Genomic DNA, 1,153,433 nt, shown 5'->3' on the forward strand with positions numbered 1-1,153,433 from the left:
TGGATAGTTTTTTTTCTGCTTTGGGACTATTATATGATGATCCTGACCGTGTCGCATCAGCTGAGACTGAGTTGAGACGTTTAAAACAAGGATCGGGTAATGTGGAAAAATATTGTACACATTTTCGTCGTTGGTCCACTCAAACAGGGTGGAACGATTCTGCTCTGAAAAAGTCTATTTCTTGCTGGGCTCAGTGAAAGGGTTAAAGACCTGCTAATTGCTTATCCTACACCTGAGGATTTGCAACAGGCTATGCAATTAGCTATACGGGTGGATAGAAGACTGCGTGCTAGGGTTAATGAGAGCAAATCCTCTGCTATGTCAGTTTCTGGTTATGATAATGTGTGTATTAACAGTGGTGAACCGATGGAGATTGGATCGGTGGCACCTCGCTCTCAAGAAAAAGACCGTCGTTTTTCGGAAGGCTTGTGTTTCTATTGCGGAAAATCTGGTCATTTGATTAAAGGCTGTGAGCTTCGTATGAAGAAAAAAAAAAAAAATGGTCAGTCACGCCCGTATTGCCTGTTTAAATTCCAAGGGTATATTTTTAGCTGCTTCCACGATTGCTCAGGAAAAATTAATGGAATTTCGGGTGTTTGTTGATTGCGGGTCTACACTGAATGTAATTGATGGGGGATTCGTGGAAAAACTCAATTTAAAACCTGAACCTTTATCATCCCCCATTGCTGTGGTTTCTGTGGATGGCTCCCCTTTGAAGAATATTACTCTCAAGGTCAGTGAATTTCCTCTCACTATTAATGGTGTTCACCATGAGAAATTGGATTTGGTAGTGTTGAATAACTTGCCTTCTCCAGTAATATTGGGTTTGCCCTGGTTAAAATTTCACAATCCTGTACTGGATTGGTCTACCAGTGAAATTAAATCCTGGAGCCATAAATGTTATGACAAGTGTTGTAACGGGCGTATTGCAGCTTTGGATAGGGGAGAATTGCCTGTTCCTATTCAGGATTTTTGGAGAGTTTTTTCTGAGAAAGAATCGCAGGTTTTGCCTCCCCATAGAGACTATGATTGTTCTATTGAATTTGTCCCTGGAGCGACTCTTCCTAAGAGTCGTTTATTTAACCTTACTATTCCTGAGAGGAAGGCTTTGGAGGAATACATACAGACAAGCTTGGCCGCCGGTCACATTAGGCCCTCTAAGTCTCCTGTGGCGGTTGGATTTTTTTTTGTAAAAAAAAAGGACGGCGGTTTACGTCCTTGTCTGGATTTTCGTGAGATTAACAAAATTACGGTACGCAATCCTTACCCACTGCCATTGATTCCTGATCTGTTTAACCAGTTATTGGGGGCCAAGTGGTTCTCTAAAATTGACCTTAAGGGGGCATACAATCTGTTGCGCATGAAGGAGGGTGATGAATGGAAGACTGCTTTTAACACTCCTGTGGGTCATTTTGAGAATCTGGTTATGCCTTTTGGTCTTACTAATGCTCCTGCATTTTTTCAGAATCTGATTAATGACATCCTTAGACCTTTGATCGGTAAAAATGTGGTTGTGTATTTGGATGACATTTTGATTTATTCGCCAGATCTGGAGTCTCATTGGCGGAGCGTGCGTGAGGTATTACAGTTATTAATGGACAATTCGCTTTTTGCTAAGCTGGAGAAATGTGAGTTCGCTGTACAGAGAATTAGTTTTTTGGGCTACATTATCTCCAGCAAAGGTTTTGAGATGGATCCGGTTAAGGTTCAGGCTGTGCAGGAATGGCCTAGGCCTATTGGTTTGAAATCGATACAGAGGTTTTTGGGTTTCGCCAATTACTATAGAAAATTCATAAAAAATTTTTCTAGTATTGTCAAACCTCTGACTGATCTCACCAGGAAAGGTGCTGATGCGGTTCAGTGGTCTTCTGAGGCCATTGAAGCTTTTGTGTATCTCAAGGAGAGGTTCACCTCTGCTCCCATCCTTATGCAGCCTGATGTTACTAGGCCGTTTTTGGTTGAGGTTGATGCTTCCTCTGTGGGGGTTGGCGCAGTATTGTCTCAGGATAACGGGGATGGATTACATCCCTGTGCCTTTTTTTCAAAAAAATTTTCGGAGACTGAACTGAATTACGATATTGGTAATCGGGAATTATTGGCTATTAAACTCGCATTTGAACACTGGCGCCACTTCTTGGAAGGTGCGGAATTTCCCGTTCAGGTTCTTACGGATCATAAAAATCTGATATATCTTGATGCTGCCAAGCGCCTGAATGCCCGTCAGGCTAGGTGGGCACTGTTTTTCTCGCGGTTTAATTTCTCCGTTACTTACATCCCTGGTACTAAGAATGTTAAGGCGGATGCCTTGTCTCGCAGTTTTTCTCCCATAGTCGGTGCTGAGAAAGAGGAAAACATTTTACAAGAAGGTGTTGTGATAGCTGCTTTAGACTCCGTTTTGGAAGATGAGATTCTTAAAGCTCAGGAGAATGCCCCATCTAACACTCCTCATGGGAGGTTGTTTGTGCCTGGGACCTTTAGGAGAGATTTGTTTGTTGAGTGTCACGAATCTCGGTTGGCAGGTCATCCCGGAATCTCTGAGACCAAGAGACTGGTGGGTCGCAGTTTTTGGTGGCCTGGATGGCAGAAGGAAGTCATTAAGTGGGTGCGCCAATGTACTATATGTGCTAGATCTAAGTCCTCACATACTCCTGCTGCGGGGTTGCTTTGTCCTTTGGAGGTCCCCAGTGCTCCTTGGACACATTTGGCTATGGACTTTATAACTGACCTTCCCCCCTCTGAGGGTTTTACTGTCATCTGGGTGGTCGTGGACCGTTTTAGCAAGATGTGTCACTTGGTTCCCTTCGTCAAACTGCCCTGCGCTAAAACTCTCGCTAAGACCTTTGTCAAAGAAATTGTCAGACTTCATGGCGTTCCTACTGACATTGTTTCTGATAGGGGTCCTCAGTTCGTGGCTCGTTTTTGGCGTGCCTTTTGTGACAGGTTGGGAATTCATTTGTCGTTTTCGTCCGGATATCATCCTGAATCTAATGGCCAGACAGAAAGGAAAAACCAGGATGTTGAGCAGTTCTTGCGTTGTTTTGTGGCAGACAATCAAGAGGGGTGGTCTGAGTTTCTGCCACTTGCTGAATTTGCTCTGAACAATCATACATCTTCTTCTGCTGGTTGTTCGCCTTTTTTTTGTTGTTCTGGGAGACATCCGTCGTTTGGGTCGTTCTCCAAGTTGGGATCTGCCGTGCCTGAGGAGGAGAATTTTTCCGGTGATTTGGAAAGAGTTTGGACGGATGTGCGTGGTAATCTTCAGGAGGCCAAGAGAAAATCTAAAGACTACTTTGATAGGAAACGACAGGAGGTTTTGTTCGCTGTTGGTGACATGGTTTGGTTGTCCTCTAGGAATCTGCGGTTGAGGATTCCTTCTAAGAAATTGGGTCCCAAGTTTGTAGGGCCCTTTAAGGTGCTTCAGGTTGTCAACCAATCTGCTGTTAGGTTGGAGGTTCCTACCTCCTGGAGAATTAATCCGGTCTTTCATGTCTCTCTGTTAAAAAAAGCTGTTGTGTCGGATGGTGACGCCTCTGCCTCTGTTCCTCCGGTGGTGGAGGACGGGGAATATGAAATTTCTCGCATCCTTGACTCTAGACGGTATAGAGGTAGTTTGCAGTATCTTGTGGCCTGGAAAGGTTTCGGACCCGAGGATAACTCTTGGGTGAGGTCAGATGATGTTTCCGCGTCCAGACTTATCAGAGCGTTTCACAGGAGATTTCCTGATAAGCCTGGTCCTAGGGGATCCGGAGGATCCTCTTAGAAGGGGGGGTACTGTTAGAACCTTGCTGTTAGGTTTTTTTTCCTTTGCTGGTCACATGACCTTGTTGGCCTATTTAATCCTGCTCCGCCCTTCTGGCTTTGCTGGACTTCATTGTATATCTACTTTCTAGCTAGCCTGTGCTCTGTATCTAGCTCTGTTAGTTTGCTTGGTCTACGGACCTCTATGTTCTATCTATTTTGTTTGTTCGTCTGTCTGCTACTATTTCTGTTAGGAGGTGTCCCATATTCCTCCCAGTCCTTAGTACTTGTAGGGATTCCCTCCCCACATCTATAGGTCTCCGTACAGACTAGATTAGGACTTTAGCAGGTCTGATCGCAGGATCAGGTTCCCTGTTACATCGTAGGGATTCAGCTGAGTCCTATAGTAGGGACAGATCTCCTCTCTTTCCTTAGCTTTGGTAGCAGAACATAACAGTAGTAGTCTTTGGCATAGTGCACTAAAGTGAACTGTAGTAGTCCTTGGCATAGTGCACTAGGGAGGCGTGTAGTAGTCCTTGGCATAGTGCACTAGGGCGGCATGTAGTAGTCCTTGGCATAGTGCACTAGGGAGGCGTGTAGTAGTCCTTGGCATAGTGCACTAGGGCAGCATGTAGTAGTCTTTGGCATAGTGCACTGAAGTGAACTGTAGTAGTCCTTGGCATAGTGCACTAGGGAGGCGTGTAGTAGTCATTGGCATAGTGCACTAGAGCGGCATGTAGTAGTCCTTGACATAGTGCACTAGGGCGGCATGTAGTAGTCCTTGGCATAGTGCACTAGGGCGGCGTGTAGTAGTCCTTGGCATAGTGCACTAGGGCGGCATGTAGTAGCCCTTGGCATAGTGCACTAGGGCAGCATGTAGTAGTCCATGGCATAGTGCACTAAGGTGGCGTGTAATAGTCCTTGGCATAGTGCACTAAGGTGGCGTCTAATAGTCCTTGGCATACTGTACTAAGGCGAACTGTAGTTGTCCTTGACATAGTGCACTAAAATGAACTGTAGTTGTCTTTGACATAGTGCACTAAAATGAACTCTAGTTGTCCTTGACATAGTGCACTAAAATGAACTGTAGATGTCCTTGACATAGTGCACTAAAGCGAACTCTAGTAGTCCTTGGCATAGTGCACTAGGGAGGCGTGTAGTAGTCCTTGGCATAGTGCACTAGGGCGGCATGTAGTAGTCTTTGGCATAGTGCACTAAGGTGAACTGTAGTAATCCTTGGCATAGTGCACTAGGGAGGCGTGTAGTAGTACTTGGCATAGTGCACTAGGGCGGCATGTAGCAGTCCTTGGCATAGTGCACTAGGGAGGCGTGTAGTAGTCCTTGGCATAGTGCACTAGGGCGGCATGTAGTAGTCCTTGACATAGTGCACTAGGGCGGCATGTAGTAGTCCTTGGCATAGTACACTAGGGCGGCATGTAGTAGTCCTTGGCATAGTGCACTAGGGAGGCGTGTAATAGTCCTTGGCATAGTGCACTAGGGCGGCATGTAGTAGTCCTTGGCATAGTGCACTAGGGCGGCATGTAGTAGTCCTTGGCATAGTGCACTAAGGTGGCGTGTAATAGTCCTTGGCATAGTGCACTAGGGCGGCGTGTAGTAGTCCTTGACATAGTGCACTAGGGGGGCATGTAGTAGTCCTTGGCATAGTGTACTAAGGTGCCGTGTAATAGTCCTTGGCATAGTGTACTAAGGCGAACTGTAGTTGTCCTTGACATAGGGCACTAAAATGAACTGTAGTTGTCCTTGACATAATGCACTAAAGCGAACTGTAGTAGTCCTTGGCATAGTGCACTAGGGCGGCATGTAGTGGTCCTTGGAATAGTGTACTATGGTGAACTGTAGTAGTCCTTGGCATAGTGCACTAAGGTGAACTGTAGTAGTCCTTGGCATAGTGCACTAAAGCGAACTGTAGTAGTCCTTGGCATAGTGCACTAAGGTGAACTGTAGTAGTCCTTGGCATAGTGCACTAGGAAGGCGTGTAGTAGTCCTTGGCATAGTGCACTAGGGCGGCATGTAGTAGTCTTTGGCATAGTGCACTAAGGTGAACTGTAGTAGTCCTTGGCATAGTGCACTAGGGAGGCGTGTAGTAGTCCTTGGCATAGTGCACTAGGGCGGCGTGTAGTAGTCCTTGGCATAGTGCACTAGGGAGGCGTGTAGTAGTACTTGGCATAGTGCACTAGGGACGCATGTAGTAGTCCTTGACATAGTGCACTAGGGCGGCATGTAGTAGTCCTTGGCATAGTGCACTAGGGAGACGTGTAGCAGTCCTTGGCATAGTGCACTAAGGCGGCATGTAGTAGTCCTTGGCATAGTCCACCAGGGAGGCGTGTAGTAGTCCTTGGCATAGTGCACTAGGGCGGCATGTAGTATTCCTTGACATAGTGCACTAGGGCGGCATGTAGAATTCCTTGGCATAGTGCACTAGGGCGGCGTGTAGTAGTCCTTGGCATAGTGCACTAGGGCGGCATGTAGTAGTCCTTGGCATAGTGAACTAGGGTGGCATGTAGTAGTCCTTGGCATAGTGCACTAAGGTGGCGTGTAATAGTCCTTGGCATAGTGCACTAGGGCGGCGTGTAGTAGTCCTTGGCATAGTGCACTAGGGCGGCATGTAGTAGTTCTTGACATAGTGCACTAGGGCGGCATGTAGCAGTCCTTGGCATAGTGTACTAAGGTGGCAAGTAATAGTCCTTGGCATAGTGTACTAAGGCGAACTGTAGTTGTCCTTGACATAGGGCACTAAAATGAACTGTAGTTGTCCTTGACATAATGCACTAAAGCGAACTATAGTAGTCCTTGGTATAGTGCACTAGGGCGGCATGTAGTGGTCCTTGGAATAGTGTACTATGGTGAACTGTAGTAGTCCTTGGCATAGTGCACTAAGGTGAACTGTAGTAGTCCTTGGCATAGTGCACTAAAGCGAACTGTAGTAGTCCTTGGCATAGTGCACTAAGGTGAACTGTAGTAGTCCTTGGCATAGTGCACTAGGGAGGCGTGTAGTAGTCCTTGGCATAGTGCACTAGGGCGGCATGTAGTAGTCTTTGGCTTAGTGCACTAAGGTGAACTGTAGTAGTCCTTGGCATAGTGCACTAGGGAGGCGTGTAGTAGTCCTTGGCATAGTGCACTAGGTCGGCGTGTAGTAGTCCTTGTCATAGTGCACTAGGGAGGCGTGTAATAGTCCTAGGCATAGTGCACTAGGGCGGCATGTAGTAGTCCTTGACATAGTGCACTAGGGCGGCATGTAGTAGTCCTTGGCATAGTGCACTAGGGCGGCGTGTAGTAGTCCTTGGCATAGTGCACTAGGGAGGCGTGTAGTAGTCCTTGGCATAGTGCACTAGGGCGGCGTGTAGTAGTCCTTGGCATAGTGCACTAGGGAGGCGTGTAGTAGTCCTTGGCATAGTGCACTAGGGCGGCATGTAGTAGTCCTTGGCATAGTTCACTAGGGAGGCGTGTAGTAGTCCTTGGCATAGTGCACTAGGGCGGCATGTAGTATTCCTTGACATAGTGCACTAGGGCGGCATGTAGTATTCCTTGGCATAGTGCACTAGGGCGGCGTGTAGTAGTCCTTGGCATAGTGCACTAGGGCGGCATGTAGTAGTCCTTGGCATAGTGAACTAGGGTGTGTAGTGCCGGCGTCCCTGCCCTCTGCTAGGCAGGGACGCTGCTCCCCTCACCGCTCTGCTCCGTGCCCGGCTTCCTCCCCCCGCTCTGCTGTCAGCGCGCGCTCCGTCCCGGCGTCCTCCTCCTGCTCTGCTCTCAGCGCGCGCTCCTTCCCGGCCCCTGTGCTTAGGGCGCGCGCGCTCCCCTCCTCTTAAAGGGGCCGCGCGCGCCGCCCTAAAGAGTCCCCGGCCAATGGCCGGAGGACTTCATCATATATAAGGCACCTCCTCCAAAATGGAGGTGCCCGAGCAATGTTGTTTGCACCTGTGTCTCACCTGTGCTTCAGCCCTCAGGTCCCGTTGCCAGTTACCTGCCAGTTTCCTGCCAGTTACCTGCCAGTTACCTGCCTGATTCCTGCCTGAATACTTGTTACCTGTCTGCCAGTCTGAGGTCCGACGGTCTGCCTTACTACTCCTGTCAGTCTGTCTAAAGGACCAGCCTGCCCGCTCACCTGGGAGCGCATATCAGCTACCTGCCTGCTTGCCTGAGGTCCGACGGTCTGCCTTACTACTCCGGTCAGTCTGTCTATGGACCAGCTTGCCCGCTCACCTGGGAGCGCTTCTCCGTTATCTGCCTGCTTGCCAGCCCGGAGGCTCCGTTGTCACGTGCTGTGACCACCAGCTATCTCAGAGACTCTTGCCCGCTCACCTGGGAGCGCATCTCCGTTACCTGCCTGCTTGCCAGCCCGGAGGTCCCATTGTCACGTGCGGTGACCATCAGCTATTCCAGAGACTCTTGCCCGCTCACCTGGGAGCGCTTCTCCGTTACCTACCTGCTTGCCAGCCCGGAGGTTCCGCTGTCACGTGCCGTGACCACCTGTTATTCCAGAGACTCTCGCTTGCTCACCTGGGAGCACACATCTACCATCTGCCTGCTAGCCTACCCGGAGGCTCTGCCATCACAGGTCGTACCTACCCTTTACCCAGAGACTGCCCTGATCACTTGCCGTATCTCCCTGTCAGTTCATCCAGAGACTGCCACCCGCTCCCTTACAAGGGCCGCCCCCTTGTATAGTAGCTCAGAGGTTCCGCCTCCCAGACCCATTACAGTTTGCTCGGGCCCTGGAACCCGGTGGCACCCAAGCTCCCTCGCTCTCGGACCTCTGTCTTGAACTGTCCCATCAGAGGTCCCAACAGGAGGCCATCCTGGGTCACCTGCGGAATGTTAATACTCGCCTGAACACTCTGTCTGATCCACCAACAACCTCCGCCAGTGCCATATCTTGCAATCCGGCAGCTCCGCTGCCCACTAATACTATGGTATCCTACCCCGGACCCCGGCTTTCTGCACCTCCTCGCTTCGGAGGCGACCCCGTCCAGGCTCGGGGCTTCTTAAATCAGTGCACCCTGCATTTTGAACTTTTGTCCTACCAGTTTAACTCCGACCGGGCCAAAATTGCCTTCATCATGTCCCATCTCACCGGGGAGGCCCTGGCCTGGCTGAATCCTCTATGGGAGAGAGGAGACCCCCTGGTGTCCAACTTGCCTGCTTTTCTCACGGCTTTCCGGAAAGTCTTCGACGAACCCGGACGGAAGACCTCATCTGCATCATCGTTGCTACGCCTCCGTCAGGGGAGTCTCACCGTGGGCCAATATGCCATACGGTTCCGTACCCTTGCCTCGGAGCTGGCCTGGGATAACGACGCTCTGGTTTCCGTCTTCTGGGAGGGTCTGTCCGGCCGTATTAAAGATGAACTTGCCGGTCGGGACATTCCTACCACTCTCGATGACTTAATAACCCGGATTGACCTACGGTTCCAGGAGCGTGCCAAAGAGGTCACCCGTGAGAGAAGGATTCCACGTTTAGCTCCTACTTTCCAGAAACCCGTCATTCCCTCCATCTCTCCCCAGGTACACTCTCCTGAGCCTATGCAGGTCGACCAGACCAAGATGGTCAAAACCCGTCAGGACTCACGCCGTGCCGAGGGGAGCTGCTTCTACTGTGGCAGTAAGGAGCACCGGATCCGTGCCTGCCCGGAGAGGTCGGGAAACGCCTGTGTCTAGGTTCGCTCAGAGAGGTCCACCTAGACAAGAATAAATCCTCTCCATCCCTGCTGTTGTCAGTTTCGATCATCTACGGGGAGAACCGTTATTTCGAACTAGCCCAACTTGACTCTGGAGCAGCCGGGAACCTTATTTCACAGTCCCTGGTTGAGAAATACCGCATCCCCACCAAACCTCTGACTGTACCCTTGTCTGTCGCTGCCGTGGATGGGGGCCTCTTACCTCGCCCCATTCAACTCATCACCGAATCCATTACCCTGCAGGTGGGAATGCTGCATTCTGAAAGTATCTCCTTTCATGTTCTACCTGGACTCTCTCACGCCCTCTTGCTAGGTCTGCCCTGGCTCCAGAGACATGCACCCGTGCTAGACTGGCAAACCGGAGAGGTCCTTCGCTGGGGACAAGACTGTCATAAAACCTGCCTGGTACCCGTCCATCCCGTCCGTCCCTCTCCTACCCCAGCTAATCTACCTGGACTTCCGATTCCTTATTGGTCTTATGCAGATGTCTTTAATAAAAAGGAGGCAGAGACATTACCACCACATAGACCATACGACTGTCCCATCGATCTGCTACCCGGTACTACTCCTCCCCGTGGGCGTATCTATCCTTTATCCGCTGCTGAGACCCGGTCAATGTCCGAATATATTGAGGAGAATCTGGCCAGAGGATTCATCCGGAAATCTACCTCCCCGGCGGGAGCAGGCTTCTTTTTCGTCAAAAAGAAGGACGGCTCTCTCCGTCCCTGTATAGACTATAGAGGCCTAAACCTGATCACGGTGAAGAATAAGTACCCCCTTCCGCTCATTCCAGAATTATTTGATCGTCTGAGGGGGGCTAGGATCTTCACCAAACTGGACCTTCGTGGGGCGTACAACCTGGTTCGTATTCGTCAGGGGGATGAATGGAAGACGGCATTCAACACCCGGGACGGCCACTATGAATACCTGGTAATGCCCTTTGGTCTCTGTAACGCTCCTGCCGTCTTTCAAGAGTTGGTCAATGACATCTTCCGGGACCTTCTCTACTCCTGCGTAGTGGTGTACCTGGACGACATCTTGGTCTTCTCTCCGGATCTCCAGACTCACCGGAGGGACGTTCGTCAGGTCCTGCTCAGGCTAAGGCAGAACCATCTCTACGCTAAATTTGAGAAGTGCCTCTTTGAGCAGACCTCGCTTCCGTTTCTGGGCTACATTATCTCTCAGACCGGCCTACAAATGGATCCTGAGAAACTGTCTGCCATCGAGAAATGGCCCCGACCGGAGGGGTTGAAGGCCATTCAGCGATTCCTGGGCTTCGCCAACTACTACCGCCTCTTCATACCACACTTCTCTTCCCGGACGGCCCCAATTTCTGCGCTCACCCGTAAAGGTACTAATCCCAAAGAGTGGCCACCCGAAGCAGAGGAGGCCTTTCTTTCCCTTAAACAGGCCTTCTCTTCCGCCCCGGTGCTGCATCGCCCAGATGGCAACAAGCAGTTCTTCCTGGAAGTTGACGCCTCCTCCTCTGGAGCCGGAGCGGTACTTACTCAAAAATCATCTTCCGGGAGGATGGTAACTTGTGGCTTCTTCTCTAAACTCTTCTCCTCCTCTGAGCGCAACTATTCCATAGGAGACCGAGAGTTATTGGCCATCAAACTGGCATTGGAGGAGTGGCGTTACCTGCTCGAGGGGGCTCTTCACCCGGTAATAATTTACACTGACCACAAGAACTTGGCTTACCTCCAGCATGCCCAGAGACTTAACCCGCGCCAAGCCCGGTGGTCCTTGTTTTTTGCTCATTTTGATTTTGTCCTTCATTTTCGCCCGGCTGACAAAAACGTCAAGGCGGACGCCTTGTCTCGATCCTTTCTGGTGTCTGATCTCGAGGAGGATCCGAAACATATCATCGATCCCGCCAGAGTAATGCAGGTGGCTCCCGTGAGTCTAAATCGTCTTCCTCCTGGTAAGACGTTCGTACCAGTACCTGATCGGGAGAAGATCCTACACTGGGGTCATTCGTCTAAACTAGCTGGCCACGCCGGTCAGAAAAAGACCCTCCAGCTTATTACCCGGCACTACTGGTGGCCTAACCTGCACAAGGATGTAATAGACTTTGTTTCTGCCTGTGTGTCCTGCGCCCGCAACAAAGTTCCGAGACACCTGCCGGCCGGCCGCCTCCTACCTCTGCCAGTACCTGCTGCCCCCTGGCAGCATATAGCGATGGACTTCATTACTGATCTGCCCGTCTCTGCCGGTTGTACGGTCATTTGGGTGGTCGCTGACCGCTTCTCCAAGATGGCTCACTTCATTCCACTGCCAGGTCTTCCGTCTGCACCCGAGCTGGCTAAAGACTTTATCCGCCACATCTTCCGTCTTCATGGCCTGCCCCGTCACATCGTGTCGGATCGTGGGGTACAGTTCACTTCCCGTTTCTGGAGAGCCACTTGTAAATTGCTGGACGTCACCCTGGACTTCTCCTCCGCTTACCACCCACAGTCTAATGGTCAAGTGGAGCGGATCAATCAGAACCTGACCAGTTACCTTCGGCACTTCGTTAATGCCCACCATTCTGACTGGGTGGATCTCCTGCCATGGGCCGAATTCTCGTACAACAATCACGAGAGCGAGTCTTCCTCCAAATCCCCGTTTTTTGTAGTCTACGGTCAGCATCCTCGGATCCCGTTTCCCGTCTCCACCTCGGCGGACAATCCGGCTGCGGAATCTCTTGTTAACAAATTTTCCTCCATATGGGAGAGTACCCGGTCCGCACTCCTTCTGTCATCCGAGCGTATGAAAAGACACGCTGACAAAAAACGTCTGGACCCTCCTCAATTCCGCCCTGGGGATAAAGTCTGGCTCTCGTCCAAATATGTCCGGCTCAAGATCCCTTCCTATAAGTTAGGGCCTCGGTTCATCGGTCCACTGGAGGTCATCAGTCAGATCAACCCGGTGGCCTATAAATTGAAACTCCCGGCCAACTTACGGATCCCTAACTCCTTCCATGTATCTCTCCTCAAACCTGTGGTACTTAACTCTTTTTCCAAGTCTACAGGTACGCCTCCTGCTCCGGTTTCTGCTGAGGACGAGTTTGAGGTAGAGAACATTCTTGCCACCAAAAGGGTAAGAGGAAAGACCTTTTTTCTGGTAGATTGGAAGGGGTTTGGTCCTGAGGAGAGAACGTGGGAGCCCCGGGAGAACATCCATGCCCCTCTCATCCTAGCTAAATTTCTGTCTGGCCTAAAAAAGGGGGGGCCTAAAGGGGGGGGTACTGTAGTGCCGGCGTCCCTGCCCTCTGCTAGGCAGGGACGCTGCTCCCCTCACCGCTCTGCTCCGTGCCCGGCTTCCTCCCCCCGCTCTGCTGTCAGCGCGCGCTCCGTCCCGGCGTCCTCCTCCTGCTCTGCTCTCAGCGCGCGCTCCTTCCCGGCCCCTGTGCTTAGGGCGCGCGCGCTCCCCTCCTCTTAAAGGGGCCGCGCGCGCCGCCCTAAAGAGTCCCCGGCCAATGGCCGGAGGACTTCATCATATATAAGGCACCTCCTCCAAAATGGAGGTGCCCGAGCAATGTTGTTTGCACCTGTGTCTCACCTGTGCTTCAGCCCTCAGGTCCCGTTGCCAGTTACCTGCCAGTTTCCTGCCAGTTACCTGCCAGTTACCTGCCTGATTCCTGCCTGAATACTTGTTACCTGTCTGCCAGTCTGAGGTCCGACGGTCTGCCTTACTACTCCTGTCAGTCTGTCTAAAGGACCAGCCTGCCCGCTCACCTGGGAGCGCATATCAGCTACCTGCCTGCTTGCCTGAGGTCCGACGGTCTGCCTTACTACTCCGGTCAGTCTGTCTATGGACCAGCTTGCCCGCTCACCTGGGAGCGCTTCTCCGTTATCTGCCTGCTTGCCAGCCCAGAGGCTCCGTTGTCACGTGCTGTGACCACCAGCTATCTCAGAGACTCTTGCCCGCTCACCTGGGAGCGCATCTCCGTTACCTGCCTGCTTGCCAGCCCGGAGGTCCCGTTGTCACGTGCGGTGACCATCAGCTATTCCAGAGACTCTTGCCCGCTCACCTGGGAGCGCTTCTCCGTTACCTACCTGCTTGCCAGCCCAGAGGTTCCGCTGTCACGTGCCGTGACCACCTGTTATTCCAGAGACTCTCGCTTGCTCACCTGGGAGCACACATCTACCATCTGCCTGCTAGCCTACCCGGAGGCTCTGCCATCACAGGTCGTACCTACCCTTTACCCAGAGACTGCCCTGATCACTTGCCGTATCTCCCTGTCCGTTCATCCAGAGACTGCCACCCGCTCCCTTACAAGGGCCGCCCCCTTGTATAGTAGCTCAGAGGTTCCGCCTCCCAGACCCGTTACAGGGTGGCATGTAGTAGTCCTTGGCATAGTGCACTAAGGTGGCGTGTAATAGTCCTTGGCATAGTGCACTAGGGCGGCGTGTAGTAGTCCTTGGCATAGTGCACTAGGGCGGCATGTAGAAGTTCTTGGCATAGTGCACTAGGGCGGCATGTAGCAGTCCTTGGCATAGTGTACTAAGGTGGCAAGTAATAGTCCTTGGCATAGTGTACTAAGGTGAACTGTAGTTGTCCTTGACATAGTGCACTAAAATGAACTCTATTTGTCCTTGACATAGTGCACTAAAGCGAACTGTAGTAGTCCTTGGCATGGTGCACTAGGGCGGCATGTAGTAGTCCTTGGAATAGTGTACTGTGGTGAACTGTTGTAGTCCTTGGCATAGTGCACTAAGCTGAACTGTAGTAGTCCTTGGCATAGTGCACTAAAGCGACCTGTAGTAGTCCTTGGCATAGTGCACTAAGGAGAACTGTAGTAGTCCTTGGCATAGTGCACTAGGGAGGCGTGTATTAGTCCTTGGCATAGTGCACTAGGGCAGCATGTAGTAGTCTTTGGCATAGTGCACTAAAGTGAACTGTAGTAGTCCTTGGCATAGTGCACTAAGGTGGCGTGTAATAGTCCTTGGCATAGTGCAGTAAGGTGGCGTGTAATAGTCCTTGGCATAGTGTACTAAGGCAAACTGTAGTTGTCCTTGACATAGTTCACTAAAATGAACTGTAGTTGTCCTTGACATAGTGCACTAAAATGAACTGTAGTTGTCCTTCACATAGTGCACTAAAATGAACTGTACATGTCCTTGACATAGTGCACTAAAGCGAACTCTAGTAGTCCTTGGCATAGTGCACTAGGGCGGCATGTAGTAGTCCTTGGAGTAGTGTATTATGGTGAACTGTAGTAGTCCTTGGCATAGTGCACTAAGGTGAACTGTAGTAGTCCTTGGCATAGTGCACTAAGGTGAACTGTAGTAGTCCTTGGCATAGTGCACTAAAGCGAACTGTAGTAGTCCTTGGCATAGTGCACTAAGGTGAACTGTAGTAGTCCTTGGCATAGTGCACTAAAGTGAACTGTAGTAGTCCTTGGCATAGTGCACTAAGGTGAACTGTAGTAGTCCTTGGCATAGAGCACTAAAGCGAACTGTAGTCGTCATTGGCATAGTGCTCTAAGGTGAACTGTACTCGTCCTTGGTATAGTGCATTAAAGCGAACTGTAGTAGTCCTTGGCATAGTGCACTAAGGTGAACTGTAGTAGTCCTTGGCATAGTGCACTAGGGAGGCGTGTAGTAGTCCTTGGCATAGTGCACTAGGGCGGCATGTAGTAGTCTTTGGCATAGTGCACTAAGGTGAACTGTAGTAGTCCTTGGCATAGTGCACTTGGGAGGCGTGTAGTAGTACTTGGCATAGTGCACTAGGGCGGCATGTAGCAGTCCTTGGCATAGTGCACTAGGGAGGCGTGTAGTAGTCCTTGGCATAGTGCACTAGGGCGGCATGTAGTAGTCCTTGACATAGTGCACTAGGGCGGCATGTAGTAGTCCTTGGCATAGTGCACTAGGGCGGCATGTAGTAGTCCTTGGCATAGTGCACTAAGGTGGCGTGTAATAGTCCTTGTCATAGTGCACTAGGGCGGCGTGTAGTAGTCCTTGACATAGTGCACTAGGGCGGCATGTAGTAGTCCTTGGCATAGTGCACTAGGGGGGCATGTAGTAGTCCTTGGCATAGTGTACTAAGGTGCCGTGTAATAGTCCTTGGCATAGTGTACTAAGGCGAACTGTAGTTGTCCTTGACATAGGGCACTAAAATGAACTGTAGTTGTCCTTGACATAATGCACTAAAGCGAACTGTAGTAGTCCTTGGCATAGTGCACTAGGGTGGCATGTAGTGGTCCTTGGAATAGTGTACTATGGTGAACTGTAGTAGTCCTTGGCATAGTGCACTAAGGTGAACTGTAGTAGTCCTTGGCATAGTGCACTAAAGCGAACTGTAGTAGTCCTTGGCATAGTGCACTAAGGTGAACTGTAGTAGTCCTTGGCATAGTGCACTAGGGAGGCATGTAGTAGTCCTTGGCATAGTGCACTAGGGCGGCATGTAGTAGTCTTTGGCATAGTGCACTAAAGCGAACTGTAGTAGTCCTTGGCATAGTGCACTAAGGTGAACTGTAGTAGTCCTTGGCATAGTGCACTAGGGAGGCGTGTAGTAGTCCTTGGCATAGTGCACTAGGGCGGCGTGTAGTAGTCCTTATCATATTGCACTAGGAAGGAGTGTAGTAGTCCTTGGCATAGTGCACTACGGCGGCATGTAGTAGTCCTTGACATAGTGCACTAGGGCGGCATGTAGTAGTCCTTAGCATAGTGCACTAGGGCGGCGTGTAGTAGTCCTTGGCATAGTGCACTAGGGAGGCGTGTAGTAGTCCTTGGCATAGTGCACTAGGGCGGCATGTAGTAGTCCTTGGCATAGTCCACTAGGGAGGCGTGTAGTAGTCCTTGGCATAGTGCACTAGGGCGGCAAGTAGTATTCCTTGACATAGTGCACTAGGGCGGCATTTAGTATTCCTTGGCATAGTGCACTAGGGCGGCGTGTAATAGTCCTTGGCATAGTGCACTAGGGCGGCATGTAGTAGTCCTTGGCATAGTGAACTAGGGTGGCATGTAGTAGTCCTTGGCATAGTGCACTAAGGTGGCGTGTAATAGTACTTGGTATAGTGCACTAGGGCGGCGTGTAGTAGTCCTTGGCATAGTGCACTAGGGCGGCATGTAGTAGTTCTTGACATAGTGCACTAGGGCGGCATGTAGCAGTCCTTGGCATAGTGTACTAAGGTGGCAAGTAATAGTCCTTGGCATAGTGTACTAAGGCGAACTGTAGTTGTCCTTGACATAGTGCACTAAAATGAACTCTAGTTGTCCTTGACATAGTGCACTAAAGCGAACTGTAGTAGTCCTTGGCATGGTGCACTAGGGCGGCATGTAGTAGTCCTTGGAATAGTGTACTGTGGTGAACTGTTGTAGTCCTTGGCATAGTGCACTAAGCTGAACTGTAGTAGTCCTTGGCATAGTGCACTAAAGCGAACTGTAGTAGTCCTTGGCATAGTGCACTAAGGAGAACTGTAGTAGTCCTTGGCATAGTGCACTAGGGAGGCGTGTAGTAGTCCTTGGCATAGTGCACTAGGGCAGCATGTAGTAGACTTTTGCATAGTGCACTAAAGTGAACTGTAGTAGTCCTTGGCATAGTGCACTAGGGAGGCGTGTAGTAGTCCTTGGCATAGTGCACTAGGGCGTCATGTAGTAGTCCTTGGCATAGTGCACTAGGGAGGCGTGTAGTAGTCCTTGGCATAGTGCACTAGGGCAGCATGTAGTAGTCTTTGCCATAGTGCACTAAAGTGAACTGTAGTAGTCCTTGGCATAGTGCACTAGGGATGCGTGTAGTAGTCCTTGGCATAGTGCACTAGGGCGGCATGTAGTAGTCCTTCGCATAGTGCACTAGAGCGGCATGTAGTAGTCCTTTACATAGTGCACTAGGGCGGCATGTAGTAGTCCTTGGCATAGTGCACTAGTGCGGCATGTAATAGTCCTTGGCGTAGTGCACTAGGGCGACATGTAGTAGTCCTTGGCATAGTGCACTAGGGCAGCATGTAGTAGTCCTTGGCATAGTGCACTAAGATGGCGTGTAATTGTCCTTGGCATAGTGCACTAAGGTGGCGTGTAAAAGTCCTTGGCATAGTGTACTAAGGCGAACTGTAGTTGTCCTTGACATAGTGCACTAAAATGAACTGTAGTTGTCCTTGACATAGTGCACTAAAATGAACTGTAGTTGTCCTTGACATAGTGCACTTAAATGAACTGTAGATGTCCTTGACATATTGCACTAAAGCGAACTCTAGTAGTCCTTGGCATAGTGCACTAGGGCGGCATGTAGTAGTCCTTGGAATAGTGTACTATGGTGAACTGTAGTAGTCCTTGGCATAGTGCACTTTGGTGAACTGCAGTAGTCCTTGGCATAGTGCACTAAGGTGAACTGTAGTAGTCCTTGGCATAGTCCACTAAGGTGAACTGTAGTAGTCCTTGGCATAGTGCACTGAGGTGGACTGTAGTAGTCCTTGGCATAGTGCACTAAAGTGAACTGTAGTAGTCCTTGGCATAGTGCACTAAGGTGAACTGTAGTAGTCCTTGGCATAGTGCACTAAAGCGAACTGTAGTCGTCGTTGGCATAGTGCTCTAAGGTGAACTGTACTCGTCCTTGGTATAGTGCACTAAAGCGAACTGTAGTAGTCCTTGGCATAGTGCACTAAGGTGAACTGCAGTAGTCCTTGGCATAGTGCACTAGGGAGGCGTGTAGTAGTCCTTGGCATAGTGCACTAGGGCGGCATGTAGTAGTCTTTGGCATAGTGCACTAAGGTGAACTGTAGTAGTCCTTGGCATAGTGCACTAGGGAGGCGTGTAGTAGTCCTTGACATAGTGCACTAGGGCGGCATGTAGTAGTCCTTGGCATAGTGCACTAGGGCGGCGTGTAGTAGTCCTTGGCATAGTGCACTAGGGAGGCGTGTAGTAATCCTTGGCATAGTGCACTAGGGCGGCATGTAGTAGTCCTTGGCATAGTGCACTAGGGCGGCATGTAGTAGTCCTTGGCATAGTGCACTAGGGCGGCATGTAGTAGTCCTTGGCATAGTGCACTAAGGTGGCGTGTAATAGTCCTTCGCGTAGTGCACTAAGGTGGCGTGTAATAGTCCTTGGCATAGTGTACTAAGGCGAACTGTAGTTGTCCTTGACATAGAGCACTAAAATGAACTGTAGTTGTCCTTGACAAAGTGCACTAAAATGAACTGTAGTTGTCCTTGACATAGTGCACTAAAATGAACTGTAGATGTCCTTGACATAATGCACTAAAGTGAACTGTAGTAGTCTTTGGCATAGTGCACTAAGGCGGCATGTAGTAGTCCTTGGAATAGTGTACTATGGTGAACTGTAGTAGTACTTGGCATAGTGCACTAAGGTGAACTGTAGTAGTCCTTGGCATAGTGAACTGTAGTAGTCCTTGGCATAGTGCACTAAAGCGAACTGTAGTAGTCCTTGGCATAGTGCACTAAGGTGAACTATAGTAGTCCTTGGCATAGTGCACTAAAGCGAACTGTAGTAGTCCTTGGCATAGTGCACTAAGGTGAACTGTAGTAGTCCTTGGCATAGTGCACTAAAGCGAACTGTAGTCATCCTTGGCATAGTGCAATAAGGTGAACTGTAGTCGTCCTTGGCATAGTGCACTAAAGCGAACTGTAGTAGTCCTTGGCATAGTGCACTGAGGTGAACTGTAGTCGTCGTTGGCATAGTGCACTAAAGCGAACTGTAGTAGTCCTTGGCATAGTGCACTAAGGTGAACTGTAGTAGTCCTTGACATAGTGCACTAAAGGGAACTGTAGTAGTCCTCGGCATAGTGCACTAAAGCGAACTGTAGTCGTCCTTAGCATAGTGCACTAGGGCGGCATGTAGTAGTCCTTGGAATAGTACACTAAGGTGAACTGTAGTAGTCCTTGACATAGTGCACTAAAGCGAACTGTAGTAGTCCTTGGCATAGTGCACTAGGGCGGCATGTAGTAGTCCTTGGAATAGTGTACTGTGGTGAACTGTTGTAGTCCTTGGCATAGTGCACTAAGGTGAACTGTAGTAGTCCTTGGCATAGTGCACTAAAGCGAACTGTAGTAGTCCTTGGCATAGTGCACTAAGGTGAACTGTAGTAGTCCTTGGCATAGTGCACTAGGGAGGCGTGTAGTAGTCCTTGGCATAGTGCACTAGGGCAGCATGTAGTAGTCTTTTTCATAGTGCACTAAAGTGAACTGTAGTAGTCCTTGGCATAGTGCACTAGGGAGGCGTGTAGTAGTCCTTGGCATAGTGCAATAGGGCGGCATGTAGTAGTCCTTGGCATAGTGTACTAGGGGGCGTGTAGCAGTCCATGATATAGTGCACTAGAGCGGCATGTAGTAGTACTTGACATAGTGCACTAGGGCGGCATGTAGTAGTACTTGGCATAGTGCACTAGGGTGACGTGTAGTAGTCCTTGGCATAGTGCACTAGGGCGGCATGTAGTAGTCCTTGGCATAGTGCACTAGGGCGGCATGTAGTAGCCCTTGGCATAGTGCACTAAGGTGGCGTGTAATAGTCCTTGGCATAGTGTACTAAGGCGAACTGTAGTTGTCCTTGACATAGTGCACTAAAATGAACTGTAGTTGTCTTTGACATAGTGCACTAAAATGAACTGTAGTTGTCCTTGACATAGTGCTCTAAAATGAACTGTAGATGTCCTTGACATAGTGCACTAAAGCGAACTGTAGTAGTCCTTGGCATAGTGCACTAGGGAAGCATGTAGTAGTCCTTGGAATAGTGTACTATGGTGAACTGTAGTAGTCCTTGGCATAGTGCACTAAGGTGAACTGTAGTAGTCCTTGGCATAGTGCACTTAGGTGAACTGTAGTAGTCCTTGGCATAGTGCACTAAAGCGAACTGTAGTAGTCCTTGGCATAGTGCACTAAGGTGAACTGTAGTAGTCCTTGGCATAGTGCACTAAAGCGAACTGTAGTAGTCCTTGGCATAGTGCACTAAGGTGAACTGTAGTAGTCCTTGGCATAGTGCACTAAAGCGAACTTTAGTCGTCGTTGGCATAGTGCTCTAAGTTGAACTGTAATCGTCCTTGGCATAGTGCACTAAAGCGAACTGTAGTAGTCCTTGGCATAGTGCACTAAGGTGAACTGTAGTAGTCCTTGGCATAGTGCACTAGGGAGGCATGTAGTAGTCCTTGGCATAGTGCACTAGGGCGGCATGTAGTAGTCTTTGGCATAGTGCACTAAGGTGAACTGTAGTAGTCCTTGGCATAGTGCACTAGGGAGGCGTGTAGTAATCCTTGGCATAGTGCACTAGGGCGGCATGTAGTAGTCCTTGACATAGTGCACTAGGGCGGCATGTAGTAGTCCTTGGCATAGTGCACTAGGGTGGCGTGTAGTAGTCCTTGGCACAGTGCACTAGGGCGGCATGTAGTAGTCCTTGGCATAGTGCACTAGGGCGGCATGTAGTAGTCCTTGGCTTAGTGCACTAAGGTGGCGTGTAATAGTCCTTGGCGTAGTGCACTAAGGTGGCGTGTAATAGTCCTTGGCATAGTGTACTAACGCGAACTGTAGTTGTCCTTGACATAGTGCACTAAAATGAACTGTAGTTGTCCTTGACATAGTGCACTAAAATGAACTGTAGTTGTCCTTGACATAGTGCACTAAAATGAACTGTAGATGTCCTTGACATAATGCACTAAAGCGAACTGTAGTAGTCCTTGGCATAGTGCACTAGGGCGGCATGTAGTAGTCCTTGGAATAGTGTACTATGGTGAACTGTAGTAGTCCTTGGCATAGTGCACTAAGGTGAACTGTAGTAGTCCTTGGCATAGTGAACTGTAGTAGTCCTTGGCATAGTGCACTAAAGCGAACTGTAATAGTCCTTGGCATAGTGCACTAAGGTGAACTGTAGTTTTCCTTGGCATAGTGCACTAAAGCGAACTGTAGTAGTCCTTGGCATAGTGCACTAAGGTGAACTGTAGTAGTCCTTGGCATAGTGCACTAAAGCGAACTGTAGTCGTCCTTGGCATAGTGCACTAAGGTGAACTGTAGTCGTCCTTGGCATAGTGCACTAAGGTGAACTGTAGTCGTCGTTGGCATAGTGCACTAAAGCGAACTGTAGTAGTCCTTGGCATAGTGCACTAAAGCGAACTGTAGTAGTCCTTGGCATAGTGCACTAAGGTGAACTGTAGTAGTCCTTGACATCGTGCACTAAAGCGAACTGTAGAAGTCCTTGGCATAGTGCACTAAAGCGAACTGTAGTAGTCCTTGGCATAGTGCACTAAGGTGAACTGTAGTCGTCGTTGGCATAGTGCACTAAAGCGAACTGTAGTAATCCTTGGCATAGTGCACTAAAGCGAACTGTAGTAGTCCTTGGCATAGTGCACTAAGGTGAACTGTAGTAGTCCTTGACATAGTGCACTAAAGCGAACTGTAGTAGTCCTTGGCATAGTGCACTAAAGCGAACTGTAGTCGTCCTTGGCATAGTGCACTAGGTCGGCATGTAGTAGTCCTTGGAATAGTGCACTAAGGTGAACTGTAGTAGTCCTTGACATAGTGCACTAAAGCGAACTGTAGTAGTCCTTGACGTAGTGCACTAAAGCGAACTGTAGCCGTCCTCGGCATAGTGCACTAGGGCGGCATGTAGTAGTCCTTGGAATAGTGCACTAAAGTGAACTGTAGTAGTCATTGACATAGTGCACTAAAGCGAACTGTAGTAGTCCTTGACGTAGTGCACTGAAGCGAACTGTAGTCGTCCTTGGCATAGTGCACTAGGGCGGCATGTAGTAGTGCTTGGCATAGTGCACTAAGATGAACTGTAGTAGTCCTTGACATAGTGCACTAAAGCGAACTGTAGTAGTCCTTGACATAGTGCACTAAATCGAACTGTAGTAGTCCTTGGCATAGTGCACTTGGGCGGCATGTAGTAGTCCTTGGAATAGTGTACTATGGTGAACTGTAGTAGTCCTTGGCATAGTGCACTAAGGTGAACTGTAGTAGTCCTTGGCATAGTGCACTAAAGTGAACTGTAGTCGTCCTTGGCATAGTGCACTAAAGCGAACTGTAGTAGTCCTTGGCATAGTGCACTAAGGTGAACTCTAGTAGTCCTTGGCATAGTGCACTAAAGCGAACTGTAGTATTCCTTGGCATAGTGCACTAAGGTGAGCTGTAGTAGTCCTTGGCATAGTGCACTAAAGCGAACTGTAGTAGTCCTTGGCATAGTGCACTAAGGTGAACTGTAGTAGTCCTTGGCCTAGTGCTCTAAAGTGAACTGTAGTCGTCCTTGGCATAGTGCACTAAGGTGAACTGTAGTAGTCCTTGGCATAATGCACTAAAGCGAACTGTAGTAGTCCTTGGCGTAGTGCACTAAGGTGAACTGTAGTAGTCCTTGGCATAGTGCACTAAAGCGAACTGTAGTCGTCCTTGGCATAGTGCACTAAGATGAACTGTAGTCGTCCTTGGCATAGTGCACTAAAGCGAACTGTAGTAGTCCTTGGCATAGTGCACTAAGGTGAACTGTAGTAGTCCTTGGCATAGTGCACTAAAGCGAACTGTAGTCGTCCTTGGCATAGTGTACTAAGGTGAACTGTAGTCGTCCTTGGCATAGTGCACTAATGCGAACTGTAGTAGTCCTTGGCATAGTGCACTAAGGTGAACTGTAGTAGTCCTTGGCATAGTGCACTAAAGCGAACTGTAGTAGTCCTTGACATAGTGCACTAAGGTGAACTGTAGTCGTCCTTGGCATAGTGCACTAAAGTGAACTGTAGTCGTCCTTGGCATAGTGCACTAAAGCGAACTGTAGTAGTCCTTGGCATAGTGCACTAAGGTGAACTGTAGTAGTCCTTGACATAGTGCACTAAAGCGAACTGTAGTAGTCCTTGGCATAGTGCACTAAGGTGAACTGTAGTCGTCCTTGGTGTAGTGCACTAAAGCGAACTGTAGTAGTCCTTGGCATAGTGCACTAAGGTGAACTGTAGTAGTCCTTGGCATAGTGCACTAAAGCGAACTGTATTCGTCCTTGGCATAGTGCACTAAGGTGAACTGTAGTCGTCCTTGGCATAGTGCACTAATGCGAACTGTAGTAGTCCTTGGCATAGTGCACTAAGGTGAACTGTAGTAGTCCTTGGCAAAGTGCACTAAAGCGAACTGTAGTAGTCCTTGACATAGTGCACTAAGGTGAACTGTAGTCGTCCTTGGCATAGTGCACTAAAGTGAACTGTAGTCGTCCTTGGCATAGTGCACTAAAGCGAACTGTAGTAGTCCTTGGCATAGTGCACTAAGGTGAACTGTAGTAGTCCTTGACATAGTGAACTAAAGCGAACTGTAGTAGTCCTTGGCATAGTGCACTAAGGTGAACTGTAGTAGTCCTTGGCATAGTGCACTAAAGCGAAGTGTAGTAGCCCTTGACATAGTGCACTAAAGCGAACTGTAGTCGTCCTTGGCATAGTGCACTATGGTGAACTGTAGTAGTCCTTGGCATAGAGCAGTGAGGCGGCTTGACTTGAGTGGGGCAATTTATGAACATTAGGGTGTAAATGATAAATGGTATAACTTACTAATTATATAAATTAGTCAATAGAGAGAGCCATAGCTAGAATAGTGGGAGGTGTGGTAGCGGGGAGCATCAAAGGGAGGATTTGGGCTATTATAAATGTAAAAAAAATCATCCGTTTGTTCCAACAGCTGAGAGTGTTCTGGATGAGGGTGGGTGCTCCGATGGCTTGACGGACGGTCAATCCAAGGGATTTACATGCAGCACTAGGAGTGAGAGGGAAATTAAAAATAAATTATTAATGGATATTTGAAAATATGCAAATGCCTCTTCAGAGAAGAAGAGGACCTGAAGTCTATAGCGCCACCTATTGGAAGCAGCAATCCTACAAGTCACAATTAACCCTTTAACGAGTCGTGCAATATGGCTTAGGATAAAAGCCAAATCAGAATCAATTTGCAGACACGGTGTTTCGGGCTGTTGGCCATCGTCAGTGCAAAGTATGAGAACTGATTTGGCTAGGTGAGAAGCTCTGGACTGAGGTCTAAGGGGTAACGTTTCTCCTTATGGAGAGTGACACACTGGCTCTGGCATGTCAAGGTAAGGAGGCTAATTCGTTGCGCAATGCTCCTCTGAGAAATTTAATATGCAAATTGCCTCTTCAGAAAAAAAGAGAACTTGAACTCTATAGGTCCACCTATAGTCACTGTAAGGCCTACGCGGTTTGAGCAATGCTGCTTTTAGTCTTACACCTAAGAGTAGAATTGCTCAAAACACAATGGCCTTACCGCATCCACCAGCATTATTGTCAAATATGCATTACATAAAGATTTTGGATTTTAACATCAGTCTTGGTGCTGGATGTACAACTGAAGGATTTGGGATAGTTTGAAAGGGTGTGGTCAGAAAAAGGTCTCTTTTCCTTGATACCTGAAAAAATATATATTTTTAGCCAATGGGACATGTGTTTAAATTAAAAAAAAAATCCGATGCCTTCTAAGTTACGATGGTTGGTAGCTGAAGAGGCGTCTTATGTTTACAAATGGTTACATTTGGGAAAGCAAACTTTTCAATTATTTCTTATGAAAAATCTTCTCCGTTTTCAAGAACGGTGGGATTTATAATTGAACAGTTCACAGCTTGTTGCCTGAGATACCAGCCATCTCTGCAGTTTCCTAGGAATGAAGGGCACCATTTCCAAGCTGTTTGTTATAAAGCTTGTAAGCGCTTACCTTTAAGTGAGTCAAGATCACTGGATATGGCCAGCTTCCGAGTAAAAGAACTTCTCCCATTTTGAAGAGATAAAGTTGGCTTTGGATAGGATTTAGATTGAGCCACCAGCCCAAAAATATCATTCTTCAGGTGTGTATTACCTCCTGGCCAGCAGGAGCAGCATGTTCCTGAAGATCAAATATGAGGAAAGCCCTTTAAAGGAGGAGTCATTAAAGACTAATAGACAGAGAGAGGACCTTGGAGGTGGACATGTGTTTGTGCTCTGAGCTGTGAAGGTCCTGGGGAACTGGAATCTCAAGACAGCAGGAAATTGTAATTGCAGTAGTTCGGCCAAAACTTTTGCTCCTTTGAGTTAATTTTGGCAACTAAGGGTAATGGTGAGAGCACTGGAGACGATTGTGGCATACGGAGAGAATGGGTTACCCGTCCTTCAAGGACCTTTCCTGCCACAATCGGCCAATATTCAATGTTTAACTTTTATATATTGATTTTTAGTCGATTATTTATGGTAAACGTTACATATTTATCAACTTGATATTAACTTTGGTGATAACAGTAGTTTTTCTGCGGCAGTTTTTTTGGACTTTGGGCATTAGTTAGAGGTTCATAATCCCCTGTGTGTTTCCTTAAAACTAAAATGTCTAAAATCTGAGGAACCTAACTGGGCCTCAGCTAAATGTAGGACTTATAGTAAATGACATGTCGTCCAGCGCTCCAGCTGCCACCACGTACTATTCTACAACCCAGGGAATAGACCAGGCTGCTGAACCGTGTGGAAGAAGTGATGGAAATGTTGGAAAGCTGCAGGAGAGACACCCTGGATTATCAGTCTGGTTCTGCGGGTAATTGGACGGAGAACAGATAAAGTAAAGGCCAGAGAGATTTATTATTTTCCAGCCATCTCCAGAAACAAATTATTACATTGGAGGGGACCCTTCTCCTGCCACAACGGGTGTGAAAATGTTTTGACTACAATTTCCTTTTCTGCATCTGGAGACCTCTGGGTCAAACACTTTCATCGTCCTCCACCTCAGTCTCAGTATTTTAACCCTCCAGACTCCTACAACCACAATTCCAAAACAAAGTTGGGGCACTGTGTAAAATGTAAAGAAAACCAGAAAGCAATGATCTTAAAATCTCTTATCTGCATATTTTATTCACGACAGAACATAGAACAGATCAGAAGGTGAACGTTGGACATTTTTCCATTTCATTTGGAAAAAAATTAACTCCGTTTAGAAATTGATGGCAGTGAGACATCTCAGACAAGTTGTGCCCAGGCCATATCCACCATTGCATAAAATCCCCTCTTCCGTTTACAACAGTCTGTAGACGTTGGGAAGGTGAAGAGGCGATTGCTTGCATTTTGGAAGAAGAACATTGCCCCGCTCTTTCCTGATTTCAAAATTCTCGCTGCTCCACAGTTTGGTGTCTCTAGGAGATTTTTCATTTCATAATACGCCAAATGTTTTCTCTTGGTGAAAGGTCTGGACGGCAGGCGGCCGGTTCATCCCCCAAGCTCAACTTCTGAGGAGCCACGCTGCTGAAATGGATATAGTATGTGATTTAGTATTTACTTTATGAAATATGCACGGTCTTCCCTGAAATAGACATTGCCTGGATGGAACTGATGATGTTCTATCACATCTCTATATTCTCAGCATTGATGGCGCCTTTCATGTGTGAGCTGACCCTGCCATAGATACTAATGCCCTCATATATCAGAGATGCAGGAACAGTGCGCTGATAACAAGCTGGGTGGTCCGACTCCTCAATAACAAGCTGGCTGGTCCCTCTCCTCAATTACAAGCTGGATGGTCCCTCTCCTCAATTACAAGCTGGATGGTCCCTCTCCTCAATTACAAGCTGAATGGTCCCTCTCCTCAATTACAAGCTGGATGGTCCCTCTCCTCAATTACAAGCTGGATGGTCGTCTGCTCAATTACAAGCTGGATGGTCCCTCTCCTCAATTACAAGCTGGATGATCCCTCTCCTCAATTACAAGCTGGATGGTCCCTCTCCTCAATTACAAGCTGGATGGTCCCTCTCCTCAATTACAAGCTGGATGGTCATCTGCTCAATTACAAGCTGGATGGTCCCTCTCCTCGATAACAAGCTGGATGGTCTTTCTCCTCCTAAGTATGCAGGAGAGTTTTTGCCTGAGTCCATTATAAAAGAGCATTGCTCCAGAGAATATGGCAGCGTTTCTGGATTGTGTTGATATACAGACAATCTATCTTTCTTTCTGTCTGTCTATCTATCTTTTATCTGTCTATATACCAGTATCTTTGTGCGTTATATGAACAAAACTATGCGCCCTCACTACATTGCACCTACAGGAGTTTTTCTAAGCTCCCATTTTACATCCATAGACATTATTATGGAGTCCTTTCTTCTGTAGAAATAAATGATCCCACTTTTCTGTGAAGGATTTCTACAAGAATTTGAAGTTGACTGACAGATTTTTTGCCCCTTCATCAAATTTGTGAGGTCAGACCCTGATGAAAAAGGAGAAGCCGCGTTCACAATCTCCATTGTACTTCATGTTCTTCTCATGAAACTCCCCCAACCAAGTCTGTATGGACCTTGTGCACTGGGCACAGTCAGGGGGAACAGAAAAGGGTGAACCCCAAACTGCTCCCATAAAGCTGGAGGCTACAATTGTCCACAATGTCTTGTGCTGAAGATGAAGATTTCCCTTCACTGGAGCTGAGGGGCCGCGACCGCCCCCTGATAACAGCCCGTAGCATTATCCTCCTCCACCATCTGTACAGCGGCACAATGCCGTCAGGGGGTAACGTCCTCCTGGAATCACCAAACCCAGACCCCTCCATCAGACGCAGATAGAGAAGTGCGATCCATCACTGCACAGACGTCTCCTCCATAGTCCAATGGTGGCGGCTTTACACCACTCCATCCGACGTTCAGCATTGTGCTTGGTGATGTACGGCTGCATGCAGCTGCTCGGCCATGAAGCTCCTGGCGGGGAAAGTTAATGCCAGAACAAGTTTGGACTCTGCAGTTATTGAGAAATGGTACTGTTCAGTGTCCAAATTAAGAGAGATACAAGAGCAAGCGAGAATTACATCCATTATATCAGGCAAGAGATATGGTAATGTGCAGTGTATATATACAGGAAAGGAGGAGTGGTACTGTGCAGTGTATATATACAGGACAGGAGGAGTGGTACTGTGCAGTGTATATATACAGGACAGGAGGATTGGTACTGTGCAGTGTATATATACAGGACAGGAGAAGTGGTACTGTGCAGTGTATATATACAGGACAGGAGAAGTACTGTGCAGTGTATGTACACAGGACAGGAGAAGTGGTACTGTGCAGTGTATATATACAGGAGGAGTGGTACTGTGCAGTGTATGTATACAGGAGGAGTGGTACTGTGCAGTGTATATATACAGGACAGGAGAAGTGGTACTGTGCAGTGTATATATATAGGACAGGAGAAGTGGTACTGTGCAGTGTATATATACAGGACAGGAGAAGTACTGTGCAGTGTATGTACACAGGACAGGAGAAGTGGTACTGTGCAGTATTTATATACAGGACAGGAGAAGTGGTACTGTGCAGTGTATATATACAGGACAGGAGGAGTGGTGCTGAGAGTAGCACCTGCCTCCTGAGCTCAAGCACTTCCAGGAGGAGGGTCGTCGTCTGCCTCTCTTCTCCCCAGGGAGAGGCAGGCCTACTGGGAGGCCGGCATGGCTTCCCAGCCTCCTATCCCCCGGTCTATGCCGGCGGGGGAGAAGGAGCCTCAACAACCGGCCCAGGAGGGAGTGAGGAGATCGGGAAGGGTGAGGAAGAGCACATCCACCTGCTCCAACCCCGAGACTGTTCATCGCCCGCCCAGAGAGGGAGACCGGGGCACCCCAGGCCCCAGGAACAAGAGCCCAGCAAGATCCTGGGGGGAGATAGCTCCAGCGAGTCCACAAGTTCCTTCTCCTCCCGAGTGGTCGCCACGTTGCGAGAGTACGAGGACGCTGGCAAAGCACTAACCCAGCTGAAAGAGGAGCTGAGGGAGGCCCGGGTCCTGAACACCCGGGCGTCCAACAAGGAAAGACCCGCGACCTCCCAGAGGTTTAAAGCCCTCAGAGACGAGGTGGTCAGGTTAGTGCTCCTCCGGGAGGGGATTGAGAAAAGCGCAGGTCCCTTCCTGGAGAGGTTTAAGAACCAGCGGCGGTTCTCAGAAATGAAGGGGTTAAACACCTCAGGAGAACCGCCAGCCGGCGTCCTTAGTGAAGAGGAGGAGGAGGATGAAGAGGTGACTGGAGTCTCAGTTGCTGGAGCCAGTGAGGGGCAGAGCCGGAGCTCAAGTGGTCTCCCTGCAGGGCAGAGGACTCCGACAGCAGAGGCTGGAGTGTCGGGGGAGGAGGAGGAAGGGGGACTGCTGAGGGAGATCCGACTGCTGGAGTCTCCAGTGGACTTGACGTGGTTTTCCTTCGGTGAGGACAAACCAGTGGAGGAGACCAAGAGGAGGAAGAGGAAGACCGGAGGAGCTGCACAGGAGGTGGTGAGTTACAAGTATGTACCAATGTCTGATGTTGCGCCTGCCACCTTCTGTTTAAATCCCACCAAACCTAAAGGCACGGGCTCTGCAGTGGGCTCGAGGCAGAGGCAAGGTGGGGAGAGGAGAAGGACGTCCGGCGATGCTGCCATCTGTGCGGGGAACAGTGCAGGGGGCGAGGCTGTGGAGGTACTCACAGCGCCGGACATAGGAAGTTCTGTGGAGTTTCCCACCCTGCCCTCTGCGGCTAAGCCGGTTATCACCGGGGCTGGGGGGGCAGGGAAGGATGTGAAAAACACATCTGCAAAGAACATTGGGCACACTGCTGCGACAGGGGGGCAGTGTGCCCCAGCGCCCAAAAAGGACACTAAGACCCCAAAGTCTGTGGGTGCAGGGCGAGCAGAGGTGCCGAGAAAACAGTCTGGCCAGAACAAGGACCAAAATGCTGCAGTAGGGGGGCGGGGCGCTCCAGGAGACGACCTGCAGAAAGCCAGCAGCAACCAAAGGGAAACGGGTGTGGTGCTGCAGGGAAAGGAGTCTCTGGGAGTGCTCCCCTCCCCCGGCCCAGCAGGTGTGAGTGCAGAGACACCAGACACAAGGGAGGAAGGAATGGAGGTGACTGTGGAAGGTGCAGAGAACAGCAGAGGTAATGGGGTTACAAGTAAAGGGAATGGAAGTAGTGGTGCAATGAATGATGGGAGTAATGGTGGAGCAGATGATGGGAGTAATGGTGGAGCAGATGGTGAGAGTAGTAGGAATGGTGGAAGTAGTGGTACAGTGAATGATGATGCAGCAAATGGTGGGGGTAGTGGTGCAGTGAATGATGATGCAGCAAATGGTGGGGGTAGTGGTGGAATGAATGCTGGGAGTTGTGGGAATGGTGGGAGTTGTGGTGTAGCAAATGTTGGGGGTAGTGGTGTAATGAATGGTGGGAGTAATGGTCCTGCGAATGGTGTGAATAGTACTGGAGTGAATGGTGGGAGCAACACTGGTGTTGGTGGGGGGGAAGTAGGCGCTGGTCCCGCTGCCCCCCCAGCATTGGCGGGGGCTTCAGCCCAAAGCTATTCAGGAGCTGTCAGTGCTGGGGGTAGTAGTGCGCCCTCGTCTGGTGGCCCTGGGGATGGTGACTTGCAACAGCAGCTCCTGGACGCCCTGAGGAGAGGGGAGAGCTCCATCACTGTAGAGGGGAGGGAGGTTGATCTGTCTTTCTGGATAGAGAGACATGGTCTTTCAGCCTTCCGAGATAGAGGGGCAGAGACTGTCTGGTCTCTGCCGACAACGGGGCAGAGGAGTAACCGTAGGAACGTGGTCCGTCTCCAGTGTGTAAGCAAGGATGCCTGTCCTGATAGGTCGAAGGTGGCTGAGCTCCTGCTGGGGATGGGCTTTGCGGCATATGACATCTTTGCCTTGATCCATCCCTACGGGACCTCCTACTTCGATGTCAGCTTCGTGAGACCGGAGGGCCTTGAGCTTTTCTGGTCTCGCCATGAGCTGGCTCGGAGTCGCCCCGAATGGCATGGTCTCTTTCCCCTGGCAATAACCCGCCAAGATTCAGTCAGGAAAGTGACCGTTTTGACTAGTAACGAGTCGCTTTCCTGTATGGACATTACCACCTGGGTGAGTCATAGAATCATAGAATCATAGAATCATAGAATGGTAGAGTTGGAAGGGACCTCCTGGGTCATCTGGTCCAACCCCCTGCTCAAAGCAGGATTCACTAGATCATCTCAGACAGATGTCTGTCCAGCCTCTGTTTGAAGACGTCCATTGAAGGGGAACTCACCACCTCTCGTGGCAGCCTGTTCCACTCATTAATCACCCTAACTGTCAAAAAGTTTTTTCTAATATCTAATCTGTGTCTCCTCCCATTTAGTTTCATCCCATTGCTTCTAGTCTTTCCTTGTGCAAATGAGAATAAAGATGATCCTTCTACAATGTGACAGCCCTTGACATATTTGTAGACAGCTATTAAGTCTCCTCTCAGCCTTCTTTTTTGCAAGCTAAACATTCCCAAATCCTGCAACCGTTCCTCATAGGACATGGTTTGCAGACCAGTCACCATTCTGGTCGCTCTTCTCTGAACTTGCTCCAGTTTGTCTATGTCTTTTTTAAAATGTGGTGCCCAAAACTGTACACAGTATTCCAGATGAGGTCTGACCAAAGAGGAGTAAAGACCGATAATGACTTCACGTGATCTAGACTGTATGCTTCTGTTAATACATCCCAGAATTGTATTTGCCTTTTTTGCTGCTGCATCACACTGTTGACTCTTGTTCAGTCTATGATCTATTAGTATACCTAAGTCTTTTTCACATGTACTGTTGCTTAGCTCTATTCCTCCCATTCTGTATATGGTTTTTTCATTTTTATTGCCCAGATGTAGTACTTTGCATTTTTCCCTGTTAAAAACCATTCTGTTGGATGCTGCCCACTGCTCCAGTTTATTTAGGTCTTTTTGAATCCTCTCTCTCTCTTCTCTAGTATTAGCTATCCCTCCTAGCTTTGTGTCATCAGCGAATTTAATCAGTTTACCCTCAATTCCTTCATCTAAATCATTGATAAAGATGTTGAACAATACAGGTCCCAGGACGGAGCCCTGTGGTACCCCACTTGAGACATTCATCCAGCTGGATGTGAAGCCATTTACAACCACCCTTTGAGTCCGATCACTAAGCCAGTTATGAATCCACCTAACAGTTGCCTGGTCCATTGCATACTTGGTCATTTTTTCAATAAGGATGGTGTGAGATACTTTGTCAAATGCTTTGCTGAAGTCAAGATATACTATATCTACAGCATTTCCCTGATCCACCCAGTCAGTGATTCTGTCATAGAAGGAAATTAAGTTAGTCTGACATGACTTGTTAGTTACAAACCGATGCTGACTCTGGTTAATCACTTCATTCTTATCCATGTACTTACATACATGTTGTTTAATAATTTGTTCAAAGATCTTTCCTGGTATAGAAGTCAGACTCACCGGCCTATAGTTCCCTGGGTCCACCTTCTTCCCCTTTTTGAAGATAGGAACAACATTTGCTCTTCTCCAGTCTTCTGGGACTTCTCCTGTTCTCCAAGAATTTTCAAAGATTATGGAGAGTGGTTCTAAAATTTCTTCTACGATCTCCTTCAGTACTCTGGGGTGTAATTCATCTGGACCTGGAGACTTGAACTCATTTATGTTAGCTAAATATTCCCTCACAATCTTTCTGTTTACAGATAACTTGGATTCCTCTATTCCTTTAAAAGGACAGTGAAGATCAGTTGATGTTACATTTTCTTTGAGAGAAAACAGATGCAAAATAGGAATTAAAAAGTTCGGCCTTCTCAACATCCTCTCTTACCATTTCTCCATTTTCATCCTGTAAAAATCCTATAGCATCTTTGACTTTTCTTTTACTTTTGACATACCCCCAAAATCCTTTTTTATTGCTTTTGACATCTCTTGCAAGCCTTAATTCATTGTCAGCTTTAGCTAACCTGATACGTGCCCTGCAGGATCTGCAGACTGCATTATAATCTTCTTTAGATATGCCTCCCTCTTTCCATTTAATAAACATTTCTTTCTTTCTTTTTAGCATGTGTTTAAGTTCTGTGTTCATCCATCCTGGTTTCCTTAAATGCTTCCCATTCTTCCTACTTTTCGGGATTGTTAACGATTGTGCTTTGAGAATCTCATTTTTAAAAATTTCCCATCCTTCCTGGACATTTTTGTCCTTAAGGACATCCAGCCATTGGATCCCTCCTATTCTCTTTCTGAGTCTCTTAAAATCTGCCTTTCTAAAATCTAACCTTGAAGTTTGAGTCTTCACATGTCTTCCTCCTCTAGTTATCCAAAATTCTATAATAGCATGATCACTGCCTCCTAGGGTCCCAGCCACCTTTACCTCCTCAACCATTTCCTCCCTGTTTATAAGGATTAGATCCAAAGTAGCAGATCCCCTTGTTTTCTACCTTTTGGAAGATAAAGTTGTCAGCAAGAGAGGATAAGAATTTGCTTGACCTGTTAGTTTTACTTGAGAGAGATTCCCAACAAATGTCTGGATAGTTGAAATCTCCCATGACCACTACGTCATATTTTTTGGAGAACTTGGTCATTTGATACATAAAGAGTTCATCCATATCTTCAGCTTGCCCAGGTGGCCTGTAGTAAATGCCTACAATGGTGTCCTTTCCGTTGTTCTCTCCTTGTATTCTTACCCAAACAGTTTCCACAGAACTCCCAGTCTCTGAAGCTTCAATCTCTGTGCAGATATACGCTTTTCTAACATACAATGCAACACCTCCTCCTCGTTTATCAAGTCTGTTTCTTGCAAATAAGTTGTATCCTTTTAGCCTTGTATTCCAATCATGTGTATCGTCCCACCAAATTTCAGTGATTCCAATGACATCATATTCCTTTTCCTGCATTAGTAGTTCCAATTCTACTTGTTTGTTGCCCATGCTTTGTGCATTTGTATAAAAACATTTTAGTTTGTGATTGGTTTCTCTTCCTCCCATATTTTTATTATTTAAATTGTTTTCTCTTTGTTCTTCCTTTCCACTTCCAGTAGCAGAGATCTCAATAGTATTTGTCAGCTGTATGGCTTTTTCTGGCCTTTTGCTTCCCTTCCCACATTGTTCTGGTATAAAGCTCTTCTGATGAGTGTAGCAAGGCGACTTCCAAATACATGTTTTCCAGTCTTCGTAAGGTGCACCCCATCTCTAGCAAGTAGTCCATCGTATAGGTAATTCATTCCGTGATCCAGAAATCCAAATCCTTGTTGACGGCACCATCGACGTAGCCAGTTGTTCACCTGTAGAATCTTATTCCACCTCATTGTTCCATGGCCATCCACTGGGAGGATGGATGAGAAGACCACCTGCGCTCCCAATTCTTTCACTTTCTTGCCTAAGTCTTCAAAGTCACTGCAGATGGTTTCCAGGTCCTTTCTTGCGGTGTCATTTGTCCCCACATGTATTAGCAGGAATGGGTAGTGATCTGTAGGTCTGAAGAGTCTTGATATCCTGTCAGACACATCTTTAATTTTTGCTCCTGGAAGACAGCACATTTTTCTTGAGGTTATGTCTGGTCTGCAGATAGCGGCCTCTGTTCCTCTTAACAGGGAATCCCCCATGACCACCACTCTCCGTTTTTTCTTCACAACATTCTTCTTTCTCCATCCAGGAGGATTCTGAGGGCTTACAAGGTTATTCATTGCTGGCAAAGTCTTATTTTGCTGTATTTCTTCATGGTTCTCCTGCGAGAGAGCCTGGTACTGGTTCCTGAGCAGTATGGGTGCTGACTGCCTCTCGATCCTCCTGCTTCTGTGGGTCACATGCTTCCATTCCTCTGTTTCCTCAGGTGCAGTTCGAATTTCTTCTCTTTCTGAATCATGAAGAGATAATTCTGCTCTAAGAACTCTTCACCTTCCTTAATGATTTTCAAGGTAGTTAACCTCTCTTCTAGATTTCGCAACTTTTCCTCCAACAGGGACACAAGCTTGCATTTCTGGCATGTGAAGTTTGGTTTTTCCACTGGCAAGTCTGTGAACATGTAGCAGGATATTCAGCTCACCAAATGGCTCCTGGACTCTTCCATGTTCTTACTGTTAATGTTCTGAAAACAGTGAAAAAAGCTTCAAAATGTGCGCGCCTACCGGCGCGCGGTTTACCGATGTCCTCTTTTCAGCTCCAACAGCCAAAATCCAGTGTTCTTTGAGCTCGCGGAGACTCTTCACTTACCCCAAAATGCAGTGGGAATATGCAAATTATCTCCTCAGGACTCCTCCCCTGGTTTACCGATGTCCTATTTTCAGCTCCAACAGCCAAAATCCAGTGTTCTTTGAGCTCGCGGAGACTCTTCACTTACCCCAAAATGCAGTGGGAATATGCAAATTATCTCCTCAGGACTCCTCCCCTGGTTTACCGATGTCCTCTTTTCAGCTCCAACAGCCAAAATCCAGTGTTCTTTGAGCTCGCGGAGACTCTTCACTTACCCAAAAATGCAGTGGGAATATGCAAATTATCTCCTCAGGACTCCTCCCCTCGATACGGAGAGGTCACCAATATTCCCGAAAAGAATCTGGATGACCATGGTATCTGGTCAGGGGCCTGGACCTTCATGGTGAGATTGAAGGTTTCGGGAAACACTGTTACCCATATCCCCTCCTCAACCTTTTTGGGGAGGGATAGGATCTTGATTTTCTACCGGGGGCAGCCTAAGGTCTGTCACAGGTGCGGTAGTCCCACACACTTCAGTGCGCAGTGTACCACCCAGAAATGCGCACTGTGTGGGGACCTCGGTCATCTTGCTGCTGCCTGTCGCAGGATTAGGTGTAACTTGTGTGGTGACCTCGGTCACCCGTTCAGTCGCTGTCCGCATTCCTTCGCCAATGCGGTCCTGAAAGCGGCGAGTGCGGGACAGGTGAAAGCTGGAACTAATCTTGCCGGTGAAGGGACCAGTAGGGGCGGGGGAGGCAGGGAACCGGTGAGGAGCAAGCTGCCGCCATCCACCATCAGGCGGCAGGAGCAGCGCCGTGGGGACAGGGGGCAGGGAGTAATGTCCCTAAACTCTGACCCAGGTACTTCACTTGCAGCTGAGGATCCTAAAGACAGTGAATTGAGCGAGGAAGTCAAGAGACTTGAAAGGGAAGAGCGAGAGGACGCCACATCTTCCCAGGAACCCTCTTCTGGTGACAGTCTAGATGAGGGAGAGGGGGAGTGGTCACAGAAAAAGAAAAAGGGTAACAGAAAAACGGCCAGAGGTAGGAGGGGGACCAGGTCTCGAGCTGCCTCTTTGGAGTGCGACCCCTCTGACTCTCTGGCCGTGATCCAAGCGCCATTGGAGGGTTCAGCCGCGCCCCCTCTGGTGGATCTCTCCAACCAGTTCGGGGCTCTCCAGGACCTCCCTCTGGAGGGGGGAAGTGGGGACCCGGGGCCGGAGGTTGCGGACAAGGTGGTTGGGGCTCAGGAGATGGCTGGGTCTTCCTCTCGGGGGGCAAATACAAAGCCCTATGGGGGGACGACTAACCCAGGACCACCAGACGAGGGCAAAAATGTATGTAAGGAGAGAATGGACGAGTCTGTTTGTCTTAAGCGCACTAAAAACCCGTCATTATCGGAGGAAGAGGTTGGGACTGTCAGTGGTGGGAAGAAAAAGGCTATCTAATTCAATCAATCATGATGGCGGCACCCACCCCGTTGACGCTGGCAACTATTAATGTTTGCAGCATAAAGTCAGATGCGGCAAGGTACACGGCCTTTCATTTTCTCGGCCAACTTGACGCCGACATTTTGTTTTTGCAGGAGACCAGGTTGACCGATATATCAACCTTGCATAAAGCAAGGCGGGAGTGGAGGCATGGGCCCTCCTACTGGTCTCTTGCGGCCGAGCCGTATAGCGGGTTGGCGGTCCTTTTTAAGACCGCAGAGGTTGAATGCAGACGAGTGATCGAATTAGAAATGGGGAGATGCTTGATCCTAGATGTCTCCATGGGGGGACAAGAGCTTCAGCTCATTAACATCTATGGTTCCCAGTCCAAGTGGGACCGCAAATGTCTCTTCCTGAAGATCAAACCTTTTTTATTTTCGAGTCGGCAGGTGGTCTTCGGAGGGGATTTCAACAATGTCACGAGATCCTGTGATAGAGGAGGTTCCGGAGACCGGCTGGCTTATGACTGCGTCGCATTAAACAGGATAGTGAGTGAGGCTCGCCTGGTGGATGTCCACATCCGGCACAACCTGGGCGACACGGGATTCACCTTTTTTAGGGGTAGTCAGTGCAGGTCTAGGCTAGACAGGTTTTATTTGAAGGAGGAGGCCGTCTCTTCACCGTTGTCGGTTGTGGAGGTGGAGTTCTCCGATCACTGTTTGATTATGTTTTCTCTGAACGTTACAGAGACTCCTCGGATGGGAAGAGGCTATTGGAAGCTGAATTCATCACTCCTTGAGGAAGAAGCTGTAAGACGGTCTTTTGAGGAATTCTTTCAGAGCCAGGTACCATTGCTGGGCCTAAGTAACACTAAGTCGGAGTGGTGGGAGATGTTCAAACATCGGGTGGCGAGATTCTTCCGGCAGCTCTCGAACCTCAGAAGCCTGAACAGGGATCGCCTGTATCAGAGCCTGAGGAGGAAACTCGAGCATCTTGTCTCGACTGGAGGTAGCCGCGAGGAGATCTCCAGAGTGAAGTCCTTGCTGAAGAGGTGTCAGTACGATAGGCACGCATCTTTGGTTTTCGAGAGGGACTACGGGAAGTACTGCTCGCCCGACCCTTACAGAAACTGTAAGATGTCAGTGAATAGTAAGATAGTGACGGGGCTGGTGGACAGTACGGGGTCCCTGAGAAGGTCCAGATCAGGGATCTTGGAGGTTGTCAGTTCCTACTACTCGCACCTCTTGGGAAGGAGGGAGCTTGATCGTGACGGGATGTCGGCTTTCCTGGCTGAATCTGTTCCTGAGCCAGGGGCTGACCTCTCGCTGGGCGATTTGGCAGAAGCGATCAAAGAAGAGGAAGTGAGACTGGCGATCGATGGGCTTAGGCCCAAAAAGTCGCCAGGTCCGGATGGCTTAACATCCGAGTTCTTTAGGACCTTTAGGGACTCTTTGGTCCCCCTCTTGACTCAGGTGTTTAACGAGTGTCTCTCCTCGGGCACTCTGCCGAGATCATTAAGGAGGTCAGCTTTGATCATTTTGTCAAAGGGTAAGGATCCGTCACGCATTGAGAACTGGCGTCCCATAGCACTTCTCAATGTGGACAGGAAGATTTTGGATAAGATACTTTTCAACAGGCTGGTGAAGTTTGCACCCCGGCTCCTTTCGGAGGTTCAGCACTGTTGCGTTCCTGGCCGTAGCACTTTTAGTGCTGTTCTAGGTGTCCGAGAGGCCGTGGAGCAAGGCAGGGCGGGCCTCTGGAAGGGGTTCTTGCTGACCCTGGATCAGGCAAAAGCCTTTGATCGGGTTAACCACGAGTACCTCTGGTCCACTCTTTTGAGGTATGGTCTGCCTGGAGGGTTTGTGGACTGGCTTAAGACCTTGTATACAGGGGCTGAGACTTTCCCTCTGGTGAATGGGTGGATTGGACGACCTTTTGGGGTAGGATCCGGTGTCCGTCAGGGCTGTCCTCTTAGCCCTTTGCTTTACGCGTTTGCGATCGATCCCTTCCTCAGAAGGATCGATTGTAGACCGTTGGCGGGGGTGCGGATGGGCGGGGCGGCGCCGGAGACTATCCTGAGGGTGGTGGCCTACGCGGACGATGTCACCGTCTTTGTTTCTTCGCAAGAGGAGGCAGCAGCGGTGATGTCAGAAGTGGAGCGCTACTCGGAGGCATCCGGGTCCAAGGTCAGCCAGGATAAGTGTGAGAGTCTCTGGCTGGGAGGCGGAGATCCCGGGTTTGATCTTCCGGACACCCTCCCCGAACCCCAAGAACATGCCAAAGTCCTGGGCATCGAATTCGGCCAGGGTGATTACCCCACGAAAAACTGGGAAGGCAGAATCAAAGGTGTCGCCCAAAGAGTGGACCAATGGAGGGGTTGGTCTTTGACCCTGAGGGAAAGGGTTGGCCTGTGCAAAGCTTTCCTGCTCCCCTTGCTAATCTACCTGGGCAGCGTCTGTGTCTTGCCAGAGCCTCTCTGGACATGGGTCTACAGTCTGTTCTTCCAGATGTTATGGGGGAACAGACTGAACCTAGTCAAGCGGGAGGTCACTTACCGCACGAGGAGACTAGGGGGTTTGAATATGGTGAACCCCGTGGTGTTCCTAGTGAACACTTTCTTGAAGGTGAACGTGGCAAACCTCTGGAAAGAGAGGGCTCCTCCGTGGGTATTCTCCTGCAAGGGATGGTTTCAGCCTTTCTTCCAGGAATGGGAGACAGGGGGAAGATTGAAGGATCTTCGCACACCACACGGGCATCTCCCGGCTTATGTTACCCCGGTTCTGAAAATGATCCGCCGGTGGGGTCTGGGAATGTGGGAGGTGAGGTCCCTCCCGAGGAAACTCCTCGATATGAGGGTCTTGCTTTCTCATTTTCAGAGTCCATTGGCCCTCAAAGACTGCCCAAGTCGGGATCTGGAGGTTGGGTTGAGTTTGTTAAATTCTACCAGGATCCCCGAGAAGTACTGGGACTTGACTTGGCGCTGCTTCCATGGTAAGCTGTATGTGAGGGACAATTTGAAGTACAGGAGCTCCGAGGACAGGAATTGCCCCCGTGAGGCTTGTGCTAACGTGCTGGAAAGCATGGAGCACTTCCTGCTTCATTGTCCCTTTAATACAGAGGTGTACAACAGGGTGGGGGCTTCCATTGGTTGGCCGCGGCTGGCTACTCTGTCCTACGCCGGGTGGGCCTATGGAGCGTTCGGAGACCTTGGGAGAAGGGACCGAGACACTTTATTCAAGTCAGCGCAGTGGTGAGGTATTTCACGTGGAACGCACGAGTTTTAGTCTCGACGCAGAGTAAAATCCTCCATGTAGATGAAGTCTGTAGGAACATCCTAGGTGACCTGGTGAAGGTACGTTCTCTGGAGTATGAAAGACTGGGTGCCCGGAGGGCGGCCCGTCTCTGGAGGGGCTTTTCCTTCAGGGTGCCTTAGTCCGGTAGTACTCCTATATCCTGGTGGTGGGCCGATGTCTTTTCACCCTAGATTTTTGTTTTGTATTTCTGTCTCCTGAATAGAAGGTTTGCCGGCATCGAACTTGAGCCTTGGATGGTGAGTGTGTAGGTTGTGTTCTGTATATATTGTATATAATGTATAATAGGGGGTTTTAGTTAGGTTGGGTGGGGGATTTGGGGGGGTTTTCATCGGCGGTGATAAGAGGACTGATCTGGCCTGGTCCAGGCCCCGCCTGGGGAAAAACTTTGGGGCCTGATCCTAGCTCGGAGTAATCCTGAACTTTGTGGCCAGAGCTAGATCAGGGGTGGCGGGATAGTTAGTGTAGGTCTGTGTTTTATGTATATATATTAAAAATTACAAAAAAAATATAAAATATAAAAAAAAAAAAAAAAAAAAAAAAAAAAATTGTTCATGTCACTATTGTATATATGGTTATTTTTGTTTTTCTGTGGTGTGAATGAGGTGCGGTAAGGGGGTGACTAAGGTCAGGCAGTGGGACCAGTAGGTTAGTGTTAGTTCCCGGTTGTATATACGTTATATTAGGTTTAGTGTTTTATTGTATATAATCTTGTATATAGGATGGTGTTTTATGTGTATATAGGACGGTGTGAGTGTTGTGTGGGATTGTATATAGTAGTATGAATGAAGCTGGGCCGGGGGTTTTATAGGTTTTATAATATTTATTTCCTGTATATATATATATATATTCCTGCGGTGATTTATTTTGTTTCTATTTTCTGTGATTTGTCGTCTTGTTTTGTTCTTATGTTCGGTGTCCTGTAATGTATTATTGTTCTGTCATGTACTGTACTTATTCTATCAATAAAAAAAAGACCTGCAGTGTATATATACAGGAGGAGTGGTACTGTGCAGTGTATATATACAGGAGGAGTGGTACTGTGCAGTGTATATATACAGGACAGGAGGAGTGGTACTGTGCAGTGTATATATACAGGACAGGGGGAGTGGTACTGTGCAGTATATATACAGGACAGGAGGAGTGGTACTGTGCAGTGTATATATACAGGACAGGAGGAGTGGTACTGTGCAGTGTATATATACAGGACAGGAGGAGTGGTACTGTGCAGTGTATATATACAGGACAGGAGGAGTGGTACTGTGCAGTGTATATATACAGGAGGAGTGGTACTGTGCAGTGTATATATACAGGAGGAGTGGTACTGTGCAGTGTATATATACAGGACAGGAGAAGTGGTACTGTGCAGTGTATATATACAGGACAGGAGAAGTGGTACTGTGCAGTGTATATATACAGGAGGAGTGGTACTGTGCAGTGTATATATACACGAGGAGTGGTACTGTGCAGTGTATATATACAGGACAGGAGGAGTGGTACTGTGCAGTGTATATATACAGGAGGAGTGGTACTGTGCAGTGTATATATACAGGAGGAGTGGTACTGTGCAGTGTATATATACAGGAGGAGTGGTACTGTGCAGTGTATATATACAGGACAGGAGGAGTGGTACTGTGCAGTGTATATATACAGGAGGAGTGGTACTGTGCAGTGTATGTATACAGGAGGAGTGGTACTGTGCAGTGTATATATACAGGACAGGAGAAGTGGTACTGTGCAGTGTATATATACAGGACAGGAGAAGTGGTACTGTGCAGTGTATATATACAGGAGGAGTGGTACTGTGCAGTGTATATATACACGAGGAGTGGTACTGTGCAGTGTATATATACAGGACAGGAGGAGTGGTACTGTGCAGTTTATATATACAGGAGGAGTGGTACTGTGCAGTGTATATATACAGGAGGAGTGGTACTGTGCAGTGTATATATACAGGAGGAGTGGTACTGTGCAGTGTATATATACACGAGGAGTGGTACTGTGCAGTGTATATATACAGGACAGGAGGAGTGGTACTGTGCAGTGTATATATACAGGAGGAGTGGTACTGTGCAGTGTATATATACAGGAGGAGTGGTACTGTGCAGTGTATATATACAGGACAGGAGGAGTGGTACTGTGCAGTGTATATATACAGGAGGAGTGGTACTGTGCAGTGTATATATACAGGAGGAGCTGTACTGTGCAGTGTATATATACAGGAGGAGTGGTACTGTGCAGTGTATATATACAGGAGGAGTGGTGCTGTGCAGTGTATATATACAGGAGGAGTGGTACTGTGCAGTGTATATATACAGGAGGAGTGGTACTGTGCAGTGTATATATACAGGAGGAGTGGTACTGTGCAGTGTATATATACAGGACAGGAGGAGTGGTACTGTGCAGTGTATATATACAGGAGGAGTGGTACTGTGCAGTGTATATATACAGGACAGGAGGAGCGATACTGTGCAGTGTATATATACAAGACAGGAGGAGTGGCACTGTGCAGTGTATATATACAGGAGGAGTGGTACTGTGCAGTGTATATATACAGGAGGAGTGGTACTGTGCAGTGTATATATACAGGAGGAGTGGTACTGTGCAGTGTATATATACAGGACAGGAGGAGCGATACTGTGCAGTGTATATATACAGGACAGGAGGAGTGGCACTGTGCAGTGTATATATACAGGAGGAGTGGTACTGTGCAGTGTATATATACAGGAGGAGTGGTACTGTGCAGTGTATATATACAGGACAGGAGGAGCGATACTGTGCAGTGTATATATACAGGACAGGAGGAGTGGTACTGTGCAGTGTATATGTAGCACCCTGAGGATTCGGCTGCTACAGGGGTATTGCACCTCAACCCAGAGGTGTGATATTCCACTCCCGGGTAAGGATGGAGTGTGGAGCTGAGCTCAGAAAGCTGCATGCACTACACACATCCCATTTCCGAGGAACAGACCAACGGTACTCCCACTTAGAAATGTGCAGGTACGACCGAGTCTGTTCCTGGCTGGAGTGGGAGGGGGGTGGTACATCCCAGTAGTGTAGGGGCAGATAGGGGGAGCAGCCTGGGTAAAGATAGGAGCTCATTGGGTGCTGGTCACCTGAGCTCACACATAGAGGGAGTATATAAGGTGGGCACCATCTAAGATCAGGGTCAGTCAGTCAGTCAGTCAGCCACAGTCAGTCAGTCTGTGAGTCTTTGCAGAGGAAGAGAGCAGAAGAGCAGAGCAGCCCCAGCCCAAGAGTGAGAGAGGAGAGAGAAAGACCCAGAGGGGGAGAAAGAAGGAACTCCAAGAGCCCAAATTAGACCAGAGGGTGAAGAGTTGGCAACAGGGTACCGGATCCCAAACTGGTGGGGGCTACAGCATACCTCAGCCAGAGACCGGAGGCCGTGGGCAGCATCTGCCACGGCCACCCACCATATCCACCCGGAAGGCAGACCACGCATAGGGTCAGGGAACCCAGAGACAAGGGTTCACCAACAAGAGGCCCGAGGGAGCCGGACATAGGTGGATCCCTGGTGGGGAAGGCCAGAGACGAGGACAGGACAGAACGGGAGCTCAGAACCACGCTCCAGAACTACTTGGGGGTTGGCCGAGTCCAGGACCTGGTGGACACAGCACGGCTCGGGTGGTCACTCAAGGCCGGAGTGACCGGAACATCTGCAGTAAGTAAAGAATCCTGAACTGCACAACCCGACTCTGACTCTCATTACCATCTTCCCTGCACTTCCACAACCACCATCCTCTGCACCTGACCCCCTGAGGCTATACCCCTCCCGTTGGGGGTTATACTACCTAGCTGCACCAACACCATCAGCCTCAGCGGACCCTGCTGCAGCGGCGGCCGTAGTGACCGCAATTCAACGGGTGGCGTAGTCGACATAAAGAACTTTAGTAACATCAGTAAGGACTGCCACACACTGAGCTTGACACCCTGGGCACGGACCGGGTCACAGCCACTCGGAGACTACAACCCCCATCTGATCCGGCTCCGGGTATTCCCCTAAAGAATATGGCCCAGGGGGTGCGTCAACTTTGGCGTAGTCGGCAGGATTACGTGCCCGCAACATCCGGGTACTGCGTGCCTGAAGAAAAGAACAAGTTTACCTCAAAAAGAAGTCTCCTGCCGGTTCCGGAGGGTCCCCGCCATCGGACTCCATCACAGGTCGATTCCCGCCGGTTGTCCGCCATTAACTGCTTTTTCCCGCCATCTGCAGAGTTTCCCGCCACTGGGAGACGATTCCCGCCATTTCCAAAGGTTTCCCGCCTTGGAAGAGCGGACGCCATTATGGGCGTGCCAGAGGGTGGCAAGAGGCCGCCTCCCATCGTGGGCCAGGACCGAAAATGGCGCCAGAAGTGGAAACCGCCCCCACCAACAGAGACTGTGATGCTAGAGGTGTCTGTCAGCGTGAAAGAACTGCCCCTGGAGCTGACAATCACCAAGTGGCCCCGGGACCGCCCTCGAAGTGGGAGGACTGAGAAGAAGAGAGCAAAGATGGGTGTCGCCTGGAGCAGTCTGGAGAGAGCGCACCCGGAGACAAGAAGCCTGGAGCAGAGTCCAGAAAGAGCCTACCCGGAGATGGAGGGAGAGCCAGGCAGCACCGACCCAGCGGTCAGGAGCCTGATGCGGGCCGCCACTCCAGGCAGCACCGACCCAGTGGTCAGGAGCCTGTTGCCGGTCGCCACTCCAGAAGGCCTGCTGGAGACAACGGGAGGAGAGCAGAGCAGCACCGACCCGTTGGTCAGGAGCCTGCTAGAAGCAACGACCCCACTAGGCTTAGTGGAGGTCTTGGCACAGCTCCCCCGAGATCGGGAGTGTGCACAGACCGCGCTGGAGGGCCTCGCACGGAGGATGGCCCGGGTACAGCGAGAGACGTTGGCGGAGTGGAGCCGAGAGATGGCCCAGCGGACCGAGACTCGTCAGCGGAGCACGCCACCCGAGACGAGGAGACAGACCGCCTCTGAGGATGGCGCAGGAGGACTGAAGGCCGGAGACGGCGCCGAGAAGGGAGCCGAACGAAAGGAGGCAGGTAAAGGGGACGTTTCTACCCCAAACCGGGAAACCGCGTACCTGCCCCAGCTCCCCGTCGCAGAGCCCGAAGTACCCCCTGCCGTGCCCGTAACCGCAACGTCACTGCCACAGACTAGGCCTCAACCGGAAGCCGCAGCCGCGACCCCTGTGACGTCACACGCCTCGACCCCGAGCGTGACCAAGCAGGAAGTACCACCAGCCTGGTCGCAAGGCCTAGTACCCCCGGGCGCCGCAATACCAACAGCGCCCCCTACCTCCGCGGAGCCACCGGCCTGGTCGCAGGGCCAAGTAGCCCAGGGCGCCGCCGTCCTTACGGTGCCCTTCACTTTCCAGGTGCCCCAGGCCTGGCCGCAAGGCCTGGGCAACCCGGGCGCCACCACCACCGCGCCCATAAAACCAAGAGTGCCGCATCTGGGAGAAGATCTGTTCGCCCAACACACATGGCCGGACGGGCAGCCCTTTGTCTGGCCCAGGGAGTACTACGAACAAGAGCTCCAAAAGAGGGCAAGGCCCATGTGTGAGCCCCTGATCCCGGCTCCGAAGCCCGTAAAAAGGATCTCGCCCCCGCTAGAAGAGACCCAGTTTGAGTGGGACCCCACCGGAGAAGACCTCATGGGGTTCACTCAGGAGACTCGGGCAGCCGCAGCGGAGCGTGCAGAGTGCTGCCGCCAGCAGCTCGAGGTCTTTGAGAGGGAGCGGAGAGAGAGGCGGGTCCGGGAACAACAAGCCCAAATAAAGAGCGCGGAGCAGAAGAGCCGGGCCAGGAGGAGTCCCCGTGCAGCCCATGGTCCCCCTTCCACCGGGACTGTGATCAAGTTTAATATGCAGCACGGGTGGGGCTTCATCCGAGATCACCGCACCCCAGGCGACGTCTTCGTGACAAGAAGAGACGTTGAGTCCCACCTACCGGAGGGACACAGAGGTCGTGACCTTTATATAGGGGACGAGGTCACCTTCACCCGGCACAAGTGTGCCAAAGGACCCTACGCCCTCCATGTGCATCGCCTGACGGAGGAGGAGCTGCGGTGTGAGGAGGAGCAAGAGGACCCGGACGGGTCTGAAGCTAAAGTTAATCACAAAGAAAGAGCAGGAGGACGTCGTCGTTGAGTACAGCAGAGTAGAAGCTGTATATAGTTGCCCGTCGGGGCACAGTGAACCGTTGCTGCTAATAAAGTCCCCGTTGGGACCAGAGAACTGAACTGTTAACCCCGTGTGTCCCTATTCCCACTGACCGAGGACTGAGAGCGGTCAATCCTCCCTAAAACCTGGCCGAGGACTGAGAGCGGCCATATCCCTTTGTATATAGTTGCGCTTCCTAAAGCGCCCCCTACTGGTTTTATAGAAGAACTGATTTTTCTTCAAGAGACTGTCGCACTTTACCCGGTCACAAGTTTCACCGTGACCGGAGGTACCAGAAGACAAGAATGTTAATATGAAAAGTTTTATGATGCTGCTAATATATGTTGTTTTATATGTTTTATTATGTTGTTTATGCAAAAATTGTATGTTTTGATGTTTTTATATCTTACAGCCCGAGGACGTGCTGTGATTTACCAGGGGGGAATGTAGCACCCTGAGGATTCGGCTGCTACAGGGGTATTGCACCTCAACCCAGAGGTGTGATATTCCACTCCCGGGTAAGGATGGAGTGTGGAGCTGAGCTCAGAAAGCTGCATGCACTACACACATCCCATTTCCGAGGAACAGACCAACGGTACTCCCACTTAGAAATGTGCAGGTACGACCGAGTCTGTTCCTGGCTGGAGTGGGAGGGGGGTGGTACATCCCAGTAGTGTAGGGGCAGATAGGGGGAGCAGCCTGGGTAAAGATAGGAGCTCATTGGGTGCTGGTCACCTGAGCTCACACATAGAGGGAGTATATAAGGTGGGCACCATCTAAGATCAGGGTCAGTCAGTCAGTCAGTCAGCCACAGTCAGTCAGTCTGTGAGTCTTTGCAGAGGAAGAGAGCAGAAGAGCAGAGCAGCCCCAGCCCAAGAGTGAGAGAGGAGAGAGAAAGACCCAGAGGGGGAGAAAGAAGGAACTCCAAGAGCCCAAATTAGACCAGAGGGTGAAGAGTTGGCAACAGGGTACCGGATCCCAAACTGGTGGGGGCTACAGCATACCTCAGCCAGAGACCGGAGGCCGTGGGCAGCATCTGCCACGGCCACCCACCATATCCACCCGGAAGGCAGACCACGCATAGGGTCAGGGAACCCAGAGACAAGGGTTCACCAACAAGAGGCCCGAGGGAGCCGGACATAGGTGGATCCCTGGTGGGGAAGGCCAGAGACGAGGACAGGACAGAACGGGAGCTCAGAACCACGCTCCAGAACTACTTGGGGGTTGGCCGAGTCCAGGACCTGGTGGACGCAGCACGGCTCGGGTGGTCACTCAAGGCCAGAGTGACCGGAACATCTGCAGTAAGTAAAGAATCCTGAACTGCACAACCCGACTCTGACTCTCATTACCATCTTCCCTGCACTTCCACAACCACCATCCTCTGCACCTGACCCCCTGAGGCTATACCCCTCCCGTTGGGGGTTATACTACCTAGCTGCACCAACACCATCAGCCTCAGCGGACCCTGCTGCAGCGGCGGCCGTAGTGACCGCAATTCAATGGGTGGCGTAGTCGACATAAAGAACTTTAGTAACATCAGTAAGGACTGCCACACACTGAGCTTGACACCCTGGGCACGGACCGGGTCACAGCCACTCGGAGACTACAACCCCCATCTGATCCGGCTCCGGGTATTCCCCTAAAGAATATGGCCCAGGGGGTGCGTCATATATATACAGGAGGAGTGGTACTGTGCAGTGTATATATACAGGACAGGAGGAGCGATACTGTGCAGTGTATATATACAGGACAGGAGGAGTGGCACTGTGCAGTGTATATATACAGGAGGAGTGGTACTGTGCAGTGTATATATACAGGAGGAGCGGTACTGTGCAGCGTATATCCAGAATAATACAGATCCTGAGAATTAGTGTACTGTACATGCAGAGCAGATGCTGATATAATATAGCGCTATGGAATAATCGTTACAGTATTTGCGGTTGTCAGTCCCTTGTGTGGTGATGGCTCCAGGGTCACAGTGCCCCCCTGCTCTGCTTTGAACTTTCTTAGACCCCCCGTCCTTATATTTTTTAATACGAAGCACAATAACAAGGCCACCCTCAGCCTCCACATAAAGCATGCAGGAAAGTGAACCCAGAACCAAGACCCAGACATGGATGTGGGAAAATCGTTCCAGTTTTATTAGAAACAGCTCAGGGGGACTTTTATAATGAGTTTACAAGTGGCCTGAAAAAAGAAAGGCATATAAAAATTAAATGTGTAAGATCCATAAAAGACTGTGGGCCACTAACGCTGCGTCAGGGGCGAGGGGGGCACGGGAGCTGCTAGTGATTAAGACATACAGAGAAGAAAGAAGGAACCAGATGTCAGGGGCAGGTCATGGAAAGAGTGGGGCGACCCACACAGGTAATATCAGCACCAGGAATCTGGGGTACCTGCGGGATATCAGCACCAGATGCTGCATACACTAACTATAATCCACAGTATTAGCAGTGAGCATTAAACCACTGTGCAATGCTGAGGATCGAAGAGGTCAGCCAACACCTTCTATAGAGCAGTGGTAACATACAAGTAATATGGATTTATCGAGGTATTTAATATATCAATTGTATACAGTGCGTGCCTTCCCATCCCCAGTTCAAATTAACTTCAATAGGAACTGAGCTGCGTTGGCCACTATCCATTGAACGGAGCTACGCTGCCTCTGCTCAATGCTCCTTCTACATCCCGCCACCGCTGATTTGTTGGGGCGTTGCTTGTCATTGATCTAAAATTGATGAACGGTCCCTTTAAAGAGATGCCGTTAAACTAGAATAAAAGGACTGAATTCAGCCAGAGATACAAGTACAAGCAACTATCACTAAAGTTGCCAATTGTGTTCTAAGAGACTGTAACTGCCACATTTTATCCACATATGGTTGCAACCACCAAGCCCGTTGCCTCTGAGTATGTCTTCCCACTTCACAACATCTTAGATTTACTCACATCACATTTTGGAGCAGTTGACAGGATAGTCGCAACCGAAAAAAAAAAAAATGAAACTGTCGCCCAGGGAGGCTGAAAGAAGTTCTGTGGAACGCATGTGGACCCCAAGGATTAAAGAAGGACTACAGGAGTATGTAAGTTGGCAACTAGCCATGTAAGGAACTGATTCAGTGGTTGGGTGTCCATGATGCACATTGTACCATTTGAAATATGAGATCAAGACAGCGACATGGTAGAAGTTGCTATAAACATGTACTAAAGGTCCAGTTCCAGCATCTTTTCAGTGTCAAGCCCAATGATGCCACTAATAGCAATCAGGGGTGATAAGGATATGGAACAGCGCCCTGGGGCAGCTGTGGAGATCCCTGAGCCACTAGAGACTTGGCTGAGAGACTGAAGACTAAGCAGAGGAGCTGAAGGATAAGTAGAGAGTCTAAAGACTAAGCAGAGAGGCTGAAGACTAAGCAGAGAGGCTAAAAACTAAGTGGTGAGGTTAGAGACTAAGTGGAGAGGCTGAAGACTAAGCTGAGTGACTAAAAGCTAGGCAGAGAGAATAAAGACTAAGCAGAGAGGCTAAATACCTAATCGAGAGGCTGAAGACTAAGCAGAGAGAATAAAGACTAAGTAGAGAGGCTAAAAATGAAGTGGAGAGACTGGAGACTAAGCGTCAATGCTAAATACTAAGCCAAGAAGCTGAAGACTAAGCTGGGAGGCTAAAGACTAAGTAGAGAGGCTAAAGACTAAGTGGAGAGGCTAAAAATGAAGCGGAGTGGCTGGAGACTAAGCGTCAATGCTAAATACTAAGCCAAGATGCTGAAGACTAAGCTGGGAGGCTAAAGACTAAGTGGAGAAGCTAAAAACTAAGTAGAGAGGCTGAAGACTAAGCTCAGAGAGGCTAAATACCTAATCGAGAGGCTGAAGACTAAGCAGAGAGAATAAAGACTAAGTAGAGAGGCTAAAAATGAAGTGGAGAGACTGGAGACTAAGCGTCAATGCTAAATACTAAGCCAAGAAGCTGAAGACTAAGCTGGGAGGCTAAAGACTAAGCAGAGAGAATAAAGACTAAGTAGAGAGGCTAAAAATGAACTGGAGAAGCTGAAGATTAAGCGTCAATGCTAAATTCTAAGCCAAGAAGCTGAAGACTAAGCTGGGAGGCTAAAGACTAAGTAGAGAGGCTAAAGACTAAGTTGAGAGGCTAAAGACTAAGTGGAGAGCCTAAAGACTAAGTAGAGAGGCTAAAAATGAAGCGGAGAGGCTGAAGACTAAATGTCAATGCTAAATACTAAGCCAAGAAGCTGAAGACTAAGCTGGCAGGCTAAAGACTACGTAGAGAGGCTAAAGACTAAGTAGAGAGCCTAAAGACTAAGTAGAGAGACTAAAAATGAAGCGGAGAGGCTGGAGACTAAGCGTCAATGTTAAATACTAAGCCAAGAAGCTGAAGACTAAGCTGGGAGGCTAAAGACTAAGTAGAGAGCCTGAAGACTAAGTAGAGAGGCTAAAGACTAAGTGAAGAGGCTGAACACTAAGCAGAGAAGTTGAAGACTAACCAGAGAGGCTGAAGCCTAAGTGGTCGAGACAGACACTGAGATGTTACTGCGAAGCCAGCAGTTTGAGCAGCAAAGGAGATCATGTGTGACATGTTGTGGAAAGTCATCCAATAAAAAGTAGCATCTGAGTAGCCTCAGAGTCCGGCGGCATGGAGCGTAGGCCCAAACAAGTTTGTGGCAGTGAACTCAGTGTGATAGAGTGTAGAAAAACCTAGGAAAATGTCAAAGGAGTTTCTCAAATCAGTGGGTCAAAACTGCTGGAAACTGCAAGATGAGAACACATTCAGTTGGTTCTCTTGACACCCATTAGGTATTGCAAAGGTCACAGTCTAGAGCTGTGATTTAAGATGTCATGGAAGGTGCGTCTGGCCGTGTGACATCAAGATGGGCATGAGCCTCTCTGCACCATGGTGCCATTGAGGTCATTCTGGGAAACCAGTAAAAAGTGACCATTAGAGGTGGTCACATGGTGTGAAGTCTGGGTGGGTTCAGAGAAGACCACCAATGTGAGAGAACAATGGCCCTGCATCATTGAGTTCTTCCTAGGGACTGAAAGAGACTGTAAAAGTAAAGTCTGGGAAGGATCCACCAAGGCCACCAGAGCCACGGAGATTCAGTGCTGCAAGTTAATGGATTGTATGTGCCTGAACCAACATTGTGTTGCCGAATCAGCAGCAGTAAGCTTACTTTTTTCTTTTTTCATCCGGGTCTCTTTATTCAGTCAATCCGTGACAGCTGTGCTGCACCATATTGTATCCACCACCTCCGCCGTCTGCCACTAAGAGCAGAGATTAGTACCAAAAAGGAGACATGAAAGCCAAAAAATGATAATAAAAAAGTATTTTCATGCTAGAAATACTGTAAATCAGCTATTAACATACAAATTATTAGCAATACTATCTGCCCTTTTTGACCATCCAAAACTTATAGATAGAAAGGCCAAATTGGGTGTTTGTAATGATCCCGTGACATAGGAGAGGGCAGGAGGACATTAGACAGTTGCTTAGGGGCATTTTGCCAGTAAGAAGACTGGGGTCCCTCAGACGATGTGACAAGTCTCACAGAACACACCGTAGAGTATAATAATGTATCAGGACGGACTGTCCCTCAGACGTTACATTTTCCGCTCCCCGGGAGAAGATAACATTGTCGTCAATGTAATTTCCTACATGGACACCGGCCGTTCCTTATCCGGATGCCTGATGTTACATTTCAGGACTTGGCCGTGGTCGTAGCCTTCACGTCGCACATCTATCTGACGGCTGTAGGAACTACTGTGAATACTTGTAATGGCAACATAATACCAATGATTAGATTTTCTTTCTGCAAATTCCTAAACTTGATAGATTTTCTACTCCTCAATGTGAAAAAAGTCACCAAGTTCTAGAAAGATCCAGCAGATTTAGAGACGCGGGAGCAGACGAGACTGGGGCTTGTCAACCGTTCCAGCAGAAATTTCAGCGTGTGGTGGAACATTTCTGAATAATTTGCAGTTCTCTTCCCCTAGAGAGGGTCTGACCTTCCTGTTACCTGCAGTTTGAAGGTTCCCTTTAGCTAAATGAGGGTCCGCTTTATTTCTACTGTTTTGTGGATAGTATATATGAAAACCAGGGGGAACGGAGATATATGACATTGAATGCTAATGCTCCTGGAGAGATCCAGGGGCCCAAATCCAGGTGCAAAACGTAACGTGCGCAAATTGTAAATTGTATAGCACAAGTATTACAGGGTTTTTCTGTGATGCTGCTCCTAGGACTTAGGTCTTCCAGAGCTGAATAAAGGGGGCAGGAGTAAATGGTGAGGTTTAGAGAGATCTCCACACACGTGTAGGTATGAGAAGACCTTCATCAAAACCGTAAGTGCACGAGCATCGCGGGATTCCGATTCTGATCTCTTTATTGGAACCTCTCTTAAAGGGGTTGTTTGTAAACTCAAAGATGATCAATTTATAATTGCAGGGACCCGCGTCAATCACAAGATCAGAGGTCCCAAATTCCCCTGTGTGAATAGTCTAGTAGTGAGCAATCCATAGGACTGGTGGTTGTTGCGCATGCTCACAACTGCTCCATTCACACTTTGAGCCTCACGTTCTCAGGACTGGTGGTTGTTGCACCAGATGGATCCCTTAGGATCACACTTTTATCACATGTTCTGTATACGTCAAGCATGCCAATCCTAGAGGTGAATTTTGGTTTAACCCCATTTTAATGTGAGACGTTCTGACAACTGATTGACCGTCAATGAATAAATTCTCAATCCTCTCCATGAGCTCGGAGCCCACCATTGGACTTCAATGCCACGTAAACTCTACCCAATCTCAACCACAATTATAGTCAAGTAGCTGAGCTGACCGCTCCATGATAGTTACTTTACATGCAATAATAAACTGTCCTCCTAGGAGAAATGTCTCATCTAGCCTCAAGTTGGAGATCAGTGATCTTTAAATGTGTCCACCCTTACCTTTTTTTTAACAAATTTCATTAAAGATTCCAATAAAAATTCAATATCATATCTAGTAATGCAATAAAACCCATGACAGGGTGTAATTCACATCACAACCACTGGGTGACCACAAATAGACACATATAGCACAAACATCTCCTGACAAAGTATCACAAAATCATGTTTTCATCTTTTTTTTTCGTTTGTTTCAAAGCTGGTGGTCATCTCACTCCACTCTCCTCTGGATATGTTGAGCCAAGATGAAGGTAAGAAAGGACACACGGTATGTGAAGAAGATGGGATTTTAGTGGTGCAGTTGTGATTTACTTGCCTATTTCATCCTATCATTTTGTTCATGCAAATCACCTTTGGTGTGGAGGGCTGCTCAGTGCACAATTTGCAAAGCAAAATTTCCATGCAGCGCCTCCACTGGAGAAATAAAGCATTGCACAACTCTAATTGAAATTATTAAGTCGTCCGTTCAATCAATAGACATCCCAGGTCCTGAGTGAAAAATGTTTTTCTAGGTAATAAATCCCTAAGAGGGAATTTTTCTTCCAATCTGGTCAACCCCTTTATGCCTTTTATACCATTCTATAGTGAGTAAATTGTGCTGTAGGGGTGGACATACCATTGGTGCAACCTGGCAGCAGTATAATGGCCCAAGAGGTAAGGAGACCACTAGCACCTCCAAGAGCAGCGAGCAGCTTCTGTCACAGACACACAAGTAGGTGCATTATGGTGAGCTATTGGGCTGTGTTTTTCCAATTTAATTTTGGGGGTGACTCCAAATCCAGGCCTCCATTGGTTAATAAATGTGATTTCCATTGAGGATTTTTGTGTGATTTTGTTGTCAGCACATTCAACTTTGTACAGAACAAAGTATTCAATGAGAAGATTTCATTCATTCAGATCTAGGATGGGGTATTTGAGTGCTCCCTTTATTTTTCTGAGCTGTGTACATTACACTCACTTTCTAAGTATCTTGAAAGTAAACCCGGAGGTGCAGAACACCTACTGTAATCTCAGTGTTTGGAAGGATATATTGACGATCACTTCAGCAGTGCTACGATAGAATATAATTGGAAAAGTCCTCCAATCCCTATATTTACAGTAGATTTCTTATGGATTTAAACAGTTGCAGTGGCATTGAATGGCACGCTACGGCATGGCGTTTGGATGCTGAGTATCAGTCATTGCAGGGATGTCAGGAACACATCTCTCCCATTCTCTCTTTTAAGGAGTTAAAGTCTAACACCCTGGCATTCCCTTTTTTTTTTCCCGAAGTGCATGTCTGGACGCGCGTTGGGTATTGCGACAAGTCAAGAGCGCCACCTACTGGTCAATACTAGATTTGGAAACAACTTCTTTAATACTGAAGTTCTTCTCGAAATCTCGGCTCCTCGAGGACTTCGAGCAAAATCCGTAAAATGTTCAGTGTCATTTATAAGACTGGTAATTTCTTATATATGGCAGATAGCAAACTAGTGGGATCCCTCTGTACCACCTATACGACTTACTCGACATCAGCCTTGATAACCAGCTTTCCTTCCTTTAAGAAACAAGACGTGGTTCCTAATTACCCGAGGGGCAATCAGATAGAATTGTGCCCAGTAGTTCAACTTTGTTAAGACATCATACAGATGTTTTGGCAGCTATCGACACTTCTCCTTTAATAAATGGCATTTTGCTACTTGTTTTTTTTTTTTACTTACCTTAAAGATGTAATATTAATACAGAGGGCAGAAAAATGGCCCCAGACCGGATGATTGACGCAGTCAAAACAAAACCTTCTCTCGCTTTTCACAGTTTCCATTTCAGATGCTGAGAACATAAATGAACCGATGTGTTAAAATGTTCTGTTCCTGCCCTCAGATCCGTCACTCTGATTAGACCATATAGAAAATGTTATTGCAACGTTTGGCCGCTTTCCCTCACGCTTGAAGGTCCTGTGGTTCCGGTCACAGATAAATTTACTGCATGGAGCCAATGAATCTGCTGGCTTCAACCAATTCATTTTCTGCTTCAAACAGGAAAAACTTATTTCGAGATGTTGAAAATTGGCCGTCAAAAAGATTTACGCAAGTTCTCCTGTTGAGTTTTTCTACATGCATCTTATTGAAATGTTGTCCTGCCACGATTCCGAAAGGGACCAACAAAGTGAAATAGGCTCATAAGAAAGACATAATTCCAAAAAGTATCCATCATGAAAACAAGAGATCATTGGGGTGGTATTGAGCATATCACACCTCTACTAGAGCCACAATTTTGCAAACATGTGGTATGGTGCCAGCTAGTCATGACTTTCTCCATGAGCAGAAGAAGGGAAGAGACCATAAGTGACACCACAGATCATGGACACTTGCCCGGAGCTTCTTCAATAAGATCCCGGACAAGAGATTGATCGTAGGATTCCACTAAACTGAATTTGAAAGGGGACATAGGAGTAAAGGAGAGTAAAGTCCATAAACTTAGACACAATCCTCTAAAAACTTCTAGCAAAGATCAAGGCAGAGTCATAAAATCAGAAAAACATGCAAAATGTTACCTGTTTAAGGAAGATAAACCAGCACAATGGTGAATCCAAAGGGAAAAACCAAGAAGGGACTCTGCACTATCAGGGCAACAGTTTGAAAACTGACTTCTGATTGGTAAAGGAAAGTTTTTGAGCAAGAGAAGCATGAAGTCGAACAGTTCAGGGGTGAGTGAAAACCTCAAATCAATTTTTTAATTAAACAAAACAACTGGACATATAGAAAGAATAGGAGAGAGATCATATTTGCCTAAGAAACAGTGAGGTAAGATGTAGAAGCAAAGTAACTGACAATCCCTCTAGAAACTAAGATAGCTGTGATCTGATGAGGAGTGCAACCACTCCAAGGAATGGCATAAAACTATCCACCTCCCAAAAAAAAAGCAAACTCATATCCTAGAGGAAACAGAAGTCAGGTGAAAGGAGATAGATCCACGTGCAAAGACATCACTTGCTATTGAGGTGGAGGCGCCAACCATTGAGTGTCCGAGGTTAAAAGAGGTTGGCCAAATAAATCCCTAAAGGGAAGTGTTTCAGAAGAACTGTTCTGAAGGGTAATATTTCTCCTGGTGGAGAGTGACATTCCTGTGTAAGGCCATGCAATGCTCCTCTGGGAAATTAAATATGCAAATTGCCTCTTCAGAGAAGAAGAGGACTTGAACTTTAGTGTCACTTATTGGAAGTATTAATCCTAAAGGTCACTACTGAGCCTTGCCACATGACTTAGGATAAAAGCCAGACCAGAATCTCAATCTGCAGACACATGTTTCGGGGTGTTGCTTCTCCTCAATGCAAAGCATGAGATATGATTTGGTTGTATGAGAGGCCTCTGATTGCGGTGTAAGGGGTAAAATTTCTCCTAGTGGAGATTGACATGCCTTACATGCCAGTTTAAGACTTATAGGCCGTGCAATGCTCCTCTGGGAAATTGAATATACAAAGGACAAGAACTCTAGTAGTGTTGAGCTAATTTGTTCGGCATTTCAAATTCGGGTTCGTGTTTGGGGTTCCGACTTGTATGCGCCAAAAAATCGGCTCCGCCCATGAACATCCCTGATTTTCCACGCTATCACGCAGATGTTATCTGTGTGACAGCGTGGCAAATCAGGGATGTTCATGTGCGGAGCCGATTTTTTGGCGCATACAAGTGGCAAGGCTCATTAAAGAGTCGATAATGACGTTTAAGAGTGCTACTTCCAGAAGAACTTTCACAAAGAGACCCATTGCTTTTGAGCCGATACACCATGATCAGTCTGTGTGAGTTAGGTGGCTCCATCGTACAGGACAACGTCTCGGAGGTCCAACTTCCCCTATCCTTAAATCCAGACTGTAAACCTCCTTAGTGCATGCACTTGAAGAAGAAACATTGTGGTTTACTTGCACCAAAAGGTGGCTGTATTATTATATTGAATTTCAGATGAAGGAAAGTCTACCCACACTTTGTGCAGCTCCCCGAATATCAGCGTCTTGGGACTCAATCACTGCACCTCCTATTTTAAGAATTATTTAGTAACTAGAATATTCTAAAAATGTATCTGTGGATGTAGAGATTTCAGAAATTACACAGGAATTTGGGGATCAGAATTGTGACATGCTGGTTATGCTCCTTTGCTTCCTCTGCTTACAATATTATGGAAATTCTATACTTTGTAAAAACAGCAATATTGTGGGGGCCAATAAGATCCGGGACAATTATCCTGCACTCCTCACCTCACACCAGATATGTTGACGGTTTATGATCCAGTGCCTATTTTAGGAAAAGAAAACATGTCCGATTCCAGAGCACCGTCTATCAAGGAAGGTCAGGAGTATTTTAAGATCCTCTCAAATTCCCAAATCTCCATTGTAGAATGCAACATGTTGAGCAAGGAACGTAAGGAACTGTTTCTTCTGCTCCAGCGCTTCCAAGCCATCACAATGTCACATTCTTGATTCTTACTTGATCCAAGTGGTGACACAAAAGCCAATCTGACAACCAGATGTATTAACTTACACACTGGCACTCTACTATGTCCTCAGTTATGAGAAAAGTTTGTCCAAAGAGGATATAATCTACACTGAAGTTAAGAAGGCTAATGGAGAATATGTAACATAATAAGTCTCTTAAAGAAAACCTCATATACAGGCAATGCTACATTGATGACCTCCATGCAGGAGATAAATCATGGTTAGGCTTAAACTCTGGGGGGCACTGGTTCTCATTAAAGGGGCATACTCAAGTTTAAAAGTTATCCCTTATCCAACAGATAACTTCCCAACCATTGAGGGTCCAACCACTGGGACAACCACAGATCCCGAGACCTGGAGCTCTGAAGATAGCGGTGATAGTGAATAGAGCGATGGACGATCATGCACACTAACACTCTATTTTTTCTTAATGGGACCACAGGAGATAACTGGGCACTACACTCAGTTGGTCTTCAGCAGTTTCGAAAAAAAAATGAATGGAGTGTTGGTTCACATGATCGACCACCTCTACATTCACACTGGACTCTTCAGAAGACCTAGTTTTTCGGGATCAGCGGGGGGTCCCAGTGGTCAGATCCTCAGCGATTGGGAAGTTTTCCCCCTATCTCAAGGATAGAGGATGACTTCTAAACTTGAGAATACCCTTTTAAGGAGATCTGTTAAATAAAGTATAGACAATGCTTCATGGGGAACAAAGATTTATCCAAGGTATTCCCCCAAAAGGGAGAAAACTGTCTCGGCATTTCCAGCTTTTGGCGGCTGTTACCTTATAAGTCATTGTCCAACCAATTAATTGTTTTTTCAAAATTGTTAGGGATATTAGCCAAACCAGAAGCCATCAGTAGACAGCTGTTTTGAGGTAATTGTCCCTGTTCAATACAGACTAGGCTACTAGTTGACTAATTGAGATGGCTTTTATGCATCTTTTGGAGGTACTAGATCTCATTAAAGTGGTTGTCCTCCTAGAGTCCACGATTGCCTTTCTCCACTGTTTAGGTCTTTGTAGATTGTTTACAGCAGTGATATCACATTGACGGCACTGCAGACAATCATTGAACTCAGCAGTCCTACCGATGTAGACCGCATTAGCTTCTGAGCTCATTGATTGGCTGCAGTGCTGTCAACATAATGTCACAGCTGGATCCAATCAATAGAGACCAGAGCAATGGTGAGAGGTAATGTAGGACCCCAGGAGCATGGCTGAAAGCTCAATATCTTGCTGTTTTGTTACCTCCATGAGCCTTTGGCGCAATGATCATTGAAAGGGGACAACTTCGTTTGGGAGATCCAGCAAAAAGTCTAACGGGCAATGGTTCATGGGCAAGTATACAAATTAGTTGTTCTGTAGAAGTGAGAAAACTGGTAGATACAGTCATGACCGAAAGTGTTAGCATCCTTGTAATTGTTCCAGAAAATGAAGTATTTCTCCCAGAAAATTATTGCAATTATACATGTTTTGGTTATGCACATGTTTATTTCCTTTGTGTCCATTGGAACAACACAAGAAAAACAGAGACAAAAAAACAAAAATTCGACATAATTTCACACAAAACCCCAAAAATGGGCCGGACAAAATTGTTGGTACCCGCAACTTAATATTTGGTTGCACCCCCTTTTTTTAATAAATAACTGCAATCAATCACTTCCAGCAGCGATTAGCAAGCTTCTTACACCTTCTAACTGGAATTTTGGACTCTTCTTTTGCAAACTGCTCAAGGTCTATGATATGTGAAAGGTGCCTTCTCCCAACAGGTATTTTAAGATCTTTCCACAGGTGATCAATGGCATTTAGATCCGGACTCATTGCTGCCACTTCAGAACTCTCTAGCCCTTTGTTTTCATACATTTCTGGAGGCTTCTTGAAGTATGTTTGGGGTCATTGTCCTGCTGAAAGACTCATGACCTTGAACTCAAACCCAGCTTACTGACACTGGGCACTACATTGTGAACCAAAATCCTTTGGTTATCAGATTTCATGATGCCTTGTACACAGTCTAGGCACCCAGTGCCAGAGGCAACAAAACAACCCCAAAACATCTTCGAACCTTCACCTTATTTGACTGTAGGTACTGTGTTCTTTTCTTTGTAGGTCTCACTCTGTTTTCAGCAAACAGTAGAATGGTGGGCTTTGCCCAAAAGTTCTATCTTAGTCTCATCTGTCCACAAGACACTTTCCCAAAGGGATTTTGACTTACTCAAATACATTTTGGAAAACTGCAGTCTAGCTTTTTTATGTCTCTGTGTCAGCGGTGGGGTCCTCCTGGGTCTCCTGCCATAACGTTTCATTTCATTCACATGTGGACGGATAGTTCACGCTGACACTTATGCGCCCTGAGCCTGCAGGACAGCTTGGATTTCTTATTAACTTGATTAGGGCAGCTTATCCACAATCCAGACTATCCTGCATTGCAACCTTTCATCAGTTTTTCTCTGCCGTCCATGTCCAGGGAAATTAGCTACAGTGCCATGTGTTGTAAACTTCTTGATTATGTTGCCCACTGTGGACAAAGGAACATCAAAATCTCTGGAGACGGACTTGTAACATTGAGATTGTTGATATTTTTCAACAATTTTGGTTATCAAGTCCTCAGACAGTTCTCTTCTCCTCTTTCTGTTCTCCATGATTAGTGTGGCACACACAGAAGCACAAAATGCAAAGATTGAGTCAACTTCTCCCCTTTTTATCTGGCTTCAGGTGTGATTTTCATATTGCCACAGGTTTGAGCGAGCATCACATGCTTGAAACAAAGTTGTTTACCCACATTTTTTAAAAGGTGTCAACAATTTTGTCCGGCCCATTTTTGGGGTTTAGTGTGAAATTATGTCCAATTTCCCTTTTTTTTCTTAGTTTTTTGTGTTGTTCCAATACATACAAAGGAAATAAACATGTGTATAACAAAGCATATGCGATTGCAATAATTTTCTGTGAGAAATACTTCATTTTCTGGAACAATTTCAAGGGTGCCATCACTTTTGGCCATGACTGTACTGGGTAAGTGATTGTCCAAACCATTATTGAGTCTTGCAATATGATTAATGATACAACCTGAACTAGAGAGCCATGTTAGGCAGCTTCTAGGATGGGCTTTTCTATTTGCCATGTTATAAGTCCTGTAGTCTGATTATTTTGGCTTTTGGCTCTCCAAAAAGCTATCTTGGCTCCTGCACTCAAAGGATACTCAAACCTAACAGTAGAGATGGTCGAGTGCTGTATAACTGAGCATTCTTCTATCAACATGCTGCATAGACTTAGATCACACAGAAATGCCCACCATAACCTTTCAACAAGTTTCATCAAGAACTCTAATTACTTGCTATACAAATTCAATACATTATAACACAGTGCTAGAAAAACCTTCAACAGGCTACAAATCGCTTCACAACCACCGGGTGCTCTCATACAACATAATCATCTCCTGACAGAGTATCACAAAATCATGTTTTTTTATCACAGCTGGTCATCTCACATCTTACCTCTTGCGATATGTCAAACCAAGAGAAAATATAAGAAAGGATGTATCTATATGCATGTAAAGGTGCAGTAACTATCAATGTTTGTATAAACTCAGCCTTTCTGGTCAATGCGCCTTTTTAACAGAACCACATCAGGACTGACAGCATTTACTTGGGTTGTATTAATAATACAACTGATGGTTGGAAGTTGGACACGCTGTACAAATTGCCTAAATGATGATAATAATTCCACATATATAAATTCAGAACATAAACTATGGGTCTAATTGTTGGATCGGGTATATTGACGATGTATTTTATCCTTTTCAATTCAACATTTGGCATTTCATTTTTTTGACATTGGTAAACATTGCACAAATCAACTTGACAATTTTTGGGCTTGCTCCTGATTTTTTGGGCTTGCTCCCGATCGAAAAAAAAAAATATTGCATATACGAAAGTTCAGCAAAATGCCCTTTTTTGCGTATCAAAGGCAATAAATAAAAATGGGTGGTTTAGATAAACTTTCTTCTTCACTTTAGATGGTCGTCCAAAAATTTACACAGACTCGAGTCTTCTGCTCTTCAGAGCCTCCAAAAGAAAGATGGAGAGGTCTAAACTGACTTATTTGAGAGTTTGTTGGCTTCCCTAATGAAGTGGTAGTATCAAAAACTCCACTGCCATTGCCCTTTTGCTGAGTTCCCCTATAACAATTGGTCATTTTTTTATTACTATTTTTTTTTCCACTCACGTTAATTTTCTTTTTTTTCATTGGAAGGAAATATAGTCTTAGCAATTCCAGATATAAAGAGCAGAAAGTGTTATACCCCCGGTGAACAATAAAGCAATTATGTTATAAAGTTACCGCAAATTATAGTGCTGCATCCCCTCCCCCTCCCAAAATTGATTCATGATCAGATTTAAGACTGCACTATAATCTTTGGCAGCCATTCAAGTGGAAGAAAGTTCATTTCTTTGCAATATGATTATTTTTATATCACCAGAGAAATAGCAGCAGCGGCGGCTCCCTGTGATGGAAGGAATGACTTATGTATGCGGCGAGCGGCCGTGTGTGGGTGAAGCGTTTAACTTTGTGTTAAAGTCACTTAAAACATTGATAGATCTGGAAAATAAAACATTTCTGATCCTGGGTTTCTCATAAACAGCTAATTAACTGAGGTCTGTCGCAATATTTGACCTTGATAGAAATCCCTTTTTATGAAAGAAATGGAAAGAAAAATCAAGAAAAAATGTATCCCTTCGCTTGCTCATAGCTGCGTGTAGTTCTAGGTCCCCTATTGACATGGTTATGGGTTAAAGCACTCACATTCCCATTACCCTTGGTGCCACTTGTTACTCATCTCGAATGGTTCCAGTGAGGTCTTCCCTCGGGCAGCTGCAGTCCCTACCGGTGGCATTGTCCAGTTAGGAGTATTTGACGCTCTTGTTTCCTGGTAGTTTAGTATTCGTTCTGATGTTTCCGAACTATTCTAATCTCCTTCCTTCATCTTTCGATACTAGATCTGGTTCTGACCACTCCAGACTATGTTTATGTCTTGGATTCTTTGCCGAGAACTTTTAGTTCTTTTCTTGATTATGACTTCCAGCCTTCTCTGGGGGAAGCTGTCACTGTCAGCTATGTGCTCTTAAGATTATGAATAGTGGAAAGAAAGCGCCACGATAGGTCAAGGTCCACATCATGGCCATTTTGCCCATGTACTTTGGATGAAAAAAACAAATTTATTTGACCCTGAAGAGTTATAGAGACAGAACATAGGGCAATGAGGGTGATCAATGAGTGGAACGGGCGGCCACGAGAGGTGGTGAGTTCTCCTTCAATGGACGTCTTCAAACAGAGGCTGGACAGACAACTGTCTGAGATGATTTAGTGACTCCTGCATTGAGCAGGGGGTTGGACATGATGACCCCGAAGGTCCCCTCCAACTCTAACATTCTAGGATTCTATGATTACCTTGGGCATCGGTACCAGCAGTTATGAGTTCGTTACTGCCCCTGTCTTCCAAGATGTGTCGTGCTACCATTTCCAGAGCAATGAAGTTTGTTAGTTAAGGTCATAGATAGAAAGAAGATTGTATTTCTTGAAGGCTACCACCAATTATGATCATTTTGGTTAAAAATCATCCAATTTTCACCAACTAATATCTGTGGGCATTTTTAAAGGGAATCCGTCAGCAGGTTTTTCAATTTAAACTGAGAACAGCATAATGTAGGGGCAGAGGTTTTGATTTCAGGGATGGGTCTTTTATTAGGCTGTGTGCTGTAGTTTTAATATAATCAGTAATTTATTAGCAGGAGATTATCACTACCGGACTAGGTATCATGTGCCAGGCAGTCCAGCTAATCTGAATAACCCCGCCCCCACCACTGACTGATTGGCAGCTTGCTGAAAATGTACACTGCACACAGGAGGTTGCCAATCAGTGGATGTGGGCGGGTTTATACACAGCTCTGCATTCATAGCACTGATACATCTACAGCAGTGAAAACAAGAATTCTATCACAACTGCACCAAGCAGCCCAGTAAGTGATACATTGCTGGAATCAGGAATTCCATAGCAAAAACCTGCTGACCGGTTGGCTGTGTTTTACCTCTAAAAACTTTGTTTGAGTTCCTGGGAAAGATAAATGCTGAAAAAAATAGTAAAACATGTATGAACCAGCTCACCCGGGATGAGGCTTCCAATGGTTCTCAGCACGGAAACATCGCTCCTGCCCAATATGGTAAAATGATGATCAAAGGTAAAGGATCTTCAAATGAAAAAATATTTCTGAGCTGTATTCCAAAGGTAATTAAAGTGACAATCCTGGTAGATCCAATGAGTATATGAATTATCCAATGAGTATATGAATTATCCTACGTGTTTCACACTACAGCCAATTCCTTATTCATGGATGAAGACTTAGTCGGACACACGTAGAATAATTAATTTGCTCATTGGATCTACTGAGATTGTCATTTTTATCACCTTTGGAATAAAGTTCACAAATATTTTTCCATTTGAAAACCGCCTGGAAAATCATTTATCGTTGATAAAAAATATATAGTCTAAGATGAGAAGAACATGATGTAGCTGAAGACCATGTAAATGATGTCATCATAACACTCTAAAATCAGTTGTCAGTACATAGCTGGGGTTTCCAATGTCATCATAAGGCACCGGTGCTCTCAAGCATTCGCACCACACAGTTTCTACCATGTCCTTAGCCTGGTAAACCTTTCTTCCGTTAGTATTACCTAGCACAAGCAATCAGCTGTAAACAAACAAATCCAACGGGTATCATGTAAATCCGTCTTAGCGATATTCGGGTGGGATGCACCAGCATAAACTGAGCTTTATAAACCCTAAATTTACCCTTAGATCTCTCTCGGGCTCGCAGCAGGTAAAAGTCTAACTGGTTTTATGTTCTTTGGGTTAAAGTCAATTGGAAATAAAGCCATGTCTAATTGCTCAATTATCAAATGTCAAACTCGACATAAGTCTTGTTTCAATATAATGAGATTTGAGGTCTCTGGTGGGGTATGTTTCCAGGTACACTGCACAGATCCCATCTGCGGCAGAAAACCGCCAAATTTTGTTTCTTAGAATCTCTGTAGTGTTTAACTTTGCATTTAATTTTCGTTGGCAAAAGCCTGAGCTATTACGGAAGAAAAAAAAAAGTGATTTTTAGTAAATTTTTCTCCAATGGCTTGTATGGAATTATCTTTAGAGAGTCAACTTAACTAGACTCTACGGGTAGGTTCAAGAATAAGAGAAATCTCCTGATTTAGGAGGCGTTTACATTTAAGGAAAAGGCACTTCTCTCTTGTACTTATATGCATAGTGTATACAAGGATTTATGTCTTTTTTTTGAAGATGTACATCTTTTATTAACTCTTTGTGAAGTTTCTTAGAAGACCAGTTTGTTTGGATACATTCCGTTTGACAGGTAAAACATGTAGCGTAGGTATCCACAAAGTTGGGGCTCTTTCTTGATGACTGACAGGACCTGCGGGTCAACAAACTTCTGGTCTGCTTTACGTTGTTGTATAACTGCGTATTTTTCCTTCTCTGTGTCAAAGATCTCTCCTTCCTGGTACTTGAGTTTTCTCAGCTTCTTCTTCTTGAAGAAAAAGTCAGTTAAGTGTTTTGGGACCTTGACTTTGGAGAAATCAATATTAGTGGATGTGGCAATGACAAACTTCTGGTGAGCTCATCGGAGAGGAACTTTATTGATGGTCAGGGGACCTGATACCAACAGAAGACCAGTCTGAAGTTACTTCAGGAAGACAACATTGACCTACAAAGCCATCCATAACCTGTCTCCTCCATATATATCCGAACTAATTTCCCGTTATCATCCCTCACGTAATCGCCGGTCCTCCCAAGACCTCCTTCTCTCCTCCACACTTATTCGTTCCTCAACCAATCGCCTCCAAGACTTCTCCCTAATATCCCCCTTCCTCTGGAATTCTGTGCCGTAACACGTCCGATTATCCACCACATTTGGATCCTTCAGACGGAACCTGAAAACCCATCTCTTCAAGAAAGCTTACAACCTACAATGACCCTGCTGCCTCCTCACCACGACCGGAGCTGCCGCCTCACCAAAGCCGGAGCTGCTGCAACCCCCCCAACCTACTGTCTCCTTCCCCATGATCCTGTAGAATGTCAGCCTGCAAGGGCAGGGTCCTCTTCCCTCTGTACCTGTCTATCATTGTTAGTTTGTTTACTGTAAGTGATATCTGTATTTGATATGTAACCCCTTCTCATGTACAGCACCATGGCATCAATGGTTGCTATATGAATAAATAATAATAATGTCTTTAATTAAGAGTCAATAAATATGTTGTGCATCTGACTGGTAGGGAACATTTGCAAGAATCAGAGGCCTCTTTTTCATTCGTATGAGAAAAAGATCAGCAATAGACTGGAGCTACTTGGGTCCAGTACAAGATTAGACTAGAATTCTGCACCCTGCGTACAAGAGCTACTATAGTACTGCCTCCTCTCAGGGTTTTTGGATCACTGAAATCAATCTCAAACACCTGTGATACTTAGTTGCCAGGTGCACTGTGAAGATCTGAGGTTGTGGGTTTTAATAATCACCTAGACAGATTAACGATGCAACAATTATTTTATTAGGTTTTACAACAACTCCAGGTAAATGGCCAAAATACAGTTCTCTCAGTCCTCAAGTTCCCCTCCCCGGGATCTGTAGTTTAACTGCTTTCATATCAGGCGATGCTCACGCTCTCCCAACTTTTGGTTGGCCCACCGATTTTAGTATAGTCTGTAGCCACAGTCCACGCTCCTCCAGACGACAGATAAAATAATAGAAGCAAATGTATCCAGTAGCAACAGTCATTTAAGAAAGTTTATCAAATCCAGATGACAGATCCCACAACTGTAGCACGTTTATCCAGCTCAGTCACCAGCCGATCTCTACTCCATATTCCATCGATCCATCCATGGTCCAGGTCCTCAGACTAGATCCTATCTCTTCGACATCATTCCACCAACTGCCTCACTAAAAATGTGTCTTTTTGTCCTGCCTCCCTGGGGTCAGCGTCCCCCCCATAGTTAAATGTGCATTAGTGGAGGTATTTTTTTCTCAGGCCAAAACTGTCACCTGAGACTGCAAGTGAGATCCCTGTGGTGACAGCTCCACTAGGTCTTAGTATACCATCACACAATGGGCCTAGTGGCTGATTATAACAATGGCTGGAGTCTCCTAAGATGCTAATGAGATTACTGGAATGCTGGACACTTTACAAGTGAAATAACTGTACATACTGATGAGCAAGCAGAACATTAATAAAACACAGCAAGCAAATCACTAATAAAGCACAGCAATAATATCAATGGAACTGGTGCTCCGTGCTGGAAAAAGTCCTATTAGTCTTAGTAAATGGCCAGCTCCTCACATGCACAAGTAAAGGAAAACTCCTTAGGAACAGTGTTCTACATTATTAAGCAGTGGCAGATTTCAAGTAATAAAAAGGATCTCAGCTGCCGAAAAATGTCAAAAGCCTTGAACAAGGTATGAAAACATTAGATATTTCACAATAACTTAATTATAATCATTGTACTCTGAAGAGATTTGTAGCTGATACAGAGCACAGATGGGTTCATGCAGATAAAGGCATAATGAAGAAGGTTTCTGCCAAACTTATTCTTCGGGTTAAGAGAGTAGCTGCTAAATACCATTACAAAGCAGCAGACAGGTATTTGAAACTGCTGGAGCCTCTGTAGTACTTTGTACTTTCTTCCATGGTACAAAAAGAAGAACCTGCGACATCCGTAGCAAAGTCGTCTTCATGCTGACAATGCTTCATCACATGCAATAAAGAAACTTCCAAGAAAATAGCTGCTATGGGCATAAAAGGAGAGAAACAAATGGGACGGCCACCATCCTATCCTGACCTCAGCCCTATTGAGAACCTTTGGAGAATCCCCAGAAGAAGATCTATGAGGGTGAGAGGCCGATCACATCAGAACAACAGCTCTGGAGGCGAGTGTGACATCCTGCAAAGAAATTCAAACAGAGACTCTCCAAAAACTCAAAAGTTCAAAGGAGGCAATAGATGTGAAGGTGATATTACAGAAGCTCCGATGTTACATGTAACTTGACCTGTTCAGACGTTTTTGATTGAAAAAGCTTTTGATTTCAGTAAATGTGACCTCTTAACGCTGCAAATTCAACTTAACATTGTCAGCTCTTTAGAACCTATAAGATGTTTGGTAACTCTGTTGTGCATAATAATTTGGTGCATTTGGAGGGGGGTTTTTTGTTTTAAAAAAATCCTTTTATCATTGGGCGGTTTGTCCAATAAAATGTGATTTATCCCTTAATGGTCAATGACTGAACATTATACGACTCATCTGCATTTAGCACTGAGGAAACTCGGAGGAAAATAGCATTTGTGTAATAATTTGGAACGAAGGATATAATACTGCCTCTTAGGTACAAGAATATAACTACAATAATACTGCCCTCTATATACAAGACTATAACTACTATAATACTGCTCCTATATACAAGAATATAACTACTATAATACTGCTCCTATGTACAAGAATATAACTACTATAATACTGCTCCTATATACAAGAATATAACTACTATAATACTGCTCCTATGTACAAGAATATAACTACTATAATACTGCTCCTATATACAAGAATATAACTACTATAATACTGCCCCCTATGTACAAGAATATAACTACTATAATACTGCCCCTATGTACAAGAATATAACTATAATACTGCCCCTATGTACAAGAATATAACTACTATAATACTGCTCCTATGTACAAGAATATAACTACTATAATACTGCTCCTATGTACAAGAATATAACTATTATAATACTGCTCCTATGTACAAGAATATAACTACTATAATACTGGCCCTATATACAAGAATATAACTACTATAATACTGCTCCCAATGTACAAGAATATAACTACTATAATACTGCCCCCTATGTACAAGAATATAACTACTATAATACTGCTCCTATGTACAAGAATATAACTACTATAATACTGCCCCCTATGTACAAGAATATAACTACTATAATACTGCTCCTATGTACAAGAATATAACTACTATAATACTGCCTCCTATGTACAAGAATATACCTACTATAATACTGCCCCCTATGTACAAGAATATAACTACTATAATACTGCTCCTATGTACAAGAATATAACTACTATAATACTGCTCCTATGTACAGGAATATAACTACTATAATACTGCTCCTATATACAAAAATATAACTACTATAATACTGCCCCCTATGTACAAGAATATAACTACTATAATACTGCTCCTATGTACAAGAATATAACTACTATAATACTGCTCCAATGTACAAGAATATAACTACTATAATACTGCCCCTATGTACAAGAATATAACTACTATAATACTGCCCTCTATGTACAAGAATATAACCACTATAATACTGCTCCTATTTACAAAAATATAACTACTATAATACTGCTCCTATGTACAAGAATATAACTACTATAATACTGCTAATATGTACAAGAATATAACTACTATAATACTGCCCCTATGTACAAGAATATAACTACTATAATACTGCCAATATGTACAAGAGTATAACTACTATTATACTGCTCCTATATACAAGAATATAACTACTATAATACTGCCCCTATGTACAAGAATATAACTACTATAATGCTGCTAATATGTATAAGAATATAACTACTATAATACTGCCCCTATGTACAAGAATATAACTACTATAATACTGCTCCTATGTACAAGAATATAACTGCTATAATACTGCTAATATGTACAAGAATATAACTACTATAATACTGCCCCTATGTACAAGAATATAACTACTAGAGATGAGCGTTGTTCTACTCGAACTGTTCGCCAATCTCAAATTCGAGCTGTTTTGGGCGGTGTTCGAGCCGTTCTGCGAACACGAACAATTTGAGAAAAATTCGGCTGTTCGAGGTTATGTTCGATAACTGTTCGTGCACCAAAATCATAACTGGATTTTTTCTCAGTAATGATGAAAATTACTGTTAATACGCAGTTTGAGTGTACAGCGGGGCGGGGGGAGGGGCAGGGGATGGATCTCTGCAGGAATAATGAAGATCTCCATTTTTTTTTCTCTTTCCCGCATTTGCAGTGGGGAGGTGCAATCTGTCAGCCTATCAGCAGCGCACACACGGAGCGAAGTGCTTTTTTTCACACAAGCAAGGGCATGTGTCATTGGCAGTGTATGTCACATGTCCTTGCCCTATAAGACCAAGCCATTTTCCCCGTCGCCACCATTTTCTCACTGCTGCAGCTGCGTGTTAGACAGCACCGCTGTTGCTGTGTGCGCTATACCTTGTTAATTTCAAGCCAATTTTCGCACAAATCTACAGATAGCTTGGGAGTAGGGAATAGTTGTGATTGCAGTCCTTTTAAGGACTAGGTTACAGCATTTCCTACGACTTTAATCAGGCAGGTCTGTGCTCTTAAATAGATAGATTGTGGGAGTAAAGACTAATTGTAATTGCAGTCCTTTTCAGGACTAGGTTACATCAGTTCCTATCAGTTTTTGCCAGGCAGGTCTGTGCCAGTGCTGTGCAAGTTTTTTTCACAGCATTTGGCTGAATCTAGCAAAGCTAATCCTTTTTGGCCTATTGCAGAGTGTGTTAGTCAGTGGAGTAGCCTATCTGTGTTGCAAGATATACCACCTGTGTATAGAATACCAATTTTTTTACTGCACCTAGTGAAGTAAAATCTTTTGGGCATAGCATCATTCTATTAGTCCATCTATACTGACCTCCATCAGGTTGCAAATTGAATATAATTTTTTTCTGCATCTAGCTCTGAAAAAATATTGGGCTTCTAGCAGTGTGTGGGACTTGTTCTATTAGTCCATCTATACTGACCTCCATCAGGTTGCAAACTGAATATATTTTTTTCTGCATCTACCTCTGAAAAAATATTGGGCTTCTAGCTGTGTGTGGGACTTGTTCTATTAATCCATCTATACAGACCTCCATCAGGTTGCAAACTGAATATATTTTTTTCTGCATCTACCTCTGAAAAAATATTGGGCTTCTAGCTGTGTGTGGGACTTGTTCTATTAATCCATCTATACAGACCTCCATCAGGTTGCAAACTGAATATATTTTTTTCTGCATCTACCTCTGAAAAAATATTGGGCTTCTAGCTGTGTGTGGGACTTGTTGTATTAATCCATCTATACTGACCTCCATCAGGTTGCAAACTGAATATATTTTTTTCTGCATCTACCTCTGAAAAAATATGTGGCCTTCTAGCAGTGTGTGGGACTTTCTCTATTAGTCCATCTATACTGACCTCCATCAGGTTGCAAATTAAAAATAATTTTTATCTGCATCTACAGTACCTCTGAAAAAATATTTGGGCTTCTAGCTGTGTGTGGGACTTGTTCTATTAGTCCATCTATACTGACCTCCATCAGGTTGCAAATTGAATATAATTTTTATCTGCATCTAGCTCTGAAAAAATATTTGGCCTTCTAGCAGTGTGTGGGACTTTCTCTATTAGTCCATCTATACTGACCTCCATCAAGTTGCAAATTAAAAATAATTTTTATCTGCATCTAGCTCTGAAAAAATATTTGGCCTTCTAGCAGTGTGTGGGACTTTCTCTATTAGTCCATCTATACTGACCTCCATCAGGTTGCAAATTAAAAATAATTTATATCTGCATCTAGCTCTGATAAAATATTTGGGCTTCTAGCTGTGTGTGGGACTTGTTCTATTAATCCATCTATACAGACCTCCATCAGGTTGCAAACTGAATATAATTTTTTTCTGCATCTAGCTCTGAAAAAATATTTGGCCTTCTAGCAGTGTGTGGGACTTGTTTTATTAGTCCACCTATACTGACCTCCATCAGGTTGCAAATTCAAAATAATTTTTTGTCTGCATCTACAGTACCTCTGAAAAAATATTTGGGCTTCTAGCTGTGTGTGGGACTTGTTCTATTAGTCCATCTATACTGACCTCCATCAGGTTGCAAATTGAATATAATTTTTATCTGCATCTAGCTCTGAAAAAATATTTGGCCTTCTAGCAGTGTGTGGGACTTTCTCTATTAGTCCATCTATACTGACCTCCATCAGGTTGCAAATTAAAAATAATTTTTATCTGCATCTACCTCTGAAAAAATATTGGGCTTCTAGCTGTGTGTGGGACTTGTTCTATTACTCCATCTATACTGACCTCCATCAGGTTGCAAACTGAATATATTTTTTTCTGCATCTACCTCTGAAAAAATATTGGGCTTCTAGCTGTGTGTGGGACTTGTTGTATTAGTCCATCTATACTGACCTCCATCAGGTTGCAAATTTAAAATAATTTTTATCTGCATCTACAGTACCTCTGAAAAAATATTTGGGCTTCTAGCTGTGTGTGGGACTTGTTCTATTAGTCCATCTATACTGACCTCCATCAGGTTGCAAATTGAATATAATTTTTATCTGCATCTAGCTCTGAAAAAATATTTGGCCTTCTAGCTGTGTGTGGGACTTTCTCTATTAGTCCATCTATACTGACCTCCATCAAGTTGCAAATTAAAAATAATTTTTATCTGCATCTAGCTCTGAAAAAATATTTGGCCTTCTAGCAGTGTGTGGGACTTTCTCTATTAGTCCATCTATACTGACCTCCATCAGGTTGCAAATTAAAAATAATTTTTATCTGCATCTAGCTCTGACAAAATATTTGGGCTTCTAGCTGTGTGTGGGACTTGTTCTATTAATCCATCTATACAGACCTCCATCAGGTTGCAAATTCAAAATAATTTTTTGTCTGCATCTAGCTCTGAAAAAATATTTGGCCTTCTAGCAGTGTGTGGGACTTGTTCTATTAGTCCATCTATACTGACCTCCATCAGGTTGCAAACTGAATATAATTTTTTTCTGCATCTAGCTCTGAAAAAATATTTGGCCTTCTAGCAGTGTGTGGGACTTGTTCTATTAGTCCAGCTATACTGACCTCCATCAGGTTGCAAATTCAAAATAATTTTTTGTCTGCATCTAGCTCTGAAAAAATATTTGGCCTTCTAGCAGTGTGTGGGACTTGTTCTATTAGTCCATCTATACTGACCTCCATCAGGTTGCAAACTGAATATATTTTTTTTCTGCATCTACCTCTGAAAAAATATTGGGCTTGTAGCTGTGTGTGGGACTTGTTCTATTAATCCATCTATACAGACCTCCATCAGGTTGCAAACTGAATAAAAAAATTTTCTGCATCTAGCTCTGAAAAAATATTTGGGCTTCTAGCGGTGTGTGGGACTTGGTCTATTAGTCCATCTATACTGACCTCCATCAGGTTGCAAATTGAATATAATTTTTTTCTGCATCTAACCCAGCCAATAGTTTTGGCCTAATACCACAGTTTGGCCACTCAGCTCTGCTCGGTTCCCATCCATTGTTTTTTTGTGCAAACAACTCCAGAGTTGTGAATTAATTAACCACCAAAATGAGTGGAAAAAGGCCTGCTGCTGGTGGAAAGGGGAATAGGCGTGTTGGGAAGGGGAATAAAGGTTGTGTCCGTGGGGTAGGTGTTAAAGCAACAGTAACATCTGCAGAAGAAAGACCATCTTCCAGCCAAACTAAAATGTCTACTTCTTTTAGCGGACAATGTGATAAGATCCCTTTCTTACGGCCACGCCAATCGCTACAAATTCCAGATGAGGCACAAAAACAGCAGGTGCTTCAACGGATATCAAGTGCTCCTTTAGGTGGGCTCTCCTCCACATCAACTTCAACATCACAAATACTCCAGTCCTCAAAGGTGTCACCCCAATCGCACTTGCTTCCTCACAGCTCCCAAATCTCCAGCTGCCCGTCTGAGTATGAGGTAGAACAGATGGTTGAGTCTGCACAGCTGTTTACTCATACTATAGCCTGGGAATCAGAGGTCGACTCCAGCGCTTCTGTGAATACAGATGAGGAAATGATCTGCACTGATGCCCAGAATCTTTATGAGTCGGATCCAGGACCAGACGCAGAAGGTTCTGACCATAATGTAGACCGTCATTCCCAAACTGTAACTCCTGTTGGTGGAGACAATGAGGAAGACGATGATAAGACTCAAATACCTGATTGGAGCGACAACTTTAGTTTTTTGTCAGGGCAGGAACAGGTTGGCTCTGAGGACGACGGGTGTGATAACGCACAGGGTGATGATGATGAGGTTGGAGATCCCACTTACTGTCAACCCACAGTCAGCCAAGAGATGAGGTCAGCAGAGGAGGTGGAGGAAGATGCTAGTGACGACGAGGTCAGGTTGCGCCTTCCTGGACAGAGACGTAGTACTGGAAGCACGTCAACAACTGCATCCTCAAACACAACTCTGCCTCTCACCACAAGTCGTGGTGGCTCTTCAGGTCGCATGGGTGCTAAGCCTTGCATAGCCTGGGCATTTTTTCAGATCGATAAAGATGACCCAACTCGTGTTATCTGTAACATTTGTCAGCAAAAGCTAAGTAGAGGCCAAAAAATACATAGTTTGAGTACTTCATGCATGAACCGGCACATGGACATGAAGCATAAGTTGCAGTGGGAAGCTCAGTGTGCTACAATGCGGCCTAGCCGGCCGGGCCAACCACCGTCTGCCATATCTTGTGCATCCGCGGCCTCTTCATCCTCTGTGACTGGGGGGACAGCAGTCACACCTGTTTTGGGGAGCAGACCTGCCACCTCTTTACCCGCAACAGCCAGCGTGATTGGCAGGTCATCATTTTCTTTGGAGGTGGTAACACCAGCTGGTGTTGAGCGCTGTCCGACATCGATAACACCACCTTTGGATCAAGGCAACCTAACATGTCCGCCTGCATCTTCCTCACAGACCGGCAGTTTGCCGGGGACACCCTTATCAACCCCGTCTAAGCACAATAGCCAGCCTCGGTCCCTCAGATGTGGACAAGTAAAAGACCATTTCCTCCTAGCCATGAGAAAGCTAAGAGGTTGAATTTCACCATCTGCAAGCTCTTGGCTACAGAAATGCTGCCTTTCCGGCTGGTGGACACAGAGGATTTTCGAGACCTTATGTCCGTCGCAGTTAGTGTTGCGCCACCCCCGTAGTGTTCGGGTTCGGTTCGGTTCGTCGAACACCGGGATGTTCGAGGAACTGTTCGTCGAACTGTTCGTCAAACACCTTAGAACACCGTCGAACACCGTTAAAACCAATGGCAGGCAAACAAAAACACATAGAAACACATAGAAAACACCTGCAAAGGTGTCCAAAAGCTGACAAACTGCTCAGAAGACACTCTCTTTAAAAAAGCCGGCCGGCAAATTCAGCAGCGGCATACACCGGTACCCGACAATTTAGACAAGAAGGAATAGAGCATCACACATAGATTAGATAGATAGAAACATGTCAGTCACACATATAAGAAGCACAGTGACAGTGTTGGTTACTGCACTTGTCATTTAGTGTAAAGGATTTATTAAAAAAAATATTAGTGTTTTCATGCACCGTCTCTTTAAAAAAGCCGGCCGGCAATTCAGCATCTGTACCCGACAATTTAGAACAGAAAGAATAGAGCTTCACACATAGATTAGATAGATAGAAACATGTCAGTCACATATATAATAAGTACAGTGATAGTGTTGCTTACTATACTTGTCATTTAGTGTAAAGGATTTATTTAAAAAAATAATAGTGTTTTCATGCACTGTCTCTTTAAAAAAGCCGGCCGGCAATTCAGCAGCGGTACCCGACAATTTAGAACAGAAAGATAGAGCATCACACATAGATTAGATAGATAGAAACATGTCAGTCACATATATATGAAGTACAGTGATAGTGTTGGTTACTGTACTTGTCATTTAGTATTAAAATAAAGGATTTATTATTAAAAAAATTGGCGTGGGGTTCCCCTTAATTTTAGTCTCTAGCGGAGGTTAAGCAGACGGCTGGGGCAGATGTTTGAAGCCTGGGAAGGGGGTAATACCCACGGAGCTTCCCAGGCTGCTAATATCAGCCCCCAGCTGAATACATAGCCTTTACTAGCTATTAAAATGGGGGACCCCCCAAAAAAAATGACGTGGGGTCCCCCCTAATTTAATAGCTAGCAAAGGCTAGGCAGACAGCTGGGGGCTGATATTAATAGCCCAGGAAGGGAGCCATGAATATTGGCCCCCTCCCAGGCTAGAAACACCAGCCGTCAACCGCCCCAGAAATGGCGCATTCATAGGATGCGCCAATTCTGGCACTTAGCCTCGCTCTTCCACGCTGCCCTGGTGCGGTGGCAGGGGGTAATAGGGTTGGGGTTGATGTTAGCTTATAATGCCAGCTGACATCAAGCCCAGGTTAGTAATGGAGAGGCGTCTATAAGACACCCCCATTACTAACCCCATAGTCAAAGTTAAAAAAAACACAAACACCCAGAATAAAGTCCTTTAATTGAAATAAAGACACAATCCTTTATTGTTCTAAATTAAACCATACTTACCATCACGCCCATTCCAGCTGAAGCCAACGATCTCCTGCAATAAAAGAAAAATAATAAAGCAACCTCATCCTTACCTTTCCAAGGTTCCCACGACAGCTTCAGCTCTGCTACATCAAGATGACAGGCTGGACCGCAGCAGAACGCTGCCATCCTGCCTGTCATCCCGCAGACACTGAGAAGCGCAGGCTTGCTTGCGCTGCTCAGCGTCTCTCTGTGACGACATCCAGATGAGCCGAGTTCATGTCCAATGAACTCGGCTCACCTCATGCACGTCACTGACAGCGTGGGAAAATTCTCCTGCACTCAGCGCTTCAGCGTGGGAGAATTCTCACACTGAAGCGCTGAGTGCAGGAGAATTCTCCCACGCTGTCAGTGACGTGCATGAGGTGAGCCGAGTTCATTGGACATGAACTCGGCTCATCTGGATGTCGTCACAGAGAGACGCTGAAACCAGAGACTGTTGCAGAATCTTACATGTGCTTTTCCACAAAATACCAGTGGTGCACGTAGTGAATCTCACAGTTCCAACTTGCCAACCGTGGGACCGTCAAGTGTTCAGCACTCAAACCGTAACAGAACCACAGTATCTGCTGGTAACATCAATTTTGCGGAATCATTTCACCACTTTTTTAGCCCATCCTAGTCAACGCCTAGAGACGATGGTACAGGAGTATCTCCAAGTAAACATTGAAGCCATGACTGTGTCACTGGACCCTTGCTCTTTTTGGGCTTCCAATCTGGATAAATGGCCGGAGCTAGCCACTTACGCCTTGGAGATCTTGTCATGCCCCGCAGCCAGCGTTCTGTCTGAACATGTGTTCAGCGCTGCTGGTGGTGTGCTGACAGATAAGTGCACGCGGCTCTCCACTGATAATGTAGACAGACTCACGTTCATAAAGATGAACAAATCATGGATCCGAAACGACTTTTCTACCCCTGTGTCATCCTGGGGAGAGTAAAAGCTTGATGATTGGTTAAAATCACCCTACCAACCGTTTTAAGCTTTCAAATTACTAATCATGTTTATCTGTATCTTGGCTGGAAAATAATTTGGGCTTTGTAGCAGTGTGCAGCACTGATTCTATTAGGCCATTTATAATAAGCTCCACCAGATTTAAAATTACTAATCATGTTTATCTGTATCTTGACTGGAAAATAATTTGGGCTTTGTAGCAGTGTGCAGCACTGATGCTATTAGGCCATCTATACTAAAGCTTCACCAGATTTAAAATTAATAATAATTTTTAGCTGCATCTAGCAATAATTTTGGGGCTCCGAGATGCGCAAGACACATAAGTGCCTTCTTGCTGCACTACCTGCAGCATGACCCTCATATTGTCAGAATTCGAAGTAATCATGACTACTGGGTTGCCACACTCTTAGATCCCCCAAACTTTTCGATCAACCTTTTCATTTTAATAAAGACCAAAAAAATTGTCATTTTTGAAATTATAAGCAGTAGCAGGTTGTTAGAAACTGAAATCAAACAGTTTTCAACTCAAAACTTTATTCTAGGTGATGTTACATTTTCACATAGGACCCCTTGTTCGAAAGGAGCTTCTGAACTCTCTCGTCCATTGAATTTGTCAGGTTTTGGATGGTTTCTGCTTCAATTGTTTTGCATGAGGACAGAATACCCTCCCAGAGCTGTTGCTTAGATGTGAACTGCCTCCCGCCATCATAGACACTCCTTTTAATGATGCTCCAAAGGTTCTGAATGGGGTAGAGGTCAGGGGAGCATGGGGGTCACACCATAAGTTTGTCCCCTTTTATGCCCATATCAGCCAGAGATGCAGATGTTTTATGTGCAGCATGAGATGGTGCATTATCATGCAAAAAAATGATCTTGCTGTGAAATACACGGTTCTTCTTCTTGAACCATGGCAGGAAGTGCTGTTTGAGAAAATCCACATACATTATGGAGTTCATCTTTAGCGCCTTCAGGGATCCTAAAGGGGCCGACAATCTCTCTCCCCATGATTCCAGCCCAAAACATTACTCCACCTCCTCCTTGTTGGCGCTGTAGCCGTGTTTGCGTGGGGTGTCCATCAACCAGCCATCCTCCACTCCATCCATCTGGACCATCGAGCGCTGCACGGCACTCATCCGTGAACAAAACAGTTTTGAAATCAGTCTTCATGTAATGTTTGGCCCACTGGAGCCGTTTCTGCTTGTGTGAAGTGGATAGAGAAGGTCGACAGGATGGCGTATGCACAGCTGCAAACCTCTGAAGGACACTGCATCTTGTTGTTCGGGGGACGTTGGAGGCATCAGCAGCTTCAAAAACTTGTCTGCTGCTATGACAAGGCTTTTTTGCCGCTGCTCTTTCAACCTGACGTAATTGCCTGTAGGAAAGAGTCCTCAATTTGCCCTTATCAGCACGCACACGTGTGTACTGTGAATCAGCTACATACTTCTTGATTGCCAAGACACTTCATCCTGATCATCGCACAATGTTGATTGTAGTCATGCCTTGACCTAAACACTCCACAATTTGTTGCTTCTCAGCAGCCGACACATCCTTTTTTCTTTCCCATTTTGGCAGAAAATGTAGGCTGCTTAATAATGTGAGAGAGCCTTCTTAAGTAGTCTTGCCTTTCATTGGACACACCTGCCAAACTAATTAGCACAGGTGTCTGCAATTGCTTACAGTGATATAAAGAGCCCTGACACACATCACCATCAATGAGTTTAACTGACAAACAAACAAATTCTTCCCTTATCACTCCTAAACACTTTTTGTATAATAATTTGGAACACAGTGTACATGTGCTTTTCCACAAAACACCAGCGGTTCACGTAGTGAATCTTACAGTTCTAACTTGCCAACCGTGGTCTGTATGGAGTTGTTCAATAAAGGGCCTAAAATTAAGATAACATAGATGGGAGAGGTCTCTATGAATAGGAATTCCTAAGTATTTGATACCCTGTGAGGGCCAGGCAAAGGGAAAGTTGGACTGGATGGAATCCTATATGGATTTGGGGAGGGAGACATCGAGGGCCTCAGACTTCGCTGCATTGATTTTAAAATTTGACCATGTAACAAAGTGATCTATTTCAGCCATAACAGCATGGATGGATATATGTGATTGAGTGATATATACTAGGACATCATCAGCAAATAGAGAGCACTTGTACTCGGTGCCTCCCACCTCAATCCACCTAATATTGGGGTTATGGCGAATTGATGAGAGCAGGTGCTCCGTCACTAGGATGTATAAGAGAGGGGACAGAGGACATCCCTGCCTTGTCCCATTGGTGATTGTGAAAGGTGATGAAAATGTTCTGACGCGCCCCCTGGGCCTTGGGACACCCGGAGCCGGACCCTTTTTGGTGGATGCTGGTGGTTGTAGTCTCCGTGGCGGTGACCCGGTTCCGTGGCTCAGGGCGGTCAAACCAGTGGCGGAACTATTTATGTGGTTTTGATGTTTAAATGTCCGACTACGCCACCCGTGGATTGCGGTCAGAGTGAACCGCCGCTCCAGGGCAGACCGCTGAGGCTGGTGTTGTGGGTGCAGCAGAGCGTAGCATAACTCCACACGGGAGGAGTATAGCCTTAGGGCAGTGTATGCGGAGGATGGGGGTGATGGTGCAGGGCAGCAGCAGTAACGACACGGAGTCAGTGATGCAGTCCAGGGCCTTTACTCACAGTTCTTATTATCCAGACCACGTCTGCAGGTAACGGCTGCCTACGTCGTACTGTGCTCACCAGTGGAGGGGCTCAGACAACTCCCAGATAACTTTGGAGCGCTTCACAGGACCCCCTTTGTGTGTCCTTTGTCTGGCCTTTCTTACCAACCCTTCTGTCCAGCTGCCTCGGGCCTCCTCTTGGTAAACTTGGCGCCAGTTTCCCTGACCCTATGTGGTGCCTTCCTAGCGGGTGTAGCGAGGGGCTGCGCCACATAAAATGTCACATCCTCCTGTTTCTAGCTGAGGGTCGTTTCCTGCCTCCACTAGTTTCGGGGACCGGTCTCCCCCTTTGGCCTGACCCCTCCACGCAGGTGGATTCGGGCGTGCGGTGGCGACTCGCCCGTCCGCACCCCTGGGATCCCTTCGTTCCTCGTTCCTGGAGCCTTCTCCGCTCCTCTTCCTTCCTTCTCCCTCTTCCAGGCCTGGGCCTCTGTTACTAGGCCCGCCTCCGGAGCAGAGCTCATGCAGAGCCCCTGCTCCCTGCCACTTCTGCTCAGACTTCTCTGCACTGAACTAAGATGGTGCCCACCTTTTATACTCCCTTCTCAATGCACCCAGGAACTGCTTCCTCCCTGCTCCTGCACTACAGGGTTCCCCTTCCTCAGTGTTCCCTCCCCCCACTCCAGTCAGGGACAGGGACTGTCGTGCCCATCTCAGGGGCATATTGGTCGCCCTGCCCCACGGCAATGTGGTGTAATGCATGCAGGTGTCGGGTCCTGATCCACACTACATCCTTACCTGAGAGTGAGATATCACACCTCTGGGTGAGGTGCAATACCTCTGTAGCAACCGAGCCCTCAGGGTGCTACAGTTCCATTTATCTTCAGCCTAGGTGACGTATTGCGATACAGGGCCGTGATTTTGGCTATAAAAGGGTCCCCTAGACCCCTACCCCAAGCTTTTTAAGAGAATCATATATGACGTGCCAGGAGACTCTATGGAATGCTTTCTCAGCATCCAACGAGAGTATCTAATTACAAATTTTTAACTGCATCTAGCCCAGGAAATACTTTGTGCCTAGTAGCAGCGGATTATCCCGGCTGTTAAGCAAGCTACACCACCTGTAGTTTGGACACTTAATTTTTTCAAAGGAAATGCTTCGGGACCACGGGATACTTAGTGAAGAGCATCAGGAGGCACCCCAAGGCATAGGGGCTGGGACTGGCAGTAGGATGCCTTGCGGTGGACAGCCGAGCTCGATCCTTATAAAAGCTTTTTAACCCGGCGACACGGAGGTGGCACGGGCAGGAGCGGACTGGCCGTGTCGGCTTCTCACTTTTTGGATTTTAGAAGGGCATGACATGCCTATATCTGTGTCTCCCCCTCCTTTTACTCCTCCACCTCTTTTCTTTTCGCATGACTATATGTACTTGTCACTTTTCCATGTGTTAGTTGTGTCTTCTGAGCAGTTTGTCAGCTTTTGGACACCTTTGAAGGTGTTTTCTATGTGTTTCTATGTGTTTTTGTTTGCCTGCCATTGGTTTTAACGGTGTTCGAAGGTGTTCGACGAACAGTTCGACGAACAGTTCAGCGAACACACGGGTGTTCGACAAACCGAACCGAACTCGAACACTACGGGGGTGGCTCAACACTAATAACTACTATAATACTGCCAATATGTACAAGAGTATAACTACTATTATACTGCTCCTATATACAAGAATATAACTACTAGAATACCGCTAATATGTACAAGAATATAACTACTATAATACTGCCCCTATGTACAAGAATATAACTACTATAATACTGCCAATATGTACAAGAGTATAACTACTATTATACTGCTCCTATATACAAGAATATAACTACTATAATACTGCCCCTATGTACAACAATATAACTACTATAATACTGCCCCCTATGTACAAGAATATAACTACTATAAAACTGCTCCTATATGCAAGAATATAACTACTATAATACTGCCCCCTATGTACAAGAATATAACTACTATAATACTGCCCCTATGTACAAGAATATAACTACTATAATACTGCTCCTATATACAAGAATATAACTACTATAAAACTGCTCCTATATACAAGAATATAACTACTATAATACTGCCCCTATGTACAATAATATAACTACTATAATACTGCCCCTAGGTACAAGAATATAACTACTATAATACTGCCCCATATGTACAAGAATATAACTGCTATAATACTGCTCCTATGTACAAGAATATAACTACTATAATACTGCCACTATGTACAAGAATATAACTACTATAATACTGCCTCTATGTACAAGAATATAACTGCTATAATACTGCCCCCTATGTACAAGAATATAACTGCTATAATACTGCTCCTATGTACAAGAATATAACTACTATAATACTGCCACTATGTACAAGAATATAACTACTATAATACTGCCTCTATGTACAAGAATATAACTGCTATAATACTGCCTCTATGTACAAGAATATAACTACTATAATACTGCTCCTATGTACAAGAATATAACTGCTATAATACTGCTCCTATGTACAAGAATATAACTACTATAATACTGCCACTATGTACAAGAATATAACTACTATAATACTGCCTCTATGTACAAGAATATAACTACTATAATACTGTTCCCTATGTAAAAGAATATAACTACTATAATACTGCTCCTATGTACAAGAATATAACTACTATAATACTGCCCCTATGTACAAGAATATAACTGCTATAATACTGCTCCTATGTACAAGAATATAACTACTATAATACTGCACCCTATGTACAAGAATATAACTACTATAATACTGCTCCTATGTACAAGAATATAACTACTATAATACTGCTCCTATGTACAAGAATATAACTACTATAATACTACTCCTTTGTACAAGAATATAACTACTATAATACTGCCTCCTATGTACAAGAATATAACTACTATAATACTGCTTCCTATGTACAAGAATATAACTACTATAATACTGCACCTACAGTTAGGTCCATATATATTTGGACAGAGACAACATTTTTCTAATTTTGGTTCTAGACATTACCACAATGAATTTTAAACAAAACAATTCAGATGCAGTTGAAGTTCAGGCTTTCAGCTTTCATTTGAGGGTATCCACATTAAAATTGGATGAAGGGTTTAGGAGTTTCAGCTCCTTAACATGTGCCACCCTGTTTTTAAAGGGACCAAAAGTAATTGGACAGAATAAATAATTGTAAATAAAATGTTCATTTCTAGTACTTGGTTGAAAACCCTTTGTTGGCAATGACTGCCTGAAGTCTTGAACTCATGGACATCACCAGACGCTGTGTTTCCTCCTTTTTGATGCTCTGCCAGGCCTTCACTGCGGTGGTTTTCAGTTGCGGTTTGTTTGTGGGCCTTTCTGTCTGCAGTTTAGTCTTTAACAAGTGAAATGCATTCTCGATTGGGTTGAGATCAGGTGACTGACTTGGCCATTCAAGAATATTCCACTTCTTTGCTTTAATAAACTCCTGGGTTGCTTTGGCTTTATGTTTTGGGTCATTGTCCATCTGTAGTATGAAACGACGACCAGTTTGGCTGCATTTGGCTGGATCCGAGCACACAGTATGGCTCTGAATACATCAGAATTCATTCGGCTGCTTCTGTCCTGTGTCACATCATCAATAAACACTAGTGACCCAGTGCCACTGGCAGCCATGCATGCCCAAGCCATCACACTGCCTCCGCCGTGTTTTACAGATGATGTGGTATGCTTTGGATCATGAGCTGTACCACGCCTTCGCCATACTTTTCTGTTTCCATCATTCAGGTAGAGGTTGATCTTGGTTTCATCTGTCCAAAGAATGTTCTTCCAGAACTGTGCTGGCTTTTTTAGATTTTTTTTTAGCAAAGTCCAGTCTAGCCTTTTTATTCTTGATGCTTATGAGTGGCTTGCACCGTGCAGTGAACCCTCTGTATTTACTCTCATGCAGTCTTCTCTTTATGGTAGATTTGGATATTGATTCGCCTACCTCCTGGAGAGTGTTGTTCACTTGGTTGGCTGTTGTGAAGGGGTTTCTCTTCACCATGGAGATTATTCTGCGATCATCCACCACTGTTATCTTCCGTGGGCACCCAGGTCTTTTTGCATTGATGAGTTCACCAGTGCTTTCTTTCTTTCTCAGGATGTACCAAACTGTAGATTTTGCCACTCCTAATATTGTAGCAATTTCTCGGATGGGTTTTTTCTGTTTTTGCAGCTTAAGGATGGCTTGTTTCACCTGCATGGAGAGCTCCTTTGACCGCATGTTTACTTCACAGCAAAACACTCCAAATGCAAGCACCACACCTCAAATCTACTCCAGGCCTTTTATCTGCTTAATTGAGAATGACATAACGAAGGGATTGTCCACACCTGTCCATGAAATAGCCTTGGAGTCAATTGTCCAATTACTTTTGGTCCCTTTAAAAACAGGGTGGCACATGTTAAGGAGCTGAAACTCCTAAACCCTTCATCCAATTTTAATGTGTATACCCTCAAATGAAAGCTGAAAGTCTGAACTTCAACTGCATCTGAATTGTTTGGTTTAAAATTCATTGTGGTAATGTCTAGAACCAAAATTAAAAAAATGTTGTCTCTGTCCAAATATATATGGACCTAACTGTATGTACAAGAATATAACTACTATAATACTGCCCCCTATGTACAAGAATATAACTACTATAATACTGTTCCTATGTACAAGAATATAACTACTATAATACTGCTCCTATGTACAAGAATATAACTACTATAATACTGCCCCTATGTACAAGAATATAACTACTATAATACTGCTCCTATGTACAAGAATATAACTACTATAATACTGCTCCCTATGTACAAGAATATAACTACTATAATACTGCCCCTATGTACAAGAATATAACTACTATAATACTGCCCCTATGTACAAGAATATAACTACTATAATACTGCTCCTATATACAAGAATATAACTACTATAATACTGCCCCTATGTACAAGAATATAACTACTATAATACTGTTCCTATGTACATGAATATAACTACTATAATACTGTCCCCTATGTACAAGAATGTAACTACTATAATACTGCTCCCTATGTACAAGAATATAACTACTATAATACTGCCCCTATGTACAAGAATATAACTACTATAATACTGCTCCTATGTACAAGAATATAACTACTATAATACTGTCCCCTATGTACAAGAATATATCTACTATAATACTGCTCCTATGTACAAGAATATAACTACTATAATACTGCTCCTATGTACAAGAATATAACTACTATAATACTGCTCCTATATACAAGAATATAACTACTATAATACTGCTCCTATGTACAAGAATATAACTACTATAATACTGCCTCCTATGTACAAGAATATAACTACTATAATACTGCCCCTATGTACAAGAATATAACTACTATAATACTGCTCCTATGTACAAGAATATAACTACTATAATACTGCCCCCTATGTACAAGAATATAACTACTATAATACTGCTCCTATGTACAAGAATATAACTACTATAATACTGCCCCCTATGTACAAGAATATAACTACTATAATACTGCCCCTATGTACAAGAATATAACTACTATAATACTGCTCCCTATGTACAAGAATATAACTACTATAATACTGCCTCTATGTACAAGAATATAACTACTATAATACTGCCCCCTATGTATACGTATATAACTACTATAATATTAACCATATGTCCAAGGATTTGGGTAGAATAGATAAATTTGGAGAAACTCCAAATTATCGTTTTACAGGTAAAAAAAGAACATGTCTGCATGATAACAGATTGAATACAAGAGACTGGGTACATTTCCTTTGGTCTGTACATCTCGTTACCATAGAAATTTAGACACATTCATGTAAAGTCTTTGTGGTCAGCCTCGTTATTTAGTTCTGCACACACTCATGCCTCAGGTATCAACTACTGTCGTGTCCAGAAATGTCCTGAACATTTTATTTCTGGAATTTCTTTTGATAACATGTTTTTTTCATGAATAAATTTAAGTGGACAAATTGTTCTACACGTCAGACACATCTGGACAGAGTTTATTGAGAAAAAAATGAAATCTGGAAAAAAAAAGTACAAAAAGATTGTCCCAATGCACCAACAATTATGGAAAAGTAGCACGCGATATTATCCAGACAATACAGGTAGAAGAACTTTCTAATGGTGTCTTCTTAGAACGTGCCGAAGCATGTGTTCAAAATCAGACACAAAGATCTGTATATAGTGGATCATGTGAGTGTGTGGGATGAGGAGGACATACGGCCAAAGAGGCCACACCAATGGATAGAGGGTTACGTAACTGCTCACTATTGGAATGCAACCGTGCACAATGTACGACCGCCAACAATCGTAGATTCATCAACATCTCCAGATGACAATATTCGTGAGGACCTGGGGTCTTCCGTGGGCGTAATACTGCTCAAACAACACAGGGTAAAGGTAAAACAGTGTGCCAATATTTTATTGAACCACCAAACAGACAATAACATATAGAAAAGTCCCAGCAAATACCCTAGATGGTGCAAAATTACACAGTCTCACCCTTTTGCTGGCCCGCCAAGAATAGAGCAACTGCGACTTTGGGACTTCCAGGGTCAACAACCTCAAGAGGTACAAGGCCAGGAGACCCAAGGGTCTCTCCCTTGCCTCTCTGAGAATTTACATGGGGCCAGATCAGCAGATGGTCCCAATCTAGCTTCTTCAAATGTCTCCAGGTGACCAGAGGGTCCCATCTGGCAACTGCAAACAACATACTGTGAGGCCAGATGACCCCACTGTCCCAACCTGGTTCCCCCAAATGTATCCATGGGTTCTCTGATGGTCAGTGGAGCAGATCTGTATCCTTCCAGTCAAGGCCATATACCCTTAGTCTAGAAACCTGTTGTTAGGTGTCAGGCTGTTGCTGGATTTGAAATGGGTCCAGAACCTTCTGCAGTCTTCCATTTTGGTCCAGCCGGGGCTTATGCTGCTCAGCATTGTCGTCAGTCCCACTGCCTAGCTGGTCCTCGAGATGTACAGATTGTCTCTTGGGTATTTGTGCTTAGCAATGTTAAGTGTAGGTTGCAGAGGGAGACAGGGCTGTTGGAGCCTAAGTCCAGGATTCTCCGCACTGAGCATGTCCGTGACCTGGCGGACCGTGATTGGTGGTTTGGCAACCACCTGATCCGGTGACCTGGCACCGCCTGATTGGTCGCGGGTGACGCCACCAATAGTGCGAAGGTGGGCAGGGCTTAGTCTTTAAAAGACCCGCCCACAAACAAGGCGGCGTGCTCTAATCATTGAGCAGTGATGCTGATGTTTGGACGACTGTGTTCCACGTGTAGCTTCCATAGGCAGGTTTAGTGGAAATAGGCAGGCTAGTAGAAATAGGCAGGTAGCTTCGTCTAGCAGTCTGGCTCTGCCAAAGGGGTCGCCTAACACTCCGAGTAGCCTGCAGACGTCCTATTCACGGTTATTGCCTGTCAGCCACGTGGAGTAGTACCCTTCAGTCCGGGAGCACGCCGGCTGGAGGCACGTGTAACCGTCGGCGTAGTCACACACGCATACTAGTGCCGCCAGTGTAGTCCCTGTGCTATTACAGGACTACAGATCGTTTTTTACCGCATATCTCTCGTGCTGTTCCTATGTTTATCATTTAAGTTGGTTGCTTTCCTTTTCACCCGGAAAGTGTTCAGCAGCAGTCCACCAGGCTGCATCGTGGACCCCGGGGTCGGTTGCGTTCCATTATGATAAAGTTGTCTGCAACCGCCCTCCTAACACCTGTAGAATCCAAATCTATGTCTCTCTGGATGGAGCCATGCTATCTATCTGCTGTCCTGAAGAATGTCTCTCTGATTCTCTTGGCAGCAGGATAGAAAAACCCTTTTTATATTTACATATGTGGTTAAGGTCATCAGTCACAGGTCGGGGGGAAAGGTGCAGGGATCAGGTCTCATTGCTTGAGCATTTAATCAATTTACATAGTTGATGCTCTTGTAAATCAACAACTAGCTGGTTTAGTACAATATGCAATTAGCATAGTAACAAACATCATTGTTCACAAACACTGAGTCACTGTCCTTCTTGACCAGCCAAAGAAACACATACATTCAAAGGTCAACACAAAGATAATAGTGAATTTCTCCTGGCTTAACAAATCTAAATCTCTGACTGATTAAGATTAGAAGCTGTGTTGTCACAATATTGCAAGACAAAGAAGAAAAATGTTATTGTTATCTCCATAACGTTTCATTATGGGTAAAAGAGGGTGGTCGAGTGGTCTGTTATTAAAGAAACGTTCACAGACTGAATTGGTTACAGAAGACATACTTTTTCTTTGTCTTTCACATGCCAGTAGCACAACAGACTTGATTGTTACATTTTTTTCTCAGGCACATTAGTTTTGTGGTTACAGTACACTCTAGTGCGTCTGGGGTTGTCAGGTAAAAAGAACTACTTTGATAGATTTAATGCAAGCCACTTTACTTAGCAGTTCTCAAAGACATCCTGGACTTCACTTTTTAACCCTTGTGCAAATATCTGGACTTATACAAGACCCCTGATTTTATCTATTGTGTAGCTCTTAACCGAGGAGTGAATGTGAGACAAGTATGGTTTAGTTTTTTTTAACTGCCTTCGGCTTGATCTTGAGCCATGGTGACTTGAGGAGCAATGATCTGTAGAAAGATCGCTCTTGTGCAAGCCTAGATAGGTCCACCAGGGTCTTCTATGACATTATTTTGATTGTATCAAGCCATCTGGTTGGTGGTCTTCCTCTTCACTTTATTTCTTCTATTCTTCTGACCATGATGTCCTTCTCCAGTGATTGCTGTCTTCACATGATGTGCCCAAAGTAGGCAAGTCATAGCTTGGTGATTCTTGACTCAAGTGACATGTCTGGCTTGATTTGTTCCATAATTGATTTGTTTGTTCTTCTTGCCATCCATGGTACTGATAACATCCTTCTCCAGCACCAAATTTCGAAGGCGTCGATTCTTCTGTCTTGTTTCTTTATCGTCCAGATTTTGCATCCGTATGTTACACAAAACACCAAATTGTTCAACGAGCCATGTCTTCCCTGCCAGTGAATTGTTCCTCGATTTGAAGACCTTGTCCAGTTACTTCATTGTTGATTTGCCCATACTCATTCTCCTATTGACTTCCGGTATCATCACTGAATCTAAGGTCAGGGGAGTCAAAAAAGTAAAACAAAGTGGGGGTCATAAGGCAGGTCAGGATCAGCACGAGCAGGAGGAATAGCGCACCAGAATTATAGGAGTAACCTAAATAATGAAGATTGTGCACACCTTTACGATTTGCAAAAAAATATTTCTGCTTCAAAAAACAGAATGCTGGCAGGAAAAACACTGAGTGAAATAGGCACAATTTTTGGAAAGTTTTTGAGTGTATTTTTTGTGTGTATATGTAGCGCCCCGAGGGTTCGGCCGCTACAGGGGTATTGCACCTCTGCCAGAGGTGTGGTATTCCACTCCCGGGTAAGGATGGAGTATGGACCAGGGCTCAGTTAGCTGCATACAGCACACACACCCCATTTCCGAGGGACAGCTCAACGGTGCTCCCACTAGACAGAAGTGCAGGCACGACCGACTATGTCCCTGTCTGGAGTGGGGAGGGGGGTGGAACACACAGTGCTGTAGGGGCAGATAGGGGTTGGTTACTGAGCGTAGGTAGGAGCCCATTGGTTGCTGGTCACCTGGGCTCATGGCTGGAGGGAGGTATAAAAGGTGGGCACCATCTTAGCTCTGAGAGAAGTCCTGTCCAGAGAGGAGAAGACATGGAGTAGAGGCTCTGTAGGAGCTCTACTCCAGGAGGGCCTAGTGAGAGGCCGAGGAGGAGGTGAAGGGGAGCTGTGGTGTCACCTCAGCCCAGCTCCACGAGAAGGGAGGAGAAGAAGAAACAGGAAAGAAGGAGGAGAGACAGAGAAGCAGAAGGGCTCAGGAACAAGAAGGCAGAAGGGACCCTAAGAACCCACGAGAATACAGGGTGAAGGGTCAGGCAGATTAAGGGTGCCAGATCCCAGGTTGGTGGAGGAGAAACTACCCTCAGCCAAAGACCGGACGTCATGACCATTTATTGGTGCGACACCTCATCAAACCAGCTAGGAAGGCACCATATAGGACAGCGGAGGACGGGGCCCACGTTCAACCGCACAAGTCCGCGGTAGCTGGACAAAAGTGGGTCACTGGTGAGGCAGGCCAGAGGAAGGATTAAAGGGGGTCCTGAGCCATACTCCTGAGCTGACTGGGAGTTGACCGAGCAGCTCACCTGGTGGACGCAGCACGGCTCGGGCAGTCATTCCCTGCAGAAGTGACTTGGATATTAACCGTGAGTAAAGACCCTGGACTGCAGTACGTTGTCTGTGTGCTTTTTCGCTCCTCCGGCATTACCGGTACTGGGACTCTCACCACCATCACTCCCACCATCCACTATACTGCCCTGGGGCCGCACTCTTCCCGTGGGGAGTCACACCATCCCAGCTGCATACATCATCGGCCCCAGCGGTCTGCCCTGCAGCAGCGGTTCCTAATAACCGCAATCCACAGGTATCGTAGTCGGATATTATCTCAGACATCTAAAAGACTGCCACTGGTCTGACAACCCTGAGCCACGGGACCGGGTCGCCACTACTACCCCCATCGTCTCCCTATTGCCCGGTTTCAAGTGCCCCACGGCCCAGGGGGCGAGTCATATATTCTTGCATTTTGTTCCCATTCTTTGTAATGGGTAAAAAATGCATCAAAAATGCTAAAATAACAAAATAAGGCTTTGAAGGTTCATATCTGCACAGAAAAAAATAAGCAGCGTGTGTATGAGATATCAGAAATCTCTTTCACTTTGCTGGTGTAACGGGGTGCAGGGTGGTAGTCATGGGAGAGTGTCGCAGTGTTTTCTTCATCACCCCGGCCCACTACAGAAATATGGGGACATGCTTGCCCCTGGGTGTGTGTGGTGTGCTGTACTTTGGGCTGTATGCTGTGGGAGTCTTTACTCACTTTCATCCTTGGTTCAGATGGGAGCAGATCTACTGTGCTTTATATGAAAGATGACATAGTTCTTTAAAAACACAACAGTCCAGTTTACTTGTTCAGCACGGCCTTAGAAACAGGGGATTACAGATACAACACTTGTTGCAAAACACGGCATTCACAGATGGTAAAACACAGTCTCAATCCCCACACGGTGCTAATCACGGTGCGACTCGGACTTAGGGGAACCTGCCTCTGGACTTTCTCGTGGAGAAGCTCCTGCTTCACTCCACGGCTCCCAATACCTGACTCTAGCAGGGACTACCTCGCTTCTGAGGCTCCCTAGTCCAGGCACGTCCGTTACTGCCTATCAGCTGGAAGAGGCCAGGATCCACAAATTGACCTTCAGAGTATAGATGAGGCTGTGGTGTGCCCGTTAATCCTCCTGGTTTCTCCCACACACACCCGTCTCTCTTCTTCCTTGTGCTCTCAGCACGTCGGTCCTTACTCACCGCTCCTTCTTTACTAACCAAGATGGCCAAATTTCACTCCCAGAGATCCCTCAGTCTCTAGCTTGTCACTGAGGGTGGCCCCAAAACTAGTTAACCCTGTGTCCCACTGACATAAGGGTAATGTGGTATCAAACAGTACCTCGGCTGCCATCTAATGCCCGTACCTGAAAATAACACATTTTCAGATGACTAAAACATACATAGAATTACTAAAACAGTACAGTTCTATAGGGGAGTGGAATAGACATTCTCCACACACCCTTCACACTGGTACTGAAAAATGTTGCATTATTTCTGCAGCAATAAAACACATAATAATCGCTATAAAAATGCAACGTGTGAACAAGGCCTGTTGACTCGATTCAGACTGCTAGGAGTTTGCCCGATTGGTCACAGCCAATGCAGTCCAGCACAGAACTTCAATTTGTTGGGCCAATCTCAGCGCTTCATCCAGCGTACATGATGATAGAGCAGCACTAAGTGCTGTAAGTCTGTTACACTAGGTGGGGGTCTATCTTGAATGTTTTATAATAAAGTGTGAACAATTATAAATCTCTCTCCCATGGGCCATTGTTGAATTCACAGGAACTTCAGGCCAATGCTGACTTCACACAGACCGCCGAACAGTGACAACATCACACTGCTTTCCAGAATGTGTCCAGGTAATCTTTAATCCAAAGCTCAACTTTATCCTGTAACTTTTTTTTACCCAAGAATCAGGAAGGTCACTGGTTCTCCTGCTCCTACACTTTCATAAATTACCTGTTCTACAATTCCCGGTTATTCCACTACACCACAGAACTGAACCAAGCATCCAAACTACAGGTCTTAGGGCAGCCAACCTTCTGCTACAATCTTTACTCCTGAACCGGTCTCCCACACAATCTATCATAGACTCTTTAGCCTCCCCAAGTGTAAACCTTTTACCACCCAACCCACCGTGACTTCTCTAACAGTCGCAGCAGACCCCTAGAACCTCCCCTTCCCTGTGACTAGCAACATGCTTTGGCAACAGCCTGCAAAGCATTCTGCAAGGTGGCCTCCTAAACAGTTGGACTAGTCCAGCATCCTGCCAAGTGATAATGATTCTGTAAAGCACTTCAAAGTCTGCTACCTGTGACAATCTTGCAACCTTGCTTGGCGATATCGAGATGACAACTGTCACCTTATGGGTCTCTCGAGAGTTCTTCAGGTGACCCTCACACAGTCAAGCCTTCAGCCCTCTGTCTCTCTTGCTATAAACAAGCTTTTCTATAAAAATGTTGAAAATCACGATCTGCTAAACCTCTTTCAAGACAGACAGACTCCGTGATTTGTGAGCTTTCAAGCTCCTTCCCTGGACTTATGTCCACTGTATTTATTTAGGTTTTGTTTGTATATATTCATCTGTATATTCTTTGTGTGCTATGTTTCTGTCAAGAGTCATCGCTGACTCTTCATCACACCATTCAGCCAGGGGTTAAGTTTCTTGTCTCAGTAAATCAGGAGACACCAAGGTAATGTTAGGGCTGGTTTCCCTCCATTCTGAGTTAGTTGCAGAAGGCATGTGAAGCAATTAGGAGCTTTTCTGCCTATTAGAGTCCACCACATCTAAATGGGAAAAGAGCACATCTGAAAAGGTGTGTCACATCAGACTATCAAGAGAGGATTGCTTTAGTAACTGTCCCAGGTGGTGGTATTGGTGTCCATCTGCAAAGAGAAGAGGAAAAGACCACCCAGAGAGTGAGGGTGAGGAGATTAATAAGGATGCTGCCTGAAGTCATCTTAAACAGTTTGATCCCAGACAAAGGACCATTGTACCCTATCACCTGTGTGTATGACGCGCCCACTGGGCTGTGGGGTACTCGTTAGCCGGGCCAGTCAATGCTGGGGGATGTCACAGTGGCAGTGAACCGGTCCGTGACCCAGGGCGGTCAATAAAAGGGGAAAAGTAAAAGGGGAATGAAGTTTTTATAGATAATGTCCGTGACGCCACCTGTGGTATGCAGCGATATGCGGCCGCCGCTGCGGAGCAGTCCTCTGGAGCTGATGGTGACGCCGCAGAGATGGTTCAGCTCTCCACAGGTAGAGCTTAGCTCCAGGGCAGGATATAGTGATACTACAGGGTAGATCTTGTTGTTGCGGTGTAGTGCAGTTGATGGCGAAGATAATGACCAGTCCACAGCTTAATGGCGGTTTCCTCTTATCTTTACTTGCGGTTTGTTAAGCAGACCGGGGCATGGGTACTAGCTGGTAGTAGAGGTCCGGGCGGCCTGGAAGCAAGTTGGGAGTCCGCCTCGCCAGGTGAAGTTGTAGGCCTTCCCTCTGCGCTAACCTCTTTGGCCCTGCTGCTTGTAGATGTGCTGCGGCTCTCGTCCCTGAATCAAACGTCTTTTCCTCACCTGCATGACGGGCGTTCCTTAAGTGTCTCTCCCACGTGGCGGTGCTGGGCCCTATATGCTGCTGAGCCTCCAGGCATCTGGTGGGGCCAGGAGACCTGCAGTCTCCTGCCCTCCGGTTTCGGCTGCTGAGCCTTTAGTGCCCTACAACCTCCGGTGTCCGGTTCTTCTGCGCTCCTCTCTGGGGTGAGCTGGCTTACAGGACCTTCCTCGTCGCTGTCCTGTCTTCAACTCCTCTCAACTCACTCTTACTAACCCTGCCTCCAGATTCCAGTTGCTGGTCTGGAGCCAGGAAAGTGTTGTATGCTGGTATACCTGATTAGGGGACCCCTCCTTGCTTCCAGGCATGGCATCACCCCTTGTGAGGGAGGCAATGCCACTGTGGCAACCGGACCTCTGGGGTGCCACCTTCCCCACTAGTTAAATTCAGTACTCCCGGACTGAGGATACCTTTTTGAATTAACAATTATAACAATAATAATTCACATTACCAAAAATGTACAAAGTCTCAAAAAGCAAAAATCACAAAACCCCAACAAAAATTGGTAGCAGTCATTACGGCACTTAGTCTTTACGCCACTATCCGGGAATTGTCTTTTTCTGGATAACTGAAGTTTACTTGGTGGGAACCGCCTCAACCCACTTCGTGTATCGTCCCTGGGCGTGGCTTCACGGCACTCTGTTGGTGGGCCTGGGTTTCGGCCACCCTTGCGGTTTATTTTCAAGGCCAACACTTAACTTTATTCAACATTGTCCTGACCACACCTAGTCCTGTGGTCCATTTGTCCATAAATTTAATTACTACATATATCCAGGATTACTTAACAGTTGCAACTATATAACATATACTATTATTTTACTACACTTCAGTCCCAATAACGGGCAGGGAGCTGACCTATGGTACTACGGGTTGATCTACGAAGTACATTTGTTGCCAATGACCAACCCGGGTCTCTAGTGTCTACCGCTGGTGTGGTGGGCTCAGTGTGGACTACACTACGGTTAGTCTGAGGTAACACCGGTAAGCTTGGTAGTCTTCTACGAACCTTTTGACTCACCATGGGTATGACCAATTCACCGCTAGAAGAAAGTAGATTTTCCTGATCTGCTGCTGATGAAGCATCTGTTTCTGGGGCCGATTGGTCTTCCAGATGTTCTGGAGCCTCTGCAGCTTCCAGTGAGGCCGCTTGGAGAAAGGTCAAGACAGGTACACCATGATTGCTTGATTCACCTGCGTCCAAGACCGGGGAAATTCTCCAAGGATTGTCTGGACCGTTTCTTCCACCTTTCCTGTGTGCTGGGGGCTGTCTTGGTCTTCTTCTTTGTGTTTCAACTGATCAGGGCATATCTTCAAGTGGTCTCTTGAGACTGCCGCTGAAGTTTCCCCTCCAAAAAAAGGGGAATGAAGTTTTTATAGATAATGTCCGTGATGCTACCTGTGGTATGCGGCGATATGGGGCCGCCACTGCAGTGCAGATCCACTGGAGCTGATGGTGACGCAGCAGAGTTGGTTCAGCTCTCCACACGCAGAGCTTAGCTCCAGGGCAGGATATAGTGATACTACAGGGTAGATCTTGTTGGTGTGGTGTAGTGCAGGTGATGGCGCAGATAATGACCAGTCCACAGCTTAATGGCGGTTTCCTCTTATCTTTACTTGCGGTTTGTTAAGCAGACCGGGGCACGGGTACTAGCTGGTAGTAGAGGTCCGGGTTGCCTGGAAGCAAGTTGGGAGTCCGCCTCGCCAGGTGAAGTTGTAGGCCTTCCCTCTGCACTAACCTCTTTGGCCCTGCTGCTTGTAGATGTGCTGCGGCCCTCGTCCCTGAGTCAAACGTCTTTTCCTCACCCGTATGGCAGGCAGCTCAGGCGTTCCTTAAGTGTCACTCCCACGTGGCGGTGCTGGGCCCTATGGTGCTGCTGAGCCTCCGGGTGTCTGGTGGGGCCCGGAGACCTGCAGTCTTCTGCCCTCCGGTTTCTGCTGCTGGGCCTTCAGGGCCCCCACAACCTCGGACTCCGGTGTCCGGTTCTTCTGCGCTCCTCTCTCGGGGGAGCTGGGTAACAGCTCCACTCCCCAGGTCCTTCCTCGTCACTGTCCTATCTTCAACTCCTCTCAACTCACTCTTACTAACCCCGCCTCCAGATCCCAGTTGCTAAGGGGAGGAGCTCCCCTCTCTGGTCTGGAGCCAGGAAAGTGTTGCATGCTAGTGTACCTGACTAGGGGACCCCTGCTTGCTTCCAGGCATGGCATCACCCCTTGTGAGGGAGGCAATGCCACTGTGGCAACCGGACCCCTGGGGTGCCACATGTACGTGGATGCAAATAGCTTCTTCAGAATAGAAGAGAACTTGATCTCTAGTGCCGCCTATTGAATGTCAATATCGACCCAATAACGAGACTTGCTACATGATGTAGGATAAGGATCCAAAACAGAAACTTCATTTGTTTTGGGGTGTTTCCCCTCCTCAGTTTAAAGCAGGGGATCTGATTTGGTTAGGTTAGGGTGCTTTCATATAGCATTCTGTGTCCCCTTTGGGGCATACATCCTAAACTTCCCCTCAAAACGGGGTCTGCCTCCTGAGGCGAACACTCAGACGTAGGCTGCTGCGTCTGAGTGTCTGCCTCCTGTGGGTGTACACTCCCGAAAAAAGTGCACGGCAGAGCGCACCTTTGCTCTGCCCGTCACCATTGCGGTCTATAGCCCTGTCAGAGCATACGTCCAGACCCCTGTTTTGCGGGGAAGTTTAGTATGTATGCCCCGACAGGGACACAGAACGCTATGTGAAAGCACCCTTAGAGACCTCTGACTGGGGATCTAAAAAGAGTTTGCCACCTAGATAGTGATGTCTATTTACTCTGTATGTGTAAAGGTCAAAGATCTACCAAAGAAAGAAAGTGAGTGAGCGAGAACTTCACATCCAGCAGAGGAGCCAGCCCAGAGTGAGTGCGGTGGAGAATTAGACAGTTGCGAGCATGGGTGCAAGACCCATTGCAGGAAAGTGACCAGAGGAGGCTTGTTTGAAAAAAACTATGAAGAGACTGTAAATTTGTTTTGCTGTAATGCTTTAGCCAAATTCTTCATCTTATAAATTTTTTTGTGACTGCTGTTAAAGAGATTGTGACAAGTCTGTGCTTCCCCACTGCCCAAGAATCGAATCAACAGCCAGGCTGTCCTCTAAGTTTTATTGAGGTCATAACATCTTGCAGACATCATGAACCCTAGAGAAGCAAGATTTATCTGCCTTTCAGTTCAAAAATGATCCTTCAATGAACAGAGCACAGGGCTAACAGGTCACATATATCAACAACAGGTCTACTTAACGTCACACATCGACTATAGTCAACCAGTCCCTTGGTGCCAAAACACACCATTTATTAGTTTTTCTCTGTCCCTACTATTGTGGAGTGGCACCCCAGCATCAAACCACACTAGCCCACATTGGCATTAGGCTCCTACTGGATCAATGTGAGGGCACTGAGAGCCACCAGTCCCAGCGCCCTGGAACAAAAAGTGCACAACTAGCGCTACAACCAGCGCTACAGCGCTGCATATAGTGTTATATACAGTCATGGCCGAAAGTGTTTGCACCCTTGAAATTGTTCCAGTTAATGAAGTATTTCTCCCAGAAAAGTATTTTTTATAAACATATTTATTTTCTTTGTGTGTTTTGGATATACACAATAAAATTAGAAAAATTAGACATAATTTCACACAAAACCCCCAAAAATGGGCAGGACAAAATTGTTGACACCGTTCCAAAATTGTAGCCAAACAACTTAGTTTCAAGCATACGATGCTTATTCAAACTCACCTGTGGCAAGTAACAGGTGTGGGCAATGTGAAAATCACACCTGGCAAGAGGTAAAAAGGGGAGAAGTTGACTAAATCTTTGCATTGTGTGTCTGTGTAAGCCACACTAAGCATGGAGAACAGAAAGAGGAGAAAAGAACTGTCTGAGAACTTGAGAACCAAAATTGTTGAACAATATCAACAATCTCAAGGTTACAAGTCCATCTCCAGAGATATTGATGTTACTTTATCCACGATGCGCAACATAATCATGAAGTTTACAACCCATTGCAATGTAGCTAGTCTCCCTGGACGTGGATGTCAGAAAAAAAATGATGCAAGCTTGTAACGTAGGATAGTCCAGATGGTGGATAAGCAGGCACAATCAAGTTCCAAAGAAATTCAAGCTGTCCTGCAAGCTCAGGGCGCATCAGTATCAGCACAACCTATCCATCCACATGTGAATGACATAAAACACTATGACAGGAGACCCAGGAGGACCCCACTGCTGACACAGAGACATAAAAAAGATGGACTGCAGTTTTTCAAAATGTACGTGAGTAAGCCTAAATCCTTCTGTGAAAAAGTCCTGTGGACAGATGAGACCAAGATAGAGCTTTTGGTAAAGCACATCATTGTACTGTTTGCCGAAAACAGATTGAAGCCTACAAATAAAAGAACACAGTACCTACAGTCAAATATAGTGGAGGTTCAAAGATGTTTTGGGTTTGTTTTGCTGCCTCTGGCACTGGGTACATTGACTGTGTACAAGGTATCATGGAATCTTAAAATTACCAACGGATTTTGGTTTGCAATGTAGGGCCCAGTGTCAGAAAACTGGGTTTGCATCCTAGGTCATGGGTCTTTCAGCAGGACAATGACTTCAAACATACTTCAAGAAGCCCCCAGAAATGGATGGAAACAAAGCGCTGGAGAATTCTGAAGTGGCAGCAATGAGTCCGGATCTAAATCCCATTGATTACCTATGGATAGATCTTACAATTACTGTTGGGAGAAGGCACCTCCACATATGATAGACCTGGAACAGTTTGCAACAGAAGAGTCGCCCCAAAAAAAATTTCTGGCCCATTTTTGGGGGGTTTGTGTGAAATTATATCCAATTTTCCTTTTTTTCTGTTTTTTTTTTGTGTTGTTCCAATACTCACAAGGGAAATACACACGTGTATAACAAAACATGTGGAATTGTAATAACTTTCTCGGGGAAATACTTCGTTTTCTGGAACAATTTCAAGGATGCCAACACTTTCGGCCATGACTGTATATTCTGCATATTGTATTAACTTTGCATATACCCCTATGACATAGGCATCAGCTGTATATATAAATATCAAGCAGCTATTGCCAGATCCTTTATGCAGACAAAATATTTAGAATCTTCTCACCGGAAGACCATAAGACAGCAAACTGTGAAAGTTGTGGAGACTTTTTCAGGGGGTAGCAGTTGCCACCAAAAATATCTCCCTAACAGGGTTTTGTGGCCATTTGAACATAAAAAAAAAAGTTGTTTGTTAGGTATTATTGGCAATAAAATGCAGGCATGGAAGTAATTAATGCGCTTTGCAAATTAGTCACAAGAAATCAAATAGGGTCGTAAAGAAGAGATTGTTGCAGGCGGGCTGTGGAGGCACAGAGGGTGAAAAGGCCAGCCATACCTGTGTAGACAAAATGGTTTTATGTGCCAACTAATGAGGGTCAGTCTGGGGCCTGCACACAATATAAAGCAGAGCAGGTATCAATTAAATCCAACATCACAAGGCGAACGCAGAGCTCCGTCTGCCAGACCCAGAGGTATTAACCCAATAAATGCTGGCGCGCAGCTGTGGGCTGTCTGCAAAAGTAACACAAAAGAGGTGCAATACACAATAACCGCTCCTAGGCTTCAATTTTCATTCTGAATTTTTATAAAAAAATATATATTTTTTCTCAATTAATTCTCAAAAATTCATGGGCCATAAAATGGCTTAGGGTCGGGTCTTCTTAGCCAGTCAGCATTACATGATATAGTCCATTTACACGATTACTTCCAAGTCCTTGATGTAGAGGACCATTCAAGTGTAGACAAATGTAAAAAAAAAACAACTTTATTCTGGCCACTCGCTCAATATGTGCTAAAGACATGTCTTTGTTCTGGTAAGGCGCCACCTCAACCCAAAACAATCTGACCTGAGATGTAGTAATCTCACTCCCATGGGAGTGTCTGATGGCTACCACATGCCTATGAAGGCCATTAAGCTGGTCCATTGGGGCCTGATTACAGTGCCTGATGTTGGATTGTTCCAGGTTGAAGTGTCGCCCTGTTGGACTAGAGCTAAGTCATTACCATATGCTGAATTGTAATAAATATGTTTTTGCACGCTTGACTGGGACAACAAGGACATGATAGGTATTGTTGAACAGGGCAATATAACTTAATGATGGTGGTTTGGACAGTTTAGGGGATTTCCTTAAACCTATTGTATGTGGCAGGGACCATGTCTATCTATTCATCACAATTTTTCCAAGTCCCATATTGGAGCGAAGGCGTGGTCACTCTGTATCCTTGAAATTTAGACTTATTGACATCTGACTGCACATATCTTCGATGTTTCTCATTGACCTGCTCCATATCGGAGAGGTGATAAACCATTAGTCCCACTGTTTCATCTACTGATGTTGACTTTGAAAAAAGACAAGATTATGCGGTAGACGTCCTCAACTATTTGGTCCTGACTGGATACTTAGGATTACCACATTGACCATGACATTGACAAGTAATATAAGGGCTTACTTAAATTCCAGTCTAGAGTGTTAGTCTGCGCTGACCCAATTAAGGTATCCTGCCCGTTTTTCTCGTCTTCCTCCCAGTGCTGCCAATTTTGTCCATTCACCATCTGTCACAGCTACCTGCGTGAGATCAGTCTCTATGCTTCTCCTAAGCACTAACTCAACTTACTAGCCAAGGGACCTGCTTTTCAAGACATCTCAGACGTTATGTAGTATAGTGCAGTCTATGGAAGATGTTCATAAGTTACAAGCTGACTTGTACAATCTGATTGTTTAGGAATCCACTTAACAGATGAGGTTCACTGAGGATAAATGTAAAGTTATGCATCTGGGCATTAACCTGTGGGCACCATGTGTTTTAGAGGGAGTAAAACTAGGAGAGTCACTTATAGAGGAGGATCTGGTTATACTTGTAGATCACAGACTAGATAACAGCATGAAATGTCAATCACCTGCTTTGAAAATGAGTAGGATATTGTGTAGACTACGAAGCATAAACTCACGGAACAGGGATGTAATGCTACAACTTTACAAAGCCATAGTGCTACCTCTTCTGGAATATGCAGTTCAGTTGTGGGGGCCACTAGTTCATAGAAAGGAGGATGCCAAGGAGCTGGTAAAAATTACAAAGAAGAGCCATAAAACTGAAAAGGGGCATGGATGAAATTGCTTATGAGGAAAGATAAAATAATTATCCACCATTGGTTTTGTTGTATATGAGAGTCGGATGGAGAAGTCCACTATTGGCTTTGTTGTATATCAGATTTGGATGGAGAATTTCACCATTGGCTTTGTTGTATATCAGATTTGGATGGAGAAGTCCAACATTGGCTTTGTTGTAAATGTGAATTGGAAGAAGTCCACCATTGGCTTTGTTGTATATCAGATTTGGATGGAGAAGTCCACCATTGGCTTTGTTGTATATGTGAATTGGAAGAAGTCCACCATTTGCTTTGTTGCATATGAGAGTTGGATGGAGAAGTTAACCGTTGACTTTGTTGTATATGAGAGTCAAATGGAGAAGTCCACCATTGCCTTTGTTGTATATCAGATTTGGATTGATAAATCCACCATTGGCTTTGTTGTATATGAGCATTGGATAGAGAAGTCCACCATTGGCTTTGTTGTATATGACAGTTGGATGATAAAGTCCACCATTGGCTTTGTATATGAGAGTTGGATGGAGAAATTCATCAATGGGTTTGTTGTATATGAGAGTTGGAAAGTCAAGTCCATCATTGAGTGTGCTGTATATAAGAGTTTGAGGAGGAAGTCCACCATAGGGTTTGTTGTATATGAGAGATGAAAGGAGAAATCCTACATTGGGTTTGTGAAATATGTGAGCTGGAAGGGGAAGTCTATTGTCAGGTTTCTTATATGTAAAACATGAATGGGGAAGCTATTTGCTCCCCTTCATTGCTAGATGTTCATATATTATGTCCATCCCTATAGAAAAGGAATTAACTGATGTTCCAGACATATCTATACATGGTACAAAAACAATTATCAAGTATTTTTGTGTTATAGACAATAAAGTCAAGGTCACAATTGGTGCCATCTTTGGTTACGTTAAAACAAGAGGTTCTCGGAATAATGTCAAGGATCAGATATAATATTAAGTATGGATATTTCTGGTGCTATTGATAACTGATTTTATAAAAAAAAATCACAAGTGTTATTTAGACTTAGTATTTGTAAACCCCATTTGCAATTCTTTCTATTATCCAAAAGCAACAGATTTTCTCAAATATTGATATGTAAGTTTAGCTATAGGACTGAATAAGGCCTGAAGAAATTCCTACTTTTAGGAGGCATAAAAAAATGTGAGGTCCAGCCATGAGATTCCTTAGTTCTTTAGATCCTTTTCCTTGTCCACATCCATTCCTTCCTAATGATGTGTTTAAGGTTGAGGAGAACGCCTGAGAAACCCGTAAAATGAGAGGAAGTCTAATCTATAGCAAATGTCCTCATTAGTTTTATTTCCCAACACGTATTTGTGAACCAGTTGGGACTGGTATAACGACGGCAAGTAATAAGCTCCACTCTTAATGATCTCAAGCAAGTCTACCACAGCATACATTTCCCAATACATAATAAGGGAAATTATGAAACTACTGAACCACATAGTAGTAAACTACGTGAACATAAGAAAAGGGATTAGCACATTTAATGCTACTTCTTTATTATGAATATTTAATGCTCAGTCGTTCCACACAATATCTACAGCCGAACTCTGCCTGTGCTTCATGGACGTCCACCAATTCAAAACATGGAGGTGTGAACTTGGATTAATTCGTAGATGTGTCCTTCCTTAACTGCTCTTCAAACTCAATAAATCCAGAGTCCCGTCATTTACGTTTCATGCCTCATTGATTATGTTGTGTCGCTGAGTTTGAAGATCGAGGAGACATGGTGGCTCATTGGTTAGTACTGTTGCCTTACAGCTCTGCAGTACTGGTTTTGAATCCCGTTATGGGCAACATCGGATTGGAATTTTTATCTTTTTTATGTGTGTAGATTTTCACTCAAAAACAGCTTTGTATGTGTCAGGAAGCAGCACACCATTGCCTCCAATCGCCATGATCTTCACACCATTGACTAATGATTGATGGACAAGGCCATGGCTGCTTTCTCTACTAGGCAGGTTATTGAGCATTTCACAGAGAACATAGAGTATATACACATCCGATCCCAACACATTAAATATATAATTACTTCTGTATAGTCACCACCAAGCTCCGCAATAACCAATGAAAAAAAACTAGCTGCCACCACCAATCGTTTAGACGCGCCGATTGGACACCTGTTACCAGTAACATATGGCTTCACAAGGCTTAATGGATGTGGTTTATAGAGTAGGAGGAAAGAAGCTATTACATTTTATATATTTAATCCGAAAAATTTGCAAAAGATATTACAAAAGGGGACAATACAATACAGTATATGCAATCACATAAAATAAAAAGGGATAAGAAAAGAAAAGTACTAGATCTGATGTTACAGAATGGCTCAGACTAGTGTTGTGCGAACTTGCTTGGATAAGGTGTTATCCCAGCACGCTCGGGTGCTAACAGAGTGTCTTCGGTGTGCTCAAAAAATATTTTTGTGTCGCTGCGGCTGCATGTCTCGTGGCTGTTAAACAGCCGCAACACCTGCCGGGATTGCCTAACAAACAGACCTAGCGGAAGGGAGCGTTCTGATTCGGAAACGGCGCAGCTGAACAATTATTGTAAGTCACATCTGAATTTTAGCAGATACAAGCCACACCAACCTACCTCCCCTTGGTGACCTCAACTGGAGGCAGGTAAATGGGATGCAGCTCCGGTGTCAAAAATTATGGAATCCCCAATCTTAATGATACCTGGCCCCCTGGAGGTCCTAGGCGGGAGATATTAATGCCATAATTCCCATCATGATTTTAGTTTTCTAGGGCTAGGACATATGACATATCTAACTTCATCCATCTGGCCGATATTAATTCGGGGCTGATGTGCATACTGCACAGTGATGTAAGTAAATGCATTATGTTCGCCACTTCACCACACTGGCAAAAATATGTTTCCCATAACTATAGGACCTACACCTCACACAAAAACCAAAATATTCAGAACTGGACTCCGGTGCCGACGACTCTACCATCATTGGCCAAATGTTGCTTTTGAAGAGAGGAAGAGTTATCCATACAGGGGAAAAGTCTCACCTCTCAGCCTCTTGTACAGATTTTGTGTCGGCTCTCCATTGGATATCTCACTTTAATTACCTGTTCACAGCAAGGGGTCATAGCTGAACAGAGGTCAGATTGAGTGTTAGAGAGCTAGCTCTTATTCCCTTTACAAGCTATGATGAAGCCATGCTTCAATCCTCAATATGAGGTTGACACGTCCCCTCTCAAGAGGTGGTTTAGAGATTGGTCCTATTTTACCTTTACATTTATGACAGTATGTTTCTAGTTTTTTGGGAAGTTAGATTGTAAGCTCCAATGTGGACAGGGAGTGACATAAATACTGACTATATCTGAAAGCTCCATAGAATATGTTGGCACATTATAGGCCCCAGGAAATAATATTGCAGCCGGAGGCAGATATTCTCACCCTGTGGTAACATTTCCCTTGAATGTTGTCACACTCAAGTCTTCATTTCTCAAGTAGCACTGGGTCATATGAGATGGTTTGTATAACTTTGGGCACCTGAAGAATGTAGCTGATCTTGAGCGGGTGTAGAGGACAACTGTAAGAAAAAAGGCTTTGTCCAAGCTGCTGTTGGCGCCTGTGTAGTCAGTCTTGGAAAATTCTACTGCGTACAGCGCTATTTTTCCCATTAAAATTACTGAAACCACACTGGAATCTCGTGGACCCAATTATAAGTCAAGCAAGTCCTTCGGGCACCAGCGACATCTGTCACATGATGGGTCTACAATTAATATTTTACCCCTAGGCAGGTAACCACGACAAGGCCTGAAGACAAGAAGGCGTTGTCACCATCACAGTTGAAGATTCTTTACTCTAAGAGCAGTGAGATTAGGGCTAATTCAGACTTCCATTTTTCACCTACCTAGTATAGTGTATGGGGCTGTTGACATGTCTGAATTTTTTTGCGGATCAAAATCGCAGAGACATATCCAATATTGATGAGAGTCAGAAAAAATTGGCAACGCAAGTAGATGTGTCTATGAAAAAATTGGACAACCCTCGGATGCCACCCAAGTGTTGTCCGTTTTTCATTGACTGGTATTTAGGAGTAAATAGAGAAATCCGTTTGGTTTGTTTGCATCTCATGCGAGAAAAACTTATGAAAATCGGATGCAACTCTGATGAAATGTTGATGAAATTCTGATGAAACTCAGAGCAAAATTACTGATGAAACTAAGATCGCTTTTCTCATACATGAAGAATGAACTCTGAGTAATAGAATCTGCTGAAATTTGATTCACCCAATTTGTAGAAATTCGTACAGAAAATTCAACTTATATTCAATTTATTTGACTCAAAATAAATAATAAACTGTGCTATACTCGCCTTGCCCCTAACCTGTCCCACCATAGCAGCTCTTCACCAGGTCTTTCACTGACTCACTATCTCACACCAGGTCTTTCACTGACTCACTATCTCACACCAGGTCTTTCACTGACTCACTATCTCACACCAACTCTAGTCTTTTCTTCTGTCTTCACTCTTCGGCACCTCTTGCACTCACTATGCATTGTGCAACATCATCCCATCACATGAGGCCTGGTCAGTGCCCCAGAGGTGCTGGAGAGCAAAAATGGAAGAAAAGACCGGTGCCGGAGGTAGGAAGCAAGTTCTCCTTAGTTCTGGACATTTTCACACTTTTTTTGATTTCCCAATGTCCCTCCATTATCATATACTCTACATCTATCATAATCAAAACTATAAAAAAAATATATATAACTTCAATGTATTTATGTATTCGAGCTTAAGGTAAGAAATAGGATTTTTGTTCTGGACCCTGTCTACTCCCAGGACTCCAATCATATAACAAAAAGCACATAAAACAAGAGTCTGTATTTGTACTTTAATTTTACGGCGCAGTTTACATCACTCTAAATTTCTTGAATGTATAATCCTTTTGCATGAGATCAACAAGACTTTTCCTAAACAACGAAAAAAGGACAAAAAAAGAACAAGTCGCGTAGAACAAACTAACTGCACCCTGAAGCCTATTTAAAAAGTATTCTATTTTACAAGCATTTGTCCCAAAAAAAAGAGCTCCCAGCTGTGAGACGGAGCAGATATATTTCATTTGCTGCATTGTTCAACTTATGATCATTTGTGAATTACCTAAAAAAAAAAAAAAGATCGCAGCCAAAGGTTATAAGAAAGGGTTAAAAAAACGATTTGCCACAAAGAACCGATATATCAGCCGGGCTTGTAAAATCTATTTTTAAAAAAGAATGATGTGAGAGAGTAAAGAATCCAAAGGCGCCGATGCCAAGCAGCGTGAGCTTTTATGGATACATTAGAGAGTGCCCAAAATCGGGTTACTCGGCGCTGTAACACCCATGGTGTCGTCACAGACAGTTTTCCACATAAACTTTGACTTTGGATGGAAACCACTCTGAGTTCTGATGGACCAGACAAGAAGTACAGAGGGAAAAACAAGGTAGAACATAAAATCCGAGCAGCCAAGGCGCTCCCTCCGGTCATTTTAAAAGGGCGGATTTTAGACTGAATTAATGTCAAGTTGTAAAATTGCTATGACCTGGCCGCCTCTATCAAGGAAAATTTCTAATGAAGAGCACTCCGTTCAATTTTTTTTAGACTCTTAAGGTATAAGAAACTTTTCTCCAAGTTAGATGTCATGTGGTTGATTTCCTCTTGGGTTTTTACATTCCATCCAAATTTTAAAGAGTCCTCAAAGTATAATTTACAGTGAAACTTGCATAAAGTTCTTAAATGTTGAGTAAAAAATTATTTTTAAAGTGCATTTTTCTTGGAGTTTGCCTTTTTCGTAGAGTCCCGTCTAAAGATAGTTACAGATGTTGCAGCCACCAACATTGGAGCTCAGTCAATGACCGGACCTTTCACAATTGATTCAAGGACCCAACAAGAAGGAGGGCTCTTTTAGGATCTATACCTACACTCTTTAATAAATACATTTAAAGTGGCCAACCCCTTTATATTAAAAGATAGACCTGATAGAATAACAATGGTGCTAGAAAATAGTTACTAAAACATAAAAATTGCACTTATTTTTCAATAGGATGTTATGTCGAGGAGTCACGAAGACACTGAACTTCAGGAAGGTGAAGTTCGATGAACTTAGAGACGTCACTAATATATGTCTGTAATATATGGTCCATAGTACACAGCCCGACCGTAGGTCTACTGACCTAAACTAACTATCTCATAAGAATGCATAAGGCAGTAAGTTCAAGTCAGGTATTATGGTCCGAGATCAGACTGTACATTATAAACATGTGAATCCAGCCAACAGAACAGGGAACAGGAGAATACAAAAATGTAATGGGGGAATTAAATAATAGAGAGAAATGTAACCATTAAAACAGTAAGATAATGAAGAAGTACTGAAAAGCTATAAGTTAAGAAATAAATTCTTGAAAAAAATATACAAAAGCAACTGGAGACAAAGAAAATTATTGCCAAGGAAAATAAAACTGAGCCAAAGATGTTCTTCAGTTACATAAGTAACCAAAAGGGTAAAACTGGAGCCCTTTAAAACAATGAGGAAGTAATTCTGGACTTCTGCAGGATCTAAGTAGTGTGATAGACCATTATTTCATATAAAGATTGTATATTGACCGGGTCTTTTCCACAGGACTGGCGCATAGCAAATATGGTGCCAATATTCAAAAGGGATCAAAAAGTGAGCCCAAAAAATATAGGACTGTAAGTTTAAATGCTCATTGTACTTTCTGACAGCTTGAGGTGCAATTCACTACAACTTCATTGTCTTCCCTCAATGAATACCTCCAAAGTGATGGCCACTAAGTGTCTCCCTTCTTTCTAATTTGTTGTCCACTGCCTGTTGACAAATGCTATCTGTCCCTAGCAGAAGAGATGCTGAGAGATATTACAGAAAACGGGACAAGTCCTTGTTTATCTACAGGAAATAGGGAGCGGTTTTGTCTCTGTACAGGAAGAGGATGTGGGTCTTGGTCTCTGTACAGGAAGTGGGGTGGGTCTTTGGCTCTCTACAGGAAGTGGAAACTGCTCTTTTGTCTCTTTACAAATTGTTGGGTGGGTCTTTGTCTCCTTACAGGAAATATAGACTGGTCTTTATCTCTCCAAGAAGTGGGGGTAGGACTTTGGCACTCTACAAGAAGTGGGGCGAGACTTTGGCTCTCTACAGGAAGTGGGGGTGGGTCTTGATCTCTATACAGGAAGTGGGGTGGGTCTTTGTCTCTATACAGGAAGTGGGGTGGGTCTTTGTCTCTATACAGGAAGTGGGGTGGGTCTTTGTCTCTATACAGGAAGTGGGGTGGGTCTTTGTCTCTATACAGGAAGTGGGGTGGGTCTTTGTCTCTATATAGGAAGTGGATACTGGTCTTTATCTCTCTAAGAAGTAAGGGTGGAATTTTGTCTCTCTACAGGAGGTGATAGGTCTTTGTGTCTCTACAGGATGTGGGGTTGGGTTTTTGACTCTCTGCTCTCCCGTCTGTCAAACTGCATATGGGTATAGCAGAGAGGAGCGTTTTAAGTTCAGGGAAGGCAAGCAAGTGGACAATGTCTGGCTCAATGCATGCCAAGAAATAAGGAACAGGAAGTTCCAACTCATATAGTGCTAAAAGAATAGTGATGAAGAAGAATTGATCACTCACTTTTCTTAGAGATGCTATCCTCAAGTATCTCAGGCAAGTCATTAGATGTCTAATATTTTGATTTTCAAAATCATTTAATAATCTGATGCTTATAAGATTGGCACATAAAATTAGACAGCTCGGACTGGTGAAAATGTGTGCAGATGGAGAAGTACCTGGCTCATTTATAGGAGACCAAGGGTGGTTATTAAAACCCAGATTTGGTCATCAACTTATATCTAGTGGAGACCACAGGGATCAGTATCGGAGGGGTCACTGTTTCTAAAGTATAACATATGACAGTATTAAAGGCGTCAATATTGGGACCATTTCTCTTTTATCATATTTATTATGCCCTTGTACCGGACATTGACCCATTCAGTTATTCTGCTTTATATCTTTGTATTCAATAAAAGAACATGTACTCCTATCATATGGTAATTAGACACTTCCTCATGGGTGTGTTTATTTTCAATGTTGCAACACTATAGGATGATAATTTCAACTAGTTAATCTAACAGACCCCGTCATTTAACCCAGTTTATTTCATGGGTTTTATGTTTGTATAGATGGGAGCACCACTTATTGGATCAGCGATAGGCTTTGAGCTAGTGTTACAGCAACCACTGTACATATGGTTTTGTTACAGTTTAGCATCCCGTGACTGTTTCTTCATTTTTATTCCACCCCTTCTTTTGGCCCCTTCCGAGAGGTTTAGTTATGTGGAGTGCAGAGATAGCAGCCCAGATGACTAAGGGAGCCCAAAGTCCTGTAACACATTTGCAAATTCCACTATTATAAATGGCACATAATAGGTGGTTGAAGGGTGCTTCAGATTCTGTTTTTGGGCCCTCCAGTATGTCAGTATTGCATAGTGTGCCCTCCTGGTGACAATCTTAATACTGATCCTGGTTTGTTAACCACGTCAGGCAAATACAGATGCCTCCAATTGGTGACTACGTAGTCGACCTTGAGCTGTGGGTTCTGGGTACCCCAAAACTGCACACCTTGAAGTAGTCAGTGCAGAGCCATACAAAGGGCCAATGTACCTGAATATGTAGGCTCTCTTCTGTGTTGCTGCCAGCTGTCTCGATGGAAAATTATGATCATAGAATACTAGAATGTTAAAGTTGGAAGGGACCTCCTGGGTCATCGTGTCCAACCCCCTGCTCAATGTAGGAGTCACTAAACCATCTCAAACAGATGTCTATCCAGCCTCTGTTTGAAGACTTCCATTGAACCAGAACTCACCACTAGTGTTGAGCCACCCCCGTAGTGTTCGGGTTCGGTTCGTCGAACACTGGGATGTTCGAGGAACTGTTCGTCGAACTGTTCGTCGAACACCTTAGAACACCGTCGAACACCGTTAAAACCAATGGCAGGCAAACAAAAACACATAGAAACACATAGAAAACACCTGCAAAGGTGTCCAAAAGCTGACAAACTGCTCAGAAGACACTCTCTTTAAAAAAGCCGGCCGGCAAATTCAGCAGCGGCATACACCGGTACCCGACAATTTAGACAAGAAGGAATAGAGCATCACACATAGATTAGATAGATAGAAACATGTCAGTCACACATATAAGAAGCACAGTGACAGTGTTGGTTACTGCACTTGTCATTTAGTGTAAAGGATTTATTAAAAAAAATATTAGTGTTTTCATGCACCATCTCTTTAAAAAAGCCAGCCGGCAATTCAGCATCTGTACCCGACAATTTAGAACAGAAAGAATAGAGCTTCACACATAGATTAGATAGATAGAAACATGCCAGTCACATATATAATAAGTACAGTGATAGTGTTGCTTACTGTACTTGTCATTTAGTGTAAAGGATTTATTTAAAAAAATAATAGTGTTTTCATGCACTGTCTCTTTAAAAAAGCCGGCCGGCAATTCAGCAGCGGTACCCGACAATTTAGAACAGAAAGATAGAGCATCACACATAGATTAGATAGATAGAAACATGTCAGTCACATATATATGAAGTACAGTGATAGTGTTGGTTACTGTACTTGTCATTTAGTATTAAAATAAAGGATTTATTATTAAAAAAATTGGCGTGGGGTTCCCCTTAATTTTAGGCTCTAGCGGAGGTTAAGCAGACGGCTGGGGCAGATGTTTGAAGCCTGGGAAGGGGGTAATACCCACGGAGCTTCCCAGGCTACTAATATCAGCCCCCAGCTGAATACATAGCCTTTACTAGCTATTAAAATGGGGGACCCCCCAAAAAAATGACGTGGGGTCCCCCCTAATTTAATAGCTAGCAAAGGCTAGGCAGACAGCTGGGGGCTGATATTAATAGCCCAGGAAGGGAGCCATGAATATTGGCCCCCTCCCAGGCTAGAAACACCAGCCGTCAGCCGCCCCAGAAATGGCGCATTCATAGGATGCACCAATTCTGGCACTTAGCCTCGCTCTTCCACGCTGCCCTGGTGCGGTGGCAGGGGGTAATAGGGTTGGGGTTGATGTCAGCTTATAATGCCAGCTGACATCAAGCCCAGGTTAGTAATGGAGAGGCGTCTATAAGACACCCCCATTACTAACCCCATAGTCAAAGTTAAAAAAAACACAAACACCCAGAATAAAGTCCTTTAATTGAAATAAAGACACAATCCTTTATTGTTCTAAATTAAACCATACTTACCATCACGCCCATTCCAGCTGAAGCCAACGATCTCCTGCAATAAAAGAAAAATAATAAAGCAACCTCATCCTTACCTTTCCATGGTTCCCACGACAGCTTCAGCTCTGCTACATCGAGATGACAGGCTGGACCGCAGCAGAACGCTGCCATCCAGCCTGTCATCCCGCAGACACTGAGAAGCGCAGGCTTGCTTGCGCTGCTCAGCGTCTCTCTGTGACGACATCCAGATGAGCCGAGTTCATGTCCAATGAACTCGGCTCACCTCATGCACGTCACTGACAGCGTGGGAAAATTCTCACGCTGAAGCGCTGATTGCAGGAGAATTTTCCCACGCTGTCAGTGACGTGCAGGAGGTGAGCTGAGTTCATTGGACATGAGCTCACCTCATGCACATCACTGACAGCGTGGGAGAATTCTCCTGCACTCAGCACTTCAGCGTGAGAATTTTCCCACGCTGTCAGTGACGTGCATGAGGTGAGCCGAGTTCATTGGACATGACCTCGGCTCATCTGGATGCCGTCACAGCGAGACAGTGAGGAGCGCAAGCATGCCTGCTCTTCTCAGTGTCTGCGGCATGACAGGCTGGATGGCAGCGTTCTGCTGCGGTCCAGCCAGTCATCTCGATGTAGCAGAGCTGAAGCTGTCGTGGGAACCATGGAAAGGTAAGGATGAGGTTGGTTTATTATTTTTCTTTTATTGCATGAGATCGTTGGCTTCAGCTGGAATGGGTGTGATGGTAAGTATGGTTTAATTTAGAACAATAAAGAATTGTGTCTTTATTTCAATTAAAGGACTTTATTCTGGGTGTTGTGTTTTTTTTAAATACTTTACTAGAAATTCATGGCGGTCATGTCTAATACTGGCGTGACCCCATGAATTTTGGGCTTGGGGCCAGCTGATAATACCAAGCTGGCCCTAACCCCTTTATTACCCAGTGAGCCACCGCACCAGGGCCCTGGATGAGTTGGGTACAGCGCCAGAAGATGGCGCTTCTATGAACGCGCCATTTTCCGGGGTGGCTGCGGACTGCAATTTGTAGCGGGGGGGGCCCAGAAAGCTTGGGCCTCCCTGCGCTGCAGATTCCAGCCCCCAGCTGCCTAGTTGTACCTGGCTGGACACAAAAATAGGGCGAAGCCCCACGTACTTTTTTTTTAATTATTTCATGAAATTCATGAAATAATTTAAAAAAAATTGACGTGGGGCTTCGCACTATATTTGTGTCCAGCCAGGTACAGCAGGCAGGAACGGGCTGCCCCCAACCACCAGCTGCCTATTTGTACCTGGCCGGACACAACAATATAGGGAAGCCCTTTTTTTCTTAATTATTTCATGAAATAATTTAAAGAAAATTGACGTGGGGCTTCGCCCTGTTTTTGTGTCCAGCCAGGTACAACTAGGCAGCTGGGGGCTGGAATCCGCAGCGCAGGGAGGCCCAAGCTTTCTGGGCCACCCCCGCTGCAAATTGCAGTCCGCAGCCACCCCGGAAAATGGCGCGTTCATAGAAGCGCCATCTTCTGGTGCTGTACCCAACTCATCCAGGGCCCTGATGCGGTGGCTCACTGGGTAATAAAGGGGTTAGGGCCAGCTTGGCATTATCAGCTGGCCCTAAGCCCGAAATTCATGGGGTCACGCCAATATTAGACATGACCACCATGAATTTCTAGTAAAGTATTTAAAAAAAACACAACACCCAGAATAAAGTCCTTTAATTGAAATAAACACACAATTCTTTATTGTTCTAAATTAAACCATACTTACCATCACGCCCATTCCAGCTGAAGCCAACGATCTCCTGAAATAAAAGAAAAATAATAAAGCAAAATCATCCTTACCTTTCCATGGTTCCCATGACAGCTTCAGCTCTGCTACATCGAGATGACAGGCTGGACCGCAGCAGAACGCTGCCATCCAGCCTGTCATCCCGCAGACACTGAGAAGCGCAGGCTTGCTTGCGCTCCACAGTGTCTCTCTGTGAGGGCATCCAGATGAGCCGAGTTAATGTCCAATGAACTCGGCTCACCTCATGCACGTCACTGACAGCGTGGGAAAATTCTCCTGCACTCAGCGCTTCAGCGTGGGAGAATTCTCACACTGAAGCGCTGAGTGCAGGAGAATTCTCCCACGCTGTCAGTGATGTGCAGGAGGTGAGCTGAGTTCATTGGACATGAGCTCACCTTATGCACGTCACTGACAGCGTGGGAAAATTCTCCTGCACTCAGCGCTTCAGCGGGAGAATTCTCACGCTGAAGCGCTGAGTGCAGGAGAATTCTCCCACGCTGTCAGTGACGTGCAGGAGGTGAGCTGAGTTCATTGGACATGAGCTCACCTTATGCACGTCACTGACAGCGTGGGAGAATTCTCTTGCACTCACCGCTTCAGCGTGAGAATTTTCCCACGCTGTCAGTGACGTGCATGAGGTGAGCCGAGTTCATTGGACATGAACTCGGCTCATCTGGATGTCGTCACAGAGAGACGCTGAGCAGCGCAAGCAAGCCTGCGCTTCTCAGTGTCTGCGGGATGAGAGGCTGGATGGCAGCGTTCTGCTGCGGTCCAGCCTGTCATCTCGATGTAGCGGAGCTGAAGCTGTCGTGGGAACCATGGAAAGGTAAGGATGATGTTGCTTTATTATTTTTCTTTTATTGCAGGAGATCGTTGGCTTCAGCTGGAATGGGCGTGACGGTAAGTATGGTTTAATTTAGAACAATAAAGGATTGTGTCTTTATTTCAATTAAAGGACTTTATTCTGGGTGTTTGTGTTTTTTTTAACTTTGACTATGGGGTTAGTAATGGGGGTGTCTTATAGACGCCTCTCCATTACTAACCTGGGCTTGATGTCAGCTGGCATTATAAGCTGACATCAACCCCAACCCTATTACCCCCTGCCACCGCACCAGGGCAGCGTGGAAGAGCGAGGTTAAGTGCCAGAATTGGCGCATCCTATGAATGCGCCATTTCTGGGGCGGCTGACGGCTGGTGTTTCTAGCCTGGGAGGGGGCCAATATTCATGGCTCCCTTCCTGGGCTATTAATATCAGCCCCCAGCTGTCTGCCTAGCCTTTGCTAGTTATTAAATTAGGGGGGACCCCACGTCATTTTTTTTGGGGGGTCCCCATTTTAATAGCTAGTAAAGGCTATGTATTCAGCTGGGGGCTGATATTAGTAGCCTGGGAAGCTCCGTGGGTATTACCCCCTTCCCAGGCTTCAAACATCTGCCCCAGCTGTCTGCTTAACCTCCGCTAGAGCCTAAAATTAAGGGGAACCCCACGCCAATTTTTTTAATAATAAATCCTTTATTTTAATACTAAATGACAAGTACAGTAACCAACACTATCACTGTACTTCATATATATGTGACTGACATGTTTCTATCTATCTAATCTATGTGTGAAGCTTTATTCTGTCTGTTATAAATTGTCGGGTACCGCTGCTGAATTGCCGGCCGGCTTTTTTAAAGAGACAGTGCATGAAAACACTATTATTTTTTTTGATAAATCCTTTACGCTAAATGACAAGTACAGTAATCAACACTGTCACTGTACTTCATATATATGTGGCTGACATGTTTATATCTATCTAATCTATGTGTGATGCTCTATTCTGTCTGTTATAAATTGTCGGGTACCGCTGCTGAATTGCCGGCCGGCTTTTTTAAAGAGACAGTGCATGAAAACACTATTATTTTTTTTGATAAATCCTTTACGCTAAATGACAAGTACAGTAATCAACACTGTCACTGTACTTCATATATATGTGACTGACATGTTTCTATCTATCTAATCTATGTGTGAAGCTCTATTCTGTCTGTTATAAATTGTCGGGTACCGCTGCTGAATTGCCGGCCGGCTTTTTTAAAGAGACAGTGCATGAAAACACTATTATTTTTTTTGATAAATCCTTTACGCTAAATGACAAGTACAGTAATCAACACTGTCACTGTACTTCATATATATGTGGCTGACATGTTTCTATCTATCTAATCTATGTGTGATTCTCTATTCCTTCTATTCTAAATTGTCGGGTACAGGTGTATGCCGCTGCTGAATTTGCCGGCCGGCTTTTTTAAAGAGACGGTGCATGAAAACACTATTATTTTTTTTGATAAATCCTTTACGCTAAATGACAAGTACAGTAAGCAGCACTTTCACTGTACTTCGTATATATGTGGCTGACATGTTTATATCTATCTAATCTATGTGTGAAGCTCTATTCTTTCGGTTCTAAATTGTCGGGTACCGGTGTATGCCGCTGCTGAATTGCCGGCTTTTCATGTTTCACTGTTGGCACTGTTCCCATCGATTTGGGCAATCACTGTAATGCCACAACCACCATGGCTGTGGCATTACAGTGAGTGGCAGACAATCCCTGCATGATTGGTGCTCTAAATAGCGCCAGACATGCAGGACACGCTTTTGGTGCACGAACAGTTATCGAACATAACCTCGAACAGCCGAATTTTTTGCAAATCGTTCGGGTTTGTCGAACAACTCGAACACCGCCCAAAACAGCTCGAATTTGAGATTGGCGAACAGTTCTAGTCGAACACCGCTCATCTCTACTCACCACCTCTCGTGGCCGCCTGTTCCACTCATTGGTCACCCTCACTGTCAAAAAGTTGTTTCTAATATCTAATCTGTATCTTTTATCTTCCAGTTTCATCCCATTGCTTCTAGTCTTTCTTTGTGCAAATGAGAATAAGCATGATCCCTCTACAGTGTGACAGCCCTTGAGATATTTGTAGACAGCTATTAAGTCTCCTCTTAGTGTTCTCTTTTGCAAGGTAAACATTCCCAGATCCTTTAAGCAATCCTCATAGAACATAGTTTGCAGTCTGCTCACCATCCTGGTAGCTCTTCTCTGAACTTGCTCCAGTTTTTCTCTGTCTTTTTTTAAAATGTGGTGCCCAGAACTGGACACAGTATTCCAGATGAGGTCTGACCAAGGAGGAGTAGATGGGGATAATTACTTAATGTGATCTAGACTCTATGCTTCTGTTCAGTCTGTGATCTATTAGTATACCCAAGTCTTTTTCACATTCTTTCCCAGATGTAGGACTTCGCATTTCTCCCTGTTAAAAACCATTCTGTTAGTTGCTGCCCACAGTTCCAGTTTGTTTAGATCTTTTGGAATCCCCTCTCTCTCTTCTCTAGTATTAGCTATCCCTCCTAGCTACCCTCAATTCCTCCATCTAAATCACTGAAAAAGATGTTGAACAACACAGGGCCCAGGACAGAGCCATGTGGTACCCCACTTGAGACATTCTTCCAATTGGATGTGCAACCATTTATGACCACTCTTTGGGTCCGATCACTAAGACAGTTATGAATCCATCTAACAGTTGCCTTGTCCATTCCATAGTTGGTCATTTTTTCAATAAGGAGGGTATGAGATACTTTGTCAAATGCTTTCCTGAAGTAAAGATATACTATATCTACTGAGTTTCCCTCATCCACCAAGTCAGTGATTCTGTCATATAAGGAAATTAAGTTAGTCTGACATGACTTATTAGATACAAACCCATGCTGGCTCTGGAAACTCAATGGACACCATTCTGTGCTTTTGGTATCTATCACATGACATACAAGGCAAAATATTGTGGCATACCCTATTTCTTCAGAGCCACCATCTGCTATCTTGATGGAAAATTACAACGGCCCTATTAAAATATCAATGGGGTTTGTTAGGTGCTGGTGGTGTCTGACATATGATGCATAAGGAAAAGCATTGTTGCTTCCATTATTGCCAGTCAGTACTTGTCAGCCCATGACTTGTACAATGGGTTCTTCCATTTGGCTCCCTTCTCCTTATACATCTTGGATCTCAGAGCTGCAGATCTGTCAATTCTCCATCTCAATAAATAATTGACTCTGAGCTGTGACGAAATTGACCAGATGTTCACACACGTGGCACATACCCCAGACTGCTTTACAACAAAATGAATGATGAACGACTACGGAAACTGGAGTTTACATGGGTGTGTCGTGGACTTCACTCATCCCCACTGTGGTGGAAGATTTAGCACCTATGATTTGTGGTAATCAGGTCTTCTCAATAAGTATGAATTCTACATATCATATACAGTACAAACTCGGATCAACATCTTCCACAGCAAAACTCTACTTTATGATGGAGGAAAATGAAAAGATCAATGAAACTATGGACAAATTATAGGGAGATTACATAATCTGTAATCTAAAATGTAGGGTTTTAGGAAATGATATACAGGATGATATGAGATTATGGTGCAAAAGGCTGTAGACAGTCCACCAAGGTGAAAAGCACTTCAATGTACACAGGTGGTGCTAGGATTATTATAGCAGATAATTTGTATCCTATCCTCGATACACAGTATATAGAGTGAATGGCCCACCATAGGATGTTGTTAGACATCATAAAAGTTAAAATTTTAAGGCCCAGATAAACCCATAAATCTAGACCACACCTCATATTTCAGACTCCAGACCAATGCCTATAATTCACTGGAATTCAGAACATGATGAACAGAATTTAGACCCCAGACCAGATCTCATAATACAGAACCCATAGCAGATCCTCTAATTCAGACCTCAGAATTTACTATTCAGACATCAGACCCAACCTGATCATTTAGACCCCGGAACAATGGGCAAAATTGTCCGATAACTTACAGATAATAGCTAATTTAAAAAAAAAAAGTGCAAGTGTTGTGTAGCAGGGGTGGATAAGATGCAGGGCCAGGAGAAGGAAAGAATTTAGGGCGGCAACCAGCAACAGGCGTAGGGGCTGAATATAAATGAAAACAAACAATGTTTCTAGGACTAGCCCTTATCATTGATACCCAGCACTCACTAATGAGTAAACACTTCAAACTAATGAAGTATCTCAATGGTCGATGCCGACATAACAGGGATTTTATAGATGTGTCAGTAAATAGTGTTATAGAGCTAATGTCACTATGCATAGCAGGAGCAACGATTGTTTCAGACAAGACATATAGTCATCACCGCTGTTCCCTACAAGCTGTACGCTCTGGATATTATGGTGTTAAAAGTTCTAAACTCTACAGACAAGATAAGGTGTTATTAGTAGTGTTGAGCGAGCATGCTCGACACTGCTTGGTACTCGCCCGAGCATCACGCTACTCGGGAAGTTCGACGAGCACCGAGCATTTCCGGGTTACTCGGGCGGGAGCTCGGGTCTCCGCCCTGCATGTTTGGCGCTCTTTACAGAGCCAATGAACATGCAGGGATTGCCAGCCAGTCACTGTAATGCTTCAGCCATGTTGTTTGTGGGCATTACAGTGATTGGCTGGCCGCACAGCGTCACCTCGAGTATTTAAAACCCGGCGCCGCCATCTTGGACACAGACGCTCCGGATCAGACAGTGTAGGGACAGCGCTGCTGAGCTAGGGAGAGATTTTTGCTGCAAAATAGTTAGTGTAGGGTCTGTAAAGGCTGCCAGAACAAACAAACAGTCCTTCTCAGGACTAATATCCATCCCAGATATCAGGCAGGCAGGCTGTATAGGAGACGCAGTGGTTATATCAGCAAGCGCTGCATTACTGTCCTGTGTGCTCCTGTTTCTGAAATTGCTGGACTTAGCTGCAGGTCTCGGGGGCTAGTAAAAATCCTTTTTTTCATCTAAATCCTCTTTTTTTTTTCCTCCTACACACTGTACAAATACCCGTCTTATTAACCTATTGGTGTCCCCCCCCCCAAAAAAAAAAGTGTGTCCCTGATTTTTCAGACACAAATATATCTGTTGAAAAGAGTCTGGTATAGGCCACAGAAACAGAAGTGTGGTTTTGCAGTTCCACGGGTAAAATCTCTGTAGTACCCAGTTTTGGGCCTTTGTTATCTAAAAAGAAACAGTTTGAGTGTGTCGCTCACTGTTCAGCCGCAAATCTATATATTTTAAAAAGTCTGGTATACACCAGTTTATTAAAACTGTGGTTTTGCTGTTCCACGGTAAAAAATCTCTATTATTCAGGTTTTGGTATTTTTTCCGTAAGGAAAAACAGTAATAGTTTCTCCCTGATTGTTTTGATTGTTTAAAAGAGTCGGGTGTAGGCCAGAGAACTAGAACTGTGGTTTTCCTCTTCCACGGTTCTAATCTACTTTTTATTACCCTTTTTCCATTGATAGTGTGAGTGTAAGCTATTTTACTTCCTTTACAATGGGCAAGGCGCGTGGCAAGGGACGTGGAACTGGACGTTCTAGTGATGGTTCGTGCAGAGGACGGGGCCGTGGCCAAGGTGAAAATGTGCCACAACCAACAGCCACATCTTCTCGCTCCCACTTCTTGACCGAATTACTAGGGAAGCACAGAACAACACCAGTATTGCGAACTGATCAGTGTGAACAGGTTATTAATTGGATAGCAGATAATACTTCCAGTTACCTGGGCACCACCACCTCCGGTCTGTCTTCCACACGGTCAACTCTTAGTAGCCGTGAATCTCGACCGCATACTCCTCCTCACCTTGATGCTCCTTCCTCCCACCATGCCGAGTGTCGTCAGACAGCAATTGATCCCACACTTGGACACTCTGAAGAGCTGTTCACTGGTCCATTTCCATATTTGTGCCCCTCACCTACTCCGCTTGAAGTGGTGGAAGAGGAGATCCCATGTAGCGATGCCCAAATATTTGAACAGCCACGGCCACAGGAAGTCGACGCTGGCAATTTGTCACAAGAGGTGGACGATGACGAGACACAATTGCCAGGAAGTGAGGAGGAGCATCGTGGTGCGCAAGTGGAAGTGGAGGAGGTGGTGGATGATCTAGTAACTGACCCAACGTGGCAGGAGGACATGCAGAGTGAGGCCAGCAGCACACAGGGGGAGGGAGGCAGAGTACCCCAACAGGCAGGAAGAAGCAGTGTGGTGGCCGCAGACAGAAGGCGGGCAACCGTTCCCCGTAACACCAACACGAGGGACGTTGCCAGTACAAGCGGTAGGTCTTTCAGAGTCTGGAATTTTTTTAAAGACTCCGCTGATAACCCCAAAAAGGCCTTTTGTACCACCTTTCATGCCAGCATCAGCAGGGGTGACAAAACTACCAGCCTGACTACCACCAGCATGATCAGGCACATGGCAGCAAAGCACCCGACTTTGTGGGGCGAACCCCAGGGTCCACGACCAGTGTCAGCGGGTGTCACCACTGCTTCTTCCGCTGTTGTGCGTGCAATAGAACCCCCTGTTGTGTGTTCAAGGCAATCCCCTGTCCATACTGCATGTAAAGATGCCCCCTCCTCTCAGTCTTCACTTGTTATGGCAGTTTCTCAAGAAACAGCATCAACGTCCACGTCCACGTCCCACCGCAGCATTCAATTGTCCGTATCCCAGACCATTGAACGAAAGCGGAAATTCGCAGCTAACACCCCACAGGCCACAGTCCTAAATTCGCACATTTCACAACTGCTTGCATTGGAAATGCTGCCTTTTAGGCTGGTGGAGAAGGAATCCTTCCGCAACCTTATGGCGGTGACCGTCCCTCGGTACTCGGTCCCCAGCCGACACTATTTTGCCCGGTGTGCCATCCCCGCACTACACAAGCACGTGTCCCAAAATATCTGCCGTGCCCTCAACAACGCAGTTACTAGGAGAGTTCACCTGACAACAGACACGTGGATAAGTGCTTGTGGCCAGGGATGGTACATCTCCCTGACGGCACACTGGGTAAACATAGTGGAAGCCGGGACCCAGTCGGACCTTGGGACGGAACACATCCTCCCCACAACGAGGATTGCGGGCCCTATATCAGTCAGAGTTGCCCCCACAGTGTACAGCTCCTGTGCATCATCCTCCTCCTCCTCATGTTCAGTCTCCATCTCAGATATCACCACATCAGTTACAAGCTGGAAGCACTGCAGTACTGCCTCCGCCAAGCGGCAACAGTCTGTGTTGAAACTCATAAGCTTAGGTGATAAACCTCACACTGCTTGTGAGTTGTGAACAGCTGTGAAAGAGCAGGCAGATCTGTGGCTGAGACCACTGAACCTACATCCAGGCATGGTCGCGTGTGACAATGGCCGTAACCTGGTGGCAGCTCTGAGGCGAGGCGAGATCACACACGTACCATGCCTGGCTCATGTGCTTAACCTCGTGGTTCAGCGCTTTCTTAAATCGTACCCCGAGTTGAGAGATCTGCTCGTGAAAGTACGCCGCCTGTCAGCTCATTTTCTCAAGACGGCAACAGCTTCCGCCGCCCTTGCTGTGTTGCAGCAGCGTTTGCAGCTTTCGGCACACCGGCTGGTGTGTGATGTCCCCACACGTTGGAACTCTACCTTCCACATGTTGCAAAGGATTTGTGAGCAGAAGAGAGCAGTTGTGGATTACCAGCTGCAACAAGGCTGTCGATATTCAGGTCAGACTCCACACATAAGACCTCATGAGTGGACCTGGCCTGGATGTCTGACATATATACCATCCTGACAAACTTTGAGGAGGCCACCAAGATGGTGAGTGGCGATGACGCCATCATTAGTGTCAGCATCCCACTTGTCTGTCTTTTGCAACGCTCTCTGCAGAGAATTAAAGAGGAGGCATTGCAGCCAGAGTATGATGAGATGGATCAATAAGCCGTAGTGGGCAATTACACACAGCGCAGCCTCATCTCATCCCAACGTGCATTGGGGGACAATGAGGGAGAGGAGGAGGAGGAGGACAAAGAACAGGAGCTGTTATCATGCGCTGTAGACGGTAGTACCTGTGCAAGTGTCATACCGTCGGTTCAGCGTGGGTGGCCTGAGGACAGGGGGGAGGAGGAGGAGGAGGAGAGCATGGTCAGTCGTCATCTTGGTGAGGACACGGAAATCTTGCCCGTTACCAGTCTGGCACGCATGGCTTACTTTATGTTGCGCTGCCTTAACCGTAACCCTCGCGTTGTCAAAATGTTGGGTGACAGTCATTACTGGTTGGTGACACTTGTAGACCCCCGCTACAAGGAGAACTTTCACTCTCTTATTCCTGAGGTGGAGAGGTCTACAAAAATGGGCCAGTACCAGAAGGCCCTTGCTGCAGAACTGTTAAAAAAATTCCCATCTGAACACGCTAGCGGCAGAGGTCACAGTTCGTTGACCAACCAAAGCGTACAAGCGAGAGAGAGGCAACTCCAATCCAGCAGAGGCAGGGGAACACTGTCAACATTCTGGGACAGTTTTCTCAGACCCTCCCTTTGGACAGACCCTGAGGCATGGGGTACTCTCACAAGGAGTGGAAAGTTTCAAAAGATGGTGAGTGAGTACCTTGCCGACCGTGCCAGCGTCCTCCGTGATTCCTCTGTGCCTTTTAATTATTGGGTATCCAAGATGGACACTTGGAATGAACTCGCTCTGTACGCCTTGGAGGTCCTGGCCTGCCCTGCCGCTAGCGTGTTATCGGAGCGTGTTTTTAGTGCCGCTGGGGGAATTATAACTGATAAGCGCACTCGCCTGTCAACTGACAATGCTGACAAGCTGACCCTTATCAAAATGAACAAGGGCTGGATTGGGCCAGACTTCTCATCACCACCAAATGACAGCAGAGTAACATAAAGTCAAATCCACTGTGTTATTTCGGGAGGTGTATTCCCATGCACCGCTTCACAACCACACATGGGTATACGCTTCCTCATTTTGGCTGTTTTTTGTTCTTCTCCTTATCCTCAGCCTCCACCACTACTATACCACCAGGGTGACCGTGGTCCGTGTTGCCATTATTGAAAGTTCCTCCGTCCTTATTTTTGTCAGTTTTTGCTTGGAAGGCATAAGCAAAGATTGTGGGAGACCCACTCCCCAATAATGGGAATAATATTTTTAAGATGCTGTACGGTATGGCTCTTGTAAAGGGCATTAAAAGCGTCTTGTTATACCACTCTGACCTCCACGTCTCTTGTAAGGGGCATTAAAAGCGTCTTGTTATACCACTCTGACCTCCACGTCTCTTCTGAGGGGCATTAAAAGCGTCTTGTTATACCACTCTGACCTCCACATCTCTTGTAAGGGGCATTAAAAGCGTCTTGTTATACCACTCTGACCTCCACGTCTCTTCTGAGAGGCATTAAAAGCATCTTGTTATACCACTCTGACCTCCACGTCTCTTCTGAGGGGCAGGGCATTAATAGCGTCTTGTTATACCACTCTGACCTCCACGTCTCTTCTGAGGGGCATTAAAAGCATCTTGTTATACCACTCTGACCTCCACGTCTCTTCTGAGAGGCATTAAAAGCATCTTGTTATACCACTTTGACCTCCACGTCTCTTCTGAGGGGCATTAAAAGCGTCTTGTTATACCACTCTGACCTCCACGTCTCTTCTGAGGGGCATTAAAACCGTCTTGTTATACCACTTTGACCTCCACATCTCTTGTAAGGGGCATTAAAACCGTTTTGTTATACCACTCTGACCTCCACGTCTCTTGTAAGGGGCATTAAAAGCGTCTTGTTATACCACTCTGACCTCCACGTCTCTTGTAAGGGGCATTAAAAGCGTCTTGTTATACCACTCTGACCTCCATGTCTCTTCTGAGGGGCATTAAAAGCATCTTGTTATACCATTCTGACCTCCACGCCTCTTGTAAGGGGCATTAAAAGCATCTTGTTATACCACTCTGACCTCCACGTCTCCTCTGAGGGGCATTAAAAGTGTCTTGTTATACCACTCTGACCTCCACGTCTCTTCTGAGGGGCATTAAAAGCGTCTTGTTATACCACTCTAACCTCCGCGTCTCTTCTGAGAGGCATTAAAAGCATCTTGTTATACCACTTTGACCTCCACGTCTCTTGTAAGGGGCATTAAAAGCGTCTTGTTATACCACTCTGACCTCCACGTCTCTTCCGAGGGGCATTAAAAGCGTCTTGTTATACCACTCTGACCTCCACGTCTCTTCTGAGGGGCATTAAAACCGTCTTGTTATACCACTCTGACCTCCACGTCTCTTGTAAGGGGCATTAAACGCGTCTTGTTATACCACTCTGACCTCCACGTCTCTTGTAAGTGGCATTAAAAGCGTCTTGTTATACCACTCTGACATGCACGTCTCTTCCGAGGGGCATTAAAAGCATCTTATTATACCACTCTGACCTCCACGTCTCTTCTGAGGGGCATTAAAAGCGTCTTGTTATACCACTCTGACCTCCACGTCTCTTGTAAGGGGCATTAAAAGCGTCTTGTTATACCACTCTGAACGCCACGTCTCTTCTGAGGGGCATTAAAAGCGTCTTGTTATACCACTTTGACCTCCATGTCTCTTGTAAGGGGCATTGAAAGTGTCTTGTTATACCACTCTGACCTCCATGTCTCTTGTAAGGGGCATTAAAAGCGTCTTGTTATACCACTCTGACCTCCACGTCTCTTCTGAGAGGCATTAAAAGCATCTTGTTATACCACTTTGACCTCCACGTCTCTTGTAAGGGGCATTAAAAGCGTCTTGTTGTAGTGTTCCCCTCACCTCTTCGCTCCGTGCCCGGCGGCTTCCTCCCCCTCTGCTGGCAGCGCGCGCTGCTTCCCGGCCAATGCGCTTAGGGCGTGCGCGCGCTCCCCTTCTCTTAAAGGGGCCGCGCGCGCCGTCCTAAGGAGTCCCCGGCCAATGGCCGGAGGACCTCTCCATATATAAGGCACCTCCTCCAAAATGGAGGTGCCCGAGCAATGTTGTTGCAAAGCCTTCACTCTGCTTCAGCCCTCAGGTCCCGTTGCCAGTGACCTGCCAGTCACCTGCCTGATTCCTGCCTGTTACCTGCCAGTCATCTGCCAGATTCCTGCTTGATACCTGCCTGATATCCGCTTACCAGCTTGCAAGCCTGCGGTCCGACGGTCTGCTCTCCGACACCTGTCAGTCTGTCTATGGACCAGCCTGCCCGCTCACCTGGGAGCGCTCACCTGTTACTTGCCTGCTAGCCTGCCTGGAGGCTCTTCCGTCACTTGCCGTGACCACCTGCCTGTCCAGAGACTCTTGCCCGCTCACCTGGGAGCGCTCACCTGCTACCTACCTGCTAGCCTACCTGGAGGCTCTGCCGTCACTTGCCGTGACCACCTGCCTGTCCAGAGACTCTTGCCCGCTCACCTGGGAGTGTCCACCCGCTACCTGTCTGCTAGTCTACCTGGAGGTTCTGCCGTCACTTGCCGTGACCACCTGCCTGTACAGAGACTCTCGCCCGCTCACCTGGGAGCGCTCACCAGCCACCAGCCCGCTGTCCTTCTACCCAGAGACTGTCCCTGTCACTTGCCGTGACTACCTGCCCTTCTACCCAGAGAATGTCCCTGTCACTTGCCGTGACTACCTGCCCGTCTTCCCTGGGAGCCACCCGCTTCCTTACAAGGACTGCCCCTTTGTATAGTTGCACAGAGGTTCCACCTCCCAGACCCGTTACACTTGTTATACCACTTTGACCTCCACATCTCTTGTAAGAGGCATTAAAAGCGTCTTGTTATACCACTCTGACCTCCACGTCTCTTCCGAGGGGCATTAAAAGCGTCTTGTTATACCACTCTGACCTCCACGTCTCTTCTGAGGGGCAGGGCATTAATAGCGTCTTGTTATACCACTCTGACCTCCACGTCTCTTCTGAGGGGCATTAAAAGCATCTTGTTATACCACTCTGACCTCCACGTCTCTTCTGAGAGGCATTAAAAGCATCTTGTTATACCACTTTGACCTCCACGTCTCTTCTGAGGGGCATTAAAAGCGTCTTGTTATACCACTCTGACCTCCACGTCTCTTCTGAGGGGCATTAAAACCGTCTTGTTATACCACTTTGACCTCCACATCTCTTGTAAGGGGCATTAAAACCGTTTTGTTATACCACTCTGACCTCCACGTCTCTTGTAAGGGGCATTAAAAGCGTCTTGTTATACCACTCTGACCTCCACGTCTCTTGTAAGGGGCATTAAAAGCGTCTTGTTATACCACTCTGACCTCCATGTCTCTTCTGAGGGGCATTAAAAGCATCTTGTTATACCATTCTGACCTCCACGCCTCTTGTAAGGGGCATTAAAAGCATCTTGTTATACCACTCTGACCTCCACGTCTCCTCTGAGGGGCATTAAAAGTGTCTTGTTATACCACTCTGACCTCCACGTCTCTTCTGAGGGGCATTAAAAGCGTCTTGTTATACCACTCTAACCTCCGCGTCTCTTCTGAGAGGCATTAAAAGCATCTTGTTATACCACTTTGACCTCCACGTCTCTTGTAAGGGGCATTAAAAGCGTCTTGTTATACCACTCTGACCTCCACGTCTCTTCCGAGGGGCATTAAAAGCGTCTTGTTATACCACTCTGACCTCCACGTCTCTTCTGAGGGGCATTAAAACCGTCTTGTTATACCACTCTGACCTCCACGTCTCTTGTAAGGGGCATTAAACGCGTCTTGTTATACCACTCTGACCTCCACGTCTCTTGTAAGTGGCATTAAAAGCGTCTTGTTATACCACTCTGACATGCACGTCTCTTCCGAGGGGCATTAAAAGCATCTTATTATACCACTCTGACCTCCACGTCTCTTCTGAGGGGCATTAAAAGCGTCTTGTTATACCACTCTGACCTCCACGTCTCTTGTAAGGGGCATTAAAAGCGTCTTGTTATACCACTCTGAACGCCACGTCTCTTCTGAGGGGCATTAAAAGCGTCTTGTTATACCACTTTGACCTCCATGTCTCTTGTAAGGGGCATTGAAAGTGTCTTGTTATACCACTCTGACCTCCATGTCTCTTGTAAGGGGCATTAAAAGCGTCTTGTTATACCACTCTGACCTCCACGTCTCTTCTGAGAGGCATTAAAAGCATCTTGTTATACCACTTTGACCTCCACGTCTCTTGTAAGGGGCATTAAAAGCGTCTTGTTGTAGTGTTCCCCTCACCTCTTCGCTCCGTGCCCGGCGGCTTCCTCCCCCTCTGCTGGCAGCGCGCGCTGCTTCCCGGCCAATGCGCTTAGGGCGTGCGCGCGCTCCCCTTCTCTTAAAGGGGCCGCGCGCGCCGTCCTAAGGAGTCCCCGGCCAATGGCCGGAGGACCTCTCCATATATAAGGCACCTCCTCCAAAATGGAGGTGCCCGAGCAATGTTGTTGCAAAGCCTTCACTCTGCTTCAGCCCTCAGGTCCCGTTGCCAGTGACCTGCCAGTCACCTGCCTGATTCCTGCCTGTTACCTGCCAGTCATCTGCCAGATTCCTGCTTGATACCTGCCTGATATCCGCTTACCAGCTTGCAAGCCTGCGGTCCGACGGTCTGCTCTCCGACACCTGTCAGTCTGTCTATGGACCAGCCTGCCCGCTCACCTGGGAGCGCTCACCTGTTACTTGCCTGCTAGCCTGCCTGGAGGCTCTTCCGTCACTTGCCGTGACCACCTGCCTGTCCAGAGACTCTTGCCCGCTCACCTGGGAGCGCTCACCTGCTACCTACCTGCTAGCCTACCTGGAGGCTCTGCCGTCACTTGCCGTGACCACCTGCCTGTCCAGAGACTCTTGCCCGCTCACCTGGGAGTGTCCACCCGCTACCTGTCTGCTAGTCTACCTGGAGGTTCTGCCGTTACTTGCCGTGACCACCTGCCTGTACAGAGACTCTCGCCCGCTCACCTGGGAGCGCTCACCAGCCACCAGCCCGCTGTCCTTCTACCCAGAGACTGTCCCTGTCACTTGCCGTGACTACCTGCCCTTCTACCCAGAGAATGTCCCTGTCACTTGCCGTGACTACCTGCCCGTCTTCCCTGGGAGCCACCCGCTTCCTTACAAGGACTGCCCCTTTGTATAGTTGCACAGAGGTTCCACCTCCCAGACCCGTTACACTTGTTATACCACTTTGACCTCCACATCTCTTGTAAGAGGCATTAAAAGCGTCTTGTTATACCACTCTGACCTCCACGTCTCTTCCGAGGGGCATTAAAAGCGTCTTGTTATACCACTCTGACCTCCACGTCTCTTCTGAGGGGCATTAAAACCATCTTGTTATACCACTCTGACCTCCACGTCTCTTTTAAGGGGCATTAAAAGCTTCTTTTTATATCACTCTGACCTCCACGTCTCTTGTAAGTGGCATTAAAAGCGTCTTGTTATACCACTCTGACCTCCACGTCTCTTCCGATGGGCATTAAAAGCGTCTTGTTATACCACTCTGACCTCCACGTCTTTTCTGAGGGGCATTAAAAGCGTCTTGCTATACCACTCTGACCTCCACGTCTCTTCCAATGGGCATTAAAAGCGTCTTGTTATACCACTCTGACCTCCACGTCTCTTCTGAGGGGCATTAAAAGCGTCTTGTTATACCACTCTGACCTCCACGTCTCTTCTGAGGGGCATTAAAAGCGTCTTGTTATACCACTTTGACCTCCACGTCTCTTGTAAGGGGCATTAAAAGCGTCTTGTTATACCACTCTGACCTCCACGTCTCTTGTAAGGGGCAGTTAAAGCATCTTGTTATACCACTCTGACCTCCACGTCTCTTCTGAGGGGCATTAAAAGCGTCTTGTTATACCACTCTGACCTCCACGTCTCTTCTGAGGGGCATTAAAAGCGTCTTGTTATACCACTTTGACCTCCATGTCTCTTGTAAGGGGCATTAAAAGCGTCTTGTTTTACCACTCTGACCTCCACGTCTCTTGTAAGGGGCATTAAAAGCGTCTTGCTATACCACTCTGAGCTCCACGTCTCTTCTGAGAGGCATTAAAAGCATCTTGTTATACCACTTTGACCTTCACTTCTCTTGTAAGGGGCATTAAAAGTGTCTTGTTATACCACTCTGACCTCCACGTCTCTTGTAAGGGGCATTAAAAGCGTCTTGTTATACCACTCTGACCTCCACGTCTCTTCCGAGGGGCATTAAAAGCGTCTTGTTATACTACTCTGACCTCCACGTCTCTTCTGAGGGGCATTAAAACCATCTTGTTATACCACTCTGACCTCCACGTCTCTTGTAAGGGGCATTAAAAGCGTCTTGTTATACCATTCTGACCTCCACGTCTCTTGTAAGTGGCATTAAAAGCATCTTGTTATACCACTCTGACCTCCACGTCTCTTCTGAGGGGCATTAAAAACGTCTTGTTATACCACTCTGACCTCCACATCTCTTCTGAGGGGCATTAAAAGCGTCTTGTTATACCACTCTGACCTCCACGTCTCTTGTAAGGGGCATTAAAAGCTTCTTGTTATACCACTCTGACCTCCACGTCTCTTGTAAGGGGCATTAAAAGCGTCTTGTTATACCACTCTGACCTCCACGTCTCTTGTAAGGTGCAGTAAAAGCATCTTGTTATACCACTCTGACCTCCACGTCTCTTCCGAGGGGCATTAAAAGCGTCTTGTTATACCACTCTGACCTCAACGTCTCTTCTGAGGGGCATTAAAAGCATCTTGTTATACAACTCTGACCTCCACGTCTCTTGTAAGGGGCATTAAAAGCGTCTTGTTATACCACTCTGACCTCCATGTCTCTTGTAAGGGGCATTAAAAGCGTCTTGTTATACCACTCTGACCTCCACCTCTCTTCTGAGAGGCATTAAAAGCGTCTTGTTATACCACTTTGACCTCCACGTCTCTTGTAAGGGGCATTAAAAGCGTCTTGTTATACCACTTTGACCTCCACGTCTCTTGTAAGGGGCATTAAAAGCGTCTTGTTATAACACTTTGACCTCCACGTCTCTTGTAAGGGGCATTAAAACCGTCTTGTTATACCACTCTGACCTCCATGTCTCTTCTGAGGGGCATTAAAAGCATCTTGTTATACCACTCTGTCCTCCACGTCTCTTGTAAGGGGCATTAAAACTGTCTTGTTAAGCTACTGGGACCTCCACGTGTCTTGTAAGGGGCATTGCATTTCCTCCTAATTTTTGGCAGCTTTTGCTTGGAAGGCATATGCAAATACTATGGGAGACCCACTCCCCAATATGGGAGTAATGTTTGTAATATGCTGTACTGCATGGCTCTTGTAAGGGGCATTGCAAGTTCCTCATAATTTTTGGAAAGCCTTCCATCCACTGCTTAGGCTAACAGTGTACAGGAGACCCAGTTACTATAAATGGAAAAAACGGTTTAGTTAAGGCCCTCTGACTTCCATGTTATTTCCAAGGAGCATTGAAGTGCCTCAATATTTTTGGTAGGCATTGCACTCACTGTATGCCCTATAACTGTGTAGCCGAACCGCTCCTTTTGTTACAGAAACATATCCTACAAGACATATGTGGTTGACTGGCCTGATATTGATGTGAATGGTCCCTGTTCCTCCTGCTCTTTCTCCTTTGCCACCACCTCATCCATCATTCATCACCTGAAGCTTTGTTTTAACGGGAGTCATAGAACTGGGATAGTAGCAGGAAAACATCCAGCAATCCTCGGAGGAGGTAGGATATGCGCCAAAACGCTGAACACCTCAGGCTAGCCGCTACTAAATACATGCGCTTGCATTCCAAGAAAACAAAGCAGATGATAACTTGTATCATCATCATCATCATGGTCCTCACCTTGGCACTCTCAACTTCCCTGATGGAGAAGCCAGGGCCCACCGGAGGAGTCTGGTTCTCTGGTGGTCTCGTTCAATGTTGCCCTAAAGCAGGCTGGGCTAAGAAAAGTGTGTGGGGGGAAGTTGACAGGAGAAATAGGGGCGGCTGGGGACCGTTTATGGACACCCGGCTGCCCCCAGGCGGCTGGGGATCATGTGTGGACACCCGGCCGCGGGGCGGCTGGGGTCCGAGTATGGACACCCGGCCGCCCCCTGGCGGCTGGGGACCGAGTGTGGACACCCGGCCGCCGGGCGGCTGGGGACTGAGTATGGATTACTGGCCGCCAACGCAGCCATTACGTGGTGGCCAGATTCCGCCTCCACATTGAATTGCAAGGAATGGGGGAGGTACAATTGAACAGTGCCCTGGGACAAGAACTTGCACGGGGATAATTGCAAGTCTGCATCTTCTGATGCGGCAAGGATGACTTCTGATGGGCACACTTTTAGGCAGTGACCTGGGTGTCAGAGATGCTTCCAGGGGTCTTCCCAATGCTGTTCCCATGTCTTTTCAGCACTGTATGCATGTGTCTGATAATGTGTCACACAGCACATGGCCAGATAAGGTTGTAAAATGTTAAAATGACATTTCCCGGTGAATGCATTTGTCACGGTTGAAAGCAATACAAAAGTGCAAAAACGCATAAAAAATGATACTTGTTAACATAGCCCAAGGTGTGGAGGAGTATTTTTTTGGGGGGGGTATTTATTTTACCTTATACACAAGTCTGTAACATACCTGGCGGCGTCCTTGCATAGTGGTCCATCTCCCACTGTGCAAGAGCGCACACTTGATCTCCTGTCCAGAATGTCTCTCTGGCTTCCCTCCATGCTGTCTGTTTGTGTCTGTTTCTGCTGCTTAAGGGCGGCGCCCGATCACTTCCTGCTTTTTGTACCTGCTGTGGGTCACACCCCTTGTGCGTCCTCAGCCTATTGCTGTCTGTCACCTGGTATATAGCTCAGCTGCTCCAATCAATCCCTGCCTGAGCATAGTGTTTCATTCAGTGTGTGCTTGCACTCTGAAGGTGCCAGGTCCCGTTCTGTGTTCTCTTGTCTGCCTATCCTGGAGGCTGTATTTCCAGGCCTGTCTGAACACGCTCCTAGCCTGTTCCTCCTGCCTTCTAGGGGCCGATTACCTAGACCCGCTCCTGTATCTTGTCTGTCCTGTCTGAACACGCTCCTAGCCTGTTCCTCCCGCCTTCTAGGGGCCGATTACCTAGACCCGCTCCTGTATCTTGTCTGTCCTGTCTGAACACGCTCCTTGCCTGTTCGTCCTGCCTCTCTGGGGGCCGTATTCCCAGACCCGCTCCTGTATTCCGTTGCAGTGTCGGTCTCCTCCGTACACTCAGTTCCAGTCTGAACTCTCTCCTATCCTTTACCTGTTTTGCCTCTATGTCCGTTCCCTTCCTTTTTCTGCAGAGTCTGAACTCGTACCTAACTCCTGCTTGTTGTCTCTGTACTCCCGTTTGTGAGTTTGTGGTCCACTCGCTACTTCACTGCAAGTACCCTGTGGGTATCTGGCTCTGCCTTTCCCTTCCTGTCTGTTCCGTGTGAACAGAGCCCTGTCCCCCCTGCTCAGCCTTGCCTGCTCTGACTCCTTTGCTCACCGCTCCGGCGGTTCTAGCCTGCTCTGACTCCTTTGCTCACCGCTCCGGCGGTTCTAGCCTGCTCTGACTCCTTTGCTCACCGCTCCGACAGTTCTAGCCTGCTCTGACTCCTTTGCTCACCGCTCCGGCGGTTCTAGCCTGCTCTGACTCCTTTGCTCACCGCTCCGGCGGTTCTAGCCTGCTCTGACTCCTTTGCTCACCGCTCCGGCAGTTCTAGCCTGCTCTGACTCCTTTGCTCACCGCTCCGGCGGTTCTAACCTGCTCTGACTCCTTTGCTCACCGCTCCGGCGGTTCTAGCCTGCTCTGACTCCTTTGCTCACCGCTCCGGCGGTTCTAGCCTGCTCTGACTCCTTTGCTCACCGCTCCGGCGGTTCTAGCCTGCTCTGACTCCTTTGCTCACCGCTCCGGCAGTTCTAACCTGCTCTGACTCCTTTGCTCACCGCTCCGGCGGTTCTAGCCTGCTCTGACTCCTTTGCTCACCGCTCCGGCGGTTCTAGCCTGCTCTGACTCCTTTGCTCACCGCTCCGGCGGTTCTAGCCTGCTCTGACTCCTTTGCTCACCGCTCCGGCGGTTCTAGCCTGCTCTGACTCCTTTGCTCACTGCTCCGGCGGTTCTAGCCTGCTCTGACTCCTTTGCTCACCGCTCTGGCGGTTCTAGCCTGCTCTGACTCCTTGCTTACCGCTCCGTCGGTTCTAGCCTGCTCTGACTCCTTTGCTCGCTGCTCCGGCAGCCTTGCTCCGCTCTGACCCTTTTGCTCACTGCTCTGGCAGTCTTGCTCCACTCTTGCTCACCGCTCCAGGCGGTCTCGTCCTGCTTTACTCTTGCTCACTGCTCCGGCAGTCTCGCTCAGCTCTGACCCTTTGCTCACCGCTCCTGGCGGCCTTGTCCTGCTCTACTCTTGCTCACCGCTCCAGGCGGTCTTGTCCTGCCCTGTTCTCGCTCACCTCTCTGGGCGGCCTCACTCTGCTGTGTTTGTCCGCCACATCTGTGGTTCTGTTCCAGAGTCCCAGTGTGTACTGGGTCCTATCCCGCCAGTGTCCCTACCTGCTAGTGCCTCCCTGTCTGCACTCTAGCTGTGCTTGCCTGTACCCCTCTGCCTGTATTGTTCCTGAGTCCCAGTGTGTACTGGGTCCTATCCCGCCAGTGTTCCTACCTGCTAGTGCCTCCCTGTCTGCACTCTAGCTGTGCTTGCCTGTACCCCCCTGCCTGCATACCCGCCTGCCTGCATACCAGTCGTGCCTGCCTATACCCACCAGTCAGTGCGCCAGCCTAACCAGTCTGTTCCTGTGTTCCCCTGTGTGGGTCAACAGCCGTGTCCGGGGTTTGTCCTGGAGTAGCACCTGGTCCCTCTGCTCGGTTCCTCCTTGGTGCACTGGCGTCGTATGCCGTCGTGCGACCCTGGTCGGATCGGGTGAATACCTATTTACGCCCCTCCAGGCAATCACTCTCCGGCACGGTCCAGTGGAATCACTCGCACACGCCGCTCAGCCCGGGCGTGTGCATTACAAAGTCTTTACCCTGGAAAGGAAGTTCCTTAACATATTTCACAGGAAAGCAGTTTCAGTTTCGTTTTTGAACGTTTTATTGTGAGCCCTTAAAAGTGGCTTAATACCTCTGACCACGTTGTTGACAGCAGTGACCTGGGGTTCAGAAATGCTTCCTGTGGCGATCCCCATGCTGTCCCCACGTCATTTGAGCACTGTCACTATCGTTTTGGGCACTTGTTAGGCTTTTAGAAAGACTGCCGGGGGTGCTGCCGCAAAAATGCTCGGGTCTCCCATAGACTAACATTGGGCTCGTTGCTCGGGTCGAGCACCGAGTATCACGGCGAGCTCGGCCCGAGCTTCGAGCACCCGAGCATTTTAGTGCTCGATCAACACTAGTTATTAGTAAGATGGAAGGTGGCTGACTCGCCCAGGGGGGATATGGGGGAGACTCGGTACCCGGGCCTTTACCTCCTTGGGATGTCATGGCAGTCGGCTCCCGGGCACGTACCCTGGGGTCACTCTTTAAAAGGGGTTTGTTAACAGTTTTTGTCTCGTGATGCCACCTGTGGTTTCCGGTAATGGGTACCGGCGCTGCGGCAGTCCTCTGGAGCGGATGTAAGGGCAGCTGGGTTGGTGCAGCTCTCCACAGGCAGAGCACAGCTCCAGGGCAGTGTAGGTGCAGATGGTGATGCTGGGCGTTGTAGTGCAGGGGCGGTGGCGTGGTAGAAATAATTGACAGAAACAGTGGGGTGCAGTCATCCGAGTTTACTCACAGTTCTTTTAGGTTCCTCGGGTACACTGTCCAGGTGTCAGCCTCCCACGTCGCACTGAGCTTGCCAGGCAGGGGTTCAGCACTCCCTCAAGTATATCAGAAGCACTTAACGGGACCCCCTTTCTTTATGTTCCTTCCTTAGCCGACTTCCCGCGCTGGATCTTCTCCCCCCTGCCCTGCGCCCCGCCACACAAAGTCCCGATCGGGTACTCTGAGATCCTTCTGGGCAACCTGGAGTTCCCAGACCTACTTGGTGCCCTTCACTGCGGCTTAGGTGCGGTTGTGGCAACTGCACCATGGAAGTGCAGAAGCCTCCAGTTTTCCAGCCGAGACCTTGAGTAACACGGCTGGTCCAGGGACCGGTTCCCTTCCTGCGGCCTGATCCCTCTGACACTTGGCAGATTCGGGCGTACGGGTGCCGTCCTGCACTCACCGTACCCCCTGGGATCCCTTCAGTTCCTGGAGCATTCCTCCCTTGCTCCCACTCCTCTTCTGGGCCTCTCCTACCAGGCCCCACTCTGGAGCAGAGCTCCTGAAGAGACTCTGCTCCCCTCCTTTCCTCTTGCTGCTCACTTTCTGACTATTCTAAGATGGCTTCCTATATATATATATTCTCTAAGTGCTCCCCTGTTCTACGTCCTCCACCCACACCCACTACTGGTTCCCCCTCGCCTTGGTTCCCCCCACTCCAGCCAGGGACAGGGCAGCAAAAGAAGTGCATAATGCCCTTCCAGCCGGCCTGGAGCAGTGTAGTCTTGCGTGCAGGTGTTGGGGTCCCGGGCAATACTCCATCCTTACCTGAGAGAAGGAGATGCCACACCTCTGGGTGAGGTGCAGAACCCTCAGGGGCGCCACATGGCCACCGATAGGCTGCAGCTTTCACATGATCCAAACAATGCATTGAGATCGTCAGGGGACATAGCGCTCACAGCGGAGGAGTGGCGCCAGGCTGGGAGGTTAGTACACTTTTTTCTTTTTTTTAATCAGAGCATTGAGGGGATTAAAAAGGGATGTCCAGTAACGACCAACCCTCTTAATGTGTTGTGTTGACTCCTTCCTTTCTAGACTACCCAGCTTAGATAGATCACTGGCTATCCTCCTGTTTGTGGTGTCTCATAGTTAAAATAAGTAGTAACAATAGGGGTCAGGGCAGGGAGGAACATTCATAGCCATAGATCCTTGCAGGACAGGTAGAGAAATAAACCTATGACCACAGAAGTCTAGCAGTCTTGTAACCATATCAAAAAGCATAAAGCTATCAAATATTGATTCAGTATGTAATATGTAAATTCTACCTGCACCCATAAGATATTAGAAGCAGTTTCTTCATTTATTGGCCCCTTTAAATAACTCCGGTCACGTAGAGGATGTGTACATTAATGTTAATCGGAATGGAAGAAGCAGACTTTTCTGTACTTTTCCGATCCTAATGTTACTGCGTGTTGTAAGTGATCTCTATAATAAGCCATTTTCCCATTAGTGGGTTGCCCTTACCAAGAGTGCAAAGTTAATGCGCAACATAATATCAACCGCCAGACGAAAGGTCGTCCACAATCCCGGGTGACGAGTTCACGGAGTTGACAAGTTTCTGAGGGAAATGTGGCTGAAGCAAAAGCTGTTAATTCCTCCTATTTCTGAGCCATTGTCCTGCTCACCTGACTCTTAGCACCATGACCTATAGATCTTGGCATCTGTGAATACTTGAAGAAATCTTGAAAGCAAACTACATAATGAATTAAGACTCAATGAAAAAAAATTTTTTTTTTTACGTGAGTCTATGATGTAACCTTAGATGCCGGGCTCAGCATTCCTTCAGTCCCATAAGGTTCTACAGTAGCGATCTGCTCCACATCAACGTGACACAGCCAACGGGTCAAACTGAGACTTGGCAAGGATCAGCATGTAATTAGCATGTAGTGTTATGTTACATACGGTTGAACGGCGTTCTGTAAAGCACATGATATCCAATTTTTGCAACATTAAGTCTTCATTTATATATCCATAGCAAAGTAATACATTGCACAAAGAATAATACATAATCAGTTCTCCTCCTCCACTACTGACATGCTATGCCTTGGGTTCTTCATGTCTTCTGTCTGTTCTCAAGACATTTTATTGGATTGTGGGGGTTTTATTATACTTTATTCTCAGCCTCTGGGCATTGCCATCCAGACAGACCATTAATGGCGGCACTACGCATGACAAGATATCAGATGCATCAAAGTGGACATGGAGTTATTGGTGAACTGTGGTCAACAGCTATGGTCACCAGACTAGTTGAAGTGGACAATCCTTGCTTTATTAATCTTATACCCATCAGAATGCTACATATATATAGTGCCTTCATATCCCTTGAACTTTTCCACATTTTTTCACGTTACTACAAACTTAAATGTACAGTGGCTTGCAAAAGTATTTTTCGTGTTTTTCTACCTCATAACCTGGAATTTCACTGTTTTATTGAGGGTTCTTATCAGCTCACGTAAAGAACATGCCGACAACTGTGAACATTTGGTTTTCTTTTTTGGACAAAATAACTGAAAACTTCAGTGTGCATAACTATTCACCACCCTAAACCTAAAGTCAGTACTTTGTAGAGACTCTTTTTGCAGTAATGACAGCTGCAAGTCAATTTGGATAAGTCTCTATGAGCTTTCCACATCTTGTCACTGGAATTTTTGCCCATTCCTCAAGGCAAAACTGCTCCAGATCCTTCAGATTAGATGGTTTCCTCTGGTGAACAGCAATCTTCAAGTCTGACCACAGATTCTCCATTGGATTAAGGTCTGGGCTTTGACTAGGCCACTCCAAAACATTTACACATTTCCCCTTAAACCACTCGAGTGTTGATTTAGCAGTATGCTTTGGGTCATGGTCTTGTTGGAAGGTCTCAAATCACTGACAGGCTGAAACAGGTTTTGCTCAAGAATATCCCCGTATTTTGCACCATCCATCGTCCCCTTGACTCGGACCATTTACCCTGCCCATGCTGACAAAAAAACATTCCCACAGCATGAAGCTGCCACCACCATGTTTCACTGTGGGGATAGTGTTCTTGGGTTGAGGAGCTGTGCTGGCTGACGCCAGATAAAGCGTTTACCTTGGTGCCCAAAAACTTCAATTTTGGTCTCATCTTACCACATCACCTTCCTCCATAAATTTTGGGAGTCTCCCACATGTGTTTTGGCAAACTCAAAATAAGCCTTACAATTTTTGTGTGTAAGTAAAGGTTTTTTTTTTGCCAACTCTTCCATAAATTCCACCTTTATGGAGTGTACAGCTTATTGTGGTTGTGTGGACAAATGCTTCAATATCTGCTTGGGAACTCTGCAGCTCCTTCAGGGTTACATTTGGTCTCTGTGCTGCCTCTCTGATTAATGTCCTCCTTGCCCGGGCTGAGAGTTTTGGTGAGCACCGTCTCTTGGTAGGTTTTTGTTGTGGTACCATGTTCTTTCCATTTGATGATAATGGAGTTGATGGTCTCCGGGGAATCATCATAGATTGGGATATTTTTTTATAACCCAACCCTGACTTGTACTTCTCAACAACTTTGTCCCTGACTTGTTAGGAGATTTCCTTGGTCTTCATGGTGTTGTTAGGAGATTTCCTTGGTCTTCATGCTGTTGTTTGGAGATCTCCTTGGTCTTCATGGTGTTGTTTGGTTAGTGGTGACTCTAGTTATGGTGTTGCAGCCTCTGTGGCCTTTCAGAAAAGGTAGTGTATATACTGACAGACATGTGACACTTAAGATTGCACACAGGTGGACGTTCTTTGATTAATCATGTGACTTATGAGCATTGCTTACACCAGAAATTTTTAGGGCCTTCATCGCAAAAGGGGTGAATACATCTGCATATTCCAATTTTCAGTTATTTGATCCTATAAATTTAATTCATGCCTGTATTTTTCTCATATCACTTCACCAACTTAGACTCTTTAGTGCTGATGCATCACACACAAATTGGATTACAAAAATATTTAAACACAGGTTGTAATGTAACAAAATAGAGAAAAAGCCAAGGGGGTGAATACTTTCTCACACCACTGTATTTATTGGGATTTTATGTTATACCAACACAAAGTTGCAAGTATTTGTGACGTGTAAAGGAAATAATACATGATTTTCTAAATATTTTAAAACTATAAATTGCAAACACTGCTGCAAATCTTTTGGGGTCTGTCTCTTGCACATCTAGAGGTGACATTTTGCCCGTTCTTCTTTGCACACTCGCTCTCGCTCAGTAAGATTGGAAGGAGACGTCTGTGACCAGAAATTTTCACGTCTTGTCACAAATTCTTAATGGGATTTGTGTCTGGACTGTGGCTGTACAGTTCACACACATTAATATTCTCTGATCTAAACCCTCCATTGCGGCTCTGGCAGGATGTTTAGGGTCGCTGTCCTGCTGAAAGGTGAACCTATGCCCTGGTCTCAAGTCTTCTGCAGCCTCTAACAGGTTTTCCTCCAGGATTGCCCTGATTTAAATCCATCTATCTTCCCATCAACTCTGTCCAGCTTCCCTGTCCCTGCTGAAGAAAAGCCTCCCCACAGCATGCTGACACCACCATGTGTGACCGTGGGGATGGTGTTCTCAGGGTGATGTGCAGTGTTAGTTTTCCGCCACACATAGAGTTTTGCGTTTAGCCCAAGAAGTCCTACTTTTTTCTCATCTGACCACGGCCACATGCTCACTGCTTCCCCTACATGGCTTTTTTGAAAACTACACATGAGACTTACGGCATTTAAAAATGTTTTTCTTCTTGCCACTCTTCGTAAAATGCCAGATTTGTGGAGTACACAACTAATAGTTGTCCTGTGGACAGATTCTCCCACCTGAGCTGTGGATCTCTGCAGCTCCTTCAGAGTGACCATGGTTCTCTAAGCTGCAGTTGAGCCATACTCCTTCCATGTTTGGATGATGGATTGAACAGTACTCTGTAAGATGTCCAGAGCTTGAGCTATTTTTTTTATAAAATACCCATGCTTTACTTTTCTCCACAACTTTATCCTTGACCTGTCTGATGTGTTCCTTGGTATTCCTGTTGCAGTTTGATCCCTAATGTTCTAAGACAAACCTCTGAGGCCTTCAAAGAATGGCTGTAGTTATAATGAGAAGAAATTACACAAAGGTGGACACAATGTACTAATTATGTGACTTCTCGAAGCAATTGGTCACTCAGTATTTTTTTTAGGGGTATTAGACTACAGGCGGTGTGAATACAAAAGCACTTCACAATTTTCATATATATATATATTTTATTTATTAATTAGAAAACCATGTATAATTTCCTTTACACATCACAAATACTTGTTAGTGTTGATCACACATAAAATCCCAATAAAAAACCTTTAAGTTTGTGGGCGTAAAGTAAAAAAAAGTGGAAAAGTTCATGGGGTATGAAAACTTTTTTTAAGGCACTGAACTTTGTCTTCCAGTTTTAGCTCATGTGCAGTAAGGCTGGGTGTACTTGTCCTTTTATCTGTATACCGTAAATGCACCATAAGCCATGAGGATTTCAAACTGGCTGTACATGATGTCCTCATCCTCCACCACTGAAATGTTATCCCATGGGACTTAAAATTTTCTGTCTGTTGTGAAGACATTTTAGAGGATTATGGCGGCTTTTCCTATAATTTTTTCTCAGCCTTTGGGTGTTGTCATCAGGTTGACCATTAATGGTGGCATCATGCATGACAATATATGGGATGTATCAAGGTGGACATTGAGGGATTGCTTCACTGTGGTTAACAGCTATGTTCACAAGCAGTTGGACATTCCTTGTTTTACTCATCTCAAGCCAATCTGATTTCTACACGTATTCTTTGCCTTCCAATGTTACCACCTGGGTATACTAATCTTTGCTTTATCTGCACATGCCCCGTAAACCACAAGCCTGCCAGAAGAAGATTTCACTTCTTGAGATGATGTCCCTTATTCTCAGACACATAAGGGATGCCATAATTGGAGCATGTAGGACATGTCCCCCTTGACTCTTCCGTCGAGAAGATCCATCTCCTTGACTCCAACAACATAATTTACTTTCAGCATGTGGCAATTAAAGAGTTTATTATACCAAAATCCTGCTTCTAATATTACATACAAGGAAAAACCTACTGACTAATTCCCTTTAACCTTAGAAAATGGAGCTCTGACTACTAGGAGGAAACAATCGGAAATTCATCAGAATTGATGTTAACAAAAGTTTATCCAAATTCATCAAACACAACTTTTTTTTCGGTGCATGCGCAGTAAATATAGGTGTACTTGCCTCGGCATCATTCACATGATACGCTGGAAACCCCAAGCGCCTGTCAGATGACGATTTCAAGTAAGAGATGACAAATCCTATCATAAAGGATATCAGTTATGCCATTTTTTTAACTGTTATTTTGGGCAATAAATCTTGAATTAAATGCAGCAGTCACTTCCCAGGCAAATGGACATTTACTTCCCAACACCATGTAACGCTGAAATCTACTGGTACATGTGGCAGGAATGAATGAACTAGAAATTCATCTGGACCTTCCATTACTTCCCGTATACAGCTAAAGGATTTAATGATAAAATGATAATCTGCCAGGACCCTCCAACACCCTGAACTCTACAACTTGTAAGAACCATAAAAGTGTAATTAGGTCTATTTTATCAACAGCCTCAGCCAAAGAAAACCCCAGACACAGGTTTTTTGTTAAGTTAGCACGTCAAATGGAAATAATTAGGAACTGTAATGTGTATTTTTCTTACAATAGAGAAAACACATAAGAAACAGACGGGGCACATTTTCCAATCTTTGCCATGTCCAGATATAGGAAAGAAGGGAAAAGAAAAGCCTAAGGATGGCTGTCCCACCAGAGAACCATAGGAGCCTCCAAGGATGGTTGCAATCATGCACCCCCAACACAACTCGTAATTCAAATCAAGGTGACATTGAATCCAACCACTAGGGTCTTCTACAATTATCCTATGAGTCCTTAATGATCATGTGTCCTTTTTGGCCAATTTTGCTCAATAGTCTAAAATGCAACTTAAAGAAGTGTGGGCCGTCAGAACCCTATCCTCCAATCCAACCAATGTCTCCCCGGCATAGTAGTGATGAACATCCGTAAATGTAACCTATGGAACCAAAAATATAGAACTTCTTTGACCTTAAATAACCGATGAACTCACTTTGTTTTCTCAGCTTCTGCGAAATATTCATGACATCGCTAAGCAATCTAGGATAACACATCGATGATGTCTTCTTCATATATAATCACCCGTGTCCTCTCAACACAAAAAATGGCTTCAACCAAGTAAAACCATGCCCAGTAATGGTAAAAAAGGAAAAGGAGTGTGAATGTGTCCGCGATATTGAGCAGTATCCCCCCTGTAGCAGAGGTGGGTATGAGCCATTGGTGACAAGCAGTTACTGCGGTCTACACCGGAGAAAGTCTCATCATAATCACCTTCAATATTACACCCATGTTATTTGGCTAGGTGCTGAGGAAAGACCACACAGGGGAGTGACTGCAGCCATAAACATTCCCTAAGTATGGCTGGTACACCCATAAAACTTAAAATTACAGATATGAGCCTGTTCAATTGGCCAAAAGCAGCTTCGACGCTCTTTAAAGACTTTACAAAAACTTTGTGATCCTTTTTAAATCGTAAAAAAATATCGTAAATTTGATCTAAAATGTCATCGAATTTTCATGAATTTTCGAACACGTGTCTATTATTTTTGGCATTGGCCATAGATACTGTGTTCCGCCACTTCTGCACCAAACTGTCTATACAGCTTTCGATGGAAATAAATGGTCAGGAAATTGAGCAGAAATACAGTTGTGTGTTTCTATGAATTTGGTGAACTCACACACATCATTACGGCCCTTCGCAGAGAACCAGCCGGCTGGGAATACGATGGTACCTTCCCTTTAAATGAGGGTTCTCGGTCTCGTCCTGGGGCTCCAGGACAAAAATTACACAAATTTAAATATCAATGAAAATGTTTTGTTCCCTTGGAGCCAAGGACTCTAATCTATCCCATACACACATAATTGTACAGGATCTGAAATGTAAATGATTCACTGAAAAGCTTTTTAAGCATCTCCATTAACATATTGATGGAAACCACTGTAATTTTGTGCTATTGTTAGATGGGAGCCGAGCGGAGTTTACTGCTGCCCGAGACGCAAGTAATTCAGGCATAATAGGGAAATAGCTGGGTTATGACGACCCAAAATACTCCAAATTGACATTTCAATATCTTTGCATTCAGTTTACAGGAGAATTAGGGTTATTTTAGAAAATTAAGGCTACTCTTTCTACATTCTAGTTTTCAGCATTATTTTTCCCTGGCTTTATAACTGCAGTCTGTCTGCAAATCACACGATTGTTAACTTAGCTTCATCGGTCATGGGTGATTGAAGCAGACTGTGACCTGAACATGTTTCTTAATTGTGAGTAGTGTAAAATAGGACGCCACATATAACACTTGAATTATACAAATCCCAACATTGAAAGTCCAACACCAACAAGAAAAAGTCGTGGAATGATAGAAAGGTTATTAATGGTCGTCTGAGGAAGGTTCTGCTGCTGAATGCACTTGGGCAAATCATCAAGATCCGCTGCTGACAGCTCCTGTATAATCACCGACCAATGACGTCCCTGATGTGCTCGATGGAGACAAGTCTGGAGACACTGCCGGCAGCTCCTATGTGATCACCGACCAATGACGTCCCTGATGTGCTCGATGGATACAAGTCCGGAGACGCTGCTGGCAGCTCCTGTGTAATCACGGACCAATGACATCTCCAATGTGCTTGATGGAGACAAGTACGGAGACGCTGCCAACAGCTCCTGTGTAATCACCAACCAAAATCATCCCCGATGTGCTCGATGGAGACAAGTCCGGAGACGGTGTTGGCAGCTCCTGTGTAATCACCAACCAATGACGTCCCTGATGTGCTCGATGGAGACAAGTCCGAAGACGCTGTTGGCAGCTCCTGTGTAATCACCAACCAATGACGTCCCTGATGTGCTCGATGGAGACAAGACTGGAGACGCTGACGGCAACTCCTGTGTAATCACTGAACAATGACATCCCCAATGTGCTCGATGGAGACAAGTCCCGAGACGTTGCCGGCAGCTCCTCTATAATCACCGATCAATTACATCCCCGATGTGCTCGATGGAGACAAGACTGGAGACGCTGACGGCAGCTCCTGTGTAATCACCGAACAATGACATCTCCAATGTGCTCGATGGAGACAAGTCTGGAGACGCTGCTGACAGCTCCAGTGTAATTATCAACCAATGATGTCCCCGATGTGCCCGATAGAGACAAGTCCGGAGACACTGCAGAACATGGGAGCAGGTTTAGGCCACGCAGGCTGCTCATAGTAGCACGAGCAACATGTGGCCAGGAGATGTCGTGTTGAAAAACAGCTCCTTGGATATTTTGGAGAAATGGCTACACCACTGGTTCAGCCACAAAAGAAATTTATCTCCGAGCTGTTAATGTACTTGTAATGAAGACTAGAGGTGTCCGGCTGCCATACATTATGCTACCCTACACCATAATCCCGGGAGTAGGACCGGTGTGATGTTCCTTCATGAATTTCTCTTTATGGCGTTGCTCATGAGGTCTCCAGACCAATCTTTAGGTATGATTGAGTCTAAGACAAAAGCAGAACTCATAGCTGAAGAAGATAGACCTTCATTCTAGCCTCTGTTTCCATCTTGCTTTGCACCATGACAGTATTTGAAAGGGTTTTGTGAGGTCACTGGATACCTGTAGTTGGACATCTAGCTCATAGCTCAATGTTGTACAGATGCCTTCTGATGGTTTGTGTAGACACTGGTTGATGCCTTAGGCTTGATATAAGGCATCCTTATTCACTTGCAGTACAGAATTAATGGTGGAACCAATGGTGCAGCCATTTCTCCAATGTGTCCCAGGAGTCATTTTTCAACACAACAATGCATGGTTGCCTGTTGTTTGCGCTACTGTGAGTAACCTGCATGGCGTAAACGTGCTCCCATGGCTGCGGCGTCTCCGGACTTGTCTCCATCGGGCATATCTAGGACTCCATTGGTCAGTGATTACACAGGAGCTGCCAGAAGCGGATCTTGATTATTTGCCCAAGTGCATTCAGCGGCAGAACCTTTGTCAGATGATCATTAATAACCTCAGTGATGACAGCCGAGGCCGGAGGTGATGGGATTTCTGTACTTCGCTCAGACTCCAGAGTGAATAAATCCAGACGTTTTCAACATGTCTATTCATCCTGTGATTTCCATAATTCCATTTTTGCTTTTTGGTTTTGCAATTTCAGTGTTGGAGTGTATATATGTTTCGGCTCACCTGGTGAGGTGGACCCTCCAAACTCCTGGTCTGGCTGGGCACACAGGCCATGGCATCGGTGCTGCAGGTAAGGCACGAGGGATGCAAGAACTGAAAGCATTGGGGATTACAGGCAAACCAGACGCCGGAAAGTATGTATGGATATGGAGCAGGTACTGGAAGCCCTGGCGGCCGCCGGCAGTCAGAACACAGATGAAACTGAGAGTCTTAATACCAAGACTCATATGTGTGTCTTGATGGGCCTTATTTAGGTCTAGGCAGACAATCACATGGGAGCATGCGGGTCACTAAGCCGACACATTGCACAACAGAGTAGAACGGACCGGGGCGAGGGGAACAGAGACCAAACTCGGGACAGGAGTGTAACAATACATCAGTAATGCACATTGAAACCCATAGGTCCAATATCAATATCCGTACACAAGACTTTCCAATATGGATTAAGCAGATAATGGGGTCTTAACTTTTATATTCTCTAGTGTCCAGTGGATGAAATGTTGGATTATATCTCTCTTTGGAAAGTAGGTAAAGATAAATGTTATAATTCCAAGTATACGACAAATGAGAACATGAGTTATATTCCCTGGTGTCCAGAGGTTGACTAATTGGATTTGTAAGCCTGATGCCCAAAGGTTGTGTGAATGGGTTTTTTTCACTGGTAACCAGAGAGTTATGTTACATTGGGTTATATTGACGAATGAATTGATTATCTTCCTTGCTGTCCAGAGGGTTAGTGGATGAGTTATGGTCCCTGGTGTCCAGAAATTCATCAAATGGATTTTATTCCCGGTGTCCAAATGGTGAATGAATTGGTCATTTTCCCTGGTATACAGCGGATGTGCAAGCAAATGGATTATATTCACCGGTATCAAGAGCATGAAAGAATGGGCTAAATTCCAAGGGGTCTAAAGAGTGAGTGAATGGATTCTATTCCCCAGTGTCCAGAGGATGAGTGAAGGGTTGTATGCCCTGGTCTCCAGAGAATGGTTTTTTTTCTGGTTTCCAGTGTGTGGGTGCATAGATTCTACTAGAAAACAAGTGAATGGATAATATTACCTGGTGTCCAGAGGGTTTAGTGAATGGATTATATATTCCCTGGTGTCGAGAAGGTGACCAAGTGAATTTCATCCCTGGTGTCCAGAGGGTTTAGTGAATGGATTATATGTTCCCTGGTGTTAATAAATGAGTTATATTTCTCGATGTCCAGACATTGAGTGAAGGGGTTGCATTTCCTTGTTTCTATATGTTAAATGTAAGAATTATAATCCCAGGTGTCTAGTGAGTGGGTGAATGATTTTTTTTCCTGATGGCCAGCAAAGCATCATAAGTCCACAGTAAAATAAAGGATAAGGGATAACTTGCTGATGGCTGGGGGTTCAACCACCGTGACAGTCAACCATCTCGAAATTGGGGTTCTGCAATCCTGTCCTGAATGGAGTGGAGGTGCTGTTCACTCTGTGGGTCGGTAACATTCTCAGGTATGGAGTGGGTAGAATAGATGATAGTCTTTAACTTCTAGTAAGTATGAAATGATCCTGTCACGGTACTGTTGCAGGATTTCTCGGGAAAGGGGGCTCCTTCGCTATCCCTCATGGTAGGGGGCACCCTAGTCCATCCCTGTCCCCTAGATTACCCCAGAAGGTGGAGACGCCGGGGTCACATGCCTTGCTATGCTCCTGACTTACCCTTATCTGTCCCCTGCACCACCCAGGAAGGTGTGAAGCCTGAAGTGTGTAGGATAACACTAACCAGACAGACAAGGAAAGACAGACAGGGATAAATTAAAACTGCAATCATACAAAATACACTCACCAAACAACAGAGTGGAGCACGAGGGTAAGGTAGGTGAAACCAAATAGGAGAGGATGAGGATAAACATGCAAACAAACTCCACACAGAAATCTCCAGAACAACTCTCCAACCGTCAACTCCAAACATCGAACAACTCCTCCAACTACAATCCAGGCAGAATGAACTATCACTGGCAATTCCAAAATGCTAGTGGCAAGCATATATACAAGAGGGGAGTGTCCAAAACAGAACAGCTGAGGCAATCCATTATGGAGAGCTCCGGGAGATCAATTGAACTGATTAACCCTAGCAATGCTAGAGCAAAGAAAACCTGCACTGTTGGTATGATGGTGAAGCAGTTCTAACAAGTGCAAGAGTTCGGGTCACCAGACGCCGCCATCTTCTATCCCCGTGACAGATCCCTGATCTCTAGTTAGGGAGGTATGAGATTAGTTTTGCATCTGGTGGATACAAAAAGAGGGTAGATTACATTTTTTTGGTGTCCTCTCTGGAGGAGGGTACTAATCTTTAGCAATTCGGGAGTATGACAAGGGGAGTTCATTGCAGTCCTGATTTGACCCTTAATTCTCCCTAGTGGCTAGTGAAAATGTAGTATGAACACATCATATACCCTGAGGTTAGAGCCGCTCCATTACGATCGTCGGAAGAACAAACAGACAAACATTTCTCCTTGATTACAGAGATTTCATTCCACTTTATTGCATTCACATATTCTTCCTGATTTTGATCAATGTTATTTCTCGTCCCTGTTATTACTGAGATAAAGGGACTTCAGTGCAATATAAGGCTTTTTATTGTGAAATAATCCATTTATAACACCTGAGGGATCCAAATCCCAAAATTTCTTCAAATATGAGAAAACAAACAGAAATGACGCATGTCTAATACTGACGCGGAGTTGCATACTAGACCGCCTAGGTGATATTCCGATACAATCAGCAATTATCTGAAATCCAATTCATATTAAGTTTTCCAAACGTCATCGAATTGTAAAGGGGGTAGTTTTATGTCAGCAACAGGGGGGGAAGAAATGTCAACAGGATAATTTCTCAATAATCTACAATCTTTCTGTTTCATTGAAATATACTTTAAAGGAGTTTATGGGACTTTAATACTGATTTTCTATCCTTCTTGACACATTGTGTTGTGGCTGTGAATGATTTATCAGCTCCTCCCCCACCTTCCATTTAAAATTCGCACGCATCCGGGAAAACCTCTATTTCTACCTCTTCATCAAAGGCGCATGGCCAGGAGGCCAAGACCATCCCAGGCTCCAGGAGTAAAATCTCAATTGCATTCGGCCAGATACAATGTCAGCTGCATGTCTTAGCGCCTATATTGCCTAACAAAAGAAGTAGCCAAAGACAGACCCCACCAGAGCTTCACCCCGATCAGAGGGAATTTAAGTGTAAATAATTTAAACTCACAAACCAGAGTTTACTTGTTGATGCCCCAGAAGAAGCTGAGGGAGATACACTCGAGTCCAACTGATCTGCTTTACTAGATGCCCCAGAAGAAGCCAAAGGAGAAACTTGAGTACTGCTGATTAGACTTTGTTGATGTCCCAGAAAAAGCTGAAGGCTAAAATTTAATTAAGATGATCCAACCTTGTTTGTGCCCTGTAAGAAGCCAGAGGCAAAAATTAAGACTGGCTGATTATACTTTCTTGATGCCGTGGAAGAAGTCACGGGCAAAATTGTTTCGGGATGATCTACCAGAACTTTCTTGATATCCCAGAAGAAACTACAGGCAAAACATGAGTTGAGTTGATCTCACTTTGCTGAAGTCCAGGGAGAAACTGAAGGTCAGGCTGATCTGGCTTTGTTGGTGTCATGGGAAAAGATGAAGGCGAAACCTGGATCAGGTGATTCTGACTATATTGATGCCATGGGATAAACTGACTATGACAATCAATTCGGACTGATCTGACTTTGTTGATTGCTGTCGCCAAGAGTGATTAACATTTTATTCCCGAAACCTGGGATGGACTTGGGCTCTTGATTCTGGACCTTCTCTGGATATCTAGAGTGCAGAAGGTCTTTTTTTTATTAGGACCTGCCAACCGGCTTCATGTCTATAGAAGCCAAAAGAATTGCTGAAAATACTCATTTCTTTGCATTGTTGATGATAATTTCTGGCAATCTGTATATGTAAAGACCTTATGGAAGAACTTTATGATTAAAAAAGTCCTGTAAAGTGCAGCATAAAGGCACATGAAAATGTAAAAGTAGACTAATAGTAATCATGTCAGCAAATTACAACTCCTTCCTGAGATATTGTAACAGCCATTGTAGCTGAAATAAACACTGCAAACTGCATCACTACATATAAACTCGAGGTATAAAGCCTATTACAATGTATATAATGAGAGCTAAGCGTGGAAGATAGACTGGCACAGCCTATAAGGCACAGTGACGAGAATATAAAAGCTAAGGGATGAAGAATCACATGCTGTATTGATAGTACATTCATATCTGATATAATAATACTATATGATAAGTGATGAAATATGCCAACTATTAAGTCATAGATGATGGCAAGATGGCAGCTTCAGCCATGGAAAAGTTGAGTTTCTGGAGTCATTCTCCAGCCTTGGCCAACGATGATCTCAACATTGATGTACTTCTACTAGAAATCTCATTGATAACATAAACTGAGATTTGGAACGGCACGGTGTCAATCCAGTTTGGATACTTTTAGGATCTAGCAGTCGGTAGAAAGTTCTGCCTTTTTTGACAGGATTGTCAGACTCCGAATCGCTAGCAATCAATCTGTCCCATATTACTCAGGTCTTTGTCTCAAGGAAGAATTTCTATTAAACTCGTGGCTGGAGAGCAGGAAGGCTTGGCAGTGCCCAACCCCGGCATGTCAACCAGGTCATGTCAATAGGCTACACTTAGAAGAAGTATTTTTAATAAATTGGCAGAAGGTGAACCTCAATGGTTTACACTGGTCCTAGTATCCACGTTAGCAGATACAGTAGATCTCAGTAACATCATAGTCGGTCAAGTCAGACAATGATCTCATGATGACCACATTCGTAGAGATCCTGAGCTGGGGAGACAACATCTTTGACCACTGCCATTACTCAACTTTGTTGGCCGCTCTTACACATAATTCTGATGAAAGCAAATTATTTTTAGAGATGACTGAAGCTTCATGATACCATTCTTTTTCAAATTAAATCCCATTGATCCTATAACATTAATAATAGGGACTGGTGGGGGGCAAGGGCAAAGCATTACGGGCTGCAAAGGTGCCTCAAGACCTGCTACTATGAAAAGGAAATATGCGTTGAAGAATAAATCGTGCAATGACCTACAAATACTTCCACTTGTATAATGTGTATAGAGACTGGGCTAAATGACATAATCATAAATGATGGAACATGTCAGCAGGTAGGTAGTAGACCATCATCTCCAAAAAATTCCGGAATTTTATGGAAATGTGGACATGAGATATATCACTACATCCATCCCTGTCCCTCATGTCTGGATGATGATATGGTGGTCGACCTTGTTCATTTTCAATAAGCTGCGATGACTTTACATGATATAAATACTCGCAGTGCACATGGTAGATATCTGTTAGGTGGGCTTATGTCTATGATACATTCCGCACAGCAGGGGTCTTCAGGACTGAGGTTCCAGGTTGGGCTCAGCAGTGGTCAGCACACACTCGTTCTGCAGTAGTTTAACTGAACGGCTTCACCAGTTTCATAGCAGCGTAGTTCTGGAAGAGAAAAAATGGTAGATCACCATAATTGTGCATAGAGAATCACATGGCAGGGGCATAGAAAGAGGTGGCCTCTTGCCAAAAAGCAAATTGGGACTAATATGGTGGATGGTACTTGTTCAAGTTCTCCATCCTGCCAATGTCAAGTCATGGGGAGACCCACACTTGTTCACTCTCCGTCCTTCCTATTCATGGTAGATGAGAAGGAAAGTACAGAAAACCAACCTGATTATGGGTCATACTCCTGTATTTTTTCATTGACCGAATTTCAATACTTAAAACCAACCACTTCTCTGTTCATAAATCAAAGAAGAGGGGTTGTCCAAGTATTGGTCAAGCGCTGGCACACACAATGTGCTGAGTAGAGAACTAGAGGAACAGCAGCACAGACCTGGGACTGGAGCGGCTACCAGAATATAGGGGCACCGGAGCCAATCCAATAGGAAAAGATTGGTAAATTACTATTTAATGATCATTTAGCCATCATTTTTACAAGCTGGGAAACCTCTTAATGTTTCAGGTAACTCTTCAGACTCAGCTGTACATGAAGAGTAACACCATTTGTACCCATTATATGACTTGAATCCTGCATTTTTTCATCATTTTTGTCTGTGTATTCTTTGTCTCCAATACTCACTTGTCTCTGAGCTAGTGGGTGTAGACTGGCTGCTATGATGTCTCCCATTCACAGCACACACAGACATGAGGGATTCCTGCTCTCCTGCATCTATGTAGCACATGTTCAGAGGCAGCAGAAGCATGGAGGACGTATGGAGGACATTATGTAGGAGTACTGAGTAGTGTAGCTTTGAATTTTGCACTGGGGTGAGACTAGCAGTACCATAGAGGATTATACAGCAGTATGGAGCAATGTATATGTGAATCCAACTCTCACATACTAGGAAGCAACATCAAGGAGGACATCATGCATAAGTACTGAGCAGTGTATCTGTGAATCCAACTCTGGGTTGAGCAAAAACACATACTAGGAAGCAACCATCAGGGAGGTATAAATAAAAATTATTATTAAAAAAGTGCGATTATAGCTGATGAGAAAAAAATATATAGGCAGCATGATATCAATTTCCACTGTGCTTATACTCCCCATTGTATGGTTTCTTCACTTTATTCTACCTTACTCTAACTATAGTCTCTATGCACGATTAGTCTTTTCCTTGATATTCCCTCTGCATTGGTATCCGTCTGTAATATTTGGACTATATATTGTATGGTATACTTCTATATTTGTTTGAGCATGATATAAATTTCCAAAGTAGATCAATGTATAAATGCAATACAATGGTTACTCAAACAAATATAGAAGTACTTCAGGTCAGTGCCAATTTTAGAGGGGTTTTCTGAGTTAGGAATATTGATGTCCTACATTTAGTATAGGTCATCAATATTAGTGGGACTCGACTCTCGGCATCCCTATCAATCAGTTGTTTTAAGGGGCTGCGGAGATTCGGTATGATCCAACTACAAAATGTTTCAGCATGACATTCAACTTGAATACATGAAATGGTGACCTAGTGTCACAGGAGTGTCAGATGTAACAGACAGTCGCTCTGCATTTGGCTGTAAAAGGTCACTGCGTTTGGCATTGCAGACGCCTTCTTAATTCTTCTTACTTTTGGACTCAACAGCATCCTCCCTCCTGCTCTGATTGACACACCCTTGTCTGGGTGTCTATAAACTCTCAGTCTGCTTCAGGGAGTCGCCGGTGATATTCTCATTTTCCTTTGTGAAGGATTGGAGCAACAGCAGTCGGCTAACTTCCTCTCCAGTGACCTTGGAGGACGTTTGGTGTTATCTGTCTGGTGTCTGCACAAGCTAAGTTTTCTCCCCTTTGTTTGTCTCCCTTGTTGTCTTTAGTTTATAGTGGGGACTGTCCAGTTCTCACCCCCCTCCTTATCCAGGGCCTATCTCTAGAGATATACAGGGATTAGGTTTCCTGTTTGGCGATAGGTGCGAAACATATTGGTAGGACAGGTAGGGTGATATTAGATTTGCCTAGAGGTCTCCTCTCCCCCTTTCCCTAGCATTTGGGCTACCCTCCCCTCATCTCTTTGTGTTGCAATTAGTCTTTCACACACCGTGCATGACACCTAGCCATGGGATTTGCCTAAATATGTAGGTGGTAAATAAATATGGATGAAGGTTTATGAATTTTTCCCCAAATAAAATAAAATTTCTTCAAAATTCATTATCCGCTATCTACAGGATAGGTGATAAAGGTAGGATCATTGAGCGTCCAACCATTGGGATCACCACCGATCTCAAGAACTGAGGCACCAAAGTCTTCTGTGTGAATTCTGTGTGTCTCAGTATCGGGGGGGGGGGGGGTGGACCAAGCGAAGCGGACCTCCGATAATCATATATTTATCACTCAATCTATCTTTATGAAGTTATACCAAACTGATGAGTCCCCTTACATGGCTATGAGTATATAACAGTAGTTTGTGGCTGATGGTGGCTACCATCTTCTAACTGTACTGTGTCAATGATTGACTCTTAGCAGGAAAACAGCTTCTTACCGGGAACGAATAAAGGAAGATTCCAAGGAACAGCAGCAAGATGAAGAGAATGAGGAAGACGAGGATGAGACATCTGTATCTCCTCCACAGGATGTACTTCAGGGTCTTGAATGGAGATGTAAACCACAAGAACGAGGTCTCCGGGCGCCTGAAAGCAGATTGTATTTACTTCAACATATATATATTTATTTTGGGCTTTCTTATATGTTGGGTTATCACATCTCTACTAACTTAAAGCTCAATTAAGGGATCCAGCTGGGGTAGGGAGTCTTACAGGCAATGCTCCATTGGAAAAAAGTATGTAAAACAGCAGGTAGACAGGAAGAAAGGAAGGGGCTCACTAGTGCCACCTACAGGGAGGAACCATGAGGAACCCTGTTAGTCAATATCTGACCCACTGGTGTAACTAGAGAGAATTTTCTTCCCTCTTGAAGTCAGCAATTTGCATATTTTTCTCCATAGGGAATACTCTGTATACCCACCCACCAGAGTGAACTATTGATGAGGGTCATGATCGCCAAAAAAAAGTGTCTACAGATAAACATCTAGGGATCATTGTCAGAGAGGGTGCCTATAGGGAATGTCTAGGCAATGAAATTTCGAGACATAACTGCCAAAAAACGTTTCTGCAGATGGAAGACTAGACATGACCACCAAAAAGGTGTCTACAGATAGTTGTCTAGGCATGACCTCCAAAAAAGGTGTCTACAGATGGAAGTCTAGACATGACCACCAAAAAAGGTGCTTACAGATAGATGTCTAGGTATGGCCTGCAAATAAGGAGTCTACAGATGGAAGTCTAGACATGACCACCAAAAAAGGTGCTTACAGATAGATGTCTAGGCATGGCCTGCAAATAAGGTGTCTACAGATGGAAGACTAGACATGACTGCCAAAAAAGGTATCTATAGATGGATGTCTAGGCATGAAAGACGTCTAGGCATTACCTGCAAAAAAAGGTGTCTACATATGAAAGACTAGACATAACTGCCAAAATAAGGTGTTCACAGTTGGCATGACCTCCACAGATGGATGTCTAGACATGACCTCCAAAAAAATGACCACTAAAAACGGTATGAACAGATTGAGTTCTAGGCAAAAAAGGTGTCTACAGATGGATGTCTTGTCATGACAGTCATAAAAGGTGTCTACAGATGCATGTCTAAGCATAACCTGCAAAAACGTGGCTACAGATGGAAGACTAGACATGACTGACAAAAAAGGTATCTACAGATGGATTGTCTAGGCATTCCTGCCAAAAAAGGTGCCTACAGATAGATGTCTATGCATGACCTCTAAACAAAGGTGTCTACAAATGGATATCTAGGCATGACCTGCAAAAAAAACATCTACTGATTGATGTCTAGACATGACCTCCAAAAAATTTGTCTACAGATGGACGACAAGGCATGACCACCAAAAAAGGTGTCTACAGATGGAAGTCTAGACATGACCACCAAAAAAGGTGTCTACAGATGGAAGTCTAGACATGACCACCAAAAAAGGTGTCTACAGATGGAAGTCTAGACATGACCACCAAAAAAGGTGTCTACAGATGGAAGTCTAGACATGACCACCAAAAAAGGTGTCTACAGATGGAAGTCTAGACATGACCACCAAAAAAGGTGTCTACAGATGGAAGTCTAGACATGACCACCAAAAAAGGTGTCTACAGATAGATGAATAGGCATGAACTGCAAATAAGGTATCTACAGATGTATTTCTGAACATGACAAACAAAAAGGTATCTACAGATGGATGTTTAGGCATAACCTCCAAAAAAAGGAGTCTAAAGATGGAAGACTAGATATGACTGCCAAAAAAGGTGTCTATAGATGGATATCTAGGCTTGACAACAAAAAAAAGATGTCCACAGATGGATGTCAAGACATAACCACCACAAAGGTATCTACAGATAAATATCTATACATGACCACCAAAAAAGGAACTCCAAAAAAAGGTGTCACCGATGGATGTCTATTCATGAGCTCCAAAAAAGGTGTTTAAACATGGATGTCAAATGTGGCTAATATCACTATTCATATATATGTTTTGGAAATTGACTTACAGTGTGGCTACCTGTACGAGACCTAGAGTGACAGATTTCTTCCTTCTACAGCTGAGATAATTTGCATATATTTCCCATGTAGTGTTGTGTGTGAGACATCAAAAAAAAAAAACAGTACATTTTAAAATATTAGCTGATAGAGGTGGACGTCTGGATGCTGAACCACCTTCGATAATGATATTGGTACTTACACAGTGTGATACAACAAGCTGCATGAGTGTAATACTTGGCCACATAAAATAAACTATTTCATCAACTATCCAGTTTGGCTGATGGTAGTCCCAAATAGGGTGCTCTAAGCTTTTCTTAAAGGGGTTGTCTCACTTTCAATCTTCAGGAGAGCACCTGGCTTCCAGCTTGTTTTGGGGCAGTGTACCCCTGATGACTGATATTTCGGACAAGTGGCATTATTGGGCCACCACCCCTAATTGTACCCTTTTCGCTACCGCTAGAAGAGGAAGCTTTTCTTCTGCAGCATTGAAATAGACGTTTGAAGGACCACAGTCTCAATTTGAAATAGAAGATAACATTCAAGGTGAAAGATGATCTTTAACCAACACCATTGTCAGATTGAAGGGGCCGTTGGACTTCATAGAGGAGAAAAAAAACCATCTGACCTCTTGTTACAATGTCATGATAAGAAAAGTGACTATTCTTACTTGGGGTCCTCCAGCTTGGGATTCATATTTGGTTCATCTCGGCCATGCCCTGCCGGCCGTTCCTCATGCTCTTGTTCATTGATGATCTCTAAAGTCATTTCTATCTTCCCCTGAAAGACAAGAATGTAAATGGTGGAAGAAGATCGGAAGATATCCAGAGAATGCATATGACAACCACAAACTTTCACTCTGCTCTACAATATCTCCGAGACTTTGAAGTTTTTGATTATTTGGTATCAGTACAGATAGGAGTCCACTAAAAATAATGAAATAATGACTGATACATAAGATAGGGTCACCTCTCCAGGTATGGAGTATTGGTCTGGGCTTCATTGCATTCATGGACTTTTTGCCACCCAACATCTCCCCCAACTTTCCTCCCATTACACAGACAGATTATGAGATGTAGCTTTACTATTTTTGTAGTTTTTAGTTTTTTTTTTTTTAACTCTGAAGCCGCCGAATATTCCCTTCGTCATGCCTCCTGCTGCTTTAGTGGAAATGTCCTATATTTATAGCATGATTGTGTCCAAACTGTGTGGACACAGTAGTTTACAGGGTATTACCACTTGCATATGATAAAACATAAATATCTGGTAAATTCCATCTTGGGGAATCCAACCCATCCAACCTGATGAGGTGGCCACTGGTTGCCACAACTGGCAACCACTCTGGATAAAAAATAAAGGGGTTCTACTCCTTTTATTCTCAAACATAAGATATAAAAATGGGTTTTCTAAACTCATGAATCCTTACAGCAAGGATCTTCTGGTCTCCGTCTAGACCCGCACATGGCCACCAGCCCTTCACTGTCTTCTGCTCAAACAGAGAAACAACTTTTCCAGCAGAAATGGACTCATCCAGCAGGTCCAAGCTACATTTTTCAGCAGTTTTGGCAGGTTTCGGCATCCGGTTCAGATCCAGCTGTACAGAACCTGGAGAAATAAAAAGAGATCTATGTATTTCAGGTATGTCACTTATGTATAGTATTTCACCACGTATAGAAACATAAGAACTCGAGTAGGGTCTACTGACAACCATTGGGGGGGGATTTACAAGGCTTGTGCAGTGTCCAGTGCATGCACCAAAGTATCCCATGACTCCCATTTACGGACATGGTCTTTACTGGGCTGGTTTACATCTGTATCACTCTTTTCTTGGTGTATGACATAGTTTAGTCAGCAGAAGCCTATGACCAATACTGTGACATCCATTGGAGTTGTACGTCAGGAAAGCATCCTGATATATACCGTACCTCCATTGAACAGTCTAAGAGCAGCCTTGCAATGAATATACAGTCATATGAAAAAGTTTGGGCACCCCTATTAATCTTAAGCTTAATGTTTTATAAAAATTGGTGTTCTTCAACAGCTATTTCAGTTTGATATATGTAATAACTGTTGGACACAGTAATGTTTCTGCCTTGAAATGAGGTTTATTGTACTAACAGAAAATGTGCAATCTGCATTCAAACAAAATTTGACAGGTGCATAAGTATGGGCACCCCACCAGAAAAGTGACATTAATATTTAGTAGATCCTCCTTTTGCCTCTAGTCGCTTCCTGTAGCTACAAAAAATAACCATGATTCACCCAAGTCCAAAGGCCCGTGAAGGGCCTAACACCATCTGACTTATAAGATGTTGACTTATCCACAGATAAAAGGGTGGAAGAATACCCAAAAGATAACATAGTTTTTAAGGTTGAAGAAAGACTAAGTCCATCAAGTTCAACCCATTGCCTAACATGTTGATCCAGAGGAAGGCAAAAAAAAAACATGTGGCAAACACTAAGCTCCACATTGGGGAAAAAAATTCCCACCCTGGTATGGTGGGAAGGGGGTTGGACGAGATGACCCAGGAGGTCCCCTCCAACTCTATCATTCTATGGAAGTTGGAAAGTTGTGATGGCACCAGCTGATAGATCCTACTACAAATCTCTCTCTGGGCCCCTCCACTCTACGTCTCCCTCTGCTCACCACCCTTATCCCCCTACTTCTCTATGGCAGAATGCAACTGTGGCGCCCGGTCGTTGCTCTGGCTCAGGAAACGATAAAAGGGAAGCAGGCAGCGAGGGCGAGCGGTGATGCCATTGTTTAGAGAAACCTCAATTACAATCACTTTAGCTCGGAATTAACATTTGATATTGTTCCTGCGCTGATTTCTTGGTTCAATCTCAAAGCAACTTCACATAAGCTGCTCTACATAAACCAGATGTGTGCTGGATCCCGTCGGCACGGCTTCCCATAAAAATGCCTGTCTTTTTCATGGTAGGTAGCGGTCATAGCATAAGAAAAGTTGGCCGCGCCATTAAAGAAGCTTCTGTCAGCAAAAGCCACACGTTGTGTGCCTCCGGAGCCTCGTTCAATCACACAGCCCTTCTCCTCTGCCCAGCGGTAAAGTAAACCGGGCTCCTGATGTCATACTGGAACGCCGTGTAATGGGCTTTGCATGCGGAGTACAATCGCTTCCATTCTCTGAGAGATGGCAGATGAAAGGGTACGAGATCAAAACACCCCTGCCCTCCTCGTAAAGAAGTGAAAAAAGCAAGATGGCCTCCGTATACAGATAGAAGAAATATTGGATAAATTCTTCCATTTAACCCATTTATGGCCAACTTAGAAACTTCTCCGGGCTATAGTAAAGTCACATTCACAACCAGAGGTCCCAAGAACAACACATTCCTCTCCAAAAATACTGTGTGGTGCTAGGGGATAGAGATCCTTTCCAATCTTTGACTCCATGAGGCCTCATCATATATGGCTCTGTCCTCACTAACCTCATCAAATGAATGAACAAGTCTCTGCCCACCTCTCCACAAATTATGGTAAATCTGTCAATTAAAGAAATGGTACAAAGATTCCCAGAAAAGGTTATAAGATGTTGAGCGCTGGAGGTCCCACTCATGAGAAGGGTCCTGAGTCCCCTGGTTGAATAGAGAGTCCTTCAAACATGCCAACTGCAGCTCCGCTCATTGCCTATGGGACAGACAGAGGCAGCTAAGTTTGGCATTCAGTGACCTCCATTAGTCCCGTAGAATTTGAATGGAGAAACACTGCACATGCCTCATTGCCACAACATTCAAGGAGGATACTTGGGACAACTTCCTCATGATTGATGGGGGTCTGAGTAGTGGAATCCCAAGCAATTTTGTTGCATTCTTGGTACAAGCCTTTTAAGACTAGCTCTTCTCCAAAAAGGAGAAAGAGTGCCTAAAGGTTTCCACACACTAATGAGACTTTTTTTTTCATTGGAGAGCTAATTTGATTATGTTTTCCCAAGAATCATTGCCTACACAAGCTGGATCTCCACAAGCCATGGAAATATTGCTGCCAGAATATACAAAACCATCAACATCATCATTTCAATGTTGTCCTCCATGGAGTCTAACAGAGGCACCACCAATCCTCCAACGTCAACGCCAAGGTTCAGCTATATCTTCACTCCAGTGCAGGGGTCCTCAAACTACGGCCCGCGGGGAGGACTTTCATCCGGCCCGCCGAGCTATGGGCGGAGGAGAGGAGAGCGGTGCCATTGCCCGCCCTTCCCCCCGCTTGCTCAGGGCCCCGGCAGGCGGATACTTACCTCTCCCCGTGCCTCTGCAGATCCGCTGTCTTCCTGCTCTGCGCTTCCTGTGACGTCTCAGGTCAGAAGGTGCGGTGACGTCTTTACACCGCGCCCTCCCGAGTGCCGTCTCAGGCAGCGCAGAGCGGGACAACGCCGCCGCGACGCTGGAGTCCAGACAAGAGCAGCGGCAGCAAGTGAGAAGTGAGGTGAGTATTGGATTTTTTTTTTTTTTTTTAATGTATGGAGGCATAGGTCATTATATGGAGGGTGACATCCTGCAAGGGGTATAATATGGGGGGGGTGACATCCTGCATGGGGTATAATATGGGGGGGTGACATCCTGCATGGGGTATAATATGGGGGGTGACATCCTGCATGGGGCATGATATGGGGGGAAAGGGACATCCTGCATGGGGCATAATATGGGGGGGGTGACATGCTGCATGGGGCATAATATGGGGGGGGTGACATGCTGCATGGGGCATAATATGGGGGGGTGACATCCTGCATGTGGCATTATATGGGGGGTGACATCCTGCATGTGGCATTATATGGGGGGTGACATGCTGCATGGGGCATTATATGGGGAGGGGTGACATGCTGCATTATATGGGGGGGGTGAGATGCTGCATGGGGCATTATAAAGACAGGGGAGTGATATCCTGCATGGGGCATTATATGGGGGGGTGACATCCTGCATGGGGCATTATATGGGGGGTGACATCCTGCATGGGGCATGATATGGGGGGTGACATCCTGCATGGGGCATTATATGGTGTGAGAAAGGGACATCCTGCATGGTGCATTATATGGGGGGTGGCATCCAGCATGGGGCATTATAAGGGGGGAACAGCCTACATGGGGCATTATAAGGGGGAGAACAGCCTGCATATGGCATTATAAGCGGGAAACAGCCTGCCTATTGGGAACATTTATCTGCCCATTGAGGACCTATGCTGCCTATTGGGAACATTTACCTGCCCATTGAGGACCTATGCTGCCTATTGGGGACCTATGCTGCCTATTGGGGATATTTACCTGCCTATTGGGGACATTTACCTGCCTATTGGGGACCTATGCTGCCTATTGGGGACCTTTGCTGCCTATTGGGGATATTTACCTGCCTATTGGGGACATTTACCTGCCTATTGGGGACCTATGCTGCCTATTGGGGACCTTTGCTGCCTATTGGGGATATTTACCTGCCTATTGGGGACATTTACCTGCCTATTGGGGACATTTACCTGCCCATTGAGGACCTATGCTGCCTATTGGGGACCTATGCTGCCTATTGGGGACATTTGCTGCCTATTGGGGATATTTACCTGCCTATTGGGGACATTTACCTGCCTATTGGGGACCTATGCTGCCTATTGGGTACAGTTACCTACCTATTGAAATACCGGTTGATTTAACTTTACTTGTTCTTCATTTTAAATATTGTATTTGTTCCTGTATTGTTTTTTTTACTACAAAATCAGATATGTGCAGTGTGCATAGGAATTTGTTCATAGTTTTTTTTAAAAACTATATTCCGGCCCTCCAATGGTCTGAGGGACCGTGAACTGGCCCCCTGTTTAAAAAGTTTGAGGACCCCTGCTCCAGTGTAATATCAGGACACGCGTTAGAACAACAAGAAGGCTTGGAAAAGGCGGAAATGTCGCCCGTATGTTCTATCTGCCCCTTGGAGAGGAGTCTGGTCTGGTGCCCTGGCTTCATTCATCTGTGATATCACCGCCCATGTTACTGTTTCTTACCCAAATAGTCATCAAAAGAGAATTTGTCATTGTCCCATATCTGTAGGATAAGGTTTGGGGGGATTTTATTTTCAGTCTTGTCCACGCTCCAGAAATGTTCCTGTGGGAGAAAGACATGAATCTCATATACAGAGTGCATATTGTGCATGTGCGGCATTAGTTTTGTGCAAGTGTGGCGTTAGTTTGTGCACGTGCGGCATTAGTTTGTGCATGTGCGGCATTAGTTTGTGCATGTGCGGCATTAGTTTGTGCATGTGCGGCATTAGTTTGTGCATGTGCGGCATTAGTTTGTGCATGTGCGGCATTAGTTTGTGCACGTGCGGCATTAGTTTGTGCATGTGCGGCATTAGTTTGTGCATGTGCGGCATTAGTTTGTGCATGTGCGGCATTAGTTTGTGCATGTGTGGCATTAGTTTGTGCATGTGTGGCATTAGTTTGTGCATATGCGGCATTAGTTTGTGCATGTGCGCCATTAGTTTGTGCATGTGCGGCATTAGTTTGTGCATGTGCGGCATTAGTTTGTGCATGTGCGTCATCAGTTTGTGCATGTGCGGCATTAGTTTGTGCATGTGCGGCATTAGTTTGTGCACGTGCGGCATTAGTTTGTGCACGTGCGGCATTAGTTTGTGCACGTGCGGCATTAGTTTGTGCACATGCGGCATTAGTTTGTGCATGTGCGGCATTAGTTTGTGCATGTGCGGCATTAGTTTGTGCATGTGCGGCATTAGTTTGTGCATGTGCGCCATTAGTTTGTGCATGTGCGGCATTAGTTTGTGCACGTGCGGCATTAGTTTGTGCACGTGCGGCATTAGTTTGTGCACGTGCGGCATTAGTTTGTGCACGTGCGGCATTAGTTTGTGCACGTGCGGCATTAGTTTGTGCACGTGCGGCATTAGTTTGTGCACGTGCGGCATTAGTTTGTGCACGTGCGGCATTAGTTTGTGCACGTGCGGCATTAGTTTGTGCACGTGCGCCATTAGTTTGTGCACGTGCGGCATTAGTTTGTGCACGTGCAGCATTAGTTTGTGCATGTGCGGCATTAGTTTGTGCATGTGCGGCATTAGTTTGTGCACGTGCGGCATTAGTTTGTGCACGTGCGGCATTAGTTTGTGCATATGCGGCATTAGTTTGTGCATGTACGGCATTAGTTTGTGCATATGCGGCATTAGTTTGTGCATGTGCGGCATTAGTTTGTGCACGTGCGGCATTAGTTTGTGCACGTGCGGCATTAGTTTGTGCACGTGCGGCATTAGTTTGTGCACGTGCGGCATTAGTTTGTGCATGTGCGGCATTAGTTTGTGCATATACGGTATTAGTTTGTGCATGTGCGGCATTAGTTTGTGCATGTGCGGCATTAGTTTGTGCATGTGCGGCATTAGTTTGTGCATGTGCGGCATTAGTTTGTGCATATGCGGCATTAGTTTGTGCATGTGCGCCATTAGTTTGTGCACGTGCGGCATTAGTTTGTGCATGTGCGGCATTAGTTTGTGCACGTGCGGCATTAGTTTGTGCACGTGCGGCATTAGTTTGTGCATGTGCGGCATTAGTTTGTGCATGTGCGGCATTAGTTTGTGCATGTGCGGCATTAGTTTGTGCATGTGTGGCATTAGTTTGTGCATATGCGGCATTAGTTTGTGCATGTGCGCCATTAGTTTGTGCATGTGCGGCATTAGTTTGTGCATGTGCGGCATTAGTTTGTGCATGTGCGGCATTAGTTTGTGCATGTGCGCCATTAGTTTGTGCATGTGCGGCATTAGTTTGTGCATGTGCGGCATTAGCTTGTGCATGTGCGGCATTAGTTTGTGCATGTGCGGCATTAGTTTGTGCATGTGTGGCATTAGTTTGTGCATGTGTGGCATTAGTTTGTGCATATGCGGCATTAGTTTGTGCATGTGCGGCATTAGTTTGTGCATGTGCGGCATTAGTTTGTGCATGTGCGGCATTAGTTTGTGCATATGCGGCATTAGTTTGTGCATGTACGGCATTAGTTTGTGCATATGCGGCATTAGTTTGTGCATATGCGGCATTAGTTTGTGCATGTGCGGCATTAGTTTGTGCATGTGCGGCATTAGTTTGTGCATGTGTGGCATTAGTTTGTGCATGTGCGGCATTAGTTTGTGCATGTGCGGCATTAATATGTGCAATGCAAGTGTGGCATTAGTTTGTGCATGTGTGGCATTAGTTTGTGCATGTGTGGCATTAGTTTGTGCATGTGCGGCATTAGTTTGTGCATGTGCGGCATTAATATGTGCAATGCAAGTGTGGCATTAGTTTGTGCACGTGCGGCATTAGTTTGTGCATGTGCGGCATTAGTTTGTGCATGTGCGGCATTAGTTTGTGCATGTGCGGCATTAGTTTGTGCATATGCGGCATTAGTTTGTGCATGTGCGGCATTAGTTTGTGCATGTGCGGCATTAGTTTGTGCATGTGCGGCATTAGTTTGTGCATGTGTGGCATTAGTTTGTGCATATGCGGCATTAGTTTGTGCATGTGCGCCATTAGTTTGTGCATGTGCGGCATTAGTTTGTGCATGTGCGGCATTAGTTTGTGCATGTGCGGCATTAGTTTGTGCATGTGCGCCATTAGTTTGTGCATGTGCGGCATTAGTTTGTGCATGTGCGGCATTAGTTTGTGCATATGCGGCATTAGTTTGTGCATGTGCGGCATTAGTTTGTGCATGTGCGGCATTAGTTTGTGCATGTGTGGCATTAGTTTGTGCATGTGTGGCATTAGTTTGTGCATATACGGCATTAGTTTGTGCATGTGCGGCATTAGTTTGTGCATGTGCGGCATTAGTTTGTGCATGTGCGGCATTAGTTTGTGCATGTGTGGCATTAGTTTGTGCATATGCGGCATTAGTTTGTGCATGTGCGCCATTAGTTTGTGCACGTGCGGCATTAGTTTGTGCATGTGCGGCATTAGTTTGTGCACGTGCGGCATTAGTTTGTGCACGTGCGGCATTAGTTTGTGCATGTGCGGCATTAGTTTGTGCATGTGCGGCATTAGTTTGTGCATGTGCGGCATTAGTTTGTGCATGTGCGGCATTAGTTTGTGCATGTGTGGCATTAGTTTGTGCATATGCGGCATTAGTTTGTGCATGTGCGCCATTAGTTTGTGCATGTGCGGCATTAGTTTGTGCATGTGCGGCATTAGTTTGTGCATGTGCGGCATTAGTTTGTGCATGTGCGGCATTAGTTTGTGCATGTGCGGCATTAGTTTGTGCATGTGCGGCATTAGCTTGTGCATGTGCGGCATTAGTTTGTGCATGTGCGGCATTAGTTTGTGCATGTGTGGCATTAGTTTGTGCATGTGTGGCATTAGTTTGTGCATATGCGGCATTAGTTTGTGCATGTGCGGCATTAGTTTGTGCATGTGCGGCATTAGTTTGTGCATGTGCGGCATTAGTTTGTGCATATGCGGCATTAGTTTGTGCATGTACGGCATTAGTTTGTGCATATGCGGCATTAGTTTGTGCATATGCGGCATTAGTTTGTGCATGTGCGGCATTAGTTTGTGCATGTGCGGCATTAGTTTGTGCATGTGTGGCATTAGTTTGTGCATGTGCGGCATTAGTTTGTGCATGTGCGGCATTAATATGTGCAATGCAAGTGTGGCATTAGTTTGTGCATGTGTGGCATTAGTTTGTGCATGTGTGGCATTAGTTTGTGCATGTGCGGCATTAGTTTGTGCATGTGCGGCATTAATATGTGCAATGCAAGTGTGGCATTAGTTTGTGCACGTGCGGCATTAGTTTGTGCATGTGCGGCATTAGTTTGTGCATGTGCGGCATTAGTTTGTGCATGTGCGGCATTAGTTTGTGCATGTGCGGCATTAGTTTGTGCATGTGCGGCATTAGTTTGTGCATGTGCGGCATTAGTTTGTGCATGTGCGGCATTAGTTTGTGCATGTGCGGCATTAGTTTGTGCATGTGCGGCATTAGTTTGTGCATGTGCGGCATTAGTTTGTGCATATGCGGCATTAGTTTGTGCATGTACGGCATTAGTTTGTGCATATGCGGCATTAGTTTGTGCATATGCGGCATTAGTTTGTGCATGTGCGGCATTAGTTTGTGCATGTGCGGCATTAGTTTGTGCATGTGTGGCATTAGTTTGTGCATGTGCGGCATTAGTTTGTGCATGTGCGGCATTAATATGTGCAATGCAAGTGTGGCATTAGTTTGTGCATGTGTGGCATTAGTTTGTGCATGTGCGGCATTAGTTTGTGCATGTGCGGCATTAATATGTGCAATGCAAGTGTGGCATTAGTTTGTGCACGTGCGGCATTAGTTTGTGCATGTGCGGCATTAGTTTGTGCATGTGCGGCATTAGTTTGTGCATGTGCGGCATTAGTTTGTGCATATGCGGCATTAGTTTGTGCATGTGCGGCATTAGTTTGTGCATGTGCGGCATTAATATGTGCAATGCAAGTGTGGCATTAGTTTGTGCACGTGCGGCATTAGTTTGTGCATGTGCGGCATTAGCTTGTGCATGTGCGGCATTAGTTTGTGCATGTGCGGCATTAGTTTGTGCATGTGCGGCATTAGTTTGTGCATGTGCGGCATTAGTTTGTGCATGTGTGGCATTAGTTTGTGCATATGCGGCATTAGTTTGTGCATGTGCGGCATTAGTTTGTGCATGTGCGGCATTAGTTTGTGCATGTGCGGCATTAGTTTGTGCATGTGCGCCATTAGTTTGTGCATGTGCGGCATTAGTTTGTGCATGTGCGGCATTAGTTTGTGCATATGCGGCATTAGTTTGTGCATGTGCGGCATTAGTTTGTGCATGTGCGGCATTAGTTTGTGCATGTGTGGCATTAGTTTGTGCATGTGTGGCATTAGTTTGTGCATATGCGGCATTAGTTTGTGCATGTGCGGCATTAGTTTGTGCATGTGCGGCATTAGTTTGTGCATATGCGGCATTAGTTTGTGCATGTACGGCATTAGTTTGTGCATATGCGGCATTAGTTTGTGCATATGCGGCATTAGTTTGTGCATGTGCGGCATTAGTTTGTGCATGTGCGGCATTAGTTTGTGCATGTGTGGCATTAGTTTGTGCATGTGCGGCATTAGTTTGTGCATGTGCGGCATTAATATGTGCAATGCAAGTGTGGCATTAGTTTGTGCATGTGCGGCATTAGTTTGTGCATGTGTGGCATTAGTTTGTGCATGTGCGGCATTAGTTTGTGCATGTGCGGCATTAATATGTGCAATGCAAGTGTGGCATTAGTTTGTGCATGTGTGGCATTAGTTTGTGCATGTGCGGCATTAGTTTGTGCATGTGCGGCATTAGTTTGTGCATGTGCGGCATTAGTTTGTGCATGTGTGGCATTAGTTTGTGCATGTGTGGCATTAGTTTGTGCATGTGCGGCATTAGTTTGTGCATGTGCGGCATTAATATGTGCAATGCAAGTGTGGCATTAGTTTGTGCATGTGCGGCATTAATATGTGCAATGCAAGTGTGGCATTAGTTTGTGCATGTGCGGCATTAGTTTGTGCATGTGCGGCATTAGTTTGTGCATGTGCGGCATTAATATGTGCAATGCAAGTGTGGCATTAGTTTGTGCATGTGTGGCATTAGTTTGTGCATGTGCGGCATTAGTTTGTGCATGTGCGGCATTAATATGTGCAATGCAAGTGTGGCATTAGTTTGTGCATGTGTGGCATTAGTTTGTGCATGTGCGGCATTAGTTTGTGCATGTGCGGCATTAGTTTGTGCATGTGCGGCATTAGTTTGTGCATGTGCGGCATTAGTTTGTGCATGTGCGGCATTAGTTTGTGCATGTGCGGCATTAGTTTGTGCATGTGTGGCATTAGTTTGTGCATGTGCGGCATTAGTTTGTGCATGTGCGGCATTAGTTTGTGCATGCGCAGTTATTTTTCAACAATGCTAGAAACAACCAATGACCGACATCAGAATCCAGGCAGCAGTCATTACTATTGATTGTAAATATTGCAGATTACAAACTTGCTTAGTGTTATATGGGGACACGTTTTTAAATAAAAATGTCTGGAAAAAAACTTCAAAAATCCCTTCACATCCAGCAGCACAAAGATGACAAGGCAGATAACCATTGGGGAGTTACGGGCATATGAGGCAGCCATTGTAGGAAGAATGCAATCTTATACCCTAGTTCACTTTTTATGGCACTTTAGTCACTTTTTTAGCGCACTCGGGTATAGACCACAGTTCTTGGGCTTTTAAAAAAAATAAATAAATAACTCACAGGATAGACAGCTCCTAATGAAGAGCCCCCTCAAAGCTCAGTCAAGGGTATCTCATCCAGTAAGGTAGATTCTACTCGGTACTGATGAAGGGAAAGTACCACAAAGCAGCTGACTGTAGATGGCTGTCTGTCTTGGCGAATGTTTTTGCACGTAGGCTTATAGGGTCATTACCTTGTAGATGGCACTGGTGGGATTTTCCTTCTAGGAAAGAACTAATTTGCATAGTTTTCCCATAGAGCGTTGCCATTAATACTGCATGCTCAGCTTCCCCTGTCCCCCTGAACCTGCATCAAGGACATCACATGCAAACAGTCAATCCCTGACCTGCACTAGTACCTGAGACAGCTGCCTGTAAATGGTGGTCTGAATTGGCTCCTAACCTTGGTCATGTTGTAAGGCTTGTTAGGGGTCAGACAGTGACTTACAGAGTAGTTATCTCCTATAGGTAGTACTGGCGAGATATTTACTTCCAGAAGGGAACAAAATTTGTTCTGGATTGTTTGTGTTCCCTTTTTCTACTAATTTTTTCCCAAGGAGGTTTGCCAACAAGACCCCATGCTTAGCCATTGTCCTTCACCAAAAGCAATGTCAAGGCCATCTCCACTGCAATGATGAGGGACAAGCCCCGCAACAGCTGTCTCATATCCCTGGCCATAAAGCAAGGCTCCTTAAGGGGTTACGGAGGAGCTACCTTCTATAGATGGCACTAGGGAGATTTTTCTTCTGGGAGAGAACAAAACCAAATTGTCTTCCTCCGATCCCGCGTCACCAGATCACGAGAACTTCATTACTGTACTAGTATTTCGAGGCAACGTGATGACCATGATGTAGTCAACAGGAGGCCCCATAAATGTATTTAACAACCCCCGAGGCTCCACCATGATGATTCTCTCTGGTACAAAGAGCTGACACAGATCCACGGTCCGGTCAGACAGCCGGGCTTTGTGCTCGGCATGCTTCTGGGCCGCTCTTACCTTCGTAGACACTGAGCAGACCTGCTCCGCAGGAAGATAATCAAACGGGAACACGAAGCGCCAGTTAAAATTCCCTTCGCCTCCCATAGACCTGTAGTGCACATCTGTTTTCTGTTTATTTTCTTCGTGGCCGATCAGCCAGCTAGGAGAAGGAGAACAGGACAGCCGCCTTTACCTCCCGAGGAAGTATATTTGTATAACGCGCACAACATGTCATTGGAACAAAGGCATTACTTTCATGTGAGATCTGGACGGGCAGCACCTATACCAGGGAGACTGTGTGTAGAACGTTATATAAACCAGTTCAATATGTGCAGAGTTCAAAGCCGGAGTGTGCGAAGAAACGTGCGCCCCGCCGCCGGCCGGAGGTTGCCCCTGTCTGATTTCACTCTGCCAACTCTCCTGCTACTGTTGTGGGCATCAGGAGTAAAGACGCCTTGTCTGCCGCTCCATACAATTCATGGAGAAAACCCCATTGGTTGCATTTGGCTTTATTTTAGCATAAAAAAATAAACCTCTATGTCATTCTGGTGCCCCTTAAAGGGACTATGTCACCGAGTTTCTGCCACCCCATCTGAGAGCATCATGATATAGAGACAGAGATCCTGATTCCAGCGATGTATCACTTCATTTGCTGGCTCCAGTCGTTGTGATACAATCACTGTTTTCTCTGCTGCAGATCTTGGAATGCTGAGCTCTGTATAAACCCCGCCCACACCATTGATTGGCCCATCAGTGGTGGGGGCGGGGTTACACAGAGCAGTTGACTAGGTGGCACGAGACAACTAGTCCTGTAGTGATAATCTCCTGGTGATAAAATAATGATTTTATAGGAACAGCGCCTAGTAAGTGATACATCAGGCTCAGACCCTACATCATGCTGCTCTCAGATTACATAGCAAAAACCTTGCTGAGTAAGGGGCAAAAAATGGCTATAATAACTGTGCTTCAAGGCTTGTATGATAACTAGGGGAATCCAATACTTTTTTATGTATCTGAATGAGCAAAAATTATGAAACATGTCAATATATTTGCCCCAGCATTTTTAGTGTCCATAAGTTGCATCTTTGACCCCTCAAGCCCCCCATTTATTTGCAGATAAGCAAACCAGCTCACAATCCATGGACCTCGCGAGGGGTTCAGAGAGATTCTCCAAGACTGAATGGAGCTGCAGCCACAGCCCAACACACAGACACAGGACGGACCCTGGATCAGGGCTGAAGGGGTGGTCACACCTTTGGTTCTGATCACCAGCCCAGCTTGCGAAAGATTAGCCATCAATGTTTTAATGGCATAATTTTTACTTAACTGCATGTATTTAGGGCTAAAAATCTGCTTTGCAGGCTGCAGAATGAGTTAACTAATAATCAGTCAGTAAGCTTGTTCTTATAGAGGGTTTGAAAGTCTTTTATCTGTATTTATTGAGCTTTTTTTGAGCTGAGTTCATCTCTCCTTTCTCGTAAAGAGGGGAAGAGATAAAAGAGTTACAAACTCCCCGTCAGAGTGCGCTCACTGAAGGATTCTTAGTTGCAGCCATTATGCTGTCCACAGTGAGTAGAAATACAAACAGCCTAAAAGGACAAACAGTGCATCATTTTTGAACACAAAAATGTTTGTTTTAGTCCAGAAAAAATGAAAATCACAATTGCTACAGAAGGTTTCCATATCCTTTAAAGAGTTTTAACTTTTATTTCATAAATCAATGATACACATAAAAATAAGCAACTTTGTAATATATCTTATCAGGGAAATCCGCTTTTCTCTCCTCCTCTCATTCACGGGTACGATTCTGAGATAGGAGATGGCAGTTGGTGCTGTATTCAGTGAAGACGTAACGTTACATTACTGAGATAGGAGATGGCAGTTGGTGCTGTATTCAGTGAAGACGTAACGTTACATTACTGAGATAGGAGATGGCAGTTGGTGCTGTATTCAGTGAAGACGTAACGTTACATTACTGAGATAGGAGATGGCAGTTGGTGCTGATAAGATTCTATGTAGAAGGGAAGGGAGATGATGAGGGAGGAGCGCTGTCTCTGGCTCTTCCCTCGTTCTCGTCTCACTCATCTGCATAGAATTTCATCAGCACCAGCTGCCATCTCCTATCTCAGTAATGTAACGTTACGTCTTCACTGAATACAGATTGTACCCGTGAATTGAGAATGAACGTTCAGTCCTGGAGGAGAGAGAAGCAGATCTCTCTGATAAGAAATATTACAGAGTTGCTTGTTTTTATGTGTATTATTGATTTCAGAAAAAAAAATGAAAACAATGATATTATAAGGGAATAATGGGAAATTGGGTAGGACAATAGATTGCGATGACCACACAGGCTCCTCACCTCTTCACATAAATGTCACTCATCTTCTCTCCGGTGACGCTTACATCATCCAGGATGACGTCTTTCGTGTTCCAAATGATGCAACGCAAGAAGAACCTGAAGGGAAGAGAGATTAATAAAAACGACTGATGGACAGAATGTAGAAAAAATAGCCCAGAAACTCCCAAACCGCCAGACGAGACAAACTGCAGTGGCCACAAAACGGTCAGTAACGATGTTCAGTTCTCCCCAAAAAGAGACAGGTGTTTTAAAAGTTCTACTGAGCGAAAAAAAAAAGTTATTTTAAAGTAGATCTATTATCAGATATCACAATACAAACCATATACATTATTAAATAGATCTCCTATACCCGATGAGATTGGTGTACTTACATTGAGAATCTATGACAAAAAGGCTGTATAATCCTGATATTAAGCTGAGCATTTTTTTAAGCTGAGCCTTTTTATAAGTCCAGCCATTGCTACACTCAAAAAGTGTTAATTTAATTATAGGGAAACATTCACAAAGGATTACACAGCTATTCCGGGCCTTCAGCATGCTTCACTGTAGGGATCACCAGGTTTCCAGAATGCATCACTATAGGAATCACCAGGCCTCCAGCATGCTTCACTGCAGGAATCACTGGGCCATTAGCTTGCTTTACTCTAGGAATCATCAGGCCTTCAGCATGGTTCACTGTGGGAATCACCAGGTTTCCTGAATGCATCACAATAGGAATCATCAGGCCTCCAGCATGCTTGACTGTAGGAACCACTGGGCCGCCACTATGCTTCACTGAACGAATCACCAGGCCTCCAGCATGTTTCCCTGTAAGCATCACTGAGCCACCACCATGCTTCAGTGTAGGAATCACCCGGCAACACCATGCTTCACTGTAGTCATCATCAATCCACCAGCATGCTTAACAGTAGGTATCACTGATTCACTGCCATGATTCACTGTAGTAATCACAGAGGCACCACCATGCTTTACTGAGACATTAGAGGCACCACCATGATTCACTGTAGTAATCACTGGGCCACCACCATGCTTCAATGTAGGCATCACTGATCCACCACCATGCTTCACAGTAGGTATCACAAAGGTGTCACCAAGCTTTAGTCTAGAAATCACTGGGCCACCACCATCCTTCACTGTAGGCATGGTGTTCTTTACAGCAGATGCTTCATTCTTGCTCCTCAAGACATAACACTGGCCCAAAAAGTTCCAGTTTGGTTTCATCGCTCCACAAAACAGAATCCTAAAACTTATTGGAGCCGACTTTTCTTGTACTTTTGGATCAGTAGAGGTTACATGATGGATTTCAGACATGGAAACCATCAGCATTTAGTATGTTCCTTCCTACACAAACTGAAACGCTGCTATCGTTAATGGTCTTTTGTAGCCACTGGAGGGTCTTTGGTCATCTGTCTCCTCAGGAATCTGGTACCAACTTCCTATTCCCACCAAATTCAGGTAGTGTAGTCAGTGTTCCTACATCGACCTCTGCTTCCAGCTGTATCTCTAGGAACATTTAATGCCTTTGTATCTTTTTGTACCCTTTTTCTTGTTTGTCCGAGGCCATGATCTCTTCTTGTAACATAAAACTGGTCTCTAGCTATGTATCATGTCTTTAGCAGGTCACAACAGCCAGAGGGGCAGCAGGTCATACCATCCAGAGAGTCTCTAATAATTACTAAAGATGCTGGTAATGAAGGAATAATTCTGAGACTGCAGCAGTCAGTAAAAGGGGCATTTTGTGCAGAAATTGTTATATTAGTTGTGTTGAACTTTTTACATTGTTTTTGACTTATTAGTTTATTGCAAAAAGCAGAAAGTTTGTACATTTCGCTAATAAAACTAATTTACAATGGGGGCTGAATAATTTTGATCGGATTGAATGCTCGCATCACTGGAGATATATTTTACATGTGGTATGACTGAAGACTAGGTTATAGAGAGTCCATGTACTCTGGATAGACCTCAACTTTAATATCCGACCCCTTTGAAGACAGCTTGTTACCATATACATGAGAAGACAGTGGCACCTGTAATGGATAAGGCTCAACATGACACATGGTGTTTTACAAGACGGTTACATATTACATTCATTGAGCAACGTCCTCATAAGGTTTCCACCGATTCTGCAGAGTCATTCTCCCACAAAGTCTTCACTATCTCCTTATGTTTTGGCCAACTTGTAAAATCATCTCAGCTGGATCCAATCTGAGCACCGGAGTCAATGAGTATTTCCATCTGAAGCGAAAACCCATGTCGACAGCAAAAAACGAATCCATCCGGTCATAGTCACACCTCGTAAAGAAGTGAGCCACGTGTGCTGCTGGTTTAACCTTCCTGAGACCTTAGAGAGGAGGTTCGATGTCACCCCTGAACAGATCACTCCTGCCTTACCCTAAAAAGTTGGACGGATATTCACCCGGGGTCCAATCCCCATTATTCTGCTGACTTATTACTTCTAATGTTTCAGCATACTCTTCTCAAACCCTGTTCACACTGTTCAGAATGGTTTCTACAATGTAGAAGTGTTTTCTCCAGGACATACAATTCCCAATGCTCTGAAATGAGAATCAGACTCTGCCGAATGTAACCCTAAAATCTTACCGTTTTGCTTTTCTGGGTGTTATATTAAATGGCGGGCCCGGTGGTCCAAAAGACTTGGGAAATAAGTCCACCCACATCTGTAGTTTCCCCTGCAAACGCAACGCAGATATGATTAGGAAACCAGATAAAAAGTAATAAACATATCAACAGATCATAATAATCCGAACAGCTGCAATATACAGCAAAGAAGTAAATGTACACGTAAAATGTAGAGAAAATAACAACCGGCAACAGAAACAGCAAAGACAGTAAATAAGGAAAAGACACCAACTGCAGCATCCACAGAATGTGTGCCGCTAAGGAGCTACTCACACCTGGACTTTGTACTTCAGAGCTGCACTCGCTATCCTTGATGGTCACTGTGTACATACATTACATTACTGATCCTGAGTTACATCATGTATTATACTCCAGAGCAGCACTCACTATTCTGCTGGTGCAGTCACTGTGTACATACATTACATTACTGATCCGGAGTTACATCCTGTATTATCCTACAGAGCTGCACTCACTATTCTGCTGGTGGAGTCACTGTGTACATACATTACATTACTGATCCTGAGTTACATCCTGTATTATCCTACAGAGCTGCACTCACTATTCTGCTGGTGGAGTCACTGTGTACATACATTACATTACTGATACTGAGTTACATCATGTATTATACTCCAGAGCAGCACTCACTATTCTGCTGGTGCAGTCACTGTGTACATAGATTACATTACTGATCCTGAGTTACATCCTGTATTATCCTACAGAGCTGCACTCACTATTCTGCTGGTGGAGTCACTGTGTACATACATTACATTACTGATCCTGAGTTACATCCTGTATTATACTCCAGAGCTGCACTCACTATTCTGCTGGTGCAGTCACTGTGTACATAGATTACATTACTGATCCTGAGTTACATCCTGTATTATACTCCAGAGCTGCACTCACTATTCTGCTGGTGGAGTCACTGTGTACATACATTACATTACTGATCCTGAGTTACATCCTGTATTATCCTACAGAGCTGCACTCACTATTCTGCTGGTGCAGTCACTGTGTACATACATTACATCACTGATCCTGAGTTACATCCTGTATTATACTCCAGAGCTGCACTCACTATTCTGCTGGTGCAGTCACTGTGTACATACATTACATCACTGATCCTGAGTTACATCCTGTATTATACTCCAGAGCTGCACTCACTATTCTGCTGGTGCAGTCATTGTGTACATACATTACATTACTGATCCTGAGTTACATCCTGTATTATACTCCAGAGCTGCACTCACTATTCTGCTGGTGCAGTCACTGTGTACATACATTACATTACTGATCCTGAGTTATATCCTGTATTATACTCCAGAGCTGCACTCACTATTCTGCTGGTGCAGTCACTGTGTACATACATTACATTACTGATCCTGAGTTATATCCTGTATTATACTCCAGAGCTGCACTCACTATTCTGCTGGTGCAGTCACTGTGTACATACATTACATTACTGATCCTGAATTACATCCTGTATTATACTCCAGAGCTGCACTCACTATTCTGCTGGTGCAGTCACTGTGTACATACATTACATTACTGATCCTGAGTTACATCCTGTATTATACTGCAGAGCTGCACTCACTATTCTGCTGGTGCAGTCACTGTGTACATACATTACATTACTGATCCTGAGTTACATCCTGTATTATACTCCAGAGCTGCACTCACTATTCTGCTGGTGCAGTCACTGTGTACATACATTACATTACTGATCCTGAGTTACATCCTGTATTATACTCCAGAGCTGCACTCACTATTCTGCTGGTGCAGTCACTGTGTACATACATTACATTACTGATCCTGAGTTACATCCTGTATTATACTCCAGAGCTGCACTCACTATTCTGCTGATGCAGTCACTGTGTACATACATTGCATTACTGAACTGAGTTACATCCTGTATTATACCCCAGAGCTGCACTCACTATTCTGCTTGTGCAGTCACTGTGTACATACATTACATTACTGATCCTGAGTTACATCCTGTATTATACTCCAGAGCTGCACTCACTATTCTGCTGGTGCAGTCACTGTGTACATACATTACATTACAGATCCTGAGTTACATCCTGTATTATACCCCAGAGCTGCGCTCACTATTCTGCTGGTGCAGTCACTGTGTACATACATTACATTACTGATCCTGAGTTACATCCTGTATTATACTCTAGAGCTGCACTCACTATTTTGCTGGTGCAGTCACTGCGTACATACATTACATTACTGATCCTAAGTTACATCCTGTATTATACTCCAGAGCTGCACTCACTATTCTGCTGGTGCAGTCACTGTGTACATACATTACATTACTGATCCTGAGTTACATCCTGTATTATACTCCAGAGCTGCACTCACTATTTTGCTGGTGCAGTCACTGCGTACATACATTACATTATTGATCCTGAGTTACATCCTGTATTATACTCCAGAGCTGCACTCACTATTCTGCTGGTGCAGTCATTGTGTACATACATTACATTACTGATCCTGAGTTACATCCTGTATTATACTCCAGAGCTGCACTCACTATTCTGCTGGTGCAGTCACTGTGTACATACATTACATTTCTGATCCTGAGTTATATCCTGTATTATACTCCAGAGCTGCACTCACTATTCTGCTTGTGCAGTCACAGTATACATACATTACATTACTGATCCTGTACTGATCCTGAGTTACATCCTGTATTATACTCCAGAGCTGCACTCACTATTCTGCTGGTGCAGTCACTGTGTACATACATTACATTACTGATCCTGTACTGATCCTGAGTTACATCCTGTATTATACCCCAGAGCTGCACTCACTATTCTGCTGGTGCAGTCATTGTGTACATACATTACATTACTGATCCTGAGTTACATCCTGTATTATACTCCAGAGCTGCACTCACTATTCTGCTGGTGCAGTCACTGTGTACATACATTACATTACTGATCCTGTACTGATCTTGAGTTACATCCTGTATTATACCCCAGAGCTGCACTCACTATTCTGCTGGTGCAGTCATTGTGTACATACATTACATTACTGATCCTGAGTTACATCCTGTATTATACTCCAGAGCTGCACTCACTATTCTGCTGGTGCAGTCACTGGGTACATACATTACATTACTGATCCTGAGTTACATCCTGTATTATACTCCAGAGCTGCACTCACTATTCTGCTGATGCAGTCACTGTGTACATACATTACATTACTGATCCTGAGTTACATCCTGTATTATACTCCAGAGCTGCACTCACTATTCTGCTGGTGCAGTCACTGTGTACATACATTACATTACTGATCCTGAGTTACATCCTGTATTATACCCCAGAGCTGCACTCACTATTCTGCTTGTGCAGTCACTGTGTACATACATTACATTACTGATCCTGAGTTACATCCTGTATTATACTCCAGAGCTGCACTCACTATTCTGCTGGTGCAGTCACTGTGTACATACATTACATTACAGATCCTGAGTTACATCCTGTATTATACCCCAGAGCTGCGCTCACTATTCTGCTGGTGCAGTCACTGTGTACATACATTACATTACTGATCCTGAGTTACATCCTGTATTATACTCCAGAGCTGCACTCACTATTCTGCTGGTGCAGTCACTGTGTACATACATTACATTACTGATCCTGAGTTACATCCTGTATTATACTCCAGAGCTGCACTCACTATTCTGCAGGTGCAGTCACTGTGTACATACATTACATTACTGATCCTGAGTTATATCCTGTATTATACTCCAGAGCTGCACTCACTATTCTGCTTGTGCAGTCACAGTATACATACATTACATTACTGATCCTGTACTGATCCTGAGTTACATCCTGTATTATACTCCAGAGCTGCACTCACTATTCTGCTGGTGCAGTCACTGTGTACATACATTACATTACTGATCCTGAGTTACATCCTGTATTATACTCCAGAGCTGCACTCACTATTCTGCTGGTGCAGTCATTGTGTACATACATTACATTACTGATCCTGAGTTACATCCTGTATTATACTCCAGAGCTGCACTCACTATTTTGCTGGTGCAGTCATTGTGTACATACATTACATTACTGATCCTGAGTTACATCCTGTATTATACTCCAGAGCTGCACTCACTATTCTGCTGGTGGAGTCACTGTGTACATACATTACATTACTGATCCTGAGTTACCTCCTGTATTATACTCCAGAGCTGCACTCACTATTCTGCTGGTGCAGTCACTGTGTACATACATTACATTACTGATCCTGAGTTACCTCCTGTATTATACTCCAGAGCTGTGCTCACTATTCTGCTGGTGCAGTCACTGTGTACATACATTACATTACTGATCCTGAGTTACATCCTGTATTATACTCCAGAGCTGCGCTCACTATTCTGCTGGTGGAGTCACTGTGTACAGACATTACATTACTGATCCTGAGTTACATCCTGTATTATACTCCAGAGCTGCGCTCACTATTCTGCTGGTGGAGTCACTGTGTACAGACATTACATTACTGATCCTGAGTTACATCCTGTATTATACTCCAGAGCTGCGCTCACTATTCTGCTGGTGGAGTCACTGTCAGTTAGCTTTCTCACAGACATATCTTGTATTTTTCCTATATCACTTTACTGATGACGATTATTCCCAGAATGTAAATCACACTGAACCAGCAGTGTGAACTCTGAGATTTTACCTCTCTGGGCTTCTTAACTATGAATGCAGCTCTGGAGTATAATACAATAATGCCATAATGGAGATGGTGAGACGACCAAACCAAACAAGTCACCTTCCTGTGACACGACCTCTGACCTTAGGAGAGAGAGGCTAATGGCGCCCGGCCTTGCCCCCCATAGGCCCCTGAATGGAGATTTCCATCGAGAGTTGAAATTTATATTATATTATTTTTTCACTTGGTTAAAAGAGAATGAAAACATTGTGTAATAAGGAGGAAGAAAATATGAGAAATTCTGAGAGGCCAATAAATCCGAACAGATGCTTGTAAAATACAGCGGAGAGGGGAATGTTACAGATGTGGAGCCAGTGCACCTGCCGGCAGCTCCTCACCGCGGCTCTCACCGTCGCGTTATCAGGCCGCTAGAAGACCGCCGTCTTTGATCTTTGTGACTGTTACAACAGGGTCCACTCCATCTGCGCCCTGCAAATTATGAGGGTCCTTACCTGTTCTATATCAGGCTGCAGGGGGCTGTACAGGGACCTCGTCTCCACGTGTTCACACACAAGAGACTGTTTCCGCAGGGCGTGTAGGGCGAGACGTTCCTCCGAGGGGCCGAGATGCGGATTAGGAAATTTACCGTCCTCTATTGAAAATAATATACAAAATCCGTACAGCAGATGACCCTATAAGTGGGAGTCAACGACATCGTGTGGCATCACTCTTGACACCAGAAGACGTTTGTAAAAGTTGTCAGACTCACCGAGGTCAGAAATACTGTAGTCGTGATTCCGGAATGACATCCTGTCGTGTTTGTAGACCGGGGGTTTGTGGTTGCGCTGCTGGGCAAACCTGTGAAGGAGCTGGGAAGGCCGGAGCTGGTCCCTCCATTGGTTCGGTCCAGAGCTGAACAGGACAAAAAAAATAGTATTTTTTTCCGAGGTGGCATCTTGGCTGAAGTGCAAAGCCCCCAACCTACCATGACCCATTCATAAAACCGGTGTCTTCCTATGTAACCAAGGAGCATTCATGAATCTCTGGTCTCCAGGCCCCGGTTGTGACTGCTACCTCTACACCCATCATAGCTACTCTCATAAATGTGTCTATAAGGTTCGGCTCACACTTAGACGGTGCTGCCTAGCGAGGAGGTTTCTGTTGGAATTCCTGAAATACTGTATTCCTATGGAAACCTCCAACACAACCCAGACAGAGCCATGCACATGAATGAAGCCAACAAAGTCACTTCGGACTCTATCTGGCCTATTTTTAATTTCTGAAAAGATGAATAATGTCATGATGGAGGCCAGAGAGTGTCCAAAGTGACTTCGGCAGCTTCATTCAAGTGATTGGCTCCATCTGAGGTTCCAGTAGGAATACAGCTTTGTCAGGCAATCCAATGGAAACCTCAATGTGGGGCTTGGCGTATAGCGCTGAATGTGTTTGAACCTATCAGAAAACTGTGAAAGTGCAAGATGAGCGAATCATCTCAAGGCGAATCAAATTCACTTCAAAATTTCAGAAGAACTTCAGATTGGTCAGAACTGGATTTTTTTTGTGATTCAATTTGCACGAATCCAGCAAAATGTGGGTTGGTTGGATGTTATTTTGCTGTATTCAAAAGGGCTGGACTTCTCATATTAGGTCAAGTCACACTGTCGAAGCTGGACACCAAAGGAAGCCAAAGATGCCAGTTGCCAGAAGACGTCGAAGGTGGCCTAGTGTGGACCGCACTGGTGACCAGACCAAAGAAGACATCTGGACCACTGGATTGGACTGAAGGTGGACCGCAATGGTGACCAGACCAAAGAAGACAACTAGACCACTGGATTGGACTGAAGGTGGACCACAATGGTGATCAGACTAAAGAAGACATCTGGACCACTGGATTGGACTGAAGGTGGACCGCAATGGTGACCAGACCAAAGAAGACAACTAGACCACTGGATTGGACTGAAGGTGGACCACAATGGTGATCAGACTAAAGAAGACATCTAGACCACTGGATTGGACTGAAGGTGGACCACAATGGTGATCAGACCAAAGAAGACAACTAGACCACAGGATTGGACTGAAGGTGGACCGCAATGGTGACCAGACCAAAGAAGACAACTAGACCACTGGATTGGACTGAAGGTGGACCACAATTGTGATCAGACCAAAGAAGACAACTGGACCATAGGATTGGACATTATATACATTGAAATCGGGGCTGTGCAGTGGGACAAGTGAGGGCTGGGTTTTGTCTGCAGAAAATGCTTTAGACTTGACATTATATAGTTATAATTCTCCATAAGTCATGACTTCCGACATTACATCTCAAGGGAAATGATGCTATGGTGAACCACCTGATAAGGTATGGATAGATACTTTGGGTACGCACATGCAATATGTTTGAGGTAGGCCACATCGAGCCCCATATTTGGAAAGAAATCGATTCTCCAGGTCTATGACCGTCTCTCCAATCTTCTCATCCTTCGAGAGCATGTCATAGTCGTAGAGAGTGATCTTCAGGTCTTTCTCTAATGGTAAGGAGCAGGTCAACTCAAACATCCTGAGGAACGTAGGAGACAAAATCCAAATTTTTAATATCAACGTACTCCATGATTTGCACTAGCACACTGACGGCAAGGACGACTGAAACCAGTGACTATTGCCAAGTAACAGCAGCCATAATTGTTGTTCTCTTCCTTTTTTATACATAATTAAAAAAAAACATTGCTAGAGTTTGTAACCATCCGAATATTTAAACCAACCAGTCGAGAAGTCCCGAAAAAGGAAAAGGGTTGGTGGGACCTTATATGGATACAGAACATTTGAAGATATAAAAAATTCTCTAAGTTCTTGGCTGGAAAATTTACCTTTAATGAACTAATAAAATATAATGTTTGATCATACATGCATTACACATACTGTAGGGTTAGTATATAAGGTCATGCTGGGAGTTACTGCTGTGAAGGAGGAAGAGAGAGCTGCTTTATTCACAGTTTTGCCAGAGAGGTGTTTATCAAACTGATGATAGGACCTCATTCCATAAAATATGAAAAAACAATGTTAATCTATAGTGGAGGTCGGTTTAAGCACTTAAATCCTGATAGTTGCATCCTGGCTTGTTGACTAATCACAAGCTAAACCTAAATTATACAAAAACTGAAATGCTCACAACTTACTTTCCAAAAACAGGTTCTAAGGTGCACGGGATGTAATTCTCCTGATCGTTGTTAGACTTTTTGCCAACAGAGATTTTCACATAGGGGTCACACTGAAAAAGAACCAAAATAAATCAAAACTGCAGGATGGCAGCTTTATAGATAGAAACATTTAAGGAAATTTGGCTTCATTTTGGCACAAAAAATTTGGGAGAAATAGAGACTAATTCTAACTTTTACAACAGAACACCAACCAGTTTAAAATAAGTTGTAAGAGAACAGACCGTGACTGCATGAACTACACAGAAACAAAGTAACCTGTCAGAAAACTTACTGTAAAACCTGCTGCAAAAAAACCCCCAAATCATTAAAAAAGTCATCACTGATGCAGTTATCACTCCAGACATAGAGAAAATATTTCATTTACTACATACACTGAAAAATTTACTCAAGGTAAACTGCTATAATACTGCCTCCTATGGCTATGTGCGCACATTCAGGATTTGAAGCAGAAATTTCCTGAGTGTTTCTGCATCTCCTTGGCAAGAAAAACGCTGCGGAAAAACTGCATGACTTTGCTGCGATTTTGACACGTTTTTTATGCGGTTTTCGAAGCGTTTTTGTACATCAATGAATGCTTTTTGGAGCTAAATAAAGTTATTTGGTGGGATATTGCTTAAACCCTTGGATTACCGTCAGAACTGGGATGAGTATATTGAATTTAAATGATTAAAGAATGTGTCTGTTGTATTTCAAATAAAGTGTTTACTCTGTGTGTTTATTTAACTCTTTACTTTACTTTAATTAGGTTTGGTGATGAAAGGGTCTGACTAACACCTTCTGATCACCAAACAAAAGACCTAAGTGTCAGCTAATCCCATTTGCCCAAAGTCATTAGCATTTACATTCATGTAATTTCTGGGGCAACTGCTATTTTGAACCTAAGAAGGTGCCATTAACATGTTCCCTGGCCGTTATTAACAGTTCACAGCAGTTTCGTTAGCCCCACATCCCCACGAACAGCAACAAGCAGAGTTTTGGACGCAGCGTATTTTTGCTGGTCCAAAACGCGATATTCTAATGCCGCACTTTTGTTGTCGGTACATGTGAATCCACTGAATATAATGACAGTTCAATCGGTCACAATCCGCAGCGGAGACTAGCATGTCCGCTACAGAAATTGACATGCTGTGGGTGAGTTTGGGTACGTGGCCACGATCAGGGGTTGCTGCAGGTTTGACACTGCATGTTTATACAGCATCAAACCCGCAGCATCCAGATGTTACAGCATAGTGGATGGGATCTCTAGAAATCCCATGTGCACTATGCATGCATCAGAGGCTGCGAATCACCTGCGGACATTGACATGCGACGCGTCTTTCAGGACCACAGCATGTCAAATTCTCTTGTGGAGTTGCTAGTCTCTGCAACAGAAATTTGACCACTGGAATTATGTATTGTATGAGGTAAATACGCATCGTTCACATGTGGATTTACCTGATTTCAATAGAATGCAACGTTTTGGACGCAGCAAAAAATATGAGTCCAAAGCGCTGCTACGTCGGGATCGTGGGCACAGAGCATAAAATAAAAATAAAAATAAAAAAATGGCGTGGGCTCCCGCGTCATTTTTATAACCAACAGAGCGAAAGCCGACCGCTGGGGGCTCATATTAGTAGCTGGGAAAGGGGCCATTAGCCAACAATGTTCTCTAGCTATTAATATCAGAACACAGCTCTTTGTTTAGCCTTTACTGGCTAGATTCCAGGGGGACCCCAGAAATAAATTGACATGGGGTCCCCCTATAAAATCTAACCAGAAAAGGTTAAACAGATAGCTGCGGGCTGATAATAATAGCCAGGGAAGGGGCCATGAATACTAGCGCCCTCAGAGGCTATTAATATCAACCTTCAGCAGGCCAAATCTGGTGCTTAGCCTCCGCTCTTCTCACTGCCCTGTAGCGGTGGCAATTGGGGTAATGGGGTTGGGGTTCATGTCAGCCTTGTATTGGCGGCTGCCATGAAGCCCAGGGCACTAACCGCGTAGTAAAGTTATCGCCGCCTTTTCAATAAATAAATGGCTAGAATAAAGTATTTTAATGAAATAAAAAATACATGGTTTTAAAAAAAAAAAATTATTGCGCTGTCAGTCCCCGAAGCCTTCATTCTTCTGAAAAAAAGTAAAAAAAACAAACAACCATATCCCTCAGTGTAAAATCGCTCCTATCAGTATAAATTCTGCTGCGGGAGTGAGGTCACTGGGGTTTATCAGCTGAAGATCAGCTGATCAGCCCCGGTGAGCTCACCACCATGGGAACATTCTTCAGAATGTTACCACGGTGAGGATACATGAGCAATCAGCTGATCGCTCACGTGACCGCAGGTCCTGAAAGCGCAGTACACTGCTGGGAGCGAGCGTGCTTCCCACAGTGTACCGCCGGGCGCCGGGAGCATCGCATCGCCGGGAACATAGCGAGGACCAGGAGGACACCTGGGAGGGCGCCGGATAGGTGAGTAAGTGGGTTTTTTTTTCCTTTTTTTAACCGCAGGCACGCCGGCTCGGCAGAGCAGACTATTGCTCCCCCCAGCCGTGCCGCTCTCGCTTTTATCAGTGAGAGCGGCAGTCGGGTGAGAGGAGTAGTAGTCCTCATCTGCCGACCTGGGTACCACCCAAAGCGCGTTTCCACAGCGAATTCGCGCCCATTGGCTTTAACTGAAATGCAGCAAATCTGCAGGTATAGGTATTATACCTGTGGATTTGCTATGGTTCAATTCAAGTCAAAGGGCACAAATTGGTGGTGGAAATGTGCAAAGAATGGACATGCTGCGTTTTTTTCCGCAATGGTAATCCTGAGCGGAAATTTCCGCAACATGTGCACAGCACATCAGGATTACCATTGCAACAGCTGGCAGACCAATTGGCAAGCGTTTTTGCAGTGTTTCATGGGCGGAAAAAATACTGCGGAAATGCTGCAAAAACGCTTCGTGGGCACATGCCCTAAGTAGGAAAAATCACTATTAAATTACTGAACCCCTATGTACAAGAATATAAGTACTATAATACTGCTCTCTATGTACAAGAATATAACTACTATAATACTGCTCCTATGTACAAGAATATAACTACTATAATATTGCTCCTATGTGCAAGAATATAACTACTATAATACTGCTGCTATGTACAAGAATATAACTACTATAATACTGCCCCTATGTACAAGAATATAACTACTATAATACTGCTCCTATGTACAAGAATATAACTACTATAACACTGCCCCCTATGTACAAGAATATAACTACTATAATACTGCTCCTATGTACAAGAATATAACTACTATAATACTGCTCCTATGTACAAGAATATAACTACTATAATACTGCCCCTATGTACAAGAATATAACTACTATAATACTGCCTCTATGTACAAGAATATAACTACTATAATATTGCTCCTATGTACAAGAATATAACTACTATAATACTGCTCCTATGTACAAGAATATAACTACTATAATACTGCTCCTATGTACAAGAATATAACTACTATAATATTGCTCCTATGTACAAGAATATAACTACTATAATACTGCTCCTATGTACAAGAATATAACTACTATAATACTGCCTCTATGTACAAGAATATAACTACTATAATACTGCTCCTATGTACAAGAATATAACTACTATAATACTGCCTCTATGTACAAGAATATAACTACTATAATACTGCCTCCTATGTACAAGAATATAACTACTATAATACTGCCCCTATGTACAAGAATATAACTACTATAATAATGCCCCCTATGTACAAGAATATAACTACTATAATACTGCTCCTATGTACAAGAATATAACTACTATAATACTGCTCCTATGTACAAGAATATAACTACTATAATACAGCTCCTATGTATAAGAATATAACTACTATAATACTGCCTCCTATGTACAGGAATATAACTACTATAATACTGCCCCTATGTACAAGAATATAACTACTATAATATTGCCCCCCATGTACAAGAATATAACTACTATAATACTGCTCCTATGTACAAGAATATAACTACTATAATACTGCTCCTATGTACAAGAATATAACTACTATAATACTGCTCCTATGTACAAGAATATAACTACTATAATACTGCCTCCTAGGTATAAGAATATACAGTGGGTATGGAAAGTATTCAGACCCCTTTAAATTTTTCACTCTTTGTTTCATTACAGCCATTTGGTAAATTCTATAAAGTTCATTTTTTTCCTCATTAAAGTACACTCTGCACCCCATCTTGACTGAAAAAAAAAGAAATGTAGAAATTTTTGCAAATTTATTAAAAAAGAAAAACTGAAATATCACATGGTCATAAGTATTCAGACCCTTTGCTCAGTATTGAGTAGAAGCCCCCTTTTGAGCTAGTACAGCCATGAGTCTTCTTGGGAATGATGCAACAAGTTTTTCACACCTGGATTTGGGGATCCTCGGCCATTTTTCCTTGCAGATCCTCTCCAGTTCCGTCAGGTTGGATGGTGAACGTTGGTGGACAGCCATTTTCAGGTCTCTCCAGAGATGCTCAATTGGGTTTAGGTCAGGGCTCTGGCTGGGCCGGTCATGAATGGTCACAGAGTTGTTCTGAAGCCACTCCTTTGTTATTTTAGCTGTGTGCTTAGGGTCATTGTCTTGTTGGAAGGTGAACCTTCGGCCAAGTCTGAGGTCCAGAGCACTCTGGAAGAGGTTTTCATCCAGGATATCTCTGTACTTGGCTGCATTCATGTTTCCTTCAATTGCAACCAGTCGTCCTGTCCCAACAGCTGAAAAATACCTCCATAGCATGATGCTGCCACCACCATGTTTCACTGTTGGGATTGTATTGGGCAGGTGATGAGCAGTGCCTGGTTTTCTCCACACATACCGCTTAGAACTTTTTGGTGATAATTCTATCTTCGTCTCATCAGACCAGAGAATTTTATTTCTCATAGTCTGGGAGTTTTGAGTAAACTCTATGCAGGCTTTCATATGTCTTCCACTGAGGAGAGGCTTCCGTCGGGCCACTCTGCCATAAAGGCCCGACTGGTGGAGGGCTCAAGTGTTAATTGACTTTGTGGAACTTTCTCCCATCTCCCTACTGCATCTCTGGAGATCAGCCACAGTGATCTTGGGGTTCTTCTTTACCTCTCTCACCAAGGCTCTTCTCCCACGATTGATCAGTTTGGCTGGACGGCCAGGTCTAGGAAGACTTCTGGTGGTCCCAAACTTCTTCCATTTAAGGATTATGGAGTCCACTGTGCTCTTAGGAACCTTGAGTAATGCAGAAATTCTTTTGTAACCTTGGCCAGATCTGTCCCTTGCCACACTTCTGGCTCTGAGCTCCTTGGGCAGTTCCTTTGAGCTCATGATTCTCATTTGGTCTGACATGCACTGTGAGCTGTGAGGTCTTATATAGACAGGTGTGTGCCTTTCCAAATCAAGTCCTATCAGTTTAATTAAACACAGCTGGACTCCAATGAAGGAGTAGAACCATCTCAAGGAGGATCACAAGGAAATGGACAACATGTGACTGAAATATGAGTGTCTGAGCAAAGGGTCTGAATACTTATGACCATGTGATATTTCAGTTTTTCTTTTTTAATTCTTTTTTTGCAAAAATTTCTACATTTCTGTTTTTTTCAGTCAAGATGGGGAGCAGAGTGTACTTTAATGAGAAAAAAATGAACTTTTTAGAATTTACCAAATGGCTGCAATGAAACAAAGAGTGAAAAATGGTGAAAAATGAAAAGGGGCCTGAATACTTTCCGTACCCACTGTAACTACTATAATACTGCTTCCTACAACCTTTGTATCTAACAAAAGTAATATAGTTGTAAATTAGTTATTCTCTATTGATCACAAATGTAATAGAAACACAGATATAGTTAGTTAAAATACTTAAAATTGCATGTAAGGTGAAAATAATCACTATCCCTGATAGTATCTGACCTTAGAAATACCCACATAATGTCATAAAGCCACATGTAACAGAGTTGGTATGTAGCAAAAGTTTACTCAATATAAATAGTAAAAAAACATGCGATTATGGCAGCTCGAAATATATTCAGCATATAGCGCAATTAATTTATAAAAAGACACCTGTGACGATACCGCTTCTAATCTTAAGAATCCAGACGTCTAGATTTGTTAAGCCAAGAGAAATACCCTACTGTGTTTGTGTTGACTTGTGAATGTATGTGTATTTTTGTATCACTAATCTCGGTTTTGTATCACTAATGTGCCCACAGAAGTTTAGTGCAGTTACCTGGCGCTGTATGGGAGATGGGCGCTCCTGCGCCTTCATCATGTGCGTCCTGTGTCAAACGCTGGTGGAAGGGGGGGGGATTCAAAACAGAGAATTGAAGGAGACTTTACAGGGAGAATCAAGGATGAGACTCTCTAGAGACCATCAACTTGGAAGCATGGCTTTATCCAAAGAGACACAGATTTGGATTCTACATGAAACCAGCCTAAGGGTATATGGCCCTGACTGGAAAGATACTGATCTGCTCCATTGACCATCAGAGAGACCATGGATACATTTGGGGAGATCAGGTTGGGACGATGAAGTCACCTGGCCCCATGGATATGCTGTTTGAGGGACCCTCTGGTCGCCTGGAACCCATGGAGACGTTCGGAGAAGCCAGATTGGGACCAGCAGGTCATTTGACCCCATGGGAACTCTCGGGGAGGCCAGGGTCCTGGCCTTGTACCTCGATGGACTGCTAGCTTCCTAAGCTTGCTGCTACTTTCTCTCTGTGGGGGCCAGCCAGCAACGGGGGACCACTGGTTGAGGTAGTTGGCCCTGGAAGTCCCAAAGTCATAGATGTTCTATCCCAGGCGGGCCAGCGGAAGAGTGAGGCTGTGTAATGTTGTACCATCTTGGGTATTTGCTGGGACTTTTCTATCTGTTTATTGCCAGTTTTTTGGTACAATAAAGTATTGACTCACTGTTTTATCCTTACCCTGTGTTGCCTGAGTAGTATTACGCCCACGGAAGACCGCGGGTCTTCACAACACTTAAAAGCAAACCTTTAGGTCCCCTTAAACATTCCTTGGATCAAAAGTCCCTATCTGTATCACTTCCCAAGATACATCAGGGATAGCTTTTTTACAAGTAGATTACTTTTTTTATGCTTTTCCCTTATTCATGTCGCTCACCTTGCCATTAGCATCCTTGGGTTGGAGGCCAAAAGCACGGACAATGTAGACCCTGACCAGGCACTCTTGTATCCCTTTAGCTGGGAGCTGAACGAATTGTCGAGGAGGCGTTGGAACTGATGGATCCTCAGGTAGGGTGTATATTTTAAAGGACCCCTATAATCACAGTAAAACAGAAAAAAAGTGTTAAATTAACATCTGTGGCCAGGATGAAGAACATACGTAGCATATGATCAATTATGGTTAAAGATTCGTATTGACCTAGAAGAAAAACATTTAGGCGTTGAAATATGTATCAATACATAGTTATTCCTACACGTAGAAAGGGTCCATCCCATGATGGGCTATAACAAGGATTTACAGGTTGGCTGCCCATCATACCATACGACTGCAGTCTAAAACCAGTCTAGACAGACATTTGTTGAGTAAAATCTTTATTCGAGAGGTCACCAAGCCTAAAGGGGTTTATGGTGTATAAAGTAATGTCTATTTATTATTTTGTGGCTTTTAACTGTAGGACTGTGAGATTAAATGAGCACCTAAAGGGGTTGCATGTATTGGTTAATAGATGTGAGTTATTATTTAGTACTGCTGAACCTCTTTCATTGCTTCTTGCAATAAATGGTTATCTCATCCCAGTGCTAGATTCACTGCTATACTGCTCAGTAATTCTGTATAATGCCCACTCATGCTGCTGCAGCTTTCTAGTAAGTTTATGTCTCATTCTAGTGCTGGATTCACAGATACACTGCACACTCTTGCTGTATATCTTCTATGCTGCTGCATCTAAGGAAGTGTTTATCTCCCCCTAGTGTTAAAGTCACAGCAGCACTGCTTAGAATTGTTGTATAATGTCCCCCATGATGCTACAGTTTTATACCAAGTGTTTATCTAATCCACGTGTTGGATTTATGACTACAATGTTCAGTTCCGGTGTATAGTGTCCTTCATACTGCTACTGCTTTCTTGTAGGGTTGCAGCCAGACAGATCCTCAATGGGAGATATGTGTCACCGATGTGGTTATCCTCGGTGATGTAAAGCCCGGTGAAGCAGGCTGCAGCACAGTTAGTGCTAAGAGGTTTTTTTTTTAATAGGGCAGCATGGATCCGGGTTTTAGGAGCAGGCAGAAGAGATGGGTGGGACTGGCTGCTCCCATATTTCCATCTCGGGAGTTGAATGGCTGCTTCAGTCTTTGTATGTGTGGACAGGTGGAAAGACCTGTTGTTCTGGTCAGTCCTGATCAGAGTTGGACTAAGCCCTGTGATATCTGAATGGCTGAGCCATATTGCTGTATGGACTATTTTTGCTTGGTCCATGCCTTATGCCGGAAGGCTGTACATTTGCTTATGGTAAATACATATGAACTGTAATAAAACGGCCTGTTTGGACAAAGATAGCTCGACCTGTGTGAACGCTACCATATGCCAAGGTGCGCGAATCCTCACAGCGTTTATCTCATCCCAGTGAAGCATTTCTGGGTATACTGCTCAGTACTTCTGTATAATGTCTCACATGTTGTAACTGCTTTCTAGTGAATGTTTATCTCACACCAGTGCTGGACTCATGGCAACACTGGTAAGTACAACTGTATAGTATCTTCCATTCTGCTAGTTTCTAGTAAGTGTTAAGCTAATGCTAGTGCTGGATTCACAGGTAAACTGCTCAGTACTGCTGTATAATAACCTTCAAGAGCAGGAATCCCTGTTGTCTGTGTGTGCCGTGTATGGGAGACATCATAGCTGATAGTCTTTACCCACTAGCTCAGAGATCTAAAAATTAGAGATAAAAGCTGCAGAGGGTTAAAATGGTGAAAAATGTAGGATAAAAGTCATATAATGCCCGGAAATTGTGACATTACACTTATTCTAAATAGTCACCTAAACAATACGCACAAGAAACCCCAGCAATGGCCCTGGGTCTTCTCCAACATGGGTGAATGGACTCTTATCTGTGTTATCTGTTATTTATTATCAATCTAGATATGTAACATCTGGATTTTAAGCAAAGGGATAGAGTATTGGACTAAATACTGTGGGAAAGGATGATGACAGGCTTATGGCGGTTGTCCTCCCCATGTGTATCGCTCTGTTCTTCCAGTTTTGCTCCAGGCTCCTGGACTCGCTGGGACCACAGTCCTCTCCTCTTTCATTATAGTGTTATTTTCCTTCGGATGTGTCACATTTTTCCTTCTAGATAATGAGCGTTCCAGATTTATCCTCATACTGATGCTCATCTCGTAATCCTCAGATAAGCCTTCTATTAAATGCTGGTTGACATTACGAGCATTGTTTTTTTGCTCCAATTACAAAAACTGAGGCTAAATAATGAAGAATCACAATTCACTGGGGCTTCAGTAATATTTCCATGAGTGAGTCACTGAAATAATTACCGTTATGTAAGAATGGCCTCAACTGTTATGTAAGATGGTGGAGAAGAGAGTATATTTTGAAACTCTAATTTGTCAGCTTGCCAAAATTGTTCTCATCCAGAGTCGCCAAAAAAACGGTTGTGCTCAAAAGTTTACATACCCCGGAAAATTTTTTCCTTTTTTGGCCTTGTTTCTGAGAATATGAATGATAACAAAAAAACTTTTTCTACACTCATGGTTATTGGTTGGGTGAAGCCATTTATTGTCAAACTAAAAACATCCAAATGACCCAGATCAAAAGTTCATATACCCCATTTCTTAATACTGTGTATTGCCCCCTCTAACATCAATGACAGCTTGAAGTCTTTTGTGGTCGTTGTCTTTCATTTCTAATTTGAGCGCAACTGTATATTGTAGCTGCTGCATTCCCTGCCTCTGATTTTATGCAGGCTATGATAGTCCCTCCTGATTGGCTGTGTCATACCACATGATGCGATAGCTGCAAGACATTATGGGGAAGCCCACTCAGCCACGCACGATGTCTTCTCTGGCTTATGAAATCTTCTGCAATTTTAGGAGATTCATTTTAATCGAATTGAAAATTGTTCAAAGTCCCCGGAATTAATGAATTCCTAAAAATTTGACACGGCTTTGATTTGCATTAAATTTATTCACTAATTTCTATAATTTCTAAAGAATGGTAGAAAATATCTGACCCGTGAATGACTCCTGATGGGAGTGGCACTGAATATCTCAGTGGAAAAATATACAATGAGGACATCACGCCACTCCAACCTCAACCATTGGGCATTTAGTTGGGGTTTGCCAGATTCTTGCCAATGTCCCCATGTTCCATGGATCCGTATAGACCTACAGTCAGCCACTGTCAGATGACTCTGCAAAGTAACTGGCTCCTCTCTCACCAAAGAGACCACATGAATGTTTGGCCGAATGGGCGGAGATGACTACCGGACAACTGAGACCTGGCTGACAGTTATCTCAGGTTTACAGACCATTGCTCCAGTGTCATGAGAAAGTTAGTTTTAATCTAACTTAGTCATCCATTTTCTTGGCTGAACTGTAAGAATCTATATGTTAGCTACGGGGTCTTTTGTCGTTATATATGACACTGAAAATACAATATAGGGAACCATTATATATTTGAATATTCATAATTAGAGATGAGCAAATGAATTCAATGCAAATCAAATTTGTGTTTATTTCGAATAATGTGCGATTTGGGCAAGTCATCTAAAATTAATGTCATCATTTTGCCATTGCCAATAATTGCATCAGCAGCCTCGCTGGCTACCACATCACTATTACATCAATTGGTACAACACAGCCAATCAGGAGAGACTATCATATCCTGTATGAAAGCTGAGGCCTGGAATGCAGCAGCCATATGTGAGTGAACCTGGATAGTAAGAAGATTTAACAGCTCAACCATAGAGATAGGGAGAGAAAACCAAAAAACACTGAGGAAAATTTACAGATAGTATGTGACAGCACAGCAGTGAAAAAGATCGATCTGTGATTAAAAAAGAATAGTGACATACACGTCTTTTCAGGGGAGAATGGAAGTTGTGGAGTACTTTTGATTCATGGTGAATCAATTAGCTGTGAATTTATTTTTTTTGACTAAATTTGGTAAATCTAGTGAAATCGAACCTGAATTGATTCGCTGATCTCTACTTATAATACCTATGGTAAGAAACATTTGGTAAGTGCTGTACCCTTGTGGTTGGACATAGTCCTCATCGGTGGCTCACCTTAAATTCTCCAACTACTGATGGATCTTCAGCTTCATCCTGGGATCGACCTCTATACAACTTGAATGTACGACAGAAGTCCGAAAGTCCCTCATAGTCCTCTACATTCTCTAACTCGGTGTCCAGCACCTGCCACATAAATGAAATCATTAAACCCAATAACACACAATTCGCAGATCAATAAAGAGAACGGAACATAAAACATCATTAGTCAGTGTGGAGAAGAAAGGAGCAGCTGTAGTGAACTGATTATGTGGCACCACCTTTTAAAAAAAAGACATAAAAAAAGTGGTGCAACTTCAGAGAAGAACTGCCAGGATGGTGAGCAGACTGTAAACTATGTCCTACGAGAAATGGTTAAAGAATCTGAGAATGTTTAGCTTGCAAAAAAAGAAGGCTGAGAGGAGACTTAATAGCTGTCTACAAATATCTGAAGGGCGGTCACAGTGTAGAGGAATCATCTTCATTCTCATTTGGACATGAAAACATGAGAACCAATGGGATGAAACTGAAAGGGAGAAGATACAGATTAGATATTAGAAAACACTTTTTGACAGTGAGGGTGATAAATGAGTGGAACAGGCGGCCACGAGAGGTGGTGAGTTCCCCTTCAATGGACGTCTTCAAACACAGGCTGGACAGACATCTGTCTGAGATGGTTTAGTGAATCCTGCATTGAGCAGGGGGTTGGACACTATGACCCTGGAGGTCCCTTCCAACTATAACATTCTATGATTCTATGGATCCATTATAATTAGCAGTGGATTATCATATTTCTCCCTACTGCCTTCATCTTCCGGATATATATTGCTTAAGATATTTCTGAGACCAATCCGATGCCTCCGAGCCTTCAATGTTCACGTGTTGTGTTATATGGATCTTTATTGATATTCTATATGGAACCCTTGTGTTATTTTTGTTCTGCACTTTACAACTTTCTAAGGCTGAGCAGATTTTTTTTTTTTGAGACTTTCAAAAAAATTTATTTTTTGAAGAGTTTTTGAAGTATTTTACAAGAGTTTATTTACTCAATAAGAAAGGCAGAGACACGTACCAATAATGGTGCTGGAAGGAGCTGATGTAAACTTTACCTACAATTTTTGCATTACAGTAAATGTGATGCATGAGGATTTTTGTGCAAATACCTGTGCCAAATTTTGTGATTTTTGACGCCAGGAAACTAGCATTGAGAGACGGCAAATTGTGGCATGGTATGGAAGCACTATATTACCACCATATACCAATGCCCTTTTGTAATATATGTCATTTAGAGTTGAATCAATTGATTCAATGGAAATCAAATTTGTGTAAAACTTTTAGAAATCAGCCAAATCCGGCAAATTTGAACAAATTGCAATTCGATTTCAGAAAATTGCCTAAAAAGGCCAGCGTCATTTTTACAATGCAGAGGATAGCACAAGCCACAATAGGCTCGTATGACCTTGGGCAAAGCGTCCCCATAATGCCTTAATGCCTTGCAGCTATCACATTATATACAATAGCACAGCCCATCAAGACTGAATATCATAGCCACTATAAAAGCAGAGGCAGGGAATGTAGCTGCCATTTTGTGGCTGATCTGGATAGTGAGCTGTAGTCAGAGCTCACACATAAGCTGTAGAGACAGGGATAAAAAGCCATAAAGAACTGAAATAACAGTACAGACAGTGTGTGACAGCACAGCAGGGAAGAACAGATGCCATCTGTCTATTCATAGTCATATACAGTATGCTGAGGTCAAGAGCTTAAAATTAGTTGGATACAGTCCTAGGAGACCTCAGAGAATTACAGAGAATTAGAGACTGTGCAGTATTGAGATTTAGCGTGAATTTAATTGTTCGGGAAAATTCAAAGTTAAAAAGTTTTGCTCATCTTTACAGTCATTATTTTCTTTGTACTATATAGCCATGCTGACTGATCAATGCTTATTCCACTTACACCTTGACGGATGGCCAGGAAGGATAGGAATGGTGGCAATTAAATCTGCGCTCCACCACACATGGAGAAGGAATCAATCAAGGTCAATTAGAGTTCATCTTTTATTTAAGGCTAAAAAACGACGCGTTTCGAGGGATGTCCTGTCCACTTCCTCAGGTGTATAGCCAAATCTTGACGGATGAGAGGACGGCTCCATATTGTGAGCTCAGTCATTAATAACCAGGTCATAGCTTTATAAAATCCCCAATGTAGCAGCATTTCTTCCAAACCCCGGTTGTGAAGACCCAAACGTAGAAAATGCGTTCTCTGCAGAACAGATCACCGATCTAAGCCCGGTAAGGCTGCAATTATAGATAAACCTTACCCACAATGTTAATTGCAGATCCAAACTGGGAAAAATCCAACATAAATGTTTAAGAGGAATTAACGGGCAGAGCGTCGATGAGTTATAAGAGCACTACAATCTAATAATTACGCTGTTTCCTTTTCCACACATTTTCTATACAGGGATTTGTAGTTGATCCAGAAAATTATTATCCTGCACGAGTTAATTTAAAGCAGGGAAGGCCAGAGGAGCATCGGAGGCCAAGCGTAGTGCAAATGTTGTGACGTGTCCAAGTGGTCTATTAAATTGTGCTCCGTCTTTGTGTGGTCAACAGAAGACTGCGTTACCAACATGCCGAAGGTTCCCACATTAATGTTGGCGTCTCCATTGCTTAAAAGCAATTCTATTTCCATAAAGCGCTCCACTGTTACGCCAGGGTTTCGTCTGTATGTCACAGTATTTCTCAACACTTGAGTTTGTACAGAGAAATCTGCATCGGAAGCATTTTTTCTCTTAGAAACCCTCTGACAGTGTCATTGCTGGGCAAATAACTTGTCATCAAAGAAAAAGATCAGTGCTCAGAAGTTAAAATAATACCTATTACGTCCCAATACATTGCATAAAAATCCATACTTTTATCCATTTATATATTAGACTGCAAGTGCACAGGGTGTTGTAAGTGCACTTGCAGTCCACGGCTCCTTTTTAGTTTTCCTCAGCTACTTGATTTCCCACAGCGTCAGAAGCTGGGTCTGTGACATTATCAGCAGACAACAGACTTTGTTTCCAATGTCACTTATGCTGCCGGTGGCTTTAGGAACTGAAGAGGAGCCGTAGACTGCAAGTGCACATACAACAGCCAGTGAACTTGCAGTCAAACTTACATACGAATAAAAATATTTATTTCTCTGCAATGAAGCAATGGATTAGGACAATGAAAGTGTTGTTTTAATTGCTGAACATTGACCTGTGTATTACTATCACTGGTTGCCCTCCCCCCCTAAAATGTAGCTGATAGGTTCTCTTTAACATTTAATTTTGCCTTTAAGCAAAGTTTCAATTCTCGCCATTGACTATAGCTCAATGAAAATCAAAAATCTAAAAAAAATTGCTGAATATTCTTTTACACAGTTCCAGAATTCCTTGGCGATTTCTAATATTCTGTATTATTCAGTAAAGAAAGTCGCTGTTCCAGATGTATTTTACATTTCGCCTTTGTTTTCTTTTATCTCTTGGCTTCCACACTCCAATTCTGAAAAGTTTTTGTAAAAATGTAAATAAAATAAAATTAAATCTTCAAATCTCTGTATTTAATAATCCGAGCTTTGGACCCTTCTGTATTATTGACAAAAGTATAAAAGTTTTGGAGCCGGTGGAGACCATGGACGACCCTTCTAGGTCTCGTCTGAGTGACACTTTAATTTTTGATTTAATATTCAAGCTCTGGATTTTGACTCTCGGCCCATGATACATTTTACACAGTTTTAGCCTCTGTTTTGTTGATTCTTGAAAAAGCGGTGATTGTTATTTTTTATCTTGGAAGCTAAGCAAATGTGGCAGGCTTTCCAGAGAACGGGATGGACTGCGGCGGTGACAGCTCACCACCGGTAGCCATAATGTAATTATCAAGTTGTATATTCCAACAGCCGTCCCAGGTGCCAAAACAAATGATGGCCGAGACGCTCCAGCTTTTTCTAATTTATTGTGTTATCTCTGCAGCATCGTTTTTCTTGGTAGGAACTGCTCACAAGATTAACATTGTGAGGATCAAGACAATAGGACAGATGGCTTTATTAGGAATGTGCCCCTGAAGGAAGCCTTACATGGGGTCACTTTGAAGTCTTCAAAAATGTCACGTGCTTCGACTTTTCTCCCGGGGCCATATAAAAGCCAGCCTAAAAAATTTATGTAAATGGCGAATAAAAATATTGAATGGCAATACCCATCCAGTTTTCTTGGAATATATGGGTATTTTCATCTGTGCCATCTGAAAATCAACACTAACAATTGCTGCCTAATGTTTCCATATCTATAGAAGAAGCAAATAGTGATACCACCATGGCATGCCTACGCAAACTGCCAAGAGAGGCTGGTCATTCCCTTTCCATTGATGCGGACATGATACGAAATTAGAAGATAAATGATTGGCACATTGAATGACCATACGTTGGCATGCCAGGCATTTGTTTCACTTTTGCTACACATATCTTAATTGAAATATACATTGGGAAAACGTTGATCACATCACATCGAAGCCAACCTTCTGAATTGCTTGTTCCATCCAATTTTTTCCCCCTTTTCATTAAAAACTACTGTCTTTGACACCATATTTGGACAAGTTTAATCAAAAGAGCTGGTTGGATGGCATAAGCTACCAACACGATCTTGCAAAATGGATTTAGAGCTGTGGTGAGCAATCAAACTTCTGAAATCTTCAAGTGCTCACTCAGAAAGCCCTGCAGAACAAGGGATCTAAGGGTCATTGAACACATCAGGGACCCCCATAATATTCTAGGGTGACCCAATCAGGGACCCAAATAATATTCTAGCTTGACCCAATCAGGGACCCAAATAATATTCTAGCTTGACCCAATCAGGGACTTCAATAATGTTCTAGGCTGATCCAATCAGGAACCCCCATAATGTTTTAGGTTGACCCAATCAGTGACCTCCATAATGTTCTAGTTTGACCCAATCAGGGACCTCCATAATGTTCTAGTTTGACCCCATCAAGGACCTCCATAATCTTCTAGTTTGACCCAGTCAGGGACCTCCATAATGTTCTAGATTTATCCAATAAAAAACCTCCATAATGTTCTAGGTTGATCCAATTAAGCATCCCCATAATGGTATAGGTTCGCCCAATCAGGGAACCCCAAAATATTTTAAATTGACCCAATACTAATAAAAATTTTAATTTACCACCCAAAAAAGCATTGAAAAGTGGTATGTTAGGAGTGTAATTCTCTGAAAAAAGATGGCCAACAGGCCTAATATATAACTGAACTAAAAATCTCAGATAATCTCGCCTGATAAGGGGATGATTGAAGATTGGTAAACAATACTCCAAGACGTCTTTGTTCTAGAAGTTAGTATACTACATGGTAAAAATTATTGTCATCTAGAGAATGTGGAAAAGTACTTACCTGAAGTGTGTCAAAGCCTCTATCCAAGTAAGCCCCACACTTGTCCTTTTCCCCAATGGACGCATAGAATTTGCTCCACCAATCAATGAATTCTTCCTCCTGTTACATAGAAAGGACAGAAGTCATTCAACTAATAGTCTCAAAAATGACAAGTGACGTTAACACAGAGGAACTGACTTTGAATCCCGAGCCAAGAACCCATCTTTGTGAAAAAAATGATAACTTCCACATCACCAAGAAACCAAGGATTTCCAAAATTGATCATTCCTACCACCATCAAGTAACCAAGGATGTCTAAAAATATGTAGCCCCAGCACCATTAAGGAACCAAAGATTTCCAAAAAGGATACATCCAAACACCATCAAAGAACCAATGATTTCCAGTCCTGACACAAGAAAGAAACTAAGGATTTCCAAATATAATTATTCTGATCAGCATCAAGTAACCAAAGAATTTATAAACATATTTATTCCCAACACCATTAAGGAACCAAAAATTTCCAAAAATGATTGATCCAAATACCATCAAGAATCAAGGATTTCCAATGATCAGTCCTGACACCATAAAAGAACCAAGGATTTCCAAATATGATTATTCCGAACACCATCAAGGAACCAACATTTCCAAAGATGATCACTCGTAACATCACCATGGAACCAAAGATTCCCCAAAATGATCAACATTGTGTCAAGGTTCAAAGCAAAGTAATCAACCAGCAATTACCTTTGGTCAACCTAATCCTATCAGGATAATAAAAGAATTGGAATCAAGACAAAATACTACATTTTCGTTCAAGATTTCGCCCTGGCAGAAAAAAAAATGACAAAAATAATTACATATTGCGGCTTAACTCAGTAAAAGATTATAAAATGTTCTCATTTCTTCCCACCAACACAGTACTCTGCAGCCAACGTAGATGTTTCATTCTTCCCAATGACAAATGCAGGGAAAGTCAAGGTCATGACGGCTAACATGGTCCCACCCAATGTTTGTGTCTACCTTGGCAGAAGACGTGTGATTTTATTCCCCCATATTAGATGGCCTGATAGGTCGTTACCGGAATATGACCTGTTTGTAATTAATTTCACATGCCCCCGCCGAGCTGGCAATTGGAGAGGTTCACACCTCAGCAAGGCATTGATGGCTGGACCGACGTTGGAAAACTTAATCTGTGTTCCCATCAGACGGGATCATTTGGGAGACTAAATGTTGTGGAAATTGCTTTTAGTTCTTTAATATTAAGAAACATTTTTTTTTATTTCAACATATATTTAGAGAATATTTCCATCCATTGCTTAAAAATGATTACATTAGAGTAAAATGGAAAAAAATATATATGGGCAATGCTCATTATTTATTGCCACTGACCAAATGTAGTCAAAAGACCTGTTTTTCTCCCGACAGTTGGGGCTTCCATCACTACTAGACATGGTACATCACAAGGACAACCTCTTTAAAGAATTATTCCCACCTAATGAGTAGATGGCATTATGCTTATGGTGGAACCTCACCTCTGGGACCAGTGGGATGTATAGTAAAGAAAATGAGCTCTGAAATCTCCCAAACACCCCCAATAACCACACAGTGATGGCATATCCTTGCAGTATGCTTTTAAATGGGAATAATCTTTTTTTGGTCTTACTTCTCTTCAGGACCAGACAAGTTTTGGTCTTCAAGAATTTTACTTTCTATATTGTTTACTTTGAGTTCCTCACTGAATATTTTTTTCATTCCTTTTGGTACTTTTTGGTATGAACACATTCGTTTTGGAGTCCTTCAAATGCCCATACATGCTACCTGCAACAAAATTGACCGCTTAACCACAACCATAGTACTCCCATAATGACATTGACCAGTTTGACCCGTACTTGCATAAGTTTTATTACCAGACAGATAGTTCTTGGACAAGTATTGTTCATTAATTTCTGAGACAATTTGAGAGCTCTGTCGTGGCAAGGGGGCTCACTAGGTGAGGTGGATCTTCGAAGCCTAAGGTCCGGGTGAGCACATGGGCCACAGGCACATTGCAGACTTATTAGAAACCGCCGTCAGACTGCAGAATTAGTGAAGAACTCAGACAGACTGGAAACTCAAGGACTGGAAGCCGCAGGCAGACAGGAGGCATCATGGAGACCAAAGACAGGTAGCAGATAAAACTCTAGAGTAACAAAAATGTCCAAATTCCATGGAAGCCATAGGTGGCTACGAGATGTCCTGGAACCTGCTGGACACACAGGAGAGGTCCTAGAAGACCGGGAACAGGTAGTAGACAGAACTCTGGAGTAACTAGAAAGTCTGAAAATCATGGAAGCCGCAGGCAGAAAAGAGATGTCTATGAGAATCTAGCCAGTTAGCAGTGGCACTGAAAGCTGCAGACATGTAACTCAGGGACTAGAAATCACAGATGTCTTTAAGAGAGTGTGGACCGGAACTGTGCCCAGACAAACTAAAAGTCATACTAGAAAGTCTCAATACCGAGACAGAGGTGTGTGGTTTGGGAGGCCTTAAATAGGCCTAGGAAATAACACATGGGAGCTCGCGAGACTACTTGCATAGCCCGAGGTGGAACACAAGAAAGTCTAGCAGACCGGGTTGAGGGAAGCAAAACATGGACCTGAGACAGGTGTGCAACAAAATTTAAGTTACAAACAAGAAGAATTGGACTGTCTGAAGAGGACCACTTAGTACTAAACACCGTTGTAATCTCTTAATGTTTACAATGCTTAGCAGCTATTGTGGGTGCGATTGCAGAATGATTGACAGATTTGCTCACCAATGAGTGAACCTGTAAAGATGGTGCTTTCACAGCAATAATAGCTACGAACAGTGAACTCACCATTTCAAGGGGTAAGGATTTTCATGAATACACCCTCTACCTATTACTCTTATTATGACATATGGACATCTGTTACAGTGGCTCCCACTATGGGGACTCTGACTCCCACAGGCTTTACGTGGTTGGTCATTCATTTGAATGACTGGAAATTCATAGCCAGACATGGAATCCCTGATTAATGAGAGCACTCAAAAGACCAACGTTCTGGAAGAGTTTACAAACTTCTCAGAAGCCAACATTTCCAGAAAGTTATTTGTGCCTGATGGCAGGATGCTCCATGATTAGACGTAACCATGACATGTCTATTCGTGTTTTTGTGACTTGATCAATGGATAAGGGAAGGTAGGAAAGAAGGCATAGGGGCAAGGCTTCATCAAAAGAGCGCTGATAGCGATAAAGATGAATTTCATCCAAGAAGCAGCTCAGAAGGTTGGAAAATATGGTTTAGAGCTATAATATGGCTCAAAGAAATCCAACAAAAATATTTGCAGCTTGTCCAATTGGATTATGTTCAAAATTATTGTGCAAATTGATTTTAAGTTATCAAGATTTAATTTATTGCTTTTCAAATAACCTAATGGATGGTTTATGCCTCATGGTCTTCGGATCACTGAAATCAATCTCAAACACCTGTGATAATTAGTTTGCCAGGCGTCCAATTAAAGGAAAACTACTTAAGAAGGACATTCCACATTATTAAGCAGCCACAGGCTTCAAGCAATATGAGAAAGAAAAAGGGATCTCTGCTGATGAAAAGCGGCAAATAGTGCAATGCGTTGGACAAAGTATAAAAACTTTCGATATTTTATGAAAACCTAAGATCATTGTACTGTGAGGAGATTTGTGGCTGATACAGAGCATAGACGAGTTTGTGCAGATAAAGGCATAATGAGGAAGGTTTCTGTGAGATAAATTCATCAGACTAAGAGAGCAGCTGCTAAATACCATTACAAAGCAGCAAAAAGGTATATGAAGCTGCTGGTGCCTCAAACCTCGAGATGTAGGATCCTCCAGAGGTTTCAGATGTGCATAAACCTACTATTCGGCTGCCCCTAAAGAGTGCTCACAAACAAAAACGGTTGTAGTATCCCAGACATACAGGTATATGAAGACTAACTGAAAAACAGTCTGGTTTACTGATGATGCCGTTTACCCTGGATGGTCAAGATAGATGGAGTAGTGGATGGTTAGTGGATGGCCACCAAGTCTCAACAAGGATGCGGCGTCAGCAAGGAAGTGGCGGAGTCATCTTTTGGGCTGGAATCATAGGGAAAGAGCTGGTAGCCCCTTTAGGGTCCGTGAAGGTTTGAAAATAACCTTGGCCAAGTATATAGAGTTTCTGACTGGCCACTTTATTCCATGGTACAAAAAAAAGAACCACGCCGTCCACAGCAAAATCATCTTCATACATGACAATGCCCCATTTCATGCTGCAAAGAAAACCTCTGAGTTATTGGCAGCTATGGGCATAAAAGGAGAGAAATCCATGGTACGACCACCATGGTTTGACCACCATTCTCCCCTGATCTCAACCCTATTGAGAACCTTCAGAGTATCCTCAAGCAAAAGATCTGTGAGGGTGGGAGGCCGATCACATCAAAACAGCAGCTCTGAGGGCGATTCTGACATCCGGCAAAGAAAGTCAAGCAGAAAGACTCCAAAACTCACGAGTTCAATGGATGTAAGAATTGTGATGGTCACATCAAAGAAGGCTCCTTGGCTGGCTAAGATGTTTTTGATTAGAAAAGCTTTTGATTTCAGTAAATGTGACCTCTTAATGCTGCAGTTTCCACAAATGACCATTTTCAGTTCTATAAAATGTTTGGACACCTGTGCAGAAGAATTTGGTGCATTTTGAGGGTTTTTCTGTAGAGACCCTGCTGCCTCCGAGCACCGCTGTACAGGCTCCATGTGCAGGGCCACCCATAAATATAAGCAATGACTGGTTGATTCAGATACATGGGGTTACTCAAATTTTGGGCTGCTGGATGTGTGTCTGCGATAACTTTGGATCACCTGAGGGTACGCCATGAGTAGATAAAGCCTCATTTGTAAATAGCGCCCTATGGAAGTATGTATCCGGCCAAGCTCCGAACATCTACGGCATCAGCAGCAATAACATCACACTTTAACTCTTTTAGCACGGAGACATGGTGAAAACCTCGGGACCCTGACGTCAGGTGGAGCTGCGGAGGAAAATCACCTTTCACATAGTGATAAAGTCCAGGATCGGCAGCTTTCTCGTCGGCAGTAATTTCATATTTCTGCACAGATTCTGCTGCGGATTCATGAAACGTTCCTACAAATAATGATGTCTATTTTAGTAATCCGCAGAATTCCTACACGCTGACCTCATGGAGAAAATCTAATACAGGCTTATTGGATTTTTCACTTCAGCCGGCCGTACGGGACTTTACATAAACGTGGTGAACAGACATTGTTTTCAATGAGAGGTTCACATAAATCACATTTCGTCATCCCCCAGCCACAGTCAGAGGCGGTGCTGGCCCTCTTGGGTCAAGCTGGGTCCCCACATGTGTTACTTACCCACAGGATCTTCTGCAGCCGTAAGTAAAGAAAAGATGTTAGACTAGAGGCCTGCGCTCCCACCCCATACATGCAGCGCCCCAAACGTCCCACATATGGTATATAGCCCCCCACCCCATACATGCAGCGCCCCAAACGTCCCACATATGGTATATAGCCCCCCATCCCATACATGCAGCGCCCCAAACGTCCCACATATGGTATATAGCCCCCCACCCCATACATGCAGCGCCCTAAACGTCCCACATATGGTAGATAGCCCCCCATCCCATACATGCAGCACCCTAAACGTCCCACATATGGTATATAGCCCTCCACCCCATACATGCAGCGCCCTAAACGTCCCACATATGGTATATAGCCCCCCATCCCATACATGCAGCGCCCTAAACGTCCCACATATGGTATATAGCCTCCACCCCATACATGCAGTGCCCCAAACGTCCCACATATGGTATATAGCCCCCCATCCCATACATGCAGCGCCCTAAACGTCCCACATATGGTATATAGCCCCCCACCCCATACATGCAGCGCCCTAAACGTCCCACATATGGTATATAGCCCCCCACCCCATACATGCAGCGCCCTAAACGTCCCACATATGGTATATAGCCCCCCATCCCATACATGCAGCGCCCTAAACGTCCCACATATGGTATATAGCCCCCCATCCCATACATGCAGCGCCCTAAACGTCCCACATATGGTAGATAGCCCCCCATCCCATACATGCAGCGCCCTAAATGTCCCACATATGGTATATAGCCTCCACCCCATACATGCAGCGCCCCAAACGTCCCACATATGGTATACAGCCCCACATCCCATACATGCAGCGCCCTAAACGTCCCACATATGGTATATAGCCCCCCATCCCATACATACAGTGCCCCAAATGTCCCACATATGGTATATAGCCCCCCATCCCATACATGCAGTGCCCCAAACATCCCACATATGGTATATAGCCCCCCATCCCATGCATGCAGCGCCCTAAACGTCCCACATATGGTATATAGCCCCCCATCCCATACATGCAGTGCCCCAAACGTTCCACATATGGTATATAGCCCCCCATCCCATACATGCAGTGCCCAAAAAGTCCCACATATGGTATATAGACCCCATCCCATACAGGCAGTGCCCCAAACGTCCCAAATATGGTATATAGCTCCCCATCCCATACATGCAGCACCCCAAACGTCCCACATATGGTATATAGCCCCCCATCCCATACATGCAGCGCCCCAAACGTCCCACATATGGTATATAGCCCCCCATCCCATACATGCAGTGCCCCAAAAGTCCCACATATGGTATATAGCCCCCCATCCCATACAGGCAGTGCCCCAAACGTCCCACATATGGTATATAGCCCCCCATCCCATACATGCAGTGCCGCAAACGTCCCACATATGGTATATAGCCCCCCATCCCATACATGCAGCGCCCTAAACGTCCCACATATGGTATATAGCCCCCCATCCCATGCATGCAGCACCCCAAACGTCCCACATATGGTATATAGCCCCCCATCCCATACATGCAGCGCCCTAAACGTCCCACATATGGTATATAGCCCCCCATCCCATACATGCAGCGCCCTAAACGTCCCACATATGGTATATAGCCCCCCATCCCATACATGCAGCGCCCTAAATGTCCCACATATGGTATATAGCATCCACCCCATCCATGCAGCGCCCCAAACGTCCCACATATGGTATACAGCCCCACATCCCATACATGCAGCGCCCTAAACGTCCCACATATGGTATATAGCCCCCCATCCCATACATACAGTGCCCCAAATGTCCCACATATGGTATATAGCCCCCCATCCCATACATGCAGTGCCCCAAACGTCCCACATATGGTATATAGCCCCCCATCCCATGCATGCAGCGCCCTAAACGTCCCACATATGGTATATAGCCCCCCATCCCATACATGCAGTGCCCCAAACGTCCCACATACGGTATATAGCCCCCCACCCCATACATGCAGTGCCCCAAAAGTCCCACATATGGGATATAGCCCCCCATCCCATACAGGCAGTGCCCCAAACGTCCCACATATGGTATATAGCCCCCCATCCCATACATGCAGCACCCCAAACGTCCCACATATGGTATATAGCCCACCATCCCATACATGCAGCGCCCCAAACGTCCCACATATGGTATATAGTCCCCCATCCCATACAGGCAGTGCCCCAAACGTCCCACATATGGTATATAGCCCCCCATCCCATACATGCAGTGCCGCAAACGTCCCACATATGGTATATAGCCCCCCATCCCATACATGCAGCGCCCTAAACGTCCCACATATGGTATATAGCCCCCCATCCCATGCATGCAGCGCCCTAAACGTCCCACATATGGTATATAGCCCCCCATCCCATACATGCAGTGCCCCAAACGTCCCACATATGGTATATAGCCCCCCATCCCATACAGGCAGTGCCCCAAAAGTCCCACATATGGTATATAGCCCCCCATCCCATACAGGCAGTGCCCCAAACGTCCCACATATGGTATATAGCCCCCCATCCCATACATGCAGCACCCCAAACGTCCCACATATGGTATATAGCCCCCCATCCCATACATGCAGTGCCGCAAACGTCCCACATATGGTATATAGCCCCCCATCCCATACATGTAGTGCCCCAAACGTCCCACATATGGTATATAGCCCCCCATCCCATACATGCAGTGCCGCAAACGTCACACATATGGTATATAGCCCCCCATCCCATACATGCAGCGCCCTAAACGTCCCACATATGGTATATAGCCCCCCATCCCACACATGCAGTGCCAGAAACATCCCACTTATGGTATATAGCCCCCCATCCCATACATGCAGTGCCCCAAACGTCCCACATATGGTATATCGCCCCCATCCCACACATGCATTGCCCCATGCTGCTGGACCGATGTACCTAAACCTGTGTGATACTGTGCTGCTGAGCTGATGTCTGTATTTCTCGGTGATACTGTGCTGCTGAGCTGATGTCTGTATTCCTCGGTGATACTGTGCTGCTGAGCTGATGTCTGTATTTCTCGGTGATACTGTGCTGCTGAGCTGATGTCTGTATTCCTCGGTGATACTGTGCTGCTGAGCTGCTGTCTGTATTTCTCGGTGATACTGTGCTGCTGAGCTGATGTCTGTATTCCTCGGTGATACTGTGCTGCTGAGCTGATGTCTGTATTTCTCGGTGATACTGTGCTGCTGAGCTGATGTCTGTATTCCTCGGTGATACTGTGCTGCTGAGCTGATGTCTGTATTTCTCGGTGATACTGTGCTGCTGAGCTGATGTCTGTATTCCTCGGTGACACTGTGCTGCTGAGCTGATGTCTGTATTTCTCGGTGATACTGTGCTGCTGAGCTGATGTCTGTATTCCTCAGTGATACTGTGCTGCTGAGCTGATGTCTGTGTTTCTCGGTGACACTGTGCTGCTGAGCTGATGTCTGTATTCCTCGGTGATACTGTGCTGCTGAGCTGATGTCTGTATTCCTCGGTGATACTGTGCTGCTGAGCTGATGTCTGTATTCCTCGGTGATACTGTGCTGCTGAGCTGATGTCTGTATTCCTCAGTGATACTGTGCTGCTGAGCTGATGTCTGTATTTCTCGGTGATACTGTGCTGCTGAGCTGATGTCTGTATTCCTCGGTGATACTGTGCTGCTGAGCTGATGTCTGTATTTCTCGGTGATACTGTGCTGCTGAGCTGATGTCTGTATTCCTCGGTGATACTGTGCTGCTGAGCTGATGTCTGTATTCCTCAGTGATACTGTGCTGCTGAGCTGATGTCTGTATTCCTCGGTGATACTGTGCTGCTGAGCTGATGTCTGTATTTCTTGGTGATACTGTGCTGCTGAGCTGATGTCTGTATTCCTCGGTGATACTGTGCTGCAGGACCGATGTACCTAAACCTGAGTGATACTGTGCTGCTGAGCTGATGTCTGTATTCCTCGGTGATACTGTGCTGCTGAGCTGATGTCTGTATTCCTCAGTGATACTGTGCTGCTGAGCTGATGTCTGTGTTCCTCGGTGACACTGTGCTGCTGAGCTGATGTCTGCATTTCTCAGTGATACTGTGCTGCTGAGCTGATGTGTGTATTCCTCGGTGATACTGTGCTGCTGAGCTGATGTCTGTATTCCTCGGTGATACTGTGCTGCTGAGCTGATGTCTGTATTTCTCGGTGATACTGTGCTGCTGAGCTGATGTCTGTATTCCTCGGTGACACTGTGCTGCTGAGCTGATGTCTGTATTTCTCGGTGATACTGTGCTGCTGAGCTGATGTCTGTATTCCTCAGTGATACTGTGCTGCTGAGCTGATGTCTGTGTTTCTCGGTGACACTGTGCTGCTGAGCTGATGTCTGTATTCCTCGGTGATATTGTGCTGCTGAGCTGATGTCTGTATTCCTCGGTGATACTGTGCTGCTGAGCTGATGTCTGTATTCCTCGGTGATACTGTGCTGCTGAGCTGATGTCTGTATTCCTCGGTGATACTGTGCTGCTGAGCTGATGTCTGTATTCCTCGGTGACACTGTGCTGCTGAGCTGATGTCTGTATTCCTCAGTGATACTGTGCTGCTGAGCTGATGTCTGTATTCCTCGGTGATACTGTGCTGCTGAGCTGATGTCTGTATTTCTCGGTGATACTATGCTGCTGAGCTGATGTCTGTATTTCTCGGTGATACTGTGCTGCTGAGCTGATGTCTGTATTCCTCGGTGATACTGTGCTGCTGAGCTGATGTCTGTATTCCTCGGTGATACTGTGCTGCTGAGCTGATGTCTGTATTTCTTGGTGATACTGTGCTGCTGAGCTGATGTCTGTATTCCTCGGTGATACTGTGCTGCAGGACCGATGTACCTAAACCTGAGTGATACTGTGCTGCTGAGCTGATTTCTGTATTCCTCGGTGATACTGTGCTGCTGAGCTGATGTCTGTATTCCTCAGTGATACTGTGCTGCTGAGCTGATGTCTGTGTTCCTCGGTGACACTGTGCTGCTGAGCTGATGTCTGTATTTCTCATTGATACTGTGCTGCTGAGCTGATGTGTGTATTCCTCGGTGATACTGTGCTGCTGAGCTGATGTCTGTATTCCTCAGTGATACTGTGCTGCTGAGCTGATGTCTGTATTTCTCAGTGATACTGTGCTGCTGAGCTGATGTGTGTATTCCTCGGTGATACTGTGCTGCTGAGCTGATGTGTGCATTCCTCGGTGATACTGTGCTGCTGAGCTGATGTCTGTATTCCTCGGTGATACTGTGCTGCTGAGCTGATGTCTGTATTCCTCGGTGATACTGTGCTGCTGAGCTGATGTCTGTATTTCTCGGTGATACTGTGCTGCTGAGCTGATGTCTGTATTCCTCGGTGATACTGTGCTGCTGAGCTGATGTCTGTATTCCTCGGTGATACTGTGCTGCTGAGCTGATGTCTGTATTCCTTGGTGATACTGTGCTGCTGAGCTGATGTCTGTATTCCTCGGTGATACTGTGCTGCTGAGCTGATGTCTGTATTCCTCAGTGATACTGTGCTGCTGAGCTGATGTCTGTATTCCTCGGTGATACTGTGCTGCTGACCTGATGTCTGTATTCCTCGGTGAAACTGTGCTGCTGAGCTGATGTCTGTATTTCTCAGTGATACTGTGCTGCTGAGCTGATGTCTGTATTCCTCGGTGATACTGTGCTGCTGAGCTGATGTCTGTATTTCTCAGTGATACTGTGCTGCTGAGCTGATGTCTGTATTCCTCGGTGATACTGTGCTGCTGAGCTGATGTCTGTATTCCTCTGTGATACTGTGCTGCTGAGCTGATGTCTGTATTCATCGGTGATACTGTGCTGCTGAGCTGATGTCTGTATTCCTCGGTGATACTGTGCTGCTGAGCTGATGTCTGTATTCCTCGATGATACTGTGCTGCTGAGCTGATGTCTGTATTCCTCGGTGATACTGTGCTGCTGAGCTGATGTCTGTATTCCTCAGTGATACTGTGCTGCTGAGCTGATGTCTGTATTCCTCGGTGATACTGTGCTGCTGACCTGATGTCTGTATTCCTCGGTGACACTGTGCTGCTGAGCTGATGTCTGTATTTCTCAGTGATACTGTGCTGCTGAGCTGATGTCTGTATTCCTCGGTGATACTATGCTGCTAAGCTGATGTCTGTATTTCTCAGTGATACTGTGCTGCTGAGCTGATGTCTGTATTCCTCGGTGATACTGTGCTGCTGAGCTGATGTCTGTATTCCTCGGTGATACTGTGCTGCTGAGCTGATGTCTGTATTCCTCGGTGATACTGTGCTGCTGAGCTGATGTCTGTATTCCTCGGTGATACTGTGCTGCTGAGCTGATGTCTGTATTCCTCGGTGATACTGTGCTGCTGAGCTGATGTCTGTATTCCTCGGTGACACTGTGCTGCTGAGCTGATGTCTGTATTCCTCGGTGATACTGTGCTGCTGAGCTGATGTCTGTATTCCTCGGTGATACTGTGCTGCTGAGCTGATGTCTGTATTTCTCGGTGATACTGTGCTGCTGAGCTGATGTCTGTATTCCTCGGTGATACTGTGCTGCTGAGCTGATGTCTGTATTCCTCTGTTGTACTGTGCTGCTGAGCTGATGTCTGTATTCCTCGGTGATACTGTGCTGCTGAGCTGATGTCTGTATTCCTCGGTGATACTGTGCTGCTGAGCTGATGTCTGTATTCCTCGGTGATACTGTGCTGCTGAGCTGATGTCTGTATTCCTCGGTGATACTGTGCTGCTGAGCTGATGTCTGTATTCCTCGGTGATACTGAGCTGCTGAGCTGATGTCTGTATTCCTCGGTGATACTGTGCTGCTGAGCTGATGTCTGTATTCCTCGGTGACACTGTGCTGCTGAGCTGATGTCTGTATTCCTCGGTGATACTGTGCTGCTGAGCTGATGTCTGTATTCCTCGGTGATACTGTGCTGCTGAGCTGATGTCTGTATTCCTCGGTGATACTGTGCTGCTGAGCTGATGTCTGTATTCCTCTGTGATACTGTGCTGCTGAGCTGATGTCTGTATTCCTCGGTGATACTGTGCTGCTGAGCTGATGTCTGTATTCCTCGGTGATACTGTGCTGCTGAGCTGATGTCTGTATTCCTCGGTGATACTGTGCTGCTGAGCTGATGTCTGTATTCCTCGGTGATACTGTGCTGCTGAGCTGATGTCTGTATTCCTCGGTGATACTGTGCTGCTGAGCTGATGTCTGTATTCCTCTGTGATACTGAGCTGCTGAGCTGATGTCTGTATTCCTCGGTGATACTGTGCTGCTGAGCTGATGTCTGTATTCCTCGGTGACACTGTGCTGCTGAGTTGATGTCTGTATTCCTCGGTGATACTGTGCTGCTGAGCTGATGTCTGTATTCCTCTGTGATACTGTGCTGCTGAGCTGATGTCCGTATTCCTCGTTGATACTGTGCTGCTGAGCTGATGTCTGTATTCCTCGGTGATACTGTGCTGCTGAGCTGATGTCTGTATTCCTCGGTGACACTGTGCTGCTGAGCTGATGTCTGTATTCCTCGGTGATACTGTGCTGCTGAGCTGATGTCTGTATTCCTCGGTGATACTGTGCTGCTGAGCTGATGTCTGTATTCCTCGGTGACACTGTGCTGCTGAGCTGATGTCTGTATTCCTCGGTGATACTGTGCTGCTGAGCTGATGTCTGTATTCCTCGGTGATACTGTGCTGCTGAGCTGATGTCTGTATTCCTCGGTGATACTGTGCTGCTGAGCTGATGTCTGTATTCCTCGGTGACACTGTGCTGCTGAGCTGATGTCTGTATTCCTCGGTGATACTGTGCTGCTGAGCTGATGTCTGTATTCCTCGGTGATACTGTGCTGCTGAGCTGATGTCTGTATTCCTCGGTGACACTGTGCTGCTGAGCTGATGTCTGTATTCCTCGGTGATACTGTGCTGCTGAGCTGATGTCTGTATTCCTCGGTGATACTGTGCTGCTGAGCTGATGTCTGTATTCCTCGGTGATACTGTGCTGCTGAGCTGATGTCTGTATTCCTCGGTGACACTGTGCTGCTGAGCTGATGTCTGTATTCCTTGGTGATACTGTGCTGCTGAGCTGATGTCTGTATTCCTCGGTGATACTGTGCTGCTGAGCTGATGTCTGTATTCCTCGGTGACACTGTGCTGCTGAGCTGATGTCTGTATTCCTCGGTGATACTGTGCTGCTGAGCTGATGTCTGTATTCCTCGGTGATACTGTGCTGCTGAGCTGATGTCTGTATTCCTCGGTGATACTGTGCTGCTGAGCTGATGTCTGTATTCCTCGGTGATACTGTGCTGCTGAGCTGATGTCTGTATTCCTCGGTGATACTGTGCTGCTGAGCTGATGTCTGTATTCCTCGGTGACACTGTGCTGCTGAGCTGATGTCTGTATTCCTCGGTGACACTGTGCTGCTGAGCTGATGTCTGTATTCCTCGGTGATACTGTGCTGCTGAGCTGATGTCTGTATTCCTCGGTCACACTGTGCTGCTGAGCTGATGTCTGTATTCCTCGGTGATACTGTGCTGCTGAGCTGATGTCTGTATTCCTCGGTGATACTGTGCTGCTGAGCTGATGTCTGTATTTCTCGGTGATACTGTGCTGCTGAGCTGATGTCTGTATTCCTCGGTGATACTGTGCTGCTGAGCTGATGTCTGTATTCCTCGGTGATACTGTGCTGCTGAGCTGATGTCTGTATTCCTCTGTGATACTGTGCTGCTGAGCTGATGTCTGTATTCCTCGGTGATACTGTGCTGCTGAGCTGATGTCTGTATTCCTCGGTGATACTGTGCTGCTGAGCTGATGTCTGTATTCCTCGGTGATACTGTGCTGCTGAGCTGATGTCTGTATTCCTCTGTGATACTGTGCTGCTGAGCTGATGTCTGTATTCCTCGGTGATACTGTGCTGCTGAGCTGATGTCTGTATTCCTCGGTGATACTGTGCTGCTGAGCTGATGTCTGTATTCCTTGGTGATACTGTGCTGCTGAGCTGATGTCTGTATTCCTCGGTGACACTGTGCTGCTGAGCTGATGTCTGTATTCCTCGGTGACACTGTGCTGCTGAGCTGATGTCTGTATTCCTCGGTGACACTGTGCTGCTGAGCTGATGTCTGTATTCCTCGGTGATACTGTGCTGCTGAGCTGATGTCTGTATTCCTCGGTGATACTGTGCTGCTGAGCTGATGTCTGTATTCCTCGGTGATACTGTGCTGCTGAGCTGATGTCTGTATTCCTCGGTGACACTGTGCTGCTGAGCTGATGTCTGTATTCCTCGGTGATACTGTGCTGCTGAGCTGATGTCTGTATTCCTCGGTGACACTGTGCTGCTGAGCTGATGTCTGTATTCCTCGGTGATACTGTGCTGCTGAGCTGATGTCTGTATTTCTCGGTGATACTGTGCTGCTGAGCTGATGTCTGTATTCCTCGGTGATACTGTGCTGCTGAGCTGATGTCTGTATTCCTCAGTGATACTGTGCTGCTGAGCTGATGTCTGTATTCCTCGGTGATACTGTGCTGCTGAGCTGATGTCTGTATTTCTTGGTGATACTGTGCTGCTGAGCTGATGTCTGTATTCCTCGGTGATACTGTGCTGCAGGACCGATGTACCTAAACCTGAGTGATACTGTGCTGCTGAGCTGATGTCTGTATTCCTCGGTGATACTGTGCTGCTGAGCTGATGTCTGTATTCCTCAGTGATACTGTGCTGCTGAGCTGATGTCTGTGTTCCTCGGTGACACTGTGCTGCTGAGCTGATGTCTGTATTTCTCAGTGATACTGTGCTGCTGAGCTGATGTGTGTATTCCTCGGTGATACTGTGCTGCTGAGCTGATGTCTGTATTCCTCGGTGATACTGTGCTGCTGAGCTGATGTCTGTATTTCTCGGTGATACTGTGCTGCTGAGCTGATGTCTGTATTCCTCGTTGACACTGTGCTGCTGAGCTGATGTCTGTATTTCTCGGTGATACTGTGCTGCTGAGCTGATGTCTGTATTCCTCAGTGATACTGTGCTGCTGAGCTGATGTCTGTATTTCTCGGTGATACTGTGCTGCTGAGCTGATGTCTGTATTCCTCGGTGATACTGTGCTGCTGAGCTGATGTCTGTATTTCTCGGTGATACTGTGCTGCTGAGCTGATGTCTGTATTCCTCGGTGACACTGTGCTGCTGAGCTGATGTCTGTGTTTCTCGGTGACACTGTGCTGCTGAGCTGATGTCTGTATTCCTCGGTGATACTGTGCTGCTGAGCTGATGTCTGTATTCCTCGGTGATACTGTGCTGCTGAGCTGATGTCTGTATTCCTCGGTGATACTGTGCTGCTGAGCTGATGTCTGTATTCCTCGGTGATACTGTGCTGCTGAGCTGATGTCTGTATTCCTCAGTGATACTGTGCTGCTGAGCTGATGTCTGTATTTCTCGGTGATACTGTGCTGCTGAGCTGATGTCTGTATTCCTCGGTGATACTGTGCTGCTGAGCTGATGTCTGTATTTCTCGGTGATACTGTGCTGCTGAGCTGATGTCTGTATTCCTCGGTGATACTGTGCTGCTGAGCTGATGTCTGTATTCCTCAGTGATACTGTGCTGCTGAGCTGATGTCTGTATTCCTCGGTGATACTGTGCTGCTGAGCTGATGTCTGTATTTCTTGGTGATACTGTGCTGCTGAGCTGATGTCTGTATTCCTCGGTGATACTGTGCTGCAGGACCGATGTACCTAAACCTGAGTGATACTGTGCTGCTGAGCTGATGTCTGTATTCCTCGGTGATACTGTGCTGCTGAGCTGATGTCTGTATTCCTCAGTGATACTGTGCTGCTGAGCTGATGTCTGTTTTCCTCGGTGACACTGTGCTGCTGAGCTGATGTCTGTATTTCTCAGTGATACTGTGCTGCTGAGCTGATGTGTGTATTCCTCGGTGATACTGTGCTGCTGAGCTGATGTCTGTATTCCTCGGTGATACTGTGCTGCTGAGCTGATGTCTGTATTTCTCAGTGATACTGTGCTGCTGAGCTGATGTGTGTATTCCTCGGTGATACTGTGCTGCTGAGCTGATGTGTGCATTCCTCGGTGATACTGTGCTGCTGAGCTGATGTCTGTATTCCTCGGTGATACTGTGCTGCTGAGCTGATGTCTGTATTCCTCGGTGATACTGTGCTGCTGAGCTGATGTCTGTATTTCTCGGTGATACTGTGCTGCTGAGCTGATGTCTGTATTCCTCGGTGATACTGTGCTGCTGAGCTGATGTCTGTATTCCTCGGTGATACTGTGCTGCTGAGCTGATGTCTGTATTCCTCGGTGATACTGTGCTGCTGAGCTGATGTCTGTATTCCTCGGTGATACTGTGCTGCTGAGCTGATGTCTGTATTCCTCAGTGATACTGTGCTGCTGAGCTGATGTCTGTATTCCTCGGTGATACTGTGCTGCTGACCTGATGTCTGTATTCCTCGGTGACACTGTGCTGCTGAGCTGATGTCTGTATTTCTCAGTGATACTGTGCTGCTGAGCTGATGTCTGTATTCCTCGGTGATACTGTGCTGCTGAGCTGATGTCTGTATTTCTCAGTGATACTGTGCTGCTGAGCTGATGTCTGTATTCCTCGGTGATACTGTGCTGCTGAGCTGATGTCTGTATTCCTCTGTGATACTGTGCTGCTGAGCTGATGTCTGTATTCGTCGGTGATACTGTGCTGCTGAGCTGATGTCTGTATTCCTCGGTGATACTGTGCTGCTGAGCTGATGTGTGTATTCCTCGGTGATACTGTGCTGCTGAGCTGATGTCTGTATTCCTCGGTGATACTGTGCTGCTGAGCTGATGTCTGTATTTCTCAGTGATACTGTGCTGCTGAGCTGATGTGTGTATTCCTCGGTGATACTGTGCTGCTGAGCTGATGTGTGCATTCCTCGGTGATACTGTGCTGCTGAGCTGATGTCTGTATTCCTCGGTGATACTGTGCTGCTGAGCTGATGTCTGTATTCCTCGGTGATACTGTGCTGCTGAGCTGATGTCTGTATTTCTCGGTGATACTGTGCTGCTGAGCTGATGTCTGTATTCCTCGGTGATACTGTGCTGCTGAGCTGATGTCTGTATTCCTCGGTGATACTGTGCTGCTGAGCTGATGTCTGTATTCCTCGGTGATACTGTGCTGCTGAGCTGATGTCTGTATTCCTCGGTGATACTGTGCTGCTGAGCTGATGTCTGTATTCCTCAGTGATACTGTGCTGCTGAGCTGATGTCTGTATTCCTCGGTGATACTGTGCTGCTGACCTGATGTCTGTATTCCTCGGTGACACTGTGCTGCTGAGCTGATGTCTGTATTTCTCAGTGATACTGTGCTGCTGAGCTGATGTCTGTATTCCTCGGTGATACTGTGCTGCTGAGCTGATGTCTGTATTTCTCAGTGATACTGTGCTGCTGAGCTGATGTCTGTATTCCTCGGTGATACTGTGCTGCTGAGCTGATGTCTGTATTCCTCTGTGATACTGTGCTGCTGAGCTGATGTCTGTATTCGTCGGTGATACTGTGCTGCTGAGCTGATGTCTGTATTCCTCGGTGATACTGTGCTGCTGAGCTGATGTCTGTATTCCTCGGTGATACTGTGCTGCTGAGCTGATGTCTGTATTCCTCAGTGATACTGTGCTGCTGAGCTGATGTCTGTATTCCTCGGTGATACTGTGCTGCTGACCTGATGTCTGTATTCCTCGGTGACACTGTGCTGCTGAGCTGATGTCTGTATTTCTCAGTGATACTGTGCTGCTGAGCTGATGTCTGTATTCCTCGGTGATACTGTGCTGCTGAGCTGATGTCTGTATTTCTCAGTGATACTGTGCTGCTGAGCTGATGTCTGTATTCCTCAGTGATACTGTGCTGCTGAGCTGATGTCTGTATTCCTCGGTGATACTGTGCTGCTGACCTGATGTCTGTATTCCTCGGTGATACTGTGCTGCTGAGCTGATGTCTGTATTTCTCAGTGATACTGTGCTGCTGAGCTGATGTCTGTATTCCTCGGTGATACTGTGCTGCTGAGCTGATGTCTGTATTCCTCTGTGATACTGTGCTGCTGAGCTGATGTCTGTATTCGTCGGTGATACTGTGCTGCTGAGCTGATGTCTGTATTCCTCGATGATACTGTGCTGCTGAGCTGATGTCTGTATTCCTCGGTGATACTGTGCTGCTGAGCTGATGTCTGTATTCCTCAGTGATACTGTGCTGCTGAGCTGATGTCTGTATTCCTCGGTGATACTGTGCTGCTGACCTGATGTCTGTATTCCTCGGTGACACTGTGCTGCTGAGCTGATGTCTGTATTTCTCAGTGATACTGTGCTGCTGAGCTGATGTCTGTATTCCTCGGTGATACTGTGCTGCTGAGCTGATGTCTGTATTTCTCAGTGATACTGTGCTGCTGAGCTGATGTCTGTATTCCTCGGTGATACTGTGCTGCTGAGCTGATGTCTGTATTCCTCTGTGATACTGTGCTGCTGAGCTGATGTCTGTATTCCTCGGTGATACTGTGCTGCTGAGCTGATGTCTGTATTCCTCGGTGATACTGTGCTGCTGAGCTGATGTCTGTATTCCTCGGTGATACTGTGCTGCTGAGCTGATGTCTGTATTCCTCGGTGATACTGTGCTGCTGAGCTGATGTCTGTATTCCTCGGTGATACTGTGCTGCTGAGCTGATGTCTGTATTCCTCGGTGATACTGTGCTGCTGAGCTGATGTCTGTATTCCTCGGTGACACTGTGCTGCTGAGCTGATGTCTGTATTCCTCGGTGATACTGTGCTGCTGAGCTGATGTCTGTATTCCTCGGTGATACTGTGCTGCTGAGCTGATGTCTGTATTCCTCGGTGATACTGTGCTGCTGAGCTGATGTCTGTATTCCTCGGTGATACTGTGCTGCTGAGCTGATGTCTGTATTCCTCTGTGATACTGTGCTGCTGAGCTGATGTCTGTATTCCTCGGTGATACTGTGCTGCTGAGCTGATGTCTGTATTCCTCGGTGATACTGTGCTGCTGAGCTGATGTCTGTATTCCTCGGTGATACTGTGCTGCTGAGCTGATGTCTGTATTCCTCGGTGATACTGTGCTGCTGAGCTGATGTCTGTATTCCTCGGTGATACTGAGCTGCTGAGCTGATGTCTGTATTCCTCGGTGATACTCTGCTGCTGAGCTGATGTCTGTATTCCTCGGTGACACTGTGCTGCTGAGCTGATGTCTGTATTCCTCGGTGATACTGTGCTGCTGAGCTGATGTCTGTATTCCTCGGTGACACTGTGCTGCTGAGCTGATGTCTGTATTCCTCGGTGATACTGTGCTGCTGAGCTGATGTCTGTATTCCTCGGTGATACTGTGCTGCTGAGCTGATGTCTGTATTCCTCGGTGATACTGTGCTGCTGAGCTGATGTCTGTATTCCTCTGTGATACTGTGCTGCTGAGCTGATGTCTGTATTCCTCGGTGATACTGTGCTGCTGAGCTGATGTCTGCATTCCTCGTTGATACTGTGCTACTGAGCTGATGTCTGTATTCCTCGGTGATACTGTGCTGCTGAGCTGATGTCTGTATTCCTCGGTGATACTGTGCTGCTGAGCTGATGTCTGTATTCCTCGGTGATACTGTGCTGCTGAGCTGATGTCTGTATTCCTCTGTGATACTGAGCTGCTGAGCTGATGTCTGTATTCCTCGGTGACACTGTGCTGCTGAGCTGATGTCTGTATTCCTCGGTGACACTGTGCTGCTGAGCTGATGTCTGTATTCCTCGGTGATACTGTGCTGCTGAGCTGATGTCTGTATTCCTCGGTGATACTGTGCTGCTGAGCTGATGTCTGTATTCCTCGGTGATACTGTGCTGCTGAGCTGATGTCTGTATTCCTCGGTGATACTGTGCTGCTGAGCTGATGTCTGTATTCCTCGGTGACACTGTGCTGCTGAGCTGATGTCTGTATTCCTCGGTGATACTGTGCTGCTGAGCTGATGTCTGTATTCCTCGGTGATACTGTGCTGCTGAGCTGATGTCTGTATTCCTCGGTGACACTGTGCTGCTGAGCTGATGTCTGTATTCCTCGGTGATACTGTGCTGCTGAGCTGATGTCTGTATTCCTCGGTGATACTGTGCTGCTGAGCTGATGTCTGTATTCCTCGGTGATACTGTGCTGCTGAGCTGATGTCTGTATTCCTCGGTGACACTGTGCTGCTGAGCTGATGTCTGTATTCCTCGGTGATACTGTGCTGCTGAGCTGATGTCTGTATTCCTCGGTGATACTGTGCTGCTGAGCTGATGTCTGTATTCCTCGGTGACACTGTGCTGCTGAGCTGATGTCTGTATTCCTCGGTGATACTGTGCTGCTGAGCTGATGTCTGTATTCCTCGGTGATACTGTGCTGCTGAGCTGATGTCTGTATTCCTCGGTGATACTGTGCTGCTGAGCTGATGTCTGTATTCCTCGGTGACACTGTGCTGCTGAGCTGATGTCTGTATTCCTCGGTGATACTGTGCTGCTGAGCTGATGTCTGTATTCCTCGGTGATACTGTGCTGCTGAGCTGATGTCTGTATTCCTCGGTGATACTGTGCTGCTGAGCTGATGTCTGTATTCCTCGGTGATACTGTGCTGCTGAGCTGATGTCTGTATTCCTCGGTGATACTGTGCTGCTGAGCTGATGTCTGTATTCCTCGGTGACACTGTGCTGCTGAGCTGATGTCTGTATTCCTCGGTGACACTGTGCTGCTGAGCTGATGTCTGTATTCCTCGGTGATACTGTGCTGCTGAGCTGATGTCTGTATTCCTCGGTGACACTGTGCTGCTGAGCTGATGTCTGTATTCCTCGGTGATACTGTGCTGCTGAGCTGATGTCTGTATTCCTCGGTGATACTGTGCTGCTGAGCTGATGTCTGTATTTCTCGGTGATACTGTGCTGCTGAGCTGATGTCTGTATTCCTCGGTGATACTGTGCTGCTGAGCTGATGTCTGTATTCCTCGGTGATACTGTGCTGCTGAGCTGATGTCTGTATTCCTCTGTGATACTGTGCTGCTGAGCTGATGTCTGTATTCCTCGGTGATACTGTGCTGCTGAGCTGATGTCTGTATTCCTCGGTGATACTGTGCTGCTGAGCTGATGTCTGTATTCCTCGGTGATACTGTGCTGCTGAGCTGATGTCTGTATTCTTCTGTGATACTGTGCTGCTGAGCTGATGTCTGTATTCCTCGGTGATACTGTGCTGCTGAGCTGATGTCTGTATTCCTCGGTGATACTGTGCTGCTGAGCTGATGTCTGTATTCCTCGGTGATACTGTGCTGCTGAGCTGATGTCTGTATTCCTCGGTGACACTGTGCTGCTGAGCTGATGTCTGTATTCCTCGGTGACACTGTGCTGCTGAGCTGATGTCTGTATTCCTCGGTGACACTGTGCTGCTGAGCTGATGTCTGTATTCCTCGGTGATACTGTGCTGCTGAGCTGATGTCTGTATTCCTCGGTGATACTGTGCTGCTGAACTGATGTCTGTATTCCTCGGTGATACTGTGCTGCTGAGCTGATGTCTGTATTCCTCGGTGACACTGTGCTGCTGAGCTGATGTCTGTATTCCTCGGTGATACTGTGCTGCTGAGCTGATGTCTGTATTCCTCGGTGACACTGTGCTGCTGAGCTGATGTCTGTATTCCTCGGTGATACTGTGCTGCTGAGCTGATGTCTGTATTCCTCGGTGACACTGTGCTGCTGAGCTGATGTCTGTATTCCTCGGTGATACTGTGCTGCTGAGCTGATGTCTGTATTCCTCGGTGATACTGTGCTGCTGAGCTGATGTCTGTATTCCTCGGTGATACTGTGCTGCTGAGCTGATGTCTGTATTCCTCGGTGATACTGTGCTGCTGAGCTGATGTCTGTATTTCTCGGTGATACTGTGCTGCTGAGCTGATGTCTGTATTCCTCAGTGATACTGTGCTGCTGAGCTGATGTCTGTATTCCTCGGTGATACTGTGCTGCTGAGCTGATGTCTGTATTCCTCGGTGATACTGTGCTGCTGAGCTGATGTCTGTATTCCTCGGTGATACTGTGCTGCTGAGCTGATGTCTGTATTCCTCGGTGATACTGTGCTGCTGAGCTGATGTCTGTATTTCTCGGTGATACTGTGCTGCTGAGCTGATGTCTGTATTCCTCAGTGATACTGTGCTGCTGAGCTGATGTCTGTATTCCTCAGTGATACTGTGCTGCTGAGCTGATGTCTGTATTCCTCTGTGATACTGTGCTGCTGAGCTGATGTCTGTATTTCTCGGTGATACTGTGCTGCTGAGCTGATGTCTGTATTCCTCGGTGATACTGTGCTGCTGAGCTGATGTCTGTATTTCTCGGTGATACTGTGCTGCTGAGCTGATGTCTGTATTCCTCGGTGATACTGTGCTTCTGGGTTCATGTTTCCAATCCCATGTGAAAATCTGCTGCTCTTAATATCTATTTAATCCTATCATGTGTGACACTGTCTAACGAGCTGCTGTATCTAAGCCTATTATGTGTGATACAGTCCTGTGTACAGACGAGGCACAAATTCTACACTGGGGCACAGAGGGGGAACTATTACTATATGGAGGCACAGAGGGGGCACTGTTACTGTATGGAGTTACTGGGGGCACTGTTATAAAAAGGCACTATGACAATATGGAAGCATAAATGGGAGCATTAATACTGTGTGGAGCACTTTTATACAAAGGCACAGATGGTGGCACTATTACTGTATGGAGGCATCGCTGAGGAGACCGGGGGCCATCGGAAGGTGAGTATAATGTTTTTTTTATTTTTTACCATTACTATTCTTTTTTAAGTATTAACTTGGTCACACTATATAAGTCCATGCCGTTTGCATAGTGTGACCAAGTTGTCAAGCACTTTTCAAGTGATGCTAAAATCGCTTGGAAAGCGCTTGATAACCCACATGCGGAAATGTATGCAAAAACGCTTGTCCCTGGCAGGAAAACGCATGTACAATCCGCATGTACAATCCTCATGTAAAATCCGCATGTAAAATCTGCATGAGTTTTTCCTGCCAGGGAGATGCAGAAAAATCCGGAGCATTCCTACTTCGTGGGCACTTAGCCTTAGGGTTATGGCTTGTCCACTATCATCGTTAGGAAAGGCCAGGTGATTTAAATTTCCCAGCTTTAAAAAAAGCCAGCCTCCTCTAATCTTGTGCCAAAAAATAGCAGCCATGGGTTCTAAGCTGCTGCCTAGTACTCTGAAAATGAAAATGGTGGAGGCCCACCAGGCAGGAGAATGCTATAAGAAGATAGCAAAGCATTTTCAAGTTGCCCTTTCCTCAGTTTGAAATGTAATTAAGAAATGGCAGTTACCAGGAACAGTGGAGGTCAAGATAAGGTCTGGAAGGCCAAGCAAAATTTCATTGAGAGCTGCTCTTAGGTTTGCTAGAGAGGCAAATTAGAACCCCAGCTTCACTGCAAAAGACTCTGGAGTTGTTTAGGGGTTGTGCTGCAGCCAATGGCACGGGGAACATTTCACGGGTAGAGGGAAGAATGGATTCAATGAAATTTCAACAAATTCTTGAGGCAAACATAATATTATCTGTAAAAAAAGCTGAAGATGAAAAGAGAATGGCTTCTACAAATAGATAATGATCCTAAACACACGTCGAAATCCATAATAGATGACCTCAAAATGTGCAAACTGAAGGATTTACAATGGCCCTCACAGTCCCCTGATCTCAATATCATTGAAAATCCCTTGATCAAAACAGAAGTGCATGCAAGACGACCCAGGAATTTCACAGAACTGGAGGAATTATCCAAGGAAGCATGGATGAAAATCCCTCAAATAAGAATTGAAAGACTCTTGTCTGGTGACAAAAAGTGTTTACAAGCTGTGATACTGCAAAAAGGGGGCGCTGGTAGATAATAACCATGCAGGGTGCAAAACTTTTGCATCAGCCCATTTTCCTCTTAGTAACTTTTAAAATGTAAAAGATGAAAATATATAATTTTTTGCCTAAAATACAAAGAAAATATGTCCTCTGTAACGTTAGGCCTTTTAAAAATCGTTTAATCTTCAACTTAATTGTTCACAAAAACAGTAATTTTGACCAGGGGTGCCCAAACTTTTACATACTACTGTATATGGTCTACAGAATGACAGTGGACAACTGAAATCTACCACTTGTAAGATGGCCGCCGGACAGGTTCTTGAGGGGAGATATGTGTCACCGAGGTTAGTAGCTTCGGTGATGTAAACCCGGAAAGCATACTCCAGCACATATAGTGCTGAGAGGGTTAATAGGGCATGTCGGGGATGGTTTTTATGAGCAGTCATAAGAGTTGGGAGGGATTGGTTGCTCACATATCCCCACCCCAGGGCCTATGAATAAAATGGAGACCGAGTGTCTCATTCGGTGTCTGTGGCTGGAGGTGTGAAAACCTCCAGCGTGTCTGTGCTAAAGGACACTGACTGTGAGCGGGCGAACCCGCAGTACTATATGGACTGTTTATATTCCTGCTTTGTTACTTTGTGCCAGACAAGGCTGTGTTTTGTTTACTTTGAAAGTGCAGTGTATGAAGTCTGAATAAACCTGCCTTGGACATTTTTAAAGACACTGACACGCCGATCATTGAGGTGCCCTTTGATCACATAGCCATGGATCTAGTGGAACCCATGCTCAAGTCCGCCAGAGGACATCAGTATATCCTCGTGGTACAGGACTATGCTACACGGTATCCGGAGGCCTGCCAGATGTATAGCCCAGGAGTTGGTCCACATCTTCTCTAGAACGGGTTTGCCTAAGGAGATTCTAACGGACCAAGGGACCTCATTTATGTCAAGGGTGATGAGGGAGTTGTGCAAAACCCTGCAGATCACACAACTCAGGACCTCAGTCTACCACCCCCAGACAGATGGCTTAGTGAAGCGGTTTAATAAAACCTTGACGGCCATGTTAAAGAAGGTGGTAAAGAAAGAGGGCCGGCACTGGGACTGTCTACTCCCATACCTTCTGTTCTCCATTAGGTAGGTTCCACAGGCCTCAATTGGCTTCTCCCCGTTTAAGCTGTTATATGGCTGACACCCCCGCGGACTCCTGGACGTAGCAAAGGAGACCTGGGAGGCAGAGTCTACACCCTACAGAAGTGTTATCGAACATGTGGACCAGATGCAGGAGAGGATTGCAAAGGCAATGCCCATTGTGAAAGAACACCTCCTCAAAGCACAAAAGGGACAGTCGAGGATGTACAATAGGTCGGCGAGGGTGAGATACTTCAACCCTGGGGATCGGGTACTGGTGCTGGTACCTATGATGGAGAGCAAATTTCTGGCTAAGTGGCAGGGCCCCCATGAAGTAATGGAAAAGGTTGGTGACGTCAACTATAAAGTCCACCAGCCAGGTAGAAGGAAGCCCTACCAGGTGTACCACGTCAACCTGAATAAGCAATGGTGAGATAGTGAGCCCATGGAAGCTTCGTGTTTGGTGGGAGGCTGATGTGGGAGAGGTCAAGGTGGCAGAGTCGCTGCCACATGGCCAAAAACAACAGTGCCAGAAGTTGCTACAGTGGAACAGGGACCTGTTCTCGGATCTACCAGGGTGTACTCAGATCATAGAGCATGAGGTCCTTACGGAGCCTCATGTCCGATAAACTTGAAGCCATACCGGATTCCTGAAGCCTGCAGAGAGGTAATCTCGAAAAAGGTGAAGGGCATGCTGGGTATAGGAGTTATTGAAGAGTCCAAGAGAGGCTGGTCCAGACCCATAGTCTTGGTGCCGAAACTGTATGGAGAATGGCAGTTCTGCAATGACTATAGGAAACTCAACAAGGTCTCGAAGTTCGACACCTACCCAATGCCCAGGGTAGACGAACTGATTGAAAGGTTAGGAGGCCGGCCAGGTATAATACCACCCTTGACCTCAAGAAAGGATATTGGCAAATACCCATGTCCCAGAATGCCAAAGAGAAGACAGCCTTCTCAATGCCAGACGGATGTTTCCAATACACAAGGATGCCATTTGGGTTGCAAGGAGCCCTGGCTACCTTCCAGAGAGCCATGAACCAGATCCTAGCTCCCCACAAGAAGTACAGAAGATCTACAGCCAGGATTGGGTAAGCCATCTGAGTAAAGTCCAGGCAAAATTTGATGCTCTGCGGAAGGCAGGGTTTTCCATCAACCCAAAAAAATGTGCCATGGGCATGGAGGAAACCAAATATTTGGGCTATGTCATAGGCAGAGGCGTGATAAAGCCCCAAACAAATAAAGTTCAAGCAATCCAGGGTTGGCCACAACCTCTCTCAAAAAAGCAGGTCAGAGCGTTCCTGGACATCGTGGCCTATTACCGCCGGTTCACCACTAACTTTGCCTTGATAAACGCCCCTTTGACAGGCCTCCTTAAAGAGACAAAATTGGCTTTGGCTAAGTGGTCTCCAGAAGCAGAGACAGCCTTACAGGAACTAAAGCAAGCCCTGTGTAAACAATCAGTGTTGGTGGCACCAGATTTCTCTAAAGAGTTTGTGATCCAAACTGATGCGTCAGATACCGGGCTGGGTGCCGTCCTATTACAAGAGAGCAACGGGGAAGAGCACCTCATAATGTATTTAAGCCGGAAGCTTACATCTTGTGAGAAGAATTACTACAGAGTGGAGAAGGAATGTTTGTCCATCAAGTGGTCGTTGGACATTTTAAGGTACTATCTCTTAGGCAGGAAGTTCAGGCTGGTATCAGACCATGCCCCACTAAGGTGGATGAGCATGGAAGAAGGGGAACAATGCCCAAGTGACCAGGTGGTTTCTAGCCCTGCAAGATTTTAGCTTCCATGTAGAACTTAGGCCTGGGAAACGGCATTGTCGAGGGTCCGCTGTTTGTTTGAGCCGAGGGGGGGTATGTAAGAGGGCTGCCGGACAGGTCCTTAAGAGGAGATATGCGTCACCGAGGTAGGTAGCTTCAGTGATGTAAATCCAGGAAGCATGCTCCAGCACACATAGTGCTGAGAGGGTTAATAGGGCATGTCAGAGCCAGTTTTTAAGAGCAGTCATAAAAGTTGGGAGGGATTGGCTGCTCACATATCACCACCCGAGGGCCTATGAATAAAATGGAGACCGAGTGTCTCATTCAGTGTGGCTGGAGGTGTGGAGACCTCCAGCGTGCCTGTGCTAAAAGACACTGACTGTGACCCACAGTACTATATGGACTGTTTATTTTCCTGCTTTGTTACTTTGTGCCGGACAAGGCTGTGTTTTGTTTACTTTGAAAGTGCAATTTATTGAAGTCTGAATAAACCAGCCTTGGACATTTTTAAAGAAACTGACTCCTGTGCCTTCCTCAAAAGCAGCTGAGTAAAACCCTACACACTATATGTTCACTGTATGGTGATAATATTAATGTTACATAGGACTGCAGGTAACATCTATTACATTACCTGTATTCAGAGAGTTATCACTGTTATCTGTGGTGTTACATATGACTGCAGATTACTAGGTAAATTGCCTTTAAATAGAATCCGTCAGCAGGTATTTGCTATGTAATCTGACAGCTGCCTGATTTAGGGACAGAGACCCTGATTCCAGCGATGTGTCGCTTAGTTTACTGGGTGCAGCAATTGTGATACAATCACAGTTTTCTCTGCTGCAGATCTAGCAGAACTCTGAATGCTGAGCTGTGTCTAACCCCACCCAAACCACTGATTGGCAACTTTCTGTGTACACTGAGCATTGGCCGAAAGAAGCCAATCAGTGGCGGGGGCATGATTGGATCAGGAAGCACAAGTCACCTAGTCCTCTAGAGATAATCTCCTGCTGATAAAACACTGATTTCATTTAAACAGCTAAATACAGCCCAGTAAGTGACACATTGTGGGAATTAGGGTCTCTGTCTCTACATTATGCTGCTCTGAGATTACATAGCAAAACACTGGTGACAGATTCCCTTTAATTTTGGTTACTGTTGCTTTTCACAGGGAGTGAAAATTAGTGTTATTTGCAAAAAGGGGTGAGGTCCGGAAAAGTGTGCAGCTTGCCCAAGTGCCTCCTGAAGTTCACAAAAGTTGTAAAGTGTCTTCTATGATATCCGATACTTTCTACCGAGTCCCTGTATCTAAGCCTGTTGTGTAATATTGTCTACTGAGCTGCTGTATCTAAGCCTACCATGTGTGTCTAAATCACTCACATTGTGTTGGCGTATCACTGGACTGTGAAGGGTTAAACTGATGTGACTCTTTAGGTTGTGGTCCCTTATATAAGCAGAGTCTGCGGCTGTTTCTTTTGTTTGCTGTCCCCGGGGGCCCTGACGCCATTTACGGCTCACAGTAAGCAGCACCTCATCTCCCGGCAGCGGCAGAGGTTTCCATTCACTTCTCCTATAAAGGAACTTCAAAGTAACGCGCACAAATAGGTGCCCAATGCAGGCTCAGTAACATCTGTCACCCATAATGAGGGGACCAGGCCCTGCGTATAATAACAGATGTCCTGCCGCCCCAGGAATCCACACCCAAAACCATATCCAACATGTCACTTCTCATGAATTCTGATCTTATTCTGTGTATATATATATATACATATATATATATATATATACACACACACTGTCATATATATATTGTGACACAGTCACTGGTGATGTATGTGAGGGGAGTTATGTTTCACTGCGGCTACTAGTTTCAGTACACTAAACCTACAAGTTCTCCAGCATGTTATGTGTTGGGGGGTTAAAACACCATTTTAAAAGGGAGTGATTTTTTGTGAATGACATTGTGAAGGGCGGGAGGTCATTCACCATATCTCCACCTCAAGGGTGTTGATGGGTAAGTTAAATGCTCAGTCACTGTTTTTTTTATCTCTGGTGTGGTTTGGAGAAGGAAGTCACAGTCATATATACACTACACAGTATCACTTATCCTGTCCTGTATATATACACTGCACAGTACCACTTCCCTGTCCTGTATATATACACTGCACAGTACCACTTCTCCTGTCCTGTATATATACACTGCACAGTACCACTTCTCCTGTCCTGTATATATATGCTGCACAGTACCACTCCTTATGTCCTGTATATATACACTTCACAGTACCACTTCTCCTGTCCTGTATATATACACTGCACAGTACCACTTCTCCTGTCCTGTATATATATGCTGCACAGAACAATCCTCCTGCCCTGTATATATACACTGCACAGTACCACTCCTCCTGTCCTGCATATATACACTGCACAGTACCACTCCTCCTGTCCTGTATATATACGCTGCACAGTACCACTTCCCCTGTCCTGTATATATACACTGCACAGTAACACTCCTCCTGTCCTGTATATATACACTGTACAGTACCACTTCTCCTGTCCTGCATATATACACTGCACAGTACCACTCCTCCTATCCTGTATATATACACTGCACAGTACCACTCCTGTCCTGTATATATACTCTGTACAATACCACTCCTCCTGTCCTGTATATATACACTGTACAGTACCACTTCTCCTGTCCTGTATATATATGCTGCACAGTACCACTTCCCCTGTCCTGTATATATACTGCACAGTACCACTCCTCCTGTCCTGTATATATACACTGCACAGTACCACTTCTCCTGTCCTGTGTACATACACTGCACAGTACTTCTCCTGTCCTGTATATATACACTGCACAGTACCACTCCTCCTGTCCTGTATATATACACTGCACAGTACCACTCCTCCTGTCCTGTACATATACACTGCACAGTAGCACTCCTCCTGCCCTGTACACTGGGTGTAATTCCTATTCTTTCGCTGTGTCCTGGAAGCTGGTGTCTCAGGCTGGATGATTTGTATCACGGTCTGTGCGGTGACATGCGGACACATGATACATGACACATATTACACATAGATCATACATACATGGAGGCTGGAGCGAGAAGACGACATGTTAATTATGGCAGAGCCGCTCACACCGTCTGTAAGCTACAAACAAGAATTGGGGGTTATTTACATGACAAATATTAATGACGTCACAAGAAGCTGATGAAATGAGGAGCAGTAGAGATACAGACAGAAAACACCGTGAGAAAAAAATCCAGAATTTTACCAAATTTCTAAAATATTTTTTTTGTATAATAAATGAGTCATCTCCAAATTGCATCTTAAGACTCTGTCCTCATGAATTGCCTGATTCAGATGCTCCTGCCACTCGTTGTGCTTGCTGTCAAAAGTACTGAAACCACAAAGGAGCCCGAAAGACCCCAAGAAAAGTCCGTAAGAGACAGAAAATGGATGTATAGAGGGTATGGTCTCCAAAGGGAGCATGGGTATAACAACAATTCTTAGCAATGCGGTATATTTTGGCAGGGTATGGTGGTGTCTTTTCCATATGGTGCCATTATCTAGGTGCTGTATGGTATGGGTGGTGTCTGTTCCGTATGGTACCATTATCTAGGTGCTGTATGGTATGGGTGGTGTCTGTTCCATATGGTGCCATTATCTAGGTGCTGTATGGTATGGGTGGTGTCTGTTCCATATGGTGCCATTATCTAGGTGCTGTATGGTTTGGGTGGTGTCTGTTCCATATGGTGCCATTATCTAGGTGCTGTATTGTATAGGTGGTGTCTGTTCCATATGGTGCCATTATCTAGGAGCTGTATGGTATGGGTGGTGTCCGTTCCGTATGGTGCCATTATCTAGGTGCTGTATGGTATGGGAGGTGTCCGTTCCGTATGGTGCCATTATCTAGGTGCTGTATGGTATGGGTGGTGTATGTTCCGTATGGTGCCATTATCTAGGTGCTGTATGGTATGGTGGTGTCCGTTCCATATGGTGCCATTATCTAGGTGCTGTGTGGTATGAGTGGTGTCCGTTCCGTATGGTGCCATTATCTAGGTGCTGTATGGTATGGGTGGTGTCCGTTCCGTATGGTGCCATTATCTAGGTGCTGTATGGTATGGGTGGTGTCCGTTCCGTATGGTGCCATTATCTAGGTGCTGTATGGTATGGGTGGTGTCCGTTACGTATGGTGCCATTATCTAGGTGCTGTATGGTATGGGTGGTGTATGTTCCATATGGTGCCATTATCTAGGTGCTGTATGGTATGGGTGGTGTCCGTTCCATATGGTGCCATTATCTAGGTGCTGTACGGTATGAGTGGTATCCGTTCCGTATGGTGCCATTATCTAGGTGCTGTATGGTATGGGTGGTGTCCGTTCCGTATGGTGCCATTATCTAGGTGCTGTATGGTATGGGTGGTGTCCGTTACGTATGGTGCCATTATCTAGGTGCTGTATGGTATGGGTGGTGTATGTTCCATATGGTGCCATTATCTAGGTGCTGTATGGTATGGTGGTGTCCGTTCCGCATGGTGCCATTATCTAGGTGCTGTATGGTATGGGTTGTGTCCATTCCGTATGGTGCCATTATCTAGGTGCTGTATGGTATGGGTGGTGTCCATTCTGTATGGTGCCATTATCTAGGTGCTGTATAGTATGGGTGGTGTCCGTTCCGTATGGTGCCATTATCTAGGTGCTGTATGGTATGGGTGGTGTCAGTTCCATATGGTGCCATTATCTAGGTACTGTATGGTATGGGTGGTGTCTGTTCCATATGGTGCCATTTTCTAGGTGCTGTATGGTAGGGGTGGTGTCCGTTCCGCATGGTGCCATTATCTAGGTGCTGTATGGTATGGGTTGTGTCCATTCCGTATGGTGCCATTATCTAGGTGCTGTATGGTATGGGTGGTGTCCATTCTGTATGGTGCCATTATCTAGGTGCTGTATGGTATGGGTGGTGTCCGTTCCGTATGGTGCCATTATCTAGGTGCTGTATGGTATGGGTGGTGTCAGTTCCATATGGTGCCATTATCTAGGTGCTGTATGGTATGGGTGGTGTCTGTTCCATATGGTGCCATTTTCTAGGTGCTGTATGGTAGGGGTGGTGTCCGTTCCGTATGGTGCCATTATCTAGGTGCTGTATGGTATGGGTGGTGTCAGTTCCGTATGGTGCCATTATCTAGGTGCTGTATGGTATGGGTGGTGTCTGTTCCATATGGTGCCATTATCTAGGTGCTATACGATATGGGTGACTCTATATGGGTGGCTGCAGCAGAAGGTGCAGCTCAGCCTTGTACATTCAGGTGAGGACTTTCTATACATGTGCTACCTTCCCCCCCAAGGCTGCCCCGTAAAAAGTTCCAGCCATTTCAGATCTATGAACCAAAGATGGTTCATAGTGATTATTCTTGTGGTTCCTGGAACCCAAAAATATTCACTTCTGGACGTTCATTTCTACAAAACCCTTTGTACATCCAAAACCTCATGAAATAAGTTCCCGGCACAGCGGTGACTGATTCGAGCTCCTGTTGCCAGCGCTAATCATTACCTTATGTCATTGATCTATAAAGTCATCTACAATTATGTGCGCACATAGTAGGACGACCTACGTAACTGGCGCCGGCCGTGGCTTCACTGCGGCAAAATTCCAGCACCTGGTAGATAATGGAATATTAGATTTTTGGGGAAAAATAGACAAAGTACGGTAACTATTTTTCTACAATTTACGTTGAAATTTCTCCACTGAAATTACAATATCCGACCTGATCATCTGTCTGATGATCTTCTGAAGTTCACAAAACCTGATCAAGCTTAGCTTGTTTTTTTCCAAAAGTTTTATATACTTTTTATACGAGAGTCCGATAATTAAGACTATTCCGGCACAAATCATTATTTTTTTTATTATTATATTTTTTATTTATTTCATTTGTTGCTTTTTATTATATTTTATTTTTATTTTATAATTTTTATGATGTTTTATTGTTTTATTATTAGTATTATATTTTATAGATACTGTAATGTATATATGATATCATATTTAATATATGACCAGAATGGACGATGAGATATAAGATATCTACATTTTCTGTCCGCTCCTTTGCCTGTGGCCTTCACAGCATCACACATGGAGGAATTTGCCGAGAAGAGCTGGCAAAGAAACTTTTTACTACTGATTTACAGTCTGCAGCAGCTGAGTTTATTGCTCTTTCTTCTCTTGAGTGATAATTGCATGTGGTCGCCCCATGACTTGGCCAAGAAAACCAACTAGACTTTTTCAGAGCTTTACTAATTCTTTTGCCAGGAAGTTTCAAGTTTATGGGCAAAGCAAACCCGCCACACTGGTGCCGTCACCGTGTGTTTGCCCTGGCTGATGAATCTTTCTCGGCCTGGGCCAAAAAAGTTTCAATATCTCCCTGTTCCACACATGACTGGGCCCAGCAATGGGGGAAGATGATACTGACCCCAGAGCAGCTGTTGTGTGGTCTCAAAGAAACCACCAGGAGAAATTGTCGTTCGCTCCTCAAACATCTACTGTGGATGGTGTTCTTATTGGTCTGTAACAGGAGGTCAATATTAAACCCACATTCTCTGAAAAAAAAAGTACAGAAGTCTATTTCCTTGGAAGAAAAAGACTTTAATGAACAATAAAATTAAAGTTTCATTCCTTAGAATAAAATAGGGGTCAAAAGTCAAGCAGCCGAGATGGAGTTTAGGTATGTGGAGATGGAAAATACTACTGACAATTAACACCTATAAATGGAGCACTGTCAGCAGATGGCAGGCAGTTTTTAAAAGGCTTCCATGGAAAAGCTTTGAGCAAGCTACCACATCTAGCAGTTCCTAGGAGAGCCCTGGTTTTCACCCTTTAAAACCTATTGAGGGATCTGGACTTTTGCAGGGCCCTTTGGGTTGTATTCACAGAGTGGCTGCTGGCCTTTGTAGAGGGCCGGCAGAGAATAGTCAGAATGCCAGGTCTGAACAAGGAGGTCCAGGTCAGGAACAAGAATTTCAAGAGGCATCAAGGTAACCAAAACAGAAGCCGAGGTCAAAAATGGGAATAAACCAGCTGAGACAGAGCAGAGAAGGAGTGAACCAGAGTATGAATAACCTATAACTGGCAGCTATAGACTATGGGTTTAAATAGCCTCACCCATGGATCCCAGCAGAGAGTTAACTACAAAGAACCAGACCTGTGCAGTAAAATACAGAAAAACTGGGGGAAAGACAGGAAGTCCCAATCATCCAGAAGCTAAACTGAAACAGGCCAGAGTGACCTCATCTAGTACCAAAGGCAGAAGTAGAAGGAGCATGTTCAGAAATGGATATTACATAACCCTTTTCCCAAAACCCTGACTTTTTTTCTCAGGGGCTTAAGTACAAAAGGAAGGAAGTGTAATGGCTAAGGAAGCCCACACTAGTGAACACTATGGATGGAGGACACAATGAAACTTTTTAGGCCTTAAATGCATTTGCTGCAGGAAGTAGTCCTGTTGATGAAGGACTCATTTCAGGCTTCACTTTGTGGCGGTGTGGCACCAGGGCATAACTACAAAAGGTAGCAGGCAGAGTACTAAAGGAGTCCCAACATTGCATAATATTACGTGCATTAACAATGGAAGAAGTGCAGATTAAGCAATCAAACTTTTTAGATCCTAAACTCCTAATGGTCCTAGTGGCGTGAGGTTCTTTATCAAGTTTTTCTATGATGCTTCATGGTTGATTTGTAATATTTCAGTTCTGCTGAGATAGCTACCATCTAGAATAGAGTTTGCCGATGGCTCTATGGTAAACAGCTGGTACTTGGGAAAAGAATATTTTGGACAAGGAGTTGACCAGGTGGAATAACTCCTCTAACTGATTGTCTACGAACCTGACATGGATTGCTAAAATTTGGGAAGACCTGTGAATGTTCATGAACGGGACCTGTCAGATAGGATGATATCACCTGTTTTATTGAGGTCCAGGTAAAAAGTGGTATTTAGTAATATCATGCTATTTCAGAATGCTAAAGGAGTGATAATGATATATATAGTCTGAGTGAAAGTCATTTGTATCATGTTTTCGGAATAATGGAACATTATTGATAATTCATTGTTTGTTTTTTTTCACGGGGGGCCACTAACCCTTACATGTTGGAGATGTGACATGGAGAAATAAAAGAATTTCTTGCCATTGTGTCCAAGACAAGATTTAATGTGGGTGCTTCAACTCTACATTACATTTTCACTGCTCTTTTCTTTCCCTCTCAGGTCGGTCACCTAATGTGTCCAACTCTGGTGACAAGAAGACACCTCAATGATGAATGTCCTAAAAGAAAATTAGATCAGTCCTAATTTCTTCAAATTGTTTTCTAAGCTCAGCGTAGAGATTCTTAACTCTTTCTTTTTGTTTCATTAAGTATTTCTGGCTCAATTCTAGAATGCCAGGACAAGCCAAAGTTACTTGATAGCCACAGACCTTGTAAAACCAGTTGCCTAAACAAAGAGAACCTTTACAGAACGGCTGCGGCTACCCCTAACATCTTTTCGGACTTGGGTCTTTGTGGTATCATCTAAGAATATTCCATTTGACTTACGAAAACAGAAGGTGCTGTGACTAACTGTGTACACAAGGCACAAGAACCTTCGCTCGACTGCTATTTCCAAATGTGCTTTTACCAAAAATCTTAAAACTACTTGTGTTTTTGGAAGAATTTTCCAAAATTAAAGTATTTGGGAAGGGCTCAGTAAAAACATACTTTCTTCCAATGAGAGAAACTGGAAGCCACGTAACAGGGAGGTCACCCTTTCTCCTCTTACACCTTTTGGAGCACCTCTCCCGTCTTTGTTTAATTCTCGACCGCCGTGTAATAAAAAAGCCTCTGTGAACCCAGAGAAAATAGTCTCTGGTGGGCAATTTCTTCAGTTTATAATTATTCCCCAAAGTTTTAGATTGACAGCCACTTTTCATGGAATGTGGATCTGGAATCGTGAGGTGTGGCTTGTTCAATCTGTTTTGGAAGAGTTTTTTTTTCCCTGAAGCATTTTTTGCCGCACTTTGATTGGACAGTGCCTAGTTTGGTGCAGACTCCATCCGGATCCACTTCAAAGAAGAAACATGAACTTTTATTTTTGAACTTTCGTTTTTTCAAAACCTGAGGAGGGATAAAAATACTCAAAAGACAAAACATTTGAGCAAGAAAGTGGTTTTATAATATAAATGCATAGAAAGAGAATAGGGAGAGTCTTCCAACCATTTGGGCGGCTTGACACGCTTAAAAAAAAAGCTAAAAATAATTTGGTGTGCCCTTAACCTAATGTTGAATTTTTGCTTAATGCTCTACCTTTCCTCCATTGTACTGCACTCATAATATGATCTATTGGACTTCAAGTGATAGGAAAAATTAGATCTTTTGCATACAACCAACCATAGTTGGTTTCTGTTCCAGTCGGTGACTCGTGTATAAAAATTCTCTGACATTTTTTACTTTTAACAAAGTATTTCAAATCTTAGATTGTGAAAGACACCGTAGGATGCCCCGGGGAAGAGGCCGCTGCACCATTCGTATTTGTATTTGTATAGTCACTGGTATCGGTAAATCTTCTCCAATGTGTCCTGGCGTCTCCATATTTACCACTACATATAAAGAAGACCTCCACCGGGCTGTAACCCTCTTGTAAGTGTAATCACAGTGTTGTAAAACAGAATAATTCACACAGGCATTAAATACTTCTGCACAACTTTATTAATTCCATTTTTAATGGCTCTATATTTAGAGGACCTGCAGCCGCCTGTCTCCGAGGACCATGAATGAGGAGAGAGGTTGCAGTGAGGGCAGGCGACCTTTACTAAACATTAAAAAATTTCCTGGCACTTTCCTCGCTGCAGCCTGGACGGCGTTGGCATCTGTTTGGGAAATTACATTAAACAGCGACCACAAAAACCAAGAACCCGGAAAGAAGTAACCGCTGGTAAGTGGTGGCCTACAAGTGGAATTTTCAGAGATCTATAGGAACGTAATGGACTGAAGTGATGAAGGACTCATTGTGAGGTCCCTAGTGAAGTTCTTCTACAGGCTTAATAGGCAAAATAACACCAATTAAGAACTTCACCCACAGGATAAACTTTATGGCTTCAGGTGGCACAGAAGGGTTTGTAGCCGGAGAACGTCTAGTATAGTCAGGTCTGAGAGGGATCACGGCAGAAGAAAAATGCATCCAGGGCAGCTGGGATAATATTTGTCTGTGTCTACCATGGATTAAGAGTTGAAATGAGCGAATCTCTGGTTATTACTTTCTAATTATTCATTTCTCTAAATGTTTTCGGCAGGCTGTGGTTCTTCACGCTGCCCAGCAATACAGTGGACTCCTGCCAGAACAGGGCTATGATATTGATCATCCAAATTTGGGATCATTAATCAATATCAGATTTTGTGGGTCTGACACCCAGCACCCCCACTAATCAGCTGTTAGCAGCTCTCGTAGTAGCCGGAAGTCCACAGCATATGGGGCAACACAACTCAGACCACATTGACTTCAATAGAAGCTGAGCTGCAATACCCAAGAATGACCACTACACAGTGCATGGAGCTGAGCCGTTCTGGCTCTGTACACCAGAAATCGTGGGGGTACTCAGTGTTGGATTGGCTGCCAAGGGCCTACCAGTAACATTGACTTCTGTCTGCCTGTTGTCAAGTGTAATCAGCAGACACACCAAGACAGTTTACAAGCAGTGGGGACAAGTGTTTGTTTGTTTTTTACAGTAAGTGGTGGCAGGTCTTTGTCTTTCTCTCACCATCTCCATTGCGGAGATATTAACAATCAAAATATTTGGCAGCTAATGAGTTAATGTTTGTTAAGTCCAAGTGGGCTTCATCAGATAGTTTTCACTGGGGGGCATGTACTTACACTGGAATAGCCTGTTCTGAGCTATTGTGGGGGGGTGTTTGTTTTCTGCTGTGTGTTGCTGCCTGCTGATAATTGGTGAATTGCTTACAGGGAGAAGAAGTACACACCCCCAGTGAAAACTCTCTGATCACTCCGACTTAGACTTAGCAAAAATGAACTTTTTAGCTGTCAAAGATTTTCATTGCTAATATCTCCACCACAGAAAAGTAAATTAAACAAATTCTTTATTCAGCTCTTTATTCAGCTCTGATATTCCATCGTTTGTCCAGTTGAATATGAAAAATTCAGCCAGCAAGCAATGTCTAGGGAAACGAAGTGTCATGGGTGACAGACAGTCACCCTGCAGTGGGTTGCAGGAGATCTCTACATTTGGCATTGTAGACACCTTCTTAGAGGCTGTTTCAAGGATCCAGCGGCTACCTTCCTCTGGCTAATTAACACCCTGGCCTGGGTGTGTAAATACCTGCTGTGTTCCAGAGGGAGGTGCCGGCGATATTCATTACTCCTTGTGAAGGCTTTAGCAAGAGCAGTTTTCTTCCTCTCTGGTGCTGAGGACGTGTGCGCATTTGTCTGGAGTCGCTAAAGCTAAGCAATTTCCCCCTGTTTGTCCTCCCTTGTTGTCTTTAGTGTTCAGTGGGGATTGACTAGTGCTTATCTCCTCCCTCCCCTAGCCTTGGCCAAACGTCAGGGAAAAACAGGGCGAGGAACGTGTGCGGCGTCTGGGTTTCCTTTCCATCTTCCTTTTGTGTTGCACTAAGTCTTTCCCACACCTTGCGTGACACAAAGGGCCAGAAAAAGCCAAATGTTTAATTTTTTTCAATGAGATGCAAAAAGGTGTCCATATTCTTTCTATAAAAATTAGAACTATCCCTCTGAACAATATAATCCAAGAGGAAATTAAGCACATCCAGAACCGAGATGAGCAAGGAGAGGAAACAAAATGAGGGAAGGGGCAGTAGGGTGGGAAAGAGTGGCCGTCGTGGGAAATTTAACAGAATAGCTAAAGGTGATTGTGGAGACAGGGGGAGTCAGTGGGTGCACTCATCCGCTGGCCCGAGACCACATGGACCAGGGCTCATCCCACTGAATGGGTTCGGTGATGGTCAATGGAGCAGATCTGTATTCTTCCAGCTAGGGCCGTGGTCCTTAAGGCGGGCATCGTGCAGTATGTCAAATCTGTGCCCCTCTTGATGGAGCCATGATTTTCTGGCTGCTGTCCTGTAGAGTGTTCCTAGGTGTGGTTTGTAAAAGTCCCTCTCTTCTAGCAGAAGGATAGAAAATCCCTTTTTATAGCCACATCTGTGGTTCAGGTCATCATCCACACGTTAGAGGGAAGGTGGGATGAGATTAACTCTCATTGTTTGGGTATTTAATCAATCTGCATAGTTTGTCCTCCTCTGTTTTGCAAGTCCACAAACTGCATAGGTTGGTAAAATGTGTAATCAACATATTAGCAAACGTCGATTGTTCAATGACCCAACGTCCCTGTCTTGCAAAGACAGCAGACAATAACCTGTAGGAGCTAATGTAAGAGGTAAACAGCAGCCATTCAACAATTTACAAATAACAATTCAAACTACAAGAAGATAAGAGTCAACATTCAGACTCATATGACAATAGTCATGTGCCTTGACCAACCGAAGAAAAACACATAAAATCAATAGTCAACGTTCAGACAATAACCTATGTCTCCTGGTCTACTGAAAACAGACGTCTGGATAATTAAGATTAAATGCTGTGTCGTCACAGTGATGTTATAGGATCACAAGAATAGAGCTTGGAAATCAAGAGGACTCCACAAATGCCTTCCAATGGAACCAAGTTGTACAGAATATAACTAGCGGATGCTGTAAGGTACTCCATCCGCATCACCTCCTGCATCTTCGAGAGCTAGAGATGCAATGAAGGAGGGTCCTCTTGTTTCAACATTGTGGGAACACATGTTCTGGATGAATTAATTAAGTGGAAAATTTACGATAGGAGATAGAGATGTTGCAGCAGCAGGGTAGCTGGAGGACCGGGACCTCGGCGGTGAAGGGAACGGCATCTCTGCCTGGCAGGAGGCAGAGACGCCGACGCTACAGTACCCCCCCTATATGCCTCCTCTTCTTTAGGCCCGTAAGAAATTTTTCTAGAAGAAAACGGGCATGAATGTTCTCCTTGGGCTCCCAAGACCTCTCCTCAGAACCAAACCCCTTCAAATCCAAAAGAAAGAAAGTCTTTCCGCTTACCCTCTTGATGGCCAAATGTTTTCTACCTCAAAGACGTCCTCAGCGGACACTGGAGCTGGAGTGGTACCTAGATCGTCAGAGAAAGAATTAAGGACAACCGGTTTGAGGAGAGACACGTGAAAGGAGTTGGGAATCCGTAAGGAGGCCGGGAGTTTCAGGTTGTAAGCCACTGGATTTATTTGGTTCAGAATCTCGAAAGGACCTATGAACCACGGACCCAACTTGTATGATGGTATCTTGAGACAGACAAATTTGGAGGAAAGCCAGATCTTGTCTCCCGAACGGAATAGAGGCGTATCCAGACGTCTCTTATCAGCATGCTTCTTCATCCGCTCAGAGGACTGAAGGAGCGCAGATCTAGTGTCTTCCTAAATCGCAGAAAATTCACTGACGAGAGACTCCGCGGCAGAATTGTCCACTGGAGAGGAGACGGGAAACGGAATCCGGAGGTGTCGACCGTAAACCACAAAAAAAGGAGACTTAGCAGAAGACTCACTCACATGGTTGTTATAGGAAAACTCGGCCCAGGGCAGGAGCTCTACCCAATCGCTATGGTGGGCGTTGACAAAGTGCCAAAGAAAACTGGTAAGGATCTGATTGATACGTTCCACTTGACCATTGGTCTGAGGATGTTAGGCAGAAGAAAAATCCAAAGAAACATCCAGCAGCTTGCACGTGGCTCTCCCGAAGTGAGAAGTGAACTGAGCTCCTCGGTCCGAGACAATGTGGAGGGGTAAGCCGTGGAGTCGGAAGATGTGACAGATGAAGTCCTTAGCCAGCATAGGTGCAGACGGAAGATCAGGCAGAGGGATTAAGTGAGCCATCTTGGAGAAGCGGTCAACGACCACCCAAATGACAGTACAACCGTCCGATACAGGAAGATCCGTGATGAAATCCATTGCAATATGTTGCCATGGAGCGGACGGCACAGGAAGAGGAAGAAGACGACCGGCTGGAAGGTGCCTAGGTATCTTGTTACGGGCACAAGAAAAAATCCGCAACATCCTTGGGCAGGGTGGGCCACCAATAATGCCGGGCAATGAGCAGAAGCGTCTTCCTCTGGCCGGCATGGCCAGCCAGTTTGGACGAATGTCCCCAGAGTAAGACCTTCTTCCAATCCTGAGCCATTACAAAGGTCTTACAGTCATTATTCTGGAGGGGTCAATGATGTGTAGAGGCTCCTCCTCTTGGTCGGTAGACAGAAATGAGTGTGAAAGAGCGTCAGCTTCAATGTTCTTGTCTGCCAGGCAATAATGAAGAGTGAAGCTGAATCGAGCAAAGAATAAAGACCATCTGGCTTGACGAGGGTTTAGTCTTTGGGCGGTCTGCAAATAAGCAAGGTTTTTATGGTCAGTGTAGATGACCACCAAGTGCCAGGCCCCCTCAAACAAGTAAGGCCACTCCTCCAGCGCTAATTTGATGGCCAGCAGTTCTCAATCTCCTATGGAGTAATTGCGCTCGGACGGAGAGAAGAGTTTGGAGAAGAAACCGCAGGTCACCATTCGCCCGGACGAGGATTTCTGGGTGAACACTGCTCCGGCCCCGGAGGAAGAGGCATCAACCTCCAGAAAGAACTGTTTATTGCAATCTGGATGGTCACTGGAGTGGAGGAGAAGGCTTGTTTAAGAGAGACAAAGGCATTCTCCACCTCGGAAGTCCACTCCCTGGGATTTGCTTCCTTAAGGGTGAGAGCAGAGATGGGAGCTGTCCGGGAGGAGAAATGAGGAATGAAGAGGCGGTAATAGTTAGCGAATCCCAGAAACCGCTGAATAGCCTTCAACCCCTCAGGTCGGGGCCACTTTAAGGCAGCAGACACTTTCTTGGGATCCATCCGCAGTCCGGTCTCAGAGATGATATACCCCAGAAATGGTAGGGAGGTCTGCTCAAAGAGGCATTTCTCGCACTTAGCATACAGGCGATTCTTCCGGAGCCTCAGCAGGACCTGACGAACATCCCTCCAGTGAGAGGGCAGATCAGGGGAGAACACCAAGATATCATCCAGGTACACCACCACGCAGGAATACAGGAGATCTCGGAAGATGTCGTTTACTAACTCCTGGAAGACGGCTGGAGCATTACAGAGACCGAAGGGCATCACGCGGTATTTGTAGTGACCATCCCGAGTGTTGAATGCCATCTTCCACTCGTCTCCCTGGCGAATCTGGACCAGATTGTACGCCCCACGAAGATCGAGCTTAGTGAAGATCTTTGCGCCTTTTAGGCGGTCAAACAGCTCTGAAATGAGAGGCAGGGGGTACTTATTTTTGACGGTAATCTGGTTTAGGACCCTATAGTCGATACATGGATGAAGAGAGCCATCTTTCTTTTTGACGAAGAAGAATCCAGCTCCAGCCGGAGAGGTGGATTTCTGGATAAATCCCATAGCAAGATTTTCTTCAATGTATTCAGACATGGCACGGGTCTCGTCTACCGACAAGGGGTAGATTCGCCCGTGAGTAGGTGGAGCACCAGGTATTAGGTCAATGGGGCAATCATACAGCCTATGAGGTGGTAGTGTCTCAGCCTCCTTTTTATCAAAGACGTCCGCATAGGACCAGTAGGGTGCTGGCAGGCCAGGTAGGTTAGCCGGAGTAGATGGAGGTCGAGCAGGATGAAACGGAACCAGACAGGCCTTATGGCATTCCTGACCCCAACGGAACACCTCACCCGAGCTCCAATTCAAGACGGACTCATGTCTCTGTAACCAAGGTAGACCAAGCAAGAGGGGATGAGAGAGACCGGACAGTACGTAAAAGGAGATCTCCTCCGAGTGCAGCATTCCCACCTGAAGAGTTACCGGCTCAGTGACCAACAAGATGGTTTCAGGGAGAAGCTTTCCATCCACAGAGGAAAGCGCTAAAAGATCCGACCAGACATATGGTAGGAATCTGAAAACGCTCCACAACGGCCTGTTGAATGAGATTCCCAGCGCCTCCGGAATCCAGATGGGCAGTATCGAAGAAGCGGGTCTCACCAGTGGTAACAGAAACGGACAGAGTCAAGGGCGGAGAGGATGAACTCTTGCTTAAGACGACCTCTCCGAGCGGTCCAAGACACTGGAGTTTCCCGATCTCACCGGGCAGGAGCGGATCTGATGCTCTATATTGCCTCAGTAGAAGCAACTACCCTCGGCGCAGCAGGTCTCCTGGCGAGACTTGACCATCTTATCTTGATCAATTTGCATAGGCTCTGGAGAAGACACCCGGGGGAGTGCTGGTTGCGAGACTGGACTTTGGAGGATTGGAGCGAGGTGCAGAGGTTTCCTCTCACGGGTCGTCTCCTTAGCACGTTCCAGAAAACGGATGTCAATCCAGGTAGCTAATGACACCAGGTCGTCCAGGGAGGGAGGTATGTCACGACCGGCTAGCTTATCCTTGATCCGTCCAGAAAGGCCATAAGTCCCTCCCAAAAGGTGGACACCGGGGCCTCATTGTTCCAGGCAAGTTCAGATGCGAGGGTTCGGAAACGCACGGCATACTGTCCCACAGAGAGACTCCCTTGGTGGAGTTGGAGAAGTGAGGAGGCAATAGAAGATTTTCGTCCAGGCTTATCGAACACCTTCAGGAAAGCAGCGAGGAAAGCCTGGAGATTGGACACCAGAGGATCCCCTCTCTCCCACAGAGGGTTAAGCCACGCCAATGCCTCTCCGGTGAGACTTGATGAATGCCACCTTTGCCAGGTCGGAGGTGAACTGGTATGCCAGGAGTTCAAATTGCAGCGTGCACTGATTTATGAAGCCCCGACATAGGACAGGGTCACCACCAAAACGTGGAGACGCAGAAAGACGGGGTCCAAAGCCGGGTGCCACAGCGCCACTGGGTTGAGGTGCCGCCAAAGCGGAAGCCGCTCGGTTAGAGGCAGACACAGTCGGGATGGACAGGCATCCAGACAGGAGTTGACTGTCCGCAGATAAGCCAGGATAGTATCCTGTTGGGATCTCTGGCGAGAGACCTCTTGGTACAGGTCTGAGAGCGAAGGAGCCTGGGATCCACCGGGTTCCATGGCCTGTGCAAACTGTTACGGATCCGGATGGTGGAATCTCTGTGCTGTGATGCAAGGAGGGACCAGAGAGGCGTAACTAAGTGCCAACCCTGGCCACATGGCGGCTTAGTCGACTCCGTGAACCAAGGAGGGACCGGGAAGGTGAACCAGGTGCCACTCTGGGACCGACCTTGTGTGAGAGCAGGCGACTCCCATGGGTCAGATGGCTGAAGCTGACAGGTACAATGGATGAGCACGGACGGTAGACAGACAGGTGATGCGGGTAAGCAAGCAGGCGGGCACGGCAGGTAGCCTGACAGGTGATCCGGGTAGGCAAGCAGGCGGGCATGGCAGGTAGCCTGACAGGTGATCCGGGTAGGCAAGCCGGCGGGCATGGCAGGTAAACTGACAGGTGAAGCAGGAAGGCAAGCCGGCAGGGGACGGCAGGTAGACAGGCTGGCGGGCACGGCTGATAGAGAGGCAGGCGGACACGGCTGATAGATAGGCTGGCAGGCACGACTGATAAACAGGCTGGCGGGCACGGCTGATAAACAGGCAGGTGGGCACGGCTGATAAACAGGCAGACGGGCACGGCGTATAGACAGACTGGCAGGCACTGGAACCTGAGGGCTGAGGAGAATGTTAGCACACAAACAACAACCTTGCACAGGCACCTCCATTTTGGAGTAGGTGCTTTGAATAGGAGTGGTCCTTCGGCCATTGGCCGGGGACTCTTTAGGAAGGCGCGCGTGGCCCCTTTAAGAGGGAGGGAGTGCGCGTGCATCCTAAGCACAGAACCCGGGAAGCTGCACGTGGTGCGTGCACCCCGGGCAGCAGGAGGGGAGCTGGAGGATGCCGGACTGGGACCGCGGCGGTGAGGGGAACGGCGTCGACTTGCCTACTTTGGACACATCATACGAAGAGTGCAATCACTGGAGAAGGACATCATGGTCAGAAGAATAGAAGCAACATGGCGAAAATGAAGACAAGCAACTCGATTGGCTTGATACTATCAAGATAATGGCGCAGAAGATCCTGGTGGACCTATCTAGGCTTGTACAAGATCGATCTTCCTCATCCATCAAGTCGACATGGCTCGAGATCAAGCTGAAGGCCATTAAATAAATAAATAAAATAAATATTGTTCTCTAAAATTCTCCTTCATTTCAGAAAAAATATAGTTAGAAGATCCGGCTATTGACCATAGACAAGAGTAGTCCTGCACCACCCCTGGCAGACTTCTCTCAGTGGCGCTGCAAGTGAATGACAAGTCTCTCGCTATGGGAGAAACTTGTCAATCACCTGGAGCGCTGCAGGGAGAAACCGGCAGGAGACTATAGGGAGAAATGAGACTAGTCTGACTTCTCCCAGATTTTCTAACTATATCTAACTATATCTTCTTGGAAATGCTGGCGCAATCGTGCAGTCAGGGTCTGATTCATACTGCCCATGGTTTGAGTTTGCTGAATATGCTGACAGGCTGCCTTTGACTCCATCACCAACATGTACAGGAGCAAAATGACCTATATCAAATATATTATACTATTTTCAAAACATTTTTTGGTCTACAGTAAGTCCTGAGATTATCTTTTTGTAACACAGATACTCTCTATGCCCCAAAAGATGTCATTAGGCAGCAATACCAACAAGAGTTGTCAGTGAGAACGAATCCTGTAGATATCACGTATTACCAAGCACCAATTCTTCTCGAAATCTGAAAAATTTCCATATCTACATCTTAGATCTGGCGTTACACAAAAACATCTTTCCTACGCCCCCACCTCTAACTCATTCCAATCCCACATGGGTACAAGAAACTAAAGATGGCGCAGTGAAATTTTATTTTACCATATTTAATGAATTACACTAATTGCACGGACACACCGCATGAGGTCGAGTCCACAAAATGTTTTATAAAACGTAATTTTCTATTGAAATATTTCATACAATTATTAATATGAGACTTTGAGTCTTACCTGAGTGGGGATTAATGGTTCTTTGTCACCAATATCAATGAGCACTTCATCCCTCGGAGTGACACTGACATCATCTGAAAAGGATACGACACGATCAGACAGGGATCTAGCGAGAGCTCATGCTGTCCCATAACAAAGTCCGGAGAAGGCCACCGACGTTCTAGAAACTAAAATGAACCGCAGTAATGAAACTGCAAGAATAACGAGCAACCAAATAAGGTCTCCTCCGAGAGGAAGGTAGTTGTCTATCTAGTGCCCCATACTACAAGTAGCCATCCTATAAGTCAATGTTCATATGTTGGTATCCAAGTCCTAGGCCACCTCAAACCCACCGGATTTCCAACAGCAAAATGAGATATTATCCTGTAACCAATAATATTACTATTAACCCCTCTGTCACCCTAGACTACGAGAGATATTACTTTTTAGCCCTTGAACCAGTATTTCATATCATCTACTGTATTTTTTTTGATGGCTTCCAGAGGTTACTATTACTCATTGTGGAGACGATCAAGTTGACACTGGAAGACTTCTAGGCTGGGCAATGCTCCTGGGAAAACTGTATGCAAAGCAACTCTCCTCCAAGAGGAAGAAAACGGACTCTCTAGTGCCACCTGTTGGAAGTAGCGACCCTATAACTTATTTCCCAGTAGCGACCCTATAAGATATTTCCCATTTCTTTAATGAGACTCGCGACATGATCTAGGATATTCAGCCAGATCAAAAGGGAAAGGCCTCCATCTGCAGACAGTCGAAGAGTAGGGTACTAGTTATTAGGGATGTGATAAACCTCTAAGGAGAACTGAGGAGAGTGCCAAGCAGTCCTAGGGAGACTTAAAGGCCACGCAATGCTCTCTGGGGAAAAAGATATGCAAATTACCTCTCCACAGACAGGAACTCTCTGTTGTTTTTTTTCCTTTTGGAGAAGACTTTTCTTTGTGAAATATCTTAAGTCATGTAACACGGCTGGATATTGATTTATAGGGTAGATACGTCCAATAGGTGGCACTGGAGAGATATCTGCCTTCCTTTTGGAGGAGAGCATTACCCTTCTGCCAGGAAGCATAGCCTCACCAACAAGTCTTCAGATGCCAACTTAATGGTCTCCACAACAGTACAGAGGTTAATAGTCGTATCTTTTATGGCTAGAGCTAAAGTGTACAGAAAGTTTCTATATAATTAAGTTACCTTACGAAAAGCTTCAATAGAAGCTGCATTGTGAACAGAACTAGAGAACGGGGTCAAGTTGATGATCGCCCCCCAATTCTGAAGAACTTACCATAATTACGTAACTTATTATTAATTTTCCAAACTATGAAAGTATCAATCATTCTTTATGGCTAGAAGAAGCAGGTCTTCTAGGAGCCAACACATGTGGTACCAGCGTGGTGTAGGATCGCTTCTGCCGTAGGTGATGGAATCACACCTTTGTGAAAGCACAGACTTTTATATAGAAGCTTTGACTAATTGTTTGATTATGTGGCCCCGATGTGAGTTATATCACCCGACGGCACCCGTGTGCACATGGGATATCACAGAATAGCAGGACATCTAGGGTTGCACCTCGGCCTTTTTATCACTCACTGCAACAAAATTCTAAGAATCGATGTCTATAACAATGCATGAAAATCTGTCTTTTTTTTTTAATTACTAAATATTGGGATTTCCAAGCAGTTTTTAAAATTATGCTCAACAGAGAACAATCAAAACCTCTTGGCTTGTTATGGTTTTGATTCTACATAGATAAAAAGCCTTACAGCACAAAGTCTACAGTCCGTAGACGTTAATGGGAAGGGAGAGTCCAGCAGGCAGGTCAGTAAACAGTGACCAGTGGACGAGAGCCCTGCGAATCGCCATTGTCCTGCCATCAACCCCGGATCTTCTTTTGATTAACTGGGCTAGTACGACATCATCATTATGATGTAACGCGAACTCAACGTTGAGCCGGTCCGGCTAATCAAAACAAGAGTTAGTGAAGCCGGCGGGTAAGCGGCGATTCGCAGGGCTTCCATCCAGTGGTCACAGAAGACTGACCGGGATCTTGCGAATTGATTCTCCCACCTCTAAGATTAATGTCTGGTCAACACACAGGAGAGGAATAATGCTGTTTGGCACACACTTACACCATTATTCCCTACTGAAAACTCATGTTTCTTTATGGGGAATCTGGAGAGATAGCTGCACATTCGGCCAACTGCTATCCAAGCTATGTGTACATCTTAGGTGTGGCCCTAGCCTTCAGAAGAGCCATTAACATCCGATACTCTTGTTTGAGTGCTCACTAGCCCAACAGGAATCTGTTCTGACACACATGCAAGCATGTCTTGTGTTCTGTATGGGATAAAGAGAGCAAGTATCTGACTCCTTTGAGGACACAAAAGATTCAGACATTGAAATTCAAAATGGCCGATGCTTCTCCCCTCTGACATAATTTTGGGCTTGCTGAATTACAATCAAGGCTAGATCCCTTTTGTTTACATGAGAGATACGCCCTCAACAGAGGTGTCTGGCAGCACCAGACTCCACACTACCATTTGAAAGCACATGACTGAATTAAGCATGTATATTGTGGAGTACCCTGTGAGTCAGGGGAGACAGATGTTGGTCAAACAACCTCCATCTAAGGTATATGGGCATCTTAAGTGTAATCCTAGCCAAAGGGTAGCCATAAGCTATAAAAAGTTGCCCATTCAAAGCTCAATTGGCTGACATCTCCCCCAACCCTCCATACACATCACTCTAGAGATGCATGATGACCTAGGTTTGGTTCAGTTGCTTTCAAATATTACTTCTACAATGTCTGAATCTTTTGTTTCCATAGGAGAAAAGCCAAAGATAAAGTTCTCTGGTAGCACTTTACTCTGAACTAGCTTTTGAGAACACATGTTTAAACTGTGTATGTGTATGTGAATGGAGGAGTACCGGAGGAGATGCAGGCGATACCTCTGTACTTAGAAAGTCAGGAGAGATCAATAGAGGTCACATGGCCAAAAGCTATGGTGCTTGGCATCTTAAGTCTTGTTCTAGCCTAAAGGTGACCATACACAGACAGCTGTCCACTGAATGCTCCTTGGCTGACATTGATCTCCCTCAGCTCCCAAACACAACAATATAGAGTTCCAAGATGATCTCAGCTTGGGTCTAGGCATCACATCTTCAATGCTAGATATTTTTGTGTCTATTGTAGATAAGCCACCAACAGAGGTGCCAGGCAGCATCTTATTCTGCTCAGTCTTTTGAAAACACATGTTTGAACCATGCATACATATTGTTGCTTGCAGGCATACCAGAGGAGTCAAGGGAAAGGGGTGTTGGCTAGAGAACCTTTATCTAAGGTGTATGGGCACCTTGGGTTAAGTCATAGCCGAAAGGTGACCATACGTCATAGAGAGATGTCGATTCAAAGCTCATTTGGCCGACCCTTATCTCCTACAACCCCCATACATATCGGTATAGAGTTCCATGGTGTTCTAAGTTTGGTTAGGCTGGGTTGTCTGGGTCTGTCATCATGTCTACAAATATAATGCTAAAATGTGCCTATATTTATCCCGTATTACATTTCTGCTTTATTTTTTAATGTCCCTAGTCTTAGAATACTGATGATGGTCATCTGTTCAACTGATCGAGCAAAGCATGTCGATAAGAACGTTGAAAAGTGCCTCAACGTCATTACTGAGCATGACTTTAGGTCAACCAGCCCAGATGGTATAACTGGGCACATATACAATTTAGGGCTCTAGGGTGGACAAGAGGCAGTCATATTATTGGTAACTAATCAGATTATTAACAACTTGATGTAACAGGATGTTTTTGGTGGTGATTTTTATGGATGAGGTGTTAACAAATTTCTCAACATTTTTTTACATCTATTCATCAGGAATTCTAAAAAGTCAAAGCATTTGTGCTCAACGCCCAAAACAAAAATAAGTAGACCTTTAGACTGTTGTCAGCTGGGGCTAGTAGTCCTACATTACTGTCTGTCCCGGTGCATACGGACACACCTCACTGTCCACATGGCTTATTGGTAAGTCAGGGCCCTGATGTGTTAATGAGACGAGCCCCGCCAGCCTTGGAACAACACCCCTCTTCTAGTAATATTTCCAACCAGAAGGAAAAAAAAATCTCTTTCGAAAACAGAATTCAAAAGAAACAGCAATTATTCTCTCGGTGGGGAAGGCGGTGAGCTGAGTGTTACATTAAATAACATAAAAAAGAAAAAAAAACCCGCCTGCCAGGATAAAGAAAACGGGTCGTACAGACGTGTAAATGTTGGCACGCTGCCAAGGTAAAGACAAAGGCTTCGGAGAACACTGTGCCAAAGTTCGTACCAACCCTATGAGCGGCGGCGACAGAGACCATATTTGATATGTCACTTTTTATGTGCGAGACATGTTGAAGGTTATGACAAGAGGCGAAGGGGTCGACTGGTCCAGCGGAGTCTCCAGCATCCACGAAAAGTAATGCAAGGTTTGACTTGGATTCTAGCAAATCTCAGATTCTGTTTTACTTTGCCATTTCGAAAAATGAAAAAGTTACCCCTTACTGCCACCAACTCATTGTCGCCGCACAGAGGTTGGACCTCCAATGAAACGCCATTAATGTCCTCTTTATGCTGGCCATAAATAGTTTCAGGGGCCCAGAAGCATTTAGTATAATGTTTTCTCACTCCTGGCTTCCTTCCTTGAAGGTTCCTTGAGAACACACCAGATACCTCGAAAATCTCAAGTTGGTCAAAAATCATCTGGAGTCATCAGATCAGCACTTTCCTATTAGTTAGGTGTCGGTGAATATAATACTTTATGAAGGAGATATATTTGTATGAAACTTATATCACACACATCGAAAATAGAATCAAGTGTAAAAGTTATAAGGAATTTACAAGAGATGGAACATAACTGATTCACAGAGCAGACCTCGCTTCATAAAAATCCAAAATATATCCTGTAAATCTACCAGTATTTCATCATCCCAGGCACCGGAGACGCAGAAGCCCTGATCAGGGGAAAAGACTCTAGAAAATTCAGTGTCTATGTCCTGTACCCCAAGTGTTAGTATATCAGTGTCATTATACTACACTCCAAGTATCATTACCCTGAACCCCAAGTGTCAGTGCCATTATTCTGAACCCTAAGTGTCAGAATCATTATCCTGCACCCCAAGTGACAGAGTTCTCATCTTATATCCCAAGTGTCAGTGTCATTATCATGTACCCCTCGTGTCATTATCCTGTACCCCAAGTAACAGGCTTCACTTTCATACAGACTGAACTCCGACCTAGTCTCCCGTTACATACCTGCACGCAACCTCCGATCCTCACAAGATCTCCTGCTCTACTCCCCTCTTATCTCCTCCTCCCACAACCGTATACAAGATTTCTCCCATGCTTCCCCCCTACTCTGGAACTCTCTACCCCAACACATCAGACTCTCGCCGACCGTGGAAACCTTCAAAAGGAACCTGAAGACCCACCTCTTCCGAAAAGCCTACAACCTGCAGTAACCCTGGCTCCACCATACCGCTGCACGACCAGCTCTACCCTCACCTACTGTATCCTCACCCGTCCCTTGTAGATTGTGAGCCCTCGCGGGCAGGGTCCTCGCTCCTCCTGTACCAGTCGCTGTCACATTGTGTTCAAGATTATTGTAATTGTTCTTGTATTATACCCCTTTTTCACATGTAAAGCGCCATGGAATAAATGGCGATATAACAATAAATAATAATAATAATAACTTCATCAAGTAACATAACCCTAAAACCAAAGAGGTCTGATCAAGCTCCTTTGGTTGCCACGTCTATGGACATAATTCCCATGCTGAGCGATCACCTTCAGTAAGTGTCCATGTGCTAATATCCTCTAAACACAAAACTCAATATGTCAATATCCAGGTTCATCATCACTGGAATTAGCTTCCATTAATTATTTGAAATAAGAAAAATGACTGCTTTGATTTCTTATATAAAAGGGTCTTTATCTTATACCTGCCATTCCTTCATCAATATCGACTTCCTCCAAATTGGGATCACAGTGAAACTCCTCCAACGAGTTAATGGTACATTGTCCTACTATAGGCTTTCGTCCAAACTGCCGATTATCAATCACCTTCACAATGATGGGAGGACAGTAAAGATCTTCTCTGGGTAGCCTCTAAACAACAGGGATAAAAGATATTAATTGACTTATTTCTACTTTATGAAGAACATTCTAAAACATGTCTTCTACAAAATTACATTACATTCTACATGTAAAGAATGACAACATGTGGCACAAAAATATGCTCAGAGTAGTTGTCACTTCCCTTCACATGGTCATCTTGGCAACTCATACAAACGTTATTTGTAAAGAGAGCAGAAAATAAAAACGTCTCTCAGAGTAGAGGGGGCACAGTAGAAACTTCCCACCAGAGTAGAGGGGGTAGAGGAGAAAGCTTCTCCCAGAGCAGAGGGGCAGAGAAGAAAGCTCCTCCCAGAGTAGAGGCAACCGAGAAAGCTTCTCCCAGAGTAGAGGAAGCAGAGGAGAAAGCTCCTCCCAGAGTAGAGGAGGCAACCGAGAAAGCTTCTCCCAGAGTAGAGGGAACAGAGATGAAAGCTCCTCCCAGATTAGAAGGAGCAGAGGAGAGAGCTCCTCACAGAGTAGAGGAAGCAGAGGAGAAAGCTCCTCCCAGAGTAGAGGAGGCAACCGAGAAAGCTTCTCCCAGAGTAGAGGGAACAGAGATGAAAGCTCCTCCCAGATTAGAAGGAGCAGAGGAGAGAGCTCCTCACAGAGTAGAGGAAGCAGAGGAGAAAGCTCCTCCCAGAGTAGAGGAGGCAATGGAGAAAGCTTCTCCCAGAGTAGAGGAAGCAGAGGAGAAAGCTTCTCCCAGAGTAGAGGAAGCAGAGGAGAAAGCTCCTCCCAGAGTAGAGGAGGCAACCGAGAAAGCTTCTCCCAGAGTAGAGGGAACAGAGATGAAAGCTCCTCCCAGATTAGAAGGAGCAGAGGAGAGAGCTCCTCCCAGAGTAGAGGAAGCAGAGGAGAAAGCTCCTCCCAGAGTAGAGGAGGCAACCGAGAAAGCTTCTCCCAGAGTAGAGGGAACAGAGATGAAAGCTCCTCACAGATTAGAAGGAGCAGAGGAGAGAGCTTCTCCCAGAGTAGAGGAAGCAGAGGAGAAAGCTTCGCCCAGAGTAGAGGAAGCAGAGGAGAAAGCTCCGCCCAGAGTAGAGGAAGCAGTGGAGAAAGCTCCTCCCACAGTAGAAGGAGCAGTGGAGAAAGCTCCTCCCAGAGTAGAGGAAACAGGGTAAAAAGCTCCTCCATGAGTAGAGAGAGCAGGGGAGAAAGCTCCTCCCAGAGTAGAGGGAGCAGGGGGGAAAGCTTCTACCAGAGAAGAGGGAACAGAGATGAAAGCTCTTCCCAGAGTAGAAGGAGCAGAGGAGAAAGCTCCTCCCAGAGTAAAAGGAGCAGAGAAGAAAGATTCTCCCAGAGGAGAGGGAGCAGAGGAAAAAGCTCCTCCCAGAGTGGAGGGAGCAGAGATGAAAGCTCCTCCCAAAGTAGAGGAAACAGGGGAGAAAGATCCTCCCAGAGTAGAGGGAGCAGAGGACAAAGCTCCTCCCAGAGTAGAAGGAGCAGAGGGGAAAGATTCTCCCAGAGTAGAGGAAGCAGAGATGAAAGCTCCTCCCAGAGTAGAGGCAGAAGGGGAGAAAGCTCCTCCCAGAGTAGAGGCAGAAGGGGAGAAAGCTCCTCCCAGTGTTAAAGGAGCAGAGGAGAAAGCTCCTCCCAGAGTAGAAGGAACAGAGCAGAAAGCTTCTCCCAGTTTAGAAGGAGCAGAGCAGAAAGATTCTCCCAGAGTAGGAGCAGTGGAGAAAGCTCCTCCAAGAGTTGAGGAAGCACGGAGAAAGGTGCTCCCAGAGTAGAATGAGCAGAGGAGAAAGCTCCTCCCAGAGTAGAGGGAACAGAGATGAAAGTTACTCTCAGATTAGAAGGAGCAGAGGAGAGAGCTCCTCCTAGAGTAGAGGAAGCAGAGGAGAAATCTCCTTCCAGAGTAGAGGAAGCAGAGGAGAAAGCTTCTCCCAGAGTAGAGGAAGCAGAGGAGAAAGCTCCTCCCAGAGTAGAGGAAGCAGAGGAGAAAGCTCCGCCCAGAGTAGAGGAAGCAGAGGAGAAAGCTCCTCACAAAGTAGAGGAAGCAGAGGAGAAAGCTTTGCCCAGAGTAGAGGAAGCAGAGGAGAAAGCTCCTCCCAGAGTAGAGGAAACAAAGGCGAAAGCTCCTCTCAAAGTAAAGGAAGCAGAGGAGAAAGCTCCTCCCAGAGAAGAGGAAGCAGAGGAGAAAGTTCCTTCCAGAGTAGAGGAAGCAGAGGAGAAAGCTCCTCCCAAAGTAGAGGAAGCAGAGGAGAAAGCTTTGCCCAGAGTACAGGAAGCAGAGGAGAAAGCTCCTCCCAGAGTAGAGGAAACAAAGGAGAAAGCTCCTCTCAAAGTAGAGGAAGCAGAGGAGAAAGCTCCGCCCAGAGAAGAGGAAGCAGAGGAGAAAGCTCCTCCCAAAGTAGAGGAAGCAGAGGAGAAAGCTTCGTCCAGAGTAGAGGAAGCAGAGGAGAAAGCTCCTCCCAGAGTAGAGGAAACAGAGCAGAAAGCTCCTCCCAGAGTAGAGCAAGCAGAGGAGAAAGCTCCTCCCAGAGTAGAGCAAGCAGAGGAGAAAGCTCCTCCCAGAGAAGAGGAAGCAGAGGAGAAAGCTCCTCCCAGAGAAGAGGAAGCAGAGGAGAAAGTTCCTTCCAGAGTAGAGGAAGCAGAGGAGAAAGCTCCTCCCAAAGTAGAGGAAGCAGAGGAGAAAGCTCCTCCCAAAGAAGAGGAAGTAGAGGAGAAAGCTCATCTCATAATTAGCAAAAAATATTTACCTATTGTGCAACACTGTTACATATCACAGCTGATAGAAATATAAGTGACTTGAAGCTTTTTGCCCCGCAGAATTAGTGAAACAATTATTCCTCAGATCTCAAAAAACAATATTTTTACTTATTTTCCATAATTTTGTGATAAGAGATGAATTCTGAATTTTATCAGATATTTTCCATTTTGACACTGATGCAATTGTCCGATGGGACAATTTTCAGCTTTTTTTTATATCTACTTTAATATTAGGATACATTGTAATCAAGTGGTTGATTTTTAGGGATAATTCCAAAATGTTATTATTTTATATTTTGACAGAATTAGGTAGATTGTATATTTTATACATTGCTGTTACAAAAATGAAGCTAAAAAAAAGTTTTCCCAGTCAAAGACACAGAAAATATGGCGCCTACCCACTCCAGACTCATGTCCTTCAGTCCTAGAAAGAAGGGTTCCTGCCCACTCTCGGACTATCGCGTTCTACGTGGTTGCACCAGTCCTTACAGATAATAATCCTGGTTTCCAGCTGCTGATAGACAGCTTTCATTCAGCCCCGTAATATAAGAAACACGTGCGAGCTCTCTCGCACCTCTGGAATATCGGCTTATAAAAGTAGCTGAATCCAGGCCAAGTGCGTTTTACAAGCACCTGGGCCTCTTCTTACGACTCGAGGGTCGGGGAGGAAAATCTGTTTACTGTATTAAGGCTCTTACCACTTCCATGAAGAGGACGCACACATCAAAGTTGGGATTCTTTTTGACATTTTTAATAACGCAAGACTGGATCATTTCATCGCCACACTCCACAATGAGGCTGGGGGATGTCACGCCGGCCAGCTGGTAGCTTTTAAGGTTCCTCAGACCCCATGCCAGAACCTGCCGACAGAGTGGTCGAAATCTCAGGTTTAAAAGGGTTTTATGTAATATCGGGCATCAGCTCATCATCATACCCACCGGGAGTGAGGGGGAAAGTTGTTAAATGTCTCATATAAAGTAACAAGCTGATTTAACGAGAGCACAATGAGATCAATGTATCGGGATCCGGTGATAACACATACATATATACATAATCATATATATTCATGGCTTTTCCACAATGCACCTACCGGGGAGACTAATTACTCAAAAAGCCATGTGCGATCTGATACTCCAAACACAAGGGGGAGCAGCGGTGCCCATAGATGGGATTGGGCCCATGATTGGTGATGACCTTTGGGCCAATTGTCTACCCTCCCATTTGCCAATAGTGCAATTCAGAGTTAGAAAACAAGACTGATTTGATCTAAAAGCAGCGCCACACCTGTCCGCAGGTCGTATGCAGTATTGCAGCTCAAACCTATTCACTCCATTGAAGCTAAGCTGCAATCCCAGACACAACCTCTTGGAAAGGTGTGGCAGTGTTTCGGGAAGAAAACAACCATTTTTGGACTTTTTCTGTACAATGCTTTGAACCAATAGCAATGGGAAATGGGACCTATGAGGATGGATTTCTCCTCTTCAGGGGCCCCCGGGGGATGCCTTATGGGGGTTATAGAAGGGTTGTACCATGAACAAAGTTTATCACCCAGGCAGGGAGGTGATTAATGTATGATCGGTTGGGGTCCCAGTGTGATTGGAGTGGTGGTGCGTATGCCTGCTCTATGGAAGCAGTGATTACACATGCGCACTACCATTTCCACAAAGCCATAGACGTTGATGGAGCAGTGGTCACGGATAAGCCCTACTGCTTCATTCATACAAAGACTAAGGAGCATTGTCCTCGTGATCAGTCGGGTCCCAGTGGTTGGACCCCCATCAATCATACATTTATCACCTAGCCCCATGTGAATCAGTTGCAAGGACAGATCCCTTTTCCATTTGGAGAGCGTAGGTTAGCCATACTAATGCTTGAGAATCGTACTTCCTAAATGAGCCCCTTACGTCCCGATCAGAAGGTCATTTTGACTCATTCCCCCTTCGAATATCTCAAGGTATCAATAGCATAAATGCAAATTTGTATTTTCATTATGGAGGACCCTTCGTGTTGCGTCCAGGCCACACCATGATGTAAAGAGGGGATGTGAAACTCAAATACACAATGGGCCAATATTAAAAGCTAGGACAAAGTCACAGCCAACCTTCATATTTATAAAAAAAAAAAAAGTCTACAATTGAGAAAGTTTTTTCTCATCACCAAATATAACGATGAATCTTTTCATATGGAAACAAACTCAAAGGGGACAAACTCTCAGGAACAAAGTACATTTTACTGAAAGGATCTTAGCATATTGGAATAATATAATATGTTATGTGAGAGCGGTGGCCTAATTTAAATAGGTAATAACAAAGGATAAAAAACCTTGAATAATGCAGATAATAAAGTATGATGTCAAAAAAAGTGCCCCCCAAACTTTTATGATACCCTTCACAGTGAATTCCTCCACAGTACCCTCCACATTCATGGTATGATGATCCTACTGTATCCCCCCTTAACTCCCCCGGCAAAGTATGGTGACTTCCATACAGTATAATGGGCCCCAAATAGTCCTCCATACAGAATAATGGGCCCTACATAGTCCTCCAAACAGTGTAATGGCCCCACATAGTCCTCCATACAGAATAATGGCCCCACATAGTCCTCCATACAGTATAATGGGTCCCACATAGTCCTCCATACAGTATAATGGCCCCGCATAGTCCTCCATACAGTATAATGGGCCCCACATAGTCCTCCATATAGTATAATGGGCCCCACATAGTCCTCCATACAGAATAATGAGAGATTCCTATATTTCTATGAAGCGGTCACGCTCGGGTCAGGAGACCCACAGCCAGTCCGTGCATTGGTCGGACCAATAATTTTTTCTGGACATCAGAATGTGTCCTATTGAGAAGCATATCTGCTTCTCCAGTGATGTCTGGAGACCTCAAGAAGATACATGGACGTGTATACAGTAAACCTACAAACACCTCATCTAGTGACTCCCTATAGAAAAGTGTGAGCCTTCCATATGGGATCCCTCAGCGCCCCGTGTTTGTGTATACATGAGAACTCACCTCGATAGCAGTTCTCTGCAGAATGGGCTTTATTCCTTGGGGAATCATATACACATTGGCGCTCTTCTGAGGAGGAGGATATGGCAGATCTGTATCTGTGTCCACTGTCTGGAGGGAAAGAAAACACAAAATCAAAGTTACCCCCTATAGAAGTATATTGCAGGGCGAGCACAGGACGGGACCTCATGGAGAGACTCAGAATGGGACCCCTACTGGTATAATATATACCACCATAGCTCCCAAATATGTCCCACCTGTTATTCCCAGTCTATCCCAGGAGGGTTACATGACCTGTCAGCCTATCCTCATTTTCATGGTGCACGAAGAGAGTTTTCTGCAGGTCAAATCGGCTAACGTCAACGTGCACTGAGGCTAGCCCTCTCCACTGGACCCCACAGCTGGCCCGTAGGACGCACCTTCATGAAATGTATGACTTTGATGGTGTTGACATGACCACTGGTCTGCCCTTTGATATCTCCAGCAATCTCAAAGACATTATATGGCCTGACAGAGCACAGGCAGGACCACCACTTCATTCAAGGTAGATGTGCATCTGACGATCGGCAGAGGTCCAACCGATGACTAAATTTAATGGTTATCATATGCCTTACATCTGTAAGGTGCACTGATTTTCAGTGACAAACTCCAGTACTGGGTCCCATTCCAATTTTCCACATGACAGCACCTGACCACAGTAATAAAGGGGGTTGGCTAACTGGTTATTTCAATAGCTAAGCCAGTCCCCTTCTCCGTCACAGCCAATGTACAGACAAAGAAGAAGGCTGGCTTAGCTTCTGAAATGAGCAGTCACTATGCCGAGCAATCACTTGAAACTGAGCTTGCCTGTGAGAGATGAGAGATCGTTTTTTTTGCAAAGATTTATTGCGGTTTTGAAACATTTATCACATCTGAATATTAGGTAAATCACAGCCAAGCAGTTAAGTATTTTAGGACATCATCTATTAGTACAAGACTGAAGAATTACATGCACAGAAATCACGTTCTACCATCATTACAGTGCATGTCACATACGGTCTTCATGGGATGTTTTATTAAGCTGTAAAGGGATTGGACTGAGATGTATCACTACAACCCCTGCAGAACAAATACCCTTGAACTCTATTGTTAGGTTAATCCAGGGCAGTAACTGGACAATCTGAGTACAGTTTGGCTAGTTTTATATTGTGGCACTGGTCTGGACCTTTACTTAAAGTAATGTGGACACTATGCCTTTAAGTCACTGGGCACCTTAATACAGCCCTTATAGGTAGTGGGCTAGGAAACCACCTGCATGGTTTATATGGGCATAACCTGCACAAGCGCCTCTTTGCGGGGGTCTGGGTATAGAATAGCGGAGCTTTGTCAAATCAGATGCAAAGGCTGGTAGTTAGGTACAATGTGCAACAGATCAAAGCCAGCTCAGGGGGCAGCAGTCAATAATATTACCCAACAAGGGGAAAGGGGCCAGCTAGAGACTGATGAGAAAATGAGCCTGCCTAGAAGAGACAGAGAGTGCAAGAGGGCTCTGAAAATAGCGAGTGGTTCAGACCAAACTTCAGAGGCGTGGAAAATAGCCCAAACTATATGTAACATGTATGTGTCACCTGGTGGTATAATCACCAACATCTGTGTCAAGGTCTGTCTCCTAGTATTTCCTAGTAGTATAACCACCAAGCTATGTGCCTCCAAGTAAGATAACAAACAAGCTATGTGCCTCCAAGTAAGATAACAAACAAGCTCTGTGCCTCCAATTAGTATAACAAATAAGCTCTGTACCTCCAATTAGTATAACAAACAAGCTCTGTGCCTCCAATTAGTATAACAAACAAGCTCTGTGCCTCCAATTAGTATAACAAACAAGCTATGTGCCTCCAAGTAAGATAACAAATAAGCTCTGTGCCTCCAAGTAATATAACAAACAAGCTCTGTGCCTCCAATAAGTATAACAAACAAGCTCTGTGCCTCCAATTAGTATAACAAACAAGCTGTGTGCCTCCAAGTAGTATAACAAATAAGCTCTGTGCCTCCAAGTAATATAACAAACAAGCTCTGTGCCTCCAATTAGTATAACAAACAAGCTCTGTGCCTCCAATTAGTATAACAAACAAGCTATGTGCCTCCAAGTAATATAACAAACAAGCTATGTGCCTCCAAGTAAGATAACAAATAAGCTCTGTGCCTCCAAGTAATATAACAAACAAGCTCTGTGCCTCCAATTAGTATAACAAACAAGCTCTGTGCCTCCAATTAGTATAACAAATAAGCTGTGTGCCTCCAAGTAGTATAACAAATAAGCTCTGTGCCTCCAAGTAAGATAACAAATAAGCTGTGTGCCTCCAAGTAAGATAACAAATAAGCTGTGTGCCTCCAAGTAATATAACAAACAAGCTATGTGCCTCCAAGTAAGATAACAAATAAGCTCTGTGCCTCCAATTAGTATAACAAACAAGCTCTGTGCCTCCAAGTAGTATAACAAATAAGCTATGTGCCTCCAAGTAAGATAACAAATAAGCTGTGTGCCTCCAAGTAATATAACAAACAAGCTATGTGCCTCCAAGTAAGATAACAAATAAGCTGTGTGCCTCCAATTAGTATAACAAACAAGCTCTGTGCCTCCAAGTAGTATAACAAATAAGCTCTGTGCCTCCAAGTAAGATAACAAATAAGCTGTGTGCCTCCAAGTAAGATAACAAATAAGCTGTGTGCCTCCAAGTAATATAACAAACAAGCTATGTGCCTCCAAGTAAGATAACAAATAAGCTGTGTGCCTCCAAGTAATATAACAAACAAGCTGTGTGCCTCCAAGTAGTATAACAAACAAGCTATGTGCCTCCAAGTAAGATAACAAATAAGCTGTGTGCCTCCAAGTAGTATAACAAATAAGCTCTGTGCCTCCAAGTAGTATAACAAACAAGCTCTGTGCCTCCAATTAGTATAACAAACAAGCTCTGTGCCTCCAATTAGTATAACAAATAAGCTGTGTGCCTCCAAGTAGTATAACAAATAAGCTCTGTGCCTCCAAGTAAGATAACAAATAAGCTGTGTGCCTCCAAGTAAGATAACAAATAAGCTGTGTGCCTCCAAGTAATATAACAAACAAGCTATGTGCCTCCAAGTAAGATAACAAATAAGCTCTGTGCCTCCAATTAGTATAACAAACAAGCTCTGTGCCTCCAAGTAGTATAACAAACAAGCTATGTGCCTCCAAGTAAGATAACAAATAAGCTGTGTGCCTCCAAGTAGTATAACAAATAAGCTCTGTGCCTCCAAGTAGTATAACAAACAAGCTCTGTGCCTCCAATTAGTATAACAAACAAGCTCTGTGCCTCCAATTAGTATAACAAATAAGCTGTGTGCCTCCAAGTAGTATAACAAATAAGCTCTGTGCCTCCAAGTAAGATAACAAATAAGCTGTGTGCCTCCAAGTAAGATAACAAATAAGCTGTGTGCCTCCAAGTAATATAACAAACAAGCTATGTGCCTCCAAGTAAGATAACAAATAAGCTCTGTGCCTCCAATTAGTATAACAAACAAGCTCTGTGCCTCCAAGTAGTATAACAAATAAGCTATGTGCCTCCAAGTAAGATAACAAATAAGCTGTGTGCCTCCAAGTAATATAACAAACAAGCTATGTGCCTCCAAGTAAGATAACAAATAAGCTGTGTGCCTCCAATTAGTATAACAAACAAGCTCTGTGCCTCCAAGTAGTATAACAAATAAGCTCTGTGCCTCCAAGTAAGATAACAAATAAGCTGTGTGCCTCCAAGTAAGATAACAAATAAGCTGTGTGCCTCCAAGTAATATAACAAACAAGCTATGTGCCTCCAAGTAAGATAACAAATAAGCTGTGTGCCTCCAAGTAATATAACAAACAAGCTCTGTGCCTCCAAGTAGTATAACAAACAAGCTATGTGCCTCCAAGTAAGATAACAAATAAGCTGTGTGCCTCCAAGTAGTATAACAAATAAGCTCTGTGCCTCCAAGTAAGATAACAAACAAGCTATGTGCCTCCAAGTAAGATAACAAATAAGCTGTGTGCCTCCAAGTAGTATAACAAATAAGCTCTGTGCCTCCAAGTAGTATAACAAACAAGCTCTGTGCCTCCAAGTAATATAACAAATTAGCTCTGTGCCTCCAATTAGTATAACAAACAAGCTCTGTGCCTCCAAGTAGTATAACAAATAAGCTCTGTGCCTCCAAGTAATATAACAAACTAGCTCTGTGCCTCCAAGTAATATAACAAACAAGCTCTGTGCCTCCAAGTAATATAACAAATTAGCTCTGTGCCTCCAATTAGTATAACAAACAAGCTCTGTGCCTCCAAGTAGTATAACAAATAAGCTCTGTGCCTCCAAGTAATATAACAAACAAGCTCTGTGCCTCCAAGTAATATAACAAATTAGCTCTGTGCCTCCAATTAGTATAACAAACAAGCTCTGTGCCTCCAAGTAGTATAACAAATAAACTATGTGCCTCCAAGTAATATAACAAACAAGCTCTGTGCCTCAGTAGTATAACAAACAAGCTCTGTGCCTCCAAGTAATATAACAAATTAGCTCTGTGCCTCCAATTAGTATAACAAACAAGCTCTGTGCCTCCAAGTAATATAACAAACTAGCTCTGTGCCTCCAAGTAGTATAACAAATAAACTCTGTGCCTCCAAGTAGTATAACAAATTAGCTCTGTGCCTCCACATATTATAACTAATAAGCTCTGTGCCTCCAAGTAGTATAACAAACAAGCTTTGTGGTTCCAAGTAGTATAACAAGCAAGATCTGTGTCTAAAAGTAGTGTAACAAACTAGCTCCATACCTCCAAGTAGTATAACAAATAAGCTCTGTGCCTCCAAGTAGTATAACAAACAAGCTCTGTGCCTCCAAGTATTATAACAAATAAGCTCTGTACCTCCAAATAGTATAACAAACAAGCTCTTTACCTCCAAGTAATATAACAAACAAGCTCTGTGCCTAAAAGTAGTATAACAAACTAGCTCTGTGCCTCCAAGTATTATAACAAACAAGCTCTGTGCCTCCAAGTATTATAACAAATAAGCTCTGTACCTCCAAATAGTATAACAAACAAGCTCTGTACCTCCAAGTAATATAACAAACAAGCTCTGTGCCTAAAAGTAGTATAACAAACTAGCTCTGTGCCTCCAAGTATTATAACAAACTAGCTCTGTGCCTCCAAGTAGTATAACAAATAAACTCTGTGCCTCCAAGTAGTATAACAAATTAGCTCTGTGCCTCCACATATTATAACTAATAAGCTCTGTGCCTCCAAGTAGTATAACAAACAAGCTTTGTGGTTCCAAGTAGCATAACAAGCAAGATCTGTGTCTAAAAGTAGTGTAACAAACTAGCTCCATACCTCCAAGTAGTATAACAAATAAGCTCTGTGCCTCCAAGTAGTATAACAAATAAGCTCTGTGCCTCCAAGTATTATAACAAATAAGCTCTGTACCTCCAAATAGTATAACAAACAAGCTCTTTACCTTCAAGTAATATAACAAACAAGCTCTGTGCCTAAAAGTAGTATAACAAACTAGCTCTGTGCCTCCAAGTATTATAACAAACAAGCTCTGTGCCTCCAAGTATTATAACAAATAAGCTCTGTACCTCCAAATAGTATAACAAACAAGCTCTGTACCTCCAAGTAATATAACAAACAAGCTCTGTGCCTAAAAGTAGTATAACAAACTAGCTCTGTGCCTCCAAGTATTATAACAAACTAGCTCTGTGCCTCCAAGTAGTATAACAAATAAACTCTGTGCCTCCAAGTAGTATAACAAATTAGCTCTGTGCCTCCACATATTATAACTAATAAGCTCTGTGCCTCCAAGTAGTATAACAAACAAGCTTTGTGGTTCCAAGTAGTATAACAAGCAAGATCTGTGTCTAAAAGTAGTGTAACAAACTAGCTCCATACCTCTAAGTAGTATAACAAATAAGCTCTGTGCCTCCAAGTAGTATAACAAACAAGCTCTGTGCCTCCAAGTATTATAACAAATAAGCTCTGTACCTCCAAATAGTATAACAAACAAGCTCTGTACCTCCAAGTAATATAACAAACAAGCTCTGTGCCTAAAAGTAGTATAACAAACTAGCTCTGTGCCTCCAAGTATTATAACAAACAAGCTCTGTGCCTCCAAGTAATATAACAAACAAGATCTGTACCTAAAAGTAGTGTAACAAACTAGCTCTGTGCCTGCAAGTATTATAACAAATAAGCTCTGTGCCTCCAAGTAGTATAACAAATAAGCTCTGTACCTCCAAATAGTATAACAAACAAGTTCTGTGCCTCCAAGTAATATAACAAACAAGCTCTGTGCCTAAAAGTAGTGTAACAAACTAGCTCTGTGTCTCCACGTATTATAACAAATAAGCTCTATACCTCCAAGTAGTATAACCAACAAGCTGTTTGCCTCCAAGTAGTATAACAAACCAGCTCTGTGCCTGTCACGGGTTTATCAGGTTTGATAGACAGTCGTTCTGGATCTGGCTGTAGAAGGTCGCTGCGCTTGGCTTTGCAGACACCTTCTTGATCCTTTCATCTCTGTAGTGTAGTGGTATCCTTCTTTCGCTAGGACCCAGCAGTGATCTCCACCTTCTGCTGCTAATTGACACACCCTTGCTTGATATATAAAAACCGTCAGTGTCTCCAGAGACTCGCCGGTGATAGAACTATTTTCCTCTGCTCAGGACTGGATCTCTAGCAATCGGCTAGTTTCATCTTGGAGTTTCTTGGTGGATTGTTGTCATCTTCTCTCTAGTGTCTTCTCAAAGCTAAGTGTATCCTCTTGTCTGTTTTCCTATTTTGTCTTTAGCTGCAGTGGGGGCTGACTAGTGCTCACCCCTTCCCCTCTCTACCTAGGGCCTAGCTTTAGGGTTAGTTAGGGATTACGTATCCTGCTCGGCGATAGGTGCAGAACCTATTTAGGGATGGTAGGGGAGTCAGGGTGTTGTTAGACCTGCTTAGGGGTCTCCACTTTTCCTTTCCCTAGATGTTGGGCTTCCCCCCTTTTCCCATCGTTGTACACTTGGTCTTCCCCTCACCTAGCGTGACAGTGCCTCCAAGCAATATAAAAAGAAGCTCTGTGCCTCCAAGTAATATAACAAATTAGCTCTGTGCCTCCAAGTAGTATAACAAACAAGCTCTGTGCCTCCAAGTAATATAACAAACAAGCTCTGTGCCTCCAAGCAGTATAAAAAACTAGCTCTGTGCCTCCAAGTAGTATAACAAACAAGCTCTGTGCCTCCAAGTAGTATAAAAAACTAGCTCTGTGCCTCCAAGTAGTATAACAAACAAGCTCTGTGCCTCCAAGTAGTATAAAAAACTAGCTCTGTGCCTCCAAGTAGTATAAAAAACTAGCTCTGTGCCTCCAAGTAGTATAAAAAACTAGCTCTGTGCCTCCAAGTAGTATAGCAAACAAGCTCTGTGCCTCCAAGTAGTATAAAAAACTAGCTCTGTGCCTCCAAGTAGTATAAAAAACTAGCTCTGTGCCTCCAAGTAGTATAACAAACAAGCTCTGTGCCTCCAAGTAGTATAAAAAACTAGCTCTGTGCCTCCAAGTAGTATAAAAAACTAGCTCTGTGCCTCCAAGTAGTATAGCAAACAAGCTCTGTGCCTCCAAGTAGTATAAAAAACTAGCTCTGTGCCTCCAAGTAGTATAACAAACAAGCTCTGTGCCTCCAAGTAATATAACAAACAAGCTCTGTGCCTCCAAGTAGTATAAAAAACTAGCTCTGTGCCTCCAAGTAGTATAACAAACAAGCTCTGTGCCTCCAAGTAGTATAACAAACAAGCTCTGTGCCTCCAAGTAGTATAAAAAACTAGCTCTGTGCCTCCAAGTAGTATAACAAACAAGCTCTGTGCCTCCAAGTAGTATAAAAAACTAGCTCTGTGCCTCCAAGTAGTATAAAAAACTAGCTCTGTGCCTCCAAGTAGTATAAAAAACTAGCTCTGTGCCTCCAAGTAGTATAGCAAACAAGCTCTGTGCCTCCAAGTAGTATAAAAAACTAGCTCTGTGCCTCCAAGTAGTATAAAAAACTAGCTCTGTGCCTCCAAGTAGTATAACAAACAAGCTCTGTGCCTCCAAGTAGTATAAAAAACTAGCTCTGTGCCTCCAAGTAGTATAAAAAACTAGCTCTGTGCCTCCAAGTAGTATAAAAAACTAGCTCTGTGCCTCCAAGTAGTATAAAAAACTAGCTCTGTGCCTCCAAGTAATATAGCAAACAAGCTCGGTGCTGCCAAGCAGCATAAACATCAAGATCTGTGCCACATAGTAGTATACTGAAATGGAGCTCTGCTCATGGTAGCCTGCAAGCTCAAGATAGGGCTTCTACAGACAGTTTTTGCACAAGCCACTCTATTTAGCTGGTCGAATGGAAACCCTGGCCTTTATCCTTAAATACCTGTACAGGGAGCTAGACTTATGCAGGGCCCCATGTGTTATGTTCATGGAGTGGCTGCTAGCCGGTGGAGCAAGATGGCAGAGAGAAGAGTCATAAAGCTGGGTTGTTACCTGGAGGTCAAAGTCAACACAAGGAGAAATTGTAGGAGAAAGTTCAGACATGGCCGTAACATATGTCTGACAAGATATGTGCCTCTTAGTCATTCCAGTATCTATATGGGTTCTGGAAAACTTGCCAATATTTTGAGCTGTAAATGTGTTCAAACAAACAAATATACTCTGTGGTACTACATTGCAGGTTGTCTTTATGACCTGGTCGCTGGCTACTGCTCACACTCATCTCCTGCTTCTGGTCTCATTGGATACAGAGCGTTGTATCCTCATCAGCTGAAGACCAGAGGATGATAACAGACCCAGACCAAATGTATTTCTAATTGCGGTTACCAAATAATCTATTTTTATTTCTTGGACCATCACCGGCCAAACTGTGGTCTCTTGGCACCATGATGGTGGGTCCCAAGAGTTATTCTCGATCCAACGCAAAAACCCCAGACAAATTAGTTACTGCATTAAGTCATTAACGTGAGTACTAAGCAAAAGAGAAAGGAAAGAGGAGCAGAGATCAGAAGGCTGTAAGCATATAGATAGCCATAAAGTACCCAGTCTAGAAGCTTCTCCGTGAAGAACCGAGGAACAAGCAGCTGAGCCATTTCCAAGGTGGAAGAGTGGAAAACAGATAAAAAGAAGAGAAAAGCAAAAAAACAATTATTATGAGTACTTATATAAGGCCGTTTCTATGACCCCAGTTGAGGCTCGTATAATGCCTTGCGTTTGTTTCAATGGGCAGGAAATGGGGCAGTTCAGCATTGAGGTGTACGATGGAGGCGGTAGAGTCTTTCTGAGTTGTAAATACATGACTATTGGTTTCTGCATATTTTTTTCCAATAATATGTCCAAAATATTCATCCCAGAACTCAGAAAACGCAACAAAGAAATAATTACAAATTGGCCAAAATAAATGACGAACTTGGCCAAATGTTTTGAGGTCAAGCGATGCTGACGAGTGACTGCCGGGGTCATGAAGAACAAGGGCAACTTATGGACAACTAAGGCCTACAGCACAAAATCCTCAACACCACATTAGTCCCGGTGGTGACCTTGATGGAAGACGAAGCCTCTAAAGCTCATCCATGTCTCCATTCATACTTTGGATGAAGACCACGTTCATACATTGAGTATTTGGTGAGTATTTTACTTCATTATTTGTAAGCCACAACCAGGAGTGGGTGAAAAATACAGAAGTGGTGACGTGCTTCCATACTACTTTTACTCTGATTGTTCCTCTCTTTGTTTTGGCTTTTAATCACAACTCTGCATCTTTCCTGGTAGATGTCTGACTTAATATCCCACTGCAGCCCCTGCCCGTTCAGAGTCTGCTGATTGAGGGAGGAATTGATAACATGCCGAATGCAGTGCTGGCCCAGTAGAATCGATAATGAAATCCTCGCTACTTAGCTTTATATTTCTACAATGATGTATAAAAGTGAAGCTCTGTTTCTAGGGCATAGACGACTCATAGCGGGCACAGAAAGCCATGCAGTAAGGCAACATTAATATAACTGCGTGCAATTCAGGGGAAGGCGTTCCGCTGCATCATCACACTGGTTCCGTGCCACATACAACAAAGTCAGAAAAGCCCTAAATTTCACCAAGTTTTTAACAATTTTCTAAGAAATTAGCGGCAAAAATGATTCTTTTTCTCCTATACTTGTGAAGGCTGTAGTGTTTTATCTATTTAGTACAGAGCGCTATTCTCATTTACCCGCACTTGTATAAAAGTGAGTTATCTGTATGTGGCCCCCATTTTGTGTTTTTTTCCATCTGGACAACTATTTTCCATAAGATACCAGGGTACATGTAAATCATAAGGCCACGGCCCCACTATCAGTATCCGGTCAGTATTTTTTCTCAGGAGTGGGAGCCAAAACCAGGAGTGGGTGATAAATGCAGAATTGGTGACTTGTTTCTATTATACCTTTTCTCTGATTGTTCTTCACCTGGTTTTGGCTCCAACTCCAGAGAAAAAATACTGACCGAATACTGACCAAATTCTGATAGTGGGGCCATGGCCTAAAAGTGAGTTTCTCCCACTCAAATTTCTCCTCTATGAGCCGGAGCGGAGCACCACCAAAATAAGCACCACTACAGGAGAAGACAGTGGCGGCACCAAGCCGGACAAAGTTATATCAGCTGGAATAAGGGTCAGTTTTGTTCTTTTACCTTTAAGGGACTTGATCATCTTTGGGGGAATTTGTTTCCTTATTTGCAAGTATTTTTGGATGATAAGCATTCTTGCAGTAGAACTGTTTGGACTTTGCCTTCTGCAGCCTCTAAGTATCACAGTACATAGCAAAGTGCAGAATAAGTTCTGGTCTATAAACCTTATCTTTCTTCCCATAAGCAATCTTCTCAGTTGATTTATGACCACAGCAGAGTTGAGCTAACTTTTGATACGGCCATAAATCAACCTCAGAAAATCATTCAGGAGAGAAGAAACTAAGGTTATACACTGCCGTCAGAAGGAGCTCCCTGCAGGATTCAGAGGTGGGTCATTCTGCAGTCAGCTATGTACTGTGATATATAGAGGATGTAGAAGCTATTACTATTTACTTATTTATTTACTGGGAATTGGATGTTTCGCCCCCAGCAGTTCGCCCCCGGGTATATTTCGCCCCTGCACATTTCGGCCCCAGCATTTGGCCCCCAGGATGTTTTGCCCCGCACATCTCACCCCCACACATATCGCCCCCAGTTCGCCCCCGTGCGGGGGCGAAATGTGCGGGGGCGAATCTTCCTGGGGGCGAAATGATAGGGGCGAAATGTGTGGGGACGAAATGTACCTGGGGGCGAACTGCTGGAGGCAAATTGCTGGGTGTGAACTGGTGGGGGCGAAACTTCCTATAACCTTATTTACTATAGATAAATGCTCATTTGCTGTATTTTTTTCTTGGGTTTTGTCTGTGAATGTGCTCTTACACTGCACGTATACCAACTTGCATGGACTGGTGTCTGAACAGTAGGGCCCCCATCCTGCTTTTCCCTAATTCACATTGAGGTCGGCTTACACAACATAAGGTTTTGATACTACAGACAGGATAGGACTGTCGCGATGGGTTCACCTTGTCGTGGTAGGATGGCTTTTATGCTTTTTTTAATCAAAATAACATTAACTAAGTTCCCTATGTTATACACATGTACTATTACTATTTACTTATTCTAGGGTATATGCTCAAATCATTGATCTTTTCTTTGGTTTTGTCTGTGAAATGGCCACAGTGTGAACGTGCTCTTACCAACTTAAGCTCCGACTCATTATTTCGGTTTTCATAGAGAATGTAGAAGCCGAACGCTCAAAAAATTTTTTTTTATAAAGCCCAAATTAAAAAAAAACATGTTTTTATGTAAAAAAAAAAAAAAATGCAATCAAAGACATCCATGGGCTTCGTACTTATGATTATGGGCAATGGTGGCTCAGTAAACAAGAAATGTCTGAACAGGGATGCTTGGAAAAGTTTCAAAAACATATATCTAGTTGGAATCTCAAGGGAAAAAATCTAGATGCACAGTGGATTGGCCCCTACTTAGGTATCGATGACCTATACTTTGGTTATGACATCATTTTAGGAATGGTCGGTGGACCCGCAATCAATTGTTTGCGGCATCCACCAAATTAAACAGTGTATGGACTCTAGGGGTAAATATCTGAAGAATAGTACAAGCAGAAGAAGAGGAGACATAGCACTTATCAGAGGTCTCACCTCCCCGAGGACACCGGAGACTTCTCCCTGATGAAAAACAAGATCAGCACTTATAACATGTAAGTAATCTTAAATAATGCACATAACTATGTAAGGAAAATCGAACACAGAATAAAGCAGTTTTGGCACACGCATGGACTTTGCTGCAGGTTTTGTAGTTGACTTTCGGAAAAAAATACTGCAATTTTGCCGTATTTGCTATGTGACCAGCTACGCTAAGGAAATGTGCACATGACGTCTTGTTCAGGTGGGTACGCTCCACAACCCACCTGATCAAGATCTCAATAAATGTAATAAAAAATGAAAATGCACAAATTATTATGCAAATTGGATTTAAGTGTCATAAAGATGTAATTTTTTTCTTTTTCCCATTACTCATGGGTGGTTTGTGTTTCAGGGTCTTTGGATCACTGAAAGCAATCTCAACCACCTGTGATCATTAGTTTTCAAGCTCAGCCCAATTATAGGAAAAAAAGACTTAAGAAGGACGTTCCACGTTACTGAACAGCCACAGGTTTCAAGCAATATGGGAAAGAAAAAGGATCTCTCTGATGCTGAAAAGGTGTCACATAGTGCAATGTCTTGGACAAGTTATGTAAACATTAGATATTTCACGAAAACTAAAGTGTAATCGTCGTACTGTGAAGAGATTTGTGGCTGATACAGAGCCCAGATGGGTTTGTGCAGATAAAGGCATAATGAGGAAGGTTTCTGCCAGAAAAATTCATCGGAATAAGAGAGCAGCTGCTAAAATATCATTACAAAGCAGCAAACTCAACTTCAAATTCAACAAATGACCATTTTCAGTTCTTTACAACCTATAAAATGTTTGGAAACTCTGAGTTTTTTTGTCTTTAAAGAAATCCTGTTATCATTGGGAAAAAAAAAACTAAAAAAACGTCAAAGACAACACTTCAAGAAAAACACCGCCGGCTTTTTCCTGAAGAGTCTTCCTGTAGCAAAATTTGCCAGGTAAGCCGGAGTCTAAAAGACATTCATGGCACCTACCCTTATGGTAAAGACAAAAGTTTCCCATCTGATAACTACTAGCACTAGAGTCTGAAAGTAGTAAGGAGCAGATAGACGGAAGGTGACAACATATGACATACCTCGAGTCCTGGGATGTGGTGTAGAGCCGGCTGCAAAGGATGAGATAAATAACATTTAGGATATTTCTCCATACAGCTTCTGTATTTAGCAGCAGATTGTATAAAAGTCTTATGACCCATGACCCTCTACAGAATCTGATTTATGACCAGTTCTCTAGTGTTGGGGGCTCCATGAAAGATTCAGGCCAGAGACAGATTTCAGTTTAGACAGCATTAAATTAGACGACGCAGAAGCTGCACCAAAACGATCATGGTGGTTCAAGCCGTGTCATAGATTTGGTGCATCTCATTAAACTTTGATCTGTAAAGGACACCAGTTATGAAGTTGCAAAAAGTAGACAATTCCTTGACCTTTTTAAGAGCTTTCTAATAGAACGCGAAAATTTTCTAAAATATATGAATGTATGAGAAATTCTCCTTTATCATTCTCATTATCTACAAGGAAAAGGACTCTTTTCTTCATGTGACTATGCAACATTCTCCTTAAAAGAAAGCTACATTTTTCACATGGAACTGTAATGAAGTTTTACCAACAGGAAACCAAAACACCCACAGATTAGTCATATTCTTATTCACAGAAGACAAGCCTTATTCTCAACCACTGAAGATCATCCATAGTATCATTCTGAGATCAGCCATATTCTCATCCATGAAAGATCAGTCATGTTTTCATCCAGAGAAGATCAGCTATGTTCTCATCCAGAGAAGACCAGCCATATCCTCATCCACAGAAGACCAGCCATATCCTCATCCACAGAAGACCAGCCATATCCTCATCCACAGAAGACCAGCCATGTCCTCATCCACAGAAGACCAGCCATATCCTCATCCACAGAAGACCAGCCATATCCTCATCCACAGAAGACCAGCCATATCCTCATCCACAGAAGACCAGCCATATCCTCATCCACAGAAGACCAGCCATATCCTTATCCACAGAAGACCAGCCATATCTTCATCCACAGAAGACCAGCCATATCCTCATCCAGAGAAGACCAGCCATATCCTCATCCACAGAAGACCAGCCATATCCTCATCCACAGAAGACCAGCCATATCCTCATCCACAGAAGACCAGCCATATCCTCATCCACAGAAGACCAGCCATATCCTCATCCACAGAAGACCAGCCATATTCTAATCCGATAAAGACCAATTATATTCTCATCAAATGATGACCTCATCAAATGATGATTCTCCTCCACAGAAGTCAACTTATCATTCACAAGTGATTAGCCAGATCTTCATCGACAGAAGACCAGCTATATTCTCATCCACACAAGATCAGCCATATACTGATCCACAAAGGACCTGCCATATTCTCATCCAATGAAGACCATTCATATTCTAATCTAAAGATGACCAGCCATAGAAGACGAGTCATATTATCATTAAAAAAGTCAACTCATACCAAATTCTAAGAATGTTCATCATTTGAAACGTGTCTGGTTACATAGTTACATAGTTAGTAAAGCCGAATAAAGACTTGCGTCCATCAAGTTCGACCTGTTAGTTCTGTAATTGCTAAAGTTGATCCAGAGGAGGGCAAAAACCCCAAATGATTTGGCCAATCTTCACCTGAGGAAAAATTCCCTCCCGACTCTGAAACCAGCAGTCAGAATAAATCCCTGTATCAACCTACTATTTTATTTTATTTTTAAGTATATGCTGAAATCTGCCTGGTATCTAGAAATGCATCCAGTCCCCGCTTGAACTGGTTTAGTGAATCCGACATTACCGTCTCCTCACTCAGTGAATTCCATATTCTCACTGCTCTTACCGTAAAGAACCCCTTCCTATGCTGGTGCTGAAACCTTTTCTCTTCCAGTCTTAGTGAGTGCCCTCTTGTTACCGTAATATCCCTCCTTTTGAACAAATCCCGGGCAAGGTCTCTATACTGTCCCCTAACATATTTGTACACATTTATTATGTCCCCCCTCAACCTTCTCTTTTCCAGGCTGAATAGTCCTAGTTTTGCAAACCTCTCTGGGTATTGCAGTCCCTCCATTCCCCTTATTAATTTTGTTGCCCTCCTTTGTACCTTTTCAAGCTCATTTATATCCTTTCTATATATTGGGGCCCATAACTGAGCACAGTATTCCAAGTGTGGTCTGACCAGAGCTTTGTACAGTGGAAGAACAATGTTCTCCTCCTTTGCAGCTATACCTCTTCTGATACATCCCATTACCCTGTTTGCCCTTACAGCAGCCGCCTGACTTTGGGCACTCCAATTTAGTTTGCTATCAATCAAGATGCCCAAGTCCTTCTCCATCTCTGAATTCCCCAATGATTTCCCATTCAGTGAGTACTGGTGACTTCCATTTCTCCTTCCCATATGTATGACCTTACATTTCTCCTCGTTAAACCTCATTTGCCATTTAATGCTCCACCTACCCAGCTTATCCAAATCCCTCTGTAGGTCTGCACTGTCCTCTTTTGTATTAATTGTTTTACATAACTTTGTGTCATCTGCAAATATTGATATTTTACTATTTATCCCGTTGACTATGTCGTTAATAAAGATATTAAATAACATTGGGCCTAGTACAGACCCCTGTGGTACCCCACTAGTGACGCTTACCCAATCTGAGTATATTCCATTTATAACCACCCTCTGCCTTCTATCCTTTAGCCAGTTAGCTACCCACTTGCAGACATTTTCCCCCAGCCCCATCATTCTCATTTTGTATACCAACCTATTATGTGGCACGCTATCGAACGCTTTTGAGAAGTCGAGATACACGACATCCACTGGTTCCCCCTGATCTACTCGAGAGCTCACCTCCTCGTAGAAGTCAATCAGGTTTGTTTGGCAGGAGCGATTCCTCATGAATCCATGTTGGTTCGGGATTAAAAGATTATTAGCATCAAGATGCTCCGTAATTGCCTCTTTAATGAAGCTTTCAAAAATTTTGCCCACAACGGACGTCAGACTCACCAGCCGATAGTTTCCGTCGTCTCTTTTCGCTCCCTTTTTGAATATTGGCACTACATTCGCCTGTCGCCAATCAAGTGGCACAGACCCAGTCTCAACAGAGTCCTTAAATATAAGATATAACGGTCTGTCTATCACATGACTTAGTTCCCTTAGTACCCGTGGGTGTATGCCATCAGGTCCTGGTGATTTGTTTATTTTAATGTTACTGAGGCGTTTCTGTACCCCAGCTTGGGTTAGATTTGTCATACTTAGTGGAGGATTAAGCTTGTCACTTCTCATTTCTCCTGTTAGTTCGATTTCCTTTGTGAAAGTTGTCGAAAAAAATTTATTTAATAGATTAGCTTTATCCTCATCTTTCTCTATGATTTTGCCTTCCTCACTTTTTATCGGTCCAATATTATCCAATTTAATCCTTTTACTATTTATATACGTAAAGAACAGTTTGGGATTTGATCTACTTTCCCTAGCAATACGTCTCTCTGTTTCCTCCTTCCTTGTTTTTTACAGGTTCTCGTTTTTTCCTTGTAACACATTAGTGCCTCCTTGCTGTTTTCCTGTTTTAATCTCTTGAATGCCTCTTTTTTGCTATTTAACGCCCCTTTTACGTTCTTATTCAACCATATTGGTTTCCTCTTATTTCTGGCCCTTTTATTCCCATACGGTATATACCTCTCGCACTGAGTATTCAGAATTATTTTGAAGGTTTCCCATTTACTATTCGTATTTCCTTGATTAAGAACTTTGTCCCAGTCAATAAGTTGAAGGTTTTCTTTCAGCTGATCAAACTTCGCCCTCCTAAAGTTTAATGTTTTTGTTGTTCCCTTATTGATAACCCTACTGAAGGGCATTTTGAAATTGATAATATTATGATCGCTATTACCTAGGTGCCCCCCTATCTGTACCTCAGTTATTCTATCAGGCCTATTAGTCAATATTAAGTCCTACACGGCCTTCCCTCTCGTTGGTTCCTGCACTAGTTGGGAGAGATAATTATCCTTGATATTTGTCAAGAACCTTTTTCCTTTCTGCGATCTACAGGTTTCTGTTTCCCAGTCAATATCCGGGTAGTTGAAGTCCCCCATTACAATCACTTCATTATGTTTTGCTACTTTGTCTATTTGTCCTAATAGCAGTTTTTTGGCCTCTGTCCTCAGTTTACCTCTTTCATTGTGAGGTTTCTTTTTTCTGTTTGAGAACCAATATTTTTACATTTTTATGTGTTTTTTAATTATCTGCAATAAAAGAATATGTTTAAACATACCATTTCATCATGAATTTGAAGCTAGATCAAACCCATTCTTTTCTCCATCATTAACAAGTGACCAGCCATATTCTCATTAGGAGAAGACCAGCTATTGTGTCATTCATGAAGACCAACTATATCGTCATCTACAGAAGGCCAGCCATATTCTTATTCAATGAAGACCAATCATATTCTAATCCAATGATGACCAGCCATATTGTCATTCACAGAAAACTAGTCATGTTATCGTTCAAAAGAGATCAGCCATATCTTCATCCACAGAGGACCAGCAATATTCTCACCCGCACAAGCTCAGCCATGTACTAATCCATAAAGTACCTGCCATATTCTCAACCAATGAAGACCATTAATATTCTCACCCAATCATGACCAGCCATATTCTCATCCAAAGAAGATAAATAATGTTATCATTAACAAGTGACCAGCCATATTCTCGTTAGGAGAAGACAAGCTATTGTGTCATTCACAGAAGACAAGCTATATCATCTCCAGAAGACCAGCCAAAGTCTCATCCACAGAAGATCAACCATATTTTGATCCACAGAATATCAACTATATTCTCATCCACAAAAGAATAGTCATATTCTCTTGCACAGACCAGCCATATTCTCTTACTGAGATCAGTCAAATTGTCATCCACAGAAAATCACCGTAGCGTCGGCGTCCCTGCCTCCTGCTAGGCAGGGACGCTGTTCCCCTCACCTCTCCACTCCGTGCCCGGCGTCCTCCTCCCGCTCTGCTGGCAGCGCGCGCTGCTTCCCGGCCACTGTGCTTAGGGCGCGCGCGCTCCCCCTCTCTTAAAGGGGCCGCGCGCGCCGTCCTAAGGAGTCCCCGGCCAATGGCCGGAGGACCTCACCATATATAAGGCACCTCCTCCAAAATGGAGGTGCCCGAGCAATGTTGTTGCAAAGCCTTCACTCTGCTTCAGCCCTCAGGTCCCGTTGCCAGTTACCTGCCAGTCACCTGCCAGATTCCTGCTTGATACCTGCCTGATATCCACTTACCTGCTTGCAAGCCTGCGGTCCGACGGTCTGCCTTCCGACACCTGTCAGTCTGTCTATGGACCAGCCTGCCCGCTCACCTGGGAGCGCTCACCTGCTACCTGCCTGCTAGCCTACCTGGAGGCTCTGCCGTCACTTGCCGTGACCACCTGCCAGTCCAGAGACTCTTACCCGCTCACCTGGGAGCGCTCACCTGCTACCTGCCTGCTAGCCTACCTGGAGGCTCTGCCGTCACTTGCCGTGACCACCTGCCAGTCCAGAGACTCTTGCCCGCTCACCTGGGAGCGCTCACCTGCTACCTGCCTGCTAGCCTACCTGGAGGCTCTGCCGTCACTTGCCGTGACCACCTGCCTGTCCAGAGACTCCTGCCCGCTCACCTGGGAGCGCTCACCTGCTACCTGCCTGCTAGCCTACCTGGAGGCTCTGCCGTCACTTGCCGTGACCACCTGCCTGTCCAGAGACTCTTGCCCGCTCACCTGGGAGCGCTCACCTGCTACCTGCCTGCTAGCCTACCTGGAGGCTCTGCCGTCACTTGCCGTGACCACCTGCCTGTCCAGAGACTCTTGCCCGCTCACCTGGGAGCGTCCACCTGCTACCTGTCTGCTAGTCTACCCAGAGACTGTCCCTGTCACTTGCCGTGACTACCAGCCCTTCTACCCAGAGACTGTCCTTGTCACTTGCCGTGAGTACCTGCCCGTCTTCCCTGGGAGCCACCCGCTTCCTCACAAGGACCGCCCCCTTGTAGAGTTGCTCAGAGCTTCCGCCTCCCAGACCGGTTACAATCACCTATAGTCTCATCCAGTGAAGACAAGACATATTCTCATCCAGAGAAGACCAGTCATATTCTTATCCACAGAAGACAAGCTATATTTCATCTACGGAAAATCATCCATACTCTCACTCTGTGAAGACAAGACATATTCTCATCCACAGAAGACCAGCCATATCTCATTCACAGAAAATCATCCATCCTCTCACCCAGTGAAGACCAGCCATATTCTGATCTACAGAAGGTCAGTCATATTCTCATCCACAGGTGACCAGACATATTCTCATACACAGAAGACCAGCAATATTCTCATCCACTAAAGATTAACCATAATTTCATCCATAGAAGGCCAGTTATATTTCCATCCACAGGAGATCAACCACATTCTGATCAGCCTTTTCCTCATCTACAGAATACTGGCCCTATTCTTAGACTGAGGAGGAAGAAGCTTGTGCTTCATGTAGTTGAACATAATTTCTGTCTGCTTAAAACACATTGTAGGACAACGTCATCATTGTCAATTATGGTTTCTACACCGGTTATTGAGAGCTTGGTAGATGCTTACTTATTCCTCTTACTATCCAAGTAGAGAAATATATTGATGATTTTAATTTATTTTGGAAAAATAAATGTAGAATTAAAATCTCATGATACGACCTATTCATGTAACAAAATATTATTTTTGTGTAGATCACAGGAAAATGTTGAGTTTATCGACAAGTCTGCTGTACCCCACAGACATGAGCACGTCAAGTTCTTATGACTTCACGATGATGTAAGAGGCAATGTCTTTCATCAACAGTCATATTCAGTATTGCTCTAGACTGCAGGATGTTGTTTTTATATATAAAATAGGTATTTTCATATAATTTCCAATAATGTTCTATTTTCTATGTCTTCTTTCGCCTACCCTACATTTTCCTTGCTGTATTATGCAGCCAGTAGACTGGTGAAAGCAGCCAACGTCAATATGCTTTAATAACCAGCTGGCAGGAAGGGTCTAGACACTGGGCAACCTCTCTACGTCTCTTAACATTTCTAATGTGTGAACCTACAGCAAAGCAATATGCTCAGATCTGGACAAGTGGAATCTCAAACAGCCTTAAACTTGCCTACTGCATTAACATCAAATAGTATTCTTAGAACAACTGAGTAATTTGAAGAGTGAGGTTCACTTTTTTGCTCTACTTTCCAAAACTAGAGTCTCATGACCACGAAAGAGTTGGGTCTCGAAGATTGGTGTTGAAAGATTCAATTTTTACCTTTTCTCTTAGGATGAGCTCGAAGGCAGCTAGCAATTCTCCAGTGTTCTTCTCTCCCATCAAGACTGGAAACCAAGACAGCCTTGGAGAACGCTCCAGGCTGGGTGCACAAATGCAACGTCCCATATACTCGTCAGCACCCTATGTAACAAGACATTAGAAATCGAAGAGGGTCAAATAATTTTATTCTAAAAACAATTAACAAAGTCAACAACAAAACATTGATTATTCCCCAAAAATGGATACCTGTACCAGATAAAAGGTGTTAGAATATTCTCTTGTCAACCTTCAGCTGGTCATGAACAATGGATAAGAAAGAATTGGTCATTTTTAGAACTTTTATTAATGACTATTGGCCTTTAGGATTATAAATTTGGACACTTTTTGATTCAAGATCAACTTTTAGGTCAATTCGTTCTTGTAGGCGCCATGGATCAACTTTCATGGATGTGCCATCAGAAAATGTTCCGTAAATGAAAACAGAACTTCTAGCGTCTATAGTCATTCTTGTTACATCATATCACATAATAAAAAAATGGTCACTCACGTAGGTGTCATGATCGTAAATTTCCACTACAATACTGGGTGGAGCTTCAGCCACAATAGCAGGGTCCCCAAAAATTTCAATTTCATGGAAGATGAGCGTTTGGTCCCAGGTGGGATTTAAAGTGCTCTTCATAACCACAGTCTTCTGACTTTGATGTAGGAAAGATACTATGGCATATGGATCTATAATGACAGCAGGGAAGACAATGTTGCACATCAATGGATGGTAGAGCGAATACCAAAGGTCTAATGGCATTTTTTTCTTTAGCCAACTCACCAGTAAAAGTGTTTAAGCTCCTAAGAAAACGCTCTACGGTAAGCCGAAATTGTCTAATGGCTTCGTATGACCCAAACATTTGCATTGTGTTCAAATCCCAATCCCACTGCAACCACTAAAATTGAATCAGTTCAAGATTGGGCCATGTTCCATCATTTTTGTGACTAGACTTATTTTTATTTTTTTAAGTACATGGGGTTGTTTCCTTTTTTTGTGAAATCAGTAAGTATGTGGGAATCATTTCAAGGGACTTTGGTCCATCGGCCAGGTCAGTAGTCTCTGCTCATTGGACGGGAGACTTGCAAATCTCTTAACTTCTGGGATCCCCGAAATGGCTTTTGATAAGCTGGTGCAAAGACGCACAGATGACATCGCACCAGCTTAGCTAATCAAAATTCATCCCAGGAACCCTAGAAGGAGGTAAGACTCCCATACAGAGGCCAGAGACTTCTGACCTGAGTGATGGACCAGAGTCCCGCAAATTTATACACCAATTCTAGACATCAGTGGTGAATATAAAAAGAAAGAAAAAAGGGTCAGGTTTTCAATTTCGACTTTTTCTCTTATAGTTTTATATTTTGGTTCCTCGGGGGCGGAGTTAGGTGTCTGGCATTCTTTTTTATTTATTTTTTTAAAGTGTTCTCCATATATCCTTTTAACTAGTTTAGGATACAGATACTTTCAGGTTTGAGGAAATGGCACATCTTTTTTAGTTTTTTTTTTATTGCACCCATGACGATTTAATTTTTCCATTGACTTAGCAGTAAGAAGGTTCAGGTTTAGGGTATGAGTTGTTTTCTGTTTTTTGTACATAAGACTTTATTCTGATGAATCAGTACGATAATGGATTTAGTTAGTTTTGCCGCTTTTCCACAGAAGTCTTCTATCTTCCCACCATTGGAGCTGTGTGGGGTCTGCATTTCGCGGGGTCGACATTTTCATAGGTACCATGTTGGAGTACATCCCTCTTTTTGATCACTTTTTTTGCTCAATTTTTTCAAAGGCAGAAGAAGAAAAACAGCATTTCTGCCAGTGAAATAAAATGAATTTTTTATATGGCGACAATTTATTTTTTATTTTTTACAGCAGAGAGTTTTGTTTTTTAATGTTTTATGTTTTTAACCTTTTATTTCATTTTTGTACTGGTTATTTGCATCCTTCTAGTAGACTTGAATTTACATGAGCCTGATCACTCATATAAATAATATATATACAGGGGCATCTCACTAAATTAGAATATCATCAAAAAGTAAATTTATTTCAGTTCTTCAATACAAAAAGTAAAACGCATATATTATATAGAGTCATTACAGACAGAGTGATCTACATATTTCAAGTGTTTATTTCTGTTAATGTTGATGATTATGGCTTACAGCCAATGAAAACACAAAAGTCATTATCTCAGTATATTAGAATAATTAACAAAAAACACCTGCAAAAGTTTCCTAAGCATTTAAAAAAGTCGATTAGTCTGTTTCAGTAGGCTCCACAATCATGGGGAAGACTGCTGACTTGACAGATGTCCAGAAGGCAGTCATTGACACACTCCACAAGGTCCCAGAGTCTGGAGGAAGAGTGGAGAGGCCACAATCCAAGCTGCTGGAGGTCTGGTGTGAAGTCTCCACAATCAGTGATGGTTTGGAGAGCCATGTCATCTGCTGGTGGAGGTCCACTGTGTTTTATCAAGACCAAAGTCAGCGCAGCCGTCTACCAGGACATTTTACAGCACTTCATGCTTCCCTCTGCCGACAAGCTTTCTGGAGATGGAAATGTCATTCTCCAGCAGGACTTGGCCCCTGTCCACACGGCCAAAAGTACCAATACCTGGTTTACACACAACAAGATCACTGTGCTTGATTGTCAGCAAACTCGCCTGACCTTAACCCCATAGAGGATCTATTATAGAGAATCTATGGGGTATTGTCAAGAGGAAGATGAGTGACACCAGACCCAACAATGCAGACGAGCTGAAGGCTGCTATCAAAGCCACCTGGGCTTCCATAACCCCTCAGCAGGGCCACAGGCTGATCCCTCCATGCCACATTGCCACATTGATGCAGTAATTGATGCACAAGGAGCCCGACCAAGTATTGAGGAATTTACTGAACAGACATTTCGGATTTTAAAAACCTTTTTCAAGCTGTTGTTTTAAAGTATTCTAATTTACTGAGATAATGACTTTTGTGTTTTCATTGGCTGTAAGCCATAATCATCAACATTAACAGAAATAAACACTTGGAATAGATCCCTCTGTGTGTAATGACTCTATATAATAGATCCCTCTGTGTGTAATGACTCTATATAATAGATCCCTCTGCGTGTAATGACTCTATATAATAGATCCCTCTGTGTGTAATGACTCTATATAATAGATCCCTCTGTGTGTAATGACTCTGTATAATAGATCCCTCTGTGTGTAATGACTCTGTATAATAGATCCCTCTGTGTGTAATGACTCTATATAATAGATCCCTCTGTGTGTAATGACTCTATATAATAGATCCCTCTGTGTGTAATGACTCTATATAATAGATCCCTTTGTGTGCAATGACTCTATATAATAGATCCCTCTGTGTGTAATGACTCTATATAATAGATCCCTCTGTGTGTAATGACTCTATAGAATAGATCCCTCTGTGTGTAATGACTCTATATAATAGATCACTCTGTGCGTAATGACTCTGTAGAATAGATCCCTCTGCGTGTAATGACTCTATATAATAGATCCCTCTGTGCGTAATGACTCTATATAATAGATCACTCTGCGTGTAATGACTCTATATAATAGATCCCTCTGCGTGTAATGACTCTATATAATAGATCCCTCTGCGTGTAATGACTCTATATAATAGATCCCTCTGTGTGTAATGACTCTATATAATAGATCCCTCTGCGTGTAATGACTCTATATAATAGATCCCTCTGCGTGTAATGACTCTATATAATAGATCACTCTGTGCGTAATGACTCTGTAAAATAGATCTCTCTGCGTGTAATGACTCTATATAATAGATCCCTCTGCGCGTAATGACTCTATATAATAGATCCCTCTGCGTGTAATGACTCTATATAATAGATCCCTCTGTGTGTAATGACTCTATATGATAGATCACTCTGTGTGTGATGACTCTATATAATAGATCCCTCTGTGTGTAATGACTCTATATGATAGATCCCTCTGTGTGTAATGACTCTATATAATAGATCCCTCTGTGTGTAATGACTCTATATAATAGATCCCTCTGTGTGTAATGACTCTATATAATAGATCCCTCTGTGTGTAATGACTCTATATAATAGATCCCTCTGTGTGTAATGACTCTATATAATAGATCCCTTTGTGTGTAATGACTCTATATAATAGATCCCTCTGTGCGTAATGACTCTATATAATAGATCACTCTGCGTGTAATGACTCTATATAATAGATCCCTCTGCGTGTAATGACTCTATATAATAGATCCCTCTGCGTGTAATGACTCTATATAATAGATCCCTCTGTGTGTAATGACTCTATATAATAGATCCCTCTGCGTGTAATGACTCTATATAATAGATCCCTCTGCGTGTAATGACTCTATATAATAGATCACTCTGTGCGTAATGACTCTGTAAAATAGATCTCTCTGCGTGTAATGACTCTATATAATAGATCCCTCTGCGCGTAATGACTCTATATAATAGATCCCTCTGCGTGTAATGACTCTATATAATAGATCCCTCTGTGTGTAATGACTCTATATGATAGATCACTCTGTGTGTGATGACTCTATATAATAGATCCCTCTGTGTGTAATGACTATATGATAGATCCCTCTGTGTGTAATGACTCTATATAATAGATCCCTCTGTGTGTAATGACTCTATATAATAGATCCCTCTGTGTGTAATGACTCTATATAATAGATCCCTCTGTGTGTAATGACTCTATATAATAGATCCCTCTGTGTGTAATAACTCTATATAATAGATCCCTCTGTGTGTAATGGCTCTATATAATAGATCCCTCTGTGTGTAATGACTCTATATAATAGATCCCTCTGTTTGTAATGACTCTATATAATAGATCCCTCTGTGTGTAATGACTGTATATAATAGATCCCTCTGTGTGTAATGACTGTATATAATAGATCCCTCTGTGTGTAATGACTCTATATAATAGATCCCTCTGTGTGTAATGACTCTATATAATAGATCCCTCTGTGTGTAATGACTGTATATAATATAGGAGTTTCACTTTTTGTATCGAAGAACCAAAATAAATAAACTTTTTGATGATATTCTAATTTAGTGAGATGCACCTGTGTATATAAAGGGTGGTCCAAAAATATGCCCATATTGACAGACATAATTGTATTTACTGGTATAATGAGAACATGCATTTAACATTAGAGCAACAACTAAATGAGCCTGGTGTCAATGTTTGGGGGGGTATTTCAAGTTTTGGTGTTTTAGGACCAATATTTTTTGATGGAGCAGTCACAGGAGATAAGTATCTCGAAATTCTAATGAATCAAGTTGTTCCCCAGTTACAGCAACAGCCTAATTCACATGACCTTTATTTCCAACAAGATGGGGCCCCTCCACATTATTCAAGAGTGGTCCACGAGTATCTTGATGAAACATTTCCTAATAAATGGATTGGCAGAAGAGGCCCACTTGATTGGCCGGCACGTTCACCCAACTTGACCCCAATGGATTTTTTCTTTTGGGGAGTACTCAAGGACAAAGTTTATAGTCCAAAACCAAAAAGTGTCAGTGATATGAAAAATTACACAAGAGATGCATTTCAAGAAACTAATACCCAAAAAGCTTGTCGAAGCGTAAGAGGCAGACTTCAAAGCTGTGCAAATTGTAATGGAAAATAGTCCGAGCACCTGCGTTGATAAAATTTAAGGGCTTTTGTATTATTGTTCAGAATAAAATGTAATTGTCAATGTTACGCTTGTGTTAGTAAATATATTTTTATATATAAATCAAAATAAATCTTATGATATTCTGTCCACCTACTTTTGGACCACCCTGTATATAAATATTTCATACACTGACCATCTCGATGATCCAGAGGAGGCATGGGAGAAGGTCATGTGGTCAGATGAGATCAAAATAGAACTTTTTGGTACTAACTCCACTCGCCATGTTTGGAGGAAGAAGAAATATGAGTACAACCACAAGAACACCATCCCAACTGTGAAGCATGGTTGGGAGACATCATACTTTGGGGGTGCTTTTCTGCAAAGGGAACAGGACAACTGGACCGTATTGAAGGGAGGATGGATGAGGTCATGTATCATGAGATTTTGGCCTTCCCTCAGTAAAATTTTCAGTTTATTTTTTTTTAGATTCTGTCTCTCACAGGTGAAGTGACCTACGATAAAAATTACAGCCCTCTCTGTTCTATGTAGGTGGGAAAACTTGCAAAGTCGAGAGTGTATCAAATACTTATTTTCCCCACTGTGTATATACTACAATACTTGTATCACAGTGTTTGATGCCTTTGGCAGCTCGGTGCACACGCTCAACCTCCACTCCAGCCCCGTTTTCGGAGCAGGGACGAGCAGTTTCAATAGATGATAAGTGATGAGGTAGTACGAAATCCTCAGTGAACATCCAGACAACGGGTCAATCGTCACTGCAGTTTTTTTTTTTTTTTGCAGCGTATTGATAAGCTTCGGGGAAATCTCATCCACTTTGATGCTTCCATGATTTGCAGATTTGCTGCTCACAAGTCTGGATAAAAAAAAAATATTGTTGTGTATCCCGACCAATGTGTCTGTAGATTTGCAGTTATCTGTCCGGTGGAATTTAATGATAACTCAAATTTAATTTGAAATTAAAAGTATCAAAATTGTGGTCATATAAAAAAAAAAAAAACCTGTATTTAGTGAGCGCTGCTGCCCTGACGCGCGACAGAATATTATTCCTCGGGTCACACGTTTGTACCATATATATTTACACAGTGATCACAATTCTGCATTGTAGCATTTAATGGATGTTGTCGTTGGCATCTTCCAACTCTACAAACTCCGAGTCCGGCCAATCACGCGGATGAGATCACTGCTCGGGCCGGAGGAATTATAACAGCGCAGTCATTGTTGAGCGCTCAGGAAATAATTATCATCTAACAGTAGAAGCATTTACCAAAATAATTGTGCTGGACGCATTGTATAAACGAGAACTCCCCTTCGAGACGCTGGAGGGACCCTCTGATCTCTAACATCAACGTCTTACACTTGAGAAAGAGGAGCCATCGCTCCTGCAACCTCAGGGAGTAAGAGAACAAGATATAAAACCTTCCTTAAACATACAGTGAAAATGTGTTTGTCATTTCCATATAGAAGCTCGAGCCCTTGAGATGACTTCAGATCAATCTTCTTGGAGACGTCCGGCTTCTGAGCTGAGAGTTTCCGCTAAGAGCAGAGAAGATCCCTGGTCCTGTACGTCCTTACTTCACGTTGGATGTTACTTTTTTGTCTTTTTCATCGCACAGTTTGCATTTTCCTGATTTGATGACCATTTGGTTGCTTCATTTACTTCGCTTACTTATCTAACAACATCATATTCTACAGACATCATCATCGCTGTCCCCATTGGAGCTCACAATCTACATTCCTTATCAGTATATGTCTATGGAAGGTGGCAAGAAAGAGAAGAACCCGGAGGAAACCCACGGAGAATAAAAGATTTCTTGCAGATGTTGTCCTTGGTGGGATTTTAACCCAGGACGCCAGCTCTTCAAGGCTGCAGTGCTAACCACTGAGCCACCATGCTGCCCCACTGTAGAAAGAAGCAGCACATTGAAAACTAATTAGTTATCTCCAGAAACAAAGACCATGATGCAATAAATCCACGAAAAGTAGGGTTACTACGGGCAGTACTGATGCTTTGGAGAGTTAGGACTTTTCTTGGATTTACTCTACATGTACATGTACAAGCCCCCGTGTCCTCCATGAATGCCCCCACGCATCTATATATACCTGTCCCAGGACTGCAGATTTAATGTACGGCACTCGCACAACCATGTTAGTGACTGTTGACAGGTTGGCGCTAATACTCCAGCAGGTGCCTTCCCGCGGTGCAAGCTCATGTCTTGTGTCTAGTGCATGCTCTGCACAGACGGAGCACTAACTCTCGGGGGTCTCCAGAGACACCGCCTCATGCCCAGGCTATTCATTTCCACTAATAAAAGCCGAGATTTATTCTTGGGACGCCATGATTTGTGGCGATGTGTCTACGGTCCCCCGACCCTTTGGTATATTAGACAATTTATATAACCTGGAGCTGTGATAAGCTCTGGATTGCGTGAAAATGTGCACCCCTCCGACGCTCCCAGCCCCCCGCTGCCGAGTGTCTCACCGACACTATATATATCACGCGGAAGACATTTTTATGTCACAGAGGAATTTTACGGTAGGATGCAGACGTTTTAATTCCACTATAAATTCTGGAAATTTTGGTCTGGGTCCGAGAAAACATACCTGGCTTTTAACACTCAGGATGAATTTTCCAGGGGGCATGAATCGCCTGAATTTAGTGTTTGGTACCGAAAATAAATAATGAAGCTTTTTTTTTTTAACAGCTTCGCCAGAGTCAGGTGTTTTCCTTTCCAACGGTTTCAATCAATTCTTTCATTTACAATAAACATGATATGAAGGGAGCCCTGTGAACGGAGCGGCCCGAGGAAGTCCAGGTTGTGTGCGGAGAAGGAAGGGGCTGTACAAGGGCTGGGGGGAGAAGGCGATGGAAACACTGAGGGGTCTGGAAATGAATGTGTACGCAAAGCAGGAAAGTTTCCCCAACTTTAAACTTTATTTCAAGAAAAAAAAGTTTCCCTTTCGTGACATCTGAGACTGGAGGACACACAGGAGCAAAAATACATACAGTACAAGGGAGAACGCGCCACGTGACATGGGTATTCCCGACTTATGAAGTGATGACTTACGGCTTTTATATGCTTTTTATATCAGTTTCTGATCAGGGACCAGCAGAATAGTGAGTGCAGCTTTGTACACTAGCAAGATCCCACGGGGTTGTGATGGTTTTCACCCTTCAACCCCTGTACGGTGATCTGCACTTACACAGAGACCTCTGGATTGGGGCTGGTGTGAGCCGGCAAGAAGAATAGTCAGGTTGCTGGGTCGGAGCTAGGAGGTACTGGTAGGTACAAAATCGTCAGTGAACAAATCGAAGTCAAAATCAGGAATATACACTAGGACACAATCCTCGGGATTCACACAAGAGCTAATGAGGCTTTAACTGGCATTGGGCACTAATTCTCAGGGGTATATTCAATAAGCAGCCCTAACGAGGGCAGACAGAAGGACCTAGAGAGGGCAAGGACCTGCTGAGCTTCTTAATTTAGGTATTTTACAGAGTTTGGGACCCACTTTCCAGAAAGTGGACAACCCCTTTAAGTCAAATGTGGTTAGATTGGCGGCATTTGATTTTTTCAGTTGGGTTAAAGCCGACATTTTATTTTTGTAAGAGATCAGGCTGCCAAACTATACAGCTGTGTTATAGCTAAACGTGAATGGAAGGACGGACTCCGCAGCATAGCGGAGCGGCGGTCCGTTTTACTGCACCGGTGGAATGCCGACGGGTTATTGAGTTAGAAAATGTGGAGGTGTCTGATCTTAGGAGTCCCTGTTTCACATATAAAGAACATATGTCATCTCTCTTGCAGCCGCTAAGGGTTATGTGCGTCCATTAGGTCCTCTCGTTAACCCTTCAATAACTGTAAATAGAAAAGAATGTCCACACCATATAAATGTTTTGCACAATTTTTATCAATTTTGGGTGGCGGTGTATGTCACTTTAAATGTAGCAGTGCAATTATTTATTGCTTGTGTAACACCTACAGCACATGTCTAAGGAAGGGGTGTCTCCAGGTGGAAACACTCCAATTTGGCTCCTAGAAGAGTCTCAATGTGGACTTGATAATAATACTGAAAAATTACAGATTTTATCACGTGGGGGTGGAATGTATTATTATGTCCGCCATTACTTGATTTTGCATTCATATGTGATTTGCTATATGGCATAGAAAGAAGATAAAAGTCGTTCAAAACATTTATATGGTGCGGACATTCTTTTCTATTTGATCTCATACAGTATGTCCTCATGGAGGGACAAGAGCTCCGGCTCATTAACATCTATGGTCCCCAATCTAAGTGGGACCGGAAGTGTCTCTTTATGAGGATCAAGCCCTACCTTTTTATGAGTCGGCAGGTGGTCTTTGGAGGGGACTTCAACACTGGAGGAAGCCGTCTCTTCAGCAGTATCTGTTGTTGAGGTGGAGTTCTCCGACCACTGTTTGATTTTGTTTTCCCTGAATGTTACAGAGACCCCCCGGATGGGAAGAGGCTTTTGGAGGCTCAATTCATCTCTCTTGGAAGAAGCGGAGATAAGACAGTCCTTTGAGGATTTTCTTCAGAGCCAGGTACCCTTACTGGATCTTTGTAGTAGTAAGTCAGAGTGGTGGGAGATGTTCAAGAAAAGGGTGGCGAGATTCTTCCGCCAGCTCTCGAGCCTCAGGAGCCTGGACAGGTATCGCCTGTATCAGGGCCTGAGGAGGAAACTCGAGCATCTTGTCTCAACTGGAGGTAGCTGCGAGGAGATCTCCAGAGTGAAATCTTTGCTAATGAGGTGTCAGTATGATAGACACGCATCTTTGGTTTTTGAGAGGGATTACGGGAAGTACCGCTCGCCCGACCCTTACAGAAACTCCAAGATGTCAGTGAATAGTAAAGTTGTTACAGGACTGGTTGACACTGCGAGTTCCCTGAAAAGATCCAGATCAGGGATCCTGGAGGTCGTCAGATCCTTCTACTCGCACCTCTTGGGGAAGAGGGATCTGGATTGGGATGAGATGTCGGCTTTTCTGGCTGAAGCCGTCCCTGAACCAGGGGTAGACCCCTCTCTTGGCGTTTTGACAGAGATGATCAGGGAAGAGGAAGTTAAGTTGGCGATTGAAGGGCTTGCCCTAAAGAAATCTCCCGGTCCAGATGGCTTAACATCTGAATTCTATAAGACTTAAGGACTCCTTGGTTCCCCTCTTGACTGAGGTATTCAATGAGTGTCTTTCCTCGGGCACTCTGCCAAAGTCAATGAGGAGGTCTGCCCTGATCATCTTGTCAAAGGGTAAGTACTCATCTTGCATTGAGAATTGGTGTCCCATAACGCTTCTTAATGCAGACAGGAAGGTTTTGGCAAAGGTGCTGTTTAATCGGCTGGTGAAATTAGCGCCCCAGCTCCTTTCGGAGGCCCAGCATTGCTCTGTTCCGGGCCGCAGTACGATTAGTGCTGTACTCTGTGTACGAGAGGCGGTGGAGCAGGGTAGGGCTGGTCACTGGAAGGGGTACATGCTGTCATTGGACCAGGCAAAAGCGTTCGATCGGGTTAATCATGAGTAACTCTGGTCTGTCCTTCTGAGGTATGGCCTGTGGGGGGGGGGTTGTTGATTGGCTTAAGACCTTGTATGCTGGGGCAGAGAGTTTCCCGCTTGTGAACGGTTGGATTGGCAGCTCTTTTGAGGTTGGGTGTGGTGTTTGCCAGGGTTGTCCCTTGAGCCCGCTGCTGTACGTGTTTGCAGTTGACCCGCTTCTTAGGAGGGTGGAGCGTGGACCGTTGGCTGGGATCGGGATGGACCGGGCAGCACTGGAAGCCACTCTGAGAGAGGTGGCGTATGCCGATGACGTCACCATTTTTGTTTCCTCTGATGGGGAGGCAGAATGGCTGATGTCAGAGGTAAATCGCTACTCGGAGGCATCCGGGTCTCAGATCAACCGGGATAAGTGTGAGAGTCTCTGGCTGGGAGGAGGAGATCCTGCTTTTGATCTCCCAGACACCCTTCCAGAACCCAAAGTCTCTGCAAAAGTTCTTGGCATCGAATTTGGCTAGGGGGATTACCCCAAACAAAATTGGGACAGCAGGCTAGAGATTGCCACTCAGAAGATGAACCAATGGAAGGGTTGGTCCTTGACCCTAAGGGAAAGGGTAAACCTGATCAAAACTTACCTGCTCCCTTTGCTGATCTATCTGGGCAGTGTATGCATCTTGCCAGAGCCTCTCTGGACTCGGGTCTACAGTTTGTTCTTCCAACTGTTATGGGGGAATAGACTGAACCTGGTCAAGAGGGAGGTTACTTACCGTTCGAGGAGACTAGGAGGGTTGGGTATGGTCAACCCTGTGGTATTCCTTCTGAATACCTTCATTAAGATCAATATTGCAAACCTCTGGAAAGAGAGGGCTCCTCCCGTGGGTATTCTCCTGTGGGAGATGGTTTTAGCCTTTCTTCCAGGAATGGTAGACAGGAGGGCAAGTGAAGGATCTACGCACACCGCATGGACATCTCCCGGCTTACGCTACCGTGATTCTGAGGGTAATTCGCCGGTGGGGCCTGGGAATGTGGGAGGTCAGGACTCTGCCGAGGAAGCTCCTTGACAAAAGGGTTCTATTGACCCATTTTCAGAGGCCTCTGGCGCTCAGGGATTGCCCAAGTCGGGATCTTGGGGTGGGTCTGCATCTTTTGAATTCTATCAGGATCCCCTCGAAGGTTTGGGACTTGGCTTGGCGCTGCTTCCATGGGAAACTGTGTGTGAGGGACAATCTGAAGTGTAGGAGCTCTGAGGACAGGAACTGTCCTCGGGAGCATTGTGGTACCATGCTTGAAAGCATGGACCACTTCCTGCTTCGTTGTCCCTTTAACACAGAGGTGTACAACAGGGTGGGCGCCTCCATTGGCTGGCCCCGGCTGGCCGGTCTCTCTTATGCGGAATGGGCCTATGGAGCATTCGGGGACCTGGGTGGTCGGGACCGCTGCACCTTATTTCTAGTTAGCGCAGTGGTTAGGTATCACACGTGGAACGCACGGTGCTTAGTATCGACGCAGCGGAAAATCCTCCCAGTGGACGATGTGTTTAGGACCATACTCGGTGACCTGGTGAAGGTGCGTTCTCTGGAGTATGAGAGACTGGGTACACGGAGGGCCGCTCTCCTCTGGAGGGGCTTTTCTTTTAGTGTGCCCTAGTCTGGTCATCTCCTCTCCTGGTGGTGGGCTGCTGCTGACACCATAGATTTTTGTTTTATTGATCAGTAGACAGTGATGTAGGGCTGTAGGCGCCGAACTTGGGCTTTGTCAGTTGTGGTTATTGTATTGTTTGTTTCTGTATATATTGTATATATGGGTTTGGGTGGAGGTGTTAGGTTGGGTGGAGGGAAAAGGGGGGAGGTGGGTTCATCTTGTGGGACACTGGTTATTTGGGTGAAAAACTGGCACTGCCTGATCTGGCCTATGGACGTTGGACATGGACTGAGGCATGAGGCGCAGGACCAGCTCTCAGGTCAGTGCCGGGGAGGGACTGGTGGGCTCGAGTGTGGGGGGTTTTGTTTTGTCTTGTATATATTTGTATAGTTAGTATTTATTTTATATTAATTAAAAAAAAAAAACGTATATGTATATATTAGTTTGTATATATTTTTGTCGGCTATTGTTTATTTTACTTATTATATTGTTATTATTTGTTTGGTAACTGGACCAGATGTCACAGTGAAAGTTGTTATTATTGTGTATATATGTATAATATGTGTGTGAGGAGAGAGGGAGCGGCTGGACCAGTTCATTACATTGTTTATTTTGTGATTATTAATTTTGTTATGTTTCTGTTATTATTATTGTTATGTTTTTTTCATTTTTATAATAAAAGATCTACAGGATGTAACTCAGGATCAGTAATGTAATGTATGTACACAGTGACTGCACCAGCAGAATAGTGAGTGCAGCTCTGGAGTATAATACAGGATGTAACTCAGGATCAGTAATGTAATGTATGTACACAGTGACTGCACCAGCAGAATAGTGAGTGCAGCTCTGAAGTATAATACAGGATGTAACTCAGGATCAGTAATGTAATGTCTGTACACAGTGACTGCACCAGCAGAATAGTGAGTGCAGCTCTGGGGTATAATACAGGATGTAACTCAGGATCAGTACAGGATCAGTAATGTAATGTATGTACACAGTGACTGCACCAGTAGAATAGTGAGTGCAGCTCTGGAGTATAATACAGGATGTAACTCAGGATCAGTACAGGATCAGTAATGTAATGTATGTACACAGTGACTGCACCAGCAGAATAGTGAGTGCAGCTCTGGAGTATAATACAGGAGGTAACTCAGGATCAGTAATGTAATGTATGTACACAGTGACTGCACCAGCAGAATAGTGAGTGCAGCTCTGGAGTATAATACAGGATGTAACTCAGGATCAGTACAGGATCAGTAATGTAATGTATGTACACAGTGACTGCACCAGCAGAATAGTGAGTGCAGCTCTGGAGTATAATACAGGATGTAACTCAGGATCAGTAATGTAATGTATGTACACAGTGACTGCACCAGCAGAATAGTGAGTGCAGCTCTGGAGTATAATACAGGATGTAACTCAGGATCAGTAATGTAATGTATGTACACAGTGACTGCACCAGCAGAATAGTGAGTGCAGCTCTGGAGTATAATACAGGATGTAACTCAGGATCAGTAATGTAATGTATGTACACAGTGACTGCACCAGCAGAATAGTGAGTGCAGCTCTGGAGGATAATACAGGATGTAACTCAGGGTCAGTACAGGATAAGCAATTTAATATATGTACACAGCCCCTGTATACGGCCTTTTCCACAGTACATTGCTCCTGTCAGCCCCTCTATCTACAGTCCCAACTTGCGGTATATCTCTCCTCTCAGCTCCCTGCATACAGAACCCTTTCCTGCAGTATATCTCTCTTCTCAGCCCCTGTTTACAATCCAGCCGGCAGTATATCACTCCTCTTAGGTACCTGCACACACTCACATCACTGCTTCCTGGCTGCACTGTAATGAGGAGGCTAAGCCCCTCTCTGTGACATCATCCCCCACAGGAGAAGCACAGTTATAGAAACAGCACAGTTCTGCTGGCAGGAAGCAGCTGATAGAGAGACTGCTCTGTGCAGGATGGACCTGGACCCCTGGAACTACAGGACAGTCCCAAGGGCAGCTGGGGACTAAATAGAGCCTGGGAGGGGTGATGATGGATAAATGGGTTATATTGGCACAAGTGAATAAATATATATGTGTATTATTGTAAGACCACACTGTGATTGTGGGAATACCCGTTTGGATGTTGGAAGTTCACAGTCATTGTCAATGTCACTAATGGCGGTCTCACCTGAAAAACTGTCTTTGTCCATAGGGATCAGGTTACGGGCTTGGTAGAGGTAGCAGCGTAAATGGTAGCGGTTCCCATCTGTAACGGGAGAGAAGGGAGCAGCCGATTATATAACACACAAATCGCAGAACCAGCATCTACTGCATAATAACAGAAAATACACATCCGTTAATAATTTCCACCCATTTTTTGCTTAGAAAATGATGGAGTCGTGAAAAAGTTACACAAAACCGCACTGACAATCATAAATGCAGGAAATCGTCGGCCGATTCACTCCTAAGCTGAGAGCACTCGAGTATCTTCCATCATCACTTTTGTCGTCAGTTACTCCACCCTATAAAATAGAAAGATAACAATTAATTACTAATCGGTGGAATTTCTCTCATCAGTATACATAATCACACTGCACAGTAATAACCTACACTGACCTGATCACATGACCGCACTGCACAGTAATAACCTGCACTGACCTGATCACATGACTGCACTGCTCAGTAATAACCTGCACTGACCTGATCACATGACTGCACTGCACAGTAATAACCTGCACTGACCTGATCACATGACTGCACTGCACAATAATAACCTGCACTGACCTGATCACATGACCGCACTGCACAGTAATAACCTGCACTGACCTGATCACATGACTGCACTGCACAGTAATAACCTGCACTGACCTGATCACATGACCGCACTGCACAGTAATAACCTACACTGACCTGATCACATGACTGCACTGCACAGTAATAACCTGCACTGACCTGATCACATGACTGCACTGCACAGTAATAACCTGCACTGACCTGATCACATGACTGCACTGCACAGTAATAACCTGCACTGACCTGATCACATGACTGCACTGCACAGTAATAACCTGCACTGACCTGATCACATGACCGCACTGCACAGTAATAACCTGCACTGACCTGATCACATGACTGCACTGCACAGTAATAACCTGCACAAACCTGATCACATGACTGCACTGCACAGTAATAACCTGCACTGACCTGATCACATGACCGCACTGCACAGTAATAACCTGCACTGACCTGATCACATGACTGCACTGCACAGTAATAACCTGCACTGACCTGATCACATGACCGCACTGCACAGTAATAACCTGCACTGACCTGATCACATGACTGCACTGCACAGTAATAACCTGCACTGACCTGATCACATGACTGCACTGCACAGTAATAACCTGCACTGACCTGATCACATGACCGCACTGCACAGTAATAACCTGCACTGACCTGATCACATGACTGCACTGCACAGTAATAACCTGCACTGACCTGATCACATGACTGCACTGCACAGTAATAACCTGCACTGACCTGATCACATGACTGCACTGCACAGTAATAACCTGCACTGACCTGATCACATGACTGCACTGCACAGTAATAACCTGCACTGACCTGATCACATGACCGCACTGCACAGTAATAACCTGCACTGACCTGATCACATGACTGCACTGCACAGTAATAACCTGCACTGACCTGATCACATGACTGCACTGCACAGTAATAACCTGCACTGACCTGATCACATGACTGCACTGCTCAGTAATAACCTGCACTGACCTGATCACATGACTGCACTGCTCAGTAATAACCTGCACTGACTTGATCACATGACTGCACTGCACAGTAATAACCTGCACTGACCTGATCACATGACCGCACTGCACAGTAATAACCTGCACTGACCTGATCACATGACTGCACTGCTCAGTAATAACCTGCACTGACCTGATCACATGACTGCACTGCTCAGTAATAACCTGCACTGACCTGATCACATGACTGCACTGCTCAGTAATAACCTGCACTGACCTGATCACATGACTGCACTGCTCAGTAATAACCTGCACTGACCTGATCACATGACTGCACTGCTCAGTAATAACCTGCACTGACCTGATCACATGACTGCACTGCACAGTAATAACCTGCACTGACCTGATCACATGACTGCACTGCTCAGTAATAACCTGCACTGACCTGATCACATCACTGCACAGTAATAACCTGCACTGACCTGATCACATGACTGCACTGCACAGTAATAACCTGTACTGACCTGATCACATGACCGCACTGCACAGTAATAACCTGAACTGACCTGATCACATGACTGCACTGCACAGTAATAACCTGAACTGACCTGATCACATGACTGCACTGCACAGTAATAACCTGCACTGACCTAATCAAATGACTGCACTGCACAGTAATAACCTGCACTAACCTGATCACATGACTGCACTGCAAAGTAATAACCTGCACTGACCTGATCACATGACTGCACTGCACAGAAATAACCTGCACTAACCTGATCACATGACTGCACTGCACAGTAATAACATGCACTGACCTGATCACATGACTGCACTGCACAGTAATAACCTGCAATAACCTGATCACATGACTGCACTGCACAGTAATAACCTGCACTGACCTGATCACATGACTGCACTGCACAGTAATAACCTGCACTGACCTGATCACATGACTGCACTGCACAGTAATAACCTGCACTGACCTGATCACATGACCGCACTGCACAGTAATAACCTGCACTGACCTGATCACATGACTGCACTGCACAGTAATAACCTGCACTGACCTGATCACATGACTGCACTGCACAGTAATAACCTGCACTGACCTGATCACATGACTGCACAGTAATAACCTGCACTGACCTGATCACATGACCGCACTGCACAGTAATAACCTGCACTGACCTGATCACATGACTGCACTGCACAGTAATAACCTGCACTGACCTGATCACATGACTGCACTGCTCAGTAATAACCTGCACTGACCTGATCACATGACTGCACTGCACAGTAATAACCTGCACTGACCTGATCACATGACTGCACTGCACAGTAATAACCTGCACTGACCTGATCACATGACTGCACTGCACAGTAATAATCTGCACTGACCTGATCACATGACTGCACTGCACAGTAATAACTTGCACTGACCTGATCACATGACTGCACTGCTCAGTAATAACCTGCACTGACCTAATTACATGATCGTATTGCACAGTAATAATCTGCACTGACCTGATCACATGACTGCACTGCACAGTAATAATCTGCACTGACCTGATCACATGACCGCACTGCACAGTAATAACCTACATTGACCTGATCACATGACTGCACTGCACAGTAATAATCTGCACTGACCTGATCATATGACCGCACTGCACAGTAATAATCTGCACTGACTTAATCACATGACCGCACTGCACAGTAATAATCTGCACTGACCTGATCACATGACTGCACTGCACAGTAATAACCTGCACTGACCTGATCACATCACTGCACTGCACAGTAATAATCTGCACTGACCTGATCACATGACCCACTGCACAGTAATAATCTGCACTGAGCTGATCACATGACGGCACTGCACAGTAATAACCTGCACTGACCTGATCACATGACTGCACTGCACAGTAATAACCTGCACTGACCTGATCACATGACTGCACTGCACAGTAATAACCTGCAATAACCTGATGACATGACTGCACTGCACAGTAATAACCTGCACTGACCTGATCACATGACTGCACTGCTCAGTAATAACCTGCACTGACCTAATTACATGATCGTATTGCACAGTAATAATCTGTACTGACCTGATCACATGACCCACTGCACAGTAATAATCTGCACTGAGCTGATCACATCACGGCACTGCACAGTAATAACCTGCACTGACCTGATCACATGACTGCAATGCACAGTAATAACCTGCACTGACCTGATCACATGACAGCACTGCACAGTAATAACCTGCACTGACCTGATCACATGACTGCACTGCACAGTAATAATCTGCACTGACCTGATCACATGACCGCACTGCACAGTAATAATCTGCACTGAGCTGATCACATGACCGCACTGCACAGTAATAACCTGCACTGACCTGATCACATGACCGCACTACACAGTAATAACCTGCACTGACCTGATCACATGACTGCACTGCACAGTAATAATCTGCACTGACCTGATCACATGACCCACTGCACAGTAATAATCTGCACTGAGCTGATCACATGACCGCACTGCACAGTAATAACCTGCACTGACCTGATCACATGACTGCACTGCACAGTAATAACCTGCACTGACCTGATCACATGACCGCACTGCACAGTAATAACCTGCACTGACCTGATCACATGACTGCACTGCACAGTAATAATCTGCACTGACCTGATCACATGACCGCACTGCACAGTAATAATCTGCACTGACCTGATCACATGACCGCACTGCACAGTAATAATCTGCACTGACCTGATCACATGACCGCACTGCACAGTAATAACCTGCACTGACCTGATCACATGACTGCACTGCACAGTAATAACCTGCACTGACCTGATCACATGACTGCACTGCACAGTAATAACCTGCACTGACCTGATCACATGACCGCACTGCACAGTAATAACCTGCACTGACCTGATCACATGACTGCACTGCTCAGTAATAACCTGCACTGACCTGATCACATGACTGCACTGCTCAGTAATAACCTGCACTGACCTGATCACATGACTGCACTGCTCAGTAATAACCTGCACTGACCTGATCACATGACTGCACTGCTCAGTAATAACCTGCACTGACCTGATCACATGACTGCACTGCTCAGCAATAACCTGCACTGACCTGATCACATGACTGCACTGCTCAGTAATAACCTGCACTGACCTGATCACATGACTGCACTGCACAGTAATAACCTGCACTGACCTGATCACATGACTGCACTGCTCAGTAATAACCTGCACTGACCTGATCACATCACTGCACTGCACAGTAATTACCTGCACTGACCTGATCACATGACTGCACTGCACAGTAATAACCTGCACTGACCTGATCACATGACTGCACTGCACAGTAATAACCTGCACTGACCTGATCACATGACTGCACTGCACAGTAATAACCTGCACTGACCTGATCACATGACTGCACTGCACAGTAATAACCTGCACTGACCTGATCACATGACCGCACTGCACAGTAATAACCTGCACTGACCTGATCACATGACTGCACTGCACAGTAATAATCTGCACTGACCTGATCACATGATCGCACTGCACAGTAATAATCTGCACTGACCTGATCACATGACCGCACTGCACAGTAATAACCTGCACTGACCTGATCACATGACTGCACTGCACAGTAATAACCTGCACTGACCTGATCACATGACTGCACTGCACAGTAATAACCTGCACTGACCTGATCACATGACCGCACTGCACAGTAATAACCTGCACTGACCTGATCACATGACTGCACTGCTCAGTAATAACCTGCACTGACCTGATCACATGACTGCACTGCTCAGTAATAACCTGCACTGACCTGATCACATGACTGCACTGCTCAGTAATAACCTGCACTGACCTGATCACATGACTGCACTGCTCAGTAATAACCTGCACTGACCTGATCACATGACTGCACTGCTCAGTAATAACCTGCACTGACCTGATCACATGACTGCACTGCACAGTAATAACCTGCACTGACCTGATCACATGACTGCACTGCACAGTAATAACCTGCACTGACCTGATCACATGACTGCACTGCTCAGTAATAACCTGCACTGACCTGATCACATCACTGCACTGCACAGTAATAACCTGCACTGACCTGATCACATGACTGCACTGCACAGTAATAACCTGCACTGACCTGATCACATGACCGCACTGCACAGTAATAACCTGCACTGACCTGATCACATGACTGCACTGCACAGTAATAACCTGAACTGACCTGATCACATGACTGCACTGCACAGTAATAACCTGCACTGACCTAATCACATGACTGCACTGCACAGTAATAACCTGCACTAACCTGATCACATGACTGCACTGCACAGTAATAACCTGCACTGACCTGATCACATGACTGCACTGCACAGAAATAAACTGCACTAACCTGATCACATGACTGCACTGCACAGTAATAACATGCACTGACCTGATCACATGACTGCACTGCACAGTAATAACCTGCACTAACCTGATCACATGACTGCACTGCACAGTAATAACCTGCACTGACCTGATCACATGACTGCACTGCACAGTAATAACCTGCACTGACCTGATCATATGACTGCACTGCACAGTAATAACCTGCACTGACCTGATCACATGACTGCACTGCACAGTAATAACCTGCACTGACCTGATCACATGACTGCACTGCACAGTAATAACCTGCACTGACATGATCACATGACTGCACTGCACAGTAATAACCTGCACTGACCTGATCACCTGACTGCACTGCACAGTAATAGCCTGCACTGACCTGATCACATGACTGCACTGCACAGTAATAACCTGCACTGACCTGATCACATGACTGCACTGCACAGTAATAACCTGCACTGACCTGATCACATGACTGCACTGCACAGTAATAACCTGCACTGACCTGATCACATGACTGCACTGCACAGTAATAACCTGCACTAACCTGATCACATGACTGCACTGCACAGTAATAACCTGCACTAACCTGATCACATGACTGCACTGCACAGTAATAACCTGCACTGACCTGATCACATGACTGCACTGCACAGTAATAACATGCACTGACCTGATCACATGACCGCACTGCACAGTAATAACCTGCACTGACCTGATCACATGACTGCACTGCACAGTAATAACCTGCACTGACCTGATCACATGACTGCACTGCACAGTAATAACCTGCACTGACCTGATCACATGACTGCACTGCACAGTAATAACCTGCACTGACCTGATCACATGACCGCACTGCACAGTAATAACCTGCACTGACCTGATCACATGACCGCACTGCACAGTAATAACCTGCACTGACCTGATCACATGACTGCACTGCACAGTAATAACCTGCACTGACCTGATCACATGACTGCACTGCACAGTAATAACCTGCACTGACCTGATCACATGACTGCACTGCTCAGTAATAACCTGCACTGACCTGATCATATGACTGCACTGCTCAGCAATAACCTGCACTGACTTGATCACATGACTGCACTGCACAGTAATAACCTGCACTGACCTGATCACATGACCGCACTGCACAGTAATAACCTGCACTGACCTGATCACATGACTGCACTGCTCAGTAATAACCTGCACTGACCTGATCACATGACTGCACTGCTCAGTAATAACCTGCACTGACCTGATCACATGACTGCACTGCTCAGTAATAACCTGCACTGACCTGATCACATGACTGCACTGCTCAGTAATAACCTGCACTGACCTGATCACATGACTGCACTGCACAGTAATAACCTGAACTGACCTGATCACATGACTGCACTGCACAGTAATAACCTGCACTGACCTAATCAAATGACTGCACTGCACAGTAATAACCTGCACTAACCTGATCACATGACTGCACTGCACAGTAATAACCTGCACTGACCTGATCACATGACTGCACTGCACAGAAATAACCTGCACTAACCTGATCACATGACTGCACTGCACAGTAATACCATGCACTGACCTGATCACATGACTGCACTGCACAGTAATAACCTGCACTAACCTGATCACATGACTGCACTGCACAGTAATAACCTGCACTGACCTGATCACATGACTGCACTGCACAGTAATAACCTGCACTGACCTGATCACATGACTGCACTGCACAGTAATAACCTGCACTGACCTGATCACATGACTGCACTGCACAGTAATAACCTGCACTGACCTGATCACATGACTGCACTGCACAGTAATAACCTGCACTGACCTGATCACCTGACCGCACTGCACAGTAATAACCTGCACTGACCTGATCACATGACTGCACTGCACAGTAATAACCTGCACTGACCTGATCACATGACTGCACTGCACAGTAATAACCTGCACTGACCTGATCACATGACTGCACAGTAATAACCTGCACTGACCTGATCACATGACCGCACTGCACAGTAATAACCTGCACTGACCTGATCACATGACTGCACTGCACAGTAATAACCTGCACTGACCTGATCACATGACTGCACTGCTCAGTAATAACCTGCACTGACCTGATCACATGACTGCACTGCACAGTAATAACCTGCACTGACCTGATCACATGACTGCACTGCACAGTAATAACCTGCACTGACCTGATCACATGACTGCACTGCACAGTAATAATCTGCACTGACCTGATCACATGACTGCACTGCACAGTAATAACCTGCACTGACCTGATCACATGACTGCACTGCACAGTAATAACCTGCACTGACCTGATCACATGACCGCACTGCACAGTAATAACCTGCACTGACCTGATCACATGACTGCACTGCACAGTAATAATCTGCACTGACCTGATCACATGACCGCACTGCACAGTAATAATCTGCACTGACCTGATCACATGACCGCACTGCACAGTAATAACCTGCACTGACCTGATCACATGACTGCACTGCACAGTAATAACCTGCACTGACCTGATCACATGACCGCACTGCACAGTAATAACCTGCACTGACCTGATCACATGACTGCACTGCACAGTAATAACCTGCACTGACCTGATCACATGAAAGCACTGCACAGTAATAACCTGCACTGACCTGATCACATGACCGCACTGCACAGTAATAACCTGCACTGACCTGATCACATGACCGCACTGCACAGTAATAACCTGCACTGACCTGATCACATGACCGCACTGCACAGTAATAACCTGCACTGACCTGATCACATGACTGCACTGCACAGTAATAACCTGAACTGACCTGATCACATGACCGCACTACACAGTAATAACCTGCACTGACCTGATCACATGACTGCACTGCACAGTAATAACCTGCACTGACCTGATCACATGACTGCACTGCACAGTAATAACGTGCACTGACCTGATCACATGACTGCACTGCACAGTAATAACCTGCACTGACCTGATCACATGACTGCACTGCACAGTAATAATCTGCACTGACCTGATCACATGACCGCACTGCACAGTAATAACCTGCACTGACCTGATCACATGACCGCACTGCACAGTAATAACCTGCACTGACCTGATCACATGACCGCACTGCACAGTAATAATCTGCACTGACCTGATCACATGACCGCACTGCACAGTAATAACCTGCACTGACCTGATCACATGACTGCACTGCTCAGTAATAACCTGCACTGACCTGATCACATGACTGCACTGCTCAGTAATAACCTGCACTGACCTGATCACATGACCGCACTGCACAGTAATAACCTGCACTGACCTGATCACATGACTGCACTGCACAGTAATAACCTGCACTGACCTGATCACCTGACCGCACTGCACAGTAATAACCTGCACTGACCTGATCACATGACTGCACTGCACAGTAATAACCTGCACTGACCTGATCACATGACTGCACTGCACAGTAATAACCTGCACTGACCTGATCACATGACTGCACAGTAATAACCTGCACTGACCTGATCACATGACCGCACTGCACAGTAATAACCTGCACTGACCTGATCACATGACTGCACTGCACAGTAATAACCTGCACTGACCTGATCACATGACTGCACTGCTCAGTAATAACCTGCACTGACCTGATCACATGACTGCACTGCACAGTAATAACCTGCACTGACCTGATCACATGACTGCACTGCACAGTAATAACCTGCACTGACCTGATCACATGACTGCACTGCACAGTAATAATCTACACTGACCTGATCACATGACTGCACTGCACAGTAATAACCTGCACTGACCTGATCACATGACTGCACTGCACAGTAATAACCTGCACTGACCTGATCACATGACCGCACTGCACAGTAATAACCTGCACTGACCTGATCACATGACTGCACTGCACAGTAATAATCTGCACTGACCTGATCACATGACCGCACTGCACAGTAATAATCTGCACTGACCTGATCACATGACCGCACTGCACAGTAATAACCTGCACTGACCTGATCACATGACTGCACTGCACAGTAATAACCTGCACTGACCTGATCACATGACCGCACTGCACAGTAATAACCTGCACTGACCTGATCACATGACTGCACTGCACAGTAATAACCTGCACTGACCTGATCACATGACCGCACTGCACAGTAATAACCTGCACTGACCTGATCACATGACCGCACTGCACAGTAATAACCTGCACTGACCTGATCACATGACCGCACTGCACAGTAATAATCTGCACTGACCTGATCACATGACCGCACTGCACAGTAATAACCTGCACTGACCTGATCACATGACCGCACTGCACAGTAATAACCTGAACTGACCTGATCACATGACCGCACTACACAGTAATAACCTGCACTGACCTGATCACATGACTGCACTGCACAGTAATAACCTGCACTGACCTGATCACATGACTGCACTGCACAGTAATAACCTGCACTGACCTGATCACATTACTGCACTGCACAGTAATAATCTGCACTGACCTGATCACATGACCGCACTGCACAGTAATAACCTGCACTGACCTGATCACATGACCGCACTGCACAGTAATAACCTGCACTGACCTGATCACATGACCGCACTGCACAGTAATAATCTGCACTGACCTGATCACATGACCGCACTGCACAGTAATAACCTGCACTGAAATGATCACATGACTGCACTGCTCAGTAATAACCTGCACTGACCTGATCACATGACTGCACTGCTCAGTAATAACCTGCACTGACCTGATCACATGACCGCACTGCACAGTAATAACCTGCACTGACCTGATCACATGACTGCACTGCACAGTAATAACCTGCACTGACCTGATCACCTGACCGCACTGCACAGTAATAACCTGCACTGACCTGATCACATGACTGCACTGCACAGTAATAACCTGCACTGACCTGATCACATGACTGCACTGCACAGTAATAACCTGCACTGACCTGATCACATGACTGCACAGTAATAACCTGCACTGACCTGATCACATGACCGCACTGCACAGTGATAACCTGCACTGACCTGATCACATGACTGCACTGCACAGTAATAACCTGCACTGACCTGATCACATGACTGCACTGCTCAGTAATAACCTGCACTGACCTGATCACATGACTGCACTGCACAGTAATAACCTGCACTGACCTGATCACATGACTGCACTGCACAGTAATAACCTGCACTGACCTGATCACATGACTGCACTGCACAGTAATAACCTGCACTGACCTGATCACATGACTGCACTGCACAGTAATAACCTGCACTGACCTGATCACATGACTGCACAGTAATAACCTGCACTGACCTGATCACATGACCGCACTGCACAGTAATAACCTGCACTGACCTGATCACATGACTGCACTGCACAGTAATAACCTGCACTGACCTGATCACATGACTGCACTGCTCAGTAATAACCTGCACTGACCTGATCACATGACTGCACTGCACAGTAATAACCTGCACTGACCTGATCACATGACTGCACTGCACAGTAATAACCTGCACTGACCTGATCACATGACTGCACTGCACAGTAATAATCTACACTGACCTGATCACATGACTGCACTGCACAGTAATAACCTGCACTGACCTGATCACATGACCGCACTGCACAGTAATAACCTGCACTGACCTGATCACATGACCGCACTGCACAGTAATAACCTGCACTGACCTGATCACATGACTGCACTGCACAGTAATAATCTGCACTGACCTGATCACATGACCGCACTGCACAGTAATAATCTGCACTGACCTGATCACATGACCGCACTGCACAGTAATAACCTGCACTGACCTGATCACATGACTGCACTGCACAGTAATAACCTGCACTGACCTGATCACATGACCGCACTGCACAGTAATAACCTGCACTGACCTGATCACATGACTGCACTGCACAGTAATAACCTGCACTGACCTGATCACATGACCGCACTGCACAGTAATAACCTGCACTGACCTGATCACATGACCGCACTGCACAGTAATAACCTGCACTGACCTGATCACATGACCGCACTGCACAGTAATAATCTGCACTGACCTGATCACATGACCGCACTGCACAGTAATAACCTGCACTGACCTGATCACATGACCGCACTGCACAGTAATAACCTGAACTGACCTGATCACATGACCGCACTACACAGTAATAACCTGCACTGACCTGATCACATGACTGCACTGCACAGTAATAACCTGCACTGACCTGATCACATGACTGCACTGCACAGTAATAACCTGCACTGACCTGATCACATGACTGCACTGCACAGTAATAATCTGCACTGACCTGATCACATGACCGCACTGCACAGTAATAACCTGCACTGACCTGATCACATGACCGCACTGCACAGTAATAACCTGCACTGACCTGATCACATGACCGCACTGCACAGTAATAATCTGCACTGACCTGATCACATGACCGCACTGCACAGTAATAACCTGCACTGAAATGATCACATGACTGCACTGCTCAGTAATAACCTGCACTGACCTGATCACATGACTGCACTGCTCAGTAATAACCTGCACTGACCTGATCACATGACCGCACTGCACAGTAATAACCTGCACTGACCTGATCACATGACTGCACTGCACAGTAATAACCTGCACTGACCTGATCACCTGACCGCACTGCACAGTAATAACCTGCACTGACCTGATCACATGACTGCACTGCACAGTAATAACCTGCACTGACCTGATCACATGACTGCACTGCACAGTAATAACCTGCACTGACCTGATCACATGACTGCACAGTAATAACCTGCACTGACCTGATCACATGACCGCACTGCACAGTGATAACCTGCACTGACCTGATCACATGACTGCACTGCACAGTAATAACCTGCACTGACCTGATCACATGACTGCACTGCTCAGTAATAACCTGCACTGACCTGATCACATGACTGCACTGCACAGTAATAATCTGCACTGACCTGATCACATGACCGCACTGCACAGTAATAATCTGCACTGACCTGATCACATGACCGCACTGCACAGTAATAACCTGCACTGACCTGATCACATGACTGCACTGCACAGTAATAACCTGCACTGACCTGATCACATGACCGCACTGCACAGTAATAACCTGCACTGACCTGATCACATGACTGCACTGCACAGTAATAACCTGCACTGACCTGATCACATGACCGCACTGCACAGTAATAACCTGCACTGACCTGATCACATGACCGCACTGCACAGTAATAACCTGCACTGACCTGATCACATGACCGCACTGCACAGTAATAATCTGCACTGACCTGATCACATGACCGCACTGCACAGTAATAACCTGCACTGACCTGATCACATGACCGCACTGCACAGTAATAACCTGAACTGACCTGATCACATGACCGCACTACACAGTAATAACCTGCACTGACCTGATCACATGACTGCACTGCACAGTAATAACCTGCACTGACCTGATCACATGACTGCACTGCACAGTAATAACCTGCACTGACCTGATCACATGACTGCACTGCACAGTAATAATCTGCACTGACCTGATCACATGACCGCACTGCACAGTAATAACCTGCACTGACCTGATCACATGACCGCACTGCACAGTAATAACCTGCACTGACCTGATCACATGACCGCACTGCACAGTAATAATCTGCACTGACCTGATCACATGACCGCACTGCACAGTAATAACCTGCACTGAAATGATCACATGACTGCACTGCTCAGTAATAACCTGCACTGACCTGATCACATGACTGCACTGCTCAGTAATAACCTGCACTGACCTGATCACATGACCGCACTGCACAGTAATAACCTGCACTGACCTGATCACATGACTGCACTGCACAGTAATAACCTGCACTGACCTGATCACCTGACCGCACTGCACAGTAATAACCTGCACTGACCTGATCACATGACTGCACTGCACAGTAATAACCTGCACTGACCTGATCACATGACTGCACTGCACAGTAATAACCTGCACTGACCTGATCACATGACTGCACAGTAATAACCTGCACTGACCTGATCACATGACCGCACTGCACAGTGATAACCTGCACTGACCTGATCACATGACTGCACTGCACAGTAATAACCTGCACTGACCTGATCACATGACTGCACTGCTCAGTAATAACCTGCACTGACCTGATCACATGACTGCACTGCACAGTAATAACCTGCACTGACCTGATCACATGACTGCACTGCACAGTAATAACCTGCACTGACCTGATCACATGACTGCACTGCACAGTAATAATCTACACTGACCTGATCACATGACTGCACTGCACAGTAATAACCTGCACTGACCTGATCACATGACTGCACTGCACAGTAATAACCTGCACTGACCTGATCACATGACCGCACTGCACAGTAATAACCTGCACTGACCTGATCACATGACTGCACTGCACAGTAATAATCTGCACTGACCTGATCACATGACCGCACTGCACAGTAATAATCTGCACTGACCTGATCACATGACCGCACTGCACAGTAATAACCTGCACTGACCTGATCACATGACTGCACTGCACAGTAATAACCTGCACTGACCTGATCACATGACCGCACTGCACAGTAATAACCTGCACTGACCTGATCACATGACTGCACTGCACAGTAATAACCTGCACTGACCTGATCACATGACCGCACTGCACAGTAATAACCTGCACTGACCTGATCACATGACTGCACTGCTCAGTAATAACCTGCACTGACCTAATTACATGATCGTATTGCACAGTAATAATCTGTACTGACCTGATCACATGACCCACTGCACAGTAATAATCTGCACTGAGCTGATCACATCACGGCACTGCACAGTAATAACCTGCACTGACCTGATCACATGACTGCAATGCACAGTAATAACCTGCACTGACCTGATCACATGACAGCACTGCACAGTAATAACCTGCACTGACCTGATCACATGACTGCACTGCACAGTAATAATCTGCACTGACCTGATCACATGACCGCACTGCACAGTAATAACCTGCACTGACCTGATCACATGACTGCACTGCACAGTAATAACCTGCACTGACCTGATCACATGACCGCACTACACAGTAATAACCTGCACTGACCTGATCACATGACTGCACTGCACAGTAATAATCTGCACTGACCTGATCACATGACCCACTGCACAGTAATAATCTGCACTGAGCTGATCACATGACCCACTGCACAGTAATAATCTGCACTGAGCTGATCACATGACCGCACTGCACAGTAATAATCTGCACTGAGCTGATCACATGACCGCACTGCCCAGTAATATCCTGCACTGACCTGATCACATGACTGCACTGCACAGTAATAACCTGCACTGACCTGATCACATGACCGCACTGCACAGTAATAACCTGCACTGACCTGATCACATGACTGCACTGCACAGTAATAATCTGCACTGACCTGATCACATGACCGCACTGCACAGTAATAATCTGCACTGACCTGATCACATGACCGCACTGCACAGTAATAACCTGCACTGACCTGATCACATGACTGCACTGCACAGTAATAACCTGCACTGACCTGATCACATGACTGCACTGCACAGTAATAACCTGCACTGACCTGATCACATGACCGCACTGCACAGTAATAACCTGCACTGACCTGATCACATGACTGCACTGCACAGTAATAACCTGCACTGACCTGATCACATGACTGCACTGCACAGTAATAACCTGCACTGACCTGATCACATGACCGCACTGCACAGTAATAACCTGCACTGACCTGATCACATGACCGCACTGCACAGTAATAATCTGCACTGACCTGATCACATGACCGCACTGCACAGTAATAACCTGCACTGACCTGATCACATGACCGCACTGCACAGTAATAATCTGCACTGACCTGATCACATGACCGCACTGCACAGTAATAACCTGCACTGACCTGATCACATGACCGCACTGCACAGTAATAACCTGCACTGACCTGATCACATGACCGCACTGCACAGTAATAACCTGCACTGACCTGATCACATGACCGCACTGCACAGTAATAATCTGCACTGACCTGATCACATGACCGCACTGCACAGTAATAACCTGCACTGACCTGACCATTAGACTATAAACTCTTAATCCTTCACAGATCACACTGTACCGCACATTTTTTAGCGTTACACGCTGGTCTTCATATTTCTACACTGTACTGTACCTGTCTTATATGCAAAGTGTCCTCTGGAAACGACTGTGAAGTAAATGGATGTTTGAACATTGGATGCGGGTTTCGTTGTGTAAATAATCAGAGATAATAAGATGTAAATTACATTTTCCCTGCGGGGCGTCAGAAGCTTTTTACTGGTGACTGGTTTATTTAATCTGAAGCCCCGATAGTAGGAAAAGTCATGGAGGAGCCTTCTGTAAGGCGTCAACGTGACACCTCCACATATTATGAGGGAGGCGACACATGACACAGCTGGTTCTCCACATGCTCCAGAGAGCGCTGCCACGAGACCTAGGTGGTCTTGCCTCTGCTTAGTGTAAAACTCCTGGGGAACGGGTCCAAATACTATCACACCGCGTCTAAAGGAAACTTGTGGTGTGTCAGCCGAGTGACAGCTCAGTAGATTTGGTCATAGATAAAAACACTGCGAGTTTGGAGAAAACGGCCCGATTGTGTCATTCTGAGCAGCACAGGAATCAGTTCATCGAACATCTGTCCATCAACACAACAAGGACACAACTCACGAAAGTTCTAATCATTGTAGAAGAAGAAATAGATCTACTCGGGTCAATTTCTAGTTTCTCTGACCACCAGAAGGAGATACTTGGATGTAGGCTTGTGGCTTGTAGGCATCACCAACCAATTATTCTGGCAAATGTACTGTTATTCATGGGATAATAAATTGGCCTACATGGAGGCTTGGGTCACTGGTCTCAATAAGGAGGTCATTGAGAGACTTGAACAAACATTGGAAAGCCACATTTTTCAAAGATCAGCCGTTCCATTTTTATGGTCATAAGTGGAGAGGTTTTCAGTTCTGTGCTATCTATTCTTATGTACAAGTGCCCAAAATTCCATAGCATATTCAAGATGTGGCCACGAGTCCTTTATAAGAGGGTAAAGTAATAATTTCTTCTCCAATATTCTCCAATATTCATGACTTTATTAATACAAGACAGAGTTGATACAGTAGACTGGCATTGAGATCTACTGACACTCGGAAATATTGTACTGGGTTACGTAGGAAAAACCTGTCATAGTCTTGGCATAAAAAACACACTACTGTTTCCGATTATAATGATCAGACCCAATGGAGACATTTTTTTTGTTTTTTTTGCCTGTGTCTCCAGCATGACTTGTTCATTTTGATGTTGGTGTACGACAGTGTTCCCCAGCTCCAAGTCTTCAAGAGCCACCAACAGATCAGGATTCGGGATTTTCTTAGTATTTGCGATGCTAGTACCTACTCGCGAGCAAGCCGAAAAGCTGGGTTTTCAAGAGGTCCAGGGTCGCATACCAAGAGAATTTGTCATAAACAAAGGGGTAAGACAAAGGCGTAGTCAGGTTACAATCCAAGGTCAGAATTCCAGGAAGGTAGCGGATCAAGATGAAGGGGCTAGGCAAATGGACGGTCAGAAACAAGGTCAAAGGTAGGGTGACAATAGTTCTGAGATTGAACACAGGAATACAATACGCAAACACCACCGAGCTCAAAGCTACAACTGGCACCAATTGGAGGCAGAGAGCCAGCTAAATATCCAGGTAATCACTCCGAACAGGAGATACATGAAAAAAACCCCAAACGCCCTGACCCTGATTGGGCAGCTGAACTGTCAATCAACAACACTGACAGTTCAGCATGCCCTAGGCTCCAGTTGGTTAGCTGAGCTGTCCATCACCATAATGACAGCTCAGCAATCCCCTGTTCTAGATTCACTGCATCCAGACACACCGATAGTAGGAATCGTGACAGTATTGTCTAGGTCATAATTCCATCACTTGTGCAATACTAAGGAAATCCTGCAAACATGACCTGTCTGTGGCTCTTTAGGGCCGGAGTTGTGGATCACTGCTGTACGAGATGCCAAATTTTTCCCTCTTCTTGATTTTTTTTCCCCAGTACAGAGACACTTTCTTACACCTCTTATATTTCTTGGCTATACCCAATGGGCCAACTTATTGTAAAAATTGTGAATTATGTCCAGGATGGTGTTAAAAAAAAGTTGATTTTGCCATAATTTCTAGCACAATTCATAATGCCCATTGGCGCATGCACCAGGGAATCTCCCGGCGCATGCAGCAGGGAATCACCCGGCGCATGCATCAAATCTATCGAGAGTTAAAAAAGCGTCTTTTCGAGTTTTTTTCAGCTGGTTTGTAAAAGTCGGAATCCTTTTTTTTTCTGTCTAAAACTTGTGTTGTGAGATACGCAATTCCATTTTGTAGACATGGAAGGTATACGGCGGTATACTCCCGACTGTGCGGCTTCCAATGGAGCATATGCGTAGTCGCCTTGGCATAATTTAGACCCTATTCTGCCACCCTTGATTGCAAAGCAATTATGACAAAATAAGTCAACGCATAAAGAAGTAATTTATCCCTGCGACCCTATGACCGGTCCGTAGAGAGAGTAATACTGCGGGTACGATGCCAAAAAGCCACTAGCCAAGACTGCTCACACTCTAGTTACAATGCGCTGCATTATCCCTCCTTGGCCCACCGTGCCCCGTGTGTGGCCCGGCCAATAAGTCATCGAGATTGCAGAAAGGATGAATTTCTGGGTGATTTCATGCTATAATGCCTGTGATATACGGCACACACCGCTCTGGGATGTATTTAGCTGCATGGCGGGCGGTGTTAAAAGTTCACTGTTCAATAAATGAAGGAGACTATGAAGAATAAGACCAAGAGGAGAGGATCATGGGTGCGAGGACCGCTCCAATGTAAGCAAATTAGGAAATGTGACACATCCACAACCAGAAGACTCTTACGTGCCCAGAGCAGAGAGAATCCCTCCGAGCCTCGGCTCCTGGGTCAGAAGTTAATGATGATGACTGGCTCCGGAGCTGGAAGCTTTTCTCCCAGGTTTGTATATTATTCATTTAATGTCGGCCTTTGCATCTTACCGTAACTTACAAGAATCCTTCTACTGTTCCCCAGCAAAGCAGCAAGAAGTGGAACAGCGCAGGATGTTTGAGTTTTTCCCCCCGAAAAAAAAAAAAAAAAATTGCTTATGGAAGGTTCGGTGGAAACGACTTTAAAACAAACATTAGGACAATTAGCGGGAAGTTCACAAGGCAATGGATTCCAGCGTCGGGACTGGGAATGTTAACCCTCTGCTCCCTGCAACGGGATCTCATGGAGCCGGGTAGTACTGATAGCCGGGCACACGTTCTGAGTGTAGAACTCCAAAATAAGTTTTGCACAAACATTTAAAACTGCACTCGCTAGTTTACAAATGGGGGGAGAAACGTGGGCACGGGGTGGGCATGCCCTAACAGCTAATAATTTAAGTTATAGTGTTTAGTTTAAAAACCAGCGTTGGCAGAAAAAAAAACGCTGCATAAAATACGATTTTTGCCTTTTTTCTTACATTTTTTTTCCCCCCCGTTAATTTGAATGATGAAAAACGCTGATAGAATTAACGCATTGCGGATTTTAAAAAAAACATTGTGAAGGATCAAATCTGCAAGAAAAAAATAAGCAATGGGTGCAAACCACATGAACCTCATTCACTTTTTCTTTTTTTTTCTGCTGAAAAAATGTGCAAAAAAAATGTAACAAAAATGCAACATGTGAACAAGCCCCAAGAACTAAAATTATGTAATCTCTCTCCAAAGGAAGCCATTCAGCAACGTAGTATCGAGGCAACGTTATGCCACAAAATTTTGTAACTACTGCCACAAAATGTTGGACGAAGGCGAGTCATAACTTTAGCATTTTTAGGTGAACATAGCTGTGTAAAGTTCATTTTTTTCGGAAGGTGAACCTTTTTTCTATTTACATAAATCTTCCATTTTTATTACACTTTATTATGAGTTAAATGCAGAAAAAAAATGCATTTGCGACATTTTTATTTGTCGTTTACTGATCACATTAAATAATGTGTTCACTGTTATTTTACAAGCTGTAAGGTTAGGGGCAGAGAGCCTGATTCCAGCGATGTGTCACTCACTGGGCTGTGTCTGGCTGTTTCAATAAAATCAGTGTTTTATCAGCAGGAGATTATCACTACAGGACTAGGTGTCTCGTGTCTCCTAGTCCTTCTGCTCTGTGTAACTCCGCCCCCAACACTGATTGGCTGCTTTCTGTCAATATACACAGGAAGCTGCCAATCAGTGTTGTGGGCGGGGTTAAACACAACTCAGCATTCAGAGCTCTGCTTGATCCGCATCAGAGAAAAATGATTGTATCACAACTGCTGCACCCAGTAAACAAAGTGACACATTGCTGGGATCAGGGTTTCTGCCCCTACATGAGAATACATAGCAAAAACCTGCTGACAGATTCCCTTTAAAAAGCCTTCCCACGCGGCTTAGGATAAGAAACCAAACCAGGCATTTTTCCAAGAGGAAAAGACCTCCTTTTCAGGGTTCTTGCCCCTCATCAGTGCAAGGTAGAGACCTTCGATGGAGGTTCTACTCTAAGGGGTAAAATTTCTCTTTAAAGGGGTTTCCACTACTGGACAAAATACAAATAGTGCAGCCGATCAGCAGAACCGGTGGGGGATGCAACGCTGACTACAGAGGAGCAACATCTGTCCGGAAAGTGAGTATTGATTTTTTTTTCTCACTTATAGGCCATGCAATGTTCCTTGGGTATGCAGAAAGGCCTCTTCAAAGTGGAAGAGAACATGGTCAAAGTGGAAGAGAACATGGTGCCAACTAAGAAGCCGGTCAGGCATCTCCCCGACCTTAAACTATAACTTCCTTTTGTGCAATGAGATTTTCTAACGTCCCCGGAAATCTATGTAACCTGACCTGAGCCATAGAGGAGCTCCCACCAATTGCTCCAAGCCGTCACCACCACAGTAGGTCGGTCAGTTGCCCACCATTTCTTGGACCCTATCAATGCTGAATTCCATCTTTTCCTTTTCTGTAAGATTTTCTTGTGTTGTAATAATATCTATTCCGGTAAACCTGAACCCAACAGAAGAACTTCTAGGCAAGTATTTTACTGTAAAATCAGACCTGACCCAATTATCGGAAAAACCGCAATACAAAAAAAAAGTGAGAACTTCTTCATCGCACCAAAAACCTCCGGAGCTGCTACTTGAAGCCTCACAGAAGGGAATGAGGTTACGGAGCCAGACTAAGTAGCAAATGAAGAGAGGGAAATGTTTTTTCTATACTCCAGCCAGACCACGGGCAGATCCCAGCCATCACGCGGACTTACGAGAGATAACCTTTTCCACTAACACCGACAGAAACGGATATTAAGCAATCACCAGATCTGGCAGGACTTACGGAGAGAAGGTTAAGAAGATCGACCCAAGGACATCTTTCATTCCTTATTTTCCCTGGACCCTTAATGCTATTTGGTAAAAGGATCCCCGTTATTTGGCCGAGGCAACGAGCTATGGAATGAGTAGGGATTTGTGGTTTCTACGAGGGGTCTCTGATGAAGGACCTGTTATACACTGTAGCACATTGTGGCCCGAGGTCGTGTCCTCCTGGCAAATCCATGAAGCCACCGGAATGTACATGGCCTCGTTCAGAGAACATGATCTGGCTCTATTTTTTCTCGCAAGAACCATTGGAACAAGTGAGCATCCATCATTCTCGGGGGTTTCGTCTGGTCTAGTCTTGTCTATGATGCTGATTAATAAATCTGAGGCGTGAAGGCTTTTCCAGGACTTCTCATTTTCGTCCCGCCTGGTTGCAGCACAATGTGTCCCTTGTACCAAGCTCGGAGAGATACCAAGCAGAGTTTCTTGTTTTTCTACTCTTTATTTCCTTGTCTTACATAGCTGTATAAACCATTCTGCTTCCTGGGAACTAGTCTGTGCAGCACTGAGAGGCAGTCCCCTGTACAGTAAACTGAACTTTCTGTAACCGCTTCTGCCTTTGAGCAAAAACCTCGCAAATCACATCCATTGACAATGGAGAATCCCAAAGGTGCTGTCCTCCTTCAGAAAGGTTCTTTCTATAAGCTCTGTGCTGTACTCACCCTCTCCAGGTCCAGCACTGAGTGTTTTTTGCTGGCAGCAGTGCTGACGTCATGTCGACAGCACTGCAACCAATAACTGTTGCATTATTTATGCAGAAAAATCAGCTGCATTGAACATTTCAAGCAAAGTGGATGTGATTTCCTGAAAACCTTCACCCGCTGCGCTGTTAAAGACGATGCAGGATTCTGCCGTTATCCTGGTGCAATTTTTCCCTGCAGAATTCAGTACTAAAATAATGCATTTAAAAAAACTCGAATCTGCACCAAAAAGGCGTAAAAAAATATAAAACATATAGCAAAAATCAGAGAAAATTGCTATTGCGTGAAAAATCACAGCAGGAATTAAAAAAAAGTCTGAATTTTTTATAATTGGGTATAAATTGTCTGATCGGCCGGCGTGCCTACCTCCACCAATCTGTCATCCGGGAATTTCCAAAGGCGCTAAACCAAATGAATCCATCATGGAAAAGCATTACCCCAGCTACTAGAAATACATTCAGGTACTTATAATAAATTCATTGCCTCCAAGGAATCAACACAGGTAAAGTCAAAGGTGGAGGGTCACTTTAAAGAGTAACCATAGTTTATTTTTTTTCCTAAATCAATAGCACACGTGAAACTAAGAAACTTTGTAATAAACGTTATCAGACAAATCAGCTTCTTTCTCCTCCTCGACTGATGATTCACAGGTAGAATCTGTATTCAGTCAAGACAGATTATCCTATTACTGAGATAGGAGATGACAATTGGTGCTTTTGAAATTCTATGGAGATGGGAGGAACTGGAGGCAAGTTCCATAGAAGCTTATGAGCACCAACTGCCATCTCCGATCTCAGTAATTGGAAGGTCGGTATTCACTGAAGACACATTTTATTAGTGAATGTTGAATTTTTAGAAGAACTGATCAGTCCAGGAGAACAAAGAAGCCGATGTCTCTGATATGATATATGCAAATGATTTTTTGAGGGGCATTTATTATCGATTTGGAAAAAAATAAAATACTCTTTAATACTATCATCAACGAGAAAACATTCAGTCCCCACATACCAGAGATCCTTCCAAAGCAAAAACCGCAGCCGCTCCGGTCTGCTCCAGGGGCTCCATCCGTCGCCTCCACCTCCGTCTGCGGAAGCTGTCCGTCTTGCGATACTTTAGATGGAAGCGCCATCCAAACAGCGAGGCGTATTCCCAGCCCTCGCTCTCAGACTCGTCAGGCTTGTGCTGAAAGAGGAAAGTCAGTGGTTAACACGGTGATAGGGAACAGGTCTCCTACGACGGCAAACACAGTGCGCTCGGTGGGAGGCAATGAAAAATCTTCGCAATTGCAATCAATTTGTATTTCATTCCAAAAGGAAATCCAACCTGTCCCCAAAACCAGCCACCGGAGGAGAGTTAGGACTCCTTGTCGGAGGAGAGTTAGTACTCCTCGTCGGAGAAGAGTTAGGACTCCCTGTCGGAGAATAGTTAGGACTCCCTGTCGGAGAATAGTTAGGACTCCCTGTCGGAGAAGAGTTAGGACTCCCTGTCGGAGAAGAGTTAGGACTCCCCGTCGGAGGAGAGTTAGGACTCCCCCGTCGGAGAAGAGTTAGGACTCCCTGTCGGAGAAGAGTTAGGACTCCCTGTCGGAGAAGAGTTAGGACTCCCTGTCGGAGAAGAGTTAGGACTACCCGTCGGAGAGTTAGGACTCCCCCATCAGAGAAGAGTAAGGACTCCTCGTCGGAGGAGAGTTAGGACTCCCTGTCGGAGAAGAGTTAGCACTCCCTGTTGGAGAAGAGTTAGGACTCCTCGTCGGAGAAGAGTTAGGACTCCCTGTTGGAGAAGAGTTAGGACTCCCTGTCGGAGAAGAGTTAGGACTACCCGTCGGAGAGTTAGGACTCCCCCATCAGAGAAGAGTAAGGACTCCTCGTCGGAGGAGAGTTAGGACTCCCTGTCGGAGAAGAGTTAGGACTCCCTGTTGGAGAAGAGTTAGGACTCCTCGTCGGAGAAGAGTTAGGACTCCCTGTTGGAGAAGAGTTAGGACTCCCTGTCGGAGAAGAGTTAGGACTCCCCCGTCAGAGAAGAGTTAGGACTCCCCCGTCAGAGAAGAGTTAGGACTTCCCGTCGGAGAAGAGTTAGGACTCCCTGTCGGAGAAGGGTTAGGACTCCCCGTCGGAGGAGAGTTAGGACTCCCCCGTCGGAGGAGAGTTAGGACTCCCCTGTCGGAGAGTTAGGACTACCCCGTCGGAGGAGAGTTAGGACTACCCCGTCGGAGGAGTGTTAGGACTACCCCGTCGGAGGAGTGTTAGGACTCCCCGTCGGAGGAGAGTTAGAACTCCCCTATAGACTTTAGAAATCGGTGGGCAAGGCCAGCTGCCATCTATTTTGCTTGGACACCTTGGCACTGTTGTGTTTGGGTTCAATGGTCAGGCCATATACAATCATAATCACCTGATTTTTCGCAGCTCCATTTCAGGCACAACTTTTTTTTAACTCTTACTCTGACATGGCTGTACGTTGTCTTCCTTTACATTGGAGAAATTGTATTCATTTTAGGCTCCGTTAGGAGTTTATGCAACTTACTGCAATGTTTTTTTCACAATTTTCATTTCCATGCAACTATAGAAAAAAAGTCTATTGATTTTATATATATATATTGTTTATGTTCTCCACCAACTGTATTATAAATTTAATTTCACCTGTTATTATGACGATGTGCATACCTGATATGTTTTTATGTAAATGCAGGAAAATGTAATTTGTACTAAATTATTGATATTTTTTGTACCTTTTTAATTTTTCATAAAAAATTGTTTTTTTTTTTAAATTGTTTAATATATACATGTATATATATATATATATATATATATATATATATATATATATATATATATATATATATATTACACAGTTGAAATCAGAAGTTTACATACACTATATAAAAAGACACATATGCATGTTTTTCTCAATATCCGACATGAAATCAGAATAAACCTTTCAATTCGGATTACCATAATTTTTAATATTTGCCATTTGCCAGAATAATGAGAGAGAAAGAATGTTTTAAGGCATTTTTATTACTTACTGCAGTCAAAAGTTTACATGCACTAAGATTACTATGCCTTTAAACAATTCTGGACTGCCCATATGATGATGTCCTGTGTTTGGAAGCTTCTTCTTTTTGGCAACATCTGAGTTAATGAGAGACATACAGTACAGACCAAAAGTTTGGACACACCTTCTCATTTATAGATTTTTCTGTATTTTCATGACTATGAGAATTGTACATTCACATTGAAGGCATCAAAACTATGAATTAACACATGTGGAATTATATACTTAACAAAAAAGTGTGAAACAACTGAAAAGATGTCTTATATTCTAGGTTCTTCAAAGTAGCCACCTTTTGCTTTGATGACTGCTTTGCACACTCTTGGCATTCTCTTGATGAGCTTCAAGAGGTAGTCACCGGAAATGGTTTTCACTTCACAGGTGTGCCCTGTCAGGTTTAATAAGTGGGATTTCTTGCCTTATAAATGGGGCTGGGACCATCAGTTGTGTTGTGCAGAAGTCTGGTGGATACACAGCTGATAGTCCTACTGAAAAGACTGTTAGAATTGGTATTATGGCAAGAAAAAGCAGCTAAGTAAAGAAAAACGAGTGGCCATCATTACTTTAAGAAATAAAGGTCAGTCAGTGCGAAAAATTGGGAAAACTTTGAAAGTGTCCCCAAGTGCAGTTGCAAAAACCATCAAGCGCTACAAAAAAACTGGCTCACATGAGGACCGCCACAGGAAAGGAAGACCAAGAGTCACCTCTGCTTCTGAGGATAAGTTTATCCGAGTCACCAGCCTCAGAAATCGCAGGTTAACAGCAGCTCAGATTAGAGACCAGGTCAATGCCACACAGAGTTCTAGCCTCAGACACATCTCTTCAACAACTGTTAAGAGGAGACTTTGTGCAGCAGGCCTTCATGGTAAAATAGCTGCTAGGAAACCACTGCTAAGGACAGGCAACAAGCAGAAGAGACTTGTTTGGGCTAAAGAACACAAGGAATGGACATTAGACCAGTGGAAATCTGTGCTTTGGTCTGATGAGTCCAAATTTGAGATCTTTGGTTCCAACCACCGTGTCTTTGTGCGACGCAGAAAAGGTGAATGGATGGACTCTACATGCCTGGTTCCCACCGTGAAGCATGGAGGAGGAGGTGTGATGGTGTGGGGGTGCTTTGCTGGTGACACTGTTGGGGATTTAATCAAAATTGAAGGCATACTGAACCAGCATGGCTACCACAGCATCTTGCAGCGGCATGCTATTCCATTCGGTTTGCGTTTAGTTGGACCAATATTTATTTTTCAACAGGACAATGACCCCAAACACACTTCAAGGCTGTGTAAGGGCTATATGACCAAGAAGGAGAGTGATGGGGTGCTACGCCAGATGACCTGGCCTCCACAGTCACCAGACCTGAACCCAATCGAGATGGTTTGGGGTGAGCTGGACCGCAGAGTGAAGGCAAAAGAGCCAACAAGTGCTAAGCATCTCTGGGAACTCCTTCAAGATTGTTGGAAGACCATTTTCGGTGACTACCTCTTGAAGCTCATCCAGAGAATGCCAAGAGTGTGCAAAGCAGTCATCAAAGCAAAAGGTGGCTACTTTGAAGAACCTAGAATATAAGACATATTTTCAGTTGTTTCTCACTTTTTTGTTAAGTATATAATTCCACATGTGTTAATTCATAGTTTTGATGCCTTCAATGTGAATGTACAATTGTCATAGTCATGAAAATACAGAAAAATCTTTAAATGAGAAAGGTGTGTCCAAACTTTTGGTCTGTACAGTACCTGTGGATGTATTTTAATGCACACCTGAAACACACTGCTTTTTTGTGTACAGTGGGTACGGAAAGTATTCAGACCCCTTTACATTTTTCACTCTTTGTTTCATTGCAGCCATTTGGTAAATTCTAAAAAGTTCATTTTTTTTTCTCATTAAAGTACACTCTGCACCCTATCTTGACTGTAAAAAAACAGAAATGTAGACTTTTTGCAAATCTATTAAAAAAGAAAAACTGAAATATCCCCATAAGTATTCAGACCATTTGCTCAGACACTCATACTTAAATCACATGCTGTCCATTTCCTTGTGATCCTCCTTGAGATGGTTCTACTCCTTCATTGGAGTCCAGCTGTGTTTAATTAAACTGATAGGACTTGATTTGGAAAGGCACACACCTGTCTATATAAGACCTCACAGCTCACAGTGCATGTCAGACCAAATGAGAATCATGAGAGTAAAGGAACTGCCCAAGGAGCTCAGTGACAGAATTGTGGCAAGGCACAGATCTGGCCAAGGAAGAACCTTGGTGAGAGAGGTAAAGAAGAACCCCAAGATCACTGTGGCTGAGCTCGAGAGAGGAAGTGGGGAGACTGGAGAAAGTTCCACAAAGTCAACTATCACTGCAGCTGTTAGAACCCTCCTGTTTGTTTTTTCCATCTTGTGTTTTGCGGTCACGTGACCATCTGCCTTTATATTCCAGCTCCGAATTTTTGGCTGTGCTGGACTTCAGTGTTGTTTGACTGTTTTGCTAGCCAGGTGCTTCAGTGCCTATCTCTCAGTTCGCTTGGTCCTTTGGGACCTCTAAAACCTTTATGTCAGTTTATCTTTTGTTTTCTGCAACAACTTTCTGTGTTCAGGAGATGTCCCTTTTTGTTCCAGTCCTTAGTTCTTTTAGGGACTCCTTCCCTTTATTCTATAGGTCTTCGTTCAGACTAGCCTAGGACTAAAACAGGTCTGTTCGCTAGGAACAGGCAGCCTGCTACATCGTAGGGTTTCAGCTTAGTCTTACTGTAGGGAAAGCTTTCCCCTTCTTTCCTTAGTTCTTGTTGCAGATCATAACAGCAGCCCTCCACCAGTCGGGCTTTTATGGCGGAGTGGCCCCACGGAAGCCTCTCCTCAGTGCAAGACATATGAAAGCCCGCATAAAGCTTGCTCAAAAACACAAGAAGGACTCCCAGACTATGAGAAATAAGATTCTCTGGTCTGATGAAACGAAGATAGAACTTTTTGGTGATAATTTTAAGTGGTATGTGTGGAGAAAACCAGGCACTGCTCATCACCTGCCCAATACAATCCCAACAGTGAAACATGGTGGTAGCAGCATCATGCTATGGGGGTGTTTTTCAGCTGCAGGGACAGGACGACTGGTTGTAATTGAAGGAAACATGAATACGGCCAAGTACAGAGATATCCTGGATGAAAACCTCTTCCAGAGTGCTCTGGACCTCAGACTTGGCCGAAGGTTCACCTTCCAACAAAACAATGACCCTAAGCACACAGCTAAAATAACAAAGGAGTGGCTTCAGAACAACTCTCTGACCAATCTTGACTGGCCCAGCCAGAACCCTGACCTAAACCCAATTGAGCATGTCTGGAGAGACCTGAAAATAGCTGTCCACCAACGTTCACCATCCAACCTAACGGAACTGGAGAGGATCTGCAAGGAAGAATAGCAGAGGATCCCCAAATCAAGGTGTGAAAAATTTGTTGCATCATTCCCAAGAAGACTCATGGCTGTACTAGCTCAAAAGGGTGATTCTACTCAATACTGAGCAAAGGGTCTGAAGACTTATGACCATGTGATATTTTAGTTTTTCTTTTTTAATAAATTTTCAAAAATTTCTACATTTCTCTTTTTTTCAGTCAAGATGGGGTGCAGAGTGTACTTTAAAGAGAAAAAAATGAACTTTTTTAGAATTTACCAAATGGCTGCAATAAAACAAAGAGTGAAAAATTTAAAGGGATCTGAATACTTTCCGCACCCACTGTAGCATCATGGGAAAGTCTAAAGAAATCAGCCAAGATATCAGGAAGAGAATTGTGGACTTTCACAAGTCTGGCTCATCCTTGGGTACAATTTCAAGATACCTGAAGGTGCCTCGTTCATTTGTACAAGCAATTATACGCAAGTACAAACAAGATGGGAATGTCCAGCCATCATACCGCTCAGGAAAGAGAGGGGTTCTTTGTCTCAGAAATGAACATGCTTTGGTCCGATATGTGCATATTAACCCAAGGACAAAAGCAAAAGACCTTGTGAAGATGATGGCGGAAGCTGGTAAGATTGTGTCAATATCCACAGTGAAACGAGTACTGTATCAACATGTGCTGAAAGGCCAATCTGCCAAGAAGAAGCCATTACTCCAAAAGAAATATAAAAAAGCCAGATTAATGTTTGCATATGCACACAGGAACAAATACCTCAATTTTTGGACACATGTCCTGTGTTCTGATGAAACTAAAATTAAACTTTTTGAGCTTAATGACCAACGTTACGTTTGGAGAAATGTTTTTAAAATCTGAAATGTTGTCCTACTGAAATATATGTTCAGCACTCAGGTTGCTTTGATAGCATCCTTCAGCTCGTCTGCATTGTTGGGTCTGGTGTCACTCATCTTCCTCTTGACAATACCCCATAGATTCTCTATAATAGATTCTCTATGGGGTTAAGGTCAGGCGAGTTTGCTGACAATCAAGCACAGTGATACTGTTGTGTGTAAACCAGGTATTGGTACTTTTGGCCGTGTGGACAGAGGCTAACTCCTGCTGGAGAATGACATTTCCATCTCCAAAAAGCTTGTCGGCAGAGGGAAGCATGAAGTGCCCTAAAATGTCCTGGTAGACGGCTGCGCTGACTTTGGTCTTGATAAAACACAGTGGACCTACACCAGCAGATGACATGGCTCCCCAAACCATCACTGATTGTGGAAACTTCACACTAGACCTCCAGCAGCTTGGATTGTGGCCTCTCCACTCTTCCTCCAGACTCTGGGACCTTGTGGAGTGTGTCAATGACTGCCTTCTGGACATCTGTCAAGTCAGCAGTCTTCCCCATGATTGTGGAGCCTACTGAAACAGACTAAGGGACCTTTTTAAACGCTTAGGAAGCTTTTGCAGGTGTTTTTTGTTAATTATTTTAATTTACTGAGATAATGACTTTTGTCAGGACCCCGGCACCAGTCGTCATACTTACCCCTCCCCGTGCCTGCGCAGCAGCTCCTGTGTCTTCCGCAGCAGCTCTGTGACATCTCAGGTCAGAGGGCGCGGTGACGTCTTTACACCGCGCTCTCTCCTGACCGGTCACAACGCGCAGCGTGAAGATGCCGGCTACGCTGGAGTCCAGAGAAGCAGTGAGGTGAGTATTGGATTTTTTTTTTGTTTTGTATGGGGCCATAGGGGACCTGCATGGGGCACTATGGGGGGATGGGACATCCTGCATGGGGTATTATATAGGAGGGATGTGACAGCCTGCATGGGGTATAATATGGGGGGAGAGGTGACATCCTGCATGGGGTATTATATAGGGGGGAGTGACAGCCTGCATGGGGCATTATATGGGGGGAGAGGTGACATCCTGCATGGGCCATTATATGGGGGGAGAGGTGACATCCTACATGGGGCATTATATGAGGGAGAGGTGACATCCTGCATGGGGTATTATATAGGGGGGATGTGATATCCTGCATGGGGCACTATAGTGGGATGTCACTTCCTGCATGGGGCATTATATAGGGGGATGTGACATCCTGCATAGGGTATTATATACGGGGGATGTGACATCCTGCATGGGGTATTATATGCATGGGGTATTATATACGGGGGATGTGACTTCCTGCATGGGGCATTATAAAGGAGGGTCGGGAGACATATGCTAGAATACCCGATGCGTTAGAATTGGGCCACCATCTAGTAGGGACATAACTACAATATGGAGACCTGGATGGGGACATACCTACAATAAGGGGACCTGGATGGGGACATACCTACAATATGGGGACATACCTACAATATGGGGACCTGGATAGGGACATAATTACAAAATGGAGACCTGGATGGGGACATACCTACAATATGGGGACCTGGATGGGGACATACCTACAATATGGGGACCTGGATGAGGACATACCTACAATATGTGGACCTGGATGGACATACCTACAATATGGGGACCTGGATGAGAACATACCTATAATATGGGGACCTGGATATGGACATACCTACAATATAGGGACCTGGATGAGGACAAACCTACAACATGGGGACCTGAATGAGGACAAACCTACAATATGGGGACCTGGATGGGGACATACCTAAAATATGGGGACCTGGATGGGGACAAACCTACAATAAGGGGACCTGGATGGGGACATGCCTACAATATGGGGACATACATACAATATGGGGACCTGAATAGGGACATAACTACATTATGGAGACCTGGATGGGGACATACCTACAATAAGGGGATCTGGATGGGGACATACCTACAATATGGGGACCTGGATGGGGACATACCTACAATATGGGGACCTGGATGGGGACCTACCTACAATATGGGGACCTGGATGAGGACATATCTATAATATGGGGACCTGGATATGGACATACCTAGAATATGGGGACCTGGATGAGGACAAACCTACAACATGGGGACCTGAATGAGGACAAACCTACAATATGGGGACCTGGATGGGGACATAACTACAATATAGAGACCTGGATGGGGACATACCTACAATATGGGGACCTGGATGGGGACATACTTACAATATGGGGACCTGGATAGGGACATAACTACAATATGGAGACCTGGATGGGGACATACCTACAATAAGGGGACCTGGATGGGGACATACCTACAATATGGGGACATACCTACAATATGGGGACCTGGATAGGGACATAACTACAAAATGGAGACCTGTATGGGGACATACCTACGATATGGGGACCTGAATGGGGACATACCTACAATATAGGGACCTGGATGAGGGACATTACTACAATATGGAAACCTGGATGGGGACATACCTACAATATGGGGACCTGGATGGGGACATACCTACAATATGGGGACATACCCACAATATGGGGACATGGATGAGGCCACACCTACAATAAGGGGGCCTGGATGGGGACATACCTACAATATGGGGACATATGTACAATATGGGGACCTGAATAGGGACATAACTACAATATGGAGACCTGGATGGGGACATAACAAACCTACAATAAGGGGACCTGGATGGGGACATACCTACAATATGGGGATATACCTACAATATGGGGACCTGGATAGGGACATAATTACAAAATGGAGACCTGGATGGGGACATACCTACAATATGGGGACCTGGATGGGGACATACCTACAATATGGGGACCTGGATGAGGGACATTACTAGAATATGGAGACCTGGATGAGGACATACCTACAATATGGGGACATACCTACAATATGGGGACCTGGATGGGGACATTCCTACAATATGGGGACCTGGATGGGGACAAACCTACAATATGGGGACCTGGATGAGGACATACCTACAATATGTGGACCTGGATGGGGACATACCTACAATATTGGGACATACATACAATATGGGGACCTACCTACAATATGGGGACCGGGATGAGGACATACCTACAATATGGGGACCTGGATGAGGACATACCTATAATATGGGGACCTGGATGAGGACATACCTATAATATGGGGACCTGGATGAGGACATACCTACAATATGGGGACCTGGATGGGGACATACCTACAATATGGGGACCTGGATGGGGACATACCTACAATATGGGGACCTGGATGAGGACATACCTACAATATGGGGACCTGGATATGGACATACCTAGAATATAGGGACCTGGATGAGGACAAACCTACAACATGGGGACCTGAATGAGGACAAACCTACAATATGGGGACCTGGATGGGGACATACCTACAATATGGGGACGTGGATGGGGACATACCTACAATATGGGGACCTGGATAGGGACATAACTACAATATGGAGACCTGGATGGGGACATACCTACAATAAGGGGACCTGGATGGGGACATACCTACAATATGGGGACATACATACAATATGGGGACCTGAATAGGGACATACCTACAATAAGGGGACCTGGATGGGGACATACCTACAATATGGGGACATACCTACAATATGGGGACCTGGATAGGGACATAATTACAAAATGGAGACCTGGATGGGAACATACCTACAATATGGGGACCTGGATGGGGACATACCTACAATATGGGGACCTGGATGAGGACATACCTACAATATGGGGACCTGGATATGGACATACCTAGAATATAGGGACCTGGATGAGGACAAACCTACAACATGGGGACCTGAATGAGGACAAACCTACAATATGGGGACCTGGATGGGGACATACCTACAATATGGGGATGTGGATGGGGACATACCTACAATATGGGGACCTGGATAGGGACATTACTACAATATGGAGACCTGGATGGGGACATACCTACAATATGGGGACATACCTACACTATGGGGACCTGGATGGGGACATACCTACAATATGGGGACCTGGATGGGGGCATACCTACAATATGGGGACATACCCACTATATGGGGACCTGGATGGGGACATACCTACAAAAAGGGGACCTGGATGGGGACATACCTACAATATGGGGACCTGGATGGGGACATACGTACAATATGGGACCTGGATGGAGACGTTACTCCAAGACGGGGACCTGGATGGGGGACATTAATACAAGATGAGGACCAGGATGGGGGGACATTACTAGAACTATAAAAAAAAATAAATAAACACGGTTTATTGTTCAAAAGGGGTATAGAAAAAGATGGTATCACTAAAAATGTCACTTTGTCCTGCAAACAATGCGGCCTCCCAAATTCAAACTTTTTTATGTGCGGCCCATATACCCAGCCGAGTTTGAGACCCCTGATCTACACCATATCTATATATCTATCATTGTCCATCTAACACCCAAACATCAGTAATTTCTATCCAGTATTCTATTCTGGTTTGTGTCACACGGACAGTACAGAGACGTCACACCTTGTGTCATCTGTGTGTAGGACGTTTGTGCTGCCAGAAAAAAACTGACATGTCCACTCGTGGGTCACACGGACATGTGCGCAGCCCCATAGATTATAATGGGTGTACTGTACGGGTGTCAGTGTGTCCAGTATGTGTGAAAACTGTCACCACACGTACCGGACACACTGACCTGTGAAGGGGGCCTTGCATGGGGGGCGACGCACATCATCGACGGTGCCCACTGGAGGTTCTGGAGGAAGAAGAAGAATGAAGAGGAGCTGTGGAGGATGGACAGGTATGAGGAGGACTGCGCAGAGGGAAGATTGTTATATTATAAACCCCTTCACAGCCACCTTTTTGTTGGTTTCGTGAAAGCGAATCTCCCAAAATTTGGGAAATTCTAAACAAATTTGATCAGTTTCCAATGGATTCTCTCCTCTCTGGTCAGGACCGTTACATGGGGTTTACATGTTCCCCTGGGTTCTCGGGTTTCCTTCTACACTCGCTCAGACTCCTACGAAAGGACAATTAGATTGTGAGCTCCTGGGGTCATGAACTGATGGGTACGACAACACCGCTTTGTATAAGCAGAGAGAGGTCATAATATTTGGAACATATATGGAGACCTGGCATTTAGGAAATGACTCTCAGGAATATTTGCAGTTTACACCACAATGTGCTAATTTTGAGGCTTTCTGGCACATGCAGAAATCTTGGCCGCAGCGTCCGTGAAAAGTCGTTGTCACGTAATATCGCCATCGCACAGTGGGGGGCAGCACAGTAGACGTGACCGTTCGCTGACAGCCCCGCCAGCCTCTGTGGTAGCCTTTCTAAGGATCTCCATACTATGGCGTTTCACTGTTACAGGTTATAAAAAGTGCACCTGGCTGTGGCCGCGCTGCTGCGCAGCTTTCAATAGGACGTTTTATGAGCGCAGGAGAAAACATCTGCACCGCGCTCCAATGCTGACATCTAGCGGTGGAAATCTGCAGCCCGGAGAACCTCGGAGTGTGGGATCAGATCAATGGGACTAAGGTGCAGCCTGCCGAATCAGCCCTGGATCTGACCCAGGCAGAGCGGTCAGTGGGCAGCGCCCCTGGCACCCAGCACCCCTGGCACCCAGCGCCCCTGGCACCCAGCACCCCTGGCACCCAGCACCTGGGACACCTTCCCCATCTGCCTCTCCATCTACAGACCTATCCGATCAGCTGGACGTCTCACACTTGTCATCTGCTCTGATACATTGTAACAAAGGGAATATAAATGTGCTGCTGATTGATTCATCTCAGAGAACTGCCCAGACGAGATACAATTGTAACAAATCATCAGCGAAAAGAACAAGAAAAAGGAAAGCGAGTTATCAAGTACCGCGTAGAAATTTTCTGTCCAAAAGAGACGGAGCGGAAAAAAACAAGAAAAGAAGCTTTATTATCTAGTGAAATGTGAGATCCCGGTGTCACCACGTCCCCTAAATGTATCGTCAGCTTCAACAGCCCGAAAGTCAAAATGATAAAGTACAACTGAAATAACATCAACAAGGAGGAAAATCACCTTCTTCAAAATCTCGATCTGCTTGGGGTCCCTCCTGCGCAGTCTCACCCAGCGCTTCCTTCGGTTCGTGTGATACATCTTCTCTGTAGGAACCCAGGATTTGGGTTTACGGTCAGGTGGGATGGTAATGCCGTATTCCCAGCCTGCAGGAAAGATGGGGGGTTTAGTGTAAAAAACACAACAATCTTCTACATACACCATACACACCATACACACACTGTACACATACCATACACACACCATACACACACTGTACACACACCATACACACACCATACACACACCATACACACACTGTACACATACCATACACACACCATACACACACTGTACACATACCATACACACACCATACACACACTGTACACATACCATACACACACCATACACACACTGTACACATACCATACACACACCATACACACACTGTACACATACCATACACACACCATACACACACCATACACACACTGTACACACACTGTACACATACCATACACACACCATACACACACCATACACACACTGTACACATACCATACACACTGTACACACACCATACACACCATACGCACACTGTACACACACCATACACACACCATACACACACCATACACACACTGTACACATACCATACACACACCATACACACACCATACACACACTGTACACATACCGTCCATACACCATACACACACTGTACACATACCATACACACTGTACACACACCATACACACACTGTACACATACCATACATACACCATACACACACTGTACACACACCATACACACTGTACACATGCCATACATACACCATACACACACTGTACACATGCCATACATACACCATACACACACTGTACACACACCATACACACCATACACACACTGTACACATGCCATACACACACCATACACACTGTACACACACTGTACACACACCATACACACTGTACACACACCATACACACTGTACACACACTGTACACATACCATACACACACCATACACACACTGTACACATACCATACATACACCATACACACACTGTACACACACCATACACACTGTACACATGCCATACATACACCATACACACACTGTACACACACCATACACACCATACACACTGTACACATGCCATACATACACCATACACACACTGTACACACACCATACACACCATACACACTGTACACATGCCATACACACACCATACACACTGTACACACACTGTACACACACCATACACACTGTACACACACCATACACACTGTACACACACTGTACACATACCATACACACACCATACACACACTGTACACATACCATACACACACCATACACACACCATACACACACTGTACACACACCATACACACTGTACACACACTGTACACATACCATACACACACCATACACACACTGTACACATACCATACACACACCATACACACACCATACACACACTGTACACATACCATACACACACCATACACACACTGTACACATACCATACACACACCATACACACACCATACACACACTGTACACATACCATACACACACCATACACACACTGTACACATGCCATACACACACCATACACAGACTGTACACATGCCATACATACACCATACACACACTGTACACATACCATACACACACTGTACACACACTGTACACACACCATACACACTGTACACATGCCATACATACACCATACACACACTGTACACACACCATACACACCATACACACTGTACACATGCCATACATACACCATACACACACTGTACACACACCATACACACCATACACACACTGTACACATGCCATACACACACCATACACACTGTACACACACTGTACACACACCATACACACTGTACACACACCATACACACTGTACACACACTGTACACATACCATACACACACCATACACACACTGTACACATACCATACACACACCATACACACACCATACACACACTGTACACATACCATACACACACCATACACACACCATACACACACTGTACACATACCGTCCATACACCATACACACACTGTACACATACCATACACACTGTACACACACCATACACACCATACGCACACTGTACACACACCATACACACACCATACACACACCATACACACACTGTACACACACCATACACACACCATACACACACTGTACACATGCCATACACACACCATACACACACTGTACACATGCCATACACACACCATACACACACTGTACACATACCGTCCATACACCATACACACACTGTACACACACCATACACACACCATACACACACTGTACACACACCATACACACACCATACACACACTGTACACATACCATACACACTGTACACATGCCATACGCACACTGTACACACACCATACACACACCATACACACACTGTACACATGCCATACACACACCATACACAGACTGTACACATGCCATACATACACCATACACACACTGTACACACACCATACACACCATACACACTGTACACACACCATACGCACACTGTACACACACCATACACACACCATACACACACTGTACACATGCCATACACACACCATACACAGACTATACACATGCCATACATACACCATACACACACTGTACACACACCATACACACTGTACACACTGTACACATGCCATACATACACCATACACACACTGTACACACACCATACACACTGTACACATGCCATACACACACCATACACACTGTACACACACTGTACACACACCATACACACTGTACACACACCATACACACTGTACACACACTGTACACATACCATACACACACCATACACACACTGTACACATACCATACACACACCATACACACACCATACACACACTGTACACATGCCATACACACACTGTACACATACCGTCCATACACCATACACACACTGTACACATACCGTCCACACACCATACACACACTGTACACATGCCATACACACACTGTACACATACCGTCCATACACCATACACACAGTGTACACATACCGTCCATACACCATACACACACTGTACACATGCCATACACACACCATACACACTGTACACACACTGTACACATGCCATACACACACCATACACACTGTACACACACTGTACACATGCCATACACACACCATACACACACTGTACACATGCCATACACACACCATACACACACTGTACACATACAATACACACCATACACACACTGTACACATACCATACACACACCATACACACACTGTACACATACCATACACACCATACACACACTGTACACATACCATATATACACCATACACACACCATACACACACTGTACACATACCATATATACACCATACACACACTGTACACACACTGTACACACACCATACACACACTGTACACACACTGTACACACCATACACACCATACACACACTGTACACATGCCATACACACACCATACACACTGTACACATACCATATATACACCATACACACACTGTACACACACTGTACACACACCATACACACACTGTACACATACCATACACACACTGTACACACCATACACACCATACACACACTGCACACATACCATACACACACCATACACACACTGTACACATGCCATACACACACCATACACACTGTACACACACTGTACACATACCATACACACACCATACACACACTGTACACACACTGTACACATACCATACACACACCATACACACACTGTACACACACTGTACACATACCATACACACACTGTACACATACCATACACACACCATACACACACTGTACACATGCAATACACACACCATACACACTGTACACACACTGTACACATGCCATACATACACCATACACACACTGTACACATACCATACACACACTGTACACATACCATACACACACCATACACACTGTACACATGCCATACACACACCATACACACTGTACACATACCATACATACACCATACACACACTGTACACATGCCATACACACACAATACACACACTGTACACATGCCATACACACACCATACACACTGTACACACACTGTACACACACCATACACACTGTGCACATGCCATACACACACCATACACACTGTACACACACTGTACACACACCATACACACACTGTACACATACCATACACACACTGTACACATGCCATACACACACTGTACACATGCCATACACACACTGTACACACACTGTACACATGCCATACACACGATACACACACTGTACACATGCCATACACACACTGTACACACACCATACACACCATACACATGCCATACATACACCATACACACACTGTACACATACCATATACACACCATACACACACTGTACACATGCCATACATACACCATACACACCCTGTACACATGCCATACACACACTGTACACATACCATATACACACCATACACACACTGTACACATGCCATACATACACCATACACACACTGTACACATACCATACACACACTGTACACATGCCATACATACACCATACACACACTGTACACATACCATACACACACTGTACACATGCCATATATACACCATACACACACTGTACACATGCCACACACACACACCATACACACACTGTACACATGCCATACACACACCATACACACACTGTACACATGCCATACATACACCATACACACACTGTACACATGCTATATATACACCATATACACACTGTACACATACCATACATACACCATACACACACTGTACACATGCCATATATACACCATACACACACTGTACACATACCATACACACACTGTACACATACCATACACACACCATACACACACTGTACACATACCATACACACACTGTACACATGCCATACAGACACCATACACACAATGTACACATACCATACACACCATACACATACCATACACACACCATACACACACTGTACACATGCCATATATACACCATACACACTGCACACACTGTACACACACCATACACACACCATACACACACTGTACACACACCATACACACACCATACACACACTGTACACACACCATACACACACTGTACTCTGTCATGGTACATAGTTTTCCCTGTCCTGCATTTCTGTATAAAATGTCATGATGTGATGTAAGTACCCATGCCCTTTCCCAGATCTTTGTTCCTCAACCATAATTTAACTTGGGCTTGTGTCAACACCGCTAGAGGACTCCCCATTGTTCTCTTAAGCAGGGGGAGAACTCACAGTACACATCTTTATAGACACATCGGAGCCATGTCATGGACTAAACCATCGACTAGGAGGGGGGAAACCTCTCCTCCCCTACCCTTGGGCTGTTCCCGGTAGCCCAAGACAATGGACTTATGCGTGACCAGTGTTGTGTTGGGAGATCTCTGGAGGAAGAAGAGTGGGGGCTCTTAGCTGCGGCAAGACCTCACGCCCGTTGGTGATTGTGGACTTATTATGGACCTTAGGAATAACATGGATTTTTAATTTGGTATGCTGCCTGCCTTAATGAACCCCGTTGGATCGTTCTTAGTCCGGTGGTCTCTTCTTGCTCTGCCGCATACCCCGTCACAAACTGGTTGGCAGCGGTGGGATCAGAGCAGAAGGAATGGAGGACAACGGCCCATCAACTGCTGGAACCAGAGCCTCAGAGTACAAGAACTGGACTGTGGTGAGCTTACAAACAAAGGCCCGTGAACTGGGGGTCAGCTACAAGGGACTCTCAAAGGTGCAGCTAACTGAGGCTTTGGAAGGCGTTCGCCTGCAAGAGGACGCTGAGGAAGCACCTCCACGGCCAATGGAGGAAAGGCGACAGGCAGAGGTAAATACCCAAAAAAGTCAGTGGGCTGTGTGGTACGAGGAGGAGGTGGCAATGATGGGAGAGGAGGTCTCCATAGACTATAAGATGGAGGTCATGAGAGGAGCTAAGGAGATGGCATTGCTGGAGAGGCAGATAGCTTTGGAAGCAGCTAGAAGCGCCAGACAGACTGTAACCCCAGCACCCACCATGAGGGAACTCCCCAGAGTGTCCCGCAAAGATTTCAAGCCGTTCCAGGAGGCTGCAGGTGATATTGAGGGCTTCTTCCAGGACTTTGAGCATCAGTGTCGATTAAGGGAAGTCCCAGAAAGGGAGCGAGTCCGACATCTAGTGGAGCTCTAAGAGGGTGGAGCTGCCGCAGCCTATAGAGCTATGGACACTCGGGGGGACTGTGAGTATGCAGACATTAAACTGACTATTCTGGAACACTACCCTGTGACCCCAGGCACTTATAGGACCCAGTTTCGTACTTTGGCCTGTGATGAGGAGGTGTCCTTCAAGATGTATGCCCACAGACTCAAACAAATATGTCATCGCTGGCTGGAGGGAGAGGAGGCCTTAACTTGGGAGGCCTTGCCCAAGGTCATCTTGAAAGAGCAGTTTTACTTCAAGTGTCCCGCTGAGATCCGAGAATGGGTGCGTGAATGGAGACCAGCCACGGTGGAGGAAGCTGCAGCTCTAGCGGATGAGGCTCTCACCATCAAGCCTCAATGGAAAAAACTACTACTCAGTGAGAAAAGAACTACCAGCCCCCCAACGATGGCGGCCCCTGGTCCTTCGGCCTCCCATACTCACCATCCCAATAGACCATCCACTCATGGTGACCTTCGTGTGACTGTGCCTCGCATTACTCCTGCTCCGCCTTCGGGACTACGACTTGGAGGAATAGTCCCAGAGCGCAGATGTTATAGATGTGGGCAGCCTGGGCATCTGCAATTCCAATGTCCAGGTGTTCGGAGGCAGGACAGCTACAGACCGCCTTTGCCGGTTCATTATCTACAGACACCCTCACCAGGAGAAGAGCTGGATTCGGTCCCTGATGACTTGCCAAGTGACTCTGATACCCTGGCTCCCATACCAGGAGTCTATGGGGTGCGAGCCCCAGCCACCAGTTCTTCTGACCGTTAGCACAAACATCTACAGGAGGTCGTGCTGGATGGCCAAAAGGTTGTCGGCTTCCGTGACACTGGGGCTTTTCTCACCATAGCCGATCCCCGCGTACTTCAGCCAGAAGCAATTCAAAAGGGACCAGGAATTGCCATTGAATTGGCTGGAGGCACCCAGAGATATATTCCAAGAGCGAGGGTGACCCTGGATTATGGCTTTGGGGCCAAACAATGCGTGGTCGGTGTGATGAGCGGCCTCCCCGCAGACGTTCTTTTAGGAAATGATGTGGGACATCTGCATTGCCACTTCGTCGGTGCGGTAACCAGAAGTCAAGCCAAGAGAGCAGCAGATGGGGACGCATACAACTCATCCATGGAAATGAGGCCACCAGAACCGCCGACATCGCCGGTGAGTGATTCTTCTTGTGGGGACAATGTGAGTGATACCAGGGATAGAGTTCAGTTTCGACAAGAGGTCGATACTGACCCCACCCTAGCTAGTTTTAGAGCACGAGCTGAGACAGGGCAGTTAGGGGAGATCAGGGAAAGGATTATCCGAGAAAATGGACTTTTGTATAGGGTTACCAATGCTGCCTCCCCAGATAAGCCCTGGCTTGTAACAAACAGATGATTGTTCCTCAGAAATACAGGATTCCCCTACTACATCTTGCTCATGATATCCCTACTGCTGGCCATCAAGGCAAAACCCGCACCGAGAGACGATTGACTCAAACCTTCTATTGGCCCGGGATTTCTCAGGCAGTGGCGCATTTCTGCCGAACTTGCGATATATGTCAGCGTAGAGGGTGACCCGGAGATCACCCAAAGGCCCCTCTGCAACCACTCCCTATCATAGAAGAGCCATTTCAAAGAGTAGCTGTCGATATCATTGGGCCTCTAGCTAAGCCAAGTAGATCAGGAAAGCAGTACATTCTCACTGTTGTGGACTACGCCACCCGATATCCGGAAGCTGTGGCCTTGTCCAGTATTTCTGCAGCCAAGGTGGCCGAGGCCCTGGTTACCATTTTCACCAGAGTAGGATTTCCCAGTGAGATCTTGTCGGACCAAGGCTCCCAGTTCATGTCAGAACTAGTCCAGTGTCTGTGGCGCACCTGTGGAGTACGAGCGATTCGAACGACACCATATCATCCACAAACAAATGGACTTTGTGAACGATTTAACGGCACTCTGAAGAATATGCTGAGGGCCTTCACGGACAGAGATTCAGACTGGGAGAAGTACCTGCCCCATCTCTTGTTTGCCTATCGGGAAGTTCCTCAGGAGTCCACCGGGATTTCCCCCTTTGAACTCCGCTATGGAAGAAAGGTCCGAGGACCCTTAACTCTGCTCAATGAATACTGGGTGGGGCAAGTTGAAGATACAGGGGCCCCTGTTGTCCCTTATGTCCTAAAGCTGCGAGAAACCCTGGCTCAACTTGCTAGTTTTGCCCAGAGTCATGTGCATATGGCTCAAACCCGACAGAAGACCTGGTATGACCGTAAAGCACGCTATCGGGAGTTTGTAGAAGGACAACCGGTCTTAATGATTATTCCCCATCCACAAAATAAACTGCAGACCACGTGGGAGGGTCCCTTCCGGGTTCTCAAGAAACTAAATGACACCAATTACCTTCTTGCTCTAGATGATCAGGGACTAAGACAAAAGACTGTCCATGTGAATATGATTAAGGAATACCACGACCGGAACCTTCCAATGATAGCAAGCTGTCGGCTAGCTTCAGAAGACGGTCCCGATGAAGAGGACTCCCTACCGGATCCCGTGGAAGCCACGAGAGCCCCGTCCACTGTTGAACAGGTTCCTCTGGGAGATCACCTGGACCCCTTACAGAAAGACCAGATGCTGGGAGTGCTTCAACAGAGATGGGCTGCTTTCTCATCTCAACCAGGTCGAACCACCGTCACTCAACATCATGTAGACACTCAGGGTATCTGTCCCATACAACAGGCTCCTTACCGGGTACCTGAATCAGTTCGAAACACCATGCAGCACGAACTAGAGGAGATGTTACAGCTGGGGGCAATCCAGGCCTCTCATAGCCCTTGGGCCTCTCCTGTGGTGTTAGTACCAATGAAGGATGGGAGTACTCGATTTTGTGTGGACTACAGACGACTTAATGACCATACTGTCAGTGATCCTTACCCAATGCCCCGTATTGACGAACTTCTAGACCGAATGGCTGGATCCCGATATGTCACTACCTTAGATCTCAGTAAGGGATACTGGCAAATTCCTCTGACGGAGGAAGGGAGAGGACGGTCCACTTTTATAACCCCCTTTGGTCTGTATGAATTTCTAAGCATGCCTTTTGGAATCAAAAATGCCCCGGCAACCTTCCAGAGAATGGTAGATCAGATCCTCCGGGGATGTGGGGACTTTGCTTGTGCCTACTTAGATGATATCGCCGTCTTCAGCCAGACGTGGGAGGAACATCTGAATCAAGTAGCCGTTATTCTTGACCTGATTCTTGCAGCCGGCCTAACCATTCGACCCGATAAATGTCAATTGGGGATGGGTGAAGTCCAGTACCTAGGGCATAGAGTAGGGGGAGGGAAGCTCCGTCCAGAACCTGCAAAAATCCAGGCTATTAGAGACTGGCCTGTACCCCAAACTATGAAACAAGTTATGGCTTTTTTGAGCACTGCTAGCTACTACCGAAAATTTGTTTCTCATTTTAGCACTGTGGCCAAGCCTCTTACCGACCTGACCAAGAAAACGATGCCCAGGCTGGTAATCTGGACTCCAGCCTGTGAGGAGGCTTTTAACCGGCTGAAGGACGCCCTGGTCTGTGACCCTGTTCTGGCTGCTCCGGACTACAAGAGGCGATTCATTGTGCAGACGGACGCCTCTGCTTATGGATTGGGAGCTGTACTCAGCCAGGTGAATGCAGCGGGGGACGAGCACCCCGTCGCCTACCTCAGCAGGAAACTGCTGGACCGAGAAGTGGCCTATGCAACTGTGGAAAAAGAATGTCTGGCTATAGTGTGGACCCTCCGGAAACTAAAGCTGTATCTGTATGGACGAGAATTCACTGTGGTTACTGATCACAATCCCCTCACTTGGCTGAACAGAGCCTCTTGGGACAATGGATGCTTACTACGATGGAGCCTGGCTCTGCAGCCCTATAACTTTACAGTACAGTATAGAAGAGGCAGCCAACACCAAAATGCAGATGGACTGTCCAAGCAGGAGGAGCCCTGAGTCCGGTCAGCCCTGCCTGTGTGTACTTAACAAGCGACCTGTAGAGGACCCTCGTACGTACACAAAATTGGAGGGGAAGGAATTGTTATGGTACATAGTTTTCCCTGTCCTGCATTTCTGTATAAAATGTCATGTGATGTAAGTACCCATGCCCTTTCCCAGATCTTTGTTCCTCAACCATAATTTAACTTGGGCTTGTGTCAACACCGCTAGAGGACTCCCCATTGTTCTCTTAAGCAGGGGGAGAACTCACAGTACACATCCGTATAGACACATTGGAGCCATGCCATGGACTAAACCATCGACTAGGAGGGGGGAAACCTCTCCTCCCCTACCCTTGGGCTGTTCCCGGTAGCCCAAGACAATGGACTTATGCGTGACCAGTGTTGTGTTGGGAGATCTCTGGAGGAAGAAGAGTGGGGGCTCTTAGCTGCGGCAAGACCTCACGCCCGTCGGTGATTGTGGACTTATTATAGACCTTAGGAATAACATGGATTTTTGATTTGGTATGCTGCCTGCCTTGATAAACCCCGTTGGATCGTTCTTAGTCCGGTGGTCTCTTCTTGCTCTGCCGCATACCCCGTCACATACACACACCATACACACACTGTACACATACCATACATATACCATACACACACTGTACACATGCCATACATACACCATACACACACTGTACACATACCATACACACACCATACAAACACTGTACACACACTGTACACATACCATACACACCATACACACACTGTACACATACCATACACACACCATACACACACTGTACACACACCATACACACACTGTACACACACTGTACACATACCATACACACACTGTACACATACCATACACACACCATACACACACTGTACACACACCATACACACACTGTACACACACTGGACACATACCATACACACACTGTACACATGCCATACATACATCATACACACACTGTACACATACCATACACACACCATACACACACTGTACACTCACCATACACACACCATACACACACTGTACACATACCATACACACATTGTACACATACCATACACACACCATACACACACTGTACACACACTGTACACATACCATACACACACTGTACACATGCCATACATACACCATACACACATGGTACACATGCCATACACACACCATACACACACTGTACACATACCATACACACACTGTACACATACCATACACACACCATACACACACTGTACACACACTGTACACATGCCATACACACACTGTACACATACCATACACACACACTACACATACCATACATACACCATACACACACAGTACACATATCATACACACACCATACACACACTGTACACATACCATACACACACTGTACACATACCATACACACACCATACACACACTGTACACACACTGTACACATGCCATACACACACTGTACACATACCATACACACACACTACACATACCATACATACACCATACACACACAGTACACATACCATACACACACCATACACACACTGTACACATACCATACACACACTGTACACATACCATACACACACCATACACACACTGTACACACACTGTACACATACCATACACACACTGTACACATGCCATACATACATCCTACACACACTGTACACATACCATACACACACCATACACACACTGTACACATGCCATATATACACAATACACATACTGTACACATGCCATATATACACCATACACACACTGTACACATACCATACATACACCATACACACACTGTACACATACCACACACACACCATACACACACTGTACACACACTGTACACACACTGTACACATGCCATACACACACACCATACACACACTGTACACACACTGTACACATACCATACACACACTGTACACATACCATACACACACTGTACACACACCATACACACACTGTACACATACCATACACACACCATACACACATTGTACACATACCATACACACACTGTACACATACCATACACACACCATACACACACTGTACACATACCATACACACACCATACACACACTGTACACACACCATACACACACTGTACACATACCATACAAACACCATACACACACTGTACACATACCATACACACACTGTACACACACTGTACACATACCATACACACACCATACACACACTGTACACATACCATACATACACTGTACACACACTGTACACACACTGTACACATGCCATACACACACTGTACACATACCATACACACACTATACACACACTGTACACATACCATACACACACAATACACACACTGTACACATACCATACACACACTGTACACATACCATACACACACCATACACACACTGTACACACACTGTACACATACCATACACACACTGTACACATGCCATACATACACCATACACACACTGTACACACGCCACACACACTGTACACACACCATACACACACACTGTACACATGCCATACATACACACACTGTACACATGCCATACACACACTGTACACACACTGTACACACACTGTACACACACCATACACACACTGTGCACATGCCATACACACACTGTACACATGCCATACATACACCATACACACACTGTGCACATGCCATACATACACCATACACACACTGTACACATGCCATCCACACACCATACACACACTGTACACACACCATACACACACTGTGCACATGCCATACACACACTGTACACACACCATACACACACTGTGCACATGCCATACACACACTGTACACACACCATACACACACTGTGCACATGCCATACATACACCATACACACACTGTACACATTTCATACACACAAACACCATATACACCAGAGTTCCTCAACTCCAGTCCTCAAGGCCCAAGAACAGATCATGTTTTCAGGATTTCCTTACTATTACAAGGAATTATTGCCTGTGCAGGTGATGCAATTATCACCTGTGCAATACTAAGGAAATCCTGAAAACATGGCCTGTTGGTGGGCCTTGAGGACTGGAGTTGAGGAACCCTGATATACACGATACACATGCCATACACACACAAACATCATATGGAGTGGAGTTTGCCACACACTTCAAAAACAAGATTGACCAAACACGGCAAGTCTTTACTGTTCAACCACCACAACCCCTTTGTTTTCCACACCACTGCCCTTCCCCAATAACCTCCCTTCCCAACATCATTGAAAAAGACCTTACTCGTCTCCCCTCCAAATCACACCTCACCACTTGCGCACTCGACCCTATCCCATCACACCTCCTCCCCAACCTCACCCCCACACTCATCCAATGCCTACCCCATCTCTTCAACCTATCACTAACTTCTGGTACCTTCCCCACTGCCTTCAAACATGCCACAATTATGCTCATCCTCAAAAAGCCATCCCTCGACCCAACCGCCTTGTCCAGCTATCACACAATATCGCTGCTCCCATTCGCCTCCAAACTCCTTGAGCAACACGTTCACGCTGAACTTTCCTCTCATTTGTTATCTAACTCTCTCTTCGACAACCGACAATCTGGCTTCCGACCCCACCGTTCCACCGAAACTTCCCTTACCAAAATCACCAATAACTTACTTACAGGCAAAGCTAACAGACAATTCTCTGTACTCCTTCTTCTTGACCTGTCCTCTGCTTTCAATACACTTGACCACTGCCTCCTACTACAGATTCTCTCTTCCTTTGGCGTCAAAGACCTTGCCCTATCCTGGATCTCCTCATACCTTTCTAACCGCACATTTAGCGTCTCCCACTCCCACACTACCTCCTCACCCTGCCCCCTCTCTGTTGGAGACCCTCAAAGCTCTGTCTTAGGACCCCTACTCTTCTCAATCTATACCCTTGGCCTAGGACAGCTCATAAAATCCCATGGCTTCCAGTGCCTTCTGTACGCTGATGACCCAGATCTACTTCTCTGGCCCAGATGTCACCTCTCTGCTGTCCAGAATCCCAGCATGTCTAGGAGCCATATCCTCCTTCTCCTCCCGCTACCTCAAGCTCAATGTAGACAAAACTGAACTCATCATCTTTCCTCCATCTCGCGTATCTTCCCCACCTGATCTTTTTAGCACAAAAAATGACATCACTCTTTCCCCTGTACCGACAATTCTCTGCCTCGGAGTAACCCTTGACCCTGCCCTGTCCTTCAAACCCCACACCCAAGATCTCGCCACCTCCTGTCGCCTCAAACTCAAAAATATTTCCAGAATCCGTCCTTTCCTCAACCCTCAATCTACTAAACTGCTTGTGTATACCCTCATCATCTCCCGCCTCGACTACTGCAACATCCTCCTCTGTGGCCTACCTGCTAACACTCTCACACCCCTCCAGTCCATCCTTAACTCTGCTGTGCAGCTGGTCCTTCTCTCGCCTCGCTACTCCTCTGCTAAGCCCCTTTGCAAATCCCTTCACTGGCTCCCAATTGTCCAGCGTATCAAGTTCAAACTACTAACAGTGACCTACAAAGCCATCCATAACCTCTCTACTCCATACATCTCTGAACTAATCTCCTGATACATTCCCTTACGTAATCTCCAGTCCTCCCAAGACCTCCTTCTCTCCTCCACACTTATTCGTTCCTCGCCCAATTGCCTCCAAGATTTCTCCCAAATATTCCCCAACCTATGGAATTCTGCGCCTCAACACGTCCGATTATCCGCCACATCCGGATCCTTCAGACGGAACCTGAAAACCCATCTCTTCAAACAAGCCGACAGCCTGCAATGACCTTGCTTGCTGCCACCTCAACAACCCCGGAGCTACTGCAACCCTCAACCTACTGTCTTCTTCCCCATTCCTGTAGAATGTAAGCCCCTAAGGGCAGGGTCCTCTTCCCCCTGTACCAGTCTATCATTGTTAGTTTGTTTACTGTAAGTGATATCTGTATTTGGTATGTAACCCCTTGTGTACAGCGCCATGGAATCAATGGTGCTATATAAATAATAATAATAATAATAATATACACGATACACATGTCACACACACACAAACATCATATACACGATACACATGTCACACACACACAAACATCATATACACGATACACATGTCATACACACACAAACATCATATACACGATACACATGTCATACACACACAAACATCATATACACGATACACATGTCATACACACACAAACATCATATACACGATACACATGTCATACACACACAAACATCATATACACGATACACATGTCATACACACACAAACATCATATACACGATACACATGCCATACACACACAAACATCATATACACGATACACATGTCATACACACACAAACATCATATACACGATACACATGTCATACACACACAAACATCATATACACGATACACATGCCATACACACACAAACATCATATACACGATACACATGCCATACACACACAAACATCATATACACGATACACATGTCATACACACACAAACATCATATACACGATACACATGCCACACACACACAAACATCATATACACGATACACATGTCATACACACACAAACATCATATACACGATACACATGTCATACACACACAAACATCATATACACGATACACATGCCACACACACACAACCATCATATACACGATACACATGTCACACACACACAAACATCATATACACGATACACATGTCATACACACACAAACATCATATACACGATACACATGTCACATAGACACATCATATACACACCTTTCATGCATCACACACACAGCATATAGCTTCATTCTACACACACACACAGATCATATACACTATACATATGCCATACACACATATACATACATAAGATATACACCATACACTCAGCATACCAACACTATACATATGTCATACATCTACATCATATAGACACACTCTTAAAGATACACCATACACACAAACAAATATTTATACATTATACACACATAAATATATTATACACACACTATACACATGCCATGAAAACATCCACATCAAAAAGACATATTCACACATACATACACGTCACATACATACACATCCTATGGACTCTATATAATAGATCCCTCTGTGTGTAATGACTCTATATAATAGATCCCTCTGTGTGTAATGACTCTATATAATAGATCCCTCTGTGTGTAATGACTCTATATAATAGATCGCTCTGCGTGTAATGACTCTATATAATAGATCCCTCTGTGTGTAATGACTCTATATAATAGATCCCTCTGTGTGTAATGACTCTATATAATAGATCCCTCTGTGTGTAATGACTCTATATAATAGATCCCTCTGTGTGTAATGACTCTATATAATAGATCCCTCTGTGTGTAATGACTCTATATAATAGATCCCTCTGTGTGTAATGACTCTATATAATAGATCCCTCTGTGTGTAATGACTCTATATAATAGATCCCTCTGTGTGTAATGACACTATATAATAGATCCCTCTGTGTGTAATGACTCTATATAATAGATTGCTCTGTGTGTAATGACTCTATATAATAGATCCCTCTGTGTGTAATGACTCTATATAATAGATCCCTCTGTGTGTAATGACTCTATATAATAGATCCCTCTGTGTGTAATGACTCTATATAATAGATCCCTCTGTGTGTAATGACTCTATATAATAGATCCCTCTGTGTGTAATGACTCTATATAATAGATCACTCTGTGTGTAATGACTATATATAATAGATCCCTCTGCGTGTAATGACTCTATATAATAGATCACTCTGCGTGTAATGACTCTATATAATAGATCACTCTGCGTGTAATGACTCTATATAATAGATCCCTCTGTGTGTAATGACTCTATATAATAGATCCCTCTGCGTGTAATGACTCTATATAATAGATCACTCTGCGTGTAATGACTCTATATAATAGATCCCTCTGTGTGTAATGACTCTATATAATAGATCACTCTGCGTGTAATGACTCTATATAATAGATCCCTCTGTGTGTAATGACTCTATATAATAGATCACTCTGTGTGTAATGACTCTATATAATAGATCCCTCTGTGTGTAATGACTCTATATAATAGATCCCTCTGTGTTTAATGACTCTATATAATAGATCGCTCTGTGTGTAATGACTCTATATAATAGATCCCTCTGTGTGTAATTACTCTATATAATAGATCCCTCTGCGTGTAATGACTCTATATAATAGATCCCTCTGTGTGTAATGACTCTATATAATAGATCCCTCTGTGTGTAATGACTCTATATAATAGATCGCTCTGTGTGTAATGACTCTATATAATAGATCCCTCTGTGTGTAATTACTCTATATAATAGATCCCTCTGCGTGTAATGACTCTATATAATAGATCCCTCTGTGTGTAATGACTCTATATAATATAGGAGTTTCACTTTTTGTATTGAAGAACTAAAATAAATTAACTTTTTGATGATATTCTAATTTAGTGAGATGCACCTGTATGTGAAGTGTGTGCGTATAAACATGTGTATGTAAACTATGATATACCAAAATTTTCTGGGTGATTTCTAGTTAGGATGCATGCTTTTTATAGTTATGCATTTAATCGGTCCCTTTTCTTTTCATGTCTGATTTTTTCATTACTAACATTTTTGTACTTTTTATTATTTGGGATGTTTGATTGTTTATTTTTGCTGTTGTGTTGCAGATGTGTATGTATGTGCAGTGTGTTTATATACATACAGTACAGACCAAAAGTTTGGACACACCTGCTCATTTAAAGATTTTCCTGTATTTTCATGACTATGAAAATTGTACATTCACACTGAAGGCATCAAAACTATGAATTACCACATGTGGAATTATATACTTAACAAAAAAGTGTGAAACAACTGAAAATATGTCTTATATTCTAGGTTCTTCACAGTAGCCACCTTTTGCTTTGATGACTGCTTTGCACACTCTCGGCATTCTCTTGATGAGCTTCAAGAGGTAGTCACCGGAAATGGTTTTCACTTCACAGGTGTGCCCTGTCAGGTTTAATAAGTGGGATTTCTTGCCTTATAAATGGGGTTGGGACCATCAGTTGTGTTGTGCAGAAGTCTGGTGGATACACAGCTGATAGTCCTACTGAATAGACTGTTAGAATTTGTATTATGGCAAGAAAGAAGCAGCTAAGTAAAGAAAAACGAGTGGCCATCATTACTTTAACCCTAGAACGCATGACCATAAAAATCTACACTTTCACATACCTGGGGCCTTTTAGGCCCGTGTGCAAATAATAAATAAATGACCAACTGGAAATCACAAACAACTATATACCTGAGGAATACCTAGAGTTTCAAAATTCTAACTAAAGAAATCTTGCAGAAAATAGAAAACAATTAACAGGGCGGGTCTGCGAGGCCCCAGGTATGCGTTCTAGGGTTAAGAAATGAAGGTCAGTCAGTCCGAAAAATTGGGAAAACTTTGAAAGTGTCCCCAAGTGCAGTTGCAAAAACCATCAAGCGCTACAAAGAAACTGGCTCACATGAGGACCGCCCCAGGAAAGGAAGACCAAGAGTCACCTCTGCTTCTGAGGATAAGTTTATCTGAGTCACCAGCCTCAGAAATCGCAGGTTAACAGCAGCTCAGATTAGAGACCAGGTCAATGCCACACAGAGTTCTAGCAGCAGACACATCTCTTCGACAACTGTTAAGAGGAGACTTTGAGCAGCAGGCCTTCATGGTAAAATAGCTGCTAGGAAACCACTGCTAAGGACAGGCAACAAGCAAAAGAGACTTGTTTGGGCTAAAGAACACAAGGAATGGACATTAGACCAGTGGAAATCTGTGCTTTGGTCTGATGAGTCCAAATTTGAGATCTTTGGTTCCAACCACCGTGTCTTTGTGCGACGCAGAAAAGGTGAACGGATGGACTCTACATGCCTGGTTCCCACCGTGAAGCATGGAGGAGGAGGTGTGATGGTGTGGGGGGGCTTTGCTGGTGACACTGTGGGGGTTTATTCAAAATTGAAGGCATACTGAACCAGCATGGCTACCACAGCATCTTGCAGCGGCATGCTATTCCATCCAGTTTGCGTTTAGTTGGACCATCATTTATTTTTCAACAGGACAATGACCCCAAACACATCTCCAGGCTGTGTAAGGGCCATTTGACCAAGAAGGAGAGTGATGGGGTGCTACGTCAGATGACCTGGCCTCCACAGTCACCAGACCTGAACCCAATCCAGATGGTTTGGGGTGAGCTGGACCGCAGAGTGAAGGCAAAAGGGCCAACAAGTGCTAAGCATCTCTGGGAACTCCTTCAAGATTGTTGGAAGACCATTTCCGGTGACTACTTCTTGAAGCTCATCAAGAGAATGCCAAGAGTGTGCAAAGCAGTCATCAAAGCAAAAGGTGGCTACTTTGAAGAACCTAGAATATAAGACATATTTTCAGTTGTTTCACACTTTTTTGTTAAGTATATAATTCCACATGTGGTAATTCATAGTTTTGATGCCTTCAGTGTGAATGTACAATTTTCATAGTCATGAAAATACAGGAAAATCTTTAAATGAGCAGGTGTGTCCAAACTTTTGGTCTGTACTGTATGCGCAGTGTGTTTATATACATATGTATGTATGTGCAGTGTGCTTATATAAATGTGTATGTATGTGCAGTGTGCTTATATAAATGTGTATGTATGTGCAGTGTGTTTATATACATGTGTATGTATGTGCAGTGTGTTTATATACCAATGTATGTATGTGCAGTGTGTTTATATACCAATGTATGTATGTGCAGTGTGTTTATATACATGTGTATGTATGTGCAGTGTGTTTATATACCAATGTATGTATGTGCAGTGTGTTTATATACATGTGTATGTATGTGCAGTGTGTGTGTATATTCATGCCTATGCACATATCTGTTTTAGGCACACGGCACTTGTAAGATTCCTAGTTTATTAAGCGGTGTGTGCCTTTTAATGAATTACGTGCATCGTACTCCAGCGGCCCCGTTCATTAATGCCATTCTTAATGAATCAGGGCCACTGTTGTCAGCAGCACATTACCCGATGTAATCAGGAGATGTGCTGTCGATAACATGATATGTATGGGGACAGGATGATCTATTAGTGACTGTTCTAACCCCATCGTTCTTCGTCAGTCTGTGTGAAGAGTAGATTGTTGTACAAGGAAAAAAGAAATAGGATCTCAAGAAATTCATGATGGAATTCAGGGTTTGGAGACTTGTGCTGATGTCCCAGAATCTGATGACATGATTGTATTTGAATAAATGTTGATTTTTTGCCCAAGAATAATTGTGGATTATTGTTCATGGAAAAAAAATAAGACATCCCCTGAAAATAAGCCCTAACCCCTAAAAATAGCAAGAGAGTCTGTCTTATTTTCTGAAAAACATGGTATATATCATACACATAAATAATACACATTAGATAATACTTGCACAATACACATAGATGCACATAATACACATATCATACACACATAGATACACATTCTGTAATACATGTAATACACATGGACACAATACAAATATCACACACACCGTAAATACAGATAGACATAATAGAGAAAATACACATACCATAACCAATCCAAACATACACTATACACACAATACAGATAATATGCACACTCGTCATACACACACCGTACACACTCAGCATACATACACCATAAAGATATCACACATCATACACACACTAAACATACAGATAATACACATACACACACCATACATATAATATAAATAATACATATACACACAATACAGATAATATGCACACTCGTCATGCACAAACACACACTGCATACACATACCATATACATATCACACACACACCATATACATATCACACACACACATCATACACACACTAAACATACAGACAATAAACAGACAACATAAACACACACAATATGCATAGCACACCCACACCATACACAGATACACCTAACACAGATCATACACACAGATGCACTCAAAGATACATACACAGGTATATACACATGAAAACTTGTATTAAAACATGCACACATACATACATAAACATACACTCATAAAAACGTAAAAAATACACATTTACACAGAGTCAAAATAAGCAATAACTGAGATTTACGCCATGTATTTGATGTGTGAATTAACCCAAAAACTTAGGTCAGGACTGTATTTTAATAAGTAAAGCCCACCTCCCCTCCTTAACCGGTATGAGCACAAGTAGCCCGAGGCCACCAGTGCTCTTCACCTCTGCACATCCCATCATTGCACCTCCTTCCCGATAGTAGCTGCTAGAATGCTGGGGACTGCTGTATAGCACCAGGTACACTATAAGAATATGGATCACATAGATCTTCATCCTTTCTGGACAGAACCATGTAATTTATGCACTTTTCATACTCATTGGCGTTACCAATCTTGTGAGATTTGTTTTGTATTGTGTTGTTTTTTTTTGGCTTTGACCTTTCCAGTCACTTCGCCTCTGATTTCCATTGGCCAGTATTTGCTTTGCTGTCTGCAAAAATGTCCCTCAATTGAAAGCTTAGTTTGGAGGAAATATGACATTTTGCAATGCACTTCACTGAGATTAAAAAAAATCTGAAAAACTGAAAAACTCAACTGAAGCAGAAGGAAACTAGAGTATCCCAATAATATCTGACATTTCCAGTGTAGTCAGCTACGGCATCTCCAGTGTAGCCAGCTACAGCATCTCCAGTGTAGCCAGCTACGGCATCTCCAGTGTAGCCAGCTACAGCATCTCCAGTGTAGCCAGCTACGGCATCTCCAGTGTAGCCAGCTACGGCATCTCCAGTGTAGTCAGCTACAGCATCTCCAGTGTAGCCAGCTACGGCATCTCCAGTGTAGCCAGCTACGGCATCTCCAGTGTAGCCAGCTACAGCATCTCCAGTGTAGCCAGCTACGGCATCTCCAGTGTAGCCAGCTACAACATCTCCAGTGTAGCCAGTTACGGCATCTCCAGTGTAGCCAGCTACGGCATCTCCAGTGTAACCAGCTATGGCATCTCCAGTGTAGCCAGCTATGGCATCTCCAGTGTAGCCAGCTACGGCATCTCCAGTGTAGCCAGCTACAACATCTCCAGTGTAGCCAGCTACGGCATCTCCAGTGTAGCTAGCTACGGCATCTCCAGTGTAGCCAGTTACAGCATCTCCAGTGTAGCCAGCTACAGCATCTCCAGTGTACCAGTTACGGCATCTCCAGTGTAGCCAGCTACGGCATCTCCAGTGTAACCAGCTATGGCATCTCCAGTGTAGCCAGCTATGGCATCTCCAGTGTAGCCAGCTACGGCATCTCCAGTGTAGCCAGCTACAACATCTCCAGTGTAGCTAGCTACGGCATCTCCAGTGTAGCCAGTTACAGCATCTCCAGTGTAGCCAGCTACAGCATCTCCAGTGTAGCCAGTTACGGCATCTCCAGTGTTGCCAGTTACGGCATCTCCAGTGTAGCCAGCTACAGCATCTCCAGTGTAGCCAGCTACGGCATCTCCAGTGTAGCCAGCTACGGCATCTCCAGTGTTGCCAGTTACGGCACCTCCAGTGTAGCCAGCTACGGCATCTCCAGTGTAGCCAGCTACAGCATCTCCAGTGTAGCCAGTTACGGCATCTCCAGTGTAGCCAGCTACGGCATCTCCAGTGTAGCCAGCTACGGCACCTCCAGTGTAGCCAGCTACGGCACCTCCAGTGAAGCCAGCTACGGCATCTCCAGTGTAGCCAGTTACGGCATCTCCAGTGTAGCCAGCTACGGCACTTCCAGTGTAGCCAGCTACGGCACTTCCAGTGTAGCCAACTACGGCATCTCCAGTGAAGCCAGTTACGGCATCTCCAGTGTAGCCAGCTACGGCATCTCCAGTGTAGCCAGCTACGGCACCTCCAGTGTAGCCAGCTACAGCATCTCCAGTGTATCCAGTTACGGCATCTCCAGTGTAGCTAGCTACGGCATCTCCAGTGTAGCCAGTTACGGCATCTCCAGTGTAGCCAGCTACGGCACCTCCAGTGTAGCCAGTTACGGCATTTCCAGTGTAGCCAGCTACGGCACCTCCAGTGTAGCCAGCTACGGCATCTCCAGTGTAGCCAGCTACGGCACCTCCAGTGTAGCCAGCTACAGCATTTCCAGTGTAGCCAGTTACGGCATCTCCAGTGTAGCCAGCTACGGCATCTCCAGTGTATCCAGCTACGGCATCTCCAGTGAAGCCAGCTACGGCATCTCCAGTGTAGCCAGTTACGGCATCTCCAGTGTAGCCAGCTACGGCACTTCCAGTGTAGCCAGCTACGGCATCTCCAGTGAAGCCAGTTACGGCATCTCCAGTGTAGCCAGCTACGGCATCTCCAGTGTAGCCAGCTACGGCATCTCCAGTGAAGCCAGTTACGGCATCTCCAGTGTAGCCAGCTACGGCATCTCCAGTGTAGCCAGTTACGGCATCTCCAGTGTAGCAAGTTACGGCATCTCCAGTGTAGCTAGCTACGGCACCTCCAGTGTAGCCAGCTACGGCATCTCCAGTGTAGCTAGCTACGGCATCTCCAGTGTAGCCAGCTATGGCATCTCCAGTGTAGCCAGCTACGTCATCTCCAGTGTAGCCAGCTACGGCACCTCCAGTGTAGCCAGCTACGGCATCTCCAGTGTAGCCAGCTACGGCATCTCCAGTGTAGCCAGTTACGGCATCTCCAGTGTAGCTAGCTACGGCACCTCCAGTGTAGCCAGCTACGGCATCTCCAGTGTAGCCAGCTACAGCATCTCCAGTGTAGCCAGTTACGGCATCTCCAGTGTAGCCAGCTACTGCATCTCCAGTGTAGCCAGCTACGGCACCTCCAGTGAAGCCAGCTACGGCATCTCCAGTGTAGCCAGTTACGGCATCTCCAGTGTAGCCAGCTACGGCACTTCCAGTGTAGCCAGCTACGGCACTTCCAGTGTAGCCAACTACGGCATCTCCAGTGAAGCCAGTTACGGCATCTCCAGTGTAGCCAGCTACGGCATCTCCAGTGTAGCCAGCTACGGCACCTCCAGTGTAGCCAGCTACAGCATCTCCAGTGTATCCAGTTACGGCATCTCCAGTGTAGCTAGCTACGGCATCTCCAGTGTAGCCAGTTACGGCATCTCCAGTGTAGCCAGCTACGGCACCTCCAGTGTAGCCAGTTACGGCATCTCCAGTGTAGCCTGCTACGGCACCTCCAGTGTAGCCAGCTATGGCATCTCCAGTGTAGCCAGCTACGGCACCTCCAGTGTAGCCAGCTACAGCATTTCCAGTGTAGCCAGTTACGGCATCTCCAGTGTAGCCAGCTACGGCATCTCCAGTGTATCCAGCTACGGCACCTCCAGTGAAGCCAGCTACGGCATCTCCAGTGTAGCCAGTTACGGCATCTCCAGTGTAGCCAGCTACGGAACTTCCAGTGTAGCCAGCTACGGCATCTCCAGTGAAGCCAGTTACGGCATCTCCAGTGTAGCCAGCTACGGCATCTCCAGTGTAGCCAGCTACGGCATCTCCAGTGAAGCCAGTTACGGCATCTCCAGTGTAGCCAGCTACGGCATCTCCAGTGTAGCCAGCTACGGCATCTCCAGTGTAGCAAGTTACGGCATCTCCAGTGTAGCTAGCTACGGCACCTCCAGTGTAGCCAGCTACGGCATCTCCAGTGTAGCTAGCTACGGCATCTCCAGTGTAGCCCGCTATGGCATCTCCAGTGTAGCCAGCTACGTCATCTCCAGTGTAGCCAGCTACGGCACCTCCAGTGTAGCCAGCTACGGCATCTCCAGTGTAGCCAGCTACGGCATCTCCAGTGTAGCCAGTTACGGCATCTCCAGTGTAGCTGTTAGAACCTTGCTCTTAGTTTTTTTTTCCTTTGCTGGTCACATGACCTTGTTGGCCTATTTAATCCTGCTCCGCCCTTCTGGCTTTGCTGGACTTCATTGTATATCTACTTTCTAGCTAGCCTGTGCTCTGTGTCTTGCTCTGTTAGTTTGCTTGGTCTACTGACCTCTATGTTCTATATATTTTGTTTGTTCGTCTGTCTGCTACTATTTCTGTTAGGAGGTGTCCCATATTCCTCCCAGTCCTTAGTACTTGTAGGGATTCCTTCCCCACATCTATAGGTCTCCGTACAGACTAGCTTAGGACTTTAGCAGGTCTGATCGCAGGATCAGGTTCCCTGTTACATCGTAGGGATTAAGCTGAGTTCTATCGTAGGGACAGATCTCCTCTCTTTCCTTAGCTCTGGTAGCAGAACATAACAGTAAGTCCAGCCAGCAAATTCTCTAAGGAAAGATTTTTCTGTTCCATCATGGTGTCGGTTCAGGATTTGGCTCATCGCCTGCAGGGACTCTCTCTGGAGGTGGCCGAGCTCCGTCAGCACGTGAGTAACTGTCCTGGAGCACATTTCTTGGAGCCTAAGGTATGTTTGCCGGATTTATTTTTTGGTGAACACCGAGAATTTTTTTCATTCAAAAATGCTTGCTTATTGTATTTTCGTTTGAGACCTAAGTCCTCTGGGGATGAATCCCAGCGCGTAGGGTTCATAATGTCACTTTTGCGCAAAGAGCCTCAGGAGTGGGCCTTTTCTTTGCAACCTAGTGATACATGCTTCAGATCAGTGGATAGTTTTTTTTCTGCTTTGGGACTATTATATGATGATCCTGACCGTGTCGCATCAGCTGAGACTGAGTTGAGACGTTTAAAACAAGGATCAGGTAATGTGGAAAAATATTGTACTCATTTCCGTCGTTGGTCTACTCAAACAGGGTGGAATGATTCTGCTCTGAAAAGTCTATTTCTTGCTGGGCTCAGTGAAAGGGTTAAAGACCTGCTAATTGCTTATCCTACACCTGAAGATTTGCAACAGGCTATGCAATTAGCTATACGGGTGGATAGAAGACTGCGTGCAAGGGTTAATGAGAGCAAATCCTCTGCTATGTCAGTTTCTGGTTATGAGAATGTGTGTACTAACAGTGGTGAACCGATGGAGATTGGATCGGTGGCACCTCGCTCTCAAGAAAAAGACCGTCGATTTTTTGAAGGCTTGTGTTTCTATTGCGGAAAATCTGGTCATTTGATTAAAGGCTGTGAGCTTCGTATGAAGAAAAAAAAAAAAATGGTCAGTCATGCCCGTATTGCCTGTTTAAATTCCAAGGGTGTATTTTTAGCTGCTTCCACGATTGCTCAGGAAAAATTAATGGAATTTCGGGTGTTTGTTGATTGTGGGTCTACTCTGAATGTAATTGATGGGGGATTCTTGGAAAGACTCAATTTAAAACCCGAACCTTTATCATCCCCCATTGCTGTGGTTTCTGTGGATGGTTCCCCTTTGAAGAATATTACTCTCAAGGTCTGTGAATTTCCTCTCACTATTAATGGTGTTCACCATGAGAAATTGGATTTGGTAGTGTTGAATAACTTGCCTTCTCCAGTAATATTGGGATTGCCCTGGTTAAAATTTCACAATCCTGTACTGGATTGGTCTACCAGTGAAATTAAATCCTGGAGCCATAAATGTTATGACAAGTGTTGTAACGGGCGTATTGCAGCTTTGGATAGGGGAGAATTGCCTGTTCCTATTCAGGATTTTTGGAGAGTTTTTTCTGAGAAGGAATCGCAGGTTTTGCCTCCCCATAGAGACTATGATTGTTCTATTGAATTTGTCCCTGGAGCGACTCTTCCTAAAAGTCGTTTATTTAACCTTACTATTCCTGAGAGGAAGGCTTTGGAGGAATACATACAGACAAGTTTGGCCGCCGGTCACATTAGGCCCTCTAAGTCTCCTGTGGCGGTTGGATTTTTTTTTGTAAAAAAAAAGGACGGCGGTTTACGTCCTTGTCTGGATTTTCGTGAGATTAACAAAATTACTGTACGCAATCCTTACCCACTGCCATTGATTCCTGATCTGTTTAACCAGTTAATGGGGGCCAAGTGGTTCTCTAAAATTGACCTTAAGGGGGCATACAATCTGTTGCGCATGAAGGAGGGTGATGAATGGAAGACTGCTTTTAACACTCCTGTGGGTCATTTTGAGAATCTGGTTATGCCTTTTGGTCTTACTAATGCTCCTGCATTTTTTCAGAATCTGATTAATGACATCCTTAGACCTTTGATCGGTAAAAATGTGGTTGTGTATTTGGATGACATTTTGATTTATTCGCCGGATCTGGAGTCTCATTGGCGGAGCGTGCGTGAGGTATTACAGTTATTAATGGACAATTCGCTTTTTGCTAAGCTGGAGAAATGTGAGTTCGCTGTACAGAGAATTAGTTTTTTGGGCTACATTATCTCCAGCAAAGGTTTTGAGATGGATCCGGTTAAGGTTCAGGCTGTGCAGGAATGGCCTAGGCCTATTGGTTTGAAATCAATACAGAGGTTTTTGGGTTTCGCCAATTACTATAGAAAATTCATAAAAAAAATTTCTAGTATTGTCAAACCTCTGACCGATCTCACCAGGAAAGGTGCTGATGCGGTTCAGTGGTCTTCTGAGGCCATTGAAGCTTTTGTGTATCTCAAGGAGAGGTTCACCTCTGCTCCCATCCTTATGCAGCCTGATGTTACTAGGCCGTTTTTGGTTGAGGTTGATGCTTCCTCTGTGGGGGTTGGCGCAGTATTGTCTCAGGATAACGGGGATGGATTACATCCCTGTGCCTTTTTTTCAAAAAATTTTTCGGAGACTGAACTGAATTACGATATTGGTAATCGGGAATTATTGGCTATTAAACTCGCATTTGAACACTGGCGCCACTTCTTGGAAGGTGCGGAATTTCCCGTTCAGGTTCTTACGGATCATAAAAATCTGATATATCTTGATGCTGCCAAGCGCCTGAATGCCCGTCAGGCTAGGTGGGCACTGTTTTTCTCGCGGTTTAATTTCTCCGTTACTTACATCCCTGGTACTAAGAATGTTAAGGCGGATGCCTTGTCTCGCAGTTTTTCTCCCATAGTCGGTGCTGAGAAAGAGGAGAACATTTTACAAGAAGGTGTTGTGATAGCTGCTTTGGACTCCGTTTTGGAAAATGAGATTCTTAAAGCACAGGAGAATGCCCCATCTAACACTCCTCATGGGAGGTTGTTTGTGCCTGGGACCTTTAGGAGAGATTTGTTTGTTGAGTGTCACGAATCTCGGTTGGCAGGTCATCCCGGAATCTCTGAGACCAAGAGACTGGTGGGTCGCAGTTTTTGGTGGCCTGGATGGCAGAAGGAAGTCATTAAGTGGGTGCGCCAATGTACTATATGTGCTAGATCTAAGTCCTCACATACTCCTGCTGCGGGGTTGCTTTGTCCTTGGAGGTTCCCAGTGCTCCTTGGACACATTTGGCTATGGACTTTATAACTGACCTTCCCCCCTCTGAGGGTTTTACTGTCATCTGGGTGGTCGTGGACCGTTTTAGCAAGATGTGTCACTTGGTTCCTTTCGTCAAACTGCCCTGCGCTAAAACTCTCGCTAAGGCCTTTGTCAAGGAAATTGTCAGACTTCATGGCGTTCCTACTGACATTGTTTCTGATAGGGGTCCTCAGTTCGTGGCTCGTTTTTGGCGTGCCTTTTGTGATAGGTTGGGAGTTCATTTGTCGTTCTCGTCCGGATATCATCCTGAATCTAATGGCCAGACAGAAAGGAAAAACCAGGATGTTGAGCAGTTCTTGCGTTGTTTTGTGGCAGACAATCAAGAGGGGTGGTCTGAGTTTCTGCCACTTGCTGAATTTGCTCTGAACAATCATACATCTTCTTCTGCTGGTTGTTCGCCTTTTTTTTGTTGTTCTGGGAGACATCCGTCGTTTGGGTCGTTCTCCAAGTTGGGATCTGCCGTGCCTGAGGAGGAGAATTTTTCCGGTGATTTGGAGAGAGTTTGGACGGATGTGCGTGGTAATCTTCAGGAGGCCAACAGAAAATCTAAAGACTACTTTGATAGGAAACGACAGGAGGTTTTGTTCGCTGTTGGTGACATGGTTTGGTTGTCCTCTAGGAATCTGCGGTTGAGGATTCCTTCAAAGAAATTGGGTCCCAAGTTTGTAGGGCCCTTTAAGGTGCTTCAGGTTGTCAACCAATCTGCTGTTAGGTTGGAGGTTCCTACCTCCTGGAGAATTAATCCGGTATTTCATGTCTCTCTGTTGAAAAAAGCTGTTGTATCGGATTGTGACGCCTCTGCCTCTGTTCCTCCGGTGGTGAAGGACGGGGAATATGAAATTTCTCGCATCCTTAACTCTAGACGGTATAGAGGTAGTTTGCAGTATCTTGTGGCCTGGAAAGGTTTCGGTCCCGAGGATAACTCTTGGGTGAGGTCGGATGATGTTTCCGCGTCCAGACTTATCAGAGCGTTTCACAGGAGATTTCCTGATAAGCCTGGTCCTAGGGGATCTGGAGGATCCTCTTAGAAGGGGGGGTACTGTTAGAACCTTGCTCTTAGTTTTTTTTTCCTTTGCTGGTCACATGACCTTGTTGGCCTATTTAATCCTGCTCCGCCCTTCTGGCTTTGCTGGACTTCATTGTATATCTACTTTCTAGCTAGCCTGTGCTCTGTGTCTTGCTCTGTTAGTTTGCTTGGTCTACTGACCTCTATGTTCTATATATTTTGTTTGTTCGTCTGTCTGCTACTATTTCTGTTAGGAGGTGTCCCATATTCCTCCCAGTCCTTAGTACTTGTAGGGATTCCTTCCCCACATCTATAGGTCTCCGTACAGACTAGCTTAGGACTTTAGCAGGTCTGATCGCAGGATCAGGTTCCCTGTTACATCGTAGGGATTAAGCTGAGTTCTATCGTAGGGACAGATCTCCTCTCTTTCCTTAGCTCTGGTAGCAGAACATAACAGTAGCTAGCTACGGCACCTCCAGTGTAGCCAGCTACGGCATCTCCAGTGTAGCCAGCTACGGCATCTCCAGTGTAGCTAGCTACGGCACCTCCAGTGTAGCCAGCTATGGCATCTCCAGTGTAGCCAGCTACGGCATCTCCAGTGTAGCCAGTTACGGCATCTCCAGTGTAGCCAGCTACGGCATCTCCAGTGTAGCCAGCTACGGCATCTCCAGTGTAGCCAGCTATGGCATCTCCATTGTAGCCAGCTACAGCACCTCCAGTGTAGCCAGCTACGGCATCTCCAGTGTAGCCAGTTACGGCACCTCCAGTGTAGCCAGCTACAGCATCTCCAGTGTAGCCAGCTACGGCATCTCCAGTGTAGCCAGCTAGGGCACCTCCAGTGTAGCCAGCTACAGCATCTCCAGTGTAGCCAGCTACAACATCTCCAGTGTAGCCAGTCACGGCATCTCTAGTGTAGCCAGCTACGGCATCTCCAGTGTAGCCAGTTACGGCACCTCCAGTGTAGCCAGCTACAGCATCTCCAGTGTAGCCAGCTACGGCACCTCCAGTGTAGCCAGCTACAGCATCTCCAGTGTAGCCAGCTACAACATCTCCAGTGTAGCCAGTCACGGCATCTCTAGTGTAGCCAGCTACGGCATCTCCAGTGTAGCCAGTTACGGCATCTCCAGTGAAGCCAGTTACGGCATCTCCAGTGTAGCTAGCTACGGCATCTCCAGTGTAGCCAGCTACGGCATCTCCAGTGTAGCCAGCTACAACATCTCCAGTGCAGCCAGCTACGGCACCTCCAGTGTAGCCAGTTACGGCATCTCCAGTGTAGCCAGCTACGGCATCTCCAGTGTAGCCAGGTACGGCATCTCCAGTGTAGTCAGCTACGGCACCTCCAATGTAGCCAGCTACAACATCTCCAGTGTAGCCAGTTACAGCATCTCCAGTGTAGCCAGCTACGGCATCTCCAGTGTAGCCAGTTACGGCATCTCCAGTGTAGCCAGTTACAACATCTCCAGTGTAGCCAGTTACAGCATCTCCAGTGTAGCCAGCTACGGCATCTCCAGTGTAGCCAGCTACGGCATCTCCAGTGTAGCCAGTTACAACATCTCCAGTGTAGCCAGTTACAGCATCTCCAGTGTAGCCAGCTACGACATCTCCAGTGTAGCCAGCTACAACATCTCCAGTGTAGCCAGTTACAGCATCTCCAGTGTAGCCAGCTACGGCATCTCCAGTGTAGCCAGCTACGGCACCCCCAGTGTAGCCAGTTACGGCATCTCCAGTGTAGCCAGCTACGGCATCTCCAGTGTAGCCAGCTACGGCATCTCCAGTGTAGCCAGCTACGGCATCTCCAGTGTAGCCAGCTACGGCACTTCCAGTGTAGCCAGCTACAACATCTCCAGTGTAGCCAGTTACAGCATCTCCAGTGTAGCCAGCTACGGCATCTCCAGTGTAGCCAGCTACGGCACCTCCAGTGTAGCCAGTTACGGCATCTCCAGTGTAGCCAGCTACGGCATCTCCAGTGCAGCCAGCTACTGTATCACTGATCTTGGCTAATCTGGAGCACTTATCAGTAGTCCCAACATAATCATCTCCGGATGACCGATTCGTCTTACCTTGCTCATCCACGGCTCGGTTAATATCCGTTGTCCATTCTTCGTCTTCCCACTTCCATCCTGGGGGACATTCGGTCTCATCTTTCGGGAGAACTTTTTCTCCATTCTAAAAGTCAACAAAGAAAAACAAAATCAATAAAATGAGCAATAAAATATCGTACATCACTGACTGCTTGATCGGCAATACAAAAATCATCTGATTAAACCGACTGCCGCACCGGCACAGAAAACGACTTCATGTCTATAAGGTCTTTAGACATTAGCCTTCACCTGAGGTCATGTCTTGTAGTAGATGAAATCATAAACAGCTTAATAGCAGATATCAGGAAAAAGAGCCATAGGGCATGTTGGATTTCAGCATGCCCAATCATTTATAGCGCTGGAAGAAAAATTACATGAGAAAGGAGCTGGTTATGTCTGGTCTCCATGAACTCATTGGAAAAAAAGGTATTGATCATAAAAATCAGGCAAAAACTTTATTTTAAAAGAGTTGTCAACTACAAAATAAACTTTCTAAAAAAAAAAAGAGCCCACGGCAGTTCTAAAATATAAAAAAAAAAAACACATTCACAGGAGAATTAAAACAAATTACTCTCAAGTAAACGCAATAAAGAACGGAGCACGACTTGCCATCATGCTCATGCATGGCGTAGTTTGGTAATCTCCCGTCTCATGGTTTCCTTGTTCCTCGGTTCCTCTCTAGGTCAGTACTGCCTCACTAAAAAAACTAAAAATGATTTCCCAACAGAAATGAACATATAAATTGTACAAAATATGGAGGAACTTCCTTCTTTTTTTTCACATCCTGGTACTTTAGCTATGGTAAGACTGAGCGCCAAAACAACCTGCCTGATCATGATGGGATGTTTTGTTAGGAAACTCACAAAAGTCTATCTTCGAAAAGGACAACATCCACGCTCTAAAGTCGGAGCTCAGTAAATTCTCTCCATCTATGAATGTGGTTGCTGTTTTTATAACTTCCCCTGCCTCATCTCCAAGGTGTTATTCGTTGCTATAATACTATGGTATGTCTGTCTTCACCGCCTACGTTCCTTCCTTACCACATCTGTGTAGGCTTCGGTCATATGAATCCATTGCCCTCCAGGCAGTCGGGCTTGGTTTTCAAAGACTTCTTCCACAAAGCTCATATGCCCAGCATCGATGTCATATAATAATCTGAGGAAAGGAGAACATAACTAAAATGAGACCAAAGAAGCAGGCTAAAGTAAAACCCATACACAACATGAAAGGTCCGTTGAGTTTTTGTAAGAATTCATAATGTCAGCACATGTATAAAGCTTATCTACAATGGCGTTTGCAGTTGCCTACTGGCATTGATCATACACTACTACTAGCATGAGTCCTGGAATATTTGTAGATCAGACAACTAGAAGAAAAAATCACTATTCCTACAATTATACGACGGGAAATATGGGAAAATGAAGAGCATCCTACACACTAGAAACGACTAGACTACTAAAAGGGATGACGATTTGTGGTACCAAAGCAGGTGGTGAAGGTAACAGGGGTAGTAAGAGGTTAAAGTAAAAGAAGTCGGCCAAATGAGGAGCGGAAAAATATAATTGGTGCCGTTAGCTTTCTGGGAGAGGAGAAAAGCTGACTTTATAAGTAAAGGTACGAGGGTTTCACCAGTCCAACTATCTGCAGCCAAAAACTAGAGGTCCACCCGACCTCCTATAGTTTGTTATCCATTGGCCGGTGGTACTTTTTTAAGTAACAAAATGAGAATCTATCATTGTTTTTTGGAATTTGTTCCTTCATTGATGGCGAGTTTGGTTCTTGATAAGAAGGTTCCTAGCTGGATTCCTGCACGCTCGCTGAGGTTGTGTTTCAGGTCAGAATGAATTAATGGACTGAAATATTATAAAGGGTTTATCTTCAGGACCACATTTTCTTTATTACGAAAAAAAAAAACTGTGGCCAATCAGAGCTTAGGGGTCAACTTTTACCTGAAAGGTTGGGTCTAGAGACCACCATTGACCCGTGGTTGGTTTGGTCTCTGCGGTCTTTATTGCTATTGCAATATACTGTAGCCGGGGACATGTTAAGTTTGGTGGTAGACCCATTCCGCCTCTAGGACCGTCTGGTCACAAATTCATATGGACCTCTTCAATGAAGTCTATGGCAGTTAAGAAGGCATGTAGTGAAGCCAACCACATCTTCGGACTTTAAGACAGAAGGTCAAATACGGGTGCAGCCACATTGATCCGATGGCTGCACAGAGGGTAATAATTCACAGCTGAAGGACATCGCACCGTCTGCAGGGATCCAGCTCAATAATATTTCAAAAATATGTATTCAGGAAAACTCGTCTCCATATTTTTCTTGGAAAGTTAAGCACCATAAAAATTGTTCAACTATTTCAGCATTCCTCATTCCGTGTGTTTTTTCTGATATTTGAGAGCCGTCCTATGCGGCTATGACCCCGCTTCCCTCAACCGCCTGAGGAATTTGTGGTGCTGAATCATGACTGCAAAATTCTGCCATGATGTTCATAATCACATTGTTATACGCCTCGTACCGAGCGGTGGCATGAGCCAGCGGCGGGATAAAGGAAATCAGAACTGTATAACATGTTGCGAGCTTACCGGTAAGTGTTGTGTCACGCTCAACACGGAAGGGTGTTAATAACCAAACTATTTCAGTAATTGAATCTAAAAGCAAGAAACCCCAGCGGCCGGTGAACCGCGTCCCATTGCACCACGCTGATGAATGCTTTAAGACTCTGGCAAAGACGTCCCAACCGCAAAAAAAACTATTAACATTTTTATGATGCCTATGAGCCAAAACTGGGCATTTTCACAGCAATGTAAGTCTAAAGATTTACTAAGATCTGTAATTTTTAACCCTTGTGAGGTCTTACTACTAGTATTGGAATTTTATGACAAATTTGGTCATTATGGCACCAATTTACGACACTTAGCACAGAGGAACCACAAGTAGCTCTAATGGGACCCTTGACAAGAAGGAGCACAGATCAGGTTCTCTACAAACAAATTCACACAGGACAACTCGTCTCTCAAAATCGAGATATACACCAAAGGACTGTGGGGATGAGGAGATATATACCATAAGAGTGTGAGGATGGAGATGTACACCATAGGAGTGTGAGGATGGAGATGTACACCATAGGAGTGTGAGGATGGAGATGTACACCATAGGAGTGTGAGGATGGAGATGTACACCATAGGAGTGTGAGGATGGAGATGTACACCATAGGAGTGTGAGGATGGAGATGTACACCATAGGAGTGTGAGGATGGAGATGTACACCATAGGAGTGTGAGGATGGGGAGATGTACATCATAGGAGTGTGAGGATGGAGATGTACACCATAGGAGTGTGAGGATGGAGATGTACACCATAGGAGTGTGAGGATGGAGATGTACACCATAGGAGTGTGAGGATGGAGATGTACACCATAGGAGTGTGAGGATGGAGATGTACACCATAGGAGTGTGAGGATGGAGATGTACACCATAGGAGTGTGAGGATGGAGATGTACACCATAGGAGTGTGAAGAGGAGGAGATGTACACCATAGGAGTGTGAGGATGGAGATGTACACCATAGGAGTGTGAGGATGGAGATGTACACCATAGGAGTGTGAGGATGGAGATGTACACCATAGGAGTGTGAGGATGGAGATGTACACCATAGGAGTGTGAGGATGGAGATGTACACCATAGGAGTGTGAGGATGGAGATGTACACCATAGGAGTGTGAGGATGGAGATGTACACCATAGGAGTGTGAGGATGGAGATGTACACCATAGGAGTGTGAGGATGGAGATGTACACCATAGGGGTGTGAGGATGGAGATATACACCATAGGAGTGTGAGGATGAGGAGAGATATACCATAGGAGTGTGAGGATGGAGATGTACACCATAGGAGTGTGAAGAGGAGGAGATGTACACCATAGGAGTGTGAGGATGGAGATGTACACCATAGGAGTGTGAGGATGGAGATGTACACCATAGGAGTGTGAGGATGGAGATGTACACCATAGGAGTGTGAGGATGGGGAGATGTACACCATAGGAGTGTGAGGATGGGGAGATGTACACCATAAGAGTGTGAGGATGGGGAGATGTACACCATAGGAGTGTGAGGATGGAGATGTACAACATAGGAGTGTGAGGATGGAGATGTACACCATAGGAGTGTGATGAGGAGGAGGAGGAGATGTACACCATAGGAGTGTGAGGGTGGAGATGTACACCATAGGAGTGTGAGAATGGAGATGTACACCATAGGAGTGTGAGGATGGAGATGTACACCATAGGAGTGTGAGGATGGAGATGTACACCATAGGAGTGTGATGAGGAGGAGGAGATGTACACCATAGGAGTGTGAGGGTGGAGATGTACACCATAGGAGTGTGAGGATGGAGATGTACACCATAGGAGTGTGAGGATGGGGAGATGTACACCATAGGAGTGTGAGGATGGAGATGTACACCATAGCAGTGTGAGGATGGAGATGTACACCATAGCAGTGTGAGGATGGGGAGATGTACACCATAGGAGTGTGAGGATGGAGATGTACACCATAGGAGTGTGAGGATGGAGATGTACACCATAGGAGTGTGAGGATGGATATGTACACCATAGGAGTGTGAGGATGGAGATGTACACCATAGGAGTGTGAGGATGGAGATGTACACCATAGGAGTGTGAGGATGGAGATGTACACCATAGGAGTGTGAGGATGGAGATGTACACCATAGGAGTGTGAGGATGGAGATGTACACCATAGGAGTGTGAGGATGGAGATGTACACCATAGGAGTGTGAGGATGGAGATGTACACCATAGGAGTGTGAGGATGGAGATGTACACCATAGGAGTGTGAGGATGGGGAGATGTACACCATAGGAGTGTGAGGATGGAGATGTACACCATAGGAGTGTGAGGATGGAGATGTACACCATAGGAGTGTGAGGATGGAGATGTTCACCATAGGAGTGTGAGGATGGAGATGTACACCATAGGAGTGTGAGGATGGATATGTACACCATAGGAGTGTGAGGATGGAGATGTACACCATAGGAGTGTGAGGATGGAGATGTACACCATAGGAGTGTGAGGATGGAGATGTACACCATAGGAGTGTGAGGATGGAGATGTACACCATAGGAGTGTGAGGATGGAGATGTACACCATAGGAGTGTGAGGAGGAGATGTACACCATAGCAGTGTGAGGACGGAGATGTACACCATAGGAGTGTGAGGATGGAGATGTACACCATAGGAGTGTGAGGATGGGGAGATGTACACCATAGGAGTGTGAGGATGGAGATGTACACCATAGGAGTGTGAGGATGGGGAGATGTACACCATAGGAGTGTGAGGATGGAGATGTACACCATAGGAGTGTGAGGATGGAGATGTACACCATAGGAGTGTGAGGATGGAGATGTACACCATAGGAGTGTGAGGATGGAGATGTACACTATAGGAGTGTGAGGAGGAGATGTACACCACAGGAGTGTGAGGATGGAGATGTACACCATAGGAGTGTGAGGATGGAGATATACACCATAGGAGTGTGAGGATGGAGATGTACACCATAGGAGTGTGAGGATGGGGAGATGTACACCATAGGAGTGTGAGGATGGAGATGTACACTATAGGAGTGTGAGGAGGAGATGTACACCACAGGAGTGTGAGGATGGAGATGTACACCATAGGAGTGTGAGGATGGAGATGTACACCATAGGAGTGTGAGGATGGAGATGTACACCATAGGAGTGTGAGGATGGAGATGTACACCACAGGAGTGTGAGGATGGAGATGTACACCATAGGAGTGTGAGGATGGAGATATACACCATAGGGGTGTGAGGATGGAGAAGTACACCATAGGAGTGTGAGGATGGAGAAGTACACCATAGGAGTGTGAGGATGGATATGTACACCATAGGAGTGTGAGGATGGAGAAGTACACCATAGGAGTGTGAGGATGGATATGTACACCATAGGAGTGTGAGGATGGAGATATACACCATAGGAGTTTGAGGATGGAGATATACACCATAGGAGTGTGAAGATGGAGATGTACACCATAGGAGTGTGAGGATGGAGATGTTCACCATAGGAGTGTGAGGATGGAGATGTACACCATAGGAGTGTGAGGATGGAGATGTTCACCATAGGAGTGTGAGGAGGAGGAGATATACACCATAGGAGTGTGAGGATGGAGATGTACACCATAGGAGTGTGAGGATGGAGATGTACACCATAGGAGTGTGAGGATGGAGATGTACACCATAGGAGTGTGAGGAGGAGGAGATATACACCATAGGAGTGTGAGGATGGAGATGTACACCATAGGAGTGTGAGGATGGAGATGTACACCATAGGAGTGTGAGGATGGAGAAGTACACCATAGGAGTGTGAGGATGGAGATATACACCATAGGAGTGTGAGAATGGGGAGATGTACACCATAGGAGTGTGAGGATGGAGATGTACACCATAGGAGTGTGAGGATGGGGAGATGTACACCATAGGAGTGTGAGGATGGAGATGTACACCATAGGAGTGTGAGGAGGAGGAGATATACACCATAGGAGTGTGAGGAGGAGGAGATATACACCATAGGAGTGTGAGGATGGAGATGTACACCATAGGAGTGTGAGGAGGAGGAGATATACACCATAGGAGTGTGAGGATGGAGATGTACACCATAGGAGTGTGAGGATGGGGAGATGTACACCATAGGAGTGTGAGGATGGAGATGTACACCATAGGAGTGTGAGGATGGAGATGTACACCATAGCAGTGTGAGGATGGGGAGATGTACACCATAGGAGTGTGAGGATGGAGATGTACACCATAGGAGTGTGAGGATGGAGATGTACACCATAGGAGTGTGAGGATGGAGATGTACACCATAGGAGTGTGAGGATGGAGATGTACACCATAGGAGTGTGAGGATGGAGATGTTCACCATAGGAGTGTGAGGATGGAGATGTACACCATAGGAGTGTGAGGATGGAGATGTACACCATAGGAGTGTGAGGAGGAGGAGATATACACCATAGGAGTGTGAGGATGGAGATGTACACCATAGGAGTGTGAGGATGGAGATGTACACCATAGGAGTGTGAGGATGGGGAGATGTACACCATAGGAGTGTGAGGATGGAGATGTACACCATAGGAGTGTGAGGATGGAGATGTACACCATAGGAGTGTGAGGATGGAGATGTTCACCATAGGAGTGTGAGGATGGAGATGTTCACCATAGGAGTGTGAGGATGGAGATATACACCATACGAGTGTGAGGATGGAGATGTACACCATAGGAGTGTGAGGATGGAGATATACACCATACGAGTGTGAGGATGGAGATGTACACCATAGGAGTGTGAGGATGGAGATGTTCACCATAGGAGTGTGAGGATGGAGATGTACACCATAGGAGTGTGAGGATGGAGATGTACACCATAGGAGTGTGAGGATGGAGATGTACACCATAGGAGTGTGAGGATGGAGATATACACCATAGGAGTGTGAGGATGGAGATGTACACCATAGGAGTGTGAGGAGGAGGAGATATACACCATAGGAGTGTGAGGATGGAGATGTACACCATAGGAGTGTGAGGATGGGGAGATGTACACCATAGGAGTGTGAGGATGGAGATGTACACCATAGGAGTGTGAGGATGGAGATGTACACCATAGCAGTGTGAGGATGGGGAGATGTACACCATAGGAGTGTGAGGATGGAGATGTACACCATAGGAGTGTGAGGATGGAGATGTACACCATAGGAGTGTGAGGATGGAGATGTACACTATAGGAGTGTGAGGAGGAGATGTACACCACAGGAGTGTGAGGATGGAGATGTACACCATAGGAGTGTGAGGATGGAGATATACACCATAGGAGTGTGAGGATGGAGATGTACACCATAGGAGTGTGAGGATGGGGAGATGTACACCATAGGAGTGTGAGGATGGAGATGTACACTATAGGAGTGTGAGGAGGAGATGTACACCACAGGAGTGTGAGGATGGAGATGTACACCATAGGAGTGTGAGGATGGAGATGTACACCATAGGAGTGTGAGGATGGAGATGTACACCATAGGAGTGTGAGGATGGAGATGTACACCACAGGAGTGTGAGGATGGAGATGTACACCATAGGAGTGTGAGGATGGAGATATACACCATAGGGGTGTGAGGATGGAGAAGTACACCATAGGAGTGTGAGGATGGAGAAGTACACCATAGGAGTGTGAGGATGGATATGTACACCATAGGAGTGTGAGGATGGAGAAGTACACCATAGGAGTGTGAGGATGGATATGTACACCATAGGAGTGTGAGGATGGAGATATACACCATAGGAGTTTGAGGATGGAGATATACACCATAGGAGTGTGAAGATGGAGATGTACACCATAGGAGTGTGAGGATGGAGATGTTCACCATAGGAGTGTGAGGATGGAGATGTACACCATAGGAGTGTGAGGATGGAGATGTTCACCATAGGAGTGTGAGGAGGAGGAGATATACACCATAGGAGTGTGAGGATGGAGATGTACACCATAGGAGTGTGAGGATGGAGATGTACACCATAGGAGTGTGAGGATGGAGATGTACACCATAGGAGTGTGAGGAGGAGGAGATATACACCATAGGAGTGTGAGGATGGAGATGTACACCATAGGAGTGTGAGGATGGAGATGTACACCATAGGAGTGTGAGGATGGAGAAGTACACCATAGGAGTGTGAGGATGGAGATATACACCATAGGAGTGTGAGAATGGGGAGATGTACACCATAGGAGTGTGAGGATGGAGATGTACACCATAGGAGTGTGAGGATGGGGAGATGTACACCATAGGAGTGTGAGGATGGAGATGTACACCATAGGAGTGTGAGGAGGAGGAGATATACACCATAGGAGTGTGAGGAGGAGGAGATATACACCATAGGAGTGTGAGGATGGAGATGTACACCATAGGAGTGTGAGGAGGAGGAGATATACACCATAGGAGTGTGAGGATGGAGATGTACACCATAGGAGTGTGAGGATGGGGAGATGTACACCATAGGAGTGTGAGGATGGAGATGTACACCATAGGAGTGTGAGGATGGAGATGTACACCATAGCAGTGTGAGGATGGGGAGATGTACACCATAGGAGTGTGAGGATGGAGATGTACACCATAGGAGTGTGAGGATGGAGATGTACACCATAGGAGTGTGAGGATGGAGATGTACACCATAGGAGTGTGAGGATGGAGATGTACACCATAGGAGTGTGAGGATGGAGATGTTCACCATAGGAGTGTGAGGATGGAGATGTACACCATAGGAGTGTGAGGATGGAGATGTACACCATAGGAGTGTGAGGAGGAGGAGATATACACCATAGGAGTGTGAGGATGGAGATGTACACCATAGGAGTGTGAGGATGGAGATGTACACCATAGGAGTGTGAGGATGGGGAGATGTACACCATAGGAGTGTGAGGATGGAGATGTACACCATAGGAGTGTGAGGATGGAGATGTACACCATAGGAGTGTGAGGATGGAGATGTTCACCATAGGAGTGTGAGGATGGAGATGTTCACCATAGGAGTGTGAGGATGGAGATATACACCATACGAGTGTGAGGATGGAGATGTACACCATAGGAGTGTGAGGATGGAGATATACACCATACGAGTGTGAGGATGGAGATGTACACCATAGGAGTGTGAGGATGGAGATGTTCACCATAGGAGTGTGAGGATGGAGATGTACACCATAGGAGTGTGAGGATGGAGATGTACACCATAGGAGTGTGAGGATGGAGATGTACACCATAGGAGTGTGAGGATGGAGATATACACCATAGGAGTGTGAGGATGGAGATGTACACCATAGGAGTGTGAGGAGGAGGAGATATACACCATAGGAGTGTGAGGATGGAGATGTACACCATAGGAGTGTGAGGATGGGGAGATGTACACCATAGGAGTGTGAGGATGGAGATGTACACCATAGGAGTGTGAGGATGGAGATGTACACCATAGCAGTGTGAGGATGGGGAGATGTACACCATAGGAGTGTGAGGATGGAGATGTACACCATAGGAGTGTGAGGATGGAGATGTACACCATAGGAGTGTGAGGATGGAGATGTACACCATAGGAGTGTGAGGATGGAGATGTACACCATAGGAGTGTGAGGATGGAGATGTACACCATAGGAGTGTGAGGATGGAGATGTACACCATAGGAGTGTGAGGATGGAGATGTACACCATAGGGGTGTGAGGATGGAGATGTACACCATAGGAGTGTGAGGATGGAGATGTACACCATAGCAGTGTGAGGATGGAGATGTACACCATAGGAGTGTGAGGATGGAGATATACACCATAGGAGTGTGAGGATGGAGATGTACACCATAGCAGTGTGAGGAGGAGGAGATATACACCATAGGAGTGTGAGGATGGAGATGTACACCATAGGAGTGTGAGGATGGAGATGTACACCATAGGAGTGTGAGGATGGAGATGTACACCATAGCAGTGTGAGGAGGAGGAGATATACACCATAGGAGTGTGAGGATGGAGATGTACACCATAGGAGTGTGAGGATGGAGATGTACACCATAGCAGTGTGAGGAGGAGGAGATATACACCATAGGAGTGTGAGGATGGAGATGTACACCATAGGAGTGTGAGGATGGAGATGTACACCATAGGAGTGTGAGGATGGAGATGTACACCATAGGAGTGTGAGGTGTTAGAACTCTCCTGTTAGGTTTTTTTTAGTTTGCTGGTCACATGACCATTTTTGCCTATTTAATCCGGCTCCGCCCTCCTGGCTTTGCTGGACTTCATTTGTATTTACTACTGTTGAGCTAGCTTGTTGCTCTGTTGCCGTTCTCTGTTAGTTTTGCTAGGTCTTCTGACCTCTATGCTTTTTGTTGTGTGTTTGTCTTTGACTGCTACTATTTCTGCTAGGAGGTGTCCAACTTTTCCCAGTCCCTAGATCTTGTAGGGATCCCTCCCTCACATCTATAGGTCTTCGTACAGACTAGCCGAGGACTTTAGCGGGTCTGATCGCAGGATCAGGTTCCCCGTTACATCGTAGGGATCTAGTTTAGTTCTATTGTAGGGACAGATCTCCTGTCTTTCCTTAGTCCCTGTAGCAGATCATAACAGTAAGTCCAGCCCTAAAAGAAAAAAAAAAAAAAAAATTTCTCTAAGGAAAGACCTCCAGTTTTCCATTATGGTCTCGGTTCAAGATTTGGCTCAACGCTTGCAGGGACTCTCTCTGGAGGTGGCCAAGCTCCAACAACACGTGAGTAGCTGTTCTGGAGCACATTTTGTGGAACCTAAGGTACGTCTGCCTGATTTATTTTTTGGCGAACAACAAGATTTTTTTTCTTTTAAAAATACTTGTTTATTGTATTTTCGTTTGAGACCCGGATCCTCTGGTGATGAATCACAGCGCATAGGGTTCATAATGTCACTTTTGCGCAAAGATCCTCAGGGATGGGCCTTCTCTCTCCAACCTAGTGATCCGTGCTTTAGATCAGTGGATAGTTTTTTTTCTGCTTTGGGTTTGTTGTACGATGATCCTGATCGTGTCTCATCTGCTGAGTCTGAATTGAGACGTTTGAGGCAGGGATCACGTAATGTGTAAAAATATTGTTCTCACTTCCGTCAGTGGTCTGCCCAGGTGGGGTGGAACGATTCAGCTTTGAAAAGCTTGTTTCTTGCAGGGCTAGGTGAAAGGGTTAAGGATTTACCGATTGCTTATCCCACACCTGGAAACTTGCAGGAGGCAATGCAATTAGCTATACGGGTGGACAGGAGACTGCGTGCAAGGGTTAATGAGAGCAAATCCTCTGCTATGTCAGCTCCGAGTCCTGAGAGGGTCTGTGCTGACAATGGAGAGCCGATGGAGATTGGGGCGATGGCACCCCGCTCTCAGGAAAAAGACCGCAGGCTTTCTGAAGGCTTGTGCTTCTATTGCGGAAATTCTGGTCATTTTATTAAGAACTGTGTGCTTCGTATGAAGAAAGAAAAAAAAATGGTCAGTCATGCACGTATTGCCTGTTTAAATTCTAAGGGAGCATTCCTATCTGCTACTACCGCTGCTCAGGATAAATTAATTGAATTTCGGGTATTTGTGGATTGTGGTTCTACTCTGAATGTGATTGATGGGGGATTCTTGGAAAAACTTAGATTAGAACCTAAAACTTTGTCATCCCCTATTGCTGTGGTTTCTGTTGATGGCTCTCCCTTGAAGAGTGTTACTCATAAGGTCTGTGAATTTCCCCTCACTATTAATGGTATTCACCAAGAAAATTTGGATTTGGTGGTATTGGATAATTTGCCTTCTCCAGTAATATTGGGGTTACCCTGGTTAAAATTGCACAATCCTGTACTGGATTGGTCTACTAATGAAATTAAGTCCTGGAGCCCTAAGTGTTATGACAAGTGTTGTAACGGGCGCATTGCTGCTGTGGATAAAGGGGAATTACCTGTACCTATTCAGGATTTTTGGAGAGTTTTTTCTGAGGAGGAGTCACAAATTTTGCCTCCCCATAGAGACTATGATTGTACCATTGAATTTGTCCCTGGAGCGACTCTTCCTAAAAGTCGTTTATTTAACCTTACTATTCCTGAGAGGAAGGCTTTGGAGGAATACATACAGACAAGCTTGGCCGCCGGTCACATTAGGCCTTCCAAGTCTCCTGTGGCTGTTGGATTTTTTTTTTGTAAAAAAAAAAGATGGCGGTTTACGTCCTTGTCTGGACTTTCGTGAGATTAATAAAATTACTGTACGCAATCCTTACCCACTGCCATTGATTCCTGATTTATTTAACCAGTTAGTGGGGGCCAAGTGGTTCTCTAAAATTGATCTCCGGGGGGCATACAATCTGTTGCGCATGAAGGAGGGTGATGAATGGAAGACTGCTTTTAACTCTCCTGTGGGTCATTTTGAGAATCTGGTTATGCCTTTTGGTCTTACTAATGCTCCTGCATTTTTTCAGAATCTTATTAATGACATCCTTAGACCTTTAATCGGCAAAAATGTGGTTGTGTATTTGGATGACATTCTGATTTATTCGCCTGATCTGGAGTCTCATTGGAGGAGCGTACGTGAGGTATTACAGTTATTAATGGACAATTCGCTTTTTGCTAAGCTGGAGAAATGTGAGTTCGCTGTACAGAGAATTAGTTTTTTGGGCTACATTATCTCCAGTGAAGGTTTTGAGATGGACCCGGTTAAAGTTCAAGCTGTGCAGGAATGGCCTAGGCCTATTGGTTTGAAATCGATACAGAGGTTTTTGGGTTTCGCTAATTATTACAGAAAATTCATAAAAAAAAATTCCATTATTGTCAAACCGCTGACCGATCTCACCAGGAAAGGTGCTGATGCGGTTCAGTGGACTTCTGAGGCCATTGAAGCTTTTGTGTTTCTAAAGGAGAGGTTCACCTCTGCTCCCATCCTTATGCAGCCTGATGTGACTAAGCCGTTTTTGGTTGAGGTTGATGCTTCCTCTGTGGGGGTCGGTGCGGTGTTGTCTTAGGAAAACAAGGATGGAGTACATCCCTGTGCCTTTTTTTCAAAAAAATTTTCTGAGACTGAACTTAATTACGATATTGGTAATCGGGAATTGCTGGCGATTAAACTCGCATTTGAACACTGGCGTCACCTCTTGGAAGGTGCTGAATTTCCCATTCAGGTTTTCACTGATCATAAAAATCTGATCTATCTTGATGCTGCCAAGCGCTTGAATGCCCGTCAGGCTAGGTGGGCACTTTTTTTCTCGCGGTTTAATTTTTCCGTTACTTACATCCGGGGAACCAAGAATGTTAAAGCTGATGCGTTGTCTCGCAGCTTTTCTCCCATGGTCGGTGCTGAGGAGGAGGAGAGCATTTTACAAGAAGGTGTTGTGATTGCTGCTTTGGACTCCGTTTTGGAGGATGAGATTCTTAAAGCTCAGGAGAATTCCCCATCTAACACTCCCCATGGGAGGTTGTTTGTGCCTAGGACTTTTAGGAGAGATTTGTTTGTTGAGTGTCATGAGTCTCGGTTGGCAGGTCATCCAGGAATTTCTGAGACCAAGAGACTTGTGGGTCGCAGTTTTTGGTGGCCTGGATGGCAGAAGGAAGTCATTAAGTGGGTGCGCCAATGTACTGTGTGTGCTAGATCCAAGTCTTCGCATGCTCCTGCTGCGGGGTTGCTTTGCCCTCTGGAGGTTCCTAGTGCACCTTGGACACATCTGGCTATGGACTTTATTACTGACCTTCCCCCCTCTGAAGGTTTCACGGTCATCTGGGTGGTCGTGGACCGTTTTAGCAAGATGTGTCACTTGGTTCCCTTCATCAAACTGCCTTGCGCTAAGACACTCGCTAAGGCCTTTGTCAAGGAAATTGTCAGACTACATGGTGTTCCTACTGACATTGTTTCTGATAGGGGACCTCAGTTCGTGGCTCGTTTTTGGCGTGCCTTTTGTGACAGGTTGGGAGTTCATTTGTCGTTTTCATCCGGATATCATCCTGAGTCTAATGGCCAGACAGAAAGGAAGAACCAGGATGTTGAGCAGTTCTTGCGTTGTTTTGTGGCAGACAATCAAGAGGGGTGGTCTGAGTTTCTGCCACTTGCTGAATTTGCTCTTAACAACCATACATCCTCTTCTGCTGGGTGTTCGCCTTTTTTTTGTTGTTCTGGGAGACATCCGTCTTTTGGGTCATTCTCCAAATTGGTTTCGGCTGTGCCTGAGGAGGAGAGTTTTTCCGGTGATTTGGAGAGAGTTTGGACGGATGTGCGTGGTAATCTTCAGGAGGCTAACAAAAAATCTAAGAGGTACTTTGATAGCAAACGGCAAGAGGTTTTGTTTGCTGTTGGTGACATGGTTTGGTTGTCCTCTAAGAATCTGCGATTGAGGATTCCTTCTAAAAAATTGGGTCCCAAGTTCGGAGGGCCCATTAAGGTGCTTCAGATAGTTAACCAATCTGCTGTTAGGTTGGAGGTTCCTACGTCCTGGAAGATTAACCCGGTGTTTCATGTTTCTCTGTTGAAAAAAGCTGATGTGTCGGATGGTGACGCCTCTGCCACTGTTCCTCCAGTGGTGGAGGACGGGGAATATGAAATTTCCCGCATCCTAAATTCTAGACGGTATAGAGGGAGTTTGCAGTATCTCGTCGCTTGGAAGGGTTTCGGACCTGAGGATAACTCATGGGTGAGGGCAGATGATGTTTCTGCTTCCAGACTTGTCAGAGCTTTTCACAGGAGGTTTCCTGGTAAGCCTGGGCCTAGGGGATCCGGAGGATCCTCTTAGAAGAGGGGGTACTGTTAGAACTCTCCTGTTAGTTTTTTTTTAGTTTGCTGGTCACATGACCATTTTTGCCTATTTAATCCGGCTCCGCCCTCCTGGCCTTGCTGGACTTCATTGTATTTACTACTCTTGAGCTAGCTTGGTGCTCTGTTGCCGTTCTCTGTTAGTTTTGCTAGGTCTTCTGACCTCTATGCTTTTTGTTGTGTGTTTGTCTTTGACTGCTACTATTTCTGCTAGGAGGTGTCCAACTTATCCCAGTCCCTAGTTCTTGTAGGGATCCCTCCCTCACATCTATAGGTCTTCGTACAGACTAGCCGAGGACTTTAGAGGGTCTGATCGCAGGATCAGGTTCCCCGTTACATCGTAGGGATCTAGTTTAGTTCTATTGTAGGGACAGATCTCCTGTCTTTTCTTAGTCACTGTAGCAGATCATAACATGAGGATGGAGATGTACACCATAGGAGTGTGAGGATGGAGATGTAAACCATAGGAGTGTGAGGATGGAGATATACACCATAGGAGTGTGAGGATGGAGATGTACACCATCGGAGTGTGAGGATGGGGAGGTGTACACCAAAGGGGTGTGAGGAGGAGGAGATGTACACCATAGGGATGTGAGGAGGAGGAGATGTACACCATAGGAGTGTGAGGATGGAGATGTACACCATAGGAGTGTGAGGATGGAGATGTACACCATAGGAGTGTGAGGATGGAGATGTACACAATAGGAGTTTGAGGATGGAGATGTTCACCATAGGAGTGTGAGGATGGAGATGTACACCATAGCAGTGTGAGGAGGAGGAGATGTACACCATAGGAGTGTGAGGATGGAGATGTACACCATAGGAGTGTGAGGATGGAGATGTACACCATAGGAGTGTGAGGATGGAGATGTACACAATAGGAGTTTGAGGATGGAGATGTTCACCATAGGAGTGTGAGGATGGAGATGTACACCATAGCAGTGTGAGGAGGAGGAGATATACACCATAGGAGTGTGAGGATGGAGATGTACACCATAGGAGAGTGAGGATGGAGATGTACACCATAGGAGTGTGAGGATGGAGATGTACACCATAGGAGTGTGAGGATGGAGATGTACACCATAGGAGTGTGAGGATGGAGATGTACACCATAGGAGTGTGAGGATGGAGATGTACACCATAGGAGTGTGAGGAGGAGGAGATATATACCATAGGAGTGTGAGGATGGAGATGTACACCATAGGAGTGTGAGGATGGAGATGTACACCATAGGAGTGTGAGAATGGAGATGTACACCATAGGAGTGTGAGGATGGAGATGTACACCATAGGAGTGTGAGGATGGAGATATACACCTTAGGAGTGTGAGGATGGAGATGTACACCATAGGAGTGTGAGGAGGAGATGTACACCATAGGAGTGTGAGGATGGAGATATACACCATAGGAGTGTGAGGATGGAGATATACACCATAGGAGTGTGAGGATGGAGATGTACACCATAGGAGTGTGAGGATGGAGATGTACACCATAGCAGTGTGAGGATGGAGATGTACACCATAGGAGTGTGAGGAGGAGGAGATGTACAGCATAGGAGTGTGAGGAGGAGATGTACACCATAGGAGTGTGAGGATGGAGATGTACACCATAGGAGTGTGAGGAGGAGATGTACACCATAGGAGTGTGAGGATGGAGATGTACACCATAGGAGTGTGAGGATGGAGATGTACACCATAGGAGTGTGAGGATGGAGATGTACACCATAGGAGTGTGAGGATGGAGATGTACACCATAGGAGTGTGAGGATGGAGATGTACACCATAGGAGTGTGAGGATGGAGATGTACACCATAGGAGTGTGAGGATGGAGATGTACACCATAGGAGTGTGAGGATGGAGATGTACACCATAGGAGTGTGAGGATGGAGATGTACACCATAGGAGTGTGAGGATGGGGAGATGTACACCATAGGAGTGTGAGGAGGAGGAGATGTACACCATAGGAGTGTGAGGATGGAGATATACACCATAGGAGTGTGAGGATGGAGATGTACACCATAGGAGTGTGAGGATGGAGATGTACATCATAGGAGTGTGAGGATGAGGAGATGTACACCATAGGAGTGTGAGGAGGAGGAGATGTACACCATAGGAGTGTGAGGATGGAGATATACACCATAGGAGTGTGAGGATGGAGATGTACACCATAGGAGTGTGAGGATGGAGATGTACATCATAGGAGTGTGAGGAGGAGGAGATGTACACCATAGGAGTGTGAGGAGGAGATGTACACCATAGGAGTGTGAGGATGGAGATGTACACCATAGGAGTGTGAGGAGGAGGAGATATACACCATAGGAGTGTGAGGAGGAGATGTACACCATAGGAGTGTGAGGATGGAGATGTACACCATAGGAGTGTGAGGATGGAGATGTACACCATAGGAGTGTGAGGATGGAGATGTACACCATAGGAGTGTGAGGATGGAGATGTACACCATAGGAGTGGGAGGATGGAGATGTACACCATAGGAGTGTGAGGATGGAGATGTACACCATAGGAGTGTGAGGATGGAGATGTACACCATAGGAGTGTGAGGATGGGGAGATGTACACCATAGGAGTGTGAGGATGGAGATGTACATCATAGGAGTGTGAGGAGGAGGAGATGTACACCATAGGAGTGTGAGGAGGAGATGTACACCATAGGAGTGTGAGGATGGAGATGTACACCATAGGAGTGTGAGGAGGAGGAGATATACACCATAGGAGTGTGAGGATGGAGATGTACACCATAGGAGTGTGAGGAGGAGATGTACACCATAGGAGTGTGAGGATGGAGATAAACACCATAGGAGTGTGAGGATGGAGATGTACACCATAGGAGTGTGAGGATGGAGATGTACACCATAGGAGTGTGAGGATGGAGATGTACACCATAGGAGTGTGAGGAGGAGGAGATATATACCATAGGAGTGTGAGGATGGAGATGTACACCATAGGAGTGTGAGGAGGAGGAGATATATACCATAGGAGTGTGAGGATGGAGATGTACACCATAGGAGTGTGAGGATGGAGATGTACACCATAGGAGTGTGAGGATGGAGATATACACCATAGGAGTGTGAGGATGGAGATGTACACCATAGGAGTGTGAGGATGGAGATGTACACCATAGGAGTGTGAGGATGGAGATATACACCATAGGAGTGTGAGGATGGAGATGTACACCATAGGAGTGTGAGGATGGAGATGTACACCATAGGAGTGTGAGGAGGAGATGTACACCATAGGAGTGTGAGGAGGAGATGTACACCATAGGAGTGTGAGGATGGAGATGTACACCATAGGAGTGTGAGGATGGAGATATACACCATAGGAGTGTGAGGATGGAGATGTACACCATAGGAGTGTGAGGATGGAGATGTACACCATAGGAGTGTGAGGATGGAGATATACACCATAGGAGTGTGAGGATGGAGATGTACACCATAGGAGTGTGAGGATGGAGATGTACACCATAGGAGTGTGAGGATGGAGATGTACACCATAGGAGTGTGAGGAGGAGGAGATATACACCATAGGAGTGTGAGGATGGAGATGTACACCATAGGAGTGTGAGGATGGAGATGTACACCATAGGAGTGTGAGGATGGAGATGTACACCATAGGAGTGTGAGGATGGAGATGTACACCATAGGAGTGTGAGGATGGAGATGTACACCATAGGAGTGTGAGGATGGAGATATACACCATAGGATTGTGAGGATGGAGATATACACCATAGGAGTGTGAGGATGGAGATGTACACCATAGGAGTGTGATGATGGAGATGTACACCATAGGAGTGTGAGGATGGAGATGTACACCATAGGAGTGTGAGGAGGAGGAGATATACACCATAGGAGTGTGAGGATGGAGATGTACACCATAGGAGTGTGAGGATGGAGATGTACACCATAGGAGTGTGAGGATGGAGATATACACCATAGGAGTGTGATGATGGAGATGTACACCATAGGAGTGTGAGGATGGAGATGTACACCATAGGAGTGTGAGGATGGAGATGTACACCATAGGAGTGTGAGGATGGAGATGTACACCATAGGAGTGTGAGGATGGAGATGTACACCATAGGAGTGTGAGGATGGAGATATACACCATAGGATTGTGAGGATGGAGATATACACCATAGGGGTGTGAGGATGGAGATGTACACCATAGGAGTGTGATGATGGAGATGTACACCATAGGAGTGTGAGGATGGAGATGTACACCATAGGAGTGTGAGGATGGAGATGTACACCATAGGAGTGTGAGGAGGAGATGTACACCATAGGAGTGTGAGGATGGAGATGTACACCATAGGAGTGTGAGGATGGAGATGTACACCATAGGAGTGTGAGGATGGAGATGTACACCATAGGAGTGTGAGGAGGAGATGTACACCATAGGAGTGTGAGGATGGAGATGTACACCATAGGAGTGTGAGGATGGAGATGTACACCATAGGAGTGTGAGGATGGAGATGTACACCATAGGAGTGTGAGGATGGAGATGTACACCATAGGAGTGTGAGGATGGAGATGTACACCATAGGAGTGTGAGGATGGAGATGTACACCATAGGAGTGTGAGGAGGAGGAGATATACACCATAGGAGTGTGAGGATGGAGATGTACACCATAGGAGTGTGAGGATGGAGATGTACACCATAGGAGTGTGAGGATGAGGAGATGTACACCATAGGAGTGTGAGGATGGAGATGTACACCATAGGAGTGTGAGGATGGAGATGTACACCATAGGAGTGTGAGGATGGAGATATACACCATAGGAGTGTGAGGATGGAGATGTACACCATAGGAGTGTGAGGATGGAGATGTTCACCATAGGAGTGTGAGGATGGAGATGTACACCATAGGAGTGTGAGGAGGAGGAGATGTACAGCATAGGAGTGTGAGGAGGAGATGTACACCATAGGAGTGTGAGGAGGAGATGTACACCATAGGAGTGTGAGGATGGAGATGTACACCATAGGAGTGTGAGGATGGAGATGTACACCATAGGAGTGTGAGGATGGAGATGTACACCATAGGAGTGTGAGGATGGAGATGTACACCATAGGAGTGTGAGGATGGATATGTTCACCATAGGAGTGTGAGGATGGAGATGTACACCATAGGAGTGTGAGGATGGAGATGTACACCATAGGAGTGTGAGGGTGGAGATGTACACCATAGGAGTGTGAGGATGGAGATGTACACCATAGGAGAGTGAGGATGGAGATGTACACCATAGCAGTGTGAGGATGGAGATATACACCATAGCAGTGTGAGGATGGAGATATACACCATAGCAGTGTGAGGATGGGGAGATGTACACCATAGGAGTGTGAGGATGGGGAGATGTACACCATAGGAGTGTGAGGATGGAGATATACACCATAGCAGTGTGAGGATGGGGAGATGTACACCATAGGAGTGTGAGGGTGGAGATGTACACCATAGGAGTGTGAGGATGGAGATGTACACCATAGGAGAGTGAGGATGGAGATGTACACCATAGGAGAGTGAGGATGGAGATGTACACCATAGGAGTGTAAGGATGGAGATGTACACCATAGGGGTGTGAGGAGGAGGAGATGTACACCATAGGAGTGTGAGGATGGAGATGTACACCATAGGAGTGTGAGGATGGAGATGTACACCATAGGAGTGTGAGGATGGAGATGTACATCATAGGAGTGTGAGGATGGAGATGTACACCATAGGAGTGTAAGGATGGAGATGTACACCATAGGGGTGTGAGGAGGAGGAGATGTACACCATAGGAGTGTGAGGATGGAGATGTACACCATAGGAGTGTGAGGATGGAGATGTACACCATAGGAGTGTGAGGATGGAGATGTACATCATAGGAGTGTGAGGATGGAGATGTACACCATAAAAGTGTGAGGATGGGGAGATGTACACCATAGGAGTGTGAGGATGGAGATGTACATCATAGGAGTGTGAGGATGGAGATGTACACCATAGGAGTGTGAGGATGGAGATGTACACCATAGGAGTGTGAGGATGGAGATGTACACCATAGGAGTGTGAGGATGGAGATGTACACCATAGGAGTGTGAGGATGGAGATGTACACCATAGGAGTGTGAGGATGGAGATGTACACCATAGGAGTGTGAGTATGGAGATGTACACCATAGGAGTGTGAGGATGGAGATGTACACCATAAAAGTGTGAGGATGGGGAGATGTACACCATAGGAGTGTGAGTATGGAGATGTACACCATAGGAGTGTGAGGAGGAGATGTACAACATAAAAGTGTGAGGATGGGGAGATGTACACCATAGGAGTGTGAGGATGGAGATGTTCACCATAGGAGTGTGAGGATGGAGATGTACACCATAGGAGTGTGAGGATGGAGATGTTCACCATAGGAGTGTGAGGATGGAGATGTACACCATAGAAGTGTGAGAATGGAGATGTACACCATAGGAGTGTGAGGATGGAGATGTACACCATAGGAGTGTGAGGATGGAGATGTACACCATAGGAGTGTGAGGATGGAGATGTACACCATAGGAGTGTGAGGATGGAGATGTACACCATAGGAGTGTGATGATGGAGATGTACACCATAGGAGTGTGAGGATGGAGATGTACACCATAGGAGTGTGAGGAGGAGATGTACACCATAGGAGTGTGAGGATGGAGATGTACACCATAGGAGTGTGAGGATGGAGATGTACACCATAGGAGTGTGAGGATGGAGATGTTCAACATAGGAGTGTGAGGATGGAGATGTACACCATAGGAGTGTGAGGATGGAGATGTACACCATAGGAGTGTGAGGATGGAGATGTACACCATAGGAGTGTGAGGATGGAGATATACACCATAGCAGTGTGAGGATGGAGATGCTCAACATAGGAGTGTGAGGATGGGGAGATGTACACCATAGGAGTGTGAGGATGGGGAGATGTACACCATAGGAGTGTGAGGATGGGGAGATATACACCATAGGAGTGTGAGGATGGAGATGTACACCATAGGAGTGTGAGGATGGAGATATACACCATAGGAGTGTGAGGATGAGGAGATATACACCATAGGAGTGTGAGGATGAGGAGATATACACCATAGGAGTGTGAGGATGGAGATGTACACCATAGGAGTGTGAGGATGGAGATATACACCATAGGAGTGTGAGGATGGAGATGTACACCATAGCAGTGTGAGGATGGAGATGTTCAACATAGGAGTGTGAGGATGGGGAGATGTACACCATAGGAGTGTGAGGATGGGGAGATGTACACCATAGGAGTGTGAGGATGGGGAGATATACACCATAGGAGTGTGAGGATGGAGATGTACACCATAGGAGTGTGAGGATGGAGATATACACCATAGGAGTGTGAGGATGGGGAGATGTACACCATAGGAGTGTGAGGATGAGGAGATATACACCATAGGAGTGTGAGGATGGAGATGTACACCATAGGAGTGTGAGGATGGAGATATACACCATAGGAGTGTGAGGATGGAGATGTACACCATAGGAGTGTGAGGATGGATATGTACACCATAGGAGTGTGAGGATGGAGATGTACACCATAGGAGTGTGAGGATGGAGATGTTCAACATAGGAGTGTGAGGATGGGGAGATGTACACCATAGGAGTGTGAGGATGGGGAGATGTACACCATAGGAGTGTGAGGATGGAGATGTACACCATAGGAGTGTGAGGATGGAGATGTACACCATAGGAGTGTGAGGATGGAGATGTACACCATAGGAGTGTGAGGATGGAGATGTACACCATAGGAGTGTGAGGATGAGCAGATATACACCATAGGAGTGTGAGGATGGAGATGTACACCATAGGAGTGTGAGGATGGAGATGTACACCATAGGAGTGTGAGGATGGAGATGTACACCATAGGAGTGTGAGGATGGAGATGTACACCATAGGAGTGTGAGGATGGAGATGTACACCATAGGAGTGTGAGGATGGAGATGTACACCATAGGAGTGTGAGGAGGAGATGTACACCATAGGAGTGTGAGGATGGAGATGTACACCATAGGAGTGTGAGGATGGAGATGTACACCATAGGAGTGTGAGGATGGAGATGTACACCATAGGAGTGTGAGGATGGAGATGTACACCATAGGAGTGTGAGGATGGAGATGTACACCATAGGAGTGTGAGGATGGAGATGTACACCATAGGAGTGTGAGGATGGAGATGTACACCATAGGAGTGTGAGGATGGAGATGTACACCATAAGAGTGTGAGGATGGAGATGTACACCATAAGAGTGTGAGGATGGAGATGTACACCATAGGAGTGTGAGGATGGATATGTACACCATAGGAGTGTGAGGATGGAGATATACACCATAGGAGTGTGAGGATGGAGATGTACACCATAGGAGTGTGAGGATGGAGATGTTCAACATAGGAGTGTGAGGATGGGGAGATGTACACCATAGGAGTGTGAGGATGGGGAGATGTACACCATAGGAGTGTGAGGATGGGGAGATGTACACCATAGGAGTGTGAGGATGGAGATGTACACCATAGGAGTGTGAGGATGGAGATGTACACCATAGGGGTGTGAGGATGGAGATGTACACCATAGGAGTGTGAGGATGGAGATGTACACCATAGGGGTGTGAGGATGGAGATGTACACCATAGGAGTGTGAGGAGGAGATGTACACCATAGGAGTGTGAGGATGGAGATGTACATCATAGGGGTGTGAGGATGGAGATGTACACCATAGGAGTGTGAGGATGCAGATGTACACCATAGGAGTGTGAGGATGGAGATGTACACCATAGGAGAGTGAGGATGGAGATGTACACCATAGGAGTGTGAGGAGGAGATGTACACCATAGGAGTGTGAGGATGGAGATGTACACCATAGGAGTGTGAGGATGGAGATGTACACCATAGGAGTGTGAGGAGGAGATGTACACCATAGGAGTGTGAGGATGGAGATGTACACCATAGGAGTGTGAGGGTGGAGATGTACACCATAGGAGAGTGAGGATGGAGATGTACACCATAGGAGTGTGAGGAGGAGATGTACACCATAGGAGTGTGAGGATGGAGATGTACACCATAGGAGTGTGAGGGTGGAGATGTACACCATAGGAGTGTGAGGGTGGAGATGTACACCATAGGAGTGTGAGGATGGAGATGTACACCATAGGAGTGTGAGGATGGAGATGTACACCATAGGAGTGTGAGGATGGAGATGTACACCATAGGAGTGTGAGGATGGAGATGTACACCATAGGAGTGTGAGGATGGAGATGTACACCATAGGAGTGTGAGGATGGAGATGTACACCATAGGAGAGTGAGGATGGAGATGTACACCATAGGAGTGTGAGGAGGAGATGTACACCATAGGAGTGTGAGGATGGAGATGTACACCATAGGAGTGTGAGGATGGAGATGTACACCATAGGAGTGTGAGGAGGAGATGTACACCATAGGAGTGTGAGGGTGGAGATGTACACCATAGGAGTGTGAGGATGGAGTTGTACACCATAGGAGTGTGAGGGTGGAGATGTACACCATAGGAGAGTGAGGATGGAGATGTACACCATAGGAGTGTGAGGAGGAGATGTACACCATAGGAGTGTGAGGATGGAGATGTACACCATAGGAGTGTGAGGGTGGAGATGTACACCATAGGAGTGTGAGGGTGGAGATGTACACCATAGGAGTGTGAGGATGGAGATGTACACCATAGGAGTGTGAGGATGGAGATGTACACCATAGGAGTGTGAGGATGGAGATGTACACCATAGGAGTGTGAGGATGGAGATGTACACCATAGGAGTGTGAGGATGGAGATGTACACCATAGGAGTGTGAGGATGGAGATGTACACCATAGGAGAGTGAGGATGGAGATGTACACCATAGGAGTGTGAGGAGGAGATGTACACCATAGGAGTGTGAGGATGGAGATGTACACCATAGGAGTGTGAGGATGGAGATGTACACCATAGGAGTGTGAGGAGGAGATGTACACCATAGGAGTGTGAGGGTGGAGATGTACACCATAGGAGTGTGAGGATGGAGTTGTACACCATAGGAGTGTGAGGATGGAGATGTACACCATAGGAGTGTGAGGATGGAGATGTACACCATAGGAGTGTGAGGATGGAGATGTACACCATAGGAGTGTGAGGAGGAGATGTACACCATAGGAGTGTGAGGATGGAGATGTACACCATAGGAGTGTGAGGAGGAGGAGATATACACCATAGGAGTGTGAGGATGGAGATGTACACCATAGGAGTGTGAGGATGGAGATGTACACCATAGGAGTGTGAGGAGGAGGAGAAATACACCATAGGAGTGTGAGGATGGGGAGATGTACACCATAGGAGTGTGAGGATGGAGATGTACACCATAGGAGTGTGAGGATGGGGAGATGTACACCATAGGAGTGTGAGGATGGAGATGTACAACATAGGAGTGTGAGGATGGAGATGTACACCATAGGAGTGTGAGGAGGAGATGTACACCATAGGAGTGTGAGGAGGAGATGTACACCATAGGAGTGTGAGGAGGAGGAGATATACACCATAGGAGTGTGAGGATGGAGATGTACACCATAGGAGTGTGAGGAGGAGGAGATATACACCATAGGAGTGTGAGGATGGAGATGTACACCATAGGAGTGTGAGGAGGAGGAGAAATACACCATAGGAGTTTGAGGATGGAGATGTACACCATAGGAGTGTGAGGAGGAGATGTACACCATAGGAGTGTGAGGAGGAGATGTACACCATAGGAGTGTGAGGATGGAGATGTACACCATAGGAGTGTGAGGATGGAGATGTACACCATAGGGGTGTGAGGATGGAGATGTACACCATAGGAGTGTGAGGAGGAGGAGATATACACCATAGGAGTGTGAGGAGGAGGAGATATACACCATAGGAGTGTGAGGATGGAGATGTACACCATAGGAGTGTGAGGAGGAGGAGATATACACCATAGGAGTGTGAGGAGGAGGAGATATACACCATAGGAGTGTGAGGATGGAGATGTACACCATAGGAGTGTGAGGAGGAGGAGATATACACCATAGGAGTGTGAGGAGGAGATGTACACCATAGGAGTGTGAGGAGGAGGAGATATACACCATAGGAGTGTGAGGATGGAGATGTACACCATAGGAGTGTGAGGATGGGGAGATGTACACCATAGGAGTGTGAGGATGGAGATAAACACCATAGGAGTGTGAGGATGGAGATGTACACCATAGGAGTGTGAGGAGGAGATGTACACCATAGGAGTGTGAGGAGGAGATGTACACCATAGGAGTGTGAGGATGGAGATGTGCACCATAGGAGTGTGAGGATGGAGATGTACACCATAGGAGTGTGAGGAGGAGGAGATGTACACCATAGGAGTGTGAGGATGGAGATGTACACCATAGGAGTGTGAGGATGGAGATGTACACCATAGGGGTGTGAGGATGGAGATGTACACCATAGGAGTGTGAGGATGGAGATGTACACCATAGGAGTGTGAGGATGGAGATGTACACCATAGGAGTGTGAGGAGGAGGAGATATACACCATAGGAGTGTGAGGAGGAGATGTACACCATAGGAGTGTGAGGAGGAGGAGATATACACCATAGGAGTGTGAGGATGGAGATGTACACCATAGGAGTGTGAGGATGGGGAGATGTACACCATAGGAGTGTGAGGATGGAGATAAACACCATAGGAGTGTGAGGATGGAGATGTACACCATAGGAGTGTGAGGAGGAGATGTACACCATAGGAGTGTGAGGATGGAGATGTACACCATAGGAGTGTGAGGAGGAGATGTACACCATAGGAGTGTGAGGATGGAGATGTACACCATAGGAGTGTGAGGATGGAGATGTACACCATAGGGGTGTGAGGATGGAGATGTACACCATAGGAGTGTGAGGATGGAGATGTACACCATAGGAGTGTGAGGATGGAGATGTACACCATAGGGGTGTGAGGATGGAGATGTACACCATAGGAGTGTGAGGAGGAGATGTACACCATAGGAGTGTGAGGAGGAGATGTACACCATAGGAGTGTGAGGATGGAGATGTACACCATAGGAGTGTGAGGATGGAGATGTACACCATAGGGGTGTGAGGATGGAGATGTACAGCATAGGAGTGTGAGGATGGAGATGTACACCATAGGAGTGTGAGGATGGAGATGTACACCATAGGAGTGTGAGGATGGAGATGTACACCATAGGGGTGTGAGGATGGAGATGTACAGCATAGCAGTGTGAGGATGGAGATGTACACCATAGGAGTGTGAGGAGGAGATGTACACCATAGGAGTGTGAGGATGGAGATGTACACCATAGGAGTGTGAGGATGGAGATGTACACCATAGGGGTGTGAGGATGGAGATGTACACCATAGGAGTGTGAGGATGGAGATGTACACCATAGGAGTGTGAGGATGGAGATGTACACCATAGGAGTGTGAGGATAGAGATGTACACCATAGGAGTGTGAGGAGGAGGAGATGTACACCATAGGAGTGTGAGGATGGAGATATACACCATAGGAGTGTGAGGATGGAGATGTACACCATAGGAGTGTGAGGATGGAGATGTACACCATAGGAGTGTGAGGATGGAGATGTACACCATAGGAGTGTGAGGATGGAGATGTACACCATAGGAGTGTGAGGATGGGGAGATGTACACCATAGGAGTGTGAGGATGGGGAGATGTACACCATAGGAGTGTGAGGATGGATATGTACACCATAGGAGTGTGAGGATGGGGAGATGTACACCATAGGAGTGTGAGGATGGAGATGTACACCATAGGAGTGTGAGGATGGAGATGTACACCATAGGAGTGTGAGGATGGAGATGTTCACCATAGGAGTGTGAGGATGGAGATGTTCACCATAGGAGTGTGAGGATGGGGAGATGTACACCATAGGAGTGTGAGGATGGGGAGATGTACACCATAGCAGTGTGAGGATGGGGAGATGTACACCATAGGAGTGTGAGGATGAGGAGATGTACACCATAGGAGTGTGAGGAGGAGGAGATGTACACCATAGGAGTGTGAGGATGGAGATATACACCATAGGAGTGTGAGGATGGAGATGTACACCATAGGAGTGTGAGGATGGAGATGTACACCATAGGAGTGTGAGGATGGAGATGTACACCATAGGAGTGTGAGGATGGAGATGTACACCATAGGAGTGTGAGGATGGAGATGTACACCATAGGAGTGTGAGGATGGAGATGTACACCATAGGAGTGTGAGGATGGAGATGTACACCATAGGAGTGTGAGGATGGAGATGTACACCATAGGAGTGTGAGGATGGGGAGATGTACACCATAGGAGTGTGAGGATGGAGATGTACACCATAGGAGTGTGAGGATGGAGATGTACACCATAGCAGTGTGAGGATGGGGAGATGTACACCATAGGAGTGTGAGGATGGAGATGTACACCATAGGAGTGTGAGGATGGAGATGTACACCATAGGAGTGTGAGGATGGAGATGTACACCATAGCAGTGTGAGGATGGGGAGATGTACACCATAGGAGTGTGAGGATGGAGATGTACACCATAGGAGTGTGAGGATGGAGATGTACACCATAGGAGTGTGAAGAGGAGGAGATGTACACCATAGGAGTGTGAGGATGGAGATGTACACCATAGGAGTGTGAGGAGGAGGAGATGTACACCATAGGAGTGTGAGGATGGAGATGTACACCATAGGAGTGTGAGGATGGGGAGATGTACACCATAGGAGTGTGAGGATGGAGATGTACACCATAGGAGTGTGAGGATGGAGATATACACCATAGGAGTGTGAGGATGGAGATGTACACCATAGGAGTGTGAGGATGGAGATGTACACCATAGGAGTGTGAGGATGGAGATGTACACCATAGCAGTGTGAGGATGGGGAGATGTACACCATAGGAGTGTGAGGATGGAGATGTACACCATAGGAGTGTGAGGATGGAGATGTTCACCATAGGAGTGTGAGGATGGAGATGTTCACCATAGGAGTGTGAGGATGGAGATGTACACCATAGGAGTGTGAGGATGGAGATGTACACCATAGGAGTGTCAGGAGGAGGAGATGTACACCATAGGAGTGTGAGGATGGAGATGTACACCATAGGAGTGTGAGGATGGAGATGTACACCATAGGAGTGTGAGGATGGAGATGTACACCATAGGAGTGTGAGGATGGAGATGTACACCATAGGAGTGTGAGGATGGAGATGTACACCATAGGAGTGTGAGGATGGAGATGTACACCATAGGAGTGTGAGGATGGAGATGTACACCATAGGAGTGTGAAGAGGAGGAGATGTACACCATAGGAGTGTGAGGAGGAGGAGATGTACACCATAGGAGTGTGAGGATGGAGATGTACACCATAGGAGTGTGAGGATGGGGAGATGTACACCATAGGAGTGTGAGGATGGGGAGATGTACACCATAGCAGTGTGAGGATGGAGATGTACACCATAGGAGTGTCAGGAGGAGGAGATGTACACCATAGGAGTGTGAGGATGGAGATGTACACCATAGGAGTGTGAGGAGGAGGAGATGTACACCATAGGAGTGTGAGGAGGAGGAGATGTATACTGACATAGAAAATATTAAGATTCCTAAAGCCACTAGCTAGGATGCATTCACCCCCCTCCTCCTCTCTCACACAGAATGCAGTACTAGACAAGAGCTGGCAATCTAAGCTGCCTTGAAATAGAACTACCCAGTTGACAGAGGAAATTGCATATAGCCAGGGGGTGCGGAAGCCAATTAAGATATGATCAGTTAAGCATTCAAGTTCCCTTTGAAGCCAAAGCTCCCTGGTGTGAACAAACTATTTTATCCAGGATACCTATTGTGCCATCCAGGATGAACTGTTGGTGCTCCCAGGATGAAGCTCCTATAATGAAAGAACTTCCCCCAGACTTTATGTCGCCGAAGAGATGGGACATACATTTTCAGCTTCAGGGCTGCCAGGGGAAGAATATGCATATTTTTTCGTAACTGTAAAACCTGCCTATAAGCCCCCAAATCAATCGTAGAACGATAACTGACAACAGCCATGTCATGTTTATTATCTAAGGAGAGGTAAAATCTCCAAAAAAATATGGCGGCCATCTCAAACTTCTGCGGCTGAAATGAAGATATTGTTAATGTGGGGAATTTCATAAAATCCTGAAAGGCTGAGAACATCCCACGTGAGGTCATCAAGGGGAGGTGTGGGTGTAACTCAAGTGCTGATAAGAAAAACAAGGCGAATTATGATCTGGGTTCCTATAGAGAGATACACATCGGTGTATGTATGATACCCGTTCACTGGACATTTCCAATCGAATCGCTTTCCTTCGCTAAGCTGACTCATCTCTGTGAGGGGTATAGTAAGTTTTTTTTCGTTATTCCTTTTTATTTCATGTAATTGTATATGCTGTATTGTTTTGTCCCCTTTGTAAAATCTTTTCTATATTTTTTTTACAAACACTGCTTATCATTCTGGATTAAATATAAAATTTAATAGTTTTGTTCCTTTTGTTCTGAAAACCGCACCCCGAAGCTATACGCTACCAGAAATCAGGCGTCCAGTGAGCCTGTATAAAAACACGACGGGTGATGGCAGCTAATAATCTTTCTTGGGTAATTGTAGAGCTAGCAGTGACCATACAGGGGGTCTATACATACAGTGGGTACGGAAAGTATTCAGACCCCTTTAAATTTTTCACTCTTTGTTTCATTGCAGCCATTTGGTTAAATTCTAAAAAAGTTCGTTTTTTTCTCATTAAAGTAATGAAATATCACATGGTCATAAGTATTCAGACCCTTTGCTCAGACACTCATATTTCAGTCCCATGCTGTCCATTTCCTTGTGATCCTCCTTGAGATGGTTCTACTCCTTCATTGGAGTCCAGCTGTGTTTAATTAAACTGATAGGACTTGATTTGGAAAGGCGCACACCTGTCTATATAAGACCTCACAGCTCACAGGGCATGTCAGACCAAATGAGAATCATGAGCTCAAAGGAACTGCCCAAGGAGCTCAGAGACAGAATTGTGGCAAGGCACAGATCTGGCACCAAAACTGGCTAATCCAAAAAAGAGCTGCAGATCCCGGGATTACAGATTACTGGTCCTGAGTATCAATCTCTAGATATAATATGACATTGAGAAGCAGTTTACAATCCGAACTCACGTCTTCTCTGGGCTGATGAACCAGTCTCCAGCCCACATCCATCCACTGGAGGGCTTGAAACTTTCTTTTGGAAGCTTGATCTTCCCTGTCACGTCCGAGTACTTGGGATATGTCAGCCCGGTGGTTCCCCAGTTGCCCACTAATGCCAGCTTGGTCTGGTTCTCATACTGTAAGACAAAGGATGCTGTCAGCCTCAGTAGGTGTGACCCATAGTGATAAGTGATGATGATACACCATTTCTTCTAACCTCTTGTAGTCAATGCTCAACTAGGTATAAAAGATTACAAAAAGCTTCGAAGGAAAACCAACAAGTCATTACAGATTTACCATCCATTAAAAGGAAACACCCTGAAAAGTCTTTCCGATGCACCATCTCCAAGGAGGAGTGGAGAAGATTGATATATAGGTGTGTATCAAAAACAAATCAGAATAACGTGAAATCATTGGTTGAAATCTGTCATGACTCTGAGCTCAGGAGTCCAGTGGAGTCAGGTCCGCCCACCGGACTCCTAAACTCAGAATGAGCAGAAAGTTTCAATCAAAAAGTTTCAAGCTATAAAAAAAAACTTTTTCCAACAAATCTGTACATCAATCTGCTCAGCTTCTCCTGCTCTATATAACCTGCTGCTGGTAGATCAGGGAGGATTTTCATGGTGACATGTTCCCTTCATAAAATTTTTTTTAAAAAAAGTTAATATTGGAATAATATTGGAATAATGGAAAAGTCATGAATCAATGAATATGTGTTATTATAATGTTAGCGTATTGCATAGAAAGGAGTCAATTAGATGAGACTAACGATAAAAGGGACAGGATGGGGTAAATTGAGTAGAGTAGGTTACATAAAGGTAAAAAGCAATGGCCATAGTTCCGAGAAGGATAAAAAATGTGGAATTGGATGGAGAAAAGCCGGGTGTACACGGGCAGATTTCTACCGATAATGAGGGTCACTAGATGATATAACCAGGCACGCTTTTAGGGCCTTTTTACATGGGTCAAAGCAAATTGTGCCGGGGACTAATGATCATCTATAGGATTTTTCTGTTACCATATAGTTACTATATTGTTGGCAGAACATCCCCGGTCAACAACAAGTGCGGTACTGCCAACAACGATGATTTTAGTGCCGGCAGAAACAATCAAATCAGCTGAGGAATGAGTATTCAGGATCATGATGAGCGATTGCCTAACGTTGGCCCAAAGGAAAGAGACTTTAGATACTTTAGACCGGTAGGAAAGGATATAGGATAGAACAGGATATTACAGGATAGGAAAGGTCAAGAAAGGATTGGAAAGAATAAAATGGGATAGGATAAAAAAGAATCACACACAAAAGGACTGGATGTCTGGGGCTGGATGGAATAAGAAGCAATCTTACAGAATGGATTACATAGGATTGGATAAGAGGTGATGGGATATGATAAAAAGGATAATATAGGATAGGGTCGGATGAGATTGACCTGAATGGGTAAGGTCAAGAGTAGATGAGAGGGACAACATGGCCAAACACATGATGAAAATGACCAACAATGTGTGAACAATAAGAGCAATTTATAAGGAGATGGGATAGTACTGGAACTTTACCGATTCTGCAAACACGGAGAGTTTTCCCTGAGCGTACTGATTGAATTCTTTCTGGTCCACGGACAGCCCGAACCACAGCTGCACCCGGACCTGTCCTGGCATTTTTGCTCCTTTATTTCCTTCTTGTGGAAACTGAAAAAAAATGATATTATATAATCAATAATTCAAAGGAAAAAAAATTAAAATTTTGCCATTTTGTTCTCATCTACATTTAAAACAGTTCAAAAACTTTTTTGAAACAAGAATGAAAGGGGTTGTCCAATAATTTAGATTACTCCCCCAATGTATCCCCCTGGGGCCCCTAAGGATTTTTGCAATTAACGTACGTTGCAGATACTGCCTGTGAGCGGCGCTATCACTGGTCGCTCACAGACATCACGTGACCCCCGGCTGCGGCCGGCTCTGACATCCGCTGATGTCACGACAAGTGCTGGCAGCATCCGGGGGTCTCTGTCTTCCGCTTTCCACGGTGGATGCCAGGCTGTGGGAGGGGTTACCCCCCGCGTTACACCCGGCATCCACCGCGCGCTCTGCCTCTCCCCATTCATTGCGAGGTGGATGCTGGGTGTGACGCAGGGGGTAACCCCGTCCACAATCTAGCAGCCACCGCAGGGACCCCTGCGCTGAGTCACGCCTCACTTGTTGTGATGTCAGCGCAGGGTCACGTGATGCCTGTGAGTGTCCAGCTATAGCGCCACTCACAGGCAGTATCAGCAACGTAAGCTAATTACAAAATTCCTTAAGGGCTCCGGGGGGATACATTGGGGGGTAATATAAAGTACTGGACAACTTCTTGAAATTATGCTCCTTTGACCAAACCAAACCAGCTGAGAACTCATAAGCACCATAAAAAGGAGACACCAGGACCCCTTAAAGTTAGAAAGCACCATTAGAAGGAGACATCTAGACACCCCTTAGTTAGAAAGCATCATAAGGAGACATCTAGACACCCCTTAGTTAGAAAGCATCATAAGGAGACATCTAGACCTCCCTTAGTTAGAAAGCATCATAAGGAGACATCCAGACCTCCCTTAGTTAGAAAGCATCATAAGGAGACATCTAGACCTCCCTTAGTTAGAAAGCATCATAAGCAGACATCCAGACCTCCCTTAGTTAGAAAGCATCATAAGGAGACATCTAGACCTCCCTTAGTTAGAAAGCATCATAAGGAGACATCTAGACCTCCCTTAGTTAGAAAGCATCATAAGGAGACATCCAGACCTCCCTTAGTTAGAAAGCATCATAAGGAGACATCTAGACCTCCCTTAGTTAGAAAGCATCATAAGGAGACATCCAGACCTCCCTTAGTTAGAAAGCATCATAAGGAGACATCTAGACCTCCCTTAGTTAGAAAGCATCATAAGGAGACATCCAGACCTCCCTTAGTTAGAAAGCATCATAAGGAGACATCTAGACCTCCCTTAGTTAGAAAGCATCATAAGGAGACATCCAGACCTCCCTTAGTTAGAAAGCATCATCAGCAGACATCTAGACCTCCCTTAGTTAGAAAGCATCATAAGGAGACATCTAGACCCCCCTTAGTTAGAAAGCATCATAAGGAGACATCTAGACCTCCCTTAGTTAGAAATCATCATAAGGAGACATTTAGACCTCCCTTAGCTAGAAATCATCATAAGGAGACATCTAGACCCCCCTTAGTTAGAAAGCATCATAAGGAGACATTTAGACCTCCCTTAGTTAGAAAGCATCATAAGGAGACATCTAGACCTCCCTTAGTTAGAAAGCATTATAAGCAGACATCTAGACCTCCCTTAGTTAGAAAGCATCATAAGGAGACATCTAGACCCCCCTTAGTTAGAAAGCATCATAAGGAGACATCTAGACCTCCCTTAGTTAGAAATCATCATAAGGAGACATTTAGACCTCCCTTAGCTAGAAATCATCATAAGGAGACATCTAGACCTCCCTTAGTTAGAAATCATCATAAGGAGACATTTAGACCCCCCTTAGTTAGAAAGCATCATAAGGAGACATCTAGACCTCCCTTAGTTAGAAAGCATCATAAAGAGACATCTAGACCTCCCTTAGTTAGAAAGCATCATAAGCAGACATCTAGACCTCCCTTAGTTAGAAAGCATCATAAGGAGACATTTAGACCCCCCTTAGTTAGAAAGCATCATAAGGAGACATCTAGACCTCCCTTAGTTAGAAAGCATCATAAGGAGACATCTAGACCTCCCTTAGTTAGAAAGCATCATAAGGAGACATTTAGACCTCCCTTAGTTAGAAAGCATCATAAGGAGACATCTAGACCTCCCTTAGTTAGAAATCATCATAAGGAGACATCTAGACCTCCCTTAGCTAGAAATCATCATAAGGAGACATCTAGACCTCCCTTAGTTAGAAAGCATCATAAGGAGACATTTAGACCTCCCTTAGTTAGAAATCATCATAAGGAGACATTTAGACCTCCCTTAGTTAGAAAGCATCATAAGGAGACATCTAGACCTCCCTTAGTTAGAAAGCATCATAAGGAGACATCTAGACCTCCCTTAGCTAGAAATCATCATAAGGAGACATCTAGACCTCCCTTAGTTAGAAAGCATCATAAGGAGACATCTAGACCTCCCTTAGTTAGAAAGCATCATAAGGAGACATCTAGACCTCCCTTAGTTAGAAATCATCATAAGGAGACATCTAGACCTCCCTTAGCTAGAAATCATCATAAGCAGATATCTAGACCTCCCTTAGTTAGAAAGCATCATAAGGAGACATCTAGACCTCCCTTAGTTAGAAAGCATCATAAGGAGACATCTAGACCCCCCTTAGTTAGAAAGCATCATAAGGAGACATCTAGACCTCCCTTAGTTAGAAAGCATCATAAGGAGACATTTAGACCTCCCTTAGTTAGAAAGCATCATAAGGAGACATCTAGACCTCCCTTAGTTAGAAATCATCATAAGGAGACATCTAGACCTCCCTTAGCTAGAAATCATCATAAGGAGACATCTAGACCTCCCTTAGTTAGAAAGCATCATAAGCAGATATCTAGACCTCCCTTAGTTAGAAAGCATCATAAGGAGACATCTAGACCTCCCTTAGCTAGAAATCATCATAAGGAGACATCTAGACCTCCCTTAGTTAGAAAGCATCATAAGGAGACATCTAGACCTCCCTTAGTTAGAAAGCATCATAAGGAGACATCTAGACCTCCCTTAGTTAGAAATCATCATAAGGAGACATCTAGACCTCCCTTAGCTAGAAATCATCATAAGGAGACATCTAGACCTCCCTTAGTTAGAAAGCATCATAAGGAGACATCTAGACCTCCCTTAGTTAGAAAGCATCATAAGGAGACATCTAGACCTCCCTTAGTTAGAAATCATCATAAGGAGACATCTAGACCTCCCTTAGTTAGAAAGCATCATAAGGAGACATCTAGACCTCCCTTAGTTAGAAAGCATCATAAGGAGACATTTAGACCTCCCTTAGTTAGAAAGCATCATAAGGAGACATCTAGACCTCCCTTAGTTAGAAAGCATCATAAGGAGACATCTAGACCTCCCTTAGTTAGAAAGCATCATAAGCAGATATCTAGACCTCCCTTAGTTAGAAAGCATCATAAGGAGACATCTAGACCTCCCTTAGTTAGAAAGCATCATAAGGAGACATTTAGACCTCCCTTAGTTAGAAAGCATCATAAGGAGACATCTAGACCTCCCTTAGTTAGAAAGCATCATAAGGAGACATTTAGACCTCCCTTAGTTAGAAAGCATCATAAGGAGACATCTAGACCTCCCTTAGTTAGAAATCATCATAAGGAGACATCTAGACCTCCCTTAGTTAGAAAGCATCATAAGGAGACATCTAGACCTCCCTTAGTTAGAAATCATCATAAGGAGACATCTAGACCTCCCTTAGCTAGAAATCATCATAAGGAGACATCTAGACCTCCCTTAGTTAGAAAGCATCATAAGGAGACATCTAGACCTCCCTTAGTTAGAAAGCATCATAAGGAGACATTTAGACCTCCCTTAGTTAGAAAGCATCATAAGGAGACATCTAGACCTCCCTTAGCTAGAAATCATCATAAGGAGACATCTAGACCTCCCTTAGTTAGAAAGCATCATAAGGAGACATCTAGACCTCCCTTAGTTAGAAAGCATCATAAGGAGACATCTAGACCTCCCTTAGTTAGAAATCATCATAAGGAGACATCTAGACCTCCCTTAGCTAGAAATCATCATAAGCAGACATCTAGACCTCCCTTAGTTAGAAAGCATCATAAGGAGACATCTAGACCTCCCTTAGTTAGAAAGCACCATAAGGAGACATCTAGACCTCCCTTAGTTAGAAAGCATCATAAGGAGACATTTAGACCTCCCTTAGTTAGAAAGCATCATAAGGAGACATCTAGACCTCCCTTAGTTAGAAAGCATCATAAGGAGACATCTAGACCTCCCTTAGTTAGAAAGCACCATAAGGAGACATCTAGACCTCCCTTAGTTAGAAAGCATCATAAGGAGACATCTAGACCTCCCTTAGTTAGAAAGCATCATAAGGAGACATCTAGACCTCCCTTAGTTAGAAAGCATCATAAGCAGATATCTAGACCTCCCTTAGTTAGAAAGCATCATAAGGAGACATTTAGACCTCCCTTAGTTAGAAAGCATCATAAGGAGACATCTAGACCTCCCTTAGTTAGAAAGCATCATAAGGAGACATCTAGACCTCCCTTAGTTAGAAAGCATCATAAGGAGACATCTAGACCTCCCTTAGTTAGAAAGCATCATAAGGAGACATCTAGACCTCCCTTAGTTAGAAAGCATCATAAGGAGACATCTAGACCTCCCTTAGTTAGAAAGCATCATAAGGAGACATCTAGACCTCCCTTAGTTAGAAAGCATCATAAGGAGACATCTAGACCTCCCTTAGTTAGAAAGCATCATAAGGAGACATCTAGACCTCCCTTAGTTAGAAAGCATCATAAGGAGACAGGTGATATTCCAATCAAGACTTCTTTTATTCTGCCATATACCAAGGACGACGTTTCGACCTATGTCAGGTCTTTTGTCAAGGGGCAGAGACCTGACATAGGTCGAAAGGTTGTCCTTGGTATATGGCAGAATAAAAGAAGTCTTGCTTGTGATATCATCTGTTTGGACAATATCTGCTACTTTTTCAGCCCCCATTAATAGAGGTCAATGACAAACGAAGAGTTGGTCTTTTTGGAACATCAGAAGAGGCAGTAACTTGAGTTTGGGCCTGAATTATGCAGAGAGTAGACATGTGAGATGGAGGTGTCACCGGCCCAGCGGCAGTAGACTACTCTAGCTTGACAACTTAATAATATCACATAATATTTGTCTATTATATGTGTGAACATCTCTCCAAATGGGGATTGGGAATGGAAAATCGAGTCAGCCAAGAACGATGATACAGCTGCACAATAGTAACATGCTGGAGAGAATAAAGTAAGCCATCCGACTTGTAAAAGAGTAACCTAATTATGAAATAATAGAATTGTGTTCTTGGCCGAATTCCACTAATTCGATGAACATTCCAAAAATATTCTGCTCGGATTCTGATTCCGATTTCTGTCATGATGAATCAAGTCTATAGTCAAATCACGGTGGACCCCAGCCAATTACCTTAGTAGCAAAGAAACTTGCACTAATAGAAACGAAAACATACTTTAAGAAATATTGTCTGAAGTTTTCCGCAGTGCTTGCCGCAACACTTGGCCCCGTTCCTGGAGTAAAGGACTTGATGGGCCGGTATTCTGTAATAAGCCACACGCTTGTCTCCTTGTAACATCCAAATCACTATATCTGGCAAGCTGTTCTGTGGCTGAAATAAAAAAATACAGAATCACAAAATATTAGTGAACCTTTCCAACAAATACATAAAAGAATACAGCTGAAAATTGGAAAATTATGGAAAAGAAGAAACCACAATGCAGACAGGCATCATTAACATTTAGTATTATCTGCAGAGGGCTTCTTGCCAATGATGGAAAAGATGGGAGAGGCCAAAGAACTGGCTGCCCGGACTTCTGTCGTCTTCATCTAAGACTTTACCGATGACCACACTTGGCAGAGATTAAGAGACCACCTACTCGTAACCCAACACTTGATCTTCAACCGAAGTTGAAAGATACTAGAAACCGCTGATGCTGAGTTGAACGTTCAACGATCTTCAGGACACGCAATTATACTTGTCTCAATGACCTGGTCCTACCACAAAAAATGCCACAAGTGGGTGGAATTGGCAAGGGATGACTGTGAAGAATACTGTTTCTTTAGGAAATAATATCATAGAGAACTCTATTTCTAAGCAGAAAGTCATCAAAGTTTTGGTAACTTCAAAACTTCTATAAAAATCTTCATGGTCTATTCTGGGCGACTCGGTCTATTTATGTGGTGAGAAGATGGCAGGAACCTGGATTCATCTCAACCCTAGCACTCCGCTACGACTTAATCACCAAGAATTCCATCTCTCGACTGCAGTGAAATACGCTTTAAATTGCTCTTCTCAGCAGAAGATGACATTAATATATTTTCTTTATTTTTTGACCTTTTTTTTTTTGCAGATTATTAAATGTGACTTTGCCCCAGGATTAATCATACAAAAATACAGCTCTCCACACCGCTGGTAGGATGGATAATGGTGAAGCTACTGACAGGAGTCATGGATGTGCAAAAACATAATGGATCAAAAAAGCTTTATTTCATAAGGCTTTGCCCCATGCAGATGTGGGAACCTGGAAGTTGGAAAATAGAGCTCCCCCCACCTACATCTTAAGCATCCAAGACATTCAGCCAAGGACCATGACACCCAACTTTAATCAAGGAGTAATGTGTGTGTAGTGAGATTAAGCACAAAGAGAAGAGTCCTATTTTGTGATTTGTTGGTATGTCGATGTGAATAGTGAAAAATGAGTAATCAGATATCTCTGTGTACTTTGCTATCATGCCTTTTAGCCATAGAGGGCTGGCTTATGTAATGAAATGAACAGTCAGCCAGTCCTGGGTGCCGGAACTTTCTTTCCTCTAACTTTTAAGCATGCATTGTACTTGCCATGGTCCAATAACTTTCCTACCTGAACTAAAAACCCGTATCTCAGTTATGCCTGTATGCAGTCTGAGAGAGAGGAGAGACAAAGACTCGCAACCTCTTACTGTACAGAAGCAGAGCCCTCCTCCTCACTTCCTATACAGTGACAAAGACCAGCCCCCATTTACTATAGAGGGACAAAAAAACACCCAAACTTCATGTAGAGAGTTAAAGACCCACCCTCACATCCTACAGAAACACAAAGAACTACTCCTACATCATAAAGAGAGACAAAGACCCACCCTCACATCCTACAGAAACACAAAGAACTACTCCTACATCATAAAGAGAGACAAAGACCCACCCTCACATCCTACAGAAACACAAAGAACTACTCCTACATCATAAAGAGAGACAAAGACCCACCCTCACATCCTACAGAAAGACAAAGACCCACCCTCACATCCTAGAGAAAGACAAAGACCTACTCCTACATCATATAGAGAGACAAAGACCTGCCCCCACTTCTTGTAGAGAGACAAAGACCTGCATCCACTTCATGTAGAGAGTTAGTCTCACCCCCACTTCTCATAGAGACAAAGACCTTCCCCCACTTCTTGTAGAGAGTTAAAGACCTTCCCCCACTTCTTGTAGAGTTAAAGACCCGCCCCCACTTCTTGTAGAGAGACAAAGACCAGCCCCTACTTCCTAGAGAGAGTCAAAGACCTGAATCCACTTCTTGTAGAGAGACAAAGACCTTCCCCCACTTCTTGTAGAATTAAAGACCTGCCCCCACTTCTTGTAGAGAGACAAAGACCTGCCCCCACTTCTTGTAGAGAGTTAAAGACCTGCCCCCACTTCTTGTAGAGAGTTAAAGACCGGACCCCACTTCTTGTAGAGAGACAAAGACCGGACCCCACTTCTTGTAGAGAGACAAAGACCCACCCTCACATCCTACAGAAAGACAAAGACCCACCCTCACATCCTAGAGAAAGACAAAGACCTACTCCTACATCATATAGAGAGACAAAGACCTGCCCCCACTTCTTGTAGAGAGACAAAGACCTGCATCCACTTCATGTAGAGAGTTAGTCTCACCCCCACTTCTCATAGAGACAAAGACCTTCCCCCACTTCTTGTAGAGAGTTAAAGACCTTCCCCCACTTCTTGTAGAGTTAAAGACCCGCCCCCACTTCTTGTAGAGAGACAAAGACCAGCCCCTACTTCCTAGAGAGAGTCAAAGACCTGAATCCACTTCTTGTAGAGAGACAAAGACCTTCCCCCACTTCTTGTAGAATTAAAGACCTGCCCCCACTTCTTGTAGAGAGACAAAGACCTGCCCCCACTTCTTGTAGAGAGTTAAAGACCTGCCCCCACTTCTTGTAGAGAGTTAAAGACCGGACCCCACTTCTTGTAGAGAGACAAAGACCGGACCCCACTTCTTGTAGAGAGACAAAGACCTGCCCCCACTTCTTGTAGAGAGACAAAGACCAGCCCCCACTTCTTGTAGAGAGACAAAGACCTGCCCCTACTTCCTAGAGAGAGTCAAAGACCTGAATCCACTTCTTGTAGAGAGACAAAGACCTTCCCCCACTTCTTGTAGAGAGACAAAGACCCGACCCCGCTTCTTGTAGAGAGACAAAGACCCGCCCCCACTTCTTGTTGAGAGACAAAGACCCGCCCCCACTTCTTGTAGAGAGTTACAGACCTGCCTCCACTTCTTGTAGAGAGACAAAGACCTGCCCCCACTTCTTGTAGAGAGACAAAGACCTTCCCCCACTTCTTGTAGAGTTAAAGACCTGCCCCCACTTCTTGTAGAGAGACAAAGACCCGCCCCCACTTCTTGTAGAGAGACAAAGACCTGACCCCACTTTTTGTAGAGAGTTAAAGACCTGCCCCCACTTCTTGTAGAGAGTTAAAGACCTGCTCCCACTTCTTATAGAGAGTTATACACCTGCCCCCACTTCTTGTAGAGAGACAAAGACCCGCCCCCACTTCTTGTAGAGAGACAAAAACCCACCCCCACTTCTTGTAGAGAGACAAAGACCCTCCCCCACTTCTTGTAGACAGACAAAGACCCGCCCCCACTTCTTGTAGAGAGTTAAAGACCTGCCCCCACTTCTTGTAGAGTTAAAGACCCGCCCCCACTTCTTGTAGAGAGAAAGACCCGCTCCCACTTCTTGTAGAGAGACAAAGACCTGCCCCTACTTCCTAGAGAGAGTCAAAGACCTGAATCCACTTCTTGTAGAGAGTTAAAGACCCACCCCCACTTCTTGTAGAGTTAAAGACCTTCCCCCACTTCTTGTAGAGTTAAAGACCTGCCCCCACTTCTTGTAGAGAGACAAAGACCTGCCCCCACTTCTTGCAGAGTTAAAGACCCACCCCCACTTCTTGTAGAGAGACAAAGACCCGCCCCCACTTCTTGTAGAGAGACAAAGACCCGCCTCCACTTCTTGTAGAGAGACAAAGACCCGCCCCCACTTCTTGTAGAGAGACAAAGACCTGCCCCCACTTCTTGTAGAGAGACAAAGACCCGCCCCCACTTCTTGGAGAGAGACAAAGACCCGCCCCCACTTCTTGTAGAGAGACAAAGACCTGCCCCCACTTCCTAGAGAGAGTCAAAGACCTTCCTACATTTTTTATAGCGTTGAAGACCCACCCCCATTTTCTAAAAGCGACAAAGACACACCCACAATTCCGGTAGAGAAACAAAAACCCTCCCACTTCCTCCAGAGAAAAAGACCCACTCATATTTCCTATAGAGAGACATAGACCATCTCCACATCCTATAGTTAGACTAAGACCCTGCCCACTTCCTACAGAGAGACATAGACCCTCACCACTTCCTGTAGAGACATAGACCTGCCCACTTCTTGTAGAAAGACAAAGAGCTACACACTTACTGTAGAAAGACATATACCCTGCCCACTTTTTGTATGAGACAAAACCCTACTTCCTGTAGGGAGACACAACCCCACCCCACTTCTTGTAGGAAGACAATACTCCTCACCTCCTGTAGAGAGACATAGACCCCCCCACACTTCCTGTAGAGAGAGATAGAATCACTCCCATTTCCTGTAGAGAGACATAGACCCCCCCACTTCCTGTAGGGAGACATAGACCATCCCCACTTCCTGTAGGGAGATATAGACCCTCCCCACTTCCTGTAGGGAGACATAGACCATCCCCACTTCCTGTAGGGAGACATAGACCCTCCCCACTTCCTGTAGGGAGATATAGACCCTCCCCACTTCCTGTAGGGAGACATAGACCATCCCCACTTCCTGTAGGGAGACATAGACCCTCCACAATTCCTGCAGGGAGATATAGACCCTCCCCACTTCCTGTAGGAAGACATAGACCATCCCCACTTCCTGTAGGGAGACACAGACCCTCCACACTTCCTGTAGAGAGACACAGACCCTCCCCACTTCCTGTAGGGAGACATAGACCATCCCCACTTCCTGTAGGGAGACATAGACCATCCCCACTTCCTGTAGGGAGATATAGACCCTCCCCACTTCCTGTAGGGAGACATAGACCATCCCCACTTCCTGTAGGGAGATATAGACCCTCCCCACTTCCTGTAGGGAGACATATACCGTCCCCATTTCCTGTAGGGAGACATAGACCCTCCACACTTCCTGTAGAGAGACACAGACCCTCCCCACTTGCTGTAGGGAGACATAGACCCTCCCCACTTCCTGTAGGGAGACATAGACCCTCCACACTTCCTGTAGAGAGACACAGACCCTCCCCACTTGCTGTAATACATTTCAGTGTTTCTGCTGCAGTGGACTGTAAGTTTACACATAGGATGACACCTAGTGGGCGGCACTTTGGGGTGATTTTTTTTAGAGGTAAGACAACATAATTTTTTACATAAAATGAGTTGCAAACTGTCCATTTTTTACGTTTTCTATAAAAAAAGATCAAGCTGTCTGACAAGTCAGGGAACGGTGATATAAGATTATGTAAGAGTTAAATATATAGTTGTCTAGAATATCCCTTTAAGGTGGCTTACTGAACGTCATTAATAAATAATCAATTCTCCACAACATGAGCGGTTACCTCCTCGGACAGAGACTTCAGTCTCAGTAACCAGTCTTCCGCCTGCTCCAGCACCTCCATGAGCTCACAATCCTCGTGCTTGATCTTCAGCGCCGACTGAACGATCTGGATCAGGTTGGATCTCCGTAACCGGTAGATATAAAGGTCCAGGTGGGTGGTTCCGGGTAGTGATGGGACATCTGGTAATGGACAGCTGGCAGTAAAGAGAAGCAGAAAATGCAATGGTTATGATCCTATGAACTGATTTGGTTGATGAACTTGCAATCTGGAGGATTTATCAATATTATTGTCGCCCGACTGAGCTCACTGACAGGTTCTAAGTTTACCCATTCTGCAGCAGGCAATATTCAGTGCTACAAAGAGGCTATAGAAGGCACAAACTGCAAACATTTTAATAAAATCCAATGACATAAAATGTGTGTTTTTTTCCCACAGTACATGCATTTAAGTAAAAATTAAAAAATCTTTAATTCTGACTTAACCTAATGATAATCTATTGACTATGCAATAATAATCAGCAATAATAATCGGCTCCATGCTTGCGGGTGGCAGTGCACCGCTGATGATTGACCATTTATTCCCTGCTTGCGGGTGGCAGTGCACCGCTGATGATTGACCATTTATTCCCTGCTTGCGGGTGGCAGTGCACCGTTGATGATTGACCATTTATTCCCTGCTTGCGGGTGGCAGTGCACCGCTGATGATTGACCATTTATTCCCTGCTTGCGGGTGGCAGTGCACCGTTGATGATTGACCATTTATTCCCTGCTTGCGGGCGGCAGTGCACCGCTGATGATTGACCATTTATTCCCTGCTTGCGGGCGGCAGTGCACCGCTGATGATTGACCATTTATTCCCTGCTTGCGGGTGGCAGTGCACCGCTGATGATTGACCATTTATTCCCTGCTTGCGGGTGGCAGTGCACCGCTGATGATTGACCATTTATTCCCTGCTTGCGGGTGGCAGTGCACCGCTGATGACTGACCATTTATTCCCTGCTTGCGGGCGGCAGTGCACCGCTGATGATTGTCCATTTATTCCCCTGTGCACTCTCAGCCGTAGCGTAGCTCCCGGGGGGCAGAGGGGTCGGTCAGCCACACAGAGCAACAGCTACTCTTAAATGTAACGGTGTGCACAGCTCGGCGATGCAGACAAACTGTGCGGCAGAGCAGGGAGTAACGGTCTCTCTTCACTGCCGCTCTCCATTCTCTAGGCCGCAGGTCTCTGTAGACTACACGTCCCAGGCGGAGCGTTGCAATGACGTCATCGCGACACGCACATGACATCAGAGTCCAGGAGCAATGACGTCACCATGTCAGTCTGCCCCGGACCTGCCACTGTCCTCTTCTGCAGGATCGGGCTTAGGGGATCATATGATGTTTATTTTTTTTATTTTACTATTGTGTGATGGCTATAATGTGTATGAGGGGTTACTAAGGGGGCATGCATAATAGTGGAGGCTACTAAGGGGGCATGCATAATAGTAGGGGCTACTAAGGGGGCCGGCATAATATTGGTGGCTACTAAGGGGGTCTGCATAATAGTGGGGGCTACTAAGGGGGTCTGCATAAATAGTAGAGGCTACTAAGGAGGCCTGCATAAATAGTGGAGGCTACTAAGGGGGCATGCATAATAGTGGGGGCTACTAAGGGGGCCGGCATAATATTGGGGGCTACTAAGGGGGTCTGCATAATAGTAGGGGCTACTAAGGGGGTCTGCATAAATAGTAGAGGCTACTAAGGGGGCCTGCATAAATAGTGCGGGCAACTAAGGGGGCCTGCATTAATAGTGTGGGATACTAAGGGGGCCTGCATAAATAGTGGGGGCTACTAAGGGGGCATGCATATGACGCGCCCCCTGGGACATATTCCTTTTTGAGGGGAATACCCGGCACCGGATCAGATGGGGGGTTGTAGTCTCCGAGCGGCTGTGACCCGGCCCCGTGCCCAGGGCGTCAAGCTCAGTGTTATGTGGCAGTCCTACAGATGTTATAAGTTCTTAATGTCGACTACGCCACCCGTTGTGATGCGGTCACTGTGGCCGCCGCTGCAGCAGGGTCCGCTGAGGCTGATGGTGGGTGCGCAGCTTGGTGGGATAACCCCCAACGGGAGGGGTATAGCCTCAGAGGGGACAGGCGCAGAGGATGGGGGTTGTGGTGGTGTAGTGCAGACGGCAGTGAAGACAGAGTCGGGTTGTGCAGTTAAGGGTGTTTACTTACTGCAGATGTTGTGCTGGTCACTCCAGCTGCTAGTGACCACCCGAGCCGTGCTGCGTCCACCAGGTCCTGGATCCAGCCAACCCCCAAACAAGTCCGGAGCGTGGCCCTGAGCTCTCTTTCTGTCCCGTTCTCTGGCCGTCCCCACCAGTGATCCACCTAGGTCCAGCTCCCTCGGGCCTTCTGTTGGGACACCCTTGGCCCTGGGTTCCCTGACCCTTCATGTGGTGTGCCTTCGGGGTGGATGTGATGGGTGACCGTGACAAACGCTGCCCACGGTCTCCGGTCTCTGGCTGGGGTGTGTTTTCTGCCCCCACCAGCTTGGAATCCGGTACCCTGTGCCGACTCCTCACCCGGTGCTTTAATTTGGGTTCTTGGGTCCTCTCTGTTCTCCCCTCTGGGTACTCCTTCTCTGCTCCTCTCTCACTCAGGGTCTCTCTCTTGCTGCAGGCTGACTTCCTCTCTGCTTGCTGTCTGCTCCTCTGCAGCTGTCTTGCTGTCTCCAACTGACTTGTTCTCTGCATCTGACCCTGATCTTAGTTGGTGCCCACCTTATATACTCCCTCTATGTGTGAGCTCAGGTGACCAGCACCCAATGAGCTCCTAGCTTTACCCAGGCTGCTCCCCCTATCTGCCCCTACACTACTGGGATGTTCCACCCCCCCTCCCACTCCAGCCAGGAACAGACACTGTTGTACCTGCACATTTCTCTAGTGGGAGTACCATCGGTCTGTTCCTCGGAAATGGGATGTGTGTAGTGCATGCAGCTAACTGAGCTCAGTTCCACACTCCATCCTTACCCGGGAGTGGAATATCACACCTCTGGGTTGAGGTGCAATACCCCTGTAGCAGCCGAATCCTCAGGGTGCTACATTCCCCCCTGGTAAATCACAGCACGTCCTCGGGCTGTAAGATATAAACATCCAAAAACATACAATTTTTTTCATAAAACATAAACATATAAAACATATAAAACATCATCAGCAGCAATAAACTTTTCATATAAACATTCTTGTAGACTTTTCTTGCTTCTGGCTCCTCCGGTCACGGTGCAACTTGTGACCGGGTAAAGTGCGACAGTCTCTCTTGGAATAAAACACGGTTTTCCTATAAAACCGGTAGGGGGCGCTTTAGGAAGCGCAACTATATACAAGGGGATATGGCCGCTCTCAGTCCTCGGCCAGGTATTAGGAAAGGAATGACCGCTCTCAGTCCTCGGTCATTGGGAATAGGGACACACGGGATTAACAGTTCACTCTTGGCTGGTCCCAACGGGGACTATATTTTAACTAGAACAGTTCTTATACCCTGACGGGTAACTATGTACAGTCTCTCTCTACCGTACTCAACGACGGCGTCCTCCTGCTCTTTCTTTGTGGACAGTTTCAGTTTCAGACCCGTCCGGGTCCTCTTGCTCCTCCTCCCCGCACCGCAACTCCTCCTCCGTCAGGCGGTGTACGTGGAGGGCGTAGGGTCCTTTGGCACACTTGTGCCGGGTGAAGGTGACCTCATCTCCGATGTAGAGGTCACGACCTCTGTGCCCCTCCGGCAGATGAGACTCAACGTCTCTGCGCGTTACAAAAACGTCGCCGGGGGTGTTGTGGTCTCTGATGAAGCCCCACCCATGCTGCTGGTTGAACTTGATCACTGTCCCGATGGTGCGGGGACAATGCGCTGCACGGGGGTCTCTCCTGGCCCGGCTCTTCTGCTCCGCGCTCCTTATCTGGGCTTGTTGTTCCCGGACCCGCCTCTCTCTCCGCTCCCTCGTAAACTCCTCGAGCTGCTGTCGGCAGCACTCAGCACGCTCCGCTGCAGCTGCCCTGGTTTCCTGAGTGAACCCCATTAGATCTTCTCCGGTGGGGTCCCACTCAAACTGCGCTTCCACTAGCGGGGGCGAGATCCTTATTACGGGCTTCGGAGCCGGAATCAGGGGTGCACACATGGCCCCAACCCTCCTCTGGTGCTCCAGTTCGTAATACTTCTGGGGCCAGATGAAAGGCTGCCCGTCCGGCCACGTGTGCTGGGCAAACAAGTCCTCTCCCAGACGCGGCACTCTTGATTTTGCGGGTGCGGGCGCGGTGGTGGTGGCGCCCGGGTTGCCCAGGCCTTGCGGCCAGGCCTGGGGCACCTGGAAGGTGAAGGGCACCGTTAGGACGGCGGCGCCCTGGGCTACCTGGCCTTGCGGCCAGGCCGGAGGCTCCGCGGAGGTAGGGGGCGCTGTTGGTATTGCGGCGCCCGGGGGTACTAGGCCTTGCGACCAGGCTGGTGGTACTTCCTGCTTTGTCACGCTCCGGGTCGAGGCGCGTGACGTCACAGGGGTCGCTGCGGCGGCTTCCGGTCGGGGCCTAGTCCATAGCGGTGACATGGCGGCTACGGGCACAGCAGGGGGACTTTCGGGCTCTGCGACGGGGAGCTGGGGCAGGTAAGCGGTGTCACGGCTTGGGGTATAGGCGTCCCCTTTACCTGCCTCCATGCGTTCGGCTCCCTTCTCGGCGCCGTCTCCGGCCTTGGGTCCTCCCGCGCCATCCTCAGAGGCGGTCTCCTTCCTCATCTCGGCTGGCGTGCTCCGGGTCTTGGTTTCAGCTTGCGTCTTGGTTTCAGCTTGCTGGGCCATCTCCCGGCTCCACTCCGCCAATATCTCGCGCTGTACCCGGGCCATCCTCCGTGCGAGGCCCTCCAGGGCAGTCTGTGCACACTCCCGGTCTCGGGGGAGCTGTGCAAGGACCTCCACTAGGCCTAGTGGGGTCGTGGTGTCTAGCAGGCTCCTGACCAACGGGTCGGTGCTGCTCTGCTCTTCTTCCAGCAGGCTCCTGGCCAGCGGGCCGGTGCTGCTCTGCTCTCCTTCCTCGGTCTTTAGCAGACTCCTGGCCAGCGGGCCGGTGCTGTTCTGCTTTCTCTCCATATCCGGGTAAGCTTCTCCGCTACTCCTCGTTAGACTTCTTGCCTCCGGGTGCGCTCGCTCCAGACTGCTCCAGGCGGCACCCATCTTTGCTCTTTTCTTTCGTCTCCTCCCACTTCGAGGGCGGTCCCGAGGCAACTCGGTGACTGTCAGCTCCAGGGGTAGTTCTTTCACGCTGACAGACACCTCCAGCATCACAGTCTCTGTTGGTGGGGGCGGTTTCCACTTTTGGCGCCATTTTCTGTCCCGGCCCACGATGGGAGGTGGCCTCTTGCCCTCCTTTGGCACGCCCATAATGGCGTCCGCTGCTCTTCCAAGGCGGGAAATCTGCGGTTTTGGCGGGAAGCGTCGCCCAGTGGCGGGAAACTCTGCAGATGGCGGGAACAAGTTGGAAATGGCGGACAATCGGCGGGAAACGACTGGTGATGGAGTCCGATGGCGTGGACCCTCCGGAACCGGCGGGAGACTTCTTTCTGAGGTAAACTTGCACTTTTCTTCAGGCACGCAGTACCCGGGTGTTGCGGGCACGTAATCCTGCCGACTACGCCAAAGTTGACGCGCCCCCTGGGACATATTCCTTTTTGAGGGGAATACCCGGCACCGGATCAGATGGGGGGTTGTAGTCTCCGAGCGGCTGTGACCCGGCCCCGTGCCCAGGGCGTCAAGCTCAGTGTTATGTGGCAGTCCTACAGATGTTATAAGTTCTTAATGTCGACTACGCCACCCGTTGTGATGCGGTCACTGTGGCCGCCGCTGCAGCAGGGTCCGCTGAGGCTGATGGTGGGTGCGCAGCTTGGTGGGATAACCCCCAACGGGAGGGGTATAGCCTCAGAGGGGACAGGCGCAGAGGATGGGGGTTGTGGTGGTGTAGTGCAGACGGCAGTGAAGACAGAGTCGGGTTGTGCAGTTAAGGGTGTTTACTTACTGCAGATGTTGTGCTGGTCACTCCAGCTGCTAGTGACCACCCGAGCCGTGCTGCGTCCACCAGGTCCTGGATCCAGCCAACCCCCAAACAAGTCCGGAGCGTGGCCCTGAGCTCTCTTTCTGTCCCGTTCTCTGGCCGTCCCCACCAGTGATCCACCTAGGTCCAGCTCCCTCGGGCCTTCTGTTGGGACACCCTTGGCCCTGGGTTCCCTGACCCTTCATGTGGTGTGCCTTCGGGGTGGATGTGATGGGTGACCGTGACAAACGCTGCCCACGGTCTCCGGTCTCTGGCTGGGGTGTGTTTTCTGCCCCCACCAGCTTGGGATCCGGTACCCTGTGCCGACTCCTCACCCGGTGCTTTAATTTGGGTTCTTGGGTCCTCTCTGTTCTCCCCTCTGGGTACTCCTTCTCTGCTCCTCTCTCACTCAGGGTCTCTCTCTTGCTGCAGGCTGACTTCCTCTCTGCTTGCTGTCTGCTCCTCTGCAGCTGTCTTGCTGTCTCCAACTGACTTGTTCTCTGCATCTGACCCTGATCTTAGTTGGTGCCCACCTTATATACTCCCTCTATGTGTGAGCTCAGGTGACCAGCACCCAATGAGCTCCTAGCTTTACCCAGGCTGCTCCCCCTATCTGCCCCTACACTACTGGGATGTTCCACCCCCCCTCCCACTCCAGCCAGGAACAGACACTGTTGTACCTGCACATTTCTCTAGTGGGAGTACCATCGGTCTGTTCCTCGGAAATGGGATGTGTGTAGTGCATGCAGCTAACTGAGCTCAGTTCCACACTCCATCCTTACCCGGGAGTGGAATATCACACCTCTGGGTTGAGGTGCAATACCCCTGTAGCAGCCGAATCCTCAGGGTGCTACACATATATAATGGGGGCTACTAAGGGGGTCTGCATGAATAGTGGGGGCTGCTAAGGGGCCTGCATAAATAGTGGGGGCTACTAAGGGGGTCTGCATAATAGTGGGGGCTACTTAGAGGGCCTACATAATAGTGGGGGCTACTTAGAGGGCCTGCATAAATAGTGGGGGCTACTAAGGGGCCTGCATAAATAGTGGGGGCTACTAAGGGGACCTGCATTAAATAGTGGGGGCTACTAAGGGGGTCTGCATAATATTGGTGGCTACTAAGGGGGTCTGCATAATAGTGGGGGCTACTAAGGGGGTCTGCATAAATAGTAGAGGCTACTAAGGAGGCCTGCATAAATAGTGGGGGCTTCTAAGGGGGCCTGCATAAATAGTGCGGGCAACTAAGGGGGCCTGCATTAATAGTGTAGGATACTAAGGGGGCCTGCATAAATAGTGGGGGCTACTAAGGGGGCATGCATATATAATGGGGGCTACTAAGGGGGTCTGCATAAATAGTGGGGGCTACTAAGGGGCCTGCATAAATAGTGGGGGCTACTAAGGGGACCTGCATTAAATAGTGGGGGCTACTAAGGGGGTCTGCATAATAGTGGGGGCTACTAAGGGGGTCTGCATAAATAGTGGGGGCTACTAAGGGGGCCTGCATAAATAGTGGGGGCTACTAAGGGGGCTTGTATGAATAGTGAGGGCTACTAAGGGGGCCTGTATATATAATTTGGGCTACTAAGGGGGCCTGCATAAATAGTGCGGGCAACTAAGGGGGCCTACATTAATAGTGGGGGATACTAAGGGGGCCTGCATAAATAGTGGGGCTTCTAAGGGGACCTGCATATATAGTGCGGGCAACTAAGGGGGTCTGCATTAATAGTGGAGGTTACTAAGGGGGCCTGCATAAATAGTGGGGGCTACTAAGGGGGCATGCATATATAATGGGGGCTACTAAGGGGGTCTGCATAAATAGTGGGGGCCACTAAGGGGGCCTGCATAAATAGTGGGGGCTACTAAGGGGGCCTACATTAATAGTGGGGGCTACTAAGGGGGCCTGCATTAATAGTGGAGGCTACTAAGGGGACCTGCATAAATAATGGAGGCTACTAAGGGGACCTGCATAAATAGTGGGGGCTACTAAGGGGGCCTGCATAAATAGTGGGGGCTACTAAGGGGGTCTGCATTAATAGTGGAGGCTACTAAGGGGACCTGCATAAATAGTGGGGGCTACTAAGGGGGCCTGCATAAATAGTGGGGGCTACTAAGGGGGTCTGCATTAATAGTGGAGGCTACTAAGGGGACCTGCATTAATAGTGGAGGCTACTAAGGGGACCTGCATAAATAGTGGGGGCTACTAAGGGGGCCTGCATTAATAGTGGAGGCTACTAAGGGGACCTGCATAAATAGTGGGGGCTACTAAGGGGGTCTGCATAATAGTGGGGGCTATTTAGAGGGCCTGCATAAATAGTGGGGGCTACTAAGGGGCCTGCATAAATAGTGGGGGCTGCTAAGGGGACCTGCATTAAATAGTGGGGGCTACTAAGGGGACCTGCATAAATAGTGGGGGCTACTAAGGGGGCCTGCATGAATAGTGGGGGCTACTAAGGGGGCCTGCATTAATAGTGGAGGCTACTAAGGGGACCTGCATTGATAGTGGGGGCTACTAAGGGGGCCTGCATAAATAGTGGGGGCTACTAAGGGGGCCTGCATTAATAGTGGAGGCTACTAAGGGGACCTGCATAAATAGTGGGGGCTACTAAGGGGGCCTGCATGAATAGTGGGGGCCACTAAGGGGGCCTGCATAAATAGTGGGGGCTACTAAGGGGGTCTGCATAATAGTGGGGGCTATTTAGAGGGCCTGCATAAATAGTGGGGGCTACTAAGGGGCCTGCATAAATAGTGGGGGCTACTAAGGGGACCTGCATTAAATAGTGGGGGCTACTAAGGGGGTCTGCATAAATAGTGGGGGCTACTAAGGGGGCCTGCATAAATAGTGGGGGCTACTAAGGGGGCCTGTATGAATAGTGGGGGCTACTAAGGGGGCCTGCATATATAATGGGGGCTACTAAGGGGGCCTGCAAAAATAGTGGGGGCTACTAAGGGGGTCTGCATAAATAGTGGGGGCTACTAAGGGGGCCTGCATAAATAGTGGGGGCTACTAAGGGGGTCTGCATAATAGTGGGGGCTACTTAGGGGTGCTGCATAAATAGTGGGGGTTACTAAGGGGGTCTGCATAAATAGTAGGGGCTACTAAGGGGACCTGCATTAAATAGTGGGGGCTACTAAGGGGGTCTGCATTAATAGTGGAGGCTACTAAGAGGGCCTGCATAAATAGTGGGGGCTACTAAGGGGGCCTGCATAAATAGTGTGGGCTACTAAGGGGGCCTGCATTAATAGTGGGGGCTACTAAGGGGGCCTGCATTAATAGTGGAGGCTACTAAGGGGACCTGCATAAATAGTGGGGGCTACTAAGGGGGCCTGCATTAATAGTGGGGGCTACTAAGGGGGCCTGCATAAATAGTGCGGTCAACTAAGGGGGCCTACATTAATAGTGGGGGCAACTAAGGGGGCTTACATTAAGTGTGGGGTCTACTAAGGGGGCCTGCATAAATAGTGCGATCAACTAAGGGGGTCTGCATAAATAGTGGGGGCTACTAAGGGGGCCTGCATAAATAGTGGGGGCTACTAAGGGGGTCTGCATAAATAGTGGGGGCTACTAAGGGGGCCTGCATAAATAGTGGGGGCTACTAAGGGGGTCTGCATAATAGTGGGGGCTACTTAGGGGTGCTGCATAAATAGTGGGGGTTACTAAGGGGGCCTGCATAAATAATGGGGGTTACTAAGGGGGCCTGCATTAATAGTGGGGGCTACTAAGGGGACCTCCATAAATAATGGGGTTTACTAAGGGGGCCTGCATAAATAGTAGGGGCTACTAAGAGGGCCTGCATAAATAGTGGGGGCTACTAAGGGGGCCTGCATAAATAGTGCGGACAACTAAGGGGGCCAGCATAAATAGTGGGGGCTACTAAGGGGGCCTACATTAATAGTGGGGGCTACTAAGGGGGCCTACATTAATAGTGGGGGCTACTAAGGGGGCCTGCATAAATAGTGCGGTCAACTAAGGGGGCCTACATTAATAGTGGGGGCAACTAAGGGGGCTTACATTAAGTGTGGGGTCTACTAAGGGGGCCTGCATAAATAGTGCGATCAACTAAGGGGGCCTGCATTAATAGTGGGGCTACTAAGGGGACCTGCATAAATAGTGGGGGCTACTAAGGGGGCCTGTATGAATAGTGGGGGCTACTAAGGGGACCTGCATATATAATGGGGGCTACTAAGGGGGCCTGCATAAATAGTGGGGGCTACTAAGGGGGTCTGCATAAATAGTGGGGGCTACTAAGGGGGCCTGCATAAATAGTGGGGGCTACTAAGGGGGTCTGCATAATAGTGGGGGCTACTTAGGGGTGCTGCATAAATAGTGGGGGCTACTAAGGGGACCTGCATAAATAGTGGGGGCTACTAAGGGGGCCTGTATGAATAGTGGGGGCTACTAAGGGGACCTGCATATATAATGGGGGCTACTAAGGGGGCCTGCATAAATAGTGGGGGCCACTAAGGGGGTCTGCATAAATAGTGGGGGCTACTAAGGGGGCCTGCATAAATAGTGGGGGCTACTAAGGGGGTCTGCATAATAGTGGGGGGCTACTTAGGGGTGCTGCATAAATAGTGGGGGTTACTAAGGGGGTCTGCATAAATAGTAGGGGCTACTAAGGGGACCTGCATTAAATAGTGGGGGCTACTAAGGGGGCCTGCATTAATAGTGGAGGCTACTAAGAGGTCCTGCATAAATAGTGGGGGCTACTAAGGGGGCCTGCATAAATAGTGTGGGCTACTAAGGGGGCCTGCATTAATAGTGGGGGCTACTAAGGGGGCCAGCATTAATAGTGGAGGCTACTAAGGGGACCTGCATAAATAGTGGGGGCTACTAAGGGGGCCAGCATTAATAGTGGGGGATACTAAGGGGGCCTGCATAAATAATGGGGGTTATTAAGGGAGCCTGCATTAATAGTAGGGGCTACTAAGGGGACCTCCATAAATAATGGGGTTTACTAAGGGGGCCTGCATAAATAGTGGGGGCTGCTAAGGGGGCCTGCATTAATAGTGGGGGGCTACTAAGGGGGCCTGCATAAATAGTGGGGGCTACTAAGGGGGCCTGCATTAATAGTGGGGGCTACTAAGGGGGCCTGCATAAATAATGGGGGTTACTAAGGGGGCCTGCATTAATAGTGGGGGCTACTAAGGGGACCTCCATAAATAATGGGGTTTACTAAGGGGGCCTGCATAAATAGTAGGGGCTACTAAGAGGGCCTGCATAAATAGTGGGGGCTACTAAGGGGGCCTACATTAATAGTGGGGGCTACTAAGGGGACCTACATTAATAGTGGGGGCTACTAAGGGGGCCTGCATAAATAGTGCGGTCAACTAAGGGGGCCTGCATTAATAGTGGGGCTACTAAGGGGGCCTGTATAAATAATAAGGGCTACTAAGGTGGTCTGCATTAATAGTGGGGGCTACTAAGGGGGCCTTCATAAATAATGGGAGCTACTAAGGGGGCCTGCATAAATAGTGGGGGCTACTAAGGGGGTCTGCATAATAGTGGGGGGCTACTTAGGGGTGCTGCATAAATAGTGGGGGTTACTAAGGGGGTCTGCATAAATAGTAGGGGCTACTAAGGGGACCTGCATTAAATAGTGGGGGCTACTAAGGGGGCCTGCATTAATAGTGGAGGCTACTAAGAGGTCCTGCATAAATAGTGGGGGCTACTAAGGGGGCCTGCATAAATAGTGTGGGCTACTAAGGGGGCCTGCATTAATAGTGGGGGCTACTAAGGGGGCCTGCATTAATAGTGGAGGCTACTAAGGGGACCTGCATAAATAGTGGGGGCTACTAAGGGGGCCAGCATTAATAGTGGGGGCTACTAAGGGGGCCTGCATAAATAATGGGGGTTACTAAGGGGGCCTGCATTAATAGTAGGGGCTACTAAGGGGACCTCCATAAATAATGGGGTTTACTAAGGGGGCCTGCATAAATAGTGGGGGCTGCTAAGGGGGCCTGCATTAATAGTGGGGGGCTACTAAGGGGGCCTGCATAAATAGTGGGGGCTACTAAGGGGGCCTGCATTAATAGTGGGGGCTACTAAGGGGGCCTGCATAAATAATGGGGGTTACTAAGGGGGCCTGCATTAATAGTGGGGGCTACTAAGGGGACCACCATAAATAATGGGGTTTACTAAGGGGGCCTGCATAAATAGTAGGGGCTACTAAGAGGGCCTGCATAAATAGTGGGGGCTACTAAGGGGGCCTACATTAATAGTGGGGGCTACTAAGGGGACCTACATTAATAGTGGGGGCTACTAAGGGGGCCTGTATAAATAGTGCGGTCAACTAAGGGGGCCTGCATTAATAGTGGGGCTACTAAGGGGGCCTGTATAAATAATAAGGGCTACTAAGGTGGTCTGCATTAATAGTGGGGGCTACTAAGGGGGCCTTCATAAATAATGGGAGCTACTAAGGGGGCCTGCATAAATAGTGGGGGCTACTAAGGGGGCCAGCTTAAATAGTGGGGGCTAAAAAGGGGGCCATCATAAATAGTGGGGGCTACTAAGGGGGCAATCAGTGAATAAGCCATGATACCGAGTGTATGCAACTTAGGTGTCCATGGTGAGATGTGGGGGGCTACTAAAAGGGCTAAGATACAGAGTGGGAGCTATTATGAAGGCCATCATACAGTCTGGAAGCGAATGTGGGGACATCATACTGCATGGGGGCATGTTACAGTGTGCGTAGTTATATTCTTGTACATAGAAGCAGTATTATAGCAGTTATATTCTTGTACATAGGAGCAGTATTATAGTAGTTATATTCTTGTACATGGGGATAGTATTATAGTAGTTATATTCGTGTACATAGGAGCAGTATTATAGTAGTTATATTCTTGTACATAGGAGCAGTATTATAGTAGTTATAATCTTGTACATAGGGGGCAGTATTATAGTAGTTATATTCTTGTACATAGGAGCAGTATTATAGTAGTTATATTCTTGTACATAGGGGCAGTATTATAGTAGTTATATTCTTGTACGTAGCGGGCAGTATTATAGTAGTTATATTCTTGTACATAGGGGGCAGTATTATAGTAGTTATATTTTTGTACATAGGAGCAGTATTATAGTAGTTATATTCTTGTACATAGGAGCAGTATTATATTACTTATATTCTTGTACATAGGGGGCAGTATTATAGTAGTTATATTCTTGTACATAGGGGCAGTATTATAGTAGTTATATTCTTGTACATAGGGACCAGTATTATAGTAGTTATATTCTTGTACATAGGGGCAGTATTATAGTAGTTATATTCTTGTACATGGGGCAGTATTATAGTAGTTATATTCTTGTACGTAGAGGCAGTATTATAGTAGTTATATTCTTGTACATAGGAGCAGTATTATAGTAGTTATATTCTTGTACATAGGGGGCAGTATTATAGTAGTTATATTCTTGTACATAGGAGCAGTATTATAGTAGTTATATTCTTGTACATAGGAGCAGTATTATAGTAGTTATAGTCTTGTACATAGGGGCAGTATTATAGTAGTTATATTCTTGTACATAGGGGGCAGTATTATAGTAGTTATATTCTTGTACATAGGGGCAGTATTATAGTAGTTATATTCTTGTACATAGGGGGCAGTATTATAGTAGTTATAGTCTTGTACATAGGGGCAGTATTATAGTAGTTATATTCTTGTACATAGGAGCAGTATTATAGTAGTTATATTCTTGTACATAGGGGCAGTATTATAGTAGTTATATTCTTGTACATAGGGGGCAGTATTATAGTAGTTATATTCTTATACATAGTGAGCAGTATTATAGTAGTTATATTCTTGTACATAGGGGGCAGTATTATAGTAGTTATATTCTTGTACATAGGGGCAGTATTATAGTAGTTATATTCTTACAGTAGCCCTCCCACTGTAGCCCTCACACTGGGCGGGCAATCATACAGTGTGAGGGCTACAGTGGGACCATCATAAAGTGTGGGGGAAATCAAACAGTCTGGGGATTACTAAGGGGCCATTATACAGTGTGGGGGCTACTAAGGGGCCATTAAACAGTGTGGGGACATCATAGAATTTGAGGGCATTATACTGTGTATAGAGGAGAATCATACTGTACATAGGGGAGCTGTGGGGAAATGCTACTGAGTAGAGGGGAACTGTGGGGACATCCTACTGAGTAGAGGGGAACTGTGGGGACATCCTACTGAGTAGAGGGGAACTGTGGGGACATCCTACTGAGTAGAGGGGAACTGTAGGGACATCCTACTGTGTAGAGGGGAACTGTGGGGACATCTTACTGTGTAGAGGGGAACTGTGGGACTATAATCTTTTATATAGGGGAGCTGTACGGGTGGGACTCGGGATGCTATTAAATGTTAAGTGGCCACTTATTATAGGGCACTCGGTATTGTGACTGTCAAAGGGGCACACAGGGGGCATTATTACTTTTTATTGAGCAAAATGTGGACTCTGTTTTTTAGGGCATTTGCATAGGGCATTAATACATTTTAGAGGTCAGTTTTACTATGTAGAGGGCACAGCGGTGGCATTACTATGTGGGGGGAACAGTGGTGGCATTATTATGTGGGGGGCACAGTGGTGGCTTTATTATGTAAGGGGCACAGTGGTGGCATTATTATGTAAGGGGCACAGTGGTGGCATTATTACTATGTGGGGGGAACAGTGGTGGTATTATTACTATGTGGGGGGAACAGTGGTGGCATTATTATGTGGGGGGCACAGTGGTGGCATTATTATGTAAGGGGTATAGTGGAGGCATTATTACTATGTGGGGGAACAGTGGTGGCATTATTATGTAAGGGGCATAGTGGAGGCATTATTATGTAAGGGGCACAGTGGTGGCATTATTACTATGTAAGGGGCACAGTGGTGGTATTATTACTATGTAAGGGATACAGTGGTGGTATTATTACTATGTAAGGTGCACAGTGGTGGCATTATTACTATGTAAGGGGCACAGTGGTGGTATTATTACTATGTAAGGGGCACAGTGGTGGTATTATTACTATGTAAGGGATACAGTGGTGGTATTATTACTATGTAAGGTGCACAGTGGTGGCATTATTACTATGTAAGGGGCACAGTGGTGGTATTATTACTATGTAAGGGGCACAGTGGTGGCATTATTACTATGTAAGGGGCACAGTGGTGGTATTATTACTATGTAAGGGGCACAGTGGTGGCATTATTACTATGTAAGGGGCACAGTGGTGGTATTATTACTATGTAAGGGGCACAGTGGTGGCATTATTACTATGTAAGGGACACAGTGGTGGTATTATTACTATGTAAGGGGCACAGTGGTGGTATTATTACTATGTAAGGGGCACAGTGGTGGTATTATTACTATGTAAGGGGCACAGTGGTGGCATTATTACTATGTAAGGGGCACAGTGGTGGTATTATTACTATGTAAGGGGCACAGTGGTGGTATTATTACTATGTAAGGGACACAGTGGTGGCATTATTACTATGTAAGGGGCACAGTGGTGGTATTATTACTATGTAAGGGGCACAGTGGTGGTATTATTACTATGTAAGGGGCACAGTGGTGGTATTATTACTATGTAAGGGGCACAGTGGTGGCATTATTACTATGTAAGGGGCACAGTGGTGGCATTATTACTATGTAAGGGGCACAGTGGTGGCATTATTACTATGTAAGGGGCACAGTGGTGGTATTATTACTATGTAAGGAGCACAGTGGTGGCATTATTACTATGTAAGGGGCACAGTGGTGGTATTATTACTATGTAAGGAGCACAGTGGTGGTATTATTACTATGTAAGGGGCACAGTGGTGGTATTATTACTATGTAAGGGGCACAGTGGTGGCATTATTACTATGTAAGGGGCACAGTGGTGGTATTATTACTATGTAAGGGGCACAGTGGTGGCATTATTACTATGTAAGGGGCACAGTGGTGGTATTATTACTATGTAAGGGGCACAGTGGTGGCATTATTACTATGTAAGGGGCACAGTGGTGGTATTATTACTATGTAAGGGGCACAGTGGTGGCATTATTACTATGTAAGGGACACAGTGGTGGCATTATTACTATGTAAGGGGCACAGTGGTGGTATTATTACTATGTAAGGGGCACAGTGGCGGCATTATTACTATGTAAGGGGCACAGTGGTGGTATTATTACTATGTAAGGGACACAGTGGTGGCATTATTACTATGTAAGGGGCACAGTGGTGGCATTATTACTATGTAAGGGGCACAGTGGTGGCATTATTACTATGTAAGGGGCACAGTGGTGGTATTATTACTATGTAAGGGGCACAGTGGTGGTATTATTACTATGTAAGGGACACAGTGGTGGCATTATTACTATGTAAGGGGCACAGTGGTGGTATTATTACTATGTAAGGGGCACAGTGGTGGTATTATTACTATGTAAGGGACACAGTGGTGGCATTATTACTATGTAAGGGGCACAGTGGTGGTATTATTACTATGTAAGGGGCACAGTGGTGGCATTATTACTATGTAAGGGGCACAGTGGTGGTATTATTACTATGTAAGGGGCACAGTGGTGGTATTATTACTATGTAAGGGACACAGTGGTGGCATTATTACTATGTAAGGGGCACAGTGGTGGTATTATTACTATGTAAGGGGCACAGTGGTGGTATTATTACTATGTAAGGGGCACAGTGGTGGTATTATTACTATGTAAGGGGCACAGTGGTGGTATTATTACTATGTAAGGGGCACAGTGGTGGCATTATTACTATGTAAGGGGCACAGTGGTGGTATTATTACTATGTAAGGGGCACAGTGGTGGTATTATTACTATGTAAGGGACACAGTGGTGGCATTATTACTATGTAAGGGGCACAGTGGTGGTATTATTACTATGTAAGGGGCACAGTGGTGGTATTATTACTATGTAAGGGGCACAGTGGTGGTATTATTACTATGTAAGGGGCACAGTGGTGGCATTATTACTATGTAAGGGGCACAGTGGTGGTATTATTACTATGTAAGGGGCACAGTGGTGGTATTATTACTATGTAAGGGGCACAGTGGTGGTATTATTACTATGTAAGGAGCACAGTGGTGGCATTATTACTATGTAAGGGGCACAGTGGTGGCATTATTACTATGTAAGGGGCACAGTGGTGGTATTATCACTATGTAAGGGGCACAGTGGTGGTATTATTAGTATGTAAGGGGCACAGTGGTGGCATTATTACTATGTAAGGGGCACAGTGGTGGCATTATTACTATGTAAGGGGCACAGTGGTGGCATTATTAATTTGTAAGGGCACAGTGGTGGTATTATTACTATGTAAGGGGCACAGTGGTGGCATTATTACTATGTAAGGGGCACAGTGGTGGTATTATTACTATGTAAGGGGCACAGTGGTGGTATTATTACTATGTAAGGAGCACAGTGGTGGTATTATTACTATGTAAGGGGCACAGTGGTGGTATTATTACTATGTAAGGGGCACAGTGGTGGCATTATTACTATGTAAGGGACACAGTGGTGGCATTATTACTATGTAAGGGGCACAGTGGTGGCATTATTACTATGTAAGGGGCTCAGTGGTGGCATTATTACTATGTAAGGGGCACAGTGGTGGCATTATTACTATGTAAGGGACACAGTGGTGGCATTATTACTATGTAAGGGGCACAGTGGTGGCATTATTACTATGTAAGGGGCACAGTGGTGACATTATTACTATGTAAGGGGCACAGTGGTGGCATTATTACTATGTAAGGGGCTCAGTGGTGGTATTATTACTATGTAAGGGGCACAGTGGTGGCATTATTACTATGTAAGGGGCACAGTGGTGGTATTATTACTATGTAAGGGGCACAGTGGTGGTATTATTACTATGTAAGGGGCACAGTGGTGGCATTATTACTATGTAAGGGACACAGTGGTGGCATTATTACTATGTAAGGGGCACAGTGGTGGCATTATTACTATGTAAGGGGCTCAGTGGTGGCATTATTACTATGTAAGGGGCACAGTGGTGGCATTATTACTATGTAAGGGACACAGTGGTGGCATTATTACTATGTAAGGGGCACAGTGGTGGCATTATTACTATGTAAGGGGCACAGTGGTGACATTATTACTATGTAAGGGGCACAGTGGTGGCATTATTACTATGTAAGGGGCACAGTGGTGGTATTATTACTATGTAAGGGGCACAGTGGTGGCATTATTACTATGTAAGGGGCACAGTGGTGGCATTATTATTATGTAAGGGGCACAGTGGTGGTATTATTACTATGTAAGGGGCACAGTGGTGGCATTATTACTATGTAAGGGGCACAGTGGTGGTATTATTACTATGCGGGGGGCACAGTGGTGGCATTATGTAAGGGGCTTAGTGGTGGCATTATAATGTACGGGGCACAGTGTTGGCATTATTATGTAAGGGGCACAGTGGTGGCATTATTACTATGTAAGGGGCATAGTGGTGGCATTATTACTATGTAAGGGGCACAGTGGTGATATTATTACTATGTAAGGGGCACAGTGGTGGTATTATTACTCTGTAAGGGGCACAGTGGTGGTATTATTACTATGTAAGGGGCATAGTGGTGGCATTATTACTATGTAAGGGGCACAGTGGTGGTATTATTACTATGTAAGGGGCACAGTGGTGGTATTATTACTATGTAAGGGGCACAGTGGTGGTATTATTACTATGCGGGGGCACAGTGGTGGCATTATTACTATGTAAGGGGCACAGTGGTGGCATTATTACTATGTAAGGGGCACAGTGGTGGCATTATTACTATGTAAGGGGCACAGTGGTGGTATTATTACTATGTAAGGAGCACAGTGGTGGTATTATTACTATGTAAGGGGCACAGTGGTGGTATTATTACTATGTAAGGGGCACAGTGGTGGTATTATTACTATGCGGGGGGCACAGTGGTGGTATTATTACTATGCGGGGGGCACAGTGGTGGTATTATTACTATGCGGGGGGCACAGTGGTGGTATTATTATGTGCGGCAGTAACGTTGTTATTGTACCACCCAGCAGGTGCAGTAATAGGGACACATACGGCAGCAGCGGCTCAGTATTGGGGTATCAGCAGGATGAGGGGTTTGTGCAGGTTGGAGATAGATGGGGACGGTGATGGAGATGTGAGGAGTCAGATGTGTCTGTGCTGTAATCTCTGCAGACGCGTCCTGGATGGAGAAGTTGTCGTGTCGGTCTGGGCCAGATGGAAAAGATGGGAAAAGTGACAACTCCATCAGGAAGAACGTCAGCTGTAAGTCACCATCTATAACTGTACTGTCATGTCCTATATGTTCTGCAGGACCGGTATCTATCACTATATGTCACCCTTTGGCGGTGATATCAGTGCTGGTCTTTGTATAGAGATTATTTTCAGTAACAGCGCGGTCATCTGCTGATGTTCTCCTACATCTACTATCTGGGTGCGCCACCATAGTTGTAATCATGGTTATCAGGTTAGAGACCCACTCAAATGTTTCGTCTGCCCCCACCGAGCCAAACCCCTAGCTACGCCTCAGAAAGGCAGCGCTGCATCTGCAGCATCGGATGAATGCAGAGACTGGAGAGGGACTTGTAAGTGAGTCTCAATGATGCTCTTTGCCTATGAGACTGAGACCGACCACCTCTGACAAGAGTTCGGTGGTGAACGACAAACCTATCAATGAGCAGTAACTCTAAAATTAAGACTCCAACAGCTCTTCTTCTTTTCAATTTTTAAGATATAAATTACAATGGTGCTGGCCTTCACAAGAACTTTGCAATTGTAGTCATTTATGATGCTGAGATGTTGAGAAAACTCCATTAATAAGTCCCTTCCTTACTCCGATTTCTGACCTGACTGACGTCTTTCAATACTTCAAGATTTGCCCTTTGGAAAGAGTCCCAGACCCTGATTAATACGAGCGATGTACCTGCAGTCACTGATGATGTCGTCAATGAGACGGGTGACCAACGAGTCCAGCTCATACGGGGAACACTTTGCTTTAATGGCAAGGTGAACTTTCTCCAAGTTACCTTCCTGTAGACAGAAAAGGATGAGAAAATCACAAGGAAATCACCGACAAACCTCATCCCCTCTCAACTCGGCCAATTCCTAAAATACAAGCAACAGACAGAAGGAGACAATAAGGAATTAGATGTTCTCACGCACTGACCACATCAGACACCAAACGTGTCAGTCACCGGCCACCAGTAACGTCACCGCTCCATCAAGTATCAGCCTGCGATAATACTCACGAAGAGAGAACAGTTCCTTCATTACTATCACAAGCATCAGTCCTATCAGAAACCTTCACAAGATAATCCACGTCTTACCAGACTGTCCACAGCATGAAGGAGAACGTTCTGTGTGTCAGTCCTGTACCAGATATCTTCCCAATAAGAAGAGAGAACAACTACAGGCTTGATATTGCCCCATGGGAGGTAGTAATACTGACAGCCTGAAATCAAAGACAGTGCACTTATTACACAGGGATGTAAGCAATAGAAAATAACTACTATAATACTGCCCCCTATGTACAAGAATATAACTACTATAATACTGCCCCCTATGTACAAGAATATAACTACTATAATACTGCTCCTATGTACAAGAATATATCTACTATAATACTGCCCCTATGTACAAGAATATAACTACTATAATACTGCTCCTATGTACAAGAATATAACTACTATAATACTGCCCCTATGTACAAGAATATAACTACTATAATACTGCTCCTATGTACAAGAATATAACTACTATAATACTGCCCCTATGTATAAGAATATAACTACTATAATACTGCTCCTATGTACAAGAATATATCTACTATAATACTGCCCCTATGTAAAAGAATATAACTACTATAATACTGCTCCTATATACAAGAATATAACTGCTATAATACTGCCCTCTATGTACAAGAATATAACTACTATAATACTGCCCCCTATGTACAAGAATATAACTACTATAATACTGCTCCTATGTACAAGAATATAACTACTATAATACTGCCCCTATGTACAAGAATATACCTACTATAATACTGCCCCTATGTACAAGAATATAACTACTATAATACTGCTCCTATATACAAGAATATAACTACTATAATACTGCCCCCTATGTACAAGAATATAACTACTATAATACTGCTCCCTATGTACAAGAATATAACTACTATAATACTGCTCCTATGTACAAGAATATAACTACTATAATATTGCCCCCTATGTACAAGAATATAACTACTATAATACTGCCCCCTATGTACAAGAATATAGCTACTATAATACTGCCCCTATGTACAAGAATATAACTACTATAATACTGCTCCAATGTACAAGAATATAACTACTATAATACTGCTCCCTATGTACAAGAATATAACTTCTATAATACTGCTCCTATGTACAAGAATATAACTACTATAATACTGCCCCCTATGTACAAGAATATAACTACTATAATATTGCCCCCTATGTACAAGAATATAACTACTATAATACTGCCCGCTATGTACAAGAATATAACTACTATAATACTGCTCCTATGTACAAGAATATAACTACTATAATACTGCTCCTATGTACAAGAATATAACTACTATAATACTGCTCCCTATGTACAAGAATATAACTACTATAATACTGCTCCTATGTACAAGAATATAACTACTATAATACTGCTCCTATGTACAAGAATATAACTACTATAATACTGCCCCTATGTACAAGAATATAACTACTATAATACTGCTCCAATGTACAAGAATATAACTACTATAATACTGCCCCCTATGTACAAGAATATAACTACTATAATACTGCCCCTATGTACAAGAATATAACTACTATAATACTGCCTCTATGTACAAGAATATAACTACTATAATACTGCTCCCTATGTACAAGAATATAACTACTATAATACTGCCCCCTATGTACAAGAATATAACTACTATAATACTGCCCCTATGTACAAGAATATAACTACTATAATACTGCTCCTATGTACAAGAATATAACTACTATAATACTGCTCCTATGTACAAGAATATAACTACTATAATACTGCTCCAATGTACAAGAATATAACTACTATAATACTGCCCCCTATGTACAAGAATATAACTACTATAATACTGCCCCTATGTACAAGAATATAACTACTATAATACTGCTCCTATGTACAAGAATATAACTACTATAATACTGCTCCATTGTACAAAAATATAACTACTATAATACTGCCCCCTATGTACAAGAATATAACTACTATAATACTGCCCCCTATATACAAGAATATAACTACTATAATACTGCCCCCTATATACAAGAATATAACTACTATAATACTGCCCCCTATATACAAGAATATAACTACTATAATACTGCCCCCTGTGTACAAGAATATAACTACTATAATATTGCTCCCTATGTACAAGAATATAACTACTATAATACTGCCCCCTATGTACAAGAATATAACTACTATAATATTGCTCCCTATGTACAAGAATATAACTACTATAATACTGCTCCCTATGTACAAGAATATAACTACTATAATACTGCTCCTATGTACAAGAATATAACTACTATAATATTGCTCCCTATGTACAAGAATATAACTACTATAATACTGCTCCCTATGTACAAGAATATAACTACTATAATACTGCCCCCTATATACAAGAATATAACTACTATAATACTGCCCCCTATATACAAGAATATAACTACTATAATACTGCCCCCTGTGTACAAGAATATAACTACTATAATATTGCTCCCTATGTACAAGAATATAACTACTATAATACTGCCCCCTATGTACAAGAATATAACTACTATAATACTGCCCCCTATATACAAGAATATAACTACTATAATACTGCCCCCTGTGTACAAGAATATAACTACTATAATATTGCTCCCTATGTACAAGAATATAACTACTATAATACTGCCCCCTATGTACAAGAATATAACTACTATAATATTGCTCCCTATGTACAAGAATATAACTACTATAATACTGCTCCCTATGTACAAGAATATAACTACTATAATACTGCTCCCTATGTACAAGAATATAACTACTATAATACTGCCCCTATGTACAAGAATATAACTACTATAATACTGCCCCTATGTACAAGAATATAACTACTATAATACTGCTCCTATGTACAAGAATATAACTACTATAATACTGCTCCAATGTACAAAAATATAACTACTATAATACTGCTCCCTATGTACAAGAATATAACTTCTATAATACTGCTCCTATGTACAAGAATATAACTACTATAATACTGCTCCTATGTACAAGAATATAACTTCTATAATACTGCTCCTATGTACAAGAATATAACTACTATAATACTGCCTCCTATGTACACGAACATAACTACTATAATACTGCTCCTATGTACAAGAATATAACTACTATAATACTGCCCCTATGTACAAGAATATAACTACTATAATACTGCTAATATGTACAAGAATATAACTACTATAATACTGCCCCTATGTACAAGAATATAACTACTATAATACTGCCAATACATGTTGCCATTACCTATGGTGAATGGAGACTTTGAATGATCTAAATCATCAGTACAACATTGTTTTTCCCTTAGTCAGAGAGCAGAGAGGCCGTGAGACAGATGAGGTTACTGTGATGGTATTAGGGTATCATCTTACTCGTGCGGTATACTGTCTACCTACTTGATGTTCTTCTGACGGCGCTGACTGGTGACTTGGGCTGTAGTTATATACTGTATATTATTGTATGTCGTAATTTCTTATGTTGAGAGATCTGCACATTATACAGGAACAGCTATGGAGTCATTAGGCCAGGAAGCGGTGGCTCGCTGAACGTGCCTTATACACTCTCCAGGTTTACAATCAGTTTATTTATTACCGTCCGGCAGATTGTCGGCAGCTCGTTTTCTGAGCCCAGCCGCTCTGCAGAATTACTAACACATCGTACACTTACCATCGAACACTGCTCTGCTGTATTGTGTGGTGGAGGCCAGGGGTAAGCAGGTGGTGTCAAACTTATTGCCGTAGTTCCCGATGCTGACTTCAAACTGGATGGCGTCATCCACATCCTGAAGCATTGATGCCGAGTAGAAGGCAGCGAAGAGGCAGTACTTCCTTCTCCGGAGATATTTCTACATGATAAAATGATGTATCTGTGGTGTTTTTATATATAGGTGATTATGTTCACACCATGAGGACAGAAAAAGAAGAGCGCTAGGAGGACGGACAGAAAAAGAAGAGCGCTAGGAGGACGGACAGAAAAAGAAGAGCGCTAGGAGGCCGGATAGAAAAAGAAGAGCGCTAGGAGGACGGACAGAAAAAGAAGAGCGCTAGGAGGCCGGACAGAAAAAGAAGAGCGCTAGGAGGACGGACAGAAAAAGAAGAGCTCTAGGAGGCCGGACAGAAAAAGAAGAGCGCTAGGAGGCCGGACAGAAAAAGAAGAGCGCTAGGAGGCCGGACAGAAAAAGAAGAGCGCTAGGAGGCCGGACAGAAAAAGAAGAGCGCTAGGAGGACGGACAGAAAAAGAAGAGCTCTAGGAGGCTGGACAGAAAAAGAAGAGCGCTAGGAGGACGGACAGAAAAAGAAGAGCGCTAGGAGGACGGACAGAAAAAGAAGAGCGCTAGGAGGACGGACAGAAAAAGAAGAGCGCTAGGAGGACGGACAGAAAAAGAAGAGCTCTAGGAGGCCGGACAGAAAAAGAAGAGCGCTAGGAGGCCGGACAGAAAAAGAAGAGCGCTAGGAGGCCGGACAGAAAAAGAAGAGCTCTAGGAGGCCGGACAGAAAAAGAAGAGCGCTAGGAGGACGGACAGAAAAAGAAGAGCGCTATGAGGACGGACAGAAAAAGAAGAGCGCTAGGAGGACGGACAGAAAAAGAAGAGCGCTAGGAGGCCGGACAGAAAAAGAAGAGCGCTAGGAGGCCGGACAGAAAAAGAAGAGCGCTAGGAGGACGGACAGAAAAAGAAGAGCGCTAGGAGGACGGACAGAAAAAGAAGAGCTCTAGGAGGCCGGACAGAAAAAGAAGAGCGCTAGGAGGCCGGACAGAAAAAGAAGAGCGCTAGGAGGACGGACAGAAAAAGAAGAGCTCTAGGAGGCCGGACAGAAAAAGAAGAGCTCTAGGTGGCCGGATAGAAAAAGAAGAGCGCTAGGAGGCTGGACAGAAAAAGAAGAGCGCTAGGAGGCCGAACAGAAAAAGAAGAGCGCTGGGAGGCCGGACATCAGCTTCCCGAAAGGCTGGTTAGCAATTTACTAGGACCTCCAGCCATCACCATATACAAAATTAAGACAAGGGAGACTATGGAGACAAGGGTGTCTTCCGTAGGCGTAATACTACTCAGACAACACAGGGTGAGGGTAAAACAGTGTGGCAATACTTTATTGAACCACCAAACAGACAATAAACACATAGAACAGTCCCAGCAAATACCCAAGATGGTATAAAATTACAGAGTCTCACCCTTCTCCTGGCTCACGGGGATTTGAGCAGCTGCGATTCTGAAGCTTCTAGGGCCAACTACCACAACCAGTGTCCCCCCCCCCCCGCCTTTGGCGGGCACCCACAGGGAGGAGACAGCGGCAAGCTTAGGAAGCTAACAGTCCATTGAGGTAAGGGGCAAGGAGACCCGAGGGTCCCACCCTGGCTTCTCCAAGAGTTTCCATGGGGCCAGATGACCGGTGGGTCCCACCTTGGCTTCTCCAAACATATCCATGGAACCAGGTGACCAGTGGGTCCCAACCTGGCTTTCTTTGAGCGTACCCATAGGTTCCAGGTGATTGGTGGGTCCCAACCTTGGCTACCCCAAACATCTCCATGGGACCAGGTGACCTGATTGTCCCAACCTGTTTCCCCAAATGTATCCATGGGTTCTGTGATAGTCAATGGAGCAGATCTGTACTCCTCCAGCCAGGACTGTGGTCCTTTAAGCTGGCATCCTGTAGAATCCAAATCTGTGTCTCTCTGTATGGAGCCATGTGTCCTAGATGCTGTTCTGAAGAGTTACTCTGCATCTAAAAGTCTCTCTTGGTTGTGATTTTGTAAAGGTCTTTCTCATCATTCACAGGGCAGAGGGGAAGGTGGCAGGGGCTCATGTCTCATTGTTTGAGCATTTAATCAATTTGCATAGATTGCCTTCCATTGCTTTGCAGATCAACAAACTAGATCACCTGGTTCAATATGTAATCAGCATATTAGCAAACATCATTGTTCCATGACCCTCAGTCCCTGTCCTCCAGAGATAACAGACAATAAGTTGCAGTAAATATCAACTCAAGTGTCAACATTCAGGCTTATACAAATAATAGTCTGTCCTTCTTGACCAACCAAAGAAAAACACATAAATTCAAAAGTCAACATAAAGATAATAGTGTATTTCTCCTGGCCTACTGAATTTAGACGTCTGGATAATTAAGATTAAAAGCTGTGTTATCAAAGACAATTTGTTATAGAGATTTTCCGATTTCAGAATAACCCCATTCCTCGGCTGTAGTTAGTTTTTAAAAAAAAATAAAACTCCGCTTTACTCACCCTCCTTCGGTCCAGTGCAGAGTCTCCAAGGCTGCACTGACATCGCGTCAGCAGCTCAGCAGCCAATCGGTAAGCTCAGCGGCTCTAACGCAGTTGACGGCACAAGCGGTTTCAAGCCGTTGAGCTCACTGATTGGCTGCAGCAATGTGGACGTGACGCCAGACCATGGTAGTAGCGGCAGAGATTCAATACCGGACCCGGGGAGGGTGAATAAAGAATTATTTGATTTTGTTTTTTTGTTATTGCAGCCCAAGTACTCAAATGGTAGTAACAGTCTAATATCAAACATTAAATTCTTCATGCCCATTACCAAACTGCCAACCATCTAATCTGTATGCGAATTCTCCCCTGGTGGCAGATGTTAGGAGAGAAAGAAGGGTCAAGCATGTTGGATTTCAACATGCCCAATCCCTTATATTCCTGAGCTGTTGCCAGAAGGATAATAAGGCAGCAACGTATTCCCTTTTCCTAATGAGAGCACATGGCCGAACATTGGGAAGTCAGGAAGAACAACTGTCGACTAAGCAAGCATCTAAGGTCTACGGCCACCTTACGTCGTACTGACTATTACAATTAGAAATAATTTTGTAAATATTGTAATGTTGATCTCGAAGTTTTAAAAAAAAAATAAGTTTTTGGGATGTGATATAGTAAAGAGCACGGTATAAGAAGATCTACTTGGAAATCAATAGACAAAGCTTTGCATTCATGTTTTTAGTTGGTTTTGCATCATTTTTTAACTTCAAGGTTTTGCTCAGTAGAGTTCCATAATAACAAGACCGGCTCCACCACTCGTAGCCCCCAGGATCCCATCACATAGTCCATCAAACCTCCCCCCAACTGTATATTTGACTTGTACAAACAATCAGGACACAAATTGCTCCTTTCCAGGTGGAATTCCGACTTTGGAGACGAAAAAAAAAACATCCGCAGCCCAATTACTGGAAATTTACGTCTTCCTGATTAAGAGTGAACGTTCCAGTCCACAAATCATTCCCAGGTAAAGGGTAAGAAATCATTTAAAGGGAAATGGAGGAATTAACAGATGTGCCTCCTGCTTTTACGGAAGTCATTTTATCCAAGAGAAGCTGTCATTACCTCAACGCGTAAGATGTCATCGGAGGAGATGTCCTCCACCTTCTGTTCTGTGTGTTCCACCAGTTTGGTCTCCAGCTCCAGCAGGACACGTCCTCGGTAGGCGACTCCTTCCCCCTACCAGACACAAAGAAAGGTCAAAAGGATGGGACACGTGGTGAAAGACTTTATAGAGGGAAATGAAAATAGAGAAGGGTTGTGGATGAGCCAAGACGGCCATGAACGTTAGGAAAGTAGTTTCCCAGCAGCGTCAACTCAAATATTGGCCAAAAAATGACTATTAAATTTGCTATAGTGGTGGGAATGACTTCTTACCTTCCCCATATTGAGCTCTTCATAGGGATCCGGGAATCCCGTAAACTCTCTCGGACTTCCATAAAGGTTTACGTAACAAGGTCCAAAGGTCGGAAGGAATCCCAAACTGTCATCAACTAGAAGAGACCACGGTCCAAAATGACATTTGTGGAAACAACAACCACGGCAGAGATGTAGCAATGTCTTATATTGTAAAATAACACAGCTGTGGCAGAAGAATGAACCAAAATATATTCCCCTATTGTGCGGCAAACAAAATGCCCCCAAGTGTCACCATCATTATCCTGTACCCCGTATGTCAGCATCATTATCCTATACCCCGAGTGTCAGCATCATTATCCTGTACCCCGAGTGTCAGCGTCATTATCCTGCACCCCGAGTGTCAGTGTCATTATCCTGTACCCTGAGTGTAAGCGTCATTATCCTGTACCCCGAGTGTCAGCGTCATTATCCTGCACCCCGAGTGTCAGGGTCATTATGCTGTACCCTGAGTGTCAGTGTCATTATCCTGTACCCCGAGTGTCAGCATCATTAACCTGTACCCCGAGTGTCAGCGTCATTATCCTGTACCCCGTGTGTCAGCATCATTATCCTATACCCCGAGTGTCAGCATCATTATCCTGTACCCCGAGTGTCAGCGTCATTATCCTGTACCCCGAGTGTCAGTGTCATTATCCTGTACCCCGAGTGTCAGCGTCATTATCCTGTACCCCGAGTGTCAGCGTCATTATCCTGTACCCCGTGTGTCAGCATCATTATCCTATACCCCGAGTGTCAGCATCATTATCCTGCACCCCGAGTGTCAGCGTCATTATCCTGTACCCTGAGTGTCAGCGTCATTATCCTGTACCCCGAGTGTCAGCGTCATTATCCTGTACCCTGAGTGTCAGCGTCATTATCCTGTACCCCGAGTGTCAGTTTCATTATCCTGTACCCCGAGTGTCAGCATCATTATCCTGTACCCTGAGTGTCAGCGTCTTTATCCTGTACCCCGAGTGTCAGCATCATTATCCTGTACCCTGAGTGTCAGCGTCTTTATCCTGTACCCTGAGTGTCAGGGTCTTTATCCTGTACCCTGAGTGTCAGCGTCTTTATCCTGTACCCCAAGTGTCAGCATCATTATCCTGTACCCTGAGTGTCAGCGTCATTATCCTGTACCCCGAGTGTCAGCGTCATTATCCTGTACCCCATGTGTCAGCATCATTATCCTATACCCCGAGTGTCAGCATCATTATCCTGTACCCCGAGTGTCAGCGTCATTATCCTGCACCCCGAGTGTCAGCGTCATTATCCTGTACCCTGAGTGTCAGCGTCATTATCCTGTACCCCGAGTGTCAGCGTCATTATCCTGTACCCCGAGTGTCAGTTTCATTATCCTGTACCCCGAGTGTCAGCATCATTATCCTGTACCCTGAGTGTCAGCGTCTTTATCCTGTACCCTGAGTGTCAGGGTCTTTATCCTGTACCCTGAGTGTCAGGGTCTTTATCCTGTACCCTGAGTGTCAGCGTCTTTATCCTGTACCCCAAGTGTCAGCATCATTATCCTGTACTCTGAGTGTCAGCGTCATTATCCTGTACCCCGAGTGTCAGCATCATTATCCTGTACCCCGAGTGTCAGCATCATTATCCTGTACCCTGAGTGTCAGCATCATTATCCTGTACCCTGAGTGTCAGCGTCTTTATCCTGTACCCCGAGTGTCAGCATCATTATCCTGTACCCTGAGTGTCAGCATCATTATCCTGTACCCTGAGTGTCAGCGTCATTATCCTGTACCCCGAGTGTCAGCATCATTATCCTGTACCCCGAGTGTCAGCATCATTAACCTGTACCCTGAGTGTCAGCATCATTATCCTGTACCCTGAGTGTCAGCGTCTTTATCCTGTACCCCGAGTGTCAGCATCATTATCCTGTACCCTGAGTGTCAGCGTCTTTATCCTGTACCCTGAGTGTCAGCGTCTTTATCCTGTACCCTGAGTGTCAGGGTCTTTATCCTGTACCCTGAGTGTCAGCGTCTTTATCCTGTACCCCAAGTGTCAGCATCATTATCCTGTACCCTGAGTGTCAGCGTCATTATCCTGTACCCCGAGTGTCAGCATCATTATCCTATACCCCGAGTGTCAGCATCATTATCCTGTACCCCGAGTGTCAGCGTCATTATCCTGCACCCCGAGTGTCAGCGTCATTATCCTGTACCCTGAGTGTCAGCGTCATTATCCTGTACCCCGAGTGTCAGCGTCATTATCCTGTACCCCGAGTGTCAGCATCATTATCCTATACCCCGAGTGTCAGCATCATTATCCTGTACCCCGAGTGTCAGCGTCATTATCCTGCACCCCGAGTGTCAGCGTCATTATCCTGTACCCTGAGTGTCAGCGTCATTATCCTGTACCCCGAGTGTCAGCGTCATTATCCTGTACCCCGAGTGTCAGTTTCATTATCCTGTACCCCGAGTGTCAGCATCATTATCCTGTACCCTGAGTGTCAGCGTCTTTATCCTGTACCCCGAGTGTCAGCATCATTATCCTGTACCCTGAGTGTCAGCGTCTTTATCCTGTACCCTGAGTGTCAGGGTCTTTATCCTGTACCCTGAGTGTCAGGGTCTTTATCCTGTACCCCAAGTGTCAGCATCATTATCCTGTACTCTGAGTGTCAGCGTCATTATCCTGTACCCCGAGTGTCAGCATCATTATCCTGTACCCCGAGTGTCAGCATCATTATCCTGTACCCCGAGTGTCAGCATCATTATCCTGTACCCTGAGTGTCAGCATCATTATCCTGTACCCTGAGTGTCAGCGTCTTTATCCTGTACCCCGAGTGTCAGCATCATTATCCTGTACCCTGAGTGTCAGCATCATTATCCTGTACCCTGAGTGTCAGCGTCATTATCCTGTACCCCGAGTGTCAGCATCATTATCCTGTACCCCGAGTGTCAGCATCATTAACCTGTACCCTGAGTGTCAGCATCATTATCCTGTACCCTGAGTGTCAGCGTCTTTATCCTGTACCCCGAGTGTCAGCATCATTATCCTGTACCCTGAGTGTCAGCGTCTTTATCCTGTACCCTGAGTGTCAGGGTCTTTATCCTGTACCCTGAGTGTCAGCGTCTTTATCCTGTACCCCGAGTGTCAGCATCATTATCCTGTACCCTGAGTGTCAGCGTCATTATCCTGTACCCCGAGTGTCAGCATCATTATCCTGTACCCCGAGTGTCAGCATCATTATCCTGTACCCTGAGTGTCAGCGTCATTATCCTGTACCCTGAGTGTCAGCGTCATTATCCTGTACCCTGAGTGTCAGCGTCATTATCCTGTACCCCGAGTGTCAGCATCATTATCCTGTACCCCGAGTGTCAGCATCATTATCCTGTACCCCGAGTGTCAGCATCATTATCCTGTACCCCGAGTGTCAGCGTCATTATCCTGTACCCCGAGTGTCATCATCATTATCCTGTACCCCGTGTGTCAGCGTCATTATCCTGTACCCTGAGTGTCAGCGTCATTATCCTGTACCCCGAGTGTCAGTGTCACTATCCTGTACCCTGAGTGTCAGCGTCATTATCCTGTACCCCAAGTGTCAGTGTCATTATCCTGTACCCCGAGTGTCAGTGTCACTATCCTGTACCCTGAGTGTCAGCGTCATTATCCTGTACCCTGAGTGTCAGTGTCACTATCCTGTACCCTGAGTGTCAGCGTCATTATCCTGTACCCTGAGTGTCAGTATCAGTATTCTGTACCCCAAGTGTCAGTGTCATTATCCTGTACCTCCAGTGTCAGTGTCATTATCCTGTACCCCGAGTGTCAGTGTCATTATCCTGTACCCCGAGTGTCAGCGTCATTATCCTGTACCCCGAGTGTCAGCGTCATTATCCTGTACCCCGAGTGTCAGTGTCATTATCCTGTACCCTGAGTGTCAGCGTTATTATCCTGTACCCGTGTGTCAGTGTCATTATCCTGTACTTCGAGTGTCAGTGACATTATCCTGTACCCTGAGTGTCAGTGTCACTATCCTGTACCCTGAGTGTCAGCATCATTATCCTGTACTTCGAGTGTCAGTGACATTATCCTGTACCCTGAGTGTCAGTGTCATTATCCTGTACTTCGAGTGTCAGTGACATTATCCTGTACCCTGAGTGTCAGTGTCATTATCCTGTACCCTGAGTGTCAGCGTCATTATCCTGTACCCGTGTGTCAGTGTCATTATCCTGTACTTCGAGTGTCAGTGACATTATCCTGTACCCTGAGTGTCAGCGTCATTATCCTGTACCCGTGTGTCAGTGTCATTATCCTGTACCCGTGTGTCAGTGTCATTATCCTGTACTTCGAGTGTCAGTGACATTATCCTGTACCCTGAGTGTCAGTGTCATTATCCTGTACCCCGAGTGTCAGTGACATTATCCTGTACCCCGAGTGTCAGCGTCATTATCCTGTACCCTGAGTGTCATTATCCTGTACCCCGAGTGTTGCTATCATTATCCTGTACCCCGAGTGTCAGCGTCATTATCCTGTACCCTGAGTGTCAGCGTCATTATCCTGTACCCCGAGTGTCAGTGTCATTATCCTGTACCCTGAGTGTCAGCGTCTTTATCCTGTACCCCGAGTGTCAGCGTCTTTATCCTGTACCCCGAGTGTCAGTGTCATTATCCTGTACCCCGAGTGTCAGTGTCATTATCCAGTACCCCCAGTGTCAGCGTCATTTTCTTGTACCCTGAGTGTCAGCGTCATTATCCTGTACCCCGAGTGTCAGAGTCACTATCCTGTACCCCGAGTGTCAGTGTCTTTATCCTGTACCCCGATTCTCAGTGTCATTATTCTGTACCCTGAGTGTCAGCATCATTATCCTGTACCCCGAGTGTCAGAGTCACTATCCTGTACCCCGAGTGTCAGTGTCTTTATCCTGTACCCCGATTCTCAGTGTCATTATTCTGTACCCCAAGTGTCAGCGTCATTATCCTGTACCCCGAGTGTCAGTGTCATTATCCTGTACCCCAAGTGTCAGTGTCATTATCCTGTACCCCGAGTGTCAGCGTCATTATCCTGTACCCCGAGTGTTGCTATCATTATCCTGTACCCCGAGTGTCAGCGTCATTATCCTGTACCCTGAGTGTCAGCGTCATTATCCTGTACCCCAAGCGTCAGTGTCATTATCCTGTACCCCGAGTGTCAGTGTCATTATCCTGTACCCTGAGTGTCAGCGTCTTTATCCTGCACCCCGAGTGTCAGCGTCTTTATCCTGTACCCCGAGTGTCAGCGTCATTATCCTGTACCCTGAGTGTCAGCGTCATTATCCTGTACCCCGAGTGTCAGCGTCATTATCCTGTACCCCGAGTGTCAGCGTCTTTATCCTGTACCCCGAGTGTCAGCGTCATTATCCTGTACCCTGAGTGTCAGCGTCATTATCCTGTACCCCGAGTGTCAGCGCCATTATCCTGTACCCCGAGTGTCAGCATCATTATCCTGTACTCCGAGTGTCAGCGTCATTATCCTGTACCCCGAGTGTCAGCGTCTTTATCCTGTACCCCGAGTGTCAGCGTCTTTATCCTGTACCCCGAGTGTCAGCGTCTTTATCCTGTACCTCAAGCGTCAGTGTCATTATCCTATACCCTAAGTGTCACCATCACTATCCTGTACCCCGAGTATTATTATCCTGTACCCCAAGTGTCAGCGTCATTATCCTGTACCCCGAGTGTCAATGTCATTATCCTGTACCCCGAGTGTCAGTGTCATTATCGGGTACCCCCAGTGTCAGCGTCATTTTCTTGTACCCTGAGTGTCAGAGTCATTATCCTGTACCCCGAGTGTCAGTGTCATAATCCTATACCCTAAGTGTCACCATCATTATCCTGTACCCCGAGTATTATTATCCTGTGCCCCGAGTGTCAGTGTCACTATCCTGTACTCCAAGTATCATTATCCGGTACCCCCAGTGTCAGCGTCATTATCCTGTACCCCGAGTGTCAGTGTCATTATCCTGTACCCCGAGTGTCAGTGTCATTATCCGGTACCCCCAGTGTCAGCGTCATTTTCTTGTACCCTGAGTGTCAGCGTCATTATCCTGTACCCCGAGTGTCAGTGTCATTATCCTGTATCCAAAGTGTCAGCGTCATTATCCTGTACCCCGAGTGTCAGTGTCATTATCCTGTACCCCGAGTGTCAGTGTCATTATCCTGTACCCTGAGTGTCAGCGTCATTATCCTGTACCCCGAGTGTCAGTGTCATTATCCTGTACCCTGAGTGTCAGCGTCATTATCCTGTACCCCGAGTGTCAGCGTCATTATCCTGTACCCGTGTGTCAGTGTCATTATCCTGTACTTCGAGTGTCAGTGACATTATCCTGTACCCCGAGTGTCAGCATCATTATCCTGTACCCCGAGTGTCATTATCCTGTACCCCGAGTGTCATTATCCTGTACCCTGAGTGTCAGTGTCATTATCCTGTATCCCGAGTGTCAGTGTCATTATCCTCTACCCCGAGTGTCAGCGTCATTATCCTGTACCCGTGTGTCAGTGTCATTATCCTGTACTTCGAGTGTCAGTGACATTATCCTGTACCCCGAGTGTCAGCGTCATTATCCTGTACCCCGAGTGTCATTATCCTGTACCCCGAGTGTCAGCGTCATTATCCTGTACCCCGAGTGTCATTATCCTGTACCCCAAGCGTCAGTGTCATTATCCTGTACCCCGAGTGTCATTATCCTGTACCCCGAGTGTCAGCGTCATTATCCTGTATCCCGAGTGTCAGCGTCATTATCCTGTACCCCGAGCGTCAGTGTCATTATCCTGTACCCCGAGTGTCAGCGTCATTATCCTGTACCCCGAGTGTCATTATCCTGTACCCCAAGCGTCAGCGCCATTATCCTTTACCCCGAGCGTCAGTGTCATTATCCTGTACCCCGAGTGTCAGTGTCATTATCCTGTACCCCGAGTGTCAGCGTCATTATCCTTTACCCCGAGTGTCAGTGTCATTATCCTGTACCCCAAGTGTCAGTGTCATTATCCTGTACCCCGAGTGTCATTATCCTGTACCCCGAGTGTCAGCGTCATTATCCTTTACCCCGAGTGTCAGTGTCATTATCCTGTACCCCAAGTGTCAGTGTCATTATCCTGTACCCCGAGTGTCAGTGTCATTATCCTGTACCCCGAGTGTCAGCGTCATTATCCTGTACCCTGAGTGTCAGCGTCATTATCCTGTACCCCGAGTGTCATCGTCATTATCCTGTACCCCGTGTGTCAGCGTCATTATCCTGTACCCTGAGTGTCAGCGTCATTATCCTGTACCCCGAGTGTCAGTGTCATTATCCTGTACCCCGAGTGTCAGCGTCATTATCCTGTACCCTGAGTGTCAGCGTCATTATCCTGTACCACGAGTGTCAGTGTCATTATCCTCTACCCCGAGTGTCAGCGTCATTATCCTGTACCCCGAGTGTCATTATCCTGTACCCCAAGCGTCAGTATCATTATCCTGTACCCCGAGTGTCATTATCTTGTACCCCGAGTGTCAGTGTCATTATCCTGTACCTCATGTGTCAGTGTCATTATTCTGTACCCCAAGTGTCATTATCCTGTACCCCGAGTGTCATTATCCTGTACCCCGAGTGTCATTATCCTGTACGCTACAACTGGAGACTGTGTGTAAAAACAACTTGTCTTCTTACATAATAATGTATGGCGGTAATGAAGGAGGGCAGGACCTGTACATAGCGGTCAGGCAGCGTTGGATTATTACGGTCTTATATTGTCACTTCTCAATACCCGTAGAAACCCCGATAGGTCAGATATTACAGTGACTGCCCTGAGACTACACACGGGACCCCAGCTCCAGACGTCATCAGGATGTAGCCCCCGAACAATGCAGCAAACTGGTGGTGTGTGCCGGCAGTGACAGCGCCCTACAGTAGTGCACGAGCCTCACCATGCGGACCGCTGACCTGTGCTATTAATCACTAACCTAACATTACATGCATTAAGGGACGGAGCTTTAGCCCATCTTATACTCTACTCACATCCAGAGCTGCAATCAGAATTCTGCTAGTGGCCATTGGGAGTCGCTTCAATCACATAAATACCGCACTCTGTTGTCCAACCGTCCGGATGGGAATACATCATACACCAGAAAAAAAGGGCTTTTACTATCTATTTTTTTGCATCAAAGTGACAGAATGGGGGACTTTTGGGGAATGCAAACATTGACAATATTAATTAATTTTATTTTGGGCGTAGAAGCAAAAAGAAAAAAAACATTCTTTGTGATTTTTTTGCATCTTTTATCATTAAAAGAGGAGGATATTATAATCCAGTTCGTTATACACAAGAGGGAATCAAATAAGTCATTTTTTTTTTTTATTTAATATGAAATTGTTTCATTGAAGGCTATTTCCACTAATAGGTCGGTTATTGGGAAACTAACAGTGAGCGTATGGTATATACATCTCCAGTTTCAACGCATGGAATATATGTAGATACCCGCGGTATGGCCACTGCTAACTTCACGATAGCCCAAGACTACTCGCTGCCACCACCAGTCGTTTTTATACAAGCTGACTGGATGCCTGATTTCTCGTAGTTTATAGTTTCGGAGGGTGAGGTTTACAGAACAAAAGGAACAGAACTATTTTATTTTATATTTAATCCACAACGATAAGCAATGTTTATAAAAAATATACAAAAGATTTTACAAAGGGGACAAAACAATACAGCATATACGCATATACAATTAAAATAAAACAGGATTAACAAAAGAACTTACTACGCTGCTCTCAGAAATGAGTTAACTTAGCCGAAGGAGTTCAATTTGGGATGTTCAGTAAATGGGATTCATGTATACACAACGTCTATCTCTCTAGAGGAACACAGATCATAATTTGCCTTGACGTTTTATCAGCACGTAAGTTACACTCACACACAACCCCTTGATGACCTCACGTGGGCCGGGTTGTGGGATGTTCTCAGCTCTTCAGGATTTTATGAAATTCCCAACTTATGAGATATATTCACTCCTGATGATCTCAGATGTTCGAGATCATCGCCATATTTTTTATCAGGATTTTACCGTTAGCCAGATACCAAATATGACATGGCTGTTGTCAGCAATCTGTCCACTATTGATTTGGGGCTTATAGGTAGGTGTTACAGTTATGAGAAAACATTAGTCCTGAAATTGAAGATGTATGCCCCATTAGTAACGGATCAATACAAAACCCCAATATTCGTAATTGTCCACCGGTTCATCAGCGTCTGGTTTTGGGTATAACATTTCCCTTGAAGGGAACAATAGTTTCATTTCAACTCAGGATGTATTTCCTGGGGATGAACTCTTCTGCTTTTCTATCTATGTGTAAACACGTGTCCCTTTTGTTATCTGAACCTCAGAAAAGATCTTTCCTGTCTAATTACCTGTACTCTGTAGGGACTTTTGGCTTCAAAAGGAATTTTAATTAGATTTGTCATTTCCAACTATACGTAATTACATTATTATTCTATTATTTTACTGCTTTCATCACTGGCTTACATAAAATGTAGAAATTTAGCTGCATATGTCGTTGTCCCCTATGAGAAAACCAAGTGTGAGGATCATTTCTTGATGAATACATTTTATTATATAAAAAAATAATAATAATAATAGAAAAAAGAAAATGAACTAAAAGAGTTTGTGCATTTTTGTAATTTATTTTTATAGCCTAATTTTATTTCATGTTTGTTACTATATTTTTTTCTTTTACTCATTTCATAGAATTTTTTAAAAATATATATCACAGATGTAATTGTAAAATCTATAACGCCATCTCAGCGGCACTTTTATGGCCCTTGCCTCCCCATGTCACAGAACTGAAAAAAGACTTTTGTGAGCTCCTTTTCTCCCTTTCCACATTATGAATATTGAGTTTTTTCTGTGAACAGCAAGGGTCCTACAGTTATCACAAACACATTTTCGCGTTGTGACGAAGTGGTGCCTATAATGCACTGACTTACGCATCATTGAGCGTTCAGTCCCAAATTAAAATCTGACAGATGGATGACAATATATATGCCATGTTTCCTATCTATGGGAAGTTAAAATCTTAACAGGAAAATATGGAATTAATATCTGGGACCTCCAGGGGCAAAGATATCCCGAGAGTTGGAGATCTCTTAATTTTTTGTGACCCTAGCCATATCCCATGGCCAGCCCCCATATGAGCTCACCGAGGAGAGGTATGTGGGGTGTTTTTTGTCCACTAAAAGCAGATTTTCAGTTTTTGTTATCGTCAGTCCTGGAAGACACAGTTCACTGTGGTGCTGTACTGTTTCCCTAAAAGGAGTGTTTCCATCCGCTAAGATCTCAGGCATTTCTGTGACCCAGATTTAGTAATTCTCTTTTGTTATTTTATTTTATGTAATTCCCATTTTGTATCATCCTTTTTATAAACACTGACTACCTTTCTGGATTAAATATATAAAATTTAATAGCTCTGCTCCTCTTGCTCTGTAAACCGCATCCATGAAGCCATACTATACCTGTAACGGGTGACCAGTCGGCCTGTAAAACGATTGGTGGCGGCAGCTAGTAGTTCCCTTTAGTGGAGTTGGCAGTGACCGTACTGGGGTATATATACATATATATTCCATGAGCTGGAATCAGAGGTGTATATACTATACGTTCACTGTGAGTTCCCCAATAACCGGCCCAGTAGTCCAAACAGCCGAAGCCTTGTCCTTCACTTGTCAGCCAATTGCGTAATTGTCCTGACGATTGGAGTGTTGGTTCCTGACAATTGGTGGCAGAGGTGGAATCTGCATGATCTCCCTGTGTTTACCTGACAATATATTTTATTAAAACTTAAAAAAAAAAACAACTTTGTTATATTAATTACTTGGGTACTATTATTATTCATATTATTATCATTTATTATTATCTATATGTTTTACTCGTTTTATCACTGACCTACATAAAATTTCTAAAACTGTAGTCTAGAATTTATATACCAATGTTTTTTTTGTTTTGTTTTTCATTTTATACATTTTTTAGGTATTTTACAAAAATAAATCTTTTCATTATTATTATTTATCTATTTATTTTTTTACTTTTCTTATTTTAATTACATTGTTATATTATTTTACTGGCCTACATAAAGTAAATATATTTAGCTGCTTAGGTAGTGTGAGGGTCATTTCATGATACAAGCATTTTTATTAAATAATAATAATTATTATTATTTATTATAAAAAAAACATTTAATTAAAAGTGTTTTTGTATATTTAAGTTATTAAATTATTTTTATTTTTTATTTATTTACATAACTTTTCATTTTATTTATTTTTTGTCCCAAAAAATAGTAGAGTAATTACTTATAGTAAATACTATTAAATAATAATAATATTAAAAGTATTATTATTATTTCATAGTATTATGCTAGCTTACTCCTTCCTGGCAGATTTTGTGACTGTGTATATAGAGATACCCAAGCACCTAACAGGGCAGATACTAGAGGTACACAAATAGGACAGTCCTGGCGACCTTTGTCAGGTCCTGGGCTGTTAGTCCCAGTGTTTCCATGCTGGGCAGCTCCGCGTGGGCGGGGCTTGGTGTGATTGACAGCTCTGTCCTATGCAGGGAGATCACTGATCACAGCCAATACATTCTGGAGAACCAATGTAAAGTGCGGAGCTCTGGGGCTACAAGGGTTGACCGGGACCACCGCACAGCTCTGCTACTGATGCCGATGCTTTCTGTCACACAGGATATGATTGGTAAGAGAATTATTGATCAGAATGTACAGAACATAGGACGTACAGTTAGGAACCGCGGATGTCTTTCCTGTGGTCTCATCTGAAGCACAAAGAAACAGGTGTTGGTTAGAGACGATGGAAATGATCCACGTGAATGGAGATTATTAATCAGTCCCTTATATTACATGGTGGATTAGAATCAATGCAAACAGGTGAACTGGATCAGTGCATGACGGAGTTAATAAAAACTGCAAAATAAAAGAATGACAAGCATTATCCACTCACAACATGGGGTCACTGATGAGAAGCCCCCCCCCCCCCTGTTTCTAAACTCATCCTGCTTCCTAACATAGATTCACAGCATTTTCCTGCAGCCACCACTAGGGGGAGCTCAGTACACAGCAATAGTGGATGTAGACATTCCTATTAACTGAGCTCCCCCTAGTGGTGGCTGCAGGCAGGCAGTTTCTTCATATGTGAAGGGAAGCAATGGATTTAGATGAGTGTGGAGGGTGATTATTAATGTATTCATGATCTTTTTTTTGGTTTAAATACACATAAATTATAGAGATCAGACCGAGCTCAACGTTAATGAACTTGTTCCACCTTTTCCAAACATGGAGTCAGCTGATACTGACAACAACATTTATTTTACATAATGCACAAAAATGCACATGTGATTCCAGCCTTGAGACAGTTTGGCTTTTACTAAAATCAATTTTAGAGTTGGTGGCGCTATTGTATTGGTTTCAATGGAAAAAAAATACTAAGCACAGTGGTAGAAAGTGGTACTGCATGTAAAAAAATGTTGACCATAAATTATTATTATTATTTATTATTATAGATATGTTATTTTTTCTTTTCTTTAGTTTTGTTTTTTATTTTTTACCAGGTGTAAATGCCGCTGTTCTTCTTTTGCTCCTGCATCACTCCGCTCGAGTCTGAGATATAGGTATATAAATATAGTATTTTTTTAAGCCAATTAGGCGTGGTCTAGTACATAGAAGAGTTAGTGAACACACCCACTTGGCTAAAAAAAAAAGACAAGAATTACATACAGGGAAGACGGAGTCATATCTCAGGAGTGGAGAGGAGCAGCAACAAAAGAAAACATTTCCGGATTCAGGAGAACAGCGGCATTTACAGCAGGTAAAACAATTATTCTATATAAGGTCACTGACAGGTCCTCTTTAAGGTGAAGTGTGTCCATAAATAGCCAATGTATTACTGATGCATGAATTAACTGGATAGACAAGTTTCCTCCACAGATAATACAATTGTCACATAGGACGAGGGATCTGATCGTTGCTTTAACACTTCATGGTATAGTCCATGACGGAGATTAATATGAGCGCTCTGCTGATGGTAAAAGAAGGAAATGTTTCCTTGATAAACTCGCAAAGGTGGTGGCGCTGTTGTATTGTTTCCTATGGAAAGATTAGCTGCTGGCTCAGTGGTGGAAAGTGGTACTGCATGCATACAATCACATACAGAGGAGTGCAGCAAGTAAAGAGAATGATGAATCCAAGCAAGGAAACCGTGCAGACACTCTGCCTCCCCAACACGCTCAGAAATTACAAAATTCTGAATACTCAAAACTCTATCAGAGTTATTGATTCATTTCAATGAAATGAAACTTTAATCAGGTGGCTGCTTTATCCCCATGCTTTACACTGCATCTCTGCTCATTCAGATCGACTAATTATTGAGTAAGGTTGGAGCCATAGAGATGATGCAATTAATTCTTGACTAAGACCAAGACTCCAGTGTCATTTTGTTATAGAGAAATCATTCCCTTCCCACCCCACCCCTGCCTGTTACATAGATATGAGACTGCCTGGTCCGTCCAGCACTCATACTCTAACTACAGTCCTTATCGGGGACCCGGAAGAAATGGGGTCCTGCACGCTGCACCTCTTAGCTCCTTGTCATGAGTCTGTATGCAGTAAGCCCCCCCTAGTGGCGGCTGATGGCAGCTCATATGACAGTAATATGGGGGAGCTTCGATAGCTATGAAGAGAAATGTGCATCGCGGATCTTCCTATATGGAGGCCGTCAGTATGCAGGTATCACCATTAGACCCCCTAGCCCTCTGCTCTCCACAGTTATTTTTTTGAGCTATTTTCATAGTCGTTTCATTGAATCCTAATTGCCAAAAAAAGACCATGCGGTCAGTATGTCGTGCAGGTAAAGCGGGGAGTCGGGGGCACCAACATACCAGGAAGAAGAGGAGGCACTTACCTTCCAGCTCCCCCCCAGGAGCGGAGATCTTGGACATGCTCAGGTACGTGGTGCCGATAATGTCATTATGAGTGAGCCGATCCCTGCAAGAGAAGGCGAAGAACGATCAGGACCCCAAAATTCGTGGGAGAGCGGAAACACAGGGTTATTAAATCCCAGCTGTGGTGCTGAACGCCTGATGGAGAGGGGGATGTTCTAAGACCCCCCAACCGATAGTTTATACCTGCTCTTCCTTGTGCCGGCAGACATGAATGCTGTACAGTGTGATTTCCCCCTTCCTCTTCTTCCAAAAGCTGTGGTGGACACTCTCCTCTCTCTGTACACTAGTGCAGAGCCCATGCGATCCCCTCTCTGTGTGGGTTCTCTCCCCTATCATTGTACAACCTGACTGATTTGCTCTCCATAAAGACTTGGATGCTTTCTCCCCTCTCCACACACTGATCTGCTGTGTACAACCTTCTCACCCGATTTTCTGTTATTCCTCACACTACAAGAACAATGTAGAGGTAGAGTAAAGTGAGCCAAATTATCTAGGAAGAGTGTACTGTCAGACTGATGTAAGATGCAGCAGGACAGCCAGTTATACACAGGAGTTACACAGACTCTACCTCAGCTAACATGTTAGAATTTTTTAATCATGTTGCCAGGGATGGTTTGACTTTTCCCTTCAGAATCTATTTTGAGTTGCCTCCACTGTCTTTGTACACCACGTATACATAGTCTGTGTTTTCCCTCTCCAGGCAGATTGCTGTTTTTCTTCTTCTGATACAGTACAATGTGTCAGCTGCCCTCCCTGAAAACATTGAAGCTTTCTCCCCTCTCCACACTCTGATCCTCTATGTACATCCTGCTGCCCCTCCCAGCTTATATTAATAACAGGCAAGTTGGGATGGGCAAGGCAGAGAAAGCCGACACCCCCTGGAATAGTGTATTTTTGTTAGAAATAGCAGGATAACCAGCTATGTGAAGGAGATACAGACTCTACAACAGTCCAAATGAAAAACATTTTATAATAAAGAACACTTAGGAAGTTGATTAATTTTGCATTTAGGAAGCCAATCTAAAAAATTCGTATTTTAAAAATGCTATTTTTTTTGCGGCTGGCGGTGAAAACATCCAGCAATGCACAAGTGACGAGCCTGATAAAGCACTTAAGGGTCAATGTTGGCACTTTCTGTCACAGATCACATCATTAATGGTAGAGATTCCAGAACTGAGTTAAGTTTTACAAGTCGAGAAGCTTCTTGGAACCAAAAAAGGTGGCTAACACCTAAATTATAGGCTATCACCTTCCATGAATTACCGACTAATAATAGGCGTTAACGAAGGCAAAAAAAACAAAAAAGAAAAAACATTACAGAACCTGAGACTATAAAGCAAAAGTGAAAACCTGACAAAAGGAGACTGAAGGTGTGAGATAGGCAGGAGGTGGGAAGGGTGAGATAACGGAGACCACCGTGGTGGGTCAGATCACTGAGTCACCATATATCCAGGATGCAGCAGTCTGTTCTGTGGTCTCTAATGCAATAATACATATAGAAGAGCTGAATTTATCAATGAGCTTTAGTCCTATAGAAAACAAGTGACATTACAATTAAAGGCTACCATGTATAAAAAAAAAAATCCATCAGCCGCTCAGTAAATGAAAAATGTCCTGACAGTCTGTCACCCGCCGGGACCCTGCAGCGGTCACTCACCAATCTGTCAGCCGGATCCTCATCTTCTCACACATGGACGGGAACTAGAAAAGGAAACATCAGACAGTGACCATAAGCAGGTACAGCGGGGTGCTACACTGCACGGCAGGAATAAGCGGGGGGCCATACCAGCGCCAGCCAATCAGATTGGGATTATTACAGCTGAGATCTGATTCTGCTTCTCACAACTTAGACCCAATGTCTCAGCAATTGGGAAGTCTCTAAACACTGTATGGCCGATTGTAGTGGTAGGAAGGGGACTATAAACTACCGAGGGATCATATCCTCTACAGATATCAGCAGAGGTACCGCAACTCCTAAAGGCTCTGCACCAAAAATACTCCTGCCCCAGCATTTGCACAGGGGAGAGGAGCGGCCGCCTATTGAGAGAGCTGGGGCATTAAAAAGCTCCTATGGGGCAGAGAGGATCTGCTGACGTTGTGGATGGTTCATTTAAAAGGTTCCTTGGTGAGGACATTACACAATGGAAAGGACATTTTTGGTAACACATCGGCTTAGATATTTATGGGTCACTGGGTCTGGGAGTTTATTGCGTCTGCTATATATTTATAGGGACAATTCATCTGGACTTGAAGGGGGCAATGACTCTGGGACTTTTATTAGGACACCATGGCTGGGACATCTATGGGGCACTCTTGCTGGGATGTCTATGGGGCACTCTTGCTGAGATATCTATGGGGCACTCCAGCTGAGTTATCTATGGAGCACTCTAGCAGGGATTTCTATAGAGCTCTCTAGCTGGGATATCTATGGGGCATCCTATTTGGTATATCTATGGGGTACACTATTTGGGATATCTATCGAGCACTCTAGCTGGGACATCTATGGAGAACTCTAGCTGGGATATCTATAGAACACTCACGTTAGGATATCTATGGGCATCTCTGGCTTGGGTTTTTATGGGGCACTCTAGCTGGGATTTCTATGGGGCACTACAGCTAGAATATCTATGGGTTATTCTAGCTGGGATGTCTATGGGGCACTCTAGCTGAGATATCTATGGAACACTCCAGCTGGGATATTTATTGGGTAATCCAGTTGGGATATCTATGGGGTGCCCGATTTGCAATATCTATGGTGCACTCTTGTTGGGATATCTATGGATACTCTAGCTGGAATATCTATGGGGCACTCTAGCTGGGATATCTATGGGGCACTCTAGCTGGGATATCTATGGGGCACTCTAGCTGGGATATCTATGGGGCACTCTAGATGGGATATCAGTGGGGCACTCTAGATGGGATATCTATGGGGCACTCTAGCTGAGATATCTATGGGGCACTCTAGCTGAGATATCTATGGGGCACTCTAGCTGGGATATCTATGAGGCACTCTAGATGAGATATCAATGGGGCACTCTAGCTGAGATATCTATGAGGCACTCTAGCTGGGATATCTATGGGGCACTCTAGATGGGATATCAGTGGGGCACTCTAGATGGGATATCTATGGGGCACTCTAGATGAGATATCTATGGGGCACTCTAGCTGAGATATCTATGGGGCACTCTAGCTGGGATATCTATGAGGCACTCTAGATGAGATATCAATGGGGCACTCTAGCTGAGATATCTATGAGGCACTCTAGCTGGGATATCTATGGGGCACTCTAGATGGGATATCTATGGGGCACTCTAGATGAGATATCTATGGGGCACTCTAGCTGGAATATCTATGGGGCACTCTAGCTGGGATATCTATGGGGCACTCTAGCTGGGATATCTATGGGGCACTCTAGCTGGGATATCTATGGGGCACTCTAGCTGGGATATCTATGGGGCACTCTAGCTGAGATATCTATGGGGCACTCTAGATGAGATATCAATGGGGCACTCTAGCTGAGATATCTATGAGGCACTCTAGCTGGAATATCTATGGGGCACTCTAGATGGGATATCTATGGGCTACACTAGCTGGGATATCTATGAGGCACTCTAGATGAGATATCAATGGGGCACTCTAGCTGAGATATCTATGAGGCACTCTAGCTGGAATATCTATAAGGCACTCTAGATGGGATATCTATGGGCTACACTAGCTGGGATATCTATGGGGCACTCTAGCTGGGATATCTATGAGGCACTCTAGATGGGATATCTATGGGGCACTCTAGCTGGGATATCTATGAGGCACTCTAGCTGATACTTTGCCCCATGGTTGGCACTCACCCTGATGGGTAAAGTAATGCTTTGGTTCCACTGAGGATTGGCATTCTTTTCCAGAATCTTACTGTAAGTCTGCAATGTAAAAATTAAAGGAAAGTTACCCCAACATAATTAATGGAAATAAATAGATCTATGTACAGTAAACATACCTATAGATAGTAGCACCACCTGCAGGCAGTAAGTGTCAATGTAGTCACTTACTTACACTATGTCCCAAAGGCATCATCCAGCTTTCCCAAGTTCCTGAATGGTAAATCTGATTATATATGCTCTATATTTACTACGGTTGATTAGTTCTGACTCATGAAAAGTCTAGTTGACAGCTCTAATATATTGCATAATAGCAAACACTTTGGTTGTTACCCATGTTTCCTGGGAATAGATGTAACTTAAATACAGCTGAATATAATTTTTTAATGATTTTTAAGACAAAGACGACTGAATTATTTAAAAGAAACAGTCCAGGCAAAAGTGATATACTGGGTTATGTCTATTGCTTGGCTTAAGGGGACAACGCATGACACAAGGATGCAAAGAATTGCAAAGCGACTGGCCATGGTGTATCCACTTCACCTTGAATTAGTATTTACTGTAATTAAAAAAATACATGTTTGAAAGAAAACTATTTTACTTGAAACACCACCAGGTTCTTACAAAGCAAAGAACTAACACATAAACTAAGTATCCTTAGTGCCCATGGGTGCAGCGTTTGCTGCTTCTATAAAAACGTATAACATGATGTTACAATAAGACATAAACCAGCACAGGTCACAAGTCACTTACCATCTTCCCGGCAAAACTGATTTCTACAAAAGGATCCACCAGGTTTTTCTTGTTGCTGTCGATCCCAAAGATTTGCTTGACGTTGTCTAGAATGGCATCGTCCACTAATGGATAAAGGAGAGAATGGAAAGTGGATCATGAGCCCTGGAAAGTGGACGAAGTGTAAGGCTGAGACTAGTGCCAAGATGCCAGGTGTTCTTCCTCCATTCCGACACCGCACGTCATAACGAGTTTTGCACCCCGCTATCCCCAAATACAAATCTGGAGGTGCTAAGGAGATCTGCACGGAAACTACCTTTACTATAAAAAGATGCCCGATTACAATCCATATTTCCAGACCCCCCACTTCTGTGTTTCAGGCAGCCCCCAAATCTAAGAAGCATCATTGTCAGAAGCTCCCTGTCATCTCCACCACCTACAGAAACCTTTCCCTGCAACCAGAAAAAGTGTAAAACCTGTCTATTTATAATAACCACAGACAAGATAAAGATCCCCAATTCACACCAGGACTACAAGATCCCAGGCACTTTCAGCTGTATGAAACCTAATGTAGTGCACTTAATTATATGTACCAAATGTCCAGCTGGGGGTCTGTATGTAGGAGAGACAGGGCAAAAACTTAGGACAAGGATGAATTCTCATCGCCACACAATAAAAGAAAAAAGAAAAGATCTACCTGTGGCCAAGCATTTTTGAATTCCTGATCACAGCACCAAAGACATGAAAAAACTGGTATTAAAAGGTAATTTCAAATCTCAGAGAGATAGGAGAGTCTGGGAATACAAACTTATGACAACCTTTGACACACTCAATGCAGGAATGAATGTGTTGCATGGATTTATGTCTTTTTATATCAACTAAGGAATGTGCTCCTCTGACCTTATGGGGGCATCACAATCATGGACCAGACCTCAGTCACAGGACAATAAAACTTTCACACTCCTTATCTATGAACTGTTCCAATATTTACAGGCACAATTGTTTATCCCTCTCCCATCATGATAGTTCTGCTTCATGTCACTTGTCTCATCTATTGCATTATTCCTCTGTCCTGTTTTGCATAAATATGTGACTCTTCAGATTTTGTTTTATTCTAGCCTGAGAGACCCTATTAGTCTTGAAAGCTTGCAATCTGTTACCATCTTTTCAGTTAGCCATTAAAAGGTATCAACCACTGAGGACTCTCAAATCTAAATATTTTTCTAACACAGAGCTCTGAATTTCCTGCTTTCTACAGACACAGAAAAAAATGATAAAATGTTATCTTCCTGCAGCTGCCACTAGGGGGAGCTCTTACATAGAGATGTATGTAGCACCCACTGAACTCAATACACGCAGTATAGAACCATACTGCCCTCTGGTGGTAACTCAAGACAGAGAGATTTCTATTAATTCACTCCACATCCCTGAGAACTCCGGCACCAGTCTTGACAGGGCTCAGGTTGTAGGACAATGTTCCTACCCCACCAGCTGCAATAATAATGGCAGGTTTACTAAACTGTCCTTGGGAAACCATCATTTCTAGAAGAGGTCATACTCTGGTGTTATCCTTACAACGAGAAAATCGTTGACCAAAGGCAAATTCTACCCAGTATAACTTTTGCCATGCAGAGCCAGGGACTGATCCAGCTACAGGAGGAGCCGCTGATCTTGTGCCTACATTCACTTATTTCTCCTCCATATAAGAGCCACCACTTCTCTTCTGAAGCTTCCACCATGACTTACTCTGCGGCAAATCTTCAGCGCGGAAGACTCTGAGCGTCAGGTGAGCCCCTCGGAGCGCCACTCCCGCAGGACGCAGTAGGTTCCCCTCTATGTCCTCCTTGTCCTCTATCGATTCCTTCTTTTCCGCCTGTAGGTAAAGAACAAGACATAAATACAGAAGGGAAAACTGTGAAGGAATCAGCACAAATGACATATCTGACACCGGTTCACAATTGGTGCCGAAACCCGGGTACAAGAAACAAGCTATGGATCATAGGGTGGTGGGGGATGGGTGATACAGCATCTGATATGGCAGCTGTAATAATTACTTGTTATTAGTAATATAGTGGAGAAATACTGACCGGACACTCGTCACCAGGGCCCAGGGCGAACAGGCTGACCTTTAAATAGCCCTTTGCCCCCGCTGAGAAATCCTCAGGGTCAGAGAGCAGCAGCCATTTTCTCAGGAAGGCATGTTCTGGAAGAAAAGCATGGGGTGACTCCAAGTACATCTCTTCTGAACTTATAGAGGCATGACACTGAAAATGCTAAAAGTTGGGTGACAACCAGCATAAGCGATATTTCTGTGCCCCCATGGAAAAATATTTAGCGATTTTTGTGCCAGTCCTGGCAAGCTCTGCCAACTTTTTGAAAAAAAAAAGGCAGCACGGCTGAGGGTGGTTGACAGATCCATCAACATTTCTGTGTATATTATGCTACTTCCTGACCTGCACACACTTTTGGCAGTAATATATGGACAGTATATATACTGTACATAACTATACACATGCACGGTATATAGATTCGGGTCACACGACATATGAGACATTTCTCGATCAGCACGTACTTGTTTCTCCATAAATCATCCCGACATCCATCTGTAGGGAGAAGACAAAGCGGTAATGATCATGTATTACAGCTAAATGGATATATGAGAGCCGTCACCAACAGTTCCGGTTTTATCCTGATGGTTCCGAGTTAAAAAATTCTGACGAATTCATGCATGTTCTGGTGTAAAGAGGGATGGGATTTACATAAACCTCAGTGAGGAATTGGGGCTCCTGTCCATTTTTTAAATTTTATCAGCCAAAAATGAAAATACTAGTGATGAGCAAAAAGATTTTCAGGACCCTGGTGCAGTGATTGTCAGTTGCCCGTGGTCCCCTGACCGGAGCCCTGCGATCCTCGTCCTACCTGCCGGATTCTCCGACATCTCCTCTGATTAGTAGGCTCAGCGTGATGTCATCATTGTGGAGCGACACAGACATAACCGGAGGAAGATCGCAGGACTCCAGTAGATGGAAAAGAGAGGTGCAGCATGGTGGAAAGCTAGGTACCCAGAGTAATGCCTCCAGGCACATCCAGAGCTGCAGTCACAGATCTGCCAGCTATAAGTGTCCATTGTAGTTCTCCTCTTACATCAGACTATGCTCAGGTCGGTATCTTACACTCCCACAATGGACCCAAGAACAGCGAGATCTGAACAGACACTGAATGAGCAGGGACAGAGGAGAGCAAAATTGTGACTGCAGCTCTGGATGTGACACGAGTAGAATATAAGATAAAGAACGAACTGAACATTATATGTAGATACAAAGATGGCAGTCGTGCATTATAAGACAGGACGGCGTGTGAGGAGCTCACCCGAAACTCTCCAATCACAGAATCAGTCCTGAGGGAGCGGGAGTCTAAGACCTGAGATAAGGAGGAGACAAGGAAATCACACATAGGATTGTTAGAACAGCACTACAAGTCACAGGAGTCACAGCAGAACAAGTGACCGCAGACCTCTAGGCGCTGCAGCAGCTGAGGTGTATGATGATGTTCTGCAGCAGCTGAGGTGTATGATGAGGTTCTGCAGCACCTGAGGTGTATGATCAGATTCTGCAGCAGCTGAGGTGTATGATGAGGTTCTGCAGCAGCTGAGGTGTATGATGAGGTTCTGCAGCGGCTGAGGTGTATGATGAGGTTCTCAGGCAGGTGAAGTGTATGATGAGGTTCTGCAGTAGCTGAGGTGTATGAGGAGGTTCTGCAGCAGCTGAGGTGTATGATGAGGTTCTGCAGCAGCTGAGGTGTATTATGAGGTTCTGCAGCAGCTGAAGTGTATGAGGAGGTTCTGCAGCAGCTGAGGTGTATTATGAGGTTCTGCAGCAGCTGAAGTGTATGATGAGGTTCTGCAGCAGCTGAGGTGTATGAGGAGGTTCAGAGCCCATAGCTTGTACAGCTGAATGTTAATGTCGTCCCCCGGACACTTGAACACTCACTGTCAAGAACACCGGCTCATCAAACAGCTCCGCAGGAGACTCGAAGAAGTTGAAGAAAAAAGTCTAAAAGAAAAAAAAGATACAGAAAAGCGACATCATAATCCATGAGACTGAGGAATCCAGCACAATGGCGACCGACGCACATACCTCATCAAAGAATGGATTGTTGCCCTTCCGTATCCGCGTTCTTTTAGTCTGTCCAGCGACCGTCACCTTCACAACAGGTTTAATGTTGATCCCGAGTAACTGTCGTCCCTCAATCACCCGAACTCTGATCTAAAGACACAGTGAGAGATGATACCAATACTCCAGAGCTGCACTCACTATTCTGCTGGTGCAGTCACTGTGTACATACATTACTTATCCTGTACTGATCCTGAGTTACATACTGTATTATACTCCAGAGCTGCACTCACTATTCTGCTGGTGCAGTCACTGTGTACATACATTACTTATCCTGTACTGATCCTGAGTTACATACTGTATTATACCCCAGAGCAGCACTCACTATTCTGCTGGTGCAGTCACTGTGTGAGAGGGAGATGTGTGGACATTACTGCGGTATCAGCCTCTGGCCACAAGAGGTCTCTGTTGCCTCTTAAAAAAAGGGACTCTATGGTGAACTTGCTGGTATGTGAGTCAGCAAAAAACAAGCAGTAGTGAGGACAGGAAGGAGATTGTGGTGAGCTGGATCCTAAGAGCTGGTGTGTGCAGCATGCTGGGAGTGTAACAGGACTTTGAGTGAAAGTGAAGCCTTGGCTGTGACTCTGGCCAAAGAGAAAGAATCACCTTGGGGGGACGACTACAGTTGGATGCAGAGTTGGATTCCCCCCAAGGCATCTGAGTGACAAGAAGGGCCCTTTCTAGTCTGACAGACTGGAAACTGCACTCCTGTGATGAGGTCAGGACCCTCTCCTCAGTCTCCCAGTTAAGTGCCTGATCAGACAGCTTCTTCAGAGAACAGTTAACAGCCGGTAAGTCCTGAGCTCAGGCACCACCACAGGGATACCGGTGGATGCATGCATGCAAATAGCAGGAAGAGTTTGACGCCAAACACAAGTTCTCAAGTAAAGACATTGGTTGTAGGCAGGCTTGGGTGAACCTTAGCTAGAGACTCCCCTCAGTGGTGGGATTGTGTATAGTTAGGATAACAGTATTGTAAACTTAGAAAGTTGTTAAGTTTGTTAACTGTTGCGCTGCACCACTGCACGGACCGCCTTGTGCACCCATCTGATTACATCATTGCTCTGGGTAACGCGGTTACCGCACTAGGCGGAACCACTGGGTAGGCAAATTATAGTTCTTCTGTTAGTACATCCTGGTCCTGTCAGTTGTGCACCGCAGGGGTCCTAGCTGTCTCGTTCTAGGTGTGTGTGTTAAGTTTATTTGTGTTCCTTTCTTGCATTGCTGGGACAACACAGTTTCTGTTCTTAGTAAAAAGGTGTTACCCCAACAAATTGTCTGCAAGTATCCTTTGTCCTCGGCCCACTGTATTCTGAGAGAGACCTCCTCGGTACACGGTCTACAACTTGGCGAAGTCGGCAGGATACAGCGATTGTCTTGGACAGGGACATGGAGGGAGACAACCCCTTAACAGCGGTGGCCGCGGCCCAGGTTCTGAATCCACCTCCCACTGCTTCAGTTTCGGCAGGATACCTTCCGACAGCGGCGCTATTACAGCATTTGCCAAAATATGACGGTAAAAATATGTTGTTGCAAGATTGGACAGAAAGGGTGCGGAGTGTGATTAAAATGTGCAATTTGATCCCGGAGTTGCGAGCAGAGATAGCATTGAATGCACTAGAGGGTGACGCCAGGCGGACAGTAATGGTCCGGCCTGAGCCTGAACGAGACACCTTAGATAAGATACTTGCCCTGCTGGAGGGAATCCACAAGTATAAGGGTTTAAAAGTGACGCAACTGCGAAGTTCCTTCTTTAATCGGCCGCAGCGAGAGGGCCAGACTCTAATGCAATATTCCAATGCTTTGCAAGAAACGTTGAATGAAGTACAGCGGCGGGACCCTGAAGCCATCGGAGCTTTCCGGAAAGTGGACAGGCTGTTGCGGGACCAGTTCATTTCTGGGTTAGCCAATAAATTCCTACGGGACAAGTTGCAGGAGATGACCCGGATGACGACCGACATGACCGTCTACCAGATCTACCTCGCCGCAATAGAAAGAGAAGAAGAGTCCACGCCCATGACCGAGAAAGTTGTGAATAGCGCACAGGTAACAGAGGGCCATACAGGACCCGAAGATTCGGATACCTTGAAGGACGTGGTGCAGGCTCTGCGTGCAGAACTGAAGGATCTTCGACTGGAAGTGTCCCAGATGCGTACAAGATCCGTGCAACTTCAAGAGCCGACACCACCCTCCCGAGCTCCTCCGTCAGTCCCAACTTGGCCGCGGAGGTGGAACCAAGGAAGTGCCCCTGGTGCTCGAAGACTCAGGTGGCCCCTCTGTTGGAGTTGTCAACAATATGGCCATCTTGCCAGGGACTGCGATGCCGAGGCCGACTCCGAAGTAGTGGTGCCAGGTTAAACTACCAACCGCTACAGTAGCCAGGCATACTGTAGCGGCCCCCAATCAGTCAAGCCCTTCACGTGGGAATGTGACTTATATTCCTGCAGTCCAGTGTTAGAGGCTGATTTTGAAGGACAGAAAGTTAGGTGTTTGGTGGACACCGGGTCCGAATGCACCATCATGCCCCTCGAGGTCTTCGAGAGTCATTTCGGTCATATGATGGAGCCTGAAGACGGCAGTGTTATTCGACTTACAGCAGCCAACAACGGACAGTTGTTTGTGAAGGGAATTTTGTGGATGAGAGTGATGCTATGCGGCCAAGATATCGGTACAAAAGGAGTGGTCCTGGTTGATCATCCCCCTAGGAGAGAAATGGACGTAACCCTGGGGATGAACGTATTACGGGATCTGGATCACCGTCTGTTCGCTAAGAAAGGACCGCGATACTGGAAACGCACTACAACCCACCGGCCAACCCAGAGGTCCTTCAGCGGATGGTAAGAAGTTGTCGCATTCAGAAAAGTGCCACGTCTGGTCGACTGGTAGATCTCATCAAGGTTCCCTCCCGTGCACCAGTGGTGATTGCACCGAACAGAGAACAACTTCTGATGTTGCCTGTAGGAACCTCCCGGAGGTTGAAAGGTCTGGAAGTACTGATTGAGCCAATGTTCGACGAATCGTCCCAGACAAAGCCTTTGGTGGCCCGTGCACTAGCGACGGTGAGAGATGGCTGCGTGCCCGTCCATTTCATTAACATGCTGGATAGCGAAGTCACTATACCTGGGGGTACGTTGCTGGCAGAAGTCTATGTGCCTGACGGAGAGATACGCCGAAGAACAGGGTTTGAACTCCTACCCGATAGAAGGTCAGCCTGGACTTATGCTGTTGAACTGACCAAGAAAGAAGACCCCACTGCTGAGTGGAAAGGCCGAATCATGATGGATCGGATGGGAGTGGATAGGAGGACCCTACCTCTTGCTCAACAGAGGCTCCTAGAAGATACCCTATGGGAATTCCAGGAGGCCTTCTCCCGTCATGGCGAAGATTTTGGGTGTTCCTCTACCATCGAGCATGAGATTCCAACCGGGGACACGCCCCCAATTCGGCAACGTTATCGGCATATCCCTCCGAAGATGTATCAAGAAGTAAAGAACATAGTAACAAACATGCTGGACAATCAGGTCATACGAGAGAGCCAGTGTCCATGGGCAGCGCCAATGGTCTTAGTACCTAAAAAGGATGGGTCCCTTGAATTCTGTGTCGATTATAGAAAATTGAATGCCCACACTGTACGGGATGCCTACCCTCTTTCCCAGATTGAAGAACCACTATCAGCGCTGGGTCGGGCTAAGTACTTTTCTACCCTTGACTTGGCCAGCGGATACTGGCAAGTCCCGGTGGCTGAGAAAGACAAGGCGAAGATGGCGTTCATCCTACCTATGGGACTCTATGAATTTAACAGGATGCCGTTTGGTCTTTCCAATGCGCCGGGAACCTTTCAGCGACTAAAGGAACATTGCTTGGGCGACCTCAACTTTGAGTCAGTGTTGATCTACCTGGACGATGTGGTGGTGTTTGGGACATCCTTTGAGAATCATCTTCAGAAGCTTCGGCAGGTCCTGCACTGACTTCGTGACCATGGGTTGAAGATCAAGCCTCAAAAATGCCAATTGTTTCAAGACCGTATCGAATACCTGGGTCATGTGGTGACTCCCGAAGGAGAACAACCAGCTGCCAGTAAGGTTGAGGCGTCCAGAAGTAGCCTCAGCCGAGAACGTTGCGAGAGGTGAAAGCCTTTCTGGGACTAGCGGGATACTATGGACAGTTTGTCCCCAAGTTCGCTCATCTGGTTGGTCCCTTGAATGAACTCCTGAGAGGCACAACTCGAGAAACCAAGAATCGCCCCATTCAGTGGAGCTCTCAGCAACAGAAGGCCTTTGAAGAGGTGAAAGCCGCCCTAACCAGCGCGCCGATCCTGGCTTATGCCCGTTTTGATGCTCCGTTCCTGCTCTACACCAATGGGAGCCTGCATGGTTTGGGAGCAGTGTTGTCGCAGGTACAAGATGGCCCAGAGAGAGTGATCGCATATGGAAGCCATTCCCTAAGAGAGACAGAATATAACCCCGCAAATTATAGTTCTTTCAGGCTGGAACTGCTGGCTTTGGTTTGGGCGATGACCGAACGATTTGCGGAGTACTTAACGGGGGCTGAAGTGGTAGTGATGACGGATAACAATCCACTGGCCCACCTGGAGAACGCCAAACTGGGGGATGGCATGGCTGACTAAGTTCAACTACCATATCAAGTTCCGATCAGGAAGGGAGAATGGAAATGCAGACGCAGTCCGATGGAGCCACCGGCGGGGAATATCGATGATGAACTGGAGGACACCGAGACGCCTCACCTGGGCCCATTGACTGCCTTCCGGAGCGTGGTACATTCAAGTGGGGTGGCCTCTGGAATGCCTACAGTCCTCAGGAAAACTACTGCAGATTGGGAGAGGGCCCAGGATGAGAACAGAGACGTAAGATGCGTGAAACGCTGGGTCAAGGCTAACATATGGCTCCGGCCAGAGGAGCGGGAGAGATTGTCCCCGGAAGGTGAAAAACTGCTGCGTCAATGGGATAAGCTGAATGTGGTGCAAGGTCTCTTATGTTGTCAGATTAACCTACCCTCAGAGTTGCAGCACCGCCAACAGATGGTGATTCCTGTGACGTTGGGTCCAGTTGCCGCTCGAGAGGCCCATGAGAGAGGGGCTCATTTTGGGAGCGAGAAGACTTACAAGTGGCTGCAGAGAATGGTATATTGCCCATACCTAGAGAAAATGGTAGTTGAGGCATGTCAAAAATGCCGAGCGTGTGGGCTAAGCAAAAGTCTGGAAGAGCGAGCTCCAGTCCAGACCATCTGTACATCCGCTCCGTTGGAGTTACTCATAATAGACTATGTACAAATAGGGGACTCCAGTTCGGGACACTCGTATTGTTTGATGATGACGGATCATTTCGCTAAATACACAGTGGTGGTACCTACCAGAGACGAGACCACAGAATAAGCCGCAGAGGCAGTATGTCACCACTTCATCCCAGTGTTCGGGTGTCCCCGGCGGATTCACTCTGATCAGGGAGCATGCTTCCAGGGCGCCTTAATGAAAGAACTTTATCGACTTTATGGTGTTGAACAGTCTAGGACGACGCCCTATCATCCGCAAGGCAACGTAGGATGTGAGTGTTTCAACCGCACCCTCCTGCAAATGCTGCAGACCCTGGAGAATGATCAAAGAGCACGCTGGCCTGAGTACCTATCAGAACTGATGTGGGTCTATAACAATCGGGTCCACAACACGACAGGGTAATCGCCCCACATGCTGATGTTCGGGAGGGCAGTCAGGGAGATTGAAAAATCTACACATGCCTGATCCCATGGCAGATCCTCCTCGGCCCACTACCACCTGGGTCCAGGAGCATCGGTGGCGTCTGAGAACGGTACACAGGGTGGTGGGTGAACAGTTGAGACAGGTGACCCATCATGATCCGAGACCATTGCAGCAGGAAGTGCTTGCCCCAGGGGAAAGAGTGTTGGTCCGAGTAAAACAACGGTCTGGAAAGTTAGATGATTGGTGGGAGGCAGTACCGCATGTGATAAAAAGGAGAGTAGGCGTCGACATCCCCGTGTATGAGGTGGAACCGGTGGGAACTGGGGGGCCTACGAGAAATCTCCATCGCAACATGTTGCGACAGTGTCACTTTGGATAACCAACTATTTCGACTGCGACTCCTGAACCTGAACGAGGGAAGTGGACCCACCCATGGATGCTGATAGTTGGGCCGCATCCGCTCCCTTGAAAAAGGCGGCCCCTTTTGTTGTAATAATGCCCTCCAGAGAGACTGTTTCACAACCTGTAGTTCCCCCCAGAGACAACATGCAGGGAGAAATGTCTGCCTCTGCTCAGCCTGAGATTGGCCCCAGCATTAATGCACCAGCGGAGTCGACAGCCCCAGTGCTGCGAAGAACCACTCGGACTTCCGCAGGCATACCCCCACAATGCTATGCGCAGGACGACTTCATCTGGGAAGGTGTGTCGAGGACGCCAACCTCTAGTGGGGTGACATGTGAGAGAGAGATGTATGGACATTGCTGGGATATCAGCCTCTGGCCACAAGAGGTCTCTGTTGCCTCTAAAAAAAAAAAGGGACTCTATGGTGAACTTGTTGGTGAGTGAGTCAGCATAAAACAAGCAGTAGTGAGGACAGGAAGGAGATTGTGGTGAGCTGGATCCTAAGAGCCGGTGTGTGCAGCATGCTGGGAGTGTAACAGGACTTTGAGTGAAGGTGAAGCCTTGCCTGTGACTCTGGCCAAAGAGAAAGAATCACCTTGGGGGGAAAACTACGGTTGGATGCAGACTTGGATTCCACCCAAGGCATATGAGTGACAAGAAAGGCCCTGACAGTCAGACAGTCTGACAGACTGAAAACTGCACTCCTGTGATGAGGTCAGGACCCTCTCCTCAGTCTCCCAGTTAAGTGCCTGATCAGACAGCTTCTTCAGAGAACAGTTAACGGCCGGTAAGTCCTGAGCTCAGGCATCACCACAGGGATACAAGTGGATTCATGAATGCAAATAGCAGGAAGAGTTTGGCGCCAAACACAAGTTCTCAAGTAAAGACATTGGTTGTAGGCAGCCTTGGGTGAACCTTAGCTAGAGACTCCCCTCAGTGGTGAGATTGTGCATAGTTAGGATAACAGTATAGTAATTGTAAAAAGTTCTTAAGTTTGTTAACTGTTGTGCTGCACCACTGCATGGACTGCCTTGTGCACCCATCTGATTACATCATTGCTCTGGGTAACACTCGGTTACCGCACTAGGCGGAACCACTGGGTAGGCAAATTATAGTTCTTCTGTTAGTACATCCTGGTCCTGTCAGTTGAGCAGTGCAGGGGTCCTGGCTGTCTCGTTCTAGGTGTGTGTGAAGTTTATTTGTGTTCCTTTCTTGCATTGCTGGGACAACGCAGTTCCTGTTCTTAGTAAAAAGGTGTTACCCCAACAAATTGTCCTTTGTCCTCGGCCCGCTATATTCTGAGAGAGACCTCCTCAGTACACGGTCTACAACTGTGTACATACATTACATTACTGATCCTGTACTGATCCTGAGTTAAATCCTGTATTATACTCCAGAGCTATACTCATTATTCTGCTGGTGCAGTCACTGTATACATACATTACACTACTGATCCTGAGTTACATCCTGTATTATACTCCAGAGCTGCGCTCACTATTCTGCTGGTGCAGTCACTGTATACATACATTACATTACTGATCCTGAGTTACATCCTGTATTATACTCCAGAGCTGCACTCACTATTCTGCTGGTGCAGTCACTGTGTACATACATTACATTACTGATCCTGAGTTACATCCTGTATTATACTCCAGAGCTGCGCTCACTATTCTGCTGGTGCAGTCACTGTGCACATACATTACATTACTGATCCTGAGTTACATCCTGTATTATACTCCAGAGCTGCACTCACTATTCTGCTGGTGCAGTCACTGTGTACATACATTACATTACTGATCCTGAGTTACATCCTGTATTATACTCCAGAGCTGCACTCACTATTCTCCTGGTGCAGTCACTGTGTACATACATTACATTACTGATACTGAGTTACATCCTGTATTATACTCCGGAGCTGCACTCACTATTCTGCTGGTGCAGTCGCTGTGTACATATATAACATTACTGATCCTGAGTTACACCCTATATTATACTCCAGAGCTGCGGTCACTATTCTGCTGGTGCAGTCACTGTGTACATACATTACATTACTGATCCTGAGTTACATCCTGTATTATACTCCAGAGCTGCACTCTCTATTCTGCTGGTGCAGTCACTGTGTACATACATTACATTACTGATCCTGAGTTACATCCTGTATTATACTCCAGAGCTGCGCTCACTATTCTGCTGGTGCAGTCACTGTGTACATACATTACATTACTGATCCTGAGTTACATCCTGTATTATACTCCAGAGCTGCACTCACTATTCTGCTGGTGGAGTTACTGTGTACATACATTATATTACTGATCCTGAGTTACCTCCTGTATTATACCCCAGAGCTGCACTCACTATTCTGCTGGTGCAGTCACTGTGTACATACATTACATTACTGATCCTGAGTTACATCCTGTATTATACTCCAGAGCTGCGCTCACTATTCTGCTGGTGCAGTCACTGTGTACATACATTACATTACTGATCCTGAGTTACATCTTGTATTATACTCCAGAGCTGCACTCTCTATTCTGCTGGTGCAGTCACTGTGTACATACATTACATTACTGATCCTGAGTTACATCCTGTATAGTGTTGAGCCACCCCCGTAGTGTTCGGGTTCGGTTCGGTTCGTCGAACACCTTAGAACACCGTCGAACACCGTTAAAACCAATGGCAGGCAAACAAAAACACATAGAAACACATAGAAACACCTGCAAAGGTGTCCAAAAGCTGACAAACTGCTCAGAAGACACTCTCTTTAAAAAAGCCGGCCGGCAAATTCAGCAGCGGCATACACCGGTACCCGACAATTTAGACAAGAAGGAATAGAGCATCACACATAGATTAGATAGATAGAAACATGTCAGTCACACATATAAGAAGCACAGTGACAGTGTTGCTTACTGCACTTGTCATTTAGTGTAAAGGATTTATTAAAAAAAATATTAGTGTTTTCATGCACTGTCTCTTTAAAAAAGCCGGCCGGCAATTCAGCAGCGGTACCCGACAATTTAGAACAGAAAGAATAGAGCTTCACACATAGATTAGATAGATAGAAACATGTCAGTCACATATATATGAAGTACAGTGACAGTGTTGGTTACTGTACTTGTCATTTAGTATTAAAATAAAGGATTTATTATTAAAAAAATTGGCGTGGGGTTCCCCTTAATTTTAGGCTCTAGCGGAGGTTAAGCAGACGGCTGGGGCAGATGTTTGAAGCCTGGGAAGGGGGTAATACCCACGGAGCTTCCCAAGCTACTAATATCAGCCCCCAGCTGAATACATAGCCTTTACTAGCTATTAAAATGGGGGACCCCCCAAAAAAAATGACGTGGGGTCCCCCCTAATTTAATAGCTAGCAAAGGCTAGGCAGACAGCTGGGGGTTGATATTAATAGCCCAGGAAGGGAGCCATGAATATTGGCCCCCTCCCAGGCTAGAAACACCAGCCGTCAGCCGCCCCAGAAATGGCGCATTCATAGGATGCGCCAATTCTGGCACTTAGCCTCGCTCTTCCACGCTGCCCTGGTGCGGTGGCAGTGGGGTAATAGGGTTGGGGTTGATGTCAGCTTATAATGCCAGCTGACATCAAGCCCAGGTTAGTAATGGAGAGGCGTCTATAAGACACCCCCATTACTAACCCCATAGTCAAAGTTAAAAAAAACACAAACACCCAGAATAAAGTCCTTTAATTGAAATAAAGACACAATCCTTTATTGTTCTAAATTAAACCATACTTACCATCACGCCCATTCCAGCTGAAGCCAACGATCTCCTGCAATAAAAGAAAAATAATAAAGCAACCTCATCCTTACCTTTCCATGGTTCCCACGACAGCTTCAGCTCTGCTACATCGAGATGACAGGCTGGACCGCAGCAGAACGCTGCCATCCAGCCTGTCATCCCGCAGACACTGAGAAGCGCAGGCTTGCTTGCGCTGCTCAGCGTCTCTCTGTGACGACATCCAGATGAGCCGAGTTCATGTCCAATGAACTCGGCTCACCTCATGCACGTCACTGACAGCGTGGGAAAATTCTCACGCTGAAGCGCTGATTGCAGGAGAATTTTCCCACGCTGTCAGTGACGTGCAGGAGGTGAGCTGAGTTCATTGGACATGAGCTCACCTCATGCACATCACTGACAGCGTGGGAGAATTCTCCTGCACTCAGCACTTCAGCGTGAGAATTTTCCCACGCTGTCAGTGACGTGCATGAGGTGAGCCGAGTTCATTGGACATGACCTCGGCTCATCTGGATGCCGTCACAGCGAGACAGTGAGGAGCGCAAGCATGCCTGCGCTTCTCAGTGTCTGCGGGATGACAGACTGGATGGCAGCGTTCTGCTGCGGTCCAGCCAGTCATCTCGATGTAGCAGAGCTGAAGCTGTCGTGGGAACCATGGAAAGGTAAGGATGAGGTTGCTTTATTATTTTTCTTTTATTGCAGGAGATCGTTGGCTTCAGCTGGAATGGGCGTGATGGTAAGTATGGTTTAATTTAGAACAATAAAGAATTGTGTCTTTATTTCAATTAAAGGACTTTATTCTGGGTGTTGTGTTTTTTTTAAATACTTTACTAGAAATTCATGGCGGTCATGTCTAATACTGGCGTGACCCCATGAATTTTGGGCTTGGGGCCAGCTGATAATACCAAGCTGGCCCTAACCCCTTTATTACCCAGTGAGCCACCGCACCAGGGCCCTGGATGAGTTGGGTACAGCGCCAGAAGATGGCGCTTCTATGAACGCGCCATTTTCCGGGGTGGCTGCGGACTGCAATTTGTAGCGGGGGGGGGGCCCAGAAAGCTTGGGCCTCCCTGCGCTGCGGATTCCAGCCCCCAGCTGCCTAGTTGTACCACAGTGTCTCTCTGTGAGGGCATCCAGATGAGCCGAGTTAATGTCCAATGAACTCGGCTCACCTCATGCACGTCACTGACAGCGTGGGAAAATTCTCCTGCACTCAGCGCTTCAGCGTGGGAGAATTCTCACACTGAAGCGCTGAGTGCAGGAGAATTCTCCCACGCTGTCAGTGACGTGCAGGAGGTGAGCTGAGTTCATTGGACATGAGCTCACCTTATGCACGTCACTGACAGCGTGGGAAAATTCTCCTGCACTCAGCGCTTCAGCGTGGGAGAATTCTCACACTGAAGCGCTGAGTGCAGGAGAATTTTCCCACGCTGTCAGTGACGTGCATGAGGTGAGCCGAGTTCATTGGACATGAACTCGGCTCATCTGGATGTCGTCACAGAGAGACGCTGAGCAGCGCAAGCAAGCCTGCGCTTCTCAGTGTCTGCGGGATGACAGGCTGGATGGCAGCGTTCTGCTGCGGTCCAGCCTGTCATCTCGATGTAGCAGAGCTGAAGCTGTCGTGGGAACCATGGAAAGGTAAGGATGAGGTTGCTTTATTATTTTTCTTTTATTGCAGGAGATCGTTGGCTTCAGCTGGAATGGGCGTGACGGTAAGTATGGTTTAATTTAGAACAATAAAGGATTGTGTCTTTATTTCAATTAAAGGACTTTATTCTGGGTGTTTGTGTTTTTTTGTAACTTTGACTATGGGGTTAGTAATGGGGGTGTCTTATAGACGCCTCTCCATTACTAACCTGGGCTTGATGTCAGCTGGCATTATAAGCTGACATCAACCCCAACCCTATTACCCCCTGCCACCGCACCAGGGCAGCGTGGAAGAGCGAGGCTAAGTGCCAGAATTGGCGCATCCTATGAATGCGCCATTTCTGGGGCGGCTGACGGCTGGTGTTTCTAGCCTGGGAGGGGGCCAATATTCATGGCTCCCTTCCTGGGCTATTAATATCAGCCCCCAGCTGTCTGCCTAGCCTTTGCTAGCTATTAAATTAGGGGGGACCCCACGTCATTTTTTTTGGGGGGTCCCCCATTTTAATAGCTAGTAAAGGCTATGTATTCAGCTGGGGGCTGATATTAGTAGCCTGGGAAGCTCCGTGGGTATTACCCCCTTCCCAGGCTTCAAACATCTGCCCCAGCCGTCTGCTTAACCTCCGCTAGAGCCTAAAATTAAGGGGAACCCCACGCCAATTTTTTTAATAATAAATCCTTTATTTTAATACTAAATGACAAGTACAGTAACCAACACTATCACTGTACTTCATATATATGTGACTGACATGTTTCTATCTATCTAATCTATGTGTGAAGCTCTATTCTGTCTGTTATAAATTGTCGGGTACCGCTGCTGAATTGCCGGCCGGCTTTCTTAAAGAGACGGTGCATGAAAACACTATTATTTTTTTTGATAAATCCTTTACGCTAAATGACAAGTACAGTAAGCAGCACTTTCACTGTACTTATTATATATGTGGCTGACATGTTTAAATCTATCTAATCTATGTGTGAAGCTCTATTCTTTCGGTTCTAAATTGTCGGGTACCGGTGTATGCCGCTGATGAATTGCCGGCTTTTCATGTTTCACTGTTGGCACTGTTCCCATCGATTTGGGCAATCACTGTAATGCCACAACCACCATGGCTGTGGCATTACAGTGAGTGGCAGACAATCCCTGCATGATTGGTGCTCTAAATAGCGCCAGACATGCAGGACACGCTTTTGGTGCACGAACAGTTATCGAACATAACCTCGAACAGCCGAATTTTTTGCAAATCGTTCGGGTTCGTCGAACAACTCGAACACCGCCCAAAACAGCTCGAATTTGAGATTGGCGAACAGTTCTAGTCGAACACCGCTCATCTCTAATCCTGTATTATACTCCAGAGCTGCACTCACTATTCTGCTGGTGCAGTCACTGTGTACATACATTACATTACTGATACTGAGTTACATCCTGTATTATACTCCAGAGCTGCACTCACTATTCTGCTGGTGCAGTCACTGTGTACATACATTACATTACTGATCCTGAGTTACATCCTGTATTATACTCCAGAGCTGCACTCACTATTCTGCTGGTGCAGTCACTGTGTACATACATTACATTACTGATCCTGAGTTACATCCTGTATTATACCCCAGAGCTGCACTCACTATTCTGCTGGTGCAGTCACTGTGTACATACATTACATTACTGATCCTGAGTTACATCCTGTATTATACTCCAGAGCTGCACTCACTATTCTGCTGGTGCAGTCACTGTGTACATACATTACATTACTGATCCTGAGTTACATCCTGTATTATACCCCAGAGCTGCACTCACTATTCTGCTGGTGCAGTCACTGTGTACATACATAACATTACTGATCCTGAGTTACATCCTGTATTATACTCCAGAGCTGCACTCTCTATTCTGCTGGTGCAGTCACTGTGTACATACATAACATTACTGATCCTGAGTTACATCCTGTATTATACCCCAGAGCTGCACTCACTATTCTGCTGGTGCAGTCACTGTGTACATACATTACATTACTGATCCTGAGTTACATCCTGTATTATACTCCAGAGCTGCACTCACTATTCTGCTGGTGCAGTCACTGTGTACATACATTACATTACTGATCCTGAGTTACATCCTGTATTATACCCCAGAGCTGCACTCACTATTCTGCTGGTGCAGTCACTGTATACATACATTACATTACAGATCCTGAGCTACATCCTGTATTATACTCCAGAGCTGCACTCACTATTCTGCTGGTGCAGTCACTGTGTACATACATTACATTACTGATCTTGAGTTACATCCTGTATTATACTCCAGAGCTGCACTCACTTTTCTGCTGGTGCAGTCACTGTGTACATACATTACATTACTGATCCTGAGTTACATCCTGTATTATCCTCCAGAGCTGCACTCACTATTCTGCTGGTGCAGTCACTGTGTACATACATTACATTACTGATTCTGTACTGATCCTGAGTTACCTCCTGTATTATACTCCAGAGCTGCACTCACTATTCTGCTGGTGCAGTCACTGTGTACATACATTACATTACTGATCCTGAGTTACATCCTGTATTACACTCCAGAGCTGCACTCACTATTCTGCTGGTGCAGTCACTGTGTACATACATTACATTACTGATCCTGAGTTACATCCTGTATTATACTCCAGAGCTGCACTCACTATTCTGCTGGTGCAGTCACTGTGTACATACATTACATTACTGATCCTGAGTTACATCCTGTATTATACCCCAGAGCAGCACTCACTATTCTGCTGGTGCAGTCACTGTGTACATACATTACATTACTGATCCTGAGTTACATCCTGTATTATACTCCAGAGCTGCACTCACTATTCTGCAGGTGCAGTCACTGTGTACATACATTAGATTACTGATCCTGAGTTACATCCTGTATTATACTCCAGAGCTGCACTCACTATTCTGCTGGTGCAGTCACTGTGTACATACATTACATTACTGATCCTGAGTTACATCCTGTATTATACCCCAGAGCAGCACTCACTATTCTGCTGGTGCAGTCACTGTGTATATACATTACATTACTGATCCTGAGTTACATCCTGTATTATACTCCAGAGCTGCACTCACTATTCTGCTGGTGCAGTCACTGTGTACATACATTACATTACTGATCCTGAGTTACATCCTGTATTATACTCCAGAGCTGCACTCACTATTCTGCTGGTGCAGTCACTGTGTACATACATTACATTACTGATCCTGAGTTACATCCTGTATTATACTCCAGAGCTGCGCTCACTATTCTGCTGGTGCAGTCACTGTGTACATACATTACATTACTGATCCTGAGTTACCTCCTGTATTATACTCCAGAGCTGCACTCACTATTCTGCTGGTGCAGTCACTGTGTACATACATTACATTACTGATCCTGAGTTACATCCTGTATTATACTCCAGAGCTGCACTCACTATTCTGCTGGTGCAGTCACTGTGTACATACATTACATTACTGATCCTGAGTTACATCCTGTATTATACTCCAGAGCTGCACTCACTATTCTGCTGGTGCAGTCACTGTGTACATACATTACATTACTGATCCTGAGTTACCTCCTGTATTATACTCCAGAGCTGCACTCACTATTCTGCTGGTGCAGTCACTGTGTACATACATTACATTACTGATCCTGTACTGATCCTGAGTTACATCCTGTATTATACTCCAGAGCTGCACTCACTATTCTGCAGGTGCAGTCACTGTGTACATACATTACTGATCCTGAGGTACATCCTGTATTATACTCCAGAGCTGCACTCACTATTCTGCAGGTGCAGTCACTGTGTACATACATTACATTACTGATCCTGAGTTACATCCTGTATTATACTCCAGAGCTGCACTCACTATTCTGCTGGTGCAGTCAATGTGTACATACATTACATTACTTATCCTGAGTTACATCCTGTATTATACTCCAGAGCTGCACTCACTATTCTGCTGGTGGAGTCACTGTGTACATACATTACATTACTGATCCTGAGTTACATCCTGTATTATACTCCAGAGCTGCACTCACAATTCTGCTGGTGCAGTCAATGTGTACATACATTACATTACTGATCCTGAGTTACATCCTGTATTATACTCCAGAGCTGCACTCACTATTCTGCTGGTGGAGTCACTGTGTACATACATTACATTACTGATCCTGAGTTACATCCTGTATTATACTCCAGAGCTGCACTCACAATTCTGCTGGTGCAGACACTGTGTACATACATTACATTACTGATCCTGAGTTACATCCTGTATTATACTCCAGAGCTGCACTCACTATTCTGCTGGTGCAGTCACTGTGTACATACATTACATTACTGATCCTGAGATACATCCTGTATTATACTCCAGAGCTGTATTCACTATTCTGCTGGTGGAGTCACTGTGTACATACATTACATTACTGATCCTGAGTTACATCCTGTATTATACTCCAGAGCTGCACTCACTATTCTGCTGGTGCAGTCACTTTGTACATACATTACATTACTGATCCTGAGTTACATCCTGTATTATACTCCAGAGCTGCACTCACTATTCTGCTGGTGCAGTCACTGTGTACATACATTACATTACTGATCCTGAGTTACATCCTGTATTATACTCCAGAGCTGCGCTCACTATTCTGCTGGTGCAGTCACTGTGCACATACATTACATTACTGATCCTGAGTTACATCCTGTATTATACTCCAGAGCTGCACTCACTATTCTGCTGGTGCAGTCAATGTGTACATACATTACATTACTTATCCTGAGTTACATCCTGTATTATACTCCAGAGCTGCACTCACTATTCTGCTGGTGGAGTCACTGTGTACATACATTACATTACTGATCCTGAGTTACATCCTGTATTATACTCCAGAGCTGCACTCACAATTCTGCTGGTGCAGTCAATGTGTACATACATTACATTACTGATCCTGAGTTACATCCTGTATTATACTCCAGAGCTGCACTCACTATTCTGCTGGTGGAGTCACTGTGTACATACATTACATTACTGATCCTGAGTTACATCCTGTATTATACTCCAGAGCTGCACTCACAATTCTGCTGGTGCAGACACTGTGTACATACATTACATTACTGATCCTGAGTTACATCCTGTATTATACTCCAGAGCTGCACTCACTATTCTGCTGGTGCAGTCACTGTGTACATACATTACATTACTGATCCTGAGATACATCCTGTATTATACTCCAGAGCTGTATTCACTATTCTGCTGGTGGAGTCACTGTGTACATACATTACATTACTGATCCTGAGTTACATCCTGTATTATACTCCAGAGCTGCACTCACTATTCTGCAGGTGCAGTCACTGTGCACATACATTACATTACTGATCCTGAGTTACATCCTGTATTATACTCCAGAGCTGCACTCACTATTCTGCTGGTGCAGTCACTGTGTACATACATTACATTACTGATCCTGAGTTACATCCTGTATTATACTCCAGAGCTGCGCTCACTATTCTGCTGGTGCAGTCACTGTGCACATACATTACATTACTGATCCTGAGTTACATCCTGTATTATACTCCAGAGCTGCGCTCACTATTCTGCTGGTGCAGTCACTGTGCACATACATTACATTACTGATCCTGAGTTACATCCTGTATTATACTCCAGAGCTGCACTCACTATTCTGCTGGTGCAGTCACTGTGTACATACATTACATTACTGATCCTGAGTTACATCCTGTATTATACCCCAGAGCAGCACTCACTATTCTGCTGGTGCAGTCACTGTGTACATACATTACATTACTGATCCTGAGTTACATCCTGTATTATACCCCAGAGCTGCACTCACTATTCTGCTGGTGCAGTCACTGTGTACATACATTACATTACTGATCCTGAGTTACATCCTGTATTATACTCCAGAGCTGCACTCACTATTCTGCTGGTGCAGTCACTGTGTACATACATTACATTACTGATCCTGAGTTACATCCTGTATTATACTCCAGAGCTGCACTCACTATTCTGCTGGTGCAGTCACTGTGTACATACATTACTGATCCTGAGTTACATCCTGTATTATACTCCAGAGCTGCACTCACTATTCTGCTGGTGCAGTCACTGTGTACATACATTATATTACTGATCCTGAGTTACATCCTGTATTATCCTCCAGAGCTGCACTCACTATTCTGCTGGTGCAGTCACTGTGTACATACATTACATTACTGATCCTGAGTTACCTCCTATATTATACTCCAGAGCTGCACTCACTATTCTGCTGGTGTAGTCACTGTGTACATACATTACATTACTTATCCTGCGTTACATCCTGTATTATACTCCAGATCTGCACTCACTATTCTGCTGGTGCAGTCACTGTGTACATACATTACATTACTGATCCTGAGTTACATCCTGAATTATACTCCAGAGCTGCACTCACTATTCTGCTGGTGTAGTCACTGTGTACATACATTACATTACTGATCCTGTACTGATCCTGAGTTACATCCTGTATTATACTCCAGAGCTGCACTCACTATTCTGCTGGTGCAGTCACTGTGTACATACATTACATTACTGATCCTGAGTTACATCCTGAATTATACTCCAGAGCTGCACTCAGTATTCTGCTGGTGTAGTCACTGTGTACATACATTACATTACTGATCCTGTACTGATCCTGAGTTACATCCTGTATTATACTCCAGAGCTGCACTCACTATTCTGCTGGTGCAGTCACTGTGTACATACATTACATTACTGATCCTGAGTTACATCCTGTATTATACTCCAGATCTGCACTCACTATTCTGCTGGTGCAGTCACTGTGTACCTACATTACATTACTGATCCTGTACTGATCCTGAGTTACATCCTGTATTATACTCCAGAGCTGCACTCACTATTCTGCTGGTGCAGTCACTGTGTACATACATTACATTACTGATCCTGAGTTACATCCTGAATTATACTCCAGAGCTGCACTCACTATTCTGCTGGTGTAGTCACTGTGTACATACATTACATTACTGATCCTGTACTGATCCTGAGTTACATCCTGTATTATACTCCAGAGCTGCACTCACTATTCTGCTGGTGCAGTCACTGTGTACATACATTACATTACTGATCCTGAGTTACATCCTGAATTATACTCCAGAGCTGCACTCACTATTCTGCTGGTGTAGTCACTGTGTACATACATTACATTACTGATCCTGTACTGATCCTGAGTTACATCCTGTATTATACTCCAGAGCTGCACTCACTATTCTGCTGGTGCAGTCACTGTGTACCTACATTACATTACTGATCCTGTACTGATCCTGAGTTACATCCTGTATTATACTCCAGAGCTGCACTCACTATTCTGCTGGTGCAGTCACTGTGTACATACATTACATTACTGATCCTGAGTTACATCCTGTATTATACTCCAGAGCTGCACTCACTATTCTGCTGGTGCAGTCACTGTGTACATACATTACATTACTGATCCTGAGTTACCTCCTGTATTATACTCCAGAGCTGCACTCACTATTCTGCTGGTGCAGTCACTGTGTACATACATTACATTACTGATCCTGTACTGATCCTGAGTTACATCCTGTATTATACTCCAGAGCTGCACTCACTATTCTGCAGGTGCAGTCACTGTGTACATACATTACTGATCCTGAGGTACATCCTGTATTATACTCCAGAGCTGCACTCACTATTCTGCAGGTGCAGTCACTGTGTACATACATTACATTACTGATCCTGAGTTACATCCTGTATTATACTCCAGAGCTGCACTCACTATTCTGCTGGTGCAGTCAATGTGTACATACATTACATTACTTATCCTGAGTTACATCCTGTATTATACTCCAGAGCTGCACTCACTATTCTGCTGGTGGAGTCACTGTGTACATACATTACATTACTGATCCTGAGTTACATCCTGTATTATACTCCAGAGCTGCACTCACAATTCTGCTGGTGCAGTCAATGTGTACATACATTACATTACTGATCCTGAGTTACATCCTGTATTATACTCCAGAGCTGCACTCACTATTCTGCTGGTGGAGTCACTGTGTACATACATTACATTACTGATCCTGAGTTACATCCTGTATTATACTCCAGAGCTGCACTCACAATTCTGCTGGTGCAGACACTGTGTACATACATTACATTACTGATCCTGAGTTACATCCTGTATTATACTCCAGAGCTGCACTCACTATTCTGCTGGTGCAGTCACTGTGTACATACATTACATTACTGATCCTGAGATACATCCTGTATTATACTCCAGAGCTGTATTCACTATTCTGCTGGTGGAGTCACTGTGTACATACATTACATTACTGATCCTGAGTTACATCCTGTATTATACTCCAGAGCTGCACTCACTATTCTGCTGGTGCAGTCACTTTGTACATACATTACATTACTGATCCTGAGTTACATCCTGTATTATACTCCAGAGCTGCACTCACTATTCTGCTGGTGCAGTCACTGTGTACATACATTACATTACTGATCCTGAGTTACATCCTGTATTATACTCCAGAGCTGCGCTCACTATTCTGCTGGTGCAGTCACTGTGCACATACATTACATTACTGATCCTGAGTTACATCCTGTATTATACTCCAGAGCTGCACTCACTATTCTGCTGGTGCAGTCAATGTGTACATACATTACATTACTTATCCTGAGTTACATCCTGTATTATACTCCAGAGCTGCACTCACTATTCTGCTGGTGGAGTCACTGTGTACATACATTACATTACTGATCCTGAGTTACATCCTGTATTATACTCCAGAGCTGCACTCACAATTCTGCTGGTGCAGTCAATGTGTACATACATTACATTACTGATCCTGAGTTACATCCTGTATTATACTCCAGAGCTGCACTCACTATTCTGCTGGTGGAGTCACTGTGTACATACATTACATTACTGATCCTGAGTTACATCCTGTATTATACTCCAGAGCTGCACTCACAATTCTGCTGGTGCAGACACTGTGTACATACATTACATTACTGATCCTGAGTTACATCCTGTATTATACTCCAGAGCTGCACTCACTATTCTGCTGGTGCAGTCACTGTGTACATACATTACATTACTGATCCTGAGATACATCCTGTATTATACTCCAGAGCTGTATTCACTATTCTGCTGGTGGAGTCACTGTGTACATACATTACATTACTGATCCTGAGTTACATCCTGTATTATACTCCAGAGCTGCACTCACTATTCTGCAGGTGCAGTCACTGTGCACATACATTACATTACTGATCCTGAGTTACATCCTGTATTATACTCCAGAGCTGCACTCACTATTCTGCTGGTGCAGTCACTGTGTACATACATTACATTACTGATCCTGAGTTACATCCTGTATTATACTCCAGAGCTGCGCTCACTATTCTGCTGGTGCAGTCACTGTGCACATACATTACATTACTGATCCTGAGTTACATCCTGTATTATACTCCAGAGCTGCGCTCACTATTCTGCTGGTGCAGTCACTGTGCACATACATTACATTACTGATCCTGAGTTACATCCTGTATTATACTCCAGAGCTGCACTCACTATTCTGCTGGTGCAGTCACTGTGTACATACATTACATTACTGATCCTGAGTTACATCCTGTATTATACCCCAGAGCAGCACTCACTATTCTGCTGGTGCAGTCACTGTGTACATACATTACATTACTGATCCTGAGTTACATCCTGTATTATACCCCAGAGCTGCACTCACTATTCTGCTGGTGCAGTCACTGTGTACATACATTACATTACTGATCCTGAGTTACATCCTGTATTATACTCCAGAGCTGCACTCACTATTCTGCTGGTGCAGTCACTGTGTACATACATTACATTACTGATCCTGAGTTACATCCTGTATTATACTCCAGAGCTGCACTCACTATTCTGCTGGTGCAGTCACTGTGTACATACATTACTGATCCTGAGTTACATCCTGTATTATACTCCAGAGCTGCACTCACTATTCTGCTGGTGCAGTCACTGTGTACATACATTATATTACTGATCCTGAGTTACATCCTGTATTATCCTCCAGAGCTGCACTCACTATTCTGCTGGTGCAGTCACTGTGTACATACATTACATTACTGATCCTGAGTTACCTCCTATATTATACTCCAGAGCTGCACTCACTATTCTGCTGGTGTAGTCACTGTGTACATACATTACATTACTTATCCTGCGTTACATCCTGTATTATACTCCAGATCTGCACTCACTATTCTGCTGGTGCAGTCACTGTGTACATACATTACATTACTGATCCTGAGTTACATCCTGAATTATACTCCAGAGCTGCACTCACTATTCTGCTGGTGTAGTCACTGTGTACATACATTACATTACTGATCCTGTACTGATCCTGAGTTACATCCTGTATTATACTCCAGAGCTGCACTCACTATTCTGCTGGTGCAGTCACTGTGTACATACATTACATTACTGATCCTGAGTTACATCCTGAATTATACTCCAGAGCTGCACTCAGTATTCTGCTGGTGTAGTCACTGTGTACATACATTACATTACTGATCCTGTACTGATCCTGAGTTACATCCTGTATTATACTCCAGAGCTGCACTCACTATTCTGCTGGTGCAGTCACTGTGTACATACATTACATTACTGATCCTGAGTTACATCCTGTATTATACTCCAGATCTGCACTCACTATTCTGCTGGTGCAGTCACTGTGTACCTACATTACATTACTGATCCTGTACTGATCCTGAGTTACATCCTGTATTATACTCCAGAGCTGCACTCACTATTCTGCTGGTGCAGTCACTGTGTACATACATTACATTACTGATCCTGAGTTACATCCTGAATTATACTCCAGAGCTGCACTCACTATTCTGCTGGTGTAGTCACTGTGTACATACATTACATTACTGATCCTGTACTGATCCTGAGTTACATCCTGTATTATACTCCAGAGCTGCACTCACTATTCTGCTGGTGCAGTCACTGTGTACATACATTACATTACTGATCCTGAGTTACATCCTGAATTATACTCCAGAGCTGCACTCACTATTCTGCTGGTGTAGTCACTGTGTACATACATTACATTACTGATCCTGTACTGATCCTGAGTTACATCCTGTATTATACTCCAGAGCTGCACTCACTATTCTGCTGGTGCAGTCACTGTGTACCTACATTACATTACTGATCCTGTACTGATCCTGAGTTACATCCTGTATTATACTCCAGAGCTGCACTCACTATTCTGCTGGTGCAGTCACTGTGTACATACATTACATTACTGATCCTGAGTTACATCCTGTATTATACTCCAGAGCTGCACTCACTATTCTGCTGGTGCAGTCACTGTGTACATACATTACATTACTGATCCTGAGTTACATCCTGTAGATCTTTTATTATAAAAATGAAAAAAACATAACAATAATAATAACAGAAACATAACAAAATTAATAATCACAAAATAAACAATGTAATGAACTGGTCCAGCCGCTCCCTCTCTCCTCACACACATATTATACATATATACACAATAATAACTACCTACACCGTGACATCTGGTCCGGTTACCAAACAATAATAATATAATAAACAATAACCGACAAATTATATACAAACTAATATATACATTCTTTTTTTTTTTTAAATAAATAAAATAAATGCTAACTATACAAATATATACAAGACAAAACAAAACCCCCCACACTCGAGCCCACCAGTCCCTCCCCGGCACTGACCTGAGAGCTGGTCCTGCGTCTCATGCCTCAGTCCAACGTCCATAGGCCAGATCAGGCAGTGCCAGTTTTTCACCCAAATAATCAGTGTCCCACAAGATGAACCCACCTCCCCCCTTTTCCCTCCACCCAAACCCATATATACAATATATACAGAAACAAACAATACAATAACCACAACTGACAAAGCCCAAGTTCGGCGCCTGCAGCCCTACATCACTGTCTACTGATCAATAAAACAAAAATCTATGGTGTCAGCAGCAGCCCACCACCAGGAGAGGAGATGACCAGACTAGGGCACACTAAAAGAAAAGCCCCTCCAGAGGAGAGCGGCCCTCCGTGTACCCAGTCTCTCATACTCCAGAGAACGCACCTTCACCAGGTCACCGAGTATGGTCCTAAACACATCGTCCACTGGGAGGATTTTCCGCTGCGTCGATACTAAGCACCGTGCGTTCCACGTGTGATACCTAACCACTGCGCTAACTAGAAATAAGGTGCAGCGGTCCCGACCACCCAGGTCCCCGAATGCTCCATAGGCCCATTCCGCATAAGAGAGACCGGCCAGCCGGGGCCAGCCAATGGAGGCGCCCACCCTGTTGTACACCTCTGTGTTAAAGGGACAACGAAGCAGGAAGTGGTCCATGCTTTCAAGCATGGTACCACAATGCTCCCGAGGACAGTTCCTGTCCTCAGAGCTCCTACACTTCAGATTGTCCCTCACACACAGTTTCCCATGGAAGCAGCGCCAAGCCAAGTCCCAAACCTTCGAGGGGATCCTGATAGAATTCAAAAGATGCAGACCCACCCCAAGATCCCGACTTGGGCAATCCCTGAGCGCCAGAGGCCTCTGAAAATGGGTCAACAGAACCCTTTTGTCAAGGAGCTTCCTTGGCAGAGTCCTGACCTCCCACATTCCCAGACCCCACCGGCGAATTACCTTCAGAACCACGGTAGCGTAAGCCGGGAGATGTCCATGCGGTGTGCGGAGATCCTTCACTTGCCCTCCTGTCTCCCATTCCTGGAAGAAAGGCTGAAACCATCCCTTACAGGAGAATACCCACGGAGGAGCCCTCTCTTTCCAGAGGTTTGCAATATTGATCTTAATGAAGGTATTCACAAGGAATACCACAGGGTTGACCATACCCAACCCTCCTAGTCTCCTCGTACGGTAAGTAACCTCCCTCTTGACCAGGTTCAGTCTATTCCCCCATAACAGTTGAAAGAACAAACTGTAGACCCGAGTCCAGAGAGGCTCTGGCAAGATGCACACACTGCCCAGATAGATCAGCAAAGGGAGCAGGTAAGTTTTGATCAGGTTTACCCTTTCCCTTAGGGTCAAAGACCAACCCTTCCATTGGTTCACCTTCTGAGTGGCGATCTCTAGCCTGCTGTCCCAATTTTGTTTGGGGTAATCCCCCTGGCCAAATTCGATGCCAAGAACTTTTGCAGAGACTTTGGGTTCTGGAAGGGTGTCCGGGAGATCAAAACCAGGATCTCCTCCTCCCAGCCAGAGACTCTCACACTTATCCCGGTTGATCTTAGACCCGGATGCCTCCGAGTAGCGATTTACCTCTGACATCAGCCATTCTGCCTCCCCATCAGAGGAAACAAAAACGGTGACGTCATCAGCATACGCCACCACTCTCAGAGTGGCTTCCGGTGCTGCACGGTCCATCCCGATCCCAGCTAACGGTCCACGCTCCACCCTCCTAAGAAGTGGGTCAATCGCAAACGCGTACAGTAGCGGGCTCAAGGGACAACCCTGGCGAACACCACACCCAACCTCAAAAGAGCTGCCAATCCAACCGTTCACAAGCGGGAAACTCTCTGCCCCAGCGTACAAGGTCTTAAGCCAATCAACGAACCCCCCCCGGCAGGCCATACCTCAGAAGGACAGAGCAGAGGTACTCATGATTAACCCGATCAAACGCTTTTGCCTGGTCCAATGACAGCATGTACCCCTTCCAGTGGCCAGCCCTACCCTGCTCCACCGCCTCTCGGACACAGAGTACAGCACTAATTGTACTGCGGCCCGGAACAGAGCACTGCTGGGCCTCCGAAAGGAGCTGGGGTGCAAATTTCAACAGCCGATTAAACAGCACCTTTGCCAAAACCTTCCTGTCTGCATTGAGAAGCGCTATGGGACGCCAATTCTCAATGCAAGATGGGTCCTTACCCTTTGACAAGATGATCAGGGCAGACCTCCTCATTGACTTTGGCAGAGTGCCCGAGGAAAGACACTCATCGAATACCTCAGTCAAGAGGGGAACCAAGGCGTCCTTAAAGGTCTTATAGAATTCAGATGTTAAGCCATCCGGTCCGGGAGATTTCTTCAGGGCAAGCCCTTCAATCGCCAACTTAACTTCCTCTTCCCTGATCATCTCTGTCAAAACGCCAAGAGAGGGGTCTACCCCTGGTTCGGGGATGGCTTCAGCCAGAAAAGCCGACATCTCATCCCAATCCAGATCCCTCTTCCCCAAGAGGTGCGAGTAGAAGGATCTGACGACCTCCAGGATCCCCGATCTGGATCTTTTCAGGGACCCCGCAGTGTCAACCAGTCCTGTAACAACTTTACTATTCACTGACATCTTGCAGTTTCTGTAAGGGTCGGGCGAGCGGTACTTCCCGTAATCCCTCTCAAAAACCAAAGATGCGTGTCTATCATATTGACACCTCATTAGCAAAGATTTCACTCTGGAGATCTCCTCGCGGCTACCTCCAGTTGAGACAAGATGCTCGAGTTTCCTCTTCAGGCCCTGATACAGGCGATACCTGTCCAGGCTCCTGAGGCTCGAGAGCTGGCGGAAGAATCTCGCCACCCTTTTCTTGAACATCTCCCACCACTCTGACTTACTACTACAAAGATCCAGTAAGGGTACCTGGCTCTGAAGAAAATCCTGAAAGGACTGTCTTATCTCCGCTTCTTCCAAGAGAGACGAATTGAGCCTCCAAAAGCCTCTTCCCATCCGGGGGGTCTCTGTAACATTCAGGGAAAACAAAATCATACAGTGATCGGAGAACTCCACCTCAACAACAGATACTGCTGAAGAGACGGCTTCCTCCTTTAAATAAAACCTGTCTATCCTGGACCTACAGTTACCTCTATGATAGGTGAACCCCTCGTGGCCTGGGGTGTGCCGGATGTGGACATCCACCAGGCGAGCCTCACTAGCTATACTATTAAGGGCGACGCTATCATAAGTCAGCTTGTCTCTGGAACCTCCTCTATCCCGGGGCCTCGTGACAGTGTTGAAGTCCCCTCCAAAGACGACCTGCCGACTCGTAAAAAGGTAGGGCTTGATCCTCGTAAAGAGACACTTCCGGTTCCACTTAGATTGGGGACCATAAATGTTAATGAGCCGAAGCTCCTGTCCCTTCATGAGGACATCTAATATCAGGCACCTCCCCATTTCTAGCTCAATAACCCGTCGGCATTCTACCGGTGCGGTAAAAAGGACCGCCACTCCGCTATACGGCTCGGCCGCAAGAGACCAATAGGAGGGCCCGAGTCTCCACTCCCTCTTAGCTATAAACACCTCTGCCATATTTGGCAGCCTGGTCTCTTGCAAAAAGAAAATGTCAGCTTCAACCCGGCTGAGAAAATCAAAGGCCGCAAATCTAGCCATATTTGACTTAATGCTGGCGACATTAATGGAAGCCAGCGTCAACGGAGTGGGTACCGCCATCATTGGTGATTGAGTTAGATGGCTTTCTTCTTCCCACTCCCCTTACCCTCTGCCTCAGAGGAGGAATCCTTCCCCCTCTTTAATGACACAGAGGTGTCCATTCCCACATTTTTCCTTTTCTCGTCCTCGTCTCCGGACTCTGGGCCAGTCCCTCCCCCCAAGGACCCTGCATCCCCAGGAGAAAGAGACTCGGCACCCCCTGTAAGCTCCGCTGAAGCCGGAACCTCACCCTCGGCCTCCTCCTCAGAGGAAGAGATGTTATCAAGGGCTTGGAACCGGTTAGAAAGACCAACCAGAGGGGAGTCAGTTTTACCTTCCTTAGGTACCTTGGTCAGAGCGGGAGAAGATGTTTTATCTCCCTTCTTTTTCTTCTTTTTGGTGCCGAGCTTACGCTTGTTCTCTAGCCACCGCTTATTATCCTCATCCATACTTTCATAATGGGAGGATTCTGAGGCAGAGGCGGTTTCCTCCCTGTGGATCCTCCTGACCTCCTCATCCAACTCATCATCCCTCGGGGCCTCAGCAGCAAGACTGGCATCCAGGACAGGGGCTGCCCCGGTAGTCTGGGGCTCGCCCCGCTCCCTCTCCTGTCTGCGTTTGTCTAGACGCCTCAGCTGGGCAGGCGTCTTTTTATTGCTTTTCTTCCCTGGCCCCTCGGCTCCCCCACCCCTGCTAGTCCCCTCCCCAGCAGAATCGGCCTCACGGCTTACTCCCACCGGGGTCTCGACTGCATTAGCGAAGGAGCGAGGACAACGGCTGAATGGGTGACCTAACTCACCACACAGGTGGCACCTAATCTCCACACAAGAGGCGGCAAGATGGCCGACACCCCCACACAACGCGCATTTCTGCACGGTGCAGTTTGCACTGAAGTGTGTGGGGTCGCCGCACCTGTGACAGAGCTTCGGTTGCCCCTGGTAGAAGACCAGGATACGATCCCTACCCAGGAAGGCAGACGATGGAATGTGGGCAACCGTACCACCTGAACGCTTAAGTTTTACCATAAACGTCCAGGCCCCTGACCAGATACCAAACTCGTCGCGGTTTTTCTTTGGCATCTCCACCACCTCTCCATACCGACCAAGCCACGTCATGATGTCATAGCAAGAAAGCGACTCGTTACGAGTCATCACGGTCACTTTCTTGATCTGGTTTTGGCGAGACACTGCCTGAACGGCAAAGTCTCGCCAGCCGGGCTCATTTTTTGCCAGCTCATAATTCGCCCAGAAGAGCTCAAGCCCCTCCGGCCGAACAAAGCTGATATCAAACTCAGGCGTGGAATAGGGATGTATCAAGGGGTAGATGTCAATCGCCTTGAAGCCCATCCTCAGCAGGAGCTCCACAACTTTAGACCTTGGAGGACATGCATCACTGCCCCTCCACCGAAGACGGACCACATTCCTACGCACACTGCCTGGCCCGGCTGTTGGGAGGGACCACACTGTATCCCCCCCTTTTTGCTCTCGAAAGGCCCCGAGGCCATGCCTCTCTATCCAGAAGGATAGATCAACCTCTCGACCCTCTACCATTAGTGATCTCTCCCCCTTCTTTAGAGCCTCCAGAAGGCGCCGTTGCAACATGCCGTCCCCAAAGCCAGGAGACAAGGAGGATGCCCTATTTGCCCCGGAGGTGACACTGGCATAACTCTGGACAGGTGTTGCCACCCCCGGGGGGGCAACCGGACCAGTGACCACATCAGCCCGAACAGCAACACCATTACCCACCTCCATCTCACCCTCCACCAAACCAGCAACCACACCACTAGACAATGAATTAGCCTCATTCACCCCCACCACCACATTCATTCCTGCTGGACCAGTAACAATGGCGGATGACATTTTGACCTCCGCATCAGGCACAAGGGGCTCAGTCACCTCCATAGAACTGGAGGCGACCTCACCCCCGGTCTTATGTGTGCCCTCCACATCATTGGTCGGTAATTTCCGCTGTTTGGCATTCGGAATAATGTGCCGCTGATCTTTAGATGCTGTTAGGCGCCGCTGATCTTTAGCACCAGGATCTTCCGGACCAGCGACGCCAACACAAAATAGCACTTTCGTGGGAGGACCGGAACGATCAGCCCCGACAGCCCCCTCACACTGCCGTCGCTTCTCAACTAAGTGATCAGCGGCAACAGCATTCAGAGGCGCCGAGGCTACCGGAGCTGCCCCCGACACCGGGCCGCTCCCCCCTCCCGCTGAGGAGCGCACCACAGCATCGTGGCCTGATGGAACGCCTGCCGCCGGGCCGCCCTCACTGTCCAGCCTCTCGGCTGATGCACCTCCTGCTGCGTCCCCGCTACTACAAGCAGAGACGGAGCTCTGCGCCTCACTACCGCGCTCTGTAATCTCCCCGCGCCTTTGCACCGGATCCACAGCAGAACCCGGGCTGGGCTGGGCAACGGGGCTTATACAGCGAGCTGAGCCTGCCGCCGACTCAGGGGGTACAGGGAGGGGGGCATATACGTATCTTACCGCCTCCTGCAGCTTTGGCTTGGTCTTCTTTGCCTTTTTGTGACCCCCAGGTGCCTCTTCTGGTAGATCGTCACCAAGATGGAAGTTTTGGAGGCACACTGGGGACTCCAGGAGCTTAATCTCCGCCATTGGCGCCCCTCCCTGGCCGCTGCTGTCACTGTCCTCCCCAGAGCCGGCAGAACTGCGACCAGATGTCACTGTCGCCTGTCCTGCAGGGAGCTCGCTGCACGTGGCCTGCGGGTGACTTTGCAGGCTGCCAGGTTGGGCTTCCTGCTGGTCATCATCACTCTCATCATCCACCTGGCTCTCAGGCTGCAGCCCCATCTGCCTTTGCTCTCTGGTATCAGCCATTTCTCTAAAGCGGTCTTCATTTATTAGTTTTTCTTTGAAATGACCACTCTGCTCCCTGATGTCAGCTTTCCTCAGTTCCAGCAGGTGAATCTCGCTGGTCAGTCGCTTTACCTCGGCCTGGAGTTTAGCCTTGCTCAGTTTGGAGGCCCCCGCAGCTTTGGCGCTTGTGCAGCGCAGCTCCTCCCGGAGCCTCCTGATGAGCTTACTGGCATCTTCATACTCACGGAGGCGGATCATGACCAAGGAGGCATAGGTGGACACAGACTCCCGGGGTCCCTGCAGCGCCCAACCCCCCTCAGGGAGGTCGGCCTCAACTCCGTGAGCACTCCGCTTTCCTCCGGAAGGAGCACCATCATGCACGCCGCTGTCAGGCTTTACCTCCATGCTGGAAGCCTTGCGGCTTCTAGGGGTCTCCACAATCCCGGGAGGAGTAGGAGCCACATTGGTGCGACTCCTGGTGGAGCGTCTCACCCCCGAGTCCTCTGATGTGCAGGCCGGTTGCTGGTTTCTTCTGCCCCCCGCCGGCCTGCTTCGGGAAGCAGAAGCCTGGGGCTTGGCTCCTTCACTCATCCCAGAAACCAGCTCTCCCTCCAGGAAAGAGAGTGAGCAGGTCCCCAGGTGGAGAGGTGTTGGTTCTCAGAGATCAGGAGCTCACAGCAGGATCTGCAGCCACCACACCCGTAATCAGCACACTGACTAGCAGCTGATCAGAGCTGCACCCAGTATGCTGCTGGTGGAGTCACTGTGTACATACATTACATTACTGATCCTGAGTTACATCCTGTATTATACTCCAGAGCTGCACTCACTATTCCGCAGGTGCAGTCACTGTGTACATACATTACATTACTGATCCTGAGTTACATCCTGTATTATACTCCAGAGCTGCACTCACTATTCTGCTGGTGGAGTCACTGTGTACATACATTACATTACTGATCCTGAGTTACATCCTGTATTATACTCCAGAGCTGCACTCACTATTCTGCTGGTGCAGTCACTGTGTACATACATTACATTACTGATCCTGAGTTACATCCTGTATTATACTCCAGAGCTGCACTCACTATTCTGCTGGTGCAGTCACTGTGTACATACATTACATTACTGATCCTGAGTTACCTCCTGTATTATACTCCAGAGCTGCACTCACTATTCTGCTGGTGCAGTCACTGTGTACATACATTACATTACTGATCCTGTACTGATCCTGAGTTACATCCTGTATTATACTCCAGAGCTGCACTCACTATTCTGCTGGTGCAGTCACTGTGTACATACATTACATTACTTATCCTGTGTTACATCCTGTATTATACTTCAGAGCTGCACTCACTATTCTGCTGGTGCAGTCACTGTGTACATACATTACATTACTGATCCTGAGTTACATCCTGTATTATACTCCGGAGCTGCACTCACTATTCTGCTGGAGCAGTCACTGTGTACATACATTACATTACTGATCCTGAGTTACATCCTGTATTATACCCCAGAGCTGCACTCACTATTCTGCTGGTGCAGTCACTGTGTACATACATTACATTACTGATCCTGTACTGATCCTGAGTTACATCCTGTATTATACTCCAGAGCTGCACTCACTATTCTGCTGGTGCAGTCACTGTGTACATACATTACATTACTGATCCTGTGTTACATCCTGTATTATACTCCAGAGCTGCACTCGCTATTCTGCTGGTGCAGTCACTGTGTACATACATTACATTACTGATACTGAGTTACATCCTGTATTATAATCCGGAGCTGCAATCACTATTCTGCTGGTGTAGTCACTGTGTACATACATTACATTACTGATCCTGAGTTACCTCCTGTATTATACTCCAGAGCTGCGCTCACTATTCTGCTGGTGCAGTCACTGTGTACAAACATTACATTACTGATCCTGAGTTACATCCTGTATTATACTCCAGAGCTGCACTCACTATTCTGCTGGTGCAGTCACTGTGTATATACATTACATTACTGATCCTGAGTTACATCCTGTCTTATACTCCAGAGCTGCGCTCACTATTCTGCTGGTGTAGTCACTGTGTACATACATTACATTACTGATCCTGTGTTACATCCTGTATAATACTACAGAGCTGCGCTCACTATTCTGCTGGTGCAGTCACTGTGTACATACATTACATTACTGATCCTGAGTTACATCCTGTATTATACTCCAGAGCTGCGCTCACTATTCTGCTGGTGTAGTCACTGTGTACATACATTACATTACTGATCCTGAGTTACCTCCTGTATTATACTCCAGAGCTGCACTCACTATTCTGCTGGTGCAGTCACTGTGTATATACATTACATTACTGATCCTGAGTTACATACTGTATTATACTCCAGAGCTGCACTCACTATTTTGCTGGTGCAGTCACTGTGTACATACATTACATTACTGATCCTGAGTTACATCCTGTATTATACTCCAGAGCTGCACTCACTATTCTGCTGGTGGAGTCACTGTGTACATACATTACACTACTGATCCTGAGTTACATCCTGTATTATACTCCAGAGCTGCACTCACTATTTTGCTGGTGCAGTCACTGTGTACATACATTACATTACTGATCCTGAGTTACATCCTGTATTATACTCCAGAGCTGCACTCACTATTCTGCTGGTGCAGTCACTGCGTACATACATTACACTACAGATCCTGAGTTACATCCTGTATTATACCCCAGAGCTGCACTCACTATTCTGCTGGTGCACTCACTGTGTACATACATTACATTACTGATCCTAAGTTACATCCTGTATTATACTCCAGAGCTGCGCTCACTATTCTGCTGGAGCAGTCACTGTGTACATACATTACATTACTGATCCTGAGTTACATCCTGTATTATCCTCCAGAGCTGCACTCACTATTCTGCTGGAGCAGTCACTGTGTACATACATTACATTACTGATCCTGAGTTACATCCTGTATTATACTCCAGAGCTGCACTCACTATTCTGCTGGTGCAGTCACTGTGTACATACATTACATTACTGATCCTGAGTTACATCCTGTATTATACTCCAGAGCTGCACTCACTATTCTGCTGGTGCAGTCACTGTGTACATACATTACATTACTGATCCTGAGTTACCTCCTGTATTATACTCCAGAGCTGCACTCACTATTCTGCTGGTGCAGTCACTGTGTACATACATTACATTACTGATCCTGTACTGATCCTGAGTTACATCCTGTATTATACTCCAGAGCTGCACTCACTATTCTGCTGGTGCAGTCACTGTGTACATACATTACATTACTTATCCTGTGTTACATCCTGTATTATACTTCAGAGCTGCACTCACTATTCTGCTGGTGCAGTCACTGTGTACATACATTACATTACTGATCCTGAGTTACATCCTGTATTATACTCCGGAGCTGCACTCACTATTCTGCTGGAGCAGTCACTGTGTACATACATTACATTACTGATCCTGAGTTACATCCTGTATTATACCCCAGAGCTGCACTCACTATTCTGCTGGTGCAGTCACTGTGTACATACATTACATTACTGATCCTGTACTGATCCTGAGTTACATCCTGTATTATACTCCAGAGCTGCACTCACTATTCTGCTGGTGCAGTCACTGTGTACATACATTACATTACTGATCCTGTGTTACATCCTGTATTATACTCCAGAGCTGCACTCGCTATTCTGCTGGTGCAGTCACTGTGTACATACATTACATTACTGATCCTGAGTTACATCCTGTATTATAATCCGGAGCTGCAATCACTATTCTGCTGGTGTAGTCACTGTGTACATACATTACATTACTGATCCTGAGTTACCTCCTGTATTATACTCCAGAGCTGCGCTCACTATTCTGCTGGTGCAGTCACTGTGTACAAACATTACATTACTGATCCTGAGTTACATCCTGTATTATACTCCAGAGCTGCACTCACTATTCTGCTGGTGCAGTCACTGTGTATATACATTACATTACTGATCCTGAGTTACATCCTGTCTTATACTCCAGAGCTGCGCTCACTATTCTGCTGGTGTAGTCACTGTGTACATACATTACATTACTGATCCTGTGTTACATCCTGTATAATACTACAGAGCTGCGCTCACTATTCTGCTGGTGCAGTCACTGTGTACATACATTACATTACTGATCCTGAGTTACATCCTGTATTATACTCCAGAGCTGCGCTCACTATTCTGCTGGTGTAGTCACTGTGTACATACATTACATTACTGATCCTGAGTTACCTCCTGTATTATACTCCAGAGCTGCACTCACTATTCTGCTGGTGCAGTCACTGTGTATATACATTACATTACTGATCCTGAGTTACATACTGTATTATACTCCAGAGCTGCACTCACTATTTTGCTGGTGCAGTCACTGTGTACATACATTACATTACTGATCCTGAGTTACATCCTGTATTATACTCCAGAGCTGCACTCACTATTCTGCTGGTGGAGTCACTGTGTACATACATTACACTACTGATCCTGAGTTACATCCTGTATTATACTCCAGAGCTGCACTCACTATTTTGCTGGTGCAGTCACTGTGTACATACATTACATTACTGATCCTGAGTTACATCCTGTATTATACTCCAGAGCTGCACTCACTATTCTGCTGGTGCAGTCACTGCGTACATACATTACACTACTGATCCTGAGTTACATCCTGTATTATACCCCAGAGCTGCACTCACTATTCTGCTGGTGCACTCACTGTGTACATACATTACATTACTGATCCTAAGTTACATCCTGTATTATACTCCAGAGCTGCGCTCACTATTCTGCTGGAGCAGTCACTGTGTACATACATTACATTACTGATCCTGAGTTACATCCTGTATTATCCTCCAGAGCTGCACTCACTATTCTGCTGGAGCAGTCGCTGTGTACATACATTACATTACTGATCCTGAGTTACATCCTGTATTATACTCCAGAGCTGCACTCACTATTCTGCTGGTGGAGTCACTGTGTACATACATTACATTACTGATCCTGAGTTACATCCTGTATTATACTCCAGAGCTGCACTCACTATTCTGCTGGTGGAGTCACTGTGTACATACATTACATTACTGATCCTGAGTTACATCCTGTATTATACTCCAGAGCTGCACTCACTATTCTGCTGGTGCAGTCACTGTGTACATACATTACATTACTGATCCTGAGTTACATCCTGTATTATAGCCCAGAGCGGCACTCATTATTCTGCTGGTGCAGTCACTGTGTACATACATTACATTACTGATCCTGAGTTACATCCTGTATTATACTCCAGAGCTGCACTCACTATTCTGCTGGTGCAGTCACTGCGTACATACATTACACTACTGATCCTGAGTTACATCCTGTATTATACCCCAGAGCTGCACTCACTATTCTGCTGGTGCACTCACTGTGTACATACATTACATTACTGATCCTAAGTTACATCCTGTATTATACTCCAGAGCTGCGCTCACTATTCTGCTGGAGCAGTCACTGTGTACATACATTACATTACTGATCCTGAGTTACATCCTGTATTATCCTCCAGAGCTGCACTCACTATTCTGCTGGAGCAGTCGCTGTGTACATACATTACATTACTGATCCTGAGTTACATCCTGTATTATACTCCAGAGCTGCACTCACTATTCTGCTGGTGGAGTCACTGTGTACATACATTACATTACTGATCCTGAGTTACATCCTGTATTATACTCCAGAGCTGCACTCACTATTCTGCTGGTGGAGTCACTGTGTACATACATTACATTACTGATCCTGAGTTACATCCTGTATTATACTCCAGAGCTGCACTCACTATTCTGCTGGTGCAGTCACTGTGTACATACATTACATTACTGATCCTGAGTTACATCCTGTATTATAGCCCAGAGCGGCACTCATTATTCTGCTGGTGCAGTCACTGTGTACATACATTACATTACTGATCCTGAGTTACCTCCTGTATTATACTCCAGAGCTGCGCTCACTATTCTGCTGGTGCAGTCACTGTGTACAAACATTACATTACTGATCCTGAGTTACATCCTGTATTATACTACAGAGCTGCACTCACTATTCTGCTGGTGCAGTCACTGTGTATATACATTACATTACTGATCCTGAGTTACATACTGTATTATACTCCAGAGCTGCACTCACTATTCTGCTGGTGCAGTCACTGTGTATATACATTACATTACTGATCCTGAGTTACATCCTGTCTTATACTCCAGAGCTGCACTCACTATTCTGCTGGTGTAGTCACTGTGTACATACATTACATTACTGATCCTGAGTTACCTCCTGTATTATACTCCAGAGCTGCACTCACTATTCTGCTGGTGCAGTCACTGTGTATATACATTACATTACTGATCCTGAGTTACATACTGTATTATACTCCAGAGCTGCACTCACTATTTTGCTGGTGCAGTCACTGCGTACATACATTACACTACTGATCCTGAGTTACATCCTGTATTATACACCCAGAGCTGCACTCACTATTCTGCTGGTGCAGTCACTGTGTACATACATTACATTACTGATCCTAAGTTACATCCTGTATTATACTCCAGAGCTGCGCTCACTATTCTGCTGGAGCAGTCACTGTGTACATACATTACATTACTGATCCTGAGTTACATCCTGTATTATCCTCCAGAGCTGCACTCACTATTCTGCTGGAGCAGTCACTGTGTACATACATTACATTACTGATCCTGAGTTACATCCTGTATTATACTCCAGAGCTGCACTCACTATTCTGCTGGTGGAGTCACTGTGTACATACATTACATTACTGATCCTGAGTTACATCCTGTATTATACTCCAGAGCTGCACTCACTATTCTGCTGGTGGAGTCACTGTGTACATACATTACATTACTGATCCTGAGTTACATCCTGTATTATACTCCAGAGCTGCACTCACTATTCTGCTGGTGCAGTCACTGTGTACATACATTACATTACTGATCCTGAGTTACATCCTGTATTATAGCCCAGAGCGGCACTCATTATTCTGCTGGTGCAGTCACTGTGTACATACATTACATTACTGATCCTGAGTTACATCCTGTATTATACTCCAGAGCTGCGCTCACTATTCTGCTGGTGCAGTCACTGTGTACATACATTACATTACTGATCCTGAGTTACATCCTGTATTATACTCCAGAGCTGCACTCACTATTCTGCTGGTGCAGTCACTGTGTACATACATTACATTACTGATACTGAGTTACATCCTGTATTATACTCCAGAGCTGCACTCACTATTCTGCTGGTGCATTCACTGTGTACATACATTACATTACTGATCCTGAGTTACATCCTGTATTATACTCCAGAGCTGCACTCACTATTCTGCTGGTGCAGTCACTGTGTACATACATTACATTACTGATCCTGAGTTACATCCTGTATTATACCCCAGAGCGGCACTCATTATTCTGCTGGTGCAGTCACTGTGTACATACATTACATTACTGATCCTGAGTTACATCCTGTATTATACTCCAGAGCTGCGCTCACTATTCTGCTGGTGCAGTCACTGTGTACATACATTACATTACTGATCCTGAGTTACATCCTGTATTATACTGCAGAGCTGCACTCACTATTCTGCTGGTGCAGTCACTGTGTACATACATTACATTACTGATCCTGAGTTATATCCTGTATTATACTCCAGAGCTGCGCTCACTATTCTGCTGGTGGAGTCACTGTGTACATACATTACATTACTGATCCTGAGTTACATCCTGTATTATACTCCAGAGCTGCACTCACTATTCTGCTGGTGCAGTCACTGTGTACATACATTACATTACTGATCCTGAGTTACATCCTGTATTATACTCCAGAGCTGCACTCACTATTCTGCTGGTGCAGTCACTGTGTACATACATTACATTACTGATCCTGAGTTACATCCTGTATTATACTCCAGAGCTGCACTCACTATTCTGCTGGTGCAGTCACTGTGTACATACATTACATTACTGATCCTGAGTTACATCCTGTATTATACTCCAGAGCTGCACTCACTATTCTGCTGGTGCAGTCACTGTGTACATACATTACATTACTGATCCTGAGTTACATCCTGTATTATACTCCAGAGCTGCACTCACTATTCTGCTGGTGGAGTCACTGTGTACATACATTACATTACTGATCCTGAGTTACATCCTGAATTATACTCCAGAGCTGCACTCACTATTCTGCTGGTGCAGTCACTGTGTACATACATTACATTACTGATCCTGAGTTACATCCTGTACTATACTCCAGAGCTGCACTCACTATTCTGCTGGTGCAGTCACTGTGTACATACATTACATTACTGATCCTGAGTTACATCCTGTATTATACTCCAGAGCTGCACTCACTATTCTGCTGGTGGAGTCACTGTGTACATACATTACATTACTGATCCTGAGTTACATCCTGAATTATACTCCAGAGCTGCACTCACTATTCTGCTGGTGCAGTCACTGTGTACATACATTACATTACTGATCCTGAGTTACATCCTGTATTATACTCCAGAGCTGCACTCACTATTCTGCTGGTGCAGTCACTGTGTACATACTTTTCATTACTGATCCTGAGTTACATCCTGTATTATACTCCAGAGCTGCACTCACTATTCTGCTGGTGCAGTCACTGTGTACATACATTACATTACTGATCCTGAGTTACCTCCTGTATTATACTCCAGAGCTGCACTCACTATTCTGCTGGTGCAGTCACTGTGTACATACATTACATTACTGATCCTGTACTGATCCTGAGTTACATCCTGTATTATACTCCAGAGCTGCACTCACTATTCTGCTGGTGCAGTCACTGTGTACATACATTACATTACTGATCCTGAGTTACATCCTGTATTATACTCCAGAGCTGCACTCATTATTCTGCTGGAGCAGTCACTGTGTACATACATTACATTACTGATCCTGAGTTATATCCTGTATTATACTCCAGATCTGCACTCACTATTCTGCTGGTGGAGTCACTGTGTATATACATTACATTACTGATCCTGAGTTACATCCTGTATTATACTCCAGAGCTGCACTCAATATTCTGCTGGTGCAGTCACTGTGTACATACATTACATTACTGATCCTGTACTGATCCTGAGTTACATCCTGTATTATACCCCAGAGCTGCACTCACTATTCTGCTGGTGCAGTCACTGTGTACATACATTACATTACTGATCCTGAGTTATATCCTGTATTATACTCCAGAGCTGCACTCACTATTCTGCTGGTGGAGTCACTGTGTACATACATTACATTACTGATCCTGAGTTACATCCTGTATTATACTCCAGAGCTGCACTCACTATTCTGCTGGTGCAGTCACTGTGTACATACATTACTTTACTGATCCTGAGTTACATCCTGTATTATACTCCAGAGCTGCACTCACTATTCTGCTGGTGCAGTCACTGTGTACATACATTACATTACTGATCCTGTGTTACATCCTGTATTATACTCCAGAGCTGCACTCACTATTCTGCTGGTGCAGTCACTGTGTACATACATTACATTACTGATCCTGAGTTACATCCTGTATTATACTCCAGACCTGCACTCACTATTCTGCTGGTGCAGTCACTGTGTACATACATTACATTACTGATCCTGAGTTACATCCTGTATTATACTCCAGAGCTGCACTCACTATTCTGCTGGTGCAGTCACTGTGTACATACATTACATTACTGATCCTGTGTTACATCCTGTATTATACTCCAGAGCTGCACTCACTATTCTGCTGGAGCAGTCACTGTGTACATACATTACATTACTGATCCTGAGTTACATCCTGTATTATACTCCAGAGCTGCACTCACTATTCTGCTGGAGCAGTCACTGTGTACATACATTACATTACTGATCCTGAGTTACATCCTGTATTATACTCCGGAGCTGCACTCACTATTCTGCTGGAGCAGTCACTGTGTACATACATTACATTACTGATCCTGAGTTACATCCTGTATTATACTCCAGAGCTGCACTCACTATTCAGCTGGTGTAGTCACTGTGTACATACATTACATTACTGATCCTGAGTTACATCCTGTATTATACTCCGGAGCTGCACTCACTATTCTGCTGGTGTAGTCACTGTGTACATACATTACATTACTGATCCTGAGTTACCTCCTGTATTATACTCCAGAGCTGTGCTCACTATTCTGCTGGTGCAGTCACTGTGTACATACATTAAATTACTGATCCTGAGTTACATCCTGTATTATACTCCAGAGCTGCGCTCACTATTCTGCTGGTGTAGTCACTGTGTACATACATTACATTACTGATCCTGAGTTACATCCTGTATTATACTCCAGAGCTGCACTCACTATTCTGCTGGTGCAGTCACTGTGTATATACATTACATTACTGATCCTGAGTTACATCCTGTATTATACCCCAGAGCTGCACTCACTATTCTGCTGGTGAAGTCACTGTGTACATACATTACATTACTGATCCTGAGTTACATCCTGTATTATACTCCAGAGCTGCACTCACTATTCTGCTGGTGCAGTCACTGTGTACATACATTACATTACTGATCCTGTGTTACATCCTGTATAATACTCCAGAGCTGCGCTCACTATTCTGCTGGTGCAGTCACTGTGTACATACATTACTGATCCTGAGTTACATCCTGTATTATACTCCAGAGCTGCGCTCACTATTCTGCTGGTGCAGTCACTGTGTACATACATTACATTACTGATCCTGAGTTACATCCTGTATTATACTCCAGAGCTGCACTCACTATTCTGCTGGTGCAGTCACTGTGTACATACATTACATTACTGATCCTGAGTTACATCCTGTATTATACTCCAGAGCTGCGCTCACTATTCTGCTGGTGCAGTCACTATGTACATACATTACATTACTGATCCTGAGTTACCTCCTGTATTATACTCCAGAGCTGCGCTCACTATTCTGCTGGTGTAGTCACTGTGTACATACATTACATTACTGATCCTGAGTTACCTCCTGTATTATACTCCAGAGCTGCACTCACTATTCTGCTGGTGCAGTCACTGTGTACATACATTACATTACTGATCCTGAGTTACATCCTGTATTATACTCCAGAGCTGCACTCACTATTCTGCTGGTGGAGTCACTGTGTATATACATTACATTACTGATCCTGAGTTACATCCTGTATTATACTCCAGAGCTGCACTCAATATTCTGCTGGTGCAGTCACTGTGTACATACATTACATTACTGATCCTGTACTGATCCTGAGTTACATCCTGTATTATACCCCAGAGCTGCACTCACTATTCTGCTGGTGCAGTCACTGTGTACATACATTACATTACTGATCCTGAGTTATATCCTGTATTATACTCCAGAGCTGCACTCACTATTCTGCTGGTGGAGTCACTGTGTACATACATTACACTACTGATCCTGAGTTACATCCTGTATTATACTCCAGAGCTGCACTCACTATTTTGCTGGTGCAGTCACTGTGTACATACATTACATTACTGATCCTGAGTTACATCCTGTATTATACTCCAGAGCTGCACTCACTATTCTGCTGGTGCAGTCACTGCGTACATACATTACACTACTGATCCTGAGTTACATCCTGTATTATACCCCAGAGCTGCACTCACTATTCTGCTGGTGCACTCACTGTGTACATACATTACATTACTGATCCTAAGTTACATCCTGTATTATACTCCAGAGCTGCGCTCACTATTCTGCTGGAGCAGTCACTGTGTACATACATTACATTACTGATCCTGAGTTACATCCTGTATTATCCTCCAGAGCTGCACTCACTATTCTGCTGGAGCAGTCACTGTGTACATACATTACATTACTGATCCTGAGTTACATCCTGTATTATACTCCAGAGCTGCACTCACTATTCTGCTGGTGGAGTCACTGTGTACATACATTACATTACTGATCCTGAGTTACATCCTGTATTATACTCCAGAGCTGCACTCACTATTCTGCTGGTGGAGTCACTGTGTACATACATTACATTACTGATCCTGAGTTACATCCTGTATTATACTCCAGAGCTGCACTCACTATTCTGCTGGTGCAGTCACTGTGTACATACATTACATTACTGATCCTGAGTTACATCCTGTATTATAGCCCAGAGCGGCACTCATTATTCTGCTGGTGCAGTCACTGTGTACATACATTACATTACTGATCCTGAGTTACCTCCTGTATTATACTCCAGAGCTGCGCTCACTATTCTGCTGGTGCAGTCACTGTGTACAAACATTACATTACTGATCCTGAGTTACATCCTGTATTATACTCCAGAGCTGCACTCACTATTCTGCTGGTGCAGTCACTGTGTATATACATTACATTACTGATCCTGAGTTACATACTGTATTATACTCCAGAGCTGCACTCACTATTCTGCTGGTGCAGTCACTGTGTATATACATTACATTACTGATCCTGAGTTACATCCTGTCTTATACTCCAGAGCTGCACTCACTATTCTGCTGGTGCAGTCACTGTGTATATACATTACATTACTGATCCTGAGTTACATACTGTATTATACTCCAGAGCTGCACTCACTATTCTGCTGGTGCAGTCACTGTGTATATACATTACATTACTGATCCTGAGTTACATCCTGTCTTATACTCCAGAGCTGCACTCACTATTCTGCTGGTGCAGTCACTGTGTATATACATTACATTACTGATCCTGAGTTACATACTGTATTATACTCCAGAGCTGCACTCACTATTCTGCTGGTGCAGTCACTGTGTATATACATTACATTACTGATCCTGAGTTACATCCTGTCTTATACTCCAGAGCTGCACTCACTATTCTGCTGGTGGAGTCACTGTGTACATACATTACATTACTGATCCTGAGTTACCTCCTGTATTATACTCCAGAGCTGCACTCACTATTCTGCTGGTGCAGTCACTGTGTATATACATTACATTACTGATCCTGAGTTACATACTGTATTATACTCCAGAGCTGCACTCACTATTTTGCTGGTGCAGTCACTGTGTACATACATTACACTACTGATCCTGAGTTACATCCTGTATTATACACCCAGAGCTGCACTCACTATTCTGCTGGTGCAGTCACTGTGTACATACATTACATTACTGATCCTAAGTTACATCCTGTATTATACTCCAGAGCTGCGCTCACTATTCTGCTGGAGCAGTCACTGTGTACATACATTACATTACTGATCCTGAGTTACATCCTGTATTATCCTCCAGAGCTGCACTCACTATTCTGCTGGAGCAGTCACTGTGTACATACATTACATTACTGATCCTGAGTTACATCCTGTATTATACTCCAGAGCTGCACTCACTATTCTGCTGGTGGAGTCACTGTGTACATACATTACATTACTGATCCTGAGTTACATCCTGTATTATACTCCAGAGCTGCACTCACTATTCTGCTGGTGGAGTCACTGTGTACATACATTACATTACTGATCCTGAGTTACATCCTGTATTATACTCCAGAGCTGCACTCACTATTCTGCTGGTGCAGTCACTGTGTACATACATTACATTACTGATCCTGAGTTACATCCTGTATTACAGCCCAGAGCGGCACTCATTATTCTGCTGGTGCAGTCACTGTGTACATACATTACATTACTGATCCTGAGTTACATCCTGTATTATACTCCAGAGCTGCGCTCACTATTCTGCTGGTGCAGTCACTGTGTACATACATTACATTACTGATCCTGAGTTACATCCTGTATTATACTCCAGAGCTGCACTCACTATTCTGCTGGTGCAGTCACTGTGTACATACATTACATTACTGATACTGAGTTACATCCTGTATTATACTCCAGAGCTGCACTCACTATTCTGCTGGTGCATTCACTGTGTACATACATTACATTACTGATCCTGAGTTACATCCTGTATTATACTCCAGAGCTGCACTCACTATTCTGCTGGTGCAGTCACTGTGTACATACATTACATTACTGATCCTGAGTTACATCCTGTATTATACCCCAGAGCGGCACTCATTATTCTGCTGGTGCAGTCACTGTGTACATACATTACATTACTGATCCTGAGTTACATCTTGTATTATACTCCAGAGCTGCGCTCACTATTCTGCTGGTGCAGTCACTGTGTACATACATTACATTACTGATCCTGAGTTACATCCTGTATTATACTGCAGAGCTGCACTCACTATTCTGCTGGTGCAGTCACTGTGTACATACATTACATTACTGATCCTGAGTTACATCCTGTATTATACTCCAGAGCTGCACTCACTATTCTGCTGGTGCAGTCACTGTGTACATACATTACATTACTGATCCTGAGTTACATCCTGTATTATACTCCAGAGCTGCACTCACTATTCTGCTGGTGCAGTCACTGTGTACATACATTACATTACTGATCCTGAGTTACATCCTGTATTATACTCCAGAGCTGCACTCACTATTCTGCTGGTGCAGTCACTGTGTACATACATTACATTACTGATCCTGAGTTACATCCTGTATTATACTCCAGAGCTGCACTCACTATTCTGCTGGTGGAGTCACTGTGTACATACATTACATTACTGATCCTGAGTTACATCCTGAATTATACTCCAGAGCTGCACTCACTATTCTGCTGGTGCAGTCACTGTGTACATACATTACATTACTGATCCTGAGTTACATCCTGTATTATACTCCAGAGCTGCACTCACTATTCTGCTGGTGCAGTCACTGTGTACCTACTTTTCATTACTGATCCTGAGTTACATCCTGTATTATACTCCAGAGCTGCACTCACTATTCTGCTGGTGCAGTCACTGTGTACATACATTACATTACTGATCCTGAGTTACATCCTGTATTATACTCCAGAGCTGCACTCACTATTCTGCTGGTGCAGTCACTGTGTACATACATTACATTACTGATCCTGTACTGATCCTGAGTTACATCCTGTATTATACTCCAGAGCTGCACTCACTATTCTGCTGGTGCAGTCACTGTGTACATACATTACATTACTGATCCTGAGTTACATCCTGTATTATACTCCAGAGCTGCACTCATTATTCTGCTGGAGCAGTCACTGTGTACATACATTACATTACTGATCCTGAGTTATATCCTGTATTATACTCCAGAGCTGCACTCACTATTCTGCTGGTGGAGTCACTGTGTATATACATTACATTACTGATCCTGAGTTACATCCTGTATTATACTCCAGAGCTGCACTCAATATTCTGCTGGTGCAGTCACTGTGTACATACATTACATTACTGATCCTGTACTGATCCTGAGTTACATCCTGTATTATACCCCAGAGCTGCACTCACTATTCTGCTGGTGCAGTCACTGTGTACATACATTACATTACTGATCCTGAGTTATATCCTGTATTATACTCCAGAGCTGCACTCACTATTCTGCTGGTGGAGTCACTGTGTACATACATTACATTACTGATCCTGAGTTACATCCTGTATTATACTCCAGAGCTGCACTCACTATTCTGCTGGTGCAGTCACTGTGTACATACATTACTTTACTGATCATGAGTTACATCCTGTATTATACTCCAGAGCTGCACTCACTATTCTGCTGGTGCAGTCACTGTGTACATACATTACATTACTGATCCTGTGTTACATCCTGTATTATACTCCAGAGCGACACTCACTATTCTGCTGGTGCAGTCACTGTGTACATACATTACATTACTGATCCTGAGTTACATCCTGTATTATACTCCGGAGCTGCACTCACTATTCTGCTGGAGCAGTCACTGTGTACATACATTACATTACTGATCCTGAGTTACATCCTGTATTATACTCCAGAGCTGCACTCACTATTCAGCTGGTGTAGTCACTGTGTACATACATTACATTACTGATCCTGAGTTACATCCTGTATTATACTCCGGAGCTGCACTCACTATTCTGCTGGTGTAGTCACTGTGTACATACATTACATTACTGATCCTGAGTTACCTCCTGTATTATACTCCAGAGCTGCGCTCACTATTCTGCTGGTGCAGTCACTGTGTACATACATTAAATTACTGATCCTGAGTTACATCCTGTATTATACTCCAGAGCTGCGCTCACTATTCTGCTGGTGTAGTCACTGTGTACATACATTACATTACTGATCCTGAGTTACATCCTGTATTATACTCCAGAGCTGCACTCACTATTCTGCTGGTGCAGTCACTGTGTATATACATTACATTACTGATCCTGAGTTACATCCTGTATTATACCCCAGAGCTGCACTCACTATTCTGCTGGTGCAGTCACTGTGTACATACATTACATTACTGATCCTGAGTTACATCCTGTATTATACTCCAGAGCTGCACTCACTATTCTGCTGGTGCAGTCACTGTGTACATACATTACATTACTGATCCTGTGTTACATCCTGTATAATACTCCAGAGCTGCGCTCACTATTCTGCTGGTGCAGTCACTGTGTACATACATTACTGATCCTGAGTTACATCCTGTATTATACTCCAGAGCTGCGCTCACTATTCTGCTGGTGCAGTCACTGTGTACATACATTACATTACTGATCCTGAGTTACATCCTGTATTATACTCCAGAGCTGCACTCACTATTCTGCTGGTGTAGTCACTGTGTACATACATTACATTACTGATCCTGAGTTACATCCTGTATTATACTCCAGAGCTGCACTCACTATTCTGCTGGTGCAGTCACTGTGTACATACATTACATTACTGATCCTGAGTTACATCCTGTATTATACTCCAGAGCTGCGCTCACTATTCTGCTGGTGCAGTCACTATGTACATACATTACATTACTGATCCTGAGTTACCTCCTGTATTATACTCCAGAGCTGCGCTCACTATTCTGCTGGTGTAGTCACTGTGTACATACATTACATTACTGATCCTGAGTTACCTCCTGTATTATACTCCAGAGCTGCACTCACTATTCTGCTGGTGCAGTCACTGTGTATATACATTACATTACTGATCCTGAGTTACATCCTGTATTATACTCCAGAGCTGCACTCACTATTCTGCTCGTGCAGTCACTATGTACATACATTACACTACTGATCCTGAGTTACATCCTGTATTATACCCCAGAGCTGCACTCACTATTCTGCTGGTGCAGTCACTGTGTACATACATTACATTACTGATCCTAAGTTACATCCTTTATTATACTCCAGAGCTGCGCTCACTATTCTGCTGGTGCAGTCACTGTGTACATACATTACATTACTGATCCTGAGTTACATCCTGTATTATACTCCAGAGCTGCACTCACTATTCTGCTGGTGCAGTCACTGTGTACATACATTACATTACTGATCCTGTGTTACATCCTGTATTATCCTCCAGAGCTGCACTCACTATTCTGCTGGAGCAGTCACTGTGTACATACATTACATTACTGATCCTGAGTTACATCCTGTATTATACTCCAGAGCTGCACTCACTATTCTGCTGGTGGAGTCACTGTGTACATACATTACATTACTGATCCTGGGTTACATCCTGTATTATACTCCAGAGCTGCACTCACTATTCTGCTGGTGCAGTCACTGTGTACATACATTACATTACTGATCCTGAGTTACACCCTGTATTACACTCCAGAGCTGCACTCACTATTCTGCTGGTGCAGTCACTGTGTACATACATTACATTACTGATCCTGAGTTACATCCTGTATTATACCCCAGAGCTGCACTCACTATTCTGCTGGTGCAGTCACTGTGTACAGACATTACATTACTGATCCTGAGTTACATCCTGTATTATACTCCAGAGATGCACTCACTATTCTGCTGGTGCAGTCACTTTGTACATACATTACATTACTGATCCTGAGTTACATCCTGTATTAAACTCCAGAGCTGCGCTCACTATTCTGCTGGTGCAGTCACTGTGTACATACATTACATTACTGATCCTGAGTTACATCCTGTATTATACTCCAGAGCTGCACTCACTATTCTGCTGGTGCAGTCACTGTGTACATACATTACATTACTGATCCTGAGTTACACCCTGTATTACACTCCAGAGCTGCACTCACTATTCTGCTGGTGCAGTCACTGTGTACAGACATTACATTACTGATCCTGAGTTACATCCTGTATTATACTCCAGAGATGCACTCACTATTCTGCTGGTGCAGTCACTTTGTACATACATTACATTACTGATCCTGAGTTACATCCTGTATTATACTCCAGAGCTGCACTCACTATTCTGCTGGTGCAGTCACTGTGTACATACATTACATTACTGATCCTGAGTTACATCCTGTATTATACTCCAGAGCTGCACTCACTATTCTGCTGGTGCAGTCACTGTGTACATACATTACATTACTGATCCTGAGTTACCTCCTGTATTATACTCCAGAGCTGCACTCACTATTCTGCTGGCGCAGTCACTGTGTACATACATTACATTACTGATCCTGTACTGATCCTGAGTTACATCCTGTATTATACTCCAGAGCTGCACTCACTATTCTGCTGGTGCAGTCACTGTGTACATACATTACATTACTGATCCTGAGTGATATCCTGTATTATACTCCAGAGCTGCACTCACTATTCTGCTGGTGGAGTCACTGTGTATATACATTACACTACTGATCCTGAGTTACATCCTGTATTATACTCCAGAACTGCACTCACTATTCTGCTGGTGGAGTCACTGTGTACATACATTACATTACTGATCCTGAGTTACATCCTGTATTATACCCCAGAGCTGCACTCACTATTCTGCTGGTGCAGTCACTGTGTACATACATTACATTACTGATCCTGAGCTATATCCTGTATTATACTCCAGAGCTGCACTCACTATTCTGCTGGTGGAGTCACTGTGTACATACATTACATTACTGATCCTGAGTTACATCCTGTATTATACTCCAGAGCTGCACTCACTATTCTACTGGTGCAGTCACTGTGTACATACATTACATTACTGATCCTGAGTTACATCCTGTATTATACTCCAGAGCTGCACTCACTATTCTGCTGGTGCAGTCACTGTGTACATACATTACATTACTGATCCTGTGTTACATCCTGTATTATACTCCAGAGCTGCACTCACTATTCTGCTGGTGCAGTCACTGTGTATATACATTACATTACTGATCCTGAGTTACATCCTGTATTATACTCCAGAGCTGCACTCACTATTCTGCTGGTGCAGTCACTGTGTACATACATTACATTACTGATCCTGTGTTACATCCTGTATTATACTCCAGAGCTGCACTCACTATTCTGCTGGTGCAGTCACTGTGTACATACATTACATTACTGATCCTGTGTTACATCCTGTATTATACTCCAGAGCTGCACTCACTATTCTGCTGGTGCAGTCACTGTGTATATACATTACATTACTGATCCTGAGTTACATCCTGTATTATACTCCAGAGCTGCACTCACTATTCTGCTGGTGCAGTCACTGTGTACATACATTACATTACTGATCCTGTGTTACATCCTGTATTATACTCCAGAGCTGCACTCACTATTCTGCTGGTGCAGTCACTGTGTACATACATTACATTACTGATCCTGAGTTACATCCTGTATTATACTCCGGAGCTGCACTCACTATTCTGCTGGAGCAGTCACTGTGTACATACATTACATTACTGATCCTGAGTTACATCCTGTATTATACTCCAGAGCTGCACTCACTATTCAGCTGGTGTAGTCACTGTGTACATACATTACATTACTGATCCTGAGTTACATCCTGTATTATACTCCAGAGCTGCGCTCACTATTCTGCTGGTGTAGTCACTGTGTACATACATTACATTACTGATCCTGAGTTACATCCTGTATTATACTCCAGAGCTGCACTCACTATTCTGCTGGTGCAGTCACTGTGTATATACATTACATTACTGATCCTGAGTTACATCCTGTATTATACCCCAGAGCTGCACTCACTATTCTGCTGGTGCAGTCACTGTGTACATACATTACATTACTGATCCTGAGTTACATCCTGTATTATACTCCAGAGCTGCACTCACTATTCTGCTGGTGCAGTCACTGTGTACATACATTACATTACTGATCCTGTGTTACATCCTGTATAATACTCCAGAGCTGCGCTCACTATTCTGCTGGCGCAGTCACTGTGTACATACATTACTGATCCTGAGTTACATCCTGTATTATACTCCAGAGCTGCGCTCACTATTCTGCTGGTGCAGTCACTGTGTACATACATTACATTACTGATCCTGAGTTACATCCTGTATTATACTCCAGAGCTGCACTCACTATTCTGCTGGTGTAGTCACTGTGTACATACATTACATTACTGATCCTGAGTTACATCCTGTATTATACTCCAGAGCTGCACTCACTATTCTGCTGGTGCAGTCACTGTGTACATACATTACATTCCTGATCCTGAGTTACATCCTGTATTATACTCCAGAGCTGCGCTCACTATTCTGCTGGTGCAGTCACTATGTACATACATTACATTACTGATCCTGAGTTACCTCCTGTATTATACTCCAGAGCTGCGCTCACTATTCTGCTGGTGTAGTCACTGTGTACATACATTACATTACTGATCCTGAGTTACCTCCTGTATTATACTCCAGAGCTGCACTCACTATTCTGCTGGTGCAGTCACTGTGTATATACATTACATTACTGATCCTGAGTTACATCCTGTATTATACTCCAGAGCTGCACTCACTATTCTGCTCGTGCAGTCACTGTGTACATACATTACACTACTGATCCTGAGTTACATCCTGTATTATACCCCAGAGCTGCACTCACTATTCTGCTGGTGCAGTCACTTTGTACATACATTACATTACTGATCCTAAGTTACATCCTGTATTATACTCCAGAGCTGCGCTCACTATTCTGCTGGTGCAGTCACTGTGTACATACATTACATTACTGATCCTGAGTTACATCCTGTATTATACTCCAGAGCTGCACTCACTATTCTGCTGGTGCAGTCACTGTGTACATACATTACATTACTGATCCTGAGTTACATCCTGTATTATCCTCCAGAGCTGCACTCACTATTCTGCTGGAGCAGTCACTGTGTACATACATTACATTACTGATCCTGAGTTACATCCTGTATTATCCTCCAGAGCTGCACTCACTATTCTGCTGGAGCAGTCACTGTGTACATACATTACATTACTGATCCTGGGTTACATCCTGTATTATACTCCAGAGCTGCACTCACTATTCTGCTGGTGCAGTCACTGTGTACATACATTACATTACTGATCCTAAGTTACATCCTGTTTTATACCCCAGAGCGGCACTCATTATTCTGCTGGTGCAGTCACTGTGTACATACATTACATTACTGATCCTGAGTTACATCCTGTATTATACTCCAGAGCTGCGCTCACTATTCTGCTGGTGCAGTCACTGTGTACATACATTACATTACTGATCCTGAGTTACATCCTGTATTATACTCCAGAGCTGCACTCACTATTCTGCTGGTGCAGTCACTGTGTACATACATTACATTACTGATCCTGAGTTACACCCTGTATTACACTCCAGAGCTGCACTCACTATTCTGCTGGTGCAGTCACTGTGTACAGACATTACATTACTGATCCTGAGTTACATCCTGTATTACACTCCAGAGCTGCACTCACTATTCTGCTGGTGCAGTCACTGTGTACATACATTACATTACTAATCCTGAGTTACATCCTGTATTACACTCCAGAGCTGCACTCACTATTCTGCTGGTGCAGTCACTTTGTACATACATTACATTACTGATCCTGAGTTACACCCTGTATTACACTCCAGAGCTGCACTCACTATTCTGCTGGTGCAGTCACTGTGTACAGACATTACATTACTGATCCTGAGTTACATCCTGTATTATACTCCAGAGCTGCACTCACTATTCTGCTGGTGCAGTCACTGTGTACATACATTACATTACTGATCCTGAGTTACATCCTGTATTATACTCCAGAGCTGCACTCACTATTCTGCTGGTGCAGTCACTGTGTACATACATTACATTACTGATCCTGAGTTACCTCCTGTATTATACTCCAGAGCTGCACTCACTATTCTGCTGGCGCAGTCACTGTGTACATACATTACATTACTGATCCTGTACTGATCCTGAGTTACATCCTGTATTATACTCCAGAGCTGCACTCACTATTCTGCTGGTGCAGTCACTGTGTACATACATTACATTACTGATCCTGAGTTAAATCCTGTATTATACTCCAGAGCTGCACTCACTATTCTGCTGGTGGAGTCACTGTGTATATACATTACACTACTGATCCTGAGTTATATCCTGTATTATACTCCAGAGCTGCACTCACTATTCTGCTGGTGCAGTCACTGTGTACATACATTACATTACTGATCCTGAGTTATATCCTGTATTATACTCCAGAGCTGCACTCACTATTCTGCTGGTGCAGTCACTGTGTATATACATTACACTACTGATCCTGAGTTACATCCTGTATTATACTCCAGAGCTGCACTCACTATTCTGCTGGTGCAGTCACTGTGTACATACATTACATTACTGATCCTGTACTGATCCTGAGTTACATCCTGTATTATACCCCAGAGCTGCACTCACTATTCTGCTGGTGGAGTCACTGTGTACATACATTACATTACTGATCCTGAGTTACATCCTGTATTATACTCCAGAGCTGCACTCACTATTCTGCTGGTGCAGTCACTGTGTACATACATTACATTACTGATCCTGAGTTACATCCTGTATTATACTCCAGAGCTGCACTCACTATTCTGCTGGTGCAGTCACTGTGTACATACATTACATTACTGATCCTGTGTTACATCCTGTATTATACTCCAGAGCTGCACTCACTATTCTGCTGGTGCAGTTACTGTGTATATACATTACATTACTGATCCTGAGTTACATCCTGTATTATACTCCAGAGCTGCACTCACTATTCTGCTGGTGCAGTCACTGTGTACATACATTACATTACTGATCCTGAGTTACATCCTGTATTATACTCCAGAGCTGCACTCACTATTCTGCTGGTGCAGTCACTGTGTACATACATTACATTACTGATCCTGTGTTACATCCTGTATTATACTCCAGAGCTGCACTCACTATTCTGCTGGTGCAGTCACTGTGTACATACATTACATTACTGATCCTGAGTTACATCCTGTATTATACTCCGGAGCTGCACTCACTATTCTGCTGGAGCAGTCACTGTGTACATACATTACATTACTGATCCTGAGTTACATCCTGTACTATACTCCAGAGCTGCACTCACTATTCAGCTGGTGTAGTCACTGTGTACATACATTAAATTACTGATCCTGAGTTACATCCTGTATTATACTCCGGAGCTGCACTCACTATTCTGCTGGTGTAGTCACTGTGTACATACATTACATTACTGATCCTGAGTTACATCCTGTATTATATTCCAGAGCTGCACTCACTATTCTGCTGGTGCAGTCACTGTGTACATACATTACATTACTGATCCTGAGTTACATCCTGTATTATACTCCAGAGCTGCACTCACTATTCTGCTGGTGCAGTCACTGTGTACATACATTACATTACTGATCCTGTGTTACATCCTGTATTATACTCCAGAGCTGCACTCACTATTCTGCTGGTGCAGTCACTGTGTACATACTTTACATTACTGATCCTGAGTTACATCCTGTATTACACTCCAGAGCTGCACTCACTATTCTGCTGGTGCAGTCACTGTGTACATACATTACATTACTAATCCTGAGTTACATCCTGTATTACACTCCAGAGCTGCACTCACTATTCTGCTGGTGCAGTCACTTTGTACATACATTACATTACTGATCCTGAGTTACACCCTGTATTACACTCCAGAGCTGCACTCACTATTCTGCTGGTGCAGTCACTGTGTACAGACATTACATTACTGATCCTGAGTTACATCCTGTATTACACTCCAGAGCTGCACTCACTATTCTGCTGGTGCAGTCACTTTGTACATACATTACATTACTGATCCTGAGTTACATCCTGTATTATACTCCAGAGCTGCACTCACTATTCTGCTGGTGCAGTCACTGTGTACATACATTACATTACTGATCCTGAGTTACATCCTGTATTATACTCCAGAGCTGCACTCACTATTCTGCTGGTGCAGTCACTGTGTACATACATTACATTACTGATCCTGAGTTACCTCCTGTATTATACTCCAGAGCTGCACTCACTATTCTGCTGGCGCAGTCACTGTGTACATACATTACATTACTGATCCTGTACTGATCCTGAGTTACATGCTGTATTATACTCCAGAGCTGCACTCACTATTCTGCTGGTGCAGTCACTGTGTACATACATTACATTACTGATCCTGAGTTAAATCCTGTATTATACTCCAGAGCTGCACTCACTATTCTGCTGGTGGAGTCACTGTGTATATACATTACACTACTGATCCTGAGTTATATCCTGTATTATACTCCAGAGCTGCACTCACTATTCTGCTGGTGCAGTCACTGTGTACATACATTACATTACTGATCCTGAGTTATATCCTGTATTATACTCCAGAGCTGCACTCACTATTCTGCTGGTGCAGTCACTGTGTATATACATTACACTACTGATCCTGAGTTACATCCTGTATTATACTCCAGAGCTGCACTCACTATTCTGCTGGTGCAGTCACTGTGTACATACATTACATTACTGATCCTGTACTGATCCTGAGTTACATCCTGTATTATACCCCAGAGCTGCACTCACTATTCTGCTGGTGGAGTCACTGTGTACATACATTACATTACTGATCCTGAGTTACATCCTGTATTATACTCCAGAGCTGCACTCACTATTCTGCTGGTGCAGTCACTGTGTACATACATTACATTACTGATCCTGAGTTACATCCTGTATTATACTCCAGAGCTGCACTCACTATTCTGCTGGTGCAGTCACTGTGTACATACATTACATTACTGATCCTGTGTTACATCCTGTATTATACTCCAGAGCTGCACTCACTATTCTGCTGGTGCAGTTACTGTGTATATACATTACATTACTGATCCTGAGTTACATCCTGTATTATACTCCAGAGCTGCACTCACTATTCTGCTGGTGCAGTCACTGTGTACATACATTACATTACTGATCCTGAGTTACATCCTGTATTATACTCCAGAGCTGCACTCACTATTCTGCTGGTGCAGTCACTGTGTACATACATTACATTACTGATCCTGTGTTACATCCTGTATTATACTCCAGAGCTGCACTCACTATTCTGCTGGTGCAGTCACTGTGTACATACATTACATTACTGATCCTGAGTTACATCCTGTATTATACTCCGGAGCTGCACTCACTATTCTGCTGGAGCAGTCACTGTGTACATACATTACATTACTGATCCTGAGTTACATCCTGTACTATACTCCAGAGCTGCACTCACTATTCAGCTGGTGTAGTCACTGTGTACATACATTAAATTACTGATCCTGAGTTACATCCTGTATTATACTCCGGAGCTGCACTCACTATTCTGCTGGTGTAGTCACTGTGTACATACATTACATTACTGATCCTGAGTTACATCCTGTATTATATTCCAGAGCTGCACTCACTATTCTGCTGGTGCAGTCACTGTGTACATACATTACATTACTGATCCTGAGTTACATCCTGTATTATACTCCAGAGCTGCACTCACTATTCTGCTGGTGCAGTCACTGTGTACATACATTACATTACTGATCCTGTGTTACATCCTGTATTATACTCCAGAGCTGCACTCACTATTCTGCTGGTGCAGTCACTGTGTACATACTTTACATTACTGATCCTGAGTTACATCCTGTATTATACTCCGGAGCTGCACTCACTATTCTGCTGGAGCAGTCACTGTGTACATACATTACATTACTGATCCTGAGTTACATCCTGTATTATACTCCAGAGCTGCACTCACTATTCAGCTGGTGTAGTCACTGTGTACATACATTAAATTACTGATCCTGAGTTACATCCTGTATTATACTCCAGAGCTGCGCTCACTATTCTGCTGGTGTAGTCACTGTGTACATACATTACATTACTGATCCTGAGTTACATCCTGTATTATACTCCAGAGCTGCACTCACTATCCTGCTGGTGCAGTCACTGGGTATATACATTACATTACTGATCCTGAGTTACATCCTGTATTATACCCCAGAGCTGCACTCACTATTCTGCTGGTGCAGTCACTGTGTACATACATTACATTACTGATCCTGAGTTACATCCTGTATTATACTCCAGAGCTGCACTCACTATTCTGCTGGTGCAGTCACTGTGTACATACATTACATTACTGATCCTGTGTTACATCCTGTATAATACTCCAGAGCTGCACTCACTATTCTGCTGGTGCAGTCACTGTGTACATACATTACATTACTGATCCTGAGTTACCTCCTGTATTATACTCCAGAGCTGCGCTCACTATTCTGCTGGTTCAGTCACTGTGTACATACATTACATTACTGATCCTGAGTTACATCCTGTATTATACTCCAGAGCTGCGCTCACTATTCTGCTGGTGCACTCACTGTGTACATACATTACTGATCCTGAGTTACATCCTGTATTATACTCCAGAGCTGCGCTCACTATTCTGCTGGTGCAGTCACTGTGTACATACATTACATTACTGATCCTGAGTTACATCCTGTATTATACTCCAGAGCTGCGCTCACTATTCTGCTGGTGTAGTCACTGTGTACATACATTACATTACTGATCCTGAGTTACATCCTGTATTATACTCCAGAGCTGCGCTCACTATTCTGCTGGTGCAGTCACTGTGTACATACATTACTGATCCTGAGTTACATCCTGTATTATACTCCAGAGCTGCGCTCACTATTCTGCTGGTGTAGTCACTGTGTACATACATTACATTACTGATCCTGAGTTACCTCCTGTATTATACTCCAGAGCTGCACTCACTATTCTGCTGGTGCAGTCACTGTGTACATACATTACATTACTGATCCTGAGTTACATCCTGTATTATACTCCACAGCTGCACTCACTATTCTGCTGGTGCAGTCACTGTGTACATACATTACATTACTGATCCTGAGTTACATCCTGTATTATACTCCAGAGCTGCGCTCACTATTCTGCTGGTGCAGTCACTGTGTACATACATTACATTACTGATCCTGAGTTACCTCCTGTATTATACTCCAGAGCTGCACTCACTATTCTGCTGGTGCAGTCACTGTGTACATACATTACATTACTGATCCTGAGTTACATCCTGTATTATACTCCAGAGCTGCACTCACTATTCTGCTGGTGCAGTCACTGTGTACATACATTACATTACTGATCCTGAGTTACATCCTGTATTATACTCCAGAGCTGCACTCACTATTCTGCTGGTGCAGTCACTGTGTACATACATTACATTACTGATCCTGAGTTACATCCTGTATTATACTCCAGAGCTGCACTCACTATTCTGCTGGTGCAGTCACTGTGTACATACATTACATTACTGATACTGAGTTACATCCTGTATTATACTCCAGAGCTGCACTCACTATTCTGCTGGTGCATTCACTGTGTACATACATTACATTACTGATCCTGAGTTACATCCTGTATTATACTCCAGAGCTGCACTCACTATTCTGCTGGTGCAGTCACTGTGTACATACATTACATTACTGATCCTGAGTTACATCCTGTATTATACCCCAGAGCGGCACTCATTATTCTGCTGGTGCAGTCACTGTGTACATACATTACATTACTGATCCTGAGTTACATCCTGTATTATACTCCAGAGCTGCGCTCACTATTCTGCTGGTGCAGTCACTGTGTACATACATTACATTACTGATCCTGAGTTACATCCTGTATTATACTGCAGAGCTGCACTCACTATTCTGCTGGTGCAGTCACTGTGTACATACATTACATTACTGATCCTGAGTTACATCCTGTATTATACTCCAGAGCTGCACTCACTATTCTGCTGGTGCAGTCACTGTGTACATACATTACATTACTGATCCTGAGTTACATCCTGTATTATACTCCAGAGCTGCACTCACTATTCTGCTGGTGCAGTCACTGTGTACATACATTACATTACTGATCCTGAGTTACATCCTGTATTATACTCCAGAGCTGCACTCACTATTCTGCTGGTGCAGTCACTGTGTACATACATTACATTACTGATCCTGAGTTACATCCTGTATTATACTCCAGAGCTGCACTCACTATTCTGCTGGTGGAGTCACTGTGTACATACATTACATTACTGATCCTGAGTTACATCCTGAATTATACTCCAGAGCTGCACTCACTATTCTGCTGGTGCAGTCACTGTGTACATACATTACATTACTGATCCTGAGTTACATCCTGTATTATACTCCAGAGCTGCACTCACTATTCTGCTGGTGCAGTCACTGTGTACATACTTTTCATTACTGATCCTGAGTTACATCCTGTATTATACTCCAGAGCTGCACTCACTATTCTGCTGGTGCAGTCACTGTGTACATACATTACATTACTGATCCTGAGTTACCTCCTGTATTATACTCCAGAGCTGCACTCACTATTCTGCTGGTGCAGTCACTGTGTACATACATTACATTACTGATCCTGTACTGATCCTGAGTTACATCCTGTATTATACTCCAGAGCTGCACTCACTATTCTGCTGGTGCAGTCACTGTGTACATACATTACATTACTGATCCTGAGTTACATCCTGTATTATACTCCAGAGCTGCACTCATTATTCTGCTGGAGCAGTCACTGTGTACATACATTACATTACTGATCCTGAGTTATATCCTGTATTATACTCCAGAGCTGCACTCACTATTCTGCTGGTGGAGTCACTGTGTACATACATTACATTACTGATCCTGTACTGATCCTGAGTTACATCCTGTGTTATACCCCAGAGCTGCACTCACTATTCTGCTGGTGCAGTCACTGTGTACATACATTACATTACTGATCCTGAGTTATATCCTGTATTATACTCCAGAGCTGCACTCACTATTCTGCTGGTGGAGTCACTGTGTACATACATTACATTACTGATCCTGAGTTACATCCTGTATTATACTCCAGAGCTGCACTCACTATTCTGCTGGTGCAGTCACTGTGTACATACATTACTTTACTGATCCTGAGTTACATCCTGTATTATACTGCAGAGCTGCACTCACTATTCTGCTGGTGCAGTCACTGTGTACATACATTACATTACTGATCCTGTGTTACATCCTGTATTATACTCCAGAGCTGCACTCACTATTCTGCTGGTGCAGTCACTGTGTACATACATTACATTACTGATCCTGAGTTACATCCTCTATTATACTCCAGAGCTGCACTCACTATTCTGCTGGTGCAGTCACTGTGTACATACATTACATTACTGATCCTGAGTTACATCCTGTATTATACTCCAGAGCTGCACTCATTATTCTGCTGGAGCAGTCACTGTGTACATACATTACATTACTGATCCTGAGTTATATCCTGTATTATACTCCAGAGCTGCACTCACTATTCTGCTGGTGGAGTCACTGTGTATATACATTACATTACTGATCCTGAGTTACATCCTGTATTATACTCCAGAGCTGCACTCAATATTCTGCTGGTGCAGTCACTGTGTACATACATTACATTACTGATCCTGTACTGATCCTGAGTTACATCCTGTGTTATACCCCAGAGCTGCACTCACTATTCTGCTGGTGCAGTCACTGTGTACATACATTACATTACTGATCCTGAGTTATATCCTGTATTATACTCCAGAGCTGCACTCACTATTCTGCTGGTGGAGTCACTGTGTACATACATTACATTACTGATCCTGAGTTACATCCTGTATTATACTCCAGAGCTGCACTCACTATTCTGCTGGTGCAGTCACTGTGTACATACATTACTTTACTGATCCTGAGTTACATCCTGTATTATACTGCAGAGCTGCACTCACTATTCTGCTGGTGCAGTCACTGTGTACATACATTACATTACTGATCCTGTGTTACATCCTGTATTATACTCCAGAGCTGCACTCACTATTCTGCTGGTGCAGTCACTGTGTACATACATTACATTACTGATCCTGAGTTACATCCTCTATTATACTCCAGAGCTGCACTCACTATTCTGCTGGTGCAGTCACTGTGTACATACATTACATTACTGATCCTGTGTTACATCCTGTATTATACTCCAGAGCGACACTCACTATTCTGCTGGTGCAGTCACTGTGTACATACATTACATTACTGATCCTGAGTTACATCCTGTATTATACTCCAGAGCTGCACTCACTATTCAGCTGGTGTAGTCACTGTGTACATACATTACATTACTGATCCTGAGTTACATCCTGTATGATACTCCGGAGCTGCACTCACTATTCTGCTGGTGTAGTCACTGTGTACATACATTACATTACTGATCCTGAGTTACCTCCTGTATTATACTCCAGAGCTGCGCTCACTATTCTGCTGGTGCAGTCACTGTGTACATACATTAAATTACTGATCCTGAGTTACATCCTGTATTATACTCCAGAGCTGCGCTCACTATTCTGCTGGTGTAGTCACTGTGTACATACATTACATTACTGATCCTGAGTTACATCCTGTATTATACCCCAGAGCTGCACTCACTATTCTGCTGGTGCAGTCACTGTGTACATACATTACATTACTGATCCTGAGTTACATCCTGTATTATACTCCAGAGCTGCACTCACTATTCTGCTGGTGCAGTCACTGTGTACATACATTACATTACTGATCCTGTGTTACATCCTGTATAATACTCCAGAGCTGCGCTCACTATTCTGCTGGTGCAGTCACTGTGTACATACATTACTGATCCTGAGTTACATCCTGTATTATACTCCAGAGCTGCGCTCACTATTCTGCTGGTGCAGTCACTGTGTACATACATTACATTACTGATCCTGAGTTACATCCTGTATTATACTCCAGAGCTGCACTCACTATTCTGCTGGTGTAGTCACTGTGTACATACATTACATTACTGATCCTGAGTTACATCCTGTATTATACTCCAGAGCTGCACTCACTATTCTGCTGGTGCAGTCACTGGGTACATACATTACATTACTGATCCTGAGTTACATCCTGTATTATACTCCAGAGCTGCGCTCACTATTCTGCTGGTGCAGTCACTATGTACATACATTACATTACTGATCCTGAGTTACCTCCTGTATTATACTCCAGAGCTGCGCTCACTATTCTGCTGGTGTAGTCACTGTGTACATACATTACATTACTGATCCTGAGTTACCTCCTGTATTATACTCCAGAGCTGCACTCACTATTCTGCTGGTGCAGTCACTGTGTATATACATTACATTACTGATCCTGAGTTACATCCTGTATTATACTCCAGAGCTGCACTCACTATTCTGCTCGTGCAGTCACTGTGTACATACATTACACTACTGATCCTGAGTTACATCCTGTATTATACCCCAGAGCTGCACTCACTATTCTGCTGGTGCAGTCACTGTGTACATACATTACATTACTGATCCTAAGTTACATCCTGTATTATACTCCAGAGCTGCGCTCACTATTCTGCTGGTGCAGTCACTGTGTACATACATTACATTACTGATCCTGAGTTACATCCTGTATTATACTCCAGAGCTGCACTCACTATTCTGCTGGTGCAGTCACTGTGTACATACATTACATTACTGATCCTGAGTTACATCCTGTATTATCCTCCAGAGCTGCACTCACTATTCTGCTGGCGCAGTCACTGTGTACATACATTACATTACTGATCCTGTACTGATCCTGAGTTACATCCTGTATTATACTCCAGAGCTGCACTCACTATTCTGCTGGTGCAGTCACTGTGTACATACATTACATTACTGATCCTGAGTTATATCCTGTATTATACTCCAGAGCTGCACTCACTATTCTGCTGGTGGAGTCACTGTGTATATACATTACACTACTGATCCTGAGTTACATCCTGTATTATACTCCAGAGCTGCACTCACTATTCTGCTGGTGGAGTCACTGTGTACATACATTACATTACTGATCCTGAGTTACATCCTGTATTATACTCCAGAACTGCACTCACTATTCTGCTGGTGGAGTCACTGTGTACATACATTACATTACTGATCCTGAGTTACATCCTGTATTATACCCCAGAGCTGCACTCACTATTCTGCTGGTGCAGTCACTGTGTACATACATTACATTACTGATCCTGAGCTATATCCTGTATTATACTCCAGAGCTGCACTCACTATTCTGCTGGTGGAGTCACTGTGTACATACATTACATTACTGATCCTGAGTTACATCCTGTATTATACTCCAGAGCTGCACTCACTATTCTACTGGTGCAGTCACTGTGTACATACATTACATTACTGATCCTGAGTTACATCCTGTATTATACTCCAGAGCTGCACTCACTATTCTGCTGGTGCAGTCACTGTGTACATACATTACATTACTGATCCTGTGTTACATCCTGTATTATACTCCAGAGCTGCACTCACTATTCTGCTGGTGCAGTCACTGTGTATATACATTACATTACTGATCCTGAGTTACATCCTGTATTATACTCCAGAGCTGCACTCACTATTCTGCTGGTGCAGTCACTGTGTACATACATTACATTACTGATCCTGAGTTACATCCTGTATTATACTCCAGAGCTGCACTCACTATTCTGCTGGTGCAGTCACTGTGTACATACATTACATTACTGATCCTGTGTTACATCCTGTATTATACTCCAGAGCTGCACTCACTATTCTGCTGGTGCAGTCACTGTGTACATACATTACATTACTGATCCTGAGTTACATCCTGTATTATACTCCGGAGCTGCACTCACTATTCTGCTGGAGCAGTCACTGTGTACATACATTACATTACTGATCCTGAGTTACATCCTGTATTATACTCCAGAGCTGCACTCACTATTCAGCTGGTGTAGTCACTGTGTACATACATTACATTACTGATCCTGAGTTACATCCTGTATTATACTCCAGAGCTGCGCTCACTATTCTGCTGGTGTAGTCACTGTGTACATACATTACATTACTGATCCTGAGTTACATCCTGTATTATACTCCAGAGCTGCACTCACTATTCTGCTGGTGCAGTCACTGTGTATATACATTACATTACTGATCCTGAGTTACATCCTGTATTATACCCCAGAGCTGCACTCACTATTCTGCTGGTGCAGTCACTGTGTACATACATTACATTACTGATCCTGAGTTACATCCTGTATTATACTCCAGAGCTGCACTCACTATTCTGCTGGTGCAGTCACTGTGTACATACATTACATTACTGATCCTGTGTTACATCCTGTATAATACTCCAGAGCTGCGCTCACTATTCTGCTGGTGCAGTCACTGTGTACATACATTACTGATCCTGAGTTACATCCTGTATTATACTCCAGAGCTGCGCTCACTATTCTGCTGGTGCAGTCACTGTGTACATACATTACATTACTGATCCTGAGTTACATCCTGTATTATACTCCAGAGCTGCACTCACTATTCTGCTGGTGTAGTCACTGTGTACATACATTACATTACTGATCCTGAGTTACATCCTGTATTATACTCCAGAGCTGCACTCACTATTCTGCTGGTGCAGTCACTGTGTACATACATTACATTACTGATCCTGAGTTACATCCTGTATTATACTCCAGAGCTGCGCTCACTATTCTGCTGGTGCAGTCACTATGTACATACATTACATTACTGATCCTGAGTTACCTCCTGTATTATACTCCAGAGCTGCGCTCACTATTCTGCTGGTGTAGTCACTGTGTACATACATTACATTACTGATCCTGAGTTACCTCCTGTATTATACTCCAGAGCTGCACTCACTATTCTGCTGGTGCAGTCACTGTGTATATACATTACATTACTGATCCTGAGTTACATCCTGTATTATACTCCAGAGCTGCACTCACTATTCTGCTCGTGCAGTCACTGTGTACATACATTACACTACTGATCCTGAGTTACATCCTGTATTATACCCCAGAGCTGCACTCACTATTCTGCTGGTGCAGTCACTTTGTACATACATTACATTACTGATCCTAAGTTACATCCTGTATTATACTCCAGAGCTGCGCTCACTATTCTGCTGGTGCAGTCACTGTGTACATACATTACATTACTGATCCTGAGTTACATCCTGTATTATACTCCAGAGCTGCACTCACTATTCTGCTGGTGCAGTCACTGTGTACATACATTACATTACTGATCCTCAGTTACATCCTGCATTATCCTCCAGAGCTGCACTCACTATTCTGCTGGAGCAGTCACTGTGTACATACATTACATTACTGATCCTGAGTTACATCCTGTATTATCCTCCAGAGCTGCACTCACTATTCTGCTGGAGCAGTCACTGTGTACATACATTACATTACTGATCCTGGGTTACATCCTGTATTATACTCCAGAGCTGCACTCACTATTCTGCTGGTGCAGTCACTGTGTACATACATTACATTACTGATCCTGAGTTACATCCTGTTTTATACCCCAGAGCGGCACTCATTATTCTGCTGGTGCAGTCACTGTGTACATACATTACATTACTGATCCTGAGTTACATCCTGTATTATACTCCAGAGCTGCGCTCACTATTCTGCTGGTGCAGTCACTGTGTACATACATTACATTACTGATCCTGAGTTACATCCTGTATTATACTCCAGAGCTGCACTCACTATTCTGCTGGTGCAGTCACTGTGTACATACATTACATTACTGATCCTGAGTTACACCCTGTATTACACTCCAGAGCTGCACTCACTATTCTGCTGGTGCAGTCACTGTGTACAGACATTACATTGCTGATCCTGAGTTACATCCTGTATTATACTCCAGAGCTGCACTCACTATTCTGCTGGTGCAGTCACTGTGTACAGACATTACATTACTGATCCTGAGTTACATCCTGTATTACACTCCAGAGCTGCACTCACTATTCTGCTGGTGCAGTCACTGTGTACATACATTACATTACTGATCCTGAGTTACACCCTGTATTACACTCCAGAGCTGCACTCACTATTCTGCTGGTGCAGTCACTTTGTACATACATTACATTACTGATCCTGAGTTACATCCTGTATTATACTCCAGAGCTGCACTCACTATTCTGCTGGTGCAGTCACTGTGTACATACATTACATTACTGATCCTGAGTTACATCCTGTATTATACTCCAGAGCTGCACTCACTATTCTGCTGGTGCAGTCACTGTGTACATACATTACATTACTGATCCTGAGTTATATCCTGTATTATACTCCAGAACTGCACTCACTATTCTGCTGGTGCAGTCACTGTGTACATACATTACATTACTGATCCTGTACTGATCCTGAGTTACATCCTGTATTATACCCCAGAGCTGCACTCACTATTCTGCTGGTGGAGTCACTGTGTACATACATTACATTACTGATCCTGAGTTACATCCTGTATTATACTCCAGAGCTGCACTCACTATTCTGCTGGTGCAGTCACTGTGTACATACATTACATTACTGATCCTGAGTTACTTCCTGTATTATACTCCAGAGCTGCACTCACTATTCTGCTGGTGCAGTCACTGTGTACATACATTACATTACTGATCCTGTGTTACATCCTGTATTATACTCCAGAGCTGCACTCACTATTCTGCTGGTGCAGTCACTGTGTATATACATTACATTACTGATCCTGAGTTACATCCTGTATTGTACTCCAGAGCTGCACTCACTATTCTGCTGGTGCAGTCACTGTGTACATACATTACATTACTGATCCTGAGTAACATCCTGTATTATACTCCAGAGCTGCACTCACTATTCTGCTGGTGCAGTCACTGTGTACATACATTACATTACTGATCCTGTGTTACATCCTGTATTATACTCCAGAGCTGCACTCACTATTCTGCTGGTGCAGTCACTGTGTACATACATTACATTACTGATCCTGAGTTACATCCTGTATTATACTCCGGAGCTGCACTCACTATTCTGCTGGTGCAGTCACTGTGTACATACATTACATTACTGCTCCTGAGTTACATCCTGTATTATACTCCAGAGCTGCACTCACTATTCAGCTGGTGCAGTCACTGTGTACATACATTACATTACTGATCCTGAGTTACATCCTGTATTATACTCCAGAGCTGCACTCACTATTCAGCTGGTGTAGTCACTGTGTACATACATTAAATTACTGATCCTGAGTTACATCCTGTATTATACTCCGGAGCTGCACTCACTATTCTGCTGGTGTAGTCACTGTGTACATACATTACATTACTGATCCTGAGTTACATCCTGTATTATACTCCAGAGCTGCACTCACTATTCTGCTGGTGCAGTCACTGTGTACATACATTACATTACTGCTCCTGAGTTACATCCTGTATTATACTCCAGAGCTGCACTCACTATTCTGCTGGTGCAGTCACTGTGTACATACATTACATTACTGATCCTGAGTTACATCCTGTATTATACTCCAGAGCTGCACTCACTATTCAGCTGGTGTAGTCACTGTGTACATACATTAAATTACTGATCCTGAGTTACATCCTGTATTATACTCCGGAGCTGCACTCACTATTCTGCTGGTGTAGTCACTGTGTACATACATTACATTACTGATCCTGAGTTACATCCTGTATTATACTCCAGAGCTGCACTCACTATTCTGCTGGTGCAGTCACTGTGTACATACATTACATTACTGATCCTGAGTTACATCCTGTATTATACTCCAGAGCTGCACTCACTATTCTGCTGGTGCAGTCACTGTGTACATACATTACATTACTGATCCTGTGTTACATCCTGTATTATACTCCAGAGCTGCACTCACTATTCTGCTGGTGCAGTCACTGTGTACATACATTACATTACTGATCCTGAGTTACATCCTGTATTATACTCCGGAGCTGCACTCACTATTCTGCTGGAGCAGTCACTGTGTACATACATTACATTACTGATCCTGAGTTACATCCTGTATTATACTCCAGAGCTGCACTCACTATTCAGCTGGTGTAGTCACTGTGTACATACATTAAATTACTGATCCTGAGTTACATCCTGTATTATACTCCAGAGCTGCGCTCACTATTCTGCTGGTGTAGTCACTGTGTACATACATTACATTACTGATCCTGAGTTACATCCTGTATTACACTCCAGAGCTGCACTCACTATCCTGCTGGTGCAGTCACTGGGTATATACATTACATTACTGATCCTGAGTTACATCCTGTATTATACCCCAGAGCTGCACTCACTATTCTGCTGGTGCAGTCACTGTGTACATACATTACATTACTGATCCTGAGTTACATCCTGTATTATACTCCAGAGCTGCACTCACTATTCTGCTGGTGCAGTCACTGTGTACATACATTACATTACTGATCCTGTGTTACATCCTGTATAATACTCCAGAGCTGCACTCACTATTCTGCTGGTGCAGTCACTGTGTACATACATTACATTACTGATCCTGAGTTACCTCCTGTATTATACTCCAGAGCTGCGCTCACTATTCTGCTGGTTCAGTCACTGTGTACATACATTACATTACTGATCCTGAGTTACATCCTGTATTATACTCCAGAGCTGCGCTCACTATTCTGCTGGTGCACTCACTGTGTACATACATTACTGATCCTGAGTTACATCCTGTATTATACTCCAGAGCTGCGCTCACTATTCTGCTGGTGCAGTCACTGTGTACATACATTACATTACTGATCCTGAGTTACATCCTGTATTATACTCCAGAGCTGCGCTCACTATTCTGCTGGTGTAGTCACTGTGTACATACATTACATTACTGATCATGAGTTACATCCTGTATTACACTCCAGAGCTGCGCTCACTATTCTGCTGGTGCAGTCACTGTGTACATACATTACTGATCCTGAGTTACATCCTGTATTATACTCCAGAGCTGCGCTCACTATTCTGCTGGTGTAGTCACTGTGTACATACATTACATTACTGATCCTGAGTTACCTCCTGTATTATACTCCAGAGCTGCACTCACTATTCTGCTGGTGCAGTCACTGTGTATATACATTACATTACTGATCCTGAGTTACATCCTGTATTATACTCCAGAGCTGCACTCACTATTCTGCTGGTGCAGTCACTGTGTACATACATTACATTACTGATCCTGAGTTACATCCTGTATTATACTCCAGAGCTGCACTCACTATTCTGCTGGTGCAGTCACTGTGTATATACATTACATTACTGATCCTGAGTTACATCCTGTATTATACTGCAGAGCTGCACTCACTATTCTGCTGGTGGAGTCACTGTGTACATACATTACATTACTGATCCTGAGTTACATCCTGTATTATACTCCACAGCTGCACTCACTATTCTGCTGGTGCAGTCACTGTGTACATACATTACATTACTGATCCTGAGTTACATCCTGTATTATACTCCAGAGCTGCGCTCACTATTCTGCTGGTGCAGTCACTGTGTACATACATTACATTACTGATCCTGAGTTACCTCCTGTATTATACTCCAGAGCTGCACTCACTATTCTGCTGGTGCAGTCACTGTGTACATACATTACATTACTGATCCTGAGTTACATCCTGTATTATACTCCAGAGCTGCACTCACTATTCTGCTGGTGCAGTCACTGTGTACATACATTACATTACTGATCCTGAGTTACATCCTGTATTATACTCCAGAGCTGCACTCACTATTCTGCTGGTGCAGTCACTGTGTACATACATTACATTACTGATCCTGAGTTACATCCTGTATTATACTCCAGAGCTGCACTCACTATTCTGCTGGTGGAGTCACTGTGTACATACATTACATTACTGATCCTGAGTTACCTCCTGTATTATACTCCAGAGCTGCACTCACTATTCTGCTGGTGCAGTCACAGTGTACATACATTACATTACTGATCCTGAGTTACATCCTGTATTATACTCCAGAGCTGCACTCACTATTCTGCTGGTGCAGTCACTGTGTACATACATTACAATACTGATCCTGAGTTACCTCCTGTATTATACTCCAGAGCTGCACTCACTATTCTGCTGGTGCAGTCACTGTGTATATACATTACATTACTGATCCTGAGTTACATCCTGTATTATACTCCAGAGCTGCGCTCACTATTCTGCTGGTGCAGTCACTGTGTACATACATTACATTACTGATCCTGAGTTACATCCTGTATTATACTCCAGAGCTGCGCTCACTATTCTGCTGGTGCAGTCACTGTGTACATACATTACATTACTGATCCTGAGTTACCTCCTGTATTATACCCCAGAGCTGCACTCTCTATTCTGCTGGTGCAGTCACTGTGTACATACATTACATTACTGATCCTGAGTTACATCCTGTATTATCCTCCAGAGCTGCACTCACTATTCTGCTGGAGCAGTCACTGTGTACATACATTACATTACTGATCCTGAGTTACATCCTGTATTATACTCCAGAGCTGCACTCACTATTCTGCTGGTGGAGTCACAGTGTACATACATTACATTACTGATCCTGAGTTACATCCTGTATTATACTCCAGAGCTGCACTCACTATTCTGCTGGTGCAGTCACTGTGTACATACATTACATTACTGATCCTGAGTTACATCCTGTATTATACCCCAGAGCGGCACTCATTATTCTGCTGGTGCAGTCACTGTGTACATACATTACATTACTGATCCTGAGTTACATCCTGTATTATACTCCAGAGCTGCACTCACTATTCTGCTGGTGCAGTCACTGTGTACATACATTACATTACTGATCCTGAGTTACATCCTGTATTATACCCCAGAGCGGCACTCATTATTCTGCTGGTGCAGTCACTGTGTACATACATTACATTACTGATCCTGAGTTACATCCTGTATTATACTCCAGAGCTGCACTCACTATTCTGCTGGTGCTGTCACTGTGTACATACATTACATTACTGATCCTGAGTTACACCCTGTATTATACTCCAGAGCTGCACTCACTATTCTGCTGGTGCAGTCACTGTGTACAGACATTACATTACTGATCCTGAGTTACATCCTGTATTATACTCCAGAGCTGCACTCACTATTCTGCTGGTGCAGTCACTGTGTACATACATTACATTACTGATCCTGAGTTACATCCTGTATTATACTCCAGAGCTGCACTCACTATTCTGCTGGTGCAGTCACTGTGTACATACATTACATTACTGATCCTGAGTTACATCCTGTATTATACTCCAGAGCTGCACTCACTATTCTGCTGGTGCAGTCACTGTGTACATACATTACATTACTGATCCTGAGTTACCTCCTGTATTATACTCCAGAACTGCACTCACTATTCTGCTGGTGCAGTCACTGTGTACATACATTACATTACTGATCCTGTACTGATCCTGAGTTACATCCTGTATTATACTCCAGAGCTGCGCTCACTATTCTGCTGGTGCAGTCACTGTGTACATACATTACATTACTGATCCTGAGTTACATCCTGTATTATACTTCAGAGCTGCGCTCACTATTCTGCTGGTGCAGTCACTATGTACATACATTACATTACTGATCCTGAGTTACCTCCTGTATTATACCCCAGAGCTGCACTCACTATTCTGCTGGTGCAGTCACTGTGTACATACATTACATTACTGATCCTGAGTTACATCCTGTATTATACTCCAGAGCTGCACTCACAATTCTGCTGGTGCAGTCACTGTGTACATACATTACATTACTGATCCTGAGTTACATCCTGTATTATCCTCCAGAGCTGCACTCACTATTCTGCTGGAGCAGTCACTGTGTACATACATTACATTACTGATCCTGAGTTACATCCTGTATTATACTCCAGAGCTGCACTCACTATTCTGCTGGTGGAGTCACTGTGTACATACATTACATTACTGATCCTGAGTTACATCCTGTATTATACTCCAGAGCTGCACTCACTATTCTGCTGGTGCAGTCACTGTGTACATACATTACATTACTGATCCTGAGTTACATCCTGTATTATACCCCAGAGCGGCACTCATTATTCTGCTGGTGCAGTCACTGTGTACATACATTACATTACTGATCCTGAGTTACATCCTGTATTATACTCCAGAGCTGCGCTCACTATTCTGCTGGTGCAGTCACTGTGTACATACATTACATTACTGATCCTGAGTTACATCCTGTATTATACTCCAGAGCTGCACTCACTATTCTGCTGGTGCAGTCACTGTGTACATACATTACATTACTGATCCTGAGTTACACCCTGTATTATACTCCAGAGCTGCACTCACTATTCTGCTGGTGCAGTCACTGTGTACAGACATTACATTACTGATCCTGAGTTACATCCTGTATTATACTCCAGAGCTGCACTCACTATTCTGCTGGTGCAGTCACTGTGTACATACATTACATTACTGATCCTGAGTTACATCCTGTATTATACTCCAGAGCTGCACTCACTATTCTGCTGGTGCAGTCACTGTGTACATACATTACATTACTGATCCTGAGTTACATCCTGTATTATACTCCAGAGCTGCACTCACTATTCTGCTGGTGCAGTCACTGTGTACATACATTACATTACTGATCCTGAGTTACCTCCTGTATTATACTCCAGAGCTGCACTCACTATTCTGCTGGTGCAGTCACTGTGTACATACATTACATTACTGATCCTGTACTGATCCTGAGTTACATCCTGTATTATACTCCAGAGCTGCACTCACTATTCTGCTGGTGCAGTCACTGTGTACATACATTACATTACTGATCCTGAATTATATCCTGTATTATACTCCAGAGCTGCACTCACTATTCTGCTGGTGGAGTCACTGTGTATATACATTACACTACTGATCCTGAGTTACATCCTGTATTATACTCCAGAGCTGCACTCACTATTCTGCTGGTGCAGTCACTGTGTACATACATTACATTACTGATCCTGAGTTATATCCTGTATTATACTCCAGAGCTGCACTCACTATTCTGCTGGTGGAGTCACTGTGTACATACATTACATTACTGATCCTCACTTACATCCTGTATTATACTCCAGAGCTGCACTCACTATTCTGCTGGTGCAGTCACTGTGTACATACATTACATTACTGATCCTGAGTTACATCCTGTATTATACTCCAGAGCTGCACTCACTATTCTGCTGGTGCAGTCACTGTGTACATACATTACATTACTGATCCTGTGTTACATCCTGTATTATACTCCAGAGCTGCACTCACTATTCTGCTGGTGCAGTCACTGTGTACATACATTACATTACTGATCCTGAGTTACATCCTGTATTATACTCCAGAGCTGCACTCACTATTCTGCTGGTGCAGTCACTGTGTACATACATTACATTACTGATCCTGAGTTACATCCTGTATTATACTCCAGAGCTGCACTCACTATTCTGCTGGTGCAGTCACTGTGTACATACATTACATTACTGATCCTGTGTTACATCCTGTATTATACTCCAGAGCTGCACTCACTATTCTGCTGGTGCAGTCACTGTGTACATACATTACATTACTGATCCTGAGTTACATCCTGTATTATACTCCGGAGCTGCACTCACTATTCTGCTGGAGCAGTCACTGTGTACATACATTACATTACTGATCCTGAGTTACATCCTGTATTATACTCCAGAGCTGCACTCACTATTCAGCTGGTGTAGTCACTGTGTACATACATTACATTACTGATCCTGAGTTACATCCTGTATTATACTCCGGAGCTGCACTCACTATTCTGCTGGTGTAGTCACTGTGTACATACATTACATTACTGATCCTGAGTTACCTCCTGTATTATACTCCAGAGCTGCGCTCACTATTCTGCTGGTGCAGTCACTGTGTACATACATTAAATTACTGATCCTCAGTTACATCCTGTATTATACTCCAGAGCTGCGCTCACTATTCTGCTGGTGTAGTCACTGTGTACATACATTACATTACTGATCCTGAGTTACATCCTGTATTATACTCCAGAGCTGCACTCACTATTCTGCTGGTGCAGTCACTGGGTATATACATTACAGTACTGATCCTGAGTTACATCCTGTATTATACCCCAGAGCTGCACTCACTATTCTGCTGGTGCAGTCACTGTGTACATACATTACATTACTGATCCTGAGTTACATCCTGTATTATACTCCAGAGCTGCACTCACTATTCTGCTGGTGCAGTCACTGTGTACATACATTACATTACTGATCCTGTGTTACATCCTGTATAATACTCCAGAGCTGCACTCACTATTCTGCTGGTGCAGTCACTGTGTACATACATTACATTACTGATCCTGAGTTACCTCCTGTATTATACTCCAGAGCTGCGCTCACTATTCTGCTGGTTCAGTCACTGTGTACATACATTACATTACTGATCCTGAGTTACATCCTGTATTATACTCCAGAGCTGCGCTCACTATTCTGCTGGTGCAGTCACTGTGTACATACATTACTGATCCTGAGTTACATCCTGTATTATACTCCAGAGCTGCGCTCACTATTCTGCTGGTGCAGTCACTGTGTACATACATTACTGATCCTGAGTTACATCCTGTATTATACTCCAGAGCTGCGCTCACTATTCTGCTGGTGTAGTCACTGTGTACATACATTACATTACTGATCCTGAGTTACATCCTGTATTATACTCAAGAGCTGCGCTCACTATTCTGCTGGTGCAGTCACTGTGTACATACATTACTGATCCTGAGTTACATCCTGTATTATACTCCAGAGCTGCGCTCACTATTCTGCTGGTGTAGTCACTGTGTACATACATTACATTACTGATCCTGAGTTACCTCCTGTATTATACTCCAGAGCTGCACTCACTATTCTGCTGGTGCAGTCACTGTGTACATACATTACATTACTGATCCTGAGTTACATCCTGTATTATACTCCACAGCTGCACTCACTATTCTGCTGGTGCAGTCACTGTGTACATACATTACATTACTGATCCTGAGTTACATCCTGTATTATACTCCAGAGCTGCGCTCACTATTCTGCTGGTGCAGTCACTGTGTACATACATTACATTACTGATCCTGAGTTACCTCCTGTATTATACTCCAGAGCTGCACTCACTATTCTGCTGGTGCAGTCACTGTGTACATACATTACATTACTGATCCTGAGTTACATCCTGTATTATACTCCAGAGCTGCACTCACTATTCTGCTGGTGCAGTCACTGTGTACATACATTACATTACTGATCTTGAGTTACATCCTGTATTATACTCCAGAGCTGCACTCACTATTCTGCTGGTGCAGTCACTGTGTACATACATTACATTACTGATCCTGAGTTACATCCTGTATTATACTCCAGAGCTGCACTCACTATTCTGCTGGTGGAGTCACTGTGTACATACATTACATTACTGATCCTGAGTTACCTCCTGTATTATACTCCAGAGCTGCACTCACTATTCTGCTGGTGCAGTCACTGTGTACATACATTACATTACTGATCCTGAGTTACATCCTGTATTATACTCCAGAGCTGCACTCACTATTCTGCTGGTGCAGTCACTGTGTACATACATTACATTACTGATCCTGAGTTACATCCTCTATTATACTCCAGAGCTGCACTCACTATTCTGCTGGTGCAGTCACTGTGTACATACATTACATTACTGATCCTGAGTTACATCCTCTATTATACTCCAGAGCTGCACTCACTATTCTGATGGTGCAGTCACTGTGTATATACATTACATTACTGATCCTGAGTTACATCCTGTATTATACTCCAGAGCTGCACTCACTATTCTGCTGGTGGAGTCACTGTGTACATACATTACATTACTTATCCTGAGTTACCTCTTGTATTATACTCCAGAGCTGCACTCACTATTCTGCTGGTGCAGTCACTGTGTACATACATTACACTTCTGATCCTGAGTTACATCCTGTATTATACCCCAGAGCTGCACTCATTATTCTGCTGGTGCAGTCACTGTGTACATACATTACATTACTGATCCTGAGTTACATCCTGTATTATACTCCAGAGCTGCACTCACTATTCTGCTGGTGCAGTCACTGTGTACATACATTACACTACTGATCCTGAGTTACATCCTGTATTATACCCCAGAGCTGCACTCATTATTCTGCTGGTGCAGTCACTGTGTACATACATTACATTACTGATCCTGAGTTACATCCTGTATTATCCTCCAGAGCTGCACTCACTATTCTGCTGGTGCAGTCACTGTGTACATACATTACATTACTGATCCTGAGTTACATCCTGTATTATACTCCAGAGCTGCGCTCACTATTCTGCTGGTGCAGTCACTGTGTACATACATTACATTACTGATCCTGAGTTACATCCTGTATTATACTCCAGAGCTGCACTCACTATTCTGCTGGTGCAGTCACTGTGTACATACATTACATTACTGATCCTGAGTTACATCCTGTATTATACTCCAGAGCTGCGCTCACTATTCTGCTGGTGCAGTCACTGTGTACATACATTACATTACTGATCCTGAGTTACATCCTGTATTATACTCCAGAGCTGCGCTCACTATTCTGCTGGTGCAGTCACTGTGTACATACATTACATTACTGATCCTGAGTTACCTCCTGTATTATACCCCAGAGCTGCACTCACTATTCTGCTGGTGCAGTCACTGTGTACATACATTACATTACTGATCCTGAGTTACATCCTGTATTATACTCCAGAGCTGCGCTCACTATTCTGCTGGTGCAGTCACTGTGTACATACATTACATTACTGATCCTGAGTTACATCCTGTATTATACTCCAGAGCTGCGCTCACTATTCTGCTGGTGCAGTCACTGTGTACATACATTACATTACTGATCCTGAGTTACCTCCTGTATTATACCCCAGAGCTGCACTCACTATTCTGCTGGTGGAGTCACTGTGTACATACATTACATTACTGATCCTGAGTTACATCCTGTATTATACTCCAGAGCTGCGCTCACTATTCTGCTGGTGCAGTCACTGTGTACATACATTACATTACTGATCCTGAGTTACATCCTGTATTATACTCCAGAGCTGCGCTCACTATTCTGCTGGTGCAGTCACTGTGTACATACATTACATTACTGATCCTGAGTTACATCCTGTATTATACTCCAGAGCTGCACTCACTATTCTGCTGGTGCAGTCACTGTGTACATACATTACATTTCTGATGCTGAGTTACATCCTGTATTATACTCCAGAGCTGCGCTCACTATTCTGCTGGTGCAGTCACTGTGTACATACATTACATTACTGATCCTGAGTTACATCCTGTATTATACTCCAGAGCTGCGCTCACTATTCTGCTGGTGCAGTCACTGTGTACATACATTACATTACTGATCCTGAGTTACATCCTGTATTATACTCCAGAGCTGCACTCACTATTCTGCTGGTGCAGTCACTGTGTACATACATTACATTACTGATCCTGAGTTACATCCTGTATTATACTCCAGAGCTGCGCTCACTATTCTGCTGGTGCAATCACTGTGTACATACATTAGATTACTGATCCTGAGTTACATCCTGTATTATACCCCAGAGCTGCACTCACTATTCTGCTGGTGGAGTCACTGTGTACATACATTACATTACTGATCCTGAGTTACATCCTGTATTATACTCCAGAGCAGCACTCACTATTCTGCTGGTGCAGTCACTGTGTACATACATTACATTACTGATCCTGAGTTACATCCTGTATTATACTCCAGAGCTGCACTCACTATTCTGCTGGTGCAGTCACTGTGTACATACATTACATTACTGATCCTGAGTTACCTCCTGTATTATACTCCAGAGCTGCACTCACTATTCTGCTGGTGCAGTCACTGTGTACATACATTACATTACTGATCCTGAGTTACATCCTGTATTATACTCCAGAGCTGCGCTCACTATTCTGCTGGTGCAGTCACTGTGTACACACATTACATTACTGATCCTGAGTTACATCCTGTATTATACTCCAGAGCTGCGCTCACTATTCTGCTGGTGCAGTCACTGTGTACATACATTACATTACTGATCCTGAGTTACATCCTGTATTATACTCCAGAGCTGCACTCACTATTCTGCTGGTGCAGTCACTGTGTACATACATTACATTACTGATCCTGAGTTACATCCTGTATTATACTCCAGAGCAGCACTCACTATTCTGCTGGTGCAGTCACTGTGTACATACATTACATTATTGATCCTGAGTTACATCCTGTATTATACTCCAGAGCTGCACTCACTATTCTGCTGGTGCAGTCACTGTGTACATACATTACATTATTGATCCTGAGTTACCTCCTGTATTATACTCCAGAGCTGCACTCACTATTCTGCTGGTGCAGTCACTGTGTACATACATTACATTACTGATCCTGAGTTACATCCTGTATTATACTCCAGAGCTGCGCTCACTATTCTGCTGGTACAGTCACTGTGTACATACATTACATTACTGATCCTGAGTTACATCCTGTATTATACTCCAGAGCTGCACTCACTATTCTGCTGGTGCAGTCACTGTGTACATACATTACATTACTGATCCTGAGTTACCTCCTGTATTATACTCCAGAGCTGCACTCACTTTTCTGCTGGTGCAGTCACTGTGTACATACATTACATTACTGATCCTGAGTTACATCCTGTATTATACTCCAGAGCTGCGCTCACTATTCTGCTGGTGCAGTCACTGTGTACATACATTACATTACTGATCCTGAGTTACATCCTGTATTATACTCCAGAGCTGCGCTCACTATTCTACTGGTGCAGTCACTGTGTACATACATTACATTACTGATCCTGAGTTACCTCCTGTATTATACTCCAGAGCTGCACTCACTATTCTGCTGGTGCAGTCACTATGTACATACATTACATTACTGATCCTGAGTTACATCCTGTATTATACTCCAGAGCTGCGCTCACTATTCTGCTGGTGCAGTCACTGTGTACATACATTACATTACTGATCCTGAGTTACATCCTGTATTATACTCCAGAGCTGCGCTCACTATTCTGATGGTGCAGTCACTGTGTACATACATTACATTACTGATCCTGAGTTACATCCTGTATTATACTCCAGAGCTGCGCTCACTATTCTGCTGGTGCAGTCACTGTGTACATACAATACATTACTGATCCTGAGTTACATCCTGTATTATACTCCAGAGCTGCACTCACTATTCTGCTGGTGCAGTCACTGTGTACCTACATTACATTACTGATCCTGAGTTACATCCTGTATTATACTCCAGAGCTGCGCTCACTATTCTGCTGGTGCAGTCACTGTGTACATACATTACATTACTGATCCTGAGTTACATCCTGTATTATACTCCAGAGCTGCGCTCACTATTCTGCTGGTGCAGTCACTGTGTACATACATTACATTACTGATCCTGAGTTACCTCCTGTATTATACACCAGAGCTGCACTCACTATTCTGCTGGTGCAGTCACTGTACATACATTACATTACTGATCCTGAGTTACATCCTGTATTATACTCCAGAGCTGCACTCACTATTCTACTGGTGCAGTCACTGTGTACATACATTACATTACTGATCCTGAGTTACATCCTGTATTATACTCCAGAGCTGTGCTCACTATTCTGCTGGTGCAGTCACTGTGTACATACATTACATTACTGATCCTGAGTTACATCCTGTATTATACTCCAGAGCTGCGCTCACTATTCTGCTGGTGGAGTCACTGTGTACATACATTACATTACTGATCCTGAGTTACCTCCTGTATTATACACCAGAGCTGCACTGACTATTCTGCTGGTGGAGTCACTGTGTACATACATTACATTACTGATCCTGAGTTACATCCTGTATTATACTCCAGAGCTGCGCTCACTATTCTGCTGGTGGAGTCACTGTGTACATACATTACATTACTGATCCTGAGTTACCTCCTGTATTATACACCAGAGCTGCACTGACTATTCTGCTGGTGGAGTCACTATGTACATACATTACATTACTGATCCTGAGTTACCTCCTGTATTATACTCCAGAGCTGCACTCACTATTCTGGTGGTGCAGTCACTGTGTACATACATTACATTACTGATCCTGAGTTACATCCTGTATTATACTCCAGAGCTGCACTCACTATTCTGCTGGTGCAGTCACTGTGTACATACATTACATTACTGATCCTGAGTTACATCCTGTATTATACTCCAGAGCTGCACTCACTATTCTCCTGGTGGAGTCACTGTGTACATACATTACATTACTGATCCTGAGTTACATCCTGTATTATACTCCAGAGCTGCACTCACTATTCTGCTGGTGCAGTCACTGTGTACATACATTACATTACTGATCCTGAGTTACCTCCTTTATTATACTCCAGAGCTGCGCTCACTATTCTGCTGGTGCAGTCACTGTGTACATACATTACATTACTGATCCTGAGTTACATCCTGTATTATACTCCAGAGCTGCGCTCACTATTCTACTGGTGCAGTCACTGTGTACATACATTACATTACTGATCCTGAGTTACCTCCTGTATTATACTCCAGAGCTGCACTCACTATTCTGCTGGTGCAGTCACTGTGAACATACATTACATTACTGATCCTGAGTTACATCCTGTATTATACTAAAGAGCTGCGCTCACTATTCTGCTGGTGCAGTCACTGTGTACATACATTACATTACTGATCCTGAGTTACATCCTGTATTATACTCCAGAGCAGCACTCACTATTCTGCTGGTGCAGTCACTGTGTACATACATTAAATTAATGATCCTGAGTTACATCTTGTATTATACTCCAGAGCTGCACTCACTATTCTTCTGGTGCAGTCACTGTGTACATACATTATATTACTGATCCTGAGTTACCTCCTGTATTATAATCCAGAGCTGCACTCAGTATTCTGCTGGTCCAGTCACTGTGTACATACATTACATTACTGATCCTGAGTTACATCCTGTATTATACTCCAGAGCTGCGCTCACTATTCTGCTGGTGCAGTCACTGTGTACATACATTACATTACTGATCCTGAGTTACATCCTGTATTATACTCCAGAGCTGCACTCACTATTCTGCTGGTGCAGTCACTGTATACATACATTACATTACTGATCCTGAGTTACATCCTGTATTATACTCCAGAGCAGCGCTCACTATTCTGCTGGTGCAGTCACTGTGTACATACATTACATTATTGATCCTGAGTTACATCCTGTATTATACTCCAGAGCTGCACTCACTATTCTGCTGGTGCAGTCACTGTGTACATACATTACATTACTGATCCTGAGTTACCTCCTGTATTATACTCCAGAGTTGCACTCACTATTCTGCTGGTGCAGTCACTGTGTACATACATTACATTACTGATCCTGAGTTACATCCTGTATTATACTCCAGAGCTGCGCTCACTATTCTGCTGGTGCAGTCACTGTGTACATACATTACATTACTGATCCTGAGTTACATCCTGTATTATACTCCAGAGCTGCACTCACTATTCTGCTGGTGCAGTCACTGTGTACATACATTACATTACTGATCCTGAGTTACCTCCTGTATTATACTCCAGAGCTGCACTCACTTTTCTGCTGGTGCAGTCACTGTGTACATACATTACATTACTGATCCTGAGTTACATCCTGTATTATACTCCAGAGCTGCGCTCACTATTCTGCTGGTGCAGTCACTGTGTACATACATTACATTACTGATCCTGAGTTACATCCTGTATTATACTCCAGAGCTGCGCTCACTATTCTACTGGTGCAGTCACTGTGTACATACATTACATTACTGATCCTGAGTTACATCCTGTATTATACTCCAGAGCTGCACTCACTATTCTGATGGTGCAGTCACTGTGTACATACATTACATTACTGATCCTGAGTTACATCCTGTATTATACTCCAGAGCTGCGCTCACTATTCTGCTGGTGCAGTCAATGTGTACATACATTACATTACTGATCCTGAGTTACATCCTGTATTATACTCCAGAGCTGCGCTCACTATTCTGCTGGTGCAGTCACTGTGTACATACATTACATTACTGATCCTGAGTTACATCCTGTATTATACTCCAGAGCTGCGCTCACTATTCTGCTGGTGCAGTCACTGTGTACATACATTACATTACTGATCCTGAGTTACATCCTGTATTATACTCCAGAGCTGCACTCACTATTCTGCTGGTGCAGTCACTGTGTACATACATTACATTACTGATCCTGAGTTACATCCTGTATTATACTCCAGAGCTGCGCTCACTATTCTGCTGGTGCAGTCACTGTGTACATACATTACATTACTGATCCTGAGTTACATCCTGTATTATACTCCAGAGCTGCGCTCACTATTCTGCTGGTGCAGTCACTGTGTACATACATTACATTACTGATCCTGAGTTACATCCTGTATTATACTCCAGAGCTGTGCTCACTATTTTGCTGGTGCAGTCACTGTGTACATACATTACATTACTGATCCTGAGTTACATCCTGTATTATACTCCAGAGCTGCGCTCACTATTCTGCTGGTGGAGTCACTGTGTACATACATTACATTACTGATCCTGAGTTACATCCTGTATTATACACCAGAGCTGCACTCACTATTCTGCTGGTGGAGTCACTGTGTACATACATTACATTACTGATCCTGAGTTACCTCTTGTATTATACTCCAGAGCTGCACTCACTATTCTGGTGGTGCAGTCATTGTGTACATACATTACATTACTGATCCTGAGTTACATCCTGTATTATACTCCAGAGCTGCACTCACTATTCTGCTGGTGCAGTCACTGTGTACATACATTACATTACTGATCCTGAGTTACATCCTGTATTATACTCCAGAGCTGCACTCACTATTCTGCTGGTGCAGTCACTGTGTACATACATTACATTACTGATCCTGAGTTACATCCTGTATTATACTCCAGAGCAGCACTCACTATTCTGCTGGTGCAGTCACTGTGTACATACATTAAATTACTGATCCTGAGTTACATCTTGTATTATACTCCAGAGCTGCACTCACTATTCTTCTGGTGCAGTCACTGTGTACATACATTATATTACTGATCCTGAGTTACCTCCTGTATTATAATCCAGAGCTGCACTCAGTATTCTGCTGGTGCAGTCACTGTGTACATACATTACATTACTGATCCTGAGTTACATCCTGTATTATACTCCAGAGCTGCGCTCACTATTCTGCTGGTGCAGTCACTGTGTACATACATTACATTACTGATCCTGAGTTACATCCTGTATTATACTCCAGAGCTGCACTCACTATTCTGCTGGTGCAGTCACTGTGTACATACATTACATTACTGATCCTGAGTTACATCCTGTATTATACTCCAGAGCAGCGCTCACTATTCTGCTGGTGCAGTCACTGTGTACATACATTACATTATTGATCCTGAGTTACATCCTGTATTATACTCCAGAGCTGCACTCACTATTCTGCTGGTGCAGTCACTGTGTACATACATTACATTACTGATCCTGAGTTACCTCCTGTATTATACTCCAGAGTTGCACTCACTATTCTGCTGGTGCAGTCACTGTGTACATACATTACATTACTGATCCTGAGTTACATCCTGTATTATACTCCAGAGCTGCGCTCACTATTCTGCTGGTGCATTCACTGTGTACATACATTACATTACTGATCCTGAGTTACATCCTGTATTATACTCCAGAGCTGCACTCACTATTCTGCTGGTGCAGTCACTGTGTACATACATTACATTACTGATCCTGAGTTACCTCCTGTATTATACTCCAGAGCTGCACTCACTTTTCTGCTGGTGCAGTCACTGTGTACATACATTACATTACTGATCCTGAGTTACATCCTGTATTATACTCCAGAGCTGCGCTCACTATTCTGCTGGTGCAGTCACTGTGTACATACATTACATTACTGATCCTGAGTTACATCCTGTATTATACTCCAGAGCTGCGCTCACTATTCTACTGGTGCAGTCACTGTGTACATACATTACATTACTGATCCTGAGTTAAATCCTGTATTATACTCCAGAGCTGCACTCACTATTCTGCTGGTGCAGTCACTGTGTACATACATTACATTACTGATCCTGAGTTACATCCTGTATTATACTCCAGAGCTGCGCTCACTATTCTGCTGGTGCAGTCAATGTGTACATACATTACATTACTGATCCTGAGTTACATCCTGTATTATACTCCAGAGCTGCGCTCACTATTCTGCTGGTGCAGTCACTGTGTACATACATTACATTACTGATCCTGAGTTACATCCTGTATTATACTCCAGAGCTGCACTCACTATTCTGCTGGTGCAGTCACTGTGTACATACATTACATTACTGATCCTGAGTTACATCCTGTATTATACTCCAGAGCTGCGCTCACTATTCTGCTGGTGCAGTCACTGTGTACATACATTACATTACTGATCCTGAGTTACATCCTGTATTATACTCCAGAGCTGCGCTCACTATTCTGCTGGTGCAGTCACTGTGTACATACATTACATTACTGATCCTGAGTTACATCCTGTATTATACTCCAGAGCTGTGCTCACTATTTTGCTGGTGCAGTCACTGTGTACATACATTACATTACTGATCCTGAGTTACATCCTGTATTATACTCCAGAGCTGCGCTCACTATTCTGCTGGTGGAGTCACTGTGTACATACATTACATTACTGATCCTGAGTTACCTCCTGTATTATACACCAGAGCTGCACTCACTATTCTGCTGGTGGAGTCACTGTGTACATATATTACATTACTGATCCTGAGTTACCTCTTGTATTATACTCCAGAGCTGCACTCACTATTCTGGTGGTGCAGTCACTGTGTACATACATTACATTACTGATCCTGAGTTACATCCTGTATTATACTCCAGAGCTGCACTCACTATTCTGCTGGTGCAGTCACTGTGTACATACATTACATTACTGATCCTGAGTTACATCCTGTATTATACTCCAGAGCTGCACTCACTATTCTGCTGGTGCAGTCACTGTGTACATACATTACATTACTGATCCTGAGTTACATCCTGTATTATACTCCAGAGCTGCGCTCACTATTCTACTGGTGCAGTCACTGTGTACATACATTACATTACTGATCCTGAGTTACCTCCTGTATTATACTCCAGAGCTGCACTCACTATTCTGCTGGTGCAGTCACTGTGTACATACATTACATTACTGATCCTGAGTTACATCCTGTATTATACTCCAGAGCTGCGCTCACTATTCTGCTGGTGCAGTCACTGTGTACATACATTACATTACTGATCCTGAGTTACATCCTGTATTATACTCCAGAGCTGCGCTCACTATTCTGCTGGTGCAGTCACTGTGTACATACATTACATTACTGATCCTGAGTTACATCCTGTATTATACTCCAGAGCTGCGCTCACTATTCTGCTGGTGCAGTCACTGTGTACATACATTACATTACTGATCCTGAGTTACATCCTGTATTATACTCCAGAGCTGCGCTCACTATTCTGCTGGTGCAGTCACTGTGTACATACATTACATTACTGATCCTGAGTTACATCCTGTATTATACTCCAGAGCTGCGCTCACTATTCTGCTGGTGCAGTCACTGTGTACATACATTACATTACTGATCCTGAGTTACATCCTGTATTATACTCCAGAGCTGCACTCATTATTCTGCTGGTGCAGTCACTGTGTACATACATTACATTACTGATCCTGAGCTACATCCTGTATTATACTCCAGAGCTGCACTCACTATTCTGCTGGTGCAGTCACTGTGTACATACATTACATTACTGATCCTGAGTTACATCCTGTATTATACTCCAGAGCTGCGCTCACTATTCTGCTGATGCAGTCACTGTGTACATACATTACATTACTGATCCTGAGCTACATCCTGTATTATACTCCAGAGCTGCGCTCACTATTCTGCTGGTGCAGTCACTGTGTACATACATTACATTACTGATCCTGAGTTACATCCTGGATTATACTCCAGAGCTGCACTCACTATTCTGCTGGTGCAGTCACTGTGTACATACATTACATTACTGATCCTGAGTTACATCCAGTATTATACTCCAGAGCTGCGCTCACTATTCTGCTGGTGCAGTCACTGTGTACATACATTACATTACTGATCCTGAGTTACATCCTGTATTATACTCCAGAGCTGCGCTCACTATTCTGCTGGTGCAGTCACTGTGTACATAAATTACATTACTGATCCTGAGTTACATCCTGTATTATACTCCAGAGCTGCGCTCACTATTCTGCTGGTGCAGTCACTGTGTACATACATTACATTACTGATCCTGAGTTACATCCTGTATTATACTCCAGAGCTGCGCTCACTATTCTACTGGTGCAGTCACTGTGTACATACATTACATTACTGATCCTGAGCTACATCCTGTATTATACTCCAGAGCTGCACTCACTATTCTGCTGGTGCACTCACTGTGTACATACATCACATTACTGATCCTGAGTTACTTCCTGTATTATACTCCAGAGCTGCGCTCACTATTCTGCTGATGCAGTCACTGTGTACATACATTACATTACTGATCCTGAGTTACATCCTGTATTATACTCCAGAGCTGCGCTCACTATTCTGCTAGTGCAGTCACTGTGTACATACATTACATTACTGATCCTGAGTTACATCCTGGATTATACTCCAGAGCTGCACTCACTATTCTGCTGGTGCAGTCACTGTGTACATACATTACATTACTGATCCTGAGTTACATCCAGTATTATACTCCAGAGCTGCGCTCACTATTCTGCTGGTGCAGTCACTGTGTACATACATTACATTACTGATCCTGAGTTACATCCTGTATTATACTCCAGAGCTGCGCTCACTATTCTGCTGGTGCAGTCACTGTGTACATAAATTACATTACTGATCCTGAGTTACATCCTGTATTATACTCCAGAGCTGCACTCACTATTCTGCTGGTGCAGTCACTGTGTACATACATTACATTACCGATCCTGAGATACCTCCTGTATTATACCCCAGAGTGGCACTCACTATTCTGCTGGTGGAGTCACTGTGTACATACATTACATTACTGATCCTGAGTTACATCCTGTATTATACTCCAGAGCTGCACTCACTATTCTGCTGGTGCAGTCACTGTGTACATACATTACATTACTGATCCTGAGTTACATCCTGTATTATACTCCAGAGCTGCACTCACTATTATGCTGGTGAAGTCACTGTGTACATACATTACATTACTGATCCTGAGTTACCTCCTGTATTATACCCCAGAGCTGCACTCACTATTCTGCTGGTGGAGTCACTGTGTACATACATTACATTACTGATCCTGAGTTACATCCTGTATTATACTCCAGAGCTGCACTCACTATTCTGCTGGTGCAGTCACTGTGTACATACATTACATTACTGATCCTGAGTTACATCCTGTATTATACTCCAGAGCTGCGCTCACTATTATGCTGGTGAAGTCACTGTGTACATACATTACATTACTGATCCTGAGTTACCTCCTGTATTATACCCCAGAGCTGCACTCACTATTCTGCTGGTGGAGTCACTGTGTACATACATTACATTACTGATCCTGAGTTACCTCCTGTATTATACTCCAGAGCTGCACTCACTATTCTGCTGGTGCAGTCACTGTGTACATACATTACATTACTGATCCTCAGTTACATCCTGTATTATACTCCAGAGCTGCACTCACTATTCTGCTGGTGCAGTCACTGTGTACATACATTACATTACTGATCCTGAGTTACATCCTGTATTATACTCCAGAGCTGCACTCACTATTCTGCTGGTGCAGTCACTGTGTACATACATTACATTACTGATCCTGAGTTACATCCTGTATTATACTCCAGAGCTGCACTCACTATTCTGCTGGTGCAGTCACTGTGTACATACATTACATTACTGATCCGGAGTTACATCCTGTATTATACTCCAGAGCTGCACTCACTATTCTGCTGGTGCAGTCACTGTGTACATACATTACATTACTGATCCTGAGTTACATCCTGTATTATACTCCAGAGCTGCACTCACTATTCTGCTGGTGCAGTCACTGTGTACATACATTACATTACTTATCCTGAGTTACATCCTGTATTATACTCCAGAGCTGCGCTCACTATTCTGCTGGTGCAGTCACTGTGTACATACATTACATTACTGATCCTGAGTTACATCCTGTATTATACTCCAGAGCTGCGCTCACTATTCTGCTGGTGCAGTCACTGTGTACATACATTACATTACTGATCCTGAGTTACATCCTGTATTATACCCCAGAGCGGCACTCACTATTCTGCTGGTGGAGTCACTGTGTACATACATTACATTACTGATCCTGAGTTACATCCTGTATTATACTCCAGAGCTGCACTCACTATTCTGCTGGTGCAGTCACTGTGTACATACATTACATTACTGATCCTGAGTTACATCCTGTATTATACTCCAGAGCTGCGCTCACTATTCTGCTGGTGGAGTCACTGTGTACATACATTACATTACTGATCCTGAGTTACCTCCTGTATTATACCCCAGAGCTGCTCTCACTATTCTGCTGGTGGAGTCACTGTGTACATACATTACATTACTGATCCTGAGTTACCTCCTGTATTATACTCGAGAGCTGCACTCACTATTCTGCTGGTGCAGTCACTGAGTACATACATTACATTACTGATCCTGAGTTACATCCTGTATTATACTCCAGAGCTGCACTCACTATTCTGCTGGTGCAGTCACTGTGTACATACATTACATTACTGATCCTGAGATACATCCTGTATTATACTCCAGAGCTGCGCTCACTATTCTGCTGGTGCAGTCACTGTGTACATACATTACATTACTGATCCTGAGTTACATCCTGTATTATACTCCAGAGCTGCGCTCACTATTCTGCTGGTGCAGTCACTGTGTACATTCATTACATTACAGATCCTGAGTTACATCCTGTATTATACTCCAGAGCTGCGCTCACTATTCTGCTGGTGCAGTCACTGTGTACATACATTACATTACTGATCCTGAGTTACATCCTGTATTATACTCCAGAGCTGCACTCACTATTCTGCTGGTGCAGTCACTGTGTACATACATTACATTACCGATCCTGAGATACCTCCTGTATTATACCCCAGAGCGGCACTCACTATTCTGCTGGTGGAGTCACTGTGTACATACATTACATTACTGATCCTGAGTTACATCCTGTATTATACTCCAGAGCTGCACTCACTATTCTGCTGGTGCAGTCACTGTGTACATACATTACATTACTAATCCTGAGTTACATCCTGTATTATACTCCAGAGCTGCGCTCACTATTATGCTGGTGAAGTCACTGTGTACATACATTACATTACTGATCCTGAGTTACCTCCTGTATTATACCCCAGAGCTGCACTCACTATTCTGCTGGTGGAGTCACTGTGTACATACATTACATTACTGATCCTGAGTTACCTCCTGTATTATACTCCAGAGCTGCACTCACTATTCTGCTGGTGCAGTCACTGTGTACATACATTACATTACTGATCCTCAGTTACATCCTGTATTATACTCCAGAGCTGCACTCACTATTCTGCTGGTGCAGTCACTGTGTACATACATTACATTACTGATCCTGAGTTACATCCTGTATTATACTCCAGAGCTGCACTCACTATTCTGCTGGTGCAGTCACTGTGTACATACATTACATTACTGATCCTGAGTTACATCCTGTATTATACTCCAGAGCTGCACTCACTATTCTGCTGGTGCAGTCACTGTGTACATACATTACATTACTGATCCGGAGTTACATCCTGTATTATACTCCAGAGCTGCACTCACTATTCTGCTGGTGCAGTCACTGTGTACATACATTACATTACTGATCCTGAGTTACATCCTGTATTATACTCCAGAGCTGCACTCACTATTCTGCTGGTGCAGTCACTGTGTACATACATTACATTACTTATCCTGAGTTACATCCTGTATTATACTCCAGAGCTGCACTCACTATTCTGCTGGTGCAGTCACTGTGTACATACATTACATTACTGATCCTGAGTTACATCCTGTATTATACTCCAGAGCTGCGCTCACTATTCTGCTGGTGCAGTCACTGTGTACATACATTACATTACTGATCCTGAGTTACATCCTGTATTATACCCTAGAGCGGCACTCACTATTCTGCTGGTGGAGTCACTGTGTACATACATTACATTACTGATCCTGAGTTACATCCTGTATTATACTCCAGAGCTGCACTCACTATTCTGCTGGTGCAGTCACTGTGTACATACATTACATTACTGATCCTGAGTTACATCCTGTATTATACTCCAGAGCTGCGCTCACTATTCTGCTGGTGGAGTCACTGTGTACATACATTACATTACTGATCCTGAGTTACCTCCTGTATTATACCCCAGAGCTGCTCTCACTATTCTGCTGGTGGAGTCACTATGTACATACATTACATTACTGATCCTGAGTTACCTCCTGTATTATACTCGAGAGCTGCACTCACTATTCTGCTGGTGCAGTCACTGAGTACATACATTACATTACTGATCCTGAGTTACATCCTGTATTATACTCCAGAGCTGCACTCACTATTCTGCTGGTGCAGTCACTGTGTACATACATTACATTACTGATCCTGAGTTACATCCTGTATTATACTCCAGAGCTGCACTCACTATTCTGCTGGTGCAGTCACTGTGTACATACATTACATTACTGATCCTGAGTTACATCCTGTATTATACTCCAGAGCTGCGCTCACTATTCTGCTGGTGCAGTCACTGTGTACATACATTACATTACTGATCCTGAGTTACATCCTGTATTATACTCCAGAGCTGCGCTCACTATTCTGCTGGTGCAGTCACTGTGTACATTCATTACATTACTGATCCTGAGTTACATCCTGTATTATACTCCAGAGCTGCGCTCACTATTCTGCTGGTGCAGTCACTGTGTACATACATTACATTACTGATCCTGAGTTACATCCTGTATTATACTCCAGAGCTGCACTCACTATTCTGCTGGTGCAGTCACTGTGTACATACATTACATTACTGATCCTGAGTTACATCCTGTATTATACTCCAGAGCTGCACTCACTATTCTGCTGGTGGAGTCACTGTGTACATACATTACATTACTGATCCTGAGTTACATCCTGTATTATCCTCCAGAGCTGCACTCACTATTCTGCTGGTGCAGTCACTGTGTACATACATTACATTACTGATCCTGAGTTACATCCTGTATTATACTCCAGAGCTGCACTCACTATTCTGCTAGTGGAGTCACTGTGTACATACATTACATTACTGATCCTGAGTTACCTCCTGTATTATACTCCAGAGCTGCACTCACTATTCTGCTGGTGCAGTCACTGTGTACATTACATTACTGATCCTGAGTTACTTCCTGTATTATACTCCAGAGCTGCACTCACTATTCTGCTGGTGCAGTCACTGTGTACATACATTACATTACTGATCCTGAGTTACATCCTGAATTATACTCCAGAGCTGCACTCACTATTCTGCTGGTGCAGTCACTGTGTACATTACATTACTGATCCTGAGTTACTTCCTGTATTATACTCCAGAGCTGCACTCACTATTCTGCTGGTGCAGTCACTGTGTACATACATTACATTACTGATCCTGAGTTACATCCTGAATTATACTCCAGAGCTGCACTCACTATTCTGCTGGTGCAGTCACTGTGTACATACATTATATTACTGATCCTGAGTTACATCCTGTATTATACTCCAGAGCTGTGCTCACTATTCTGATGGTGCAGTCACTGTGTACATACATTACATTACTGATCCTGAGTTACATCCTGAATTATACTCCAGAGCTGCACTCACTATTCTGCTGGTGCAGTCACTGTGTACATACATTACATTACTGATCCTGAGTTACATCCTGTATTATACTCCAGAGCTGCACTCACTATTCTGATGGTGCAGTCACTGTGTACATACATTACATTACTGATCCTGAGTTACATCCTGTATTATACTCCAGAGCTGCACTCACTATTCTGCTGGTGCAGTCACTGTTTACATACATTACATTACTGATCCTGTGTTATATCCTGTATTATACTCCAGAGCTGCACTCACTCTTCTGCTGGTGCAGTCACTGTGTACATACATTACACTACTGATCCTGAGTTACATCCTGTATTATACTCCAGAGCTGCACTCACTCTTCTGCTGGTGCAGTCACTGTGTACATACATTACACTACTGATCCTGAGTTACATCCTGTATTATACTCCAGAGCTGCACTCACTATTCTGCTGGTGCAGTCACTGTGTACATACATTACATTACTGATCCTGAGTTACTTCCTGTATTATACTCCAGAGCTGCACTCACTATTCTGCTGGTGGAGTCACTGTGTACATACATTACACTACTGATCCTGAGTTATATCCTGTATTATACTCCAGAGCTGCACTCACTCTTCTGCTGGTGCAGTCACTGTGTACATACATTACACTACTGATCCTGAGTTACATCCTGTATTATACTCCAGAGCTGCACTCACTATTCTGCTGGTGCAGTCACTGTGTACATACATTACATTACTGATCCTGAGTTACTTCCTGTATTATACTCCAGAGCTGCACTCACTATTCTGCTGGTGGAGTCACTGTTTACATACATTACATTACTGATGCTGAGTTACACCCTGTATTATACTCCAGAGCTGCACTCACTATTCTGCTGGTGCAGTCACTGTGTACATACATTACATTACTGATCCTGAGTTACATCCTGTATTATACTCCAGAGCTGCACTCACTATTCTGCTGGTGCAGTCACTGTGTACATACATTACATTACTGATCCTGAGTTACATCCTGTATTATACTCCAGAGCTGCGCTCACTATTCTGCTGGTGCAGTCACTGTGTACATACATTACATTACTGATCCTGAGTTACATCCTGTATTATACTCCAGAGCTGCACTCACTATTCTGCTGGTGCAGTCACTGTGTACATACATTACATTACTGATCCTGAGTTACATCCTGTATTATACTCCAGAGCTGCACTCACTATTCTGCTGGTGTAGTCACTGTGTACATACATTACATTACTGATCCTGAGCTACATCCTGTATTATACTCCAGAGCTGCACTCACTATTCTGCTGGTTGAGTCACTGTGTACATACATTACATTACTGATCCTGGGTTACATCCTGTATTATACTCCAGAGCTGCACTCACTATTCTGCTGGTGCAGTCACTGTGTACATACATTACATTACTGATCCTGAGTTACATCCTGTATTATACTCCAGAGCTGCGCTCACTATTCTGCTGGTGCAGTCACTGTGTACATACATTACATTACTGATCCTGAGTTACATCCTGTATTATACTCCAGAGCTGCACTCACTATTCTGCTGGTGCAGTCACTGTGTGTACATACATTACATTACTGATCCTGAGTTACCTCCTGTATTATACTCCAGAGCTGCACTCACTATTCTGCTGGTGCAGTCACTGTGTACATACATTACATTACTGATCCTGAGTTACATCCTGTATTATACTCCAGAGCTGCACTCACTATTCTGCTGGTGGAGTCACTGTGTACATACATTACATTACTGATCCTGAGTTACATCCTGTATTATACTCCAGAGCTGCACTCACTATTCTGCTGGTGCAGTCACTGAGTACATACATTACTGATCCTGAGTTACATCCTGTATTATACTCCAGAGCTGCACTCACTATTCTGCTGGTGGAGTCACTGTGTACATACATTACATTACTGATCCTGAGTTACATCCTGTATTATACCCCAGAGCTGCACTCATTATTCTGCTGGTGGAGTCACTGTGTACATACATTACATTACTGATCCTGAGTTACATCCTGTATTATACGCCAGAGCTGCACTCACTATTCTGTTGGTGGAGTCACTGTGTACATACATTACATTACTGATCCTGAGTTACATCCTGTATTATACTCCAGAGCTGCACTCACTATTCTGCTGGTGGAGTCACTGTGTACATACATTACATTACTGATCCTGAGTTACATCCTGTATTATACCCCAGAGCTGCACTCACTATTCTGCTGGTGCAGTCACTGTGTACATACATTACATTACTGATCCAAAGTTACATCCTGTATTATACTCCAGAGCTGCACTCACTATTCTGCTGGTGGAGTCACTGTGTACATACATTACATTACTGATCCTGAGTTACATCCTGTATTATACCCCAGAGCTGCACTCACTATTCTGCTGGTGGAGTCACTGTGTACATACATTACATTACTGATCCTGAGTTACATCCTGTATTATACTCCAGAGCTGCACTCACTATTCTGCTGGTGCAGTCACTGTGTACATACATTACTGATCCTGAGTTACATCCTGTATTATACTCCAGAGCTACACTCACTATTCTGCTGGTGGAGTCACTGTGTACATACATTACATTACTGATCCTGAGTTACATCCTGTATTATACTCCAGAGCTGCACTCACTATTCTGCTGGTGGAGTCACTGTGTACATACATTATATTACTGATCCTGAGTTACATCCTGTATTATACTCCAGAGCTGCGCTCACTATTCTGCTGGTGCTGTCACTGTGTATAAACATTACATTACTGATCCTGAGTTACATCCTGTATTATACTCCAGAGCTGCACTCACTATTCTGCTGGTGCAGTCACTGTGTACATACATTATATTACTGATCCTGAGTTACATCCTGTATTATACTCCAGAGCTGCGCTCACTATTCTGCTGGTGCTGTCACTGTGTATAAACATTACATTACTGATCCTGAGTTACATCCTGTATTATGCTCCAGAGCTGCACTCACTATTCTGCTGGTGCAGTCACTGTGTACATACATTACATTACTGATCCTGTACTGATCCTGAGTTACATCCTGTATTATACTCCAGAGCTGCACTCACTATTCTGCTGGTGCAGTCACTGTGTACATACATTACATTACTGATCCTGAGTTACTTCCTGTATTATACTCCAGAGCTGCACTCACTATTCTGCTGGTGGAGTCACTGTGTACATACATTACATTACTGATCCTGAGTTACATCCTGTATTATACTCCAGAGCTGCACTCACTATTCTGCTGGTGCAGTCACTGTGTACATACATTACATTACTGATCCTGAGTTACATCCTGTATTATGCTCCAGAGCTGCACTCACTATTCTGATGGTGCAGTCACTGTGTACATACATTACATTACTGATCCTGAGTTACATCCTGTATTATACTCCAGAGCTGCACTCACTATTCTGCTGGTTCAGTCACTGTGTACATACATTACATTACTGATCCTGTACTGATCCTGAGTTACATCCTGTATTATACTCCAGAGCTGCACTCACTATTCTGCTGGTGCAGTCACTGTGTACATACATTACATTACTGATCCTGAGTTACTTCCTGTATTATACTCCAGAGCTGCGCTCACTATTCTGCTGGTGCAGTCACTGTGTACATACATTACATTACTGATCTTGTACTGATCCTGAGTTACATCCTGTATTATACTCCAGAGCTGCACTCACTATTCTGCTGGTGGAGTTACTGTGTACATACATTACATTACTGATGCTGAGTTACACCCTGTATTATACTCCAGAGCTGCACTCACTATTCTGCTGGTGCAGTCACTGTGTACATACATTACATTACTGATCCTGAGTTACATCCTGTATTATACTCCAGAGCTGCACTCACTATTCTGCTGGTGCAGTCACTGTGTACATACATTACATTACTGATCCTGAGTTACATCCTGTATTATACTCCAGAGCTGCGCTCACTATTCTGCTGGTGCAGTCACTGTGTACATACATTACATTACTGATCCTGAGTTACATCCTGTATTATACTCCAGAGCTGCACTCACTATTCTGCTGGTGCAGTCACTCTGTACATACATTACATTACTGATCCTGAGTTACATCCTGTATTATACTCCAGAGCTGCACTCACTATTCTGCTGGTGTAGTCACTGTGTACATACATTACATTACTGATCCTGAGTTACATCCTGTATTATACTCCAGAGCTGCACTCACTATTCTGCTGGTGCAGTCACTGTGTACATACATTACATTACTGATCCTGAGTTACATCCTGTATTATACTCCAGAGCTGCGCTCACTATTCTGCTGGTGAAGTCACTGTGTACATACATTACATTACTGATCCCGAGTTACATCCTGTATTATACTCCAGAGCTGCGCTCACTATTCTGCTGGTGCAGTCACTGTGTACATACATTACATTACTGATCCTGAGTTACATCCTGTATTATACTCCAGAGCTGCGCTCACTATTCTGCTGGTGCAGTCACTGTGTACATTCATTACATTACTGATCCTGAGTTACATCCTGTATTATACTCCAGAGCTGCGCTCACTATTCTGCTGGTGCAGTCACTGTGTACATACATTACATTACTGATCCTGAGTTACATCCTGTATTATACTCCAGAGCTGCACTCACTATTCTGCTGGTGCACTCACTGTGTACATACATTACATTACTGATCCTGAGTTACATCCTGTATTATACTCCAGAGCTGCACTCACTATTCTGCTGGTGGAGTCACTGTGTACATACATTACATTACTGATCCTGAGTTACATCCTGTATTATACTCCAGAGCTGCACTCACTATTCTGCTGGTGGATTCACTGTGTACATACATTACATTACTGATCCTGAGTTACATCCTGTATTATACTCCAGAGCTGCACTCACTATTCTGCTGGAGCAGTCACTGTGTACATACATTACATTACTGATCCTGAGTTACATCCTGTATTATCCTCCAGAGCTGCACTCACTATTCTGCTGGTGCAGTCACTGTGTACATACATTACATTACTGATCCTGAGTTACATCCTGTATTATACTCCAGAGCTGCACTCACTATTCTGCTAGTGGAGTCACTGTGTACATACATTACATTACTGATCCTGAGTTACCTCCTGTATTATACTCCAGAGCTGCACTCACTATTCTGCTGGTGCAGTCACTGTGTACATTACATTACTGATCCTGAGTTACTTCCTGTATTATACTCCAGAGCTGCACTCACTATTCTGCTGGTGCAGTCACTGTGTACATACATTACATTACTGATCCTGAGTTACATCCTGAATTATACTCCAGAGCTGCACTCACTATTCTGCTGGTGCAGTCACTGTGTACATACATTATATTACTGATCCTGAGTTACATCCTGTATTATACTCCAGAGCTGTGCTCACTATTCTGCTGGTGCAGTCACTGTGTACATACATTACATTACTGATCCTGAGTTACATCCTGTATTATACTCCAGAGCTGCACTCACTATTCTGCTGGTGCAGTCACTGTGTACATACATTACATTACTGATCCTGAGTTACATCCTGTATTATACTCCAGAGCTGCACTCACTATTCTGATGGTGCAGTCACTGTGTACATACATTACATTACTGATCCTGAGTTACAACCTGTATTATACTCCAGAGCTGCGCTCACTATTCTGCTGGTGCAGTCACTGTGTACATACATTACATTACTGATCCTGAGTTACATCCTGTATTATACTCCAGAGCTGCACTCACTATTCTGCTGGTGCAGTCACTGTGTACATACATTACATTACTGATCCTGAGTTACATCCTGTATTATACTCCAGAGCTGCACTCACTATTCTGCTGGTGTAGTCACTGTGTACATACATTACATTACTGATCCTGAGTTACATCCTGTATTATACTCCAGAGCTGCACTCACTATTCTGCTGGTGCAGTCACTGTGTACATACATTACATTACTGATCCTGAGTTACATCCTGTATTATACTCCAGAGCTGCGCTCACTATTCTGCTGGTGAAGTCACTGTGTACATACATTACATTACTGATCCCGAGTTACATCCTGTATTATACTCCAGAGCTGCACTCACTATTCTGCTGGTGCAGTCACTGTGTACATACATTACATTACTGATCCTGAGTTACATCCTGTATTATACTCCAGAGCTGCGCTCACTATTCTGCTGGTGCAGTCACTGTGTACATACATTACATTACTGATCCTGAGTTACATCCTGTATTATACTCCAGAGCTGCGCTCACTATTCTGCTGGTGCAGTCACTGTGTACATTCATTACATTACTGATCCTGAGTTACATCCTGTATTATACTCCAGAGCTGCGCTCACTATTCTGCTGGTGCAGTCACTGTGTACATACATTACATTACTGATCCTGAGTTACATCCTGTATTATACTCCAGAGCTGCACTCACTATTCTGCTGGTGCAGTCACTGTGTACATTCATTACATTACTGATCCTGAGTTACATCCTGTATTATACTCCAGAGCTGCACTCACTATTCTGCTGGTGCAGTCACTGTGTACATACATTACATTACTGATCCTGAGTTACATCCTGTATTATACTCCAGAGCTGCACTCACTATTCTGCTGGTGGAGTCACTGTGTACATACATTACATTACTGATCTTGAGTTACATCCTGTATTATACTCCAGAGCTGCACTCACTATTCTGCTGGTGGAGTCACTGTGTACATACATTACAATACTGATCCTGAGTTACATCCTGTATTATACTCCAGAGCTGCACTCACTATTCTGCTGGTGGAGTCACTGTGTACATACATTATATTACTGATCCTGAGTTACATCCTGTATTATACTCCAGAGCTGCGCTCACTATTCTGCTGGTGCTGTCACTGTGTACATACATTACATTACTGATCCTGAGTTACATCCTGTATTATACTCCAGAGCTGCACTCACTATTCTGATGGTGCAGTCACTGTGTACATACATTACATTACTGATCCTGAGTTACATCCTGTATTATACTCCAGAGCTGCACTCACTATTCTGCTGGTGCAGTCACTGTGTACATACATTACATTACTGATCCTGTACTGATCCTGAGTTACATCCTGTATTATACTCCAGAGCTGCACTCACTATTCTGCTGGTGCAGTCACTGTGTACATACATTACATTACTGATCCTGAGTTACTTCCTGTATTATACTCCAGAGCTGCACTCACTATTCTGCTGGTGGAGTCACTGTGTACATACATTACATTACTGATCCTGAGTTACATCCTGTATTATACTCCAGAGCTGCACTCACTATTCTGCTGGTGCAGTCACTGTGTACATACATTACATTACTGATCCTGAGTTACATCCTGTATTATACTCCAGAGCTGCACTCACTATTCTGCTGGTGCAGTCACTGTGTACATACATTACATTACTGATCCTGTACTGATCCTGAGTTACATCCTGTATTATACTCCAGAGCTGCACTCACTATTCTGCTGGTGCAGTCACTGTGTACATACATTACATTACTGATCCTGAGTTACTTCCTGTATTATACTCCAGAGCTGCACTCACTATTCTGCTGGTGGAGTCACTGTGTACATACATTACATTACTGATCCTGAGTTACATCCTGTATTATACTCCAGAGCTGCACTCACTATTCTGCTGGTGCAGTCACTGTGTACATACATTACATTACTGATCCTGAGTTACATCCTGTATTATGCTCCAGAGCTGCACTCACTATTCTGATGGTGCAGTCACTGTGTACATACATTACATTACTGATCCTGAGTTACATCCTGTATTATACTCCAGAGCTGCACTCACTATTCTGCTGGTGCAGTCACTGTGTACATACATTACATTACTGATCCTGAGTTACATCCTGTATTATACTCCAGAGCTGCACTCACTATTCTGCTGGTGTAGTCACTGTGTACATACATTACATTACTGATCCTGAGTTACATCCTGTATTATACTCCAGAGCTGCACTCACTATTCTGCTGGTGCAGTCACTGTGTACATACATTACATTACTGATCCTGAGTTACATCCTGTATTATACTCCAGAGCTGCACTCACTATTCTGCTGGTGCAGTCACTGTGTACATACATTACATTACTGATCCTGAGTTACATCCTGTATTATGCTCCAGAGCAGCACTCACTATTCTGCTGGTGCAGTCACTGTGTACATACATTACATTACTGATCCTGAGTTACATCCTGTATTATACTCCAGAGCTGCACTCACTATTCTGCTGGTGCAGTCACTGTGTACATACATTACATTACTGATCCTGAGTTACATCCTGTATTATACTCCAGAGCTGCACTCACTATTCTGCTGGTGTAGTCACTGTGTACATACATTACATTACTGATCCTGAGTTACATCCTGTATTATACTCCAGAGCTGCACTCACTATTCTGCTGGTGCAGTCACTGTGTACATACATTACATTACTGATCCTGAGTTACATCCTGTATTATACTCCAGAGCTGCGCTCACTATTCTGCTGGTGCAGTCACTGTGTACATACATTACATTACTGATCCCGAGTTACATCCTGTATTATACTCCAGAGCTGCGCTCACTATTCTGCTGGTGCAGTCACTGTGTACATACATTACATTACTGATCCTGAGTTACATCCTGTATTATACTCCAGAGCTGCGCTCACTATTCTGCTGGTGCAGTCACTGTGTACATACATTACATTACTGATCCTGAGTTACATCCTGTATTATACTCCAGAGCTGCACTCACTATTCTGCTGGTGCAGTCACTGTGTACATACATTGCATTACTGATCCTGAGTTACATCCTGTATTATACTCCAGAGCTGCACTCACTATTCTGCTGGTGGAGTCACTGTGTACATACATTACATTACTGATCCTGAGTTACATCCTGTATTATACTCCAGAGCTGCACTCACTATTCTGCTGGTGGAGTCACTGTGTACATACATTACATTACTGATCCTGAGTTACATCCTGTATTATACTCCAGAGCTGCACTCACTATTCTGCTGGAGCAGTCACTGTGTACATACATTACATTACTGATCCTGAGTTACATCCTGTATTATCCTCCAGAGCTGCACTCACTATTCTGCTGGTGCAGTCACTGTGTACATACATTACATTACTGATCCTGAGTTACATCCTGTATTATACTCCAGAGTTGCACTCACTATTCTGCTAGTGGAGTCACTGTGTACATACATTACATTACTGATCCTGAGTTACCTCCTGTATTATACTCCAGAGCTGCACTCACTATTCTGCTGGTGCAGTCACTGTGTACATTACATTACTGATCCTGAGTTACTTCCTGTATTATACTCCAGAGCTGCACTCACTATTCTGCTGGTGCAGTCACTGTGTACATACATTACATTACTGATCCTGAGTTACATCCTGAATTATACTCCAGAGCTGCACTCACTATTCTGCTGGTGCAGTCACTGTGTACATACATTACATTACTGATCCTGAGTTACCTCCTGTATTATACTCCAGAGCTGCACTCACTATTCTGCTGGTGCAGTCACTGGGTACATACATTACATTACTGATCCTGAGTTACATCCTGAATTATACTCCAGAGCTGCACTCACTATTCTGCTGGTGCAGTCACTGTGTATATACATTACATTACTGATCCTGAGTTACATCCTGTATTATACTCCAGAGCTGCACTCACTATTCTGCTGGTGCAGTCACTGTGTACATACATTACATTACTGATCCTGAGTTACATCCTGTATTATACTCCAGAGCTGCACTCACTATTCTGCTGGTGTAGTCACTGTGTACATACATTACATTACTGATCCTGAGTTACATCCTGTATTATACTCCAGAGCTGCACTCACTATTCTGCTGGTGCAGTCACTGTGTACATACATTACATTACTGATCCTGAGTTACATCCTGAATTATACTCCAGAGCTGCACTCACTATTCTGCTGGTGCAGTCACTGTGTACATACATTACATTACTGATCCTGAGTTACCTCCTGTATTATACTCCAGAGCTGCACTCACTATTCTGCTGGTGCAGTCACTGGGTACATACATTACATTACTGATCCTGAGTTACATCCTGAATTATACTCCAGAGCTGCACTCACTATTCTGCTGGTGCAGTCACTGTGTATATACATTACATTACTGATCCTGAGTTACATCCTGTATTATACTCCAGAGCTGCACTCACTATTCTGCTGGTGCAGTCACTGTGTACATACATTACATTACTGATCCTGAGTTACATCCTGTATTATACTCCAGAGCTGCGCTCACTATTCTGCTGGTGAAGTCACTGTGTACATACATTACATTACTGATCCCGAGTTACATCCTGTATTATACTCCAGAGCTGCGCTCACTATTCTGCTGGTGCAGTCACTGTGTACATACATTACATTACTGATCCTGAGTTACATCCTGTATTATACTCCAGAGCTGCGCTCACTATTCTGCTGGTGCAGTCACTGTGTACATTCATTACATTACTGATCCTGAGTTACATCCTGTATTATACTCCAGAGCTGCGCTCACTATTCTGCTGGTGCAGTCACTGTGTACATACATTACATTACTGATCCTGAGTTACATCCTGTATTATACTCCAGAGCTGCACTCACTATTCTGCTGGTGCAGTCACTGTGTACATACATTACATTACTGATCCTGAGTTACATCCTGTATTATACTCCAGAGCTGCACTCACTATTCTGCTGGTGGAGTCACTGTGTACATACATTACATTACTGATCCTGAGTTACATCCTGTATTATACTCCACAGCTGCACTCACTATTCTGCTGGAGCAGTCACTGTGTACATACATTACATTACTGATCCTGAGTTACATCCTGTATTATCCTCCAGAGCTGCACTCACTATTCTGCTGGTGCAGTCACTGTGTACATACATTACATTACTGATCCTGAGTTACATCCTGTATTATACTCCAGAGCTGCACTCACTATTCTGCTAGTGGAGTCACTGTGTACATACATTACATTACTGATCCTGAGTTACCTCCTGTATTATACTCCAGAGCTGCACTCACTATTCTGCTGGTGCAGTCACTGTGTACATTACATTACTGATCCTGAGTTACTTCCTGTATTATACTCCAGAGCTGCACTCACTATTCTGCTGGTGCAGTCACTGTGTACATGCATTACATTACTGATCCTGAGTTACATCCTGAATTATACTCCAGAGCTGCACTCACTATTCTGCTGGTGCAGTCACTGTGTACATACATTATATTACTGATAATGAGTTACATCCTGTATTATACTCCAGAGCTGTGCTCACTATTCTGCTGGTGCAGTCACTGTGTACATACATTACATTACTGATCCTGAGTTACATCCTGTATTATACTCCAGAGCTGCACTCACTATTCTGCTGGTGCAGTCACTGTGTACATACATTACATTACTGATCCTGAGTTACATCCTGTATTATACTCCAGAGCTGCACTCACTATTCTGCTGGTGCAGTCACTGTGTACATACATTACATTACTGATCCTGTACTGATCCTGAGTTACATGCTGTATTATACTCCAGAGCTGCACTGACTATTCTGCTGGTGCAGTCACTGTTTACATACATTACATTACTGATCCTGAGTTACATCCTGTATTATACTCCAGAGCTGCACTCACTCTTCTGCTGGTGCAGTCCCTGTGTACATACATTACACTACTGATCCTGAGTTACATCCTGTATTATACTCCAGAGCTGCACTCACTATTCTGCTGGTGCAGTCACTGTGTACATACATTACATTACTGATCCTGAGTTACTTCCTGTATTATACTCCAGAGCTGCACTCACTATTCTGCTGGTGGAGTCACTGTGTACATACATTACATTACTGATGCTGAGTTACACCCTGTATTATACTCCAGAGCTGCACTCACTATTCTGCTGGTGCAGTCACTGTGTACATACATTACATTACTGATCCTGAGTTACATCCTGTATTATACTCCAGAGCTGCGCTCACTATTCTGCTGGTGCAGTCACTGTGTACATACATTACATTACTGATCCTGAGTTACATCCTGTATTATACTCCAGAGCTGCACTCACTATTCTGCTGGTGCAGTCACTGTGTACATACATTACATTACTGATCCTGAGTTACATCCTGTATTATACTCCAGAGCTGCACTCACTCTTCTGCTGGTGTAGTCACTGTGTACATACATTACATTACTGATCCTGAGCTACATCCTGTATTATACTCCAGAGCTGCACTCACTATTCTGCTGGTTGAGTCACTGTGTACATACATTACATTACTGATCCTGAATTACATCCTGTATTATACTCCAGAGCTGCACTCACTATTCTGCTGGTGCAGTCACTGTGTACATACATTACATTACTGATCCTGAGTTACATCCTGTATTATACTCCAGAGCTGCGCTCACTATTCTGCTGGTGCAGTCACTGTGTACATACATTACATTACTAATCCTGAGTTACATCCTGTATTATACTCCAGAGCTGCACTCACTATTCTGCTGGTGCAGTCACTGTGTGTACATACATTACATTACTGATCCTGAGTTACCTCCTGTATTATACTCCAGAGCTGCACTCACTATTCTGCTGGTGCAGTCACTGTGTACATACATTACATTACTGATCCTGAGTTACATCCTGTATTATACTCCAGAGCTGCACTCACTATTCTGCTGGTGGAGTCACTGTGTACATACATTACATTACTGATCCTGAGTTACATCCTGTATTATACTCCAGAGCTGCACTCACTATTCTGCTGGTGCAGTCACTAAGTACATACATTACTGATCCTGAGTTACATCCTGTTTTATACTCCAGAGCTGCACTCACTATTCTGCTGGTGGAGTCACTGTGTACATACATTACATTACTGATCCTGAGTTACATCCTGTATTATACCCCAGAGCTGCACTCACTATTCTGCTGGTGGAGTCACTGTGTACATACATTACATTACTGATCCTGAGTTACATCCTGTATTATACGCCAGAGCTGCACTCACTATTCTGCTGGTGGAGTCACTGTGTACATACATTACATTACTGATCCTGAGTTACATCCTGTATTATACTCCAGAGCTGCACTCACTATTCTGCTGGTGGAGTCACTGTGTACATACATTACATTACTGATCCTGAGTTACATCCTGTATTATACCCCAGAGCTGCACTCACTATTCTGCTTGTGGAGTCACTGTGTACATACATTACATTACTGATCCTAAGTTACATCCTGTATTATACTCCAGAGCTGCACTCACTATTCTGCTGGTGGAGTCACTGTGTACATACATTACATTACTGATCCTGAGTTACATCCTGTATTATACCCCAGAGCTGCACTCACTATTCTGCTGGTGGAGTCACTGTGTACATACATTACATTACTAATCCTGAGTTACATCCTGTATTATACTCCAGAGCTGCACTCACTATTCTGCTGGTGCAGTCACTGTGTACATACATTACTGATCCTGAGTTACATCCTGTATTATACTCCAGAGCTGCACTCACTATTCTGCTGGTGGAGTCACTGTGTACATACATTACATTACTGATCCTGAGTTACATCCTGTATTATACTCCAGAGCTGCACTCACTATTCTGCTGGTGGAGTCACTGTGTACATACATTATATTACTGATCCTGAGTTACATCCTGTATTATACTCCAGAGCTGCGCTCACTATTCTGCTGGTGGAGTCACTGTGTACATACATTACATTACTGATCCTGAGTTACATCCTGTATTATACTCCAGAGCTGCACTCACTATTCTGCTGGTGCAGTCACTGTGTACATACATTACATTACTGATCCTGTACTGATCCTGAGTTACATCCTGTATTATACTCCAGAGCTGCACTCACTATTCTGCTGGTGCAGTCACTGTGTACATACATTACATTACTGATCCTGAGTTACTTCCTGTATTATACTCCAGAGCTGCACTCACTATTCTGCTGGTGGAGTCACTGTGTACATACATTACATTACTGATCCTGAGTTACATCCTGTATTATACTCCAGAGCTGCACTCACTATTCTGCTGGTGCAGTCACTGTGTACATACATTACATTACTGATCCTGAGTTACTTCCTGTATTATACTCCAGAGCTGCACTCACTATTCTGCTGGTGGAGTCACTGTGTACATACATTACATTACTGATCCTGAGTTACATCCTGTATTATACTCCAGAGCTGCACTCACTATTCTGCTGGTGCAGTCACTGTGTACATACATTACATTACTGATCCTGAGTTACATCCTGTATTATGCTCCAGAGCTGCACTCACTATTCTGATGGTGCAGTCACTGTGTACATACATTACATTACTGATCCTGAGTTACATCCTGTATTATACTCCAGAGCTGCACTCACTATTTTGCTGGTGCAGTCACTGTGTACATACATTACATTACTGATCCTGAGTTACTTCCTGTATTATACTCCAGAGCTGCACTCACTATTCTGCTGGTGGAGTCACTGTGTACATACATTACATTACTGATCCTGAGTTACATCCTGTATTATACTCCAGAGCTGCACTCACTATTCTGCTGGTGCAGTCACTGTGTACATACATTACATTACTGATCCTGAGTTACATCCTGTATTATGCTCCAGAGCTGCACTCACTATTCTGATGGTGCAGTCACTGTGTACATACATTACATTACTGATCCTGAGTTACATCCTGTATTATACTCCAGAGCTGCACTCACTATTCTGCTGGTTCAGTCACTGTGTACATACATTACATTACTGATCCTGTACTGATCCTGAGTTACATCCTGTATTATACTCCAGAGCTGCACTCACTATTCTGCTGGTGCAGTCACTGTGTACATACATTACATTACTGATCCTGAGTTACTTCCTGTATTATACTCCAGAGCTGCGCTCACTATTCTGCTGGTGCAGTCACTGTGTACATACATTACATTACTGATCTTGTACTGATCCTGAGTTACATCCTGTATTATACTCCAGAGCTGCACTCACTATTCTGCTGGTGGAGTTACTGTGTACATACATTACATTACTGATGCTGAGTTACACCCTGTATTATACTCCAGAGCTGCACTCACTATTCTGCTGGTGCAGTCACTGTGTACATACATTACATTACTGATCCTGAGTTACATCCTGTATTATACTCCAGAGCGGCACTCACTATTCTGCTGGTGCAGTCACTGTGTACATACATTACATTACTGATCCTGAGTTACATCCTGTATTATACTCCAGAGCTGCGCTCACTATTCTGCTGGTGCAGTCACTGTGTACATACATTACATTACTGATCCTGAGTTACATCCTGTATTATACTCCAGAGCTGCACTCACTATTCTGCTGGTGCAGTCACTGTGTACATACATTACATTACTGATCCTGAGTTACATCCTGTATTATACTCCAGAGCTGCACTCACTATTCTGCTGGTGTAGTCACTGTGTACATACATTACATTACTGATCCTGAGTTACATCCTGTATTATACTCCAGAGCTGCACTCACTATTCTGCTGGTGCAGTCACTGTGTACATACATTACATTACTGATCCTGAGTTACATCCTGTATTATACTCCAGAGCTGCGCTCACTATTCTGCTGGTGAAGTCACTGTGTACATACATTACATTACTGATCCCGAGTTACATCCTGTATTATACTCCAGAGCTGCGCTCACTATTCTGCTGGTGCAGTCACTGTGTACATACATTACATTACTGATCCTGAGTTACATCCTGTATTATACTCCAGAGCTGCGCTCACTATTCTGCTGGTGCAGTCACTGTGTACATTCATTACATTACTGATCCTGAGTTACATCCTGTATTATACTCCAGAGCTGCGCTCACTATTCTGCTGGTGCAGTCACTGTGTACATACATTACATTACTGATCCTGAGTTACATCCTGTATTATACTCCAGAGCTGCACTCACTATTCTGCTGGTGCAGTCACTGTGTACATACATTACATTACTGATCCTGAGTTACATCCTGTATTATACTCCAGAGCTGCACTCACTATTCTGCTGGTGGAGTCACTGTGTACATACATTACATTACTGATCCTGAGTTACATCCTGTATTATACTCCAGAGCTGCACTCACTATTCTGCTGGTGGATTCACTGTGTACATACATTACATTACTGATCCTGAGTTACATCCTGTATTATACTCCAGAGCTGCACTCACTATTCTGCTGGAGCAGTCACTGTGTACATACATTACATTACTGATCCTGAGTTACATCCTGTATTATCCTCCAGAGCTGCACTCACTATTCTGCTGGTGCAGTCACTGTGTACATACATTACATTACTGATCCTGAGTTACATCCTGTATTATACTCCAGAGCTGCACTCACTATTCTGCTAGTGGAGTCACTGTGTACATACATTACATTACTGATCCTGAGTTACCTCCTGTATTATACTCCAGAGCTGCACTCACTATTCTGCTGGTGCAGTCACTGTGTACATTACATTACTGATCCTGAGTTACTTCCTGTATTATACTCCAGAGCTGCACTCACTATTCTGCTGGTGCAGTCACTGTGTACATACATTACATTACTGATCCTGAGTTACATCCTGTATTATACTCCAGAGCTGCACTCACTATTCTGCTGGTGGATTCACTGTGTACATACATTACATTACTGATCCTGAGTTACATCCTGTATTATACTCCAGAGCTGCACTCACTATTCTGCTGGAGCAGTCACTGTGTACATACATTACATTACTGATCCTGAGTTACATCCTGTATTATCCTCCAGAGCTGCACTCACTATTCTGCTGGTGCAGTCACTGTGTACATACATTACATTACTGATCCTGAGTTACATCCTGTATTATACTCCAGAGCTGCATTCACTATTCTGCTAGTGGAGTCACTGTGTACATACATTACATTACTGATCCTGAGTTACCTCCTGTATTATACTCCAGAGCTGCACTCACTATTCTGCTGGTGCAGTCACTGTGTACATTACATTACTGATCCTGAGTTACTTCCTGTATTATACTCCAGAGCTGCACTCACTATTCTGCTGGTGCAGTCACTGTGTACATACATTACATTACTGATCCTGAGTTACATCCTGAATTATACTCCAGAGCTGCACTCACTATTCTGCTGGTGCAGTCACTGTGTACATACATTATATTACTGATCCTGAGTTACATCCTGTATTATACTCCAGAGCTGTGCTCACTATTCTGCTGGTGCAGTCACTGTGTACATACATTACATTACTGATCCTGAGTTACATCCTGTATTATACTCCAGAGCTGCACTCACTATTCTGCTGGTGCAGTCACTGTGTACATACATTACATTACTGATCCTGAGTTACATCCTGTATTATACTCCAGAGCTGCACTCACTATTCTGATGGTGCAGTCACTGTGTACATACATTACATTACTGATCCTGAGTTACATCCTGTATTATACTCCAGAGCTGCGCTCACTATTCTGCTGGTGCAGTCACTGTGTACATACATTACATTACTGATCCTGAGTTACATCCTGTATTATACTCCAGAGCTGCACTCACTATTCTGCTGGTGCAGTCACTGTGTACATACATTACATTACTGATCCTGAGTTACATCCTGTATTATACTCCAGAGCTGCACTCACTATTCTGCTGGTGTAGTCACTGTGTACATACATTACATTACTGATCCTGAGTTACATCCTGTATTATACTCCAGAGCTGCACTCACTATTCTGCTGGTGCAGTCACTGTGTACATACATTACATTACTGATCCTGAGTTACATCCTGTATTATACTCCAGAGCTGCGCTCACTATTCTGCTGGTGAAGTCACTGTGTACATACATTACATTACTGATCCTGAGTTACATCCTGTATTATACTCCAGAGCTGCGCTCACTATTCTGCTGGTGCAGTCACTGTGTATATACATTACATTACTGATCCTGAGTTACATCCTGTATTATACTCCAGAGCTGCGCTCACTATTCTGCTGGTGCAGTCACTGTGTACATTCATTACATTACTGATCCTGAGTTACATCCTGTATTATACTCCAGAGCTGCGCTCACTATTCTGCTGGTGCAGTCACTGTGTACATACATTACATTACTGATCCTGAGTTACATCCTGTATTATACTCCAGAGCTGCACTCACTATTCTGCTGGTGCAGTCACTGTGTACATACATTACATTACTGATCCTGAGTTACATCCTGTATTATACTCCAGAGCTGCACTCACTATTCTGCTGGTGGAGTCACTGTGTACATACATTACATTACTGATCCTGAGTTACATCCTGTATTATACTCCAGAGCTGCGCTCACTATTCTGCTGGTGCAGTCACTGTGTACATACATTACATTACTGATCCTGAGTTACATCCTGTATTATACTCCAGAGCTGCGCTCACTATTCTGCTGGTGCAGTCACTGTGTACATTCATTACATTACTGATCCTGAGTTACATCCTGTATTATACTCCAGAGCTGCGCTCACTATTCTGCTGGTGCAGTCACTGTGTACATACATTACATTACTGATCCTGAGTTACATCCTGTATTATACTCCAGAGCTGCACTCACTATTCTGCTGGTGCAGTCACTGTGTACATACATTACATTACTGATCCTGAGTTACATCCTGTATTATACTCCAGAGCTGCACTCACTATTCTGCTGGTGGAGTCACTGTGTACATACATTACATTACTGATCCTGAGTTACATCCTGTATTATACTCCAGAGCTGCACTCACTATTCTGCTGGTGGAGTCACTGTGTACATACATTACATTACTGATCCTGAGTTACATCCTGTATTATACTCCAGAGCTGCACTCACTATTCTGCTGGTGGAGTCACTGTGTACATACATTATATTACTGATCCTGAGTTACATCCTGTATTATACTCCAGAGCTGCGCTCACTATTCTGCTGGTGCTGTCACTGTGTACATACATTACATTACTGATCCTGAGTTACATCCTGTATTATACTCCAGAGCTGCACTCACTATTCTGATGGTGCAGTCACTGTGTACATACATTACATTACTGATCCTGAGTTACATCCTGTATTATACTCCAGAGCTGCACTCACTATTCTGCTGGTGCAGTCACTGTGTACATACATTACATTACTGATCCTGTACTGATCCTGAGTTACATCCTGTATTATACTCCAGAGCTGCACTCACTATTCTGCTGGTGCAGTCACTGTGTACATACATTACATTACTGATCCTGAGTTACTTCCTGTATTATACTCCAGAGCTGCACTCACTATTCTGCTGGTGGAGTCACTGTGTACATACATTACATTACTGATCCTGAGTTACATCCTGTATTATACTCCAGAGCTGCACTCACTATTCTGCTGGTGCAGTCACTGTGTACATACATTACATTACTGATCCTGAGTTACATCCTGTATTATACTCCAGAGCTGCACTCACTATTCTGCTGGTGCAGTCACTGTGTACATACATTACATTACTGATCCTGTACTGATCCTGAGTTACATCCTGTATTATACTCCAGAGCTGCACTCACTATTCTGCTGGTGCAGTCACTGTGTACATACATTACATTACTGATCCTGAGTTACTTCCTGTATTATACTCCAGAGCTGCACTCACTATTCTGCTGGTGGAGTCACTGTGTACATACATTACATTACTGATCCTGAGTTACATCCTGTATTATACTCCAGAGCTGCACTCACTATTCTGCTGGTGCAGTCACTGTGTACATACATTACATTACTGATCCTGAGTTACATCCTGTATTATGCTCCAGAGCTGCACTCACTATTCTGATGGTGCAGTCACTGTGTACATACATTACATTACTGATCCTGAGTTACATCCTGTATTATACTCCAGAGCTGCACTCACTATTCTGCTGGTGCAGTCACTGTGTACATACATTACATTACTGATCCTGAGTTACATCCTGTATTATACTCCAGAGCTGCACTCACTATTCTGCTGGTGTAGTCACTGTGTACATACATTACATTAATGATCCTGAGTTACATCCTGTATTATACTCCAGAGCTGCACTCACTATTCTGCTGGTGCAGTCACTGTGTACATACATTACATTACTGATCCTGAGTTACATCCTGTATTATACTCCAGAGCTGCACTCACTATTCTGCTGGTGCAGTCACTGTGTACATACATTACATTACTGATCCTGAGTTACATCCTGTATTATGCTCCAGAGCTGCACTCACTATTCTGCTGGTGCAGTCACTGTGTACATACATTACATTACTGATCCTGAGTTACATCCTGTATTATACTCCAGAGCTGCACTCACTATTCTGCTGGTGCAGTCACTGTGTACATACATTACATTACTGATCCTGAGTTACATCCTGTATTATACTCCAGAGCTGCACTCACTATTCTGCTGGTGTAGTCACTGTGTACATACATTACATTACTGATCCTGAGTTACATCCTGTATTATACTCCAGAGCTGCACTCACTATTCTGCTGGTGCAGTCACTGTGTACATACATTACATTACTGATCCTGAGTTACATCCTGTATTATACTCCAGAGCTGCGCTCACTATTCTGCTGGTGCAGTCACTGTGTACATACATTACATTACTGATCCCGAGTTACATCCTGTATTATACTCCAGAGCTGCGCTCACTATTCTGCTGGTGCAGTCACTGTGTACATACATTACATTACTGATCCTGAGTTACATCCTGTATTATACTCCAGAGCTGCGCTCACTATTCTGCTGGTGCAGTCACTGTGTACATACATTACATTACTGATCCTGAGTTACATCCTGTATTATACTCCAGAGCTGCACTCACTATTCTGCTGGTGCAGTCACTGTGTACATACATTGCATTACTGATCCTGAGTTACATCCTGTATTATACTCCAGAGCTGCACTCACTATTCTGCTGGTGGAGTCACTGTGTACATACATTACATTACTGATCCTGAGTTACATCCTGTATTATACTCCAAAGCTGCACTCACTATTCTGCTGGTGGAGTCACTGTGTACATACATTACATTACTGATCCTGAGTTACATCCTGTATTATACTCCAGAGCTGCACTCACTATTCTGCTGGAGCAGTCACTGTGTACATACATTACATTACTGATCCTGAGTTACATCCTGTATTATCCTCCAGAGCTGCACTCACTATTCTGCTGGTGCAGTCACTGTGTACATACATTACATTACTGATCCTGAGTTACATCCTGTATTATACTCCAGAGCTGCACTCACTATTCTGCTAGTGGAGTCACTGTGTACATACATTACATTACTGATCCTGAGTTACCTCCTGTATTATACTCCAGAGCTGCACTCACTATTCTGCTGGTGCAGTCACTGTGTACATTACATTACTGATCCTGAGTTACTTCCTGTATTATACTCCAGAGCTGCACTCACTATTCTGCTGGTGCAGTCACTGTGTACATACATTACATTACTGATCCTGAGTTACATCCTGAATTATACTCCAGAGCTGCACTCACTATTCTGCTGGTGCAGTCACTGTGTACATACATTACATTACTGATCCTGAGTTACCTCCTGTATTATACTCCAGAGCTGCACTCACTATTCTGCTGGTGCAGTCACTGTGTACATACATTACATTACTGATCCTGAGTTACATCCTGAATTATACTCCAGAGCTGCACTCACTATTCTGCTGGTGCAGTCACTGTGTACATACATTACATTACTGATCCTGAGTTACATCCTGTATTATACTCCAGAGCTGCACTCACTATTCTGCTGGTGCAGTCACTGTGTACATACATTACATTACTGATCCTGAGTTACATCCTGTATTATACTCCAGAGCTGCACTCACTATTCTGCTGGTGTAGTCACTGTGTACATACATTACATTACTGATCCTGAGTTACATCCTGTATTATACTCCAGAGCTGCACTCACTATTCTGCTGGTGCAGTCACTGTGTACATACATTACATTACTGATCCTGAGTTACATCCTGTATTATACTCCAGAGCTGCGCTCACTATTCTGCTGGTGAAGTCACTGTGTACATACATTACATTACTGATCCCGAGTTACATCCTGTATTATACTCCAGAGCTGCGCTCACTATTCTGCTGGTGCAGTCACTGTGTACATACATTACATTACTGATCCTGAGTTACATCCTGTATTATACTCCAGAGCTGCGCTCACTATTCTGCTGGTGCAGTCACTGTGTACATTCATTACATTACTGATCCTGAGTTACATCCTGTATTATACTCCAGAGCTGCGCTCACTATTCTGCTGGTGCAGTCACTGTGTACATACATTACATTACTGATCCTGAGTTACATCCTGTATTATACTCCAGAGCTGCACTCACTATTCTGCTGGTGCAGTCACTGTGTACATACATTACATTACTGATCCTGAGTTACATCCTGTATTATACTCCAGAGCTGCACTCACTATTCTGCTGGTGGAGTCACTGTGTACATACATTACATTACTGATCCTGAGTTACATCCTGTATTATACTCCACAGCTGCACTCACTATTCTGCTGGAGCAGTCACTGTGTACATACATTACATTACTGATCCTGAGTTACATCCTGTATTATCCTCCAGAGCTGCACTCACTATTCTGCTGGTGCAGTCACTGTGTACATACATTACATTACTGATCCTGAGTTACATCCTGTATTATACTCCAGAGCTGCACTCACTATTCTGCTAGTGGAGTCACTGTGTACATACATTACATTACTGATCCTGAGTTACCTCCTGTATTATACTCCAGAGCTGCACTCACTATTCTGCTGGTGCAGTCACTGTGTACATTACATTACTGATCCTGAGTTACTTCCTGTATTATACTCCAGAGCTGCACTCACTATTCTGCTGGTGCAGTCACTGTGTACATACATTACATTACTGATCCTGAGTTACATCCTGAATTATACTCCAGAGCTGCACTCACTATTCTGCTGGTGCAGTCACTGTGTACATACATTATATTACTGATAATGAGTTACATCCTGTATTATACTCCAGAGCTGTGCTCACTATTCTGCTGGTGCAGTCACTGTGTACATACATTACATTACTGATCCTGAGTTACATCCTGTATTATACTCCAGAGCTGCACTCACTATTCTGCTGGTGCAGTCACTGTGTACATACATTACATTACTGATCCTGAGTTACATCCTGTATTATACTCCAGAGCTGCACTCACTATTCTGCTGGTGCAGTCACTGTGTACATACATTACATTACTGATCCTGTACTGATCCTGAGTTACATGCTGTATTATACTCCAGAGCTGCACTGACTATTCTGCTGGTGCAGTCACTGTTTACATACATTACATTACTGATCCTGAGTTACATCCTGTATTATACTCCAGAGCTGCACTCACTCTTCTGCTGGTGCAGTCCCTGTGTACATACATTACACTACTGATCCTGAGTTACATCCTGTATTATACTCCAGAGCTGCACTCACTATTCTGCTGGTGCAGTCACTGTGTACATACATTACATTACTGATCCTGAGTTACTTCCTGAATTATACTCCAGAGCTGCACTCACTATTCTGCTGGTGGAGTCACTGTGTACATACATTACATTACTGATGCTGAGTTACACCCTGTATTATACTCCAGAGCTGCACTCACTATTCTGCTGGTGCAGTCACTGTGTACATACATTACATTACTGATCCTGAGTTACATCCTGTATTATACTCCAGAGCTGCGCTCACTATTCTGCTGGTGCAGTCACTGTGTACATACATTACATTACTGATCCTGAGTTACATCCTGTATTATACTCCAGAGCTGCACTCACTATTCTGCTGGTGCAGTCACTGTGTACATACATTACATTACTGATCCTGAGTTACATCCTGTATTATACTCCAGAGCTGCACTCACTCTTCTGCTGGTGCAGTCCCTGTGTACATACATTACACTACTGATCCTGAGTTACATCCTGTATTATACTCCAGAGCTGCACTCACTATTCTGCTGGTGCAGTCACTGTGTGTACATACATTACATTACTGATCCTGAGTTACCTCCTGTATTATACTCCAGAGCTGCACTCACTATTCTGCTGGTTGAGTCACTGTGTACATACATTACATTACTGATCCTGAATTACATCCTGTATTATACTCCAGAGCTGCACTCACTATTCTGCTGGTGCAGTCACTGTGTACATACATTACATTACTGATCCTGAGTTACATCCTGTATTATACTCCAGAGCTGCGCTCACTATTCTGCTGGTGCAGTCACTGTGTACATACATTACATTACTAATCCTGAGTTACATCCTGTATTATACTCCAGAGCTGCACTCACTATTCTGCTGGTGCAGTCACTGTGTGTACATACATTACATTACTGATCCTGAGTTACCTCCTGTATTATACTCCAGAGCTGCACTCACTATTCTGCTGGTGCAGTCACTGTGTACATACATTACATTACTGATCCTGAGTTACATCCTGTATTATACTCCAGAGCTGCACTCACTATTCTGCTGGTGGAGTCACTGTGTACATACATTACATTACTGATCCTGAGTTACATCCTGTATTATACTCCAGAGCTGCACTCACTATTCTGCTGGTGCAGTCACTAAGTACATACATTACTGATCCTGAGTTACATCCTGTTTTATACTCCAGAGCTGCACTCACTATTCTGCTGGTGGAGTCACTGTGTACATACATTACATTACTGATCCTGAGTTACATCCTGTATTATACCCCAGAGCTGCACTCACTATTCTGCTGGTGGAGTCACTGTGTACATACATTACATTACTGATCCTGAGTTACATCCTGTATTATACGCCAGAGCTGCACTCACTATTCTGCTGGTGCAGTCACTGTGTACATACATTACATTACTGATCCTGAGTTACATCCTGTATTATACTCCAGAGCTGCACTCACTATTCTGCTGGTGGAGTCACTGTGTACATACATTACATTACTGATCCTGAGTTACATCCTGTATTATACCCCAGAGCTGCACTCACTATTCTGCTTGTGGAGTCACTGTGTACATACATTACATTACTGATCCTAAGTTACATCCTGTATTATACTCCAGAGCTGCACTCACTATTCTGCTGGTGGAGTCACTGTGTACATACATTACATTACTGATCCTGAGTTACATCCTGTATTATACCCCAGAGCTGCACTCACTATTCTGCTGGTGGAGTCACTGTGTACATACATTACATTACTAATCCTGAGTTACATCCTGTATTATACTCCAGAGCTGCACTCACTATTCTGCTGGTGCAGTCACTGTGTACATACATTACTGATCCTGAGTTACATCCTGTATTATACTCCAGAGCTGCACTCACTATTCTGCTGGTGGAGTCACTGTGTACATACATTACATTACTGATCCTGAGTTACATCCTGTATTATACTCCAGAGCTGCACTCACTATTCTGCTGGTGGAGTCACTGTGTACATACATTATATTACTGATCCTGAGTTACATCCTGTATTATACTCCAGAGCTGCGCTCACTATTCTGCTGGTGGAGTCACTGTGTACATACATTACATTACTGATCCTGAGTTACATCCTGTATTATACTCCAGAGCTGCACTCACTATTCTGCTGGTGCAGTCACTGTGTACATACATTACATTACTGATCCTGTACTGATCCTGAGTTACATCCTGTATTATACTCCAGAGCTGCACTCACTATTCTGCTGGTGCAGTCACTGTGTACATACATTACATTACTGATCCTGAGTTACTTCCTGTATTATACTCCAGAGCTGCACTCACTATTCTGCTGGTGGAGTCACTGTGTACATACATTACATTACTGATCCTGAGTTACATCCTGTATTATACTCCAGAGCTGCACTCACTATTCTGCTGGTGCAGTCACTGTGTACATACATTACATTACTGATCCTGAGTTACTTCCTGTATTATACTCCAGAGCTGCACTCACTATTCTGCTGGTGGAGTCACTGTGTACATACATTACATTACTGATCCTGAGTTACATCCTGTATTATACTCCAGAGCTGCACTCACTATTCTGCTGGTGCAGTCACTGTGTACATACATTACATTACTGATCCTGAGTTACATCCTGTATTATGCTCCAGAGCTGCACTCACTATTCTGATGGTGCAGTCACTGTGTACATACATTACATTACTGATCCTGAGTTACATCCTGTATTATACTCCAGAGCTGCACTCACTATTCTGCTGGTGCAGTCACTGTGTACATACATTACATTACTGATCCTGAGTTACTTCCTGTATTATACTCCAGAGCTGCGCTCACTATTCTGCTGGTGCAGTCACTGTGTACATACATTACATTACTGATCCTGTACTGATCCTGAGTTACATCCTGTATTATACTCCAGAGCTGCACTCACTATTCTGCTGGTGGAGTTACTGTGTACATACATTACATTACTGATGCTGAGTTACACCCTGTATTATACTCCAGAGCTGCACTCACTATTCTGCTGGTGCAGTCACTGTGTACATACATTACATTACTGATCCTGAGTTACATCCTGTATTATACTCCAGAGCTGCACTCACTATTCTGCTGGTGCAGTCACTGTGTACATACATTACATTACTGATCCTGAGTTACATCCTGTATTATACTCCAGAGCTGCGCTCACTATTCTGCTGGTGCAGTCACTGTGTACATACATTACATTACTGATCCTGAGTTACATCCTGTATTATACTCCAGAGCTGCACTCACTATTCTGCTGGTGCAGTCACTGTGTACATACATTACATTACTGATCCTGAGTTACATCCTGTATTATACTCCAGAGCTGCACTCACTATTCTGCTGGTGTAGTCACTGTGTACATACATTACATTACTGATCCTGAGTTACATCCTGTATTATACTCCAGAGCTGCACTCACTATTCTGCTGGTGCAGTCACTGTGTACATACATTACATTACTGATCCTGAGTTACATCCTGTATTATACTCCAGAGCTGCGCTCACTATTCTGCTGGTGCAGTCACTGTGTACATACATTACATTACTGATCCCGAGTTACATCCTGTATTATACTCCAGAGCTGTGCTCACTATTCTGCTGGTGCAGTCACTGTGTACATACATTACATTACTGATCCTGAGTTACATCCTGTATTATACTCCAGAGCTGCGCTCACTATTCTGCTGGTGCAGTCACTGTGTACATACATTACATTACTGATCCTGAGTTACATCCTGTATTATACTCCAGAGCTGCACTCACTATTCTGCTGGTGCAGTCACTGTGTACATACATTACATTACTGATCCTGAGTTACATCCTGTATTATACTCCAGAGCTGCACTCACTCTTCTGCTGGTGTAGTCACTGTGTACATACATTACATTACTGATCCTGAGCTACATCCTGTATTATACTCCAGAGCTGCACTCACTATTCTGCTGGTTGAGTCACTGTGTACATACATTACATTACTGATCCTGAATTACATCCTGTATTATACTCCAGAGCTGCACTCACTATTCTGCTGGTGCAGTCACTGTGTACATACATTACATTACTGATCCTGAGTTACATCCTGTATTATACTCCAGAGCTGCGCTCACTATTCTGCTGGTGCAGTCACTGTGTACATACATTACATTACTAATCCTGAGTTACATCCTGTATTATACTCCAGAGCTGCACTCACTATTCTGCTGGTGCAGTCACTGTGTGTACATACATTACATTACTGATCCTGAGTTACCTCCTGTATTATACTCCAGAGCTGCACTCACTATTCTGCTGGTGCAGTCACTGTGTACATACATTACATTACTGATCCTGAGTTACATCCTGTATTATACTCCAGAGCTGCACTCACTATTCTGCTGGTGCAGTCACTAAGTACATACATTACTGATCCTGAGTTACATCCTGTATTATACTCCAGAGCTGCACTCACTATTCTGCTGGTGGTGTCACTGTGTACATACATTACATTACTGATCCTGAGTTACATCCTGTATTATACCCCAGAGCTGCACTCACTATTCTGCTGGTGGAGTCACTGTGTACATACATTACATTACTGATCCTGAGTTACATCCTGTATTATACGCCAGAGCTGCACTCACTATTCTGCTGGTGGAGTCACTGTGTACATACATTACATTACTGATCCTGAGTTACATCCTGTATTATACTCCAGAGCTGCACTCACTATTCTGCTGGTGGAGTCACTGTGTACATACATTACATTACTGATCCTGAGTTACATCCTGTATTATACCCCAGAGCTGCACTCACTATTCTGCTTGTGGAGTCACTGTGTACATACATTACATTACTGATCCTAAGTTACATCCTGTATTATACTCCAGAGCTGCACTCACTATTCTGCTGGTGGAGTCACTGTGTACATACATTACATTACTGATCCTGAGTTACATCCTGTATTATACCCCAGAGCTGCACTCACTATTCTGCTGGTGGAGTCACTGTGTACATACATTACATTACTAATCCTGAGTTACATCCTGTATTATACTCCAGAGCTGCACTCACTATTCTGCTGGTGCAGTCACTGTGTACATACATTACTGATCCTGAGTTACATCCTGTATTATACTCCAGAGCTGCACTCACTATTCTGCTGGTGGAGTCACTGTGTACATACATTACATTACTGATCCTGAGTTACATCCTGTATTATACTCCAGAGCTGCACTCACTATTCTGCTGGTGGAGTCACTGTGTACATACATTATATTACTGATCCTGAGTTACATCCTGTATTATACTCCAGAGCTGCGCTCACTATTCTGCTGGTGGAGTCACTGTGTACATACATTACATTACTGATCCTGAGTTACATCCTGTATTATACTCCAGAGCTGCACTCACTATTCTGCTGGTGCAGTCACTGTGTACATACATTACATTACTGATCCTGTACTGATCCTGAGTTACATCCTGTATTATACTCCAGAGCTGCACTCACTATTCTGCTGGTGCAGTCACTGTGTACATACATTACATTACTGATCCTGAGTTACTTCCTGTATTATACTCCAGAGCTGCACTCACTATTCTGCTGGTGGAGTCACTGTGTACATACATTACATTACTGATCCTGAGTTACATCCTGTATTATACCCCAGAGCTGCACTCACTATTCTGCTGGTGCAGTCACTGTGTACATACATTACATTACTGATCCTGAGTTACTTCCTGTATTATACTCCAGAGCTGCACTCACTATTCTGCTGGTGGAGTCACTGTGTACATACATTACATTACTGATCCTGAGTTACATCCTGTATTATACTCCAGAGCTGCACTCACTATTCTGCTGGTGCAGTCACTGTGTACATACATTACATTACTGATCCTGAGTTACATCCTGTATTATGCTCCAGAGCTGCACTCACTATTCTGATGGTGCAGTCACTGTGTACATACATTACATTACTGATCCTGAGTTACATCCTGTATTATACTCCAGAGCTGCACTCACTATTCTGCTGGTGCAGTCACTGTGTACATACATTACATTACTGATCCTGAGTTACTTCCTGTATTATACTCCAGAGCTGCGCTCACTATTCTGCTGGTGCAGTCACTGTGTACATACATTACATTACTGATCCTGTACTGATCCTGAGTTACATCCTGTATTATACTCCAGAGCTGCACTCACTATTCTGCTGGTGGAGTTACTGTGTACATACATTACATTACTGATGCTGAGTTACACCCTGTATTATACTCCAGAGCTGCACTCACTATTCTGCTGGTGCAGTCACTGTGTACATACATTACATTACTGATCCTGAGTTACATCCTGTATTATACTCCAGAGCTGCACTCACTATTCTGCTGGTGCAGTCACTGTGTACATACATTACATTACTGATCCTGAGTTACATCCTGTATTATACTCCAGAGCTGCGCTCACTATTCTGCTGGTGCAGTCACTGTGTACATACATTACATTACTGATCCTGAGTTACATCCTGTATTATACTCCAGAGCTGCACTCACTATTCTGCTGGTGCAGTCACTGTGTACATACATTACATTACTGATCCTGAGTTACATCCTGTATTATACTCCAGAGCTGCACTCACTATTCTGCTGGTGTAGTCACTGTGTACATACATTACATTACTGATCCTGAGTTACATCCTGTATTATACTCCAGAGCTGCACTCACTATTCTGCTGGTGCAGTCACTGTGTACATACATTACATTACTGATCCTGAGTTACATCCTGTATTATACTCCAGAGCTGCGCTCACTATTCTGCTGGTGCAGTCACTGTGTACATGCATTACATTACTGATCCCGAGTTACATCCTGTATTATACTCCAGAGCTGTGCTCACTATTCTGCTGGTGCAGTCACTGTGTACATACATTACATTACTGATCCTGAGTTACATCCTGTATTATACTCCAGAGCTGCGCTCACTATTCTGCTGGTGCAGTCACTGTGTACATACATTGCATTACTGATCCTGAGTTACATCCTGTATTATACTCCAGAGCTGCACTCACTATTCTGCTGGTGGAGTCACTGTGTACATACATTACATTACTGATCCTGAGTTACATCCTGTATTATACTCCAGAGCTGCACTCACTATTCTGCTGGTGGAGTCACTGTGTACATACATTACATTACTGATCCTGAGTTACATCCTGTATTATACTCCAGAGCTGCACTCACTATTCTGCTGGAGCAGTCACTGTGTACATACATTACATTACTGATCCTGAGTTACATCCTGTATTATCCTCCAGAGCTGCACTCACTATTCTGCTGGTGCAGTCACTGTGTACATACATTACATTACTGATCCTGAGTTACATCCTGTATTATACTCCAGAGCTGCACTCACTATTCTGCTAGTGGAGTCACTGTGTACATACATTACATTACTGATCCTGAGTTACCTCCTGTATTATACTCCAGAGCTGCACTCACTATTCTGCTGGTGCAGTCACTGTGTACATTACATTACTGATCCTGAGTTACTTCCTGTATTATACTCCAGAGCTGCACTCACTATTCTGCTGGTGCAGTCACTGTGTACATACATTACATTACTGATCCTGAGTTACATCCTGAATTATACTCCAGAGCTGCACTCACTATTCTGCTGGTGCAGTCACTGTGTACATACATTACATTACTGATCCTGAGTTACCTCCTGTATTATACTCCAGAGCTGCACTCACTATTCTGCTGGTGCAGTCACTGTGTACATACATTACATTACTGATCCTGAGTTACATCCTGAATTATACTCCAGAGCTGCACTCACTATTCTGCTGGTGCAGTCACTGTGTACATACATTACATTACTGATGCTGAGTTACATCCTGTATTATACTCCAGAGCTGCGCTCACTATTCTGCTGGTGCAGTCACTGTGCACATACATTACATTACTGATCCTGAGTTACATCCTGTATTATACTCCAGAGCTGCACTCACTATTCTGCTGGTGCAGTCACTGTGTACATACATTACATTACTGATCCTGAGTTACATCCTGAATTATACTCCAGAGCTGCACTCACTATTCTGCTGGTGCAGTCACTGTGTACATACATTACATTACTGATCCTGAGTTACTTCCTGTATTATACTCCAGAGCTGCACTCACTATTCTGCTGGTGCAGTCACTGTGTACATACATTACATTACTGATCCTGAGTTACATCCTGAATTATACTCCAGAGCTGCACTCACTATTCTGCTGGTGCAGTCACTGTGTACATACATTACATTACTGATCCTGAGTTACATCCTGTATTATACTCCAGAGCTGCGCTCACTATTCTGCTGGTGCAGTCACTGTGCACATACATTACATTACTGATCCTGAGTTACATCCTGTATTATACTCCAGAGCTGCACTCACTATTCTGCTGGTGCAGTCACTGTGTACATACATTATATTACTGATCCTGAGTTACATCCTGTATTATCCTCCAGAGCTGTGCTCACTATTCTGCTGGTGCAGTCACTGTGTACATACATTACATTACTGATCCTGAGTTACCTCCTATATTATACTCCAGAGCTGCACTCACTATTCTGCTGGTGTAGTCACTGTGTACATACATTACATTACTTATCCTGCGTTACATCCTGTATTATACTCCAGATCTGCACTCACTATTCTGCTGGTGCAGTCACTGTGTACCTACATTACATTACTGATCCTGTACTGATCCTGAGTTACATCCTGTATTATACTCCAGAGCTGCACTCATTATTCTGCTGGTGCAGTCACTGTGTACATACATTACATTACTGATCCTGTACTGATCCTGAGTTACATCCTGTATTATACTCCAGAGCTGCACTGACTATTCTGCTGGTGCAGTCACTGTGTACATACATTACATTACTGATCCTGAGTTATATCCTGTATTATACTCCAGAGCTGCACTCACTCTTCTGCTGGTGCAGTCACTGTGTACATACATTACACTACTGATCCTGAGTTACATCCTGTATTATACTCCAGAGCTGCACTCACTATTCTGCTGGTGCAGTCACTGTGTACATACATTACATTACTGATCCTGAGTTACTTCCTGTATTATACTCCAGAGCTGCACTCACTATTCTGCTGGTGGAGTCACTGTGTACATACATTACATTACTGATGCTGAGTTACACCCTGTATTATACTCCAGAGCTGCACTCACTATCCTGCTGGTGCAGTCACTGTGTACATACATTACATTACTGATCCTGAGTTACATCCTGTATTATACTCCAGAGCTGCACTCACTATTCTGCTGGTGCAGTCACTGTGTACATACATTACATTACTGATCCTGAGTTACATCCTGTATTATACTCCAGAGCTGCGCTCACTATTCTGCTGGTGCAGTCACTGTGTACATACATTACATTACTGATCCTGAGTTACATCCTGTATTATACTCCAGAGCTGCACTCACTATTCTGCTGGTGCAGTCACTGTGTACATACATTACATTACTGATCCTGAGTTACATCCTGTATTATACTCCAGAGCTGCACTCACTATTCTGCTGGTGTAGTCACTGTGTACATACATTACATTACTGATCCTGAGCTACATACTGTATTATACTCCAGAGCTGCACTCACTATTCTGCTGGTTGAGTCACTGTGTACATACATTACATTACTGATCCTGAGTTACATCCTGTATTATACTCCAGAGCTGCACTCACTATTCTGCTGGTGCAGTCACTGTGTACATACATTACATTACTGATCCTGAGTTACATCCTGTATTATACTCCAGAGCTGCACTCACTATTCTGCTGGTGCAGTCACTGTGTACATACATTACATTACTGATCCTGAGTTACTTCCTGTATTATACTCCAGAGCTGCACTCACTATTCTGCTGGTGCAGTCACTGTGTACATACATTACATTACTGATCCTGAGTTACATCCTGTATTATACTCCAGAGCTGCACTCACTATTCTGCTGGTGCAGTCACTGTGTACATACATTACTGATCCTGAGTTACATCCTGTATTATACTCCAGAGCTGCATTCACTATTCTGCTGGTGGAGTCACTGTGTACATACATTACATTACTGATCCTGAGTTACATCCTGTATTATACCCCAGAGCTGCACTCACTATTCTGCTGGTGGAGTCACTGTGTACATACATTACATTACTGATCCTGAGTTACATCCTGTATTATACTCCAGAGCTGCACTCACTATTCTGCTGGTGGAGTCACTGTGTACATACATTACATTACTGATCCTGAGTTACATCCTGTATTATACTCCAGAGCTGCACTCACTATTCTGCTGGTGGAGTCACTGTGTACATACATTACATTACTGATCCTGAGTTACATCCTGTATTATACCCCAGAGCTGCACTCACTATTCTGCTGGTGGAGTCACTGTGTACATACATTACATTACTGATCCTGAGTTACATCCTGTATTATACTCCAGAGCTGCACTCACTATTCTGCTGGTGGAGTCACTGTGTACATACATTACATTACTGATCCTGAGTTACATCCTGTATTATACCCCAGAGCTGCACTCACTATTCTGCTGGTGGAGTCACTGTGTACATACATTACATTACTGATCCTGAGTTACATCCTGTATTATACTCCAGAGCTGCACTCACTATTCTGCTGGTGCAGTCACTGTGTACATACATTACTGATCCTGAGTTACATCCTGTATTATACTCCAGAGCTGCACTCACTATTCTGCTGGTGGAGTCACTGTGTACATACATTACATTACTGATCCTGAGTTACATACTGTATTATACTCCAGAGCTGCACTCACTATTCTGCTGGTGTAGTCACTGTGTACATACATTATATTACTGATCCTGAGTTACATCCTGTATTATACTCCAGAGCTGCACTCACTATTCTGCTGGAGCAGTCACTGTGTACATACATTACATTACTGTTACTGAGTTACTTCCTGTATTATACTCCAGAGCTGCACTCACTATTCTGCTGGTGCAGTCACTGTGTACATACATTACATTACTGATCCTGAGTTACATCCTGTATTATACTCCAGAGCTGCACTCACTATTCTGCTGGTGCAGTCACTGTGTACATACATTACATTACTGATCCTGAGTTACCTCCTGTATTATACTCCAGAGCTGCGCTCACTATTCTGCTGGTGCAGTCACTGTGTACATACATTACATTACTGATCCTGAGTTACATGCTGTATTATACTCCAGAGCTGCACTCACTATTCTGCTGGTGCAGTCACTGTGTACATACATTTCATTACTGATCCTGAGTTACATCCTGTATTATACTCCAGAGCTGCACTCACTATTCTGCTGGTGCAGTCACTGTGTACATACATTACATTACTGATCCTGAGTTACTTCCTGTATTATACTCCAGAGCTGCACTCACTATTCTGCTGGTGCAGTCACTGTGTACATACATTACATTACTTATCCTGAGTTACATCCTGTGTTATACTCCAGAGCTGCACTCACTTTTCTGCTGGTGCAATCACTGTGTACATACATTACATTACTGATCCTGAGTTACATCCTGTATTATACCCCAGAGCTGCACTCACTATTCTGCTGGTGCAGTCACTGTGTACATACATTACATTACTGATCCTGAGTTACATCCTGTATTATACTCCAGAGCTGCACTCACTATTCTGCTGGAGCAGTCACTGTGTACATACATTACATTACTGTTCCTGAGTTACTTCCTGTATTATACTCCAGAGCTGCACTCACTATTCTGCTGGTGCAGTCACTGTGTACATACATTACATTACTGATCCTGAGTTACCTCCTGTATTATACTCCAGAGCTGCACTCACTATTCTGCTGGTGCAGTCACTGTGTACATACATTACATTACTGATCCTGAGTTACATCCTGTATTATACTCCAGAGCTGCACTCACTATTCTGCTGGTGGAGTCACTGTGTACATACATTACTGATCCTGAGTTACATCCTGTATTATACTCCAGAGCTGCACTCACTATTCTGCTGGTGCAGTCACTGTGTACATACATTACATTACTGATCCTGAGTTACATCCTGTATTATACTCCAGAGCTGCACTCACTATTCTGCTGGTGCAGTCACTGTGTACATACATTACATTACTGATCCTGAGTTACATCCTGTATTATACTCCAGAGCTGCACTCACTATTCTGCTGGTGCAGTCACTGTGTACATACATTACATTACTGATCCTGAGTTACTTCCTGTATTATACTCCAGAGCTGCACTCACTATTCTGCTGGTGCAGTCACTGTGTACATACATTACATTACTGATCCTGAGTTACCTCCTGTATTATACTCCAGAGCTGCACTCACTATTCTGCTGGTGCAGTCACTGTGTACATACATTACATTACTGATCCTGAGTTACCTCCTCTATTATACTCCAGAGCTGCACTCAATATTCTGCTGGTGCAGTCACTGTGTACATACATTACATTACTGATCCTGAGTTACCTCCTGTATTATACTCCAGAGCTGCACTCACTATTCTGCTGGTGCAGTCACTGTGTACATATATTACATTACTGATCCTGAGTTACCTCCTGTATTATACTCCAGAGCTGCACTCAATATTCTGCTGGTGCAGTCACTGTGTACATACATTACATTACTGATCCTGAGTTACCTCCTGTATTATACTCCAGAGCTGCACTCACTATTCTGCTGGTGCTGTCACTGTGTACATACATTACATTACTGATCCTGAGTTACATCCTGTATTATACTCCAGAGCCGCACTCACTATTCTGCTGGTGCAGTCACTGTGTACATACATTACATTACTGATCCTGAGTTACATCCTGTATTATCCTCCAGAGCTGCACTCACTATTCTGCTGGTGCAGTCACTGTGTACATACATTGCATTACTTATCCTGAGTTACATCCTGTGTTATACTCCAGAGCTGCACTCACTATTCTGCTGGTGCAGTCACTGTGTACATACATTACATTACTGATCCTGAGTTACATCCTGTATTATACTCCAGAGCTGCACTCACTATTCTGCTGGTGCAGTCACTGTGTACATACATTACATTACTGATCCTGAGTTACATCCTGTATTATACTCCAGAGCTGCGCTCACTATTCTGCTGGTGCAGTCACTGTGTACATACATTACATTACTGATCCTGAGTTACATGCTGTATTATACTCCAGAGCTGCACTCACTATTCTGCTGGTGCAGTCACTGTGTACATACATTTCATTACTGATCCTGAGTTACATCCTGTATTATACTCCAGAGCTGCACTCACTATTCTGCTGGTGCAGTCACTGTGTACATACATTACATTACTGATCCTGAGTTACATCCTGTATTATACTCCAGAGCTGCACTCACTATTCTGCTGGTGCAGTCACTGTGTACATACATTACTTTACTGATCCTGAGTTACATCCTGTATTATACTCCAGAGCTGCACTCACTATTCTGCTGGTGCAGTCACTGTGTACATACATTACATTACTGATCCTGAGTTACATCCTGTATTATACTCCAGAGCTGCAATCACTATTCTGCTGGTGCAGTCACTGTGTACATACATTACATTACTGATCCTGAGTTACATCCTGTATTATACTCCAGAGCTGCATTCACTATTCTGCTGGTGTAGTCACTGTGTACATACATTACATTACTGATCCTGAGTTACCTCCTGTATTATACTCCAGAGCTGCACTCACTATTCTGCTGGTGCAGTCACTGTGTACATACATTACATTACTGATCCTGAGTTACCTCCTGTATTATACTCCAGAGCTGCACTCACTATTCTGCTGGTGCAGTCACTGTGTACATACATTACATTACTGATCCTGAGTTACCTCCTGTATTATACTCCAGAGCTGCACTCACTATTCTGCTGGTGCAGTCACTGTGTACATACATTACATTACTGATCCTGAGTTACCTCCTGTATTATACTCCAGAGCTGCACTCACTATTCTGCTGGTGCAGTCACTGTGTACATACATTACATTACTGATCCTGAGTTACCTCCTGTATTATACTCCAGAGCTGCGCTCACTATTCTGCTGGTGCAGTCACTGTGTACATACATTACATTACTGATCCTGAGTTACCTCCTGTATTATACCCCAGAGCTGCACTCACTATTCTGCTGGTGCAGTCACTGTGTACATACATTACATTACTGATCCTGAGTTACCTCCTGTATTATACTCCAGAGCTGCGCTCACTATTCTGCTGGTGCAGTCACTGTGTACATACATTACATTACTGATCCTGAGTTACCTCCTGTATTATACCCCAGAGCTGCACTCACTATTCTCCTGGTGCAATCACTGTGTACAGACATTACATTACTGATCCTGAGTTACATCCTGTATTATACTCCAGAGCTGCACTCACTATTCTGCTGGTGCAGTCACTGTGTACATACATTACATTACTGATCCTGAGTTACATCCTGTATTATACTCCAGAGCTGCACTCACTATTCTGCTGGTGCAGTCACTGTGTACATACATTACATTACTGATCCTGAGTTACATCCTGTATTATACCCCAGAGCTGCGCTCACTATTCTGCTGGTGCAGTCACTGTGTACATACATTACATTACTGATCCTGAGTTACCTCCTGTATTATACTCCAGAGCTGCACTCACTATTCTGCTGGTGCTGTCACTGTGTACATACATTACATTACTGATCCTGAGTTACATCCTGTATTATACTCCAGAGCCGCACTCACTATTCTGCTGGTGCAGTCACTGTGTACATACATTACATTACTGATCCTGAGTTACATCCTGTATTATCCTCCAGAGCTGCACTCACTATTCTGCTGGTGCAGTCACTGTGTACATACATTGCATTACTTATCCTGAGTTACATCCTGTGTTATACTCCAGAGCTGCACTCACTATTCTGCTGGTGCAGTCACTGTGTACATACATTACATTACTGATCCTGAGTTACATCCTGTATTATACTCCAGAGCTGCACTCACTATTCTGCTGGTGCAGTCACTGTGTACATACATTACATTACTGATCCTGAGTTACATCCTGTATTATACTCCAGAGCTGCGCTCACTATTCTGCTGGTGCAGTCACTGTGTACATACATTACATTACTGATCCTGAGTTACATGCTGTATTATACTCCAGAGCTGCACTCACTATTCTGCTGGTGCAGTCACTGTGTACATACATTTCATTACTGATCCTGAGTTACATCCTGTATTATACTCCAGAGCTGCACTCACTATTCTGCTGGTGCAGTCACTGTGTACATACATTACATTACTGATCCTGAGTTACATCCTGTATTATACTCCAGAGCTGCACTCACTATTCTGCTGGTGCAGTCACTGTGTACATACATTACTTTACTGATCCTGAGTTACATCCTGTATTATACTCCAGAGCTGCACTCACTATTCTGCTGGTGCAGTCACTGTGTACATACATTACATTACTGATCCTGAGTTACATCCTGTATTATACTCCAGAGCTGCAATCACTATTCTGCTGGTGCAGTCACTGTGTACATACATTACATTACTGATCCTGAGTTACATCCTGTATTATACTCCAGAGCTGCATTCACTATTCTGCTGGTGTAGTCACTGTGTACATACATTACATTACTGATCCTGAGTTACCTCCTGTATTATACTCCAGAGCTGCACTCACTATTCTGCTGGTGCAGTCACTGTGTACATACATTACATTACTGATCCTGAGTTACCTCCTGTATTATACTCCAGAGCTGCACTCACTATTCTGCTGGTGCAGTCACTGTGTACATACATTACATTACTGATCCTGAGTTACCTCCTGTATTATACTCCAGAGCTGCACTCACTATTCTGCTGGTGCAGTCACTGTGTACATACATTACATTACTGATCCTGAGTTACCTCCTGTATTATACTCCAGAGCTGCACTCACTATTCTGCTGGTGCAGTCACTGTGTACATACATTACATTACTGATCCTGAGTTACCTCCTGTATTATACTCCAGAGCTGCGCTCACTATTCTGCTGGTGCAGTCACTGTGTACATACATTACATTACTGATCCTGAGTTACCTCCTGTATTATACCCCAGAGCTGCACTCACTATTCTGCTGGTGCAGTCACTGTGTACATACATTACATTACTGATCCTGAGTTACCTCCTGTATTATACTCCAGAGCTGCGCTCACTATTCTGCTGGTGCAGTCACTGTGTACATACATTACATTACTGATCCTGAGTTACCTCCTGTATTATACCCCAGAGCTGCACTCACTATTCTCCTGGTGCAATCACTGTGTACAGACATTACATTACTGATCCTGAGTTACATCCTGTATTATACTCCAGAGCTGCACTCACTATTCTGCTGGTGCAGTCACTGTGTACATACATTACATTACTGATCCTGAGTTACATCCTGTATTATACTCCAGAGCTGCACTCACTATTCTGCTGGTGCAGTCACTGTGTACATACATTACATTACTGATCCTGAGTTACATCCTGTATTATACCCCAGAGCTGCGCTCACTATTCTGCTGGTGCAGTCACTGTGTACATACATTACATTACTGATCCTGAGTTACCTCCTGTATTATACTCCAGAGCTGCACTCACTATTCTGCTGGTGCAGTCACTGTGTACATACATTACATTACTGATCCTGAGTTACATCCTGTATTATACTCCGGAGCTGCACTCACTATTCTGCTGGTGCAGTCACTGTGTACATACATTACATTACTGTTCCTGAGTTACTTCCTGTATTATACTCCAGAGCTGCACTCACTATTCTGCTGGTGCAGTCACTGTGTACATACATTACATTACTGATCCTGAGTTACATCCTGTATTATACTCCAGAGCTGCACTCACTATTCTGCTGGTGCAGTCACTGTGTACATACATTACATTACTGATCCTGAGTTACATCCTGTATTATACCCCAGAGCTGCGCTCACTATTCTGCTGGTGCAGTCACTGTGTACATGCATTACATTACTGATCCTGAGTTACATCCTGTATTATACTCCAGAGCTGCACTCACTATTCTGCTGGTGCAGTCACTGTGTACATACATTACATTACTGATCCTGAGTTACCTCCTGTATTATACTCCAGAGCTGCACTCACTATTCTGCTGGTGCAGTCACTGTGTACAAACATTACATTACTGATCCTGAGTTACCTCCTGTATTATACTCCAGAGCTGCACTCACTATTCTGCTGGTGCAGTCACTGTGTACATACATTACATTACTGATCCTGAGTTACATCCTGTATTATACTCCAGAGCTGCACTCACTATTCTGCTGGTGCAGTCACTGTGTACATACATTACATTACTGATCCTGAGTTACATCCTGTATTATACTCCAGAGCTGCACTCACTATTCTGCTGGTGCAGTCACTGTGTACATACATTACATTACTGATCCTGAGTTACCTCCTGTATTATACTCCAGAGCTGCACTCACTATTCTGCTGGTGCAGTCACTGTGTACAAACATTACATTACTGATCCTGAGTTACCTCCTGTATTATACTCCAGAGCTGCACTCACTATTCTGCTGGTGCAGTCACTGTGTACATACATTACATTACTGATCCTGAGTTACCTCCTGTATTATACTCCAGAGCTGCGCTCGCTATTCTGTTGGTGCAGTCACTGTGTACATACATTACATTACTGATCCTGAGTTACCTCCTGTATTATACTCCAGAGCTGCACTCACTATTCTGTTGGTGCAGTCACTGTGTACATACATTACATTACTGATCCTGAGTTACCTCCTGTATTATACTCCAGAGCTGCACTCACTATTCTGTTGGTGCAGTCACTGTGTACATACATTACATTACTGATCCTGAGTTACCTCCTGTATTATACTCCAGAGCTGCACTCACTATTCTGTTGGTGCAGTCACTGTGTACATACATTACATTACTGATCCTGAGTTACCTCCTGTATTATACTCCAGAGCTGCACTCACTATTCTGCTGGTGCAGTCACTGTGTACATACATTACATTACTGATCCTGAGTTACATCCGGTATTATACCCAGAGCTGCACTCACTATTCTGCTGGTACAGTCACTGTGTAAATACATTACATTACTGATCCTGAGTTACATCCTGTATTATACTCCAGAGCTGCACTCACTATTCTGCTGGTGCAGTCACTGTGTACATACATTACATTACTGATCCTGAGTTACTTCCTGTATTATACTCCAGAGCTGCACTCACTATTCTGCTGGTGCAGTCACTGTGTACATACATTACATTACTGATCCTGAGTTACATCCTGTATTATACTCCAGAGCTGCACTCACTATTCTGCTGGTGCAGTCACTGTGTACATACATTACATTACTGATCCTGAGTTACCTCCTGTATTATACTCCAGAGCTGCACTCACTAGGAGTGTGAGCTTTGATTTGATCATACTCCGCTCTCTTCTCTCTGATGATTCTTACTTGGAAGTCCTGTGGTTTGTTGGACAGTTGTCTTTTGGGGGCACTCTTCCTCCTCCTGACCCCCGGAATAGGGGCGACAGCTGTGGATTTCTTGGGAAGGCTGGGCTGCTCTGATCCTGGCATAAGGGATGTAGTTTCTCCCTCATCTCCGGTGCCAGCTTGGTCTTCTGTGTCCTCCTCCATGGTTGTGTCTAGTAAGAAAGTAGATTTTCCAACCAATACATTTTATAAGCATTCAATACAACAGTAAATGCACAAATGTATATGTAATTACTACATGTGAGCACCGGAGGGCACTGTTCATTTCAATATTACAAGATCAAAAGAATTATCAGCCACACATAAGTAATTACTATTTTTCACCACTGGAGGTCACTGTTCATTTGCAATTCAGCCAGACACATGTAATTATTATTTCTGACCACTAGAGGGTAATGCTCATTTACAAGATTCAGAAGAATACGCAGCAACACTGGTAGAAACAGTTTTTGTCCCGGGGAATAAATCAGGGTCCCAGTTATCAATATAGTGAAACTCCGGCACAGGAGGGATAAGAAAACAATTCATCTCATTCAATTTCCACATTTTATTTGATCCGGCAGTGTAAGAAGCAGATATTGCCCAACGTTTCCATCCACTAACAGGTCTTTATCAAGAATATCTGTTATATGGATATAAATACATTAAAATAATGGGAGTATGAAAAGTAAAAATAATTAATGAAAGAGTCTATATTCATATACAGTACAGAGCAAAAGATTGGACACACCTTCTCATTTAAAGATTTTTCTGTATTTTCATGACTATGAAAATTGTACATTCACACTGAAGGCATCAAAACTATGAATTAACACATGTGGAATTATATACTTAACAAAAAAGTGTGAAACAACTGAAAATATGTCTTATATTCTAGGTTCTTCACAGTAGCCACTAGTGTTGAGCGATACCTTCCGATATCGGGAAATATCGGATCGGATTGGATCGGACCGATACCGAAAAAGTATCGGATATCGCCGATTCCGATACCGGAAACCAATGCAAGTCAATGGGACATAAATATCGGAATTAAAATAAACCCTTTCTTTCCTTGTAGGTTATTTCTACATGAAGGAAAACAACTAAGAATAATGTAGAATGTATTGGGGGAGGTGGGGGAGACAATAAAGGCATAGAGGTTTAGCCCAGTCAAATGGAATAGCAGGAATTAATATTTTTTTATTATGTTCTGAGTTACGGAAATATTAACTATGTTAAGTATTTTTATATTTTGTCAGATATTTATGTTTCACTACTTCCATGCTCTTCACCTTCTTTTTTACTTCTCCCACACTTTCTCCTTCATCATCCTCAGCATCTTTTTCATCCACTTCTTCTTCACCTTCTTCTTCTTCACCTTCTTCGTATTATTCTTTTTTTTACATTCTTCATATTCTACTTCTTCATCTTCTTCATATTCTTCTTCTTCATCATATTCTTATTTGTGACAGGCATTCCTGTAGTTGTTATCTATAAAAGGTTGGACATTACACCTTTCGTTCTGCCCGTCACAAAAGATTTACAACAGGATTTGTCCGCGTTCAGTTTGGCCTGCAGCAGCAGGTCTTTTCCAGGGGCACCACGAGGAGGAACGGACTCACCCCCATACACTGCTTAGTCATCTTCTGCTTATAATTTAGATATTATCTTTTGCTCTGATTTTTAGTCTTATGCTTAATGTTCTTCCGCTTTTTGTTCTGCAGCTTCTTGTATTTCTGCTTCTTGGTTTTCTGTCTCTTGTTTTTCTGTATCTTGGTGCTTGTCTTCTCTTCTTTGTCTTCTTGGTCAACTTCTTCAGGGTCATCTTCTTGGTCTTCTTCGGGGTGGTCTTCAGGGTCGTCGTCTTCGGGGGTCCTCGTCTTCGGGGTCCTCGTCTTCTTCGGGTTGGTCTTCTGGGTCCTCGTCTTCGGGGTCCTCGTCTTCTTCGGGGTGGTCTTCAGGGTCCTCGTCTTCTTCGGGGTGGTCTTCAGGGTCCTCGTCTTCTTCGGGGTGGTCTTCAGGGTCCTCGTCTTCAGGGTCATTGTCTTCGGGGTCCTCGTCTTCTTAGGGTTGGTCTTCAGGGTCCTCGTCTTCAGGGTCCTCGTCAGGGAGATCCAGAGTGATTACCAAGAACCATTTCAAAAAGCTTGAACTTGGAAATGTAGCAGAAGGTACAAGAAAGCTGAGGAACTACCGAGGACCAGCTGACGGTACTGGAACCCGGATGGATAGCAGAAGGTACAAGAGCCAATGGAACTACCGAGGACCAGCTGACGGTACTGGAACTCGGTTACTAAGCAGGAGGTACCTGTGCCAGAAAGCACTACCAAGGACCAGCAGACGTTGGTGGAACTTGGATACCGAGAAGGAGGCACCTAATCCAAAGGCACTGCCGAGAACCAGCTGACGGTACTGGAACCCGGATGGGTAGCAGAAGGTACCCATGTAAAAAAAAAGTTCAAGGCCGCGAGCCGGCCGCAGTTACCAAAACCCACAGTCCTACAGAGGGTGCTTGTCCTATTGGCACTATGGAACCAGCCTTCATTGCCAGATCCCGCAGCCCACATAACAGTCACCTAAACTGCAGGCACCATAGAGTCGGCTAACCCGACCGCAACACGACAGGACAACGCATTGGAGGCAAAGTGACGTTGACACTACCCGGAAACAGCTGGCGTGCTGGAACCAGGCTGGGCAGGAGGGAGTACCCGTGCCAAAGACACTGCCGAGAACCAGCTGACGGTACTGGAACCCGGATGGGTAGCAGAAGATACAAGAGCAAATGGAACTACCGAGGACCAGCTGACGGTACTGGAACCCGGATGGGTAGCAGAAGGTACAAGAGCCAATGGAACTACCGAGGACCAGCTGATGTTACTGGAACTCGGTTACTAAGCAGGAGGTACCTGTGCCAGAAAGCACTACCAAGGACCAGCAGACGTTGGTGGAACTTGGATACCGAGAAGGAGGCACCTAATCCAAAGGCACTGCCGAGAACCAGCTGACGGTACTGGAACCCGGATGGGTAGCAGAAGGTACCCATGTAAAAAAAAAGTTCAAGGCCGCGAGCCGGCCGCAGTTACCAAAACCCACAGTCCTACAGAGGGTGCTTGTCCTATTGGCACTATGGAACCAGCCTTCATTGCCAGATCCCGCAGCCCACATAGGAGTCACCTAAACTGCAGGCACCATAGAGTCGGCTAACCCGACCGCAACACGACAGGACAACGCATTGGAGGCAAAGTGACGTTGACACTACCCGGAAACAGCTGGCGTGCTGGAACCAGGCTGGGCAGGAGGGAGTACCCGTGCCAAAGACACTGCCGAGAACCAGCTGACGGTACTGGAACCCGGATGGGTAGCAGAAGATACAAGAGCAAATGGAACTACCGAGGACCAGCTGACGGTACTGGAACCCGGATGGGTAGCAGAAGGTACAAGAGCCAATGGAACTACCGAGGACCAGCTGATGTTACTGGAACTCGGTTACTAAGCAGGAGGTACCTGTGCCAGAAAGCACTACCAAGGACCAGCAGACGTTGGTGGAACTTGGATACCGAGAAGGAGGCACCTAATCCAAAGGCACTGCCGAGAACCAGCTGACGGTACTGGAACCCGGATGGGTAGCAGAAGATACAAGAGCAAATGGAACTACCGAGGACCAGCTGACGGTACTGGAACCCGGATGGGTAGCAGAAGATACAAGAGCAAATGGAACTACCGAGGACCAGCTGACGGTACTGGAACCCGGATGGGTAGCAGAAGGTACAAGAGCCAATGGAACTACCGAGGACCAGCTGATGTTACTGGAACTCGGTTACTAAGCAGGAGGTACCTGTGCCAGAAAGCACTACCAAGGACCAGCAGACGTTGGTGGAACTTGGATACCGAGAAGGAGGCACCTAATCCAAAGGCACTGCCGAGAACCAGCTGACGGTACTGGAACCCGGATGGGTAGCAGAAGATACAAGAGCAAATGGAACTACCGAGGACCAGCTGACGGTACTGGAACCCGGATGGGTAGCAGAAGGTACAAGAGCCAATGGAACTACCGAGGACCAGCTGATGTTACTGGAACTCGGTTACTAAGCAGGAGGTACCTGTGCCAGAAAGCACTACCAAGGACCAGCAGACGTTGGTGGAACTTGGATACCGAGAAGGAGGCACCTAATCCAAAGGCACTGCCGAGAACCAGCTGACGGTACTGGAACCCGGATGGGTAGCAGAAGATACAAGAGCAAATGGAACTACCGAGGACCAGCTGACGGTACTGGAACCCGGATGGGTAGCAGAAGATACAAGAGCAAATGGAACTACCGAGGACCAGCTGACGGTACTGGAACCCGGATGGGTAGCAGAAGGTACAAGAGCCAATGGAACTACCGAGGACCAGCTGATGTTACTGGAACTCGGTTACTAAGCAGGAGGTACCTGTGCCAGAAAGCACTACCAAGGACCAGCAGACGTTGGTGGAACTTGGATACCGAGAAGGAGGCACCTAATCCAAAGGCACTGCCGAGAACCAGCTGACGGTACTGGAACCCGGATGGGTAGCAGAAGATACAAGAGCAAATGGAACTACCGAGGACCAGCTGACGGTACTGGAACCCGGATGGGTAGCAGAAGGTACAAGAGCCAATGGAACTACCGAGGACCAGCTGATGTTACTGGAACTCGGTTACTAAGCAGGAGGTACCTGTGCCAGAAAGCACTTCCAAGGACCAGCAGACGTTGGTGGAACTTGGATACCGAGAAGGAGGCACCTAATCCAAAGGCACTGCCGAGAACCAGCTGACGGTACTGGAACCCGGATGGGTAGCAGAAGGTACCCATGTAAAAAAAAAGTTCAAGGCCGCGAGCCGGCCGCAGTTACCAAAACCCACAGTCCTACAGAGGGTGCTTGTCCTATTGGCACTATGGAACCAGCCTTCATTGCCAGATCCCGCAGCCCACATAGGAGTCACCTAAACTGCAGGCACCATAGAGTCGGCTAACCCGACCGCAACACGACAGGACAACGCATTGGAGGCAAAGTGACGTTGACACTACCCGGAAACAGCTGGCGTGCTGGAACCAGGCTGGGCAGGAGGGAGTACCCGTGCCAAAGACACTGCCGAGAACCAGCTGACGGTACTGGAACCCGGATGGGTAGCAGAAGGTACAAGAGCCAATGGAACTGCCGAGAACCAGCTGGCGGTGCTGGAGCCCAGGGTAAATACTAAAAACAGAAGAGCCAGAGGTGTATTTGGAGGAGGTTTTAAATCCGTACTACAGTGGATGTGGACAAAGCAGGAGAATTTGCCGGACACACAGCTGGGGATCAGCTGACGTTACTGAATCCCAATAACACTGGAGCAAGCGTTGACTGTGCAGACGGCACTTCTGAGCAGCAACTAGCGGTATTGGAGCCCAGGGTAAATACTAAAAACGGAGGAGCCAGAGGTGTAATTGGAGCAAGTTTTAAATAAGTAGCACAGTGAATATGGACAGAGCAGGAGAAATTGCCGTGAACACAGCAGGGGAACAGCTGACGTTACCGAACCCCAATAACACCGCAGCAAGTGTTGACTGTGCAGACGGCACTTCCGAGCGCCAACTGGCGGTGTTGGAGCCCAGGGTAAATACTAAAAACGGAGGAGCCAGAGGTGTAATTGGAGCAAGTTTTAAATAAGTAGCACAGTGAATATGGACAGAGCAGGAGAAATTGCCGTGAACACAGCAGGGGAACAGCTGACGTTACCGAACCCCAATAACACCGCAGCAAGTGTTGACTGTGCAGACGGCACTTCCGAGCGCCAACTGGCGGTGCTGGAGCCCAGGGATAAGAATGAAAACAGAGGAGCCAGAGGAGTAATTGGAGCAACTTTAAAATGTGTAGTACAGTGGATGTGGACAAATCAGGAGAAATTGCCGTCCGCACAGCAGGAGAACAGCTGACGTTACTGAACCCCAATAACACGGCAGCAAGTGTTGACTGTGCAGACGGCACTTCCGAGCGCCAACTGGCGGTGTTGGAGCTCAGGGATTACAGTTCAGGTGGTAGAAACATGAACAGAACAGGAGACCTGGATACTGTTGCCAACCAATTATTTATTCTGGAAGAGGACTGGCAAATTCATGAGAGATCCAGGCCTTGTTCATTTTGAGAAAAGTAAGCCGGTCAACGTTATCGGAGGATAGTCGCATGCGACGGTCTGTTAGTACACCACCTGCGGCACTAAAGACGCGTTCCGATAATACACTAGCAGCAGGGCAAGCTAGCACCTCCAGTGCATACTGACTAAGCTCTGGCCATGTATCCAGCTTACAGACCCAAAACTTGAAGGGAGAAGAGCCGTCTGGGAGTACACTAAGAGGGCAAGACATGTAGTCTGTCACCATCTGACGGAAACGTTGCCTCCTGCTGACTGGAGCTGTCTGTGATGGTGTAGACATTTGTGGCGGCGGGGACACAAAACTTTGCCACATTTCGGCCATACTGGTCTTGCCTTGTGCTGAGGCGCTGCTTCTGCTCCCTCTTTGTGCAGAGCTTCCTCCACTGCCTCGACGCACTGAGCTGCTTTGTAAAGCACTAGCAGCACTGCTCTCGGTTGGAATGGAGAACATGATGGAATGCACCAGTGCGTCTTGGTACTCCCGCATTTTACGCTCCCGGTTCAATGGTGTTATGAGGCTTTGTAAGTTGTCCCGGTAGCGAGGATCTAGGAGGGTGGACACCCAATAATCAGCCGTGTTGAGAATGTGGGCGATGCGGCGGTCGTTTCTGAGGCACTGCAGCATGAAATCAACCATGTGCTGCAGACTGCCAACTGGCCAAGAAACGCTGTCCCCTGCTTGAGGCGTGATCTCTGCCTGCTCTGCATCACCCCACCCTCGCTCTAGATACTGACTACTAGAGCATTGTGTACCTCCCTCCTCTGGACAGATGTCTTCCTCATCCATTGACTCCTCCTCATCCTCCTCACAAAGTGTCCCCTGCCTAGGCCTTTGTGAGGAACCACGTTGCGCAGACTGTAGAGAAGCAGATGGCATTTGTGACTCCTCATCCTCCACCTCTTCCAAAACCTCGTCCCTTAGTGCTTGCAGTGTTTTTTCAAGCAGGCAGATAAGGGGGATAGTCATGCTGACTAGTGCATCATCTGCACTCGCCATCCGCGTGGAATAATCGAAGGCACGCAAAACGTGGCAAATGTCCTTCATAGAGGCCCACTCAGTGGTGGTGAAGTGTGAACGGCGCGCACTGCGACTTGTTTGCGCCTGCTGCAGCTGGTACTCCATTACTGCTGCCTGCTGCTCACACAACCTCTCCAACATATGTAACGTTGAATTCCACCTGGTGGGTAGGTCACATATGATGCGATGTTCCGGAAGACATAATCGGCGCTGCAGAGCTGCAATGCGTGATCTTGCATTGCTGGAACGCCGCAAGTGAGCGCACTCTATGCGGACCTTGTGAAGCAGTGCATCAAGATCCGGATAGTCCCTCAAAAAACTCTGCACGACCAAGTTGAGCACATGTGCCAGACATGGGATGTGAGTGAGGTTGCCTAGGCCCAGAGCTGCCACCAGATTTCGGCCATTGTCACACACTACCATGCCTGGCTGGAGATTCGCTGGCACAAACCACACGTCACTCTGCTGCTTGATGGCATTCCAGAGCTCCTGCGCTGTGTGGCTTCGATTCCCCAAAGAAATTAATTTTAATACGGCCTGTTGACGTTTGGCCACGGCTGTGCTCATATCGGTCATCATAACAGGTAACCGTTCACGGGTCGATGTGGAGGTAGACCGTGACGGCTCCTGCAGCGCTGATTCAGAGGAACTGGAGTATGAGGAGGAGTCAATGTGTACAGACTGGATTCCTGCAATCCTTGGAGTTGGCAGAACACGTACAGCGCCACTCTCAAGATCTGTACCCGGCTCCACAACATTTACCCAATGGGCAGTGAGGGAAAGGTATCGTCCCTGTCCATGCTTACTGGTCCACGCATCAGTGGTCAGGTGGACCTTGCTACTGACGGCGTTTTGTAGCGCATGTTTAATTTTTCCCTCCACATGATGTTGCAGGGCAGGGACGGCTTGCCTGCTGAAATAAAAGCGGCTGGGCACGTTGTATTGTGGGACTGCCAATGCCATAAAGTTACGGAATGTGTCAGTCTCCACCAGCCTGAATGATAGCATTTCAAGGGCCAGTAGTTTAGCAATGCCAGCATTCAGAGCCTGTGCTCGGGGGTGGTTTGCCGAGTATGGGCGCCTTTTCTCCCATGCCTGTGCTAACGATGGCTGTAGACTGGCCTGGGAGTGTGAGGATGACTGGGAAAGTGGTGCTGTGGGTGGAATTACACTGTGTCTCTGTACAACAGTGCCAGAGATTCTTCCATGGCGATCCTGTGAGGAAGCCGAACCAGCTGTGTGTGAGCTGGAGGAAGAGGCTACAACACGAGCTGAAGAGGTGGTAGGTGGCGCTGTAGGTTGGCCTAGGTCTTCAGTGTGTTTGTGTAACTCCACCACGTGCTTGGTCCGCACATGTTTCCACATATTTGTGGTATTGAGGTTGCTGACACTTTTCCCTCTTTTCACCTTCTGATTACACAGCTTGCATTTGACAAAGCAAATGTCATCTGCAACTGTGTCAAAAAAGGACCAGGCACTGCAAGTCTTGGGAGCGCCCGCTTTGGATTTTGGAAGAGCCATGCTCCTAATGGGTGCCGAAGTGGAGGCTACAGGCAACCAAGTCTGCCCCCTCCCTCTCCCTCCTTTTTGGGCCGTTCGGGGAATCTCTTCCTCAGAGCTGCTCCCACCACCTTCCTGTCCCTCACGCCATGATGGGTCAAGGACCTCATCATCTACACCACCCTCTTCAAACAACTGCTTCTCCTGGGTAGTCTCGACAGCACAGTACGCACCAGAAAGTGGCACCTGAGTCTCATCATCAGATGCGTACTGAGGTGTGCTGCTGACCATAGGCACTGGCCCACCCGCCTCTTCAGATTCAGAGAGACAAAACGGTTGCGCATCACTGCATACTACCTCTTCTTCAAATTCTCGAATTCTGCTTGGCTGGCCCCCTCTTTCCAAGCCAAGAGATTCAGAGAACAGAAGTAGAGATGGCTCCTGTCCAGGGCTCTCTGACTGCCTGGGCAATTTGGCAGGTGGTGAAGAGACAGATGGGTGCTCTTCAGTGCTCAGGACCTGAGAGGATCTGGAACTAATTGAAGTCGATTAGTTAGCTGCCATCCATCCGACAACGGCTTCAATTTGGTCCTCGCGCAGCAGTGGGGTACGGCTAGCTCCTACAAAGCTGCGCATAAAGGACTGTTCCCTGGTAAAACTGGGGGATGCTGAGTCACTGGTGCCCGCAGCAGGCACAGAATCCCCACGTCCTCTCCCTGCAGGCACAGAATCCTCACGTCCTCTCCCTGCAGAAACTCCACGCCCACGCCCACGACCACGACCACATGCCTTACTCCCTGCCTTCTTCATCTTGGTAGACTGATAAAGATAGGCAGAAAAGTACTAAGGGCTTAGTGTGCTTATTCCTGAACAGCTGCTAACAGGTATAAGAAACACTAATTTTATAAAGTGTGGACTAGACTTTAATATGAGCTAATGTGGCCTACACAACTGTAAAGTGGAGTGTTTGGTGAACTTTATTTAGGTTTTTTTTGTCACAAAAAGACACTGGATGTGCCTAAAGATGTAATAACGATAGTATCACAAACTTTTTGTAGCTATTACAATGTAGGAAGGTAACCTACAATGCAATAGATGAGGCTGCAAAAAATAGGCTAATACTAATCTGGCTGGGGCTGCAGGGCCCAATGCTGCAGAAAGGCTCCTCTAACTACTCCTATATAGTGTGTTTGGAACCAATTTAGCTGAATACAGATGGAACCACCACACTAATAGGAGATATCAGGAAAAATTATGAATTGGCAAAAAAGGACAATGTATGAGGCAGTGACACACACTGAGTGCACTACAACCAGACGTGGTTGAAGCACACACTACAGGGTGAGCTGCACTCACACACACAGACCTTGCAGATAGCGGTGAACAGCACAGGGAACTGTGCACTAGCACTGCAAGGCACAGTGATTTAGAAAGTAGCTTGGGTAAAGCAGTATAGAGCAAATAGGTAGCTAAAACTGTCCCTCAGAACAACAGCGTCCTATCCCTAACTGAATTCACAGCAGAGTGAGCTCAAAATGGCGGCGGTGGCTTTTATAGTGCATCATGACATCATTTCAGCAGCCAATCACAGCCATGCCATTAGTTAAGATGCCTACATGCCTAACAGGATGTGCCCACACTTCTTAGGATCCTCATTGGCTGAATAAAATGAAAATGTCTCATTGCATTATGGGAACTTCCGATTCCGGTATACGATATTGCAATAGTATCGGAATTAAGTATCGGAATTCCGATACCGCGAATATCGGCCGATACCCGATATTTCAGTATCGGAATGCTCAACACTAGTAGCCACCTTTTGCTTTGATGACTGCTTTGCACACTCTTGGCATTCTCTTGATGAGCTTCAAGAGGTAGTCACCGGAAATGGTCTTCCAACAATCTTGAAGGAGTTCCCAGAGATGCTTAGCACTTGTTGGCCCTTTGGCCTTCACTCTGCGGTCCAGCTCACCCCAAACCATCTCGATTGGGTTCAGGTCTGGTGACTGTGGAGGCCAGGTCATCTGGTGTAGCCCCCCATCACTCTCCTTCTTGGTCAAATAGCCCTTACACAGCCTGGAGGTGTTTGGGGTCATTGTCCTGTTGAAAAATAAATGATGGTCCAACTAAACGCAATCCGTATGGAATAGCATGCCGCTGCAAGATGCTGTGGTAGCCATGCTGGTTCAGTATGCCTTCAATTTTGAATAAATCCCCAACAGTGTCTCCAGCAAAGCACCCCCACACCATCACACCTCCTCCTCCATGCTTCACGGTGGGAACCAGGCATGTAGAGTCCATCCGTTCACCTTTTCTGCGTTGCACAAAGACACGGTGGTTGGAACCAAGTATCTCAATTTTGGACTCATCAGACCAAAGCACAGATTTCCACTGGTCTAATGTCCATTCCTTGTGTTCTTTAGCCCAAACAAGTCTCTTCTGCTTGTTGCCTGTCCTTAGCAGTGGTTTCCTAGCAGCTATTTTACCATGAAGGCCTGCTGCACAAAGTCTCCTCTTAACAGTTGTTGTAGAGATGTGTCTGCTGCTAGAACTCTGTGTGGCATTGACCTGGTCTCTAATCTGAGCTGCTGTTAACCTGCGACTTCTGAGGCTGGTGACTCGGATAAACTTATCCTCAGAAGCAGAGGTGACTCTTGATCTTCCTTTCCTGGGGCGGTCCTCATGTGAGCCAGTTTCTTTGTAGCGCTTGATGGTTTTTGCAACTGCACTTGCGGACACTTTCAAAGTTTGCCCAATTTTTCGCACTGACTGACCTTCATTTCTTAAAGTAATGATGGCCACTCGTTTTTCTTTACTTAGCTGCTTCTTTCTTGCCATAATACAAATTCTAACAGTCTATTCAGTAGGACTATCAGCTGTGTATCCACCAGACTTCTGCACAACACAACTGATGGTCCCAACCCCATTTATAAGGCAAGAAATCCCACTTATTAAACCTGACAGGGCACACCTGTGAAGTGAAAACCATTTCCGGTGACTACCACTTGAAGCTCATCAAGAGAATGCCAAGAGTGTGCAAAGCAGTCATCAAAGCAAAAGGTGGCTACTTTGAAGAACCAAGAATATAAGACATATTTTCAGTTGTTTCACACTTTTTTGTTAAGTATATAATTCCACATGTGTTAATTCATAGTTTTGATGCCTTCAGTGTGAATGTACAATTTTCATAGTCATGAAAATACAGAAAAATCTTTAAATGAGAAGGTGTGTCCAAACTTTTGGTCTGTACTGTATATATAATTATACACATAAGCATAACAATCGGCTATGGTATACAAGTACTGTATCCGCATTGTATGAATGGGTACAAGAGAATATGTAGTGCGTATAGAAAATGAGGAGACGGGCAACAATCAATAGCTGGTAAATAAATCAGTAAATAGTGGTGGAAGATGAAAATGTTTGTTGAATACATGTTCTTCGTAAAGACTTTTTCATAAGTCAAAATGTTTCACAATATCCGCTTCTTGCACTTTTTATTTACAATCAACCATTAATCATGTAATTACTACTACATTACTCAGTCTGTGTCCATCAGCTTAAGTGTCCATGAGCTGAAGTGTCTGAAATTTGAATTAATCCTGAATAATATGATGCATGCAGACTGTACCTTACCGGCCACCACCGCACTCTAATCAGCATCTGTTTATCCATTCCTCTTACAGGTACGTCACCCAGCTTTTCCCTTGCTGAATTCCATGCTGTCTTCCCTATACCGTTCTGTTCCAATTCTCTAATGGTACGTCACCCAGCTTTTCCCATGCTGAATTCCATGCAGATTTCTCTATATTTCTCTACCCCTATGTCCCACTGGTATGTGACCCAGCCACCCCCCACTTTCATTTATGGCCTTGTTTACTCTGTGTTGAGCATCCAGCATCTGGTTCACTCTAATCAGCTGATCAAGATGAGCACAGACCACTCCCATCTGCTTCACAGCTCAATGCATTCTGTAGCCCATATATTGAGAACTAGGAGTCTGTGTCAGACTTCAGTCTGTGTCCATCAGCTTAAGTGTCCATTAGTTGAAGTGTCTGAAATTTGAATTAATCCTGAATAGAACCTGAAGGGAACTGAAGGTAACTGGATACTAAGTTACAGTAAACAATGTTTGTCTTTGTTTTCACTCTCACCCCCTTAATCCTTCACTTCTTACAACCACCCCTAATCCCTACACCTAGTAATGAGCTCTTCATCTCTCCCTCCATTCTCCCCACCCATCTCGCCTCCTCCTCAGAGCTATTCCTCAACATACAATCCTTTGTCTCCAAACACAGACAGCCACCTCATGCCCTCTCCTGCTCCCACCTAATAACGCTTTCTCTGCTCCTCCTTACTGCCGACGACATCTCTCCAAATCCTGGCCCTCCTCACCACATCCCTACATTCACTTCCACCTCCTACCCCCGATCTATCCCAAACTCTCGTAACCCTTCTAACCTTATACCCATCCGCCCAGCCCCCGCTTCCCCAGTTCCACTAACAGGAGCTCTGTGGAACGCTCGCTCCATCTGCAATAAACTTACCTACATTCACGATCTCTTCATCACTAACAAGCTTTCCTTCCTCGGCATCACTGAAACCTGGCTCACCCCCTCCGACATGGCCTCTCCTGCTGCACTTTCGTATGGCGGACTCCACCTCTCCCATACCCCCCGCCCCACCGGCAAGCACAGTGGAGGAATAGGTTTCCTCCTCTCAGAAAAGTGCTCCTTCACCCATATCCCACTGCCACCCTCAATTACTCTCCCCTCTTTTAAAGTGCACTGCGTGCGCATCTACTCCCCCTCCATCCTCCCACTGGCTGTCATTTACTGCCCCCCAGGATCAACCACCACTTTCTTTGACCACTTCACCACCTAGCTACTTCACTTCCTCTCCGTTGACATCCCCACTATCCTCATAGGCGACTTTAACATCCCCATTGACACTTCCCTTTCAGCTGCCTCTAAGCTTCTATCCCTCACTTCCTCCTTTGGTCTTACTCAGTGGTCTTCCACACCCACCCACAAAGACGGCCACACACTTGACCTCATCTTCACCCGCCTCTGTTCCCTATCTAACCTCTCTAACTCACCTCTCCCTCTCTCTGACCACAACCTACTTACATTCTCTTCTCTCTCCTCCCCGGGGCAACAATCCCCACTCCACAAACTTGCATACCCTCGTAGAAACCTCAAACACCTTGACCTACACTCTCTCTCTGAATTCCTCCTCCCTCTTACAGACATTAGTTCCTTACATGATGCAGATGCTGCTGCCACTTTATACAACACCACAACAGCTGCAGCTCTCGATTCGGTCGCCCCCCTCACGCATACCAAGGCTCGCACAATCAACAGACAACCCTGGCACACCAGCCTACCTAAAGAACTGCGACGGGCCTCCAGGGTTGCTGAACGTAGATGGAAAAGGTCCCACTCCCATGAGCACTTCTTCGCATTCAAACAGTCCCTCACTACCTTCAAGTCCACACTCACTGCAGCAAAACAAACATACTTCGCATCTCTCATATCCTCCCTGTCTCACAACCCCAAACAACTATTCAACACCTTCAATTCTCTCCTCCGTCCCCCAGTGCCTCCTCCCTCTCCTCTTATTTCAGCCGAAGACTTTGCATCATTCTTCAAGCAGAAGATTGACACCATCAGACAAAGTTTTTGCCTAAAGCCCCCACAGCCCCCCCCCCCACACCTGCTCAACCCTCTTCCTCCAAAACCACATTCTCCACCATATCTGAAGATCAACTTTCCTCCTTACTCTCCAAATCACACCTCACCACCTGTAAACTTGACCCAATCCCGTCCCACCTCATCTCAAACCTTACCACCATCTTCATCCCAGCCCTAGCCCACCTCATCAACCTGTCACTAACAACCGGTGTCTTCCCCTCATGCATCAAACATGTCTCAATCACATCCATCCTCAAAAAGCCCTCCCTTGACCCATCCTCTGTGTCTAGCTATCGCCCCATATCACTTCTCCCCTATGCCTCAAAACTACTGGAACAACATGTCCATTCTGAGCTGTCCTCCCACCTCTCCTCCTGCTCTCTCTTTGACCGCCTACAATCTGGTTTCCGACCGCACCATTCTACTGAAACTGCACTGACTAAAGTCACCAACGACGTACTAACCGCCAAATCCAAGCGACACTACTCCATCCTCCTCCTTCTGGACCTGTCATCTGCCTTTGACACAGTGGACCATTCCCTCTTACTACAAACTCTCTCATCTATCGGCAACACAGACTTGGCCCTATCCTGGATCTCCTCATACCTAACAGACCGGACATTCAGTGTCTCCCACTCACACACCACCTCCTCATCTCACCCCTATGTGTCGGTGTCCCCCAAGGTTCAGTTCTAGGACCTCTGCTCTTCTCCATCTACACCTTCGGCCTGGGACATCTCATAGAGTCTCACGGCTTTCATTATCACCTCTATGCTGATGACACACGGATCTACCTCTCTGGACCTGATATCTCCCCCCTACTAACCAGAATACCACAATGTCTGTCCGCCATCTCATCCTTCTTCTCTGACAGATTTCTAAAACTTAACATGGACAAAACAGAATTCATCATCTTTCCACCCTCTCATTCATCCCTCCCAACTGACCTATCTATCAACGTCAATGGCTGCCCACTCTCCCCAGTCCCGCAAGCTCGCTGCCTCGGGGTAACCCTGGACTCTGATCTCTCCTTCACACCACATATCCAAGCCCTTTCCACTTCCTGCCGACTCCAACTCCAAAATATCTCCCGGATCCGCACATTCCTCAACCATGAATCTGCAAAAACACTATTCCATGCCCTCATCATCTCCCACCTCGACTACTGCAACCTCCTGCTCTGTGGCCTCCCCTCTAACACTCTCGCACCCCTCCAATCTATCCTAAACTCTGCTGCCCGACTAATCCACCTGTCCCCCCGCTATTCCCCGGCCTCTCCTCTCTGTCAATCTCTTCACTGGCTCCCCATTGCTCAGAGACTCCAGTTCAAAACCCTAACCATGGCATACAAAGCCATTCACAACCTGTCTCCTCCATATATCTCTGATCTAGTCTCCTGGTACATACCTGCATGCAACCTCCGATCCTCACAAGATCTCCTGCTCTACTCCCCTCTAATCTCCTCCTCCCACAATCGTATACAAGATTTCTCCCGTGCTTCCCCCCTACTCTGGAACTCTCTACCCCAACGTATCAGACTCTCGCCTACCGTGGAAACCTTCAAAAGGAACCTGAAGACCCACCTCTTCCGACAAGCCTACAACCTGCAGTTACCATCGCTCCACCATACCGCTGCACGACCAGCTCTACCCTCACCTACTGTATCCCCACCCATCCCTTGTAGATTGTGAGCCCTCGCGGGCAGGGTCCTCGCTCCTCCTGTACCAGTCACTGTCACATTGTGTTCAAGATTATTGTAATTGTTCTTGTATGTATACCCCTTTTTCATATATAAAGCGCCATGGAATAAATGGCGTTATAATAATAAATAATAATAATAATCTGACCACTGGAGGGCACTGTTCATTTACAATGGGCCAGATGTGTGTAAATACTAAATTTCACCACTGGAAGCCACTGTTAATTTACTTTCAGACACATGTGTGTAATTATTCTATCTGACCACTGGAGGGCACTATTCATTTACAATCAGCCAGATGTGTGTAATTATTGTATCTAACCACTGGAGGGCACTGTTCATTTACAATCAGGCAGATTTGTGTAATTATTGTATCTGACGACTGGAGGGCACTTTTCAATTACAATCAGCCAGATGTGTGTAATTATTGTATCTGACCACTGGAGGGCACTGTTCATTTACAATCAGGCAGATTTGTGCAACTATTGTATCTGACCACTGGAGGGCACTGTTCATTTACAATCAGGCAGATTTGTGCAACTATTGTATCTGACCACTGGAGGGCACTGTTCATTTACAATCAGGCAGATTTGTGTAATTATTGTATCTGACCACTGGAGGGCGCTATTGAATCCTAAACTTCCATCACTAAGATCCAAGGATAGAGAAATTAGTTTTGGAAACCTGTTATTATTGGAGACCATAAAATATAAAATCAAACCACAACCCCATCATCACCCATGGTGTTCAGTTCGGAAACCGTTAACAAGCTGGATCCTATACTATTGATAAATTCCAGAGCGGCTCGGCTTCTTATCATATGGAGGGGGAACCTACCAAACTGCAGCTGACTGACGGTGTCCACATCACTGAGAGACGGCGTGGACTCCTTCACTGCCGGTAACGCTGATGGTGGAGGATACAAAGGCGCTGCCCCCGGTGGTGGAAAGTAGGAGATCTGCAAAGTTAATGTGGCCTGAAAAGAAGAGAATGTGGCCAGTTAGTAGACAACGCTGGAGACGGATCATCATAATGGCAGATTATAGGAAAGTGCAAGAATCCATGAGAAATCTCCATGATGTGCTCAATCTGTCCTCAGCAGAAAGCTGCTCTGACGGAAGGACCATAACTGCTCACAGCTGAGGGTCTGCTACAATCTGCAGCGTCCTCGCTGTGTAGTTAGACCCACAGCCAGTCATTAGATGCGGGAAAACCCGCACGATTCACGGAAAACACTGGGATTGCAGAGCAGCGAAGATACACAGCGTCCAAAACACGGCTATCCCTGATCAGGGGCACAAAGCCTCAAGAATCAGTGCAGAGATCCCACCCAAAAAGGCAGAAAATAAAGAGATCGACAACCAATAGATAAGGAATCACTGGGAAGTAGAGGAGAATATGGAAGGCGGCAGCACAAAACAGCCGTCACTGACTCCACTCAGGGGATCTGACCACAAAGATTATAATCTACCGTCTACAACATCATTAGAAATCATCAAAAATATAACTACTATAATACTGCCCCTATGTACAAGAGTATAACTACTATAATACTGCTCCTATGTACAAGAATATAACTACTATAATACTGCTCCCTATGTACAAGAATATAACTACTATAATACTGCCCCCTATGTACAAGAATATAACTACTATAATACTGCCCCTATGTACAAGAACATAACTACTATAATACTGCTCCCTATGTACAAGAATATAACTACTATAATACTGCCCCCTATGTACAAGAATATAACTACTATAATACTGCTCCTATGTACAAGAATATAACTACTATAATACTGCCCCTATGTACAAGAATATAACTACTATAATACTGCTCCCTATGTACAAGAATATAACTACTATAATACTGCCCCCTATGTACAAGAATATAACTACTATAATACTGCTCCTATGTACAAGAATATAACTACTATAATACTGCCCCCTATGTACAAGAATATAACTACTATAATACTGCCCCCTATGTACAAGAATATAACTACTATAATACTGCTCCTGTGTACAAGAATATAACTACTATAATACTGTCCCCTATGTACAAGAATATAACTACTATAATACTGCTCCATATGTACAAGACTATAACTACTATAATACTGCCCCCTATGTACAAGAATATAACTTCTATAATACTGCCCCTATGTACAAGAATATAACTACTATAATACTGCTCCTATGTACAAGAATATAACTACTATAATACTGCCCCTATGTACAAGAATATAACTACTATAATTCTGCCCCTATGTACAAGAATATAACTACTATAATACTGCACCCTATGTACAAGAATATAACTACTATAATACTGCCCCTATGTACAAGAATATAACTACTATAATACTGCCCCTATGTACAAGAATATAACTACTATAATACTGCCCCTTTGTACAAGAATATAACTACTATAATGCCGCTCCTATGTACAAGAATATAACTACTATAATACTGCTCCTATGTACAAGAATATAACTACTATTATATTGCTCCTATGTACAAGAATATATCTACTATAATACTGACTCCTATGTACAAGAATATAACTACTATAATACTGCTCCTATGTACAAGAATATAACTACTATAATACTGCTCCTATGTACAAGAATATAACTACTATAATACTATCCCCATGTACAAGAATATAACTACTATAATACTGACCCCTATGTACAAGAATATAACTACTATAATACTGCCTCCTATGTACAAGAATATATCTACTATAATACTGACTCCTATGTACAAGAATATAACTACTATAATACTGCACCTATGTACAAGAATATAACTACTATAATACTGCTCCTATGTACAAAAATATAACTACTATAATACTGCCCCCTATGTACAAGAATATAACTACTATAATACTGCCCGCTACGTACAAGAATATAACTACTATAATACTGCCCCCTATGTACAAGAATATAACTACTATAATACTGCCCCATGTACAAGAATATAACTACTATAATACTTCCCCTATGTACAAGAATATAACTACTATAATACTGCCCCTATGTACAAGATTATAACTACTATAATACTGCTCCCTATGTGCAAGAATATAACTACTATAATACTGCTCCCTATGTACAAGAATATAACTACTATAATACTGCCCGCTACGTACAAGAATATAACTACTATAATACTGCCCCTATGTGCAAGAATATAACTACTATAATACTGCCCCTATGTACAAGAATATAACTACTATAATACTGCTCCCATGTACAAGAACATAACTACTATAATACTGCCTCCTATGTACAAGAATATAACTACTATAATACTGCCCCCTATGTACAAGAATATAACTACTATAATACTGCCCCATGTACAAGAATATAACTACTATAATACTTCACCTATGTACAAGAATATAACTACTATAATACTGCCCCTATGTACAAGATTATAACTACTATAATACTGCTCCCTATGTGCAAGAATATAACTACTATAATACTGCTCCCTATGTACAAGAATATAACTACTATAATACTGCCCGCTACGTACAAGAATATAACTACTATAATACTGCCCCTATGTGCAAGAATATAACTACTATAATACTGCCCCTATGTACAAGAATATAACTACTATAATACTGCTCCTATGTACAAGAATATAACTACTATAATACTATCCCCATGTACAAGAATATAACTACTATAATACTTACCCCTATGTACAAGAATATAACTGCTATAATACTGCCCCCTATGTACAAGAATATAACTACTATAATACTGCCCCTATGTACAAGAATATAACTGCTATAATACAGCCTCTATGTACAAGAATATAACTACTACAAAACTGACCCCCATGTACAAGAATATAACTACTATAATACTGCCCCCTATGTACAAGAATATAACTACTATAATACTGCTCCTTTGTACAAGAATATAACTACTATAATACTGCTCCTATGTACAAGAATATATCTACTATAATACTGCTCCTATGTACAAGAATATAACTACTATAATACTGCTCCTATGTACAAGAATATAACTGCTATAATACAGCCTCTATGTACAAGAATATAACTACTACAAAACTGACCCCCATGTACAAGAATATAACTACTATAATACTGCCCCCTATGTACAAGAATATAACTACTATAATACTGCTCCTTTGTACAAGAATATAACTACTATAATACTGCTCCTATGTACAAGAATATATCTACTATAATACTGCCCCTATGTACAAGAATATAACTACTATAATACTGCCCCTATGTACAAGAATATAACTACTATAATACTGCTCCTATGTACAAGAATATAACTACTATAATACTGCCCCTATGTACAAGAATATAACTACTATAATACTGCCCCTATGTACAAGAATATAACTACTATAATACTGCCCCTATGTACAAGAATATAACTACTATAATACCGCTCCTATGTACAAGAATATAACTACTATAATACTGCTCCTATGTACAAGAATATAACTACTATTATATTGCTCCTATGTACAAGAATATAACTACTATAATACTGCTCCTATGTACAAGAATATAAGTACTATAATACTGCTCCTATGTACAACAATATAACTACTATAATACTGCTCCTATGTACAAGTATATAACTACTATAATACTGCCCCCCATGTACAAGAATATAACTACTATAATACTGCTCCTATGTACAAGTATATAACTACTATAATACTGCTCCTATGTACAAGAATATAACTACTATAATACTGCTCCTATGTACAACAATATAACTACTATAATACTGCTCCTATGTACAAGTATATAACTACTATAATACTGCCCCCCATGTACAAGAATATAACTACTATAATACTGCTCCTATGTACAAGTATATAACTACTATAATACTGCCCCCTATGTACAAGAATATAACTACTATAATACTGCTCCTATGTACAAGAATATAACTACTATAATACTGCTGCTATGTACAAGAATATAACTACTATAATACTGCTCCTATGTACAAGTATATAACTACTATAATACTGCCCCCTATGTACAAGAATATAACTACTATAATACTTCTCCTTTGTACAAGAATATAACTACTATAATACTGCTCCTATGTACAAGAATATATCTACTATAATACTGCCCCCTATGTACAAGAATATAACTACTATAATACTGCTCCTATGTACAAGTATATAACTACTATAATACTGCCGCCTATGTACAAGAATATAACTACTATAATACTGCTCCTATGTACAAGTATATAACTACTATAATACTGCCCCCTATGTACAAGAATATAACTACTATAATGCTGCCCCCTATGTACAAGAATGTAACTACTATAATACTGCCCCCTATGTACAAGAATATAACTACTATAATACTGCTCCCTATGTACAAGAATATATCTACTATAAAACTGCCCCTATGTACAAGAATATAACTACTATAATACTGCCCCTATGTACAAGAATATAACTACTATAATACTGCCCCTATATACAAGAATATAACTACTATAATTCTGCCCCTATGTACAAGAATATAACTACTATAATACTGCCCCCTATGTACAAGAATATAACTACTATAATACTGCCCCTATGTACAAGAATATAACTACTATAATACTGCCCCTTTGTACAAGAATATAACTACTATAATGCCGCTCCTATGTACAAGAATATAACTACTATAATACTGCTCCTATGTACAAGAATATAACTACTATTATATTGCTCCTATGTACAAGAATATATCTACTATAATACTGACTCCTATGTTCAAGAATATAACTACTATAATACTGCTCCTATGTACAAGAATATAACTACTATAATACTGCTCTTATGTACAAGAATATAACTACTATAATACTATCCCCTATGTACAAGAATATAACTACTATAATACTGCCCCTATGTACAAGAATATAACTACTATAATACTGCCCCTATGTACAAGAATATAACTACTATAATACTATCCCCTATGTACAAGAATATAACTACTATAATACTGCTCCTATGTACAAGAATATAACTACTATAATACTATCCCCTATGTACAAGAATATAACTACTATAATACTGCTCCTATGTACAAGAATATAACTACTATAATACTGCTCTTATGTACAAGAATATAACTACTATAATACTGCCCCTATGTACAAGAATATAACTACTATAATACTGCCCCATTGTACAAGAATATAACTACTATAATGCCGCTCCTATGTACAAGAATATAACTACTATAATACTGCTCCTATGTACAAGAATATAACTACTATTATATTGCTCCTATGTACAAGAATATAACTACTATAATACTGACCCCTATGTACAAGAATATAACTACTATAATACTGCCCCTATGTACAAGAATATAACTACTATAATACTGCTCCTATGTACAAGAATATAACTACTATAATACTGCCCCCTATGTACAAGAATATAACTACTATAATACTGCCCGCTACGTACAAGAATATAACTACTATAATACTGCCCCCTATGTACAAGAATATAACTACTATAATACTGCCCCATGTACAAGAATATAACTACTATAATACTTCACCTATGTACAAGAATATAACTACTATAATACTGCCCCTATGTACAAGATTATAACTACTATAATACTGCTCCCTATGTGCAAGAATATAACTACTATAATACTGCTCCCTATGTACAAGAATATAACTACTATAATACTGCCCGCTACGTACAAGAATATAACTACTATAATACTGCCCCTATGTGCAAGAATATAACTACTATAATACTGCCCCTATGTACAAGAATATAACTACTATAATACTGCTCCCATGTACAAGAACATAACTACTATAATACTGCCTCCTATGTACAAGAATATAACTACTATAATACTGCCTCCTATGTACAAGAATATAACTACTATAATACTGCTCCTATGTACAAGAATATAACTACTATAATACTGCTCCTATGTACAAGAATATAACTACTATAATACTGCCCCCTATGTACAAGAATATAACTACTATAATACTGCCCGCTACGTACAAGAATATAACTACTATAATACTGCCCCCTATGTACAAGAATATAACTACTAAAATACTGCCCCATGTACAAGAATATAACTACTATAATACTTCCCCTATGTACAAGAATATAACTACTATAATACTGCCCCTATGTACAAGATTATAACTACTATAATACTGCTCCCTATGTGCAAGAATATAACTACTATAATACTGCTCCCTATGTACAAGAATATAACTACTATAATGCTGCCCGCTACGTACAAGAATATAACTACTATAATACTGCCCCTATGTGCAAGAATATAACTACTATAATACTGCCCCTATGTACAAGAATATAACTACTATAATACTGCTCCCATGTACAAGAACATAACTACTATAATACTGCCTCCTATGTACAAGAATATAACTACTATAATACTGCCCCCTATGTACAAGAATATAACTACTATAATACTGCTCCTATGTACAAGAATATAACTACTATAATACTGCTCCTATGTACAAGAATATAACTACTATAATACTGCTCCTATGTACAAGAATATAACTACTATAATACTGCTCCTATGTACAAGAATATAACTACTATAATACTGCCCCCTATGTACAAGAATATAACTACAATAATACTGCTCCTGTGTACAAGAATATAACTAATATAATACTGCCCCCTATGTACAAGAATATAACTACTATAATACTGCTCCCTATGTACAAGAATATAACTACTATAATACTGCTCCTATGTACAAGAATATAACTACTATAATACTATCCCCATGTACAAGAATATAACTACTATAATACTGCTCCTGTGTACAAGAATATAACTAATATAATACTGCTCCCTATGTACAAGTATATAACTACTATAATACTGCTCCCTATGTACAAGAATATAACTACTATAATACTGCTCCTATGTACAAGAATATAACTACTATAATACTATCCCCATGTACAAGAATATAACTACTATAATACTTACCCCTATGTACAAGAATATAACTGCTATAATACTGCCCCCTATGTACAAGAATATAACTACTATAATACTGCCCCTATGTACAAGAATATAACTGCTATAATACTGCCTCTATGTACAAGAATATAACTACTACAAAACTGACCCCCATGTACAAGAATATAACTACTATAATACTGCCCCCTATGTACAAGAATATAACTACTATAATACTGCTCCTTTGTACAAGAATATAACAACTATAATACTGCTCCTATGTACAAGAATATATCTACTATAATACTGCTCCTATGTACAAGAATATAACTACTATAATACTGCCCCTATGTACAAGAATATAACTACTATAATACTGCCCCTATGTACAAGAATATAACTACTATAATACTGCCCCTATGTACAAGAATATAACTACTATAATACCGCTCCTATGTACAAGAATATAACTACTATAATACTGCTCCTATGTACAAGAATATAACTACTATTATATTGCTCCTATGTACAAGAATATAACTACTATAATACTGCCTCCTATGTACAAGAATATAACTACTATAATACTGCTCCTATGTACAACAATATAACTACTATAATACTGCTCCTATGTACAAGTATATAACTACTATAATACTGCCCCCCATGTACAAGAATATAACTACTATAATACTGCTCCTATGTACAAGTATATAACTACTATAATACTGCCCCCTATGTACAAGAATATAACTACTATAATACTGCTCCTATGTACAAGAATATAACTACTATAATACTGCTGCTATGTACAAGAATATAACTACTATAATACTGCTCCTATGTACAAGTATATAACTACTATAATACTGCCCCCTATGTACAAGAATATAACTACTATAATACTTCTCCTTTGTACAAGAATATAACTACTATAATACTGCTCCTATGTACAAGAATATATCTACTATAATACTGCCCCCTATGTACAAGAATATAACTACTATAATACTGCTCCTATGTACAAGTATATAACTACTATAATACTGCCGCCTATGTACAAGAATATAACTACTATAATACTGCTCCTATGTACAAGTATATAACTACTATAATACTGCCCCCTATGTACAAGAATATAACTACTATAATACTGCCCCCTATGTACAAGAATGTAACTACTATAATACTGCCCCCTATGTACAAGAATATAACTACTATAATACTGCTCCCTATGTACAAGAATATATCTACTATAATACTGCCCCTATGTACAAGAATGTAAGTACTATAATACTACCCCTATGTACAAGAATATAACTACTATAATACTGCCCCCTATGTACAAGAATATAACTACTATAATACTGCTCCTATGTACAAGAATATAACTACTATAATACTGCCCCTATGTACAAGAATATAACTACTATAATACTGCCCCTATATACAAGAATATAACTACTATAATTCTGCCCCTATGTACAAGAATATAACTACTATAATACTGCCCCCTATGTACAAGAATATAACTACTATAATACTGCCCCTATGTACAAGAATATAACTACTATAATACTGCCCCTATGTACAAGAATATAACTACTATAATACTGCCCCTTTGTACAAGAATATAACTACTATAATGCCGCTCCTATGTACAAGAATATAACTACTATAATACTGCTCCTATGTACAAGAATATAACTACTATTATATTGCTCCTATGTACAAGAATATATCTACTATAATACTGCTCCTATGTACAAGAATATAACTACTATAATACTGCTCCTATGTACAAGAATATAACTACTATAATACTATCCCCATGTACAAGAATATAACTACTATAATACTGACCCCTATGTACAAGAATATAACTACTATAATACTGCCCCTATGTACAAGAATATAACTACTATAATACTGCTCCTATGTACAAGAATATAACTACTATAATACTGCCCCCTATGTACAAGAATATAACTACTATAATTCTGCCCCTATGTACAAGAATATAACTACTATAATACTGCCCCCTATGTACAAGAATATAACTACTATAATACTGCCCCTATGTACAAGAATATAACTACTATAATACTGCCCCTATGTACAAGAATATAACTACTATAATACTGCCCCTTTGTACAAGAATATAACTACTATAATGCCGCTCCTATGTACAAGAATATAACTACTATAATACTGCTCCTATGTACAAGAATATAACTACTATTATATTGCTCCTATGTACAAGAATATATCTACTATAATACTGCTCCTATGTACAAGAATATAACTACTATAATACTGCTCCTATGTACAAGAATATAACTACTATAATACTATCCCCATGTACAAGAATATAACTACTATAATACTGACCCCTATGTACAAGAATATAACTACTATAATACTGCCCCTATGTACAAGAATATAACTACTATAATACTGCTCCTATGTACAAGAATATAACTACTATAATACTGCCCCCTATGTACAAGAATATAACTACTATAATACTGCCCGCTACGTACAAGAATATATCTACTATAATACTGCCCCCTATGTACAAGAATATAACTACTATAATACTGCCCCATGTACAAGAATATAACTACTATAATACTTCCCCTATGTACAAGAATATAACTACTATAATACTGCCACTATGTACAAGATTATAACTACTATAATACTGCTCCCTATGTGCAAGAATATAACTACTATAATACTGCCCGCTACGTACAAGAATATAACTACTATAATACTGCCCCTATGTGCAAGAATATAACTACTATAATACTGCCCCTATGTACAAGAATATAACTACTATAATACTGCTCCCATGTACAAGAACATAACTACTATAATACTGCCTCCTATGTACAAGAATATAACTACTATAATACTGCCCCCTATGTACAAGAATATAACTACTATTATATTGCTCCTATGTACAAGAATATATCTACTATAATACTGACTCCTATGTTCAAGAATATAACTACTATAATACTGCTCCTATGTACAAGAATATAACTACTATAATACTGCTCCTATGTACAAGAATATAACTACTATAATACTATCCCCTATGTACAAGAATATAACTACTATAATACTGCCCCTATGTACAAGAATATAACTACTATAATACTGCCCCTATGTACAAGAATATAACTACTATAATACTATCCCCTATGTACAAGAATATAACTACTATAATACTGCTCCTATGTACAAGAATATAACTACTATAATACTATCCCCTATGTACAAGAATATAACTACTATAATACTGCTCCTATGTACAAGAATATAACTACTATAATACTGCTCCTATGTACAAGAATATAACTACTATAATACTGCCCCTATGTACAAGAATATAACTACTATAATACTGCCCCATTGTACAAGAATATAACTACTATAATGCCGCTCCTATGTACAAGAATATAACTACTATAATACTGCTCCTATGTACAAGAATATAACTACTATTATATTGCTCCTATGTACAAGAATATAACTACTATAATACTGACCCCTATGTACAAGAATATAACTACTATAATACTGCCCCTATGTACAAGAATATAACTACTATAATACTGCTCCTATGTACAAGAATATAACTACTATAATACTGCCCCCTATGTACAAGAATATAACTACTATAATACTGCCCGCTACGTACAAGAATATAACTACTATAATACTGCCCCCTATGTACAAGAATATAACTACTATAATACTGCCCCATGTACAAGAATATAACTACTATAATACTTCACCTATGTACAAGAATATAACTACTATAATACTGCCCCTATGTACAAGATTATAACTACTATAATACTGCTCCCTATGTGCAAGAATATAACTACTATAATACTGCTCCCTATGTACAAGAATATAACTACTATAATACTGCCCGCTACGTACAAGAATATAACTACTATAATACTGCCCCTATGTGCAAGAATATAACTACTATAATACTGCCCCTATGTACAAGAATATAACTACTATAATACTGCTCCCATGTACAAGAACATAACTACTATAATACTGCCTCCTATGTACAAGAATATAACTACTATAATACTGCCTCCTATGTACAAGAATATAACTACTATAATACTGCTCCTATGTACAAGAATATAACTACTATAATACTGCTCCTATGTACAAGAATATAACTACTATAATACTGCCCCCTATGTACAAGAATATAACTACTATAATACTGCCCGCTACGTACAAGAATATAACTACTATAATACTGCCCCCTATGTACAAGAATATAACTACTAAAATACTGCCCCATGTACAAGAATATAACTACTATAATACTTCCCCTATGTACAAGAATATAACTACTATAATACTGCCCCTATGTACAAGATTATAACTACTATAATACTGCTCCCTATGTGCAAGAATATAACTACTATAATACTGCTCCCTATGTACAAGAATATAACTACTATAATGCTGCCCGCTACGTACAAGAATATAACTACTATAATACTGCCCCTATGTGCAAGAATATAACTACTATAATACTGCCCCTATGTACAAGAATATAACTACTATAATACTGCTCCCATGTACAAGAACATAACTACTATAATACTGCCTCCTATGTACAAGAATATAACTACTATAATACTGCCCCCTATGTACAAGAATATAACTACTATAATACTGCTCCTATGTACAAGAATATAACTACTATAATACTGCTCCTATGTACAAGAATATAACTACTATAATACTGCTCCTATGTACAAGAATATAACTACTATAATACTGCTCCTATGTACAAGAATATAACTACTATAATACTGCCCCCTATGTACAAGAATATAACTACTATAATACTGCTCCTGTGTACAAGAATATAACTAATATAATACTGCCCCCTATGTACAAGAATATAACTACTATAATACTGCTCCCTATGTACAAGAATATAACTACTATAATACTGCTCCTATGTACAAGAATATAACTACTATAATACTATCCCCATGTACAAGAATATAACTACTATAATACTGCTCCTGTGTACAAGAATATAACTAATATAATACTGCTCCCTATGTACAAGTATATAACTACTATAATACTGCTCCCTATGTACAAGAATATAACTACTATAATACTGCTCCTATGTACAAGAATATAACTACTATAATACTATCCCCATGTACAAGAATATAACTACTATAATACTTACCCCTATGTACAAGAATATAACTGCTATAATACTGCCCCCTATGTACAAGAATATAACTACTATAATACTGCCCCTATGTACAAGAATATAACTGCTATAATACTGCCTCTATGTACAAGAATATAACTACTACAAAACTGACCCCCATGTACAAGAATATAACTACTATAATACTGCCCCCTATGTACAAGAATATAACTACTATAATACTGCTCCTTTGTACAAGAATATAACAACTATAATACTGCTCCTATGTACAAGAATATATCTACTATAATACTGCTCCTATGTACAAGAATATAACTACTACAATACTGCCCCTATGTACAAGAATATAACTACTATAATACTGCCCCTATGTACAAGAATATAACTACTATAATACTGCCCCTATGTACAAGAATATAACTACTATAATACCGCTCCTATGTACAAGAATATAACTACTATAATACTGCTCCTATGTACAAGAATATAACTACTATTATATTGCTCCTATGTACAAGAATATAACTACTATAATACTGCCTCCTATGTACAAGAATATAACTACTATAATACTGCTCCTATGTACAACAATATAACTACTATAATACTGCTCCTATGTACAAGTATATAACTACTATAATACTGCCCCCCATGTACAAGAATATAACTACTATAATACTGCTCCTATGTACAAGTATATAACTACTATAATACTGCCCCCTATGTACAAGAATATAACTACTATAATACTGCTCCTATGTACAAGAATATAACTACTATAATACTGCTGCTATGTACAAGAATATAACTACTATAATACTGCTCCTATGTACAAGTATATAACTACTATAATACTGCCCCCTATGTACAAGAATATAACTACTATAATACTTCTCCTTTGTACAAGAATATAACTACTATAATACTGCTCCTATGTACAAGAATATATCTACTATAATACTGCCCCCTATGTACAAGAATATAACTACTATAATACTGCTCCTATGTACAAGTATATAACTACTATAATACTGCCGCCTATGTACAAGAATATAACTACTATAATACTGCTCCTATGTACAAGTATATAACTACTATAATACTGCCCCCTATGTACAAGAATATAACTACTATAATACTGCCCCCTATGTACAAGAATGTAACTACTATAATACTGCCCCCTATGTACAAGAATATAACTACTATAATACTGCTCCCTATGTACAAGAATATATCTACTATAATACTGCCCCTATGTACAAGAATATAAGTACTATAATACTACCCCTATGTACAAGAATATAACTACTATAATACTGCCCCCTATGTACAAGAATATAACTACTATAATACTGCTCCTATGTACAAGAATATAACTACTATAATACTGCCCCTATGTACAAGAATATAACTACTATAATACTGCCCCTATATACAAGAATATAACTACTATAATTCTGCCCCTATGTACAAGAATATAACTACTATAATACTGCCCCCTATGTACAAGAATATAACTACTATAATACTGCCCCTATGTACAAGAATATAACTACTATAATACTGCCCCTATGTACAAGAATATAACTACTATAATACTGCCCCTTTGTACAAGAATATAACTACTATAATGCCGCTCCTATGTACAAGAATATAACTACTATAATACTGCTCCTATGTACAAGAATATAACTACTATTATATTGCTCCTATGTACAAGAATATATCTACTATAATACTGCTCCTATGTACAAGAATATGACTACTATAATACTGCTCCTATGTACAAGAATATAACTACTATAATACTATCCCCATGTACAAGAATATAACTACTATAATACTGACCCCTATGTACAAGAATATAACTACTATAATACTGCCCCTATGTACAAGAATATAACTACTATAATACTGCTCCTATGTACAAGAATATAACTACTATAATACTGCCCCCTATGTACAAGAATATAACTACTATAATTCTGCCCCTATGTACAAGAATATAACTACTATAATACTGCCCCCTATGTACAAGAATATAACTACTATAATACTGCCCCTATGTACAAGAATATAACTACTATAATACTGCCCCTATGTACAAGAATATAACTACTATAATACTGCCCCTTTGTACAAGAATATAACTACTATAATGCCGCTCCTATGTACAAGAATATAAGTACTATAATACTGCTCCTATGTACAAGAATATAACTACTATTATATTGCTCCTATGTACAAGAATATATCTACTATAATACTGCTCCTATGTACAAGAATATAACTACTATAATACTGCTCCTATGTACAAGAATATAACTACTATAATACTATCCCCATGTACAAGAATATAACTACTATAATACTGCCCCATGTACAAGAATATAACTACTATAATACTTCCCCTATGTACAAGAATATAACTACTATAATACTGCCACTATGTACAAGATTATAACTACTATAATACTGCTCCCTATGTGCAAGAATATAACTACTATAATACTGCTCCCTATGTACAAGAATATAACTACTATAATACTGCCCGCTACGTACAAGAATATAACTACTATAATACTGCCCCTATGTGCAAGAATATAACTACTATAATACTGCCCCTATGTACAAGAATATAACTACTATAATACTGCTCCCATGTACAAGAACATAACTACTATAATACTGCCTCCTATGTACAAGAATATAACTACTATAATACTGCCCCCTATGTACAAGAATATAACTACTATAATACTGCTCCTATGTACAAGAATATAACTACTATAATACTGCTCCTATGTACAAGAATATAACTACTATAATACTGCCTCTATGTACAAGATTATAACTACTATAATACTGCTCCCTATGTGCAAGAATATAACTACTATAATACTGCTCCCTATGTACAAGAATATAACTACTATAATACTGCCTGCTACGTACAAGAATATAACTACTATAATACTGCCCCCTATGTGCAAGAATATAACTACTATAATACTGCACCTATGTACAAGAATATAACTACTATAATACTTCCCTTATGTACAAGAATATAACTACTATAATACTGCTCCTATGTACAAGAATATAACTACTATAATACTGCCCCTATGTACAAGATTATAACTACTATAATACTGCTCCCTATGTGCAATAATATAACTACTATAATACTGCTCCCTATGTACAAGAATATAACTACTATAATACTGCCCCTATGTACAAGATTATAACTACTATAATACTGCCTCCTATGTACAAGAATATAACTACTATAATACTGCCCCCTATGTACAAGAATATAACTACTATAATACTGCTCCTATGTACAAGAATATAACTACTATAATACTGCTCCTATGAACAAGAATATAACTACTATAATACTGCCTCTATGTACAAGATTATAACTACTATAATACTGCTCCCTATGTGCAAGAATATAACTACTATAATACTGCTCCCTATGTACAAGAATATAACTACTATAATACTGCCTGCTACGTACAAGAATATAACTACTATAATACTGCCCCCTATGTGCAAGAATATAACTACTATAATACTGCCCCTATGTACAAGAATATAACTACTATAATACTTCCCTTATGTACAAGAATATAACTACTATAATACTGCCCCTATGTACAAGAATATAACTACTATAATACTGCTCCTATGTACAAGAATATAACTACTATAATACTGCTCTCTATGTACAAGAATATAACTACTATAATACTGTCCGCTATGTACAAGAATATAACTACTATAATACTGCCCCCTATGTGCAAGAATATAACTACTATAATACTGCCCCTATGTACAAGAATATAACTACTATAATACTTTCCTTATGTACAAGAATATAACTACTATAATACTGCTCCTATGAACAAGAATATAACTACTATAATACTGCCCCTATGTACAAGATTATAACTACTATAATACTGCTCCCTATGTGCAAGAATATAACTACTATAATACTGCTCCCTATGTACAAGAATATAACTACTATAATACTGCCCCTATGTACAAGATTATAACTACTATAATACTGCTCCTATGTACAAGAATATAACTACTATAATACTGCCCCTATGTACAAGATTATAACTACTATAATACTGCTCCCTATGTACAAGAATATAACTACTATAATACTGCCCCTATGTACAAGAATATAACTACTATAATACTGCCCCCTATGTACAAGAATATAACTACTATAATACTGCCCCCTATGTACAAGAATATAACTACTATAATACTGCTCCTATGTACAAGAATATAACTACTATAATACTGCCCCCTGTGTACAAGAAAATAACTACTATAATACTGCCCCCTATGTACAAGAATATAACTACTATAATACTGCCCCCTATGTACAAGAATATAACTACTGTAATACTGCTCCCTATTTACAAGATTATAACTACTATAACACTGCCCCTATGTGCAAGAATATAACTACTATAACACTTCCCATATTAGTTGTCACTTACCCCAGTGGTCATTTTTTTGCCGTCCAGAAGAGGAGGATTATATGTCACTGTTAGGTTGGGAGAATTAAATAACTCACGTAGGGGAACCTTCGTCTCGCCGAGCAATCTGTGATAAAGAATGCAGATAAGACATAATCAGCATTGATGGACCATCACAAGGTGGCGCCCCCCAATCTCTCGCACACATGCAATCTGGAGAGGGTGTAAAGTGGTTGTTAGACACCTAGTGGTTGGGAGATAAACTTGGAGTAATGCTTTAGAACATATAGGACTAAAAAGAGTTAATTGGCCATGACAGATTGACTTTGAGCAGCTGATGAGTTGGGAGAGAGGGCTGCTCACCATATCTCCACCCCTGAGTGTGGTTCACTTTGAAAACTGAGAGTTGTTTGTCACACACATGTCTCTGAGTATGGAGGTGTGTAGATCTCCTGGATTGAGTGCCTTTGCTAAAGGACTAAGAAGCTGGACTCTAAGCCAAGCGGGCTAACCAGCACTATTGTATGGACTTATTGCCTTATGCTTTATTTTGTGCCACACAAGGGCTGTGTTTGAGTTTTCTGTGATGTGGTTTATGAGGAGTGAAATAAACCAGCCGGACTTTAAATAGAAACAGTTCCTGTGATACATTAGATCGCTCCCAAGTGAGTAGCATTGTTACAAAGGCAATAAACGCCTATGGCAGAAGATTATCTCTAGTGAGAACTAAGGTTTGGGCATGTTAAAATCTACTACGCTTGATCTTTCCTTCCTCTGGCATCTGCGATCACAGAAGTCTGGTGACCTCCATTACCATGTGATTGTCGGGCCCTATGAATGTACCTACGTGTTCAGCCGACGTTCATCTTTTGTCTATAGGGACTTTATATTGTGTAGAGATATACTGTGGGACCTTCCTCAGACCCTTCTCTCCTATCGGTGCCCCCATTATAGACCTTGTGTTACATTGTAAGACACAATCTGCTTCATCGTCAACGAAAGGAAAAATACTTCTTGGCCGTGAGACCGAGAGCCATTAATTCTCACACTTCTCCTGGCGCAGGATCAGTAAGGAGGAACATATTAATAATAGGCCCGTGGAGTAATGTCTACAGAGTCAGAGGGGGGCCGGTCGTAGGAACAAACGCAGGAAATGGACGTAGGAAGCCTGAGTGACAGTCCGAGCGGGAAACACTCATCTGGCGTGAACGGGAGGTAGCTCCAATGACCTCCAGCCGTTCTGTTATTTTTATAGAAGACGTTCTGTATAAATAACTTTTGTCACAGACGGCGGCGTCTCACGGCACGAGAAAGAGAAAAACAGCCGGAAATACTCAGAAAAATTCCTGGGCTACACCCTTAGGACTATATGAGGTGACGAGGTCTGACATTATTACTGACAAGGAGACATCTCTTCTGCTCCAATCTGTGCATTAATAATAAATCATAAAGACGCCCTACAGTCTTAATGGAAAATCTACATCTTGAGTTTGCAGCCCCTATTCAGACCAATGTGTCTCCATAGTAACAGACTACAAATACACCCAGTGTAGTCTGACCATCCTGCAGTCACATTTCCCTCTATCCTTCCTTTACATTTTATCCGGTGGCGCAGGGATGGACACACCACTGGTGCAAACTGGTCAGCCACAGAGGAGCCCAAGTGGTAAAGGGCCACTTCCACCTCCAAAACAGCTTCTGTGTCACCGGTGTGTCAGATGTAGCAGACAGTCATTCTCCATCTGGTTGCAGAAGGTCAATTCGTTTGGCATTACAGATGCCTTCCTGCTTTAGGACCCAGCAGCTACTTTAGGACCCAGCGGCTACCTCCCTCCAGCTTTAATTGACACCCTGGCCTGGGTGTATAAATACTTTCAGTTTGCTGCAGAGAGGGGCCGGTGATATTCACATGTTCCATTGTGAAGACTTGGAGCTATTGCAGTCTGCTTACTTCCTCTTTGGTGCTTGGAGGACATTTGGTGTAATCTCTCTGAAGTCGGCTCAAGCTAAGTTTCTTCCCCCTGTGTTTGTGTCCCTTGTTGTATTTAGTTTATAGTGGGGACTGACCAGTGCTCACTTCCCCCTTCCCTATTCAGTGCTTAGCTCCAGGGATATACAAGGTTTAAGTTTCCTGTTCAGTGATAGGTGAGGAACCAAAATAGGGATGGTAGGGGAGACAGGGTGATATTTGATCAGCCTAGGATGAGGTCTCCACTTCCCCTTTCCCTAGTGTCTGGGCTCCCTTTCCCTCATCCCTTCGTGTCGCACTTTGTCTTTCCAACACTGTGCGTGACATTTCTGTCCATGACGGCAAGATCAGACCACACAGGGATTCTTTGTCATCTGATGTGAGTAGGTTTGGAAAGGAGCTGCATACGCAAAACGGTCAGACTTTTTTAATGAAGGCTTCCAGTTTTACTTTAGATACATTTTTGCAATAAGATAGATTGGTTACACATAGATTCATTCATTTCCATCTGAACATCTGGAAGATTTCATAACAGAAACCTGGTGGCCCCCATTATAGTCATTGGGGTCCATTGGGCGCCATTAGTGGACATCATGTGACCGATCCGGCACAGTCATCATTTTGTTGCTCTGCTGCTGTGACGGAGAAGGAACGGATATGTGAAAAAGACTCCAAGTTACAAGTAAGGGTCTGTTTCTCAGCAGCTTTGGATGTGACTGGAGTATAAAATGTAAAGTAATACAACACAGGAGAAATGTAAATCTAAATGTAAAATCAGGGGTCAGGTTTGAAAGATTTAGGCTGTAAATTGATTTTCACAGGTCAGGTTTTGCTTTGATTTTCAGCTTCCTCTTTCCTTGTACAGAAATCACTAACATCTACATCTTCATCTTACAGGATGCGCGGTGGGAAACCACAAGGACGTCCAGAAGAAGAAAGTTCCTCCATCAGTATCCTAAGTGAAGGAAGCCACCGTCAATAAATAAGCCATTGTGTGGTAAACCCATGGAGCCGCTGTTATTGAAGACCTCAGGTCTCTGCAGACAGTTACCGAGCATCGAAGATCAATATACGACACTCAACAGTGATGGGTGGCCAGCGTGGTAGAGACAAGCAAAGTTGCCAAAATTCAACAGATTTGCTTGAATTTAGTCTGGAAAGTCGAATTTGTATCAAATAAATTCACAATGAAGCAAATTTGCTGGCAAGGCGTTCTCCGACCATATCCTCTGTCTTCTCTCTTGTGTTTTCTATCTTCTTTTTTTGAGCCTCAGGGGCTACTGTTCTCCACCAGTTACACGGGATGCAATGGACGTCACTGATGTCAATGATGTACGTCATATACCCTGTGACCACATGGGGATTAGTGAAGTACGGCATCGCCGAAGGTCTGGAGCAAGAAGAAGGCCAAACTGGAGCAAACGGAGAACCCAGCCAGTGGCGAGAGAGGAATGGTAACGGCGGAGGAAAGGTCAGTATACGGAATCCAGGTTAATAGTGTCCGTCTGGCCACCATGTTACTGGATTCACTCATATAAGTAGAAAACTCAATTCTTTAGGAATCGTACACTTTATACAGAACAAAAACAAAGACAGCTTATCTTCTGATAAATCATTCCCTCTGCATCCACAACAGAAACTGTCTTTGTTTCCCACATCAGTTGCGTTCTGATTGTTTGCTGTAAGCATCACGACCGTCTTTAATGTAAACATTTTTAATAAAGGAGGTCCAATTTCTTCCAATTTGTGATTCGTAGAATTGTGAACATTACTGAATGGGGGAAGGAGATGTGGTCCATCTTATTTATATTACAGTATGACCAGACCACACTAAGGATACTGGTCCCAAAGTCAAGAAGTAATATGGGAATCCACTAATGATGGCGCACGTTAACACACCCATCATCTTAGGACAGGAGGGCGATTTCGAACAACAAACCTCCCCATTCTTCTCATCACTGGACAATATGAAGCACGAATGCTTTTTTTCCTTCTACCATTTTTTTGGATTCATTCACTCTGTAGGAAAGTGGAAGTGGATTCTCGTTATCCTCTTAAGAAACGTCATTTGTAATTCATGTATTATTTGTTTTTTTGTTCTGCCATGATCGCGCTGATTCACTTGTAGACGTGTCGCCGCTTTTGCTTCGAACAAAACATTTTTTACTATATTTTATGGCCAACATCACAGCACAGTCAGATGATGATGATGATGATGATTTCTGGGGTGAGTGGAATGAGAGTCCAGATTTATAAGCCACAGACCTGTGATGTCCATGGTGCGGCGCGGTCTGGCTGAGAAGAACAAGGATGTAAGAGGAGATAATCGGACTCTGGAATGAACGAAGCAGTTGAGCAGAGATTAATAAATCATTTGTTTTGTTTTGGACTGACACATTAAGCCGTTTGGGATTGCAAGTGTTCTGGGTAATGGGGAGACGATTTGGGAGATGACTGGCTGTGTGCATGGTCATTGTCGTGGTGCACATTGCTTACTGGCACAAAAAGGTTCCTCAGTGTCTAGATAAACCATCTAAGATGGTGGGGTATTTATTCTGGGTTTTCCCTTCATTTGTGGTCAGCTGCAGAGAGCACATAGTGTGAACAGAAAAATGAATAGGAATATGGTAGCGGGTAGAGTTGGCGTGAGTCGGTTTGCTCATCCCATTCCATTGGCCATGACAGCTGTGTATGACCATGGAACAGGAGTGAAAGTACCACATCTTAGCTGCCATCATCTCCAGATTTCTTTTGATTAGCCAGCCTGGCGTGGCATCACATGGGCTGACAGCAAGTAGAAGACGGTTCTCCTGCTCCACTGCTGCGGCCACAGACCGCTGTAGTGGCCAATGGTATAGGACAAGCAAATAAATTCGCACCAACTCTAAAAGCCGGCACATCTGGATTAGTGTCTTGACCTCGGTTCAAGAGGGTAGATTGCCTCTGCGACTGAACTGGACAGAAGAGGACTGACATCTGAGGTGGTGTAGTTGCCAAGAGAAAGTGGCAAGTGATCAAGAAATGAAGCAGCTGACTAGTAAAAGGCCAGGCCAGGAAAACTGCAATCCAGGAGGGACAGTACCACGAGTGGGGAATAAGCCATGGCAAGGACGAGGCCCTGAAGTGTAAGAGTTTGCAGTGTGTGCGCTGAGGTCTCATGAAGACGGAGGGAGCCTCACTGTCAGCAGAAGAACCAGCCGGAGTGGGAGGTTTGGAGGATTGGACAAGTCCTGTCGTGAGAGGTTGCAAGTTCTGGAATTGGGGATCGCAACCATCTGAAAATTTTCTAAGTAGCATTTGAAGCACAGTACCTTCTACTGAAAGGTTCCTAATTAGTGTTGAGCGAGTATGTTCTATTAACCCTTTCGGCGAGTATGCGCGGGCCGAGCTCCGAGTATTTATAGCTGCTCGGTGATATGGTTGAATCGCTCCCGTGTGCATGATTTGCAACTGTTTGACAGCTTTATTACATGTGAGGAATGTCTATTTCTTACACATTCCTCACATGTAATAAAGCTGCCAAACAGTTGCAAATCATGCACACGGGAGCGATTCAACCATATCACCGAGCAGCTGTAAATACTCGGAGCTCGGCCCGAGCATACTTGGACAGAACATACTCGCTCAACCCTGTTCCTAATAAAATATGGCTTGGACTATTACTCCTTTGTGGATTCTTGTCAGGGCTTAGTCCTCCTTATACAGTACGTTCTACTTCCAATGTCTCTCTCAGGGCACACCATGACGGGCACCATAACAGCCATACGCACCTCCACTTGTCAATAATGGGGACCAGAGGTGGCATCAATCTTGTATCCATTACATTTTTGGGATCCAGAACAGGTATTTTTCGCATTTGTAACTTTTTTGGGTCAATTGCTAAAAAAGACTTGTACGCACTAGTTGTGGAATTTTGAATTTCCAATGATTTTTTTCTCAAAGACCCTCAGAGAAATTCCTCTAAATGTTAAAGGTGCAAAGTCCCAACATACTGCTATGTGATCCCACTCTAAGTAATTAGCACCACGCTGTCTACTGAAAAAGTGAATCCTTCAGGATAGTCAGAAGACCAAAAGTAACTGATAAAAGTGTTGTGCGCTCATGGCTTAGAATACAAGGGTTTGCGAACAAAAAGGAGATTCAAAACTAGGATTAAGATGTGAAGTCATCCATTACAGAAGACCTTCCTTTAACAAGCATGGGGGCACGGAGAGGAGACATGAAGTAAAACTAAAAATGGTGCTAAAACAAAGGAACTGCACTTATAAAACTGAGGGGTGGAGCAGGAAACAGGAACTTTGCTTTGGCTCTTAACAAGACCAAACACATCTAAACCTATCTCCTCTGATTTCCTCATTGTCGCACATATGGAGTAGGAAGCCCTCAATGAAGAAGGGAAGTGAGACCAATTGTTATGACTGTATAAGCACACTCACACGGGTTACGTACAAACCAGGAGAGACAAACACCTGAACCCAACAGGTCCCTGTTCAGACTAGGAAAGTCCCTAATCTGATCCTGATTTGTCCCAGCCTGAATGAGGAGGTTGGCACCCTGAGTATCTGCAATGGCGCCCCCTACTCACCGTCAACTTATCCTGAATGTCCTTAACGGCAGCCTCTCTATAAACAATGTGCAACCCTAGAAAAATAATAACTATAAAGTGAAATACACAAAAATCTGAGCAAAAAGGCACAAGCATATAAACATGTACATACAGACACACAGGAAAGACAGAAAAAATAAGAACCACAGAACAAACGGAACACGTGGAAAACCTCCCAGATCCCAAATGTTAAAGAAAGGAAAGAGTACTGAGGAGGAAGATACACAAACAAACCATAAGAAAAGCAACAGAGATTAACAAGGAAAGATAATCCCCCGCTGAGGAGCTGGATCTCCAAACATCATCTGTTTTGAAATATAGCCAGCAAAGATGCAGGTGCCAGGAGAGAATAAATTTGTCTCTCCCAAGAAATGATAGGACAGAACCAAACTGGGAAGTGACAGACACCTGAATAGAAACAAAACTAAAGAAAGATAAGACAAAAAGAACCATCAGACGTTGGACAGAAACCAAACTGGCTGTGGCTCAGCAGAAAGGGAAACCGACCACACAGCAAGAGGTCACCAGATTGAGTGCCGATACTGAGGCATGACACTAATCTAACAACTCTTAGTCCCATAATGTACTACAGGTATATCCCTAATCTTGAGCATGGTTTAAGGGCAATCCTCTTCTTAGTAAATGGTAGCGTATTGGTAGGCGAAATCCTCATTTAATGATCACTCGGGGTCCAACTTATATAGTGGAAAAATTGTGAAGGGTTTGCATTCTTAACAAGGCTTGAGATCCCAGACATCAGACCCCCAGCAATCATGAAGTCAAGAAATATCATAGTGATATATCATCATTTACTGATATGGGAAGGGTTATTCCCACCTAAGACACATAGTGCTTATCCATACATTATCCCATAAATGACTGATAGAAATAAGTCTGACCTCTGGGACTTTCATCTTCCTGCACTGCTGACACATCCAGATAAATGAATGTAAAGGTGGTCATGTATGTCCCTGTCCCTGCCACTGCCATAGTCTACCACCATGAAACAGCGGAGCATGCATTTCTAAGGTGTGAATACCCCTTTAAGGCTTGCCATGCTGATTTTATCTAGTGTTGCTGGATTAGATGTGGTGAGTTATTGTTAATGGTCTTATAAAGACTTTCTGACACTTTTCCTGATCCACCAGTTGATATGTCACAGCCATTGCTTTATGCTATTTTTCTAACCCGTCCTGTTTTATTTCACACTGACCGGTTATTGCCTTTATTAGACTTTTCCTAACTCTGAAGCTTGTCCAGCAGTGACATGAGATGTAATCACTGCGATCGGGAAGCTGAAATGTGCAGCGAGATCACACAGAACAAGACGTGAGGACTCGGCACCGTTATGCTTAGAGGAATTTCTTCAAGGAAAATTATTTAAAACACAAAATGTCTCAGGTCATGTAATAAAGATATATTTTCTAGAATTGATCAAAAAACATCATATAAACCATAAAAACATCTATTCTGGGTCTTAAATTTTCCTTAAAGAGGACCTTTCACCAAATTTTTCACGTTGAACTGAACACATGATGAAATAGGCGCTATAGAGTGGGTGTTACCAGAGAGATTTCATTGGGGGCGTGTACTTCTTCCTCTGTCTAATGCTGACCAATCAGCAGCAGACCCCAACACACAGGAAAAAGAAGAACACGCCCCACAATAACTTAAAACAGGCTCAGTGAGAGACATGACCGTCTGCGCTCCTCACTGCAGAGTGATGACTGCAGCAGACCTGAGAGTGATTAACAGCACTCATCTCCAGCAGTCAGTGTAGAGAGGCACAGTACAGCAGAGGTGGCTGCACAACAATTGCGTTGCAATGCTGATGTGTATTTAGTCCTGCCAAAAAATCTCATTTGAATTTGAGAGGAGGGCTGCTAGAAGTGATTTTATTAAGACTCAACTTCTGCTGTACTGCATCTTCCCCCACACTGACTGCCAGAGATGACAGCTGAAAACTATCAGTTAGGGCTCTTTCACACGTCCAGATATTTCCGGTACTAGAAAAACCAGTACCGGAGATATCCGTGTCCGAGTATCCATGTGTACCTGTGTGGCATGCGTGTGGCAACTGTGTGCCGCTTCATGATCACATGTACCAGCGCCTGGAAATCAGCAGTACAGTTAGCGTTGTTCCCAAGCGGCGGGTGCTGAAGGCATTTGTCATCATTGTCCCCTGCTTGCGCTGCAATCAGCACCAAAAGGGGACAATGTTGACAGTTCTATTGTACCCCCGCTGTGTCTAGCAAGTGTAAAAATAAGAATAAAATAGAAAAATCCTTATGCTCACTCATAGGAGCAGTATTATAGTAGTCATATTCTTGTACATAGGAGCAGTATTATAGTAGTTATATTCTTGTACATAGGAGCAGTATTATAGTAGTTATATTCTTGTTCATAGGAGCACTATTATAGTAGTTATATTCTTGTACATAGCAGCAGTATTATAGTAGTTATATTCTTCTACATAGGGAGCAGTATTATAGTAGTTATATTCTTGTACATAGGGGCAGCATTATAGTAGTTATATTCTTGTACATAAGGGGCAGTATTATAGTAGTTATATTCTTGTACATAGGGGGCAGTATTATAGTAGTTTTATTCTTGTACATAGGGGGCAGTATTATAGTAGTTATATTCTTGTACATAGGGGCAGTATTATGGTAGTTATATTCTTGTACATAGGGGCAGTATTATAGTAGTTATATTCTTGTACATAGGAGCAGTATAAAAGTAGTTCTATTCTTGTATATAGGGGGCAGTATTATAGCAGTTATATTCTTGTACATAGGAGCAGTATTATAGTAGTTATATTCTTGTACATAGGAGCAGTATTATAGTAGTTATATTCTTGTACATAGGGACAGTATTAAAGTAGTTATATTCTTGTACATTAGAACAGTATTATAGTAGTTATATTCTTGTACATAGGGGCAGTATTATAGTAGTTAGATTCTTGTACATAGGAGCAGTATTATAGTAGCTATATTCTTGTACATAGGGAGCAGCATTATAGCAGTTAAATTCTTGTACATAGGGGGCAGTATTATAGTAGTTATATTCTTGTACATAGGGGCAGTATTATAGTAGTTATATTCTTGTACATAGGGGCAGTATTATAGTAGTTATATTCTTGTACATAGTGTCAGTATTATAGTAGTTATATTCTTGTACATAGGGAGCAGTATTATAGTAGTTATATTCTTGTACATAGGAGCAGTATTATAGTAGTTATATTCTTGTACATAGGGGGGCAGTATTATAGTAGTTATATTCTTATACATAGGAGCAGTATTATAGTAGTTATATTCTTGTACATAGGGGCAGTATTATAGTAGTTATATTCTTGTGCATAGGAGCAGTATTATAGTAGTAATATTCTTGTACATAGGGGGCAGTATTATAGTAGTTATATTCTTGTACATAGGGGCAGTATTATAGTAGTTATATTCTTGTACATAGGGGGCAGTATTATAGTAGTTATACTCTTGTACATAGGAGCAGTATTATAGTAGTTATATTCTAGTACATAGGGGGCAGTATTATAGTAGTTATATTCTTGTACATAGGGGCAGTATTATAGTAGTTATATTCTTGTACATAGGGGCAGTATTATAGTAGTTATATTCTTGTACATAGGGGGCAGTATTATAGTAGTTATACTCTTGTACATAGGAGCAGTATTATAGTAGTTATATTCTTGTACATAGGGGGGCAGTATTATAGTAGTTATATTCTTATACATAGGAGCAGTATTATAGTAGTTATATTCTTGTACATAGGAGCAGTATTATAGTAGTTATATTCTTATACATAGGGGGCAGTATTATAGTAGTTATATTCTTGTACATAGGGGCAGTATTATAGTAGTTATATACTTGTACATAGGCACAGTATTATAGTAGTTATATTCTTGTACATAGGGGCAGTATTACAGTAGTTATATTCTTGTACATAGGAGCAGTATTATAGTAGTTATATTCTTGTACATAGGGGGCAGTATTATAGTAGTTATATTCTTGTGCATAGGAGCAGTATTATAGTAGTTATATTCTTGTACATAGGGGGCAGTATTATAGTAGTTATATTCTAGTACATAGGGGCAGTATTATAGTAGTTATATTCTTGTACATAGGGGGCAGTATTATAGTAGTTATATTCTTGTACATAGGAGCAGTATTATAGTAGTTATATTCTTGTACATAGGGGGCAGTATTATAGTAGTTATATTCTTGTACATAGGGGCAGTATTATAGTAGTTATATTCTTGTACATAGGGGGCAGTATTATTTTAGTTATATTCTTGTGCATAGGGTCAGTATTATAGTAGTTATATTCTTGTACATAGGGGCAGTATTATAGTAGTTATATTCTTGTACATAGGGGCAGTATTATAGTAGTTATTTTCTTGTTCAGTAGCTATCAGTACAGTGATAATAATCTCTTTTCTTACTTTCTGAGAAGAATTCCCTCATTACAATGATTGTTTTTTCTGATGAGTATGATGAGATGTTTGCTCATGGATCACCATTGTGAGACCGGGCACTCATCTTACAGCTGATCCTGAGCAGCGGCTTCCATGTATTTTCAGGAAATCACGGGAGTTATGAATTACGAAGCTATAAATAAAGATGGGGAAGTGGACACTCAGTTCACAGAAAATTGGACAATATTGGGCAGTGTCCTTTCCTTAAAATAGCAGCAGTGGGCAGAGCACCTCCGAGCTGTCATCGCATTGTGACCTGAGCGCTGTAACTACACACCTACAGATACACACAGACACTTAGGTACAGAAATATTTGGACATTAACAAAAGTTTGGGCATTTTAGCTGTTTACAAAAACATATTGAAGATCCAGTTATACAATCAATGTGGACTTAAAGGAGTTGTCCACTACTTTTACATTGATGCCCTATTCCTAGGATAGGGCATCAATGTATGATCGGCCGGGGTCCGGCACCCGGCACCCCCTCCGATTAGCTGTTCTCGATGCCGGATGGAAGTCCTTACCTGCGGTGCTTGCCCGTCCATCTGTAGGGGCTACCGCGGGGTACTACATATTGGCTTCCCATTAAATTGAATAGGAGGCGAATGTGCAGTAATAACAGCTGATCGGCGGGGGGTTCCGGGTGCAGGACCCCGGCCGATCATACATTGATGCCCTATCCTTTGGATAGAGCATCAACGTGAAAGAAGTGGACAACCCTTTAAAGTGTCGACTCTCAGCTTTAATTTGAGGGAACTCACATAATTGGAGGAAGGGTTTAGGGATTACAGCCCTTTAACATGTAACTGCCTCTGTTTAAAGGGACCAAAAAGTAAATGGACAATTATCTCATAAGCTCTTTAATGGGTTGCGTGGGCTATTCCTTCGTTACTCCAGTTAAGCAAGTAAAAGGTCTGGAGCTGATTCCAGGTGTGGCATTTGCATTTCGTTACCAGATACTGATGATGGAGGTGACGGCTGGTCACCAGATACTGATGATGGAGGCAATGGGCGGTCACCAGGTACTGATGATAGAGCTGATAGGCGGTCACCAGATCATGATGATGGAGGCAACAGGTGGTCACCAGATACTGATGATGGAGGCCACGGTCGGTCACCAGATAATGATGATGGAGGTGATAGGTGATCACCAGATACTGATGATGGAGGTGACGGGCGGACACCAGATACTGATGATGGAGGTGACGGACGGTCACTAGATACTGATGATGGAGGCCACGGGCGGTCAACAGATACTGATGATGGAGACGACTGGCAGTCACCAGATACTGATGATGAAGGCAACAGGCGGTCACGAGATACTGATGATGGAGGTGACGGGCGGTCACCAGATACTAATGATGGAGGTGACGGGCGGTTACCAGATACTAATGATGGAGGTGACGGGCGGTCACCAGATACTGATGATAGAGGCCACAGGCGGTCACCAGATACTGATGATGGAGGCGACGGGTGGTCACCAGATACTAATGATGCAGGCAACAGGCGGTCACCAGATACTGATGATGGAGGTGACAGGCGTTCACCAGATACTGATGATGGAGGTGACGGGCGCTCACCAGATACTAATGATGGAAGTGATGGGCGCTCACCAGATACTGATGATGGAGGCCACGGGTGGTCACCAGATACTGATGATGGAGGCGACGGGTGGTCACCAGATACTGATGATGGAGGCAACAGGCGGTCAGCAGATACTGATGATGGAGGTGAAGGGCGGTCACCATATACTGATGATGGAGGAGACGGGCGGTCACCAGATACTGATGATGGAGGCCACGGCGGTCACCAGATACTGATGATGGAGGTTATGGGCGGTCACCAGATACTGATGATGGAGGCGAAGGGCGGTCACCAGATACTGATGATTGAGGTGACGGGTGGTCACCAGATACTCATGACGGAGGTGATCGGTGGTCACCAGATACTGATGATCAAGGTGACGGACGGGCACTAGATACTGATGATGGAGGAGACGGGCAGGCACCAGATACTGATGATGGAGGAGACGGACGGGCACCAGATACTGATGATGGAGGCAACAGGCGGTCACCAGATACTGATGATGGAGGTGACGGGCGGTCACCAGATACTAATGATGGAGGTGACGGGCGGCCACCAGATACTGATGATGCAGGCAACAGGCGGTCACCAGATAGTGATGATGGAGGTGACGGGCGGTCACCAGATACTGATGATGGAGGTGACGGGCGGTCACCAGATACTGAGGATGGAGGCGGCGGGCGGTCACCAGATACTAATGATGGAGGTGACGGGCGGTCACCAGATACTGATGATGGAGGTGACGGGCGGTCACCAGATACTGATGATGGAGGCCACGGGCGGTCACCAGATACTGATGATGGAGGCGACGGGTGGTCACCAGATACTGATGATGGAGGCAACAGGCGGTCACCAGATACTGATGATGGAGGTGACGGGCGGTCACCACATACTGATGATGGAGGAGACGGGCGGTCACCAGATACTGATGATGGAGGCCACGGGCGGTCACCAGATACTGATGATGGAGGTGATGGGCGGTCACCAGATACTGATGATGGAGGTGACAGGTGGTCAAAAGATACTGATGATGGAGGTGATCGGTGGTCACCAGATACTGATGATGAAGGTGACGGACGGGCACTAGATACTGATGATGGAGGAGACGGCAGGCACCAGATACTGATGATGGAGGAGACGGACGGGCACCAGATACTGATGATGGAGGCGACGGGCAGTCACCAGATACTGATGATAGAGGTGACGGACGGGCACCAGATACTGATAATGGAGGCGACGGGCGGTCACCAGATACTGACGATGGAGGCAGCGGGCGGTCGCCAGATACTGATGATGTAGGCGATGGGCGGTCACCAGATACTGATGATGGAGGTGACGGGGGGTCACCAGATGCTGATGATGGAGGTGACGGGCGGTCACCAGATATTGATGATGGAGGCCACGGGCGGTCAGCAGATACTGATGATGGAGACGACGGGTGGTCACCAGATACTGATGATGGAGGCAACAGGCGGTCACCAGATACTGATGATGGAGGTGACGAGCGGTCACCAGATACTGATGATGGAGGAGACGGACGGTCACCAGATACTGATGATGGAGGCCACGGGCGGTCACCAGATACTGATGATGGAGGTGATGGGCGGTCACCAGATACTGATGATGGAGGCGAAGGGCGGTCACCAGATACTGATGATGCAGGCAACAGGCGGTCACCAGATACTGATGATGGAGGTGACAGGTGGTCACCAGATACTGATGATGGAGGTGACGGGCGCTCACCAGATACTAATGATGGAGGTGACGGGCGCTCACCAGATACTAATGATGGAGGTGACGGGGCGCTCACCAGATACTGATGATGGAGGCCATGGGCGGTCACCAGATACTGATGATGGAGGCGACGGGTGGTCACCAGATACTGATGATGGAGACAACAGCCGGTCACCATATACTGATGATGGAGGCCACGGGCGGTCACCAGATACTGATGATGGAGGTGATGGGCGGTCACCAGATACTGATGATGGAGGCGAAGGGCGGTCACCAGATACTGATGATGGAGGTGATCGGTGGTCACCAGATACTGATGATGAAGGTGACGGACGGGCACTAGATACTGATGATGGAGGAGACGGGCAGGCACCAGATACTGATGATGGAGGAGACGGACGGGCACCAGATACTGATGATGGAGGCAACAGGCGGTCACCAGATACTGATGATGGAGGTGACGGGCGGTCACCAGATACTAATGATGGAGGTGACGGGCGGTCACCAGATACTGATGATGGAGGCCACGGGCGGTCACCAGATGCTGATGATGGAGGTGATGGGCGGGCACCAGATACTGATGATGGAGGTGATGGGCGGGCACCAGATACTGATGATGGAGGTGATGGGCGGTCACCAGATACTGATGATGGAGGTGATGGGCGGTCACCAGATACTGATGATGGAGGTGATGGGCGCTCACCAGATATTGATGATGGAGGTGATGGGCAGTCACCAGATACTGATGATGGAGGTGATGGGCGGTCACCAGATACTGATGATGGAGGTGACGGGCGGTCACCAGATACTGATGATGGAGGTGACGGGCGGTCACCAGATACTGATGATGGAGGTGACGGGCGGTTACCAGATACTGATGATGGAGGTGACGGGCGGTCACCAGATACTGATGATGGAGGTGACGGGCGGTCACCAGATACTAATGATGGAGGTGACGGGCGGTCACCAGATATTGATGATGGAGGCCACGGGCGGTCACCAGATACTGATGATGGAGGCGACGGGTGGTCACCAGATACTGATGATGGAGGCAACAGGCGGTCACCAGATACTGATGATGGAGGTGACGAGCGGTCACCAGATACTGATGATGGAGGAGACGGACGGTCACCAGATACTGATGATGGAGGCCACGGGCGGTCACCAGATACTGATGATGGAGGTGATGGGCGGTCACCAGATACTGATGATGGAGGCGAAGGGCGGTCACCAGATACTGATGATTGATGTGACGGGCGGTAACCAGATACTGATGATGGAGGCAACGGACGGGCACCAGATGCTGATTATGGAGGTGACGGGCGGTCACCAGATACTGACGATGGAGGCAACGGGCGGTCGCCAGATACTGATGATGGAGGTGATGGGCGGTCACCAGATACTGATGATGTGATGATGGAAGTGATGGGCGGTCACCAGATACTGATGATGGAGGTGACGAACGGTCACCAGATACTGGCGATGGAGGCAACGGGCGGTCACCAGATACTGATAATGGAGGTGACGGGTGGTCACCAGATGCTGATGATGGAGGTGATGGGCGGGCACCAGATACTGATGATGGAGGTGATGGGCGGGCACCAGATACTGATGATGGAGGTGATGGGCGGTCACCAGATACTGATGATGGAGGTGATGGGCGCTCACCAGATATTGATGATGGAGGTGATGGGCAGTCACCAGATACTGATGATGGAGGTGATGGGCGGTCACCAGATACTGATGATGGAGGTGACGGGCGGTCACCAGATACTGATGATGGAGGTGACGGGCGGTCACCAGATACTAATGATGGAGGTGACGGGCGGTCACCAGATATTGATGATGGAGGCCACGGGCGGTCACCAGATACTGATGATGGAGGCGACGGGTGGTCACCAGATACTGATGATGGAGGCAGCAGGCGGTCACCAGATACTGATGATGGAGGTGACGAGCGGTCAACAGATACTGATGATGGAGGAGACGGACGGTCACCAGATACTGATGATGGAGGCCACGGGCGGTCACCAGATACTGATGATGGAGGTAATGGGCGGTCACCAGATACTGATGATGGAGGCGAAGGGCGGTCACCAGATACTGATGATTGATGTGACGGGCGGTAACCAGATACTGATGATGGAGGCAACGGACGGGCACCAGATGCTGATTATGGAGGTGACGGGCGGTCACCAGATACTGACGATGGAGGCAACGGGCGGTCGCCAGATACTGATGATGGAGGTGATGGGCGGTCACCAGATACTGATGATGTGATGATGAAAGTGATGGGCGGTCACCAGATACTGATGATGGAGGTGACGAACGGTCACCAGATACTGGCGATGGAGGCAACGGGCGGTCACCAGATACTGATGATGGAGGTGATGGGCGGTTACCAGATACTGATAACGGAGGTGACGGGTGGTCACCAGATGCTGATGATGGAGGTGATGGGCGGGCACCAGATACTGATGATGGAGGTGATGGGCGGGCACCAGATACTGATGATGGAGGTGATGGGCGGTCACCAGATACTGATGATGGAGGTGATGGGCGGTCACCAGATACTGATGATGGAGGTGATGGGCGCTCACCAGATATTGATGATGGAGGTGATGGGCAGTCACCAGATACTGATGATGGAGGTGATGGGCGGTCACCAGATACTGATGAAGGAGGTGACGGGCGGTCACCAGATACTGATGATGGAGGTGACGGGCGGTCACCAGATACTGATGATGGAGGTGACGGGCGGTCACCAGATACTGATGATGGAGGCGACGGGTGGTCACCAGATACTGATGATGGAGGTGACGGGCGGTCACCAGATACTGATGGGATATAGATTTCTCTTTTGTTAATTTCCTTTGTATTTTGATAATTGATAAAAATAAACTATTATCACTTCTATAATGGAAGCTTCTTATTTTGCAGTATTTTTCTGCACCTGCCTAATACTTCTGCCCAGTATATATAGGATGTATTTTCCTATAATTTACCAATGGTTTATATATTTAGCCAATGAGCATTTTCTACATTTTCTGGTAGGTTTACATTACCGGTTCCTTCCCATCGTCTCATGGTCTTTGACGGCTGCATGAAGCTCAGCATTAATATCCAGGGGAACTCCCTTCAGGTCCCATTCAAAGCCCTGTAGGACAAGCACAAGACGATGAGGACTGTAATCCAGAACACGCTCGTTATACAATCTGCCAGTGAGGGAAGTTTGTTAGTCTTTAATCTGTCTTTGTCTGACCTCTTCCTTGCTGATTTAAGACCACAGACCACATCAAGGTTGAGCTGAACTTTGATGTGGTCTTAAGTCAGCTAAGAGAAGTCCCAGAAAAAGAAAACATCGTCATAAATCTACTTTGAAAGTAGAAATGTCCTTCTCCAATTATTAAGAAAAAAAAATAATAAACAATTTGTATCTCTGCGGATCACAAAAGTACAATCTATCATAATATAAATTAACCCGTAACATAAACGCTGCAAAAACATTAAAGATAAAAACTGAAATTACAATGCTTCAGTCGTGTGCGACGTTGTCCAGTGTATATAAAGCCGTCCGGAGCGGCACTGTCTGATATGTGCTGTGGGGGATCAGCAGGTTTATAGTGTCCAGTGGCGGACGCCGGATTCGGGGGCTTCTATTTGTGACAATGCAGTAATTACAGAGATACAATCCCTAAGAACGAGGAGTCTGATGTATTCATGATATGCGCTCCTCCTCCTCCTGATTGGCCGGTGGGCGGGCACTAGACTCCTGGGAGTTCTCCAAATCGACTGGATCCTCACAAATACCAGATCCCTACTTCATGCTGCCTTCAGATGGCAATCTGGTGACTGATCCCTTTGAGCTGTGATATATCCTGCACCCCTTTCATCGTGGCATGTCATGGCGGAGTCAGGAAGGAGGAGCAGGAGTATGAGCCTAGGACCCCGGTACAGGTGACGCTGGGGGCCGCTGCTCCGGACACCGCGCGCCGCTGCTCACCTCGTTCCATATGGGGTTGGGGTTATTCTTGATCACTTTGGTTTTCTTCTTAATCCCTAGAAAATAACAATAAAGAAGAAACAAAGTTACACTGAGCACAAACCAGAGAGAACCACAAGGAACGCTGCTCATTACTGGGATCTGTCACTATCTGTACACAACGATTACAAGCTGCGGGGGTCACCAACAGCATGGGAGGTACAGCTATGGGGGATCTGTGGATGACGCGCTGTTATGGGGATCTGTGGATGACACACTGTTATGGGGGATCTGTGGATGACGCACTGTTATGGGGGATCTGTGGATGACGCACTGTTATGGGGGATCTGTGGATGACACACTGTTATGGGGGATCTGGGGATGACGCGTTGTTATGGGGATCTGTGGATGACGTGCTGTTATGGGAGATCTGTGGATGATGTACTGATATGGGGGATCTGTGGATGACGTGCTGTTATGGGAGATCTGTGGATGACGCGCTGTTATGGGGATCTGTGGATGATGCACTATTATGGGATCTGTGGATGACGCACTGTTATGGGGGATCTGTGGATGACGCACTGTTATGGGGGATCTGTGGATGACGCACTGTTATGGGGGTCACCAGCAGCATAGGATGCACAGTTATGGGGGATCTGGGGATGATGCGCTGTTATGGGGGTCACCAGCAGCATAGGATGGACAGTTATGGGGGATCTGGGGATGATGCGCTGTTATGGGGGTCACCAGCTGCATGGGAGGCACAGTTATGGGTCATCTGTGGATGACGCGCTGTTATGGGGGATCTGTGGATGATGTACTGTTATGGGGGATCTGTGGATGATGTACTGTTATGGGGGATCTGTGGATGACGCGCTGTTATGGGGGAATCTGTGGATGACGCACTGTTATGGGGGATCTGTGGATGACGCGTTGTTATGGGGATCTGTGGATGACGTGCTGTTATGGGGGATCTGTGGATGACGCGTTGTTATGGGGATCTGTGGATGACGTGCTGTTATGGGGGATCTCTGGATGATGCGCTGTTATGGGGATCTGTGGATGATGTACTGATATGGGGGATCTGTGGATGACGCGCTGTTATGGGGATCTGTGGATGATGCACTATTATGGGGATCTGTGCATGATGTACTGTTATGGGGGATCTGTGGATGACGTGCTGTTATGGGGATCTGTGGATGATGCACTGTTATGGGGGATCTGTGGATGACGCGCTGTTACGGGGGATCTGTGGATGATGTACTGTTATGGGGGATCTGTGGATGACGTGCTGTTATGGGGATCTGTGGATGAAGCGCTGTTATGGGGATCTGTGCATGATGTACTGTTATGGGGGATCTGTGGATGAAGCGCTGTTATGGGGATCTGTGCATGACGCGCTGTTATGGGGGATCTGTGGATGACGCGCTGTTACGGGGGATCTGTGGATGATGTACTGTTATGGGGGATCTGTGGATGACGCGCTGTTATGGGGATCTGTGGATGATGCATTGTTATGGGGGATCTGTGGATGACGCACTGTTATGGAGGATCTGTGGATGATGCACTGTTATGGGGGATCTGTGGATGACGTGCTGTTATGGGGATCTGTGGCTGATGCACTGTTATGGGGGATCTGTGGATGACGAGCTGTTATGGGGATCTGTGGATGATGCACTGTTATGGGGGATCTGTGGATGACGTGCTGTTATGGGGATCTGTGGATGATGCACTGTTATGGGGGATCTGTGGATGACGTGCTGTTATGGGGATCTGTGGCTGATGCACTGTTATGAGGGATCTGTGGATGACGAGCTGTTATGGGGATCTGTGGATGATGCATCATCATAGTAAATTACTATAAGTAAGTTATGTCTTTGGAGGGTATATATATTGGAGGTCGGGCTATGTACCTCCTTGTGGATCGGGGGTATGTACTTGTTTGGAGGTCGGGGGTAAGTAGGTCGGAGGTATGTACACTTTTGGAGGTAAGCAGGTCGGAGGTATGTACACTTTTGGAGGTAAGCAGGTCGGAGGTATGTACACTTTTGGAGGTAAGCAGGTCGGAGGTATGTACACTTTTGGAGGTAAGCAGGTCGGAGGTATGTACACTTTTGGAGGTAAGCAGGTCGGAGGTATGTGCACTTTTGGAGGTAAGCAGGTCGGAGGTATGTACACTTTTGGAGGTAAGCAGGTCGGAGGTAAGTACACTTTTGGAGGTAAGCAGGTCGGAGGTATGTACACTTTTGGAGGTAAGCAGGTCGGAGGTATGTACACTTTTGGAGGTAAGCAGGTCGGAGGTATGTACACTTTTGGAGGTAAGCAGGTCGGAGGTATGTACACTTTTGGAGGTAAGCAGGTCGGAGGTATGTACACTTTTGGAGGTAAGCAGGTCGGAGGTAAGTACACTTTTGGAGGTAAGCAGGTCGGAGGTATGTACACTTTTGGAGGTAAGCAGGTCGGAGGTATGTACACTTTTGGAGGTAAGCAGGTCGGAGGTATGTACACTTTTGGAGGTAAGCAGGTCGGAGGTATGTACACTTTTGGAGGTAAGCAGGTCGGAGGTATGTACACTTTTGGAGGTAAGCAGGTCGGAGGTATGAACACTTTTGGAGGTAAGCAGGTCGGAGGTAAGTACACTTTTAGAGGTAAGCAGGTCGGAGGTATGTACACTTTTGGAGGTAAGCAGGTCGGAGGTAAGTACACTTTTGGAGGTAAGCAGGTCGGAGGTAAGTACACTTTTGGAGGTAAGCAGGTCGGAGGTAAGTACACTTTTGGAGGTAAGCAGGTCGGAGGTATGTACACTTTTGGAGGTAAGCAGGTCGGAGGTATGTACACTTTTGGAGGTAAGCAGGTCGGAGGTATGTACACTTTTGGAGGTAAGCAGGTCGGAGGTATGTACACTTTTGGAGGTAAGCAGATCGGAGGTATGTACACTTTTGGAGGTAAGCAGGTCGGAGGTATGTACACTTTTGGAGGTAAGCAGGTCGGAGGTATGTACACTTTTGGAGGTAAGCAGGTCCGAGGTAAGTACACTTTTGGAGGTAAGCAGGTCGGAGGTATGTACACTTTTGGAGGTAAGCAGGTCGGAGGTATGTACACTTTTGGAGGTAAGCAGGTCCGAGGTAAGTACACTTTTGGAGGTAAGCAGGTCGGAGGTATGTACACTTTTGGAGGTAAGCAGGTCGGAGGTAAGTACACTTTTGGAGGTAAGCAGGTCGGAGGTATGTACACTTTTGGACGTAAGCAGGTCGGAGGTATGTACACTTTTGGAGGTAAGCAGGTCGGAGGTATGTACACTTTTGGAGGTAAGCAGGTCGGAGGTATGTACACTTTTGGAGGTAAGCAGGTCGGAGGTATGTACACTTTTGTAGGTAAGCAGGTCGGAGGTATGTACACTTTTGGAGGTAAGCAGGTCGGAGGTAAGTACACTTTTGGAGGTAAGCAGGTCGGAGGTATGTATACTTTTGGAGGTAAGCAGGTCGGAGGTATGTACACTTTTGGAGGTAAGCAGGTCGGAGGTATGTACACTTTTGGAGGTAAGCAGGTCGGAGGTATGTACACTTTTGGAGGTAAGCAGGTCGGAGGTATGTACACTTTTGGAGGTAAGCAGGTCGGAGGTATGTACACTTTTGGAGGTAAGCAGGTCGGAGGTAAGTACACTTTTGGAGGTAAGCAGGTCGGAGGTAAGTACACTTTTGGAGGTAAGCAGGTCGGAGGTATGTACACTTTTGGAGGTAAGCAGGTCGGAGGTATGTACACTTTTGGAGGTAAGCAGGTCGGAGGTATGTACACTTTTGGAGGTAAGCAGGTAGGAGGTATGTACACTTTTGGAGGTAAGCAGGTCGGAGGTATGTACACTTTTGGAGGTAAGCAGGTCGGAGGTATGTACACTTTTGGAGGTAAGCAGGTCGGAGGTATGTACACTTTTGGAGGTAAGCAGGTCGGAGGTATGTACACTTTTGGAGGTAAGCAGGTCGGAGGTATGCACACTTTTGGAGGTAAGCAGGACGGAGGTATGTACACTTTTGGAGGTAAGCAGGTCGGAGGTATGTACACTATTGGAGGTAAGCAGGTCGGAGGTAAGTACACTTTTGGAGGTAAGCAGGTCGGAGGTAAGTACACTTTTGGAGGTAAGCAGGTCGGAGGTATGTACACTTTTGGAGGTAAGCAGGTCGGAGGTATGTACACTTTTGGAGGTAAGCAGGTCGGAGGTAAGTACACTTTTGGAGGTAAGCAGGTCGGAGGTATGTACACTTTTGGAGGTAAGCAGGTCGGAGGTATGTACACTTTTGGAGGTAAGCAGGTCGGAGGTATGTACACTTTTGGAGGTAAGCAGGTCGGAGGTATGTACACTTTTGGAGGTAAGCAGGTCGGAGGTATGAACACTTTTGGAGGTAAGCAGGTCGGAGGTATGTACACTTTTGGAGGTAAGCAGGTCGGAGGTATGTACACTTTTGGAGGTAAGCAGGTCGGAGGTAAGTACACTTTTGGAGGTAAGCAGGTCGGAGGTATGTACACTTTTGGAGGTAAGCAGGTCGGAGGTATGTACACTTTTGGAGGTAAGCAGGTCGGAGGTAAGTACACATTTGGAGGTAAGCAGGTCGGAGGTATGTACACTTTTGGAGTTAAGCAGGTCGGAGGTAAGTACACTTTTGGAGGTAAGCAGGTCGGAGGTATGTACACTTTTGGAGGTAAGCAGGTCGGAGGTAAGTACACATTTGGAGGTAAGCAGGTCGGAGGTATGTACACTTTTGGAGGTAAGCAGGTCGGAGGTATGTACACTTTTGGAGGTAAGCAGGTCGGAGGTATGTACACTTTTGGAGGTAAGCAGGTCGGAGGTATGTACACTTTTGGAGGTAAGCAGGTCGGAGGTAAGTACACTTTTGGAGGTAAGTAGGTCGGAGGTATGTACACTTTTGGAGGTAAGCAGGTCGGAGGTATGTACACTTTTGGAGGTAAGCAGGTCGGAGGTATGTACACTTTTGGAGGTAAGCAGGTCGGAGGTATGTACACTTTTGGAGGTAAGCAGGTCGGAGGTATGTACACTTTTGGAGGTAAGCAGGTCGGAGGTAAGTACACATTTGGAGGTAAGCAGGTCGGAGGTATGTACACTTTTGGAGGTAAGCAGGTCGGAGGTATGTACACTTTTGGAGGTAAGCAGGTCGGAGGTATGTACACTTTTGGAGGTAAGCAGGTCGGAGGTATGTACACTTTTGGAGGTAAGCAGGTCGGAGGTATGTACACTTTTGGAGGTAAGTAGGTCGGAGGTAAGTACACTTTTGGAGGTAAGTAGGTCGGAGGTATGTACACTTTTGGAGGTAAGCAGGTCGGAGGTAAGTACACTTTTGGAGGTAAGTAGGTCGGAGGTAAGTACACTTTTGGAGGTAAGTAGGTCGGAGGTAAGTACACTTTTGGAGGTAAGCAGGTCGGAGGTATGTACACTTTTGGAGGTAAGCAGGTCGGAGGTATGTACACTTTTGGAGGTAAGCAGGTCGGAGGTATGTACACTTTTGGAGGTAAGCAGGTCGGAGGTATGTACACTTTTGGAGGTAAGCAGGTCGGAGGTATGTACACTTTTGGAGGTAAGCAGGTCGGAGGTATGTACACTTTTGGAGGTAAGCAGGTAGGAGGTATGTACACTTTTGGAGGTAAGCAGGTCGGAGGTATGTACACTTTTGGAGGTAAGCAGGTCGGAGGTATGTACACTTTTGGAGGTAAGCAGGTCGGAGGTATGTACACTTTTGGAGGTAAGCAGGTCGGAGGTATGTACACTTTTGGAGGTAAGCAGGTCGGAGGTATGTACACTTTTGGAGGTAAGCAGGTCGGAGGTATGTACACTTTTGGAGGTAAGCAGGTCGGAGGTATGTACACTTTTGGAGGTAAGCAGGTCGGAGGTATGTACACTTTTGGAGGTAAGCAGGTCGGAGGTATGTACACTTTTGGAGGTAAGCAGGTCGGAGGTATGTACACTTTTGGAGTCTTTGTATAAATAGTCAGCCTTACAGAAATTTGTGGATCTTAACATATAAACTGCTTTTGTGACTGAAGTTACTTGATGACACCAGAAGTTTTTTGTCCCACATGGACGATTCCTAGTGTCCGGCCAGTAGTGCAGCATGTCCCAGCACACAGCGTCCCTGCCTGTAGCATGGGTGAGACTTTATTACATTGTGTGAGAGTTATAAGATGTTGCAGTCAGACATGTAATTGTGAATATTTCCTGAGTGCCCGTCCAGGCAGAGAGGAAGGGGAAGAGGAAGGAGCTGAGCTGTTAACAGGAACACAATCCACGTCTCAGGGACACATTAGCGCTGGAGATTGTTAACAGATCTATATATGGACATGAGAGCAGAGCTGGAGCGGCCGGAGACGTCGCCCTACATGGCGCTAATACTATGTGTATAAATGTATATATTCAGATAACTGCAGATACAGCAGAGCTGAGATTGCCGCACACAAGATGAGCAGCGCCAGATGCTTATACTACCGATATAATGTGTCATCAGCAAAGATAATGGTATATGGTAACAGAAAAGTGAAAAGATCGTTCTCCAATACAGCAGCGGGTGCAGGAGCCAGTAAAGTAGCAGGTACAGTAATGGGTACAATACTAGGTACAGCAGCGGGTACAGGAGCCAGTAAAGTAGCAGGTACAGTAATGGGTACAATACTAGGTACAGTAGCGGGTGCAGGAGCCAGTAAAGTAGCAGGTACAGTAATGGGTACAATACTAGGTACAGCAGCGGGTGCAGGAGCCAGTAAAGTAGCAGGTACAGTAATGGGTACAATACTAGGTACAGCAGCGGGTACAGGAGCCAGTAAAGTAGCAGGTACAGTAATGGGTACAATACTAGGTACAGCAGCGGGTGCAGGAGCCAGTAAAGTAGCAGGTACAGTAATGGGTACAATACTAGGTACAGCAGCGGGTGCAGGAGCCAGTAAAGTAGCAGGTACAGTAATGGGTACAATACTAGGTACAGCAGCGGGTACAGGAGCCAGTAAAGTAGCAGGTACAGTAATAGGTGCAATACTAGGTACAGCAGCGGGTGCAGGAGCCAGTAAAGTAGCAGGTACAGTAATGGGTACAATACTAGGTACAGCAGCGGGTACAGGAGCCAGTAAAGTAGCAGGTACAGTAATGGGTACAATACTAGGTACAGCAGCGGGTACAGGAGCCAGTAAAGTAGCAGGTACAGTAATGGGTACAATACTAGGTACAGCAGCGGGTACAGGAGCCAGTAAAGTAGCAGGTACAGTAATGGGTACAATACTAGGTACAGCAGCGGGTGCAGGAGCCAGTAAAGTAGCAGGTACAGTAATGGGTACAATACTAGGTACAGCAGCGGGTGCAGGAGCCAGTAAAGTAGCAGGTACAGTAATGGGTACAATACTAGGTACAGCAGCGGGTACAGGAGCCAGTAAAGTAGCAGGTACAGTAATGGGTACAATACTAGGTACAGCAGCGGGTGCAGGAGCCAGTAAAGTAGCAGGTACAGTAATGGGTACAATACTAGGTACAGCAGCGGGTACAGGAGCCAGTAAGTAGCAGGTACAGTAATGGGTACAATACTAGGTACAGCAGCGGGTGCAGGAGCCAGTAAAGTAGCAGGTACAGTAATGGGTACAATACTAGGTACAGCAGCGGGTGCAGGAGCCAGTAAAGTAGCAGGTACAGTAATGGGTACAATACTAGGTACAGCAGCGGGTGCAGGAGCCAGTAAAGTAGCAGGTACAGTAATGGGTACAATACTAGGTACAGCAGCGGGTACAGGAGCCAGTAAAGTAGCAGGTACAGTAATGGGTACAATACTAGGTACAGCAGCGGGTGCAGGAGCCAGTAAAATAACAGGTACAGTAATGGGTACAATACTAGGTACAGCGGCGGGTACAGGAGCCAGTAAAGTAGCAGGTACAGTAATGGGTACAATACTAGGTACAGCAGCGGGTGCAGGAGCCAGTAAAGTAGCAGGTACAGTAATGGGTACAATACTAGGTACAGCAGCGGGTACAGGAGCCAGTAAAGTAGCAGGTGCAGTAATGGGTACAATACTAGGTACAGCAGCGGGTACAGGAGCCAGTAAAGTAGCAGGTACAGTAATGGGTACAATACTAGGTACAGCAGCAGGTACAGGAGCCAGTGAAGAAGCAGGTACAGTAATGGGTACAATACTAGGTACAGCAGCGGGTACAGGAGCCAGTAAAGTAGTAGGTACAGTAATGGGTACAATACTAGTTACAGCAGCGGGTACAGGAGCCAGTAAAGTAGCAGGTACAGTAATGAGTACAATACTAGGCACAGCAGCAGGTGCAGGAGCCAGTAAAGTAGCAGGTACAGTAATGGGTACAATACTAGGTACAGCAGCAGGTACAGGAGCCAGTAAAGTAGCAGGTACAGTAATGAGTACAATACTAGGTACAGCAGCGGGTGCAGGAGCCAGTAAAGTAGCAGGTACAGTAATGGGTACAATACTAGGTACAGCAGCAGGTGCAGGAGCCAGTAAAGTAGCAGGTACAGTAATGGGTACAATACTACGTACAGCAGCGGGTGCAGGAGCCAGTAAAGTAGTAGGTACAGTAATGGGTACAATACTAGGTACAGCAGCAGGTGCAGGAGCCAGTAAAGTAGCAGGTACAGTAATGGGTACAATACTAGGTACAGCAGCGGGTGCAGGAGCCAGTAAAGTAGCAGGTACCGTAATGGGTACAATACTAGGTACAGCAGCGGGTTCAGGAGCCAGTAAAGTAGCAGGTACAGTATTGGGTACAATACTAGGTACAGCAGCGGGTACAGGAGGCAGTAAAGTAGTAGGTACAGTAATGGGTACAATACTAGGTACAGCAGCGGGTACAGGAGCCAGTAAAGTAGCAGGTGCAGTAATGGGTACAATACTAGGTACAGCAGCGGGTACAGGAGCCAGTAAAGTAGCAGGTACAGTAATGGGTACAATACTAGGTACAGCAGCGGGTGCAAGAGCCAGTAAAGTAGCAGGTACAATAATGGGTACAATACTAGGTATAGCAGCGGGTACAGGAGCCAGTAAAGTAGCAGGTACAGTAATGGGTACAATACTAGGTACAGCAGCGGGTGCAGGAGCCAGTAAAGTAGCAGGTACAGTAATGGGTACAATACTAGGTACAGCAGCGGGTGCAGGAGCCAGTAAAGTAGCAGGTGCAGTAATGGGTACAATACTAGGTACAGCAGCGGGTACAGGAGCCAGTATAGTAGCAGGTACAGTAATGGGTACAATACTAGGTACAGCAGCGGGTACAGGAGGCAGTAAAGTAGTAGGTACAGTAATGGGTACAATACTAGGTACAGTAATGAGTACAGGAGCCAGTAAAGTAGCAGGTACAGTAATGGGTACAATACTAGGTACAGCAGCGGGTGCAGGAGCCAGTAAAGTAGCAGATACAATAATGGGTACAATACTAGGTACAGCAGCGGGTGCAGGAGCCAGTAAAGTAGCACGTACAGTAATGGGTACAATACAAGGTACAGCAGCGGGTGCAGGAGCCAGTAAAGTAGCAGGTACAGTAATGGGAACAATACTAGGTACAGCAGCGGGTACAGGAGCCAGTAAAGTAACAGGTACAGTAATGGGTACAATACTAGGTACAGCAGCGGGTACAGGAGCCAGTAAAGTAGCAGGTACAGTAATGGGTACAATACTACGTACAGCAGCGGGTGCAGGAGCCAGTAAAGTAGTAAGTACAGTAATGGGTACAATACTAGGTACAGCAGCAGGTGCAGGAGCCAGTAAAGTAGCAGGTACAGTAATGGGTACAATACTAGGTACAGCAGCGGGTGCAGGAGCCAGTAAAGTAGCAGGTACCGTAATGGGTACAATACTAGGTACAGCAGCGGGTTCAGGAGCCAGTAAAGTAGCAGGTACAGTATTGGGTACAATACTAGGTACAGCAGCGGGTACAGGAGGCAGTAAAGTAGTAGGTACAGTAATGGGTACAATACTAGGTACAGCAGCGGGTACAGGAGCCAGTAAAGTAGCAGGTGCAGTAATGGGTACAATACTAGGTACAGCAGCGGGTACAGGAGCCAGTAAAGTAGCAGGTACAGTAATGGGTACAATACTAGGTACAGCAGCGGGTGCAAGAGCCAGTAAAGTAGCAGGTACAATAATGGGTACAATACTAGGTATAGCAGCGGGTACAGGAGCCAGTAAAGTAGCAGGTACAGTAATGGGTACAATACTAGGTACAGCAGCGGGTGCAGGAGCCAGTAAAGTAGCAGGTACAGTAATGGGTACAATACTAGGTACAGCAGCGGGTGCAGGAGCCAGTAAAGTAGCAGGTGCAGTAATGGGTACAATACTAGGTACAGCAGCGGGTACAGGAGCCAGTATAGTAGCAGGTACAGTAATGGGTACAATACTAGGTACAGCAGCGGGTACAGGAGGCAGTAAAGTAGTAGGTACAGTAATGGGTACAATACTAGGTACAGTAATGAGTACAGGAGCCAGTAAAGTAGCAGGTACAGTAATGGGTACAATACTAGGTACAGCAGCGGGTGCAGGAGCCAGTAAAGTAGCAGATACAATAATGGGTACAATACTAGGTACAGCAGCGGGTGCAGGAGCCAGTAAAGTAGCACGTACAGTAATGGGTACAATACAAGGTACAGCAGCGGGTGCAGGAGCCAGTAAAGTAGCAGGTACAGTAATGGGAACAATACTAGGTACAGCAGCGGGTACAGGAGCCAGTAAAGTAACAGGTACAGTAATGGGTACAATACTAGGTACAGCAGCGGGTACAGGAGCCAGTAAAGTAGCAGGTACAGTAATGGGTACAATACTAGGTACAGTAGCGGGTACAGGAGCCAGTAAATCAGCAGGTACAGTAATGGGTACAATACCAGGTACCGCAGCGGGTGCAGGAGCCAGTAAAGTAGCAGGTACAGTAATGGGTACAATACTAGGTACAGCAGCGGGTACAGGAGCCAGTAAAGTAGCAGGTACAGTAATGGGTGCAATACTAGGTACAGCAGCGGGTGCAGGAGCCAGTAAAGTAGCAAGTACAGTAATGGGTACAATACTAGGTACAGCAGCGGGTACAGGAGCCAGTAACGTAGCAGGCACAGTAATGGGTACAATACTAGGTACAGCAGCGGGTACAGGAGCCAGTAAAGTAGCAGGTACAGTAATGGGTACAATACTAGGTATAGCAGCGGGTACAGGAGCCAGTAAAGTAGCAGGTACAGTAATGGGTACAATACTAGGTACAGCAGCGGGTGCAGGAGCCAGTAAAGTAGCAGGTACAGTAATGGGTACAATACTAGGTACAGCAGTGGGTGCAGGAGCCAGTAAAGTAGCAGGTACAGTAATGGGTACAATACTAGGTACAGCAGCGGGTACAGGAGCCAGTAAAGTAGCAGGTACAGTAATGTGTACAATACTAGGTACAGCAGCGGGTGCAGGAGCCAGTAAAGTAGCAGGTACAGTAATGGGTACAATACTAGGTACAGCAGCGGGTACAGGAGCCAGTAAAGTAGCAGGTACAGTAATGGGTACAATACTAGGTACAGCAGCGGGTGCAGGAGCCAGTAAAGTAGCAGGTACAGTAATGGGTACAATACTAGGTACAGCAGCGGGTGCAGGAGCCAGTAAAGTAGCAGGTACAGTAATGGGTACAATACTAGGTACAGCAGCGGGTGCAGGAGCCAGTAAAGTAGCAGGTACAGTAATGGGTACAATACTAGGTACAGCAGCGGGTGCAGGAGCCAGTAAAGTAGCAGGTACAGTAATGGGTACAATACTAGGTACAGCAGCGGGTACAGGAGCCAGTAAAGTAGCAGGTACAGTAATGGGTACAATACTAGGTACAGCAGCGGGTGCAGGAGCCAGTAAAGTAGCAGGTACAGTAATGGGTACAATACTAGGTACAGCAGCGGGTACAGGAGCCAGTAAAGTAGCAGGTGCAGTAATGGGTACAATACTAGGTACAGCAGCGGGTACAGGAGCCAGTGAAGAAGCAGGTACAGTAATGGGTACAATACTAGGTACAGCAGCGGGTACAGGAGCCAGTAAAGTAGTAGGTACAGTAATGGGTACAATACTAGGTACAGCAGCGGGTACAGGAGCCAGTAAAGTAGCAGGTACAGTAATGAGTACAATACTAGGTACAGCAGCAGGTACAGGAGCCAGTAAAGTAGCAGGTACAGTAATGAGTACAATACTAGGTACAGCAGCGGGTGCAGGAGCCAGTAAAGTAGCAGGTACAGTAATGGGTACAATACTAGGTACAGCAGCAGGTGCAGGAGCCAGTAAAGTAGCAGGTACAGTAATGGGTACAATACTACGTACAGCAGCGGGTGCAGGAGCCAGTAAAGTAGTAGGTACAGTAATGGGTACAATACTAGGTACAGCAGCAGGTGCAGGAGCCAGTAAAGTAGCAGGTACAGTAATGGGTACAATACTAGGTACAGCAGCGGGTGCAGGAGCCAGTAAAGTAGCAGGTACCGTAATGGGTACAATACTAGGTACAGCAGCGGGTACAGGAGCCAGTAAAGTAGCAGGTACAGTATTGGGTACAATACTAGGTACAGCAGCGGGTACAGGAGGCAGTAAAGTAGTATGTACAGTAATGGGTACAATACTAGGTACAGCAGCGGATACAGGAGCCAGTAAAGTAGCAGGTGCAGTAATGGGTACAATACTAGGTACAGCAGCGGGTACAGGAGCCAGTAAAGTAGCAGGTACAGTAATGGGTACAATACTAGGTACAGCAGCGGGTGCAAGAGCCAGTAAAGTAGCAGGTACAATAATGGTACAATACTAGGTATAGCAGCGGGTACAGGAGCCAGTAAAGTAGCAGGTACAGTAATGGGTACAATACTAGGTACAGCAGCGGGTGCAGGAGCCAGTAAAGTAGCAGGTACAGTAATGGGTACAATACTAGGTACAGCAGCGGGTGCAGGATCCAGTAAAGTAGCAGGTGCAGTAATGGGTACAATACTAGGTACAGCAGCGGGTACAGGAGCCAGTATAGTAGCAGGTACAGTAATGGGTACAATACTAGGTACAGCAGCGGGTACAGGAGGCAGTAAAATAGTAGGTACAGTAATGGGTACAATACTAGGTACAGTAATGAGTACAGGAGCCAGTAAAGTAGCAGGTACAGTAATGGGTACAATACTAGGTACAGCAGCGGGTGCAGGAGCCAGTAAAGTAGCAAGTACAGTAATGGGTACAATACTAGGTACAGCAGCGGGTACAGGAGGCAGTAAAGTAGCAGGTACAGCAATGGGTACAATACTAGGTACAGCAGCGGGTGCAGGAGCCAGTAAAGTAGTAGGTACAGTAATGGGTACAATACTAGGTACAGTAATGAGTACAGGAGCCAGTAAAGTAGCAGGTACAGTAATGGGTACAATACTAGGTACAGCAGCGGGTACAGGAGTCAGTAAAGTAGCAGGTAGAGTAATGGGTACAATACTAGGTACAGCAGCGGGTGCAGGAGCCAGTAAAGTAGCAGGTACAGTAATGGGTACAATACTAGGTACAGCAGCGGGTGCAGGAGCCAGTAAAGTAGCAGGTACAGTAATGGGTACAATACTAGGTACAGCAGCGGGTGCAGGAGCCAGTAAAGTAGCAGGTACAGTAATGGGTACAATACTAGGTACAGCAGCGGGTACAGGAGCCAGTAAAGTAGCAGGTACAGTAATGGGTACAATACTAGGTACAGCAGCGGGTGCAGGAGCCAGTAAAATAACAGGTACAGTAATGGGTACAATACTAGGTACAGCGGCGGGTACAGGAGCCAGTAAAGTAGCAGGTACAGTAATGGGTACAATACTAGGTACAGCAGCGGGTGCAGGAGCCAGTAAAGTAGCAGGTACAGTAATGGGTACAATACTAGGTACAGCAGCGGGTACAGGAGCCAGTAAAGTAGCAGGTGCAGTAATGGGTACAATACTAGGTACAGCAGCGGGTACAGGAGCCAGTAAAGTAGCAGGTACAGTAATGGGTACAATACTAGGTACAGCAGCAGGTACAGGAGCCAGTGAAGAAGCAGGTACAGTAATGGGTACAATACTAGGTACAGCAGCGGGTACAGGAGCCAGTAAAGTAGTAGGTACAGTAATGGGTACAATACTAGGTACAGCAGCGGGTACAGGAGCCAGTAAAGTAGCAGGTACAGTAATGAGTACAATACTAGGCACAGCAGCAGGTGCAGGAGCCAGTAAAGTAGCAGGTACAGTAATGGGTACAATACTAGGTACAGCAGCAGGTACAGGAGCCAGTAAAGTAGCAGGTACAGTAATGAGTACAATACTAGGTACAGCAGCGGGTGCAGGAGCCAGTAAAGTAGCAGGTACAGTAATGGGTACAATACTAGGTACAGCAGCAGGTGCAGGAGCCAGTAAAGTAGCAGGTACAGTAATGGGTACAATACTACGTACAGCAGCGGGTGCAGGAGCCAGTAAAGTAGTAGGTACAGTAATGGGTACAATACTAGGTACAGCAGCAGGTGCAGGAGCCAGTAAAGTAGCAGGTACAGTAATGGGTACAATACTAGGTACAGCAGCGGGTGCAGGAGCCAGTAAAGTAGCAGGTACCGTAATGGGTACAATACTAGGTACAGCAGCGGGTTCAGGAGCCAGTAAAGTAGCAGGTACAGTATTGGGTACAATACTAGGTACAGCAGCGGGTACAGGAGGCAGTAAAGTAGTAGGTACAGTAATGGGTACAATACTAGGTACAGCAGCGGGTACAGGAGCCAGTAAAGTAGCAGGTGCAGTAATGGGTACAATACTAGGTACAGCAGCGGGTACAGGAGCCAGTAAAGTAGCAGGTACAGTAATGGGTACAATACTAGGTACAGCAGCGGGTGCAAGAGCCAGTAAAGTAGCAGGTACAATAATGGGTACAATACTAGGTATAGCAGCGGGTACAGGAGCCAGTAAAGTAGCAGGTACAGTAATGGGTACAATACTAGGTACAGCAGCGGGTGCAGGAGCCAGTAAAGTAGCAGGTACAGTAATGGGTACAATACTAGGTACAGCAGCGGGTGCAGGAGCCAGTAAAGTAGCAGGTGCAGTAATGGGTACAATACTAGGTACAGCAGCGGGTACAGGAGCCAGTATAGTAGCAGGTACAGTAATGGGTACAATACTAGGTACAGCAGCGGGTACAGGAGGCAGTAAAGTAGTAGGTACAGTAATGGGTACAATACTAGGTACAGTAATGAGTACAGGAGCCAGTAAAGTAGCAGGTACAGTAATGGGTACAATACTAGGTACAGCAGCGGGTGCAGGAGCCAGTAAAGTAGCAGATACAATAATGGGTACAATACTAGGTACAGCAGCGGGTGCAGGAGCCAGTAAAGTAGCACGTACAGTAATGGGTACAATACAAGGTACAGCAGCGGGTGCAGGAGCCAGTAAAGTAGCAGGTACAGTAATGGGAACAATACTAGGTACAGCAGCGGGTACAGGAGCCAGTAAAGTAACAGGTACAGTAATGGGTACAATACTAGGTACAGCAGCGGGTACAGGAGCCAGTAAAGTAGCAGGTACAGTAATGGGTACAATACTAGGTACAGTAGCGGGTACAGGAGCCAGTAAAGCAGCAGGTACAGTAATGGGTACAATACCAGGTACCGCAGCGGGTGCAGGAGCCAGTAAAGTAGCAGGTACAGTAATGGGTACAATACTAGGTACAGCAGCGGGTACAGGAGCCAGTAAAGTAGCAGGTACAGTAATGGGTGCAATACTAGGTACAGCAGCGGGTGCAGGAGCCAGTAAAGTAGCAAGTACAGTAATGGGTACAATACTAGGTACAGCAGCGGGTACAGGAGCCAGTAACGTAGCAGGCACAGTAATGGGTACAATACTAGGTACAGCAGCGGGTACAGGAGCCAGTAAAGTAGCAGGTACAGTAATGGGTACAATACTAGGTATAGCAGCGGGTACAGGAGCCAGTAAAGTAGCAGGTACAGTAATGGGTACAATACTAGGTACAGCAGCGGGTGCAGGAGCCAGTAAAGTAGCAGGTACAGTAATGGGTACAATACTAGGTACAGCAGTGGGTGCAGGAGCCAGTAAAGTAGCAGGTACAGTAATGGGTACAATACTAGGTACAGCAGCGGGTACAGGAGCCAGTAAAGTAGCAGGTACAGTAATGTGTACAATACTAGGTACAGCAGCGGGTGCAGGAGCCAGTAAAGTAGCAGGTACAGTAATGGGTACAATACTAGGTACAGCAGCGGGTACAGGAGCCAGTAAAGTAGCAGGTACAGTAATGGGTACAATACTAGGTACAGCAGCGGGTGCAGGAGCCAGTAAAGTAGCAGGTACAGTAATGGGTACAATACTAGGTACAGCAGCGGGTGCAGGAGCCAGTAAAGTAGCAGGTACAGTAATGGGTACAATACTAGGTACAGCAGCGGGTGCAGGAGCCAGTAAAGTAGCAGGTACAGTAATGGGTACAATACTAGGTACAGCAGCGGGTGCAGGAGCCAGTAAAGTAGCAGGTACAGTAATGGGTACAATACTAGGTACAGCAGCGGGTACAGGAGCCAGTAAAGTAGCAGGTACAGTAATGGGTACAATACTAGGTACAGCAGCGGGTGCAGGAGCCAGTAAAGTAGCAGGTACAGTAATGGGTACAATACTAGGTACAGCAGCGGGTACAGGAGCCAGTAAAGTAGCAGGTGCAGTAATGGGTACAATACTAGGTACAGCAGCGGGTACAGGAGCCAGTAAAGTAGCAGGTACAGTAATGGGTACAATACTAGGTACAGCAGCGGGTACAGGAGCCAGTGAAGAAGCAGGTACAGTAATGGGTACAATACTAGGTACAGCAGCGGGTACAGGAGCCAGTAAAGTAGTAGGTACAGTAATGGGTACAATACTAGGTACAGCAGCGGGTACAGGAGCCAGTAAAGTAGCAGGTACAGTAATGAGTACAATACTAGGTACAGCAGCAGGTACAGGAGCCAGTAAAGTAGCAGGTACAGTAATGAGTACAATACTAGGTACAGCAGCGGGTGCAGGAGCCAGTAAAGTAGCAGGTACAGTAATGGGTACAATACTAGGTACAGCAGCAGGTGCAGGAGCCAGTAAAGTAGCAGGTACAGTAATGGGTACAATACTACGTACAGCAGCGGGTGCAGGAGCCAGTAAAGTAGTAGGTACAGTAATGGGTACAATACTAGGTACAGCAGCAGGTGCAGGAGCCAGTAAAGTAGCAGGTACAGTAATGGGTACAATACTAGGTACAGCAGCGGGTACAGGAGCCAGTAAAGTAGCAGGTACCGTAATGGGTACAATACTAGGTACAGCAGCGGGTGCAGGAGCCAGTAAAGTAGCAGGTACAGTATTGGGTACAATACTAGGTACAGCAGCGGGTACAGGAGGCAGTAAAGTAGTATGTACAGTAATGGGTACAATACTAGGTACAGCAGCGGATACAGGAGCCAGTAAAGTAGCAGGTGCAGTAATGGGTACAATACTAGGTACAGCAGCGGGTACAGGAGCCAGTAAAGTAGCAGGTACAGTAATGGGTACAATACTAGGTACAGCAGCGGGTGCAAGAGCCAGTAAAGTAGCAGGTACAATAATGGTACAATACTAGGTATAGCAGCGGGTACAGGAGCCAGTAAAGTAGCAGGTACAGTAATGGGTACAATACTAGGTACAGCAGCGGGTGCAGGAGCCAGTAAAGTAGCAGGTACAGTAATGGGTACAATACTAGGTACAGCAGCGGGTGCAGGATCCAGTAAAGTAGCAGGTGCAGTAATGGGTACAATACTAGGTACAGCAGCGGGTACAGGAGCCAGTATAGTAGCAGGTACAGTAATGGGTACAATACTAGGTACAGCAGCGGGTACAGGAGGCAGTAAAATAGTAGGTACAGTAATGGGTACAATACTAGGTACAGTAATGAGTACAGGAGCCAGTAAAGTAGCAGGTACAGTAATGGGTACAATACTAGGTACAGCAGCGGGTGCAGGAGCCAGTAAAGTAGCAAGTACAGTAATGGGTACAATACTAGGTACAGCAGCGGGTACAGGAGGCAGTAAAGTAGCAGGTACAGCAATGGGTACAATACTAGGTACAGCAGCGGGTGCAGGAGCCAGTAAAGTAGTAGGTACAGTAATGGGTACAATACTAGGTACAGTAATGAGTACAGGAGCCAGTAAAGTAGCAGGTACAGTAATGGGTACAATACTAGGTACAGCAGCGGGTACAGGAGTCAGTAAAGTAGCAGGTACAGTAATGGGTACAATACTAGGTACAGCAGCGGGTACAGGAGCCAGTAAAGTAGTAGGTACAGTAATGGGTACAATACTAGGTACAGCAGCGGGTACAGGAGCCAGTAAAGTAGCAGGTACAGTAATGGGTACAATACTAGGTACAGCAGCAGGTACAGGAGGCAGTAAAGTAGTAGGTACAGTAATGGGTACAATACTAGGTACAGTAATGAGTACAGGAGCCAGTAAAGCAGCAGGTACAGTAATGGGTACAATACTAGGTACAGCAGCGGGTACAGGAGGCAGTAAAGTAGCAGGTACAGTAGAGGGTACAATACTAGGTACAGCAGCGGGTACAGGCGCCAGTAAAGTAGTAGGTACAGTAATGGGTACAATACTAGGTACAGTAATGAGAACAGGAGCCAGTAAAGTAGCAGGTACAGTAATGGGTACAATACTAGGTACAGCAGCGGGTGCAGGAGCCAGTAAAGTAGCAGGTACAGTAATGAGTACAATACTAGGTACAGCAGCGGGTACAGGAGGCAGTAAAGTAGCAGGTACAGTAGAGGGTACAATACTAGGTACAGCAGCGGGTACAGGAGCCAGTAAAGTAGCAGGTACAGTACTGGGTACAATACTAGGTACAGTAATGAGTACAGGAGCCAGTAAAGTAGCAGGTACAGTAATGGGTACAATACTAGGTACAGCAGCGGGTGCAGGAGCCAGTAAAGTAGCAGGTACAGTAGAGGGTACAATACTAGGTACAGCAGCGGGTGCAGGAGCCAGTAAAGTAGCAGGTACAGTAATGGGTACAATACTAGGTACAGCAGCCGGTGCAGGAGCCAGTAAAGTAGCAGGTACAGTAATGGGTACAATACTAGGTACAGTAATGAGTACAGGAGCCAGTAAAGTAGCAGGTACAGTAATGGGTACAGGAGGCAGTAATGTATTTGGAAGTCGTCTTTGGAAGTCGCCTTGCTACATTCATCAGAAGAGCTTTAAACTAGAACAATGTGGGAAGGGAAGCAAAAGGCCAGAAAAAGCCATACAGCTGACAAATACTATTGAGATCTCTGCTACTGGAAGTGGAAAGGAAGAACAAAGACAAAACAATTTAAATAATAAAAATATGGGAGGAAGAGAAACCAATCACAAACTAAAATGTTTTTATACAAATGCACAAAGCATGGGCAACAAACAAGGAGAATTGGAACTACTAATGCAGGAAAAGGAATATGATGTCATTGGAATCACTGAAACTTGGTGGGACGATACACATTATTGGAATAAAAGGCTAAAAGGATACAACTTATTTGCAAGAAACAGACTTGATAAACGAGGAGGAAGTGTCGCTTTGTATGTTAGAAAAGCGTATATCTGCACAGAGATTGAAGCTTCAGAGACTGGGAGTTCAGTGGAAACTGTTTGGGTAAGAATACAAGGAGAGAACAACGGAAAGGACACCATTGTAGGCATTTACTACAGGCCACCTGGGCAAGCTGAAGATATGGATGAACTCTTTATGTATCAAATGACCAAGATCTCCAAAAAATATGACGTAGTGGTCATGGGAGATTTCAACTATCCAGACATTTGTTGGGAATCTCTCTCAAGTAAAACTAACAGGTCAAGCAAATTCTTATCCTCTCTTGCTGACAACTTTATCTTCCAAAAGGTAGGGGAGAAAACAAGGGGATCTGCTACTTTGGATCTAATCCTTATAAACAGGGAGGAAATGGTTGAGGAGGTAAAGGTGGCTGGGACGCTAGGAGGCAGCGATCATGCTATTATAGAATTTTGGATAACTAGAGGAGGAAGACATGTGAAGACTCAAACTTCAAGGTTAGATTTTAGAAAGGCAGATTTTAAGAGACTCAGAAAGAGAATAGGAGGGATCCAATGGCTGGATGTCCTTAAGGACAAAAATCTCCAGGAAGGATGGGAAATTTTTAAAAATGAGGTTCTCAAAGCACAAGCGTTAACAATCCCGAAAAGTAGGAAGAATGGGAAGCATTTAAGGAAACCAGGATGGATGAACACAGAACTTAAACACATGCTAAAAAGAAAGAAAGAAATGTTTATTAAATGGAAAGAGGGAGGCATATCTAAAGAAGATTATAATGCAGTCTGCAGATCCTGCAGGGCACGTATCAGGTTAGCTAAAGCTGACAATGAATTAAGGCTTGCAAGAGATGTCAAAAGCAATAAAAAAGGATTTTGGGGGTATGTCAAAAGTAAAAGAAAAGTCAAAGATGCTATAGGATTTTTACAGGATGAAAATGGAGAAATGGTAAGAGAGGATGTTGAGAAGGCCAAACTTTTTAATTCCTATTTTGCATCTGTTTTCTCTCAGAAAGAAAATGTAACATCAACTGATCTTCACTGTCCTTTTAAAGGAATAGAGGACTCCAAGTTATCTGTAAACAGAAAGATTGTGAGGGAATATTTAGCTAACATAAATGAGTTCAAGTCTCCAGGTCCAGATGAATTACACCCCAGAGTACTGAAGAAGATCATAGAAGAAATTTTAGAACCACTCTCCATAATCTTTGAAAATTCTTGGAGAACAGGAGAAGTCCCAGAAGACTGGAGAAGAGCAAATGTTGTTCCTATCTTCAAAAAGGGGAAGAAGGTGGACCCAGGGAACTATAGGCCGGTGAGTCTGACTTCTATACCAGGAAAGATCTTTGAACAAATTATTAAACAACATGTATGTAAGTACATGGATAAGAATGAAGTGATTAACCAGAGTCAGCATGGGTTTGTAACTAACAAGTCATGTCAGACTAACTTAATTTCCTTCTATGACAGAATCACTGACTGGGTGGATCAGGGAAATGCTGTAGATATAGTATATCTTGACTTCAGCAAAGCATTTGACAAAGTATCTCACACCATCCTTATTGAAAAAATGACCAAGTATGCAATTGACCAGGCAACTGTTAGGTGGATTCATAACTGGCTTAGTGATCGGACTCAAAGAGTGGTTGTAAATGGCTTCACATCCAGCTGGATGAATGTCTCAAGTGGGGTACCACAGGGCTCCGTCCTGGGACCTGTATTGTTCAACATCTTTATCAATGATTTAGATGAAGGAATTGAGGGTAAACTGATTAAATTTGCTGATGACACAAAGCTAGGAGGGATAGCTAATACTAGAGAAGAGAGAGAGAGGATTCAAAAAGACCTAAATAAACTGGAGCAGTGGGCAGCAACCAACAGAATGGTTTTTAACAGGGAAAAATGCAAAGTACTACATCTGGGCAATAAAAATGAAAAAAGCATATACAGAATGGGAGGAATAGAGCTAAGCAACAGTACATGTGAAAAAGACTTAGGTACAATAGATCATAGACTGAACATGAGTCAACAGTGTGATGCAGCAGCAAAAAAGGCAAATACAATTCTGGGATGTATTAACAGAAGCATACAGTCTAGATGACGTGAAGTCATTATCGGTCTTTACTCCTCTTTGGTCAGACCTCATCTGGAATACTGTGTACAGTTTTGGGCACCACATTTTAAAAAAGACATAGACAAACTGGAGCAAGTTCAGAGAAGAGCGACCAGAATGGTGACTGGTCTGCAAACCATGTCCTATGAGGAACGGTTGCAGGATTTGGGAATGTTTAGCTTGCAAAAAAGAAGACTGAGAGGAGACTTAATAGCTGTCTACAAATATGTCAAGGGCTGTCACATTGTAGAAGGATCATATTTATTCTCATTTGCACAAGGAAAGACTAGAAGCAATGGGATGAAACTAAATGGGAGGAGACACAGATTAGATATTAGAAAAAACTTTTTGACAGTTAGGGTGATTAACCCCTTAAGCCCCGCGGGTGGTTTGCACGTTAATGACCGGGCCAATTTTTACAATTCTGACCAATGTCCCTTTATGAGGTAATTACTCTGGAGCTTCAACGGATCCCCCTGATTCTGAGAATGTTTTTTCGTGACATATTGTACTTCATGATTGTGTAAAAATTTCTTCGATATCACTTGCGTTTATTTGTGAAAAAAATGGAAATTTGGCGAAAATTTTGAAAATTTTGCAATTTTCAAAATTTGAATTTTTAAGCCCTGAAATCAGAGCGATATGTCACACAAAAGAGTTAATAAATAACATTTCCCACATGTCTACTTTACATCAGCACAATTTTGTAACCAAAATTTTTTTTTGTTAGGGAGCTATAAGGGTTAAAAGTTGACCAGCGATTTCTCATTTTTCCAACAAAATTTACAAAACCATTTTTTTAGGGACCACATCACATTTGAAGTCACTTTGAGAGGTCTTTATGACAGAAAATACCCAAAAGTGACACCATTCTAAAAACTGCACCCCTCAAGGTGCTCAAAACCACATTCAAGAACGTTATTAACCCTTCAGGTGCTTCATAGGAATTTTTTGAATGTGGAAGAAAAAAATGAACATTTAACTTTTTTCACAAAAATGTTACTTTAGACCCAATTTTTTTTATTTTCACAGGGGTAACAAGAAAAAATGGACCGCAAAATTTGTTGTGCAATTTCCCCTGGGCACGCAGATACCCAATATTTGGGGAAAAAACACTGTTTGGGCGCACTGTAGAGCTCGGAAGGGAAGGAGCGCCATTTGACTTTTTGATTGTAAAATTTGCTTGAATAATTAGCGGACACCATGTTGCGTTTAGAGAGCCCCTGTGTGCCCAAACATTGGAGCTCCCCCACAAGTGACCCCATTTTGGAAACTAGACCCCCCAAGGCACCTATCTAGATGCATAGTGAGCACTTGGAACCCCCAGGTGCTTCACAAATTGATTCGTAATAATGAAAAAGTGAAAAAAAAAACACTTTTTCATTTTTATGAATCAATTTGTGAAGCACCTAGGGGTTCCAAGTGCTCACTATGCATCTAGATAGGTGCCTTGGGGGGTCTAGTTTCCAAAATGGGGTCACTTGTGGGGGAGCTCCAATGTTTGGGCACACAGGGACTCTCTAAATGCAACATGGTATCCGCTAACAAATTGAATGGAAAATCGGCTCAAATTGTTAGCGGACACCACATTGCGTTTGGAGAGCCCCTCTGTGCCCAAACTTTGGAGCTCCCCCACAAGTGACCCCATTTTGGAAACTAGACCCCCCAAGGCACCTTTCTAGATGCATAGTGAGCACTTGGAACCCCAGGTGCTTCACAAATTGATTCGTAAAAATGAAAAAGTGAAAAAAAAAACACTTTTTCATTTTTACGAATCAATTTGTGAAGCACCTAGGGGTTCCAAGTGCTCACTATGCATCTAGATAGGTGCCTTGGGGGTCTAGTTTCCAAAATGGGGTCACTTGTGGGGGAGCACCAATGTTTGGGCACACAGGGACTCTCTAAATGCAACATGGTATCCGCTAACAAATTGAATGGAAAATCGGCTCAAATTGTTAGCGGACACCACATTGCGTTTGGAGAGCCCCTCTGTGCCCAAACTTTGGAGCTCCCCTACAAGTGACCCCATTTTGGAAACTAGACCCCCCAAGGCACCTTTCTAGATGCATAGTGAGCACTTGGAACCCCCAGGTGCTTCACAAAGGGGTCTAGTTTCCAAAATGGGGTCACTTGTGGGGGAGCTCCAATGTTTGGGCACACAGGGACTCTCCAAATGCAACATAATATCCGCTAACAATTTGAGCCGACAACCCTAGCCCCAGCACAACCCTAGCCCCAAACCCAGCCCTAACCCTAGCCCAATTCTAACCCAAGAGTTTATTTTTGACGCCGTTCCTTGTGCGGTATAAGTGATTAGACGACTTTATTCTTCGGGTCGGTGTGATTACAGCAATGCCAGAATCATATGGGGTTTTTATGACTGACAGCTGTCACACACTAAAAGACGCATTTTTTGTAAAATCTAGTTTTTGCATCGCCATATTTTGAGAGTTATAATTTTTCCAGATTTTGGCAGACAGTCATGTGACGGCTCATTTTTTGCGGGATGACTTGACATTGTTATTGGTGCCATTTTCAGGCACGTGACATTTTTTGATCGCTTTCTATTCCGATTTTTGGGAGGCAGAATAAACAAAAACCAACAATTCAGGAGTTGTTTTTTTTTTTTTTTTTATTATTCTGTTCCGCGTGTGGTAAAATTGATGAGGTAGCTTTATTCTTCGGGTCAGTACGTTTACAGCGGTACCACATTTGTATCATTTTTCTATGTTTTGGCGCTTATACACAATAAAAGCTATTTTATAGAAAAAAATATTTTTTAGTATCGCTTTATTCTGAGAGCTATAACTTTTTTATTTTTCGGCTGATGGAGCTGTATGGCGGCTTGTTTTTTGCGGGACGAGATGACGTTTTCAGCGGTATCATTTTTATTTATATTTGTCTTTTTGATCGCGTGTTATTCCACTTTTTGTTTGGCGGTATGGTGATAAAGCATTGTTTTTTGCTTCGTTTTTTTTTTTTTTTTTTTACCGTGTTCACTGAAGGGGTTAACTAGTGGGACAGTTTTATAGGTCAGGTTGTTCCGGACGCGGCGATACCAAATATGTGTACTTTTATTGTTTTTTTTTTTATTTTTTTTATAATAATATTTATTGATGGGTACATTATATTTTTATTTTTGGTGTATTAGTTTTTTTATTTTTTTATACTATTTTTGCACATTTTTTTTTTTTTTTTTTTCCACTTTCACACAGTTTATACACTTTATTACTTTGTCCCACTCTGGGACTTTCACTTTTTTTTTTCTGATCGCCTGCATGGCACAGGAATGGAGCACCATCCCTATGCCATGAAGGCTGTCAGAAGTGCACAGTGTGAAGATTGCTTGGAGATGCACTGCGCATGTCCAAGCAATCTTCCTGCTCTCTGGTGACCCGGATGTTGTCATGACGACATCGGGTCGTCATGGCAACACCCGGGAAGCCTTTGCAGACTGCGCTGGAAGCCGGAAGAGGAGGTGAGTATCGCCGATCACCTCCCCTTGCCCCCGCAATGCCGCGATCGACTTCGATCGACTTCGATCGCAGCATCGCGGGGGTTAATGTGCTGGGAGCGGTGCAGGACCGCTCCCTGCACATAGTACCGGGTGTCAGCTGTGACAATCAGCTGACACCCGGCGGCGATCTCGGCCGCACAGCCTGTGTGCGCGCGCGATCGCGATGACGTACTAATACGGGTCTGGCTCTTAAGTCCCAGGGCACAGACGCGTATTAGTACGTCAGATGTTATTAAGGGGTTAATGAGTGGAACAGGCGGCCACGAGAGGTGGTGAGTTCCCCTTCAATGGATGTCTTCAAACAGAGGCTGGACAGACATCTGTTTGAGATGATTTAGTGAATCCTGCTTTGAGCAGGGGGTTGGACCAGATGACCCAGGAGGTCCCTTCCAACTCTACCATTCTATGATTCTATGATTCTAAAGTAGCAGGTACAGTAATGGGTACAATACTAGGTACAGTAATGAGTACAGGAGCCAGTAAAGTAGCATGTACAGTAATGGGTACAATACTAGGTACAGCAGCAGGTGCAGGAGCCAGTAAAGTAGTAGGTACAGTAATGGGTACAATACTAGGTACAGTAGCGGGTACAGTAGGCAGTAAAGTAGCAGGTACAGTAATGGGTACAATACTAGGTACAGCAGCGGGTGCAGGAGCCAGTAAAGTAGTAGGTACAGTAATGGGTACAATACTAGGTACAGTAGCGGGTACAGTAGGCAGTAAAGTAGCAGGTACAGTAATGGGTACAATACTAGGTACAGCAGCGGGTACAGGAGCCAGTAAAGTAGTAGGTACAGTAATGGGTACAATACTACGTACAGCAGCGGGTACAGGGGCCAGTAAAGTAGCAGGTACAGTAATGGGTACAATACTAGGTACAGCAGCGGGTACAGGAGCCAGTAAAGTAGCAGGTACAGTAATGGGTACAATACTAGGTACAGCAGCGGGTGCAGGAGCCAGTAAAGTAGCAGGTACAGTAATGGGTACAATACTAGGTACAGCAGCCGGTGCAGGAGCCAGTAAAGTAGCAGGCACAGTAATGGGTACAATACTAGGTACAGCAGCGGGTACAGGAGGCAGTAAAGCAGCAGGTACAGTAATGGGTACAATACTAGGTACAGTAGCGGGTACAGGAGGCAGTAAAGTAGCAGGTACAGTAATGGGTACAATACTAGGTACAGCAGCGGGTACAGGAGCCAGTAAAGTAGTAGGTACAGTAATGGGTACAATACTAGGTACAGCAGCGGGTGCAGGAGCCAGTAATGTAGCAGGTACAGTAATGGGAACAATACTAGGTACAGCAGCGGGTACAGGAGGCAGTAAAGTAGCAGGTACAGTAATGGGTACAATACTAGGTACAGCAGCGGGTGCAGGAGCCAGTAAAGTAGCAGGTGCAGTAATGGGTATAATTACTAGGTACAGCAGCGGGTGCAGGAGCCAGTAAAGTAGTAGGTACAGTAATTGGTACAATACTAGGTACAGCAGCAGGTACAGGAGCCAGTAAAGTAGCAGGTACAGTAATGGGTACAATACTAGGTACAGCAGTGGGTGCAAGAGCCAGTAAAGTAGCAGGTACAGTAATGGGTACAATACTAGGTACAGCAGCGGGTGCAGGAGCCAGTAAAGTAGCAGGTACAGTAGTGGGTACAATACTAGGTACAGCAGCGGGTGCAGGAGCCAGTAAAGTAGCAGGTACAGTAATGGGTACAATACTAGGTACAGCAGCGGGTGCAGGAGCCAGTAAAGTAGCAGGTACAGTAATGGGTACAAAACTAGGTACAGCAGCGGGTGCAGGAGCCAGTAAAGTAGCAGGTACAGTAATGGGTACAATACTAGGTACAGCAGCAGGTACAAGAGCCAGTAAAGTAGCAGGTACAGTAATGGGTACAATACTAGGTACAGCAGCGGGTGCAGGAGCCAGTAAAGTAGTAGGTACAGTAATTGGTACAATACTAGGTACAGCAGCAGGTACAGGAGCCAGTAAAGTAGCAGGTACAGTAATGGGTACAATACTAGGTACAGCAGCGGGTGCAAGAGCCAGTAAAGTAGCAGGTACAGTAATGGGTACAATACTAGGTACAGCAGCGGGTGCAGGAGCCAGTAAAGTAGCAGGTACAGTAATGGGTACAAAACTAGGTACAGCAGCGGGTGCAGGAGCCAGTAAAGTAGCAGGTACAGTAATGGGTACAATACTAGGTACAGCAGCGGGTACAGGAGCCAGTAAAGCAGCAGGTACAGTAATGGGTACAATACTAGGTACAGCAGCAGGTACAGGAGCCAGTAAAGTAGCAGGTACAGTAATGGGTACAATACTAGGTACAGCAGCGGGTACAGGAGCCAGTAAAGTAGCAGGTACAGTAATGGGTACAATACTAGGTACAGCAGCAGGTACAGGAGCCAGTAAAGTAGCAGGTACAGTAATGAGTACAATACTAGGTACAGCAGCGGGTACAGGAGCCAGTAAAGTAGCAGGTACAGTAATGGGTACAATACTAGGTACAGCAGTGGGTGCAGGAGCCAGCAAAGTAGCAGGTACAGTAATGGGTACAATACTAGGTACAGCAGCGGATACAGGAGCCAGTAAAGTAGCAGGTACAGTAATGGGTACAATACTAGGTACAGCAGCGGGTACAGGAGCCAGTAAAGTAGCAGGTACAGTAATGGGTACAACACTAGGTACAGCAGCGGGTACAGGAGCCAGTAAAGTAGCAGGTACAGTAATGGGTACAATACTAGGTACAGCAGCGGGTGCAGGAGCCAGTAAAGTAGCAGGTACAGTAGTGGGTACAATACTAGGTACAGCAGCGGGTACAGGAGCCAGTAAAGTAGCAGGTGCAGTAATGGGTACAATACTAGGTACAGTAATGAGTACAGGAGCCAGTAAAGTAGCATGTACAGTAATGGGTACAATACTAGGTACAGCAGCGGGTGCAGGAGCCAGTAAAGTAGTAGGTACAGTAATGGGTACAATACTAGGTACAGTAGCGGGTACAGGAGGCAGTAAAGTAGCAGGTACAGTAATGGGTACAATACTACGTACAGCAGCGGGTACAGGGGCCAGTAAAGTAGCAGGTACAGTAATGGGTACAATACTAGGTACAGCAGCGGGTACAGGAGCCAGTAAAGTAGCAGGTACAGTAGTGGGTACAATACTAGGTACAGCAGCGGGTACAGGAGCCAGTAAAGTAGCAGGCACAGTAATGGGTACAATACTAGGTACAGCAGCGGGTGCAGGAGCCATTAAAGTAGCAGGTACAGTAATGAGTACAATACTAGGTACAGCGGCGGGTACAGGAGCCAGTAAAGTAGCAGGTACAGTAATGGGTACAATACTAGGTACAGCAGCGGGTGCAGGAGCCAGTAAAGTAGCAGGTACAGTAATGGGTACAATACTAGGTACAGCAGCGGGTGCAGGAGCCAGTAAAGTAGCAGGTACAGTAATGGGTACAATACTAGGTACAGCAGCGGGTGCAGGAGCCAGTAAAGTAGCAGGTACAGTAATGGGTACAATACTAGGTACAGCAGCGGGTACAGGAGCCAGTAAAGTAGCAGGTACAGTATTGGGCACAATACTAGGTACAGCAGCGGGTGCAGGAGCCAGAAAAGTATCAGGTACAGTAATGGGTACAATACTAGGTACAGCAGCGGGTGCAGGAGCCAGTAAAGTAGCAGGTACAGTAATGGGTACAATACTAGGTACAGCAGCGGGTGCAGGAGTCAGTAAAGTAGCAGGTACAGTAATGGGTACAATACTAGGTACAGCAGCGGGTACAGGAGCCAATAAAGTAGCAGGTACAGTAATGGGTACAATACTAGGTACAGCAGCGGGTACAGGAGCCAGTAAAGTAGCAGGTACAGTAATGGGTACAATACTAGGTACAGCAGCGGGTGCAGGAGCCAGTAAAGTAGCAGGTACAGTAATGGGTACAATACTAGGTACAGCAGCGGGTGCAGGAGCCCGTAAAGTAGCAGGTACAATAATGGGTACAATACTAGGTACAGCAGCGGGTACAGGAGCCAGTAAAGTAGCAGGTACAGTAATGGGTACAATACTAGGTACAGCAGAGGGTGCAGGAGCCAGTAAAGTAGCAGGTACAGTAATGGGTACAATACTAGGTACAGCAGCGGGTACAGGAGCCAGTAAAGTAGCAGGTACAGTAATGGGTACAATACTAGGTACAGCAGCAGGTACAGGAGCCAGTAAAGTAGCAGGTACAGTAATGAGTACAATACTAGGTACAGCAGCGGGTACAGGAGCCAGTAAAGTAGCAGGTACAGTAATGGGTACAATACTAGGTACAGCAGTGGGTGCAGGAGCCAGCAAAGTAGCAGGTACAGTAATGGGTACAATACTAGGTACAGCAGCGGATACAGGAGCCAGTAAAGTAGCAGGTACAGTAATGGGTACAATACTAGGTACAGCAGCGGGTACAGGAGCCAGTAAAGTAGCAGGTACAGTAATGGGTACAACACTAGGTACAGCAGTGGGTGCAGGAGCCAGTAAAGTAGCAGGTACAGTAGTGGGTACAATACTAGGTACAGCAGCGGGTACAGGAGCCAGTAAAGTAGCAGGTGCAGTAATGGGTACAATACTAGGTACAGTAATGAGTACAGGAGCCAGTAAAGTAGCATGTACAGTAATGGGTACAATACTAGGTACAGCAGCGGGTGCAGGAGCCAGTAAAGTAGTAGGTACAGTAATGGGTACAATACTAGGTACAGTAGCGGGTACAGGAGGCAGTAAAGTAGCAGGTACAGTAATGGGTACAATACTACGTACAGCAGCGGGTACAGGGGCCAGTAAAGTAGCAGGTACAGTAATGGGTACAATACTAGGTACAGCAGCGGGTACAGGAGCCAGTAAAGTAGCAGGTACAGTAGTGGGTACAATACTAGGTACAGCAGCGGGTACAGGAGCCAGTAAAGTAGCAGGCCCAGTAATGGGTACAATACTAGGTACAGCAGCGGGTGCAGGAGCCATTAAAGTAGCAGGTACAGTAATGAGTACAATACTAGGTACAGCGGCGGGTACAGGAGCCAGTAAAGTAGCAGGTACAGTAATGGGTACAATACTAGGTACAGCAGCGGGTGCAGGAGCCAGTAAAGTAGCAGGTACAGTAATGGGTACAATACTAGGTACAGCAGCGGGTGCAGGAGCCAGTAAAGTAGCAGGTACAGTAATGGGTACAATACTAGGTACAGCAGCGGGTGCAGGAGCCAGTAAAGTAGCAGGTACAGTAATGGGTACAATACTAGGTACAGCAGCGGGTACAGGAGCCAGTAAAGTAGCAGGTACAGTATTGGGCACAATACTAGGTACAGCAGCGGGTGCAGGAGCCAGAAAAGTATCAGGTACAGTAATGGGTACAATACTAGGTACAGCAGCGGGTGCAGGAGCCAGTAAAGTAGCAGGTACAGTAATGGGTACAATACTAGGTACAGCAGCGGGTGCAGGAGTCAGTAAAGTAGCAGGTACAGTAATGGGTACAATACTAGGTACAGCAGCGGGTACAGGAGCCAATAAAGTAGCAGGTACAGTAATGGGTACAATACTAGGTACAGCAGCGGGTACAGGAGCCAGTAAAGTAGCAGGTACAGTAATGGGTACAATACTAGGTACAGCAGCGGGTGCAGGAGCCAGTAAAGTAGCAGGTACAGTAATGGGTACAATACTAGGTACAGCAGCGGGTGCAGGAGCCCGTAAAGTAGCAGGTACAATAATGGGTACAATACTAGGTACAGCAGCGGGTACAGGAGCCAGTAAAGTAGCAGGTACAGTAATGGGTACAATACTAGGTACAGCAGAGGGTGCAGGAGCCAGTAAAGTAGCAGGTACAGTAATGGGTACAATACTAGGTACAGCAGCGGGTGCAGGAGCCAGTAAAGTAGCAGGTACAGTAATGGGTACAATACTAGGTACAGCAGCGGGTGCAGGAGCCAGTAAAGTAGCAGGTACAGTAATGGGTACAATACTAGGTACAGCAGCGGGTACAGGAGCCAGTAAAGTAGCAGGTACAGTAATGGGTACAATACTAGGTACAGCAGCAGGTGCAGGAGCCAGTAAAGTAGCAGGTACAGTAATGGGTACAATACTAGGTACAGCAGCGGGTACAGGAGCCAGTAAAGTAGCAGGTACAGTAATGGGTACAATACTAGGTACAGCAGTGGGTACAGGAGCCAGTAAAGTAGCAGGTACAGTAATGGGTACAATACTAGGTACAGCAGCAGGTACAGGAGCCAGTAAAGTAGCAGGTACAGTAATGAGTACAATACTAGGTACAGCAGCGGGTGCAGGAGCCAGTAAAGTATCAGGTACAGTAATGGGTACAATACTAGGTACAGCAGCGGGTACAGGAGCCAGTAAAGTAGCAGGTACAGTAATGGGTACAATACTAGGTACAGCAGTGGGTGCAGGAGCCAGTAAAGTAGCAGGTACAGTAATGGGTACAATACTAGGTACAGCAGCGGATACAGGAGCCAGTAAAGTAGCAGGTACAGTAATGGGTACAATACTAGGTACAGCAGCGGGTACAGGAGCCAGTAAAGTAGCAGGTACAGTAATGGGTACAACACTAGGTACAGCAGTGGGTGCAGGAGCCAGTAAAGTAGCAGGTACAGTAATGGGTACAATACTAGGTACAGCAGCGGGTGCAGGAGCCAGTAAAGTAGCAGGCACAGTAATGGGTACAATACTAGGTACAGCAGCGGGTGCAGGAGCCATTAAAGTAGCAGGTACAGTAATGAGTACAATACTAGGTACAGCGGCGGGTACAGGAGCCAGTAAAGTAGCAGGTACAGTAATGGGTACAATACTAGGTACAGCAGCGGGTGCAGGAGCCAGTAAAGTAGCAGGTACAGTAATGGGTACAATACTAGGTACAGCAGCGGGTGCAGGAGCCAGTAAAGTAGCAGGTACAGAAATGGGTACAATACTAGGTACAGCAGCGGGTGCAGGAGCCAGTAAAGTAGCAGGTACAGTAATAGGTACAATACTAGGTACAGTAGTGAGTGCAGGAGCCAGTAAAGTAGCAGGTACAATAATGGGTACAATACTAGGTACAGCAGCGGGTGCAAGAGCCAGTAAAGTAGCAGGTACAATAATGGGTACAATACTAGGTACAGCAGCGGGTGAAGGAGCCAGAAAAGTATCAGGTACAGTAATGGGTACAATACTAGGTACAGCAGCGGGTGCAGGAGCCAGTAAAGTAGCAGGTACAGTAATGGGTACAATACTAGGTACAGCAGCGGGTGCAGGAGTCAGTAAAGTAGCAGGTACAGTAATGGGTACAATACTAGGTACAGCAGCAGGTACAGGAGCCAATAAAGTAGCAGGTACAGTAATGGGTACAATACTAGGTACAGCAGCGGGTACAGGAGCCAGTAAAGTAGCAGGTACAGTAATGGGTACAATACTAGGTACAGCAGCGGGTGCAGGAGCCAGTAAAGTAGCAGGTACAGTAATGGGTACAATACTAGGTACAGCAGCGGGTGCAGGAGCCCGTAAAGTAGCAGGTACAGTAATGGGTACAATACTAGGTACAGCAGCGGGTGCAGGAGCCAGTAAAGTAGCAGGTACAGTAATGGGTACAATACTAGGTACAGCAGCGGGTGCAGGAGCCAGTAAAGTAGCAGGTACAGTAATGGGTACAATACTAGGTACAGCAGCGGGTGCAGGAGCCAGTAAAGTAGCAGGTACAGTAATGGGTACAATACTAGGTACAGCAGCGGGTGCAGGAGCCAGTAAAGTAGCAGGTACAGTAATGGGTACAATACTAGGTACAGCAGCGGGTGCAGGAGCCAGTAAAGTAGCAGGTACAGTAATGGGTACAATACTAGGTACAGCAGCGGGTACAGAAGCCAGTAAAGAAGCACGTACAGTTATGGGTACAATACTAGGTACAGCAGCGGGTGCAGGAGCCAGTAAAGTAGTAGGTACAGTAATGGGAACAATACTAGGTACAGCAGCAGGTACAGGAGCCAGTAAAGTAGCAGGTACAGTAATGAGTACAATACTAGGTACAGCAGCGGGTACAGGAGCCAGTAAAGTAGCAGGTACAGTAATGGGTACAATACTAGGTACAGCAGTGGGTGCAGGAGCCAGTAAAGTAGCAGGTACAGTAATGGGTACAATACTAGGTACAGCAGCGGGTGCAGAAGCCAGTAAAGTAACAGGTACAGTAATGGGTACAATACTAGGTACAGCAGCGGGTACAGGAGCCAGTAAAATAGCAGGTACAGTATTGGGTACAATACTAGGTACAGCAGCGGGTGCAGGACCCAGTAAAGTAGCAGGTACAGTAATGGGTACAATACTAGGTACAGCAGCGGGTACAGGAGCCAGTAAAGTAGCAGGTACAGTAATGGGTACAATACTAGGTACAGCAGCGGGTGCAGGAGCCAGTAAAGTAGTAGGTACAGTAATGGGTACAATACTAGGTACAGCAGCGGGTGCAGGAGCCAGTAAACTAGCAGGTACAGTAATGGGTACAATAATAGGCACAGCAGCGGGTACAGGAGCCAGTAAAGCAGCAGGTACAGTAATGGGTACAATACTAGGTACAGCAGCGGGTGCAGGAGCCAGTAAAGTAGCAGGTACAGTAATGGGTACAATACTAGGTACAGCAGCTGGTGCAGGAGCCAGTGAAGTAGCAGGTACAGTAATGGGTACAATACTAGGTCCAGCAGCGGGTGCAGGAGCCAGTAAAGTAGCAGGTACAGTAATGGGTACAATACTAGGTACAGCAGCTGGTGCAGGAGCCAGTGAAGTAGCAGATACAGTAATGGGTACAATACAAGGTACAGCAGCGGGTGCAGGAGCCAGTAAAGTAGCAGGTACAGTAATGGGTACAATACTAGGTACAGCAGCGGGTGCAGGAGCCAGTAAAGTAGCAGGTACAGTAATGGGTACAATACTAGGTACAGCAGCGGGTGCAGGAGCCAGTAAAATAGAAGGTACAGTAATGGGTACAATACTAGGTACAGCAGCGGGTACAGGAGCCAGTAAAGTAGCAGGTACAGTAATGGGTACAATACTAGGAACAGCAGCGGGTACAGGAGCCAGTAAAGTAGTAGGTACAGTAATGGGTACAATACTAGGTACAGCAGCGGGTGCAGGAGCCAGTAAAGTAGCAGGTACAGTAATGGGTACAATACTAGGTACAGCAGCGGGTGCAGGAGCCAGTAAAGTAGCAGGTACAGTAATGGGTACAATACTAGGTACAGCAGCGGGTGCAGGAGCCAGTAAAGTAGTAGGTACAGTAATGGGTACAATACTAGGTACAGCAGCGGGTGCAGGAGCCAGTAAAGTAGCAGGTACAGTAATGAGTACAATACTAGGTACAGTAGTGGGTGCAGGAGCCAGTAAAGTAGCAGGTACAGTAATGGGTACAATACTAGGTACAGCAGCCGGTACAGGAGCCAGTAAAGTAGCAGGTACAGTAATGGGTACAATACTAGGTACAGCAGCGGGTGCAGGAGCCAGTAAACTAGCAGGTACAGTAATGGGTACAATACTAGGTACAGCAGCGGGTGCAGGAACCAGTAAAGTAGCAGGTACAGTAATTGGTACAATACTAGGTACAGCAGCGGGTACAGGAGCCAGTAAAGTAGCAGGTGCAGTAATGGGTACAATACTAGGTACAGCAGCGGGTGAAGGAGCCAGAAAAGTATCAGGTACAGTAATGGGTACAATACTAGGTACAGCAGCGGGTGCAGGAGCCAGTAAAGTAGCAGGTACAGTAATGGGTACAATACTAGGTACAGCAGCGGGTGCAGGAGCCAGTAATGTAGCAGGTACAGTAATGGGTACAATACTAGGTACAGCAGCGGGTGCAGGAGCCAGTAAAGTAGCAGGTACAGTAATGGGTACAATACTAGGTACAGCAGCGGGTGCAGGAGCCAGTAAAGTAGCAGGTACAGTAATGGGTACAATACTAGGTACAGCAGCGGGTACAGGAGCCAGTAAAGTAGCAGGTACAGTAATGGATACAATACCAGGTACAGCAGCGGGTGCAGGAGCCAGTAAAGTAGCAGGTACAGTAATGGGTACAATACTAGGTACAGCAGTGGGTGCAGGAGCCAGTAAAGTAGCAGGTACAGTAATGGGTACAATACTAGGTACAGCAGCGGGTGCAGGAGCCAGTAAAGTAGCAGGTACAGTAATGGGTACAATACTAGGTACAGCAACGGGTACAGGAGCCAGTAAAGTAGCAGGTACAGTAATGGGTACAATACTAGGTACAGCAGCGGGTGCAGGAGCCAGTAAAGTAACAGGTACAGTAATGGGTACAATACTAGGTACAGCAGCGGGTACAGGAGCCAGTAAAGTAGCAGGTACAGTAATGGGTACAATACTAGGTACAGCAGCGGGTACAGGAGCCAGTAAAGTAGCAGGTACAGTAATGGGTACAATACTAGGTACAGCAGCGGGTGCAGGAGCCAGTAAAGTAGCAGGTACAGTAATGGGTACAATACTAGGTACAGCAGCGGGTACAGGAGCCAGTAAAGTAGCAGGTGCAGTAATGGGTACAATACTAGGTACAGCAGCGGGTACAGGAGCCAGTAAAGTAGCAGGTACAGTAATGGGTACAATACTAGGTACAGCAGCGGGTACAGGAGCCAGTGAAGAAGCAGGTACAGTAATGGGTACAATACTAGGTACAGCAGCGGGTACAGGAGCCAGTAAAGTAGTAGGTACAGTAATGGGTACAATACTAGGCACAGCAGCGGGTACAGGAGCCAGTAAAGCAGCAGGTACAGTAATGGGTACAATACTAGGTACAGCAGCCGGTGCAGGAGCGAGTAAAGTAGCAGGTACAGTAATGGGTAAAATACTAGGTACAGCAGCGGGTGCAGGAGCCAGTAAACTAGCAGGTACAGTAATGGGTACAATACTAGGCACAGCAGCGGGTACAGGAGCCAGTAAAGCAGCAGGTACAGTAATGGGTACAATACTAGGTACAGCAGCTGGTGCAGGAGCCAGTGAAGTAGCAGGTACAGTAATGGGTACAATACTAGGTACAGCAGCCGGTACAGGAGCCAGTAAAGTAGCAGGTACAGTAATGGGTACAATACTAGGCACAGCAGCGGGTACAGGAGCCAGTAAAGCAGCAGGTACAGTAATGGGTACAATACTAGGTACAGCAGCTGGTGCAGGAGCCAGTAAAGTAGCAGGTACAGTAATGGGTACAATACTAGGTACAGCAGCCGATGCAGGAGAAAGTAAAGTAGCAGGTACAGTAATGGGTACAATACTAGGTACAGCAGCGGGTGCAGGAGCCAGTAAACTAGCAGGTACAGTAATGGGTACCATACTAGGTACAGCAGCCGGTACAGGAGCCAGTAAAGTAGCAGGTACAGTAATGGGTACAATACTAGGTACAGCAGCCAATGCAGGTGAAAGTAAAGTAGCAGGTACAGTAATGGGTACAATACTAGGTACAGCAGCGGGTACAGGAGCCAGTAAAGTAGCAGGTACAGTAATGGGTACAATACTAGTTACAGCAACGGGTGCAGGAGCCAGTAAAGTAGCAGGTACAGTAATGGGTACAATACTAGGTACAGCAGCCGGTACAGGAGCCAGTAAAGTAGCAGGTACAGCAATGGGTACAATACTAGGTACAGCAGCGGGTACAGGAGCCAGTAAAGTAGCAGGTACAGTAATGGGTACAATACTAGGTACAGCAACGGGTGCAGGAGCCAGTAAAGTAGCAGGTACAGTACTGGGTACAATACTAGGTACAGCAGAGGGTACAGGAGCTACTAAAGTAGCAGGTACAGTAATGGGTACAATACTAGGTACAGCAGCGCGTACAGGAGCCAGTAAAGTAGCAGTTACAGTAATGGGTACAATACTAGGTACAGTAGTGGGTGCAGGAGCCAGTAAAGTAGCAGGTACAGTAATGGGTACAATACTAGGTACAGCAGCGGGTACAGGAGCCAGTAAAATAGCAGGTACAGTAATGGGTACAATACTAGGTACAGCAACGGTTGCAGGAGCCAGTAAAGTAGCAGGTACAGTAATGGGTACAATACTAGGTACAGCAGCGGGTGCGGGAGCCAGTGAAGTAGCAGGTACAGTAATGAGTACAATACTAGGTACAGCAGGGGGTGCAGGAGCCAGTAAAGTAGCAGGTACAGTAATGGGTACAATACTAGGTACAGCAGCTGGTGCAGGAGCCAGTAAAGTAGCAGGTACAGTAATGGGTACAATACTAGGTACAGCAGCCGGTACAGGAGCCAGTAAAGTAGCAGGTACAGTAATGGGTACAATACTAGGAACAGCAGCGGGTGCAGGAGCCAGTAAAGTATCAGGTACAGTAATGGGTACAATGCTAGGTACAGCAGCAGGTGCAGGAGCCAGTAAAGTAGCAGGTACAGTAATGGGTACAATACTAGGTACAACAGCCGGTACAGGAGCCAGTAAAGTAGCAGGTACAGTAATGGGTACAATACTAGGAACAGCAGCGGGTACAGGAGCCAGTAAAGTAGCAGGTACAGTAATGGGTACAATACTAGGTACAGCAGCGGGTACAGGAGCCAGTAAAGTAGCAGGTACAGTAATGGGTACAATACTAGGTACAGCAGCGGGTGCAGGAGCCAGTAAAGTAGCAGGCACAGTAATGGGTACAATACTAGGTACAGCAGCGGGTACAGGAGCCAGTAATGTATCAGGTACAGTAATGGGTACAATTCTAGGTACATCAGTGGGTACAGTAGCCAGTAAAGTAGCAGGTACAGTAATGGGTACAATTCTAGGTACAGCAGCCGGTGCAGGAGCCAGTAAAGTGGCAGGTACAGTAATGGGTACAATACTAGGTACAGCAGCGGGTGCAGGAGCCAGTAAAATAGCAGGTACAGTAATGGGTACAATACTAGGTACAGCACCGGGTGCAGGAGCCAGTAAAGTAGCAGGTACAGTAATGGGTACAATACTAGGTACAGTAGTGGGTGCAGGAGCCAGTAAAGTAGCAGGTACAGTAATGGGTACAATACTAGGTACAGCAGCCTCTGAAGGAGCCAGTAAAGTAGCAGGTACAGTAATGGGTACAATAAAAGGTACAGCAGCGGGTGCAGTAGCCAGTAAAGTAGCAGGTACAGTAATGGGTATAATACTAGGTACAGCAGCCGGTGCAGGAACCAGTAAAGTAGCAGGTACAGTAATGGGTACAATACTAGGTACAGCAGCCGGTACAGGAGCCAGTAAAGTAGCAGGTACAGTAATGGGTACAATACTAGGTACAGCAGCGGGTACAGGAGCCAGTAAAGTAGCAGGTACAGTAATGGCTACAATACTAGGTACAGCAGCGGGTGCAGGAGCCAATAAAGTAGCAGGCACAGTAATGGCTACAATACTAGGTACAGCAGCGGCTACAGTAGCCAGTAAAGTAGCAGGTACAGTAATGGGTACAATTCTAGGTACAGCAGCCGGTGCAGGAGCCAGTAAAGTAGCAGGTACAGTAATGGGTACAATACTAGGTACAGCAGCGGGTGCAGGAGCCAGTAAAGTAGCAGGTACAGTAATGGGTACAATACTAGGTACAGTAGGGGGTACAGGAGCCAGTAAAGTATCAGGTACAGTAATGGGTAAAATTCTAGGTACAGCAGCGGGTACAGTAGCCAGTAAAGTAGCAGGTACAGTAATGGGTACAATACTAGGTACAGCAGCCGGTCCAGGAGCCAGTAAAGTATCAGGTACAGTAATGGGTATAATTCTAGGTACAGCAGCCGGTGCAGGAGCCAGTAAAGTAGCAGGTACAGTAATGGGTACAATACTAGGTACAGCAGCGGGTACAGGAGCCAGTAAAGTAGCAGGTACAGTAATGGGTACAATACTAGGTACAGGAGCGGGTGCAGGAGCCAATAAAGTAGCAGGTACAGTAATGGGTACAATACTAGGTACAGCAGCGGGTGCAGGAGCCAGTAAAGTAGCAGGTACAGTAATGGGTACAATACTAGGTACAGTAGTGGGTGCAGGAGCCAGTAAAGTAGCAGGTACAGTAATGGGTACAATACTAGGTACAGCGGCCGGTGCAGGAGCCAGTAAAGTAGCAGGCACAGTAATGGGTACAATACTAGGTACAGCAGCGGGTACAGGAGCCAGTAAAGTAGCAGGTACAGTAATGGGTACAATACTGGGTACAGTAGTGAGTGTAGGAGCCAGTAAAGTAGCAGGCACAGTAATCGGTACAATACTAGGTACAGCAGCTGGTGCAGGAGCCAGTAAAGTAGCAGGTACAGTAATGGGTACAATACTAGGTACAGCAGCAGGTACAGGAGCCAGTAAAGTAGCAGGTACAGTAATGGGTACAATACTAGGTACAGCAGCGGGTGCAGGAGCCAGTAAAATAGCAGGTACAGTAATGGGTACAATACTAGGTACAGCAGCGGGTACAGGAGCCAGTGAAGTAGCAGGTACAGTAATGGGTACAATACTTGGTACAGCAGCGGGTACAGGAGCCAGTAAAGTAGCAGGTACAGTAATGGGTACAATACTAGGTACAGTAGTGGGTGCAGGAGCCAGTAAAGTAGCAGGTACAGTAATGGGTACAATACTAGGTACAGCAGCTGGTGCAGGAGCCAGTAAAGTAGCAGGTACAGTAATGGGTACAATACTAGGTACAGCAGCTGGTGCAGGAGCCAGTAAAGTAGCAGGTACAGTAATGGGTACAATACTAGGTACAGCAGCCGATGCAGGAGAAAGTAAAGTAGCAGGTACAGTAATGGGTACAATACTAGGTACAGCAGCGGGTGCAGGAGCCAGTAAACTAGCAGGTACAGTAATGGGTACAATACTAGGTACAGCAGCGGGTACAGGAGCCAGTGAAGTAGCAGGTACAGTAATGGGTACAATACTTGGTACAGCAGCGGGTACAGGAGCCAGTAAAGTAGCAGGTACAGTAATGGGTACAATACTAGGTACAGTAGTGGGTGCAGGAGCCAGTAAAGTAGCAGGTACAGTAATGGGTACAATACTAGGTACAGCAGCGGGTGCAGGAGCCAGTAAAGTAGCAGGTACAGTAATGGGTACAATACTAGGTACAGCAGCGGGTGCAGGAGCCAGTAAAGTAGTAGGTACAGTAATGGGTACAATACTAGGTACAGCAGCTGGTGCAGGAGCCAGTAAAGTAGCAGGTACAGTAATGGGTACAATACTAGGTACAGCAGCCGATGCAGGAGAAAGTAAAGTAGCAGGTACAGTAATGGGTAAAATACTAGGTACAGCAGCGGGTGCAGGAGCCAGTAAACTAGCAGGTACAGTAATGGGTACAATACTAGGTACAGCAGCCGGTACAGGAGCCAGTAAAGTAGCAGGTACAGTAATGGGTACAATACTAGGTACAGCAGCCGATGCAGGTGAAAGTAAAGTAGCAGGTACAGTAATGGGTACAATACTAGGTACAGCAGCGGGTACAGGAGCCAGTAAAATAGCAGGTACAGTAATGGGTACAATACTAGTTACAGCAACGGGTGCAGGAGCCAGTAAAGTAGCAGGTACAGTAATGGGTACAATACTAGGTACAGCAGCCGGTACAGGAGCCAGTAAAGTAGCAGGTACAGTAATGGGTACAATACTAGGAACAGCAGCGGGTGCAGGAGCCAGTAAAGTATCAGGTACAGTAATGGGTACAATGCTAGGTACAGCAGCAGGTACAGGAGACAGTAAAGTAGCAGATACAGTAATGGGTACAATACTAGGTACAACAGCCGGTACAGGAGCCAGTAAAGTAGCAGGTACAGTAATGGGTACAATACTAGGTACAGCAGCGGGTACAGGAGCCAGTAAAGTAGCAGGTACAGTAATGGGTACAATACTAGGTACAGCAGTGGGTGCAGGAGCCAGTAAAGTAGCAGGTACAGCAATGGGTACAATACTAGGTACAGCAGCGGGTACAGGAGCCAGTAAAGTAGCAGGTACAGTAATGGGTACAATACTAGGTACAGCAACGGGTGCAGGAGCCAGTAAAGTAGCAGGTACAGTACTGGGTACAATACTAGGTACAGCAGCGGGTACAGGAGCTAGTAAAGTAGCAGGTACAGTAATGGGTACAATACTAGGTACAGCAGCGGGTACAGGAGCCAGTAAAGTAGCAGTTACAGTAATGGGTACAATACTAGGTACAGTAGTGGGTGCAGGAGCCAGTAAAGTAGCAGGTACAGTAATGGGTACAATACTAGGTACAGCAGCGGGTACAGGAGCCAGTAAAATAGCAGGTACAGTAATGGGTACAATACTAGGTACAGCAACGGGTGCAGGAGCCAGTAAAGTAGCAGGTACAGTAATGGGTACAATACTAGGTACAGCAGCGGGTGCGGGAGCCAGTGAAGTAGCAGGTACAGTAATGAGTACAATACTAGGTACAGCAGCGGGTGCAGGAGCCAGTAAAGTAGCAGGTACAGTAATGGGTACAATACTAGGTACAGCAGCCGGTACAGGAGCCAGTAAAGTAGCAGGTACAGTAATGGGTACAATACTAGGAACAGCAGCGGGTGGAGGAGCCAGTAAAGTAGTAGGTACAGTAATGGGTACAATACTAGGTACAGCAGCGGGTGCAGGAGCCAGTAAAGTAGCAGGTACAGTAATGGGTACAATACTAGGTACAGCAGCGGGTGCAGGAGCCAGTAAAGTAGCAGGTACAGTAATGGGTACAATACTAGGTACAGCAGCGGGTGCAGGAGCCAGTAAAGTAGTAGGTACAGTAATGGGTACAATACTAGGTACAGCAGCGGGTGCAGGAGCCAGTAAAGTAGCAGGTACAGTAATGAGTACAATACTAGGTACAGTAGTGGGTGCAGGAGCCAGTAAAGTAGCAGGTACAGTAATGGGTACAATACTAGGTACAGCAGCCGGTACAGGAGCCAGTAAAGTAGCAGGTACAGTAATGGGTACAATACTAGGTACAGCAGCGGGTGCAGGAGCCAGTAAACTAGCAGGTACAGTAATGGGTACAATACTAGGTACAGCAGCGGGTGCAGGAACCAGTAAAGTAGCAGGTACAGTAATTGGTACAATACTAGGTACAGCAGCGGGTACAGGAGCCAGTAAAGTAGCAGGTGCAGTAATGGGTACAATACTAGGTACAGCAGCGGGTGAAGGAGCCAGAAAAGTATCAGGTACAGTAATGGGTACAATACTAGGTACAGCAGCGGGTGCAGGAGCCAGTAAAGTAGCAGGTACAGTAATGGGTACAATACTAGGTACAGCAGCGGGTGCAGGAGCCAGTAATGTAGCAGGTACAGTAATGGGTACAATACTAGGTACAGCAGCGGGTGCAGGAGCCAGTAAAGTAGCAGGTACAGTAATGGGTACAATACTAGGTACAGCAGCGGGTGCAGGAGCCAGTAAAGTAGCAGGTACAGTAATGGGTACAATACTAGGTACAGCAGCGGGTACAGGAGCCAGTAAAGTAGCAGGTACAGTAATGGATACAATACCAGGTACAGCAGCGGGTGCAGGAGCCAGTAAAGTAGCAGGTACAGTAATGGGTACAATACTAGGTACAGCAGTGGGTGCAGGAGCCAGTAAAGTAGCAGGTACAGTAATGGGTACAATACTAGGTACAGCAGCGGGTGCAGGAGCCAGTAAAGTAGCAGGTACAGTAATGGGTACAATACTAGGTACAGCAACGGGTACAGGAGCCAGTAAAGTAGCAGGTACAGTAATGGGTACAATACTAGGTACAGCAGCGGGTGCAGGAGCCAGTAAAGTAACAGGTACAGTAATGGGTACAATACTAGGTACAGCAGCGGGTACAGGAGCCAGTAAAGTAGCAGGTACAGTAATGGGTACAATACTAGGTACAGCAGCGGGTACAGGAGCCAGTAAAGTAGCAGGTACAGTAATGGGTACAATACTAGGTACAGCAGCGGGTGCAGGAGCCAGTAAAGTAGCAGGTACAGTAATGGGTACAATACTAGGTACAGCAGCGGGTACAGGAGCCAGTAAAGTAGCAGGTGCAGTAATGGGTACAATACTAGGTACAGCAGCGGGTACAGGAGCCAGTAAAGTAGCAGGTACAGTAATGGGTACAATACTAGGTACAGCAGCGGGTACAGGAGCCAGTGAAGAAGCAGGTACAGTAATGGGTACAATACTAGGTACAGCAGCGGGTACAGGAGCCAGTAAAGTAGTAGGTACAGTAATGGGTACAATACTAGGCACAGCAGCGGGTACAGGAGCCAGTAAAGCAGCAGGTACAGTAATGGGTACAATACTAGGTACAGCAGCCGGTGCAGGAGCGAGTAAAGTAGCAGGTACAGTAATGGGTAAAATACTAGGTACAGCAGCGGGTGCAGGAGCCAGTAAACTAGCAGGTACAGTAATGGGTACAATACTAGGCACAGCAGCGGGTACAGGAGCCAGTAAAGCAGCAGGTACAGTAATGGGTACAATACTAGGTACAGCAGCTGGTGCAGGAGCCAGTGAAGTAGCAGGTACAGTAATGGGTACAATACTAGGTACAGCAGCCGGTACAGGAGCCAGTAAAGTAGCAGGTACAGTAATGGGTACAATACTAGGCACAGCAGCGGGTACAGGAGCCAGTAAAGCAGCAGGTACAGTAATGGGTACAATACTAGGTACAGCAGCTGGTGCAGGAGCCAGTAAAGTAGCAGGTACAGTAATGGGTACAATACTAGGTACAGCAGCCGATGCAGGAGAAAGTAAAGTAGCAGGTACAGTAATGGGTACAATACTAGGTACAGCAGCGGGTGCAGGAGCCAGTAAACTAGCAGGTACAGTAATGGGTACCATACTAGGTACAGCAGCCGGTACAGGAGCCAGTAAAGTAGCAGGTACAGTAATGGGTACAATACTAGGTACAGCAGCCAATGCAGGTGAAAGTAAAGTAGCAGGTACAGTAATGGGTACAATACTAGGTACAGCAGCGGGTACAGGAGCCAGTAAAGTAGCAGGTACAGTAATGGGTACAATACTAGTTACAGCAACGGGTGCAGGAGCCAGTAAAGTAGCAGGTACAGTAATGGGTACAATACTAGGTACAGCAGCCGGTACAGGAGCCAGTAAAGTAGCAGGTACAGCAATGGGTACAATACTAGGTACAGCAGCGGGTACAGGAGCCAGTAAAGTAGCAGGTACAGTAATGGGTACAATACTAGGTACAGCAACGGGTGCAGGAGCCAGTAAAGTAGCAGGTACAGTACTGGGTACAATACTAGGTACAGCAGAGGGTACAGGAGCTACTAAAGTAGCAGGTACAGTAATGGGTACAATACTAGGTACAGCAGCGCGTACAGGAGCCAGTAAAGTAGCAGTTACAGTAATGGGTACAATACTAGGTACAGTAGTGGGTGCAGGAGCCAGTAAAGTAGCAGGTACAGTAATGGGTACAATACTAGGTACAGCAGCGGGTACAGGAGCCAGTAAAATAGCAGGTACAGTAATGGGTACAATACTAGGTACAGCAACGGTTGCAGGAGCCAGTAAAGTAGCAGGTACAGTAATGGGTACAATACTAGGTACAGCAGCGGGTGCGGGAGCCAGTGAAGTAGCAGGTACAGTAATGAGTACAATACTAGGTACAGCAGGGGGTGCAGGAGCCAGTAAAGTAGCAGGTACAGTAATGGGTACAATACTAGGTACAGCAGCTGGTGCAGGAGCCAGTAAAGTAGCAGGTACAGTAATGGGTACAATACTAGGTACAGCAGCCGGTACAGGAGCCAGTAAAGTAGCAGGTACAGTAATGGGTACAATACTAGGAACAGCAGCGGGTGCAGGAGCCAGTAAAGTATCAGGTACAGTAATGGGTACAATGCTAGGTACAGCAGCAGGTGCAGGAGCCAGTAAAGTAGCAGGTACAGTAATGGGTACAATACTAGGTACAACAGCCGGTACAGGAGCCAGTAAAGTAGCAGGTACAGTAATGGGTACAATACTAGGAACAGCAGCGGGTACAGGAGCCAGTAAAGTAGCAGGTACAGTAATGGGTACAATACTAGGTACAGCAGCGGGTACAGGAGCCAGTAAAGTAGCAGGTACAGTAATGGGTACAATACTAGGTACAGCAGCGGGTGCAGGAGCCAGTAAAGTAGCAGGCACAGTAATGGGTACAATACTAGGTACAGCAGCGGGTACAGGAGCCAGTAATGTATCAGGTACAGTAATGGGTACAATTCTAGGTACATCAGTGGGTACAGTAGCCAGTAAAGTAGCAGGTACAGTAATGGGTACAATTCTAGGTACAGCAGCCGGTGCAGGAGCCAGTAAAGTGGCAGGTACAGTAATGGGTACAATACTAGGTACAGCAGCGGGTGCAGGAGCCAGTAAAATAGCAGGTACAGTAATGGGTACAATACTAGGTACAGCACCGGGTGCAGGAGCCAGTAAAGTAGCAGGTACAGTAATGGGTACAATACTAGGTACAGTAGTGGGTGCAGGAGCCAGTAAAGTAGCAGGTACAGTAATGGGTACAATACTAGGTACAGCAGCCTCTGAAGGAGCCAGTAAAGTAGCAGGTACAGTAATGGGTACAATAAAAGGTACAGCAGCGGGTGCAGTAGCCAGTAAAGTAGCAGGTACAGTAATGGGTATAATACTAGGTACAGCAGCCGGTGCAGGAACCAGTAAAGTAGCAGGTACAGTAATGGGTACAATACTAGGTACAGCAGCCGGTACAGGAGCCAGTAAAGTAGCAGGTACAGTAATGGGTACAATACTAGGTACAGCAGCGGGTACAGGAGCCAGTAAAGTAGCAGGTACAGTAATGGCTACAATACTAGGTACAGCAGCGGGTGCAGGAGCCAATAAAGTAGCAGGCACAGTAATGGCTACAATACTAGGTACAGCAGCGGCTACAGTAGCCAGTAAAGTAGCAGGTACAGTAATGGGTACAATTCTAGGTACAGCAGCCGGTGCAGGAGCCAGTAAAGTAGCAGGTACAGTAATGGGTACAATACTAGGTACAGCAGCGGGTGCAGGAGCCAGTAAAGTAGCAGGTACAGTAATGGGTACAATACTAGGTACAGTAGGGGGTACAGGAGCCAGTAAAGTATCAGGTACAGTAATGGGTAAAATTCTAGGTACAGCAGCGGGTACAGTAGCCAGTAAAGTAGCAGGTACAGTAATGGGTACAATACTAGGTACAGCAGCCGGTCCAGGAGCCAGTAAAGTATCAGGTACAGTAATGGGTATAATTCTAGGTACAGCAGCCGGTGCAGGAGCCAGTAAAGTAGCAGGTACAGTAATGGGTACAATACTAGGTACAGCAGCGGGTACAGGAGCCAGTAAAGTAGCAGGTACAGTAATGGGTACAATACTAGGTACAGGAGCGGGTGCAGGAGCCAATAAAGTAGCAGGTACAGTAATGGGTACAATACTAGGTACAGCAGCGGGTGCAGGAGCCAGTAAAGTAGCAGGTACAGTAATGGGTACAATACTAGGTACAGTAGTGGGTGCAGGAGCCAGTAAAGTAGCAGGTACAGTAATGGGTACAATACTAGGTACAGCGGCCGGTGCAGGAGCCAGTAAAGTAGCAGGCACAGTAATGGGTACAATACTAGGTACAGCAGCGGGTACAGGAGCCAGTAAAGTAGCAGGTACAGTAATGGGTACAATACTGGGTACAGTAGTGAGTGTAGGAGCCAGTAAAGTAGCAGGCACAGTAATCGGTACAATACTAGGTACAGCAGCTGGTGCAGGAGCCAGTAAAGTAGCAGGTACAGTAATGGGTACAATACTAGGTACAGCAGCAGGTACAGGAGCCAGTAAAGTAGCAGGTACAGTAATGGGTACAATACTAGGTACAGCAGCGGGTGCAGGAGCCAGTAAAATAGCAGGTACAGTAATGGGTACAATACTAGGTACAGCAGCGGGTACAGGAGCCAGTGAAGTAGCAGGTACAGTAATGGGTACAATACTTGGTACAGCAGCGGGTACAGGAGCCAGTAAAGTAGCAGGTACAGTAATGGGTACAATACTAGGTACAGTAGTGGGTGCAGGAGCCAGTAAAGTAGCAGGTACAGTAATGGGTACAATACTAGGTACAGCAGCTGGTGCAGGAGCCAGTAAAGTAGCAGGTACAGTAATGGGTACAATACTAGGTACAGCAGCTGGTGCAGGAGCCAGTAAAGTAGCAGGTACAGTAATGGGTACAATACTAGGTACAGCAGCCGATGCAGGAGAAAGTAAAGTAGCAGGTACAGTAATGGGTACAATACTAGGTACAGCAGCGGGTGCAGGAGCCAGTAAACTAGCAGGTACAGTAATGGGTACAATACTAGGTACAGCAGCGGGTACAGGAGCCAGTGAAGTAGCAGGTACAGTAATGGGTACAATACTTGGTACAGCAGCGGGTACAGGAGCCAGTAAAGTAGCAGGTACAGTAATGGGTACAATACTAGGTACAGTAGTGGGTGCAGGAGCCAGTAAAGTAGCAGGTACAGTAATGGGTACAATACTAGGTACAGCAGCGGGTGCAGGAGCCAGTAAAGTAGCAGGTACAGTAATGGGTACAATACTAGGTACAGCAGCGGGTGCAGGAGCCAGTAAAGTAGTAGGTACAGTAATGGGTACAATACTAGGTACAGCAGCTGGTGCAGGAGCCAGTAAAGTAGCAGGTACAGTAATGGGTACAATACTAGGTACAGCAGCCGATGCAGGAGAAAGTAAAGTAGCAGGTACAGTAATGGGTAAAATACTAGGTACAGCAGCGGGTGCAGGAGCCAGTAAACTAGCAGGTACAGTAATGGGTACAATACTAGGTACAGCAGCCGGTACAGGAGCCAGTAAAGTAGCAGGTACAGTAATGGGTACAATACTAGGTACAGCAGCCGATGCAGGTGAAAGTAAAGTAGCAGGTACAGTAATGGGTACAATACTAGGTACAGCAGCGGGTACAGGAGCCAGTAAAATAGCAGGTACAGTAATGGGTACAATACTAGTTACAGCAACGGGTGCAGGAGCCAGTAAAGTAGCAGGTACAGTAATGGGTACAATACTAGGTACAGCAGCCGGTACAGGAGCCAGTAAAGTAGCAGGTACAGTAATGGGTACAATACTAGGAACAGCAGCGGGTGCAGGAGCCAGTAAAGTATCAGGTACAGTAATGGGTACAATGCTAGGTACAGCAGCAGGTACAGGAGACAGTAAAGTAGCAGATACAGTAATGGGTACAATACTAGGTACAACAGCCGGTACAGGAGCCAGTAAAGTAGCAGGTACAGTAATGGGTACAATACTAGGTACAGCAGCGGGTACAGGAGCCAGTAAAGTAGCAGGTACAGTAATGGGTACAATACTAGGTACAGCAGTGGGTGCAGGAGCCAGTAAAGTAGCAGGTACAGCAATGGGTACAATACTAGGTACAGCAGCGGGTACAGGAGCCAGTAAAGTAGCAGGTACAGTAATGGGTACAATACTAGGTACAGCAACGGGTGCAGGAGCCAGTAAAGTAGCAGGTACAGTACTGGGTACAATACTAGGTACAGCAGCGGGTACAGGAGCTAGTAAAGTAGCAGGTACAGTAATGGGTACAATACTAGGTACAGCAGCGGGTACAGGAGCCAGTAAAGTAGCAGTTACAGTAATGGGTACAATACTAGGTACAGTAGTGGGTGCAGGAGCCAGTAAAGTAGCAGGTACAGTAATGGGTACAATACTAGGTACAGCAGCGGGTACAGGAGCCAGTAAAATAGCAGGTACAGTAATGGGTACAATACTAGGTACAGCAACGGGTGCAGGAGCCAGTAAAGTAGCAGGTACAGTAATGGGTACAATACTAGGTACAGCAGCGGGTGCGGGAGCCAGTGAAGTAGCAGGTACAGTAATGAGTACAATACTAGGTACAGCAGCGGGTGCAGGAGCCAGTAAAGTAGCAGGTACAGTAATGGGTACAATACTAGGTACAGCAGCCGGTACAGGAGCCAGTAAAGTAGCAGGTACAGTAATGGGTACAATACTAGGAACAGCAGCGGGTGGAGGAGCCAGTAAAGTATCAGGTACAGTAATGGGTACAATGCTAGGTACAGCAGCAGGTGCAGGAGCCAGTAAAGTAGCAGGTACAGTAATGGGTACAATACCATGTACAGCAGCGGGTACAGGAGCCAGTAAAGTAGCAGGTACAGTAATGGGTACAATACTAGGTACAGCAGCAGGTGCAGGAGCCAGTAAAGTAGCAGGTACAGTAATGGGTACAATACTAGGTACAGCAGTGGGTGCAGGAGCCAGTAAAGTAGCAGGTACAGTAATGGGTACAATACTAGGTACAGCAGCGGGTACAGGAGCCAGTAAAGTAGCAGGTACAGTACTGGGTACAATACTAAGTACAGCAGCGGGTACAGGAGCTAGTAAAGTAGCAGGTACAGTAATGGGTACAATACTAGGTACAGCAGCGGGTACAGGAGCCAGTAAAGTAGCAGGTACAGTAATGGGTACAATACTAGGTACAGTAGTGAGTGCAGGAGCCAGTAAAGTAGCAGGTACAGCAATGGGTACAATACTAGGTACAGCAGCGGGTACAGGAGCCAGTAAAGTAGCAGGTACAGTAATGGGTACAATACTTGGTACAGCAGCCGGTGCAGGAGCCAGTAAAGTAGCAGGTACAGTAATGGGTACAATACTAGGTACAGCAGCGGGTACAGGAGCCAGTAAAATAGCAGGTACAGTAATGGGTACAATACTAGGTACAGCAGCAGGTGCAGGAGCCAGTAAAGTAGCAGGTACAGTAATGGGTACAATACTAGGTACAGCAGTGGGTGCAGGAGCCAGTAAAGTAGCAGTTACAGTAATGGGTACAATACTAGGTACAGCAGCGGGTACAGGAGCCAGTAAAGTAGCAGGTACAGTAATGGGTACAATACTAGGTACAGCAGCCGGTGCAGGAGCCAGTAAAGTAGCAGGTACAGTAATGGGTACAATACTAGGTACAGCAGCGGGTACAGGAGCCAGTAAAGTAGCAGGTACAGTAATGGGTACAATACTAGGTACAGCAGCAGGTGCAGGAGCCAGTAAAGTAGCAGGTACAGTAATGGGTACAATACTAGGTACAGCAGCGGGTACAGGAGCCAGTAAAGTAGCAGGTACAGTATTGGGTACAATACTAGGTACAGCAGCGGGTACAGGAGCCAGTAAAGTAGCAGGTACAGTAATGGGTACAATACTAGGTACAGCAGCGGGTGCAGGAGCCAGTAAAGTAGCAGGTACAGTAATGGGTACAATACTAGGTACAGCAGCAGGTGCAGGAGCCAGTAAAGTAGCAGGTACAGTAATGGGTACAATACTAGGTACAGCAGCGGGTGCAGGAGCCAGTAAAGTAGCAGGTACAGTAATGGGTACAATACTAGGTACAGCAGCGGGTGCAGGAGCCAGTAAAGTAGCAGGTACAGTAATGGGTACAATACTAGGTACAGCAGCCGGTGCAGGAGCCAGTAAAGTAGCAGGTACAGTAATGGGTACAATACTAGGTACAGCAGCGGGTACAGGAGCCAGTAAAGTAGCAGGTACAGTAATGGGTACAATACTAGGTACAGCAGCGGGTGCAGGAGCCAGTAAAGTAGCAGGTACAGTAATGGGTACAATACTAGGTACAGCAGCGGGTGCAGGAGCCAGTAAAGTAGCAGGTACAGTAATGGGTACAATACTAGGTACAGCAGTGGGTACAGGAGCCAGTAAAGTAGCAGGTACAGTAATGGGTACAATACTAGGTACAGCAGCGGGTACAGGAGCCAGTAAAGTAGCAGGTACAGTAATGGGTACAATACTAGGTACAGCAGCGGGTGCAGGAGCCAGTAAAGTAGCAGGCACAGTAATGGGTACAATACTAGGTACAGCAGCGGGTACAGGAGCCAGTAAAGTATCAGGTACAGTAATGGGTACAATTCTAGGTACAGCAGCGGGTACAGTAGCCAGTAAAGTAGCAGGTACAGTAATGGGTACAATTCTAGGTACAGCAGCCGGTGCAGGAGCCAGTAAAGTGGCATGTACAGTAATGGGTACAATTCTAGGTACAGCAGCGGGTGCAGGAGCCAGTAAAATAGCAGGTACAGTAATGGGTACAATACTAGGTACAGCACCGGGTGCAGGAGCCAGTAAAGTAGCAGGTACAGTAATGGGTACAATACTAGGTACAGTAGTGGGTGCAGGAGCCAGTAAAGTAGCAGGTACAGTAATGGGTACAATACTAGGTACAGTAGTGGGTGCAGGAGCCAGTAAAGTAGCAGGTACACTAATGGGTACAATACTAGGTACAGCAGCCGCTGAAGGAGCCAGTAAAGTAGCAGGTACAGTAATGGGTACAATACTTGGTACAGCAGCGGGTGCAGGAGCCAGTAAAGTAGCAGGTACAGTAATGGGTATAATACTAGGTACAGCAGCCGGTGCAGGAACCAGTAAAGTAGCAGGTACAGTAATGGGTACAATACTAGGTACAGCAGCCGGTACAGGAGGCAGTAAAGTAGCAGGTACAGTAATGGGTACAATACTAGGTACAGCAGCGGGTACAGGAGCCAGTAAAGTAGCAGGTACAGTAATGGGTACAATACTAGGTACAGCAGCGGGTGCAGGAGCCAATAAAGTAGCAGGCACAGTAATGGGTACAATACTAGGTACAGCAGCGGGTGCAGGAGCCAGTAAAGTATCAGGTACAGTAATGGGTACAATTCTAGGTACAGCAGCGGCTACAGAAGCCAGTAAAGTAGCAGGTACAGTAATGGGTACAATTCTAGGTACAGCAGCCGGTGCAGGAGCCAGTAAAGTAGAAGGTACAGTAATGGTTACAATACTAGGTACAGCAGCGGGTGCAGGAGCCAGTATAGTAGCAGGTACAGTAATGGGTACAAAACTAGGTACAGTAGTGGGTACAGGAGCCAGTAAAGTATCAGGTACAGTAATGGGTACAATTCTAGGTACAGCAGCGGGTACAGTAGCCAGCAAAGTAGCAGGTACAGTAATGGGTACAATACTAGGTACAGCAGCCGGTCCAGGAGCCAGTAAAGTATCAGGTACAGTAATGGGTATAATTCTAGGTACAGGAGCGGGTACATGAGCCAGTAAAGTAGCAGGTATAGTAATGGGTACAATACTAGGTACAGCAGCGGGTGCAGGAGCCAATAAAGTAGCAGGCACAGTAATGGGTACAATACTAGGTACAGCAGCGGGTGCAGGAGCCAGTAAAGTATCAGGTACAGTAATGGGTACAATTCTAGGTACAGCAGCGGCTACAGTAGCCAGTAAAGTAGCAGGTACAGTAATGGGTACAATTCTAGGTACAGCAGCCAGTGCAGGAGCCAGTAAAGTAGAAGGTACAGTAATGGGTACAATACTAGGTACAGCAGCGGGTGCAGGAGCCAGTATAGTAGCAGGTACAGTAATGGGTACAAAACTAGGTACAGTAGTGGGTACAGGAGCCAGTAAAGTATCAGGTACAGTAATGGGTACAATTCTAGGTACAGCAGCGGGTACAGTAGCCAGTAAAGTAGCAGGTACAGTAATGGGTACAATACTAGGTACAGCAGCCGGTCCAGGAGCCAGTAAAGTATCAGGTACAGTAATGGGTACAATTCTAGGTACAGCAGCGGGTACAGGAGCCAGTAAAGTATCAGGTACAGTAATGGGTACAATACTAGGTACAGCAGCCGGTGCAGGAGCCAGTAAAGTAGCAGGTACAGTAATGGGTACAATACTAGGTACAGGAGCGGGTGCAGGAGCCAGTAAAGTAGCAGGTACAGTAATGGGTACAATACTAGGTACAGCAGCGGGTGCAGGAGCCAGTAAAGTAGCAGGTACAGTAATGGGTACAATACTAGGTACAGTAGTGGGTGCAGGAGCCAGTAAAGTAGCAGGTACAGTAATGGGTACAATACTAGGTACAGCGGCCGGTGCAGGAGTCAGTAAAGTAGCAGGCACAGTAATGGGTACAATACTAGGTACAGCAGCGGGTACAGGAGCCAGTAAAGTAGCAGGTACAGTAATGGGTACAATACTGGGTACAGTAGTGAGTGTAGGAGCCAGTAAAGTAGCAGGCACAGTAATCGGTACAATACTAGGTACAGCAGCTGGTGCAGGAGCCAGTAAAGTAGCAGGTACAGTAATGGGTACAATACTAGGTACAGCAGCAGGTACAGGAGCCAGTAAAGTAGCAGGTACAGTAATGGGTACAATACTAGGTACAGCAGCGGGTGCAGGAGCCAGTAAAATAGCAGGTACAGTAATGGGTACAATACTAGGTACAGCAGCGGGCAAAGGAGCCAGTGAAGTAGCAGGTACAGTAATGGGTACAATACTTGGTACAGCAGCGGGTACAGGAGCCAGTAAAGTAGCAGGTACAGTAATGGGTACAATACTAGGTACAGTAGTGGGTGCAGGAGCCAGTAAAGTAGCAGGTACAGTAATGGGTACAATACTAGGTACAGCAGCGGGAATAGGAGCCAGTAAAGTAGCAGGTACAGTAATGGGTACAATTCTAGGTACAGCAGCTGGTACAGTAGCCAGTAAAGTAGCAGGTACAGTAATGGGTACAATTCTAGGTACAGCAGCCGGTGCAGGAGCCAGTAAAGTAGCAGGTACAGTAATGGGTACAATACTAAGAACAGCAGCGGGTACAGTAGCCAGTAAAGTAGCAGGTACAGTAATGGGTACAATACTAGGTACAGCAGCGGGTACAGTAGCCAGTAAAGTAGCAGGTACAGTAATGGGTACAATACTAAGTACAGCAGCGGGTACAGGAGCCAGTAAAGCAGCAGGTACAGTAAAGGGTACAATTCTAGGTACAGCAGCGGGTACAGTAGCCAGTAAAGTAGCAGGTACAGTAATGGGTACAATGCTAGGTACAGCAGCGGGTACAGGAGCCAGTAAAGTAGTAGGTACAGTAATGGGTACAATACTAGGTACAGCAGCCGGTACAGAAGCCAGTAAAGTAGCAGGTATAGTAATGGTTACAATACTAGGTACAGCAGCGGGTGCAGGAGCCAGTAAAGTAGTAGGTACAGTAATGGGTACAATACTAGGTACAGCAGCGGGTGCAGGAGCCAGTAAAGTAGCAGGTACAGTAATGGGTACAATACTAGGTACAGTAGTGGGTGCAGGAGCCAGTAAAGTAGCAGGTACAGTAATGGGTACAATACTATGTACAGCGGCCGGTGCAGGAGCCAGTAAAGTAGCAGGCACAGTAATGGGTACAATACTAGGTACAGCAGCGGGTACAGGAGCCAGTAAAGTAGCAGGTACAGTAATGGGTACAATACTGGGTACAGTAGTGAGTGTAGGAGCCAGTAAAGTAGCAGGCACAGTAATCGGTACAATACTAGGTACAGCAGCGGGTACAGGAGCCAGTAAAGTAGCAGGTACAGTAATGGGTACAATACTAGGTACAGCAGCAGGTACAGGAGCCAGTAAAGTAGCAGGTACAGTAATGGGTACAATACTAGGTACAGCAGCAGGTACAGGAGCCAGTAAAGTAGCAGGTACAGTAATGGGTACAATACTAGGTACAGCAGCGGGTGCAGGAGCCAGTAAAATAGCAGGTACAGTAATGGGTACAATACTAGGTACAGCAGCGGGTACAGGAGCCAGTGAAGTAGCAGGTACAGTAATGGGTACAATACTAGGTACAGCAGCAGGTACAGGAGCCAGTAAAGTAGCAGGTACAGTAATGGGTACAATACTAGGTACAGCAGTGCGTGCAGGAGCCAGTAAAGTAGCAGGTACAGTAATGGGTACAATACTAGGTACAGCAGAGGGTGCAGGAGCCAGTAAAGTAGCAGGTACAGTAATGAGTACAATACTAGGTACAGCAGCGGGTACAGGATCCAGTAAAGTAGTAGGTACAGTAATGGGTACAATACTAGGTACAGCAGCGGGTACAGTAGCCAGTAAAGTAGCAGGTACAGTAATTGGTACAATACTAGGTACAGCAGCGGGTACAAGAGCCAGTAAAGTAGTAGGTACAGTAATGGGTACAATACTAGGTACAGCAGTGGGTGCAGGAGCCAGTAAAGTAGCAGGTACAGTAATGGGTACAATTCTAGGTACAGCAGCGGGTACAGTAGCCAGTAAAGTAGCTGGTACAGTAATGGGTACAATTCTAGGTACAGCAGCCGGTGCAGGAGCCAGTAAAGTAGCAGGTACAGTAATGGGTACAATACTAGGTACAGCAGCAGGTGCAGGAGCCAGTAAAGTAGCAGGTACAGTAATGAGTACAATACTAGGTACAGCAGCCGGTACAAGAGCCAGTAAAGTAGCAGGTACAGTAATGGGTACAATACTAGGTACAGCAGCCGATGCAGGAGCCAGTAAAGTAGTAGGTACAGTAATGGGTACAATACTAGGTACAGCAGCCGGTACAGGAGCCAGTAAAGTAGCAGGTACAGTAATGGGTACAATACTAGGTACAGCAGCAGGTGCAGGAGGCAGTAAAGTAGCAGGTACAGTAATGAGTACAATACTAGGTACAGCAGCGGTTACAGAAGCCAGTAAAGTATCAGGTACAGTAATGGGTACAATACTAGGTACAGCATCTGGTGCAGGAGCCAGTAAAGTAGCAGGTACAGTAATGGGTACAATACTAGGTACAGCAGTGGGTACAGGAGCCAGTAAAGTAGCAGGTACAGTAATGGGTACAATACTAGGTACAGCAGACAGTGCAGGAGCCAGTAAAGTAGCAGGTACAGTAATGGGTACAATACTAGGTACAGCAGCGGGTACAGGAGCCAGTAAAGTAGCAGGTACAGTAATGGGTACAATACTAGGTACAGCAGCGGGTTCAGGAGCCAGTAAAGTAGCAGGTACAGTAATGGGTACAATACTAGGTACAGCAGCAGGTGCAGGAGCCAGTAAAGTAGCAGGTACAGTAATGGGTACAATACTAGGTACAGCAGCGGTTGCAGGAGCCAGTAAAGTAGCAGGTACAGTAATGGGTACAATACTAGGTACAGCAGACAGTGCAGGAGCCAGTAAAGTAGCAGGTACAGTAATGGGTACAATACTAGGTACAGCAGTGGGTACAGGAGCCAGTAAAGTAGCAGGTACAGTAATGGGTACAATACTAGGTACAGCAGACGGTGCAGGAGCCAGTAAAGTAGCAGGTACAGTAATGGGTACAAAACTAGGTACAGCAGCGGGTGCAGGAGCCAGTAAAGTAGCAGGTACAGTAATGGGTACAATACTAGGTACAGCAGCGGGTACAGGAGCCAGTAAAGAAGCAGGTACAGTAATGAGTACAATACTAGGTACAGCAGCAGGTACAGGAGCCAGTAAAGTAGCACGTACAATAATGGGTACAATACTAGGTATAGCAGCGGGTACAGGAGCCAGTAAAGTAGCAGGTACAGTAATGGGTACAATACTAGGTACAGCAGAGGGTGCAGGAGCCAGTAAAGTAGCAGGTACAGTAATGGGTACAATACTAGGTACAGCAGCGGGTGCAGGAGCCAGTAAAGTAGCAGGTACAGTAATGAGTACAATACTAGGTACAGCAACAGATGCAGGAGCCAGTAAAGTAGCAGGTACAGTAATGGGTACAATACTAGGTACAGCAGCGGGTACAGGAGCCAGTAAAGAAGCAGGTACAGTAATGAGTACAATACTAGGTACAGCAGCAGGTACAGGAGCCAGTAAAGTAGCAGGTACAATAATGGGTACAATACTAGGTACAGCAGCGGGTACAGGAGCCAGTAAAGTAGCAGGTACAGTAATGGGTACAATACTAGGTACAGCAGAGGGTGCAGAAGCCAGTAAAGTAGCAGGTACAGTAATGGGTACAATACTAGGTACAGCAGCGGGTGCAAGAGCCAGTAAAGTAGCAGGTACAGTAATGAGTACAATACTAGGTACAGCAGCAGGTGCAGGAGCCAGTAAAGTAGCAGGTACAGTTATGGGTACAATACTAGGTACAGCAGCGGGTACAGGAGCCAGTAAAGAAGCAGGTACAGTAATGAGTACAATACTAGGTACAGCAGCAGGTACAGGAGCCAGTAAAGTAGCAGGTACAGTAATGGGTACAATACTAGGTACAGCAGCGGGTGCAGGAGCCAGTAAAGTAGCAGGTACAGTAATGAGTACAATACTAGGTACAGCATCTGGTGCAGGAGCCAGTAAAGTAGCAGGTACAGTAATGGGTACAATACTAGGTACAGCAGCGGGTACAGGAGCCAGTAAAGTAGCAGGTACAGTAGTGAGTACAATACTAGGTACAGCAGCTGGTGCAGGAGCCAGTAAAGTAGCAGGTACAGTAATGGGTACAATACTAGGTACAGCAGCGGGTGCAGGAGCCAGTAAAGTAGCAGGTACAGTAATGAGTACAATACTAGGTACAGCAGCTGGTGCAGGAGCCAGTAAAGTAGCAGGTACAGTAATGGGTACAATACTAGGTACAGCAGCGGGTACAGGAGCCAGTAAAGTAGCAGGTACAGTAATGAGTACAATACTAGGTACAGCAGCTGGTGCAGGAGCCAGTAAAGTAGCAGGTACAGTAATGGGTACAATACTAGGTACAGCAGCGGGTACAGGAGCCAGTAAAGAAGCAGGTACAGTAATGAGTACAATACTAGGTACAGTAGCAGGTACAGGAGCCAGTAAAGTAGCAGGTACAATAATGGGTACAATACTAGGTACAGCAGCGGGTACAGGAGCCAGTAAAGTAGCAGGTACAGTAATGGGTACAATACTAGGTACAGCAGCGGGTGCAGGAGCCAGTAAAGTAGCAGGTACAGTAATGAGTACAATACTAGGTACAGCAGCGGGTGCAGGAGCCAGTAAAGTAGCAGGTACAGTAATGGGTACAATACTAGGTACAGCAGCGGGTGCAGGAGCCAGTAAAGTAGCAGGTACAGTAATGAGTACAATACTAGGTACAGCAGCTGGTGCAGGAGCCAGTAAAGTAGCAGGTACAGTAATGGGTACAATACTAGGTACAGCAGCGGGTACAGGAGCCAGTAAAGAAGCAGGTACAGTAATGAGTACAATACTAGGTACAGCAGCAGGTACAGGAGCCAGTAAAGTAGCAGGTACAATAATGGGTACAATACTAGGTACAGCAGCGGGTACAGGAGCCAGTAAAGTAGCAGGTACAGTAATGGGTACAATACTAGGTACAGCAGAGGGTGCAGTAGCCAGTAAAGTAGCAGGTACAGTAATGGGTACAATACTAGGTACAGCAGCGGGTGCAGGAGCCAGTAAAGTAGCAGGTACAGTAATGAATACAATGCTAGGTACAGCAGCAGGTGCAGGAGCCAGTAAAGTAGCAGGTACAGTAATGGGTACAATACTAGGTACAGCAGCCGGTGCAGGAGTCAGTAAAGTAGCAGGTACAGTAATGGGTACAATACTAGGTACAGCAGCGGGTACAGGAGGCAGTAAAGTAGCAGGTACAGTAATGGGTACAATACTAGGTACAGCAGCGGGTGCAGGAGCCAGTAAAGTAGCAGGTACAGTAATGGGTACAATACTAGGTACAGCAGCGGGTGCAGGAGCCAGTAAAGTATCAGGTACAGTAATGGGTACAATACTAGGTACAGCAGCGGGTGCAGCAGCGAGTAAAGTAGCAGGTACAGTAATGGGTACAATACTAAGTACAGCAGCGGGTGCAGGAGCCAGTAAAGTAGCAGGAACAGTAATGGGTACAATACTAGGTACAGCAGCGGGTACAGGAGCCAATAAAGTAGCAGGTACAGTAATGGGTACAATACTAGGTACAGCAGCGGGTACAGGAGCCAGTAAAGTAGCAGGTACTGTAATGGGTACAATACTAGGTACAGCAGCGGGTACAGGAGCCAGTAAAGTATCAGGTACAGTAATGGGTACAATACTAGGTACAGCAGCGGGTGCAGCAGCGAGTAAAGTAGCAGGTACAGTAATGGGTACAATACTAAGTACAGCAGCGGGTGCAGGAGCCAGTAAAGTAGCAGGAACAGTAATGGGTACAATACTAGGTACAGCAGCGGGTACAGGAGCCAATAAAGTAGCAGGTACAGTAATGGGTACAGTACTAGGTACAGCAGCTGGTGCAGGAGCCAGTAAAGTAGCAGGTGCAGTAATGAGTTAAATACTAGGTACAGCAGCGGGTGCAGGAGCCAGTAAAGTAGCAGGTACAGTAATGGGTACAATACGAGGTACAGCAGCGGGTACAGGAGCCAGTAAAGTAGCAGGTACAGTAATGGGTACAATACTAGGTACAGCAGCGGGTACAGGAGCCAGTAAAGTAGCAGGTACAATAATGGGTACAATACTAGGTACAGCAGCCGGTGCAGGAGCCAGTAAAGTAGCAGGTACAGTAATGGGTACAATACTAGGTACAGCAGCGGGTACAGGAGCCAGTAAAGTAGCAGGTATAGTAATGGGTACAATACTAGGTACAGCAGCCGGTGCAGGAGCCAGTAAAGTAGCAGGTACAGTAATGGGTACAATACTAGGTACAGCAGCGGGTGCAGGAGCCAGTAAAGTAGCAGGTATAGTAATGGGTACAATACTAGGTACAGCAGCAGGTGCAGGAGCCAGTAAAGTAGCAGGTACAGTAATGGGTACAATACTAGGTACAGCAGCGGGTGCAGGAGCCAGTAAAGTAGCAGGTACAGTATTGGGTACAATACTAGGTACAGCAGCGGGTTCAGGAGCCAGTAAAGCAGCAGGTACAGTAATGGGTACAATACTAGGTACAGCAGCAGGTGCAGGAGCCAGTAAAGCAGCAGGTTCAGTAATGGGTACAATACTAGGTACAGCAGCGGGTACAGGAGCCAGTAAAGTAGCAGGTACAGTAATGGGTACAATACTAGGTACAGCAGCAGGTGCAGGAGCCAGTAAAGTAGCAGGTACAGTAATGGGTACAATACTAGGTACAGCAGCGGGTGCAGGAGCCAGTAAAGTAGCAGGTACAGTAATGGGTACAATACTAGGTACAGCAGTGGGTGCAGGAGCCAGTAAAGTAGCAGGTACAGTAATGGGTACAATACTAGGTACAGCAGCAGGTGCAGGAGCCAGTAAAGTAGCAGGTACAGTAATGGGTACAATACTAGGTACAGCAGCGGGTGCAGGAGCCAGTAAATTAGCAGGTACAGTAATGGGTACAATACTAGGTACAGCAGCAGGTGCAGGAGCCAGTAAAGTAGCAGGTACAGTAATGGGTACAATACTAGGTACAGCAGCGGGTGCAGGAGTCAGTAAAGTAGAAGGTACAGTAATGGGTACAATACTAGGTACAGCAGCGGGTACAGGAGCCAGTAAAGTAGCAGGTACAGTAATGGGTACAATACTAGGTACAGCAGCGGGTGCAGGAGCCAGTAAAGTAGCAGGTACAGTAATGGGTACAATACTAGGTACAGCAGCGGGTGCAGGAACCAGTAAAGTAGCAGGTACAGTAATGGGTACAATACTAGGTACAGCAGCGGGTACAGGAGCCATTAAAGTAGCAGGTACAGTAATGGGTACAATACTAGGTACAGCAGCGGGTACAGGAGCCAGTAAAGTAGTATGTACAGTAATGGGTACAATACCAGGTACAGCAGCGGGTGCAGGAGCCATTAAAATAGCAGGTACAGTAATGGGTACAATACTAGGTACAGCAGCGGGTACAGGAGCCAGTAAAGTAGCAGGTAAAGTAATGGGTACAATACTAGGTACAGCAGCGGGTACAGGAGCCAGTAAAGTAGCAGGTATAGTAATTGGTACAATACTAGGTACAGCAGCGGGTGCAGGAGCCAGTAAAGTAGCAGGTACAGTAATGGGTACAATACTAGGTACAGTAGTGGGTGCAGGAGCCAGTAAAGTAGCAGGTACAGTAATGGGTACAATACTAGGTACAGCAGCGGGTGCAGGAGCCAGTAAAGTAGCAGGTACAGTAATGGGTACAATACTAGGTACAGCATCGGGTACAGGAGCCAGTAAAGTAGCAGGTACAGTAATGGGTACAATACTAGGTACAGCAGCCGGGTACAGGAGCCAGTAAAGTAGCAGGTACAGTAATGGGTACAATACTAGGTACAGCAGCGGGTGCAGGAGCCAGTAAAATAGCAGGTACAGTAATGGGTACAATACTAGGTACAGCAGCGGGTACAGGAGCCAGTAAAGTAGCAGGTACAGTAATGGGTACAATACTAGGTACAGCAGCGGGTACAGGAGCCAGTAAAGTAGCAGGTACAGTAATGGGTACAATACTAGGTACAGCAGCGGGTGCAGGAAACAGTAAAGTAGCAGGTACAATAATGGGTACAATACTAGGTACAGCAGCGGGTACAGGAGCCAGTAAAGTAGTAGGTACAGTAATGGGTACAATACTAGGTATAGCAGCGGGTACAGGAGCCAGTAAAGTAGCAGGTACAGTAATGGGTACAATACTAGGCACAGCAGCGGGTACAGGAGCCAGTAAATTAGCAGGTACAGTAATGGGTACAATACTAGGTACAGCAGCGGGTGCAGGAGAAAGTAAAGTAGCAGGTACAGTAATGGGTACAATACTAGGTACAGCAGCGGGTACAGGAGCCAGTAAAGTAGCAGGTACAGTAATGGGTACAATACTAGGTACAGCAGCGGGTGCAGGAGAAAGTAAAGTAGCAGGTACAGTAATGGGTACAATACTAGGTACAGCAGCGGGTACAGGAGCCAGTAAAGTAGCAGGTACAGTAATGGGTACAATACTAGATACAGCAGCGGGTACAGGAGCCAGCAAAGTAGCAGGTACAGTAATGGGTACAATACTAGGTACAGCAGCGGGTACAGGAGAAAGTAAAGTAGCAGGTACAGTAATGGGTACAATACTTGGTACAGCAGCGGGTACAGGAGCCAGTAAAGTAGCAGGTACAGTAATGGGTACAATACTAGGTACAGCAGCGGGTACAGGAGCCAGTAAAGTAGCAGGTACAGTAATGGGTACAATACTAGGTACAGCAGCGGGTACAGGAGCCAGCAAAGTAGCAGGTACAGTAATGGGTACAATACTAGGTACAGCAGCGGGTGCAGGAGCCAGTAAAGTAGCAGGTACAGTAATGGGTACAATACTAGGTACAGCAGCGGGTACAGGATCCAGTAAAGTAGCAGGTACAGTAATGGGTACAATACTAGGTACAGCAGCGGGTACAGGAGCCAGCAAAGTAGCAGGTACAGTAATGGGTACAATACTAGGAACAGCAGCGGGTGCAGGAGCCAGTAAAGTAGTAGGTACAGTAATGGGTACAATACTAGGTACAGCAGCGGGTACAGGAGCCAGTAAAGTAGCAGGTACAGTAATGGGTACAATACTAGTTACAGCAGCGGGTACAGGAGCCAGCAAAGTAGCAGGTACAGTAATGGGTACAATACTAGGTACAGCAGCGGGTGCAGGAGTCAGTAAAGTAGCAGGTACAGTAATGGGTACAATTCTAGGTACAGCAGCGGGTACAGGAGCCAGTAAAGTAGCAGGTACAGTAATGGGTACAATACTAGGTACAGCAGCGGGTGCAGGAGCCAGTAAAGTAGCAGGTACAGTAATGGGTACAATACTAGGTACAGCAGCGGGTACAGGAGCCAGTAAAGTAGCAGGTACAGTAATGGGTACAATACTAGGTACAGCAGCGGGTACAGGAGCCATTAAAGTAGCAGGTACAGTAATGGGTACAATACTAGGTACAGCAGCGGGTACAGGAGCCAGTAAAGTAGTATGTACAGTAATGGGTACAATACCAGGTACAGCAGCGGGTGCAGGAGCCATTAAAATAGCAGGTACAGTAATGGGTACAATACTAGGTACAGCAGCGGGTACAGGAGCCAGTAAAGTAGCAGGTACAGTAATGGGTACAATACTAGGTACAGCAGCGGGTACAGGAGCCAGTAAAGTAGTATGTACAGTAATGGGTACAATACCAGGTACAGCAGCGGGTGCAGGAGCCATTAAAATAGCAGGTACAGTAATGGGTACAATACTAGGTACAGCAGCGGGTACAGGAGCCAGTAAAGTAGCAGGTACAGTAATGGGTACAATACTAGGTACAGCAGCGGGTACAGGAGCCAGTAAAGTAGCAGGTATAGTAATTGGTACAATACTAGGTACAGCAGCGGGTGCAGGAGCCAGTAAAGTAGCAGGTACAGTAATGGGTACAATACTAGGTACAGTAGTGGGTGCAGGAGCCAGTAAAGTAGCAGGTACAGTAATGGGTACAATACTAGGTACAGCATCGGGTACAGGAGCCAGTAAAGTAGCAGGTACAGTAATGGGTACAATACTAGGTACAGCATCGGGTACAGGAGCCAGTAAAGTAGCAGGTACAGTAATGGGTACAATACTAGGTACAGCAGCAGGTGTAGGAGCCAGTAAAGTAGCAGGTACAGTAATGGGTACAATACTTGGTACAGCAGCGGGTGCAGGAGCCAGTAAAGTAGCAGGTACAGTAATGGGTACAATACTAGGTACAGCAGCGGGTGCAGGAGCCAGTAAAATAGCAGGTACAGTAATGGGTACAATACTAGGTACAGCAGCGGGTACAGGAGCCAGTAAAGTAGCAGGTACAGTAATGGGTACAATACTAGGTACAGCAGCGGGTACAGGAGCCAGTAAAGTAGCAGGTACAGTAATGGGCACAATACTAGGTACAGCAGCGGGTGCAGGAGCCAGTAAAGTAGCAGGTACAATAATGGGTACAATACTAGGTACAGCAGCGGGTACAGGAGCCAGTAAAGTAGCAGGTACAGTAATGGGTACAATACTAGGTACAGCAGCGGGTGCAGGAGCCAGTAAAGTAGCAGGTACAGTAATGGGTACAATACTAGGTACAGCAGCGGGTACAGGAGCCAGTAAAGTAGTAGGTACAGTAATGGGTACAATACTAGGTATAGCAGCGGGTACAGGAGCCAGTAAAGTAGCAGGTACAGTAATGGGTACAATACTAGGTACAGCAGCGGGTACAGGAGCCAGTAAAGTAGCAGGTACAGTAATGGGTACAATACTAGGTACAGCAGCGGGTGCAGGAGCCAGTAAAGTAGCAGGTACAGTAATGGGTACAATACTAGGTACAGCAGCGGGTACAGGAGCCAGTAAAGTAGCAGGTACAGTAATGGGTACAATACTAGATACAGCAGCGGGTACAGGAGCCAGCAAAGTAGCAGGTACAGTAATGGGTACAATACTAGGTACAGCAGCGGGTACAGGAGAAAGTAAAGTAGCAGGTACAGAAATGGGTACAATACTTGGTACAGCAGCGGGTACAGGAGCCAGTAAAGTAGCAGGTACAGTAATGGGTACAATACTAGGTACAGCAGCGGGTACAGGAGCCAGTAAAGTAGCAGGTACAGTAATGGGCACAATACTAGGTACAGCAGCGGGTACAGGAGCCAGCAAAGTAGCAGGTACAGTAATGGGTACAATACTAGGTACAGCAGCGGGTGCAGGAGCCAGTAAAGTAGCAGGTACAGTAATGGGTACAATACTAGGTACAGCAGACAGTGCAGGAGCCAGTAAAGTAGCAGGTACAGTAATGGGTACAATACTAGGTACAGCAGTGGGTACAGGAGCCAGTAAAGTAGCAGGTACAGTAATGGGTACAATACTAGGTACAGCAGAGGGTGCAGGAGCCAGTAAAGTAGCAGGTACAGTAATGGGTACAATACTAGGTACAGCAGCGGGTGCAGGAGCCAGTAAAGTAGCAGGTACAGTAATGAGTACAATACTAGGTACAGCAACAGATGCAGGAGCCAGTAAAGTAGCAGGTACAGTAATGGGTACAATACTAGGTACAGCAGCGGGTACAGGAGCCAGTAAAGAAGCAGGTACAGTAATGAGTACAATACTAGGTACAGCAGCAGGTACAGGAGCCAGTAAAGTAGCAGGTACAATAATGGGTACAATACTAGGTACAGCAGCGGGTACAGGAGCCAGTAAAGTAGCAGGTACAGTAATGGGTACAATACTAGGTACAGCAGAGGGTGCAGAAGCCAGTAAAGTAGCAGGTACAGTAATGGGTACAATACTAGGTACAGCAGCGGGTGCAGGAGCCAGTAAAGTAGCAGGTACAGTAATGAGTACAATACTAGGTACAGCAGCAGGTGCAGGAGCCAGTAAATTAGCAGGTACAGTTATGGGTACAATACTAGGTACAGCAGCGGGTACAGGAGCCAGTAAAGAAGCAGGTACAGTAATGAGTACAATACTAGGTACAGCAGCAGGTACAGGAGCCAGTAAAGTAGCAGGTACAGTAATGGGTACAATACTAGGTACAGCAGCGGGTGCAGGAGCCAGTAAAGTAGCAGGTACAGTAATGAGTACAATACTAGGTACAGCAGCTGGTGCAGGAGCCAGTAAAGTAGCAGGTACAGTAATGGGTACAATACTAGGTACAGCAGCGGGTGCAGGAGCCAGTAAAGTAGCAGGTACAGTAATGAGTACAATACTAGGTACAGCAGCTGGTGCAGGAGCCAGTAAAGTAGCAGGTACAGTAATGGGTACAATACTAGGTACAGCAGCGGATACAGGAGCCAGTAAAGTAGCAGGTACAGTAATGAGTACAATACTAGGTACAGCAGCAGGTACAGGAGCCAGTAAAGTAGCAGGTACAATAATGGGTACAATACTAGGTACAGCAGCAGGTACAGGAGCCAGTAAAGTAGCAGGTACAATAATGGGTACAATACTAGGTACAGCAGCGGGTGCAGGAGCCAGTAAAGTAGCAGGTACAGTAATGAGTACAATACTAGGTACAGCAGCTGGTGCAGGAGCCAGTAAAGTAGCAGGTACAGTAATGGGTACAATACTAGGTACAGCAGCGGGTACAGGAGCCAGTAAAGAAGCAGGTACAGTAATGAGTACAATACTAGGTACAGCAGCAGGTACAGGAGCCAGTAAAGTAGCAGGTACAATAATGGGTACAATACTAGGTACAGCAGCGGGTACAGGAGCAAGTAAAGTAGCAGGTACAGTAATGGGTACAATACTAGGTACAGCAGCGGGTGCAGGAGCCAGTAAAGTAGCAGGTACAGTAATGAGTACAATACTAGGTACAGCAGCGGGTGCAGGAGCCAGTAAAGTAGCAGGTACAGTAATGGGTACAATACTAGGTACAGCAGCGGGTGCAGGAGCCAGTAAAGTAGCAGGTACAGTAATGAGTACAATACTAGGTACAGCAGCTGGTGCAGGAGCCAGTAAAGTAGCAGGTACAGTAATGGGTACAATACTAGGTACAGCAGCGGGTACAGGAGCCAGTAAAGAAGCAGGTACAGTAATGAGTACAATACTAGGTACAGCAGCAGGTACAGGAGCCAGTAAAGTAGCAGGTACAATAATGGGTACAATACTAGGTACAGCAGCGGGTACAGGAGCCAGTAAAGTAGCAGGTACAGTAATGGGTACAATACTAGGTACAGCAGAGGGTGCAGAAGCCAGTAAAGTAGCAGGTACAGTAATGGGTACAATACTAGGTACAGCAGCGGGTGCAGGAGCCAGTAAAGTAGCAGGTACAGTAATGAGTACAATACTAGGTACAGCAGCAGGTGCAGGAGCCAGTAAAGTAGCAGGTACAGTTATGGGTACAATACTAGGTACAGCAGCGGGTACAGGAGCCAGTAAAGAAGCAGCTACAGTAATGAGTACAATACTAGGTACAGCAGCAGGTACAGGAGCCAGTAAAGTAGCAGGTACAGTAATGGGTACAATACTAGGTACAGCAGCGGGTGCAGGAGCCAGTAAAGTAGCAGGTACAGTAATGAGTACAATACTAGGTACAGCAGCTGGTGCAGGAGCCAGTAAAGTAGCAGGTACAGTAATGGGTACAATACTAGGTACAGCAGCGGGTGCAGGAGCCAGTAAAGTAGCAGGTACAGTAATGAGTACAATACTAGGTACAGCAGCTGGTGCAGGAGCCAGTAAAGTAGCAGGTACAGTAATGGGTACAATACTAGGTACAGCAGCGTATACAGGAGCCAGTAAAGTAGCAGGTACAGTAATGAGTACAATACTAGGTACAGCAGCTGGTGCAGGAGCCAGTAAAGTAGCAGGTACAGTAATGGGTACAATACTAGGTACAGCAGCGGGTACAGGAGCCAGTAAAGAAGCAGGTACAGTAATGAGTACAATACTAGGTACAGCAGCAGGTACAGGAGCCAGTAAAGTAGCAGGTACAATAATGGGTACAATACTAGGTACAGCAGCGGGTACAGGAGCAAGTAAAGTAGCAGGTACAGTAATGGGTACAATACTAGGTACAGCAGCGGGTGCAGGAGCCAGTAAAGTAGCAGGTACAGTAATGAGTACAATACTAGGTACAGCAGCGGGTGCAGGAGCCAGTAAAGTAGCAGGTACAGTAATGGGTACAATACTAGGTACAGCAGCGGGTGCAGGAGCCAGTAAAGTAGCAGGTACAGTAATGAGTACAATACTAGGTACAGCAGCTGGTGCAGGAGCCAGTAAAGTAGCAGGTACAGTAATGGGTACAATACTAGGTACAGCAGCGGGTACAGGAGCCAGTAAAGAAGCAGGTACAGTAATGAGTACAATACTAGGTACAGCAGCAGGTACAGGAGCCAGTAAAGTAGCAGGTACAATAATGGGTACAATACTAGGTACAGCAGCGGGTACAGGAGCCAGTAAAGTAGCAGGTACAGTAATGGGTACAATACTAGGTACAGCAGAGGGTGCAGGAGCCAGTAAAGTAGCAGGTACAGTAATGGGTACAATACTAGGTACAGCAGCGGGTGCAGGAGCCAGTAAAGTAGCAGGTACAGTAATGAGTACAATACTAGGTACAGCAGCAGGTGCAGGAGCCAGTAAAGTAGCAGGTACAGTAATGGGTACAATACTAGGTACAGCAGCCGGTGCAGGAGTCAGTAAAGTAGCAGGTACAGTAATGGGTACAATACTAGGTACAGCAGCGGGTACAGGAGGCAGTAAAGTAGCAGGTACAGTAATGGGTACAATACTAGGTACAGCAGCGGGTGCAGGAGCCAGTAAAGTAGCAGGTACAGTAATGGGTACAATACTAGGTACAGCAGCGGGTGCAGGAGCCAGTAACGTAGCAGGTACTGTAATGGGTACAATACTAGGTACAGCAGCGGGTACAGGAGCCAGTAAAGTATCAGGTACAGTAATGGGTACAATACTAGGTACAGCAGCGGGTGCAGCAGCGAGTAAAGTAGCAGGTACAGTAATGGGTACAATACTAAGTACAGCAGCGGGTGCAGGAGCCAGTAAAGTAGCAGGAACAGTAATGGGTACAATACTAGGTACAGCAGCGGGTACAGGAGCCAATAAAGTAGCAGGTACAGTAATGGGTACAGTACTAGGTACAGCAGCTGGTGCAGGAGCCAGTAAAGTAGCAGGTGCAGTAATGAGTTAAATACTAGGTACAGCAGCGGGTAAAGGAGCCAGTAAAGTAGCAGGTACAGTAATGAGTACAATACTAGGTACAGCAGCAGGTGCAGGAGCCAGTAAAGTAGCAGGTACAGTAATGGGTACAATACGAGGTACAGCAGCGGGTACAGGAGCCAGTAAAGTAGCAGGTACAGTAATGGGTACAATACTAGGTACAGCAGCGGGTACAGGAGCCAGTAAAGTAGCAGGTACAATAATGGGTACAATACTAGGTACAGCAGCCGGTGCAGGAGCCAGTAAAGTAGCAGGTACAGTAATGGGTACAATACTAGGTACAGCAGCGGGTACAGGAGCCAGTAAAGTAGCAGGTATAGTAATGGGTACAATACTAGGTACAGCAGCCGGTGCAGGAGCCAGTAAAGTAGCAGGTACAGTAATGGGTACAATACTAGGTACAGCAGCGGGTGCAGGAGCCAGTAAAGTAGCAGGTATAGTAATGGGTACAATACTAGGTACAGCAGCAGGTGCAGGAGCCAGTAAAGCAGCAGGTACAGTAATGGGTACAATACTAGGTACAGCAGCAGGTGCAGGAGCCAGTAAAGCAGCAGGTTCAGTAATGGGTACAATACTAGGTACAGCAGCGGGTACAGGAGCCAGTAAAGTAGCAGGTACAGTAATGGGTACAATACTAGGTACAGCAGCAGGTGCAGGAGCCAGTAAAGTAGCAGGTACAGTAATGGGTACAATACTAGGTACAGCAGCGGGTGCAGGAGCCAGTAAAGTAGCAGGTACAGTAATGGGTACAATACTAGGTACAGCAGTGGGTGCAGGAGCCAGTAAAGTAGCAGGTACAGTAATGGGTACAATACTAGGTACAGCAGCAGGTGCAGGAGCCAGTAAAGTAGCAGGTACAGTAATGGGTACAATACTAGGTACAGCAGCGGGTGCAGGAGCCAGTAAATTAGCAGGTACAGTAATGGGTACAATACTAGGTACAGCAGCAGGTGCAGGAGCCAGTAAAGTAGCAGGTACAGTAATGGGTACAATACTAGGTACAGCAGCGGGTGCAGGAGTCAGTAAAGTAGAAGGTACAGTAATGGGTACAATACTAGGTACAGCAGCGGGTACAGGAGCCAGTAAAGTAGCAGGTACAGTAATGGGTACAATACTAGGTACAGCAGCGGGTGCAGGAGCCAGTAAAGTAGCAGGTACAGTAATGGGTACAATACTAGGTACAGCAGCGGGTGCAGGAACCAGTAAAGTAGCAGGTACAGTAATGGGTACAATACTAGGTACAGCAGCGGGTACAGGAGCCATTAAAGTAGCAGGTACAGTAATGGGTACAATACTAGGTACAGCAGCGGGTACAGGAGCCAGTAAAGTAGTATGTACAGTAATGGGTACAATACCAGGTACAGCAGCGGGTGCAGGAGCCATTAAAATAGCAGGTACAGTAATGGGTACAATACTAGGTACAGCAGCGGGTACAGGAGCCAGTAAAGTAGCAGGTACAGTAATGGGTACAATACTAGGTACAGCAGCGGGTACAGGAGCCAGTAAAGTAGCAGGTATAGTAATTGGTACAATACTAGGTACAGCAGCGGGTGCAGGAGCCAGTAAAGTAGCAGGTACAGTAATGGGTACAATACTAGGTACAGTAGTGGGTGCAGGAGCCAGTAAAGTAGCAGGTACAGTAATGGGTACAATACTAGGTACAGCAGCGGGTGCAGGAGCCAGTAAAGTAGCAGGTACAGTAATGGGTACAATACTAGGTACAGCATCGGGTACAGGAGCCAGTAAAGTAGCAGGTACAGTAATGGGTACAATACTAGGTACAGCAGCGAGTGCAGGAGCCAGTAAAATAGCAGGTACAGTAATGGGTACAATACTAGGTACAGCAGCGGGTACAGGAGCCAGTAAAGTAGCAGGTACAGTAATGGGTACAATACTAGGTACAGCAGCGGGTACAGGAGCCAGTAAAGTAGCAGGTACAGTAATGGGTACAATACTAGGTACAGCAGCGGGTGCAGGAAACAGTAAAGTAGCAGGTACAATAATGGGTACAATACTAGGTACAGCAGCGGGTACAGGAGCCAGTAAAGTAGTAGGTACAGTAATGGGTACAATACTAGGTATAGCAGCGGGTACAGGAGCCAGTAAAGTAGCAGGTACAGTAATGGGTACAATACTAGGTACAGCAGCGGGTACAGGAGCCAGTAAAGTAGCAGGTACAGTAATGGGTACAATACTAGGTACAGCAGCGGGTGCAGGAGAAAGTAAAGTAGCAGGTACAGTAATGGGTACAATACTAGGTACAGCAGCGGGTACAGGAGCCAGTAAAGTAGCAGGTACAGTAATGGGTACAATACTAGATACAGCAGCGGGTACAGGAGCCAGCAAAGTAGCAGGTACAGTAATGGGTACAATACTAGGTACAGCAGCGGGTACAGGAGAAAGTAAAGTAGCAGGTACAGTAATGGGTACAATACTTGGTACAGCAGCGGGTACAGGAGCCAGTAAAGTAGCAGGTACAGTAATGGGTACAATACTAGGTACAGCAGCGGGTACAGGAGCCAGTAAAGTAGCAGGTACAGTAATGGGTACAATACTAGGTACAGCAGCGGGTACAGGAGCCAGCAAAGTAGCAGGTACAGTAATGGGTACAATACTAGGTACAGCAGCGGGTGCAGGAGCCAGTAAAGTAGCAGGTACAGTAATGGGTACAATACTAGGTACAGCAGCGGGTACAGGATCCAGTAAAGTAGCAGGTACAGTAATGGGTACAATACTAGGTACAGCAGCGGGTACAGGAGCCAGCAAAGTAGCAGGTACAGTAATGGGTACAATACTAGGAACAGCAGCGGGTGCAGGAGCCAGTAAAGTAGTAGGTACAGTAATGGGTACAATACTAGGTACAGCAGCGGGTACAGGAGCCAGTAAAGTAGCAGGTACAGTAATGGGTACAATACTAGGTACAGCAGCGGGTACAGGAGCCAGCAAAGTAGCAGGTACAGTAATGGGTACAATACTAGGTACAGCAGCGGGTGCAGGAGTCAGTAAAGTAGCAGGTACAGTAATGGGTACAATTCTAGGTACAGCAGCGGGTACAGGAGCCAGTAAAGTAGCAGGTACAGTAATGGGTACAATACTAGGTACAGCAGCGGGTGCAGGAGCCAGTAAAGTAGCAGGTACAGTAATGGGTACAATACTAGGTACAGCAGCGGGTACAGGAGCCAGTAAAGTAGCAGGTACAGTAATGGGTACAATACTAGGTACAGCAGCGGGTACAGGAGCCATTAAAGTAGCAGGTACAGTAATGGGTACAATACTAGGTACAGCAGCGGGTACAGGAGCCAGTAAAGTAGTATGTACAGTAATGGGTACAATACCAGGTACAGCAGCGGGTGCAGGAGCCATTAAAATAGCAGGTACAGTAATGGGTACAATACTAGGTACAGCAGCGGGTACAGGAGCCAGTAAAGTAGCAGGTACAGTAATGGGTACAATACTAGGTACAGCAGCGGGTACAGGAGCCATTAAAGTAGCAGGTACAGTAATGGGTACAATACTAGGTACAGCAGCGGGTACAGGAGCCAGTAAAGTAGTATGTACAGTAATGGGTACAATACCAGGTACAGCAGCGGGTGCAGGAGCCATTAAAATAGCAGGTACAGTAATGGGTACAATACTAGGTACAGCAGCGGGTACAGGAGCCAGTAAAGTAGCAGGTACAGTAATGGGTACAATACTAGGTACAGCAGCGGGTACAGGAGCCAGTAAAGTAGCAGGTATAGTAATTGGTACAATACTAGGTACAGCAGCGGGTGCAGGAGCCAGTAAAGTAGCAGGTACAGTAATGGGTACAATACTAGGTACAGTAGTGGGTGCAGGAGCCAGTAAAGTAGCAGGTACAGTAATGGGTACAATACTAGGTACAGCAGCGGGTGCAGGAGCCAGTAAAGTAGCAGGTACAGTAATGGGTACAATACTAGGTACAGCATCGGGTACAGGAGCCAGTAAAGTAGCAGGTACAGTAATGGGTACAATACTAGGTACAGCATCGGGTACAGGAGCCAGTAAAGTAGCAGGTACAGTAATGGGTACAATACTAGGTACAGCAGCAGGTGCAGGAGCCAGTAAAGTAGCAGGTACAGTAATGGGTACAATACTTGGTACAGCAGCGGGTGCAGGAGCCAGTAAAGTAGCAGGTACAGTAATGGGTACAATACTAGGTACAGCAGCGGGTGCAGGAGCCAGTAAAATAGCAGGTACAGTAATGGGTACAATACTAGGTACAGCAGCGGGTACAGGAGCCAGTAAAGTAGCAGGTACAGTAATGGGTACAATACTAGGTACAGCAGCGGGTACAGGAGCCAGTAAAGTAGCAGGTACAGTAATGGGCACAATACTAGGTACAGCAGCGGGTGCAGGAGCCAGTAAAGTAGCAGGTACAATAATGGGTACAATACTAGGTACAGCAGCGGGTACAGGAGCCAGTAAAGTAGCAGGTACAGTAATGGGTACAATACTAGGTACAGCAGCGGGTGCAGGAGCCAGTAAAGTAGCAGGTACAGTAATGGGTACAATACTAGGTACAGCAGCGGGTACAGGAGCCAGTAAAGTAGTAGGTACAGTAATGGGTACAATACTAGGTATAGCAGCGGGTACAGGAGCCAGTAAAGTAGCAGGTACAGTAATGGGTACAATACTAGGTACAGCAGCGGGTACAGGAGCCAGTAAAGTAGCAGGTACAGTAATGGGTACAATACTAGGTACAGCAGCGGGTGCAGGAGCCAGTAAAGTAGCAGGTACAGTAATGGGTACAATACTAGGTACAGCAGCGGGTACAGGAGCCAGTAAAGTAGCAGGTACAGTAATGGGTACAATACTAGATACAGCAGCGGGTACAGGAGCCAGCAAAGTAGCAGGTACAGTAATGGGTACAATACTAGGTACAGCAGCGGGTACAGGAGAAAGTAAAGTAGCAGGTACAGTAATGGGTACAATACTTGGTACAGCAGCGGGTACAGGAGCCAGTAAAGTAGCAGGTACAGTAATGGGTACAATACTAGGTACAGCAGCGGGTACAGGAGCCAGTAAAGTAGCAGGTACAGTAATGGGTACAATACTAGGTACAGCAGCGGGTACAGGAGCCAGCAAAGTAGCAGGTACAGTAATGGGTACAATACTAGGTACAGCAGCGGGTGCAGGAGCCAGTAAAGTAGCAGGTACAGTAATGGGTACAATACTAGGTACAGCAGCGGGTACAGGATCCAGTAAAGTAGCAGGTACAGTAATGGGTACAATACTAGGTACAGCAGCGGGTACAGGAGCCAGCAAAGTAGCAGGTACAGTAATGGGTACAATACTAGGAACAGCAGCGGGTGCAGGAGCCAGTAAAGTAGTAGGTACAGTAATGGGTACAATACTAGGTACAGCAGCGGGTACAGGAGCCAGTAAAGTAGCAGGTACAGTAATGGGTACAATACTAGGTACAGCAGCGGGTACAGGAGCCAGCAAAGTAGCAGGTACAGTAATGGGTACAATACTAGGTACAGCAGCGGGTACAGGAGCCAGTAAAGTAGTAGGTACAGTAATGGGTACAATACTAGGTACAGCAGCGGGTACAGGAGCCAGCAAAGTAGCAGGTACAGTAATGGGTACAATACTAGGTACAGCAGCGGGTGCAGGAGCCAGTAAAGTAGCAGGTACAGTAATGGGTACAATACTAGGTACAGCAGCGGGTACAGAAGCCAGTAAAGTAGCAGGTACAGTAATGGGTACAATACTAGGTACAGCAGCGGGTACAGGAGCCAGTAAAGTAGCAGGTACAGTAATGGGTACAATACTAGGTACAGCAGCGGGTACAGAAGCCAGTAAAGTAGCAGGTACAGTAATGGGTACAATATTAGGTACAGCAGCGGGTGCAGGAGCCAGTAAAGTAGCAGGTACAGTAATGGGTATAATACTAGGTACAGCAGCAGGTGCAGGAGCCAGTAAAGTAGCAGGTACTGTAATGGGTACAATACTAGGTACAGTAGCGGGTACAGGAGCCAGTAAAGTAGCAGGTACAGTAGAGGGTACAATACTAGGTACAGCAGCAGGTACAGGAGCCAGTAAAGTAGCAGGTACAGTAATGGGTACAATACTAGGTACAGCAGCGGGTACAGGAGCCAGTAAAGTAGCAGGTACAGTAATGGGTACAATACTAGGTACAGTAGCGGGTACAGGAGCCAGTAAAGTAGCAGGTACAGTAATGGGTACAATACTAGGTACAGCAGCGGGTGCAGGAGCCAGTAAAGTAGCAGGTACAGTAATGGGTACAATACTAGGTACAGCAGCGGGTGCAGGAGCCAGTAAAGTAGCAGGTACAGTAATGGGTACAATACTAGGTACAGCAGCGGGTACAGGAGCCAGTAAAGTAGCAGGTACAGTAATGGGTACAATACTAGGTACAGCAGCGGGTGCAGGAGAAAGTAAAGTAGCAGGTACAGTAATGGGTACAATACTAGGTACAGCAGCGGGTACAGGAGCCAGTAAAGTAGCAGGTACAGTAATGGGTACAATACTAGATACAGCAGCGGGTACAGGAGCCAGCAACGTAGCAGGTACAGTAATGGGTACAATACTAGGTACAGCAGCGGGTACAGGAGAAAGTAAAGTAGCAGGTACAGTAATGGGTACAATACTTGGTACAGCAGCGGGTACAGGAGCCAGTAAAGTAGCAGGTACAGTAATGGGTACAATACTAGGTACAGCAGCGGGTACAGGACCCAGTAAAGTAGCAGGTACAGTAATGGGTACAATACTAGGTACAGCAGCGGGTACAGGAGCCAGCAAAGTAGCAGGTACAGTAATGGGTACAATACTAGGTACAGCAGCGGGTGCAGGAGCCAGTAAAGTAGCAGGTACAGTAATGGGTACAATACTAGGTACAGCAGCGGGTACAGGATCCAGTAAAGTAGCAGGTACAGTAATGGGTACAATACTAGGTACAGCAGCGGGTACAGGAGCCAGCAAAGTAGCAGGTACAGTAATGGGTACAATACTAGGAACAGCAGCGGGTGCAGGAGCCAGTAAAGTAGTAGGTACAGTAATGGGTACAATACTAGGTACAGCAGCGGGTACAGGAGCCAGTAAAGTAGCAGGTACAGTAATGGGTACAATACTAGGTACAGCAGCGGGTACAGGAGCCAGCAAAGTAGCAGGTACAGTAATGGGTACAATACTAGGTACAGCAGCGGGTGCAGGAGTCAGTAAAGTAGCAGGTACAGTAATGGGTACAATTCTAGGTACAGCAGCGGGTACAGGAGCCAGTAAAGTAGCAGGTACAGTAATGGGTACAATACTAGGTACAGCAGCGGGTGCAGGAGTCAGTAAAGTAGCAGGTACAGTAATGGGTACAATACTAGGTACAGCAGCGGGTACAGGAGCCAGTAAAGTAGCAGGTACAGTAATGGGTACAATACTAGGTACAGCAGCGGGTACAGGAGCCATTAAAGTAGCAGGTACAGTAATGGGTACAATACTAGGTACAGCAGCGGGTACAGGAGCCAGTAAAGTAGTATGTACAGTAATGGGTACAATACCAGGTACAGCAGCGGGTGCAGGAGCCATTAAAATAGCAGGTACAGTAATGGGTACAATACTAGGTACAGCAGCGGGTACAGGAGCCAGTAAAGTAGCAGGTACAGTAATGGGTACAATACTAGGTACAGCAGCGGGTACAGGAGCCATTAAAGTAGCAGGTACAGTAATGGGTACCATACTAGGTACAGCAGCGGGTACAGGAGCCAGTAAAGTAGTATGTACAGTAATGGGTACAATACCAGGTACAGCAGCGGGTGCAGGAGCCATTAAAATAGCAGGTACAGTAATGGGTACAATACTAGGTACAGCAGCGGGTACAGGAGCCAGTAAAGTAGCAGGTACAGTAATGGGTACAATACTAGGTACAGCAGCGGGTACAGGAGCCAGTAAAGTAGCAGGTATAGTAATTGGTACAATACTAGGTACAGCAGCGGGTGCAGGAGCCAGTAAAGTAGCAGGTACAGTAATGGGTACAATACTAGGTACAGTAGTGGGTGCAGGAGCCAGTAAAGTAGCAGGTACAGTAATGGGTACAATACTAGGTACAGCAGCGGGTGCAGGAGCCAGTAAAGTAGCAGGTACAGTAATGGGTACAATACTAGGTACAGCATCGGGTACAGGAGCCAGTAAAGTAGCAGGTACAGTAATGGGTACAATACTAGGTACAGCATCGGGTACAGGAGCCAGTAAAGTAGCAGGTACAGTAATGGATACAATACTAGGTACAGCAGCAGGTGCAGGAGCCAGTAAAGTAGCAGGTACAGTAATGGGTACAATACTTGGTACAGCAGCGGGTGCAGGAGCCAGTAAAGTAGCAGGTACAGTAATGGGTACAATACTAGGTACAGCAGCGGGTGCAGGAGCCAGTAAAATAGCAGGTACAGTAATGGGTACAATACTAGGTACAGCAGCGGGTACAGGAGCCAGTAAAGTAGCAGGTACAGTAATGGGTACAATACTAGGTACAGCAGCGGGTACAGGAGCCAGTAAAGTAGCAGGTACAGTAATGGGTACAATACTAGGTACAGCAGCGGGTGCAGGAGCCAGTAAAGTAGCAGGTACAATAATGGGTACAATACTAGGTACAGCAGCGGGTGCAGGAGCCATTAAAATAGCAGGTACAGTAATGGGTACAATACTAGGTACAGCAGCGGGTGCAGGAGCCAGTAAAGTAGCAGGTACAGTAATGGGTACAATACTAGGTACAGCAGCGGGTACAGGAGCCAGTAAAGTAGTAGGTACAGTAATGGGTACAATACTAGGTATAGCAGCGGGTACAGGAGCCAGTAAAGTAGCAGGTACAGTAATGGGTACAATACTAGGTACAGCAGCGGGTACAGGAGCCAGTAAAGTAGCAGGTACAGTAATGGGTACAATACTAGGTACAGCAGCGGGTGCAGGAGCCAGTAAAGTAGCAGGTACAGTAATGGGTACAATACTAGGTACAGCAGCGGGTACAGGAGCCAGTAAAGTAGCAGGTACAGTAATGGGTACAATACTAGATACAGCAGCGGGTACAGGAGCCAGCAAAGTAGCAGGTACAGTAATGGGTACAATACTAGGTACAGCAGCGGGTACAGGAGAAAGTAAAGTAGCAGGTACAGTAATGGGTACAATACTTGGTACAGCAGCGGGTACAGGAGCCAGTAAAGTAGCAGGTACAGTAATGGGTACAATACTAGGTACAGCAGCGGGTACAGGAGCCAGTAAAGTAGCAGGTACAGTAATGGGTACAATACTAGGTACAGCAGCGGGTACAGGAGCCAGCAAAGTAGCAGGTACAGTAATGGGTACAATACTAGGTACAGCAGCGGGTGCAGGAGCCAGTAAAGTAGCAGGTACAGTAATGGGTACAATACTAGGTACAGCAGCGGGTACAGGATCCAGTAAAGTAGCAGGTACAGTAATGGGTACAATACTAGGTACAGCAGCGGGTACAGGAGCCAGCAAAGTAGCAGGTACAGTAATGGGTACAATACTAGGAACAGCAGCGGGTGCAGGAGCCAGTAAAGTAGTAGGTACAGTAATGGGTACAATACTAGGTACAGCAGCGGGTACAGGAGCCAGTAAAGTAGCAGGTACAGTAATGGGTACAATACTAGGTACAGCAGCGGGTACAGGAGCCAGCAAAGTAGCAGGTACAGTAATGGGTACAATACTAGGTACAGCAGCGGGTACAGGAGCCAGTAAAGTAGTAGGTACAGTAATGGGTACAATACTAGGTACAGCAGCGGGTACAGGAGCCAGCAAAGTAGCAGGTACAGTAATGGGTACAATACTAGGTACAGCAGCGGGTGCAGGAGCCAGTAAAGTAGCAGGTACAGTAATGGGTACAATACTAGGTACAGCAGCGGGTACAGAAGCCAGTAAAGTAGCAGGTACAGTAATGGGTACAATACTAGGTACAGCAGCGGGTACAGGAGCCAGTAAAGTAGCAGGTACAGTAATGGGTACAATACTAGGTACAGCAGCGGGTACAGAAGCCAGTAAAGTAGCAGGTACAGTAATGGGTACAATATTAGGTACAGCAGCGGGTGCAGGAGCCAGTAAAGTAGCAGGTACAGTAATGGGTATAATACTAGGTACAGCAGCAGGTGCAGGAGCCAGTAAAGTAGCAGGTACTGTAATGGGTACAATACTAGGTACAGTAGCGGGTACAGGAGCCAGTAAAGTAGCAGGTACAGTAGAGGGTACAATACTAGGTACAGCAGCAGGTACAGGAGCCAGTAAAGTAGCAGGTACAGTAATGGGTACAATACTAGGTACAGTAGCGGGTACAGGAGCCAGTAAAGTAGCAGGTACAGTAATGGGTACAATACTAGGTACAGCAGCGGGTGCAGGAGCCAGTAAAGTAGCAGGTACAGTAATGGGTACAATACTAGGTACAGCAGCGGGTGCAGGAGCCAGTAAAGTAGCAGGTACAGTAATGGGTACAATACTAGGTACAGCAGCGGGTACAGGAGCCAATAAAGTAGCAGGTACAGTAATGGGTACAATACTAGGTACAGCAGCGGGTGCAGGAGCCAGTAAAGTAGCAGGTACAGTAATGGGTACAATACTAGGTACAGCAGCGGGTACAGAAGCCAATAAAGTAGCAGGTACACTAATGGGTACAATACTAGGTACAGCAGCGGGTACAGGAGCCAATAAAGTAGCAGGTACAGTAATGGGTACAATACTAGGTACAGCAGCGGGTACAGGAGCCAGTAAAGTAGCAGGTACAGTAATGGGTACAATACTAGGTACAGCAGCGGGTACAGGAGCCAATAAAGTAGCAGGTACAGTAATGGGTACAATACTAGGTACAGCAGCTGGTGCAGGAGCCAGTAAAGTAGCAGGTACAGTAATGGGTACAATACTAGGTACAGCAGCGGGTACAGGAGCCAGTAAAGTAGCAGGTACAGTAATGGGTACAATACTAGGTACAGCAGCGGGTGCAGGAGCCAGTAAAGTAGCAGGTACAGTAATGGATACAATACTAGGTACAGCAGCGGGTGCAGGAGCCAGTAAAGTAGCAGGTACAGTAATGAGTACAATACTAGGTACAGCAGCGGGTGCGGGAGCCAGTGAAGTAGCAGGTACAGTAATGGGTACAATACTAGGTACAGCAGTCGGTGCAGGAGCCAGTAAAGTAGCAGGTACAGTAATGGGTACAATACTAGGTACAGCAGTCGGTGCAGGAGCCAGTAAAGTAGCAGGTACAATAATGAGTACAATACTAGGTACAGCAGCGGGTGCAGGAGCCAGTAAAGTAGCAGGTACAGTAATGGGTACAATACTAGGTACAGCAGCGGGTACAGGAGCCAGTAAAGTAGCAGGTACAGTAATGGGTACAATACTAGGTACAGCAGTCGGTGCAGGAGCCAGTAAAGTAGCAGGTACAGTAATGAGTACAATACTAGGTACAGCAGCGGGTGCAGGAGCCAGTAAAGTAGCAGGTACAGTAATGGGTACAATACTAGGTACAGCAGCGAGTACAGGAGCCAGTAAAGTAGCAGGTACAGTAATGGGTACAATACTAGGTACAGCAGCGGGTGCAGGAGCCAGTAAAGTAGCAGGTACAGTAATGAGTACAATACTAGGTACAGCAGCGGGTGCAGGAGCCAGTAAAGTAGCAGGTACAGTAATGGGTACAATACTAGGTACAGCAGCGAGTACAGGAGCCAGTAAAGTAGCAGGTACAGTAATGGATACAATACTAGGTACAGCAGCGGGTACAGGAGCCAGTAAAGTAGCAGGTACAGTAATGGATACAATACTTGGTACAGCAGCGGGTACAGGAGCCAGTAAAGTAGCAGGTACAGTAATGGGTACAATACTAGGTACAGTAGCGAGTGCAGGAGCCAGTAAAGTAGAAGGTACAGTAATGGGTACAATACTAGGTACAGCAGCGGGTGCTGGAGCCAGTAAAGTAGCAGATACAGTAATGAGTACAATACTAGGTACAGCAGCGGGTACAGGAGCCAGTAAAGTAGCAGGTACAGTAATGGGTACAATACTAGGTACAGCAGCGGGTACAGGAGCCAGTAAAGTAGCAGGTACAGTAATGGGTACAATACTAGGTACAGCAGCGGGTGCAGGAGCCAGTAAAGTAGCAGGTACAGTAATGGGTACAATACTAGGTACAGCAGCGGGTGCAGGAGCCAGCAAAGTAGCAGGTACAGTAATGGGTACAATACTAGGTACAGCAGTGGGTGCAGGAGCCAGTAAAGTAGCAGGTACAGTAATGAGTACAATACTAGGTACAGCAGCGGGTGCAGGAGCCAGTAAAGTAGCAGGTACAGTAGAGGGTACAATACAAGGTACAGCAGCGGGTGCAGGAGCCAGTAAAGTAGCAGGTACAGTAGAGGGTACAATACTAGGTACAGCAGCGGGTGCAGGAGCCAGTAAAGTAGCAGGTACAGTAATGGGTACAATACAAGGTACAGCAGCGGGTGCAGGAGCCAGTAAAGTAGCAGGTACAGTAGAGGGTACAATACAAGGTACAGCAGCGGGTGCAGGAGCCAGTAAAGTAGCAGGTACAGTAATGGGTACAATACTAGGTACAGCAGCGGGTGCAGGAGCCAGTAAAGTAGCAGGTACAGTAGAGGGTACAATACAAGGTACAGCAGCGGGTGCAGGAGCCAGTAAAGTAGCAGGTACAGTAATGGGTACAATACTAGGTACAGCAGCGGGTGCAGGAGCCAGTAAAGTAGCAGGTACAGTAGAGGGTACAATACTAGGTACAGCAGCCGGTGCAGGAGCCAGTAAAGTAGCAGGTACAGTAATGGGTACAATACTAGGTACAGCAGCGGGTGCAGGAGCCAGTAAAGTAGCAGGTACAGTAATGGGTACAATACTAGGTACAGCAGCGGGTGCAGGAGCCACTAAAGTAGCAGGTACAGTAATGGGTACAATACTAGGTAAAGCAGCGGGTACAGGAGCCAGTAAAGTAGCAGGTACAGTAGAGGGTACAATACAAGGTACAGCAGCGGGTGCAGGAGCCAGTAAAGTAGCAGGTACAGTAATGGGTACAATACTAGGTACAGCAGCGGGTGCAGGAGCCAGTAAAGTAGCAGGTACAGTAATGGGTACAATACTAGGTACAGCAGCGGGTGCAGGAGCCAGTAAAGTAGCAGGTACAGTAGAGGGTACAATACAAGGTACAGCAGCGGGTGCAGGAGCCAGTAAAGTAGCAGGTACAGTAATGGGTACAATACTAGGTACAGCAGCGGGTGCAGGAGCCAGTAAAGTAGCAGGTACAGTAGAGGGTACAATACTAGGTACAGCAGCGGGTGCAGGAGCCAGTAAAGTAGCAGGTACAGTAATGGGTACAATACTAGGTACAGCAGGGGGTGCAGGAGCCAGTAAAGTAGCAGGTACAGTAATGAGTACAATACTAGGTACAGCAGCGGGTGCGGGAGCCAGTGAAGTAGCAGGTACAGTAATGAGTACAATACTAGGTACAGCAGCGGGTGCAGGAGCCAGTAAAGTAGCAGGTACAGTAATGGGTACAATACTAGGTACAGCAGCGAGTACAGGAGCCAGTAAAGTAGCAGGTACAGTAATGGGTACAATACTAGGTACAGCAGCGGGTACAGGAGCCAGTAAAGTAGCAGGTACAGTAATGGATACAATACTTGGTACAGCAGCGGGTACAGGAGCCAGTAAAGTAGCAGGTACAGTAATGGGTACAATACTAGGTACAGTAGCGAGTGCAGGAGCCAGTAAAGTAGAAGGTACAGTAATGGGTACAATACTAGGTACAGCAGCGGGTGCTGGAGCCAGTAAAGTAGCAGGTACAGTAATGAGTACAATACTAGGTACAGCAGCGGGTACAGGAGCCAGTAAAGTAGCAGGTACAGTAATGGGTACAATACTAGGTACAGCAGCGGGTACAGGAGCCAGTAAAGTAGCAGGTACAGTAATGGGTACAATACTAGGTACAGCAGCGGGTGCAGGAGCCAGTAAAGTAGCAGGTACAGTAATGGGTACAATACTAGGTACAGCAGCGGGTGCAGGAGCCAGTAAAGTAGCAGGTACAGTACAGGGTACAATACTAGGTACAGCAGCGGGTGCTGGAGCCAGTAAAGTAGCAGGTACAGTAATGAGTACAATACTAGGTACAGCAGCGGGTACAGGAGCCAGTAAAGTAGCAGGTACAGTAATGGGTACAATACTAGGTACAGCAGCGGGTACAGGAGCCAGTAAAGTAGCAGGTACAGTAATGGGTACAATACTAGGTACAGCAGCGGGTGCAGGAGCCAGTAAAGTAGCAGGTACAGTAATGGGTACAATACTAGGTACAGCAGCGGGTGCAGGAGCCAGTAAAGTAGCAGGTACAGTACAGGGTACAATACTAGGTACAGCAGCGGGTGCAGGAGCCAGTAAAGCAGCAGGTACAGTAATGGGTACAATACAAGGTACAGCAGCGGGTGCAGGAGCCAGTAAAGTAGCAGGTACAGTAATGGGTACAATACTAGGTACAGCAGCGGGTGTAGGAGCCAGTAAAGTAGCAGGTACAGTAGAGGGTACAATACAAGGTACAGCAGCGGGTGCAGGAGCCAGTAAAGTAGCAGGTACAGTAATGGGTACAATACTAGGTACAGCAGCGGGTGCAGGAGCCAGTAAAGTAGCAGGTACAGTAATGGGTACAATACTAGGTACAGCAGCGGGTGTAGGAGCCAGTAAAGTAGCAGGTACAGTAGAGGGTACAATACAAGGTACAGCAGCGGGTGCAGGAGCCAGTAAAGTAGCAGGTACAGTAATGGGTACAATACTAGGTACAGCAGCGGGTGCAGGAGCCAGTAAAGTAGCAGGTACAGTAGAGGGTACAATACTAGGTACAGCAGCCAGTGCAGGAGCCAGTAAAGTAGCAGGTACAGTAATGGGTACAATACTAGGTACAGCAGTGGGTGCAGGAGCCAGTAAAGTAGCAGGTACAGTAATGGGTACAATACTAGGTACAGCAGCGGGTGCAGGAGCCAGTAAAGTAGCAGGTACAGTAATGGGTACAATACTAGGTACAGCAGCGGGTACAGGAGCCAGTAAAGTAGCAGGTACAGTAGAGGGTACAATACAAGGTACAGCAGCGGGTGCAGGAGCCAGTAAAGTAGCAGGTACAGTAATGGGTACAATACTAGGTACAGCAGCGGGTGCAGGAGCCAGTAAAGTAGCAGGTACAGTAGAGGGTACAATACTAGGTACAGCAGCCGGTGCAGGAGCCAGTAAAGTAGCAGGTACAGTAATGGGTACAATACTAGGTACAGCAGCGGGTGCAGGAGCCAGTAAAGTAGCAGGTACAGTAATGGGTACAATACTAGGTACATCAGCGGGTGCAGGAGCCAGTAAAGTAGCAGGTACAGTAATGGGTACAATACTAGGTACAGCAGCGGGTACAGGAGCCAGTAAAGTAGCAGGTACAGTAGAGGGTACAATACAAGGTACAGCAGCGGGTGCAGGAGCCAGTAAAGTAGCAGGTACAGTAATGGGTACAATACTAGGTACATCAGCGGGTGCAGGAGCCAGTAAAGTAGCAGGTACAGTAATGGGTACAATACTAGGTACAGCAGCGGGTGCAGGAGCCAGTAAAGTAGCAGGTACAGTAGAGGGTACAATACTAGGTACAGCAGCGGGTGCAGGAGCCAGTAAATTAACAGGTACAGTAATGCGTACAATACTAGGTACAGCAGCAGGTGCAGGAGCCAGTAAAGTAGCAGGTACAGTAATGGGTACAATACTAGGTACAGCAGCGGGTGTAGGAGCCAGTAAAGTAGCAGGTACAGTAGAGGGTACAATACAAGGTACAGCAGCGGGTGCAGGAGCCAGTAAAGTAGCAGGTACAGTAATGGGTACAATACTAGGTACAGCAGCGGGTGCAGGAGCCAGTAAAGTAGCAGGTACAGTAGAGGGTACAATACTAGGTACAGCAGCCGGTGCAGGAGCCAGTAAAGTAGCAGGTACAGTAATGGGTACAATACTAGGTACAGCAGCGGGTACAGGAGCCAGTAAAGTAGCAGGTACAGTAATGGGTACAATACTAGGTACAGCAGCCGGTGCAGGAGCCAGTAAAGTAGCAGGTACAGTAATGGGTACAATACTAGGTACATCAGCGGGTGCAGGAGCCAGTAAAGTAGCAGGTACAGTAATGGGTACAATACTAGGTACAGCAGCGGGTGCAGGAGCCAGTAAAGTAGCAGGTACAGTAGAGGGTACAATACAAGGTACAGCAGCGGGTGCAGGAGCCAGTAAAGTAGCAGGTACAGTAATGGGTACAATACTAGGTACATCAGCGGGTGCAGGAGCCAGTAAAGTAGCAGGTACAGTAATGGGTACAATACTAGGTACAGCAGCGGGTGCAGGAGCCAGTAAAGTAGCAGGTACAGTAGAGGGTACAATACAAGGTACAGCAGCGGGTGCAGGAGCCAGTAAAGTAGCAGGTACAGTAATGGGTACAATACTAGGTACAGCAGCGGGTACAGGAGCCAGTAAAGTAGCAGGTACAGTAATGGGTACAATACTAGGTACAGCAGCGGGTGCAGGAGCCAGTAAAGTAGCAGGTACAGTAATGGGTACAATACTAGGTACAGCAGCGGGTGCAGGAGCCAGTAAAGTAGCAGGTACAGTAATGGGTACAATACTAGGTACAGCAGCGGGTGCAGGAGCCAGTAAATTAGCAGGTACAGTAATGGGTACAATACTAGGTACAGCAGCAGGTGCAGGAGCCAGTAAAGTAGCAGGTACAGTAGTGGGTGTAGTAGTGGGCACAGCAGCGGGTACAGTACTGTGTACAATAGCAGGTACAGTAGTGGGTGTAGTAGTGGGCACAGCAGCGGGTACAGTACTGTGTACAATAGCAGGTACAGTAGTGGGTGTAGTAGTGGGCACAGCAGCGGGTACAGTACTGTGTACAATAGCAGGTACAGTAGTGGGTGTAGTAGTGGGCACAGCAGCGGGTACAGTACTGTGTACAATAGCAGGTACAGTAGTGGGTGTAGTAGTGGGCACAGCAGCGGGTACAGTACTGTGTACAATAGCAGGTACAGTAGTGGGTGTAGTAGTGGGCACAGCAGCGGGTACAGTGCTGTGTACAATAGCAGGTACAGTAGTGGGCACAGCAGCAGGTACAGTACTGTGTACAATAGCAGGTACAGTAGTGGGTGTAGTAGTGGGCACAGCAGCGGGTACAGTACTGTGTACAATAGCAGGTACAGTAGTGGGTGTAGTAGTGGGCACAGCAGCAGGTACAGTACTGTGTACAATAGCAAGTACAGTAGTGGGTGTAGTAGTGGGCACAGCAGCGGGTACAGTACTGTGTACAATAGCAGGTACAGTAGTGGGTGTAGTAGTGGGCACAGCAGCAGGTACAGTACTGTGTACAATAGCAGGTACAGTAGTTGGTGTAGTAGTGGGCACAGCAGCGGGTACAGTACTGTGTACAATAGCAGGTACAGTAGTGGGTACAGTAATGGGTACAGTACGGTGTATAGTAGCAGGTACAGTAGTGGGTACAGTAGTGGGTACAGTACGGTGTATAGTAGCAGGTACAGTAGTGGGTACAGTAATGGGTACAGTAGTGGGTACAATAGCAGCCAGGTACAGTAGTGGGTGTAGTAGTGGATGCAGTAGTTGGTAAAGTAGAAGGTATAGTAACGGGTGAAGTAGTGGGTACAAAATAGTAGGTACAGTAGTGGATGAGGTAGAGAGTGCAGTAGTGGGTACAGTAGTGGGTGCATTTGTGGGTACAGAAGTTAGTACAGTAGCAGGTACAGCAGTGGGTACAATATTAGGTACAGCATCAGGAGCACTGGTCAGTAAAGTAGCAGGTCCAGTAGTGGGTACAGTAGTAAGTGCAGTAGTGAGTAGATTAACAGGTAACAGTAAAGGCTGTAGTAGTAGTAGAAGGTATGATAGTAGGTGAAGTAGTGTTTATAGTAGTGAGTGCAGTAGTGAGTAAAGTAGTAGGTATAATAGTGGGTACAGTAGTGGGTATAGTAGTGGGTACAGTAGCAGGTACAGTAGTGGGTACAGCAGTGGGTACAATAGTAGGTACAGTAGTGGGTTAAGGCTCACAGGCAACAGAATAGCAGAGACGGCTCAGTGGCTGCAGAGCTGTGGTACTCGGCTGTGATGTGAATGGCGTCCTAGTCTCTGCACATATTGCTACCAGAATACTAAAGTGTGGGTGAGCCCAGCATACGGGTGCATTGTTACAGGGGGATCAGGGTCAGCAGGTATCAATATATCACTACCAGGCATCGGCCACCATTAGTATTATCTAGCCTTCTGCCAACTGTGCCCAAAAGTACGAGCCAAGAAGTGTCTGTACATAGGTCTGGATGATAACAGAGAACAGAAGCAGAAGTGTCACCAGAATCATGCACCAACATAGTCCAGTATAGAGTGACGTACGGGTGATAAATGAGCCCTCTATACTGCACGCCGGATCATGGGACCGACAGTAAAGAACAGCAGCAATATGCATGAAAATGACTGACAGCCAGACACTGACAGCCAGACAGTGACAGCCAGACACTGACAGCCAGACAGCGACAGACAGACAGCGACAGCCAGACAGCGACAGACAGACACTGACAGCCAGACAGTGACAGCCAGACAGCGACAGCCAGACACTGACAGCCAGACAGCGACAGACAGACAGCGACAGACAGACAGCGACAGCCAGACACTGACAGCCAGACAGTGACAGCCAGACACTGACAGCCAGACAGTGACAGACAGACAGCGACAGACAGACACTGACAGCCAGACAGTGACAGCCAGACAGCGACAGCCAGACACCGACAGCCAGACACTGACAGCCAGACAGTGACAGCCAGACACTGACAGACAGACACTGACAGCCAGACACTGACAGACAGACAGCGACAGACAGACAGCGACAGACAGCGACAGACACTGACAGCCAGACAGTGACAGCCAGACAGCGACAGCCAGACACTGACAGCCAGACAGCGACAGACAGACAGCGACAGACAGACAGCGACAGCCAGACACTGACAGCCAGACACTGACAGCCAGACAGTGACAGCCAGACACTGACAGCCAGACAGCGACAGACAGACAGCGACAGACACTGACAGCCAGACAGTGACAGCCAGACAGCGACAGCCAGACACCGACAGCCAGACACTGACAGCCAGACAGTGACAGCCAGACACTGACAGACAGACACTGACAGCCAGACACTGACAGACAGACAGTGACAGCCAGACACTGACAGCCAGACAGCGACAGCCAGACACTGACAGCCAGACAGTGACAGCCAGACACTGACAGCCAGACACTGACAGACAGACACTGACAGCCAGACACTGACAGACAGAGAGTGAGAGCCAGACAGCGACAGCCAGACACCGACAGCCAGACACTGACAGCCAGACAGTGACAGCCAGACACTGACAGCCAGACACTGACAGCCAGACAGCGACAGACAGACACTGACAGCCAGACACTGACAGCCAGACAGCGACAGACAGACACTGACAGACAGACAGTGACAGCCAGACACTGACAGACAGACACTGACAGCCAGACACTGACAGACAGACAGTGACAGCCAGACAGCGACAGCCAGACACCGACAGCCAGACACTGACAGCCAGACAGTGACAGCCAGACACTGACAGCCAGACACTGACAGCCAGACAGCGACAGACAGACACTGACAGCCAGACAGTGACAGCCAGACACTGACAGACAGACACTGACAGCCAGACACTGACAGACAGACAGTGACAGCCAGACACTGACAGCCAGACAGCGACAGCCAGACACTGACAGCCAGACAGTGACAGCCAGACACTGACAGCCAGACACTGACAGACAGACACTGACAGCCAGACACTGACAGCCAGACAGCGACAGACAGACACTGACAGCCAGACACTGACAGCCAGACAGCGACAGACAGACACTGACAGCCAGACAGTGACAGCCAGACAGTGACAGCCAGACACTGACAGCCAGACACTGACAGACAGACACTGACAGCCAGACACTGACAGCCAGACAGCGACAGCCAGACACCGACAGCCAGACACTAACAGCCAGACAGTGACAGCCAGACACTGACAGCCAGACACTGACAGCCAGACAGCGACAGACACTGCCAGCCAGACACTGACAGCCAGACAGCGACAGACAGACACTGACAGCCAGACAGTGACAGCCAGACACTGACAGCCAGACACTGACAGACAGACACTGACAGCCAGACACTGACAGACAGACAGTGACAGCCAGACACTGACAGCCAGACACTGACAGCCAGACACTGACAGACAGACACTGACAGCCAGACACTGACAGCCAGACAGCGACAGACAGCGACAGACAGACACTGACAGCCAGACAGTGACAGCCAGACAGCGACAGCCAGACACTGACAGCCAGACAGCGACAGACAGTGACAGCCAGACACTGAGAGCCAGACACTGACAGCCAGACAGCGACAGCCAGACAGCGACAGACAGACAGCGACAGACAGACACTGACAGCCAGACACTGACAGCCAGACACTGACAGCCAGACAGCGACAGACAGACAGCGACAGCCAGACAGTGACAGACAGACACTGACAGACAGACACTGACAGACAGACACTGACAGCCAGACAGTGACAGACAGCCAGACACTGACAGCCAGACACTGACAGCCAGACAGCGACAGACACTGACAGACAGACAGCGACAGACATACAGCGACAGACAGACACTGACAGCCAGACAGTGACAGCCAGACAGCGACAGACAGACACCGACAGCCAGACACTGACAGCCAGACAGTGACAGCCAGACACTGACAGCCAGACACTGACAGCCAGACACTGACAGACAGACACTGACAGACAGACACTGACAGCCAGACACTGACAGACAGACACTGACAGCCAGACAGTGACAACCAGACACTGACAGACAGACACTGACAGCCAGACAGTGACAGCCAGACACTGACAGCCATACACTGACAGACAGTGACAGACAGACACTGACAGACAGACACTGACAGCCAGACAGTGACAGACAGCCAGACACTGACAGCCAGACACTGACAGACAGACAGTGACAGACAGACAGCGACAGCCAGACACTGACAGCCAGACAGTGACAGCCAGACACTGACAGCCAGACAGTGACAGACAGCGACAGCCAGACACTGACAGCCAGACAGTGACAGCCAGACACTGACAGCCAGACAGTGACAGACAGACACTGACAGCCAGACACTGACAGCCAGACACTGACAGACAGCGACAGCCAGACACTGACAGTCAGACAGTGACAGCCAGACACTGACAGCCAGACAGTGACAGACAGACAATGACAGACAGACACTGACAGCCAGACACTGACAGACAGACACTGACAGCCAGACAGCGACAGCCAGAAACTGACAGCCAGACAGTGATAGCCAGACACTGACAGCCAGACAGCGACAGCCAGACACTGACAGCCAGACACTGACAGCCAGACACTGACAGACAGACACTGACAGCCAGACAGCGACAGCCAGACACTGACAGCCAGACAGCGACAGCCAGACACTGACAGCCAGACAGTGACAGACAGACATTGACAGCCAGACAGTGACAGCCAGACACTGACAGCCAGACAGTGACAGCCAGACATTGACAGCCAGACAGTGACAGACAGCCAGACACTGACAGCCAGACACTGACAGCCAGACAGTGACAGAAAGATAGACACTGACAGCCAGACACTGACAGACACTGACAGACAGACAGTGACAGACAGACAGACACTGACAGCCAGACACTGACAGCCAGACAGCGACAGACAGACAGCGACAGACAGACACTGACAGCCAGACAGTGACAGCCAGACAGCGACAGCCAGACACTGACAGCCAGACAGCAACAGACAGACAGTGACAGCCAGACACTGACAGCCAGACACTGACAGCCAGACAGCGACAGACAGACAGCGACAGCCAGACAGTGACAGCCAGACACTGACAGACAGACACTGACAGACAGACACTGACAGACAGACAGTGACAGACAGACAGACACTGACAGCCAGACACTGACAGCCAGACACTGACAGCCAGACAGCGACAGACAGACACTGACAGCCAGACAGCGACAGACAGACAGAGACAGACAGACACTGACAGCCAGACAGTGACAGCCAGACAGCGACAGCCAGACACCGACAGCCAGACACTGACAGCCAGACAGTGACAGCCAGACACTGACAGCCAGACACTGACAGCCAGACACTGACAGACAGACACTGACAGCCAGACACTGACAGACAGACACTGACAGCCAGACCGTGACAGCCAGACACTGACAGACAGACACTGACAGACAGACACTGACAGCCAGACTGTGACAGACAGCCAGACACTGACAGCCAGACACTGACAGACAGACACTGACAGACAGACACTGACAGCCAGACACAGACAGACAGACACTGACAGACAGACACTGACAGCCAGACACTGACAGACAGACAGTGACAGACAGACAGCGACAGCCAGACACTGACAGCCAGACACTGACAGCGAGACAGTGACAGCCAGACACTGACAGCCAGACAGTGACAGACAGCGACAGCCAGACACTGACAGCCAGACACTGACAGCCAGACAGTGACAGCCAGACACTGACAGCCAGACACTGACAGCCAGACAGTGACAGACAGACACTGACAGCCAGACTCTGACAGCCAGACACTGACAGACAGACACTGACAGCCAGACACTGACAGCCAGACAGCGACAGCCAGACACTGACAGCCAGACAGTGACAGCCAGACACTGACAGACAGACACTGACAGCCAGACACTGACAGACAGACAGTGACAGCCAGACACTGACAGCCAGACAGCGACAGCCAGACACTGACAGCCAGACACTGACAGCCAGATAGCGACAGCCAGACACTGACAGCCAGACACTGACAGCCAGACAGCGACAGCCAGACACTGACAGCCAGACAGTGACAGCCAGACAGTGACAGCCAGACACTGACAGCCAGACAGTGACAGACAGACACTGACAGACAGACACTGACAGCCAGACACTGACAGCCAGACAGTGACAGACAGAGAGACACTGACAGCCAGACACTGACAGACAGACACTGACAGCCAGACACTGACAGCCAGACAGTGACTGACAGCCAGACACTGACAGCCAGACAGCGACAGCCAGACACTAACAGCCAGACAGTGATAGCCAGACACTGACAGCCAGACAGCGACAGCCAGACACTGACAGCCAGACACTGACAGCCAGACAGCGACAGCCAGACACTGACAGCCAGACAGTGACAGACAGACACTGACAGCCAGACACTGACAGCCAGTGACAGCCAGACAGACACTGACAGCCAGACACTGACAGCCAGACACTGACAGCCAGACAGTGACAGCCAGACATTGACAGCCAGACAGTGACAGACAGCCAGACACTGACAGCCAGACACTGACAGCCAGACAGTGACAGACAGATAGACACTGACAGCCAGACACTGACAGACAGACACTGACAGACAGACAGTGACAGACACTGACAGCCAGACACTGACAGCCAAACACTGACAGCCAGACACTGACAGCCAGACACTGACAGCCAGACACTGGCAGCCAGTGACAGCCAGACAGACACTGACAGCCAGACACTGACAGCCAGACAGTGACAGACAGATAGACACTGACAGCCAGACACTGACAGACACTGACAGACAGTGACAGACAGACAGACACTGACAGCCACACACTGACAGCCAGACACTGACAGCCAGACACTGACAGCCAGTGACAGCCAGACAGACACTGACAGCCAGACACTGACAGCCAGACACTGACAGCCAGACACTGACAGACAGACACTGACAGACAGACACTGACAGCCAGACACAGACAGACAGACACTGACAGCCAGACACTGACAGCCAGACACTGACAGACAGACAGTGACAGACAGACAGCGACAGCCAGACACTGACAGCCAGACACTGACAGCGAGACAGTGACAGCCAGACACTGACAGCCAGACAGTGACAGACAGCGACAGCCAGACACTGACAGCCAGACACTGACAGCCAGACAGTGACAGCCAGACACTGACAGCCAGACACTGACAGCCAGACAGTGACAGACAGACAGTGACAGCCAGACTCTGACAGCCAGACACTGACAGACAGACACTGACAGCCAGACACTGACAGCCAGACAGCGACAGCCAGACACTGACAGCCAGACAGTGACAGCCAGACACTGACAGACAGACACTGACAGCCAGACACTGACAGACAGACAGTGACAGCCAGACACTGACAGCCAGACAGCGACAGCCAGACACTGACAGCCAGACACTGACAGCCAGATAGCGACAGCCAGACACTGACAGCCAGACACTGACAGCCAGACAGCGACAGCCAGACACTGACAGCCAGACAGTGACAGCCAGACAGTGACAGCCAGACACTGACAGCCAGACAGTGACAGACAGACACTGACAGACAGACACTGACAGCCAGACACTGACAGCCAGACAGTGACAGACAGAGAGACACTGACAGCCAGACACTGACAGACAGACACTGACAGCCAGACACTGACAGCCAGACAGTGACTGACAGCCAGACACTGACAGCCAGACAGCGACAGCCAGACACTAACAGCCAGACAGTGATAGCCAGACACTGACAGCCAGACAGCGACAGCCAGACACTGACAGCCAGACACTGACAGCCAGACAGCGACAGCCAGACACTGACAGCCAGACAGTGACAGACAGACACTGACAGCCAGACACTGACAGCCAGTGACAGCCAGACAGACACTGACAGCCAGACACTGACAGCCAGACAGTGACAGCCAGACATTGACAGCCAGACAGTGACAGACAGCCAGACACTGACAGCCAGACACTGACAGCCAGACAGTGACAGACAGATAGACACTGACAGCCAGACACTGACAGACAGACACTGACAGACAGACAGTGACAGACACTGACAGCCAGACACTGACAGCCAAACACTGACAGCCAGACACTGACAGCCAGACACTGACAGCCAGACACTGGCAGCCAGTGACAGCCAGACAGACACTGACAGCCAGACACTGACAGCCAGACACTGACAGCCAGACAGTGACAGACAGATAGACACTGACAGCCAGACACTGACAGACACTGACAGACAGTGACAGACAGACAGACACTGACAGCCACACACTGACAGCCAGACACTGACAGCCAGACACTGACAGCCAGTGACAGCCAGACAGACACTGACAGCCAGACACTGACAGCCAGACACTGACAGCCAGACAGTGACAGACAGATAGACACTGACAGCCAGACACTGACAGACAGACACTGACAGACAGACAGTGACAGACAGACAGACACTGACAGCCAGACACTGACAGCCACACACTGACAGCCAGACACTGACAGCCAGACACTGACAGCCAGTGACAGCCAGACAGACACTGACAGCCAGACACTGACAGACAGACACTGACAGCCAGACAGTGACAGCAAGGCACTGACAGCCAGACACTGACAGCCGGACAGTGACAGACAGACACTGACAGCCAGACACTGACAGCCAGACAGTGACAGACAGACAGTGACAGCCAGACACTGACAGCCAGACAATGACAGCCAGACACTGACAGACAGACAGTGACAGCCAGACACTGACAGCCACACACTGACAGCCAGACACTGACAGCCAGACACTGACAGCCAGTGACAGCCAGACAGACACTGACAGCCAGACACTGACAGCCAGACACTGACAGCCAGACACCGACAGCCAGACAGTGACAGACAGACACTGACAGCCAGACACTGACAGCCAGTGACAGCCAGACAGACACTGACAGCCAGACACTGACAGCCAGACACTGACAGCCAGACAGTGACAGCCAGACATTGACAGCCAGACAGTGACAGACAGCCAGACACTGACAGCCAGACACTGACAGCCAGACAGTGACAGACAGATAGACACTGACAGCCAGACACTGACAGACAGACACTGACAGACAGACAGTGACAGACACTGACAGCCAGACACTGACAGCCAGACACTGACAGCCAGACACTGACAGCCAGACAGACACTGACAGCCAGACACTGACAGCCAGACACTGACAGCCAGACAGTGACAGACAGACACTGACAGCCAGACACTGACAGCCAGTGACAGCCAGACAGACACTGACAGCCAGACACTGACAGCCAGACAGTGACAGCCAGACATTGACAGCCAGACAGTGACAGACAGCCAGACACTGACAGCCAGACACTGACAGCCAGACAGTGACAGACAGATAGACACTGACAGCCAGACACTGACAGACAGACACTGACAGCCAAACACTGACAGCCAAACACTGACAGCCAGACACTGACAGCCAGACACTGACAGCCAGACACTGGCAGCCAGTGACAGCCAGACAGACACTGACAGCCAGACACTGACAGCCAGACACTGACAGCCAGACAGTGACAGACAGATAGACACTGACAGCCAGACACTGACAGACACTGACAGACAGTGACAGACAGACAGACACTGACAGCCACACACTGACAGCCAGACACTGACAGCCAGACACTGACAGCCAGTGACAGCCAGACAGACACTGACAGCCAGACACTGACAGCCAGACACTGACAGCCAGACAGTGACAGACAGATAGACACTGACAGCCAGACACTGACAGACAGACACTGACAGACAGACAGACACTGACAGCCAGACACTGACAGCCACACACTGACAGCCAGACACTGACAGCCAGACACTGACAGCCAGTGACAGCCAGACAGACACTGACAGCCAGACACTGACAGACAGACACTGACAGCCAGACACTGACAGCCAGACAGTGACAGCAAGGCACTGACAGCCAGACACTGACAGCCGGACAGTGACAGACAGACACTGACAGCCAGACACTGACAGCCAGACAGTGACAGACAGACAGTGACAGCCAGACACTGACAGCCAGACAATGACAGCCAGACACTGACAGACAGACAGTGACAGCCAGACACTGACAGCCACACACTGACAGCCAGACACTGACAGCCAGACACTGACAGCCAGTGACAGCCAGACAGACACTGACAGCCAGACACTGACAGCCAGACACTGACAGCCAGACAGTGACAGCAAGGCACTGACAGCCAGACACTGACAGCCGGACAGTGACAGCCAGACACTGACAGCCAGACACTGACAGCCAGACAGTGACAGACAGTGACAGCCAGACACTGACAGCCAGACAATGACAGCCAGACACTGACAGACAGTGACAGCCAGACACTGACAGCCAGACACTGACAGACACTGACAGCCAGACAGTGACAGACAGACACTGATAGCCAGACACTGACAGACAGACAGTGACAGACAGACAGTGACAGCCAGACACTGACAGCCAGACACTGATAGCCAGACAGTGACAGACAGACAGTGACAGCCAGACACTGACAGCCAGACACTGACAGCCAGACAGTGACAGCCAGACACTGACAGCCAGACAGTGACAGCCAGACACTGACAGCCAGACAGTGACAGACAGCGACAGCCAGACACTGACAGCCAGACACTGACAGACAGACACTGACAGCCAGACAGTGACAGCCAGACACTGACAGCCAGACACTCACAGCCAGACAGTGACAGCCAGACACTGACAGCTAGACAATGACAGCCAGACAGTGACAGACAGACAGTGACAGCTAGAAACTGACAGCCAGACAATGACAGCCAGACACTGACAGACAGACAGTGACAGCCAGACACTGACAGCCAGACACTGACAGACAGACACTGACAGCCAGACAGTGACAGACACTGACAGCCAGACACTGACAGCCAGACAGTGACAGACAGACAGTGACAGCCAGACACTGACAGCCAGACACTGATAGCCAGACAGTGACAGACAGACACTGACAGACAGTGACAGCCAGACACTGACAGCCAGACAGTGACAGCCAGACACTGACAGCCAGACACTGACAGCCAGACTCTGACAGCCAGACAGTGACAGACAGACAGCGACAGCCAGACACTGACAGCCAGACACTGACAGCCAGACAGTGACAGCCAGACACTGACAGCCAGATAGCTGCATGTGTAATCATTATACTATGTATTATATCTATAACTGCCTGTCTTATATCTACAGTATTATATATCTATCTAATAAATATATAATGAGGCAGCACCAAGGACTGGAGTAATGGGAACAAGGATTTATACATATAGGTCCGATAAGAGAAAAACAGAAAAACAGGCAGAACTGCAATATAAATGTGCAAAAGGTGGAGGAGTCTATATTAGCCCATATGGTAACGTGTCAGCTCCACAACAGAACCTTCTCATGACTTCTATTATCTATCTATTATCTATCTATTATCTATCTATTATCCATCTATTATCTATCATCTATCTATTATCTATCTATTATCTATTATCTATTATCTTTCTATTATCTATTATCTAGCTATTATTTATCTATATATCTATTATCTATCTGTTATCTATTATCTATTATCTATCTATTATCTATCTATTATCTATCTATTATCTATTATCTATCTATTTTCTATTATCTATCTATTATCTATCTATCATCTATCTTTCTATTATTTATCTATCTATTATCTAACTATTATTTATCTATCTATTATCTATTTTCTATTATCTATCTATTATCTATCTATTATCTATCTAGCCCTCCTACTCTGCACTCATTACCTGTATTAATTGCACCTGTTTGAACTCGTTACCTACAGGGCTACAGGACAATAGGCAAGCAGCTTGGTGAGAAGGCAACAAGTGTTGGCACAATTATTAGAAAATGGAAGAAACACAAGATGACTGTCAATCTTCCTCGGTCTGGGGCTCCATGCAAGATCTCACCTTGTGGGGTAAGGATGATTCTGAGAAAGGTCAGGAATCAGCCCAGAACTACACGGGATGACCTGGTCAATGACCTGAAGAGAGCTGGGACCACAGTCTCAAACATTACCGTTAGTAACACACTATGCCGTCATTGATTAAAATCCTGCACGGCACGGAAGGTCTCCCTGCTCACATCAGCACATGTCCAGGCCATTTGAAGTTCGCCAATGACCATCTGGATGATCCAGAGGAGGCATGGGACAAGGTCATGTGGTCAGATTAGACCAAAATAGATCTTTTGGGGATCAACTCCACTCGCCGTGATTGAGGAAGAAGAAGGATGAGTACAAATCCAAGAACACCGTCCCAACCGTGAAGCATGGTGGAGGAAACATCATACTTTGGGAGTGCTTTTCTGCAAAGGGCACAGGACAACTGTACCCTATTGAAGGGAGGATGGATGGGGTCATGTATCACAAGATTTTGGCCAACATGCGCCTTCCCTCAGTAAGAGCATTGAAGATGGGTGGGGGCTGGGTCTTCCAGCATGACAATGACCTGAAACACACAGCCAGGGCAACTAAGGAGTGGCTCTGTAAGAAGCATTTCAAGGTCCTGGAGTGGCCTAGCCAGTCTCCAGACCTGAACCCAATAGAAAATCTTTGGAGGGAGCTGAAACTCAATGTTGCTCAGCAACTGCCCCGAAACCTGAAAGATCTGGAGAAGATCTGTATGGAGGAGGGGGCCAAAATCCCTGCTGCAGTGTGTGCAAACTGGTCAAGAACTACAGGGAACGTCTGACCTCTGTAATTGCAGACACAGGTTTCTGTAACAAATATTAAGTTCTGTTTTTTTCTATTGTATCAAATACTTATTTCATGTAATAAAATGCAAATTAATTATGCAAAAATCCTACAATGTGATTTTCTGGATTTTATTCTTAGATTCTGTCTCTCACAGGTGAAGTGACCTATGATAAAAATTACAGACCTCTCCATTCTATGTAGGTGGAAAAACTTGCTAAATCGGCAGCGTATCAAATACTTATTTCCCCACTGTATATATCTCATTTTCTAAAGACACTACATCACAGAGGTCAGTGCTTTATTCACCAGACCCCGGTTTCCCAAACTGGTCTTGTCAGTGGCACAGCCTTTCAGATGTAGCAGAGCTGTGTACACCAGGCTGTGATCTGTCAGATGTAGCAGAGCTGTGCACACCAGGCTGTGATGATGTAGCAGAGCTGTGCACACCCGGCTGTGATCTGTCAGATGTAGCAGAGCTCTGTACACCAGGCTGTGATCTGTCAGATGTAGCAGAGCTGTGTACACCAGGCTGTGATCTGTCAGATGTAGCAGAGCTGTGTACACCAGGCTGTGATCTGTCAGATGTAGCAGAGCTGTGTACACCAGGCTGTGATCTGTCAGATGTAGCAGAGCTGTGTACACCAGGCTGTGATCTGTCAGATGCAGCAGAGCTGTGCACATCAGGCTGGGATCTGTCAGATGTAGCAGAGCTGTGTACACCAGGCTGTGATGATGTAGCAGAGCTGTGTACACCAGGCTGTGATGATGTAGCAGAGCTGTGTACACCAGGCTGTGATGATGTAGCAGAGCTGTGTACACCAGGCTGTGATCTGTCAGATGTAGCAGAGCTCTGTACACCAGGCTGTGATCTGTCAGATGTAGCAGAGCTGTGTACACCAGGCTGTGATCTGTCAGATGTAGCAGAGCTGTGTACACCAGGCTGTGATCTGTCAGATGTAGCAGAGCTGTGTACACCAGGCTGTGATCTGTCAGATGTAGCAGAGCTGTGTACACCAGGCTGTGATCTGTCAGATGCAGCAGAGCTGTGCACATCAGGCTGGGATCTGTCAGATGTAGCAGAGCTGTGTACACCAGGCTGTGATGATGTAGCAGAGCTGTGTACACCAGGCTGTGATGATGTAGCAGAGCTGTGGACACCAGGCTGTGATCTGTCAGATGTAGCAGAGCTGTGTACACCAGGCTGTGATCTGTCAGATGCAGCAGAGCTCTGTACACCAGGCTGTGATCTGTTAGATGTGGCAAAGCTGTGTACACCAGGCTGTGATCTGTCAGATGTAGCAGAGCTGTGTACACCAGGCTGTGATCTGTCAGATGTAGCAGAGCTGTGTACACCCGGCTGTGATCTGTCAGATGTAGCAGAGCTGTGTACACCCGGCTGTGATGATGTAGCAGAGCTGTGTACACCAGGCTGTGATGATGTAGCAGAGCTGTGGACACCAGGCTGTGATCTGTCAGATGTAGCAGAGCTGTGTACACCAGGCTGTGATCTGTCAGATGCAGCAGAGCTCTGTACACCAGGCTGTGATCTGTTAGATGTAGCAGAGCTGTGTACACCAGGCTGTGATCTGTCAGGAGTAGCAGAGCTGTGTACACCCGGCTGTGATCTGTCAGATGTAGCAGAGCTGTGTACACCCGGCTGTGATGATGTAGCAGAGCTGTGTACACCAGGCTGTGATGATGTAGCAGAGCTGTGCACACCAGGCTGTGATCTGTCAGATGTAGCAGAGCTGTGCACACCAGGCTGTGATCTGTCAGATGCAGCAGAGCTCTGTACACCAGGCTGTGATCTGTCAGATATAGCAGAGATGTGTACACCAGGCTGTGATCTGTCAGAAATAGCAGAGCTGTGTACACCAGGCTGTGATCTGTCAGATGTAGCAGAGCTGTGCACACCCGGCTGTGATCTGTCAGATGTAGCAGAGCTGTGTACACCCGGCTGTGATGATGTAGCAGAGCTGTGTACACCAGGCTGTGATGATGTAGCAGAGCTGTGCACACCAGGCTGTGATCTGTCAGATGTAGCAGAGCTGTGCACACCAGGCTATGATCTGTCAGATGTAGCAGAGCTGTGTACACCAGGCTGTGATGATGTAGCAGAGCTCTGTACACCAGGCTGTGATCTGTCAGATGTAGCAGAGCTGTGCACACCAGGCTGTGATCTGTCAGAAATAGCAGAGCTGTGTACACCAGGCTGTGATCTGTCAGATGTAGCAGAGCTGTGTATACCCGGCTGTGATGATGTAGCAGAGCTGTGCACACCAGGCTGTGATCTGTCAGATGTAGCAGAGCTGTGTACACCAGGCTGTGATCTGTCAGATGTAGCAGAGCTGTGCACACCAGGCTGTGATCTGTCAGATGTAGCAGAGCTGGGTACACCAGGCTGTGATCTGTCAGATGTAGCAGAGCTGTGTACACCAGGCTGTGATCTGTCAGATGTAGCAGAGCTGTGCACACCAGGCTGTGATCTGTCAGATGTAGCAGAGCTGGGTACACCAGGCTGTGATCTGTCAGATGTAGCAGAGCTGTGTACACCAGGCTGTGATCTGTCAGATGTAGCAGAGCTGTGCACACCAGGTTGTGATCTGTCAGATGTAGCAGAGCTGTGTACACCAGGCTGTGATCTGTCAGATGTAGCAGAGCTGTGCACACCAGGCTGTGATCTGTCAGATGTAGCAGAGCTGTGTACACCAGGCTGTGATCTGTCAGATGTAGCAGAGCTGTGTACACCAGGCTGTGATCTGTCAGATGTAGCAGAGCTGTGCACACCAGGTTGTGATCTGACAGATGCAGCAGAGCTGTGCACACCCGGCTGTGATTTGTCAGATGTAGCAGAGCTGTGTACACCAGGCTGTGATCTTTAAGATGTAGCAGAGCTGTGTACACCAGGCTGTGATCTGTCAGATGTAGCAGAGCTGTGTACACCAGGCTGTGATCTGTCAGATGTAGCAGAACTGTGTACACCAGGCTGTGATCTGTCAGATGTAGCAGAGCTGTGTACACCAGGCTGTGATCTGTCTGATGTAGCAGAGCTGTGTACACCAGGCTGTGATCTGTCAGATGTAGTAGAGCTGTGTACACCAGGCTGTGATCTGTCAGATGTAGTAGAGCTGTGTACACCAGGCTGTGATCTGTCAGATGTAGCAGAGCTGTGTACACCAGGCTGTGATCTGTCTGATGTAGCAGAGCTGTGTACACCAGGCTGTGATCTGTCAGATGTAGTAGATCTGTGTACACCAGGCTGTGATTTGTCAGATGTAGAAGAGCTGTGTACACCAGGCTGTGATCTGTCAGATGTAGCAGAGCTGTGTACACCAGGCTGTGATCTGTCAGATGTAGCAGAGCTGTGCACACCTGGCTGTGATCTGTCAGATATAGCAGAGATGTGTACACCAGGCTGTGATCTGTCTGATGCAGCAGAGCTGTGTACACCAGGCTGTGATCTGTCTGATGCAGCAGAGCTGTGCACATCAGGCTGGGATCTGTCAGATGTAGCAGAGCTGTGTACACCAGGCTGTGATGATGTAGCAGAGCTGTCCACACCAGGCTGTGATCTGTCAGATGTAGCAGAGCTGTGCACACCAGGCTGTGATCTGTCTGATGTAGGAGAGCTGGGTACACCAGGCTGTGATCTGTCAGATGTAGCAGAGCTGTGTACACCAGGCTGTGATCTGTCAGATGCAGCAGAGCTGTGTACACCAGGCTGTGATCTGTCAGATATAGCAGAGCTGTGCACACCAGGCTGTGATCTGTCAGATGCAGCAGAGCTGTGTACACCAGGCTGTGATCTGTCAGATATAGCAGAGATGTGTACACCAGGCTGTGATCTGTCAGATATAGCAGAGATGTGTACACCAGGCTGTGATCTGTCAGATATAGCAGAGATGTGTACACCAGGCTGTGGTCTGTCAGATATAGCAGAGATGTGTACACCAGGCTGTGGTCTGTCAGATATAGCAGAGATGTGTACACCAGGCTGTGATCTGTCAGATATAGCAGAGATGTGTACACCAGGCTGTAATCTGTCAGATGTAGCAGAGCTGTGTACACCAGGCTGTGATCTGTCAGATATAGCAGAGCTGTGTACACCAGGCTGTGATCTGTCAGATATAGCAGAGATGTGTACACCAGGCTGTGATCTGTCAGATGCAGCAGAGCTGTGCACACCAGACTGTGATCTGTCAGATGTAGCAGAGCTGTGCACACCAGGCTGTGATGATGTAGCAGAGCGTGTACACCAGGCTGTGATCTGTCAGATGTAGCAGAGCTGTGTACACCAGGCTGTGATCTGTCAGATGTAGCAGAGCTGTGTACACCAGACTGTGATCTGTCTGATGTAGGAGAGCTATGCACACCAGGCTGTGATCTGTCTGATGTAGGAGAGCTCTGTACACCAGGCTGTGATCTGTCAGATGTAGCAGAGCTGTGTACACCAGGCTGTGATCTGTCAGATGTAGCAGAGCTGTGTACACCAGACTGTGATCTGTCTGATGTAGGAGAGCTATGCACACCAGGCTGTGATCTGTCTGATGTAGGAGAGCTCTGTACACCAGGCTGTGATCTGTCAGATGTAGCAGAGCTGTGTACACCAGGCTGTGATCTGTCAGATATAGCAGAGCTGGGTACACCAGGCTGTGATCTGTCTGATGTAGGAGAGCTGTGCACACCAGGGTGTGATCTGTCAGATGCAGCAGAGCTGTGTACACCAGGCTGTGATCTGTCAGATATAGCAGAGCTGTGTACACCAGGCTGTGATCTGTCAGATGTAGCAGAGCTGTGTATACCCGGCTGTGATGATGTAGCAGAGCTGTGTACACCAGGGTGTGATCTGTTAGATGTAGCAGAGCTGTGTACACCAGGCTGTGATCTGTCAGATGTAGCAGAGCTGGGTACACCAGGCTGTGATCTGTCAGATGTAGCAGAGCTGTGCACACCAGGCTGTGATCTGTCAGATGTAGCAGAGCTGGGTACACCAGGCTGTGATCTGTCAGATGTAGCAGAGCTGTGTACACCAGGCTGTGATCTGTCAGATGTAGCAGAGCTGTGTACACCAGGCTGTGATCTGTCAGATGTAGCAGAGCTGTGCACACCAGGCTGTGATCTGTCAGATGCAGCAGAGCTGTGTACACCAGGCTGTGATCTGTCAGATGTAGCAGAGCTGTGTACACCAGGCTGTGATCTGTCAGATGTAGCAGAGCTGAGTACACCAGGCTGTGATCTGTCAGATGTAGCAGAGCTGTGTACACCAGGTTGTGATCTGTCAGATGCAGCAGAGCTGTGCACACCAGGCTGTGATCTGTCAGATGTAGCAGAGCTGAGTACACCAGGCTGTGATCTGTCAGATGTAGCAGAGCTGTGTACACCAGGTTGTGATCTGTCAGATGCAGCAGAGCTGTGCACACCAGGCTGTGATCTGTCAGATGTAGCAGAGCTGTGTACACCAGGCTGTGATCTGTCAGATGTAGCAGAGCTGTGTACACCAGGGTGTGATCTGTCAGATGTAGCAGAGCTGTGTACACCCGGCTGTGATGATGTAGCAGAGCTGTGTACACCAGGCTGTGATGATGTAGCAGAGCTGTGTGCACCCGGCTGTGATGATGTAGCAGAGCTGTGTACACCAGGCTGTGATGATGTAGCAGAGCTGTGTGCACCCGGCTGTGATGATGTAGCAGAGCTGTGTACACCAGGCTGTGATCTGTCAGATGTAGCAGAGCTGTGTACACCAGGGTGTGATCTGTCAGATGTAGCAGAGCTGTGTACACCCGGCTGTGATGATGTAGCAGAGCTGTGTACACCAGGCTGTGATGATGTAGCAGAGCTGTGTGCACCCGGCTGTGATGATGTAGCAGAGCTGTGTACACCAGGCTGTGATGATGTAGCAGAGCTGTGTGCACCCGGCTGTGATGATGTAGCAGAGCTGTGTACACCAGGCTGTGATCTGTCAGATGTAGCAGAGCTGTGTACACCCGGCTGTGATGATGTAGCAGAGCTGTGTACACCAGGCTGTGATGATGTAGCAGAGCTGTGTGCACCCGGCTGTGATGATGTAGCAGAGCTGTGTACACCAGGCTGTGATCTGTCAGATGTAGCAGAGCTGTGTACACCAGGTTGTGATCTGTCAGATGCAGCAGAGCTGTGCACACCAGGCTGTGATCTGTCAGATGTAGCAGAGCTGTGTACACCAGGCTGTGATCTGTCAGATGTAGCAGAGCTGTGTACACCAGGGTGTGATCTGTCAGATGTAGCAGAGCTGTGTACACCCGGCTGTGATGATGTAGCAGAGCTGTGTACACCAGGCTGTGATGATGTAGCAGAGCTGTGTGCACCCGGCTGTGATGATGTAGCAGAGCTGTGTACACCAGGCTGTGATGATGTAGCAGAGCTGTGTACACCAGGCTGTGATGATGTAGCAGAGCTGTGTACACCAGGCTGTGATGATGTAGCAGAGCTGTGTACACCAGGCTGTGATGATGTAGCAGAGCTGTGTACACCAGGCTGTGATGATGTAGCAGAGCTGTGTGCACCCGGCTGTGATGATGTAGCAGAGCTGTGTACACCAGGCTGTGATGATGTAGCAGAGCTGTGTACACCAGGCTGTGATGATGTAGCAGAGCTGTGTACACCAGGCTGTGATGATGTAGCAGAGCTGTGTGCACCCGGCTGTGATGATGTAGCAGAGCTGTGTACACCAGGCTGTGATGATGTAGCAGAGCTGTGTACACCCGGCTCTGATGGAGCAGCACCGAGTCCTCCGGTCAGTGCGGAGCAGGGACCGAGCACAGATGGGGATTATTAACCCCTGCAGTCCCTCAGTCCTGGGGTCGGGCTGTGATCCCCCAGCAGATGATATAATGTCAGGACGCGTCGCCCCGTCAGTAACAGTTCGACCCTCGGCCCCTCCGTCCCGGCCCCGCGGGGTCCTCACCTCGGAAGCTCAGGCTGGTCACCGGGTCGCAGCGCCCCCCTCTGGCCCCGGAGGGCAGGTTGCCGGCTCTCTGCAGCACACAGCGCAGCATCTCTGAGTGACAGCTGCCTCCTCCGGGACGGAACGTTGCCCCAAGTCAGGGGCGTGGTCAGCGGCTCCGGCCCCGCCCCCTGGCAGTGCATAGGAATGTTCTCCTGTCCCTGCTTGTGTCTGCAGGGAGGAAGGAGCCCCCGGGCAGCTGCATGCAAGTAACCCCTACCGTGCCGGCAATGAGGGCAGGGCCCCCCAGACTGGAGAGGGGCAGGGGATGTGACACATGGCTCATACAGAGCAGTCACCATGTCTCATAGGAAGATGAAGCAAAGCATATGGTTTAAAGAGGTTCTGCAGCAGCTGTGCCATCTATTAGGAGGGATAGCCATTCTAATCCTCTTTGGGAAGAGACCGGGAACCAACATGTTAATCCACTGACAGAGAATCTCTTTAAAAAGAGGTTCTGCGTCATCTGAGCTTTGGATGATGATGTTCTGCAGCAGCTAAAGCAATAAGCAAAAGGAACCTTTCTATAAACATACATGACTGGCTAACTGATCCAATACCTGAAGAGGTTCTGCAGCAGCTGGGCTTTGTATTACAAGGTTCTGCTGTAGCTCAGGCAGTGAGTACAAGAAATCGTATGCTTAGCTTCTCCTTCAAATACTAGAAGAGGTTCTGCAGCAGCTGAGCTGTAACATCTGGCCGCTGCAGATTGCACGCAGCACAACTTCGCTGCATCCAATCCGCAGCGTTTACTGACTGTGTGCAAGCACCCTTATCGTGTGTGAGCTGTCAGTAAGGAGCCCCCATTCCTCTCCATATACTCACACCCCACTGACACTGATGCAGCGCACAGACTGATCGTCCAGATGGAAATATCCCATAATGTTCCTCTCTGATCAGCATTCTGTGCAAAAAAACAGGAACTGCCTGGAATAAACTGATGGGATAGTTGGATTCAGCAGCACCTTATCCCTTACAAAGATCAGGGTCCTGTAGTCATCAAAACTGATGTAGACCAGTGTGGGTTATTCCATCCTGGAAGCCATAAAATCTAGAAATACAGAAATACACATCTCAGCTACTGCAGGACCTGTCAACGATTCAACTAAAGCCATTTCTAGAAGAAGATCTGCAGCAGCTCAGGTGTGGACAGCAGTGCCATCTGCCATGCAGTGAGGAAAGGTAAAGCTTTGTGAGGTTCTGCAGCAGCTGGGCTGTATATTGTGAGCTGCTGCAGAACCTCTTGGAGAACAGTGAGTCAGATATGAAACTGTCCTGAGAAGCTTCCCAGAGTTGTATTCCCTTGTGTTGGAGAACAGGGGTGCAGGCTGCTGATTTAAAGGTGCTGTTAACTCTTGCACTGCCACTTCTCCATACATTATCCCTTCCCATATTCCTGATTTGCTTCATGGCTCGGTGCACAGTGCGGTCAGTGTGACTGCAGTGCTAGTAAATGGAACTGTATCATTGGAAATACAAGCTTGGCGCCAGTGCACCCGCTCCACCATTGCATCATACTCTAGAGAGAGTCCCATAAAAGACTGGATGTCTGGTGAAATCAGCCTGACTATGCGGGAACTACAAAGTGAAAATGTGTTGTCCGAAATCACCAATATTTATGCTGTAAAGGGGTTGTCCACTACTGTCACATTGATGCCCTATCCGCAGGGCATCAATTATTTTATCCTGTTTGATTAAAGACTAACTTTTAACTACTTTTCTTTGGCGCTGGAGAACATCCCCTTTTGGACCATTGAGAGGTATTTGACCTGGAAGCCAGACCAGTAGATACTCTGTGCACCACACCCCGACCACAGGCAGCTTACCCTGAAAGTCTCCTGGGTTACTTATCTCTAACACAGGAGCAGTGAGCTGAATCAACACTTTTTCTATTATTTGTACATAATCAGTCTCCTTCCACCTCCGGTAGCTGATTTATAGTAATTTTCAGAATATCTTGCATAAAATAAACCTTTTTCATCTTATTTTCTAATGCTTCCATGTGTGCTGCTTGGGATGGTTTTGGATGGAATCAGTCTTCTTCCACCTCTGGCAGCTGATAATACAGTGGTTTTAATTTGATAATAATTTGCAGCATTTCTTGCATAAAATATATTCTTTTCTTTTTTCTGTTTCTTTGTGCAGCTGCTAATCTTTGCTACTAGGGACAGTTCTGAATGGAATCAGTCTACTTCCACAACTGGCAGCTGTCATTGCAGTGTTCCTTATAAAGTAATTTGCAACATTTCTTGCATACAATATGCATATGTTTTAATCAGTTTTGCTTTCATATGTTCCTTGGTGCTGCTAATGCATTTTGCTGGGGACGTCTTTGGATGTAATTAGTCTCCTTCCACCTCTGGCAGTTATCTATTAACAATTGTAGATGTTTAAAGGAATTTGCAGCGACATTTCTGGTATAAAATATACCTTTGTGGTAAGTTTTGCTTTCATGTGTGCTTCTTGGTGCTGCTGCCTTTATTATGGTACTGCGGCCGCTCTGGATGAAATTAGTCTACTTACAACCCTGGAAGCAGACAATACACTGTTTTTTTCATGAGTATGCTATGACTTTGGTTGGAATCAGTCTCCTTACACTTCTGGCAACTGACAATGAAGAAATTTCCAGCAATTTTTTTGCATAAAACATTTTTGCTTCCATTTTGGTGCTGCTAATACATGCTCCTGGGGACATCTTTGGATGTAATCTGTTTCCTTCCACTTCTGGCAATTGACAATATAGTCGCTGGTTTAGAGTAAGTTGCTACACTTCCACTCTTTTCATCATGGTACTGCTGTTTATCTGCTGTAGGTAGCTCCAGATGAAATCAATCTCCTCCCCCCTCTGGCAGCTGACATTATCAATCTCTTTTTTGTGTTCAGATTTTATTATTAATAATTTTGATAAATGAAGTCTTTTAGGTCTAAGCTTGTAAAACAGGTATCCAAGTGGGTGATGGCACCAATATTTGCTGTCCCAGGTGCCGGAACAACTACTGTAAGTAACAGCTGAGGATGAATGTGATGATAATATTTCACCGCTATAATACAATGGGTGGGTTTTGTCAGCCACAGAGCAGAGATAGCGCTATTATTCCGCTAATTACACACATAATGACGGTATCATTCAGAATTACAGTCAGAAATTTTAGAAATATGAGGCAGAAGCCGCATGATACAACTTTCTCAGAAACTGTTATCTCCATAAATCCTGGTAAGAAGTGATGGTGTCAGCAGCAGATACCAAGATGCCACAGTATTGATGAATTGGGCCCATTAAAGGTACTGTCAAGGACTGATATTGATGGCCTATACTTGGGAACAGCTAATAATGGCAGCGAAGGGAAATATGCGATTTTCATCACCTAGTTCTGACCACTGTTGAGTGCTTCAGCTTTCCAACGGGGGTCAGACCACTACCTGTTATACACTTCTCCTTGGTGTCCCGGCTCCTCTTCTTTCCCCTGGGTCCGCTGCCCTCTGTTGTGCTCCACGTCGGGTTTTGAAAGTTGCCTGGAGTGGATCAATGGCATCATCTCTCTAGACGTATTTAAGGTCCATTTAGACACACACCTGTGTCTTGGGATTGAGACTCTAGACATTTATGGCTGGTGTGAGCCACCTTCTGTGTATACTGTGCTTTACTTGCTTACACCCTGCTGGCTTCCACTTCATCCGTCCTGCTGCTTTTAAGGATTCCTGAGTGTGCCAAGTCCTCGCTGCCCATGTGCCTCCCCTCTTGCTTCGTCCACGCCCGGGGTCCATGTGTCCCACCGGACCTGAGGCTTAAAGGATCCACCTCACCTGGTGAGCCAACACTACCAATCTCACATTGATGACCTGGCCTACACATGGGTCATCATCACTCTGTCAGCCCCTTTAATGGTACGTGAGTGCCTCAAAGATCAACGTCACATGGAGGCTGTCTTCTACTGGACCATTGGCTTGTCTATAAGGCGACCACGTAATATTGTGCCGATATATCTGTGCCTTATGGTGGCCCAGTCCTATCACCATACAATGGTGGCTGTATGACCCGCTATACAGTGCTCAGATAACATCACAGATAACCATTCGTCTACTTGTTTTGTAAAATTTGTAATTCACACAGTAATGGAGTTTTGCTCGTCGAGGTAGAGATGGGGAACGATCGTTCCTATGAATGCTGATTCCAACCGGTCTGCGTGGAAGGGCCTTGTGTTTGTGTGCTGGGATATTTCTCATGCTAGGAAACCAGAGCTTAGATGGGGTCTGTCAGTTTCCATAAATAGGTCATTTTTATACCTGGTGTAAACGCCGCTGTGCTCCTGAATTCGACAAAGTTTTTCTTTAGTTTCTGCGCCTTTCCGTTCCTGAGATATGGCCCCCTCTTCCCTGTAGGTAAATCTAGACTTTTTTTAGCCAACTGGGCGTGGTGCTAAAGACGACGCCCAGTTGACTAAAATAGACTATATTCATCATATATGGTGAAGAAAGGGCCGTATCTCAGGAACGGAAAGGTGCAGGAACAAAAGAAAAACATCACCGGATTCAGGAGCACAGCGGCGTTTACACCGGGTAAAAATCATTATGGCACGTGACAGGTCCTGTTTAAAGGGTTTCTATGGGTTTAATCACTCTGACTCAAGCCATCCCATCAACTTTCTCACGGTGGGGATGAGTATCCTGCTACTGATCTGATCTTTCTTGCCTTTCCCTCTTCTATATTGGACTCATCTGTTTTGCTCTCTATGGTTACGGCCCCACTATCAGTATTTGGCCACGGCCCCACTATCAGTATTCGGTCAGTATTTTTTCTCAGGAGTGGGTGATGAATGCAGAATTGGTGACTTGTTTCTATTATACCTTTTCTCTGATTGTTTCTCACCTGATTTTGTCTCCCACTCCTGAGAAAAAATTACTGACCGAATACTGATAGTGGGGCCGTGGCCTATGTTTAAGACACAGCTCACACTACATGTGACACTAGCCTGAGTCGTGGAGCCTTGAATGTGCCCCAGACAGGAGTGAGCGCCTGTGTGATAAAACTCATGTCTGAAGTTCTTACAACTAGGTGATAGGCTTCCTGGAACGTCCGCAGATTCCTGCAGCTTCTTGGGCTGCAGTCGCCCCCTGCAGGATATCTGTGGTAATGCCATTTAGATGCCGAAAGAAAGGCAATGTAATAGCCACTACATCTGGATTCCTTCCCCATGATTAATACTCCATGTTACTTACCTGCAGTGATCTCTATGAGAATGTACAGTATATAGAGGTAGATAAAGAGGCTCCAACAACCGAGCCCGTCCTTACAGAACAATACTGATGACGTATATTTAGGAGATCGGCGGGGGTCTGACTCCTCTTCCCCACAAATCAACTGTTACCAGCCGAGCTGCAGTACCGTATATTGGCCACTAGGCTCCACATGGTGGTGTGCTGGTACTTTCACCAGCCGCAGGACTTGCTGACACGAGGGGGTGTCGACTCTCACTGATCTGATATTGATTACTTGTTATTATGCGCATAACATCGTGATCCAAGATCTTATTAGCGTCCTCAGGCGGCAACTTGTCAACCGAGTATTCAGATAGTTTATGTTCAAATTGCTACTATTGACTGCTTTCCTGCACTGTCCGAACCTTTTGACAAACCCATCCAGGTCCCCTTCGTGGTATAATGTCCCCCATCCTGGGCACCTTCCAGTAATATATGTCCCCCATCCTGGGCCCCTTCCAGTAATATATGTCCTCCATCCTGGGCACCTTCCAGTAATATATGTCCCCCATCCTGGGCCCCTTCCAGTAATATATGTCCCCCATCCTGGCCCCTTCCAGTAATATATGTCCTCCATCCTGGGCACCTTCCAGTAATATATGTCCCCCATCCTGGCCCCTTCCAGTAATATATGTCCCCCATCCTGAGCCCCTTCCAGTAATATATGTCCTCCATCCTGGGCCCCTTCCAGTAATATATGTCCCCCATCCTGGGCCCCCTCCAGTAATATATGTCTCCCATCCTGGGCCCCTTCCAGTAATATATGTCCCCCATCCTGGGCTCCTTCCAGTAATATATGTCCCCCATCCTGGGCACCTTCCAGTAATATATGTCCCCCATCCTGGGCCCCTTCCAGTAATATATGTCCTCCATCCTGGCCCCCTCAGGTAATATATGTTCCTCCATCCTGGGCCCCCTCCAGTAATATATGTCCCCCATCCTGGCCCCTTCCAGTAATATATGTCCTCCATCCTGGGCCCCTTCCAGTAATATATGTCCTCCCTCCTGGGCCCCTTCCAGTAATATATGTCCTCCATCCTGGCCCCTTCCAGTAATATATGTCCTCCATCCTGGGCCCCTTCCAGTAATATATGTCCTCCCTCCTGGGCCCCTTCCAGTAATATATGTCCTCCATCCTGGGCCCCTTCCAGTAATATATGTCCTCCATCCTGGTCCCCTTCCAGTAATATATGTCTCCCATCCTGGGCTCCTTCCAGTAATATATGTCCTCCATCCTGGTCCCTTCCAGTAATATATGTCCTCCATCCTGGGTGCCTTCCAGTAATATATGTCCTCCATCCTGGTCCCCTTCCAGTAATATATGTCTCCCATCCTGGGCTCCTTCCAGTAATATATGTCCTCCATCCTGGTCCCCTTCCAGTAGTATATGTCCTCCATCCTGGGCCCCTTCCAGTAATATATGTCCTCCATCCTGGGCGCCTTCCAGTAATATATGTCCTCCATCCTGGGCCCATTCCAGTAATATATGTCCTCCATCCTGGGCCCCTTCCAGTAATATATGTCCTCCATCCTGGCCCCTTCCAGTAATATATGTCCCCCATTCTGGGCCCCTTCCAGTAATATATGTCCCCCATCCTGGGCCCCTTCCAGTAATATATGTCTCCCATCCTGGGCCCCTTCTAGTAATATATGTCCTCCATCCTGGGCCCCTTCTAGTAATATATGTCCCCCTTCCTGGGCCCCCTCCAGTAATATATGTCCTCCATCCTGGCCCCTTCCAGTAATATATGTCCTCCATCCTGGCCCCTTCCAGTAATATATGTCCTCCATCCTGGGCGCCTTCCAGTAATATATGTCCTCCATCCTGGGCCCATTCCAGTAATATATGTCCTCCATCCTGGGCCCGTTCCAGTAATATATGTCCTCCATCCTGGCCCCTTCCAGTAATATATGTCCCCCATTCTGGGCCCCTTCCAGTAATATATGTCCCCCATCCTGGGCCCCTTCCAGTAATATATGTCCTCCATCCTGGCCCCTTCCAGTAATATATGTCCCCCATCCTGGGCCCCTTCCAGTAATATATGTCCCCCATCCTGGGCCCCTTCCAGTAATATATGTCCTCCATTCTGGGATCCTTCCAGTAATATATGTCTCCCATCCTGGGCCCCTTCCAATAATATATGTCTCCCATCCTGGCCCCTTCCAGTAATATATGTCCCCCATCCTGGGCCCCTTCCAGTAATATATGTCCCCCATCCTGGGCCCCTTCCAGTAATATATGTCCTCCATCCTGGGCCCCTTCCAGTAATATATGTCCTCCATTCTGGCCCCTTCCAGTAATATATGTCTCCCATCCTGGGCCCCTTCCAGTAATATATGTCCCCCATCCTGGCCCCTTCCAATAATATATGTCTCCCATCCTGGCCCCTTCCAGTAATATATGTCCCCCATCCTGGGCCCCTTCCAGTAATATATGTCCCCCATCCTGGGCCCCTTCCAGTAATATATGTCCTCCATCCTGGGCCCCTTCCAGTAATATATGTCCTCCATTCTGGCCCCTTCCAGTAATATATGTCTCCCATCCTGGGCCCCTTCCAGTAATATATGTCCTCCATCCTGGGCCCATTCCAGTAATATATGTCCTCCATCCTGGGCCCCTTCCAGTAATATATGTCCCCCATTCTGGGCCCCTTCCAGTAATATATGTCCCCCATCCTGGGCCCCTTCCAGTAATATATGTCCTCCATCCTGGGCCCATTCCAGTAATATATGTCCTCCATCCTGGCCCCTTCCAGTAATATATGTCCCCCATTCTGGGCCCCTTCCAGTAATATATGTCCCCCATCCTGGCCCCTTCCAGTAATATATGTCCCCCATCCTGGGCCCCTTCCAGTAATATATGTCCCCCATCCTGGGCCCCTTCCAGTAATATATGTCCTCCATTCTGGGATCCTTCCAGTAATATATGTCTCCCATCCTGGGCCCCTTCCAATAATATATGTCTCCCATCCTGGCCCCTTCCAGTAATATATGTCCCCCATCCTGGGCCCCTTCCAGTAATATATGTCCCCCATCCTGGGCCCCTTCCAGTAATATATGTCCTCCATCCTGGGCCCCTTCCAGTAATATATGTCCTCCATTCTGGCCCCTTCCAGTAATATATGTCTCCCATCCTGGGCCCCTTCCAGTAATATATGTCCCCCATCCTGGCCCCTTCCAATAATATATGTCTCACATCCTGGCCCCTTCCAGTAATATATGTCCCCCATCCTGGGCCCCTTCCAGTAATATATGTCCCCCATCCTGGGCCCCTTCCAGTAATATATGTCCTCCATCCTGGGCCCCTTCCAGTAATATATGTCCTCCATTCTGGCCCCTTCCAGTAATATATGTCCTCCATCCTGGGCCCCTTCCAGTAATATATGTCCCCCATCCTGGGCCCCTTCCAGTAATATATGTCCTCCATCCTGGGCCCCTTCCAGTAATATATGTCCCCCATCCTGGGCCCCCTCCAGTAATATATGTATCCCATCCTGGGACACCTCCAGTAATATATGTCCTCCATCCTGGGCCCCTTCCAGTAATATATGTCCCCCATCCTGGGCCCCTTCCAGTAATATATGTCCTCCATCCTGGGCCCCTTCCAGTAATATATGTCCTCCATTCTGGCCCCTTCCAGTAATATATGTCCCCCATCCTGGGCTCCATCCAGTAATATATGTCCTCCATTCAGGGCCCCTTTCAGTAATATATGTCTCCCATCCTGGGCCCCTTCCAGTAATATATGTCTCCCATCCTGGGCTCCTTCCAGTAATATATGTCCTCCATCCTGGGCCCCTTCCAGTAATATATGTCTCCCATCCTGGCCCCTTCCAGTAATATATGTCCCCCATTCTGGCCCCTTCCAGTAATATATGTCCCCCATCCTGGGCCCCTTCCAGTAATATATGTCTCCCATCCTGGGCCCCTTCCAGTAATATATGTCCTCCATCCTAGGCTCCTTCCAGTAATATATGTCCTCCATCCTGGGCCTCTTCCAATAATATATGTCCCCCATCCTGGGCCCCTTCCAGTAATATATGTCCCCCATCCTCGGCCCCTTCCAGTAATATATGTCCTCCATTCTTGACCCCTTCCAGTAATAAATGTCCCCCATCCTGGGCCCCTTCCAGTAATATATGTCCTCCATCCTGGGCCCCTTCCAGTAATATATGTCCTCCATTCTGGCCACTTCCAGTAATATATGTCTCCCATCCTGGGCCCCTTCCAGTAATATATGTCCCCCATCCTGGCCCCTTCCAATAATATATGTCTCCCATCCTGGCCCCTTCCAGTAATATATGTCCCCCATCCTGGGCCCCTTCCAGTAATATATGTCCCCCATCCTGGGCCCCTTCCAGTAATATATGTCCTCCATCCTGGGCCCCTTCCAGTAATATATGTCCTCCATTCTGGCCCCTTCCAGTAATATATGTCCTCCATCCTGGGCCCCTTCCAGTAATATATGTCCCCCATCCTGGGCCCCTTCCAGTAATATATGTCCTCCATCCTGGGCCCCTTCCAGTAATATATGTCCCCCATCCTGGGCCCCCTCCAGTAATATATGTATCCCATCCTGGGACCCCTCCAGTAATATATGTCCCCCATCCTGGGCCCCTTCCAGTAATATATGTCCCCCATCCTGGGCCCCTTCCAGTAATATATGTCCTCCATCCTGGGCCCCTTCCAGTAATATATGTCCTCCATTCTGGCCCCTTCCAGTAATATATGTCCCCCATCCTGGGCTCCATCCAGTAATATATGTCCTCCATTCAGGGCCCCTTTCAGTAATATATGTCTCCCATCCTGGGCCCCTTCCAGTAATATATGTCTCCCATCCTGGGCTCCTTCCAGTAATATATGTCCTCCATCCTGGGCCCCTTCCAGTAATATATGTCTCCCATCCTGGCCCCTTCCAGTAAAATATGTCCCCCATTCTGGCCCCTTCCAGTAATATATGTCCCCCATCCTGGGCCACTTCCAGTAATATATGTCTCCCATCCTGGGCCCCTTCCAGTAATATATGTCCTCCATCCTAGGCTCCTTCCAGTAATATATGTCCTCCATCCTGGGCCTCTTCCAATAATATATGTCCCCATCCTGGGCCCCTTCCATAATATATGTCCCCCATCCTCGGCCCCTTCCAGTAATATATGTCCTCCATTCTTGACCCCTTCCAGTAATAAATGTCCCCCATCCTGGGCCCCTTCCAGTGATATATGTCCTACATTCTGGGCCTCTTCCAGTAATATATGTCCTCCATCCTGGGCCCCTTCCAGTAATATATGTCCTACATTGTGGCCCCTTCCAGTAATATATGTCCCCCATCCTGAGCTCCATCCAGTAATATATGTCTCCCATCCTGGGCCCCTTCCAGTAATATATGTCCCCCATCCTGGGCCCCTTCCAGTAATATATGTCTCCCATCCTGGGCTCCTTCCAGTAATATATGTCCTCCATCCTGGGCCCCTTCCAGTAGTATATGTCCTCCATCCTGGCCCCTTCCAGTAATATATGTCCTCCATCCTGGGCCCCTTCCAGTAATATATGTCCTCCATCCTGGGCCACTTCCAGTAATATATGTCCTCCATTCTGGCCCCTTCCAGTAATATATGTCTCCCATCCTGGCCCCTTCCAGTAATATATGTCTCCCATCCTGGGCTCCTTCCAGTAATATATGTCCCCCATCCTCGGCCCCTTCCAGTAATATATGTCCTCCATTCTGGGCTCCTTCCAGTAATATATGTCTCCCATCCTGGGCCCCTTCCAGTAATATATGTCTCCCATCCTGGCCCCTTCCAGTAATATATGTCCCCCATCCTGGCCCCTTCCAGTAATATATGTCCCCCATTCTGGCCGCTTCCAGTAATATATGTCTCCCATCCTGGGCCCCTTCCAGTAATATATGTCTCCCATCCTGGGCCCCTTCCAGTAATATATGTCTCCCATCCTGGGCCCCTTCCAGTAATATATGTCCTCTATCCTGGGCCCCTTCCAGTAATATATGTCCTCCATTCTGGCCCCTTCCAGTAATATATGTCCCCCATCCTGGGCTCCATCCAATAATATATGTCTCCCATTCTGGGCCCCTTCCAGTAATATATGTCCCCCATCCTGGGCCCCTTCCAGTAATATATGTCTCCCATCCTGGCCCCTTCCAGTAATATATGTCCCCCATTCTGGCCCCTTCCAGTAATATATGTCTCCCATCCTGGGCCCCTTCCAGTAATATATGTCCCCCATCCTGGGCCTCTTCCAGTAATATATGTCTCCCATCCTGGGCCCCTTCCAGTAATATATGTCCTCCATCCTGGGCCCCTTCCAGTAATATATGTCCTCCATTCTGGCCCCTTCCAGTAATATATGTCCCCCATCCTGGGCTCCATCCAGTAATATATGTCTCCCATCCTGGGCCCCTTCCAGTAATATATGTCCCCCATCCTGGGCCCCTTCCAGTAATATATGTCTCCCATCCTGGGCCTCTTCCAGTAATATATGTCTCCCATCCTGGGCTCCATCCAGTAATATATGTCTCCCATTCTGGGCCCCTTCCAGTAATATATGTCCCCCATCCTGGGCCCCTTCCAGTAATATATGTCTCCCATCCTGGGCCTCTTCCAGTAATATATGTCTCCCATCCTGGGCCCCTTCCAGTAATATATGTCTCCCATCCTGGGCCCCTTCCAGTAATATATGTCCCCCATCCTGGGCCCCTTCCAGTAATATATGTCCCCCATCCTGGGCCCCTTCCAGTAATATATGTCCTCCATTCTGGCCCCTTCCAGTAATATATGTCCTCCATCCTGGGCTCCTTCCAGTAATATATGTCCTCCATCCTGGGCCCCTTCCAGTAATATATGTCTTCCATCCTGGGCCCCTTCCAGTAATATATGTCCTCCAGTCTGGCCCCTTCCTGTAAGATATGTCCTCCATCCTGGGCTCCTTCTAGTAATATATGTCTCCCATCCTGGGCCCCTTCCAGTAATATATGTCCCCCATCTTGGTCCACTCCAGTAATATATGTCCTCCATCCTGGGCGCCCTCCAGTAATATATGTCCCCCATCCTGGGCCCTTCAAGTAATATATGTCCTCCATCCTGGCGCCCTCCAGTAATATATGTCCTCCATCCTCGGCTCCTTCCAGCAATATATGTCACCCATCCTGGGCCCCTTCCAGTAATATATGTCCCCCATCCTGAGCCCCTTCCAGTAATATATGTCCCCCATCCTGGGCCCCTTCCAGTAATATATGTCCTCCATCCTGGGCTCCTTCCAGTAATATATGTCCCCCATCCTGGGCCACTTCCAGTAATTTATGTCTCCCATCCTGGGCTCCTTCCAGTAATATATGTCCTCTATCCTGGGCCCCTTCCAGTAATATATGTCCTCCATTCTGGCCCCTTCCAGTAATATATGTCCTCCATCCTGGGCTCCTTCCAGTAATATATGTCTTCCATCCTGGGCCCCTTCCAGTAATATATGTCTTCCATCCTGGGCCCCTTCCAGTAATATATGTCCTCCATTCTGGCCCCTTCCAATAATATATGTCCTCCATCCTGGGCTCCTTCCAGTAAAATATGTCCCCCATCCTGGGCTCCTTCCAGTAATATATGTCTCCCATCCTGGGCCCCTTCCAGTAATATATGTTCCCCATCTTTGTCCACTCCAGTAATATATGTCCTCCATCCTGGGGCCCTTCCAGTAATATATGTCCTCCATCCTGGGGCCCTTCCAGTAATATATGTCCTCCATCCTGGGCTCCTTCCAGTAATATATGCCCCCCATCCTGGGCCCCTTCCAGTAATATATGTCTCCCATCCTGGACTCCTTCCAGTTATATATGTCCTCCATCTTGGGCCCCTTCCAGTAATATATGTCCTCCATCCTGGCCCCTTCCAGTAATATATGTCCCCCATCCTGGGCCCTTCCAGTAATATATGTCCTCCATTCTGGGCCCTTTCCAGTAATATATGTCCTCCATCCTGGCCCCTTCCAGTAATATATGTCCCCCATCCTGGGCCCCTTCCAGTAATATATGTCCTCCATCCTGGGCCCCTTCAAGTAATATATGTCCCTCATCCTGGGCTCCTTCCAGTAATATATGTCCTCCATCCTGGGCTCCTTCCAGTAATATATGTCTCCCATCCTGGGCCCCTTCCAGTAATATATGTCCTCCATTCTGGGCCTCTTCCAGTAATATATGTCCCCCATCCTGGCCCCTTCCAGTAATATATGTCTCCCATCCTGGGCCCCTTCCAGTAATATATGTCCCCCATCCTGGGCCTCTTCCAGTAATATATGTCTCCCATCCTGGGCCCCTTCCAGTAATATATGTCCTCCATCCTGGGCCCCTTCCAGTAATATATGTCCTCCATTCTGGCCCCTTCCAGTAATATATGTCCCCCATCCTGGGCTCCATCCAGTAATATATGTCTCCCATCCTGGGCCCCTTCCAGTAATATATGTCTCCCATCCTGGGCCCCTTCCAGTAATATATGTCTCCCATCCTGGGCCCCTTCCAGTAATATATGTCCCCCATCCTGGGCCCCTTCCAGTAATATATGTCTCCCATCCTGGACCCCTTCCAGTAATATATGTCCTCCATTCTGGCCCCTTCCAGTAATATATGTCCTCCATCCTGGGCTCCTTCCAGTATTATATGTCCTCCATCCTGGGCCCCTTCCAGTAATATATGTCTTCCATCCTGGGCCCCTTCCAGTAATATATGTCCTCCATTCTGGCCCCTTCCTGTAATATATGTCCTCCATCCTGGGCTCCTTCTAGTAATATATGTCCCCCATCCTGGGCCCCTTCCAGTAATATATGTCCCCCATCTTGGTCCACTCCAGTAATATATGTCTCCCATCCTGGGCCCCTTCCAATAATATATGTCTCCCATCCTGGCCCCTTCCAGTAATATATGTCCCCCATCCTGGGCCCCTTCCAGTAATATATGTCCCCCATCCTGGGCCCCTTCCAGTAATATATGTCCTCCATCCTGGGCCCCTTCCAGTAATATATGTCCTCCATTCTGGCCCCTTCCAGTAATATATGTCTCCCATCCTGGGCCTCTTCCAGTAATATATGTCCCCCATCCTGGCCCCTTCCAATAATATATGTCTCCCATCCTGGCCCCTTCCAGTAATATATGTCCCCCATCCTGGGCCCCTTCCAGTAATATATGTCCCCCATCCTGGGCCCCTTCCAGTAATATATGTCCTCCATCCTGGGCCCCTTCCAGTAATATATGTCCTCCATTCTGGCCCCTTCCAGTAATATATGTCTCCCATCCTGGGCCCCTTCCAGTAATATATGTCCTCCATCCTGGGACCATTCCAGTAATATATGTCCTCCATCCTGGGCCCCTTCCAGTAATATATGTCCCCCATTCTGGGCCCCTTCCAGTAATATATGTCCCCCATCCTGGGCCCCTTCCAGTAATATATGTCCTCCATCCTGGGCCCATTCCAGTAATATATGTCCTCCATCCTGGCCCCTTCCAGTAATATATGTCCCCCATTCTGGGCCCCTTCCAGTAATATATGTCCCCCATCCTGGGCCCCTTCCAGTAATATATGTCCTCCATCCTGGCCCCTTCCAGTAATATATGTCCCCCATCCTGGGCCCCTTCCAGTAATATATGTCCCCCATCCTGGGCCCCTTCCAGTAATATATGTCCTCCATTCTGGGATCCTTCCAGTAATATATGTCTCCCATCCTGGGCCCCTTCCAATAATATATGTCTCCCATCCTGGCCCCTTCCAGTAATATATGTCCCCCATCCTGGGCCCCTTCCAGTAATATATGTCCCCCATCCTGGGCCCCTTCCAGTAATATATGTCCTCCATCCTGGGCCCCTTCCAGTAATATATGTCCTCCATTCTGGCCCCTTCCAGTAATATATGTCTCCCATCCTGGGCCCCTTCCAGTAATATATGTCCCCCATCCTGGCCCCTTCCAATAATATATGTCTCCCATCCTGGCCCCTTCCAGTAATATATGTCCCCCATCCTGGGCCCCTTCCAGTAATATATGTCCCCCATCCTGGGCCCCTTCCAGTAATATATGTCCTCCATCCTGGGCCCCTTCCAGTAATATATGTCCTCCATTCTGGCCCCTTCCAGTAATATATGTCCTCCATCCTGGGCCCCTTCCAGTAATATATGTCCCCCATCCTGGGCCCCTTCCAGTAATATATGTCCTCCATCCTGGGCCCCTTCCAGTAATATATGTCCCCCATCCTGGGCCCCCTCCAGTAATATATGTATCCCATCCTGGGACCCCTCCAGTAATATATGTCCCCCATCCTGGGCCTCTTCCAGTAATATATGTCCCCCATCCTGGGCCCCTTCCAGTAATATATGTCCTCCATCCTGGGCCCCTTCCAGTAATATATGTCCTCCATTCTGGCCCCTTCCAGTAATATATGTCCCCCATCCTGGGCTCCATCCAGTAATATATGTCCTCCATTCAGGGCCCCTTTCAGTAATATATGTCTCCCATCCTGGGCCCCTTCCAGTAATATATGTCTCCCATCCTGGGCTCCTTCCAGTAATATATGTCTCCCATCCTGGCCCCTTCCAGTAATATATGTCCCCCATTCTGGCCCCTTCCAGTAATATATGTCCCCCATCCTGGGCCCCTTCCAGTAATATATGTCTCCCATCCTGGGCCCCTTCCAGTAATATATGTCCTCCATCCTAGGCTCCTTCCAGTAATATATGTCCTCCATCCTGGGCCTCTTCCAATAATATATGTCCCCCATCCTGGGCCCCTTCCAGTAATATATTTCCCCCATCCTCGGCCCCTTCCAGTAATATATGTCCTCCATTCTTGACCCCTTCCAGTAATAAATGTCCCCCATCCTGGGCCCCTTCCAGTAATATATGTCCTCCATCCTGGGCCCCTTCCAGTAATATATGTCCTCCATTCTGGCCACTTCCAGTAATATATGTCTCCCATCCTGGGCCCCTTCCAGTAATATATGTCCCCCATCCTGGCCCCTTCCAATAATATATGTCTCCCATCCTGGCCCCTTCCAGTAATATATGTCCCCCATCCTGGGCCCCTTCCAGTAATATATGTCCCCCATCCTGGGCCCCTTCCAGTAATATATGTCCTCCATCCTGGGCCCCTTCCAGTAATATATGTCCTCCATTCTGGCCCCTTCCAGTAATATATGTCCTCCATCCTGGGCCCCTTCCAGTAATATATGTCCCCCATCCTGGGCCCCTTCCAGTAATATATGTTCTCCATCCTGGGCCCCTTCCAGTAATATATGTCCCCCATCCTGGGCCCCCTCCAGTAATATATGTATCCCATCCTGGGACCCCTCCAGTAATATATGTCCTCCATCCTGGGCTCCTTCCAGTATTATATGTCCTCCATCCTGGGCCCCTTCCAGTAATATATGTCTTCCATCCTGGGCCCCTTCCAGTAATATATGTCCTCCATTCTGGCCCCTTCCTGTAATATATGTCCTCCATCCTGGGCTCCTTCTAGTAATATATGTCCCCCATCCTGGGCCCCTTCCAGTAATATATGTCCCCCATCTTGGTCCACTCCAGTAATATATGTCCTCCATCCTGGGCGCCCTCCAGTAATATATGTCCTCCATCCTGGGCCCCTATAAGTAATATATGTCCTCCATCCTGGGCGCCCTCCAGTAATATATGTCCTCCATCCTCGGCTCCTTCCAGCAATATATGTCCCCCATCCTGGGCCCCTTCCAGTAATATATGTCCACCCTCCTGGGCCCCTACCAGTAATATATGTCCCCCATCCTGGGCCCCTTCCAGTAATATATGTCCTCCATCCTGGGCTCCTTCCAGTAATATATGTCCCCCATCCTGGGCCCCTTCCAGTAATATATGTCTCCCATCCTGGGCTCCTTCCAGTAATATATGTCCTCTATCCTGGGACCCTTCCAGTAATATATGTCCTCCATTCTGGCCCATTCCAGTAATATATGTCCTCCATCCTGGGCTCCTTCCAGTAATATATGTCTTCCATCCTGGGCCCCTTCCAGTAATATATGTCTCCCATCCTGGGCCCCTTCCAGTAATATATGTTCCCCATCCTGGGCCCCTTCCAGTAATATATGTCTTCCATCCTGGACCCCTTCCAGTAATATATGTCCTCCATTCTGGCCCGTTCCAGTAATATATGTCCTCCATCCTGGGCTCCTTCCAGTAATATATGTCTCCCATCCTGGGCCCCTTCCAGTAATATATGTCCCCCATCTTTGTCCACTCCAGTAATATATGTCATCCATCCTGGGGCCCTTCCAGATATATATGTCCTAAATCCTGGGGCCCTTCCAGTAATATATGTCCTCCATCCTGGGCTCCTTCCAGTAATATATGCCCCCCATCCTGGGCCCCTTCCAGTAATATATGTCTCCCATCCTGGGCTCCTTCCAGTAATATATGTCCTCCATCCTGGGCCCTTCCAGTAATATATGTCCTCCATTCTGGGCCCCTTCCAGTAATATATGTCCTCCATCCTGGCCCCTTCCAGTAATATATGTCCCCCATCCTGGGCCCCTTCCAGTAATATATGTCCTCCATCCTGGGCCCCTTCAAGTAATATATGTCCCTCATCCTGGGCTCCTTCCAGTAATATATGTCCTCCATCCTGTGCTCCTTCCAGTAATATATGTCTCCCATCCTGGGCCCCTTCCAGTAATATATGTCCTCCATTCTGGGCCTCTTCCAGTAATATATGTCCCCCATCCTGGCCCCTTCCAGTAATATATGTCCTCCATCCTGGGCCTCTTCCAGTAATATATGTCCCCCATCCTGGGCCCCTTCCAGTAATATATGTCCTCCATCCTGGGCCCCTTCCAGTAATATATGTCCCCCATCCTGGGCCCCTTCCAGTAATATATGTCCCCCATCCTGGGCCCCTTCCAGTAATATATGTCCCCCATCCTGGGCCCCTTCCAGTAATATATGTCCTCCATCCTGGGCCCCTTCCAGTAATATATGTCCCCCATCCTGGGCCCCTTCCAGTAATATATGTCCCCCATCCTGGGCCCCTTCCAGTAATATATGTCCTCCATCCTGGGCCCCTTCCAGTAATATATGTCCCCTATTCTGGCCCCTTCCAGTAATATATGTCCCCCATCCTGGGCCCCTTCCAGTAATATATGTCCCCCATCCTGGGCCCCTTCCAGTAATATATGTCCTCCATCCTGGGCCCCTTCCAGTAATATATGTCCTACATCCTGGGCCCCTTCTAGTAATATATGTCCCCCTTCCTGGGCCCCCTCCAGTAATATATGTCCTCCATCCTGGGCCCCTTCAGTAATATATGTCCTCCATCCTGGCCCCTTCCAGTAATATATGTCCCCCTTCCTGGGCCCCCTCCAGTAATATATGTCCCCAATCCTGGGCCCCTTCAGTAATATATGTCCTCCATCCTGGCCCCTTCCAGTAATATATGTCCTCCATCTTGGGCCCCTTCCAGTAATATATGTCCCCCATCCTGGGCCCCTTCCAGTAATATATGTCTCCCATCCTGGGCTCCTTCCAGTAATATATGTCCTCTATCCTGGGCCCCTTCCAGTAATATATGTCCTCCATTCTGGCCCCTTCCAGTAATATATGTCCTCCATCCTGGGCTCCTTCCAGTAACATATGTCTTCCATCCTGGGCCCCTTCCAGTAATATATGTCTCCCATCCTGGGCCCCTTCCAGTAATATATGTGACGCGCCCCTGGGCCTTCTGTGTCGTGCGGCATCGCGCGCACGGGGGCTTACCCGGAGCCGGATCAGATGGGGGTAGTAGTCTCGTGGCGGTGACCCGGTCCGTGCCCAGGGAGTCAAACTAAGTGGCGAGTCTATCAGCAGTAGATGTTGGATGACTACGCCACCCGTTGAATGCAGCTTTGGAGCTGCCGCTGCAGAGCAGACCGCTGAGGCCGGTGGAAGGATGGTGCAGCGGGGATGGTATAACCCCCAACGGGAGGGTATGGCCTCAGGGCAGCAGGTGTAGATGATGGGGGTTGTGATGGTGCGGTAAGGAGGCACAGAGACGTGGGATGCAGTTTCAGGGTTTTTACTCACTGGTGTTGCTTCAGTCACTTCGGCCGGGAGTGACCACCCGAGCCGTGCTGCGTCCACCAGGTACGGGACTCGGCCAACCCCCAGGCAATTCCGGAACGTGGTCCTGAGCTCCCTTCTCTCTCTCTCTCTCCGGCCATCCCCACCAGGGATCCACCTTTGTCCGGTTCCCTTGGGCCTCTATATGGTAAAACCTTTTAAGGCTTTCCTGACCCTACTCGTGGTGTACCTTCCTGGTGAATGTGGTGAGGGTCGTGGCAAAACTTGACCACGACCTCCGGTTCCTGATTAAGGATGTTTTGCCTCCGTCAGTTTGGGATCCGGTGCCCTCTTCTGCCAACCCTTCACCCTTTTTAGCTCACTCGTGGGATCTCAGGGTTCCCTCTTGGTCTTATGCCTCTGGGCCTTTCTTCCTCTTCCTCTCTGCTTCAGGCCTGGCCCTGGAGCTGGGCCCAGCCGGAGCCACAGCTCCCTGTCAGCCCTCCTGGCTGAACTCCTCCTCAGAACTCTCCTGACAGACTGACCCTATCTCTAGATGGTGCCCACCATATATACTCCCTCTATGTGTGAGCCCAGGTGACTAGCACCCAATGGGCTCCTACCTCTATGCCCAGAGCCCCTCCCCTATCTGCCCCTACACTACTGGGATGTTCCTCCCCCCCTCCCACTCCAGCCAGGGACAGACGCTGTCGTACCTGCACATCTAACTGGTGGGAGTACCGTAGTTCTGTCCCCCGGAAATGGGATGAGTGTAGTGCATGCAGCTATCTGAGCTCAGTCCCACATTCCATCCTTACCCGGGAGTGGAATACCACACCTCTGGTTTGAGGTGCAATACCCCTGTAGCAGCCGAGCCCTCAGGGTGCTACATTCCCCCCTGGTAAACCACAGCACGTCCTCGGGCTGTAAAAGAGTAAAACAATATAAAACATACAAAAATTTTAAAGTGCGCTTACATATAAAACACATTAACTTTCAATATCAGACTCTTGCATATAAAACATTCTCTTATAAAACACACTCTTGATCTTCTGGCCACGGTGCAATTTATGACCAGGTAAAAGTGCAACAGTCGCAAAAACAGTTCCTTATAAAACCGGTAGGGGGCGCCTTAGGAAGCGCAACTATTTACAGGGTGGCCGCTCTCAGTCCTCGGCCAGTGGGGATAAAGGGATGGCTGCTCACAGTCCTCAGCCTGGTTAGGGATAGGGACACACGGGAACAATTCACTAGTCCCAACGGGGACCATATTTTAATTAGCAGCAGTTCTTGTACCCTTATGGGTAACTATTTACAGTTCCGCTTTACCGTACTTCAGTAACGGCGTCCTCCTGCTCCTTTCTGAGGGTAATCTTCAAACCCGTCCGGGTCCTCTTGATCCTCCTCATACCGCAGCTCTTCCTCGGTCAGTCGGTGCACATGAAGAGCATATGGTCCCTTAGCACACTGATGCCGGGTGAAGATGACCTCGTCACCCGGGTAAAGGTCACGTCCTCTGTGTCCCTCCGGCAGATGACTCTCGACATCTCTGCGGGTGACAAAGACGTCGCCGGGGGTTCTGTGATCCCGGATAAAGCCCCAACCGTGCTCCAGTTGGAACTTGATTATGGTCCCGGTGGCGCGGGGACCGTGGGCTGCACGGGGGTTTCGCCGGGTCCGACGTTTCTGCTCCGCACTCTGAACTTGCAGCCGCTCCTCGCGGACCCGCCTCTCTCACCACTCCCTGTCGAAGACCTCCAGTTGTTGCCGGCAGCACTCCGCACGCTGGGCTGCGGCCGCCCGGGTCTCTTGGGTGAAGCCGATGAGGTTTTCACCGGTGGGGTCCCATTCGAACTGCGCCTCCTCCAACGGGAGTGGGGTGATCTTGGCGGGCGCCGGAGCCGGGATCAGGGGCTCACACAGAGGCCATTCCTTCTGGAGTCGGGGAGTGGTGTACTCCTGAGGCCACACAAAGGGTTGCCCATCCGGGCAAGTATGCTGGGCGAACAAGTCTTCACCCAAGGGTAGCACTCTGGAGGTCGAGGGCGCGGTGGTGGCAACGGCGCCCGGATTCACCAGGCCTTGCGACCAGGCCGGCGGCACCCTGAAGGTGAAGGGCGCTGTGGAGACTGCGGCGCCCGGGGGTACTCGATCTTGCGACCAGGCCGATGGCTTAGTGGAGTTAGAGGGCGCTGTTGGAACTGCGGCGCCCGGGGGTACTCGGCCCTGCGACCAGGCCGGTGGCGTTTCCTGCTTGGCCACGCTCTGGATTGAGGCGCGTGACGTCACAGAGGGCGCGGCCGCGGCTCCTGCCGCTTGAGGCCTAGTTTGGAGCGGTGACGGTGCAGCAACGGGCTCAGTAAGGGGAATTTCGGGCTCTGCGACGGGGAGCTGGGGCAGGCTTACGGCTACTAGGCTTGGGGTGGTGACGTCCCCTTTACCTGCTTCCATCTCTTCAGCTCCTTCCACGGCGTCGTCTCCGGCCTTCGTCCCTCCTGCACCATCCTCAGAGGCAGGCGTGCTCCTCGTTGCGGGTGGCGTCCTATGCTGGCGGGTTCCAGCCTGCAGGGCCATTTCTCTGCTCCACTCGGCCAGTACTTCTTGCTGCACTCGGGCCATCTTCCGAGCCAAGCCCTCCAGCGCGGTCTGTGCATGCTCCCGATCTTTGGGGAGCTGTGCCAGGATCTCCATCAGGCCTTCTGGGGTGGCGGCCTGCAGCAGGCTCCTGACCATCGGGTCGGTGCTGCCTGACTCTCCCTCCATCTCCGGGTGCGTTCTCTCCAGACTCCTCCAGGCTGCACCCATCCTCTCTCTTTTGTTCTTGATCTGCCCATACTGAGGGCGGTCCTGGGGCAACTTGGTGATTGTCAGTTCCAGGGGCAGACCCCCCACTCTGATGGACATCTCTATCATTGCAGTCTCTGCTGGTGGGGGCGGTCTTTGCTTTTGGCGCTCTTCTGGGACCAGGCCCACGATGGGAGGTGGCCTCTTGCCACCCTCTGGCACGCCCATAATGGCGTCCGCTCTGCCAGGGCGGGAAATCATCTCAGATGGCGGAAATCGTCTCCTAATGGCGGGAAACTCCGTGGATGGCGGGAAAAGGCTGCAGATGGCGGGCAAACGGCGGGAAACGTTCCGAGATGGCGTCCGATGGCGGGGACCCTCTGGAATTGGCGGGAGACTTCTTCTTACGGTAACTATGAACTTTTCTTCAGGCACGCAGTACCCGGTGGTGGCGGGCACGTGATCCTGCCGACTACGCCAAAAGTTGACGCGCCCCTGGGCCTTCTGTGTCGTGCGGCATCGCGCGCACGGGGGCTTACCCGGAGCCGGATCAGATGGGGGTAGTAGTCTCGTGGCGGTGATCCGGTCCGTGCCCAGGGAGTCAAACTAAGTGGCGAGTCTATTAGCAGTAGATGTTGGATGACTACGCCACCCGTTGAATGCAGCTTTGGAGCTGCCGCTGCAGAGCAGACCGCTGAGGCCGGTGGAAGGATGGTGCAGCGGGGATGGTATAACCCCCAACGGGAGGGGTATGGCCTCAGGGCAGCAGGTGTAGATGATGGGGGTTGTGATGGTGCGGTAAGGAGGCACAGAGACGTGGGATGCAGTTTCAGGGTTTTTACTCACTGGTGTTGCTTCAGTCACTTCGGCCGGGAGTGACCACCCGAGCCGTGCTGCGTCCACCAGGTACGGGACTCGGCCAACCCCCAGGCAATTCCGGAACGTGGTCCTGAGCTCCCTTCTCTCTCTCTCTCTCCGGCCATCCCCACCAGGGATCCACCTTTGTCCGGTTCCCTTGGGCCTCTATATGGTAAAACCTTTTAAGGCTTTCCTGACCCTACTCGTGGTGTACCTTCCTGGTGAATGTGGTGAGGGTCGTGGCAAAACTTGACCACGACCTCCGGTTCCTGATTAAGGATGTTTTGCCTCCGTCAGTTTGGGATCCGGTGCCCTCTTCTGCCAACCCTTCACCCTTTTTAGCTCACTCGTGGGATCTCAGGGTTCCCTCTTGGTCTTATGCCTCTGGGCCTTTCTTCCTCTTCCTCTCTGCTTCAGGCCTGGCCCTGGAGCTGGGCCCAGCCGGAGCCACAGCTCCCTGTCAGCCCTCCTGGCTGAACTCCTCCTCAGAACTCTCCTGACAGACTGACCCTATCTCTAGATGGTGCCCACCATATATACTCCCTCTATGTGTGAGCCCAGGTGACTAGCACCCAATGGGCTCCTACCTCTATGCCCAGAGCCCCTCCCCTATCTGCCCCTACACTACTGGGATGTTCCTCCCCCCCTCCCACTCCAGCCAGGGACAGACGCTGTCGTACCTGCACATCTAACTGGTGGGAGTACCGTAGTTCTGTCCCCCGGAAATGGGATGAGTGTAGTGCATGCAGCTATCTGAGCTCAGTCCCACATTCCATCCTTACCCGGGAGTGGAATACCACACCTCTGGTTTGAGGTGCAATACCCCTGTAGCAGCCGAGCCCTCAGGGTGCTACATATGTCCCCCATCCTGGGCATCTTCCAGTAATATATGTCTTCCATCCTGGGCCCCTTCCAGTAATATATGTCCCCCATCCTGGGCTCCTTCCAGTAATATATGTCCTCCATTCTGGCCCCTTCCAGTAATATATGTCCTCCATCCTGGGCTCCTTCCAGTAATATATGTCTCCCATCCTGGGCCCCTTCCAGTAATATATGTCCCCCATCTTGGTCCACTCCAGTAATATATGTCCTCCATCCTGGGGCCCTTCCAGAAATATATGTCCTCCATCCTGGGGCCCTTCCAGTAATATATGTCCTCCATCCTGGGCTCCTTCCAGTAGTATATGCCCCCCATCCTGGGCCCCTTCCAGTAATATATGTCTCCCATCCTGGGCTTCTTCCAGTAATATATGTCCCCCATCCTGGCCCCTTCCAGTAATATATGTCCCCTATTCTGGCCCCTTCCAGTAATATATGTCCTCCATCCTGGGCCCCTTCCTGTAATATATGTCCTCCATTCTGGGCCACTTCCAGTAATATATGTCCCCCATCCTGGGCCCATTCCAGTAATATATGTCCTCCATACTGGCCCCCTCCAGTAATATATGTCCCCTATTCTGGCCCCTTCCAGTAATCTAAGTCCCCCATCCTGGGCCCCTTCCAGTAATATATGTCCTGCATCCTAGGCCCCTTCCAGTAATATATGTCCTCCATTCTGGGCCCCTTCCAGTAATATATGTCCCCCATCCTGGGCCCCTTCCAGTAATATATGTCCTCCATTCTAGGCCCCTTCCAGTAATATATATCCCCCATCCTGGGCCCCTTCCAGTAATATATGTCCCCATCCTGGGCCCCTTCCAGGAATATATGTTCCCCATCCTGGACCCCTTCCTGTAATATATGTCCTCCATCCTTGGCCCCTTCCAGTAATATATGTCCCCCATCCTGGGCCCCCTCCAGTAATATATATCCTCCATCCTGGCCCCTTCCAGTAATATATGTCCTCCATCCTGGGCCCCTTCCAGTAATATATGTCCTCCATCCTGGCCCCCTCCAGTAATATATGTCCCCCATCCTGGACCTCTTCCAGTAATATATGTCCCCCATCCTGGGCCCCTTCCAGTAATATATGTCCACCATCCTGGGCTCCTTCCAGTAATATATGTCCCCCATCCTGGGCCCCTTCCAGTAATATATTTCTCCCATCCTGGGCTCCTTCTAGTAATATATGTCCTCCATCCTGGGCCCCTTCCAGTAATATAAGTCCCCCATCCTGGGCCCCCTCCAGTAATATATGTCCTCCATCCTGGGCCCCTTCCAGTAATATATGTCCCCCATTCTGGGCCCCATCCAGTAATATATGTCCCCCATCCTGGGCCCCTTCCAGTAATATATGTCTCCCATCCTGGGCTCCTTCCAGTAATATATGTCCCCCATCCTGGGCCCCCTCCAGTAATATATGTCCTCCATCCTGGGCCCCTTCCAGTAATATATGTCCCCCATCCTGGGCCCCCTCCAGTAATATATGTCCTCCATCCTGGGCCCCTTCCAGTAATATATGTCCTCCATCCTGGCCCCTTCCAGTAATATATGTCTCCCATCCTGGGCCCCTTCCAGTAGTATATGTCCTCCATCCTGGCCCCTTCCAGTAATATACTGTATGTCCCCCATCCTGGCCACCTTCCAGTAATATATGTCCCCCATCCTGGGCTCCTTCCAGTAATATATGTCCCCCATCCAGGGCCCCTTCCAGTAATATATGTCCCCCATCCTGGGCCCCTTCCAGTAATATATGTCCCCCCTCCTGGGCCCCTTCCAGTAATATATGTCCTCCATCCTGGCCCCTTCCAGTAATATATGTCCCCCATCCTGGGCCCCCTCCAGTAATATATATCCCCCATCCTGGACCCGTTCCAGTAATATATGTCCTCCATCCTGGGCCCCTTCCAGTAATATATGTCCCCATCCTGGGCCCCTTCCAGTAATATATGTCCTCCATCCTGGCCCCTTCCAGTAATATATGTCCCCCATCCTGGCCTTTTCCAGTAATATATGTCCCCCATCCTGGGTCCCCTCCAGTAATATATGCCCCCTATTCTGGCCCCTTCCAGTAATATATTTCCCCCATCCTGGTCCCCTTCCAGTAATATATGTCCCCCATCCTGGGCCCCTTCCAGTAATATATATCCCCCATCCTGGGCCCCTTCCAGTAATATATGTCCCCATCCTGGGCCCCTTCCAGTAATATATGTCCCCCATCCTGGACCCCTTCCTGTAATATATGTCCTCCATCCTGGGCCCCTTCCAGTAATATATGTCCCCTATCCTGGGCCCCCTCCAGTAATATATGTCCTCCATCCTGGCGCCTTCCAGTAATATATGTCCTCCATCCTGGGCCCCTTCCAGTAATATATGTCCTCCATCCTGGCCCCCTCCAGTAACATATGTCCCCCATCCTGGACCTCTTCCAGTAATATATGTCCCCCATCCTGGGCCCCTTCCAGTAATATATGTCCCCCATCCTGGGCTCCTTCCAGTAATATATGTCCCCCATCCTGGGCCCCTTCCAGTAATATATTTCTCCCATCCTGGGCTCCTTCTAGTAATATATGTACTCCATCCTTGGCCCCTTCCAGTAATATAAGTCCCCCATCCTGGGCCCCCTCCAGTAATATATGTCCTCCATCCTGGGCCCCTTCCAGTAATATATGTCCCCCATCCTGGGCCCCCTCCAGTAATATATGTCCCCCATCCTGGGCCCCTTCCAGTAATATAAGTCCCCCATCCTGGGCCCCTTCCAGTAATATATGTCCTCCATCCTGGGCTCCTTCCAGTAATATATGTCTTCCATCCTGGGCCCCTTCCAGTAATATATGTCCCCCATTCTCGGCCCCTTCCAGTAATATATGTCCCCCATCCAGGGCCCCTTCCAGTAATATATGTCCCCCATCCTGGGCCCCTTCCAGTAATATATGTCCCCCATCCTGGGCCCCTTCCAGTAATATATGTCCTCCATCCTGGCCCCTTCCAGTAATATATGTCCCCCATCCTGGGCCCCTTCCAGTAATATATGTCCCCCATCCTGGGCCCCCTCCAGTAATATATATCCGCCATCCTGGACCCGTTCCAGTAATATATGTCCTCCATCCTGGGCCCCTTCCAGTAATATATGTCCCCCATCCTGGGCCCCTTCCAGTAATATATGTCCTCCATCCTGGGCTCCTTCCAGTAATATATGTCCCCCATCCTGGGCCCCTTCCAGTAATATATGTCCCCCATCCTGGGCTCCTTCCAGTAATATATGTCCCCCATCCTGGGCCCCTTCCAGTAATATATGTCCCCCATCCTGGGCTCCTTCCAGTAATATATGTCCTCCATCCTGGGCACCTTCCAGTAATATATGTCCCCCATCCTGGGCCCCTTCCAGTAATATATGTCCCCCATCCTGGGCCCCTTCCAGTAATATATGTCCCCCATCCTGGGCCCCTTCCAGTAATATATGTCCCCCATCCTGGGCCCCTTCCAGTAATATATGTCCTCCATCCTGGGCCCCTTCCAGTAATATATGTCCTCCATTCTGGGCTCCTTCCAGTAATATATGTCCTCCATCCTGGGCCCCTTCCAGTCATATATGTCCCCCATCCTGGCCCCTTCCAGTAATATATGTCCTCCATCCTGGCCCCTTCCAGTAATATATGTCCCCCATCCTGGGCCCCTTCCAGTAATATATGTCCTCCATCCTGGCCCCTTCCAGTAATATATGTCCTCCATCCTGGCCCCTTCCAGTAATATATGTCTCCCATCCTAGGCTACTTCCAGTAATATATGTCCTCCATCCTGGCCCCTTCCAGTAATATATGTCCTCCATCCTGGGCGCCTTCCAGTAATATATGTCCTCCATCCTGGGCCCATTCCAGTAATATATGTCCCCCATCCTGGGCCCCTTCCAGTAATATATGTCCTCCATCCTGGCCCCTTCCAGTAATATATGTCCCCCATTCTGGACCCCTTCCAGTAATATATGTCCCCCATCCTGGGCCCCTTCCAGTAATATATGTCCTCCATCCTGGCCCCTTCCAGTAATATATGTCCCCCATCCTGGGCCCCTTCCAGTAATATATGTCCCACATCCTGGGCCCCTTCCAGTAATATATGTCCTCCATTCTGGGATCCTTCCAGTAATATATGTCTCCCATCCTGGGCCCCTTCCAATAATATATGTCTCCCATCCTGGCCCCTTCCAGTAATATATGTCCCCCATCCTGGGCCCCTTCCAGTAATATATGTCCCCCATCCTGGGCCCCTTCCAGTAATATATGTCCTCCATCCTGGGCCCCTTCCAGTAATATATGTCCTCCATTCTGGCCCCTTCCAGTAATATATGTCTCCCATCCTGGGCCCCTTCCAGTAATATATGTCCCCCATCCTGGCCCCTTCCAATAATATATGTCTCCCATCCTGGCCCCTTCCAGTAATATATGTCCCCCATCCTGGGCCCCTTCCAGTAATATATGTCCCCCATCCTGGGCCCCTTCCAGTAATATATGTCCTCCATCCTGGGCCCCTTCCAGTAATATATGTCCTCCATTCTGGCCCCTTCCAGTAATATATGTCCTCCATCCTGGGCCCCTTCCAGTAATATATGTCCCCCATCCTGGGCCCCTTCCAGTAATATATGTCCTCCATCCTGGGCCCCTTCCAGTAATATATGTCCCCCATCCTGGGCCCCCTCCAGTAATATATGTATCCCATCCTGGGACCCCTCCAGTAATATATGTCCCCCATCCTGGGCCCCTTCCAGTAATATATGTCCCCCATCCTGGGCCCCTTCCAGTAATATATGTCCTCCATCCTGGGCCCCTTCCAGTAATATATGTCCTCCATTCTGGCCCCTTCCAGTAATATATGTCCCCCATCCTGGGCTCCATCCAGTAATATATGTCCTCCATTCAGGGCCCCTTTCAGTAATATATGTCTCCCATCCTGGGCCCCTTCCAGTAATATATGTCTCCCATCCTGGGCTCCTTCCAGTAATATATGTCCTCCATCCTGGGCCCCTTCCAGTAATATATGTCTCCCATCCTGGCCCCTTCCAGTAATATATGTCCCCCATTCTGGCCCCTTCCAGTAATATATGTCCCCCATCCTGGGCCCCTTCCACTAATATATGTCTCCCATCCTGGGCCCCTTCCAGTAATATATGTCCTCCATCCTAGGCTCCTTCCAGTAATATATGTCCTCCATCCTGGGCCTCTTCCAATAATATATGTCCCCCATCCTGGGCCCCTTCCAGTAATATATGTCCCCCATCCTCGGCCCCTTCCAGTAATATATGTCCTCCATTCTTGACCCCTTCCAGTAATAAATGTCCCCCATCCTGGGCCCCTTCCAGTAATATATGTCCTCTATTCTGGGCCTCTTCCAGTAATATATGTCCTCCATCCTGGGCCCCTTCCAGTAATATATGTCCTACATTCTGGCCCCTTCCAGTAATATATGTCCCCCATCCTGAGCTCCATCCAGTAATATATGTCTCCCATCCTGGGCCCCTTCCAGGAATATATGTCCCCCATCCTGGGCCCCTTCCAGTAATATATGTCTCCCATCCTGGGCTCCTTCCAGTAATATATGTCCTCCATCCTGGGCCCCTTCCAGTAGTATATGTCCTCCATCCTGGCCCCTTCCAGTAATATATGTCCTCCATCCTGGGCCCCTTCCAGTAATATATGTCCTCCATCCTGGGCCACTTCCAGTAATATATGTCCTCCATTCTGGCCCCTTCCAGTAATATATGTCTCCCATCCTGGCCCCTTCCAGTAATAAATGTCTCCCATCCTGGGCTCCTTCCAGTAATATATGTCCCCCATCCTCGGCCCCTTCCAGTAATATATGTCCTCCATTCTGGGCTCCTTCCAGTAATATATGTCTCCCATCCTGGGCCCCTTCCAGTAATATATGTCTCCCATCCTGGCCCCTTCCAGTAATATATTTCTCCCATCCTGGGCTCCTTCTAGTAATATATGTCCTCCATCCTGGGCCCCTTCCAGTAATATAAGTCCCCCATCCTGGGCCCCCTCCAGTAATATATGTCCTCCATCCTGGGCCCCTTCCAGTAATATATGTCCCCCATTCTGGGCCCCATCCAGTAATATATGTCCCCCATCCTGGGCCCCTTCCAGTAATATATGTCTCCCATCCTGGGCTCCTTCCAGTAATATATGTCCCCCATCCTGGGCCCCCTCCAGTAATATATGTCCTCCATCCTGGGCCCCTTCCAGTAATATATGTCCCCCATCCTGGGCCCCCTCCAGTAATATATGTCCTCCATCCTGGGCCCCTTCCAGTAATATATGTCCTCCATCCTGGCCCCTTCCAGTAATATATGTCTCCCATCCTGGGCCCCTTCCAGTAGTATATGTCCTCCATCCTGGCCCCTTCCAGTAATATACTGTATGTCCCCCATCCTGGCCACCTTCCAGTAATATATGTCCCCCATCCTGGGCTCCTTCCAGTAATATATGTCCCCCATCCAGGGCCCCTTCCAGTAATATATGTCCCCCATCCTGGGCCCCTTCCAGTAATATATGTCCCCCCTCCTGGGCCCCTTCCAGTAATATATGTCCTCCATCCTGGCCCCTTCCAGTAATATATGTCCCCCATCCTGGGCCCCCTCCAGTAATATATATCCCCCATCCTGGACCCGTTCCAGTAATATATGTCCTCCATCCTGGGCCCCTTCCAGTAATATATGTCCCCATCCTGGGCCCCTTCCAGTAATATATGTCCTCCATCCTGGCCCCTTCCAGTAATATATGTCCCCCATCCTGGCCTTTTCCAGTAATATATGTCCCCCATCCTGGGTCCCCTCCAGTAATATATGCCCCCTATTCTGGCCCCTTCCAGTAATATATTTCCCCCATCCTGGTCCCCTTCCAGTAATATATGTCCCCCATCCTGGGCCCCTTCCAGTAATATATATCCCCCATCCTGGGCCCCTTCCAGTAATATATGTCCCCATCCTGGGCCCCTTCCAGTAATATATGTCCCCCATCCTGGACCCCTTCCTGTAATATATGTCCTCCATCCTGGGCCCCTTCCAGTAATATATGTCCCCTATCCTGGGCCCCCTCCAGTAATATATGTCCTCCATCCTGGCCCCTTCCAGTAATATATGTCCTCCATCCTGGGCCCCTTCCAGTAATATATGTCCTCCATCCTGGCCCCCTCCAGTAACATATGTCCCCCATCCTGGACCTCTTCCAGTAATATATGTCCCCCATCCTGGGCCCCTTCCAGTAATATATGTCCCCCATCCTGGGCTCCTTCCAGTAATATATGTCCCCCATCCTGGGCCCCTTCCAGTAATATATTTCTCCCATCCTGGGCTCCTTCTAGTAATATATGTCCTCCATCCTTGGCCCCTTCCAGTAATATAAGTCCCCCATCCTGGGCCCCCTCCAGTAATATATGTCCTCCATCCTGGGCCCCTTCCAGTAATATATGTCCCCCATCCTGGGCCCCCTCCAGTAATATATGTCCCCCATCCTGGGCCCCTTCCAGTAATATAAGTCCCCCATCCTGGGCCCCTTCCAGTAATATATGTCCTCCATCCTGGGCTCCTTCCAGTAATATATGTCTTCCATCCTGGGCCCCTTCCAGTAATATATGTCCCCCATTCTCGGCCCCTTCCAGTAATATATGTCCCCCATCCAGGGCCCCTTCCAGTAATATATGTCCCCCATCCTGGGCCCCTTCCAGTAATATATGTCCCCCATCCTGGGCCCCTTCCAGTAATATATGTCCTCCATCCTGGCCCCTTCCAGTAATATATGTCCCCCATCCTGGGCCCCTTCCAGTAATATATGTCCCCCATCCTGGGCCCCCTCCAGTAATATATATCCGCCATCCTGGACCCGTTCCAGTAATATATGTCCTCCATCCTGGGCCCCTTCCAGTAATATATGTCCCCCATCCTGGGCCCCTTCCAGTAATATATGTCCTCCATCCTGGGCTCCTTCCAGTAATATATGTCCCCCATCCTGGGCCCCTTCCAGTAATATATGTCCCCCATCCTGGGCTCCTTCCAGTAATATATGTCCCCCATCCTGGGCCCCTTCCAGTAATATATGTCCCCCATCCTGGGCTCCTTCCAGTAATATATGTCCTCCATCCTGGGCACCTTCCAGTAATATATGTCCCCCATCCTGGGCCCCTTCCAGTAATATATGTCCCCCATCCTGGGCCCCTTCCAGTAATATATGTCCCCCATCCTGGGCCCCTTCCAGTAATATATGTCCCCCATCCTGGGCCCCTTCCAGTAATATATGTCCTCCATCCTGGGCCCCTTCCAGTAATATATGTCCTCCATTCTGGGCTCCTTCCAGTAATATATGTCCTCCATCCTAGGCCCCTTCCAGTCATATATGTCCCCCATCCTGGCCCCTTCCAGTAATATATGTCCTCCATCCTGGCCCCTTCCAGTAATATATGTCCCCCATCCTGGGCCCCTTCCAGTAATATATGTCCTCCATCCTGGCCCCTTCCAGTAATATATGTCCTCCATCCTGGCCCCTTCCAGTAATATATGTCTCCCATCCTAGGCTACTTCCAGTAATATATGTCCTCCATCCTGGCCCCTTCCAGTAATATATGTCCTCCATCCTGGGCGCCTTCCAGTAATATATGTCCTCCATCCTGGGCCCATTCCAGTAATATATGTCCCCCATCCTGGGCCCCTTCCAGTAATATATGTCCTCCATCCTGGCCCCTTCCAGTAATATATGTCCCCCATTCTGGACCCCTTCCAGTAATATATGTCCCCCATCCTGGGCCCCTTCCAGTAATATATGTCCTCCATCCTGGCCCCTTCCAGTAATATATGTCCCCCATCCTGGGCCCCTTCCAGTAATATATGTCCCACATCCTGGGCCCCTTCCAGTAATATATGTCCTCCATTCTGGGATCCTTCCAGTAATATATGTCTCCCATCCTGGGCCCCTTCCAATAATATATGTCTCCCATCCTGGCCCCTTCCAGTAATATATGTCCCCCATCCTGGGCCCCTTCCAGTAATATATGTCCCCCATCCTGGGCCCCTTCCAGTAATATATGTCCTCCATCCTGGGCCCCTTCCAGTAATATATGTCCTCCATTCTGGCCCCTTCCAGTAATATATGTCTCCCATCCTGGGCCCCTTCCAGTAATATATGTCCCCCATCCTGGCCCCTTCCAATAATATATGTCTCCCATCCTGGCCCCTTCCAGTAATATATGTCCCCCATCCTGGGCCCCTTCCAGTAATATATGTCCCCCATCCTGGGCCCCTTCCAGTAATATATGTCCTCCATCCTGGGCCCCTTCCAGTAATATATGTCCTCCATTCTGGCCCCTTCCAGTAATATATGTCCTCCATCCTGGGCCCCTTCCAGTAATATATGTCCCCCATCCTGGGCCCCTTCCAGTAATATATGTCCTCCATCCTGGGCCCCTTCCAGTAATATATGTCCCCCATCCTGGGCCCCCTCCAGTAATATATGTATCCCATCCTGGGACCCCTCCAGTAATATATGTCCCCCATCCTGGGCCCCTTCCAGTAATATATGTCCCCCATCCTGGGCCCCTTCCAGTAATATATGTCCTCCATCCTGGGCCCCTTCCAGTAATATATGTCCTCCATTCTGGCCCCTTCCAGTAATATATGTCCCCCATCCTGGGCTCCATCCAGTAATATATGTCCTCCATTCAGGGCCCCTTTCAGTAATATATGTCTCCCATCCTGGGCCCCTTCCAGTAATATATGTCTCCCATCCTGGGCTCCTTCCAGTAATATATGTCCTCCATCCTGGGCCCCTTCCAGTAATATATGTCTCCCATCCTGGCCCCTTCCAGTAATATATGTCCCCCATTCTGGCCCCTTCCAGTAATATATGTCCCCCATCCTGGGCCCCTTCCACTAATATATGTCTCCCATCCTGGGCCCCTTCCAGTAATATATGTCCTCCATCCTAGGCTCCTTCCAGTAATATATGTCCTCCATCCTGGGCCTCTTCCAATAATATATGTCCCCCATCCTGGGCCCCTTCCAGTAATATATGTCCCCCATCCTCGGCCCCTTCCAGTAATATATGTCCTCCATTCTTGACCCCTTCCAGTAATAAATGTCCCCCATCCTGGGCCCCTTCCAGTAATATATGTCCTCTATTCTGGGCCTCTTCCAGTAATATATGTCCTCCATCCTGGGCCCCTTCCAGTAATATATGTCCTACATTCTGGCCCCTTCCAGTAATATATGTCCCCCATCCTGAGCTCCATCCAGTAATATATGTCTCCCATCCTGGGCCCCTTCCAGGAATATATGTCCCCCATCCTGGGCCCCTTCCAGTAATATATGTCTCCCATCCTGGGCTCCTTCCAGTAATATATGTCCTCCATCCTGGGCCCCTTCCAGTAGTATATGTCCTCCATCCTGGCCCCTTCCAGTAATATATGTCCTCCATCCTGGGCCCCTTCCAGTAATATATGTCCTCCATCCTGGGCCACTTCCAGTAATATATGTCCTCCATTCTGGCCCCTTCCAGTAATATATGTCTCCCATCCTGGCCCCTTCCAGTAATAAATGTCTCCCATCCTGGGCTCCTTCCAGTAATATATGTCCCCCATCCTCGGCCCCTTCCAGTAATATATGTCCTCCATTCTGGGCTCCTTCCAGTAATATATGTCTCCCATCCTGGGCCCCTTCCAGTAATATATGTCTCCCATCCTGGCCCCTTCCAGTAATATATGTCCCCCATCCTGGCCCCTTCCAGTAATATATGTCCCCCATTCTGGCCGCTTCCAGTAATATATGTCTCCCATCCTGGGCCCCTTCCAGTAATATATGTCCCCCATCCTGGGCTCCTTCCAGTAATATATGTCTCCCATCCTGGGCCCCTTCCAGTAATATATGTCCTCTATCCTGGGCCCCTTCCAGTAATATATGTCCTCCATTCTGGCCCCTTCCAGTAATATATGTCCCCCATCCTGGGCTCCATCCAATAATATATGTCTCCCATTCTGGACCCCTTCCAGTAATATATGTCTCCCATTCTGGGCCCCTTCCAGTAATATATGTCCCCCATCCTGGGCCCCTTCCAGTAATATATGTCTCCCATCCTGGCCCCTTCCAGTAATATATGTCTCCCATCCTGGGCCCCTTCCAGTAATATATGTCCCCCATCCTGGGCCTCTTCCAGTAATATATGTCCTCCATCCTGGGCCCCTTCCAGTAATATATGTCCTCCATTCTGGCCCCTTCCAGTAATATATGTCCCCCATCCTGGGCTCCATCCAGTAATATATGTCTCCCATCCTGAGCCCCTTCCAGTAATATATGTCTCCCATCCTGGGCCCCTTCCAGTAATATATGTCTCCCATCCTGGGCCCCTTCCAGTAATATATGTCCCCCATCCTGGGCCCCTTCCAGTAATATATGTCCTCCATTCTGGCCCCTTCCAGTAATATATGTGCTCCATCCTGGGTTCCTTCCAGTAATATATGTCCTCCATCCTGGGCCCCTTCCAGTAATATATGTCTTCCATCCTGGGCCCCTTCCAGTAATATATGTCCTCCAGTCTGGCCCCTTCCTGTAATATATGTCCTCCATCCTGGGCTCCTTCTAGTAATATATGTCTCCCATCCTGGGCCCCTTCCAGTAATATATGTCCCCCATCCTGGGCTCCATCCAGTAATATATGTCTCCCATCCTGGGCCCCTTCCAGTAATATATGTCTCCCATCCTGGGCCCCTTCCAGTAATATATGTCTCCCATCCTGGGCCCCTTCCAATAATATATGTCCCCCATCCTGGGCCCCTTCCAGTAATATATGTCCTCCATTCTGGCCCCTTCCAGTAATATATGTCCTCCATCCTGGGTTCCTTCCAGTAATATATGTCCTCCATCCTGGGCCCCTTCCAGTAATATATGTCTTCCATCCTGGGCCCCTTCCAGTAATATATGTCCTCCAGTCTGGCCCCTTCCTGTAATATATGTCCTCCATCCTGGGCTCCTTCTAGTAATATATGTCTCCCATCCTGGGCCCCTTCCAGTAATATATGTCCCCCATCTTGGTCCACTCCAGTAATATATGTCCTCCATCCTGGGCGCCCTCCAGTAATATATGTCCTCCATCCTGGGCCCCTTCAAGTAATATATGTCCTCCATCCTGGGCGCCCTCCAGTAATATATGTCCTCCATCCTCGGCTCCTTCCAGCAATATATGTCCCCCATCCTGGGCCCCTTCCAGTAATATATGTCCCCCATCCTGGGCCCCTTCCAGTAATATATGTCCTCCATCCTGGGCTCCTTCCAGTAATATATGTCCCCCATCCTGGGCCCCTTCCAGTAATTTATGTCTCCCATCCTGGGCTCCTTCCAGTAATATATGTCCTCTATCCTGGGCCCCTTCCAGTAATATATGTCCTCCATTCTGGCCCCTTCCAGTAATATATGTCCTCCATCCTGGGCTCCTTCCAGTAATATATGTCTTCCATCCTGGGCCCATTCCAGTAATATATGTCTTCCATCCTGGGCCCCTTCCAGTAATATATGTCCTCCATTCTGGCCCCTTCCAATAATATATGTCCCCCATCCTGGGCTCCTTCCAGTAATATATGTCCCCCATCCTGGGCTCCTTCCAGTAATATATGTCTCCCATCCTGGGCCCCTTCCAGTAATATATGTCCCCCATCTTTGTCCACTCCAGTAATATATGTCCTCCATCCTGGGGCCCTTACAGTAATATATGTCCTCCATCCTGGGGCCCTTCCAGTAATATATGTCCTCCATCCTGGGCTCCTTCCAGTAATATATGCCCCCCATCCTGGGCCCCTTCCAGTAATATATGTCTCCCATCCTGGACTCCTTCCAGTAATATATGTCCTCCATCCTGGGCCCCTTCCAGTAATATATGTCCTCCATCCTGGCCCCTTCCAGTAATATATGTCCCCCATCCTGGGCCCTTCCAGTAATATATGTCCTCCATTCTGGGCCCCTTCCAGTAATATATGTCCTCCATCCTGGCCCCTTCCAGTAATATATGTCCCCAATCCTGGGCCCCTTCCAGTAATATATGTCCTCCATCCTGGGCCCCTTCAAGTAATATATGTCCCTCATCCTGGGCTCCTTCCAGTAATATATGTCCTCCATCCTGGGCTCCTTCCAGTAATATATGTCTCCCATCCTGGGCCCCTTCCAGTAATATATGTCCTCCATTCTGGGCCTCTTCCAGTAATATATGTCCCCCATCCTGGCCCCTTCCAGTAATATATGTCTCCCATCCTGGGCCCCTTCCAGTAATATATGTCCCCCATCCTGGGCCTCTTCCAGTAATATATGTCTCCCATCCTGGGCCCCTTCCAGTAATATATGTCCTCCATCCTGGGCCCCTTCCAGTAATATATGTCCTCCATTCTGGCCCCTTCCAGTAATATATGTCCCCCATCCCGGGCTCCATCCAGTAATATATGTCTCCCATCCAGGGCCCCTTCCAGTAATATATGTCTCCCATCCTGGGCCCCTTCCAGTAATATATGTCTCCCATCCTGGGCCCCTTCCAGTAATATATGTCCCCCATCCTGGGCCCCTTCCAGTAATATATGTCTCCCATCCTGGGCCCCTTCCAGTAATATATGTCCTCCATTCTGGCCCCTTCCAGTAATATATGTCCTCCATCCTGGGCTCGTTCCAGTATTATATGTCCTCCATCCTGGGCCCCTTCCAGTAATATATGTCTTCCATCCTGGGCCCCTTCCAGTAATATATGTCCTCCATTCTGGCCCCTTCCAATAATATATGTCCCCCATCCTGGGCTCCTTCCAGTAATATATGTCCCCCATCCTGGGCTCCTTCCAGTAATATATGTCTCCCATCCTGGGCCCCTTCCAGTAATATATGTCCCCCATCTTTGTCCACTCCAGTAATATATGTCCTCCATCCTGGGGCCCTTCCAGTAATATATGTCCTCCATCCTGGGGCCCTTCCAGTAATATATGTCCTCCATCCTGGGCTCCTTCCAGTAATATATGCCCCCCATCCTGGGCCCCTTCCAGTAATATATGTCTCCCATCCTGGACTCCTTCCAGTAATATATGTCCTCCATCCTGGGCCCCTTCCAGTAATATATGTCCTCCATCCTGGCCCCTTCCAGTAATATATGTCCCCCATCCTGGGCCCTTCCAGTAATATATGTCCTCCATTCTGGGCCCCTTCCAGTAATATATGTCCTCCATCCTGGCCCCTTCCAGTAATATATGTCCCCAATCCTGGGCCCCTTCCATTAATATATGTCCTCCATCCTGGGCCCCTTCAAGTAATATATGTCCCTCATCCTGGGCTCCTTCCAGTAATATATGTCCTCCATCCTGGGCTCCTTCCAGTAATATATGTCTCCCATCCTGGGCCCCTTCCAGTAATATATGTCCTCCATTCTGGGCCTCTTCCAGTAATATATGTCCCCCATCCTGGCCCCTTCCAGTAATATATGTCTCCCATCCTGGGCCCCTTCCAGTAATATATGTCCCCCATCCTGGGCCTCTTCCAGTAATATATGTCTCCCATCCTGGGCCCCTTCCAGTAATATATGTCCTCCATCCTGGGCCCCTTCCAGTAATATATGTCCTCCATTCTGGCCCCTTCCAGTAATATATGTCCCCCATCCTGGGCTCCATCCAGTAATATATGTCTCCCATCCTGGGCCCCTTCCAGTAATATATGTCTCCCATCCTGGGCCCCTTCCAGTAATATATGTCTCCCATCCTGGGCCCCTTCCAGTAATATATGTCCCCCATCCTGGGCCCCTTCCAGTAATATATGTCTCCCATCCTGGGCCCCTTCCAGTAATATATGTCCTCCATCCTGGGCTCGTTCCAGTATTATATGTCCTCCATCCTGGGCCCCTTCCAGTAATATATGTCTTCCATCCTGGGCCCCTTCCAGTAATATATGTCCTACATTCTGGCCCCTTCCAGTAATATATGTCCCCCATCCTGAGCTCCATCCAGTAATATATGTCCCCCATCCTGGGCCCCTTCCAGTAATATATGTCCCCCATCTTGGTCCACTCCAGTAATATATGTCCTCCATCCTGGGCGCCCTCCAGTAATATATGTCCTCCATCCTGGGCCCCTATAAGTAATATATGTCCTCCATCCTGGGCGCCCTCCAGTAATATATGTCCTCCATCCTCGGCTCCTTCCAGCAATATATGTCCCCCATCCTGGGCCCCTTCCAGTAATATATGTCCACCATCCTGGGCCCCTACCAGTAATATATGTCCCCCATCCTGGGCCCCTTCCAGTAATATATGTCCTCCATCCTGGGCTCCTTCCAGTAATATATGTCCCCCATCCTGGGCCCCTTCCAGTAATATATGTCTCCCATCCTGGACTCCTTCCAGTAATATATATCCTCTATCCTGGGACCCTTCCAGTAATATATGTCCTCCATTCTGGCCCCTTCCAGTAATATATGTCCTCCATCCTGGGCTCCTTCCAGTAATATATGTCTTCCATCCTGGGCCCCTTCCAGTAATATATGTCTCCCATCCTGGGCCCCTTCCAGTAATATATGTTCCCCATCCTGGGCCCCTTCCAGTAATATATGTCTTCCATCCTGGACCCCTTCCAGTAATATATGTCCTCCATTCTGGCCCGTTCCAGTAATATATGTCCTCCATCCTGGGCTCCTTCCAGTAATATATGTCTCCCATCCTGGGCCCCTTCCAGTAATATATGTCCCCCATCTTTGTCCACTCCAGTAATATATGTCATCCATCCTGGGGTCCTTCCAGATATATATGTCCTCCATCCTGGGGCCCTTCCAGTAATATATGTCTCCCATCCTGGGCCCCTTCCAGTAATATATGTCTCCCATCCTGGGCTCCTTCCAGTAATATATGTCCTCCATCCTGGGCCCTTCCAGTAATATATGTCCTCCATTCTGGGCCCCTTCCAGTAATATATGTCCTCCATCCTGGCCCCTTCCAGTAATATATGTCCCCCATCCTGGGCCCCTTCCAGTAATATATGTCCTCCATCCTGGGCCCCTTCAAGTAATATATGTCCCTCATCCTGGGCTCCTTCCAGTAATATATGTCCTCCATCCTGGGCTCCTTCCAGTAATATATGTCTCCCATCCTGGGCCCCTTCCAGTAATATATGTCCTCCATTCTGGGTCTCTTCCAGTAATATATGTCCCCCATCCTGGGCCTCTTCCAGTAATATATGTCTCCCATCCTGGGCCTCTTCCAGTAATATATGTCCCCCATCCTGGGCCCCTTCCAGTAATATATGTCCTCCATCCTGGGCCCCTTCCAGTAATATATGTCCCCCATCCTGGGCCCCTTCCAGTAATATATGTCCCCCATCCTGGGCCCCTTCCAGTAATATATGTCCCCCATCCTGGGCCCCTTCCAATAATATATGTCCTCCATCCTGGGCCCCTTCCAGTAATATATGTCCCCCATCCTGGGCCCCTTCCAGTAATATATGTCCCCCATCCTGGGCCCCTTCCAGTAATATATGTCCTCCATCCTGGGCCCCTTCCAGTAATATATGTCCCCTATTCTGGCCCCTTCCAGTAATATATGTCCCCCATCCTGGGCCTCTTCCAGTAATATATGTCTCCCATCCTGGGCCCCTTCCAGTAATATATGTCCTCCATCCTGGGCCCCTTCCAGTAATATATGTCCTCCATTCTGGCCCCTTCCAGTAATATATGTCCCCCATCCTGGGCTCCATCCAGTAATATATGTCTCCCATCCTGGGCCCCTTCCAGTAATATATGTCTCCCATCCTGGGCCCCTTCCAGTAATATATGTCTCCCATCCTGGGCCCCTTCCAGTAATATATGTCCCCCATCCTGGGCCCCTTCCAGTAATATATGTCCTCCATTCTGGCCCCTTCCAGTAATATATGTCCTCCATCCTGGGTTCCTTCCAGTAATATATGTCCTCCATCCTGGGCCCCTTCCAGTAATATATGTCTTCCATCCTGGGCCCCTTCCAGTAATATATGTCCTCCAGTCTGGCCCCTTCCTGTAATATATGTCCTCCATCCTGGGCTCCTTCTAGTAATATATGTCTCCCATCCTGGGCCCCTTCCAGTAATATATGTCCCCCATCTTGGTCCACTCCAGTAATATATGTCCTCCATCCTGGGCGCCCTCCAGTAATATATGTCCTCCATCCTGGGCCCCTTCAAGTAATATATGTCCTCCATCCTGGGCGCCCTCCAGTAATATATGTCCTCCATCCTCGGCTCCTTCCAGCAATATATGTCCCCCATCCTGGGCCCCTTCCAGTAATATATGTCCCCCATCCTGGGCCCCTTCCAGTAATATATGTCCTCCATCCTGGGCTCCTTCCAGTAATATATGTCCCCCATCCTGGGCCCCTTCCAGTAATTTATGTCTCCCATCCTGGGCTCCTTCCAGTAATATATGTCCTCTATCCTGGGCCACTTCCAGTAATATATGTCCTCCATTCTGGCCCCTTCCAGTAATATATGTCCTCCATCCTGGGCTCCTTCCAGTAATATATGTCTTCCATCCTGGGCCCATTCCAGTAATATATGTCTTCCATCCTGGGCCCCTTCCAGTAATATATGTCCTCCATTCTGGCCCCTTCCAATAATATATGTCCCCCATCCTGGGCTCCTTCCAGTAATATATGTCCCCCATCCTGGGCTCCTTCCAGTAATATATGTCTCCCATCCTGGGCCCCTTCCAGTAATATATGTCCCCCATCTTTGTCCACTCCAGTAATATATGTCCTCCATCCTGGGGCCCTTCCAGTAATATATGTCCTCCATCCTGGGGCCCTTCCAGTAATATATGTCCTCCATCCTGGGCTCCTTCCAGTAATATATGCCCCCCATCCTGGGCCCCTTCCAGTAATATATGTCTCCCATCATGGACTCCTTCCAGTAATATATGTCCTCCATCCTGGGCCCCTTCCAGTAATATATGTCCTCCATCCTGGCCCCTTCCAGTAATATATGTCCCCCATCCTGGGCCCTTCCAGTAATATATGTCCTCCATTCTGGGCCCCTTCCAGTAATATATGTCCTCCATCCTGGCCCCTTCCAGTAATATATGTCCCCAATCCTGGGCCCCTTCCAGTAATATATGTCCTCCATCCTGGGCCCCTTCAAGTAATATATGTCCCTCATCCTGGGCTCCTTCCAGTAATATATGTCCTCCATCCTGGGCTCCTTCCAGTAATATATGTCTCCCATCCTGGGCCCCTTCCAGTAATATATGTCCTCCATTCTGGGCCTCTTCCAGTAATATATGTCCCCCATCCTGGCCCCTTCCAGTAATATATGTCTCCCATCCTGGGCCCCTTCCAGTAATATATGTCCCCCATCCTGGGCCTCTTCCAGTAATATATGTCTCCCATCCTGGGCCCCTTCCAGTAATATATGTCCTCCATCCTGGGCCCCTTCCAGTAATATATGTCCTCCATTCTGGCCCCTTCCAGTAATATATGTCCCCCATCCTGGGCTCCATCCAGTAATATATGTCTCCCATCCTGGGCCCCTTCCAGTAATATATGTCTCCCATCCTGGGCCCCTTCCAGTAATATATGTCTCCCATCCTGGGCCCCTTCCAGTAATATATGTCCCCCATCCTGGGCCCCTTCCAGTAATATATGTCTCCCATCCTGGGCCCCTTCCAGTAATATATGTCCTCCATTCTGGCCCCTTCCAGTAATATATGTCCTCCATCCTGGGCTCGTTCCAGTATTATATGTCCTCCATCCTGGGCCCCTTCCAGTAATATATGTCTTCCATCCTGGGCCCCTTCCAGTAATATATGTCCTCCATTCTGGCCCCTTCCAATAATATATGTCCCCCATCCTGGGCTCCTTCCAGTAATATATGTCCCCCATCCTGTGCTCCTTCCAGTAATATATGTCTCCCATCCTGGGCCCCTTCCAGTAATATATATCCCCCATCTTTGTCCACTCCAGTAATATATGTCCTCCATCCTGGGGCCCTTCCAGTAATATATGTCCTCCATCCTGGGGCCCTTCCAGTAATATATGTCCTCCATCCTGGGCTCCTTCCAGTAATATATGCCCCCCATCCTGGGCCCCTTCCAGTAATATATGTCTCCCATCCTGGACTCCTTCCAGTAATATATGTCCTCCATCCTGGGCCCCTTCCAGTAATATATGTCCTCCATCCTGGCCCCTTCCAGTAATATATGTCCCCCATCCTGGGCCCTTCCAGTAATATATGTCCTCCATTCTGGGCCCCTTCCAGTAATATATGTCCTCCATCCTGACCCCTTCCAGTAATATATGTCCCCAATCCTGGGCCCCTTCCATTAATATATGTCCTCCATCCTGGGCCCCTTCAAGTAATATATGTCCCTCATCCTGGGCTCCTTCCAGTAATATATGTCCTCCATCCTGGGCTCCTTCCAGTAATATATGTCTCCCATCCTGGGCCCCTTCCAGTAATATATGTCCTCCATTCTGGGCCTCTTCCAGTAATATATGTCCCCCATCCTGGCCCCTTCCAGTAATATATGTCTCCCATCCTGGGCCCCTTCCAGTAATATATGTCCCCCATCCTGGGCCTCTTCCAGTAATATATGTCTCCCATCCTGGGCCCCTTCCAGTAATATATGTCCTCCATCCTGGGCCCCTTCCAGTAATATATGTCCTCCATTCTGGCCCCTTCCAGTAATATATGTCCCCCATCCTGGGCTCCATCCAGTAATATATCTCTCCCATCCTGGGCCCCTTCCAGTAATATATGTCTCCCATCCTGGGCCCCTTCCAGTAATATATGTCTCCCATCCTGGGCCCCTTCCAGTAATATATGTCCCCCATCCTGGGCCCCTTCCAGTAATATATGTCTCCCATCCTGGGCCCCTTCCAGTAATATATGTCCTCCATTCTGGCCCCTTCCAGTAATATATGTCCTCCATCCTGGGCTCGTTCCAGTATTATATGTCCTCCATCCTGGGCCCCTTCCAGTAATATATGTCTTCCATCCTGGGCCCCTTCCAGTAATATATGTCCTACATTCTGGCCCCTTCCAGTAATATATGTCCCCCATCCTGAGCTCCATCCAGTAATATATGTCCCCCATCCTGGGCCCCTTCCAGTAATATATGTCCCCCATCTTGGTCCACTCCAGTAATATATGTCCTCCATCCTGGGTGCCCTCCAGTAATATATGTCGTCCATCCTGGGCCCCTATAAGTAATATATGTCCTCCATCCTGGGCGCCCTCCAGTAATATATGTCCTCCATCCTCGGCTCCTTCCAGCAATATATGTCCCCCATCCTGGGCCCCTTCCAGTAATATATGTCCACCATCCTGGGCCCCTACCAGTAATATATGTCCCCCATCCTGGGCCCCTTCCAGTAATATATGTCTTCCATCCTGGGCTCCTTCCAGTAATATATGTCCCCCATCCTGGGCCCCTTCCAGTAATATATGTCTCCCATCCTGGGCTCCTTCCAGTAATATATGTCCTCTATCCTGGGACCCTTCCAGTAATATATGTCCTCCATTCTGGCCCCTTCCAGTAATATATGTCCTCCATCCTGGGCTCCTTCCAGTAATATATGTCTTCCATCCTGGGCCCCTTCCAGTAATATATGTCTCCCATCCTGGGCCCCTTCCAGTAATATATGTTCCCCATCCTGGGCCCCTTCCAGTAATATATGTCTTCCATCCTGGACCCCTTCCAGTAATATATGTCCTCCATTCTGGCCCGTTCCAGTAATATATGTCCTCCATCCTGGGCTCCTTCCAGTAATATATGTCTCCCATCCTGGGCCCCTTCCAGTAATATATGTCCCCCATCTTTGTCCACTCCAGTAATATATGTCATCCATCCTGGGGCCCTTCCAGATATATATGTCCTCCATCCTGGGGCCCTTCCAGTAATATATGTCCTCCATCCTGGGCTCCTTCCAGTAATATATGCCCCCCATCCTGGGCCCCTTCCAGTAATATATGTCTCCCATCCTGGGCTCCTTCCAGTAATATATGTCCTCCATCCTGGGCCCTTCCAGTAATATATGTCCTCCATTCTGGGCCCCTTCCAGTAATATATGTCCTCCATCCTGGCCCCTTCCAGTAATATATGTCCCCCATCCTGGGCCCCTTCCAGTAATATATGTCCTCCATCCTGGGCCCCTTCAAGTAATATATGTCCCTCATCCTGGGCTCCTTCCAGTAATATATGTCCTCCATCCTGGGCTCCTTCCAGTAATATATGTCTCCCATCCTGGGCCCCTTCCAGTAATATATGTCCTCCATTCTGGGTCTCTTCCAGTAATATATGTCCCCCATCCTGGGCCTCTTCCAGTAATATATGTCTCCCATCCTGGGCCTCTTCCAGTAATATATGTCCCCCATCCTGGGCCCCTTCCAGTAATATATGTCCTCCATCCTGGGCCCCTTCCAGTAATATATGTCCCCCATCCTGGGCCCCTTCCAGTAATATATGTCCCCCATCCTGGGCCCCTTCCAGTAATATATGTCCCCCATCCTGGGCCCCTTCCAATAATATATGTCCTCCATCCTGGGCCCCTTCCAGTAATATATGTCCCCCATCCTGGGCCCCTTCCAGTAATATATGTCCCCCATCCTGGGCCCCTTCCAGTAATATATGTCCTCCATCCTGGGCCCCTTCCAGTAATATATGTCCCCTATTCTGGCCCCTTCCAGTAATATATGTCCCCCATCCTGGGCCCCTTCCAGTAATATATGTCCCCCATCCTGGGCCCCTTCCAGTAATATATGTCCTCCATCCTGGGCCCCTTCCAGTAATATATGTCCTACATCCTGGGCCCCTTCTAGTAATATATGTCCTCCATCCTGGGCCCCTTCTAGTAATATATGTCCCCCTTCCTGGGCCCCCTCCAGTAATATATGTCCTCCATCCTGGGCCCCTTCAGTAATATATGTCCTCCATCCTGGCCCCTTCCAGTAATATATGTCCCCCTTCCTGGGCCCCCTCCAGTAATATATGTCCTCCATCCTGGGCCCCTTCAGTAATATATGTCCTCCATCCTGGCCCCTTCCAGTAATATATGTCCTACATCCTGGGCCCCTTCTAGTAATATATGTCCCCCTTCCTGGGCCCCCTCCAGTAATATATGTCCTCCATCCTGGGCCCCTTCAGTAATATATGTCCTCCATCCTGGCCCCTTCCAGTAATATATGTCCCCCTTCCTGGGCCCCCTCCAGTAATATATGTCCCCAATCCTGGGCCCCTTCAGTAATATATGTCCTCCATTCTGGCCCCTTCCAGTAATATATGTCCTCCATCCTGGGCCCCTTCCAGTAATATATGTCCCCCATCCTGGGCCCCTTCCAGTAATATATGTCTCCCATCCTGGGCTCCTTCCAGTAATATATGTCCTCTATCCTGGGCCCCTTCCAGTAATATATGTCCTCCATTCTGGCCCCTTCCAGTAATATATGTCCTCCATCCTGGGCTCCTTCCAGTAACATATGTCTTCCATCCTGGGCCCCTTCCAGTAATATATGTCTCCCATCCTGGGCCCCTTCCAGTAATATATGTGACGCGCCCCTGGGCCTTCTGTGTCGTGCGGCATCGCGCGCACGGGGGCTTACCCGGAGCCGGATCAGATGGGGGTAGTAGTCTCGTGGCGGTGACCCGGTCCGTGCCCAGGGAGTCAAACTAAGTGGCGAGTCTATTAGCAGTAGATGTTGGATGACTACGCCACCCGTTGAATGCAGCTTTGGAGCTGCCGCTGCAGAGCAGACCGCTGAGGCCGGTGGAAGGATGGTGCAGCGGGGATGGTATAACCCCCAACGGGAGGGGTATGGCCTCAGGGCAGCAGGTGTAGATGATGGGGGTTGTGATGGTGCGGTAAGGAGGCACAGAGACGTGGGATGCAGTTTCAGGGTTTTTACTCACTGGTGTTGCTTCAGTCACTTCGGCCGGGAGTGACCACCCGAGCCGTGCTGCGTCCACCAGGTACGGGACTCGGCCAACCCCCAGGCAATTCCGGAACGTGGTCCTGAGCTCCCTTCTCTCTCTCTCTCTCCGGCCATCCCCACCAGGGATCCACCTTTGTCCGGTTCCCTTGGGCCTCTATATGGTAAAACCTTTTAAGGCTTTCCTGACCCTACTCGTGGTGTACCTTCCTGGTGAATGTGGTGAGGGTCGTGGCAAAACTTGACCACGACCTCCGGTTCCTGATTAAGGATGTTTTGCCTCCGTCAGTTTGGGATCCGGTGCCCTCTTCTGCCAACCCTTCACCCTTTTTAGCTCACTCGTGGGATCTCAGGGTTCCCTCTTGGTCTTATGCCTCTGGGCCTTTCTTCCTCTTCCTCTCTGCTTCAGGCCTGGCCCTGGAGCTGGGCCCAGCCGGAGCCACAGCTCCCTGTCAGCCCTCCTGGCTGAACTCCTCCTCAGAACTCTCCTGACAGACTGACCCTATCTCTAGATGGTGCCCACCATATATACTCCCTCTATGTGTGAGCCCAGGTGACTAGCACCCAATGGGCTCCTACCTCTATGCCCAGAGCCCCTCCCCTATCTGCCCCTACACTACTGGGATGTTCCTCCCCCCCTCCCACTCCAGCCAGGGACAGACGCTGTCGTACCTGCACATCTAACTGGTGGGAGTACCGTAGTTCTGTCCCCCGGAAATGGGATGAGTGTAGTGCATGCAGCTATCTGAGCTCAGTCCCACATTCCATCCTTACCCGGGAGTGGAATACCACACCTCTGGTTTGAGGTGCAATACCCCTGTAGCAGCCGAGCCCTCAGGGTGCTACATATGTCCCCCATCCTGGTCCTCTTCCAGTAATATATGTCTTCCATCCTGGGCCCCTTCCAGTAATATATGTCCCCCATCCTGGGCTCCTTCCAGTAATATATGTCCTCCATTCTGGCCCCTTCCAGTAATATATGTCCTCCATCCTGGGCTCCTTCCAGTAATATATGTCTCCCATCCTGGGCCCCTTCCAGTAATATATGTCCCCCATCTTGGTCCACTCCAGTAATATATGTCCTCCATCCTGGGGCCCTTCCAGAAATATATGTCCTCCATCCTGGGGCCCTTCCAGTAATATATGTCCTCCATCCTGGGCTCCTTCCAGTAGTATATGCCCCCCATCCTGGGCCCCTTCCAGTAATATATGTCTCCCATCCTGGGCTTCTTCCAGTAATATATGTCCCCCATCCTGGCCCCTTCCAGTAATATATGTCCCCTATTCTGGCCCCTTCCAGTAATATATGTCCCCCATCCTGGGCCCCTTCCAGTAATATATGTCCTCCATCCTGGGCCCCTTCCTGTAATATATGTCCTCCATTCTGGGCCACTTCCAGTAATATATGTCCCCCATCCTGGGCCCATTCCAGTAATATATGTCCTCCATCCTGGCCCCCTCCAGTAATATATGTCCCCTATTCTGGCCCCTTCCAGTAATCTAAGTCCCCCATCCTGGGCCCCTTCCAGTAATATATGTCCTCCATCCTAGGCCCCTTCCAGTAATATATGTCCTCCATTCTGGGCCCCTTCCAGTAATATATGTCCCCCATCCTGGCCCCTTCCAGTAATATATGTCCTCCATCCTGGGCCCCTTCCAGTAATATATGTCCTCCATTCTAGGCCCCTTCCAGTAATATATATCCCCCATCCTGGGCCCCTTCCAGTAATATATGTCCCCATCCTGGGCCCCTTCCAGTAATATATGTTCCCCATCCTGGACCCCTTCCTGTAATATATGTCCTCCATCCTGGGCCCCTTCCAGTAATATATGTCCCCCATCCTGGGCCCCCTCCAGTAATATATGTCCTCCATCCTGGCCCCTTCCAGTAATATATGTCCTCCATCCTGGGCCCCTTCCAGTAATATATGTCCTCCATCCTGGCCCCCTCCAGTAATATATGTCCCCCATCCTGGACCTCTTCCAGTAATATATGTCCCCCATCCTGGGCCCCTTCCAGTAATATATGTCCACCATCCTGGGCTCCTTCCAGTAATATATATCCCCCATCCTGGGCCCCTTCCAGTAATATATTTCTCCCATCCTGGGCTCCTTCTAGTAATATATGTCCTCCATCCTGGGCCCCTTCCAGTAATATAAGTCCCCCATCCTGGGCCCCCTCCAGTAATATATGTCCTCCATCCTGGGCCCCTTCCAGTAATATATGTCCCCCATCCTGGGCCCCCTCCAGTAATATATGTCCCCCATCCTGGGCCCCTTCCAGTAATATATGTCTCCCATCCTGGGCTCCTTCCAGTAATATATGTCCCCCATCCTGGGCCCTCTCCAGTAATATATGTCCTCCATCCTGGGCCCCTTCCAGTAATATATGTCCCCCATCCTGGGCCCCCTCCAGTAATATATGTCCTCCATCCTGGGCCCCTTCCAGTAATATATGTCCTCCATCCTGGCCCCTTCCAGTAATATATGTCTCCCATCCTGGGCCCCTTCCAGTAGTATATGTCCTCCATCCTGGCCCCTTCCAGTAATATACTGTATGTCCCCCATCCTGGCCACCTTCCAGTAATATATGTCCCCCATCCTGGACCTCTTCCAGTAATATATGTCCCCCATCCTGGGCCCCTTCCAGTAATATATGTCCACCATCCTGGGCTCCTTCCAGTAATATATGTCCCCCATCCTGGGCCCATTCCAGTAATATATTTCTCCCATCCTGGGCTCCTTCTAGTAATATATGTCCTCCATCCTGGGCCCCTTCCAGTAATATAAGTCCCCCATCCTGGGCCCCCTCCAGTAATATATGTCCTCCATCCTGGGCCCCTTCCAGTAATATATGTCCCCCATCCTGGGCCCCCTCCAATAATATATGTCCCCCATCCTGGGCCCCTTCCAGTAATATATGTCTCCCATCCTGGGCTCCTTCCAGTAATATATGTCCCCCATCCTGGGCCCCCTCCAGTAATATATGTCCTCCATCCTGGGCCCCTTCCAGTAATATATGTCCCCCATCCTGGGCCCCCTCCAGTAATATATGTCCTCCATCCTGGGCCCCTTCCAGTAATATATGTCCTCCATCCTGGCCCCTTCCAGTAATATATGTCTCCCATCCTGGGCCCCTTCCAGTAGTATATGTCCTCCATCCTGGCCCCTTCCAGTAATATACTGTATGTCCCCCATCCTGGCCACCTTCCAGTAATATATGTCCCCCATCCTGGGCTCCTTCCAGTAATATATGTCCCCCATCCAGGGCCCCTTCCAGTAATATATGTCCCCCATCCTGGGCCCCTTCCAGTAATATATGTCCCCCATCCTGGGCCCCTTCCAGTAATATATGTCCTCCATCCTGGCCCCTTCCAGTAATATATGTCCCCCATCCTGGGCCCCTTCCAGTAATATATGTCCCCCATCCTGGGCCCCCTCCAGTAATATATATCCCCCATCCTGGACCCGTTCCAGTAATATATGTCCTCCATCCTGGGCCCCTTCCAGTAATATATGTCCCCCATCCTGGGCCCCTTCCAGTAATATATGTCCTCCATCCTGGCCCCTTCCAGTAATATATGTCCCCCATCCTGGCCTTTTCCAGTAATATATGTCCCCCATCCTGGGTCCCCTCCAGTAATATATGCCCCCTATTCTGGCCCCTTCCAGTAATATATTTCCCCCATCCTGGTCCCCTTCCAGTAATATATGTCCCCCATCCTGGGCCCCTTCCAGTAATATATATCCCCCATCCTGGGCCCCTTCCAGTAATATATGTCCCCATCCTGGGCCCCTTCCAGTAATATATGTCCCCCATCCTGGACCCCTTCCTGTAATATATGTCCTCCATCCTGGGCCCCTTCCAGTAATATATGTCCCCCATCCTGGGCCCCCTCCAGTAATATATGTCCTCCATCCTGGCCCCTTCCAGTAATATATGTCCTCCATCCTGGGCCCCTTCCAGTAATATATGTCCTCCATCCTGGCCCCCTCCAGTAACATATGTCCCCCATCCTGGACCTCTTCCAGTAATATATGTCCCCCATCCTGGGAACCTTCCAGTAATATATGTCCCCCATCCTGGGCTCCTTCCAGTAATATATGTTCCCCATCCTGGGCCCCTTCCAGTAATATATTTCTCCCATCCTGGGCTCCTTCTAGTAATATATGTCCTCCATCCTTGGCCCCTTCCAGTAATATAAGTCCCCCATCCTGGGCCCCCTCCAGTAATATATGTCCTCCATCCTGGGCCCCTTCCAGTAATATATGTCCCCCATCCTGGGCCCCCTCCAGTAATATATGTCCCCCATCCTGGGCCCCTTCCAGTAATATAAGTCCCCCATCCTGGGCCCCTTCCAGTAATATATGTCCCCCATCCTGGCCCCTTCCAGTAATATATGTCTCCCATCCTGGGCCCCTTCCAGTAATATATGTCCCCCATCCTGGGCTCCTTCCAGTAATATATGTCTTCCATCCTGGGCCCCTTCCAGTAATATATGTCCCCCATTCTCGGCCCCTTCCAGTAATATATGTCCCCCATCCAGGGCCCCTTCCAGTAATATATGTCCCCCATCCTGGGCCCCTTCCAGTAATATATGTCCCCCATCCTGGGCCCCTTCCAGTAATATATGTCCTCCATCCTGGCCCCTTCCAGTAATATATGTCCCCCATCCTGGGCCCCTTCCAGTAATATATGTCCCCCATCCTGGGCCCCCTCCAGTAATATATAACCGCCATCCTGGACCCGTTCCAGTAATATATGTCCTCCATCCTGGGCCCCTTCCAGTAATATATGTCCCCCATCCTGGGCCCCTTCCAGTAATATATGTCCCCCATCCTGTGCCCCTTCCAGTAATATATGTCCGCCATCCTGGGCCCCTTCCAGTAATATATGTCCTCCATCCTGGGCCCCTTCTAGTAATATATGTCTCCCATCCTGGGCCCCTTCCAGTAATATATGTCCTCCATCCTGGGCCCCTTCCAGTAATATATGTCCCCCATCCTGGCCTTTTCCAGTAATATATGTCCCCCATCCTGGGCCCCCTCCAGTAATATATGCCCCCTATTCTGGCCCCTTCCAGTAATATATTTCCCCCATCCTGGTCCCCTTCCAGTAATATATGTCCAACATCCTGGCCCCCTAAAGTAATATATGTTCCCCATCCTGGGCCCCTTCCAGTAATATATGTCCTCCATCCTGGCCCCCTCCAGTAATATATGCCCCCTATTCTGGCCCCTTCCAGTAATATATTTCCCCCATCCTGGTCCCCTTCCAGTAATATATGTCCCCCATCCTGGGCCCCTTCCAGTAATATATATCCCCCATCCTGGGCCCCTTCCAGTAATATATGTCCCCATCCTGGGCCCCTTCCAGTAATATATGTCCCCCATCCTGGACCCCTTCCTGTAATATATGTCCTCCATCCTGGGCCCCTTCCAGTAATATATGTCCCCCATCCTGGGCCCCCTCCAGTAATATATGTCCTCCATCCTGGCCCCTTCCAGTAATATATGTCCTCCATCCTGGGCCCCTTCCAGTAATATATGTCCTCCATCCTGGCCCCCTCCAGTAACATATGTCCCCCATCCTGGACCTCTTCCAGTAATATATGTCCCCCATCCTGGGAACCTTCCAGTAATATATGTCCCCCATCCTGGGCTCCTTCCAGTAATATATGTTCCCCATCCTGGGCCCCTTCCAGTAATATATTTCTCCCATCCTGGGCTCCTTCTAGTAATATATGTCCTCCATCCTTGGCCCCTTCCAGTAATATAAGTCCCCCATCCTGGGCCCCCTCCAGTAATATATGTCCTCCATCCTGGGCCCCTTCCAGTAATATATGTCCCCCATCCTGGGCCCCCTCCAGTAATATATGTCCCCCATCCTGGGCCCCTTCCAGTAATATAAGTCCCCCATCCTGGGCCCCTTCCAGTAATATATGTCCCCCATCCTGGCCCCTTCCAGTAATATATGTCTCCCATCCTGGGCCCCTTCCAGTAATATATGTCCCCCATCCTGGGCTCCTTCCAGTAATATATGTCTTCCATCCTGGGCCCCTTCCAGTAATATATGTCCCCCATTCTCGGCCCCTTCCAGTAATATATGTCCCCCATCCAGGGCCCCTTCCAGTAATATATGTCCCCCATCCTGGGCCCCTTCCAGTAATATATGTCCCCCATCCTGGGCCCCTTCCAGTAATATATGTCCTCCATCCTGGCCCCTTCCAGTAATATATGTCCCCCATCCTGGGCCCCTTCCAGTAATATATGTCCCCCATCCTGGGCCCCCTCCAGTAATATATAACCGCCATCCTGGACCCGTTCCAGTAATATATGTCCTCCATCCTGGGCCCCTTCCAGTAATATATGTCCCCCATCCTGGGCCCCTTCCAGTAATATATGTCCCCCATCCTGTGCCCCTTCCAGTAATATATGTCCGCCATCCTGGGCCCCTTCCAGTAATATATGTCCTCCATCCTGGGCCCCTTCTAGTAATATATGTCTCCCATCCTGGGCCCCTTCCAGTAATATATGTCCTCCATCCTGGGCCCCTTCCAGTAATATATGTCCCCCATCCTGGCCTTTTCCAGTAATATATGTCCCCCATCCTGGGCCCCCTCCAGTAATATATGCCCCCTATTCTGGCCCCTTCCAGTAATATATTTCCCCCATCCTGGTCCCCTTCCAGTAATATATGTCCAACATCCTGGCCCCCTAAAGTAATATATGTTCCCCATCCTGGGCCCCTTCCAGTAATATATGTCCTCCATCCTGGCCCCCTCCAGTAATATATGCCCCCTATTCTGGCCCCTTCCAGTAATATATTTCCCCCATGCTGGGCCCCTTCCAGTAATATATGTCCAACATCCTGGCCCCTTCCAGTAATATATGTCCCCCATCCCGGGCCCCTCCAGTAATATATGTCCCCCATCCTGGGCCCCTCCAGTAATATATGTTCCCCATCCTGGGCCCCTTCCAGTAATATATGTCCCCCATCCTGGCCCCCTCAGGTAATATATGTTCCTCCATCCTGGGCCCCTTCCAGTAATATATGTCCCCCATCCTGGGCCCCTTCCAGTAACATATGTCCTCCATCCTGGGCCCCTTCCAGTAATATATGTCCCCCTTCCTGGGCCCCTTCCAGTAATATATGTCCTCCATCCTGGGCGCCTTCCAGTAATATATGTCCTCCATCCTGGGCCCCTTCCAGTAATATATGTCCTCCATCCTGGGCCCCTTCCAGTAATATATGTCTTCCATCCTGGCCCCTTCCAGTAATATATGTCCTCCATCCTGGGCCCCTTCCAGTAATATATGTCCTCCATCCTGGGCCTCTTTCAGTAATATATGTCCTCCATCCTGGGACCCTTCCAGTAATATATGTCCCCCATCCTGGGCCTCTTCCAGTAATATATGTCCTCCATCCTGGGCCCCTTCCAGTAATATATGTCCTCCATCCTGGGCCCCTTCCAGTAATATATGTCTTCCATCCTGGGCCCCTTCCAGTAATATATGTCCCCCATTCTCGGCCCCTTCCAGTAATATATGTCCCCCATCCAGGGCCCCTTCCAGTAATATATGTCCCCCATCCTGGGCCCCTTCCAGTAATATATGTCCCCCATCCTGGGCCCCTTCCAGTAATATATGTCCTCCATCCTGGCCCCTTCCAGTAATATATGTCCCCCATCCTGGGCCCCTTCCAGTAATATATGTCCCCCATCCTGGGCCCCCTCCAGTGATATATATCCGCCATCCTGGACCCGTTCCAGTAATATATGTCCTCCATCCTGGGCCCCTTCCAGTAATATATGTCCCCCATCCTGGTCCCCTTCCAGTCATATATGTCCCCCATCCTGGGCCCCTTCCAGTAATATATGTCCGCCATCCTGGGCCCCTTCCAGTAATATATGTCCTCCATCCTGGGCCCCTTCTAGTAATATATGTCTCCCATCCTGGGCCCCTTCCAGTAATATATGTCCTCCATCCTGGGCCCCTTCCAGTAATATAAGTCCTCCATCCTGGGCCCCTTCCAGTAATATATGTCTTCCATCCTGGCCCCTTCCAGTAATATATGTCCTCCATCCTGGGCCCCTTCCAGTAATATATGTCCTCCATCCTGGGCCTCTTTCAGTAATATATGTCCTCCATCCTGGGACCCTTCCAGTAATATATGTCCCCCATCCTGGGCCTCTTCCAGTAATATATGTCCTCCATCCTGGGCCCCTTCCAGTAATATATGTCCTCCATCCTGGGCCCCTTCCAGTAATATATGTCCCCCATCCTGGGCTCCTTCCAGTAATATATGTCTTCCATCCTGGGCCCCTTCCAGTAATATATGTCCCCCATTCTGGGCCCCTTCCAGTAATATATGTCCTCCATCCTGGGCCCCTTCCAGTAATATATGTCCCCCATTCTGGGCCCTTTCCAGTAATATATGTCCCCCATCCTGGGCCCCCTCCAGTAATATATGTCCCCCATCCTGGGCCCCTTCCAGTAATATATGTCCTCCATCCTGGGCCCCTTCCAGTAATATATGTCCCCCATTCTGGGCCCCTTCCAGTAATATATGTCCTCCATCCTGGGCCCCTTCCAGTAATATATGTCCCCCATCTGGGCCCCTTCCAGTAATATATGTCCTCCATCCTGGGCCCCTTCCAGTAATATATGTCCCCCATCCTGGGCCCCCTCCAGTAATATATGTCTCCCATCCTGGGCCCCCTCCAGTAATATATGTCCCCCATCCTGGGCCCCTTCCAGTAATATATGTCCTCCATTCTGGGCCCCTTCCAGTAATATATGTCTTCCATCCTGGGCCCCTTCCAGTAATATATGTCCTCCATCCTGGGCCCCTTCCAGTAATATATGTCCTCCATCCTGGGCCCCTTCCAGTAATATATGTCTCCCATCCTGGGCCCCTTCCAGTAATATATGTCTCCCATCCTGGGCCCCCTCCAGTAATATATGTCCTCCATCCTGGGCCCCTTCCAGTAATATATGTCCCCCATCCTGGGCCCCTCCAGTAATATATGTCCCCCATCCTGGGCCCCTCCAGTAATATATGTTCCCCATCCTGGGCCCCTTCCAGTAATATATGTCCCCCATCCTGGCCCCCTCAGGTAATATATGTTCCTCCATCCTGGGCCTCTTCCAGTAATATATGTCCCCCATCCTGGGCCCCTTCCAGTAACATATGTCCTCCATCCTGGGCCCCTTCCAGTAATATATGTCCCCCATCCTGGGCCCCTTCCAGTAATATATGTCCTCCATCCTGGGCGCCTTCTAGTAATATATGTCCTCCATCCTGGGCCCCTTCCAGTAATATAAGTCCTCCATCCTGGGCCCCTTCCAGTAATATATGTCTTCCATCCTGGCCCCTTCCAGTAATATATGTCCTCCATCCTGGGCCCCTTCCAGTAATATATGTCCTCCATCCTGGGCCTCTTTCAGTAATATATGTCCTCCATCCTGGGACCCTTCCAGTAATATATGTCCCCCATCCTGGGCCTCTTCCAGTAATATATGTCCTCCATCCTGGGCCCCTTCCAGTAATATATGTCCTCCATCCTGGGCCCCTTCCAGTAATATATGTCCCCCATCCTGGGCTCCTTCCAGTAATATATGTCTTCCATCCTGGGCCCCTTTCAGTAATATATGTCCCCCATTCTGGGCCCCTTCCAGTAATATATGTCCTCCATCCTGGGCCCCTTCCAGTAATATATGTCCCCTATTCTGGGCCCCTTCCAGTAATATATGTCCCCCATCCCGGGCCCCCTCCAGTAATATATGTCCCCCATCCTGGGCCCCTTCCAGTAATATATGTCCTCCATCCTGGGCCCCTTCCAGTAATATATGTCCCCCATTCTGGGCCCCTTCCAGTAATATATGTCCTCCATCCTGGGCCCCTTCCAGTAATATATGTCCCCCATTCTGGGCCCCTTCCAGTAATATATGTCCTCCATCCTGGGCCCCTTCCAGTAATATATGTCCCCCATCCTGGGCCCCCTCCAGTAATATATGTCTCCCATCCTGGGCCCCCTCCAGTAATATATGTCCCCCATCCTGGGCCCCTTCCAGTAATATATGTCCTCCATTCTGGGCCCCTTCCAGTAATATATGTCTTCCATCCTGGGCCCCTTCCAGTAATATATGTCCTCCATCCTGGGCCCCTTCCAGTAATATATGTCCTCCATCCTGGGCCCCTTCCAGTAATATATGTCTCCCATCCTGGGCCCCTTCCAGTAATATATGTCTCCCATCCTGGGCCCCCTCCAGTAATATATGTCCTCCATCCTGGGCCCCTTCCAGTAATATATGTCCCCCATCCTGGGCACCTTCCAGTAATATATGTCCTCCATTCTGGGCCCCTTCCAGTAATATATGTCCTCCATCCTGGCCCCTTCCAGTAATATATGTCCTCCATCCTGGCCCCTTCCAGTAATATATGTCCTCCATCCTGGGCCCCTTCCAGTAATATATGTCCTCCATCCTGGGCCCCTTCCAGTAATATATGTCCTCCATCCTGGGCCCCTTCCAGTAATATATGTCCCCCATCCTGATCCCCTTCCTGCTATAATGTCCCCCATCCTGAACCCCTTCCTGTAATAATGTCCCCATCCTGTGCTATACTACCGTATGAGCTCTGTATTGGATACAACTGTAAACTCAGCTCAATTACATCGCTGAGTCTACTCTACTTCCTTCTGCATTACAACTCTGTTACATATGTTTCCATTGCTTCAATCCTGCTTCATCGTTGCTGAAGTTCCAGTTCTTCTCCTTGTCCAGCTCCAACAGTCTCCGTTGTTCCCTCAGGATCTCCCTGCAGCACCAACGTCCGTGCTGTATCACAACTGATCATTTGGGTCAAGTAGCTTCCAGGATCCAGGTCATCAAGCGAGACAGAACACCAATCCTAAAAACAGGTCATCCATATCTTAGTCTTGGGCGACTCCTTAGGGGGGTCATACACATTAGTCAAAAGTCGTCCAAACCCGCTGAAAGCCGTGGAGCCATCGCATTGAAAGCCCTTGCGACCGGGAGGAAATAAAATTGATTGAAACAGCAACAAGCAGCCCAGTAAGTGACATTGCTGGAATCAGGGTATCTGCCACTACATCATGCTGCTCTCGGATTACATAACAAACTGCAAATTTAAACTGCAGATTAACCCCAAATCTGGAGGTTATTGGTATTTGGTGACATGACAGTGTGTTTTATGCTGATCATTGCGGGTGGGATTTTGAGTTTCCAAACATTTTCCGCTTTTTAAAAAAAAAAGGCGCAATATATTTGGTTTAAATGTTGTCCACTTCCTTCCTTCCGCTACATTTTTTAACATGTGACATTTAAAAGAAAAAAAAAGTCAAAAAGTTAAAGACAAAAATAAAGAAAAATTTTTTGAATTTATGCTAAAGGCATGAACACCGGGCGACATTTTGAAAAACTGTCAGCGAATATAATAACACCAGACGATGAAAATTATGAATTATGAATGAATCTGATATTTTCCTTCTAGATGCTTCGGGGATTATGCAGGAATCTCAGTGGGATGTGGGACAGAAGTTTCAGTGTGACCTCATAGGTCAGAAAACAAACCCCGCAGCTGTACGGAAGGTTTACTAACAATGAGTGAGAGTCCGCGCACTGTCGTATACTACAAGTGCTTCTCACAAAATTAGAATATCATCACAAAGGTAATTTATTTCAGTTCTTAAATCCAAAAGAGTCATTACACACAGAGGGATCTATTTCACCTGTTCATTTCTGTTAATGTTGATGACTATGGCTTACAGCCAATGAAAACATAAAAGTCATTATCTCAGTAAATTAGAATAACAAAAAAACACCTGCAAAGGCTTCCTAAGAGGTTTAAAATGGTCCCTTAGTCTGTTTCAGTAGGCTCCACAATCATGGGGAAGACTGCTGACTTGACAGATGTCCAAAAGGCAGTCATTGACACACGCCACAAGGAGGGTAAGCCACAAAAAGGTCATTGCTAAAGAAGCTGGCTGTTCACAGAGTGCTGTATCCGAAAATATTAATGGAAAGTTGACTGGAAGGAAAAAGTGTGGTAGAAAAAGGTGCACAAGCAACTGAGATTTTTGGCAATGCAGTGGCATTTACTGCAATGTTAGAACGTACCCTTAAAAAGAAGCTAAGCACATGGAGAAGGGTCTGCGAGGCGGCTCCCTCTGGGTTCTCCCCTCGCAGCTGGATTTGGATGGCTCTCCCTGTACATAGCGACACTTGTCAGGTGGGGAGAAGCTGTACGGGAACTTTCCAGTGGGCACTTTTTTTTTCTGTTTTCTCTGAGATATCACTTCATCAGAAAATGGAACATCGCTCTTTGCAATGAAGAAGCTGTTGGGATTTGATTCTGGTGACAGCCCCCTTCCTAAATATCCTTATTTTCTGCCAAGGTAAAATATTATATGTAAATGTCCGAGCGCCTTTCTAGCTCAAAGTTAGAAATTTCTAATGTGTTTCACACGTCCTGAGCTCGGATCAGAAGGCCCGGGACTTCCGTCTGCCTCAGAGACATATATGAAGCAGTTAGCTCAGGTCAGGAGACCTGGGGGTCGGGCAGAGGCTTCTGATTCAAGCAGAGTCGAAATGTAAAAAATCCCCAAAATAGTCAATTAAGCAATTTAATATAATTTTCGTCACAGCATCTCCAACATGGAGATTCAAAGGGTTATTACCAGAGATGAGTGGATCGATTCGTGGAACTCTGGTTCAGGTCAGTGGTACCTGGCCACTAGACGGGAGGTTCACGAATCTCTTACCTTCCAGCGAGACTTTTGATCTGCCACGGGGGCAAGGGTTACTTCTGTGGCGCCCTGCTGCGCATTGGTGCCACAGAACCCAGAAGGGTGCATGGATGGACTTCTCCACAAGAGGCCCTCACACATTCACACACCTCCACCCTACCACCTCAGACCAGCAGAGGGAGCCCGTTAGGGATATATATAGGGAGGGTGGAGCCAGGCAGCTCAGTAAGAAGAGAGTATAGAGTGAGTTCAGTTAGTGTTCAGTCAGACTGAGAGAGTATGAGAGCGTGCTGACGCTCAGAGAGCAGTGAAGAGGCAGCACTCTGGCTGCTGTGCTTAGGCGAGCCAAGGCCTACAGCACGTGTGAGGGCCCTGAGTGTGGCCGAAGGCGAGAGGAGAAGGAAGAAGTAGTGAGGGGGCAGAGGAGCATACCAGGCTCACCCCGAGATATATCCCAGACACCGGATTCGAGCCTACGGGGACCCTTTATACCCAGTAGGGACCACCGGAACCCTTGGAGGACTACAGGTCCCAGGTTTACTACAGTACCAGGGCTAGGAGTCACGGAGGCCCCAACGTCCAGGGAGAGTGATCTCTAATAGAAGGCCCTACCACCAGGTCAGCAGGTGCATGGGAGAGAGAGACAGTAACCAAGCTAGGCCTAATTCCAGGCAGGCCAGAAGCTTAGCGAGTAAAGCAACGGATCAGGAGGCCCTATTCCCGCTCACTGGGGAGAGTCCAAAAGTGCGCCCTTCGTCCGGAGTACCCTGGACCGTGCCTGCATCATCACCAGTAAAGGTACTGAAGCTTACCCCCCGTGTGAGTGTCCGTCTTTCCTCCGGGACCGTCCTGCCGTCTCTTCCCAGCATCCACCATCTACCTCTACACTGCCCTGGAGGTAAGCTCTACCTGTGGAGAGCCACACCATCCCTGCTGCCGTAACACCAGCTCCAGAGGACTGCTCCGCAGCGGCGGCTCCCTCTAGCCGCAATCCACAGGTGGCGTCACAAACACTTTCCCAAATCCCCTACAAACTTTCCCCCCTTTTACTGACCGCCCTGGGTCACGGACCGGGCCAGCCACCGTGATATTCCCCCACCGGCATCCATAAGAGGCCCGACTGCCGAGTACCGCACGGCCCAGGGGGCGCGTCACTTCCTCTGTGCATCATATCACACAGATAATGTCACGCCAGCAGTGGCTAATCAAATGACACCGGTAGGTAAGAGATTCGTGATCCTCCCATCTAGTCACCAGGTATCACTCACCTGCATGTTGGACCGGAGTCCCACAAATCGATCTGCTCAACCCTAGTTATTTCCAAGATTTAAGCTACCAGCTATCCAAAGACTCAGAAATGCCGCATCGGAATAAAGCTGTGGCCGCGCATACGCATCACTGCTCCATTCATTCTCTATGGGATTGCTGGAATGTTGGGAATAATTCTTTAACCGCTGTTTTAACACTGAATGTCTTAAAACGCTCAACAGGTCCACGATTGACTCTGCATTGACATTTCAGAACACAGTCAGCAGCTGAACGGAGACCATAATGTCAGAGACATCCGGATTCTCCACAGAGAGGGCGGGGGTGTGTGTGTGGGGTAGTTATTTCCATCTCTGCCTTCCTAACTGGTGTATATACAGTATAGGAAGTACTACCATCGCTTTCTCCTCCTGTCCTAGCAATAAAGTGATTGTTGGGAGAGAGTAACAGAGCCAGATCAGGTCAGCAGAATCTGCCCTATAAATGGGGGGTAACATGCCAGTCTGAGGCACAGAGAAAATTAGCAATAATTAATGTATTTAAAAGATGAAATGCCCCCGCTCCCCTCCCCCCAAAGGATACGAATACACTTTATAATGTATTTCGTAGGTCCTTTGTTGTCCTAAAAATATGAACAAAATAGAAAAATATTTCCATTGAGGACACACAAAATAAGGTTTCCTGCAACACGAAAAAAAAAGAGGCAAAAAACTATAAAATTTCAATATTCAAATGCAGAAAAAAATAAAACCTGTGCCTGGTGATGAAAGTGGGATAATGGTTAATGTACCCACCCATGACAAGCTGTAACACAGATCCTTCCCTGCTGGCACTTCCATGGAGGAGTTGCCGGAATATTGCATGAATAATATGTGCCCTGAAAATATCACACAGAGATGAGGAATCTTCCCGGCCGTGAGGAGGAGGAAGGAACTAATTATAACCCATAGACAATCAGTCATTGCTGAGTGATTCGCTCCCTCCACCTACATGAGCCATTGCAGCCATGTCAGATGGACTTTAGGAGATGTTACCCAACTTCTTCACACAAGAGAACCCTAAATTAGAAACGCTGCGGACACTTAAAGGTTTTTTTTTTCCATGGGGTAAAGTATTAATTCTACACTGATCGGCTGCAGTGATGGCATGTACTATATGACATGCCGTGATGATATAACTGCTGCGGCCTGTTAGCAAAGACCGAATCAGCGGCAAAGACGCATCGCTGAAGCAATGGAGGGTGATTAACTCACCCAGGACAAGCTGAAAGGAATCGTATTCTGACGTTTCTCGTGAAACTTTAAACTCAACTGTGGTTTGCATGAGGAATAACACTATTTCTGGCCATTATACGAATTGAATCCTGCATTTTACACCAGTTTTAACCTCTGCAACCTCTATTTTTAATTTTCAGTTCTCTCGGAGTCTCATGGTGGAGACATTAGAAAGCACAACTGAGCAGTGTAGCTGTGAATCTAGCAAGGGGTGAGATAAAACTTGCTAGAAAAAAAGCAACATGGAGTACATTATACAGCAGTACTGAGCAGTGTAACTGTGAATCCATGATATCATGTAAAATGTCTTTCATGCTTACTAGAAAAAAAGCAGCATGGAGGAGATTATACATAAGTACAAAGCAGTGTAGATGAGAATTCAGCACCAGGGAAAAAAAAAAAACACTTAATAAAAAGCAGCAGCATGAAAGACATTTTACAGCAGTACTGACCAATGTAGCTGTGAATCCGGCATTAGTAGTGAAAAAAAAAAACACTTAAAACGTAGCAACATGAAGGACATTTTGCAGCAGGTAGTGTTATTATGAATTTAGGTTTGTGGTCAGATAAAATATTTACTAGAAAGTTGCAGCATGGTCTTTCTGTATGTCCCCCTAAGGGTGCAGACAGACGGCTGTATTTCTCGTGTGAGGATCGAATCGCAGTGCATGGACTGGCCAGACACCATTTCTGGCCTGAGCGTGAAGTATGCAGCTTCTATGCAGACGGTCTGTCCAAGGATTGTGAAGCGATCTTTGCATGAGAAATACGGCCATCTGCCCCCTAACTCTTTCACTCAGCTCCTCTCCGTGTGATCGTTTAGTGAGCTGGCAGATTGTCTTTGTCATGGGTGTGTCAGATGCGATAGATAGTCGCCCTGCAGTTGGTTGCAGAAGATCTCTTCGTTTGGCATTAAAGACACCTTCTTAGCTGTTTCACTCTAGGACCCAGCAGCCAACTCCTGCCTGCTAAGTAACACCCTGGCCTGGGTGTTTAAATAGTTTCACTTTGCAGGTTGCCAGTGATACTCACCTGTTTCCTTGTGAAGGCTTGGAGCTCTCAGACTGCTAACTTCCTCTGTGGTGCTAGGAGGACGATTGGAGTTATCTCTCTGAAGTCGACTAAAGCTAAGCTACTTTCCCCCATGTGTATCTCTCTTGTTGTCTTTAGTTGTTAGTGTGGATCGATTAGTGCTCATCCCCCTCCTTCCCTATCCAGGGCCAAGCGCTAGGGAAATACAGGGTTTATGTTCGCGTGCGTTTATGTTGGTGAAGAACCAATATAGGGACGTTAGTGGAGACAGGGTCAGCCTAAGAGGTCTCCACTACCCCCTTTCCATAGAATCTGGGCTCCCTTTCCCGCTTCTCTTTGTGTTTCACTTAATGTCACACAAGGTATGTGAAAGACTATCACAGGCCGTGCACATTTAGAGAAAAAAAAACAAAAGCTGACACTTGGGTTTAATTTTGTTTGTTTTTTTCGGGCGATTTTTCTTTTTTTTTTTTTTCATTTCTACTTCGTATGGGTTCACTTGCAGAGATAGCAGAGCGGCTGCGCAGTCTGTCTCTGGAGGTGAATGACCTCCGCTGTGAGGTTCAGCAACAACATCAGCGGCTGCAGGTCGCTAATGTGGGGGTCTCTGCAGGAAAGCCTGTCCATCCTGAACCCAAGGTTGCCCTCCTGAACAGATTTTCAAGAGGTAGGGACAAGTTTTTTGTATTCAAGGAGGCATGCAAACTGTATTTTAAACTTCGTCCTTACTCCTCCGGAAGTGAGGAGCAACGAGTAGGAATTGTGATCTCTCTACAGCAGGGAAATCCTCAATCCTGGGCGTTTTCTTTACCGCAGGATTCGGTTTGTCTCCAGTCTGTGGAGGGTTTTTTTCGGGGCATTGGCCCTCATCTATGATGACCCTGACCAAGTCGCCTTGGCTGAGTCTAGGCTACGTCATCTTCAGCGGGGGAATCGGCCAGTGGAGACGTACAGTTCTGAATTCCGCAGATGGCAATGGATTCCAAATGGAATGACTCAACCCTTAGAAGTCAATTTTGTGAAGGGCTTACTGAAAGATGCCTTGGCAGTATATGAAACCCCTCAGTCCTTGGAGGCTACCATGTCGTTGGCCATACGTCTTGATAGACGCCTTCGGGATAGATGGGTGAGACCATCTTCTCCGGGGCCTTCTTGTCAGGGTTATGTACCTTTTGCCGGGGGAGCGGTCTGGCAGTGAACCAGTACTGGGGGAGGTGGAGGAATCCATGCAGTTAGGGGGTGCCTTTACATCATACATTTCCCTGCAGATTCGCAAGAAAAAAGGCGTATGTTTTTTTTTTTTGTGGGAAAAAGGAACATTTTGTTGGGACCTGTCCTTCAATTCCTAAACAAAAGGAGTCTCGATTAACTCTTGGTAGTCTGGAGTTGGATAAGCAAGGGGTGCATTTGTCGCCAACAAGCAGTTCCGGGTTTGTCCTGACAGCATAGGTGGTGCTAAAGAGCAAAACAGAAAATTTCTGTGTTTGTTGACAGTGGAGCTGGAATCAGCATGGTTGATGCTGAGTTTGTGAAAACTCATGGTCTCGCTTGCTGTACTTTAGCTAAGCCTATTTCCATCTTTGCCATCGACTCGGCGCCACTTGCACAGAAAGCATTTACTCAGATTGTACATAATGTAAAACTGAGGGTGGGGTCGGTTCATTGTGAAATAATCCCTTGCTTTGTCCTGGACAGTCTTCCCATCCCAATTGTTTTGGGTCTTCCCTGGCTGGTGAAACATAATCCGTTGGTAGATTAGCAAACCGGGGAGATTATTGAATGGGGAGATTACTGCCATGAGAACTGTTTAGAAATTTCCCTTGCTACGATCTCTATGGAAATATTACCTGCTTTTCTGTCTGGTTTTGAGGACGTTTTTTCTGAGAGGAGGTGTCAGGATTTGCCTCCTCATCGTGCTTATGACTGTCCTATTAACCTGACCCCCAGAGCTAAACTACAGAAGTCCAGACTGTATAATCTTTCTGGTCCTGAGAGTCAAGCCATGAAGAATTTCATTCCGGAAAGTCTGGAGAAGGGACATATCAGACAATCATCTTCGCCTGTGGCAGCAGGGTTCTGTTTTGTGAAGAAAAAAGATGGCGGTCTATGTCCCAGTTTAGATTTCCGTGAATTAAATCAAATTACCGTCCGAGATCCATACCCTCTTCCTCTGATTCCTGATTTGTTCAGCCAGGTTGTGGGAGCTAAGGTATTCTCCAAGTTAGATTTAAGGGGAGCCTACAACCTGGTTAAAATCAGAGAAGGGGACGAATGGAAAACAGCGTTCAATACACCTGAACATTTCGAGAGTCTGGTTATGCCTTTCGGTCTGACCAATGCAGCTGCGGTATTCCAGTATTTCATAAATTATATTTTCCATCATTTGGTGGGGAGTATTGTGGTGGTCTATCTGGATGATATTTTTTTTTTACTCACCTGATTTTGAGACTCATCGGGGGCATGTTAAGCCGGTGCTCCAGATATTAAGGGATAACAAACCCTTATGCCTAACTAGAAAAATGTGTTTTTGCTGTTCAGGAGTTGCAGTTTTTGGGGTACTTGTTGTCATCTTCAGGTTTTTGAATGTATCCGGAGAAGATCCATACAGTCCTTGATTGGGACCGCCCGAGAACCTGAAGGCTCTATAACATTTTCTGGGCTTTACTAATTTTTACTGGAAATTCATCCAAAATTACTCAGTAATTGTGAAACCCCTTACTGACATTCCAAATGGTCAGATGCTTCCCTCCAGGCTTTTTCTTCCTTAAAGAAATATTTTACCACTGCACTTATACTCAGTCAACCTGATGTTTCCCAACCCTTTATTGTGGAAGTTGATGCATCAGATGTGGGGGTTGAGGCTGTGTTGTCATAGGGTCCGTCCTCTCGTAAATGGCGTCCATGTGCTTTCTTTTCTAAAAAATTGACTTTGGCTGAGAGAAATTATGATTTGGGTAATAGGGAACTTTTGGCGATCAAATTGGCGTTCGAAGAATGGCGACATTGGTTGGAGAGGGCTGTCCATCCGATTACTGTTATTACTGACCATAAGAACCTGTCATATCTCCAGTCAGCTAAATGTCTCAACCCTAGGCAAGCCAGGTGGTCCCTGTTTTTTACTACCTTCAATTTTGTTGTCACTTTTCATCCAGGGGTCAAAAATGTCAAGGCTGATTGCTTTGTCCTGGAGCTTCCCTGGTGGTGGTGACCATGAGAGCCCTGCCCCGATATTACAGAAGGGGGTAGTCATTTTGGCATTATATCCTGAACTGGAGGGTGAGGTGTTGGAGGCTCAGGAGGAAGCCACTGCCTCCTGCCCTTCAGGAAGGTTACTTGTACCATATAATCTGCGCTGCAAAGTAATTAAGGAACATCATAACTTTGTGGTTGCTGGTCATCCAGGTGGTAAGGCAACCATTGACCCCCTCTCTCGACGTTTTTGGTGGCCGGGGTTGCATCGGGATGTGATTGAACACGTATCTGCTTGTAGTATTTGCGCTTGTTCTAAGGTTTCGCATACCCGTCCATCTCGTACTCTTCTTCCGCTATCTATCCCTAGTAGGCCATGGACACACTTGTCCATGGATTTTATTATTGACCTATTGGTTTCTGCAGGCAAAAAGGTGGTTTTGGTGGTTGTAGATAGGTTCAGTTAAATGGTTTACTTAGTCGAATTACCTGCACTTCCAAATGCCAAGACACTTGCTCAGGTGATCATAAATGAGGTTGTGAAGCTTCACGGGGTTCCCTCCGATGTGGTGTCTGATCGGGGGACCCAGTTTGTTTCCAAGTTCTGGAAGGCATTCTGTTCTCGACTTGGGGTGCAGCTGTCCTTTTCCTCTGCCTTCCACCCTCAGTCGAATGGACAGACCGAGCGCGTCAATCAGAATTTGGAGACCTACCTCAGGTGTTTCATCTCAGAAAATCAGGAGGATTGGGTATCCTACTTACCGCTGGTAGAATTTGCCATTAATAATCATCGTCAAGAATTCACTGGCAGGTCACCGTTCTTTGGTGCATACGGTTACCATACACAGTTTGGTACCTTTAGTGGGGGAGGAGTTTCGGGAGTTCCTGAGGAGAAACATTTTGCTTCATTGCTCTCCTCGGTATGGCAGGGGGTTCTGAGTAATTTAAAGATCATGGGAGACAGGTATAAACGTATGGCTGACAGAAAACTCTTGACAGGTCCGGACCTGAATGTGAATGACTTTGTGTGGTTGTCTACCAGGAATATAAGATAGAAAGTTCCTTCTTGGAAGCTGGGACCTAGGTTTATTTGTCCCTATAAAATAACCGCCGTCATTAACCCAGTAGCATTTCGTCTTGAACTTCCTCAGGCCCTTAAGGTCCACAGTGTTTTCCACAGATCCTTAATCAAGAAATATGTGTAACCTCTTGAGCCCTCACCTCTACCACCGCCCCCAGTAATGGTTGATGGTAATCTGGAGTTTCAGATTTCGAGGATTGTAGTTTCTTGTCTCCAATGTCGTTCTCTACAATACTTGGTGCACTGGATGGGTTATGGTCCAGAGGAGAGGATGTGGGTTTCAGCATCAGAGGTGAATGCTCCCATGTTGGTTCGTTCATTTTACACCTCTTATCCTGAGAAACCTGGTCCTGAGTGTCCGGAGGCCACTCGTAGAGGGGGGGAGGGGTACTGACACAGATGTGTCAGTCACCCTGAAGTTGGTTGCAGAAGATCTCTTCGTTTGGCATTACAGACACCTTCTTAGCTGTTTCACTCTAGGACCCAGCGGCTACCTCCTGCCTGCTAATTGATACCCTGGCCTGGGTGTTTAAATAGTTTCATTTTGCAGCAGGAGGGTGCCGGTGATACTCACATGTTTCCTTATGTATGCTTGAAGCTCTCAGCCTGCTAACTTCCTCTGTGGTGCTAGGAGGACACTTGGAGTTATCTCTCTTAAGTCGGCTAAAGCTAACCTACTTTCCCCCGTGTGTGTCTCCCTTGTTGTCTTTGTTAGTGGGGATCGACTAGTGCTCATCCCCCCTTTCCTATCCAGAGCCAAGCGCTAGCGAAATACAGGGTTTAGGTTCGCGTGTAGCGATTGGTGAAGAACCAATATAGGGACGTTAGTGGAGACAGGGTTATATCAGCCTAGGAGATCTCCACTCCCTCCTTTCCCTAAAGTCTGGGCTCCCTTTCCCGCTTCCCTTTGTGTTGCACTTAGTCTTTCACACACCTTGCGTGACAGTCTTAACTTGGGCAGGGAGAAGAAGTGGCGCATAAATGGAAAAAAGTATATTTTTCTAATATGATATATCACACAGTTTTTTAGATTTACTTTCACTCTTGATTTATGGAATGTTTGTGGAAATGACAGTGAACATATTAACACTTGAATTTCGCACCAGAACTTTACTTTTGACACTAAAATGGTGGAAAACTTCATAAAAAAAGTTGTGGCCAACTTAATTTGAAAGTCATAAGGCTTCAAAAAAAAGAAGAATACAGCACCTTCTACATGCTCGTTTCACGTGAAGTCAATGGGGTGGAGCTGGAATAACGAGTGTGGGCAGATCAGATGTGGATTTTTGAAGAAAGCAACCATGTTTTTCTAATTCTGCCCAACCATTCTAACTCTATGTCTTTGTACCCAGAGAAAAAAACATGTCGTACATGATAACCATGGAATAATAGATGTGCAACTTTCTATAAATATCTCAATATTACAGTGTAAAAAAGCAGGATCCTGCTGCCCGCACCTTCCACATTGTAAAACTGCTTTTGGTGCACAATCCAGACTAATAAATCCAGGAGCTGTCCCAATATGATTGAAGTAATTATTTATTCTTGAGTGGATGGTTCCTCTACATCAGCATTTGGACAGCACTACAGGAGATGGAACTTTCACTACCCAACATGCATTGTTCCAGCCATTGGTCAATGCATGGAATTGAAAGCTTTCCTCCCAGTTATATATGTATGCACTGCCTGTAGAGATGCAAAGACCCACCTCAACTTCCTCTAGAGAAGCAAAGACCCACCCCTACTTACTGTAGAGCAATAGAGACCAGCTCCAATTGCAGTAGAAAGAGAGACCTGCCCCCACTTACTGCAGAAAGAAAGACAGAGACCTGCCCCCACTTACTGTAGAGCAATAGAGACCCGCTCCAATTGCTGTAGAAAGAGAGACCTGCCCCCACTTACTGTAGAAAGAAAGAGAGAGACCTGCCCCCACTTACTGCAGAGACAGTGACTTGCTTCCACTGACTGTAGAGACAGAGACCTACCTCCACTTACTGTAGAGAGACAGAGACCTACCTCCCCTTACTGTAGAGAGACAGAGACCTGCCTCCACTTACTGTAGACAGAGACCTGCCCCCACTTACTGCAGAGACAGAGACCTGCTCCCACTTACTGCAGAGACAGAGACCTGCTCCCACTTACTGTAGAGATAGAGACATACCTCCACTTACTGTAGAGACAGAGACCTGCTCACACTTACTGCAGAGAGTCAGAGACCTGCCCCCACTTACTGTAGAGAGACAGAGACCTACCTCCCCTTAATGTAGAGAGTCAGAGACCTGCCTCCACTTACTGTAGACAGAGACCTGATCCCACTTACTGCAGAGACAGAGACCTGCTCCCACTTACTGTAGAGAGAGAGAGACCAGATCCCACTTACTGTAGAAAGACAGAGACCTGCTTTCACTTACTGTAGAGAGTCAGAGACCTGCCTCCACTTACTGTAGAGACAGAGACCTACCTCCACTTACTGTAGAGACAGAGACCTTCTCCCACTTACTGTAGAGACAGAGACCTACCTCCACTTACTGTAGAGACAGAGACCTGCTCCCACTTACTGTAGAGAGTCAGAGACCTGCCTCCACTTACTGTAGACAGAGACCTGCCTCCACTTACTCTAAAGACAGAGACCTGCCCCCACTTACTGTAGAGAGTCAGAGACCTGCCTCCACTTACTGTAGAGACAGAGACCTGCCTCCACTTACTGTAGAGACAGAGACCTGCTCCCACTTACTGTAGAGAGTCAGAGACCAGATCCCACTTACTGTAGAGACAGAGACCTGCCTCCACTGGTAGCGCAATAGACCCGCCCCCACTTACTTTAGAGACAGAGGCCAGCCCCCACTTACTGTAGAGATAGAGACCAGCTCCCACTTACTGTAGAGACAGAGACCAGCCCCCACTTACTGTACTGACAGATACCTGCCCCCACTTACTGTACTGACAGATACCTGCCCCCACTTACTGTAGTGACAGAGACCTGCCTCCACTTACAGTAGCGCAATAGACCCGCCCCCACTTACTGTAGAGACAGAGACCTGCCCCCACTTACTGTAGAGATAGAGACCAGCTCCCACTTACTGTAGAGACAGAGACCTGCCCCCACTTACTGTACTGACAGATACCGGCCCCACTTACTGTAGTGACAGAGACCTGCCTCCACTTACGGTAGCGCAATAGACCCGCCCCCACTTAGCATAGAGACAGAGACCAGCCCGCACTTACTGTAGAGACAGAGACCTGCCCCCACTTAGTGTAGAGACAGAGACCTGCCCCCACTTACTGTAGAGACAGAGACCTGCCCCCACTTACAGTACTGACAGATACCTGCCCCCACTTACTGTAGTGACAGAGACCTGCCTCCACTTACAGTAGCGCAATAGACCCGCTCTCACTTACTGTAGAGACAGAGACCAGCCCCCACTTACTGTAGAGATAGAGACCAGCCCCCACTTACTGTAGAGACAGAGACCAGCCCCCACTTACTGTAAAGACAGAGACCTGCCCCCACTTACTGTAGAGACAGAGACCTGCCCCCACTTACTGTACTGACAGATACCTGCCCCCACTTACTGTAGTGACAGAGACCTGCCTCCACTTACAGTAGCGCAATAGACCCGCCCCCACTTACTGTAGAGACAGAGACCAGGCCCCACTTACTGTAGAGATAGAGACCAGCTCCCACTTACTGTAGAGACAGAGACCTACCCCCACTTACTGTAGAGAGTCAGAGACCTGCCTCCACTTACTGTAGAGACAGAGACCTGCCTCCACTTACTGTAGAGACAGAGACCTGCTCCCACTTACTGTAGAGAGTCAGAGATCAGATCCCACTTACTGTAGAGACAGAGACCTGCCTCCACTTATGGTAGCGCAATAGACCCGCCCCCACTTACTTTAGAGACAGAGGCCAGCCCCCACTTACTGTAGAGATAGAGACCAGCTCCCACTTACTGTAGAGACAGAGACCAGCCCCCACTTACTGTACTGACAGATACCTGCCCCCACTTACTGTACTGACAGATACCTGCCCCCACTTACTGTAGTGACAGAGACCTGCCTCCACTTACAGTAGCGCAATAGACCCGCCCCCACTTACTGTAGAGACAGAGATCAGCCCCCACTTACTGTAGAGATAGAGACGAGCTCCCACTTACTGTAGAGACAGAGACCTGCCCCCACTTACTGTACTGACAGATACCTGCCCCACTTACTGTAGTGACAGAGACCTGCCTCAACTTACGGTAGCGCAATAGACCCACCCCCACTTACCATAGAGACAGAGACCAGCCCCCACTTACTGTAGAGACAGAGACCAGCCCCCACTTACCGTAGAGACAGAGACCAGCCCCCACTTATTGTAGAGACAGAGACCTGCCCCCACTTACTGTAGAGACAGAGACCTGCCCCCACTTACTGTACTGACAGATATCTGCCCTCACTTACTGTAGTGACAGAGACCTGCCTTCACTTACAGTAGCGCAATAGACCCACCCCCACTTACTGTAGAGACAGAGACCAGCCCCCACTTACTGTAGAGATAGAGACCAGCCCCAACTTACCGTAGAGACAGAGACCAGCCCCCACTTACTGTAGAGACAGAGACCTGCCCCCACTTACTGTAGAGAGAGAGACCTGCCCCCACTTACTGTACTGACAGATACCTGCCCCCACTTACTGTAGTGACCTACCTCCCCTTACTGTAGAGAGACAGAGACCTGCATCCACTTACTGTAGACAGAGACCTGCCCCCAAATACTGCAGAGACTTACTGCAGAGACAGATACCTGCTCCCACTTACTGTAGAGACAGAGACCTACCTCCACTTACTGTAGAGACAGAGACCTGCTCCCACTTACTGCAGAGAGTCAGAGACCTGCCCCCACTTACTGTAGAGAGACAGAGACCTACCTCCCCTTAATGTAGAGAGTCAGAGACCTGCCTCCACTTACTGTAGACAGAGACCTGATCCCACTTACTGCAGAGACAGAGACCTGCTCCCACTTACTGTAGAGAGAGAGAGACCAGATCCCACTTACTGTAGAAAGACAGAGACCTGCTTTCACTTACTGTAGAGAGTCAGAGACCTGCCTCCACTTACTGTAGAGACAGAGACCTACCTCCACTTACTGTAGAGACAGAGACCTTCTCCCACTTACTGTAGAGACAGAGACCTACCTCCACTTACTGTAGAGACAGAGACCTGCTCCCACTTACTGTAGAGAGTCAGAGACCTGCCTCCACTTACTGTAGACAGAGACCTGCCTCCACTTACTCTAAAGACAGAGACCTGCCCCCACTTACTGTAGAGAGTCAGAGACCTGCCTCCACTTACTCTAAAGACAGAGACCTGCTCCCACTTACTGTAGAGAGTCAGAGACCTGCCTCCACTTACTCTAAAGACAGAGACCTGCCCCCACTTACTGTAGAGAGTCAGAGACCTGCCTCCACTTACTGTAGAGACAGAGACCTGCCTCCACTTACTGTAGAGACAGAGACCTGCTCCCACTTACTGTAGAGAGTCAGAGACCAGATCCCACTTACTGTAGAGACAGAGACCAGCCTCCACTTATGGTAGCGCAATAGACCCGCCCCACTTACTTTAGAGACAGAGGCCAGCCCCCACTTACTGTAGAGATAGAGACCAGCTCCCACTTACTGTAGAGACAGAGACCAGCCCCCACTTACTGTACTGACAGATACCTGCCCCCACTTACTGTACTGACAGATACCTGCCCCCACTTACTGTAGTGACAGAGACCTGCCTCCACTTACAGTAGCGCAATAGACCCGCCCCCACTTACTGTAGAGACAGAGACCTGCCCCCACTTACTGTAGAGATAGAGACCAGCTCCCACTTACTGTAGAGACAGAGACCTGCCCCCACTTACTGTACTGACAGATACCGGCCCCACTTACTGTAGTGACAGAGACCTGCCTCCACTTACGGTAGCGCAATAGACCCGCCCCCACTTACCATAGAGACAGAGACCAGCCCCCACTTACTGTAGAGACAGAGACCTGCCCCCACTTAGTGTAGAGACAGAGACCTGCCCCCACTTACTGTAGAGACAGAGACCTGCCCCCACTTACAGTACTGACAGATACCTGCCCCCACTTACTGTAATGACAGAGACCTGCCTCCACTTACAGTAGCGCAATAGACCCGCCCTCACTTACTGTAGAGATAGAGACCAGCCCCCACTTACCGTAGAGACAGAGACCAGCCCCCACTTACTGTAAAGACAGAGACCAGCCCCCACTTACTGTAGAGACAGAGACCTGCCCCCACTTACTGTACTGACAGATACCTGCCCCCACTTACTGTAGTGACAGAGACCTGCCTCCACTTACAGTAGCGCAATAGACCCGCCCCCACTTACTGTAGAGACAGATACCAGCCCCCACTTACTGTAGAGATAAAGACGAGCTCCCACTTACTGTAAAGAAAGAGACTTACCCCCACTTACTGTAGAGAGTCAGAGACCTGCCTCCACTTACTGTAGAGACAGAGACCTGCCTCCACTTACTGTAGAGACAGAGACCTGCTCCCACTTACTGTAGAGAGTCAGAGACCAGATCCCACTTACTGTAGAGACAGAGACCTGCCTCCACTTATGGTAGCGCAATAGACCCGCCCCCACATACTTTAGAGACAGAGGCCAGCCCCCACTTACTGTAGAGATAGAGACCAGCTCCCACTTACTGTAGAGACAGAGACAAGCCCCCACTTACTGTACTGACAGATACCTGCCCCCACTTACTGTACTGACAGATACCTGCCCCCACTTACTGTAGTGACAGAGACCTGCCTCCACTTACAGTAGCGCAATAGACCCGCCCCCACTTACTGTAGAGACAGAGACCAGCCCCCACTTACTGTAGAGATAGAGACCAGCTCCCACTTACTGTAGAGACAGAGACCTGCCCCCACTTACTGTACTGACAGATACCTGCCCCACTTACTGTAGTGACAGAGACCTGCCTCCACTTACGGTAGCGCAATAGACCCGCCCCCACTTACCATAGAGACAGAGACCAGCCCCCACTTACTGTAGAGACAGAGACCTGCCCCCACTTACTGTAGAGACAGAGACCTGCCCCCACTTACTGTAGAAACATAGACCTGACCCCACTTACTGTACTGACAGATACCTGCCTCCACTTACTGTAGTGACAGAGACCTGCCTCCACTTACAGTAGCGCAATAGACCCGCCCCCACTTACTGTAGAGACAGAGACCAGCCCCCACTTACTGTAGAGATAGAGACCAGCCCCCACTTACCGTAGAGACAGAGACCAGCCCCCACTTACTGTAGAGACAGAGACCTGCCCCCACTTACTGTAGAGACAGAGACCTGCCCCCACTTACTGTACTGACAGATACCTGCCCCACTTACTGTAGTGACAGAGACCTGCCTTCACTTACAGTAGCGCAATAGACCCGCCCCCACTTACTGTAGAGACAGAGACCAGCCCCCACTTACTGTAGAGATAGAGACCAGCCCCCACTTACCGTAGAGACAGAGACCAGCCCCCACTTACTGTAGAGACAGAGACCTTCCCCCACTTACTGTAGAGACAGAGACCTGCCCCCACTTACAGTACTGACAGATACCTGCCCCCACTTACTGTAGTGACAGAGACCTGCCTCCACTTACAGTAGCGCAATAGACCCGCCCCCACTTACTGTAGAGACAGAGACCAGCCCCCACTTTCTGTAGAGATAGAGACCAGCTCCCACTTACTGTAGAGACAAAGACCTACCTCCACTTACTGTACTGACAGATACCTGCCCCCCACTTAATGTACTGACAGAGACCTGCCTCCGCTTACAGTAGCGCAATAGACCCGCCCCCACTTACTGTAGAGACAGAGACCAGCCCCCACTTACTGTAGAGATAGAGACCAGCTTCCACTTACTGTAGAGACAGAGACCTGCCCCCACTTACTGTACTGACAGATACCTGCCCCCCACTTACTGTAGTGACAGAGACCTGCCTCCACTTACGGTAGCACAATAGACCAGCCCCCACTTACCGTAGAGACAGAGACCAGCCCCCACTTACTGTAGACAGAGATCTGCCCCCACTTACTGTAGACAGAGACCTGCCTCCACTTACTGTTGAGAGACAGAGACCTGCTCCCACTTACTGTAGAGACATAGACCTGCTCCCACTTACTGCAGAGACAGAGACTTGCCTCCACTTATTGTACAGACAGAGACCTGCTCCCACTTACTGTAGACAGAGACCTGCCTCCACTTACTGTAGAAAGACAGAGACCTGCTCCCACTTATTGCAGAGACAGAGACCTGCCACCACTTACTGTAGAGACAGAGACCTGCCTCCACTTACTGTAGAGACAGAGACCTGCTCCCACTTACTGTAGACATAGACCTGCCTCCACTTACTGTAGAGACAGAGACCTGCCACCACATACTGTAGAGACGTAGACCTGCTTCCACTTACTGTAGAGAGACAGAGACCTGCCACCACTTACTGTAGAGACAGAGACCTGCCTCCACTTACTGTAGAGAGACAGAGACCTGCTCCCACTTACTGTAGAGACATAGACATGCCGCCACTTACTGTAGAGAGACAGAGACCTGCCTCCACTTACTGTTGAGAGACAGAGACCTGCTCCCACTTACTGTAGAGACATAGACCTGCTCCCACTTACTGCAGAGACAAAGACCTGCCTCCACTTATTGTACAGACAGAGACCAGCTCCCACTTACTGTAGACAGAGACCTGCCTCCATTTACTGTAGAGACAGAGACCTGCCTCCACTTACTGTAGAGACAGAGACCTGCTCCCACTTACTGTAGAGAGTCAGAGACCAGATCCCACTTACTGTAGAGACAGAGACCTGCCTCCATTTATGGTAGCGCAATAGACCTGCCCCCACTTACTTTAGAGACAGAGGCCAGCCCCCACTTACTGTAGAGATAGAGACCAGCTCCCACATACAGTAGAGACAGAGACCAGCCCCCACTTACTGTACTGACAGATACCTGCCCCCACTTACTGTACTGACAGATACCTGCCCCCACTTACTGTAGTGACAGAGACCTGCCTACACTTACAGTAGCGCAATAGACCCGCCCCCACTTACTGTAGAGATAGAGACCAGCTCCCACTTACTGTAGAGACAGAGACCTGCCCCCACTTACTGTAGAGACAGAGACCTGCCCCCACTTACTGTAGAGACAGAGACCTGCCCCCACTTACTGTACTGACAGATACCTGCCTCCACTTACTGTAGTGACAGAGACCTGCCTCCACTTACAGTAGCGCAATAGACCCGCCCCCACTTACTGTAGAGACAGAGACCAGCCCCCACTTACTGTAGAGATAGAGACCAGCCCCCACTTACTATAGAGACAGAGACAGAGACCTGCCCCCACTTACTGTAGAGACAGAGACCTGCCCCCACTTACTGTACTGACAGATACCTGCCCCCACTTACAGTAGTGACAGAGACCTGCCTCCACTTACAGTAGCGCAATAGACCCGCCCCCACTTACTGTAGAGACAGAGACCAGCCCCCACTTACTGTAGAGATAGAGACCAGCCCCCACTTACTGTAGAGACAGAGACCAGCCCCACTTACTGCAGAGACAGAGACCTGCCTCCACTTATTGTACAGACAGAGACCTGCTCCCACTTACTGTAGACAGAGACCTGCCTCCACTTACTGTAGAGAGACAGAGACCTGCTCCCACTTACTGCAGAGATAGAGACCTGCCACCACTTACTGTAGAGACAGAGACCTGCCTCCACTTACTGTAGAGACAGAGACCTGCTCCCACTTACTGTAGAGACATAGACCTGCCTCCACTTACTGTAGAGAGACAGAGACCTGCCACCACTTACTGTAGAGACATAGACCTGCCTCCACTTACTGTAGAGAGACAGAGACCTGCCACCACTTACTGTAGAGACAGAGACCTGCCTCCACTTACTGTTGAGAGACAGAGACCTGCTCCCACTTACTGTAGAGACAGAGACCTGCTCCCACTTACTGTAGAGACAGAGACCTGCCTCCACTTATTGTACAGACAGAGACCTGCTCCCACTTATTGTAGAGACAGAGACCTGCCTCCACTTATTGTACATACAGAGACCAGCTCCCACTTACTGTAGAGACAGAGACCTGCCTCCACTTATTGTACAGACAGAGACCTGCTCCCACTTACTGTACTGACAGAGACCTGCCACCACTTACTGTAGAGACAGAGACCTGCCACCACTTACTGTACACAGAGACCTGCTCCCACTTACTGTAGAGACATAGACCAGCTCCCACTTACTGTAGAGACAGAGACCTGCCTCCACTTATTGTACAGACATAGACCATCTCCCACTTACTGTAGAGACATAGACCAGCTCCCACTTACTGTAGAGACATAGACCAGCTCCCACTTACTGTAGAGACATAGACCTGCTCCCACTTACTGTAGAGACAGAGACCTGCCACCACTTACTGTACACAGAGACCTGCTCCCACTTACTGTAGAGACATAGACCAGCTCCCACTTACTGTAGAGACAGAGACCTGCCTCCACTTATTGTACAGACATAGACCTGCTCCCACTTACTGTAGAGACATAGACCAGCTCCCACTTACTGTAGAGACATAGACCTGCTCCCACTTACTGTAGAGACAAAGACCTGCCTCCACTTACTGTAGAGACATAGACCAGCTCCCACTTACTGTAGAGACATAGACCTGCTCCCACTTACTGTAGAGACAAAGACCTGCCTCCACTTACTGTAGAGACAGAGACCAGCTCCCACTTACTGTAGAGACAGAGACCTGCCTCCACTTATTGTACAGACATAGACCTGCTCCCACTTACTGTAGAGACATAGACCTGCTCCCACTTACTGTAGAGACATAGACCTGCTCCCACTTACTGTAGAGACAGAGACCTGCTCCCACTTACTGTAGAGACATAGACCTGCTCCCACTTACTGTAGAGACATAGACCAGCTCCCACTTACTGTAGAGACATAGACCTGCCTCCACTTATTGTACAGACATAGACCAGCTCCCACTTACTGTAGAGACATAGACCTGCTCCCACTTACTGTACACAGAGACCAGCCCCCACTTATTGTACAGACATAGACTTGCCTCCACTTACTGTAGAGACATAGACCTGCTCCCACTTACTGTAGAGACATAGACCTGCTCCCACTTACTGTAGAGACATAGACCTGCTCCCACTTACTGTAGAGACATAGACCTGCCACCACTTACTGTAGAGACATAGACCTACCTCCACTTATTGTACAGACAGAGACCAGCTCCCACTTACTGTAGAGACATAGACCTGCTCCCACTTACTGTACACAGAGACCAGCCCCCACTTATTGTACAGACATAGACTTGCCTCCACTTACTGTAGAGACATAGACCTGCTCCCACTTACTGTAGAGACAGAGACCTGCTCCCACTTACTGTAGAGACATAGACCTGCCTCCACTTATTGTACAGACATAGACCAGCTCCCACTTACTGTAGAGACATAGACCTGCTCCCACTTACTGTACACAGAGACCAGCCCCCACTTATTGTACACAGAGACCTGCTCCCACTTACTGTAGAGACATAGACCTGCTCCCACTTACTGTAGAGACATAGACCTGCTCCCACTTACTGTAGAGACATAGACCCGCTCCCACTTACTGTAGAGACATAGACCCGCTCCCACTTACTGTAGAGACAGAGACCAGCCCCCACTTACTGTAGAGAGACAGAGACCAGCCCCCACTTACTGTAGAGACATAGACCTGCTCCCACTTACTGTAGAGACATAGACCAGCTCCCACTTACTGTAGAGACATAGACCTGCCTCCACTTATTGTACAGACATAGACCAGCTCCCACTTACTGTAGAGACATAGACCTGCTCCCACTTACTGTACACAGAGACCAGCCCCCACTTATTGTACACAGAGACCTGCTCCCACTTACTGTAGAGACATAGACCTGCTCCCACTTACTGTAGAGACATAGACCTGCTCCCACTTACTGTAGAGACATAGACCCGCTCCCACTTACTGTAGAGACATAGACCCGCTCCCACTTACTGTAGAGACAGAGACCAGCCCCCACTTACTGTAGAGAGACAGAGACCAGCCCCCACTTACTGTAGAGACATAGACCTGCTCCCACTTACTGTAGAGACATAGACCTGCTCCCACTTACTGTACACAGAGACCAGCCCCCACTTATTGTACACAGAGACCTGCTCCCACTTACTGTAGAGACATAGACCTGCTCCCACTTACTGTAGAGACATAGACCTGCTCCCACTTACTGTAGAGACATAGACCTGCTCCCACTTACTGTAGAGACAGAGACCTGCTCCCACTTACTGTAGAGACATAGACCTGCTCCCACTTACTGTAGAGACATAGACCTGCTCCCACTTACTGTACACAGAGACCAGCCCCCACTTATTGTACACAGAGACCTGCTCCCACTTACTGTAGAGACAGAGACCTGCCTCCACTTATTGTACAGACAGAGACCTGCCTCCACTTACTGTAGAGAGACAGAGACCTGCTCCCACTTACTGCAGAGACAGAGACCTGCCCCCACTTACTGTAGAGAGACAGAGACCTGCTCCCACTTACTGCAGAGACAGAGACCTGCCTCCACTTACTGTAGAGAGACAAAGACCTGCTCCCACTTACTGCAGAGACAGAGACCTGCCCTCACTTCTTGTAGTGCTACAAAGACCTTCCCCCACTTTCTATAGAGAGACAAAGACCTGCCTCCACTGCCTGTAGAAAGTCAGAGACCCACTGTACTTCCTGTAGATTTACAAAGAGCCACTCTCACTTCTAGTAGAGACAGAACATCACCCCCTCATGTGCACACGATGCGTTTCCGCAGCGTTTTTGCAGCTGCGGAAACGCATTAAAAACGCTTGGTAGAAGGCCCGCCATGTTCCCCAATGATAATCCGCATGTGTTGTGCACATGCTGCGGAAATTTCCGCTGCGAATTATCATTGCGGAAAAAAACGCAGCATTACCAATTATTTTGCGGAAGTGCTGCGTCTTCGCCGCCATTGACTTGCATTAGACCGCATGGATTACGCATCACTGTATATGTAGATGCGTAATCCACGCGTTCTAATGTACGGATGGTACCTGGGTGTAGAGGAGAGGAGAGTCTCATCCACACCCAGGTACCATTAAAAAATCTGTAAAAAAAGAATAAAATAAAAAATTAATGTATACTTACCTTCTGGCGGCCAGCGGTGCGCTCCTGTTTGCTTCCCGGCACTTTGCATTGGATTGAAGGACCTGCGCTGACGTCAGAGTCATGTGACGGGTCACGCGACGCTGACGTCGGCAGGTCTTTCAATCCACGGCAGCCGGGACCGAGCGAAGCAAGACAGCGCGGGCCATCGGAGGGTAAGTATATATTTATTTATTTATTTTTAACCACTCTCTCGGTCACACTATATAAATCCATGCCGGTTGCATGGATTTATATAGTGTGACCTAGTTGTCACAAGCACTTTCCAAGTGATGCTAATCGCTTGGAAAGCGCTTGTCAATCCGCATGCGGAAATGTAAGTGAATAACGCTCCATTTCCACATGTCCCTGGCAGGAAAACGCATGTACAATCCGCATGTACAATCCGCATGTACAATCCGCATGTACAATCCGCATGCGTTTATTTCTGCCAGGGAGATGCAGAAACGCTCAGGAAAAAATCCTGAGCATTTCTGCATCGTGTGCACATAGCCTTATAGAGCGACAAAGTTCTGCCCCCGCTTCCTGTAATCCATCTCAATGTTTCTGCTGCTGGAGGGGGATTACACTTGACAACAGTCAGTGAACATTAGGTTACACAGAAGGAGGCCATAGTGGACGGCACTTTAAAGTGATTTTTCAGAGAAATGAGGACATCATTTTTAAACAAATGGATTTGCAGATTTGTCTATTTATCCCATTATTTCTCCAGTGAGATGAACTTGTGTGAAGAATGCGGAATAGTCATGTCTTATTCTAACATCTGTCCTTGCTGTAAACAAATCGAAAAACATTTCTGTGCACATACAGAGGCTGAAAACACTTTCTGGATAAATGCTTCTTGCTGGACCTGCACTTATGGTTGAAGGATTTGATACAATGTGAAAATACAACATCAGCGCAGACATTTCCCCAGTCTTCACTTATGATACATTTTACTTACACTAGTAAATAGTATCAGCCTCTAGTCCAGACTCTTGAAGTAGTTTGGACTGGATACATTGCAACAAATCTACAGATGTGGTAGCACTCAGGCTACTGTTTTGTGTGTGGACCCCTGGCATTGAATGGGTCCAGGGGATATTGGCTGACATTTGTACAAGATTATGGTTGATCAATGCAGCCCATGAGTATAGGACGCAATCTTGTAATTTATGCTTCATGATATGACATAGGGATAGAATATAACATAGGGATAGGGATAGACAGCTGCTATGGACAGGTGGCAGCATTCCCCTAATCTATGACTTGCATTGGTACAGTTTCCATATGGCCATACTTGTCAAGTCTCCTGGAACAGCCAAAAACACCTCCTGGATAAGACGTCTTCCAGGCCTTCTAGGACCCTCCAGAAGCAGCCAGAGTCAATTTTTTTTTCCGTGTCCTGGTGTTTGGAGGGTCTAGAGTGGGACAAGTTGTGAGCTGTGGTCTCTAAAAGGGGGTTAGGCTACAGGCAAGAATTTCAAAGGACAAACTTTGCCCAACACAAAACTGAAAGCCTCGCTGATGCCAAGCAGCAAAAGTTGCCAAGTATGAATGTATCCAAGACATTATCGTGGTGGTGAAATTTGAGGATAATTTCCATATAGTGTACACATTACGTACATGATGGCACCACAGATACGTTACCCATTACCTATGTATTACTGGTCTACCCCTGGAAGCAATGCTACGAACACCTCGGTAATACAGCGATGGGCCTCGCCATGAATATTTTATCTGCAGATAATACAATGCAATTATCGATACTAAAAATAATGTTACTACCAGTAAGAATAATAATGGTGGCACTAATAATAATACTACTAGGTGTCCCTGAGGGTGTACCAGTTATGGGACATGTCCCAGCTGGGTGTCTCCGTTCTCTGGATCTTGGGCCCAGGAGATCGGATATTCGATGCTTCCAGGTCATCTCTTTACTCTCCATAAATACCCTCAGCTGTTGTAAGCTGCAGAGTCATCTCCATGCAGTGTAAGCCCCCCTGCCCGTTAGCGCCCTGCTGAACCCCAGCCAGCCTCTTACCCTGGAAGACCACCGAGCAGTAGGCATCGCTGATGTCGGAGTCAGGGGTCTGCACATTCTCAGCGTGGAGGATGAATACTCTCAGCATTGCAGCTGGGTATAGCAGCAGCGTTCTCCCTCTGCACTGAGCTGGGAGTGGTCGTCCCCCTCCCTCTGTCCCAGTGAGATGTCTGTGCCCTGCCTATGGTCACTCAGCCGAGCAGGTGTCTCACCAAAATAGACAGCGGCCATTGCTGTGACACTGATCTCACACTGGCCAGAGCTGCCCCAGAGTTTATCACATAGGAACAAGCAAATAGTCTGATTTCCAAGAAAGTGCTTGTATCTGGTGGTGAATACACAGTGGTCAGCAGCTATTCCCTCTCCCAGGAACTTACTTATTAGGCTATGTGCCCACGATGCAGAAATGCTGCATATTTTTTCCGCGTCTCCCTGGCAGGATGAATGCATGCGGATTTTACATGCGTTTTTCCCGCCAGGTAGAAGCGTTTGTCAAGCGTTCTTCACTTGCATCTCTGCATGCGGGTTATCAAGCGCTTTTCCAAGCGATTTTAGCATCACTAGGAAAGTGCTTGACAACTTGGTCACACTATATAAATCCATCCAACCGGCATGGATTTATAGTAGTGTGACCAAGTTAGTTAAAAAAAAAAGAATAAAATGGTAAAAAATAAAGTTTATACTCACCTTCCGGTGTCCTCCCGGTGTTCTCTCTGCCGCGTCCGATGTGTTGGGCGGCTCGCGGTGGTGTTGAAGGACCTGCGGTGACGTCATTGAGCCATGTGATGGGTCACATGACTCAGTGATGTCATGGCAGGTCCTTCACAACAGCGGGAGCATTGCAAGAGAGCGGACGCGGCAGAGATAACACCGGGAGGACATCGGAAGGTGAGTATAAACTTTATTTTTTTATTTTAAATTCTTTTTTTACAGTTTCTATGGTACCTGGGTCTGGATGAGAGTCTCCTCTCCTCCAGACTTGGGTACCATCCGCACATTGAAACGCATAATATCCGTGTGTACAAATGTACTGATACGGATATTATGCGTCTCAATGCAAGTCAATGGCGGCGATTACGCTGCGTGTCCGCAAAATTAATGGACATGCTGCGGATTTTTGAGCGCAGCATAAATGCTGCGGAAAAATCCGCAGCATGGGCATTGAAAGTGCGGCTTGTCATTGGGGACCATGGGGGGCGGATTACCAAGCGTTTTTGAAGCATTTACGCTGCGGAAATTCCGCAGCATATATGCTTGTAAAACGCTACGTGGGCACATACCCTTATCCTGCATGGACCAGCAGAAAACGCAGCAACCAAGGCCCCCACCAGCACTGTACACATCTCTATATACAGAAGATGCCCAGGTTATACCAGCTGTACATAGATAATTATATACCGGAGATGCCCGGATTATACCACCTGAATAGACAGTTGAAACCAGAAGTTTCCATACACTATATAAAAAGACACATCTCCATGTTTTTCTCAATATCTGACATGAAATCAGAATAAACCTTTCCTGTTTTAGGTCAATTAGGATTACCATAATGTTTAATATTTGCCAAATGCCAGAATAATGAGACAGAGAGAATGTTTTAAGGCATTTTTATTACTTACTGCAAAGTCAAAAGTTTCCATACATTTCATTAGTATTTGGTCCCATTGCCATTAAACTGAATGATTTGGGTCATTACCTTCCACAAGCTTCTCACAATAGTTGGTCGGAATTTGGGCCGATTCCTCCTGACAAAACTGGTGTAACTGATCCAGGTTTGTAGGTCGTCTTGCTCGCACCTGCCTTTTCAGAAAGTTCTATATGCTTGAGCCGAAACACACTTTGGGAATGGCGCCATTGCAGTAGGATGAATCTATGGGAAAGGTGGTCTTTTATGTTTGCCTGCACTATGTTTTTATTGATTCGTTCACAATTCACTGTAGATTATCCATTTGGCATTCATTTTTGCCTTATTAGATTTATTACTTGTCCACTTATCCCCTCATTATTTATTTTCACATATTACTATATATGTATTTATTATAGACTTAATATTATTGTCCATCTTCGTCCTCCAGCTGTTTTGGCGCCTTCTTGTGTTCCCCCCTATTTTAACACAATTTTCCTTTATTGAATTGTATTTGTCATTTGTCCAAAAAAATTTATACACACGTGGTCAAAATTGTTGGTATCCCCCGTTTAATGAAAGAAAAATCCACAATGGTCACAGAAATAACTTGAATCTGACAAAAGTAATAATAAATTAAAAATCTATGAAAATGAACAAATGAAAGTCAGACATTGCTTTTCTGCTTCCACTGAATTTAAAAATTAATTAATCTCATGAAATCGGCCTGGACAGAAATGATGGTACCCCTGAAAATAATGTGACAAAAGGGACATGTTAAATGAAGTGGTGTCCACTAATTAGCATCACAGGTGTCTACAATCTTGTAATCAGTCAGTGGGCCTGTATATAGGGCTACAGATACTCACTGTGCTATATATAGGACTACAGATACTCACTGTGCTGTATATAGGGCTACAGATACTCACTGTGCTATATATAGGGCTGCAGATACTCACTGTGCCTGTATATAGAGCTACAGATACTCACTGTGCCTGTATATAGGGCTACAGATACTCACTGTGCCTGTATATAGAGTTACAGATACTCACTGTGCCTGTATATAGGGCTACAGATACTCACTGTGCCTGTATATAGAGCTACAGATACCCACTGTGCTGTATATAGAGCTACAGATACTCACTGTGCTTGTATATAGGGTTACAGATACTCACTGTGCTGTATATAGGGCTACAGATACTCACTGTGCTGTTTGGTGACATGGTGTGTACCACACTCAACATGGACCAGAGGAAGCAAAGGAAAGAGTTGTCTCAGGAGATTAGAAAGAAAATTATAGACAAGCATGTTAAAAATAAAGGTTATAAAACCATCTCCAAGTAGCTTGATGTTCATGACTGCAGTTGCACATATTATTCAGAAATTTAAGATCCATGGGACTGTAGCCAACCTCTCTGGACGTGGCCTCAGGAGGAAAATTGATGACAAATCAAAGAGACGGATAATACGAATGTTAACAACAGAGCCCAAGATAACTTCTAAAGAGATTAAAGGTGAACTTCAAGCTCAAGGAACATCAGTGTCAGATCGTACCATCCGTCGTTGTTTGATCCAAAGTGGACTTCATGGGAGGCGAACAAGGAGAACACCATTGTTGAAAAAATAATAATAAAAAAGCCAGATTGGAATTTGCCAAACTACATGTTAACAAGCCACAAAGCTTCTGGGAGAATCTCCTATGGACAGATGAGACATAAATGTAAGTTTTTGGCAAGGCACTTCAGCTCTCTGTTCACAGATGGAAAAATGAAGCATATCAAGAAAAGAACACTGTCCCTACTGTGAAACATGGTGGAGGCTCTGTTATGTTCTGGGGCTGCTTTGCTACATCTGGCACAGGGTGTCTTGAATCTGTACAGGGTACAATGAAATCTCAAGACTATCAAGGGATTCTAGAGAGAAATGTGCTGCCCAATGTCAGAAAGCTTGGTCTCAGTCACAGGTCATGGGTCTTGCAACAAGATAATGACCCAAAACACACAGCTAAAAACACCCAAGAATGGCAAAGAGGAAAACATTGGACTATCCTGAAGTGGCTTTCTAAGAGTCCTGACCTAAATCCTATTGAGCATCTTTGGAAAGAGCTGAAACATGCCATCTGGAAAAGGCAATCTTCAAACACGAGACAACTGGAGCAGTTTGCTAATGAGGAGTGGGCCAAAATACCTGTTGAGAGGTGCAGAAGTCTCATTGACAGTTACAGGAATCATTTGATTGCAGTGATTGCCTCAAGAGGTTGTTCAATAGTGTTGAGCGAGCATGTTCGACACTGCTCGTTACTCGCCCGAGCATCATGCTACACGGGATGTTCGGCGAGCACCGAGCATTTCCGGGTTACTCGGGCGGGAGCTCGGGTCTCCGCCCTGCACGTTTGGCGCTCTTTACAGAGCCAATGAACTTGCAGGGATTGCCAGCCAGTCACTGTAATGCCGCAGCCATGTTGTTTGTGAGCATTACAGTGATTGGCTGGCAGTACAGCGTCACCTCGAGTATTTGAAACCGGGCACCGCCATCTTGGACACAGTCGCTCCGGATCAGCCAGTGTAGGGTCAGTGCTGCTGAGTTAGGGAGAGATATATAGTGCGAAATAGGTAGTGTAGGGTCTCTAAAGCCTGCAAAATCAAACAAACAGTCCATCTCAGGACTAATATCCATCCCAGATATCAGGCAGGCAGGCTGTATAGGAGACACAGTGGTTATACCAGCAAACGCTGCATTACAGTACTGTGTGCTCCTGTTGGTCAAATTGCTAGACTTATCACCCCGGACTCAGGGGCCAGGAAAAATTATTTTTTTTTTTCGTCTAAATCCTGTATTTTTTTTTTTCCTCAGTCAGACTGTACAAATACGAATCTTATTAACCTTTTGGTATCCCCCCCCCCAAAAAAAAAAAAAAATTTAGTGTGTCTGTGACTGTTCATTCACCAATATATCTGTTTAAAAGAGTCTGGTGTAGGCCAGAAAAATAGAACTGTGGTTTTGCAGTTCCATGGGTCAAATCTCTGTATTATCCTGTTTTTGGCCTTTTTTGCAGTAGAAAAAAACAGTAATAGTGTCTCCCTGACTGTTCAGACACCAATATATCTGTTTAAAAGAGTCTGGTGTAGTCCAGAAAAATAGAACTGTGGTTTTGCAGTTCCACGGGTCAAATCTCTGTATTATCCTGTTTTTGGCATTTTTTGCCATAAAAAAAATCTGTAATAGTGTCTCCCTGACTGGTCAAACACCAGTATATCTGTTTAAAAGAGTCTGGTGTACACCACATAACTATAACTGTGGTTTTGCAGTTCCACGGGTCAAATCTCTGTATTATCCTGTTTTTGGCATTTTTTGCCGTAAAAAAAACAGTAATAGTGTCTCCCTGACTGGTCAGACACCAATATATCTGTTTAAAAGAGTCTGGTGTATGCCACATAACTATAACTGTGGTTTTGCAGTTCCACGGGTCAAATCTCTGAATTATCCTGTTTTTGGCATTTTTTGCCGTAAAAAAAAATTGTAATAGTGTTTCCCTGACTGGTCAGACACCAATATATCTGTTTAAAAGAGTCTGGTGTACGCCACATAACTATAACAGAGGTTTTGCAGTTCCACGGGTCAAATCTCCGTATTATCCTGTTTTTGGCATTTTTTACCGTAAAAAAACTGTAATAGTGTCTCCCTGACTGTTCAGACACCAATATATCTGTTTAAAAGAGTCTGGTGTAGGCCAGAAAAATAGAACTGTGGTTTTGCAGTTCCACGGGTCAAATCTCTGTATTATCCACTTTTGGGTCTTTTTGATATAAAAAAAAAACAGTTTGAGTGTGTCTCTGACTGTTCAGTCCCAAATATATCTATTTAAAAAAGTCTGGTATACGCCAGTAAATTAGAACTGTGGTTTTGCAGTTCCACGGTTCAAATCTCTGTATTATCCAGCTTTTGGCCTGTTTTACGTAAAAAAACCCAGTAATAGTGTCTCCCTGTCTGTTCAGTCACAAATATATCTGTTTAAAAGATTCAGGTGTAGGCCAGACAAATAGAACTGTGGTTTTCCTCTTCCACGGTTCTAATCTCCTTTTTATTACCCTTTTTCCATTGATAGTGTGAGTGTAAGCTATTTTACTTCATTTACAATGGGCAAGGCGCGTGGCAAGGGACATGGAACTGGACGTTCTGGTGATGGTGCGTGTAGAGGACGGGGCCGTGGCCAAGGTGAAAATGTGCCACAACCAACAGCCACATCTTCTCACTCCCACTTCTTGACCGAATTACTAGGGAAGCACACTACAACACCAGTATTGTGAACTGATCAGTGTGAACAGGTTATTAATTGGATAGCAGATAATACTTCCAGTTACCTGGGCACCAACACCTCCGGTCTGTCTTCCACACGGTCAAGTTTTAGTAGCCGTGAGTTTCGACCGCATACTCCTCCTCACCCTGATGCTCCTTCCTCCCACCATGCCGAGTGTCGTCAGACAGCAACTGATCCCACACTTGAACACTCTGAAGAGCTGTTCACTGGTCCATTTCCATATTTGTGCCCCTCGCCTGCTCTGCTTGAAGTGGTGGAAGAGGAGATCCCATGTAGCTATGCCCAAATATTTGAACAGCCACGGCCACAGGAAGTCGATGCTGGCAATTTGTCACAAGAGGTGGACGATGACGAGACACAATTGCCACAAAGTGAGGAGGAGGATCGTGGTGCGCAAGTGGAAGAGGAGGAGGTGGTGGATGATCTAGTAACTGACCCAACGTGGCAGGAGGACACGCAGAGCGAGGCCAGCAGTACACAGGGGGAGGGAGGCAGAGTACCCCAACAGGCAGGAAGAAGCAGTGTGGTGGCAGCACACAGAAGGCGGGCAACAGTTCCCCGTAACACCAACACGAGGGACATTGCCAGTACAACCGGTAGGTCTTCCAGAGTCTGGAATTTTTTTTAAAGACTCTGCTGATAACCCCTAAAAGGCCATTTGTACCACCTGCCATGCCAGCATCAGCAGGGGTGACAAAACTACCAGCCTGACAACCACCAGCATGATCAGGCACATTGCAGCAAAGCACCCGACTTTGTGGGGCGAACCAGAGTCAGCGGGTGTCACCACTGCTTCTTCTGCTGTTGTGCATTTAATAGAACCCCCTGTTGTGTGTGGAAGGCAATCCCCTGTCCATTCTGCATGCAAAGATGCCCCCTCCTCTCAGTCTTCACTTGTTATGGCAGTTTCTCAAGAAACAGCATCAACGTCCACGTCCACCGCAGCGTTCAATTGTCCATATCCCAGAGCTTTGAACGAAAGCGCAAATTCGCAGCCAACGCCCCACAGGCCACAGTCCTAAATTCGCACATTTCACGACTGCTTGCTTTGGAAATGTTGCCTTTTAGGCTGGTGGAGACGGAATCCTTCCGCAACCTTATGGTGGTGGCCGTCCCTCGGTACTCGGTCCCCAGCCGACACTATTTTGCCCGGTGTGCCATCCCCGCACTACACAAGCACGTGTCCCAAAACATCTGCCGTGCCCTCAACAACGCAGTTACTGGGAGAGTCCACCTGACAACGGACACGTGGACAAGTGCTTGTGGCCAGGGACGGTACATCTCCCTGAAGGCACACTGTGTAAACATAGTGGAAGCCGGGACCCAGTCGGACCTTGGGACGGAACACATCCTCCCCACACCGAGGATTGCGGGCCCTATGTCAGTCAGAGTTGCACCCACAGTGTACAGCTCCTGCGCATCATCCTCCTCCTCATGTTCAGCCTCCATCTCAGATATCACCACATCAGTTACAAGCTGGAAGCACTGCAGTACTGCCTCAGCCAAGAGGCAACAGGCTGTGCTGAAACTCATAAGCTTAGGTGATAAACCTCACACTGCTTGTGAGTTGTGGACAGCTGTGAAAGAGCAGGCAGAACTGTGGCTGAGACCGCTGACCCTACATCCAGGCATGGTCGTGTGTGACAATGGCCGTAACCTGGTGGCGGCTCTGAGGCGAGGCGAGATCACACACATACCATGCCTGGATCATGTGCTTAACCTCGTGGTTCAGCGGTTTCTTAAATCGTACCCTGAGTTGCCAGATTTGCTCGTCAAAGTACGCCGCCTGTCAGCTCATTTTCGCAAGTCGGCTACAGCTTCCGCCGCCCTTGCTGTGTTGCAGCAGCGTTTGCAGCTTCCAGCACACCGACTGGTGTGTGATGTCCCCACATGTTGGAACTCTACCCTCCACATGTTGCAAAGGATTTGTGAAGAGAAGAGAGCAGTAGTGGAGTACCAGCTGCAACAAGGCCGTCGATATTCAGGTCACACTCCACACATAAGACCTCAGGAGTGGACCTGGATGTCTGACATATGTACCATCCTGACAAACTTTGAGGAGTCCACCAAGATGGTGAGTGGCGATGACGCCATCATTAGCATCAGCATTCCACTTGTCTGTCTTTTGCAACGCTCTCTACAGAGAATTAAAGAGGAGGCATTGCAACCAGAGTATGATGAGATGGATCAAGAAGCCGTAGCAGGCGATTACACACAGCCCAGCCTCATCTCATTCCAACGTGCATTGGGAGACAATGAGGGAGAGGAGGAGGAAGAACAGGAGCTGGTATCATGCGCTGTAGACGGTAGTACCTGTACAACTGTCATACCGTCGGTTCAGCGTGGTTGGCCTGAGGACAGGGGGGGGGGGAGGAGAGCATGGTCAGTAGTCATCTTGGCGAGGACACGGAAGTCTTGCCCGTTACAAGTCTGGCACACATGGCTGACTTTATGTTACGCTGCTTTAACCGTGACCCTCGCGATGTCAAAATGTTGGGTGACAGTCATTACTGGTTGGTGACATTTTTACACCCCCGCTACAAGGAGAACTTTCACTCTCTTATTCCTGAGGTGGAGAGGTCTACAAAAATGGGGCAGTACCAGAAGGCCCTTGCTGCAGAACTATTAAAAAAACTCCCATCTGAACACGCTAGCGGTAGAGGTCACAGTTCGTTGCCCAACCAAGGCGTACAGGCAAGAGAGACGCAACTCCAATCCAGCAGAGGCAGGGGAACACTGTCAACATTCTGGGACAGTTTTCTGAGACCCGCCCAGCTTACAGGCCCTGAGGCGCGGGGTACTCTCACAAGGAGTCGGAAGTTTCAAAAGATGGTGAGGGAGTACCTTGCCGACCGTACCAGCGTCCTCCGTGATTCCTCTGTGCCTTTTAATTAATGGGTTTCCAAGCTGGACACTTGGAATGAACTCGCTCTGTACGCCTTGGAGGTCCTGGCCTGCCCTGCCACTAGCGTGTTATCGGAGCGTGTTTTTAGTGCCATGAATTATAACAGATAAGCGCATTTGCCTGTCAACTGACAATGCTGACAAGCTGACCGTAATCAAAATGAACAAGGACTGGAATGGGCCAGACTTCTCATCACCACCAAATGACAGCAGAGTGACATAAAGTCAAATCCACTGTGTTATTTCGGGAGGTGTATTCCCATGCACCGCTTCACACTCACACATGGGTCTACGCTTCCTCATTTCGGCTGTATTTTGCTCTTCTCCTTATACTCAGCCTCCACCACCACTATACCACCAGGGTGACTGTGGTCCGTGTTGCCAGCATTGCAAGTTCCTCCATCCTAATTTTTGGCTGCTTTTGCTTGGAAAGCATAGGCAAAGACTATAGGAGACCCACTCCCCAATAATGGGAATAGTGTTTTTAATATGCTGTACTGCATGGCTCTTGTAAGGGGCATTAAAACCGTCTTGTTAAGCTACTGCGACCTCCACCACTTTTCCAAGGGGCATTAAAACCATCTTGTTAAGCTACTGCAACCTCCACCACTTTTCCCAGGGGCATTAAAACCGTCTTGTTAAGCTACTGCGACCTCCACCACTTCTCCAAGGGACATTAAAACCATCTTGTTAAGCTACTGCAACCTCCACCATTCTTCCAAGGGGCATTAAAACCATCTTGTTAAGCTACTGCAACCTCCACGTCTCTTCCAAGGGGCATTGAAACCGTCTTGTTAAGCTACTGCGACCTCCACGTCTCTTCCAAGGGGCATTAAAACCATCTTGTTAAGCTACTGCGACCTCCAAATCTCTTCCAAGGGGCATTAAAACCGTCTTGTTAAGCTACTGCGACCTCCACCACTTTTCCCAGGGGCATTAAAACCGTCTTGTTAAGCTACTGCAACCTCCACCACTTTTTCAAGGGGCATTGATATTGTCTTTTTATTACACTGCGACCTCCACGTCTCTTCCAAGGGGCATTAAAACTGTCTTGTTAAGCTACTGCGACCTCCACCACTTCTCCAAGGGGCATTAAAACCATCTTGTTAAGCTACTTCGACCTCCACCATTCTTCCAAGGGGCATTAAAACCGTCTTGTTAAGCTACTGCAACCTCCACGTCTCTTGCAAGGGGCATTAAAACCATCTTGTTAAGCTACTGCGACCTCCACCACTTTTTCAAGGGGCATTGATATTGTCTTTTTATTACACTGCGACCTCCACCACTTCTCCAAGGGGCATTAAAAACGTCTTGTTAAGCTACTGCAACATCCAACATTCTTCTAAGGGGCATTAAAACCGTGTTGTTAAGCTACTGCAACCTCCACGTCTCTTCCAAGGGGCATTAAAACCGTCTTGTTAAGCTACTGCAACCTCCACGTCTCTTCCAAGGGGCATTCAAACCGTCTTGTTAAGCTACTGCAAACTCCACGTCTCTTCCAAGGGGCATTAAAACCGTCTTGTTAAGCTACTGCGACCTCCACTACTTTTTCAAGGGGCATTGATATTGTCTTTTTATTCCACTGCAACCTCCACGTCTCTTCCAAGGGGCATTAAAACCGTCTTGTTAAGCTACTGCGACCTCCACCACTTTTCTCAGGGGCATTAAAACCGTCTTGTTAAGCTACTGTGACCTCCACCACTTTTTCAAGGGGCATTGATATTGTACTTTTATTCCATTGCGACCTCCACGTCTCTTCCAAGGGGCACTAAAACCGTCTTGTTAAGCTACTGCGACCTCCACGTCTCTTCCAAGGGGCATTAAAACCGTCTTGTTAACCCTCCGTCACATACAATATCGGTTCTAACGAGTTCACATACAATGTGACTGTCAGGCGCAGGCTAGAAAAATACCTATAATATCTAATGTTTGCAATTTCAGTGCTCTAAAAGTGATCAGTGACCTTCATAGGGATGTAATAAAAGAGACTACACATAATCAGGTGCAAAAAAAAAACATTTACTTAACATAAAACTAATAACTCTGAAATACAAACATTTCAAAACTCCCGCCAAATAGTCCCCAGTTCGACTCTGTCAAAAAACTCTACAAAGAAAATTTATGGAAACAAACTTAATTTTAAGGTACCTTAAGTACTATTAAACACATATTCAATCAGAATTAGATCCTGAAGTTTCCCCAGAAAAATTACACTTGCAGAGCAAAGAGCAAGAATTACACATCATTTTTGCATGTGTCAGGCAGATTGCATTATGACATTTGTGACATTCATAATTAGAAAGCCTTCTGATTCCGCTTTCCGTGGTGCAGGTGGTGCATCTCCTTCTTTTGGGAGGTGGTGCAGGTGGTGAATTTTCACTATCATCTTCTGGGGGGAATCTTTTGAGCTGAACTTGAAGGCGAGAGGGGATACCGATTGTTTTCATACTTCTGCGTAGCTCTCCAAGCACTAGTTCATGGGCCAATTTTTTTCAGATAGAATCGTCTACGGAGTGGTTCAAGCTTGTTTTCAAGGTAAATGACTTGTAAATTTATACCACCCAAATTCAACATAGCAAAAATTATGACCATTGGCCAGCGTTTGGTGTTTCTGCTGACGTTGAAAGTTGAGCACATCTGATCAGCTGTATCAACACCCCCTTTGGTTGCATTATAAAATTTAATTATCTCCGTTTTTTTTTGTCCCAGGATCGATGGCATAATCATCATGAAGTGTTGATAGAAGAAGTTCAATTTTTTTTGCTTGTGGTACATAGGAAACCAAAACCTTTCCATTATGGAATGCAAACATACAGCTGTACTGTTGTCTCCCTTTCACACTTACAAACTGTGTAGGCAATTCTTTTTTATTTTTTCTTACAGTTCCGACATATGAATGCTTCTGCATTTTCAGATAATCAATCAGATCACAATTTGAAAACCAATTGTCAGCTGTTATATTGCGACCCGATCCAAATAAGGGCTCAGCCAGTCTTTTTACAACATCACTGGGTTTGTTGCTGACACAGTAAGGACCTTCTGGTTGTTTTCCTGCATAAACTTCCAGGTTGTAAGTGTAGGTCTTACTGGCATCAACAAGGGCATACATTTTTATTCCATATTTGTTAGGCTTTGATGGAATATATTGACGAAAGGCACATTTACCACGAAAACCAGGGAGCATTTCGTCAATAGTGAGATTCTCCCCAGGGCAATAGCTTTTTTTACAGTTTTCAACAAATTTTTGGGATATATCACGAATTGGAGCAAGTCGGTCATGTGTTTTACGTTCGGTTCGGGTAGTTCTGTCGTCAAACCGAAGGCAGCGAATTAGAAGCTTGAATCTGTTTATGGACATAACAAGGCCAAATTTTTCAACTCCATCCCCATCTTTACTCCAAAGTTCCTCCAAACTTTGTCTATTTGCCCTATAAGCTCCTGCAAGGTATAATAATCCAAAAAAAGCACGCAGTTCTATTTAATCTGTGGCCTTGATGGTTCTGTTGCAGATTAACTTGTCCTTTATAATGTCTATATATTGATTGGTATATGTGACAATAGAGTCCAGAATGTCATCTGTGAATAAACTATTCCAGCATTCAACTGCAGTTTTTGCATTACTTGCAGTTCCTATAACTGTAGGAAGGTGAGTAACAATGTTTTGAGGTTCCCTACGTTTTTTCTGGAGTGGCTTCTTGTTCCATTGTTTTTTTTTATCTTTTCCCATATAATAAGATTCTACATCTTCATCCTCATCACTGTCACCATCTTGCTCTGTTTCAGAATCCATTTCACATACTTCCACCTCATCATGAGAATCAATCTCACTTTCCTCTCCTAAATCCTCATTCAGTGTGGGGTCTGCATCATCTAACAGCATGTTTGTTACTTCCACAACATCAAGGTTTTTTGATAAATTGTACATTTTCCTCTCCATTTCAGCAGATAATCTGAAGCAAGAGAAGGAATATGTGTTAGGGAGCTACTGTATATGCCTGAGCAGCACACTTTCTTTTTTAATCTGCCTTATTTCTATGAAATATCCTCACACTTTGTGCTATACATTCATAAAACAAGCTAAATAAACAATTGTGATGAATAAAAACATAAAATACCAACCTTATTGAGTGTGACGTGTTCACATACAATGAGCCTGAGAGATTAGCGCAGTTATATCTGTCCTCCTGAAGCTCTGCAATCCAACTGTGGTATGAGGTTTCACAGAGCTGCTAGAGACAGGAGACTACCTGGAGGGAGGGGATTTCCTCACAATCTGGTGAGGAAGGAGAAATGAAAGTAAAAGAGATGTGCCTGTCAGGCCTATTGTATGTGACGGAGGGTTAAGCTACTGCGACCTCCACCACTCTTCCAAGGGGCATTAAAACCGTCTTGTTAAGCTACTGCGACCTCCACCACTTTTTCAAGGGGCATAGATATTGTCTTTTTATTCCACTGCGACCTCCACGTCTCTTCCAAGGGGCATTAAAACCGTCTTGTTAAGCTTCTGCGACCTCCACCACTTTCTCCAGGGGCATTAAAACCGTCTTGTTAAGCTACTGCGACCTCCACCATTCTTCTAAGGGGCATTAAAACCGTCTTGATAAGCTACTGCAACCTCCACGTCTCTTCCAAGGGGCACTAAAACCGTCTTGTTAAGCTACTGCGACCTCCACCACTTTTTCAAGGGGCATTGATATTGTCTTTTTATTACACTGCGACCTCCACCACTTCTCCAAGGGGCAATAAAAACGTCTTGTTAAGCTACTGCAACATCCACCATTCTTCCAAGGGGCATTAAAACCATCATGTTAAGCTACTGCAACCTCCATGTCTCTTCCAAGGGGCATTAAAACCGTCTTGTTAAGCTACTGCAACCTCCACGTCTCTTCCAAGAGGCATTCAAACCGTCTTGTTAAGCTACTGCAAACTCCACATCTCTTCCAAGGGGCATTAAAACTGTCTTGTTAAGCTACTGCAACCTCCATCACTTTTTCAAGGGGCATTGATATTGTCTTTTTATTCCACTGCGACCAATACTTCTCTTCCAAGGGCCATTAAAACCATCTTGTTAGCTACTGCGACCTCCACCACTTCTCCAAGGGGCATTAAAACCGTCTTGTTAAGCTACTGCAACCTCCACCATTCTTCCAAGGGGCAGTAAAACCGTCTTGTTAAGCTACTGCAACCTCCACGTCTCTTCCAAGGGGCATTAAAACCGTTTTGTTAAGCTACTGCAACCTCCACGTCTCTTCCAAGGGGCATTAAAACCGTCTTGTTAAGCTACTGCGACCTCCACCACTTTTTCAAGGGGCATTGATATTGTCTTTTTATTCCACTGCGACCTCCAAGTCTCTTCCAAGGGGCATTAAAACCGTCTTATTAAGCTACTGCGACCTCCACGTCTCTTCCAAGGGGCATTAAAACCATCTTGTTAAGCTACTGCGACCTCCACCACTTTTCCCAGGGGCATTAAAACCGTCTTGTTAAGCTACTGCGACCTCCACCACTTTTTCAAGGGGCATTGATATTGTCTTTTTATTCCACTGCGACCTCCAAGTCTCTTCCAATGGGCATTAAAACCGTCTTGTTAAGCTACTGCAACCTCCAAGTCTCTTCCAAGGCTCATTAAAACCGTCTTGTTAAGCTACTGCAACCTCCACGTCTCTTCCAAGGGGCATTAAAACCGTCTTGTTAAGATTCTTCGACCTCCACCACTTTCTCCAGGGGCATTAAAACCGTCTTGTTAAGCTACTGCGATCTCCACCATTCTTCTAAGGGGCATTAAAACCGTCTTGTTAAGCTACTGCGACCTCCACCACTTTTCCAAGGGGCATTCATATTGTCTTTTTATTCCACTGCGACCTCCACCATTCTTCCAACGGGCATTGCATTTCCTCCTAATTTTAGTCAGCTTTTGCTTTTCAATGCATAGGCGAACACTAAGGGAGACCCACTCCCCAATAATGGGTAGAAGGCTTTTAATAGGCTGTAATCCACGTCTGTTTCAAGGGGCATTGCAGTTCCTCATAATTTTTGGAAAGCCTTCCATTCACTGCTTAGGCCAACAGTGCACAGGAGACCCAGTTGCTATAAATGGAAAAAACGGTTTAGTTAAGGCCCTCTGACCTCCATGTCACTTCCTAGTGGCATTGGAGTGCCTCGAAATTTTTGTTAGGCATTGCACTCACTGCATGCACTATAACTGTGTAGCCGAACCGCTCCTTTTGGTACAGAAACATATCCTACAAGACATGTGTGGTTGACTGGCCTGATATTGATGTGAAGGGTCCCTGTTCCTCTTGCTCTTTCTCCTTAGCCACCACCTCATCCATCATTCATCACCTGAAGCTTTGTTTTAAAGGGAGTCATAGAACTGGGACAGTAGCAGGAAAACATCCAGGAATCCTCGGAGGAGGTAGGATATGCGCCAAAACGCTGACCACCTCAGGCATAGCCGCTACTACAAACATGCGCTTGCAATGCAAGAAAACAAAGCAGACGCTAACTTCTATCATCATGCTCCTCACCTTGGCACTCTCAACTCCCCTGATGGAGAAGCCAGGGCCCACCAGAGGAGTCTGGTTCTCTGGTGGGCTCGTCCAATGGTGCCCTAAAGCAGGCCAGGCTAAGAAAAGTGTGGGGGAAGTTTGAAGGAGAAATAGGGGAGGCTGGGGACCGTTTATGGACACCCGGCCGCCCCCAGGCGGCTGGGGACCGTGTGTGGACACCCGGCCGCGGGGCGGCTGGGGACCAAGTATGGACACCCGGACGGCTGGGGACAGAGTATGGATACCTCTCTGCCGAAGCAGCCATGAGGTAGTGGCCAGCTTCGGCCACCTCCAAACTAAAAGGCCCCATTTCAAGGGCAAGCAAGCTAGCAGTATGATATTGCAGCCTGGGGGTGGGTGGGTGGCAGGCTGCATACTTGCGCTTGCATTGCAAGGAATGGGGGAGGTACAATTGAACACTGCCCTGGGACAAGGACTTGCACGGGGATAGTTGCAAGTCTGCATCTTCTGATGCGGAAAGGATCACTTCTGATGGGCACACTTTTAGGCAGTGACCTGGGTGTCAGAGAAGCTTCCAGGGGTCTTCCCCATGCTGTTCCCATGTCTTTTCAGCACTGTATGCATGTGTCACACAGCACATGGCCAGATAAGATTGTAAGATGTTAAAATGACATTTCCCGGTGAATGCATTTGTCACAGTTGAAAGCAAGACAAAAGTGCAAAAACGCATAAAAAATGCTACTTGTGAACGTAGCCCAAGGTGTGTGTCAGGAAATGTTTCTGTTGGTAGTGGTTGGAGAAGGAATGGAGGAAACAAGTATCAGATTAACCCAGCCACCAACACATCATTGGCTTGGACCTCATGGAAGAGCCCGACATATGAGTGAATTCTTGTTGCACTATCTGCAAAATGATCCCTATATAGTTATGATTCAAAATTGTGCTGACGACTGGGTTGCCACTCTGTTAGCTTCACGTTATAAGAGTAACAAAAGTGCAAAAACGCATAAAAAATGCTACTTGTGAACATAGCCCAAGGTGTGGAGGAGTATTTTTGTTTTTGGTTATTTATTTTACCTTATACACAAGTCTTTACCCTGGAAAGGAAGTTCCTTAACATATTTCACAGGGAAACCGTTTCAGTTTCGTTTTTGAACGTTTTATTGTAGAAGTGGCTTAATACCTCTGACCACGTTGTTGACAGCAGTGACCTGGGGGTCAGAAATGCTTCCTGGGGCGATGCCCATGCTGTCCCCATGTCTTTTGAGCACTGTCACTATCGTTTTGGGCACTTTTTAGGCTTTCTACAGACTGACGAGGGTGCCGCCGCAAAAATGCTCGGGTCTCCCATAGACTAACATTGGGCTCGTTGCTCGGGTCGAGCAACCGAGTATCACGGTGAGCTCGGCCCGAGCTTCGAGCACCCGAGCATCTTAGTGCACTATTGTTCAGCAAAATATTAAGTTAAGAGCACCATCATTTCTGTCCAGGCCTATTTCATGAGTTTAATTTTTTTTTAAAATTCTGTGGAAGCAGGGTTGAAAAGCAATGTCTGACTTTCATTTGTTCATTTTCATAGATTTTTAATTTATTATTACTTTTGTCAGATTCAAGTTATTTCTGTGACCATTGTGGGTTTTTCTTTCATTAAACGAGGGGTACCAATAATTTTGACCACGTGTGTATTTTTATACTTGTTTTGACTGCACCATTCTTTGTATTTTTTTCTGTTTTCTCAGGAGTTTTCAGCCTTTATTACGTTTGTGTTTGGTGCCGCCATTATTATTATCTTTACTATTATCATTTAATTAACCTTCATTTCGCCTTATTAATTCATTTATATTTATGTGCGTCAACTTTTTGATAGCTGCCTCTTGTTTATCTCACATGGGGGAACAAATAATCTGATGACAAATTCCCTTTAAATAAACAAACACCTTCATGGCCCTGTGAATTTTCCCTTTTGCCTCTTCGTTTTTTCTAAGACCCATAACTTTATTTTTCCATTGACATAGTGGTATTATGACTTGTTTCCGGGGGAGAAATTTTTGTTTTGAATGACATTAGTTTTACCATATAATACACAAAAAAAAATCCAAGTAAAGTGGAAGGAAAAAAACAAAAATGTACACGTAACGTAATTCCAGCACTTTTTTTTGGGGGGGGGGCGTTCGTTGTGTGATAAAAGTGACCTGGCACTTGATTTACCAGTTATGTATGATTGCGGGGATACTACATTTTTTTTATATTCGTCATTTTATTAATTTAAGCCAATAAATATTAACATTTTTGTTAACTTTTCACTTTTTTTTAGTCCCCCTCAGGGACTTGAACTTGTGATTGTTGTATTGCAGTATATAATAAAAATATCACCATCCCCTATGAAGCACAACCACAGGGGCTATTGGAGGAGATTACAGCCGGCATGAATGCCCCAACACTTTTACACTGCTGCCAGGGAATGACAGCAGCATTTGGGTGGTTAACCAGCAGTGATCAGGGCTAGCTTTTAAGAGCCATAACTTTTTTACCCATTGATATAGGTTTATTTGAATAATTGAAGCTTTGAAATGGACATGAGGAGGCTATGGGGCTCTCATGCGAGACAAGAGGAGGCTATGGGGCTCTCATGCTGGACATGGGACGGCTATGGGGCTTTCATCCTGGACATGGGGAGGCTATGGGGGGGGGTCTCATGCTGGACATGGGGAGGCTAAGGGGCTGTCATGCTGGACAAGAGGAGGCTACGCGACTGTCATGCTGGACAAGCAGAGTCTATGGGGCTCTCATGCTGGACAAGCAGAGTCTATGGGGCTCTCATGCTGGACAAGCAGAGTCTATGGGGCTCTCATGCTGGACAAGAGGAGTCTATGGGGCTCTCATGCTGGACAAGAAGAGGCTATGGGGGTCTCATGCTGGACATGGTGAGGCTACAGGGCTCTCATGCTGATTATGAGGAGGCCATGTGGGTCTAATGCTGTATATAGGGGGCTGTGTGTGTGCTCATACGATATAATTAAGGGTCTGTGTGCATGCTCAAACGGTATATAGGGGATGTCAGCACACTTACAATGGTGGCCAAAAGTATTGGCACCCCTGCAATTCTGTCAGATAATACTCAGTTTCTTCCTGAAAATGATTGCAATCACAAATTCTTTGGTATTATTATCTTCTTTTAATTTGTCTTCAATGAAAAAATACAAAAAGAATTGTCCTAAAGCCAAATTGGATATAATTCCACACCAAACCTAAATAAGGGGGTTGACAAAAGTATTGGCACTGTTTGAAAAATCATGTGATGCTTCTCTAATTTGTGTAATTAACAGCACCTGTAACTTACCTGTGGCACCTAACAGGTGTTGGCAATAACTAAATCACACTTGCAGCCAGTTAACATGGATTAAAGTTGACTCAACCTCTGTCCTGTGTCCTTGTGTGACCACATTGAGCATGGAGAAAAGAAAGAAGACCAAAGAACTGTCTGAGGACTTGAGAAACCAAATTGTGAGGAAGCATGAGCAATCTCAAGGCTACAAGTCCATCTCCAAAGACCTGAATGTTCCTGTGTCTTCCATGCGCAGTGTCATCAAGAAGTGTAAAGCCCATGGCACTGTGGCTAACCTCCCTAGATGTGGACGGAAAAGAAAAATTGACAAGAGATTTCAACGCAAGATTGTGCGGATGGTGGATAAAGAACCTCGACTAACATCCAAACAAGTTCAAGCTGCCCTGCAGTCCGAGGGTACAACAGTGTCAACCCATACTATCCGTCGGCGTCTGAATGAAAAGGGACTGTATGGTAGGATACCCAGGAAGACCCCACTTCTTACCCCGAGACATAAAAAAGCCAGGCTGGAGTTTGCCAAAACTTACCTGAGAAAGCCTAAAATGTTTTGGAAGAATGTTCTCTGCTCAGATGAGACAAAAGTAGAGCTTTTTGGGAAAAAGCATCAACATAGAGTGTACAGGAAAAAAAAGAGGCATTCAAAGAAAAGAACACGGTCCCTACAGTCAAACATGGCGGAGGTTCCCTGATGTTTTGGGGTTGCTTTGCTGCCTCTGGCACTGGACTGCTTGACCGTGTGCATGGCATTATGAAGTCTGAAGACTACCAACAAATTTTGCAGCATAATGTAGGGTCCAGTGTGAGAAAGCTGGGTCTCCCTCAGAGGTCATGGGTCTTCCAGCAGGACAATGACCCAAAACACACTTCCAAAAGCACTATAAAATGGTTTGAGAGAAAACACTGGAGCCTTCTAAGGTGGCCAGCAATGAGTCCAGACCTGAATCCCATAGAACACCCGTGGAGAGATCTCAAAATGGCAGTTTGGAGAAGGCACCCTTCAAATATCAGGGACCTGGAGCAGTTTGCCAAAGAAGAATGGTCTACAATTCCAGCAGAGCATTGTAAGAAACTCATTGATGGTTACCGGAAGCGGTTAGAGCAGTTATTTTGGCTAAAGGTTGTGCAACCAAGAATTAGGCTGAGGGTGCCAATACTTTTGTCTGGCCCATTTTTGGAGTTTTGTGTGAAATGATCAATGATTTGATTTTTGCTTCATTCTCTTTTGTGTTTTTTCCTTGCAAGCAAATTAAATGAAGATAATAAGACCAAAGAATTTGTGATTGCAATCATTTTCAGGAAGAAACTGAGTATTGTCTGATAGAATTGCAGGGGTGCCAATACTTTTGGCCACCACTGTAATTCTGCTCAATATTAAGTAATTATATTAATACAAAGTAATTATAATTAACATGTTAATATTAATATTGAGCAGAATTAATTTAATTGAATCCCCTTTTCCCACTTTAAATCTAGAAAAAAAAGTAAATGTATTTCGGTATCACTGCGTCCATAAAAGATTGATCTGTCAAAATATAAAAATTAACCTGCATATTAAGGCTATGTGCCTATGATGCAGAAATGCTCAGGATTTTTTCCTGAGCGTTTCTGCATCTCTCTGGCAGAAAAAAGCGCATGCGGATTGTACATGCGGATTGTACATGTGGATTGTACATGTGGATTGTACATGCGGATTGTACACGTGGATTGTACATGCGTTTTTCCTGCCAGGGACATGCGGATGTGAAGTGTTCTTCACTTACATTTCTGCATGTGGGTTGACAAGAGCTTTCCAAGCGATTTTAGCATCACTTGGAAAGTGCTTGTCAACTTGGTCACAGTATATAAATCCATGCAAACGGCATATATAGTGTGACCCAAGAGAATGTCAAAAAATAAAAAAATAAATATATACTTACCTTCTGTTGGCCCCGCAGTCTTGCTTCACTGTCCCGGCTGCCGGCAGCGGTACACTGAAGGACCTGCCGATGTCAGCGTCGCGTGACCCGTCACATGACTATGACGTCAGCGCAGGTCCTTCAGTCCATCGCGAATTGCCGGCAAGCAAGGAGGAGCGCAGCTGGGGCTGCCAGAAGGTAAGTATATATATATATATTTTTTTATTCTTTTTTTTACAGTTTTCTATGGTACCCGGGTCCGGAGGAGAGTCTCCTGACCTCCACACCCGGGTACCATCCGCACATTACAACGCATGGAATGAACATCTACATATACAGTGATGCAAAATCCATGTGATCTAATGCAAGTCAATGGCGCGAAAAAGCAGCGCTTCCGCAAAATAATTGGTAATGCTGCGGATTTTTCCGCAATGATAATCGGCAGCGGAAATTTCCGCAGCATGTACACAGCACATGCGGATTATCATTGGGGAACATGGCGGGCCTTCTACCATGCGTTTTATAAGCGTTTTTGCAGCTGTGGAAACGCTTAAAAAACGCATCGTGGGCACACAGCCTAATAGTCATTAAAAAAATAAATAAAAAGCAATTGCATTTCTTTTCAATAATGGCATATCTATATAAAAAAAATTGCAATGTTACCATTAAGGGGATCTTCTAGTCTAAACACCCAATTTTTATGCTATTTTTTTTTTGTGGAAAAAGTAAGAATTTTTGGGATAGGGTTTTTTACAATATATTTACATGTATTTGAAGTATGCTTATAAATTGTTATATCATGGAAAGAATATAAATAAGTACTGTAAAAATGCAGTGAAGTGGACAAGAAAAACAAAACGGTGGTGAACGGTGACCACGATCCTGGCTGTTGTACTAGTCTGAAACAAAAAAACGAAAGATTTTTAATGACTATGATTGTCGCCATCTTTGAAGGCAGAATTTTAAAAAACAAGTGGAAAAAAATGGCGTCATGCTGAAAACTGAGTATTGATGTTTGGCACAACTAGAGGCCTGTCAGGAAAAAAAAAAAGATTTTGACTTTATTCTGTTACAGGAGACAGACACTTATATACTTAAAGTGTGTGCACAAGCCCGACTCATTTGACCAATTGGTTCTGGAGATATCGTGGCCACTGATTTGAAAAAAGTGGTTTAGAGAAAAATGTGGGGTTTTCGTACTGATAACAGACACATTTACTTAACGATCAGATATTCCATGACCATAGAGCATACATGTCAAACTCTGGACCGTGGGCCAAATCTGGCCCGCAGGGTGGTTTTATTTGGCCCATGACATCAGGACCACCAACCTTATTGTTGGGCCATTATTCTGTATGGAGAACTATGTGGGGCCATTCTACTGTATGGAGGAACATGTGGTGCCATTATACTGTATGGAGGACTATGTGGGGCCCATTATTCTGTATGGAGGACTATGTGGGGCCCATTATTCTGTATGGAGGACTATGTGGGGCCCATTATTCTGTATGGAGGACTATGTGGAGCCCATAATACTGTATGGAGGACTATGTGGGGCCATTATTCTGTATGGAGGACTATGTGGGGCCCATTATACTGGTTGGCCCAAGACTTTGTCCAAGTTTTTAATTTTGGCCCTCTGTGTTTGACATCCCTACCACAAAGTGATCCTTCCTCGTGTTCATAAAATGCCTACATATCTGCTCTCTCTTTTCTGCAATGAGCTATGTAGTCTAGAATGGAGTCAGACGAACCCCACTCCGAGTAACTTAAACAAGCCTCGTCTACAGCGTGTGTACATCTCAGCTTGCTGTACAATAATCATTCCCATCGCATCCATTACTTAAAGAATTGGCATAAATCCCTCACTAAATCTAATTATCGCCAAAACATAGCTATGTTCACAATCTGTGCACCCGAATGAAGATGTTTCGGAGCAAAAAGTCCAAATGAGTGAGTTAAGTGATTCGATGTTAGTTTGTGTTTCTGCTCCAACACGTTACAGCAAATCATCCAATGACAGCTCTTCATAACTTGGCTTTATTATATACAATACCTTCGCAGTAAGAGGTGTTTTATCGTGATGGAAGATTGCGAGTGTACCTTCAACTTTACGCCACTTGAATCAGCTCTTTACCCAGTGGGCAGTTGTCATGTTGCGGTTTATCATTGATGGGTGGAAGTATTCTGATAATAAGTGGCCCATATTTCTTTCATTTCCTAGACGGAGTCTGCGAATAGCGAAGCCATAATACTTGGTGAGTTCACCAATAACTGTATCTGTTAACTTTCCAGCACATTTGTCACAGATACCTTTCTTATTTTTTTTCGCATTGTGAAGTCTCGTGCCCATTCTTTTTTCTATGTGGCTGACACATTCTTTTTTTCACATTAGCTTCATCTTCATATGAATTTGCATTTAAAATTCCGCTCGACGTTTTGCTGTCCCCGTCTCCAATATATTTTTCGTAAAGAATTTTGGTCTTCTGTGTTTTCAAAAACATTTCAGTGTCAAGATCACACAGCCTAGGAGGTCACGCAGATCCAGCCGCTGTTATCTTTTTGTCACAAACAGCTCTCTGCTGCCCCCTATTGTCTGGACAATTATGCAATTGACTGACGATTAACAGAGGAGGCTGCATGCTGTCTCCACTAACAAGGCGGTTATTGGGAAGCTAACTGTGAGCGTATGGTATATACACTACCGATTCCAACGCATGGAATATGTGTCACCGATGACCCCACGATAACCCAAGACTACTTGCTGCCACCACCAGTCGTTTATACAGGCTGACTGGACGCCAGATTTCTGGCAGCGTATGGCTTCGGGTGCAGTTTACAAAACAAAAGGAACAGAACTATTAAATGTTATATTTAATCCAGAACGATAGGCAGTGTTCATAAAAAAAATATACAAAAGATTTTACAAAGGGGACAAAACAATACAGGATCAAGCCTACACTGATATGGATCTTCCTTAGCATGGAACACAGATCATAATTTGCCATCACCTTTTATCAGCACCTGAGTTACACCCCCACCGCCCCCCCCCCCCCCCACCATTGCTGACCTCATGTGGGCCGCATTGTGTTATGCTCTCAGCCCTTCAGGCGTTTATGGAATTCCCAACATTAACAATATCTTCACTCCAGACAAAAGTAGAAGCTAGAGATTGAAGCCATATTATTTTATTGGGATTTTACCTTTCCATAGATAGTAAACAGGACAAGGCTGGTGTCAGTTACCTGTCCATTATTGATTTAGGGCTTATAGGCAGGTGTTATAGTTATGAAAAAATATGCATCTTCCCCAATTGGTCCGGAATTTGAAAATGTACAGTACAGACCAAAAGTTTGGACACACCTTCTCATTTCAAGATTTTTCTGTATTTTCGTGACTATGAAAATTGTACATTCACACTGAAGGCATCAAAACTATGAATTACCACATGTGGAATTATATACTTAACAAAAAAGTGTGAAACAACTGAAAATATGTCTTATATTCTAGGTTCTTCAAAGTAGCCACCTTTTGCTTTGCATGCTTGTATGTCCCATAAATATTGGACCTATTCAAACCTCAATATTTCTATCTTTTCACTGCTGCCACAGCATCTGACAGATGTTTTCATGAAAGAAAGTGCATCCTGGAGGACAATAGGTATTCTGTCTTAATTACAAGTCCAATATATAAATCTGTCTCACTCACAACAGACATCCTCTTTGGCACTGCAGGGGTCCTTTGATTGAAAATGAGCTGCCTGCATTTTAATTAGGATCGTCACTTCCCAGCTACACGTAATTTCCTACTTTCTTATGTTCATTGTATTTTTCAATGCAAGTGTAATACTCTAAGTGGTTCTAGCGATGCAATGGCAAATGTCCATTATGCCGCAAAATAAATTTAGGCCTTCTTGTCAAACACCTAAAAGTCGAAAAACAAACAATGCGACGGTTGATTTCCAATGCCTTGTCAATAACTGGCGAGGAATCTATGTAAACATCGTTACAGCAGCACTTGACGTTAATTTTAAACCCTACACCTCGATGTGGTGTGACAGAATTTGACATTCTTTTTGCATATCACGATTGATGCCATTGTTGAGAAGACTGTGAAAAAAATCAGAATGCAGTAACCAAAATCTCTGGAAACGAGCAACTTGATATTTTTCAAAGTTTTTCGTTTTTTTTGCAGACTATGAATCCTGCTCACTCTTGTGTGTTGGTTGCCTCAAATTAGTCGTTTTTTTTCAGAAAGATATGGACGAGCATTATAGTCTCTCGACCCTTTTTCATCCATTTCCACAAATTTTGTAAACTTCATGAATATCTTCGTTAGAATCCAATTGCCTCAACTTTCAACACAGATCGTCTGTAGAAACCAGAGTGCAGCTTTCAGCATTGAAGCTGCTGAGGTAAAGTGAAAGATAAGCTCTGATTGGTTGCTATGGACAACTCCAACAGTCTGACTGTGAGGCAGTCACACATTAGTGATCTATCTATATATAGAGATTCTATCTCTCTCTCTATATATATCTCTCTACACTGTGTGCAGAATTATTAGGCAAGTTGTATTTTAGAGGATTATTTTTATTATTGATCAACAACTATGTTCTCAATCAACCCAAAAGACTCATTAATATCCAAGCTTAATATTTTTGGAAGTTGGAGTGGTTTTTTTTTTAGATTTGGCTATCTTAGGAGGATATCTGTTTGTGCAGGTAACTATTACTGTGCAGAATTATTAGGCAACTTAATAAAAACCAAATATAATCCCATCTCACTTGTTTATTTTCACCAGGTAAACCAATATCAGTGCACAAAATTTAGAAATAAACATTTCTGACATGCAAAAACCAAAACCAAAATAATTAGTGATGAATATAGCCACCTTTCTTTATGATGACACTCAACAGCCCTCCATCCATAGATTCTGTCAGTTGCTTGATCTGTTTTCAATTAACATTGCATGCGGCAGCCACCACAGCCTCCCAGACACTGTTCCCAGAGGTGTACTGTTTTCCCTCCCTGTAGATCTCACATTTTATGATGGACCACAGGTTCTCTATGGGGTTCAGATCAGGTGAACAAGGGGGCCATGTCATTACTTTTTCTTCATTTAGACCTTTACTGGCCAGCCACGCTGTGGAGTAGTTGGATGCATGTGATGGAGCATTGTCCTGCATGAAAATCATGTTTTTCTTGAACGATACCGACTTGTTCCTGTACCACTGCTTGAAGAAGTTGTCCTCCAGAAACTGGCAGTAGGTCTGGGAGTTGAGCTTCACTCCATCCTCAACCCAAAAAGGTCCCACAAGTTCATCTTTGATGATACCAGCCCATATCAGTACCCCACCTCCACCTTGCTGGTGTCTGAGTCGGAGTGGAGCTCTCTGCCCTTTACAGATCCAGCCTCTGGCCCATCCATCTGGCCCATCAAGAGTCACTCTCATTTCATCAGTCCATAAAACCTTTGAAAAATCACTCTTAAGATATTTCTTGGCCCATTCTTGACGTTTTATCTCATGTTTCTTGTTCAAAGGTGGTCGTTTTTCAGCCTTCCTTACCTTGGCCATGTCCCTGAGTATCGCACACCTTGTTCTTTTTGATACTCCAGTAACGTTGCAGCTCTGAAATATGGCAAAACTGGTGGCGAATGACATCTTGGCAGCTTCACGCTTGACTTTCCTCAATTCATGGGCAGTTATTTTGCTCCTTTTTTGGCCAACACGCTTCTTGCGACCCTGTTGGCTATTTGCCATGAAACGCTTGATTGTTCGGTGATCACGCTTCAAAAGTTTGGAAATTTCAAGACTGCTGCATCCCTCTGCAAGACATCTCACAATTTTGGACTTTTCAGAGCCCGTCAAATCTCTCTTCTGACCCATTTTGCCAAAGGAAAGGAAGTTGCCTAATAATTAAGCCCACCTTATATAGGGTGTTAATGTCATTAGTCAACACCCCTCCTCATTACAGAGATGCACATCACCAGATTTACTTCATTGGTAGTTGGCTCTCAAGCCTATGCAGCTTGGAGTAGGACAACATGTATAAAAAGTATCATGTGATCAAAATACTGATTTGCCTAATAATTCTGCACACAGTATCTCTCTCTCTCTCTATATATCTCTCTCTATATCGCTCTCTCTCTATATATATCTCTCAATCTCTCTCTATATCTCTCTCTCTCTCCTTCTACGAGGAGGTGAGCTCACAGCTGGACCGGGGAGAGTCAGTGGATGTTGTATACCTTGACTTCTCCAAAGCGTTTGATACCGTGCCACACAAAAGGTTGGTATATAAAATGAGAATGCTGGGTCTGGGGGATAATGTGTGCAAGTGGGTTAATAGCTGGCTGAGTGATAGAAAGCAGAGGGTGGTTATCAATGGAGTAAGCTCAGGGTGTGTCAGGGTTACTAGTGGGGTGCCTCAAGGGTCTGTCTTGGGCCCTATATTATTTAATATATTTATTAATGATCTAGTGGAAGTGTTGCATAGTAAAATAGCAATATTTGCAGATGATACTAAACTTTGTAAAGTAGTTAATACAGATGAGGATAGGGCACAGCTACAGGAGGATTTAGATAAATTGGGGAGTTGGGCCAAAAAATGGCAAATGGGGTTCAATGCCGATAAATGTAAGGTCATGCACATGGGAAAGAAAAACAGCAGTCACCCATACATATTAAATGGGAAACCGTTGGGGAAATCTGACATGGAGAAGGACCTGGGCGTCTTGGTTAATAGCAAATTAAATTGGAGTGCCCAGTGTCAGGCAGCAGCTGCGAAGGCAAATAGAGTCATGGCATGCATCAGAAGAGGAATAGGGGCATATGATGAGAACATTGTTCTTCCTCTGTATAAAGCGCTGGTAAGGCCGCACTTAGAATATTGTGCACAGTTCTGGGCTCCGGTGCTCAGGAAAGACATATTGGAGCTAGAGAGGGTACAAAGGAGAGCGACTAAGGTAATAAAGGGAATGGAGGGACTAGAATACCCAGAGAGGTTGTCAAAATTAGGCCTATTTACATTGGAAAAGAGAAGGCTTAGGGGAGACCTCATAAACATGTATAAATACATCAGGGGGCAGTACAGAGATCTCTCCCATGACCTGTTTAAACCAAGGATGGTGACAAAGACGAGGGGGCACACTATGCGTCTGGAGGAAAGGAGGTTCCTGCACCAGCATAGAAGGGAATTCTTTACGGTCAGAGCCGAGAGACTCTGGAACTCTCTGGGAGAGGAAGTGGTGATGTCCTACTCACTTAAAGAGTTCAAGAGAGGCCTGGACGCCTTTCTTGAGAACAATAAAATTACATCTTATGCTTAGTTAATTAATCCTGGGATTTAATCTGACTGCCAGATTGGTGTCGGGAAGTGAATTTTTCCTCAATGATGTAAATTGGCCTATACCGCATGGTTTTTTGTTGCCTTCCCCTGGATCAACGCTGCGGAAGAGCTGCAGTGCACAAGAAATAGGCTGAACTGGATGGACGCTTGTCTTTTTTCGGCCTTATAAACTATGTAACTATATATATCTCTCTCTCTATATATCTCTGTCTCTCTCTATATCAAATTCAAATTAAAATGAGTTTTATTGGCAGGACTAAGTACATATTGGCATTGCCACAGCAAATGGTAAGAAAATAGGGGGATGGGGGTGGGGAGTAGGGAGGCATATAGAGGTCCAGGATATATCAGGATCCTTTTAGAGGGTAGGGGCATGTCCAAGGTGGGGTATAGAAGTCCATGGCATCAGGCTCTTAGTTGGGGAATAGGGGCATGTCCAGGGTGGGGTATAGACGTCCTTGGTATATCAGTCTCCTCTTAGTCTGTGGCAGGCACTGACATATTGTGCTGCTATGGACGCTGCACTTTCCTCTTCCCCCAGTAGTATCGGCAGTTTCTCTTCCTCCTCCATGGAGGTGAAGTCTGGGAGGAGATCAGACAGTCTCTGGAAGTGAGTGTCCCTCACTGCGGAGTATTTAGGGCACCTCAGCAAGAAGTGGGCCTCGTTCTCCACGGCCTCCTGGGGGCACTGCTGGCACAGTCTGCTCTCTCGGGGCTTGTAGTTCTGTCGGTGCCGCCCGGATTCGATGAGTAGGCTGTGGGCGCTCAGTCTGTACCGGCTCAGGATCTGTCGCTCTTTGGGGTTTTCCAGTTTCTCTAGATATGGGGCCAGTTTGTACTCCCTCTGTAGGTTCTGGTATATCGTCAGTTTCTGTGATTTGTTTATGTCATTTCTCCAGATGCTGAGATATTCCTCTTTGCCTTTGTGTACCATTTTCTGAATTTCGACTTTTGTCAGGCCAAGTGGGTGGCTTGGTCAGGCTGTCTTTGGGTACTTTGTGTTGGGAGGTTTCCTGGGGCTTCCTGGTGTAGGAAGGCTTTATGATGGTAGGAGCTGGGACTACTGCTTTGTAGATGAGCCTTGAAAGACAGCGCCTTCTTCTGGATCTCGAGGTGTAGTGGGAATCTGCCCAGCTCTCCTCGGCAGGCGCTGTTTGATGTGCTCCGATGGACTAGGAGAAGATGCTTGCAGAACTCTAGGTGGAATATTTCAGTCGGTCCAGCGTCCCACTTTGACCAGTTTGGGTATGAGACTGGGCCCCAGACCTCACTGCCATACAGAAGGATTGGGGCAATGATGGAGTCAAAGATTTTTAGCCAGACGGTTACTGGTGCCTTGAGGTGGTCGAGACGTCTTCTGATGGCATAGAAGGCTTTGGAAGCCTTGTCTTTCAGTAGCTCTATGGCTTGCTTGAAGCTCCCTGATTGGCTGAGTTTTAGGCCCAGGTAGGTGTACTTCTTGGTTTCTGTAAGTGGACAGTTGTCTATCGTAAAGGGAAGATGGCCAGCAGGTTTCTGCTTTCTTTTCTGGAACACCATGATGTTAGTTTTCTTCTGGTTGATTGGCATTGCCCATGTGCTGCTGAAGGTCTCTAGGATGTTCAGATGATCTTGGAGGCCTTTCTCGGTTGGTGATAACAGCACGAGGTCATGAGCGCACAGCAGAAATTTCACCTGGGTGTCATGGAGGGTGAGTCCTGGTGCTGAGGAGGACTCTAGGGCCACCGCCAGCTCATTGATGTAGATGTTAAAGAGCGTTGGACTGAGGCTGCAGCCCTGTCTCACACCTCGGCTTTGCGGGAAATAGGCCGTCCTCTTTCCATTGACCCTCACACTGCAGCTGTTCTCGGTGTAGGAGCTTCGGATGACATCATATGTTTTGCCTCCTATTCCGCTCCCCAGCAGTTTTAGGAATAGTCCTGGGTGCCACACTGAGTCAAAGGCCTTTTTGAAGTCCACAAAACAAGCGTATATTTTCCCGTTTTTTTGTATCGTGGACATGGCTCTTGATGAGGCTGTGCAGGGTGTAGATGTGGTCAGTGGTGCGGTGGTTCGGCATAAACCCTGCTTGGCTCTTGCTGAGGACGTTGTGCTCGGTGAGGAAGGTGAGGATCCTCTTGTTCAGGATGCTGTTGAACAGTTTTCCCAGGTTGCTGCTGACACATATCCCCCTGTAGTTTGCTGGGTCGTACTTGTCCCCGTTTTTGTGTATTGGGGTTATGAGGCCTTGGTTCCAGATTTTGGGGAAGTAGCTGGCCTGCAGTACGATATTGAATAGTTTTGTTATCGCAGCTGCTGTGTCACGGTTTTGGTGACGCAACAGCGACCTCACCAGCGATGTAGCTATGTGTGACACTTTGCAGCGATCAGGCCCCTGCTGTGAGGTCGCTGATCGCTGCAAAGTGTCCTGGACCATTTTTTGGTCGTTACCCTCCCGCTGGTCAGCACACATCGTTGTGTGTGACCAGCGGGAGCAGCGATCAGGCTGGTAACCATGATAAACATCGGGTTACTAGGGGCACACGCGCAGCTAGTAACCCGTTGTTTATCATGGTTACCACTCTGCTACAGTGAGCGGGAGGTTACCGCTCACTTTAGCAGGCTGGCAACCATGCTAAACATCGGGTTACTAGGTGTGCGTGTGCCCTTAGTAACCCGATGTTTACCATGGTTACCAGCCTGCTAAAGTGAGCGGTAACCTCCCGCTCACCATAGCAGAGTGGTAACCATGAAAAACAACGGGTTACTAGCTGCGCGTGTGCCCCTAGTAACCCGATGTTTACCATGGTTACCAGCCTGCTCCTGCTTCAGCAGGAGGCTGGTAACCGGAGCAGGACATCGTGGAAAGATTCTTTCCTGATGTCGCTGCTCCCCTGATCGTTGGTGAGCCTGCCTGTTTGACAGCTCACCAGCGACCACATAACGACGCAGCAAAGATCCCTGACAGGTCGTATCGTTGCAGCGTCGCTAAGTGTGACGGGGCCTTTAGTGGTGATGTGGCTGTTGGCTCTCATTGTGTCTTCACCTATCTCCTTCTCCTGTGTTGGAGGTGGTGTCTGGCTCTTTAGGTTTGCTATTTGTTCTTTTAGTTTAGCATTTTCTTGCCGTAGATCATATATTTAATGTTTGATTTCTTGCACGGCTGAGTCCAGTACACACTTCAGTCTGGTTACTTCTGCGGCTGTGGGGTCATTTGTCTGACTTTGGATCTGTTTTTTAAGCAGTGTGAAGTCCCTCTCCAGCTGAGACAGGCATTCTCTAAGGGTCTCCAGTGAGGGGAGTGCATTATCAGGGCTTTGGGCTGCAGGGGGGTCCCTGGTGGTCCTCTTTGTAGTACGTGTGGGCCCATTACTCTGCCTACGTACTGGCTTTACTACTTTATATGTTTGAGCCTTGACTTTAATATGAGGGAAGGTTACCTCAAACGCCTGAAGGTTGTCCTCATTGCCCTGTATGACTATTGTACCAGAGTAGTATAAGTTAACGTAAAGTGAAATATCCTCATCTTGTGGGTTTATTACTCTGATTTGTCGGCCCTTGCTGATGCCACCTTTTATAATGTTTTTGTAGTATTTGCAAAGGGCTGTGTGCCAGGCATCGGGCTGCTCAGTATAGAAGATGTAATTTGTCTTTCTTTTCTCTTTCTCAGTATAGTCTGCAAAGAGAGTTTCTGGTTCCTCTGTGATATATGATTGTTTCATTGCCCTTTTTTGCTTTGATGTTCTTGATGTGTCTGGGATACGTTATCTCCCTGATCTGTGAGCCCCTGCCATTTGCTGTCTCTGTCGTGCTAATTTCTACAGAGGGCTCAGTTATAGGGTTGGGATACTCATTGTCCAAAATGTTATTCATTTCCATATTGCTTATTTTATGTTGTGCTTGTTCTCTTGAGGGATTCTATAGTGTTTGGAGATGCAGAGAGATGGTCTTACCTCCAGCTGTTCAGCTCTGGGGTCTCTCAGCTTTGATAGTCTCTGTTGCTTGAAGCCTGTGCTGTGGGGACAGATCTTCCTTATCATCTGAATTCCTTTTATCCTGGTTCTTATTTTTTCTTTCTTGGATGGATCTTAGTCCTGCTCGCTTTTGCCTTCCATGGAGCCGGTATATTCCAAGTTCTGCCTTACAGGTTGCCCATTACAAGGTATAAATTGCTTAAATTTCAGGAGCCCATGTCACATGCAGCTTGCTCCTAGGAATGGTGGGCAGGTATCTCTCTCTCTCTATATATCTCTCTCTCTATATATATATCTCTCTCTCTCTCTATATATCTCTCTCTATGTCAAATTCAAATGAGCTTTATTAGCAGGACTACATACATATTAGCATTGCCAAAGCAAATGGTAAGAAAATAGGGGGACGGAGGTGGGGAGTAGGGAGGCAAATAGAGGTCCAGGATATATCAGGATCCTTTTAGAGGGTAGGGGCATGTCCAAGGTGGGGCATAGAAGTCCATGGCATCAGGCTCTTAGTTGGGGAATAGGGGCATGTCCAGGGTGGGGTATAGACGTCCATGGTATATCAGTCTCCTCTTAGTCTGTGGCAGGCACTGACATATTTCGCTGCTATGGACGCTGCACTTTCCTCTTCCCCCAGTAGTATGGGCAGTTTCTCTTCCTCCTCCATGGAAGTGAAGTCTGGGAGATCAGACAGTCTCTGGAAGTGAGTGTCCCTCACTGCGAATTATTTGGGGCACCTCAGCAAGAAGTGGGCCTCGTTCTCCACGGCCTCCTGGAGGTACTGCCAGCACAGTCTGCTCTCTCGGGGCTTGTAGGTCTGTCGGTGCCACCCGGATTCGATGAGTAGGCTGTGGGCGCTCAGTCTGTATCGGCTCAGGATCTGTTGCTCTTTGGGGTTTTCCAGTTTCTCTAGATATGGGTCCAGTTTGTACTCCCTCTGTAGGTTCTGGTATATCGTCAGTTTCTGTGATTTGTTTATGTCATTTCTCCAGATGCTGAGATATTCCTCTTTGCCTTTGTGTACCATTTTCTGAACTTCGCCTTTTGTCAGGCCATGTGGGTTGGTGGCTTGGTCAGGCTGTCTTTGGGTACTTTGTGGTGGGAGGTTTCCTGGTGTAGGAAGGCTTTGTGATGGTAGGAGCTGGGACTATTGCTTTGTAGATGAGCCTTGAAAGACAGCGGCTTCTTCTGGATCTCGAGGTGTAGCGGGAATCTGCCCAGCTCTGCTCAGCAGGCGCTGTGTGATGTGCTCCGATGGACTAGGAGAAGATGCTTGCAGAACTCTAGGTGGAATATTTCAGTCGGTCCAGCATCCCACTTTGACCAGTTTGGGTATGAGACTGGGCCCCAGACCTCACTGCCATACAGAAGGATTGGGGCAATGATGGAGTCAAAGATTTTTAGCCAGACGGTTACTGGTGCCTTGAGGTGGTACAGACGTCTTCTGATGGCATAGAAGGCTTTGGAAGCCTTGTCTTTCAGTAGCTCTATGGCTTGCTTGAAGCTCCCTGATTGGCTGAGTTTTAGGCCCAGGTAGGGGTACTTGTTGGTTTCTGTAAGTGGACAGTGGTCTATCGTAAAGGGAGGATGGCCAGCAGGTTTCTGCTTTCTTTTCTGTAACACCATGATGTTAGTTTTCTTCTGGTTGATTGGCATTGCCCATGTGCTGCTGAAGGTCTCTAGGATGTTCAGATGATCTTGGAGGCCTTTCTCAGTTGGTGACAACAGCACGATGTCATCAGCGTACAGCAGAAATTTTCACCTGGGTGTCATGGAGGGCAAGTCCTGGTACTGAGGAGGACTCTAGGGCCACCGCCAGCTCATTGATGTAGATGTTAAAGAGCGTTGGACTGAGGCTGCAGCCCTGTCTCACACCTCGGCTTTGCGGAAAATAGGCCGTCCTCTTTCCATTGACCCTCATACTGCAGCTGTTCTCGGTGTAGGAGCTTCGGATGACATCATATGTTTTGCCTCCTATTCCGCTCCCCAGCAGTTTTAGGAATAGTCCTGGGTGCCACACTGAGTCAAAGGCCTTTTTGAAGTCCACGAAACAAGAAAATATTTTCCTGTTTTTTGTATCGTGGACATGGCTCTTGATGAGGTCAGTAGTGCGGCATGAACCCTGCTTGGCTCTTGCTGAGGACGTTGTGCTCGGTGAAGAAGGTGAGGATCCTCTTGTTCAGGATGCTGTTGAACAGTTTTCCCAGGTTGCTGCTGACACATATCCCCCGGTAGTTTGCTGGGTCGTACTTGTCCCCGTTTTAGTGTATTGGGGTTATGAGACCTTGGTTCCAGATTTTGGGGAAGTAGCCGGCCTGCAGTACGATATTGAATAGTTTTGTTATCGCAGCCTGGATGTCTGGCGGGCTGTGTTTTAGCATTTCTGGGAGGATCCCATCTGGGCCGCTAGCTTTTTTACCTTTCATCTGGGTGATCCTTTCTGTTATTTCTGTCATTGTGATTGGCGTATCCAGAGGATTTTAGAAATCTTTAAGCTTTTCCTCCATATCTTTCAGTTTTTTCACAAGCTCTTTTTGTGTCGGGTTCAGGTCTTCGCTTGGGATGTCTTTGTATAGGTCCTTGAAGTACTGGAGCCAGATGTTGCCGTTTTGGATGTGGAGGCTGTTGCTTTTCTGGTTGGATCCAAGGTGATTCCACAGTTCCCAAAATTTGTTGTCTTCAAGGGCGCCTTGGAGTTGGAGGAGTTTGGTGGATGTGGTTTTGCTTTTTCTTTCTGAGGATGGCTGTGTAATTTCGTTGTATGGTGTGGTAGTCTTCTCTCAGAGTGGGGTTGTTCGGGTCTCTGTTTTTTATTTGAAGCCATTCTTAGGGCCTTCCGTATGGTCTTGCATTCTTTGTCAAACCAGTTGTTGGTATTTGGTTTACTCGGCCTCTTGCTGATGCATTTTTTCAGGTCGGACATTTCTGCCATGGCATAGAGAATGTTGTTAAGGTCCCTTACCGCCAGTTGTGCTCCTTTTGGGTTAAGCTCATACACATTATTATGGAAGTGTTGGAGCTTCTCCTTGACCTCTGGTCTATTGATGGAATCTTTATATTTTGCGGCCGACATCTTGGACCATTTAAAGGATGGCGGCAAGCTAAAGAGGCCGGTCTTTTGTGAGGTTTGTGAGCTTGATTTGATTGTGGATTTTATGTATGGAAGCAGTTGGTTGTGGTCCGACAGGTGTGTTTGTGGGGTGACTAAGAGGGCGCCAATATTTGTGGGGTCCATATCTGTGATGGCATAGTCTATCACACTGCTGCCCACATGGGAGTTTAGGGTATATCTTCCCAATGAGTCTCCCTTGGTGCAGCCATTGAGGATACGAAGTCCCAGGCTTCGGCATAGGTTCAGAAGTGTTCTGCCGCTTTTATTAACTGTGCAGTCGTAGCTGTTCCTTTCGGTGTGCACTGGGTTGTCACAGTCTGTGTCTGCTCCAAATATATAGATGTTTCCATCAGTGGTCAGGTAGTATTTTTCCCTTCCCGTCCTTGCGTTGAGGTCTCCGTAGATGAGAACGTTGCCCAGAGTCTGGAAGTGGGCAGCTTCAGTTTTTAGGGTCTCAAAGCTATCTGGAATGAAGTATGGAGACTCTGGAGGGGCTAAATATGCTGCACACAGGTAGATGTCAGCCTGGGAGGTGAGGATGGAGTGGCTTATTCTTATCCAGATGTGGCTGTCTCCTCTCTTCACGGCTCTGATATGTTCATGGAGCTTCTCTTTGTACCAGACTAATATTCCTCCTGAGCTCCGGCCCGGTTTGATGTTTTTGTTTTTCAGGGCAGAGAGAGAGAATTCCCTGTATCCGGTGGGGACATGGGATTCATTATTTGCCTTAGTACATGTTTCCTGGAGGATCTGTATATCTATGTTTTCCAATCTTTGAGTAAAGTCTGGGTCGTTTGTCTTACATCCAAAGGCAGAAGTGTTCAGGCCCTGGATGTTCCAGCTACTAATGATGAGGGTTGACATGGTGTAGCTGTGTACCTTGTAATGGGCTATCCTGCATAGGACATCTTGGATTGCTGACTGGTGATCTTGTTGTAGTTAATTGGTCCAGTCGCATGAGTTCCCTGCACACGGAGCTGAGCATGGTCTTTATTTCTGCCAGGTCACTGCTCTGCTTCACTCTGTGTGTGTCTTCCATGGTTTGTGTCTCTCATGGGCTTGTTTTACATACAGGTTGCAGGTTCCAGTTTGTTGAGCGTATTCTGTTTTAGGTCTATTAGTTGTCGGTGCTCTTTCTACCGGTTTTCGGTTTGCATGGGTTCTTGGTCCGGGGATTCTGTTGAATACTATGTCTTTTAAGTTCTTTGGCAAGAAGGCGGACTCCTTGGTTATTGAGATGTTTGTCGTCATACAGGTGGTGGTGGTTTATGACGGGATGTTGTGCCAGGGTGATGTCTAGTGTCGTGGTGATCTTGGCTGCTAGCTCTCTGTTGACGTCTTGGGTGATGTGTTTGAGGGAATGTTTTCTTGGCAGCAGAGACGAGAGGATAATTTTACTGCCGGGGAAATTTTGTGGTCTCTGCTAGCTGACAATTGTCCTGCGACCTGCTGGTGTTGATCCTGGAGATTGTTGGTGCCTGTATGTATGATGATGTGGTTTGGGTTGGTGAAATATGGATCATTAATTACTGCTGTTGCTTGTTCTATAGTTGAACAGCGCATTTTAGAAACCCTTTTTCCAGGGAAGAGTCGTCTTGTGTTGAGGTATTTTCCATTGGAGTCTATAATCAGGATGTGGTTGTTGCCTGCTCAGGTGAGAACTTCTGTTTTTGTTTTGATTGTTGCTCTGTTGTGTTGCTGTAGCCTGCTGTTGTTTTTGACTTGGGGTTTGTTTGATGCTCGGGTCTGGCTCATCCTGTGTTTCTTGGTTATTTAGTGATTTGCTCTCAGTATTTATGCAGTTGTTTAAGTTAGTGGTGATGTGGCTGTTGACTCTCATTGTCTTCACCTATCTCCTTCCCTTGGCCCCCCTCCTGTGTTGGAGGTGGTGTCTGGCTCTTTAGATTTGCTATTTGTTCTTTTAATTTAGCATTTTCTTGCCGTAGATCATATATTTCATGTTTGATTTCTTGCACGGCTGAGTCCAGTACACACTTCAGTATGGTTACCTCTGCGGCTGTGGGGTCATTTGTCTGACTTTGGATCTGTTCTTTAAGCAGTGTGAAGTCCCTCTCCAGCTGAGACAGGCATTCTCTAAGGGTCTCCAGTGAGGGGAGTGTATTATTAGGGCTGCAGGGGGGTCCCTGGTGGTCCTCTTTGTAGTACGTGTGGGCCCATTACTCTGCCTACGTACTGGCTTTACTACTTTATATGTTTGAGCCTTGACTTTAATATGAGGGAAGGTTACCTCAAACGCCTGAAGGTTGTCCTCATTGCCCTGTATGACTATTGTACCAGAGTAGTATAAGTTAACGTAAAGTGAAATATCCTCATCTTGTGGGTTTATTACTCTGATTTGTCGGCCCTTGCTGATGCCACTTTTTATAATGTTTTTGTAGTATTTGCAAAGGGCTGTGTGCCAGGCATCGGGCTGCTTGGTATAGAAGATGTAATTTGTCTTTCTTTTCTCTTTCTCAGTATAGTCTGCAAAGAGAGTTTCTGGTTCCTCTGTGATATATGATTGTTTCATTGCCCTTTTTGCTTTGATGTTCTTGTTGTGTCTGGGGTACGTTATCTCCCTGATCTGTGAGCCCCTGCCGTTTGCTGTCTCTGTCCTGCTAATTTCTACAGAGGGCTCAGTTATAGGGTTGGGATACTCATTGTCCAAAATGTTATTCATTTCCATACTGCTTATTTTATATTGTGCTTGTTCTCGTGAGGGATTCTCTAGTGTTTGGAGATGCAGAGAGATGGTCTTACCTCCAGCTGTTCAGCTCTGGGGTCTCTCAGCTTTGATAGTCTCTGTTGCTTGAAGCCTGTGCTGTGGGGACAGATCTTCCTTATCATCTGAATTCCTCTTTTATCCTGGTTCTTATTTTTCTTTCTTGGATGGATCTTAGTCCTGCTCGCTTTTGCCTTCCATGGAGCCAGTATATTCCAAGTTCTGCCTTACAGGTTGCCCATTACAAGGTATAAATTGCTTAAATTTCAGCCGAGCCCATGTCACATGCAGCTTGCTCCTAGGAATGGTGCGTCTCTCTATCAAATTCAAATGAGCTTTATTGGCAGGACTAAGTACATATTAGCATTGCCAAAGCAAATGGTTAAAAAAAAAATAGGGGGGCAGGGAGTAGGGAGGCATATAGAGGTCCAGGATATATCAAGATCCTTTTAGAGGGTAGGGGCATGTCCAAGGTGGGGTACAGAAGTCCATGGCATATCAGGCTCTTAGTTGGGGAATAGGGGCATGTCCAGGGTGGGGTATAGACGTCCATGGTATGTCAGTCTCCTCTTAGTCTGTGGCAGGCACTGACATATTGCGCTGCTATGGACGCTGCACTTTCCTCTTCCCCCAGTAGTATCGGCAGTTTCTCTTCCTCCTCCATGGAGGTGAAGTCTGGGAGGAGATCAGACAGTCTCTGGCAGTGAGTGTCCCTCACTGAAGAGTATTTGGGGCACCTCAGCAAGAAGTGGGCCTCGTTCTTCACGGCCTCCTGGGGGCGCTGCTGGCACAGTCTGCTCTCTCGGGTCTTGTAGGTCTGTCGGTGCCACCCGGATTTGATGAGTAGGCTGTGGGCGCTCAGTCTGTATCGGCTCAGGATCTGTTGCTCTTTGGGGTTTTCCAGTTTCTCTAGATATGGGTCCAGTTTGTACTCCCTCTGTAGGTTCTGGTATATCGTCAGTTTCTGTGATTTGTTTATGTAATTTCTCCAGATGCTGAGATATTCCTCTTTGCCTTTGTGTACCATTTTCTGAATTTCGCCTTTTGTCAGGCCATGTGGGTGGGTGGCTTGGTCAGGCTGTCTTTGGGTACTTTGTGTTGGGAGGTTTCCTGGGGCTTCCCAGTGTAGGAAGGCTTTGTGATGGTAGGAGCTGGGACTACTGCTTTGTAGATGAGCCTTGAAAGACAGCACCTTCTTCTGGATCTCAAGGTGTAGCGGGAATCTGCCCAGCTCTCCTCGGCAGGCGCTGTTTGATGTGCTCCGATGGACTTGAAGATGCTTGCAGAACTATCTCTCTATATCTCGCTCTAATATATATATATATATATATATCTCATATATATCCACCTATTAGATCTCTGATCAGTGTGAGGCAATTACTAAGGGTCATAATGCTAAAAGGACTATTTTTTAGTTAGTTAAGCTAATCCAAAAGCTAAGAAAGCATAGACGCACACAAGGACGACAGAATACTCTATTGTGCGCTGCACGGTCAGAGCACCGAGCGCAAGCCGGAGATCGTTCCCTATAAGGTGCTAAAACTTTTTTTTTAACATTGCGAATCGAGCCAAATCGTTTTGCAGATCTCTTTCATTTAATTTAGTGTGGAGAATACATGAAAAAGAAAATAAATAAAATCAATCGATTTTTTCCGATCCGCTATACTAGAAGACCCTCTTGAAAACTTCAACTATGCAAAAAAAAAAAAAAAAAAGGAAAGAAAAGCCCTCACACAGCTCCATCAACTAAAATCTGAAAAAGTTTCAGGAAGAAAAAAAAAAAAAAATTCTTACAAAATGTCAGATTTTTTTTTTTTACGTCTACCTCATTCACCACTAACACACAACATACATTAGCAAAATTGCGCCCTTTTCACCAATGGGGTTTGGGTTCTTGTACCTGAAATGAACTTTGAAATAAAAGTTCGGGTTGTGTACCAGAACTCGAACTTCCACCTGTCTGCCTATCCCTATTCACAACTACAACTCATCCCGTAAAAATCAAGCCCTCAAAAGGCTATTGAGACGAAAAAAAATATACCACAGCGAGAAGGGGTTAACTAAAGAGGCGGTGCAGAATATGCAATAAATGCCTGAGACTAGAAATAAAAGGCAGCGCCTATTTTTTTCCCTCCGGGCCAAATAAATAGAGTCCGCAATGCAACATCAGACAAGGTTGGTACACACTGCGGCTTCTTTCTAATCTCAGGACCCCCTGAGACATCAAGTCCAGGAGTGTTTGAAGCCTGGAGTCAGTCAGCTGAGAGCCGAGGTCTAATGTGCCGTCCTCCACATCAGAAATGGCTCACACGTCACACAAAACAACGTAACTCATGTTTATTAGAAACGCCCTTTGTTACAGCTTGTGTTGCACATATTCGCAAAAAAAATTAAAATTAGATTCTGGATGAAAAGACAAGCAAAAACAAATATTCCTATGAAAGCAGCGTAACTACTCTACTAACTCAAAATCATACTTCATATAAAAGGGTATTGATTAAAAACTGAACCGTGTTACAATACTAATGGTGTGGACATTTGGGGGGGAGGGGGGATGTGTGATCGATGGAAAAGCCATCCAAGAAAGTGGGGAACTGGGTCTGTCCTGACACAAAATTCACATTAATGGGGACATGTCAGGGAACCTCAAGGGGAAGGGGGGGGGGGGATGTTGATCAAACCGTTCACGTTCGCATCAGGAGGTGAACGTCGCTGATGACGCTGCGTGGGTGGACGCTTAGCCGGGAGTGTGCACCGTCATAAGGTATCTAGCAACGCAACATCAACCAGCAACGCTCATCTGCTGAGTCTTATAACGTAAACGTCAACACAAATATGTCACGAGAACAAAATAATGAACTGATGTAAGAGGCGATCCTCCGCTACGCTCTTTATATATAAGAAAAAAAAAAATCTTTATAATACAACATAAACATCTGCCTAAGAAAATGTACACGATGGACCCAGAACGTAGACGACACAAATCATAGCATCTGGCGGTCTCGGTATCACGTGCTGGCAGATTTCTCCTTCGGAGACGCCTGTAACTTGTCCAAGTGTTTCTTGAGGAAAAAGGAATAAAAAGAAGTTAAAATCGCATGTCAGGGCTGTAGGACATCCTATACATTGGTGAGATCTATGTACATGCCCTCCGTCGCATGTAAAGGGTGCGCAGTTCCACAACTGGCTGCACGCACACAGCAGTGACACCTCCAATTGTAAAGCAGTCACTTTGGTTTTGCCAATTAATCTAGACAGGACCCCTGCGCATCTCACACATCCGTTCCCAAGAGGAGACCATGTATATTAATGCCTAAACAAACTCTTATCTGACAGCAGTTCACTTAATAAACAGTTCCCGAAGAATCGGAGTAAAACAACAGCAGACACATACTTCAGGTGTTGGCACATACCCAGATTATGTTATTATTTACATGAGATCTTGATTTAACTCAAAGTCACGCGTTTTGGGGCGCTTTTTTCCAACAGGTGGTCAGTAATAAACAGCAGTGCCATCTAGTGGGCCACCTGTGAAATGAGCGCAGAATATCAGTGGCGTTACCTCTACTTGCTGGTAATGTCGCAGACTTCTGCAGTGCTTCAGCTTTGAGGAATCGTCCATGTAAAAAAGGGAACACAATTCACAGAAATATCCCGTTTTAGGTACTAGAAATTCCAGCCCTGCAAAACAAAAGAAATGACGGATGATCAGAAAGCGATCAAATCAGCTTTAACCCAAATACAAGCAGCTAAGTTACTAAATGATGTACACATCTTTTCCTGATTGACTTTGATGAAGCAGGCAAGGATATACTGGTCATCAGATCTCCATAGAGGACTCACCCACTGCGGTGCTGGAGTTGTACGGCGCCAATTTAGTCTTTCCCGCCGGTGGAGGTTCCAGTTTACTTTTCTTGGCCAGAGCTTCAAAGCCCAGTTTTCCGTCAGCTGAAAAGACAGACAGGTGAATGAGCGAGAGCAAAGTGTGACCGAGAACGTCGCCGCTGACAAGCCAGCAAAGCAGCGTCTCACATCAGTCCTGCAACATCCCATTAGTGAGAAGAGCACAGCTCTCCTGTTAAATCAGGTAAAAGTCTTGATGCAGGGGGGATACAGGTGCCTTACCTGATTTATCTGTGGCGGTTGCGCGGCCATCTTGTACGCCCTCCGTGGCTTCTTGCCCGCTGTTATTAGTAGGCTTTGCTTTAGCTGGGGTGCTGCTTGGTGCAGTTCCTTGTAGGGAGTCTTTGTTGCCTTCGGTACTCTCAGGGAGTGGTCTTTTTCGTGGTCGCCCCCTCCTTGCGGGAGGTGCTATTAGGAAAACAAATCACTGAATTAGTATCAGACTGCAGCCATGACTACTGGAGGGAAAGGCTGACGTTTCCTACTACATTTACATAAGACTTGAATACGTACTGGGCTCGGAGGCTTTGCTCTTGTCAGACTCTTTGGTCTTTGATGATTTACTTTTGTCATCTGTTTTGGGCTTCTTCTCCTCCGCTTTTATCTCAGACTCTTCCTCCTCTTCCCCGATCTCATCCACTGTCAGGAACTGATGCTCAATATCGGCAAATGACATCTCGTCATCGTCCTCCGCTTTCGCCTCATCCAGAGTCAACAGCGGCTGCTCCAAGTGGTCTCTGCTGGCAGGGGTGTCCTTCTGGCCTTCAGCCTGCTGCTTCTCTTCTGGTTCTTTAACAGCAGCATCCTTCATGTCTTCCAGTAATTTGGGCTCCTCTAGCTTGGCCGGCTTGGAAGGTACAGTCTGCTCCTCGGCCTCTTCGTCGACCTCATCGAGGGTGAGTAGCTTACCCTTAGTTAGGGTCTTGGGCGTCGTAGAGGAGAGTTGCACTGTGGAGGGGTCCTGGGCCTCTTCATCGTCACTTATCTCATCCAAGGTCATCAGCATCTGCTCGTCTTTGGCACTGGCAGTAGGCCCGTCCTCCTCATCTATCGTCACCAGGGACTGGACTGTCTTATCGGCTACGTTCCCCTGGGTGCAGGCGCTTTCCTCGTCATCACCCACTTCGTCTAAGGTGACAAATGACAGCTCGTGTGACTCCCCGCTCACCACCCGGGACTTCTTTGTGTCTGAGGTGACGGAGTCCGTTTCTTTCCTCTTTCCTTTTCTGGGAGTATCAGGCTTCACCTCCTCTTCTGCTTTCTTCTTCTTCGGGTCGATGTGCTCCTCTATAATCTCATCCACAGTAACAAACTCATCCAAGTTAAATGGGAACCTTTCCTCTTGCTCCTGCAAGAGGTAACAGGAATATATCACGTCAGACATTTACTATCACAGATTATTTAGGCTGTGGTTACAGGTCACGACTTTGGCTATGAGACACTGATCACAAGGTCAAGTAATGATTGCAAATGTCTTTGTGACACTAGGCAAAAAAAAATAATTATCCAAACCTGCTGGATTTCTGCAACTATGGGGTTTAAGCACTAGGGTCCGCAACTATGGAAAGGGCTCAGGAGTTAAAGGGGTATTCCCATGTCAAAAATCTTTGCTAATATTACATCTACTACATATTGGGATAATACCTCCTAGAAATGTAGTATAGTTCTCCTGATTCGCTATGCTGCTTACCTCATGTGCACAGCATTGCATTAGCTTAGGTATCCATGGTTATGACCACTCAGAGAGGTATTTAGTTGATAGTAGTCGTAACCATGCAGACCTAACCTACTGCAATGCCCTGCACATGGGGTAAGCAACATAGCGAGTCAGCAGAACTATACCACATTTCTAATTGGAGATATTTGCCAATATTAATATTATTACACCTACTACATATTGGTATAAGATCTTAGCGATGGGAATACCCCTTTTAAACCCACTCCACAAGCGGCAGATGCACCTAGCCAGGGTGGCAGAGGCTGGGGAAGTGCTCAGATTATGCCCAGAGCACTTAACGTCTCCTTTGTGCGCTAAATAAAATAGGAAATTTTCAGTCAGATTATATCAGTAAAAGGTGTGGATGACATTATCTTTCAGAGAGCAGTAAGACCATATGAACAGTTTGGGGGGAGGGGTGGGATTGTTCTGACAGATTTCCTTTAAGCAGATTCCACTACGCTGCATCTGTAAAAGTCCAATCTATCAAAATATAAAATAAACTTGAACGGTGAAAGGCATAAAGAAAAAATAAATAAAATGAAAAAAATAGACAGAATTATGGTTTTCCTATAAAATTGCAATCTGAAGCACCAATAATGACATATGTAACCCAGATGCCACAAATATACAAAAAAAAAAAAGTTTCAGCAACCATTATAATTGATATCGGTGGGTTCGTCAGCCCTATGGTCTCCTTTAGGCTGTGTGTGAATTTGTGCCATTGTTGCACGATTATCAGGGTGTGAGAAGGATACGATTTGGTTGCAACTTGAGGTTATCAATAAGAGGTTTTGTAGAGGAAATGGCTTTATGAAGAGCTGCTTCTGTGTAGTGGTCTCCTGGTTTAGACTGGATTCCATCAGAACATACAGAAAAAAAGCTCAAAAGGAATGAATGTCTTATAATAGAAGTGAGTAGGAAGAGTCAAGACTTTTTTGACGATTTTTGGAGTGGACATGCAACAAAGAAAAGAAAAAAAAAAACACAACACAAAAACACCCACCTCCCCCCTCAAAAAACTCGGCACAGTCGCAGGCCGTTGGAATCAACAGATGTCTTCCGGGTGAGCAAGCATTAGATCTTAGGGATGACCAGTCGTCACTTCTCAATAGGCATGGTGGAATACCGGACGATTCAGTCTGCGGCATAATTGGGGCAAACGGGCATCAACCATACACAGTAGATCCAGATGTTCTCTTCCTTAGTTAACATTCTAGGAATAGACAACTGCTCTGTCAACTATTTCAGGGCAGATAGGCCATGTACAGGAGAGTGGCACCTTCATCCTGATCCAATCCCAGGTTGGTCAATGTCAGGGGCACACTGGACTTCGATATTGTCATCCAGGAGCAATCACAACATTCTACAGTGTTGTTCCAGGACCTTGGTTCCTCGTTGCAGATCCGATCCCTCTTCCCGTACATTGGCTTTGGTGTTTTTTTTGTCTAATACCCTACAGATTCCCATTTGAGTCTTCCAGACAATGAAGATGTGTTGAGGCCTTTAGGCCATCTTTGTCACTTCCTCTCTTCCTTCCTCTGCCTCATGAGACTATTTTGGCGACAGATGTCCTACAAGCATCTCTAGCAACATCTGCAAATGTAGCTTCTTCGTCATGGTCCTGTCCAGATCTCGTGCCACCTTTTCTTTCGTATCCTTACCTAGCACTTGTGGACTTGTGTCTGGTGTCTTCTCCCCTTCCCCTTAGTATACATAGAATCATAGAATGGTAGAGTTGGAGGGGACCTCCTGGGTCATCTGGTCCAACCCTCTGCTCAATGCAGGATTCACTAAACCATCTCAGACAGATGTCTGTTCAGTCTCTGTTTGAAGACGTCCATTGAAGGAGAACTCACCACCTCTCGTGGCCGCCTGTTCCACTCATTGATCACCCTCACTGTCAAAAAGTTTTTTCTAATATCTAATCTGTGTCTCCTCCCATTCAGTTACATCCCATTGCTTCTGGTCTTTCCTTCTGCAAATACAGATTGGCCTGCTCCCACTTCATTCCGGGGATAACTCCACAGCCGGGTATTTCCAATCCATTGCTTGGTGAGCCATCCATACATGCTCAGTCTTCATCAGGGTTCCTTTTATTTTTGACACCTGCTGGTGTGAGCCTTGTCAGATCGTAGGCTGACCCCAAGCACAGCCCGTCTGATGGGCGAGTGCCTTTACTGTACATAATACATTACTCACCAAAGAATACTACTTTTGGACATCCCATGGTGTTTTTGGGTCTCCAAGAAAAGGAGATTTTTGGTACTTAATGCAAAATCATCTTCTTGTAACCTTCATTGTGGGAACAGCTCCCACCTAGATAGCCTGTCAGGATGCATTGTGGTCTGACTTCTGGCTCCCTATTAAGTCATAATTATTATATTTTCTCACTACCTAGTATAGTCCGGTGTCTGCAGGAGAGGATCAGATTTTTGCAATCTTCCGTGTCGGCATCCTGATGGCAGCAGCCTACACCCCTGGTTCCTGTGTCCCCCAATAAAGGCTACACCAAATGGATTTCATGCAGAGTACCAAAAAAACTCCCCCTTTGTTTCTAGGCTGCCAACCATCCTAAAACTTCACTTTAACTGTTGATCCATTGAAATACGTCATGTAAGATTCTCTCTGCAGGCTTCGCGGCTTACTTACATCTTTAGATCTCGGACTTCGGTTGTTGCTTTTAGAGCTTCGAGCGTAACGTGAAGATGTCTGCGCAAGGAAGATAAAGGGGATATTAGACAACAGAACACGTGCAGCTCAGCGACCATCAATTCACTTTTCTGTAATTAAAGCCTCATTCAGACATACAATTTTCCACATGTTTCATCCGGGGTTTTCTAGGATAAAACATGCACATGTGCAGCCGGCCGGAAGCTCGTAATTCTTACTGCCAATCAGCGCCACTGCCATATGATCGCGGGGCGCCAATGGGTTGTCATGACAGTCAGGGATCTGCTGATGACCCCCGTGCCCATCATTACGATCTTCCTGTGAATGCCGGCTCGTGACCGGCGCTCATAAGAGATAGTGATTTTCTCTATACATAGAGCTGATGACCCGCTATGTATAGCATAGGCGATCAGACGATTGCAGCTTCAAGTCTAAGGGGACTATTAAACATAGTAAAAAGGGAGGAAAAAAAAAAAAAAAGAGTTCAATTAAAAACAGGAAAAAATAAATAAAAGGATCAAAACGCTAGAATTAAGTTTTTTTTAAACCACCGCAACAAAATGTAATAACAAGCGATCAAAACATTGGATCTTCTTCAGAATGGTATCAATAAAAACATCAGCTCGGGGCTCAAAAAAAATAAACCCTCACCCAGCCTGATCCCGAAAATTATTATTAAAACGTTATGGGTCTTGGAATATGGCGACACAAGCAAAAAAATTTTTCCCTTTACAAATTTTAGATTTTTTTTCCCACCACTTAAATAAAAAAAACAAAACAAGAAAAAAAAAAAAAACTATACGTTTGGTATCTGTGTAAACGCACTGACAGGTCAGTTTTATCATATAGCAAACATAATAAATAATAAAAAAAAAAAAAATTGTAGAATTGCACTTTTTTTTGCAATTTCAAAGCACTTGGATTTTTTTTTTCCTGCTTTCCAGTGCACATGATAAAATGAATAGTGTTATTCAAAAGTACAACTCGTCCCGCAAAAAAACAAGCCCTCATAAAAAAATTATGGCTCTGGGAAGGAAAAAACGAAAGTGCAAAAAGGGAAGAAAGTAAAATAAAATAAAAAAATCGCAATGTCACCAAGGGGTTAAGGAGACAGCGAGTATTGTGAACTCCTTATGGGCCAGCACTATAATCTCCAGCTGTTCTACAGATCTCAGGGCAGCAGCTGCATCTCCGCATGGTTTTGGGACTCTATAAGTTGCGTCTGATGGTAGGACTACCACATGCCCAGTTGGTAACTTACACTGCTTCTTGTCCGGTCGTCCTTTCTACTACTTGTCCGGGCATCCCTCTCTCGGGACCTGGCTCTAGCCTTCGAGTCTCTCTCTGGCTGTGAAGTCACATACTTTCCAGTGCTTTTCTTCTGAGGGAAGTTGGAGCCGGATTTGGTATGACTGGAGGAGCCATCGGCCGGGCTGGACCTGTTGCTATTCGACCTCGGTGTGCTGCTTTCATAGGAGGATGTCCCTCTTTCCCTTGAAGTCCTCTTCCTGGAGTCCACAGTTTTTAGCGCCGCCCTTTGGCTCTCCATTGTGACCGTAATGGAGATCTCCCCCTTTTGGGCGTTGTATTTTGTGGTCCTGGAGATGGGTTCACTCGCTGTTGCTGCCCACTGGCCTGACTCCGGTCCTTCCATTCCAGCCTTGCCTTTAGATGTTTTGTCCTCACCAGGCTTTCCCTCTACTGACTTCGACCCTTCATTACTATTGGCTGCAGTTTTCGACTTAGACTCCTTAATGTTCTTCTCTTCATCCTTTCCTGCAGGGATAAAGTTGGCGTCCTTCACCTTGGAGGACGTACCTGGGCTGTCACTTGTACCTTCATCAGCAGATGCTTCCATGTCCTTCTCAGTGCCGAGAGGAATGTGCTCCAATTCTTCAGCTTCTTCTTCATCTGACTCCACAGAGACGAGAACATCGAACTCCTCCGACAAATGAGGCTGAGATACCGAGTGAGGCTCATGATGAGCCATCTCTGGCTCTGCCTGTACGTACAGAGGACACGAGTCCGGAGCTTCAGGTGCCTGTGCTGCCTCTTCGTCATCATCATCGTCATCATCACCATTGTCGTCATCATCACCATTGTCGTCATCATCATCATCATTGTCGTCATCATCAGTGGCCACCATATAGCTGGTAGTGGGCTGAGCAGAGGTTGTGTCCGATGTCACTTCATTGTTTGCAGAAGGAGGTGGTGCTGACCCCTCAGGATTTCTTGCCTCCTCAGGCTCTGAAGCCCCCTCAGGTTCTGCCGAGTCCACCTCCATTTCAGTGTCGCTGACTGGAGATGGGGGCGCAGATTCATTTTCAGACGGTTTATCATCAGTAGCTGAAAGTTTCTCTTCCGTGACATCGGTCTTTGTAGATTCAGGAGCCTTCTGTTTATCCGTGACATCGGTCTTTGTAGATTCAGGAGCCTTCTGTTTATCCGTGACATCGGTCTTTGTAGATTCAGGAGCCTTCTGTTTATCCGTGACATCGGTCTTTGTAGATTCAGGAGCCTTCTGTTTATCCGTGACATCGGTCTTTGTAGATTCAGGAGCCTTCTGTTTATCCGTGACATCGGTCTTTGTAGATTCAGGAGCCTTCTGTTTATCTGGGACATCGGGCTTCGTAGATTCAGGAGCCTTCTGTTTATCTGTGACATCGGGCTTCGTAGATTCAGGAGCCTTCTGTTTATCTGTGACATGGGTCTTTATAGATTCAGGAGCCTTCTGTTTATCTGTGACATCGGGCTTTGTAGATTCAGGAGCCTTCGGTTTTTCTGTGACATCGGGCTTTTTAGATTCATGAGCCTTCTGTTTATCTGTGACATGGGTCTTTATAGATTCAGGAGCCTTCTGTTTATCTGTGACATGGGTCTTTATAGATTCAGGAGCCTTCTGTTTATCTGTGACATCGGGCTTTGTAGATTCAGGAGCCTTCGGTTTTTCTGTGACATCGGGCTTTTTAGATTCATGAGCCTTCGGTTTTTCTGGGACATCGGGCTTTTTAGGTTCATGAGCCTTCGGTTTTTCTGGGACATCGGGCTTTTTAGGTTCGACGGCCTTCGGTTTTCTGTGTTGATGTCTCGGCTGTTAAGCATAACAGAAATTAGATCCCTTTTATCATCACCCACCTCATGCTCTTAAAGAAAGCTATCATCTAGAGGCTGCCCTCTTTATACAAGACGACAGGGGGCATCCTCAGACCGGTGATTTCTTTAAACCCCACTCATTAGCAAAAGTGGTCAGAAGAGTCTGGGAAGTTCAGACTCAACTTCTGGTAAATCATTCCTTTAAGGGGGGGGGGGGGGGGGGGGGGAGACTGCCCACTCATGGACAAAAAAAAAAAAGTCTAGGCAGACCTAGACTGGCTATAGATTGTCTATAAACTCATCATATCTGCCGTTTGTGAAATATTGCCTTTGTACATAATTAATGATTTATAATCAACTCGCATCTGGCAAGTGGTCCTTGAGTCAAAAACCACACCAATGGAAAAATTGTGGATCTAAAGCATTTCCAACCCGGGAGGAACCATACAGGTGCCAATATGAGAGCGAGGGGGGGGGAGAGGAAGAGAGGGGGGGGGGGGGGGGGGAAGAGAGAGGGGGGGGGGGAGGAAGAGAGGGGGGGGGGGGGAAGAGAGAGGGGGGAGGAGGAAGAGAGAGGGGGGAGGAGGAAGAGAGAGGGGGGAGGAGGAAGAGAGAGGGGGGAGGAGGAAGAGAGAGGGGGGGGGAGGAAGAGAGGGGGGGGGGAGGAAGAGAGAGGGGGGAGGAGGAAGAGAGAGGGGGGAGGAGGAAGAGAGAGGGGGGAGGAGGAAGAGAGAGGGGGGAGGAGGAAGAGAGAGGGGGGAGGAGGAAGAGAGAGGGGGGAGGAGGAAGAGAGAGGGGGGAGGAGGAAGAGAGAGGGGGGAGGAGGAAGAGAGAGGGGGGAGGAGGAAGAGAGAGGGGGGAGGAGGAAGAGAGAGGGGGGAGGAGGAAGAGAGAGGGGGGAGGAGGAAGAGAGAGGGGGGAGGAGGAAGAGAGAGGGGGGAGGAGGAAGAGAGAGGGGGGAGGAGGAAGAGAGAGGGGGGAGGAGGAAGAGAGAGGGGGGAGGAGGAAGAGAGAGGGGGGAGGAGGAAGAGAGAGGGGGGAGGAGGAAGAGAGAGGGGGGAGGAGGAAGAGAGAGGGGGAGGAGGAAGAGAGAGGGGGGAGGAGGAAGAGAGAGGGGGGAGGAGGAAGAGAGAGGGGGGGAGGAGGAAGAGAGAGGGGGGGAGGAGGAAGAGAGAGGGGGGGAGGAGGAAGAGAGAGGGGGGGAGGAGGAAGAGAGGGGGGGAGGAGGAAGAGAGAGGGGGGGAGGAGGAAGAGAGAGGGGGGGAGGAGGAAGAGAGAGGGGGGGAGGAGGAAGAGAGAGGGGGGGAGGAGGAAGAGAGGGGGGGAGGAGGAAGAGAGAGGGGGGGAGGAGGAAGAGAGAGGGGGGAGGAGGAAGAGAGAGGGTGGGAGGAGGAAGAGAGAGGGGGGGAGGAGGAAGAGAGAGGGGGGGAAGAGGGGGGGGAAAGGGGGGGGAAGAGGGGGGGGAGAGGGGGGGGAAGAGGGGGGGAGAGGGGGGGAGAAGAGGGGAGGAGAGGGAAGGTGGGTAGAGGGGAGGGAGAGGGGGGGAGGGGGAAGGTGGGTAGATGGGAGGGGGGGGGGGGGAGAGGGAGAGGGAGGGAGGAGGGGTAGAGGGGAGGGAGAGGGAAGGTGGGTAGAGGGGAGGGAGGGAGAGAGGGGTGGGTGAGGGGAGGAGGGAAGGTGGGTAGAGGGGAGGGAGAGGGAGGTGGGTAGAGGGGAGGGAAGGGGGGTGGGAGAGGGAGGTGGAGGGGGAGGGTGGGTAGAGGGGAGGGAAGGGTGGGTAGAGGGGAGGGTGGGTAGAGGGGAGGGAGAGGGGGGGAGGGTGGGTAGAGGGGAGGGAGAGGGGGGGGGGTGGGGAGGGGAGGGGGGGAGGGGGAGGTGGGTAGAGGAGAGGGAGAGGGAGAGACCAGCTTCAGTGCCTCGTGCTCCTTTGATGGTCTATCAATTAGCCTGTGGGAAGCGGATAGGCAGACCACCTTAATTTAAGATTAAAACACTATATAGTCGGTATAGGAAAATCCTGTGAGGTTCATTGACACCAGGAAGTGCAATGGTCACACTGTATATTTACCTTGATTTGTCCTCTTCAATGTAAGTTCTATATTCATCCTGTGAAGAAAGACCACAAATACTCACAATTCAAGAAAGTGTGTGTAACATTTTACACCCAGACATTAATTATTACTACATAAATATTAAAGTGACTGGTCATACAGCATTAATTATTACTACATAAATATTAAAGTGACTGGTCATAAAGCCCTTCGTACCTCAGCGAGTGCTGTCTGGGAAGGGAGGGAGCATTTTAAGACGTTTTCTCCAATGCTGCACGGATACTGAGACAGGAAACTATGCATGGCTTTGGCCGCTGAGGGGGTATGCAAGTGGACTATTGCCTGTGAATTGGGAAGAAAAAATGTATTTATTTTTATTCTTTTTACACATAACAGATCAAAAATAGAGAAGCTTCAGGAGTCAATAGATGAGGTTTCTAAGCACTGGATGTGTAACACCTTCCTGACACCGTGATTTTGTGTGTCTGCGTGCGTGCGTGCGTGTGTGTGTGTGCGTGATATATATTTTTCTAAGAGCCACAGCTTTTTTTATAGCTGTATAAGTGCGTATTTTTGTGCGACAAATTACCTTGAAGGACAATATTCATTTTGCCAAAACTGATGTCCAGTAAAATGTGAAGTGCTACCTCATTACCTTCTGCTTATTACTGAAGATAACGTGGTGCTCAACTCTCCCAAAGCGAAGCCCCACACGAATAATCTCAAAATCTTCCACATCCTTTTCAGGTAGGTTTGTGAGATGGACGAACTTCTCATATATTGAGGGTGTGATCTAGAGACGGGGGGAAAAAAACCATGTGTGTACAAAGAAAAGTAATATTAGAGGGAACAGAAAGTTGTAAGTGTAAGTTTTCTGGTTTTATATGGATTTTTTTTTATGTTGAAGGTCTCGTCTTAGTGAGTGGGATCGTTGTGGTTCTCCCCCAGAGATGGTGACCTGTCTCCGGGGCATTGATTTCTAGTCACAGATTATTTATAGGTGTAACCAATCCTTAAAAATCAAAAATTGCTACAATTAAAAAAAATAAAAAGTCATTGTATTTACCTTGTAGGAAGACTGCTCTATGAGATCAGCAAAGATGAGGTCCTGTGAGAAGGAAGAAATATAGCAATGAATTGGAATAGGGCAATAGTCAGAGCGAGCACATGGTAAGTAAGACTAGCAATGACGGGTGACTTTTCTTCCTCCTGAGTAATATATAGCAGCAGTGAAGAAGCGCAGGGGATATGAAGACACCCGGCTAAACCTCAGAGAAAGCTTCCAAGAGCTTCTGAAAACTGCAGCAAGCAACCCAGTAAGTGCCACATCGCTGGAATCACATCTCTCTCAGATTAGGGGACAGATTTCCTTTAAGGAACTGAATAACCCCCAAATCAATACATTAGCCTTGGACAACCGGTCTCATTCAGATTTCCCCTTCGAGGACATGACACGGAACTGGAGCGTTTCACTCATATGATCCGTGTGTCTTATCCGCCAGACTTGGAGCGTGTCCCATTTTCATCAGTTCTGCATATCAGACTCGGCCATTAAAAAAAGTCTATGAGGACCCACGAAAATGGAAGTAGTAAGTCACTAAAAGTCAATGGATAAATTAAAGTTCAGACAGTTTAGACCTCTTTCAGTTTTTTAAAAACAGATGAAGAAAAAATCCCACAGATGACACATGGGAGAAGTGGAAAACTGTGTGTGAGGGTAGCCCTGAGACACCGGGGTCCGGCAGCCACCAACGCTGCACACTCTTCTATGCAATAGCGACCCACGAAAGAAAAAAAAATATATATACTAAAATAAAAATATCGGCGCTGTTTCAGGAATGTAGGAGCTCTCAGGTGCCATTATTATGCGAGACCCAGTACCAATATCTCTCAAAACAGCACCGTTGTCAGAGGAGAGTATGTTTATTTCTTTTTAAAATATCATTAAATTTATAAAAAGTTTATTCAATTAGTGGACATCCCCTCTAAATGTGTTACTGCATTATAATAGACACTCTTGCACCCACATGTGTCTCCAGAATAGAGGGTACCTGATCCCCCACTGACTCGTGTCAGGACTGCTGTAGGTGGCTGAACAAGTGTCCAGTCATTGCTCTAGGAATTAGGACTGTCCCAAGTTTGTCAGTGACACCATGGACAGACAACGCCCGCGTCTAGATGTTGAGATTACCTACTGGTAATGGTGCCCCCTGCTGTTCTTGTGGGCCGAGTACATGCACCTAACCTGCATACTGCTGGTGCTCCGTCCGAAAGCACGGACTACTGTGATAGAGTCTGGGCACTAAAAGAAAATCATGCTGTAGAGAACTGGAAAAATTAGGTGGATGCACAGAGGTGGTCGAGACAGTCAGGGAGCGCCACAACCATTACATGACATGCCAGACACAGGAGCGCTGTGTAACCCCTGTATATGGGCAGCTGTTGCATTTGCCCACACACTTTCCATGGTAGGGGTTGGCTACACTATGTACATTACCCCCAGAAGGTCCAGTCATCCATTCGGGTCTGCTTACCTCATTTTTCAGGTCCTTGTACCTTGTCGAAATGCTTATGGACAGCAAATTGCCACCGAGGTAAGTTGGGAAAACGCTATAAAACTTTATCAATGAGTCCACGGATGCCCTGCCGGGCAGCTGTAGGTACGCCTGTCAGGACATAAAGGGGAGAAATGAAGGCACGCCATTCACAGGCTCGTCTCCCCAGTGTTACACAGCACCCTGCCAGCTTTGATTTCACACATTATTGGGGTCCGCAAATCGCAACTTTTAGTAACTTTTTTTGGATCGGAGTATAGATGTCTGCATGGGCATGACTGAGGCATCCCACCCACAGGCCTACACTATTCCCCGGCCACGTGTCCATAACAACTTGGCGCTTCCTGAGGATCACATGATTCACTCTACAGCTAGCCCCGCCCCAACGGGAGTCTTATGAGGGGCGTGGCCAGCAGGTCATCTGGATCTCAGTGTAATTGGCTGAGCTGGATGGGCGTTTCTATGTTTGCAGCCATTCTTGACATATTGATACTTGTTCACAGCTTGTTGCCTTGGAGACCGACCATCGCTGCACCACATATTCTGTTGGTCTCCAAAGCTACAAGCTGTAAACAAAAGCCAAAATGAAGCAGAAACTGCCCTGACAAAACACCGATTCATGGAGATGGGAATAACTCAACAACGCCGGTCAATCATCCACATGGACATCACACTGATGCCCATCACTAATCTGAACCGGGCTTAAATCGGAGAGAGCGGCATATGACAGGGTGAATAAGTAGCAGGGAACACATAGGGAATAGATGAGGAGTGGTAGCACTATGAACAGGAAAGCCATCACTTTACCTCTTTGTGAGTGGCGGCTATAAGGACGTCCGTTACACCGCCAAAGGGTTTGGCCAGTTTGGTGATTTCATCCACGGTGTACTCAGAGGCCGGCAGGTTAGAGATCAGGACGACGCATTTGTCATCATGCTGTAGAGAGAAGGACACGTGTCACCTTCGCGTCACACAGAGACCACCATACACAGAGGAAAGAGAGCGGCCGGCACCTACCATCAGAGGAGGATCTTCCAGCATGTAGTGCTTGACAAAGCCGGGAGGAAGATCTGGAAGAACAACACAAACGAGGGATCAGCTACAAAGAAGAGCAAGTGACGAGGACACACAAACTAACCACATCCATCCTGACGGGAGACTCTGTCCTGATGATAGGCCTTCATTACCAGTAACAAGACACCACTGGGCGACAGGTTATATTGCTTTTTCAGTTACCTGGATGCAGTCAGCAGTGTAAAGTATGGGGGAGTTCACAAGCGGCCTACAGAATGAGCTCTGAATCCTGGTCTCCGTCACCTATCACGACTCCAAGGTCCCACACTCCCCATCTCGCTCTGGCTTTCCTGGAGGGTGGTGTGCCAGCTTGCCATCACTTCTATGTGGCGGCTCAGTCCTGCCGCTCTCCTTCACCTGGCCATGGTGGTGTTACATCCAGTGCCTTCGCTCCTTTTTTGTTCTTCCTTCCCTCTACCCTTCTAGTCCCACAGAGGAAACCTTACACGGTTTTGAATCTGGTCAAAGTAAAAGTGACGACTTCTTTCAGACGTTCAGATTCCCAGTTTGTCATTCCAGAATAACCTCACCGACCTTTCTCTGCCACTAAGGCGGACATTGCCTGCTGGATTCGTTCTGCCATCCTGGTAGCTTTATAAAGCCGAGAACAAGGTTCCAACAAGGGGTCAAGGCTCATTCCACTCAGGCAGTGGGGTCTTCCTGGCCTCTTCGTCATCAAGCAGCTATTTGGCCCCTGTTCACATTTTCGGCCTTCAAACCTCTGCTGCTCATGTCTGTAAGTCTGCCACCTGTGCATCAGCTCACACCTTTGTTAAATTTTTACAAAATCTCCTTTATGGCTTCTACTGATAGTAGCTGGGGTCCGAAGATGCTGCAGGCCGCTGTCTGTTAGGTGGTGGTCATGGTCAGCTGTTTTTCTCCCACATTAGGACATCCCTTGGTTCTGTCCCCCAATGCGATTAAGGCTGTGTGCCCACTATGCGTTTTTTAAGCGTTTCCGCAGCGGCAATTTAGCCGCAGAAAAGCTTAAAAAAACTCGTTAGTAGGTCTGCAATGATAATCCGCATGTGCTATGCATATGCTGCGGAAATTTCAGCTGCGGATTATCATTTCGGAAAAATCCGCAGCACTACCAATTATTTTGCGTGATCGCAGTGTTTTCGCCGCCATTGACTTGCATTGAATCGCTTAATATCCGCATGATTACATGTGCACATGTGGATATTAAGCGATTCAATGTGCGGATGGTACCCGGGTCTGGAGAAGAGGAGACTCTCGTCCAGACCCGGGTACCACAGTACCTGTATATAAAAAAAAAAAAAAAAAAAAAAAAAAGAATTTAAAATAAAAAAATACATTATACTCACCTTCTGATGGCCCCCAGTCTCCATAGTGATGTGTCCTGGCTCTCTGGCAGCTCGCGATGGTCTAAAAGGACCTTCCATGACGCCACTTAGTCATATGACGGGTCACGCGACCGCTGACGTCGGCGGTCGCGTGACCTGTCATATGACTAAATGGCGTCATGGAAGGTCCTTTTACATCACCGCGAGACACTGGGGTGACCGGACGCATCGGATAAGGAGACCGGGGGCCATCGGAAGGGGAGTATAAATGTTTGTTTTTTTTTTTTTTGTTTTTTTTAACTAACTTGGTCACACTATATAAATCCATGCCGGTTGCATGGATTTATATAGTGTGACCAAGTTATCAAGCACTTTCTAAGTGATGCTAAAATCGCTTGGAAAGATCTCGTCAACCCGCATGCGGAAATGCATGTGAAGAACGCTTCATTTCCGCATTTGTACGCATGTACAATCCGCATGTGTTTTTTCTGCCAGGGAGATGCAGAAACGCTCAGGAAAAATCCGGAGCATTTCCGCATTGTGGGCACATAGCCTAATGAGAATATTGTTTTTTTTGTACTTGCCGTAAAATACCTTTCTTGCTCAATACTTTGTGGGGGGGGGGGGACGGGGACACACACCGCTTCCGCCCTATTCCTGGTGTTCTGGCCCAGGGATTAGTTTAATAATAGAGGCCACAGGTTACAAAATCTTCCCTGGGTTCAGGTCATGTTGGTTCCTGATTGAGTTCTGCTGGTTTGGATTTTTTCTTTCTTACCGCCGTGTGTCTGAGGAAAGGGTATAGCCAACACTTCACCTAGTGTGGAGCCTTCTTGTGGCAGGGTGTACAGCCACGCTCATGTGTACCCCAATGTACTGAACGAGAGGGGAATTTTACGGTAAATACAAAAATCTAATATTTTCCCTGACAAGAATTTAGAACAAACATCAAAGTAAAAGAAAAAAAAAAGAAAAAAGGGATTAGCATATCACTATGTTGAGGTGGATCCCTCTTGGAATTTGCTACAAACCAGACAACGCGAGGTCAAGAGGAGAGATTATATACAGTACAGACCAAAAGTTTGGACACACCTCATTTAAAGATTTTTCTGTATTTTCAGGACTATGAAAATTGTACATTCACACTGAAGGCATCAAAACTATGAATTATCACATGTGGAATTATATACTTAACAAAAAAATGTGAAACAACTGAAAATATGTCTTATATTCTAGGTTCTTCAAAGTAGCCACCTTTTGCTTTGATGACTGCTTTGCCCACTCTTGGCATTCTCTTGATGAGCTTCAAGAGGTAGTCACCGGAAATGGTTTTCACTTCACAGGTGTGCCCTGTCAGGTTTAATAAGTGGGATATCTTGCCTTATAAATGGGGTTGGGACCATCAGTTGTGTTGTGCAGAAGTCAGGTGGATACACAGCTGATAGTCCTACTGAATAGACTGTTAGAATTTGTATTATGGCAAGAAAAAGGAGATTTTTGTGTACTCACCGTAAAATCTCTCTTAGCCTCTAATTGGGGGACACAGGACCTTGGGTGTTATGCTGCTGTCCACTAGGAGGCGACACTATGCTAATCTGAAAAGAGATTAAGCGTGGCTCCTCCTCTGCAGTATACACCCCCGGACGGCATCAGCCTTCTCCAGTTTTGTGCAAAAGCAGTAGGAGGAAGGTAACATGTATAATATAACCATGCCTATAAGAAGGCAACTGTGTACGAACTCAAAGGAAAACCAATATGAGAACTCAACATAACGGCCCGGAACGGGCAACAGGGTGGGTGCTGTGTCCCCCAATTAGAGGCTAAGAGAAAGATATTTTACGGTGAGTACACAAAAATCTCCTTTACACGTCTTCCCAGACTCGCATCTGCTGAGGACTGGGTATGCACGCTGTAATGTTTTGTAAACCTGTGTAGGCTAGTCCAGGTGGCTGCCTTACACACTTTTTGTGCCGAGGCCTGGTGCCAAATGGCCCAGGAGGCCCCTACAGCAGGTGTAGAGTGTGCCGTAATACCTGCTGGAAGAGGAGAATTTTTGAGGCAGTAGGTCTCTTGTATGGTGGATTTGATCCACCTAGAAAGGGTAGCCTTGGAGGCTGGCAGGCCCCTGTGGCCACCTTCCGGAAGGAGGAAAAGAGAATCAGACTTCTGGAAGGGCGCAGTCCTAGACACAAAGTAGATAATCAATGCCCTGACAAGGTCAAGCCTATGCAGAGCCTTTTCCACTCTATGAACCGGAACCGGACAGAGGGATGGTAGTGAAATTTCTTTGTTGAGGTGGAAACTGGACACAACCTTCGGGAGGAAGGATGGAACCGTACGGAGGACTACCTTGTCCTGTAAAAAGATCAGGAAGGGCTGTCTGCAAGAGAGTTCTGTGAGTTCAGACACCCAGCGTAGCGAGATGATCGCCACGAGGAAAACCACCTTCTGGGACAGAAGTCGGAGTGGGACTTCCCTAAGGGGTTCAAAGGGTGTTTCCTGTAATGCTGTGAGCACCAGGTTGAGGCCCCACATTTCCAGTGGTCGTCTGTAGGGGGGAACCAATCGGGAAACCCCCTGAAGAAATGTCCTTACTTGCGGCTTGTTAGCAATGCACCTCTGAAAAAGCATTGATAGCTGATACCTGGCTCTTAAGGGAGGCCAGGGACAGTCTGGCCTCCAGACCCGATTGGAGAAAACCAAGTACCCTGGGGAGGGAATAAGGGAGTGGGGTCTGGCCGCGAGACTCGCACCAGGGAGAGAAGGCTTTCCAGGTACAGTAATAAATCTTGGCAGAGGTTGGCTTTCGTGCTCTGATCATGGTTCCAATGACATCTTGCGAAAAACCTGCCTGTGTTAGAACCCAGGTCTCGATGGCCACGCCGTCAAATTGAGGGCCTCTAAGTTCTGGTGGTAGAACGGACCTTGTGACAGAAGATCTGGGCGGTCGGGGAGACGCCAGGGAACGTCTGCTGTGAGCCGTACGATGTCGGCGTACCATGTACGCCTGGGCCAGTCCGGTGCGATTAGTATGGTTGGAACTCCCTCTTGCTTGATTTTCCTCACCACTCTGGAGATCAGGGGGAGAGGTGGAAAAACGTACAGGAGCTGGAACTGAGTCCAGTCCTGAACCAGGGTGTCCGCTCCCAGCGCTCGCGGGTCCCCTGGAGGTATTGAATAGCATTCCAAGGAAGGTCAGAGACTGGCTCGGGGATGGTGAGGACTTCTGCTAGTTGACTAACCAGCCCAGGCAACTCAGAGTGTGGATCGTGATTGAGACACGGAGCTCGCAGTCCTTGAAGGTGGAAGCCTTGACGAGGAGATCGTCCAGGTATGGAATGACCACTATGCCTCTGGAGTGTAGGACGTGCTTGGTGGCTGCCATGAATTTGGTAAACACTCTGGGAGCTGTGGCGAGCCCGAATGGGAGAGCTACAAACTGGTAGTGGTCCTGGTCGATTGTGAACCTGAGAAATTTCTGATGGGCAGGTGCAATTGGTATATGGTGGTATGCATCTTGTATGTCTATGGAGGCGAGAAATTCTCCCTTTTCCATGGATGCAATGATGGACCGAAGGGACTCCATACGGAAGGGACGTACCCGTACATATTTGTTGAGCTGTTTTAGGTCTAGTATGGGCCGTACGCCGCCTCCTTTATTGGGGACTACGAATAAATTGGAGTAGAACCCCTGGAAGCGCTTGGCCGCGGGGACAGGTATTAGGACTCTTGCTTGAAGAAGATAGGAGACCGCTTGGTGGAAGGCGCGAGCTTTGTCTGGCGGTTTTGGGGGAACAGAAATAAAAGTCCGTTTGGTGGATTGGAAGTGAACTCTATTTTGTATCCTGAAGACACTAGTTCCCTGACCCACCTGTCTTCTGTAACAGGCAGCCAGACTTGATAAAGAGTAAAAGTCGGCTGCCTACGGGTGGGGTGTTTTCTGGAATCCGTGAGTCATGATGAGGATAAATTTTGAGATTTTCCTCTTTTAGACTTTGAGAGGCCTGCCTTTGACTGCCAGGTCTTGTCCGACTTTTGTGTCGGCCTCGAGTCGTCCCTGCGTGTGAAGCGGCTGTTATTTTGTGCTGACCGTGAGACGGACCACCCAGAAGACTTCCGAAAGGATCGGAAGAGAGTTTGGTTACGCTTCTTGTAATTGCGCTTGGGTTTCAGTTGGGGAAGAGAGACTCTTACCCACGGTGGCGTTGGATATCATCGTGTCCAACTTTTCACTGAAAAGTCGACCGCTGAGGTATGGAAGAAGATGTGTGAGGGACTTTTTTGAGGCTGCGTCTGCTTTCCATTCCCGCAGCCAGAGGATACGCCGAATCGTGATGGCGTTTGATGCTGTCCCCGCTGCACCTCAGAATCTAGAGCTGCATGAAGCATATAATCTGCTACAACTGCTATTTGAACTGCTTGGTCCGACAACTCAGGAGCAGATGCTTGGAGGCCAGTTTGTAAATTTTGGGCCCAAGCCAGGATGGCCTTGGCTGCACAGACTGAAGCGAATGCGGGAGCCAGGGAGGCCCCTGCGGTTTCGAAAATTGAACGAGCCATGCGTTCTGCCGGTCTGCGGCATCCCTGAGGGTTAAGCTATCTGGCAGGGAAAGGAGTGTCTGTGCTGACAGCCTAGAGACTGGGGGATCCACTGCTGGAGGGTCTGTCCATTTCTTGGTGGTTTCCTGTGGGAAGGAGTATCGCGCCTCCAGAAACTTGCGAACAGCTTTGTAAGGATAGACTTAAACTCTGGGTGGTCAAAGAAGACCTTAGGCCGCTTCAGAGCTCCTTCAAATGAAATTTTGTGTTGTGGTGCTTCCGGGGTCGAATCAGAGATGTCCAGCACCCGATGGATGGACGAGATTATGTCCTCAATTAGCGCTGCATTGCTAGGGGGGATTGGGGTCATGGATCCATCAGTTTCCTTGTCTGCGTCAGAATCGCAGATGCCTTCCGACTCTTGTGTATCACTAAGGAGTCTCCTAGGCAAACCAGAATGGAGGCTCTCTCTGGACGGGTATTGATGCGGGGAACTGTAATGTCTGTCCCTGGTAGGGGACTGTCTAGATGACCTGGAACTACGGTCTCTCTCCCTAGAGGGGGATGACCGTGTGCTATGGGATGACGCAGATGAGTGTGACTCGTCTAGGTCAGGACGCAAGCGGACCCACATGGATGTGCCTGGGTCGGTATGTGTCCAAGTCAGGCTTTCCCTTTGCTGGGTAGGGTTCATAGCCGAGGTATGACTTTGCAGAGCCTGAAGCAATGTGGAGGTTAGGTTATCTATGGACTGTGTCATAGATTGTGACATTTGAGTTACCCATTCCGGCGTGACATTAGACACTGCAGGATTGGTAGGGGCTATTTGGGATTCTGGCACAGTAGTCTGAATGCAATCCTGGCAGTGCGGATAGGTGCTGCAGCTAGGAAGCGTATTACTGCAGGTTGTACAGATTGCGTAGAAGCAGTCCTGCCTGGTTTTCTTAGACTTTGAGCCCGGCATATTGCTCTGGAGTGGCTATGCAAGTGGGCTGACTGTGCAGAGAATATAAAAGTAATAGATTCACAGCTGTGGTGGAACTCGAGCTGCGAGCTTACCCCACCAATGTGCCCCTAGGAACAGTGCCGAATATCCGTGGTCCTGTGCAGGTAATGGCCGCAGGAGCTGAAGGAGAGAAGGGGCGGAGAGCTGCAAAAAGCGGCAATTAGCATGGAGAAGCGCGCCCTTGTAGTCTAGATCCGCCCCCTCATATTCGTCATCCGGGGGGCGCGGAGAGTGGGAGGCAGCTTCGGCTAGGCTGGGGTAGGATAGCGGTGAGGATATGACTGGAAGGGGGGCCCTGAAAAGAGTCCCCCTGAGGCGCTAGAGGTGATGCCTCCTATGCGACACTTAGCACAAACTGGAGAAGGCTGATGCCATCCGGGGGTGTATACTGCAGAGGAGGAGCCACGCTTATTCTCTTTTCAAATTAGCATAGTGTCGCCTCCTAGTGGACAGCAGCATAACACCCAAGATCCTGTGTCCCCCAATGAGGCGACAGAGTAAAAGCAGCTAAGTAAAGAAAAACGAGTGGCCATCATTACTTTAGGAAATGAAGGTCAGTCAGTGCGAAAAATTGGGCAAACTTTGAAAGTGTCCCCAAGTGCAGTTGCAAAAACCATCACGCGCTACAAAGAAACTGGCGCACATGAGAACCGCCCCAGGAAAGGAAGACCAAGAGTCACCTCTGCTTCTGAGGATAAGTTTATCCGAGTCACCAGCCTCAGAAATCGCAGGCTAACAGCAGCTCAGATTAGAGACCAGGTCAATGCCACACAGAGTTCTAGCAGCAGACACATCTCTTCAACAACTGTTAAGAGGAGACTTTGTGCAGCAGGCCTTCATGGTAAAATAGCTGCTAGGAAACCACTGCTAAGGACAGGCAACAAGCAGAAGAGACTTGTTTGGGCTAAAGAACACAAGGAATGGACATTAGACCAGTGGAAATCTGTGCTTTCGTCTGATGAGTCCAAATTTGAGATCTTTGGTTCCAACAACCGTGCATTTGTGCAACGCAGAAAAGGTGAACGGATGGAGTCTACATGCCTGGTTGACACCGTGGAAGCATGGAGGAGGAGGTGTGATGGTGTGGGGGGGCTTTGCTGGTGACACTGTTGGGGATTTATTCAAAATTGAAGGCATACTGAACCAGCATGGCTACCATAGCATCTTGCAGCGGCATGCTATTCCATCCGATTTGCGTTTAGTTGGACCACCATTTATTTTTCAACAGGACAATGACCCCAAACACCTCCAGGCTGTGTAAGGGCTATTTGACCAAGCAGGAGAGTGATGGGGTGCTACGCCAGATGACCTGGCCTCCACAGTCACCAGACCAGAACCCAATAGAGATGGTTTGGGGTGAGCTGGACCGCAGAGTGAAGGCAAAAGGGCCAACAAGTGCTAAGCATCTCTGGGAACTCCTTCAAGATTGTTGGAAGACCATTTCCGGTGACTACCTCTTGAAGCTCATCAAGAGAATGCCAAGAGTGTGCAAAGCAGTCATCAAAGCAAAAGGTGGCTACTTTGAAGAACCTAGAATATAAGACATATTTTCAGTTGTTTCACACTTTTTTGTTAAGTATATAATTCCACATGTGTTAATTCATAGTTTTGATGCCTTCAGTGTGAATGTACAATTTTCAGTCATGAAAATACAGAAAAATCTTTAAATGAGGTGTGTCCAAACTTTTGGTCTGTACTTATATATATATATAGTTATTTATTTTCCAGACTATAAGACGCACTTTTTTTCTCCAAAACTTTGGAGGAAGTGGGGGGTGCGTCTTATAGTCCGGCTATACGGTTGTGGATCGTTGTCCGGCTACGGACGATGAGGGGGGGTTGGCAGCGGGTAACAGGAGGCAGGAGCCATCTGCTGCAGCTCACATTGTGCCCGCTGCTAAAGAAAATGAATACTCACTGCTCTCCAGACCCATAGTCCCTTCCACCTCTATGCACTGAAGTTGGCGGTGGGAGGGACTATGGGCATGGGGAGAAGTGAATATTCATGCTCTTTAACTCCTTTACAGCCTGGGACGTATTAGTACACACCAGGCTGTCACCCCCTGTTCAGCGCGGGCTCCTGCGCTGAGCCCGCACTGAACCGGGCACATGTCAGCTGATTATTACAGCTGACATGTTCCCGCAACAGCCGCGGGTGGAATCACGATCCACCCGCGACTGTTAACATGTTAAATGCCGCTGTCAATCTCTGACAGCGGCATTTAACATCGCCGTGCCGGAAGCGCGTCACTTACCCCGCACATTGGTGACCCCGTCACGTGATCGCGGGTCACCGATGAGTGGGCATGACAACCCTGTGTCTGCAGCAGACTCCAGTGGTTGTCATGTGCTGATCGTTATGAGCGCCACCTACTGGTCGGCGCTCATAGCACAGGACCATTTCTGCTACATAGAGGTGATCTGCTGTAGCAGACAGTTGCTGCTTCTAGTCTCCTAGACTATTGACGCAAGCAAAAAGTGAAAAAGGAGATGTTTGTGTACTCACCGTAAAATAGCTTTCTCTTAGCCTCTAATTGGGGGACACAGGACCGTGGGTGTTATGCTGGTGTCCACTAGGAGGCGACACTATGCATAATCTGAAAAAGATTAAGCGTGGCTCCTCCTCTGCACTATACACCCCTGGACGGCATCAGCCTTCACCAGTTTTGTGCAAAAGCAGTAGGAGGAAGGTAACATGGATAACATGACCATGCCCATGCCCATAAGAAGGCAACTATGTACGAGCTCAAGAGAAAAACAATATGAGAACTCAACATAACGGCCTGGAACGGGCAACAGGGTGGGAGCTGTGTCCCCCAATTAGAGGCTAAGAGAAAGATTTTACGGTGATTACACAAAAATCTCCTTTACTCTGTCGCCTCATTGGGGAACACAGGATCGTGGGACGTCCCAAAGCAGTCCCTGGGTGGGAAGCAATGGACAAATATTGTGTAGACAGGCCCCTACAATTGGGGCACCGCCGCCAGCAGGATACGTCTACCCAGGCTCGCGTCTGCTGAGGACTGGGTATGAACGCTGTAGTGTTTGGTAAACGTGTGTAGGCTAGAACAGGTGGCTGCCTTACACACTTGTTGTGCCGAAGCCTGGTGCCGAATGGCCCAGGAGGCCCCTACCGCACGTGTAGAGTGTGCCGTAGTACCTGCTGGAAGAGGAGAATTTTTGAGGCGGTAGGCCTCTTGTATGGTGGATTTGATCCACCTGGCAAGGGTAGCTTTGGAAGTTGGCAGACCCTTGCGGCCGCCTTCCAGAAGAAGGAAAAAAGAGAATCAGACTTCCGGAAGGGCGCAGTCCTAGACACATAGATACGCAGTGCCCTGACAAGGTCAAGCGTATGCAGAGCCTTCTCCACTCTATGAACCGGGACCGGACAGAGAGATGGTAGTGAAATTTCCTCATTGAGGTGGAAGTTGGAGACAACCTTCGGAAGGAAGGATGGGACCTACAGAGAACTACCTTGTCCTGGTAAAAATCCAGGAAGGGCCGTCTGCAGGAGAGTGCAGTTAGTTCAGACACCCTGCGTAGCGAGGTGATTGCCAGGAGAAAAAACACTTTCTGGGATAGAAGACGGAGTGGGACTTCCCTAAGGGGTTCAAAGGGTGTTTCCTGTAATGCTGTGAGCACCAGGTTGAGGCCCCACATTTCCAGTGGTCGTCTGTAGGGGGGAACCAATCGGGAAACCCCCTGAAGAAATGTCCTTACTTGCGGCTTGTTAGCAATGCACCTCTGAAAAAGCATTGATAGCTGATACCTGGCTCTTAAGGGAGGCCAGGGACAGTCTGGCCTCCAGACCCGATTGGAGAAAACCAAGTACCCTGGGGAGGGAATAAGGGAGTGGGGTCTGGCCAGGAGAGTCGCACCTGGTAAAGAAGGCTTTCCAGGTACGGTAATAAATCTTAGCAGAGGTTGGCTTCCGTGCTCTGATCATGGTTCCAATGACGTCCGGCGAAAACCCTGACTGGGTTAGAACCCAGGTCTCGATGGCCACCCGTCTTCAACTAGCGCTGTATTGCTAGGGGGGATTCCTTGTCAGAATAGGAATCACCGATGTCTTCCGAATTCTGTGCATCGCTAAGGCGTCTCCTGCTGGATGAACCGAGGCGGAGGCCTTCTCTGGTCGGGGATCGCTGCAGGAGATCTGTATTGTCTGTCCCTGTTAGGGGACGGTCTAAATGACCTGGGATTATGGTGTCTCTCCCTAGAAGGGGATGACCGTGTTATGGGATGACGCAGATGAACGTGACCTGTGGGTCCGCTTACGACCTGGCTTGGACGTGGATGTGCCCTGGTCGTCATCTCCGCGAGTCGAGCTCTCCCTTTGCTGGCTAGCGTTCATAGCCGAGGCTTGACGCTGCAGAGCCTGAAGTAATGTGGAGGTTAGGTTATCTATAGACTGCGTCATAGATGCAACATCTGAGTGACCCATTGCTGCGTGGCATTAGACCTGAAGCATTGGCAGGGGCTTCTTAGGGCTCTGACACAGTAGTCTGGATCCCAAAGCCAGTGCACTAACTACTAAGCTATCAACTTCGTGCTGCCACTGGGGAGAGTATTACTGCAGGCTGTACTGAGTGCATAATAGCAGTCCTGCCTGGTTCTCTTGGCCCTTGTATAGTGCTGCAGAGGGCCCTACTATGCAGAGGAGCTTATAAGTAATAATGGATCCACAGCCGAGGAGGAACTCGAGCAGTGATCCTACCCCACCAGTGTGTCACTAGATTCAGCGCTAAAGATCCACAGTCCTGTGCCTCCCCGGAGACTGGCAGGCCTGGTCTGTATCTGCCGACCGGTAGTTGCAGGGTTAACCATTATCCTGCAGCAGGTAATGGGCGCCGGAGCTTGAGGAAGAAGGGGGGCGGAGCACTGCAAAGAGCGGCAGTTGCTAAGGGGAAGCGCGCCTTTGCAGTCGGGATCCGCCCCCTGTATGACACTGTGGAGTGTCATATTCATCATCCGGCGGGGCGGGCGGAGAGTAGGAGGCGGCTTCGGCTAGGCCGAAGCCACGGTGTAAATTAGTTTGCTGATGCCCAAAAGGGCTCCAGGCTGGCGCGGAAGTCCGGGGGAGGGTCGGGTATGAAAATGCAAAAACGGAAAATCCCAGGGTTGCGAAGGGGTTAGTATCGAGCACACTGTTAGCCACAGCTGCTCGGCGATCTAATGTTCCCGCTACAAAAGAGCGTGCATATTCACTGTTCTCCACACCCATAGTCCCAGGTGTGGGGAGCAGTAAATATTCCGGCAGCTGACCTGAGAGTATGAGGGTGCATGTGTGTGACGGCATGCGCTGCTCACATGCTGAGATCAGCTGCTGGCAGCAGAACAGGACGCAATGCTGGAGCAGAGGGGAGGTGAGTAGAATTGTCGGGGTAAAAGAGAATATATATATTTGTAACTTTTATACTTTTGTAACTTTTATACGCTTTTTTGCTAATGTACTAACCACCATTTTGTGTCTTATAACAATAAGCTTTCCTTGCTACGTAATACTCAAATCGAAACTTAAACTAAGACAGTTCCAGTGTTGCCAAGACTTATTTCAGAGAAACGAAACAAGATTATAAACTGACGGCTGCAATATCTGCCCAGAGACTGAGATAAGGAGATGTGGACCAATCAGGAGTGGCCAGACACTGGACTTTCATGGCTTACCCCGCTCCGGACAACCCCTATCCCCTCCCCATTATGTAGTGTATTTAGGTTTGTGTATGTAGGAATAAACACAGAACATTGCTTAGAACGTTGTCTGTAGTAGTCTTTTGAGCATGCTCTGAGTTTGAACCAGCTTGTTGCCTGACTCATTCTTTGAATGGTTGACCCATGCTCATAGCCTTAATTTGGAGTGACTGGAGGACGAGTGGAATGTCATCACGACCCTCACAAATGGCGCTCAACGTGCGGCGTGGCTAGCGGTACGCCGCCCTCCCGGACCCATATCGCTGATTTCCCTGGGGGTGACCGCGGTGGCTGAATTTGAGGCCTGATCAACCTCCATCGAACACGGTAAGTTGAGATGTATTTTATATGTCTCACTTGCCTGTGTGTCAGCCGCAGCGGTTCCTGTTGGGTTGTCAGGTTGGATCTGGGTGGGTGATCGGTCGAGTGGTGAGACCTCAGGCGTCCCGCACCACGTCCTGAACCAGCAAGTGTTAAAACGAGTGACGTCGCATGCCTGCGCGCGCTCGTGTGCACACCACCTCCTCCTCCCCCGGTCACTGTACTTTTCTTAGATAGCTGCCTCCCGTAACTGATAGTCGAGGTTTCAAAGCATTCCTGAATTGTAGTGTAAGGGAGAAAGAATCTGTGACGAATTGAGGAGTGCTCTTCGTCTAACACAGAGACTGCTGTAAAGTCAAGGTTAGGAAACAGTGTATTGAGGTGTCTCTACACTGTCGGGTGGTGCCGTGGTAGGAAAGGAGATAGATTGAGGTGTCTCTCTATCTCATCAGTGTATTGAGGTGTCTCTACACTGACGGGTGGTGACCTGTAGTCAGGGTGCCGTGGTGAGTCGCACTGTAAAGTCGCCATTCAAGGCTAGGAAAGGAGTTAGATTGAGGTGTCTCTATCTCATCAGTGTATTGAGGTGTGCTCTACACTGAGGAGTGGCGACCTGTGGACTGCACCAGTGATCTGAGTCGCGACAGATCATTGCATTCTATAAGAAAATGTTGCGTATATTCAAATTTGAAAGATCTCGTAAGTTGCGGAATGCTGCTGTGGGAGTTAAGCCAATTAGTGGAGTTACGGGAAGGCAAGAAGAATGTTAGGAATTTGTATAATATGATAACCTTATCCAGTAGAGGCAGGCTTTAGTTTTCAGTGTAGAAAGAATGTGTTACAAAGAAATTGGGAAAGCTGGGTGAGGACTTCTGCACCAGGCTCAGGCACATCTTAGAGTAGATGGTGCAGGGGGGAACAGAGAATGCTGAGCCTTTGTTCGGATACATGAAAGCTGCAGAATGTGATTTGTTATGTGACCCTAAATTGGCCGTAACCCCGTTGATGCCTGTCACTACACCTTTCCCTGCCCCCAAGAACAATCCCACCCCCACTCCCCCCTCCTTCCTCCAACGGCCATCTTACTACACCTTTCCCTGCCCCCAAGAACAATCCCACTTCCACTCTAACTCCTCCCTCCCACGGCCATCTTGCTACACCTCTTACTTGTTGTGGGAGGCCCGGAAAGCCCCAATCCGGCCTATATCCACTACTAGATCCGTCCGGTGCATATTACCAGCCACCAGCACAGGTGGAAAAGCCCGCAGTCCCAGAGCACCCATCTGAAACTAATGTGACACCCTCTGCTCCAGTCCACGATGCTGAGACGCTTCCCCTGTTTCCTATGGGAGTCACCCACAACCCTGGGGATATCCTCAACTCCCCAGAATTTCAGGCCAGACTGCTCTCCCTCCGCCAACATACTGTTACTCAAGACGATACGGAGCCAGATGAGGGATGGGCTCAAGATACTCCAGCCCCCCCCCCCCCCCCTTTACCCCATACGTCTCCTATGGCATCCTCCACCCCACATTCATTACCCATACTCCGGCCCTTGCTCCAAGCAACTGCTGAAAGAGCACCACCCCCCAGCCCCTCAGAAGTCTGGGACCCCTGCCACTCCCGGAATCTAGTAGACCCATCAGGACGCCCTGTCACTCTGTCAATAGGCTATGGTGACATCCTTACACATCGGGTGGGGGCCATAATCAACCCTGCAAACACCCTATGACCCATGCTGGAGGATTGGCTCGTAAAATTGTTTTTGCTGCTGGTTCTACTCTGGCTGCAGAATGCCAGGCTCACTTAGCCGAAAACGGAGAGCTTTCAAAAGGCCATGGATTCCACAAAAGCAGGACCCCTTAGTACGTATGAATCCGGCCTAGAATACATGAAACAGTTAAAAGCCTGGGCTCAGGATCGCTTGTCAGATCAAGCTGGGTCTGTATAAGATGTTCAACAAGACCCTGATGAATCTGTGGAAAGATATGCTGCAAGACTCAGCATGCATTTTGAGGATCTCGGATACAGTCCTCACGTCAAGACGCAGGCCGCCCTGTTGGTTCAGGCCCTAGTAGATGGCCTACAAGACGCTCTCAGAGATGAAGTCCTGAGAGTACGGCCCGAGATTCGTTCTTCTTCTATCAACGACGCGGTGGACATCGTTAAAGCTTTCCAAAAATCAATGCTAAAAATGGAAAAGGATACTAAGCCAAAGAAGAAAACCGCTCCTGCCATGGTATATCAAGCTCAAGAAAGCTACACACCCCCTGGCAACCAACATGGAATCAAGTGGGTAATGGTTAAAGGCACAGGTGATGATACTCCTCCCACATATAGAAAACAAGACAGAAGAGATGACAAGGGACCATCTAGAAACAGAAGACAATCTCGTGATTCTGGAGGACGAATGTTGTGTTGGAAGTGTGGTAGCCTTGACCACATCCTCAGAGACTGTCCAACCCGCAGACAGTACCATGACCGGTCGTTCCGTGACGGTCCATACAACCATGGACCTTCCCGTGAACCATCTCATCCACGCCAATGACGGCTCGGTCAACCAGTGTCCACTTTCCCGGCTACGCATCTCACGGCCGCCTGTGGGACTGTCACTTTACAGGTGGACCATCAACCACTGGAGTTCCTGGTGGACACTGGGGCGGCCACATCTGTCATTTCCTCTGCACAGCTCCCTCCTTCTGTATCCCTATCACCGGATACCCTCACCTGTGTTGGGGTGGAAGGCCAACATATTTCCTCTCCACTCACAGTCCCTGTGTCTGCAGGACCGTTCACCGGAGTACTCACAAGATTCTTGGTCTCTGAAACTTGCCCTGTCAATCTGTTGGGAGCCGATCTCTTAGAGCGGATGAAGGCAACAATTACCTTCGGAAACCATGGTATGGAGCTTCTTTTGCGGGACCCTCATTCCGAACAAGGGACTGAAGACCGCTGTGTTCTTAAAGCCTTCCCTCTCATGATGATGACCATACAACCTCACTCTCTGTGGTCCAGTGGGCCAGAGGACGTCGGCCTCCTGCAGGTTCCCCCGGTCCGAGTACACCTCAAGCCTGGACACAGGTACCCACGGTTGCCACAATACCCCCTCAAGGCTGCACAAGAACAAAGCTTGGGTACCCAAATCGCTTCGCTCCTGGAATCAGGAGTCCTTGTCAGATGTGTATCTCCATGCAATACACCCCTCTTTCCTGTAAAAAAGAAAATCGTTCCGGGAGAGCCTCCAAGATACCGGTTGGTTCAGGATCTCAGAGCCGTCAATGCAGCTACCATTTTAGAAACTCCAGTGGTACCCAACCCAAACACCCTCTTGTCTCCGGTGCCTCCAACGGCCACCTTGTTTACGGTGTTAGATCTGGCCAACGCCTTCTTCAGTATACCCTTACATGAAGATTCGTGGTTTCTTTTTGCCTTCACCTTTCAAGGAGCACAGCTTACATGGACCAGGACTCCGCAAAGAGCCCAGAACTCTCCTAACCAATTCACTCATTCTATGAAGTCTATTCTGGAGCCATGGGTTCAAGAGAACCCTCAGGTCACCCTTCTACAGTATGTGGATGATCTTTTACTCTGTGGCACTGAAGAAAATTTGCCAGAGATGTCAGCATCCCTATTCTGGTTTCTTCACTCAGCTAACTGTAAAGTCTCGAAAGGCGAAGTCCAATGGTGTCTGCCCAAGGTCATTTTCCTCGGACATTGTATATCACAAGGTGCTAGACATCTGACTGAAGAATGAAAACAAGCCATCATGGATATCACCTTCCCAACCACCTACTCCGCTATGCAGACTTTCCTTGGCCTCATCACTTACTGCAGGCAATGGATCCCTGATGCCTCAAAGCTCATGCAACCTCTGTACGACTGTCTCATGGATGAAGGCTCAGTTTGGCTTCATGCTGAAGATCCACGTGTTTCTCATCAACACAGACTATGTTTTGACCGCCTTAAACAGGCTGTTGTCTCTGCCCCGGCCTTGGGCTTACCAGACTATACTCAGCCATTTCACCTTTTTGTCTCGGAATCGGAAGGTCATGCCTCTGGAGTTCTAGCACAACGCTATGATCATAAGTATCGGCCTTTGGGCTACTACTCAGCCCGCCTGGACCCTGTCGCCCGAACTGCCCCCACGTGCCTTAAGGCGGTCCACGCTGCTCACATCCTCCTTGACAAGTCAGCTGATATCGTCCTTGGACATGATCTAGTTATACAGGCCGGCCATGATCTCTCAGCTGTTCTGCAACAAACATCTCCGAAACATCTAACCAACCAAAGACACCTGCGGCTGCAGTGTTCCCTATTGTTGCCCTCCAATATAACATTTACCAGATGTCTGACTATCAATCCTGCCACTTTGCTTCCACCTTCTAGGGGGGAAGGTGAAGAGGGTGAAGGTCCATTGGTGGAACCTCATGATTGTATAAAAATTTTGCAGGAAGAGACTTCTGCTCCAGAGAATATGGTGGCACATCCGCTCGCAGACCCTCAAGGGAAGTTCCACACGGGATATGCTGTCACAACGGACCTAAACAGTCCTCAAGGCTGAAGCTCTACCACCATACATGTCTGCACAAGAAGCTGAACTTGTGGCTCTCACAGAGGCCTGCCACCTGGCAGCAGGAACAACGGCGAATATATATACCGATTCCAGGTATGGACATGGAATTTGCAACGATTTTGGACTCTTATGGAAGTCTAGAGGATTCATCACAGCTGCAGGTACACCAGTGAAACATGCCTCATGGATTAAGGCCCTAATGAAGGCCCTGGAACTACCCATTCAGGTTGCTGTTATCAAGGTCAAGGCTCATGGAAGACTAGAATCCAGAGAAGCCAGGGGCAACCACCTAGCTGACCAAGCAGCCAAGACTGCGGCAGTGGAGAATGTGTCATCAAAGTGGCAGGAAAAGGAAGAAGAGATGGGGGAGACCCTGCAAACCGTAGCTGTGACGCTCACTAGAGCAAGAGCCAAAGAACAGCCGGCGGAAGACCATACAAGTCCAGCGGAGACACAAGTGGAATCCAGGGGGGTCAGGATGCCTGAAGAAAAATTGTGTGAGGAACAAAGGAAGACCCCCCACTGAAGAAGTCAAGCAATGGAAAGCGGCAGGAGCTGTGCTGGCAGGTCGCAAAGATTCAAAGGTCAACTCGACTCTTTACCAAGTGGATGGGAAGCCTTGCTTGCCTAGACGCATGTACTCAGCTGTGGCAGCATGGGCTCACGGGCCTACACACAGAGGAAAGAATCAAGCCTTGGCATGTATCAAGAAACTGTACTTTGCACCCGGAATCTCTTCCACTGTGACTGCGTACTCAAAATCCTGCTCTGTCTGCGCTACCTGCAACCCAACGTGTACGGCACGGGTCCCTCTCCAACACCTGGCTAAACCAGACTACCCTTGGCAGAGAATACAAGTCGACCATATCCAAATGCCTAAAGCAGGAAAATAGGAGTACGTTTTGGTAGCCGTGGATATGTTCTCAGCCTGGCCCGAGGCCTACCCGGTTGTCAACATGACTGCTAAAGTCACAGCCAAGAAACTGATCACCGAAATTGCCTGCAGATTTGGAGTTCCCCAAGTCATAGAATCGGACCAAGGACCAGCTTTCACAGCAAATATCTACGAAGAACTCTGGAACATGTTGGGAACAGATTTGGGCCTCCACACTCCATACCATCCTGCCAGTTCAGGCAAAGTGGAGAGAATGAATTCCACACTCAAGACCCAGCTCTTGAAAATGACCTAAGATCATCCCCTCCCCTGGCCCGACCTACTCCCCATAGTATTGTATCATATCACACACACTCCTCAGGCCAAACATGGGCTGACTCCCTATAAAATTTTGTTTGGGACCCCACCCAAGATAGGAGAGATTAGGCCCCAAGAGTTGTCTGAAACACATGATAGAGTGGTAAAATTTGTGATTGCCTTGTCTAGAGAATTGACTAACACCCGCTCTCCAGTATCTGCTTCTCTCCCAGAATCTACAGGTGATGCAGTACATGATTTCATCCCAGGCGATCTAGTGTATGTTAAGAAGTTTGTCCGGAAAGACTGCCTCCAGCCGCAGTTCGAGGGACCGTACATTGTGCTTCTCACCACCCTGACGGCTCTGAAGCTTGAGGGCAAGAGCACCTGGATTCACGCCTCCCACTGCACGAGAGACAGAACGAGTCTATAAAAGATGACTACCTTCTTCTATATCCTTTCCATATGTTTACTGTCTGTCCCAGGGTGGACAGCTACCACACAGGGGTAGATACCTCCTTCTCAGGTTGGTTGGGAGGGTTCAAGGGATTCCTCCAACAAGTTTGTCTAGTAATGGGAGGTCTACTAGTATTGGGCCTGGTGGTCCTGTGCTGCATAGTCCCCTTATACAGGAAAAATATAACCAATGCTGTCCCAACCTCCGGGACCTTTCTGAATCAAGAGAAGATATGGAGAAATACACTCCTTTGAACAAGCCTGACCAGCCCCCCCCATGACAAAGTTCAATTGAGAGATTTAGTTTAGGGACAGTTGGGAGAACTCCATGTGTCATTTAGGGTAGGGCTCAATTGTTTGGGGGCGTCCCATAAGGGGGCAGCTTCTAAGATGATTGGGTGAAGAAATCCACCTCCCCTCTCCCCACACATGGACAGTCTCAAAGGCCCCGAAGCAAGGGAAAGCTTAGTGTTTAGGGGGGAATGTCGGGGTAAAAGAGAATATATATATTTGTAACTTTTATACTTTTGTAACTTTTATACGCTTTTTTGCTAATGTACTAACCACCATTTTGTGTCTTATAACAATAAGCTTTCCTTGCTACGTAATACTCAAATCGAAACTTAAACTAAGACAGTTCCAGTGTTGCCAAGACTTATTTCAGAGAAACGAAACAAGATTATAAGCTGACGGCTGCAATATCTGCCCAGAGACTGAGATAAGGAGATGTGGACCAATCAGGAGTGGCCAGACACTGGACTTTCATGGCTTACCCCGCTCCGGACAACCCCTATCCCCTCCCCATTATGTAGTGTATTTAGGTTTGTGTATGTAGGAATAAACACAGAACATTGCTGAGAACGTTGTCTGTAGTAGTCTTCTGAGCGTGCTCTGAGTTTGAACCAGCTTGTTGTCTGACTCATTCTTTGAATGGTTGACCCATGCTCATAGCCTTAATTTGGAGTGACTGGAGGACGAGTGGAATGTCATCACGACCCTCACAGAATCCTTTATTTTTATGTGTTCTGCGTGAGGGCCATGAATACCAGGATGGAGATTGGGGGTGGGGTGCCATGTATACCAAGACCGGGGAGGGGGTGCAAGCATAACAGGATGGGGGGCAATGTATACCACACACATACACACAAATAAACGCGTTGGCAAGGAAAGTAAATGCTCCTTTGAGGCATTTCCTGAAAAACATTTCTCTTGAAAAATTTGTTGCATATGTACGCTAAAACTAGAAGTGGCTCCAAAACATTAAAGTTGCAAATTATTCTTTGTCTCTGTATTCCTCAATACATATATTGGCTTGAAAGTGCTGACGCGTAAATAAACCCCAAAGAAGAAGTTTAGAAATGGTTCCCTTTGTTCCCATTTGTCAGAACATTTCCCTCTGATACACCGGTCACAATGATGTCGCCATGTCAGATCAGGGTAGTCCGACCATAGGTATTGTAAGCTACAATGTTGGACACATGCAGAAGCCACTTCTGGGCCCCTTAATCTTTCCTTAAGTCCTGCCCCCCCCCAAAACCTTGGCCCCTCGAGAATGACGAGAGGTTGTCCTCCGATATCACGTCTAAGTCTTACAGAAATAGCCGGAGCACGTACCTGTGTCTGCTAAAGATTTAGTAGGTTCCACTCTGGAGGGGGTGAAGGGGAATAAAAAAGAAAAGCTATTATAAAACCCTGAAGAAAACCCAGCTGCTACAAATGAGGTCCTTGCAGACGCCGGCATGCCGTGTATAGAATAACGCTACTTACTTTTCAGTCTCCTCGGGGCTCTTCACATAGGGCTGTAAAGACAAACGAGGGGAAAGGTTTTAGAGCGTGTTCCAATAATCAGGTAGGAATATATACCAATTATTTTTGTAAACACAACGTGTGATGTGTCAGGTCATGCACGTGGTGCTGCCGTACACCAAGGCGGAACAGCTGAGCTCAGTGATTAGCTGCAGTGGTGATGAGAACAGTCACTGCTGGACTGAGGAAAAATCTGATAGTATTCCCCTTTTTGTTATTTTACACAAACTATGTTATTTTATTGCAGGGAGGTTCCAAAGGATCAATGGCAAGAATGTGTCCAGGAATATTCATGTTCACAAAAGGGAAACAAGAGGATTTGCTGAGTGTTTCTACGAGGCAATCACTGGTCACGGAGAGGGGCGCAACCTGCTACTTGCGTAGAGACCCCCCAAAAAAAGCAATTGTACACAATGCAAACAAACACCCATCCATCATCACCAGGAATGAGCAGGTCGCACACCTGCGTACACGGACATATGTACAGGCCCACTCACTTTTTTCTGGCCTAACAGTGACAGGGTGACGAGCTTGTTCTTTATCTTCACTGGCACTGACTCGCTGTACTTGACTGCCGCCGCGGCTGCTTCTTTAAAGTTGGTTTCCAAGAATGCCTGCAAAGGAGGAAGAATGCATATAGCTCATTTCCCATGCAAATGGACAGAGCGTAAAATATCTCCATAGGTATCCAAATGCCTCCCTATCCTTCCTCATGTGAATGAGCAGAGTAATATATCTCTATCTGTTTACACTACAGCGTGTCCAAGCACAGCGGAGAAACCAGGGACTGAAACATACGTTTCTTAGCTCATTTTTTTGTTACATCAGATCTCTACGTTTTCTATATTAGAATTTGTGTGCAAGCTTTCTGCGACATTTAACCCCTGAATTCGGTTAACATACCTCGTTTCTCGAGCGAACAATGAGGATATCGCGGACTTTTCCGAAGGGCTCGGCAAGTTTCAGGAGATCTTGATTGGAGTAGCCTTTATTCGGTAGGTTGGTGACGTGAATGACTTTGTTTGAGTGGCTTTTAGATGTAAACTGTAAGATAAATTGTTAAAATAAGAATAGATGAAAAGACATCCACTAAACAGACCAGAATATTGCCCCCCACCCCTTCATAATGGCTGTAATTGGTAGAATGCGCATTTTAAGCCTGTGCTCACATGACTGGTGCAGACATAAGCGCCGACATACTCATTCTTAATATCCTCGAAAGCATCACCGCTTACCCCCTGCCTCTCTATTGGGGTTTTTTTTTTTACGGCTTCAGCGCCCATGTCATGATGAGACCGCTGCAGCCCATCACTGGGGTCAGATGCCCATCTACCTTGGCATCACCGAGGAGGACAATGATTAGCTCCCGGGCCATAGATGAGACATCAGCGCTGCAGACATGCCAACAAGTTATACTGCTTTTTTATTTTAAAAAAACACAAGGCTTTGGAGTAGAAAAAGTTGCTTTTGGAGGAGATTTATCTCCCATTCTTCATTCATGGCCATAGTCGTGAGTGAGCCCCCGCACATTGTGAGTGATCCCCACCATGAATGAGAAGCCCCCGCACATTGTGAGTGATCCCCACCACGAATGAGAAGCCCCCACACATTGTGAGTGATCTCCATGGATGAGAAGCCCCCACACATTGTGAGTGATCCCCTCCATGGATGAGAAGCCGCCACACATTGTGAGTGACCCCCTTCATGGATGAGAAGCCCCCACACATTGTGAGTGATCTCCTCCATGGATGAGAAGCCCCCACACACTGTGAGTGATCCCCTCCATGGATAAGAAGCCTCCACACACTGAGTGATCTCCTCCATGGATGAGAAGCCTCCACACACTGAGTAATCCCCTTCCATGGATGAGAAGCCCCACACATTGTGAGTGATCCCCTCCATGAATGAGAAGCCCCCACACATTGTGAGTGATCTCCTCCATGTATGAGAAGCCTCCACACATTGTGAGTGACCCCCTCCATGTATGAGAAGCCCCCACACATTGTGAGTGATCTCCTCCATGTATGAGAAGCCCCCACACATTGTGAGTGATCTCCTCCATGTATGAGAAGCCTCCACACATTGTGAGTGACCCCCTCCATGTATGAGAAGCCCCCACACATTGTGAGTGACCCCCTCCATGTATGAGAAGCCCCCACACATTGTGAGTGATCTCCTCCATGGATGAGAAGCCCCCACACATTGTGAGAGTGAGCCCCTCCATGGATGAGAAGCCCCCACACATGAGTGGTCTCTGGAGGCTTCACTGCTAGTCACCTTCTCTTTTCTGGACAATCAATCTTCCAGACAATCTGAAGGTTCTTCAGAGAACTTATTGTTTCCCCCTGTCCTCTGTACTTTTTGCATTTACTCTGATAAAGCCCCTTTAGTAACCAGGAGAAACATCTGACTCAAAGATCTAAAAACACTGAAAGTTTATGAAAACCAACATTTGTATCGGTCTCTAAATTTTTGGCCATGACTGTATGATATACACCATAGCAGATAAAAAAAATATGAGAAGGAAGACTACTAGCTAGGAGGGGGGGGGGGGTCCTCAGGCATTTTGTTTTGTATTTCTTTTTTTTATTTCAATGATACAGGAGCAATGTGTTGATGAACATTACTTTTTCTAGCTTGGTGGAGACCAGTCACAAGGTCTCAACTCTCAGTCCCATTGAGAACCTGCGGTCAATCCTCAAAAAGCCACAAATAAACCCAAAAATTGTGATAACTCTGAGCTGTGATGAGACAAGTATGGGCGGCCAGTCAGTCAGGATCTGCCCAGAAGCCGATATCCAGCTGCCGGGGCGAAGGACAGAAGTCTGGAGAATAAGGGGCAGCACTGCCGGGAATATTGAGCAGTCATAGAAACGGTTTATAATTATACCTCACTAACCATAGAAACATCTATGGATCTAAAAGATCCAAAACCACGAGCAGCAAAATGTGAAAACCAAAAACTTGTCTTTCTTAAAACTTATGGCCAGAAATGTACACTAGCCAGCAAGTGACTGCTGCCCCCCTACAACTCCAAGAACAAGACCCCATACCTTACTCATGCGGTTAGAGCTTGGAGCAGGTAGCGCCTTCTCAGTAAACCATTTGTTCGGCGGCGCTTTCTTTCCGGAGGATGTGCTCGTAAAGGTCTTTTTGGCCCCTGAGCTCACAACAGGCCTCCTAGTGTTGGAGCTGTCATAGGTGGATTTCTTGGAGGCCGAGCTGCTGTAGCTGGGCTTCCGTGCTGAGCTGCTACTTCTGGGCTTGGTGGATGAGCTGCTGGAGGTACTGCCCGACTTAGAAGCACTGCTTGTAGATTTCTTCGGAGTTGGTGCACTACTGGGCTTGGTGGATGAGCTGCTGCCCAGCACAGAAGTCGTGGTGGCAGATTTTTCGGGAGCTGGTGCATTACTGGCTGGCTTCTTGTCATTAGAATTGGACGGCTTGGGTGGCAGCTTCTTGCCATTACTTGGCTTTGCAGACTTTGACTTATCACCAGATTTTAGTTTGGTGGCTTCTATGAAATTTTGCACCGCTGCATCCACAGCCTTCTTATCTGCAAGCAAATACAAACAAACAGGTATAAGGGTATGTGCATATGGAAATTGAGAAATACTTTGGAGCAGGCATGCTCCTAAAAAAACACGTGGAGAAAAAAAAAAAACAACCATAAAAAGTGTGCGCGTATTATAGTCCGGAGGCAGCTTCCTGTAATAGAGAACGCTGACGCTGCATCCTTCTTCATCACAGGGAGAACTGCGCTCATTGCTCCTGCTGCAGGCTGGTCTATGTGATCGCTGCAGAGCGACCAGGACCAGAGGATAGGCTGCAGGACCTTCTGCACCAGTAATTTCAGGACCTTTAAGGTCATGTGACTTGGGTGAAAGGTCCTGCAGCTCCTCAACTTGTGTAGCCTTCGCTTAGGTCTGTCCGTCCGTTGCTAGTTGGTTGCTGCTGGGGCATGACTAACTGTGGGGAGCTGGATGTCAATCAGTATGACAGTCACACCCTATAAAAACTCTTCAAAACCAATTTATGAAAAAAACTCCCCAAAAAGGAGGAGTGTTTCCTGAAGCAGAAAATACATTGTTTGTCATCACCTAAAAAAATAACTTGATTTGTATATAGCCTTAAATGTATACAGTGTCAGCACAGTCATGTAGTAATATGTGTACCCAGATAGTATCTCACCAGGAGAATTGCTACGAGAGGATCGCTTGTATCTTCTGGGAGAACGTGAGCGGAGTGGAGACCTTGCCCCACGTCGTGGGCTACGTGACTTCTTTGGACTATGCCGAGATCTACGTGGACTCCGGCTCCGAGACCTTCTCCCGCTGGACTTTGGAGAGCGAGATCGCGATTTACGACCTCGGTGCCTGGACCCAGACCTTCTAGCTCTCCGGGGGCTGGGACTCTTAGACTTTGATTTCTTTGAGGTTGGTTCATCTTTTTTGCCCTCATTCCTAGATTAATAAAACACAATCTAAGAAAACACCAGACTATGTCTGTGATTCAACTGGCAATTAAATAGGACGATATTACCTTAGAGAAGACAGGACTTGTGGGTTCCAGTCAGGATACCTACGCATAACGTAAAAAGGAATATTAAAATGGTGTCTTCACTGAAGACAACCCATGTCCATGGTCTTATTATAATGCAAAAGGTGCGGGCGCCTACTTCCTAAGATACTTGGGGAGTACAGTCTATAACCCTAATACTTAAAAGAGTTGTGAGAAGCAAACCTGTAAGATCACAGCTCCTTGTTTCCTGTGAGTTTTAGCAGTGCTTTAAAAATGTGCCATCAATTGTAAGAAAACTCTTTAGTTTGAGGTTATCCTCACCTGAGACATTTAGGGTATATCCATTAGAAAAATCACTGAACTAATTTTTTTTCTAATCCTGTCTTTGTAACGCAGAGTAGGTATTATATACTTACAGATTGCAGTCTTACCTGGTTTCCAGCGACAGTTGGAGTGTCTTAAGTCATGTGACTTAAAATTATACTCGACGAATCACATGAGTTTCTGTGTGAACCGAGGTCACTTTCACAATACAAGTCTATGGAGCTTTGTTTTTAGGCTCTATAGCAGGCACATGTCAAACTCAACTACAGAGAGGCCCAAAATAAAAAACTTGGACAAAGTCACGGGCCAGCCTTGATATGTATTAACAACCCTCCATACAGTATAATGGGGGAGGGGTGTGCTGGCATCACAGGCCAAGTGTTATCACCCTGTGCCCGCTGACCTGAGATTGATGTGTGTTCTACTATAGGTTTACAATGAGAAACCGGCTGACAATGGTTCCTGTGTGAGCCATCAAAGACGAACACTCACGAGCCTAGAAGAGGGCTGGAAACTTGAGAAGATGGAGATCAGTAAGTACATTAACGCACTCACACTTATTACAAGGACAGGATTTAAAAAAATAAATTGTTGGGAGTGCTTTTGTTATCTTAAAAGTTCAGCAGATGCAGGTACCACCACTGGGACCACTCCTGCTGACAAAAACTGAGAAGGAGCTATGCATGTCCAGCTCCATTTCTATTGAACGTCAGTTCTATAGAACGTCAGTGAGCACGCTTTTCCGCACTCCTATACAAAGCCCCCCGTATAGCACTGCTATAAAGAGGTAAACCCCATCAGTCTTCTCTTTAGGGAAATGTCAAGACGGCCGGAGGAGGATCAGATTGCAATGCTCGGACAACCCAAACCGCCAGCCGGTCCATGTATTGTGGGTAGATTTCTACGGCTGTCTGACTTTGCCTTTATGGTGTCTGCTATTGCCTATGTGTACTTCGTAAGACTGAGATTAACATGGCAGATAAACCCTTTAAAAGCAGCCATGTACTCCCTGGGTGGCAGAATACACAGCGACATCTTGATTACTTGGCTGAGAAAACCCATGCTGTACGAATCTCCAAGATCCTATCCCAATATGTAGTAGGTGTAATGTTAGTAATATTATCAAATACTTCCAATTATAACTGTAGTATAGTTTTTCTGATTTGCCATGTCTCTTTCCACATGTGCAAGCATTGTAGGACCTTAGATATCCATGGTTTTGACCACTCAGTGACGGCTAGTGGCTGCGACCATGGACATCTAAGGTCCTGCAATGTCTGCACATGTAGAAAGACATAGCGAATCAGAAGAACTATGCTACATTTCTAATTGGAGGCATTTCCTATTATTATTATACCTAGTACAATTGGGATAGGATCTTGGGAGATGGGAATACCCCTTTCTGCGCCTTGTGCCAAAAGCTTAACATTTTTGCACCTTTTTCCTTTCTGATTTGTGCATTGGGATGAATTAGTGAATTTATTAACCGCGTTTATACTTTACTTTCAGTGAATTAATAAGAAAAATTATCAATTGAAAAATTTTTAAAAAATTCACCATATTTTGAGCTCAATGTGGTCAAAATTAAATTGATTTCCTTCTCACCCAATAAGGGGTTTATCTGAAACTAACATTCAAAGCCAAACCGTGCAGGAATGTAGAATGTGCTCAGGTATTTATCCTTTATTTGTAAAATATATATATATATTATATTTACTTTTTATATATATATATATATATATATATATATATATATATATATATATATATATATATATATATATATATATATATATATATATATATATATATATATATATATATATATATATATTATATTTACTTTTTTTGCGGCAAAGCACAAATGTTTTCTCTTACTGTTGATGCAGGTTCCGACAGCTTTCGATGTGGGATGTGTTATTCTGGTGTTTAATCCAGTCCTAAACAACAAGGGAGAGGAGAACAGTTAGGATGGGATATTGGCTGTATTATTAGGGGTTGTTTTGGCTTAAAAAAGGGGGGTGGCTGGATGGGAGAGCCTTTATATGTATAGAAAAAAAATCCCTTCTATTAAATTGTTAACATTGCACCAAAAGCGTCCCAGCTGTAGCAATAGAGGAGCCTTAACATGGCTGGGAGGTGGGCGAGCTGCAGGCTGCACACAGCATGGTGGCCATGTATACAGCGGTTCTCACTTCTGTAGGATGCCACACACAGGATTTTCCTTTTAGCCATTAAACAGATAAATCTTTAAAAAAAAAAATTTTTTTCTTTTTACCAAAAATAAATAAAAGTAAGAAATGTAATTATGCAGTATCCACAACTTATTTAATATGTGAATGCATACCTATTTGGCAAAAAAAATAAAAAACAGAAAATTTTAAAAAAGTACATCCCTCACCATGGACACAGGCCCATAATACTAGTAGCTTCTAATGTAGGCAGTGACATTTCCTAAACTTACCTTTTCCAATAATAGCGCCCCCCCAATCCAGGCACAAATCGTTAATAGTCACTATATAGAACTGTTGTAGGTCTTCAATGAGTCACTTCACAGTCTTCGCAACTTTACCGGTTCATCCAATTATTGCAGACGATCAGTCCCCGATATAAAAAGCGTGGGAAGATCTTCGATTCTTGACTGGTCTTGCAGATTCTTCATTTAATCTTCTTTCTTAAATGGCAGGGGCTGGTGTTGGGCAATTCTCCAACAGCCTGCGGTGAATCCCCCCCTCCCCTATCTACTTACTTTACCCTTGGTTTAATCTCAACCCCACACCAGCAAATTTGCATCCTTCACTGGGATTAATTGGGCAATATGTAGCATATACAATACTAAAATAAAAGTTTTTCAGATAATAAAAGTCCCATTCGGTCAGGAAAGTACAGATATAGCCTCCACTTAATATGGGACTAAGATGAATAGAGTGTCTGGGTAAGGTGGGTAGTAAGGGTCTATACACACGTGCCTTGTATGGCCCTAATAAAACATTAGGCACATCTAACTAGATAAAGCCTTCTATGACTGATACTCCTCAGCGGCCTAGCATGCATACACTGAATGTTATATACATACAAACATGAAAACACTCACCTTCAGGTGCCTACATTCTACGTTACACAGAGAACAGATATGAGGAAATATCCGAGGAGAAGCGGCATAGTAATCATTCATCATTGAAGGAGTCGGCAACTTCTTCATTTTCTGAGCTTCTTCTTGAGACAAGACGGGCACATAGCTGTCTTTGCCGACGGCAGGCTTCTCAGCGGGTTGTTGGTAGGTGACTTGGCTGACACCGGCCACAATTTGGACAGCTGGCGTCAATTCTGTCTGGACGGGAGGTGCGGCATCCGGGATGGTGGTTTCATCAACTTTAATAATAATCACAGGACTTTCGGTAGAGACAACCACTGGGGTAGTCTTGGGTGCAGTAGTTTCTTTACCAAGTAAAGTCTTATTGTTGGATCTGGTAGGCTTTGAAGAAGATTGCCACACAGGTTTACGGCTTCCAGATAAAGTGGGAATTTTTTTATCCATTATTTTTTCAGGATTTATCTCTGGCTTCGCAATTATCGGTGCCACAGTCACTTTCATAAGTGGTGGGGGCTTTTGCTCTTTTCTTGGCAAGTCATAAGAGCGTACAGGTGGGGCGTGTTCGCTATACTTGTACTTGCTTGAATGTCCATAATCAATAACTTTACTTGGCACGACTTCACTTGCAGGTCTTCTTCCAGGGGTCTGCTCGGGCACAGATGCAGGTGCGGAATGACCCATTTTACGTAGTCTGATGTCTCTCAAGATAGCAGGCATGTTTGCAGGCGTCAGCTGATCGTCGGGATAGCGGCTGAGCTCTTCCAAGTCTTCATTTGACAGGCCAAAGCTTTCTAAAATGCTTGAAGCACTTTCATTCGTGTAGCGATTCTGGACATTGGAAACTTTATCAAGTGATGGACCACTTGGGACCGGTTTCATTCCCATGTCTTGACCTTCATTTCCATATAAATTGGTGTCCCATAGCTGTTTCTTCATAACATGCGCAGGTTCCTGTAGTGGGGCTTTAGGCTTCATCATCATAGAATCTGAAGAATGTGTCAGCACACGATTCACAATAGATGGAATTTCTTGGGTCTGGGTTGGCATTCTTGGTGGTCCTTGAAGCATGGGGACACTTGGGCTTGGAAACCGTTGTTGTAACACTTGTGGACCCATGAGCATATCAGAAGGATTATGCATTGGTGTTCTTATCTGCATTCCCATGGAGTCGGTATTTCCACCACCAAAGGATCCAGTGTTGTCCATAGGCCTCATGCCAAATGCTTGATTATTAATTTCTGGACGGAAACCGATTCCTCCTCCTTGGTTCATGTCTGGTTGGTTCATTCGGTTTAGATTCATATTTGGTTGATTCATTCTATTTAGATTCATACTCATATTTGGCTGGTTCATTCCAGATAGACCCATGTTTTGAGGTGTCATAACAGGAAGACTCATACGTTGGTGGTTCATGCCAGTATGGGTCATAGGAGGGAGATTCATATTTGGTTGGTTCATGGGAGACATACCCATACCAGACAAAGTCATTCCAGCCATGTTCATTCCTGACATATTCATTCCAGACATATTCATTCCCGTCATATTCATTCCAGGAAGATTCATACTGGTTTGATTCATAGGAGTATGGCCCATTGGCCTCGGCCCGGGAAACCCTCCACGGTTGAACATGGCGTGAACAGTACTTAATTTCAACAAAGCCTGGTTTAACAAAGCAAAAACTGAGGAAGTATTGTTGGAGGTGACGGAAGTCAAATGGTGAAGAGCCAACTGAGTCTTAATTTGGGCAAGCTGCAAATGAGGAAGGCTCAAGAGGACTGGACTAGAAACTCCAAAGTTCAAGGTATTCGCAACTGGAGCACAATTTTCCAAGAACAACACAAAGCTGAAATTTAAAACACAGGTATTAGATTTATCATCATTTCAATCTACATATACTGGGTTCACCCAGAGATGTAAATACAGAAATAACAGCCAATGCACCAAGCTGTCTGGTATTACTTAATGTCTTATTTTGAAGAAGTATTAGCAATTTTTTTCCTTGATGAATGAAGGTTAAAACCAGGAAAAAGGATATGAAATCTTAAACCTAGTTTACAGAGAACAATCAATCTGTACAGATTAAAAAAAACCTACAATGGCGGATATATAGAAAGATGCAGTTTTTCGATGACTGACTTAACATGTAATAAATCCTTTTATTCTGGCTACCCTCCATACTTCAGTACCAGTATAATGGCTGGCAACTCATTGGCAGGAAGAGGCAATAGTTACAGGCTTCATTTTCAAGGGCCGATAAGCGCAGCACATACTCCGATGCAATGCTTTTCACAGTGGAAGGATGGCTGGCCCACATAAATGGGTGGTGGGGGCATTGATCATTGTATTTTTCGTTCCGCCGTACATATATTTCAGGACCACAATTTAAGAAACCAATGAGAACAGTATTCGCAATTGTTCAATTCAAGACTAAATGAAGGAAATTCAGTTTTAGGCTGAGCCTACTTGGCAAAGTGTCTTCAAACAGCAATTCAGAGACATGTCCCATGTCCGAAATCATCCCTCTAACTCGTCCAGCTGTGATGTTATTATTTCAGATTAGCGATTTTGTTGTAAAAAGAAAAAAAAAAATGTCAACTTGCATTAAACTCTATGGCAAGTGAGTACTGAGCCACTTGTGACCGACAACGATAAATCCAACAGGTGTCGCTGGTCACAACTCAGCACCATAGGAAATCATTATGCGGTGCGACATGTAACCATGTGGTCCTAGCCTTTAGTTTGCCATTTTGGATTTTTGCACTGAACGTGCACAAGTTTTAATACTGGTGTAGCACAAGAAACACTACTAACCACTGCCGCTTGGCTGTGATGCCGAGAACAGATGTGCCGCCGAGAACAGGACAGCGACATCTGACACGACTCAGGTTAATAAAAATTAGGGGTTAAAGCTGAACTTTAACTTTTTTTTGCACAGAGTTTCATAGAAGAAAAACACTGTTCATACTGGCCTTATCTATGCACTGTTTAATGCATCAGACAAAGTACCAATGAAGAAGTATACCAGTGCTGTGCCGTTACGTTATGTAGGGTCATGAGATGTCAAATGTTTTTTTCATTTTCAGCCTTATAAATTCAGCCAGCAAATTCCCAGCTCTAAAGTATCGTCAAACGTATACACCGGCTATCTGCAGCCAGAGGTAATCGCATTCACTGGAAAGCATTAACCACGTAACACATCCAACATGTCATTTTACCATAGCAAATCATTTAGAGTATTATAGAGTGAAATTCCATGAATTCAGAAACTTATTTCATCACCTATTTATTCACTAATTTCCAGGCCAAATCTGCATTAGCAAGGTCTCAATTCACAAGCAAAAGTCTTTTCTAATACGAAGATTAGGTATTCAATTTTATTTTGTTATTCTCTTCCTTTTGAATTTTATGTTTTTTTTGAGGAATAATCTGAAACATCTAAATCATCTAGCACAAGTCAGGTGAAAAGAATTAGTATTTAACAGCATTAGAAGAAAAAAACAAAAAAAAAACCCATAAAGGATTGCAAAGGAGTATCAAAAAATATTAGAAATACCTACCATCACCCCCCTCTGCCAGAAAACACAATTATAAGGTGCTAAAATTAGTACAAGTATGGCTACTATGTATACACCCTTTACTAAGAGGTTATGTTTTTATGACACGTTACATCAGTTCAGGCTACAATCATTGCGTTTTACACAATCAGTATTTTTACAACATTATTTTACGTACTGATGACAAAAGCAGGTTCGAACGTAATCTGTGAAAATAATCATCATCCAATATCCAGTAATGGCAAGATAATTAGGAGGTAAAAAAGTCAAATATATAACAAATAGAAGAACATATTTTTGGGGTCCTGTCACCTACAAAACCTTAAAAATGTATCAGGGAATCTATTGTAGAATTGTTTTCCTAGGATCAGTGCTGTCCCCTAGTGAAAGCCTGTCAGCACCACAAAGCATGCGGCTATAACAAACATCACCAAATGGTTGCGACACATACTGTAGGTCTAAGTCACATCTTTGATATAAAAGACAGGAGCAGTACCTGGTATATACACCAAAGTGAATTATGTCTTTGACCATAATGCAGCCTCAGTCGACTGATAAAACATCTCTCCTGACCTTTCCCCCTATATGCACTCAGCTCGTTCAAGTGTGCATACAGTGAAGGAAATACGGTAATTATTCGATCCCTTGCTGTTTTTGTAAGTTTGCCCACTGAAAGACATGAACAGTATATAATTTTAAGGGTAGGGTAATTTTAACATTGAGAGATAGAATATCCAAAAAAAAAAAAAAAAAAAAAAACACAAGAAAATCACATTGTATAAATTAGATATTTTTTTTCCATTTTGCAGTGAGAAATAAATATTTGATCCCTCTGGCAAACAACACAATAGTTGGTGGTGAAACCTTGTTGGCAAGCACAGCAGTCAGATGTTTTTTGTAGTTGACGATGAGGGTTGAGCACACGTCAGGAGGAGTTTTGGTCCACTTCTCTTTGCAGATCATCTCGAAATCATTCAGATTTTGAGGCTGTCGCTTGGCAACTCGGAGCTTCAACTCCCTCCATAAGTTTTCTATGGGATTAAGGTCTGGGGACTGGCTAGGCCACTCCATGACCCTAACGTGCTTCTTTTTGAGGCCCTCCTTTGTTGCCTTGGCTGTATGTTTTGGGTCATTGTCTTGCTGGAATACCCAGCCACAACCCATTTTTAATATCCTGGCGAAGGGAAGGAGGTTGTCACTTAGGATTTTACGGTACATGGCTCCATCAATTCTTCCATTGATGCGGTGAAGTAGTCCTGTGCCCTTAGCAGAGTAACACCCCCAAAGCATAATGTTTCCACCTCCATGCTTGACAGTGGGGACGGTGTTCTTTGGGTCATAGGCAGCATTTCTCTTCCTCCAAACACGGCGAGTTGAGTTAATGCCAAAGAGCTAAATTTTTGGTGTCATCTGACCACAAGCTGTCTTCTCCCAATAACTCACAGAATCATCCAGGTGTTCATTGGTAAACTTCAGACAGGCCTGCACATGTGCCTTCTTGAGCAGGGGGGCCTTGCAGGCACTGCAGGATTTTAAACCTTTAAGAAGTAATGTGGTACCAATGGTTTTCTTGGTGACTGTGGTCCCAGCTGCCTTGAGATCATTAACAAGTTCCCCCCATGTTGTTTTAAGCTGATCTCTCACTTTCCTCATGATCAAGGATACCCCATGAGGTGAGATTTTGCATGGTGCCCCAGATTAATGTCGATTGACAGTCATTTTGTATTTCTTCCATTTTCTTACTATAACACCAACAGTTGTCTCCTTCTCACCCAGCGTCTTACTTATGGTTTTGTGGCCCATTCCAGCTTTGTGCAGGTCTATGATCTTGTCCCTGACATTCTTAGAAAGCTCTTTGGTCTTGCCCATGTTGTATAGGTTAGAGTCTGACTGATTAATTGAGTCTGTGGACAGGAGTCTTTTATACAGGTGATTATGTAAGACAGCTGTCTTTAATGCAGGTAACGAGATGATTAGGAGCATCTAACTGGTCTGTAGGAGCCAGAACTCAATGGTTTGTAGGGGATCAAATGCTTATTTCTCACTGCAAAATGCAAATGTATCTAATTTTTACAATGTGATTTTCTTGATTTTTTTTGGGGGGGGGGGGATATTGTATCTCTCAATGTTAAAATTAACCGACCCTTAAAATTATAGACTGTTCATGTCTTTGTCAGTGGACAAACTTACAAAAACAGAAAGGGATCAAATAATAATTTCCTTCGCTGTATATTCTGCATGGGAAGAGGATGCTATACTAAACTTGCAGTTTCTCCCCCTAGGTGGAACAGAAGTTTGGAGCATGTTGAAATCCATCTGTCCAATCCCTCAACATCAGCCGCCAAAGAATACTTGGGGGTCCCCACACACATTACATTAGATAGTTGGAGACACATCACTAGAAAAAAAAAAGCGACGTCAGAGGAAAGTAACTGCAATCAAGTTACATGGCTTGTTGTACCTGTGGTACACTGCTGTTTTGTCATGAGATTTACACAAATACAACAAACTTTAAGGCTGAGTTCACACGATGCGTTTTTCATGCGTTTCCGCGGCGTTTTTGCAGTTGCGTAAACGCCGCGGAAACGCATGAAAAACGCATGGTAGAAGGGCAGCAATGTTCCCCAATGGAAATCCGCATGTGCTGTGCCCATGATGCGGATTTTTCCGCAGCGTAAACGCTGCGGTCAAAAATCCGCAGCATGACAATTAATTTTGCGGAAACGCTGCTCTTTTGCCGCCATTGACTTGCATTAGACCGCATGGAATCCGCATCACTGTATATGTTGATGCGCTTTTCATGCGGTCTAATGTGCGGATGGTACCCGGGTGTGGAGGAGAGAACTCTCATCCAGACCCAGGTACCATTAAAAAAAAAAGAATAAAATAAAAAATATATATATTCTCACCTTCTGACGGCCCGCGCTGCGTCCTGCCGGCTTCCCGGGCACTTCGCGGTTGAATGAAGAAGGACCTTCGCTGACGTCAGAGTCATGTGACGGGTCACGTGACGCTGACGTCGGAAGGTCCTACAGTCTTCACTGCCAGCAGCCGGGACCGAGCGAAGCAGGACACCGGGGGCCATCAGAGGGTAAAGTATATATTTATTTTTTGACATCACACACTATATAAATCCATGCCGGCTGCATGGATTTATATAGTGTGAAGTTGACAAGCACTTTCCAAGTGATGCTAAAATCGCTTGGGAAGCGCTTGTCAACCCGCATGCGGAAATGAAAGTGAAGACCGCTTCATTTCCGCATGTCCCTGGCAGGAAACCGCATGTACAATCCGCATGCGTTTTTTCCTGCCAGAGAGATGCAGAAACGCTCAGGAAAAAATCCTGAGCATTTCTGCATCGTGTGCACATACCCTAAATGCAAAATTCCAGTCTATTGAAAAAATACCAGCTGTCACCGCTATATATTAGCTTCCAAAACCTCATTTAAATTTTTTGTACCAAAAAAAAAGGTGAACGAATGGATTTCATGCGCGACCGTGTATCTCCATTTATTGCTGACACTCAGGTTTCAATCAGAAACTCCCTCATAACTGTCGATCACAAGGTCTGATGACACCTAAGGATTAGGTCCGCAGTTTTCTATAGTCTCAGCAGACATGTCTAGATTTTACTTACTTATTTTTGTTGCCTTAGAGAAAAACCAGCAAGCACTTCTTAGGTGTAAAAAAATAAAATAAAAAAACTTCATGCAGAAAATGCTAATCTTCTCAAGCTTCCCGGACCCAGAATAATTAGGCAGCTCATTTCATAGCTCATTCTGACTTCATAAACAGATTGCAGATGATTCACAATGCAGATTCAACCTCATAAAGAGTCACAGAATAACTAACTACAGCAGCTTGCTTTCATTTTCCAAAAAAAGTCAAGGGCATTATCATTAGCTTCAAAAAACAAAAAAAAAAAACCATGAATTTACCTGTGTAGAAAGCGGTTGTGAGGTCTACGGAATTTGTCAAAAGATGAAGCTGTAAAACCTTACATGCAAATTCAACTAATTCGAGGGCTCAGGCACAAGGTAAAGTGCATATCTTTTTTTCTTATTCTTAAAACGTGCAACAATACAGCACCTCAGATTGCATTATCTCTAGAAAAAAATATATGTTAATAGTCCGCCAGCTCTCCAGTACTGTGTTTATGCATTTTCACCCATGGCTTGATAATGCCATTGCTTGGTGTAAACTTATCTGCGAGTAGGAAAATGGTTCAGTTCTAAGGCTATGTGCACACTGTGTTTTTGGTGCGTTTTGGCAGCATTTTTTCCGCAAGGAAATGGGTCAAAGACGCTAGGTAACCCGTGTGCGAGCTAATGCAATGACAATCCTGAATTTTCCGGTCATGATTGTGACGCGCCCTCAGGGCCGTGGGGTACTCGGCAGCCGGGCCTTATGGCTGCTTTCAGGGGATATCACAGTGGCTGGCCCGGTCTGTGACCCAGGGCGGTCACTGAAAAGGGAAATTAATGGTTGGGGGAATTGTCGTGACGCCACCTGTGGTGTCTGGTGAGGATCACCAGTGCTGCGACAGTCCTCTGAGGCAGATGATAGAGCAGCTTGAGATGGAACGGCTCCCCACAGGTGGAGCAGGCCTCAGGGCAGTGTAGAGAAAATGGAGAAGGTGCGCTGGGCGTTGTAGTGCAGGGAGGGAAATGGTACCGGCGAAATTAAGGAGCGGAGGCAGTTCAGTGCAGCCATTCGAGTTTACTCACAGTTCTGTTCAAGTTCCTCAGGTGCACAGTACTGGTGCAAGCCTCCCGCGGGCAGGGGGTTCAGTCCTTCCTCAGGCAGCTCAGGTGTACCTGGCAGAACCCCACTTTCATATGTACCTTCCTAGACAGACTTCACGCTGGGTCTTTACTCCCTCCTGCCCTGCGCTTCTCACTGTGAATCCTATTGACCTTACTTGGATTGAAGTGAGAGTTTGGTTTCTGGCTATAGAAGTCAGAAGCCTCCGGTTTTTCCAGCCGAGGCTTGAAGCTGCACGACTGGGCCAGGGGCCGGTCCCCTTCTTGCGGCCTAGATCCTCCTGACACCTGGCAGGTTCGGGGGGTACGGGTGTCTCCTGCACTCGCCGTACCCCCTAGGATCCCTTCTTCTCCCTGCTCCCCTCCTGGGCCTCAGTCCTGGGCCCTTGTAGTGGAGCAGAGCTCCTAGAGAGACTCTACTCCCAGACTCTTCTGCAACTACTAGTCTGCCACCCCAAGATGGCTTCCCTATTTTATATCTTTTCTGTATGAGTGCTCCCATGAACTACTTCCTCCACCCACACCCACTACTGGTTCCCCCTAACTTTGGGTTCCCCCCCGCCCCAGCCAGGGTCAGGACTCAGCAGGAAACTACATTGCGTCTTGCCCCTCCTGCTGGCCTGGAGCAGTGTAGCACTGGATGCAGGTGTTGGGGTTCCGGGCAGCACTCCCTCCTTACCTGAGAGAAGGAGATACCACACCTCTGGGTGAGGTGCAGTTCCTCTGTGGCGATCAAACCCTCAGGGGCGCCACAATTGTAATTGCGTTTAAATCTGCAGCATGTCAATTCTTTGTGCGTTTTTTCAGCACTTTTCACCCCTTAACTTCAATGGAGTCAATAAAATCCACAGCAAAAACGCAGGTATAAATATTTGCGGATTTGCTGTGGTTTTTTTTGCTGTGTATTTGACTGACTCAATTCAAGTCAATGAGTCAAAAACACGTTAAAAACGCACAAAGAACTGACCACAGGAGACTACTCCTCCCAACAGTCTATGGCCGCTCCCACTGACAACAGTGGGAGCAGGCACGGCTGAGGGGAGAAGTAATCTCTTCCGCCGGCACCTGTGCTTCGTGCAAAAAAAAAAAAAAAATTGCTATTAAAGTAAAAAACAAAACAAAAAAACACTTTATACTCACCCACTCACAAGTGTACCACGGCGATCTGATCATCCGGCAGCCCTCCACTGACGGGAGCAAGATCAATTCCAGCAGTGTATAGCACTGAGCTGCCGGAAGTTAGGTCACTGGAGTTCAATCAGCTGATGATCAGCCGAGAGCTCCGATGACCTCACTTATAGCACTGGTGCTACGTGAGAATTTTCTCATGCAGCACTGATGCAGTAAGTGAGGTCACCGGATCTTATCAGTTGATCAAACTCCTGTGATCTCACTCCCGGCAGCTCAGCGCTATACACTGACAGGAGTGATTATACTCCTGTCAGTGTATAGAGTTCTTTCCTCTAGAACAGTCACACCAGTGATTGCTGATGTGACTGCACTATAAGTGACCCAGATCATTGTGGGACACTGTATTATGTCATCACCGTGTATAGGTGAGGGATGTGGTTGTTTTTTTTTTTTTAATTTTTTTTTATGTTTTTTTTTTTTTTACAAGTGACAATGGCTTCAGTGGAATGTGCGTCAGGTGAGTATAGCAGTGCTTTTTATTTTTTAATATTTTAAAAATTCCACACGGTTTTAAGATTTTATTCTGGCTGTGTCATTATTTCAAAAACTTTACTAAGGGGTTAGTAATGGGGATGTCTTATAGACGCCCACCATTATGAACCCCAACCCTATTACCCCACTTACCACTGCACCAGTTCAAGTGGGAAGAGTGGAGGCCAAGCGCCAGATTTGGTGCATCTTATGGATACGCCATTTCTGGGGCGGCTGAGAGCTGATATTATTAGCCTCGGAGGGGGCCAGGATCCATGGCCCATTCCTCAGTTAGTAATATCAGCCCCCAGTGGTTGGCTTTCCCTCTGCTGGCTATCAAAATTATGCTGGGGCCCAAGCCATTTTTTTAATGTAAGGGTATGTGCCCATGATCTGGACGTAGCAGTGCTTTGGAAGCAGAATATTTTTGCTGGGTCCAAAATGCTGCATTCTACAGAACGCATATAAATCCGCATGTGTTCACTTAACCGTGTGCATTTACAGCATTCAATACATTCTAGTGGTCAAGTTTCAGTTGCCGAGACTTGCGACTTCGCAAGAGAAATTACCAAGCTGCGGTCCTGAAAGACACGCCGCATGTCAGAGTCCGCAGGGGATCTGCAGCCTCAGATGCAAACATAGTGGACATGGGATTTCTAGAAAATCCATCCACTATGCTGTAACATCTGGCTGCTGCGGGTTTGGCGCTGCTAAAATACACAGCATCAAAACCTGCAGCATTTCCCAATCATGGGCACGTACCCAAAGTCACCCGCAGCATGTCAATTTCTGTAGCGAAGACTCTAGTCATTGTGGATCCGTATGTACTGACAACACAAGTGCGGCATTAGGAGTAATGGGATTAGGCATCGCTGACACCTAACCCTAGCTTTAGTAATAAAGAGGTGTCAGCCAGACACCCTCATCACTAAGTAAAGAGTTAAATAAACACACGCAGAGAATAAAACACTTTATTTGAAATAAAACTGACATTCTTAAATCATTTAAACTAATTAACTCACCCAAGGTTAGACTGTAATCCAAGGGTTAAAGCTATGTCCCAAATTTCTTTTTTTAAATATCTTTATTTAGCTCCAAAAAGCCTTCATTGCTGTTCAAAAACGCATAAAAAAATGCACCAAAACGTGCTTTTCGCTGCCAAGAGATGTAGAAACCTTGCAGAAATTTCTGCAATCAAATACTGAACGTGTGCAAATAGCCTAAGAGTGCAGTAAAATCCAATATTTTATTTCAGATCATTAAAAAGCAAATACAGAGTAAGTCGCCAAATCCATGTGTCAAACGCACTCAATGCTGTGTAAACTTCCACATTCACGAGTATGAAATGCACTCAAGCACTCTTAGTGATAACTAGGAGTGTTGAGTGTTCGTAACATATGGATGTGTAAGCTTATGCAGCATTCAGTATTGGAATTTACCGCACACCCAGAAAGAAGATTATCCTATGCATACAAGATACCTCAGTAAAAGAGAGCCAAAAGTGTGCATTGGTACAGTGTGGGCTCACAATAAAACAAGACTTTTATTCATGGTCAATTTGATATATCTTTAAAATGTTTTTTTTTTTTTTTTTTTTTAAATAAAACGGTGTGCCTTATAATCCTTTTTACCTGTGGGACAGCGGTGGTGGAGCGGGTGGGGGGGGGGTCACACATACTGGAGATTGGCAGCGGAGGCGCCTGCGGCAGGAGTCGGGCGATCCTGCGGGCCCCGTCCTCAGAAGTCAATGGGGGAGCGCAGGCGAGGTTCCCTGTCCCGTACATAGCCCTGCGCTGTGCTGCGGCAAAATAGCGGCCGGAGCATGTGCAGACTGAGATCTCAAGCGATACCAGGAGATGACAATCTGTAGTAAGAGGGGAGGTCCACAGAGTCTTACTTAGGGCAGAGGAGAGCTCCAGGAGGAGGAGGACAGAGTAGTGTCGCTTGGATTTGGCAGTAAGTAGGTCATTTGTGACTTCAGTCAGGGTAGTTTCAGCGGAGTGATGCGGTCAGAAGCCAGATTGTAAGGTGGACGCGTTCCAGTAGTTTTGAGGCATAGGGAAATCCATTCTTCCTTGGACAATTCTTCCAGTTCTGAGAAATTCCTGGGTCGTCTTGCATGCACTGCTACTTTGAGGTCTAGCCACAGAATTTCAATAATTTTCAGATCAGCGGACTGTGAGGGCCATTGTATAACCTTCTGCTTGCGCATTGTGAGGTAGTCTATTGTGACGTGTGCTTTGGATCATTATCCATTTGTAGAAGCAATCTTCATTTCAACTTCAGCTTTTTTACAGGTGGTGTTGTATGTATCAAGAATTTGTTGAAATTTCATTGAATCCATTCTTCCCTCTACCCGTCAAATCCCGTGCCATTGGCTGCAACACAACCCGAAAGTATGATTGATCCACCCTCATGCTTAATGGTTGGTGAGATGTTCTTTTCCTAAAATTCCATGCCCTTTTATCTCCACACATACCTTTGATCATTGTGGCCAAAGAGTTCTATTTTAACCTCATTGGTCCACAGGACTTGTTTTCAAAATGTATCAGGCTTGTTTACATGTTCTTTTGCATACTTCTGACACTGAATTTTATAGCGAGGAAGCAGGAGGTTTGCTTCTGATGACTCTTCCATGAAGGTCATATTTGCGCAGGTGTCTCTGAACAGAAGAACAATGTACCACAACTCCAGAGTCGGCTAAATCTAAGTTCTTTCAGTCAAGTGAGGATTATCTTGACGATCACAGTTCATTTAAACAGCCATTTCTTAATTACCGTATTTTTCGGATAAAACTCACTTTTTTCACCCCATGGTGGGAATACGGGGTGCATCTTATAATCCGAATGTAGCTTATCAGGTGGGGCAGGGTCGCTGCTGCAGGAAGCTGGCGGCTACAAGAGTGGGGCGATGCTGAGGGCTTGGAGGGGGGTGTTCAGCGGTGCGACAGGCTTTCAGAAAATGTCGGCGGAGTCTATACACTTCCCATCGTCTTCACAGGGGTGGACTTACGGAAAATGGCCGTTTCTGGCTACGCATATTGAGATCTCGGGTGCCGAAATCTCAATCTGCACATACGCCGCCTCCGGTGGCCATTTTCCCGAAGTCCACCGCAGAGAAAACAACGGAAAGTGGTGGACTAGCTTTGTGGGCTTTCATTTTCAGGGTGCTAGGCAGTTGCTTAGAAGAAACCATGGCTGCTGTTTTTTGATACAAGGTTAGAGGCTGGGTTTTTATAAAGCTGGGAAATTTGCATCCCCTGGCCTTTACTAACGATGATCATGAACAAGCAATAACCCTAACAGGCTAATTAAGGTCTGAAACCTTGGTCAAAGTTATCCGAGCACACAAATCTCAAAGCGTGCCCAGACTTTTGAATTCGCTCATTTTCCTTTTTGTAATTTTTAATATATAAAAAAGTATATATTTTTCTGCCTAAAATACAAATAAAATGTGTTATCTTTAGGTCTTTTAGAGATCATTTCATCTTCAACTTGCTTAACTGTTCCCAATAAAAGTAATTTTGACCAGGGGTGTCCAAAGTTTTACAAGCCACTTTAAGTGTCTCCCCAAACACCCACCCGGATAATGGCAAAAGGGGAAAAAATTAACTGAAAATTATACTGCACATATCATGAAAAAAAAAGAGATGCAACAACTCTTATCCATGTAAGTACATGGATAAGAATGAAGTGATTAACCAGAGTCAGCATGGGTTTGTAACTAACAAGTCATGTCAGACTAACTTAATTTCCTTCTATGACAGAATCACTGACTGGGTGGATCAGGGAAATGCTGTAGATATAGTATATATTGACTTCAGCAAAGCATTTGACAAAGTATCTCACACCATCCTTATTGAAAAAATGACCAAGTATGCAATGGACCAGGCAACTGTTAGGTGGATTCATAACTGGCTTAGTGATCGGACTCAAAGGGTGGTTGTAAATGGCTTCACATCCAGCTGGATGAATGTCTCAAGTGGGGTACCACAGGGCTCCGTCCTGGGACCTGTATTGTTCAACATCTTTATCAATGATTTAGATGAAGGAATTGAGGGTAAACTGATTAAATTTGCTGATGACACAAAGCTAGGAGGGATAGCTAATACTAGAGAAGAGAGAGAGAGGATTCAAAAAGACCTAAATAAACTGGAGCAGTGGGCAGCAACCAACAGAATGGTTTTTAACAGGGAAAAATGCAAAGTACTACATCTGGGCAATAAAAATGAAAAAAGCATATACAGAATGGGAGGAATAGAGCTAAGCAACAGTACATGTGAAAAAGACTTAGGTATACTAATAGATCATAGACTGAACATGAGTCAACAGTGTGATGCAGCAGCAAAAAAGGCAAATACAATTCTGGGATGTATTAACAGAAGCATACAGTCTAGATCACGTGAAGTCATTATCGGTCTTTACTCCTCTTTGGTCAGACCTCATCTGGAATACTGTGTACAGTTTTGGGCACCACATTTTAAAAAAGACATAGACAAACTGGAGCAAGTTCAGAGAAGAGCGACCAGAATGGTGACTGGTCTGCAAACCATGTCCTATGAGAAACGGTTGCAGGATTTGGGAATGTTTAGCTTGCAAAAAAGAAGACTGAGAGGAGACTTAATAGCTGTCTACAAATATGTCAAGGGCTGTCACATTGTAGAAGGATCATCTTTATTCTCATTTGCACAAGGAAAGACTAGAAGCAATGGGATGAAACTAAATGGGAGGAGACACAGATTAGATATTAGAAAAAACTTTTTGACAGTTAGGGTGATTAATGAGTGGAACAGGCTGCCACGAGAGGTGGTGAGTTCCCCTTCAATGGACGTCTTCAAACAGAGGCTGGACAGACATCTGTCTGAGATGATCTAGTGAATCCTGCTTTGAGCAGGGGGTTGGACCAGATGACCCAGGAGGTCCCTTCCAACTCTACCATTCTATGATTCTATGAACTGTATCTAAAGGGGAAAGCTTTTTAGTGCTATTAAAACAATATTTACGGGGAAAAAAACCCAAAATAAATTAAAACTAAATTCTGTCTTGCCAGGAATGGGGGAGAATGGCTTGGTCTTGAACTGGTTATCTTTAACCCCCCATAAAATAAAAATTTGCAGAGAAAGTCCCCATTAGGCTATGTTCACATGTTGCATGTTTACAGCTTATTTATGCAAATTATAAGCTTTTTACAGTACCAGCAAAACATTTGAGATTTCAGAAATCTCATGCACATGTTTTTTCCACTGAATCCTATAGACTATAAGCATGGATGGGCAGGGTCCAGAACAGCAAAAACTATGAACGTAGTTTTGAGGTATGTTCACACGTTGCGTTTTTTGCAGCTTTTTTCTGCAGCCAAAACATTTTCTCTTGGCAAGGATATAAGCCAGAACCAGAAACTCAATTTTCAGATACTGTGTTTCGGGGTACTGTCCCTCGTCAGTGCAAAGTGAGTTACGGTTTGGCTGGGTGAGAGGCATTAGACCAGTATCTAAGGGGGTAACATTTCTCCTTGCGGAGATTGACATATTAAGCATGTCATGGTGAGGAGACTTTTAAAGCCGCAATGCTCCTCTGGAAAATATGCAAATTGTTATTTTTTTTTTTTTTTTTTTACAGGTTCTATGGTACCCGGGTCCGGAGGAGAGTCTCCTCTCCTCCAGACCCGGGTACCATCCGCACATTGAAACACTTGGATTCCGCAAGTACAAATCCAGTGATGCGGAATCCATGCGGTCCAATGCAAGTCAATGGCGGCGAAAACGCAGCGCTTCCGCAAAATAATTGGTAGTGCTGCGTTTTTTTCCGCAATGATAACCGGCAGCGGTAATTTCCGCAGCATGTGCACAGCACATGCGGATTATCATTGGGGAACATGGCAGGCCTTATACCATGCGTTTTTTAAGCGTTTCTGCCGCTGCGGAAACGCTTAACCACTTCGCGCCAGAGCCTGTTTTTGCCTTCGTGACCGGGCCAATTTTTTCAATTCTGACCACTGTCACTTTATGAGGTAATTACTCTGGAACGCTTCAACGGATCCCCCTGATTCTGAGATTGTTTTTTTGTGACATATTGTACTTCATGATAGTGGTAAAATTTCTTTGATATCAATTGCGTTTATTTGTGAAAAAAATCGGAAATTTGGCGAAAATTTTGCAATTTTCAAACTTTGAATTTTCATGCCCTTTAATCAGAGAGATATGTCACACAAAATAGTTAATAAATAACATTTCCCACATGTCTATTTCACATCAGCACAATTTTGGAACCAAAATTTTTTTTTTGTTAGGAAGCTATAAGGGTTAAAAGTTGACCAGCGATTTCTCATTTTTACAACAAAATTTACAAAAACATTTTTTTAGGGACCACATCTTATTTGAAGTGACTTTGAGGAGCCTTTATCACAGAAAATACCCAAAAGTGATACCATTCTAAAAACTGCACCCCTCAAGGTGCTCAAAACCACATTCAAGAAGTTTATTAACCCTTCAGGTGCTTCACAGGAATTTTTGGAATGTGGAAGAAAACAATGAACATTTAACTTTTTTTCACAAAACTGCTACTTTAACCTCAAATTTTTAATTTTCACAAGGGCAGCCAGAAAAAATGGACCCTAAAATGTGTTGTGCAATTTCTCCTGAGCACGCTGATACCCCATATGTGGTGCAAAGCCACTGTTTGGGCGCACGGCATGGCTTGGAAGGTAAGGAGCGCCATTTGACTTTTGGAATGGAAATTTGACTGGAATCGATAGCGGATGCCATGTTGCATTTGGAGAGCCCCTGAGGTGCCTAAACAGAGGAAACCCCAAACAAGTGACCCCATTTTGGAAACTAGACCCCTTAAGGAACTTATCTAGATGTGTGGTGAGCACCTTGAACCCCCAGGGGCTTCACAGAATTTTATAATGTTGAAGTGTGAAAATAAAAAAACACATTTTTAAACACAAAACTGCTACTTTAGCCTCAAATTTTTAATTTTCACAAGGGCAGCCAGAAAAAATGGACCCTAAAATGTGTTGTGCAATTTCTCCTGAGCACGCTGATACCCCATATGTGGTGCAAAGCCACTGTTTGGGCGCACGGCATGGCTTGGAAGGTAAGGAGCGCCATTTGACTTTTGGAATGGAAATTTGACTGGAATCGATAGCGGATGCCATGTTGCATTTGGAGAGCCCCTGAGGTGCCTAAACAGAGGAAACCCCAAACAAGTGACCCCATTTTGGAAACTAGACCCCTTAAGGAACTTATCTAGATGTGTGGTGAGCACCTTGAACCCCCAGGGGCTTCACAGAATTTTATAATGTTGAAGTGTGAAAATAAAAAAACACATTTTTAAACACAAAACTGCTACTTTAGCCTCAAATTTTTAATTTTCACAAGGGCAGCCAGAAAAAATGGACTCTAAAATGTGTTGTGCAATTTCTCCTGAGCACGCTGATACCCCATATGTGGTGCAAAGCCACTGTTTGGGCGCACGGCATGGCTTGGAAGGTAAGGAGCGCCATTTTACTTTTGGAATGGAAATTTGACTGGAATGGATAGCGGACGCCATGTTGCATTTGGAGAGCCCCTGAGGTGCCTAAACAGAGGAAACCCACAACAAGTAACCGAATTTTACAATCTACTCCTCTGTATAAATTAATCTAGTGGTGGGAAAATAAGTAGATCGGTAAATGGTCACTAAACCCATAGATGAATTCCCACAGAGGTGTCATTTCCATAATGGGTCACTTCAGGGGGGATTATGCTGTTCTGGCACTTTTCAGAGTACCAGAGCTAAAGAATCCCCCCTGAAGTGACCCCATTTTGGAAATGACACCCCTCTGGGAATTGATCTATGGGTTTAGTGACCATTTTAACTCAATGGATGATTTCCAGAAACAAGCACGCAATGAAAGGTTTAGATTTAGGAGAACTCCCCCCTGGAAATTAAGTGAGCTCTACTAGAATGTGTCATTCACTAAATGAACCAAATGTTTGAATGACAAATTGGGATACATTTTTACAGTTTAAAAACATGGTTCTGTGTGGAAGATTTTAAAGCAGTCAGTGACGCATAAGGCTGGCAATGATGGGCATTGTGGGCAATAGTAGCGGGTATCACGCCTCATTCCTCTCTTAGTACATACACGACATCTTTTCTGGGGGTTCCTTCTTGTTTCCGTTGCTGGAATAAGTGCAATAAAATGTCGCTCAGCGAGTCTTTTCACATCCTCAGATTCTAATGGATGAGCGGGGCTAACACTTTGAAAGACAAGATTTTCAATTACCTTTTCTTGATAATCAAGAAAAGGATCTGAATTTCCTGCTTTTTTGTACAACACAAAAGAATTGTATGTAGCCACCTGAAACAAATAACCAACTTTTTATACCAGGTATAGGACTTTCTTGATACCTGGTATGGCTGTAGAACCTGGTCTGTAAGGTCCACACCCCCCATGTGTTTGTTGTAGTCAATGACTGACACAGGTTTTTGCTTCGGAGTGGTGGATCCTAGTTCTACAGTGGCCCTTGTGGCATCTGTGTGGATCGAGCTGAGGACAAAAATATCCCACTTATCCCTATATTTCAGGGCAAGCAGCTCTCCGTTGCGTACAGCCCCTGACTGCCCCTTTTGCAACTTTTGGTTGACCAATGGTTGTGGAAACCCCTGACGGTTTTTACGGATGGTCCCACAAGCCCCGATGTTGTGTTCAACCAGACTTTTAAATAGGGGTATGCTGGTGTAATAATTGTCCACATATAGATTGTAGCCTTTTTGAAAAAATGGACTTATCAGCTCCCAAACAATTTTTCTAGATGTCCCCAGATAAGTAGGGCATCCTGGTGGGTTTAGCTGGCTATCTTTCCCCTCATATATGCGGAAAGCGGATGTGTATCCGGTTGAACTTTCGCACATTTTATAGATCTTTATTCCAAACCTTGCCCTTTTAGATGGGATAAATTGCTTGAGGTGCAGTCTTCCTTTGAATTTTACAAGGGACTCATCTATAGAAATATTTTGTGTTGGGGTGTAGAGGCTTAAGAATTTTTCTGACAAATTTTCAATGATGGGTCTAATTTTATATAACCTGTCATGTTCTGGGGCATTTCTGGGCAGGCATTGACTATTGTCGTTAAAATGCCAAAACCGCATGAGCATTTCATAACGGGTCCTAGGCAGAACGACTGAAAACATAGGGGTGGCTTGAACAGGGTGGTTGGACCAGTAGGATCGAATGCTCGGTTTTTTAACAAGCCCCATGGCAAATGTAAGTCCTAAAATTTTTTTTAATTTCCGGGACATTAGTTGGTGTCCATAAATTTGCCCTAGCATAGTAAGATCGGGGATTCTGGCTTATGAATTGGGATGCATATAAATTTGTTTGCACGACAATATGCTCTAGCAAGCTGTCTGTAAAAAACAAATTAAAAAAATGAATTGGTCCAAAATCTTCCACCTCCACATTAATGCCAGGAATGGCGTTGAAATCAGGGCTGAATGGAGCAGCCGAATCCGAAGCCTCCCATCTGGGAAATGCTAGATCATGTGGCAACGCCCCTTGTACACTGGCATGCGCCAATTCACTAGTAGCAGGGACAGCGCTTGTACTGGGCAGTGTTCCCTGATTTGGAGACGTTTCTCCGGTAGCGCTATTTGCCCCTATTGCTGTACTGGTCCTTGGGCTTGAGGATGGAACAGAATCACTGCTCATTTCTGAGCTCTCAGTGTCGCCGCTACTAAAGCCCTCAAAATCCATATCTCCATCTGAGATTGCACTGTCATCAGTGTCAGAACATAGCAGGGCATACACCTCTTCTGCGGTATAAGTCTGACGGGCCATTTTATTTTTATATTTTTTGACAGGACAGGACTGACCGACCCGACAGGACAGGACTGACCGACCCGACAGGACAGGACTGACCGACCCGACAGGACAGGACTGACCGACCCGACAGGACTGACCGACCCGACCTCTTACTTTCTTTTTTATTTTATTTTTTTCACTTTTACTGTGGCAAGGCTGACAGCTCTTGTCACAGTGTTTCTCCTCTGCTCTCTCACTGAGATCGGAGGAGAAACAGTGTATTTATCAGGCAGATCGCCCGGGAAAGTTTGTTGCTAAAACAAACTTCCCTGGTGATCTCTGATTGGCTGGTGTGACGCTGACATCATCGAGACATGAGCCAATCAGGTCTCGATGATGTCAGAGGTCACAGCACCGGGATCCCCGCCGCTGGCAGGTATGTGGGGGGTCCCGATCGCCAACCACCGGCTATCACTATCTTTTAAATGCCGCGATCGCTATGGATCGTGGCATCTAGAAGATAGGAACAGGTTAACATCATGGGGACCTGATCCAATCAGGTCCCCATGATGCCACATGTTAGAGCTATCGCTCTGAACCGGTACCGCAGCGCTAGCAGGACCCTGGGGGTCCTGAGTACTGCGGAACCACCCACCGTTTTTAAAAGTCGGCGCTGCACAGAGCCCAGGCAGCGCCGACGTTTATGTACAGTGGGCGGTCGAGAACCGGTTAAAAAACGCATCGTGGGCACACAGCCAAACACTAAAATGACATTAAAAAAATGTAAAGTGCTAAAATTCAGTCAAGAAAAATTTTTAAAATAAATTTGTGTGCATGAGATTTCTAAAATTTCAGAGCTTTTGCAGGTACTGTAAAACACCTTCCCACACCACCTAAGAAAAAATGCAACCTGTGTACATACCCTTAGAACCTTTTTACTACAAAAAAAAAGTGCAAAGAATGATGAATCTGGGCCAAAATGTTTGCTGCATACTATGGATTAGCATAATACCCATGACCATACAAAGTTACCATAAACGCCGCATTAAGGGAATTTCACAATATCTAGAATGAGATGTGTAAGGCTGTGTGCCCACGATGCGTTTTTTAAGCGATTCCGCAGCGGCAAAAACACTGCAGAAACGCTTAAAAAACGCATGGCAGAAGGCCTGCCATGTCCCCAAATGATAATCCGCATGTGCTGTGCACATGCTGCGGAAATTTCCGCTGCAGATTATCATTGCTGAAAAAAAGCAGCGCTAACAATTATTTTGCGGAATTGCTGCGTTTTCGCCACCATTGACTTGCATTAGAAAGCGCCAATTCCGCAAGACAGCATCTGTACTAATGTGCGGATGGTACCCGGGTGTAGAGGGAGAGGAGAGTCTCATCCACACCCAGGTACCATTAAAAAAAGAATGAAATAAAAAATAAATGTATACTTACCTTCTGGCGGCCCGCGCTGCGCTCCTCCTTGCTTCCCGGCACTTCGCGATGGAATGAAGGACCTGCGCTGACGTCAGAGTCATGTGACGGGTCACGCGACGCTGACGTCGGCAGGTCCTTCACTACTACTCGGTTGTCTGAGAAGACCCTCACGTGATGTCCTTGTAGTGTGTGCATGAACTCCCAGAGTGCCTGCTCTACTGCTAGGAGCTCCTTCATGTTTGAGGACATTAGTTTCAGGTGTTCTGTCCAGACCCCCTGAGCTACCAGGTTGTTGAGGTGGACCCCCCCCCAGCCCCCGGGGCTTGCATCTGTGGTCAAGACTTGCGGTGTCGGGATTGTCCAAGGAATCCCCCAGGCCAGATTGTGTATGTTCTCCCACCACTCTAGGGAAAGTGTAGTTTTTACAGATCGCGTTAACAGCCCTTCTAAACGCCCTTTTAGTGCTTTTTCTGCCTCTAGGATTTCCCACTGAAGGGTCCTGGTATGTATTTGAGCCCATTGAACAGCTGGAAAGCACGCTGTCAGGGAACCTAGCAGGGACATGGCCTGGTGGGATTTTGCCCGTGATATCAGGTTTAAGATCTTTTGAATTTTCCCTGAGGGGAGACGACACTCCTGAATTTTTGAATCCAGTATGACGCCTAGGTACTCCTGTAACTGGCATGGTTCTGTCTTGGACTTTTCCAGATTCAAAAGCCACTAAGCGAGTCAAGGAATCCATGACCTTTTCCAGATGGGATTTGCAGTCTAGGAAGGAGCTGCCTATTATCAGGAAGTCTTCTAGGTATGGGACGACCAGGGTGTTCTGCTCCCTTAGATGAGCCATCACCTCTGCAACCACTTTGGTGAAGACCCTTGGGGCTAAGGCGATGCCGAATGGGAGGGCTGTATATTGGTAATGCTTGACCACTTCACCCATAGGAACAGCTACCCTGAGGAACTTCTGGTAGTCCTTGTGTATCAGGACGTGATAATAAGCACATTTAAGTCCAGGACAGCCATGAAACAACATTTTTATTGAAGATTTTATTGTTTCCATTTTGAAGGCTTCCACCTTCAACAGCTTGTTCAGCTTTTTCAGATTCACAATCGTCCTGTATGTCCCATCTGTTTTTTTTCTCAGGAATAGTGGAGAATAGAAGCCCATGCCCCCCCGGGACCTCCTGGAGGACTGCTTTCCCTACTAGTCCCCGGATTTCCTGCTCCAAGGCTAGTTGCTCCTCGTTTGAAGATCTTTCGGGGTTATAATAAAGTTTCTCTGAGCGACTTTGAGGAACTGGAGTTTCAGGCCCGATTGTATTAGGGTCAGCATCCATGAGCTGTTGGATATTAGCTCCCATGCCGGGAGAAATCTTGATAACCTTCCCCCCACCCGGGGCAAATCTTCATTGGGGGGGCCTTTCTGTTATCACTGGAGCGCTTGTTAAATAGGAATCCCTTGGTCTTCCTTCTCCTGTCTTCCCACCTATCCTGCTCTTTAGGGGGTTTCCTTCGCATAAATCTTCTACTCCGAAAAGGTTTCCTGTAAGCAGTATTAGACGAGACAGGAAACCATTTCTTATTATCCCCTTCTTTATCCAGGATGTCATCAAGGGCAGGCCCAAATAGAAACTCGCCCTCACAGGGGATGGAGCACAATCTGGATTTAGTTTGTAGGTCACCGGGCCAACATTTGAGCCACAGGGCTCATCTAGCCGCGTTAGCAAGCCCTGCCGCTCTAGCACTTAACCTGACGGAGTCCGCCGAGGCGTCTGTCAGGAAGGTCGCTGCCCCTTTCATTATCGGGATGGCTTCAAGGATTGTGTCTCTGGATGTCTTCTGCCTCAGTTGTGATTCTAGCAGGTCCAACCAGACCATTAGAGATCTGGCCATACACGTGGCAGCTATCGCAGGCTTTACCCCCCCCCCCACCCAGCGGCTTCCCAGGAACCCTTTAAGAAGGTGTCTGCCTTTTTATCCATGCAGTCTTTTAATACACCCATGTTCTCAAATGGAAGGGAATATTTTTTTGAGGCTTTGGCTATGGCAACATCCAGTTTCGGTGCTTTCTCCCAAAAGGAACATACGGGGTCCTCAAAAGAGTACTTTCGTTTAGGGGAAAGGAAGCCCTTCCGCTCCGGTCTTTTCCGCTCTTTCATAATCAGCGAATGAAGATTTCCTCTTTTTCTGATCTAGGCCGCTGAACATCATGTCTTGTATGGATTTTTTGGGCCGGGGATCTGTTAGACCCATGGTAGACCTGACTGCCTTGATGAGGCTGTTTCCTCAACGGGAAAACAGCTCCGACCTCCTCTATCTGTAGACGAGGAGGAAGAGGTGGAAGTGTCCGAATCCCCGTCATCCTCAGAACTACTAGACGTGGACTCGGGGGATATGTTTTTAGTTTTCTTTAATCTTTTGCCCTGAAAAGATTTAATAGCGTTTTCGACTTGCGACTTAAATTAGGTCTCTAAGTTCAGAGGCAAATCTGGGGGGGTTCCCTCGCATATAGTCTGCTCAATGCAGGAGCTGCAGAGTCTCTTTTCCCAAGTAGTGGGCAAGGCCTCAGTGCATAATGCACAAGTCCTATTTCTTGTTTTTCCTTTACTCTTTTTTCCCTACGGGAGACAAAAGAGAGAGAGCAAGGGCCCCTAGTTACAAAGTGGACTTTCACGAAGCTCACTTACCAATCAGACGGAAGAGCAGGTACCGTTTCAGGAGGTGGAGCCATCTTTGTAGCCGGAGTCCTCCTGAAAGATGCCGAGGTGGAGTCCTTGCTGCGCTGCGACGATCTGCCAGAGCGCCCGCTTCTACTCCGGTCCTGGCGCCCCGTCTCTTCCGGTCCCTTTTTCCGTTGGGTTGGTGGTAGCTGCTGCTCCTCAGGTAGGTCCTGGTCACTCATTATTACAGTATATATGTATATTTTTTTTCACACAGCGTGCCAGAGCCCAGAAGAGCAAATACTGGCGTCTTCTGCTGTGTTTCAAGGCACTGGGAGTCCCTCCCATAGTGCCTGCAGTGACCGGGCCCCCCCCCCCCCTTCCTCCCCCACACCTCCGCACCCAGGGGGGGGGGGGGGGGGGGGGTCTAGCACAGTCCTGGCGGCCTCCTCTTCGTCCAGACCCCTATCCGCACACCCTAAAGGCCCACTGACCTCAGCGGTGGCGCTTCAGGACACCGCACCAGCTGAGGCAGGGGGCCCCCTGCTGCCTGGATCGGACTGGCCGGGCCTGGCATCCCACGACGTCCATCTTCTGGCACCCCGCAGGTATGCCTCCTCCGGACTGTAGGGTCCCGTCAAGGACAGGAAACCAACTGATGTGGGAGAGTGGCACCGCCCTTTTATCTGTAGGTGTCCTGTCCTTGAAGGGCAGATCCCCTCTCTCCGTGGTGCCGTCATGAGTGTGGGGAGGTGGGGGGGTGGGGGAAGGAAAAATCCTGAGCATTTCTGCATCGTGGGCACATAGCCTAAAACATATCTTGCAAAAGTTTCTTAACTCTTGGTAGAACATGCGAATTTTGAAACTTTTTTGCTCACTTGGTCAATACACTAAAAGATAATCTTGTGCCTTGTAGTGATGAGTGAGTGTTTTGTTAACCCTTTCGCCGATTATGCTAGGGTGAGCACCGAGTAGTTACAGCTGCTCGGTGATATGTTTGAATCACTCCCATGTGCATGATTTGCGACTGTTTGACTGCTTTAATACATGTGAGGAATGTCTATTTCTTACACATTCCTCCCATGTATTAAAGCTGCTAAACAGTCGCAAATCATGCACATGGGAGTGATTCAAACATAACACAGAGCTGCTGTAACTACTCGGTGCTCGCCCGAGCATAATTGTTGTGGGCCTTGTCCAATGAAGAGCACCTCTATTGTGACTGATTGATCCTGCGACATCTATAAATTAGCGCGGTCATCGTTATCCTGCCCATCATGATAAGACACCTACAGAACAAAGCTTGAGTCTACTATAGACCTTCAGTGTGAAAACTGCAAGACTTCAGGGTTTTTTTTATATAGTGACGTAGCAAACATGATTACTAACAATTCTTAAAAAGATATGTTTACTTGATAGAACTGATCATATACACTGCTCAAAAAAATAAAGGGAACACTTAAACAACAGAATATAACTCCAAGTAAATCAAACTTCTGTGAAATCAAACTGTCCACTTAGGAAGCAACACTGATTGACAATCAATTACACATGCTGTTGTGCAAAAGGAATAGACAATAGATGGAAATTATTGGCAATTATCAAGACACCCTCAATAAAGGAGTGGTTCTGCAGGTGGCGACCATAGACCACATCTCAGTACCAATGCTTTCTGGCTGATGTTTTGGTCACTTGAATGTTGGTTGTGCTTTCACACTCGTGGTAGCATGAGACGGACTCTACAACTCACAGAAGTTGCTCAGGTAGTGCAGCTCATCCAGGATGGCACATCAATGCGAGCTGTGGCAAGAAGGTTTGCTGTGTCTGTCAGCGTAGTGTCCAGAGGCGCCATCAGGAGACAGGCCAGTACACCAGGAGATGTGGAGGGGGCCGTATGAGAGCAACAACCCAGCAGCGGGACTGCTACCTCCGCCTTTGTGCAAGGAGGAACAGGAGGAGCACTGCCAGAGCCCTGCAAAATGACCTCCAGCAAGTCACAAATGTGCATGTGTCTGCACAAACGGTTAGAAACCGACTCCATAAGGGTGGTATGAGGGCCCGACGTCCACAGATGGAGGTTGTGCTCACAGCCTAACACCGTGCAGGAAGCTTTGCATTTGCCACAGAACGCCAGGATTGGCAAAGTCGCCACTGGTGCCCTGTGCTCGTCACAGATGAAAGCAGGTTCACACTGAGCACATGTGACAGAGTCTGGAGACGCGGTGGAGAGCGATCTGCTGCCTGAAACATCCTTCCGCATGACCGGTTTGGCAGTGGGTCAGTAATGGTGTGGGGTGGCATTTCTTTGGAGGGCCGCACAGCCCTCCATGTGCTACAAGAGGTGAACATGCACGGGCAGAGCGCAGCTCCACTCATCTGTTAGAGGAAGCTGAACACAGCCTGAGGCTCAAATCTCTGGAACCGTATGTCAAATGAAAAAATAGCCGAGAATTATCTGAAGAGCAGTGGGAATAAAATAAGAGCAAAATTCGGCCATGCACCATAGGAGCAGCTGCTGTCATGAGCGATCACAGTGAGAAGGAGCAGGGGAGGATTGGTGGAACCCTGCTGGTCAGACACTTATTACCTATTCTGTTAATACTGATTAAAAGAAAAAAAAAAGGGTGTAATATGTATCAGATTATGATATATTCCAATACGGATATTCAGCTAAAGGGGTTGTCCACTCCTTGACTTTGATTACCTATACTATCTTTCGGATCATCAATATCAAATTGGTGGCAGTTCTTCTCTCAGCATCTCCCAGATCTGGATCTGTCTAGTCCAAATGTAAAAAATATGCAGCATTGGAATAGCACGGCTATCGAAATTAAAAAGGGACAAAGCTGCTGTCCCCACAAACTGCATTGAACTACTGTACCCAATTTATATATTTTATGAGTTGGATGATTTTATACCAATTCCGACTCCACCACAATGGACACCACTCCACAGCCCTGCTGGAAACCTTGCCAGCACCACCCCCATGACTGAACGCTGCCGCAGAGGGAATAAAGTTATTTTCCTCCGGGCAGCGGGGCTCTAAGTGCAACACGGTGCAGGTTCAGAACGCTATTAATCCCACATCTGCAGGTTAATAGCGTTTTTTCCCATGATCGGTTCGCTATTAAGGATTTGTTTACTACTTTGATAGTGATGACTTATCCTCTGGAATGGTCACTAATATTACGAGGGGGCGGTCCACCACCCTGCGCTATTGACAGGAGCAGAACAGCACGGATCTATAGACTGTATTCGAAGCTCTCGGGTACAGCAGCTTTGTCCCTTTTTAATTTCGACCGTAGCTTCATTTGCAGCTCACCACCCTTGTCAGTCTGAGGTAAAAAATTGGCGCCAAACTCTTCATGGAGGAATGACAACTTCAGAGCTGTGAGGTAGCGCCCAAGGTCAGCTACTATACAGTGTACAGAGCATAACTAATGTCACTGCTGTAGAAGCCAGCACTGTATACTGACAGGGGTGTAAAATCATTTCCATCAGTGTACATTGCTGCAGAAGGCCACTGGGGTTCATCAGCTGATGAGCCCCGGTCGTGGGAGCATTCTTGAGAATGTTCCCACATTGATGTTACGTGACCGATCAGCTGATCGCTTACGTCACCGCAGGTCCTGGCAATGCAGTACACTGCGGGAGCGCACGCGCTCCTACAGAGTACCGCCGGGAGGAGAGGATCGCTGCCGGGGGCCGCCAGACAGGTGAGTAGAAAAGGTGTTTTTTATATTTACTCTGTCTTTTTTACAACCGCGGGCACGGCAGAGCAGACTACTGCTCCTCCCAGCCACGCCGCTCTAACTGTTATCAGCGGGAGCGGCAATCGAATGAGAGGAGCAGTAGTCCTCTCTCGACCCGGGTACCACCCGCAGCGCGTTTCCACCACAAATTTGCAGCCATTGGCTTTAATTGAAACGCAGCAAAGCCGCAAATATAGATATTATACCTACGGGTTTGCTGCGGTTCATTGCAAGTCAATGGGCGCGAATTCTAGGCTGAAACGCCCGAACAATGGTTATTTATGTACAGTCTTCTCTGCATAAAGCTGCATGTGGGAAAAAAATAGTTTTCAACAAAAACGTACTGAATAACTTTTGTGCAGTCTATGAATTTGTTCTGAGAGATAGTATTGCCTCTATCAGATCCTCCTTCATAGATGACCTCAAACCTGACCTAATTATTTTAAGGCTAGGGAACAACCTCTCTACACTAAGGCCATGTGCACATGAAGCGTTTTTGATGCGTTTTCGTGGCGGATTTCACGCTGCGAAAACGCTGGTTAATAGGTCTGCCAGCTATAGCGATGGTAATCCAGATGTGCTGTGCACATTATGTGGAAACTTCCGCTCCGGATTACCATTGCAGTAAAAACCGCAGATGAAATATGTTCCTGGGCATGTGTATTTGTGATATTTTAGCCATAATCCCCATACATAACAATAATTATACCCATATTCCTATGAGATGTTGATGAGGTATATCACCAGGTGTGTGTAACCCCGATATTCTACACATAATCCCATATAGTTACAATCTTTTTTCCCTGGTTCTATTATTAAACTTTAATCCAGCCCAGTGGATGTTCTGATTGATTTAAGTATTTCAACTGAATTCCCTCTGATTTCTTTCTATATTACAGGTCAAGAGTTAAAAACTGCAGCTTCTTCTAATCCAGTAACAAGGCCAAAAGTCATTTCCTGGTCTGCATTTGAAAAAATGTGCTGCCATCTAGTGGTCGAGTCTAGCATTGCAGCCCATCATCCCAATATGCAGTTTAGTACATCCCTGCACCTGGCACCCCTGCTGATCAGCTGTTATGGGTGCCGTAGGGGGCTAGTGCTTACCTGCCTCCCACTGAATTGAGTAGGAGGCGGATGTGCAGTAACAAGTGCTGGCCACTGCAACTTGATGGCCAAAGCACTGCAGGTAAGCACTTCCTGCCGGCGGCCGTCGCCACCGATAACAGCTGATTGGCGGGGGTGCCGGACCCCGGCCGATCAGTCAGTCATAGATGCCCTATCCTAAGGATAGGGCATCAATGTGAAAGTAGTGGACAGCCCTTTTAATCCTTTTTCTAAGACAATCATATACTTGCATAGTATGATGTCCACTTTTTCGAATGCATAATAGAAAAACAGTGGAGCTATAACACATCAACACTGTTTATGGCTTATGTTAATGTTCATTTTCTATGCATAAAATCAACCCTAGTTATGGTTTATTTATGTACAGTCTTCTCTGCATAAAGCTGCATGTTTATTTAGCATAGGTAGTCTAGTCCAGAGGTCCCCAACGGCCGGTCCGCGGACCAGGACCGGGCCGTTGGGGTTTTTCAGCCGGTCCGCGGGGAGAGGGGGCCCCTCCAGCCTCCAGCAGGGCCGCCATCAGGGCATGACTGCCCTGACTCCAGTATGGGGCCCGGCCGGTAGGAGCCCCCTCGGAGCCCCCCTCTTGTGCGTCTCTCTCCTCATGGGGCCCCCGGCCGCATGCTAAGCGCCGGGTCCGGGACATCTTAGCGCTGCGCTGCTGCGGCAGCACCTTCATGATTCCCCTGACTTCCGGTCATGTGACGGCGCCGTCACATGGCCGGAAGTCAGGAGAACCTGGTGTCAGCGATTTGGACGAGCGCCAGGATTCTGCAGGGATCGCATGGAGGTAAGTATAACAAGTTTTATTTTTTTTTTAAATACAATTAACTAGGAGTGGGGGGAATGGGAGATGCACATGGGGGGGGGGAGGGGAGAGATGAGACATGCACATGGGGGGGGAGGGGAGAGATGAGAGATGCACATGGGGGGGGAGGGGAGAGATGAGAGATGCACATGGGGGGGGGGTGAGAGATGCACATGGGGGGGGGGGGTGAGAGATGCACACGGGGGGGGGGGTGAGAGGTGCACACGGGGGGGGGATGAGAGGTGCACACGGGGGGGGGATGAGAGGTGCACACGGGGGGGGGATGAGAGGTGCACACGGGGGGGGGATGAGAGGTGCACACGGGGGGGGGATGAGAGGTGCACACGGGGGGGGGATGAGAGGTGCACACGGGGGGGGATGAGAGGTGCACACGGGGGGGGGATGAGAGGTGCACACGGGGGGGGGATGAGAGGTGCACACGGGGGGGGGATGAGAGGTGCACACGGGGGGGGGATGAGAGGTGCACACGGAGGGGGATGAGAGGTGCACACGGAGGGGGATGAGAGGTGCACACGGAGGGGGATGAGAGGTGCACACGGAGGGGGATGAGAGGTGCACACGGAGGGGGATGAGAGGTGCACACGGAGGGGGATGAGAGGTGCACACGGAGGGGGATGAGAGGTGCACACGGAGGGGGATGAGAGGTGCACACGGAGGGGGATGAGAGGTGCACACGGAGGGGGATGAGAGGTGCACACGGAGGGGGATGAGAGGTGCACACGGAGGGGGATGAGAGGTGCACACGGAGGGGGATGAGAGGTGCACACGGAGGGGGATGAGAGGTGCACACGGAGGGGGATGAGAGGTGCACACGGAGGGGGATGAGAGGTGCACACGGAGGGGGATGAGAGGTGCACACGGAGGGGGATGAGAGGTGCACACGGAGGGGGATGAGAGGTGCACACGGAGGGGGATGAGAGGTGCACACGGAGGGGGATGAGAGGTGCACACGGAGGGGGATGAGAGGTGCACACGGAGGGGGATGAGAGATGCACGGAGGGGGATGAGAGATGCACGGAGGGGGATGAGAGATGCACGGAGGGGGATGAGAGATGCACGGAGGGGGATGAGAGATGCACGGAGGGGGATGAGAGATGCACGGAGGGGGATGAGAGATGCACGGAGGGGGATGAGAGATGCACGGAGGGGGATGAGAGATGCACGGAGGGGGATGAGAGATGCACGGAGGGGGATGAGAGATGCACGGAGGGGGATGAGAGATGCACGGAGGGGGATGAGAGATGCACGGAGGGGGATGAGAGATGCACGGAGGGGGATGAGAGATGCACGGAGGGGGATGAGAGATGCACGGAGGGGGATGAGAGATGCACGGAGGGGGATGAGAGATGCACGGAGGGGGATGAGAGATGCACGGAGGGGGATGAGAGATGCACGGAGGGGGATGAGAGATGCACGGAGGGGGATGAGAGATGCACGGAGGGGGATGAGAGATGCACGGAGGGGGATGAGAGATGCACGGAGGGGGATGAGAGATGCACGGAGGGGGATGAGAGATGCACGGAGGGGGATGAGAGATGCACGGAGGGGGATGAGAGATGCACGGAGGGGGATGAGAGATGCACGGAGGGGGATGAGAGATGCACGGAGGGGGATGAGAGATGCACGGAGGGGGATGAGAGATGCACGGAGGGGGATGAGAGATGCACGGAGGGGGATGAGAGATGCACGGAGGGGGATGAGAGATGCACGGAGGGGGATGAGAGATGCACGGAGGGGGATGAGAGATGCACGGAGGGGGATGAGAGATGCACGGAGGGGGATGAGAGATGCACGGAGGGGGATGAGAGATGCACGGAGGGGGATGAGAGATGCACGGAGGGGGATGAGAGATGCACGGAGGGGGATGAGAGATGCACGGAGGGGGATGAGAGATGCACGGAGGGGGATGAGAGATGCACGGAGGGGGATGAGAGATGCACGGAGGGGGATGAGAGATGCACGGAGGGGGATGAGAGATGCACGGAGGGGGATGAGAGATGCACGGAGGGGGATGAGAGATGCACGGAGGGGGATGAGAGATGCACGGAGGGGGATGAGAGATGCACGGAGGGGGATGAGAGATGCACGGAGGGGGATGAGAGATGCACGGAGGGGGATGAGAGATGCACGGAGGGGGATGAGAGATGCACGGAGGGGGATGAGAGATGCACGGAGGGGGATGAGAGATGCACGGAGGGGGATGAGAGATGCACGGAGGGGGATGAGAGATGCACGGAGGGGGATGAGAGATGCACGGAGGGGGATGAGAGATGCACGGAGGGGGATGAGAGATGCACGGAGGGGGATGAGAGATGCACGGAGGGGGATGAGAGATGCACGGAGGGGGATGAGAGATGCACGGAGGGGGATGAGAGATGCACGGAGGGGGATGAGAGATGCACGGAGGGGGATGAGAGATGCACGGAGGGGGATGAGAGATGCACGGAGGGGGATGAGAGATGCACGGAGGGGGATGAGAGATGCACGGAGGGGGATGAGAGATGCACGGAGGGGGATGAGAGATGCACGGAGGGGGATGAGAGATGCACGGAGGGGGATGAGAGATGCACGGAGGGGGATGAGAGATGCACGGAGGGGGATGAGAGATGCACGGAGGGGGATGAGAGATGCACGGAGGGGGATGAGAGATGCACGGAGGGGGATGAGAGATGCACGGAGGGGGATGAGAGATGCACGGAGGGGGATGAGAGATGCACGGAGGGGGATGAGAGATGCACGGAGGGGGATGAGAGATGCACGGAGGGGGATGAGAGATGCACGGAGGGGGATGAGAGATGCACGGAGGGGGATGAGAGATGCACGGAGGGGGATGAGAGATGCACGGAGGGGGATGAGAGATGCACGGAGGGGGATGAGAGATGCACGGAGGGGGATGAGAGATGCACGGAGGGGGATGAGAGATGCACGGAGGGGGATGAGAGATGCACGGAGGGGGATGAGAGATGCACGGAGGGGGATGAGAGATGCACGGAGGGGGATGAGAGATGCACGGAGGGGGATGAGAGATGCACGGAGGGGGATGAGAGATGCACGGAGGGGGATGAGAGATGCACGGAGGGGGATGAGAGATGCACGGAGGGGGATGAGAGATGCACGGAGGGGGATGAGAGATGCACGGAGGGGGATGAGAGATGCACGGAGGGGGATGAGAGATGCACGGAGGGGGATGAGAGATGCACGGAGGGGGATGAGAGATGCACGGAGGGGGATGAGAGATGCACGGAGGGGGATGAGAGATGCACGGAGGGGGATGAGAGATGCACGGAGGGGGATGAGAGATGCACGGAGGGGGATGAGAGATGCACGGAGGGGGATGAGAGATGCACGGAGGGGGATGAGAGATGCACGGAGGGGGATGAGAGATGCACGGAGGGGGATGAGAGATGCACGGAGGGGGATGAGAGATGCACGGAGGGGGATGAGAGATGCACGGAGGGGGATGAGAGATGCACGGAGGGGGATGAGAGATGCACGGAGGGGGATGAGAGATGCACGGAGGGGGATGAGAGATGCACGGAGGGGGATGAGAGATGCACGGAGGGGGATGAGAGATGCACGGAGGGGGATGAGAGATGCACGGAGGGGGATGAGAGATGCACGGAGGGGGATGAGAGATGCACGGAGGGGGATGAGAGATGCACGGAGGGGGATGAGAGATGCACGGAGGGGGATGAGAGATGCACGGAGGGGGATGAGAGATGCACGGAGGGGGATGAGAGATGCACGGAGGGGGATGAGAGATGCACGGAGGGGGATGAGAGATGCACGGAGGGGGATGAGAGATGCACGGAGGGGGATGAGAGATGCACGGGGGGGGGATGAGAGATGCACGGGGGGGGATGAGAGATGCACGGGGGGGGATGAGAGATGCACGGGGGGGGATGAGAGATGCACGGGGGGGGATGAGAGATGCACGGGGGGGGATGAGAGATGCACGGGGGGGATGAGAGATGCACGGGGGTGAGCTGCACATGGGGGGATGAGAGATGCACGGGGGGGTATGAGAGATGCACGGAGGGGGATGAGAGATGCACGGGGGGGGGATGAGAGATGCACGGGGGGGGGATGAGAGATGCACGGGGGTGAGCTGCACATGGGGGGGTGAGAGATGCACATGGGGGGGGTTATGTTTACATAACTTTGTTGCCTTATGAAGGGCGGGGGGGGGGCCCCCAAAAATTTCTTGCACAGGGGCCCACTACAGTCTGTGTCCGCCCCTGGGATGAAGTAAATGCAGCTGAACAGCAGCTGTCAGGACAGCTGCCCTGTCCTGCTGCAGGGCGTGATGGGGCCTCAGTGATGCGGCTCCTGGCACAGCACATTATGTGGGGCTCCTGGCATAGCTCCTGGCGGGGACCTGGTCTACACTATATGATAAGTATGCACTAAACTCCAAATCCCTCCTTTACCCCGCCCCCATATGACCAAAGCCCCACCCACCCCACCCCCTCCTTGCTGGGCCATGGAAAAATGATCTTGCTTCAAGCCGGTCCCTGGTGCAAAAAAGGTTGGGGACCACTGGTCTAGTCTATATAATACTTACTAGTGGGATAGGGTATTGCATGGCAGTGACCTAATATATGGTAATTAAGTGGCCAACTAAAATTGGAAAAGTGCAATAATTCCGACAAAGGCCCACATAGAGGCCTACTAGCACAAAATGGGCCTAAGATGCATCACACATGCTTGGTGAACTGTTATTAGGAAGGGGCACTATTTTCTGTATAGGCCCATTTGGGCTATTAGGTTCGTAATTTGCATTTGAGATACTAGGCATCTCACCGCCTGTGTTTTTTGTTTGCTCTTTTTATTGCACTTTGTGTTAATTATATTTAAATAAAATTTACTTTTATTTATTTATTTTTAAATCCCAATTATTCGATATATCTAATATTAATTATTTTAGGCTGTATATAATCCCTTAACTTTCGTTATCAGACTCGGAGGCCTGTGATTGGCTGCAGCAGTCACTTGACATCTGCAGAAAGAGGAAATGAGAAAAATGACAGGGTTTGGTAGGCGTCTTTTTTTTCTATTTTAAGATCACGATGGGTTTTGGACAGGAGCACAGAGTACTGCCTCTTTCCTGACTGCATCCCTGGATCCTCTTTTAATCATCCAGTGTCCCTATCGCGCTCCTGTGCAGGCGCACTTCTCTAATCTGCCGAGGGCAGAGCAAAGTACTGTAGTGCACATGTACATGAAAGGCCAAAGAGCTCCAATGACCCGGAGGTTAAGCCGGCGCACTGCAGTACTTTGCTCTGTCCTCAGAAGGGCAGAGGGAAGTGCGCCCTTCACAGGAGCGAGAGAGGGTCCACTGTGTGGATGATGTAGGACGCGTCATCCACGTGAAGCAAGGAAGGACAGATAGCAAGAGGGGAGGAAACGCGGGATCTAGGCCAGGTACTGCCATCGGACCGGACCGCCCTTTCTGTAAGTATAAACAAAGAAAAGAAAAAAAGGTTTTTAGGGGGATTTGCAGACTCTATTTGGACGTTTTCCATACCAGGATGCTGTAAAAGAGGGCCTAATAGTGGTGGCCATACTTCATATGGAAAAAACCTGGTGACAGGTTCCCTTTAACCAGCACAATGATAACGTTGCGCAAGGCCGGCTAATCAAGAGCCGTGGATGCTGTCAGGTAAGATTACCGACATGGCCGATGAACCGGGTCCTACCAATCACTTAGCACCAATGCTAAAATACCGCAGTGGGCAACCCCTTTAATTCTGATCCCTTTATATAAATACCTGCCTTTTCTTCCGTTACTATTAAGCAAACATTTGTAGGAGAGTGTGAACGCGCCTACTAAGCAGCAAATTACCAGAAAATACAGATACAAACGGTAAATATACAGACGACCCTACGAGGAGCGGCCCCAGAAACAACGGCGGCGTCCAGCGGAAATCACACGACGTGACGCAGAAACGACAACAAATACAGCGCACAAAAAGAATAAATAATAATTAACAAGTGAAACATTGGAAAGGGGCAAAATCCTCTGCGCTCAGCCTGCAGGGACATAGGAACCCCTCACCCCCCCGTGTGGGCGCCATTACGTGTCCCCTAGCAGTACAGAGCGGTGAGGGCCTCGGACACGCAGACGCTCCTCTCCCCTCACGGTGCTCGCCGCCGCCATCTTGCCTCCAGCAGTCACGCAGTCGGCTGCTCTCCGCCCGCCTGTGTCTCCGCTTACCTGCTCCGCTGCTCGCCTTCTTCCTCACACCCGCCGCCTCTGCTGCAGTCTCCGCCGTTTCCGGCCCGCGCTTCTCTGCTCACGAGCACTCGGCAGTTACCACCGAATACACGACGACGACGACTTCTCCTCACAGCTCGTGCGAAGCTCCTCCTCCGCCCTGCGCAACGCCGCCGCTCAACCGCGCTGACGTCAGCACAGCCGGCGTGCGCGCTCTCGCCTTCCTTTGGAGCTTTTGGCGCCAATTTTTTTTACCTCAGACGAAGAGCGGCTCCTGAGGCGCTGACTGGACGGTGAGCTGCGCCCATAGGACTGGAGCGCTGTTATTCCCACCTGCACCTATATTGTGTTTATTTTTTTTTCAAAAATTAGGTGTTTTTTTTCCTTATAATTACAGTTTTGCAGCGATCTGAGCAGAACGAATGTAATTTGGTGTTCTGTGTACACCCTATGGGGCTTTCAGTCGGAGATTCCTGCCGGACCCCTCAGGACGCGTTTCCTCAATATGAAGAAATTCTCGATTTTACCACAAATCGCCTCCTTTTTCAATTCTGCTTTTTTTAATTTTTTTTCCCATTTTAAGTAAAAAAAAAAAAAATCGACTCGATCGGTGTTGAATTTTATGAAATCCTCGGGTCCTGGCGCAATCGAACAGTTTGTGAAGAAATACTTGCGTCCGGAGGATTACATCAGCCGCAGAAGAGTGACGTGACCTTAGGTGAATTCACCATAATGCCTTGCAGGATAAAGCGCAGCCAATCAGGAGGAATTGTCAGAACCTGTATAAAAACCGAGGCAGGGAACGCAGCGGCCGTGATACGGTGATTTAAGGTAGTGAGAAGACTTTTCATTGCTCACAGCTCGATATTAGAGATCAGAAGTTGAAAGCTTTAAAATTAACTTTGTGGGAAAACCCCTTTTAAAGTTGATTTTAATCAATAAATCTTGGAATAATAATAATTTTCACAATTGGATGGGTTTAAAAAAAAATGTACCTGTGCTGAGATAATCTTATAAATGTGCTGTGTAATGGCCGTGTCTGACTGTACAGGGATATGGTCTTGAGAGCTTTTGACTCAACGTTTGACTTCCAGGTAGGTCAAAAGCTACTGTCACAAGATGGCGCCATGGGACAAGGGCTGTGGAGTCAGAGTCGGTATAAAATGGAACGACTCCAACTCCTAAAATATATAATAAATTGGGTACACTAGTTCAATGCAGTTTGTGAGGAATATTTTTTTCATAAGAATTTGGGAAGGTTATGAAATGTCCTGTTCCTGATCTAAGGGTCCGGACTTTTAGCTGAGATGAATCTGTGCTACAGTAAATTTATCACTTACACATGAGCCGTGTATGAGGGAGTCGTGGGGTCGGAGTCATGGAAACTGAGTCAGCGTTGGAGTCGGAGGTTTGGCTTACCGACTCCACAGCCCTGTCATGGGAGAGAAGCGGTGCCGAAAAAGGGTGAAGACACCGGAAGGGTGAGTATGTGACCCAGGGTAGGGAGCTTACATCTAAAGCGCCACACCAACGCTGAAAATAAACAGAAGGCTGGAGTGGTTCACAACATCCGCTGTACATGTACGGTGCCAAGAGAGGTGCATTCCCGCAAACTGCTCTATAAGTACGGCGTGACGATCGCATGGGCTCACTAGGAGAGCTGACACCCTGGGCCCGAGACAAAAGATGGCCCCAGGATCACTCAGGTACGGTGGCCTGTAAGTTTCTGCTCAGAGCAGGAGCTGACACGCCTCAAGCCTGTGTGTAATGCAAAACCATTGCAGAGTATTACTTCAGGGCAGGGAAAGTTGATGTCCCATCCTGGGAAAAGGTAAACAAGTTTTAAAAAAATTGTAAAATTATTTATGAAAAGTCCCAAAATAAACAAAAAAAATATGAATCCAATAAATACATATATTTATGTAAAAACAATAATAAACAAAGTACAAAGATTTGGTATCGCCCATCAACCCCACCTATAAAACTGTCCCAACACTAGTTGACCCTTTCAGTAGACACAGTAAAAAAAAAACTATGCTTTTTCTTCATACTCCCGGACAAAGAGTGGAATAAAACACAATCAAAAAGTCAAAATATATTAAAAAAAAAGTATCGCTGTCCCGCAAAAACAAGCCACAATACAGCTCTGTCGGAAGAAATAAAAAAAAAAAGGTAATCGCTCTCAGAATACAGCAATGCAAAAGCAATTATCTTTTTTCATAAAATTGTTTTTTATTCTGTTAAAGCACCAAAACATAAAAAAATGTAATAAATGTGGTATTGCTATAAGCATACTAACCTGAAGAATAAAGCTGCCTTATCAATTTTATCACATTGTGAATGGCATTACAAAAAAAAAAGAATTCCTAAATTGCTGGTTTTTATTAATTTTGCCTCCAAAAAATTGGAGTAGAAAGCGATCAAAAAATGTCATGTGCCCAAAAATGGCACCAGTAGGAACGACAACTCGTCGCGCAAAAAACCAGCCCTCACATGACTCTGTCAGCAGAAATACTGAAAAATTATAGCTCTCAAAATATGGCGATGCAAAAACTTAGTTTTGCAAAAAAAATTGTTTAGCAGCCAAACGTAAAAAATCAATATAAATCTGGTATCGCTGTAATGCACCGACCCAAAGAATAAATCAGTCTAATCACTCATACCACACGAGGAACGGCATAAATAAAACCAATTCTCCACATGCTGTTGATTTTTTTTCATTTGGTGTCCCAAAGATCGCAGAAAGGCTCGGCACACATTTATCCTGCCCTAAGCGCTTACATCGGGGTTTCCGTGTGAATCTCTGAAATACGTGATTCAAACAGAACCCCTGGCGGAACATTCCCTATAATGAGGCAGATGGAGGCACTGAGGACATAGTCTATCCTATGATCCAGCGGTGTCCGTCTTTTTAAGCTTGCATAAAAAGCGTGGTTGACTACAGTTTTGTGCACCTCTGAAAAGGACACTGCTGAACAGAGGCCACGGAGTCCAGAGTTGCTCTGCTGCCTCATTTTAGTGAATAGATCTGTAAGGGGTTTCATCTGAATCATGTCATTTTGAGATTTAGGTCTCATACTCATCTGCGTGAAAAATGGGCGAGTACAGTCCTGTAAAAAATCTGATTGCACTCTGACTAATGTTATTCAATGATTCCCTGCTCATTTGCAATTTTTTTTTTTTCGACTCAGATCGGACCGAAAAATAATTGCAGCATGCTGTGCGTGGCCGCGTATATTGGTTGACACTCGCCAATGCAAGTCAATGGGTGCGATAAAAAAATCGCACAGCACACGGACCATGCGTGTGCCGTCCTATCTTTACGCAACCATCTCCTAGACTACCTGACATCTACAGTAAATTCTCAGTGTGATCCGTGAGAATAGAATAGATAGAAAGATGTCGGTGTCATATATAATCAGTGCAGTGTGTATGTAGTTTAATGTTCATGTATTTAACTAATAATTCTACAAATGAAAGAAAAAAATGCAGTGGGGTCACCCGAAATTTTAATAACCTGCTCAGCTAAGGGAAAGCGGACAGCTGGGGCTGATGTTTATAGCCTGGGAAGGGTAATACACATGGAGCTTCCCAGACTATTAATATCATCTCACAGCTGTATACTTAGCCTGTACTGGTTATTAAAATGTGGGATCCCCCCCAAAAAAACAAAAACAGATGACGTGGTGTCCCCCCTATAATTAATAACCAGCAAAGGCTAGGCAGACTGCTGCTGGCTGATATTAATAGGCTAGGAAGGGGCCATGTGTATTGACCCCCTCCCAGACTAAGAACATGTGCTCTCAGACGCTGCTGCGGGCTGATATTAATAGGCTAGGAAGGGGCCATGTGTATTGGTCCCCTCCCAGACTAATAACATCAGCTCTCAGCTGCCCCAGAAATGGAGCAACCATAAGATGTGCCAATCCTGGCTCTTACCCTCCGCTCTTCCCACTTGCCCTGGTGCTGGGCAAGGGGGGTAATAGTATTTGGGTTGATGTTAGCTTTGTATTGGCAGCTGACATCAAACCCATGGGTTAGTAATGGAGAGGCATCTGTAAGACACCCCCATTTGCTAACTCTATAGTCAAATTGTAAAAAATACACAGCCAGAATAAAGTCATTTAATTGAAAGAAAGACACGCCTTTATTTGAAATAAACACTCCCCCCCTCTTTTACCCATTTATTATTGAAAAAGAAAAAATAATAAACCACCATATTCCTCACCTGTCTGACGAGAAGATAACCCTTTGAGTCCCACTCTGCTACATCTAGATGCCTTGCTGAACGGAGGCATGATGCGACTGTTCAGTCTGGCGTCCAGAAGAGACTCTGAGCTGCGCGTGATGACACAGCATCAGTGCCTCGTGGTGACGTGAATAAGGTGAGTGGAGTTCATAGCCGATAAACTCCGGTCACCTTAATGACATCAGGGCTAGCAGCGTGAGATCTTTCCTGCTCGCGCTGATGTCAGTGAGGTGAACGGAGTTCTTCGGCTATGAACTCTGCTCGCCTAATATACAGGGTCCGTTTCTCCAGAAGCACGAGGTAGGCACTACAATGTACGGACATTAAAATGTTCTGGGCACTACAATGTACGGGCACTACAGTGGCAGATTTGCAATATATTCTCCGCAACAATCACTGCTGCAAACGCCCAGGGAGTCAAAATCGTTACTACACCTGTAGATAAATTACCAGAGGGGTGTTATTTCCAAAATGGGGTCACTTTAGGGGGTTTGCAATTTATACTTTGCAACAATCACTGCTGCAAACGTTCATGGAGTCAAAATCGTTACTACACCTGTATATAAATTCCCAGAGGGGTGTGATTTCCAAAATGGGGTCACTTTGGGGGGGATTCTGCTCTTCTTGCACTTAGGCGCTCTGTATATGGAGTCTGCAAACTATTCTACAATATTTTGTTCTCCAAAATTCAAATAGCGCTCTTCCATTCCGAGTCTTGCTGTATGGCTAAGCATACAGCCACATGTGGGGTATTGTCACGTTCAGCTGAAATTGTGTGACACATTTTAGTGCCATTTCTACCCATTTTCCTTTGTGAAAATGTAAAATTTGGGGCTAAAACAACATTTTTGTGGCAAAAATTAGAATATTTCTTCACTGATTATTTTTTCTTAACTGCCTAATAGTATACAATTTTGCGACACACATGTGGTGTCATTATGATCACTGCATCCCTAGATGAATTCATTGAGAGGTGTAGTTTGTAAACTGAGGTCACTTATGGAGGGGTTCTGCCAATGTGACATGGCGCCCTCAAACCATTCCAGAAAAATCTGAACTCCAAAATATTCCTTTCTGAGCTTTGTACTGTGCCTCAAAAGTAGTTTTTGACCACTTATGGGGTATTGGCGTATTCCTCGAGAAATAGCATAACAAATTGTATAATTCATTTTCTCCTATTATCCCTTTTGAAAATTGAAAACTTGGAGCCAAAGCAATATTTTAGTGGAAAAATAATAATTTTCCATTGACTCAGCCCAATGTTATACAATTCTGTAAATCACCTGAATTGTTGGTTTTTGTTTATTCTGCCTCCCAAAAATCGGAATAGAAAGCGATCAAAAAATGTCACGTGCCTGAAAATAGCACCAATAAAAATGTCAACTCATCCCGCAAAAGACAAGCCGTCACATGACTCCGTCGACCAAAATATGGAATATTATAGCTCTCAAAATATGGCGATGCAAAAACTAGATTTTACAAAAAAAATGCTTCTTTTAGTGTGTGACAGCTGTCAATCATAAAAATCCGGTATAAATTTGGTATCGCTGTAATCACACCGACCCAAAGAATAAAGTCGTCTAATCACTTATACCGCACGAGGAACAGCGTAAAAAATAAACTCTAGGGTTAGGGTTGGGCTAGGGTTAGGGTTGGGTTGGGATTAGGGTTGCGCTAGGGTTAGGTTTGGGGTTAGCGTTGGGCTAGGTTTAGGGTTGGTATTTTTTCCAAAAGTAAAAAAAAAAAAAAGATAACGATATGGCGATTAGTGTTGAGCACAAGTGCTCGCTACTTGAGTTTGCATCGGGTGCTCGGGTATACACTGAGTATCGCGGGTGATCGAGTGACATGCTCGAGTCTCCGCCCCATATGATTCGCGGCCAAAAAAACCTTGCGGGGATTGCCTGCCATGTACGAGCGATCCCCGCATGTTTTTTTTTGGGTGTCTAATAACTGTGAAACATGCGGACGGGGACTCGAGCATGTCACTTGAGCACGCGCGATACATGGTGCATACCTGAGTACCCAATGCAAACTCAAGTAGCGAGCACTTGCGTTCAAGACTAATGACAACTTATTCAATATGATGACCTAATGTTATCAAATTCTGTGTCGTACCTCTGGGTTCAAAATGTTCATTATTCCCCTTGATAAAATCCTTGAGGGGTGTAGTTTCCAAAATGGGTTCACTTGTGGGGGGTTTCCACTATTTAGCCGCATCAGGGGCTCTCTAAACGCGACATGGCGTCCGGTCTCGATTCCAGCCAATTTTGCATTCAAAAAGTCACACAGTACTCCTTCCTTTCTGAACTCTGCCGTGCGCCCAAACAGTGTATTTTCCCCACATATGGGGTATTGGCATACTCCGGAGAAATTGCACAAAAGTTTTTGTGGTCCATTTTCTCCTTTTACCCTTTTGAAAATAAAAAAATGGGGCTAAAACATCATTTTTGTGGAAAAAGTTTGATTTTTTTTTATTTTCACGGCTCCATGTTATAAACTTCTGTAAAGCACTTGGGGGTACAGGGTGCTCACCACACATCTAGATAAGTTCCCTGAGGGGTCTAGTTTCCAAAATGGTGTCACTTGTGGGGGAGCTCCAATGTTTAGGCACACAGGGGCTCTCCAAACGCAACATGGCGTCCGCTAATTATTCAAGCAAATTTTACAATCAGCAAGTCAAATGGCGCTCCTTCCCTTTCGAACCCTGCTGTGCGCCCAAACAGCGGTTTTTCCCCACATATGGGGTATCTGCGCGCTCAGGGGAAATTGCACAACAAATTTTGGAGTCCATTTTTTCCTGTTACCCTGCGACAATTAAAAAAAATTGGGTCTAAAGCAACATTTTTGTGAAAAAAGTTAAATGTTCATTTTTTTCTTCCACATTCCAAAAATTCCTGTGAAGCACCTGAAGGGTTAATAAAGTTCTTGATTGTGTTTTTGAGCACCTTGAGGGGTGCAGTTTTTAGAATGGTGTCACTTTTGGGTAGTTTCTGCCATAAAGACCCCTCAAAGTGACTTCAAATGTGATGTGGTCTCTAAAAAAAAATGGTTTTGTAAATTTTGTTGTAAAATTGAGAAATCGCTGGTCAACTTTTAACCCTTATAACTTCCTAACAAAAAAAAATTTTGGTCTAAAATAGTGCTGATGTAAAGTAGACATGTGGGAAATGTTATTTATTAACCATTTTGTGTGACGTATCTCTCTGATTTAAGTGCATGAAAATTCAAAGTTTGAAAATTGCGCAATTTTCAAAATTTTCGCCAAGTTTTGGATTTTTTTCACAAATAATCGCCAGTCATAGCAAATAAATTTTACCACTGTCACTATGTCACGAAAAAACAGTCGCAGAACCAGTGGGATCCGTTGAAGCGTTCCAGAGTTATTACCTCATAAAGTGACACTGGTCAGAATAGTAAAAATTGGCCTGGTCATTAATGTGGAAACAGTCTTCCGGGTTAAAGGGGTTAAAGCATTAGCTCATCTATCAGTAAAAAGGGATATAAGGGACTTTGGGAAAAAAAAATGCGCCTAAACACTAACAGACGGGTAATTATTACCTACCTGCCTGTTGTGCCTAGCACCGTTCTTCTGTAACGTGGAGCTGTGCAGTAGCTGTGGGCGAGGTACTCTTTTGTTACGCCCCGGCACATTACATGAATTTGGGGGTCCTGACTGGGTTCGTTTAAAGGGGCGCTTTGCCCTTGCAGTCTGCATGGTGCCGGTGACTTGGCCCGACCAGGACCGGATGTTGAACAGTTAAATGAGGGGACTACCACTCAAAAATAAATAGTCTTTTACTCAACATTAACTTTGTTGGAACTATGTACAATAGATAGCAGGTGCATAACTTCATGAACATTTCTTTCACAAAACGCAGCACAATACGGAGCATCTTAACACACGGTCTCTCTACCTCATCAAGTTTACTTGTTCCTGCCTCAAGTTTTTCTGTCTTTACCACCACTCAGCACACTACTACAGTCCAGTTAGTAAGAGTTCTATTTTCAACCCACAGTTCTGAGTCTTCTTCCTTCTTAAGGGAGCCAGTTTACCAAAACTTAGCTTCTCAGCTTTTTGACGCCTTGAAATTCCAACCCGGGGCAATCTTAATTTCACATTCTCTGTTCCTTTCTGGCCCTCTACCTCTCTGAAATATAAACTCAGGGCCGTACCGCTAGACCCGTCTCCAGTACATCACTATGTTCTTTCGTCCACGTCTCTCTCTTTCTCTGTTCAGGATCATGCAATCCACTGTCTCGGTCTTCACTGATGTCGGGGACACCCACGTCATGCGACTCTGCTTAGCTCTCAGACCAAAGGTCCGCTCTAGCTGCAAGCTAGGCCCAAACTGACTTTCTAACAGAAAGCTGTCTCTGTCCCTTAACTGTATCCCCTCCCACTCTGGGCTAGTCCCAACTATTAATACGGTCTCCTCCTGCTAACTATCTGTTGCTGGGCAGACCACAACTCTATCACTAACAACGCGTGTCACAATACACATTATACACCATAACAATGGGAGAACTTACCGCAGTACCGATATGTTCAATGTTGGGAAGGAGTTAACTGTGAATGTCTACCTAATAAAGTCTGCAAGCACATTTTTTGTAGACACAACACAAATACAGGCGCTTGGTTTTTGGACGTGTACCTACTTAGCATTTCTTGGTTGCATCAATTTTAAAAAGCGGGTTGAATTTTGTTAAAAAAGAAAACAAAATGTAGATATTTAACTGTGCATATGTTTTTGCAAACTTGTTTTTCTAACCCATATTTTACAACTGTACATATTGCCTTCTGTATGTGTGCCTACCTACCAAGCATTTCTTGTTACACCCTATTCAACTGAATAATAAGGGATGAACAGATTGTGAATAGCTAACTATAGTACTGGACATAATATATGATAAATTAATTCCCACTACCTCCACTAGCAACATCTGTGCTGGCAGTAGTGTAACAAGATCTTCCTTTGCTTCCAGCAAATGTACAGGTGCATCTCACTAAATTAGAATATCATCGAAAAGTTATTTCAGTTCTTCAATAAAAAAAAAGTGAAACTCATATATTACGTCATTACACACAGAGGGATCTATTTAAAGTGTTTATTTCTGTTAATGTTGATGATTATGGCTTACAGCCAATGAAAACACAAAAGTCATTATCTCAGTAAATTAGAATACTTTAGAATACAGCTTGAAAAATGTTTTTAAAATCCGAAATGTTGTCCTACTGAAATGTATGTTCAGTAAATGCCCTCAATACTTGGTCGGGGCTGTTTTTGCATCAATTATTGCATTAATGTGATGTGGCATGGGGGCGAACAGCCTGTGGCCCTGCTGAGGTGTTATGGAAGCCCAGGTGGCTTTGATAGCAGCCTTCAGCTCGTCTGCATTGTTGGGTCTTGGGTCTCTCATCTTCCTCTTGACAATACCCCATAGATTCTCTACAATAGATTCTCTATGGGGTTAAGGTCAGGCAAGTTTGCTGCCAATCAAGCACAGTGATACTGTTGTTTTTAAACCAGGTGTTGGTACTTTTCGCCGTGTGGACAGGGGCCAAGTCCTGCAGAATGAAATTTCCATTTCCAAAAAGCTTGTCGGCAGAAGGAAGCATGAAGGGCTCTAAAATGTCCTGGTAGACGGCTGCGCTGACTTTGGTCTTGATAAAACACAGTGGACCTACACCAGCAGATGACATGGCTCCCCAAACCATCACTGATTGTGGAGACTTCACACTAGACCTCAAGCAGCTTGGATTGTGTCCTCTCCACTCTTCCTCCAGACTCTGGGACCTTGTGGAGTGTGTCAATGACTTCCTTCTGGATATCTGTCAAGTCAGCAGTCTTCCCCATGATTGTGGAGCCTACTGAAACAGACTAAGGGACCTTTTTAAACGCTTAGGAAGCTTTTGCAGGTGTTTTTTTTGTTAATTATTTTAATTTACTGAGATAATGACTTTTGTGTTTTCATTGGCTGTAAGCCATAATCATCAACATTAACAGAAATAAACACGTGAAAAAGATCACTCTGTGTGTAATGACTATACATAATATAGGAGTTTCACTTTTTTTTTTATTGAAGAACTGAAATAAATTAACCTTTTGATGATATTCTAATTTAGTGAGATGCACCTCTATTAGTAAGGAGCAAGTGAAGGGCGTTTTGGGAAATATGGCAAATCACTCGGCTCAGTCATTGTAAGATGATGTTACCTCTGATAGCGGCACAGTCAGTGATCTGCACATTCACACATGACTAAGAGTGTTAATTGTTTTGGACTGTTTTTTAATTAAAAAAAATGTGAAGGGCCTGTCAGTGGACTGGTTTATCAAAGGGGCTGTTGGTTATTACTGGTTTACCATCTGTTTTTACTGTATATTGGTGTCACTTTGACATTACTAAGGCTGTGATTGCATTAAAGAGCTTGAAGGGGATTGAACACAGTCCTAGGAGACGTCATAGTGTTCCACGTATCTTGACAGGGCAATTGGAGGTTTTGCGGTATTGCAATTCACTTCATGTCAAATTTTTGGAGAAAACTTGTTGAGCCTGGCAAATTTTAATTTTAAAAAATTCGATCACCTCTAAAAATTATATAACACATCAGTGATAGTATACATACAAAGAAAAGAAAATGATAAATGGTCTGATTTGGCTAAAAAAACAAAAACAAATTCTATATATAACTTTTGTGTGCAATAGGTCAATGGACAATTAAAGTACATTTTAACAATGATGGCAACTGAGCAACGATATCATTTGCCCATGTTTCCTCTCCTCTTTATCTTTAAATAAGTTATAGTAGTAGAGCATACGAGTCAAACTCTGGCCCGTGGGCCAATCCTGGCCCCCAACACCAGAACCACCACCCCTATGTGGGTCCTTTATTCTGTATGGAGGACTTTGTGGGGTCCATTATTCTGTATGGAGGACTTTGTGGGGTCCATTATTCTGTATGGAGGACTGTGTAGGGTCCATTATACTGTATACTGGGTGGCCCGCAACTTTGTCCAAGTTTTTTATTTTGGTCCTCTGTGTGTTTGAGTTTGACATCTCTGTAGTAGAGGATCTCATCCTCATAGTGCTTTTTATCTCCATGTAGCAGACACATAATGTAGTGGAAAGCTAAGCTAATGATATAGGGCAGAGATGGCGAACCTTTATAGTCCGAGTGCCCAAACTGCAACCCAAAACCCACTTATTTATTGCAAAGGGCCAACACTGCAATTTAACCTGAATACTGAGGTTTTAGTTTAGAAAAAACAACTTGTACAGAGATCAGATGTGGCGGCAGAGAGTAGACTGGGGCAGCAGAGAGCAAGCAGACGGGGGTATCAGAGCAGGCAGGGGCAACAAATATCCAGCCACAGACAGAAGCAGGGTTACCAGACTGCAGATATAAAGGAATATGCTCCACCATCCTGGCATGATGTCACTGCCATGCGTTCAATCACGTGCACGGCGACGTCATCTGCTGGCCTCTGGCTGGCAGCGTGCATTGCGGCTCACGTGCCCGGCAAGTTCGTGTGCTGCAATACACGTCTGCTGGATATGTGTCTAAGGACGCACAACCAGCAGAAGTAGGAGCTGGCGTCGGCGGGCCCCGCACACTCATGGGCTGAGGCGATAGCACTCGTGCCCACAGGGAGGGCTCTTCGAGCTCCCTCTGGCACGCGTGCCATATGTACGCCACCGCAGTTATAGGGCGATCTCCCTTCTTTTTTGAACACGTGGTTGAACCAAAACTATATTGTAAGTAGTTACAAATTTTGGCAGGTAAAAGTTCTTTAAAAAAAAACTCCAAAATGTCAAATAAACTTTGAATTCTACGCTTGAAGAGATGGATCCGCCCAGTACATTTTCATCAAAAAGGCTACATTTTTCAGAAACAGAGGACTGGTGTTTGAGGACTACGCCATGTGTGAAAGTTTTGTTACTACAGGGTTGCATTGACATGTTTCATCATCCAGATATGCAAAAATGGGTTGTTTACAAAAATACTGTAGATTTTTGTCCAAAATAACTGTATTTGTGAGCAAGACCCCATGACAACCTTGGCAAATGTACTTTTGACACTAATTTAGGGAAAAAAACATCTTTCGCCTTATTATAAAGGTAATTTAGGCCCGATGACAGAGGTTGAGAAGTATTTCTATATATCATGTTGCAAGGAAGAAACTTGTGGCTATAATTGCTGTCAGTAGGTTTGGCATAGTGAGATTGTCTGGTTTTGTGCCATACTCACCAGGTTGATATTATTAAAAAGTCGTTTAGAAGATATCAGGCAGTTGGGAGAATGGCAGATGAAGTGCACATGTGAGAGAGAAACGGTTGGTCAATAGAATAATCTGTAGGGATTGGAGTAACTAATGTATATTTAAAGGTGAGACGTGATACACATCATTGATATACATTGCATCTCACCTGATACAGTGGGGCTTAGTCATCAGCTGTGGCGACCACTGGAACACCACAGAGGGAGAAGAAGGAAATGGAGACAGAGGACCAGGCTGGGATCCGTGTCGGCGGCACAGGTATGCGGAAGGTTGAGGAGAGGTGAGTATGAGAAATTGTTATTTTTTAACCCATTTTCTTGTCCTCAAAATTCAGCAAATTGGTGGCCTGCTGCCATTTAGCTGGATTCGTACAAAACAAATCACTCAATATTTGGATTTGCCTGAATCCACAAATTTTGAGATATTCTAAATTAATTTGATTTATTTTGAATTGATTTATTTATCGCTAAAACATACCCTTAAATGGAATCTGTTACCCCCTGGGACTTATCTGACCTACTGATATGGGCATACAGGTGGTAGAAATGTAAATCTATACCTCATATTAGAGGTCTAGTTGCTGTGAAATTTCTTTTTATTTCTACAGGTTTCCTTGGGGGCCCGCAAGAAATCCCAGCCTCCTGTATTAATTATAATGGTTTCCCCCTCCCCTGCACGTCACCGTGCACTGTGACGTGCAGTTGCCGCGGCCAAATCCCACGCCTGCGCACTTCTTTCTTCCTTCTGTGCTCTCCCCACTTCCTCCCTGCATCGTCATCGTTAGGAACCATCAGAGGTCACTGGAGCGGAAGTCACAGTGACGCACCTGCGCACAAGATCGCTCCTGTACAATGAGCATAGAAGGGAGGAAGAAATGTGCAGGCGTGGGATTTGGCCTCGTCAACTGCACATCACAGGGCACTATGATGTGCAGGGGAGGGGGAAACATTATAATTAATACAGGAGGCGGGGATTTCTTGCGGGCCCCAGGCCTCCAAAGCATCAGAAACCTGTAGGAATAAAAAGAAGTTTCATAGCAACTAGACCTATAATATGAGGCATACAGGTATGTATAGATTTACATTTCTATCACCTGTATGCCCATATTAGTAGGTCAGATAAGTCCCAGGGGGTGACAGATTCCCTTTAAAGGGAATCTGTCACCCCCTGGGAGATATCAGACCTCTACTATGGGCATACAGGTTATAGAAAAGTAACTCTATACATACCTGTATGGCCCATAGTAGAGGTTTGATTGCTGTGAAATTTCTTTTTATTCCTACAGGTTTCTGATTTGCACAGGCGGTTTTGCACGGGCTTGGCGTCCCCTGGATGCCAAAAAATCCCCGCCTATGTGCTTATTTATCATATTCCCCCCTCCCCTGCGCGTCACAGGGCCCTGTGACATGCACTGGTCTCCCTCACTTCCCGGGCATGCGCAAAGCGCCGCTCACATACAGCGCGCTTTGTTTCCTCCCGGCACCGTCTGTCTGTGCACTGCGCCGCAGGGTTCTGTTGTGCAGGCGCCCGGAAGTCAGTGACATATATGATAAATAAGCACATAGGCGGGAATTTCGGGGATTACTAAGAAGGTAGGCGGGGATTTCTTGGTGTCCAGGGGACGCCAAGCCTGTGCAAAACCAATCTGATAAAAACACATTTCTCTGCAATCAAACCTCTACTATGGGCCATACAGGCATGTATAGATTTACTTTTCTATAACCTGTATGCCCACAGTATAGGTCTGATATCTCCCAGGGGGTGACAGATTCCCTTTAAAGATATTGTAGAGTGCCTCTCATTTCCACATCAGGTGGTCAGACTCTGCTGAACATTGAGTAAGGTTATTGCCATGGCAATTTTTGGCAGGAATTATTCATATAACATACTTAAAATAGGGTTCAACTGGTGAGGTGGATTTTATAAGTTTTGGGTTAGGGTGGACAACATGGATTGAAGGTGATTGTACAGCAGGCAGGAGTTGATGAGGAATGGCTCATGGTTCGGCAAGGACCAAGACAGCAGAGTTTGCAAAATGGCGGGCAAGTGAAACTGGAAACCCCCGAAGACGCAAAGCCAGGATTGTTGATAAACACAAGAAATGTAGATGTATAGTCAGCACAGAACTTGAAGCAAACAAATGGTTAATGGCAGAGTTGTATGCTATCAGCAGATAAATGTCAGAGATGTAGGAAATCAACACACAAATGATTAACTGTGGGCAGAAGGATGAATAGACAAACTGGATATTTGCAGAAAAGATTGCACACTAGTACAGCAGTATTGTAGTGTGAACAGCACAAGTATAGCTGAGAAAGAATTTATTATGCTAGCAGAAGATAAATGATTACTACAGATCTGAGCCAGAAAATAAATGCAGGTGGATGATAAACAAGCTGAAAGAAATTTGAAGTGAGCCTGAGCTGAAACAACAAATTGAAACTTCTTACGTTGCTGAACGTTATCCTAAATAGGCTCAACCTTGTAAAATTCATGGCAAAACCACGTCTAGTATTGCTCGTAATGGATAATTACATTATATTGTACAAACTTTACATGGAAATTGATTGCGTTTTTTACACCCTAAAATGGTACTACTTGTTCACCAAAAGCTGAACCCCATATTGCTGTGTTACAGAAATAAAGATTTTTGTTGTGAGATGATGAGACAAAAAAAATCCCAAATTTTATGTGATCCTGAAGGTGGTTAAGACCAGGGGTTCCCCATTGCATGAGTGTGAGAGAACAGTCCAATCTTGCATGTGGTGTGCTAATTACTATTTCTGGGGATTAAGGAGGATCTGTAATAGGATTTCTGTGCTAATAAAATCCTACTCTGTACATGTGAGACCTTAGGCCTTATTCAGATGTCAGTGATTTTTCTGGTACACAAAAAAAAAACGTTCAATTTTCATGAATATTTTTGATCTTATTTTTAATCCCTGTTTGGTCAATGTTTCAGTTTTTAACAGTCTTTCATCAGTGATTTTCTAATATGAAAACAATTAATTGCAAAGCTTCTATCCTTTGCAATATTAAAAATGAACAGCACACGGATTGCACATGGATGGCATCCGTGCTGTCCATGATTTTCCCGGGCCCATAAACATTGATAGAATCAAAAACTGACATTTCTCAGATTTTCTTTTCAGACACTTAGTGTACTTAAAAAAATGCCCAGACATGTAAATTGCTTCATAAATTACAATGGGAACGTGTGCTAGCCTTGAAAACAACAGGTTGAACATGTACAGGGAAAACGGACGTCTGAAAAAGGGCTTATACAACCCCTGGCAAAAATTATGGAATCACCGGGCTCGGAGGATGTTCATTCAGTTGTTTAATGTTGTTGAAAAAAAGCAGATCACAGACATGGCACAAAACTAAAGTAATTTCAAATGGCAACTTTAGGGCTTTAATAAACACTAAAAGAAATCAAGATTAAAAATGTGGTACTCAGTAAGGGTAATTTTTTTCAGACCAAACAGAGGGAAAAAATTATGGAATCACTCAATTCTGAGGAAAAAATTATGGAATCACCCTGTAAATTTTCATTTCCAAAACTAACACCTGCATCAAATTAGATCTGCTTGTTAGTCTGTATCTAAAAAGGGGTGATCACACCTTGGAGAGCTGTTGCACCAAGTGGACTGCCATGAATCATGGCTCCAACATGGGAGATGTCAATTGAAACAAAGGAGAGGATTATCAAACTCTTAAAAGAAGGTAAATCATCGCACAATGTTGCAAAAGATGTTGGTTGTTCACAGTCAGCTGTGTCTAAAATCTGGACCAAATACAAACAACATGGGAAGGTTGTTAAAGGCAAACATACTGGTAGACCAAGGAAGACATGAAAGCGTCAAGACAGGAAACTTAAAGCAATATGTCTCCAAAACAGGAAATGCACAACAAAACAAATGAGGAACGAATTAGAGGAAATAGGAGTCAGTCTGTGACCGAACTGTAAGAAACCGCCTAAAGGAAATGGGATTTACATACAGAAAAGCTAAGCATAAGCCATCATTAACACCTAAACAGAAAAAAACAAGGTTACAATGGGCTCAGGAAAAGCAATCGTGGACTGTGGATGACTGGATGAAAGTCATATTCAGTGATGAATTGTGAATCTGCATTGGGCATTGTGATGATGCTGGAACTTTTGTTTGGTGCCGTTCCAATGAGATTTATAAAGATGACTGCATGAAGAGAACATGCAAATTTCCAGTCATTGATGATATGGGGCTGCATGTCAGGTAAAGGCACTGGGTAGATGGCTGTCATTACATCTTCAATAAATGCCCAAGTTAACATTGATATTTTGGACAGTTTTCTTATCCCATCAATTGAAAGGATGTTTGGGGATGATGACATAATTTTTCAAGATTATAATGCATCCTACCATAGAGCAAAAACTGTGAAAACATTCCTTGAAAGAAGACACATAAGGTCAATGTCATGGCCTGCAAATAGTCTGGATCTCAATTCAATTGAAAATCTTTGGTGGAATTTGAAGAAAATGGTCCATGACAAGGCTCCAACCTGCAAAGCTGATCTGGCAACAGCAATCAGAGAAAGTTGGAGCCATATTGATGAAGAGTACTGTTTGTCACTCATTAAGTCCATGCCTCAGAGACTGCAAGCTGTTATTAAAGCCAGAGGTGGTGCAACAAAATACTAGTGATGTATTGGAGTGTTCTTTTGTGTGTTTGTTTTTCATGATTCCATAATTTTTTCCTCTGAATTGAGTGATTCCATAATTTTTTCCCTCTGCTTGGTCTGAAAAAAATTACCCTTACTGAGTACCACATTTTTAATCTTGATTTCTTTTAGTGTTTCTTAAAGCCCTAAAGTTGCCATTTGAAATGACTTTAGTTTTGTGACATGTCTGTGATCTGCTTTTTTTCAACAACATTAAACAACTTGCCAGGGATTGTAGAATTACATTGCAGAGATGTTCACTGGGATTTTACTCAATCTCAATGATTTTAGTTACTATGAAGTTGGCTCACACGTTTATTTCAGTCAGAGATCCACCCAGTGAAGAAATTGATAATCATTCTGGGATAGTGAGCAAGGACTGAATGGGAGTAGATCTGCAGTACGATGCCATGGCCACTATACAGTTGATGGAGCTGTACTCTTCTGCTGTGGAACTGATTACATCTGGCAAGCGCCAGGAACAGCTGATCAGTGGGTTCTGGTTGTTGCACCCCTACTGATCTGATATTGATAACCTACCCCAATAATCAATATAAAAGTAGTGGACAACTCTTTAAAGAGAATCAATTTCAAATCACAGTGCTTTAAATTGGTTGGGGTCTGTTTCTTAAGATCCTCATTGTTCACTCATTGCTTAAATTCTGCATGAGCCACCTGCACAGCTGAGTACAGTCTCTGTAGCAGATTTATATAGGCCATACTCATATGCACGTCTTGCTCATACAGAAACTTAGTGCTTCTGCATGGTGTTTTCAGAAATCAATGGGGATCTCAGGACCTAAACTAAAGCACTCCTGAATGGGCTGCTATGATTTGAAATGTAAAAAAAAGACAGTTACGCTTTAAAGTCTGGTTTAAATATTTATGGCTTTGGTCAGTATATGAGCAGATCATTGACCAGAAGCCAGGGCTATGGAGTCGGTAAGCCAAACCTCCGACTCCTCATGGCTCATGTTTAGGTGATAAATTTACTGTAGTAACATGGTAACATCAGGCGTTTCATCACCATTATGATGCAATAATCAAGCTGTTTGATTGCCTTAATCCTGTTTTCCTGTTCACTCTAGCAGTTCTGAGATGAGTGCAGGCATTCCTTCCCAGCACCTTTTTCTTCTGATCTTTAGAGGAGGAGCTTCACTACTGAGCGTGTACATAAAGTGCAGCACAGATTCAGCTCAATTAAAAGCAGAGATCCTTAGATCAGGAATAGAACATACATTTCATAATTTTCCCAAATTCTTATTAGAAAACATACAACACATCCTGCATTGTAATAATGAACCCAATTTATTATATATTTTAGGAGTCGGAGTCAGTCCATTTTACACCGACTCCACCAAAATGGACACCAACTCTAGAGCGTTGCCAGGAGCACAGGGAGCCTGTTACGTTGCAATTTGCAGATGTGACTGGCTCAATCATTTCTATGTCTTTCTGTCATTAACTTAAAATTAAAAAATACAGTTAGGTCCATATATATTTGGACAGAGACAACATTTTTCTAATTTTGGTTCTAGACATTACCACAATGAATTTGAAACAAAACAATTCAGATGCAGATGAAGTTCAGACTTTCAGCTTTCATTTGAGGGTATCCACATTAAAATTGGATGAAGGGTTTAGGAGTTTCAGCTCCTTAACATGTGCTACCCTGTTTTTAAAGGGACCAAAAGTAATTGGACAGACTAAATAATTGTAAATAAAATGTTCATTTCTAGTACTTGGTTGAAAACCCTTTGTAAAGGGACCAAAAGTAATTGGACAATTGACTATAAGGCTATTTCATGGACAGGTGTGGGCAATCCCTTCGTTATGTCATTCTCAATTAAGCAGATAAAAGGCCTGGAGTTGATTTGAGGTGTGGTGCTTGCATTTGGAAGGTTTTGCTGTGAAGTAAACATGCGGTCAAAGGAGCTCTCCATGCAGGTGAAACAAGCCATCCTTAACCCCTTTACCCCCGAGGGTGGTTTGCACGTTAATGACCAGGCGAATTTTTACAATTCTGAGCACTGTCACTTTATGAGGTAATTACTCTGGAACGCTTCAACGGATCCCACTGGTTCTGAGATTGTTTTTTCGTGACATATTGTACTTCATGATTGTGGTAAAATTTATTCGATATCACTTGCGTTTATTTGTGAAAAAAATGGAAATTTGGCGAAAATTTTGAAAATTTAGCAATTTTCAAAATTTGAATTTTTATGCCCTTAAATCAGAGAGATATGTCACACAAAAGAGTTAATAAATAACATTTATTTTCCATTCAATTTGTTAGCAGACACCATGTCGCGTTTGGAGAGCCCCTGATGTGCCTAAACAGTGGAGCTCCCCCACAAGTGACCCCATTTTGGAAACTATACCCCTCAAGGATTTTATTAAGGGGTATAGTGAACATTTTGAACCCAGAGGTACGACACAGAATTAGATAACATTAGGTCATCATATTGAATAAGTTGTCATTACTCTTGAGCGCAAGTGCTCGCTACTTGAGTTTGCATCGGGAATTCAGGTATGCACCATGTATCACGGGTGCTCAAGTGAAATGCTCGAGTCCCCGCCCGCATGTTTCACGGTTATTAGACACCCCAAAAAAAACATGCGGGGATCGCTCGTGCATGGCAGGCAATCCCCGCGAGGTTTTTTTGGCCGCGAAGCATATGGGGCGGAGACTCGAGCACCCGCGATACTCAGTGCATACCCGAGCACCCGATGGAAACTCAAGTAGTGAGCACTTGCGCTCATCACTAGTCGCCATATCATCATTTTTATTTTTTTTATATTTTATTTTTTTTAACTTTTGAAAAAAAAAAAACAACCCCAACCCTAACATTAGCACAACCCTAACCCCAGCCCTAGCGTTTATTTTTTACGCTGTTCCTCGTGCGGTATAAGTGATGAGATTACTTTATTCTTCGGGTCGGTGCGATTACAGCGATACCAGGATCATATCGGGTTTTTATGATTGGCAGCTGTCACACACTAAAAGACACATATTTTGTAAAATCTAGTTTTTGCATCGCCATATTTTGGCCAACAGAGTCATGTAACGGCTTGCTTTTTGCAGGATGAGTTGACTTTTTTATTGGTGCCATTTTCAGGCATGTGACATTTTTTGATCGCTTTCTATTCCTATTTTTGGGAGGCAGAATAAACAAAAATCAACAATTCAGGAATTGTGGTTTTTTTACATTTTTTTACATTTTTTTATTCTGCTCCGGATGTCTTCGGGTCAGTACGTTTACAGCGGTACCACATTTATATCATTTTTTATGTTTTGGCGCTTTTACACAGTAAAAGCTATTTTATAGAAAAAATTATTCTTTTGCATCGCTTTATTCTGAGAGCTGTAACTTTTAGATTTTTCGGATGATGGAGCTGTATGGCGGTTTCTTTTTTGCGGGACGAGATGACGCTTTCAGCGGTACCATTTTTATTTATGTTCGTCTTTTTGATTGCGTGTTATTCCATTTTTTGTTTGGCGGTATGATGATAAAGCATTGTTTTTTGCTTTTTTTTTTTTTACCGTATTCACTGAAGGGGTTAACTAGTGGAACAGTTTTATAGGCCAGGTCGTTATGGATGCGGTTATACCAAATATGTGTACTTTTATTGTTTGTTTTTTTTTTTCATAATAATATTTATTGATGGGTACATTATATTTTTATTTTTAGTGGATTATTTTTTGAAAAAATATTTTTACAATTTTTTTTTTTATTTTTTTTTCACTTTTTGGGAGTTTTTTTTACTTTTTTACTTTGTCCCACTATGGGACTTTCACTTTTTTTATTCTGATCGCCTGCATAGCATAGGGATGGAGCACCATCCCTGTGCCATGCAGGCAGTCAGCGCTGAACAGGGAGAAGATAGTTTGGAGATGCACTGCGCATGTCCAAACAATCTTCCTGCTGTCTGGTGACCCGGATGTTGTCATGATGACATCGGGTCGTCATGGCAACACCCGGGAAGCCGCGGCAGACAGCGCTGGAGGCCGGAAGAGGATGTGAGTATACCGATCACCTCCCCTTGCCACCGCAATGCTGCAATCGACTTCGATCGCAGCATTGCGGGGGTTAATGTGCTGGGAGTGGTGCGGGACCGCTCCCTGCACATAGTACCGGGTGTCAGCTGTGACAATCAGCTGACACCCGGCGGCGATCGCGCCCGCACAGCCTGTGTGCGCGCGCGATCGCGATGACGTACTAATACGGGTCAGGCTCTTATAGCCCAGGGCACTGACGCGTATTAGTACGTCATCGGCTTTAAAGGAGTTAAGCTGCAAAAACAGAAAAAACCCATCCGAGAAATTGCTACAATATTAGGAGTGGCAAAATCTACAGTTTGGTACATCCTGAGAAAGAAAGAAAGCACTGGTGAACTCATCAATGCAAAAAGACCAGGGCGCCCATGGAAGACAACAGTGGTGGATGATCGCAGAATAATCTCCATGGTGAAGAGAAACCCCTTCACAACAGCCAACCAAGTGAAAAACACTCTCCAGGAGGTAGGCGAATCAATATCCAAATCTACCATAAAGAGAAGACTGCATGAAAGTAAATACGGAGGGTTCACTGCACGGTGCAAGCCACTCATAAGCATCAAGAATAAAAAGGCTAGACTGGACTTTGCTTAAAAAACATCTAAAAAAGCCAGCACAGTTCTGGAAGAACATTCTTTGGACAGATGAAACCAAGGTCAACCTCTACCAGAATGATGGAAAGAGAAAAGTATGGCGAAGGCGTGGTACAGCTCATGATCCAAAGCATACCACATCATCTGTAAAACACGGCGGAGGCAGTGTGATGGCTTGGGCATGCATGGCTGCCAGTGGCACTGGGTCACTAGTGTTTATTGATGATGTGACACAGGACAGAAGCAGCCGAATGAATTCTGATGTATTCATAGCCATACTGTGTGCTCAGATCCAGCCAAATGCAGCCAAACTGATTGGTCGTCGTTTCATACTACAGATGGACAATGACCCAAAACATAAAGCCAAAGCAACCCAGGAGTTTATTAAAGCAAAGAAGTGGAATATTCTTGAATGGCCAAGTCAGTCACCTGATCTCAACCCAATTGAGCATGCATTTCACTTGTTAAAGACTAAACTTCAGACAGAAAGGCCCACAAACAAACAGCAACTGAAAACCACCGCAGTGAAAGCCTGGCAGAGCATCAAAAAGGAGGAAACACAGCGTCTGGTGATGTCCATGAGTTCAAGACTTCAGGCAGTTATTGCCAACAAAGGGTTTTCAACCAAGTACTAGAAATGAACATTTTATTTACAATTATTTAGTCTGTCCAATTACTTTTGGTCCCTTTAAAAACAGGGTGGCACATGTTAAGGAGCTGAAACTCCTAAACCCTTCATCCAATTTTAATGTGGATACCCACAAATGAAAGCTGAAAGTCTGAACTTCAACTGCATCTGAATTGTTTTGTTTAAAATTCATTGTGGTAATGTCTAGAACCAAAATTAGAAAAATGTTGTCTCTGTCCAAATATATATGGACCTAACTGTATATATATTACAGTATACAATATGGCATGAACCCATAATTACTTAACATCTTTGCACAAGTTATTTACACACGATAAAAAATTATAATGGAAGTTAATTGTGAAAAGATTATATATCTGACCTTGTATTTGCAATGCAAGCTAAATACTAATTAACTCATGTAAAGAAAGTTAATTGTAAACCTGCTGCTCTGATGTCATCTTGAACATTACAAAGAGAAAAAGTCTTGGTAAATGTAACCTCATGTTCAAGAATGCTTTTAAGCCAAGAGAGTGGAGTGAATTTGCCATTTTTCTTATTGGCTATTTAAGATGTCGATAATGATAAATCAAGTAGAACAAGTCACTTTAATAAACCATACTTCCTCTTCCAGACATATATTCAGACTGACGGAAATGTGCTAAATGAATAAAAAAGCACAAAAGCTCGACGGAGCAGATGAGGAAAAAAAAAAAGACACAAGACACTGAAAAAATAAAGATAACAGGCCCTATTTGGTCCGCCGAGCCTGCATGTGTTTTCAGAGGAGAGAGTTTTGATTAGAGAGTTGAAAAGTTTCTGCTTTGAAAACTGAGCAAAAAACTCAGTTTGAACACACCCTTAGGGGTACAAAAGAACTGAAAGAATTCATTCACATGTTACAGATTGAAAAACCGCGTTGATGGTTCAAATCCAGAAGGAAAAATAAGCAGCAAGATGTGCATGAGATTTCAGAAATCTCATCCACTTTTTCTGATACTGTAAATCAGGACATGTTCAGAAGCAACAGCAGCATGTAGCGCATTATACTGAAGTACTGAGCAGAGTAGCTGTGAATCCAGGTTTTGAGTGACATAGAATAGAAGGCAGCAGCGTGAGTCTATTTTTGTCTGTGACTCTCTTAAAGCGCCCCTTTCAGCGGGATTGTGCTGAGTAATCCACATACACTGTCAGGTGGGTGCCATTACACTTATTAAAATGATACCTTGCTTGATGGATTCCATCCTGTGGTTCTTTTTAATCTTTATTTTCAGTTTTGAGATGATATTCTTGTGCTTCTGTATGGCCTTTGGGGAGGGGCGTTATCTGGTGCTCTGCTTATATAATCACTTTCTAATTTTTTCACAGGTCATTGATCCTTCAGTGACCTGCCTCCTATTTTAAATACTGCATATGTAATTCTGTGGTTCAAATGAAGAAATGTACATACAGCAAAATGGCGCCGCCACATGCGCAGTAGCATTGCTCGGCAAACGGGAGATGCTACTGCGCATGCGACGGCGCCATTTTGCGCAAGCGCGGCCGGCGGTGCTATATTGCTGCAGGCAAATTTTTTTCCTCTAGCAAAATGGCGCCCGAGCTTCAATGGTCACTGCAGGCTGTTTATTACTAAAAGCTGCAGAGATGTGTTGTAATCTGCCTTATAGGCTAACTGACTGTGCACGTTGTTTTAACTTTGCAAGGTCCTTTTCTGCTAGATTTTTTTATAGTAAATATTAACCCCTTAACAACATTTGACGTACTAATACGCGTCTGTGCCCTGGGACTTAAGAGCCAGACCCGTATTAATACGTCATGGCAATCGCGCGCTCACACAGGCTGTGCGGGCGCGATCGCCGCCGGGTTTCAGCTGATTGTCACAGCTGACACCCGATACTATGTGCAGGGAGCGGTCCTGCACCGCTCCCAGCACATTAACCCCCGCGATGCTGCGATCAAAGTCGATCGCAGCATTGCGGTGGCAAGGGGAGGTGATCGCAGATACTCACCTCCTCTTCCGGCTTCCAGCGCTGACTGCTGCGGCTTCCAGGATGTTGCCATGACGACCCGATGTCATCATGACAACATCCGGGTCACCAGACAGCAGGAAGATTTTTTGGACATGCGCAGTGCATCTCCAAACTATCTTCTCCCTGTCCAGCGCTGACAGCCTGCATGACACAGGGATGGTGCTGCATTCCTGTGCCATGCAGGCGATCAGAGAAAAAAAAGTGAAAGTCCCACAGTGGGACAAAGTAATAAAGTATTAAAACTATCAGAAAGTGAAAAAAAAAATAAAAAAAAAATTGTAAAAATATTTAAAAAAAAATAAAAAAAATAATCCACCAAAAATAAAAATATAATGTACTCATCAATAAATATTATAAAAAAACAAAAACAATAAAAGTACACATATTTGGTATCGCCGCATCCGGAACAACCTGACCTATAAAACTGTCCCACTAGTTAACCCCTTCAGTGAACACGGTAAAAAAAAAAAAAAAACAAGCAAAAAACAATGCTTTATTGTAGCGCCGGCATCCCTGCCCTCTGCTAGGCAGGGAAGCTGTTCCCCTCACCTCCCTGCTCCGTGCCCGGCGTCCTCCTCCCGCTCTGCTGGCAGCGCGCGCTCCTTCCCGTCCACTGTGCTTAGGGCGCGCGCGCGCGCGCTCTCCCTCCCTCTTAAAGGGGCCGCGCGCGCCATCCTAAGGAGTCCCCGGCCAATGGCCGGAGGACTTCACCATATATAAGGCACCTCCTCCAAAATGGAGGTGCCCGAGCAATGTTGTTGCACTGTTTACTACTCTGCTTCAGCCCTCAGGTCCCGTTGCCAGTTACCTGCCAGTTACCTGCCAGATTCCTGCCTGATTATCTGCTACCTGCCTGCTAGTCTGAGGTCCGACGGTCTGCCTTACTACTCCTGTCAGTCTGTCTAAGGACCAGTCTGCCCGCTCACCTGGGAGCGCACATCAGCCACCTGCCTGCTTGCCCGAGGTCCGACGGTCTGCCTTCCAACTCCTGTCAGTCTGTCTATGGACCAGCTTGCCCGCTCACCTGGGAGCACACACCTGCTACCTGCCTGCTAGTCTACCTGGAGGTTCCGCCGTCACGTGCTGTGACCACCTGCCTGCCCAGTGACTCCTGCTCGCTCACCTGGGAGCGCTCATCTGCTGCCTGTCCGCTAGCCTACCTGGAGGCTCTGCCGTCACGTGCTGTGACCACCCGCCTGTCCAGAGTCTTCTGCCCGCTCACCTGGGAGCGCTCATCTGCCGCCTGTCTGTTGGTCTTCCTGGAGGCTCCGCCGTCACATGCTGTGACCACCCGTTCTTCCAGAGACTCTCGCCTGCTCACCTGGGAGCTCACGTCTATCTTCAGCCGCCACAGGTCGTACCAACCCTTTACCTAGAGACTGCCCCGGTCACTTGCCGTGACCATCTGCCCGTTCATCCAGAGACTGCCCCGGTCACTTGCCGTGACCATCTGCCCGTTCATCCAGAGACTGCCCCGGTCACTTGCCGTGACCATCTGCCCGTTCATTCAGAGACTGCCCCGGTCACTTGCTGTGACCTCCAGCCCGTTCACTCAGAGACTGTCCCGGTCACCTGCTGTGACCTCCTGCCCGTCTTCCCTGGTCGCCACCCGCTCCCTTACAAGGACTGCCCCCTTGTATAGTAGCTCAGAGGTTCCGCCTCCCAGACCCGTTACAGTTTGCTCGGGCCATGGAACCCGGTGGCACCCAAGTTCCCTCGCTCTCGGACCTGTGTCATGAACTGTCCCGTCAAAGGTCCCAACAGGAGTCCATCCTGGGTCACCTGCGGAATGTCAATACTCGCCTGGACACTCTGACTGCTCCACCAGCAACCTCCGCCAGTGCCATGTCTCGCAATCCGGCAGCTCCGCTGCCCACTAATACCATGGTATCCTACCCCGGACCCCGGCTTTCTGCACCTCCTCGCTTCGGAGGCGACTCCGCCCAGGCTCGGGGCTTCATAAATCAGTGCACCCTGCACTTTGAACTATTGTCCCACCAGTTTAACTCCGACCGGGCCAAAATTGCATTCATCATGTCCCATCTCACCGGGGAGGCCCTGGCCTGGCTAAATCCTCTATGGGAGAGAGGAGACCCCCTGGTGTCCAACTTGCCTGCTTTTCTCACGGCTTTCCGGAAAGTAATCGACGAACCCCGACGGAAGACCTCATCCGCATCATCACTGCTACGCCTCCGTCAGGGAAGTCTCACCGTGGGCCAATATGCCATACGGTTCCGTACCCTTGCCTCGGAGCTGGCCTGGGATAACGACGCTCTGGTATCCGTCTTCTGGGAGGGTCTGTCCGGCCGTATTAAAGATGAACTTGCCGGTCGGGACATTCCTACCACTCTCGATGACCTAATAACTCTTGCCACCCGGATTGACCTACGGTTCCAGGAGCGTGCCAAAGAGGTCACCCGTGAGAGGAGGTTACCATGTCTAGCTCCTACTTTTCAGAAACCCGTCACTCCTTCCGTCTCTACCCAGGTACACTCTCCTGAGTCTATGCAGGTCGACCAGACCAAGATGGTCAAAACCCGTCAGGACTTACGCCGTGCCGAGGGGAGCTGCTTCTACTGTGGCAGTAAGGAGCACCGGATCCGTGCCTGCCCGGAGAGGTCGGGAAACGCCTGTGTCTAGGTTCGCTCAGAGAGGTCAACCTAGACAAGAAAAAATCCTCTCCATCTCTGCTGCTGTCAGTCTCAATCGTCTGCGGGGAGAACCGTTATTTCGAACTAGCCCAACTTGACTCTGGAGCAGCCGGGAATCTTATTTCACAGTCCCTGGTAGAGAAATACCGCATCCCCACCAAACCTCTGGCTGTACCCTTGTCTATTGCTGCCGTGGATGGGGGCCTCTTACCACGCCCCATCCAACTCATCACCGAATCCATTACTCTGCAGGTGGGAATGCTGCATTCTGAGAGTATCTCCTTTCATGTTCTGCCTGGACTCTCTCACGCCCTCTTGCTAGGCCTACCTTGGCTCCAGAGACATGCACCCGTGCTTGACTGGCAGACCGGAGAAGTCCTTCGCTGGGGACAGGACTGCCATAAGACCTGTCTGGTTCCCGTCCATCCCGTCCGTCCTTCTCCTACCCCAGCTAATCTACCTGGACTTCCGATTCCTTATTGGTCTTATGCTGATGTCTTTAATAAAAAGGAAGCAGAGACACTACCTCCTCATAGACCATACGACTGCCCTATCGACCTGTTACCTGGTACTACTCCTCCCCGTGGGCGTATTTATCCTTTATCCGCTGCTGAGACCCGGTCGATGTCCGAATATATTGAGGAGAATCTGGCCAGGGGATTCATCCGGAAATCTACCTCCCCGGCGGGAGCAGGCTTCTTTTTCGTCAAAAAGAAGGACGGTTCTCTCCGTCCCTGTGTAGACTATAGAGGCCTTAACCAGATCACGGTGAAGAATAAGTACCCCCTTCCGCTCATTCCGGAGTTATTTGATCGTCTGAGGGGGGCTAGAATCTTCACCAAACTGGACCTCCGTGGGGCGTACAACCTGGTTCGTATCCGTCAGGGGGATGAATGGAAGACGGCATTCAACACCCGGGACGGCCACTATGAATATCTGGTAATGCCCTTTGGTCTCTGTAACGCTCCTGCCGTCTTTCAAGAGTTGGTCAATGACATCTTCCGGGACCTTCTCTACTCCTGCGTAGTGGTGTACCTGGACGACATCTTGGTCTTTTCTCCGGATCTCCAGACTCACCGGAGGGACGTTCGTCAGGTCCTGCTCAGGCTCAGTCAGAATCACCTCTTCGCTAAATACGAGAAGTGCCTCTTTGAGCAGACCTCGCTTCCGTTTTTGGGCTACATTATTTCTCAGACCGGCCTACGAATGGATCCAGAGAAACTGTCTGCCATCGAGAAATGGCCTCGACCGGAGGGGTTGAAGGCCATTCAGCGATTCCTGGGCTTCGCCAACTACTACCGCCTCTTCATACCGCACTTCTCTTCCCGGACTGCCCCAATTTCCGCGCTCACCCGTAAGGGTACTAATCCCAAAGAGTGGCCGCCCGAAGCAGAGGAGGCCTTTCTTTCCCTAAAACAGGCCTTCTCTTCCGCCCCGGTGCTGCATCGCCCGGACGGCAACAAGCAGTTCTTCCTGGAAGTTGACGCCTCCTCCTCTGGAGCCGGAGCGGTACTTACTCAAAAATCATCTTCCGGGAGAATGGTAACTTGTGGCTTCTTCTCCAAACTCTTCTCCTCTTCTGAGCGCAACTATTCCATAGGAGACCGAGAGTTATTGGCCATCAAACTGGCATTGGAGGAGTGGCGTTACCTACTCGAGGGGGCTCTTCACCCGGTAATAATTTACACTGACCACAAGAACTTGGCTTACCTCCAGCATGCCCAGAGACTTAACCCGCGCCAAGCCCGGTGGTCCTTGTTTTTTGCTCGCTTTGATTTTGTTCTTCATTTTCGCCCGGCTGACAAAAACGTCAAAGCAGATGCCTTGTCCCGATCCTTTCTGGTGTCCGATCTCGAGGAAGAACCTAAACATATCATCGATCCCGCCAGAGTAATGCAGGTGGCTCCTGTGAGTCTAAATCGTCTCCCTCCCGGTAAGACGTTCGTATCAGTACCTGATCGGGAGAAGATCCTACACTGGGGTCACTCGTCTAAACTAGCTGGCCACGCCGGTCAGAAAAAGACCCTCCAGCTTATTGCCTGGCACTACTGGTGGCCTACCCTGCACAAGGACGTAATAGACTTTGTTTCTGCCTGTGTGTCCTGTGCCCGCAACAAAGTCCCGAGACACTTGCCAGCCGGTCGCCTTCTTCCGCTTCCTGTGCCTGCTGCCCCCTGGCAGCATATTGCTATGGACTTCATAACTGATCTCCCCGTCTCTGCCGGTTGTACGGTCATTTGGGTGGTCGCTGACCGCTTTTCCAAGATGGCTCACTTTATTCCCCTGCCTGGTCTCCCGTCTGCACCCGAGCTGTCTAAAGACTTTATCCGCCACATCTTCCGTCTTCATGGCCTGCCCCTCCACATCGTGTCGGATCGTGGGGTACAGTTCACCTCACGTTTCTGGAGAGCCACTTGTAAACTGCTAGACGTCACCCTGGACTTCTCTTCCGCTTACCACCCACAGTCTAATGGTCAAGTGGAGCGGATCAATCAGAACCTGACCAGTTACCTCCGGCACTTCGTTAATGCCCATCATTCTGACTGGGTGGATCTCCTACCATGGGCCGAGTTCTCCTATAACAATCACGAGAGCGAATCCTCCTCCAAATCCCCGTTTTTTGTAGTCTTCGGTCAGCATCCTCGGATTCCTTTTCCTGTCTCCACCTCTGTGGACAACCCGGCTGCGGAATCTCTCGTTAGCAAATTTTCCTCCATTTGGGAGAGTACCCGATCCGCACTCCTCCAGTCGTCCGAACGGATGAAAAGACACGCTGACAAAAAACGCCTGGATCCTCCACAATTTCGTCCTGGAGATAAAGTCTGGCTCTCGTCTAAATATGTCCGACTCAAGATACCTTCTTACAAGTTAGGGCCTCGGTTCATCGGTCCTCTGGAGGTCATCAGTCAGATCAAACCGGTGGCCTATAAATTAAAACTCCCGGCCAACTTACGGATCCCTAACTCCTTCCATGTATCTCTCCTCAAACCTGTGGTACTTAACTCTTTTTCCAAGTCTACAGGTACGCCTCCTGCTCCGGTTTCTGCTGAGGACGAGTTTGAGGTAGAGAACATTCTTGCCACCAAAAGGGTAAGAGGAAAGACCTTTTTTCTAGTAGATTGGAGGGGAGAACGTGGGAGCCCCGGGAGAACATCCATGCCCCTCTTATCCTAGCTAAATTTCTGTCTGGCCTAAAAAAGGGGGGGCCTAAAGGGGGGGGTACTGTAGCGCCGGCGTCCCTGCCCTCTGCTAGGCAGGGACGCTGTTCCCCTCACCTCCCTGCTCCGTGCCCGGCGTCCTCCTCCCGCTCTGCTGGCAGCGCGCGCTCCTTCCCGTCCACTGTGCTTAGGGCGCGCGCGCGCTCTCCCTCCCTCTTAAAGGGGCCGCGCGCGCCGTCCTAAGGAGTCCCCGGCCAATGGCCGGAGGACTTCACCATATATAAGGCACCTCCTCCAAAATGGAGGTGCCCGAGCAATGTTGTTGCACTGTTTACTACTCTGCTTCAGCCCTCAGGTCCCGTTGCCAGTTACCTGCCAGTTACCTGCCAGATTCCTGCCTGATTATCTGCTACCTGCCTGCTAGTCTGAGGTCCGACGGTCTGCCTTACTACTCCTGTCAGTCTGTCTAAGGACCAGTCTGCCCGCTCACCTGGGAGCGCACATCAGCCACCTGCCTGCTTGCCCGAGGTCCGACGGTCTGCCTTCCAACTCCTGTCAGTCTGTCTATGGACCAGCTTGCCCGCTCACCTGGGAGCACACACCTGCTACCTGCCTGCTAGTCTACCTGGAGGTTCCGCCGTCACGTGCTGTGACCACCTGCCTGCCCAGTGACTCCTGCTCGCTCACCTGGGAGCGCTCATCTGCTGCCTGTCCGCTAGCCTACCTGGAGGCTCTGCCGTCACGTGCTGTGACCACCCGCCTGTCCAGAGTCTTCTGCCCGCTCACCTGGGAGCGCTCATCTGCCGCCTGTCTGTTGGTCTTCCTGGAGGCTCCGCCGTCACATGCTGTGACCACCCGTTCTTCCAGAGACTCTCGCCTGCTCACCTGGGAGCTCACGTCTATCTTCAGCCGCCACAGGTCGTACCAACCCTTTACCTAGAGACTGCCCCGGTCACTTGCCGTGACCATCTGCCCGTTCATCCAGAGACTGCCCCGGTCACTTGCCGTGACCATCTGCCCGTTCATCCAGAGACTGCCCCGGTCACTTGCCCTGACCATCTGCCCGTTCATTCAGAGACTGCCCCGGTCACTTGCCGTGACCTCCAGCCCGTTCACTCAGAGACTGTCCCGGTCACCTGCTGTGACCTCCTGCCCGTCTTCCCTGGTCGCCACCCGCTCCCTTACAAGGACTGCCCCCTTGTATAGTAGCTCAGAGGTTCCGCCTCCCAGACCCGTTACATTTATCACCATACCGCCAAACAAAAAATGGAATAACACGCGATCAAAAAGACAAATATAAATAAAAATGGTACCGCTGAAAACGTCATCTTGTCCCGCAAAAAACAAGCCACCATACAGCTCCATCAGCCGAAAAATAAAAAAATTATAGCTCTCAGAATAAAGCTATGCTAAAAAATAATTTTTTCTATAAAATTGCTTTTATTATGTAAAAGTGCAAAACATAGAAATACGATATAAATGTGGTACCGCTGTAAACGTACTGACCCAAAGAATAAAGCTGCCTTATCAATTTTACCACACGCGGAACAGAATTAAAAAAAAAACAATTCCTGAATTGTTGGTTTTTGTTTATTCTGCCTCCCAAAAATCGGAATAGAAAGCGATCAAAAAATGTCACGTGCCTGAAAATGGCACCAATAACAACGTCAACTCATCCCGCAAAAAAAAAAGCCGTCACATGACTGTCTGCCAAAATCTGGAAAAATTATAGCTCTCAAAATATGGCGATGCAAAAACTAGATTTTACAAAAAATGCGTCTTTTAGTGTGTGACAGCTGTCAGTCATAAAAACCCCATATGATTCTGGTATCGCTGTAGTCTCACCGACCTGAAGAATAAGGTCGTCTAATCACTTATACCGCATGAGGAACGGCGTAAAAAATAAACTCTCGGGTTAGGGTTGTGCTAGGGTTAGGGTTGTGCTACGATTAGGGTTGTGTTAGGGTTAGGGCTGGGGTTGGGGTTGTGATGGGGTTGGGATTTTTTTCAAAAGTAAGAAAAAAAGATGACGATATGGCGACTAGTGTTGAGCGCAAGTGCTCGCTACTTGAGTTTGCATCGGGTGTTCTGGTATGCATTGAGTATGGTGGGTATTTGAGTGACATGCTCGAGTCTCCGCCCCATATGCTTCACGGCCCAAAAATCTTTGCGGGGATTGCCTGCCATGCACGAGCGATCCCCGCATGTTTTTTTTTGGGTGTCTAATAACCGTGAAACATCCGGGCGGGGACTCGAGCATGTCACTCGAGCACACGCAGTACATGGTGCATACCTGAGTACCCGATGCAAACTCAAGTAGCGAGCACTTGCGCTCAAGAGTAATGACAACTTATTCAATATGATGACGTAATGTTATCAAATTCTGTGTCGTACCTCTGGGTTCAAAATGTTCACTATACACCTTAATAAAATCCTTGAGGGGTCTAGTTTCCAAACTGGGGTCACTTGTGGGGGAGCTCCACTGTTTAGGCACATCAGGGGCTCTCCAAACGTGACATGGTGTCCGCTAACAAATTGAATGGAAAATCGGCTCAAATTGTTAGCGGACGCCATGTTGCGTTTGGAGAGCCCCTGTGTGCCCAAACTTTGGCGCTCCCCCACAAGTGACCCCATTTTGGAAACTAGACCCCCCAAGGCACCTATCTAGATGCATAGTGAGCACTTGGAACCCCTAGGTGCTTCACAAATTGATTCGTAAAAATGAAAAAGTGAAAAAAAAAACACTTTTTCATTTTTACGAATCAATTTGTGAAGCACCTGGGGGTTCCAAGTGCTCACTATGCATCTAGATAGGTGCCTTGGGGGGTCTAGTTTCCAAAATGGGGTCACTTGTGGGGGAGCTCCAATGTTTGGGCACACAGGGGCTCTCCAAACGCAACATGGTGTCCGCTAACAAATTGAGCCGATTTTCCATTCAATTTGTTAGCGGACACCATGTTGCATTTTGGAGAGCCCCTGTGTGCCCAAACATTGGAGCTCCCCCACAAGTGACCCCATTTTGGAAACTAGACCCCCCAAGGCACCTATCTAGATGCATAGTGAGCACTTGGAACCCCTAGGCGCTTCACAAATTGATTTGAAAAGGTGAAAAAAAAAAACACTTTTTCATTTTTATGAATCAATTTGTGAAGCACCTGGGGGTTCCAACTGCTCACTATGCATCTAGATAGGTGCCTTGGGGGGGTCTAGTTTCCAAAATGGGGTCACTTGTGGGGGAGCTCCAATGTTTGGGCACACAGGGACTCTCCAAATGCAACATGGTGTCCGCTAACAAATTGTCGGCTCAAATTGTTAGCGGACACCATGTTGCGTTTGGAGAGCCCCTGTGTGCCCAAACATTGGAGCTCCCCCACAAGTGACCCCATTTTGGAAACTAGACCCCCCAAGGCACCTATCTAGATGCATAGTGAGCACTTGGAACCCCTAGGTGCTTCACAAATTGATTCGTAAAAGTGAAAAAAAAACAACACTTTTTCATTTTTACGAATCAGTTTGTGAAGCACCTGGGGTTCCAAGTGCTCACTATGCATCTAGATAGGTGCCTTGGGGGGTCTAGTTTCCAAAATGGGGTCACTTGTGGGGTGTAACGGGTCTGGGAGGCGGAACCTCTGAGCTACTATACAAGGGGGCGGTCCTTGTAAGGGAGCGGGTGGCGACCAGGCAGGCAGTCACAGCAGGTGACCGGGACAGTCTCTGGGTGTACGGGCAGGAGGTCACGGCAAGTGACCGGGACAGTCTCTGGAAGAACGGGCTGGAGGTCACGGCAAGTGACCGGGGCAGTCTCTGGGTGAACGGGCTGGAGGTCACGGCAAGTGACCGGGGCAGTCTCTGGGTGAACGGGCTGGAGGTCACGGCAAGTGACCGGGGCAGTCTCTGGGTGAACGGGCTAGAGGTCACGGCAAGTAACTGGGGCAGTCTCTAGGTAAAGGGTAGGTACGACCTGTGATGGCTGAACCTCCAGGTAGGCTAGCAAGGCAGATGGAGGATGTGTGCTCCCAGGTGAGCAAGCGAGAGTCTCTGGAATAGCAGGTGGTCACAGCACGTGACGGCGAAGCCTCCAGGTAGGCAAGCAGGCAGGTAGCGGAGAAGCACTCCCAGGTGAGCGGGCAAGAGACTCTGGAATAGCTGGTGGTCACAGCACGTGACGGCGGAGCCTCCGGGCAGGCAAGCAGGCAGGTAGCGGAGAAGCGCTCCCAGGTGAGCGGGCAAGAGTCTCTGGAATAGCTGGTGGTCACAGCACGTGACGGCGGAGCCTCCGGGCAGGCAAGCAGGCAGGTAGCGGAGGAGCGCTCCCAGGTGAGCGGGAAAGCTGGTCCATAGACAGACTGACAGGAGTAGAAAGGCAGACCGTCGGACCTCAGGCTAGCAAGCAGGCAGGTAGCTGATGTGCGCTCCCAGGTGAGCGGGCAAGCTGGTCCTTAGACAGACTGACAGGAGTTGTAAGGCAGACCGTCGGACCTCAGGCTAGCAAGCAGGTAGCAGGAATAACTGGCAGGAAACAGACAGCAAACTGGCAGGACTCTGGCAGGAATCAGGCAGGTAACTGGCAGGTAACTGGCAACGGGACCTGAGGGCTGAAGCAGAGTAGAACAGTGCAACAACATTGCTCGGGCACCTCCATTTTGGAGGAGGTGCCTTATATATGGTGAAGTCCTCCGGCCATTGGCCGGGGACTCCTTAGGACGGCGCGCGCGGCCCCTTTAAGAGGGAGGGAGAGCGCGCGCGCCCTAAGCACAGTGGCCGGGAAGGAGCGCGCGCTGCCAGCAGAGCGGGAGGAGGACGCCGGGCACGGAGCAGGGAGGTGAGGGGAACAGCGTCCCTGCCTAGCAGAGGGCAGGGACGCCGGCGCTACATGGGGGAGCTCCAATGTTTGGGCACACAGGGGCTCTCCAAACGCAACATGGCGTCCACTAATTATTCAAGCAAATTTTACAATCAAAAAGTCAAATGGCGCTCCTTCCCTTCCGAGCCCTGCCATGCGCCCAAACAGTGTTTTTTCCCCACATATAGGGTATCTGCGTGCCCAGGGGAAATTGCACAACAAATTTTGGGGTCCATTTTTTCTTGTTACCCCTGTGAAAATAAAAAAAATTGGGTCTAAAGTAACATTTTTGTGAAAAAAGTTAAATGTTCATTTTTTTCTTCCACATTCCAAAAATTCCTGTGAAGCACCTGAAGGGTTAATAAACTTATTGAATGTGGTTTTGAGCACCTTGAGGGGTTCAGTTTTTAGAATGGTGTCACTTTTGGGTATTTTCTGTCATAAAGACCTCTCAAAGTCACTTCAAATGTGATGTGGTCCCTAGAAAAATGGTTTTGTAAATTTTGTTGGAAAAATGAGAAATCGCTGGTCAACTTTTAACCCTTATAGCTCCCTAACAAAAAAAAATTTTGTTTCAGAATTGTGCTGATGTAAAGTAGACATGTGGGAAATGTTATTTATTAACTCTTTTGTGTGACATATCTCTCTGATTTAAGGGCATAAAAAATTCAAATTTTGAAAATTTCTAAATTTTCGCCAAATTTCCGTTTTTTTCACAAATAAATGCAAGTGATATCGAAGAAATGTTACCACAATCATGAAGTACAATATGTCACGGAAAACAATCTCAGAATCAGGGGGATCCGTTGAAGCGTTCCAGAGTAATTACCTCATAAAGTGACAGTGGTCAGAATTGTAAAAATTGGCCTGGTCATTAACGTGCAAACCACCCTCGGGGGTTAAGGGGTTAAAGGGTTTTTCTCACGAACAAAAGTTGATTTTAATCAACATATCTTGGAATAATAATAATTTCCAAAATTGGATGTGTTTAAATAAAATGTTCCTGTGCTGAGATAATCTTATAAATGTGCCCCTGCTGTGTACTGTGTAATGGCTGAGTCTGACAGTACAGGAACATGGTCTGATCATACCACAGCTCCTGGGCAGGGGAGGAAGCAAGAGAGTATACAGATATTACAGCAGGGGAGGAAGCAAGAGAGTATACAGACAGGGCAGCAGGGGAGGAAGCAAGAGAGTATACAGATATTACAGCAGGAGATCACAGCTGATTCTGTGAAGTAAAACATTCCACTGCCTGTTTTTAAATAATGTTTTGCTTCAAAGAAAGAATCAGCTGTGATCCCCTGCTGCAATATCTGTATACTCTTTTGCTTCCTCCCCTGCCCAGGAGCTGTGGCATGATCAGACCATGTTCCTGCACAGTCAGACACAACCATTACACAGGGGCGCATTTATAAGACTATCTTATTATTCAAAGATCTATTGATTAAAATAAACTTTTGTTTGTGGAAAAAAAACTTTAAACATTGTGTTTTATATTTCTAGACTGTACATTGAAACTATGCTTCAAATATAAAATGTCAATTGATTGACATAATCTATGCATTAAATATTGTAGAACTGCAAACGATGAAAACAACCTAAATACAGATATTTTCTCTTCATTCTTTGGTTAACTATCTACCCTTGACGCGTCAACTTTATCTTGGTTAAGTGTTTTTGGCATATATTTTTCAGCCATCACATTAAAACCACTTATAGGTCAAATGAATAACAATGATTATCTTAGAATGGCGCTTGTCAAGTGGTGGGTTACAGCAAGGAACAAAATGAACAGTCAATTTGTGAAGTTTATTTGTTGGAAGCAGGCAAGTGTAAGGATCTTAATTACTTGGACCAATGCCACATTGTTATGGTATGGGTGCTTTCACATTGCATTCTGTGTCCCCTTCGGGCATGCGTCCGAGATCCTCCCCCCCCCCCAAAATGGGGTCCGGAAGTATGCTTTGATGGGGCCGTAGACTGTAACGGTGACGGCAGAGCGAACGTGTGCTCTGATGTGCAACTTTTTCGGGAGTGTACGCCTACTGGAGGCTGACACCTAGACGCACTATGTCTGAGTATCCGCCTCCTGTAGGCGTACACTCCCAAAAATGATGCATGTCAGACAGTACGTTTGCTCTGCCGTCACCATTACAGTTTATGGCCCTGTCGGCGCATACGTCCGGACCCCATTTTGCGTGGGATTTCGGACGTATGCCCCAACAGGGACACAGAACACAATGTGAAAGCACCCTAGGTCTTTTGGGGTCTTGCTGTTATGGAGTGGTTTGTACCAACCAAAAGTGATCAAGTGAAGGACAAGCTGTGAATCAGCTGCATTAACCTGTTAATGACATATGATGTACAAGCTTTGATTCAGGCTTTGCCATCAGATGATGGCTGTAATACTCTGCCTCTATTTGACTGTAAGCCGCAGGTTAAGCTGAACTGTTAACATGTTAAATGCTGTTGTCAACCAGTGACAGCGGCATTGACAATGTACTGGCACATGGGTGCTTTCTATGCCCCCATCGGCATGCCAATGAAGTGATCATGGACTGCCAATTGGTTGCCATAATGGCCATGCTTCTGATGAAGACCCCTGTGCCTGTCATGATGTTACTTCTGTGAAAACCAGCCAGTGGCATTGCTGTGTATAGCACAAGTGATCAGCTGATCACAGGTTCAAGTCTTCTAAGGGGACTAACAAATACAGTAAAAAGTTAAAAAGTTTTAAAAAATATGAAAAAGATAAAAAAATATATATATATACAGTACAGACCAAAAGTTTGGACACACCTCATTTAAAGATTTTTCTGTATTTTCCTGACTATGAAAATTGTACATTCACACTGAAGGCATCAAAACTATTAATTAACACATGTGGAATTATATACTTAACAAAAAAGTGTGAAACAACTGAAAATATGTCTTATATTCTAGATTCTTCAAAGTAGCCACCTTTTGCTTTGATGACTGCTTTGCACACTCTTGGCATTCTCTTGATGAGCTTCAAGAGGTAGTCACCGGAAATGGTTTTCCAACAATCTTGAAGGAGTTCCCAGAGATGCTTAGCACTTGTTGGCCCTTTTGCCTTCACTCTGCGGTCCAGCTCACCCCAAACCATCTCGATTGGGTTCAGGTCTGGTGACTGTGGAGGCCAGGTCATCTGGCGTAGCCCCCCATCACTCTCCTTCTTGGTCAAATAGCCCTTATGTAGCGTCGGCGTCCCTGCCCTCTGCTAGGCAGGGACGCTGTTCCCCTCACCTCTCTGCTCCGAGCCCGGCGTCCTCCTCCCGCTCTGCTGGCAGCGCGCGCTCCTTCCCGGCCACTGTGCTTAGGGCGCGCGCGCGCGCGCTCCCTCCCTCTTAAAGGGGCCGCGCGCGCGCCGTCCTAAGGAGTCCCCAGCCAATGGCCGGAGGACTTCACCATATATAAGGCACCTCCTCCAAAATGGAGGTGCCCGAGCAATGTTGTTGCACTGTTCACTACTCTGCTTCAGCCCTCAGGTCCCGTTGCCAGTTACCTGCCTGATTCCTGCCAGAGTCCTGCCAGTTTGCTGTCTGTTTCCTGCCTGATATTCCTGCTACCTGCTTGCTAGCCTGAGGTCCGACGGTCTGCCTTCCTACTCCTGTCAGTCTGTCTATGGACCAGCTTGGCCGCTCACCTGGGAGCGCACATCTGCTACCTGCCTGCTAGCCTTCCTGGAGGCTCTGCCGTCACGTGCTGTGACCACCTGCTATTCCAGAGACTCCTGCCCGCTCACCTGGGAGCGCACATCTGCTACCTGCCTGCTAGCCTTCCTGGAGGCTCCGCCGTCACGTGCTGTGACCACCTGCTATTCCAGAGACTCCTGCCCGCTCACCTGGGAGCGCTCCTCCGCTACCTGCCTGCTTGCCTACCTGGAGGCTCCGCCGTCACGTGCTGTGACCACCTGCTATTCCAGAGACTCTTGCCCGCTCACCTGGGAGCGCTCATCTGCTACCTGTCTGTTGGACTTCCTGGAGGCTCCGCCGTCACATGCTGTGACCACCCGATTATCCAGAGACTCTCGCCTGCTCACCTGGGAGCTCACGTCTATCATCTGCCGCCACAGGTCGTACCAATCCTTTACCCAGAGACTGCCCCGGTCACTTGCCGTGACCTCCTGCCCGTTCATCCAGAGACTGCCCCGGTCACTTGCCGTGACCTCCTGCCCGTTCATCCAGAGACTGCCCCGGTCACTTGCCGTGACATCCTGCCCGTTCATCCAGAGACTGCCCCGGTCACTTGCCGTGACCTCCTGCCCGTTCACCCAGAGACTGCCCCGGTCACTTGCCGTGACCTCCTGTCCGTTCATTCAGAGACTGTCCCAGTCACCTGCTGTGACTGCCTGCCCGTCTACCCTGGTCGCCACCCGCTCCCTTACAAGGACCGCCCCCTTGTATAGTAGCTCAGAGGTTCCGCCTCCCAGACCCGTTACACCTTACACAGCCTGGAGGTGTGTTTGGGGTCATTGTCCTGTTCAAAAATAAATGATGGTCCAACTAAACGCAAACCGGATGGAATAGCATGCCGCTACAAGATGCTGTGGTAGCCATGCTGGTTCAGTATGCGTTCAATTTTGAATAAATCCCCAACAGTGTCACCAGCAAAGCACCCCCACACCATCACACCTCCTCCTCCATGCTTCACCGTGGGAACCAAGCATGTAGAGTCCATCCGTTCACCTTTTCTGCGTTGCACAAAGACACGGTGGTTGGAACCAAGTATCTCAATTTTGGACTCATCAGACCAAAGCACAGATTTCCACTGGTCTAATGTCCATTCCTTGTGTTCTTTAGCCCAAACAAGTCTCTTCTGCTTGCTGCCTGTCCTTAGCAGTGGTTTCCTAGCAGCTATTTTACCATGAAGGCCTGCTGCACAAAGTCTCCTCTTAACAGTTGTTGAAGAGATGTGTCTGCTGCTAGAACTCTGTGTGGCATTGACCTGGTCTCTAATCTGAGCTGCTGTAAACCTGCGATTTCTGAGGCTGGTGACTCGGTAAGCTTATCCTCAGAAGCAGAGGTGACTCTTGGTCTTCCTTTCCTGGGGCGGTCCTCATGTGAGCCAGTTTCTTTGTAGCGCTTGATGGTTTTTGCAACTGCACTTGGGGACACTTTCAAAGTTTGCCCAATTTTTCAGACCGATTGACCTTCATTTCTTAAAGTAATGATGGGCACTCATATTTCTTTACTTAGCTGTTTTTTTCTTGCCATAATACAAATTCTAACAGTCTATTCAGTAGGACTATCAGCTGTGTATCCACCAGACTTCTGCACAACACAACTGATGGTCCCAACCCCATTTATAAGGCAAGAAATCCCACTTATTAAACCTGACAGGGCACACCTGTGAAGTGAAAACCATTTCCGGTGACTACCTCTTGAAGCTCATCAAGAGAATGCCAAGAGTGTGCAAAGCAGTCATCAAAGCAAAAGGTGGCTACTTTGAAGAACCTAGAATATAAGACATATTTTCAGTTGTTTCACACTTTTTTGTTAAGTATATAATTCCACATGTGTTAATTCATAGTTTTGATGCCTTCAGTGTGAATGTACAATTTTCAAAGTCATGAAAAACAGAAAAATCTTTAAATGAGAAGGTGTGTCCAAACTTTTGGTCTGTACTGTATATATATATATATATATATATATATATATATATACACAAAAAATCAAATCATCCTCCTTTTCTCCCATTAAAAATTAAGAAATAAAAATAATAATTAAAAAACCCATTTGATATCACTGAATTTGTAAAAGTCAGTTTTATCGAAATGTCAAAATGAAAACGCCAGAATTGCATCACAAATGTAATAAGAGGTAATCAAAACATTGTATCTACCCCAAAAGGATATTAATAAAAACATCAGCTTTGTGTGCAAAAAAACAAGCCCGCACACAACTCCATGTCTCAAAAAGATATAATAAATTGGGTACAGTAGTTGACTGCAGTTTGTGAGGAATATTTTTTCAGAAGAATTTGGGAAAGTTATGAAATGTCCTATAAATGTCTGTCCTATTCCTGATCTAAGGGTCTAGACTTTTAGCTGAGATGAATCTGTGCTACAGTAAATTTATCACTTAAACATGAGCCGTGTATGAGGGAGTCAGAGTTGTGGAGTCGGAGTTGGAGTCGATGTCATGGAAATTGAGGAGTCTGAGTCGGAGGTTTTGCTTACCGACTCCACAGCCCTGCTCGTACTCACCTGTAGAATCATATTGTCAGGTCAGTTTAACCATAAAATGAATACTGTAAATCAAAAACATAAATAAATTCGGAATTGCACTTTTTTTGCTATATTGCCACACTTGAAAAAATTTTTCCTGCTTTCCAGTACATCAAAAAGAAAAAATGGATAGTGTCAATCACAGGTACCACTTGTCCTGCAAAAAACAAGCCCTTATTGAAATAAGGGGAGGAAAAAGTTCAATGACGAAAAATTGCCCGGTCCTTAAAGGGGTTTTCTGGTACAAAAGATAAATCTGCAGGGGCTGCCAAATCTGTTGTGAAACAAGTGTCGGGTCTGTTGGTGGGTGAGCTGTTCATTTTCATGTACTATTGACCTTTAGTGAGTATATTTTATGTAATCCCTGGTATATATATCCACTACCTGTTACTACTTCGCATTATTTACTCTGTTCTTTTACTAGGGATTCTCTCCTTTATCATTGCTTCTTTCGAAATTGACATTGAAAATGCTCTATGTACTTAGTTATAAGTTATGGGCATTGATGAATTAATTTATTTATATGTAATGCATTTACTCTGATTCATTATATCTATCCTCTCTCACTGTCATGAATACTTTTGAATAGCTCACCCACCAACTGTCGTTGTTGTCTGCATCGGCATTTCGCTTCTGCTTTGATTACGTTGTATGATTATTTTAAATAAAATTGTTTCAATAAAAATATTGTTTTTAATATTAGTCTTGTACTTTGTTCCTGGCATTTTGTTGTCCTCTCATTTTCATAGTTATGTATGTGCCATATGGGAGCTCCAATTAAATTTAAGTATCAATAAAAATATTCTGGGTTATTTGAGATTTATTGATTCAATTATCCTACAATCCCAAACAGTTATTCAACACTTTTAACTCCCTCCTCCGCCCACTACTGCCCCCTCCGACCTCCCTCATCTCTCCTGTGGACTTTGCCACACACTTCAAAAATAAGATCAACCAAACAAGTCAAGTCTTTATCGTTCAGCCACCACAGCCCCTTTGTGTACCAGGCCAATGCCCTTACCCCATAACCTCCTCCAACATCACTGAAGGAGAGCTTACTCATCACACACCACCACTTGTGCACTTGACCCCATCCCACTTCCTCCCCAACCTCACCCCCACACTCATCCCATCCCTATCCCGTCTCTTCAATCTATCACCAACTTCTGGTACCTTCCATTCTGCTTGCAAACATGCCATAATCACACTTCTCAACAAGCCATCCCTCGACCCAACCACTATGTCATGCTATCGCCCCATATCGCTGCTCCCGTTTGCTTCCAAACTCCTTGAGCAGCATGTTCACACTAAACTTTCCTCTCACCTCTCATCTAACTCACTCTTCGACAATCTACAATCTGGTTTCTGTCCCCATCATTCCACTGAAACTGCCCTGACCTAACGACCTACTTACAGCCAATTCTAACTGACAATTCTCTATACTCCTCCTTCTAGACCTGTCCTCTGCCTTTGACACAGTTGACCACTGCCTCCTACTACAGATCCTCTCTTCCTTTGTCATCAAAGACCTTGCCCTATCGTGGATCTCCTCATACCTTTCCAACCGCACATTTAGCGTCTCCCACTCCCACACTACTGCCTCAACCCGCCCCCTCTCTGTTGGAGTCCCTCAAGGCTCTGTCCTAGGACCCCTACTCTTCTCCATCTATACCCTTGGCCTGGGACAACTCATAAAGTCCCATGGCTTCTTCCAATATCACCTATACGCTGATAACACTCAGATCTACCTCTCTGCTGTCCAGAATCCCAAAGTGTCAATCAGCCATATCCTCCTTCTTCTCCTCTCGCTTCCTCAAGCTCAGTGTAAACAAATCTGAACTCCTCATCTTTCCTCCATCTCGCGTATCTTCCCTACCTGATCTATCTATCACAATAAACTGCATCACGCTTTCCCCTGTACCGGACGTCCGCTGCCTCGGAGAAACCCTTGACTCTGCCCTGTCCATCAAACTGCACATCCAAACGCTTTCCACCTCCTGTTCCTGTCTACTCAAAAATATTTCTAAAATCCATCCTTTCCTCAACCCTCAATGTACTAAAATGCTTGTGCATGCCCTCATAATCTCCCGCCTCGATTACTGCAAAATCCTCCCCTGTGGCCTCCATGCAAACACACTCACAGCTCTCTAGTCCTTTTTTAACTCTGCTGCCCGACTAATTCATCTCGCTCCTCGCTACTCCTCCGCTTCTCCCCTCTGCAAATCTCTTCACTGGTTCCCAATTCCTCGGCGTATCAAGTTCAAACTACTAATACTGACCTGCAATGCCATCCATAACCTGTCTCCTCTGAATATCTCTGAACTAATCTCACAATATTTTCTCTCACATAATCTCCGGTCCTCCCAAGACATCCTTCTCTCCTCCACACTTATTCGTTCCTCACCCAATCGCTTCCAAGACTTCTCCCGAATATCCTTAATCCTCTGGAATTCTGTGCCCCAACACGTCCAATTACCTACCACTAGTGATGAGCGAGCACTAAAATGCTCGGGTGCTCGAAGCTCGGGTCGAGCACATTGGAATACTCGGGTGCTCGGTGTTATGATAGGCTGCAAGCACTAAGGAAAGACAGGAGATCTGTCCCTACAATAGAACTAAGCTAGATCCCTACGATGTAACGGGGAACCTGATCCTGCGATCAGACCCGCTAAAGTCCTCAGCTAGTCTGAACGAAGACCTATAGATGTGAGGGAGGGATCCCTACAAGTACGAGGGACTGGGAGAAAGATGGACACCTCCTAGCAGAAATTGTAGCAGTAAAAAGACAAACACACAACATAGAACATAAAGGTCAAAAGACCTAGCTAAACTGACTGAGAAAGGTTACAAAGCACCTGGCTAGCTTAAGAGTAGAAATTACAATGAAGTCCAGCATGGCCAGAAGGGCGGAGCAGGATTAAACAGGCAAAAAGGTCATGTGACCAGCAAAATAGAAAAAAAACTAACAGGAGAGTTCTAACAGTACCCCCTCTTCTAAGAGGATCCTCCGGATCCCCTAGGACCATGCCTATCAGGAAACCTCCTGTGAAACGCTCTGACAAGTCTGGAAGCAGAAACATCATCCGCCCTCACCCATGAGTTATCCTCGGGACCGAAACCCTTCCAAGCCACGAGATACTGCAAACTCCCCCTATACCGTCTAGAATTAAGGATGCGGGAAATTTCATATTCCCCGTCCTCCACCACCGGAGGAACAGTGGCAGTGGCGTCTCTATCTGATACATCAGCTTTTTTCATTAGAGAAACATGAAACACCGGATTAATCTTCCAGGAGGTAGGAACCTCCAGCCTAACAGCAGATTGGTTAACTACCTGAAGCACCTTAAAAGGGCCCTACAAACTTGGGACCCAATTTTTTTAGAAGGAATCCTCAACCGCAGATTCTTAGAGGACAACCAAACCATGTCACCAACCGTAAACAAAACCTCTTGACGTTTCCTATCAAAGTACCTCTTAGATTTTTTGTTAGCCTCCTGAAGATTACCACGCACATCCGTCCAAACTCTCTCCAAATCACCGGAAAAACTCTCCTCCTCAGGCACAGCCGATACCAATTTGGAGAATGACCCAAAAGACGGATGTCTCCCAGAACAACAAAAAAAAGGCGAACACCCAGCAGAAGAGGATGTATGGTTGTTAAGAGCAAATCCAGCAAGCGGCAGAAACTCAGACCATCCCTCTTGATTGTCTGCCACAAAACAGCGCAAGAACAGCTCAACATCCTGATTTTTCCTTTCTGTCTGGCCATTAGACTCAGGATGATATCCAGATGAAAACGACAAATGAACTCCCAACCTGTCACAAAAGGCACGCCAAAAACGAGCCACAAACTGAGGTCCCCTATCAGAAACAATGTCAGTAGGAACACCATGGAGTCTGACAATTTCCTTGACAAAGGCCTTAGCGAGTGTCTTAGCGCAGGGCAGTTTGATGAAGGAAACTAAGTGACACATCTTGCTAAAACGGTCCACGACCACCCAGATGACCGTGAAACCCTCAGAGGAGGGAAGGTCAGTAATAAAGTCCATAGCCAGATGTGTCCAAGGTGCACTAGGAACCTCCAGAGGGCAAAGCAACCCCGCAGCAGGAGTATGAGAAGACTTAGATCTAGCACACACAGTACATTGACGCACCCACTTAATGACTTCCTTCTGCCATCCAGGCCACCAAAAACTGCGACCCACAAGTCTCTTGGTCTCAGAAATTCCTGGATGACCTGCCAACCGAGACTCATGACACTCAACAAACAAATCTCTCCTAAAGGTCCTAGGCACAAACAACCTCCCATGGGGAGTGTTAGATGGGGCATTCTCCTGTGCTTTAAGAATCTCATCTTCCAAAACGGAGTCCAATGCAGCAATCACAACACCTTCTTGTAAAATGCTCCCCTCCTCCTCAGCACCGACCATGGGAGAAAAGCTGCGAGACAACGCATCAGCTTTAACATTCTTGGTACCCGGGATGTAAGTAACAGCAAAAAAAAAAAGTGCCCACCTAGCCTGATGGGCATTCAAGCGCTTGGCAGCATCAAGATAGATCAGATTTTTATGATCAGTGAAAGCCTGAATGGGAAATTCAGCACCTTCCAAGAGATGACGCCAGTGTTCAAATGCAAGTTTAATAGCCAGCAATTCCCAATTACCAATATCGTAATTAAGTTCAGTCTCAGAAAAAATTTTTGAAAAAAAGGCACAGGGATGTACTCCATCCTTGTTTTCCTAAGACAACCCCGCACCGACCCCCACAGAAGAAGCATCAACCTCAACCAAAAACGGCTTAGTCACATCAGGCTGCATAAGGATGGGGGCAGAGCTGAACCTCTCCTTTAGAAACACAAATGCCTCAATGGCCTCAGTAGTCCACTGAACCGTATTAGCACCTTTCCTGGTGAGATCGGTCAGTGGTTTAACAATAATAGAAAAATTTCTAATGAATTTTCTGTAATAATTGGCGAAACCCAAAAACCTCTGTATCGATTTCAAACCAATAGGCCTAGGCCATTCCTGCACAGCTTGAACTTTCACCGGGTCCATCTCAAAGCCCTCACTGGAGATAATGTAGCCCAAAAAACTAATTCTCTGTACAGCGAACTCACATTTCTCTAGCTTAGCAAAAAGCGAATTGTCAATTAATAACTGTAATACCTCACGTACGCTCCGCCAATGAGACTCCAGATCAGGCGAATAAATCAAAATGTCATCCAAATACACAACCACATTTTTGCCGATCAAAGGTCTAAGGATGTCATTAATAAGATTCTGAAAAAATGCTGGTGCATTGGTAAGACCAAAAGGCATAACCAGATTCTCAAAATGACCCACAGGAGTGTTAAAAGCAGTCTTCCATTCATCACCCTCCTTCATGCGCAACAAATTGTATGCCCCCCGGAGATCAATTTTAGAGAACCACTTGGCCCCCACTAACTGATTAAACAAATCAGGAATCAATGGCCGTGGGTAGGGATTACGTACAGTAATTTTATTAATCTCGCGAAAGTCCAGACAAGGACGTAAACCGCCGTCCTTTTTTTTAACAAAAAAAAATTCAACAGCCACAGGTGACTTAGAGGGTCTGATATGACCGGCGGCCAAACTTGTCTGTATGTATTCCTCCAAAGCCTTTCTCTCAGGAATAGTAAGATTAAATAAACGACTTTTAGGAAGAGTCGCTCCAGGGACAAATTCAATGGTACAATCATAGTCTCTATGGGGAGGCAAAATTTGCGACTCCTCCTCAGAAAAAACTTTCCAAAAATCCTGAATAGGTAATTCCCCTTTATCCACAGCAGCAATGCGCCCGTTACAACACTTGTCATAACATTTATGGCTCCAGGATTTAATTTCACTGGTAGACCAATCCAGTACAGGATTGTGCAATTTTAACCAGGGTAACCCCAAAATTACTGGAGAAGGCAAATTATTTAATACTACCAAATCCAAATTTTCTTGGTGAATACCATTAATAGTGAGGGGAAATTCATAAACCTTGTGAGTAACACATTTCAAGGGAGAGCCATCGACAGAAACCACGGCAATAGGGGATGACAAAGGTTTGGGTTTTAATTTAAGTTTTTCCAAAAATCCCTTGTCAATCACATTGAGTGTAGAACCACAATCCACAAATACCCGAAATTCAATCAATTCCTCCTGGACTGAGGTGCTTCCAGAAAGAAATATCCCCTTAGAATTTAAACAGGCTATACGGGCGTAACTGACCTTTTTTTTTTCTTTGTTCAAACAAAGCTCACAGTTCTTAATAAAGTGGTCAGATTTTCCGCAATAAAAGCACAAACCTTCAGAAAACCTGCGGTCTTTTTCCTGAGAGCGGGGTGACATCGCCCCAATCTCCATCGGCTCTCCAATGTCAGTACAGACCCTCTCAAGACTAGGAGCTGACATGGCAAAGGATTTACTCTCATTAACCCTTGCACGCAGTCTCCTGTCCACCCATATAGCTAATTGCATTGCCTCCTGCAAGTTCCCAGGTGTAGGATAAGCAATCAGCAGATCCTTAACCCTTTCACCTAGCCCAGCAAGAAACAAACTTTTCAGAGCTGAATCGTTCCACCCCACCTGAGCAGACCACCAACGGAAGTGAGTACAATAATTTTCCACATTACCTGATCCCTGTCTCAAAAGTCTCAATTCCGTCTCAGCTGATGAGACACGATCAGGATCATCATACAACAACCCCAAAGCAGAAAAAAAACTATCCACTGATCTAAAGCACGGATCACTAGGTTGGAGAGAAAAGGCCCAACCCTGAGGTTCTTTGCGCAAAAGTGACATTATGAACCCTATGCGCTGTGATTAATCACCAGAGGATCTGGGTCTCAAACGAAAATAAAATAAACAAGCATTTTTAAAGGAAAAAAAATCTTGTTGTTCACCAAAAAATAAATCAGGCAATCGTACCTTTTGCTCCACAAAATGCGCTCCAGAACAACTACTCACGTGTTGTTGGAGCTCGGCCACCTCCAGAGAGAGTCCCTGCAGGCGTTGAGCCAAATCCTGAACCGACACCATGATGGAAACTGGAGGTCTTTCCTTAGAGATATTTTTGGGCTGGACTTACTGTTATGATAGGCTACAAGCACTAAGGAAAGACAGGAGATCTGTCCCTACAATAGAACTAAGCTAGATCCCTACGATGTAACGGGGAACCTGATCCTGCGATCAGACCCGCTAAAGTTCTCAGCTAGTCTGAACGAAGACCTATAGATGTGAGGGAGGGATCCCTACAAGTACTAGGGACTGGGAGAAAGATGGACACCTCCTAGCAGAAATTGTAGCAGTCAAAAGAGAAACACACAACATAGAACATAAAGGTCAAAAGACCTAGCTAAACTGACTGAGAAAGGTTACAAAGCACCTGGCTAGCTTAAGAGTAGAAATTACAATGAAGTCCAGCATGGCCAGAAGGGCGGAGCAGGATTAAATAGGCAAAAAGGTCATGTGACCAGCAAAATAGAAAAAACCTAACAGGAGAGTTCTAACACTCGGCCCGAGCAACGAGCCCAATGTAAGTCTATGGGGAAACTCGAGCATTTTTCTGGCTGTCCCCCCCGGTGGTCTGCAGAAGGTCAAAAATTGCCCAAATCGATGGGAACAGTGCTCAATTAAACGTCAGGCAGGCAGAATATATAGGCAGACAGACAGGCAGGGTATATAGGAGGGTGCATGAAAAACATGGCAAGGCACTTGGAACACACTAGTGCCATCCGATTTTCATGCACCCGTCTCTTTAAAAAAGCCGGCCGGCAATTTATCAGCAGCATACACCGGTACCCGACAATTTAGAACAGAAAGAATAGAGCATCACACATAGATTAGATAGATAGAAACATGTCAGTCACATATATAATAAGTACAGTGACAGTGTTGGTTACTGTACTTGTCATTTAGTGTTAAAATAAAGGATTTATTAAAAAAAAAAGTTGGCGTGGGGTTACACGTAAGTTTAGTCTCTAGCGGAGGTTAAGCAGACGGCTGGGGCAGATGTTTGAAGCCTGGGAAGGGGGTAATACCCACGGAGCTTCCCGTGCTACTAATATCAGCCCCCAGCTGAATACCTAGCCTTTACTAGCTATTAAAATGGGGGACCCAAAAAAAAAATGACGTGCGGTCCCCCCTATTTTAATAGCTAGCAAAGGCTAGGCATCAAGAGGATGCGCCAATTCTGGCACTTAGCCTCGCTCTTCCCACTGCCCTGTAGCGGTGGCAGTGGGGTAATAGGGCTGGGGTTGATGTCAGCTTATAATGCCAGCTGACATCAAGCCCAGGTTAGTAATGGAGAGGCGTCTATAAGGCACCCCCATTACTAACCCCATAGTCAAAGTTAAAAAAAAAACACAAACACCCAGAATAAAGTCCTTTAATTGAAATAAAGACACGTTCCTTTAATGTTCTAAATTAAACCATACTTACCATCACGCCCATTCCAGCTGAAGCCAACGATCTCCTGCAATAAAAATAAAATAATAAACCAACCTCATCCTTACCTTTCCATAGTTCCCAGGGCGGCTTCAGCTCTGCTACATTGACATGACAGGCTGGATCGCAGCAGAATGCTGCCATCCAGTTTGCCATGCCGCAGACACTAAGAAGCTCCTCAGTGAAGCTCCTCAGTGTCTGGCTGTGAGGGCATCCAGATGAGCCGAGTTCATGTCCAATGAACTCAGCTCACCTCCTGCAAGTCACTGACAGCGTGGGAGAATTCTCCTGAGCTCACCGCGTGAGCAGGATAATTCTCCCACGCTGGGATGGCATTGAGATGACAGGCTGGATCGCAGCAGAGCGCTGCCATCCAGCATGCCATCCTTCAGAGACACAGCAGAGCGCAGGCATGCTTGCGCTCTGCAGTGTCTCTGAAGGATGACAAGCTGGATGGCAACGTTCTGCTACCATCCAGCCTGTCATCTCAATGCCATCCCAGCGTGGGAGAATTCTCCTGCTCAAGCGGTGACGTCATTTGCCGGCACCACATGCGTAGGAGAATTCTCCCACGCTGTCAGTGACGTGCATGAGGTGAGCTGAGTTCATTGGACATGAACTCGGCTCATCTGGATGCCGTCACAACCAGACACTGAGGAGCTTCACTGAGGAGCTTCTCAGTGTCTGCAGCATGGCAAGCTGGATGGCAGCGTTCTGCTACGATCCAGCCTGTCATGTCAATGTAGCAGAGCTGAAGCTGTCCTGGGAACCATGTAAAGGTAAGGATGAGGTTGGTTTATTATTTTACTTTTATTGCAGGAGATCGTTGGCTTCAGCTGGAATGGGCGTGACATTAAGTAGAGTTTAATTTAGAACATTAAAGGAACGTGTCTTTATTTCAATTAAAGGACTTTATTCTGGGTGTTTGTGGGGTTTTTTAACTTTGACTATGGGGTTAGTAATGGGGGTGTCTTATAGACGCCTCTTCATTACTAACCAGGGCTTGATGTCAGCTGGCATTATAAGCTGACATCAACCCCAGCCCTATTACCCCCCTACCACCGCTACAGGGCAGTGGGAAGAGCGAGGCTAAGTGCCAGAATTGGCGCATCCTCTGGATGCGCCATTTCTGGGGCGGCTGACGGCTGGTGTTTCTAGCCTGGGAGGGGGCCAATATTCATGGCACCCTTCCTGGGCTATTAATATCAGCCCCCAGCTGTCTGCCTAGCCTTTGCTAGCTATTAAAATAGGGGGGACCCCATGTCATTTTTTTTTGGGTCCCCCATGTCATTTTTTTTTGGGTCCCCCATTTTAATAGCTAGTAAAGGCTAGGTATTCATCTGGGGGCTGATATTAGTAGCCTGGGAAGCTCCGTGGGTATTACCCCCTTCCCAGGCTTCCAACATCAGCCCCAGCCGTCTGCTTAACCTCCGCTAGAGACTAAAATTACGGGGAACCCCACGGCAATTTTTTTTTTTAATACTTTATTTTAACACTAATGACAAGTACAGTAATCAACACTGTCACTGTACTTCATATATATGTGACTGACATGTTTCTATCTATCTAATCTATGTATGATTCTCTATTCTTTCTGTTCTAAATTGTCGGGTACAGATGCTGAATTGCCGGCCGGCTTTTTTAAAGAGACGGTGCACGAAAACACTATTATTTTTTTTTAATAAATCCTTTATTTTAATACTAAATTACAAGTACAGTAACCACCACTATCACTGTACTTAGAAACATGTCAGTCACATATATAATATCTATCTAATCTATGTGTGATGCTCTATTCTTTCTGTTCTAAATTGTCGGGTACCGGTGTATGCCGCTGATGAATTGCCGGCTTTTCATGTTTCACTGTGCGCATTGTTCCCATCGATTTGGGCAATCACTGTAATGCCACAACCACCATGGCTGTGACATTACAGTGAGTGGCAGACAATCCCTGCATGATTGGTGCTCTAAATAGCGCCAGACATGCAGGACGGGGACCCGAGCTCCCGCCCGAGCATCTCGAAAGTACTCGGCGAGCTCCGAGCATCTCGAGTACTGAGATGCTCGGGCGAGTACTGAGCAGTGGCGAGCATGCCTGCTCATCACTACCTACCACATTCAGATCCTTCAGACGCAACTTAAAAACTCACCTCTTCAACAAAGCTTACAGCCTGCCATGACCATGCTGATTCCTCACCACCATTGGAGATGCTGCAGCCCCCCCAACCTACTGTCTCCTTCCCCATCATCCTGTAGAATGTAAGCCCGCAAGGGCAGGGTCCTCTTCCCTCTGTACCTGTCTATCTTTGGTAGTTTGTTTACTGTAAGTGATATCTGTATTTTGTATGTAACCCCTTCTCATGTACAGCACCATGGCATCAATGGTGCTATATAAATAATAGAAATCCAGAAACCAGATACTACTTCAAAGCTCAGTTTGGCAATTCCTGGTGTTATTGCATTCTCAGCTTTGCAGTATCAAGTTATGTTAACAAGCTCATCTCTGCTATCCTGATACTCGTCACAATCCCTACCTTGCTATAGCAATATCTATGAGTACCCTTGAGTAGCAACATCTATGCAAGATACCAGTTTGTCTTCAAATCTCTATTTCGTGCCGAAATTGTAAATATGGAATTCAGAGTGAAGTAACCCATTTTCATTTTGCAATTGTGAAAATTCCTTAATCACATCACCTATTAACAATTGATTAAGTCTATTTAAACCCTTTGAACTCCAGGACTTGATTACCAACACTTGGTATAGATTTGGAAGCCAATGAGTATTCCATAATAAAGTAAATTGTGAAACCCCTTCTATACCCTGTAATCTTTTCACCATCTCCCACAGTTTGTGGATTAATAGGATAGGAACCGCAAGCCCTCCCATTGTTTTGTTTCTTTGCAATGTTTCCAGCTTAATTCTCGGTGTCTGTTTGCCCCATATTAATTTTCTAAACTCCTGGCTGACTTTAAAGGAAAATCTCTGATTTATCCATATTGGGGAGTTGTGTAGAACGTACAGCAACTGTGGCATCCAGATCACTTTGACCAGATTAGCATGGCCCACAACCGACAACCGCAGCTTGGACCAGGCCCCTAATTTACTTCTAAACTTTATCAATATTGGGTCAAGGTTCAACTTCTCATAATCATTTTTGCCATTATATTGATACCTAAATATTTAAATTCCGATACATCTTGTAAGCCTGAGCTAGTGTAATGGGGAGCATTCTCATCTGTATTATCTTGTGGAAGTATGATTTGCTCCAATTTATCACCAGACCCGAATATATTTCCAAATGCTTCTATTATTTCCATTGCTATAGGAAGGGACTCAGAAGTTCTAGCTAGGAACATCAAAGTGACATCGGCGTAGAGCGCAACCTTCTCTTCTCTATCCCCTCTACGGAACCCAATTATTCCTGGATGCTCCCTGATAATCGACGCCTAGTGCTCAATGGCTAATGCACAAAGCAGGGGGAGACAGTGGACATCCCTGCCGCGTGCCCCTGCTCAGTCCAAAGGCCGGAGTGAATGCCCATTTACTCGTATTCTTGCTACCGGTCTACCATACAGCAATTTAACCTATGAAATTAAATCAGATCCTATGCCAAACTTTTCCAACACCACCCATAAATATTCACACTCAACAGAATCAAACGCCTTAGCGGCATCAGGAGCATACAGCTCTATCCCTATCACCATCCACCAGCAACTGAAGGTTAAAAAATAGTCCCTGGATATTAACAGCCATGGATCTAGCAGGCATGAAGCCTGACTGGTCGGTATGGATTACTTTAGAAATTACTGCATTCAGTCTAGATGCCAGTACCTTCTCTATGAGCTTGACATCAGTTGGTAATAAAGATATGGGCATGTATGAGTCAGGAAGTAAAGGATCTTTGCCTGGCTTAGGTATAACTACAATCACCGTTTCTTGCATTGAATAAGGCAGAGCTCTCCCCTTGACTGCTTCCTTAAAGGTAGCCAGTAAGTGAGGAAGTAGAATATTCCCAAATTTTTATATATTTCCGTGGGAAGCTTGTCCAGCCCTGGTGAGTTATTATTTGCCATAGAGGCTACTGCTTTAATAATTCCTGCAGCGGCAGAGGGCTATTTAAATATTCTTGATCCTTACCAGAGAATGTCTGCAGATTAATTCCCTTTAGATAGGATAAGATTTATTCTCTATTGAATTGCAATTTGGATTTATATCGGTCTTTATAAAATTCTATAATATGGGACCACAACAGTCTAATGTACAATTCATAAATGTTATTAATCAAAAAATTAATAAAAAACAAGAAAACAGACAAATTTAAAAGCATACTAAAAACAGGACAGCTTGGGAGGGGGGGAGGGGTATGTCCAAAAATTTGTAAAGATATACAATATATAAACCCTTTCTTAAGAATAAATGTTCCAAAAAGGAAAAAATCCAATTCAAAAACCTCTCTCTCTCTCTCTCTCTCTCTCTCTCTCGTTAGCTGCAATAAAAAATATATATGTACTAGAATAATGAAAATAAATATAAAGTGCCTGTGCAGATACATATATACTCATTGGATATAAAGTGTACAGTGCATATATAAAAAATTAATACTCCAACGCCGTTTGACTCCCTGACGAAGCAAGGAGCGAAACGGCGTTGGAGTGGTGTGAGGGGGCTGGGGTACGTCTCCATGCTTATTTTTAATAGGTTCTCTCATTGTTGCCACAGTGTAACTTGTCAAACATTGTATCCATTTGGAGTTTGAATGTGTATTGTGATACCTCCTCTGGTCATGTCCCCTTATGAATTTGTCTCAGAGTATTAATTTTTTATATGTGCATTGTACCAATGAATATATATTTATCTGCACAGGCACTTTGTATTTATTTATTTTCATTATTCTAATATATATATATTTTTATTGGAGGTATCTGCAGTCGTATATATATATATATATATATATATATATATATATATATATACATATATATACAGTACAGACCAAAAGTTTGGACACACCTCATTTAAAGATTTTTCATTATTTTCATGACTATGAAAATTGTACATTCACACTGAAGGCATCAAAACTATGAATTATAACATGTGGAATTATATACTTAACAAAAAAGTGTGAAACAACTGAAAATATGTCTTATATTCTAGGTTCTTCAAAGTAGCCACCTTTTGCTTTGATGACTGGTTTGCACACTCTTGGCATTCTCTTCATGAGCTTCAAGAGATAGTCACCGGAAATGGTCTTCCAACAATCTTGAAGGCGTTCCCAGAGATGCTTAGCACTTGTTGGCCCTTTTGCCTTTACTCTGCGGTCCAGCTCACCCCAAAACATCTCGATTGGGTTCAGGTCTGGTGACTGTGGAGGCCAGGTCATCTGGCGTAGCACCCCATCACTCTCCCTCTTGGTCAAATAGCCCTTACACAGCCTGGAGGTGTGTTTGGGGTCATTGTCCTGTTGAAAAATAAATGATGGTCCAAGTAAACGCAAACCGGATGGAATAGCATGTCGCTGCAATATGCTGTGGTAGCCATGCTGGTTCAGTATGCCTTCAATTTTGAATAAATCCCCAACAGTGTCACCAGAAAAGCACCCCCACATAATCACACCTCCTCCTCCATGCTTCACGGTGGGAACCAGGCATGTAGAGTCCATCCGTTCACCTTTTTTGCTTCGCACAAAGACACGGTGGTTGGAACCAAAGATCTCAAATTTGGACTCATCAGACCAAGGCACAGATTTCCACTGGTCTAATGTCCATTCCTTGTGTTCTTTAGCCCAAACAAGTCTCTTCTGCTTGTTGCCTGTCCTTAGCAGTGGTTTCCTAGCAGCTATTTTACCATGAAGGCCTGCTGCACAGAGTCTCCTCTTAACAGTTGTTGTAGAGATGTGTCTGCTGCTACAACTCTGTGTGGCATTGACCTGGTCTCTAATCTGAACTGGTGTTAACCTGCGATTTCTGAGGCTGGTGACTCGGATAAACTTATCCTCAGAAGCAGAGGTGACTCTTGGTCTTCCTTTCCTGGGGCAGTCCTCATGTGAGCCAGTTTCTTTGTAGCGCTTGATGGTTTTTGCAACTGCACTTGGGGATACTTTCAAAGTTTGCCCAATTTTTCGGACTGACTGACCTTCATTTCTTAAAGTAATGATGGCCACTCATTTTTCTTTATTTAGCTGCTTTTTTCTTGCCATAATACAAATTCTAACAGTCTATTCAGTAGGACTATCAGCTGTGTATCCACCTGACTTCTGCACAGCACAACTGATGGTCCCAACCCCATTTATAAGGCAAGAAATCCCACTTATTAAACCTGACAGGGCTCACCTAAGAAGTGAAAACCATTTCTGGTGACTACCTCTTGAAGCTCATCAAGAGAATGCCAAGAGTGTGGCATTTTTTTTTTTTTAAAACGTTAAAAGTTAATTCAGAGCGTCATTTATTATTCAACCCCTCAAACCACAAGAATTCTGTTTGGTCCCCCTAAAGTATTAAGAAGTAGTTCAGGCACCAAGAATAATGAGCTTCACATGTGTGGATTAAAGATCTCTTTTGTCAGCCTTTTCTGACTATTTAAGACCCTCCCCAAACTTGTGAACAGCACTCAGACATGGTCAACATGGGAAAGACAAAGGAGCATTCCAAGGCCATCAGAGACAAGATCGTGGAGGGTCACAAGGCTGGCAAGGGGTACAAAACCCTTTCCAAGGAGTTGGGCCTACCTGTCTCCACTGTTGGGAGCATCATCCGTAAGTGGAAGGCTTATGGAACTACTGTTAGCCTTCCACGGCCAGGACAGCCTTTGAAAGTGTCCTCCCGTGCCGAGGCCAGGCTTGTCCGAAGAGTCAAGGCTAACCCAAGGACAACAAGGGGGCATTTATGCATATAGCATTTATGCATACTTTATCGAAGTGCCATAATTTAGCAAAGTGCCCTGGCAGTTAGAAAATGGCATTGCTAATATTCATCTTTCTTCTCTTCTTACAGGTATATATTTTTCACTGCTTGTGTGATCTGTCCTGAAAACTGCATTATATCTCCATGCAATGCTCTGCAGCCTATCAATTTCTGGTATATATTTTTCACTGCTTGTGTGATCTGTCCTGAAAACTGCATTATATCTCCATGCAATGCTCTGCAGCCTATCAATTTCTGGTATATATTTTTCACTGCTTGTGTGATCTGTCCTGAAAACTGCATTATATCTCCATGCAATGCTCTGCAGCCTATCAATTTCTGGTATATATTTTTCACTGCTTGTGTGATCTGTCCTGAAAACTGCATTATATCTCCATGCAATGCTCTGCAGCCTATCAATTTCTGGTATATATTTTTCACTGCTTGTGTGATCTGTCCTGAAAACTGCATTATATCTCCATGCAATGCTCTGCAGCCTATCAATTTCTGGTATATATTTTTCACTGCTTGTGTGATCTGTCCTGAAAACTGCATTATATCTCCATGCAATGCTCTGCAGCCTATCAATTTCTGGTATATATTTTTCACTGCTTGTGTGATCTGTCCTGAAAACTGCATTATATCTCCATGCAATGCTCTGCAGCCTATCAATTTCTGGTATATATTTTTCACTGCTTGTGTGATCTGTCCTGAAAACTGCATTATATCTCCATGCAATGCTCTGCAGCCTATCAATTTCTGGTATATATTTTTCACTGCTTGTGTGATCTGTCCTGAAAACTGCATTATATCTCCATGCAATGCTCTGCAGCCTATCAATTTCTGGTATATATTTTTCACTGCTTGTGTGATCTGTCCTGAAAACTGCATTATATCTCCATGCAATGCTCTGCAGCCTATCAATTTCTGGTATATATTTTTCACTCCTCTAGCTTTTTTATTCCATGATACTTAAAGGTCATCACACTTACTTTAAGAGTTTATGATCCATGCCGAGTTTACTAGTCTGTTTTTTTTTTTTTTTTCCCTGCACTTTATGGTCTCCTGTTGTCTTTTAAGCTAGTGATTGATTGTTAATGAGTTAAATCTGTGCAGATCTAAGCAGATACGTCCCTATATATTGAGACTTAGTTAAGGGGAGGCATTTATGCGGGGGCATTTATGCATATAGCATTTATGCATACTTTATCGAAGTGCCATAATTTAGCAAAGTGCCCTGGCAGTTAGAAAATGGCAGTTGGACAGGGCAGGAGACAGGTAAGACATGCAAGACAATTAAACAAACTTGCTTCCAGGTCATCTTTTTGGCAAACAGTATTCACCATTTGTATCTGTGCCATTTATACTCTGGTTGCTACAATCATCCACATTCACCGTTCTCCCACAAATGCGGCACACTTCATCCATATTAATCCCTCACTCCTCTCTTCTCCTATGTACAGTTGTCATGCTCTCTTCACAATGTTATACCACGCAGATCCATTCATTCCCACCATACAACGCAGGAAACGCTCTCACAAATCACTCAATCATCTGCTCACTCTCTGTATCTTCCTTCTATTAGTCGCAGGTGATATTTCTCCCAACCCAGGACCCTCCAGTAATAATAACACTAACTCTTTCCCTGTTACATTCAGAAACCCTGCTAATCTCATTAATATTCCCTGCATATCTTCTGTCTCATTCAACTGTGCCCTTTGGAATGCACGCTCAGCTTGTAATAAACTCTCTTACATCCATGACTTTTTCCTCTCTAATTCCCTCAACCTTCTGGCTCTCACTGAAACCTGGATCCAGCAGTCGGACACCACCGCCGCTGCAGCTCTCTCCTATGGTGGCCTACATTTCTCTCATACCCCGCGACCTGACAACAGATCAGGTGGAGGTGTTGGTCTGCTTCTTTCAACAAAATGTACTTTTCAGGTTATCCCCCCTGTACCCTCCCTTATCTTCCCGTCCTTTGAGGCCCACACAGTCAGACTCTACCGGCCCTTCTCCCTGCGAGTGGCGGTTGTCTATCGCCCCCCAGGTCCCCCCCGTCAATCCCTGGATCACTTTGCTGCCTGGCTTACAAATTTTCTATCCTGCGACATCCCCACGATAATCATGGGAGACTTTAACATCCCAATTGGCGATCCTCTTTCCCCATCTGCCACGCATCTTTTATCATTAACCTCCTCCTTCGGCCTTTCACAGCTTGCTAATTCTCCTACACATGAGGACGGGAACACATTGGACCTGATCTTCTCCCGGCTTTGCTCAGTACATGACTTTACTAACTCTCCCCTTCCACTCTCTGACCATAATCTTCTTTCATTCTCTGTCAAGAACTGTGACTCTACTCAAGACACTCCCACCGTCCACACTTATAGAAATTTACGCGCCATTAACACCCAGAAATTTATAAAAAGGTTGCAATCATCATTGGCCCCAATCTCCTCCCTCTCATGTCCCGAATCTGCATTGAAGCATTATAACAAAATAATGCTATGCGCCCTGGATGAAGCCGCACCTCCTACACAAAGAACAATTCGGCATAGACGGCGACAACCCTGGCACACGCCTCAAACACGTCTTCTCCAGAAATACTCCAGGTGCGCTGAACGGCTGTGGAGAAAATCAAATCTGCCCGAAGATTTCCTCCACTATAAATTTATGCTGAAAACATATAACTCTGCCCTTCACCTCTCCAAACAAACCTACTTTAACAACCTCATCATCTCACTTTCCAATAATCCTAAACGACTCTTTGACACGTTTCATTCTCTCCTCAATCAAACAGCACAGGCCCCGACCACCGACCTCAGCGCTGACGATCTGGCTAACTATTTCAAAGAAAAAATTGACCATATCCGACAGGAAATTTTCTCCCAATCCCCAAATGTTATGCATGCTCCCCCCCACCACATTGTATCTTGCTCATTTTCTGACTTCGAACCAGTCACGGAAGATGAAGTGATCAGGCTCCTTGCATCTTCTCGCCCTACCACCTGCACCAGCGACCCTATTCCCTCACATCTCCTTCAGTCCCTTGCTCCAGCTGTCACCTCTCACCTAACTAAAATTTTCAACCTTTCCCTCTCATCTGGTATCTTTCCCTCCTCTTTTAAACACGCCAGCATACAACCATTACTTAAAAAACCATCCCTCGACCAGAACTGCACGGCCAACTACAGACCTGTTTCCAATCTTCCCTTTATCTCTAAACTCCTGGAACGCCTGGTCCACTCCCGTCTAATCCGCTATCTCTCAGACAACTCTCTTCTTGACCCTTTACAATCTGGTTTCCGCTTTTTACATTTTACTGAAACTGCCCTCACTAAAGTCTCTAATGATCTACTAACAGCTAAATCTAATGGTCACTACTCCCTGCTGATTCTCCTGGATCTCTCTGCAGCATTTGACACTGTGGATCACCAGCTCCTCCTCACTATGCTCCGCACTATTGGCCTCAAGGACACGGTTCTCTCCTGGTTCTCCTCTTATCTCTCTGACCGCTCCTTCTCTGTGTCTTTTGCCGGCTCCTCCTCCTCCCTACTTCCTCTTACTGTCGGGGTTCCTCAAGGATCAGTCCTAGGCCCCCTTCTTTTCTCCTTATACACCGCTCCTATTGGACAAACAATCAGTAGATTCGGTTTTCAGTACCATCTCTATGCTGATGACACCCAATTATACACCTCTGCTCCAGACATCACCCCTGCATTACTACAAAAGACCAGTGATTGTCTTTCTGCTGTGTCTAACATTATGTCCTCCCTCTACCTAAAACTGAATCTGTCAAAAACTGAACTACTCGTCTTTCCTCCCTCCATTAATCTACCTGTGCCCGATATTGCCATCTCCGTTTGTGGCTCAACCATTACTCCCCAGCTACAAGCCCGCTGTCTTGGGGTCATTTTTGATTCAGATCTTTCTTTCACTCCTCACATCAAATCACTCGCTCGTTCATGTCATCTACACCTCAAAAACATCTCAAGAATCAGGACTTTTCTCACCTTTGACTCGGCAAAAACTCTTACTGTCGCTCTTATTCATTCTCGTCTTGACTATTGCAACGCTCTACTAATCGGTCTCCCTCTTACTAAACTCTCCCCTCTCCAATCCGTCCTGAACGCAGCAGCCAGGATCATATTCCTCGCCAACCGCTACTCAGATGCCTCTTCCCTGTGCCAGTCATTGCATTGGTTGCCCATCCAATATAGAGTTCGTTTTAAACTTATCACGCTTACCCACAAAGCGCTCCATGCTTCAGTACCCCCCTACATCTCCTCCCTTGTCTCAGTCTACCACCCTACACGTGCCCTCCGTTCTGCAAATGACTTGAAACTAAAATCCTCCATAATCCGAACTTCCCACTCCCGTCTCCAAGATTTCTCGCGTGCTGCGCCAATTCTCTGGAATGCACTACCCAGGACAGTTCGATTAATTCCCAATACCCACAGTTTCAAGCGAACCCTAAAAACACATTTCTTTAGACTGGCGTATCACCTAAACACACTCTGTCCATCCCAGCTTTCCCCCATATTAAAATCTTCTTCAACTTCGGGTTCAAACCAACCATGCACATAAAAGCCTCTGTCAGGACTGCACACATACTGGCTGGCGACCAGTCCATGTATTATTATTTATCCTATTCAGTATATCAAGGCTGCATTATACAATATATGTACTTTTTACCTTTTGTGTCTCCCCCACTTCCTCATAGACTGTAAGCTCGCGAGCAGGGCCCTCACTCCGTTCGATATGAGATATGCTTATTCTGTATTGTCTGTATAAGTCCCCCCTAAAATTTGTAAAGTGCTGCGGAATATGTTGGCGCTATAAAAATAAACTATTATTATTATTATTATTATTAAGGAAGGAGCTCTGGGAAGATCTCATGGCAGTGGGGACATTGGTTTCAGTCAATACCATAAGTAACGTACTCCACCGCAATGGTCTCCGTTCCAGACGAGCCCGTAAGGTACCTTTACTTTCAAAGCGTCATGTCAAGGCTCGTCTACAGTTTGCTCATGATCACTTGGAGGACTCTGAGACAGACTGGTTCAAGGTTCTATGGTCTGATGAGACCAAGATCAAGATCTTTGGTGCCAACCACACACGTGACCTTTGGAGACTGGATGGCACTGCATACGACCCCAAGAATACCATCCCTACAGTCAAGCATGGTGGTGGCAGCATCATGCTGTGGGGCTGTTTCTCTGCCAAGGGGCCTGGCCATCTGGTCCGCATCCATGGGAAGATGGATAGCACGGCCTACCTGGAGATTTTGGCCAAGAACCTCCGCTCCTCCATCAAGGATCTTAAGATGGGTCGTAATTTCATCTTCCAGCAAGACAACGACCCAAAGCACACAGCCAAGAAAACCAAGGCCTGGTTCAAGAGGGAAAAAGTCAAGGTGTTGGAGTGGCCTAGTCAGTCTCCTGACCTTAACCCAATTGAAAACTTGTGGAAGGAGCTCAAGAATAAAGTCCACATGAGACACCCAAAGAACCTAGATAACTTGGAGAAGATCTGCATGGAGGAGTGGGCCAAGATAACTCCACAGACCTGTGCCGGCCTGATCAGGTCTTATAAAAGACGATTATTAGCTGTAATTGCAAACAAGGGTTATTCCACAAAATATTAAACATAGGGGTTGTATAATAATTGACCCACACTTTTATGTTTAAAATTTAATAAAATTCAACTGAGCAACATAACTTTTTGGTTTGTAAGATTTATGCTTCTGATCATAAAACCTACTCTCGTTTGCAGTTTGAAGGCTCTAACTTATTTGCATCTTATCAAACCAGCTAAATCTGCAGGGGGTTGAATACTACTTGTAGGCACTGTATATACACTGCTCAAAAAACACTTAAACAACAGAATATAACTCCAAGTAAATCAAACTTCTGTGAAATCTAACTGTCCACTTAGGAAGCAACACTGATTGCCAATCAATTTCACATGCTGTTGTGCAAATGGAATAGACAATAGATGGAAATTATTGGCAATTATCAAGACACCCTCAATAAAGGAGTGTTTCTGCAGGTGGGGACCACAGACCACATCTCAGTACCAATGCTTTCTGGCTGATGTTTTGGTCACTTTTGAATGTTGGTTGTGCTTTCACACTCGTGGTAGCATGAGACTCTACAACCCACAGAAGTTGCTCAAGTAGTGCAGCTCATCCAGGATGGCACATCGATGCGAGCTGTGGCAAGAAGGTTTTCTGTATCTGTCAGCGTAGTGTCCAGAGGCTGGAGGTGTTACCAGGAGACAGGCCAGTACACCAGGAGACGTGGAGGGGGCCGTAGGAGGGCAACAACCCAGCAGCAGGACCGCTACCTCTGCCTTTGTGCAAGGAGGAACAGGAGAAGCACTTCCAGAGCCCTGCAAAATGACCTCCAGCAGGCCACAAATGTGCATGTGTCTGCACAAACGGTTAGAAACTGACTCCATGAGGGTGGTATGAGGGCCCGACGTCCACAGATGGGGGTTGTGCTCACAGCCCAACACTGTGCAGGACTCATGGCATTTACCACAGAACACCAGGATTGGCAAAGTCGCCACTGGCGCCCTGTGCTCTTCACAGATGAGAGCAGTTTCACACTGAGCACATATGACAGATGTGACAGAGTCTGGAGACGCCGTGGAGAGCGATCTGCTGCTTGCAACATCCTTCAGCATGACCGGTTTGGCAGTGGGTCAGTAATGGTGTGGGGTGGTGTTACGGGTCCGGGTGGTGGAACCTCTGTGCTGTGATGCGAGGAGGTACCAGAGGGGCGTGACTAAGTGCCTACCCGGACCGACCCTAGTCACACGGCGGCTTAGTCGATTCCGTGAACCAAGGAGGGACCGGGAAGGTGAACCAGGTGCCACTCTGGGACTGACCTTGTGTGAGAGCAGGCAACTCCCACGGGTCAGATGGCGGAAGCTGACAGGCACAGCAGATGAGCATAGGTGGTAGACAGGTAGGTGATGCGGGTAGGCAAGCAGGCGGTCACAGCAGGTAGACAGGCAGGCGGGCACGGCTGATAGGCTGGCGGGAACTGAGGAGAGTGTTAGCACACAAACAACAACCTTGCACAGGCACCTCCATTTAGGAGGAGGTGCTTAATATAGGAGTAGTCCTCCGGCCATTGGCCAGGGACTCTTTAGGACGGCACGCGCAGCCCCTTTAAGAGGAAGGGAGCGCACGCGGCCCCTTTAAGAGGGAAGGAGCGTGCGCGCCCTAAGTACAGTGCACGGGAAACTGCGCATGGTACGCGCACCCCGGGCAGAAGCAGCAGGGTTGCTGGAGGACATCGGACCGAAACTGCGGACGCTACAGTACCGTCCCCTTTACGCCCCCTCTTCTTTAGGCCCGCAATTTTTTTTTCTAGAAGACTAGGGGCATCAATGTTCTCCCTGGGCTCCCAAGACCAAGGACCAAACTCCTTCCAATCCACAAGAAACAAAGTCTTTCCTCTTACCCTCTTGATGGCCAAAATGTTTTTTTTACCTCAAAGACGTCCTCAGCGGAGACTGGAGCTGGAGTGGTACCTGGATCGTCAGAAAGAATTAAGGACAACCGGCTTGAGGAGAGACGTGAAAGGAATTGGGAATCCGTAAGGAGGCTGGAAGTTTCAGCTTGTATGCCACTGGATTTATTTGGTTCAGAATTTCGAAAGGACCCATGAACCGCGGGCCCAACTTGTATGATGGTATCTTGAGACAGACATATTTGGAGGAAAGCCAGACCTTGTCTCCCGGACGTAATAGAGGCGGATCTAGACATCTTTTATCAGCATGCTTCTTCATCCGCTTGGAGGACTGAAGAAGCGCAGATCTAGTGTCTTCCCAAATCGCTGAAAATTCACTGACGAGAGACTCCGCGGCAGGATTGTCCACTAAAGAGGAGACGGGAAACGGAATCTGAGGGTGACGACCGAAAACCACAAAAAACGGAGACTTAGCAGAGGACTCACTCACATGGTTATTATAAGAAAACTCGGCCCAAGGCAGGAGTTCTACCCAATCGCTATGGTGAGCGTTGACAAAGTGCCAAAGAAAACTGGTAAGGATCTGATTGATACGTTCCACTTGACCATTGGACTGAGGATGATAGGCCGAGGAAAAGTCCAAAGAGACATCCAGCAGCTTGCACGTGGCTCTCCAGAAGCGAGAAGTGAACTGAACTCCTCGGTCCGAGATGATGTGGAGGGGTAAGCCGTGGAGCCGAAAGATGTGACGGATGAAGTCCTTAGCCAGCACAGGTGCGGACGGAAGACCCGGCAGAGGAAGAAGACGACTGGCTGGGAGGTGCCTAGGTATCTTGTTACGGGCACAAAAGGAGCAAGCTGCAACAAAATCCGCAACATCCTTGCATAGGGTGGGCCACCAATAATGTCGGGCAATGAGCAGAAGCGTCTTCCTTTGGCCGGCATGACCAGCCAGTTTGGACGAATGGCCCCAGAGTAAGACCCTCTTCCGATCCTGAGCCGCTACAAAGGTCTTACCAGTAGGTAGATGATAGAGGTCAAACGGAGAAGCAGTCATTATTCTGGAGGAGTCAATGATGTGTAGAGGCTCCTCCTCTTGGTCAGTAGACAGAAAAGAGCGGGATAGAGCGTCGGATTTAATGTTCTTGTCTGCCGGGCGGTAATGGAGAGTGAAGCAGAATCGAGCAAAGAACAAAGACCATCTGGCCTGACGCGGGTTTAGTCTTTGGGCGGTCTGCAAATACGCGAGGTTTTTTATGGTCAGTGTAGATGACCACTGAGTGCAGAGCCCCCTCAAGCAAGTAGCGCCACTCCTCCAGTGCTAATTTGATGGCCAGCAGTTCACGATCTCCTATGGAGTAATTGCGCTTGAATGATGAGAAGAGTTTGGAGAAGAAGCCGCAGGTCACAATTCGCCCGGACGAGGATTTCTGGGTGAGCACTGCTCCGGCCCCGGAGGAGGAGGCATCAACCTCCAGGAAGAACTGTTTATTGCTGTCAGGACGACGTAGCACTGGAGTGGAGGAGAAGGCTTGTTTAAGAGAGACAAAGGCATTCTCTGCCTCGGAAGTCCATTCCCTGGGATTTGCTCCTTTACGGGTGAGAGCAGAGATGGGAGCAACCCGGGAGGAGAAATGAGGAATGAAGAGGCGGTAATAGTTAGCGAATCCCAGAAACCGCTGTATAGCCTTCAACCCCTCAGGTCAGGGCCACTTTAAGACGGCAGACACCTTCTCGGGATCCATCCGCAGTCCAGTCTTAGAGATGATATACCCCAGAAATGGTAGGGAGGTCTGCTCAAAGAGGCATTTCTCATACTTAGCATACAGGTGATTCTTCCAGAGCCGCAGTAGTACCTGACGAACATCCCTCCAGTGAGAGGGCAGATCAGGGGAGAACACCAAGATATTGTCCAGGTACACCACCACACAGGAATACAGGAGATCTCGGAAGATGTTGTTTACTAACTCCTGAAAGACGGCTGGAGCATTACAGAGACCAAAGGGCATCACGCGGTACTCGTAGTGACCATCCCGAGTGTTAAATGCCGTCTTCCACTCGTCTCCCTGACTAATCCAGACCAGATTGTATGCCCCACGAAGATCGAGCTTAGTGAAGATCTTCGCGCCTTTAGGCGGTCAAACAGCTCCGAGATGAGAGGCAGGGGGTACTTATTTTTGATGGTAATCTGGTGAAACCCCTATAGTCGATACAAGGACGAAGAGAGCCATCTTTCTTTTTGTCAAAGAAGAATCCGGCTCCAGCCGGAGAGGTGGATTTCTGGATAAATCCCCTGGCAAGATTCTCTTCAATGTATTCAGACATATCACGGGTCTCGGCCAGCGACAAAGGGTAGATTCGCCTGTGAGGAGGTGAAGCACCAGGTATTAGGTCGATGGGGCAATCATACGGCCTATGAGTTGGTAGTGTCTCTGCCTCCTTTTTATCGAAGAGGTCCGCATATGTCCAGTAGGGTGCCAGCAGGCCAGGTAGGTTAGCTGGAGTAGACGGAGGTCGAGCAGGATGGACCGGAACCAGACAGGACTTATGGCATTCCTGACCCCAACGGAGCACCTCACCCGAGATCCAATTCAGGACGGGCTCATGTCTCTAACCAAGGCAGACCAAGCAAGAGGGGATGAGAGAGACCGGACAGCACGTAAAAGGAGATCTTCTCCGAATGTAGCATTCCCACCTGAAGAGTTACAGGCTCAGTGACAAACAAGATGGTTTCAGAGTGAAGCTTTCCATCCATAGAGAAAACCGCTAAAGGATCAGCCAGACTTATGGTAGGAATCAGAAAACGCTCTACAACGGCCTGTTGAATGAGCTTCCCAGCGGCTCCGGAATCCAGATAGACAGTCTCGAAGAAGCGGGTCTCACCACTGGTAACTGAAACGGACAGAGTCAAGGGCGGAGAAGAAGGAATTTTGCCTAGGACGACCTCTCCGAACGGTCCTAGACACTGGAGTTTCCCGGTCTCACCGGACAGAAGCAGATCTGATGCTCTATACTGCCACAGTAGAAGCAACTCCCCTCGGTGCGGCGGGTCTCCTGGCGAGGCTTGACCATCTTAACTTGGTCAATTTTCATAGACTCCGGAGAAGACACCCGGGGGAATTCTGGTTGCGAGACTGGACTTTGGAAGGTAGGAGCGAGGCGCAGAGGTCTTCTCTCACCGGTCGTCTCCTTAGAACGCTCCAGAAAACGGATGTCAATCCTGGTAGCCAATGACACCAGGTCGTCCAGGGAGGGAGGTATGTCCCGACTGGCTAGTTCATCCTTGATCCGCCCGGAAAGGCCCTCCCAAAAGATGGACTCCAGAGCCTCATTGTTCCAGGCAAGTTCAGATGCAAGGGTCCGGAAACACACGGCATACTGTCCCACAGAGAGACTCCCTTGGCGGAGTCGGAGAAGAGAGGAGGCAATAGAAGATTTTCATGCAGCTCATCGAACACCTTCCGGAAAGCTGCGCGGAAGGCCTAGAGATCGGACACCAGAGGATCCCCCTCTCCCACAGAGGGTTAAGCCACGCCAACGCCTCTCTGGTGAGGTGAGACATGATGAATGTCTCCTTGGCCTGTTCGGAGGTGAACTGGGGTGCCAGGAGTTCAAAGTGCAGCGTGCACTGATTTATGAAGCCGCGACATAGGGCAGGGTCACCACCAAAATGTGGAGGAGCAGAAAGCCGGGTTCCAAAGACGGGTGTCACAGCGTCACTGGGTTGAGGTGCCGCCAGAGCGGGTGCCAGCTCAATTAGAGGCGGACACAGTCGGGATGGACAGCGCGTCCAGGCGGGAGTTGACTGTCCGCAGGTAGGACAGGACAGTATCCTGTTGTGGTCTCTGGCGAGAGACCTCTTGGTACCGGTCTGAGAGCAAAGGAGCCTGGGAGCCACCGGATTCCATGGCCTGTGCAAACTGTTACGGGTCTGGGTGGTGGAACCTCTGTGCTGTGATGCAAGGAGGGACCAGAGGGGCGTGACTAAGTGCCTACCCAGACCGACCCTGGCCACATGGTGGCTTAGTCGACTCCGTGAACCAAGGAGGGACCGGGAAGGTGAACCAGGTGCCACTCTGGCACCGACTTTGTGTGAGAGCAGGCAACTCCCACGGGTCAGATGGCGGAAGCTGACAGGCACAGCAGATGAGCACGGCTGGTAGACAGGCAGGTGATGCGGGTAGGCGGGCACGGCAGGTAAACAGACAGGCGGGCACGGCTAATGGACAGGCTGGCGGGCACGGCTGATAGGCTGGCGGGCACGGCTGATAGACAGGCTGGTGGGCACGGCTGATAGACAGGCTGGCGGGCATGGCTGATAGACAGGCTGGCGGCCACGGCTGATAGACAGGCTGGCGGGCACGGGAGATACACAGGCTGGCGGGTACTGGAACCTGATGGCTGAGGAGAGTGTTAGCACACAAACAACAACCTTGCACAGGCACCTCCATTTTCGAGGAGGTGCTTAATATAGGAGTAGTCCTCCTGCCATTGGCCGGGGACTCTTTAGGACGGCGCGCGCGGCCCCTTTAACAGGGAGGGAGCGTGCGCCCTAAGTACTGTGCTCGAGAAACTGCGTGTGGTGCGCGCACCCTTGCAGAAGCAGCAGGGGAGCTGGAGGATGTTGGACCGGGACCGCGGCGGTGAGGGGATCGGCGTCTCTGCCCCGCAGGAGGCAGAAGCGCCGACGCTACAGGTGGCATTTCTTTGGAGGGCCGCACAGCTCTTCATGTGCTCACCAGAGGTAGCCTGACTGCCATTAGGTACTGAGATGAGATCCTCAGACCCCTTGTGAGACCATATGCTGGTGCGGTTGGCCCTTGGTTCCTCCTAATGCAGGACAATGCCAGACCTCATGTGGCTGGAGTGTGTCAGTAGTTCCTGCAAGATGACGGCATTGAATCTATGAACTAGCCCGCCCGTTCCCCAGACCTGAATCCGATTGAGCACATCTGGGACATCATGTCTCTCTCCATCCACCAACGGCACGTTGCACCACAGACTGTCCAGGAGTTGGCAGATGCTTTAGTCCAGGTCTGGGAGGAGATCCCACAGGAGACCATCCGCAGCCTCATCAGGAGCATGCCCAGGCGTTGTAGGGAGATCATACAGGCACGTGGAGGCCACACACAATACTGAGCCTCATTTTGACTTGTTTTAAGGACATTACATCAAAGTTGGATCAGCCTGTAGTGTGTTTTTCCACTTTAATTTTGGGGGTGACTCCAAATCCAGGTCTCCATTGGTTAATAAATTTGATTTCCATTGATGATTTTTGTGTGATTTTGTTATCAGCACATTCAACTTTGTACAGAAGAAAGTATTCAATGTTCATCTCAATATTTCATTCATTCAGATCTAGGATGTGTTATTTGAATGTTCCCTTTATTTTTTTGAGCAGTGTATATAGAGAGAGAAGAGAGAGAGAAAGATTTTTGGCAACATTTATTCTTAAGAGAGGGCTTATGTATTGTATATCTTTCCAAATTTTTGGACATACCCCTCCCCCCTCCCGAGCTTTTCTGTTTTTAGTATGTTTTTTTAATTTGTCTGTAGTCTTGTGTATTGCTTTTTATACATTTTTTGATTAATAAAATATATGAATTGTATCTTAGACTGTATAATACCTTTTTTGTGGTTTTTGTTCTAAGATAGAGGTATTTTGGGTATACTATAATTGATATTTGTGGTATTTCTTTCTTTTTATAGGATTTATACTTTATGAAATTCTAACAGAGTATTTGTTCAGTCTGGTTTACTACCTTGCTCTCTCTGTCCTTTAAGGCTCCAATAAAAGAACTCCTCATTTGGGCTCTTGCTATCACAGCTAATAAATGTCCCACTTTCTCCTCTTCCTTAAAGAAGTGTGTCTGGGCAGACATACGCTTATTTTTAGCTTTTTCCTTATTATATGTGGTGTATGCTTCTTATGCCTCTTCCCACACCACCAGGTCATCTCTTGTGCCAGTTAATACAAATTTATCTTCTGTGGATCTGACTCTATCTAACTCTATCCCGTAAAAACTCCCTGTCATAGAAAATTTTAAGAATTTCTCTCTCCCTCTGAAATCGCTCTTACCTCCTCCCCTACTTACCATTTGTCAGAGTAGAAGAGCTGATGCTTTAACCAGTTGCTTATATGCAAATAGCAGTACAGGCCAGAGGTGGCAAACTCCTTACCATACGAATGGAGCTTGTAGTAGCAGAGGCCTGTGATAAATACACACTTGGGTGAGGAGGATGCAGCTCCTAGGCTTCAAAGGAGTTCTGCCTCACACCTAGACATGGCCATTTGCATATGTGTTCAATCACCAGTCTCACTGGCACCGACACGAAATATGGAATATCAGAAGTTCTATACTTCCGATAATAATGGGAAAGATATTTTTAGCGGCAGGGTCAGATAAGGAACAACACGCACATTTTTCCGGATCTGTGCTCCCTTCCTGTGAGCTATAATGCAAAAGTACAACAATAACAGACCGCAGCTATGCCATGTGTAGTCTCTAAAGAAAGGTAAATTCATAATAAAAAATATGGTATCACTTACGAGTTTCTGTGATCAACCAGCGAGGAGTAATCGTACAAGTTGGAGTTTTTAATAAAAACATGAAGGGTGGAGCCCGCCTATGTGAGGTAATCACAGGTGTGCGCACGTCTCCCTTTGGCATAAAAGATCCAGTTGAAGATGGGTCCATACTCATGATGGAAGTTACATACTTGTGTGTAGCACGGGTCCCGTTCCATAACGGCCAGAATTGGAGTGCTTCCCTCCAGCTAAACTGAATCGTCTCTGCGATCGGTATAGTAAGTTCTTCTTTAATCCCATTTTATTTTGTGTAACTGCATGTGTATTATATTGACGCCTTTGTAAAATCTTTGTATATTTTTCATAAACTTCCTCCTTTTGGATTAAATATAACATTTAATAGTCCTGTTCTTTTGTTCTGTAATCATTCCCTCCCCCGAAGCCATACGGTACCAGAAAGCAGGCGTCCGAACAGGCCTGTATTATATTTTAAAACTGATCGGTGGTGGCAGCGAATAATCGTAATTGGGCTATCGTGAAGCTGGCAGTGATCATACGGGGGCGTATACACATATTCCATGCGTTGGAATCCGGAGGTGTGTACGCCATACGCTCTCTGCACACTTGCCGATAGCTACGTAGTGAGTAATCGGAATTGTGTGTGCGTCAATCCCTGACAATCCTGACAAATTGGTGGTAGCGGTGGGATATTGTATGGTCCCGCCAGTGGCCTGTATTAAGACTCCTCTTAAACATGCTTTCACAGCATCCCATAATGAATTTTGCGACACCCGTTCATTATTTTCTTTAAAATAGTATTCTAGAGTGGATATAATCAGTTTACTATCTATAATTTGATGCCAGAAGGGATTCATGGCTCACATAGTCAGAGAGGCCTGCGGCCTGGGTAAAAAAACAAAGCGTGGTCAGCAGGGGTGAGTGGTCAGATAGCGCTCTGGGCAAATATTCCACCGTCCTTACCAAAAGGGAAATATGTTTTGTGCCCAAGACCATATCAATGCGCGATAATGTATTGTATCTTAGAATAGCAAGAAAATTGTCTAGTATTAGGATATTTAAGACGCCACATCTACCAATGACAGTTCTGATAGTATTTTGTCAAACTTAGTTATGGGGGAAGTTTTTGTAGCAGTGTCTGATTTATATCTATCCCAATATGGATGAATAAAATTATTGAAATCTCCCATGCATAGAATTGGAACTCCCGGTATCTTATTCATAAGTGAAGCAATATTTTTCAAAATAGCGTTATTATAGGGAGGAGGAACATAGACTTCTACAAGTAGAATTTCTTTTGTAAATTATTTTACAGTGAATACCCAGAAATCTGCCTTCTCCATCTATCTTGGAATCAATTAATTCAAAAGGGATAGTCCAATGTACTAGGATGCTAACCACTCTAGAAGGTAGAGTGGAAGCTGTGGCCAATCCATGAATATTTCATGCTCTTAGGCTGTGTGCCCACGATGTGTTTTTTAAGCATTTCTGCAGCTGCAAAAACGCTTAAAAAACGCATGGTAGAAGGCCTGCCATGTTCCCCAATGATAATCCGCATGTGCTGTGCACATGCTGCGGAATTTTCCGCTGCGGATTATTATTGCGGAAAAAAACACAGCAATATCAATTATTTTGCGGAAGTGCTGCGTTTTCGCCGCCATTGACTTGCATTAGATCGCATGGATTACGCATCACTGTATATGTAGATGTGGAATACATGCGTTCTAATGTGCGGATGGTACTCAGGTCTAGAGAAGAGGAGACTCTCCTCCGGACCTGGGTACCATAGAAAACTGTAAAAAAAAAGAATAAAATAAAAAATAAAGATTATATTTACCTTCTGGCGGCCCCCGCTGCACTCGTCCTTTCATGCCGGCAGTTCGCGATGGACTGAAGGACCTGCGCTGACGTCATAGTCATGTGACAGGTCACGCGACGCTGACGTTGGCAGGTCCTTCAGTGTACCGCTGCCGGCAAGGGAGAACGGAGCGAAGCAAGACAGCGCGGGCCATCGGAAGGTAAGTATATATTTATTTTTTTACATTCTCTCAGGTCACACTATATAAATCCATGCTGTTTGCATGGATTTATACAGTGTGACCAAGTTGTCAAGCACTTTCCAAGTGATGCTAAAATCGCTTGGAAAGCGCTTGTCAACCCGCATGCAGAAATGCAAGTGAAGAACACTTCACATCTGCATGTCCCTGGCAGGAAAAACGCATGTACAATCCGCATATACAATCCGCATGTACAATCCGCATGCGTTTTTTTTCTGCCGGGGAGATACAGAAACGCTCAGGAAAAAAATCCTGAGCATTTCTGCATCGTGGGCACATAGCCTAACACTATTTTTCCCAAAGTGCGTTTCCTGCAGACACACCACTGCAGGCAGGTGATCCCGGATATGTTCCATGACCACCGCTATCTTAAAGGAGTCCCCCAGACCTCTAACATTCCATGAAAGGAATATTATTTTATCAGCTATAATATCTAATCATATAGGGGTTGAAAGATACCAATGATTTGTAGGGCATCTCGCCTTTCTTTTCCCTTTTGTAACCAGCTTTGCAATATTTCCATTTAAAGTTGACCATTATTAGTTGCAGAACCAAGTAGATTATTATAGCAAACACAAAAAAACACGCTTAAACAAATAAACATAAATCCATCCATTCAGGCGGGATGAAGGAAGGCACCGTTCCATCCTGTAGCTGTGTGCAAGGCAAGCGAACAACCTAAAATAAGTAAGGTAAACATTTATTGGGGGCCTGCAATAGTAGGATGTACCACAGGATAAATATGTCCACTGTGCCGTGGGTGACTAACAAGAAGAAACCCTTTAGAATTTAAATATAAAAGATAATCTTTAATAATCACAAATATCATTATGACACATACAACACAAAAAGACAAATAAAGTGCACATAAAAAAAGTGACTCAGTGCAGATAGTTATACAGATAATGGCCCTATATAGCCACCCCCAAAACAGAGGGAGTTTAAATTGCCACTGGGTGTTTATTCAGATGTGTTAGTATAGGATTAATCAATAAATCAAAACCCACCTTACAGGCACCAAGTCACTACTATTAAAAACAGCAGGAAAAAATAGAGGGTACATGTTCATATCCGATATTGGTGGATCATCCAGATCCAGCCCTCCATACTACATTAAACAGATAGTTGACACATAAATAGCCAGGGTACAACCCGCAAGGTAAGTTATAGAGAGATACCAAAGCTTTTTTTCTGCTGAATTCCCTATGTATGCAGCACTACTGTGGTACTTTATCCGGCCATTGTGCTTGGAGTAATAAACCCACAGATATTCCTGCCACACCTTCCGTCACATGCTGGTGACATAACATATAGAGAAGAATATATAGAGAAAAGCATAGAGAAAAAAAAACAATAGAACTTATCTTGCAAAGATACTAGGGTGCCCCAAATGCTCCTCGACGCGTTTCCCCATTGATGTTTGGTTCATCAGGAGAAGATTCAGTCATCCTGCAAAGAGCTACACTCCTTCATCACATCCCCTTCCATCTAATAGGCTAACCGCGCCATATCCAGGTTAAATCACTTCCTTAGTTGAGGGTCAATTATTATTCCAAGGCTAGTGTGGTCTTCTGTCCCTGAATCAAGCTGCGCATGCGTCATCTACGCGCTCACCACTAGAGGTATTGTCGTATGTACCACGCATGTCTGCTCCTCCCACCAGAGCCTGGAATTTTCTGCCCATAATGGTGCTCACACCGCTATTGCGCATGCGTCAGGAGGCGCTCTAAACACCACACAGGTCCAGTATTCCTTCCGGATATAACCCAGCCCCTCCATGTTATTGCGCACGCGCCTGTTCATAATCTCATAGCGGCGCAGGTACGATCATAATACTCTGCGCATGCATCTCAAATCTCTGACCGGTCAGAAGGTCCCTTCTACTTAGTAAACATGAGTCATCAATCTGTCCACGCCAGGGGCTACATGCCCATGTAGGCGCCCTCCACAGCAGTGCTCATAATAAGGGATTCACCATTATTAGCATCTGACACTTTTTCACCGTGGGCTAGACAATAAAGGATATGACCGCAACAGTCAATCGGGTGACACCGATGGCATATACCATCCAGGTTCAAAGTTACTGATTTTAACGGATCCAATGCTCATTCAAGTCAATCCAGCGGTGTGCATTTTCGAATGTGAAGAAAAAAGTCTCTCCCAGAGTCGCCACTCTAAGTTTTGCAGGGTAAATCATGAAATATGGAATTTGCGGACTACCCACCCTATGTTTTACATCTCGGAACTGTGCCCTGCGTTTCGAAACTTCAATGGAGTAATCCAGAAAAAAGGAAAGTCTTTTTCCATTAATAGAAATGTCCCTTTATCACGGGCAGCATTAAGGATGGCATCTCTGTATTTGTAATGCAGCAGCATAATTAAAACTGAACATGGAAGAGGCCCTGGTGGTAGTGGCTGGGTTGGCACCCTGTGCGCCCTCTCCACAGCAAAAAGGGCAGACAGGCAATCTGTCCCAAACAGTTAGTGTAGCCATTTCTCAAAATACTCAGTAGGTTTATTGCTCTCAGTTTTTTCAGGGACACCAATCACTCTTATATTATTGCGCCTGAGTCTGTTCTCCAAATCATCTGCCTTAGATAATAGGGCCATAATCTGTTGGTCATGTCTCTGACTGTCCCAGATGATTTGAAGTTGTTTATCCTCCAGATCACCAATTCTGCTCTTTGCTGCTGTAATGCGGTCATTAAATTTTTGTAGCCCTTGCCTCAGATAGGAAAGTTCCTCTTTAATCTCTCCCATCTGGCTGCTGAGTGAGGTTAAAGCAGATCCATACTGTGTTACAGCCATAAATACATCCTTTATTGTGGGCTCAGTGATGTGCTGATCTGTGTTATGATGGGGAGCAGTGAGTTCAGGCTGAGGCTGCGGGGCTCAGGAACTTTCAGAGTCATCAGCGTTAGTACCACTTTTTATGGAGTTAGACCAAGGCCCTACTGTAAGTATTTGGTCACTTATTTGTTCTCAGGAGTGGGAGCCAAAACCAGGTGAAAAACAATCAGAGAAAAGGTATAATAGAAACAAGTCATCAAGTCTGCATTTATCACCAACTCCTGAGAAAAAATACTGACCAAAGACTGATAGTGGGGCTGTGGCTTTAGGGGTTCCAGTGGATCCTCCGGCAGGCTGCTTATCCACAGAGCCGCACGTCTGCTCACATGTCTGGCCAGTCCACACTGCCCACCTAATAGAACTTTTTACAGTTATTTTTTAGTCTCACATTGGACTATCTAATAAGCTTATGTCTTTGACAGACCGTTCGGGGATTTGCTAGACCTCTGACTTCAAATGGAAACCGAGGGAAAGACCTCCCTAAAATCTAAAACCACTGAAATGCCACAGTTGCCCTTGATCGGTCTATCAGGTATAAAGTTAAAATCACTATTTGCCAGTGTCGTAAATTCTATGAAAGAGGTAAATGAACCATTGAGGCTATATCTTTGTGCCTTTATTTTACTATTGTTTTTCATCGCACCAACTTGTTATATTTTATTTCTGCGTGCCTAAAGAGTGATGGCTTTGCTAGTTGAGTTATAGATTTGGGTAAGGCTACGTTCAGATATCTGTTTCTGTTTACATCAGTAAAACACAACTTTTTTTTTCTCTAAGGTGTCATATGGTTTTTTTTTTTTTATTGCTTGTTTCTCACAGCCCCTTTTTTCTGTGACTTTGATTAGAGTCTCAGAAATTAAGAGGCTCCAAGACAAAAACTAATATTGTTTCGATGCATTAGAAAATGTAGACAAAAGTATCAATGGTTGTAACAGTGATAAAGTAGCAAACCGCACAAACGGTAAACAGTTACATTAGCAGCTACAGAAAACCGAGTGGCTATCGGGAGCTGGATTGTAAGGCATGGACTAGTAAGTTCTTCATACTATCATAGACGAGCTACTGACAAGATGTCAAAATGTCACTACAGCTAGCATTGGGCAAGCATTTTGCGAGTCATTTCCCCAAACTCCACAATTACAGTATATATGAGGTTCCTCTTTCATCAGTGCCTTCTATGTGATACTTTGAGAATTTGAACAGTGAAAAAATTAAGGGATTGAGATAGTTCTATTTCGACGTAATTGTCACGGGTGTATCAGAGGTGACAGACAGTCGCCCTCCAGTTGGTTGCAGGAGATCTCTACGTTTGGCATTGCAGACATCTTCTTAGATGAGAGGCTGTCTCTAGGACCTAGCGGCTACCTCCCTCTGGTAATTAGCTTCCTGGCCTGGATGTATATATACCTGGTGTGTCTGAGAGGGAGATGCCGGCTATATTCATTTCTACTTGTGAAGGCTTAGCAAGAGCAGTACTTCGTCCTTTCTGGAGCTTGAGGCCGAGTTCGCATTTGTCTGGAGTCATCTAAAGCTAAGCATTCTCCCCCTGTTTGTCTACTCTTGTTGTCTATAGAGTTTAGTGGAGATTGACTAATGCTCATCTCCTCCCATCCATAGCCTTAGCCATATGCCAAGGAAAGACAGGGCGATTGCTGAGGAGGCAATATAGGGACGGTAGCTGAGACAGGGTGACATTATACCAGACTAGGAGGTCTCCACTTCCCGCTTACCCTAGTGTCTGGGCTCCCTTTCCCTCTTCCCTCTGTGTTGCACTAAGTCTTTCCCACACCTGGCTGTAACATCTCTGGCGGCGTGCTTGCATAGTGCACCACCTCCCACTATGCAAGACTGCAACCTTACCTGTCATTCCAGCCTACAAACCTTGCTCCAGTTCATGCTGTGTGCATATCTCTTGACTGACTGCTTAGGGCCGCCGCCGGTTACTTCCTGATTCTTATAGCTGCTGTGGGCGCACCCCTAATGCGTCTCCAGCCTATTGCTGTGAGTCACTGGATATTTAAACCCCCTCCACCCAGAAGGAGGGGCCTGAGCAACACCTTCACTCAGTTAGTCTTTGCTACTGAATTGCCAGGTCCTGTCCTGTTTCTAGTCTGTTTCCACCACTCTGGGGGCTGCATACCCAGACCTGTTATCTCTGACTTCTAGTCTGTTTCCGCCACTCTGGGGGCTGTATACCCAGGCTCGTTCTTGTATCTCATTGCAGTAGCAGTTCCTGTCTGAACTGTATCCTAGCCTGTCACCTGTTTGTCTCTATGTCCGTACCTTCCCTTTTCCTGCAGTATCTGAACCTGCACCTAACTCCAACTTGTTGTCTCTGTACTTCTGTTTGTGAGTTTTGTGTCCACTCGCTACTTCATAGGAAGTACCTTGTGTGTATCTGGTTCTGCTTGTCCCTTTTCCCTTCCTCTGTATCTTCCTCCTGTGTTTTAGCCTTCTTCCTGTATTTTCCAGTCTGTTCCATGTGAACAGAGCCCTGTCCTCTCTGCCTTGTCCACCGCACCTGCGGTTTCGCTCCGCTCTGTCTTGCCCACCGCTCCGGCGGTTTCTCTCTGCTCTGACTTGCCCACCGCTCCGGCGGCTTCTCTCTGCTCTGCCTTACCCACCGCTCCGGCGGCTCCGCTCTGCTCTGCCTTGTCCACCGCACCTGCAGTTTCTCTCTGCTCTGACTTGCCCACCACTCCGGCGGCTTCTCTCTGCTCTGCCTTGCCCACCGCTCCGGCGGCTCCGCTCTGCTCTGCCTTGTCCACCGCACCTGCGGTTTCTCTCTGCTCAGCCTTGTCTACCGCTCCGGCGGTTCTGCTCTGCCTTGCTCACCGCACCAGCAGTTCCTCTCTGCTCTGCCTTGTCCTCCGCTCCGGCGGTTTCGCTTTACTCTGCTTGTCTACCGCATCTGCGGCTCTGTACCTGTCTCCGAGTCTGTACTGGACCCTATCCAGCCTGCGCTCCACCCTGCTAGTACCTCCCTGTCTGCACTCCAGCCGTGCTTGCCAGTATCTCCCTGTCTGCATACCAGCCGTGCTTGCCAGTGCCCACCTGTCTGCATACCAGCCGTGCTTGCCAGTGCCCACCTGTCTGCATACCAGCCGTACTTGCCAGTACCCACCTGTCTGCATACCAGCTGTACTTGCCAATACCCACCTGCCTGCCTGTTCCTGCATTCCCCGGTGTGGGTCAACAACTGTGACCGGGGTCTGACCTGGAGTCGCACCTGGTCCCTCTGCTCGGTTCCTCCTTGATCCACGGAGTCGACTAAGGTTGATACTTAGTTACGCCCCTCCAGGCACTCCTCGGTTCATGGTACAGTGGGATCACTAATCACGCTCACGCCAGTCAGTCCGGGCACGAACGTAACACTAGCGTGACAGTAATACCGCAACATAAGCCTTTTAGAGATCTTAATAATTTCAGGTTACACCCTTAGTATTACCATCAAGAAAATGCTATAAATGCTAGAATGTCAAGGTTAACACTTGAGGCATTTCTCTCAGTACAAGAAAATAATCTCAGAGTCTCTTCATAACTGGCCACCATGTAGAAGGAATGCCACTCTACGACTTAGGCTGAAGACGTAAAACTCATTTGTATATCCTCATTTCTAGACAACTATTTCCTGCTCACTAGGAAAGATTGATAGCATAATGCTATGCCACATATTGCTATATTACACTTCCAGGTGATATTAAAAGTCTACATACCCCTGTTAAAATGAAAATTTTGTCTTGTAAAAAAAAAATAATACCAATAATCATATCAGAACTTTTTCCACCTGTAATGTCGTCCATAATCTGTAAAAATTGAGAGACAAACTGAAATCATTTTGAGGGGAGAGATAAAAAAAAATAAACTAAAATACTATGGTTACATAATTGTAAATGCCCTCTCATAATTCAGGATGTTGTTGTGTACAGAATTAGCCAATCACATATAAACTGATGGTAAATAGTAGTTAGTGCAAGACCACCATCATTTAAAGTGATTCTAATTAACCCTACGTAAAGTTTCGCTGTTCTAGTAAGAATTTAATGACATTTTGTTAGTTGAATCTTACCGGAGAAGCGATGGTTTGTAAACAGCTGACAACACAGCAAAGAGATCTCACTGTTAAAAATTATCAGTTAGAAGGGTTCCAATTGTTTTTCATGGCATTAGATATACGATGGAGCATCGTGAAGTTGCCATCAAGAAGTGGCCTAAATTTAGTACATTAGTGACATTACCTATACAGTAATATTCAAAATAATACCAGTGTGTTCAAAAACATGAGTCAAGCACAAAATCTTTATATTAGTCATTATTTCCATGCATTGGGAACATTGCACGCTGTTTTCTAATTCAAAATATGAGGAGAAATGTATAGAATTTTGAACTACTTTGCAGAAAATAAAAAATTAACATTGGGCTGTTCAAAAAAATAGCCATGTCTGCATTTGTCTTTACAAACTCACAATATATACTCTTTTTTTTTGAGGATTTAGCATTCCAGTGAATCACTAAACTAATTTAGTTGTATAACCAAAGCTTTTTAGAACTGCTGCACATCTATGTTGCATAGAGTGAACCAACTTTTGCCACTTGTCAACTGTTATTCCAGCCCAGGATGCTTTGACTACATCCAACAATGTTTTGCCATTTGTTGGGTTTGCCTCAGAAACGGCATTTTTGATGTCACCCTACAAGTGTTCTATTGAATTAAGGTCCGGGGATTGTGCTGGCCACTCCATAACCGCAATTTTGGTGGCCTCGAACCAAGATTTTGCTCGTTTAGGGTCGTTGTCTTGTTGAAACACCCATTTAAAGGGCATATCCTCTTCAGCGTAAGGCAACATGACCTCTTCAAGTATTTTAATGTATGCAAACTGGTCCATGATCCCTTGTATGCTGTAAATAGGTCTGGCACCATAATAACGGAAACATGCCCATATCATGATGCTGGCACGACCATGCTTCACTGTCTTCAGAGTGTACTATGGTTTGAATGCAGAGTTTGGGGGTCGTCTGACGAACTGTCTGTGGCCCTTAGACTCAAAAAAAAAAACAATTTTACTTTCATCAGTCCATAATATGTGTTATGCACACGCCCGGGCTGAGCGGCGTGTGCGTGTGATTGTAGTGATTCCACTGGACCATGAACCGGAGAGTGCCTGGAGGGGCGTGACTAAGTATCTGGCCGATCCGACCAAGATGGCACGACGGCATACGACGCCAGTGCACCAGGGAGAAACCGGGCAGAGGGACCAGGTGCTACTCCAGGTCAAACTCCGGACACGGGGGTTGACCCACACAGGGATTACTGGATCAGGCTGGTTAGGCTGGCGCACAGACTGGAGGGTATAGGCAGGCACGACTGGTATGCAGGCAGGCGGGTAAAGGCAAGCGCAGCTAGAGTGCAGACAGGGATGCACTAGCAGGTAGGAACACAGGCGGGATAGGACCCAGTACACACTGGGACTCAGGAACAATACAGGTAGAGGGGTAGCACAGACTGGTGGATATAAGCAAACACGGCAGGTATGCAGATGGGTGGATACAGGCGAGTATGCAGGCAGGGAGGTACTGGCCGAAAGGACGGGCTGGAGCACAGAAAGGTTAAGACCCAGTACAGACTGGGTCACAGAACCGCAGATGCGGTAGACAACCACAGCAGAGAGGGAACGCCCGAAGCGGTGGGCAAGAAAAGAGCAGGACGGGGCTGCAGGAGCAGCGAGCACAAGCAGGGCAGGACAGGACTGCCGGAGCAGCGGGCAGAAGCAGGGCAGGACAGGACTGCCGGAGCAGCGGGCAGAAGCAGGGCAGGACAGGACTGCCGGAGCAGCGGGCAGAAGCAGGGCAGGGCAGGACAGGACTGCCGGAGCAGCGGGCAGAAGCAGGGCAGGACAGGACTGCCGGAGCAGCGGGCAGAAGCAGGGCAGGACAGGACTGCCGGAGCAGCGGGCAGAAGCAGGGCAGGACAGGACTGCCGGAGCAGCGGGCAGAAGCAGGGCAGGACAGGACTGCCGGAGCAGCGGGCAGAAGCAGGGCAGGACAGGACTGCCGGAGCAGCGGGCAGAAGCAGGGCAGGACAGGACTGCCGGAGCAGTGGGCAGAAGCAGGGCAGGACAGGACTGCCGGAGCAGTGGGCAGAAGCAGGGCAGGCTAGAACCGCCGGAGCAGTAAGCAAAGGAGTCAGAGCAGACTAGAACCGCCGGAGCGGTGAGCAAAGGAGTCAGAGCAGGCTAGAACCACCGGAGCGGTGAGCAAAGGAGTCAGAGCAGGCTAGGCTGAGTAGGGGGGACAGGGCTCTGTTCACACGGAACAGACAGGAAGGGAAAGGCAGAGCCAGACACCCACAGGGTACTAGCAGAGAAGTAGCGAGTGGACCACAAACTCACAAACGGGAGTACAGAGACAACAAGCAGGAGTTAGGTACGAGTTCAGACTCTGCAGAAAAGGAAGGGAACGGACATAGAGGCAAAACAGGTAAAGGATAGGAGAGAGTTCAGACTGGAACTGAGTGTACGGAGGAGACCGACACTGCAGCGGAATACAGGAGCGGGTCTGGGAATACGGCCCCCAGAGAGGCAGGACGAACAGGCAAGGTGCGTGTTCAGACAGGACAGACAAGATACAGGAGCAGGTCTAGGTAATCGGCCCCTAGAAGGCAGGAGGAACAGGCTAGGAGCGTGTTCAGACAGGTCAGACAAGATACAGGAACGGGTCTAGGTAATCGGCCCCTAGAAGGCAGGAGGAACAGGCTAGGAGCGTGTTCAGACAGGCCTGGAAATACAGCCTCCAGGATAGGCAGACAAGAGAACACAGAACGGGACCTGGCACCTTCAGAGTGCAAGCACACACTGAATGAAACACTATGCTCAGGCAGGGATAGATGGGAGCAGCTGAGCTATATACCAGGTGACAGACAGCAATAGGCTGAGGACGCACAAGGGGTGTGACCCACAGCAGGTACAAAAAGCAGGAAGTGATCGGGCGCCGCCCTTAAGCAGCAGAAACAGACACAAACAGACAGCATGGAGGGAAGCCAGAGAGACATTCTGGACAGGAGATCAAGTGCGCACTCTTGCACAGTGGAAGATGGACCACTATGCAAGGACGCCGCCAGGTATGTTACAGTACCCCCCCCCTTACGCCCCCTCTTCTTCAGGCCTGCCAGAATCTTCCGCAGGGAATTCGAGGGCCAATTCTTCACTTCGAAGAGATCACTTCCCCTGTCCACCGGAAAAACTGGTCTCCTCTGGGTAGCTAGGATGCTACCTCCCATCCAGCCACCCTTAGCAACAGACGAAACGGGTGGAGTACCAGGAACAGCACACAAGGAAGTCTCTCTCCACATATTTTCAGGTGGCACCCCAGAGGGTACAGGAGACAACTGGAAGTCCTCCACCGGGTTGGAGGGGGACAGAGACTTGGGGGTAATCTCTGCTTCGAGGTACATCTTGTCAAGCTCACAGGAAGAAATAGACGGGTTATCAGGTACATAATGAGGAAAAGTCACTGTCTCTTTGTTTTCTGGTGGTACCCCGGAGGATTCAGGAAACAACTGGAGGTCCTCCGCCGGGTCAGAAGAGTGCAGAGGCTCAGAGAAAACATCTGCTTCAGAGTACACTAGGTCGGACTTACTGGACGAAGCAGGCGAGGTATCGGGTACCGAGTATAGGAAAGTCTCTGTCCATTCTCCACCAGGTGGCACCCCGAAGGGTTCTGGAGACAACTGGCAGTCCTCCGCCTGGTCAGAGGGGTGTAGAGACTCACGGGTAACCTCTGCTTCAGAGTACACTAGGTCGGACTCACTGGACGAAGCAAGCGAGGTATCAGATCCAGGATATAGGAAAGTCTCTGTCCATTTACCACCAGGTGGCACCCCGAAGGGTTCTGGAGACAAGTGGAGGTCCTCCGCCTGGTCAGAGGAGTGTAGAGACTCGGGAGTAACCACTGCTTCGGAGTACACTAGGTTGGACTCACTGGACGAAGCGAGCGAGGTATCAGGTACAGAGTATAGGAGAGTCTCTGTCCTTTCGCTACCAGGTAGCACCCCGAAGGGTTCAGGAGACAACTGGAGGTCCTCCGCCTGGTCGGAGGGGTGTAGAGACTCGGGAGTAACCTCTGCTTCGGAGTACACTAGGTTGGACTCACTGGACGAAGCGAGCGAGGTATCAGGTACAGAGTATAGGAGAGTCTCTGTCCTTTCGCTACCAGGTAGCACCCCGAAGGGTTCAGGAGACAACTGGAGGTCCTCCGCCTGGTCGGAGGGGTGTAGAGACTCGGGGGTAACTACCACTTTGGGGTACCCATTGTCAGGCTCACAGGACGAAGCGGACAAAGTATCGAGTACCGGGTGTAGAGAATTCTCTCTCCATTTGTCATCGAGTGGTATCCCGGAGGATTCAGGAGGCAACAGGGGGTCCTCCGCCAGGTAGTAGAGGTGCACAGACTCTGAGGTAACCACAGCTTTGGAGCATCCTTGGACATGCACACCGGTTAAAGTGGGTGAAGCATCTGATGCCGGGTGCAGGAAGTTCTCCTGTGTGGAGTCTGGATGGGCAGAAGTCTCTTCGGGCAGGAGAACTGGTGCACTACCCACGCACATTACCCGTTGGGGCTTCTCCGGGATACAGGGAGATGAAGCTTCAGTAGGGACTTCAAGGTTGGGGTCAGGAGGTCTCAGGGAGGACAGACCCTGGCGTGACGGCTTGCCTCTACGTCTAGCACGTCTGGACTGCCTCTTGAGGTTGGGAGAAGTATTCCGGAAAGCGTAGTCACCCTGTGAGGATTCTGGGTGGGCAGTAGTCTCATTGGGCTGGAGGACTATTGCGCTACCCACACACATTACCCATTGGGGCTGCTCCGGGATATTGGGAAGTGAAGCTTCAGCAGGAGCCTCCGGGTTAGGATCATCGAAGACCATTAGAAAGGCCACCAGGAAGGCCATTAGGTCCAGGAGGATCGGATCCTGTGTTTCATATAGGGGGTTGATCCATTCCAAGGCATCACCCGCCAGGTAAGACATAATGAATGCCACCTTAACCCGATCGGTGGGAAAACATAGAGGGTAGAACTTGAAGTGTAGCATGCATTGCTCCACAAATGCACGACTTTGTCTAGGATCCCCATAATAACGTAGCGGATCCGCGGGAACGAGAGCAGATAGATCCATCTGGACGGGTGCGTAATTCGCCTGGAACTCAGCTAAAGGAAAAAAAAAAATATTTATTTATTTATTTTAATGCATGTATTCGCTGGAAAACTTCTCAGAGAGCGAAGGCCGTGGGGCTCAACGGGAACCATGGCCTGAGCATGCTGTTATGCACACGCCCGGGCTGAGCGGCGTGTGCGTGTGATTGTAGTGATTCCACTGGACCATGAACCGGAGAGTGCCTGGAGGGGCGTGACTAAGTATCTGGCCGATCCGACCAAGATGGCACGACGGCATACGACGCCAGTGCACCAGGGAGAAACCGGGCAGAGGGACCAGGTGCTACTCCAGGTCAAACTCCGGACACGGGGGTTGACCCACACAGGGATTACTGGATCAGGCTGGTTAGGCTGGCGCACAGACTGGAGGGTATAGGCAGGCACGACTGGTATGCAGGCAGGCGGGTAAAGGCAAGCGCAGCTAGAGTGCAGACAGGGAGGCACTAGCAGGTAGGAACACAGGCGGGATAGGACCCAGTACACACTGGGACTCAGGAACAATACAGGTAGAGGGGTAGCACAGACTGGTGGATATAAGCAAACACGGCAGGTATGCAGATGGGTGGATACAGGCGAGTATGCAGGCAGGGAGGTACTGGCCGAAAGGACGGGCTGGAGCACAGAAAGGTTAAGACCCAGTACAGACTGGGTCACAGAACCGCAGATGCGGTAGACAACCACAGCAGAGAGGGAACGCCCGAAGCGGTGGGCAAGAGCAGAGCAGGACGGGGCTGCAGGAGCAGCGAGCACAAGCAGGGCAGGACAGGACTGCCGGAGCAGCGGGCAGAAGCAGGGCAGGACAGGACTGCCGGAGCAGCGGGCAGAAGCAGGGCAGGACAGGACTGCCGGAGCAGCGGGCAGAAGCAGGGCAGGGCAGGACAGGACTGCCGGAGCAGCGGGCAGAAGCAGGGCAGGACAGGACTGCCGGAGCAGCGGGCAGAAGCAGGGCAGGACAGGACTGCCGGAGCAGCGGGCAGAAGCAGGGCAGGACAGGACTGCCGGAGCAGCGGGCAGAAGCAGGGCAGGACAGGACTGCCGGAGCAGCGGGCAGAAGCAGGGCAGTACAGGACTGCCGGAGCAGCGGGCAGAAGCAGGGCAGGACAGGACTGCCGGAGCAGCGGGCAGAAGCAGGGCAGGACAGGACTGCCGGAGCAGTGGGCAGAAGCAGGGCAGGACAGGACTGCCGGAGCAGTGGGCAGAAGCAGGGCAGGACAGGACTGCCGGAGCAGTGGGCAGAAGCAGGGCAGGCTAGAACCGCCGGAGCGGTAAGCAAAGGAGTCAGAGCAGACTAGAACCGCCGGAGCGGTGAGCAAAGGAGTCAGAGCAGGCTAGAACCACCGGAGCGGTGAGCAAAGGAGTCAGAGCAGGCTAGGCTGAGTAGGGGGGACAGGGCTCTGTTCACACGGAACAGACAGGAAGGGAAAGGCAGAGCCAGACATCCACAGGGTACTAGCAGAGAAGTAGCGAGTGGACCACAAACTCACAAACGGGAGTACAGAGACAACAAGCAGGAGTTAGGTACGAGTTCAGACTCTGCAGAAAAAGGAAGGGAACGGACATAGAGGCAAAACAGGTAAAGGATAGGAGAGAGTTCAGACTGGAACTGAGTGTACGGAGGAGACCGACACTGCAGCGGAATACAGGAGCGGGTCTGGGAATACGGCCCCCAGAGAGGCAGGACGAACAGGCAAGGTGCGTGTTCAGACAGGACAGACAAGATACAGGAGCAGGTCTAGGTAATCGGCCCCTAGAAGGCAGGAGGAACAGGCTAGGAGCGTGTTCAGACAGGTCAGACAAGATACAGGAACGGGTCTAGGTAATCGGCCCCTAGAAGGCAGGAGGAACAGGCTAGGAGCGTGTTCAGACAGGCCTGGAAATACAGCCTCCAGGATAGGCAGACAAGAGAACACAGAACGGGACCTGGCACCTTCAGAGTGCAAGCACACACTGAATGAAACACTATGCTCAGGCAGGGATAGATGGGAGCAGCTGAGCTATATACCAGGTGACAGACAGCAATAGGCTGAGGACGCACAAGGGGTGTGACCCACAGCAGGTACAAAAAGCAGGAAGTGATCGGGCGCCGCCCTTAAGCAGCAGAAACAGACACAAACAGACAGCATGGAGGGAAGCCAGAGAGACATTCTGGACAGGAGATCAAGTGCGCACTCTTGCACAGTGGAAGATGGACCACTATGCAAGGACGCCGCCAGGTATGTTACAGTACCCCCCCCCTTACGCCCCCTCTTCTTCAGGCCTGCCAGAATCTTCCGCAGGGAATTCGAGGGCCAATTCTTCACTTCGAAGAGATCACTTCCCCTGTCCACCGGAAAAACTGGTCTCCTCTGGGTAGCTAGGATGCTACCTCCCATCCAGCCACCCTTAGCAACAGACGAAACGGGTGGAGTACCAGGAACAGCACACAAGGAAGTCTCTCTCCACATATTTTCAGGTGGCACCCCAGAGGGTACAGGAGACAACTGGAAGTCCTCCACCGGGTTGGAGGGGGACAGAGACTTGGGGGTAATCTCTGCTTCGAGGTACATCTTGTCAAGCTCACAGGAAGAAATAGACGGGTTATCAGGTACATAATGAGGAAAAGTCACTGTCTCTTTGTTTTCTGGTGGTACCCCGGAGGATTCAGGAAACAACTGGAGGTCCTCCGCCGGGTCAGAAGAGTGCAGAGGCTCAGAGAAAACATCTGCTTCAGAGTACACTAGGTCGGACTTACTGGACGAAGCAGGCGAGGTATCGGGTACCGAGTATAGGAAAGTCTCTGTCCATTCTCCACCAGGTGGCACCCCGAAGGGTTCTGGAGACAACTGGCGGTCCTCCGCCTGGTCAGAGGGGTGTAGAGACTCACGGGTAACCTCTGCTTCAGAGTACACTAGGTCGGACTCACTGGACGAAGCAAGCGAGGTATCAGATCCAGGATATAGGAAAGTCTCTGTCCATTTACCACCAGGTGGCACCCCGAAGGGTTCTGGAGACAACTGGAGGTCCTCCGCCTGGTCAGAGGAGTGTAGAGACTCGGGAGTAACCACTGCTTCGGAGTACACTAGGTTGGACTCACTGGACGAAGCGAGCGAGGTATCAGGTACAGAGTATAGGAGAGTCTCTGTCCTTTCGCTACCAGGTAGCACCCCGAAGGGTTCAGGAGACAACTGGAGGTCCTCCGCCTGGTCGGAGGGGTGTAGAGACTCGGGAGTAACCTCTGCTTCGGAGTACACTAGGTTGGACTCACTGGACGAAGCGAGCGAGGTATCAGGTACAGAGTATAGGAGAGTCTCTGTCCTTTCGCTACCAGGTAGCACCCCGAAGGGTTCAGGAGACAACTGGAGGTCCTCCGCCTGGTCGGAGGGGTGTAGAGACTCGGGGGTAACTACCACTTTGGGGTACCCATTGTCAGGCTCACAGGACGAAGCGGACAAAGTATCGAGTACCGGGTGTAGAGAATTCTCTCTCCATTTGTCATCGAGTGGTATCCCGGAGGATTCAGGAGGCAACAGGGGGTCCTCCGCCAGGTAGTAGAGGTGCACAGACTCTGAGGTAACCACAGCTTTGGAGCATCCTTGGACATGCACACCGGTTAAAGTGGGTGAAGCATCTGATGCCGGGTGCAGGAAGTTCTCCTGTGTGGAGTCTGGATGGGCAGAAGTCTCTTCGGGCAGGAGAACTGGTGCACTACCCACGCACATTACCCGTTGGGGCTTCTCCGGGATACAGGGAGATGAAGCTTCAGTAGGGACTTCAAGGTTGGGGTCAGGAGGTCTCAGGGAGGACAGACCCTGGCGTGACGGCTTGCCTCTACGTCTAGCACGTCTGGACTGCCTCTTGAGGTTGGGAGAAGTATTCCGGAAAGCGTAGTCACCCTGTGAGGATTCTGGGTGGGCAGTAGTCTCATTGGGCTGGAGGACTATTGCGCTACCCACACACATTACCCATTGGGGCTGCTCCGGGATATTGGGAAGTGAAGCTTCAGCAGGAGCCTCCGGGTTAGGATCATCGAAGACCATTAGAAAGGCCACCAGGAAGGCCATTAGGTCCAGGAGGATCGGATCCTGTGTTTCATATAGGGGGTTGATCCATTCCAAGGCATCACCCGCCAGGTAAGACATAATGAATGCCACCTTAACCCGATCGGTGGGAAAACATAGAGGGTAGAACTTGAAGTGTAGCATGCATTGCTCCACAAATGCACGACTTTGTCTAGGATCCCCATAATAACGTAGCGGATCCGCGGGAACGAGAGCAGATAGATCCATCTGGACGGGTGCGTAATTCGCCTGGAACTCAGCTAAAGGAAAAAAAAAAATATTTATTTATTTATTTTAATGCATGTATTCGCTGGAAAACTTCTCAGAGAGCGAAGGCCGTGGGGCTCAACGGGAACCATGGCCTGAGCATGCTGTTATGCACACGCCCGGGCTGAGCGGCGTGTGCGTGTGATTGTAGTGATTCCACTGGACCATGAACCGGAGAGTGCCTGGAGGGGCGTGACTAAGTATCTGGCCGATCCGACCAAGATGGCACGACGGCATACGACGCCAGTGCACCAGGGAGAAACCGGGCAGAGGGACCAGGTGCTACTCCAGGTCAAACTCCGGACACGGGGGTTGACCCACACAGGGATTACTGGATCAGGCTGGTTAGGCTGGCGCACAGACTGGAGGGTATAGGCAGGCACGACTGGTATGCAGGCAGGCGGGTAAAGGCAAGCGCAGCTAGAGTGCAGACAGGGAGGCACTAGCAGGTAGGAACACAGGCGGGATAGGACCCAGTACACACTGGGACTCAGGAACAATACAGGTAGAGGGGTAGCACAGACTGGTGGATATAAGCAAACACGGCAGGTATGCAGATGGGTGGATACAGGCGAGTATGCAGGCAGGGAGGTACTGGCCGAAAGGACGGGCTGGAGCACAGAAAGGTTAAGACCCAGTACAGACTGGGTCACAGAACCGCAGATGCGGTAGACAACCACAGCAGAGAGGGAACGCCCGAAGCGGTGGGCAAGAGCAGAGCAGGACGGGGCTGCAGGAGCAGCGAGCACAAGCAGGGCAGGACAGGACTGCCGGAGCAGCGGGCAGAAGCAGGGCAGGACAGGACTGCCGGAGCAGCGGGCAGAAGCAGGGCAGGACAGGACTGCCGGAGCAGCGGGCAGAAGCAGGGCAGGGCAGGACAGGATTGCCGGAGCAGCGGGCAGAAGCAGGGCAGGACAGGACTGCCGGAGCAGCGGGCAGAAGCAGGGCAGGACAGGACTGCCGGAGCAGCGGGCAGAAGCAGGGCAGGACAGGACTGCCGGAGCAGCGGGCAGAAGCAGGGCAGGACAGGACTGCCGGAGCAGCGGGCAGAAGCAGGGCAGTACAGGACTGCCGGAGCAGCGGGCAGAAGCAGGGCAGGACAGGACTGCCGGAGCAGCGGGCAGAAGCAGGGCAGGACAGGACTGCCGGAGCAGTGGGCAGAAGCAGGGCAGGACAGGACTGCCGGAGCAGTGGGCAGAAGCAGGGCAGGACAGGACTGCCGGAGCAGTGGGCAGAAGCAGGGCAGGCTAGAACCGCCGGAGCGGTAAGCAAAGGAGTCAGAGCAGACTAGAACCGCCGGAGCGGTGAGCAAAGGAGTCAGAGCAGGCTAGAACCACCGGAGCGGTGAGCAAAGGAGTCAGAGCAGGCTAGGCTGAGTAGGGGGGACAGGGCTCTGTTCACACGGAACAGACAGGAAGGGAAAGGCAGAGCCAGACACCCACAGGGTACTAGCAGAGAAGTAGCGAGTGGACCACAAACTCACAAACGGGAGTACAGAGACAACAAGCAGGAGTTAGGTACGAGTTCAGACTCTGCAGAAAAAGGAAGGGAACGGACATAGAGGCAAAACAGGTAAAGGATAGGAGAGAGTTCAGACTGGAACTGAGTGTACGGAGGAGACCGACACTGCAGCGGAATACAGGAGCGGGTCTGGGAATACGGCCCCCAGAGAGGCAGGACGAACAGGCAAGGTGCGTGTTCAGACAGGACAGACAAGATACAGGAGCAGGTCTAGGTAATCGGCCCCTAGAAGGCAGGAGGAACAGGCTAGGAGCGTGTTCAGACAGGTCAGACAAGATACAGGAACGGGTCTAGGTAATCGGCCCCTAGAAGGCAGGAGGAACAGGCTAGGAGCGTGTTCAGACAGGCCTGGAAATACAGCCTCCAGGATAGGCAGACAAGAGAACACAGAACGGGACCTGGCACCTTCAGAGTGCAAGCACACACTGAATGAAACACTATGCTCAGGCAGGGATAGATGGGAGCAGCTGAGCTATATACCAGGTGACAGACAGCAATAGGCTGAGGACGCACAAGGGGTGTGACCCACAGCAGGTACAAAAAGCAGGAAGTGATCGGGCGCCGCCCTTAAGCAGCAGAAACAGACACAAACAGACAGCATGGAGGGAAGCCAGAGAGACATTCTGGACAGGAGATCAAGTGCGCACTCTTGCACAGTGGAAGATGGACCACTATGCAAGGACGCCGCCAGGTATGTTACAATATGTTTCTCCATTTCTCTTTAGGCCAGTTGATGAGTTCTTTGGCAAATTGTATCCGCTTCAGTACGTCTTTTTTTTTGGGGGGGGGACTTTGCAGGGACTAAGAGATTAGCTTCACACAGGCGTCTTCTAACTGTCACAGTACTCACAGGTAACTTGAGACTGTCTGTGATCATCCTGGAGCTGATCATTGACTGAGCCTTTGCCATTCTGGCAATTCTATGATCCATTCGATTGGTAGTCTTCCGTTTTCTTCCATGTCTCTCTGGTTTTGCTTTCCATTTTAAAGCATCGGAGATCATTTTACTGAACAGCCGATCATTGTCTGCACATCTTTATAAGTTTTACCCTCTCCAATCAACTTTTTAATCAAAGTATGCTGTTCTTCTGAACAATGTCTGGAACGACCCATATTTCTCAGGCTTTCAAGGAGAAATGCTTGAACAACATGTGCTGGCTTCACCATTAAACACAGGCCACCTGATTCACATCTGTTTCTTCACAGAATGATTGACCTCATTAATTGAATTCCACATTACTATTATTTTGAACACACCAACTTACAATTAATTATTCATATACACAGGCTCAAAAACATGCAGATCATGATTGCAGAGTCTGGTGGTTTTCTTAGAATCTACTGCACCAACTGGTAAATTGTGTGACATGTGGTAATATAATTTATACCAAAAACAGTGATTAATCTGGTTAGTCATATTGGACTGCTATTATTTTGAACACTACTGTAAGTGGACGTCTCAGAAATTGATGAAATGTCATGATGAAAATTGGTCCAGAGTTTGCCAAGAGGCATACAGAAACATTAAAGAAGCAATAGGAATCTTTGGCTAGTACTGGTTGTGTATTTCATCTGACAACAATCTCCTGTTTTCTTCATATATCTGGCCTATGGAGTACATTGGGAAGATGGAAGCATTTTCTTACAAAGAAAAACATTCAAGCTTGGCTATGTTTTGTCAGAACCTGATCAAGTCTGCTAAAAGCATGTGGAAATTGTGTTATGTCTTATGAGACCAAGGTGGAGCTTATTAGCCATAATTTCAAAATATATGTTTGGCACAAAACAAACACTGTACATCACCAACAGATCACCATACCAACAGTGAAGCATGGTGGAAGTAGCTTTGGGGCTGCTTTTCAACAGCTGGAACTGGGGCTTTAGTCAAGGTGAAGGGAATTATGAACAGTTCCAAATATCAGTCATTTTTTAAATAAAACCTTACAACAACTGCTAAAAAGTTGAAGATGAAGAGGAATTTCATCTTTCAGCACGTCAACGACACCAATTGACCTCCAAATCAACCAAAGAATGACTTTGCCAGAAGAAGTTCAAACTTTGGCTGGAATATTGCAAAACTATTAGTATAGGTGTGTACAGATTTATGCAACCACATTATTTTAGTGCTTTCTTTTTTTTCACTTGAAAATGTTTGTTTATTTTTCAATTTGTACAAATTATAGGTGACATTATAATGAAAAAAGATCCAAACTAATTCTTCTTGGTAGGATTTTTTTTACATGACAAAAAACTAGCATTTTAACAGGAGTGTGTAGAATTTTTATATCCAATGTATGATGATGTTTACTATGTGTATGCTGTAAAAATAAGAATTGTTATTGTCAGCAGATTGTCAGGTGTAATAGAAGAGTGTGCTGCTGTCAACATGATGCTACATGGATGAACAACACCGAATATCACATGTATGAATATTCACTACATAGTCATCAAATCCTACTCAGAAAAAAAGTGAATAGACACTAAAGAAATTGAGTATAAAATGTAATTTTTATTAATATACAAGAATAAAACTAGAAAAAAAAGTAGAGGAGGAGATTAGCCGGGACAGGCATTCTTCCAGAAAAGCATATGGGGTATTGATATATCAAATAAATAGAGATTTTCCCTGAATATGTATAATAATTAAGTATCCGGACACAGATATAGCAGCTAGGTAAGTGTGTAATACATAAACAAATATAATAGATGAATCCAAGTGGATAGTGTATGATGGGTTACACGTGCATCAATAAATACATCATATAATAAATCAGATATGTAACATACTAAAAAGGGAAGATAAATACCATATAGAAACACCCCAAAACTTCAACGCAGTTTTACCGGGTGGCTTTTTCAAGCAGTATTTCTTGTACTATTCGTTAGAATGGATCCAGCAGCAATCTGTTGACAAAAAGTTGTGCAGAAACAATCTTTTTGCCCGGCTAAAAAAAAAAATTATTTTAACCGGATCAGTTTTTTTTTTAACATTGAAGTCTATGGAAAATGGATCCGTTAAATAGCCATCCGTTTTCTTCCATTTGAAACTGATCCAGTAAGCAAAAAAACGGATTATTTCAAATGAAAAAAAAAAATGGATGGCTATTTAACCAATCCATTTACCATAGACTTCAATGTTGCAAAAAACGGACACAGTTGAAATAATTTTTTTTAAGGCGGACAAAAAAGTTGTATCTGCAGAACATATTTTATGCTGGATCTGTTCTAACGGATGATTACTGGACATGTGAACTGAGCCTTAGATAACAGATTGCTGCTGGATCCGTTCTAACTGATTACTGGACATGTGAACTGAGCCTTAGATAACAGATTGCTGCTGGATCTGTTCTAACTGATTACTGGACATGTGAACTGAGCCTAAGATAACAGATTGCTGCTGGATCTGTTCTAACTGATTACTGGACATGTGAACTGAGCCTTAGATAACAGATTGCTGCTGGATCCATTCCAACTGATTACTGGACATGTGAACTGAGCCTTAGTTACAGATTGCTGCTGGATCCGTTCCAACTGATTACTGGACATGTGAACTGAGCCTTAGATAACAGATTGCTGCTGGATCTGTTCTAACTGATTACTGGACATGTGAACTGAGCCTTAGATAACAGATTGCTGCTGGATCCGTTCTAACGGGTGATTACTGGACATGTGAACTGAGCCTAAGATAACAGATTGCTGCTGGATCCGTTCTAACGGGTGATTACTGGATGTGTGAACTGAGCCTAAGAGAACCTAATAAAGAATAGCACAGATTCCATTGTATTTATGATTGGGATCACTCACCATTGACTTTCATGTTGCTGTTTTAAAACTTTTCTGTTCTTACTTTCCATAGTTTTCTTTACAGAACATAAATTCCCATTGATACATTACAGCTCCCTTAGGCTGCGTGCCCACATTGCGGATTACAAGCGTTTTTGCTGCGGATTTTCCGCAGTGGAAACGCTTGTAAAACGCTTGGTAATCCGCATCCCATTGTCCCCAATGAGAATCCGCAAGTTCTATGCCCATGCTGCGGATTTTTCCGCAGCGTTTATGCTGCGTTCAAAAATCCGCAGCATGTCCATTAATTTTGCGTTTTGGAAAACGCGCGATAAGCGCGCGATAAACGCGCAATAAACGCGTGCGGAATTCCGCATGCGTTTTTCCGGGAGAGGACATGCGGAAATGAAGCAGAAATTTTCTGCTTCATTTCCGCAACGTGGGCACATAGCCTTAATGTTGCACTTGTTTCAGCATCAGAAATGTTTCCACCTCAATCTTTACCTTGTGATGAACAAGCCATGCACAACCTTCTCATTTCCCTTTTCTCCAGACATACACATTCCTAAAAACTTGTTATTCAGCTACAAAGAAGAAACATTGCGAAATAGCTACATATATACTGTACATTAATTTTAGGTTACCTGCAAACACCTCCGGCAGTGTTTCATTGTCCCCATGGCATAAATACCGGCATTTTAACAACATTTTATCAGACATTTTTTAGGCTTTTTTTTTTAAATTAAGGTGTTTTTGTGCCTGTTCTTTTTGTTTGTTTGTTTTTTTAACTACATTTTTCATGTGATCCCTCTTTGACTCACTTTATTTGTAATGCAAGGAGAAAAAAAAATCAGTAGGCAAAAGAAAATGTGACTAAAACCAGTGCATATATTAAGAAGCGCTGTTACTGAAGGCAAGCGTGGATATCGTTTAACTAAACCCGGACTTTACTGAGAAGCAGTGTTATGTATCCCAGTGACAGATAATCCTTTCTTCTTCTGAAGACTCTAAACCTGTGCCCTTCACTTTGCAAAATGTCGTTACTAATGCAATTTACGAGGGATTATCTCAATTCAAATGTCACCCATGTACTAGGCCGAGCTCTAAACAGGGTTTATTTCCACAGTTAATGAATGGCTAAAGTTGACACTTTAATTCCTGTTTGGTGTCCTTTTCCAATCAGTAGGAGGCAGACAGGTGAAGATCCTTGGCAAACTTTATTGAAAGAGAGCCAGAAACCCCACAAGTGAAACACTATCTGCATCAATGGAATCAGTGAACACCTTAAAGTGTAACCGTCAGGTTTTTTTTTCTTCTTAAAATAATAGTACACATGAAATTAACAAACTGTGTACTATGTCATATTAGAGAAATCTGCTTCTTTCTCGTCCCAGAATGATCATTCATTCTCAAGTCACAGGTAAAATCTGTCTTCAGTGATTTTCTCAATACTGACATAGGAGATGTATGAATTAGGCTTACTTACCATATCTATAGTCCAAGAATGGTATGAGATAGGAGATGACAGTTGTTGTTCAGAAGTTCTATAGCAGGGATGTCAGACTCAAACACACAGAGGGCCAAAATGAAAAATTTGGACAAAGTTGTGGGCCAACCAGTATACAGTATAATGGGCCCAACATACTCCTCCATACAGTATAATGGCCCCACATAGTCCTCCATACAGTATAATGGCCCCGCATAGTCCTCCATATAGTATAATGGGCCCCACAAAGTCCTCCATAAAGTATAATGGGCCCCACATAGTCCTCCATACAGTATAATGGACCCCACATAGTCCTCCATACAGAATAATGGGCCCCACATAGTCCTCCATACAGAATAATGGGCACCACATAGTCCTCCATACAGAATAATGGGCCCCACATAGTCCTCCATACAGTATAATGGGCCCCACATAGCCCTCCATACAGAATAATGAGCCCACATAGTCCTCCATACAGTATAATGGGCCCCACATAGTCCTCCATACAGTATAATGGCCCCACATAGTGCTCCGTACAGAATAATAGCCCCACATAGTCCTCCATACAGTATAATGGCCCCACATAGTGCTCCGTACAGAATAATGGCCCCACATAGTCCTCCATACAGAATAATGGCCCCACATAGTCCTCCATACAGAATAATGGCCCCACATAGTCCTCCATACAGTATAATGGCCCCACATAGTGCTCCGTACAGAATAATGGCCCCACATAGTCCATCATACAGAATAATGGGTTCAACATAGGGGTGGTGGTTCTGGTGTCGCGGGCCAAATATAACCACCGTGAGGGCCAGATTTGGCCCAAGGGCCAGAGTTTGACGTGTGTTCTATGGAGAACCGTCATTTCAGGAGAATTTGCAGCAGAGTCTATGTCTTCCTCTAGCTCCACCCTTATCCGTAGAATTCTAAAATCACTAACTCTCATCTTCTAAATGGAAACCTGTGTCTTCATTAAATACAGGTTTTACCCCTGAATAGGGTGCGAAAGATCAGTCTAGAAGGAGATAGAAGCAGATTTCTCCCTTAGGCCACGGCCCCACTATCAGTAATCAGTCAGTATTTTTTCTCAGGAGTGGGAGCCAAAACCAGGTGAGTAACAATCAGAGAAAAGGTATAATAGAAACAAGTCCAGCAATTCTGCACTTATCACCCACTCCTGGTTTTGTCTCCCACTCCTGAGAAAAAATACTGACCAATACTGATAGTGGGGCCGGTACAAAGTTTCTTACTTTCAAGTTTACTGTTGATTAATGAAAGAAATATTAAAACGACGGTTACTCTTTAAGGTCCATATGTAACACCAAACATAACAAACGTATGGTATATGATTTATATGATTATTTATGGGCCACATATGTGCTATTTTAAAGCAGTGTTACTTAACCTTTCTATTCTTAATACCCCTTGGCAAAGGCTTATATCTAAGTAACCACAAGATGTTATTCTTTCACAATTAAAGAACTCAGAATAAAGCATTTTACACTACAATGTTGCCACTTGTCAGTGGAATACTTACTGGGAGCAAAAGGGGTGCAGTTTCCATGGGCCCCTGACTTGGACGGGCCCACCCGTAGCTACTGCTACCCTTAACTGCACAGCTCACTAATACAGTAAAACTCTGCGGCAGAGCAGGGTGAAATAGTCTTCCTGTAGTTGCCACTCTCCATTCTGTAAGCTGCATGTCTCTTTAGGCCTGTGGCCTAGAAAACGACTAGGACCAGGGTGGAGTGACACAATGATTTAATCGCACCATGACATGAACATGACGTCAGAATCCCGTCACGATGACATCACTGCGTCAGACCCGTTGGACTCACCGGGGTTAGGTGAGTATATTTTTATTTTATTTATGTGTTTTTTATTTTAATATTGTTTGAGGGTTGTTATTTGTGGGGGCTACTAAAGAGGCCCTCATACAGTGAGAGGGCCATCATACAATGTGGAGGCTGATGTGGGGCCATTGTACATTGTGAGGAGCTATGGGGACTTCATACTGTGTAGAGGGGAGCTGTGGTAACATCATAATGTGTAGAGGGGAGCTGAGGGGGCATCATATTGTGTATAGGGTTGCTGTGGTGACATACTATGTAGAGGGGAGCTGTGGGGGCATCATACTGTGTATAGAGGAGCTGTGGTGACATACTGGCTATAGCGTAGCTGGGTGACATACTGTGTATAGAGTAGCTGTGGTGACATCATACTGTGTATAGGGGAGCTTTTTCATCATACTGTGCAAAAGAGAGCTGTGGGAACATACTGTGCAGATGAGAGCTGAGGGATCATACTGTGTAGAGGGGAGCTGTGAGAACATCATTTCGTGTAGAGGGGAGCTGTGGGAACAGCATTCTGTGTAGAGCAGAGCTGAGGCAACATCATACTGTGTAGAGGGGAGCTGTAGTATTATCACACTGTATAGGGGAGCTGTGGGAATAACATACTGTTTATAGTGAAGCTGTGGTAAAATCATACTGTGTATAGGGGAGCTGTGAGAACATCATTTCATGTAGAGGGGAGCTGTGGGAACAGCATTCTGTGTAGAGCAGAGCTGAGGGAACATCATACTGTGTAGAGGGGAGCTGTAGTATTATCACACTGTATAGGGGAGCTGTGGGAATAACATACTGTTTATAGTGAAGCTGTGGTAAAATCATACTGTGTATAGGGGAGCTGTTTAATATCACACTGTGTACAGGGGAGCTGTGGGAGCATCATACTGCGTAGAAGGGAGCTGCCAAGACATCATACTGTGTATGAGGAACTGTGGTAACATACTGTGTAGATGGGAGCTGTCAGAAAATCATACTGTATATAGAGGAGCTGTGGGAACATCATACTGTGTAGAAGAGAGCTGTGGGAAAATACTGTGTAGAGGAGAGCTGAGGGAACATCATACTGCGTAGATAGGAGCTGTGGTAATATCACACTGTATAGGGAGCTATGGGAACATACTTTGTATAAGGGAGCTGTGGGAACATACTGTGTATAATGAAGCTGTGGTAACATCATACTGTGTATAAGGGAGCTGTGGGAACATACTGTGCATAGTGAAGCTGTGGTAACATCATACTGAGTATAGGGGAGCTGTGGTAATATGGTGTGTATAGCGGAGCTGTGGGAATATCATACTGTGTATAGGGGAGCTGTGGGAACATTGTGTAGAAGGGAGCTGCAGAAACATCCTTTGTATAGGGCAGCTGTGGTAATATACTGTGTAGATGCGAGCTGTGAGAAAATCACACTGTGTGTAGAAGTGCGATGGGAACATCATACTGTGTATAAGGAGCGATGGGAACATCATACTGTGTATAGGAAGCTGTAGGAACATCATACTGTGTATAGGGAGCTGTGGGAACATCATACTGTATAGGGGAGCTGTACATTGGAAGGTGCAGGGGACATTATTAAATATTAAATGGGTACTTATAGTTATAGGGGCATTTAGGTTATTGTGATTTTCAAAGGGGCACACAGGGAGCATTATTTCTATGGGCAAAATGTGGACATTGTTTTCTAGGGCACTTGGACATGGCATTAATATAATCTATAGGTCTGTTTTACCATTTAGAGGGCATAATGGTGGCATTATTACTATGTAAAGGGCTCAGTGGTGGCATTATTAAGTGGGGCAGGAAGAGGAGCGGTGTCATTGTGCCAAACACCAGGACACATACGGCAGCAGCGGCTCAGTATTGGGGTATCAGCAGGATGAGGGGTTTGTGCAGGCTGTGAATAGATGGGGACGGGGCTGGAAATGTGAGAAGTCTTATGTGTCTGTGATGTAATCTCTGCAGAAGAGTCCTAGCTGGAATAAGAGGTTATGGCGGTCTGGGCGAGTTGGAAAAGACGAAAAAAGTAAATGACTCCATCAGAAAGAACTTCAGATGTAAGTCACCATCTATAACTGTACTATAATCTCCTATATGTTCTGCAGGACAGGTATCTATCACTATATGTCACCATGTGGCGGTAATATAATTATTGGTCATTATATAGAGGTTATTTTCAGTAACAGCCCGGTCATCTGCTGAGGTTCTCCTACATCCACTTCACTGCAGTTGTACACATGGTTACCTGGTTAGGGGCCCATTCAGTAGTTTCGCCCCTCCTGAGCTAAACCCCTAGCTATACCTCTGCCACTGGTTCAAAGTAATACATAGACTTAAAGCGCACCTGTCAGCAGGATTGTGCTCAGTAAACTACATACACTGTCAGGTGGGCAACATTACACTGATTAATATAATACCTTGGTTGATGAAATCCATCCTGTGGTTCTTGTGTAATCTTTACTTTCAGTTTGGAGATAATGATATGCTCGTGCTCCGGGGCAGCCTGTGGGGGGCGCTCTATCTGGTGCTCTGCTTACATATTCATCTGTATGCTCTTATGACAGCTCACTGATTGTTCACTGACGTGCCTCCTATTTTACATAATACATCTAGTAGTGCAGGGCTAGGTAAAATAGGAGGCAGGTCAGTGAAGGCACAGTGACCTGTCATAAGAGCATGCATACTCTTATGAAGAACCAGGTGGTCGCTTGGTTACACCCCTCGAGGCTCTCCTGGGACCATGGCACAGTGGTTCTGACGTGCCCCCTGGGCCGTGGTGTACTCGGTGCCGGGCCGGTCGTCGCTTAGGGAAATGTCACAGTGGCGGTGACCCGGTCCGTGACCCAGGGCGGTCATTCAATAGGGGAATATTTACAGGGGATTTATGTACAAAGTTCGTGACGCCACCTGTGGTATGCGGCTGAGGGAGCCGCCGCTGCGGAGCAGTCCTCTGGAGCTGATGTTACTGCAGCAGGGATGGTGTGGCTCTCCACAGGTAGAGTTTAACTCCAGGGCAGTGTAGTAGTTATGTGTTATGCTGGGCATTGTAGTGCAGGGGTGATGGTGCAGATAATAATCACAGAGACAGTGGGGTGCAGTCTTCCGAGTTTACTCACAGTTGTTAAGTTCCTCAGGTTGCACTGTCCAGCTTACAGCCTCCCACGTCGCGCTGTGTTCACCAAGCGGGGGTTCAGCAATCCCTCAGGTAGTTCAAGAGCACTTAATGGGACCCCCTTCTGTGTGCCTTTCTCAGTCGTCTTCCTGCGCTGGCTCTCACCCTCCTGCCCTGCGCCTCGCAATCAGTGTCCCAATCCGGTAACCTCGGGTCTAGTTGGGCGACCTGCAGTCCCCTGGACCCTCTGTGGCCACCTTCGCGGCGATATAATTGCGGATGTGGCCACTGCACCCTGAAAGTACAGCAGCCTCCGGTATCTAGCTGAGCCTTGTAGTTCTCCACTAGTTAAGGGGCCGGTCCCCTCTGCGGCTTGATCCCTCCACCGCCTGGCAGATTCGAGCGTACGGGTGGCCTCCAGCACTTCCCGTACCCCTAGGATCCCTTCTGTTCCTTGAGCCTTTCTCCTGCTCCCTCTCCTCTTCCCTCTCTCTCCTTCTTCTCTTTCAGTCCTGGGCCTCTCCCTAGGCCCACCCTGGAGCAGAGCTCCTACAGAGCCTCTGCTCCCCTATCTTTCCTCCTCTGACTGAACTGACTTTCTAAGATGGCTCCCCTCTTTATACTATTCCTAACAAGTGCTCCCCTGATCTCCTTCCTCCTCCCACACCCACTGCATGGTTCCCCCTCTCTTGGTTCCCCTCCACTCCAGCCAGGGAAGGGGCTCGGCAAGAACCAGAGACATCTTGCCCCTGTTGGCCTGGAGTGGTGTGTTGGATGCAGGTGTTAGGGTCCCGGGCAGCACTCCATCCTTACCTGAGAGTGGGATACCACACCTCTGGGTGAGATGCAGTACCTCTGTGGCGACTGAACCCTCAGGGGCGCCACAGTTCCACAACCATGTGCGTAACACCTGATTACACTTTCTTTCGATCAAAGCGTATTCTTGCCTATTCTTGGTATATTAATTTAGTGCTGGTATTTCAAAAATCCATGTATTCGTGTAACGGTGTTTCACCTAAATTGTTCGCTAAAGTGTAGAGTTCAGAATCGTGTAAAATAGTCATTTTGATAAACATTTTGCACAGCGATCTGCTAATATTTATGCACTAGGAGACGTCATCCTGTCTTTCTCCTCGGCTCCTATATTCATTATTGAAGCCTGCGCTGTAGAGCCACATTACATCATTGAGCGCTGGCTCTCCAGTATCTATTAAGGCCAGTTTTGCTCGGGTCTGTACTTACAGTTTTCTAGAGACTTTTTTTTCATCCACTTCTGTGACAGTTACAGAAACAGACATTAAAGGGGTCGTCCTGTTTTAACGTTTTATTTCTCCACAAGCTCAGATGTATGAAATAGCAAAATGAGCTTTCCTGGGTCCAGTGTTGCCTTTCCATCACTGCTCCTCTACAGCAGCGCTATCACATCTACTGCGCTGCAGCTAATTACTGGGCTCAGAGGCTTGTACCCTCTACATTTAAGATCCGATGAGCCCAGTGATTGATGCAGCTGTTACTAGCACTGCAGCCAAACAACAAAGACCAGAGCATAGAGGCAGCGCTGGACTTAGACTGGACTGGGAGGGCGAGTAAAAGCTCTATTTGTTATTTGAGCTTGTGGAGTAATAAAAGCTCAAAGAAAAGACACCCCTTTAATGACGCTCATGGGTTATATAAATTTTGATAACCAAGTCTTTTAAGTCAGGATTTCCACAACTTCTGTCTATTCTGCTAATGACTAAGCAGGTGACTGTTTACACAAGTGAATGTGCCACCGATAAATGATGTGTTAGGTCATCATTACAGATACACTGTGTTCCAAATTATTATGCAAATAATATTTTCTCAGATTTTCCCAAATTACCTATATGAATTGCAGTCATTGTAATTTTCCAGTCAAATAACTATTAGAGTACAATTGAAAGGTTTTTGTACAAACTGCCTATGATAACAGTATATTTTTAAAAAAATAAAAAACTCAAACTGCACTCAAAATGCATGTTCCAAATTATTATGCACAGCAGAGTTTTCAACCTTTTAATAAAGAACAAAAAAATGGTCATTTTTTAAATAAGCATTAGCAGGTTATTACACACTGAAATCAAACAGTTTTCAACTCAAAACTTTATTCTAGGTGATGTTACATTTGCACCTAGGACCCCTTGTTCGAAAGGAGCTTCTGAACTCTCTCGTCCATTGAATTTGTCAGGTTTTGGATGGTTTCTGCTTTAATTGTTTTGCATGAGGACAGAATACCCTCCCAGAGCTGTTGCTTAGATGTGAACTGCCTCCCGCCATCATAGACACTCCTTTTGATGATACTCCAGAGGTTCTCAAAAGGGTTGAGGTCAGGGGAGCATGGGGGCCACACCATAAGTTTGTCCCCTTTTATGCCCATAGCAGCCAGAGATGCAGATGTGTTATGTGCAGCATGAGACGGGGCATTATCATGCATGAAAATGATCTTGCTGTGGAATACACGGTTCTTCTTCTTGAACCATGGAAGGAAGTGCTGTTTGAGAAACTCAACATACATTATGGAGTTCATCTTTACCCCTTCAGGGATCCTAAAGGGGCCGACAATCTCTCTCCCCATGATTCCAGCCCAAAACATTACTCCACCTCCTCCTTGTTAGCGGCGTAGCCGTGTTTGCATGGGGTGTCCATCAACCAGCCATCCTCCACTCCATCCATCTGGACCATCGAGATCATTTCATGCATGATAACGCCCCGTCTCATGCTGCACATAACACATCTGCATCTCTGGCTGCTATGGGCATAAAAGGGGACAAACTTATGGTGTGACCCCCATGCTCCCCTGACCTCAACCCCATTGAGAACCTCTGGAGCATCATCAAAAGGAGTGTCTATGATGGAAGGGAGGCAGTTCACATCTAAGCAACAGCTCTGGGAGGGTATTCTGTCCTCATGCAAAACAATTAAAGCAGAAACCATCCAAAACCTGACAAATTCAATGGACGAGAGAGTTCAGAAGCTCCTTTCGAACAAGGGGTCCTATGTGCAAATGTAACATCACCTAGAATAAAGTTTTGAGTTGAAAACTGTTTGATTTCAGTGTGTAATAACCTGCTAATGCTTATAATTTCAAAAATGACCATATTTTTGTTCTTTATTAAAATGAAAAGGTTGAAAACTCTGCTGTGCATAATAATTTGGAACATGCATTTTGAGTGCAGTTTGAGTGTTTTATTTTTTTAAAAATATACTGTTATCATAGGCAGTTTGTACAAAAACCTTTCAATTGTACTCTAATAGTTATTTGACTGGAAAATTACAATGACTGCAATTCATATAGGTAATTTGGGAAAATCTGAGAAAATATTATTTGCATAATAATTTGGAACACAGTGTAAGGTCCACCTCATGTAGGCACTTACTGGCAGATTGTCCAGTCGCTGCTCATGATTGCAAACTTTAATATCAATGCAAAAGGAGTGTAAGGCTCTGGTCACTCTGACCTGCAGCCTTCTGTATCATAGAGGAAAAAAAATAAGCCAAAGTTATGCCAAAACACTGCCCTTATGGCATATGCAGGATAAATGAGGGCCTATAGATATTTTCAGTGTATGCTCACCCAATGTATATGCCAAACATGGGTTATAAACATGGTGTGAACAGTCACTTGTCCCTTTGTTACATAAAGGGTGTAATTACTAAACCTGGCCCTCTGCAATATGCACCTTATTCCTCGGCATAGCCGCCTATTGTGGATAACGTTACACCCTTTTTTTATGCATCTGCTGTTGGAGAATCCGATAATAAGTACAATTACATTATGTCATCTTTCAGTAACTCACACTGCAGCTGTTCTGAATGTTATCTTTGTATGGTTATAAAACAGCTGCTGATGAACATTTATTGAGGGTCCTACCAGCCATTGTAAAATAGAGGATCAGCTGCTGATTGGGCAATGGCTGGGCCTCACTTAGTCTTCGCCAGACATGAGCTACTGCTGATTAGCAGGAGTTTCAGCCATTATTTCAGCAGACATGTATCTAAAGCCCCCCATACGTAGTTGATAGCTGCCGCCGAACAATGATTTGATAGATCATTTGCCCAGCAGCTTTCACTCCCGGCTTCCCCACAGCTAAGTGCTCCTCTGTTCTTTATGGGTGAGCCACTGCCAGACTCATCTGACCACAGCTTATCCCTCGGAGTACAAAAAGATCGGCACTCCAAAATCCAACATGCCACATGCTTTTCTCTCCCGATACTTTTTGTAGGGGGTACAACCATACACATTAGACTGCCAGTCACTGCCGCTGATATTGGCATTTTCAGCCAATGTTAAGGCTCTCATACATATTAGACTATTGTAGGCTGAACCCACTGATATTGACAGGTTCATCCCACTCTCTAATGTGTATGGGGGGGATGCCAGCTTATTGATCATCAGAAGGGTAGAGATGACGATCGGACATGTCTAATTTTAGACTGCAGATCGCATTGTTCTCCTGGAGATAAGCCGCCGTCCAATGTGTCAGTCGGGAGCTTTTTCGTAGAAAACATAGGAAATTGGGCTGAGCAATCACTCCTATGTATGGGAGAGATGACCGAGATGGCAGTTGGCCAAATGATCGGCCGAAGCATTGCTCGGCCGACAGCCATGTAATGTGTATGGCCAACTTTAGGTGTATGAGCAGATACACTGCCAGATTCAGCTTATTTTAAGTTACCTATACATGAGATGGATGTTGGCACTTCTATCTCTCCCGACCTCCCCATACACAGAAATGCTCAGTCTAGTGTTCATGTGTTTTCTATAGACAAAGCGGAGTCAGCTATTTCCAGTCAGCTACTTTTAAAACAAAAGGATCAGGCATTTAAATTTCTTCTGCCGGATCCTTATCTCCACCAGTATCACCTTTATGGGAGGAGAGTTGGAAGGATCCCTACACATCAGATGGACTGACGATCCTACAAAATCCGGTGGCTTTGACTGCTTTGATCCAATGTGTATGGGGGCTTTAGTAGCATCTGCTGTTGATCTTGATGAGTATGACCACCACAAACACCAGATTTTTCGCAGATTTCACCAAAGTTAACTGGATCTGCCAATGATATGTAGATAAGTATCTCATGAGTTTGGTCAGTTTTACTTGAGTCAGATTGTAAAGTCAGTTCTGATTTTCTAATCAATTAAAGAGGTTGTCCACTATTTTAGCATTGATGACCTACTGTTTGGATAGGTTATCAATATCTGATCGGTCGGGGTCCTACTCCCGGCACCCCCACCGATCAGCTGTTATCGGTGTCCAGCGGCCGGAAGTACTCACTTGCGGAGCTGACCGTCTTCTAATAGTGGCCAAGGTTTAGTACTACACATCCACCTCCTATTCAAATCAATAGGAGGCAGATGTGTAGTAACCTGTGATGGCCAGCTCCACAAGTGAGTACTTCTGGCCGGCGGCTGCCGACACTGATAGCAGCTGACCGGTGGGTGTGCTGGGTGTCAGACCCCAACCGATCAGACATTGATGACAGAGATGACCCACTTGATGAATGAGAGTTCAAGCCCCCTTATATCTTACTGTCCAATTCCATTTATTTTTTTTTAGTTTTCTTCTCATGTTCTAAGGATGCATCTGATGCAAAACATAATTAAAAACTTGTAAAAATGGGAACATGTGTTAAAAGTAAAGTGCACGTGAATCTAAGTGCACTCATCCAGCGTATCTCTCCTCCGTCCAACAGTGCTGCCACATTCCAAGTATAAGAAGATCTTTAGCAGCCGGGTAAGATAAGCTTTTCTCACCCAGAGGGCACGCACAACGAGAAGGTCATGTTGGCAGCCATGGTAAGGACATATTTCCAAGTTTGATACTTTAGGAATGTAGACAGCCATAAGCTCTCTATACTTCAATAGTCCTGTGGTTTTTTTGTGTGACCAGTGTCATGTCTCTAAAGACAATCTTTTAAATTCGTCCAGGTCTACCGCAGCTCAGAAACATTTTAGATGTTTGATAGCCAGGGAATATTATAAAGGGATTTCCACCTCGACAAAACAACTAGCTCCAATTACAAGCAGCCTCTCGTGGGACAGTCTGTGTGTTTCCATCAGATCACTCATCACCAGATGTCCATGTGACCAAGTGACACAACTAACTCAGCACATTGCAGCTCGCTGGTTCTTCGCACTTTGACATAAACATCCTCACTGGCACAAGACTGTGTCTTTCACAGAATGAAACATTCAGAAAAAGCTCTGGTGCCCAGGCATCCCAGCCAATGATAACTATTCAATAGAGACCACAATCTATCTATCTGCCATAAGTCATATAGCACCTACAACTTGTTAACATTCACATGTCTGTATCCTCAATAGGGTTCACACTCTTTATCTCAGAACATACGCAGTAGAACATATATGTAGTAGATCCAATCTCAAAGGATGAGAGTCACACAAGTAACCAGAATACATATAAACTCTTTGTATATGTTACTTTATTCCAAGATATCTACTTATAATGCAAGTCAAGCTGAACAAATCTAATTTGTATGGAGCTGCCCAACTGATCCTTGAAATCGGTTTTCTGGACAAACAAGGATTGGACATGTTTCATTCAAATAAGAACCAAATCTTTTTTTTTCCCAAGAAATAAGCATTTACCTAAGGGCCTAAAAGGAGCTAATCTCTCCTTGTATGCACAGTGTGGGGGCGATTCATTAACTTGCCAGAAATCTGCCGTAAACAACTTAATAAGTTGCAATCTTTTTCCCCAACTCAACAGTTGCACAAAATATTGTGATTTTTGACTTTTACACACTGCCCTTGCCAACTACACCTATATGGGTGTGGAATTGACGGGGCATAGTCAAATTCATCATAAGTTACGCCACTACTGTGGCGTAAGTGCACCAACCCCTAGCTGGTCTACATTTCTGAAAATTGTTCACGCTGGGAATCAGATGCACCTGGTTAAGTGGAGAGTGCCACTTAATGGATCAGGTCAGTGTAATCCAGTGATCGCTTCATTAATACTGGCCTGCACTACGCCAATCTCAATTGCACTCTTTGTTTATTTTGCTTTGTGCTGTCATATGCACAACCTGTTTACACCAATGTTCCCCAACTCCAGTCCTCAAGGCCCACCAACAGGTCATGTTTTCTGGATTTCCTTAGTATTGCACAGGTGATGAAGTTATTGCCTGTGCAGGTGATGCAATTATCACCTGAGCAATACTAAGGAAATCCTGAAAACATGGCCTGTTGGTGGGCCTTGAGGACTGGAGTTGGAGACCCTGGTTTACTCTCCCAGATGCCCTGCTTTTTTTCTTTATGTCATTGACCATTTGTCTGTTCCTTTGGTCTTGTTTACACTTGCTGAACTAAAGCCGTAAATGACCAACAATAGCCTATGTAGAAGCTGATCCTTGGTCATTTAATGGCCTGTTTACACAGGTCGACCGCGATTATCGTGCACATAGAGCAGTCAGCAACAGATCTGTGCGTGTTAGCTATCATTGTTCTCGGCAGGGTAAATGCATCCTAATTGGTTACAGTTCAGCTGTAAAAATTGTATGTTTTTATTAGTAATTGATGCCAATGTAGATAACAAAAAAATCATTATAATTATCTATGCATAAATGAGTACATTGTGTGAATATTTCAAGGCTGTGGAGTTGGTAAACTAAGGTCGACTTTAACTCTATTTTTCCACTCTTCAACTCCTTCATATATGACTAATAATTAGTATTAATAAATTTACTGTAGTAAAATAGCATCAATGTGTCATTTTATTTATATATATTTATATATACATACAGTTGAAACCAGAAGTTTACATACACTATATAAAAAGACACATATGCATGTTTTTCTCAATATCTGACATGACATCAGAATAAATCTTTCCCGTTTTAAGTCAATTAGGATTACCATATTTCTTAATATTTGTCAAATGCCAGAATAATGAGAGAGAGAGAATGTTTTAAGGCATTTTATTACTTGCTGCAAAGTCCAAAGTTTACATACACTAAGATTACTATGCCTTTAAACAATTCTGGACTGCCCATATGATGATGTCCTGTGTTTAGAAGCTTCTGATAGGTTTTTTGGCAACATCTGATTTAATTAGAGACACACCTGTGGATGTATTTTAATGCACACCTGAAACACACTGCTTCTTTGTGTAGCATCATGGGAAAGTCTAAAGAAATCAGCGAAGATATCAGGAAGAGAATTGTGGACTTGCACAAGTCTGGCTCATCCTTGGGTACAGTTTCAAGATACCTGAAGGTGCCTCGTTCATCTATACAAACAATTATACGCAAGTACAAACAAGATGGGAATGTCCAGCCATCATACCGCTCAGGAAGGAGATGGGTTCTGTGTCCCAGAGATGAACGTGCTTTGGTCCGATATGTGCATATTAACCCAAGGACAAAAGCAAAAGACCTTGTGAAGATGATGACGGAAGCTGGTAAGATTGTGTCAATAACCTCAGTGAAACGAGTACTCTATCAACATGGGCTGAAAGGCCACTCTGTCGAGAAGAAGCCATTACTCCAAAAGAAATATAAAAAAAACAGATTAATGTTTGCAAATGCACACAGGAACAAATATTTTAATTTTTGGAGACATGTCCTGTCGTCTGATGAAACTGGAATTGAACTTTTTGGGCATAATGACCATCGTTACGTTTGAAGGTAAAAGGGAGAAGCTTGGAAGCCTAAAAACACCATCCCAACTGTGAAACACAGTATCATGTTGTGGGGTTGTTTTGCTGCAGGAGGGACTGGTGCACTTCACAAAATAGATGGCATCATAAGAAAAGAAGATTATGTGGCAATACTGAAGAAACATCTCAAGACATCAGCCAGGAAGTTAAAGCTTGGGCGGAAATGGGTCTTCCAAATGGACAAAGACCCAAAGCATACTGCCAAAATGGTAACAAAGTGGCTTAAAGACAACAAAGTCAATGTTTTGGAGTTGCCAAACACAAAGACCTGATCTCAATCCTATTGAAAATGTATGGGCAAAGCTGAAAAGGCAGGTGCGAGCAAGGCTACCTACAAACCCTGGATCAGTTACACCAGTTTTGTCAGGAGGAATGGGCCCAAATTCCCACCAACTATTGTGAGAAGCTTGTGGAAGGAGATCCCAAACGTTTGACCCAAGTCATTCAGTTTAAGGTCAGTGGTACCAAATACTAATGAAATGTATGTTAACTTTTGACTTTGCAGTAAGTAATAAAAATGCCTTAAAACATTCTCTCTCTCTCATTATTCTGGCATTTGGCAAATATTAAAAATGATGGTAATCCGAATTGACCTAAAACGGGAAAGGTTTATTCTGATTTCATGTCAGATATTGAGAAAAAAATGCATATGTGTGTTTTTATATAGTGTATGGAAACTTCTGGTTTCAACTGTATGAATATATAAATATATACAGTACAGAACAAAAGTTTGGACACACCTTCTCATTTAAAGATTTTTGTGTATGAAAATTGTACATTCACACTGAAGGCATCAAAACTATGAATTAACACATCTGGAATTATATACTTAACAAAAAAGTGTGAAACAACTGAAAATATGTCTTATATTTTAGGTTCTTCAGAGTAGCCACCTTTTGCTTTGATGACTGCTTTGCACACTGCTTTGCATAGTTTTGATGCCTTCAGTGTGAATGGACAATTTTCATAGTCATGAAAATACAGAAAAATCTTTAAATGAGAAGGTGTGTCCAAACTTGGTCTGTACTGTATGTGTATATATATATATATATATATATATATATATATATATATATATATATATGTCTAAGATTGATAGAACATAAAATATATGTGTATTTTTAGCATTTCGAATCTTGCCTAAATTCTAATGAAAGTTAAAGTTTCTCTTTGTGGAGAGCACCATGTTGGCGTAAGGAGACTTGCTCCTCTGGGAATTTAAATATGTAAATAGCCTCTTCAGAGCGGACAGAGATCTTAGACCCTCTTGTCAGAGGCCTCTCACCCAGTCAAACCAGTTGTCTCCTACTTTGCACTGAGGAGGGGCAAACACCCTGAAACACGTGTCTGCAAATGTAGTTTCCAGTTTGGCTTCTTATCCTAAGTCATGTGGCCTTTAATGGTTCCATACTATGGCATGGTAAGTGGGTATATAAATTTTGAAAAAAAAAACACATTGTATTTGACAAATTATTTTCTGGTTAATCAGTTGATCTTGAAGTTTCTTTTTGCATTGGCTACAATCATGAAATCTATCGGCGGTCCTCCACAACGGAAACAGTTCTTAGCGGTAATTCAAAACTGTGACTAAACGGGTGGGTTTTTTTGTTTTTCCAATCATGTTTTTGAAAAAGAGGAGAACAATTTTAATGTTAATAGTGACCGTAATTGCTGTTTGAACACAGAAGTGGCTCAAGTTATGTGTCCTGAAATGTCGGCACATGCTGTGTCCAAGCTCTTGAAGAGTCTGTCCGAGTAGTTTTCAAGTACTTGTCTGGGGCAGTAAGATGAGATGCCTATTACTGTTTCCATGATTTTGCAAAACCTTAAATATTATTGTAAATACAGACGACTGGTGTCTAGGCAGAAGGAAATGATCCTGCGGCACAACCTACTTAATGAATCTACTCGGTTACCCAGTTCCAAATACGGGAGAAGACACTAAAAGTGCGCGCTATGGGGGGAATTCACAATTCACACATACTTTAAGAGAAAAAAAACTTTATGAGATTTTATGCCACAATGTCTGAAAGGTTTAAAAAAGTTGAGAGTTGGGTGGAAGTTCGGGTACTGGTACCCTACCCAAACTTTAGTCCAACTTTAGTCGAACTTGAACCAGAACCCGAACCCCATTGATAACAATAGGGACTCCGGTCTTTTGCGCTGTGATCTCTCTCTCTTCCCCCGGAACTCCGAACATTGCAACCGACTTCCGGGATAAGTCCGTGTTCGGCATTTAGCACCAGACAGTTATTGTCCGGTATGAACACAAAACTTTATTATTTGGGTTTGGTCATCTCTAGTTGAGTGATCTGCTGATCTTCTCTACTACAGGAGGAGCCATTACACACTTTCAAAACTTTGACAATAGCATCTATCTATTTAAGAAACAGGACAGGAGGTTCCCTTTAGTTTTTAAGAGCTTGTTATATCTAGACTATTGGTTTCCTGATCCTGATGAGACAATGCTCTGAAAGCAGGACATTTCTGAATATTTCTGAATATGTGGCCATGTGTCTGCAGTCAGACACATGACTATATAATCCTGTGATTTATTTCAAGCTGTCTGCTGGTTTATTTTTGGTATCTTATGTCACAAGTCAAGTACTGGTATCACTTCACAATCTAAAACTATGAAAAAAAAGCTATATGCTATGTCAAGGAATTGAATCAGAGGAATAATAAAACAATGACAATGTATTTATTCTATAAAGATGCAATTGTAGTGTAAAAGGGCAATAAATATTTTAATTGTAATAAAAATTACAGTAATATCATTTGTCCATTTATCGCTTTTTCACTTATCCATATATTCATATAAAAATGAATACTGCATAACCTTAGATATAGAAATATATTCATAGAGATAATACTATTTAGAAATATATCTTTATCAATAAGTACATAGTGTGACTGGAAAACGCCTAAAGTAAAAGGTGTTATTTCTGTGCTCTACGGACAAACTCCAGGCTGAATTTCCGAGAAGTGTTCCGAAGCTGTAAACAGCACCTGTGAACCCAGTCAAACTGCCGCTGGTATATGAATATTAAATACTAGCTATTGAACCAGTTCTATGCCTGGGTGGCAAGCATTTTTATTGGTATATGGTCCCCCATCCTGGTATATGCTCCCCCATCCTGGTATGTGCTCCGTCATCCTGGTCCCCCATCCTGTTATATGCTCCCCCATCCTGGTATGTGCTCAGTCATCCTGGTCCCCCATCCTGGTATATGCTCCCCCATCCTGGTATGTTCTCCGTCATCCTGGTCCCCCATCTTGGTATATGCTCTCCTATCCTGGTATTTGCGCCCCCATCCTGGTCCATGCTCCCCCATCCTGCTCCCCCATCCCTGTATATGTTCCCCCATCCTGGTATTTAAGTCCCCATCCTGGTCCTTCCTCCTGTTATGTGCTCCTCCATCCTGGTCCCCCCATCCTGGTATATGCTGCTCCATCCTGGTCCCCTATCCTGTTATGTGCTCCCCCATCCTGGTCCTTCCTCCTGGTATATGCTCCCCCATCCTGGTCCCCTCATCCTGTATATACTCCCCCATCCTGTTATCTGCTTACCTATCCTGATCACCTATCCTGCTCCCTCATCCTGTTATGTGCTCCCCCATCCTGCACCCCCATCCTGTTATGTGCTCCCCCGTCCTGTTATGTAATCCCTCATCCTGGTCCATGCTCACCCATATTGGTATTTGCACCCCCATCCTTCTCCCCCATCCTAGTATATGCTCCCCCATCCTGGGATATAAGCCCCCACCCTGGTCCTTCCTCCTATTATGTGCTTTCCCCATCCTGGTATATGCTCCTCCATCCTGGTCCCTCATCTTGTTATGTTCTCCCCAATCCTGGTCCCCCATCCTGTTATGTGCTCCCCCATCCTGATATATGCTCCCCTATCCTGTGCCCCATCCTGTTATGTGCTCCTCCATCCTGTTATGTGCTCCCCCATCCTCCCCATCTTATGTGCTCCCCAATCCTGCGCCCCATCCTGTTATGTGCTCCCTCATCCTGCACCCCCATCCTGCGCACCATCCTGTTAGGTGATCCCCCATCCTGTTATGTGCCCCCCCATCCTGTTATGTGTGCCCCCATCCTGATATATGCTCCCCCATCCTGCGCCCCATCCTGTTATGTGCTGCCCCATCCTGTTATGTGCGCCCCCATCCTGGTCCCACATCCTGTTATGTGTGCCCCCATCCTGTTATGTGCGCCCCCATCCTGGTCCCACATCCTGTTATGTGCTCCCCCATCCTGTTATGTGATCCCCATCCTGATATATGCTCCCTCATCCTGTGCCCCATCTTGTTATGTGCTCCCCAATCCTGCGCCCCCATCCTGTTATGTGCTCCCCCATCCTGCACCCCAATCCTGGTCCCCCATCCTGTTATGTGTGCTCCCATCTTGGTCCCCCATCCTGTTATGTGCGCCCCTAATCCTGGTCCCCCATCCTGTTATGTGCTCCCCCATCCTGTTATGTGCTCCCCCATCGTGCGCCCCAATCCTGTTATGTGCCCTCCCATCCTGCTATGTGCTTCCCCATCCATCCATCAATTAAATAAAAAAAACACTCCTTCTCATCTTTCCATCGCTCACCTGCAGCGCGTCGCCTGTGTTATTTTACTAAAATGGCACCGGAATCAGCACATGCATAGTGCAATATCTGGCGCCATTTTAGTGAAGACACATTTGCAGAGTGTATTCAACAAAATGGCGCCGGAAACTAGACCTTTCAGGGAACTTATCTAGATGTGTGGTGAGCACCTTAAACCCCCAGGTGTTACACAGAAGTTTATAATGTTGAGCCGTATAAATAAAAAAATCTAATTTTTCCCTAAATTTTGCAATTTTAGAAAGAATAGCAGGAGAAATTGCACCATACAATTTGTTTTGCAATTCAGTAGTATGCTGATACCGAATATGTGGAGAAAAACTACTGTTTGGGCGCACAGCAAGGCTTGGAAGGGAAGGAGTGCCATTTGACTTTTTGAATGCAAAATTTGCTGAAATAATTAGCGGACGCCATGTCGCGTTTCCAGAGCCCCAGATGTGCCTAAACAGTGGAACCCCCCCCACAAGTGACAACATTCTGGAAACTAGACCCCTCAGGAAACTTAGCTAGATGTGTGGTGAGAACCTTGAACCCCCAGGTGCTTCACAGAAGTTTATACCATTAAACCATGAAACTAAAAAAATCAAATTTTTCCCACAAAAATGTTTTTAGCCCCAATTTTTTTATTTTCACAAGGGTAACAGGAGAAAATGTACCCCAAAATTTGTTGTGCAATTTCTCCTGAGTACGTAAATAGCCCATAAGTAGGGGAAAACATGTTTGGGCACATGGCATGTCTCGGAAAGGAAGGAGTGACGTTTTGGAACGCAGACTTTGATGGAATGGTCTGCGGTTGTCATGTCATGTTTGGAGAGCCTCTGTTGTGCCTAAACAGTGGAAAACACACACAAGTGACCCCATTTTGGAAACTGGAACCCTCAAGGAATTTACTTAGCTGAGTGGTGAGCACCTCGAACCCACAGGTGCTTCACAGAATTTTACAATGTTGATCTGTGAAAATGAAAATAATATATTTTTCCTACAAAAATGTTGTTTTCGCCCCAATTTTTTTCATTTTCATGAGGATAGCAGGAGACAATGGACCCCAAAATTTGTTGTGCAATTTCTCCTGAGAATGCCGATACCCAATATGTGGTCGAAAAGTACTTTTGAGGCACAGTGCAAAGCTCAGAAGAGAAGGAGCGGCATATTGGAGTTCAGATTTTGGCGGACTAGTTTGAGGGTTTCATGTCACATTGGCAGAGCCCCTGAGGTGCCAGAACAGCAGAACCCTCCATAAGAGACCCCATTTTACAAACTACACGTCTCAATTAATTCATCTAGGGGTGCAATAATCATATTAACACCATAGGTGGATCACAGAATTTTATACCATTGGGCAGAGAAGAAAAAAATAATTACATTTTTACCACCAAAAATTTGTTTTTGACCCTAAAATTTGACCCACAATTTCTGCTGAATGTAGAGTACTGGCTCTGTACAGTACTGCTTAGCCACACGGCGAGACTCGGGAGGGACAGAGCTCTATTTACCTCCTGGAGCGCAGATTCTGCATTGTTTTCAGACTCCATATACTGAACCCCTTAGTGCTAGAAGAGCAGAATCCCCCATCAAGTGACCCCATTTTGGAAATTATACCCCTTTGGGAATTTATCTACAGGTGTAGGATTTTGACTCCATGGATATTTTCAAGAAACAAGCAGCAGTGGATGTTGCTAGTGAAAATTGCAAACTGCCGTTGTAGTAACAAGTACTTTGTAGTGACCAGTACGTTATGCCCAGCTCATGCTTCTGGAGACACGCTCCCATAAATTAGATGGGCTCTGATCACTACAGAAATGCCAAAGGTGGACGCTAACTATGGTTTAGGCACACTGTGGGGCTCAGAAGGGAGGGACACCATATTGATTTGGGAGTGCAGAATTCACTGGATTTCTTTTGGGAGGCGAGGAGCCATTTAGCTTTTCCAGAGTCATTGTACTACCAGTAACGTGGAAGCCCCCTATATTTCTGATAACAGATGACAGACTTGAGTGGGGGTTTGCTTTTTTTGTGTAGATTAAGTTGAAGCTTTTGTTTCGAACATTTTACATAACATTTTTGATCACATTTATCCTGCACTCTATGCTGAGCACTTATATTGGGGTTTCCATCTAAATCTATGAGTGACGTGCTTCAGATGAAACCCCCAAGGGATTCATTCACTATAATGACACAGCAGAGTTACTCTGTATTCCATCTGGCCTCTGTTCAGCGCTGTCTTTTTTTTTCAGAGGTGCAAAAAACTGTCCAACAACACTTTTATGCACGTCTAAAAGTAAAGACACCACCAGATCACAAGCCAGACGGCATCCACGGTGCCTCCATCTGCCTCATTATAGGGAATATCCTGCTAGGGGTTTCATCTGAATCACGTATTTCAGAGATTTACAATGAGACCCCGGTGTAAGCGCTCAGCGCAGAGCGCAGGATAATTGTGAGCTGAGCAATACTCGATCTTTGGGAGGCAGCAATCCGCCATATTTTTCATGTGTCGGATATGATGACAAGTCAGATGCCTTTTCTTACAAAGAAAAACATCCAAGCCTGGCTATATTTTGCCAAAACTTGCATCACATCTGCTGAAGAAATGTGGGAAAAAGTGTTATGGTCTGATGAGACCAAGGTTGAACTATTTGGCTATAATTACAAAAGGTGTGATTGACACAATGCCAACACTGGTCATCACCACCAGAAGAACACCATAGTGAAGCATGGTGGAGGCACCATTGTACTTTTGGGGCTGTTTATCTGCAGCTGGAACCAGAGCTTTAGTCAAGCTGAAGGGAATTATGAACAGTTCAAAATGCCAGTGAATTTTACAACAGAACTTTCAATCCTCTGCTAAAATCTTGAAAATGAAGAGAAATGTCACATTTCAGCACGACATTGCTCCTAAACGACCTCCAAATCAACAAAAGAATTGTCACGGGTGTGTCAGAGGTGACAGACAGTTGCCCTGCAGTTGGTTGCAGGAGATCTCTACATTTGGCATTACAGACATCTTCTAAGAGTCTGTCTCTAGGACCCAGCGGCTACCTTCCTCTGGCTAATTAACACCCTGGCCTGAGTGTATAAATATCTACTGTGTTCCAGAGGGAAGTGCCAGCGATATTCATTACTCCTTGTGAAGGATTTAGCAAGAGCAGTACTTCTTCCTCTCTGGAGCTTGAGTATGTGTGCGCATTTGTCTGGAGTTATCTAAAGCTAAGCAATTTCCCCGTTTGTCCTCCCTTGTTGTCTTTAGTGTTCAGTGGGGATCGACTAGTGCTCATTACCTGCACTTCCAAATGCCAAGACACTTGCTCAGGTGTTTATGAATGAGACCGTGAAGCTTCACAGGGTTCACTCCGATGTGGTGTCAGATCGGGGGACCCAGTTTGTTTCCAAGTTCTGGAAGGTATTCTGTTCTCGACTATCCTTTTCCTCTGCCTTCCACCCTCAGTCGAATGGACAGACCGAGGGCGTCAATCAGAATTTGGAGACCTACCTCAGGTGTTTCATTTCCGAAAATCAGGAGGATTGGGCATCCTACTTACCGCTAGCAGAATTTGCCATTAATAATCATCGTAAAGATCCACTGGCAGGTCACCGTTCTTCGGTGCATACTGTTATCACCCACAGTTTGGTACCTTTAGTGGGGGAGGTTTGTCCACCCTTCTCATCTCCTCCCTTCCCTGGCCTTAGCCATATTCCAGGGAAAGACAGGTGAAGAGCCAATAAAGGGTCGTTAGGGGAGACAGGGTGACACTAGATCAGCCTAGGAGGTCTCCACTCCCCCCTTTCCCCAGAGTCTGGCTCCCTTTCCCTCTTCTCTTTGTGTTGCACTCAGTCTTTCCCACACCTTGCATGACAAGAATTGCCTCATCAGAAGAAGATCAAAGTTTTGGAAGGCATTTCTTAACACTGCCTTCCTCTAGGTAATTGACATGCAGCAGCAGTGCAAAGTGCCAATCACCTAGGAGAGGGCAGAGTTATTTTGCTTGGAACTAGTAGCCGAGGCAATGGAAGTACTCTTTCCCACCCAGAGCACTTCCAGCTTCATATGCATATCACTTCTAAAGTGGATCGCTCTGCAGCAGAGCAGCATTTTTATTTCATAAAGGTATGAATTTACTTGTCTCTTTATACGCTACACACAAGTAATCTGTTTGGGTGGTGAGTAAAATGAGCCAACAGATTCTCTTTAAAGGGGTATTGTCAAGTAGTTGTGCTATTTCTATGATTGGAATAACCCCTTTAACCGGTTCCCGACCGCCCACTGTAGATAAACGTCGGCGCTTGCCGGGCTCTGTGCAGTGCCGACGTTTAAAAACGGTGGGTGGTCTCGCAGTGCTCAGGACCCCCAGGGTCCTGCAAGCACTGCGATTCCGGTGCAGAGCGTTAGCTCTGACAGGGTACATCATCGGGACCTGATTAGATCAGGTCCCAGTGATGTTAACCCTTTGCTGTCTTCTATATGCTGTGATCTATAGTGATCGCGGCATATAGGAGACAGCAGGAAGAGAGGGGGTCGTCTTACTTACCTCCGAAGACCTCCGTTTCGTTTGAGGACCTGGGGTTGCTATGGCAGCTGGAGGTCACATGACCGCCTCCAGCTCTGCCATATATGGTGTCCTTCCTGTCTGACTTCAGCCTGTATGTAGCTGAAGTCAGACAGGAGACTCTGACTGAAACAGTCAGTGAAGATCTCATATAATGTAATATATGTGTATTACATTACATGAGATCAGTGATCAGAAAAATAAAAATTAATGTCTCATACAGGGACTAAGTAAAAATGTAAAAAAAAGTAAAAAAAAAGTTTTTAAACTATTAAAAAAAAAATCACAAAATAAATAAAAATAAATAAATAAAATATTAAACCAATAAATCCGTAAATTATTACAAAACCAAAAAAAGTACACATATTTGGTATCGCCGCGTCCGAAACAACCCGAGCTATAAAACTGTGACACTAATTAACTCCTTCTGTGCACACCGTAATAAAAATAAATAAAAAACGGAGCAAAAAAATATGCTTTTTCATCATATCGCCAAACAAAAAGTGGAAAAAAATGCGATCAAAAAGCAGAATAGAAATAAAAATGGTACCACTGAAAACGTCATCTTGTTCCGCAAAAAAAAGCCGCCATACAGCTCCATCAGCCAAAAAATAAAAAAGTTATAGCACTCAGAATAAAGCAATGCAAAAAAAAATTTTTTTTTCTATAAAATTGTTTTATTGTGTAAAAGCGCCAAAACATAAAAAAAATACAGTAAGTGTAGTATCGCTGTAAACGTACTGACCCGAAGAATAACGCTGCCTGATCACTTTTACCACACGCAGAACGGCATAAAAAAAAACTCAAAAAACAATTCCTGAAGTGTTTGTTTTTGTTAACTTTACCTCCCAAAAAACGGAATAGAAAGCGATCAAAAAATGTCACGTGCCCAAAAATGGTTCCAATAAAAATTTCAACTCGTCCCGCAAAAAACAAGCCATCACATGACTCTATCGGCCGAAATATGGAAAAATTATAGCTCTCAAAATATGGTGATGCAAAAACTAGATTTTGCAAAAAAAGCGTATTTTAGTGTGTGACAGCTGTCAGTCATAAAAACCCGATATAAATCTGGTATCTCTGTAATCGCACCGACCCGAAGAATAAAGTAATCTAATCAGTTATATCACACTAGGAACGGCATAAAAAATAAATAAAACAAATATTATTCACCTGCTACTGATTTGTTTATTATGTCTCCCAAAGATCCCAGTAAGGCTCTGCTCACATTTATCCTGTGCTCTGCGCTGAGCACTTACACCAGAGTTTCCGTGTAAATCTCTGAAATACGTAATTCAGCCAGAACCCATGATGGAAGATTCCCTGTAATGAGGCAGATATAGGCCACTGTGGATGCCGTCTAGCCTGGGATCCCACGGTGTCATGTGTTTTAGGCGTGCATAAAAGTGCGGTTGGCCACAGTTTTGTGCACTTCTGAAAAAAAGGACACCACTAAACAGAGGCCAGACGGAGTCCAGAGTAACTCTGCTGCCTCATTACAGTGAATGGATCCTGCAGGGGTTTCATCTGAATTACATCACTTGGAAAATTAGATGGAAACCCCGATGTAAGTGCTCAGCCTAGAGCGCCGGATAAATGTTACGTAAAATGTTCCCAATAAAAGCTTCAACTCAGTCCTCAAAAAAAGCTAGTCCCCACTCAGGTCCATCATCTGTTAAAAATATAAGGGACTTCCAAGTTACTGGTAGCAGAAAGGCTCTGGAAAAGCAAAATGGTCCTTGCACCCCAAAAGAAATTCAGAAAATTTTGTGCTCCCAAATCCAAATGCCTATTCTACAATAATTTGTTCTCCAATTGTCAAATACCGCTCCTTCCCCCTCAAATCTCACCGTATGGCTAAGTGGTACGATACAGCCACATATGGGGTATTGACACTTTTAGAAGAAATTGTATGACACATTTCGGCACCATTTTTACCCATTGCCCTGTGTGAAAATGTAAAATCTGAGGGTAAAACATTTTTTTGTGGTAAAAATATAATTATGCTTTTTTCACTGCCCAATGGTATAAATTTAAAAATTAAAAAATGCTCACTACTTCCCTAGATGAATTCCTTGAGAGGTGTAGTTTACAAAATGGGGTCACTTGTGGGGGTTTCTGCTGTTTTGGCATGTCAGCGACTCTTCAAATGTGACATGGTGTCTGCTGCCTATCCCAGCCAACATAGCGCTTCTTTCTCTTCCGAACCCTGCCGTACACCAAAGCAGTGGTTTTCCCCCACATATGGGGTATCGGCGTACTCAGGAGAAATTGTACAACAAATTTCATGGTGCAATTTATCCTGTTACCCTTATGATAATGCAAAATTAGGGAATGAAAAACATTTTTTATGGGAAAAATGTGAAAATTTTATTTTTACGGCTCAATATTATAAACTTCTGTGAAGCAGCTGGGGGTGCAAGGTGCTCACCACACATCTACATAAGTTCCCTAAGGGGTATAGTTTCCAAAATGGTGGCACTTGTGGGGGGTTTCCACTGTTTAGGCACATTAGGGGCTCCCCAAATGTGACATGGCGTCCGCTAATTATTCAAACAAATTTTACATTCAAAAAGTCAAATGGCGCTCCTTCCCTTTCAAACCCTGCCATGTGCCCAAACAGTAATTTGCCTCCACATATGGGGTATCAGCGTGTTCAGGAGAAATTGCATAACAAATTTCATGGTGCAATTTATCCTATTACCCTTATGATAATGCAAAATTAAGGGATGAAAAACGGTTTTGTGGGAAAAATGTGAAAATTTTATTTTTACAGCTCAATATTATAAACTTCTGTGAAGCACCTTGGGGTTCAAGGTGCTCACCACACATCTAGATAAGTTCCCTAAGGGGTCTAGTTTCCAAAATGGTGTCACTTGTGGGGGGTTTCCACTGTTTAGGCACATCAGGAGCTCTCCAAACGCAACATGGCGTCCGCTAATTATTCAGACAAATTTTACATTCAAAAAGTCTAATGGCGCTCCTTCCCTTCCGAACCCTGCCGTGCGCCCAAACAGTGGTTTTCCCTCACATATGGGGTATCAGCACGCTCAAGAGAAATTGCACAAAAAAATTTGGGGTCCATTTTTTCATGTTACCCCTGTGAAAATAAAAAAATTGGGTCTAAAGTAACATTTTTGTGAAAAAAGTTAAATGTTAATTTTTTTCTTCCACATTCCAAAAATTCCTGTGAAGCACCTGAAGGGTTAATAAAGTTCTTGAATGTGGTTTTGAGCACCATGAGGGGTGCAGTTTTTAGAATGGTGTCACTTTTGGGTATTTTCTGTCATAAAGACCCCTCAAAGTGACTTCAAATATGATGTGGTCCCTAAAAAAATGTTTTTGTAAATTTTGTTGGAAAAATGAGAAATCGCTGGTCAACTTTTAACCCTTATAGCTCCCTAACAAAAAAAAATTTGGGTTCCAAAATTGTGCTGATGTAAAGTAGACATGTGGGAAATGTTATTTATTAACTATTTTGTGTGACATATCTCTCTGATTTAAGGGCATGAAAATTCAAAGTTTGAAAATTGCGAAATTTTCGCCAAATTTCCGATTTTTTCACAAATAAACGCAAGTGATATCGAAGAAATTTTACCACTATCATGAAGTACAATATGTCACGAAAAAACAATCTCAGAATCAGGGGAATATGTTGAAGCGTTCCAGGGTAATTACTTCATAAACTGGCAGTGGTCAGAATTGAAAAAATTGGCCTGGTCACGAAGGCAAAAACAGGCTCTGGCGCGAAGTGGTTAAATCCCTAATGTAATCTGGTATTTATGAGATTCAAATAGCTTTTCTAAAGTCTTCCAAAGTCGCATAAAAAAGTGATTGAAAAGATCATCAAACATTGGATTTCAGTCTTTTCCTCCATGAGATTCCTAGATGCTGAGTAATTCTCTAAAAAAATCCCCAAATTTGCACAAATGTGATGTTGATTGACTTCTAGGATGAAACCTCTACTGTCCAACAGAAAATCGAGCTGAGGGTTTATTCACACATTGTGTTTTTTTTCTGTGACAAAAACACACCATTAAAGTGAATGAGATTCCTGAAATCTCTTGCACATGCTGCATATTTTTTCCTTGCAGATTTGAATCATCAAAGCATTGTCTTCAGATCTGCAGTATGTCAATTCAGCGATTTTTGCAGCGTTTTCACCCTTCAAATTAATGGGAAAAAAAAAACATAAATAAAAATTCCAGAAAAAACATGCGTACTTTAAATTGGGTTTTTCATGCCAAAACTCTGTTTTTTTTTGCAGCAGGAAAATTGGTTGCATATACTAAATGTGTGCACATAGTCTAAGTCTACAGTTTACCCATGAAAATCTACACAAACATCAGGACACCAGAAACAAAGTGCTCTGTACAGAAAAGTCAAAGGGCCTGAATCATTATTGTGCCTGCTTTTTATATAGTTTTTGGTGTTTTTCATTTCTTTTAATTTGCGCCTTTTTTAAGGTCATTTTATATTTTTTTTCATATCCACCATTGTGGGCGAGGTTTGGACTTCCCATATGTTTTGGTTGATTCACCAATTGCGAATATTTAATAAAATCTCAAAAATTTTGGCACAAATATACCGCACTCCCCCACCCTCGTCTTCCTCCTGGAGTTATTTTCTGTATGCCAGGTATTTTATTTTACCGGGAGTTTTGAGAGAGAGATATCACCTCATTTTCCATCCAAAATGCGACAAGAAAAGTAAAAAAGTTCATGGTCTCAAAGAAGGTGATACAAAAGATTTTTTTTTTTTTTACAAATTTCATAATTGTTTTTCACTACTAAGATATATAAATAAAAAATATATAAGTTTGGTACCACCTTAATCATACTGGAAAATCATTTTACTGGAATTTTTACTGCGCAATGAACACTGTAAAAACAACCTAAAAACAGTAGCAGAATTGCATAATTTTTTTTTCACAATTTCACACCTTAATTTCCCCATCTTTTAATGCATGATACAGTAACATTAATCATGTCATTCAAAACTACAACTCATCCCAGAAGCTTTCATACAGTTGTGTGGATAGAAAAATAAAAAAAGTTATGGCTCTTAAAAAAAAAAAGGAAGAAAAAAAATGAAAGTGCAAAAATGAAGAACCAGCCGGTCTCAGAGAGGTTATTAAATATCTGCAAATAACAAAGAAATAAGCCAGAGAATAAGCTGGTATAAGTGCAATGTGTAAGAACATGTTCACACAGTGGTCATTTCACAGGCAAAACCCAAGAAAAAAACAAAATGAGCAAATAACCTGGAATAAGTAAATAGTAAATGTACATGTAAGTAATATAGGGGACTTAGTTAATAGATTTTTTTATAAAAAAAAAAAAAAAGCATAAAAGCCATACCACCACGACAAGGTGTACCCAATCGGGAGGGACCTATATCTAGCATTAAAATCCAGGACAATAGGACAGGGGCCCGACTGTTCAGACACCAGCCCATGGGAATCTATGCTTGACTCAAAAAGGGGACGCCACGCTCCTGTTTGTACAAAGTACAAGAAACTACAGCAAAACAAAAGAAATGAGCTGGAGCAGAAGTTGGTATACATGCAATGTATAGGAGCACGTTCCCATGGACTGGTGGCTGAACAGTCGGGCCTGTGTCCTGCTCTGCACTTATCTTCATTGAGGTCGGCTGAAACATGGTAAGGTTTTAATACTAGAGACAGGATAGGACCATCCTGATGGGTACACCTTGACGCAGTGGGATGGCTTTTATTCTTTTTTTTTTTATCAAAACAGTGTTAAAGGGAATGTGTCACCCCCTGGGCGATATCAGACCTCTACTATGGCCATACAGGTGATAGAAAAGTAAATCTATACTTACCTGTATGGCCCATAGCAGAGGTCTGATTGCAGTCTGGGGGTGACGGGACACATATCCTTTAACTAAGTACCCTATGTTATTTACATGTACTATTATTATTTACTTACTACAGGGTAAATTCTCCTTTTTGTTATTTTCTTGGGTTTTGTCTGTGAAGTGGCCACAGTGTGAGTGTGCTCCTACACATTGCACGTATACCAACTTGTGCTCCGGTTCATTTATTAGGTTTTTCTGTAGTTTCTTGTACTCTGTACAATCAGGGGCTATCACGGGTGTGTCAGAGGTGAGAGACAGTTGCCCTGCAGTTGGTTGTAGGAGATCTCTACGTTTGGCATTACAGACATCTTAGAGGCAGGCTGTCTCTAGGACCCAGCAGCTACCTCCCTCTGGCTAATTAACACCCTGCCTGGGTGTATAAATCCTTGCTGTGTTTCAGAGGGAGGTGCCGGCAATATTCATTACTACCTGTGAAAGCTTTAGCAAGAGCAGTACTTCGTCCTCTCTGGAGCTTGAGGACGTGTGCGCATTTGTCTGGAGTTCGTCTAAAGCTAAGCAATTTCCCCCTGTTTATCCACCCCTGTTGTCTATAGTGTTGAGTGGAGATCGACTACTGCTCATCTCCTCCCTTCCCTAGCCTTAGTCATACGCCAGGGAAAAACAGGGCGAGGCACGCGTGCGGCGATTGGTGAAGAGCCAATACAGGGACATTAAGGGAGGCAGGGTGATGCTAGATCAACCTAGCAGGTCTCCACTTCCCCCCTTTCCCTAGAGTCTGGGCTCCCTTTCCCTCTTCCTTTTGTGTTGCACTAAGTCTTTCCCACACCTTGGGTGACAGGGGCGTGCCTCCCCCTTTTTGAGCTAGGCATGTCATCTATATAGCTTCCCATGTAAATATCAGCAAAAACACATTTTTTACTGTTTCTTTGTTTATTATGTCACTGTTATCTTTATAAATTGTAAATATAGATCAATTATTGATTTGTCCATATATGTTACAAAATGGAAAGCATTTAGTGTGGTAAAGGTTAGGTATTTATTGAGTTGATCTTCCTGCTGAAGGAGGCATCAAGTTTTGACATTCTACAACCCTGAAGTTCCTGAACTTTACTTGCAAGAAAATGTTTCTGTGTCCATTGGGAGCGCGCGGCATTCCGTGATCCTCTTTAATCATTGTGCCAGGCAGACCTTCATGTTATTATTGTATGACCCTTCACTTCACCTTTATACCTAAATCTAAGCTGTTGTAGAAGCATTACTCACTTGTTTATTGACAGGAAAGCTTTAAACAGAACATTAATATCCCTACAATGAATACCAGAGCGGAGGTCTAGTCACTGTGTGCAAGTTTCTGAAATAGGTAAGATTTCTCCTTTCAGCACAAGGAGGCTCAGTGTCGTTCTAATATGTCATATCTGATGACGAAGATTTTTGTAAGGGACAGTTGTGTAAGCGGAGAAGGTCTTAATTAGCACCACAAGTTGCATGCCATCATCGTATGATCATATTAATTAGCCTCACTGGTTGCATGCCATCGCGCTTTGATCATCAGCCCCTCTCAGTTTTCCCCTTGAAATATTTATAACTGAAATACATAATAATCTGCAGTAATGAAAGGGCAGATCGCATGCGGTAAGTGTAGTCTGTAGCATTGATGAGAACAGTATGTCAGCACGTGTACGTGATATGCTGTCATTTGTGTCTGAATTAAAGAGAATCTGTCAGGTCCAATAACACTATTAACCTTCAGCTGTACTGAAAGTGCACCACCCGGGAGAAGATGAACTCTATTTCTCCCGGGACCCGTCAGCTTTCAGTCATGCACAGAGCAATTACAGTAACTGCTCCGTGCATGACTGAAAGCTGGCTGCTCCTGATACTAATGATGAAGGCGACGGACTCAGCAGATACTAATTATGGAGGCGACAGGCAGTCACCAAATACTGATGATGGAGGCGACAGGCGGTCACCAAATACTGATGATGGAGGCAACAGGCGGTCACCAGATACTGATGATGGAGGTGACGGGCGGTCACCAGATACTAATTATGGAGGCGACAGGCAGTCACCAAATACTGATGACGGAGGTGACAGGCGGTCACCAGATACTGATGATGAAGGCGACAGACAGTCACCAAGTACTGATGATGGAGGCGACAGGCGGTCACCAGATACTGATGATGGAGGTGACAGGCGGTCACCAGTTACTGATGATGGAGGTAACAGGCGGTCACCAGATACTGATGATGGAGGCGATGTGCGGTCAAGAAATACCGATGATGCAGGTGATGGGCAATCACCAGCTACTGATGATTTAGGTGACAGGCGGTCACTAGATACTGATGATGGAGGTGACGGGCGGTCACCAGATACTGATGATGGAGGCGATGGGCGGTCACCAAATACCGATGGAGGTGATGGGCAGTCACCAGATACTGATGATTTAGGTGACAGGTGGTTACCAGGTACTGATGATGGAGACGATGGGCGGTCACCAGATACTGATGATGGAGGTGACGAGCGGTCACCAGATACTGATGATGGAGGCGACAGGCGGTCACCAGATACTGATGAATTAAGTGACGGGCGGTCACCAGATACTGATGATTTAGGTGACAGGCGGTCACCAGATACTGATGATGGAGGCGACAGTCGGTCACCAGATACTGATGATGGAGGTGACGGGCGGTCACCAGATACTGATGATGGAGGTGACGGGTGGTCACTAGATACTAATGATGGAGGCGATGGGCGGTCACCAAATACCGATGGAGGTGATCGGTGGTCACCAGATACTGATGATTTAGGTGACAGGCGGTCACCAGATACTGATGATTTAGGTGAAGGGCGGTCACCAGATACTGATGATTTAGGTGACAGGCGGTTACCAGATACTGATGATGGAGGCGACAGGCGGTCACCAGATACTGATGATGGAGGTGATGGGCGGTCACCAAATACCGATGGAGGTGATGGGCGGTCACCAGATACTGATGATTTAGGTGACAGGCGGTCACCAGATACTGATGATGGAGCCGATGGGCGGTCACCAGATACTGATGATGGAGGTGACAGGCGGTCACCAGATACTGATGATGAAGGCGACAGACAGTCACCAAGTACTGATGATGGAGGCGACAGGCGGTCACCAGATACTGATGATGGAGGTGACAGGCGGTCACCAGTTACTGATGATGGAGGTAACAGGCGGTCACCAGATACTGATGATGGAGGCGATGGGCGGTCAAGAAATACCGATGATGGAGGTTATGGGCAATCACCAGCTACTGATGATTTAGGTGACAGGCGGTCACTAGATACTGATGATGGAGGCGACGGACGGTCACCAGATACTGATGATGGAGGCGACATGTAGTCACCAAATACTGATGATGGAGGCGACGGGCGGTCACCAGATACTGATGATGGAGGTGACGGGCGGTCACCAGCTACTGATGATGGAGGCGAAGGGCGGTCACCAAATACTGATGATGGAGGTTAATGGGCAGTCACCAGATACTGATGATTTAGGTGACGGGCGGTCTCCAGATACTGATGATTTAGGTGACGGGCAGTCACCAGATACTGATGATTTCGGTGACAGGCGGTCACCAGATACTGATGATTTAGGTGACGGGCAGTCACCAGATACTGATGATTTAGGTGACGGGCAGTCACCAGATACTGATGATTTAGGTGACGGGTGGTCACCAGATACTGATGGTTTAGGTGACTGGCGGTCACCATATACTGATGATTTAGGTGACAGGCGGTCACCAGATACTGATGATGGAGGCGACAGGCGGTCACCAGATACTGATGATGGAGGTGACAGGCGGTCACCAAATACTGATGATGGAGGCGATGGGCGGTCACCAAATACCGATGGAGGTGATGGGCAGTCACCAGATACTGATGATTTAGGTGACAGGTGGTCACCAGATACTGATGATGGAGACGGTGGGCGGTCACCAGATACTGATGATGGAGGTGACGAGCGGTCACCAGATACTGATGATGGAGGCGACAGGGAGTCACCAGATACTGATGAATTAAGTGACGGGTGGTCACCAGATACTGATGATTTAGATGACAGGCGGTTACCAGATACTGATGATGGAGGCGACAGTCGGTCACCAGATACTGATGATGGAGGTGACGGGCGGTCACCAGATACTGATGATGGAGGTGACGGGTGGTCACCAGATACTAATGATGGAGGCGATGGGCGGTCACCAAATACCGGTGGAGGTGATCGGTGGTCACCAGATACTGATGATTTAGGTGACAGGCCGTCACCAGATACTGATGATTTAGGTGACCGGCGGTCACCAGATACTGATGATGGAGGCGACAGGCGGTCACCAGATACTGATGATGGAGGTGATGGGCGGTCACCAGCTACTGATGATGGAGGCGATGGGCGGTCACCAAATACTGATGATGGAGGTAATGGGCAGTCACCAGATACTGATGATTTAGGTGACGGGCGGTCTCCAGATACTGATGATTTCGGTGGCGGGCAGTCACCAGATACTGATGATTTAGGTGACGGGCAGTCACCAGATACTGATGATTTAGGTGACGGGCAGTCACCAGATACTGATGATTTAGGTGACGGGTGGTCACCAGATACTGATGGTTTAGGTGACTGGCGGTCACCAGATACTGATGATTTAGGTGACAGGCGGTCACCAGATACTGATGATGGAGGCGACAGGCGGTCACCAGATACTGATGATGGAGGTGACAGGTGGTCACCAGATACTGATGATGGAGGCGATGGGCGGTCACCAAATACCGATGGAGGTGATGGGCAGTCACCAGATACTGATGATTTAGGTGACAGGTGGTCACCAGATACTGATGATGGAGACGATGGGCGGTCACCAGATACTGATGATGGAGGTGACGAGCGGTCACCAGATACTGATGATGGAGGCGACAGGCGGTCACCAGATACTGATGAATTAAGTGACGGGCGGTCACCAGATACTGATGATTTAGGTGACAGGCGGTCACCAGATACTGATGATGGAGGCGACAGTCGGTCACCAGATACTGATGATGGAGGTGACGGGCGGTCACCAGATACTGATGATGGAGGTGACGGGTGGTCACCAGATACTAATGATGGAGGCGATGGGCGGTCACCAAATACCGATGGAGGTGATCGGTGGTCACCAGATACTGATGATTTAGGTGACAGGCGGTCACCAGATACTGATGATTTAGGTGACGGGCGGTCACCAGATACTGATGATTTAGGTGACCGGCGGTCACCAGATACTGATGATGGAGGCGATGGGCGGTCACCAAATACTGATGATGGAGGTAATGGGCAGTCACCAGATACTGATGATTTAGGTGACGGGCGGTCTCCAGATACTGATGATTTAGGTGACGGGCAGTCACCAGATACTGATGATTTCGGTGACAGGCAGTCACCAGATACTGATGATTTAGGTGACGGGCAGTCACCAGATACTGATGATTTAGGTGACGGGCAGTCACCAGATACTGATGATTTAGGTGACGGGTGGTCACCAGATACTGATGGTTTAGGTGACTGGCGGTCACCAGATACTGATGATTTAGGTGACAGGCGGTCACCAGATACTGATGATGGAGGCGACAGGCGGTCACCAGATACTGATGATGGAGGTGACAGGTGGTCACCAGATACTGATGATGGAGGCGATGGGCGGTCACCAAATACCGATGGAGGTGATGGGCAGTCACCAGATACTGATGATTTAGGTGACAGGTGGTCACCAGATACTGATGATGGAGACGATGGGCGGTCACCAGATACTGATGATGGAGGTGACGAGCGGTCACCAGATACTGATGATGGAGGCGACAGGCGGTCACCAGATACTGATGAATTAAGTGACGGGCGGTCACCAGATACTGATGATTTAGGTGACAGGCGGTCACCAGATACTGATGATGGAGGCGACAGTCGGTCACCAGATACTGATGATGGAGGTGACGGGCGGTCACCAGATACTGATGATGGAGGTGACGGGTGGTCACCAGATACTAATGATGGAGGCGATGGGCGGTCACCAAATACCGATGGAGGTGATCGGTGGTCACCAGATACTGATGATTTAGGTGACAGGCGGTCACCAGATACTGATGATTTAGGTGACGGGCGGTCACCAGATACTGATGATTTAGGTGACCGGCGGTCACCAGATACTGATGATGGAGGCGACAGGCGGTCACCAGATACTGATGATGGAGGTGATGGGCGGTCACCAAATACCGATGGTGGTGATGGGCGGTCACCAGATACTGATGATTTAGGTGACAGGCTGTCACCAGATACTGATGATGGAGGTGATGGGCGGTCACCAGATACTGATGATGGAGGTGATGGGCAGTCTCCAGATACTGATGATTTAGGTGACAGGCGGTCACCAGATACTGATGATGGAGACGATGGGCGGTCACCAGATACTGATGATGGAGGTGATGGGCGGTCACCAAATACCGATGGAGTTGATCGGCGGTCACCAGATACTGATGATTTAGGTGACAGGTGGACTGATGATGGAGGTGATGGGCGGTCACCAGCTACTGATGATGGAGGCGATGGGCGGTCACCAGATACTGATGATGGAGGTGACGAGCGGTCACCAGATACTGATGATGGAGGTGACAGGCGGTCACCAGATACTGATGATGGAGGTGACGAGCGGTCACCAGATACTGATGATGGAGGTGACAAGCGGTCACCAGATACTGATGATGGAGGTGACAGGCGGTCACCAGATACTGATGATGGAGGTGACGAGCGGTCACCAGATACTGATGATGGAGGCGACAGGCGGTCACCAGATACTGATGAATTAAGTGACGGGCGGTCACCAGATACTGATGATTTAGGTGACAGGCGGTCACCAGATACTGATGATGGAGGCGACAGTCGGTCACCAGATACTGATGATGGAGGTGACGGGCGGTCACCAGATACTGATGATGGAGGTGACGGGTGGTCACCAGATACTAATGATGGAGGCGATGGGCGGTCACCAAATACCGATGGAGGTGATCGGTGGTCACCAGATACTGATGATTTAGGTGACAGGCGGTCACCAGATACTGATGATTTAGGTGACGGGCGGTCACCAGATACTGATGATGGAGGTGACGAGCGGTCACCAGATACTGATGATGGAGGTGACATGCGGTCACCAGATAATGATGGAATTTTAATTTCTCTTTTCTTCATTCACTTTGTATTTTGGTAATTGATAAAAATAAACTATTAACACTGCTATATTTGAAACCTTCTTCCTATGCAGCATTTTTTCTGCACCTGCCTACAGCTTTTGTCCAGTACGGTCTGTGTGGATTTTATGAAATAACACGAAGTATGAGTGTAAGATAGCCCCAGTGGCTAATATGAACTTTGCAAGATTTCTATTTCTAGTTTTTTTTAATGCAGTTTTTTTTTTATTTAAACAATAGGTCATTTTCTGATAATAGCTCACCTTTAAGGCTCGCTCACTCTGTCAGTATTTGGTCAGTATTTTACATCAGTATTTGTAAGGCAATACCAGGCTAGGAACAATCAGAGGAAAAGTATAATAGAAACATGTCACCACTTCTGTATTTATCACCCACTCCTGGTTTTGGCTTATAAATACTGATGTAAAATGCTGACCAAATACTGAACGTGTGAATGTGGCCTAAAGGAGTTTTCCATCTTGGACAACTGTAGCATGTCGACTGGAAAACATACAGCTGCACGCCTGTTACTTACTTTCCATAGACTTCAGGGTAAAGTCTACACAGTCCACACCGGTCAGACTCCTGATTATTAAGCTTTCGGAAGAAGGGACAGGGGAGCTTACTCTATAGTTTGGGGGGGGGGGGGGTGTTAGGACTTCTAACATATGTGGGGGTGTTAGGACTTCACTCTATCATTTGTAGTTTTGTCTAGAACTAAAAATGATTTTCTAAGGTTGTTTGATTCTGATTAATTGCAGATGAATACACAATGTGAGTTCCATTCTAAGATCTCTTGAATTTTGGAAATAAAGTTCTATTTTTTCTAATTCTGCCCTAGCGCGAGTACAGAGCCACAAGAAGAAGGATGTGGTTGCACAGCTTCAAGATATTTGGCTGTCATCGGAGCAAGTGATGGACACACAGAAGTCTCCTCCAAAGCTCATTGTGTTGTGATACATTTCTCTGCTCTTCTTCTATTTATGTTGCATTTTGTTTCCAAGGAGTTTCTAGAATCGGAAAAAAAACATTGTGAGCCTCAAGTAATTTCTCACCCTTGGATTCTGAACAAGGCAAGATTAGTTGTCACCTCGGAAAAATTAATCGTAACTTCGTCGTCAGGCTAATGTGTCCTATCTGTTGATTATTCTTAATTGCATGTAGAGACCTTGTTACCAGAAATAATAAACAGACTTTATCAGGCCAAGAACATTAATTGAAGCTGCCAAATATCAGTGTAACAAGATCGCAAATGTTAGTAGCCACAACAAATCCAATCCTCCCTAAGTCCTCCTCGAAGTATGGGAAGGAATCTAAGAAGCTCTGGAGAACCATCCCATAAAGAAACAATACCATGCTCCTGGTCCATTCAAGGCTTGTACTAATCTATATATATAATTGTCTTATCCCGTCTGTCTGTCTGTCTATCTAGGAAATCCCGCGTCGTTCATTGGTCCGGCCGCTGTCTGTCCAGGAAATCCCGCGTCGCTCATTGGTCCGGCCGCGGCCAATCAGCGATGCGGGATTTCAGAAAAAAGATGGCGGCCGTTAGCGGCTCATCTGCCGGACGGAGGTCAGCGGCGATGCAGCCGGGAGATGAGCGGCGCTAGCAGCAGAACTACCCCGACCGGCGGCGCCGCTGACCTCCATGCGGCTAACGTCGGGAGTTCAGCGGCTTGGCCCGCTGATCTCCCGACGGCAAGTGTGAACAGAGGACCGGGGAGCGGCGCCGCCAGTCGGGATGCTTCTGCTCCGAGCAGCCGCTCATCTCCCAGCTGCTCGCAGCGGAAGTACCCGCACAAGCAGCGCCGCTCCCCGGTCCTCGCTAATACGACGCTGATTGGTCGCAGCCGCCGGACGCGACCAATCAGCGATATGGGCGGCAAATTTAAACGCCGCTATGCTGATTGGTTGCGGCCGCCGCCCGCGTCCAATCAGCGACTTGGGCACGAAATTTAAAGTCGCTCTCCAGTACTCACTAACACGGTTTGCTGATTGGTCGCGGCCGCCGATCACGACCAATCAGCGATATTGGCGTCAAATTTAAACAACGCTCTGCTGATTGGTCGCGGTCGCCGGCCGACTGCGACCAATCAGCGATTTTGGCACCAAATTTAAACACCGCTCTGCTGATTGGTCGCAGCCGCCAGCCGCGACCAATCAGCGAGATTGGCGCCAAATTTAAAAACGCTCTGCTGATTGCGCCCGGTCGGCCGCATACATATTCTAGAATACCCGATGCGTTAGAATCGGGCCACCATCTAGTGTATCAGATTTGAACCCAGGAATATATTCTATGTTTGGACAGTGTAAAACTTCCCTTACTACAGACACCACAGGACAAGAAAGTCAGCCTGATGATCACACCGCTAACTGCTTAATATGGAGGCGGAAAACAAGAGTCCACCACTGTCCTTGTCGCTGCTTGTTTTAGATCTGCAGCATTTATCTATGTCAGGATTTTATCATTGCAGCCAATGTAAATATTCTGTTTTTGCCGAGGTCCAATGGAGTAAATTGCTCACAATTCTGCCTCGTAATAACAGAATTTGTGTTTTATGTCGGTGGCCCATCTATTTAACCCCTTCCCACCGCAGTTTTTTTTTACGGGGCTAGTTGTACATTTGTTTGACACCATCCATTTTATCATGTGATGTTCTGGATAGCGGGAAAAAAAATTCAAGAGCGGTGAAATTGTGAAAAAAGTGCAGTTCCACAATTGTTTTTTTTTTAATTTACCATGTTCCCTGTACGGTTAAACTGACAAGGCAATATGATTGTCCACGTCAGTATGAGTACGCAGATACTAAATATGCTGTTTTGTGGGGTTTTTTCCCGTTTTTTTTTAAGTAGTGAAACAAGTTTGATAATTTGTAAAGAAAAACAAATAAATAATAATAATATATATATATATTTTTTTTTTTTCTGAATCCTGTAACATTTTACATTTTCAGTCAATGTGGCTGTGTGAGGGCTTGTTGTTTCTATTGATAACATTGTGATGCAGATACAGTGTTTGATCGCCTTTTATTGCAATGCTGTTGTAGCAGAAAAACTAATTCTGGCGTATTGATTTTTATTTGTCATTACGCCGTATACCGATCAGGTTAATTAATTTTATATTTTTATAGATCAGAATTTTAAGAACGTAGCAATACCAAACGTGTATTTTTTTATTCCTTTATTTTTAACTTTTATATTGGTTTTATTTTTTCATATTTTTAAAAACTTTTTCTTACTTTACACTGAATCTGTTAGTCCCCTTATTGGACTTGAACCTGCGATTATCTGATTGCCTGTACTATATATAGCAATACTACAGCACTGCTATGTATAGCAAAAATCATTGTCTCCTAGGAACGTCAACCACAGGCCGTCATTCACAGACATAGGCGGATTATAATGAGGGCAATCCGGGCGACCGCCCGGGGCCCCGAGCCTGCAGGGGGCCCGCGGCTCCGGGCGGGGTATCTAATGCCGGATTGCCCTCATTATATGTGCGGGCCGCGGCGGCACATACAGGTAGCAGTGGCGGGAGGGGGGGCCCCGGACCGCTCCCCCAGCAGCGGCCGCCGCTACTTCTTCATCGGCCGGGCCAGCACTGCAGCAGTTAACTTCCCTGTGCTGGCCCGGCCGCGTCACTGCTAGGAGACACGGCCCTGTGCGCGGCCGTGTCTCCTAGCTCTGACGTCACGCAGTGCGCGCCCGGCCTGCAGTGCTGCACCGGAGAAGAGAGAGAGCAGGCAGGAGGAATGGAGCTGGGGGATGGGGAGTGTGTATGTGTGTGTGTGGGTGGGCTGATGTGTGTGGGTGGGCAGATGTGTGTGTGTGTGGGCAGGTGTGTGTGTGTGTGGGCGTGTGTGTGGGCAGGTGTGTGTGTCTGTGTGGGCAGGTGTGTGTGTGGGGGGGCAGGTGTGTGTGTGTGTGGGCAGATGTGTGTGTGTGTGTGTGGGCAGATGTGTGTGTGTGTGTGTGGGCAGGTGTGTGTGGGCAGGTGTGTGTGTGTGTGTGTGTGGGCAGGTGTGTGTGGGCAGATGTGTGTGTGTGTGTGTGGGCAGATGTGTGTGTGGGCAGGTGTGTGTGGGCAGGTGTGTGTGTGTGTGTGTGTGTGGGCAGGTGTGTGTGGGCAGGTGTGTGAGTGGGCAGATGTGTGTGTGTGTGTGTCTGTGGGCAGGTGTGTGTGTCTGTGTGGGCAGGTGTGTGTGTGTGTGTGTGTGCAGGTTAGAAAGTCTTGCCCTGTTGAACACTACACCTGACTTGAGGCCACCACCTCTTGGTTGTCCAATGTTCTTGCTTCTCTAGGGCTCTTCTCAGATATTCATTATACCAGCTCCCCAGAATACTAAAGCTAGGGTGGGTGACCGCAAGCCCTGGTGGTGGTCATAACTGCAATACTCCATAACAACAATCCCCTGAGGTGGTGTAGGATGTAAGGACCTATTCACACTACATTCAGCGCTGCATTCAGGTCTTTACACAACGCTTACAACTGAATCCCTGAAATTCAGGATTGTGCTGTCTGAAATGAGACATCTGAAAGCAGAGCAAATGGAGCCTAAAGATTCAGACTTTAGCCTCGGTTTTGCCTTTGTTCAAATCAATGGCTATGTCAAGGCACATCTGAATGCCATTTTTTCAGGGATTTAGATAGAAGCCTGGAAAGAGGAGATGAATGTATTGCAAAATTCAGTGTGAATAGGCCCTTATATCTGGAGTCTTGATATTGATGCCACATGCATTTTACTTGTTTTTAACTTAAAAAAAAAATACACACACAAATTATACACACACACTATACATACACACACACATACACACACTATACATACACACACACAGATGTGTGTGTGGGCAGGTGTGTGTGTGTGTGGGCAGGTGTGTGTGTGTGGGCAGGTGTGTGTGTGATGTCTGTCTGTTTGTGTGTGTGTGTGTGGGCAGATGTCATTGTGTGATGTCTGTTTGTATGTATTTTTGTGTTTCAAATGTGTTTATGCGTGTCTGTATATGTTTGTGTGTGTGCATGACTGCATGCGGCCTCCTGCTGAGTATAGTTGGCGCCGTGCGGCTTCCTGATGTCTCTGGGGGGGGTGCCGTGCGGCCTCCCGCTGTGTATAGATGGCTACGTGCGCCCCCCGCTGTGTATAGATGGCTACGTGCGGCCCCCCGCTGTGTATAGATGGTGCCATGCGGCCCCCCGCTGTGTATAGATGGCTACGTGCGCCCCCCCGCTGTGTATAGATGGCTACGTGCGCCCCCCCGCTGAGTATAGATGTCGCCGTGCGGCCTCCTGCTGTGTATAGATGGCTACGTGCGGCCTCCCGCTGAGTATAGATGGCGCTGTGCGGCCTCCTGCTGTCTACAGATGTCGCCATCTATACACAGCGGGAGGCCGCACGTAGCCATCTATACGGCGCCATCTATACACAGCGGGAGGCCGCACGGCGCCATCTATACACCGCGGGAGTCTCAGTGCTTTGCAAGAGCAGTCAATAAATTCTGCTTGACTAATTCTGAGCACCATAAAGTCTGGTTCGCTTCTAACCTGCTGTCTTCATTTTCAGCTTGCTGAATTCTATCTCATTTACTGTCATTCGAGACAATGCCTTTGCTGGTCTCTTTCACCTTGAATACCTGTAAGTGCTCCACTTAATGTCATATTTTTGATTCTGTTCTTCTTCATCTTTTGGCATGTGCAATTGTATAAGCAAGTATTCATATGAATTTATGACCTACTTAAACCTTCGAGGACCTTAAATTTTATTCAATCAAATTTTTTTCCACTTTAAAACTATGGGACATATATGTGCCTTGGTCCTCAAAGGGTTTTTAAAGGGGCTGCAAACATAAATACGAAAAAAATAATTCAATTAGTGCTTTTTGTGTTCATTTAATTTTTATTTGAAGTCCACTTTTTTTTTATATACCTTGAAATTAAGCCCTACCCCATGGAATGAAGCCCTACCTACATGACATCTGAGAGCTACATGGATCCCGCTTGTGAGGTGCCTGTCCGTCACTACTATTCAGTTTTAGGGTCCACTCACTAAGCCATATATTCTCTCATGCAAGAGAATAGGGCCAATTATGCTAATGACACTCGGCTCAAACTCTGTCAGAGCTTCAACTGAGTGTGATCCAATTCTCTCGCAGCACAGATATGGAGAAGATGGAGAACTTAATTTCTCCATCTTCTCCATAGTCTCTGTGAGTGTTCATCGGACTGCACTTGGATGACATCCGAGTGCAGTCCAATGTTTTACGTGCACCCATAGACTTGTATGGGTGCACATGGTCCGAATATCGAATGAGATTATTTTCTCATGCCAATAATCGCAGATCTGCACTGTCCCATAGTATAACATAGGGCCAAGTCCTATCCGATAAAACATCACATAGCATTCGGCCGTGTTATACGACAGTGTGAGCGAGCCCTTAGAGTCAAGGAATATTTACATGCAGATGATGATATTACTCTCCCAGTGTATATTTTTTTAGGCGAGTTCATAGTAAATGCTTTGCCTTTTTGACATGTGATCAACTAAAGAACAAGAAAGATTTAGGACCTCCCCTATAGAGAAACGGAAAATAGGTTGGAGGACTTGCATGTCCTTTTTTATTTATTATGAGAAAATCATAAAAGATCCCGTTTTTTAACCATGCTGTGACTTTCTGCTGAGGGAGAGGGAGAGAGCTGCCCTATTCAGAGTCTGTAATAAGACCTGCTGACAAAAGTGTTGAAGATACAGTCTAATGTGAATTAACAATGAAAAAAAGTTAATTTCACAAATGGCTTGTATTTTTTTAATACAAACTTTTTTGTGTTTACAGCTCCTTTAAAGGGAATCTGTCATCAGGTTTTTGCCACCTAATCTGAGAGCAGCATAATGTAGGGTTAGAGGCACTGATTCCAGTAATGTGTCACTTACTGGGCTGCTTAGTGTTGTTTTGATAAAATCATTGATTTGTCAGTAGGTAATTATCACTAGATGACTAGTAAGTTCTGTAGGACCCCACCCCCATCACTGATCAGTAGATTTCTGTGTACACTGAGCATGGGCAGAAAGCTGCCAATCAGTGGTGTGGGTGGGGCTATACAGAGCGCAGCATTCAGAGAGCTGCTAGATCTGCAGCAGATAAAATGGTGATTTTCTCAAAATGACAACAAGCAGCTGAAAAAGTGACACATCGCTGGAATCAGGGTATCTGCCCCTATATTGTGCTGCTCTCAGATGAGGCAGCACAATTAATATTGTGCCAAATTAATTTCCCGTGAACTATCACATGATCTATCACAGGGGATCATGTGACATGTCACGTGATAAATCAGGTGGGGGGGGGGGGCCCGCGCCTTCTAAACTGCCCCGGGCCCTTGCTACTCTTAATCCACCCCTGTTCACAGAAGTACCATCATGACAGGTACTGGGGTCTTCATATGACGTAACTGTATATCATATGTTGGTAAGGGGTTAACACTATTCTTGTAAAATGTAACAAAAAAAGTGTGTATTTTATATATTTGATGGCAGCATGATGCTTTATAAAATGAATGTCCACTTTTTGCTACTGTTTAATTTTCAGGTTAACAATTGTGTGGAAGATTGCTGTCTCTGCAGACGATCTGCTTTTTTTTCATTAATAACCCGGCCACTTCTCTCCCAAATTTAATGTCAGAATTCCGCTCATACAATGGCCTATCTGATTGTAAACTCAACTTCTCCAAATCAGAGGCCTTAAACACCAACACCTCCTTCTCTATCTCCGCACCCCTGAAAGCTGCTTCAACTTCAAATGGGCTAATTCAGCTATAAAATACCTTGGGATACTATTACCGAGAGACATAAGCTTCACGTACTCTACTAATTTCCCTAAAGTCCTGCAATTGGTACAAGAGCACTGATCAAGCTGGATGAGGAATGCGTTTACTAGGTTTGGTAAAAGCGCAATCTTTAAAACAACCGTCCTCCCACGGATTTTGTATTTCATTAAAGCTACCTACCTTCCGATTGGGGTCTGCATGTCCTTCAGGAGTCTTGCTTCGGTTCAAATCAAGTTCATATATTCTGGTAAACCCTCCCGTATCAGAAGAATCATATTTTATTGTTCTAAGTCCTCAGGGGGTATATGTCATTTATGAAATCCTGGAATACCGCAGGTGCATTGGTCAAACCAAAAGGCATAACCAGACTCTCAAAATGTCCTTCCGGGGTATTGAACGCAGTTTTCCATTCGTCCCCTTCTCAGATTTTAACCAGATTGTAGGCTCCCCTTAAATCCAACTTGGAGAATACCTTAGCTCCCACAACCTGGCTGAACAAATCAGGAATCAGAGGAAGAGGGTATGGATCACGGATGGTAATTTGATTTAATTCCCGGAAATCTAAACAGGGACGTAGACCACAATCTTTTTTCTTCACAAAGAAGAACCCTGCCGCCACGAAAGAAGATGAGGGTCTGATATGTCCCTTCTCCAGACTTTCCGCAATGAAATCCTTCATGGCTTGTCTCTCGGGGCTAGAAAGATTATACAGTCTGGACTTTGGTAGTTTAGTTCCGGGGCTCAGGTTAATAGGACAGTCATAAGCACGATGAGGAGGCAAATATTTCCGTAGAGACAGTAGCAATGGAAATATCTAGACAGTTCTCATGGCAGTAATCTCCCCATTCAATAATCTCCACGTTTTGCCAATCTACCAACAGATTATGTTTAACAAGCCAAGGTATACCCAAGACAATTGGAGTAGGAAGATCGTCCAGAGATTGTCCATAGCAAGGGATGATTACACAATCAACTGACCCCACCCTCAGTTTTACATTATGTACAATCTGAATAAATGCTTTCTGTGCAAGTGGTGCCGAGTCAGTGGCAAAGATGGAAATAGGTTCAGCTAAAGCACAGCAAGCGAGACCATGAGTTTTCACAAACTCAGCATCAACCATGCTGACTCCGGCTCCACTATCAACAAACACAGAATTTTTTTCTGTTTTGCTCTCTAGCATCACCTCGGCTGTCAGGACATAGCTGGAACTGCAATTTGGCCACAAATGCACCACTTGTTTATCCAACTCCAGACTACTGAGAGTTAATCGAGGCTCCTTTTGTTTAGGAAATGAAGGACAGGTCCCAACAAAGTGTCCCTTTTTTCCACAAAAAACATACGACTTTTTTCTTGCGAATCTCTGGGGAGATGTATGATGTAGAGACACCCCCTAACTGCATGGGTTCCTACACCTCCCCAATTACTGGTTCACCTCCAGGCCGCTCCCCTGGCAGAGGTACACAACTCCGTCAAGAAGGCCCCGGAGAAGGTGGTCGCACCCGTCTATCCCGAATGCGTCTATCAAGAAGTATAGGCAAAGACATGGCAGCCTCCAAGGACTGATGGGTTTCATATACTGCCAAGGCATCTTTCAACCTTTCAGTAAGTCCTTCACAAAATTGACTTCTAAGGGCTGAGTCATTCCATTTGGAATCCGTCGCCATCTACGGAATTCAGAACTGTACGTTTCCACTGACCGAAACCCCTGCTGAAGGCGACGTAGCCTAGACTCAGCCAAGACGACTCGGTCAGGGTCATCATAGATGAGGGCCAGAGCCTCAGAAAATCCCTCCACAGATTGGAGACAAACCGAGTCCTGCGCTAACGAAAACGCCCATGACTGAGGATCGCCCTGCAATAGAGAGATCACAATACCAACCCGTTGCTCCTCATTACCAGAGGAGTAAGGACGAAGTTTAAAATTCAATTTTCATGCTTCCTTAAATACAAAAAACTTGTCCCTACCTCCTGAAAACCTGTCCGAAAGGGCAACCTTGGGTTCAAGCTGGATAGGCCTACCTGGATAGGCCTACCCATATTGGCGACCTGTAACCGCTGATTCTGCTGCTGTATCTCATCACGGAGGTCATTCACCTCAAGAGACAGCCTGTGCAGCCGCCCTGCAAGCTCTGCAACTGAACCCATACCCAAGGGAGAAAAGAAAAAAAAAAAAAGGTGCACGCCCAAAAACACACAAAAAAACCCCCAAAATATCAGTTCCCTTTTTTTTTCCTTTTAAAAACGTGCTTGGCCATCTATAATGTCACGCCAGGTGTGGGAATGACTTAGTGCAACACAGAGGGAAAAGGGAAAGGGAGCCCAGACACTAGGGAAAGAGGGGAAGTGGAGACCTCCTAGTCTGGTCTAGCGTCACCCTGTCTCAACTACCGTCTCTATATTGCCTCCTCAGCAATCGCTGCATGCGTGCCTCGTACTACTCTCCCTGGCGTATGCCTACTCCTTAGTCAACCTCCACTAAACTCTATAGACAACAAGGGTGGACAAAACAGGTGAAATGGCTTAGCTTTAGATGAACTCCAAATAAGCACACAGCCTCAAGCTCCAGAGAGGACAAAACTGCTCCTGCTAAGCTTCATAAGTAGAAATGGATATAGCCGGCGACTTCCTCTCAGACACACCAGGTATATATATGACGCGCCCCCTGGGCCATATTCTTTAGGGGAATACCCGGAGCCGGATCAGATGGGGGTTGTAGTCTCCGAGTGGCTGTGACCCGGTCCGTGCCCAGGGTGTCAAGCTCAGTGTGTGTGGCAGTCCTACAGATGTTATAAAGTTCTTTATGTCGACTACGCCACCCGTTGTATTGCGGTCACTATGGCCGCCGCTGCAGCAGGGTCCGCTGAGGCTGATGGTGTTGGTGCAGCTTTTGATAGTATAACCCCCAACGGGTGGGGTATAGCCTCAGGGGGTCAGGTGCAGAGGATGGGGGTTGTGGTGGTGCAGCGTAGATGTTAAGTGAAGACAGAGTCGAGTTGTGCAGTTTAGGGTATTTACTCACTGCTGATGTTCCGGTCACTCCAGCTTCAAGTGACCACCCGAGCCGTGCTGCGTCCACCAGGTCCTGGACTCAGCCAACCCCCAAGCAAGTCCGGAGCGTGACCCTGAGCCCTCCTTCCTGTCCTGTCTTCTGGCCGTCCCCACCAGGGATCCACCTAGGTCCAGCTCCCTCGGGCCTTCTGTTGGGAAACCCTTGGCCTTGGGTTCCCTGACCCTACACGTGGTTTGCCTTCAGGGTGGATGTGGTGGGTGGCCGTGGCAGATCCTGCCCACGGCCTCCGGTCTCTGGCTGAGGTGTGCTTGAGCCCCCACCAGTTTGGGATCCGGTACCCTTTTGCCAACTCTTCACCCTAGGTTTGTATATGGGTTCTCAGAGTTCCTGCTTGTTTTCTCTGGGTCCTTCTGACTCTCCTCTCTCACTCTCTCTCTTGGGCTGGGGCTGCTCTTCTGCTCTCCTCCTCTGACTTCTCTCAGACTGACTCCTCACAGACTGACTGACCCTGATCTTAGATGGTGCCCACCTTAAATACTCCCTCTATGTGTGAGCTCAGGTGACCAGCACCCAATGAGCTCCTATCTTTACCCAGGCTGCTCCCCCTATCTGCCCCTACACTACTTGGGATGTACCACCCCCCTCCCACTCCAGCCAGGAACAGACTCGGTCGTACCTGCACATTTCTAAGTGGGAGTACCGTTGGTCTGTTCCTCGGAAATGGGATGTGTGTAGTGCATGCAGCTTTCTGGGCTCAGTTCCACACTCCATCCTTACCCGGGAGTGGAATATCACACCTCTGGGTTGAGGTGCAATACCCCTGTAGCAGCCGAATCCTCAGGGTGCTACATTCCCCCCTGGTAAATCACAGCACGTCCTCGGGCTGTAAGATATAAAACATCCACAAACATACATTTTTTTTTCATATAAACAACATAATAAAAACATATAAAATATCATATATATATCAGCATCATCGTAAAACTTTTCATATTAATAACATTCTCGTCGCCTCTGGCTCCTCCTCCGGTCACTGTGCAACGTGTGACCGGGTAAAGTGCGACAGTCTTTGGAACTCGTGGCTTTCCTATAAAACCAGTAGGGGCGCTTTAGGACGCGCAACTATTTACAAGGGATATGGCCGCTCTCAGTCCTCGGCCAGGTATTAGGGAGGAAGGACCGCTCTCAGTCCTCGGTCAGTGGGGTTAAGGGACACACGGGATTAACAGTTCAATTCTCTGGTCCCAACGGGGACTATAATAGCAGCAGTAACAGTTCACTGTGCCCCGACGGGCAACTATATACAGCTTCTACTCCGCTGTACTCAACGACGACGTCCTCCTGCTCTTTCTTTGTGGTTACCTTTAGCTTCAGACCCGTCCGGGTCCTCTTGTTCCTCCTCCTCACACCGCAGCTCTTCCTCCGTCAGGCGATGCACATGGAGGGCGTAGGGTCCTTTGGCACACTTGTGCCGGGTGAAGGTGACCTCGTCCCCGATGTAAAGGTCACGACCTCTGTGTCCCTCCGGTAGGTGGGACTCAACGTCTCTCCTGGTCACGAAGACGTCGCCTGGGGTGCGGTGATCTCGGATGAAGCCCCACCCATGCTGCATGTTAAACTTGATCACAGTCCCGGTGGTGCGGGGACTATGCGCTGCACGGGGGTCTCTCCTGGTCCGGCTCTTCTGCTCCGCGCTCCTTACTTGAGCTTGCTGTTCCCGGACCCGCCTCTCTCTCCGCTCTCTCTCAAAGATCTCGAGCTGCTGGCGGCAGCACTCTGCACGCTCCGCTGCAGCTGCCCGGGTCTCCTGAGTGAACCCCATGAGGTCTTCTCCGGTGGGGTCCCACTCAAACTGCGCTTCTGCTAGCGGGGGCGAGATCCTCTTGACGGGCTTTGGAGCCGGGATCAGGGGTTCATCTAGGGGCCTCTCTTTCCGGAGTCGGGGATGGTGAAACTCCGGTGGCCATATGAAGGGCTGCCCATCCGGGCACGTATATTGGGTGAACAGGTCCTCACCCAGGTGCGGCACTCTTGGTCTTATGGGCGCGGTGGTGGTAGCGCCCGGGTTGCCCAGGCCTTGCGGCCAGGCCTGGGGCACCTGGAAAGTGAAGGGCACCGTAAGGACGGCGGCGCCCTGGGCTACTTGGCCCTGCGACCAGGCCAGTGGCTCCGCGGAGGTAGGGGGCGCTGTTGGTATTGCGGCGCCCGGGGGTACTAGGCCTTGCGACCAGGCTGGTGGTACTTCCTGCTTGGTCACGCTCGGGGTCGAGGCCTGTGACGTCACAGGGGTCGCGGCTGCGGCTTCCGGTTGAGGCCTAGTCTGTGGCGGTGACGTTGCGGTTACGGGCACGGCAGGGGGTACTTCGGGCTCTGCGACGGGGAGCTGGGGCAGGTACGCGGTTTCCCGGTTTGGGGTAGAGACGTCCCCTTTACCTGCCTCCTTTCGTTCGGCTCCCTTCTCGGCGCCGTCTCCGGCCTTCAGTCCTCCTGCGCCATCCTCAGAGGCGGTCTGTCTCCTCGTCTCGGGTGGCGTGCTCCGCTGACGAGTTCTTGTCTGCTGGGCCATCTCTCGGCTCCACTCCGCCAACGTCTCTCGTTGCACCCGGGCCATCCTCCGTGCGAGGCCCTCCAGCGCAGTCTGCGCACACTCCCGATCTCGGGGGAGCTGTGCCAAGACCTCCACTAGGCCTAGTGGGGTCGTTGCTTCTAGCAGGCTCCTGACCAACGGGTCGGTGCTGCTCTGCTCTCCTTCCGTTGTCTCCAGCAGGCTCCTGGCCAGCGGGCCGGTGCTGCTCTGCTCTTCTCCCATCTCCGGGTAAGCTTCTTCTGGACTCAGCTCTAGGCTTCTTGTCTCCGGGTGCGCTCTCTCCAGACTGCTCCAGGCGACACCCATCTTTGCTCTCTTCTTCTCAGTCCTCCCACTTCGAGGGCGGTCCCGGAGCCACTTGGTGATTGTCAGCTCCAGGGGCAATTCTTTCACGCTGACAGACTCCTCTAGCATCACAGTCTCTGTTGGTGGGGGCGGTTTCCACTTTTGGCGCCATTTTCGGTCCTGGCCCACGATGGGAGGCGGCCTCTTGCCACCCTCTGGCACGCCCATAATGGCGTCCGCTCTTCCAAGGCGGGAAACCTTTGGAAATGGCGGGAATCGTCTCCCAGTGGCGGGAAACTCTGCAGATGGCGGGAAAACGCTGTTAATGGCGGACAACCGGCGGGAATCGATCTGTGATGAGGTCCGATGGCGGGGACCCTCCGGAACCGGCAGGAGACTTCTTTTTGAGGTAAACTTGTTCTTTTCTTCAGGCACGCAGTACCCGGGTGTTGCGGGCACGTAATCCTGCCGACTACGCCAAAGTTGACGCGCCCCCTGGGCCATATTCTTTAGGGGAATACCCGGAGCCGGATCAGATGGGGGTTGTAGTCTCCGAGTGGCTGTGACCCGGTCCGTGCCCAGGGTGTCAAGCTCAGTGTGTGTGGCAGTCCTACAGATGTTATAAAGTTCTTTATGTCGACTACGCCACCCGTTGTATTGCGGTCACTATGGCCGCCGCTGCAGCAGGGTCCGCTGAGGCTGATGGTGTTGGTGCAGCTTTTGATAGTATAACCCCCAACGGGTGGGGTATAGCCTCAGGGGGTCAGGTGCAGAGGATGGGGGTTGTGGTGGTGCAGCGTAGATGTTAAGTGAAGACAGAGTCGGGTTGTGCAGTTTAGGGTATTTACTCACTGCTGATGTTCCGGTCACTCCAGCTTCAAGTGACCACCCGAGCCGTGCTGCGTCCACCAGGTCCTGGACTCAGCCAACCCCCAAGCAAGTCCGGAGCGTGACCCTGAGCCCTCCTTCCTGTCCTGTCTTCTGGCCGTCCCCACCAGGGATCCACCTAGGTCCAGCTCCCTCGGGCCTTCTGTTGGGAAACCCTTGGCCTTGGGTTCCCTGACCCTACACGTGGTTTGCCTTCAGGGTGGATGTGGTGGGTGGCCGTGGCAGATCCTGCCCACGGCCTCCGGTCTCTGGCTGAGGTGTGCTTGAGCCCCCACCAGTTTGGGATCCGGTACCCTTTTGCCAACTCTTCACCCTAGGTTTGTATATGGGTTCTCAGAGTTCCTGCTTGTTTTCTCTGGGTCCTTCTGACTCTCCTCTCTCACTCTCTCTCTTGGGCTGGGGCTGCTCTTCTGCTCTCCTCCTCTGACTTCTCTCAGACTGACTCCTCACAGACTGACTGACCCTGATCTTAGATGGTGCCCACCTTAAATACTCCCTCTATGTGTGAGCTCAGGTGACCAGCACCCAATGAGCTCCTATCTTTACCCAGGCTGCTCCCCCTATCTGCTCCTACACTACTTGGGATGTACCACCCCCCTCCCACTCCAGCCAGGAACAGACTCGGTCGTACCTGCACATTTCTAAGTGGGAGTACCGTTGGTCTGCTCCTCGGAAATGGGATGTGTGTAGTGCATGCAGCTTTCTGGGCTCAGTTCCACACTCCATCCTTACCCGGGAGTGGAATATCACACCTCTGGGTTGAGGTGCAATACCCCTGTAGCAGCCGAATCCTCAGGGTGCTACATATACACCCAGGCCAGGAAGCTAATTACCAGAGGGAGGTAGCCGCTAGGTCCTAAAGACAGCCTCTTATCTAAGAAGCTGTCTGCAATGCCAAACGTAGAGATCTCCTGCAACCCACTGCAGGGCGACTGTCTGTCACCTCTGACACACCCGTGACAGTATAGCCTTGCTCAAATTCAGATCTGATTATATACCCACCCACCTCTTTAGAATCTTGAACTGGTGTAGAAATGGTAAGGGGAAAGCCTGGGTCGGGATTGAGCAAAACATTACAAATATCCATTTGACGGCTACTCTATGGCTGGACTTGTCTTTGGTTAAATCGCTTAATTTCATCCCATGATTGGGGCCACGTTTGCCTGTTGTACTCATCTCAGGTGTCGAGTGCCAGGCTGTCCAGCTAATCTGTGTAACCCCGCCCCCACCCTACCAATGCACACTGTACACAGGAAGCTGCCAATCGGGTGTGGGCGGGGTTATACAATATATAAAATATGTTGACTAATTTGCCTTAAAATTGCCCATTGATCAGTAATATGAACTTGATGTAAATAAGCAAAAAGTAATGGCCAAATAATACCAAAAAGCAGGATATAGATAAATAGCTTGTAAGTGTCCCGCATGGTAAATATGTGGGGAAAGGGATAATAAAAAATAGGTAATGAGTAAGGAAAACCTGTAAAATAGGGCAAGGGATAATATGAGGAATAAACCCCAAGCGTATCGCCACCTCTCTGTGGCTTCCTCAGAGGTGAAAAAAAAAAATGTCACCCCTGAGGAAGCCAGTTAGCAGAGTCCGAGACTTTAGCAAGTGGATTTTTCAGTGGAATATATTTTACTGGACTGGAGAACCTCCTGGCTGATTCTATTCATACATTTAGAGATCATAATGAAGGTCTATTAGACCTTTACATAGTAGTGGAAAATACTGGGAAGCAAAAGAGCGCAAAATAGGTTCTTAACCGGTAACACCATTGAATGAGAAAAGAGGAGTATTACGCTCACTTAATGTAGTTGCACATATGCAACATATTTTACGCATGAAACAGCTGCTACAGGACACTGGTCGAAGAGATCAAAGCGTGTGTTGATCCAGGTATGATGTGTCTATGTTTGCGCCACTGATTGAAATCCCAAGACATCGGAAGATTTCTTAAAATAATACGTTTTATTTGTACAGGTTTTTCAGTCAACGCATCTCGAAGTCGCTTGGGACTTCTTCCACAGGACAAAAAACAAATCGTCAAAGCAACTTTGCTTTACAAAAAAATATGTTCTGATGATACAATATCTGCTGGCAGAGTCCACACAGAGAATCAGAATACACTGGACGCAGCTGATGCTGCAGAAGGTGTCAATCTTGTCAGGGCTCCAAGAAAATGGAACATCTTATCAATCCCTGGTTAACAGAAAACTGGAGGGTCAAAATACGGATGCGTTAAATCCAGGGTTAAAACCAATGTCAATTTAATTATACCATCTCTCTTACTAAATCAGGTGCAGATCTAGTTACTAAATCTGGCACATCCTTACGAAGAAGCATATGGCTCCTCTATGGGATGCTAAACTTGATTCCAGAAGATGAAGCTCTCATTCTAATGAACTTATGACAAATGAACCTTCAGTTGTAGTTTCCCCTTAATGTCTCTTTGCTTTACAGTTCACATACAGAGGGAGCAAACTCATGCGGTGCCAGGCAGCGTGAAATGCCCACTTCATGGCTCTTTACATAATTCTAGCTATTTCTCCCATTCAGGCCGCCATGTGGACTCTACTGAAAGACCATTAGAATCAAATTAACATTGTATCCACCAAAGTAGAAGCTGCTCACATTTGTTTTTTCTCTGGCTCGTTGAATGAGACTTTTATCGCATGATATCCTTTTGACCTTGTAGGCTGTATAATGGGAGGGCTGTCCAGCCAGAGCAACCACTATAATGAATGGTACTATGTGATAGAAAGAAGCAAGAACTGACCAGCACCTCCTAACAGAATGATGAAAGCGTGAATCGGTGCAGCTGGCCCCAAATCACACTTGCTTCATTCTTTTAGGAGGTGCTGGTCAGTTCTTGTTTCCTTGTGTACAATCAGAGGTAGTGACTGCCTCCTTAGATGGCTGAGCTCCTCCGATAAGTGTAGAGCTGGCCATACTCATTAGACTTATGTCGGCTGAACTCGCCAAAATTGACGGGTTCAGATGACAGTCTAGTGTATAAGGGGGCGCCAGCTAAAGGATGTTCAGGAGTAATGTCCATCAGGCATGTCCAATTTCGGACTGTCGATTGCATGGTTCTACATGAGACAAGCCGCCGGCCGACTTGTCAATTGCTGGCTTTCCCATAGAGAACAAAAGGAGCACTCTGCCAAATTTTTGCGTACGAGTACTATCTGTGGTTTTCACAGTTAGTACTCGTATTTCTGATAATCTATAGGGCCATTCACGTCCGTGATTTTTTGCATACTGAGCGATCCTCGGAAAATCACGATGACAAGTCTGATTTTGATCCCAGGGTTTGATTAAAATCGGCAATGCAAGTCTATGGATCTGTGAAAAAATAGGACCGCACTCAGATGCCATCCAAGTGCAGTCCGATTTTCACCTACTCTCACATAGGAGAAGGTGGAGAAATTTTTTATTTTTCCATGTACAAGAAAAATGACACTTTGTCCACACTCTGATCAAACTCTGATCAAAATAATCAGTCCGTTTTTCTTGTACGTGGACAAATCGGATGTCTGAATGAGGTCTAAATCATACAGGATAAAAAAGTTTTCAGAATTGGTACATATTTAAACAAACAGTAATTCCTACGCATTTCAGGTAGAAAAACCCTTAATCATGGGTTTTTCTACCCGAGACCCGAGACATTTAAGCATTATGGTTTCTTTTAATATGTGCCTATTATGCCAATTTTTTTTTTATCCTGCATTTTTGCCACTGTCACTACATGGCATGACACTAAAAACCTGGTTGCCGCTGGGCAACAAAAGCATTTTTCTGTTAAGCCCTAGTACTGCTGGGCCATGTGTTTCTCCAGACAGTTTGTCTTTTTGTTTCGTCAGACAGCTTATTAGTTAATTGTAATTAATTTTCTGCTGGAGCCAGGGGTGATCTCCTCCCTATGTAAACCTCCAGCCGTCAGTCGCTTGCTGCCAGTTATAGCCTTTATACCCTGATTTAGTTACTTTTTTTATTCAATACCAATTGTATATCTCCTGCTATTGACCTTGGCCTGTTTTCCGTCTGTTCACTTGCTATTTGTGTTCCAATTTTGGACATCCTGGTTTGTTGCGGCTCTCTGACTGCTTTCTGCCAGCCAACTCCTCCGGCTAGCCATCATGTACTTCACTACGTGACACTATAGAGATGAAGAAAACCAAGAGCACTTTTTTTTTTTCACATGTTAAGTGCATGGAAAAAATGCAGGTTTTTTTTTAGGCATTTTCTTAGAGAAGTCTATTGAGAATATATTAGAAAAATACAATACAATAGACCATCCTGTGCTTAAAAAAAAGCCACTGACCTCTGAAACGCTATACACCTAAACGCTGTGTGAAAAAGGAGAAAAAATGCCAGCAAATGCAAAAATGAATTCATTAAAACATCACAATTTTATTGTAGTACATAAAAATCCAAAAAGAAGTTTAAAAATAAATGCGGCAGATGAGACAGCGGATCTACGTGTTTCGAGATGACTATCAAGACTAAGTCAAGACTAAGAGTCATCTCGAAACACGTAACCCGGTGTCTCATCTTTTGTATGTATTTTTAAACTTCTTTTGGGATTTTTATGTACTACAATAAAATTGTGAGGTTTTAATTTATTAATTTTTGCGGTTGCTGGCATTTTTTCTACTTTTTCATGTTGCACATACTCAGGAATCGGCCTGGGGCTGCCGTGCACCGCACCCTACTTGGAGATATTTCCCTACCCGGTGAGCTGATGTTTCTGTTTTTTTTTTACACCTAAACGCTGTATTTATAGACTTTTCAATGACTGGTGAAAAGTCTGTCCGAAGAAGCCCTTTTAAGAGCTGCCAAGTTTACACATAGAGCTCAGCTTCACGGATGATGTTTATTATGAACACATAAAATAACATAATTATATCTAATATATGACTGTAGCTAAGAATACCGATATAAACAAATTTGCAGCAGTTATTGTAACAGTCAGAAGCAGTTATTCTGCCTTTGACCTGTTATGTCCTGAGTAACTTCATCTCTGTCTATTAATTTTGTCTTTTATGTGGCCTCTATGATTTTGATCCGGCTAGTTAACCTTTCTCTGCCAGTGCTCTCCACTGGCTAGCAACTCCTTCATGGACACAAACCCCCAATGGCAGATAACCTTTCTCTGCCAGCTTGCTACACTGGCTAGCAACTCCTTCATGGACACAAACCCCCAATGGCAGTTAACCTTTCTCTGCCAGCTTGCTTCACTGGCGAGCAACTCCTTCATGGACACAAACCCCCAATGGCAGATAACCTTTCTCTGCCAGCTTGCTACACTGGCTAGCAACTCCTTCATGGACACAAACCCCCAATGGCAGTTAACCTTTCTCTGCCAGCTTGCTTCACTGGCGAGCAACTCCTTCATGGACACAAACCCCCAATGGCAGTTAACCTTTCTCTGCCAGCTTGCTTCACTGACCAGCAACTCCTTCATGGACACAAACCCCCAATGGCAGTTAACCTTTCTCTGCCAGCTTGCTACACTGGCCGGCAACTCCTTCATGGACACAAACCCCCAATGGCAGTTAACCGTTCTCTGCCAGCTTGCTTCACTGGCCAGCAACTCCTTCATGGACACAAACCCCCAATGGCAGTTAACTTTTCTCTGCCAGCTTGCTACACTGGCCAGCAACTCCTTCATAGACACAAACCCCCAATGGTAGTTAACCGTTCTCTGCCAGCTTACTACACTGGCGAGCAACTCCTTCATGGACACAAACCCCCAATGGCAGTTAACCGTTCTCTGCCAGCTTGCTTCACTGACCAGCAACTCCTTCATAGACACAAACCCCCAATGGCAGATAACCTTTCTCTGCCAGCTTGCTACACTGGCCAGCAACTCCTTCATGGACACAAACCACCAATGGCAGTTAACCGTTCTCTGCCAGCTTGCTTCACTGACCAGCAACTCCTTCATAGACACAAACCCCCAATGGCAGATAACCTTTCTCTGCCAGCTTGCTTCACTGGCCAGCAACTCCTTCATGGACACAAACCCCCAATGGCAGTTAACTTTTCTCTGCCAGCTTGCTACACTGGCCAGCAACTCCTTCATGGACACAAACCCCCAATGGTAGTTAACCGTTCTCTGCCAGCTTGCTACACTGGCCAGCAACTCCTTCATGGACACAAACCCCCAATGGCAGTTAACCGTTCTCTGCCAGCTTGCTTCACTGACCAGCAACTCCTTCATAGACACAAACCCCCAATGGCAGATAACCTTTCTCTGCCAGCTTGCTTCACTGACCAGCAACTCCTTCATAGACAAAAACCCCCAATGGCAGATAACCTTTCTCTGCCAGCTTGCTTCACTGGCCAGCAACTCCTTCATAGACACAAACCCCCAATGGCAGATAACCTTTCTCTGCCAGCTTGCTTCACTGGCCAGCAACTCCTTCATAGACACAGACCAGGGAGCTCTATTGTAAAGTCCAGTTACAAGTATAGGTTTTTAAGGTGAAAGCCATGGTCCCTGCTAGGTGGAGTGGCTGGCACAAAGTCTGTCCTTGGAAGCCCTATTATGAGCTTCCAGATTTTCACATACGGTTGAGCTTTACATAGCCAATAGCCTTATGGACACATAATGAGATATCACGATTATATCTAATTTCTGACTATATCTCAGAATATCAATATGAACAGATTTGCAACATTATGAACTGTTGATAATCACAATAAACATTAAAAGCTCCTTGACAAAAAATCACAAACCTGAAAGTGGAAAAATGTGTCATATTGTATGGGAATTTATGGATGTTTGGCAACTCCAGGGGCCACTATAACAGGTATCCGACAGTAATATCTACACACATGGGCCACTTCTACAAATGATTCTGATTGAAAAATTGCTACGTTTTACTGGAGTAATAGAAAAATCTAGTATTTTATCATGCAATAACACTTAAGAGCCATAGGCATCCGACTTTGTAGGAATCAATTACTGGGGTGCAAACCGTGAACACACCCAACTGATTGTGGAGAAAATTGTTACATACTTTATTATCTGAAATAGTTGTATGTTAATCTGGGTATAATATAATCTGAGATTTTCTACAATCAGACGCTTGACATACACCACCAGCCCGTCTAATCCCTGGAGACACATGTTGGCTATTTTTATATTTAATTGCTAGCTCCCGCGAAGGGTGCCAGATTTCTACTAATAAGTTAACCTGACCGCCAGCGTGAAATCACTGCTCTCCAGTCCGTGAGCCCTATTGTTCCGCTATCAACATTTTGTAATCCCATTGAGAGCAGTTTATTTATGGCTGACGTTCATTATTGAGGATCTGTAGGTGCTTAGCTCCGACAGAGAAGACTTTAGTGCTTCTGGTTTTTGATGAGGACTTTGTGCCGGCTACGAATTTGGCACTTGAAGATCAGTCATTCTGGTAGAAATCCTTCAGGGATCAGGGGAGTTAAGGTCCATTTAAACTGCACGATTGTTGTGAATGAGTGTTTGCAGGTTAATCGAGCAGGTTAAACAAACAGCCGGTTGCAAAATGCTCCTTCATCGGGTGAAAAGATCTTTTGTTTTGTATAAAAATTATCATTCTCGGCAGCGTAAACAGGACCTGTGCTGCCGAGTACAACGGCAGCCTATGTGCACTAAACGGTCTCAGTGCTAGAGATGAGCGGATCGGGCAAAATTGGAATTGAGTTGACCTGTTCGTACAGATTTTCCTGGGAAATTTTATTCAAATTGAATATCTCTTATGCTCGTGGGTCCCTCTCCGGCCCCTTAGCTCATCACCGTCATCCGTCCGCTTCTCGTTGCATCTTCAGATTGCTGCTGCTCACATTGAATTCCCAAAGGCCTCTCACTTGGAGCTGAGACGTCTGAGTCTCATGAGGCCCCGGGAGGGTTTAGCGCAAGTGCACAACAAAGGTCATGGCGTCATAATGTGCACTATGACCTTGCACTTGCATGCGCAGCACTCTCCCGATCTGAACATACAACAAAGACTGGGCCGGTGAAAACAGACCCTTCATCTCCAGCTGATCGATTCCATTTTTGGTCTGGTTTGCTGCTACAGACAGAGCAAACGGGGGGAGGCTCCTGCTGCAGCCAGTTCACTGATACCAATGCACATTATAGTGTGGAGATGGGAGAGGGCACGGCTGAGCTCCCGGAACATATACAGGAGATGACTTTATATTTTTTCTCAGTTTTTATTATAACTTTAGACAAACAGAATCAAAGTGGTGCTAAGATATTTTTTACAGTTTTGTAAATTTTACTTTAATGTTCTTTAGAAATTTTGTTATCTTTTGTACATACACGTGTGTGGCTAGCTGTCTATATATACTGCTCTCGTTGTCGGGATTAGTTGACCATTTGGCTGACACCTTAAGAGACTTTCACTTTGGCTACAACCGGAATATGTAAATATCTGCTGTCTTAATGAAAGACATCCAGGAACATTGTGCATCTTACTAACAAGGTGGAATTAATTACTGAATGTCCCAGACACACTGTAATTACTGGAAGCCAGGAAAAAAAAATCAGTCTAGGGTATACTATCAATATTTATAGGATATACCATCATTTTACCATATACCATCAATATTTTTAGCATTTTAGTTCATTCTTTTTTTAAAGGGTTATTCCTATCTTCAATAAATCAGCTATTGTTGGATAGAGCTCGTGAATATAAGCATTTTTTGCAATTTCCTGCATATTAACATTTTTCAGCCATTCTTGAGATATTACCACTTTTCTTTTCTTTTCAGCTTATTGCCATGGAGATCGACCACTGCTTCTAGACAGCAGAACAAGTGCAGTGCTTACAAGCTCTTTTTTTTTCTATTGAGCTTATAAGCACTGTATTGAAGGTGGCTGGGATCTCTGGAGCGCACTGTTAACTCCTAATCCCAGCCAGCTTCAGTGCAGCGCTTACAAGCCAGACAGCAGCAGTGGTCGGTCTCTTAGGCAATGAAATGTAAACAAAGAAAAGTGGTGATATCTCAAGAACGGCTGCAAATTTTAATAAGCAGTAAATTACAAAATAGCTTTTATTTACAAGTAGTATTTGACAATAACCATCTAGGAAGATGGAATCATTCATTTAAATTGGTGTGAATGAAAAATAAGTCAAATTTTGTTACCAAGTGGGATGCCATCTATAATGATATGGGTGTGACGTATAAAGTACTACATTATGGTCATTATGTCATGTTTATGATAAGGGAATATTAAAGAAAGGTCAAATGGGTGAAAAATGTTATGCCTGTGTGCGCACTATGGATGGAACATGTCAGGAATCTGTCAACAGAAAAATGTGTGGCCCCAGACAGACTTTGCATTAGCCACTCTGCTCAGCAGGCTCTGCAAGGATGATGATTTCCACTCTTTTGCCCTATAAACAAGCAGGGGCTGCTGGGTTCTAGTAACACAAACCATTTTTTTCATTTTTTTTTATTTTTACAAATTTTGGTATCCCCCCCACTAAAATGAAAAAAAAATGTTTTCATCACAACAGCAAGTCGAAGATTAATCCCAGTGAGCAATGTATAGTTGACAAGTGGTTCAAATAGGCACAGGCATAAAGCGCAAAAACAGGTAGATTTATTACAGTCCATAAATCTCCAACACAAAAGGAAAGCAAACAATCTTTCTCCGGTGTATAAATCAGGATAAGGAAAACCAATATCGTTTTAGATGTCCAGCTCTCTATCAAATCCTGTCAAGGAGACCAGCACCAAGAGGTCTTTCACCTCTCAATCACAGACCTCACTGAGGCAGCCCGGCTGCCTTAAATAATCCTTTTAAACCCTGGAAGTGGAGAATTGATTTGGCCAGTCCCACCCAGTTCTACTAGCTATTCCTAATACCCGGACCAAAAATCCTGGCCCATTAAAAAACCCTCTCAGCACTAATGGTGCTGGATCCTGCTTTTCTGTATTTCACATCACCGAGGCTAACCACCTCAGTGACACATATCTTCCATCCAAGACCTGTCCAGCTGCCATCTTACAGCTTGGTCAGCAGTCTAATGTGTACGGGGGCACCGGACAGATGATTATTGATAAAGATAAGGGTCCGACATGTCCAATCCCCTTCTTCCAGATATAAGTCATGCCCAGAGCAGTCTAGCAGCGGCTCTCTCATAGAGAACACAGGAGTGCTCAGCAGAGTCTGGTCACCTGAACCATGGTTCAGCCAATAGCCATCTAAATTGTAAGAGGGCCATTAGCCCTCATTCAGATGTCAGTAATTTTTTTTTGCTATTCAAAAGACGTTCCAAGTGTTCTTACTGTTTTGGATCCAAGTTTCCTCAGTGTTTGTTCAGTTTTTACTATCAGTGATTTTCACATATGAAAAAAATGATTAAACTGCAATGCTCCTCCTACCCATTGCAATGTTAGTCATGGAGTGATGGCATCTGTCTTCTGCCCATGACTTTCATGACTCATAGTCATGACTCAGATCAAAAACAGACGTCTCTCAGTGATTTTTTTCGGGTACAAAGTCAACAAAAAAAAAGAGGCATGTGAATAGCTCCATAGATTATAATGGATGCGTGTTCTGTCTGTGAAAAACATGGATTGAACATCTGCGTGATTCACAGACGTCTATATGAAGTCTGTATTCTGGGTTCTATTAAGAGCAAATGGATGTTTCCTCGTTGTTTTTTTTCCTCATTTTATTAACTGATTACTTTTTTCCTTGTGACAAAGATCCAGGCAAATCATTGAACTCCAAGACAGAAACCCAAACCCCATTACAGTCAATGAGGGCCATCTGGCATCTGTGGTTTGCAGCAGCCATAGTTACAAACTTTTTTAGACTTTCCCAGGACACATGATTTGACCACCTTGTTTGAAAGTGGGCAGGATTTATGTAGACCCTGCCCAAAGGTGGGCGTTCCAGGGTGGGCCAAGAGAGAGATGGGGACTTTTTCCAGGAGGAGTGGGGTTGGAGTCAGAACTTAAAAGTACCCCCCAGAAAAGTGGGCAACTTTGGGCAATGAGTTATTTTTCCATTTCTTTTTTTCTATAATGGAAGATAAATTCTGAAATAATAACAATGCAGGTGTGAACAGAGTTCTGGAAATGATCAGTCTACTTTCATACAGATGTCGCAGAGCTCAACTCTGTAAGCTTTTAACAAGATGGCATTTTCCCCCACTTCCCGGTGAATTTCCATTAACTTCTATTCTTCCGACCAGGATGTCCTTCTCCAGTGATTGCTCTCTTCGTATGATGTGCCAAAGTAGGCAAGTCATAGCTTGGTGATCCTCGCTTCAAGTGACATGTCTGGCTCCAAAATTGGAACAAAGCAAGCCAGATATTCACTCAAAGTAAGGATCACCTACCAACGACTTGATTACTATGGACACATCATATGAAGAGAGCAATCACTGGAGAAGAACATCGTGGTTGGAAGAATAAAAGGAACAAGGTGAAGAGGAAGACCAGCAACTCGATGGCTGGATATTATCAAGATAACGGTGGAGAAGACCCTGGTGGACCTATCTAGGCTTGGAGAAGATCGTTCTTCCTACAGAGCGCTCATCCATCTTGTCGCCATGGCTCGAGATCGAGCCGAAGGCGGTTAACAAAAACAAAACTCCTTCAAGTCTTCCCCAATAAATCTGATATGTGTTGGAGGAATATAGCACCACTATCAATATTTGGTCAGTCTCCGGTCAGTATTTTTTCTCAGGAGTGGGTGATAAATGCAGAATTGGTGACTTGTTTCTATTATACCTTTTCTCTGATTGCTCCTCATCTGGTTTTAGCTCCCACTCCTGAGAAAAAAATACTGACCGAATACTGATAGTGGGGCAGTGGCCTTAGGTTTTAGAAGGGTACTTACACCATATGTTCTCAGAATGATCTAAAATTAGACCTCTATGGAAAGAGAGAGGTTTATAAGCTTTTTAATAAAAATAACTAAACTAGAGATTCCCTTTTTTTTGCCCAAATTAACTCTAAATTCAATTTTTTTTAGAAGTAGATGATCTGCCATTAAAAATAAGACCATTTACAATTCAAATATTTTTTAGCAACAAAAACTTTTATCTCATCAAAATGGAAACAAACAAATATCCACACTGTAACAGAAATAATTGAAAAAGTTGATAGACACAAAGTATTTGACTTTTCTCTCGCCATAAGAAATAACTCTCTCCATTTATACTCTACAAGATGGTCGATATGGAATATGGTCCAACAAAAAAGCCTAAACTGCAGACTTATCTACCTAATTTGGCAGAATAATAATAATAATAATAATAATAAATATGAAAATCATTAATAAAAACATATTTCAACAAAATATTATTGGTAAATGTAGTTGAATCAGTGCAAAAATGCTTACGTTGACTTTCCAAGTGATTTGTTCCTTTTCCCTTCCCTTCCCCAACCCCTTTTCCACCACTCTTTCCCTTACTTTCTAGCTACTTACCCGTTTCCCCTAATACTTTATATAAAATGATAAATACCAATAAAAATCATTTGACAAAAACATTCAAAAATGTCAGACTTTTTTTTTATAATCCCTGATGACAAGTGGTATGATGAGGATTTTGCACTTGCTATTAGAAGCCACACACAAATCAGGTTGGTTTGACAACTCCTATCCTTAGTAAAACGGTGCCTGCTATCACTTATAATGTTATTTTCTGCCACATACTCCTGTATTTAGTTCCTTACAAGCCTCGGAAACATTTCTCCAACAATGGATGCTAAGCTTCCCGGTCTAGAATTACCTGGGAGCCATTTTTTTTTTTTAAAACAGACTCCACATTCGCATTGTGCGAGTTGCTCGGCACAGCACCAATCACTACAGAGTCTCTACCCATGGACTAATATTAGGGGGTAATGACTTGTGATATCCATTTTAGTTGCAGTAATGGAGATTCACACTGACAGCAAACCTAGCAGACTGCGGCCCCAGATTTTCATGTGACTCTCATTTCCTCGAGAAGCATTTACTGGACTCTATCGAAAGTCTCTCCGCAGGGTTTACTAGCTGTGATTTATGCTTAACATGTGTGGTGTGTGCGATGTCATATGAGAGTATCGGATAAACATAAATGAAATACGCTTCATGCACATCAGAGGCTGACACTTGGATGTCACCAGTTCTTCCCCTTACAGGGTTACGACCTTGTCGACAGATTGCAGGCTGAGCGCTCCTGTCACTCTCGCTGGAGACCGTCTGTAATAACTGTATCAGTGAGTTAGCGTCTCTTCTGGAAGACATTTATATTAAGCTGCCCAAACACTACAAAATCATCCGCTTCACCTGGCGTTCATCAGGACAACCATTATCTGCTAAATGGGAGATCTAGCACATTGGTGGTCAACGAAAAAGTACAAGTCTTTTGGCATGATTAGCCAACATTGGCCAATCATTTGCCACTTTGGGCAAGCCCCACTGTGATATTTTTTTTTTTTAATCTGGCTCCAGGATTGGCTAGTTTACTCAGTCATGTTCCTGCTTAGATCATTACTACAAATGATCTCATGAATGAATACTTGGTCGTAATATGGATGATCAGCTGCGACTTGCCGACTTTGAACATATCATAAGAAAAGAACAATTACTGGAGAAGGACATCATGGTCAGAAGAATAGAAAGAACAAGGCGAAAAGGAAGACCAGCAACCCGATGGCTTGATACAATCAAGATACCGACATAGAAGACCCTGGTGGATCTATCTAGACTTTCAGAGCGTTTATCCATCAAGTCACCATGGCTCGAGATCGAGCTGAAGGCCATAAATAATAAATATTAAAATTGTATGTGTGTGGCCAGATTTGTGAGATCCCTGGCCACAAATAATGAGGTGAAAAGTAGACAGAGGGGAGTTGTGGATATGTTGTTTTTGCCTTTTTCCCACATAAACACCTAATGGGTAAATTAAGGTCTACAGATTAGAAGATAAGGTTTATTTTTATAGTTTCCACTCCACAAGACATCACTTTATTTTCAATGGATTTGTACAGATTATGGGTTACATTAAAGATGGAAATATTTCTGAAATGGTTGTTCTTGGTTGGATTTTCTTTTTTTTTTTTTTTAGACTTGATAAAAACCTGCCATTCTAACTGGGGTGAGTAGACTTTTTATATCCACTGTAGATATAATAAAATAAAGAATGAATCAATCCACCCTAAAAAGACCAAATTTCCCCTCCCCATCCCGAGTGTTCATTGACTGGATAAACTTCGAGATCAAGAATTTTACAAGTTAACATAATTATTTCAGTTATTTTCTTTTAATATATCTAAGCTCTTATTGAAACCATTGACGGATCCCCTTTCTTCTACCTGATCCTGAGGTGGACCATTCCATAGATGAATAGTTCTCATAGTAAAGAAGCCTCTTATCCTCTGGAGATTGAACCTGTCTTTTCCCTTTGATGGAGTGTCTCCTCGTCTTTTACCTAAAACAGCTTTTTTTTATCATGTTTTTTTTTAATGGGGCATTTATAATCTCTCATCCCTTGGTTGAATTTGATGGCATATGTCTTTTTTTTTTTCTTCTTTAACATACTATGTAACTATTTGTAACCAGCAGTCTGGCCAGTCATTGTGGCTGTAGCATGTGGACAGCCAATGATTCACCACATTTAATTAAGGGGTGTGCACTTCCAAATAATTTTGGTGCATAAGAAGCCAGTCTAAGTAAGTCTCTCCAGAGATTTTTTCTTTTGTAAAAATGTTAAAGAAATAAATTTGTGCGTTTTGTCCAGCCCGCTCTGGCATGTGCATGAGTCTTCATCCTTTCATGTGTCGGACTTGTCTTCCTTACTCTAAGTTAGCAATTGGGGAACTTTTTAAACATGAGTATTTTTTCCATTACTTGTACATCAGATATGACATATTTCCCTTATATGATGCTGATGTGTCTCTATTGTTTTGGGTAGCAATTAGTGATGAGCGAGCATGCTCAGCACTGCTCGTTGCTCGATCAAGTATTTCGGGTGGTTGAGTTCTGTTACATTCATTCAGTGGAAAGGTAGTTTTGGATCAGAGGCATATAGACAAGGTTTAATATTGCTATTGCAGTACTTGCGCACCAATGCTGCACCATTAAAAGAAAAGTCCTTTTGAGGGCCAAATATTTTCTTTTCTCTATTAACCCCTTAAGCCCCGCGGGTGGTTTGCACGTTAATGACCGGGCCAATTTTTACAATTCTGACCACTGTCACTTTATGAGGTAATTACTCTCGAACGCTTCAACGGATCCCCCTGATTCTGAGATTGTTTTTTCGTGACATATTGTACTTCATGATTGTGGAAAAATTTCTTCGATATCACTTGCGTTTATTTGTGAAAAAAACGGAAATTTGGCGAAAATTTTGAAAATTTTGCAATTTTCAAAATTTGAATTTTTAAGCCCTGAAATCAGAGCGATATGTCACACAAAAGAGTTAATAAATAACATTTCCCACATGTCTACTTTACATCAGCACAATTTTGGAACCAAAATTTTTTTTTGTTAGGGAGCTATAAGGGTTAAAAGTTGACCAGCGATTTCTCATTTTTCCAACAAAATTTACAAAACCATTTTTTTAGGGACCACATCACATTTGAAGTCACTTTGAGGGGTCTTTATGACAGAAAATACCCAAAAGTGACACCATTCTAAAAACTGCACCCCTCAAGGTGCTCAAAACCACATTCAAGAACTTTATTAACCCTTCAGGTGCTTCACAGGAATTTTTTGAATGTGGAAGAAAAAAATGAACATTTAACTTTTTTCACAAAAATGTTAATTTAGACCCAATTTTTTTTATTTTCACAGGGGTAACAAGAAAAAATGGACCCCAAAATTTGTTGTGCAATTTCCCCTGGGCACGCAGATACCCAATATTTGGGGAAAAAATACTGTTTGGGCGCACGGCAGGGCTCGGAAGGGAAGGAGCGCTATTTGACTTTTTGATTGTAAAATTTGCTTGAATAATTAGCGGACGCCATGTTGTGTTTGGAGAGCCCATGTGTGCCCAAACTTTGGAGCTCCCCCACAAGTGACCCCATTTTGGAAACTAGACCCCCCAAGGCACCTTTCTAGATGCATAGTGAGCACTTGGAACCCCCAGGTGCTTCACAAATTGATTCGTAACAATGAAAAAGTGAAAAAAAAAAACACTTTTTCATTTTTATGAATCAATTTGTGAAGCACCTGAGTGTTCCAAGTGCTCACAATGCATCTAGATAGGTGCCTTGGGGGGTCTAGTTTCCAAAATGGGGTCACTTGTGGGGGAGCTCCAATGTTTGGGCACACAGCGGCTCTCCAAACGCAACATGGTGTCGCTAACAATTTGAGCCGATTTTCCGTTAAATTTGTTAGAGGACACCATGTTGCATTTAGAGAGTCCCTGTGTGCCCAAACATTGGAGCTCCCCCACAAGTGACGCCATTTTGGAAACTAGACCCCCCAAGGCACCTATCTAGATGCATAGTGAACACTTGGAACCCCCAGGTGCTTCACAAATTGATTCGTAACAATGAAAAAGTGAAAAAAAAAACACTTTTTCATTTGTATGAATCAATTTGTGAAGCACCTGAGGGTTCCAAGTGCTCACTATGCATCTAGATAGGTGCCTTGGGTGGTCTAGTTTCCAAAATGGGGTCACTTGTGGGGGAGCTCCAATATTTGGGCACACAGCGGCTCTCTAAATGCAACATGGTGTCCGCTAACAAATTTAACGCAAAATTGGCTCAAATTGTTAGCGACACCATGTTGCGTTTGGAGAGCTGCTGTGTGCCCAAACATTGGAGCTCCCCCACAAGTGACCCCATTTTGGAAACTAGACCCCCCAAGGCACCTATCTAGATGCATAGTGAGCACTTGGAACCCCCAGGTGCTTCACAAATTGATTCGTAACAATGAAAAAGTGAAAAAAAAAACACTTTTTCATTTTTATGAATCAATTTGTGAAGCACCTGGGGGTTCCAACTGCTCACTATGCATCTAGATAGGTGCCTTGGGGGGTCTAGTTTCCAAAATGGGGTCACTTGTGGGAGAGCTCCAATGTTTGGGCACACAGGGACTCTCTAAATGCAACATGGTATCCGCTAACAAATTGAATGGAAAATCGGCTCAAATTGTTAGCGGACACCACATTGCGTTTGGAGAGCTTCTCTGTGTCCAAACTTTGGAGCTCCCCCACAAGTGACCCCATTTTGGAAACTAGACCCCCCAAGGCACCTTTCTAGATGCATAGTGAGCACTTGGAACCCCCAGGTGCTTCACAAATTGATTCGTAACAATGAAAAAGTGAAAAAAAAAAACACTTTTTCATTTTTATGAATCAATTTGTGAAGCACCTGAGTGTTCCAAGTGCTCACAATGCATCTAGATAGGTGCCTTGGGGGGTCTAGTTTCCAAAATGGGGTCACTTGTGGGGGAGCTCCAATGTTTGGGCACACAGCGGCTCTCCAAACGCAACATGGTGTCGCTAACAATTTGAGCCGATTTTCCGTTAAATTTGTTAGAGGACACCATGTTGCATTTAGAGAGTCCCTGTGTGCCCAAACATTGGAGCTCCCCCACAAGTGACGCCATTTTGGAAACTAGACCCCCCAAGGCACCTATCTAGATGCATAGTGAACACTTGGAACCCCCAGGTGCTTCACAAATTGATTCGTAACAATGAAAAAGTGAAAAAAAAAACACTTTTTCATTTGTATGAATCAATTTGTGAAGCACCTGAGGGTTCCAAGTGCTCACTATGCATCTAGATAGGTGCCTTGGGTGGTCTAGTTTCCAAAATGGGGTCACTTGTGGGGGAGCTCCAATATTTGGGCACACAGCGGCTCTCTAAATGCAACATGGTGTCCGCTAACAAATTTAACGCAAAATTGGCTCAAATTGTTAGCGACACCATGTTGCGTTTGGAGAGCTGCTGTGTGCCCAAACATTGGAGCTCCCCCACAAGTGACCCCATTTTGGAAACTAGACCCCCCAAGGCACCTATCTAGATGCATAGTGAGCACTTGGAACCCCCAGGTGCTTCACAAATTGATTCGTAACAATGAAAAAGTGAAAAAAAAAACACTTTTTCATTTTTATGAATCAATTTGTGAAGCACCTGGGGGTTCCAACTGCTCACTATGCATCTAGATAGGTGCCTTGGGGGGTCTAGTTTCCAAAATGGGGTCACTTGTGGGAGAGCTCCAATGTTTGGGCACACAGGGACTCTCTAAATGCAACATGGTATCCGCTAACAAATTGAATGGAAAATCGGCTCAAATTGTTAGCGGACACCACATTGCGTTTGGAGAGCTTCTCTGTGTCCAAACTTTGGAGCTCCCCCACAAGTGACCCCATTTTGGAAACTAGACCCCCCAAGGCACCTTTCTAGATGCATAGTGAGCACTTGGAACCCCCAGGTGCTTCACAAATTGATTCGTAATAATGAAAAAGTGAAAAAAAAAACACTTTTTCATTTTTACGAATCAATTTGTGAAGCACCTAGGGGTTCCAAGTGCTCACTATGCATCTAGATAGGTGCCTTGGGGGGTCTAGTTTCCAAAATGGGGTCATTTGTGGGGGAGCTCCAATGTTTGGGCACACAGGGACTCTCTAAATGCAACATGGTATCCGCTAACAAATTGAATGGAAAATCGGCTCAAATTGTTAGCGGACACCACATTGCGTTTGGAGAGCTTCTCTGTGCCCAAACTTTGGAGCTCCCCCACAAGTGACCCCATTTTGGAAACTAGACCCCCCAAGGCACCTTTCTAGATGCATAGTGAGCACTTGGAACCCCCAGGTGCTTCACAAATTGATTCGTAATAATGAAAAAGTGAAAAAAAAAACACTTTTTCATTTTTACGAATTAATTTGTGAAGCACCTAGGGGTTCCAAGTGCTCACTATGCATCTAGATAGGTGCCTTGGGGGGTCTAGTTTCCAAAATGGGGTCACTTGTGGAGGAGCTCCAATGTTTGGGCACACAGGGACTCTCCAAATGCAACATGATATCCGCTAACAATTTGAGCCGACAATTTGTTAGCGGATATCATGTTGCATTTGGAGAGTCCCTGTGTGCCCAAACATTGGAGCTCCCCCACAAGTGACCCCATTTTGGAAACTAGACCCCCCAAGGCACCTATCTAGATTCATAGTGAGCACTTGGAACCCCAGGTGCTTCACAAATTGATTCATAAAAATGAAAAAGTGTTTTTTTTTTCACTTTTTCATTTTTACGAATCAATTTGTGAAGCACCTGGGGGTTCCAAGTGCTCACTATGCATCTAGAAAGGTGCCTTGGGGGGTCTAGTTTCCAAAATGGGGTCACTTGTGGGGGAGCTCCAAAGTTTGGGCACAGAGGGGCTCTCCAAACGCAATGTGGTGTCCGCTAACAATTTGAGCCGATTTTCCATTCAATTTGTTAGCGGATACCATGTTGCATTTAGAGAGTCCCTGTGTGCCCAAACATTGGAGCTCCCCCACAAGTGACCCCATTTTGGAAACTAGACCCCCCAAGGCACCTATCTAGATTCATAGTGAGCACTTGGAACCCCAGGTGCTTCACAAATTGATTCATAAAAATGAAAAAGTGTTTTATTTTCACTTTTTCATTTTTACGAATCAATTTGTGAAGCACCTGGGGGTTCTAAGTGCTCACTATGCATCTAGATAGGTGCCTTGGGGGGTCTAGTTTCCAAAATGGGGTCACTTGTGGGGGAGCTCCAATGTTTGGACACACAGGGGCTCTCCAAACGCAACATGGCGTCCGCTAACAATTTGAGCCGATTTTCCATTCAATTTGTTAGCGGACACCATGTCGCGTTTGGAGAGCCCGTGATGTGCCTAAACAGTGGAGCTCCCCCACAAGTGTCCCCATTTTGGAAACTATACCCCTCAAAGATTTTATTAAGGTGTATAGTGAACATTTTGAACCCAGAGGTACGGCACATTATTTGTTTACATTAGGTAATCATATTGAATAAGTTTTCATTATTCTTGAGCGCAAGTGCTCGCTACTTGAGTTTGCATCGGGTACTCAGGTATGCACCATGTACAGCGTGTGCTCGAGTGACATGCTCGAGTCCCTGCTCCGCATGTTTCACGGTTATTAGACACCCAAAAAAAAACATGCGGGGATCGCTCGTGCATGGCAGGCAATCCCCGTAAAGTTTTTTGGCCGCGAAGCATATGGGGCAGAGACTCGAGCATGTCACTCAAATACCCACGATACTAAATGCATACCAGAGCACCCGATGCAAACTCAAGTAGCGAGCACTTGCTCTCAACACTAGTCGCCATATCGTCATCTTTTTTTCTTACTTTTGAAAAAAATCCCAACCCCAGCCCTAACCCTAGCACAACCCTAGCCCCAGCACAACCCTAGCCCCAGCACAACCCTAGCCCCAGCACAACCCTAGCCCCAGCACAACCCTAGCCCCAAACCCAGCCCTAACCCTAGCCCAATCCTAACTCAAGAGTTTATTTTTGACGCCGTTCCTTGTGCGGTATAAGTGATTAGACGACTTTATTCTTCGGGTCGGTGTGATTACAGCAATGCCAGAATCATATGGGGTTTTTATGACTGACAGCTGTCACACACTAAAAGACGCATTTTTTGTAAAATCTAGTTTTTGCATCGCCATATTTTGAGAGCTATAATTTTTCCAGATTTTGGCAGACAGTCATGTGACGGCTCGTTTTTTGCGGGATGACTTGACGTTGTTATTGGTGCCATTTTCAGGCACGTGACATTTTTTGATCGCTTTCTATTCCGATTTTTGGGAGGCAGAATAAACAAAAACCAACAATTCAGGAATTGTTTTTTTTTTTTTTTTTTATTCTGTTCCGCGTGTGGTAAAATTGATGAGGCAGCTTTACTCTTCGGGTCAGTACGTTTACAGCGGTACCACATTTGTATCATTTTTCTATGTTTTGGCGCTTATACACAATAAAAGCTATTTTATAGAAAAAAATATTTTTTAGTATCGCTTTATTCTGAGAGCTATAACTTTTTTATTTTTCGGCTGATGGAGCTATATGGCGGCTTGTTTTTTGCGGGACGAGATGACGTTTTCAGCGGTATCATTTTTATTTATATGCGTCTTTTTGATCGCGTGTTATTCCACTTTTTGTTTGGCGGTATGGTGATAAAGCATTGTTTTTTGCTTGTTTTTTTTTTTTTTTTTTTTACCGTGTTCACTGAAGGGGTTAACTAGTGGGACAGTTTTATAGGTCAGGTTGTTCCGGACGCGGCGATACCAAATATGTGTACTTTTATTGTTTTTTTTTAATTTTTTTTATAATAATATTTATTGATGGGTACATTATATTTTTATTTTTGGTGTATTATTTTTTTTATTTTTTTATAATATTTTTGCACTTTTTTTTTTTTTTTTTTTTTCCACTTTCACACAGTTTATACACTTTATTACTTTGTCCCACTCTGGGACTTTCACTTTTTTTTTTCTGATCGCCTGCATGGCACAGGAATGGAGCACCATCCCTATGCCATGAAGGCTGTCAGAAGTGCACAGTGTGAAGATTGCTTGGAGATGCACTGCGCATGTCCAAGCAATCTTCCTGCTCTCTGGTGACCCGGATGTTGTCATGACGACATCGGGTCGTCATGGCAACACCCGGGAAGCCTTTGCAGACTGCGCTGGAAGCCGGAAGAGGAGGTGAGTATCGCCGATCACCTCCCCTTGCCCCCGCAATGCCGCGATCGACTTCGATCGACTTCGATCGCAGCATCGCGGGGGTTAATGTGCTGGGAGCGGTGCGTGACCGCTCCCTGCACATAGTACCGGGTGTCAGCTGTGACAATCAGCTGACACCCGGCGGCGATCGCGCCCGCACAGCCTGTGTGCGGGCGCGATCGCGATGACGTACTAATACGGGTCTGGCTCTTAAGTCCCAGGGCACAGACGCGTATTAGTACGTCAGATGTTATTAAGGGGTTAATATTTGAAAGTTTGCAGGCATATAAACCTAATTTAAAAAAGCACAAGGCATGCAGTAAGGGACGGGGAAGTGAACATGCTGCTGATAGTGCGCGCAGGGGCCGAGGCCGTGGGGCCAGGTAAAACCATGCCTGCTGCGGGAGCACAACAAACATTCTCATCCACGAGACCTAGCTTCCTTTCCCACTTTGCATGGGGGCACGGGGCATTACTCTTGAAGCCAGAACAGTGCAAACAGGTGGTCGGATTGCAGATAATGCTTCCAGTATGTTTTCCCAGCACCACCCTGTCTTCCACACGGTCCAGTCTCACTAACCAAGAGTCTAGACCACATAATCCTCACTCTGATCCTCCTTTTTCCCACCATGGCAAATCCCAGGAGACAAGTGATCCCACACTCAGACACTCCAAGGAGCTCTTTACATTTACATTTATTGATTCTGGCCTCTCGCCCTGCACGTATCAAGAGGGACATGAAGAGCACGTGTGTAATTATGCCCAAATATTTGAGTAGCCAAGGTCAGAAGAAGATGACAGTGGGGAATGGCAATTAATGTCTCAAGAAGTAGATGATGATGTGACACTGTTGCCAACAGATGATGTTAAGTCAACAAGTCAGGAGGACCAGAGTGTGGAAATGGAAGAAGAGGTGGTGAACGATGAAATCACTAACCCAACCTGGGAAGGTGGCATGTAGAGCGATGCCGGCAGCACAGAGGGAGAGGGATCCACAGCCATGCAACAGACTGGAAGAGGCAGTGGGGTGGCCAGAGGGAGCAGGCGGGCAACTGTTTTCCAGAGCACCCACACATGGTAAGTTCCAAAGCCAAGGATTAGAAGTTCCCCAGTCTGGCGCTTTTTTAAATAAAGTGAGGACGATAAAAGAACGGTCATTTTGAAACCTGTGCCATACCAAGATCAGCAGGGGCCTGACCACTACGAGCCTGACCACCACCAGCATGCTCAGGCACATGTCATCAAAGCACCCCGTCTAGGTGGGCCAAACGCCTGGATCCACAATCAGTGTCTGCGGGTGACACCACTGCCTCTTTTCCCTGTGATATGTGCTTGCCAGTCCCCTGTCCAGGACGCAGGTGTGGATGCCTTCCACCCTGCACCTGTTGTTGCACATTCGCAAGCACCAGCTGCAACCACGTCCAATTCCTTGTCCCAGCGCAGTGTTCAGCTGTGCCTACGCCAGGCCTTGGAATGCAAGAGAAAATACCCAGCCACACTCCCAAAAAACTGGCACATTTCCAGACTGCTGGACCTGGAAATGTTGCTTTTTAGGCTTGTGGACACTGAGGCTTTCTGCAACCTCATGGCGGTGGCTGTCCCTCGGTACTTGGTCAGCTGCTATTATTTTTCCCTACCTTACACCAGCTTGTGTCCTATAACATCACCCATGCCCTTACCAACGCAGTTACTGGGAAGGTCTACTTAAAGACAAAAACGTGGACAAGTGCTTCTGGCCCGGGACGCTACAATTCCCTGATGGCAAACTGGGTGAACCTAGTGGAGGCTGGGACCAAGTCGCACCCTGGGTTGGCATACATGCTACTGACATCGAGGATTGTGGGCCCCAGTTCCATCAGGGTTTCCTCCATCTCCTACACCAGTTCCGGCACCCCTCCCCCTCATCCTCCATCTCTGAATTGTCATCCTGGAGCAAGTCATCCATATCAGCTGCAAGCTGGAAGCACTGCCTCTGCAACGCGGCAACAGTCCCTGCTGAAACTAATTTGTTTAGGTGACAAACAGAACACAGCTGCAGAGTTGTGGAAAGGTCTGTCAGACCAGACAGATCCGTAGCTCTTGCTGCTGAACCTACAAACAGGCATGCTTGTGTGTGATAATGGCCGTACCCTGGTGGCGGCTGTGAAGCTTGGCAAGCTCACACACTTACCATGCCTGGCCCACATGCTCAACGTATTGGTTCAGCGGTTTCTGAAAACCTACCCAGATTTGCTTGAGCTACTTGTGAAGGTACGCTGCATGGGCGCCCATTTCCGAAAGTCAGCAACTGCTGCCGCCGGTCTGGCAGTGCTGCAGCAGCTCTTGCAAGTGCCAGCTCACCAACAGGTGTGCGACATGACCACACGACCACGCTCTGAAACTTCACATTGCATATGTTGGCAAGGCTTTGTGAGCAGCATAGGGCAGTAGTTGAATACCACTTACAACATGCCCCTTCACTATTCTGGTCAGCCACCGCACAAAACCGATGAGTGGGCATGTATGTCTGACACCTGTGAGGTTCTTCAAAGCTTTGAGGAATTAACCAAGATGGTGTGCGGTGATGTTGCCATATTCAGCGTAATCATCCCGCTTCTGTGTCTACTCAAATGCTCGCTGCTCACAATTAAAGACAAAGCTTTTCATGTTGACCAGATGGAGATGGAGGAAGAAAGTACACAGGGTGATAATACCCAGCCCCATCTCATCTTCTCAGCCCAGATTGGGTGATAATAAGGAGGGGGAGGTTGAGGAGAAACAGGAGATGGTTGCTCGAGCTACAGAGGGTACTACCCACACCAGCTTCATCCCGTCAGTTCAGTGTGGATGAGCTGAAGAGGAGTAGGAGGAGAGGGAGAGTCATCCTCCTGGAGTGGACAGGGAAGTCTTGCCTGTTGGGAGTCTGGCACACATGGCTGACTTTATGTCCTGCTGCCTTTCAAGTGACGCTCACGTTATAAGTATTTTCACCAACACTGATTACTGGTTGGTCACCCTTCCTGACCCACGCTACAAGGAGAACTTTTCATCTCTCCAAGTATAATGGTGCTGTACCAGAAGGCCCAAACAGTAAATAAAATTCCCATCTGACAACGCTGGCAGCAGAGGTCATAGTTCCTTGGGCCTCCAAGGAGGAGAGATGAGGGAGACACACACTAAGTCCAACAGAAGCAAGGGAACATTATTAAAGGTCTGGGACAGTTTCATTAGACCCTCCCTGTGCCCAGGCCCTGATGCGCGGGGGTGATAGTATTACATGGAGGGAAATGTTTTTAAAGATGATGAAGGAGCACCTAGCTGACCGTACCAGCGTCCTCTGTGATTCCTCTGTGTTGTACAACTATTGTGTATCCAAGCTTGAGATGTGGCATTAAGTGTCTCTCTACTTCTCTTCTTACATACAGGTGCTTCTCACAAAATTTGAATATCATCAAAAAGTTAATTTATTTCAGTTCTTCAATACAAAAAGTGAAACTCATATATTTTATAGAGTCATTACACACAGAGGGATCTATTATATAGAGTCATTACACACAGAAGGAGCTATTATATAGAGTCATTACACACAGAAGGAGCTATTATATAGAGTCATTACACACAGAGGGATCTATTATATAGAGTCATTACACACAGAGGGATCTATTATATAGAGTCATTACACGCAGAGGGATCTATTATATAGAGTCATTACACACAGAGTGATCTATTTCAAGAGTTTATTTCTGTTAATGTTGGTGATTATGGCTTACAGCCAATGAAAACACAAAAGTCATTATCTCAGTAAATTAGAATACTTTATAACAACAGCTTGAAAAATGATTTTAAAATCCGAAATGTTGGCCTAATGTATGTTCAGTAAATGCCCTCAATACTTGGTCGGGGCTCTTTTAGCATCAGTTACTGGATTAATGCGGCAATGTGGCATGGAGGCTATCAGCCTGTGGCACTGCTGAGGTGTTATGGAAGCCCACATTGCTTTGAAATAAATTTACTTATTGATGATATTCTAATTTAGTGATATGCAACTGTATATATATATATATACCCCCCAGGGGTAACTTTTTCAGCCCTTGCATTTAGTGCATAGGCTTTACCAGTCTAGTCCCACTCCTTAAAAAATGGGAAAGAAATGTTTTCTGAGGCCCTCCTCTACACGTGTTTCAGGGTGTATTGCAGTCCCTAATTCTAATTTTTGGCAGGCCTTGCAGATAGTGCATTGGAGTCCCAGTACCAAACAATTTTAATAGAATTTGTATGAGACCCTCCTTTTGACTACAGGTGGGTGTAGCTTTATTTCCCCCTCTACTGTGTCATCTACTGTAGTCATAAGCGTTGGGGAAATACGGAGAGATGGACCGGCTATTAAGAGGGGAAGGAGGAGTTTTTTGTTTTTTTTTCTCTTTATTTTTTTTCCATTTGCCTTATATACAAGTCATTATACAGGAGAGAATGTTTCCTAGCATTTTTTCCCCTGTAAAATCCATTTTTATCTTTGGTTTTGGATGTTTCATTGTCACTCCGTAAAAGTGGCGTAATACTCTGACAACATTGTTCCCAGCAGAGATGCTTCTTAGGGGTCTTCCCCCTGCTGTCCACATTCCTTTTGAATGCTGTTTCCATCCATTTCATGATTTTTCCTGCCTCCCCTGCCCTCCTGTTAGGGTCTTCTGGAAAAATGTTTCCTATTGACTTACATTATACTCGTTACTGGAGTCAAGCCCAAACGAGCGTCAGACCTGATCGATTCGAGTACTGAGCACTAGAGCATTTTTCCTGATCGATCATCACTAGTAGCAATCACTGCAGGATATTCATTGGCGGATCTTATCTCCGAACAAGCATATAAACTAAATTTAATTAATGTTTGAGGCCCCCAGGCGGTCTTGTACGTCTTGCTTTATCATGTTATATTATTATTAGATATACAGCATATTCTGATACATGAGCTCTCGTGTCTGCTGACCCCAGGGGTGCAGACATTACCAAAATAAACCTATCTGTATACTTGGTTTATAAAACACATCACAAGACAAGAAATCGTTTGCCCTAGAGATGTTACATAGTGACGCCCTGAGATGAGGGGGTGAAGCTGAAAGGAAGCATTGCAGTCCACACTACAAGAATTTAGATGTTCAAAGAAGGACATTTTTTTTACATTTCCAGTTAACTTATTTTGTTTTTTTTTCTGTATGTTTAACCTCCTTTTATTTTACATTTGTACAGATTTTTTATGAACAAATCGAAATGAACCTATACAGTGGCTTGCAAACGTACCCCCCCCCTTCCCTTGGCTATTTTCGTGTTTTGCTACCTCACAACCTGGAATTTCAGTGTTTTTTTTGAGGGTTTGCATCAGTTCATGTAAACAACATGCCACAACTGTGAACATTTGGTTTTCTTTTTTTTGGAAAAAAATACCTGAAAACTTCAGTGTGCATAACTATCCCCCCCACTAAAGTCAGTACTTTGTAGAGCCTCCTTTTGTGGCAATTACAGCTGCAGTTTGCTTTGGATAAGTCCCTATGAACTTCCCACATCTTACCACTGGGTTTTTTTTTCCATTCTTCAAGGCAAAACCACTCCAGCTCCTTCAAGTTAGATGATTTCCTCTGGTGAACAGCGATCTTCAAGTCTGACCACAGATTCTCCATTGGATTAAGGTCTGGACTTTGACTAAGCCACTGCAAAACATTTACACGTTTCCCCATAACCCACTCAACTGTTGCTTTAGCAGTATGCTTTGGGTCATTGTCTTGTTGGAAGATGAACCTCCATCCTAGTCTCAAATCACTGACAGACTGAAACAGGTTTTGCTCAAGAATATCTCTGTATTTTGCACCATCCATCGTCCCCTCAACTCGGACCATTTTCCCTGTCGCTGCTGCCATAAAACATCCCCAAAGCATGATTCTGACACCTTCATGTTTGGAGATGGGGTTCTTGGGGTGCTCATCTCTGCTGGTTTGACGCCAGACATAGCGTTTACCTTATTGGCTAAAAAGTTCAATTTTGGTCTCATCTGACCACAGCACTTTCCTCCATACATTTGGGGAGTCTCACACATGTCTTTTGGGAAACTCAAAACGAGCCTTACAATTTTTTGTGTGTAAGTAAAAGCTTTTTTTCTGGACACTCTCCCATAAAGGCTACCTCTATGGAGTCTATGGCTTATTGTGGTCATAAGGACAGATACTGCAGTCTCTGCTTGGTCTCTGTGCTGCCTCTCTGATTAATGCCCTCCTTGCCCGGGCTGAGAGGTTTGGTGGGCGGCCCTCTCTTGGTAGGTTTGTTGTGGTATCATGTTCTTTCCATTTGATGATCATGGATTTGATGATGCTCCGGGGGATCTTCAGAGATTGGGATATTTTTTTTATAACCCAACCCTGACTTGTACTTCTCAACAACTTTGTCCCTGACTTGTTTGGAGATCTCCTGGTCTTCATGGTGGTGTTTAGAGATCTCCTTGGTCTTCATGGTGGTGTTTGGAGATCTCCTTGGTCTTCATGGTGGTGTTTGGAGATCTGCTTGGTCTTCATGGTGGTGTTTGGAGATCTCCTTGGTCTTCGTGGTGGTGTTTGGAGATCTCCTTGGTCTTCGTGGTGGTGTTTGGAGATCTCATGGTCTTCATGGTGGTGTTTAGAGATCTCCTTGGTCTTCATGGTGGTGTTTGGAGATCTCCTTGGTCTTCATGGTGGTGTTTGGAGATCTGCTTGGTCTTCATGGTGGTGTTTGGAGATCTCCTTGGTCTTCGTGGTGGTGTTTGGAGATCTCCTTGGTCTTCGTGGTGGTGTTTGGAGATCTCCTGGTCTTCATGGTGGTGTTTAGAGATCTCCTTGGTCTTCATGGTGGTGTTTGGAGATCTCTTTGGTCTTCATGGTGGTGTTTGGAGATCTGCTTGGTCTTCATGGTGGTGTTTGGAGATCTCCTTGGTCTTCCTGGTGGTGTTTGGAGATCTCCTTGGTCTTCATGGTGGTGTTTGGTGATCTCTTTGGTCTTCATGGTGGTGTTTGGAGATCTCCTTGGTCTTCATGGTGTTTGGTTCGTGGTGCCTCTTGCTTAATGGTGTTGGTTCTTCTGTGGCCTGTCAGAAGAGGTAAAGTGTATATACTGACAGACACGTGACACTTAGATTGCACACAGAGGGATGTCCTGTCACTAAGAATGTAACTTATGAAGGTAATTGCACCAAAATTTTTTAGGGGCTTCATAGTAAAAGGAGTGAACACATATGCACATGCTAATTTTTTAGTTATTTTGATCCCAGAAATTTAATTCATGCCTATATTTTTCTCACTTTACCAACTTAGATTCTTTAGTGTTGATGCATCACACACAAATCGGATTACAAAAATATTTACACACAGACTGTAATGTAACAACATAGGTAAAAAAAAAACAAAGGGGTGAATACTTTCACAAGTCACTGTATATTAAGAACCAGTTGGTCCTGCACTCTGGTATTTCATTGTTATGTGTATTGATAAAAAGCAATCAATAACTGTCAATCACTAAAATATGTGCACCCCAATATGGTGTAATTGATACATCAAACTCTTTCTGCAAAAAAAATAAAATAAACCCTCATACAACTACATTGAGGAAAAAGTAAAAAAGTTACAGTTCTTGGTATGCTGCAATAAAAATATAAAATTCTACTTAAAGCGGTTGTCCGGCCTTAGGGGAGAAGTCTTCAGTCACTCTATGAGACTGCAGACTAATGAATCCAAACATCATGTGCACTGCTTGCTGTGAGGACTCTCTGGAGCCGGGAGCAGCAGGTGTATGACGGCTTCCAGTCTAGTTCTCACTGAAGTCCCTCCGGATTAAATGTGCTATGATCATTATCTTTTTTTCACTTACGACATATTTAAAAGACGACAGTAAAAGGAAAATATCTCCATCATCGCTATTCTTAGAGATTACTCTGTTTTCCTGGTAGATTCTATGACTGTGTAACTTTTATTGCTGCTCATTTTTTTTGTGAATTTTTTATAGATCCCAACATGAGATAGAACTTGGTAGTTAGAAATCCACTTAAAAAATGATCAGAGTTGGGTGTGTACAAGAAATCATTAAAATTACTAATTTTCCTCTTTGCAAAAATAAAATGTCATTTTTTTCCCTTCATTAAAAAGTAACCATCGTTTTTTCAGTTTTTATTTCATAAATCAGTGGTATATTTTAGATGCAGTTGCTCACTGATCGATGACCTTTAACCATCTTTGCTCCTGGGAGACTCTGCCTCTCTAACGTGCTCTTATTATACACTATTTTTTATAGTTGAAAATTGACCCTCTGGCTGTTTCACATTAGCACCACTTACTTTTCCAAACTTTTTATTAATTCTGTCCCAACTTTTTTGGGATGTGTCACTGCCATCAATTACTAAATTAGTGAACTTTTTCACATGTTTTATGTTCTGCTGTGAATAAAATATGGAGATAAGAGATTTCCAAATCATTGCATTCTTGTTTTCTTTACTTTTTTTTTTCTAACACAGAGACCCAATGGTTTTTTTTTTCTATGTAATTGGTGTTATATATCAAAGAAATTAGCCTCTTTCACTCACAATTCTGGGCTAAAATCTGTAAAATCTGTCTTCAGTGAACACATATTTTCCCATTACTGAGATCAGACATGATAGTTGGTGCTTTTAAAATTCTATGGAGATGGGAGGAGCTGGAGGCAAAAACAGACATTCTGCTGCAAGTTGCATAGAACAACTGTCTCTCCTCTCTCAGTAATGCGGATATTTGTATCCACTGAAGACAGATTCTACCCCGTGAATTGAGAATATTGTGAATGAAACATCAGACTTGAAGAAAGAAGCGGCTTTCTCTGATAACATACTGTATATCAAAGTTTCTTATTTTCATGTGAACTATTGATATATGAAAAATAAATGAAGTCACTGTTACACTTTAAAGAAATAGAGATTTTAGGTGGAGTCCATTCTCATTGGACAGGTACACAGGAAAGGTGGAAGCGGATATAATAATGATGGCAAAGTATGGTGGGATTCTGTACAGTCTGGGCCATTTTTTCATAAGTAGGATGGACCCTGTGCTTGTTATATATATCATACCTTCTACCCATTTTGCACTTGTAAGCTTTATCCAAATACTACAAATACAAATTATTGCAAGTTTCTGTCAACCCTGACCTACACCATCACACCGACACAAAATTGGTCTCTGTTGGGTGAATGGGGGTCTATAAATGCATTTATCAGGAACCCTGGAAGTTTTCCCCGCTCATACGGTAAGTGCACAATGCCAACATAGAGGGAAAGCAGCCTGACATCTAAAGTTCAAGACCTCGACATACAACTTGTGAGGCATTTTATTTTCCTGCACAATTCTTAAATGTAAAAATTTTCTGAAAAAAACTGTGTTGGTCAATAAATATTGCATTGACTTTTACGTCTTCAGTAGTGTTGAGCGAGCACTAAAATGCTCGGGAGCTCGAAGCTCGGGCCGAGCTCACCGTGATACTCGGGTGCTCGACCCGAGCAAAGAGCCCAATGTTAGTCTATGGGAGACCCGAGCATTTTTGCGGCGGCACCCCCGGCAGTCTGTAGAAAGCCTAAAAAGTGCCCAAAAGGATAGTGACAGTGCTCAAATGACATGGGGACAGCATGGGGATCGCCCCAGTAAGCATTTCTGACCCCCAGGTCACTGCTATCAACAACGTGGTCAGAGGTATTAAGCCACTTTTTACGGGCTCACAATAAAACGTTCAAAAACGAAACTGAAACTGCTTTCCTGTGAAATATGTTAAGGAACATCCTTTCCAGGGTAAAGACTTGTGTATAAGGTAAAATAAATAACCAAAAACAAAAATACTCCTCCACACCTTGGGCTATGTTCACACGTAGCATTTTTTATTAGTTTTTGCACTTTTGTATTGCTTTCAACCGTGACAAATGCATTCACCGGGAAATGTCATTTTAACATTTTTACAATCTTATCTGGCCATGTGCTGTGTGACACATCATCAGACACATGCATACAGTGCTGAAAAAAACATGGGAACAGCATGGGGAAGACCCCTGGAAGCATCTCTGACACCCAGGTCAATGCCTAAAAGTGTGCCCATCAGAAGTGATCCTTGCCGCATCAGAAGATGCAGACTTGCAACTATCCCCGTTCAAGTCCTTGTCCCAGGGCAGTGTTCAATTGTACCTCCCCCATTCCTTGCAATGCAAGCGCAAGTATGCAGCCTGCCACCCACCCCCAGGCTGCAATACCATACTGCTTGCTTGCTTGCACTTGAAATTGGGCCTTTTAGGCATGTGGAGGCGGAATCTGGCCACCACGTCATGGCTGCGTCGGCGGCCTGGTATCCATACTCGGTCCCCAACCGCCCCCATTTTGTCCCAGTGTGCCTTATACACAAGCGCGCATACCAAAACATTACCTATGCCCTCCCCAGTGCATTTAGTGGGAAGGACAGCCTAACCACAAACACGTGGACAAGTGAATGTGGCCTGGTATGGTCCATCTCACTGACGCCTTCACACTGGGTTAATATTGTGGAAGCCGGGACACAGTTGGACACTGGGATGCAACACGTCCTCCAGACATAGAGGATTGTGGGTCCTGGGTCAATCAGGCTTCAACACAAAGTTCAAAAGGTAGACAGCAGCAGTGGTCGGCCTCCTACACAACGAGTAAATTATTCATGATCATGAGGCCATCCATCTCCTTAGCTTTCTGTTCATTGGAATGCAAGCGCATGTATGTAGTAGCGGCTAGGCCTGAGGTGGTCGGCATTTTGGCGCATATCCTACCTCCTCCGAGGATACCCAATAATTAAAAGGCACAGAGGAATCACAGAGGACGCTGGTACGGTCGGCAAGGTACTCCCTCACTATCTTTTGAAACTTTCCACTCCTTGTGAGAGTACCCCGCACCTCATGGCCTGTAAGCTGAGCGGGTCTCAGAAAACTGTCCCAGAATGTTTACAGTGTTCCCCTGCCTCTGCTGGATTGGAGTTGTGTCTCTCTCGCCTGTACGCCTTGGTTGGTCAACGAACTATGACCTCTGCCGCTAGCGTGTTCAGATGGGAATTTTTTTAACAGTTCTGCAGCAAGGGCCTTCTGGTACTGCCCCATTTTTTTGTAGACCGCTCCACCTCAGGAATAAGAGAGTGAAAGTTCTCCTTGTAGCGGGGGTCTAAAAGTGTCACCATCCAGTAATGACGGTCACCCAACATTTTGACAACGCGAGGGTCACGGTTAAGGCAGCGTAACATAAAGTCAGCCATGTGTGCCAGACTGGTAACGGGCAAGACTTCCGTGTCCTCACCAAGATGACGGCTGACCATGCTCTCCTCCTCCTCCACCTCCCACCTGTCCTCAGGCCACCCACGCTGAACTGACGGTATGACAGTTGTACAGGTACTACCGTCTACAGTGCATGATACCAGCTCCTGTTCTTCCTCCTCCTCCTCTCCCTCATTGTCTCCCAATGCACGTTGGGATGAGATGAGGCTGGGCTGTGTGTAATCGCCCGCTACGGCTTCTTGATCCATCTCATCATACTCTGGCTGCAATGCCTCCTCTTTAATTCTCTGCAGAGAGAGTTGCAAAAGACAGACAAATGGAATGATGACGCTAATGATGGCATCATCGCCGCTCACCATCTTGGTGGACTCCTCAAAGTTTGTCAGGATGGTACATATGCGAAAAGAAAAGAAAGGGCGCATGTGTAGACTCACAGGGCTATTTAACTAATTTAAAATATGCCAGTACACTCACCTGTGATGGTTGTGTACGTCTACACAACCAAGATTAAGCGTGTGATTAATGAGGCTCCGGGTCGCCTCTATTTTGTAGTACCGTCCTGTCGGTGTTTGCCTCGCAACTCCGTGCTCCTCAAGTGGTCACACGATCCTGCTGGACCAGATACCACGTCACCGCAGGTCCTCAGTAGTTTAACCCGGTGGCTGGATAACCGCAGGTCCTCACACATCCAAATATGCCCAGCTGCTCCTGCCGCTTTGGCTCCGCATGGAGATATATCACAAGTAAACAATGGTGCAGCGGTCTCAGGGAGCGCCAAAGGAATACTGGACAATTTAATAGATGTCAACCGACTTTTATTCTTCCTCCAATACCACTGCCACAACGCGTTTCAACGGTCTAAGCCGTCTTCATCAGGTGGGGTAAAAGTTTTATTCTTCCTCCAATACCACTGCCACAACGCGTTTCAACGGTCTAAGCCGTCTTCATCAGGTGGGGTAAAAGTTTTACCCCACCTGATGAAGACGGCTTAGACCGTTGAAACACGTTGTGGCAGTGGTATTGGAGGAAGAATAAAAGTCGGTTGACATCTATTAAATTGTCCAGTATTCCTTTGGCGCTCCCTGAGACCGCTGCACCATTGTTTACTTAGGATGGTACATATGTCAGACATCCAGGTCCACTCCTGTGGTCTTATGTGTGGAGTCTGACCTGAATATTGACAGCCTTGTTGCAGCTGGTACTCCACAACTGTTCTCTTCTGCTCACAAATCCTTTTGCAACATGTGGAGGGTAGAGTTCCAACGTGTGGGGACATCACACACCAGTCGGTGTGCTGGAAGCTGCAAACACTGCTGCAGCACAGCAAGGGCGGCGGAAACTGTAGCCGACTTCCGAAAATGAGCTGACAGGCGGCGTACTTTGACGAGCAGATCTGGCAACTCGGGGTACGATTTAAGAAACCGCTGATCCACGAGGTTAAGCACATGAGCCAGACATGGTACATGGGTGATCTCGCCTTGCCTCAGAGCTGCCACCAGATTACGGCCATTGTCACACACGACCATGCCTGGATGTAGGTTCAGCGGTCTCAGCCACAGATCCGCCTGCTCTTTCACAGCTGTCCACAACTCACAAGCAGTGTGAGGTTTATCACCTAAGCTTATGAGTTTCTGCACAGCCTGTTGCCGCTTGGCTGAGGCAGTAATGCAGTGCTTCAAGCTTGTAAATGATGTGGTGATATCTGGAGGAGGAGGAGGATGATGCGCAGGTGCTGTACACTGTGGGGGCAACTCTGACTGAGGGCTCGCAATCCTCGGTGTGGGGAGGATGTGTTCCATCCCAAGGTCCGACTGGGTCCTGGCTTCCACTATGTTTACCCAGTGTGCCGTCAGGGAGATGTACCATCCCTGGCCACAAGCACTTGTCCACGTGTCCGTTGTCAGGTGGACTCTCCCAGTAACTGCGTTGTTGAGGGCACGTCAGATGTTTTGGGACACGTGCTTGTGTAGTGCGGGAATGGCACACCGGGCAAAATAGTGTCGGCTGGGGACCGAGTACAGGAGGGACGGCCACCGCCATAAGGTTGTGGAAGGATTCCGTCTCCACCAGCCTAAAAGGCAACATTTCCAACGCAAGCAGTTGTGAAATGTGCGAATTTAGGACTGTGGCCTGTGGGGCGTTGGCTGCAAATTTGCGCTTTCGTTCAAAGGTCTGGGATATGGACAATTGAACGCTGCGGTGGGACGTGGACGTTGATGCTGTTTCTTGAGAAACTGCCATAACAAGTGAAGACTGAGAGGAGGGGGCATCTTTGCATGCAGTATGGACAGGGGATTGCCTTGCACGCACAACAGGGGGTTCTTTTACACGCACAAAAGCGGAAGAAGCAGTGGTGGCACCCGCTGACACTGGTCGTGGACCCTGGTGTTCACCCCACAAAGTCGGGTGCTTTGCTGACATGTGCCTGATCATGCTGGTGGTAGTCAAGCTGGTAGTTTTGTCACCCCTGCTGATGCTGGCCTGGCAGGTGGTACAATTGGCCTTTCTGGGGTTATCAGCAGAGTCTTTGAAAAAATTCCATACTCTGGAAGACCTACCGGTTGTACTGGCAACGTCCCTCGTGTTGGTGTTACGGGGAACGGTTGCCCGCCTTCTGTCTGCGGCCACCACACTTCTTCTTCCTGCCTGTTGGGGTACTCTGCCTCCCTCCCCCTGTGTTCTGCTGGCCTCGCTCTGCGTGTCCTCCTGCCACATTGGGTCAGTTACTAGATCATCCAGCACCTCCTCCTCTTCCACTTTCGCACCACGGTCCTCCTCCTCACTTCGTGGCAATTGTGCCTCGTCATCGTCCACCTCTTGTGACAAATTGCCAGTGTCGCCTTCCTGTGATCGTGGCTGTTCAAATATTTGGCCATCGCTACATGGGATCTTCTCTTCCACCTCTTCAAGCGGAGCAGGCGAGGGGCCCAAATATGGAAATGGACCAGTGAACAGCTCTTCAGAGTGTCCAACTGTGGGAACAGTTGCTGTCTGAGGACACTCGGCATGATGGGAGGAAGGAGCATCAGGATGAGGAGGAGTATGCGGTCGAGACTCACGGCTACTAACACTTGACCGTGTGGAAGACAGACTGGAGGTGGTGGTGCCCAAGTGACTGGAAGTATTATCTGCTATCCAATTAATAACCTGTTCACACTGATCAGTTCGCAATAGTGGTGCTGTTGTGTGCTTCCCTAGTAATTCGGTCAAGAACTGGGAGCGAGAAAATGTGGCTGTTGGTTGTGGCACATTTTTACCTTGGCCACGGCCCCGTCCTCTGCACGCACCATCACCAGAACGTCCAGTTCCACATCTCTTGCCACGCGCCTTGCCCATTGTAAATGAAGTAAAATAGCTTACACTTGCACTATCAATGGCAAAAGGGTAATATAAAGGAGATTTGAACCGTGGAAGAGGAAAACCACAGTTCTAGTTATCTGGCCTACACCAGAATCTCTTAAACAGATATATTTGTGTCTGAACAGTCAGCGAGACACTCAAAATGTTTTTTTTTTTATGCGAAAAGGTGGATTACACCTGCCCGACTAATCCACCTGTCCCCCCCCGCTATTCCCCGGCCTCTCCTCTCTGTCAATCTCTTCACTGGCTCCCTATTGCCCAGAGACTCCAGTTCAAAACCCTAACCATGACATACAAAGCCATTCACAACCTGTCTCCTCCATATATCTGTGACCTAGTCTCCCACTACATACCCGCACGCAACCTCCGATCCTCACAAGATCTCCTTCTCTACTCCCCCTCTAATCTCCTCCTCCCACAATCGCATACAAGATTTCTCCCGTGCATCTCCCCTACTCTGGAACTCTCTACCCCAACACATCAGACTCTTGTCGACCGTGGAAACCTTCAAAAAGAGCCTGAAGACCCACCTCTTCCAACAAGCCTACAACCTGCAGTAACCACCACTCCACCAATACCGCTGCACGACCAGCTCTACCCTCACCTACTGTATCCTCACCCATCCCTTGTAAACTGTGAGCCCTCACGGGCAGGGTCCTCGCTCCTCCTGTACCAGTCGCCGTCACATTGTGTCCAAGATTATTGTAATTGTTCTTGTATGTATACCCCTTCTTCACATGTAAAGTGCCATGGAATAAATGGCGTTATAATAATAATAATAATAATAATAATAATAATAATTTGAACCGTGGGAGAGGAAAATCACAGTTCTAGTTATCTGGACTACACCAGACTCTTTTAAACAGATATATTTGTGTCTGAACAGTCAGCGAGACACTCAAAATGTTTTTTTTTATTGAAAAAAGGCAAAAAAGTGGATAATACAGAGATTTGAACCGTGAAAGAGGATAACCACAGTTCTAGTTATCTGGCCTACACCAGAATCTTTTAAGCAGATATATTTGTGTCTGAACACTCACAGACACTCAATTTTTATTTTTTTTTTTGGGTGGGGGGATACCAAAAGGTTAATAAGATGGGTATTTGTACAGTCTAACTGAGGAAAAAAAAAAAGAGGATTTAGATGAAAAAAAAAAAGGATTTTTCCTGGCACCCGAGACCTGGAGCTAAGTCTAGCAATTTGAAAAGCAGCACACGGACTGTAATGCAGCGTTTGCTGGTATAACCACTGCGTCTCCTATACAGCCTGCCTGCCTGATATCTGGGATGGATATTAGTCCTGAGAAGGACTGTTTGTTTGATTTGGCAGGCTTTAGAGACCCTACACTAACTATTTTGCAGTATATATCTCTCCCTAACTCAGCAGCACTCTCCCTACACCGTCTGATCCAGAGCAACTGTGTCCAAGATGGCGGCGCCCGGTTTTAAATACCCGAGGTGACGCTGTACGGCCAGCCAATCACTGTAATGCCCACAAACAACATGGCTGCGGCATTACAGTGACTGTCTGGCAATTCCTGCATGTTCATTGGCTCTGTAAAAAGCGCCAAACATGCAGGGCGGAGACCCGAGCTCCCGCCCGAGTAACCCGGAAATGCTCGGTGCTCGCCGAACATCCCGAGTAGTGAGATGCTCAGGCGAGTACCGAGCAGTGTCGAGCATGCTCGCTCAACACTAGTCTCCAGTTATCTCTTCAGAGATTGTTCTGAGGGTTATGGACCTCTTATAAATAGGCAGTTGCTTCCTTAGTATGTAACACTCAAGATTGGTATCAGTTTCAGGAAATTGTGGGCAGATAAATGTTCTACTAGAGTTGGTCCGAATCAATTCACAGGTTCGATTCCAGCATCCACGACTGTGCTTTGTGGCCGCTGCACGGGAGAGGGCACACCACCTCTTACCTGGCGGTGTCCGTGGATCTTCTTTTGATTAGCCGTCCTGGTGCGACGTAATCGTTGCAGTGTGACACAACTAATCAAAAGAAGATCCGTGAATGTTAGCAAATAAGTGGCGGTTCTCCCGCTCCTGTGCAGCCTCAGATCACTGTCATGGCTGATGGGACATGCAACCAAATCTATGTTCTGTATGTGGCAAGCTCAGACCAAGAGAGGCAGGGGGTCCACTTTAACTTTTCATCATTGTTCCCCATATTACTTATTTCTTTTTTTTCTTTAACAATATAAACACCTCCTTATTTAGGAGCTAAACAAGAAAGCGACGAATGGATAATTTTTCTTACATTTCGATAAACTCATTTTTTTTTTTTTTTCAGGTTTGTAATCTGCATTTTCTGCCGTGTTTCAGATACAACTTCTGACTCATAAATGATTTTCATGCAGACGACGCATTATTTTACTGGATGCATTTTCTTCAAAGTAATTAAATGTCCAACATGCGCAGTTCCCCCTCGCTCCCCCAGCCCCGGCATTGTACAATGAACATAAATGTCCAACGTGCACAGTTCCCTTCACTCACCCAGCTACGGCATCAGACAACCACCATAAATGTCCAACCTGCACAGTTCCCTTCGCTCCCCCAGCCCCAGCATCATACAATGACCATAAATGTCCAACCTGCACAGTTCCCTTCGCTCCCCCAGCCCCAGCATCATACAATGACCATAAATGTCCAACCTGTACAGTTCCCTTCGCTCCCCCAGCCCCAGCATCATACAATGACCATAAATGTCTAACCTGTACAGTTGCCTTCGCTCCACCATCCACGGCATCATACAGCAATAAATGTCCAACCTGCACAGTTCCCTTCACTCATCCATCCACGGCATCATACAACGACCATAAATGTCCAACCTGCACAGTTCCCTTTGCTCCCCCAGCCCCAGCATCATACAATGACCATAAATGTTCAACCTGTACAGTTGCCTTCGCTCCACCATCCACGGCATCATACAACGACCATGAATGTCCAACCTGCCCAGTTCCCTTCACTCACCCATCCACGGCATCATACAATGACCATAGATGTCCAATCTGCACAGTTCCCTTCGCTCCACCATCCACGGCATCATGCAACAACCATAAATGTCCAACTTGCACAGTTCCCTTCGCTCCACTATCCATGGCATCATACAACGACCATAAATGTCCAATCTGCACAGTTCCCTTAGCTCCACCATCCACGGCATCGTACAACGACCATAAATGTCCAACCTGCACAGTTCCCTTCGCTCCACTATCCACGGCATCATACAACAACCATAAATGTCCAACCTGCACAACTCCCTTTGCTTCCCCAGCCCCCGGTATCACACAACGGCCAAGGTCTGTAACCCATCACATACTGTGTACAAAGGTTATTAGGAGTTGAGCGGATTGATTAACGGGTCAATTGGTGGAAAGGTCAGTAGTCTCTGACCACTAGATGGGAGGCTCACAAATCTACCTACCTTTAGTTGACTGGTGTGACACAATCATTGTGGCATGATGCACAGGTGACATTGCACCAGATCTGATAATCAAACCCTGCATCGGGGATCCTGGGAGATAAGAGATTCATGAGTCCCCCGATCCATCGGTCATCGAGCACGGACCTGGCCCAAGGCTAGAGTAGTGTGACTCGATTCACCCAGCTCTACTGCTTAGTGGTCGGGTACAGATCTCGGTCATAGAATATAGAGAACATTGGTTATCAAATAACTTGCAATGAAGATGAGGGCTTTATTAATGAGGCAGAAAATTATATTCCAGTTACCCCACATATCAAGCAGGTGGCCATCATATACGCTTCAGACTTTGGTCACTGCATGGATCGATGTGGAGTGTTGTGCACGATAATGGCTGGCAGCGCTATCACGCCAGGCCTGGTATATACGTTCAGACTGCCTGATCCTTACCTCTCCTGACACCATCTAATGGCAGACAGTCAGGAATACCCCATACACAACAGATGGGGGGCCAGTCCTTTCAGAATCGGTGGGCTCGGCTGACCTTTATGGGGCACCGAAAGGTAAAAGCTAGAGTCTGGGACAGGAAAGAAGTAGGTGCTGGTGTGTTTATTTCACAGAAGAGTGGCTGTACTGGTGAAAAAAGCACCACGTTAATCTTATCGCTCCTGTGCCAGTATATATGGGTGCCACTTCTCTGCTAGTCCGGTATATATGGGTGCCACTTCTATGCTTGCCCGATATATATGGGTGCCACTTCTCTGCTGGCCTGGTATATATGGGTGCCACTTCTCTGCTGGCCCGATATATATGGGTGCCACTTCTCTGCTGGCCCGGTATATATGGGTGCCACTTCTCTGCCGGCCCGGTATATATGGGTGCCACTTCTCTGCCGGCCCGGTATATATGGGTGCCACTTCTCTGCTGGCCCGGTATATATGGGTGCTACTTCTCTGCTGGCCCGATATATATGGGTGCCACTTCTCTGCTGGCCCGGTATATATGGGTGCCACTTCTCTGCTGGCCCGATATATATGGGTGCCACTTCTCTGCAGGCCCGTAGCAACCATGTGACAGAAGAGGAAAAGTGAAGTCGGCACATCCATAGGTAAGTTTAAAATAAATTATTTTCTATGACTAAGGGCAGGTTTATACCCGAAACGCGTCAGAGGCGGCCATAATGAAGCAACATGAGGAACATTTTAATGGAACGTTAAATAAAGAAGAATAGATTTTTCTCTTAACTACAGATGTGCTGACGTCGTTTTTCCTCTTCTGTCAAATGACTGTACTAATATAATATAAAAAAAAACACTTAGCTTAAATATGTGAAAAAACTAGGTCTGCATAGTTCCTGGTGGATGTGAATTGTCATGTTTCTTTTACCTGGCACTGAAATCTCATTGTGTTTTTATTTATTTCATTTTTTCCATTTTACACTGTGTTCCAAATTATTATGCAAATAATATTTTCTCAGATTTTCCCAAATTACCTATATGAATTGCAGTCATTGTAATTTTCCAGTCAAATCACTATTAGAGTACAATTGAAAGGTTTTTGTACAAACTGCCTATGATTAAAAAATATACTGTTAAAAATAAAAAAACTCATACTGCACTCAAAATGCATGTTCCAAATTATTATGCACAGCAGAGATTTAAACCTTTTCATTTTAATAAAGAACAAAAAAATGGTCATTTTTGAAATTATAAGCATTAGCAGGTTATTACAAACTGAAATCAAACAGTTTTCAACTCAAAACTTTATTCTAGGTGACTTTACATTTGCACATAGGACCCCTTGTTTGAAAGGAGCTTCTGAACTCTCTCGTCCATTGAATTTTGTCAGGTTTTTGGATGGTTTCTGCTTCAATTGTTTTGCATGAGGACAGAATACCCTCCCAGAGGTGTTGCTTAGATGTGAACTGCCTCCCGCCATCATAGACACTCCTTTTGATGATGCTCCAGAGGTTCTCAATGGGGTTGAGGTCAGGGGAGCATGGGTGCCACACCATAAGTTTGTCCCCTTTTATGCCCATAGCAGCCAGAGATGCAGATGTTTTATGTGCAGCATGAGACGGGGCATTATCATGCATGAAAATGATCTTGCTGCGGAATGCACGGTTCTTCTTCTTGAACCATGGAAGGAAGTGCTGTTTGAGAAACTCAACATACATTATGGAGTTCATCTTTACCCCTTCAGGGATCCTAAAGGGGCCGACAATCTCTCTCCCCATGATTCCAGCCCAAAACATTACTCCACCTCCTCCTTGTTAGCGCCGTAGCCGTGTTTGCATGGGGTGTCCATCAACCAGCCATCCTCCACTCCATCCATCTGGACCATCGAGATCATTTCATGCATGATAACGCCCCGTCTCATGCTGCACATAACACATCTGCATCTCTGGCTGCTATGGGCATAAAAGGGGACAAACTTATGGTGTGGCCCCCATGCTCCCCTGACCTCAACCCCATTGAGAACCTCTGGAGCATCATCAAAAGGAGTGTCTATGATGGCGGGAGGCAGTTCACATCTAAGCAACACCTCTGGGAGGGTATTCTGTCCTCATGCAAAACAATTAAAGCAGAAACCATCCAAAACCTGACAAATTCAATGGACGAGAGAGTTCAGAAGCTCCTTTCGAACAAGGGGTCCTATGTGCAAATGTAACATCACCTAGAATAAAGTTTTGAGTTGAAAACTGTTTGATTTCAGTGTGTAATAACCTGCTAATGCTTATAATTTCAAAAATGACCATTTTTTTGGTCTTTATTAAAATGAAGAGGTTGAAAACTCTGCTGTGCATAATAATTTGGAACATGCATTTTGAGTGCAGTTTGAGTTTTTTATTTTTTTAAAAATATACTGTTATCATAGGCAGTTTGTACAAAAACCTTTCAATTGTCTCTAATAGATATTTGACTGGAAAATTACAATGACTGCAATTCATATAGGTAATTTGGGAAAATCTGAGAAAATATTATTTGCATAATAATTTGGAACACAGTGTAGTGACACTAAGAATAGATATTAAATATTAGTTGTGACACAAAGTATCGTAGAATATTAGAAATGTGCATCACTTTCCATTAAGCGGTGATTTCATATTCTCCTTTTGGTTTCGTCCCGATAAGGATGAAATCAGATGATTTGATATCGTTCAGAATTTTGCATCAGAATAGAATCATTTTGTGTCTATAAAGCATTTAACTGGTTTCTTAAAAAATAGAATCTTCTCTCCAGATATGATTACGCCGTTCTCCGTACGACTAAATGTAAAAACGAATGTTACCTCTGAGTTGGATCCTGCGGCCTCCGGCCATGGTTCACCTGTGCCTCTCCTCCCTCACAGCGGACAATGCATTCTTTACCTCCATTCGCTTCATTGTTTTGTTGCATTTTTCCATTCGGAAATCACCGTTGTGATCATTCAGTCACAGCCGCGACATTGACCGGGAAGATGAATGGACCCAGAGCTGAGTCAGAACTTTTTGTAATTTCAGTCGAACGTGGAACCTTCAGATATAATTTCCTGGAAACTTCCAACCGGATGCCAGAAGGGTAGAGGCTGGTGGGAACATGCACGGTTCTGGGATCGATGGCTTATTAAAGGGTCCGTCTGGGGGGCTCAATATCCATTGATGAGTAAAGGAACCGAGCAGGGACTTCCTCTGAGCTGCTGAAAGTCCCAGCACTCGGAGAGCTTAGCAGCTTTTCCAGTTCGACACAGGAGTAATTCTCAGCTGTGGGATGAGATCTGTGCCGGACAGAGAGGACTGGCAGCTGTGTGCCAGGAGTGAGCAGGGGAAGGCGTGCCCCATGAGACAGACACTGGCATCTGCAGACGCCCAAACCTATTATAGAACTGTAACACTTACAAATAGAAACCCCTAAATGGTTGATCATTACATGCATTTTGTTAAAATATTATTACCAGAAAATGCAAAAAAATATATGTTGCAAAATTTACAGTCACCCGTGTTGTTTGTATTATTAGCACTAATACAACATTATTGCTAGTATTCTTCATAATTCAGATGCGCTGCCCATAGGATTAAAGAGGTCGTCCCCTTTCAGAAAATGTTTCCCTGTATCCACAGCTTGTTGTAGAAAAACTAACTGTACTTTTCTCACCCTCCCCAGGTCCAGGGCAGCAAAGCGGCAACCAATCTGTAGATGGCACAACCCCACTGAACTCAGTGATTGGCTGCAGCGATGTTGGCGTGACATCACCACTCCTGATTGAGGCAGCATCGGATGCGAGGAGGACTATATTTACAATAAATTGTGTACATAAGGCAAAGTTTTCTAACCTACTACAACTTCTTTAGGCTACATTCACATTGGTTATTTGTTTCTTTTTTTTGCATTTTTTTATTTTTTATTTTTGCTGCGTCTTTTAATGCAAATTAAAAGCTGCTTTTTACAGTACCAGCAAAAGCTGAGATTTCAGAAATCTTATGCTCGCAATTTTTTTTTTTTAATCTGCAGCATATTTTTTCAGCATTTTTGCACCATAGAAAGCAATGAGAATGTGCAAAAATGCTGCGAAAAATTTAATCATGTGTTTTTGCGCAGCAAAAAACAGCAAAACCTGCTTCTTTACTGCTAAAAAGGCAGAAAAAAATGCTGCAAAAATGCAACGTGTGAACATGGTCTTAATGCTAATATTACACATTGTTGCAATACAACAATCTCTTAACGTAGCAGGATATGAATATGGATACTGTATGGTGGCAGGATATCATGTTACTGCTGTCCATATACCAGATATCTGCTCTGCACACATATAGTAATTAGTGTTGAGCGAGCACTAAAATGCTCGGGTGCTCGAAGCTCGGGCCAAGCTCGCCGTGATACTCGGGTGCTCGACCCGAGCAACGAGCCCAATGTTAGTCTATGGGAGACTCGAGCATTTTTGCGGCGGCTCCCCGGGCAGTCTTTTAAAAGCCTAACAAGTGCCCAAAACGATAGTGACAGTGCTCAAATGACATATTACGCGAAAAGCCGGCAATTCATCAGCGGCATATGACGCGCCCCTGGGCCTGCTGTGTCGTGCGGCATCGCGCGCACGGGGGCTTACCCGGAGCCGGATCAGATGGGGGTAGTAGTCTCGTGGCGGTGACCCGGTCCGTGCCCAGGGAGTCAAGCTGAGTGGCAGTCTTTAGCAGTAGATGTTAGAGTGTTCGACTACGCCACCCGTTGAATGCGGCTATGAAGCCGCCGCTGCAGGACAGTCCGCTGAGGCCGGTGGTACGGATGTGCAGCGTGGATGGTATAACCCCCAACGGGAGGGGTATGGCCTCAGGGCAGCAGATGTGGATGATAGTGGTAGTGATGGTGCAGCAAGGAAGCTCAGAGACGTGTGGTGCAGTTTCAAGGCTTTTACTCACAGGTGTTGCTCCGGTCACTTCGGCCAAGAGTGACCACCCGAGCCGTGCTGCGTCCACCAGGTGCGGGACTCGGCCAACTCCCAGGCAGTTCCAGAGCGTGGTCCTGAGCTCCCCTCTCTTCCTTCCTACTGGCCGTCCTCACCAGGGACCCACCTATGTCCGGCTTCCTCGGGCCTTATGGGGCAAAACCTCTCTCCGGTTTTCCTGACCCTATGTGGCGTGCCTTCCTGGTGGATATGGCGAGGGGTCGTGCCAAAGCTTGACCACGACCTCCGGTTCCTGGCTAAGGATGATTTGCCTCCACCAGCTTGGGATCCGGTACCCTTCTCTGCCAACCCCTCACCCGTTTTAGTTCACTCGTGGGATCTCAGGGTTCCCTCTGCTTGCGTCTCTGGGCCATTCCTTGTGTTCCTTTTTCTTCCTCTCTCTGCTTCGGGCCTGGCTCTGGAGCTGGGCCCAGACGGAGCCACAGCTCCCCCTCAGCCCTCTCTGGCTGAGCTCCTCTCTGAACAGACTCCCCCTCTCTCTCCCTCTCTAAAGATGGTGCCCACCTTATATATTCCCTCTGACACCCGAGCCCAGGTCACAATGCAACCAATGGGCTCCTCCTGAGGGTAGTCTTCAGACCCGTCCGGGTCCTCTTGATCTTCCTCATCCTGTATCTCCTCCTCCGTCAACCGGTGCACGTGAAGGGCGTATGGTCCTTTGGCACACTGGTGCCGGGTGAAGGTGACCTCATCACCTGAGTAAAGGTCACGTCCTCGGTGTCCCTCCGGCAGGTGAGACTCGACATCCCTGCGGGTGACAAAGACGTCGCCAGGGGTTCGGTGATCCCGGATAAAGCCCCAGCCGTTCTCCAGTTGAAATTTTATTACAGTCCCGGTGGCGCGGGGACCGTGGGCCGTACGGGGGTTTCGTCGGGCCCGGCGTTTCTGCTCCGCGCTTTGGACCTGCAGCCGTTCCTCGCGGATCCGCCTCTCTCGCCGTTCTCTCCCGAAGACCTCTAACTGCTGACGGCAGCACTCCTCACGCCGGGCTGCGTCCGCCCGGGTCTCCTGGGTGAACCCCATTAGGTTTTCACCGGTGGGGTCCCATGCAAATTGGGCCTCCTCCAGCGGGAGCGGAACAATTTTGGCGGGTGCCGGAGCCGGGATCAGAGGCTCACACAGAGGCCATTCCTTCCGGAGTCGGGGGTTGACGTACTCCTGTGGCCAAACGAAAGGCAGCCCGTCCGGGCTAGTATGCTGCGCAAACAGATCTTCACCCAGGGGCAGCACTGTGGAAGTTGAGGGCACTGGAGGGGCAGCGGCGCCCGGATCCACTAGGCCTCGCGACCAGGCCGGTGGCGCTGTGGAGGTAGAGGGCGCTGTGGAGACTGCGGTGCCCGGGGGTACTCGGCCCTGCGACCAGGCCGGGGGCACTTCCTCTTTTGATGCGCTCAGGGTCAAGGGGCGTGGCGTAACAGAGGGCGCGACCGCGGCTCCTGCCGCTTGAGGCCTTGTTGGAAGCAGCGGCGGTGCGGCAACGGGCGCGGTGAGTGGAACTTCGGGCTCTGCGACGGGGAGCTGGGGCAGGCTTACGGCTACTGGGCTCGGGGTGATGATGTCCCCATTACCTGCTTCCATCCCTGCGGCTCCCTCTGCGGCGTCGTCTCCGGCCTTTGTCCCTCCTGCACCATCCTCAGGGGCAGACTTGCTCCACGTTGCGGGTGGCGTCCTCTGCTGGCGGGTTCCAGCCTGCTGGGCCATCTCCCTCCTCCATTCGGCCAGTGCTTCCTGCTGCACTCGGGCCATCTTCCGGGCCAAGGCTTCCAGCGCGGTCTGTGCACGCTCCCGATTTCTGGGGAGCTGTGCCAGGATCTCCACCAGGCCTTCTGGGGTGGCAGCCTGCAACAGGTTCCGGACCACAGGGTCGGTGCTGATTGACTCTTCCTCCATCTCCGGGTGCGATCTGTCCAGACTCCTCCAGGCCGCACCCATCTTCTCTGTTTTGTTCTGTATCCGCCCCCATTGAGGGTGGTCCCGTGGCAACTTAGTGATTGTCAGTTCCAGGGGCAGCCCTCTCACGCTGATGGACATTTCTATCTTTGCAGTCTCTGCTGGTGGGGGCGGTTTCCGCTTTTGGCGCCATTCCTGGACCTGGCCCACGATGGGAGGTGGCCTCTTGCCACCCTCTGGCACGCCCACAATGGAGTCCGCTCTGCCAGGGCGGGAAATCGTCTCAGATGGCGGGAATCGTCTCCTTATGGCGGGAAACTCCGTGGATGGCGGGAAAAGGCTGCAGATGGCGGGCAAACGGCGGGAAACGATCCGAGATGGCGTCCGATGGCGGGGACCCTCCGGAATTGGCGGGAGACTCCTTTTTACGGTAAATGTGAACTTTTCTTCAGGCACGCAGTACCCGTCGGTTGCGGGCACGTAATCCTGCCGACTACGCCAAAGTTGACGCGCCCCCTGGGCCAGTGCTGTAGTGCGGCGCGCGTGCGCGCGGGGAATACCCGGAGCCGGATCCGATGGGGGTAGTAGTCTTCGTGTGGCGGTGACCCGGTCCGTGCCCAGGGTGGTCAAACTAAGTGGCAGTTACTGGTATGATGGTATTAGTGTCAGACTACGCCACCCGTTGAATGCGGCTATGAAGCCGCCGCTGCAGGGCAGTCCGCTGAGGCCGGTGGTACGGATGTGCAGCGTGGATGGTATAACCCCCAACGGGAGGGGTATGGCCTCAGGGCAGAGGATGAGGTTGATGTTGGGAGTGATGGTGTGGATGTCCCAGCACTAATGGTGCGACAAGGAAGCACGGAGACGCGAGGGTACAGTTCAGGGTTTTTACTGATGGTACAAGGCAAATTCCCCCGGGAGTACTGGCTAGTAGTTGGGGCCTGGTTAGTCTGCGAGTAAGCCGGAGTCCCCCTGGCCAGGTGGAGTTGTAGGCCTTCCCATTAGTCTGTACCCTTCCTGGCTACCCTGCTTTCGGCGGTTACAAGTAGCCCACGTCCCTGGGTATACCGTGTGGTGCTCACCCGTATGGCTGGTGACCTGGGGCCTCCTGTTAGCCTCCGCTCCGGGATGGCGGTGCTGGTCCCTTCGTTGTGACTGAGCCTCCGGGCTTTTATGGCCAGAGGACCTGGAATCCCCTGCCGGATGGATTCTGCTACTGGGTATATCTTAGTCCCCACAGCCTCGGACTCCTGTGTCCGGTTTTAGTACCTTCTCCCAGGGCGAGCTCTGCACAGCTCCAGCCCCTGGTGCTTCTCCTTGGCTCCTACAGAGCTCCTGATGTTTATCTGTCCCTGTTTCTGCGTGTCCAGACCAGACTCCGTCTCTGTCTGGAACTCCTCTCTCTAACCCTGCCTCAGCCCCAGTTTATATAGGGGAAGTTCTTCCCCTCCCAGGACTGGGCAGGAGGTGTGGCATGCTTAGGATTCCTGCCCAGGAGACCTCCCACCTGCTCACAGACGTAATACTGCTATTACTGTGGAAACCAGACCCCTGGGGTGCCACACATACACCGGTACCCGACAATTTACAACAGAAAGAATAGAGCATCACACATAGATTAGATAGATAGAAACATGTCAGTGCAGGAGAATTTTCCCACGCTGTCAGTGACGTGCATGGACATGACCTCGGCTCATCTTTATGCCGTCACAGAGAGACACTGAGGAGCGCAAGCATGCCTGCGCTTCTCAGTGTCCGCGGGATGACAGGCTGGATGGCAACGTTCTGCTGCGGTCCAGCCTGTCATCTCGATGTAGCAGAGCTGAAGCTGTCGTGGGAACCATGGGAAGGTAAGGATGAGGTTGGTTTATTATTTTTCTTTTATTTCAGGAGATCATTGGCTTCAGCTGGAATGGGCGTGATGGTAAGTATGGTTTAATTTAGAACAATAAAGAATTGTGTGTTTATTTCAATTAAAGGACTTTATTCTGGGTGTTGTGTTTTTTTTAAATACTTTACTAGAAATTCATGTTGGTCATGTCTAATATTGGCGTGACCCCATGAATTTCGGGCTTAGGGCCAGCTGATAATGCCAAGCTGGCCTTAACCCCTTTATTACCCAGTGAGCCACCGCACCAGGGCCCTGGATGAGTTGGGTACAGCGCCAGAAGATGGCGCTTCTATGAACGCGCCATTTTCCGGGGTGGCTGCGGACTGCAATTTGCAGCGGGTGGGGCCCAGAAAGCTTGGGCCTCCCTGCGCTGCAGATTCCATCCCCCAGCTGCCTAGTTGTACCTGGCTGGACACAAAAATAGGGCGAAGCCCCACATATTTTTTTTTTTAATTATTTCATGAAATTCATGAAATAATTAAGAAAAAAAGGGCTTCCCTATATTGTAGTGTCCGGCCAGGTACAAATAGGCAGCTGGTGGTTGGGGGCAGCCCGTTCCTGCCTGCTGTACCTGGCTGGACACAAATATAGTGCGAAGCCCCAAGTCAATTTTTTTTTAATTATTTCATGAAATAATTTTTAAAAAAAAGGGCTTCCCTATATTGTTGTGTCTGGCCAGGTACAAATAGGCAGCTGGTGGTTTGGGGCAGCCCGTTCCTGCCTGCTGTACCTGGCTGGACACAAATATAGGGCGAAGCCCCACATCAATTTTTTTTAAATTATTTCATGAATTTCCTGAAATAATTAAAAAAAAATTGACGTGGGGCTTCGCACTATATTTGTGTCCAGCCAGGTACAGCAGGCAGGAACAGGCTGCGCCCAACCACCAGCTGCCTATTTGTACCTAGCCGGACACAACAATATAGGGAAGCCCTTTTTTTCTTTATTATTTCATGAATTTCATGAAATAATTAAAAAAAAAAATACGTGGGGCTTCTCCCTATTTGTGTGTGCAGCCAGGTACAAGTAGGCAGCTGGGGGCTGGAATCTGCAGCGCAGGGAGGCCCAAGCTTTCTGCCCCCCCTGGTGCAAATTGCAGTCCACAGCCACCCCGGAAAATGGCGCGTTCATAGAAGCTGGATGCTGTACCTGGCTGGCATACAAAAATATGGCAAAGCCCACGTCAAAATTTTTGGGAAAAATTAATTAAAAAATAAATAATAATTTAGGGACTGCATCTTTATTAACTCCTCAAATGTCATTTAGTGTTAAAATAAAGGATTTATTTTAAAAAAAATTGGCGTGGGGATCCCCCATAATTTTAGCCTCTAGCGGAGGTTAAGCAGACGGCTGGGGCAGATGTTTGAAGCCTGGGAAGGGGGTAATACCCACGGAGCTTCCCAGACTACTAATATGAGCCCCCAGCTGAATACCTAGCCTTTACGAGCTATTAAAATGGGGGACCCCCCAAAAAAATGACGTGGGGTCCCCTCTATTTAATAGCTAGCAAAGGCTAGGCAGACAGCTGGGGGCTGATATTAATAGCCCAGGTTAGGGTGCCATGAATATTGGCCCCCTCCCAGGCTAGAAACACCAGCCGTCAGCCGCCCCAGAAATGGCGCATCCATAGGATGCGCCAACTCTGGCACTTAGCCTCGCTCTTCCACGCTGCCCTGGTGCGGTGGCAGGGGGTAATAGGGTTGGGGTTCATGTCAGCGCCAGCTGCTATGAAGCCCAGGTTAGTAATGATGGGCGTCTATAAGACACCTCCATTACTAACCTACAAAGTGTTAAAAAAAAAAACACACTACACCCAGAAAAAAATAATTTATTTGAAATAAAACACACCATTTTATTTAATTCTTAGTTTACTAAAAAAAAATAGTTACCTGTCCACGTTCCTGCGCTGATCTCCCATGCACAGCTGTCACATCTGGAGATGGTGACAGCTGTGCATGGCTGCTGTAAGCTCACGCTGCCGGGAACACGTCCTCTCCCGGCAGCGGGAGCCACTGACTGAGGTCACCGGAGTGCATTCAGGCAGCGCAGCTCCGGAGACCTCCTTTACGGCACTGCTGTACCGTGGGAATTTCTCACGATACAGCAGGGCCATAAAGGAGCTAACCGGAGCAGCGCTGCCTGAACTCCGGTGAACCCGCTTATGCAGTGACGGGGCTGCTTTACGGCTCCATCATTCTAGCGGCGGCAGCGGTTCAGAGCGGTCACATTCTATGTGGCTGCTCTAAACTGGAGATCTTCGTGGGACACTCGTGGACTACTGCGGAGGGGTAAGGATAAGGTTGTGGTTTATTATTTTATATTTTATTACAGGAGATCGATGGCTTCGGGGAATTAGGTGTCTAGGTGAGTATAGGTGTAGTTTTTTATTTTTTACTTTATTTTAGGTGGCGATCAGCGGGGACAGGTAATGTATGAACTAATTTACTGTAGGTAACCACTGGCCACCAATGACATGTATTTAAAATTTATTGGGGACACAGTAGGGCAATTTATATAGCAGGATCAGGCTGATGGGAACTACTGCTCCCATCGAGCTGATCTTGCTGGCACGAGTGGACGGGGGACAGACATAGGCCGATGGGAGTAGTAGTGTCACATCGGCCTATGTCTGCCTGCACGCACACACCCGCACACATCGCACAGACACCGCACACACTCGCAGACATCGCACAGACACCGCACACACTCGCAGACATCGCACAGACACCGCACACACTCGCAGACATCGCACAGACACCGCGCACACCCGCAGACACCCGCAGACATCGCACACACTCGCAGACACCCACACACACCAATCATGACGGGCTGATCGTCTGGGAGGTGACGCTGTGCGGCCAGCCAATCACTGTAATGCCCACAAACAACATGGCTGCGGCATTACAGTGACTGGCTGGCAATCCCTGCATGTTCATTGGCTCTGTAAAGAGCGCCAAACATGCAGGGCGGAGACCCGAGCTCCCGCCCGAGTAACCCGGAAATACTCGGTGCTCGCCGAACATCCCGAGTAGCGTGATGCTCGGGCGAGTACCGAGCAGTGTCGAGCATGTTCGCTCAACACTAATAGTAATACATCCTAAATTGTCACACACAGACAGGTGTATGCTGCGCCGTCTGGGGAAAGTAAAAAAGTGACATATAGTATATTGCTCTAGTAAATTCAATTAAATTTTCACTTTTTATTTAATGAAGCACGATCAGAATATAGAGTCCTGGCATTCATGGACCATCTGCCCGCTCACCATCCTTCGGTTTATGGTTAGAAAACATTGAAAAGCTGGCTCCCACTACTGAGAAAAAAATACTGACCGAATACTGACCAAATACTGATAGTGGGGCCGTGGCCGGACTGCCCCGCCAGTCTTTTCAAGAGGGACACAGATTGGCAAGGACTTAGCTGCCAGGGTCCTGCAAAATCCCAGTTCTCCAGATGCTCTTTTAACATGGCGAGTTGGAGGTAAATGGATGATGGCATGAAAAAGCTGTGCCAAAACTAAATCAAGGTCGGGTACATGACAGTTTTGGATACAATGGCTTTGAGAGCTAGAGTCAGGATGGGACTTGCAGTTCTGCTTGTGGTTTTCATAGTCCTAATAAATGTGGTGATAATAAAGGGAAGAATTGTAATAAGAACACAGTACTACACACCAACCACAAGGGGGAGCACCAGCACATAGCATCACCTGCTGACTGCTAGAATGAGCTCTTGTGTGTAGTTCCACATGTTGACCATCAGAGGGAGCAGATGTATTATTATTTGCCAGCCACCACAGGGCGCTCTTGTGTATTATCATCGATCGACCACTCAGAGAGCATTCTGACATTGAAAACAACTAAAAGATCAACTCGGGGAGAAGAAAAAAAAAAACTTGTGAGGAGCTGGAACTGGAGGATATGGTAAGTAAGCTCATGTTTTGTTACAGTATGTGCTCTAGGCTATAAAATTCAGAGTTCACAATGAAGTAACCATAAGTTCCAGTCCAGTCTAGGCAAACATTTTAACCCCTTTACTACCCAAGGTGGTTTGCACGTTAATGACCAGGCCAATTTTTACAATTCTGACTACTGTCACTTTATGAGGTAATTACTCTGTAACACTTCCTGATTTTGAGATTGTTTTTTTCGTGACATATTGTACTTCATGATTGTAGTAAAATTTCTTCGATATCACTTGCGTTTATTTGTGAAAAAAAAAATGGAAATTTGGCAAAAATTTTGAAAATTTTGCAATTTTTCAAAATTTTAATTTTTATGCCCTTAAATCAGAGAGATATGTCACACAAAATAGTTAATAAATAACATTTCCCTCATGTCTACTTTACATCAGCACAATTTTGGAACCAAATTTTTTTTTTTTTATTAGGGAGTTATAAGGGTTAAAAGTTGACCAGCGATTTCTCATTTTTCCAGCAAAATTTACAAAACCATTTTTTTTTAAGGACCACATCACATTTGAAGTCACTTTGAGGGATCTTTATGACAGAAAATACCCAAAATTGACACCATTCTAAAAACTGCACCCCTCAAGGTGCTCAAAATCACATTCAAGTACTTTATTAACCCTTCAGGTGCTTCACAGGAATTTTTGGAATGTAGAAAAAAAAAATTAACATTTAAGTTTTTTCACAAAAATGATACTTTAGACCCAATTTTTTTTTATTTTTGCAGGGGTAACAGGAAAAAAATGGACCCCAAAATTTGTTGTGCAATTTCCCCTGAGCACGCAGATACCCCATATGTGGGGAAAAACCACTGTTTGGCGCACGACAGGGTTTGGAAGGGAAGGAGCGCCATTTGACTTTTTGAATGTAAAATTTGCTTGAATAATTAGTGTTGCATTTGGGGAGCCCCTGATGTGCCTAAAAAGTGGAACCCCCCCCCACAAGTGACACAATTTTTGAAAACTAGACCCCCCAGAGAACTTATCTAGATGTGTGGTGAGCACCCTGTACCCCCAAGTGCTTTACAGAAGTTTATAACATGGAGCCGCAAAAATAAAATTTTCACATTTTTCCCACAAAAATGTTTTTTCATCCCCCAATTTAGCATTTTAATAAGGGTAACAGGAGAAATTGCACCATGCAGTTTGTTGTGCAATTTCTCCTGAGTAAGCAGATACCCCATAAGTGGGGGAAAACCACTGTTTGGGCGCGAGGCAGGGTTCGGAAGGGAAGGAGCGCCATTTGACTTTTTGATTGTAAATTTTGTTTGAACAATTAGCTTACGCCATGTTGCGTTTGCAGAGCCCCTGATGTGCCTAAACAGTGGAAACCCCCCACAAGTGACACCATTTTGGAAACTAAACCCCTCAAGGATTTTATCAAGGGGTATAGTGAACATTTTGAACCCAGAGGTACGACACAGAATTTGATAACATTAGGTCATCATATTGAATAAGTTGTGATTAGTCTTGAGCGCAAGTACTCGCTACTTGAGTTTTGCATCGGGTACTCAGGTATGCACCATGTATCGCGCGTGCTCGAGTGACATGCTCGAGTCCCCGTCCGCATGTTTCACGGTTATTAGACACTCCAGAAAAAACATGCAGGGATTGCTTGTGCATGGCAGCCAATCCCCGCGAGCTTTTTTTTTTTTTTTTGGCTGCGAAGCATATGGGGTGGAGACTCGATCATGTCACTTGAGCACCCACGATACTCAGTGCATACCCGAGCACCCGATGCAAACTCAAGTAGCGAGCACTTGCGCTCAACACTAGTCGCCATATCGTCATTTTTTTTTTTTTTTACTTTTGAAAAAAATCCCAACCCTAGCACAACCCTAACCCTAATCCTAGCACAACCCTAGAGTTTATTTTTTACGCCGTTCCTCTTGCGGTATAAGTGATTAGATGACTTTATTCTTCAGGTCGGTGCGATTACAGCGATACCAGAATCATATCGAGTTTTTATGATTGACAGCTGTCACACACTAAACTACGCATTTTGTTTTGTAAAATCTAGTTTTTGCATCGCCATATTTTGAGAGCTATAATTTTTTTCCATATTTTGGCCCACAGAGTCATGTGACGGTTTGTTTTTTGCAGGATGAGTTGACGTTTTTATTGGTACCATTTTCAGGCATGTGAAATTTTTTGATTACTTTCTATTCCGATTTTTTGGGAGGCAAAATAAACGAAAACCAACAATTCAGGAATTGTTTTTTTGTTTTTTTAAATTTTTTCCCCTCCTCCATGACAGCACACCTTGAGAGGATCCGCCCCACCAAGGACAGGAAACCGTCTGAAATAAAAGGGTGGCACCTCTCCCTCGCATCAGTTGGTTTCCTGTCCTTGATGGGAACCTGTCTCAGGAAGAAAGAAGACTTACCTGGGGCTGTCCTGGTGTGGAAGAGCGGGCACTGGCCTGTGCACCGGGTTCAGTATCTCAGAAGCGCCGTCCGCAGCTTCCCCTGGGGTTTCCGAGCCGAGCGGGGCGCACGCGGTGAAGCAGGCTCTGTCCTCCCAGAGACCGCGGCGCCGTCCTCCCCCCTGCCGTGCGGCAGCGCTTCTGGGTGTGACGCGCCTGACGTCACGGCGCAGGGCACGCTGGGAGCGGCGCGCTGGGTGACGTCAGGAAGCGGCGCCCGATCCAAGATGGCGTCGCCCATCGGAGCGTTCCAGGCCGGAGCTCCGGCCTGGGGAAGGGGGAGGGCCCACGAACCGGAGGAGGATGGATGGCCCTATTTTTTAAGGGGGCGGGGGCTATCCTGGAAGCGTGGTACGCTTCTGAAACATGGTTGACCAGGATAACCAGGAGCAGCAGCTTACCCCCCCCCCCCTCAGCAATGGAAAAAGCAGGGGGATGCATCGCATACAGACAGCCGCTCGAGTAATCGTAGTGGCAGCCGCAGGAGTAAGGCTTCAAGTGCCTCGGGACCATCCAGAATGGAATCATCGGTTCCGCGGCAGCCTCCGAATCCGGAGCCTAAGAAGAGTAGTGCCAAGCAAAAGCATAAGATGTGTGCCCTTTGCCAAGCTTCCCTCTCTGTAGAGTGGCAGAAACCACTTTGCCAGGGATGTGTGATCAGGGGCTTTACCCTCCTTCTCTAAAAGAAGGTACCCCTTCGAAGAGAAGAATGCGGAAGCTTGGGATAAGATCCCCAAGGTTGACGGGACTGTAGCAAGGTCATCGAAAAAATCTACCCTGCCCTTGGAGGACTCTGGCGTCCTAAAAGACGCCCTAGATAAAAGAGCCGACTCCTTCCTGCGCCACACGTGGGAGGCGGCGGCAGGAGGCCTAAAACCAGCGGTGGCTGGCACCTGTGTGGCGAGATCCCTTATGGTGTGGCTCCAACAGCTGGAAGACCAGCTTAAAGATAAAAAGGTTTCCAGAGAGGCAATTCTTGCGGATCTACCTCTAATGCAAGCAGCATCGGCCTTCCTGGCCGACTCTTCAGCAGACTCGGTCAGGCTTTCAGCTAGGGCAGCGGGACTATCTAACGCAGCCAGGCTGGCCTTGTGGCTCAAAGGTTGCCCAGGAGACCTACCTTCAAAACAGAAGCTGTGCTCCCTCCTGTGTGACGGTAGACTCCTGTTTGGCCAAGAAATAGAAGACCTGTTAGAAAAAGCAGGCGATAAAAGCAAAGGGTTCCCGGGATTTTCGGGGGGAATCAAGAAGATTTCGTTTTCGGAGGAGGAAATTTTAATCGGGGTTGTCTTCCGGGAGACAAAAGGAGATGGGAAGCCAAGACCAAAAAGGAGTCGGGCTACATATTTGGGGGACCATCCTCAAGTTCAAAGAGATCCTTCCAATGACGCCAGGCTGGAAGTGGGCGGAAGGCTTTCCCACTTTTTTCCAGCTTGGGAGGCGGTTACAACAAACCCCTGGATTCTGAAAATCATCAGTGGGGGCCTGAAGATCCAGTTCAGCCAGACCCCCTGTCGGACCTTTGTGGTTACCCCCCTACGGAAGGTCCAGGAAGAACAGTTAGCCCTGGAAACAGAGGTATTAGAGTTAGTAGGGAAGCGGGTCCTTCTCGAAGTACCAACACCACAGAGAGGGAAGGGGTTCTATTCCCCACTATTCATGATAAAAACAAACAAACGGGTCCTTAAGGACCATCATCAACCTCAGGAGTCTGAACCAGGTAGTAGAAAACCAGACTTTCAAGATGGAGTCAGTAAGCTCGGCAGTGAAGCTCTTACATCACAACTGCTTTATGGCTGTAATAGACTTGAAGGACGCATATTATCACGTCCCAATCCATCCGGAGTATCAGAAATATCTTAGAGTAGCCCTGTCTATTCAGGGGGAGCTGAGGCATTTTCAGTTTGCTGCCCTACCCTTTGGCCTCTCCATTGCCCCGAGAATATTTACGAAACTAATAGCAGAAGTGACAGCCTTTCTACGGATCAAGAACGTAGTGATCGTGCCATATTTAGACGACTTCTTGATAATAAGGAAATCAGAAGTCCACTGCTCCAGTCAGCTCCTAGAGGTCACGGAAGTGTTGCATCAGCTGGGGTGGTTAGTGAATTTCCAAAAATCAAGACTAACCCCCTCCAGGACTCAGACCTTTCTGGGTCTAATCCTAGACTCTCATCGCCAAGCCTGCTTCCTCCCAGAGGACAAAATCTGCAGGTTGATTGCGTTAGTCTCGAAGGCCATTCAAGCTCCAGAGATGTCTCTGAGAGAGGCAATGTCCCTCCTGGGTTCTATGACAGCCTGTCTCCCAGCAGTAATGTGGGCTCAGGGGCATATGAGACGGCTTCAGTGGGAGGTCCTGCAACGGGCATTTAGAAGGCAGGCTCTCTCTCTCCCCAGAAGTAGTAGATTCCCTTTCGTGGTGGATAGTCAGGGGAAATCTGACTGCAGGTGTTCAGTGGTCCAGACCAGTAGATCGGGTAATTATGACCGACGCAAGCAGTTCCGGATGGGGGGGTCATCTGGCAGAACTCTCAATACAGGGTCACTGGGCTTACCACGAGAGGGGGGCATCCTCAAACATAAAGGAGCTTTGGGGCAGTAGAAAGATCCCGCAGGGGCTTCCTCCCTCATATCCAAGGTCACCATGTCCAGGTCAGGTCCGACAACTGGACAGCAGTAGCCTATGTAAATCACCAGGGGTGGGACAAGGTCACGCCCTCTGATAGTGGTGGCAGACAGGATCCTTCGTCTAGCAGAGCGAAACCTCCCATCCCTCAGCGCCCTTCACATAAAGGGGGTAGAAAATGTGAAAGCAGATTTCCTAAGCCGCCATACCCTAAGGCAGGAGGAGTGGGGGTTAAACCCGGAGGTCTTCCATCAGATTGTCCAGTTATGGGGGCAGCCAGACATAGACCTGTTTGCCACAAGGGCAAACAGGAAGGTGCAGAGATTTTGCTCCCTAAATCCGGCAGAGAATCCCCATGCCGTAGACGCCCTCCAGATCCCTTGGGGGTTCAGGAAGGCCTATGCCTTTCCACCATTAGTGATGATTCCAGTAGTGGTGAGGAAGATCCGGGAGGAAGGCGCCAGGGTGATTCTGATAGCCCCTTTTTGGCCCAAGAAGCCTTGGTTCTCTCTGCTTCGGCTAATGTCGGTGTCAGATCCCTGGATTCTACCAGAAAGGCCGGACCTTCTCATGCAGGGACCAGTACTCCATGCCCAGGCCAGGGGGTTCCATCTTGCGGCATGGAATTTGAGAGGTCACTATTGAGTAGCAAAGGGTTTTCACCAGGCTTAGTTTCTACTTTATTGGGGAGCAGAAAAACAGTTACAATTAAGATTTATAGTAGGGTTTGGGGTAAATTCCTAGAGTTTATAGATGTCCCGTTATCGAGCAGACCTCTGATCAGAGGGATCCTGGAATTTCTACAAAAGGGGCGGGACCTGGGTCTAGCTACAAGGACTCTTAAGGTTCAGGTTTCAGCTTTTGGGGGCACTCTATAATTGTAATCTGGCTGGGAATACGTGGATCTCGAGGTTTATCAAGTCCTGTGCCAGAGCAGGACCAGTTAGGTTCATGGGAGTTCCTTCTTGGGACCTGAATTTAGTCTTGAACGCTCTTACCAGCGAACCGTTCGAACCCCTACACAAGGTCTCTCCAAAGATTCTCACCCTCAAGACCATCCTCCTAGTGGCCTTAACGTCAGCCCGTAGGGTGGGTGATCTGCAGGCCCTCTCGGTTAATCCTCCTTACACACAAATCTTTGAGGATAGGGTCACCTTGCGGCCAGATCCAGCATACCTTCCCAAGGTGGTATCTAGATTTCACCGTAGTCAGGAGATTGTGCTACCCTCGTTCTGCAGCAATCCCAAGAACCCAAGGGAAGTCAGGTTCCATAGCCTAGATGTTAGGAGGTCCCTGCTACAGTACATTCACATGACTAGTCTGTGGAGGAAGGACTATTCCTTGTTCCTGGCCTTTTAAGGGAGTAGGAAAGGTCACGGGGTGTCCAAGGGTACCATCTCTAGGTGGCTTAGGGAGGCCATTTGCTTAGCCTATACGTCCACAGGGGTTCCAGCCCCGGACAATGTGAGGGCTCATTCCACCAGAGCCGTCGCAACCTCCTGGGCAGAGAGGGCAGACGTCTCGATCGAGCAGATATGTAGGGCTGCTACTTGGTCTACACCATCCACCTTCTTTAAGCACTATCGGTTGGATCTGTCCTCTTCTGATCTCACCTTTGGGAGAAGGGTACTTCAGGAGGTGGTCCCTCCCTAGGGTGCTCATAAATTCTCCAAAATTCTCTCAAGGTGTGCTGTCATGGGGGAGGGGAAAACACCAAGGTTACTTACCGGTAGCCGTTTTTTTCTGAGCCCATGACAGCACCCGTAGTCCTCCCCCCCTATTTTTTCTATGTTTCTCACACCCTGGTGTGCACTGTTTTGGGTGGTGTGTATATGTATATTGTGGGTGTTGGTTATATGCCTAACCTGTTTTTAGGGAGATCCTCTCAATGCTCTGTAAACAAATGAAGCGAGGGAGAGGTGCCGCCCTTTTATTTCAGACGGTTTCCTGTCCTTGGTGGGGCGGATCCTCTCAAGGTGTGCTGTCATGGGCTCAGGAAAAACCGGCTACCGGTAAGTAACCTTGGTGTTTTTATGCTGTTCCGCGTGTGGTAAAATTGATAAGGCAGCTTTATTCTTAAGGTCAGTATGTTTACAGCGGTCCCACATTTTATATTGTTTTTCTATGTTTTGG

At 45.8% G+C, this 1,153,433-nt stretch overlaps 2 protein-coding genes across 9 annotated transcripts; both read right to left on the reverse strand.

Annotated features, from left to right (window-relative positions):
* Positions 1-147,228: 147,228 nt before the first annotated feature.
* Positions 147,229-827,546, reverse strand: DYSF (dysferlin). 8 transcript variants are annotated; one of them, XM_073649538.1, is made up of 57 exons: positions 827,383-827,546; positions 639,543-639,598; positions 638,605-638,696; positions 621,175-621,280; positions 604,207-604,345; positions 587,287-587,477; positions 453,762-453,890; positions 453,615-453,677; positions 452,995-453,045; positions 452,198-452,228; positions 451,713-451,828; positions 451,372-451,498; positions 449,647-449,750; positions 448,867-448,935; positions 446,679-446,722; positions 444,982-445,064; positions 442,805-442,840; positions 431,039-431,154; positions 430,727-430,840; positions 427,061-427,238; positions 423,376-423,500; positions 422,973-423,079; positions 403,013-403,205; positions 397,580-397,735; positions 391,925-392,056; positions 390,341-390,507; positions 359,826-359,940; positions 358,765-358,870; positions 327,175-327,317; positions 314,785-314,958; positions 291,618-291,711; positions 291,378-291,455; positions 276,900-277,081; positions 276,353-276,493; positions 269,120-269,149; positions 268,011-268,037; positions 264,852-264,893; positions 255,780-255,887; positions 253,458-253,619; positions 249,873-250,038; positions 243,894-243,967; positions 227,902-227,964; positions 197,646-197,744; positions 192,237-192,365; positions 188,096-188,251; positions 180,922-181,013; positions 180,135-180,305; positions 178,518-178,660; positions 178,261-178,400; positions 173,042-173,130; positions 170,441-170,536; positions 168,100-168,241; positions 160,903-161,002; positions 156,337-156,515; positions 155,581-155,690; positions 152,854-153,001; positions 147,229-150,313 (listed from the first exon to the last, which is right to left on the reverse strand). In XM_073649538.1, the coding sequence occupies exons 1-57, from the start codon at positions 827,468-827,470 to the stop codon at positions 150,275-150,277; spliced, it is 6,351 nt and encodes a 2,116-aa protein (XP_073505639.1). In that variant the 5' UTR covers positions 827,471-827,546; the 3' UTR covers positions 147,229-150,274. The 8 variants fall into 8 exon arrangements, with proteins under 8 accessions (XP_073505639.1, XP_073505630.1, XP_073505683.1 ...); XM_073649529.1 differs by lacking the exon at positions 827,383-827,546 and adding an exon at positions 744,669-744,819; XM_073649582.1 differs by lacking the exon at positions 442,805-442,840.
* Positions 827,547-867,439: 39,893 nt separating this feature from the next.
* Positions 867,440-912,779, reverse strand: ZNF638 (zinc finger protein 638). The gene is made up of 24 exons (XM_073649605.1): positions 911,014-912,779; positions 909,798-909,859; positions 907,617-907,655; positions 907,266-907,537; positions 906,128-906,630; positions 903,978-904,118; positions 903,572-903,688; positions 903,036-903,067; positions 902,883-902,914; positions 882,127-882,179; positions 881,917-882,045; positions 881,089-881,220; positions 879,621-879,662; positions 879,210-879,347; positions 878,771-878,896; positions 878,572-878,609; positions 876,478-876,501; positions 874,672-876,436; positions 873,390-873,449; positions 869,534-870,368; positions 869,243-869,428; positions 868,961-869,065; positions 868,680-868,798; positions 867,440-868,179 (listed from the first exon to the last, which is right to left on the reverse strand). Exons 1-24 carry the CDS (start codon positions 912,640-912,642, stop codon positions 868,126-868,128), a joined length of 6,633 nt encoding a protein of 2,210 aa, XP_073505706.1. The 5' UTR covers positions 912,643-912,779; the 3' UTR covers positions 867,440-868,125.
* Between the last annotated feature and the right edge of the window lie 240,654 nt (positions 912,780-1,153,433).

Source organism: Phyllobates terribilis, unplaced genomic scaffold (assembly GCF_046119375.1).
Source record: "Phyllobates terribilis strain yellow unplaced genomic scaffold, ASM4611937v1 Scaffold_1__5_contigs__length_1240528914, whole genome shotgun sequence".
NCBI lineage: Eukaryota > Metazoa > Chordata > Amphibia > Anura > Dendrobatidae > Phyllobates > Phyllobates terribilis.

Excerpts from the sequence above, each read along its gene's own strand:
- DYSF (XM_073649529.1), bottom strand. The coding sequence starts at position 744,759 with ATGCTGCGCTGTGTGCTGCAGAGAGCCGGCAACCTGCCCTCCGGGGCC. Across the intron at positions 448,936-449,646 it reads TCAGTTTTGCCGGGAAGATG|ACTTACAGTAAGATTCTGGA; the intron begins GTAAGTGACTTG and ends TTTACATTGCAG. Across the intron at positions 392,057-397,579 it reads TTCAGACAATATTTCTTAAA|TTTCCACAAGAAGGAAATAA; the intron begins GTATGTTTTCGT and ends ATTTTTTTTCAG.
- ZNF638 (XM_073649605.1), bottom strand. The coding sequence starts at position 912,642 with ATGTTCAACCGTGGAGGGTTTCCCGGGCCGAGGCCAATGGGCCATACT. Across the intron at positions 903,068-903,571 it reads CACTGTTAGGCCAGAAAAAA|CCCTATGTGAAGAGCCCCGA; the intron begins GTGAGTGGGCCT and ends TTGTCTTTACAG. Across the intron at positions 882,180-902,882 it reads TAAATCTTTAGCAGACACAG|ATCTTCCTCCCGGCTTTGTC; the intron begins GTACGTGCTCCG and ends TTGTTCTTCCAG.